Source organism: Meles meles, chromosome 6 (assembly GCF_922984935.1).
Source record: "Meles meles chromosome 6, mMelMel3.1 paternal haplotype, whole genome shotgun sequence".
Classification (NCBI taxonomy): domain Eukaryota; kingdom Metazoa; phylum Chordata; class Mammalia; order Carnivora; family Mustelidae; genus Meles; species Meles meles.
This window is the reverse complement of record NC_060071.1, coordinates 26,782,247-27,935,679: the sequence shown is the minus strand read 5'-3', so window position 1 is coordinate 27,935,679 and position 1,153,433 is coordinate 26,782,247. Positions and strand designations below refer to the sequence as shown.

Sequence of the window (1,153,433 nt, the reverse complement as noted above, 5' to 3'; positions counted from 1 at the left end):
TAGGAAAAGCACTGGTTGGATAGGCACAAGCTTCCTAATAGAACATCTCTTGGGTTTTTAAAAATAGATGTTTATGTGAGGGAGTACAAGATGGTGGAGGATTAAGAGACCTTAATTTTGTCCCAGAAATTCAGCTAGATAGCTATCAAACCATTCTGAACACCTGCAAACTCAACTGGAGATGGAAGAAAAGAATAGCTGCAACTCTACAAATAGACAAGCAACCATTTTCCACAAGTTAGGTGGTATGGAGAAGTGAATCTGGGGTGATATATGGGAAGATAACCCATGCGGGGGTGAGAGGGAGCCTTCATCATCTGGCTTCTAGACAGTGACAGAGGAGGGGAGCACAAAATCAGAAATTTTAGAGGTCTGCTCTGGTGAAGAGTGTCACTCAAGCAGAAAAGCAGGAGATGGAACACTCACTGGGACAATGTGGCCTCAGGATCCTCAGGGTCACAGGAAAACCAAGGATGCCTGAGTGTGGCAGAGCTCCCAGACATTGGAGCAGGGAATCTGGCTGCAAAGTGTGAACCCAAGTGTAGTATCTTAGCTCAGGCTAGCCATAAACCATGATCCAAGGCACAGTTGTGCCCCTGCTCTCCAAGCAAGGACCCAAAAAGTGGCATAACCAGGTAGAGACCCCTTCCTCCCCTGGGAGGAGCACCGCAGGGTCTACTGAGTTTGTAGTCTCCAAACATAGTCATGTGCCAGAGATAAAAATGCTCCGTCATAGGCTGGGTGAGCATCGAGCACAGCCAGAGAGCAAGGAGACGGTAGTGATTGACTGCTTTTCTCTGAGGCCGCACAGAGGATTAGGGCTACAAACTTTCAGCTCTGAGGCCAGAGATTGAGAAATCACTATTTTCATTCTCATCCTCTAAAGCTGAAAACCTTCAGGGAACAAAAGCCATATAGAGTTTACTGGAGCAGATTACTTAGCCTGGCCCCAGGCAAGGGCAGAGCAACTCTGCTACGTGGGAGGAAGACATTTGAGAATCAACAAAACAGGCCCCTCTCCCAGAAGATGCAGGAATCTGTGGAGTCTGGTGTGGGCAGAGGTGGAGACAGATTATCTGGAGGATCTGTTGATGGGGAGGGGGGGCGGTGAAGGGGCTGAGGGGGAAGGTGTGGACTGTGTCATTGTGTCTGTGGGCCGAAGATAACTGCATCACCATATTTGCTCTAACCCTCTAAAGAGAAGTGGAAAGACACCAGGGAAAAAAACCCCATGCAGCTAACAAGCTCACATTAAGCCCATCCCCTGACAAGTGATGTGGGAACAACCCCACCCAGGCAAAGACCTCTGAGAAGCCAAGCAGCAGGCCCCTCCACCAGAAGACAGACTAGAAGAACAGATGAATGCACTTAAGCTTATTTCCCACAGGACTGTAAAACTCCAGCACCATGGGAAAATAAAATAGGTTACTCCAGGTGTTCCCCCACAACTTGCTTATACTTCAGGCTGAAGTTTTACATTTCTCTATTAATTTCTTTTCTTATTTTTTTAAACCCTGTTTCCATTTCAAATTGGTTCATAGAAATAGATTCCTATCCTATGTTTTAAGTTGCTCCTTGACTTTTATTTTCTTTTTCACATATGTGTTCTGTAGACCTATGCCCCATACTGGCCCGTTTTTCATGCCATTCAATTTTGTCTTGATATATATGCAAATTCTGATTTCTTTGCAATTTTGGGATATATTGTCTTCTAACACACAGACCAAAAATTAAGTATGAATAGGCAGATCACCCTGCTGTGTCCACTGTGAGAGATTATAATATCTCTCCTCACCCCACCCCATTTTTTTCTATTTTCTCTTTTTATTATTTTTTATTTAATTATTTAATTATTTTTTCTCTTTTTATTATTTTGGATCATCTTGGCTTTGATGTCATATCTGTGGTAGATTTTGACCACTTTGGATTTTTTCATAGGTGCATTTTGCTTGGGTCATGTTTGATATTTGTACATTCCTTCAACCATCCATCAATAGAATGCCTAGGAGGAGGAACTCCTAACAAAGAAAAGAATGAGAAACAATGTCATCTGCCACAGAACTAATGGACATGGATATAAGCAAGATGTCAGAGGTAGACTTCAGGGAACAATTATGAAGTCAATAGCTAAACTTGAGAAAAGCACTAGCAACAGTATAGAATCTCTAAGGGCAGAAGTGAGATCTAAAAATGCCATCAATGAGATGCAATCTAAACTGGATACTCTACAGCCAGGGTACATGAGGAAGAAGAATGAATTAGCAAGCTAGAAGATCAGCTGATAGATAGGAAGGAAGCTGAGGGGGAGATAGGGATAAACAGCTAGAAGCCCATGAGAACAAGACTTAGAAAGATCAATGGCACCATGAAACATTCCAATATCAGAATTATTGGGATTCCTGAGGTGGGTGGAGAGAGAGGGAAGATTAGAAGGTATAATTGAACAAATCATAGCTGAGAACTTCCTTAATTTGGGGAAGCAAATAAGCATTCCTCTCCAAGATGCAGAGAGGACCCTCCCAAGATTAATAAAAGTAGACCAATACCCTGGCATATAATAGTTTAACTTACAAATCTTAGAGCCAAAGAAGCTATCCTAAGAAAAGGTAGGGGGAAGAGATTTCTTAGGTATGGGGTGAGGGACATCAGAATAATATCAGACCTATCCACAGAGACCTGGCAAATCAGATAGGGCTGGCAAACCATATTCAGTGGACTAAATGAGAAGCACATGCAGTGAAGAATAGTTTATCCAGCAAAGCTGTGATTCAGAATGGTTGGACCAATAGAGCTTCCAGAACCAGCAGAAACTGAAAGTATATGTATGCACCAAGCCAGTCCTACAAGGAATATTAAGGCAGATTCAATAAAAGAAGAAAGATCCCAAAAGTAAAATAGATTAGAAATTTACAGAGACAATCTATAAAAACAGATTTTACAGGCAATATAATGGCACTAAATTCATATCAGTCAATAGTTACCCTCACTGTGAATGGCCTAAATGTTCCTCTGAAGTGGCACAGGGTTGAAGATTGGAAAAAAGACAGTACCTATCAATATGCTGTTTACAAGAGACTTATTTTGAATATAGAGTCACCTCCACATTGAAAATGAGGGGATGGAGAACAATTTATCATGCCAACAGACCTCAAAAGAAAGTTGGGATAGCTATTCTCATGTAAGATAAATTAGATTTTAAGCTAAAGTCTGTAGTAAGAGATATAGAGAGACACTATATCATACTTAAATGGTCTATCCAACAAGAAAAATCTAACAACTGTAAATATCTATACCCCCAACATGGGAGCAGCCAACTACATTAGCCAACTCTGAACCTAAATAAAGAATCATATTGAAAATAATACGGTAAGAATAGGACACATCAACACTCTACTTTCAGCAATGGACAGACCACCTAAGCAGAAGATCAACAAGGAAACAAAAGCTTTGAATGACACATTGGACCAGAGGGACCTCATAGATATATACAGAGATTCCACCCTAAGACAACAGAATACTCATTCTTCTTGAGTGCATATGGAACTTTCTCCAGAATAGACCACATACTGGGTCACAAATAAAGTCTCAACTGATACCAAAAGATCGAAATTATTCCCTGCATATTATCAGAACACAATGCTTTGAAACTGGTGCTCAATCACAAGAAAAAATTTGGAAGGAATTCAAACACCTGGAAGTTAAAGAACATCCTGCTTAAGAATGACTGGGTCAACCAGGATATTAAAGAAGAACTTAAACAATTCATGAAACTAATGAGAATGAAAACACACCAGTTCAAAACCTATGGGATACTGCAAAGAAGGTCATAAGGGGGAAATATGTAGCCATCCAAGCCTCTCTCATAAAATTAGAAAAATACAAAATGCACAGGTTAACCTTAGACCTCAAGGAACTGGAGAAAGAACAGCAAATAAAATCTAAGCCAAGCAGGAGAAGAAAAATAATAAAGATTAGAGAAGAAATCAATGAAATAGAAACCAAAAGAACAATAGAAGAGATCAATAAAACAAAGAGTTGGTTCTTTAAAAGAATTAATAGTATTGATAACCCTTTAGCCATACTTATCAAAGAGAAAAGACCCAAATTAATAAAATCATGAATGAAAGAAGAGAGATCATGACCAATACCAAGGAAATACAAAGGATTGTAAGAAAATATTATGGGCAGCTATATGCCAACAAATTTGGCAATATGGTAGAAATTGATGCATTCCTGGCAATATATAAATAAGCAGCAAGGAAATTGAAGTAATAATTTAAAAACTCCCAAAAAAGAAAAATCTAGGGCCAGATGGGTTTCTGGGGGAATTCTACCAAACATTTAAAGAATTAATATCTATTCTTCTGAAGATGTTTCAAAAAAATAGAAAGGAGAGGAAAATTTCCAAGTTCGTTCTATGAGACCAGCATTATCTTGATAGAAAAAACAGACAAAGACCCCATCAAAATGGAGAATGGCCGACCTATATCCTTGCTGAACATGGATGCAAAAATTCTCATCAAGATATGAGCCAATCGGATCCAACAGTACATTAAAAGGATTATTCAACACAACCAAGTGGGATTTATTCCTGGGCAGCAAGTGTGGTTCAATATTTAAAAATCAATCAGCATGTTACATCACACTAATAAAAGAAAGGACAAGAACCATATGATCCTTTCAACTGATGCAGAAAAAGCATTTGGCAAAGTGTAGCATCCTTTCTTGATTTAAACTTTTTGCAGTGTAGGGATAAAGGATACATAACTCAACATCATAAAAGCCATCTACAAAAAGCCCAGAGCAAATATCATTCTCAATGGGGAAAAACTGAAAGATTTTACCTTAAGTTCAGAAACACAGTCAGGATGCCCACTCTCATCACTTTTGTTGAACACAGTACTAGATGTCCTAGTCTCAGTAATCAGAAAAAAAGCAATAAAAACATTCAAATTGGCAAAGAAGTAGTCAAACTCTTTCTCTTTGCAGATGGCATGATACTCTATGTAGAAAGCTCAAAAGACACTGCCTCCACATTACCAGAACACATACAGCAATTCAACAACATGGCAGAATACAAAATCAATGCACAGGAATCAGTTGTATTTCTTAGACAAGAACAATGTGACTGAAGAAAGAGAAATTAAGGAATGAATTCCATTTACAATAGCACCAAAAACCTTAAGATCTCACCAAAATGACTAAGAGGAGGAATGCCCAACAGAAGAAAAATACAGAGGATGGACCTTCTGCAACAGAGCTAATGGCTATCGACATAGACAATATGTCAGAAAAGGAATTCAGACTAACAATTATCCAGGCAATAGCTAGATTGGAGAAAGCCATGGATGACCAAATGGAATTGATTAGGGCAGAACTGAAAGCCACCAGGGATGATGTTCACAATGTTAGGGCAGAACTGAAAGCCACCAGGGATGATGTTCAAAATGCTCTCAACGAGTTCCAATCTAATCTAAATTCTCTAAAAGCTAGGGTAACTGAGACAGAAGATAGAATTAGTGATCTGGAGGACAAACAGAGAGAAAGGATCAGGAGGAAGCCTGGAACAAACAGCTCAGAAGCCACAAAAACAGAATCAGGGAAATAAATGATGCCATGAAATGTTCCAACATCAGAATTATTGGAATCCCTGAAGGGGAGGAAAAAGAAAGAAGTCTAGAAGATATAGTGGAAGAAGTTGTTTATGAAAATTTTCCCAATCTCACGAGTGGAAACAACGTTCATGTACTAGAGGCAGAGAGGTTTCCCCCAAGATTTTAGATTCTTGAAAGTCCTCATGACACCTTATAGTTAAAATGAGGAATTATGATTCTAGACAGACCCTCTTAAAAGGAGCTAGGACAAAGAAGCCTCTTACATTCAGAGGAAAGCCCATTAGAATAACGTCAGGCCTATCCACAGAGACCTGGCATGCCAGGAAGGGCTGGCAAAATATATTCAGAGTACTAAATGAGAAGAACATGGAGCCAAGAATACATTATCCAGCAAGACTGACATTCAAAATGGATGGAGAGATAAAGAGTTTCCAAGACTGGCAAGGCTTAAAAGACTATGCGACCACCAAGCCGACACTGCAGGAAATATTAAGGGGGGGGTCCTATAAAAGAGAAAAAATCCTAAGAATATCATTGAACAGAAATATAGAAACAATCTACAGACAGAAAGACTTCAAAGGTAACACGATGTCAATAAAAACGTATCCATCAATAATCACTCTCAATGTGAATGGCCTAAATGTGCCCATAAAATGACACAGAGTTGCAGATTGGATAAAATGACAGGACCCATCCATATGGTGTCTACAAGAGACCCATTTTGAACCTGAGGATACACCCAGACTGAAAGTGAAGGGATGAAGAAGCATCTTTCATGCCAATGGGCCTCAAAAGAAGGCCAGGGTAGAGATTCTCATATCAGATAAATTAGATTTTAAACTAAAGACTGTAGTCAGAGATACAGAAGGACACTACATCATTCTTAAAGGGAATATCCACCAAGATGATCTAACAATTGTAAATATCTATGCCCCCAATATGGGAGCAGCCAATTACATAAGACAACTATTAATCAAGATAAAGAGTCATATTGATATGAATACATTAATGGTAGGAGATCTTAACATGCATTTCTCAGTAATAGACAGATCGTCGAAGCAGAAAATCAATAAAGAAATAAGAGTATTGAATGAAACATTGGACCAGATGGACCTCATAGACATATATAGAACATTCCACCCTAAAACAACAGAATACTCATTCTTCTCAAGTGCACATGGAACCTTCTCCAGAAGAGACCACATACTGGGTCACAAAGCAGGACTCAACCGATACCAAAAGACTGACATTATTCCCTGCATATTCTCAGATCACAATGCTTTGAAACTGGAACTCAATCACAAGGAAAGTTCAGAAGGAACTCAAACACCTGGAAGCTAAAGACCACCTTGCTTAAGAATGCTTGGATCAACCAGGAGATCAAAGATGAACTTAAACAATTCATGGGTACCAATGAGAATGAAGACACTTTGGTCCAAAACCTATGGGATACAGCAAAGGCGGTTCTAAGGGGGAAATACATAGCCATCCAAGCCTCCCTCAAAAACATTGAAAAATCCAGAACACACCAGCTGTCTCTACACCTTAAAGAACTGAGACTCAACAACAAATCAAACCAACTCCACATGCAAGAAGGGAAATAATCAAGATTAGAGCAGAGATCAATGAGGTAGAAATGAGAGATACAGTAGAATGTATCAATGAAACTAGAAGCTGGTTTTTTGAAAGAATCAATAAGATCGATAAACTATTGGCCACACTAATCCAAAAGAAAAGAGAGAAAGCCCAAATTAATAAAATTATGAATGAAAGGGGAGAGATCATAACTAACACTAAGGAAATAGTAACAATCATCAGAAATTATTACCAACAGTTATATGCCAATAAGCTAAGAAATCTAGATGAAATGTATGCATTCCTGGGAAATTATAAACTCCCAAAATTGAACAAGGAAGAAATTGACAACCTGATTAGACCGATATCTAGTAATGAGATTGAAGCAGTGATCAAAAACCTCCCAAAAAACAAGAGCCCAGGACCTGACGGATTCCCTGGGGAATACTACCAAACTTTCAAAGCAGAAATAACACCAATTCTCCTGAAGCTGTTTCAAAAAATTTAAGCAGAAGAGAAACTTCCAGACTCTTTTTATGAAGTCAGCATTACCCTGATCCCCAAACCAGTCAAAGACCCTACCAGAAAGGAGAATTTCAGACCAATATCCCTGATGAATATGGATGCTAAGATTCTCAACAATATCCTAGCAAACAGGATCCAGCAGCACATTAAGAAGATTATCCACCATAAGCATGTGGGATTCTTCCGTGGACTACCAGTATGGTTCAACAGTCACAAATCAATCAATGTGATAGAACAAATCAATAAGAGAAGAGAGAAGAACCACATGGTCCTCTCAATTGATGCAGAAAAAGCATTTGACAAAATCCAGCATCCGTTCCTGATGAAAACGTTTCAAAGTATAGGGATAGAGGGAACATTCCTGAACTTCATAAAATCTATCTATGAAAGACCCACAGCAAATATCATCCTCAATGGGAAAAAGCTTGCAACCTTCCCGCTGAGATCAGGAACATGACAAGGATGCCCACTCTCACCACTCTTATTCAACATAGTATTAGATGTCCTAGCAAAGGCAATCAGACAACAAAGAGGAATAAAAGGTATCCAAATTGGCAAGGAAGAAGTCAAACTCTCTCTCTTTGCAGATGACATGATACTGTATATGGAAAATCCCAAAGGCTCCACCCCCAAACTACTAGAACTCATACAGCAATTCAGTAATGTGGCAGGATACAAAGTCAATGTACAGAAATCAGTGGCTTTCTTATACACTAACAATGAAAACATAGAAAGGGAAATTAGAGAATCGATTCCATTCACTATAGCACCAAGAACCATAAGATACCTGGGAATAAACCTAACCAAAGAGGTAAAGGATCTGTACTTGAGGAACTACAGAACACTGATGAAAGAAATTGAAGAAGACACAAAAAGATGGAAGACTGTTCCATGCTCTTGGATCGGAAGAAGAAACATTGTTAAAATGTCTATACTGCCTAGAGCAATCTATACTTTTACTGCCATTCCAATCAAAATTCGACTGGTATTTTTCAAAGAGCTGGAGCAAATAATCCTAAAATTTGTATGGAATCAGAAGAAACCCCGAATCACTATGGAAATGTTGAAAAACAAAAACAAAACTGGCAGCATCATGTTACCTGATTTCAAGCTTTACTACAAAGCTATGATCATCAAGACAGCGTGGTACTGGCATAAAAACAGACATATAGACCAGTGGAAGAGAGTAGAGAGCCCAGATATGGACCCTCAACTCTATGGTCAAATAATCTTCGACAAAACAGAAAAAAATATACAGTGGAAAAAAGACAGTCTCTTCAATAAATGGTACTGGGAAAACTGGACAGCTATATGTAGAAGAATGAAACTCGACCATTCTCTTACACCGTACACAAAGATAAACTTGAAATGGATAAAAGACCTCAATGTGAGACAGGAATCCATCAGAATCCTAGAGGAGAACATAGGCAGTAACCTCTTCGATATCAGCCACAGCAACTTCTTTCAAGATATGTCTCCAAAGGCCAAGGAAACAAAAGCAAAAATGAACTTTTGGGACTTCATCAAGATCAAAAGCTTCTGCACAGCAAAGGAAACAGTCAACAAAACAAAAAGGCAACCCATGGAATGGGAGAAGATATTTGCAAATGACAGTATAGACAAAAGGTTGATATCCAGGATCTATAAAGAACTTCTCAAACTCAACACACACAAAACAGATAATCATATCAAAAAATGGGCAGAAGATATGAACAGACACTTCTCCAACGAAGACATACAAATGGCTATCAGACACATGAAAAAATGTTCATCATCACTAGCCATTAGGGAGATTCAATTTAAAACCACATTGAGTTTTTGCATGGAGCACTGGGTGTTGTGCAAAAAGAATGAATACTGTTACACTGAAAAAATAAATAAAATGAAAAAAATGAAAAAAAAAAACACATTGAGATACCACCTGACACCAGTTAGAATGGCCAAAATTAGCAAGACAGGAAACAACGTGTGTTGGAGAGGATGTGGAGAAAGGGGAACCCTCTTACACTGTTGGTGGGAATGCAAGTTAGTGCAGCCACTTTGGAGAACAGTGTGGAGATTCCTGAAGAAATTAAGAATAGAGCTTCCCTATGACCCTGCAATTGCACTGCTGGGTATTTACCCCAAAGATCCAGATGTCGTGAAAAGAAGGGCCATCTGTACCCCAATGTTTATTGCAGCAATGGCTATGGTCGCCAAACTGTGGAAAGAACCAAAATGCCCTTCAACAGATGAATGGATAAGGAAGATGTGGTACATATACACAATGGAGTATTATGCCTCCATTATGAAAGGATGAATACCCAACTTTTGTAGCAACATGGACGGGACTGGAAGAGATTATGCTGAGCGAAATAAGTCAAGCAGAGAGAGTCAAGTATCATATGGTCTCACTTATTTGTGGAGCATAACAAATAACATGGAGGACATGCGGAGATGGAGAGGAGAGGGAGTTGAGGGAAACTGGAAGGGGAGATGAACCATGAGAGACTATGGACTCTGAAAAACAACCAGAGGGTTTTGAAGGGGCGGGGGCGTGGGAGGTTGGAGGAACCAGGTGGTGGGTAATAGGGAGGGCACGTACTGCACGGAGCACTGGGTGTGATGCCAAAACAATGAACACTGTTATGCTGTAAATAAACAAATAAACAAATAAAAAGAAAGCTGGTCCAATATTCAAAATTATTCAACATTGTTCACTACAGCAGTCTAAAAAAGAAATGATATGATTGCATCAATTGGTGCAAAAGTGCATACAATATACCACATCCATGAATGATAAAATATCTCAACAAAGTGGTAACAGAGGAGAACCTCCTTAACTTCATAGAAAACATCTACAAAAGCCTTACATCAAACTTAATGGTGAAAGACTGAATGAATTTATTTTAAAAACAAGAACAAAACAAGAATGTCTGCTTTTGTTCCTCATATTCAACATAGTATTGAAAGTTGTAGGCAATGACATAAGTCAAGAAAAATAAAAAAGAAAGAAATTTTATATAAAGTTCATATAGAATGGACAGGAAGAAGTAAAACTGTCCTTGTTTACAAATGACATGATTGTCTATGCAGAAAACCGCAAATAATCTACAAAAAAGAAACAAACAGCTAAAAAACAACCCCCAAACCTTCCTTGAACAACTAAGTGAGTTTAACAAGTTTGCAGGATTTAAGATCTACAAAAAAATTTAAGGGTATTTCTATATACTAATGAAAAATTAACAACACATTACCACTTGAAGTTGCTCCAAAGTAAATGAAATCTGGCAAAAATAGACACAATTGTGTGTATTAAAAATTGCGAAATGATAATGAAAGAGACCAAAGGTCGTGTAAATAAGGGAAGAGACATTGCATTATATACATGGAGAACAGATTAGTGGCTGTTGGGGGTTAAGGATGGAGGGGAATGTGTGGTTACAGAAAACTGTTACAAGAAAACTGTGTGGTAGTTACACAAATTTTACATGTGACTAAATGTGCATAGAAGCACATACACAAAAATGAGTACACATGAAACTAATGAAATCTGAATAAGGTCTGTGGATTGTTCCAATGTCAATGTCTTGGTTTTGAGACTGTTCTATAATTACGTAAGACTTTACCCTAAAGAAATGGGGTAAATGGTACCCAGACCTTTCTGTACTATTTTGGCAACTTCCTGTTAATCTATAATAATTTCAAAATGAAAAATTACAGAATATTAAATCAGTATAGTATCAGTACAGAGATAGGATTAGAGACCAAAGGAATACAGTGGAAAGCCCAAAGGAGGCCTATGGATAATGCCAACTAGCAACAAGGCAGAGCTACCATTACACACTGTCATTCAGCACAAGTGCTGGGACAGCTGGCTCCTCATTGAGAATTAAAAGAAAATCTGATACTTATATCACACCCACACAAAATTAACCTCACAAAGACCTAGTGGATACTACCAAAATGTTAACTTCAATAATCCTTTATAATGCGGTTTTTCATTAAATAGTAAAGGGTATTTGCTTTTCTTGATTATTCATGTAAAACAACAACAACAACAATGGGCTTAAAACAAAATCAAACTTGACCCTGTGTATTGTGAAGTTTCTTTTACTTACTGGTTTCTATACTATAGATGGATTAAACTGGATTAATCTGCCTATAACAAAGCCTCCAAATTTCAGAGATTAGACAAATTAGAAGTTGGTTTATCTTTCATGTGCCTGTACACAAGACCACCCTGGGCTTATGCAGTGGCCTGATCTAGGGCTGATCTAGCTCCATCCAGCTTCTGTCTATGTCATCCTTAAAGTGGTTTTCTACAATGCCTGTATTCCAATCAGCAGGGAGAGGGAAAGGGGCCAGTATGTGACCTAAGGATATGACTCTTACCATTGCTCAGAATGGATTCACATAGACAAACCCAGCAGCAGGAATTAGGAAATGGAGTCTTTGTGGTGAATAGAGGGGGGGAACAGATAAAAACAAGGAATCCTATTGCTATGAATGAGAAAGGCAAGTGAGGCCAGCTCTGCAAATGAAATGCATAGTACTCATAGGTGTGAGTTTTTCTAGAGTCTTCCTATGTTTAGTAATGAGAAAGTTGCCATTGGGGTGTGTCTACCAAGTTGACTTGGATATGTAAGTGTGCGGACTGTCTGGTCCAGTTGTATATGATTAGAACAGTGGTTTTCTGAATGTCGTTCCCAGATTTTCAGCATTGGCAGCACCTACAAATTGTTAGAAATACACATTTTTAGTCTCCTGTCCCAGACCTGCTGAATGAGAAACTGGGGAAGAAACCAGAGTTTCTCCAAGCCCATAGATGATTTTAATGCATGCTAAAATTTGAGATTTTCTAAAATCACAATGGAATCATGAAAGAAATTATTAGGCAAATTCAGATTCAGGCATATAGGGATTATGTAGCGGGATTCTTTAAAAACACAGAAATTCACAAATAATTCTGAAGGTAGTAAAGTCGAGATACTCTGAAGAGAGTGGATGTGAATGATTGCAAAAATTGTCATTGTTTAATTGTGTTGTCTGTTCCCTCTCATGTCTGACATCCAAAGGTGACAAAACCACTCCCATATGGTTGTTGCAGTCTATGTAGTACTCAGCATACCACCTGGCCTGCAGCAGACACCCAGTAATCTGTTAGATGACTGAATGAAATATGAGAAGAGAAAAGGACATTTTGGGTCTCTAGCAGATAGGCAATAAACCATGTATAACAATGAATTGTAAGGAATTGTAGTGTAAGAAAGGAAAACATCATGCTTAATAAGCTTTCATTTTATTGGGTGGGGCCAACTTTTATGTGCATACACAGTACAAGTAAACACCAAGCTGTTTGCTTGTGATGCTGCAAATGTATATGTTAATTTTCTATTGCTTGCCCTAACAATTACCATAAACCTAATGGGTTTAATCAACTCAGATGCATTTTCTTTCACTTCTGTAGGTCAAAAGTCCAACATCAATTTTACCAAGTTAAAATCAAGATGTTGGCAAGGTCACATTCCTTTCTGGAGGCTCCAAGGGAAGCTGTGTTCCCTTGCTTATTTAGTTTTTTGGCAAAATTCATTTACCTGCAGTTATAGAACTGAAATATCTATTTCTTGCTGGCTGTGAGCTGAAAGCCATTCTCATGTGGAATAATTGCGTCCAACAAGAGAACCCATAAAAAATCTCCCATATCACAATTTGTAATTATAATCAGATTTTCAAATTCCTTTTGCTATGTAAGGTTACATATTCTTAGGTTCTTGGTATCATGGACATCTTTATAGGGTCATTATTCTGCTTACCACAGTGAACTGAGGAAGCAGTAGGCATTCACAACAAAATATAACAGCTGGGATGATGTCAGTGAAAATGACAGAGTAGGTAGCTACAGGGCTCAACTTTCCATAGAAACATGAAAAGAATGAGAAAAAAGATTGGAATTAGTCTTGTTTGACCCCTAGAAAACAGCCAAGCTTTATCAGTCAAGTGAGGGCTGAATCAGGAAAAAGGCAGTGTAAATGGTATAAGAGAGCTTGGCTGAATTTCTGCTTTTCCTTGTCCCCCTTTTCTCCCAGCTGGGATGCACTCTTAAAGATAGAACCCCACGTTGCAATGGTGGCACCCTGGTTGTTGGCTCCAAAGGGAGTAGAGAAGACTTATCTTTGTTTGGCTTGTCCAGGGGCTACGTGAAATATTGGCACAAGGCAGCTGCCTTTGCTTTGCCTAATTCAGAATTCTCCCAGGGTTGAAAAGTTGCTATACAAAGGGCATCCCTCAAAAATACTCAAAGGCAAATGAACTCTGTTGACTGGGGCAAAATATCACAGTGGAAGCAAGGAACAGATATATCCAAGTCTGGGAGAAAAAGAGATTCTTTGGTGAATCGGACTACTAGAAAGTGTGTGTACCAGGTAATCTAGAAAGTCACATACCTTCCCAGGGTAGGACACATGCTCAGAACAGACTTAAGAAGACCCTAAACTTACACTTTTGAGTTTTCAGCTCAGCCTGAGCAGATAGTGGGAAGGCTAAAGCAGAGTTATAAAAGGCTAAGTGTTGGCATGTCTCAACACAGAGCCAATCCATAAACATGAGAAGTATTTTGTTGTTGTTGTTTTTGTTTTGGGGCTCCAGGCATTCAAGGAAATCTCTATCAAAATACCCTATGACCACAAATTAAAGGAAATGAGATGTCAGAGACCATGTATGACAAAAAAATGTAGTTATTACAGAAACAACTTAGGAAAGTCAATAAACAAATAAACAACAACTCAGAGTGAGCAATGAAAACAAGCATGACAGCGTGCAGAGAAACCAGAAAGTATGACTTATCACAGAACTTAACAGAGAGCCCTCTGAGGAAGCACAGACATTGGATTTACTAGACAACACCTTTAAATTCACTATCTTAAATATGCTCAAAGACCTAAAGGAAACCCTAGACAAAGAAATAAAGGAAAAGGGAGCACAATGTCTCATCAAGTAGAGAATAAAGAGAGAAAGAGGTACAAGGGAACAAACCAGAAAGTCTGGAGCTAAGGAATACAACTGCAAAAATGAAAGTTCCCTACATATACATAATAAGTCCCAGTAGAATGAGAGAGAAAGGGACAGAAATAATATTTGAAGAAGAAATAATGGCCCAAACCTTCCAAATTTGATAAAAGTCATGAGTTTGCATATCCTGGAAGCTCAGTCAACTTTTAAGAGTAATAAACACAAAGAGATCCATAATAGAACATATTGTAATCAAACAAGCAGGACAAAAAGAGAATCTTGAAAGTGGCAGGAGAGAAGTGACTCATAACATACAAGGGATCCTCAATATGATTAAAAACTGATTTCATGGTAGAAAGCATGGAAACCAAAAGACAGAGGAATGCTATATTTAAAGCCTGAGAGAAGACAATTGTCACCTGAATACTATATCCAGCAAAAGTATACTTACAAAATGAAGAAGAAATTAGAACATTTTCAGATAAAAGAAAGCTGAAGGAGTTTGTCACTAGTAGGCCTGTAAGAAAAGCTGAAAGGAGTCTGTCAGGCTGAAATGAAAGGACAATAGGTAGTAACTCAAAGTCATAAGAACAAATTAAGAACTATGGTCAAAGTAACAACATAAGCAAATATAAAAGCCAATATTATTGTATTTCTGCTTTATAACTCCTATTTTGGTTTCCTCTGTGATTTAAAAGACAAATTCATGAAGTAATAATTATAAACCTGTTTTAATGGGCACACAATGTGCAAAGGTATAATCTGTGACAGTGCAACATGAAGGGAGAGTTTGGGACAGAGAGTCTGCAGACGATCAGGGTTTTTGTGCGCTATTTAAGATAAGTTGGTGACAAATTCAAAGTATATTGTGATAAGTTTAGGGTATTTATTCTCATGTCAATTACTAGGAAAACAACTAAAAAGTATACAGAAAAGGAAATGAGGAAGGAATAAAAATATTGGACCAGAAAAATACCAATCAATTAAAAAGAATCAATTGAAAAATATTGAAGAAGTGAGGAAAAAATAAGATAAGACAGAGGTTAATAAAAATAGAAGATGTTTTCCCTTATTAGTAATTACTTTAAATGCAAATGAAATAAACTCATGGGGCATCTGGTGGTATAACCGGTTAGGCATTTGACTCTCGGTTTCACCTCAGGTTGTGATCTCAGGGTTGTGAGACTGAGCCCCACGTCAGGAGCCACACTCCATGCAGAGTCTGCTTGGGACCTTCTCTCCCTCTCTCTCTGCCCCTCCCTTCTGTGTGTGTGCTCTTTCTCTATCTCTCAAAATAAACAAACAAATAAGAAATAAACTCACCAATTAAAAGAAATAGAAAGAATGTAACAGAAAACAACAACAACAACAACAACAAAACATGATCTGATGATATGCTGTAATTCACTTTAGAGCCAAAGACACAAACTAGGTCGAAAGCAGAAGGATGCAAAAAGATATTCTATGCAAATAGTAACCAAATAACAGGTGAAGTAGTATAATAATATCCGACAAAAAGACTTTATGGCAATAAATTTTACAAGAGACAAAGAAGGTCATTATAAATTGACAAAAGAACCAATTCATAAATAAAGATATAACAAGTTTAAGCCAAAATTTGAACCAAATGGCAGAGACTCAAAATATATGAAAGATAACACTGACAAACTGCAGGGAGAAATAGAAAATTCCACAATAAAAGTTGGAAGACTTCCACAGTGTCAATAACATATACCATCTAAATCAATGATCAATAAGGAAAAGAGGACTTAAAGAGTGCTATCAACTAGCTATTCCTAGCAAACATGTATAGAACACTCCACTCCCTATGACTGTAGAATATACATTCTCCTCCAACACACATGGAACATTCTCCAGAATACGCTAAGCTGTGAAGCAAGCCTTGATGATTCTAAAAGGGAAGTGTCATACAAAGCATCTTCTCAAAACATCATGGAATGCATTAGAAATCAATGACATCAGGAAACAGGAAAATTCACAAGTATGTAGAAATTAAACAACAGACTTTCAAAAAACCAACTGGTCAAAATAGAAATCACAGGGAAGTTAGAAAGTATTTTGAAATGAGTGAAGATTAAAACACAACACACCAATCTGCCCTGGATGTACCAGAACAGAAAATTATAGCAGTAAATGTATGTATGCATGAAAAAAAAAAAAAAAAGATCTCAAATCAGTAAACCACCTTTACATCTCAAGGAACTAGAAAAGGAAGAGAAAACTAAACTCCAGGCTGGCCAAAGCAAGGTAATAATAAATATTAGTGGAAATAGACTAAATAGAGAATAAAATAACCATACAGAGAATCAAAAGAAAAAAATCAAAAGTTTGTTATTTGAAAAGGTAAAAAAAATTGAGAATCTCTAGCTAGAGGGACAAAGAGAGAGAAGCTGCAAATAACTTACTGAAAATCCCAGGACAAGACCAGATGCCTTAACTTCTTAATTCTGCCAGTTTGTTAAAGATGAATTAATACTGATCCTTCTCAAACGCTCCTGAAAATTAGAAGAGGAATGAGTACTTCCTAACTCCTTGTATGAGGCCAACATCATCCCAATACCGAAGCCAAAAAAAACATCATGAGAAAATAAACTGCAGACCAGTATCATTTATAAATATAGATGCAAAAATCTTTAACAAAATACTGGCAAGCCAAATCCGGGGGCATATTAGAAAGATTATACACCTTGGCCAAGTGGGATTTATCCTAGGAATGTGAGGGCCACTTAATATATGAACATTAATGTAATAAATGACCTCAATATAATGAAGGGAAACAATTATATGATTATCTCAATTAAGCAATGCGTTTGATAAAGCCAACACCTTTTTCATCATTAAAAATAAATGGCCACGGTCGCCAAACTGTGGAAAGAACCAAGATGCCCTTCAACGGATGAATGGATAAGGAAGATGTGGTCCATATACACAATGGAGTATTATGCCTCCATCAGAAAGGATGAATACCCAACTTTTGTAGTAACATGGACGGGACTGGAAGAGATTATGCTGAGCGAAATAAGTCAAGCAGAGAGAGTCAAGGATCATATGGTCTCACTTATTTGTGGAGCATAACAAAGAATATGGTGGACATGGGGAGATGGAGAGGAGAGGGAGTTGAGGGAAACTGGAAGGGGAAATGAACCATGAGAGACTATGGACTCTGAAAAACAACCAGAGGGTTTTCAAGGGGTGGGGGGGTGGGAGGTTGAGGAACCAGGTGGTGGGTAATAGGGAGGGCACGTACTGCATGGAGCACTGGGTGTGGTGCAAAAACAATGAACACTATTATGCTGAAAGAAATAAAAAAAAAATAAACTGAGGACAGAAGGGAGCCACCCCTATGTTTATTGCAACATGTGGAAGCTGCTCAAGTGTCCATTTACAGATGAATGGATAAAGAAGATGTGTTATATATACACAATTGGAACATTACTCAGTGATAAAAAAGATGAGATTTTACCATTTTTGACAACATGGATGGAGCTAGAGTATTATGATAACTGAAATAAGTCAGACAAAGACAAATACCATATGATTTCACTTACACAGAGACTTCAAAAAACAAAACAAACAGAACAAACAAACAAAAAGCAGACACAGACTCAAATACAGAGAACAAACTGATGATTGCCAGAGGGGAGGACAACAAGGGATGGGCAATGTGTGAAGGGGAGTGGGAGGTACAGGCTTCCAGTTATAGAATGTATAAGTCACAGGGATAAAAGGTGCAGCATAAGGGATATAGTTAGCAGTATAGTCAAAGGAATATAGTGTGGTGACGGCCAGTAGCTACACTTATGGTGAACATAGCATAATTTATTGACTTGTTGAATGTAGTATGTTATACAATTGAAACTAATGTAACATTGTATGTCAACTATACTTCAAAAAAAAAATTGAAAAGAAAAAGAATGAGCTTCCTAGGGGGAGGAGTCAAGATAGCAGAGAAGTAGCAGGCTGAGACTACATCAGGTAGCAGGAGAACAGTTAGAAGGCTTACCAAACCATTGTGAATGCCTACAAATCCAACATGAGATCGAAGAGAAGAGCAACAATTCTAGAAACAGAAAATTGACCCCTTTATGAAAGGTAGAACCGGTGGAGAAATGAACCCAAAGCGATGGGAAGATAGACTGTGGGGGAAGGGGCCGGCTCCCAGCAAGTGGTGGAACAACAGAGCACAAAATAAGGACTTTTAAAAGGCTGCTCCGCTGAAGGACATCATTCCAGAGGCTAAACTGGGGTAAAGCCCATGCAGGGTCAGTGTGGCCCCAGGTCCTGCGAGGTCACAGAAGGATCGGGGGTGTCTGAGTGTCACAGAGCTTGCAGGTATTAGAGCAGGGAAGCCAGCTACAGAGACAGAGCCAAAGAGTGAGCTCTCAACTCAGGGTTACCTTGTACCTTAACCGTAAGCCACTGCTGCAAGTAAGGTCCCCACAAGATCCGGGGAGACACCCCCTGGGGGAGGTCAGGGATCTGCAGGGTTCGGAGACTCCAGGCAGAGCTGTGTGCCAGAGACGAAGATGCTTGGTCACAGGCTGGGTGAGCTCAGAGCATGGCCAGAGGCCAGGGAGACGGGAGTGATTGGGCTTTTTTCTCTGAGGCTGCACTGAGGAGTGGGATCCCGAGCTCTTGGCTCCTCTGGGCTAGAGATTGGGAGGCCACAATTTTCATTCCCATCCTCCGGAACTCTATGGAAAGGGTTCAGGGAACAAAAGCTCCCAAAAGCAACCCCTGGTAAGAGCTGTGCAATTCCGCCTGGGGCAAAGACACTTGAGAATCACTACAACAGGTCCCTTCCCCAGAGGATCAGCAAGAAATCCAGCCAAGACCAAGTTCACTTACCAAGGAAAATTCCAGAGGAGGAGAAAGCAAAGCATGGAATTCATGTCTTTCTCACCATAATTCTTTAGTCTTGCAGTTAATTTTTTAATTTAATTTTTTTTCTTCTGCTAAATTTTTAAAACTTTTATCCTTTCCTCTTTTAACATTTTTAAACTACTTTATCTTAACAATAACTTTCATAAAAAATAAAAATAATCTTTTTTGAACCTTCATTATTATAGTCATATTTTATCCTTCATTGCATCTAACTTTATTTTTTGTATATACATAGGGTTTCTTCTTCTAAAAAAATTGGGGTACAACTCCTTCTAATAGATCAAAATATACCCTAAATTTAGCTCTGGGCTTGTTCTAGACTCCAGCCCTAGCAAATTCTCTCGACTTTCTTTTTCATTATTCTCCCAACCAACTTACTTTATCAACTCCTTTTTTTAGAAATTAAAAAAAAATTATTTTCATCTTTATAGGCATATTCCATCACGTAATTGTGTTTACCCTTATATATGTTTTTCATTCTTTAAGAGTTTGGGAGGGAGTTTCTTCTAAGAAACCAAAATACTCCCCAAATTATGTGGGTGACCCTGATCTAGTCACCAGTCTTTTACATATATATATATATATTTTTTTCCTTTATTTCTTTTCTTTTTTTTTTTAACTTTTTTTTCCTGAACTTCTTTTTATCCCCTTTCTCCCTCCCACGATTTGGTTAAAGCACATTTTCCTGGGCTCTTTGCCACCCCCTTAGTACTTTATTTGCTCATTCATATATTCTTATCTGTACAAAATGACAAGGTGGAAAAACTCACCACAGAAAAAAGAACAAGAGGAAATACCAAAGGCTAGGGACCTAATCAATATGGGCAAGGTAATATATCAGATCTAGAGTTAAGAATGATGGTTCTCAAGGTTCTAGCTGGACTCAAAAAAGGCATGGGAGATATTAGAGAAACCTTCTCCAGAGAGATAAAAGCCCTTTCTGGAGAAATTAAATAACTAAAATCTAACCAAGTTGAAATCAAAAAAGCTATTAATGAGGTGCAATAAAAAATGGAGGCTCTTACTGCTAGGATAAATGAGGCAGAAGAAAGAATTAGTGATATAGAAGACCAAATGAGAGAGAATAAAGAATCTGAGCAAAAGAGTGACAAACAGATACTGGACCATGAGGGGAAAATTCAAGAGATAAGCGACACCATAAGATGAAACATTAGAATAATTGGGATTCCAGAAGAAGAAGAAAGTGAGGGGAGCAGAAATTATATGGGAGAGAATTATTTTAGAGATTTTCCCTAATATGGCAAAGGGAACAAGCATCAAAATCCAGGAGATGCAGAGAACCCACCTCAAAGTCAATAAGATTAGGTCCTCACCCTGTTATTTAATAGTAAAATTTACAAGTCTTAGTGACAAAGAGAAAATCCTGAAAGCAGCCCGGGGAAAGAAGTCTGTAACATACAATGGTAAAAATATTAGATTGGCAGCAGACTTATCCACAGAGACCTGGCAGGCCAGAAAGAACTGGCATCATATATTCAGAGCACTAAATGAGAAAAACATGCAGCCAAGAATACTCTATCCAGCTAGGCTATCATTGAAAATAGAAGGAGAGATAAAAAGATTCCAGGACAAACAAAAACTGAAAGAATTTGCAAACACCAAACCAGCTCTCCAGGAAATATTGAAAGGGGTCCTCTAAGCAAAGAGAGAGCCTAAAAGTAGTAGATCAGAAAAGAACAGAGACAATATACAGTAACAGTCACCTTACAGGCAATACAATGGCACTAAATTCATATCTCTCAATAGTTACCCTGAATGTTAATGGGCTAAATGCCCCAATCAAAAGACACAGGGTATAAGAATGGATTAAAAAAAACAAAACCCATCTGTATGTTGCCTACAAGAACTCATTTTAGACCCAAAGACACCTCCAGATTTAAAGTAAGGGGGTGGAAAACAATTTACCATGCTAATGGGCATCAGAAGAAAGCTGGGGTGGCAACCTTTCTATCAGATCAATTAGATTTTAAGCCAAAGATTATAATAAGAGATGAAGAAGGGCATTATTTCAACTCAAAGGATCTTCCCAACAAGAAGCTCTAACAATTTTAAATATCTATGCCCCTAACATGGGAACAGCCAGCTATATAAACCAATTAATAACAAAATCAAAGAAACACATAGACCATAATACAATAATAGTAGGGGACTTTAACACTACCCTCACTGAAATGGACAGATCATCCAAGCAAAAGTTCAACAAGGATATAAAGGCCCTAAATGACACACTGGACCAGATGGACATCACAGATATAATCAGAACATTCCATTCCAAAGCAACAGAATACACATTCTTCTCTAGTGCACATGGAACATTCTCCAGAATAGATCACATCCTGGGTCCTAAATCAGGTCTCAACCAGTATCAAAAGATTGGGATCATTCCCTGCATATTTTCAGACCACAATGCTCTGAAGCTAGAACTCAATCACAAGAGAAAACTTGGAAAAAAAAACAAACACATGGAGCATCCTTCTAAAGAATGAATGGGTCAACCAGGAATTTAAAGAAGAATGAAAAAAAATCATGGAAACAAATGTTAATGAAGGCACAGCAGTTCAAAATCTGTGGGACAGAGCAAAGGCAATCCTGAGAGGAAAATATATAGTGGTACAAGCCTTTCTCAAGAAACAAGAAAGGTCTCAAATACACAACCTAACCCTACACCTACAGGAGCTGGAGAAAGAACAACAAAGAAAGCCAAAACCCAGCAGGAGAAGAGACATCATAAAGACCAGAGCATAAATCAATGAAATAGAAACCAACCAACCAACCAAACAAACAAAACAAAACAAAACAAAACAAAACAAACAAGCAAAAAAAACTCCAATAGCACAAATCAACAAAAATAGCAGCTGGTTCTTTGAAAGAATTAATAAGATTGATAAACCCCTGGACAGACTTATCAAAAAGAAAAGAGAAAGGACACAATTAAATAAAATCATGAATGAAAGAGGAGGGACCACAACCAACACTAAAAATACAAAAAATTACAAGAACATATTATGAGCAACTCTATGCCAACAAATTTGACAATCTGGAAGAAATGGATGCATTCCTACAGACATATAACTACCACAACTGAACCAGAAAGAAATAGAAAACCTGAACAGGCCATAACCAGGAAGGAGCTTGAAATAGTCATCAAAAATCTCCAAACAAACAAAAGCCTAGGGCCAGACAGCTTCCCAGGGGAATTCTACAAAACACTTAAAGAAGAATTAATTCCTGTTCTCCTGAAACTTTCCAAAAAATAGAAATGGAAGGAAAACTTCCAAACTCATTTTATGAGGCCAGCATCACCTTGATCCCAAAACCAGACAAGGATCCCATCCAAAAAGAGAATTACAGACCACATTGATTGTGATGAACACAGATGCAAAAATTCTCACCAAAATACTAGCCAATAGGATTCAACAGTACATTAAAAGGATTATTCACCATGGCCAAGTGGGATTTATTCCAGGGCTGCAGTGTTGGTTCAAGATCCACAAATTAATCAAAGTGATACAATACATTAATAAAAGAAAGAAGAAGAACCATATGATACTCTCAATAGATGCAGAAAAAGCATTTGACAAAGTACAGCATCCCTTCCTGATCAAAACTCTTCAAAGTGTACGGATAGAGGGCACATACCTCAATATCATCAAAGCCATCTGTGAAAACCCACCACAAATATCATTCTCAATGGAGAAAAACTGAAAGTTTTTTCGTGAAGGTCAGGAGCATGGCAGGGATGTCCATAATCACCACTGCTATTCAACATAGTACTAGAAGTCCTAGCCTCAGCAATCAGACAACAAAAAGAAATTAATGGCATCCAAATCGGCAAAGAAGAAGTCAAACTACCACTCTTTGCAGATGATATGATACTTGTAGGGGCCTGGTTAGCAAAAAGAAGTTACTTGCAAACCCCGGATATAGGGGCGGGCCAGGCCAGATAGCCGTATTCAGTCAGAGGGGTGTGCATATATTAACTGTGGTAGGTTGAAATCCGATTGGCCACCTGTGTGTGGGCCGGGCTCAACCACCACTATAAAAGATGGTCTGTGAGACTGGAGGGTAAGGGTTTTTTTTTTTTGTTTTTTTTTTTTTTTTTAGCAAGAGCGAGAGGCACTGCCCAGAGCAGCAGCGGCAGTGGTGCCACCGCGAGCGGCACCGCCCAGAGTAGCAGCGGCAGCAGCGCTGCCACGAGTGACACCACCCTGAGCCAGAGTATCAGCAGCAGCAACAGCAGCAGCGCCGCCGCAAGCAGCCATGCCGCCTCGGGCAGTGCTGCCACCAGGAGCAGCCTCTCAGGAGCCAACCGGGCAGCCTCGCTGGGAGGGGGCCTGTGGTACAGTGAGGGTGAGGCAGGGAGCCTCCAGGAGGGACCCCAGCAACTGGGAAGCGGTGGTCCCCAGCAAGACTCGGGCACCTACCAGTCAGTTTGGTTTCCGATGCAGTTTGGTTTCTGATGCATGGCGCGAAATAAAGCTTTGCTTGATTTTCGCTTTGTGTCAGTCTTGTTCCTTTGATCATGGACCCTAACAATACTATATGTAGAAACCCCAAAAGACTCCACTCCAAAACTGCTAGAACTTGCACAGGAATTCAGTAAAGTTTCAGGATATAAAATCAAAGCACAGAAATCAGTTGCATTTCTTTACACCAACAACAAGACCGAAGAAAGAAAAATTAAGGAGTCAATACAGTTTACAATTGCACCCAAAACCATAAGATACCTAGGAATAAACCTAACCAAAGAGGCAAAGAATCTATACTCAGAAAACTATAAAGTACTCATGAAAGAAATTGAAGAAGACACAAAGAAATGGAAAAATGTTCCATGCTCCTGGACTGGAAGAACAAATATTGTGAAAATGTCTATGCTACCTAAAGCAATCTACACATTTAATGCAATACTTATCAAAATCCCATCCAATTTTTCAAACAAATAATCCTAAAATTTATATGGAACCAGAAAAGACCTCGAATAGCCAAAGGAATATTGATAAGGAAAGCCAAACTTGGTGGCATCACAGTTGCGGACTTCAAGCTGTATTACAAAGCTGTCATCATCAAGACAGTACGGTACTGGCACAAAACAGAAACATAGATCAATGGAACTGAATAGAGAGCCCAGAAATAGACGCTCAACTCTATGGTCAACTAATCTTCGACAAAGCAGGAAAGAATGTCCAATGGAAAAAGCCTCTTCAACATACGGTGTTGGGAAAATTGGACAGCCACATACAGAAAATGAAACTGGACCATTTCCTTACACCACACATGAAAACAGACTCAAAATGGATGAAGGGACTCAATGTGAGAAAGGAATCTATCAAAATCCTTGAGGAGAACACAGGCAGCAACCTCTTTGGCCTCAGCCGCAGCAACTTCTTCCTAGGAACATCGCCAAAGGCAAGCGAAGCAAGGGCAAAAATGAACTATTGGGATTTCATCAAGATCAAAAGCTTTTGCACAGCAAAGGAAGCAGTTAACAAAACCAAAAGACAACTGACAGAAAGGGAGAAGATATTTGCAAACGACATATCAGATAAAGGGCTAGTATCTAAAATCTATAAAGAGCCAAAGAACAAATAATCAAGAAATGGGCAGAGGACATGAAGAGACATTTCTGCAAAGAAGACATCCAGATGGCCAACAGACACATGAAAAAGTGCTCCACATAAAAAAAAAATTAATTAATTAAAAAAAGTGCTCCTGGGTGGCTCAGTGGGTTAAGCCTCTGCCTTCGGCTCAGGTCATGATCTCAGGGTCCTGGGATCAAGTCCCGAATCGGGCTCTCTGCTCAGCAGGGAGGCTGCTTCCTCCTCTCTCTCTCTCTCTCTCTCTCTCTGCCTGCCTCTCTGCCTACTTGTGATCTCTCTCTGTCAAATAAATAATAGTAAAAAAAGTGCTCCACATCACTCGGCATCAGGGAAATACAAATCAAAACCACAATGAGATACCACCTCACACCAGTCAGAATGGCTAAAATTAACAAGTCAGGAAATGACAGATGCTGACGAGGATGTGGAGAAAGGGGAACCCTTCTACACTGTTGGGAATGCACGCTGATACAACCACTGTGGAAAAGAGCATGGAGTTTCCTCAAAAAGTTGAAAATAGAGCTACTGTATGACCCAGCAATTGCACTACTGTGTATTTACCCTAAAGATACAAAGGTAGTGTTCCAAAGGGGCACGTGCACCTGAATGTTTATAGCAGCAATGTCCACAATAGCCAAACTATGGAAAGAACCTAGATGTCCATCAACAGATGAATGGATAAAGAAGAGGTGGTATATATATACAATGGAATACTATGGAGCCATCAAAATAAATGAAATCTTGTCATTTGTAGCAATGTGGATGGAACTAGAGGGTATTATGCTTAGCAAAATAAGTCAATTAATTGGAGAAAGACAACTATCATATCATCTCCCTGATATGAAGTTAAAAGGCAACGTGGGCGGTTTGGGGGTAGGAAAAAATAAATGAAACAAGATGAGATCAGGTGGGAGACAAACCATAAGAGACACTTAATTTCACAGAACAAACTGAGGGTTGTTGGGGGTTGGGGGGTTGGGAGGGGATGGTAGGGTTATGGACATTGAGGGGCGGTGTGTGCTGTGATGAGTTCTGTGAAGTGTGTAAACCTGGCGATTCACAGACCTGTACCCCTGCTGCTAAAAATACATTATATGTTTATAAAATAATAATAATAATAATTAATAAACAAAAACAAACAAACAAAAAAAAAGAATAAGCTTCCTAAACCTGATAAAGACCTTCATGAAAACCCAGAGCTAATATCATGTTCAATGTTCAAAGACTGAAAGTTTTCCCACTAAAAACAGTAACATGATAAGGATGACTGCTTTTGTCACTTACGTTCAAATTTGTGTTGAAAGCGCTAGCCAGAATGTCCATAATGAAAAGGAAGAAGTAAAACTGTCTCTGCAGCTGAGATGAATGTACATAAAGAACATACTAAGAAAGCCACAAGAAGCTGTTATTATTCATAAATAAATTTGGCAAAATTGCAAAATACAAAATCAATGCACAACAGTTATATTTTCATACATTCACAATGAACAATCTGAAAAAGGAATCAAGAAAACAATTTCGTTTACAATAGCATTCAAAAGAATATAATATCTAGGAATAAATTGAATCAGCAAGATAAAAAAAGTTATAGCTGAAGGTGATAAAACACTGCTGAATGAAGGAATCCTCAAATAAATGGAAAGATACTGTCTTCATAAATCTGAAGACCTAATATATTTAAGATAGTGATCAAAATTTCAATAGATCTTTTTAAGAAATAGAAAATCTGATCTTCAAATTCATATGAAATTTCAAGAGGCCCAGAATAACTAAAACAATCTTGAAAAAGAACAAAGTAGGAGGACTCAAATCTTCTGACTTCAGAATTTATTACAAACCTATCAAAAAAAGAGTGTGTTACTTGAATAGAATAGTTATATAAACCAAGGGGATAGAACTGAGAATTAGAAATAAACTCATATATCTATAATTATTGATTTTTCAGCAAATATCAATACCATTAAAAATGGTGGTAGGTATTAAGGAGGGCACGTATTGCATGGAGCACTGGGTGTGGTGCATAAACAATGAATCTTGGAACACTGAAAAAATAAAATTAGTGTTAAAAAATGGTGCTAGGACAACTATAAGCTCACACCTCACAGTTACCTGCATGTGCCTAGTAAAATCTAATGATCTGGGGACCCTCCCTTTCCCTGCTTCCAAGGCTTTCCCAAACGCAGTCACCCCTAACTAAACACTGGAGATGCTGCTCACTGGTATCCCCTTCTCCCCCTTTCCACACTTAAAATCCCATCTTATAGACTGAGCAGCCTTTTCAGCCCACCCAGTCCTTTGGCTCTGTTTGCCTCTTCATAATATCATTTTGTGTTTCCTTTTTTGTTACCTTATACTGGTACTGTGAGATTCATGAGGCCAGGAGCGGTTTTTCTTGTTCAATCTGGATCTGCAGGGTCGAGAAAATCTCTTGAGCCACAGAGGGATTTTTTAAGTCATTTTGAAGGAGTGAGTGGTGCTGGGGAATCCAAGTAAAGAAGAATCCCAGGCTGGGCTGTTCTAGGTTGGAGGTAAAGGAGCATCTCAGAGCAGACTAGCTTTGCTTCTTTCCACCATGGGGTGGGTTTTAACATCTCAAGTCTTTGTTTCCCATAATAGAATGGAAATCTGTTAAATCATTAAAAAATGGTATTCAGAGCTTACTCTGTGCCAGGTATGATTCTAGATTCTGAGGTTCCTGTGAGGAGCAGGTAGTCAGTACTCCTGACCTCATGGAGCTTGGTGTCACTGGGAGGTAAAGAGGAAACAATGTGCATAGGTGCTGGACATGTGCTGTCACCTGGACAGGTGTGCTGAGGAAAGCAGAGCATACGAGGGAAAGGAAGTGACAGAAGATGGTTCAGCCCTGATGGTCTGAAACGATCCCAGAGATGTGATGGAAGAGGAGCCACAAGAAGACCTGGGGCCAGCCGTTTGGCCTGGGGGAGCAGTACCCAGTGGGCCAGTGGGTGAGAACCAAGTCCAGAGTGCCAGTTACAGAAGGCAAGCTGGCTTTGTAAATCAGAACGACATTGTCCCTGTTGTGGGCAAGAGTGACATGGATTAAGAAGTTGTTGATGGAATCGCACTGGATCAAGCAGTGATGATAGTGGGAAGGATGTTGGAACAGAGATATATTCTGAAACAGAAATGGCAAGAGTTTGGAAATGGGCAGAGAAGTGTTGAGGAGCACTGGAAGATTTGACCTTAGACTTTGGGGGGATGATAGTGCCATTCACCAAATCAGGGAACCATGGGATGCAGAGCGTGATGGGGTGTCTGTGAGTCCAATGGGGTATCAAGCATTTTTGTCATGACATGGGAAGTATGCATGGCCACTGGGGCTCAGAGAAAGACAGGTGGCTGGGGAGCCAAGCTGCTCTCCAGAGGTGAGGCATTTGGTTGTCCATCCCCAAAGAAAGAAAAGTATTGTTACGGGGTTCTTGTCTTGAGGAGTTGAAGAATGAATCTCACAGACAGGGGGTTTCACAGGGGGTGAAATGATAGTTTATTAAGTGAAGGTGAGAACAGAAAGAAGAAAGAGAGCTCTTTAGAATGAGAGGGGTCCCGAATGGGTTGCCACTGTGGGATTTTATTGAATGTCTCTTATTGAGAACTACTGGGAAGCTTGTGGCTTTGAGATTCTTATGCCATCTTGGTTTGAGAAGGACTATTGATAGCATCTTTAATAGCTTCCTTCTTCTTTGAGGTCTGGTCATTTTCTGAGGTTATAATGTAGCTGCCATAACAACAACAACAATTCTTCCGTAATGCAACAGTCAAGTATTAAAACAAAACTTCTTGTCTCCTTCACTCTGTGGATGACAATGGTCACTATTTCCTAAACAGGAAAAACAGGCAACATGCAAAATGATTGACAGGAGACGTGTGTGTATGTATGTTTATCTGAACAGATACAACTGTCTAGGATTTCATAATTTACTGTTTTTTTTTCAGGAAATCTACATTAAGTCACTGTCTGATTTGCAGATTGTTGGGGCCAATTTAATGTTAAAACCTGTTTAACTATTAGGGCCTGCTTAGCCAGAGCAACTCCATATTGCCTAGGTAGCCATATTGTTGTTTACATCCATATTGTTGTTTACTTCATTCTGGGAATAAACGCCCCAGTAGTTCCTGTTATGGTTCTGGGTATAGATTCTGGGAGTAAACGCCTTAACAATAGAAACCATGTACCTTGGGTCTGTGGTTATGCCCTATAAAACCAGCCTGTGAGATCGGGAGGGGGTTGCTCTCTTCGGAGGTGGCCCTGGACAGTCAGTCTGACTTCTGATGCTTGGCATAGAATAAAGCTCTACATAACTTTCACTTTGTCTCAGTCTTGTTCCCCTGGCTGGTTAGTCTAACTTCTAATGCTTGGCATAGAATAAGTCTTTGCATAACTTTCACTTTGTCTCAGTCTTGTTCCTTTGATAACAGACCCCAACACGGATAAAGTTAGCAGAGCCCAGAGATGTTAATGACCTGCCCAGGAATATGGGACTCAGCAATGGGGTACTGGCTCTGATCCACACGCTGAATGCACACAGCATGCCTGGCCCACCACCAGGAGGCTACTCAGCAGCTTGGCTTATCCTTCAAGGGACTTTCTTCCTGTCCTCCATCCCTGTCCTCTATCCAGCACCATTCCTAAATGTTTTGGTTTTATCTGATGTTAAAAATGGGTAAATTGATGTCAAAGGCCTGTATTTAATAAAATGCAATACAAATCTGTGAAGCTTCCAGACCAACAGGGGTGACATTTTGATGAAATGACAAGAGAGAGACATTTGGGGACTTCCTTTAAGACATACAGCTTATGAAATTGCCAATGCAAAAAATGCTCCAAAGTTGAATTGTCTGAGAAGATTTCATTCCTGCTCTTACCTGAGAAGAGATACTGAACTCAAGTTGGATGAAACGAAAGGTGGGGGTTGGGGGGTGAGAGGTGGGGGTGGGGTTTGCAGTGATAGGGTGAGTGGAAAGTGCTGAAGGATGTTATGTGGTGCAGGACCAATGTAGTGTTGAGCATATTGAAGGCTGTCTTGGTCAGGTTGTACTACATCTTGTAACAAAGGTAGCTGTAGTGGTGGTCTAGTCAACCCACTGGGTGAGGATGGCTAAGGTTGAAGAGGGGCTGTGAAGGACTGGGAGGAGGAGAGTGCATCTGAATTAGCTCACTGGGTTTGTGGTTATGCTGAGGGACATGAGCTAACTAGGGTTTCTATCCTGGGCAGGGCCCAGGCAGAAGGCAGCTTGTCAACCCTTTGCTTGTGCTGCCCCTCTGCCAATATTGAGAATCTTAGAGCCCCCTACCCCAGGGCCTACCCAGACCACCTTCCTGCACCCAGGAATAAGCTGGCATAGACTGCTCAAGCAGAGAACCAGACAGGGGGAAGCAGAAGGGGTTACTCTGCTCTTTAAAACCACAGGGAGAATGTCTGTACCCTGCCAAGAAACACGAAAATCCCAGACACATAATCCTCCATTGCTGTGGAGGATAATGAAGCTCAAGGGGGAAGGCAAAACATTTCTCCTAGCGCTAAGCCTTCCTTCCTGGCAGCCAGCCAAGTGGCTAGGCAATCGCCCATACCCATTTAGACAGATTCCCAGCTGCCCTTATCATCTCCATGGCTATCCACTGAAGCCAGCTAATCAGAGTTGGTCAGTGGGAAGCACAGAAAGACCACTGAAACTAATTCACCGCTTGGAGGACAACATTTCTGGGATGACCTCATCAAGTATTTGAGAAGAGGTTCATGATCAAGATGCTCTGGGGAAATGATTTGTTAGGATTTGTTCAGTCAGTACTTGATTTCCATGTTTCAAAAACTTATATTTAGATATAATATTGAACAGCTAGAAATATACTTTGTAAAAATGTTGTTTCAGTACACATCATTGCTTTTTAATAGGGCAGGAAAGCAAGAAAGATAAAATCAGGCCACAGCTCTCTAAAGCACAAGTAAAAGGAGAGTAATCCAAATAAAATCTATGCTGATCTAGTTTAAACAACGGTAACAGCACACCACCACCACCAAGGGAGGTTTACCACTATCGCAAATGGCACTGTGTATGGCAACATGTATGTTCTCTAAGACGTGCCCCTGCTGGAAATTTCCCAAATGTCCATCAACAGTAGAATGGATAAATATGTTGTGAAATAGTCACACAATGAAATAGTACAGAGCCATGAGAATACATGACTTCTAAAGATACATGCCAAGTGGATGAATCCCTAGCACCTATTACATGATTCTATTTATGTAAAGTGTAAAAAACAGGCAAAGTGGCTTAGGCCATTCAAGTCAGAAGAGTGACAGGCAGTGCCCATTAGCCTGTGTGGATCTGTGTTGACCTTGCACTTCCTTTTTTTTTTTTTTTTTTTGGGTGTATACATTTTTTTTTTAATTTATTTATTTTTTCAGCGTAACAGTATTCATTGTTTCTGCACAACACCCAGTGCTCCATGCAAAACGTGCCCTCTCTATTACCCACCACCTGCTCCCCCAACCTCCCACCCCTGAACCTTCAAAACCCTCAGCTTGTTTTCAGAGTCCATAGTCTCTTATGGTTCGCCTCCCCTTCCAATTTTTTTTTTATAAACATATAATGTATTTTTATCCCCAGGGGTACAGGTCTGTGAATCGCCAGGTTTACACACTTCACAGCATTCACGATAGCACATACCCTCCCCAATGTCCATAACCCCCTCCCCCTCTCCCAACCCCACCTCCCCTCAGCAACCCCCAGTTTCTTTTGTGAGATTGAGTCATTTATGGTTTGTCTCCCTCCCAAACCCATCTTGTTTCATTTATTCTTCTCCTATCCCCCTAACCCCCCATGTTGCTTCTCCATGTCCTCATATCAGGGAGATCATATGATAGTTGTCTTTCTCTGATTGACTTATTTCACTAAGCATGATATGCTCTAGTTCCATCCACGTCGTTGCAAATGGCAAGATTTCATTTCTTTTGATGGCTGCATAGTATTCCATTGTGTATATATACCACATCTTCTTTATCCATTCATCTGTTGATGGACATCTAGGTTCTTTCCATAGTTTGGCTATTGTAGACATTGCTGCTATAAACATTCGGGTACACGTGCCCTTTCGGATCACTACGTCTGTACCTTTAGGGTAAATACCCAGTAGGACCTTGCACTTCCTTTAAGTGTGTTCTGTTTAACAGGGAAGTTCTGTACAGCTGCCCGGCTCTGTAACATGAGTGTCCCTGGAGACCAGAGAGTAGAGGGGAGCAGAGTGCCTCCGAGAAACTAGGATGATAGTCCCCGTGGGTTGTGAGTTCCTGGCAGCATCAGTTGGCCATGCTGAAATGCATGGTACTTAACTTAGATTTCACTGGCGAAAGCCAATTTGATACAAGAAATGCCACACGGGGTGACACTACATGGTGGGAGTTTGGCTGGTCTTCCCAAGTTTAATGTTGCACAAATAAAACGTTACATGTGGAAAAGCAACAACCTGTATTGAATCCAACTGAGGGTAATCAGGGACAGAGAATTACTGCCAAGTTTAAAGCATACTGAGAAATCTTGCTTTCTGTATTTAGGAGTAAATGAAAAATTTCCAGGCTTCAGTGCATTGAGTTCTGAAAGTAAATACATTTTTCTTCTTCATCTATTTTTTTTAAGTTGTGGTAAAATATACATAACATAATATACATAATATAAAACAAATTTTGTTATATATATATAACAAAATACACATAATGTTAACTTGATTGGGCCAGAGGGGTATCCAGATATTTAGTCAAATACTATTCTAGGTGTGTCTGTGCAGGTGTTTCTGGGTGAGAATAGGATTTGAACTGGTGGACTGTGTAGAGCAGATGGCCCTCCCCAGTGTGGCCTCATCCAGTCCATTGAAAGTCTGAACACAACAAAAAGACTGAATAAGAAAGAACTCCTGTGTGACTGTAATGAGCTAGGATGTTGTTCTTTTTCTGTCTTTGAGCTTGAGCTGAACCATGAGCTCTTTTAAATCTTGAGCCTGCCAGCTTCCAGGCTAAACCTTACACTATGTGCTCCTGAGTCTCCAACTTGCTGGCTCACCCTTGCAGAACTTGGGACTTGTCACCCTCCAAAATCACATGGGCGAATTCCTTATCATAAGTCTTTGTCCGTCTCTATTATTCATCCTATTGGTCTTGTCTCTCCGGAGAACCCTGACAGATATGCCATCTTAACTGTTTTAAAGTATGCGGTTTCTGCGGGGTGAACTACATTCCCGTCATTACACAACCATCACCACTACCCATCTCCAGAACTTTTTTTATCTTCCCCAACTGAAATTCTGAAGAAATGTACTTCCTATAGCTGTGCTTTGTTATTTACAGGCAATATCCCCTTAGGGATCTGAGTGATATGCCATAAGATAAGTCTTTTTGTAGTTCAGTGGAAAGCATTCATTCATATATCTGTTCGTTCTTTTACTCAGGTATAATGACTATTAATATAAGTGTTCATGGAGGTAGAGTTCACTTCAAGGTTGTTTTGAATAGTTTAAGCAAAATAATTCAAATAACATACAGCCCATACATGTGTTTTAACTTAAAAAATATTCTGAATTAGTTATCAAAGCTGATAACATTGATCAAAGTTTCCAGATAGCCATTGCGGTTCCATTTAAACCTTACCAGAAGAGTTTTTAGGAAGAAGAAAACTCTAACAGACTTCATTAATGTTAGACATAATTATAATCTTTAAAATTTTATCCAAAAGAAAGAAATAATTCCAAATAAGAATAAGAGTTTTCATAACGCAACTCTCATGAAAACCACCACAGGTAATTCATGAACTTCAGCGGGTGGTCAGAGGTGGGGCGGGAGGGGCATGTGATGGGCAGTCCAGACAAATTAGCCGTCAGTCTGTATTTAAAACATAACCTGCACTTTCAAAATTGTTAAAGCTGGCTGGTAGGTTTCTCAAATCTTCAAAAGTGAACAGAGCTAAACTTTGCAGGCTGGCCTGCCGAAATCGGGATTGCTACGGGAGCAGGCAGCACCAACAGCTGCATGCCCCTCCATAAAACCCATCCCTATTTCAGCATAATAAAGCAGAAGGCAGTTTTTGTTGTTGTTGCTGTTTTTGTTGTTGCTGGAAGCTAGCATCTCTGACCTTCCTGTACCAGCTGCAAAGAGTGAAGGTTTCTCGTGGAGAATTTGGCAAGGAAAACGCCATTGACAGAGAAAGTAGTCGGAGTTAGATCATCTTCTGGCCTTGATGATTCTCTGAAGGAATGTGTGAGATCTCATATCGGACAGGATGCACCTTGCTTGCTAAGCCTTATGAATGGCCAGGACTTTGGGATTCCCAGAGAATGGTGCCAGTATTTCCCTTGCCTGGTAAAAGGCTGAGATGTTCATCAGAGGCCTCCTAGGCCTGTGTGGAGCTAGGTGGTTATAGGGCTCCCATGGTGGGGAGACACAAAGATGACAGAGACACAGAGATGCCTAAGCCTTTCCTGGGTCTGTTGGAAGTGGGGAGGGGGGTGCATGTTTCTGAAACATTTGCTCTAGGCCTAACTTAGAGGTTTCATACACCTGCCTGTGTGTGGTTAACAGATTGGAATAAAACAATCTTAGGCTGAGGACATCTTCTACCCTCATCCATCCACATACTTTCTGCTCATGTCTTCCCCTTCACACTTTGCAGATGTGGTGATGTGGGCATTGTGGTATCTCCCTGATCAGATGGGGGGCCCAAAGCTGGGGTTGCATGAGCAGTGAAAAGAATTTGCCTGAGGCAAACAAAGGAGTAGAAGTTTACTAAAGACACCATAAGGGAGCAGTGGGCAGGACAGCAAAGGAGAGACTGTCTGCCACTAGGCAGTGGGTGGGGGCTCTATTTAAAGGGGATGGTGAGGAGGTATGGGATGTATGGAATTTTCCTTTTTTTGTTAACTATGCCTAGTTGTAAGCAGCTCACTGGTTAGTTGGGGCCTATGGATATTTTGAGATGGGTGCCTTGTGGTTGTATTCAGACAGGCCATAACTGTGAACACTTCTGCCTTGTTCGATGTTCCATCGTTCAAGCCTGTGGCCTACAAGCAACACTGACAGGAATGGTGCCTGTCATTCTACAAATGAAGACACTGGGTCTCAGAGAAACCAGAAATGCCCCAGTCACTCAGCAAGCAGCAAAACCAACATTTTCATCTCACATCCCCACTCTGAATTTGCCTTCAGTACCTCACCTTCTTTTTCTGTACTTCCAGTCTAACGAAATAAGAAATATCCTCTCCCAGCTGTGTGGTCTGTGCTGTTGTGCCCTCCTGCCTCCCTACACTCTGGCCAGACCTGAGTAAAAGAAGGTTGCTCTTCTGCACTGGCCAGGCTTTCTGCTTTCCCTGGGGGAGCCTCCACCAGCCTCTGACAGAGGTTGGCATCATCAACCCCCCCAGCCCAAGTAGGACACCTATTGTGCATGCTTACATCCTGGTTCTTAATGAGGTAATACCTCTACTATTACTCCAGGCTTAGGTGGAGTTAAGTCTTGCTTCCAGGACAAGACTGAAAATATTTAAGGGATGGGGTCACGTCTTGTGTTTATTTTGCACACTCAATTCTTAGTGAGTACCAGTGACATGGACAGGTCTTAAGCAGAAATAGTCTGTTTTTCACTGGGCCCCAAATGTAGCATAAATACCTATGGCCACAACCACAAAGAGACAAGGACTGTATGGAGTTTCCATCCCTGTCCCAGGCTCAAAAGTCTATGAGGTGGAGCCCAGGAACCCACACACTCCTCAGCCCAGGAAGAGTTCCTTCTCAAGAGAGCTATGGTAAAGATCAAATGGATAGGTGTAAGGATGGCAGAAGCCTTTGTAAAAAAAATTAATATCTAATAATTAGGTGGAAAAAAATGTGTTTAAATCCACTCCAAATAGAAAACAGAGGTAGTGCATGGTGTAGTACCTCACACACATTAAGCACTTAATACATTTCAGCTCCACTTATTATTCCTTCCAGTTGAAACATGTTGTAATATTCTAAGTGAAGGGGGACATGAAAGGAGGGAGGGAAAGACTAAAGAAGCTGCAGATGAGTTAAAAAAAGAATAGAGATCCCCTTAGAGTCAAAAGAAGGTTTTGTGGTATGTGTCAATGTTAAAAGAGCCAAAGTCCAAATGCGAAAAAACCAACCTGAGAAAACTTGAGATTGTCCCAAGTTCAAGTGGAAGAATAAAGCTTGGATGGGTTTAGGCTCTGGAACTGTGTGATGTTGATGAAGTCAATTGACCTCTCTGGACTTCTTTTTTCCCTTTACTGAAAAGAATAATGATATCTGCCTTGCACATCTCACAGAACGAGTCTGAAATGCCTTGTTACAATCTTAGGAAATTGGCAGAGATTACCAATAATTTTAATATTCTCCACTGTTAAGAGAGCAGATAATTGCATGCTTTTTTGGACAACTTGGCAAAATACATTAAAGACACTGAAATATGAATCTCTTTTGATCTAGTAAACCACTTCTGAGAATTTTTCCGAGGAAACAATCAAGTAGAGACCAAGGAATTGTTAACCAAGATGACCACTATTTTGGGAGTAGGGGAAATCTGGAAAGGACCCATAACCCACACATCCAACAGAAATGGCATTGCATGTATGCATTGAACTAATAAGCAACTCTTAAAAAAGTTCTTACTGAAAAGAAAAATCTTGATGTTTTTTAAAAGAAAAGCGTTCAAATAATATAGAGTATAATTAAACATTTCCAGAATAAATTATGGAAAGACTTATCCCAAAATATTAACAATTGTTTCTCTAGTCATTGGAATATGTGATTATACAGATCTGACTTTTTTCTTTTTCTTTTTTTTTTTTTTTTTTTTTTTGCCACGAACCCATGTTTTAATTTGGGTAGAAATGCACATACATTTCTGCAAATTCATGCAGATATATCTCATTAAAATAAATATTAAGTTAGCACAGTAGACATACCACTAGGTATAGGAATTCTCTTGCTACTATTCTAGACAGACAGCCAGTTAAGCAATTTTTGATCATTTTTGGATCTCCTCCAATGATAGCAGAGCCCTTCCTCAGGAACCTCCTCCCTGTGGGTGACATCCTCTGTCAGTCTCCTAGTTTCAGAGCCTACCCTTTCACTTATTTCCTTGACCCTGATCCCCTTCAGAGCTTGGTTGTGGCCTTGCCTTTCCACCAGGCTCCTGGCAGAGGGTGCAGGGGGCTCTCAGAGCTTCCCAGCTTCTGCCTCTCTTGTCTGCACCTGAATATTGTTTCAGGCGTCTGATGATGCTGATTAGTTTTATTCTTGAGACATGTTTGTGCAACCATGTGTCAATCACTGATGTCAATCAATGGTTGTCAACCCACTGCAAGCTCAGCCTGGATGTCCATGGTTTCAGGAAGGGGAAAAGTCATATCCCAGTTCTCCTGGTTCCAAAGCCTGTGCACAATGCTGATGTTCCCCCATGGTCTTGTCCCATGGTTCCCACCATCCTTCTGCTGTCTTCTGCTGTGTCTCATTTCTCCTAGATCCTTCTCCGTGTACATCATAGTCACCCCACCTATCTCCAGCAATGTTCCTGTCCTTTCACCAGCAATTACATTAAAAATCAAAATCAACAGGCCTGGTCATTTGGATCCACTGTAACATCTCATTCACTGGTGTGGTCCTGGATCCAGTCTTGTAAGGACCTTAGTAAAGGACATATCTCAATAGTTACTCTAGAATGTTAGGGGGGGTCTAGTCAACCATGTTGAGGTCCTGTGGAAGTTAATATCCCTCTTTGAGAGCTCACAGTGATTTGAGAATGCTGATGGTGTCAGGAAGTCCTGTCTGAAAGAAACCTATTGAATTCCATGTGATTCTGCATTTCCCACCCAGCTTTGCCCACAGAACACTTTTAACACATGTTGCATTTGACATTGAGTGGATGTGACTGCCCTGAGAACTCAATCTGCAAGAGGGCGTTTTAGCTGCACCTGGACTCATGCTCTGAAAGTCTGAAGTATTACTGCTGAGGTTGCCCAGTGAGGTCCCCTCCCCTTCTCAAGAAGAGGTTCAAGCCTCCAATGGGCCCTTTGCTTGGATCTCAGCAACCAGGCACAGTGTTATCCCTGGCAATGATGCATACTCTTGCTATCCCCATCTGCCAAGTGGAATCCACAGAGAACCAGTGGCTCCTTTGTAAGTCAGCACCTGACTTTGAGCAATCACCTGGCCAACACTGAATAAATGGTGAAAAAGAAAAATGAAACAAAATGTGTCATTAAACAGTTTGGAGAAGAAAGCCAATAGAGCAAAAGATGACTCCTGATGCTGTACCTACCCCTTTTTTTCATGAAGAGCTGCTCAGATACTCACCTGGTTCCCTTTCTGGATTTGTAGAACAAAACAGAAAGAAATCATCCTTGGGATGGAGTGCACATATCTGCCCTGTCTGCACTTCCCTCTGTGACTGACCTGGCTGCTCTGGTCTTACAGATAAAACCTGTATTTCTAGTGTGACATCAAATGCTAGTTTTCTCCAGGGCTGTCCAAGTGGAGCTGGGTCCTGCCTGCAGCACATGGCTTTCCTGAACTATGTAAACACAGGGGCAGGGCTATGCGTAGAACCTGTTGAATTGCAAACCTGGCAGCTTATGGAAAGGAGGCTTTGATTCTAATGGAGGTTGGGGGTGTCCTACAAATGGCCAAATCTGAGGCTTTTTTTAACAGACTAGCAAACACAGCTAGATTCTCAGCCTGCATAGTACATATCTTTAAAGCACCAGGAAAAATCAGGCACTCATTGCAATATCAAAGGGGCCAAAAGACCAAAGCAGTTCTGTATTTCTTTTGCAAGGAGATTCTCAAGAAGGCTTTCTTGCTAATGGTGCAGCTGTTCTGCCCCCAGGAGATGTCAGCTGTCCAAATCATCTCATGTCCTGGGGTGTCACCTTGACAACCAGTGCATCCCCAGGTCCTCCAGGGCCTGTCAGATGTGTTCCTCCCAGGGCACGCTGAGATCACTTGGAGGCCTGAAAACTTAGCCTCCCTGGAGTCTGTTCTTTTTATCTGAGACATTTTCTTTTATTTTATGCCCAATTTCTTTCTATCAACAGGTACTTAATAAGCCCTTATCAAGTATCAAACACACTTATAGATACTGAGGACACTGTTATGAATAAGAAGAAATGCTGTCTTCATGGGGCTTACATTCCACTGCAGGAGGGGGCTTTCAATAAAAGAGAGATTATGGAAGACACTTGTTACAGGAGAAAACAGCAGGGGTAAGAGCGGGAAAGACTACATTTGCAGGTGATTTATAGTTTCCAAAGAACTCTTACTTACTTTGCAGTCCTTGCTATTTTGCAGTCCTTCCTGTACTGTATTCTTTACTTGTTGGATATGGAAGTTGCTCTTTCAAGTGCAGGCATCAACCCCTCCTCAAGTGCAGCATGTCTGTACTGCACTGAATGGTCATGTCCTTGTGCCCCCTGCATCCTGCTGGCAGCTGGAGCTGCTCATCCTCCTGGCCTTGTGCTCCTGTGCTCTCACATCTGGCTCATCTCTGGAGCTGCTGAGCCTGAGAGCCAGGCCCTGGTCAACGGCCCACATGGGGTCCTGAGTTTGAGGGCAAGATGGCCATAGCATTTCCAAGGCAGGGCACACTCTGCCTTTGTTCAGATGGACTTGGAGTTTAAGTGGGAGGTCCCTTAGAGCTGAAGGGGAAGTGGGTCCATCACATCAGCTTTTACTGGCCGGGGAAGGGGGGGGGGTGGCACCTGCAACTGCTGAATGGGAAGGGCATGGGTGCACAGAGGGGGTTCTCCTACGCGGGTTTGGTTGAGTATGTTGCGTGGCTAGTCAGCAGGAGCTTCTGAGGAGACACGCTCTTTCAGCAGATACCTCATTTCTTTTTAGACCTCGGTGAGTCTGTAGTTGGATGAACAAGGGTGGGTAAAAGGGATAGGGCAGGCTTCAAAAGTGCCCTCTCTTCTCTGGGGGCTGGCATCCCAAGATGTGGCTCTGGCCTTCCTCTCTCCCTTCTTAAGCCTGATGTCACTCCTCTCCTTAGAACACTTATGTGCAGTTTCTTCTTGAAAGCCTACCAAAAAAGCATTTAGTACTGTGAGAAAATAAAGAAGAGTCTTTAGAAAATGATTTAGACACATGTCCTCATCGATCTTAATGACAAGCCAAAAGCCTAATTTCTTACAGACGGTGCAAATCCTTTTGTGTGTCATGTTGGATAGGCATTCTGTGTCTATTTCTTTTTCTGCAGAGCAAATGCCTCAGAAAGGATTGTTTTTATTTGTAGGACCCCCAAATGTGTATGTGTGTGTGCTGCCTGTTGAGGGTGTGTGTGTGTGTGTGTGTGCCCGCCCAGGGTGTGTGTTTGTAGCATACATGTGTATTTGTGGTTTCTGGTGTGGTGTTTCAAGTCACAGGGATCAGGGAAACCAAGTGAGAGACATTCTGACATTTCCAAATGGCAGCAGTGACTTACTAGGTCTCTTTCAACATTTAGAGGATTTAAAAAAGAAAAACTGTGCTCTGAAAGTAGTTATTGGGCAGAAAGAATTCCATTTGAACAGATTGGTTTTGAAGCATTTCATTTTGCTCTTCTATCAAATACTTATAATATCTTAAGTGATGCCTATTATTTTACTTTCTTTTTCTTTCTCTTGGATTACAAGACGTTATATTCTTCTAAAATAACAATTTCAAAGCCAACCAAACATGGAGACAGCTATGAAGCAAGAGCGAGTGAAGAAAAACAAAATGTGAGGTTTGAAATGGCTGAGAGAAGTTTGGATTAAACAAAATAGCAAAGCAAATAATGAGAAATTATAGTAATTGAAATCTTCACCATTTTACAAAGAATAATCTCAAATAAAATATTTATTTTATTTAAATAAAAGACGTTTCTCCAACAGACTCAGCAAGTATATCCTTCTTTGCTTAGTTCGGGGCAGTCGATCATTCTTCTCATCCCTGCGGGCTGCCCTTGGGCCTCCCCAGTCCCCTTCAGGTCTGGACCATCTGTGTCACTGGGCTGCATTAGCCGTCCGTAAATCTATGCAGGTGGATTTGGCTGAAAGCTTCAATCTCTTTCATCATTTAATTTTGTTTCAGTACTCTGTTTCACTACTAGCCCTTTCCTTTTCTTTTCTCCCTGTCATTTGAGTACCTAATGAGGAAAAATGCATCCCAACACTCAAACACAAGGTGCTGCGGAGGAGTACTGGTGAAGCTGCTTACACCAGTTGCTGGCCCTCAGGCAGCACCTGATTCAGAGTTTGGGAATATTTACCAGCTGTGGGCAAAAGTAACAACTTGGTTTGCTGCAGGCAGTTTAGCACAGGAATCAGCATACATTGTATGAAGGGCTTGAAAGTAAATACTTTTAGGCTCTGCAGGCCATTTGTGTCTCCTTCCTGACTACCCAATTCTGTTATGCAGAAGCATGATGGATATAAATGAATGTGTGTGGTTGTGTTCCAATAAAACTTTGACACTACAATTTGAATTTTTGTATGTAAATACATGTATTACATGTATTACATGTAAATGTAAAATACATGTAATTTTTGTATGTCATGAAATACTATTCTTCTTTCGATATTTATTCAACCATCTGAAAGTGTGAAGATCATCCTTAGCTTGAGGGGTATGCTAACAGGCAGTGGTCTGGGTTTGGGCCTGGGAAGCTGTTTGCTGGCACAGATCACAGGAGCTGGGGCTGCCATGCCCAAAGCCCTGGTCCCCAGGCAGTTCTGGATCCCTGTGCACTTGTTTTGCTTTCCAGTTCCAGGCTCACAGTAGGTCTCAGCTGGTATTCAGTGAATCAAAACATGTCTAACCCTGCGCTTCTTTTGGCTTATCCCTGGTGTCTTTCCTGGCCAGGAGCGATATACCACCACCAAACCGCCTTCTTTTCTTCTTATTTTGGCCAGACCTTTCCCTGAGGGAACACTGTCAGGCTTACAGACTGATTTGTGGGATTACTGTGTGCTAGGAAGGTTGATCATTTAGTAACAACTGCAATTAAGTGACAATTTCTCCTGCCTCAACTCAGCAGCAGAACCCAACTATCCAGGTAACATTTTTGAATTAGCAGAAATATTCTGGCCTTCAAACCAGAATCAGTGGGCAGGCTAATGAAGGTACACTTTGTGCTAGCCTCCCTTACAAAACTAAGCTTTAGCTTCCAGACAGGTATGCTTTATTAGCTACTAAACCTGGTTCAGTACCCATCCACCAACTGGCTGACAGCCAAGAAAAACCAGGTGCTAATTAGAGACCATCTCCCCTTGTATAGCCAAGAAATGGCACATTCTTCTGCTTCCCCATGAGAGCATGGATTTACAGGGGTTATTTGTCAAAAGAACTAAATAATTCAAACCTGTCTCCAAAGACCCTGGAGCACTAAAAACCAAGCCCATAGCAGATGTCTCTTGTGCAGTGTTCAGCTATGTCCTGATGAACACTCTGTTAATGTCCTTCTTCCAGTTAAAAGTATTGTCTGCATGTGGGCAGAACTCCCACACTCAGATGAACCAAACAATATTTTCACACAATGTGTATTTGTTTCCAAATACTGTTATGGCTCTATTTGAGAAAACTGACTGAAGAACATATGTAGCATCTACCCCAATGCCATGACACCCCACCCATCCTTGTAGGTGTGATTCTGTCTATGAGATGTGCTGGAATAGAACTTGGCTCTGTGCCTTTCAAAACTCATTCATCAGGTGATCCCTTGTGACAAGGTGAGGCCAGGGTCAATTTTAGGCATTTGGTTCAACGTATCACTTTATGTTCATTTCTGAGTCAGGGTATTGCTTATGAGTTGTACTCCCAATAATTGTTAAGGATTTTTCTTTTTAAGTAACTTGATTCCTTTCAAAGAAGAAAATGGTTTTGGCTTAGAAAAATATCATAGTAATGCCTGGGGTGCAGGTGAGATGCATAAGCATGGTAGTGACAGAGGAGACACAAAAAGGAAGGGGATTGAAACTTACTTACTCTAAAATATATCAGAAATTGGACAGTGAAAGAGAGGTAGGAAGAGGAAGGATAATAGTTGAAATGACAATGAGAGTCAGTGTACCCACTATGTAATTTTAGGTAGATTACTGTTAATTTTCTCCATCTCCCCAGATGTTTTGCAAAATGCAAAAAACTGCTACAAACATCAAGGCTTTGGGTGCTTTTCCCCCCCTTGCAATAGAGAAGGAAAAGTGAAATCAATTCAAATCAAAGACAAGGACAGTGTTCCATGTCTGGGTGACACCATGAAGAGTACACTCTGATAGGGTCTGTATTCAAAGGAGTGAGACTGATACAAAGCGAAGGTCAAGCAAAGCTTTATTTCATGCCAAGCATCGAGAATCAAACCAACTGTTCGGGGCCGCCTCTTATAGAGAGAGCGATGACTCCCAGCCTCACAGACTTTTATAGAGCAAAGGCCATGTGGTTGGGCCTGGCCACACACAGGTGGCCAATGAGATTGCAACACACAGAGAAAGCTGCACAGTCATGCTAGTTCACACACGGGTGGCCAATTGAATTACAATTCACCCCATAGTAGCTATTTGAACTAGCCTATCACCTTGGTCAGAATTGGCGCCCAAAAGGCGCCCAAAAGGCGGGGCCCACATTCTTTAGGGAGATAGTGATTGGATATCTCTACCTGGCCTGACCCCCCCTTGTATTTGGGCTCTGTTATCAGGGACTGGTCGACCATATTTTACTGGTTTCCCAGACTTGCTTCTAAGTAAGTTCCTCGGTGGGAGGGGTGGGGGGCAGTGTCATTTTAAGTTTTACTGCATAAACAACAAAATCACTGTTTAACTGAGATGAAATCACTCTGGCTAAGTAGGCCCTTACACACTCTACTGTGGCTAACCCAGAGGCAGAGGAAGCCTGCAAGCTGGGTTTGCGTGTGGCATTTAATGGAAGAAACCAAAGAGGTGCAGAGTCTGAGTGCTTATCAAGGACCACAGCAGAGCTGGGACTGATCCCCAGGTGTGTAAGAAGCACAGATGGAGCACTGCAGGAGTGGAGCAGGAAACCACCACCTCTCTCTTATCCTGAAGCTGCTGAATACCTTTGCCAGGCTATGGTGGAAGAACTCTGAAAAGCTTTCCTGGTACTATCACATAGGAAATGTATTCTAGTCCCTCCTTGTGGTGAATCGGTTGGGATGTCTAAAACTCCCCTCCAAATATCAGACAGAGTCACTGTTTTGGGTTCCCTGGGCTGGGCACTCCTGGCTCCTGCCTCACCCACCTCCCTCTTGTCAGGACTCATTCTCCTGGCTACCATCTTGCAGCTGGGCCAGGGTAAACCCAGGACTAGAGGAGGGGCAGCTGTTTCTGTGGGACACTGGAGATGGACATGGAGCCGGCAGCCTGGGATGGATCTGACCTTTCCCAGTGCTGTTAGAATTCTTGCAGCTGTTACACTGATGTTCAGCTTTTGAGGTCAGCTGGGTTTTAGGGAGTCTCCTCCATATGGAGAATTCAGCTTAGCTAGAGAAAGAAGAACAAGGGTGCATATGAAAAATGATTTTCAATGATTTGAAGGTGCATAACATGAATGAAAATGTTTAACTGTTATTCAAAATCCACAGATAAGACAGAACAAGTAAATCCAAGGGCAAGAAGACCAATTCCAAGGCTCACTGGAAAAGTAACTTAACCATTAAAAGACAGTCAAAGTAAGGATATTTAAGAACAGTAAAGAAAAATATTTGCCACAATATGTCCTGAGGTAATTCACAGAAAATGTCTTCAAGAGTTGAGAGTACTCTTCAAGGACAGAGCTGTCAGTGACCCTGGCTTTCCTTGGGGACAAATGACCAGAATAGAAGACTTGGGGGAAAATTCTAGAGCAGGCACACACAGTGGAGCTCTGTGGTGGCTGGTCCCTTTCCCTTCCCATCTCTGACTCAATTCCTTCAGATTGGAAACATTTTAAGGAATCATAAAGTAGTAATATGTAAATATATACTTTTGAAAGAATATGTATCTGTAGATAGCTTATAGTGTGGGTTAGCAGTTTAGCTAGTACTTTCTAGTAGGTCAAAGGAGCATGAATCATAGCATGTTTCCTTTTGTTACATTTTATTTTTCATGGAAGAAAAATGAACACAGCATAAAGCTTACCATCTTAACCAGGTTTAAGTTGTATAGATCAGAGGTAAGTACTCTTGCATTGTTGTGTGCAACCATCACCATCATTAATCTCTAGAAATTTTTCACCTTCTCAAACAGGAATTCTGTGCCCATTAAACACTAACTCATCATTCACCCCTCCCCCAGCCCCTGGCAACCTCCATTCTACTTTCTCTCTCTGTGAACATACCTACTCTGTGTACCTCATAGACATGGAATCATACAGTATTTGTCCTTTTGTGACTGGTTTGTTCAAATTAGCACAGAGTCCTCAAGATTGTTCTAAGTAGTGGCATGTGTCAGAAATTTACTTTCCTTTTAATGCTGAATAATATTTCATTGTGTATATAGAATATATTTTGTTTGTTTATTCATCCATTGATGGACACCTGGATTACTTTTACGTTTTGGCTATTGTGAACAGTGCTTCTAAGAACACAGGTGTGCAAATGTCTCTTCGATTCTTTGCTTTTAATTCTTTAGGGTATATACCCAGAAGTAGAATTGCTGGATCATAAGGTAATTCTGTGTTTATTTTGGGAGGCATTGCCTTTCTATTTTCCAAAGTGATTGCACCCTTTTGCAGTCCCAGTAACACTGAATAAGAGTTCAAACTTCTCCACATCCTTGCTAATACCTGTTAATTTCTATTTGGGGTTTTTTTTTTTGTTGTTTTGTTTGTCTTTGTTTTCATCTATAGTAACCATCTTAAATGGGTGTGAGGTAATATCTCAGTTTTACTTTGCATTTCCCAGTGACTAGGGATGTTGAACATCTTTTCATATATTTATTGTCCATTTGCAGATCTTCTTTGTAGAAATGTTTATTTAATCTTTTGCTTATTTTTGTATCAGATTGGTTGTTTTGTTGTTGAGTTGAAGGAATTCTCTGGTATTTGTTATCTATATATTATGAGTTCTAAATATTAACCCCTTATCAGATATATGATTTGCAGATATTTTCTAGGAGGAACCAAAAAGACATTCGGAAAGAGAAAAGACTTAACACTGAAAAATACTGGGTTGCTTTTCTAGTTGGAAAACAGATAAATAAAATAGTGTAATGACAATGGTGGACAATTATTAGTATAATTTTTGAATCTTAGATTGTGAGCTCCTGGAGGATAAGCTTTTGTCATTAGTACCTATAAGAGTGCCTGGAACTGGTGGGAGGAGTCAAGATGGCAGAGAAGTAGCAGGCTGAGACTACATCAGGTAGCAGGAGATCAGCTCAATAGCTTATCTAAACATTGCAAACACCTACAAATCCAATGGGAGATCGAAGAGAAGAAGAACAGCAATTCTAGAAACAGAAAATCAACCACTTTCTGAAAGGTAGGACTGGCAGAGAAGTGAATCTAAAATGAAGGGAAGATAGACCGCGGGAGAGGGGCCGGCTCCAGGCAAGCGGCGGAGGAACGGAGCACAAAATCAGGACTTTTAAAAGTCTGTTCCACTGAGGGACATTGCTCCAGAGACTAAACCGGGGTGAAGCCCACGCGGGGTCAGCGTGGCCCCAGGTCCCGCAGGGTCACAGAAGGATCGGGGGTGTCGGAGTGTCACAGAGCTCGCAGGTATTAGAACAGAGAAGCCAGCTACAGAGACAGAGAAGAGGACTGAACTCTCAGCTCGGGGTTACCTTGAACTGGTCATGGGCTGGGTGAGCTCGGAGCGTGGCTAGAGGCTGGGGATACGGGAGTGATTGGGTGCTGTCCTCTGGGGGCGCACTGAGGAGTGGGCCCCGGGTTCTCGGCTCCTCTGGGCCGGAGACTAGGAGGCCGCCATTTTCATTCCTGTCCTCAGGAACTCTATGGAAAGCATTCAGGGAACAGAAGCTCCCAAAAGCGAACCCGAGCGGAATACTTAGTCCGGCCCCGGTAAGGGCGGTGCAATTCTGCCTCAGGCAAAGACACTTGAGAGTCACTACAACAGGCCCCTTCCCCAGAAGATCAACAAAATATCCAGCCAGGAGGAAGTTCATCTATCAAGGAAAGCAGGTTCAATTCCTAAGACAGCAGCGGAATTCCAGAGGAGGAGAAAGCAAAGCACGGAACTCATGACTTTCTCCCCATGATTCTTTAGTCTTGCAGTTAATTCAATTTTCTTTTCTTTTTCAATTTTTTTCTTTCTTTTTTCTTCTTCTGCTAAATTTTTTAAAACTTTTACCCTTTTCTTTTTTAATGTTTTTTGACTAGTTTATCTAAATATATATTTTTTTTCTTTCTTTTTTTTTCCATTTTATTTATTTTTTCAGCATAACAGTATTCATTCTTTTTGCACAACACCCAGTGCTCCATGCAAAACGTGCCCTCCCCATTACCCACCACCTGTTCCCCCAACCTCCCACCCCTGACCCTTCAAAACCCTCAGGTTGCCCCAACCTCCCACCCCTGACCCTTCAAAACCCTCAGGTTGTTTTTCAGAGTCCATAGTCTCTTATGGTTCACCTACCCTCCCCAATGTCCATAGCCCGCTCCCCTTCTCCCAATCCCACCTCCCCCCAGCAACCCCCAGTTTGTTTTGTGAGATTAAGAGTCATTTATGGTTTGTCTCCCTCCCAATCCCATCTTCTTTCATTTATTCTTCTCCTATCCCCCTACCCCTCCATGTTGCTTCTCCATGTCCTCATATCAGGGAGATCATATGATAGTTGTCTTTCTCTGATTGACTTATTTCACTAAGCATGATACGCTCTAGTTCCATCCACGTTGTCGCAAATGGCAAGATTTCATTTCTTTTGATGGCTGCATAGTATTCCATTGTGTATATATACCACCTCTTCTTTATCCATTCATCTGTTGATGGACATCTAGGTTCTTTCCATAGTTTGGCTATTGTAGACATTGCTGCTATAAACATTCGGGTACACGTGCCCCTTCGGATCACTATGTCTGTATCTTTAGGGTAAATACCCAGTAGTGCAATTGCTGGGTCATAGGGTAGTGCTATTTTCAACATTTTGAGGAACCTCCATGCTGTTTTCCAGAGTGGTTGCACCAGCTTGCATTCCCACCAACAGTGTAGGAGGGATCCCCTTTCTCCACATCCTCTCCAGCATCTGTCATTTCCTGACTTGTTAATTTTAGCCATTCTGACTGGTGTGAGGTGATATCTCATTGTGGTTTTGATTTGTATTTCCCTGATGCCGAGCGACGTGGAGCACTTTTTCATGTGTCTGTTGGCCATCTGGATGTCTTCTTTGCAGAAATGTCTGTTCATGTTCTCTGCCCATTTCTTGATTGGATTGTTTGTTCTTTGGGTGTTGAGTTTGCTAAGTTCCTTATAGATTTTGGATACTAGCCCTTTATCTGATATGTCGTTTGCAATATCTTCTCCCATTCTGTCAGTTGTCCTTTGGTTTTGTTAACTGTTTCCTTTGCTGTGCAAAAGCTTTTGATCTTGATGAAATCCCAATAGTTCATTTTTGCCCTTGCTTCCCTTGCCTTTGCCGTTGTTCCTAGGAAGTTTTTTTCTATCTTTTTTATATTTTTTCTTTATTTGTTTTATTTTTTGAATTTTTTTCTTTTTTTTTTTCCTGAACCCCTTTTTATCCCCTTTTTCCCCCCCACAATTTGGGGTCTCTTCTGATTTGGTTACAGCGCATTTTTCTGGGGTCTTTGCCACCCTTTTAGTATTTTATTTGATTCTTCATATCCTCTTATCTGGACAAAATGACAAGGCGGAAAAAATCACCACAAACAAAGAACAAGAGGCAGTACCAAAGGCTAGGGACCTAATCAACACAGACATTGGTAATATGTCAGATCAAGAGTTCAGAATGACGATTCTGAACGTTCCAGCCAGGCTCGAAAAAGGCATGGAAGATATTAGAGAAACACTCTCTGGAGATATAAAAGCCCTTTCTGGAGAAATTAAAGAACTAAAATCTAACCAAGTTGAAACCAAAAAAGCTATAAATGAGGTGCAATAAAAAATGGAGGCTCTCACTGCTAGGATAAATAAGGCAGAAGAAAGAATTAGTGATATAGAAGACCAAATGACAGAGAATAAAGAAGCTGAGCAAAAGAGGGACAAACAGCTACTGGACCATGAGGGGAGAATTTGAGAGGTAAGTGACACCATAAGATGAAACAACATTAGAATAATTTGGATTCCAGAAGAAGAAGAAAGTGAGAGGGGAGCAGAAGGTCTATTGGAGAGAATTATTGGAGAGAATTTCCCTAATATGGCAAAGGGAACAAGCATCAAAATCCAGGAGATGCAGAGACCCCCCCCCCCAAAGTCAACAAGAATAGGTCCACACCCTGTCACCTAATAGTAAAATTTACAAGTCTTAGTGACAAAGAGAAAATCCTGAAAGCAGCCCGGGAAAAGAAGTCTGTAACATACAATGGTAAAAATATTAGATTGGCGGCAGACTTATCCACAGAGACCTGGCAGGCCAGAAAGAGCTGGCATGATATATTCAGAGCACTAAACGAGAAAAACATGCAGCCAAGAATACTCTATCCAGCTAGGCTATCATTGAAAATAGAAGGAGAGATCAAAAGCTTCCAGGACAAACAAAAACTGAAAGAATTTGCAAACACCAAACCAGCTCTACAGGAAATATTGAAAGGGGTCCTCTAAGCAAAGAGAGAGCCTAAAAGTAGTAGATCAGAAAGGTACAGAGACCATATACAGTAACAGTCACCTTACAGGCTAATAATGGCACTAAATTCATATCTCTCAATAGTTACCCTGAATGTTAATGTGCTAAATGCCCCAATCAAAAGACACAGGGTATCAGAATGGATAAAAAAAACAAAACCCATCAGTATGTTGCCTACAAGAAACTCATTTTAGATGCGAAGACACCTCCAGATTTAAAGTGAGGGGATGGAAAACAATTGACCATGCTAATGGGCATCAGAAGAAAGCTGGGGTGGCAACCGTTATATCAGATCAATTAGACTTTAAGCCAAAGACTATAATAAGAGATGAGGAAGGACATTATATCCTACTCAAAGGGTCTGTCCAACAAGAAGATCTAACAATTTTAAATATCTATGCTCCTAACATGGGAGCAGCCAATTATATCAACCAGTTAATAACAAAATCAAAGAAACACATCAATAATAATACAATAATAGTAGGGGACTTTAACACTCCCCTCACTGAAATGGACAGATCATCCAAGCAAAAGATCAACAAGGAAATAAAGGTCTTAAATGACACACTGGACCAGACGGACATCACAGATATATTCAGAACATTTCATCCCAAAGCAACAGAATACACATTCTTCTCTAGTGCACATGGAACCTTCTCCAGAATAGATCACATCCTGGGCCATAAATCAGGTCTCAACCGGTATCAAAAGATTAGGATCATTCCCTGCATATTTTCAGACCACAATGCTCTGAAGCTAGAACTCAATCACAAGAGGAAAGCTGGAAAGAACCCAAATACATGGAGACTAAACAGCATCCTTCTAAAGAATGAATGGGTCAAGCAGGAAATTAAAGAAGAACTGAAAAAATTCATGGAAACAAATAATGATGAAAACACAATGGTTCAAAATCTGTGGGACACAGCAAAGGCAGTCCTGAGAGGAAAATATTTTTTTTTCTTTTTTTTTTTTTTTTTGTATTTTTTTCCCTTTTTATTTATTTCTTTTTTTTTTCAGCGTAACAGTATTCATTCTTTTTGCACAACACCCAGTGCTCCATGCAAAACGTGCCCTCCCCATCACCCACCACCTGTTCCCCCAACCTCCCACCCCTGACCCTTCAAAACCCTCAGGTTGTTTTTCAGAGTCCATAGTCTCTTATGGTTTGCCTCCCCTCCCCAATGTCCATAGCCCGCTCCCCCTCTCCCAATCCCACCTCCCCCCAGCAACCCCCAGTTTGTTTTGTGAGATTAAGAGTCATTTATGGTTTGTCTCCCTCCCAATCCCATCTTGTTTCATTTATTCTCTGAGAGGAAAATATATAGTGGTACAAGCCTTTCTCAAGAAACAAGAAAGGTTTCAAGTACACAACCTAACCCTACACGAAGGAGCTGGAGAAAGAACAAGAAAGAAACCCTAAAGCCAGCAGGAGAAGAGAAATCATAAAGATCAGAGCAGAAATCAATGAACTAGAAACAAACAAACAAAAAAAACAATAGAAAAAATCAATGAAACTAGGAGCTGGTTCTTTGAAAGAATCAATAAGATTGATAAACCCCTGGCCAGACTCATCAAAAAGAAAAGAGAAAGGACCCAGATAAATAAAACCTTGAATGAAAGAGGAGAGATCACAACCAACATCAAAAAAATACAAACAATTATAAGAAGATACCACGAGCAACTCTATGTCAACAAATTTGACAATCTGGAAGAAATGGACGCATTCCTAGAGATATATAAACTATCACAACTGAACCAGGAAGAAATAGAAAACCTGAATACACCCATAACCAGTAAGGAGATTGAAACAGTCATTAACAATCTCCAAACAAACAAAAGCCCAGGGCCAGACGGCTTCCCAGGGGAATTCTAGAAAACACTTAAAGAAGAACTAATTCCTATTCTCCTGAAACTGTTCCAAAAAATAGAAATGGAAGGAAAACTTCCAAACTCATTTTATGAGGCCAGCATCACCTTGATCCCAAAACCAGACAAGGATCCCACCAAAAAAGAGAACTACAGACCAATATCCTTGATGAACACAGATGCAAAAATTCTCACCAAAATACTAGCCAATAGGATTCAACAGTACATTAAAAGGATTATTCACCATGCAAGTGGGATTTATTCCAGGGCTGCAGGGTTGGTTCAACATCCGCAAATCAATCAATGTGATAGAACACATTAATAAAAGAAAGAACAAGAACCATATGATACTCTCCATAGATGCTGAAAAAGCTTTTGACAAAGTACAGCATCCCTTCCTGATCAAAACTCTTCAAAGTGTAGGGATAGAGGGCACATACCTCAATATTATCAAAGCCATCTATGAAAAACCCACCGCAAATATCATTCTCAATGGAGAAAAACTGAAAGCTTTTCCGCTAAGGTCAGGAACACAGCAGGGATGTCCATTATCACCACTGCTATTCAACATAGTACTAGAAGTCCTAGCCTCAGCAATCAGACAACAAAAAGAAATTAAAGGCATCCAAATTGGTAAAGAAGAAGTCAAACTCTCACTCTTCGCAGATGGTATGATACTATATGTGGAAAAACCCAAAAGACTCCACTCCAAAACTACTAGAACTTTGTACAGGAATTCAGTAAAGTGTCAGGATATAAAAATCAATGCCCAGAAATCAGTTGCATTTCTCTACACCAACAACAAGACAGAAGAAAGAGAAATTAATAATTCCATCCCATTTACAATTGCACCCAAAACTATAAGATACCTAGGAATAAACCTAACCAAAGAGGCTAAGAATCTCTACGCAGAAAACTATAAAGTACTCATGAAAGAAATTGAGGAATACACAAAGAAATGGAAAATGTTCCATGCTCCTGGATTGGAAGAATAAATATTGTGAAAATGTCCATGTTACCTAAAGCAATCTACACATTTAATGCAATCCCTATCAAAATACCATCCATTTTTTTTTCAAAGCAATGGAAGAAATAATTCTAAAATTTATATGGAACCAGAAAAGACTTCGAATAGCAAAGGAATATTGAAAAAGAAAGCCAAAGTTGGTGGCATCACAATTCCGACTTCAAGCTCTATTACAAAGCTGTCATCATCAAGACAACATGGTACTGGCACAAAAACAGACACATAGATCAATGGAACAGAATAGAGAGCCCAGAAATAGACCCTCAACTCTATGGTCAACTAATCTTTGACAAAGCAGGAAAGAATGTCCAATGGAAAAAAGACAGCCTCTTCAATAAATGGTGCTGGGAAAATTGGACAGCCACATGCAGAAAAATGAAATTGGACCACTTCCTTACACCACACATGAAAATAGACTCAAAATGGATGAATGACTTCAATGTGAGAAAGGAATCCATCAAAATCCTTGAGGAGAACGCAGGCAGCAACCTCTTCGACCTCTGCCATAGCAACATCTTCCTAGGAACATCGGCAAAGGCAAGGGAAGCAAGGGCAAAATGAACTATTAGGATTTCATCAAAATCAAAAACTTTTGCACAGCAAAGGAAGTAGTTAACAAAACCAAAAGACAACTGACAGAATGGGAGAACATACTTGCAAATGACATATCAGATAAAAGGCTAGTATCCAAAATCTATAAAGGGTTCAGTGAACGCAATATCCAAAGAACAAACAATCCAATCGAGAAATGGGCAGAGGACATGAACAGACATTTCTGCAAAGAAGACATCCAGATGGCCAACAGACACATGAAAAAGTGCTCCACATCACTCGGCATCAGGGAAATACAAATCAAAACCACCATGAGATATCACCTCACACCAGTCAGAATGGCTAAAATTAACAAGTCAGGAAATGACAGATGCTGGCGAGGATGCGGAGAAAGGGGATCCCTCCTACACTGTTGGTGGGAATGCAAGCTGGTGCAACCACTCTGGAAAACAGCATGGAGGTTCCTCAAAAAGTTGAAAATAGAACTACCTTATGACCAGCAATTGCACTACTGTGTATTTACCCTAAAGATACAAACATAGTGATCCGAAGGGGCACGTGCACCCGAATGTTTATAGCAGCAATTTCTACAATAGCCAAACTATGGAAAGAACCTAGATGTCCATCAACAGATGAATGGATAAAGAAGAGGTGGTATATATACACAATGGAATACTATGCAGCCATCAAAAGAAATGAAATCTTGCCATTTGCGACGACGTGGATGGAACTAGAGGGTATCATGCTTAGTGAAATAAGTCAATCGGAGAAAGACAACTATCATATGATCTCCCTGATATGAGGACATGGAGATGCAACATGGGGGGTTAGGAGGATAGGAGGAGAATAAATGAAACAAGATGGGATTGGGAGGGAGACAAACCATAAATGACTCTTAATCTCACAAAACAAACTGGGGGTTGCTGGGGGGGGAGGTGGGGTTGGGAGAGGGGAGGGGTTATGGACATTGGGGAGGGTATGTGCTATCGTGAGTGCTGTGAAGTGTGTAAAACTGGTGATTCACAGACCTGTACCCCTGGGGATAAAAATACATTATATGTTTATAAAAAAAAAAAATGGAAGGGGAGGTGAACCATAAGAGACTATAAACTCTGAAAAACCACCTGAGGGTTTTGAAAGGTCGGGGGTGGGAGGTTGGGGGAACAGGTTGTGGGTAATAAGGAGGGCACGTATTGCATGGAGCACTGGGTGTTGTGAAAAAACAATGAATACTGCTACGCTGAAAAAAATAAATAAATTTAAAAATAACAACAACAACAAAAAAAGAGTGCCTGGATCTTGGCACCAATGTCTGCCTAGTCTGCTTCACATTCTCCTGTGGACACAAGCTGAACCAGTTAATTTAATATTGCCTAGCCAGTGACAGTAAAAGGAGCTGGTTTCTATTTTTCTAATGGGGAAATTCTGAAGCTCCCTCACCATACCAGTAATTGCTTATGGAAAATATAAGCATGTGAATCTTTCCACACGTGAATGAATTGTTTATTCCTTAAAATTTATACTGATGTCACTTCATGCCAGAACCTGGTCAAGGGATCCGGATGGCAAACAAAATCAGTGACCTTGCCTCATGGAATTTACAGCCTGGAGGAGGAGATAGATGAGAAATAATGACCATGATGAATGTTGTGGAAGCAAGGCACATCTGTGAGACCTCTTTGTTGAGATAGTAGAGACCCCTACAGATAGTTTAAGAGAAGAATAAATGTGTTAAAGGATGTTAGGAGAACCAGACTGAGAGGCCACAGGCTGGGGATGATGGCCAGCGTGGCCACAGAGAGATACAGTAGGCAGAGTCTACAGCTGCCAACTTTGCAGCTGCAGGAAATGTGGAAGCAAGCAATTCATCAACAATAGGAAAGACGTAAAAAGTCCAGGTGGTGGGAAAGTGTGCTGCATAAGGGTGTGAGTGTGTCAAGGGAGAGAACCACAAGTGACAGACCCCGAGAGAAACAGGGTGGCTTCCAGGAGTGTTCCAGAGTAACTGGAATGCTAAAGGCAAGGCTGTGTGTGGGCAGGACCAACGGCCCAGCCTTCCTCCTAGGCTCTTTTAGTTTTAGTCTATTTTAAGAGTGATGGGAGCTGATCATTTTTTTAAAGATTTTATTTATTGATTGATTTGTCAGAGAGAGAGACAGAGAGAGCGCACACACGGGCAGAGTGGCAGGCAGAGGTGGGGAGAGAAGCAGGCTCCCCCGGGAGCAAGGAGCCCAATGTGGGACTCAGTCCCAGGACCCTGGGATTATGACCTGAGCCGAATGTAGTGGCTTAATCGACTGAGCCACCCAGGCATCCCTGATCATGTTATTATTTTTTTTATTTATTTTTTACTTTATTTTACTTTTTTATTTCTTTTCAGCGTAACAGTATTCATTGATTTTGCACCACACCCAGTGCTCCATGCAATACGTGACCTCCCTATTACCCACTACCTGGTTCCCCCAACCTCCCACCCCTGCCCCTTCAAAACCCTCAGGTTGTTTTTCAGAGTCCATAGTCTCTCATGGTTCATCTCCCCTTCCGATTTCCCTCAACTCCCTGATCATGTTTTTAAAAGAGATGGAGGTGTGTGAAAGGTGTCCTGATTATTTTTTTTCACTTTGAGGAGTATCCTCTTGAAGCATTGTATGGAATCTACTTTTAAGGAAGGGGTGCAGGAAGGGCTGGGGATGATTAGGAGACCGTCTCCAATGGAGTGCCAGCCTTGAGAGGGGGCTGTTTTGTTTCATGCCTACAGGAATGGCTGGCACACAAGCAGCTCTCAGCAGATGCCTACAGGGTGTTGGAAATACTGTGGAATGCTCAGTGGTCTAGAGAAAAGAGGATGAGGGCATGGGACAGGCAACAGGCTGTGGGGTCCACAGGGTAGGTGAACATGGAGGGGACATGGTGGTTAAGGAAAGGGAAGTGCCAAGGATAGCCTGGATTTCAGAACATGAGGAAAGCACTCACAAAAGTGTGGTACAGGGGCGCCTGGGTGGCTCAGTGGGTTAAAGCCTCTGCCTTTCGCTCAGGTCATGATCCCAGGGTCCTGGGATCGAGCCCCGCATCGGGCTCTCTGCTTGGCAGGGAGCCTGCTTCCTCCTCTCTCTCTCTCTGCTTGCCTCTCTCCCTACTTGTGATCTCTGTCAAATAAATAAAATAAAATCTTTAAAAAAAAAAAAAGCGTGGTACATATTCACCTTATTTCATCAAGTCACTTGCTTACAGGAATGAAGCTCAAATTCTAAAGGAAGTTACTAGATAAAACCAGTTATGTTAGATGCCTGGGTGGCCCAGTGGGTTAAAGCCTCTGCCTTCGGCTGGGGTCATGATCTCAGGGTCCAGGGATCGAGCCCCACATGGGCTCTCTGCTCAGTGGGGAGCCTGCTTCCCCGACCCCCCTGCCTGCCTCTCTGCCTACTTTTGATCCCTGTCTGTCAAATAAATAAATAAATAATCTTTAACAAAATTTAAAACCAGTTAAATTGTGGTGAACTCTGGATTCTAATTTTTTTTTTTTTTTTTAGTCAAGGACATCTAACAGTAAATTTGTTTTGAACATGAATCCTTACTGATATATTATCCAAATTATAAACATGTGCTACTATGTTGGTGAGATCAAATATTAAGAAGTCCCGGTGTTTATTCCTAGTTCCTGCTGGGTGGATGGTCTTACTTCTCCTGGGATCCACACAGCCCCTTGGGAGAATGCTGCCCTAATGGTGTCCTGCCCAAGTCAATGTTACTGAGTAAGGAAAGGGTCAAGGTATAGTCAGGGAGAGATAGGAGGCCCCTGATTGCCTTGACAGGCTCATGCAGAGGCTACATGATCAGGCTCACAGAAATCCCAGATGTGGAGAAATGTTACAGATATTAACCAGAGAGAAGGGAGCATAACAAATCCACCTTGTTAATCTTAAATATAGATGAGATATTTACCTGACAGTTACAAATCCACCTTCCTTGTCCTATATGTTATAAACCAAATATTCACCAAGTTCCCTGGTCAGTTTTCTAAAGGAGACCAACCATAAAATCCCTCCATAGCAACATATTCAGGATCCCCCTCTCTCTAGGGAGATTTTTCCCCCCTCTTTCTTTCCTTTCCATTCTCACCTAGACTTTATACACTTTCACTTCACTTCACCCTTTTGTGTCTGTGTGATTAATTCTTTGACTCCATGGGACAAGAATCCTGCAACAATATCAGAATAGATGGAAGAAGAGGGGTTGGCATGCCTCTCCAGAAGAGGAAGAAGTTAGAAGTTGTCTCTGCAATTTCTGGGCTGGGCAGGAAAGGAAGGACAGAGTCAAATGGTCAGTAATGGCCAAATATCAGAATGTAGGGATGTAGGCAAGGCTCAGAACCACTCTCCAGTCCCAATGGGAATAATGTAGGGGAGGCATGATGGTCACACTGTATACCAAATAATTCCATGGCACCACTGAGCTAAGGGTCAGACAGGTAAGCAGTGGCCCTCCCATTTTCTTCCCTCTGAAACTACATGCCTTTGTTTGATGTGTTCATCTTGTGCACTTGCTTTTATTTGAGGGCTCTATGGCTAAACCTGGGACAGAACCCATTACTCCAGCCCTTGCAGCTTCCCTGAGGTCCTCATCTAGCCTCTCTAAGCCTTTTAAATCATTCATTGCAAACAGAATACTCAGACATATTTTAATGAACCTCATCAGCTGTATGGGGAAGGTATGTATATTTATCACTCTGTTTTACTGATTCTGAGCTCCAAGTCCTTGGCATCCTCTAGCTGTGTGTGGGAGAGTCAGACACAAGCCCAAGGCATCTCTACTGCTTTTTCAGGGACAGCATGGCTCAGATAGCAGGGCTGGCCCTGAGCAGGTCACACTGCCCTCCACATGGAGGCAGAAGTTGGCACCCCCCTAAGTCCTGGAAATCCATCTTGGAAGTGTTAACTTTAAAATAATATAACCAGCAAAAATGGGCATATTCATGAATAATCAAATTGCAATTCAAGACAAGCAAGCTATGGCAAAGACATAGGCAAGTCCTACAAATAGAAGAGAGGAGTTATTTTATGGAGAAAAAGAAGGAACTTGGGAGGGGTTATTTTGAACAAACGTTCATTGGAAGGAAGTAAGAGTTCAGGGTGGTGAGGATTTCTCATTGGTTGAGTTATAGGAGTTGCCAGTTCCTTGGGGGAGATGCAATATACATCTTGCCCTGTTGGGGTCCTGTAATTTATGACTCTCTCCAGTTGACCTTTCTGTGGGGATCTGTAATTGATAATTCTTCCTGTATCTGTAGTTGAAAGTCCAGCTCCATTTCTAACATCTAGAGTCTATTTCAGTGAGGTTTCCCTTTATTAATTTTCTTGAGATATCCTCACTCTGCTTCTAAGTAACTACTTTGCAGTTAGTTTGTAACCAAATAACTTAAGAGTAGCATCTGAAAACACTTTGAAACAGTATAGGAGAGCCCCCAGAAGCCTTCTAGAGTAGAGGTCCTGCCGTGTGCCAGCCTGGGGGGCGGGTAGGGGGTGGTCTCTGCAGAAAAGCACAAGAAATTAAGAGCCCTGTGGCCTGATTACAGCTATTTTCCACCCTCCACCTTACCTAAGATTTTTTTTTTTTTTTTTATGGAAAGTTGATAGGTAATGTGTTATCTGTCCAGTTTGACAGCTAGGTCATTTCAAATTAGAATTTCAGATTTGACCTTCATTTATCTTTCCTTTGACATTCCTATCGCTATTTTCAGACACTTATTAAATCCAATTCTCAGCTGGGGGGGAGGGGGAAAACCACAAACTTTCCCTTCTGATTCCATATTCAACCAAAACTGAATGCCACTAATGGCAGATTATCTGAAAATACTGTGAATGATGAGTATGTGGTTGATGCAGTCTATGAAATAAACCTCTGGTGTGAATTACTCCACTCGAAACAGTCTGCAGTGTAAACATTGACAGGAGCCCAGGAAATGGGTAAGATTTGTATCTATTCAACATTCTAATTATATTCTATGAATGTTGCTATCTTTCCCTTTTCTATCTCTCCAAACATAAATATCTGTAGTCCCTTTTTGTCTTTCCAGTCTACAGAATACTAATTTTTTTATTTAAACTTTATTTTATTTTTTCTGTGTTCCAAGATTCATTGTTCATGCATCACACCCAGTGCTCCATGCAATATGTGCCCTTGCCCTCCATAATACCCACCACCCAGCTCACCAGCCCCCAACCCCCCTCCCCTCCAAAACCCTCAGTTTGTTTCTCACAGTCCACAGTCTCTTGTGTTTCGTCGCTTCCTGCAATTTCTCCCAACTCCCTTCTCCTCTCCTTCTCCCAATGTCCTCCGTGTTATCCCTTATGCTCCACAAGTAAGTGAAACCATATGATAACTGACTCTCTCTGCTTGACTTATTTCACTCAGCATAATCTCTTCCAGTCCTGTACATGTTCATTCAAAAGTTGGGTATTCATCCTTTCTGATGGAGGCGTAATATTCCATTGTATATATGGACATCTTCTTTATCCATTTGTACATTGAAGGACAACTTGGCTCTTTCCACAGTTTGGGGACCGTGGCCATTGCTGCTATGAACATTGGGTTACAGATGGCCCTTCTTTTCACTACATCTGGATCTTTGGGGTAAATACCCAGTAGTGCAATTGCAGGGTCATAAGGTAGCTCTATTTTTAATTTCTTAAGGAATCTCCATATTGTTTTCCAGAGTGGGTGCACCAACTTGCATTCCCACCAACAGTGTAAGAGGGTTCCCCTTTCTCCATATCCTCTCCAACACTTGTTGTTTCCTGTCTTGTTAATTTTGGCCATTCTAACTGGTGTAATGTGCTATCTCAGTGTGGTTTTGATTTGAATCTCCCTGATGGCTAATGATGATGAACATTTTTTCATGTGTCTGTTAGCCATTTGTATGTCTTCTTTGGAGAAGTGTCTGTTCATATCTTCTGCCCATTTTTTAAAGTGATTATTTGTTTTGTGTGTGTTGACTTTGAAGAATTCTTTATAGATCTTGGATATCAGCTCTTTGTCTGTACTATCATTTGCGAATATCTTCTCCTAGTCCATGGGTTGCCTCTTTGTTTTGTTGACGACTTTACTTTGTGGTGCAGAAACTTTTGATCTTGATGAAGTCCCAAAAGTTCATTTTCCCTTTTGTTTCCTTTATCTTTGAAGACATGTCTTGGAAAGAAGTTGTTATGGCCAATGTCAAAGACGTTACTGCTTATGTTCTCTTCTAAGATGCTGATAGATTCCTGCCTCACATTGAGGTCTTTCATCCCTTTCAAGTTTACCTTTGTGTATGGTGTAAGAGAAGTTTCATTCCTCTATACATAGATTTCCAATTTTCCTAGAATCATTTATTGAAGAGATTGTCTTTTTTTCCACTGTATATTTTTTATTGCTTTGTCAAAGATTATTTGACCATAGAGTTGCGGGTCCATATCTGGGCTCTCTACTCTGTTCCATGGTCTATGCTTTTGTGCTACTGTTTTTGTGCCAGTCCCATGCTGTCTTGGTGATCACAGTTTGTAGTATAGCTTGAAATCAGGCAACGTGATGCCCCACCTTTTTTTCTTTTTCAATACTTCCTTGGTGACTTGGGGTCTTTTCTGGTTCCATTCAAATTTTAGGATTGCTTGTTCCAGCACTTTGAAAAATGCTGCTGATATTTTGATCGGGATGGCATTGAAAGTGTAGATTTCTCTGGACATCATAGACATTTTAAAAATGTCTATTATTCCAATCCATGAGCATGGAATGGTCGTCCATCTTTTTTGTCTTCTTCAATTTCTTTCATGAGTGTTCTGTAGTTCCTCGAGTACAGATCTTTACCTCTTTGGTTAGGTTTATTCCCAGGTATCTTATGGTTCTTGGTGCTATAGTAAGTGGAATGGATTCTCTAATTTTTCTTTCTGTATTTTCATTGTTAGTGTATAAGAAAGCAACTGATTTCTGTACATTGATTTTGTATCCTGCCACATTACCAAATTGCTGTATGAGTTCTAGGAGTTTGGGGGTGGACTCTTTGGGGTTTTCCATATAAAGAATCATGTCATCTGCAAAGAGAGAGAGTTTGACTTCTTCATTGCCAATTTGGATACCATTTATTTCTCTTCATTGTCTGACTGCTATTGCTAGGACTTCTAGTACTATGTTGAACAATAGTGGGGAGAGTGGGCATCCTTGTCATGTTCCTGTTCTCAATGAGAAGTCTGTCAGCTTTTCCCCGTGGAGGATGACATTTGCTGTAGGTTTTTCATAGATAGATTTTATGAAGTTGAGGAATGTTCCCTCTATCCTTATACTTTGAAGTGTTTTAATCAGAAACGGATGCTGTATTTTGTCAAATGATTTTTATGCATCAGTTGAGAGATATAAACAACAGCAGGTCACAGAGTGGGGATGGGAGTAGGTATGGTGTAGTTTGATATTGATTGCTCCTGAGTAAGGGACAGGTGAGGCTAGATAGGGAGAAACAGATAGGGGGCCCTGTGTGGAGGCTCACAGAAATCCCAGACATAGAGAATTAGAGGAGATATTAACCAGAGAGAAGAAATGCCTTGTTTGCTCTCATGATATTTACAAGAACACCTTGTTCCTTCTATATATAGGCACGATATTCTCATGATATTTACAAATCCGCCATGTTGTTGACATGAAATTTACCAAGTTCCCTGGTCCGTTTTCTATATACACTGACCAGCCCATAAAAGCCCTCAATGGCAATACATTCAGGACCCCTCTCCCTCTAGGGAGGTTTTCCTTTCTTTTCTGTTCTCACCTTCACTTAAAATTCACTTAACCCTTTTTTCCAAGAGATTCATTCTTCAACTCTATGAGACAAGAACGCTGCAACCCTGTAACACTACCATGAGCAAAACCACATTTCTGGGACAGTGTGAAAAGGGAGTAAAAGGAGACAAATGGATACTAGGAACTAATGAAAAGACAGGCAGGCAGGAGGTCCAAGGGAGGAATTTGCAAAAATGCATCTTAAGTGAGGGGTGGTTCTGGAGAGCTTCTTACAGTATGCTGTAGCCTTACAGTCAGAAGGTGGGAAATGCAGCTTTTATTCTAAACCTGATTTCTTTGCAAGAAACTTGGCTTCTGTGAATACTCAGCTTTATATTTAGATTTAAAACTGGGGTTACAAAAGAATATTCCCAGAAAGGTCCAGCCCTGAAAATTTTTTCTTTCTTCCCCTGAGGTCCACCTACTGTTTCTTCTCAGAACAGATGTTAAGGCATCAAAATGAACTTTAATGTTGCATTATTTGGGGGGTGGCTTGCACATTTCTAATTTACCTAGTTCCAAAGTGTCTGCACTTCTTTCTAAAGCTTCCTTCTCTCCCACACAAACAAGCTGATTTAGTAGTTGCTAAGTAAACTCTTGCTTACTTTGAAACTGACAAATCAGAGGAGTCAGTTTGCAAAAGAAAGGCTATCACAGCATGTCCTCTATCCTGATTCTTGCCATTCTCCCAGTAGTTAGTTATGTTGTGTGAAGTTACCTAGAATGCTGCATTGGTGAATTCTGAATCATTGCTTCTAGGTAAAATACAGGATTAGGCTCCAGTGACCTCTGGTCACATGTTTGTTAACCAATTAATATAGAACCTTGTTTGATGTGTATTTCTGTTTAAAGACACTTACTTAACACATATTGTTGATTATTTACCTTGAACCCATGCCCAATAGCACTGTAACTTCTGCCTGAATATGAAGCTTATCTGACACATATTTTCTTCAATAAGGCACATCACAACCTTCTGGCTTTTAAGAATATTAGGCAGGAGGCTGGGCATGAGTAACAGGAAGATGGACTTTAGCTATCGTGACAGAGAGCCCCAACCAAAGACTACCCAAGAACCACCCCATTCCACCCATCTAGCCATTGGTTTGTGGTTACAGTATCTCAGCAGAGGAAGGGTTAAGTTTATTGTGCTTATTGCACTTGTCCTTATTTGACTTACACCTCTAGAATGAAATAAAGCTGCATTTTCCTACCCCTTGCAGATACTTTGAATACATTTTGGTAGGAGAACGGTAACTGGCTAATTATATAATCGAGGCCAGTCACTCAAATGTTGTGACCCCAGGACCCACCCCAAAGAAAAAATTGATATAAGCCCACAACCCAGAGTTTCTGAGCCATTGACTGGCTTACTCCTACCCTGGGGCATATTTTAATAAAACTTTGCTCTGCTTTACTTTTATTTTCAACTGAGGTTTCTTTCCTTTTCCATCTGGTAACAGGAACACCAGACCAACAATTCAGCACTATGCTTGGGAGTCATTCTAAATGGGAAAATCACCAACAAGGACCACAAAAATTAAAGAAACATGATAGTAAATGGATTGCAAAAGGAACACTTGTTATAGCATGAAAGCTGAAACTAAAAGGCAGAGTGTTTTCTTGTTATAACTCAGTTGGGAATGTATATATCAGTGATTCAAATTCTTTGCCATGCTCTGAATTACTGGAAAAGGGCAGTAAGTATTCATTTGAGGTTACAAATAAATGTTAGTGAGCAGGCGAATTCACAAATAAATCCACGAATAATGAGGATTAACTGTATTATGTTAATTACGTACAACTGATGGTCCCAAAGAGTTCTAAGAAAATAAATTTTCTAAGTGACATATTTAACATGGAGCCATATTTGGCTATGAATGGGAGTGGGGTGGGGGGGTATTTTCATCTCTTTTTCACATAACGAAATTCCACTGTAATTCTTATAATTTGAATAGTTTTATTATAATTCTCATAATTTCTCATATCCCAGGTTGAAATTCCTTTGAAGGTGAGGAAGGACAAATTTATTGCTAACCTTAAAAATGAAACAGTTAGTTACTTTACCAGCAAAACTGGGTTTATTCAAGACTGACAGAGAATTGCAATTTAAGACAGCAAAATCATAAGCAAGCTCAACAAACAAGGGAACATTATTTTATGGAGAAGAAGAAAGTTGGGAGGGTTGTTTTGAAGGGAAGTCCATTGGAGAAAAGTGAGGGTTCATTGACTGTGTTGCCAGGGTGTTTGATTTCTTGTGGGAGATGCAATGTCTAGCTTTCTCTTTGGGGCCTGTAACTGATGATTCTTTCTCACTAGGGATTCTTCCAGTAGGTCTGTAATTGGCTCCTGAGTGTTACAGTTCCCCCTTTGGCCTCCCAAATGTCATCCTCAGTGAGATTTCCCCTTATTAACACTGTGAAACTTTTTGTCTTTTACTTTGAAAATTTTTAGGCTCCCTTTTCCCTGGGGCAGGCTCTTCCTCCACATAGATGGAAAAATCTGTATGAAACACATACCAGGAGAAAGCATAGCTGTTGAGCTAACATTGCTGTCTAAATTGTATACCTCAGTGAGCTCTGCATACTCCTTGTGTCTCAGTTTATTCATTTGTGAATAGAAAATAATAGTACTGCTAGATAACAATGAATCTATCTTAGGTAAAGAAGAATTTTACCCTAGGGTATTATTTCATTTAGAGGAAGGAGAAATTGCAACAGAGGAATGCTTTGAACATGAGATCTTGCAGATGTCAAGCCCTGCCTGACCTACCTTGGAGGGCAAATGTGAGGCCAGAAAGGAGACTTCAGTGTGGCCAGTGACATAAATAGTGTTGAAATACCTGGGTTTTGGAATCTGAAAATTTTGCTCCTTAGTACAGGGTAAGCCTTCCCTAAGCCTCAGCTTTCTCAGTCATAACATGGAGGTATTGATATCTGCAGGGTGGGGCTGTGGTAAAGACCTCTGGGACAATGCTGGGATGTCATAACACCAGTCATAATAATAATAGTCATAAGATGATTAATAATAGTCTGCAAAAAGATGCCTTCTGAATAGACTGTACTAGACAAGCACTGCATATTAGGAAATTACCAAGTCCATTGCAATTTGCTGGCTGCTGTGTCCCCATTTCTTTTCTTGTGGATTGCCCTGTGTGTATGGGGGCACATAACAGCAGTTTAGTGAGGGTATCTGCAAATCATTTTTGTTATTAAAATGCATTTAAAGGATTCATTGTGTCCATTAAAAATATATTTCTGGCTGAAATTGGAGGAGAAAGTTCTGAAAACCCACTATGTTTTCTTCTAAGAGCATTTCATTTGGAGAGATAATGGATCGAATGCCTAGAATTTAACATCATTCTCCAAGAACAAACTATGAAAATATTCTGTGCAGAGGCAATCTGATTCTATTTGAGTTATACTACTCTGAGTTCTTAGTCTTAAACTTAGAAAATCTGAATTTTGATTAAAAAAGAAAAGGTCTTTTATCCATTCATTTCTACAAAAGTATTAGTGTAATCTGTTCTGTTCCTGTAGGGTAAAGATTAGCCTGTAGGTACAATTGTCATTAATTCCTACTACTTCAACAGATATTTGTTGAATGCCTGTTTTGTGGCCAAAGCTTCTTACATGTCCTTTTCCATCTGGTTCTGTGTTTAGCACAGGACAGTCCACATTTGACAGCTTCATTGTGATAGGGTCCTGTTGCTCCTTAGAGAACTGAGGCTTCCGAGCTTCATAATACCCTCTGTTAACAGTGTTCCCTGGTTTTTCAGGATACTCAGCTTGGATAAATTAGTGTGTGTGGGGGCGTGAGGGGCAGCCTAGTCTGTCTTCTCTCCTGAATCATTGAGGCAAAGGTCATTTCAAGACATACTTTTAAGAAGAATATTTGTTTTGGAAAATAGACACACCTAAATCCCTGCAGCTTCTACAAGTCCTTTAGTCTTTGGTGATCAAATGACCTGAAGGGCAGGTGGAGTTTCAGTAACTTGCTGTTTGGCCCTTTGATCTGCAGCTGGAGGTGCTGCTCTTTCTCTGATTATTCTGGATGGAGTAGCTCAATTGTTGTTCGGTTGGTTTAATGGCCAGCTTGCTCTGTTATTTTTCTTTTATAAACAATTAGAGAATATGAGAACAAAGACTCTTTCTCACCCAAAAAGTTCGTTGTGTTCCAAGGAGTAAGACTGAAATCTTGTCTTTGGGGATCCTTGCTTTCTTTCTGTCTTCCCTTCTACTTCTCACACTTTCCTTTTCTTTTCTTCACACAAGTGCACCTTCTGTAGGCCCTTCTATAGCACTGGTGCCTTGAAATAAGAAAATCCAGAGCACTCTACAGGTGCCAGGGCTATAGAAGTCACAGCCTTACCTCTGCTTGTGTCTTGCTTCTCGGGATCTTGGCCTTATCACCTACACAATGGGAATAATAATAATAACCATTCCTTAAAATTGTTGTGATTAGTTAATGAGATAATGCCTGAAAGGGCTTAGCATATAATATGATATGATGTGGTTATTAAATATTAATTACTCAAATTATTATTATCAGCATCATTAAGTAAATGAATGCATTCCAGGGATAGTTAATTTGAAAAATAGACCACTATAAAGACATGGCTGATAAAATTCTGCAGATGGAATGGAAGGCATGATGGTGCCTAGATCAGCTTTGATTTTGAGGAGTTGGCCATATCCCAAATGTCCCTCCTGTCAATACTCCATGTAGCTTTGGGGAGCCCTGAGTGTGATCTCAGAGAGAGGGAAATTGGAAGAGAGACTGTGGAGAATGTAAGTTGTAGGTTAATTTTTCACTCAAATTAATGAGGAAACTAATCATCTGGGAAATTGTTTTTAGAATTAGAAATTAGCAGATCTCCATCCACAGCCTCCACCACAGGCAGAAGCAGACCTGGGGCCCCAGAAATTGATCCCAGTGCCAGAACTGTGGGGGTGCCTGCCTACCCCCATATAAAAAGATGTGTTTTGGGGCAAACTGCCCTGTCTGTGGCTCACCCTTCCAGGGTATCCATTCTGGTTCTAAGGAAAACTATTTTATAACTCAGAAACTTGCAGACAAGTCACAGCAATGAAAAAAAATAATTTCCGTCTGTGCCATGTAAACTCCACAGTGCTGTGGGGGTTCCAACTAATTTCCTCCCCATGGTTGAAGAGACCACTTTGCCTCCATTTATACATTCCTGTCAATATTCCTGATCTGTTAATATGTCTGTTCTTAGTTCTCCTTCATTGTAACTGGCTGTAATCTTTTACTAGTTCCCTCCATTGATAATGAGTTAAATAAACTCTTTAACATGTTCACTTTATAAATGTATGAAAGTCATGATTTTGGTCTTTGTTTGACAATGCCCTGCTAAGGGTGTTAGTACTCCTTGTAGACCTGATAGAACAAGTCTATTTGAATCTGTCCTTTTATTGATCCATGAAGAATTCAGGATTAAGTCCCATTATTTGACAATGCTAAACTGATTCTGAGTCAGTGCTTTAACATCCAGCATCTCAGCAACAGCCATATTCAGGTACACAGAGAAGAAGAAGAGAGGGTGGGAACTTGAGGAAATGAACATTATTCAACTGCTAAAATAAACCCCCTTTCACAAATATTATAGTCTGTGTGACCAGACGAGCACTTAATAAGGGTACATATACTGATTTTTATAAGATTGAGGAAAAACAACTCATAGATTTGTTTGAGTTTTAATGAGTCCTATTTTCTTAGAGGCCACAGGGAAGTAGGAGGATGGCGTCTCAGGACCTCCAGGAAGGCCTTGTTGGATGGTGATGAAGCCCATAAGGTTCAGGCTTCCCTGTTCCCTGGCCACGATGGCAGGAACTCCCTGGTGAGAAAGATCCCAGGTTCACTATTCCTGTTAGTGGAAGGTGGCTTCTGATAGAGCACAAGCGTTTGACCAAGCCTTCTGCCTTGAAAGTTGGTATGTTCCTCCTTAGGGTGAGGTGCTGTTCCTCTCTTATGCAAGCAAGGTCAATAACATATAGTGTACTCAGTCCCTACAGCTAACAAACTATGAATGAATCCTAGACAAAAGAAAATAAGTAAGGGCTTCTAAACTCTGTTCTGGATCTTAGGTAGTTCCTCTTTGCAGGGAGATAAGGCCAATCATGTGTCTTTCAACAATAAAAGGCAAGAAGATCCAACTGCTTTAAGCATGTTTTCAAAGAGGTTGGATGGAGTAGTAGAAACCTCTGAGGCCTGGAACAATTTGATTGATTGTCCAATGGGGAGATGTCCACTTGTTAATTTAAGACCTAATTCAAAAACCACATTTGGAGGAACTCTCCTCAGTGCATAGAACACAGGGGGAATAATAAAAAAGAAGTAAACAAATCAGGCTAAAGGAAAATGAATAAAGAAAAGCAAGAAGACTAGGGAAATGTTGCAATGCCCATCACACTTCCAGGGCTATTTAGGTGGGTTGTAGTGGTGGCATGCAAGCTAGTGCAGACTCTCTGGTTTCCCAGTTTGCAGAGCCCATAAAACAAAAGCAGGGTGAGAACAACAGCAGGCATGTAGTTAGGCAATGCTGAACTGCATAGGCCCATCTCAGACCCTCTCCATCTAGGTAAGAGGTGAGCTGCATCACAGCTGGGGAGGTAGGAGTAGTGGCAGGGGTGGGAGAGAGCAGAATGCTCTTGAGCCATGAGCAGTTCTCATCCCCCAGGTGTGATTACCTTAATAAGTGTTTTCACACATCCTTTTGGGGCTGCCCCATAAACACACAAGACTTGTCAGAGTAGAGCATAGGCTAGGTCGTAGGCCTCATTGGGTTAAAAAGACTGAAGTGATGGTGCACCCTGGGACCACGGTGGTGAGAAAAGGCAGCTCAGGAACTTCAGGAAACCATGAAAGAGGCAGCTCAAGCCACATAGAGCCATAGGTGTCCCTGGTATTTGGCCTGAATTCTAAAAGAATAAAGGACTGTTCCCTAATTGTGTGGGGACATCAAGTGACAGGAATAATCCTGTCCAGCTTTCCTCCCCAGGGAGCATGTCAGGTCTTAGCAAACAGGGCTCTAGGAACAGCTGAGATTCTACCTTCTGTCTCCATCTGTTACCAAGTCTCAGCACCTTGGGGGAGGGACATGGAGGTAGCTGAGACTGGCATGTGGTGGTGCCTTCCTGTGTACTGACTACTGAGAACTTAGCCTGGTTCTGCATATTCACCTCTGCTGGGAATGTGATGAGTGAGGACCATGAAGCTTTGCTATCAGCATTGTAATCACTAATCCTTCATTTGACAGTTGCATGAGATGTAGAATAACCTGATATTGGTTTTAGAGCTCCTCAGCAAACGGAATTCCATCCTACTCCTTCTGCGGATGAGTTTGGAGTCAGTAGCTATCTCCTTAGCTTTGGGTAACAACCTATCCACGCGTCTGCTGCAAGCCTGGCTGTTCAGAATCACACAGCTTTGTTCTATAGTCATGTCCCAAGAATGTGGCAGAGGTGAGGTCTGAGTAAGTGTCAAAGGACCACTAAGGATCAGAAGAACATTTTTAAATGTGAGTAGCTTCTCTAAATTGCATCTCTATAATGTATCTCTATAATGCATGCAGAGCAGGGGCATATAACAGATTTATTTTTTACTTTAACAAACTAAAAGGAAAATAACAATTACTACTGTTTACTGAGTATATATTATTGCCAAGAACAGTTACAGAAACTTTGCATTTATTATATCTTATCCTAACACCAAACCAAAACGGTGAGTATAATTTTCCTGGCTTGCATTCCATTTGATCACAGGTAATCACAGGTATGTAGATTTTCAGGCCTCCCAGCAACCCTGGAATATTGTTTCAGTTGACATTGTGCTGTGAATGTGACTCTTGAGCGCTGCAAGGTTAACCACATGGTGAGGGATGCCTGACTTACCTGTGAACCAGCCCAGGTGCTCTTGTCACTCTCCTAAGGAGTCCATGTATTTCATCAAATTATTGACTCTACACCCTACCTGGGGCCTAGGACAACGATAATAGCTGTTGCTTATGTTTGTATGATGTTCTATGTTTATGGAATTCTCTCCTGACTATTGTGTATTTCAGGTGTGGACCATGGATTTGGTCCCATGTCACAGAGTCACTCTCTTCTCTCCCCCATTCCTTGTTGTGGGCTCATGGCTCTAATTTCTGATTCAGTGTTCTGGAAGAATTCACTAAGCAAAGGTGTGCACAGAAATCAGACCTCAAAGGAGAGATGGATGGCTCATTGTTTCATTTATCCTTTTGTATTTGTTGGCTATTCTACCCTTTAATTTTGAATCTTACAAGAATATGCTTTTGTGAAAAGTATTAGCTTACTTGAAAGATATGAAATGTAAAACAATAATAATGTAAAACAATAGGATATAATGAAATATGATAAACACTATGACAGAACTAATATCAAATATATTGGTCATTTCATTTCAGCAAATGTAAATGGACTTAACTGAGTTCTTACAAAAAAAAGAAGATTTTCAGTTTGGCTAACAAAGTAAAATTCAAATTTAAGTGTTCATATAAAAAATAAAGAGGAAAATTGAAAGATTAGAAAGGAAAGGCATGCGAGAGACATATTAGGGCAAAAGGAAACAAAAATTCAGAGTAATTGACTTGAAATGTCCCAGTCCACCAGGGCTGGTCTTCCTAGCTCCTCAGAGATCTCTGTGCTCCCCTGTGGTTTTCTCTGAATCTTCCTCACATTGTCTTAGCTTGTGCGATGAGCAATTAAATATGCCTTTAAAAAGGCATTTCCACCTGAGATGATTTCTAAAGCTGCTAGGTTGTGGCCAACTGTTTGTGCTTCAGAGCTGTCAAAGCATGCATATTCTTATTTCTAAGGGACAGAGTAAGAATGGAGACTTAAATGTGAACATCCTCTAAAACAATGAGAAAGTTCATATAGTCAACAAGGTATTAACATGTGAATGTGCATATGCATGTATATGTGTACGTAGGGGGATGTGGGTATGTATCGATGTGTCTGTGTCTGCAGTGCATGTATGTATGTGGTATACATGTGTAAGTGTATATGTGTGTATGCATGTTTGCACTCATGTGTGGGATCCAGTGTTCCTACTCAGGTCTTGGGGAAATTCTGAAGCAGAGCCCCAGGGAAAATTAGAAATCATCCTTGTGGAGGAGTGCCTGGCTCTTGGATGAGCATGCTGGTAGGCATGCAGGAGAGTTGGCCAGGTTTTGCTTTTCTTGTCTTTCCTTCCCACTCATATCCAGTGAAGGGTTTTGAAGACAGTGCTCTGGAATCCTGTGAGCCATGCAAACACTTGGCCTTTGTAAATGCCATTGAATAACAAAGGACCCTTTTGTTAGAGACTCAGAAACTGCTGCAAACAACCTTGCTTTCTTAGGAGTGAAGCAGTAACTGCATATCACTCTCTACTTTATTGAATGGTAATGAAGTTCATATTCTTCATCCTAAGAGCTTGCCATTTCATGATAATTTCTGGAACTCATGCTGATTAAACTTGGAGCAGAAAACCATTTGAAGCCAATTCATGCTTTGTCTCTTTTTCCCAAAGGGATAAAGTTGACTTGTGGAAACAGACTTCTATCCGTTTGTCCAGACTACAGTTCAGGCAATTACTTTTCATATTTGACCTGCTCTGTAATATAACCCTTCTTACATTTCTGGATGTTAGAATTCTTTCTATCCACATCATCTCCTGTGGATGTGCCAAGGGGGCACTGGCTCTTTGGTGAAGCTTGCTCAGGACAATCCTCAGGACATCATAAGCAGTGTGAGAAGCAAAGAGGTCACATGGGAAGAAGGAAGTGCGGACTCCATCAGTCCCAGAGCCACCATAGGATTGCAAGTTTGCCATCACAGGACCCATGTTAAGCATCTATTGCATCCTACCTGCAAACACCTCAGAAACCAAAGTGAGTCCCACAGCTCACTCATAGCCTGGGCAGGGGCCATGATGCCTGCCTGAGAAGGACAAGTCAAGGAAGGGCACAATGACTGGATCACTATCTATCTGGGCAGCAGACTTCCTCAAAGTGAGGGTGATGTAGGGTGTGTGGAGTGAGCTCTTCACACATTGTCTGGGAGAGAAGTGATCTTGCTTCATCTGTGAGTGCACTTGGCTGTGTCCAGGATTTCACTCATCCTCCAGAGCTTTGGGGCCATCAGCAGGGTTATTGCCAATCTCCTCTCTGTGAAGAGAAAAGTTCAAAACTGCAAAGCTTAAACTTATATTTAGACTAGAGGTTGGCAACTTTTTCTTAAGGGGCCAGAAAAATATTTTAGCCATTAGGGTTCTGTTGTCACTACTGACTTGGTTGTTGTCTCTGCGAAACAGCAAGACAATATGCACACAGATGGGCACTGTACCAACAAACTCTATTTACAAAACAGGCATCAGCCTGTGGCCATATTTGGCTGACCTGTTTAGGCCTAAAGATTTGAGAAATGTACTAGCTGACAAAGTGACCTCTGCAGGTGGGGGCAGCTAGATATGATCTTTCAAGCTGGTAAAGGGCAGAGGATTCAGACTCTTGTTCAGAAGGGCTCCTCTGCTGCCCTTGGAGATGTAGTTACAGGTGCTAACTTATGTTTAGGGTCTAGAAGGAGCATTCACGGAGACAGTTTTACAGCGGAAATGGACACACATCACTGCAGAGAGCTGTACATCACTAAGAGAAGACAGTGGCAAAGAGGTGAATAGCCTTTCTCACTGAGGCAGAGGTCCCCCAATGCCTACAAGGAAGGAAGGAAGGATGGAAAATCTGGAATTTAACTAAATCGAAGACTGCAAATTTACTAAGCAGCTGTGTAGTCCTGGGGGTGGCTGATCCATATCATTATTATTTGCAATTAGATGGACTAGAAGATTGAGATGGAAGCTAGCTTTAATTACAGGGATGTGGTTCATGTTCCATTTTTGCAAATGGGTATATCTTTGGGAAAATCACATGAGCTGCTATGCCACACAGTTACTGACAAAAGGTAATGATGGTGGAGAGAAAGCAAATTTTGAGCAGTGTCTATGGCTTCCAGAGAAAAACCTTACCTTTATGTGTGCCATCAGGTAGGAAGCAAGTGTAAGACATGTTCTGAGAAGACCTCTGGTGATGAGAGGACAGCTGTCCCTGACATAGTGGTAGAAGTGCCAATCTGTGTGAGTGTGTTTGTTTGTATGTGTACGTGCACATGTTCCTATTATCTTCCATATTTGTGTTGGTCTCACTACATAATTTCTAGGATGGGCCTTCTACTTCTCTTTTATGCACCCCATATACACCACCCACTCTCAGTCTCAAAGTGAAAGATAGTCATCTGTAATTAAGGTTACCCAGATGAGAAACTGAATAGACATTTGGAGGGTGGCCAGACCACGTATGCCAATAGAACCCTGTACATCCTCTGCAGCAACCTGCCTAGAAAGCCAAACCACAACCTCTGTAGTTATCAGGCAAGAGTGGTTGGGACTTGGTCAATGACTTCTAGCTTCCCTGGGTTTTGCTCCCTGGTCCCAAATCAAGACCAATTGGAAAAATCTAAACCAATCACACAGGATGTCCCACTTCTAGCTATCCTGCCTCCAGCCTCCTATGCCAACAGTCTCCTATCAAGACACTCTACTTTTTTTTCTATAAGATTCCCCTCTCTTCTGCCTGCCTTTGAGTCTCAGCCAAGTGCAAATGATGATGGCTGCTTCCTTGCTCTAGCAAGTGCTGAATAAATAGCCTCTGCTTGTTCTCATTTGGATAGTCTTTGTTTATTTCCACACAGAGAACCTATGACCCCTGCTCTTGCTAACAGAGGAACACACAGGACCTGAGGGGTTGAAAAGACTATCACTTTCTTCTTTTATTGCTCTTCTTTCATACTTTTGGTTTGGAAATCTGGTGCCAGATTTGGATATGAATAATTGTGGAAAATAATTTGTCTAATAAACAAATAGTTCCATTCACTGGTTATTCAACTTTTGATAATTGTGATGCAACATGGAGCAAGTTTTTGACATACATCTTTATTTTTATCCATTTATTAGAATTTTATTGTTTTTTTTTTCTTTTTTCTTTTTATTTTTTTATTTATTTTTATTTGTTTATTTACAGCATAACAGTGTTCATTGTTTTGGCATCACACCCAGTGCTCCATGCAGTACGTGCCCTCCCTATTACCCACCACCTGGTTTCTCAACCTCGCACCCCCGCCACCCCCCCGCCGCAGCTTCATAACCCTCTGGTTGTTTTTCAGAGTCCATAGTCTCTCATGGTTCATCTCCCCTTCCAGTTTCCCTCAACTCCCTCTCCTCTCCATCTCCCCATGTCCTCCATGTTCTTTGTTATGCTCCACAAATAAGTGAGACCATATGATACTTGACTCTCTCTGCTTGACTTATTTCGCTCAGCATAATTTCTTCCAGTCCCGTCCATGTTGCTACAAAAGTTGGGTATTCGTCCTTTCTGATGGAGGCCTAATACTCCATTGTGTATATGGACCACATCTTCCTTATCCATTCATCCGTTGAAGGGCATCTTGGTTCTTTCCACAGTTTGGCGACCGTAGCCATTGCTGCAATAAACATTGGGGTACAAATGGCCCTTCTTTTCACTACATCTGGATCTATGGGGTAAATACCCAGCAGTGCAATTGCAGGGTCATAGGGAAGCTCTATTTTTAATTTCTTCAGGAATCTCCACACTGTTCTCCAAAGTGGCTGCACTAACTTGCATTCCCACCAACAGTGTAAGAGGGTTCCCCTTTCTCCACATCCTCTCCAACACACGTTGTTTCCTGTCTTGCTAATTTTGGCCATTCTAACTGGTGTTAGGTGGTATCTCAATGTTGTTTTAATTTGAATCTCCCTGATGGCTAGTGATGATGAACATTTTTTCATGTGTCTGATAGCCATTTGTATGTCTTCGTTGGAGAAGTGTCTGTTCATATCTTCTGCCCATTTTTTGTTATGATTATCTGTTTTGTGTGTGTTGAGTTTGAGAAGTTCTTTAGAGATCCTGGATATCAACCTTTTGTCTGTACTGTCATTTGCAAATATCTTCTCCCATTCCGTGGGTTGCCTCTTTGTTTTGTTGACTGTTTCCTTTGCTGTGCAGAAGCTTTTGATCTTGATGAAGTCCCAAAAGTTCATTTTTGCTTTTTTTTTCCTTGGCCTTTGGAGACATATCTTGAAAGAAGTTGCTGTGGCTGATATCGAAGAGGTTACTGCCTATGTTCTTCTCTAGGATTCTGATAGATTCCTGTCTCACGTTGAGGTCTTTTATCCATTTCGAGTTTATCTTTGTGTACGGTGTAAGAGAATGGTCGAGTTTCATTCTTCTACATATCGCTGTCCAGTTTTCCCAGCACCATTTATTGAAGAGACTGTCTTTTTTCCATTGAATATTTTTTCCTGTTTTGTCGAAGATTATTTGACCATAGAGTTGAGAGTCCATATGTGGGCTTTCCACTCTGTTCCACTGGTCTATGTCTCTGTTTTTATGCCAGTACCACGCTGTCTTGGTGATCACAGCTTTGTAGTAAAGCTTGAAATCGGGTAACATGATGCCGCCAGTTTTGTTTTTGTTTTTCAACATTTCCTTAGCAATTCGGGGTCTCTTCTGGCTCCATACAAATTTTAGGATTATTTGCTCCAGCTCTTTGAAAAATATCAGTGGAATTTTGATCGGAATGGCATGAAAAGTATAGATTGCTCTAGGCAGTATAGACATTTTAACAATGTTTATTCTTCCAATCCAAGAGCATGGAACAGTCTTCCATCTTTTTGTGTCTTCTTCAATTTCTTTCATGAGTGTTCTGTAGTTCCTCGAGTACAGGTCCTTTACTTCTTTGGTTAGGTTTATGCCCAGGTATCTTATGGTTCTTGGTGCTATAGTAAATGGAATCGATTCTCTAATTTCCCTTTCTGTATTTTCATTGTTAGTGTATAAGAAAGCCATTGATTTCTGTACATTGACTTTGTATCCTGCCATGTTACTGAATTGCTATATGAGTTCTAGTAGTTTGGGGGTGGAGTCTTTGGGGTTTTCCAATATAAAGAATCATGTCATCTGCGAAGAGAGAGAGTTTGACTTCTTCCTTGCCAAATTGGATACCTTTTATTTCTCTTTGTTGTCTGATTGCCGTTGCTAGAACTTCTAATACTATGTTGAACAAGAGTGGTGAGAGTGGGCATCCTTGTCGTGTTCCTGATCTCAACGGGAAGGCTGCAAGCTTTTTCCCATTGAGGATGATATTTGCTGTGGGTCTTTCATAGATAGATTTTATGAAGTTCAGGAATGTTCCCTCTATCCCTATACTTTGAAGCGTTTTCATCAGGAACGGATGCTGGATTTTGTCAAATGCTTTTTCTGCATCAATTGAGAGGACCATGTGGTTCTTCTCTCTTCTCTTATTGATGTGTTCTATCACACTGATTGATTTGCGAATGTTGAACCAACCTTGCAACCCAGGGATGAATCCCACCTGGTCATGGTGGATAATCTTTTGAATGTGCTGCTGGATCCTGTTTGCTAGGATCTTGTTGAGAATCTTTGCATCCATATTCATCAGTGATATTGGACTGATGTTCTCCTTTTTGGTAGGGTCTTTGCCTGGTTTGGGGATCAGGGTAATGCTGGCTTCATAAAAAGAGTCTGGAAGTTGTCCTTCTGCTTCAATTTTTTGGAACAGCTTCAGGAGAATTGGTGTTATTTCTTCTTTGAAAGTTTGGTAGAATTCCCCATGGAATCCATCAGGCCCTGGGCTCTTGTTTTTTGGGAGGTTTTTGATCACTGCTTCAATCTCATTACTAGATATCGGTCTATTCAGGTTGTCAATTTCTTCCTGGTTCAATTTTGGGAGTTTGTAGCTTTCCAGGAATGCATCCATTTCATCTAGGTTGCTTAGCTTATTGGCATATAACTGTTGGTAATAATTTCTGATGATTGTTTCTATTTCCTTGGTGTTAGTTGTGATCTCTCCCTTTTCATTCATAATTTTATTAATTTGGGCTTTCTCTCTTTTCTTTTGGATTAGTGTGGCCAATGGTTTATCGATCTTATTGATTCTTTCAAAAAACCAGCTTCTAGTTTCATTGATACGTTCTACTGTACCTCTCGTTTCTAGCTCATTGATCTCTGCTCTAATCTTGATTATTTCCCTTCTTGCATGTGGAGTTGGTTTGATTTGTTGTTGAATCTCCAGTTCTTTAAGGTGTAGAGACAGCTGGTGTATTCTGGATTTTTCAATGTTTTTGAGGGAGGTTTGGATGGCTATGTATTTCCCCTTAGAACCTCCTTTGCTGTATCCCATAGGTTTTGGACCGAGGTGTCTTCATTCTCATTGGTTTCCATGAATTCTTTAAGTTCATCTTTGATCTCCTGGTTGATCCAAGCATTCTTAAGCAAGGTGGTCTTTAGCTTCCAGGTGTTTGAGTTCCTTCTGAACTTTTCCTTGTGATTGAGCTCCAGTTTCAAAGCATTGTGATCGGAGAATATGCAGGGAATAATGTCAGTCTTTTGGTATCGGTTGGGTCCTGCTTTGTGACCCAGTATGTGGTCTCTTCTGGAGAAGGTTCCATGTGCACTTGAGAAGAATGAGTATTCTGTTGTTTTAGGGTGGAATGTTCTGTATACGTTGATGAGGTCCATCTGGTCCAATGTTTCATTCAATGCTCTTATTTCTTTATTAATTTTCTGCTTCGATGATCTGTCTATTTCTGAGAGAGGCGTATTAAGATCTCCTACTATTATTGTATTCATATCAATATGACTCTTTTTCTTGATTAATAGTTTTCTTATGTAATTGGGTGCTTCCATATTGGGGGCATAGATATTCACAATTGTTAGATCGTCTTGGCGGATAGTCCCTTTAAGAATTATGTAGTGTCCTTCTGTATCTCTGACTACAGTCTTTAGTTTAAAATCTAATTTATCTGATATGAGAATCGCTACCCCAACCTTCTTTTGAGGCCCATTGGCATGAAAGATGCTTCTCCATCCCTTCACTTTCAGTCTGGGTGTATCCTTAGGTTCAAAATGGGTCTCTTGTAGACAACATATGGATGGGGCCTGTCGTTTTATCCAATCTGCAACACTGTGTCATTTTATGGGCGCATTTAGGCCATTCACATTGAGAGTGATTATTGAGAGATAGGTTTTTATTGACATCGTGTTGCCTTTGAAGTCTTTCTGTCTATGGATTGTTTCTATATTTCTCTTCAATGATATTCTTAGGATTTTTTCTCTTTTATAGGACCCCCCTTAATATTTCCTGCAGTGTGGGCTTGGTGGTTGCATAGTCTTTTAAGCCTTGCCGGTCTTGGAAACTCTTTATCTCTCCATCCATTTTAAATGTCAGTCTTGTTGGATAGAGTATTCTTGGTTGCATGTTCTTCTCATTTAGTACTCTGAATATATTTTGCCAGCCCTTCCTGGCTTTCCAGGTCTCTGTGGAAAGGTTTGACGTTATTCTAATGGGATTTCCTCTGTATGTAAGAAGCTTCTTTGTCCTAGCTGCTTTTAAGAGGGTCTCTCTTGAAACATAATTCCCCATTCTAACGATAAGGTGCCGTGAGGACTTTCGAGAATCTAAAATCTTGGGAGGAAATCTTTCTGCCTCTAGTACATGAACGTTGTTTCCATTCGTGAGATTGGGAAAATTTTCATAGACAACTTCTTCCACTATATCTTCTAGACTTCTTTCTTTTCCTTCCCCTTCAGGGATTCCAATAATTCTGACTTTGGAACGTTTCATGGCATCGTTTATTTCCCTGATTCTGTTTTTGTGGCTTCTGAGCTGCTTGTTCCAGGCTTCCTCCTGATCCTTTCTATCTGTTTGTCCTCCAGATCACTAATTCTCTCTTCTGTCTCAGTTACCCTAGCTTTTAGAGAATTTAGATTTGATTGGAACTCATTGAGAGCATTTTGAACATCATCCCTGGTGGCTTTCAGTTCTGCCCGAACATTGTGAACATCATTCCTGGTGGCTTTCAGTTCTGCCCTAATCAATTCTGTTTGGTCATCCATGGCTTTCTCCAACCTAGCTATTGCCTGGATAATTGTTAGTCTGAATTCCTTTTCTGACATATTGTCTATGTCGATAGCCATTAGCTCTGTTGCAGAAGGCCCATCCTCTGTATTTTTCTTCTGTTGGGTATTCCTCCTTCTAGTCATTTTGGTAAGAGATGACTAAACAGATGCAGCTGGACTTATCGATTGTGGTGCAGTCAATGTGCACCCTGGAACGCTTCTGTGCAATCAGGATTCCCCACCCAAATGAGAGAAAAAAGAAAAGAAAAAGAAATAGAGAAGAAGAAAGAAAAAAAAGGGGAAAGAAAAAAGGAAAAAAAAAAAAAAAGAGAGTGAGAGATAGGAAAAAAAGGGAAGAAAAAAGAGAAGGCTCAGCCCAAATGGGCCACAAGGTAAGATTTGTGGAGTATACAAACAAAAACAGACAGACAAAAAGAGTGATAAAAGTATATGTCAAGAGAAAAAAATATGTATATATAAGCAAAAAAAGGGAAGAACCTCATCAGAAAGAACCCCAAGTATAAGATTTATATATTATCAGGACAAACACAAATTCACAGAAACACTGACAGAAGGAAAAATTGGGAGAATGGTTATAAATTCTCAGTGTGGGTGAGGAAGTTTATTTTGATTCTTCCTGAAGGTATCTTGATGTTTTTGTTAAGGGACTCAACTTTCCTAAGTTACAGGGGGATTAGAAACTGGTTTGCCTATAGGGGTAGCATTGATTGGGGAAAGGGGATTACCTTGAAGTTTAACTCTATATGTATAGTAGAAAATAAAAATTAAAAAAGAATAAACTAGACTAAACTAAGTTAAAATTAAAAAAGAATTAAAAAAATAGAAAAGCAAAAGAAAAACACGGTTGTGTGTATCAAAAAGTTCAGGTTAGAAGGTTATTAAAGAATTTGATGTACTGGACATCTCAGTGTGGTGGTAAATAGGTTAAAAAATTATCTGTATGTATAAAAAAAAAAAGAACCAGAATATTGGTAAAGAGTTAAAAATAAAAGTTGTATTTATGAAGTAGTGGTGGTTGTTCTCTTGTAGTCTTTTTTTTTTTTTCCTTCCTTCCTGGTTGGTTTTCTGGGGGAGGGGCCTGCCACGTGGGTTTTCAGACAATGATGTTCCCTGAGTTAGGTCCTCCTGCTCCCCTCAAGGGGGTGGGCTCTGAGGAAACTGTTTTTTTCAGGCTTTTGTTCTCTGGGGGTTTTTATGTTCTTTCATCTGCTTTCTCTCACCTTGACAGCTTTTGATGGTTTTTGGAGGTTTAGAGGAGAGCAAACAGCACCCCGACCTCCCTCTCAGAGAGAAGCCTCAGACTGTTTTGCAAAAGCTGCTGGCAGAGTTGGTTCTGAGTCACTGTCCCTGGGGATGCAGGAGCTCCTCATTGTACCCAAAACAAGGGCAGCGGTGGCTATCTAGGCAGCTCCAGACCACCAGAGAGGTTCTGAGCAGAGATCGCACACTGAGATTTTCCCGCTGTCCCGGGCTGGGAATGTCTGGTTTTTCCGGCTGCCAGAGCTCCAGGCTAGCGCCTATGAGCACGTATCCCAAGGGAGGGTGTGGGACGCGTGCGTTTCAGGATTGCCTTCTGGCCAGGCTCCCAGCCCCTCACGGGAGACAGACCCCACTGGTTCTTGGGCGCGCTGGCAGCTCAGGGACGGAGACCTGATTTCTCTGCTGCACTCTCTCTGGCTCCGCGCCAGGGGAGGCTGTCCTGGGTCCAGGGACTTAGGTCCCTGACCCTAACTGCCCAGGTTCCCACTATTACCCCCGTGATCCTTTGCTCTTTGTTTTTTGAGTGCTTTCAACCAGACTCCAAGTTAATGCTCGTCCCCAGACGCAGAGCACTCTCCTGTTGGGGTGTTACTTTCTGATCGGTCACCTCTGGTGTCTCCCTCCCCCTTTTGTTTATCTTCCGATATCAGTCGGATGCTCCCAGTCAGCTTTACCTGCCACTGGCGTCTTCTGCTCCTGTAGAGATCCAGACGTGTATAATTCTGATCTCAGGCTGATTTCATGGGTGGTCGGAGTTCTTTGGTAGGTAATGAGCTCACTTTAGGGGACAGGTTGAAATGGTGCCTCCTCCTACTTCCCCGCCATCTTGACTCCCCCCAATTTTATTGTTTTTATTTCTGATTATTATTAGTCAAACATATATGATGAAGTGTCCACCTTTGAGAAGATGAAATATCTTCTTGCCAACACTGATGTCTACCTGGGACAGTTGGAGAGGAGTGGTTGAGATTATGTGGAAGGAGACATACCTGGACCTGAGTCCTGGCCTCAAAACTCACTGGGTGTATGACCCTTCCTTATCATCTATAAATGGGCATATCAAGTGTGTTTACCTTGTGTGGTTTTTGTGAGAACAGAAAATACACTTAATAATACTTAAAGAAAACAACATATTGTGATTTATGACAAGAAATACATATTTCATCTTCAGCCCCATTTTGAGCCTGAGCTCCTGAAACCCTTGGAATTCCTAAATGGTGAGTGTGATAAATGAGTCTTGATATTCATAACAAACTCTTTTCAAACTCACCTGAATTTATGTTAATGGGCAATTTTTTTGTAAAGCCCCTAGATGACCACAGGATGGAGGCTGTTTGCTGGGGAAATGAACCATGTGATTAAATGTTGGAACCTTGACTTCAAGGTCCCTTGACCTTTTAACCCCTTGATCTTGGAGGCGGGAAAGGGGCTGGCAGTTGAGTCAATCACCAATAGCCAATGATTTAACGTCTGTGTAATGAAGTCCCCATAAATCCCCAAAAGGATGGGGTCTGTAAGGCTTTCAGGTTACAGAACCAGAATGCATCCATGTGTATAGCTCCAGCTTCATGGACTTCTGACTCCTTCTGACTATTCATTTGTATCCTTCAATGTCCTTTGTAATAAACTGGTAGTCTAGTGAGTAAAATGTTTCTCAGTTCCCAAGATGATCTAGAAAATTAGTGAAACCCATGGAAGGGGACAAGGGAAACCTCTGATTTTTCACCAGCCAGAAACACAGGTAATAGTCTGGACTTGTGATTGGTGCCTGAACTGGGGGCAGTCTTGGAGGCTAAGCCCTTAATTTGTGGGATCTGACACTGTCTCTAGATAGATGGTGTCAGAATCAAGTTGAATCTGTGGGACACCCTGCCAGTGTCTATGGATAATTAATTGTTTGGTGATGTTGGAGAAAACACACAATGGATATGTCAATATGAAAAGTTAAATGCTGCTAATGTTACTATAAATCCATATTGTGAGCAAATAATTAGTGAGAACAAATGATTACCACAAGGATGACTTGCTTGTCTTACCATGAAATGATGATCTTTTTCTCTTTGTTTTTATTTTCTGTAAGTTGTAATTTTTTTTCAACATGGTCTCAGAACCAATAACATCAAGATGTTTCACAATTTGCTGAAAACCAAAATTGCTTTGGGCATATTTGGCAGTACTTATTAGCCTCTGGAATGTTTGGGGGTCATAGGGGTAATGATGTAATACTGGAACTTGAACAGGTCCTGCCCCCTGACACTGAGGTGCAGATAACTTTTTAGGGACAAGAAGCATAAGATAACTGTTTGCAGACAAAGTACTGGTAGTTAGTGGGGTCACTTATTTATGTCTGTGGGGAGCCAAGAAATTCTGGAAGTCACTAGATATCTTTGCATCCTCTGCTGGGGTCTAGTCCCCCTAATAGTTTGCGTATATTGGCAATGAATTTTCTTAGAAGGTTAATGAAAGGAAACTAACTAGAACTTCCTACAGCCCCATAGCTCCAAATTGTTCTTTTGTTGGGGACACTTACTGGTTGGAACAAGCCCCCGGCAGAGTCTGCTCTTAGCGCCTTTCAAATGACCCTCCATTGTTGATGTGGATGTTGACTGTCTGCCTAATGTACTGGTTGTCAGGTGTGTTTATTGTAAAGTTACTCCTCCCCATTTCATTTCCATAGTCCAGTCTTTGTAAAGGAGGGACTCTGTGTGGACCATACTAAAGGGATGGGAAGTTACGTTCCACGTGCTTGAAGGTGAAGTGTCTACAAAAATATTAGAGATCTTTCTGCAAGGGAAATTTGTCTTTCCCCACCCCCATTTATTTATTTATTCACTCAGATAATGGGTGTTTATTAAAATTTGGGTTATAATCCAACACTACTTTATTGTGTTGCTCAAATGATGTCAGCTTTGGGCAGTGGAAGCTCTTTTAGTTGGCTGCTGTGACCCTTCAGCATATACCATCATATTAAAAACAAACAAGCAAGCAAGCAAACAAACAAACAAACAACAAAAAATAACAACAGCAACAACAATAAAACACACTTTCTTAGTGCTTTTAAAGGCATTCCAGGCTGCCCTAAAGTCCTTTCCCTGTCACTGCCAGTCTGTGAGTCTATGCCCGGTCCCCAGCATGGGAAGCTTTTGCATTCTGATGGCACAGGATCCCAGAGGCTCCCTCTCCCTTCCATTTATCTTCCAATATCTGCACACAGAATCATGGCTCCCCACTTCATACGTCAAAACCAACCACTGAAGATACTCTGTAGGTATAGATCCAGCCTTCCAGACTGAAACCTGGAGCTGCAGGGGTGTACATGAGAACTGGGGGCAGCTGGCTGTTTTAGAAGCACAAAGATGTGCCTGGACCAGGAAGCAAGGGCTGGGAATGCTACTGTGGGGCACACAACCCAGGATGCTGTGTTTTTTAGCAGCCTAGAAAAAAAACAAAGACAGTGTGGTCTGAAGTGCTTACCAAAGAACAGGCTGTGAATACTCTCTTCTGAGACAGAGGTTTGGATATGGTCACTTCTTCTCTGACTCTAGGAAGAGATGTGGAAAGCCACCAGGGAAAGCCACCTGAGAGCACCCCTCCAAAACTGGTTTTCACAGAGCCCATCCCCCCCACAAGGGGGCAACTTTATCCAAACAGGGTTGCTTGAGTAACAGCATGGCAGGCCCTTCCACCAGAAGACAGGATGAAAGAACAAAAATCCAACAAACCTAAGATCCCTATAAAACAGGTGCTCCTTGTATGGGTTGTGTTCAGTGATTTGGACCCTGTACATTCCCTCAACCACCCCTCAACAGGGTGACTAAGATGAAGAACTCCCCAAACAGGAAAGATCAGAGACTGTGACCTCTGCAACAGAACTAATGGATATGGATATAAGCAAAATGTTGGAAATAGACTTCAGGGTAATAGTTACATGGACAATAGCTATGTTGGAGAAAACCATTAATGGCAACATAGATTATCTAAAAGCAGAAGTGAGAGCTGATCCAGCAGAACTTAAAAAGTGTTATCAATGAGATCCAATCTAATCCAGATGCTCTGTTAGGGTAAATGAAGCAGAAGAATGAATTAGTGATCTAGAAGAGGAATGATAGAAAATAAAGATCAGGAGGAAGTCTGGAACAAACTGCTTAGAACCCATGAAAACAGAATTAGAGAAATAAATCATGCCACGAAATGTTCCAATGTCAGAATTATTGGGACCTCTGAGAGGGGGAGAGATAGGTCTAGAAAATATATTTGAGCAAATAATAGCTTAGAACTTCTCTGGGCCAGGGAATGAAACAAGCATTCATGTCCTAGAGGCAAAGAGAACCCCTCTCAAGATAAGAAGAACAGACCAATGTCCCAGCATGTAATAGTAATAGTAAAACTTGGAAATCTTAGAACCAAGGACAGTTAGGGGGGAGACGTTCCTTAAGTACAGAGGCAGGAACATCAGAATAACACCAAACCTGTCCACAGATACCTGGAAAACCAGAAAGGGATGGCAAGACATATTCAGGGTACTAAATGAGAAGACCATGCAGCCAAGAATACTTTATCCAACAAGGCTGTCATTTAGAATGGAAGGAGAGATAAAGAGCTCCCAAGACTGGCAAAAACTGAAAGAGTTTGTGACCACTAAGCTTGTCCTGCAAGAAATACTAAGGGGGGTTTTATAAAAGGAGAAATACCCCAAGTGTTAGATAGAACATAAATTTACAGAAATACTCTATAGAAACAAGAATATCACAGGCAACATAATGACAATAAAATCATATCTTTTTATAATCACTTTCAATGTGAATGGACTAATTGTTTTCATAAAATGGCACAGGGTTTCATATTGGATAAAATGACAGGACCCATCCATACGCTGTCTACAAGAAATGCATTTTGAACTGGAAGATGCATCCAGACTGAAAGTGAAGGGGTGGAGAACATCTTTCATGCCAATGGACCTCAAAAGAAACCTGAGGTAGCAATACTCATATCAGACAAATCAGATTTTAAGCTAAAGACTGTGTTAGAGATATAAAAGGGCACTATATTACTCTTAAGGGGTCTATCCAACAAGAAGATCTAACAATTGTAAATGTCTATGCCCACAACATGGGAGCAGCCAATGACATAAGCCAACTGTTAACCAAAACAAAGAAAGAGATTGATATCAATACATTAATTGTAGGAGACGTTAACAATCCACTCTCAACAACAGACAGGTCATCTAAGCAGAAAATCAACAAAGAAACAACAGTTTTGAATGACACACTGAACCAAATGGACCTCATAGATATATGCAGAACACTCCACCCTAAATCAACAGAATACTCATTCATTTCAAGTGCACATGGAACTTTCTTCAGAATAGACCAAATACTGGGTCACAAATCAGGTCTCAACTGATAGCAAAAGATTGAGATTATTCCCTACATATTCTCAGAGCACAATACTTTGAAATTGGAACTCAATCACAAGAAAAAGTGTGGAAGAAATTCAAACACTTGGAAGATAAAGACCACTCTGTTCAAAATTGTTTGGGTCAACCAGGAAATCAAAGAAGAATTTTTTTTTCCATTTTATTTATTTTTTTCAGCATAACAGTATTCATTGTTTTTGCACAACACCCAGTGCTCCATGCAAAACGTGCCCTCCCTATTACCCACCACCTGTTCCCCCAACTTCCCACCCCTGACCCTTCAAAACCCTCAGGTTGTTTTTCAGAGTCCATAGTCTCTTATGGTTCGCCTACCCTCCCCAATGTCCATAGCCCGCTCCCCTTCTCCCAATCCCACCTCCCCCCAGCAACCCCCAGTTTGTTTTGTGAGATTAAGAGTCATTTATGGTTTGTCTCCCTCCCAATCCCATCTTCTTTCATTTATTCTTCTCCTATCCCCCTACCCCCCCATGTTGCTTCTCCACGTCCTCATATCAGGGAGATCATATGATAGTTGTCTTTCTCCAATTGACTTATTTCACTAAGCATGATACCCTCTAGCTCCATCCACGTCGTCGCAAATGGCAAGATTTCATTTCTTTTGATGGCTGCATAGTATTCCATTGTGTATATATACCACATCTTCTTGATCCATTCATCTGTTGATGGACATCTAGGTTCTTTCCATAGTTTGGCTCTTGTAGACATTGCTGCTATAAACATTCGGGTACACGTGTCCCTTCGGATCACTATGTTTGTATCTTTAGGGTAAATACCCAATAGTGCAATTGCTGGGTCACAGGGTAGTTCTATTTTCAACATTTTGAGGAACCTCCATGCTGTTTTCCAGAGTGGTTGCACTCTTCGCAGATGATATGATACTATATGTGGAAAACCCAAAAGACTCCACTCCAAAACTGCTACAACTTGTACAGGAATTCAGTAAAGTGTCAGGATATAAAATCAATGTACAGAAATCAGTTGCATTTCTGTACACCAACAACAAGACAGAAGAAAGAGAAATTAAGGAGTCAATCCCATTTACAATTGCACCCAAAACTATAAGATACCTAGGAATAAACCTAATCAAAGAGGCTAAGAATCTATACACAGAAAATTATAAAGTACTCATGAAAGAAATTGAGGAAGACACAAAGAAATGCTCCTGGATTGGAAGAATAAATATTGTGAAAATGTCCATGCTACCTAAAGCAATCTACACATTTAATGCAATCCCTATCAAAATACCATCCATTTTTTTCAAAGAAATGGAACAAATAATCCTCAAATTTATATGGAACCAGAAAAGACCTCGAATAGCCAAAGGAATATTGAAGAACAAAGCCAAAGTTGGTGGCATCACAATTCCGGACTTCAAGCTCTATTACAAAGCCGTCATCATCAAGACAGCATGGTACTGGCACAAAAACAGACACATAGATCAGTGGAACAGAATAGAGAGCCCAGAAATAGACCCTCAACTCTATGGTCAACTAATCTTCGACAAAGCAGGAAAGAATGTCCAATGGAAAAAAGACAGCCTCTTCAATAAATGGTGCTGGGAAAATTGGACAGCCACATGCAGAAAAATGAAATTGGACCACTTCCTTACACCACACACGAAAATAGACTCCAAATGGATGAAGGACCTCAATGTGAGAAAGGAATCCATCAAAATCCTTGAGGAGAATGCAGGCAGCAACCTCTTCGACCTCAGCCGCAGCAACATCTTCCTAGGAACAACGGCAAAGGCAAGGGAAGCAAGGGCAAAAATGAACTATTGGGATTTCATCAAGATCAAAAGCTTTTGCACAGCAAAGGAAACAGTTAACAAAACCAAAAGACAACTGACAGAATGGGAGAAGATATTTGCAAACGACATATCAGATAAAGGGCTAGTATCCAAAATCTATAAGGAACTTAGCAAACTCAACACCCAAAGAACAAACAATCCAATCAAGAAATGGGCAGAGGACATGAACAGACATTTCTGCAAAGAAGACATCCAGATGGCCAACAGACACATGTAAAAGTGCTCCACATCACTCGGCATCAGGGAAATACAAATCAAAACCACCATGAGATATCACCTCACACCAGTCAGAATGGCTAAAATGAACAAGTCAGGAAATGACAGATGCTGGCGAGGATGCGGAGAAAGGGGAACCCTCCTACACTGTTGGTGGGAATGCAAGCTGATGCAACCACTCTCAAAGAAGAATTTAAACAATTCATGGAAACCAATGAGAATGAAGACACATTGGTCCAAAGCCTATGCAATATGGCAAAGTCAGTCCTAAGAGGGAAATACATAGCCATCCATGCCTTATTCAAAAAAATAAAAAATCCTGAACACACAAACGTTCTTTACACCTCAAAAAACAGGAGAATTAACAGCAAATTAAGCCTAACCTATGCATGAGAAGGGAAATATTAAGATTAGAGCAGAGGTTAATGAATTGGAAATCAGAAATACAGTAGAACACATCAACAAAACTAGAAGTTGGTTCCTTGAAATAATTAATATGATTGATAAACCACTGGCTAGACTTATCCAAGAGAAAAGAGAAAGGATTCAAATTAATAAAATTATGAATGAAAGGCGAGAGATATGACTAACACCAGGAGAATATAAACAATCATCAGAAATCATTATCAACAGCTATATACCAATAAGTTAAGCAATCTGGAAGAAATAGATGCATTCCTTTAAACTGCAAAGACTGGGGGTGTTGGGTGGCTCAGTGGGTTAAAGCCTCTGCCTTCGGCTCAGGTCATGATCCCAAGGCCCTGGGATCGAGCCCCGCATCAGGCTTTCTGCTCAGCAGGGAGCCTGCTTCCCTTCCTCTCTCTCTGGCTGCCTCTCTGCCTATCTGTGATCTCTGTCTGTCAAATAAACAAATTAAAAAAAATTGCTGATCCTCTCATTTTAAACTGCAAAGACTGGAACAGGACGAAATTGACAACCTGAATAGACCAATAATTAGTAATGAGACTGAAGCAGTGATCAAAACCCTCCCATAATACAAAAGTCCTCGACCTGATGGATTCCCTGGGAAATTCTACCAAATATTCAAAGAAGAAATAATACCTATTTTCCTGAAGCTGTTTCAAAAAATAGAAACAGAAGGAACTTCCAGACTCTTTCTATGAGGCCAGCATTACCTTGATCCTCAAACCAGGCAAAGACCCCACCAAAAAGGCAGTATCCTTGATGCATATGGATGCCAAAATTCTCAAGAAAATCCTAGCTAATAGGCTTCAACAGTACATTAAAAGGATTATCCATCACAACCAGTTGGGATTTATCCCTGGGTTGCAAGTGTGATTCAACCTTTGCAAATCAATCAGTGTTATAGAACAAATTAATAAGATAAGAGAGAATAACCACATGATCCTCTCAATTGATACAGAAAAAGCATTTAACAAGATACAGCATCCTTTCTTGATTAAGACTCTTCAGAGTATAGGGATAGAAGGAACATTCGTCAATTGTATAAAATCTATCTGTGGAAAAAAACACAATGAATATCATTCTCAGTGGGGAAATATGAGGCTTCCCTTAAGTCAGGAACACAACAAGGATGCCCAAACTTTCTGCTATTGTTCAACATAGTACTAGAAGTCCTAGCAACAGCAATCAGACAATAAAAAGAAATACAAGGTATTCAAATTGGCAAAGATGAAGTCAAACACTCTCTCTTTTCAGATTATATGATGCTTTATGTGAAAAACCCAAATGACTCCACTCCTCAATTACTAGAACTCATACAGCAATTCAGTAATGTGGAAGAATACAAAATCTATGCACCAAAATCAGTTGCTTTCTTATATAATAACAGTGAACCTGTAGAAAGATAAATTAGAGAACTTATTCCATTTAGAATAACAGCGAAAACCATAAGATACCTTAGAATAAACCTAATCAAAGAGGTAAAAGATCTGTACTCAAGGAACTACAGAAAACTTGTGAGAGAAATTAGACAAGACACAACAAGATAGAAAAACATTCTATGCTCATGGATTAGAAGAATAAACATTGTTAAAATGTCTATGCTTCCCAGAGCAATTTATACTTTCAATGCCATCCCAATAAAATAACATCAGCATTTTTCAAAGTGTTGTAACAAGCAATCCTAAAATTTGTATGGAATCAGAAAAGACCCCAAATTGCCAAAAAAGTATTGAAAAAGAAAAAAAAAAGCTGGGGCAACACGTTGCCTGATCTCAAGCTATACTACAAAGCTATGATCCCCAAGACCAATGGAACAGAGTAGAGACCCTCGCCTCTATTGTCAAATAATCTTTGACAAAGTAGGAAAAAATATCCAGTGGAAAAAAAGGCAGTCTCTTCAATAAATGGTGCTGGGGAAATTGAAATCTTTAGCACCATAAAGAAAGAGAAACTCAAAATGGATGAAACGCCTCATTCATTGTGCAACAGGAATCCATAAAAATCCTAGAGAAGAACATAGGCAGTAACCTCTTCAACATTGGCCACAGCAACTTCTTTCAAGATATGTCTCCAAAGGTAAAAGGAAACAAAAGTGAAAATGAACTTTTGGGACTTCGTCAAGATCAAAAGCTTCTGCACAGCAAAGAAAACAGTCAACAAAACAAAGAGACAATACACAGAATGGGAGAAGATATTTGCAAAAGACACAACAGACAAAGGGCTGATATCCAAGGTCTATAAAGAACTTCTCAAACTCAACACCCAAAAAACAAATAATCAAGTCAAACAATGGGCAGACGACATGAATAGTCACTTCTCCAAAGAAGACATACAAACGGCTAACAGACACATTAAAAAAAGTTCATAATCATTAGTTATCAGGAAAATTCAAATCAAAACTACAGTGAGATACCACCTTACACCAGCAAATATTGACAAGGCAAGAAATAAATGTTGGAGAGGATGTGGAGAAAGGGGAACCCTCTTACACTGTTGGTGGGAATGCAAGTTGGTGCAGCCACTTTGGAAAACAGTGTGGTGGTTCCTCAGAAAATTAAAAATAGAGTTACCCTGTGACCCAGCAATTGCAGTACTGAGTATTTAACCCAAAGATACAGATTAAGTGAGAAGGGCCATATGTACCGCAATGTTTATAGCAGCAATGTCCACAATTGTCAGACTGTGAAAAGAACTGAGATGCCCTTCAACAGACAAATGGATAAAGATGTGGTCCATGTATACAATGGATATTATACAGCCATCAGAAAAGATGAATACCCAGCTTTTGCATCAACATGGATGGGACTAGAGGAGATTATGCTAATAGAAATAACTCAAGGAAGGAAAATCAATTATCATATGGTTTCACTTATTTGTGGAACATAAGGAATAGCATGGAGGACATTAGGAGAATGAAGGGAAAAATGAAGGGGGGGGATATTGGAAGGAGAGATGGACCATGAGAGACTATGAATTCTGAGAAATAAACTGAGGGTTTTGGAAAGGAGAGGGGTGGTGAGATGGGTGAACCTTGTGATGGGTGTTAAGGAGGGCACATATTGCAGGGAGCACTGGGTGTTATATGCCAACAATGAATTGTGGAACACTACATCAAAAACTAATGATGTGAGGAGTCAAGATGGCAGAGGAATAACAGACTGAAATGACATCAGGTAGCAGGAGATCAACTAGATATTTTATCAAACCATTCCGAACACTTACAAATCCAACAGGAGATCGAAGAGAAGAAAAGCAGCAAATTTAGAAACAGAAAATCAACAACTTTCTGAAAGGTAGGATTTGCGGAGATGTGAATCCAAAGCGATGGGAAGGTAGACCACAGGGGGAGGGGTCGGCTCCCCGCAAATGATGGAGCAATAGAGCACAAGATCAGAACATTTAAAAATCTGCTGCACTGAGGGATATTGCTCCAGAGGCTAAGCCGGGGTGAAGCCCACGCGGGGACAGCGTGGTCTCAGGTCCCTCGGGGTCACAGAAGGATTGGCGTGTCTGAGTGCTGCAGAGCTCACAGGTATTAGAGCAGGGAAGATGGCTACAGAGACAGAGCCAAAATGTAAGGTTTTACAGGCTCGATCTCCTCTCAGGTTTCAGGGAAGCTGGCTACAGAGACAGAGCCAAAGTGTAAGGTTTTACAGGCTCAATCTCCTCCTGGGGTTTCAGCACCAAATGTAAGGTTTTACAGGTGAGATAAACCCGACACCAGGGGAGATAGGCCCAAGGCAAGGTTTATTAAAGGCGCCCTCAGGCAAGGTTCCACCACTCCAGAGAGGAGAGTCGGTTAAGTCATGCCCGGGAGGGGGTCAAGTGGATCTTTTATTTATGTTAAGATAGGGCATAGGTTCACAGCCATATAAGGTAAGGTATTCAGTGATTGGAGGGTTGGGGGAATCCTGATGTTCCTGTTTCCTGCATAGGTATCAGTTTACTTATGGTAACATGTCCTCAGCATACGTCCTTCTGGCAGGAGAGTCATGGGTAAAGGAAGAGGGTGGCTTGGAAGATGACGGTCCAGTGGCCATTATTATTTTTCCTCCTACATTCCCAGAGGTGCTGACCCAGCATTCCGACCTTTTTGGTGTAATAGGGGTGGCGACTCAGATCTGGCTACATCCTGCTGGGGGTGGGGGGGCATTGTTATGGGATTTTTTGGATGTGGGTAGGCAGGTATAGGGATGTAGGAGGAGTTGGTTGACAGTGATCCTGGAAACCTCATGGATGAATGAAGTGAAGAACATAAGGGGTGATTAGTAATAAGAGGCAAAGAAGAATGAGAGGGTTAAAGATCTGATAAAACAAAACATAGAAACGGGTTTTCCTGGGCAGGCTAACAGATTTGGCCTAATTATTTACATAAGCTCAGCAAGAACAGTGAATGATCATATAGATCTTTTAGAATCTGCTTTGCTGGAACTCCTTATAGGGAACCTCTAGGTTGAACTTTCCAGGCCAGTGGCCAAGCCACATACTTTCCATCAGACATGCCTGCAGTATCAGTCAATTTGGGTGAATTCCTCTTCCTGAGGGATCCAAAGTATCTTGAGGTTCCTGCACCTGGCGGGAAGTGCCATTCTTTACTTACCTGGTGAGGCTGCTGGGAACTCTGTAAGCAACGTATTGGGCCAACATTTCCAAGGGGCTTTATGGCTATATGTTTTATAAAGTCAACCTTAGTTCCTTTAAGCTGTCTGGTCATATCTGAGTCTTTCTTAAATACAACATTGCAGTCAAAGCCTTGGTAAAATATCCAGTGTTTCCAATGGTGTCATGCCACATGGAAAACAGATTCTTATTGAACTTATGCAAATGACTGATTGCCATGGAAGAAAGAATACTTTCTGAGACCTTTTGAATTTCAGAGGGTTCAGATAGAGAGAAAAGTTGAATGCCTTGATTTGTTTATAAATGAATATTTTTACATTTCTGTAAGTCATAGGTAACTTAAGTAAAATTTTCCTTAGTGTGGAAGAGCAAGCATTACATAACCAGAAATGTTTAAAATAAGAGACACAACACTATAATCTTTTAGTTCATTTAGTCCCATGTTACTAATTCTGCTTTATTTTGAATGCAACTTCTACTTCTGGAAATTATTACCCATTTCAGTTTTAGGATTTTTAACATATCAGATACCTGTATTTGTCCTGAAAGTGCTTTCTGTGAATCTCCTTTAAGGCGGAATTCATTTTATGAAAATTAAAACAATTATAAATGACAAAAACTCAGAATAGATATGGTTAAAGAGCTGATGAAATGAGAGTTTACAATTTAACTGGCGAGAAAATCAGGTTACTTCTGTGACATATAACAAGATTTCAATAATTAAATATCAAGTGATGACCTTATCAAAACACTAAAACTTTAGGAAATGTATAGGACCTCTAGAGTAGTTACAGCATTTATCCAAATGTAGCCCAAGGTTTATTATTGGTTTAGCAGTACTTCCTGAGTAACTTAGCATACCAAGGAAAAGCCTTATGAGTCAAAGAGATCTCATTTACAATTTAAATCTTGTTGACAATTGCTAAATAAAAAAAATAAAAATAAATAAAATCTTAGAAAGTTTTAAAGCACATGCCTAAATATAATTAGGGATGTTAAACACCTGATATAGGTGAAATGTGAAAGATCGTTTTTCTGGACAGGCAAAGAGGAAACAACTGTTTATGTTTCCTTCTTAACAGCAGATCAATTAACCTAAGAAAACTTTGCCCTCTTAAACAGAGAGAAAACCAGCTTTTCTATTCCAGCGTCTCTCTCTTTTTCTTTTTTTCATTACAATCTTAGTCCATCTTGACCATACCTAAAATTCCATTCCAAAGGTTTCTCTTCACAAACATTTTACAACTTTCTTTTGCATTCAGGTTTTGTCCCAAGCCATTTCCTTCCAACCAAACAACCATCTCATTTAGGGCAAAATTACCTTCTCTTACCTTCAACAAAATGTATTTCCATTCCTTAAATCTTTCTTACATATCTTCTACTTTTCCACATACAGAGTTGTTTTCTTTATTTCCATCAGTCTTAGTTACACTTAGCAGAATTTTGTACTCTTAGAAACACCTTAATCTTTAGTGAAGACTAAGTATTAACCAATTGTGAACTGTTATAACAGAATTCTTTAGATGTCAAATTTATGAATCAGTTAAGTGCAAAACATGTTTACCAACAGATTTAAATATTCTTAGTTTCTTTGTAGTAAGAAGTAAAAAACACAAACCTACATCCAGTACTCAATGCTTTAGCACTTTACCCTATTTGTAAAAGACCTAGATGTTCAACAGATTTAATTTTTTTGTTATTCAAGCAAAACTTTAAACTTTCAGGTTACCAAAGACTTTGAAAGCCATCTCAGCAATTACCCTTAAAACTTTGAGACAGACAATTAACCATCAGTTTAGTCATCTCTTTAGTAACAGATTTTAACAAATAACATGAGCTTATTTGACCCTCAGTAAACTTTGATTGAAGTTTCATGTTTAATGCTGATAAATTTTTCAAGAGTTGGGATAGGAGTGGGGAGAGGGAGGGGTAAACCAGGGCGCCAGTTCAGAAAGCCTGAACATAAGGGACCTTGGCCCATATGCTTTGGTGTCTGCTGAGGTTGTCTGGGTCTGTGAGAATTTGGTAATGAAAAGTGCCTTCCGGAGGCCATTGGGATTGATTGTCTAATCAGTATTGTGGCCAAGCGACAGTATAGTAATGTATGAGATGTCGCTTTTGCAGGTCCTGGTCCAGTTCCAGGGTCTTAAGTTCAGCCAATAGACACCCTAGGGGTGTTTTGGGGTCGAATTTGGATTGGGACGTCCCCATGATTCCTTGCTGGGCAATCAGAGGGTTGGAAGAAGGCATCCCCTCATCCAACACTGGGTTGCAGAGACAGTGTTGACTGCCATGAAATTAGGACATCTCCCAATTCCCGGAGTCACGGAGGTCACCTGGTGACTGGCAGAGTCCACCCTGACATGGCCGTGATTAGGACAGGGCTTTCTGGAGAGATGCAGAATCGGAGGAAACTCATCATGGCTTCGGAAGTGGCGTTTGGAGAGGCAGGTCCAGGTCTGGGTAGGGAGAGGAGAGAGCCTCCTCACTAGGGTGGGGGCTTGATCTCCTTCTATGTTTTGGCACCAAATGTAAGGGTTTACAGGCTTGATCTCCTCCCAGGTTTCAGCACCAAATGTAAGGTTTTACAGGTGAGATAAATGTGACACCAGGCGAGATAGGCCCAAGGCAAGGTTTATTAAAGGCACCCTCAGGCAAGGTTCAGCGACTCCGGAGATGAGGGTCGGGGAAGTCGCGCCTGGGAGGGGGTTGAGTGGGTCTTTTATTTGGGTTAAGACAGTGAGTAGGTTCACAGCCATATAAGGCAAGGTATTCAGTGATTGGAGGGTTGGGGGAGTCCTGATGTACCTGTTTCCTGCATAGGTATCAGTTTACTTATGGTGACACGTCCTCGGCATACGTCCTTCTGGAGGGAGAGTCATGAGTAATGGAAGAGGGTGGCCTGAAAGATGATGGCCTGGTGGTGATTTTTATTGTTCCTCCTTCATTCCTAGAATGGTTGACCCAACAGGAAGAGTGAGCTCTCAACTTGGAGTTACCTTAAACCATGATCTGTTAAACAGTCAGGTCACTGATCTTTGAGCAGGGACCTCACAAGATCCAGGGAGAGCCCCCTGGAAAAGCACAGGGATCTCCAGGGTTTGGAGACTCCAGGTGGGGCTGTGTGCCAGAGAAAGAGATGCTTGGTAACAGGTTGGGTGAGCTCGGAGTGTGGTCCAAGGCGAGGGAGATGGGAGTGATTGAGTGCTTTTCTCTGAGGATGCGCTGAGGACTGGGGCCCTGAGCTCTCAGCTCCTCCAAGCCAGAGATTGGGAGGCTGCCATTTTCATTCCCATCCCCTGGAACTCTACGGAAAGTGGTCAGGGAACAAAAGCTCCTGAAAGTGAGCCTGAACGGATTACTCAGCCTGGCTCCTAATAAGGGCAGTGGAATTCTGCCTTGAGCAAAGACACTTAAGAATAACTACAACAGGTCCCTCCCCCAGAACACCAGCAAGAAATCCAGCCAAGGGGCGCCTGGGTGGCTCAGTGGGTTAAAGCCTCTGCCTTTGGCTCAGGTCATGATCCCAGGGTCCTGGGATCGAGCCCCGCATCGGGCTCTCTGCTCAGTGGGGAGCCTGCTTCCTCCTCTCTCTCTGCCTGCCTCTCTGCCTACTTGTGATCTCTGTCTGTCAAATAAATTAATAAAATCTTTAAAAAAAAAAAAAGAAAAGAAAAAGAAATCCAGCCAAGACCATGTTCGCTTACGAAGGCAAACAGTGGAATTCCAGAAGAGGAGAAAGCAAAGCATGGAATTCATGGCTTTCTCCCCATGATTCTTTAGTCTTGCAAAGTTAATTAATTTCTTAATTTTATTTTTTCTAAAGCTAAAACTTTTTTAATTTTACTCTTTCCTCTTTTAACGTTTTTAAAGTACTTTATTTTAACAACTTTCATAAAAACAATCTTTTTGAAACTTCATTATTATACTCATATTTTATCTTTCATTGTATCTAAATTTATTTTTTGCATACATATAGGGTTTTTTCCTCTAAAAAATTTTTGGGATTTCGGATATTTGATCTAATAGATCAAAATATACCCTAAATCCAGCACAGGGCTTTGTTCTAGTCTCTAGCCTGTGGCAATTCTCTCCACTTTCTTTTTCTTTATTCCCCCAACCAACTTATCTTATCAACTCCTTTTTTAGAAAATTTTTAAAATTTCATCTTTATAGTCATATTCCATCCCTTCATCGTGTTTACCCTTATTTTCTGTGTGTATGCGTGTGTGTATGTGTGTATATATATATATATTTTTTCATTCTTTAAAATTTTGGGAGGTAGTTCCTTCTAAGATACCAAAAACACTTCCAAAATTAAGCAGGTGACTCTGTTCTATTCACCATTCTAATATATATATTTTTTCGTTTTAATACTTTTTCTTTATTTAAAATTTTTTTCTGAACTTCTTTTTATGCCCTTTCTTCCCATCATGATTTGGGATCTCTTCTGATTTGGTTAAAGCACATTTTCCTGGGGTCTTTGTCACCCTTTTAGTATTTTATTCTCTCCTTCATGTATTCTTATCTGGATAAAATGATGAGGCAGAAAAACTCACCACAAAAAAAAAAAAAAGAAAAAAGAACAAGAGGCAGTAGCAAAGGTTAATCAATACAGACATTGGTAATATGTCAGATCTAGAATTCAGAATGATAATTGTAAAGGTGCTACGCAGGGTCAGAAAAAGCATGGAAGATATTAGAGAAACCCTGTCTGGAGAAATAAAAGAACTAAATTCTAACCAAGTTGAAATTAAAAAAAAAAAGCTATTAATGAGGTGCTATAAAAAATGGAAACTCTTAGTCTAGGATAAATGAGGCAGAAGAAAGAATTAGTGATATAGATGACCAAATGACAGAGAATAAAGAAGCTGAACAAAAGAGAGACAAACAACTATGGGACCGCAAGGGGAGAATTCAAGAGATAAGTGATACTATAAGATGAAACAACATAAGAATAATTGGGATTCCACAAGAAGAAGAAAGAGAGAGGGGAGCAGAAGGTATATTGGAGAGAATTATTGGAGAGAATTTCACTAATATGGCAAAGGGAACATCAAAATCTAGGAGACACAGAGATCCCCCTCAAAATCAATAAGAATAGGTCCACACCCTGTTATTTAATAGTAAAATTTACAAGTCATAGTAATAAAGAGAAAATCCTGAAATCAGCCTGGGAAAAGGTCTGTAATATACAATGGTAAAAATATTAGATCCAGACAAGGGTCCCACCAAAAAAGAGAACTACAGACCAATATCCTTGATGAACACAGATGCAAAAATTCTCACCAAAATACTAGCCAATAGGATTCAACAGTACCTTAAAAGGATTATTCACCATGACCAAGTGGGATTTATTCCAGGGCTGCAAGGTTGGTTCAACATGCACAAATCAATCAATGTGATAGAACACATTAATAAAAGAAAGAACAAGAACCATATGATACTCTCCATAGATGCTGAAAAAGCATTTGACAAAGTACAGCATCCCTTCCTGATCAAAACTCTTCAAAGTGTAGGGATAGAGGGCACATACCTCAATATTACCAAAGCCATCTATGAAAACCCCACCGCAAATATCATTCTCAATGGAGAAAAACTGAAAGCTTTTCCGTTAAGGTCAGGAACACTGCAGGGATGTCCATTATCACCACTGCTATTCAACATAGTACTAGAAGTCCTAGCCTCTGTAATAAGAGAATAAAAAGAAATTAAAGGCATCCAAATCTGCAAAGAAGAAGTCAAGCTATCACTCTTCGCAGATGATATGATACTATATGTGGAAAACCCAAAAGACTCCACTCCAAATCTGCTAGAACTTGCACAGGAATTCAGTAAAGTGTCAGGATATAAAATAAATGCCCAGAAATTAGTTGCATTTCTCTACACCATCAACAAGACAGAAGAAAGAGAAATTAAGGAGTCCATCCCATTTACAATTGCACCCAAAACTATAAGATACCTAGGAATAAACCTAACCAAAGAGGCTAAGAATCTATACGCAGAAAACTATAAAGTACTCATGAAAGAAATTGAGGAAGACACAAAGATATGGAAGAATTTTCCATGCTTATGGATTAGAAGAACAAATATTGTGAAAATGTCCATGCTACCTAAAGCAATCTACATGTTTCGTGCAATCCCTATCAAAATCCCATCCATTTTTTTCAAAGAAATGGAACCCATAATCCTAAAGCTTATATGGAAACAGAAAAGACCTCGAATAGCCAGAAGAATATTGAAAAAGAAAGCCAACGTTAGTGGCACCAGAATTCTGGACTTCAAGCTCTATTACAAAGCTGTCATCATCAAGACTGTACGGTATTGGCACAAAAACAGACACATAGATCAATGGAACTGAATAGATAGCCCAGAAATAGATCCTCAATTCTATGGTCAACTTATCTCCGACAAGGCAGGAAAGAATGTCCAATGGAAAAAGACAGCCTCTTCAACAATTGGTGTTGGGAAAATTGGACAGCCACATGCAGAAAAATAAAACAGTACCATTTCCTTACACCACACACGAAAATAGACTCAATATGGATGAAGGACCTCAATGTGAGAAACGGAATCCATCAGAATCCTTGAAGAGAACACAGGCAGCAACCTCTTTGACCCCAGCTGCAGCAACTCCTTCCTATGAACATCGCCAAAGGCAACGGAAGAAAGAGCAAAAAATAAACTATTGGGATTTCATCAAGATCAAAAGCTTTTGCACAACCAAGGAAACAGTCAATAAAACCAAAAGACAACTGACAGAATGGGAGAAGATATTTGCAAACGACGTATCAGATAAAGGGCTAGTATCCAAAATCTATAAAGAACTTACCATACTCAACACCCAAAGAACAAATAATCCAATCAAGAAATGGGCAGAGGGCAAACAGACATTTCTGCAAAGAAGACATCCAGATGGCCAACAGACACATGAAAATGTGCTCCACATCACTCGGCATCAGGGAAATACAAATCAAACCCACAATGAAATACCACCTCACACCAGTCAGAATGGCTAAAATTAACAAGTCAGGAAACACAAGTGTTGACAAGGATGCAGAGAAAGGGGAAACCCTTTTACTCTGTTGGTGGGAATGCAAGCTGGTGCAACCACTCTGGAAAACAACATGGAGGTTCCTCAAAATGTTGAAAATAGAGCTATCCTATGACCCAGCAATTGCACTACTGGGTATTTACCCTAAAGATACAAAGGTAGTGATCTGAAGGGGCACGTGCACCAAAATATTTATAGCAGCAATGTCCACAATAGCCAAACTATGGAAAGAACCTAGATGTCCCTCAACAGATGAATGGATAAAGAAGAGGTGGTATATATATATAATACATACATACAATGGAATACTATGCAGCTATCAAAACAAAATCTTGCCATTTTCGATGACATGGATGGAACTAGATGGTATTAGGCTTAGTGAAATAAGTCAGTTGGAGAAAGACAATTATCATATGATCTCCCTGATATGAGGAAGTTTAAAGGCAACGTGGGAGATTTGGGGGGTAGGAAAAGAATAAATAAAACAAGATGGGATAGGGAGGGAGACAAACCAAGAAACAAGATAGGATGGTTCACTCCTTTCCACCTGCTTCCAGATAATTAGTCCTCCAATACTTTTCAATTACCTATTTTATTTTGATGTTTTGGTTATCCTTCTCATCATCCTTCTCCCATTTTTATTATGTTTCTTGCCATTCCATAATGGCTTTCCAGAATGTCTTTAGAATTCCATAACCCTCTATCCACTCACCATCATGGCTATCTAATTCCCTCAGTGATATCATGCACAGGAGCCTCAGCATTGATCATTCTTACTGAGTATGGCCCCATCATTTTGATTTTGCACTTCCATTTCTTTCTTGGACCATTATCCAGAGATAACTGTCAGATGTAGACTTCTTTCCATCAAATCTGATCTGCATCACAGCAGCTTAGACAATACCACCAAAGATCCTCTTGTTGGTTGGCCTTCTCTAGAATACACTCCACTGATGCTCCCAGGAGAAAAGTAATAGCAAAACAAGGCTGATTTGTTCAATGTTTCATTGAGTTGCAGCCATTAACACTTTACCTATTATCTGCGTTCCCCCATGGAGGCACCGTTACACCTGATGAACATTGCCATCTGGTGTCAGGTACATTATGCTTTTCCAATTATAATAAGCATTATTCCTTGTAAATTCTAAATAATAGATACCTAAATTTGCAAATGGCACAACACCAATTAAATGAGGACCAGTTCTACTATATAATTTAAACACACATGCCCTTTATTAAATTACAAAATCATAACATTTGACATTTAAGTTCTTCAGTTATGTCTTGCTTTCCTTAATAGACCTACTAATTGCTGGAAGTTATACTTCTTTTCCCCTAAAGCTATGTTCTCTTTTAATTGTTCCTGGATAACTCCACCATCTTCCCACAAAAAGAGAACATCCTAAAATAATTCTTGGTCCTTTTTAGTTTTCTGTTGTCCTTAATTATGGATTATTTGTCATTCATTTCCAGTGAACTACCTACCTTTCCCAGGCTGAGAAGCTTAGAATATTTATTACTCTTAAATTAAAATGAAATATGTGAAATACTATTATACCATTTAACACTATAACTTTTCAATTAATATATGTTTTTGCATAGTATATTTTTTCTTACTGTCTGACATGATTTTATATTACATATTGTATATAAAAAATATTGTATATCAGGGGACAATCTTGTTGAATTAGACCAGTCCAAAAAGCCCTGACCAGTCAGATTCTGAATGACCACTCAGATTCTGCATGAAGAGTTTTCCCTTTAGTCCACAAAGAGCAGACTGAGAATGCCTGAGACTGGGATATAAGTGCCAACAACAGGCTTCCTCATTTCCTAGCTACAGCTCACTCAGAACATGATGTCATTCAGTCTGACAAGTGAAGAACCCCAAGTTACCCACCAACTTTTAGGACATGTGCCTGGAGGAGGGCCTCACCAGGGCTGAGTGCCTTCTGTTTCAGGAAAAACGTCTGTCCCTTGTGTCACGACAATCCTGTGCTTTTGTGCTCTGTTCCTTCCTGTGTCCCAGACCTTGGCAGTGAGACAAATCTGAAAACACGGCAGAGAATTCAAAAGGGGTTTGGAATCAACACATCTATCTTCTGGATTAAAAATACACCAGTGAAAACCTAGAGCACTCAAAGACTTTCTCAGCAGCCTAATTTGTTTTTTCCAAAGTTTTCATCAAGTGGTGATGCTGCTTTCTAGGTATGACGAGACTATACGACCAGAATCAATCAGTGGTTGGTGGAGATATCATAACTAATGAAGTAGTGTTCTAAAACTTACAAGATCCATTCAAAACAAAGAAGACAGAAACAAGAGTCATTTGCTCAAATGACAGTTTTTGAGTGTCCTGAATCTTAAATGCATGTTTAATTGGCATGTACAGAGAACTGTCACTGATACATCTTTCTTCCCTTTCACATGTTGTCCTGTCCATATTTCCGCTTTCCTTACAAGCCAGGACTCATTATAGGCATACATCCTTTTATTGCTCTTCCCTTTGTTGCACTTTGCAGATATTATGTTTTTCATAAAATGAAGTTTCGTGGCAACCGTGAGTTGAGCATCATTTTCCCAACAGCATTTGCTCACTTTGTGTCTCTGTCACAGTTGGTATAATGGAATTTTTAAAAACAAAATTATAAGCCTGTTAAAATTCATTTTCATAAGAAGACAGTGTCTTGGTGGACATTCTCATTCTGGAGGCTGTCGATCAAGAGCGTGAACTTCTTATGCTATTTCACCCCTGTGTGCTCAAGTCTGCATGTGTCTCGTGCCTATATTAGAGAACAGTGAAGACCTGCTTTTATAAGTAGCATCTTTGGGGATCAAGATTTTCTCACTGTCAAAAGAATAGCTTCAGGGAAACCACATCCCACTTAAGTCAAAAGAAAATTGGTGACAGCTGCAGCATATCTAAAAACTTATAAATCAGTTTACTTACAGATTTTATCTTTTCTTAAAGTACATTTCAGTTAATAAATCTATTTATAGGGGCACCTGGGTGGCTCAGTGGGTTAAGCCTCTGCCTTCACCTCAGGTCATGATCTCAGGGTCCTGGGATTGAGCCCCACATGTGGCTCTCTGCTCAGCAGGGAGCCTACTTCCTCCTGTCTCTCTACGTGCCTCTCTGCCTACTCGTGATCTCTCTCTGTCAAATAAATAAATAAAATCTTTTAAAAAATAAATCTATTTATACAGGTGTATATGGTGATCCATCCCAGTTATTTTAAAGATCATACAGATCATACCCTGGGCCTGCTGTGAAAAGTTGAGTTGGTTGTGACCAGGGTATTTGCCATACAGAGTAAATGGGTTTGTTTTTCATGTCTGCACATTACAGTGCACACAAGGATGCTGGGTGTCCACAGCTTTCACCACAGGAGACTTCTGTCCAGATGTGTGGCTGGCTGGAATGATAATGATGATAAAGAGTGTAATTATGTTCTTTCGTTTACTTGATGAAGCCTGAGGTGAGGGCTGTGAATGGTCATGGTGCTATTCATTCAGACAGGAAGTGCAAGTCACTGTATCCAGTGTTCATAGTAGATCAGTTAGATGAACACTGTAACTTACTCTGTGAACATTTACACCCCCTTACTCTCTTAAATTTTGCCCTTCAACTCACTGGGTTTTTACTTTGTCTCAGTCAGGTGCTGCAGAGTGGGATGTAGGAGAACCTCTCTTTTGGGAACCTGTCATGCACCTTCTTCCTTTGGGCAAATTCCACTTTCCTTGATAATGCTGGAGTTTCCCATTGCAGAGTCACACTTTCACTTGAGTCAGGTCAGTCAGAGTACCCCATCCCTCTCACCATAGGATTGGTTCAGGTGAGTGCAGGTAACCCAAGCCCACTCAGAGTCTTAATAAGGTTTTTCAAATTGGAAATTGAGAAAAGGGACTCTGCCTTTTATATCATAAATTGGATGCCACAGTGCCCTGAGGGGGGATATGCAGCTAAGAAGCTCAATAGAAATAAGGAGAGACAATAGACACAGTATTCTGATAGGTTTTGTTTGGGTCCATTATTTTTTCAGGAAATCTATTCCATGAAATCACTGGGTGCAAATTCTCTACAAACTATTCCCATTAGCTTTGCTAATCTTGGCCTTGGGAATTAGGTCATAAGTATATAGGATTATATAGTGAAATTGTTTATACATTTATATATATTTAATTATTTTATATTTATATATGCATATTTACCATATATGTGTGTGTATACACACACACACATTTATGTGTGCATGTATTTTACAAAATCTAACCATTCTTCATCATATATTTAATAATTTTTTGCACCTGTGGTGTTCTAGAAACCATGGTAGGCTCCTCAAGAAGGAGATACCCAGCATCCCTGACTATATTTATAGAGTTTATTATCCAAGGAAGGACACATATTTAATCACAAAATTAATCAAATAGCATAGCCCAAATACAACTTGGGTTTAATTCTTATGATCCATTTATCTCAAAAGAAATATGGTCAGACAGTTATCATAGCGATGAATATTGGTTTTCCTTGGTGCTGCTGAATATACAGTTGCAGTAATAACTTTGGGTTGTTATCTTTATTTCATTGTATCCTATTTATTCCTTGTTGCTTGTTCTGGGTGCAAGCAAACATCAAATTTCAATGAATACTGACAATTACATGTTAGGATTTAACTGATGCTTAAGTTACCTTACTATTTAGGGCAAAGATGCTAGTATTAAAAGCTCAAGTCAGATAAAATTCTAATCCAAATGATCTAATCTAATACATATGTGCAGCTATCCTCACTTAAATCACTATCTACTTGTTTCATTTTTCAGATAGAAAAATTCATAGTACCTAATCAATTGTTTCTTGTGTGTACAATACTGGGACAAAAAATGTGACTCGGATCTCATAGTTATACAAATTGTCCTATATTATTTACTTGTATTCTCCATTAACTTTTGGCTGCAACTGATTATATTTTATTTGACTCATACTGAATGTGCAAATCTGCTTTATGGAAGCAAGTGGTCGCATTTATTTTACCTGTTCAATAATTTAATTTGTTTGAGTACGTGTTTATTGAGTACAATATATTAAACACTGTGGCTACTACTGTTGTTACAATAAGAAGCAATCATGTTTCCATAATTGCTGAAGATAGGCAGAAATCAAGTAATGACAAATGACATGGAGTGTCATGAATGAGATGGAGTGTCATGAATGAAGTGTGATTTCCTATCAGAGGAAATTCAAAGTAGACATCACTAGAGAATAGAGTAGGTGAAACATCTCAGACAATGAAAGACTTAAGAAAAAACTTGCATGATGAGTAGAAGGTAATTGGCTGAGGATTTGGCAAAACACATTGTATTAGAATAAATATTTGTGTTAGGGCCCAGCATTGGGGGTGAGGGGTGAAAGGCATATAGTTGTTCCAAACACGGAGAGCAAAGGAAAGAGTGGGAGAGCTAAAGCAGTGGCCTTTGCGTAGCACCATGTTAAATATACTAGATTTACCCTAAGAGCAAAATGGAAGGAAAGGATACATGATGAAGTCAATACTTGAAAACAGCTCCTTATTTGTGCTGTTTCTCCACTGTAGCAAGTGCAGCATCCAGCTGTGTTGGAGAAGAGTAAAATTGAAGCTGAGAGCGAGTTAGGTGAGTATTGTAATAGTTCAGGAAAATTACAATGGAGATGTCAACTGGGTGTACCCATGGAGGTTGAAAAGTGCACCTGGGTAGCTCAGTGGGTTAAAGCCTCTGCCTTCGGCTCAGGGTCCTGGGATCGAGCCTCACATTGGGCTCTTTGCTCAGTGGGTAGCTTGCTTCTTCCTTTCTCTCTCTCTGCCTGCCTCTCTGCCTACTTGTGATCTCTGGAAAATAAATAAATAAAATCTTAAAAAGAGAAAAAAGAAAGAAACGTGCACTCGGTCTTAAGAGAAATTCACTAGAGAACATCAACAGGGCCTGGAGATTGAAGGAAGAGCAAAACATGCCAGTCATATTTTTCCTTTGGATGTGAGAGGGTGACAACAATGTTTACTGGGATTTTAGCTTCCATAAGGCAAAACAAAAAGGTGTGTGGGAAAATTTTACTTGTGGGCATTTTGGGTTTGAGGAGCCTAACATCTCTGTAGAGAGGCCAGTGGGTAATTAGATGTATAGGTCCTGAGAAAGGGAGACAGGATTCAATTAGAAACATGTCTATTGGATTTAGTCTTCTGTTGAGGTCTCAGATTATTGGACTCCACTGCCTTCTGATCCAACCTTACATATGAGTCTTCTTTTTCATTTTACCTAAGGTAGTCACTGCACTGGTTCAACCCTAACTCCCATCTGGTTCCCTGCAACCTCTTTCCACCATGTGCCCTTCTATATCACATGTAAGTAAACCTATATCTAATCATATTTCAGACTTCTCTCTTGTTCTGGACTGGAATATACCTTCTGTCTGCTATGGGGTCATTTGCCTAAGCAAAAGGATGTTTGATGGTTGGTTTTTGTACCTCTGATGGAAGAGGTGGGAATAATAATATTTGACTTTCTTATTCTTCAGAGTTAGTGTGGGAAATCTGTTATTAGGGCTCACTCGAGAAACAGAAACAGTGGGAAGTAAGAGCTGATATTTACGTTACATGTATTCCCTCCCTCTCTCTCTCTCCATCCACACATACACATCCACATACACAAATTTTGACTTGCTAGTCTCCACAATTGTAAGTCCATTCCTTAAAACAAACCTCTCTCTCATTTATATGTACACATGTAAATGTACACATATACATACATGTATAACATAGATACACATGCACATAAACATATACAATGCCTTTTTACATAGGGATGTGTACATATATGCATACAATATATAAACACATGCACATATGTGTGTATGTGTGTGTGTATATATATATATATATATATATATATATATATATTATATATACAGGGAGAGAGGGAGAGAGAGAGAGAGAAAGAGAGAGAAGGACAGAAACAGAGAGAGAGAGGCATTTAGGTTAGCAAGTCCAAATTCTGTAGGACAGGCTGGCAGACTGGAGCCAGGGAAGAGTTGATATTGTATCTCAAGTCTGAAGTAGTCTGAAAGCAGAATTTTTCTTTCTTTGGAAGAATTCACTCTATTTCCTAACAAAGACCCACCCACATTGTAGAGGGTAATGGGTTTTAAATATGAAATTCATTAAAAGGCCTAGTCAAAATGACAAATAAAAGTAACAATCATAAAAAAAAGTAACCATCATAATATCCAGACACCTTAAATAATAGAGAGAAGCAAGCTTGGGCTTCGGCATCAAGTGGCACAGGTCCTTACCCTAGCTCTCCTGCTTAATTATTGCATGGTCTTGAGCAGTTGAATTTTAGTATATGTGCTGCCGAAGCGAGCACGGTCTTGAGCAGTTGAAGTAGCCTTAGTGTTTTCACCTAAATGTTCAGACAAAATAGTGTACAAGTCATAAGACTACATCAGCATGTAGCATTATACATAGCACAATAAGTTTCCATAGGTTAATCACTACATCAACTGCAATAGACTTTGTGAAATGTCTTGAACATTTTTGTCTTATAAGTTTAAGGTACATTTGGTAATTAAGAGAAATAAAATAACAGAGATATATCAATAGATTTAGTCAGACACACTTGGATTTAAATATTGGGTTGAGCCTGGTGAATTGCTTATTCTTTTAAAATATAGCTTTCTTGTCTGAAAAATGGAAATAGATATCCCTAACTCACAGTGTATTTTTTTTTATTATGTCATGTTAGTCACCATACAGCATATTATTCTAAAACTTTTTGTTTTTAGGTAATTTTAGGCTTAAAGAATAGTTGCAAAGATTGAAGAGGGAGTCTGGTCTAACTCTTGCACAACTTCTCCTGATGGTAACGCCTGACATAACTAGGTACATTTACCAAAACTAAGGGATTGACATTGATAGAATATTACTAATCTAAACTCCACACATTATTTGAATTTCACCTGTTTTTCCACTAATGTCTTTTTTACGTTCTTGAATTAAAATAATTATGGTCCCATCAAATGAATAGGTACATTGCTTCTTCTACATTTTAGAAGGGGTTGTATAAGGTTGGTATTACTTCTTCCTTAAGAATTTAGTAGATTTCACCAGCGAATTAGTCTAGTCCTAGAGACTTATTTGTGGAGGGTTTTATGTAAAAAATCAATTTCTTTGAGAGATATAGGACTACCCAGTTTCTTGAGTGAGTTTTGGCAATTTGTGTCTTTCAAGAAATTGGTCCATCTCATCCATTCAGATTTATAGGCATAGGGAATATTGTAGAATTCCCTTGATATTTTCATAATATCTGTGTATCTGCAGGATGTTTCTCCTTTCATACATATTAGTCGTAAATGATGTTTCTTCTCCCCTCTTCCCTTCCTCTTTCCTTTCCTTCCTTGCTACCCTCCCTTCCTCTCTCTTTCTTTTCCTTCCTTCCTTCCTTGTACTAAACTTACTTGAGTTCTATGTTAGATTTTTTTGCCTCTTTTCCCCCCCTTTCTTTTCATCAAGTGACCACTTAAAAATCCCAAACTAATCTATTAAAGTTAATTTAGACTCAAGTATCTTCCCTTAGGATTAATATGTTGTTTGAGATAAACTAATTGAAAGGCTGACAGATATGTAACATGATTACAATGTTACATACAGATATGTAACATTCCTTTTTAGAGTGGGAATATACTTAGGCATATGGGGTATTTAAAAGATATGACACATAGTAAGCACTCAATATATGACTATGCAAATAAAGCAAATAAAGTTAACCTGGTTAAAAAAAAAACCCAAATAATATAAAATCTCTAGTTATTTGTGGTTTAGTACACCTGTAAAAATTGAACAAGATAATCAAGATCCTAAAGAAGAGTCAGTTTGCATGAAGACTCTGGGATTTAAAAAGAGTCTGAGATCAAGTTTTTCACTGATGCCACCAGATTTTCCAATTAAAGGTTTCATTTTATTTATTTTTTCAGCGTAACAGTATTCATTCTTTTTGCACAACACCCAGTGCTCCATGCAAAACGTGCCCTCCCCATTACCCACCACCTGTTCCCCCAACCTCCCACCCCTGACCCTTCAAAACCCTCAGGTTGTTTTTCAGAGTCCATAGTCTCTTATGGTTCGCCTCCCCTCCCCAATGTCCATAGCCCGCTCCCCCTCTCCCAATCCCACCTCCCCCCAGCAACCCCCAGTTTGTTTTGTGAGATTAAGAGTCATTTATGGTTTGTCTCCCTCCCAATCCCATCTTGTTTCATTTATTCTTCTCCTATCCCCCTACCCCCCCATGTTGCTTCTCCATGTCCTCATATCAGGGAGATCATATGATAGTTGTCTTTCTCCGATTGACTTATTTCACTAAGCATGATACGCTCTAGTTCCATCCACGTCGTCGCAAATGGCAAGATTTCATTTCTTTTGATGGCTGCATAGTATTCCATTGTGTATATATACCACATCTTCTTGATCCATTCATCTGTTGATGGACATCTAGGTTCTTTCCATAGTCTGGCTATTGTAGACATTGCTGCTATAAACATTCGGGTACACGTGCCCCTTCGGATCACTATGTTTGTATCCTTAGGGTAAATACCCAGTAGTGCAATTGCTGGGTCATAGGGTAGTTCTATTTTCAACATTTTGAGGAACCTCCATGTTGTTTTCCAGAGTGGTTGCACCAGCTTGCATTCCCACCAACAGTGGAGGAGGGTTCCCCTTTCTCCACATCCTCTCCAGCATCTGTCATTTCCTGACTTGTTAATTTTAGCCATCCTGACTGGTGTGAGGTGATATCTCATTGTGGTTTTGATTTGTATTTCCCTGATGCCGAGTGACGTGGAGCACTTTTTCATGTGTCTGTTGGCCATCTGGATGTCTTCTTTGCAGAAATGTCTGTTCATGTCCTCTGCCCATTTCTTGATTGGATTGTTTGTTCTTTGGGTGTTGAGTTTGCTAAGTTCCTTATAGATTTTGGATACTAGCCCTTTATCTGATATGTCGTTTGCAAATATCTTCTCCCATTCTGTCAGTTGTCTTTTGGTTTTGTTAACTGTTTCCTTTGCTGTGCAAAAGCTTTTGATCTTGATGAAATCCCAATAGTTCATTTTTGCCCATGCTTCCCTTGCCTTTGCTGATGTTCCTAGGAAGATGTTGCTATGGCTGAGGTCGAAGAGGTTGCTGCCTGCATTCTCCTCAAGGATTTGGATGGATTCCTTTCTCACATTGAGGTCCTTCATCCATTTGGAGTCTATTTTCGTGTGTGGTGTAAGGAAGTGGTCCAATTTCATTTTTCTGCATGTGGCTGTCCAATTTTCCCAGCACCATTTATTGAAGAGGCTGTCTTTTTTCCATTGGACATTCTTTCCTGCTTTGTCGAAGATGAGTTGGCCATAGAGTTGAGGGTCGATTTCTGGGCTCTCTATTCTGTTCCACTGATCTATGTGTCTGTTTTTGTGCCAGTACCATGCTGTCTTGATGATGACGGCTTTGTAATAGAGCTTGAAGTCTGGAATTGTGATGCCACCAACTTTGGCTTTGTTCTTCAATATTCCTTTGGCTATTCGAGGTCTTTTCTGGTTCCATATAAATTTTAGGATTATTTGTTCCATTTCTTTGAAAAAAATGGATGGTATTTTGATAGGGATTGCATTAAATGTGTAGATTGCTTTAGGTAGCATAGACATTTTCACAATATTTATTCTTCCAATCCAGGAGCATGGAACATTTTTCCATTTTTTTGTGTCTTCCTCAATTTCTTTCATGAGTACTTTATAATTTTCTGTGTATAGATTCTTAGGCTCTTTGGTTAGGTTTATTCCTAGGTATCTTATAGTTTTGGGTACAATTGTGAATGGGATTGACTCCTTAATTTCTCTTTCTTCAGTCTTGTTGGTGGTGTACAGAAATGCAACTGATTTCTGTGCATTGATTTTATATCCTGACACTTTACTGAATTCCTGTACAAGTCCTAGCAGTTTTGGAGTGGAGTCTTTTGGGTTTTCCACATATAGTATCATATCATCTGCGAAGAGTGAGAGTTTGACTTCTTCTTTACCAATTTGGATGCCTTTAATTTCTTTTTGTTGTCTGATTGCTGAGGCTAGGACTTCTAATACTATGTTGAATAGCAGTGGTGATAATGGACATCCCTGCCGTGTTCCTGACCTTAATGGAAAAGCTTTCAGTTTTTCTCCATTGAGAATGATATTTGCGGTGGGTTTTTCATAGATGGCTTTGATAATATTGAGGTATGTGCCCTCTATCCCTACACTTTGAAGAGTTTTGATCAGGAAGGGATGCTGTACTTTGTCAAATGCTTTTTCAGCATCTATTGAGAGTATCATACGGTTCTTGTTCTTTCTTTTATTAATGTGTTCTATCACATTGATTGATTTGCGGATGTTGAACCAACCCTGCAGCCCTGGAATAAATCCCACTTGATCGTGGTGAATAATCCTTTTAATGTACTGTTGAATCCTATTGGCTAGTATTTTGGCGAGAATTTTTGCGTCTGTGTTCATCAAGGTTATTGGTCTGTAGTTCTCTTTTTTGGTGGGATCCTTGTCTGGTTTTGGGATCAAGGTGATGCTGGCCTCATAAAATGAGTTTGGAAGTTTTCCTTCCATTTCTATTTTTTGGAACAGTTTCAGGAGAATAGGAATGAGTTCTTCTTTAAATGTTTGGTAGAATTCCCCTGGGAAGCCATCTGGCCCTGGGCTTTTGTTTGTTTGGAGACTTTTGATGACTGTTTCAATCTCCTTACTGGTTATGGGCCTGTTCAGGTTTTCTATTTCTTCCTGGTTCAGTTGTGGTAGTTTATATGTCTCTAGGAATGCATCCATTTCTTCCAGATTGTCCAATTTGTTGGCGTAGAGTTGCTCATAGTATGTTCTTATAATTGTCTGTATTTCTTTGGTGTTAGTTGTGATCTCTCCTCTTTCATTCATGATTTTATTGATTTGGGTCCTTTCTCTTTTCTTTTTGATGAGTCTGGCCAGGGGTTTATCAATCCTATTGATTCTTTCAAAGAACCAGCTCCTAGTTTCATTGATTTTTTCTATTGTTTTTTTTGGTTTCTATTTCATTGATTTCTGCTCTGATCTTTATGATTTCTCTTCTCCTGCTGGGTTTAGGGTTTCTTTCTTGTTCTTTCTCCAGCTCCTTTACGCGTAGGGTTAGGTTGTGTACTTGAGACCTTTCTTGTTTCTTGAGAAAGGCTTGTACCGCTATATATTTTCCTCTCAGGACTGCCTTTGCTGTGTCCCACAGATTTTGAACTGTTGTGTTTTCATTATCATTTGTTTCCATGAATTTTTTCAATTCTTCTTTAATTTCCTGGTTAGCCCATTCATTCTTTAGAAGGATGCTGTTTAGTCTCCATGTATTTGGGTTCTTTCCAGCTTTCGTCTTGTGATTGAGTTCTAGCATCAGAGCATTGTGGTCTGAAAATATGCAGGGAATGATCCTAATCTTTTGATACCGGTTGAGACCTGATTTGTGACCCAGGATGTGATCTATTCTGGAGAAGGTTCCATGTGCACTAGAGAAGAATGTGTATTCTGCTGCTTTGGGATGAAATGTTCTGAATATATCTGTGATGTCCATCTGGTCCAGTGTGTCATTTAAGGCCTTTATTTCCTTGTTGATCTTTGGCTTGGATGATCTGTCCATTTCAGTGAGGGGAGTGTTCAAGTCCCCTACTATTATTGTATTATTATTGATGTGTTTCTTTGATTTTGTTATTAATTGGTTGATATAGTTGGCTGCTCCCACGTTAGGGGCATAGATATTTAAAATTGTTAGATCTTCTTGTTGGACAGACCCTTTGAGTAGGATATAGTGTCCTTCCTCATCCCTTATTATAGTCTTTGGCTTAAAATCTAATTGATCTGATATAAGGATTGCCACCCCAGCTTTCTTCTGAAGCCCATCAGCATGGTAAATTGTTTTCCACCCCCTCACTTTAAATCTGGAGGTGTCTTCGCGTCTAAAATGAGTTTCTTGTAGGCAACATACTGATGGGTTTTGTTTTTTTATCCATTCTGATACCCTGTGTCTTTTGATTGGGGCATTTAGCCCATTAACATTCAGGGTAACTATTGAGAGATATGAATTTAGTGCCATTAGTAGCCTGTAAGGTGACTGTTACTGTATATTGTCTCTGTACCTTTCTGATCTACTACTTTTAGGCTCTCTCTTTGCTTAGAGGACCCCTTTCAATATTTCCTGGAGACCTGGTTTGGTGTTTGCAAATTCTTTCAGTTTTTGTTTGTCCTGGAAGATTTTGATCTCTCCTTCTATTTTCAATGATAGCCTAGCTGGATAGAGTATTCTTGGCTGCATGTTTTTCTCGTTGAGTGCTCTGAATATATCATGCCAGCTCTTTCTGGCCTGCCAGGTCTCTGTGGATAAGTCTGCTGCCAATCTAATATTTTTACCATTGTATGTTACAGACTTCTTTTCTCGGGCTGCTTTCAGGATTTTCTCTTTGTCACTAAGACTTGTCAATTTTACTATTAGGTGACGGGGTGTGGACCTATTCTTGTTGACTTTGAGGGGGGTTCTCTGCATCTCCTGGATTTTGATGCTTGTTCCCTTTGCCATATTAGGGAAATTCTCTCCAATGATTCTCTCCAATAGACCTGCTCCCCTCTCTGTTTCTTCTTCTTCTGGAATCCCAATTATTCTAATGTTGTTTCGTCTTATGGTGTCACTTATCTCTCGAATTCTCCCCTCATGGTCCAGTAGCTGTTTGTCCCTCTTTTGCTCGGCTTCCTTATTCTCTGTCATTTGGTCTTCTATATCACTAATTCTTTCTTCTGCCTCATTTATCCTAGCAGTGAGAGCCTCCATTTTTGATTGCACCTCATTAATAGCTTTTTTTATTTCAACTTGGTTAGATTTTAGTTCTTTAATTTCTCCAGAAAGGGCTTTAATATCTCCAGAGAGGGTTTCTCTAATATCTTCCATGCCTTTTTCGAGCCCGGCTAGAATGTTCAGAATCGTCATTCTGAACTCTTGATCTGACATAGTACCAATGTCTGTGTTGATTAGGTCCCTAGCCTTCGGTACTGTCTCTTGTTCTTTTGTTTGTGGTGATTTTTTCCGCCTTGTCATTTTGTCCAGATAAGAGGATATGAAGGAACAAATAAACTACTAATAGGGTGGCAAAGACCCTGGAAAAATGCGCTGTAACCAAATCAGAAGAGACCCCAAATTGTGGGGGGGAGAAAGGGGATAAAAAACAGGTTCTGAAAAAAAAAGAAAAAAAAAAAAAGAAAAGAAAAAAAATTTAAAAAATAAAACAAATAAAAAAATATAAAAAAGAAAGAAAAAATATATATATTTAGTTGAACTAGTCAAAAAACCTTAAAAAAGAAAAGGGTAAAAGTTTTAAAAAAATTTAGCAGAAGAAGAAAAAAGAAAAAAGAAAAAAAAATTGAAAAAAGAAAAAAAAAATTGAAGTAGCCGCAAGACTAAAGAATCATGGGGAGAAAGCCATGAGTTCCGTGCTTTGCTTTCTCCTCCTCTGGAATTGCTCTGCTGTCTTAGGAATTGAATCTGCTTTCTCCTTGATAGATGAACTTCGTCCTGGCTGGATATTTTGTTGATCTTCTGGGGGAGGGGCCTGTTGTAGTGATTCTCAAGTGTCTTTGCCCGAGGCGGGATTGCACCGCCCTTACCGGCGGCCGGACTAAGTAATCGGCTCAGGTTCGCTTTTGGGAGATTCTGTTCCCTGAACACTTTCCGTAGAGTTCCAGAGGATGGGAATGAAAATGGCGGCCTCCCAGTCTCCGGCCCGGAGGAGCCGAGAGCCTGGGGCCCCACTCCTCAGTGCGCCCCCAGAGGACAGCACCCAATCACTCCCATATCCCCAGCCTCTAGCCGCACTCCGAGCTCACCCAGCCCGCGACCAGTTCAAGGTAACCCCGAGCTGAGAGTTCAGTCCTCGGCTCTGTCTTTGCAGCCAGTTTCTCCGTTCTAATACCTGCAAGCTCTCCGACACTCTGACACCCCCGATCCTTCTGTGACCTTGCGGGGCCTGGGGCCACGCTGGCCCCGCGTGGGCTTCACCCCGGTTTAGCCCCTGGAGCAATGTCCCTCAGTGGAACAGACTTTTAAAAGTCCTGATTTTGTGCTCCGTTCCTCCGCCGCTTGCCGGGAGCCGGCCCCTCCCCCCGCGGTCTATCTTCCCGTCGTTTTAGATTCACTTCTCCGCCAGTCCTACCTTTCAGAAAGTGGTTGATTTTCTGTTTCTAGAGTTGCTGTTCTTCTTCTCTTCGCTCTCCCGTTGGATTTGTAGGTGTTTGCAATGTTTAGATAAGCTATCGAGCTGATCTCCTGTTACCTGATGTAATCTCAGGCTGCTACTTCTCCACCATCTTGACTCCCCTCCACTTAAAGGTTTCAAATGATGCCAATATCCAACATGATCTTTGCCAGGTGAGGACCAAGTCCATGACTCTTCAAGGCTTCCATATCCTCTTGGTTTTGTATTTTGACATGGATGACTAAAGCTGCACTGAATAGAAACTTGTGTTTCAAAAGGAGGATTTAAGGATTAAATACACTCAAAAGCAGCCTGATTTGGCAGGTCTTGTGAGGGAAAGACCCTGGACATCCTCACATCCCTTTGTTATTGCTACCCCAGGATATCCAGATGGGAAACTGATGGGCTGCCCATTCTTTCCCATTCTCTCCTTGCCAGAAGGCCAGAATCCTTCACTTGTCCTTGTAAAGATACTAGAGTGTGGGCTGGCTGCAGTGATGGCTCAAGGCTTTAGAAATCTGATCCTAGACTCACACCTGGAAATCAGCAGGGCCTTGTCCTCACTGAACCTGAGATGGGAGCACTGGGAACCACTTGCTGGAATTGTAACAGCAAGAGGAAAGGTGACATGCATCCTTTCTGAGATGTGGGGCAAAGCCAAGAATAGAATTTAGAAAAGAAGACAAGGGGCAGCTTCAGATGATCTTGCATCAATGTGGGGCAGGGACAGGGGAGTTGTCAAGAGAACTCCAATTTAAAGTCATCCAACAGAAAAGAGCTATTGTTGCCACCCATGCTGGGAAATTTAGAGGGAAGCTTAAGTTTTATTTGGAGCCAGAAAACCTCACCAGTGTCCACTCCGAAAGTCTTAGTTTCCTGCTCTGGCCCACCTAGAAGTCCTAGGTCCTTGGAAGTGGTAGCTTTCTTCCCAGGAATGCATCTCTGTCTCCATGGAATAGATCTAATTACTCAATATAGAACACCCCCTACCCCAGAAAGGAACACAATAAGGAAAAATAAAATAAAATTTAGCAATGATTGCTATTACTGTCTATTGGATATGCATGCAGGTTTTTATTTTTTAATCTAAAGTTATAATAATGTTTGTTAATTGAAAAATGAGTGTATCTACAATTTTATCCTTAATTAAGTAATTAAATTTTTACTTATTGATAAGAGTAGAGTAGGGAAGATAAGAGATGTGTAAATAAACCCTTTGAGAAATGCATACAGAATCACTTTTAGTGTCTACTCCCATATGTGCTCTTCTGTAAATCTTCTAATGGTTCTGGTCTGTGTTGGTATGGATATCTTCATTGAAAAATCAGACTAAAGCAGTCATAAAGTTTGTGGCCCCTAATAAGTGACATTTGTGTTATGAAGATTCCTTTTTGTGTATAAAGTGACAGGAAACATCATCTCTCCCTTTAGAAACATGATGTGATGGCTTCCCAAAGAAAATACCTATCCTAGAGTTTCCCTAAATGAATGATACCTTGTACAGACACAACATGGGGTTTTGTCTGATGTGTGAAGGTTGGATGTAGGTTGCTCTTCTAGCAACAAAGTGAGATGTTTGTCATCACACCCCACCCCCCCACACACACACATATATACTAGCCAGGACTACCTTGACTACAGAGTCAATTTTCTCATTCTTGGGTGTTTTTTTTTTTTTTTTCATTTTTGAAAATTTTAGTTCAATTAATTAATGTATTATTGGTTTCAGAGGTGTAAGTCAGTGATTCATCAGTCATATGATATCCAGTGCTTACTATGTCACATCCCCTTAATACCCATCACCCAGTTATCCCATCCCTCCACCTTTCTCCCCTCCAGCAACCTCAGTTGATTTCCTATGATAAAGAGTCTCTTATGGTTTTTCTTCCTCCCTGGTTTCATCTTGTTTCATTTTTTCCCTCTCTTCCCCTATTATCCTCTATTTTGTTTATTAAAATCTACATATCAGTGAGATCATATGATAATTTTCTTTCTCTGATTAACTTATTTAATTTAACATGATACCCTCTAGCTCCATCCATATCATTGCAAATGTCAAGATTTGACATCTTTATTCATTCATCTGTCAATGGCCCTCTGGGCTCTTTCCATGGCTATTATTGACATTGCTGCTATAAACATTGGGGTGTAAGTGCCCCTTCAAATCATTACATTTGTATCTTTGGATAAATACTCAGCAGTGCATAGGGTGGTTCCATTTTCAGCTTTTGGCTGCATCAGCTTGCATTCCCACCAAAAGTGTAGGAAGGATCCCCTTTCTCCACATCCTTGCCAACATTTGTCTTTCCTGAATTGTTAATTTTAGCTATTCTGAGTGGTGTGAGGTGGTATCTCAATGCAGTCTTGATTTGTATATCCTTGATGCTGAGTGAAGTTGAGCATTTCTTCATGTGTCTTTTAACTATTTGGGTGTATTCTTTGGAAAAATATCTGTTCATGTCTTCTGCTCATTTCTTGACTGGATTACTTGTTCTTTGGATGTTGAGTTTGATAAGTTCTTTATAGATTTTGGATTCTGTTGGAAGAAATGGCATCCTAAAATTGTAAAGAAAGAAAAAACTTATTTATAAAGGAAAACAAGATTAAATACAATGAAGGGATAGAATGTAACTGTAAAAATCAAACTTAAAAAAATCTTAAAAAAGAGTTGATAAGATAAGAAATTGGTTGAAAAAGGAAAGAAAAAATATTAAAGTTGAAAGACTAAAGAATCATGGGAAAAAAACCATGAGTTCTTTGTGCTCTATTCCCCTAGTGCTGTAGTTTTGCAGTGCTCATTGATTGGTAAACTTGGTTTTGGCTGGATGTTCTTGCTGATATTCTGGAGGAGGGGCCTGTGGATTGATTGCCATGTGTATTTGCCCCAGGCAGAGTTGCACTGCCCTGGTCAGTGGGCCAGGATAAGAGATCCCCCCCCTGTTTGTTCAATGTGGCTTTTGTTCTCTAAAGGCTTTCTGCACAACTTTAGATGATAAGAATGAAAATGGCGGCCTCCCAATCTCTAGCTCTGGAGCTGAAAGCTTAGGGCCCCACTCCTCAGTGAGCCTTCAGAGAGAAGGAGTCAATCATTCCTGTCTCCTCTGGCCTCTGACCATATTCCATGCTCACCCGATCTGTGACTGAACATTTCTATCCCAGGAACATGACTGTGTTTTGAGTCTCCAAACCCTGAAGACTCCTGTGGCATGCTTGTCACTCTTCCTGGGGTCGGAAGTGGGATCTCACCGGTTCTGCCACTTGTTGGGTCCCTCTTCAGAGAGCAGTAGCTCAACTATGCTGCAGTTTGTGGTTTATTGAAAGCCTGAGCTGAAAGCCCACTCCTGAGCTCACTGATTACAGCCAGTTTCCTGGCTCCAATGCCTGGAAGCTCTGCCACACTCAGGCATCCCTGGTCTTCCTGTGACCCCGAGGATCCTGAGATCACACTGTCCCAGTGATAAAGTTTTAGAATATGTTAGGTTTGGGGGGATATGATCTGGATCTAACAACCAAGAAAGAATTCTTAAGACATCTTTGGTGCAAAAAGGTGATTTTATTAAAGCACAGGGACAGGACCTGTGGGCAGAAAGAACTGCTCTGGGTTCGGGAGGTGTGGTTGATTATATGCTTAGGAGCTGGGGAGGTGAGGACAGAGGGGGTGTTCAGAAGGTCTGTCATATAGTAAAGAACAATCTCAGGATAACGGAGACCTAGTTGTTACCAAGCCAAGCTGCTTTTCCCTCTAATGAGGTACCAACATGAAGACAGTTGGGAATTTCCTTGAGGAATGTTACATTCCTCCTATCACACATCCTTGTCAATGAGATTTAGGTTTAGAAGAAATTCAGTTTTATTTACGTTTCCTTCCACGTCAGCATCCCTTAATATTATGGAGGGGGGTGATTTGAAGGCTTTAGGAACTGAGTTATGGGTCCCTGAAAGTTAGGGTATTGATAAGAAAGCTTCTTCCTTGTAAATCACAAGGACATTTGTAAACTGAAGGAGACTCCTGTCTTGAAAAAATGTGATCTCTATCAGTTAACCATTTGTTTTTCCTTTTGGGCAGCCAGGAGTGCCTAAGGAATATTACATATATCACATGGGGTGGGGGGGGTGCCAGTTTCTGCTTTGTCCTCAGTTAACCTTTTGCTCCATCATCAGCAGGTTGGAGTCCACTTCCATTTAGCCACCTGAGCAATGTGCCTCACTTGAGCATACTTCTAAAAGTTATGATTTTTTGCTTCACTTCTAGATCACTTGCTGGTAGCCAACCTACAGAGACTCCCTCCTACCATGATCTAACTTCCCATGTATCACCTCAGATTCATTTCTCTGCACCGCCTATCTTGCAGAGTGGTCACTTTTCTAAGATCTCCAGTTGAGCTGACAGGTGTTCAGGATGATTTGATAGCTATCTAGCTGAATTCCTGGGACCAAGATCTGCTACTCCTCTGCCATCTTGGACTCCTCTCTCTGCTCTTGTGTTTTGGCAATAAAACTGTTTTCTGTGTTGTCTAATCTCCCTACCTGTTAGATCATAATTCTGAAACCAGAACTGAGACCTATGGTACTGGGTTGGCCCCCACCTCACTCATTCCATGTATAGAGACTCTAGAGCCAACCTCAGGTTTTCTGTGATATCCTGTCTGCCTTCTCCACATTTTCCTTTGTCTTTGTCTCCCTCATCCTCAAAAATATTCTTTTTTCACCTCTACAATTCTTGACATGATGTGTCATTTTTTGTGGTTTCAAACCATCTTCACTGGTTTCAAACATAAATCCATGAATATCTACATTAGTTTTACTGAATATTTGGGAGAATATGTCCTCTCTCTTCCCTCCTCTCTTTTTTCTTCCTTTCATAGTGGAAGGACTTTCACAGCTTTCTTATCCCATGTATGGTCATTCCTACCTAAACTGCAATCCTAAACTCCTAACTTCTATCCCAAACTGAGTACCATGGAATTTCTTCCGAACAAATGCCAATTCCCCTAAAGCAGCCCTGGTGAATACAATTACTTCTCTTTCTCTACATGAGAAAAGCAAAGGAGCTCAAGATAAAATAGGAAAAAAGTAAAAACTGATTTCAGTAGGTAAACTGAAGACTCAGTCTGCACTGAAGGGATCAGGCACTGTAGAAAGAGAACTTGAATATTTAGGGCAGGGGTGGGTAAGTAGATAAGGTAAGTAACATTCAAGAGAAGGAGACTTCTGATAACTCAGCCAAGACAAGTGGTTTTTAGACTCCTGGTTGGCTGGGACTTTTGGTGTTGAGGATTTTTTCTTTTCTTTTTTTTTTTTTTTTTTTAGGGGAGCTCAGATATCAGATGGCACTATGGGTAAGAGGAGTGGAAAAGTAGAAGTCTCTTTGGATCTTTATTTTACATTTCCTTCTTGGTTTTTAGCTTTTAGTTTCATGTGAGAATTTAGTGTTATCTGTCAGTAGACTAGTTAAGATTAATTAGTTTAATAGAATCTAACAACTCCAGAAGTAGTGTCTGTATTATGTGGAAATCATTATTGGTCATCAAACTAAACTATTACCACTTTTTTTTTGCAAAGAAATTATAATTGTACTTAATTTTCAGTAAAAGTGTCTCAAGCCCCTCTACTATGTTTCTCCTCAATTATGTTGCCCAGGTGGCTCTAAGAGTTATCAGATTAGGATCACTTCTTTTAGATGTGGTATATATACACAATGGAATACTATGCAGCCATCAAAAGAAATGAAATCTTGCCATTTGCGACGACATGGATGGAACTAGAGGATATCATGTTTAGTGAAATAAGTCAATCGGGGAAAGACAACTATCATATGATCTCCCTGATATGAGGACGTGGAGAAGCAACATGGGGGGTTAGGGGGATAGGAGAAGAATAAATGAAACAAGATGGGATTGGGAGGGAGACAAATCATAAATGACTCTTAATCTCACAAAACAAACTGGGGGTTGATGGGGGGAGGTGGGGTTGGGAGAGGGGGAGGGGGTTATGGACATTGGGGAGGGTATGTGCTATCGTGAGTGCTGTGAAGTGTGTAAACCTGGTGATTCACAGACCTGTACCCCTGGGGATAAAAATATATTATATGTTTATAAAAAAAAAAAATTGGAGGGGGAGGCGAACCATAAGAGACCAGAATGATGTGAAAACAACCTGAGGGTTTTGAAGGGTCAGGGGTGGGAGTTTGGGGGAACAGGTGGTGGGTAATAGGGAGGGCACGTTTTGCATGGAGCACTGGGTGTTGTGCAAAAACAATGAATACTGTTACGCTGAAAAAATAAATAAATTAAAAAAAAAAGAAAAGGATCACTTCTTTTGTCTTGCTTCCACGTATAACTCAATAACCCCTTTTTAGCTATAGAGAAGTATTATTGTTTCTTTACTTTCTTAGGAATGATGTTCTCCAAATTCATGAATTCTTTCCTTCATATTTAATTCTAAGATAAAAATAAGAAAAAGAAATATAAATAGAGATACCATGTGTCCCTCAAAGGCAAACTGATTTGGTAAATAACTTGAGGGATGGATTCTGGCCCCACCCCCACTCGATTTTCATCTGGAAGGTAATGAGAAGAAATGAGCCCATGGGATGAGGCCATCAGTGTCAATGGGATAAGAACTGGAATATATTTAGAATCTTCATTTAGAGTGGTGAAGAAATTATTTCCACAGATAGATGTAAGAAGTATTAAAATTGACTCTCTGCTTTGGAAGGAAATACAGTGAGAGCGCTAACAAATTTCATTATATAAGTAAACCCACAAGAATCTTACAGCTTACTGTTAAAGTAAAAAGTTTCTGGAAATTGCCTTCTTGGAGATTTTACCATATGGTTGGCTTATAGCCCATTTTTTCATTTTATTTCTAAAAAAATCAATTTGTTTTGCTTAGCTGAATACTAATTCTTCTGGTAGAAGTAATGGGGCCTCTTTCTGAGTTCCCAACTCAGGGTCCATTCCCAGAGGCAAGCACTCCTAACTGCTCGAAGTTGTCTGCTGGTAATCTTCTCAACTTTGGTATTATATTTATGTCAATGCTTTATCCACATAGGACATATATATTGAGTCTTCAGTATGACACCAGAGACTTTAGTATCCTTTACATTAATACTACCTCTCTTAACCATTCTAGTTGTAGAAAGCCATTAGTGCCCTTAAGTCATTAGCATGAATAAAACATGAAGATGTTTTATTCCAACAACACAAAGCACTCTCTGCTCATACTCCATTAATGTACTGAAGGATATTCACATCCTTATGTTTCCCACCACATTTCCTTTCATATTTGCCTCCATATTTGGCAAATTTGCCAAACTGTCCTTTCACATTTGGCTCCATATGCTCTTGGGTAAATGTACTTATGTCTGTTATGTTTTGTCAAAGCTAACCATTAAGAACACTTAGATGGTTATGACTATGTAGGGCTGTTAAAGATAGGGGAAAGTCACATGACTGGGTTCCATTTCTTTCCCTGTGGGCCAGTGGCTTGGCCTTTGTGATGTTAGGAGGCAATGGCTGCTATGAAATCAGGGTAGCTTTTCTTTTCTTGTAGCTCAGTGATATCTCAGTCTCAACACATCTGTATGCTTATTTGCCATTCATGTTTTCTTTTAGGCAATCGACCTATCATTCTTCTTTTTTGGAGATTTTTGACTGGATTGATTTTTTTTTTCTTATTTGTAGTTAGGTGTTTTTTTATATGATCTGAATATGATGTAGTTATGGTATCTGTGCTCATACATAAGTTTTTAGTTTTGAAGGAGCAAGATATCTCAATCTCTTCCTCTAAGACTAATTGAATATGGGGACCTTTTTCTCTCCAAAGTCATAAAGATGTTCTCCTATCTTTTCTAAAAGGATGTTCTATCTTTTCTAAGTTGCCTTTATTTTCTTTTCCTTTCTTTTCTTTTTTCAGATTTTATTTATTTATTTGAGAGGGAGAGAGAAGGAAAAAGAGAGCATAAGCAGAAGAAAGGGGCAAAGGGTGATGGAGATGTAGACTCCCTGCAGAGCCAGGAGCCAGACATGGGGCTTGATCCTGGGACCTGGAGATTATAAACTGAGCTGAAGACAGATGCTTACCCAACTGAGCCACCCAAGCGCCCTTCTAAGTTGTCTTTATTTCTTTATTTTCTTTATTACTAACTCTAAAATTAATCTAGGATTTACTCTTATAAGTGATGCGAATTAGCTATTTCACTTTTATTTCCAAATTGGTAGTCAATTTTAGTGCCTCTATTTACTGAAAAATCTTTTTTCTTCATGGTTTTAAATGGTATCTTTATCATACATTATACCAATTCCTGAATTAATCATATTGCTATTTTTGGGCTATCCTGTTCTACTAACCTGCAAATTTTGTGTCCATACTATATTGTTTAATCCCCATGGATTTCTAATAAGTTTAAGACTCAGACAGTTAAGTTCCCATCTTTGTTTTAATTGTTTTAGCTCTGTTAACCCACATACGTAGCAAGACATGCTTTAGGCTTAGTCTATCAATTTTTGCTAAGGATCCTATATATTTCTATTTGGAATTGCATTGAGTCTGCAGGTTCATGTGGGAAGAAATGATATCTCCACACACATTGCCTCTTGAATGTCTCTTTACCCATTCACTTAGCTATTCACACAGGTCTTTTAGTAAGGTTTTATTTATTCTTCATCAAGTTGTTGGCATCAGGTTTTTTGGGGGCTTTTTGGAGGAAAGAAAGGCAAACGCTTAAGAATTCACAAATAAGGGGCGCCTGGGTGGCTCAGTGGATTAAGCCGCTGCCTTGGGCTCAGGTCATGATCTCAGGGTCCTGGGATTGAGCCCCGCATCGGGCTCTCTGCTCCGCGGGGAGCCTGCTTCCTCCTCTCTCTCTGCCTGCCTCTCTGCCTACTTGTGATCTCTCTCTCTGTCAAATGAATAAATAAAATCTTAAAAAAAAAGAATTCACAAATAAAATACCTTTTCATATGCAAAGGACACAACTAAATACATCAAAATACTTGGCTTTGGTAATTTAAATAAGGGAAGAGTAATCACACTGGATTAGTGGGTATTTCTTGAAGAACAGTTTATCTTCAACTGAAAATCCTTAGTCATTTATACTGTGTCACCTAATATCTTCTTATGAATAGGTTCTATTAACCCATTTAAAAAAGAAAACTTTCCTAACCTGATGTTGAAGTTGTTTCCAAGTAGGTATATCACACTTGCTAATTTCCATTCACACTGAATCTAATAATAACATGTTATTTGTATCTTTTTCACATTCCAAGTTACCTTTGGTAAATCTTTCCCAAAAAGGGTTCCTATTTTAATTTCTTTCCTTAATCCATGTGTGAGATCCTTCTGCTAAGTTTGGTTCCATATGTGAGATTTTACTTAATAAACTTATAAGCACTAATTCTGTGCCAGACACTATTCTAAATGCTTCGAATAATCATGAACTAACTTAAATCTTAAAACAACTCTGGGAGGAAAGCACCTTTATAATCTCTACTTTGCAAATGAGGTGCTTTAGAATTAAGGGAATTAGTGACTTGTTTCCTTGGTCAAGGTCTCAAAGACAGTAAGTGGTGAGGTCAGCCTTTGCATCCAGCAGACTGCCTCCTCCTCTGGACTCTTAGCAACTGCACTTCCTCCCTTAATCCCTGAAATCATTGCATAGGCAAAGACACATAAAATGCTGAAGAATTGTCTTTTAATTTATACAAAAGAAAACTATATTCAGGATTTTAGAATGTGAAAATTGGAAGGGATTAAAGCACTGATCTAATCCAGCCTCTGCACTCTAACACTAAAGCTGTGGCCTCTAAGAGATCGAACTTAAATGGTCACCCAAGTCAGAGGAATATAATCTACTTCTATTTCATGTATAATCTACTTATACATTTCATGTAGAAATATAATCTATTTCCATTTCATGAAGTTTTAAAAAGGAATGAGGGGGAATGACATCACCAAGAAGATGACATGGTTTTTTCCTGATTTTACTCCTCCTTACAAGAACTACTAAGAACTATTTATGAATAAGACACTGTTGTGAGAATCCTAGAACACTGGTAATTGGGGAGGGGCTTCCAACAACCAGAACTCAAATCTTGGTGGACTGAGTTCCTACCTACAGAGTCCAAGTAGTAATCCCAACCAGCAGTTTTTCTTATCTGCCAGGAATGCAGTCTGACCAGGGAACTTGGCAGGGTGCAGGTCTGCCTGATTTGGGTCCCCAGATGAGAAGGTTTTTTGGCCCTAGAACCTGGTCTCTCTATCCCCAGACATAGAGCTCAGTCATAGCCCTACACACATGGATCATGGCTCCCAGCTCCTCCCAGATAGAAAGCCTATTTGGGAAAATTTGGGACTAGCCTGAAGTGGACCCTCCCAGTTCCACAGAAGCAGAAACCAGAGTCATAACCCTACCTACTGCAGAGCATGGCTCACAGACCCATTTAAAAGGGAGACCTGGTGAGAAGAGTTGGAAACTGCATAGTCTGACAACTTGAGCCAAGAGGCAAGTTTGTTGAACTGATCACCTTTAGAGAAAATCCAGTGTCCTTGTTCAATAAAGGAACTTGAGACAGGTCAAGATCACATACAAAGAACATTAATGGTCTTGGAGGTGCCTCTTCCACTGCACTCAAACAGGGAAACTAATTTGTAGCCCCACTTATTGCTGAATATAGTCTTCTGACCACTTAATTGCCTACCAGAGCACACAGATGTTGAGTAGTCCATCCAACAGCTTTATTTACAGCAGCATTTTAACAGAGAGCACAGCCCACGGATTTGTCTCCAGAGAAAAACTGGTGGCCTCACCTTACCAGGATTTTCAATGCATACTTTTGCATGATTTGGGTCCCCAGACAATGAGATATACAAGCCTTGGGTCTCATCCAGTTGCCTGATCAGGGCAGGGAAGGTAATTCATAGCCCCATCTGCTGCTAAATATAGTATTTAGTCTTGATCATCTAATATACCTGACCAGAGATTTTAGGTAGTTGCAAGGCCCATCTTAGAGATTCACTTGTGTAGGGAACCAAGCCAGCAGTTTTATCGAGCTATTCTCAGCCAGTGGCACACTCCCCTCTCCACCTCTAACCTCAGAGCTCAAACAGTTGCCTTGACTCCAAAATAGACCCTAACAGCAGGCCTTACCTGCCCAGAGATATTACCATAAGACCTGTTTAGAAACATAATCTGAGTTGAATGGTAAAGAAAATTGTCTCTGCCAAAGCAAACATACAAACTATGAAAAAGACCACTTACTCAAATGTGCAGTTACCAATGCAAAGGATCAAAAACCATGAAAACCAGGTAAATATGACAGTGCCAAAGGAAACTCATAAAGGTTTATTAACTAAACCCAAAGACATGGAGATCTATGAACTGTCAAAAAATTCAGAATAATCCTCTTAAAGAAGTTTAGTGAAGTATAAGAACACAAACACAGACAACTAAATGAAATTGGGAAAACAATGTATAAAGAAAACAAGAAGTTCAACAAAGTAACAGGAACTATATATATATAGTATATATATATATAAACAGAATATATATATATATATATATATATTCTGTTTATATATATATATAAACAGAAATTCTAGGGTTGAAAAATATAATAACTGAACTGAAGAATTCAACAGAGCACTTCAAAAGCAGACTTGGCTATGCAAAAGAAAGAATCAGGAACCTAGAATATAGGGCATTTGAAACTACTCAGTCAGAGGAGCAGAAAGAAAAAAAAAGAAACAAAAAGTGAAGAGGCCTACAGTAATTTTGGTACACAATTTAAAAAAGAAATTTTATTATGGGAATTCCAGGAGAAAAGAAAGATATAGAGACAGAAAATATGTTTAAAGCAATGACGGCTGAAACTTTCCAAACCTGGGCAAAGAAATAATCATCCAGACTCAAGAGGCCCAATGAATCCCAAATAAGTTGAATTTAAATAAAGATGCACTGAGACACATTATAAATAAATTGTCAAAAGTCACTCAAAGACAAAAAAAAAAAAATTTAAAAGCAGCAAATTGAAACCGTGATATTACAAGTGTGTGAATCCCCATAAGGTTATTGGCAGATTTCTCAACAGAAACTTTCAGATCACAAGAGAATGAGGTGAAATATAAAAAATAATGAAAGAAAAAATTATTAATCAAGAATACAATTTCTGGCAAAGACCTCCTTCAGATGTAAAGGAGGGATAAATGTTTTCTTGTAGAAATAAAAGCTGAGGGAATTCATCACCCCTAAACCTGTCTGATAAGAAATGCTAAAAGGAGTTCTTTGAGTAGAAATAAAAGGACACTAATTAGCATCATAAAACATAGAAAGAGGGAAATGTAAAATTCACTAGCAATGGTTGGTGTGTTGTCAAAGTTGGATTTGGTATTATGATAAATGGTGTGTAACTCTAGTTTCATAGTTAAAAAATGTAATAAAAATAACCATAACTACAATAATCTATAAGTTACACAATATAAAAATATGTAAATTATAACATCAATAACCTAACTTGTGAGGGGAGGGAGAAGTAAAAGTCTAAAGCTTAAGAATGCTTTTGAAGTTAAATTATTATTAGTTTAAAGTAGGGTATTATAATTTTAAGATGTTTTATGTAAGCCTCATCATAACCACAAAGGAAAATCTGTAGTAATTAAAAAGAAAGTAATTAAAAAGAAAATGATAAAGTCCTAGCATGCTGATACCACAAGGCATTGAAACACACTAAAAAGGCAGCAGAATAAGAAACAAGTAACAATTTCTCTACTAAACATCAGAAAACAATTAACAACATGGCAATAGTAAGTCATTACTTATCAATAATTACTTTAAACATAAAGAATTACGTCCTCCAATCAAGACATAGAAAGGCTGACTGAATTAATAAAACCAAGAGCCAAAGATATGCTGCCCATAAGAGACTCACTTTATTCCTTAAAGACATACATAGCCCAAGAGTGAATGAGTGGGAAAAGATATCTCCAGCAAATGGCAACAAAAAATAAATAAATAAATAAATAAATAAATGCAGGCATAGTTGGGTTTATGTCAGTCAAAATAGACTTTAAACTAAAAATGATAAAAAGAGAAAAAGCCATGAGATACTCTTGACTTCGACAAACAAAATAAAGGTTGCAGAAAGGGTGGTGGGTGTGGATGGGGTAATTAAAGACATTAAAGACAGCATGTGATGTGATGAGCACTGGGTGTTGTATGCAGCTGATGAATCATTGAACACTACATCAAAAAAATGGAGATGTAGTGTATGTTAGCTAACTGAATTTAAATTAAAAAAAAAGAAAAGAGAGACAAAGGAAGTCATTATTTAATAATAAATACTCAAGTAGATACAAAAATTGTAAATATTTTTGTGCCCAATATAGGAATACCTAAAAATGCAAAGCAAAACTAATAGTTCTAAGAGGAGAAATAAGCAACAATACAATAATAGTTGGGAAATTTAATAGTCCTTTTCAACAGTGGGTTGATTGATCATTCAGGCATGTTTTTAAACAACGATATAGAGACATATACAGAAAATTCTATCTGATAATAGCAGAATACACATTTTTTTCAAACACACATGGAACACTTGCTGGGATAGACCATATGTTAGGCCACAGAACAAGTCTTAGCAATTTCAAGAAGATTAAAATGACCACAATAGTATAAAACTAGAAATCAATAACAAAAGGAAAACTAAAAAATTCCCAAATACATGGAAATTAAATAAAACTCTCCTAAACAACCAATGGATCAAAGAAAAATTAAAGGATAAATAAAAAAGTGCTTTGAGACAAATAGGAAGCACAACATAATAAAATTTATGAGATGTAACAGAACAATTCTAACAGAGAAGTTCATAGCAATAAATACCCACATTTAGAAGAAAGAGAGATCTCAAATAAACAACCTAACTATGCCTTCAGGAAATTAAAAAAAGAAGAAGAAACTGAGCCCAAAGTTAGCAAAGGGAAGGAAATAATAAAGATGAAAACAGAAATAAATAAAATAGAGAACATAAAATTAGTACAAAAGATTAATCAAGTGAAGAGTTGATTTTTTTTTGAAATATACACAAAATTGACAAACTGTTACCTAGACTAACCAAGCAAAAAATAGAGAAGACTCAAATCAACAAAATTATGAACAAGCAAACAAACAAACAAAAAGAGATTACAATTGATACCACAGAAATGCAAAGAATTGTAAGAAGCTATGAACAAAAATATGTCAAAAAAACCAGGAGAATCTCTAAGAAATGGAAACATTCTTTGAAACATATGAACTACCAAGACTGAGTCAGTAAAAAGTATAAAGTCTGAATATACGACTAGTAAGAAAATTAAATTGGTAGTCAAAAATCTCCCAATGAATAAAAGCCCAGTAACAAATGGCTTTACTGGTGAATTTCACCAAGCATTTAAAGATGAATTAATGCTGGAAAGAGTTATGATAGCAGGAAGGAGTTGAGATGGAGTTAAGATAATAAGAGGACCCAATGCTTGCCTTGGCCCTTGAACACAGTTAGATAAATATTAGATTATTCTGAACACCCAAGAAATCTATTTGAGGACTGACAGAACAAACCATACAACTAGAGGAAGAGAAGAGGCCGCATCATGGAACATAGGAGGTGCAGAGATGTGATTTGTGGGAGAAAAAGATCACAGGTGTTACAGAGAGGAGGGAGTTCTGGTTGGGGGGTAAAGAAGGGATTGCATAGGGGATAGCATGAGGAAAACATTTCCTTAAAACTATTAACTGGAAAATTACAGGGACTGATTTTCTTGAGTTTTTATAACCAACAGAACTCATGGAGTTTTAGAAGTCCACCCCATGGCTGATGTTGAGCCCAGTGGGTACTGACATTCTCCGATGGCAAAAGAGGGCAGAAACTGATGAGTCATTGAACACTACATCAAAAACATGTAGTTTTTGTTACATTTTCTCGGATCCCCTGGAATGTACTGGGAGAGATATTTCCACCTTCTTGGAGTGTATCTAGGAGAGGTGGCATTGCCTCTCGGGGACCAAGAGAGCCAGTGGGCACCATTGTACTCCCTTGACCCTTAAGCTTAGGGGCAGAGACATCACTTGAAGGTAGCTAACCTCAGAATTTTTGCTGTGCTTTACTCTAAACTCCAAGCTCCTGCACATTGGTGTGACTGCCCTTCTGGGACAAACTAGAATCAGTGTGGCAAGGCACTCCCACAGATGACCAGTGTGAGTCTGTGCATGCTGGGTCCCTAAAGTTTGGTTTTGAAACTCAGCTCATGTGTCTGAGATAAAACACAGGCATATGGTGCTGTCAGGTGGGCAGATGACCTAGATACAGACAAGGTGAAGGCAGGGATCTGAGGGATTCCTGGGATATATGAGGGGAGATTGCTTTTCAGTGAGGGCTTCCTAGAGAGTGGTGGGTATGAACTCCTCTCTCAAGAGATAAGGGAGAGTGCTGGTGCCATTTTTCTTCCTTGCTCATCAACATGGACTGACTTCAGTGAGCAATATGGTGCCAACAGTGGAGGCCTGAGCCACTTATACCAAGCCCTGATCCCTGTGCTCTGCAGGTGGTTCTTTACTAGGGCAAGTGTGCTTGAGAACCAGAGCAATGGATCCCCTTCCCCCAGAATACTAGCACAACTCCTCCCTACACCAAGAATGCTGCAAATCTTTATCTTTAAGTGAAAATTAGATCAGGCCTCTTTAAAGAAGCAGCCCAGAGCACATCTAGTTAAAACTTGCCACTCTCTGGACAAGCTCTAATCACTACCCACTACAGGCAGGGAGAAACTCTTTAGAGGACTGACCTGAGGGAAACAACAGTCAAAACAGCAGGAGAGTGCACATGGCACATACCAGAGACACTTCCTGAAGTGCCACGTCCTGGTGTCTGTATGACCTTTTCCTAATAAAACCATTACTCTCAGAAGCAGGAACCATAAACAGGCTTTCCTAACACACAGAAGAAGACAGAGACCCATACAAATGACAAGATGGAGGAATTCATCACAAAAGAAAGAAAAAGTAGAGGTCACAGCCAGGGATCTATTCAAAGTAGTAAAGTATCATCCAGTAATAAGTTTGATCCAGAAATTAAAACAACAATCATAAGGATAATAGTTGGGCTTGGGAAAAGCATAGAAGACACCAAGGGAGTCCCTTACTGTAAAGATAAAAGACCTAAAAACTTGTCAGGATGAAATAAAAAAAAAATGCCATAACTAAGATGCAAAACTGACTGGATGTAATGGCCAAAAGGATGGAAGAAGTAGAGAAATGAATAAGTGATATTGAAGATAAAATTATGGAAATAAGTGAAACTGAAGTGAAGAGGGAAAGAAAATATTGGATTGTGAATGTAGAGTTAGGAAACTCAGGAATTCTGTAATGGGTAATAATATTATTTTTTAAGATTTTATTTATTTGACACAGAAAGAGAGAGAGAGCACACATAGGCAGAGTGGCAGGGAGAGGGAGAAGCAGACTCCTTGCTGAGCAGGGAGCCCAATTTGGGTCTCTGTCCCAGGACCCTGGGATCATGACCTGAGCCAAAGGCAGATGCTTAACTGACTGAGTCATCCAGGCACCCCAAGGGTAATAACATTTGTACCATAGGAGCCCTAGAAGAAAATGAGAGAGGAAGAAGGAACAGAAAGTTTATTTGTGGAAATTATAGCTGAAAACTTCCCTAATCTGGAGAAGGAAACAGATGTCTAAATACAGGAGGCACAGAGAATTCCCATCAAAATCAACAAAAGCAGACGAATGTTAAGACATGTCATAGTAAAATTTGCAAAATGCAGAGATAAGGGATTCCTAAAATCAGCAAGAGAAAAGAAATCCCTAACTTAAAAGAGAAGACAAATAAGGTTAGCAGTATACCTCTCCACAGAAATTTAGCAGATCAGAGAGACTGGCATGATATAGTCAACATCCTGAATGGGAGAAATATGCAGCCAAGAATACTATATCCAGTAGGGCTGTCATTCAGAATAGAAAGAGAGATAGTTTCCCAGGCAATACAAAAAATTAAGGAGATCTTGATCACTGAATTAGCCCTGCAGGAAATATTAAAGGGGACACTTTGAGTAGGGAAAAAAAGGACCAAAAGTGACAAAGACTAGGTAGGAGCAGAGAAAATCTCCAGAAAAATCTCCAAAAATGACTTAACAGGTAATACAATGGTACTATATTCATGTCTCAATAATCCCTCTGCATGTAAGAGGACTAAATGCTCCAAGCAAAAGACACAGTGTATCAGGATGGATAAAAACAAAACAAAACAAAAAACCAGAAAAATAAGACCCTTCTATATGCTGTCTATAAGAGACTCATTTTAGACCTAAAGACACCTATAGATTGAAAGTGAGGAGATGGAGAACCATTTATCATGTTAATGGGTGTAAAAAGAAAGCCATACTTATATCAGAAAAGTTAGATTATAAACCAGACACTGTGGGGCATCTGGGTGGCACAGTTGGTTAAGCCTCATAGTTGTGAGATCAAACTCCATGTTGGGGTCTGTGCTGGGCATGGATCATGCTGCTTAAGATTCTCTTTCTTCTCCCTTTGCCCCTCCCCCTCAAAATAAATAAACCAACAACCATAACAAGAGATGAAGAAGTGCACTATATCATAAAAAAGGGGTTCCTCCAACAAGAAGATCTGACAATTGTAAATACTTATGACCCCAACTTGGGAGCATCCAAATACATAAAAAAATAATAAAAATGGGCACCTGGGTGGCTCAGTGGGTTAAAGCTTCTGCCTTCGGCTCAGGTCATGATCCCAGGGTCCTGGGATCAAGTCCTGCATTGGGCTTTCTGCTCAGCAGGGAGCCTGTTTCCCTTCCTCTCTCTCTCTGCCTGCGTCTCTGCCTAATTGTGATCTCTGTCTGTCAAATAAATAAATAAAATCTCAAAAAAATAATAAAAGACATTAAGAAACTCATCAATAAAGTACAATAATAGTAGAGTACTGTAACATCCCACTTATAGTAATGGACAAATCATTTAAGCAGAAGATCAACAAAGAAATGGTTTTGAATGACACATTGAACCAGATGGACTTAACAGATGTATTCACAACATTTCATCCTAAAGAATCAGAATGCACATTCTTCTCAAGTGCACATTGCACATTGTCCAGAATAGATCACATACTGAGTCACAAATCAGGCCTCAACAAATATGAAAAGATTGAAATCATACCATGCATATTTTCAGAACACAATGCTATGAAACTTGAAGTCAACTACAAGAAAAAATTTGGAAAGACCACAAATACATGCTGTTAAAGAACATCTTACTAAAAAAGGAATTTGTTAAACAAGGAAAGAAAGAAGAAATAAAAGAATACATGGAAACAAATGAAAACTTGACCATCCAAAACTTTTGGAATACAGCAAAAGTGGTCATAAAAGGACATATAAAAGAAAGTGTATAACAATACAGGCCTACATCAAGAAACAAGAAAAATCTCAAATACACAACCTAAATTTATACCTAAAGAAGCTATAAAAAAGCAACTGAAGCCTAAAGCCAGTAGAAGAAGGAAAATAATAATGATTATAGCAGAAATCAATGATATAGAAACAACAACAAAAAACAGTAAAAGAGATCAATGAAACTAGGAGCTGCTTCTTTGAAAGAACTAAAAAATTTTATTTGAAAGAACTAAAAAAATTTATCACCCCCAGCCAGAGTTGTCAAAAAGAAAATGGAAAGGACCCAAATAAATAAAATCATGAATGAAAGAGGAGAAATCACAACCAACACCACAGAGATACAAACAATTCTAACAGAATACTAAGCAATTATATGCCAACAAATTGGGCAATCTGGAAAAAAATGGTTATGTTCCTAGAAACATAGAAACTATCAAAATTGAAACTGGAAGAAATAGAACATTTGAACAGACTCATAATCAGCAAAGAAGTTGAATCAGTAATCAAAAATCTCCCAACAAAGAGTGCAGGCCTGATGGCTTCCTAGGGGAATTCTACCAAAATTTTAAAGAATTAATACCTTTCTTCTGAAACTGTTCCATGAAGTAGAAGTAGAAGAAAATGTCCCAACTCATTTTATGGCCAGAATTACCTTGATTTCAAAGACACCATTAAGAAGGAGAATTATAGGTCAATATCCCTGATGAAAATGGATGGAAAAATTCTCAATAGGATAGTAGGAAATTGAATCCTACAGTACATTAAAAATGGGATTATTCACACTATAATCAAGTGGGATTTATTCCTGGGCAGCAAGATGTTCAATATTCACAAATCAATCAATGTAATATTGGAAGAATAAAAATTGTCTCTATTTGCAGATGACATGATGTTATGTATAAAAAGTCCTAAAGACTATTAAAGAATTATTAAATTTAATCAACAAATTCAGTGAAGTTGCAGAAAACAAAATTAACATACCAAAATCAATAATATTATTCTACACTAATAATGAATTATCTGAAAAAGAAATTTAAAAAATCCCATTTACAATAACATCAAAAACAATAATTCCCAAGATATACTTATGAATAAATTATCAGGAAAGTAAAAGGTCTCTACACTGAGAACTATAAGACATTGAGGAAAGAAACAGAAGACACAAATAAATGGAAAACAATCCTGAATTCATGAATCAGAAGAATTAATATTATTAAAAAGTCTATACTTCCAAAATCACTATTAAAATGCCAATGGCATGTTTATACAAATATTTTTAAAACTTCTAAAATTTATGTAGAAACATAAAATATTCCAAATAGCCCAAATAATCATTTTTAAATTTATTTTCAGCGTAACAGAATTCATTTTGTCAAATGCTTTTTTTTTTAAATTTCTTTCTTTATTATTATTCACAATCAATCAATGTGATAGAAATAATCAATAAGAGAAGAGAGAAGAACCACATGGTCCTCTCAATTGATGCATAAAAAGCATTTGACATCTCATGTCAAAAATCTCATGTCAAATCATGTCAATCTCATGTCAAATGTCATCTCATGTCAAATGCTTTTTATGCATCAATTGAGAGGACCATGTGGTTCTTCTCTCTTCTCTTATTGATTATTTCTATCACATTGATTGATTTGCGAATGTTGAACCACCCTTGTAACCCAGGGATGAATCCCACCCACCTGGTGGATAATCTTTTTTTTTTTTTTAAAGATTTATTTATTTATTTATTTCACTGTCAGAAATCACAAGTAGGCAGAGAGGCAGGCAGAGAGAGAGGAGGAAGCAGGTTCCCTGCTGAGCAGAGAGCCCGATGAGCGGCTCAATCCCAGGACCCTGGATTCATGACCTGAGCCAAAGGCAGAGGCTGGCACCACATGGAAAATCTTTTTAATGTGTTGTTGGATCCTGTTTGCTAGGATCTTGTTGAGAAACTTAGCATCCATATTCATCAAGAATATTGGCCCCTGGAACTAGAGCGTATCATGCTTAGTGAAATAAGTCAATCAGAGAAAGACAACTATCATATGATCTCCCTGATATGAGGACATGGAGAAGCAACATGGGGGCGTAGGGGGAGAGGAGAAGAATAAATGAAACAAGACGGGATTGGGAGGGAGACAAACCATAAATGACTCTTAATCTCACAAAACAAACTGGGGGTTGCTGGGGGGAGGTGGGATTGGGAGAGGGGGAGCGGGCTATGGACATTGGGGAGGGGAGGCGAACCATAAGAGACTATGGACTCTGAAAAACAACCTGAGGGTTTTGAAGGGTCAGGGGTGGGAGGTTGGGGCAACCTGAGGGTTTTGAAGGGTCAGGGGTGGGAGGTTGGGGGAACAGGTGGTGGGTAATGGGGAGGGCACGTTTTGCATGGAGCACTGGGTGTTGTGCAAAAAGAATGAATACTGTTATGCTGAAAAAATAAATAAAATGGAAAAAAAAAACGAATATTGGCCTGAAATTCTCCTTTTTGGTAGGGTCTTTACTCTGGATCAGGGCAATGCTGGCTTCATAAAAAGAGTCTGGAAGTTTTCCTTCTGCTTCAATTTTTTGAAACAGCTTCAAAAGAATAGGTATTATTTCTTCTTTGAAAGTTTGGTAGAATTCCCCAGGGAATCCGTCAGGTCCTGGGCTCTTGTTTTTTGGGAGGTTTTTGATCACTGCTTCAATCTCGTTACTAGATATCAGTCTATTCAGGTTGTCAATTTCTTCCTGGTTCAATTTTGGGAGTTTGTAGTTTTCCAGGAATGCATCCATTTCATCTAGGTTGCTTAGCTTATTGGCATATAGCTGTTGATAATAACTTCTGATGATTGGTTCTACCCCTTAGTGTTAGCTGTGATCTCTCCATTTTCATTCATAATTTTATTAATTTGGGCTTTCTCTCTTTTCTTTTGGATTACTATGGCCAATGATTTATTGATCTTATTGATTCTTTCAAAAAACAAGCTCCTAGTTTCATTGATACGCTCTACTATATCTCTAGTTTCAACCTCATTGATCCCTGCTCTAATCTTGATTATTTCCCTTCTTGCATGTGGAGTTGGTTTAATTTCTTGTTGATTCTCTAGTTCTTTAAGTTGTAGAGACAGCTGGTGTATTCTGGATTTTCAATTTTTTTTGAGGGAGGCTTGGATGGCTATGTATTTCCCCTTAGGACTGCCTTGCTGTATCCCATAGGTTTTGGACCGAAGTGTCTTCATTCTCATTGGTTTCCATGAATTGTTTAAGTTCGTCTTTGATCTCCTGGTTGATCCAAGCATTCTTAAGCAAGGTGGTCTTTAGCTTCCAGGTGTTTGAGTTTTTTCCAAGCTTTTCCTTGTGATTGAGCTCCGGTTTCAAAGCATTGTGATCTGAGAATATGCAGGGAATATTGTTAGTCTTTTGCTATCAGTTGAGTCCTGATTTATGACCCAGTATGTGGTCTATTCTGGAGAAGGTTCCATGTGCACTTGAGAAGAATGAGTATTCTGTTGTTTTAGGGTGGAATTTTCTGTATATATCTATGAGGTCCATCTGGTCCAATGTGTCATTCAATGCTCTTGTTTCTTTATTGATTTTCTGCTTGGATGATCTGTCTGTTACTGAGAGAGGCATGTTAAGATCTCCTACTATTAATGTATTAATATCAATATGACTCTTTATCTTGATTAATAGTTTTCTTATGTAATTGGCTGCTCCCATACTATGGGCATAGATATTTACAATTGTTAGATCATTTTGGTGGATAGTCCCTTTAAGAATGATGTCGTGTTCTTCTATATCTCTGACTACAGTCTTTAGTTTAAAATCTAATTAATCTGATATAAGAATCGCTACCCTGGCCTTCTTTTGAGGCCCATTGGCATGAAAGATGCTTCTCCATCCTTTCACTTTCAGTCTGGGTGTATCCTCGGGTTTGAAATGGGTCTCTTGTAGACAACATATGGATGGGTCCTGTCATTTTATCCAATCTGCAACCCTGTGTCATTTTATGGGTGCATTTAGACCATTCACATTGAGAGTGATTATTGATAGATATGTTTTTATTGACATTGTGTTACCTTTGAAGTCTTTCTTTCTGTAGATTGTCTTTATATTTCTGTTCAATGATATTCTTAGGATTTTTTCTCTTTTATAGGACCCCCCTTAATATTTCCTACAGTGTCGGCTTGGTGGTTGCATATTCTTTTAAGCCTTGCAGGTCTTGGAAACTCTTTATCTCTCCATCCATTTTGAATGTCAGTCTTGCTGGATAAAGTATTCTTGGCTGCATGTTGTTCTCATTTAGTGCTCTGAATATATCTTGCCAGCCCTTTCTGGCTTGCCAGGTTTCTGTGGACAGGTCTGATGTTATTCTGATGGGCTTTCCTCTGTAAGTAAGGAGCTTCTTTGTCCTGGCTGCCTTCAAAAGGGCCTGTTTACCATTATAATTCCTCATTCTATCAGGTGTCTCGAGGACTTTCAAGAATCTATAATCTCGGGGGACACCGTTCTGCCTCCAGTACATGAATGGTGTTTCCATTCACTCAATTTGGAAAATTTTCATGGAGAACTTGTTCCACTATATCTTCTGGACTTCTTTCTTTCTCCTCCTGTTCAGGGATTCCAATAATTCTGACGTTGGAACTTTTCATGGCATCATTTATTTTCCTAATTCTGTTTTCGTGGCTTCTAAGCTGTTTGTTTCAGGCTTCCTCCTGATCCCTTTTCTCTATCTGTTTGTCCTCCAGATCACTAATTCTATCTTCTGTCTCAGTTACCCTAGCTTTTAGAGAATTTAGATTAGATTGGAACTCTTTGGGAACATTTTGAACATCATCCCTGGTGGCTTTCAGTTCTGCCCTAATCAATTCTGTTTGGCCATCCATGGCTTTTTCCAACCTAGCTATTGCCTGGATAATTGTTAGCCTGTATTCCCTTTCCGACATATTGTCTATGTCGATAGCCATTAGCTCTCTTGCAGAAGGCTCATCCTCTGAATTTTCTTCTGTTGGGCATTACTCCTCCTAGTCATTTTGGTGAGAGATGGCTGAACAGATGTAGCTGGATGTATCGACTGTGGTGTAGTCAAGGTGCACCCTGGAACGATTCTGAGCAATCAAGAGTCCCCACCCAAATGAAAGAAAAAAAAAAAAGAGAGAAAAAAGAAAAAAGAAAAAAAGAGAGAGAGAAAGATAGAGAGAGAGCGGGAAAAAAAAGAGAAGGCTCAGCCCAAATGGGCCCCAAGTAAGATTTCTGAAGTATACAAACAAAAACAGGCAAGCAAAAAGACTGATAAAAGTATATGGCAAGAGAAAAAAAAATATATATATAAAAGCAAAGCAAAACAAACAAACAAACAAAGAACCTCATCAAAAAGAACCCCAAGTATAAGATTTATATGCTATCAGGACAAACACAAATACACAGAAACACTGGTGGTAGAAAAAGATGGGAGAGTGGTTATAAATTCTCAGTGTGGGTGAGGAAGGTTATTTTGATTCTTCCTGGATGTATCTTGATATCTTTTTTAAAGGACTCAACTTTCCTAAGATAAAGGGGGATTAAAAGTTGGTTTACCTAAAGGGGTAGGATTGATTGGGGAAAGGGGATTACCTTGAAGTTTAACTCTATATGAATATTAGAAAATAAAAATAAAAAAAGAATAAACTAGACTAAACTAAACTAAATTTTTTTTAATGCTCTTGTCGTCCCCCCCCCCGCCCCGTTGGCTTTCTGGGGGAGGGGCCTGCCATGTGGGTTTTCAGGCAGTGTTCCCTGAATTAAGTCCTCCCGCCCCCCTCAAGGAGGTGGGCTCTGAGGAAACCGGTTTTTCTGACTTTTTTTCTCTGGAGGTTTTTGTTTTTGTTTGTTCGTTTGTTTTCTCTTGCCTTGACAGCTTTTGATGGTTTTTAGAGGTTTAGAGGAAAACAAACTGCAGCCAGACCTCCCTCTCTGAGAGAAGCCTCAGTCTGTTCCCCTCTGGGTGCTCCAGAGCACATAAGTTCCCCCTCAGCCGCTGGTAGAGCACGTTCCAAGTCGCGGTCCCTGGGGACACAGGAACTCCTGCTTGTACCCAAAACCACGAAAGCAGCGACTGTCTGGGCAGCACCAGACCACCAGAGAGGATCCAAGCATGGATCACACACTGAGATTTTCCCACTCCCGGCTGGGAGTACTCAGACTTTCTGGGTCCGAGAGCACCGGGCTTGATGCCTGCACTTGCCTCTCTCAGGGGGAGGGTGTGGGGCGTGACTCAGGTTCTGGTAGTGTGGCACGGTGTGCACATGGGGACTGCAAAAAGGCTGTGTTTCTCCCAGCTGGCGAGGCTCCCACCCCTCATGGGAGCCATACCCCACACACTCTCAGACTGTCCTGCGGCTCAGGGACCAAGACCTGGTTTCTTTGCTATAACTCTCTGGCTCAGCACCAGGGGTGGCTGTCCTAGGCCCGGGGACTTAAGCTTCTGTCCCTAACCACCCCAATTCCCACAATATCCCCCCACGATCCTTTGCTCTTTTTGAGTGCTTTCAACCAGACTCCAAGTTAATGCTGGTCCCCAGTCACAGGGCACCCTCATATTGGAGTATTACTTTCTAATAGGTCACTTCTGGTGGCTTCCTCCCCCTTTTGTTTATCTTCCGAAATCAGTCTGACATTCCCACTCCACTTTACCTGCCCACTGGCGTCTTCTGCCCCCTTAGAGATCCAGATGTGTATAATTCTAATCTCAGGCTGATTTCATGGGTGATCGGAGTTCTTTGGTAGGTAATCAGCTCACTTTAGGGTACAAGCTGAAATGGCGCCTCCTCCTATTTCCCCACCATATCTTGTCTCTCTCTAGCCCAAATAATCTTAATAACAAAGTCAGAGGATCACACTTCCTGATTTCAAGCTTAACTATAGAGTTATAGTATAGTAACCCAAACAGTATGATAATGGAAAAAAAAACAACAACAACAGACAAATAGATCAGTAGAACAGAATCAACAGTCCAGAGATAAACCTAAGCAACCTAAGCATATACAGTCAGCTAATATTTGACAAGGGAGCCAATAATACTCAATGGAGAAAAGACAGTCTCCTTAATAAATGGGGCTGGAACAACTGGACATTCACATGGAAAAAAGTGAACCTAGAACCTATTTACACCATTCATAAACATCAAAGTGGATTAAAGATTTAAATGAAAGACCTGAAACCATGAAACTCCTAGAAGAAAACGTAGGAAAATTGTTCCTTGATATGAGCTTTGGCAATGATTTTTGGTTAGTACACCGAAAGCCTAGCAACAAAATAAAAAATACACAGGTATTTTTTAACAGGTAATGCATTAAACTAAAAAGCTTCTGCACAACAAAATAAATCATCAACAAAGTGAAAAGACAGTGTATAAAGTTGGAAAAAAATTGCAAACCATATATCTGTTAAGAGATTAATATCCAAAATATACAAAAACTTATACAACTCAATAGCAATAATAATAATAATAATAATAATTCAATTAAAATAAGCAAAAAGCTTGACTAGACATTTCTCCAAAGAAGATATACAGAGGGTCAATAAGTACATGAAAAGATGCTCAACATATGAATATGTGTGTATATATATATATGGATATTTATATCCATGTATATTTATGTAATATGTATATATACTATCCATATATATGTCATATATCTGGCTATTATTTACCTATATAATATATTAATATATGGATTATATTATATAGGTATGGATATTATACATCATATATATTTATTATGATCTACATCATAGTAAATATATAAATACTACATAATATAAATATATATATTCACATATATTTTGTGATATATCCATATATAATATCTTTATTATATATTATACATTATTATATCATATATGAGTATTATTCAAATATTATTAATATATTGCATTATGTATTATATATATGGATATTATTCAATTATAAGAAACAAGAAAATCTTGCTATTTGCAACAACATGGATGGAACTTGAGGGAATTATGTTGAGTGAAATAAATCAAAGAAAGACAAATACAGTATAGTCTCACTTATATATGGAATCTTAAAAAATAAACAAACACCAAACTCATATAAAAAGGAATCAGATTTATGGTTACCAGAGGTGGGGGTTGGAGGAAGGTAGTCAGAGTCTTAGTGGCTAGATAAATAAATACTAGGACGCAATTTACAACATGGTGACTATGGTATGTCATAGATAACTACTGTATGATATATAGGAAAGTTGTTAAGAGAGTAAAAACAGGGAAAAGTATTCTCTTTTCTCTTTTTATTGCATCTATATGAGATGATGGATACCCACTAAACATATAGCAGTAATCATTTCAAAATATATACATAAGTCAAACTATTGTGCTGTGTAACTTAAACTTACACAGCAATATAATTTCAGTTATATCTCAATAAAACTGGGGGAAAAAGAAGGAATGAGATAAATGCAAGTGTAAAAAAAAAGTAGCCAATATATATGATGATGAATTGTGGACTTTTTGAAAGCTTTCTTCCTTACATTAAAAAAGTTGAAATAAGGGACTAAGATAAATGGCCAAAATTGTCATCATATAAGAACTAAGAAGTGCACACTTTGAAAGGGATTTTCAGTGTGCTAAAGGAAATTGAACACCTTTAGGAATTATAAAAAAAAATTAAAATTTTTTTTTATAATTCCTAAATTATTTTGAGTTGAATATTTTTTGCAATTTTTTCTTCTATTAAACTTTTTTGCTGTTTAGATTTTGAAAGAGTATTCTTTAATACATCAGTTTTTGTTGTCTGTTATGATGATGATGATTGACATAATTAGGGTGCCTAAATAAATGTTCATAGTTCATCAAAAAATCTGGTATTTGTGAAAATATTACATAATTTCAGCCATTACTAATACATGTCATTTATCTATATTGAAAATGATTAATTGACCCACTAAGCTTATATTATGAAATATATAATTAATTCTCAATTGTGGTGAAATACACATAACATAAAATTTACCATTTTAACAATTTTAAAGTGTAGAGTACTATGGCAGTAAGTACATTCATATTGTTGCGCAATCATCATCTGGAACTCTTTTCATCTTGCAGAACTGAAACTCCACACCCATTAAACAAACCTTCATTTTTCCTTCTCCTGAGCCCTTAGCAACCACCATACTACATTCTGTCTCCATGAATATGACTCCTCCAGGTATTGCAAAAAAGTACAATCCTACAGTATTTCTCTTTTTCTGACTGGCTTATTTCACTTAAGAATGTCCTCAAGTTTAATCTATATTGCAACATGTCTCATAATTTCCTTCCTTTTTAAGACTGAATACTATTTCATTGTCTGTATATGTCATAGTTTAAAAAAATCTATTCATCCATTGATGGACACTTGAGTTGCTTCCACATTTTTGCTACTGTGAATAATGCTCCTGTGATCTTGGCTGTGCTATGAACTCTTCACAACCCTGCTCTCTAGAAGTGGAATTGCTGGACCATAAGGTAACTCAATGTTTAATTTTGTGAGGAACCCCTATACTGTTTTCCATAGTGGTTAGACTATTTTACGTTGCCAGCAGCAACATGCTCCACTCCATTTTCTCCACATCCCCATCAAAACTTGTTGTTTTCTGTTCTTTTTTTTTAACAGTAGCCAACCTTATGAGTGTGAGGTGGTAGCTCATTGTAATTTTGTAAAATATATTATCTTACATAATTTATTATTTTTTAAGTACCAAATATTCTTAGAAATACTAAAGAAGACAATTTGATAAAGTCATTGTTTCACAAGCTAATTTCTCAATAATAGTCTGAAATTAATTTATTGAGTCAGGACTTGAATCCTACTGCTAAAGTATTTTAAAACTCCAGGAGTTATTCCCATTGTCCTTGGCCTAGGGAACTCAGACTGCAGTGAGCTCTTTGGTAAGCAGAGGGTTAATGAAGAGTCCACTTCACAAAGAAGCCTCACATAAGTGTGAGAACCACCTTGATTTTTTTTTTTTTTGTAACAGTAAAAACTGATGACATCCTGATCTTTCACTGTGATCTGGTAAAAGACTATAATATACTTTATTAAAAAATTAAACTTAACCGGGATTGTAAATCCGTACATTTTAAGTTGACTGGAATGTTGCAAATAAAGGGGCTTCTTAATCTTGAATTCAGATTTCATGTTATTTTAGCTAGATTAGTAAAAAAGACATCTGCTCAAAATATGGCATATGTAATTCTGAAGATTCCCGAATTCGTGATTTAATAAAGTTGCTTTATTCTCTGTTTTTCAATCTCAGGTTTTTATAGAGACTACCTTGAATTACTGACTGGGTTTGCCAGTAATTACTCGAGTTATATAAATTATTACGTCCATATTCAGGACATTAACAAAAACAAAAGGCAGAATATTTTAAAGACAGAACCAACCAGTAGTATTTATCTCTTACTCTATGTGCTGAATCTGGTTCATGATTTCAAAAAATAAAAGCACCCAAAAATAAACAGAGATGCTGTGGCTGACACACTGTTTTCTTGAAACAGCAATCAAAAATGTCATGTTGATTACTGGGTAGACAACAGCTGTTCTGAGTCTGCAGGTTCTTATCAACTTCTCAGCTGTCACTCTCCATTCAGGATGAGTCCTGAGTTATCCGGCCCTCCTGAAGAATAATGCCAGCTCAATAGGCAGGGTGGAGAGGTACAGATTTAGACTCCTTAGTATTTATTATAGCTTCTAGCTTTCTATAAAAATAATCTATTTTCATAGTAGTATGAGTATTCAATATTATAAAGCAATGGGTATCACTATTTTAGAAAGAGGGAGATATAATTAAACCAATAAATAGAACATTATTTTCTCCAGAAAAATGAAAATTGGGTGAACGTCTCTGGCTTTCAGAGTTCCCACAATCTTTGGGCATTCTGGTAAATGCCAAACCATATTGTAATAGATGTCTGAGACTAAGGTTTGAGTTTCATTCTAGTTTGTCCTACCAACAATTTACATTTCTTCACTGTCGGTAAAACAGAAATATTAATAGCATTGAAAGGAAGATCAGTGAGGGTACATTGAGTTGCTGGAGGTTTTCCCCCATTGCAGGCTCAGTAGTTTCCCCCCATATTCACTGAACCTAGACATCTTCAGGCAGGAGTCTTACCCAAGGACTTACCTTCCAAGTATCCTTCTTGCCAGCTCACCATTCTCTCCCCCTAGCTCTCCTGGACACCTCTTTTCCTGAGACCTCCTTTTCTATGAACATATCTTTGACTGTCATTGCATGGTGGTCCCCCAAGAATAATATGCATGCCCTGACTCACATATGTGATGCGAAGTGCCAGCAGTGGCTTGGAATCCTCCTCACTGTGAACCCATGTCTCTTACTCAGTCACAATAATTGCAGAATCTTCCTGGGACATCATCTGCCCCTTCTTTCCCCAGCTGCTGCCTCAGGAAAAGTGGGAACCATGCTTGAAAGCATCCTACACAGAGCTTTACACTGGGACCATAATACATAATTTTTCATTGAATTAATATATGTGTCTAGTTTTGTAAGAGCTAGAGAAGAAGAGCAGGTCAATATGTTGAAATGCTCCTTTTTTTTTTTTTTTTTTGGCTGAAATGCTCAGGAAATCCATCAAGTTGTGTTCTGTTGTTTCTGTTAGGGACAACGTTTTAAAGAAAGCTAATCTGAATAAATAGATAAATAGATTAGAATAAATAGATGCAATTTTTAGTGAATAAATATTAAGGACAAGAAGTCCTGGATTCTGGCTCCAGTTGGCTCCAGGTATCCCACATACATCTCTGTGATTGTAAATAAGTCAAGAAGCCTTCCTGAGCTTGTGTCTGTAATTGAAGCAAGAAGATGTGGCCTTGGAGAGTAGTTTTGCAGCTTCAAAGAGATGAACAAGTGCAGCACTTTGGAGTATAAAGTGCTATAGATAAATGTAAGAGATTATTAAGGCCATAAGTCATCACCATGCCTCCTGCTGGGAAAATGTGCTATAAGGAGTAAAGTTTGCTGTGCTGTTGGTCCTCATACTGTGAGGGAAGGCACATCTCAGCCAGGCAGGCAGGAAGCCAGAACTCTGCCCATGATGGGGGGGCGGGGAGGATAAGCTACAAAGAAGGGGTATTTTGTTAAGATCTTCTGTTTCCAATGAATCATCAGGGGGAACTAGAACCATGTTGTTGAGTGAACATTGATATTGTTTTATAAAAAGCATATCTACAACATCTGTGATTTGTCTCAGTGTAATATGAAAATAAGTATTAGTTTTTTTCCCTATTGTATTTGTACCTAAAGTACTGGGTTCTAAATTAGAAAAAGTTAATATTCTCTTAATGAGATTGCTTGGGAGAACACACACCATGCAATGCAATGTTTCAAAGGAATCTTTAGGTGAATGGGCCACAAACTCTCACTTCAGTTTAATCAAGGAAATTTCAGGTGCAAACAAACTAACAGAGACTGCAGAACACTAAGTAGAAAAGTACAATAGAATGTGTTGTGAAAGCAGGATTATACACCAGGGTATTTCTTGGGGTGCCAAGAATATTTAGAAATGTTTGTTAGCAAATAATACATTATTGACACACTCCTATAAGCACATTTGATCAATTTGTGATTGATTTAGTTCTTGTTGTTCTCAACCTTTGTAATAATGTTTAAAAGAATTTGGGAGTATTAAGGTGATAACAAGACAGAAATGGTTGGAGCACAATTCTAGTCTTGTTTTTGCTAAGCATCCAAGTGTATCACAAGAAGCTGATTCCTGCTTTCAGCATTGCACAGTACTCAGCATGGCCCAGAACACCCTGGAGTCAGATTATTGTCCCACTTTAATCCTTAGAGTTGGTAACCATTTCCTTCTTCTCATAGTTTTGCCCCCAGTGGAATTACATTTTTGTGCAAGCAACTACTGATCTCAAGGTTAAAAGGAAAAGAAAGAAAAGCTTTTGAAATCAGTGAAGGTATAAAAATAGCTACAGCAGGGAGATACACGCAGGCCATAACACATCTTGAACAGAGAAAATTTATCCTGCCAACTCCAGCTGGGAGTTCAACCAGCCCCTGTGCACAGCTACCACCCATCTTCAGATATCAAGTTCAGATTGCTTGCATTCATTATGCAAATTCATGTTGTGGCCTTGATTTAAAAAGAAGAGGAGGACCCTAACTAAAGCAAAAGTCTTAGTGAGAAAGTAAAACCAATTGAATTTTTATATGTGCAAAGGGCAAATGAAATCTTTAATTCTGTATCTGTCTTTAGGAACAAAACTCTCCAAGATTCAAGAAAAGTTAAAAATGACACTAAAATTCTCATTCATATTTGGGGCAGATGGCATAATAATGAGCCTAAACTGAATGTATCTATAATGCTCCCAGCACAGAGCTGCCTTTCCTCTTGACACCATTTTCTCCATTAGTGGCACACCATCACTGTCCTCTCAGCACCTGAACCTTAACACTCATGCACCTTTGATTCCACATTTTCCTATAAGCAGTTGTGTGAAGTCTGTTCTCCTTTCAAGGTGTGAGGAAAATTCTGAAAAGTTTTGCAAATACTGTTTAGCTTCTTCAAGGCGCAGAATGAACTTGAGAGGCTTACAGTGAAGGTTATTAAGAGCTTGAGTGAGTCACTGAAATGGATTTGATGTTGAAAACACAAGTTGGACCAAAATGAAGATTAAACATCTATTTAATTTAGGTTCTGCTTTACAGGAAATGACCAAAAAAAAAAAAAAAAAGAGAGAGAGAGAGAAAATATTTCTTTAAAGGCCAAAATGCCAGTTGGAGAGAGGTGGGTGTTAAAAGGCTGAATATAGCACTGGGATTATTCCAAATTAAAAGGGGTTATTCCAAGTTAAAAATTCCAAGTAAAAAAATCTGGAGAAGGGAGGGAAGATGGTGGAAGAGTAGGGGACTGTAAATTCATCTGGTTCCTTAAATTCAGCTGGATATCTATCACATCATTCTGAATAACTGTGAATTCAACCTGGCATCTAAGAGGAGAATTACTTCAAGCCTACAAATAGAAAAGTGATCACTTTTCACAAGATAGGATGTACAGAGAAGTGAATCTGAGGAGATATATTGGAGGATAAATGACAGAGGGAGGGAGTCTTCAGAGGCTGGCTACCAGAAAGTGATAGAGCAATGGAATGCCAAATTGGAACTTTTAGAAATCTTCTCCTGCAAGGGACATCCCATCCTGGAATGTGCTCAGGTGGTGAAGCAGGGCAGAATCCTAGCTGGGACAGAGTGGTCGCAGGATCCCCCAGGGTCACAGAAAGAATGGGAGTGCTGGAGTGTGATTGTGTTCCCAGATATTGGAACAGGAAAGCAGGCTACAGTTAGTGAGTCCTGGAGTGAGCTTCCAGCCAGGTGTCACCATAAACAACAAACCACAGAAGACTGCTCTTCAAGCAGGGGCCTGGCAAGCAACATGACCCTCCTCCTTTCCCAGGGAGGAATAAGACAGGTGTTTTGAGGATCCAGCAACCCAGTGAACAGTGGAGCCCCAGTAACACCCCCACTCCCATGATTGGTGCAGGTGTCCACCTCAGGAGTCTGCAGAGTTTGATACAAACAAAAGTGAATGGTTGCTTTTCCCTGAGGGTACACTGGAGTATGGACACTTCAGTACTGGGACTGGTGATCAGAGTGCCCCCATTCTTATTTTTTTCATCCTCTAAAGCTGCCCAGGAAGCATTTAGGGAAAAAAGACACACAGAGGAAATGGAATCAGCTTACACTGAGTCCGGCCTCTTGGTAAGGGGTCGTGTAACTCCACTCAGACAAAGACACCTAAGAATCAGTGCAACAGTACCCTCCCTCAGAAGACCAGTAGGGACATCAGAAGAATACTAAGTTTATGAATAACACAAAAGTGCAAAACTCCTGTGTTGAAGATAGTATATAGAATTCAAGGTTTTTTCCCCCATGATTTTTTAGTCTTTCAGCTTGAAATTTTCTTTTTCCTTTTTTTCCTTTTGAACGACTTTATTTTATCAACTCTTTTTAAAAGTCTGTTTAAAATTTTCCTTTTTTCATTTTCATTTTATGGATATATTCTTCATTTTTGGCTTCCTTTCACTGTATTCAATTTTATTTTTGTATATATATACTTTTGTTTCTTTACAATTTGGGGATCCAGAGTTTGATAAATTATATCCTCCCCCACCTCCTCCCCCACTTTTTTGCTTTCTGATCTTTTTGGATTTGTCTAGTGTATTTTGCTGGATCATGGTTGATATGTTTCTTATTTTGTTATCTCATTCATCGAACTCTTCTCTGGGCAAAAATGACTAGAAGGAGAAACTCACAACAAAAGGAAGAACCAGAGGTAAGTCTGTGTGATAGATTTAATTGATATGGATATAAGTACAATGTCAGACCAAGAATTCAGAATAACAATTATAAAGTTAGTAACTGAGCTTGGAAAAAATCATAAAAGACACTAGAGAACCACTTAATGAGGAAATAAAATCTAATTGGCCCAACGTTAAAAATGTTTTCACTAAAATTTAGTCTAAACTGATGCTGTAACAGCTAGGGTGAATGAGATGGAAGCCAGGGTCAGTAACATAGAAGACAAAAGGATGGAAAGGAAGAAAGTTGGGGAAAAGAAAAAAAAAAAAAGACCATGAAGGTATATTTCTAGATATCAGCAATACCATAAAGCAAAACAAAAGTAGAATTATTGGGACCCCCCCTGAGGAAGAAAAAAGGGGGGGGCAGAAGGTATATTTAAGCAAATCATAATAGAATTTCCCTAAACTGGGGAAGGAAAAGATATTCAAGTCCAGAAGGCACAGAAAACCCTCCTCAAAATCAATGAAAATAGAATGATACCCAAGCATATAATAGTGAAGATCACAAATTTCAGAGAAAAGCAGAAAATCCTGAAAGCAGCTCAAGACAAGAACTCCTTAACCTACAAGGATAGAAGCATTGGTAGCAGACCTATCCACTGGTAGCAGACTGGTAGCAGACCTATCCACAGAGACCTGGCAGGCCAAAAAGGAATTGTGTGATATATTCAGGGTACCAAATGAGAAAAAACATCCAGCCAAGAATACTTTATCCTACAAGGCTATCATTCAAAAATGGAAGAAGAGATAAAAAGCTTCCAGGACAAACAGAAATTTAAAAAATTTATGATCACTAAACAAGACCTGCAAGAAATATTAAAGGGATTCTGTAAATGAAAAGAGAGTCCAAAAGTAACATAGACCATAAAGGAACAGAGACAATTTAAAGAAAAGGACACTTTATGGATAATACAATGGTACAAAATTCATATCTTTCATCAGTTACTCTGAATGTAAGTGGGCTAAATGCTCCAATCAAAAGACACAGGGTATCAGATTGGACAAAAAATCAAGACCCATTGATACACTCTCACAAGAGACTCATTTTAGACCCAAAGACACCTCCATATTTAAGGTGAGGTGGTGGAGTACAATTTGGCAAGCTAATGGACATCAAAAACAAGCTGGGGTGGCAATCCTTATATCAGACAAATTCAATTTTAAACCAAAGACTGTAGTAAGATTGGGGAACACTGTATCATAAAGGGTGTATCAAACAAGATCTAACAATTATAAATATTTATGCTACTAAGTTGGAAGAAGTCAATTATATAAACCAGTTAATAACAAAATTAAAGAAACACATTGATAATAATACAACAGTAGTAAGGGACTTTAACACCCCACTCACAACAATGGACAAATCATGTAAGCAGAAGATCAACAGGGAGGAAAGAGCTTTGAATGACACATTGGACCAATTAGACTTCACAGATATATCCAGAACATTCTATCCTAAAGCAACAGAATACACATTCTTCTTGAGTGCCCATGGAATATTCTCCAGAATAGATCATATTCTGGGTCACAAATCAGGTCTCAACTATTACCAAAAGATTGGCATTATTCCCTGCATACTTTCAGACCACAATGCTTTGAAACTTGAATTTAATCATAAGAGGGAATTTGGAAGGAACTCAAATACTTGGATGTTAAAGAGCATTCTACTAAAGAATGAATGGGTCAACCAGGAAATTAAAGAAGAATTTTTAAAAATTCATGGAAACAAATGAAAATGAATGCACACTGCTCAAAACCTTTGGGATGCAGCAAAGGCAGTCCTAAGAGGGAAGTACATAGTAACACAAACTTTTCTCAAGAAACAAGAAACATCTCAAACACACAACCTAAACTTATACCTAAAGGACCTGGAGAAAGAACCTGGAGAAATAAAGCCTAAACCAAGCAGACAATGAGAAATAAAGATTAGTGCCGAAATCAATGAAATAAAAACCAAAAAACCAGAACAGGTCAATGAAACAAGAAGCTGATTCTTTGAAAGAATTAATAAGATCAATAAACCCCAAGCCAGCTTTATCAAAAAGAATAGGGATAGAACTCAAATTAATAAAATCATGAATGAAAGAGGAGAGATCATGACCAACATGAAGTAAATAAAATTATAAGAGCATATTATGAGAAGGAAAGGAGAAATACTCATTTTTTATATAAAGAAACTTTATTAATTTAATACATTTAAAAATAAAAGATTGTTATGCTTTCTAAAAAAAAAACATATGAGCAACTACATGCCAACTAATTAGACAATCTGGAAGAAATGGATGCATTCCTAGAAATTTATAAGCTGACAAAACTGAAATAGGAAGAAATAGAGAACCTGAACAGACCCATAACCAGTAAGGAAACTGAAGCAGTAATCAAAAAGTTTCCCGACAAATAAGGGTCTAGGGCTTGATGGTTTCTCAGGGGACTTCTACCAGAAATCTAAAGAAGAACTAATACCTATTCTTTTGATGCTATTTCAAAAACAAACAAACAAAGCAACAACAACAACAACAAAAACAAAAACAAAACAGAAATAGAAGGAAAACTCCAAACTCTTTCTGTGAAGCCAGCATTACCTTGGTCCCCAAACCAGATGAAATCCCCACCAAAAGGAGAATTACAGACCAATATCCCTTATGAGCACGGATGCCAAAACTCTCACCAAGATACTAGCCAATAGGATCCAACAGTAGATTAAAAGGATTATTCACCACGACCAACTGGGATTTATTCCTGGGCTGCAAGTGTACTTTAACCAACATGATATATCACATTAATAAAAGAAAGGACAAGACACATATGGCCCTCTCAATTAATGCAAAAAAAAAAAAAAAAAGCATTTTGCACAATGCAGCATCCTTTATTGATTAAAACTCTCCATAGTGTAAGGATAGAGAGAACATCTCTCAATATCATTAAAGTCATGTACAAAAAGCCCACAGTGAATATCATTCTCAGCTTTTCCCCAACGGTCAACAACGTGAGAGGGATGTCCACTCTCACCACTGGTGTTCAACATAGCATGAGAAGTCCTAGCCCTTAGCAATCATACCACAAAAAGAAACAAAAGACATTCAGTTGGGCAAAGAAGAAATTAAACTCTCTCTCTTTAATGATGACATGATAATTTATGTGGAAAGCCCCCTGCCAAACCCCAAATTGTTAGAACTCATATAGGAATTCAGCAATGTGGCAGGACATAAAATCAGTAATGCACAGAAGACAGTTTATTTCTTTTTTTCTTTCTTTTTTTTTTTTGACAGTTGATTTCTATACATTAACAGTGGGACAGAAGAAAGACAAATTAAGGAATCAATCCCACTTACAATTTTTCCAAAAATTGTAAGATACCTAGGAATAAAGTTAACCTAAAAGGTAAAGGATCTGTACTCTGAAAACTAAAGAATGCTTATGAAAGAAATTGAAGAAGATATGAAGAAATGGAAAAACATTCCATGCTCATGGATTAGAACAAATATTGTTAAAATGTCTGTGCTACCCAGAGCAACCTAAGCATTCAATGCAATTGCTATCAAAATTCCACCAACATTTTCACAGAGTTGGGACAAATAATCCTAAACTTTGTATAGAACCAGAAAAGACCCTGAATAGCCAAAGGAATTATGAAACAAAACAAAACAAAATGAAACAAACCTGGTGGCATCACAATTCCAGACTTCAAGCTCTATTACAAAGCTCTAATCATCAAGACATGGTAAGAGCACAAAAGAAGACACAGAGGTCAGAATAGAGACAGAATAGAGAACCCAGAAATGGACCCTCAACTCTATGGTCAACTAGTGTACAACAAAGCAGGAAAGAATATCCAAGGGAAAATGAAGAGCCTATTCAAAAATGGTGTTGGGAAAATTGGACCGCCACATACAGAAAAAATGAAACTGGCCCATTTTCTTACACCATATGCAAAGATAAACTCAAAATGGTTGAAAGATCTAAATGCAAGATAGGAATCCATCAAAATCTTAGAGGAATGCACAGGCAGCAACCTCTTTGACCTCGGCCACAGCAAGTTCTTGCTAGACACATCTCCAAAGGCAAGGCAAACAAAAGCAAAAATAAATTATTGGGACTTGGTCAAGATAAAAACTTCTGCACAGCAAAGAAAATAGTCAACAAAACTAAAAGACAACCTATGTAATGGGACAAGGTATTTGCAAATGACATAATCAGATAACAGGCTAGTATCCAAGATCTATAAAGAATTATTAAATGAAACAAGATGGGATTGGGAGGGAGACAAACCATAAATGACTCTTAATCTCACAAAACAAACTGGGGGTTGCTGGGGGGAGGTGGGATTGGGAGAGGGGGAGCGGGCTATGGACATTGGGGAGGGGAGGCGAACCATAAGAGACTATGGACTCTGAAAAACAACCTGAGGGTTTTGAAGGGTCAGGGGTGGGAGGTTGGGGGAACAGGTGGTGGGTAATGGGGAGGGCACGTTTTGCATGGAGCACTGGGTGTTGTGCAAAAAGAATGAATACTGTTACGCTGAAAAAATAAATAAAATGGAAAAAAAAAAAAGAATTATTTACTCAGGGGTGCCTGGGTGGCTCAGTGGGTTAAAGCCTCTGCCTTCAGCTCAGGTCATGATCCCAGGGTCCTGGGATCGAGCCCCACATCGGGCTCTCTGCTCAACAGGGAGCCTGCTTCCCCCTCTCTCTCTGCCTGCCTCTCTGCCTACTTGTGATCTCTGTCTGTCAAATAAATAAATAAAATCTAAAAAAAAAAGAATTATTTACTCAACACTCCAAAATCAAATAATCCGGTGAGGAAATGGGCATAAGATATGAACAGATATTTTCTAAAGAAAACATCCAAATGGCCAACAGCCACATGAAGAAATGCTCAATATCACTTAGCATCAGGGAATTATGAATCAAAACCACAATGAGATACCACCTCACACCACTCAGAATGGCTAAAACTAACACATCAGGGAACAGCAAATGTTGGTGAGAATGCAGAGAAAGGGGGACCCTTTTACACTGTTGATGGGAATGCAAGCTGGAGCAGCCACTCTGGAAAACAGCATGGAGGTTTCTCAAGAGGTTAACAATAGGGCTATCCAGCAATCACACAGGAAGGTATTTACCCCAATGACACAAATGTGGTGATGCAAAGGGGCACCTGCCCCCCAATGTTCATAACAACAATGTCCACAATAGACAAACTGTCCATCTGCAGATAAATGGATAAAGATGTGGTGTGTATATATATATATATATATGTGTGTATATATATGTGTGTATATATATATATATATATATATATATATACAATGGAATATTATTCAGCCATCAGAAAGGATGAATACTTACCACTTACATAAACATAGATGGAACTGGAGGGTATTATGCTCAGTGAAATAAATCAATCAGAGAGAGACAATTGTCATATGGTTTCACTCATAAATGGAATATAATATACAATACAGAAGATAATAAGGGAAGATAGGGAAAACTGAATGAAAAGTCATCAGAGAGGGAGACAAACCATGAGAGACTCTTAACTATAGGAAACACAACAAAGTTTGCTGTTGGAGAGGTGGGGGGGGGGTTAATTTGTTGAAGGGCATTATAGAAGGCACATGATGTGATAATTACTGGACGTTATATACAACTGCTGAATTATTGTATTCTGCATCTGAAAATAAGAATGTGCTATATGTTAGCTATTCAAATTTAAATTTTATAAAAATCAACAAAAGCAGTGATAGAGGAGCAGAGCACAAGTTTACCTCAGGTTAACAGAGTTTGGGATTCCATGGAGGAGAGTCAAAGCTGTTGGTTGCCCATGCCAGGCCTCATGCCTCTGAAGAAGAAGAGTGGATCGAGGGATGGCCGCACACCATAGAATGGGGCTCCCACTCACAGACAATGCCTGCTGAAGTGTTGAGAGATAGATTCACCTATAAGCCAATATGAAAATTTAAAATAAGACAAAGAATGGAGGAAGCATCACCTCAAATTTGCAAAGTTGCACCTCTGCAAGATGAACTGTGCTCTAGGCTTCTGTGCCCAGAACATCCTGTCCTTCAGTTAGTCACAGCCTGCACTGCAGCCTAGTGATCATTTCACTGCAGGCCTACTAATCTGCCACCCTACTTACAGGAGGCAGTCTCCTTGGGTCTAGACCACTGTGCACTTGCCCTTTAGCCTGGAATGCCTGCAACATGACATTTTTCCATGGCCCTCTTCATGACTCTGTTTAGCTCTTAATTTTAGTCACTCTTGTTCACTTTTAGAACTTACATTTTATTCTTTTTATAGCTTGAAGTTCCACACTCAAATTTGAATATTTTTAAGTTCTCTCAATACTGTAATTATGGTAATTTTAAAGCCCATGTCTGGTAACTACATTGCCTGAATTCCTGAGCTATTTTTCTGCTTTCTGTTGCGTTTTAGAATTGACATATATTTTATTTTTTTATATGCCTAGTTATATTTCTTTTTTGTTTCTTTACTTGTAAATTCTCATCTGTTATAATTTTAGACTTACAAAAACATTGTCATTAGAGTAGAAAAACTTCTATATAACTACCACACTGACTTGCCATTTTGCCCCATTTTTTCATTATTCTTCCCTTCACTCCTGTGTGTGTTTGTATGAATATGTGTGAAGTAATTTTATCTTATGTATGTCATAATACACTTGCCTAAACCTTAGAACGCTCATTTTCTCTTTCTCAACTTACCTAACTAGCAGAGTTAGTGCTCATCGACAATCTGATCACTTTTACAGACACTTTATTTCAGAGCATTAAATAAATGCATTAATATGTGTCTACACAGCTATAACAAAAATGACCAATAAATGAATGATGGAAAGCATCTTTCAGGATAAATAACTGAGTGTGTATCTTCACCATGGTCTACATTCAGCTGTAGGATTGAGTAGAAGATCAGAAAATCTCGTTCATTATTTTCTTTTTTAAATATTAGTTGTGCCTGAATTAAAGTTGTGTCTATGTTGATTAATTGAAGAGCCAATGGCTAGGTAATTCTGTTGACTTATCTTCACTGTAGTGTGTTTATTGTGGTCAATTAATTTTTGAGATTAATTTAGATGGAGTGGCCGATGTTGGTGCTGCAGAGTTCTGTGATCATAAACAAAGAGGAATGTAGCCTAACCAGTGGGGTACTAATGACAGAGGAGGGGCATCATTCAAGTATTTACTGACATATTTTGTAAGGGAGAACAAATAAATTTTCAATATTCATTCATCCTTGTTTTTCTTCTATGAAGAAAATATTAAAATTTGGAAATGTGATTTTTTTTCCTGACATGGTATCCTTCCTTGTAACTTGGCACCTGGGCCTCACAGTAGTTGGCTTCATGTTTCTTTTTACTTTTCTCCACATATAGCTCTAAGGGAAAGATCCAAGATGAATTGTTAGCATTTAAGAACAAGGTGCAAATATATGTGTCAGTACTGTCCATGTCAAAGTCACGAAGAAAAGGTTTAGACTAAAGAGATGAAATCTCTTCATTCCACAGGTATACAACAAATTGCTGTATAACGACAAAATGTATCACTTATCTTTTAATTTAAATAAGTTTGATTATACAATGAAGTTTTAATTCAGCCTTTGCCAAAACTGTACAAATAATTATTGAAGAAATAAAAATTAACTTCAAAGGATTAGATTTTTAATGTTAAGTTTAATCAAAGTAAGCAATTAAGTTAAAAAATGATTAAATGATTCATTTAACCACAATTGTTTTGAATTATATTGCTATCTAAATAATCTATGCACTCTCTGTAGACCTCTTTGCTATCTTTCCTCTGCCCATATTCTGTCTGTCCTTTCTCAACCACTATGCCTTCTCTCCCTCAGAGTTTCCTTTCCTTCCTCTCTTCCTCATACTGTAATTAGTCACTTAAAATAGCCCATGCCCCACAGTAGCAAGTGTATGAGTGTGCGTGTGTGTTTGTGTGTGTGTAGGTGGTAGAGGTGGAAGAAGGGAAAGACTAAACAAAGGTAAGAAAGAGAATTAAAAAAAATAAGTGCAGTCATTTGAGACTGAACCAAGAATGAACCAGTACTGAACTTAAAGATTTTTCTGGAGCTGAAATTTAAGTTTAGGATTAAAATTTTAATGGATAAAGAAATGAAGATACCATTTTGGAGAAAATTCTTAACTATCTGTATTACAGAAAAGACAGAGAAATAATATTATGCAATATTTCCGTGGCATTCAGTCTTCATCTTATATCATTTATGTAATGCTTAATGTTAATGCTTGTTCTACCTTCTTGATAAGATATAAAATTATTTTATAGTTTCTAGTCTCATTATATCATACTTTTTCTTTTATTTAATGCATAGGGAATGTTGATAATGTTATTTACTTTAATTGATATTATTTTAGATTCATACATTTGATTCTTTTCATCAAAAACTAAGCAGCAGATTTATGCATGTGCAGAGGTCTACCAAAGAAATATGCCTTTTGTAACATTATTCACTTCTTGAATAATTTTTGATTTGTGCTACATGTTCATTGCATTATTAGAAGTAACAAGGATTGAGAAATATTTATATACTACTCTCTATTCTGATTTCCTCACTTGAGATTACCATTTTGTTTTCTATTATAATCCCCATTCCCCCATTTGGGGTTCTGACCCCCTTTGCTCATTTTTTCATTCATTAACTGGATATTTATATGGCTGAGGTACTGTTAAAAAGTATGGAGGATTCAGTAATGAAGACAAATGATCTACTTACCTTTAGGGAATGAATAAATATAAGGTACTAGTACAGATTATAAGAAACCAAATAAGTAAGCAAGGGACAGAGTTTAATGAGAGGTTATTGGACGCTGTTTTAGATCAGTGGTCAAAGAAGACCTCTTTAGAGCAGTGATGTTTAAATAGGGAACTGAAAGAGATACTAGCAAGTCATAACAAGGTTTGGGAAGAAAACACTCCAGACAAAGAGAATAGCAAGTGCCAAAAAGCTGAGAAAGGAGGTTGGTGTTTTTCAGGTATAGCAAGTCAGCCAGTATAGATGGAGGGGTGTTAAACTCTCCCAGAGTTGAGGTTTCTACAACATAATAAGGAATTACATGATCTGACTAACATAACTAAAACATTATTGTGGGGGTACCTGGGTTATTCAGTGGATTAAGCATCTGTCTTCAGTTCAGGTCATGATGCCAGAGTCCTGGGATTGAGCTTGCATTAGGCTCCCTGCTTAGTGGGGAGTCTGCTTCTCCCTCTACCCCTCAACCAGCTTGTGCATGCATTCTCTTTCTCTCTCAAATAAATAAATAAAATCTTTAATGTTCTATGGAGAATTAAGTGTAATGAGCTAGAGGTGAAAAAGGAAGTGTAGTTAGAAGATCATTACAGTTAATATAGGTAACACCTAGTGGGGGGATCACACTATCATAATAGTAGGAAAAATGGTGAAAAATATTCTGACTGAGAAGTATAGTTGACTCTTAAACAATGCATAGTTAGGAGTTGGCCCCTTTGCAGTCAAAAATCCACATATAACTTTTGACTCCCAGAACTTAACTACTAATAGTCTACTGTTGACTAGAAGCTTTATGGATAACATGAATAGTTAAGACTTATTTTGTGTATTATATGTATTATATACCATATTATTTTAAAAAGTAAGCTCGAAAAAATAAAATGTTATTAAAAAATCATAAGGAAGAGAAAATACATTTATAGGACTCTACTTATTAAACAAACAAACAAACAAACAAAAAACCACAACCCGGCATGTAAGTGCAGGCACAGTTCAAACCCATGTACCCATGTACTCAAGGGTCAGCTGGTATTTTGGATATAGGACTGGCAAGTGGTTGACTTCCCAGTAGATTTCATATGAGATATAGGAGAATGAGAAGAATCCAGAATAACCCCAATGCCTGAGAAATCAGAGGGAAAAATTTGTATTAACTGAAATGTGAACTAAAAGTGTAGCACTCTTTTGGAAATTAAATATCTTATTTTAGACATGTTCTGCATGAATGTGTTTATTAGTCTTGCTTAAGTTCTTCAATTTTTTTCAAGTTTTTTTTCAGAGAGCTCTGATTTTCTTTTTTCTATTAAATATCACTTTCCTGGCAGAGGAGTCAAGATGGCGGAGAAGTAGCAGGCTGAGACTACATCAGGTAGCAGGAGATCAGCTCGATAGCTTATCTAAACATTGCAAACACCTACAAATCCAACAGGAGATCGAAGAGAAGAAGAATAGCAACTCTAGAAACAGAAAATCAACCACTTTCTGAAAGGTAGGACTGGTGGAGAAGTGAATCTAAAATGACGGGAAGATAGACCGCAGGGGGAGGGGCCGGCTCCCGGCAAGTGGCGGAGCAACGGAGCACAAAATCAGGACTTTTAAAAGTCTTTTCCACTGAGGGACATTGCTCCAGAGGCTAAACCAGGGTGAAGCCCACGCGGGGTCAGCGTGGCCCCAGGTCCCGCAGGGTCACAGAAGGATCAGGGGTGTCAGAGTGTCGCAGAGCTCGCAGGTATTAGAACGGAGAAGCCGGCTGGAGAGACAGAGCCGAGGACTGAACTCTCAGCTCGGGGTTACCGTGAACTGGTCGCGGGCTGGGTGAGCTCGGAGCGCGGCTAGAGGCTGGGGATACGGGAGTGATTGGGTGCTGTCCTCTGGGGGCGCACTGAGGAGTGGGGCCTCAGGCTCTTGGCTCCTCCAGGCCGGAGACTAGGAGGCCGCCATTTTCATTCCCGTCCTCTGGAACTCTACGGAAAGCGTTCAGGGAACAGAAGCTCCCCAAAGCGAACCCAAGCCAATTACTTAGTCCGGCCGCCGGTAAGGGCGGTGCAATCCTGCCTCAGGCAAAACACTTGAGAGTCACTACAACAGGCCCCTCCCGCAGAAGATCAATAAAATATCCAGCCAGGACGAAGTTCATCTATCAAGGAAAGTAGGTTCAATTCCTAAGAAAGCAGCGCAATTCCAGAGGAGGAGAAAGCAAAGCATGGAACTCATGGCTTTCTCCCCATGATTCTTTAGTCTTGCGGCTACTTCAATTTTTTTTTCTTTTTTCTTTTTTTAATTTTTTTTCTTTTTTCTTCTTCTGCTAAATTTTTTAAAACTTTTACCCTTTTCTTTTTTAACGTTTTTTGACTAGTTTATCTAAATATATATATTTTTTTCTTTCTTTTTTATATTTTTTCTTTATTTGTTTTATTTTTTGAATTTTTTTCTTTTTTTTTTTTCTGAACCTCTTTTTATCCCCTTTCTCCCCCCCACAATTTGGGGTCTCTTCTCATTTGGTTACAGCTCATTTTTCTGGGGTCTTTGCCACCCTTTAATATTTTATTTGCTCCTTCATATCCTCTTATCTGGACAAAATGACAAGGCGGAAAAAATTACCACAAACAAAAGAACAAGAGACAGTACCGAAGGCTAGGGACCTAATCAACACAGACATTGGTAATATGTCAGATCAAGAGCTCAGAATGACGATTCTGAACATTCTAGCTGGGCTGGAAAAAGGCATGGAAGATATTAGAGAAACCCTCTCTGGAGATATTAAAGCCCTTTCTGGGGAAATTAAAGAACTAAAATCTAACCAAGTTGAAATCAAAAAAGCGATTAATGAGGTGCAATAAAAAATGGAGGCTCTCACTGCTAGGATAAATGAGGCAGAAGAAAGAATTAGTGATATAGAAGACCAAATGAAAGAGAATAAAGAAGCTGAACAAAAGAGGGACAAACAGCTACTAGACCATGAGGGGAGAATTTGAGAGATAAGTGACACCATAAGACGAAACAACATTAGAATAATTGGGAGTCCAGAAGAAGAAGAAACAGAGAGGGGAGCAGAAGGTCTATTGGAGAGAATCATTGGAGAGAATTTCCCTAATATGGCAAAGGGAACAAGCATCAAAATCCAGGAGATGCAGAGAACCCCCCTCAAAGTCAACAAGAATAGGTCCACACCCCGTCACCTAATAGTAAAATCTACAAGTCTTAGCGACAAAGAGAAAATCCTGAAAGCAGCCCAAGAAAAGAAGTCTGTAACATACAATGGTAAAAACATTAGATTGGCAGAAGACTTATCCACAGAGACCTGGCAGGCCAGGAAGAGCTGGCATGATATATTCAGAGCACTCAATGAGAAAAACATGCAGCCAAGAATACTCTATCCAGCTAGGCTATCATTGAAAATAGAAGGAGAGATCAAAAGCTTCCAGGACAAACAAAAACTGAAAGAATTTGCAAACACCAAACCAGGTCTCCAGGAAATATTGAAAGGGGTCCTCTAAGCAAAGAGAGAGTCTAAAAGTAGTAGATCAGAAAGGAACAAAGACAAAATACAGTAACAGTCACCTTACAGGCAGTACAATGGCACTAAATTCATATCTCTCAATAGTTACCCTGAATGATAATAGGCTAAATGCCCCAAATCAAAAGACACAGGGTATCAGAATGGATAAAAAAACAAAACCCATGTCTATGTTGCTTACAAGAAACTCATTTTAGACGCGAAGACTCCTCCAGATTTAAAGTGAGGGGGTGGAAAACAATTTACCATGCTAATGGGCATCAGAAGAAAGCTGGGGTGGCAATCCTTATATCAGATCAATTAGAGTTTAAGCCAAAGACTATAATAAGAGATGAGGAAGGACACTATATCCTCCAACAAGAAGATCTAACAATTTTAAATATCTATGCCCCTAACGTGGGAGCAGCCAACTATATCAACCAATTAATAACAAAATCAAAGAAACACATCAATAATAATACAATAATAGTAGGGGACTTTAACACTCCCCTCACTGAAATGGACAGATCATCCAAGCAAAAGGTCAACAAGGAAATAAAGGCCTTAAATGACACACTGGACCAGATGGACATCACAGATATATTCAGAACATTTCATCCCAAAGCAACAGAATACACATTCTTCTCTAGTGCACATGGAACCTTCTCCAGAATAGATCACATCCTGGGTCACAAGTCAGGTCTCAACCGGTATCAAAAGATTGGGATCATTCCCTGAATATTTTCAGAGCACAATGCTCTGAAGCTAGAACTCAATCACAAGAGGAAAGCTGGAAAGAACCCAAGTACATGGAGACTAAACAGCATCCTTCTAAGGAATGAATGGGTCAACCAGGAAATTAAAGAAGAACTGAAAAAATTCATGGAAACAAATGATAATGAAAACACAACAGTTCAAAATCTGTGGGACACAGCAAAGGCAGTCCTGAGAGGAAAATATATAGCGGTACAAGCCTTTCTCAAGAAACAAGAAAGGTCTCAAGTACACAACCTAACCCTACACGTAAAGGAGCTGGAGAAAGAACAAGAAAGAAACCCTAAAGCCAGCAGGAGAAGAGAAATCATAAAGATCAGAGCAGAAATTAATGAAATAGGAACCAAAAAAACAATAGAAAAAATCAATGAAACTAGGAGCTGGTTCTTTGAAAGAATCAATAGGATTGATAAACCCCTGGCCAGACTCAACAAAAAGAAAAGAGAAAGGACCCAAATAAATAAAATCATGAATGAAAGAGGAGAGATCACAACTAACACCAAAGAAATACAGACAATTATAAGAACATACTATGAGCAAATCTACGCCAACAAATTGGACAATCTGGAAGAAATGGATGCATTCCTAGAGACATATAAACTACCACAACTGAACCAGGAAGAAATAGAAAACCTGAACAGGCCCATAACCAGTAAGGAGATTGAAACAGTCATCAAAAATCTCCAAACAAACAAAAGCCCAGGGCCAGACGGCTTCCCAGGGGAATTCTACCAAACATTTAAAGAAGAACTCATTCCTATTCTCCTGAAACTGTTCCAAAAAATAGAAATGGAAGGAAAACTTCCAAACTCATTTTATGAGGCCAGCATCACCTTGATCCCAAAACCAGACAAGGATCCCACCAAAAAAGAGAACTACAGACCAATATCCTTGATGAACACAGATGCAAAAATTCTCGCCAAAATACTAGCCAATAGGATTCAACAGTACATTAAAAGGATTATTCACCACGATCAAGTGGGATTTATTCCAGGGCTGCAGGGTTGGTTCAACATCCGCAAATCAATCAATGTGATAGAACACATTAATAAAAGAAAGAACAAGAACCATATGATACTCTCAATCGATGCTGAAAAAGCATTTGACAAAGTACAGCATCCCTTCCTGATCAAAACTCTTCAAAGTGTAGGGATAGAGGGCACAGACCTCAATATTATCAAAGCCATCTATGAAAAACCCACCGCAAATACCATTCTCAATGGAGAAAAACTGAAAGCTTTTCCGCTAAGGTCAGGAACACGGCAGGGATGTCCATTATCACCACTGCTATTCAACATAGTACTAGAAGTCCTAGCCTCAGCAATCAGACAACAAAAAGAAATTAAAGCATCCAAATCGGCAAAGAAGAAGTCAAACTATCACTCTTCACAGATGATATGATATTATATGTGGAAAACCCAAAAGACTCCACTCCAAAACTGCTAGAACTTGTACAGGAATTCAGTAAAGTGTCAGGATATAAAATCAATACACAGAAATCAGTTGCATTTCTGTACACCAAAAACAAGACAGAAGAAAGAGAAATTAAGGAGTCCATCCCATTTACAATTGCACCCAAAACTATAAGATACCTAGGAATAAACCTAACCAAAGAGGCTAAGAATCTATATACAGAAAATTATAAAGTACTCATGAAAGAAATTGAGGAAGACACAAAAAAATGGAAAAATGTTCCATGTCCTGGATTGGAAGAATAAATATTGTGAAAATGTCCATGCTACCTAAAGCAATCTACACATTTAATGCAATCTCTATCAAAATACCATCCATTTTTTTCAAAGAAATGGAACCAATAATCCTCAAATTTATATGGAACCAGAAAAGACCTCAATAGCCAAAGGAATATTGAAGAACAAAGCCAAAGTTGGTGGCATCACAATTCCGGACTTCAAGCTCTATTACAAAGCCGTCATCATCAAGACAGCATGGTACTGGCACAAAAACAGACACATAGATCAATGGAACAGAATAGAGAGCCCAGAAATTGACCCTCAACTCTATGGTCAACTAATCTTCGACAAAGCAGGAAAGAATGTCCAATGGAAAAAAGACAGCCTCTTCAATGAATGGTGCTGGGAAAATTGGACAGCCACATGCAGAAAAATGAAATTGGACCACTTCCTTACACCACACATGAAAATAGACTCCAAATGGATGAAGGACCTCAATGTGAGAAAGGAATCCATCCAAATCCTTGAGGAGAATGCAGGCAGCAACCTCTTCGACCTCAGCCGCAGCAACATCTTCCTAGGAACAACGGCAAAGGCAAGGGAAGCAAGGGCAAAAATGAACTATTGGGATTTCATCAAGATCAAAAGCTTTGGCACAGCAAAGGAAACAGTTAACAAAACCAAAAGACAACTGACAGAATGGGAGAAGATATTTGCAAACGACATATCAGATAAAGGGCTAGTATCCAAAATCTATAAGGAACTTAGCAAACTCAACACCCAAAGAACAAACAATCCAATCAAGAAATGGGCAGAGGACATGAACAGACATTTCTGCAAAGAAGACATCCAGATGGCCAACAGACAGATGAAAAAGTGCTCCACGTCACTCAGCATCAGGGAAATACACATCAAAACCACAATGAGATATCACCTCACACCAGTCAGAATGGCTAAAATTAACAAGTCAGGAAATGACAGATGCTGGCGAGGATGCGGAGAAAGGGGAACCCTCCTCCACTGTTGGTGGGAATGCAAGCTGGTGCAACCACTCTGGAAAACAGCATGGAGGTTCCTCAAAATGTTGAAAATAGAACTACCCTATGACCCAGCAATTACACTACTGGGTATTTACCCTAAAGATACAAACATAGTGATCCGAAGGGGCACGTGTACCCGAATGTTTATAGCAGCAATGTCTACAATAGCGAAACTATGGAAAGAACCTAGATGTCCATCAACAGATGAATGGATAAAGATGAGGTGGTATATATACACAATGGAATACTATGCAGCCATCAAAAGAAATGAAATCTTGCCATTTGCGATGACGTGGATGGAACTAGAGGGTATCATGCTTAGTGAAATAAGTCAATCAGAGAAAGACAACTATCATATGATCTCCCTGATATGAGGACATGGAGAAGCAACATGGGGGGTTAGGGGGATAGGAGAAGAATAAACGAAACAAGATGGGATTGGGAGGGAGACAAACCATAAATGACTCAATCTCACAAAACAAACTGGGCGTTGCTGGGGGGAGGTTGGATTGGGAGAGGGGGAGGGGGCTATGGACATTGGGGAGGGGAGGCGAACCATAAGAGACTATGGACCCTGAAAAACAGCCTGAGGGTTTTGAAGGGTCAGGGGTGGGAGGTTGGGGGAACAGGTGGTGGGTAATAGGGAGGGCACGTTTTGCATGGAGCACTGGGTGTTGTGCAAAAACAATGAATGCTGTTACGCTGAAAAAAATAAATAAAATGGGAAAAAAATAAATAAATATCACTTTCCTTTTTTATTCACTTTGTGTTTTATTATCTCATTCTTTATACTTATTTGAGGTTTAAGTTTTAACTTTAAGGATACCTATATGAGATTTGAGTTTCTCAAAGTTTAATGTAAGATCATTGATTTAAAAATGTATATTTCATAAAATACAGGTACACATTACAATATGTGCTTTTCAAGAATTGAGGCAAAATTATAATTATTAAATACATTAAAATAACTATAAAGTGTGAGAGTGAGATTTGAAGATTAATGAGAATAAGTGAATAAACAACTCAATTTTTAAAAAGAAGGACAAAGACCAACAAGACCAAATTTTTGTGTTCAAGAAATAAACTCTATTCAGTGAAACTGTCAAACAGTTATGATTAAAACAAAGATACTTAAAACTTAAAAGGGGAACCTGGGTGGTTCAGTTGGTTAAGCATCTGCTTTCTCCTCAGGTAATGATCCCTTGGTTCTGGGATACAGCCCACATCAGACTCCTTGCCGGGAGCCTGCTTCTCCCTCTCCCTCTGCCTGCTGCTCCCCCTGCTTGTACTCTCTCTGTGTCAAATAAATAAAATCTTTTTAAAAAAGTTATTATGGGGAACAAAGAGAAGAGTAGTTAAACTGTCTTTAGAAAAGAAAGTTCTTCCATATCATCTTTAAAATTCATTCATTTTAATTTTCTTCATCAAATGTTTATGGAGAACTTACCATGAATTAGAAACTGCTGTTAACTAAATGGAGGTAATGATATTACTCTTTTCAGTATTTACTCCCTCATCCTGAAAGAGCATTCCATATCTCAGCTCAGTTCTCTTGTTCTTTCTGTCAAGAGAGTGATATATCCCAAGTAGGCTTTTTCTTCAAGTCTGAGTCCAAGGATAGCAGACATATGCATTGGGAAAATAGCTTCCAATAGACCATAGACAGCATGTAGTGTGACTAAAAATTAAACTTTGCTAGTGTAAGCCAAAATCCACTGTCACTACCAATGACAACAACAACCTCACCTTATTTTCTAATATAGATATTAAGCTGAAAATTTCCCTTTAATAACCCTTTGGTTATGTGCTAATCAGGAGTCAATCAGAGAAGTAGAGACACTAAAGAATACATGCAAAAACACGTGTGTATGTGTGCGCATGTGTGTGTGTGCATGTGTGCGTGTGCGTGCGTGTGTGTTTAAGTTTCTAAGTATTACGGGCTATTTTTAGTTACTTAATTAATCTTTTCTAATTTAAACTCCCTCTCTCTCTTTTTTTTAAAAGATTTTATTTAGTTATTTGACAGAGAGAGATCACAAGTAGACAGAGAATCAGGCAGAGAGAGAGAGAGGAAAGCAGGCTCCCCGCTGAGCAGAGAGCCCAATGCGGGACTTGATCCCAGGACCCTGAGATCATGACCTGAGCCAAAGGCAGAGGCTTAACCCACTGAGCCACCCAGGCACCCCTCCCTCTCTTTTTTTCCTTCCTTCTTTCCTTCCTTTCCTCTTTCTTCTATTTTTAAATTTTTTTAAAAATCCTATTTTCTTTTTTCAGTGTTCCAAGATTCATTGTTTATGCACCACACCCAGTGCTCCATGCAATAGGTGCCCTCCTTAATACCCACCACCAGGCTCACCCACCCCTTCATCCCCCTCCCTTCCCAAACCCTCAGTTTCTTTCTCAGAGTCCACAGTCTCTTTGCTTCACCATCCCCTCCAATCTCCCCCAATTCACTTCTCCTTTCCTTTTCCTAATGTCCTCTGTGTTATTCCTTATGCTCCACAAGTAAGTGAAACCATATAATAATTGACTCTCTCTGCATGACTTATTTCACTCAGCAACTCCAGGCCCATCAATGTTCATACAAAAGTTGGGTATTCATCCTTTCTGATGGAGGCATAGTATTCCATTTTATATATGGACCATATCTTCTTTATTCATTTGTCTGTTGAAGAGCATCTCAGCTTCTTCCACAGTTGGGCAATTGTGGCCATTATTAATATGAACATGGGATAGAGATGGCCCTTCTTTTCACTACATCTGTATCTTTGGGTAAATACCCAGTAGTGCAATTCCAGGGTCATAGTGTAATTCTAATTTCTTTTCTTCTTCTTTTATTTTTTAAAGACTCCATTATTTATTTGCCAGACAGAGATCACAAATAGGCAGAGAGGCAGGCAGAGAGAGAAAGGGAGAAGCAGGCTCCCCGACTAAGAGAGAGCCTGATGCGGGGCTCGATCCCAGGACCCTGGGATCATGACTTCAGCTTAAGGCAGAGGCTTTAACCCACTGAGCCACCCAGGTGCCCCATAACTCTAATTTCTTAAGGAATCACCACACTGTTTTCCAAAGTGGCTTCACCCACTTGTATTCCCACAAACAGTGTAAGAGGTTCCCCTTTCTCCGCATCCTCTCTAACACTTGTTGTTTCTTGTCTTGTTAATTTTGGCATCTCAAAGTGTGTGTGTGTGTGTGTGTGTGTGTGTGTTAAGATTTTATTTATTTATTTGACAGAGACAGAAGGAGAGAGAGAGAGAGAGATCACAAGTGGGCTGAGAGGCAGGCAGAGAGAGAGGGTGAAGCAGGTTCCCCACTGAGCAGAGAGCCCAATGTGGGGCTCGACCCAGGACCCTGAAATCATAAACTGAGCTAAAGGCAGACGCTTAACCCACTGAGCCATCCAGGCACTGTCAATGTGATTTTGATTTGAATTTCCCTGATGACTAATGATGATGAACATTTGTCTGTTAGCCATTTATATGTCTTCTTTGGAGAAGTATCTGTTTATGTCTTCTTTAACATAAAGAAGTTATGTCAATAACTTAAAAATAACAAAAAATAAATATTTTTTGATGTGATTATCTGTTTTTGGGGTGTTGAATTTGAGTTCTTTATAGATCTTTGATGTAGTGTCATTTTACAAATATCTTCTCCCATTCCATGGGTTGCCTCTTTGTTTTGTTGACTGTTTCCTTTGCTGTGCAGAAGGTTTTGATCTTAATGAAGTCCCAAAAATTCATTTTCACTTGTTTGCTCTGCCTTTGGAGACATGTCTTGAAAGAAGTTGCTGTGGCCCATGTCAAAGACGTTACTGCTTATGTCCTCCTCTAGGATTTTGATAGATTCCTGCCTCATGTTGAGGTCTTCTATCCATTTTGAGTGTATCTTTGTGTATGGAGTAAGAGAATGGCTGAGTTGCATTCTTGTCACATAGCTGTCCAATTTTCCCAGCACCATTTATTGAAGAGACTGTCTTTTTTCCACTGTGTATTTTTTTCCTGCTTTGTCGAAGATTATTTGACCATAGAAATGAGGGTCCATATCTGGGCTCTCTACTCTGTTCCATGGTCTATGTGTCTGTTTTTATGCCAGTACCATGCTATCTTGGTCATCACAGTTTTGTAGTAAAGCTTTCAATCAGGCAATATGATGCCCCAAGCTTTATTTTTTTTTCAACATTTCCTTATTATTATTCCTATATTTCTATTTCAACGTTTCCTTAGCAATTCAGGGTCTCTTATGGTTTCATACCAGAAGATTTTAGGATTGTTCCAGCACTTTGAAAAATGCCGGTGGAATTTTGATTGGGATGGCACTGAAAATACAGATTGCTCTGGGCAGTATAGACATTTTAACAATGTTTATTCTTCTGATCCATAAGCATGAAATGCTCTTCCAACTTTCTTTGTCTTCTTCAATTTCCTTCATGAGTGTTCTGTAGTTCCTCAAGTACAGACACTTTATCCCTTTGGTTAGGTTTAATCCCAGGTATCTTATCATTCTTGGTGCTATAGTAAATGGAATTGATTCTCTAATTTCCCTTTCTATATTTTCATTGTTAGTGTAAAAGAAAGCAACAGATTTCTGTGCATTGATTTTGTATCCTGCCACATTACTGAATTGCTGTATGAGTTCTAGTAGTTTGGGGGTGGAATCCTTTGGGTTTTCCATATACAGTATCACGTCATCTGCAAAGAGAGAGAGTTTGACTTCTTCACTGCCAATTACCTTTTATTTCTCTTTGTTGTCTGATTGCTGTTGCTAGGACTTCTAGTACTGTGTTGATCAACAGTGGCAAGAGTGGGCATCCTTGTCATATTTCTGATCTCAGTGGGAAGGCTGTGAGCTTTTCCCAATTGAGAATGATATTCCTTGTGGGTTTCTCATAGATAGTTTTTATGAAGTTGAGGAATGTTCCCTCTATCCCTATACTTTGAAGAATTTTAATCAAGAATGGATACTTTATTTTGTCAAATGCTTTTTCTGTGTCAATTGAGAGCACCATGTGTTTCTTCTCTCTTTTCTTATTGATTTCTTCTATCACATTGATTGATTTGTGAATGTTGAACCACTCTAGTCATGATGGGATTTAATGTACTGTTGGATCCTATTAGGTAGGATCCTGCTGAGAATCTTGGGATCCATATTCATCAGGGATATAGGTCTGAAATTCTCCTTTTTGATGGGGTCTTTGTGGTTTGGGGATCAGGGTAATGCTGGCTTCATAGAAAGAGTCTGGAAGTTTTGCTTCTGTTTCTATTTTTTGAAACAGTTTCAGGAGAATAGGTATTATTTCTTCTTTGAATATTTTGTAGAATTCCCCAGGGAATCCATCAGATCCTGGGCTCTTGTTTTTGGGGAGGTTTTTGATGACTGCTTCAATCTCATTAGTAGATATTGGTCTATTCAGGTTGTCAGTTTCTTCCTGTTCAGTCTTGGTAGTTTATAGGTTTCCAGGAATGCATCCATTTCCTCTAGGTTGCTTAACTTATTGGCATATAACTGTTGGTAATAATTTCTGATGATTTTTTCTATTTCCTTGGTATTAGTCGTGATGTCTTCTCTTTCATTCATAATTTTATTAATTTGGGTCCTCTCTTTCCTTTTGGATTAGTTTAGCCAGTGGTTTATCAATCTTATTTATTCTTTCAAAGAACCATCTTCTAGTTTCATTGATGTGTTCTACTCTATCTCTAGTTTATAACTCATTGATCTCTGTTCTAATCTTGATTATTTCCCTTCTTGTGTATGGGGTTGGCTTAATTTGTTGTTGATTTTTCAGTTCTTTAGGGTGTAAAGAAAGTTGGTGTATTGGGGATTTTTCAATTTTTTTTGAGGGAGGCTTGGGTGGCTATGTATATCCCCCTTAGGATCTCCTGTATCCCAAAAGTTTTGGACCGATGTGGCTTCATTCTCATTTGTTTCCACAATTTGTGGAAGTTCTACTTTGATTTCGTGGTTGATCCAAACATTCTTGAGCAGGATGGTCTTTAGCTTCTGAGTGTTTCAATTCCTTCTAAACTTTTTCTTCTGGTTGAGTTCCAGTTTCAAAGGATTTTGGTCTGAGAATATGCAGGGAATAATCCCAATCTTTTGGTATTGGTTGAGCCTTGATTTGTGATCCCATATGTGGTCTATCCTGGAGAAAGTTCCATATGCACTCTAGAAGAATGAGTATTCTGTTGTTTTAGGGTAGAATGTTCTGTATATATCTAGAGGGTCCATCTGGTCCAATGTGTCATTCAGTGCTCTTGTTTCTTTATTGATTTTCTGCTTGAATGATCTGTTTATTACTGAGAGTGACATGTTAAGGTCACCTACAATTAATGTATTCATATCAGTATGACTCTTTATTTTGATTACCAGTTGTCTTATGTTGTTGGCTGCTCCCAAATTGAGGTCATAAATATTTACAATTGTTAAATCTTCTTGGTGGATAGACTCTTTAAGAATGAGGTAGTGTTACTCTGTATTTCTGACTAAAGTCTTTAGCTTAAAATGTAATTTATCTAATATGAGAATCACTACTTCAGATTTTTTTTTATTTTTTCAGCGTAACAGTATTCATTGTTTTTGCACAACACCCAGTGCTCCATGCAAAACGTGCTCTCCCTATTACCCACCACCTGTTCCCCCAACCTCCCACCCCTGACCCTTCAAAACCCTCAGGTTGTTTTTCAGAGTCCATAGTCTCTTATGGTTCGCCTCCCCTTCCAATTTTTTTTTTTTATAAACATATAATGTATTTTTATCCCCAGGGGTACAGGTCTGTGAATCGCCAGGTTTACACACTTCACAGCACTCATGATAGCACATACCCTCCCCGATGTCCATAACCCCCTCCCACTCTCCCAACCCCACCTCCCCCAGCAACCCCCAGTTTGTTTTGTGAGATTTAGAGTCATTTATGGTTTGTCTCCCTCCCAATCCCATCTTGTTTCATTTATTCTTCTCCTATCCCTCTAACCCCCCATGTTGCTTCTCCATGTCCTCATATCAGGGAGATCATATGATAGTTGTCTTTCTCTGATTGACTTATTTCACTAAGCATGATACCCTCTAGTTCCATCCACGTCATCGCAAATGGCAAGATTTCATTTCTTTTGATGGCTGCATAGTATTCCATTGTGTATATATACCACCTCTTCTTTATCCATTCATCTGTTGATGGACATCTAGGTTCTTTCCATAGTTTCGCTATTGTAGACATTGCTGCTATAAACATTCGGGTACACATTCCCCTTCGGATCACTATGTTTGTATCTTTAGGGTAAATACCCAGTAGTGCAATTGCTGGGTCATAGGGTAGTTCTATTTTCAACATTTTGAGGAACCTCCATGCTGTTTTCCAGAGTGGTTGCACCAGCTTGCATTCCCACCAACAGGGGAGGAGGGTTCCCCTTTCTCCGCATCCTCGCCAGCATCTGTCATTACCTGACTTGTTAATTTTAGCCATTCAGACTGGTGTGAGGTGATATCTCATTGTGGTTTTGATTTGTATTTCCCTGATGCCGAGTGATGTGGAGCTCTTTTTCATGTGTCTGTTGGCCATCTGGATGTCTTCTTTGCAGAAATGTCTGTTCATGTCCTCTGCCCATTTCTCGATTGGATTATTTGTTCTTTGGATATTGAGTTCCCTGAGCCCTTTATAGATTTTGGATACTAGCCTTTTATCTGATATGTCATTTGCAAGTATGTTCTCCCATTCTGTCAGTTGTCTTTTGGTTTTGTTAACTATTTCCTTTGCTGTGCAAAAGTTTTTGATTTTGATAAAATCCTAATAGTTCATTTTTGCCCTTGCTTCCCTTGCCTTTGCCGTTGTTCCTAGGAAGATGTTGCTGTGACTGAGGCCAAAGAGGTTGCTGCCTGTGTTCTCCTCAAGGATTTTGATAGATTCCTTACTCACATTGAAGTCCTTCATCCATTTGGAGTCTATTTTCGTGTGTGGTGTAAGGAAGTGGTCCAATTTCATTCTTCTGCATGTGGCTGTCCAATTTTCCAGCACCATTTGTTGAAGAGGCTGTCCTTTTTCCATTGGATATTCCTTCCTGCTTTGTCGAAGATTAGTTGACCATAAAGTTGCGGGTCTATTTCTGGGCTCTCTATTCTGTTCCATTGTTCTATGTGTCTGTTTTTGTGCCAGTACCATGCTGTCTTGATGATGACAGCTTTGTAATAGAGCTTGAAGTCCAGAATTGTGATGCCACCAACTTTGGCTTTCTTTTTCAATATTCCTTTGGCTATTCGAGGTCTTTTCTGGTTCCATATAAATTGTAGGATTATTTATTCCATTTCTTTGAATAAAATGGATGGGATTTTGATAGGGATTGCATTAAATGTGTAGATTGCTTTAGGTAGCATAGACATTTTCACAATATTTACTCTTCCAATCCAGGATCATGGAACATTTTTCCATTTCTTTGTGTCTTCCTCAATTTCTTTCATGAATATTTTATAATTTTCTGAGTATAGATTCTTTGCCTCTTTGGTTAGGTTTATTCCTGGGTATGTTATGGTTTTGGGTGAAACTGTAAATGGGAATGATTCCTTAATTTCTCTTTCTTCTGTCTTGCTGAAGCTGCATAGAAATGCAACTGATTTCTGTTCATTGATTTTATATCCTGACACTTTACTGAATTCCTGTGCAAGTTCTAGCAGTTTTGAGCAGAGCCTTTTGTGTTTTCCACGTATCATATCATATCATCTGCAAAGAGTGATAGTTTGACTTCTTCTTTGCTGACTTAGTTGCCTTTAATTTTCTTTCGTTGTCTGATTGCTGAGGCTAGGACTTCTAGTTCTATGTTGAATAGCAGTGGTGATAACAGACGTCCCTGCCATGTTCCTGACCTTAGTGGAAAAGCTTTCAGTTTTTCTCCATTGAGAATAATATTTGCGGTGGGGTTATCATAGATGGCTTTGGTAATATTGAGTTATGTGCCCTCTATCCCTACACTTTGAAGAGTTTTGATCAGGAAGGGATGCTATACTTTGTCAAATGCTTTTTCAGCATCTATGGAGAGTATCATATGTTTCTTGTTCTTTCTTTTATTATGAATTGTGTCACATTGATTCATTTGCGGATGTTGAACCAACCTTGCAGCCCTGGAATAAATCCCGCTTGGTAGTGGTGAATAATCCTTTTAATGTACTGTTGAATCCTATTGGCTAGTATTTTGGTGAGGATTTTTGCATCTGTGTTCACCAAGGATGTTGGTCTGTAATTCTCTTTTTGGATGGGATCCTTGTCTGATTTTGGGATCAAGGTGATGCTTGCCTCATAAAATGAGTTTGGAAGTTTTCCATCCATATCTATTTTTGGAACAGTTTTAGGAGAAGAGGAATTAATTTTTCTTTAAGTGTTTGGTAGAATTCCCCTTGGAAGCCGTCTGGCCCTGGGCTTTTGTTTGTTTGGAGATTTTTTTTTTAATATTTTTTTTATTTGACAGAGAGAAATCACAACTAGACAGAGAGGCAGGCAGAGAGTGAGGAGGAAGCAGGCTCCATGCGGAGCAGAAAGCCCAATGTGGAGCCTGATCCCAGGACCCTGGGATCATGACCTGAGCTAAAGGCAGAGGCTTTAACCCACTGAGCCACCCAGGTGCCCCTGTTTGGAGATTTTTGATAACTGTTTCAATCTCTTTACTAGTTATGTGTCTGTTCAGGTTATCTATTTCTTCCTGGTTCAGTTGTGGTAGTTCATATGTCTCTAGGAATGCATCCATTTCTTCCAGATTGTCAAATTTGTTGGCGTAGAGTTGCTCATAGTATGTTCTTATAATTAGTTATAATTAGTGTTAGTTGTGATCTCTCCTCTTTCGTTCATTATTTTATTTATTTGGGTCCTTTCTCTTTTCTTTTTGATAAGTCTGGCCAGGGGTTTATCAATCTTATTAATTCTTTCAATGAACCAGCTCCTAGTTTCATTGATTTGTTCTATTTTTTTTTTAATTTCTATTTCATTGATTTCTGCTCTGATCTTTTATTTTTTTAAGATTTTATTTATTTATTTGACAGAGAGAAATCACAAGTAGGCAGAGAGGCAGGCAGAGAGAGAGGAGGAAGCAGGCTCCCTGCCAAGCAGAGAGCCTGATGCAGGACTCGATCCCAGGACCCTGAAGGAACAGAAGGCAGTGGCCTAACCCACTGAGCCACCCAGGCGCCCCTCTGCTCTGATCTTTATGATGTCTCTTCTCCTGCTGGCTTTAGGCTTTCTTTGTTGTTCTTTCTCCAGCTCCTTTAGGTGTAGGATTAGGTTGTGTATTTGAGACCATTCTTGTTTCTTGAGAAAGACTTGTACTGCTATATATTTTTCTCTCAGGGCTGCCTTTGTTGTGTCCTACATATTTTGAACTGTTGTGTCTTGATTATCATTTGTTTCCATTATTTTTTTCAATTCTTATTTAATTTCCTGGTTGACCCATTCATTCTTTAGAAGGATGTTGTTTAGTCTTCATGTATTTGGGTTCTTTCCAAATTTCCTCTTATGATTGAGTTCTAGCTTCAGAGCATTGTGCTCTGAAAATATACAGGGAATGATCCCAATCTTTTGATACTGGTTGAGATCTGATTTGTGACCCAGGATGTGATCTATTCTGGAGAATGTTCCATGTGCACTGGAGAAGAATGTGTATTCTGTTGCTTTGGGATGGAATGTTCTGAATATATCTGTGATGTCCATCTGGCCCAGTGTGTCATTTAAGGCCTTTATTTCCTTGTTGATCTTTTGCTTGGATGATCTGTCCATTTTAGTGAGGGGAGTGTTCACGTCCCCTACTCTTATTGTATTATTATTGATGTGTTTCTTTGATTTTGTTATTAATTGGTTTATATAGTTGGCTGCTCCCATGTTAGGGGTATAGATATTTAAAATTGTTAGATCTTCTTGTTGGACAGACCCTTTGAGTATGATGCAGTGTCCTTCCTCATCTCTTATTATTGTCTTTGGCTTAAAGTCTAATTGATCTGATATAAGAATTACCACCCCAGCTTTCTTCTGCTGCCCATTAGCATGGTAAATTTTTTTCCACTCGCTCACTTTAAGTCTAGAGGTGTCTTTGCGTCTAAAATGAGTTTCTTGTAATCAGCATATTGATGGTTTTTGTTTTTTTATCCATTATGATACCCTGTGTACGTTGATTGGGACATTTAACCCATTTACATTCAGGGTAAATATTGAGGCATATGAATTTAGTGCCATTGTATTTCCTGTAAGGTGACTGTTACTGTGTATTGTCTGTGTTCCTTTCTGAGCTACTACTGTTAGGCTCTCTCTTTGCTTAGAGGACCCCTTTCAATATTTCCTATAGAGCTGGTTTGGTGTTTGCAAATTCTTTCAGTTTTTGTTTGTCCTAGAAGCTTTTTATCTCTCCTTCTATTTTCAGTGATAGCCTAGCTGGATAGAGTATTCATGGCTGCATGTTTTTCTCATTGAGTGCTGTGAATATATCATGCCACTTCTTTCCGGCCTGCCAGGTCTCTGTGGATAAGTCTGCTGCCAGTCTGATATATTTACCATTTTATGTTACAGAATTCTTCTCCTGGGCTGCTTTCAGGATTTTCTCTTTGCTGCTAAGACTTGTAAATTTTACTATTATGTGACGGGGTGTGGACTTATACTTATTGATTTTGAGGTGGGTTCTCTGCACCTCCTGGATTTAGATGCTTGTTCCTTTTGTCATATTAGGGAAATTCTCTCCAATAATTCTCTCCAATATACCTTCTGCTCCCCTCTCTCTTTCTTCTTCTTCTGGAATCTCAATTATTCTAATGTTGTTTTGTCTTATGGTTTCACTTATCTCTCGAATTCTCTCCTTGTGTTCCAGTATTTGTTTGTCTCTCTTTTGCTCAGCTTCTTTATTCTTTGTCATTTGATCTCCTATATCACTAATTCTTTCTTCTTCCTCATTTATCCTAGCTCTAAGAGCTTCCATTTATCATTGCACCTCATTAATAGCTTTTTTATTTCAACTTGGTTAAATTTTAGTTATTTAATTTCTCCAGAAAGGGCTTTTATCTCTCTGGAGATGGTTTCTCTAATATCTTCCATGCCTTTTTCTAGCCAAGCTAGAACCTTAAGAATCATCATTCTGAACTCTAGATCTGACATATTACCAATGTCCATATTGATTAGGTCCCTAGTCTTTGGTACTGTTCTTTTGTGTGTGTGTGTGTGTTGAGTTTTTCTGCCTTGTCATTTTGTCCAGATAAGAATATATGAAGGAGCAAAATAAATACTAAAGGGGTGGCAAAGATCCCAGGAAAATGTGCTCTAACTAAATCAGAAGAGTTCCCAAATCGTGGGAGGCAGAAAAGGGATAAAAAGAAGTTCAGAAAAAAAATAAGTAAAAAAAAATAAGTAAAAAAAAAAAAACAAATAAAGGAAAAATATTAAAGAAGAAAAACATATATATATATATATATATATAAAACAAATAAAGGAAAAATATTAAAGAAGAAAAAAGTATATATATATATGACTGGTGACTAGAACAGGGTCACCCACTTAATTTTGTCAATATTGGTCTCCTAGAAGAAACTACCTCCCAAAATCTTAAAGAATGAAAAACATATATAAGGGTAGACACAATGAAGGGATGGGATATGCCTATAAAGATGAGAAAAAAAAAATTTAATTTCTTAAAAAGGAGTTGATAAAGTAAGTTGGTTGGGAGAATAAAGAAAAAGTGGAGAGAATTTGCTCGCATTGGAGACTAGAACAAGCCCATAGCTAGATTTAGGGTATATTTTGATCTATTAGGAGAAGTTGTAGCCCAAATTTTTTAGACGAAAAAAACCCTATGTGTATATATAAAAAAAAAAAAAACAAAGTTAAGTACAATGAAGGATAAAATATGACTATAATAATGAAGGTTCAAAAAAGATTATTATTTTTTGAAAGGTATTGTTAAGATAAACCAGTTAAAAAAAGTTAAAAGAGTAAAGGGTAAAAGTTAAAAATTTAGCAGAAGAAAAAATATAATTAACTGCAAGACTAAAGAATCATGGGAGAAAGTCATTAATTCCATGCTTTGCTTTCTCCTCTTCTGGAATTCTGCTGTTCTCCTTGGTAAGTGAACTTGGTCTTGGCTGCATTTCTTGTTGATCTTCTGGGGGAGGGGCATGTTGTAGTGATTCTCAAGTGTCTTTGCCCAAGGCAGAATTGCCCCACCCTTACCAGGGACCAGGCTAAGTAATCTGCTTGGGTTTGCTTTCAGGAGCTTTTGTTCCCTGAATGCTTTCCGTAGAGTTCTAGAGGATGGGAATGATAATGGTGGCCTCCCAATCTCTGGCCCAGAGGAGCCGAGAGCTTGGGCCCCATCCTCAGTGTGCCCTCAGAGAAAAGTGCTCAATCACTCCCATCTCTCTGGTCTCTGGCTGAGCTTGGAGATAGGTGCTCAATTGCTCCTGTCTTCTTGGCTTCTGCTCGTGCTCCAAGCTCACCCAGCCTGTGACCAGTTCAAGGTAACCCTGAGATTAGTGCTCACTCCTTGGCTCTGTCTCTGTAGCCAGCTTCCCCGCTCTAATACCTGCAAGCTGTGTGACACCCATATACCCCTGATCCTTCTGTGACCCTGTGGGACCTGGGGCATGCTGACTCCATGTGGGCTTCACCCCAGTTTAGCCTCTGGAGTGATGTCCCTCAGTGGAGCAGACTTTTAAAAGTCCTGATTTTGTGCTCCATGTCTCCACCACTTGCTGGGAGTAGGCCCCTCCCCCTGTGGTCTATCTTCCCATCGCTCTGGATTCACTTTTCCGCCGGCCCTACCTTTCAGAAAGTGGTCGATTTTCTGTTTCTAGAATAGTTGCTCTTCTTCTCTTCGATCTCGCATTGGATTTGTAGGTGTTTGCAATGGATTTATAAGCTATCTAGCTGATACCCTGCTACCTGATATAGTCTCAGCCTGCTACTTCTCTGCTATCTTGACCAAAGGCCAATCTATGTAGGTGTCTTTTTCAATGGCACTGTGTATTTGATTGCCTCTATATTTATATTAGAACTTTTAACTAATTCAATAGCTGTTAATATTCAAGAGTAGGTAATCTTGAGGTGCAGAAGGTTGGTAAATACACTTGTATATCTCCCATATGTCTTCTTTTTTCTCTTGCCCCACTCCTACTGGCTTAAAAAATTATTTTGCTATATTTTTACTTTTGAAGGAGTAGAGAAAAAAGTAGTTTATTTACCATGTCACTGCTTAAACATTTTCATAGAGAAATTGAGGGAAATGGGGCATGGGTTTAACTGTCTGATGATCTTCACGGTCTCCTGTCCTTTTTGATCTGGGTAATCAGTAAGTGGTAGCATACATGAACTAATTGTATCATCCAAGGACATTTCCATTCTGATCCCTGAAAGATACTGGTGAAATTTATGGAGCAGAAGGATAGAGACATGTAATGCCTTCACTGTGGATTATTTTTTGATGCATGTAGGAAAACAATTACAATCTGTGAGTCACTGCTCCTTTCTTCTCATCACAGCTGGATAATATGACACTTGATTGAAGGTATAAATCAGGGAATGAGATTCTTGAGCAATGTATTTGAAATGATTTTAGGTAATTTCCATGGTTTTATTTAAAATGGCTACCAAAGCAACCTAGTTGAAAGGAGAGATAGCACAACAAAAAGTTGTTATTTTGTTAACTGATAAATCATGAAATGAGCCACTTTGGAACAGAGTAGTTTCTTTTGATGATTATCATGTGTCCTTTATGACCAGATTTTGTTTTGATTTTAATTTAATAATTTAGAACTCAACTAGTATTCCACATATATAAACATAAAGCAAGGTTATCTATTAATCAGGTTATTCCCCAAAGCAGTTTGCTTTAGAGACAGAAATGTCATTCTGTTAAAGTGATGTTTTCTGAAGGCCTGGAATTTTACTTGCCTTCTTCATTTGGGAAGTTTCAAGAGGCTTAGAATTTTTGTTAAAAAGCATAAATATTTAATTAGACTTTCCCAAAGAAACTAGAGATATGGCACTTTTATTATTGCACTTATCATATTGTGCTTCATGATAGCTTTATGTATGTCATCCTACTATTTTGTTATGTGAGGTCAGAAACCACATCAGAAGTTACTTTGCTATCTTTTCATCTACTTAATAATGTATACCACAAAGTACATTTTCCAAAAAAATGATAAATTAGTGAATGAGTGAATATCAAAATGTTGCATGTAAAATGAGAACAGCCTTCTCTCCAGAATAATATTATGACAGCAAGTCTTTCCTGTGGTCCTTGTGGGATTTTAGCCTCTACAAGGGTCAACAGAGCAAAAGAGAGCATATTTAATATGTCCATAGTTCATTACACTGTAGTAAAGAGTGCTTAGATTTTTGTTACTGATATTATATGCATTACTATTTGTTTCTTATTTTGCTTACCATTTTAAGGAAAAGCTTTTGGATTGTTAGAAATATTCTATAAAATGCATCACAGGTTGATTGTAACTTGGTCAGCCTTCAGTATTTTCATGCTTGAACCTGGGGTTTAGAAAGAGATGTGTTAAACCAATGTGGGTCTGCTTCTTGGTTAGTTATAGACATAGACTACACCAGGTAAAGTTGCCTCACAAAGTCATCTTAATTTGCAGCAAGTATGTAGATCATGGGGAAAAATTTCCAAAGCCATAACTCCCTGAACAGAAGTAAGCCATGATTCTCTTTCATAAAGTTTTGGGATGAATATTCCAAGGAGGAGGCCTTATCATTGCATATAATAAGCAGGAATAATGTTGCACATATGTACTGAGAAAACATGCTTATTGAAATATTGCATGTCATTGCTAATGAAGGTTATTCCCTGCCCAGGGTGGGTATTTTAACATTATAATGAAGCTGAGGTAACTATTAGGCATTTTATGACTCCTCTTGAGGGTTGTACTCAAAATGTTTCTTTTTCCATTCCAGCAATTCCTTAGTTCCCAAAAGATAAAATTGATAGGTAGAAGCTTCTATGAGTTTGCTGAGTTTGGGGGAGTCTCACGGGTGAAGTTCAGTAGTTGGATGTACTGAATAGCAGTTCTGAAGGTCCGCAATATCAAAATTAATTCATTTTACTCTGAGGGAGAAAATTAAAAATTCTGAGAGGAAACTCGTGTTCTGGTTTGTGGACTGAGTGATGCATAAACTAAGAATGGGCAGCAAGGCTGTAGTCCCTCAAAAAAAAATGTGACCAAATATTTTAGTTGTCAGTTTCTCCAAATTAATTTCAGTGATGGTCATAAATATAGTACCTGCTTATTCACAACATAAAGCACTCTCTAAAATAAAAATGTACACTTTCAACATTTAAGACAAAAAAAGTATAGAGTGCACATGGGACATTCTTCAGAATAGATCACATAGTAGGTCACAAATCAGGTCTCAACTTGTACAAAAAAATTGGGATCATTCCTTGAATATTTGCCTTAGAATATAGTTCCCAGGACAAAGATGACCACATTCTCTTTCTGTTCCTCCCTGCTGGTGTACTCAACAAATAACCAACATAATAGGTCTTGGGGGTTGGAATTAGAGGTGGATATCAAATTTTTGCTCAAATTCACTGAGGTGAGAGCAGATGTAGGGGAAGAATTTGAAACATTAGTGGGTACAGGGAAACATGAAGCACAGAACAAAGAATAGAGGGGTGCTCTGTCTTGGAGGCTGGGTGGGGCAGGCCCTGGGAAACTCTGCAGATGGCTCAGTTCCCAGAGTCACATTTGTGCACATGTTGTTTGTCCATTCACAGCTGTCCTGGAGGGACATTTCAGAGTTGGACTAGAGATGTCATGAGGAGGCAGAAAGGAAGGAGGCTTATTTTGAGATAAAATTGCTAAACTGTACATCCTTTTATGTTACTTTTCCATATATATATTATATTTCATGATGAAAATACCTAGAAAATTGAAGAATTATATCACTTTAGGCTTCTTTTATGACATGAAGGAATCTGTGATGGTACAAAGAATTGCCCTTGATATCTTTATAGATGCCCCTAGAACCTTTAGAGAAAAGATTAAATTTTTTTAAAGTTATTTATTTATTTAATTATTTGACACAGAGAGATAGAGAGAGAGAGAGTGCACAAGCCTGGGGAATGGCAGGCAGAGGCAGAAGTAGGCTTCCAACTGAGCAAGGCAAACTATGTAGGACTTGATCTCAGAGTCCTGAGACCTGAGTGGAAGGTAGAGACTTACCAACTGAGCCTCCCAGGCACCCAAGATTAAAAATTCTTAATTAACAATTTAATTTAATTAAAAATTAATAATTTAGTAAATAATTATTATGGAAAGGTATGTTTTAAAATTGGAAATAATTGGTTGAAATTTTATTTCCAAAATTATTTGAGATGTAAAAACAGTCTTATTAACATCTAATAATTATTTTTTAAATAAGCTTTTTTTGTTTCAGAAAAGTTTTGCCGAAAAATTGCAATGTTAATGCAGATAGTTGTTTTATGCTCTATACCTAGTTACTCTTATTGCATGTTACATTAGTTTAATACAGTTGTCACAACCAATGAACCAGTATTGATATTTTATTTTTAACTGAAATTCATACTTTACATGGAACCCCTTAGTTTTTTACCTAATGTTCTTTTCCATTCCTAAGATCCCATCCCATCCCATCCCATCTAAGAACACAATATATTATGTTTAGCCACCATGTCTTTTTGGGCTCTGCTAGACTGTGAAAACTTTCTTATACCTTCCTTGTTTTGAAGATTCTGACAGTTTTGAAGAGTGTTCTACAAGTATTTTATGTAATGCTTCTTAGTTTGGTTTTGTCTGATTTCTTTTCCAGGATTACAATGGGGTTATGGGTTTTGGGTAGGAAGAGCCACTGAGGTAAAGTGCTGTTATCATAACCTCATATCAAGGGTACATACTATCAGCATGAAATATAACTGATGATGTTGACCTTGATTACCTGGATGATATATTTTTTAAAGATTGTATTTATTTATTTATTTATATATATATATATATTTTATTTATTTGACAGAGAGAAATCACAACTAGGCAGAGAGACAGGCAGAGAGAGAGGAGGAAGCAGGCTCCCCGTGGAGCAGAGAGCCCAATGTGGGGCTCAATCCCAGGACCCTAGGATCATGACCTGAGCTGAAGACAGAGGCTTTAACCCACTGAGCCACTCAGGTGCCCCTGTATTTATTTATTTTTGAGAGAGAGAGTGAGAATGGGAGAGAGAGAGTATGAGAGGGGAGAGGTCAGAGGGAGAAGCAGGCTCCCTGTCAAGCAGGTAGCCTAATGTGGGACTCAATCCTGGGACTCCAGGATCATGACCCAAGCTGAAGGCAGTTGCTTAACCAACAGAGTCAACCAGGCACCCTGGCTGAGATATTTTTGATCAAGTTTTTCCATTGTGAAGTTATTTCCTCCCACCCCATGCTCCATCTCCTACAAGAGATTGTTTGTTCTCCCTCATTGACTTATTTATTTAATAATTAATTTATGTCAGCACTCATGAATATTTATTTTACTATACTTTAGGTTGTAATTTAATACCACATTATTATTAGTAGTAGTAGTAATTCTGGTTGCTCAAATTGCTCTAGGTTTCATCTCCATTGGGAGGTCATGCAGTTTGTCACTTGTGTTCTTCTAATAAAATACATCATCTTGTTTTTCAGCACTTTCTTACTTTCTGGCACTACAAGATGCTCTAGTGTTGTCTATAGTATTTTCTGCCCCACCCCCAGATTCAGCCACTTTTCCAAGGGGTCCTGATTCCTTTTATTAGAAATGGTATCACAAACTAAGCCCTAGGTGCTGTGTGTGCTTGTTGTGACTGGGGCATTGGTTGTTCCTGAGCTTTCTCAGCAGACAGAGCTTGAAAGAATATGTGGGTGTGTTACTCTATCTATACACACATCTATTAGTATTTCTATATACCCATTTGTATCTACATTAGACAAAATGTGAATTCATAATGCCGTCACCAGCTCTAATCCCATACATGTGACCCATTCTGGGTACTTTTTTTGCTTTTCTGTAACCTTGCACACCACCAGTGAGAAAATTGGCTCCCAGCATCCACGATCCATTTACTTAATCATTTTCAGGATATAAGTACAACAGCATCCTTGAGAAACAACTTTACTGTCTGGTGTACAGTGCTTATGGTAGTTTATTTTGTCTTTCGTTTTACAATCTCTACTTATTCCCCAAGTTATTTAGCTCAGCAGTTCTTCTCCCCAGCTCTCTTTCCTTGGTGAGATTATGTCATATGTTTTAAACACATTTAAAATCTTTCATTACAGTCTGCACTTCTGCCTGGTATCCTCTAACAATCTAGTTGGGTTTGCTTTAATTTATAAGCATAAAATTTACTCTTTGTGCCAAAAAGTTTTATGGGCTTTGGCAAATGGATAGTGTCACCTATGCAGCAATAAAATACCATACAAGAATTTCACAATCCTAAAAATCTTCTGTGCATTACATATTCAACCTTCTCCCCTTCACAAAAACCTTGCAACCACTGATCTATTTTCTGTCTCTGTAAGTTTGCTTTTTCCAAAATGTCGCATAAATGTAATCATATAGTATGTAGTATTTTCAGACAGGCTCCTTTTACTTAGTAAAATATATTTAAAATTCATGCATTTTTTTATTGCAAAGATGACTAGGTCTTTTTAAAATCACTGAATAGTATTTTTCCATTGTATGTATGTACCAGTTTGTCTATCTGGTCACTTGTTGAAGGATATTTTGGTAGTTTTCAGTTTTGACAATTGCAAATAAAGCTCCTATAAACATTAGCATGCAGATTTTTGTGTGGCATACTTTTTAAATCAGTTGGGAAAATACATAGGGGTGCAACTGACAGATAATATTTAAAACAATTGATTATGAAAAACTATTAAGTACTTCAGAAACAGTTGTAACATTTTGCGTTTCCATAAGCATGTATAAGAGTGCCTTTTGTTCTATATCCTCACCAGCAATTGGCGGTGAGGATGTAGAACCAAAAAAAAAAAAAAAAAAAAAAAAACCAAAAAAAACAAAACAAACAAAAAACTGATAAAAAATTGTCAGTTTTTTTTTTAATTTTAAAACTTTGTTATTTTTAAAATTTTTAAAGTTTTAATTTAAATTCCAATTAGTGGAGGGAGGAGTCAAGATGGCGGAGAAGTAGCAGCCTGAGACTACATCAGGTAGCAGGAGATCAGCTCGATAGCTTATCTAAACATTGCAAACACCTACAAATCCAACGGGAGAGTGAAGAGAAGAAGAACAGCAACTCTAGAAACAGAAAATCAACCACTTTCTGAAAGGTAGGACTGGCGGTGAAGTGAATCTAAAACGACGGGAAGATAGACCGCGGGGGGAGGGGCCGGCTCCCGGCAAGCAGCGGAGGAACGGAGCACAAAATCAGGACTTTTAAAAGTCTGTTCCACTGAGGGACATTGCTCCAGGGGCTAAACCGGGGTTAAGCCCACGCGGGGCCAGCGTGGCCCCAGGCCCCGCAGGGTCACAGAAGGATCGGGGGTGTCGGAGTGTCGGAGAGCTTGCAGGTATTAGAACGGAGAAGCCGGCTGCAGAGACAGAGCCGAGGACTGAACTCTCAGCTCGGGGTTACCTTGAACTGGTCGCGGGCTGGGTGAGCTCGGAGCGCGGCTAGAGGCTGGGGATACGGGAGTGATTGGGTGCTGTCCTCTGGGGGCGCACTGAGAAGTGGGGCCCCAGGCTCTCGGCTCCTCGGGGCTGGAGACTGGGAGGCCGCCATTTTCATTCCCGTCCTCCGGAACTCTACGGAAAGCGTTCAGGGAAGCGAACCCGAGCCGATTACTTATTAGTCCTGCCGCTGGTAAGGGCGGTGCAATCCCGCCTCGGGCAAAGACACTTGAGAGTCACTACAACAGGCCCTTCCCCCAGAAGTTCAACAAAATATCCAGCCAGGACGAAGTTCATCTATCAAGGAGAAAGCAGATTCAATTCCTAAGACAGCAGAGCAATTCCAGAGGAGGAGAAAGCAAAGCACGGAACTCATGGCTTTCTCCCCATGATTCTTTAGTCTTGCGGCTACTTCAATTTTTTTTTCTTTTTTCAATTTTTTTTTCTTTTTTCTTTTTTCTTCTTCTGCTAAATTTTTTAAAACTTTTACCCTTTTTTTAACGTTTTTTGACTAGTTCATCTAAATATATATATTTTTTCTTTCTTTTTTATATTTTTTTATTTGTTTTATTTTTAAATTTTTTTTTCTTTTTTTTTCAGAACCTGTTTTTATCCCCTTTCTCCCCCCCACAATTTGGGGTCTCTTCTCATTTGGTTACAGCGCATTTTTCCGGGGTCTTTGCCACCCTTTTAGTAGTTTATTTGCTCCTTCATATCCTCTTATCTGGACAAAATGACAAGGCGGAAAAAATCACCACAAACAAAAGAACAAGAGACAGTACCGAAGGCTAGGGACCTAATCAACACAGACATGGGAAATATGTCAGATCAAGAGTTCAGAACGACGATTCTGAACATTCTAGCCGGGCTCGAAAAAGGCATGGAAGATATTCGAGAAACTCTCTCTGGAGATATTAAAGCCCTTTCTGGGGAAATTAAAGAACTAAAATCTAACCAAGTAGAAATCAAAAAAGCTATTAATGAGCTGAATAAAAAATGGAGGCTCTCACTCCTCTGATAAATGAGGCAGAAGAAAGAATTAGTGATATAGAAGACCAAATGACAGAGAATAAAGAAGCCGAGCAAAAGAGGGACAAACAGCTACTGGACCACAAGGGGAGACTTTGAGAGATACGTGACACCATAAAATGAAACAACAGTAGAATAATTGGGATTCCAGAAGAAGAAGAAACAGAGAGGGGAGCAGAAGGTCTATTGGAGAGAATCATTGGAGAGAATTTCCCTAATATGGCAAAGGGAACAAGCATTAAAATCCAGGAGATGCAGAGACCCCCCCCTCAAAGTCAACAAGAATAGGTCCACACCCTGTCACCTAATAGTAAAATTTACAAGTCTTAGTGACAAAGAGAAAATCCTGAAAGCAGCCCGAGAAAAGAAGTCTGTAACATACAATGGTAAAAATTTTAGATTGGCGGCAGACTTATCCACAGAGACCTGGCAGGCCAGAAAGAGCTGGCATGATATATTCAGAGCACTAAACGAGAAAAACATACAGCCAAGAATACTCTATCCAGCTAGGCTATCATTGAAAATAGAAGGAGAGATCAAAAGCTTCCAGGACAAACAAAAACTGAAAGAATTTGCAAACACCAAACCAGCTCTACAGGAAATATTGAAAGGGGTCCTCTAAGCAAAGAGAGAGCCTAAAAGTAGTAGATCAGAAAGGTACAGAGACAATATACAGTAACAGTCACCTTACAGGCTAATAATGGCACTAAATTCATATCTCTCAATAGTTACCCTGAATGTTAATGGGCTAAATGCCCCAATCAAAAGACACAGGGTATCAGAATGGATAAAAAAACAAAACCCATCAGTATGTTGCCTACAAGAAACTCATTTTAGACGTGAAGACACCTCCAGATTTAAAGTGAGGGGGTGGAAAACAATTTACCATGCTAATGGGCATCAGAAGAAAGCTGGGGTGGCAATCCTTATATCAGATCAATTAGATTTCAAGCCAAAGACTATAATAAGAGATGAGGAAGGACACTATATCCTACTCAAAGGGTCTGTCCAACAAGAAGATCTAACAATTTTAAATATCTATGCCCCTAACGTGGGAGCAGACAACTATATAAACCAATTAATAACAAAATTAAAGAAACACATCAATAATAATACAATAATAGTAGGGGACTTGAACACTCCCCTCACTGAAATGGACAGATCATCCAAGCAAAAGATCAACAAGGAAATAAAGGCCTTAAATGACACACTGGACCAGATGGACATCACAGATATATTCAGAACATTTCATCCCAAAGCAACAGAATACACATTCTTCTCTAGTGCACATGGAACCTTCTCCAGAATAGATCACATCCTGGGTCACAAATCAGGTCTCAACCGGTATCAAAAGATTAGGATTATTCCCTGCATATTTTCAGACCACAATGCTTTGAAGCTAGAACTCAATCACAAGAGGAAAGCTGGAATGAAACCAAATACATGGAGACTAAACAGCATCCTTCTAAAGAAAGAATGGGTTAACCAGGAAATTAAAGAAGAATTGAAAAAATTCATGGAAACCAATGATAATGAAAACACAACAGTTCAAAATCTGTGGGACACAGCAAAGGCAGTCCTGAGAGGAAAATATATAGCGGTACAAGCCTTTCTCAAGAAACAAGAAAGGTCTCAAGTACACAACCTAACCCTACACGTAAAGGAGCTGGAGAAAGAACAAGAAAGAAACCCTAAAGCCAGCAGGAGAAGAGAAATCATAAAGATCAGAGCAGAAATCAATGAAATAGAAACCAAAAAAAACAATAGAAAAAATCAATGAAACTACGAGCTGGTTCTTTGAAAGAATCAATAAGATTGATAAAACCCTGGCCAGACTCATCAAAAAGAAAAGAGAAAGGACCCAAATAAATAAAATCATGAATGAAAGAGGAGAGATCACAACTAACACCAAAGAAATACAGACAATTATAAGAACATACTATGAGCAACCCTACGCCAACAAATTGGACAATCTGGAAGAAATGGATGCATTCCTAGAGACATATAAACTACCACAACTGAACCAGGAAGAAATCGAAAACCTGAACAGACCCATAACCAGTAAGGAGATTGAAACAGTCATCCAAAATCTCCAAACAAACAAAAGCCCAGGGCCAGATGGCTTCCTAGGGGAATTCTACCAAACATTTAAAGAAGAACTCATTCCTATTCTCCTGAAACTGTTCCAAAAAATAGAAACGGAAGGAAAACTTCCAAACTCATTTTATGAGGCCAGCATCACCTTGATCCCAAAACCAGACAAGGATCCCACCAAAAAAGAGAACTACAGACCAATATCCTTGATGAACACAGACGCAAAAATTCTCGCCAAAATACTAGCCAATAGGATTCAATAGTACATTAAAAGGATTATTCACCACGATCAAGTGGGATTTATTCCAGGGCTGCAGGGTTGGTTCAACATCCGCAAATCAATCAATGTGATACAACACATTAATAAAAGAAAGAACAAGAACCATATGATACTCTCAATAGATGCTGAAAAAGCATTTGACAAAGTACAGCATCCCTTCCTGATCAAAACTCTTCAAAGTGTAGGGATAGAGGGCACATACCTCAATATTATCAAAGCCATCTATGAAAATCCCACCACAAATATCATTCTCAATGGAGAAAAACTGAAAGCTTTTCCGTTAAGGTCAGGAACACGGCAGGGATGTCCATTATCACCACTGCTATTCAACATAGTACTAGAATTCCTAGCCTCAGCAATCAGACAACAAAAAGAAATTAAAGGCATCCAAATTGGTAAAGAAGAAGTCAAACTATCACTCTTCGCAGATGATATGATACTATATGTGGAAAACCCAAAAGACTCCACTCCAAAACTGCTAGAACTTGTACAGGAATTCAGTAAAGTGTCAGGATATAAAATCAATGCACAGAAATCAGTTGCATTTCTCTACACCAACAACAAGACTGAAGAAAGAGAAATTAAGGAGTCAATCCCATTTATAATTGTACCAAAAACTATAAGATACCTAGGAATAAACCTAACCAAAGAGACTAAGAATCTATACACAGAAAATTATAAAGTACTCATGAAAGAAATTGAGGAAGACACAAAAAAATGGAAAAATGTTCCATGCTCCTGGATTGGAAGAATAAATATTGTGAAAATGTCTATGCTACCTAAAGCAATCTACACATTTAATGCAATCCCTATCAAAATACCATCCATTTTTTTCAAAGAAATGGAACCAATAATCCTAAAATTTATATGGAACCAGAAAAGACCTCAATAGCCAAAGGAATATTGAAAAAGAAAGCCAAAGTTGGTGGCATCACAATTCCGGACTTCAAGCTCTATTACAAAGCTGTCATCATCAAGACAGCATGGTACTGGCACAAAAACAGACACATAGATCAATGGAACAGAATAGAGAGCCCAGAAATCGACCCTCAACTCTATGGTCAACTAATCTTCGACAAAGCAGGAAAGAATGTCCAATGGAAAAAAGACAGCCTCTTCAATAAATGGTGCTGGGAAAATTGGACAGCCACATGCAGAAAAATGAAATTGGACCACTTCCTTACACCACACACGAAAATAGACTCCAAATGGATGAAGGACCTCAATGTGAGAAAGGAATCCATCCAAATCCTTGAGGAGAACGCAGGCAGCAACCTCTTCGACCTCAGCCGTAGCAACATCTTCCTAGGAACAATGGCAAAGGCAAGGGAAGCAAGGGCAAAAATGAACTATTGGGATTTCATCAAGATCAAAAGCTTTTGCTCAGCAAAGGAAACAGTCAATAAAACCAAAAGACAACTGACAGAATGGGAGAAGATATTTGCAAATGACATATCAGATAAAGGGCTAGTATCCAAAATCTATAAGGAACTTAGCAAACTCAACACCCAAAGAACAAACAATCCAATCAAGAAATGGGCAGAGGACATGAACAGACATTTCTGCAAAGAAGACATCCAGATGGCCAACAGACACATGAAAAAGTGCTCCACGTCACTCGGCATCAGGGAAATACACATCAAAACCACAATGAGATATCACCTCACACCAGTCAGAATGGTTAAAATTAACAAGTCAGGAAATGACAGATGCTGGAGAGGATGTGGAGAAAGGGGAACCCTCCTCCACTGTTGGTGGGAATGCAAGCTGGTGCAACCACTCTGGAAAACAGCATGGAGGTTCCTCAAAATGTTGAAAATAGAACTACCCTATGACCCAGCAATTGCACCACTGGGTATTTACCCTAAAGATACAAACATAGTGATCCAAAGGGGCACGTGTACCCGAATGTTTATAGCAGCAATGTCTACAATAGCCAGACTATGGAAAGAACCTAGATGTCCATCAACAGATGAATGGATAAAGATGAGGTGGTATATATACACAATGGAATACTATGCAGCCATCAAAAGAAATGAAATCTTGCCATTTGCGATGACGTGGATGGAACTAGAGCGTATCATGCTTAGTGAAATAAGTCAATCAGAGAAAGACAACTATCATATGATCTCCCTGATATGAAGACATGGAGAAGCAACATGGGGGGGTAGGGGCATAGGAGAAGAATAAATGAAACAAGATGGGATTGGGAGGGAGACAAACCATAAATGACTCTTAATCTCACAAAACAAACTGGGGGTTGCTGGGGGGAGGTGGGATTGGGAGAGGGGGAGCGGGCTATGGACATTGGGGAGGCGAGGCGAACCATAAGAGACTATGGACTCTGAAAAACAACTGAGGGTTTTGAAGGGTCAGGGGTGGGAGGTTGGTGCAACCTGAGGGTTTTGAAGAGTCAGGGGTGGGAGGTTGGGGGAACAGTTGGTGGGTAATGGGGAGGGCACGTTTTGCATGGAGCACTGGGTGTTGTGCAAAAAGAATGAATACTGTTATGCTGAAAAAATAAATAAAATGGGAAAAAAAATGTCCTCTACTAACTACTTAAATTACAAAAATGGGTCTTTTCCTCTTTTAAAACTTTTCTGTTCTTTTCTGTGGGTTAAAAATGGCAGGTCCATGACAGTCTTCATGACAAGGCAAGCCAAGGTGCAGCATGGCCTTCATGGTATGGCCTTCACAGCAAGGCAAACTCAGTCCATATCCTGCCACCTATTATAGTCTAGTATGTGATGGGACAGTTGGAGAAAGGCTGGCTTCCTTCCTACAGGGTCTTTATGGCAGGGAGGTGATCAGAGTGATTTTGTTCAAGGACACCTCAGGTCACTTTGACACCAGGAACCTCAGACATATACTGCATTTGGGATGCCAGCTGAGAGTCAGGAATATTTTCTTGGTCATGGACAGTCTCCACTTTTATGGGAGCATGGAACTTCTCCTTCTGTCCCCATGGAGTCTCCCTTAGGATGCCTTTAATTCACTGGAAACAATTTCGGTTGTAAGGTTTAAGGAAATGAAAAAACTTATATATATATATATATATATATATATATATATATAGTAACACTGTATGGCCTCAGTACTCCTTAGGGGATAAGGAAAAATGGCCCATTAATAAGACATAAGCTTCAGTATGATCTAACAGTTAGATCTCTTTTGTAAGAAACAGGGCAAATGGACAGAGTTATCCTATATTCAAATCTTCATATCTTTAGATTAGGACCCCAACCCAAGGGCCTCTTACAGAATGTGTTTGCTTGAATGTTTTTGGCTCTTAACCCCCTCCTAATATATTGGGTGATGATTATCTAAACAGGCCTCCTCTGGGTAAAACCCAGGTTACTGGAGGAAACATAGGCCATCCCTGAAAAAGGGAGTGCTGACTCTCTCACTCTTCTTCCTAATAGACTCAGGTTATTCTAGCTGTGTGGGGGGGCTTCTCCTTCATTCATTTCCTGGTTTAATGGCTGTAATTGGACCCAAAAGTCTGTGGTTAGTCTACCTCAGGATGGAGACTTTATGCAATATTCCCAAGTATCTGCTGAAGTTCCTTTTGTTTCAGGGAATTTTCCTGTCTTCTCTGATCTGACATTGACTGCCTATTTTACTCTGCTGGATAAAAAACAAGCTGTCTGTTCATATGTCTGAGCAGACAAGTTTTAGAACATGGAACTTTTTCTCTCTACCTTCTAGTGGCACCCCACCTTTTCTGTCTTCCACTCCCCCTCCTATTTCTGCACCACCTAGGTATGGCCTACACAACTGACTTCTATACCACCTGGACCAGTATCATTGTTCCTCCTTCTACCTTCACTGTCCAGGAGCAAAGAGCCCCCTTTGGACTTATGTCACCCACTTCAGATTTCCCCAGAAGTGTCCCATGTAAAAATTGACAATGGGGAACAAATTGATTGACTTTTAAGGGGACACAAGTGGAACAAAATTCACTATTTAAATTTGTTTGTTGGTTTAATTAAGATAGTCATGTCTTTAGAGTTATCAGCATTAAATATGAAACTTACCTTTATCTAGGTTGACTAAAGGTCAAATAAGATTATATATCTTTATTGCTATTTGTTAGCAAAAAGATGACTTAAAATGATGGCTAGTTTTGTCTGTCTCAAAATTTTCATGGGTCATTGTTAAGATAGATTTCAAAGTCTCCAATAACCTAAAACTTTAAAGTTTTCTTGGATGATAAATTGGATTGAATTTACTGGACATCAAAAAGAAAAGAGAAAGGGCACAAATAAATAAAATGATGAATGAAAGAGGAGAGATCACAACCAACAGGAAGGAAATACAATTAAAAGAACAGATTATGAGCAATTATATGCCAACAAATCAGACAATCTGGAATAAATGGGTGCATTCCTAGAAACTTATAAACTACCTAAACTGAAACAGGAAGAAGTAGAAAACCTGAATAGACCCCATAACCAGCAAGGAAACTGAAGCAGTAATCAAAAATCTCCCAAAAAATAAGAGTCCAGGGCCAGATGGCTTCCCAGCTGCCTTCTACTAAATATTTACAGAACTAATACCTATTCTGAAATTCTTTCAAAAAATAGAAATAGTGGGAAAATTTACAAACTTATTTTATGAGGCTAGCATTACCTTGATCTCAAAGCCAAAGAAAGACCCCCCCCAAAAAGGAGAATTACAGACCAATATCCCTGATGAAAATAGATGTCAAAATTCTCACCAACATATTAGTTAATAAGATCCAACAGTACATTAAAAGGATTGTTCACCACAACCAAGTGGGATTTATTCCTGGGCTGCAAGGATGGTTCAACATTTGCAAATCAATCAATGCGAAAAATCACACTAACAAAAGAATGGACAAGAATCACATGATGCTCTCAATTGATGCAGTAAAACCATTTGGCAAAATGCAGCATCCTCTCTTGATTAAAACTTTCCACAGTGTAGGGATAGAGGGAACATACCTCAACAAAAAAACAATTACAAAAAGCCCACAGCGAATATCATTCTCAATGGGAAAAACTGAGAACAGGACAGGGATATCCCCTCACCACTATTGTTAATATAGAAGTCCTAGTCTTAGCAACCAGACAAAAAGAAATAAAAGGTTTTCAAATCAGTAATGAAGGAGTCATACTGTTTCTCTTCACAGATGACATGACATTTCAGGTGGAAAACCCAAAGACTCCACCCACCCCAAATTTGCTAGAACTCATATAGGAATTCAGCAAAATGGCAATATATAAAATCATTGTACAGAAATCAGCTGCGTTTCTATACACAAACAATGAGACAGAAGAAAGAGAAAATAAGGAGTTTGCAATTTGCAATTGCACCCCAAAACATAGGATACTTGGGAATAAACCTAACAGGAGAGGTAAAGGCTCTGTACTCTAAAAATTACAGGACATTTACGAAAGTAACTGAGGAAGTCACAAAGATATGAAAAAAAAACATTCCATCCTCATGGATTGGAACAATAAATAATGTTAAAATGTCTATGCTACCCAGAGCAAACTACACATTCAATGCACTTCCTCTCAAAATATCACCATCTTTTTTTTTAAAGATTTTATTTATTCATTTGACAGACAGAGATCACAAGTAGGCAGAGAAGCAGGCAGAGAGAGAGGAAAGGAAGCAGGCTCCCCGCTGAGCAGAGAACCCTATGTGGGGCTGGATCACAGGACCCTGGGACCATGACCTGAGCTGAAGGCAGAGGCTTTAACCCACTGAGCCACCCAGGCGCCCCAAAATATCACCATCTTTTTATCACTCCTATTTTGAACGATAGCCAAGCTGGTTAAAGCATTCTTGGCTGCATATTTTTTTCTCATTTAGTTTCCTGAATATATTATGCCAGTCTTTTCTGGCCTGCCAGGTCTCCATGGAAAAGATAGATCTGTTGACAACTTAATGTTTCTACCCTGGTATGTTACCACCTCACACCAGTCAGAATAGTCTGACTAACAGACACCAGTCTGTTAATAAAATTAACAGATCAGGAAATGCCAGATTGGTGAGAATATGGAGAAAGTGGATCCCTCTGGAGCACCTGGGTGGCTCAGTGGGTTAAAGCCTCTGCCTTTGGCTCAGGTCGTGATCCCGGGGGTCCTAGGAGTGAGCTCCACATCGGGCTCTTTGCTCGGTGGGGAGCCTGCTTCGTCCTCTCTCTCTGCCTGCTTCTCTACCTACTTGTGATCTCTCTCTGTCAAATAAATAAATAAAATCTTTTAAAAAAAGAAGAAGAAAAAAAGAAAGAAAGGGGATCCCTCTTACACTGTTGGAGGGAATGCAAGGTGGTGCAGCCACCCTGGAAAACACTATGGAGGTTCCTCGAAAAGTTGAAAATAGAGCTACCCTACAACAGAGCAATTATACTACTGAGTATTTACCCCAAAGATACAAATGTAGTGATCTAAAGAGGCACCCCCATGTTTGTAACAACAATGTCTGCAATAGCCAAACTACAGAAAGAGCAGAGATGTCCACTGAAGATGAATGGATAAAGAAGTGGCATATATACACAATGGAATATTAACTCAGTCATCAGAAAGGATGACTACTTAACATCTACATCAAAGTGGATGGAACTGAAGAGTATGTTTAGTTAAATATGTCAATCAGGGGTGCCTGGGTGGCTCAGTGGTTTAAGCCGCTGCCTTCGGCTCAGGTCATGATCTCAGGGTCCTGGGATCGAGTCCCACATCAGGCTCTCTGCTCTGAAGGGAGCCTGCTTCCCTCTCACTCTCTCTGCCTGCCTCTCTGCCTATTTGTGATCTCTCTCTGTCAAATAAATAAATAAAATCTTTAAAAAAATATGTCAATCAGAGAAAGACAAGAATCATATGGTTTCACTCATATGAAGAATATAAGAAACAGTGCAGAAGACCACAGCAGAAGGGAGGAAAAAATGGAAGGGGAAGAAATCAGAGAGGGAGACAAACCATGAGACACTCTTAACTATGGGAAAGAAAGTGGGTTGCTGGAGGAGATGTGGGTAGGGAGATGGGGGAGCTGGATGATGGGAGGGCACATGATATGATGAGCATTGGATGCTGTATCAACTGATCAATTACTGAACTCCACATCTGAAAGTAATGATGTTCTATATGTTGGCTAATTGAATTAAAAAATAAAATAAAAATGAGGGTTATTATAGAGAGAAAATATGTTTTAATAATGCTTTTTGAAAGATATTAGATCTTAAGCACTCAAGACCCAATACACAAGGTTTGTAATTTGTTCCAGCCATTAACTTATATTTTTCTTTTTTTCCCCATAAAGGTGTCTCTTATTTTTTTTTTTTAAGGTTTTATTTATTTGACAGACAGAGACCACAAGTAGGCAGAGAGACAGGCAGAGAGAGGAAGGGAAGCAGGCTCCCTGCCGAGCAGAGAGCCCGATGTGGGACTGGATCCCAGGACCCTGCGATCATGACTTGAGCCGAAGGCAGCAGCTTAAACCACTGAGCCACCCAGGCACCCTGCCTCTGCCTCTTGTGAGTCTTCTTTAGGATATGAAAGTCCTTTTGGAAACCTCCCTTTGTCTTTACCTCCCCTAACTCCAAAGTACATAATCAATTGCTCCTCACAACCCCACTGAAGCCCTTTCTTGCCCACAGGTCCTGTCTCCATGCTTTAATAAAACATGTTTTTGCATAAAAAAATGTCAAAAGAATTCTTTTTTGGCCATCAGCTCTGAACCCCAACCAACATTTCCACATCAAATGGCATGAAGTAATTGTAATACTTCATGGATTGTGTTGTTGGATTATGTTGGATTATGAATTTGTAATATTTATGTAAAAATATGTGCAAAATATAAAAGCTTCATATTTTGAGTCAATTGGCCATTGTCTTATAGAAAAGATTGCTGAAATAGAAAAAGAATTAAAGATGTTAACTGAGACATTATAATAGTAAGTAGTGTGAAATAATAATATTCAATATTACCAAGTTAATGGTTAAGGATTTATAATGATTAGTGACTCCAAAAAGATGTTGGTAACATGTTGTTTGGCTTTTAAAAAAGGATAGGTTTTACAAAAGGAGAATAATCAGATCCTGTTATTGTAAAACTCCTTCTGCCCCATATGTGTGGACATGAAGATATTCTCTAAAAGGATAGAATATATTCCTTTGCATTTCAGAATTGTGTATGATTTCAAATTCATTTCTCTGAATTGTGCTGACACATTAGTATAGTAAAATCATTTTATTTTTTATTTTAAAAAATATTTTATTTATTTGACAGAGATCACAAGGAGGCAGAAAGGCAGGCAGAGAGAGGGGGAAGCAGGATCCCTGCTGAGCAGAGATCCCAATGTGGGGCTCGATTCCAGGACCCTGAGATCATGACCTGAGCTGAAGGCAGAGCCACCCAGGCACCCCAGTAAAATAATTTTAAAATAAATATATAAATAAACCTTAGAGATTTTAATACTGTTGGTTTATGAGGGTGCAGGCTGTTTATATTAGACTCAAGGACATGGTCAAATAATATCTTTTTTAGGATGGTACTGCGATCACAATACATATTTTTTAAAGACAGAAAATATCATCAGAGATGTTGAGGTTTTATTTTCTTCTTTACAATAGAATTTTAATGGAAGTTTGAAGTTAAGGTTAATAGACTTTCCATATTTGAAGATTTTATCTCATTTTGCAGTACTTGTTTATTCCAGAGGTGTTAAAATGAAATTTTCTTAAATACCTAAATACCGATGACAACCATTCCTTTCAGAAATCTCAAGTTGAAACATTGCCTAAAGATCATTGCATGCTAATTTGTGTTTCACAGAATAAAAGGAGTTCAGAGGACATGGAATTTAGGAAAAGGGTGTGTTCCACAAATAGAAATATTTCTTGCTTCAGACAACTTGTATATGTTTCTAAGTGTTCATGAGCATTGCAAATATCTAAGAGGGGGATATATTTTGGAGATTTTCCCAAACTTGTTGGACTATGTTCTCTCCTCTCTTTTGGAGTTTGTTGAAAATAAATGTACCCTCCACCCTGGGGCGCCTGGGTGGCTCAGCGGGTTAAAGCCTCTGCCTTTGGCTCAGGTCATGATCCCAGGGTCCTGGGATCGAGCCCCGCATCGGGCTCTCTGCTTGGCAGGGAGCCTGCTTCCTCCTCTCTCTCTCTCTGCCTGCCTCTCTGCCTACTTGTAATCTCTATCTGTCAAAAAAATAAATCTTAAAAAAAAAATTTACCCTCCCCCCAACAACAACAAAAAACTCAATTTGAGAAATGTCACTAGGTAATATATAGCTTGTATTATGGAACCATCTTCATAAACAGGTTCTTAAAGATTTAAGCATATCAGAGTTTCTCAACACTGCCACTATTTTGAATCTAGTATTTCTGTGTGGTGGGGGCTGTCCTGTGTGCTGTGAGGTTTTTTTTGTTGTTGTTGTTGTTGTTTGTTTGTTTGTTTTTTGGATAGAGACACAGTGAGAGAGGGAACAGAAACAGGAGGAGTGGGAGAGGAAAAAGCAGGCCTTCCATAGGTAGGGAGCCAGACACAGGGCTTGATCCCAGATCCCTGAGACCATGATGTGAGCTAAAGGCAGACGCTTTATGACTGAGCCACCCAGATGCCCCTAGTGTGATGTTTAACAGCATGTATGGTCTTTACCCAGTAGTGTGCTCCCAGTTGTAACAATCATCAATGTCTTCAAACATTGCCAGATGTAACCTAGGGGGCAAAACTGAACCCAGGTGAAAACCATCGATGTACAAAGACACCTGTGAAGGAGGTTAGTTTACCTTGGAACTACATATAGAAGAGCTGAGCGTGGCTGAAGACCTTTGAACTGTTGGGAAAAAAATATGTTCTAGTCCGAACTCCTGTCTGTGTTACTATGAGGTCAGATAGCTCTTATTATCTGAGATTTTCTATCAGTGTATAGTACACTACCTATCCTGACTGGCCATGAGCCTGGGTCATGATGAAATCCTGTAAACCAGAAGAGTTAAGAGGCAGAAGAGTTAAGAGGCAGAAAAACATTGATTATTAAATGTAGGTCACCCTAAAATGATGCCCTGGCTCAAGTTGTAAGGAAATTAATATTACAGTCTGTCTCCTACTTAGAGTGTGCAGGCTCCAAATTATATGAGAGTCTCTTTTTAGTACTGGTGAGATAAGGACAACTTATTGCTTGTTCCAACAAATACAGCCTTGACTTTTGAAAGGAATGGAGACCTTTAAAGAAGGTAGTTTTTTGGAGGGTGGAAAAGAGGTATGTCTTCTAGCTTCCACCAAGAATAGTATTTTGAGGAATGTGTTCATATTTGAAAAATTGCTTTTGTTATTAAAATAAAATATATTTATCTTCACAATTAAATAAAATTACCTATTTTTTCTGATACAAAGTGAAACCATAAAGAGTTCCTGGCATTAGCAAAGACTGTCAGTGGGAATGGAAGGAAGGAGAGAAAATAATCCCATTAGAGGTGGTTCTATCAGAAACTCTAGGGAAGCATACAATTTCTAATCTGAATTTTTGAAAAGTATCTTAAATTTCTCTTCCAAGAAAATTGAGTAGATATTCTTTTCTCTATTCCTACTACTCAGTACAAGAAATATTAAGAAGACTCTGGAAGGTAAAGAGAAGAAGACAGACCTGCCAGGGACCTTAGCACTCAAAGAATATGGTAGGGAGTTCTCTGGGTTTTCCTTTTACCTCATATACCCCAGACTGTGTCCTGAAGAAACCAGAAAAACACAATCATGAATGAGCACAGACTAAAAAGGACTCCAAGCCCAAGGACTGAGGAATGGCAGCCAAGTGAGAGAACATATTTGGACAATCAATGTTTGACTTTTGCCAAACCCGCAGAACAACTATGGCCCTACCCCAATCCTGCCAACAAATGCCCTGTGGGTAGCTTACATTTTCCACTCTCAAGAGGCTGTCATATATCACCCCATATGGAAAGCCAGGACATTATTCCTCTACCAGATGGAAATGAATATCACTACCACCCCACTCCCAAGTTCCCTACCCCACCCAGCATCAGTGGAGACCATATGGGAGTCACAATTTCCACTCTGGCAGGCAATAAAGAAGAATTCTATTGACATAAATGCTACAGCTTTTATTCTGCTTCCTTCCAAAGCTTCCTGAGACTCAGTTCACTTTTCTTCTATTTATGTACTGTTCACATTGGGCAGTTCTATCGTTGTATCTTAAAATTCGCTGATTCTTTCCTGTCTCCTCCATTGTGCTGTGGAACCCATTCATCAAGCTTCTAATTTTGATTATTTGTTTTTCAGTTCTCAGATTTCCATTTAGTTCTTTTTCATAACTTCTATATCTTTTTTAAAATTTTTTATTTATTTCTTATTTTTTTATAAACATATAATGTATTTTTATCCCCAGGGGTACAGGTCTGTGAATCGCCAGGTTTACACACTTCACAGCACTCACCATAGCACATACCCTCCCCAATGTCCATAACCCCCTTCCCCCAACAACCCTCAGTTTGTTTTGTGAGATTAAGAGTCACTTATGGCTTGTCTCTCTCCCAATCCCATCTTGTTTCATTTATTCTTCTATCCCCCTAACCCCCCATTTGCATCTCCACATCCTCATATGAGGGAGATCATATGACAGTTGTCTTTCTCCGATTGACTTATTTCACTAAGCATGACACCCTCTAGTTCCATCTACTTCATTGAAATTGGCAAGATTTCATTTCTTTTGATGGCTGCATAGTATTCCATTGTGTATATATACCACCTCTTCTTTATCCATTCATCTGTTGATGGACATCTAGGTTCTTTCCATAGTTTGGCTATTGTAGACATTGCTGCTATAAACATTCGGGTGCACGTGCCCCTTTGGATCACTATGTTTGCATCTTTAGGGTAAATACCCAGTGGTGCAATTGCTGGGTCATAGGGTAGTTCTATTTTCAACATTTTGAGGAACCTCCATGCTGTTTTCCAGAGTGGTTGCACCAGCTTGCATTCCCACCAAGAGTGTAGGAGGGTTCCCCTTTCTCCTCATCCTCGCCAGCATCTGTCATTTCCTGACTTGTTAATTTTAGCCATTCTGACTGGTGTGAGGTGATATCTCATTGTGGTTTTGATTTGTATTTCCCTGATGCCGAGTGACGTGGAGCACTTTTTCATGTGTCTGTTGGCCATCTGGATGTCTTCTTTGCAGAAATGTCTGTTCATGTCCTCTGCCCATTTCTTGATAGGATTGTTTGTACTTTGGGTGTTGAGTTTGCTAAGTTCCTTATAGATTTTGGATACTAGCCCTTTATCTGATATGTCATTTGCAAATATCTTCTCCCATTCTGTCAGTTGTCTTTTGGTTTTATTGACTGTTTCCTTTGCTGTGCAAAAGCTTTTGATCTTGATGAAATCCCAATAGTTCATTTTTGCCCTTGTTTCCCTTGCCTTTGCCGATGTTCCTAGGAAGATGTTGCTGCGGCTGAGGTCGAAGAGGTTGCTGCCTGCATTCTCCTCAAGGATTTTGATGGATTCCTTTCTCACATTGATGTCCTTCATCCATTTTGAGTCTATTTTCATGTGTGGTGTAAGGAAGTGGTCCGATTTCATTTTTCTGCATGTGGCTGTCCAATTCTCCCAGCACCATTTATTGAAGAGGCTGTCTTTTTTCCATTGGACATTCTTTCCTGCTTTGTTGAAGATTAGTTGACCATAGAATTGAGGGTCTATTTCTGGGCTCTCTATTCTGTTCCATTGATCTATGTGTCTGTTTTTGTGCCAGTACCATGCTGTCTTGATGATGACAGCGTTGTATTAGAGCTTGAAGTCCGGAATTGTGATGCCACCAGCTTTAGCTTAATTTTTCAATATTCCTTTGGCTATTCGAGGTCTTTTCTGTTTCCATATAAATTTGAGGATTATTGGTTCCATTTCTTTGAAAAAAATGGATGGGATTTTGATAGGAATTGCATTAAATGTGTAGATTGCTTTAGGTAGCATAGACATTTTCAAAATATTTATTCTTCCAATCCAGGATCATGGAATATTTTTCCATTTCTTTGTGTCTTCCTCAATTTCTTTCATGAGTACTTTATAGTTTTATGCTTATAGATTCTTAGCCTCTTTGGTTAGGTTTATTCCTAGGTATCTTATAGTTTTGGTTGCAATTGTAAATGGGATTGACTCCTTAATTTCTCTTTCTTCAGTCTTGTTGTTGGTGTACAGAAATGCAACTGATTTCTGTGCCTTGATTTTATAACCTGACACTTTACTGAATTCCTGTACAAGTTCTAGCAGTATTGGAGTGGAGTCTTTTGGGTTTTCCACATATAGTATCATATCATCTGCGAAGAGTGATAGTTTGACTTCTTCTTTACCAATTTGGATGCCTTTAATTTCTTTTTGTTGTCTGATTGCTGAGGCTAGGACTTCTAGTACTATGTTGAATAGCAGTGGTGATAATGGACATCCCTGCCGTGTTCCTGACCTTACCAGAAAAGCTTTCAGTTTTTCTCCATTGAGAATGATATTTGCGGTGGGTTTTTCATAGATGGCTTTGATAATATTGAGGTATGTGCCCTCTATCCCTACACTTTGAAGAGTTTTGATCAGGAAGGGATGCTGTACTTTGTCAAATGCTTTTTCAGCATCTATGGAGAGTATCATGTGGTTCTTGTTCTTTCTTTTATTAATGTGTTGTATCACATTGATTGATTTGTGGATGTTGAACCAACCTTGCAGCCCGGAAATAAATCCCACTTGGTCGTGGTGAATAATCCTTTTAATGTACTGTTGAATCCTATTGGCTAGTATTTTGGTGAGGATTTTTCAATCTGTGTTCATCAAAGATATTGGTCTGTAGTTTTCTTTTTTGGTGGGATTCTTTTCTGGTTTGGGGATCAAGGTGATGCTGGCCTCATAAAATGTATTTGGAAGTTTTCCTTCCATTTTTATTCTTTGGAACAGTTTCAGGAGAATAGGAATTGGTTTTTCTTTAAATGTTTGGTAGAATTCCCCTAGGAAGCCGTCTGGCCCTGGGCTTTTGTTTGTTTGGAGATTGTTGATGACTGTTTCAATCTCCTTACTGGTTATGGGCCTGTTCAGGTTTTCTATTTCTTCCTGGTTCAGTTGTGGTAGTTTATATGTCTCTAGGAATGCATCCATTTCTTCCAGATTGTCCAATTTGTTGGCGTAGTGTTGCTCATAGTATGTTCTTATAATTGTCTGTATTTCTTTGGTATTAGTTGTGATCTCTCCTCTTTCATTCATGATTTTATTTATTTGGGTCCTTTCTCTTTTCTTTTTGATAAGTCTGGAGAGGGGTTTATCAATTTTATGAATTCTTTAAAAGAACCACCTCCTAGTTTCATTGATTTTTTTTTTTCTATTTTGTTGTTGTTGTTGTTATTTGTTTGTTTTCTATTTCATTGGTTTCTGCTCTGATCTTTATGATTTCTCTTCTCCTGCTGGGTTTAGGGTTTCTTTCTTGTTCTTTCTCCAGCTCCTTTACGTGTAGGGTTAGGTTGTGTACTTGAGACCTTTCTTGTTTCTTGAGAAAGGCTTGTACCACTATATATTTTCCTCTCAGGACTGCCTTTGCTGTGTCCCACAGATTTTGAACTGTTGTGTTTTCATTATCATTTGTTTCCATGAATTTTTTCAATTCTTCTTTAATTTCCTGGTTGACCCATTCATTCTTTAGAAGGATGCTGTTTAGTTTCCATGTATTTGGGTTCTTTCCAGCTTTCCTCTTGTGACTGAGTTCTAGCTTCAGAGAATTGTGGTCTGAAAATATGCAGGGAATGATCCTAATCTTTTGATACTGGTTGAGACCTGGTTTGTGACCCAGGATGTGATCTATTCTGGAGAATGCTCCAAGTGCACTAGAGAAGAATGTGTATTCTGTTGCTTTGGGATGAAATGTTCTGAATATATCTGTGATATCCATCTGGTCCAGTGTGTCATTTAAGGCCTTTATTTCCTTATTGACCTTTTGCTTGGATGATCTGTCCATTTCAGTGAGGGGAGTGTTAAAGTCCCCTACTATTATTGTATTATTATTGATGTGTTTCTTTGATTTTGTTATTAACTGGTTGATATAGTTGGCTGCACCCACGTTAGGGGCATAGATATTTAAAATTGTTAGATCTTCTTGTTGGACAGACCCTTTGAGTAGGATATAGTGTCCTTCCTCATCTCTTATTATACTCTTTGGCTTAAAATCTAATTGATAGGATATAAAGTTTGCCACCTCAGCTTTCTTCTGATGCCCATTAGCATGGTAAATTGTTTTCCACCCCCTCACTTTAAATCTGGAGGTGTCTTCGCTTCTAAAATGAGTTTCTTGTAGGCAACATACAGATGGGTTTTGTTTTTTATACATTCTGCTACCATGTGTCTTTTGATTGGTGCATTTAGCCCATTAACATTCAGGGTAACTATAACTGTTAGTGTAACTATAACAGCGTGACTGTTACTGTATATTGTCTCTGTACCTTTCTGATCTACTACTTTTAGGCTCTCTCTTTGCTTAGAGGACCCCTTTCAATATTTCCTGTAGAGCTGGTTTGGTGTTTGCAAATTCTTTCAGTTTTTGTTGGTCCTGGAAACTTTTTATCTCTCCTTCTATTTTCAGTGATAGTCTAGCTGGATATAGTATTCTTGGCTGCATGTTTTTCTCTTTTAGTGTTCTGAATATATCATGCCAGCTCTTTCTGGCCTGCAAGTTCTCTGTGGATAAGTCTGCTGCCAATCTAATAGTTTTACCATTGTATGTTACAGACTTCTTTTCCTGGGCTGCTTTCAGGATTTTCTCTTTGTCACTAAGGCTTGTAAATTTTACTATTAGGTGATGGGGTATGGCCTATTCTTGTTGATTTTGAGGGGGTTTCTCTGCACCTCCCGGATTTTGATGCTTATTCCCTTTGCCATATTAGGGAAATTCTCTCCAATGATTCTCTCCAATAGACCTTCTGCTCCCCTCTCTGTTTCTTCTTCTTCTGGAATCCCAATTATTCTACTGTTGTTTCATTTTATGGTGTCACGTATCTCTCAAATTCTCCCCTCGTGGTCCAGTAGCTGTTTGTCCCTCTTTTGCTCGGCTTCTTTATTCTCTGTCATTTGGTCTTCTATATCACTAATTCTTTCTTCTGCCTCATTTATCAGAGGAGTGAGAGCCTCCATTTTTTATTCAGCTCATTAATAGCTTTTTTGATTTCAACTTGGTTAGATTTTAGTTCTTTAATTTCCCCAGAAAGTGCTTTTATATCTCCAGAGAGGGTTTCTCTAATATCTTCCATGCCTTTTTTGAGCCCAGCTAGAACCTTCAGAATCGTAATTCTTAACTCAAGATCTGACATATTACCAATGTCTGTATTGATTAGGTCCCTAGCCTTTGGTACTGCCTCTTGTTCTTTTTTTTTTTTTTTTTTTTTGATGTGAAGTTTTCTGCCTTGTCATTTTGTCCAGATAAGAGTATATGAAGGAGCAAGTAAAATACTAAAAGAGTGACAAAGGCCCCAGAAAAATGCGCTTTAACCAAATCAGAAAAGACCCCAAATCATGGGGTGAAGAAAGGGGATAAAAAGAGGTTCAGGAAAAAAAAAGAAAAATTAAAAAATAAATTAAGAAAAAATATAAAAAAGAAAGAAAAATATATATATTAGATAAACTAGTTTAAAAATGTTAAAAAAAAGGGTAAATTTTTAAAAAAATTTAGCAGAAGAAGAAAAAAAAATTGAAAAAAAATAAATTAACCGTAAGACTAAAGAGTCATGGGGAGAAAGCCATGAGTTCTCTGCTTTGCTTTCTCCTCCTCTGGAATTTTGCTGCTGTCCTTGGTAGATGAACTTTGTCCTGGCTGGATTTTTTGTTGATTTTCTGGTGGAGGGGCCCTTGTAGTGACTCTCAAGTGTCTTTGTCCGAGGTGGAATTGTACCACCCTTACCGGGGCTGGACTAAGTAATCCACTCGGGTTCGCTTTCTGGAGTTTTTGTTCTTGAACGCTCTCCTTGGAGTTCCGGCGGACTGGAATGAAAGTGGTGGCCTCCCAGTCTCAAGCCCGAAGGAGCTGAGAGTCTGGGGCCCCTCTCCTCAGTGCGCCCCCAGAGAACAGCGCCCAATCACTCCTGTATCCCCGGCCTCAGGCCGCGCTCCGAGCTCACCCAGCCCGCGACCAGTTCAAGGTAACCCCGAGCTGATAGCTCAGTCCTCAGCTCTGTCTCTGTAGCCAGCTTCCCCGTTCTAATACCTGCAAGCTCTGCGGCACTCTGACACCCCCGAACCTTCTGTGACCCTGCGGGACCTGGGGCCATGCTGACCCCACATGGGCTTCACCCCGGTTTAGCCTCTGGAGCAATGTCCCTCAGTGGAACAGACTTTTAAAGTCCTGATTTTGTGCTCCATTGCTCCGCCACTTGCTGGGAGCCAGCCCCTTTCCCCGCGGTCTATCTTCTCATCGTTTTGGATTCACTTCTCTGCCAGTACTACCTTTCAGAAAGTGGCTGATTTTCTATTTCTAGAATTGCTGTTCTTCTTCTCTTCAATCTCCAGTTGGATTTGTAGGTGTTCGCAATGTTTAGATAAGCTATCTAGCTGATCTCCTGCTACCTGATATAGTCTCAGCCTGCTACTTCTCAGCCATATAGACTCCTCCTGGCAGCTTCTATTCCTTTGATGCAGTTTTCTTTTTTTTTTTTAATTTGCTTTAGTATATTTGTAATTTTTCATTAACGAGCAATTTATGTCTTTTTTGTCAGATAATTCTAGCACTTCTGTCATCTCAATATTGGAATCTTTTGACTGTCTTTTGCCACTCAGTGTGAGATCTTCCTGGTTGTTGGTATGATGAATGATATTTGATTGAAACCTAGACATTTTTGTATTATGGTATGAGACTATGGAGCCTCATCCATATATTCTTATTCAGTACCTCTGGGCTGGGTCTTGGAAATCGTTATTTTTAAAAAGCATCTTTGGGATTCTGATGTGCATTCAGATTTAGAAACATGACCATGCTTCTAGGTGATGCTCTTAGGACTTTTCCAGATCTGAGCCAATGAGTTAGGGTACACATCAGTTTCTGCCAGGTGTTGCAAATGACGTTTTTATTTATAAAGTCCTCTCTAGACGGTGAACCAAGTTTGACATTTATTTGTATCCCCTAAAGTGTGTGACACATAAAGTTCCAAAAAAAAATGCCTATAATTGGTGGATTAATTCATTTCCCTCTGAGTGGGTCTGAGTGGCTAATAAGGGATGGGGTTGAGTTTATCCTGAATGAGTCCCTGTGCCCTCCATTTTCTGGATCCCTATGCTGCCATCGTTGCTGATTCCATGTAGCATGTAGTGGGTGGGATGCAGAACAGATGAACAACTAGACGATTGATCACCATTCATAAAGACACACACACAGTGTCATTCATTCTGTACATGCATTTTTTTTAAAATTGCTGTGCAAAGGGGGGAAAAAAAGTGTGGGATTCTTTCTGTTGTTTTCATGCTGATTCTTGGAGAACTGAAGTATGGTCATAGATCATAAGACTTTTGTCCAGACTTTGATTTCAGAGCCCTGGCTCTGAAAAATAGTCTCCAGCCATCTTTTGTGAAATTCTTAGCTATAACTCCTGCTTCTGTGTCTTTATAAACAGGTGTAATGAAACACCTTATGAGGATTAATTGTGTGGCATTTCAAAATTGAAAGGGGAAAGTTGCTGCCTGTCAATTCACATTTAAAATTGTAATATGTGTTTTTGTTACACTTGTTCTGTGGACTCAAAGCTAAAAATCTCCTTTTCAGTAGACAGAGAAACCTCTTCTTAGGATGATCTGAAATATTTCCTGGTATTAATATGTGCTATTCCTATGAAAAATATTTCCTTCTGAACCTAATATAAGACATTTTAAAATGCAATTCAAAACAGAATTGGTAGCTTAATATTAAAAAATTAACATCATAATATTTTACATACACTCATTACAATAGTATTTTCCAAGTTTACTTGACTGTTTATGGATATTTATTCTTCTATATAATTTTAGTGTGTTTTCAGTTTCTCAAAAACTCCAATTGGAATTTTTATTAGCATCACATTAAACTTATAGAATAATTTGAAGGAGAAATAGCATTTTTATAATATTCAGTAAATCTGAGGACTTGAAGTGGTCCTCATGTCTGATGGAACTTGGAGACAATCAACAAGTATTATGGGTCTTATGAAAACAATGCTTTCCGTAAGTGTGCAGGTTTAGAATAGAGAGCCCATAGAGTTCAGTTCTTTCAACAAAGACTTACAGCTTCGTAGAACATAAAGCTATGCATATCCTTAGTATTGATGAATCTTTGTCCTTTTTGGGGGGACTCCAGCTGGGTCCATACTGCTGTGCTAGGCTCAGGGCAGGCATGGTCCCAGCATGTGTATCTTCATGGCCTCAGGGAGCTTGGCCAGTCATTTTCACTCCCATCACAGATTCATTTCAGAGCTCAGAGAGGAGGCCATAAAAGCACAGACATTTATGAAAGATGAAGAAATTTCCCTTTTCTTCCCAAGTCAGAGAATTACATAACCAATGTCTTGAACGGCTAGTAAATACCCATTGTTCCAGGCAACATAGGCAACACATATGTCATAACTATGTGAGAAGCAGCTGGTATTTACTGAATGTGCTAAGCCCTGTGTTAAGTGTTTTAGCATTTATCTATCTCCAAAAATCTTCATGATGGGTATCATTATCTTCTCAAACTGCCAATAAGGGAATTGGTACAAGAGAATTGAAATATAGTGCCCAATGTCACCCAACTAGTAATGGTGGACCCAGGATTTTAACTCAGCACTTGGCTTTAGAATTCCATCTTACCAACTCACTTAAGCCAATCTCAGGATTCAGTTTCTAAGGATGGACATCATATAGGTGGATAGCTGACCAATCATAGAGATCAAGGTATATGACAAATATCAAACAAATGGCTCACTCTCTGAGTACAAAAAACAAGGATTGAGATGATTCAAGAAACTTTCAGTGCTATGTCCACTATCAGATTCCTGGAACACAGCAAATTTGGAGATAGTCATCTGCATGGAGATGGCTTTCCATATGGTTGGCTTAAGGTGATGATAACATACTTGGTTACTTTTAGAATAATCTGACATTAACCTTCTAACAAACTCCCATGTCTATTATCACCCTTTGCCTTGCAAAAAGAAAGAAGATAGGGATGGCTCATTTACCAAATGATGCAAATCACTGGGGACAAGACAGCACAGATAGTATCCTCTTTATTAACACAGAATGAGGAGTCAGAGATCTCAGTCCAGTGCTACCTCTGCTATGGCCCACCACAAGCTGAATAAAGACCTGTGTTTGTAACAGCCTATGTCTAAGGCCTTAGCAGCTCTGTGATACCATAAATTTTGGAAGGTCTCTCTTTGTACTTATTAAAAAGATTAAAAATGTGTTCTTAGGCAATTTTTAGCCCCTAAAATGATGGGAATGGGGGTTTGTTCACACATCCTTGTTTGAAGATGTTAGGATAAATCCCTTTTCTAATCTCTGTAAGAAACAATGATATGGTAAGCTATTATTAAGGCATTGTGTCAGGGCCCAAAAATGACAGAATTCTGCCCTCTTCAGAGGAGGTACTCACTAAAGACAAAGGCATTGAGGATGGGCAGATGTGAGGCCCAGGCCTGAGTGTGGGTGAATAGAATGCATTAGCTCTGTACCTGGAAAGTTCAACCTTACTCACCTTAAGCCAAGATGCAAGTCATAGCCCTGAATCCTCTGGTGTGAGGAAAGTCCCAGCCAGAATTCTGTGAGGATGGCAAGGAAGAGGGTATACAAGTGGCTTCTACAAGCCACCCATGAAGCAGCACCTAAGAGAAGCAGATGCTTGGGCAACTTGGAGTGTGATGGGGCAACTATGAGACTCCTCCAGTAGGAAGTGAAGAGAGCCACCATCTACTAGGTTGAGTCTTCCTCATATCTACTTAGCTTGGAAGAGAGAATCCAAAATGTTAGCACCCATGCTCTGGTCAACGTCCTCCAGGACAGCACCTCTCCAAATCATCACTTCATGTCGAAGTACTATTCCTTAACCTCTTCCAAAAATGCTCATCTTCCCTCCAAAATTGGTGAGGGGAAGGGATGGGGACCTGGACCCTATGTGGAATCTAATATACAAACCTCATCTTCTATTTTTTAAGCTAAAGCCCTCATTTTGGACCGTTCTCCTGACATCGTGTACTGGATGCAAAATGGGAATTGTACAAAGGGGTAAGTATTTCAGTGGAGCTGCTGATGAGTGATACACTGCAAGGGAAATAAGGGCCATGGGATCAGAATTTCCTCCTCTTCTTTCTACAAACAGTCCTCACCCTGCTTGTCTGCATCTCTTGCTCCAGCTCATTGCTCCCCTGTGTCCTGATTCCCAGCCTCCTCCAGGGTCTTCAACTATTCATACCCCTGGATGCTGCCTGTGTGTTCAAGCCTCTCCCATGAAAAAAAAAAAAAAAACCCACTCATAATTGGCATCAACCCCGGCCAGCTGCCCCTCTCCTTAACAGGGAAAATCTCCATAGAATTATCTCACCCACTGACACCATTTTTCAAATGCACCCTTTCAGGCAGGTTTTGAAATATCCCCTTGTCAAATCAGCCGTTGCTATGGTCACCAATGTCTTCTTTATTTGTAAGCCCAAAGGACATTTTATATTTAGTTTCCTGTTGTGGTTTAAAAAAAAAAAACAACAAAAACAAGAACCACGGAATCGATCATTTTAAACACTTTTGAATGTGTTATTCAGTCTCATTAAGTATATTTACAATGCTGCACAACAATTACCACCATCTATCTCCAGAACTTTTTCATCTTCCCCAGGTGAAACTTTCTCCCATGAAGCACTAGCGTCCAGTTTCTCCTTCCCACAGTCCTTGAAAATTACCACTCTGCTTTCTGTCTCTCAATCTGACTGCCCTAGGAACCTTTTATAAGCAGAATCATAGGGTATTTGTCTTTTTGTGGTGGTTTATTTCACTCAGCATAATGTCCTCAAGGTTCATCCATGAGGTAGCATTTGTCAGAATTTCCTTCCATTCCAAAGCTGAATAATATTTTATTGTATGTATATAATAGAGTGTTTACTGGTCATCCTTTTAAGGTCATTTAGGTTGTTCTCACCCTTTGGCTGTTGTGACTTATGCAGTTGTGAACATGGTATACACAAAGGACATTTTTATTTTTTTAATTAATTTTTTGAAGATTTTATTTATTTATTTGAGAGAGAGAGAGAGAGTGTGAGCATAAACAAACAGGGGAAGCTGCAGAGAGAAAGGTAGAAGTAGGCTCCCCACTGAACAGGGAACCCAATAACTTCCATCCCAGGACCCTGAGATCATGACCTAACCTGAAGGCAAATACTTAACTGACTGAACCACCCAGGTGCCCCACAAAGGATGTTTTAAAGCTTTGCCTTATTTGGCCAATCACAGCCACAGTGCATGGCTCATTGCTCTCTTCTTCCTTCTTTATGAGATATTCTCTTTTCTCCTCTTCCATGACACTACATTATCTTAGCCATCCATCAGTTTCTGGTTGACACTTCCTGTCTTTCCTTGAAGTGGGGTCATTTTCCAGGTCAGTTGTCTCTGATCCTCTTCTTTTCAGTTTCCCTCCAGAGACCAGTATATTTACTCTGTACCCTTCCTGCCTCTGCACAGGTGACACCCCTGTGTGTCCCAATGCAAGCCTCTAGCACAGAGATTGTATTTTTCCCCACAAACAGCTCCTTATTTCCCCCTACTTCTTCTCTTCCTCCTCCCCCTCTTGGATGTTATCATCAAGCAATGAAATTTTAATAGTAAAAAACAAGCTTTTCCCCTTTTGAACCAGCACCAGGCATTTTGTGCATCCTTCATGTCCATTTCTCTGTTCTAAAACTGGGAAGACCTACCCAATCATACACAGTTTTCTCCTCTTAACTCTGGAGAGCACCGAGCCCCCACCCTGTGATGTCCTTAGCCTTTATTCACACCCTTTTCATTCCACTGTGCAAAGGCAGAGCATTAATTGGTCATGTAAAACAGAGTCCTGCTACTGCTTTTAATGTCAATTTCCCTTCAAACAGAAAAGTGGGCCATTGTGGAATGACAATTGAAGATGATGGGAACAAAAAACTTAACTCCTAGAAACCAGAACTTCTGCAAATGATCAAAAGAAGGTGATTCAGTATCCCCCTCCAATACAAGACCCCTCTTCTCCCCCTCCTCTTTCTACCATTTCCTTTTTTTCCCTCTCCATTCTTCTCATTTTTATCCTCCATCCTCCCTATTCTTTGTGCCCTGCTCAGGACTGCCAATAAGCAACTCCCCCTTACACCTGGGACCAAGCTTCCTCCACTCCTTGGAAGGATTTCCTCATGGTAGACATATAGAGGATGGAGTTCCTGAGGTGAATCCTGTAACACCCTTTTGGCTGTCCCACCCTGGTGTACTCTCACCCAGTTATCTAACCTGCTGACCACACAGCTGTCAGGTATTCTGAACCTCATATATCCCTCTTTACTATTTCTCTTTGTTTTGACCCTCCCATGGCCTCCTGGTGCTCCAGCTATGAAGACATATCCCAGGAGTTTATATATTCTACTCTGTCTAATCCTTCTCAGTCATGGTTCAGAACAGCTACAGAGTCTGCTACAGACTCACAGTTGTTTAAAACCTGGTTTTGTTTTTTCTTCCACCATAGGGCCTTTATACTTGTTCAGGCTCATGCCTCTTCCACCTGATTGTGCTCGTTATCTCTCATCCTAGAGGTCTCAGCTAGCTTTAGTGACACCTTGCTGACCTCCCAGGCAAGGTCAACCTCCAGATGGTAGGATTCTAGGGTCTTATCTATCTTTTAATGTGAATTATCATAGTTGCTATTACATCTGTATTTTTGTGATTATTTTGTCAGTCAGTTTCCTCTAAGCATGGGCAGTCTGAGGGCAGGAGCAATATTGAATGCTTGCCATAGTAAACCCAGTGTCTAGCATGCTCTAGTGCAGATTAAACCTCTTAGATCACCATGAGTCCTTATGTGCATGTCCTTGGAAGAATGTACTTTTTTAAAAAATTTCTGTCTGGAAGTGTTCTGGGGTCTTTGCTGAGGCCACCTTGGATGAGGCCAAGACATCTCAAGATTTCTGAGAGATATAACCAGTTTCCCCTTGGCTAGCCCAGTCCCTGCATGGGATTCCTTTCAAGCACATGCACGTGGTTGTAATTGGCCTGTGAGCAGAAATTCAGTCTCTGCAAGTGACAGTGCCCCTCAGGCATGGAGTAAGTGTTCCAATAATCCATGTGATAGAAAAAAAGGGAGCCCTGGAGAAGGGAACTTCCACGAGGTTGCTTGAGGTGGGCAAATAGCTAGTAGCATCTGGTCCTGGACCAGATGGCGAGAAAGTCTGCCTAATCAGATGGTGTCTTAGGCAAGCTTTGTGGTACAGAGGTTGTAAACTATAAAAATAACAGAACACAATGGGTAGGAAATGTGCAAACTAAGAACTGTTTTACTGGAGGCAAGCAGATTACATTTATTTACTTCTAAGCTGGTGTTTTGCTTTCTTTAGTATAGAAATGAATGTGCATATTACCTTAGATTTACACACTCTCAGAGAGTCTGAATTAGCAGAAAAACATCCCTCCCATGTCAAATCCTCCTCTCAGTTTTCTCAGAGGCATTGGCCTTGGCACATTCCTTTCCCTTCTTAAACCCAGGAGCTTACTTGAGGCTCCTGATGACCCACTAGGGTAGCTGACTTAGCTACACTGGTTTTTCCCATTGTTATCCCACTAGCTTTCTCTCTTTTCCCATGGGCAGCCCCATAGCAACTCCACCTGTATTGTATTATCCTTCCCAAGTTCTTTCTGTAGGGTCTTTCTTTGCTGTTAATGGGAAAGAAATGTTGAATCTCCTTTTTTTGATCATTTGCTGAAAGTGGAGTGCTGGCTTCTGGGAATTAGATTTTCATTGCCAGTGTCTTCAATTGTCACTCCACAGTGGCCCACTTTTCTGCTTGAAGGGAAACTGACATTAAAAGCCATAGGAGAACTCTGTTTTACTTGACCAATTAATGCTCTGTCTTTGCACAGTAGAATGAAAAGGCTGTGAATAAAGGCTAAGAGCAACATTAGGGTGGGAGCTTGGTGCTCTCTGAGTCAAGAGGAGGAAGCTGTGTATGACTGGGTAGGTCTGCCCAGCTTTAAAATAGAGAAATGGACATGAAGGATGCACAAAATGCCTGTGCTGGTTCGAAGGTGAAGAAGATTGTCTTTGATTAATATTAACAATTCAGTGCTTGATGAGAACATTATTTTGCTAAGGCCCTCTTAGTCAGAAATGCCTGATTGTTTTTGGCCCTCTCCTTGTCCCAGTAAGGGCAATGAAGTGGGTCTGAGTGTCTGGTTAATGACTGTTCTGTTAATCCCTGGTGGTTTAGCTTTATGGTGAATTAGAGACCAATTATCTCCCTGTTTTACAAAATTCTGACAAAATATGGACATTGTGCAAGAATACTTGTTGATGCATGTAGCAACAACTTGAAAGATACTGGCTTTTTTTCCTCAATTTTACAGTGTTTCAGATAGAATTTGGTAAAAGCTATTTCTAATGCACTCCTTTATTTGAGCAGCTCAATTTAAAATTATACCTGGAAAGTGTTGTGTAAGGCTTAAAATTAGCAGTATTTGCTGCCTTGACATCTGACAAAATTGGACAGACCTTGAATGCCTTAACCACAAGTCGTCCTACTCACTCTGCTCTCAAGAATAAGGTTGCCTAGCCAAACAACTCTTTATCAAATGAACTATGTGCAGGTCCTGTTTATCTTTGAGTGGTGGGCTACAGTTCCTGACTAGTTTGTTGAATTATTCAAACAAATAAATCTCATCCTCCAGTGGAAAGTAGGGTCACCTCACCCTCTTCTTACTACAAGCCCTGCCTCCCATAGGTCTTGGATGTTCACTCTGTTCCCTAGTGAAGCTTGTGTGTACCTGCATGGCATTCTGTGTCCTCCTCCCCAGACTCTGGTGTATGTGACTAATAAACTACTGATAATCTCAGCGATCCAGTGTTGGGTGTCACGTGTTCAGTTATTCCCATAGGCCTAGAGTAGGGAATTAAGTTCTCCTTGGCTAGGTGACTGGTTTTATGATACAGTGATAAGCAGCTGGGATAGATCCACCAATTGCTAGTAGACCTGCAGTTTGGCTTATGTGGCACTGTATTATGTATGTATTTATGTCACATGTTGCCATCTCTTTCAACCCCAAAATACACGATAAGAACTATTAATTCTACCACAGCATAACCTGCCTTCAGATTTGGCCTGTATGACAGGTAGTCTCTGAATCTCCCATATGTGAAAACGGTAGCAACCCAATATCCTAACTGGTCAGCACCTAAGTCCTGATTACCAAGATCACTGTGGTTAATGACTGTATCCTGGTGACCATCACTGATTGCTTGAAGCAGCCACACAGATGTGGTTTGTGATTGTGCATTCCTAGGACAGACCCATGGATGGCTCTTTTTGAGATTTTCTAGAAGGAGACCACCACCCTGGAGGAATTAAACATAGCACCCCAGTGGCCCAATAGTTATTGTTCAGGCAAGAGTAGCTGCTTTTTCCTGTATTCTTGCTCTCTTGATGTACTGTGTAGGCTCTCCTGACTCTCAAGGATGTCCAGGTGGTTATCCAAGGAAGCCCATGGCCCAGGCACTGATGATAAAAAAGGAGCAGGCAGAAAAGCATTTGGTACTCAACTCATCTCTCAATGTGAAACCCATAGCCAATGTGCCTGTACTTTGCTTTGTACTTCTTACCAGCCCAACAAAAGACTAACCTAGTGACCACAGTGCTTGACTTCCCATGTCTGTATCATAGATGAAATGACTACTGGATGTGGACCCTGACCCTAGTGAAATTGACTGGAATTTCCTGGAGGAAGAGGTGGTCTGTAAGACCCCAAATTTTTCCTGTAACCACTCAGAAGATCCTCACTATGGGTGACTGAACATAGACATAAACCAAAAATTCTGACTTTGTGCAACAAGAAATCCAAAATACTGAGGGAATTTGGGGAAAGAGAAAGAAAGAAGAGGAGGCCCACACAGGACGACAAGATGAGGCTGCAGCAGAAGTTGGTTTCAACACATTCACCTCTGGATTGTTGGCCCTGTGCTCTTTCACGGCACCACTCCACTGCCCGTCCTCTTCACCACAAGATCCTGATCCCAAGGGTTGTAGAGAAAACACCTAAGGCAGCCAAGGGCACAGGAAAGGACATAGTTCAAGCCTAATATAATCTCAGGATCCTTAAACCCTATAAAGTAATCTTTGCCAAGAGAAGGCTCCTAACCCTCACAATATTGAGTTGAAGCTCTCTGGAGGAAATAAAACAAAACAAAACAAAAATTAAAACAAAGGTCCACACTTTGACCCAACTGGAACTTCAAATTTACTGAAAAAATTTATACAACAAATATATAAAAGGACTGCTGTGTCTTTATGACACACATTCTGAATTAACTTTAGTATATGCTGAGTTGATTGGCAATTGGCAAATCTTCATGGTCAGTGAATATTTACTTTTTTTATTTATTTTTTTTATTTGTTTATTTACAGCATAACAGTGTTCATTGTTTTGGCATCACACCCTGTTACCCACCACCTGGTTCCTCAACCTCCCATCCCCCCACCCTTTCAAAACCCTCTGGTTGTTTTTCAGAGTCCATAGTCTCTCATGGTTCATCTCCCCTTCCAGTTTCCCTCAACTCCCCTCCTCTCCATCTCCCCATGTCCTCCATGTTATTTGTTATGCTCCACAAATAAGTGAGACCATATGATACTTGACTCTCTCTGTTTGACTTATTTCGCTCAGCATAATCTCTTCCAGTCCCGTCCATGTTGCTACAAAAGTTGGGTATTCATCCTTTCTGATGGAGGCATAATACTCCATTGTGTATATGTACCACATCTTCCTTATCCATTCGTCCGTTGAAGGGCATCTTGGTTCTTTCCACAGTTTGGCGACGGTGGCCATTGCTGCAATAAACATTGGGGTACAGATGGCCCTTTTTTTCACTACGTCTGTGTCTTTGGGGTAAATACCCAGCAGTGCAATTGCAGGGTCATAGGGAAGCTCTATTCTTAATTTCTTCAGGAATCTCCACACTGTTCTCCAAAGTGGCTGCACTAACTTGCATTCCCACCAACAGTGTAAGAGGGTTCCACTTTCTCCACATCCTCTCCAACACCTGTTGTTTCCTGTCTTGCTAATTTTGGCCATTCTAACTGGTGTCAGGTGGTATCTCAATGTTGTTTTAATTTGAATCTCCCTGATGGCTAGTGATGATGAACATTTTTTCATGTGTCTGATAGCCATTTGTATGTCTTCGTTGGAGAAGTGTCTGTTCATATCTTCTGCCCATTTTTGGATATGATTATCTGTTTTGTGTGTGTTGAGTTTGAGAAGTTCTTTATAGATCCTGGATATCAACCTTTTGTCTGTACTGTCATTTGCAAATATCTTCTCCCATTCCGTGGGTTGCCTTTTTGTTTTGTTGACTGTTTCCTTTGCTGTGCAGAAGCTTTTGATCTTGATGAAGTCCCAAAAGTTCATTTTTGCTTTTGTTTCCTTGGCCTTTGGAGACATATCTTGAAAGATGTTGCTGTGGCTGATATCGAAGAGGTTACTGCCTATGTTCTCCTCTAAGATTCTGATAGATTCCTGTCTCACGTTGAGGTCTTTTATCCATTTTGAGTTTATCTTTGTGTACGGTGTAAGAGAATGGTCGAGTTTTATTCTTCTACATATCGCTGTCCAGTTTTCCCAGCACCATTGATTGAAGAGACTGTCTTTTTTCCATTGAATATTTTTTCCTGTTTTGTCGAAGATTATTTCACCATAGAGTTGAGGGTCCGTATCTGGGCTCTCCACTCTGTTCCACTGGTCTATGTGTCTGTTTTTATGCCAATACCACGCTGTCTTGGTGATCACAGCTTTGTAGTAAAGCTTGAAATAGGGTAACGTGATGCTGCCAGTTTTGTTGTTTGTTTTTCAACATTTCCTTAGCAATTCGGGGTCTCTTCTGATTCCATACAAATTTTAGGATTATTTGCTCCAGCTCTTTGAAAAATATCGGTGGAATTTTGATCGGAATGGCATTAAAAGTATAGATTGCTCTAGGCAGTATAGACATTTTAACAATGTTTTTCTTCCAATCCAAGAGCATGGAACAGTCTTCCATCTTTTTGTGTCTTCTTCAATTTCTTTCATGAATGTTCTGTAGTTCCTCGAGTACAGGTCCTTTACCTCTTTGGTTAGGTTTATGCCCAGGTATCTTATGGTTCTTGGTGCTATAGTAAATGGAATCGATTCTCTAATTTCCCTTTCTGTATTTTCATTGTTAGTGTATAAGAAAGCCACTGTTCTAGCAACGGCAATCAGACAACAAAGAGGAATAAAAGGTACCCAAATTGGCAAGGAAGAAGTCAAACTCTCTCTCTTCGCAGATGACATGATTCTTTATATGGAAAACCCCAAAGACTCCACCCCCAAACTACTAGAACTCATACAGCAATTCAGTAACGTGGCAGGATACAAAGTCAATGTACAGAAATCAGTGGCTTTCTTATACACTAACAACGAAAATCCTTTTTTTTTTAAAGATTTTACTCATTTATTTGACAGACAGAGATCACAAGTATGCAGAGAGGCAGGCAGAGAGAGAGAGGAGGAAGCAGGCTCCCGGCTTAGCAGAGAGCCCGATGTGGGGCTTGATCCCAAGACTCTGATATCATGACCTGAGCTGAAGGCAGAGGCCTTAACCCACTGAGCCACCCAGGTGCCCCAGTGAATATTTAAGTTGTCAACCTGTTTTCCAGAGTCTGTACTTCCACCAGTGATGTATGAATAGCTTGTTCCTCCTCACCAGCATTTGGTATTGTCACTCTTCCAGGTTTGTCATTCTGATAGATGTGTAGTGCATAATTCCCTCTTTGCTATTAGCAAGAAGGAGTAAGTCCCTGCTTTCCCTGAATATTGTCTTAGCATTGTTGCCTCTGAACGGTCATATGATGACTTTGAACCAGTTTCATTTCCATGTTGGGTGCACATGGGCTGAGAATGAAGGAGCATTTCTTTTTCCAGAGGAGAAAATGAATGATTGCTAGAAAGTAAATGGATGCTCAAGGCCAAGAAATAAACAACAAAGAAAAAATAGTTTTCTACAACACCAAAGCACCCCTCAGAGAGTTCTATTTTAAGAGAGCTTAATCCTGAGTGAATGTGCTAACAGAATTCAAAACTGAATTTTGAAACACAGAACATAGTTTGAGGTGCTGTAATAGGTTCTGTGTTAGAGAGATGACAAGAATTAGTCTGGGACCTGGTGTGAGGCAGAGTGGAGAACAGGCAGACAAGGAAGTTACTTGTCATTTACACAGTAAGCTGCTGCCTTAAGGGATTCTTTCTGAGGAACAATTGAATATGTGCAGTGGGAATATCAAAATATGGGTCATTTATCCAGGGAATTTCACAACAGTTTCCTAGATTTTAAAATTATACAACCCCCTAATGTTCTCACCAGTTTAAATCATCTTGTTCCTTTGAATTCCTCCACTGCTTTGTTAATGGAGTCAACAACAAATTCATATGTAATGGTCAAATGTTCACATGCTTTTATTACTTTCAAAAGATTTGTTGTTATTAGATCCAAAGCAAGTTTTCTTCATCTGAAAATTACTTCCCTGGGACATTATTAAAGAATCCAAGCTTCAAATTCTGGAATGTTGGTTGTGTAGTTCATTTGTTTTATTTATGTTTGCTGGTCTTTTACAGCCCAGTGAGTTGCTCTGACTCAACTTGGATATGACCAACTAGTCACATCCTCCACAGGGAATCACTTGCTAATTCAGTGACAGCCACTGAAGGCATGTTAGCACATGCAATTCACAACAGTGGTTATTTTGAGGCTCCTGAGTGAATCCAGTTAAACCTCCTTGAGCCTCAAGGGGAAAATTTTTGTTTTGAACTGCGCTGAGTCTAGAAAACTTGTTTCAATCTTCAATTACAACACTCAAGAGAAAAGGCACTGGCTACAATCTTGAATAAGATTTGGCAAATCCAGTGAGCTGTAGAAGGATATAGTACACCTATTTGATAGTATCTAGGATGTTGTCAAGGACTTCAATATGTGCCCCTTAAACTGAATTCCCTAAAGGGAAATGAATAGATCTGCTCCTTGGAGGTGGCCCTATAGAGGAAACAGGTACAGTTCTGGGTGCTTGATTCATGAACTTGTGAGTGAAGTTAACCAGTCAAGGGTGCAGCTATCTAGGTTATGAAAAGAAATGAGAAGTTAGAAAATTCCATTTTTGCCTACATACTGTCTTACTTTATAGTACGTGCATTACTCACAGATACTTAGTATCAGAACATGATAGGCTCTTAAAATCTGTTATTTCCTGTCCCTGAGCATTCTAAACATCTCATTTTCTACTACCAAAGATTAGATATATTTCCTCTACTATCAACATACAATGAACTCCAACCATAATCTCTGATAAAAATGTACACATCGACTGCTCATGCATGCATGGGTGTCAGTGGCTTTATTTGCCCCAGCAGCAGCCAGCAGTCACTACGTACCCCAGACATGTGTCTTTCTTGCTCTTGTTTCGAAAGATTGCTCTTCTCCTTGTGCTTGCCTTTCAATTCTCTAACAGACTTTTTTGTTCATTCCTCTCCCTTCACCCTCACCCTGTCTCCTGCTTGCCCGTTGGCTTCTCCTTGGCTGTGATTCACTGCTTTCTTCTACTGCCTCTGGTAACCCTCAACTCTCACCACTCCCCTCCCATGGAACCAGATGTGAACCTCAAAATTCTTCTGGTAACTTTTGGAAACATAGGTACATCTATTTCTATTCAATGTTTACCTACTAAAGGCAAAGCATCATCTCTCCACATAGAAAGCCCAGCAGGGGACCATCAGAAGGAGTGACTGAAGATTAATCCATCCTTGGCTCTTTAGTCTTGGTTTATGGCTGTACCCCTTAGCATTCCCTCATCCTGCCGAATGACATCCCATGTCTTCAACATCAAAGGCAGTCCTTTGGACCCCATGCTAAACCTCCCTTGATGTTCAAAAGGGATGTGTATTTTGTTTTCAGAAGTGCCCCTCCTATGAAGTGAAGTGCTGTGAGCTGGGGCATCCTTTAGGAGGAAAAAAAAAAGATCATCCCATCAATTGCTCTGGGACTGTGCCCATCTCTCAGTGTGTTGTAGATATTCAGAGTTATTTTTTACAGAAGTAACAGCCTCACTGAAATTTCGACTTCCTTAATCTGAAGATACCTCTGTTGATTAGATTTTTTCCCCTTAGTCACTATTGTTACCAGTGTTGTTTCCATTTCCTTTGGGAAACTTCTCTGGGCATTTTCTGTGATTATGCTTGATATTCAAAAATCTGGCATTGAATCACTTACATTTTGATGTGCAGCTGACATTCTAATTCTGACATCAGATCTCACAGAGCATATTCTTTCTATACTGTAATATAAAATAAACACCATAAGATTGGCCTGAGCCTAAAGCAAAGCTGGATGCCATGTGAAATGGAACCCTGTTCAAGGTCACTTCTTTCAGCTTTGTCTCTGGCACATTCATGGGGTCATTGTGAGGCTGGTCTTATTCTTGAACTCAACCTTGGCAAAACCTCTTCTCAAGGCTCTTGAGGATTGCTGCTTGTTTTCCTGAATATACTCTGGGGATTTGACGTTATCCTCTCTTCTGAAATTAAGGGTTCTCTCATTGAAGACACATTTGACTTTCTATAGGATGTGTTTTTCATTTTGATACTTCTTCACACCAATAAGGATGAAATGAGAGTCTTGCCCTGCATTTTGCTTGCCCTGAGAAGTGCAAAAAACTGAATGAATTCCCCTCTTTTTCCCCTCATCTCCTCTCCTTTTTCTTTTTCAATGGAGCTCTAGAACAGAGATATAAAATATCTGTGGTAGAGACAGCTACTTGTTCCCTGCAGTCTCTTCAACTGGGTGCATGAGACTGTATGTGAGAGTTTTCCTAGAGGAGAAATGTGACTGAGTTTTGATCATGGAATGTAGGGAAAGGATGTATATTGATTTCAGACATGGGCCATGAGAATCACCTGCTATTTTTCACTCTTTCTCTTAACACAGGTGCAGATTATTTTCTATTTGCCCCAGTAGATCCATTCTCCCCCCTTGTTTTCCCTGCTGTGTGTGCTAGGAAGCTAACATTTAGACTGCATCATTGGGCTTCTGTGCGTTCTGGCTTCAGGTTGGGTTCAGCCAACGGGGATACCAGCAGGAAATTGAGGACTGTTGCAGGGAAATGTTAGGGTTAGATCAAGCTGGTCTGATATGTTCCTGCCTGATGTGAGTCTGGCAATGGCTGCATTCCTCCATGGCCAAATCTCCTATCAGATAGCCTTTCTTCATGGTTCTGGCTCCAACCAGCTTCTGGCAACAATCTTGTCTCCTCTTGTCTATACCAACACGGTCATTGTTTCTGACTATTTCTATCCTGGGTATCCCCCAATCTTACCACCCCTTGTTGGCTTATTACTCTGTCTGTATCTCTGTGAACTGCTCCTTCATACAACTATCTGCATTTGACCACTTCGAGAGTGCCATCTGTTTCTTGTCAGTATAAAATTTGATTTATACTATGACTGGAACCATGAGTAGCTCCAGAAGCCGATCCTGAAAAGGGAATTTAGTTGTTCATATATTTAATGAGTGATTAAAGGACCTCTCTGGTAGGGGAAAGGCAATCCTGGTGACTCATGTGTGCAAGAGGTGCTAGAGGAGGGCTAGGCTAGGGAAGGTGGAGTATCTCAGGCACATAGTAGCTCAGTGATGCAGGGTATAGAGCCATGGGAAACCTGCTCCTTACAGTTCTAGAGAGACTTTATAAAATGAAGGGCAAGGTTAGGAGTGACCACCCAAAGACACCGATGGAGTGTGTGAAACATTATGGAGGTAATTAAAAAATATATATCACACATCAAAAAGTATGTGGTAATAATAAAGAAGGAATGAGGGTAACAGTAGAGGAGACAAGACACAGGTTCAGGCTTGTTGAAGAATGAATTTAATAATGCTAGTGGTGAGGAAGCCCTTTTTGACTGGCAAAGCTGGGTGTGATTCTTCTTTGTTCTAGAATTTGTCCTGATAGCACTCATTTTTCACTCTGGCATAGAAAACCAGTTTTTGCTCTTGGCACTCAACTCAATCCAGTGCAAAACTCTGCTTCATATGGAAGGCAGAACAACATCCAACAACATCCATTCTATATTTACTAATGTGGAAAATTGCTGAATGGTGATGATATGTCATATGGTAAATACCAACAATGTCCAAGTGAGTATGTGTTCACAGATCAGCAAGACTACTCAGTGAAACAGAAAAATGTAGTTATGTTTAAGTAATGGGATTTAAGGGTAAGTTTGCCCAATTCTGTATAGATATAGTAGCATGAATTTGCTCCATGAAATTGTAATATTGTTACAATCAGAACAAGTGATTAAGGTCATTTTGAAAGTAAAAAGAAGAAATTTGTCCTTTTACTTCTGTTCAGTTTCTGCAGCTGTGCTCCATATAGATGTGCCTCAGAGGTGGGCTGAGCAGGCAGGGACTCAATCTGCCCCTCTGTGAAAGGACAGGGGCATAAAACAAGCCCACAGTCTCTTTGACATTCCTTCCTTATTCTATCAAAAAGCCTTCCAAAGCTTGAGAACCAGGAGGATTCTAGCCCCTTTGCACTGTCAAAGTTGGCCTAATGTGGCATGTGCTTGGGTTGTGGCCCCTACCACCTAGCCATGAGGTCTTGGTTTTAGTAGAGGATGGAGTAAGGGCTGAGGACCTGAGAGTTCAATGAAATAGGAGTAATTGAAAGACCAAAGGAAAAATGAGGAAAGAAAGAAGAAAAAGGAATATTAACAAGACCAGATTTTAGTTCTCCAAACATTCAGTGAAGTGATTTTTCTGATATCCCCACACCTAAATGTGTTATAACAGATACTTTTAAAAATGCAATAAATGTTGTGCCTACACTTGTTAGCTAATGGAATTTTGTAAACATGAAGAGAAGGTATTATTTCCATTTCTATTTCCCTAGACACTTATTCTCCACATCCTTCCTCCATGTTAGATAATCCTTTCTGATTATTAAATAAAGTAAGAGGTTAGGGCACCTGGGGCTCAGTGGGTTAAGCCTCTGCCTTTCACTCAGGTCATGATCCCAGGATCCTGGGATCCAGGCCCACATCAGGCTCTCTGCTCAGCAGGGAGCCTGCTTCCCCTTGCCTCTCTGCCTACTAGTGATCTCTGTCTGTCAAACAAAACAATGAACACTGTTATGCTGTAAATAAACAAACAAACAAACAAACAAATTTAATTAATTAATTAAATCTTTTTTTTTAAGTAAGAGATTAAAAATATTAAATGCACAGGGTTTGTTTGGTAAAGAAAATGAAAATTTTCATGGTTCTAGTCCTCACACATATTCTGCCACTATTTCCTATTATTTTTTACATGGCATAGCCTACATTCTCTTTGTAATTTTACATCCATGTTTTGGTTTAGCATTATAAAATTTTTTTACTGACCATTATAAAAGGAGTATATTATACATGACTATGAATTTTAAACAAGTTTTCCTGACAATTTCATATTCCATTCTATGGCTATACAATAGTTTATTAAACAATTTCCTTTTGGGAGGATTTTAAATGGTTATATGCATTTTCAAATAAATAATGTTTTAATAACATTTAACAATTTTTAGGATAGATTCTCAGAAGTAAAGTTGCAGTTCTTAATCTTATTAATATTTTAAAGATAGTGAATACAAATTGGCAAATCACTTTCAAGTATGTTCTAGCATTTCATGTTAACTATTCTTCCAACCAATATCTGAGAGTCTTTTTTGTGTTAGACATTGAGCTAGTCAGTGGAATACAGTCATGAGCAAACATAGAAATGGGTTCAGGCAGGTAATGAAAAAACATAGAGATTTAATAAATAACCTTACAAAATGAGCATTGTAGACAGAGCTAAATGCTAAAAGAGATCAGACTGGGAACCCCACCACTCTGAGTCTCCAAGACTTTCTTGGCAGAAACCAAGCAGATCACCCAAATCTGCATGATCACAATGGTCTCCCTCTTCTGCCAATTTAAAGGGACCAGTTCCATTATACCATTTATCCTTGTTGGTCTTGGTCACACAGGGACACCGTATTAATCAACTGGTGGCTGATTTTTCTCTCACATGTGTATGGTCCCTAGGGTGATGAGGGCATAGGTGTCTTTGCTGCCCGCCCTTCACTTCCAAGACCAACATCTTCCCTCCACCCTAAGAGCCTCCAGCTTTGCATCTTCTGTTCTGCATTATTTTTGCAACAACAGCTCTCTTTTATTCTTTGTGAATTTTATTTTCTGGCTCACTATCATTTACTACCAAGCTATTTTTGTCATAATTTTATTTTATTCTAATCCATCTATTATCTTATATTTAAGTAGTACAAAAGCTATATCAAGCAAAGAAAAAAAATTAGTCATGACTATGTTAAAATCAGATAAAATAGACCCTAAACAAGGAACATTACCAAAGATAAATAAAGACATTTTGTACTGATAAAAGGGTCAATTTATCCATAAGGTATAACGAATTTTAATGTGCATGCAACTATTCAGAGCTTCAAAATCCATAAAGAAGAGCTGATAACAATAAAAGGAGCTTCAAAATCCATAAAGAAGAGCTGATAACAATAAAAGGACAAATTAATAAACCCAAATCTATAGTAGAGATTCTAACATGTATTCTCAGCAAATTGCAGTATCAATAGAACAATATACCAATAAAAACATGAACACAACAACCAACCCCATTGACTTGATAATTATAAAAATATTTAATCTCTGTCCTGCGGAATCTTTCTTTCTAAGTGCACCTGGTACATTCACCAAATAGATTTGATAGCGTTAAAAGATTGAAATAATGCAGAGTATCTTTTCTGCCTACAGTGGCATTAAATCAGAAATTGATGACAGTAAGTTATCTAGGATAGACTTCAAATAAAATGCAAAATAATTTAGAATATATTTTAAATTAAGTGATGGTGAAAATGCAACATATCACAATCCTTCGATACATTAAAACAGAGTACACAGGGAAATTTACAGGTTTAAATGATTTTATTGGAAAAGAAGAAAGGTGTAAAAACAATGACCTAGTGATCTACCTCAAGAAGCTAGACAAATAGTACAATAAACACAAACATGGAAAAAAAAGCATAAGTCTATGCATTAGAAGACAGATAAACAATGAAGAAAAATAAATCAAAAGCTGATTTATTGAAAATAAAAACAAAACTCATAGACCTTTATTCTGAAAAGCAAGAACAGAAACACAAATCATTGATATTAAGAATAAAATAAATCACAAAGACATAAAAACATAATAAGCAAAATATTCTAAACAACTTATGACATTACATTTAAAAACTTAGGTGGAATAGGTGACTTCCTTTATAAATATAACTTAACAAAATGAATAGATGTTGGAAAAATATGAATAGCTCTGTATCTTTTTAAAAATTTGAAATCATTCTCAAATACATTCCCACCAAGCATACTCCAGGTTCAGAGAATTCCACTGGTGAATTCAAACATTAAAACAAGAAATAATACTGATTGTATTCAAGTACTTCCAGAAAATATGGATGAGGGAACATTTTTAAATTTATTTTGAGGCCAGAGTAACTTTATCACCAAAGGCTGAAAAAGACATTATAAAATGTAAAATTTCAGAAAAAAAATCCCTCATGAACATAGATAGATACAAAATTACTTAACAATAGTATATTGAATCCAGTAACATGTAAAATAAAAAAAATGCATCAAGAGTAGGGTGATTCCCAGTAATACAGAGTGTGTTTAACATTCAAAATTTCATCAGTGTACTTGCCACATTAGGGAGTAATGGAAGGAACCATATGACCAACTACAATGGTTTGTAAAAGCGTTTGGAAGGAAGTTAACATCCATCAATGACAAAAACATAAGTTACCAGGAATAGATGTAAACTTCGTAAATAGGATATAGAGTATCTTCAAAAACCCCTACAGCTGATCATGCTTATGTTGAAATATCAGTGCTTTCCCACGTTAGGAATGGAGTTAAAAGAAAAAAATCCCACTATCACTACCTCTATTCAATACTGAGTTAGAATACTCATCATTGAAATAGAGCAAGCAATTAAAGGAATTAAGTTTTAACAGGAAGTAAAACTGTCTTGTCTCTGTGTTAAATAGATGATTATTTATTTATTTTGGTAGAGTTTATATAACATAAATTTTGACATTTTAACCATTGTTATATGTGCAGTTTGGTGGCATTAAGTGCATTTAGAGTGTTGTGTAACTATCATCAACAATCTATTTCCTAAAATTTTCAGCACCAGAAACAGAACCTATAATTGTTAAGCAGTAACTCCCTGTATGTGCCTCCACCTACTGCCTAGTAACCTATATTTTACATTGTGTCTTTTATGAATTTGCTTATTCTAGATATCCTATGTAAATTGTATGTTTCTCCTTCTTTGTCAGATTTTATCAGCATAATGTTCTCAGGGTTCATCCATGTCGTAGCATGTGCTCAAACTTCATTTCTTCTCATTGTTGAATAATACTCCATTGTATGGGTATACCACAATTGTTTCTCCATTCATCTGTTGATGGGCTCTTCGATTGTTACTATATCTTGGTTATTGGGGTTATAATGCTGCAATGAACAATGACACACAAATATCTGTTTGAGCTATTGTTTTCAATCCTTTTGCATATATACCTATAGTGGAATCTGAGTCTTTGGTAATATTATCTTTAACTTTTAAAGGAACCACCAAATTATTTTTCATAGTGGCTGTACCATTTTACATTCCTACCAGCAATGTACAAATGTTTCAATTTCTCTACATCTTTATTGACACTTGGTATTTTTAAATTTTTTTGTTAAATTATTTTTTTGATAATAGTCATCTTAGTGACTATTAACTGGTGTCTAATTATGATTTTGATTTTCAATGTTGATTTTGATTTGATGTTGAACATCTTTTCGTGTGCTTATTGGCCGCTTATATATGTTTTTTGGAAAAATGTCTGTTCAAGTCCTTTGCTTATTTTTAAGTTGGGTTGTTTTTATGTTGTCAATTATAGGAGTTCTTTATATATTTTGGATGTTAATATATATATGTAATCTTTTACATGTGATATATAGATAAATGACTTCTATATATATGCAAATCATATATATATATAAACAGATAGATATGACTTACAAATATACATAAATCACATGTACCTATGTGATATATGATCTGCAAATATTTTCTTCCATCTTGTGGGTTACCTTTTCATTCTCTTGATAGTGTACTTTGAGGCATAAAGTTTTTTCTGGGAATTTATCTACTTATTTGAGAGTGAGAGAATTAGAGGGAGAGAGCATGAGAGTGGGGAGGGTCAGAGGAAGAAGCAGACTCCCTGGTGAGGAGGGAGCCTGATGCGGAGCTCTGTACTAAGAGCTATACTGAGACTCCAGGATCATGACCTGAGCTGAAGGCAGTTGCTTAAGCAACTTTACCATCCACATGCTCTTGATGTATAAAGTTTTTAATTTTAATAAAGTTTAATTTATATATTTCTCATTTTGTTGTCTTTTTGGTGTCATATTAATAAATCATTATAAATCCTCCAGTGGCATGAATATCTTCTTATTTTAAAGAATAAAAATATGTTAGTTTTATCAATGTTAGTTTTATCTCCTAAGTTTAGATCTTTGATCCAATTGAGTTAATTTTTGTGTATGGTGCAAGATAGGGACTCAACTTTTTTTGGTATGTGGATCTAGTTTTCCCTGAACTACATTGAAAAGAAAGTGTTTTCCTGATTAAATGATCTCGGCACCCTTGTTGAAAATCAGATATAAGAATTTATTTCTGGGTACTCTATCTATTCCATTGTTCTATGTGTTTGTACTAATGACAATAACACATTATTTTGATTCCTGTATTTTTGAAGCAAGTTTGGAAATAAGGATGTGTCCTTCAGCTTTGTATTTTTTTCCCAAGAATTGTTCAATCATTCTGGGTTCCTTAAGGTTGCATATGAATTTTAGGATTTTAAAAAATTATTTCTGCAGAAAATGTCATTGGGATTTTGATAGGTGTTGAATCTGTAAAGTTCTTTGATAGATTACAGTGTAATAATATTAAGCCATCCAACCCATTAACAAGGGATATATTTTCACTTATTTAGGCCTTCAATTTCTTTGTTCAGTGTTTTGTAGTTTTCAGCATACAAGTCTTTCACCTTTTTCATTAAATTTATTTCTAAAGAAATTTTTAATGCTAGTTAAAACAAAATTTTCAATGCTAGTTAAAACAAAATTTTCATTTTTTTGAATTGTTCCTTTCTAGTGTATAGAAGTACAACCAATTTTTATGTGTTTGTTTTTTATCTTGCAATTTGTTGAATTAATCAGCTTTGGCAGTGTGTGTGTGTGTGTGTGTGTGTGTGTATGTTCTTTAGGATTTTCTACATATAGGACCATGTCATCTGTCAATGTGGATGCTTTTAATTTCTTTTTATATTTGATTATATTTGATTACCTTGACTAGAACTTCCAGTCCTATGTTGAATTGAAGTAGTGATAGTGGGCATCTTTGTCTTGTTGCTCATTCAGAGAGAATTTTTACTTTCTTGACATTGACTATGATACTAGCTCTTTCTGCATTAGTGAGATGTCATGTGGTTTTCCTTCCTTCATTCTACTAATATGGTGTATTATAGTGATTAATTTTCATATGTTAAACCAACCTTATATTGTTGGAATAAAATCCATGAAAACACTTTTTGTAAAAATATTTACTTATTTATTTTGGAGAGAGAGAGAGAAAGAGAGAACAAAGAGAAGGGACAGAGGGAGAGAGAAAGAGAGTCCCAAGCAGACTCCATGCTAAGTACAGAGCTTGACATAGAGCTTGATCTCATGACCCTGAGATCGTGATCTGAACTGAAACCAGGAATTGGTCGCTTAACTGATTGAGACACCTAGGTTCTTCAACTAAAACACTTAAAAAAAAAAAGAATTCATTTTATGTAGGACATCTTGGACATTCAAAACAAGTACTAGAACTTTCAAGTAAATTTAGCAAGATTATAAGAGTATAGGGTAATATATAAAAATCACTGTATGCTTTTATATACTAGCACAGACAACTGGAATTGAAATTTTAAAATACTATGTAAAGTACTGTCTGGGAGAGAGAGGTCAGGATGGCAGCATAGGAAGACACTGAACTCACCTTTCCCCACAGACACAAGAAACCTACAACTACATATGGAATAATTTTCTCTTTAGGGCACTTAGATACTGGATGAAAAGAGCCTCCACAATAAGACAGCACTGAAACATGTAGAAGAAGCAGACTTGTGGTCTTGCTAAAGAATACCCAGGGACTGAGAAAATGATGGCTGCCATTTTTGCTATCTTATTCTGCCATGTTGATCCTGGCAGAAGTGGGTGCCATACTGGACTCCTCCCTCTACACTACTTATTCCATTGGGCACATCCTGTTGAGAACCCAGCACAACTCTGTATCTTAGCTGGGCCTCACAGCCAACAGAAGGAATACTTTGTCCACAATCACATCCACCTGGGTGACACAGTTAACCGACCCATTCTTCGTTTTGGTTCAGATTGTGATTTCAGGGCTTTGGGATCCAGCCCTATATCAATCAGGCTTCACATTGAATGTGGATACTGCTTAAGACTCTCTTCCCCTCCCCCCCCACCCTGCTCTCTCTCTCTTTCTCAAGTAAATGAATAAATCTTTAAAAAAATAAGGTATGTGTACATATATCTTCAAAGAGAGTTTTAGTTTCTTGTGTATATCTATATGTATATATATATACATATGTATATGCATACACACACATACACAAATATACTTATAATCGCATCTTTATCCATTCATCTATTTTTTTTTTAGTTTATTTTCAGAGTAACAGTGTTCATTGTTTTTGTACCACACCCAGTGCTCCATGCAGTACGTGCCCTCCCTATTACCCACCACCTGGTTCCTCAACCTCCCACCCCCGCCCCTTCAAAACCCTCTGGTTGTTTTTCAGAGTCCATAGTCTCTCATGGTTCATCTCCCCCTCCAGTTTCCCTCAACTCCCTCTCCTCTCCATCTCCCCATGTCCACCATGTTCTTTGTTATGCTCCACAAATAAGTGAGACCATATGATACTTGACTCTCTCTGCTTGACTTATTTCGCTCAGCATAATCTCTTCCAGTCCCATCCATGTTGCTACAAAAGTTGGGTATTCATCCTTTCTGATGGAGGCATAATACTCCATTGTGTATATGGACCACATCTTCCTTATCCATTCATCCGTTGAAGGGCATCTTGGTTCTTTCCACAGTTTGGCGACCGTGACCATTGCTGCAATAAACATTGGGGTACAGATGGCTCTTCTTTTCACTATATCTGGATCTTTGGGGTAAATACCCAGCAGTGCAATTGCAGGGTCATAGGGAAGCTCTATTCTTAATTTCTTGAGGAATCTCCACACTGTTCTCCAAAGTGGCTGCACCAACTTGCATTCCCACCAACAGTGTAAGAGGGTTCCCCTTTCTCCATATCCATTCATTGTTGAAGTTGTTGAAAACAACACTTAGGTTGTTTTCAAATCTTGTCTATTGTAAATAATGCTGTAACAAATATAGGCTGCACATATCTTTCTGAATTACTGTTTTTTATTTTCTTTGGGCAAATAGTAGTAGAATTACTGGATTGTGTGCTGTTATAACTTTTAATTTTTTTACTTCCATTTTTTATTTTTTGAATACCCTCCATATTGTGTTCCACAGTGGTTGCACCAATATTTCTATCAACAATGTGTGAGGGTTCCATTTTCACCACATCCTCATCAACACTTATTATTTCTTGTCTTTTGATACTAGGCATTTTGACAGGTGTAAGGTAATATCTCGTTGTGGTTTGATTAACATTTTCCTGATGATTAGTGATGCTGAACATCTTCTCATGTGCCTATTGGCCATCCATATGACTTCTTTGGGAAAATGTCTATTCAGGTCTTCTGCTAATCTTTAAATCAGATTATTTGGGGGCTTTTTAGTGTTGAGTTCTATGAGGTCTTTATATATTTTGAATATTAATCATATCAGATATAATCATTCGCAAAAATTTTCTCCCATTCAGTAGATTGCCTTTTTTGTTTTGTTCATGGTTTCCTTCAACTGTAAAAAAGCTTTTTATTTTGGTGTAGTTCCAATTGTTTATTTTTTATGTTTAATTGATACTTAACAAGTATACCAAGATAATTCACTGAAACAAGGAAAACTCTTCAACAAATCATCCTGGGATAATTTGATATCCCTATGGGGGAGAAAAGGAACTTTGGAGCATACATCACACTATACGTAGGTATGACTTTTGAATCCCTCATAAACTTGAATATAGAATTAATTAAAAAATATTTAGAAGAAAATATTTGCAACTGTGGCATAGGCAAAAACTTTTTAAAGTATGAAATGAAGCAGCACAAAACATAAAGGAAAAAGTAAATAATAAGTGATATTTTATCAAGATTAAAATATTTTTGTCTTCAAAAGACACTCTTGCAAATGTCATGTCCTAGCACGTACATTCTTTTTTAAAAATTATTTTTATTAACATATAATGTATTATTTACCCCAGGGGTTAGGTCTGTGAATCATCAGGCTTACAATTGCACAGCACTCACCATAACACATACCCTCCCCAATGTCCATAACCCAACCACCCTATCGCTACCTTCCATACCCTAGCAGCCCACAGTTTGCTTTGTGAGATTAAGAGTCTCTTATGGTTTGTATTCCTCCCAATCCCATCTTGTTTCATTTTTTCCTTCCCTATCCCCAAAACCCCCCACCCAGCCTCTCAAATTCCTCGTATCAGAGATCATATGATAATTGTCTTTCTCTGATTGACTTATTTTGCTCAGCATAATACCTTCTACTTCCATCCACATCGTTGCAAATGGCAAGATTTCATTTCTTTTGATGGCTGCATAGTATCCCATTGTATACATACACCATGTCTTCTTTATCCATTCATCTGTTGATGGACATCTAGGTTGCTTTTATAATTTGGCTATTGTGCACAATGCTGCTATAAAATGCTCTAAACATCTGGGTGCATATGTCCCTTTGGATCACCACATTTGTATCTTTAGGGTGAATATTCAGTAGTGTGATTGCTGGGTCATAGGGTAGCTCTATTTTCAAATTTTTGAGGAACCTCCATACTGTTTTCCAGAGTGGCTGCACCAGCTTGCACTCCCACCAACAGTGTAGGAAGGTTCCCCTTTCTCTGCATCCTCACCAACATCTGTTATTTCCTGACTTGTTTATTCAAGCCATTCTGACTGCTCTGAGATGGTATCTCATTGTGGTTTTGATTTGTATTTCCCTGATGCCGAGTGACGTGGAGCACGTTGTCATGTGTCTGTTGGCCAACTGGATGTCTTATTTACAGAAGTGTCTGTTCATGTCCTCTGCCCATTTCTTGATTGGATTATTTGTTCTTTGGGTGTTGAGTTTGATAAGTTCTCTATAGATTTTGGATACTAGCCCTTTATCTGATCTGTCATTTGTGAATATTTTCTTCCATTCTGTCAGTTGTCTTTTGGTTTTATTGACTGTTTTTTTTTTGCTGTGCAAAAGCTTTTGATATTGATGAAGTCCCAATAGTTCATTTTCCCCTTGCTTCCCTTGCCTTTGGCGATGTTACTAGGAAGAAGTTGCTTAAGCTGAGGTCGAAGAGGTTTCTGCCTGTGTTCTCCTCAAATATTTTGATGAATTCCTGTCTCACATTGAGGCCTTTCATCCCTTTTGAGTCTATTTTTATGTGTGGTGTAAGGAAATGGTCCAGTTTCACTCTTCTGCATGTGGCTGTCCAATTTTCCCACACCATTGTTGAAGAAACTATCTTTTTTTCCATTGGGCATTCTTTCCTGTGTTGTTGAAGATTAGTTGATCATAGAGTTGCGGGTCTATTTCTGGGCTCTCTATTCTGTTCCATTGGTCTATGTGTTTGTTTTTGTGCCACTACTGTCTTGATGATGACAGCTTTGTACTTAAATTTATTTATTTATTTTTTCAGCATAACAGTATTCATTGTTTTTGCACAACACCCAGTGCTCCATGCAATATGTGCCCTCCCTATTACCCACCACCTGGTTCCCCCAACCTCCCACCCCCGCCCCTTCAAAATCCTCAGGTTGTTTTTCAGAGTCCATAGTCTCTTATGGTTCATCTCCCCTTCCAATTTCCCTCAACGTCCTTCTCCTCTCCATCTCCCAATGTCCTCCATGTCATTTGTTATGCTCCACAAATAAGTGAAACCATATCATACTTGCCTCCCTCTGCTTCACTTATTTCACTCAGCATAATCACTTCCAGTCGATGATGACAGCTTTGTAATAGAGCTTGAAGTCTGGAATTGTTATGCCACCAACTTTAGCTATCTTTTTCAACATTCCTCTGGCTATTTGGGTTTTTTTTCTGTTTCCATATAGATTTTAGGATTATTGGTTCCATTTCTTTGAAAAAAAATGATGGTTTGATAGGGGTTGCATTCAATGTGTATATTGGTTTAGGTAGCATAGACATTTTCACAATATTTGCTCTAATCCATGAGCATCAGACGTTTTTCCATTTCTTTGTGTCTTCCTCAATTTCTTTCATGAATATTCTACAGTTTCCTGAGTACAGATTCTTTGCCTCTTTGGTTAGGTTTACTCATAGGTATCTAATGGTTTTGGATGCAGTTGTAAATGGGATTGACTCCTTAATTTCTCTTTATTCTGTCCTGCTATTAGTGTATAGAAGTGCAACTGATTTTTGTGCATTGATTTTATATCCTGACACTTTACTGAATTCCTGTACAAGTTCTAGCAGTTTTGGAGTGGAGTCTTTTGGGTTTTCCACATAAAGTATCATATCACCTACAAAGAGAGATTGTTTGACTTCTTCTTTGCTGATTTGGGTGCCTTTTATTTCTTTTTGTTGTCTGATTGCCGAGGCTGGGACTTCTAGTACTATGTTGAATAACAGTGGCAATAGTGGACATCCCTGTCACATTCCTGACCTTAGGGAAAAAGTTCTCAGTTTTTCACTATTGAGAATGATATTTGCTGTGGGTTTTTCATATGTGGCTTTGATGATATTGATGTATGTACCCTCTATCCCTACACTTTGAAGAATTTTGATCAAGAAAGGATGCTCTACCTTGTCAAATGCTATTTTAGCATCCATTGAGAGTGTCATATTGTTCTTGTTCTTTCTTTTATTAACGTATTGTATCACATTGACTAATTTGCAGATGTTGAACCAAATTTGCAGCCCAGGAATAAATCCTACTGGGTCATGGTGAATAATTCTTTAAATGTACTGTTGGATTCTATTGGCTAGTATTTTGGTGAGAATTTTTGCATCTGTGTTCATCAAGGTTATTGGTCTGTGATTCTTCTTTTTGAGGGGTCTTTGTCTGGTTTTGGGATCAAGGTACTGCTGGCCTCATAAAATGAGTTTGGAAATTTTCCTTCCATTTCTATTTCTTGTAAAAGTTTCAGGAGAATACATATTAATTATTCTTTAAATGTTTGGTAGAATTCCCCTGGGAAACTCTCTGGCCCTGGGCTCTTGTTTGTTGGGACATTTTTGATGACTGCTTCAATCTCCTTAGGTTATGGGTCTCTTCAAGTTTTCCATTTCTTCCCGATTCAGTTTTGGTAGTTTATGTCTCTAGGAAGATATCCATTTCTTCCAGATTGTCAACTTTGCTGGTGTATAGTTGCTCATAATATGTTCTTAAAATTGTTTGTCTTTCTTTGGAGTTGGTTCTTTTCTCTCCTCTTTCATTCATGATTTCATATATTGGGTTCTCTCTCTCTCTCTCTCTCTCCTCTTTTAATATGTCTGGCCAGGGGTTTATCAATCTTATTAATTCTTTCAAAGAACAAACTCCTAGTTTTGTTGATTTGTTCTACTGTTCTATTAGTTTCTATTTCATTGATTTCTTCTCTGATCTTTATTATCTCTCTTCTCCCGATGGGTTTAGGCTTTCTTTGCTGTTCTTTCTCCAGCTTCTTTAGGTGTAGGTTAGGTTGTATACCTGAGACCTTTCTTGTTTCTTGAGAAAGTCTTGTATTGCCATTTACTTTCCTCTGAGGACCGCCTTTGCTGTATCCCAAAGATTTTGAACAGTTGTGCTTTCATTTTCAATTGTTTCCATTGACATTTTCAATTCTTTGGTTTCCTGGTTGACCCATTCATTCTTTAGTAGGATGCTCCTTAGCCTTCACGTATTTGAGTTCCTTCCAACTTCTTTTTGTGATTGAGTTTTAGCTTCAGAGCATAATTATCTGAAAATATGCAGGGAATGATCCTAATCTTTTGGTACTGATTGAGACCTAATTTGTGACACAGGATGTGATCTATTCTGAAGAATGTTCCATGTGTACTAGAGAAGAATGTGTATTCTGTTGCTTTGGGATGGAATGTTCTGAATATATCGGTGATGTCCATCCGGTCCAGTGTGTCATTTAAGGCCTTTATTTCCTTGTTGACCTTTTGCCTGATGACCTGTCCATTTCAGTGATGAGGGTGTTAAAGTCCCCTACTATTATTGTATTATGGTCAATGTGTTTCTTTGATTTGTTTTTAATCGGTTTATATATTTGGTTGTTTAGGGACATAAATATTTAAAATTGTTATATTTTCTTGATGGACAGACCCTTTAAGTATGATATAGTGTCCTTCCTCGTCTCTTATTATAGTCTTTGGCTTAAAATCTAATTTATCTGTTATAAGGATTGCCACTCCAGCTTTCTTTTGATGCCCCTTATATGGTAAATTGTTTTCCACCCCTTCACTTTAAATCTGGAGATGTTTTGGGGTCTAAAATGAGTTTCTTATAGCCAGCATATCGATGGGTCTTGCTTTTTTAATCTTTCTGATACCCTATGTCTTTTGATTGGGGCATTTAGCCCATTTACATTCAGGGTAACTATCAAAAGATGAATTTAGGGGCGCCTGGGTGGCTCAGCAGGTTAAAGCCTCTGCCTTCGGCTCAGGTCATGATCTCGGGGTGCTGGGATCGAGCCCCGCATCAGGCTCTCTGCTTAGCTGGGAGCCTGCTTCCTCCTCTCTCTCTGCCTGCCTCTCTGCCTACTTGTGATCTCTATCTGTCAAATAAATAAATCTTTAAAAAAAAAAGATATGAATTTAGTGCCATTTTATTCCCTGTAAGGTGACTGTTACTGTATATTGTCTCTGTTCCTTTATGGTCTACTACTTTTAGGCTCTCTCTTTGCTTAGAAGACCCCTTTTGATGTTTCTTGTAGGGCTGGTTTGGTGTTTTCAAATTCTTTTAATTTTTGTTTGTCCTGGAAGATTTGTATCTCTCCTTCTATTTTCAATGAAGCCTAGCTGGATATAGTATTTTCTTGGCTGCATGTTTTTCTCATTTAGTGCTCTGAATTTATCCTGCCAGTTCTTTCTGGCCTGCCAGGTCTCTGTTGGGTAAGTCTGCTGCCAATCTAATATTGCTAACATTGTATATTACAGACTTCTTGTCCAGAGCTACCTTCAGGATTTTCTCTTTGTCAGTAAGACTTGTAAGTTTTACTAATAGATAACAGGATATGGACCTATTTTTATGGATTTTGAGGCAGATTCCCTGTGCTTGTTCCCTTTGCCATATTAGGGAAGTTCACTACTACAATTTGCTCCAATATAACTTCTGACTCTCTCTCTCTTCTTCTGGGTTCCCAATTATTCTTATATTGTTTTGTTTTATTGTTTCACTTATTTCTTGAATTCTCCCCTCATGGTCCAGTAGTTGTTTGTCTCTCTTTTGCTCAGCTTCTTTATTCTCTGCCACTTGGTCTTTTATATCACTAATTCTCCCTTCTGCCTCACTTATCTTAGCAGTAAGAGCATTCATTTTTTATTGCACCTCTCTAATAGCTTTATTGATTTCAACTTAGTTAGATTCTAGTTCTCTTATTTCTTTAGAAAGGGATTTTATTTTTCCAGAAAGGTGTTCTTAAATATCTTCCATGCCTTCTTTGAGCCCAGCTAGGACCTTAATAATCATCATTTTGAACTCTAGATCTCACATATTACCAATGTCCATATTGATTACGTCCCTAGCCATCGGTACTGCCTCTTGTTTTTTGTTTGTATATATATAGATATATCTATATATATCTATATATATGGTTGGTTTGTTTATATATAGATATATATAGATATATCTATATATATATATGGTTGGTTTGTTTATATATATCTATCTATCTATCTATCTATCTATATATATATGGTTGGTTTGTTTGTGTATACACACACACACACATATATATGTATATGTATATACATATATATGTGTGTGTGTGTATATATATATGTGTATATATATATACATATATATATATATATATATATATATATATATATATATATTAGACTGGTGAATAAAACAGCCACCCATTTGATTTGGGTGTGTTCTGGTCTTTTAGAAGAAACTACCTCCCCAAATTTTAAAGAAATAAAAGCATATATATACACAAAATAAAGGTAAACACGATGAAGGGACTAAATATGACTGTAAAGATGAAAATTTAAAAATATTCTAAAAAAGGAATTAGTAATATAAGTTAGATGGAAAAAGAAAAAAAGAAAAAAAAAAGAAGGTGATTAGGCTGGAGACTAGAACAAAGCCATGTGCTAGATTTAGGGTATATTCTGATCTATTAGAAGAAATTGTGTCCCAAAATTTTAAAGAAAAAAATAAGGTTAAATACAATGAAGGGATAAAATAGGAGTATGAAAATAAAATTTTTAAAAGACTTTTAAAAAAGGTATTGATAAGATAAAATAGTTAAAAATTAAAAGAGGAAAGAGGAAAAGTTAAAAAATAGAATAAGAAAAAAAATTAAAGAAAAATTGACTTTGCAAGGCTAAAGGATCATGGGGGGAAAAAAAAGCCATGAATTCTATGTGTTGTTTTCCCCTAGCTCTGGAGTTCCACAGTTCTTGGTTATCAATGAATTTGGCCTTTGCTGGATGTTCTTGCTGAGCTTCTGTGGGAGGGGCCTGTTGCAATGATTCTCAAATGTCTTTGCCCGAGGTGGAATTGCACCGTGCTTGCCAGGGGCCTGGCTAATTAATCTGCTTGAGTTTGCTCTTGGTAGCTTTTGTTTCCTGAATGTTTTCCATAGAGTTTTGGAGGATGGGAATGAAAATGGTAGCCTCCTAATTTCCAGCCTGGAGGAGCCAAGTGCTCAGGGCACCACTCCTCAGTGTGCCCTCAGAGAAAAGCAGTCAATCCCTCCTGTCTCCCTGGTCTCCAGTCACTCTCCATGCTCACCCAGCCTGTAACCACATGTTTCTATCTCTGGCTCACAGCCCCGTTTGGAGTCTCCAAACACAGCAGAATCCTGCCACACGCTCCCATGCCACTCCTCCTGGAGGAGAAAGGAAGGAGTATTCCCAGATCTGCTACTTGTGGTGTCCCTGCTCAAAGAGCAGTGGTCAAACTGTGCCTTGGATCATGGTTTAAGGTAACCCCAAACTGAGAGCACAGTCCTCAACTCTGTCTCTGTAGCCAGCTTGCTCTGATACCTGGGAGCTCTGTTGCAGTCAGGCACCCATGGTCTTTCTGTGACCCCATGGGTCCTGAGACCACATGAGGGCTCCACCCCTGCTTAACCTCTGGAGCAACGTCCCTCAGTGGAGCAGACTTCTAAAGGCTCTGATGTTGTGCTCCACTGCTCCACCTCTTGCCAGGAGCTGGCAGTCCTCTTCCTGTCTACCTTCCCATTAGCCTATCTTCCTGTTGCTTTGGATTCACTTCTCCATACATCTTACCTTCAAGAAAGTGATTGGTTTTCTGTTCCTAGAATTGCTGCTCTTCTTCTCTTCTATCTCCTGTTGAGTTTGTAGGTGTTTGGAATGGTTTGATAAATATCTAGCTGAACTCCTAGGACCTAATGGTATTTCAGTTTCCTACTCCCCCACCATCTTGCCTTCTCCCTAGCATATACATTCTTTTTTTAAAATTTTATTTATTTGACAGAGAGAGATCACAAGTAGGCAGAGAGGCAGGCAGGGAGAGAGAGAAGGAAGCAGGCTCCCTGCTGAACAGAGAGCCTGATGTGAGACTTGATCCCAGGACCCTGAGATCATGACCTGAGCCAAAGGCAGAGGCTTAACCCACTGAGCCACCCAGGTGCCCCCCTAGCATATACATTCTTAATATACTATGTAAGATTAGAATATATTACATGTGTAAGATATGTTATATACAACACATCCTGTCTCTTAATTTGATGTATAACTTTATTGTTGCAAAATATTTTATCATTACAGCTGACAATGCTTTATATATACTAGATTTTGAAAACATCTTGGTTTTTGATTGATTGATTAATATAGCCTGAAATAAACTTAGCTGATATTAGCACCATATTTGAGATTGATTCCAAATGAAGTGGGATGTAACTTTAGTGAACAGAATGGAAGAACTGTTTTGCAGAGGCACTGGGATGAGTAAAACATCAGTGAGCTAAAGGGGACCATCAAAAAAAAAAAAAAAAGACAGAAGACTCATTCTTTACTTTTCCCATTAACATCCAAACTCTCACTCTTAAATATGAGTAGTTAGTCATTTGTGTATCCTGATGGCATTTAAAGACATTCAGTGCTCACATTAAATAATATTTTTAAGTCTGCTTTTTAAAGATTCATTTATACTGATGTTACCAGTTTTGTTTTATAATTTGTTCCATGCTTCACTACCTCCTTCTGATGTAGGAAAGTGAAAATTTTCTCTTACAGGTGGGCAAAGCTTCAAGAATAGTTTAAATAAGGATGGGGCTGCTGTAGATCAGTGAAACATAAGAATGAATCTAACCATTGTAGGTTTCATGCTACTTTTGCTGTGGAATAGAGGTGACAGCTTCAATGATTCAAGATTCAGATAGGACCCATTGATAGAAAGTTATGGAAAGAAAAGAAATCACAGATGGTGAGTGACTGAGCGTGATTTATGCCCTGTTCATTTTTTGCCTTTACCTTTTTCAGAAGGGTCATTTTAGGCTTTAATCCTTTACTGCGTGTGTTCCTCTATGTGTACATGTATGTGTGTGCTTCATTGTGTTCCAAAATGTGGGTTATATCAGTGGGAAGTGATATCCCTAATTTTGAGGCTTTCAGACCATTTATAATGATGCAGATGTTTATATATATTCTTATATTCTTCAGAACCTCTATGAAGGATGTCTGGGTGGCTTAGTTGGTTAAGTGTCCAACTTTTGGTTTCTGCTTAGGGCATGATCACAGGATTGTGGGATCAAGTTCCATGTCAGACACCATCCTAAGCAGGGAGTCTGTTTAAGATGCTGTCTTTCCCTCTGCTCTTTTCTCCACACATGTGCATGCTTTTTCTCTCATAGATAAGTCAATAAATCTTTTTTTTTTTTTTTTTGGAACTTTTATGATGATCCAAGTATTCTTTCTTTTTAATGTTAAGATTTTTTTAATCAACCTATTTCTTGAATCCTCTTCAATCCTATACTGAATAAAATACCAAGATACATGAGGGAGACCTAGTTACTGTGGTTAAGAACTGCTGTCCATGTGTGCATGTTCCCTACCAGGAGAGCACTCACAAGATGCTGCTGCCAGCTTGTAGGCCCTAGTCTCTGTCATTATTTTCCATCAGAACTACAAAGTCCATGATAGCTGAGTCTTCCTATCTGCAAGGACTAGGATCATCATGGGTGTGATCCCTGCCTTTTCAACCTAAGGCAATGTAACCAATGTGTTTTGTTTCTCTCTGGAGAAACCTGTTCTTGACATTTTTTTCTCCCAAGACAAAAAGCAATATACTATTTTTTCCCTCTAGAAGTCTGAGACAACATTTGTTGTTTGTGTTTTTTTGTTTGTTTGTTTGTTTTTTTGTCAGTGCAGATAAGACAAAAGCAGAATTAGAAGATGGGAGATTATCCTTTTTCTAGATGAAAATAACCTTAAAATGTCCAATTTTCTACATAGTCAGAAAAAGCAAATTGCAGAAATAATTGAAACTCTCAATTAGAAAGGACAATAATATGTGTTAATTAGTTCCAATTATATACAGGACCCACACAAGTTGAAACATTAACAAAACTTTTCCTTTAACCAGCAACTAGCCCTCATCAAAGCATGGTGTCACAGAGATCAGGGCTCTCAACCCAAAAGGAGATCAGTGTAGAACAAACACACAGCTAACTCTTAGATTTTAGGCTTAAAAACACATGATTTGGGTGAAAGCAAAAAAATAGTTAAAAATATGTATATTTATGTAAACACACACATATTTTGGGAACAGGGTCAATCCAACATCAGTCATCTCAACTAGAAAAATAACTCAAAAATAGAGGGGAGTCAAGATGGTGGGGAAGTAGGAGGAGGCACCGTTTCAACCTGTACCCTAAAGTGAGCTGATTACCTACCAAAGAACTCCGACCACCCATGAAATCAGCCTGAGATCAGAATTATACACGTCTGGATCTCTACAGGAGCAGAAGATGCCAGTGGCAGGTAAAGCAGACTGGGAGCATAGGACTGATATCAGAAGATAAACAAAAGGGGGAGGGAGCCACCAGAGGTGACCGATTGGAAAGTAATACCCCAACACGAGAGTGCTCTGCGTCTGGGGACCAGCATTAACTTGGAGTCTGGTTGAAAGCACTCAAAAAACAAAGAGCAAAGGATCGTGGGGGGTAATAGTGGGAACCTGGGCGGTTAGGGTAAGGGACCTAAGTCCCCGGACCCAGAACAGCCTCCCCTGGCGCTGAGCCAGAGAGAGTGAGGCAGAGAAATCAGGTCTCCGTCCCTGAGCCGCCAGTGCACCTGAATGCCAGCACACCCAAGAACGAGTGGGGTCTGGCTCCAGTGAGGGGCTGGGAGCCTGGCCAGACAGCAATCCTGAAACGCGCTTGTCCCACACCCTCCCTTGGGATAGGTGCTGATAGGCGCTAGCCTGGAGCTCTGGCATCCGGAAAAAACAGACATTCCCAGCCCGGGACAGCGGGAAAATCTCAGTGTGCGATCTCTGCTCAGAACCTCTCTGGCGGTCTGGAGCTGCCAGACAGCCACCGCTGCCCTGGTTTTGGGTACAACGAGGAGCTCCTGCATCCCCAGGGACAGTGACTCAGAACCGACTCTGCCAGCAGCTCTTGCAAAACATTCTGAGGCTTCTCTCTGAGAGGGAGGTCGGGGTGCAGTTTGCTCTCCTCTAAACCTCCAAAAACCATCAAAAGCTGTCAAGGTGAGAGAAAGCAGATGAAAGAACATAAAAACCCCCAGAGAACAAAAGCCTGAAAAAAACAGTTTCCTCAGAGCTCACCCCCTTGAGGGAAGCGAGAGGACGTAACTCAGGGAACACCATTGTCTGGAAACCCACGTGGCAGGCCCCTCCCCCAGAAAACCAACCAGGAAGGAAGAAAAAAAAAAAAAAGACTACAAGAGAACAACCACCACTACTTCATAAATACAACTTTTATTTTTAACTCTTTACCAATATTCTGGTTCTTTTTTTTATACATACAGATAATTTTTTTTCAATCATAATCCCATTTTTATTTATTTATTTATTTTTTCCATTTTATTTATTTTTTCAGCGTAACAATATTCATTGTTTTTGCACAACACCCAGTGCTCCATGCAAAATGTGCCCTCCCTATTACCCACCACCTGTTCCCCCAACCTCCCACCCCTGACCCTTCAAAACCCTCAGGTTGTTTTTCAGAGTCCATAGTCTCTTATGGTTCGCCTCCCCTTCCAATTTTTTTTTTTTAATAAACATATAATGTATTTTTATCCCCAGGGGTACAGGTCTGTGAATCGCCAGGTTTACACACTTCACAGCACTCACCATAGCGCATACCCTCCCCAATGTCCATAGCCCCCTCCCCCTCTCCCAATCCCACCTCCCCCCAGCAACCCCCAGTTTGTTTTATGAGATTAAGAGTCATTTATGGTTTATCTCCCTCCCAACCCCATCTTGTTTCATTTATTCTTCTCCTATCCCCCTAACCCCCCATGTTGCTTTTCCATGTCCTCATATCAGGGAGATCATATGATAGTTGTCTTTCTCCGATTGACTTATTTCACTAAGCATGATACACTCTAGTTCCATCCATGTAATCGCAAATGGCAAGATTTCATTTCTTTTGATGGCTGCCATACAGATAAGTTTTTAACCTATTTACCATCACACTGAGATGTCCAGTACATCAAATTCTTTAATAACCTTCTAACCTGAACTTTTTGATACATGCACCCGTGTTTTTCTTTTGCTTTTCTATTTTTTTAATTCTTTTTTAATTTTAACTTAGTTTAGTTTATTCCTTTTTAATTTTTATTTTCTACTATACATATAGAGTTAAACTTCAAGGTAATCCCCTTTCCCCAATTAATGCTACCTCTATAGGCAAACCAGTTTCTAATCCCCCTGTAACTTAGGAAAGTTGAGGCCCTTAACAAAAACATCAAGATACCTTCAGGAAGAATCAAAATAACCTTCCTCACCCACACTGAGAATTTATAACCACTCTCCCAATTTTTCCTTCTGTCAGTGTTTCTGTGAATTTGTGTTTGTCCTGATACTATATAAATCTTATATTGGGGTTCTTTCTGATGAGGTTATTCCCTTTTGTTTGCTTATATATACATATTTTTTTCTCTTGTCATATACTTTTTTTTTCCATTTTATTTATTTTTTCAGCATAACAGTATTCATTGTTTTTGCACAACACCCAGTGCTCCATGCAAAACGTGCCCTCCCTATTACCCACCACCTGTTCCCCCAACCTCCCACTCCTGACCCTTCAAAACCCTCAGGTTGTTTTTCAGAGTCCATAGTCTCTTATGGTTCACCTCCCCTTCCAATTTTTTTTTTTAATAAGCATATAATGTATTTTTATCCCAAGGGGTACAGGTCTGTGAATCGCCAGGTTTACACACACAGCACTCACGATAGCACATACCATCCCCAATGTCCATAGCCCCCTCCCCCTCTCCCAATCCCACCTCCGCCCAGCAACCCCCAGTTTGTTTTGTGAGATTAAGAGTCATTTATGGTTTGTCTCCCTCCCAATCCCATCTTGTTTTATTTATTCTTCTCCTATCCCCCTAACCCCCATGTTGCTTCTCCATGTAATCATATCAGGGAGATCATATGATAGTTGTCTTTCTCTCATTGACTTATTTCACTAAGCATAATACCCTCTAGTTCCATCCACGTCGTCGCAAATGGCAAAATTTCATTTCTTTTGATGGCTGCATAGTATTCCATTGTGTATATATACCACCTCTTCTTTATCCATTCATCTGTTGATGGACATCTAGGTTCTTTCCATAGTTTGGCTATTGTAGACATTGCTGCTATAAACATTCGGGTACACGTGCCCCTTCAGATCACTATGTTTGCATCTTTAGGGTAAATACCCAGTATTGCAATTGCTGGGTCATAGGGTAGTTCTATTTTCAACATTTTGAGGAACCTCCATGCTGTTTTCCAGAGTGGTTGCACCAGCTTGCATTCCCACCAACAGTGGAGGAGGGTTCCCCTTTCTCCACATCCTCGCCAGCATCTGTCATTTCCTGACTTGTTTATTTTAGCCATTCTGACTGGTGTGAGGTGATATCTCATTGTGGTTTTGATTTGTATTTCCCTGATGCCGAGTGATGTGGAGCACATTTTCATGTGTCTGTTGGCCATCTGGATGTCTTCTTTGCAGAAATGTCTGTTCATGTCCTCTGCCCATTTCTTGATTGGATTGTTTGTTCTTTGGGTGTTGAGTTTGCTAAGTTCCTTATAGATTTTGGATACTAGCCCTTTATCTGATATGTCGTTTGCAAATATCTTCTCCCATTCTGTTAGTTGTTTTTTGGTTTTATGAATTGTTTCCTTTGCTGTGCAAAAGCTTTTGATCTTGATGAAATCCCAATAGTTCATTTTTGCCCTTGCTTCCCTTGCCTTTGCCGTTGTTCCTAGGAAGATGTTGCTACGGCTGAGGTCGAAGAGGTTGCTGCCGGCATTCTCCTCAAGGATTTGGATGGATTCCTTTCTCACATTGAGGTCCTTCATCCATTTGGAGTCTATTTTCGTGTGTGGTGTAAGGAAGTGTTCCAATTTCATTTTTCTGCATGTGGCTGTCCAATTTTCCCAGCACCATTTATTGAAGAGGCTGTCTTTTTTCCATTCGACATTCTTTCCTGCTTTGTCGAAGATGAGTTGACCATAGAGTTGAGGGTCGATTTCTGGGCTCTCTATTCTGTTCCACTGATCTATGTGTCTGTTTTTGTGCCAGTACCATGCTGTCTTGATGATGACAGCTTTGTAATAGAGCTTGAAGTCCGGAATTGTGATGCCACCAACTTTGGCTTTCTTTTTCAATATTCTTTTGGATATTCGAGGTCTTTTCTGGTTCCATATAAATTTGAGGATTATTTGTTCCATTTCTTTGAAAAAATGGATGGTATTTTGATAGGGATTGCATTAAATGTGTAGATTGCTTTAGGTAGCATGGACATTTTCACAGTATTTATTCTTCCAATCCAGGAGCATGGAACATTTTTCCATTTTTTTGTGTCTTCCTCAATTTCTTTCATGAGTACTTTATAGTTTTCTGCGTATAGATTCTTAGCCTCTTTGGTTAGGTTTATTCCTAGGTATCTTATAGTTTTGGGTGCAATTGTAAATGGGATTGACTCCTTAATTTCTCTTTCGTCTGTCTTGTTGTTGGTGTAGAGAAATGCAACTGATTTCTGTGCATTGATTTTATATCCTGACACTTTACTGAATTCCTGTACAAGTTCAAGCAGTTTTGGAGTGGAGTCTTTTGGGTTTTCCACATATAGTATCATATCATCTGCGAAGAGTGATAGTTTGACTTCTTCTTTACCAATTTGGATGCCTTTAATTTCTTTTTGTTGTCTGATTGCTGAGGCTAGGACTTCTAGTACTATGTTGAATAGCAGTGGTGATAATGGACATCCCTGCCGTGTTCCTGACCTTAACAGAAAAGCTTTCAGTTTTTCTCCATTGAGAATGATATTTGCGGTGGGTTTTTCATAGATGGCTTTGATAATATTGAGGTATGTGCCCTCTATCCCTACACTTTCAAGAGTTTTGATCAGGAAGGGATGCTGTACTTTGTCAAATGCTTTTCCAGCATCTATTGAGAGTATCATATGGTTCTTGTTCTTTCTTTTATTAATGTGTTGTATCACATTGATTGATTTGCGGATGTTGAACCAACCCTGCAGCCTTGGAATAAATCCCACTTGATCATGGTGAATAATCCTTTTAATGTACTGTTGAATCCTATTGGCTAGTATTTTGGCGAGAATTTTTGCATCTGTGTTCATCAAGGATATTGGTCTGTTGTTCTCTTTTTTGGTGGGATCCTTGTCTGGTTTTGGGATCAAGGTGATGCTGGCCTCATAAAATGAGTTTGGAAGCTTTCCTTCCATTTCTATTTTTTGGAACAGTTTCAGGAGAATAGGAATTAGTTCTTCCTTAAAGGTTTGGTAGAATTCAACTGGGAAGCCATCTGGCCCTGGGCTTTTGTTTGTTTGGAGATTGTTGATGACTGTTTCAATCTCCTTACTGGTTATGGGCCTGTTCAGGTTTTCTATTTCTTCCTGGTTCAGTTGTGGTAGTTTATATGTCTCTAGGAATGCATCCATTTCTTCCAGATTGTCCAATTTGTTGGCGTAGAGTTGCTCATAGTATGTTCTTATAATTGTCTGTATTTCTTTGGTGTTAGTTGTGATCTCTCCTCTTTCATTCATGATTTTATTTATTTGGGTCCTTTCTCTTTTCTTTTTGATGAATCTGGCCAGGGGTTTATCAATCTTATTGATTCTTTCAAAGAACCAGCTCCTACTTTCATTGATTTTTTTTTTTTTTTTTGGTTTCTATTTCATTGATTTCTGCTCTGATCTTTATGATTTCTCTTCTCCTGCTGGGTTTAGGGTTTCTTTCTTGTTCTCTCTCCAGCTCCTTTATGTGTAGGGTTAGGTTGTGTATTTGAGACCTTTCTTGTTTCTTGAGAAAGGCTTGTACTGCTATATATTTTCCTCTCAGGACTGCCTTTGCTCTGTCCCACAGATTTTGAACTGTTGTGTTTTCATTATCATTTGTTTCCATGAATTTTTTTTATTCTTCTTTAATTTACTGGTTGACCCATTCATTCTTTAGAAGGATGCTGTTTAGTCTCCATGTATTTGGGTTCTTTCCAGCTTTCCTCTTGTGATTGAGTTTTAGCTTCAGAGCATTGTGGTCTGAAAATATGCAGGGAATAATCCTAATCTTTTGATACCCGTTGAGACCTGATTTGTGACCCAGGATGTGATCTATTCTGGAGAAGGTTCTATGTGCACTAGAGAAGAATGTGTATTCTGTTGCTTTGGGATGAAATGTTCTGAATATATCTGTGATGTCCATCTGGTCCAGTGTGTCATTTAAGGCCTTTATTTCCTTGTTGATCTTTGGCTTGGATGATCTTTCCATTTCAGTGAGGGGAGTGTTCAAGTCCCCTACTATTATTGTATTATTATTGATGTGTTTCTTTGATTTTGTTATTAATTGGTGGATATAGTTGGCTGCTCCCATGTTAGGGTCATAGATATTTAAAACTGTTAGATCTTCTTGTTGGACAGACCCTTTGAGTAGGATATAGTGTCCTTCCTCATCTCTTATTATAGTCTTTGGCTTGAAATCTAATTGATCTGATATAAGGATTGCCACCCCAGCTTTCTTCTGATGCCCATTAGCATGGTAAATTGTTTTCCACCCCCTCACTTTAAATCTGGAGGTGTCTTCGCGTCTAAAATGAGTTTCTTGTAAGCAACATAGACATGGGTTTTGTTTTTTTTATCCATTCTGATACCCTGTGTCTTTTGATTTGGGGCATTTAGCCCATTATCATTCAGGGTAACTATTGAGAGATATGAATTTAGTGCCATTGTACTGCCTGTAAGTTGACTGTTACTGTATTTTGTCTTTGTTCCTTTCTGATCTACTGCTTTTAGGCTCTCTCTTTGCTTAGAGGACCCCTTTCAATATTTCCTGTAGAGCTGGTTTGGTGCTTGCAAATTCTTTCAGTTTTTGTTTGTCCTGGAAGCTTTTGATCTCTCCTTCTATTTTCAATGATAGCCTAGTTGGATAGAGTATTCTTGGCTGCATGTTTTTCTCGTTTAGTGCTCTGAATATATCATGCCAGCTCTTCCTGGCCTGCCAGGTCTCTGTGGATAAGTCTGCTGCCAATCTAATATTTTTACCATTGTATGTTACAGACTTCTTTTCTCGGGCTGCTTTCAGGATTTTCTCTTTGTCGCTAAGACTTGTAAATTTTACTATTAGGTGATGGGGTGTGGACCTAATCTTGTTGACTTTGAGGGGGTTTCTCTGCATCTCCTGGATTTTGATGCTTGTTCCCTTTGCCATATTAGGAAATTCTCTCCAATATTTCTCTCCAATAGACCTTCTGCTCCCCTCTCTCTTTGTTCTTCTTGTGGAATCCCAATTATTCTAATGTTGTTTCGTCTTATGGTGTCACTTATCTCTCGAATTCTCCCCTCATGGTCCAGTAGCTATTTGTCCCTCTTTTGTTCGGCTTCTTTATTCTCTGTCATTTGGTCTTCTATATCACTAATTCTTTCTTCTGCCTCATTTATCCTAGCAGTTGGAGACTCCATTTTTGATTACACCTCATTAATAGCTTTTTTGATTTCAACTTGGTTAGATTTTAGTTCTTTAATTTCTCCAGAAAGGGCTTTAATATCTCCAGAGAGGGTTTCTCTAATATCTTCCATGCCTTTTTCCAGCCCAGCTAGAATGTTAAGAATCGTCATTCTGAACTCTTGATCTGACATATTACCAATGTCTGTGTTGATTAGGTCCCTAGCCTTCGGTACTGTCTCTTGTTCTTTTGTTTGTGGTGATTTTTTTCGCCTTGTCATTTTGTCCAGATAAGAGGATATGAAGGAGCAAATAAAATACTAAAAGGGTGGCAAAGACCCCAGAAAAATGCGCTGTAACCAAATGAGAAGAGACCCCAAATTGTGGGGGGGAGAAAGGGGATAAAAACAGGTTCAGAAAAAAAAAGAAAAAAAATGTAAAAAATAAAACAAATAAAGAAAAAATATAAAAAAGAAAGAAAAATATATATATATATTTAGATAAACCAGTCAAAAAACATTAAAAAAGAAAAGGGTAAAAGTTTTAAAAAATTTAGCAGAAGAAGAAAAAAGAAAGAAAAAAATTGAAAAAAGAAAAAAGAAAAAAAAAATTGAAGTAGCCGCAAGACTAAAGAATCATGGGGAGAAAGCCATGAGTTCCATGCTTTGCTTTCTCCTCCTCTGGAATTGCGCTGCTTTCTTAGGAATTGAACCTACTTTCCTTGATAGATGAACTTCGTCCTGGCTGGATATTTTATTGATCTTCTGGGGGAGGGCCCTGTTGTAGTGACTCTCAAGTGTTTTGCCCGAGGCGGGATTGCACCGCCCTTACTGGCGGCCGGACTAAGTAATCGGCTCGGGTTCGCTTTTGGGAGCTTCTGTTCCCTGAACGCTTTCCGTAGAGTTCCGGAGGACGGGAATGAAAATGGCAGCCTCCTAGTCTCCAGCCCGGAGGAGCCAAGAGCCTGGGGCCCCACTCCTCAGTGCGCCCCCAGAGGACAGCACCCAATCACTCCCGTATCCCCAGCCTCTAGCCGCGCTCTGAGCTCACCCAGCCCATGACCAGTTCAAGGTAACCCCGAGCTGAGAGTTCAGTCCTCGGCTCTGTCTCTGCAGCCGGCTTCTCTGTTCTAATACCTGCGAGCTCTGCGACACTCTGACACCCCCGATCCTTCTGTGACCCTGCGTGACCTGGGGCCATGCTGACCCTGCGTGGGCTTCACCCTGGTTTAGCCTCTGGAACAATGTCCCTCAGTGGAACAGACTTTTAAAAGTCCTGATTTTATGCTCTGTTCCTTCGCCGCTTGCCAGGAGCCGGCCCCTCCCCCCGCGGTCTATCTTCCCGTCGTTTTAGATTCACTTCTCCGCCAGTCCTACCTTTCAGAAAGTGGTTGATTTTCTGTTTCTAGAGTTGCTGTTCTTCTTCTCTTTGCTCTCCCATTGGATTTGTCAGTGTTTGCAATGTTTAGATAAGCTATCAAGCTGATCTCCTGCTACCTGATGTAGTCTCAGCCTGCTACTTCTCCGCCATCTTGACTCTCAAATCTTGTCATATACTTTTATCACTCTTTTTGTTTGTCTGTTTTTGTTTGTATCCTTCACAAATCTTACCTTGTGGCCCATTTGGACTGAGCCTTCTCTTTTATCTTCCCTTTTTTCCTATCTCTCTCTCTCTCTCTTTTTTTTTTCCTTTTTTCTTTCCCCCCTTTTTGTCTTTCTTCTTCTCTATTTCTTTTTCTTTTCTTTTTTCTCTCATTTGGGTGGGGAATCCTGTTTGCACAGAAGCATTCCAGGGTGCACATTGACTGTACCACAATCGATAAGCCCAGCTGCATCTGTTCAGTCATCTCTTACCAAAATGACTAGGAGGAGGAATACCCAACAGAAGAAAAATACAGAGGATGGGCCTTCTGCAATAGAGCTAATGCCTATCGACATAGACAATATGTCAGAAAAGGAATTCAGACTAACAATTATCCAGGCAATAGCTAGGTTGGAGAAAGCCATGGATGACCAAACAGAATTGATTAGGGCAGAACTGAAAGCCACCAGGGATGATGTTCACAATGTTAGGGCAGAACTGAAAGCCACCAGGGATGATGTTCAAAATGCTCTCAATGAGTTCCTATCTAATCTAAATTCTCTAAAAGCTAGGGTAACTGAGACAGAAGATAGAATTAGTGATCTGGAGGACAAAGAGATAGAGAGAAAGGATCAGGAAGAAGCCTGGAACAAACAGCTCAGAAGCCACAAAAACAGAATCAGGGAAATAAACGATGCCATGAAACGTTCCAACGTCAGAATTATTGGAATCCCTGAGGGGGAGGAAAAAGAAAGAAGTCTAGAAGATATAGTGGAAGAAGTTGTCTATGAAAATTTTCCCAATCTCACGAATGGAAACAACGTTCATGTACTAGAGGCAGAAAGATGTCCTCCAAAGATTTTAGATTCTCAGAAGTCCTCACGACACCTTATAGTTAGATTGAGGAATTATGTTTCAAGAGAGACCCTCTTAAAAGCAGCTAGGAGGCTCCTTACATACAGAGGAAACCCATTAGAATAACGTCAGACCTTTCCACAGAGACTTGGCAATCCAGGAAGGGCTGGCAAAATATATTCAGAGTACTAAATGAGAAGAATATGCAACCAAGAATACTGTATCCAGCAAGACTGACATTTAAAATGGATAGAGAGATAAAGAGTTTCCAAGACTGGCAAGGCTTAAAAGACTATGCAACCACCAAGCCGACACTGCAGGAAATATTAAGGGGGGGTCCTATAAAAGAGAAAAAATCCTAAGAATATCATTGAACAGAAATATAGAAACAATCTACAGACAGAAAGACTTCAAAGGCAATAAAACCTATCTCTCAATAATCACTCTCAATGTGAATGGCCTAAATGCGCCCATAAAAAAAACACAGGGTTGCAGATTGGATAAAACGACAGGACCCCTCCATATGTTGTCTACAAGAGACCCATTTTGAACCTAAGGATACACCCAGACTGAAAGTGAAGGGATGGAGAAGCATCTTTCATGCCAATGGGCCTCAAAAGAAGGTTGGGGTAGCGATTCTCATATCAGATAAATTAGATTTTAAACTAAAGACTGTAGTCAGAGATACAGAAGGACATTACATAATTCTTAAAGGGACTATCCGCCAAGATGATCTAACAATTGTGAATATCTATGCCCCCAATATGGGAGGACCCAATTACATAAGAAAACTATTAATCAAGATAAAGAGTCATATTGATATGAATACAATAATAGTAGGAGATCTTAATACGCCTCTCTCAGAAATAGACAGATCATCAAAGCAGAAAATTAATAAAGAAATAAGAGCATTGAATGAAACATTGGACCAGATGGACCTCATAGACATATACAGAACATTTCACCCTAAAACAACAGAATACTCATTCCTCTCAAATGCACATGGAACCTTCTCCAGAACAGACCACATACTGGGTCACAAAGCAGGACTCAACCGATACCAAAAGACTGACATTATTCCCTGCATATTCTCAGATCACAATGCTTTGAAACTGGAACTCACTCACAAGGAAAATTTCAGAAGGAACTCAAACACCTGGAAGCTAAAGACCACCTTGCTTAAGAATGCTTGGATCAACCAGGAGATCAAAGACGAACTTAAACAATTAATGGAAACCAATGAGAATGAAGACACTTCGGTCCAAAACCTATGGGATACTGCTAAGGCGGTTCTAAGGGGGAAATACATAGCCATCCAAGCCTCCCTCAAAAAACATTGAAAAATCCAGAATACACCAGCTGTCTCTACACCTTAAAGAACTGGAGAATCAACAACAAATCAAACCAACTCCACACGCAAGAAGGGAAATAATCAAGATTAGAGCAGAGATCAATGAGGTAGAAATGAGAGAGACAGTAGAACGTATCAATGAAACTAGAAGCTGTTTCTTTGAAAGAATCAATAAGATCGATAAACCATTGGCCATACTAATCCAAAAGAAAAGAGAGAAAGCCCAAATTAATAAAATTATGAATGAAAAGGGAGAGATCACAACTAACACCAAGGAAATAGAAACAATCATCAGAAATTATTACCAACAGTTATATGCCAATAAGCTAAGCAACCTAGATGAAATGGATGCATTCCTGGAAAGCTACAAACTCCCAAAATTGAACCAGGAAGAAATTGACAACCTGAATAGACCGATATCTAGTAAAGAGATTGAAGCAGTGATCAAAAACCTCCCAAAAAGCAAGAGCCCAGGACCTGACGGATTCCCTGGGGAATTCTACCAAACTTTCAAAGAAGAAATAACACCAATGCTCCTGAAGCTGTTCCAAAAAATTGAAGCAGAAGGACAACTTCCAGACTCTTTTTATGAAGCCAGCAATACCCTGATCCCAAAACCAGGCAAAGACCCTACCAAAAAGGAGAATTTATCACTGATGAATGTGGATGCTAAGATTCTCAAAAAGATCCTAGCAAACAGGATCCAGCAGCACATTCAAAAGATTATCCACCATGACCAGGTGGGATTCATCCCTGGGTTGCAAGGTTGGTTCAACATTCGCAAATCAATCAATGTGATAGAATAAATCAATAAGAGAAGAGAGAAGAACCACATGGTCCTCTCAATTGATGCAGAAAAAGCATTTGACAAAATCCAGCATCCGTTCCTGATGAAAACATTTCAAAGTATAGGGATAGAGGGAACATTCCTGAACTTCATAAAATCTATCTATGAAAGACCCACAGCAAATATTAACCTCAATGGGGAAAAAGCTTGCAGCCTTCCCGTTGAGATCAGGAACATGACAAGGATGCCCACTCTCACCACTCTTGTTCAACATAGTATTAGAAGTTCTAGCAACGGCAATCAGACAACAAAGAGGAATAAGTTTTCCAAATTGGCAATGAAGAAGTAAAACCCTCTCTCTTCGCAGATGACATGATTCTTTATATGGAAAACCCCAAAGACTTCACCCCCAAACTACTAGAACTCATACAGCAATTCAGTAACGTGGCAGGATACAAAGTCAATGTACAGAAATCAGTGGCTTTCTCATACACTAACAATGAAAATGCAGAAAGGGAAATTAGAGAATCGATTCCATTTACTATAGCACCAAGAACCATAAGATACCTGGAAATAAACCTAACCAAAGAGGTAAAGGACCTGTACTCGAGGAACTACAGAACACTCATGAAAGAAATTGAAGAAGACAGAAACAGATGGAAGACTGTTCCATGCTCTTGGATTGGAAGAATAAACATTGTTAAAATGTCTACATGGCCTAGAGCAATCTATCCTTTTAATGCCATTCCGATCAAAATTCCACAGATATTTTTCAAAGAGCTGGAGCAAATAATCCTAAAATTTGTATGGAATCAGAAGAGACCCCGAATTGCTAAGGAAATGTTGAAAAACAAAAACAAAACTGGTGGCATCACGTTACCCGATTTCAAGCTTTACTACAAAGCTGTGATCACCAAGACAGCATGATATTGGCATAAAAACAGACACATAGACCAGTGGAACAGAGTGGAGATATGGACCCTCAACTCTATGGTGAAATAATCTTTGACAAAACAGGAAAAAATATTCAATGGAAAAAAGACAGTCTCTTCAATAAATGGTGCTGGGAAAACTGGACAGCGATATGTAGAAGAATGAAACTCGACCATTCTCTTACACCATACACAAAGATAAACTTGAAATGGATAAAAGACCTCAACGTGAGACAGCAATCTATCAGAATCCTAGAGGAGAACATAGGCAGTAACCTCTTCGATATCAGCCACAGCAACTTCTTTCAAGATATGTCTCCAAAGACCAAGGAAACAAAAGCAAAAATGAACTTTTGGGACTTCATCAAGATCAAAAGCTTCTGCACAGCAAAGGAAACAGTCAACAAAACAAAAAGGCAACCCACGGAATGGAAGAAGATATTTGCAAATGACAGTACAGACAAAAGGTTGATATCCAGGATCTATAAAGAACTTCTCAAACTCAACACACACAAAACAGATAATCATATCAAAAAATGGGCAGAAGATATGAACAGACACTTCTCCAACGAAGACATACAAATGGCTATCAGACACATGAAAAAATGTTCATCATCACTAGCCATCAGGGAGATTCAAATTAAAACAACATTGAGATACCACCTAACACCAGTTAGAATGGCCAAAATTAGCAAGACAGGAAACAACGTGTGTTGGAGAGGATGTGGAGAAAGGGGAACCCTCTTACACTGTTGGTGGGAATGCAAGTTGGTGCAGCCACTTTGGAGATCAGTGTGGAGATTCCTGAAGAAATTAAGAATAGAGCTTCCCTATGACCCTGCAATTGCACTGCTGGGTATTTACCCCAAAGATCCAGATGTAGTGAAAAGAAGGGCCATCTGTACCCCAATGTTTATTGCAGCAATGGCTACGGTCGCCAAACTGTGGAAAGAACCAAGATGCCCTTCAACGGATGAATGGATAAGGAAGATGTGGTTCATATACACAATGGAGTATTATGCCTCCATCTGAAAGGATGAATACCCAACTTTTGTAGCAACATGGACGGGACTGGAAGAAGTTATGCTGAGTGAAATAAGTCAAGCAGAGAGAGTCAAGTATCATATGGTCTCACTTATTTGTGGAGCATAACAAATAACATGGAGGACGTGGGGAGATGGAGAGGAGAGGGAGTTGAGGGAAACTGGAAGGGGAGATGAACCATGAGAGACTATGGACTCTGAAAAACAACCAGAGGGTTTTGAAAGGGCGGGGGGGGTGGGAGGTTGAGGAACCAGGTGGTGGGTAATAGGGAGGGCACGTACTGCATGGAGCACTGGGTGTGATGCCAAAACAATGAACACTGTTATGCTATAAATAAACAAATAAAAAAAAACTCAAAAATAGATTTTTTTTAAAGGAATACTCTTGGATGTCTGGGAGGTTCAGTCATTTAAGCATCTGCCTTATCTCTTCTCTCTACAGGGGTCCCCACACTCATGCTCTCTCTCTCATACCCACACTCTCAAATAAATAAAATCTTAAAAAAAAAAAAAAAGAAAAAACGAAGAGTCTCGGGGGAGGAAATTTTGGGACCCAAGAGAAGATTGGATCTGTGGCTTTTCCACCTTTAGTTTCAGAAATCATTAGGAACCTCAGAGGTCCCATTACCACATGCCTTAGAATCCATAGGGATGGCAACATGAGAGGTCAGGACCTCAGCTCCCCTTTGGTTTCTAGACTCCAGAAAATCCCCACATAAAATATGAAATTCGGTGAGGTTAAAAGAGAAACCAGGTGCTTGCTGGTGTTAGAGAGGCCATATGAAGGGCAACTGGTAGAAGGATGAGGGTAGATAGTCCTTCACTGGGTGGGTGAGGATGAGCTCTGTGTCCTGGTTCCCATGCTAGAAATGAGTGTGGAAATCTGTGCCTTCTCCTGCTTCAGTCATGGAGAGAGCCCACAGAACTTATCCTCAGTACAAGACCGGATATGTCAGCATAACTTCAAGAGTCACTGTGGCCCTAAGGGAAAATTAACACTGTGGCAGCAATTGCCTTATGACATAAAGCATAGAAATAATTGCAGGGATAATGAGGGTCAGAAAACTTTCAGAGGTTAAAGAATTTCTTAGAGACTGTGTTCAAACCTGAATGAATCAATGCATCATCACACTGTCTGTGAACTCACCTGGCAAGAGGGAGGATTATGTCCCTTGCTTAGATAGTTTGGAGGATTGCAATCATGCAGTTATCGCAAATTTGGGAGAATGAAATTTTACTTCTGTACCCCTGGGTCTAGGACCAAGGAGTTTTAGCAGTTGTATGTTGTGCCTTCAACACCACTTCTAAGAATCCTTGTGTTGAATACCTCTGCACAGTTTTCTTGTTTGGTGGGCTAAACAGTCCCCCCCACCCCATGATGTGGTCTTATTCAAGTTCTGAGACTTGGAGCTGACATTCTCCCTAAGAATAATTGTCAGATTGGGACAAACAACAAAGACATCACATACTGGGATCAAGAAAATATTTTGAAAATAGATGAATTATGGGAAAACCAGTCCTGTCCTGTCCCCACCTCAACTCCATCCTCAGATTATTCAAGTTTCCCCAAGCAGGGAAGAAAAGGCAGACTTAGAGAAATGTCAGGGGTTTCTATCCCTGCAAACCATATCCCAGTGCACAGAATGGAATGATGGTGTGACTTAGGTAATTCTAACTGCTCTAAATTGCTAAGCTGCAGTGCCCTAATGTGATAGAGGCTTAAATGGTGCATACAATGCTTGCTTAAATGGTGCTTACATTGTGTGATAAGCCAGTGAGTAGCTTATCACAGGGGATGTTGGCATTCATCCTTCTTGATTGGAGGCTCTGTCTTCTCCTAGGGTCCAGTGTCCTCTGCCTGGGAAGGAAAATGAAGGATGGCACATGGGAGTTATTTATGGGTCAGAGATGCGGATCACTTCTGTTCATATTTCACTGGCCCAGATTATGCAGGCTCTGTAAAATCTGTATATACATTTTTTTAAAATTTCTTTTCAGTGTAACAGAATTCATTGTTTATGCACCACACCCAGTGCTCCATGGATTACGTGCCCTCTATAATACCCACCACACAACATTTTAAAAAAATGTTCGGGGAATGCTGGTCCTGTCCCTGCTAAACCTCATTACAGGTCCTGGCATCTGAGTGCAGAGGTGGCTTTTGCTCTGCATCATAGGGTCACAGATAAAGTGACAGTTTGAGAATTCTAGGCAAATGAGACTTACCTATGGCTTGGGAGGAGTACCAGTAGCCCTGTGAACCCATGGACATTGGACAACCTAGGAAGTTTGTCTGGAAGGACTCACATATTAATCTTTCAATCACAAAGGTATATTTTTGATAAGTAAAAAATATCCTCTTCACTTTTTTTTAGTATACTTAATATTGACTGATAGCATTTATTGCATTCAATACAGCTGAACTTAAGTAATTATAATGAGTAGTATCTTACACAAGAATTATGTTCTAAATGCATCTGTAAAGTAAAAATCATGTTCAGATTTTTTGTTTACGTTACATAAACACAAAATAACTAAAACATAAATACTTGATGCTTAAAATCTGTGTAACTGAAACAACAATAATATTAAACAGAGGATAACAAAGGATGGGTTTGCTTATTGGTTTTCCTTCATTTGTAAGTTATATGAGTATTTGCACTAAATATTAGACTAAGAATCAAAGTCCAACTGCAATTAAATCTTGTAAGTTCATAATGATTGACAGGAATTATGGGATTTAGCTAGTTAATACAGATATATGGATATTACAAGGTAAACATATAATACACGCACATACACTGATAATCACACACATGTATTTTTATGCTAAGGTTTATAACCTATATAGTATTAATGGTCAGGAAATTGTTTATTAAATTGCTCCTCAATCTAATGGCTTATTCAATGTCTCTTATTAAGGGATCCTAAGCATGTGAAAAAGATGCTTATAATCACTGTTTGACTTGGGGGAAGATAAACACAGCAGTGATGTTCTATTTTGTTAGTTTGTCAACAGTTGTGTCAGTATGTCAGTAGGCGCACCTGAGAATATTACATAAATAACACGTTAGTCTGAGAAGATGTGTCCTCAGAGTACATCATATTCACTTGCTGGCAAAATTGGTTAGAGATTGACATTACTTTTGGAAGTCATACAGTTGGTTGTGAAATGTTGGGAAAAATAACAATTAAATAAAACAATGAGCCTGAAGTGCCTTTGTTGGTCTTCTGACCACTTCTGAGGTTTCCCATGACAGGACATTGCCTCCCTCTGCAGTTCCTCCCCACAGCTTTCCATTGACTCTACATCTTGTCCTCTGACACATCCTCTCCACCCAGAGGGTGGAGTTGAAATTTTCAGTAACCTGAATTCCAGCCAAGGTGATAGGTATTTAATGTCAGTGAATTGACCATGGAATATGAAGTCAGTCTGGAAAATAGGGTGCTAAACAGTGGTATTAGGTGGATATAAGAAAGTGGGAAATTCTGATCAAGTCTGACAAATGCGTAACAGATTGTCTGTGCTCAGGGCAGTCTCTCATCCATCAGGGTCCTCTTCTTCATACATCCGGTACACAGTCACCTCCAAATCCTTCTTGGGGCAGCACTGGGGCAGAAAATCCCAGTTGCTCATGGATGGACAAGAGGATTCTCAAAACTTCCCCTCCATTTCTCTGATCCTAGGCTCACCATTCTGTTTGCTAGATTGATATAACAATGCAAGAGAGAGGGTGTTCCAATGGTGAAAAGAGGGAATCTAATCCCTAAGGTACAATGACCTTGGAAACAAATATATTAGATCTGGTATTTGTCTTTTGAACTCTTAGAAGACTGGTATGAGTGAAATTTATCCTTGACTTAATAAACTCTGAGATATCAAGGGACTTAAAAACATTCTGAGTGAGGTCAAATGCTTCAAACTACTTCCTTTATAATAAGATACAGGGTATTTTACTTTTATTACCCAGACAAATCCTTCAACTCTCTTCTGTAAACAAGGACCAATTATTCCACAAACTACAATAGATGGGGTGTCAGAAAGTTCATGAACACAGTGGTCTGTGAGCTCCTTCACCTCTCTTCCTAAATATGTCATTTCTTCCAATTTCAAATGTGTTCTTATAATGCATACAAAGTGATTGATTAAAATTTAAAAGACATTTCCTTTGATACACTCAAAAGAACTGAAAGTAGCCTTCATTTTGTTTTCAACTGAGGGACCAGTGATCCCTTTCCAGTGCAAAAACTTTCTTCATACACATGCTAGATATTTGGGATATCATTTATAGCAAACAACACAATGTGTGGAATTACTGAAATAAAAATCTAAGGTCTAGAAAAATCATTAGGATTTGCAATCAGAAAACTGAATGTACCAGGAGGAAGAGATTCATTGGTGCCAGCAATAGATCCAGTTTCTGAATCCTGGATGAACTGATTTGGCAAAAAGAAGGCTGCTGTGATCCACTTCAGCCAACTGCTATAGATCTGAGTCCCGGTCATGCCTGATGCCATTTGGGAAGAAGCTAACTATACTTTCAGCATTGTTATCCTAGGGCCAAGCTATTACGTAACACATGCTGACTGAATGTCCATTCCTGGCCTGAATTCTTTATGCACTGAGCACAATAATAATGTTGAGGGGATAATAAGCAGGAAAAGGGTTAGTGCTTTTAATTTAAAATGGAATCATTTGGGAAGACCTCAGAGAAACTGGTGGACATCTGAGTAAAGATGCTAAGGATGGATGCAATGTTTAGCAGCTAGACAGGAGGCAGCAGAGAGTGAGTGATGTGGAGACAGAAGGGAAGGTAGATCAGAGCAGTAATGTGAAAGTGGGGTGTCTGTCATGGAGGGCTGGGGGGCCCACTGTGAAGAGTGTTCTGGTACTGTGAGATGGAAACTCCTGGAGGGTTTTGTGAGAAGAATGGCTTCTCACTTATAAATGCAAAATTATATGGATGACCTGATAGATAGCTATTTGCAAGGCAGGGCAAGGCAGCAAGGGCTTTCTTAAATGAGAATTAATACTAAGAGGGAAAAAAAAAGCTTACTTAGTAACAGAGCCTCAATTGTTAAAAAGAAAAAGCCCAAGCAGATTAATTTTTATCAGCTGTCTGAAGGTCAGGACACTTACTTTTAAAACCCCTGCTTCCTGTTCAGGCCAGCTGTTCTGTGTGTGTTATCCTAAGCAGTTCCTAGAGTAGGCTATTTAACTTCTCCATGCCTCAGTTTCCTTACCTATAAAATAGGACTAAAATAAAATTTAGTTCAAGATATTATTATGAGGATCCAATGAAATATGAAAACTGCTTAGAACAATTTGGCATATATGGCAAGAGCTTAACTATGGTTAAATATTATTTTTGTTGTAGGGAGAACAATTTACCATACTTAGCAGAAGGGCAGACAGCTTTAGCACTAACAGCTCCCAGAGCCTCAGTGAAGAGTGAAATAGGGCAAGCATGAAGACATACTGTGTCTGGTGGAAGAACCACAGAGACTGAGAACAGGGATTCTGGGACAGAGGTCTCTTGTGCAAGGTAGAATGATCATGCAATAAAAGTGCTCAATGCATAGATTGTTTGAGGAAAGGTATAAGACCCTCTCACTTTCTGTCCCCATATACACACACTGTAACCTACCATTTGTGAGAGCAAAATATCTGACTTGGACAGGCAGGCTCTCAAGAAGAACCAAAAATTAGGTCATATTTGAATAATAATACATATTAAGTAAATTTTTAGTGTTTGCTAAGCAGTGATAACAAATGAAGGTTTATAAGACTGAGATCTAAAATGACAATTGAAGAGTAGGGTTTATGATGTGGACTCTACCATTTTGATTCATTTTTATTTGATTTCTTTAGGAATTTAAATCTGTGTCATTACACACTTAAACTACATTTGCAGAATATCAAACCACCCAGGGAAAAGATTTGTCAAACCAAGTAAATGTCCACTGACTTTTAACAGAAATCACTAAATTCTATAAATATTAATTTCAGCATTGCATAGGTGTTCCAGATAGGTCTTGACATTCTCTTAGCATATTGATATTTGGATAACTAAAAAGAGTATAAGATCAAAGCAAACACTATTTGGAGAGTAAAATATAGAATAAGTGATTTTTTAATCCCTGTAATAATGCCAATATTATAGATAAAATTATCAGATAAGATAAATTTTAGAGCAAGAAAAATTACCATGGATAAAGACAGTCATAGTACAATGATAAAATGGTAAATTTTCCAAAAATATATAGCAATCTAAATATGTATGCACCTAACACAGAAGATCAAAAAACATGAAGCAGAATTGAAAGTAGAAATAGTAGAATCCACAATTATAATTGGAGATTTCAATACTCCTCATACAGCAATCAAAAGAGGAATTAGAAAATCAATAAGCTCATAGAAAAACTGAATAATACCATCAATCAACTTGATTCAAATAACAGTTACAGAAAATTCCACCCAAAGACAGCAGAATCTATTCCTTTCAAGAGCTCATAAAACACATTCCAATAGAGAAGATAATTTAGTTCACAAAACAAACTTAAATTTAAGATGATTGAATATTTATAAAGTATGTTCTCTGATCATAGTGAAGTTAAATAGGTATGGGTAACAGAAAGGAGAAATTCCCCAATACTCGAAAGTTAAATAACACACTTGTGGAAATTTGTAGTCAAAACAGAAGCTTCAAAGGAAATTATAAGACATTTTTGGACAAAATGAAAGTGAAAATATGACATATCAACATTTGTGGAATGCAAAATATGACATATCAACATTTGTGGAATGCAGATAACATGCAGTGTTTGAGAGGAATTTACAGGATTAAATTCTTACATTGATAAGAAACCCCTCAAATCAATGAAGTTTTAAACTTAAGAAATTAGAAAAAGAACAAAGCAAACCCAAAGCAAACAGAATAAAGGACTAACGATATAAAACAAAAATCTATGCCCTTGAAATAGGAAAAAATATAAAGTCATTAAAAGCAGGTTTTTAAAAAAAATCGATAACATTGATAAATCTTAGGGGGAAAAAAAGAGAATGAGAGAAAACACCAATTATCATTATCAGCAAGGACATCACTACAATGCCCAAAGATAATAAGGATACTAATGGACAATACAGACAATAAGAGCAATAACGAAATACTTTTAAAAGATTTTATTTATTTATTTGACAGAGAGGGAGAGAGAGAGAACACAAGCAGGCAGAGGGAGAGGGAGAAGCAAGCTCCCCAGTGAGCAGGGAGCCTAATACGGGGCTCAGTGCAGGGCTTTAGGGCTCCAGGTGGAGTCCGGTGAGGGGCTCCATGAGGGGCTTGATCCCAGGCTCCTGGGATTGTGACCTGAGCTGACGGCAGACACTTTGACTGAGCCACCCAGGTGCCCTGCAATAAGGAAATATTAAAACAATCCTGTGTGCATACACTTGATAATTTTATGAAATGTACTGATCCTTAAAAACCACAGACTACCAACAACTCTTGTGTAAAAAAAAAAAAAACAGAACAGTAACATTTCTAATCTTATATCCACTCAATAAATTTAATTCGTAATTAAGGAACTTCCAAAAAGATACCAGGTCCTTGTAGTTTTATTGGCAAATTCTACTGAATATTTAGTATATGTGCTGCCAAAACAAGCACTCTACTGAATATTTAAAGAAAGAACAGATATTCTACACATAGCTTCCAGTAAATGGAAAAGAGAGAAACTTCCAATTATTTTTATGTCTGATATCAATATCAGACATCAAATAATTAGATTGATATTATTGACTGGTATCAATAATATCAATAAAGTAGAAGAAAACTATAATCTACAAGAAAATAGCATGCCAAGTCCAATAATTACAGGGATATAAGGCTGATTCAGTATTTGAAAATAAATCCATGCAACCCATAATACTAATAGATCAAAGAAGAAAAACCACAAGATCATACTAATTGATGCAGAAATTTGACAATTTCAACATACATGCACGGTTAAAAAAAAAAGTTAGCAACCTAAAAATAGAGAGGAAATCTAATAAAGAGCAAAAATGCATCTACCAAACAATTAATCAAAATCAATAAATCAGCTGTAAAAAAATCTTCATAAATCTGCAAAAAAAATAAAACCACCTAAAAACAACAACAAAAAGAAAACCAAAAAAAAAAAAAAATCCTAAAGCAGACAAATATTTTTTCCTTGTAATCAGGAACAAGGTAGGAGTATCTGCTCCTATCATTTCTACTTAATGTTGTACTGGAAATCTTAGCTTGTGCAATAACAGTAAGGAATAGAAAGAAAAGGTGTATAGGAAGGGACTGACAAAGTCCTTAATTGTAGGTGACATAATTTTTCATATAGAAATGTTTAAAGAACCTACCAAAAATCTCCTTAAGTGAAAAAAGTGAGTTGGTACCTCAACAGTCACTTCTAATCAATGTCCTCTAACGTCTTCATTAAAGTCAAGCTGCCCTGGGTCAGTCTTGAGTCAGGAATAAAACAAGGGACCAATATTCCTTGCCCAAGTGGAAGTGCCCTTTTCACCTGCCCTCACACTCCTTGCCTATCCTTCCTGCAGGAGGTAGTGTGTGGAAGTCAGGGGTGTAGTCAACTTTGAGTGAGAACCCATTCTTGGAATAAAATGAATCTGGCATAAAGACTTAAAACAAGTACATGGTTGGGAAATGGAAAACTCAACATGAGTAGAAAACAAATGATACTTAACATTTTCTTGCATCTGCAGTCATCATCAGTGTAGCACAGTGAGAAAATTTGGGAACACTTAGAAGCCAGTATTCACAATCAGAGGAATGGATGATATGACAGTATAAGTAATGATACTAAGGATTTAGTATGTTTAGGATTAAGTGCTACTAGGAACTTCAGAGATAAGCAGATCTACAACATTTCAGTAGGAATGTGTTGGGAAGAGCCTTAACAGTATGAGTAACAACAGTGTTGCTACATTTTTCTAGTGGTTAGAGGTGTGAAATTATCCAGGAATGGCACATTTGATACTAAAAGACTTAGGAAGGAATCCCCATGTTTGTGTGCAAAAACTAAATCTGCCACCCTTATATTAAAGCCCTCTTTAACTGACAAATGTGTTAATCCCTTTTAATGTCTATGTTCTATTTGGCTTTCTCTAGCAGCAGCTCTGGTGAATTAAGATCAGATGCATAATTACTGTCTATCAGAAATGGCTCAAAAAATCCTCTCTTTTAGCTGCTTAGTTGTCTTCCAATTTCAAATTCAGAGTTTGTGAAGGTATATGGCCTGGTGAGAAGTGGAGGAGAACAGGTTGGATATATGTTAAAATGTACCCAAATACATTTATGGAAGCTTTAAAATTATTTTCCAAGGGTAAAAAGTTCATTCACCAATAGTCATAAATATGTATTGAGACTGGGTGATGGGCATTAAGGAGGGCATGTAGTGTGATGAGCACTGGGTGTTGTACACAACTAATGGATTGTTGAACATTACATCAAAAACTAATGATGTATTATATGTTGGCTAGTTGAATTTAAGTAAAAAATAAAAAACCACAAATATTTATTGAAAACCTGGTGTATTAGGCATTGTGGGAGATAAAAATTGCAAGGCACAGACTCTGCTTTCAGGAGGTGTGTACTTTAACTATGGAGCTAAAATAGCAGAAAATGAAATGTATGAAAAAATACACACACAGAGTAAATACTCCTGAGATTCAAGGCAGGGGAGACAGCACAGTGAACTGAAGGTAAGATATAAAAGGAGTCTTTAGCAAGAATATGGGGGATGGGTAGGGAGTGGTGTTTATTTCTAGGATCGATCTATTTTTAAAAATGAGTTTAGGGGGAGGGGGCTATGGACATTGGGGAGGGTAAGTGCTATCGTGAGTGCTGTGAAGTGTGTAAACCTGGCGATTCACAGACCTGTACCCCTGGGGATAAAAATACATTATATGTTTATTAAAAAAAAAATTTGGAAGGGGAAGTGAACCATAAGAGACTATGGACTCTGAAAAACAACCTGAGGGTTTTGAAGGGTCAGGGGTGGGAGGTTGGGGGAACAGGTGGTGGGTAATGGGGAGGGCACGTTTTGCATGGAGCACTGGGTGTTGTGCAAAAAGAATGAATACTGTTACGCTGAAAAAATAAATAAAATGGGAAAAAAATGAGTTTAGCAAGTAACTGAAAACCTACATTTAAAAAAAAGTTATATATAGTAGCTCCAAAAATACTTCTGTGTAAATCTAACAAAGCATGTATATTCTGAAAACTACAGAATTCAAAGAGCTAAGTAAATGGATAGATATAATATGTTCATAGATTAGAAAACTGATCCTTCAGTAGACTAGAATGAAATCCTGACGAAGATTCATATAAGTATGGTCAATTAATATTTTTTATTAATATTAAAAGGTAATTCTGAGGAGAAAGAATAGTTTTTTTTTTAAACAAATTTTGGGACGATTGGACTTTCCATACACAAGAAAAAACAAACGAACAAACAAACCTCAATTTAGACTTCACACACTATGTAAAAATTAACTCAAAATATAAGGCAACTAAATACAAAATGTAAAAAAAAATCACACTTTTTGATGAAAACAGGAGAAAATATGCCATATCTTGGGTTAGGTAAAGAGTTCATAGTTAGATATAATACCATAAGCACAACTCATAAAAGTAAAAATGCTAAATAGGATTTCTTAAGAATTAGGAATAAATATTTCTTTAAAATATAGTTAAGGAAATGAAAAGATAAGCTAGCTTAGGAGAAAATATTTTCATGCCTTATATTTGAAAAAAGACTTGTATCTAGAATATATAAAGACTTTCAAAACTCAACAAGAAGATAAACACTCAATAAATACATAGGCAAAAGGTCTGAACAGTTAACCAAAGAGGGTAACTTAACTGGATGGCAGATAAGCACATGAAAAGATATTCAACATCATTAATAATAAGATAAATGCAAATTAAAACTAAAACAGCACACAGGTATTAGAACAGATAAAGTTAAAAAGACTAGCCATAGCAAGTATTGTCAAAAATGTGTAGGAAATAATATCCTTACACTGCTGGTGGGAATGTAAAACAGTTTAATTATTTTGGTAGTTCGGCAGTTTCTCAAACATTTAAACCTATATACCTAGCATATGATTCATATCACTCCTAGGTATTTATCTACCCAAGAGAACATAAACCACATGTCCATACAAAGACTTGTACACAAATGTTTGTAGCGGCTTATTTGTGATAGCCTCAAACTGGAAAAAATCTAGACATCCATCAACAGGTTAACAGATAAGCAAATTGTGGCATATCCATTCACTAAAGGAGAACAAACTATTGATACACAGAATAAGGATGAATTTTTATCTCAGTAAAAGAAGTTAAACAAAAACAAATACCTTCTGTATGATTCTATTTGAATCAAATTCTGAAGAGTGCAAACTATATTGACAAAAGGCAGATCTGTGGTTGACAGTGGATAGGGAGTGAGTATGGGCAGGAGAACACTTCTGGGAATGATGGATTGATTCTCTATCTTGATTGTGGTGATGGTGGATAGATACATATGTAAAACCCTAATAATTATACATTTTTAATATTGCCAGTCATTGTGTATCACTTATACTGTAATACAGCTTTTATTTTAAATGGATATTTTAAATGGATAAATGTTTTGAAATTTCTGGGATCTACCTAGGTTATCTTCAATAAATAGAAAGTGAGGAGCACCTTGGTGGCTCAGTGGGTTAAGCCTCTGCCTTCGGCTCAGGTCATGATCTCAGGGTCCTGGGATCGAGCCCCGCATCAGGCTCTCTGCTCAGCAGAGATCTAGCCTGCTGAGTAGGCTGAGTAGGCTCTCTGCCTACTTGTGATCTCTCTCTCTCTCGGTCAAATAAATAAATAAAATCTTAAAAAAAAAAAAGAAATAGAAAGCGAAACTCACAAGAGCATAGTTGTTAAGACATTGGGGACAATATAAAACCACGTCCGTGCTTCACCGTATTCAGATTACTCAGTAAACTGTTTACATGGAAAAACAATGAAGATATGATAAATGTTTTATTGATGATATGAACAAAGTACTTATATGAGCAACATAGAGAAAGTGGGAAGGGTATGAAAAAAGGAAAGTGGAAGGTCATGAATGCACCATGATCTGTCCCCTACCACTGTCATACGTACTCATGACCTAGGACCCTCCATAGTCCACACCACAGACATGAAGGATCATGATGATCAGGACTATTTCTTGGTCTTCTGTGTCCCCAGTGCATGGTGGTGTCTGGTATAATGTGGTATCTTGTAGTTGATTGCTAAATAAATAATCATCAAATCAAATTAAATATAAATCAAATTTAGAATCATGAACTGGTTTTCTGTTGATGCCATAGGAGGTCACCACAAACATGGTGACTTAAACAATACAATCTTACAGTTCTGAAGGTCAGAAGTCTGAGAAGGGTCTCATGGGGCTAAAACTACAGTTTAAGCAGGCATGTATACCTTTCTAGGGGCTGTCAGGAAGAACACATTTTTTCCCTTTCTAGCTTCCCCGTCTGCATTACTTGTCTCATGGATCTGTTCTCAGACTCTTTCTCCTTCTTCCAAGCCAAGGTACAGTCCTTCTCACATTGCCATCTACCAGTTTTCTGCTTTTAAGGACCCATAGCATTAGATTGGGCTCCCTGGATAATCCAGGCTAACTTTCCTAAGAGTCTTAATTTACATCTGCAACATCTATTTGCCATGTAAGGGAACATTTTTCAGAGGTTCCAGGGATTATGATGTAAAGCTTTTTGGGGGCCATTATTCGGCCTGCCATACTTTTTCTAAAAAGCTCGGGTAGTAAATATTTTAGGTTTAAGCTCCTGTCATAATTACTCAACTGTGCCATTGAGGCATGAAAGCACTTTTAAATGGTTTGATGAAGGATGAGTACAAATAAAACTTTATTTATAAAGACAGGTGTAGGTGGGATTTAGCCAGAGGGCCACAGTTTGTTGGCTTCTGGTCCAGATTACTGTGTTTTCCACTGTTCTTCCTTAAGATTGATCCATCCTACCCAACATACTCACTTCATAAGTGGTGTGATGACTGAAGAGTTGTTAGCAATATTTCAATGGATCATTGTGTAGCTATCCATAATGGCATTCATGTTTTTTTGTCCTTTCCTCCAAGGCCTTGCTTGTCTCATTTGCTCTGTCCACCTTTTTGGAGATACTTGTTTCTCAGACACTGAGTCTCAGGCTGGGCCTTGAAAGCAGCAGCCCAGTTACCTCCATGGAGGAAGGAGATCTCATCTGGGTTCTAACAAAAACACGATTCATTTTGTGTCACTCCTCACTCAGGAAGCTTAAATTGCTTATGCAATGTACATGGCTGCTTGTCAAAGTAAGCATTATGTCCTCTACCTCCCCTGCAAGTGTCCTCTGGTGAATGGAGGAGGGAACTTAAGAAAGCTCTTTTCCTTGGTCAATAACAAAATGGTAAGAAATGACCTGTGTAAAATTTCAGTTCTTCCTGGGACCACAATGCCCTTCATGTGACCTCCATGTTCACTCCTACCATGATCCCAATAAAAAACCTTCCTGACGGTGGCTGCTTTTGAGGGCTGCCCACCCCTCCAAGATGCTGTAGGGATCGCCCTAGACTCAACATGCCACAGTACCTTTCCCGCCAGCCTCCAAAAAATGGTACAGTCATGCTGGGGTTAACTCCCTTCCACTTTCCAGGACCCTAAGCCTGTGTCCCCTCCACTGGTATGACTTTCTGTTGGAGGGGCCTTTCTCCCTTTAAGCTGAGGGCATGTGAAGGAATATGGTCCTAAGTTTACAACTGACCAGTTCCCAAGATCCTCCAGGCTAATATGCCAGCCTGCTATAATTGCCATAGACACACAAATAACAAACCAGCCCAGTCCATACTGAGCAATCTGTTCTGGGATTTAGATTTATTTTCTACATTGTTGTTAATAGTAACTAGACCACTGCCGTCTTTTAGAAGGTTGTGGCAAAAATAAACAAACCAATAAATGAATGGTTGGATGAATTGATAAAATTAAGTCCTGTAATTTAAATGTGTTTAGGTTAGGTTTCTTCAAAATAGGAAGTTTTAGTTTTATTTAAATAAAATTAACTAACATTTTAAAAATCATTATATTAATCAGAATTTGTTTAGATGTTACAACTTAGCTGTGTTATACAAAGCAGTTACCAACCCAACTAGATACAAAGTAAGAGTTTAGATCAGTGTCCAGCTCAGACTTTAGGACTGTCTGAGTTTGCTTTAAGGATCTGTGATCTGTGATGTACTTGAATCCTACCAGACTACCCTGCTTATAGTCTACCTGGTCTCAGATGCCCAGATGGCCATATAAGGCATCACCATAGTGTAGGGGGCTTTTTATTTATTTCTTTTTTCTTGAAGAAGATGTCCTAGAGCACAGCAAACAGGGATCCTTGGCATCTTGTAGATTCCAGGACATTTAATGTTTACACATGGTCTTTAAATATCACTGTCTTGATTTTCCTTCTAAATGAGGAAAGGAAAAAGAGGTTTTAAATTTTTTTCCTTTTTATAGTTCTATTAACACAAATATAATATGTACATACACTGTCTATTCATTTTCTTTGCTGTGTAGCCTGGCATTGGGATTGGTGACTCTGATGACCAGCTGGGCTGCTCTTTCAGCAATGACTTTGTGATCCTTAGAGCAGACATTGTGAGCAGTCTCTACACAGTAAGATTTGTTGCACTTGAACAGCACTTCAAGCTGCTTGATCTTGTGAAATAGGAACTTCCAGAATCATTGGGCAACAAGTGCTTTGTTTTATTGTTGCTCCTGTGACCACTGCTGGGCATCAAGATCTGGCCCTTGAATCTTCTGCGCTCCCTACTATCTATGCCTATGCATCTCTACCAGTTGCTCCTAATTTTGACATCTTGGTCTGACTGGTGCTACATGAACTTCTTGGTCCTCTTTTTAATGTTCTTGAGCTTCACCAGAATTCTGAGCATGACCATGATGATGAGCAGGAGATTGGCTACCACCTCTACAGGGAGCACCAAGGAAGCCAAGGAAGTTTTTAATTTTGGTGGAGTCCAGGTTATTTTTTTTTCTTTTGTGAATCTTGCTTTCAGTGTCTTATCTAAGAAAATTTTGCCTGAATTAGGAGAAATATTTTCTCCTATGTTTTTCTCTAGAAGTTTTACAAATTTGGGATTAAGATCTATATATCTATTTTGTCTTTTTGATAAATTGTCCCTTGATCCAAATAATATGACTTTAATTATCTATGTTAATATTATTTGCTCTGAAGTCTACTTCAATCTTACATTAATGTATCTGCTGCAACTTTCTCTTATTTTTAGAATGATATACTTTTTCTCATCCTTTTATTTTTAACCTATTTGTGTCTTAGTGTTTAAGGTGTGCTTCTTGTAGCTAGTCTTTAGAGGGTCTTGCCATTTGTCCAAGCCAAAAAATCCTGCCTTAATTGGAGTGTTTACACCATTACTTTTCTGGTGTTCTGTCCTATAAACTCTAGGTTAGTCTCCCAGACTCTCATCAATGTCTACTTGACTCAGGGACCTGTCATGGTGTCCCTGAATCTCCCTGCCTACACCACACACTGGAAACTCTTTCAGGGCACTAAACTAGAGTGACCTTAGGGCTCATCTAATTTGTTTCCCATCTCCAAGAGATCTCCAGTCTTCAATGTCTGATGTTCCGTGTCCTGAAAAACCATTGTTTCAAATATTCTGTCACGTTTTTGTTGCCAAGCAGGAGATTAATTCTTTTTCCTGTTACTTCATCATGGTCAGAAAGAGAAGCACCTCCATAATGACTGAAATACTATTTTCTTCAAATTGAATTACATCTGAAGACTTAAAGGGAAGAGGGATTTGTTTTACTCTGGGTTCTTCCTTCCCTCACCTTCTGGGTCATTTCACCCTCTTACTCATCAATTTAGACTGTAGGTATATTAGAAAATGTTTTCTTACCTGGTCACTGCTTCAATACCAGTATTTTCTCACTGTCATTCCAAGTGACTCATTTTCTTAGAAGCTCTTCCTTGAGTTGGGTTTCAACCTTCTTCAGCTGATAACTAGTCTTTCTCTTTCCTACCTTTCTTTCAAATAGACTGGGGAGGATGTTGGAAGAAGGGGTCCAGATGGCAGCATAAGGAGAACCTGAGTTCACCTCCTTCCACAGACACAACAAAGTTACAACTACATATAGGACATTCTCAGTGAAAAATATCTGAAGACTGACAGAGAAGCTCTTCCATAAAACAAAACAAACAAGTCATATCAAGCTCAGTAGGAAGAGCAAAAGTGATCTGGCTAAGGACCCCCATCCCCAACTTGGTGACTTACAAAAAGGAAGGATATCAGAAAGGCACATCTCCTCTCTGAGGAAAAAGTTTGCCCACATGGGGCAACCCAGCCCACATGGTGTAACCCAACCTATGAGACCTGCACCAGAAAAGGAACCTCCCCAAATTATTAGCTTTGAAAACAATCAGGGCTAGTGTCTGAGACAGGCAGAGGACTGAGACCCCTATCTTGAATGACTCACACATAGAATCACATTATTATGAGTCCCAATAAAGAAGCAGTAGTTTGAGAAACACCTGGATCATATTTGAGGGAGATTCTTTGACTAGTCTTACTGGGTATATTGAAGGGATAAAAGTCTCTAGAAGATCTCTACAGAAGCAGAGTTACTGGCAGGTGAATTTTTTTTTTTTATTTAAATTCAATTTAGTTAACATATAGTGTACTATTAGTTTCAAGGGTAGAACTTACTCATGAGATGCATAAACACCCAGTACTCATTATATCAAGTACACATCACCCAATAACCTCATCCCCCCAACTCTCCTTCAGCAACCCTCAGTTTGTTTCCTAGACTTAAGAGTCTCTTATGGTTTGTCTCCTTCTCTGCTTTCATCTTATTTTATTTTCCTTCCCTTCCCCTATGTTCATCTATTTTATTTATTAAATTCCACATATGAGTGAAATATATTTGCTTAGCATAATACCTTCCTGTTCCATCCATGTCATTGCAAATGCCAAGAATTCATTCATTTGATAGCTGAGTAATATTCCACATCTTTTTATCCATTACTCTGTCAATTGACATCTGGACTCTTTCTATATTTTGGGTATTGTGGACAATGTTGCTACAAACATTGGGGAGCAGATGCTCCTTTGAATCAATATTTTTGTATCCTTTGGGTAAATACCTAGCAGTGCAATTACTGGGTTGTAGGGTAGCTCTTTTTTTAACTTTCTGAGGAACCTCCATACTGTTTTCCAGAGTGGTTGTACCAGTTTACATTCCCACCAACAGGGTTAGAGGGTTCCCCTTTCTCTGCATTCTCACCAACATTTGCTATTTCCTGACTTGTTACTTTTAGCCATTCTGACTGGTGTAAGGTGGTATCTCATTCAGGATTTGATTTGTATTTTCTTGATGTTGAGTGCGTTTTTCATGCGTGTGTTGACTATTATATGTCTTCTTTGGAGAAATGTCTGTTCATGTCCTCTGCCCATTTCTTGACTGGATTTTTTTTTTTTTTTTTTTTTTGTGTGTTGAGTTTGATATGTTTTTATAGATTTTGGTTACTTTCCCTTTATCTGATATGTCATTTGTGAATATCTTCTCCAGTTTTGTAGGTTGTCTTTTAGTTTTGATAATTGTTTCCTTTGTTGTGCAAAAGCTTTTAATCCTGATGAAATCCCAATAGTTCATTTTTGCTTTTGTTCCCCTTGCTTCTGGGACATGTCTAGAAAGAAGTTGCTGTGGTCAAGATCAAAGAGGTTAAATTACAAACCAGTATCCTTAATGAACATAGATGCAAAATTCTCAACAAGGTACTAGCTAATAGGATCCAACGTATATTAAAAGGATTGATTTATACATAAAAAGGATTGATTTATTCCTGGACTGCAGGGGTGGTTCAATGTCTACAAATCAATCAACATGACACACCAGTTTAATAAAGGTATGGATAAGAATGGATATGGAACCATATGATCCTCTCAATAGAGGCAGAAAAGCATTTGACAAAATGTAGTATCCTTCCTTGATAAAAACACTCAATGAGGTTGGGATAGAGGGAACATACTTCAACATCATAAAGGCCATATACAAAAGATTCATGGGTAATATCTTCCTCAGTGGGGAAAACTGAGAACTTTCCCCATAGGGTCACAAACATGAGAGGGTTTTCCACTCTCACCACTATTGTTCAACATTGTACTAGAAGTCCTAGCCTCAATAATCAGACAACAAAAAGATATAAAAGGCATCCAAATCAGCAAAGAAAAATTCAAACTTTCACCCTTCATAGATGACATGATACTCTATGTAGAAAAGAAGAAAGATATCAAACAAAATTGCTAGAACTGAGACAGGAATTCAGCAAAGTCACAGGATATTAAATCAATGCACAGAAATCTGTTTCTACACACTGATAAAGAAACAGCATGAAGATAAATCAAGAAACCAATCCCATTGATTATTACACCAAAAATGATAATATACCTAAGAATAAACCTAACCAAAGGGATAAAAGATCTGCACTTAGAAAACTATAGAATACTTATAAAAGAGACTGAAGAAGACACAGCAGAAATTTTGCAAGCCAGAAGAAAGTGACTGAAGAGAAACAATAACAACAACAATAATAACAACAAAAACACAAACAAAAAACAAAAACAACTTCCAACCAGTAATCTTTTACTTGGTTTTCATTAGAATTGAAAGGGAGAGATTTAAGAATTTTCCATATAAGCAAGAAAAAGCTGAAGGAGTCCTTTGAATAAATATACTGTAGTTCTGGGTCATAGGATAGTTCTATTTTTAACTTTTTCAGGAACCTCTATACTGTTTTCAGGGGAGAGGATAATTCAATAATGGGCATTAAGGAGGGAACTTGAGGTAATGAACACTGGGTGTACACAACTGATGAATCACTAAATTCAACCACTGAAACTAGTAATGCAGTATAGGTTAACTAAATTGAATTTAAATAAAAAAGCTGAAGGAGTTCATCAATAGTAACCTTGCCTTTTGAGAAATGTTAAAGGAACTTCTTTAAGCTGAAAAAATGGCACTAATTAAGAAAAACAAAAATATATACAAAAGTAAAAATCTCAGTGGAAAAGGAAAATATATAGTAAAGATAGTGGATTAATCACTTATAAGTATGAAGGTTAAACAAAAGAGGTACAATTAGCTAAAACCATAATAATTACTTAAGGAAAGCAAAAATATAAAGATGTAAAATGTGACATAGAAAATGTAAAACTCATTGTGGGGTATAGTAAAAATGTAAGGTTTTAGAATCTATTCAAATTTAAGTTGCTGTCAGTTTAAGACAGACTATTATATACATATAGGATGCTTATGTGAAACTTCATGGTGACCACAAAGCAAGAATGCATAATAAATACACACCAAGAAATGAGCAAATAATCCTAATGTAACACTAAAGAAAACCATAAAACCACAAAGGAAGAGGGAAAGAGACAAAAGGGTCAGATGGGAAATATATATATATAATAAAAGCCAGAAAACAATACACAGAAATGGCAATAATAATTGATACACTTATCAATACTTTAAATGTCAACTAACTAAATTCTCCAATCAAGAGAGTGGCTGAGCAGTTAAAAAAAATACAGCAATATATTTACATAATTCCTACAAGAAAGTCACTTTAGAAGTAAGGACACACACAGACCAAAAGTGAAGGGATGGAGAAAGGATTCCATGCAAATGGAAATGAAAATAAATCTGGTGAGGCTGTAGTCACATCAGACAACACAGACTTTAAAACGAAGATTGAATTAAAAGATAAAGAAAGGAATTATATAAAGATAAAGGGGTCAAAATTATAAAATTTATATATAAAATTTATAAATTTATAAAATTTATATATAAATTTTATATATAAATTATATAAAGAAAATTATATAATTATAAATATGTATTTAATATATATTTATATATTTATATATTTATAAAATATAAATTGTAAATTTAAAATATAAATTTTATATATTTATATGTATATAAATATACATAAAATATAAACTTATAAATAAATTTATAAAAATATAAAATATAAAATAGAAATTATATAAGATATTATATATTATATAAAAATTATATAATTATATAAGACAAAAATATATAAAGATAAAGGAATTATATAAAGATAAATTATATAAAGATAAAGAATTATATAAAGATAAAGATAAATAAGATAGAATATTTATAAATATGTATGTTTTTAATGTAGGAGCACCTAAATATATAAATAAATATTAACCCAACTAAAGGGAGAAATTAGCACCATGTAGTAATGGTAGGGAGTTTTCATACCCCACATCGATGTGTAGACCAACCAGACAGAAAATCAATAAGGAAACATTGATTTTAAATGATACACTAGACTAAATGGACTTTAAAGATGTATGCAGAACATGGTATCCAAAAACAAAAATACACATTTTCCTCATGTGCACAAGGAACATTCTTCAAGATAGACCATACAGTAGACCACAAAGCAAGTCTCAATAAATTCAAGAAAATTGAAATCACATCAAACATATTCTCTGGTGGTGCCTGGGTGGCTCAGTAGGTTAGATGACTGCCTTCGGCTCAGGTCACGATCCTGGAGTCCCAGGGTTGAGACCCACATCAGTCTTCCTGCTCAGCAGGGAGTCTGCTTCTCCAGCTGACCTCTCTCCTCTCATGCTCTCTCTCTCTTAAATAAATAAAATCTTTTAAAAAATCTTCTCTCATGACAATGGTGTGAAACTAGAAAAGAATTAAAAAAGAAAACTGGAAAAGCACAAAAATGTGTTGATTACACAACATGCTAGTGAACAAGCAATGGGTCATCTAGAAATGAGAGAACTTTTTAAAAAATTTCATTTATTTACCCAAAAGAGAGAGTGTGAGAGAGCACAAACAGGAGGAGGGGCAGAGGGAGAACATTTTTTTTGCAGGGGTTCCTAGTTTTTTGAGTGAGGCTTGGATGGTTATGTATTTCCCCTCTTTAGGACTGCTTTTGCCATATCCCAGAGATTTTGGACCAATGTGTCTTTGTTCTCATTGGTTTCCATGAATTGTTCTTCTTTAATTTAATGGTTGACCCAAATATTCTTGAGCAGGATGGCCTTTAGCTTCCAAGTATTTGAATTTCTTTGAAACTTTCTCTTGTGATTGGGTTTTAATTTCAAAGCATTGTGGTCTGAGAATATGTAGGGAATAATCTCAATCTTTGATATAAGTTAAGACCTGATTTGTGAGCCAGTATGTGGTCTATTCTGAAGAATGTTCCATGTACAGTGCTTGAGAAGATTGAGTATTCTCTTGTTTTAGGGTAGAATGTTCTTTGTATATCTATGAGGTCCATCTGGCTCAATGTGTCATCCAAAGCTCTTGTTTCTTTGTTGATTTTCTGCTTAAATGATCTGTCTGTTGCTGAGAGTGGGGTGTTGAGGTCTCCTACAATTAATGTATTATTATCAATATGTCTCTTTATTTTGGTTAACATTTCTTTTTTTTTTTAAGATTTTATTTATTTATTTATTTGACAGAGAGAGATCACAGGTAGATAGAGAGGCAGGCAAAGAGAGAGAGGGAAGCAGGCTCCCCACTGAGCAGAGAGCCCGACGCGGGACTTGATCCCAGGACCCTGAGATCATGACCCGAGCCAAAGGCAGCGGCCCAACCCACTGAGCCACCCAGGCGCCAGTTGGCTTATGTAGTTGGCTGCTTCCATGTTGGGGGCACAGATATTTACAATTGTTAGAACTTCTCGTTGCATAGACACTTTAAGAAAGATGCAGTGTCCTTCTGTATCTCTAATTATAGTCTTTAGCTTAAAATCTAATTTGTTTGATATGAGAATATTTTTAAAATATTTTATTTATTTATTTGACACAGAGAGAAATCATGAGTACGTGGAGAGGCAGTCAGGAGGGTGGGAGAAGCAGGCTCCCTGTTGAACAGAGAGCCCAATACTGGGCTCTATCCCAGGACCCTGAGATCATGACCTGAGCCGAAGGCAGAGGCCTAACCCACTGAGCCATCCAAGTGCCCCTGATAGGAGAATTGTCACCCCAGTTTTCTTTTGAAGTCCATTGGCATTAAAGATGTTTCTCTATCACTTCACTTTCAGTCTGGATGTAACTTTAGGTTCAAAATGAGTGTCTTGTGGACAGAATATGGATGCGTCCTGACTTTTTAATCTAATCTGCAACCTTGTGCCATTTTATGGGAGCAATTAGGCCTTCACACTGAGCATGATTATTGAAAGATAAGATTTTATTGTCATTATGTTGTCTGTGAAATCTTTGTTTCTGTGGATTGTCTCTGTATATTTCTGTTCTATATCACTCTTGGAGTCTTTTTCCTTTTATAGAACCCCCCTTAATATTTCTGGCAGGGTCATCTTAGTGGTCATATTCTTTCAGACTCTGCAGGCCCTGGAAGCTCCTTATCCCTCCATCCATTCTGAATGACAGCCTTGTTGGGTAAAGAATTCTTGGCTGCATGTCCTTCTCATCTAGTATCCTGAATCTGTCTTGCCAGCACTTTTTGGCTTGCCAGGTCTTTGTGGCCAAGTCTGACATTATTCTGATGTTCCTACCTCTGTAGGTAAGGAATCTCTTCCCCCTAACTTTCCCTAAGATAGTTTCCTTGGTTCTAAGATTTGCGAGCTTTACTATTACATGCTGGGGCATTGTTCTATTCTCCTTAATCTTGGGAGGGGTCCTCTCTGCCTCTAGGACAGTAAAGCTTATTTCATTCCCCAGATTAGGGAAGTTCCTGGCTATTATTTGCCCAAATATATCTTCTAGTTTTCTCTCTCTCTCCAACCCCTCAGGGTCCCAATAATTCTGACATTGGAATGTCTCATGGCATCATTTATTTCTCTAATTCTGTTTTCATGGATTCTAAGATGTTTGTTCCAAGCCTCCTCCTGTTCCTCCTTTTCTATCAGTTTGTCTTCTAAATCACTAATTCATTCTTCTGCCACATTTACCCTAGCTGTTAAAGTATCTAGATTAGATTGGATCTCATTGATAGCATCTTTAATTTCTGCCAGATCAGCTCTCATTTCTCCCTTTAGAGAATCTATGTTGTCTTTAATAGTTTTCTCCATCCTAGCTTTATAACTACCTTGAAGTCTATTTCTGACATTTTGCTTATATCCATATCCATTAGATCTGTGGGAGAAGCCATTGTTTCTGGATCTTTTCCTTTTGGGAGTTTCTCATCCTAGTCATTCTGTTGAGTGTGGTTGAAGGGATGTACAGCCAATAATATCAACCACAATCCACACAATGTGCAACCTGGTAAACTTCAGAGAAATCAGAAGCCACCACTACAAAAACAAAACAAACAAAGAAAACAACAACAAAACAAACCCACAAACAACAACAAAAAAACAAAAAAGCCAGCAAAACAAAATAAAACACCTAACCATAATGAAACCCAAGAATAAGATTTATAATGTATAAAAACAAAAACAAAAAGACACACATGCACACATGTGTACACAGAGACACAAACACACCATGCACACATGTGCACACAGACACACAGACACACACAGTACACACACACACACAAAGAAACCCAAAATAAAAGGGGAGGGATGAAGGGAACGTGGCTGTAATCCCTCAGTGTGAGCAAGGAAGGATATTTCAGTACTACCTGGGTATATTTTGTTTTCTTTCTTATAGAACTCTACTTCCCAGAGATAAGGGGAAATTAAAACTGGTATACATGTGAAGGCAGTATTAAATAGGGAAAAAAGGACTACATTGAAGTTTATATCTCTCTCTATATATAAGGAAAAAGAAAAAAGTGTATGTGTGAAATAGTTCAGTTAAAAACTTACTATGACATATGTTGTATTAAATATCTAGTTGAAATGATAAGTAGGTTGAAAAAAGGAAGAAACATGAGAAAGAATTAAAAAAAGAGAGAGACAGAGAGAAAAGTTGTATCTAAGAAATACACAGGCCATGAGGCAACACCAGGAGTTTAGTATACTGTTTTCCCCATGGTTTTGGGGTTTTACTGTTTTATGAGTGCCTGGGATTGTTGTCCTCTTGTTCTTCTAGTTTGTCTTCTGGGGAAGGGGGTTGCCACATTGTTTTTCAGTCAATGCTACTTGAGTGGATTTGCCCTGCCCCCTATCAAGGGGCTGGACTCCATGGGAACCGGTTTTTTGGGCTTTTGTTCTTTCGAGGCTTTTGTTCTCTGGCAGCTTTTCACACCTTTTCACAGGGTCAGAACAAGTAAACTGTCCACACTCAGACCTCTTCCTTAGAGGAGAGAAACCACAGTCTGCTCTTCTCTGAATCCTCCAGAACACACAGTTTCCCCCTTTGTAAGTGCTGCTAAAAACTGTAGCCTCCCACAGGTGGTGCATGTCCCCCAGAGATCCTCCAGTGGTGGACCCCAATCCCCACTTGTCTCTGCTCCCCCATGTGCTACAAAACCATGAGCAATCCCAGCCTGGGTGACCCTGCCCTCATGGCAATGAGCCCCAGCTTTGTGGGCAGAAGTCCAAGCCAGGTTCTCTCAGGTATGGGCAGTGGCAACAGCGGTGGTGGAATCCCGCCCCAGGACCGTGGACTCAAATCTGAGCCAGGTCCTTTCAGTTGTGGGCAGCTGCTGCGGCCAGCCCTGGAACTATAGGCTTAGGTCCAGCTTTGCCCCTAAAGCTCCTATGTTCTGTTTGAGTGCTGTTATCCATCCCTTCCCATCTTGCCACCACCAATCTACAAGCTATTGCTCATCCCAAGGCACAGAACTCTTTTGTACTGGGTTTTACTTTCCAACGGCTAGATTCTGGTAGCTCTATCCCCTTTATGTTTATCATCCAATATCTGTTCATGCAATCACAACTCTGTCTTTTGAACTTCTCAACTGATGATCCTCTGCCCCCATAGAGATCCAAACGTGTATTATCTTATATCTCAGATTGATTTTGTGGGTGTTCATAGTAGCTTGGTAGATTTCTAGCTAAATTCAGGGGACCAGTTGAAATGGAGTCCCCCACTCCTCCACCATCTTGGGAAACCTCAGCAAAAGTGGTTTTAAAAGAAATGTTTATAGCAATTCCTTCTACCTCAAGAAACAAGAAAAATCTCAAATAATCTAACTTTATACCTAAAACAACTAAAAAATAAAAAAACAAAGCATAAAGTTAATAGAAGGAAATAAATAATAAATATCAAAGCAGATATAAATGAAATAGAGATAAAAATTAAAAAAAAAAAGAAAAGGTCAATGAAACTAAGGTTTGTTTCTTTGATAACCATGGGGAAAAGAGAGTGGGCTCAAATAAACAAAATTGCAAATAAGAAATTACAACTGATATCATATAAATACAAAGGATCATAAGACTACTATGAACAATTGCCCACCAACAAATTGGACAACATAGAAAAACTGGGCAAATTCCCAGAAACACATCATTTTCCAAGACCAAATCAAGAAGAAATAGAAAATCTGAACAGATAAATTACTAGTAAGGAGATCAGGTCAGTTATCAAAAACCTCCTAACTAACAACAGTCCAAGACCAGATGGTTTCATTAGTGAATTCTACCAAACATTGAAAGATTTAATGCTTATCCTTCTCAAAAATCTTTCAAAAAAATTGAAGAGAAGGGAATACTTCCAAATTTATTTTATGAGGCCAGCATTACTCTAATAGCAGAACCACACAAGGATACCTCAAAAAAAGAAAATTACAAGCTAATATTCTTAATGACCACAGATACAAAACTACTCAATAAAATATTAGCAAAATGAACTGGACAACATTAAAAAGATGATGCACAACGATCAAGTGAGATTTATTCCAGGGATTCACGAATAGTTCAACATCTGTAAATCAAAAAATGTAACATATCACATTAACATCTAGAAGGATAAAAATCATATGGTCATCTCAATAGATGCAGAAAAAACATTTGGACAAAATTCAACATCAATTTATGATAAAAATTCAATGAAAAGGAAATAGAAGGAACACACTTCAACATAATGTAAGCTACTTATGAAAACTCCCCAGCTAATATCCCAAAAGTGAAAAGCTGAAAGAGTCTCCTATAAGATCAAGTACAGGACAAGGATGCTCACTCTTGTCAGTTTTATTCCAAAAAATATTGGAAGTCCTAACCAGGACAATTAGACTAGGAGGTGAAAGATCAATACACTGAAAACAATAAGACATTTATGAAGGAAACTGAATAAGATATAAATAAGTGGAAATCTATTCCATGCTCATGGATTGAAAGAATCAATATTGTTAAAAATGTTCGAACTATGTCTTCGTTGGAGAAGTGTCTGTTCATATCTTCTGCCCATTTTTTGATATGATTATCTGTTTTGTGTGTGTTGAGTTTGAGAAGTTCTCCAATGAAGACATACAAATGGCTATCAGACACATGAAAAAATGTTCATCATCACTAGCCATCAGGGAGATTCAAATTAAAACAACATTGAGATACCACCTGACACCAGTTAGAATGGCCAAAATTAGCAAGACAGGAAACAACGTGTGTTGGAGAGGATGTGGAGAAGGGGAACCCTCTTACACTGTTGGTGGGAATGCAAGTTGGTGCAGCCACTTTGGAGAACAGTGTGGAGATTCCTCAAGAAATTAAGAATAGAGCTTCCCTATGACCCTGCAATTGCACTGCTGGGTATTTACCCCAAAGATCCAGATGTAGTGAAAAGAAGGGCCATCTGTACCCCAATGTTTATTGCAGCAATGGCTACGGTCGCCAAACTGTGGAAAGAACCAAGATGCCCTTCAATGGATGAATGGATAAGGAAGATGTGGTACATATACACAATGGAGTATTATGCCTCCATCAGAAAGGATGAATACTCAACTTTTGTAGCAACATGGACGGGACTGGAAGAGATTATGCTGAGCGAAATAAGTCAAGCAGAGAGAGTCAAGTATCATATGGTCTCACTTATTTGTGGAGCATAACAAATAACATGGAGGACATGGGGAGATGGAGAGGAGAGGGAGTTGAGGGAAACTGGAAGGGGAGATGAACCATGAGAGACTATGGACTCTGAAAAACAACCAGAGGGGTTTGAAGGGGCGGGGGGGGTGGGTGGGAGGTTGAGGAATCATGTGGTGGGTAATAGGGAGGGCATGTACTGCATGGATCACTGGGTGTGATGCCAAAACAATGAACACTGTTATGCTGTAAATAAACAAATAAAAAAAATTGAAAAAAAATGTTCAAACTACCTGAAGAAATCTATAAATGCAATGCAATCCCTATGAAATTTCCAATGTCATTTTTCACAAGACTAGAGCAAATAATACAAAAATTTGTATGGAATAACAAAAGACTCCAGATAGCCAAAGCAATCTTGAGAAAGAAAAAATAAAGGTGGGGTATAAAGCTTCCTGAATTCAAACTATATTGCAAAGCTATAGTACACTAAACCAGCATGGTATTGGCATAAAACACACACACAAAGATCTGTTCCATTGGCTGACAGACTAGAAATAAACCCACTCATACATGGATAATTAATTTACAACAAAGAGTCAAGAACATACAATGAAGAAAGGACATTTCTTCAAAGAACGGTATTGGAAAAACTAAATCCACATGCAAAATAATGAAACTGAACCACTATCTTATACCACACACAAAATTAACCTAACATGGATTAGAGAGTTGAATGTAAGACCTGATTCCATAACATTCATAGAAGAAATGGATTTCTTCTATGAAATTCTAGGTGGTGAGTTCCTTGACAATGGTCTTAGTGATGTTTTTGTGGATCTGACTTCAAAGTTAAGGGAAACGAAAGCAAAAATAAAAACATGGGACTACACCAAACTAAAATGTTTTGCCCAATGTTGAAGAGCTTACTGCCAATGTTCTCCTCTAGGATTTTGATGGATTCCTGTCTAACATTGAAGTCTTTCATCCATTTTGAGTTTACTTATGTGTACAGTGTAAGAGTATGGTCGAGTTTCATTCTTCTATACATAGCACAGCAACTTCTTTCAAGACACATCTCCAAAGGCAAAGGAAACAAAAGCAAAAATGAACTTTTGGGACTTCATCAAGATAAAAATCTTCTGCACAGTGAAGGAAACAGTCAGCAAAGCAAAGAGACAACCTACAGAATGGAAGAAGATATTCACAAATGACACTACAGATGAAGGGCTTATAACCAAGATCTATAAAGAACTTCTTAAATGCAACACCCAAAAATCAGGTCAAAAAATGGGCAGAAGGCATGAACAGACACTTCTCCAATGAAGACATATAAAAGGTTAGCAGACACATGAAAAATTGTTCATCACAATTAGCCATCAGGAAAATTAAAATCAAAACCAATTAGCCATCAGGAAAATTAAAATCAAAACCACATTGAGATACAACCTTACACCAGTTAGAATGGCAAAGAAACAACAAATGTTGGGGAGGATGTGAAGAAAGGGAAACCCTGTTACTCTGTTGGTGGGAATGCATGTTGGTGCAACCAACTTGGAAAACAGTGTGGAGATTCCTCAAAATATTAAAAATAGAGCTACCCTATCCCTACCCTGAAATTGAACTACTATTTACCCCCAAAATACAGATGTAGTGTACCCCAATGTTCATAGCAGCAATGTACACAATAGCCAAACATTGGAAACAGTCAAGATGCCCTTGAACAGATGAATGGATAAAGAAGATATGGTCCATATATACAATGGAATATTACTCAGCCATCAGAAAGGATGAATACTCAATTTTTGCACCAACATGGATGAGACTGGAAGAGACTATGGTGAGTGAAATAAGTCAGGCAGAGAAAGTCCATTATCATATGGTTTCACTTACTTGTGGAACATAAGGGATAACATGGAGGACATTAGGAGAAGGAAAGGAAAAGTGAATTGGGGGAATCAGAGTGGGAGGTGAACCATGAGAGACTGTGGGCTCTGAGAAACAAATTAAGAGTTTCAGAGGGGAGGGAGGTGGGGGGATGGGTGAGCCTGGTGGTGGGTGCTAAGGAGGGCACGTATTGCATGGAGCCCTGGATGTAGTACATAAACAATGAATCTTGGAACACTGAAAAAAAATAAAATAAAAATAAAAAAATAAAGTCCTCTTTTTTAATTTTAAAATTTAATTTAATTTAATTTTTTTTAAGGCAAGGTGCACCCTGGAATACTTCTGAGTAATCTGAAGTCACCACCAACAAGAGAGAAAAAAGAGAGAGAAACAGAGAGACAGAAAAAAAGGAGAATACCCAACCAGAATGGGCCCCAAAGGTAAGATTTATAAGGTATACAAACAAAAATGGACAAACATAAAGACTGACAAAAGTAAATGAGAAAAAAAAAGAACCCAGTCAAAATGAACCCCAAGTATAAGATTTATATAATACAAAACAAAACAAAAACAAATATGCAGAAACACTGACAGAAGAAAAAGATAGAGGGTGGTTATAAATCCTTGATGTCAGCAAGGAAGGTTATTTTGAGTTCTCTTGGGTTTATCTTGATATCTTTGTTAAAGGACTCAACTTTCCAGAGATAAAGGGAGATTAAAACTGGTTTATACACAGGGGTAGTATTGATTAGGGAAAGAGGATTACCTTGAAGCTTATATCTATATGTATATTAAAAAAAAAGAAAAAAAAAGAAAAACACACGTATATGTATGAAAAAAGTTCAAGATAAAAGGTTATTATGAAATAGTTTTATTAAACCTCTAGTTGTAATGGCAAGTAGAATAAAAAAATTAAAAAGAACAAGAATAGTGAGAATGAATTAAAAATAAAAGTTGTATCTATGAAATATACAGGTTTTAGGGCAATACCAGGAGCTTAATATATTGTTTTCCCCGACACTGGGGTTTTACAGTTTTATGGGGACACTGTGGTGGTTGTCCTCTCATTCTTTTGTCTGGCTTTCTGGGGGAGGGACCTGCAGCATTGTTTCTCAGTCAGTCTTACTTGGGTTGAGTCCTCCTGCCCCCTGTCAAGCTGTTGGGCTCTGTGGAAACTGGTTTTTCAGGCTATTGTTCTCTGGAGGTGGCTTTTTTTTTTCCTTTGGTGGCTTTTTGCACTTTTTGGAGGTTTAGTGGAAAGCAAACTGCACCCACACCTCTGTCTCAGAGAAAAGCCTCAGTCTGCTCTCCTCTAGGTTGTTCAGAACACACAGACTCCCCCTCTGCAAACTCTGGTGAGCCTTGCAACCTTCCACAGGCAGAGCAAGTCCCCAGCCACTGTCTCAGGGGTTGCCCAGAGTGCCCACTTGTCTCTACACCCCCGTGCCACTAAAACTGCAAGCGATATTCGCCCAGAGAGCCTTGTTCTAGTGGCTGCCTTAGCCAGAACTGCTGTCTGGAGTCCAGACCTCAGGCTGCCATCTCAGAGAGATGGAATGAGTTCCTTTAGGCCCAGGCTGGGAGAGTCCAGACATTTGGCCAGTCCTAGAGACTTCCAGCTAGTGCCCACATGGAGTTTTCTCAGGTGCTGGTGGGGACTGGGTCAGACCCCAGTCATACAGTGTGCAAGAGTTCTAGGGAGCACAGGCTGGTGCCATCACCATAGTTCCTCATGCGGGGGCAGGAGTGTGCCCAGCTGAGCCATGGTGCAAGCCACACAACCCCAGGGACTCTACCGTACTCTATCTGGCATGGGTGATTGCCAATGGTGGACATCCTGGGACTGTGGGTTTAGGCCAGTGACCACCAGATTCCACCAGTTGCCCCTTAAGATCTTTCGGTCTTTTTAAGTGCTTTTAACCAGACTCTAAGTTAATGTTGGTGCCCAATCACAGCGCACTTTCATATTGGGGTATTACTTTCCAGTGGGTCACTTCTGTTGTCTCTCTCCCCCTTCTATTTATCCTTTGATATCAACCTGATTGCTCCCACTCTGTTTTTCCTCTCCACTGGTGTCTCTGCCCCCATAGATATCCAGAAGTTTATACTCCTACATCTCAGGCTGATTTCGTGGGTGTTCAGAGTGTTCTGGCAGATAATTAGCTCACTTAGGGGACCAGTTGAAACAGGGTCTCCTACTTCTCCATCTTTCCCCTCCTCTCTGAGGAAGTTCTAAAGGAAAAACAAACAAACAAACTAAAATGCTTCTGCACAGTGAAGGAAAATATTATAAAAAAAAAAGGCAATCTGCTAAATGAGAGGAGATATTTGTAAGTAACATATTCAATGGGGGTAAATACACAGAATATATAAAGAACTCCTACAACTTAACAACATGAAAAAAACACCCCAGTTAATAAATGGTCAGAGGATCTGAATAGACATTTTTCCAAAGAAGACATACAGATGGCTAACAGGCAAATGAAAACATGTTCAACATCAGTAATTATTGAGGAAATGCAAATCACAACCACAAGGAGATATCACCTCACACCTCTTAGAATAACTATCATCAAGGGTGCCTTGGCGGCTCAGTTGGTTGAGTGTCTGACTCCTGATTTTGGCTTAGGATCACAGAATCGAACTCCATGCTGGGCTCCAGGCACCCCACTCAGGAGGGAGTCTGTTGAGGATTTCCTCTCCCCACTCTGCCCTTCCCCAACTCTTGGGAAAAAAAAAAAGAATGGCTATCTATCATCAAAAAGACAAGAAATAAGATTTGGAGAGTATGTGGAAAAAAGGGAACACTTGAGCACTATTGGTAGGAATGTAAATTGGTACATACACTATGGAAAACAGTATGGAGATTCCTCAAAATTTAGCAGTAGAACTGCCATCTGATTCAGCTATTCTATATCTGGGATATGAAAACATTAATTCAAATAGATTTATGCACTGTGATGGTCATACATCACTATTACAAAAAGTAAGATATGGAAAAAATGTAAATGTCCGTCAGTGGAGGAATGGATAAATGTATGGCAGGTATACACAATGGAATACTCTTCAGTCATTAAAAGAATGAAATCTTGCCATTTGTGACAACATGAATGGACCTTGAAAGTATTATATTAAGTGAAATAAACAGAAGGAAAAAGTTAAAAAAGTAAAAAATAAAACAGTATTTCACTCATATGTGGAATATGACAAAAGAAACAGAAGAAAACAGAACAAAAAATAAACTCACAGACAAAAAGAACATGTTAGTTGTTATCAGAAGGGAAACCCAATTGAGAGTTGGGTAAAATGAACAAGGGGTGTCAAATTTATTTTGGTAAATTGTAACTAGACTTTTAGAGGTAGTAAGTTTGTAATGAATGCACATGTTGAATTATAATGTTGTATACCTAAAACTTGTGTAATGTTATATACCAATTTTAGTTAAAAAATAAATAGATAGATGCTATATAGATAGGCAGGCAGACAGATTGGGTAGAAATAGGAATAATGATCAGGGTAGGAGAACCTACTATTGATAACACTGGAGTGTGTCCAAATTAAAGGTGTGGATAGCATGAATATTTGTTGTTTGGTTTAGTTCTCAGTCCCCAAGTTTGGAACTAGGGTAGGTTCTTAATGGTGGGGATAATGATTTTCCTACTCTTCCTTTCCAAGGGATATTTGGCAACCTGGAAATATTTTTGTTGTTACAGTTGGGAGAGGATACTACTAATATCTAATGGCCAGGTGCCAGGGATACTGTTATACATCCTATAATGCACAGGATTTTACCCCAAAAGAAAAATGTCAATAGTGCTAAGGTTGAGATGGCCTGGGTCCAGGGACTAGTTCTATTCAATATCTCCTTATATATGGAAGGGTTTTCCCCCACTGTATTATGGTTCTTTTTTTATTTCTGATTCTTGACACACACTGGGTGTCATTTGTTTAGTGGATTATTTATTGAGTTACTAATATACATGGTCACTGTGGCTCAACTTGAATTTTTCTTCATAAAATGTAGTTTTCTTTATAAAATGATACATGCATAAAATTGAATTTGGCAATGTTGAATTCTGAAGACCCTGCTTGCATGCAACCTAGTTCACTGAAAGAGCTACAATAGAACCCTTTCTCTCCATTTTCTCCTTTACCACCATTGACAACTTCTGGGAGTTGATGGGAAGAGGGGTGTGGGTCACACCATGCTAACAAAAGAATGGTCTCAATTTTGGAGTCTTTTGGATCAACTCTTTGTTTTTACCTAGAAGTTCCATTTGGACACAACAGCACACAAGTGTTGTCCAATGTACATCAGCTGGGTTTCTCTCTATAGGACTAACTATGGAGTCCATTCCAGCACCACAGTGCCCACACCTTGGGGTAGGACAACCTCATCTGCTGCAGTGGCCAGACTGGAACACAGCAAGGCCCTTGGAGGCAGTATGGAAGACTCTTTCCCCACCTGTGTTCCCGATTCCACTCATTCCATTCTTGAAGTGCTGACTGGGGTATCTCTGAGCCACAGGGATAGGAGCCCATGCCTGATGAAGACAGAAGAGATTAAGGCAATGCCAAGAAATTAATATGTCATGAGAAGCAGTGCTTTATACTTTTCCATGTGCAATCTCATGAAATCCTGAAAACCGTCTATATTATATCTCTATTTTTCCAATGAGGAGACAGAACTCAGAAGGGTTAAATAAGAATCCAAGATTATCTGTCTACCAAACAATAGTTGGGGCCAAACCCTACAGGCCCTTTCTGCTTACCTTTCCCAGGTGTGGGGTTCCTTGGCACTGTTTTCCTGGCTGAATTCAGAGTGAGTAAGTTTGGGTCATCTTCACTCTATTTTTTATACTGGTAAAATCAGTTTCATAAGCCCTGAGAAATTTACTGTAGGAATTCTCAAATTTATCTATAACCCAAAACTGCTGGTCTGGTCTTCCCATGAGAAATTAACAGAAAATAAGAAGACTGTGCAAGAGATAAAAAGATGTTTCTACAAATAATGTGAAAGCTGTGTTACAAACTGAGTCTTTATTATGAATTTCAGGCACAGTCTCCTTGGGGGAGATTCTTTTCATTTTTCCCTCTCCTTCTTTCTGAACTTTAGTGAAGGGAAGGGAGGGAATGAAAGAGGACTGAGTGTGGTATTAAATAGGACTTTGAAATGCAGGATCCCCTAGCTGCTAGAATGAGCTAAGGGATAAGATGCTCTCTACCTATTCCAGTGCAATTATAGTTCAAGAACATCACCTTAACATTGAGCTTACATAACAGGGAAGCTAAGAACATTGGACTCAGCAATGGAAAGCTGCCTCAAGCCAGGGAATATACATACAGCTCTGAGAGAAAGATCAAGTAGCATTTATAATTTAATGCTGAAAACATGCTAAGCAGCAAAAACTTTTGTTTTCCATATGGTTTAAAATACATGGCTTTCAAGCACATTTTAGTAGGGATTAACATTTTAAATATTTCCTTGTATCATGAAAGAACACAAGCCCATTTTTAAAAATTTTTTAAAAATTTTTATTTATTTTTTAAATTCCTTTTCAGTGTTCCAGAATTCATTGTTTATGCACCACACCCAGTGCTCCATGTAATACATGCCCTCCATAATACCCACCACCAGGTTCACCCAACCACCCACTTCCTTCCCCTCCCCTCCAAAACCCTCAGTTTGTTTTTCAGAGCCCAAGTCTCTCACGCTTCATCAATCCCTCCAATTTCCCTAAACTCACTTCTCTCCATCTCTCCATGTCCTCCGTGTTATTCCTTATGCTCCATAAATAAGTGAAATCATATGACAATTGACTCTCTCTGCTTGACTTATTTAACTCAGCATAATCTCCTCCAGTCGTGTCCATGTTGATAGAAAAGTTGGGTATTCATCCTTTCTGATGGAGGCATAATACTCCATATTATATATGGACCACATCTTCCTTATCCATTTGTCCATTGAAGGGCATCCTGGTTCTTTCCACAGTTTGGCAACTGTGGCCATTGCTGCTATGAACATTGGGGTACAGATGGTCCTTATTTACACTACATCTGTATCTTTGGGGGTAAATATCCAGTAGTGCAATTGCAGGGTCATAGGGTAGCTCTATTTTTAATTTCTCAAGGAATCTCCACACTCTTTTCCTAAGTGACTGCACCAACTTGAACTCCCAACTACAGTGTAAGAGGCTTCCCCTTTCTCCACATCCTCTCCAACACACGTTGTTTACTTTTATTTATTTATTTATTTATTTTTAAATTTATTTATTTATTTTTTCAGCATAACAGTATTTATTGTTTTTGCACAACACCCAGTGCTCCATGCAACATGTGCCTTCCCTATTACCCACCATCTGGTTCCCCAACCTCCCAGCGCCCCCCTTCAAAACCCTCAGGTTCTTTTTCAGAGTCCATAGTCTCTCATGGTTCACCTCCCCTTCCAATTTCCCTCAATTTCCTTCTCCTCTCCATCGCCCAATATCCTCCATGTCATTTGTTATGCTCCACATATAAGTGAAACCATATGATACTTGACTCTCTCTGCTTGATTTATTTCACTCAATATAATCTCTTCCAGTCCTGTACATGTTCATTCAAAAGTTGGGTATTCATCCTTTCTGATGGAGGCATAATACTCCATCGTGTATATAGACCACATCTTCCTTGTCCATTCATCCGTTGAAGGGCATCTTGGTTCTTTCCACAGTTTGGCAACCATGGCCATTGCTGCTATAAACATTGGGGTACAGATGGCCCTTCTTTTCACACATCTGTATCTTTGGGGTAAATACCCAGTAGTGCAATTGCAGGGTATGGAATCAGAAGAGACCCTGAATTGCTAAGGAAATGTTGAAAAACAAAAACAAAACTGGTGGCATCATGTTACCTGATTTCAAGATTTACTACAAAGCTGTGATCACCAAGACAGCATGGTACTGGCATAAAAACAGACACATAGACCAGTGGAACAGAGTAGAGAGCCCAGATATGGACCCTCCATGGTCAAATAATCAACAAAACAGGAAAAAAGATACAGTGGAAAAAAGACAGTCTCTTCAATAAATGGTGCTGGGAAAACTGGACAGCTATATGTAGAAGAATGAAACTCGACCATTCTATTACACTGTACACAAAGATAAACTCGAAATGGATAAAAGACCTCAATGTGAGACAGGAATCCATCAGAATCCTAGAGGAGAACATAGGCAGTAACCTCTTCAATATCAGCCACAACAACTTCTTTCAAGATATGTCTCCAAAGGCAAAGGAAACAAAAGCAAAAACGAACTTTTGGGACTTCATCAAGATCAAAACCTTCTGCACAGCAAAGGAAACAGTCAACAAAACAAAAAGGCAACCCACAGAATGGGAGAAGATATTTGCAAATGACAGTACAGGCAAAACGTTGTTAACTTTCTTGCTATTTTTGGCCATTTTAATTGGTGTAAGGTGGTGTCTCAAGGTGGTTTTGATTTGAATCTCCCTGCTGGTTAGTGATGATGAACATTTTTTCATGTGTCTGTTAGCCATTTGTATGTCTTCATTAGAGAAGTGTCTGTTCGTGTCTTCTGCCCATTTTTTGATGTGATTATCTGTTTTGTGTGTGTTGAGTTTGAGGTGTTCTTTATAGATGTTGGATATCAACCATTTGTCTGTACAGTCATTTGTGAATATCTTCTCCCATTCTGTGGATTGCCTCTTTGTTTTGTTGACTGTTCCCTTTGCTGTGCAGAAGCTTTTGATTTTGAAGAAGTCCCAAAAGTTCATTTTTGCTTTTGTTTCCTTTGCCTTTGGATACATATCTTGAAAGAAGTTCACAAGCCCATTTTTTGCATGTTTATTGAATATCTAGTTAGCATCAGATAATTTTGGATATACAAAGATAAATCAAACGTAGGTTCTTTATTCCTAATGGCCAGTCTTGTAAATGACATCCTATGAATGTTGTTTGGCTCACCTCTCCCCATTACAGAGAAAGGCTCATGTATGGAAATCCCAATTTCTGGCCCTTTGGTTCACTATTTCCTTACCAGGAGGTAAGAAAGGGAAAACAGGATGTGACTTTAATGACATAATTTATGGCTCCTGTGTAACAGACCACTTAGCTAACCCATCTCTAGCCTGGAGGGAGGAACAGAATATTGAATCCCAAATACACTGGGGCCTGTCTGTCAAACACATGTCCCTGCCTTGGAAAGTCAAATCAATATCCTTGATTTGTTTCCAAAATATCTAGTTTGTAGGAGTAGTGACACTGCTAATAAACTTGAAAAAGTTTGTGGTGGTAAGACCCTGAGCACCCAGCCTTCTACAATGATCTGTCTTTCAAATTTAGGAGATGTTCTATTAAGAAATGGTTAGGTAACTACAATGTAAAGCAGAAATCATTCATTTCCTTAGGGCATGTACTGATAAATTGTTCTAGGAGTGCAGCAGAAGATTATTCATGCTGGAGAAATCGAACGTTGCTTATGATATTTAAGCAGAACCTTAAGAGTATGGGTAAATTGAACATGTCCAGACTGAGAGTACAGAAAAATCTCTACAGACTGGGGAAAAAAAATGTAAGTGAAGATATTCATGTAGAGAAATGAAAGTCATATAAAAATGGTGGATATTTAGTTTGATTGGAATTTAGTCCACATTAAAGGGATTGCATGGGCATTAAAATGTTTTGGTGTCAGATGATGGGAAAGCTTAACTGCCAGAGAAAGAAAATAGATGCTATCCTTTAGATAAGGAGATTTAATGAATCCAGAAAAGTAGCAATATTAGAATTATGTTTTTGGAAAGTGGTAGATTTCAGGTGGAATCATCAATGAAGATTCAATAAGTAGCTGTTGAATTAATTCAACAGTAGAACTATATAGTGTTCATGGAAGAACAAACAAAAACCACCTACAAGTTTTTTCAAGGCAGATTTTATCTTAGAGTGAAGTACAGATTTAGTTTTAATTCTAGCATGACACCTGGCTTCCCCTCTGTGAAGCTGGGATGGCTTGACCCTCACTTATCAGATCCAGCTCTTTCCTGAGCACTAAGTCTTCCCATGAAGAGGACTCTAACTTTAACTTACTATTATGAAAATTTGATATCAAATCTCTCTTCATTCTAGCTTTGCAATCCAGTCCCGATGAATGTACCAAAACAAGATAAAGACATTTTAATAAAAGACTAATATCTCTTACAAACATAGATGCAAAAAGTTCTCAATAAAATATTATTAAATTAATTTAACAACGTTTACAAAGAAAAAAAAACACTACACCATTTATGTGAAGACATCAGAGATATGTTAAGGCAGCCAGAATGGAAGTCTTATGATTCTGGAGAAAAGTAAAGCTTATTGGAATGACACAGACATTATGTATGTCATTTCTCTTGGGATATATGCACAGTGAAAGAATATTAAAAGAATGTAAAAGGTAGATGCAGAAGGAAAGATGCAGAGATACCTCTCGGCAACTGCATTGGGGTTCTGGAGACAAAAATCTTATATTCTGGGTTTGTCAAAATTGCCAGAACATGAGTAGCTAAGGTCCCCTAGAGAAGGTCAGCTCAAAGAAATAAGCACAACATTTTGCTCTAGGCTTTATTTCAGGTGTTTGCTGATTCTTAAACTTCACAGGGTGAGAGGCCAAAAATAAAGAGAAATCTGGACATTGGGGAGGGTATGTGCTATCGTGAGTGCTGTGAAGTGTGTAAACCTGGCGATTCACAGACCTGTACCCCTGGGGATAAAAATACATTATATCTTTATAAAAAAAATAAATAAATTGGAAGGGGAGGCGAACCATAAGAGACTATGGACTCTGAAAAACAACCTGAGGGTTTTGAAGGGTCAGGGGTGGGAGGTTGGGGGAACAGGTGGTGGGTAATAGGGAGGTCACGTTTTGTATGGAGCACTGGGTGTTGTGCAAAAATAATGAATACTGTTACGTTGAAAAAATAAATAAATAAAAATTCAAAAAAAAAAAGAATACGTTGTTTCTAAAAAAAAGAAAAAGTGGAACGGAGCTTCCATCAATATCAGGGTAGCAGGGAGAGGAAAAAAATGGAATTTAAGAACCTCTAAGTAGAAGAGTTCATGTTGAAGATAAAGATTTAATGTAGAACCCCCCAAAAATATACCCTACAAGTCAGAATAACAAATGTTCACTGAGCATTAAAAAGTCTGAAACACAGGCCAAGTCAAAAATCAGGGGTCAAGACTGATGATGTTGAAGAGATCTCTCCTATAGTAGCTACTTCCCATTTGATAGGGTGAATCTTTTCTTGGGAAGATCATATTCTCTAGAGCCTCTATAATCCTCCATGAAGAAATTTCTGCCATTGAATCTGGCATTTAACAGGCATGCCAAGCAACAGGAAAAGATGATAAACAGATGGTAGAATAGACCCATTAGTGATATGGACATCAGAGTTTTAAGGCATGACCTCTAAAATGACAAGTAATTGTCAATACTAGGAATATAGATGATGAGAAAGAAGTGTCAGCAGAAATTATAATTTATCAAGAATAAAGCAGGGGCGCCTGGGTGGCTCAGTGGGTTAAAGCCTCTGCCTTTCACTCAGGTCATGATCCCAGGGTCCTGGGATCGAGCCCCGCATCGGGCTCTCTGCTTGGCAGGGAGCCTGCTTCCTCCTCTCTCTCTTTCTCTGCCTGCCTCTCTCCCTACTTGTGATCTCTGTCAAATAAATAAATAAATTTTTTTTAAAAAGAATAAAGCAGAATTTCTAGAACTGAAGTTAAGAACAAGCATCTTTAACAGAATATTAAAAATGCCAGGAGGGAGGGAGACAAGATGGCGGGGAAGTAAGAGGAGGTGCTGTTTGAACCTGTACCTAACGTGAGCTGATTACCTAACAAAGAACTCCGATCTCCCATGAAATCAGCCTGAGAGCAGAATTACACACGTCTGGATCTCTACAGGGGCAGAAGGCACCAGTGGGCAGGTAAAGCAGAGTGGGAACATCCGACTGATATCGGACGATAAACAAAAGGGGGAGGGAGTCACCAGAGGCGACCAATTGGAAAGTAATACCCCAATATGAGAGTGCCCTGCAACTGGGGACCAGCATTAACTTGGAGTCTGGTGGAAAGCACTCAAAGAGAGCAAAGGATCACGGGGGGAAATTGTGGGAATTGGGGCGGCTAGGGACAGGGGCTTAAATCCCCGGACCCAGGACAGCCTCTCCTGGCACTGAGCCAGAGAGAGTGCACAGAGAAACCAAGTCTTGGTCTCTGAGCCACCAGCGCACCCGAGAACGGGTGGGGTCCAGCTCTTGTGAGGGGCTGAGAGCCTCGCCAGATGGCAGAACACCAGGCTCTGACATCAGAGCCTGAGACACATGTGCCCCACACACTCCCTTGAAAGAGGTGCGGGCTGGCACCAGCCCAGTGCTTGCTCTTAGACCCACGCTGCGCCATCAGAGCCTGAGAAGTGCGTGCCCCACACCCTCCCCTGGGAGAGTGCACACAGGTGCCAGCTGGGAGCTCTTGGACCTTGAAAGTCCAGGCACTCCCAGCCCGGGCCCGTGGGAAAATCTCAGTGTGTGATTGCTGCTTGCAACCTCTCTGGCGGTCTGGAGATGCCCAGACAGCCGCCGCTGCAGTGGTTTTGGATACAAGCAGAAGGTCCTGTGTCCCCAGGGACCGCAACTCAGAACCCACCCTGCCAGTGGCCAAGGGAGAATTTCTGTGCTCTCCAATACCCACAGGGGAGCAGGCTGAGGCTTCTCTCTGAGAGGGAGGTCAGAGTGCAGTTTGCTTTCCTCTAAACCTCCAAAAACCATCAGAAGCTGTCAAGGCGAGAGAAAACAGATGAACAAACATAAAAACCTCCAGAGAACAAAAGCCTAAAAAAAAACGGTTTCCTCGGAGCCCACCTCCTTAAGGGGGGCAGGAGGACTTAACTCAGGAAACATCATTGACTGAAAACCCACGTGGCAGGCCCCTCCCCCAGAAAACCAACCAGGAAAGAAAAAAAAAAATGACACGAGAACAACCACCATTACTTCATAGATACAACTTTTATTTTTAACTCGTTCCCACTATTCTGGTTCATTTTTTTTATATATAGATAATTTTTTAACCTATTTACCATCACGGGGAGAAGTCCAGTACTACAAATCCCATAAAAACCTTTTAACCTGAACTCTTTGATACATGCACCTGTGTTTTTCTTTTGGTTTTCTATTTTTTAATTTTTAAAAAAAAATATTAGTTTAGTTCAGTCTAGTTTATTCTTTTTTAATTTTTATTTTCTAATATACATATAGAGTTAAACTTCAAGGTAATCCCCTTTCCCCAATGAATGCTACCCCTATAGGTAAACCAATTTTTAATCCCCTTTTATCCTAGGAAAGTTGAGTCCTTTAACAAAAATATCAAGATACATCCAGGAAGAATCAAAATAACCTTCCTCACCCACACTGAGAACTTATAACCACTCTTCCATCTTTTTCTTCCACCAGTATTTCTGTGTATTTGTGTTTGTCCTGATAGCATATAAATCTTATACTTGGGGTTCTTTTTGACGAGGTTCTTCCTTTTTTTTTTTTTTTTTGCCTTTATATATATACATATATATATAATTTTTCCTCTTGTCATATACTTTTATCAGTCTTTTTGTTTGTCTGTTTTTGTTTGTATAATTCATAAATCTTACCTTGGGGCCCATTTGGGCTGAGCCTTCTCTTTTATCTTCCTTTTTTTCCCTATCTCTCTGTCTCTCTCATTCTCTCTCTCTTTTTTCTTTTTCTTTTCTTTTTCCTCTCATTTGGGTGGGGAATCCTGATTGCTCAGAAGTGTTCCAGGGTGCACATTGACTGCACCACGGTTGATACATCCAGCTACATCTGATCAGTCATCTCCCACCAAAATGACTAGGAGGAGAAATGCCCAAAAGAAGAAAAATACAGAGGATGGGCCTTCTACAACAAAGCTAATGACTATAGACATAGACAATATATTGGAAAGGGAATTCATACTAACAATTATCCAGGCAATAGCTAGGTTGGAGAAAGCCATGGATGACCAAATGGAATTGATTAGGGCAGAACTGAAAGCCACCAAGGATGATGTTCACAATGTTCCCAATGAGTTCCAATCTAATCTAAGTTCTCTAAAAGCTAGGGTAACTGAGACAGAAGATAGAATTAGTGATCTGGAAGACAAACAGATAGAGAGAAAGGATCAGGAGGAAGCCTGGAACAAACAGCCCAGAAGACACAAAAACAGAATCAGGGAAATAAATGATGCCATGAAACGTTCCAATGTCAGAATTATTGGAGTCCCTGAAGGGGAGGAGAAAGAAAGAATTCTAGAAGATATAGTGGAACAAGTGTCTATGAAAATTTTCTCAATCTCATGAGTGGAACCAGCATTCATGTAATAGAGGCAGAACGGTTTCCCCCCAAGATATAGATTCCCAAAAGTCCTCAAGACACCTGATAATAAAAATGAAGAATTATAACTGTAGGCAGACCCTCTGGAAAACAGCTAGGACAAAGAAGCTCCTTACATACAGAGGAAAGCCCATTAGAATAACATCAGACCTGTCCACAGAGACCTAGCAAGTCAGAAAGGGCTGGCAAAATATATTGAGGGCACTAAATGAGAAGAACATGCAGCCAAGAATACTTTATCCAACAAGACTGACATTCAAAATGAATGGAGAGATAATTAGTTTCCAAGACCGGAAAGGCTTAAAAGACTATGCAACCACCAAGCCGACACTGCAGAACATATTAAGGGGAGTTCTATAAAAGAGAAAAAATCCTAAGAATATCATTGAACAGAAATATAGAGACAATCTACAGAAAGAAAGACTTCAAAGGTAACACAATGTCAATCAAAACGTATCTATCAATAATCACTCTCAATGTGAATGGCCTAAATGCGCCCATAAAATGACACAGGGTTGCAGATTGGATAAAACCACAGGACCCATCCATATGTTGTCTACAAGAGACCCATTTTGAACCTAAGGATGCACCCAGACAGAAAGTGAAGGGATGGAGAAGTATCTTTCATGCCATTTGGCCTCAAAAGAAGGCTGGGGTAGCAATTCTCATATCAGATAAATTAGATTTTAAACTAAAGACTGTAGTCAGAGATATAGAAGGACACTACATCATTCTTAAAGGGTCTATGTACCAAGATGATCTAACAATTGTAAATATTTATGCCCCCAATATGGGAACAGCCAATTACATAAGAAAACTATTAATCAAGATAAAGAGTCATATTGATATGAATACATTAATAGTAGGAGATCTTAACATGCCTCTCTCAGTAACAGACAGATCATACAAGCAGAAAATTAATAAAGAAACAAGAGCATTGAATGACACATTGGACCAGATGGACCTCATAGATATATACAGAACATTCCACCCTAAAACAACAGAATACTCATTCTTCTCAAGTGCAAATGGAACCTTCTCCAGAATAGACCACATACTGGATCACAAATCAGGACTCAACTAATACCAAAAGACTGAGATTATTCCCTGCATATTCTCAGATCAAAATGCTTTGAAACTGGAGCTCAATCACAAGGATATGTTTGGAAGGAACTCAAATACCTGGAAGCTAAAGACCACCTTGCTTAAGAATGCTTGGATCAGGGGCATCTGGGTGGCTCAGTGGGTTAAAGCCTCTGCCTTCAGCTCAGGTCATGAGCCCAGGGTCCTGGGATCGAGCCCCACATCGGGTTCTTTGCTCAGCAGGGAGCCTGCTTCCTCCTCTCCCTGTCTGCCTGCCTCTCTGCCTATTTGTAATCTCTGTCTGTTAAATAAATAAATCTTAAAAAATAAAAAGAATGCTTGGATCAACAGGAGATCAAAAAAGAACTTAAACAATTCATGGGCACCAGTGAGAATGAAGACACTTCAGTCCAAAACCTATGGGATACAGCAAAGGCAGTTCTAAGGGGGAAATACGTAGCCATCCAAGCCTCCCTTAAAAAAATTGAAAAATCCAGAATACACCAGCTGTCTCTACACCTTAAAGAACTGGAGAATCAACAACAAATCAAACCAACTCCACATGCAAGAAGGGAAATAATCAAGATTACAGCAGAGATCAATGAGGTAGAAACCAGAGATACTGTAGAACATATCAACGAAACTAGAAGCTGGTTTTTTGAAAGAATCAATAAGATCAATAAACCATTGGTCTCACTAATCCAAAAGAAAAGAGAGAAGGCCCAAATTAATAAAATTATAAATGAAAAGGGAGAGATCACAACTAACACCAAGGAAATAGAAACAATCATCAGAAATTATTACCTACAGTTATATGCCAATAAGCTTAGCAACCTAGGTGAAATGGATGCATTCCTGGAAAACTATAATCTCCCAAAATTGAACCAGGAAGGAATTGACAACCTGAATAGACCAATATCTAGTAATGAGATTGAAGCAGTGATCAAAAACCTCCCAAAAAACAAGAGCCCAGGACCTGACAGATTCTCTGGGGAATTCTACCAAACTTTCAAAGAAGAAATAACACCAATTCTCCTGAAGCTGTTTCAAAAAATTAAAGCAGAAGGAAAACTTGCAGACTCTTTTTATGAAGCCAGCATTACCCTGATCCCCAAACCAGGCAAAGACCCTACCAAAAAGGAGAATTTCAGACCAATATCACTGATGAATATGGATGCTAAGATTCTCAACAAGATCCTAGCAAAGAGGATCCAGTAGCACATTCAAAAGATTATCCACCATGACCAGGTGGGATTCATCCCTGGGTAACAAGGATGGTTCAACATTCTCAAAATCAATCAATGTGATAGAACAAATCAATAAGAGAAGAGAGAAGAACCACATGGTCCTCTCAATTGATGCAGAAAAAGCATTTGACAAAATCCAGCATCTGTTCCTGATTAAAACGCTTCAAAGTATAGGGATAGAGGGAATATTCCTGAGCTTTATAAAATCTATCTATGAAATACCCACAGCAAATATCATCCTCAATGGGAAGAAGCTTGCAGCCTTTTCATTGAGATCAGGAACACGACAAGGATGCCCACTCTCACCACTCTTGTTCAACATAGTATTAGAAGTTCTAGCAACAGCAATCAGACAACAAAGAGAAATAAAAGGTATCCAAATTGGCAATGAAGAAGTCAAACTCTCTCTCTTCACAGATGACATGATTCTTTATATGGAAAAGCCAAAGGACTCCACCCCCAAACTACTAGAACTCATACAGCAATTCAGTAACGTGGCAGGATACAAAGTCAATGTACAGAAATCAGTGGCTTTCTTATACACTAACAATGAAAATACAGAAAGGAAATTAAAGAATCAATTCCATTTACTATAGCACCAAGAACCATAAGATACCTGGGAGTAAACCTAACCAAAGAGGTAAAGGATCTGTTTGTTGGCTTCTTATACATTGAAATACACACTCATTATATAGTCTAACAATTCTATTCCTGGGTAGGAAAATGAAAACTTATGTTCACACAAAGCCTGCAAATGAATATTCATAGCAAATTTATTTGTAATAGTTGAAAACTGGAAATAGCCCAAATGTCTTTAAATTTTTGGATGAGTAAACAGATAGGGATATATCTGTAGAAAGAAATAACCACTCAGGGAGTGCCGGGGTGGCTCAGTCATTAAGCATCTGCCCTTGGTTCAGGTCCTGATCCTGGGGTCCTGGGATTGAGCCCTACATCCAGCTCCCTGCTCAGCCAGAAGCCTCCTTCTCTCTCTTCCACTCCCCCTGCTTGTGTTCCCTCTCTCACTGTCTCTTTCTGTCAAATAAATAAAGTCTTTAAAAATTAAAAAAAAAGAAATAACTACTCATAAATAAAGAGGAACAGACCATTAATACATGCAACAACCCAGATGAAGCTCAGGATTATATTGTCTTACAGACATAAATTTGAGATTACAAAACAATTCCATTTATATGACATCCATGGAAAGATTAAACTATAGCAATGGAGAACTGATAAAATATATTACCTACAGGGAATAAGGGAAATAAGTTGGGAGACTTCTTATTAATGTGATTCCAAACCAGGAGACAATGGAGTGACAAATTTAAAGTTTTCAAGGTAAAAATTAACAATCAAGAATTCTTTAATTAAAAAAAATCTTTCCAAATAAAGGCAATATATATAATATATATGTACACACATATGTATTTTTATATATAAAAAGAGAAAGAAAGAATTCATGACTAGCAGTATTACTCTCTAAGAAATTAAAGGAAATTTTTCATGCAGAAAGAATATGATAAATACTAAAATTTAGATCTACACAAATAAATGAATAACACTGGAAGCGTAATAATTATTTTTTTAACTTTTGATTTATCTAAAAGACAACTAATTTTCTAAAGCAAAAGTAGTAGCAATGCATGTAATTTACAGCATATGTAAAAGCAGAATGTATGACAAAAATAAAACAAAGGATTATAGAGAGAAATTTGGAATATATTTTATAAGTTTCTTAAACAACATAAGAACTAGTATATTATTCAAAGTTGGATTCTGATTAAAAGATGTGTATTGTAAACCTGAAGACAAGCACTAAAGGCAAAAATGTTAAAATAATCTTAGAATATAAAATGGGATAAAAATTAGTATTAAATACCACAAGGCAGATAAAATGTTTAAATAAAATAAATATGGAACTAATATAAAATTGCATTCAAGATGGTAGTTTTTTGGGTACCTGGTTGGCTCAGTTGGTTAGAGTCTGACTTAGTTTTGACGGAAGTCTTGATCTTAGAGTCCTAAGATTGAGCCCCACATCTGACAGGAAGTCTGCTTCCCTTCTGTCTCTCCCTCTGCCTTTCCCCCAGTTCATGCACTCTTAAATAAAAAAGTCAATCTTTAAAAAAAAGATAGTTTTTAATCTAACAATTTTAATTAATCACATTAATATGAATGCTGTAAACACATTAGTTAAAATAGACTTTAAAATTGGATTTAATGTAAGATTCAACAATATGCTTTTTATTAAAAACTCACTTTAAATACATAGATCAGGAGGAGTCAAGATGGCGGAGAAGTAGCAGGCTGAGATAACATCAGGTAGCAGGAGATCAGCTCGATAGCTTATCTAAACATTGCAAACACCTACAAATCCAATGGGAGATCGAAGAGAAGAACAGCAATTCTAGAAACAGAAAATCAACCACTTTCTTCTGAAAGGTAGGAATGGCGGAGAAGTGAATCTAAAACGATGGGAAGATAGACCGCGAGGGGAGCAGCGGAGCAACGGAGCACAAAATCGGGACTTTTAAAAGTCTGTTCCACTGAGGGACATTGCTCCAGAGGCTAAACTGGGGTGAAGCCCATGCGGGGTCAGCGTGGCCCCAGGTCCCACAGGGTCACAGAAGGATCGGGGGTGTCGGAGTGTCACAGAGCTCCCAGGTGTTAGAATGGAGAAGCCAGCTACAGAGACAGAGCCAAGGACTGAACTCTCAGATCGGGATTACCTTAAACTGGTCGCGGGCTGGGTGAGCTCGGAGCGCGGCTAGAGGCTGGGGATACGGGAGTGATTAGGTGCTGTCCGCTGGGGGCGCACTGAGGAGTGGGGCCCCGGGCTCTCGGCTCCTCCAGGCCAGAGAATAGGAGGCCGCCATTGTCTTTCCCGTCCTCCAGAACTCTACGGAAAGCGAACAAAAGCTCCCAAAAGTGAACCTGAGTGGATTACTTAGTCCGGCCTCCGGTAAGGGTGGTGCAATTATGCCTCGGGCAAAGACACTTGAAAGTCACTACAACAGGCCCTTCCCCCAGAAGATCAACAAAATATCCAGCCAAAACGAAGTTCATCTATCAAGGAAAGCAGGTTCAATACCTAAGACAGCAGCAGAATTCCAGAGGAGGAGAAAGCAAAGCACGGAACTCATGGCTTTCTCACCATGATTCTTTAGTCTTGTGGTTAATTCAATTTTTTTTTCAATTTTTTTTCTTTCTTTTTTCTTCTTCTGCTATATTTTTAAAAACTTTTACCATCTTCTTTTTTAACGTTTTTTGACTAGTTTATCTAAAATATAAATTTTTTATTTCTTTTTAATATTTTTTCTTAATTTTTTTATTTCTTAAAATTTTTCTTTTTTTTCTGAACCACTTTTTATCCCATTTCTCCCCCCCACAATTTGGGGTCTCTTATGTTTTGGTTACAGCGCATTTTTCTGGGGTCTTTGCCACCCTTTTAGTATTTTATTTGATCCTTCATATCCTCTTATCTGGACAAAATATCAAGGCAGAAAAAATCACCAAAAAAAAAAAAAAAGAACAAGAGGCAGTACCAAAGGCTAGGGACCTAATCAACACAGACATTGGTAATATGTCAGATCAAGAGCTCAGAATGACGATTCTGAAGGTTCTAACCAGGCTCGAAAAAGACATGGAAGATATTAGAGAAACACTCTCTAGAGATATAAAAGCACTTTCTGGGGAAATTAAAGAACTAAAATCTAACCAAGTTGAAATCAAAAAAGCTATTAATGAGCTGCAATAAAAAATGGAGGCTCTCACTCCTCCGATAAATAAGGCAGAAGAAAGAATTAGTGATATAGAAGACCAACTGACAGAGAATAAAGAAGCCAAGCAAAAGAGGGACAAACAGCTACTGGACCACGAGGGGAGAATTTGAGAGATAAGTGACACCATAAGATGAAACAACATTAGAATAATTTGGATTCCAGAAGAAGAAGAAAGAGAGAGGGGAGCAAAAGGTCTATTGGAGAGAATTATTGGAGAGAATTTTCCTAATATGGCAAAGGGAATAAGCATCAGAATCCAGGAGGTGCAGAGAACTCACCTCAAAGTCAACAAGAATATGTCCACACCCCGTCACCTAATAGTAAAATTTACAAGTCTTAGTGACAAAGAGAAAATCCTAAAAGCAGCCCGGGAAAAGAAGTCTGTAACATACAATGGTAAAATATTAGATTGGTGGCAGACTTATCTACAGAGACCTGGCAGGCCAGAAAGAGCTGGCATGATATATTCAGAGCACTAAACGAGAAAAACATGCAGCCAAGAATACTCTATCCAGCTAGGCTATCATTGAAAATAGAAGGAGAGATAAAAAGCTTCCAGGACAACAAAAACTGAAAGAATTTGCAAACACCAAACCAGCTCTACAGGAAATATTGAAAGGGGTCCTCTAAGCAAAGAGAGAGCCTAAAAGTAGTAGATCAGAAAGGTACAGAGACAATATACAGTAACAGTCACCTTACAGGCTAATAATGGCACTAAATTCATATCTATCAATAGTTACCCTGAATGTTAATGGGCTAAATGCCCCAATCAAAAGACACAGGGTATCAGAATGTATAAAAAAACAAAACCCATCAGCATGTTGCCTACAAGAAACTCATTTTAGACGCGAAGACACCTCCAGATTTAAAGTGAGGGGGTGGAATAAAATTTACCATGCTAATGGGCATCAGAAGAAAGCTGGGGTGGCAATCCTTATATCAGATCAATTAGATTTTAAGCCAAAGACTATAATAAGAGATGAGGAAGGACACTATATCCTACTCAAAGGGTCTGTCCAACAAGAAGATCTAACAATTTTAAATATCTATGCCCCTAACGTGGGAGCTGCCAACTATATCAACCAATTAATAACAAAATCAAAGAAACACATCAATAATAATACAATAATAGTAGGGGACCTGAACACTCCCCTCACTGAAATGGACAGATCATCCAAGCAAAAGATCAACAAGGAAATAAAGGCCTTAAATGACACACTGGACCAGATGGACATCACAGATATATTCAGAACATTTCATCCCAAAGCAACAGAATACACATTCTTCTCTAGTGCACATGGAACAGTCTCCAGAATAGATCACATCCTGGGTCCTAAATCAGGTCTCAACTGGTATCAAAAGATTAGGATCATTCCCTGCATATTTTCAGACCACAATGCTCTGAAACTAGAACTCAGTCACAAGAGGAAAGCAGGAAAGAACCCAAATACATGGAGACTGAACAGCATCCTTCTAAAGAATGAATGGGTCAAGCAGGAAATTAAAGAAGAATTGAAAAAAATTCATGGAAACAAATGATAATGAGAACACAACGGTTCAAAATCTGTGGGACACAGCAAAGGCAGCCCTGAGGGGAAAATATATAGCAGTACAAGCCTTTCTCAAGAAACAAGAAAGGTCTCAAGTACACAACCTAACCCTACATGTAAAGGAGCTGGAGAAAGAACAAGAAAGAAACCCTAAACCCAGCAGGAGAAGAGAAATCATAAAGATCAGAGCAGAAATCAATGATATAGAAACCAAAAAAACAATACTAAAATCGATGAAATTAGGAGCTGGTTCTTTTTAAGAATCAATAAGATTGATAAACCCCTGGCAAGACTTATAAAAAAGAAAAGAGAAAGGACCCAAATAAATAAAATCATGAATGAAAGAGAGATCACAACTAACACCAAAGAAATACAGACAATTATAAGAACATACTAGGAGCAACTCTACGCCAACAAATTGGACAATCTGGAAGAAATGGATGCATTCCTAGAGACATATAAACTACGACAACTGAACCAGGAAGAAATAGAAAACCTGAACAGGCCCATAACCAGTAAGGAGATTGAAACAGTCATCAAAAATCTCCAAACAAACAAAAGCCCAGGGCCAGACGGCTTCCCAGGGGAATTCTACCAAACATTTAAAGAAGAACTCATTCCTATTCTCCTGAAACTGTTCCAAAAAATAGAAATGGAAGGAAAACTTCCAAACTCATTTTATGAGGCCAGCATCACCTTGATCCCAGAACCAGACAAGGATCCCACCAAAAAAGAGCACTACAGACCAATATCCTTGATGAACACAGATGCAAAAATTCTCGCCAAAATACTAGCCAATAGGATTCAACAGTACATTAAAAGGATTATTCACCACGACCAAGTGGGATTTATTCCAGGGCTGCAGGGTTGGTTCAACATCCACAAATCAATCAATGTGATAGAACACATTAATAAAAGAAAGAACAAGAACCATATGATACTCTTCATAGATGCTGAAAAAGCATTTGACAAAATACAGCATCCCTTCCTGATCAAAACTCTTCAAAGTGTAGTGATAGAGGGCACATACCTCAATATTATAAAAGCCATCTATGAAAAACCCACCGCAAATATCATTCTCAATGGAGAAAATCTGAAAGCTTTTCCGCTAAGGTCAGGAACATGGCGGGGATGTCCATTATCACCACTGCTATTCAACATAGTACTAGAAGTCCTAGCCTCAGCAATCAGACCACAAAAAGAAATTAAAGGCATCCAAATCGGCAAAGAAGAAGTCAAACTATCACTCTTCGCAGATGATATGATACTATATGTGGAAAACCCAAAAGACTCCACTCCAAAACTGCTTGAACTTGTACAGGAATTCAGTAAAGTGTCAGGATATAAAATCAATGCACAAAAATCAGTTGCATTTCTCTACACCAACAACAAGACAGAAGAAAGAGAAATTAAGGAGTCAATCCCATTTACAATTGCACCCAAAACTATAAGATACCTAGGAATAAACCTAACCAAAGTGGCTAAGAATGTATATGCAGAAAACTATAAAGTACTCATGCAAGAAATTGAGGAAGAGACAAAGAAATGGAAAAATGTTCCATGTCCTGGATTGGAAGAATAAATATTGTGAAAATGTCTATGCTACCTAAAGCAATCTACACATTTAATGTAACCCCTATCAAAATACCATCCACTTTTTTCAAAGAAATGGAACCAATAATCCTCAAATTTATATGGCACCAGAAAAGACCTCGAATAGCCAAAGGAATATTGAAAAATTAAGCCAAAGTTGGTGGCATCACAATTCCGGACTTCAAGCTCTATTACAAAGCTGTTATCATCAAGACAGCATGGCACTGCACAAAAACAGACACATAGCTCAATGGAACAGAATTGAGAGCCCAGAAATAGACCCTCAACTCTATGGTCAACTAATATTCGACAAAGCAGGAAAGAATGTCCAATGGAAAAAAGACAGCCTCTTCAATAAATGGTGCTGGGAAAATTGGACAGCCACATGCAGAAAAATGAAATTGGACCACTTCCTTATACCACACACGAAAATAGACTCCAAATGGAAGAAGGACCTCAATGTGAGAAAGGAATCTATCCAAATCCTTGAGGAGAACACAGGCAGCAACCTCTTCGACCTCAGCCGCAGCAACATCTTCCTAGAAACATCAGCAAAGGCAAGGGAAGCAAGGGCAAAAATGAACTATTGGGATTTCATCAAGATCAAAATCTTTTGCACAGCAAAGGAAACAGTCAATAAAACCAAAAGACAACTGACAGAATGGGAGAAGATATTTGCAAACGACATATCAGATAAAGGGCTAGTATCCAAAATCTATAAGGAACTTAGCAAACTCAACACCCAAAGTACAAACAATCCTATCAAGAAATGGGCAGAGGACATGAACAGACATTTCTGCAAAGAAAACATCCAGATGGCCAACAGACACATGAAAAAGTGCTCCACATCACTCGGCATCAGGGAAATATAAATCAAAACCACAATGAGATATCACCTCACACCAGTCAGAATGGCTAAAATTAACAAGTCAGGAAATGACAGATGCTGGTGAGGATGTGGAGAAAGGGGAACCCTCCTCCACTGTTGGTGGGAATGCAAGCTGGTGCAACCACTCTGGAAAACAGCATGGAGGTTCCTCAAAATGTTGAAAATAGAACTACCCTATGACTCAGAAATTGCACTACTGGGTTTTTACCTTAAAGATACAAACATAGTGATCTGAAGGGGCACGTGTACCCGAATGTTTATAGCAGCAATGACCACAATAGCCAAACTATGGAAAGAACCTAGATGTCCATCAGCAGATGAATGGATAAAGAAGAGGTGGTATATATACACAATGGAATACTATGCAGCCATCAAAAGAAATGAAATCTTGCCATTTACAACTACGTGGATGGAACTAGAGGGTATCATGCTTAGTGAAATAAGTCAATCGGAGAAAGACAACTGTTATATGATCTCCCTGATATGAGGACTTGGAGATGCAACATGGGGGTTGGGGGGATAGGAGAAGAATAAATGAAACAGGATGGGATTGGGAGGGAGACAAACCTTAAGTGACTCTTAATCTCACAAAACAAACTGGGGGTTGCTGGGGGGAGGTGGGATTGGGAGAGGGGGAGGGGGTTATGGACATTGGGGAGGGTTTGTGCTATTGTGAGTGAAATGTGTAAACCTGGTGATTCACAGACCTGTACCCATGGGGATAAAAATATATTATACATTTATAAAAAAAAAAAAAAAAGAAAGGATGAATACCCAACTTTTGTAGCAACATGGACGGGACTGGAAGTGATTATGCTGAGTGTAATAAGTCAAGCAGAGAGAGTCAAGTATCATATAGTTTCAGTTATTTGTGGAGCATAACAAATGACATGGAGGACTATGGGAGATGGAGAGGAGAAGGAAGTTGAGGGAAATTGGAAGGGGAGGCGAACCATAAGAGACTATGGCCTCTGAAAGACAACCTGAGGGTTTTGAGGGCGTGAGGGTGGGAGGTTGGGGGAACCAGGTGGTGGGTAATAGGGAGGGCACGTATTGCATGGAGCACTGGGTGTTGTGCAAAAACAATGAATACTGCTACGCTGAAAAAAATAAATAATTAAATAAATAATTTAAAAAATAAAAATAAATACATAGATCATTTCAAAATAAAAGGAGAGAATAGCAAGAATTCAAACATGAGCATAAAGAAAAGCTGGTATGCAAATACTAACTTAGGAAAAGTAGACCTCAGAACAGGGAGCAAAATCAATTATACAGATTAAATCTGTATCATAACTGAACAAAAGCATCACTATAGGAGACACTATGTAGATGCAAGCCTGAACAAGATAATATAAAATCATGTCCAGGTTATAGATAGTACAACATGACCGAATGGGGTCTTTCCAGGAATATAAAACTTGTTCATCATTCTAAATCCAATAAAATTATATCAGCAAACTAAGAAGGATTAAAAAAAAACATGATCATTTAAAAAATGCAAAAGAATCATGAAAAAATTTAATACATATTCATAATAATAATAATAAAAACACTCTTAGCAAAGTAGGAGTAGAAAGAGACATCCTTAATCTAAGAAACACAATTTTCCAAAACAACAATAATCCTGCAACTAACATAATACCAAATAACGAGACACTGAGTGCTTTCCCACTACATTTTAGAATAAGCCAAATTACCCCTTCTTATCACTTCTACTCAATCTTAAGATGGAAGTTCTGGCCCATCAATAAGGCAAACAAAAGAAACAAAAGCAATACAAATTTAAAAAGAAAAAATCAACCTGTCTTTATCCATAGATGCAATATTTGTCTATATAGAAATTGCTAAAGTATTGATGAAAAACCTCCTAGAACTAATAAGTACATGTCTCAGGATCATTATTCAAGAAATTTAAAATTTTAAATACAATATAATTTAAAATACACCCTAAATAAAATATTTAAGTATAAATCTCACAAAATGTATTCAGAATCTGTATACTGCAAAGAATAAAATACTGATGAAAAAAATCAAAGAACTGTCTGTTCATGTCCTCTGCCCATTTCTTGATTGGATTGTTTGTTCTTTGGGTGTTGAGTTTGCTAAGTTCCTTATAGATTTTGGATACTAGCCCTTTATCTGATATGTCGTTTGCAAATATCTTCTCCCATTCTGTCAGCTGTCTTTTGGTTTTGTTAACTGTTTCCTTTGCTGTGCAAAAGCTTTTGATCTTGATGAAATCCCAATAGTTCATTTTCGCCCTTGCTTCCCTTGCCTTTGCCGTTGTTCCTAGGAAGATGTTGCTGCGGCTGAGGTCGAAGAGGTTGCTGCCTGCGTTCTCCTCAAGGATTTGGATGGATTCCTTTCTCACATTGAGGTCCTTCATCCATTTGGAGTCTATTTTCGTGTGTGGTGTAAGGAAGTGGTCCAATTTCATTTTTCTGCATGTGGCTGTCCAATTTTCCCAGCACCATTTATTGAAGAGGCTGTCTTTTTTCCATTGGACATTCTTTCCTGCTTTGTCGAAGATTAGTTGACCATAGAGTTGAGGGTCGATTTCTGGGCTCTCTATTCTGTTCCACTGGTCTATGTTTCTGTTTTTGTGCCAGTACCATGCTGTCTTGATGATGACAGCTTTGGAAGACATCCAGATGGCCAACAGACACATGAAAAAGTGCTCCACGTCACTCGGCATCAGGGAAATACAAATCAAAACCACAATGAGATAGCACCTCACACCAGTCAGAATGGCTAAAATTAACAAATCAGGAAATGACAGATGCTGGAGAGGATGTGGAGAAAGGGGAACCCTCCTCCACTGTTGGTGGGAATGCAAGCTGGTGCAACCACTCTGGAAAACAGCATGGAGGTTCCTCAAAATGTTGAAAATAGAACTACCCTATGACCCAGCAATTGCACTACTGGGTATTTACCCTAAAGATACAAACATAGTGATCTGAAGGGGCACGTGCACCCGAATGTTTATAGCAGCAATGTCTACAATAGCCAGACTATGGAAAGAACCTAGATGTCCATCAACAGATGAATGGATAAAGAAGAGGTGGTATATATACACAATGGAATACTATGCAGCCATCAAAAGAAATGAAATCTTGCCATTTGCGACGACGTGGATGGAACTAGAGCGTATCATGCTTAGTGAAATAAGTCAATCGGAGAAAGATAACTATCATATGATCTCCCTGATATGAGGACATGGAGAAGCAACATGGGGGGGTAGGGGGATAGGAGAAGAATAAATGAAACAAGATGGGATTGCGAGGGAGACAAACCATAAATGACTCTTAATCTCACAAAACAAACTGGGGGTTGCTGGGGGGAGGTGGGATTGGGAGAGGGGGAGCGGGCTATGGACATTGGGGAGGGGAGGCGAACCATAAGAGACTATGGACTCTGAAAAACAACCTGAGGGTTTTGAAGGGTCAGGGGTGGGAGGTTGGGGGAACAGGTGGTGGGTGATGGGGAGGGCACGTTTTGCATGGAGCACTGGGTGTTGTGCAAAAAGAATGAATACTGTTACGCTGAAAAAATAAATAAAAAGGGAAAAAAAATCAAAGAACATCTAAATGAATGAAGAGATATATTGTGTTCATGGTTGATATTTGATATGATTTTATATTGTTAAGACATCATTTATGCCTAATTCATTCTATAGGTTTAAAGCAATCCATATTAATTTCAAGGATGCATTTTTTTTTTGTACTTACAGACAAGCTAATTCTAAAATTTCTGTGGTAAAGCAAAGGAACTAGAAGAGACAAGACAATATTTGTCAATATATTTGAAAGTTTGCTGTTAAAGAAATTCCATGATTCATATGATTTCATTTTGATTAAATATGTCAGTTTCTATTTTCCTGAATTGGGAGTTTTTCTGTCAGCTGTACAATATTCTAGGGCGGGAAAAAAAAAAAGAAAAATGTTTAAAGTAATGGAAAGAGATGGCTACAGTGTAGAGGCCTCTTTCTTTCTCTTTCTTTCTTTTTTAAGATTTTGCTTATTTATTTGGCAGAGCGAGACACAGCTAGAGAGGGAACACAAGCTGGGGAAGGGGGCAAGGGAGAAGCAGGCCTCCCACTGAGAAGGCAGCCTGATGTGGGGCTCTATCCCAGGACGCCAGGATCATAACCTGAGCTGAAGGCAGCTGTTTAATGACTGGGCCACCCAGGCACCCTAGAAGCCTCTTTCTGACAAAGAAATAAAAATGTGTCTAAAAAAATTCCATGAAAATTACAGCTTACCAAAACTGACACAGGCAAAATAGAAAGGCTGAGTAGTTCTATTCTATTAAACAACAACAGCAACTGAAATAATAACTAAAATCCTCCTCACAAAATGAACTCCAGGCCCAGAAGCCTTCCCCACTGAAATATTTACAAGTATTTAAGACATACATAATTCTAATCATTCTTAAACTTCGCTAGATAAAAAAAGTTAGAAATATTTCCCAATTTATTGGATGAGGTCAGCACAATGTTGGCATAACAATTTGACATGAACTGACAAGAACATTATAAAAGGGGTGCCTGGGTGGCTCAGTGGGTTAAGCTTCTGCCTTCGGCCCAGGTCATGATCTCAGGGTCCTGGGATCAAGCCCCACATCAGGCACTCTGCTCAGCAGGGAGCCTACTTCCTCCTCCCTCTCTCTCTGCCTGCCTCTCTGCCTACTTGTGATCTCTGTCTGTCAAATAAATAAATAAGTAAATCTTAAAAAAAGAGAACATTATAAAAAAGGAAAAATGTAATAGGAAAAGGAAAAAAAAGTTGAGGAATAAATAAAGTTGTTTTTATTCACCAAAGACATCTTGGTTCCTATAGAAATACAAGTCTAAAATCCATATTTTAAATAAGCCAAAGATATGAATAGAGATTATTCCAAAGAAGACATACAGATGGCAAACAGACATATGAAAAGATGCTCATCATCACTTATCATCAGGGAAATACAAATCAAAACTACAATGAGATTTCACCTCACACCTGTCAGAGTAGCTAAATGTAACAACAAAGCAAACAACAGGTGTTGGTAAGGATGCAGAGAAAGGGGAATGTTCTTGTACTATTGGTGGGATGCAAACCTGTGCAAGTACTCTGGAAAATAGTATGGCAGATTTTCAAAAAATGAAAACTAGAACTACTCTAAGATCCAGCAATTGCGCTAGTAGGTATTTATTTACCCGAAGGATACAAAAATATTGGTTCTAAAGGTCACATACACCCCCTGTTTATAGTGGAATTATTTACAATAGAAAATTAGGAAAACAGCCCAAATATCCATCAACTGATAAATGGATAAAAAATATGTGGTATATATACACAAGGGAATATTATTCATCCATCAAAAAGAATGCAATCTTGCCATTTACAATGATATGGTTGGAGCTAGAGAGTATTATGCTAAGTGAGATAAATCAGTCAGAGGAAGGCACATACTATATGATTTCACTCATATGTTGAATTTAGTTAACAATGATCAAAGGGAAAAAGAGAGAGAGAGAGGCAAACCAAGAAACAGACTCTTAACTTTAGAGAAACTGATGGTTACTAGAAGGGAAGGGGTGGGGAAAAGGTTAAGTAGGTGATTGGGATTAAGGAGTGCACTGTGATGAGCATCAGAAAATACTATATTATACATTTGAAACTAATATTGTACTAAATGTTAACTAACTGGAATTTAAACAAAAACAAAAAAATAAAATCCACATATTAGCATAACAAAATTGACTTAACATGTCACTGGACTTAACATAGATGAAAAAGTAAACATTATTTTCATATACTGGCTACAAAACTTACAAATACTTAACCCACTCACCATAACACTAAAAATCTTATATTGCTAGGAATAAATCTAATAAAATATGATACATACAAAAAAACTACAAAATACTTTTGGGTGATATTAAACACCTGAGTATTGCAACAAATTATATTTTGACTATAAGTTCAGTACTATAAAGATATCAGTGCTCCCTGAGATCTATAGAATCAATACAATCATCATAGAAATATCCCAACATTTTTCTTTTGTGACAGTTGGTTAAATTTTACTAAAAAAGGTAAAAAATAAACAAACAAACACACACACAGCCCCAAGAATACCCAAGATGATTATGAAGGTAGGAGAGCTTTGCTACTACACGCCAACTCTTCTTGTTTCACTGACAAAATTCCAATTTTGTTTTAGGTACCAGTGTGCCCAGCTAGAGGTGACCAGGGAACACAGTTCTGATTCATGAGATGTAAACACATGTTGTTTGTTAGAAGTCCAGGAAAACTCTTTTCAAGGTGGCAGACTCAGTTGACAGGAGAAGGTTTTTGTTTTTACTGTTTTTTTTTTTTTTCCATTTTTGCCTAAATGTGAAGATAAAATGACTGAGAATATGGGCAAACAAATGTGGATAAAAGCGGCCATGGGGAATGATTGAGTGAAATAAGAATAGAACTTTGGCCCCCCAAATTATTTTGAAGCTGCTATAGCAACCCAAGAATCCCAACCTCCAGAAATTTTATCATGTGTGAACGATAAGACAGCTATTTGTTTCATCCACTGTAGTTAGTTCTCTTTTACTTACTGCTGAAGGCATTTCTTAACAGGCATAAAGTTTAATTTTATGTTAAGTAAACTGAATTTACTGAACATGTACTATTTTTAAAGGACTTTCAGGTTTACAACAAGATTGAAAGGAAGGAACAGAGATTTACCACATATCCTCTGCCCCCACATATATTGCCTCCCCCATTGTCAACATTACTCAGTAGAATGGTATTTTTTTTTTCTCCAAGGAAGAACCTACATTGACACATCACAATCACAATCATTCAAAGTCCATAGCTGACAGTAGGGTTCACTCTTGGTCTTGTGTGAGTTTGACCAAAGGTATAATGATATGTATTCACCATTGATGTATCATTCAGGGCATTTTCATTGCCTTAAAAATCCTCTGGGTTTGCCTATTTATCTCTCCCACCCAACCACTGGCAAACACTAATCTTTTTACCCTCTCCAGAGTTTTGTCTTTTCTAGAATGTCATATAGTTAGAATCATACAGTACAGCCTTTTTACATTAAGTTCTTTTACTTGGTAATATGTATTTAAGTTTTCTCCATGTCTTTTCATGGCTTGACAGGCATTGCTTTTAAGTACCAAACAATATTCCATTATCTGGATGCATGTACTTATACATTCTCCTGCCAAAGAACATCTTGGTTGCCTCCAAGTTTTGGTGATAATGCATAAACTGCCATAAACATTCATGTGCAGGTGTTTGTGTGGACATAAGTTTTCAATTCCTTTGAGTAAATACCAAAGGGTTTGATTACTGGAAAATACGGTAAGAGTATGTTTGGTTTTGTAAGAAATCATCTGTGTTCCAAATTATCCGTACTGTATTGCATTCCCACCAACAATAAATGAGAATTTCTATTGCTCCATAGTACCACCAGCTTTCAGTGTTGGATAGTGTTTTGTATTTTAACCATTTTAATAGGTATATGGTGGTATCTCATTACAGTTTTTTTTAAAGATTTTATTTATTTATTTGGCAGACAGAGATCATAAGTAGGCAGAGAGGCAGGCAGAGAGAGAGGAAGGGAAGCAGACTCCCCACTGAGCAGAGAGCCTGATGTGGGGATCATGACCCAAGCCAAAGGCAGAGGCTTTAACCCACTGAGCCACCCAGATGCCCCCATTACAGTTTTAATTTGAAATTCGCTAGTGACCACCTAATGTGCAGCATCTTTTCCTATGTTTATCTTCCATCTTCTGGTACATCTTTTGTGGTGAGGTGTCTGTTAAGGTCTTTCACCCATTTTCAATCAGGTAAAGTTTAATTTAAAAAATTAGATTTATTATAGTTATTGGCTAAAATTAACAAGTCAGGAAATGACAGATGCTGGAGAGGATGTGGAGAAAGGGGAACCCTCCTCCACTGTTGGTGGGAATGCAAGCTGGTGCAACCACTCTGGAAAACAGCATGGAGGTTCCTCAAAATGTTGAAAATAGAACTACCCTATGACCCAGCAATTGCACTACTGGGTATTTACCCTAAAGATACAAACATAGTGATCCGAAGGGGCACGTGCACCCGAATGTTTATAGCAGCAATGTCTACAATAGCCAGACTATGGAAAGAACCTAGATGTCCATCAACAGATGAATGGATAAAGAAGAGGTGGTATATATACACAATGGAATACTATGCAGCCATCAAAAGAAATGAAATCTTGCCATTTGCGACGACGTGGATGGAACTAGAGCGTATCATGCTTAGTGAAATAAGTCAATCGGAGAAAGACAACTATCATATGATCTCCCTGATATGAGGACATGGAGAAGCAACATGGGGGGGGTAGGGGGATAGGAGAAGAATAAATGAAACAAGATGGGATTGCGAGGGAGACAAACCATAAATGACTCTTAATCTCACAAAACAAACTGGGGGTTGCTGGGGGGAGGTGGGATTGGGAGAGGGGAGGGGGCTATGGACATTGGGGAAGGTATGTGCTATCGTGAGTGCTGTGAAGTGTGTAAACCTGGCGATTCACAGACCTGTACCCCTGGGGATAAAAATACATTATATGTTTATTAAAAAAAAAATTTGGAAGGGGAGGTGAACCATAAGAGACTATGGACTCTGAAAAACAACCTGAGGGTTTTGAAGGGTCAGGGGTGGGAGGTTGGGGGAACAGGTGGTGGGTAATGGGGAGGGCACGTTTTGCATGGAGCACTGGGTGTTGTGCAAAAAGAATGAATACTGTTATGCTGAAAAAATAAATAAAATGGGGAAAAAAAAGAAAAAATCAGATTTATTATAGTTATTTATAATTCCACATGAAGTGATGATTTCTTGATAACACAATGGCTAGCGGTATCAGTCAGAACCTAATAAAACACTTCTGTGGTTAGGAAATGACTTCTTTACTCTCCTTACTATCCGTGTAGCCTTGGGCTAGTGTAACTGTTCTGTGGCTTAGATTCCTTATCTTAGAATGGGGATCATAATAGGGTTAAGTTAAGGATTAACTAAATTCATGTCGGAAAAGTTCTTAGAACACTGACTTATCTTCCATTTGCCCCTGTAAGATATATAAAAGCAGAAATTTTTGTTTTATTCACTATTGTTTGGTACATAGTAAGTACATTCTAAATATGCATCATGCTGATTAGTCCATAATAAGTACTCTTAATTATGAAACATTTTGATTAGAGAAATGAATAAATGAGTACATCTAGGTATAAATTAAACTCACATAAATGGTTGCTTTGTTATTGTAAGAAATAGTAGTGGCATATATGGTATGCTTAAAATAGTTTGCAGTATCATTAACTTCATTCCTCACAAAATATTTTGGGATGTTGGTGTGTATATGAGTGCCACGTATTTTGTAGTAGGACAACAGTTTAGACCCAGCATGAAGGATAGAAATAGCTTCACAATGTTGGATGTGACATTTTCTATTTTCAGAAATAGAAATTAGCTATTCTTCATCCCCTGTCATTTAGTAAAACTCTTAGGTTACCTAAAATTTTTGAGAAAGGCTGAGGCTCAGATGTGAGTGACACCTATAACTAGTTTTGGAGGGTCATCCAGGCCAGTTCCTTGAGAGAACACACCTGGGGCTAGGAGGAGCCCATTAAAATATCTCCAGGGTGGGAACTGATGATTAGTCACCCTAGTAGTAGCTGCACTGTTCTCAAAATAAAAGTTTGCTTTGAGGCTTAAGCTAGATTCCCAGGTTCTCTATCATGCAAGCAAACATTTCAAGGAACGATTAGTCAGAAAAAACTCACCATGAACTGTTGCTCTATTAGTCCTCCTGACTGGAAGACTTTTGGTTGCAAATTGTCCATGAAAACCTAGCTCTGCTTCTTAATCCTGCACCAGTGGCTATAGATATTGTAGTGGCAAGAAAATGTGGGAAGAGCTATCAGAAGCTTCCTTCCCCCATTTTCCGGGAAAGTGGGTCTGCTAGGCACTCAGGAGAATACTGAAGCTCACCTGATCTGTTTCTCTCTCTTTATGCCATTATTTAAGGTAGTGTGCTGCATCATCTGATTGGTTTTACCCTCCAGTGACTCCCTCATCTCTTCTTTCTCCTCATTCCCTGCCACTGTCTTACTAAAGCAAAGCTCAAACTTAATCTGAACCAGTTCTACAGCTGATATGTGTATCCCATCTTCAGTCTTGAAACCATCCACCAGTAACTTCTTTATATTGTCATCAGAGGGATCTTTCCAAAATTCCAATCTCTTGACAGAATCTAATTTTCTCAAGGATGCATGGCATGAAAAAATTTTCCCCATCTGGACCCAGCTTTCCCTCCCCAAATCTCTCCTCTGGCTAAAAATAATAACATCCTGCCAGTAGCTTTCCCATCATGTCTGAAGACCTCTTGCCCATGGACAATGGATTCCCATTCTCTGCTCTGAAGCACCTTTACTTCTTGATATTTGGGACATCTGCTCATCCTTCAAACCCCTTTTGTCTCTCAGGAGTCCTCCATGAAACCTTCTTGGATGCTCCTGTCATGTTCACAACCTTGAACAGATCACTACAGTTTCTCCTCCACCATGTGCACAATTTGTCACTATAGAGGAGCACTGTGTTTGAATCAATGTAGTGTTAATCTGATTAACTTTTTCAAATAGGATCTCACCCCCCGCCCCTTCAAAACCCTCAGGTTCTTTTTCAGAGTCCATAGTCTTTCATGGTTCATCTCCCCTTCCAATTTCCCTCAACTTCCTTCTCTCCATCTCCCAATGTCCTCCATGTCATTTGTTATGCTCCACAAATAAGTGAAACCAAATGATACTTCACTCTGTCTGCTTGACTTAGGAGATGCTGAGATGATCTATAACAGGGACCTCCATAGTGGGGTAAAAACAATATAGGATGAGGCCATGAGGAGAAGATCAGGTTAAACAGCATAACAAAGGTGAACAAAGGGTAATCTGTTTAACTAAAACAAGGATGCATTGGCGATAGGAAAGAAAGGAGTGTATGGGGGGGGGCACCTGGGTGGCTCAGTGGGTTAAAGCCTCTGCCATCAGCTCAGGTCATGGTCCCAGGGTCCTGGGATCGAGCCCCACATCGGGCTCTCTGCTCCGCGGGGAGCCTGCTTCCTCCTGCCTCTCTGCCTACTTGTGATTTCTCTCTGTCAAATAAATAAAATATTTAAAAAAAAAAGAAAGAAAGGAGGGAGGGACTGAGCAGCAAGGCCTGGGCTATGGCCTGTGCAGAAATGTGAGAAATTCTTGGTGTTAGAGTGGTAAAAGCAGTTTAAGACTAAGCAAGGCTAATATCTAACTTCAGGTAGTTGACTTACTCTGATGCAAATTCCTTTCTTGGTCCAAATATTTAGTAAAATCTATTATATACTGAACAGCCTTGCCAACATGCCTTTTTTTTTTTTTTTTGAGATTAAGAGAAAAGAATTGGTTCTAAAAGTAAAAGAAAATTCCTGGAAGGTGAATTGTCAGTAGAATCTGGGGTTTAGGGAAATTCATCTCAGCACTAGAGGGGACCAGAAATTGTGAGTTCCCCAGGGAATTTGCAGATGCTGTACAGATTCTAGCCAATTTTCCCTAGAATGAAGGACAGCTGCTGGAACCAATATCAGTTAGATTACTGAGAGAATTGGGACCTAAGCTCGCAGTTGAGTTTCTACTTGTCTTGATCTTTGTATTCATATGCTCAGTACGGAATGATTGTTTAGTTGGACTGACCTGAACTGGATGGTTGTGCTATATGCAAACTAAAGTAAAGACATTTCCTAGATACTTAACACTAAAGCAAATTAAAAACAAAACCAATCAAAAGAAAACACTAGTTTAAAAGTTCAATTTATTGGGCTAAAAAGTCAATATATCTTGAGTAATTATAAACAACATATAAGAGTGCCTCATTTCTCCTTATCATAGTATATCAGTGGTAAATCTTTGAGGGTCATTGAAGGTAAAGTTAAGGCCACAAGTAGAAGTGTTGGGAGAGGGAAATGAATTTAACTTTGAATATTCTGTAAACATTTTATGTGCTAATGATCAAAAGCAAGTATGTCCTTAGAAACATCAGTGAAAATATGTATTATGCAGTGGTTGACTCTGTTTTGTCCTTATTATGTTTTGCTATTTTATCCCACATTAAAGATGTGGACTTTATGGAAATGGAGCAATAAAAGTAATTGTTTTATAAGTTTGTTGTCTTCTGAGATTTCTGTGATGACCTCTGTTTCATAGCTAACACCCCTCATTTTCTCCAGTAATTGCTAGGCATATTAAATTTACTTCATGGAAAATACTAATAAAAACTTACATTCCTTATAAACTTGCAAATTTTTCTTGAAGGGATTCATGAATAAATGAAACTCTTCTTCATTCTCATAATAGAAATAGACATTCTAAAACAGTGCTGCCACAGCATTTAATGTCATCCCCCCTTGTGTGACTGTTCTGTGGAGGAGAAAATATCAGAGTGGAAATGAAACCCCATTGGTGGTATGGATAGGAAGGACACAGACCAGACCATATTTGTTGGCTGATAAGTGAACTAAAGGAAACAGAATTGGTCAGATGATAATAATCATCTTAATCATCAGGATAAAAACTAATTGTCATTGACCACTTACCATAGACCAGGAATTTATAAAGTATACCTGAAAACTCAGAAAAATTTACCAATGGTTACTAGCTTGCTTAGATATAAGATCTTTAACCTAAAAATTCTTCCTCTTTTCAAGCTTAAGGATGTCCAAGGATAAATGGGATTTGACAATTGAAACCTGCTCAAAAGACATTAGTTCAAATCCCACAGTCTTTTCCCTCCTCTGCATTGTCTATTTCTGAGGCTATAAATCTTTAGGAACATACTTCCTAATCAACTGCCAAGGCTGCTGCCACCAGCTGCTTCACCTGGGCCAAGTTGTTTACCACTGTGTGTGCTAAGGATGAATGATAGTGCAGAAGGAGGAGAAGAGGAGGACAATGAGAAGGCGAAGTCAGAATTTTATGTCGACTTTTACTTTTTCCTTAGCTTTCATCCTAAAGACTTGGTATATTTTTTAATTTAATTTTATTTTTTTCAGTGTTACAAGATTCATTGTTTATGTATGATACCTAGTGTTCCATGCAATAAGTGCCCTCCTTAATACCCACCACCAAGCTCTCACATCCCCCCACCTCCCTCTTCTCCAAAACCCTCAGTTTGTTTATCAGAATCTGCAGTCTCTCATGCTTCATCTCCCCCTCTGATTTCCCCCAATTCAGTTATTCCTTATGCTCCTTATGCTCCACATGTATTTGAAACCATTGACTTTCTCCATTTGACTGATTTCACTCAGCATAATCTCCCCCAGTCCTGTCCATGTTAATACAAAAGTTGGGTATTCATCCTTTCTGATGGAGGTGTAATATTCCATTGTACATATGGACCATATCTTCCTTATCCATTCATCTGTTGAAGGGTAGCTAGTCTCTTTCCACCATTTGGCGATTGTGGCCATTGCTGCTATGAACATTGGGGTACAGATGGCCCTTCTTTTCACTACTTTTGTATCTTTGGGGTAAATACCCAGTAGTGCAATTGAAGGGTCATAGGGTAGCTCTATTCTTATTTTTTTTTAAGATTTTTTTTTTTAATTTATTTATTTATTTGACAGAGAGAGAGATCACAAGTAGGCAGAGAGGCAGGCAGAGAGAGAGGAGGAAGCGGGCCCCCTGTGGAGCAGAGAGCCCCATGCGGAGCAGAGAGCCCCATGTGGGGCTTGATCCCAGGACCCTGAGATCATGACCTGAGCCGAAGGCAGCGGCTTAATCCACTGAGCCACCCAGGCGCCCCTATTCTTATTTTTTTGAGGAATCTCCACACTGTTCTCCAAAGTGGCTGCACCAACTTGCATTCCCACCAACAGAGGTTTCCCCTTTCTCCACATCCTCTGCAACACTTGTTGTTTCTTGTCTTGTTAATTTTGGCCATTCTAACTGGTATCTCAATGTGGTTTTGATTTCAATCTCTCTGATGGCTAATGATGAGGAACATTTTTTTCATGTGTCTGCTGGCCATTTGTATGTATTTTTAAAAGCATATTTGTATACAACTACAATATATGTATGTATTGGTGGAGTAGACCTAGCTGACAGCTTTGGAAAGGAATATTTCCCATTTCCAAAGAAAATAGCATTTTTTTTTTTTTTTTAGTTTTGAGTCCTGCTTCCAAAAATACATATGTGAAACTATTTAGGAAGGGGCAGAATGCCCAGGTCAGATATTCCAGCCTCAGTGGTCTCTGTCATGTAGGCGTTTATCCAATCAATGGAGATTGAATACCCACAATGTACCAGACCCTTTTCTTGGGATCTCATCATGAGGCAGACATGGCTTTGCTCTAACAATGCTTTTGGGACAGTTGATTGTCTTTGTCCTCATCTGGAAGCCCATCCCTGAGCACATTCAGGCTGAGGACAGACTGCCCAGACTTGGAGTGGGGCACTGGGCTGTGTTCCATCTGTGCTTACTGGCAAGGCACCGGCAAGTTTTCTAAGGGTTTCTGTGGGTCTTCTGTTCTCTAGTTCATCTCTGTGAATGGAGTCTTGGAAGTGAAAGGAAAACTCTTCACCCAATTTGGGGTGGCTGCACTGCCTGGCACTTCTATACAGCTTCACCTGAACCTCAAATTTGAGTCCCAAAGGGTGATTTTTAGAAGACCAGTTGTCAGGGGTTATTTCCATTACTGTCCAGTATGGCTGATTTGATCGCTCAGCATTAGAACTGGAAGATGCTAAAGAATATTATAAATAATACAGGTGTACTGGATTTACATAAAAAAACACACTTCAAAAGTTATGTATGAATATCAGTGTTCATTTTTATTTCTCCTGAATGAAATGGTGTTTTAAATGCACTATTGAGGGGCGCCTGGGTGGCTCAGTGGGTTAAAGCCTTTGCCTTCGGCTCAGGTCATGATCCCGGGATCCTGGGATCAAGCCCCGCATTGGCCTCTCTGCTCAGCAGGGAGCCTGCTTCCTCCTCTCTCTCTCTCTGCCTGCCTCTCTGCATACTTGTGATTTGTCTGTCAAATAAATAAATAAAATCTTTAAAAAAACAAATGCACTAGTGAGTGAAGCTTACTCTCTAGATGAAACATGGACAAGTGTATGCAATGTCATAACATTGATCTACACAAACATAGGTTTTTCTCCTTGATTTATCTTTTTTTATTATTTGGAGGTAAAAAAGAGTAGGCTTGAACCCTTCCTACTGCTAGTTGAATAGGTCTAGGCAAGCCATTGACATTGACCCTTGCGTTCACAAGTGTGCAGTGGCCCAGCTGGGGACTGGCTGAGAAGACATTTTGCCCTCTGGCCCTGCTGACAGCAGAAGGAAGAGGGCCAGGACGGAGGAAATTTGTGCTACTATCTGCCCTTAGGTTCTGGGCCTGCCCAGCAGTGCCAACACAGGGTTTGCCCTCCAGTGTAGGGGGAGGTTGCAGAGCTGAGTTGCAAGGGGGAGAAATATGATTTTAGGAGAGCTGCATAAGGCTGAGAAGTCTTTGGCCACTTTCAAATTATTTCAAGTTTGTGTGTGGTACAATGCATTTTGTCAGGGCTGGAGAAGTCTTTTAGAAAATGTCTTTTAGAAAATGTATGCTCTGGACCCCCAGCTCTGTCCAGCTACCCACCTGGTACCCGGGCAGGACAGTCCCACCTAGACTCTACCCTGCCCAGAATTCTTGGTTTTTGTGGTTTTTCCATCACAGCAGAGCCCTCCTCTCAGGGCTTCTCAGTCCTCAGTCTTCACCCATGGTTTCAAGAGAAGCAGAGACCCATGAGAGCCTGGGGACAAGTAGTCTCCAGATCTCAATGGTTTTACACTGTTTTTTAAAAAGATTACTTATCATCTTTTTAAAAAATGAATATAATCTACATAAATTCTGATTTGTATTGTAATAAAAATTCTGCATTAATATTTTTCTGGCCAGTGGGAAAACCCTGGAGCTGTGTAATGCTAAACATACTGAGATTAAAACTTTTTTTTTCCTAGTTAAGTAAACTACACAATTCCGTTATAGCAATTGACTTCACTTATTTTTTTATGGTTTTATTTCCATTACAATACTTAATGGCAGACTCCTTTAAATATGAAGATCACTTATAACAAAAAGTTAAACTATGCCATATTTTTGATGCTTTTACAGATTAGATTTGTCAAAGATAAACAAAACTGAACACTATTTAAGCTGGGAATGGTAGGTTTTGTGCAGTAGTAACTACTACAATAGGCAAAGCATCCAGCATCACGTAAACTCAACTTTGCTAAAACAAAAGGCCAAAGATTTTCTAAAGGCTGGGTGTGCTAGGGGATAGACAATGAGAAGTGTGGAGTGTTTTAGTCTATGTGACTAGGACATCAGGGCTTATTAACTGGTTTTTATCTGGAAGAGAAACACACTTCTCATATCTTCATGATCAGAGGCAATGGTATGGGTTGGCCCATACCCTTCCACAGGGGCTAGGAGCAAGAAGAGACTAATCTCTTAGAATGTGTGCATTTCACCAGTACAGATAAATTAGATTTTAAACTAAAGACTGTAGTCAGAGATACAGAAGGACACTACATCATTCTTAAAAGAGTCTATCCACCAAGAAGATCTAACAATTGTAAATACTTATACCACCAATATGGGAGGAGCCAACTACATCAGACAACTGTTAATAAAAATACAGAGTCATATTGATATGAATACACTAATAATAGGGGATCTTAACATACCACTCTTAGTAATAATCAGATCATCCAAACAGAAAATTAATAAAGAAACAAGAGCATTGAATGACACATTGGACCAGATGGACCTCATAGATAAATACAGAACATTCCACCCCAAAACAACAGAATACCCATTCTTCTCAAGTGCACATGGAACTTTCTCCAGAATAGACCATGTACTGGATCACAAATTAGGAGTCAACTGATACCAAAAGATTGAGATTATTCCCTGCATATTCTCAGATCATAATGCTTTGAAACTGGAACTCAACCACAAGAAAAAGTTCAGAAGGAATTCAAACACCTGGAAGATAAAGACTACCTTGCTTAAGAATGTTTGGATCAATCAGGAAATCAAAGAAGAACTTAAACAATTCATGGAAACCAATAAGAATGATGACACGTCAGTCCAAAACCTATGGGATACAGCAAAGACACTCCTAATGGGGAAATACATAGCCATGGAAGCCTCCCTCAAAAAAATTGAAAAATCCAGGATATACCAACTGTCTTTGTACCTTAAGGAAATGGAGAATCAACAACAAACTAAGCCAACCCCACACACAAGAAGGGAAATAATCAAGATTAGAGCAGAGAACAATGAGATACAAACCAGAGATACAGAAGAATGCATTAACAAAACTAGAAGCTGTTTTTTTTGAAAGGATCAGTAAGATCAATAAACCACTGGCCAAACTAATCCAAAAGAAAATAGAGAAGATCCAATTAATTAAATTATTAATAAAAAGGGAGAGATCATGACTAACACCATGGAAATAGAAGCAATCATCAGAAATTATTATCAACAGTTATCACCAACACAGCTCTTAGGTCCTTGAATAAATAGCTCTGGCAATGGAGGAGTTACATCTTAAAGGGCAGAGAAAGGATTTACAACTTGAAGCTTTCTAATGTAACTGTTCTAAGAGAAGGTACAGGGGCCTATCTGGCTGATACCAGGTTTTAGCTGGTACAAATAAGTAAATTTGGCTAAAAAAATAAATCCTGGCAGCACTGAACCTTCTCAGGCAGTAATTTTAAGAAGGGTCATCTAACAGATATGGCCTTAAGCTGCCAGAAACCATACTAGAGTTTGGTCAAATCATTTCACACAAGGGCTTGAATAGAGTCATTCCATACCAAGAGCTCTTTTGCAGTTCTCAGGCTTCATCATTGTCTGAATTCTGCCACTGAATTGAGTTGAAAGCAAAGAGAAAGAAAACATTTTTTCCTAAGCCAAGAGGATAGACATACCTATGTGTGTGTGTGTGTGTGTGTGTGTGTGTGTGTGTGTGTGCATGTAGGAGTGTATGTATGTAAGAGCATGCTCACATTTGTTTCTTTTATGGACAACTGTATAGAATATCTCAGCAAGTGAATTAATTCAGTATATCCAAAATTCTGCAAATAGTATTTTTACCTAGTGTTTTAGTTTGCCCCAATTCTTAACTTTGGAGAAGAAATGAAATGATGAACATTTTAGAATGGTCTATGGTATCCAAAATCTCAGGTGTATGGCTCTCACAGCCATACCCCTGTGGAGAGTGCCTGGATAACTGCATAACACTGTGACATAGCAACAGTCATGACGACAGTAGCAGCAGCCAGGACACCAGACATAGGCCACACACTCTCCACACATAGAGGTCCATTTTGAAGACTGGACACATGTTACCTCATTTCATCCAGGCTGTTCCCATCCTCATCACACTGGCAAATGCAGGGATGAGAGGTAGACTCAGACAGTATCAAAGGTTTTCAAACTTTAAGCTTTGTTTTCAATTTTCCTATCTTAAAAGAAGCCTGTTGTGTAAAACCTTCCCAGGACCTCTCTGGCTAAGGTGACTGTCTGGTAGGGTTCCCTGATGCTCCCCCACACTCCAAAGACTTGACAGAAGACAGTATGGAAAATACAAACTCAAACCTTGGCACGATTTTCTGCTTTTAAATATTATACATTCAATATCTTCAAAACTACCACATTATTAAAAAAGTCCTAATTGTCTTGTTTTTACAGAATAGACCTAAATTTCACCAATATATAATATCTATTATAAAATCATCCTGCTGGAAATCCCTCCTTGACTCACCAACCTCAAATAAAACTGAACCATGATTTACAGGAAAATAACCCAAAGGGATATGTACATCTTTGTATTGTGACTTCTGAAAGGTATGAACTGAAATCAGTGAATCTGTTTCTCATTGCCAATATAGAACCCATGAACTGGTGACAATTTGGGGCATATAATAAGGCAGGTCAGGTATATTATAAATGCCAAAGGATTTTTTTCTTACATTTTTAGAGAGCTTGGAGACATTTTTGAGATCTCTGAACCTAAGCCCTTTGATTTACTGAGAAACACCTTGGTACTGGATCATGGTGTATGTTTAGTGGCCTTAGCTGGCTTCATTTCTTAAGTGGATTTCTATTCTTTTCCCTCTTATGTGTACTTTTTCCTGGTGGTTCACAAATAAAATAAATAGGAAAAGAAACATTGAGAATCATAAAAATGATTATATTAAAATGGGTAATAAGACTGAAAATCCTTATTACCTATTGTACCTTCATGTGTATTGCCCATATGGGACTTCTTTCTACAATATTTGTTTTTTAAGGGAGAATTACAATATCCAAGGTAGTGAAATTTTATTTTTTTCTGGAGAAGATGTTTAGTGTATATTTTAAAATTATACAAAACAGCCTGCTTTGGGGAAGATATTTGAAATATCAGAATACCTTTCTGTTATCTTCTGGGATGATTTTCACCCATTCCTCTGAGTAGAGCCTTCATTTCTTACCTTGCACTGGCAACAGTGAGTTTGTCAGTACACTTCTTGCTTGGCAGATGTAAGGGTTCTTGCCTAAAGAAATAATGCAGATCTTTAGCCTGCTAGTGGCTGCCTAGTAGGACTTGGTATACAGTGAAAAGTAGATTGCATCTGTACTCATAGCCATGCAAACCTTTTAGTAACCCTGGGTTTTTGCCCAAATGACCATCAATGAAATAGTTGTCACTCAGGCTTCTCAGCTTTCTTGGCACAGGTGATTGAAGTGATGATATTTGATCTGAATTTTATCTCACACAATCTCAAATATCTATAAATAGGTTTGTCTTGTATGAATTCTGATGTTTATGTATTCTATATGCTCTTACATGATTTAATGATAGTTCTTGGGTTTCAGAACTCTAGAAATACACAGGAATTGATATATCTGAATAGGAAATGTGTCATTTTGTCACATATGAAATAATTACTTCAATTGCTGATAAATTCGAAGTAATATGTGTGGAGATGTCTGGTGAACTTTAACTGAATCAGAATCTTTTATTTCCATGACCTTTGAAGATACCATAAGATTAAACTATGTGGAGACAATTCTGACTTGGCAAGAGTAGTTAGTATCTCTCCAATTTTAAGGTGCCTATAAATGCAGATTTATTTCAGTGGGTCTGGGATGGGTCCAAGCATCCAGGTTAAATTAAAATTTAACACGGAAAACCATGTGCTGTGTTTATTGATCAGCTACAGGGTTTTCCAGTATTGCTTGCGGGTATTTGAACTGCAAGGGTTCCCCACCCCACTTTCACTTCTGTTTACCTGCATAGCAGAGACTCTCACTGGTCAAACTGCAAGATCCCCCTCTTTCTTCCTGGGTAGACCGCTGGACACTTCCCAGCCTCCTGTGCAGTCATTTGGGTGTGGCCATGCTTTTTGGCTCTGCCTCACGGCCCAAGTGCCACTTGACAAACCAGCCTGTAAACAACTGCCACTTGTGAGCCTCATCTCTCTTCCTCATCCACTCAATAAGTGGAAACAAAGAGCAGAACCATATAGGGGAAGTCACATATATTTCCACACGTTGAACACGGCTGAATCCCTCTGTTGGCCTGTCTAGGCTGTGATGTAAGGAAGCTCTGATTATGTGGAGGCTGAGATTTCAGAGTTTGTTCTATTAGCCTCTCTTGACAAATACAGTGTCTGAGGCCAGACTACTTAATTCTGGGACTGTACTGCTTGCAGAGAAGATTTATTACCTCAATATCATTTCAAAAATACCAATTATGCTGAGCGAAATAAGTCAAGCAGAGAGAGTCAAGTATCATATGGTCTCACTTATTTGTGGAGCATAACAAATAACATGGAGGACATGGGGAGATGGAGAGGAGAGGGAGTTGAGGGAAACTGGAAGGGGAGATGAACCATGAGAGACTATGGACTCTGAAAAACAACCAGAGGGTTATGAAGGGGCGGCAGGAGGGGGTGGGGTGGGGTGGGAGGTTGAGGAACCAGGTGGTGGGTAATAGGGAGGGCACGTACTGCATGGAGCACTGGGTGTGATGCCAAAACAATGAACACTGTTATGCTGTAAATAAGCAAATAAAAATAAATAAATTAATTAAAAAAAAATACCTCTCAGCCTAGAGCATTTGGGTGGCATCCTCTGTTGAGCATCTACTATTGGCGGCTCTTGATTTTGGCTCAGGTCATGATCTCAGGGTGGTGAGATTGAACCCCACATGGGGCTCTCTGCTTGAGATTCTCTCCCTCTCCCTCTGCCCTTAACAATGAGCATGCTCTATCTCTCTTCCTAAAATAAATTTAAAAATATAAAAACAAACAAACAAAAACTTATCAGCCTCAAATATATACCCATTTAATTTATGATTTGCACCGACCTTCTATTCTAAGGGGACAACTAAAGAGCTTTGTTCAGATAGCACATCCCACTAATGTTTCTTCTACATTACCTCCTCTCAATTCAGTTAGATAAAGTCTTTACAAAGGCATATGGTGAATACCGGATCCTACTCCAGACCTAATAAAGTCAGAACATCCAGATGGGGCACTTAGGAAACTAACTTAAGCAGGAACCACAAGTGTCATTCTTTTTTTTTTTTTTTTTTTTTTAAAGATTTTGTTCATTTATTTGACAGACAGAGAGATCACAAGTAGGCAGAGAGGCAGGCAGAGAGAGAGGAGGAAGCAGGCTCCCTGCAGAGCAGAGAGCCCGATGCGGGACTCGATCCCAGAACCCTGAGATCATGACCTGAGCCGAAGGCAGCGGCTTAATCCACTGAGCCACCCAGGCGCCCCCACAAGTGTCATTCTTATCAGCATCTAACTTTTACAAATGACGAATTAGGCAAAATAGGCTTTGTGGATGGAAGGGGAAAATGGATTGGACAGGACTGACTTTTTAACTTCCTATCTTTAAAAAGGCTTTTCTTTTATGGAAAATTATTATCCTCAGATTCGCATTTTCTTTTTTTTTTTTTCCCTTTTTATTTATTTTTTCAGCGTAACAGTATTCATTCTTTTTGCACAACACCCAGTGCTCCATGCAAAACGTGCCCTCCCCATCACCCACCACCTGTTCCCCCAACCTCCCACCCCTGACCCTTCAAAACCCTCAGGTTGTTTTTCAGAGTCCATAGTCTCTTATGGTTCGCCTCCCCTCCCCAATGTCCATAGCCCGCTCCCCCTCTCCCAATCCCACCTCCCCCCAGCAACCCCCAGTTTGTTTTGTGAGATTAAGAGTCATTTATGGTTTTTCTTACTTGCTTAGTTTATTCAATTATGTTTCCCCCAGGGGAAAATGTTTAGGAGTTAAACTCTTAAAATTTAACTTTCTGGCACCAGGTGATCTGTACTTTTTGCCAGATGCTGCTTCTCCACAAGTATATGCATGTGTCTGCTGGCCCCATTTTTTGCTACTTCACTTAATTACAGGGATTTTCTGCTCCATATTGTGTTAATATTAGGAGATTTATGCTTTATTCAAACCTTGCCTGGCAAGTTGAAGAAGGTAAGAGGGACAGACAAATCAGATTAAAGTTGAGTGTCCGGAAATCTGGCAGCCCTCTTTTTTGTGAATCTGTTAACATCTGAATTGCTCTGACAGTTCATGTATTTTGCCTTTTATTTCTATCCCATTTGTTCTCAATGAAGTATGACTAGTGTTATTAGACAATGTGGATTATCTGACTGAGGAGTTGTGGTGTGTTTTCTATCATTGATTATATCATTATACCATTACTATTTAAACATTTGCCACCAGTAAGAGCATTTGTTTCTAGGCCATTCATAAATCTACGAGAACATTTGAAGTTCTGGCAAGTCAAATCGGCCTGAAAAGGAGAAGTGATGTTATGTGGGCTTCTATGGCCATAAATGAGGAGGGCAGATATGTACATGGCCATATTGGTAGGAAAGGCAAATTCACATAAAAAATATTTATCTATTCCAATGAAGAGGAAAACACTCACTACTAGAACAAGGATGTGTTCTATGTAATGAACTGGCCAGGTGGATGGTTAGTGTCCCTAAGGAATGGTGCTATATCAGAGGCATAGAGTTGGTCTCCTCTGGCGACACATAGACACTCATTGGTGGCAGATCATTTTTGGTGAAGGGAAGTTCATTTTGTTGAGCTTATGCATGTCCTCCATCCCTTCTGTCATGGTTATCTTATATATGGACTTGATACCATGAGAATCTGTACCTGCTGCTCAAGCAAAATTTCTTATGCTTTCCACCTCCATTCAGGCATGGTGTCATATATAGCATCTCCATTTATGGTTATATCAGGCCACATATCTGCCTTGGCAAGTCACAATCAGGCATTAAATCTCCACAAGCACAATGGTAAACCAGAAAATGCTATTGGAATGGACAATGGTTGTCAACAGAGTTGACAACAGTTTTGTTCCAAAACTCAAGGCATAGGCATGATGATTTTCCTATTATAGCCTGTCAGAGATTCCACACAACATCCCTTTTTGCTGCAGATACCTTAAATACCATTGGATCTGCTGAGTCACAAGGTCTACTGTGCATTTCAACCTATACCTAACTAGGGCCTGCTTCCAGTACTTCTTTTGCTATGAGTTCTACCCCAAATTTTTGGTTTTATGGGCTATGCAATAAATACATCAAAATGTTATAGCTATATTTTTTTAAAGATTTTATTTATTTAATTGACAGAGAGAGATCACAAGTAGGCAGAGAGGCAGGCAGAGAGAGAGGAAGGGAAGCAGGCTCCCTGCTGAGCAGAGAGCCCCATGTGGGACTCGATCCCAGGACCCTGAGATCATGACCTGAGCCAAAGGCAGCGGCTTTAACCCACTGAGCCACCCAGGCGCCCCTATAGCTATGTGTTTTATATATTGCTTCCAAAATCCAAAGAGATGTATCAAACATTTACTCATTTATTGTGGGTGACTGAAGATGGAACAATTTGTACCAGATGCATGTGCAAGTTACAAAGGGTGGTAGACTCATTTCTCCTCCATATTTTGCATCTTAGATGGAAGGAGACTGAAACTCCTCCAGGGCTGTGGAAATATTTTGGGTTTACTATTTTGGTGAACTGGGGCAGTTAGGCCAGCTTCCACTTGACCTTCATATTGTACTAGTCCTCACTCCATAGGTCAGCAAATGTGGAGGCAAACTGTTCTGCATCATGGGCAGCATTGTATGGAACACAGTCAGAAAGGAAAAGGCACTTTGTCTCCTATCTCAACTGCCTCAAACAAATAAAGCCATGAGCTTTTCTGTTATGGATTTAATAAGAACACGTTTGTTCCTGAATTTTATATTCCTGATGTTTAAAGATATGTGATATCCTTTGTTCATATTATGTTAACCATGGTAGAAAATGATTGATTTTGGGGTGTGTGGGTCGTAGAGTCAGTTAAGTTGGACTCTTGGTTTTGGCTCACTTCATGATTTCAGAGTCCTGAGATTGAATCCTGAGTTGGGCTCTACGCTCAGTGTAGAGTCTGCTTGATATTCTCTCTCCCTTTCCCTCTGCAACCCCACTCATGCTGTCTTTCTTACTCTAAGCTAAATAAATAAGTCTTAAAAAATGAAAATGACTGTTTTTGTCACATGAACAGTTACATCTTGGTTACTTTTGTAGTCTGGTTTTCCTTCCTTTAAACACCAACATATATTTCATTTGGCAAGGTTTAGCTGTGACTTCACTGGTAAACACTTTGCATGTAGAATGCTTTTTCTTTTATTTATTTATTTATTTATTTATTTATTTGAGAGAGAGCATGAGGTGGGGTGGGAGGAGGCAGAGAGGGAGAGAGAATCTCTCCACACTCCACACTGGACATGTAGCCAACTCCAGGCTTGATTCCACCACCCTGAGACCTGACCTGAGCCAAAACCAAGAGTCAGTTGCTTAACTGACTGAGCCACCCACATGTCCCTAGGATGATTTTTCTTAAAGCTTATGTCTCTCAGTCTTCAAAGAACAAATGTTTGAAGATTCCATCAAATTTACAGTATGTGTACTTCTGTTACACATTAAAAGCCTTACTCCTCTGGGCTCCTGAAGTATAGACATAAGCAAAGAGAAAGATGAAAGACTGTTTATGCTCTGAATTCCATAGCCCCACTCTGACCTTGGACCTAGTGTCATTTTGTGTTCTCAGGGAATTTTAAAAATTCATAACCAGTATCAAATAACTCCAGAAATTCTGATTATTTCCCTTTTCTCCTGACACAGTCACCCTGGTGAATAGCTCCATTTCTCTGGAAAGCCTTGGAGGAAGAACCTCAGGATATATTTTTAGCCATTCTAACCGGTGTAAGGTGGTGTCTCAAGGTGGTTTTGATTTGAATCTCCCTGATGGATAGTGATGATAAACATGTGGTTCATGCTCCACAATGGGACTCTGACTTTGTGAATCAGCTTAAACCCATGAACTTTCACTATACCAACATGAGTTTCTCCCTGCTTGCCCTAGAACTTCCCTGACTATATACATCAAGGAATGCCTTTGTAGGCTTTACATCTGTGTTATTCCTATAGACTTTGGCATCAGTTATCCACTGCCTCAGATGTTTGTGGATTGACATGTTTTCCATTCCTAGTGCTTATTATGCTCATTAAATCCACCACCTCTGAAGGTTAAGTCATACCACCTGGCTCTGCTTCTTCATGCCTTAATAATTTCAACTGCTATTTCATGCCTTCATAATTTCAACTTAAACTGGGATCTCAGGTCCATGGTAGCACATTCCCATCATCTGCAGCCTCCCCTGAGCTTTCATGGGTGCTGAGATTCCCTCACTGATGGCTTTCTCGTCCTCTGGTTGGGGGAGTTATCCCTGAGAGTCCCTGTTTGTGGTTAGATGGTGGATAGATTAATTGCACATGATGGACTCATTCCAACATCCCCACCTCCCAAAGACTTAGGCTTTTCCTCTGCAGTATATCAAGGAATTTCAAGCATCTCAATTTCTTTGGCTGAATATCACTATGAATCCAGGTTTAAATAGTAATTTTTCTTGATTGGTTCATCATTAAACTTGAAAAATGAATTGGTGGTGCTATTTAATTCCTTCATATATAAATGCAGCCAGCCAGTCTTTTCTAGTTCTAAAACCCTTAAAATAACTTCCAGGCAGGCTTTCCAGTATACTTTCAATACAAATATCTAAGATGCTGTATCTGCCATCTCCCATTAGAACAGACCTGAAACACTTCTTCTGGCCTATGCTTGGATGACACTTGGCTTTGGGTCTGGACCAAAAAGGCTAATGGCCCAGGGAAAGTCATTGAAAGTTTTTCAGAAAAGCATTTGGTGTGAAGTGAGAAGTTTAAACATGCCACTCCAAGTCTTAGGGTCCCCAATCTTGAGACTTTAGGTAGTTTCTCTTTTATCTAGAGTTCTAGTTCTGCATCTGGTAGCTTTAGCGCCTGAGCATGAACTCTCTTCTTAATTTATAAGTCAAACAATCAAGGGAATGAATATTCTATGTATTACTTTTTAGTTGAGAGTTGCTTTTATTGGATCCCTACTAAGTATAGATCACCTCAGTGTGCTATTTTAGCACATTCTTTAGATGCCCCTTTGAAAGAGATGTTCTTTTCCAAACAAGTGTGTTTAAGTTAATTAAAAAGTGAATGGCTACAGCAGTAAAAGAACTGTCTCAGAAGTTCACTCCATAATATCAAGGTTTTGAAGACACTGGCAGCATGTAGCCGCTAAGCACATGAGCTTTGAAGTGCTCAAAGTCACATTACTAGTCTTTAAATCCTTTGCCTGCATTTTTCTAGGTTTATAGTGTTGGGCAAGTTATTTTAACCCACATCTCAGTTGTCTTATCAGCCAAATGGTGACAAAAACAGTATCTCCGTCGCAGGGTGCTGGAAGGACTGAGTGATTCAATGTGTGCAAAGTTCTCATAGTACATACATGACATACATGACAGCTGTTGTTATAATTTACCTCAAAAGGGGCCTGCAACTTTGGCCACAGACCAGAAAGAATGTGACAATTCTAGTAAAAGGAAGCAATTAATGAACATGAAATGTTCACCAGTGTTTAAGCACAGATAGAAGTAGTTGCTGAAAACACCAGATTAGATATCTTGGAGAAGCCTAGTCAACTTCTGAAAACATAATATCACATTTTGAGTCCTTTGTTAGGACTGAGAGAAGAGATAGAAACATGCAGAGGTGGTAGAAAATGTCTCATAACCTCTCCCTACCTTCCACCAGCACAGTGCCCATCTGAGAAGAAGTAGAGTCATCTTGTTGAAGAGTGCAGTCTCGTTGAAATCATAGTAGTTGTGCTAGAGGATCTGGGGTTGTTCATTTTTAGTAACATGTGCTCAGTTCAAATGGATTAGATAATAAATTTTCTGTCAGCCTGTAGTGTTGGCAGTTGTAATTGCTTTGTGGTTTTTGTTTGTGAAGGTTTGCCTTTACTTAGTGTGGGGATGCAATCCTTTCCCCAGAGCCAGTTGGAGGTGGCCAGCCCTCCTTTCCAGAAGCATAGAAGGTGTATGATCCCTGCCCACACTATTTAATCCATTCCTGAGCTGCAAGTGAGGCCCTGGAGGCTGGCACCAGCTGCCTTGGCTTGGCTGGAGTGGGGCCTCCTGTTCTCCAAGGATGGACTTGAAATCTTTGTTCATGGGCTTTGGCAGGAGTGGAAGAGGAAGGCATTTCCTTTGGACACTGACCTCTTATAAACTTTCTGCAGAAGAAGACAATTAACCTCCTCCCCTTCAACACTTGTAGAATCTGTCTTTGTGTGGGGTTGAACGGGGAGCTGAGCCTCCAAAAAGAGCAGTTGTTCCCATGCCCCCTGCTGGGCAGGATTCACATATAAAACTGCACTCTTGACCTCCACTCCAGCCTGCCTTTCCCGGGCCTCTTCATAGACCACCCCCCCCAACCCAGAAAAATGCTCATTCCTGGCTCAAGTATTTTTGACAACATGTGCATTTATTTGTATTAGAAGTACAAACGTAGGAATCCAAATACAAATACAGAGGGTGGCCCAGCCACCAGGTCCAGCTGGCCCAGGGCAGGGGGCCTAGAGGGTGCGGCAGGACCAGACGGGCGAAGCGGGGCGTGGTGCCGCCCGTGTCGCCAAGGCACGTCGGGCGCTAGTGCGCCCTCGTTTCACTAGGACACCACGAGCTGAGCTGCATGATTAGCGGGGAGTTACGTCCTTGACAGAGGGGAGGAGGAAAACGGGACCTCATTACCATCTTGGGACTGTGGAGAAGGGCCCAAGATGGCCCAAAGCCTGGGAGTCAGGGCTTGTAGGCCCTTGTGTGATGATAGGGGAGTAGGAGCTGTTGGAGGCCACTTGGTGAGGGCAGGGCCCTGGCCTGGTCCTTGGTCCACTTGCTGGAGAAGGGTGGGTGCACCCACTTGAGCAGGGTAGACACCTTGGGGCCAACTTCATCAGCACTGTGTCAGAGCTGTTTCCAAGATACTCTAAGACTCTGGAATCCCTCTACTCTCCTCCCAACTGAGTGGGATGGCTTCACAAGCAGGAAGGATTCTATTGAGGCAGAGAGCAGACCCCCGGCTTTTGCCCTTCCTTTCTGCCTGGGCATCTCCCACGGCTTAAGATGGTTTAACTTTCTACACAAGCTTCAAAAAGAGAGGACAGTCCATGCACTATGGCTAATTCCTATATTACATTGTTCACACTAGACCTGATGGATGCTTAATCACACTGTACTGGAAAGCTGTGTCTTAAACAAGTATGAGGATGTCTATTTGCCACCTATGTCTTGAGAACTACTTCCAGCTATCAGATGATACTGACCACCTGCACAAATGACCAAGTAATCACTCATACTTGCACCCAAGTAAGAAATATGATCAGGTGTTCTTAGTAGGAGACAGGCTTGTTTGAACTCAGAACAAACTTCTAATCACGTATTTAATTTTTTTTTTTAAGAGAGAATGTGGTCCCACATTTCCAGAAAATGTAGAGATTATGAGTTTCTCTCTCCCTCTCTCTCTCTCCCCCACACTCCTTTTTCCTTAACTAAACACTTAGTAAGCTAATACGCTACCACTAGGAAACTGTGGTCCTTTCTACTTGTTTCAACTACATTTGGGGTGATGGGTAGAGTAATACACATATTAATAAGTTGTTCCAGTTTTACCACTGTACATACATACACAAATACACACATCACTGCATGTGAACACAAGATGGCCCTTTGCTTCTTACAAGACAACCCAGGCCCAATCCCTGAAAATTATTACTCTTCTGAAGTCTTCCATAGAAAATGCACTCATGAAGAATGACACTTTCACTCAATCCAGGAGCTGCTTGTAAAGAAAAACATGTCATATAGTAGTACAAATATATGCATGTAAACATTGTTCACTAGCACAAAATTAGTCATTTTGAAGATCAAGAATAATAGGAAGTATCTTTTACAATGTTTTCATAGAGTTATTCTAAACAGATAATTATAATAGTAAACACTGTAAATTTAATCAGTATTATTTTGCCTGTGTCTATTTCTATCTCAAAGTAAAAATCTCAAGACTGATTAGGGGAAATCAAAGCCCAGACCCAAATTGTACAATATGAAGCGTATTGATTGTCCTTTTGGGTTAAGAAAATCTGTGGTGTCCACAGATGCATCCATTTTAGGGGAAAAAGTTCTTAACCAATACATATGTTATCTTCACAAAAAAGAATAAAAAAAGTCAAGTGAGACAAAAAACCCAGAAGAAACCAATAAATAAATGTAGGTAGAATGTTCCCCTAAGGAATTATTGCAAATTTTGTTTGAAGAAGGGTAGACAGAACTGGAGGGACACAAGGAAGTTTTGGAAATGTTTTAAGAAAACAACATTTTAAACTATTATCTGTGTATTTAATATTTAAACTAAAATGAAACTTATCCACTTTCTTCTTAAGTTATAATTTCATTATGATTAGAAAAAAACATTAAACCTTTGTTTTGGATCAATGTTAAGGACTAGTATAGAACAAAAAAGAAGGATATAGATGATAATGGTGGTGATGGTGATGATGGTGGTGATGATGGTGATGGTGATGATGGTGATGGTGACAGTTTATTTCTTCTAAAATATTATCCCATGTGGCTCACAATTTGAAAATTAAATCAGAAAATTATGTGAATTTTCTGTCATTATTTATCTTGCAGTTGGATTGAAACTTACTGCGAAATGCAGGTTTGTTTTTGTTTTTGTTTTTTCTTTTTTTTCTTTTAAATTCTTTTTGTAGATTCCAGAGTTACCCTGCACTAACCAGTTCAGGGACTAAATGAACGAGGCATGTTAACTAAATAGTAGATGGATTGGCGGGGATAGTAATGGCTAGATAGAGGATGGGGTGGTCTGATCTCCCTACCAAAGTGACTAAACTCTTGTTCTATGCATTGACGGGCTTTCACTCAGTTGACAATCTGACTCCCCTCAAACATCTCGTCCTATAAATATGAACAGTACATAATAAAAACAATTGTAATAAATTCTAACTAAATCAAAGTACTTATCATTTGTTCCTGAAAGTCAGTCTAACTGAGTTAGGACTTCTACGTTTTAATGGAAATTGGGAACTTTAATCTTTTTGCGAATAACTGATTAGGGGAAAAACCAAAGAAGAAACCCCAAATAACTACAAAAGAGGAAAAGATAGCAGCTACCTTCTCCATTTGGGGGATTTCATTATCAACAATCAATCTTCACATTCTTTCCAATCTGTTGAGTTTAAACTTTTCAACAGACGTAAAGGACCTTCCTTCCCTGCAGGAACCATTATTACCCTCACTTTGTGGAGCTGGTCCACTGGGCTGGGAAAACTGTTGTGGTTACAAATTTGAAAAGTGAAGTGGTGAAAGTAGGTCATTATCTGAATAATTCAAGTACAACAATTTATATTTCCTTCAATTACCTGTATGTTGCATTCAAGCAGTGTTTGCTTTGTGTACGTGTATATGTGTGTACGGGAGTGTGTATGAGCGTGTGTGCACAAGTGTGTGTGTGTGTGCGCGTGCGCGTGTGCGCACTTCTGTGTATTTTGTCTTCCTAATTTTCTAGCTTGTGTTCCTATGTTAAACTATATGAAAAACCTACTTGGATAGCTTAAAACATTGAAAACTTGTTAATGACTGTTCAACTAATTTTAGCACTGATTTAAACTAGTCTAAAATTTGTTTTTCATGTGAGCAGAGTAATAAGAGGCTTAAGATATTTTATTGACAACATTAAAAACCAAAGCATCATTTAACTAAAGGGCATTTTGAAAAAAAAAATGGTAGGGGACATTCTTTCTTTTGACTTTACTAGAACTAGATCAGGCTTATAGCCTGGAATTGCTAACCTGTAATCAGAAGAAATTTTAAAAGGAAGAGTCAAAATGCTCTTGTCTTTAGTCTTAAAGACTGTCAGACACTTTAAAAAAGCCAAATTTTTATTCTCCCAGAGATATGAATGGCTAGGTTTTATCCTGTTATCTTACCATATACATGTTTTCTCCTTATAATGATAGAAATTTATTTTTAAGTAAAAAGTAAGTCAAGAATGAGTATAAGAAGGGATTTGTAATTTAGCTCAATAGGTTCTTTTTTGGTTCTTTGGATGTTATTATACAATGTGGAGGTACTTCTAAACCAGGTGAACCTGAAGGTTTCCTACAGGCAAATTTGAGAGAAAGAGACATGTACAGATTGCACACTTCCTCAATTTGGGACAATTTGAAGGGGACTCAAGAGAAAATTGTGAATTTCACAATGACAGTGTATTTGCAGATTGTTTCCCTTCCTTATTTCCAGACCCCTTTCTGAATATTTTAAAAACAATAGTTTTCTGAAGCCCAATACTAATCATGAACATTTCATTGTATATTTATACCTGACTATGTTTATCCCAAGTCATTCACTAACTTTTCTTTTTTACAGAAATAGAGAATGAAACTTCACATGTATATAGTTCATAAACTGAGAAAAAGCAGACAATTGCAAGATTATGGAGAGATTTCAAAGTGCTTTGTATCTCAAGAACATTGATCTCATATAGTGAGAAGTATAATAGTTGGAAACCAGTTATAATTCTTCAAGTTTGCAAAGTAAATCACAGAAAGTTCTCTGTTATCAGTAGCTGAGATAAAAATGATTAAGGAAGAAGAGGTTTTGTTTGTGTTATTTTCTAGCCCTTTAGATAAAGAGTGCCCCGTTGCTTCCTAGTTGTAGCAAGTATTTTTAATGCAAAATGGGGTTGTCAATTACCCACCTTTGCTTGCAGAGTGTGATATTTTGCAGAGCAGCAAAAAATATGTCTAGACACTTTTACCGCAGCAAGCTATGGCCAGGTAAAAAGACTTGGTGTGAGGGTTCTATGTGGACACTCATATCCCATCATAAGCATTATGTCACTGACTTTTAGATTGGCTCCAATTTCCCTTATGTAGCCTGAAAATACTTTGCCATGGAGGACCAGCATTTATCCAATTGAAGCCACAAAAACTGTGTTCTTAACAGATCTGATATACAAGTAAGGATAAGACTGCTTGGCACATAAAAAAATGAAAGTCTTGTCTCTATCCATTCATAAACAATAAAAAAAAAAACCTGGCATGAAATATATGTAATCACAGGAAATGGAAACAAAACGATAAGATGTGTATGATTTAAGCTTAATGTGTTATTGTAAGGCATATGTTGGGCAAATTGGGGGCAGTATTGGCTGAGTCCAGAGGAAATTATAATAACACTTTCCTTCTCTGTCCAGTACCTGAGAATCTCTCTCCTCTGATCATTGGTGTTAAGACTTTGTACAAACTGTATTTTCTAGGCTCTGAAGAGACATTTTTATCTAATTCCATTTATGTGAAATGCCATCTCATTACTTCTCAGCCTGGATGCAGCTTAAAAGAGAGACAGTCACAGTTTTAAGTATGATCCACAGTGGTAAGAAATTAGAAATCCTTTCAAAACACAGAACTCTCATTTCTCCAGTTTACAGTATTTCTGAAAGTAAGGAACGCAGTAGCACCTTTAGAATACCAGTCACTCAGACAGCTTCCCCACCAGCTGCACAAAAACACAAAAACTTTTCACAAGTCTAAATGCAAAGCAAGCTGGGCAGAGCTGTAAGGGTGCTGGGTCTGTGCAGAACAGTCTTACATCTGTACACCTCACACAAACCCTACTAACCAAGCATACTGGTGAAGGATAATTCTTCAATTTAGGAGTGATGCATTTCCCTCACATTCTTCTTATGCCTCTCCTCTTCCTTCCTCCAAAAGGTAAACTCATACATACTTAATAGGCAAGCCCCCAAGTTCTGCATCTGCATGAGGTACATGGCACCCTCCTGTATTATGGACTGGAGGCTCATTTCAGGAGTTGAAATTGATAAAGAGAACTTGAACAGGGAATCTTGCAGAGAAACTGACATTAATGTGTTCTAAGGGGATGTTTGAGTTCTTTTTAGTCAGAACCTATTGTGGGTAGATTGCCGTTTGTGCAGGAATGTATTTTGTGACTGAACATCTTTTAGACTCTCTTAAGATGAAAGTTTCCCTTCATGGAAAATGAATGATAAACTAGTATGTTTAGATCAGCAGAATGACTGAGGTCAGGGAGAAAGGAATGGCTGAATTCAGAAAACAGGTCATTGGTATGTGTTATATATATATATGTAAGAGTTGCCAATGATACCCGAATATTGAGTGGCTTTGAAACAAGAAGCATTAATAAATTTTTTAAGGTAAAATTGAACCAAACTAATGTTATAAAAGTGTTCTTTGGTTATTTTTCTTCCAGAATAATTTCACTAGAAAATTCATTTCCCTCCAGAACTTTTTAAAAGACATAACAGGTTGAACTCCTTCATGTTTAGATTTATAAATTCATATCATACTTAGATGTTATAAATTCAAAAAGTTGAAAATTATGTTTGAAGAAGACTGACCTTGGGCCACCTTCCATGGGTTCTCAGTGCTTTGGTGGGACATGGAGCAATTCCTTTGGTCATGGTACCTCCAGACCATCACTGCCAGGTGTGGGAGGGTGGTTTATGCGTAAGAGATAGAACAAGGATGCTAGAAGGTGAAATTCTCCAATAGAGTAGAAATTTTATCCAATAGGTTCAACCTATTTCTCCACAAATATTTATTGTTATTTTATGTTTTAAGCTGAATTTGCTAGCTAGAACCCAATTGACTTGTGGCCTATGTAGCAATTATCAAATCAAAAAGCAGGGAGTTGACAAGAAGAAAAGCAATGGGCTAGAATATCTCACACTATATATGGACTCAGTCCTTGAAAACTGGGTGATTGTATCCCAATATATTTGCATTCACTTGATATGAATGATGTTCATAAAAAATAAACAGATTCCCCAGGGGTACAGACTTGTACCCCTGGGGATAAAAATACATTATATGTTTATAAAAAAAAAAAAAATTGGAAGGGGAGGTGAACCATAAGAGACTATGGACTCTGAAAAACAACCTGAGGGTTTTGAAGGGGTGGGGGTGGGAGATTGGGGGAACCAGGTGGTGGGTAATAGGGAGGGCACGTATTGCATGGAGCACTGGGTGCTGTGCAAAAACAATGAATACTGTTACGCTGAAAAAATAAATAAATTTATAAAATTTCAAAAAAAAATAAATAAAAAATAAACAGATTCATCTAATTTTACTTTTCTAACCTCTGTATCTGGTCTGCATCCAGTAAATTGTGTGAAATCAATACTTTTATGTATTCTATCTGTATATTATTTTACCTTTTTTGCTGAGTAATAATTATATTTACAACAGATAATTAAAATAAAATTTTATGGTTTCTAATAAAATTAATTCAGTTTTCTGAATTCAGTTTTCTGGGTGAGAAAAGTGAGAAGCACAGAGCTACTGGTACCAGAATTTTAGTACCAAAATTTTAATAATGCCAAAGCATTATTAATTAACTGGTAGGACTTTTTTCCTACAAATGGTGGGAAACTTCTGAAGAGTCTTGTGAAGTACATACTGGCATCCAGTTATAACAAAGAACTAACATCAAGAAGCAAGTTAGTTTTGTGTTATAAAAATATCAAAAGAGTAATAATTTCAGGGCATTTTTTTCTTTGGGATCTTGCTACATATTCATATTTCAAAGTATAAAATAATCTTTGTTCATCAAAATATATCATTGATGATAGCCATTGCCCTTGTTTTTGCCACTAAGGTTGATTTGACTTGAAAGTTAATATTCCCTAAGATATTTATAAATTCTATCTAAATTTCTTTCACACTCTGGAAAACATTTTTAAGACAAAGTCTTGTGAATGATATATATCTGTCTTTGCAAGATAATCACTGAACCTGTAATAGCATAACATAAGCAAAACCCATACTCTGGGGTTGTATTTTGGTCTAGTAAGACACAACTAAGGTAAAATATTGAACTCCAGCTGAACTAGTCCCAGAACCCAAAGTTAAATGCACTGCTGATTCTCAGTAGTTTGGAATAAAGAAGTAACTGATGTTCAGAGACAATCAACATCATTGAATTCAGCAACATGAGAATTTTGAAAATCATATTTTTTTCTCAACTGGTAACATGTGGATGATGCAAATATACCCTTGCCAAACCTAGAGTGATATTATTTGATAAAGGAATGCTAGGTAACAATGATGGTAAATGAAGTAGTAAATGAAGCCACAGGAGAGGAAACTGGGTGAAAACTCACTGCAGTTCACACTTGAACTCAGACTGCCTGGGAATGTGGGGCTGAGGTCAGCATGAGCATGTCCCAGCAAGCAGTGACTCCACGAGTGTGGGCACTGGTACCTCCAAGGGCTGCAAAGGAAAGTTATAGAAGGGGAGTCTTGGCCCAAGAGGGAGCTTCTCAGATATTTGCTTTCACATTTTACAGATTTCTTGGCAACGATAATTGGCAATTGCTTCCAATATCTGAAACCATTCATAAACATCACCACGCTACAGATTCAGTAAGGGATTAGCAAGAATATCACTTTAAAACTCAATTAATGTGTGTGTGTGTGTGTGTGAGCACGCGTGTGTGTGAGTGTGAAATACATAATAGAAATATTTGCCACAGACTCCTGTACTGCTCTTAGGTAATGTATAACTTCAGATAAACTGAGCAGTGTCCTTCCTTCTTACTTCAGTTGGTCACTACTGGTCTGGGGAGGGTGAAAGGTAAAGAGGGAAACCTAGTGCTCTTCACTCATCACTATAGCAACATTTAGAGATACAGGTATCCAACCCAATAGACCAAGTTGAAGAGCAGGAATGACGTAGGGAAAAAGACCCGGGAATATGAGTCCAGCTCCAAGATGTCTATGTGGATACGCCCTTTCCTCCAAGATCCTGATTTGCATTCTTCATAGCAGCAGAAGAAGCTCTGACAGTCTTTGCCATCCAGACACTCATAGACACAGGTATCTTCAAATTCCTGCCAGTAGACAGAATTGTTTAAAGTGATCATTGCAGGTGGTGGTGGCCTCATGTCGAGGAGAGAATAGTTCTGTAGGCAACAAGAACAACACAAAAATCATCATGAAATGCAATAAGAACAACCTGAGATGAATCAAGCAATAGATGCATGTTATGTCTGTCCTTTAGATAAAGAGAATAATGTCATGCTCCTTCTCACACATCCTTGTACTGGACAGTTTGATCTTTGAGAGTTCAGTCTGCCAATTTGATATTTGCAAATTTAATGCAAAAAAAGTACAGCGCAGTTTTCAAAACTTGCATAACTCAGATTATTGATGAGGGAGGTTGAGAACATTTTCAGATATGTATTAACCATTTCAAGTCTCAGTTCTGGCTACTTTTCAATTGATTGAGAGTAAATATGTACCTATTGCATATAATCCCTTAAATGTTAAGCACTTATGTTTAAGCACTTAAATGTTAAGGGCTCTTCAAATGTGGAGAGATAAATTTGTTATTTCCTAACTAGTAAATAGTAAAAACTATGCTATATAAGAATGACGAGAGATTCTTCTTGTTCCCTGTAATTTACAATAAAAAAATAGCTTTCAGTGTGTGGTGGTCAGACACCACTTGTCATATCAAGAGTCACAGCCAAAACTGTGTACAATTGGAATGTTTTATTTTCTACTTCCCAGGCTTTCCTCCTGATGTGGAAAAGTCAATGGAGAGGGGATGACTTATGTTCACGCATAAAAAAGAGAAAGCAACTTCAAATACACTTGTCTATTTCTCAGACACTTGTTTGAATTCTTCCAAATAGCTATGAATTATGTATTAAATTAATAATAATTGTATGCCACACATACCAAGGGCCAGTCAGGAGTGTCACGGTGCAGCCTTCTACCTTCCTCCACAACTCTGGGCAATGGACAGAAACAAAAACTCTGTTGTTCTATAGGCTCTACTGTGGACACATTTCTAGGTTAATGATTCTTAACTCTGAGTGGGTATAAAAATCACTGGGGAGGAGGTTGGTTGCTGAAAAAAAAAAGTAGTCCACTGCATTTGAGGAATCTGCATCTTTTTGGCAAGGTTCAGTTGGAAAAATCTGCCTTTATTAAGTAATAATTGCATGTGTTTGGACAGTGTTCAAACAGATCGTCATTTTTCATTTCTTCAACACTTTGTGCTGTGTAGTGACACAGAGATGAGAAGCTGACCATTATTGGCAGGACAGGCCTAAAGGAAGATTTTGATGCAGAAAAGGCATCAGAAGTTTCTGAGGGGGTGGGGGAAGCTCCCTAGAGATCTAAAGGGTGACAAGAGGAGCTGTAGGCAAATAAGCAGCAAGATTTCTGGGGGCAAGAGAAACCCCTATTTCTCTTCTTCATTTAGCAAAATAAAAACTCATGATTGTTGAAACGTATATAAGACTGATCTAATAATTAAGAGAGTTCTATTTATATCTTTATAGCTCACTGTTTTGAAATAAAACTAATTGCATTTTATAATATTGCAATAAAACTTCGATGCTAAGAGCCCTAAAAAGCCATATGTTAAATTGCTTCAATGCTTTTTTAATGCATACCTCTCATTTGTCATAAAAATTTCAAACTGTGCTCAAAATGGGGAATTTAATTAATGAGTCCTCAAGGTCACCTGCAGCCAAGCTGGACCTGACTCACTCCTGCTTTGCCTGCATGTACAGTGCAGTCCTATGACTTCCTTTGAAATGTTATGCTTCCTGGGTGGCCTGTACATATGGAATGGTTAGCCTTGCATTTTACAGGTTAGGAAACTGAGGCACAGAGATGTTCAGACAGCTTGTCCCAAAGTGCACATATGATTGTTAGTGAGGCCTGGCTCCTGTCCCTCATTGCTCAGAGGCTGCCCATCTCTATGGATGTTGGTGGGAACGGCCCTTTAACTAGACTATCCCTGTGGATCTTTCAGAATCGCATTGAAGACATGGACAATTATCATCCAACCTTGGAAAACTCCCTTTTTATTCGGCTGCTTTATGAACTTTTGTTGAAAATCTCTCTGTGTCTTTTCACCTGGCCTAGAGCCCTTTCTCTGTGAATTGTATTTCTATGTACTTCCTTCAAGGTCATCACACTTTCCTTCTTGAAAAAACAAAAACAAACGAACATAATTCTTATAGCTTTGTGAAGAAAAAATTTGCGAAGAAAAAAGAAAAAAAATTCTTTTTTCTCTATGGTAAAAGATTCTTTCTTTTGGCAGTATCTTTTCTATACCAAAGATGTCAATATTTCTTTTCCACTCCCAGTCCCCTGGCTGTGTGTGAAATGTGCTTTCTGGGCCTCTGGCTATTTGCTCTGACTTGTCTCTATTACAACATCCCCACTTCAAACCTTTTCCATTACTTTTCAGTCTGTTACTATTTGGGAGCATTTGCTGCCAAATCTGTATGTTCTCTGTGGCTTCCCACAGCTGTAAAATTGGCCTCACCACTCCCCTTCTGTCAGAACTAAAATGATACACTTGCAGAGTACAGATAACCAAGTAGTCTCCTTGAAAAAGCATGTTAAAATGCACTAAGCATAAATTACTGATCAGCAGTTAGAAAACCACATATGGGGGGTGCATAAAACATTCAGTGTAATTAGTGAATTGATATGTATAAAGGGATGCAAGTAGTTACATATAAATTTTGTTATATAATAAAAAGGTAGGTCACATCAGAGATTTTAAAACCTTTCTCAGTTTTTCAATAGTTAGATTCTTACCTCAAGCCACATATTAAAAATTCATATGCATTAATAAATAAAATATTAATATTGTAAATTGTTGAAACTTAACCAATATTTATAGAGCTTAATTTCTCCATATTTCAGTTTTCTCATCAGTAGAATGGGTTGTTGTGAGGATAATATGAATTGGTACATGAAAACACTTAGAACATAGTGTCCAAAAGAGTAAGTACTCAAAAGAAAGTGAGGGGGAATTAATCATTCTGATCGAGAGGCAGAGACCACAAAAGAAAAGTCTGATAGATTTTGCAACAGGGGATTTAAAACGATGCATGTGGGAAAAAGCATAAGAAATGACAGTGACAACATTGTCATAAAAACTGAAATAAAACTACATAACAAAAACATATTAATATCCTTAATTTTTGAATATGTAACTATATGTTTCATGTTATATAAAATACAATATACATAATATATAGTATAAATAACTGGCAGATTGCTACTTTAAAAATGTTAAAAAACAAAAAAGTTTAAAAAGTTATATAAAAATTTTTCATAAAAGTCAAAAGACATAAAAACAATTCACAAAAACAGAAATGCAAGTAAAAATAAATAATCAAAATATTCAACTTTATCAATAATCAAAGAAATGCTAAGGGAACAGTTTACAGAAGCCATTTTTTTGTTTGGCTATCAAACCTAATACAGGGAGAGTTCTGAGTGGTGGGTGTCCCATACTACTAATGGAGCCATGCAACCCTTTTGGTACCGCAATTTTGCTTCTAGGAATTTATATTAAGTTAAGAGTCACAGGTGTATACAAAACTGCAGTGATAAGGATATGTATCAAAGTGAGAAGGTGTGGATTAGCCCAGTATCCAGCCAAGATTGTGCATCAATCATGAACATATAATGCAGTCATTGAAATGATCCTATAAAATAACATTTATAAGACAGAAACTTATTCATAATGTATTTTGAGTTAAAAAACAGAAATATATATGTATATGCTAATCCCTAGGTAGAAGGATCTCAGAAATATTTGCACCTTCACTGCTATACATACGGAGGGGGCTTGTAGGCTTATTCGCTCATGTATCCATCTTGAGGAATCTGGATGTAACAACTACAAGAAAAACAGAAAAAAAAAATTAGGAAACTTCTGTGGAAATCTGCATCATAGGTCACCTTAGTTAAGAGCAATCTTTGAGATATGATTACATCAATCCATGTCATTGGTAGGTGAAGCTAAAGAGGTGCATTAGAGTCATATTCATATATTCAGAATATCTTGTTTTTGACATCTTGTTGAAGTAGCTATTTATAAAACATTGCATAAGATCCTAGGAATAAGGATCATTTATTGCAAACTATCCTTCCACTACTTTTCCAGAAAATCTTTGCTGCTGGAACTCACCGATGTTTTCTTCTTAGTGGTAGTTGGTTTTCTACAACTTGAATAGTAGTTGAGGGTGGCGTACTCCATCAGAGCAGCAAAGACAAATAAGAAGCAAACTGTCACAAAGAGGTCCATGGCAGTCACATAGGACACACGGGGCAAGGAATTTCTGGCAATTGTGCTGAGCGTGGTCATGGTCAGCACTGTGGTGATGCCTATACAGGGAATAGTTATCAAGTTGTAAAAGGAGCCATACAAAATTCCTCCACACCAACAGTGTTCTATTTTTAGGTAAATCTTTCCTGACATTGCATAAACATAATAATACTTTACATTTTAATGTCTATATAATCTTGCAAGCATTTCCATAAAATTTTTGTCATAGTTCATACAATAACATTAAAATACCTGAATTAAGCCAACAGCTTTCAATTTATTCAGAAATTTTCTCAGTTTCACATTGCCTTTTAAATATTTTCTAAATAATGATAGTTTGCAGTCCTCCATACATTCTGTCTCACATCTTACACTGTTCTTCTGCCCAGATAAACTGTTTCCTTTCTTACTTTTTCTTTTTGCAATTTTAAACTCCAATCTTTCTTTAGGACCCAGTTGAAGTACTCTTAATGAGGTGGCATTGCTTATAGCACCCCAAAGAGAGTTGATAACATGGGAATCTGCACTACTCTTACCTTCTATGCGCCTGGTTTCTGCATTAGCACAGGGAATTGCACGTCTTTCTAGTCTTTGTATGTCTATCTTTCTGAATAAATTGTGTGATCATTACAAGCAAAACTGTATCTTGCTTATCTTTGCTTACTTGTCATCAAGCATTGTGCCTAGCACATTTTAGGCATTTCAATGAATGCTTCATATGGACTATATTGATTCATTGATTAATTTGCTAACTAATAATAGTGTTGGTCTGACTTTGACTATTTTATAAACATAAGTCAATAATAAATATTTTAAAAAGACTGTGGACAAGAGTCAAAAAACAGACACATATGTGATGGATGGTTTAAAAGGAAAAGTCAAAAAATGGGCAGAAGAAATGAACAGACACTTCTCCAATGAAGACATACCAATAGCTAGCAGACATATGAAAAAATGTTCATCATCATTAGCCATCAGAGAAAAATAAAATCAAAACCACATTGAGATACCATCAGTTAGAATGACGAAGATTAACAAGGCAAGAAACAACAACTGTTGGAGAGGATGTGGAGAAAGGGGAACCCTCTTACACTGTTGGCGGTAATTCGAGTTGGAGTAGCCAACTTGGAAAACAGTGTGGAGATTCCTCAAAAAATTAAAAATAGAGCTACCCTAAGATCCAGCAATTGCACTACTTGGTATTTACCCCAAAGATACAGATGTAGTGAAAAGAAGGGTCATATGTACCCCAATGTTCATAGCAGTAAAGACCACCATCGCCAAACTATGGAAAGAGCCAAGATGCCCTTCAACTGATGAATGAATAGAGAAGATATGGTCCACATATGCAATGGAATATTATGCCTCTATCAGAAAGGATGAATACCCAACTTTTGAATCAACATGGATGGGACTGGAGGAAATTATGCTGAGTGAAATAAGTCAAGCAGAGAGAGTCAATTATCATATGGTTTCACTTACTTGTGGAACATAAGGAATAACATGGAGGACATTAGGAGAAGGAAAGGAAAAGGGAAGGGGGGGGGAAATTGGAGGGGGAGATGAACCATGAGAGACTGTGGACTCAAACTGAGGGTTTTAGAGGGGAAAGGGGAGGGGAGATGGGGGAGCCTGGTGGTGGGTATTAAGGAGGGCATGTATGGCATGGAGCACTGGGTGTTATACTTAAACAATGAATCTTGGAACACTACATCAAAAAATAATGATGTATGGTGACTAACATAACACACAAAATGGAAGGGAGGTTACTAAGCATTAAGAAGAATGAAATGACTGAATGATTATTATATAAGAGGAGTTAAGACTAACTCTCTTCTAGATGAGTTCCTGCAAAATCAGAAACTGCTAGAGCTGCTGGACAGGGAGGCTAGTGACATGGACTCAGGAATCATAGGAATATTGACATTAATACTCACTACTTTGTGCTTGCATGAGGATACTATAAAATATCCACCAGGCAATAATACTCCATGATAGGGTAAATATGATGGATAAGTGCACATTAGTTTCTACCTTTGCTGAGCATCACAGCTCATTTTCAGTGCCTCCCAGCAACTCTTCAGGAAGGTTAGCCAGCATCAGCTGAAGAATGATGCTAACAGCATAGGGTGGACAGTTTAGTCATGTGTAAAAGGATATTGACCTGGAAGTCAAAGCCATCAGCCTGGTGGCGCCTGGGTGGCTCAGTGGGTTAAAGCCTCTGCCTCCCGGCTCAGGTCATGATCCCAGGTCCTGGGATGGAGCCCCACATTGGGCTCTCTGCTCAGCAGGGAGCCTGCTCCCCCCACCCCCTCTCTGCCTACTTGTGATCTCTGTTTGTCAAATAAATAAATAAAATCTTAAAAAAAAAAGGCCTTCAGCCTTGCTCTGGGCCTTCTCAGCATTTGGTTACGTAAAGTCACCTACCTTCTTTGAACTTGTTTCTTTAATCAGTACAGTGAAAACAGAATGCTGGGCTCTCTTTTCTATAGATGGGAAAAAAGTGCTATGTAAACTTGGAAAGTCTACACTGATGATAGATATATTTTTATAGAAATAATGATTTTCTAATAAATATCCAATTTAACTTTAAAAAATGTGACCATGTCATGTATACAGAATATGTAGGTAGGAATTTTTTCACTAAATTCGGGGATTGTTAAGCTCAATTTCTTCTCTTTTCTTTTTTTTTATTTAATTATTTATTTTCTCACCATAGCACATACTCTCCCCAATGTCCATCACCCAGCCAACCCATCCCTCCTACCCACCTCCCCTCCAGAAACCCTCAGTTTGTTTCCTGAGAGTAAGAGTCTCTAATGGTTTGTTTCCCTCTCTGGTTTCATCTTGTTTCATTTTTCCCTCCCTTTCCCTGTGATCCTCTGTCTTATTTCTCAAATTCCTCATGTCAGTCAGAAAATATGATAATTGTCTTTCTCTGACTGACTTATTTCACATAGCATAATACCCTCCAGTTCCATCCACATCATTGTGAATGGCAAGATTTTGGTTTCTTTTTTCTCTTTTGATGGCTGGATAACATTCCATTATATATATATATATATATGATGTGATATATAGATATATATATATATCACATCTTCTTTATCCATTCATCTGTTGATGGATATCAAGGCTATTTCCATATTTTGGCTACTGTGGACATTGCTGCTATGAACATTCAGGTGCATGTGCCCCATAAGATCACTACTTTTATATCTTTAGGGTAAATACCCAGCAGTGCAATTGCTGGGTCATCGGATAGCTCTATTTTCAAATTTTTTGGGAAACTTCATACTGTTTTCCAGAGTGGCTGTACCAGCTTGCTTTCCCACCAACAGTGTAGGAGGGTTCCCCTTTCTCTGACTCCTCACCAATACCTGTCATTTCCTGACTGGTTAATATTAGCCTTTCTGATTGGTGTGTGGTTGTATCTCATCGTGGGTTTGATTTGTATTTCCCTGATGCCAAGTGATGTTGAACACTTTTTCATGTGTTTATTGGTCATTTAGATGTCTTCTTTGCAGAAATGTCTGTTCATGTTTTCTGCCCATTTCTTGATTGGATTTTTTGTTCTTTGGGTGTTGAGTTTGATAAGTTCTCTATAGATTTTGGATACTAGCCTTTTATCTGACATGTCATTTACAAATATCTTCCCCATTCTGTCGGTTGTCTTTTGGTTTTGTTAACTGTTTCCTTTGTTGTGCAAAAGCTTTTTATCTTGATGAAATCCCAATAGTTCATTTTTGCTTCCCTTGCCTTTGGTGATGTTTCTAGGAAGAAGTTGCTGTAGCTGAGGTTGAAGAAGTTTTTGCCTTTGTCCTCCTCAAGGATTTTGATAGATTCCTGTCTCGCATTGAGGTCTTTCATCCATTTTGAGTCTATTTTTCTGTGTGGTATAAGAAAATTCTCCAGTTTCATTATTCTGCATGTGACTTTCCATTTTTCCCAACATCATTTGTTGAAGAGATTGTCTTTTTCCACTGGACATTCTACCCTGCTTTGTCGAAGATTAGTTTACCATAGAGTTGAGGGTCCATTTCTGGGCTCTCTATTCTGTTCCATTGGTCTATGTGGCTGTCTTTGTGCCAGTATCATACTGTCTTCATGATGACAGCTTTGTAATAGAGCTTGAAGTCTGAAATTGTGATGCCGCCAATTTTGGTGTTCTTTTTCAACATTCCTCTGGCTATTCAGGGTCTTTTCTGGTTGCATATAAATTTTAGGATTATTTGTTCCATTTCTTTGAAAAAAGTTGATGGTATTTTGATAGGGATCACATTGAATTTGTAGATTGCTCTAGGTAGTATAGACATTTTCACAATATTTGCTTTTCCAGTCCATAAGCATGGAATGCTTTTCCATTTCTTTGTGTCTTCCTCAAATTCTTTCATGATAATTCTATAGTTTTCTGTGTACAAATTCTTTGACTCTTTGGTTAGATATATTCCTAGGTATTTTATGGCTTTGGGTGCAATTGTAAATAGGATCAACTCCTTAATTTCTCTTTCCTCTGTCTGTTGTTGGTGTATAGAAATGCAACTGATTTCTGTGTATTGATTTTATATCCCAACACTTTACTGAATTCCTGTACAAGTTCTAGCAGTTTTGGAGTGGAGTGTTTTGGGTTTTCCACATAAAGTATCGTATCATCTGCAAATAGTGAGATTTTGACTTCTTTGCTGATTCAGATGTCTTTTATTTCTTTTTGTTCTCTGATTGCTGATGTTAGGACTTCTAGTACTATGTTGAATAGCAGTGGTGATAGTGAACATCCCAGCTGTGTTCCTGAGCTTAGGGGAAAAGATCTCAGTTTTTCCCCATTGAGAATGATATTTGCTGTGGGTTTTTCATTGACGGCTTCTATAATATTGAGGTATGTGCCCTCTATCCCTACACTTTGAAGAGTTCTGATCAAGAAAGGATGCCATACATTGTCAAATGCTTTTTCAGCATCTATTGAGCATATCATGATTCTTGTTCTTTCTTTTATTAATGTATTGTATCACTCTGATTTGCAGATGTTGAACCAAGCTTGCAGCCCAGGAATAAATCCCACTTGGTCATGGTAAATAATCCTTTTCAATGTACTCTTTGATCTTATTGGCTAGTATTTTGGGGAGAATTTTTGCATCCATGTTCATCAAGGATATTGGTTTGTAATTCTTTTTGAAGGGTTCTTTGGTTTTGGGATCAAGGTAATGCTGACCTCATAAAATGTGTTGGAAGTTTTTCTTCCATTTCCATTTTTTTAAACAGTTTCAGGAGAATAGGTATTAATTCTTCTTTAAATGCATGGTAGATTTCCCCTGGGAAGCTGTCTGGCCCTGGGCTCTTGTTTCTTGGGAGATTTTTGATTGGCTTCAATCTCCTTACCAGTTATGGGTCTGTTCAGGTTTTCTACTTTTTCCTGGTTCGGTTTTGGTTCTTTATACATCTCTAGGCATGCACCTGTTTCTTCCAGATTGTCAAATTTGCTGGCATAGAGTTGCTCATAATATATTCCTGTAATTTTTTGTATTTCTTTGGTGTTGGTTATGATCTCTCCTCTTTCATTCACTATTTTTATTACTTTGGGTCCTTTCTCTTTTCTTTTTGATAAGACTGGACAGTGGTTTATCAACCTTATAATTCTTCCAAAGAATCAGCTCCTAGTTTCATTGATTTCTACTGTTATTTTGGTTTCAATTTCATTGATTTCTGCTTTGATCTTTATGGTTTCTCTTCTGCTGGGTTTAGGCTTTATTCGCTGTTCTTTCTCCAGCTCCTTTAGGTATAGGGTTCAGTTGTGTATTTTTTTAAATTTAATTTTATTTTACTTTCAGTGATCCAAAATTTGTTGTTTATGTACCACACCCAGTGCTCCATGCAATAATGTGCCTCCATAATAGCCACCACCTGACTCACCCAACCCCCATCCCTCTCCCTTCCAAAACCCTCAGTTTGTTCTCAGAGTCCACAGTCTCTCAAGGTTTATCTCCCCCTCAGATTTCCTCCAACTCTCTTCTCCTCTCCATCTCCCAATGTCCTCAGTGTTATTCCTTATGCTCCACAAGTTGGTGAAAGCATATAATAATTGACTCTCTCTGCTTGACTTACTTCACTCAAGATAATTTTTTCCAGTCCCATAATGTTGATACAAAAGTTGGGTATTCATCCTTTCTGATAGAGGCATCAGAAATGCTCCATTGAATATATGTACCATATCTTCATTATTCATTCATCCATTGAAGGGCATCTTGACTCTTTCCACAGTTTGGTGACTGTGGCCATTGCTGCTATGAACAGTGGAGTACAGATGGCCCTTCTTTTCACTACATCTGTATCTTTGGGGTAAATACCCAGTAGTGCAATTGCAGGGCCATAGAGAAGCTCTATTTTTAATTTCTTAAGGAATCTCCACACTGTTTTCCAAAGTGGCTGCACCAACTTACATTCCCACCAACAGTGTAAGAGGGTTTCCTTTTCTCCATATCCTCTCTAATACTTGTTGTTTACTCTCTTGTTAATTTTGGCCATTCTAACTGGTGTACTGTGGTATCTCAATGTGGTTTTGATTTTAATCTCCCTGATGGCTAATGACGAGGAACATTTTTTCATGTGTCTGTTAGCCATTTGTGTGTGTTCTTTGGAGAAGTGTCTGTTCATGTCTTCTGTCCATTTTTTGACATGACGATCTGTTTTGTGTGTGTTGAGTTTGAGGAGTTCTTTATAGATCTTGGATATCAGTCCATTGTCTGTAGTGTCATTTGTGAATACCTTCTCCCATTCTGTGGGTTGCCTCTTTGTTTTGTTGACTTTCCTTTGCAGTGCAGAAGGTTTTGATCTTGATGAAGTCCCAAAAGTTCATTTTTGCTTTTGTTTCCTTTGCCTTTGGAGACATATCTTGAAAGAAGTTGCTGTGGCCAATGTCAAAGAGGTTACTGCCTATTTTCTCCTCTAGGATTTTGATAGATTCCTGCGTCACATTGAGGTCTTTTATCCATTTTGGGTTTATCTTTGTGTATGCTGTAAGAGAATGGTTGAGTTGCATTCTTGTACACATAGCTGTCCAATTTTCCCAACACCATTTATTGAAGAGACTGTCTTTTTTCCACTGTGTATTTTTTTCCTCCTTTGTTGAAGATTATTTGACCATAGAAGTGAGTGTCCATATCTGGGCTCTTTACTCTGTTCCGCTGGCCTATGTGTCTGTTTTTGTGCCAGTATCATGCTCTCTTGGTGATCACAGCTGTAGTAAAGCTTGAAATCAGGCACCGTGATGCCCCCAGTTTTGTTTTTCTTTTTCAACATTTCCTTAGCAAATCAATGTCTCTTCTGGTTCCATGCAAATTTTAAGATTGTTTGTTCCACCTCTTTGAAAAATGCCAGTGGAATTTTGATTGGGATGGCATTGAAAGTATAGATTGCTCTAGGCAGTATTAACATTTTAACAATGTTTATTCTTCCAATCCATGAGCATGGAAAGTTTTTCCATCTTTTTCTGTCTTCTTCAATTTGTTTCATGAGTGTTCATAGTTCCTCGAGTACAGATCCTTCACCTCTTTGGTTAGGTTTATTCCCAGTTATCTAATGGTTCTTGGTGCTAAAGTACTTGGAATTGATTCTCTAATTTCCCTTTCTGTATTTTCATTGTTGGTGTATAAGAAAGCAACTGATTTCTGTACATTGATTTTGTATCCTGCCACATTACTGAATTGCTGAATGAGTTCCAGTAGTTTGTGGGTGGAGTCTCTTGGGTTTTCCATATAATGTCATCTGTGAAGAGAGAGTGTTTGACTTCTTATTTGCCAATTTGAATACCTTTTATTTCTTTTTGTTATCTGATTGCTGATGCTAGGACTTCTAGTACTATGTTGAGCAACACTGATGAGAGTGAATATCCTTGTCATATATTTGAGACCTTTTTTGTTTCTTGAGAAAGGCTTGTAATGCTCTATATTTTCCTCTCAGGACCACCTTTGTTGCATTCCAAAGATTTTGAACAGTTGTGTTTTCATTATCATTTGTTTCCATGATTTTTTAAAATTCTCGTTTAATTGCCTGTTTTACTCATTCATTCTTTAGAAGGACGCTCTTTAACCTCCATGTATATGAGTTCTTTCTAATATTCGTCTTGTCGTTAAATTCTAGTTTCAAAGCATTGTGGTCTGAAAATATGCAGGGAATGATCCCAATCTTTTGGTACCAGTTGAGTTCAATGATTTGTGACCCAGAGTGTGATCTATTCTGGAGAATATTTCCTGTGCACTAGAGAAGAATGTGTGTTGTTTTGGGATGGAATGTTCTGAATATATCTATGATGTCCATTTGGTCCAGCGTGTCATTTAAAGCCTTTATTTCCTAGTTGATCTTTTGCTTAGATGATCTGTCCATTTCAGTGAGGGTGTGTAAAGTCCCTACTATCATTGTATTATTTTTGATGTATTTCTTTGATTTTGTTATTAATTGGTTTATATAGTTGGCTGCTCCTATATTAGAGGCATAGGTATTTAAAATTGTTAGACATTCTTGTTGGACAGACCCTTTAAATATGATATAGTATCTTTCCTCATTTCTTATTATAGTCTTTGGCTGAAAATCTAATTTGTCTGATATAAGGATTGTCACCCCAGCTTTCTTTTGATGTCCATTAGCATGGTAAATTGTTTTCCATACCCTCACTATAAATCTGGAGGTGTCTTTGTTTTAAAATGAGTTTCTTGCAGACAGCATATCAATGGGTCGTCGTCTTCTTCTTCTCCTCCTTCTTCTTCTTCTCCATTCTGATACCCTGTGTCTTTTGATTGGGGCATTTAGCCCATTTACATTCAGGGTAATTATTGAAAGGTATGAAATTAGTGCCATTGTATTACCTTTAAGGGGACTCTTACTGTATATTTTCTGTTCCCCTCTGGTCGTTTCTTTTATGTTCTCTCTTTGATTAGAGGAAAATATTTCCTGTGGGGCCGGTTTGATATTTGCAAATTCTTTTAGTTTTTGTTTGTCCTGGAAACATTTTATCTCTCCTTCTATTTTCAATGACAGCCTAGCTGGATATAGTATTCTTGGCTGCATATTTTTCTCATTTAGTGCTCTGATTATATCATGCCTGTCCTTTCTAGCCTGCCAGGTCTCTGGATAGGTCTGCTGCCAATCTGGTATTTCTACCATTATTGTTACAGACCTCCTGTCCCAAGCTGCTTTCAGAATTTTCTTTTTGTCTCCAAGACTTGTAAGTTTTACTATTAGACAAAAGGATGTTGACCTATTTTTATTGATTTTAGGGGTGATTCTCTGTGTGTCCTGGATTTGGATGCCTGTTTCCTTCCCCAAATTAGAGAAGTTCTCTGCTATAATTTGTTCCAATATACCTTCTGCCCCTCTCTCTCTTCTTCTTCTGGGATCCTAATTATTCTAATATTGTTTTGGCTTATGGTATCACTTATCTCTTGAATTCTCCCCTTATGATCCAGTAGTTGTTGATCTCTCTTTTTCTCAGCTTCTTTATTCTACATCATTTGGTCTTCTATATCACTGATTCTCTCTTCTGCCTCATTTGTCCTAGCAGTAAGACCCTACACTTTTGATTGCACCTTTTAATACCTTTTTTAAAATTTCAAGTTGGTAAGATCTAAGTTCTTTTATTTCTCCAGAAAGGGATTGTCTATTATCTTATGTGTTTTTTTCAAGCCCAGTTAGCATCTTTATAATTGTAATTCTGAACTCTAGTTCTGACATCTTAATAATGTCCCTACTGATTAGGTCCCCAGCAGTCCGTACTGCCTCTTGTTCTTTGTTTGTTTGTTTGTTTGAGGTGAGTTTTTCCACCTTTCCATTTTGTCCAGAGAAGAATAGTCAGGTGAGAGAACAAAATGCTAAAAGAGTAACAACACCAGAAAAATACACAATAACCAAATCAGAAGAGACCTAAAATCAGGGGGAAAAGAAAGGAAAATAAAATATATGGTTAGGCTAATAAATAGAACAGAGCCACACACTTGATTTTGGGTGTATTTTGGTCTGTTAGAGGAAACTGCCTCCCAAAATTTTAAAGAAAGAAAAACATATATATATATATAAACAAGAGTAAACAAGATGAAGGGATGGAATGACTTTAAGGATGAGAATTTTAAAAGATTTTCAAAAAGAAATTGGTAAATAAGAAGTTGGTTGAAAAAAGAAAGAAAAAGAAGAGAACATGATCAGGCTGGAGACTAGAACAAACTCATATGCTAGATTTAGGGTATATTTGGTCTGTTAGAAGAAACTGTATCCCAAATTTTAAAGAAAAGAAAGCTTACATGTATACAAAAAATAAGGTTAAATACAATGAAGGGATAGAATATGACTTTAAAAATGAAAATTAAAAAAGATTTTTAAAAGGTATTGATAAGATGAAATAGTTGAGATATGTTAAAACAGGAAAGAGGTAAAATTTAAAAAAAAATAGAATAAGAAAAAAATAAAATTTTGAAAATTTAACTTTGAAAAAGTAAAGAATCATGGGGTGGGGGAAGCAATGAATTCTAATGTGCTATATTCCCCTAGATCTGGAGTTTTGCAATTCTCATTGATCAGTAAACTTGACTTGGCTTGATGTTCTTGCTGATCTTCTGGGGGCGGGGCCTTTTGCAGTGATTCTCAAATGTCTTTGCCCAGGCAGAATTGCACCACTGTTGACAGGGACCAGGTTCAGTAATTTGTTCAGTTTTGCTCTCAGTAACTTTTGTTCTCTGTACCCTTTCTGTACAGCTTTGGAGGAAAGGAATGAAGATGGTGGCCTCCCAATCTCCAACCTGGAAGAGCTGAGAGCTTGGGGCCCCCCTCTTCAGTGAGCCCTCAGAGAAAAGCAGTGAAACACTCCTATCTCCCTGGTTTCCAGCTATACTCCAAGTTCACCAAGACTGTGACTCAGCCTTCCTATCTCTGTCACATGGCCGGGCACATCTGGAGTCTCCAAACCCAGCAGATTCCTGTGGCATGCTCTTGTGCCACTCCTCCTTGGGGAGGAAGGGGAGGTCTCCCCGGATTTGCCACCTGTGGATTCCCTGCTTGAAGAGTAGTGGCCTGACAGTGTCTCAGAACAGTTTAAGGTAATCCTGAGCTGAGAGCCCCCTCCTTGGTACCATCACTGCAGCTGGCTTCCCTGCTCCAATACCTGGGAGCTCTGCCACACTCAGGCACCCATGATCTTTCTGTGACCCTGTAGATCCTGAGACAACACCCACCCCAGTGAGGGCTCCAGCCCCCACTTAGCCTCTGGAGTGATGTCCCTCCATGGAGCAGACTTCTAAAAGTTCCAATTTTGTGCTCTGCTGCTCTATCACTTTCTGGGATCCAGCCCCTCCCCCTGTGGACTATCTTCCTGTATATACCTCAGACTCACCTCTCAGCATGTCCTACATTCCAGAAAGTGTTAGCTTTTCTGTCCCTAGAACTGTTGCTATTCTTCTCTTTGATCTTCTGTTTAGCTTATAGATGTTCAGAATGGTGTGATAACTAGCTGAATTCCTGGGACCTGATGAAATTTAGGTCGCTTTATCCTCTGCCATCTTGCTCCTCCTTTCGAATGCTCATGTTATTATTATCCCCATTACATAGTAAAAGCAAATCCAATGTGACACACTTCTGTTACCCATCTATATCTACCTCACAATGCAGCGAGGCTTAATGTGGAGTGAGTATCATGGACAACATTTGGTAATGTCTGGCTTTAACCTCATTTATTTTTTTTTCTTTTTTTTTTCCCTTTTTATTAATTTTTTCAGCGTAACAGTATTCATTCTTTTTGCACAACACCCAGTGCTCCATGCAAAACGTGCCCTCCCCATCACCCACCACCTGTTCCCCCAACCTCCCACCCCTGACCCTTCAAAACCCTCAGGTTGTTTTTCAGAGTCCATAGTCTCTTATGGTTCGCCTCCCCTATATGATCTCCCTGATATGAGGACATGGAGAAGCAACATGGGGGGGTAGGGGGATAGGAGAAGAATAAATGAAACAAGATGGGATTGGGAGGGAGACAAACCATAAATGACTCTTAATCTCACAAAACAAACTGGGGGTTGCTGGGGGGAGGTGGGATTGGGAGAGGGGGAGCGGGCTAACCTCATTTATTTAAAAAGAATTTATCTCATTCATTTTCTTTTCTCATTTTAGAACCCCAGTTATAGTTATACATCTTCATATTGTCCTACTGATCATTGAGGCTTTGTACATCTTTTAAAATCTTTTTATCCCTCTCTTCTTCAGATTAGATAAATTTTATATGATGGTCTTCAATTATGCATGATCTCTTTTTCTGCCATCTTCAATCTACTAGTAAGCTCAGTTAGTGAATTTTTCAATTTAACTATTATACATTTCATTCTAGAGTTTACATTTTAATATACTTTACCTGCTGTGATTAGCTATCTGTTCATTCATTGACATTATATTTTCCTGTAAGAACTTTACCATTGTTATAATAAGTTGCTTTAAACTCATGCCTGCTGATTCAACACCAGATTTTTCTTTTCATATTGACTATTTTTTGTCTTTATCATGGGTCACATTTTCCTGCTTCTAAGAATACCAAATAATTTTTATTGCATACTCAATATTGTGGATAATACATTACAAAGATTATGAAATGTATCATCCTTTTAAAAGCCATGTTAAATGCTTTCTTATGGCAGTTAATCTACTGATGGTTCTCCTTGATCTTGTTATGGTTTGCTTTAAGCTTTATTTAGAGGGATTCTAGAGTACCCCTTAAGTCTCAGGCATAGCCTTTTCTGGTGTCTTAACCAAATATTTTGATGTTAATGACTTTTCTCTACTCTTCTGGACTGTAAATCCATTATCTTCCAGCATTATGTATTTCTAGTATCTCTATCTCCTTAATGCCACCGTGGTGACTCTCTGACAGGACTTTCATAGGTTCACATTGTGCAACCATTACTACATATTATATTGTTTGCAAGCTGATTTTTCAAGTCATGCTTACTATGGCACCTGACCAATTGTGAGTTCATAACCTCAAAAATCATTACTAAATTTATGTTGTGACTTTGTTGAATGCTTTATCAATTCTATTATGTATTTTCTATAAGCATGCAAAACTAACATGGTGGGGGTATTAGAGGCTAGTTTATCTTGCTCAAAAAGTGCTAAGTTGGTTGAACAAACAAAGAATAAAGTAAGAAATACAGAAAAAAAATATGAGAGACTTTGCAAAGATTTTGAAATTGAGAGAATGCCCTCTTTTCTGAAAAACATGTTTCAGCAAAAACAACCTTTATATCACTCTTACCCAATATCTGTTTTCACACATAAAAATATTGAAAGTTAAGTAATACTCCTATCATAAAAAAAAAGATTGGTATAAAATGTTATATAATTCTAAAACCACTGGAATTTAGTGTTTTATTAGGAGGACTTTGGTCATCAGAGGATAATTCATGAAAAGACTTTGAGCTTTAGTGTGTAGATGTAGCTGAAAAGAATGATCACTTTCTTTTTTAATGGTAAAGTTGCTATAGGCAATCAGAACTTTTGTTTCTGAAAGACTATTTTACTGATATTATGTCTTTAGTCATCAAAAATATATGAAAAGCTGTGTCCCTTTACACTAATGTAATGAGACTTTTCAGTGTGGCAGATTCCCAGGATGTGACTATATTTTTATGATGACTTCATCCTTAGAGCATAGTATCAGATGATGCAATTGATTTGTTCTTAATCTCTAACCCAGCTTATTTCAAGTGGCACACTTGGAACTCTATTGTCAGAAAGAGTCTAACTTGACTACTTGAAACAATCTAAGCACAGTCTAAGTAGTCTTCAAATTAGATCAATTACATTTGAACTAAATCTCTTACACTGGAAGAATTTTTATGCATAATTCTGTATCAGTATTATACAAAATAGTGGGAGACTTTTTTTTCCATTTTATTTATTTTTTCAGCGTAACAGTATTCATTCTTTTTGCACAACACCCAGTGCTCCATGCAAAACGTGCCCTCCCCATTACCCACCACCTGTTCCCCCAATAGTGGGAGACTTTTGATTTTGTTTTTGTTTTTGAAACTTACCTAATGCTGTTCTTGCTGGTGTAGCATCTTTTTTTATCCAAAATGACACCCAGGATAAAACCACAGTCAATATACAGGGAATGTATGTTTGAATAGTGAAGTATCCCATTCTTCTACTCAATTCAAAATATATGGTCATGACAACATAATCACCTGTAATAAAATATTATCAAAAGTAAAACAACTTTCTTTGATTAAAAAATATTTTAGGGAAATAATTTTGTTAAATGTATGACTTGAATAAAAATATACAACTACAATAAGATCAAATTGTGAAAAAAGTTCAAAATGCTGGTGTTCTTAAACTTAATTTTTATAAACTTTATTTTGTCCATGGCTGTGCAAGACATTTTACTGGTCACTGGAAAAAGACAAACAAACATATTAATTGATAGAGGAGACAGACATGCACATCTATTCTGTGATAGACCATTACTCAATGAGCTATTATTGCTTGAGTCCATCTATATGTTTCATGTTTAAAATCAAGGGAAACATAATCCACCTTCAAGTAGATTCATAGTCATTTTGTTTTTTTAATAGTAACAGAGCTAAACATTAACTTTCATACATAAATTTATGTAACAATTTTATATTTCTATTTTATAGCATTATTTTAGCATATCAACCTTGTATTTTATGTTTTATTTGATATTTTTATGTTGATCTTATCCTTTCATGACTCCAGCAGTTAGGCTGTGCCAACCCAGAAAACACAAGAAATCATCTTATGACATTCTGCTTCCTCCCACTAAAACAAAGCCACACCATAAAAGTTATTACTAAAGATTCCATGAGATTCCTTAAAGAGTTGGGAGAGGGTGCACACTTAATGCATTAGGCAATTTATTCCCAAAATAATTTCTTTTTGTGTCCTTTCTATGCAACATCCTGTTGAGAACACATCTGTCCCCCACCTCCGCTTGACCTACACTCTTCATCATTCTGGATTCAGCATTTTGGCACCTGAAATTACCATGTCCAGATCTGAACTATCATCTTCCCCCACACCAATGCCTGCTCTTCTCTCACCAAAGTTAAGTCCTTCTCACTAGGCAAGGCAGAAATACAGAAGCTACCTGTGAATCTTCCTTTTCCCTTCCTCATTTCCTGCATTGTTCTCAATTCCTTTCCCCACAAGTGCCAGATTCTATTACAACTACCATCTATCTTCTAACAACTAACCCTTTCCCACTCCAGACAATTCTATGTCCTATCATCAAAAATATCATTCTAAAACACAAATATCCAACATATCTCTCCTTAGAATCCTTCACCAACATCTTGCTACTCTTGTATTATTGTCATGAATTTAGTATGGTCCATATCGTTTTGCATGCAATGCCCTTTGCCCCTTGCAAAGGAAGTCTTTGCACTCTGGGCACCAGAGTCTCCCCAGGTCCTCAGATATACCAAGACCTTTCCCACTGGGCAAATAAGTCTCTTTTTATCTGCCTAGGGTGCTCTTTTCTTTTCCCCTTCATCCCAGTAGTTCCGTTCACTTTGAATCTCAGCTTAGAAATCACTTAGTTTACCAGGAAGTCCTCACTATGTCCCTCTCAACAACTCTTATTAATTCATTCCTATAATTGCTAATATATTTTTCAGACCAGTGAAATGGTTGGGTTATAGAATATCTCTCTCTTGTTTACCAGTGTTATTTAGTGATAAGCAATCGATTAGTGTTTGTTTAATGAAAAGATGATAATGAAAGTCCCATTTTTACTTAAGAAGATTGACAAGGAGACTCTATTGAGTCCATATGAAAACTGCCTTTTAATTATTAGAGTTTTTTGTGGTGTTCTCTTGTAGCAGTATTCAGGATGGTTGACAGAAACATCAATACTGAGATCATTTTCCAAGAAACACTTAAAATTCTAAGCGAATTAACATTTCACTGCAAAGAAATAAAAATGATTAACCTGAAGCAATCAAAAGACACAAAGATATTTTTCTAATATGAATGCCAAGTTACATCATTTCCTGGGGGAATATTATTGAATTATGTGTGATACTTAAATGTCTATTAATTTTTACATAAAATTTCAATTAAAAGCCAAGCAGAAAACAAACATAGAAAGATAGAACATAGTAAATCAGTTATGAATGCAGCCTTGATGGAATATCCAGAGTTGAATAATTTCTTCAGCTACCACTGTAGTTTTCTGAGAAAGATAAAGAGGGACAATTTCAGAGCAGACACACAATTCATTTTAGAAAATCTATCTGCTTCTCCCCAACCAGAAGGAAATGGACACTATACCTGTGCTCAGCATACATCTTTGCTAACCCAGAGATCTGCTGAATGTCCCATTATCAAGTATGAAAGACAGATGGACTATCAGGGCCACATTCTGGGGCTTGATACTATAACTCAGTTGGTTCTTGGTGAGGTTTTGGGACACACTACAAGAAGCAGTTCCAGAGAAGGAGGAATCGTGGATTCTAGACCATTGCCCCACAAAAAAAAGAACACATAGTCAATGTGCCTCTCATCATAAATTGTAAGGAAGAGGCCATGGGGTCCTAATTTCCAGATGCATTGCATGTTTCTGTATACACATAATTTATTTGTGTAGGCCTGAGGAGAGGAGATAAAAACCGTCAGGGGAGGAAAAAGTTCTTCCCTGTATCTGTAAACATGAAAAGTTCTTCAGGCAGGCCAAATATATGCCTAAGTTATATCTGCCATTAGGTTTAGGGCTCTTGACTGAAGAACAATGTAGTTCTTTCTATCTGTTCCCCTTCTATAAGTGTACATATACCCATACACATACATTCACACACTCAGACACTCACACACCCCCATGGACCCAGTCTGCTCCAACTTGGGTGTGAAGTCTCAGCTTCTGCTTTGTGTTTCTTGGAGAATTTTTTCCCCTCTATGTTATGTTTAAGCCATGCACTCTTATCGATATGCAGCTTTACTAATGCAGTTCATGAACTGGACCAGTTCATTTTCTGTTATAAGTTCTTTCCAAACCAAAGGGACATAGTTTTTTGGTTGGCTCATGCCAGATAATAGGGATCTAGAATCCACAGAGGTTCTCCAGAGTCCACCCTGGAATGTGCCTGATGCCCACTTTCATGGTGGAAAATGGAAAAGAAAAAATTGGGGAGGGATTGAGAAGCTTCTCTTTGATCCATCAAAGTAAAAAAAGAAAATTCACCTTGGGCCTAGTGGAATTATAAGAACAAGTCGCTCTTTGCCAATTGTTCATTTGTGTGTGTGTATGTGTGTATTTCCTGAGCCAATGTAAGCTTTTTGGAAGAGCATGTGTAGTACTTTTTAGCACAATGGCGCATATTTATGAAATACAAATTTATCAAGCTACTACTGTATTTCATGAAGTTGGAAGTACAAAGATTAGTAAGATTCAGAGTTCTCCCAGGTGGTGGGTAATAGGGAGGGCACGTATTGCATGGAGCACTGGATGTTGTGCAAAAACAATGAATACTGTTATGCTGAAAAAATAAATAAATAAAAATTAAAAAAAAAAAAAGATTCAGAGTTCTCTCAAAGCTAAAGACTAGCCAGCCACATTTTCTGTACTCCAGCATTTTCTTCCAGAAAGAACAATTATAAATAATTATTTACTCCATGCTACTGATAACCTTGTTTATTTATTACACCTTATGCACCAAAAACTTCCTTTGTTTTTTTTTTTTTAATATTTTAATTTTTTTTAAGATTTTATTTATTTATTTGACAGAGAGAGATCACAAGTAGGCAGAGAAGCAAGCAGAGAGAGTGAGAGGGAAGCAGGCTCCCTGCCGAGCAGAGAGCCCGATGCGGGACTCGATCCCAGGACCCTGAGATCATGACCTGAGCCGAAGGCAGTGGCCTAAACCACTGAGCCACCCAGGCGCCCCCAAAAACTTCCTTTGAATTTCTCATTTATTATTTTTTATTAACCTATAATGTATTACTTGCCCCAGGGGTACAGGTCTGTGAATCATCATTGAATCTCTTTTAAACATCATTGATATTTCTCCAGATTTGCTCCCCTTCTGATGGTCATTTTTTCTCACTCCTTCACACAGATATCTCCTTGGTCTCCTTTCAAAATATCCTAAGTTAGTACCCTTCAAAAGCCAGCCAAGACGTGGTTATTAGAAAGCAATATTCAGTTAGGAAAAAAAAAAGTTTTTCCTTGGAAGACTTATCTTTTTCTTTTGTTTATGACATGTGTTCATGAATTAAATTCTTCATTTTAAGGAATTAAATCTTTCAAACTTTTATGTTATTGTTAGTGCTGTTGAGAATCTGTTTCTTATCCGGGGATCACAAAGGTATTATATTGTTTTTGTCTATAAATTTTGTTTTTATTTTTATATGTAGTTGATTCTTCTTCAAATTAAATTTCTTAAAGTCCAAGATTGGCTGTCACAGCATCATTCATTGTCACCCTCAGTCATCCACAATGCCATATAAGTATGGCTCTGTTTTATTCACATACCCATATATGTCTGGATCTGTTTTACATGTCAATTCCAGCACAATTACTACATTATCTTAATTATTAAAACTGGGTGATGCACCATAAAATGACCCTATATTAATAACACACTGGTACAATTCTCTCATCTTGAGTGTGAGAACCTGTGATTTTGTTTTAACCTATAGAATGTAACCTGTCATTTCTTTTATCAGGTTACTTTATAGAGCAAAGGTGAATGGATTTTGAGATCTGTTGATTTCAAGCTAATCCAAAGAGAAATTATCATTGGACCTGGTTCAGTCAGGTGAAAACACTTTAAAGAAGGACTGGGACTATCATGAAAAGAGATTCTCCTTCTGGTCTCAAAGAAGTGAACTACCATTAGCTCTACAGCTACAAATAATAAACTCTGTGAACAACTTAATGAGTATAGAAGTAGATTCTTCCTTAGTCAAGTCTCCAAATGAGAATGAAGTTTAGCCAATGCCCCAACTGCAGTCTTATGAGAGCTTAAACAGAAGACCAAGCTAAGCCAAATCCATGCTTTTTACTCACAGAAACTGTTGAATTTTGAATGCTCTGTTTTAAGTCATTAAATTTGTGGTAATCTGTTACTCAGAAATGAAAATAAGATGTCCAAATAAGATGTCCTTCGAACATATTCCTCCTCAATAACACTAGTTTGGCATCCATCCATATTTGCACCTTTGTGGGAGCTGTGGGATCCAGGTAGGAAACTATGAAATCCTGATGCTATTCAAGAATGAAGACAGTCATTTTAAGAAAACAGACTTTACTAAGGTAACTGACTCAATGAACCTAAAAACAGCTCTGTTTACCTGAGGACTCATCTATAGCCTCACTTGTTACTGGTTCTGTTGCTAGCACAATATGTCAAGGGACTCATGAAAAGTCACACCTACTGTTTGTTGGGTGATAGACATAAAGAACTCAATGCCAGCTGTGGACCACAAAATGGCTCATGAACCAGCTCCAGCCATGTGGGTCACTACTGGGAGTCTCTGAAGAACACTGACTTAGACATTTACCCACAGATGAGAGAGCCTTGGTGGAAGCCCAAGAGTCAATTGAGATGTTAAAGCACATTGCTAGAGAAAAGAAAAAGAAAAAAACTGAGACTGGACACAATGAAGAGGAATAGTTTGACTTTAGTCATATCACGCATCCCCCAAAGCAGCACAGCTCAGTAATAAGAGAGATGTTCTTGGTCTGTGATTTCTCCCACAGAGGTAAGTGAGAAAGTGTGACTGAGTGCTTGGCTTCCCTAGCTGTGTGGGATGCTGCTAATGAGGCCCATTTTCCCTCCTCTCACACAGAGTGCTGAGTCCTGAGCTACATGCCTGGAGGGTGGTGAGCACTGAGAGAATAGCAACCAGGGCTTGGAATGGAACATAATAAAGGGACACAGATCCTCCCAGCAGTCTCATGGACTCCATCAGGAGGTCTTCTAAAAGTTGCTGGGGAAATCTCACCTATGGACCACCCTAACTGGCCCACAGGCACTTCCAGTGCTCTGTGTACTACTCCTTCCCCCCAAAGTGACTAGCTCCCAGTGTGCTTTCTCAGGGGTGGTGAGAGCAAGCTTCAGCAGATGGCTAGTGAGTACACACAGAAAGATCACCCAAGTCCATAGGCCTGGGAGAAACTACAAGCTTGAGCACTTAGCAAAGGACTAGGGAAAGCAAAAGAGAGGCTGTCAGCACCCACTATGGCTTTTTGGGATTGACAAAAGGCATACAAGTTTAAATATTATTCCACAAGAGGGAGCAGGCACACTCATGGAAAAAGTGTGAGAAAGACTCAGAATCCCTAGCAGTTCTGATGGAAGGTATTTATCTCCCCAAGTCAGTAGGTAAAGACTGGAGGAAGTGACTGCTACTTCAAATGCAAAGGCAACAATGCAAGACATAAAGGAATATAAAAAAATAAGAAAACAGGACCCCAACAAATATCATGATAATTTTCCAATAACCAACCCCAAACACAGAGATCTGTGATTTACCCAATGAAGAATTCAAAATAGCCATTTTAAGGAAACTCACTGGACTACAAAAAAATAAAACACAGAAAGACAATATAATACAATTAGGAAAACAAGACACACAAAAAATCAGAAATTTGACACAGAAAAAAAAAAAAAGAACCAAACAGAAATGCTGGAGCTGAAGTATACAATTAATGAGGTGGGGAAAAAAATACAATAGAAAGCATCAACAGCAGACTTGATAAATCAGAAGAAAAGAATCTAAAATAGGAGAACAGGACCTTTGAAATTTAGTCAAAAAAAGAGTAAAATAAGAAGAATAAAAAAGAGTGAAGAAAATGTATGTGATCTGTAGAATATTATTAATAGAAACAATTTAATTACTGGAGTCCCAGAAGGAAAAGAGACTCATATAAAAATTTTAATTAGAGGGGCGCCTGGGTGGCTCAGTGGGTTAAGTTGCTGCCTTCGGCTCAGGTCATGATCTCGGGGTCCGGGATCGAGTCCTGTGTCGGGCTCTCTGCTCAGCAGGGAACCTGCTTCCCTCTCTCTCTCTCTCTCTCTCTCTCTGCCTGCCTATCTACTTGTGATCTCTCTCTGTCAAATAAATAAATAAAATCTTAAAAAAAATTTTTTTTAATTAGATAGATAATGGCTGACTGAGGCTTCTCAAATTTGGGGAAAGGTCTGGACACCCAAGATCATGAAGCTGATAGGTAACCCCAACATTTCAATCTAAAACAATTTCTCCAAAATATATTATAACTGACTAAAATAAAAGAGACAGAACATTAATAGCAGAAAAAGAAAAGAAAATTGTTCTCATACAAGGGAACCCCAACGAAGCTATCAGCATAATTCTCAGCAGAAACCTTGCAGACCAAGAGAGAGTGGAGTGATATATCAAAAGTCCTGAAGGAGAAAAAAAAAAATCTGTCAAACCAAAAATACTTTACTTTGCAAGTTGTCCTACAGAAATAAAGGCAAGCTAAAGACTTTCCCAAACAAACAAAAACTGAGGGAGTTCATCACCACTAGACTTGCTTTAAAAGAAATGCTGAAAGGATTTCAGGTTGAAACAAAAGGAAGTTAGTCAGTAACATAAAAATATGGAAATATACAACACACTGATAAAGGTAAGTATATAGTCAAATTCAGAATATTTAAAAAATATAATATGATGGAGTGTTAACCACTTTAGTATAAAAGTTAAAGGAAAAAAGGATTAAAATAATTATAGTTATAATAATTTGTTAATGGGCACAAAAATAAAAGGTAAATTCTGATATCAGAAATATAAAAAATTAAATAAAAGAGAAAGAATAAAAATAACATTTTTAATGCAAGAGAAGTTAATGTAAAATAGACTGTCACAGCTGTAAGATATTTTATTTAATTCTTATGGTAACTGTGAGGCAAAAAGCTACTGTCCTATGGAAATAAAGTCTACTATAGATATGCAGAAGATAAAGAGAAGGGAATAAAAGAATACTACAATGGAAAGTTATCAACTTACAAAGAAAGACAGCAAGAGAGAAAGAAAGGAATAAGAGGATTATAAGATAGCCAGAAAACAATGAATAAGATAGTAAGTACATACTTATCAACAATTACTTTAAATGTAAATAGAATAACTTCTCCAATTAAAGACATATAGTGGCTGAATAGATTAAAAAGGAGATCTAACTTTATGCTGCCTGTAGGATATGCAGTTTTCAAGACATACATAGGCTCGAAGTAAGGGGATAGAAAGAGAAATCCCATGCAAGTGAAAACCAAAAGATAAGATGGTTAGATATATTTATGTCAGACAAAAAGATTTCAAGTCAAAAACAGTAATGAGAGATAAAGAAGGTCAGTATGTAATGTCAAAGGAGTAGATTCATCTAGAGGATATAATAATTATAAATGTAAGTGCACCCAACATTGGAGCATCTAAATATATTAAGCAATTACCAAAAAATCTGAGGAGAGAAATAGATAATAGTACAAATTCAATACCTAACCTGCAACAATGGGGAGGTGATTCAGATGGAGAATCGATAGGGAAATGTTGGACTTGAACTATATCAATGACCAAATGGACCTAACAGACATATTCAAAATATTCCATCCAACAGCAGCAAACATACATATTATTCTGAAGTGCACAGGGAACATTTTCCAGGAAAGATCACATGTTAGGTCACAAAACAAGTCTTAACAAATTCAAGAAGATTAAAGGCATACCAATTCTTTTTCTAACCACAATGGTATAAACCTACAAATCAGCAACAGGAAAAAAAATGGGAAAATTTATAAATATGTGGAAACTTAACCCCACACTTGTGAACAACCAGTTGGTCAAAGAAGAGACCCAAGAGAAATAAAAGCAATTCTTGGAACAAATAAAAATGAAAACATAAGGTACCAAACCCATGGGATGTAGCAAACCCGATTCTAAGAGGGAACTTTATAGTGACCAATACCAGCTTTAAGCAAAAACAAAGATGTCAAATAAAAAAACTTACTTTTACATATCAAGGAACTAAAAGAAGAAAGAAAGAAAGAAAGGAAGAAAGAAAACCAAACTAAGACCAGATTTAGCAGGAGGGAGAAAAAAAACAAAGATCAGTCCAGATATAAATGATAGGTGCATACCATCCACTGGATCCTCACCCAAAGCATAGGCATGGCTTTGGTTTTGTCCCTCCCTGAATGCCAAGTCTCAGCAAAGATGGGATTTGACATCATCCTTGACAAATCAGCCAAGAATACAGGAGGAAACCATGCCAGGTACAACCACTGGGATCCCATTGGAGAGCATGATTCTAGGTAAAACCTGATCTTCAGCCCCATCATGTGCCTAATCGCTGAACCCAAACATGAATCCTAAGCCTCACCCTAGTGCTCACCCTCAACCACTCCGCAGGGAGTTCTGGGTGGTGCCATCAGATAGGCCCCTGGAATGTGGACTCCCTGTCCATAACCTCAACGCTAGCCCTGGCTGTGGCACTGACAGGGCCCAAAGTTCTGAAGGCACATGGATTTGGGACACCTGGTCATGCCAGGTAGAAGCACAGGAAGAAACCAGGCCACTTGGAATCCCCAGGGAGTTGCTGGAGAGCATGGTCCTATTGAAAAACCTAAACCTCAGTGATTCTATGAACATTGCCCTGAGACCATACCAGAAGACTGAACCTCACCCTAAGGCCAGCCCTCAAGCTGGCCCTTGGGGCAGATCTGTGCACTGCCATCAGATCCTAAATAGCCAAAGCACTCTTGAGGAAGAACAAAAGTGGAGGCTTCACAATTTCTGATTTCAAACTATATTACAAATCTATAGTAATCAAAACAGTATAGTACTGGCATTAAAATAGGTAAACAAATGGAACAGAATGAGAGCCCAGAAATAAACATACACATATATGGTCAACTAATATTTGACCAAGAAGTTAAATATATTCGATAAGGGACATAATCTCTTCAATAAACTGGAATACTGAAAAATAACATACAAAATAATAAAACTGATTCCTTATATTATTCACAAAAATTAACTCAAAATGGTTAAAAGACTTCAATGCCCATCCCTTAGAATATAAAACTCCTGGAAGAAAATGTAGGGGAAAAATTCCTTAACATTGGTCTTAGCAAAAATTTTCTTTGGATGTGATACCAAAAGCACAAGCAACAAAAGCAAAATTAAACAAGTGGGACTATATCAGACTAAAAAAACTTCTGCATAGCAAAAGAAATAATTGATAAAAGGTAAAGCCAACAGATGGAATGGAAGAAAATAGGTGCAAACCGTATATCTGGTAACAGATTAATATGGAAGGTATATAAGGAACTCAACAAGGAATAAATCTGACTAAAAACGGGCTGAGAACCAAAATAGAATTTTTCCAAAGAAGACATACAAATAGTCTACAGATACATGAAAAAATGTTCAGCATCCATAATATCAGGGAAATGCAACTCAAAATGATAATAAGATATCACTCTGTACTTTTTAGAAGAGTTAATATCAACATGACAACAAATAACAATTACAGAAGAGGATATGGAAGAAAGAGAACAGTTATGCACTTTTGGTGGGAATATAAACTGGTGAAGCCACTATGGAAAACAGTATGGAGGATTCTGAAAAAATTAAAAATAGAACTACATATAATCTAGCAATCTCACTTCTGGGTCTATATCTAAAGGTATCTCAAAGAGATATCTGTATCCCATGTTCATTGCAGCATTATTTAGCACAGCCAAGGTACAGAAACAGCCTAAGTGTTCACATAGAGATAAATGGATAAAAGTAGTGAAAAAAAAAACTTACACACATACATTATATATATATATATTTACATGTATGCACACACACATATATATGTTTACACACACATGTATATGTAAAACTGAATATTTTCCAGCCCTGAGAAAGAAGGAAATTTTGCCATTTGCAACAAACATCATGGATGGGCCTCGAGGGCATTATCTGAGTGAAATAAGTCAGACACAGAAGAAAGATACTTTATAATCTCATTTATAAGTAAGCTATAAAAATGCCAAACTTTAGAAACAGAGAATAGAATTGAGGTCGCCAGGGTCAGGGATGGGGAGGATGGGGGGAGTGGGAAGATGTTGGTCAAAAGTTAAAATCTTCCAGTTATAGGAATAATATGTTCTAGGGATCTAATATATAACATAGTCACTATAGTTACCCTACTGTTTTATATAGTCGAAGGTTACTGAGAGTAAATCTGTAATATTCTTAACACAAGAAAGGTGATAATGTAAAGTGACAGAGTTGTTAATTAATCCTATTGTGGTAGTCATTTTGCAATATTTACATGTATCAAATCAACATGTTGTATACCTTAAACACACAACAATGTTATTTGTTAATAATACTTCAATAAAACTGGAAAACAAGAGATGGAAAAATAATACAATAACATTGATTACTAGTAGAAAAATCCTCAAACTTAGTATTCTTTTCCAAGCATACCAAGGCTATGGTGGGTCTTTGTGTTTCTATATAAATTGTAAAGATTGAAAAGTTCTTTGGGGTACCTATATGGCTCAATTAGTTAGTGTCTGCCTTCAGCTCAGGTTGTGACCTCAGGGACCTGGGATCAAGCCCTGTGTTGGGCTCCCTGCTCAATGGGGAGTTTGCTTCTCCCACTCCTTCTGCCTTTCCCTCAACTTGTGCTCTCTCTTTCCCTCCCTCCCTCTCTCTCAAATAAATAAAACTTAAAAAAAAGTTTTTTAATAAACACTTCGGGTATTTTTTTAAAGATTTTATTTATTTATTTGACAGAGAGATCACAAGTAGGCAGAGAGACAGGCAGAGAGAGAGGAGGAAGCAGGCTCCCTGCTGAGCAGAGAGCCTGATGCGGGGCTAGGACCCAGAACCCTGGGATCATGACCTGAGCCGAAGGCAGAGGCTTTAACCCACTGAGCCACCCAGTCACCCCACACTTTGGGTATTTTTTGGAGTATATCAATAAATTAATGTATCTTCATTTATTTATAGTTCATTGTGGCTACGTAGAGGTAGAGCACTTAACAAAACAAAATTCTAGCCCTCATAAAGATTTACTTATTTCAATTTGAATATCCTTCAATAAGATATTAAATTTCTTCCATACAGTCTTGGCATGTCTTGTGTTAAATTTAATTGTTGTTGGGTATACAGTCTGTTGTTATGGACATGATATATTTAAATTATATTTCTACTTAAATTACATTGTATAACTCTTTCTGGCATACAGAAATGAAATTTAATATGGATCTTATATCCAACTACCTTTAAAATCTTTTAATTTGAATAATAATTTCTATGGATTCTGTCTTTTGGGCTTTCTATGCAGAATATCTACCTCTGGCCATATATTAACAGAACAGAAAGATCATCTTGAGCAATCTTTTGTTGTTTTAATTTTTTCTCTATCATTATAATTTTTTTAATTTTTTAAAATTTTAATCCCATGTAGTTAACATACAGTATTCTATTAGTTTCAGGTGTATAATATAGTGATTTAATAGTTCCATATATTACTCAGTGTCATCAAGATAAGTATACTCTTAATCCTTTCACATCTTTCAGCCATCTCCTCACCCAACTCTCCTCTGGTAACTGTCAGTTTGTTTTCTATAGTTAAGACTCTGTTTCTTGTTATGTCCCTCCTTTTTTCTCCTTTGTTCTTTGATTCATTTCTTAAACTTCACATACGAATGAAATGATATGCTATTAGTCTTTCTCTGACTGGATTATTTCACTTACCATTATGCTCTTTCAATCCATCCATGTGGTTGAAAGCAGAAAGAGTTCAGACTTTTTCGTGGCTGAATAGTATTCCATATTACATATAACACATCTTCTTTATCCATTCACCAGTTATCCATGGACACTTAGGCTATTTTACAGTTCAACTATTATAAATAATGCTGCAACAAACTTAGGGGTGCATCTATCCATTAAAATTAGTATTTTTGTATATTTTGTGGTAAATACCTCATAGTGTGATTACTGGATTGCAGGATAGTTCTATTTTTAATTTTTTGAAGAACTTCCATACTGTCTTCCACAGTGGCTGCACCAGTTTGCATTCAAACCAATAGTGAGAGAGCTTTCCTTTTACTCCGAATTCTCCTCAGCACTTGCTGTTTCTTGGATTTTTTATTCTATTCTATTCATTCATTCATTCATTTGTCAGAGAGAGAGAAAGGAAAGAGCACAAACAGGAGGAGCAGAAGGCAGAGGGAGAAGCAGAGGGAGCAGCAGTCCTGCACAATGCGGGACTTGATCTAAGGATCCTGGGATCATGACTTGAGCCAAAGGTAGATGCTTGACTGAGCCACCCAGGCACCCCTTGAGTTTTTTATTTTAACCATTCCACAGCTGTCAGGTGATATCTCATTGTGGCTTTGATTTGCATTTTCCTGATGATGAGCAGTGTTGAGCATCTTTTCATGTGTCTATTGGGCATCTGGATGTCTTCTTTGAAGAAATATCTGTTCATGTAATCTGCTCATTTAATTGGATTATTTGGGGGTTTTTTGGTGTTAAGTTCTTAATATATTTTGAATAATAACCCTTTATCAGATGTATCATTTGCAAATATATTTTCCCATTAATTAGGTTGCCTTTTAGTTTTTTTGGTTGTCTCCTTTGCTACGCAGAAGCTTTTCATGTTGCTATACTCCCAGTAGTTAAATTTTGCTTTTGTTTCCTTTGCCTCAGAAGACGCATGTAGAAAAAAGTTGCTACTTCTGATTCAAAGACATATCTGCCTGTACTCTCTTCAAGGACTTTTCTGGTTTCAGGTCTTACAAGTAGGCCCTCAGTCAATTTTGATTTTATTTTTGTGGATGGTGTAATAAAATGGTACAGTTTCATTCTTTTGCATGTAGCTGTCCAGTTTTCCAAAAGCATTTATTGAATAGACTTTATCTGATTGCATATTCTCATCTCCTCTGTTAAAGATTAATTGACCATATAACCATGGGTTTGTTTCTGGACTTTCTATTCTGTTCCCTTGATCCATGTGCCAGTACCATATGGTCTCAATTACTACAGTTTGTAATATAACTTGAAGTCCGGAATTATGATGCCTCCAGCTTTGCCCTTCTCTACCCCCCAAGCCGCCCCCAAGACTGCTTTTGCTATTTAGGCTCTTTTATGCTTCCATACAAATTTCAGGACTCTTCTTTGTAGTTCTGTGAAAACATTTCTCTCTCTCTCTTTTTTGTAGTGTCTTCATCTAGTTTTGATATTAGCATAATGCTGTTCTCAGAATAAGTTGGGAAGTTTTCCATCTTTTTCTTTTTTCTTTTATTTCCAAAAAGTTTGAGAAGAATAAATATTTATTCTTCTTTAAATGTTAGGTAGAGGGCGCCTGGGTGGCTCAGTGGGTTAAAGCCTCTGCCTTTGGCTCAGGTCATGATCCCAGGGTCCTGGGCTCGAGCCCCACATCGGGATCTCTGCTCAGCGGGGAGCCTGCTTCCTCCTCTCTCTCTGCCTGACTCTCTGCCTACTTGTGATCTCTGTCTGTCAAATAAATAAATTTTAAAAAATCTTAAAAAAAATAAATAAATGTTAGGTAGAATTCATCTGTGAAGCCATTTGATCCTGGACTTTTGTTTGCTGGGAGTTTTTTGATTACTGATGCAATTTCATTGCTGGAAATTTTCTTTTCAAATTTTCTATTCTTCCTGCTTCACTTTAGGTAGGTTATTTGAGTCTTTTTTTTTTTTTTTTTTCCTATTTCATTTATTTCTGTTCTAACCTTTTGGTTTTTCTTTGTTCTTTTTTTTTTTTTTTTTTAGCTACTTTAAATATAAGGCTAGGTGGTGTATTTGACGTTTTTCATGCTTCTTGACATAGGTATGTATTACTACAAGATTCCCTCTTAGAACTTCTTTTGCTGCCTCCCAAAGATTTGGGACCATTTTGTTTTCATTGTAATTTCTCTCCATGTAATTTGGATTCTTTTTCTTTCTTGGTTGACCCATTCATTCTTTAGTAGCATGTTATTTAACCTCCATGTATTTGTGTCTTTCCTGATTTTATCTTGTGGTCAATTTCTAGTTTCATAACACTGGTCAGAAAAGATATACAGTATAACTTTGATCTTTTTTTTTTTTTTAATTTGTTGAGACATGTTTTGTAGCCTAATATGTGATCCTTCTGGAGAATGTTCCATCTACACTGGGAAGGAATGTGCATTCTGGTATGTTAGGATGGGAAGTTCTGAATACATCTATTAAATCTGTCCGGTTCAGCGTGTCATTCAAAGCCATTGTTTCCTTGTTGGTTTTTTGTTTGGCTGATCTGTCCATTGATGTAATTGGAGTGCTACAGTCCCTTACAATTATTGTTTACTATTCCTTAGTTCCTTTCTGTTTTCTACTAAATGTTTTATGTATTTGGGTGTTCCCATGTTGGGTGCAAAAATATTTACAGTTGTCATATCTTCTTGTTGGTTTTTTTCTGTTATTATTATGTAGTGTCCTTCTTTAGCTCTTCAAGGTGTCTTTTAAAAAAAATCTATTTGTTCAATTTAAGCATTGCTAATTCACCTTTTTTGACATCCATTTGCATGACAAATGTCTCTGCACTTTAAATCTGCTATTGTCTTTAGGTCTGAAGTGTGTCTCTTGTAGGCAGCATATATACTGGACTTCAGTTTTTATCCATTCTGTCAATGCCTTTGTATTTCTTACTTATTTTTATTTATGATTTTTCCTTTTCACTCAGAGTCCCCCTTAACATTTCTGTAGGGCTGATATAGCTGTCATGAACTCCTTTAAGGCCTTTAACTTTCATTTGTCTGAGAAATTATTTCTCCTATTCTGAATGATAGCCTTGCTGGATAGACTATTCACGGCTACAGATTTTTCCCATTTACACTTTGAACATAGCATGCAACTCCCTTCTGGCATATAAAATTTCTGTTGAAAAATATGGTAATAGCCTTATGGGGTTTCTCCTGTATATAAATGTCTTCTTTTCTCTTACTGCTTTTAAAATTCTCTCTTTATCACTACTTTTTGCCATTTTGATTACTATGCATTTTAGTGTGGACTTCCTTTGGCTGATTTTGTTGTGTGATCTCTGTACCTACTGGATCTGGATTCCTTCACCAGATCAGGAAAGTTTTCAGCTATTATTTCTTCAAATGAATTTTCTGCTCCCCTTTCTCTCTCTTCTTCTGGGATCCTTATAATGCAAATGTCATTACTCTTGATGGAATCACTGAGTTCCCTAAACCTATCTCGTTTTGCATATTTTTTCCTCTCACCTGTTCTGCTCCATTCCTTTCCATTACTCTGTGTTCCAGGTTGTTAATTTGTTCCTCAGCTTCCTGTAGCCTGTTATTTATTCCATCTAGTGAATTTTTAATTTACTTTATTGTTTTTCTATCTCTAATTTTTTTTAATCTTTTTGTTAAGGATCTCACTGATGTCCTCTACTCTATTCTCAAGTCCAGCAAGTATCTTTATGATCATTACTTTAAATTCTCTATCCAACATATTATTTCCATTTTGCTTCCATCGTGCTATAACTTTGTCTTGTTCTTTCATTTGGGGCATATTCCTCTGTCTTCTCATTTTGTCTAATTCTCTCTGTCTTTCTGTGTCAGGAAAGTCTGCTACATCTTCTGCTCTTGAAAGTAATGGCCTTATGATGAATTGGTCCTCAAGTGCTCTGCAGTACAGTGTCCCCTTTTTCCAGAACCTAGTGTTTCAGGGGGTATCCTCTGTGTTTTGTGTGCCCTGCTGTTGTGTCCTGGCCACTTTTTCCTTCAGTGCAGTATTCTCTAGAGGCTCTCTTTGTCTGTTGTGGGCAGTGGTTTGTCCTCAGCCAAGGTGGGACATGTAGTTTTCAGTGTGAGCACTGGTCTGCCTGTGTAATGAGACCTTCTTCTGCTGCTGTTGTCAGGACAGGGCCAGCCTGTGTAGACCCACAAAATGCATGTGGACAGGACATGCAATTTTAACAAGATGGTTTAAGGCTTCTGTCAGCAGAAGCCTCAACTGAGGCTCTGCATAACGTGTATTGGAAAAAGAGGTGTTGTCACAGTTCATGCTAATCTTCTGGGAATGGGGTCTGAAGTGTCATGACTGGGGCAAATATGACTTGTAAGGACAGATCTGCTTAAGCCCTGGGGGTTGGGTGGGGCGAGCAAGTTAACTAGTGAATATTGGCACCCTGCTGGTTCCCACAGGTGGCCCTGTTTATGCTGGGAGATTAAGGGGAATGGTGCTTTCCAGCTCCTTTTTTTCCTAGAGAAGTCCCTTACTGAACCCTGTCCCTCTGGGACATGCTCTAAGATTAGTAAATAACTCTGTCCTGTATGTCCCAGGTGTTTTTCAAATCACTTCTTACACTATCTCCACAAGCTCTCCTGCTATCACTTTAAGGGTAAAGACTCAGCTTCCTATCACTAACACTTCACCCAGGCTGTCCCAGAACCAAATCTGCTGATTTTTAAAATTCTAGGTTTTTAAAAGATGTTTTATTTATTTATTTATTTGTCAGAGAGAGAGAGAGAGCACAAGCAAGGGAGCAACAGGCTTAGGGAGAAACAGGCTCCCCTCTGAGCAAGGAGCTCAATGTGGGACTTGATCCCAGAACCCTGGGATCATGACTTGAGCCAAAGGCAGACATTAACTGACTGAGTGACCCAAGCATGCTTTTTTTTTTTTTTTAAGGAGAAATTCTAGTCTTTAAGCCCCACTATTGTAAGAACTCAAGAAATTCTGCCCCTCTTGCTTTCAAAGCCAATTGGTATGAGGTTTCATCTTCCCTATGTTGGCTCTCTGTCGTGATAGTCTGTTTCTCCCCTCTTCTATGCCTGAGGTTCCCTCTTCCCAATGAACAGCCATGGTTCATTTAGCCCCCCATGTATCTCTGCCTTTCCTAGCTCTTTGAGATGGCCTCTTCTCTACCTTTGGTTGTGGAATTTGTTATGCCAGTCCTCATAAAGTCATTTTCTGGATTATTTATGCTGATGTGAGTGTTACCTAGTTATTTTCATGGGATGAGGTGAGCTTTGGGTCCTCTTACTCTGCCATCTTCCCAGGCTCTCTGCTATTTCTTTATAACTTTATTAAGACATCTCATATACTGTTTTCCTGGGACCTAGTCTCCAGAGTCATGTCTTCCTTCATTTCAGGATTTTTTTTTCTAATAATATCTTTAAATATTTTATTGTATTTGATTTGTTCTTTTCCCTTTCTCAGGAATATTAACTGTGTGTTTGTGAACACTGTTTACTGTTGGCTAACTGAGGCAATGTATTCATTTGCTTGTAGTGATTGCAAATTAATTTTTTTTATAAACTAATAACTTTTATTGAATCTATCAAGGATGTAAGTTTTCAGTGCAAATGACTAATCCAAAATCTTTAGAGAAACACTAGTAGACATTTGCTTATTTAAGCACTGCTTACTTGAGATAAGCATCATCAAACACTATTTAATCCATTAAGACTATTGAGCCAAAAGTGTTTACCAAATTACTAAATGCTAAATGTGAGTAGCATGAAAACGTGTAACCTCTGAGAACCCCAGAGATGAGAGTTTCTCATCCTCTTGCAGGTTTCTTACCCAGGAATTTCAAGGGCTTTCAAAGGGAGGATCAGGGAGAATCCTGAGAAAGCCTTTCCAGTGGTGCAACCTATGAGAAGGCAACAGTCTCTACTGACAAAACTCTACCCAGATATGTATTGCTGTGAAATAAATACAGCAAGTGCTGTTGCTTTGGGAAACTGTTGGGAACCTACAGCAGCTGTGAGAGAGGAACTGGAAAATAAAGGAAACTCTACTTTCAGGGAGAGTAGGAATACTTGTTAGGCTCAACATTATGTCCGGAGAGGGAACAAAAACATCTGAAGAACTAGATTCACAAATTTTGCCTAAGACTAGATTTCAGTCAAAATATCAGATAACAACCACCTACCCCTGTTATAACCAGTAATACACTAATGAGCAGTGAATAAAAACAATAGTGTAATACAGGTGGAGAAATTGTGGAGAGACAGATCATCCCTAGGCAGATGAAAAGGGAAGACCCAAATCCAAGTCACGAGACTCAAAGTCAAGTAGGAAGAAAACTTTAAACCTGGATCAACTTCCTACCAGATAAGGAAAAACCTTACACTAAAGGCTAGGATTAAAGGCATACTTATCTCCAAACATACAAAACATTTACCTCAGTGTCTACTATTCTATACAATATGTCCAACAATAAACCAAGAGTAGTGGTCTGAAGAGACAGAGCAGTCATTAGAAAGAGAACCAGGGACGCCTGAGTGGTTCAGTTGGTTTAGAAAGAGAACCAGACATAAAAGAGATGTTTAAAATAATCATTTAATATGTTAAAGGCTTTAATGGAGAAGGTATACAACATGCAAGACCAATAGGTGATTTTAGTGAATCAATGGAAACTAATAAGAAGGAATCTATTGGAATGCAAAAAACAAAGCAAAACAACATAAGGGACATGAAGCATGTCTTTGATGGTTATATCAATAGACTTATCACAGCCAAAGGAAAGAACCAGTGAGCTTGACAACAGTTGAACAGAAATTATCCAATCTGAAACACAAAGAAAAAAATAAGTTAAAAAATCAGAACAGAGAAACCAAGAGCTATGGGACAATAAGACACTCTCTACTATTTGCCATATTGTTAACTCCACATTCAAGCCAACAAAAACACATGAAATCCTTCTAACGTTTTACTCTAAATTTCACTTTTGGAATTAGCTTAAGAAAATTCTTGTTTTTTTTTTTTTTTTTAAGGATTCATGTAATTAAGCAAGGTACATCCAGATAATTTCCATATCTTAAATTCAACTGTGCCATGTAAATAACATAACCTAATCATGGGAGCAAAATATATCAAATTAATGTGGGAGAATATACTGAGGTTAGAAAACTTTGGAAGCCATCTTAGAATTTTTCCTATACAGCTGAAAAAGCCCTGGACAGGCTTGTAAAGAAAAAAAAAAAAAGATAAAGCACAAAAAATCAACACCATAAACAGAAGAGGGAGCAACATAATTATATGCTTAAAAATTAAATGAAAAATGCTCTATCAATAATTCTACAACATAGGTTAAATTATCATACTCCTTAAAAAAGATAAACTACCAAAACTCATTCAAAAAATAGATAATCTTTATAAATCTATATCTATTAAAGAAATTAAATTTTAATTAAAGATATTCTAAGTACACAACCCTAATCACAGCTTCTCCATGAAATTTTATCAAACATCAAATTTTATCAAGCATCTATAGTACTAAGAACACAAACTTTTCCAGAATATAGAACAAAAAGGAACATTTCTCAACTCATTTTATGAGGCCTACCTTACTAATAGCAAAAACAGACATATATATTACAAGAAAAGTTAATAAAACTAATGAAGGCAAATAATCCTTATTAATGTAGACACAAAAAACCATCAACAAAATAAGAACAAAATTGAATCTAGCAATATATATAAAACATACATCGTGACATGTAAGATTAGTACCAGGAATGAAAGTTAGGTTCACATTAAAAAATCAGTCAATGTAATGCAGTATGAACAGGAAAAATTATTTGATCATTTAGGAAATGTAGAAAAACAATTTGATGAAAGGGAACATGCACTTATGAGAAAAATCTCAGAAAACTAAAAATAGAAAGGAAATTCATTAATCTATAAAGAGCATCTACAAGGAAACAAAAACAAAAACACTGCAGCTAGTATCATTCCCTTCCATTGAATATGGGCTAGACTTAGTGACTGACTTCTATTTAGTAGAAAATTGAAAAGGATAAAATTGTAACTTTACAGTGGAGAAATCTGGCAGGCAGTATCTTAACAAAAAAATGAAGACTAATATCACATGTAATAAGTAATGTTGATATCGCATAATCCCTAATATTATGTGATGGAAATTTTCTAATATGAGAAAACATCAGAAAAGCCTAAGTGAGGATATTCCACAAAATATTTCACCAGTAGTATCAAAAAATGCCAAGGCCAATTTGCCACAGATTAGAAGAGATTAAGGAGACATAAAAACTAAATACAACATGGTATCTGGGATTGGATCCTAGAACAGGAAAAAGACATTAATGGAAAAATTGATTAAAGTGTCAACAGGCTGTAGCTGAGCTAATACTTTCGTGCTTACGTAAACTTCTTAGTTTTGCCAGCTTTGCCATGGCTATATAACATGTTAACAGTAAGGGAAAGTAAGCAAAAGGTAAGTGAGAAGTTTCTGCATTATAATTTATAATTCTTTTGTAAATCTAAAACCTTTTCAAAAGAGAAACAAAAGCAATACTGTAAACTTATAAAGCTATACCAGCAAAAATATCTTCCAAGAATAAAGAAAAATAAACTTTTCCAGACATATAAAAGTGGAAAGAATTCATCACCAGTAGATCTACAAGAAATGTTAAAGGAAATCATTCCATGGGGGAAAAAAAAATGGAAACATGGATGTACACAAGAATAACCAGCCCTCTGAATGGTAATCACATAGATAAAAAGCAAAGGCCAGAAGTGTCATTTTGTATGATTCCACTTATATAGCTAGCATTCTTGAAATGGCAAGAGGGAAATGGAGAGCATATTAATGGTTGTCAAGAATTAAGGAGGGAATGAAAGAGGAAGGGAAATGAGCATGGCTATGAAAGGGTAACATGAAAGATCCTTGTGGTTATGGAAATGTTTCATATCTTGATTAAATCTGTGACACACTTTATAATCTTTATAATTTGATAAAGACTACATATGTATATATCACTTATATATATTTCTTATATTTATATTTTAATCAATAATTAAAATCTAAAAAGATAATTAAAACACCCTATCAACCAAATAATGCAAAAGTATTTTTAACTAAATGAAAATTTTATTGAATATAAATGTTGAATGAAAATGAGCTCAGTAAAAATCATCAATGATTCTGATTCAGATTTTGTCAAAGTTGGTGAGTTTCATTTACCTAAGCTATCTGATTTTTGTTAAATCTGAGTTATGTGCTCTCCCTACCTTGTGGTTGGAGTCTGTTGGCGATTTTATCACCAGATCTGTGGTAGGCCCTTGGTCAGGTTATCTTAAGTCAACTTCTGAGGATATTTCTGCATGAGAATGCAAGACTGACTCACGGGTAATAAAACAAGTGTCATCTTCTAAAGTTGACATTTTCTCAATACGCTGTGACACTCTATTCTCTTCCTTGTAGGCAACTCCATTAAGGACAGAGATGGAATTAAAATTAAAACTCCTAGTTTCTCATCTCCAGGTGTTCAAAGGTGCTTTAACATTACCAATCAAGAGAACTTGGGTACAGGCTCAAGTGCCTGAAGAAGTCAGAGGAGGAGGGTTCACAAGGGTTGTTTCATAAACATATTTTACTTCATATAAAGTCTGTTCAGTTCTTTGTTTTAAATCTTTGGGATTTTTCACAGCTGATCAAATTCCTTCAAATTCAGTGTCAGGGATGGACTGTCAGTTAGGAAGCCTGATTTAAACAGATGGTAGAAGAATGAGCCTCTTTTGGGATAGAACTCATTACATCTGTGATGAGGGTTTAAAATGCTTTTCAGGTGACTGATTTTGAGACTCTAAAAGAAGCTCAAGAACTGGCCTCATGATCAGTCTGTAACTGTCTTCAGGGAATATTTTGGGAAGATTTGTGGGTCTTGCTTTGGAGAAGAGAATCTCTGTTCCTGGCACATCATTGTAGTTGAAATGTGTGTTCTTCAGGGACAAATGTGCTAATCTGCTTTTATACCCCAGGCAACATTTAGAAACAGGTGCTGGTTCTTGATGTTGATGCGACAGTTACTCAAGGCTTAATCTATGGTCATCTTTTTTCTTTTCATTCTCCCTTATTATAAGGTTCTTGAGTTAATTGTTTTATAGCAAATACAGATGATGCCTACAAATTACCAAAAATAATAGACAATTGGTTATATTATTAATATAATTATTCTGTTTATGACATTGAACTCTGTAGATCTTGTACTACACTACTTTAACTTTATATAATAGGTGAATTTATCCTAAAATAAAAATAAACGAGATCAGAGAGTAGGCTGAGCAGCTTTTCCAGATTTCAAATTGACAGATGGAACTTAACATAGAAGATGCTTCCAGAAAAGGCAGATTTTAGGGAGTGGGAATTTAAGGAATATCTTTAACAAGACAGGTTTATGTCATGTCTGTCCTGGTCTTGGGCCTCTTACTACAGATCTATCCTGGTATCTCTTTTGATCCATTCTGTGCTTCACAGAGAGTGGCAACTGTGACTGTTTCCCTAGGTCCGAGGTAAGTGGCTAAATGGTTGTCAGTGGGAAAAGTAGCTGACAGAGTGGAGAACTGGAGAAACCAAGTTATTTTCCCCTCTTCCTGGCTGTCTTGGCTATGTCTTAGGGACATGGAGCCCACTAGGTTCAATGAGGTTCCTCTTAACTGAGCTTCCATGAGTCTATTCTGAACAGTCTCTCCTTTGTCCCACTAATATGGGGGACTAGGATGTCCCATCTTTACTAATTTCTGGGTCATCTTATATGCCCCAGTTGCCTTCTCTGCCTTTCAATCACTTGTCTAACCAATCCCTTGCATTCAACTCTCTCAACTGTTTTCCTCATCACTCTCTGACCAGCTCAAGTCAGCTGATATGTAAGGTGTACTTCCCATACAGAGAGAGACATATACTTACTTCTTTAAGTTAATCTGTCTTTTATGCTTCTTCCAGACACCAGGACTTCTTTCAGTTGCAATGTGCTCCTTCTAACAACTTAGCTTCCCAGAGCCACATTTTCCACCATGCCAGACATACCCCTTTGCTTGGTAAGTACCTGCCCGATCATTCAGGTCTCAGTTTGAGGATCACCTTCCTGACTACTTGTCTCCCCAGTTACTGTCTTACAGAGAATTTTGTCCATCTATTCTCCTTAACTTATCACAGTTGTGATTTCATACTTTTTGGTGACAGTATTGATTAATGTCCATCTTCCCTACTGACTACAAACTTCATTAAGATCTGGGCTTTTGCAGGGTGCCTCAGTCAATTAAGTGTCTGACTTCATCTCAGGTCATGATCTCAGGGTTCTGGGAGGGAGCCCCAGATCAGAGTCTGAGCTCAGCAGGGACTCTATTGTCCCTGTACCCTTCTCCTTACTTGTGCTCGTGCTCCCTCTCTCTCTCTTAAATAAATGGATAAAATCTTAAATCTTTTTAAAAGAGCCAGACCTTTGCTTCCTGCAGTCACAATTGCATTTCTAATGTCTAACAAGAGGTATTACTCAGAGGAGATGATTACTAATCATGTCAGCCAATAAATGAATGAAAATCCAATTGCCACTTCAGACTGCAGTCGAATGGATGAGTAGGTTAAGCAAGATATTGCCCTCATAGGAACAGCTATGGACTCTGGTCCTCCTCTGTTTCCTCACTCTTTTGGTAATATTCTTAGCACCTGCCAACTGTCTGATGTGCTTTGTAGACTCAAATGCAATAATTTTGTTCTCTGTGTCTATCAGAATTGGTGGTATATTTACTCATCCATCATCAGAACTCTTATTTTGTAAAGAAACAGAGTAACATATTTCAGAGTACAGCCACAGCAACTGTATTACCTGGCTTTTTACTAGGTACCTCATCCCTTTGTGTCCCTATTTTCCTTAGCTGTGAACTAGTAATAATCATGGTATCTATATTTCCTATAGTTGTTGGGAGGTTAAATAAGTGTAAAGCCCTCAGAACAGCGCCTAGCAGAAGAAAGCTGCCAGCACCTGTCGACTGTGTTTTTAAACTACACTGATGTTGTAGATGACACACTTGAGGACCAAATAAAATTCATAATTTGTATCTAATTATTTCAGTAAGGATTACAAGCTTAATTGCTGCTAATGCTCATTGCTTATCTAATATCCTCAGAAGCCTTGCTTCTTACATGGAAATAAACATTTTCATTAAAACAAAGCTTTATATCAAACAGGAGTTGAGTTGTTTTTGAAAACAAATGTAAGGCTAATTCTCAGATTAGAGTTGAACACTTTTTTAACAGGACTTGAGCCTTTCACTAATGACTGGGTTGTTTATAGTCAGTAATAGGTCTCTAGATTTAGTGCTATATTTCAATAATGGAAGATTTGAATGGAAAATTGGCTATTAAGAAGTCAGTCTCCTCTGTAGACTATATCTTATCTCCTGAGACTCCTGGGGAATGTTTTATCTGAGATCAATTGGTGCTTAGAATGTAATGCTTCTCAAATCTGTGTTTCCAGTATTTTTAGAATTAGTCTTACATCTTTATATCAAATTAAATCTTAAAAATTCTAAGAATTGTCATAATGTACAATTATAGTTATGAAAAAATATATCTTAAGCCATATGATATTAGGTATCTTGGGATAATGAAAGCATGGTGCTTAGTATCCCTATGGAACTGACCATGTTTGTTTGCTAATAAATTCCTAATGGTAAGATAGCTTTTTCCTAAATTATAATCAAAGGCTAGAATAAGCCCAGCTATAATTCCAAATGGTGATAATACTTATCATATGAGTCAGTAGACAAGTCATGTGAATAGAGTAGTGGAAATTCACAGTAATTACCTCTGTAAAGCTGCTATCTTTCTGATATGGTATAGGCTTCTAAGGGGAAAGCATTGTATTGGCCTCAGATTTCTTCAAATCAACATCCATGACCAGAAGATACAGAAAAAATGTCTACAAAGTTCTGAGGGAAAGAAACTGACTAAGCTAAGACACAATTAAAGAATAAAAGCAAGGGCAAACATTCTTAAACATAGGAGTCAGGGGATACAGCAGTCATGGGTCTTTCATGAAAAAAATAACTTAAAAATAAAACCCACCCCATTAAGTACTGGTTCAAATTAAGAATTCAGGAAAAGGTCAAAGTTTCTTCCTGAGTCTTCTGGGCCTTAAATGTTTTCAGCTGGAAATAATATGCAAGCCAAAGCAGCATATCTTGGGGCTACTCCTTCTGAACCTCTATACTACATATAAGTGAAATCAGTGGGAAAGCAGTATTTCCCTTTTACTTCTAAATAGATGTTAAGTGCCCCCCTAATGTTTTTATAACCCAGGACAAGATTACAAATAGAGACCTTTATTGTATACATCTGGAGGTTTAGAAGGCATGAACCAATTTAATAAAGTAATAAAATATGTTTTATCCTCTTATCCTCCTAACTTGATAAATATACTTTATTGTGACCTAGTAGTCTAGGTTCAAATATGAAATTCCTGGATGCTTAGAATTCATCCTGGAACATGGCACTATAAGGAAAGTAAGCTTCTGGTTTCTGGCCCCAAGCCTGCAGCTTCCTACTTTCTCTTCCCATCTCAAGCTCCATCCCACATCACAATAAATGTGGATAAGCCATCTTGCAAATGCAAAGTTCATACATATCCCATAAATAGTGTTAACTTGGCCATCCCTCAGGAAAAGATAAGCAAACACAGCAAAATGTTAACAATTGATGAATCTAGGTGAAGAGCATACAAATGTTCATTGAATTATTCTTGCCATTTTTCTAAAGATTTAAAATTTTTAAAATAAAAATGTAGTGAAAAATTAAGTTTTTGCTATTAAAAAAGTAAATTTCCAAGTTGACCTTTCCCCTCCTTAAAAGAATTTAAACAGAGAACCTGTTCCAGGAAGGGAGCTATTTCACCATAGACAACTACAGTATAATATGAAGTAGGGGTGGCAAAAGGAAAGGAATTTAGCAAAGTCTGTTTGTAAAAATATCTCTCTATATCCCATTTTTCTGCATAGCACAGCAAACGTTTGTTTACCAAACATTTTTTCTTCATTTTTCTGGGAATTGCCTTCCCTTTGACTTCCCAGACCTTATCCCCTTCTCCTTAGAGCAATACAGCATATATAACTCATTTTATCTGACTGCCTTCAAAATCTCAGGTGTATGTGTTTTCCCTGTACATATGTAATTAAATTTTATTTTCTTCTGTTAAAAAAAAAAGAACTCTGGTACAAAGGGATATTATATCAGGAAATTTAGCAATCATTGGATTCACCTTAATATAGAAGGAATTTTTAAAATTTTAGAAAATATCATTCCAGAAGATAATTTGAAATTTATGGAATCTAACAGTGAAAAATCCTAATGTAATAAATAAGAAAACTTGGAAAGATATCTCTGAGAAAGAAAAAAGAGTCTCTGGCATCTGGGAACTGACCTGATACTACTGGCCAGGGCCCTTGGGGTCAGTAGGAGTTGACAAGATACTCACAGATAACCATGTGGTAGCACCCAAAATCAGAGCCAAGTCCTACCCTCAAACCTTATTACCCCAGACACATGAATACTATAATTCTTTTATGTCCCTCTTACTGAAATGCCCCATGGTTTCCACACTTCATGTTCTCCCTCACTCAATGAGTAATAATTCCAGCTTGTGCAACCGTAGTTGTGTTCCTCATGATCTCTAGCTGAAATGTATTGGCACCACCTCAATGTCTTGGAGCTGAGTCTATTGAGTCTCTCTAACATTAATGAAAAAACATTTATTTGAAGTTTTAATTACTCTTTAATTTCCTATTATTTAATTAGAACCAAGAGAAAGCATATACATTATTTAACTTAGAAATGAGCATCAAATATAAAATTGTTATGAAACATTTCTATATTTTTATTTATTTTATTGATTTTTTTTTAAAGATTTTATTTATCCATTTGACAGAGATCACAAGTAGGCAGAGAGGCAGGCAGAGAGAGGAGGAAGCAGGCTCCCTGCTGAGCAGAGAGCACCATGCGGGGCTCCATCCCAGGTTCTGGGATCATGACCTGAGCCGAAGGCAGAGGCTTTAACCCACTGAGCCACCCAGGTGCCCCATATTTTATTGATTTTTTAACACCATGCACATGAAATTCCCAACAATGTCCCTGAAAAATGTTTTTATTGGTCTAAATTCTAAATAATTGTTGTTGCTGCTGTTTTTTTTTCCATCATAATAAGTGTACTTTTTAATACCCATCACCTATTTTACCCATCCCCACCAACCTACCCTCTGATATCTATCAGTTTTTTCCCTAAGTTAAAAATTTATTTCTTGGTTTGCCTCTTTCTCTCTCTTCCTTTGCTTGTTTTGTTTCTTAACTTCCACGTATGAGTGAGATCATATAGTATTTGTCTTTCTATGACTTATTTTACTTAGCATTATACTTTAGACCCATTCATGTTATTGCAAATGGCAAGATTTCATTCTTTTTTAATGGTTGAGTAGTGTTCCATTATATATATACACACACACCACTGCTTCTTTATCCATTCATCTATCAATGGAAACTTGGGCTCTTTCCAATATTGGCTAATTGTAAATAATGCTGCAATAAACACAGTGGTGTAATGTATCTCTTTGAATTAGTGTTTTGTGTTTTTTTGGTAATTAGCCAGTAATGTGATTACTGGATAGTAGGATAGTTCTATTTTTAACTTTCAGAGGAACCTTTGAAGATATTGTTTTCCACAGGGGCTGCACAAGTTTGCCTTCCCAACAGTGAGAAAGGGTTCCTTTTTCTCCACATCCTCACAAACACCTGTTGTTTCTTCTGTTTTGATTTTAGTCATTTCCACAGGTGTGAGGTGATATCTCATTGTAGTCTTGATTTGTATTTCCCTGATGAAGAGCGATGCTGAACATCTTTTCATGTGTCTGTTGGTCATCTGTATGTCTTCTTTGGAGAAATGTCTTCTGCCCATTTTTTTAAATTGGATTGTTTGGTTTTTGATATATTTTGGATACAACCTTTTATCAGATATATCCTTTGCAAATATCTTCTTCCATTTGTAGGTTGTCTTTTAGTTTTGCTGATTGTTTGCTTTGCTGTTTGGTTTTCTTTTAATTTTTATACAGCATCAATAGTTTATTTTTGCTTTTATTTCACTTGTTTTGGGAGACATTGAGAAAGAAACTGCTATAGCTCATGTCAGAAAATTTACTGCCTGTGCTCTCTTTAAGGACTCATGATTTAAGAACTCAGATTTAGGTCTTTAATTCATGTTGAGTTTATTTTTGTGTGTGGTAAAAGAAAGTGATCAAGTTTCTTTTCTTTTCCTTTTTTTTTTTTTTGCATGTAGTTGACCAGATATGTTGGAGACTTTTTCCTATTTCATGTTCATTCCTCCTTTACCATAGACTAATTGACCATATAATTTTTTCTGGGTTTTCTGTTCTATTCCATTGATCTATGTGTCTATTTTTATACCAGTACCATACTGTTTTAATTATTGTTTCTTTGTAACACAACTTGAAATCTGGAGTTGCAATACATCCAATTTTTTTTTCAAGATGACTTTGGCTACTCAAGGTCTTTGTGATTCCATACAAATTTTAGGATTATTCTAATTCGGTGAAAAATGCTGTTGGCATTTTGATAGGGATTGTACTGAATGTGTAGATTGCTTTGTGTAATGGAGACATTTTAACAATATTTGTTCTTCCAATTCAAAGACATTGAATGTCTTTCCATTTCTTTACATAGTCTTAATTTTTTTTTTTTTTTTACTCAGGGTTTTATGATTTTTAAAGTACAAGTCTTTAATCTCTTTGGTTAAGTATATTCCTAGGTATTTTGTTGTTTTTGGTGCAATTGTAAACAGGATTGTTTTCTTAATTCTCTTTCTGATTCTTTGTTATTAGTGTATAGAAATGCAATAGATTTTTGCACATTGATTTTATATACTGCAACTTTATAGAGTTCATTTATCAGTTCTAGTAGTTTTTGATGGAGTCTTTTGGATTTTTACTGTATAGTATCATGTCATCTACAAGTAATAAGATTCATTTCTTTCATACTCATTTGGTTGTCTTTTATTTCTTTTTGTTCTCTAATTGCTGTGGCTAGAGCTTCCAGTACTATGTTGAATCAAAAGTGGTGAGCTTAGATGCCCTTGTCTTGTTTCTGACCTTAGGGGAAAATCCCTCAGGTTTTCCCACTGGGTATGATGTTAGCTGTGGATTTTTCATAGAAGGCCTTTATTATTTTGAGGTATGTTGTTCTCTCTAGACCTACTTTGCCCAGGTTTTTTTGTTTGTTTGTTTTTGTTTTATCATGAATAGATGTAATTTGTCAAGTGCTTTTTCTGCATCTGTTAAATGATATATGACTTTTATCCCTTCTCTTACTAATGTGGTATATTAAAATAACGGTTTTGTAAATATGCAACCACTACTGCATCCTGGAACTAAATCCCACTTGATCCTGGTAATTATTTTTTCTTTTTTTTAGTGTATTTAGGATTAGGTTCACTAATATTGTATTGAAGATTTTTGCATGTACATTTATCAGAGATATTGGCTTGCAGTTCTCTTTTTTGGTGGTGTCTTTATCTAGTTTTGGTAATAGGGTGATACTGGCCTCATAGGATGAATTTGGTGGATTTCCTCCCTCTTCTATTTTTTGTAATAGTTTGAGAACAATACTTTTGTACTAACTTTTCTTTAAATAAATGTCTGTTAGAATTCATTTGTGAAGCTTTCTGGTCCTGGACTTTTGTTTGTTTGGAGTTTTTTGATTATTGATTCAATTTCATTGCTGGTAATTGGTCTGTTCAAATTTTATTTCTTCCTGCTTTATTTTGGAAAATTGTATGTTTCTAGGAATTCATCTATTCTAAGTTGTCCAAAAACATATCTACATTTCTATGCTTACATATTGATCTACTAATCTGTGTGGGCTCATTGCATACTGTTGTGGAATACATCTACTTAATATTAGCTGTGGGCTTTACTAGGAGATACTTAAAAACAAAAGCAAGAACAAATAAACAAACAAAAAAACCTCTCATCTTTGTAATTTTCTTCTGTTTTTATTTTTTTAAATATGACAACAAATCTATTGCATGCAACATAGTATGTTTAATGTTAAAAATAAAAACCCTTTGGAAATATATTTACCAAGATATTAATGATTGGTGAAGGGTGTAGATTTATTCCTCCTTTGTGTATTTTCCTATGACTTTTAAGTTTTTAATAATTACAATATTTAAGGGGCCCCTGGGTGGCTCAGTCATTTAGCCATCCAACCTTGGTTTTCACTAGGTCCAGATCTTGGGGTTCTGAGTTGGAGCTCTGGATTTGGCTCCACCCTCAGTGTGGAGTCTGCTTGGGATTCTTTCCCTCTTCCTCTTCTTCTGCCCCTCCCCCTGCTCATATGCTCTATCTCTCTCTAAAATAATTAAATAAAATCTTTAAAAAAAGAATAACAATATTTTAAAACATGTGAAACATGCACGTATGATTTAAGAAGGATGGAAAATATTCCCCAGAGATGACAGCAAAACCATCATTATGGTCTTATTCTATTTGATCTAACATTTTGTTATAAGAATTTTTCCTTGTTCAAAATAACTAATCCTTTCATGGTCTTCTTATTCAATAAATCGTCTTTTCCTTTGGGGCCATTGAACAGCTTGTGAATTACAGACACACAATCTCATTGATGACAGAAGCTTAAAATAACAGGTGTGTTGTTAAAGTCCAGGCTTTATATGCAAATCATAAAAGCATAGATATGTGTTTACCAGTGGTTCTTTCATCAATACAAAGAACAATATAAAATAAAAAAAATATAAAAATCTGTCTCAAACAAATAGCTGTTCTTCTTCAGCAAAATGCATTTCTTTATAAAATAGTGTCATTCCATTCAATCCAAGTGGTACTTTGACGATTCATTCTTAGAAAGCATTCTGGCTTTCAGTGTAATAAAAATGGCATAAAGAAAAAGAAACCCTTTGAGAGAAGGGCCGAATGGAACCTCTGAATACAACAGATCTATCTATTCCAGACACACTTGTTGCCCACTAACCAGCACAAATGCTGAATTGATGCAGAGATTCACCTTGGGCCATAGGCTTAAACACTTTATGATGTTCTAGGAGCCAGTGGTATTAACTTCATACCATTCTTTAGATCTTTTTGATGTGAGCTTTAAACCAAGACCAAAGCATGTGTTTTTCTACTCCTTTATGACTTTATTACAGAAGAAATAAAAAGCTCTTGGAATGCACCCTATCTTTTTACTTAAGACATATTTCGGGAGCTGTGATGAATTCTTAGCAAAGTCTGCACTTTACGTCCTCATTAAATCTGTGGGCTTGCTAACTACATTTTTTCCCCCTCCTTCAAAAGACTTTGTTCTAAGTATAGCATAATTAGTCCTGACAAATGGGCAAGTCATGACACTGCAATTCTGGATAAACTTCAAACTTTTATAGCTTTATATATTGATAAGACAAAACCTTTTGGTGCAAAGAATCAAGGAATTACCTTAACATGGTTTAATAGCAAGGCTTTGATAAACAAAGCTCACATGGATTATTCACCTAAACCAGCAGAGTCTTTTTGTCAGCAGAGCACAGCAAAGAAAATGTGAGAAGGGTACTGCCAAGGGTCAGGCAATTGGAAAACCACTGCATTCCTGCTGTAACTATATGATATTCTGGTAAATTGAATAAGTTTTCTTCTTTTTCTTCATCTTCTTTATCTCTCTCTCTCTTTTTAAGAGCCAATCAAAAAGAGAAGGTGGAATACTAAGTCCAAAGCAGCATGACTCCTATGGCTATGGATACAGGCATAGGAATGAGGCAAGGACAATATGAAGAAATGGCATGGAGGGATGATAGAGGAAGAGCTGGAAGTGGACCCCTGCAAGCATTCTGATTCTCCTGTCTCAGTGAGTGTCAAGAGCAGAGTGGAAAAGGGAGCAAGTTCCAAAGAACAGGGTTATTCCCAAGGAATGTTGGGGTCTGTAGGGATTACTTCTTTTACTGAAATAGACATTTAGTGACAACCATAACAGACAGAACCAATAGGAAAAGTGTCATTGGACAAAGAAAGTATTCTCCAACTTATGTAACTGATGGCCTACTGTGCCAACACAGTACCATCACTGTACCATCACTACGGTGAAGGAAGGTTGTCTCTGGCAAGCAGTTATTTTGGGAAATAGGTCTGAGTTTCCCCAGACTGTATGTTGATTAAAGAGAAAATGGAAGTCAAACCAAAATCTCCAGGTGAGTTAGTGAGTTACTTTCTGGGTGAACATTAACAACTAAAGCTCCTGAACCGTAAGGGATTCCTAATTAAGGAATTAATTCCCTACCTAGGCAGGCAGCCTCCAAACAGGTTCCAGGTTATTAGCAGTGTAAACTTCTTAAGACTGACTCCTGGAAAAAGTATCAGGTTTTTCATTGAAAATGAACTTGTTACCACAAATTTAAATATAAATATGTATATCAAAGAACTTAATAAATTAATCTGCTCTGTTTTTTTCACAAATTTCAGTTCAGACATTTGTAGCCACATACCAAAATAAGTGTTATCTATAAAGTACAAAGTAGATAAAACTGTCCTTCTTAATTTTAAATCATGAAACTATAAACAAAATACTAAATAAAAAATAAAATATACTACTAAAATTCAAAATACATTTTCTTTATTATTATATCACCTTAAGGGTATCATATTCATGTTTTTAAAATGACAATTAAATGTTGGCAAAGTGAAACATTTACCTTTTTTATTGTTTGGTAAACAAATGGCTCTTTTTTCTTCCACATATTCATATATTTCATATATTTACCAAATATTTTCTTTTCGAGAGAACTATGTACTTTGCTAGAACCCTGAGATACAAATAGGTCAATATTGAGAAATACCCATAAAATTAATGCTAGACAATGATTATTAAAAAATTTCAAGCTCATTTAATCTTCAAAAAATCCTTGTCTATGAGGCAGGCACTGGTATTATCTTTCTCATTTTACAGCTGAGAAAACTGAGTCTCAGAGAGATAAGATAACTGTCCAAGATGATACAACTTGTAAGTATAAAGCCTGGAATTTAAACCCAGACAGGATGGCTCTAGAGTTCTTGTTCTCTACATGTCTCATATTTTCTCTTTGATTACAATCACAATACATTACAAGGTGCTAAATGTTACCTTGGGGCAAGGTCAGGAACTGCGGAAGTAAATGGCTGTCCTTTTAAACCTAGTGTTTGAGAGATTCTTAAAATGTCTTCCTGGCTGTTCAGTATCAATGCATACAAATGTAAGGGTAAAGTTAACCAGGGTGGTGAAGAAGGGAATGTGCATAAGTATGGTGTGACATGCTTGCTAGGATGTAGACAGGAATAAAAGTATACCAGGCGACTTTAGCACAGGGTTTGGAAAGTTGTTTGATTTTATTCTAACAGGACCCCTCTAACACGTTTTAGAATGATATACTTAGAACACTCGATAGCTGTCTTGAGGCTTGACACTGGCTTACACAAAGAAGCATGCTTTTAAGGCCTAGGTTTGTCATCTGTTAACTAGCATTTTAAACATGGGGATATGCTAGAGTATTCCTTGCCAGAGTTCTAAATTTCACCAATAATATAATTTTTTATGGATAATTTTAAATTACCATCCGTCCTTATATGACCATAAAATTTAAGATGTTTTTTTCTAATCAGACGATTGGGAACAAGAATGTAACTCCATTGTGAAAAACAAGACCAAAAACAAAAAAAATGATATACAATATCAGCCACAGCAGGAAATATACCAGTGAAGTTTAACCCAACATAGGACTAGAGAAAAGAAAACATTCTGAAAATTGAGAGTTAGCTGCAAGAAGTAATATTAACTTGTTGTTTCAGCTATGTCATGGAAAAGACACTGACCTCAGAGTAAGAGGCTCAAACATCAGCTGCAGTGCATATTGGGTGTGTTGCTGTGGGCCATGTCCACAATCTTCCTGAGATTCAGTCCCCTATGTATTAATAAAGATATTCACACATGTTCTACCATCCTCAAAGTGCAGGATGAGAAGCAAATGAAAACTTTAAAATGGTATATGTATAAATATCACTGTCACTATATACTAAGTGTTATAATTTGTTCAGGTCCCATGGAAAGATAATTTTGCTTTTAAGGAGTAATTAATTAAATTTGATTTTAAAAGAGCAGACATAGTCAGATGTGATTTGTATCATAGAATTTCAATTTTCTTAGTGGGTGAGCAGTTCATTCACCCAAGGCATGGTTTTTCCACATTTCCTCTCTGAATTAGAGAAAGAAGATGACTCACAGTGGGTTTGAAAGATTTTTCACTCAATCTTGTGAACAAAGACACTGTCGCTATTTTTAAAATTCTGACTTTAAAACCCAGACTGATTTATTACTCAGATTGCACTCAGACAAATATGACAAAAAGCCAAGAAGAAACCACTTTTAGAGTTTCTTCCACTGAGCTATTTTAAACATATATTCCTATTTGCATTCAAGATATAAATCTCACTCTAGTGCCATGTTAAAACATGTCTTATTGAATAAAATGCTAACAGCTGATTTAATGGACTATTTACTAAATGAAACAATGCAGAAATCTCATAATTCTCTCTTACAGAAAGTGGATTAAGGTAATAATAAGAGATAATATTTATATGTAGGGATGGCAATTATGCACTTTACATATGGTAGTTTACTTCAATTCACAACAGCCATATAAAGGAAAAGGCAATTTCCTTCTCATTTATGAGAGATGAGCATGCATGGATCACAGAACTTGCCCAAGGTCAGATAGCAGGTAAGTGGTGCTGCTGCATTCAAAGCTGGGCAGTCTGGTTCCATTGCTCCTACCCTCTGGGCTTACTCTTTACCATGGGCACTATTGGAGAAAATACTTTAAAAAATTTCAACTGGAGCATAACCTATTTATTGAATATATAAAATTTCATGTACAGAATAATTTGGGATTTTGGAGAATTAGTTACAAACGCTGCTGAACTTAAAGCCCGAATAAACTTTGAAAATATCAGGCATTCTCATCAAATGGTGTGGCTTTTGCCAAAGTCATGGAAGAGCAATCCTTTCCCATGGTTACTTTGACAATAACAACTTTGGTCTCTTAGGGGACCTATTTGGGACTTTGTAACAAAAACGTGCCAGGGACAATCTACTAGTGCACTTAAATTTAGGCCCCAGGCTTCTGACTTTGAATTGCTCCTCCTTTGAAGCCTTTGTTTTTAGGCATCTGCTAAAAACTCACTTCTAAGCATGCTATGAGCATGCTCTAAGCTTGCAATAAGTATGCCCACCACAAGAGACTAAGAATCTATACACAGAAAATTATAAAGTACTCATGAAAGAAATTGAGGAAGACACCAAAAAATGGAAAAATGTTCCATGCTTCTGGATTGGAAGAATAAATATTGTGAAAATGTTTATGCTACCTAAAGCAATCTACACATTTAATGCAATCCCTATCAAAATAACATCCATTTTTTTCAAAGAAATGGAACAAATAATCCTCAAATTTATATGGAACCAGAAAAGACCTCGAATAGCCAAAGGAATATTGAAGAACAAAGCCAAAGTTGGTGGCATCACAATTCCGGACTTCAAGCTCTATTACAAAGCTGTCATCATCAAGACAGCATGGTACTGGCACAAAAACAGACACATAGATCAGTGGAACAGAATAGAGAGCCCAGAAATCGACCCTCAACTCTATGGTCAACTAATCTTCGACAAAGCAGGAAAGAATGTCCAATGGAAAAAAGACAGCCTCTTCAATAAATGGTGCTGGGAAAATTGGACAGCCACATGCAGAAAAATGAAATTGGACCACTTCCTTACACCACACATGAAAATAGACTCCAAATGGATGAAGGACCTCAATGTGAGAAAGGAATCCATCAAAATCCTTGAGGAGAATGCAGGCAGCAACCTCTTCGACCTCAGCCGCAGCAACATCTTCCTAGGCACCACGGCAAAGGCAAGGGAAGCAAGGGCAAAAATGAACTATTGGGATTTCATCAAGATCAAAAGCTTTTGCACAGCAAAGGAAACAGTTAACAAAACCAAAAGACAACTGACAGAATGGGAGAAGATATTTGCAAACGACATATCAGATAAAGGGCTATTATCCAAAATCTGTAAGGAACTTAGCAAACTCAACACCCAAAGAACAAACAATCCAATCAAGAAATGGGCAGAGGACATGAACAGACATTTCTGCAAAGAAGACATCCAGATGGCCAACAGACACATGAAAAAGTGCTCCACGTCACTCGGCATCAGGGAAATACAAATCAAAACCACAATGAGATAGCACCTCACACCAGTCAGAATGGCTAAAATGAACAAGTCAGGAAATGACAGATGCTGGAGAGGATGTGGAGAAAGGGGAACCCTCCTCCACTGTTGGTGGGAATGCAAGCTGGTGCAACCACTCTGGAAAACAGCATGGAGGTTCCTCAAAATGTTGAAAATAGAACTACCCCAGCAATTGCACTACTGGGTATTTACCCTAAAGATACAAACATAGTGACCCGAAGGGGCATGTGTACCCGAATGTTTATAGCAGCAATGTCTACAATAGCCACACTATGGAAAGAACCTAGATGTCCATCAACAGATGAATGGATAAAGAAGAGGTGGTATATATACACAATGGAATACTATGCAGCCATCAAAAGAAATGAAATCTTGCCATTTGTGACGACGTGGATGGAGCTAGAGCGTATCATGCTTAGTGAAATAAGTCAATCGGAGAAAGACAACTATCATATGATCTCCCTGATATGAGGACATGGAGAAGCAACATGGGGGGGTAGGGGGATAGGAGAAGAATAAATGAAACAAGATGGGATTGGGAGGGAGACAAACCATAAATGACTCTTAATCTCACAAAACAAACTGGGGGTTGCTGGGGGGAGGTGGGATTGGGAGGGGGGAGCGGGCTATGGACATTGGGGAGGGGAGGCGAACCATAAGAGACTATGGACTCTGAAAAACAACCTGAGGGTTTTGAAGGGTCAGGGGTGGGAGGTTGGGGGAACAGGTGGTGGGTAATGGGGAGGGCACGTTTTGCATGGAGCACTGGGTGTTGTGCAAAAAGAATGAATACTGTTACGCTGAAAAAATAAATAAAATGGAAAAAAAAAAAAAGTATGCCCACCACAGAATGTGTTTCCCATTTCCGGTCCCATTTCACAGACGTTGCTCTAGACACTTTGACACTCTGGATAAAAAATGCTGTGTGTCTTGTCCACGTGATTTTAGATAACTAGACTCAGGTTCAGATGGAGATTATGGGTAGCCGTGCTACAGCAAATAAATGGTTAGTATGCAAATATCTTAAACATTTAACCAAAGAGAAAAGCCGTTTGCTATAAAAATCACAAAATCTCATTTCACTTTTGTTTTTAGTGCCTATTTTGTTGGATATCAAATTGTTTCTTTTTATTTATATTTAATTGAACTATAATTAACATATAGTGCTATATTAGTCTTGGGTGTACACTATAATGATTCAACTCTATATGTTTCTCAGAGCTCATCAAGATAAGCATAGTGTTAACCCCTTTTATAGATTTTGGGTGATTATACCCCCAACTACCTCCCCTATGGCAAACCACAAGGTTGTTTAAGAGTCTGGTTTTTTGTTTGTCTCTCTCTCTCTTTTCTTTTTCCTTTGTTTGTTCATTTGTTTTGCTTCTTAAATTGGACCTATGAATGAAAAAAAAAATTCTGTTTCTGTTCACATTTTGAATTCCATTGTCTTTTGGAAGCCTTGATTTCTGATTCAAAGTCAGATGTCTGTGTTAATTTTGCTCCTTTGATAGTAATCTGTCTTTTTTACTCTCCATGCTTAAAGACACACTTTCTGCCTTTGGTCTTTGGCAGTTCAGTGGTTTTCTTTGTATTTTACATCCTTTGGAGTTCACAAGTGTTACTGTGTGACTGAACGTCATCATTTATCTACGGTAAGTATAAGCCTTTATTTCTTCAGATAGTGCTTCCCATTTTCTATGGTCTACATTTCTGGGATTCCAATTGCACTTAGTTTTTAATTTTTCTCTTTACTAATTCACTTACATTATAACTTTTTAACATATCTCATATATTTATTACACTCTTATATTTTTAAGAGTCTCATGCTCTACCGACTGAGCTAGCCGGGTGCCTGAACACTCTTATCTTTTTAATTATTTATTCCTTTCTATGTTTTTCCTCAGTTTTGATATTTTCTATTGATCTCTTTTATGTTTAGTAGTCATATTTGTCCTTTTATCTATCTTTATCTAGTAATTTAAATTTATCTTTTGTGTTTGAAATTAAAATCCTTGAATTTAAAAAATCCATCTGGATGTTTCCTATTTTATAAATTCCTGTTCTCTGGTGAAAGTATAAATATTTTCATTTATAATTTTCTCTTTTCTTCTGTTCTTTCTAAAGTTTTTGCTGGCTAACTCTAATATCTTAATCACCTGTGGGTCTGTGTTTATCTTCTCTCATTTTTCCTTTGGGTTTTGTTCTTTTGGCAACAGCATACACCTTGTGTGAAATTTATATGAAACTTTTTTTCTTTTAATCTTCCAAAGACAGTTCTTTTTTTTTTTTTTTTTGTCAGTAAGTAAGTATGGGATTAGTCAGTCTATCACAATGAAGAGTTGGGGTAACTCAAGCCTCAGTTAGTTGTAGTAGGATGAGTTTTATTTTTATTTTGGGGGGGGTGGTTTTATTTGTATTTATTTATTTATTTATTTATTTATTTGGTTTTGGTCTCTTTCACAATTGCTCTAGGCCATAACCATTCAGGGATTCTGAGTTCTTGGTGTGTTCACCATGACCCCTATTTCTGGTGCATCCTCAGTGATAATTCTTGTCTTCTCAACACTGATGAGCTGTTAGACTATTTTTCTTCTCAGAGGTTTTTGCTAGCTTTAACTTCCTTTTCTTCACAGTATCAGAATTCAGAAAATGTCTGGAGAACAGAGTTCATTTCCTCTTCATCCTTTCCCTCTGCGATTCTGGCCCAAAGGGCTTTTAATTATTAAATTTTGTTGATGCTCTAACCCAAAGAGATAGCTTTTCAGAGCATCCTCTCTCCACAGTCTTTACCTATATTTTTAAAATTCATTTTCTATTTCCAGATGCTCAGCAAATGTCCACGAAGATAAAGTCACAACAGAATGTGGGTTCATCTTCCTATGTGGTGTCCACCTTTCCACGGTTTTGTACCCTCAAGTCATGGCTTGGCTCCTACCTGATGTCTTCAAAGAGATTATAATGTTATCCTATCCATTTATTTTTTAGTTTATTTCAGTTAAAGAGTTGGTGTACTGCAAACCACTCAAAAATAATTGGAAGCATAGGAACAATGGCAAAGGCAAGGGAAGCAAGGGCAAAAATGAACTATTGGGATTTCATCAAGATCAAAAGCTTTTGCACAGCAAAGGAAACAGTTAACAAAACCAAAAGACAACTGACAGAATGGGAGAAGATATTTGCAAACGACATATCAGATAAAGGGCTATTATCCAAAATCTGTAAGGAACTTAGCAAACTCAACACCCAAAGAACAAACAATCCAATCAAGAAATGAGGACATGTTCATGAGGACATGAACAGACATTTCTGCAAAGAAGACATCCAGATGGCCAACAGACACATGAAAAAGTGCTCCACATCACTCCGCATCAGGGAAATACAAATCAAAACCACAATGAGATATCACCTCACACCAGTCAGAATGGCTAAAATGAACAAGTCAGGAAATGACAGATGCTGGCGAGGATGTGGAGAAAGGGGAACCCTCCTCCACTGTTGGTGGGAATGCAAGCTGGTGCAACCACTCTGGAAAACAGCATGGAGGTTCCTCAAAATGTTGAAAATAGAACTACCCTATGACCCAGCAATTGCACTACTGGGTATTTACCCTAAAGATACAAACATAGTGATCCGAAGGGGCACGTGTACCTGAATGTTTATAGCAGCAATGTCTACAATAGCCAAACTATGGAAAGAACCTAGATGTCCATCAACAGATGAATGGATAAAGAAGAGGTGGTATATATACATAATGGAATACTATGCAGCCATCAAAAGAAATGAAATCTTGCCATTTGTGACGACATGGATGGAACTAGAGCGTATCATGCTTAGTGAAATAAGTCAATCGGAGAAAGACAACTTTCATATGATCTCCCTGATATGAGGACATGGAGATGCAACATGAGGGCTTAGGGGGATAGGAGAAGAATAAATGAAACAAGATGGGATTGGGAGGGAGACAAACCATAAATGACTCTTAATCTCACAAAACAAACTGGGGGGGGGGGCGCCTGGGTGGCTCAGTGGGTTAAAGCCTCTGCCTTCAGCTCAGGTCATGATCCCAGGGTCCTGGGATCGAGCCCCACATCAGGCTCTCTGCTCCGCAGGGAGTCTGCTTCCTCCTCTCTCTCTTCCTGCCTCTCTGCCTAGTTGTGATTTCTCTCTGTCAAATAAATAAATAAAATCTTTAAAATAAATAAATAAATAAATAAATAAATAAATAAAAAACAAAAAAAACTGGGGTTGCTGGGGGGAGGTGGGGTTGGGAGAGGGGGAGGGGGTTATGGACATTGGGGAGGGTATGTGCTATCGTGAGTGCTGTGAAGTGTGTAAACCTGGTGATTCACAGACCTGTACCCCTGGGGATAAAAATACATTATATGTTTATTAAAAAAAAAAAAAAGAAAGGATGAATATCCAACTTTTGTAGCAACATAGACGGGACTGGAAGTGATTATGCTGAGTGAAATAAGTGAAGCAGAGAGAGTCAAGTATCATATGGATTCACTTATTTGTGGAGCATAACAAATGACATGGAGGACATTGGGAGATGGAGAGGAGAAGGAAGTTGAGGGAAATTGGAAGGGGAGGTGAACCATGAGAGACTATGGACTCTGAAAAACAACTGAGAGTTTTGAAGGGGCGGGGGTGGTAGGTTGGGGGAACCAGGTGGTGGGTAATAGGGAGGGCACGTATTGTATGGAGCACTGGGTGTTGTGCAAAAACAATGAATACTGTTACGCTGAAAAAATAAATAAATAAAATTTAAAGACAGGTTAGTGAAAAAAAAATTCAGTTGAATTGTGTGAAATTGCTGTTGTTAGTAAAATGATGGTCAAATTCAGCAATTTCATGACTCCTATAATAATACTTTTCTAAAATATAAGATGGTTAGAATCTACCCTGTGAATGGCACACAGTTCTCTGTAGGAGCCTTACAAAATAAAAGCTTCTATTTATTTATTTATTCTAAAATATTTATTTATTCTAAAATAAATACACTCCTATTTCCAGTTATACCTGGATATTTACACTAAATGAGACAAACAGGTCATGTAAGAAGAGGAGTATTTTGTCACCAAATGAGTTTTGAAGACAAAAGTTATTTTAAAAATTGTTGATCTTTGTTTCAGTTTGATTTGGCTTTAGGACTACGTAGATTTCTGGACACGTGAGTTGCAGTGTTGTGCGTGGGAATGCTGTACTCTCAGAGCCATAAGATACAATTAAAGTGTGTGTAGAAAAAAAAATGATTGGAAGCAGATCTTCATCATTACGATCATTATGATTTTTTAAAATTTTATAACAGTTTTAGATTTACAGCAAAATTGTGAAGGTAATGAGTTCTCATGGTCACTACAGTCAGTTTCCCTTATTATTAATAATTGCATTGGTATAGCCCATTTGTTATAATTAATCAGCCAATATTAGTACCTTATTAGTAACTAAAGTCCATACTTTATTAAGATTTTTAAATTTTTCTCCTAATGTCCTTTTTTTGTTCCAGGATCCTAATCTGGATACTATATAATTGAAGTGATTGTGACAGATTTTCAGGCTTTCCTTGTTTGTACTGACCTTGATAGTTGTGAGAAGTACTGGTAAAGTGTTTTGTAGGGTATCACTTGATTGTGATTTGCTGCTGTTTTCCTCTTATTAGACTGGGCTTCTGTGATTTTGGGAGGAAATGACCAGAGGTAAAGTACCATTTTCATCACATCATTTTAAAGATACATACCACTGACATTATGTGACTGTTGTTGCTGACCTGGATCCCCTGGCTGAGTTGGTGTTTGTCAGATGTTTTCCTAGTAAAATTATTTTTTTCCATCACTATGTGTAGTTCAAACTGGAGGAGTGGGAGTTAGTTTCCTTGAGGGCATAATATCTATATAATTTACTTGTAATTTTTATGCACAGGACATCTGTGCTATTTACTTATTTAATCATTTATTTATGTCAGTAGGGACTCCAGATAATGGTCATGTATACTTATTTTACTCATGGATTATAGTTGAATGCTACTTTATTTATTTTATTGTTCAAATTTTTCAGCTTTAAAAATTGTGACATCTTTAAGTTGGCTTCTATTTCCCTCTGACATATTTTGTCATTGTGTGTTTACTTTCTTCCTGGCACTATAAGATGCTCTAATCTTACTTATATATTTCCTGCCCCAGCCATACAATCAATCATTCCTCCAAGGAGCCCTGTTTCCTTTTACTGGAGAATAGCATTAATTTGGGTTCACTGATATTGGGGTGTCATTGCTTCTAGAACCTCTCAGCTGACAGAGCAAGAAAATATATCTGTATATACTAACCTGTGCATGTATACATATCTACAAATAGTTTACTTCTTTTAAATTAATACAATTATTTGAAAACTCAAGCCAAATGTTTCACCACTGACTTATTTCAAATAATTCCATTGTACATATTCTTAAATTTCCTGCATGTTTTTCTCAGTGAAGATATTGATATACACAATTTAGTTGTTAGAATAACAACCTGGTGCAGGCATACCTTGTGTTACTAGTCTTTGCTTTATTGCACTTCACAGGTATTGTATTTTTTTATAAATTGAAGTTTTGTGACAACCGTGTACCCAACAAATGTACTGGCACCATTTTTCCCATAGCATTTGCTCACTTTGTGTCTCTGTGTCACATTTTGGTAATTCTCCTAGTATGTCAAACTCTTTCATTGCTTTTTTTATTATGAGGATCTGTGATCAAGTGATCTTTGATGTGACTATTCTGATTGTTTTGAGGTGCCATAAATAACACCCTTACAAGATGACAAATTTAATTGAAAAATGTCATATTCTTCTGTTTCCCTATCTCTCTCCCTCTCTTCAAGCCTCCCTGTTCCCTGAGATACAACAATATTGAAATTAGGCCAATTAATAACTCTACAATGACTTCTAACAGTTAAGGTGAAAAGAAGAGTCATACATCTTTCACTCGAAATCAAAAGCAGGAAATGTTTAAACTTAGCAAGGAAGGCATGTCTAAAGCTGAGATAAGACAAAACCTAGGCCTCATGTGCCAGTTATCCAAGCTGTGAAAACAAAGGAAAAGTTTTTAAGAAAACTAAAGGTTCTACTTCAGTGAACAGAGAAATGATAAGAAAGTGAAACAATCTTATTGCTGATATGAAGAAAGCTTTAGTGGTCTGAATAGAAGATCAAAACAGCTATAACATTCCCTTAAGAAATACTTAGTGCAGAGCAAAACTCTTTTTTTCAAAGCTATGAGGGCTGAGATAGGTGAGGAAGCTGCAGAAGAAAAGTCTGAAGGTATCAGTAGTTGGTTGATGAAGATTAAGAAAAAAAGCCATCTCCATAATGTAAAAGTGCAAGGTGAAGCAGCAAGTGCTGATGCAGAAGTTGCTGCAAGTTATCCAGAAGAGCTAGCTAGGATAATTAATGAAGGTGGCTACACTAAGCAATAGATTTTCAATGTAGATGAAAATGCCTTATAGTGAATGATGATACTGTCTAGGACTTTCATAGCTAGAGAGGAGAAGTCGACGCGGGGCTTCAAAACTTCAAAGGACAGCTAATACAGCTGGCAACATTAAGTTGAAGCCAACTATTTACTATTCTAAAAATCCTAGGGCCCCTAAGAATTATGCTAAATTGGGGTGCCTGGGTGTCTCTGTTGGTTAAGCATCTGACTCTTAAGTTTGGTTCAGGTCATGACCTTGGGGTTGTGAGATCAAGCCCCGTGTTGAGTTCCACACTCAGCAAGGAATGTTCTTGAGATTCTCCCTCTCCTTCTGCCCCTTTCCCTGCTCTCTCTTTCTCTAAAATAAATAAATAAATATATTTAAAGAAAAATAATTATGCTAAATCTACTGCCTGTGCTCTACACATGGAATAGTAAAGAGTGGGTGATACCATCTCTGTTTACAACATAGTTAATGAATATTTTTTTTCCCTTTTTATTAATTTTTTCAGCGTAACAGTATTCATTCTTTTTGCACAACACCCAGTGCTCCATGCAAAACGTGCCCTCCCCATCACCCACCACCTGTTCCCCCAACCTCCCACCCCTGACCCTTCAAAACCCTCAGGTTGTTTTTCAGAGTCCATAGTCTCTTATGGTTCGCCTCCCCTCCCCAATTTTTTAAGGTCACTATTGAGACCTACTGCTCAGAAAAGATTTATTTCCAAAAATAGTACTGCTCATTGACAATGCACCTGGTCACCCAAGAGCTCTGATAGAGAGGTATGAAATTAATATATATTTTTTCATGTCCACTAATGTAACATCCATTATGCAGCCCATGACTCAAGGCATCATTTCAACTATCTAGTATTATTATTTAAGAAGTAAATTTCAGGGACGCCTGGGTGGCTCAGTGGGTTAAGCCGCTGCCTTTGGCTCGGGTCATGATCCCAGGGTCCTGGGATCGAGTCCCGCATGGTCTCCTTGCTCGGCAGGGAGGCTGCTTCTCTCTCCACCTCTGCCTGCCTGTGTGCTCTCTCTCTCTCTCCTTCTCTCTGACAAATAAATAAAATTAAAAAAAAAATTAAAAAAAAAAAAGAAGTAAATTTCATAGAATAATAGCTACCATAGATGATGATTTCTCTAATAGTTCTGGGTGAAGTCAATTAAAAACATTCTGCAAAGGAGTCACCATTCTAGGTGCGATTAAGAACATGAGTGATTTATAGGAAGAGGTCAGAATATCAAACACAAACAGGAGTTTGGAATAAGTTGATTCTGATCCTCCTAGATGAGTTTGAGAGGTTCAAGACTTCAGTGAAAGAAGCAACTGCAGATGTAGTGGAAATGGCAAGAGAACTAGAATTATAAGTGTAACCTGAAGATGTGACTGAATTGCTACAATCTTATAAAATTTTAATGGAAGAGGAGTTGCTTCTTGTGGATGAGCAAAGGAAGAGTGGTTTTCTTGAGATGGAATTTACTCCTGGCAAAGATGCTGTGAAGATTGTTGAAATGACAACAAAAGATTTATGATGTTACATACACTTATTTGATAAAATAGTGTCAGGTTTTTAGAGGGTTGACTTAAATTTCCAAAGTTCTATTGTGGATAAAATGCTATCAAATCATATTGCATGCTGCAGGGAAATTGTTTCTGAAAGGTAGAGTCAATTGATGTGACAAACTTCATTGTTCTTGTTTTAAGAAATTGCCACAGCCACCCCAACCTTCAGCAACTGTCACCCTGATCAGTCAGCAGTCATCATCATCAAGGTATGACCTGCCACCAGCAAAAAGATTATGACTTGCTGAAAGTTCATATGACAGCAATTTTTGGCAATAACATATTTTTGCAATTAAGATATGTACATTATTTTCTTAAACATATGCTATTGCGCACTTAATAGACTATGGTCCATTATAGACATAACTTTTATATGCACTGAGTAACCCCCCAAATTTATGATATTTGCTTTACTGTGGTGGTCTGGAACCAAAACAGCAATTTCTATGAGGTATGTCTGTAGATACGTTCCCTATTATAATTATAGATTTTATATATTTAGATATAAAGTTTCTGATTTTAATTTTGCAAGGTAGCATTTACCTAATACAAAGGAAAAGATATTCTGCAAGCATCTTCAGAGAAATAATTGAGGAAGGTATAAAGATTAGATAAAGAATGTTCAAAAACATCAGTAGCAAAAGAAATGCAGCACACTGTTGAGTCAGTCAGAAATCATAGTAGATTATTCTTCACTGACTTCAAAGTCACAGGAATGTAATTTTTATCCAACAGCTATAATCTAGTCTGATCCACCCAGTGTATGCTAACCTTCAGGATCAGAATCACTGGAGGAGTATGAAATGTAGAGTCCTGGATCCTACCCAAAAGATTCTGAATTAAAAGTTTTGGGGTGAGGCTCTGGAATCTCAATTTCTTACCACCTACTAGGTGATGCAGAGGATGCCTATTAACAGGTCACATTTATGCTAGCAGTTCTGGTCCAAGGCCTGTTTTCTTCTCAGTGACTGCTAACAGTCTACTTCGGAGAGAACACTGATCCTTAAGGAAATCCAAGTATAAAGAATCTGCTTGAGACAAATAGACTCATTCCCAAATAAAATTAAAACACTGATTTTCATAGTAAGTGGTACTTTCTAGGTTACTGTTACAGGTTGAATTGTGTTCCCCAAAAGGTATTGTAGTCCTAACACACAGTACCTTAGAATGTGACCTTGTTTGGAAATAATAGTCATTACAAATGTAATTAGTTAAGATGAGGTTCAAACTGGAGTAGGATGGATTCCTAATCCAATATGACTGATATTCTTATGCAAAAGGGGAAATTTGAACACAGAGGCAGACACAGACAGAAGGAAGATGACATGAAGACACAGAAACAATGTCATCTACAAGCCAAGTTTGGGGGGCTAGGCAGCTCCTCCTTTACAATGCTCAGAAGGAAACAATCCTGGTGACACCTTGAATTTGGACTTAACACCTCCACAACTGTAAAACAACCATTCCATGCTACTGTTAAAACAGCCCCAGGAAACAAATACAGTTACTCATGCTCTTTTTTTTTTTTTTAAGATTTTATTTATTTATTTGACAGACAGAGATCACAAGTAAGCAGAGAGAGAGGGGGAATCAGACTCCCCGCTGAGCAGAGAGCCTGATGCAGGGCTTGATCCCAGGACCCTGGGATCATGACCTGAGCCAAAGACAGAGGCTTTAACCCACTGAGCCAACCAGGAGCCCCTAAGTCTCTCATGCTCTTAAACTGTGTTTGCAAAATTTAGGTGAGCATATTTATTATTTTATATCAAAGTCTTAGAGTAATATAAATAATACTTTTTATATTCCTGTTAATGGAGAAAAGTAGGACAAGTCAGACAAAAGTGGCTGCCTAGGTTCACCCCCAAAAGATGTTGGGATTAATGAAGATCATGCTTACACAGTTTCTGTGATGATGTGATGTAATAATGACAATAGTCCACCTCAAAGTACTTCGTGTTGGCAACACACCTAGAGACTGGAAAACTAACCTTATGATTGAGATGTTTTACAATGTTTTTCTATTTCACAGTTAAGTTCCATAGAATTATTTATACTTATTTAAAAATATTGAATAATAATATCCATCCTCTTCAAACTTCACAATGATTCTGGGAAACTGTTATATAGATAATGCTCCAAATGTGTTAATCTTCTCAGAAAAAAAGAGATGTGTAATTCTACATTATTGTCATCATCATTTTGAGTTAGGAGATTGAAAACAAGAAATTACATTTGTCTATAAAAACAAAGGCAAAAATGAACTTTTGGGACTTCATCAAGATCAAAATCTTCTGCACAGCAAAGGAAATGGTCAACAAAACAAAGAGGCAACCCACAGAATGGGAGAAGGTATTCACAAATGACACTACAGACAAAGGATTGACATCCAAGATCTATAAAGAACTCCTCAAACTCAACACCCTAAAAACATAATCCTGTCAAAAAATACAAGACATGAAGAGACACTTCTCCAAAGAAGACATACAAATGGCTAACAGATACATGAAAAAATGTTCATCGTCACTAGCCATCAGGGAGATTCAAATCAAAACCACGTTGAGATACCACCTTACACAAGTTAAAATGGCCAAAATTAACAACACAAGAAACAACAAGTGTTGGAGAAGATGTGGAGAAAGGGGAACCCTCTTACACTGTTGGTGGGAAGTCAAGTTGGTGCAGCCACTTTGGAAAACAGTGTGGAGATTCCTTAAGCAATTAAAAGTAGAGCTACCTTATGACCCTGCAATTGCACTACTGGGTATTAACCCCAAAGATACAGATGTAGTGAAAAGAAGGGCCATGTGTACCACAATGTTCATAGCAATAATCACCACAATTGCCAAACTCTGGAAAGGGCCAAGATGCCATTCAATAGATGAATGGATAAAGAACATATGGTCTATATATAGAATGGAATACTACGCCCCCATCAGAAAGGATGGATACTCAACTTTTGTAGCAACCTGGACAGGACTGGAGGAGATTATGCTGAGTAAAATAAGCCAAGCAGAGAGAGTCAATTATCATATGGTTTCACTTACTTGTGGAGTATAAGGAATAACATGGGTACATTAGGAGAAGGAAAGGAAAAGTGAATTGAGGGAAATCAGAGGGGGATATGAAGCATGAGAGATTGTGGACTCTGAGAAACAAACGGAGGGTTTTGGAAAGGAGGTAGTTGGGGGGATGGGTGAGCCTGGTGGTTGGTATTAAGGAGGGCATGCATTGCATGAAGTCCTGGGTGTGGTGCATAAACAATGAATCTTGGAACACCAAAAAAATTAAAATTTTAAATAAGTAAATAAATACGACCTTCCCAAACAAACAAAATTTAAGAAAGTAAAAAGATATTTTTCTAACAAGGAGTCTCTAAAATGTCATCACAGTACTGTGGGTGATCCTCTATGTTGCAAAATGCCAGACACACTTAGCCACACAACTGTGTTTCATGAATATTCATTAAACTGTCTTAATTGTTGACACCTAAATTCATGCTGGATTTGGCCAGAAAAACACATACAGAATGGCACATTGTGGTGTGCAGGTACATGTTTTCTCATCCTTGGAGCCTCCAGCTACCACACTCCCATGTCACAGTATCTTTAGTCCACAGAAATTTTGCACAGTTACATATGAGAAATATTCCTTCCTATTTATCCTTGCTGCACTTTCTTTCAAACCTCAATTGTAACCAGAGGTTTAAATTTCTCTCCTCAAATTGAGTGTTAGATTAATGAATAAATGAGTGGTTGGAATGAATGAATGAATGAGTGAAAAAATAAATATATCTATATAAAAAAGATTATGAAGAGGGTGATCAACATGGCAAAGTTGGACATTTGTCATGATGCTGATTTAGGACTTTAAGGGGTTCATAGTACCTCCTTTTCATATCCTTTAGGTTGGGTATGAATCCCATTAACCTTGAGTTTCTATACAAAAAGAATGTTTTACCTGGGAATTCCCTCTGTAGGAAGTGGGGTATCAAGTCAGATCTCCCCAACTGCAATCATATTTGTAAGAACATTCTGGGGATCCTAGAAGGATGATGTGAAACTAAGAATAATGTGAGGAGTCACTGCATAACATGGAACCCACCTGAATTATCAACATATTCTTAAAGAGTATAAAAACCTAATATTTTTCCTTCCTTTCTGCCCGTGGACACCGCCGAGTAAGCATCATTAAAGTCTCCCCTCCCCTCCCACCGCTGTCATGTCTAAGTCAGAGTCTCCCAAAGAGCCTGAACAGCTGTGGAAGCTCTTCATCAGAGGTCTGAGCTTTGAAACAACCGATGAGAGTCTGAGGAGCCATTTTGAGCAATGGGGAACACTTATGGACTGTGTGGTCATGAGAGATCCAAACACCAAGCGCTCCAGAGGCTTTGGGTTTGTCACATATGCCACTGTGGAGGAGGTGGATGCAGCCACGAATGCAAGGCCACACAAGGTGGATGGAAGAGTTGTGGAACCAAAGAGGGCTGTCTCAAGAGAAGATTCTCAAAGACCTGGTGCCCACTTAACTGTGAAAAAGATTTTTGTTGGTGGCATTAAAGAAGACACTGAAGAACATCATCTAAGAGATTATTTCGAACAGTATGGGAAAATCAAAGTGATTGAGATCATGACTGACCGAGGCAGTGGCAAAAAGAGGGGTTTTGCTTTTGTAACATTTAATGACCATGATTCTGTAGACAAGATTGTCATTCAAAAATACCATACTGTGAATGGCCACAACTGTGAAGTAAGGAAAGCGCTCTCTAAGCAAGAGATGGCTAGTGCTTCATCCAGCCAATGAGGTCGAAGTGGTTCTGGAAACTTTGGTGGTGGTCATGGAGGTGGTTTTGGTGGAAATGACAACTTTGGTCACAGAGGAAACTTCAGTGGTCGAGGTGGCTTTGGTGGCAGTCGAGGTGGTGGTGGATATGGTGGCAGTGGGGATGGCTATAACGGATTTGGTAATGATGGAAGCAACTTTGGAGGTGGCAGAAGCTATAATGATTTTGGCAATTACAACAATCAATCCTCAAATTTTGGACCCATGAAAGGAGGCAATTTTGGAGGCAGAAGCTCTGGCCCTTATGGTGGTGGAGGCCAATACTTTGCCAAACCACAAAACCAAGGTGGCTATGGTGGTTCCAGCAGCAGCAGTTGCTATGGCAGTGGCAGAAGGTTTTAATTACTGCCAGGAAACAAAGCTTGGCAGGAGAGGAGAGCCAGAGAAGTGACAGGGAAGCTACAGGTTACGACAGATTTGTGAACTCAGCCAAGCACAGTGGTGGCAGGGCCTCGCTGCTACAAAGAAGACATGTTTTAGACAATACTCATGTATATGGGCAAAAAAAACTCGAGGACTGTATTTGTGACTAATTGTATAACAGGTTATTTTAGTTTCTATTCTGTGGAAAGTGTAAAGCATTCCAACAAAGGGTTTTAATGTAGATTTTTTTTTGCACCCATGCTGTTGATTGCTAAATGTAATAGTCTGATCATGACGCTGAATAAATGTGTCATTAAAAAAAAAAAAACATATTTTTGATGTGTAGATAAACTTCTACAGGAGCAGACTTTTTTGTTTGTTTTGCTTTTATTTTTGTACTTGGAAACATTACAACACAAGAATGTGAATGCCAAATAAAGAAAAACCTAAAATAAATATTTGTACTTTTAATTTTATTTTGTAAACACTCATTCTACTAATGAATTGATTTTCTGGCTCACATAGTCTAGGTTTTGCCAATAAGCAACAACAATCTGTGAGAATGATATTGTTGCTGTGATTAATGCCCACTGATGGCTAACAGTGCAAGTAAAGATTATCAATTAGTAAATATATGAATTGGAATGTTTTTGAAATCTAAAGTTCTTGTTATAGGTGTAATTATACAAAAGATTGACTATGGCCATAAATCTTTTAAAAAGTGTGAATTCAGACTAACTCCAGTTTTCTTATGGACCACGGTATTTGTAAAAATAAATAATTTCATTTGAAAGAAATTAGTATTCTCCATGATAAAAATTTAAATAAGGAATAAATTTGCAAGCTTCTCTCTGGCAGAAAGCATTTCTTCTTTTCCTCTCTTATAGTACATGCAAGCGGGGCATGTAAATATTCCATATTTGTCCAAGGAAAAAGCTCAATTATTGACTAGTATGTTGGATTTGTGAGGTTATCTTTTTTTTTTTAATTTTTTCTCTAAATTATGACATTCAGTACCAAACTTTCTTCTAAATTTAAAAAAAAAATCAATATTACTATACACAAATGGAATGCCCAAAGTGATGTTTTGCAGACTAGTAATGCTACCCGGGAAGATGTTGGATATTCCATCAAAAAAAAAAAAAAAAAAAGGTATTTTATGGTATAATCCATCTGAAAAGTGCAGGATTAAACACAGACTGATTTATTTAAAATAATTCTTCTTTGTGTTTATGCATATTGGACATCTTCAGGAAGAGAATGCTATATGCACCGTTGCCTAATTTATCACCATGGTTAATAAACACTTTTGCTGACACTAATCTTGTATTATACTGGTGACCCACAGAAAATGGTGGGGAGATGCTGAGACACCTGGCCATATGTGAAGTGCCAACAATAAGCTTTCCCTTCACCTCTGTGCTCCTGCAACAGTTGGTGGAACACATTTATATTGACACATCTCTCACTAAATTCTAAATCCTTTATGGTAATTGTAAACGTGAAGTCTCCTCAAGAAGCGTCCAGCATATTTTAGGTTTTCCAGGAACCTTTTTGCAACTAAAAGAGTTAATAGATGATTGAATCTAAGAATAGTAGTTGAAAATACTTTAAAGGGAATAGCAAAGTTTGTATAAAAATATTCAGGAAGAAATCAGCTCATTATGAACATTTCCACCAATTCCTAAATATTTTAGCATTTTCTATCATGATATTTTAACAGAAAAATAACTTTGCCTATATTTAACACCTATATTTAACAGCTCATCCCATATTCATAAGGCTTTTTCTTGGGTTCTCCAGCAAGGGTAGTTCATATGGGCTTTGAAGCATTTGAATTCCACCAATAACTTGCTGTGGGCACATTACTTTCTCCTGATGAGTGTTGGATTCCCTAACAGTAATAATGTGTGGGCATTGTGAAGTCTAAATGAGCTAATTCATATAAAACATTTAAAATAATGACTGAGATATTACATATTAGGTGGTATTATTATAGTGAAGGTCTTCCAGCTCATTGTGCTGTATCTGAGATCTCCCAGTTACCAAACTACTTTACAAATCTTTGGGGAAAATGTTTTATTCACAGCTTTACAGCCAGTTGCCAGAATTGATAATGCACCAAGGTGAGATATCAGGAATCTCTCTGAAAGTGCATGTGAAATGCAAAAGCTATATTCCTTTAGGCAAAGAACTTCACAGGCTAGGACAATCAGGGAGGGATCCAATCTCAGGCAGACATTATTCCAAAAGCTACTTGATCTATATCTGTTCTTATGGGTATCACCCTTTGATTGTGAGTAGTTATAGACATGCTTGATTCTACTACATGATTCTCCTACAGAAATATGGATATCAACTTGTTCAGCCCCCATTTCAGATAAGCCTACTAGATTTGGAGCCATATCATCTATTGAGGAATCTCGTGAGAATTTTTCTCCAGAATATCTGAGTCAGTCTCATGATTCCCTCCAACACATGTCTAATCCTCTTTGACTGATGTGATCACATATTGCTCCAATATGCCTTACTTCATTATCCTTTGTTTTTGTTTTGTTTTGTTTTTGCAGTTTAATTTATTTATTTTCCAGCATAACAATATTCATTCTTTTTTTTCTCTTCCATTTTATTTATTTTTTCAGCGTAACAGTATTCATTGTTTTTGCACAACACCCAGTGCTCCATGCAAAACGTGCCTGCCCTATTACCCACCACCTGTTCCCCCAACCTCCCACCCCTGACCCTTCAAAACCCTCAGGTTGTTTTTCAGAGTCCATAGTCTCTTATGGTTCGCCTCCCCTTCCAATTTTTTTTTTATAAACATATAATGTATTTTTATCTCCAGGTGTACAGGTCTGTGAATCGCCAGGTTTACACACTTCACAGCACTCATGATAGCACATACCCTCCCCAATGTCCATAACCCCCTCCCCCTCTCCCAACCCCACCTCCCCCCAGCAACCCCCAGTTTGTTTTGTGAGATTAAGAGTCATTTATGATTTGTCTCCCTCCCAATCCCATCTTGTTTTGTTTATTCTTCTCCTATCACCCTAACCCCCCATTCTGCTTCTCCATGTCCTCATATCAGGGAGCTCATATGATAGTTGTCTTTCTCCGATTGACTTATTTCACTAAGTATGATACCCTCTAGTTCCATCCACATCGTCGCAAATGGCAAGATTTCATTTCTTTTGATGGCTGCATAGTATTCCATTGTGTATATATACCATTATCCTTTGTTTTTAATGTATTTGTCTCATCTCATATATACATAACTTACTAGACTTGCTCATTCAAATGACAGAAAGTCTTTTAAATATAATACTTTTCCTTCTTATTGCCTATTTCTGAGTCAACACTCATGATTTCATGTCTAGACTCACAAATTCCTCTGAACTAATCTCCTTGACTCAAATATTTTCCTTTCCTTATTTTTTTTAATATTTTATTTATTTGACAGAGAGAAATCACAACTAGGCAGAGAGGCAAGCAGAGAGAGAGGAGGAAGCAGGCTCTCTGCAGAGCAGAGAGCCCAATGTGGGGCTCGATCCCAGGACCCTGGGATCATGACCTGAGCTGAAGGCAGAGGCTTTAACCCACTGAGCCACCCAGGCACCCCCCCCCTTTCTAACTTATTTAAGAGAGCATCACTAGGAGTCAAGCACAGTCTACATGCAACATAGACAATAACCTCTTCATGTAACACACAAAATAAGATAAACATAACACATACATAAATTATATGATAGATTATATCAACCAGTGAAGGCAGAGATTGCTCGGAGGGTAGGATTCAATGAGAAGATGATTTTTGAGCACAGACTTACAGAACATAGAGAATTAGTCATACAGAAACCCTAATGAAAGTCATCCAGGCATAGAACAGTCAGTCAAAAGTCAAATGGTTAGAACACACTTGATACGGTGGGAGCAGTCCGAGAGAGTACTTGGGTGAGGGGTGGGGGTCAGGCCATCAGGAGGTAGATCATGTAGGGTTTGGGAGGCCATCATAAAGACTGGTATTTCCTCTAAATAAGAAGTGGAGTCATGAAATAGTTTTGAGCAAATAAATGCTGACTTCTATAATGAAATATTACTTTGTGGTGGACCATAGGTGGGCAAGTCTAGAATCAAAGGGTAAAAGGAGCTAATGCTATAAATGAGGAAAAGGGTGATGATGAGTCAAATCAGGATAGTAGCAATGGAATTGGAAGAAGCCACCATATTTAAAATGTTTTGAAGATATAATCAAAAGCATTTGCTGATGTTTTGGATTTGATGTATCAAAGAAGGAAGAATTGATGATACTGGAGTTTAGGCCTGAGAAAATGAAAGGATGGAGGGGGCATCATCTGGTAAGGAAAGACTACAGGTGGAATTGCCTGTGAGCATGAGTTTGGGACCTGCTGAGTAGAACTGGTCTCCAAGGCATCCCAGAGAAAATCCTGAACAAGCATTTGAGTCCATGGAGCTGGAATTTATGAGATGTTTGATCTAAGAGTTAAAGATGTAATTTTGGAGTTAACACCATAGAAGCCTGTATGAAACTTACAGAGAAGTGAGTATAGATAGAAAATTGAGCCCTGGGGCACTCCCAGATGAATAGAAGGTGGAGAAAATGGAGGTCCAACACAAAAATGCAGAAGAGGGGGCACCTGGGTAGCTCAGTGGGTTGAAGCCTCTGCCTTTGGCTCAGGTCATGATTCCAGGGTCCTGGGATCAAGCCCCGCATTGAGCTCTCTGTCTAGCAGTGAGTGTGCTTCCCCCTCTCTCTGCCTGCCTCTCTGCCTACTTATGATCTCTGTCTGTCAAATAAATAAATAAATAAAATCTTTTTTAAAAATGCTGAAGAGACATGAGGAGGAGGAGAACCAAGAGAGGAGTGTCCGGGGAGACAAGGGAAGATGAGTCATGGTTAGAGAAGAAGGTTTATCATTGTAGAGGTTCCTGGTGACCTTCCTATGAACAGTGCTAAGGAGAAGTGAAAAGAAAAGCTTGGCTAGAGTGGGCTCAAGAGGTTGGCATGGAGGTACTGGGTCAGTGAGACAGGATGATTCTTTAGAAGGGTTTGCTGCAGAGGGCACAAATAAGGCATAATCTTGTGGAGGATGAAGGATTAGAATAACAGTGTTGACCCTACATACCTACTTTCTACTTTTTTCTACCTGCTTTATCCCCAGGAAGCTTCTGCCTAGGGTGCACCATATAAGTTCCCTGAGCCTCAGCTTCTAGCTACTGGGGAGAAGGAACAGATAATGTGAGGTAAAGGAGGTTAAGCCATGTATCCTTAGGTTTCTTTCCTGCCTCTGTGCTGCAGGTTGGCTGGATTCTCTGCTGAAAGTGACATCAGTTGTCATGCAGTCCCCTCACTTCTACTATTTCTCCAGATTCCGGTAACCATGCCCTCTTCTTTCCTCTTCAGTAAAGTTGCAAAAGCTTCCCAATACCACTAGCTTGAGATTATTTCAATATGTCTATATTAGTTTCCTATTGCTGTTGTAACAAATGATCACAAACTTAGTGGCTTGAAACAATAAAAATTTGTTATGTTGCCGTTCTTCAGGTTAGAAGACTGGCACATATCTTGTTCGGTTAAAATTAAGATATAAGTAGGGCCATATTTCCTTCTAGATGTTCTAGAATTAATTTCCTTGCTCTTTCCAGATTCTACAACTTCCCACTTGCCTTGGCTGATGGCCCCTTCCTCCATCTTCAAATCCAGCAAAGCCTTACCTCTCTGTGAGTTTCTACCACAGTCACATTTCCTTCTGACTCTCTCTTCCACATTGAACCCATCTCAATAATCCAGAATAACCTCTCCATCTGAAAGTCAGCTGACTACCAACCTTAATTCCATCTGCTACCTTAATTCTCCCTTATCATGTAACATGATGTACTCACAGGTTCTGAGAATTAGAAAATGGAAATCTTTGGGAGCCATTATTCTGCCTACCACAATCCATTATTGCAATAAATCATAAGCCCTGAGAGCAAGATTGTGCATAGTTTCTTCCCTTCATTAACTTCTAGTTACCTAGTTTGTCTGTGAGTGAGAGGGAGTTTTGCTGGAGCAATCTCTTGTGTAAGGGAAAAGAACAGGATCTGGTGTTCACATGGATAAGCAATGGGAGCTCCTCTGCAACACTATGAGGGAAAAGTTGCGATAGGTGGGCAAAGATATTGGGGCATTCTCTGATTTCCTCAAGATTCCAGAAACAGTGAGGAGCAAGATCACTAGTGGAAAGTAAAAGAAGGTGTTGCTGTCAGAGGTTGGGACCAAGAACAAAATAGGAACCCCATCTAGGAAAGTGAAAGAATAAACAGACTGAGGTTTGGATTTTAATGAAGGTGATATTTATTTCTATGGGAGTGAAAATTCTTTTTTGGGGGGTAGAGAGGAGATAAATCTTTGATATTGCTATGTGTAGCCTTCCAAAAGGCCATAATATATGAAAATACATATAAGCTTATCTGCAGTATCAATATTTATAAGGGAGGTGATTAAAAACCTAAAAAGACTACTTAGGAGAGGTGATAATGAAAAAAGATTGAGAAACACTGGACCATCACATACTATGATATGATAACCTTAAAACTCCCTTGAAATTCGGGGCACCTGGGTGACTCAGTGGGTTAAAGCCTCTGCCTTCAGCTCAGGTCATGGTCTCAGGGTTCTGGGATCAAGCCCCACAACGGGCTCTCTGCCCAACAGGGAGCCTGCTTCTCTCTCTCTCTCTGCCTGCCTCTCTGCCTACTTGTGATCTCTGCCTGTCAAATAAATAAATAAAAATCTTAAAAAAAAAAAAAAACCTCTCTTGAAATTCATGGATAACACCTTCAAAAGACAGCAGTGATGAAAATAGTGTGTTTTATTTATTAGTATTTTCCCCCCATAATGCTGTATGGTTGTGGTGTGGAGTAGGTAGAGGACTGGATTTCACTAGAAATTTAGAAATGAAGGATGTAAATCCATCATTTATATCTCACTCTCATCTTCAAACAGTATCATCTGATTTATTAGAGGCAAGGGAGTTTAATTTTTTTAATATAGATTAATTTCTTTAGAACATAATGTTTTGCTTATTTTCTAAAAGAGATGGAGTGATTAACAAGATTCAATATAATGTGGAGATTTATATAAACATAAGGGAGGCCAGAGAAGAGGAGTAGATGGAGAACATTCATCAATGCTAACACATTCATTGACTTCATGGAAAAAGGAATGACCAAAAAAAAAAAAAAAAAAAATCCTGGGAAACATTCATTTCTTATTCATGAAGGACTGTCCTAAACATTGCTTCCATCTTGAGTACAATTTAATTTAATATAAGGTCTATTTGTTATGCTGGTGTATAAATTCCTAGTTTGTTCATAAGTCTCTCATATCTATCAGGTTTTTCCAGTGAGACCAAAAACTCCTTGCTGCCAGTGAACATCTTCCATATATTTTTTTAAACCAACAGTAACATAGTAGCACTCCAACCCATCTGAAGGGTAAACTTACTTCAAGCTTATGCATTCCTTGTTTGCGGAACAAAGTCCCTTAATTTCTAGCAGAACTAAGTTACTTTCCTTGAGAATTGCAGACCACTGGCCTCAATGAGTGAATGACCAAACTTTCCCAGATGATAAGGTCTGACTGCATTTGAAAACAGCTGCTACTGATGTCAGCAAGTCTTTTCAGGATCATGTCTACAGAGGACTAGCTCCTGGATATCCCCCCTCCCTTTTTCCTATGCCTTTCCCTTCCAGCTTCAGCTGGACGGGGAAGATGATCTTTGAGATGTTAGCCTACCATTGTCTCAGGTTTCAGCTTCCTGAATAGAGCAACCTTTCTTCTCCTGCCATCACACACCTCTTGAATATTGATTTTTTTTTAAGATTTTATTTATTTATTTGACAGAGAGAGATCACAAGTAGGCAGAGCAGCAAGCAGAGAGAGAGGGGGAAGCAGGCTCCCAGCTGAGCAGAGAGCCTGATGTGGGGCTCGATCCCAGGATCCTGAGATCATGACCTGAGCCAAAAGCAGAGGCTTAACCCACTGAGCCACCCAGGAGCCCCTTGAGTGTTGATTTTTCAAGCATGGGGTAGCTGAACCTGAGTTTGAAATGGGTTTTCTGTCTGGTAAAAGTATCACCTAGCACACAATCACTCAGATTATTATCTTGACTCCACAGCTCCCTCTATTTGCTGCTTCCCTGTGCTGGTATTTCTCTTACAGTCAATTGCAAAACCCTACAGCAGCTGTGCTTTACTTTACTTTGAAATTTCCTATCCTTTAACATCATCTTTCAGAGAACACCAAGAAAGGAAAAACAGAATCAACATTTGGCATTTTTTTTTTTTTTTTTTTTTTTTTTTTTTTTTTTTTAGCTTTTAAATGCTAGACCAATCCTCTCATTTAGTTACCCTCGTTGGGCTGCCTTATACTGAAAAGTCTACTAGTGCATTTCTACCATTCAAGTATCAGAATTACATTCTTTTTTTTTTTTTTAAGATTTTATTTATTTGACAGACAGATCACAAGTAGGCAGAGAGACAGTCAGAGAGAGAGAGAGGAGGAAGCAGGCTCCCTGCTGAGCAGAAACCCTATGCGAGGCTCGATCCCAGGACCCTGAGATCATGACCTGAACTGAAGGCAGAGGCTTTAACCCATTGAGCCACCCAGGTGCCCCCAGAATTACATTCTTAATGTAGGTGACTCATAATTGGGAAAAAGTCTCTCTAAAACACTTCCCTTTTTGCTGTCTCCACAGATTATTTAAATAAATTATGATTGTTTATTCTTTTAACTTTATCATTGTTTAATATTTAAGCGCAGATGGCCTTTCTCACCTTTACCACCATGACACCTATGGGGAAGTTTTTTCTCTGTTAATCAGATAGCTTTTCAGACTTTTCTTAATGTGTAAATATTCTATATTTTCAAATCTATCCAGAATTCAGACTATCCTTTAAAGATATTAACCAGTGATTATCAAAGTTTACATCTTAATCTTAGTCATTGATGAAACAAATTACTATGAAGGTTTAAAAGCCAATAAACTATTCATATTAATAATAAGACCAGTAGAAAGGTTGGTTCTAACCTCATCTGTGCCCCACACACTGGCAAAAGAAACTAGTTGCAAAATAGTGGGTCATAGGAATAAATAAGTAGTCAAAACTAAGCAAAAAAACTCTCATAAAACAAAGCAAGGAAAAAAAAACCCTATAAAACAAATAAAAATCCCTAAAATATTCAAATATGCTAATAGATGAAACATCTCTTTCTATCTAACTACATACCTTATACTATGTACTTAACAATCACTTAATAAAATCAAATTGGTGGATAGTTATTGTGTTCAGTATATTGGAAAAGAAATATAAAGCTCAAAATAAAGGTTAAAGGGAAGGAAGAAGCTAGAAATTAAAATTCAAAGGACATTTCACAGCAGCTTCTTTTATGTGTAGATTCTCAATAATATTTTATTCATATTATGTATATGGAAAGTTGTAGAACTCTCATTATTAGTAAAATCAGTTTATATAAATATGGTTGATAGTGGGAATCCTAGTTAAATTTATAGACATGACGTAAATGCCACCTTAATTAAAAAATAAGACAATTCTCATGATCCTTTTCCCGTCCCAATAGAACATTAAAAATATTTTCACTATTGAATCAGTTGTTTTGCCTCAAATATTACCTAGGTATATGATTGCCCTAAGATGGCTAGTTAAAACATAAACATGATGAAATCATAAAGGCATGATTATGCCTCAGGCACCAGGGGGAAAAGTCAGATTTTTTTTTTTGAGAGTTATGTTTCCTTATATTAATTCCTACCTGCAGATGTTGTTACAATTTCTGTTGTGTTTCTGAGGCCCATGAAGTCAAACTGATAAAGCCTCCAGGATTTCTGATCAGCTGCCTCAACTGAATTTTTTCTCCACCTGTAAATCATTTCTTCTTTGGGGTAGCCATCTGAAAATATAGAATAAATATTAACACTTGAAGACAGTTTTATAAAAATAAAAGTCAAAATTATAATTCTGATCATTTAACAGAAGTTAAAATTTTAGGCCATATTCATTCTCAAAAATTTCCTCAAAGACATTTAAACTCAAAAATTATTGGTTAAAGGCCACTCAACCTAGAGAATTCCTGCTACAGATCTTCATCAGCAAGATGTTCCCAGCCCCAAGCCTGATCATCATTTATGTGGACACACCATATAAGAGAGTTACTGTCTTTATTTCTTTAACCTTGGAAAGCCACTTTAGTCACCATAGTCTGTGGTAATTTTCAAAATGTGGAGATCCTGGTCAAAGTGTTACTAGTTTCCAGACTCTGAGATCTAACTACCTGGCCTAGGCTCATAACACCTTCACCCTTCCCCAGAACTTAGTCCATTCAAATCTTAAGAAAGACAAATTCAATAAGGCAATCACTCTAGGATTCCAGAGGTCAACTGACTCTCAGTCCTGCTCTGACATCAGTCTCCAGTTCTGATCAGTGAACTTTAACTTTTATTACAGACCAATGCTTATCTTATTCATTCATTACTCCAGGAAGCAAGATACTGGTATGTTTCTGCTGCCTTAAGCCTAGAGTGACAACTTGCCCAGCCAAGTGTCATGGACAGATGTTATTATTAGGGCCCTTTGGGCTCCCTGACCCAAGCCAGAGATTGTCCCCATAACTACTTCTCAACTCCTGAATCTCTATTCTGAATACCACTTGGGCAATACTTGTTTTCTAGAGTAACTGCCTCCAGGCTCTATGGCAAGATCTGCTCCATGGAGCATGCCTTACCTAAGAGCAGGCATAGATCCCAGGTTGTGTTTCAACACATAATAGCATTGATATCTTTAACCCTTCACTGATTCATATAGACACTGATGGCATGACTGTAGTAGGGAGAAATATATGCACTCCCGTCCTGAATATGAAAAGCACCACACTGATAAACACATACTTATACAAACATATTAATAAGTGGTTGGAGATTTCTAATTAGACATTGTGAAGATCAAATTGCAAATCTCATAAAGATGATATTCCTTCCTGGTATTTTCCCTTTCTTCCCATCAGTGCAATCATGGCTCCCTCATTCAAAGACTAAAATAAAACCCTGGCATGCTCCCTGCTTTCTGATTGTGTATTGTTCTGTGAAATATTGTCACCATAGCTGGGATACTTGCTCTCTTTTAACTTGACAATGTTGGTTTCAAGGCACTAAGACTCAGACCCAGACATTTCTATGAAGTAGCCAGACCTTTTACTTGGTCATAAACCACTGTACTGCTTGCTTTATCTTCCTATTATACTATCATAATCAGAAAAAGTACTTTATGCTGTAATTCTTTCTTTTAATTTGTTTTATTAAAGAGCTTTATTGAGGTGTGATTTAATACATAAAACATACACAGCTCAGTGGTTTTTAGTATATTCTCAGAGTGGTGTAACTATTATAACAATATAATTTTAGAATATTTTTATCACCCAAAATCAAACCCCAGACCCACTAGTAGTCAATCTCCATTCCCCTTTCTTGCCCTCATTGCACACATCACCTGTTTCATCCAGTTCTTGGCATCCACTAATATATTTTCTGTCTATATATTTGCCTATTATGGACATTTCCTACAAATTGAATCATATATTATATTGTCTTTTGAACTGATGTCCTTCACTTAGCATAATGTGTTTAAGGTCACTCATATCGCAGCCCTTGTTAGGATTTCATCCTAACTTATTACCCAATAATATCCCACTAAATGAATATACCAAATTTTGCTTATCCATTTGTCAGTTGATAGGCAGTGAGTCCATTTCTATGCTTCTATGAATAATGCTGTTATGAATGTTAGTGATTTGTTTATTAAGCAAATAAGAACTTCACATATCTTTAGGATGAAAGGTAGTTTTGCAACTTGGAGAAAGGTTCCTACTGAATTAAGAACAACCTTCCCACAGAAACTAGGAGATTGGGATATTATCTTTCTTTTTTTTTTTTTTTCATTTTATTTATTTTTTCAGTGTAACAGTATTCATTCTCCTTGCACAACACCCAGTGCTCCATGCAAAACGTGCCCTCCCCATTACCCACCACCTGTTCCCCCAACCTCCCACCCCTGACCCTTCAAAACCCTCAGGTTGCCCCAACCTCCCACCCCTGACCCTTCAAAACCCTCAGGTTGTTTTTCAGAGTCCATAGTCTCTCATGGTTCGCCTCCCCTCCCCAATGTCCATAGCCCGCTCCCCCTCTCCCAATCCCACCTCCCCCCAGCAACCCCCAGTTTGTTTTGTGAGATTAAGAGTCATTTATGGTTTGTCTCCCTCCCAATCCCATCTTGTTTCATTTATTCTTCTCCTATCCCCCTACCCCCCCCATGTTGCTTCTCCATGTCCTCATATCAGGGAGATCATATGATAGTTGTCTTTCTCCGATTGACTTATTTCACTAAGCATGATACGCTCTAGTTCCATCCACGTCGTCGCAAATGGCATGATTTCATTTCTTTTGATGGCTGCATAGTATTCCATTGTGTATATATACCACCTCTTCTTTATCCATTCATCTGTTGATGGACATCTAGGTTCTTTCCATAGTCTGGCTATTGTAGACATTGCTGCTATAAACGTTCGGGTACACGTGCCCCTTTGGATCACTACGTTTGTATCTTTAGGGTAAATACCCAGTATTGCAATTGCTGGGTCATAGGGTAGTTCTATTTTCAACATTTTGAGGAACCTCCATGCTGTTTTCCAGAGTGGTTGCACCAGCTTGCATTCCCACCAACAGTGGAGGAGGGTTCCCCTTTCTCCACATCCTCGCCAGCATCTGTCATTTCCTGACTTGTTCATTTTAGCCATTCTGACTGGTGTGAGGTGATATCTCATTGTGGTTTTGATTTGTATTTCCCTGATGCCGAGTGACGTGGAGCACTTTTTCATGTGTCTGTTGGCCATCTGGATGTCTTCTTTGCAGAAATGTCTGTTCATGTCCTCTGCCCATTTCTTGATTGGATTGTTTGTTCTTTGGGTGTTGAGTTTGCTAAGTTCCTTATAGATTTTGGATACTAGCCCTTTATCTGATATGTCGTTTGCAAATATCTTCTCCCATTCTGTCAGTTGTCTTTTGGTTTTGTTAACTGTTTCCTTTGCTGTGCAAAAGCTTTTGATCTTGATGAAATCCCAATAGTTCATTTTTGCCCTTGCTTCCCTTGCCTTTGCCGTGGTGCCTAGGAAGATGTTGCTACGGCTGAGGTCGAAGAGGTTGCTGCCTGCATTCTCCTCAAGGATTTTGATGGATTCCTTTCTCACATTGAGGTCCTTCATCCATTTGGAGTCTATTTTCGTGTGTGGTGTAAGGAAGTGGTCCAATTTCATTTTTCTGCATGTGGCTGTCCAATTTTCCCAGCACCATTTATTGAAGAGGCTGTCTTTTTTCCATTGGACATTCTTTCCTGCTTTGTCGAAGATTAGTTGACCATAGAGTTGAGGGTCGATTTCTGGGCTCTCTATTCTGTTCCACTGATCTATGTGTCTGTTTTTGTGCCAGTACCATGCTGTCTTGATGATGACAGCTTTGTAATAGAGCTTGAAGTCCGGAATTGTGATGCCACCAACTTTGGCTTTGTTCTTCAATATTCCTTTGACTATTCGAGGTCTTTTCTGGTTCCATATAAATTTTAGGATTATTGGTTCCATTTCTTTGAAAAAAATGGATGGTATTTTGATAGGGATTGCATTAAATGTGTAGATTGCTTTAGGTAGCATAGACAATTTCACAATATTTATTGTTCCAATCCAGGAGCATGGAACATTTTTCCATTTTTTTGTGTCTTCCTCAATTTCTTTCATGAGTACTTTATAATTTTCTGTGTATAGATTCTTAGTCTCTTTGGTTAGGTTTATTCCTAGGTATCTTATAGTTTTGGGTACAATTGTAAATGGGATTGACTCCTTCATTTCTCTTTCTTCAGTCTTGTTGGTGGTGTACAGAAATGCAACTGATTTCTGTGCATTGATTTTATATCCTGACACTTTACTGAATTCCTGGACAAGTTCTAGCAGTTTTGGAGTGGAGTCTTTTGGGTTTTCCACATATAGTATCATATCATCTGCGAAGAGTGATAGTTTGACTTCTTCTTTACCGATTTGGATGCCTTTAATTTCTTTCTGTTGTCTGATTGCTGAGGCTAGGACTTCTAGTACTATGTTGAATAGCAGTGGTGATAATGGACATCCCTGCCGTGTTCCTGACCTTAACGGAAAAGCTTTCAGTTTTTCTCCATTGAGAATGATATTTGCGGTGGGCTTTTCATAGATGGCTTTGATAATATTGAGGTCTGTGCCCTCTATCCCCACACTTTGAAGAGTTTTGATCAGGAAGGGATGCTGTACTTTGTCAAATGCTTTTTCAGCATCTATTGAGAGTATCATATGGTTCTTGTTCTTTCTTTTATTAATGTGTTCTATCACATTGATTGATTTGCGGATGTTGAACCAACCCTACAGCCCTGGAATAAATCCCACTTGATCGTGGTGAATAATCCTTTTAATGTACTGTTGAATCCTATTGGCTAGTATTTTGGGAGAATTTTTGCATCTGTGTTCATCAAGGATATTGGTCTGTTGTTCTCTTTTTTGGTGGGATCCTTGTCTGGTTTTGGGATCAAGGTGATGCTGGCCTCATAAAATGAGTTTGGAAGTTTTCCTTCCGTTTCTATTTTTTGGAACAGTTTCAAGAGAATGGGAATTAGTTCTTCTTTAAATGTTTGGTAGAATTCCCCTGGGAAGCCGTCTGGCCCTGGGCTTTTGTTTGTTTGGAGATTTTTGATGACTCTTTCAATCTCCTTACTGGTTATGGGCCTGTTCAGGTTTTCTATTTCTTCCTGGTTCAGTTGTGGTAGTTTATATGTCTCTAGGAATGCATCCATTTCTTCCAGATTGTCCAATTTGTTGGCGTAGAGTTGCTCATAGTATGTTCTTATAATTGTCTGTATTTCTTTGGTGTTAGTTGTGATCTCTCCTCTTTCATTCATGATTTTATTTATTTGGGTCCTTTCTCTTTTCTTTTTGATGAGTCTGGCCAGGGGTTTATCAATCTTATTGATTCTTTCAAAGAACCAGCTCCTAGTTTCATTGATTTTTTCTATTGTTTTTTTGGTTTCTATTTCATTGATTTCTGCTCTGATCTTTATGATTTCTCTTCTCCTGCTGGGTTTAGGGTTTCTTTCTTGTTCTTTCTCCAGCTCCTTTATGCGTAGGGTTAGGTTGTGTACTTGAGACCTTTCTTGTTTCTTGAGAAAGGCTTGTACCGCTATATATTTTCCTCTCAGGACTGCCTTTGCTGTGTCCCACAGATTTTGAACTGTTGTGTTTTCATTATCATTTGTTTCCATGAATTTTTTCAATTCTTCTTTAATTTCCTGGTTAACCCATTCATTCTTTAGAAGGATGCTGTTTAGTCTCCATGTATTTGGGTTCTTTCCAGCTTTCCTGGAAGTTTCCTGTGATTGAGTTCTAGCTTCAGAGCATTGTGGTCTGAAAATATGCAGGGAATAATCCTAATCTTTTGATACCGGTTGAGACCTGATTTGTGACCCAGGATGTGATCTATTCTGGAAAAGGTTCCATGTGCACTAGAGAAGAATGTGTATTCTGTTGCTTTGGGATGAAATGTTCTGAATATATCTGTGATGTCCATCTGGTCCAGTGTGTCATTTAAGGCCTTTATTTCCTTGTTGATCTTTTGCTTGGATGATCTGTCCATTTCAGTGAGGGGAGTGTTAAAGTCCCCTACTATTATTGTATTATTATTGATGTGTTTCTTTGATTTTGTTATTAATTGGTTGATATAGTTGGCTGCTCCCACGTTAGGGGCATAGATATTTAAAATTGTTAGATCTTCTTGTTGGACAGACCCTTTGAGTAGGATATAGTGTCCTTCCTCATCTCTTATTATAGTCTTTGGCTTAAAATCTAATTGATCTGATATAAGGATTGCCACCCCAGCTTTCTTCTGATGCCCATTAGCATGGTAAATTGTTTTCCACCCCCTCACTTTAAATCTGGAGGTGTCTTCGCGTCTAAAATGAGTTTCTTGTAGGCAACATACTGATGGGTTTTGTTTTTTTATCCATTCTGATACCCTGTGTCTTTTGATTGGGGCATTTAGCCCATTAACATTCAGGGTAACTATTGAGAGATATGAATTTAGTGCCATTATTAGCCTGTAAGGTGACTGTTACTGTATATTGTCTCTGTACCTTTCTGATCTACTACTTTTAGGCTCTCTCTTTGCTTAGAGGACCCCTTTCAGTATTCCCTGTAGAGCTGGTTTGGTGTTTGCAAATTCTTTCAGTTTTTGTTTGTCCTGGAAGCTTTTGATCTCTCCTTCTATTTTCAATGATAGCCTAGCTGGATAGAGTATTCTTGGCTGCATGTTTTTCTCATTGAGTGCTCTGAATATATCATGCCAGCTCTTTCTGGCCTGCCAGGTCTCTGTGGATAAGTCTGCCGCCAATCTAATATTTTTACCATTGTATGTTACAGACTTCTTTTCTCGGGCTGCTTTCAGGATTTTTTCTTTGTCACTAAGACTTGTCAATTTTACTATTAGGTGACGGGGTGTGGACCTATTCTTGTTGACTTTGAGGGGGGTTCTCTGCATCTCCTGGATTTTGATGCTTGTTCCCTTTGCCATATTAGGGAAATTCTCTACAATGATTCTCTCCAATAGACCTTCTGCTCCCCTCTCTGTTTCTTCTTCTTCTGGAATCCCAATGATTCTAATGTTGTTTCGTCTTATGGTGTCACTTATCTCTCGAATTCTCCCCTCATGGTCCAGTAGCTGTTTGTCCCTCTTTTGCTTGGCTTCCTTATTCTCTGTCATTTGGTCTTCTATATCACTAATTCTTTCTTCTGCCTCATTTATCCTAGCAGTGAGAGCCTCCATTTTTGATTGCACCTCATTAATAGCTTTTTTGATTTCAACTTGGTTAGATTTTAGTTCTTTAATTTCTCCAGAAAGGGCTTTTATATCTCCAGAGAGCGTTTCTCTAATATCTTCCATGCCTTTTTCGAGCCCGGCTAGAATGTTCAGAATCGTCATTCTGAACTCTTGATCTGACATATTACCCATGTCTGTGTTGATTAGGTCCCTAGCCTTCGGTACTGTCTCTTGTTCTTTTGTTTGTGGTGATTTTTTCCGCCTTGTCATTTTGTCCAGATAAGAGAATATGAAGGAGCAAATAAACTACTAAAAGGGTGGCAAAGACCCCGGAAAAATGCGCTGTAACCAAATCAGAAGAGACCCCAAATTGTGGGGGGGAGAAAGGGGATAAAAACAGCTTCTGAAAAAAAAAGAAAAAAAAAAAAAAAGAAAGAAAAAAATTTAAAAAATAAAACAAATAAAAAATATAAAAAAGAAAGAAAAAATATATATATTTAGATGAACTAGTCAAAAAATGTTAAAAAAGAAAAGGGTAAAAGTTTAAAAAAAATTTAGCAGAAGAAGAAAAAAGAAAAAGGAAAAAAAAATTGAAAAAAGAAAAAAAAATTGAAGTAGCCGCAAGACTAAAGAATCATGGGGAGAAAGCCATGAGTTCCGTGCTTTGCTTTCTCCTCCTCTGGAATTGCTCTGCTGTCTTAGGAATTGAATCTGCTTTCTCCTTGATAGATGAACTTCGTCCTGGCTGGCTATTTTGTTGATCTTCTGGGGGAGGGGCCTGTTGTAGTGACTCTCAAGTGTCTTTGCCCGAGGCGGGATTGCACCGCCCTTACCGGCGGCCGGACTAAGTAATTGGCTCGGGTTCGCTTTTGGGAGCTTCTGTTCCCTGAACGCTTTCCGTAGAGTTCCAGAGGACGGGAATGAAAATGGCAGCCTCCCAGTCTCCGGCCCCGAGGAGCCGAGAGCCTAGGGCCCCACTCCTCAGTGTGCCCCCAGAGGACAGCACCCAATCACTCCCGCATCCCCAGCCTCTAGCTGCGCTCCGAGCTCACCCAGCCTGCGACCAGTTCAAGGTAACCCCGAGCTGAGAGTTTAGTCCTCGGCTCTGTCTCTCCAGCCGGCTTCTCCGTTCTAATACCTGCGAGCTCTCCGACACTCCGACACCCCCGATCCTCCTGTGACCCTGCGGGGCCTGTGGCCACGCTGGCTCCGCGTGGGCTTCACCCCGGTTTAGCCCCTGGAGCAATGTCCCTCAGTGGAACAGACTTTTAAAAGTCCTGATTTTGTGCTCCGTTCCTCCGCCGCTTGCCGGGAGCCGGCCCCTCCCCCCGCAGTCTATCTTCCCGTCGTTTTAGATTCACTTCACCGCCAGTCCTACCTTTCAGAAAGTGGTTGATTTTCTGTTTCTAGAGTTGCTGTTCTTCTTCTCTTCGCTCTCCCGTTGGATTTGTAGGTGTTTGCAATGTTTAGATAAGCTATCGAGCTGATCATCTGCTACCTGATGTAGTCTCAGGCTGCTACTTCTCCGCCATCTTGACTCCTCCCGGATATTATCTTTCTTGGTTATATTTTAAAGAAATGGTTCCCAGATCCTTAAGAAAACCTTTAAAAAGATTTATGTCTTGTTCCAGAACAGATTTCCTTTCCCTTAATCCAGACTTGTTTCTCCTCCATTTTTCTATCTAAGCAAATAGCAGTGTTTGTGTACCCACCTAATTGCTCAAGAGTTAAAAACACTCTTGTATGAGATTTTGTGCTGACATAGTTTTCAATTTCCTTGGGTATGTAAATAGGAGTGAAATTGTTGAGGCATAAGGTAACACTATATTCAACATTTTTGAGGAACTGCCAGACTGTTTTTCAAGGCTATACCTTAAAATCCTACCAGCCATGCATGAGCATTCCAATTTCTCCATATTCTTTCCAACATTTGCTAATAATTGTCTTTCTAATTATAATAGTCATAGTGGGTGTGAAATGGTACCTTGCTGTTTAATTTACATTTCCTTAATGACTGATGATATCGAGCAACTTTTCATGGGTTTATTGGTCAGATATATGTCTTCTTTGGTGAGGTATCCAGATTTTTTGTTCATTTTTTAATTGGGTTATTTGTCTTATATTGTTGATTCTTCTTTTTTATTTTCCAATGAACTTTTTAAAAATTTATTTATTTTTTTAAATTTCTTTTCAGTATTCCAGAATTCATTGTTTATGCACCACACCCAGTGCTCCATATAATACATGCCCTCTATAATACCCACCACCAGGCTCACCCAACCTCCCACACCCCTCCCCTCCAAAACCCTCAGTTTGTTTCTCAGAGCCCACAGTCTCTCATGGTTCATCTCCACCTCCAATTTCCCCAACTCACTTTTCTTCTCCATCTCCCCATGTCCTCTGTGTTATTTCCTTTGCTCTACAGATAAGTGAAACCATATAATTGACTCTCTCTCTGCTTGACTTATTTAACTCAGCATAATCTCCTCCAGTCCCATCCAAGTTGATAAAAAAGTTGGGTATTCATCCTTTCTGATGGAGGCATAATACTCCATAGTAAAGAAAATCAAAACTGGGGGCATCACATTGCCTGATTTCAAGCTTTACTACAAAGCTGTGATGACCAAGACAGCATGGCACAAAAACAAACACATAGACCAGTGGAACAGAGTAGAGAGCCCAGATATGGACCTTCAACTTTATAGTCAATTAATCTTTGACAAAGCAGGAAAAAATATCCAGTGGAAAAAAGACAATCTCTTCCATAAATGGTGCTGGGAAAATTGGACAGCTATGTGTAGAAGAATGAACGTTGACCATTCTCTTACATCATACACAAAGATAAACTTGAAATGGATAAAAGACCTCAACATGAGGCAGGAATTCATTCGTTCATCAGAATCCTAAAGGAGAACATAGGCACTAACCTCTTCAACCTTGGCCACAGCAACTTCATTCAAGATATGTCTCTAAAGACAAAGGAAACCAAAGCAAAAATGAACTTTTGGGACTTCATCAAGATCAAAAACAAAGGAAACAGTCAACAAAACAAAGAGGCAACCCAAAGAATGGGAGAAGATATTCACAAATGACGGTACAAAGGGCTGATATCCAAGATCTATAAAGAACTCCTCAAACTCAACATACACAAAACAAATAATCATGTAAAAAAAAATGGGCAGAAGACATCAACATACATTTCTCCAAAGAAGGCATATTGTTGAGTCTTAAGAATTATTTGTATATTTGTATATTGGGACAAGTCCTTTATCAGGCATATGTTTTACAAACATTTTCTGCCATTCTAGGCTTATATTTTGATTTTCCTGCATTTTTCAAAAGTTTTGCTAGTTATAGAATTATTGGTTGCCGGTCTGTTTCCTTCAACATTTTGAAGCTCTTATCTGTCTTCTAACCTCCATGGTTTCTGATGAGAAATCATCAAGTTGACTCTGCTGTGGATAGGTATGGTTCTCTGAGTTCAATGGAGTTTCTTGAGCTTATTCTGGTTATTATTTTTTTCCAATAATTTTGGCCTTATTTCTCTGCTCTTCTCTGGGACTTCCATTCACTGTATACTGGTAATTTTCATGATATGTCACAGTTGTATGAATTTCTACACATTTTTCTCCATTCAGCCTTCATTTTGTTTCTCTTACTGGATAATCTTTACTGGCCTATCTTCAACTTGAAGACAGAAGAAAGGAAACTTTCTTCTGTTTCCTCAAATCTGTTGTAGCTGGCTAGTGACTTTTTAAAACTTTTTTTATTTCAGTCATTGTACTTTTTAACTCCAGAATTGCAATTAGTTTCTTTTTAATAACTTCTATCTTTGTACAGATATTCTCTATTTAATTACACCTACTTGTCAGACTTTCCTTGCCTTTAATTCTTTGGACATTGGTTTATTTTAGTTCTGTGAATGTATGTAGAATAGCAGACTTAAATTCTGTCTAGTACATGAGTATTCAAGGATTATTTCTACTGATAATTTTTATTCCTGTGTATGTGATATGCTTTGCCTTATTTTTTGGTAGGTTTTGCAATATTTCATTGGAAACCAGACATTTTAGATAATGCATTGTAACAACTCCAGTATCAGAACCCTCTGTCCACTCCAGAGGTGGTGTTTGTTCTTGGATTTTTGTTTCTGTTTTTGTTTTCTTCTTGTTGTTTATTTCCTCAGTGACTCTTCCAGGCTAATTTGTAAATCTGTATTCTCCACAGTGTGTAGACACTGAATTCCCTGCTATATTTTGTTGTTGTTGTTGATTATATGTTCTTGTTTTCAAGCCTGGTCTTGTAGGGGGTCACCTTTGGTTCTTTAAATTTAGTAGTCAGCCAATGATCTGTCAGAATGTTTCCTTAAATGCCATGCCTGTATTTTTTCTACCTCTGCCAAGGAGATCTGTGTGTGAAAGCATGACTTTAAACTTTAAACAATTTACAAGACAGGCTTAGCTTTAATTTTCTGTTTGCACTATTCGTCCAAGCAAGAGGCGAGTGACCAGGGCTTTCTCCTTTCCTAGGTCTTTCCTGGGCATGTATACAGCACTTCACATGTGTGCAAAATTCTTATAGATCCCTAAAAATTTGCTGGAGCTTTTCAAATTTCTCTGTATCTAGGTCTTGCTTTAATTTCTTTTTGGAGGGGGTTGGTGAGGCTGGTCTTTTCTTTTGATGAAAGAAAATTGATATCACAAACAGGCAGATGTATCATTGCCAAAAGATTTTTATTTTTTTCTAACAATGTCCTCGTGATACTGCTTCTTAATTTTTTTTTTTTTTTTAGCTGTGTTGAGCTCTGAGTTGAATCAAATGACCAACAAACTTTGGGAATGAAATTTTTCAAATACTGCTAGTTTTGACCTAATATTGATGGTGCTCTTGGTATAAAGCTCTTACTTCTCCATTCATTGTAAGCCTGCAACTCTTTCAGAACTACCATGCTACTGAGGTAGCAGGGAGGCAGAGAGAAAGGGAATAGTCCTAAGCTGACATGTACAGGCTCTGTTGCCTTTCTGAGATTCAGACGTTTCTCTTTGATAGAAAATTTTCAGTTTTTTTCTATGACTTTGGTTAATTTATGGTATTCTAAAAAGGTTGATTTTAGTTGCTTTGCCAGTATCTTCACTGCTTTTGTGGAAAAGTGGTCACTGAGATCCTTACTCCACCACTCCAAAGTTGATCTCCCTATGCCATAATTCTACTAACAATAATAAAAGCAACAAGCAATGGCTTCTATTTATTGCCTGCCGGCAGGCTCAATAGAACTTTTACCTACATTTGCCATTTAATCTTAATCCTGTTGTAGACTGATCTGAGTACTGTAATGTTAAATAACTTATCCAGTGTCACACAGCTCATCCTTAATGAAGCTACAGAACAAACCCAGAGCCGTCTTTCAACTCCTTTCTACCTGACTTCTCCTTTTACAAAACCTTTATTTTTATTTCTAATTCAGAAGGCCTCCCATTGTATCCTCCCTGCCACAAATAAATCAATACTAATCTGTTGATAAAGGTATATGTAACACCTTCAAAAAACATATTTACATTTAAGTTAATCATAATTTTCCAAAGATACATGCAATAACTTGAAATAACAATGGTAGTTGGGATTTCAGAGAGAACGTAAGGTGGGAGGAAATTTTCAGTATCTTACTTAGCTACTAAATTCTCTTCTATGCTTCCTCTTCCTACACATAATCATCATCAATATCATTGCAGTTATGGTCATGATCATCATCATTGTCACAGTGATCATAAACTTCCCCAATACCACCACCACCACCACCATCATCATATTGTTGTCACATATAACTGCAATTATGTGCCAAGCAATGTTCTAAGGTCAAGGGGCCCTTACTTGCAGGAACCCTTCCAAAGTTCTGGGAAGGGCATTGAAACTTTTGTTTTGGGGTAATTTTGAATCATTTAGAGAAGGCCTCTCATTCCCATTTGTTTTCTCTCTCTTGGTATTTTTCTTGTATATCTGATATAATGAACTTCAACAATTTTGTATAAGTAAATTTATCAATCATTTCTGTATTTATCTTTGTATTGATGTTTAAGTAATGTTTCCTTAAAATATGTTCAGATAAGTATTTCTAAAATTTAATTATAGTTATTTTATAGTTTTATTATTAATTTTATTAGTTATTCTCAACTTATTTTGAATAGGTTCCTTCTACTTGAATGTCAGTTTTCTGTATGTATACATGTATGTGTACATGCATGTGTGTGTGATTTGTGTGTACACATGATATTAACTAACACTACTTGATGACAATATTTTAAAGACAAACATGCCCTGTGATTATGAAAATAAAGTTTTCATATCAACAAAGTTAATTCCTAATCTTGTCCATCAAACTGTCCAGCTTGCTTCATGTTATAGTGATTTTTTTTCTTTTTACTTTATTTTTTTAAGATTTTTGTTGTTGTTTTATTTTTTTATTTTTTTATTTGTTTATTTTCAGCGTAACAGTATTCATTGTTTTTGCACCACACCCAGTGCTCCATGCAGTACGTGCCCTCCCTATTACCCACCACCTGGTTCCTCAACCTCCCACCCCCCCCACCCCGCTGTCCCTTCAAAACCCTCAGATTGTTTTTCAGAGTCCATAGTCTCTCATGGTTCATCTCCCCTTCCAGTTTCCCTCAATTCCCTCTCCTCTCCATCTCCCCATGTCCTCCATGTTATTTGTTATGCTCCACAAATAAGTGAGACCATATGATACTTGACTCTCTCTGTTTGACTTATTTCGCTCAGCATAATCTCTTCCAGTCCCGTCCATATTGCTACAAAAGTTGGGTATTCATCCTTTCTGATGGAGGCATAATACTCCATCGTGTATATGGACCACATCTTCCTTATCCATTCATCCGTTGAAGGGCATCTTGGTTCGTGATTTTAACCAAAGTTTGTATTAAGAGTCATGGCAGTAGCACATATGCTTGCTCTCTAGGTTCAGTCCCTGGCTGCCATGATGGAAAAAGACTCTCTTTAGGCCCTCTGTGTGTATCCTACAAAACAAAGTTCATTCTTTCTTTCTTTCTTTCTTTCCTTCTTTCCTTCTTTCTTTCTTTCTTTCTTTCTTTATTTATTTTTCTTTTCTTTAAGATTTATTTATTTTTACTTGAGAGAGAGAGAGAGAAAGTGCAGAAGGAAGGGGCAGAGGGAGAGAGAAAATCTCAAGCAGACTTAGCACTGAGCACAGGGCCTGAGGTGGGGCTGGATCTCATGACCCTGAGATCATGACCTGAGCTGAATTCAAGAATCAGACATTTAACAAACTGAACCACCGAGGTGCCCCAAATGAAGCATTTTCTAATTTTTGAAGCTAGAAAACAATATTAAGAAAAAGCTGAGACAAAGATATAATCTTTACTGGCTTTTTTCTATTAACTCTTGCTTTGTTGTTTCATTAAAACAAAGATTTTTTTTTTAAGCCATAAGTTATTTCATATATACTTGAGATCTAGCCTAATACTTAAATTGTCAGTTCAGGTATATTTACTACAGTATCTTACAGAAATCAAAATCCTTGCCATAACCATATATTCCTTGGGAAACCAAATCTGATCAATCTTTCTCACTTGACCTGTTTGATCTGCTAATTGTGAAAATATGAAAATTATTTCTTTTTCCTCACTTCACAGTGAAATATGTAGGCTTTGATTAAACAATCTGACCAATCAGCTTATTATATTGAATAGTTAACATATAAAATAATCAATGATTCATGTTCCAGACATTCATTACTTCAATGGCTGGTCAAGTTTGTCATGAAGTTTATAGTTCCTTCTAACACAGATTTGACAAACAACATTTCACAATTAGATAGCATTTTACTCATAAAAAATTCACTTTGCAAGTTGTAATTTTCAAAACCATGTGCATTTTTCTCCTTTTTCATAGTTTCAAATTTTCTTACAAAACATTTGGTTCCCATAGAAGGACAAATGGAAAGTTGTAGAAAGAGGGAGACTCAACAATGTAAGGGTGCTGAATTTACCCAAGTTAAATACGTACTTTTGATGTGATCTCAATTAAGATCATTTGCTTCTTTTTTTTGGTCCTGTTTCCACACAAGCTGATTATTTGTCAGTTTTACTTGAACGAATAATAAGTGTGAATTATCAGGAGAAATGCAATGAGGGAAACTAGTTTTTCTTTTTTTAAGACTATTTAATATGATAAAGACTACACTAAACACAATTTAGGAATTGGTACATAACAGCCCAAGGGAACAAGATAGGTGAGATTCTCTTAAAATTAGTATATGATGAAGGCAGCAACTTAGATTAGTGTGGAGGAGGGAATTTATGATCTGTGGAATCCATTTGAGAAAAATATAAATTGGGTGCATTCTTATACCATATACCAGGATAAATCAAAAAGGATCAGAGATCGAACTGTGGAAAAAACAAAAGCAAAAACAAAACAAAAAGAAAAAAATGCAAGTACTATAATAAAAATAGGAATGAATTCCTTCACAACTTTGGATGTTAAAAAAGTATCCTAACAATGACTCAAAATCCAAAAGCAATTAAAAAACATATTTATAAAATTGGCAATATAAAAATGATTTAACAATCAACAGCAAGAAGTATTCTTAAAGGAAAGTAAAAACAACAAATGATAAATTGAGAAAAATATGGTTAATATAACAGAATCAAAGGACTAATTATACTTATAAAGTATTACATGTAAAAATGAGAAAAAGTAAGACCAAAAATCTGATAGTAAAATCTGTGAATAAACAGTTAACAATAAAAATGAACCATAAATTGATAAAGACACCAAACCTCATTCCAAAAAAGAGAAAGAAGTACAAGGTGCCAGAAGCCAAGAAATTGTACTGAAAATTGATAAATAAAGTGATATGCATTTTTGTGGGTACCCTTTAAGGACTGAATTTATGCTAAATAAATGCTGATTACGAAAAGTTATTTTTTTTACAGATGAACCACAGCTAATAAATGCAGGAAAAAAGTGGTGTGATTAAATTATGCCCCTCTGCAGCATCTGAGGGGCTCTGGGAGTCTGTCTTAACATCACTAAAGAAGGACAAGCAGACATTATGTTCCTTCTGCCATACTGTAATCAAAATTACACAGGACTCCCTATGAAGTGTTTTAATACTAAGACTTTAGAGCTAACTACCAGTTTGTAAGAAATGTGGGGAATACATGATACCATGAAAATACAATCAGCCAAATCTAGGATGTGTGAAACTTGACAGGCAAGATGGCCTAGTTTCTGTCTAAATAAATAGAGGAAACTTGTATTCATTAAAAGAGATTTGAGAGAAATATTAACCAAATGTACTGTGTAGACCTTGATTGATACTGATTTGCAAATGGCTGTAAAAAAAATCTGCAAACACCGGCCTTAGATTGAGTGTTCTATGATATTAAGGAATCACTATTAACTTTGTGTGATAATGAAACTTGTGCATATCTGTTAGAGGCACCTAAGGCATTCTTTAACAAATGAGAGGAGGCATTCTAAGTTGAAAGAGCAAAATGTTGATGTTGGGTAACTATAACTTGGGGTTTCATGGCACTCTTTCCCTTATTAAAAAAAAAAAAAAAGAAGAACAGGAAATGTTCATATGATTTGTAAACCAAAGCTTATATTTAGCCAATAAAATAACCATTGGGAGCCTAAAAGGTTTATCAAAAGGAAAATATATAGGCATGTCAAAAACAGCAATACCAGCAGCCCTACAGCCTGGAATCAAACTCTGCCTTTTATATGCTTTAAGGCTTTGATCCCGTTAAATGAGATACTTTCCAAGTCTTAGGCTCCTAATTTGTGAAATGTGAAGAAGGTGGATGGGAGTCCTAGCCCCTAATAGTGTCAAGGCACCAAGGACTGCACATAATTACATATTATAGAGTGAATATTTGTGTCTCTAACACCCCACCAAATTATATGCTGAAGCTCTAATCCTCAATGTATTGGAATATGGAGGTGGGACCTTTGGAAGGTAACTAGCTTATGAAGGTGGAGCTCTTGGGATTTGTGTCTTTAGAAGAGGCACAAGAAAGATGATCACTCTTTTTGCCACATAAAGACATGGCAGCGAGATCTGTAGATAAGGAAGTGGGCCATCAGAAGACACTGAATTTGAGACTTTGATCTTGGACTTCATGTCTCTGGAACTGTAAGAAATGTATGTTTATTTTTTAAGCTACCCATTTTACAGAATTTTATAATAGCAGCCCAAACTGACTAAGAGATCATATGAAGTACTCAGCAGTGTTCCAGGCCATGGTAATTACTGAATTAATGTCAATTGTACTTTTTATTGTGGTGCCAAATATAAAATAAAATTACAGCCTTCATTCAAAATACTGCATTTGAAAAGTTCTCTCTTTGTGTTGAGCTATTCAGAAGGCTCTCCATTATGGGTTTCCACTCCAGGTGACTAAAGGAGGGAGAGTGAGTAGCTATGCCAACTGTCAATATGTTCGACCTTGGAGGATGCTCTTTTGCATGCCCCTCTGGGTGACTCTTTTTGTGCTTTCAACTTAGGACACAATGGGTCAAGAGGCAACAGCCTTAGAGAAAAATTACACTCTGCACAGCCTTTTGTCTAGAGAAAAGTGGTATTTGCTTTGAATGATGAGAGTTAAGTGGTAGCTTCCTTATCTGTTGCATTTGACCTACTTTGAGAAATGTTCAGAGGTGAAAGAGAACACCATTGATTTAAAAGATGTAATAAGAAGCTGTTTTTAAATTTTTTTTTTGTTTCTAAGCAAGAAAAAATAAATTCCACTTTGACAATTGTGATCAATTTCTTGTCTATGGTTGTTAATGTCGCCAACTATAATAATAATTTTCCTGATGCTAGGAAAATGTTATTTTCTCAATGCAAATATCACCAAAGTACTCCAGAGGTGGGGGGATGCTTCAGGCATCAATGGCAAATTTATTACTGTCAGAGTAGGAGGACACAGAGATTAAGAGATCTTGTAAAGTCTATCAGATAGTCTGGGGGCTACTGGACATTATGGGGTCTATTGGGTACTGTAGGGACTACAGAATATTTTGTAGTCTGCTGGATATTGTAGAGTCTACTAGGTATCATAGTATCTACTGCCAGGTCACAAAACTATGTCCACTGTTAAAAATAATTCCAGATTCTTCCTCAAAATTTTTCATTCAGTGGCTGTTTTTTTATTAAATAAGGTCTCGTGAATTGAAGTTTGTAGGTTAATTTTTCATCTAAACACATTGTTTACCTACTTCCTAGATAGTACACAAGCCACTCAATCTCTTTGGCTTTATCTCTTTGAATATGATAGTGTAGGGATGCCAGAGTGGCTCAGTTGGTTAAACCTCCACCTTTTGCTCGGATCATGGTCCCATGGTCCTGGGATTGAGTCCAGCATCAGAATACTTGTTCAACAGGAAGCCTGTTTCTCTCTCTCTGCCTGCTGCCCCCCACTTGTGTGCACACTCTCTTGCTCTCTCTCTATCTCTGGCTATCTTTCTGACAAATAAAATAAATACAAATCTTAAAAATATATATATGATGGGGTGATCTAGGATACTTTTTTTGAAACACTGGGTCTTTGAAATCATTATATTGGATCATATCCAGAATTTTTTAATGAAATACAGTAGAATAGAAAAGAACATACCAGCCATCATACTTTGTCCCCAAAAATATTTTGTGCTATTTCCAGTACACAGATAAATGTGCACATGACCTGATTCTGGAATGGAAATTGTATTTTACAGGGGGGATTGGTGTGAAAAGTAAAAAGCTCCATGCAGAAATTAATTTGCAAGTTCAGTACCTTTGGGAGCAGGGAAGATAAATGAGAGAGGCCATGGGTGAACTGGGATGAGAGGGTAATGGTGACAGAGACCTGTAGCACACAGCTCTATCTAGAGTAGTGCCTACCCCCTGAATTTGCCAGAGTCACCAAATATTTGGCCTTCCAAAAAAAAAGTAGAAATATGTAGTTTTGTTTAAAACCTCCTAGCTTCTAAATGTTGACAACTTCTCCTCCTCCTCCTCCTCCTCTTGCTCCTTCTTCTTCAACAAGCCAAAATTTTCTATGGGATGGATGTTTGCCCTTTAGGAAATCAGTTGGTAAAAGGTAAAGTCTTTCAAATTGTTTTTCCCTTGGGAGACAGTAGTCCTAAGTCTTTTGGGAAGTTAATAGTCAACCAGAGACCCTTGGGCTTATGGGGTGTGTGTGTGTGTGTGTGTGTGTGTGTGTGTGTGTTATTTTTAAAGGTTTCTTAGCTTCAAAAAAGGCAAAAAAACCTTTTTGTTTGTTTATATATTTATAAAAACATTGTAAGAGCTTTCTCATCACTGGTATACTTGAAATCTATGGTTCCAGTGACCACGGGGCACATTATTCGAGGTGTATACTAAAAGTAACTCATCAGTTGCCTAGAAATCATAATCAGTCTTGATGATTTGGAGATTGAAAGCCTCCAGAAGTTTCTTTTTTCAGATAGGCTTGATAAGTCGTACTGTATATGTATGCTTGTGTATTCATATTTTTAAATCTACAGTGTCCATATACTTCCTCTTATTTTGCTGTATAGTGTTTCTTTTCTTTCTTGCATCTTCGTTAGAACTTTCACACCCTTCTCATGATGGTGTGAGATGATAAAATGTCCATGTGAGGAGAAGAAGTGAAGGGAAAGATGTGGGCATTTGGTTGTGGCATTTGGTCATTATTAACCCTCAATTGTACCTTTTGTATATTTTTTTAAATTTTCTTTTCTCAGAAGAGTGTCATCAATCCTTAATCTCACCAGATGGAAGACAAATGAGCCCAGCTGAGGTGTGCAGGGGCTAGTGTGGCCACACGAGTTTGACACTCCACCCACCAAATGAATGGGACCACATCTTCTGATCTTCCTTGTTTAGTGCACTCTGAGAGACATCCATGTGCTCTGTGCCTGGGAGTATGTGTGTATGTGGCTTCTGAAGTCTTCCAAGGTTTCACCTACTTACTACTTACAAAAATTCAGCTACTCACAAAGAATTACCCAGTCATAAATTTGAAAATATTAGCTTTATTGTGCTATTTTAGTATCCTACATGGTTTTTTAAAAAAATAAAAATAATCTCCTTCAGTCCCATCCATGTTGACACAAAAATTTGGAATTCACCCTTTCTGATGGCTGAGTAATATTTCATTGTATATATGGACCACATCTTCTTTATCCAATTGTCTGTTGAAGGGCATCTTGGCTCTCTCCACAGTTTGGCTATTATGGACATTGCTGCTATGAACATTTAAAAGCATGCTGGCACAGAATGGGAGAAAATATTTGCAAATCATGCTTCTGATGAGAGACTTGAATCCAGAATATATAAGAACTTTTACCTCTCAATATCAAAAATACAAATAGTCTAATTAAAAATGGGCAACAGGCTTAAATAGATTTTTTAAGGAAGATTTGTGTATGGCCAATAAGCACATGAAAAGATGCTCAACATCATTAGTCATGAGGGAAATGAAAATCAAAACTAACATGAGATACTATTTCACATACACCAGTGTGGATGCAATTTAAAAAAAAAAAAGAAAAAACAACAAGCATTTGAGATAATGTGGAAAATATGGAACATTTGAACACTGTTGGTAAAAATGTAAAATGATGCAACTTTTATGGAAAACAGTTTATCAGTTCCTCAAAATGTCATATACTTCCTGGTATATACCCAAGAGAAAAGAAAACATATGTTCACATCCAAACCTGGAAACTAATGTTCCTAACAGCAATAGTCATAATAGCCCTAAAGTGGAAACAACCCAGCATGTACCAACTGATGATGTAAAAATAAAACTACATTTTGTATGATTCTACTTACATGAAATATCTACAATGGGCAAATCTAGAGAGACAGAAAATACACTGGTTGTTATTTAGGGCTGACAGGAGAATGGGGAGTGCCTGCCTAATGGGTACAGAGTTTCATTTGGGGTGACAAAAATGTTTTAATTTAGGTAGTGATGATGGTTGTGCAAGTCTATGAACATACCAAACACTGCTGACATGTATACTTCAAACTAGTAAATTTTATGGTATACAAAACTCAATAATGTTGTTATTTAAAAAAAAAAAAGTCCTAGGAGTACGATAAAATATAGTTCTCAGACCTCCAATAAATATTTGGGGGCACCAACCCATGAGTGAAACTGACCCCTTTTTCACTAACAGATGGCAAGCTGCATGTGAGTAATGTGAATAAAGACTCAACAAATCTTAAATTCTAGTTTTGAGAAGGGGCTGTGGATTTGGTGATATCAAAATTGAGTTCACTCATTGGGATGGGAGGCAGGAGAGGGAAGTTCATTAAGTAACGTAGTAAACATCTAGTTTTCCAAGAGCAGCAGAAGAGCTGTCAGCTATTACTCTAACATTTTCACTTAATTTTCCTGAAAAGTTTTGGAAGTGCAGAGCTGCTCCTAGCAACCCCAGAGAGAAGTTCAGGAATGGTGCATGGACTCAGGAACATGTCTCAAGATGTGTGCTCAGGTATGAAGTGCAGACACCTCTGACTCCAAACAGCCTCCTCTGCTGCATCCTAAATGTGGCCACCAATATGCTCATTGCCCCCTCCAAAGTGCTTGGGCGGCAATGTGGAAAGGGGTAAGCATCATCACATAGCATGGCTCGAAATGTTTTATTTTTGGAGATTTTCCGAGGATCCCGGAATCCTTGGGGTTGGAAAGAGCCTGTGCAAATGAGGGGTCAGGCAATTGAAGCTTATCATCATCACTGTAATCTTCCCCTGCAATATTGTTAACATTAAGATACCTTCTCCAGGGGTGCCTGGATGGCTCAGTGGGTTAAAGCCTCTGCCTTCAGCTCAGGTCATGATCCCAGGGTCCTGGGATGGAATCCCACATCAGGCTCTCTGTTCAGCAGGGAGCCTGCTTCTTCCTCTCTCTTTGCCTGCTTCTCTGCCTACTTGTTATCTCCGTTAAATAAATAAAATCTTAAAAAAAAAAAGATCCCTTCTCCACTTGTAACAGCAATTATCAGAACAATTATACAGAAAAACTCACACCATTGGAATTCTGATTGAAATATCTTAATTATCAGATTAATCATGGAAGACATCTTTACAATAGCAAGTCTTTTCTTTCAGGAACATATTCCTCGCTTAAAGGACTTATTTTAGGTTCTTCAATAGAATTTTGGTGATTTTCTTAGCTTATGTCTTGTGCCATAATGTTAAAAAAAGTTCCCATGATGTATAAATTTGCTTCTACTTTATTTTTCTGTCTAATAATGAGGCATTTTCATTTATATTTTTACATACGTATTGATTACACAAATAAAAGCTGTTAAGTGTTATGTATTTATTTTTTTATTGAGCCCATTTCAAAACTTCTATTAATTTTAATCATACAGTTTCAATATTTTTTCAAGATATACATTCATTTCATCTGAAAATGATAATATTGAATTTTCCAAAATTCATGATACTTATTTTAATTTTCTTCATATAATTCACTGAAGCAGTGTTAACATCCCTGATGCTTGCTTTGTGTCTGGCACCTGGTATTTCTCCCTGCAATGCATGCTTAAGGTTTTATTTTTATTTTTTTTAAAGGAAGGGACATTTAAATCTTTTTATTTATTTATTTATTTGACAGAGAGAGAGAGATCACAAGCAGGCAGGCAGGGGGGTGGGGGAAGCAGGCTCCCGGCTGAGCAGAGATACCAATGCAGGGCTCAACCCCAGGACCCTGGGATCATGACCTGAGCCAAAGGCAGAGGCTTAACCCTCTGAGCCACACAGGTGCCCCCATGCTTAGGGTTTTAATTGAAATATGCCACTGAATTATTTTTTTAGTTTTTAATATGTTTATTTAATAAATTATTTTCAGAGATAGTCCAATGTACCAGTATCACATTACTGAAATAAGTTCTAATCAGTTGTACTGCTCAATTAAAAAAACTTGCTGAATTAAGCTTGTCAGTAAATTATTTAGAATCCTTGCAGCTTCAGTAAAATATTAGATTGTGGTGCCCCATGGGTGCTACATTGTAACAGAAAGGTTAGTTGAAATCCTATATTCATGTGATAGCAGAAGTAATATTGTAATAAAACATGATTTCAAGTTGCAGTTTTAATTAAAATAATCAACATTGTTTTTAAAGTTGGCTAGAATTCATCTCTAATACTATATATACAAATAGTTTCTTAAAAATAACTTTTTATTGAAGTAAACTGAGAAGAGCAAATGTCAAAATTACCCATCTTGATGGATTTACAAAACTTATTGTGCCCATGTATCTAGTGTTCTAGTCAGGAGATAGAATATTGCAGATCCCCCAAATTTCTGGCAACCTCCCCAAGACTAATTCATCGCAAGGGAAACTAAAATCTTTATTCCTACAACATTAGCTACCTCGTAGTCTTATTCTAACAATAACCCACACCTTGCCTTCTAATCTGGGCTTCCCTTTACCACCTCTATCAATTGCTTTCCTGATGGAATTGTAACCAACATCCTGCTTCTGAAACCACTGATTCATTTCTCCTGTCTTTGTTCCTCAGGTGAGAGCAATTAGTATGTTCACCTTTGTGTCTGGTTGCTTTTTCATACTTTTTTTTTAAGATTTTATTTATTTTATTTGACAGACAGAGATCACAAGTAGGCCTAAGCAGACAGAGAGAGGAAGGGAAGCAGGCTCCCTGTTGAGCGGAGGGCCCGATGCGGGGCTCGATTCCAGGACCCTGGGATCATGACCTGAGCCGAAGGCAGAGCCTTTAACCCATTGAGCCACCCAGGCACCCCGCTTTTTCATACTTTTTAAAAATCTTAGCTTTTTGTGAATCATTCACTTTTCTTCAGTTATTAGTCCTTTAGTGTTCTCTAATTCTTGGACCAATTTTGGCTATTTATTTTTTTGTTAGAAAATTATGTATAATTCTTCCATTTAAAACATTCTTTCCCGGGGCACCTGGGTGGCTCAGTGGGTAAAACCCTCTGCCTTCGGCTCAGGTCATGATCCCAGGGTCCTGGGATCGAGCCCCACATCGGGCTCTCTGCTCCTCGGGGAGCCTGCTTCCTCCTCTCTCTCTGCCTGCCTCTCTGCCTAGTTGTGATTTCTCTCTGTCAAATAAATAAAATTAAAAAAAAAAAAATTCTTTCCCTAAATTTCTCATGTGTTTCTTTTATGGTTTTAAATAAGTATCGTTTCTGTATTCTTTCATAATCTTAGATGTCTTTGCTTAATTATTCTGTATTGAATTTGTTGTGGTTAGTTCCTTTCCTTTGTTTTCTTTCAAATTCATAACCTTGGCTGATTCGTTATTCTACTCTTTGTTTCCACTTTATTAGGTACCTGACACCACTCTCAGTGCTTCAGAAAAAGCAAGGAATGTTCCAGACTACCTGCTTTCCTAGGCTTCTGTTCTCTGGGGGATGAGACTATAAGCATATAGAGGTAGATGGAGAGACAGACTGAGAGGGACAGGTGGGCTTGCGATGTGAGATAATCAGGAGGTGAAGAATGTGCTGGAGAAACTTTGAGGTTTCAACCAGCATTAAGGCTGTGAACAAAGAAGGGCAAGCATGGTGTGGTTCTGAAAGAATGGGAAAGAACATTGGCAAGATCAGTGAGCAGTGGTAGGAACAGCAAGTGGCCAGTGAACATGGTAGGAAATGACCTAATTAATCAACAGTCAGGAAAATAAAAATAAAAGCAACAATTGAGATTTACTTTTCTTATGAGATCGGTGTGATAACACCCAGTGCTGGTAAAGGTGGTTTAAAAAAAAGGGTCACTTACATATTATTAATTAATATAAAATCATGGAATGAAATGTGGCACTATGTTTTAAAGTAGCAAATGTCATAAATTTTGACTTGTGAATTTGTTTGATAAAAATTCAGCCCCAGAAAACAAATAATAATAGTAATAAAATTTAAAAAATAGACACACAAAAATATTTATTGCCATGCTGCTTTTAAAGGTGGAAAATTATGCTTCGTCTATGTTCTTGATTATAATAAAACTGTTAAAAAGAAGGAGGTAGCACAGCATGCATGGAGTTGGAAGTATGCCCACGGCCCTTTAAAAAACATAAGATCCAGAAAGATATGTTGAATATAAGTTTATCTCAAAAAAATAAGTATGTATACATGTGTGTATTCATGTACATATTATTGTATTCTTCCATGAGCAAACATAAACACATGGGACAAGCCCAAGATGCACTAACTATGGTTCAGTGTCAAGCAGAGATATGGGTTGCCATCAGGAGGGGTGGAATGACTTTTACTTTAAATTAGACATTGTTTGATTTATTGCCTCATGCAACTTATCACAAAAAAAGTCTGACTGGAAATATATATATATTTTTTGTCTATCTACCTAAAACAATATGAAAAACCAGAAACTAAAAATATATAAAATGTTCTATTTGAGGAAATGGTGGGCAAAAATATTGACAGTGGTAATATATTTAAATATTTTTTCTGGTTATATTATTATAATACCTACATTTATCCAATGATTGATGCTTTGTTACTAAGTTCAAATATTCCTGGATACATTTACAACTCCAGAAGTATGGACTCTGAGCAATTACAATAGCAGTGACACAGTCTAATTTTAGCGAACGGACCCTGAGATTTTTAGATTCCCCATGATTCAGCTAGCCATGGTCACCTTCCCCACACTTTCCCCCAGATAGAAACAACTAATAAGAGATAAATATAGAGAACATGCCAGTTACACTCTTTGATCACTTGATGGCAAAAAATGGGAAAGAAAACCTCTGAATATTGGACAGTGAATATCAGTCTGAGGAATGTGGTTAGAGTTTGAAGGAAGTTTGCATCCATGAAATTGCAAAGGACTGGCCAGGGACCCATGTTCAAATTATCACCTTGATTGTTAAATTTCATTTGCTAATTGTAATTTGTTTTCCAGTTTCTTTTTGTGGAGAGTGACATGTTTTGGATGATGACATCCTTGAAAGAGGTTTTCCCTTCTTTTTAGAAACCTCCCACATTGTCACCTGTGTGACATGAAGCACACGGGGTGACCAAGGCCCACAGGATGCATATGTGCATGTTGAAGTTTCAGGGACTCCAATATGAGGATGCAAGACTGAGGCAGAGGGAGAACAAAGCAATCATACAACCCTATGGGCTACCATGAAATAAAATCTTTAAAACAAAAAAGGTGGGGGAGAGAAAATCACTACCATGTGGGAACTGACTCTGAACACTCCTTGTCTCACCATTAAAATAGAAAGAGAAAAGTCCTTTTATATTTTTACACTGACACATTTTTAATAGCTATCATATATTTCATTTAAAATTGTTGAAACAAAGGGCAAAGAACAACCAGTGTTTGATATTCAGGAATGTATGCTGGGGAAGGATGTAGGTCTTGAGAATACCGAGAAGGACCTGATACAGGACTCCATCCCTGGACTCTGGGATCACAACCTAAGCTGAAGGCAGACACTTAATCGACTGAGCCATCCAGGTGACCTGGGGGAAGGAAAATTTTGTAAGAGAGGATGTTGGTGGAATTGAATTATGAGAGCGTGAAAATAATGGGTAAGGAATGCTGGAACCAGAAAGGAGAGGCAGAAATATGATAGAGACAGGGCAGTCAGAGAAAACAAGTTCTTGGGGATCCGATACTCACAGCATCCTCCTGGAGAACTATATTCTTCCTAGCCTGGGCACCACAGAAACCAAGAATTCCTCTAAAAGATTGCACAGACTAGACTCTTGTCATTGCCTCCTCTGTTATAAGCAGCAATTTGCACCCATTTAGCTCACATAAAAAATAACCACTGGAAAATAAGTCTAGATTTGGGTTATTTTTTGTCAAAGCATAAGGAGAAAGTGAGCCTTTCTCAGTTAGGATACTCTCCTGAGAGGCACATTTAATTGCTTCCCAATCTCTGCTCCAAAGAAACCACATGGAATCGATTGCTCCTCAGCCAGATAATGAAATTGAGCTTGCATTTCCTCAAATCATGAAACAGCTGTGGAAAACCTCTCAAGACTTGATAAGCATGTGAATGAGCATAGGGATGCAATTTCAGGGAAAAAGCATTATATTCCCAGTAACCAAGGCTATATTAAATTGGACAATTTCAATTGTTTCAATCAGGGTGAGAATTGACTAGACAAATACATGTCAAAAAGAACTATTATTAAATAGTTCTGTGGTGCTTTCCCCCAAATTGTAATGAAGATAAACAGAATAATTGTCAGTGTGATTCACTAGGGTAGAGCATTGTGATGAATCATTTAGTTGCATTTGAAAAATAAGAGGAACATGTCCCTTATAAGCCTCATTCCAGTGGGCTTGCCATGATCTGCATTTGCTTGCCCTGAAGATGTTAACCTAATCATGCCTCAGGCAGAGTACACTGGTCAGTGCCCAGACATGTGTCAGTAAAAAAGTCTGACAATGCACCCAAGCTCATGGAATTCACCAGTATTACTATATTTTCCTCCATCCTGAAGCAGCTGTTTCATAGAACGGCGGACTGGCCTCTTGAAGACTCAGAGGCAGCATCAGCTGGATGGCAATACCTTGCAGGGCTAAGGCAAGATTATCCAGGAGGTTGTGTGTGTTGTGAATCAGCATCCAATAAATGGTGCTATTTCTCTGATAGCCAGGATTTATGACTTCAGAAATCAAGGGATAGGAATGAGAGTGGCACCACTCATTGTCTATGATCCACAAGCAAAACATTTCCTTCCTGTCCCCTTGAACAGAGGTCTTAGTTTCAAAAGGTGGAATGTTTCCACCAGGAGACACAACAGTGATCCCACTGAGCTGAAAGAGGAAACACTCACCCATTCACTTTGGCTCTCTCCTGTTTCTCAATCAATAGGAAAGGAAGGCAGTTATTGTGTTGGCTGCCTGATCCTGAATACCAAGGGAAGATTAAGTAATACCACACCACAATGGAGTTAAAAAAGACTACATCTAGAATACAAGTGATTCTTCATTCCCTGTGGTTAAGGTAAATAAAAAAAACTACAACTCAATCCAACCATGACTAGACTCAGAATGAAGGATTGGTCATCTCATTAGGTAAAGATCATGACCAACTGAGGTGTTGTTGAAAGCAAAGGAAATATGGATATAAATACCAGCTGTGAACACATGACCAGTTACACAAAAGAGGGCTATAACTGTCCAATGGGTAACTGTCTTCTTTATTTCATTATGAGTATGTGTATTCAAATATCTTTTTTCTTCCTTCTTTTATTCCTTTATGTAACATAAGATGTATTGACTTTATATTATAATATTTAAGTATTGTTAACTTTACATTATAGTATTTAAGTTCGAAGATATCAAGAAGAGTAAGGACTTACTTCCTTTTATGGGGAAGAAGTTAGCGTGTTTTGGCTGTAAGTGGATAATTGTATCATGACAGTTGTATCATGGTATTTGTATCATGTTAGGAATTATGATTTGCCATTGTCTTTATTTGGAGATTATTTATGGTTTATGGCGATGTGTATGGGTGCTCTGTTGACAAGGGGTGTACTTATGATGGTTAATTTTTTGTGTTAATTGACAGGATTAAGGGAATAGATAGATGTTTAAAGAGATAACTGGCTAAACATATCTCTGGGAATGTTTGTGAGGGTGTTTCCAGGTGAGTTTAGCATTTGAATTGCTGGAATCTTAAAGCAGATGGCCTTCCCTGATATCAGCAGGCATCCTTCCCTCAGTTGAGAGTGTGAATAAAACAAAAAGCAGAGGAAGGGTGAATTTGAGACCCCTGCCTTTTTTTTTTTTTTTTTTTTTTTTTTTTTTTTTTTGCCTGTTGAGCTGGGACTTGTCTTTCTATCTTTCTGGGATTGGACTGGAAATTGCAACATCAGCTCCCCCTGATTCTCAGACCTTCAGACAGATTGAATTTCACCACCAGCTTTCTTGGCTCTTCAGCTTGCTTATGGCAGATCGTGGGACTTTGTAACTTTCATAATCACATGAACCAATTCCTACCATAAATTACTTTATGCCCTATTGGTTCTATTTCCATGGAAAGTCCTGACTAATAGAGATGGAAGCTGGGTTGCAGTGGAGTATCAAGAGGAAAGGAAAAGGAGTTTTAGGCCTTGTTTCTGCACTTTCCTGAAAGTTCACAATAAGGGGGAAAAAAACACCTTTTCACCAGCCTTGCTTCTGCCTCCTTTGCCAGGCTGTATCCAGTAATATCCCAGGAAAGAGCCCCGTAGTCCTGCCATCTGGAAGCTTTATTTAATGGTCTAGAATTAGGAGACGTAGAATCTTCAGATTAGGTTCACAAACACACCCACCCACCACACACACACACATACACACACACATTTATATACCATGTGCACACAATCATACATATCCTACACATACACACTTACACAATCACACATGACACGCATACACATACATACCACACACACACCATGTGAACACACTCATAATACATCACTCAAAGACTCACATGCATACGCCTATACCCATACACATACTCGCCACATACACACATACACAAATAGTGAAAGATTAGAAGAGAGGTATGTGTGGCTGCTTACACTGATTTATTTTCTTGGATTGTTTATTCATTCCACCTTTTGCCAGCCAGGATAATGGTGATAACCAGGAATATTAACAGTTTTTCACTTAAAAGGACCTTAAAAATTTAAGATTCCAGTAAAAGAGAAAGGCTCCAATGAAGGAAATTATTTTTTGGCAGTTTTAGATCTCAGGCACAGCATTATTAAAATGAAAATGGAAAATGTATACTGAGCAACCACTAGATACTACAGTAAATGGGAATGATGCCTATGTTTATTGATGTCAAAGAGAATGCACTTAGAGCTAACTGCCTAAAGGGAGAAAGAAGAATTAATAATGACCATGTAACATTCCAAGTTTATAGTTTATACAAGATTTAGTATAGAATTGGATGAACTCATTATTGCTTCCTGCAGGTGTTACTGTTTGCAATTTTTCACTTTGTCAACATATGTATAGTTTGATGTGAGGCTGCTTTGCAAGAAGCAAAACTGAGCACTTTTCCAAATGCAGATAAGGATGATTTGCTAAGGACTAAAACACATGAATGGAGGAATAGATAGATCATAATACAATAACCACTTTGCCATTATGGTTTGAATACTCCAAGCAGTTAAATAACAGAGTCTAATGTGTGGGTTTCACCTTTTTGTGCTCTGCTAGTGTGAACAAAACATGATTATATCAGCAACACTAGGTGTCTGCATGGTGGCAACATTACTGAGCCACATGGAACCTTGAGCCATTGGACCATGTCATTTCCTCTGCTTGGGAAATATTAACACCAATGTCACCAGTGTGATCAATTACCCTTTCAAAGTTTCTTCATTTCTGAAGTAAAGTTATTAGAAATTCATTACTCAATTTTTCTATATTTAGATGTCTAATACAGAAATTCCCAAGAAGAATTATAAATATCTAGATAAGGTATGCTGCACAATAGCTTTTCTCTCAGTTTTGTGCAGGGCCAGGGGCAGATGTTTATGTCCATGTCATATCAAATATGTTCAGTTTTTCCAGAAATGCTCAAGGAAGTGCTGTGTTATTATTATAAAAACATTAGGGGCATAATGAAAAGCTTATCTAAAGATGGACACACTATAGCTGCATAAATAAATATCTCCCCCAAAATGACCTTGTGTAGGAGTTTTTCCTGTAACCATTGCCTGACCTGTTGACATGGTAGCCATCTCTGTGGCTATCACTTTCAATATAGGATTTGAATAAACTGCAGAACTCTGGAGTTTTATGACAAGACCATAGGGAGAAGTACACAGACATATCCATGAAACAGAAGGAATAACATAAGAAAAGGAAGAATAGAAGCAAATGGGGATGGAGGACAAGCAGAGTGGAGGGAAACTTAAGAATAAGATCAGTGTTTCTCAAAAGAAGACATCCAAACATCCAACAGGTGCACAGAAGAAGTTCCCAATATCACTAATCACCAGGGAAATGTAAATCAAAATCAAAGGAAGTGTCACTTCACGCCTGTTAGAATAGGTATCATTGAACTTCTCGGAAAGATGGCAGAGTAGGAAGACCCTAAACTCACCTCATCCTGTGGATGCAACTAGGTAACACTCTTATCAACATATATAACCCGGAAAATTTCCTGAGGGCTGGCAGAACAAACTTCATAACTAAAGGTAGAGAAGAGACCATATTAAAGAGAGTAGGAAGGGCAGAGACACCGTAAGGAGCTAAAGGGACTCTTAGGCCTTCCAGGGGCAAGGGGGAGTCATGAATGTGGAGAAGAGTGAGAAACCGACTATTACACCATGAAGTCCACACAGGGAAGACAGGGTGGCTCAGTGGTTTAAGCTGCTGCCTTCGGCTCAGGTCGTGATCTCGGGGTCCTGGGATCGAGTCCCGCATCCGGCTCTCTGCTTGGCGGGGAGCCTGCTTCCCTCTCACTCTCTCTGCCTGCCTCTCTGCCTACTTGTGATCTCTCTCTGTCATAAAAAAATAAAAAATAAAAATCAAAAAAAAAATAATTGGCTTTGAAAACTGAGTTTCATGATCTCTTATTACTAGTGGGACTTAAAGCCTAGATCTTTAAAAATCAGCAGGCTTGGCTATAGGAGATCCAGAAAGGCAATAGGAAACTGAGTCCTCACTTTTAAGGAAACAAAATAACAACAAAAGAAAGAAAGAAAGAAAGAAAGAAAGAGATTGGTAGAAGAAAGAAAAGAAAAGAAAAAAAGCAACACAACAAAGAGCCTGTGGAGATATAGCACACAAGCAGCAGTTTGAAAAACATTTGAAGCATATGGGAGGGAGATTTATTTACTAATTGCAGAGTACATCCCAAAAGGACAGAGATCACTGGAAAAATTCTCCAGGGACAAAGCAGCTGGCAGGTGCCATTTCCCTCCTGTGTCCCTTAGCATAAAAATACTGGTCACCTGTGGGAACCAGCACAATGAAAATATTCACTACATAATTTGGTTATACTTCTCCCCACTCCCTGCAACCAGTCCTGCCTCAGTCTCCATGTTGTGGGTCCCACCCTGAGAAGACCAGCACAAAACTTGCCAACACTGAGTCTCCCAACTCATGTATTTAGCAGGGCCCTGGTCTTGACAATGACAGTATATCCCTGTGGAAAACTTGTGGGCACTGTATCCCCTGCCCCCACTGTCACTCCACTGCCAATATAAGGGCATCACATTCCTTGTGGAGGATAACTGGGGTAAATAACTTGTGGGCAGTGTGTATTATGCTCATGCAGCATGATGGAAGAGGACTAGAGAACAAAAGTTATGAACACTGGGTTCCCCACCCACATGTGCTATGTGGTCCCACCCTGGCTGGCCTGTTGTTGGCAAAGTTCGTTCCCTCTGGCAAATGACCAGTGCCACCTTGTGAAGTGCATGTGCCACGAACTACTCCCCTCCAACCCTCTACCTTCAAGAAAGGAGGCATAGCTAAATTTCCTAACACAAAGACACAACAAAAAAGAGTTAGACAAAATGAAGAGACAGAGGGATATGTTTCAAATGAAAGAGCAGGTCAAAATTACAGCAAGAGGGGTGCCTGGGTGGCTCAGTGGGTTAAAGCCTCTGCCTTCAGCTCAGGTCAAGATCTCAGGGTCATGGGATTGAGCCCCACATCGGGCTTTCTGCTCAGTGGGGAGCCTGCTTCCTCCTCTCTCTCTCTGCCTGCCTCTCTGCTTACTTGTGATCTCTGTCTGTCAAATAAATAAATACATCTTAAAAAAAATTACAGCGAGAGACCTGAGCAAAATGGAGATAGATAATATGCCAGATAGAGAATTTAAAGTAATGATCATAAAGATACTCACTGGATTTGAGAAGAGTGTATGACATCAATGATACCCTTATAAAAGAGATTAAAAAAAAAAAAGTCAGAGATGAAGAACACTATAAGTGAAATTAAAAATACACTGCATAGAATAAATAGTAGGTTGGAGGAAGCAGAGGAATGAATTAGCAACCTGGAAGACAGAGTAATGGAAACGATTGAAGCTGAACAGGTGAGAGGAAAAAAAGTTATGCAAAATGTAATAAGCTTAGGGAACTCAGTGACTCCATCATGTGTAATAATAACATTCACATTATAGGGATCCCAAGAAAAGAAGAAAGAAAAGTGAGCAGAAAATTTATTTGAAGAAATAGTGTAAAACACCCAAATCTGAGGAAGGAAACATAAATTCAGTTCCAGGGGCAGCTAGGTGGCTCAGTCTTTAGGCAGGTGGACCTTCTGAACCTTCAGCCAGGGCTGTGGTCCTGGAGTCCTGGGGTGGAGTCCCGTGTCAGGCTCCCTGCTCAGTGGGAGGCCTGCTTTTCCCTCTCCCACTCGCCCCGCTTGTGTTTCCTCTCTCACTGTCAAATAAATAAATAAAAATTTAAAAAAAAAGGAAATTCAGTTCCAGGAGGCACAGAGATCCCCAAACAAAATCATCACTAGGAGGTCACACCAATACACATAATAATTAAAATAGCAAAAACAGTGGTAAAGAAAGAATTTTAAAGGCAACAATAGAAAAGAAAACTGTTATATACAAGGGAAATTCCATAAGGCTATCATCTGATTTTTTCCAACTGAAACTTTGCAGACCAGAAAGGAAGGACATGATGGGGTGTCAGGATAGCTTTGTTGGTTAACTGTCCAACTCTCAGGTCATAATCTCATGAGTCATAAGATCAAGCCTCATGTCAGATCCATGGTCAGTGAGAAGTCTGCTTGAAGATGATTTCCACTTGCCCCTCTCCCCACTCTCTCTCTCAAACAAATAAATAAATATTTTTTGAAATAAAAGAGGAATGCTATATTTAAAGGGCTGAAAGAGGGACACCTGGGTGGTAGAGTGGGTTAAGGCTCTGCCTTTGGTCGGGTCATGGTCTTAAGTTCCTGGGATTGAGCCTCACATTGGGCTCTCTGCTCAGTGGGGTTCTGCTTCTGCCTCTACCTCTGCCTGCCTCTCTGCCAACTTATGATCTCTCTCTCTGTCTCTCTGTCAAATAAATAAATAAATAAATAAAATCTTAAAAAAAAGAGGGCTGAAAGAAAAATTCTGCAGCCAAGAATACGTTATCCAGCTAGACTATACAATTCACAATAGAAAGACAGACAAAGAATTTCCCAGGCAGTCAAAAGATAAAGAAATTCATGGCCACTAAATCAACATTGCAAGAAATACTAAAGAGGACTCTGAGTCCATAGGAAAGCCCATAAGGATGGGTAAGAAAGTAAGAAGCATAAAAGCAGTAAAAATAAGTATATCTGTAAAGATCAGTCAAGGAATTCACAAAATAAAAGATATAAAGTATGACACCCTATGCCTAAAATGTGGGGAGACAGGAATAAAGAACCATCAACTTAATGTAGATGGCAGAAAATGTTATAGACAAATCTAGTGGTAACTGCAAATCAGTGGTTTGTGTCAGTAATAGATATGCAAATACTGAAGAGAACTAAATCATAGTACATCACTAAAGAAAGCCAACTTCTTCCCTTAGAAAAAAGAAAAAGAGAATATATACAAAAACAATGACAAAAAAATAGAAAAATTACAATAAATATGTACCTATTGATAATTACATTGTGTGTAAATGGACTAAATGCTCCAATCAAAAGATACAGGGTAAAGAACAGATAAAATAACAAGATCCATGTGTATCCTAAGAACAAGAGACTCATTTCGAACCAAAAGAAACAGGCAGATTGAAAGCGAAAGGAAGAAATAGTTATCACATGAATGGGCGTGAAAAGAAAAGGCAGCAATACTTATACTGGAGAAAATAGATTTAAAACAAAGACTATAATAGACAAAGAAGGGCACTGTGTAATAATTCAGGCGACAATGCAACAAGAAGATAAAACAATTGTAAAGATTTATGCACCTAACATGGAAATACCCAAATACACAAAACAATTAATAACAAACATAAAGGAACTAATCAATAGTAATACAATAATAGTAGGGGGCTTGAATACCACACTTACATCAATGGACAGGTCATCTAAACAGAAAACTGACAAGTAAACATTAGCTTTGAATGACAAAATGGACTGAATAGATTTTTTTTAAAAGATTTATATATAAATATATATAAATTTATATATATATATAATTTATATATTTGACAGAGATAGACACAGTGAGAGAGGGAACGCAAGCAGAGAGAGTGGGAGAAATAGGCTTCCCGCCAAGCAGAGAGCCAGATACAGGGCTTGATCCCAGAACCCTGGGATCATGACCTGAGCTGAAGGCAGACACTTAATGACTGAGCCACCCAGGCACTCTGGGATTGGATAGCTTGAATAGATATATTCAGAGCATTCTATTCTAAAACAGCAGAAACACATTCTTTTCAGTGCACATAGAACATTCTCTAAAACAGATCACATATTAGGCCACAAAACAAGTCTCAACAAAGTAAAAGAAATCAAAATCATACCATGCAACTTTTCTGATCACAACACTATGAAACTAGAAAAATCAACCACAAGAGAAAAAAATCTGGAAAGAGCACAAGTATATGGAAGTTAAATAACATGCTACTGCACAATGTGTGGGTCAACCAAAAAATTAAAGAAGAAATAAGCATTACAGGGAAACAAATGAAAATGTAAACACAACTGTATAAAATCTTTGGGATGTAGCAAAAGTGTCTCTGAGAGGAACAATTATAACATTACAGGCCTACCTCAGGAAGCAAGAAAAAAATCTCAAATAAATAACTTAACCTTACACATAAAAAGCTAGGAAAGAAAGAACAAATGAAACAAGCAGAAGGAAGGAAATAATAAATATTAGAGCAGAAATAAGTGATATAGAAACTAAAAACAAAACCAAAAAACACCAATAGAACATATGAAGCCAGGAGACGGTTCTTCTAAAGGATCAACAAAATTGATAAACTTCTAGTCGGACTCATCAAAGAGAGAGGGAGAGAGAGAAATAGAGAAGCAAACCGTAAGAGACTCATAACAGTGGAGAACAAACTAAGGGTTGATGGAAGGAGGTGGGGGAGATGGGGTAAATTGGCGATGGGTATTAAGGAGGGTACTTGTTACCTATAAGTGATAAATCACTAAATTCTATGCCTGAAACCAATATTACCATATGTATTAACTGAATAAAATTTAACTAAAAACTTGAAACAAACAAGTAAAATAAGAAACTCAAAAAAAAGGGAAATCTCAAATAAAATTATGAATGAAAGAGGAGAAACAACCGCCAACATCACAGAAATACAAACTGTAAGACAATATTATGAAAAACTACATGCCAACAAATTAGGAACCTAGAAGAAATGGATAAATTCCTAGAAACATATAACATACCAAAACTTAAGTAGTGAAAAATAGAAAATTTGAACAGGCTGATTACCAGCAAGGAGAAAAAATCAATAATCAAAAAATTACCAAAAAACAAAGGTCTAGGACTAGATGTCTTCACAGGCAAATTCTATCAAACATTTGAAGACGAGTTAATACAAAAAAATAGAAGGGAAAGAAAAAGCCCAAATTCATTCTATGAAGCCAGTATCACACTGATAAACCAGATAAACACATCACCAGAGAAAGAGAGAGAGAGAGAGAGAGAGAGAGAGAGAACTGTACAGTAACATCTCCGATGCAAAAATCCTCAACAAAATATTACCAAAACAAATTGAACAGTACATTAACAACATCACTCACTGCAACCAAATGGGGTTTAGTCCCAGGATGTGAGAGGGATTTCAATATTTGCAAGTCAATCAACATGATATATCAAATCAATAAGAGAAAGGATAAAAATCATATGATCATCTCAATAGACAGATTAAAAGCATTTGACAAAGTACAACATCCATTCCTGATAAAAGCCTTTAACAAAGTATGCTTATAGGAAACATACTTCAATAGCCAGAGTGACTATACCAGCTTACATTCTTACCAAGAGTATAAGAGGTTTCCCCTTTCTCCACATCCTTGCCAACATCTGTCATTTCTTGACTTGTTAATATTTTAAATATTTATTTATTTATTTATTTGACAGAGATCACAAGTAGGCAGCGAGGCAGGCAGAGAGAGAGAGAGCAAGAAGCAGGCTCCCTGCTGAGCAGAGAGCCCGATATGGGGCTTGATCCCAGGACCCTGAGATCATGACCAGAGCCAAAGGCAGAGGCTTTAACCCACTGAGACATGCAGGCACCCCATGACTTGTTAATTTTAACCATTCTGACTGGTGTAAGGTGGTTTGTCATTGTGGTTTTGATTTGTATTTCCTTGATGATGAGTGATGTTGAGCATCCTTTCAAGTGTCTGTTAGCCATCTATCTGTATGTCTTTGGGAAAATGCCTATTCATGTCTTCTGTCAACTTCTTAACTGGATTATTTGGGGGTATTTTGTGTTGAGTTTGATGAGTTCTTTATAGATTTTGATTACTCATCTTTTATCAGATATGTCATTTGATAATATCTTCTCTCATTCTGAAAGTTGCCTTTTAGTTTTGTTATTTCCTTCACTGTGCAGAACCTTTTTTATCTTGATGAATTTCCAATAGCTTATTTTTGCTTTTGTTTCCCTTACATAAGGAGACCTGTCTAGCAAGAAGTTGCTGTGGCTGATGTCAAAGAAGTTGCTACCTGTTTTCTCCTCTAGTATTTGTATGATTTCAAGTCTCACATAAATGTCTTTCACCCATTTGAATTTATTTTTGTGTATGGTGTAAGAAAGTGGTGCAGTTTCATTCTTCTGCATGTTGCTGTCCAGTTCTCCTAACACAATTTGTTGACGAGACTATCTTTTGTTCCATTGGATGTTCTTTCTTGTATCATCAAAGATTAATTGACCATGGGGAACCTGGGAAGTGCATTTGGTTAAGCATTTGACTCTTGGTTTCAGCTCAGGTCATGATCTGAATATCATGCCCTGTGTCGGACTCTGTGCTCATCATGGAGTCTGCTTGAGGTTTTCTCTCCCTCTGCCCTTCCTATTTGAGCGCACGCTCTCTCTCTCTCTCTCTCTCAAATAAATAAATAAATCTTTAGAAAACAAATTATTTGATTGTATAGTTGGTGGTCCCTTTCTGAGTTTTCTATTCTGTTCCATTGATTTATCTGTCTATTTCCATGTCAGTACCATACTGTCTTGATGACAGCAATTCTGTAAATATAGTTTGAAGTCCAGAATCGTGATGTTTCCAACTTTTCTTTTCTTTTTCAGGACTGCTTTGATATTCAGGGTATTTTCTGGTTCTGTACAAATTTGATGAGGGTTTGATTTTGCTCTGTGAAAAATGCTGGTGGTATTTTGATAGAGATTGCATTAAATACATAGATTGGTTTGGATAGTATAGGCATTTTAACAATGTTTGTTCTTCCAATCCATGAGCAAGGAATGTTTTTCATTTCTTTGTGTCCTCCTCAATTTCCTTCATATATATTCTGTAGTTTTCAGAGTACATATCTTTTCCCTTTTTGGTTAGGTTTATTCCTAGGTATGTTATTGGTTTGGTGCAATTGTAAATGGATCGATTCCTTGACTTCTTTTTCTGCTGCTTCATTGTTGGTGTATAGAAATGCAACGGATTTCTGTATGTTAATTTTATACCGTGAGACTTTGGTGACTTTGTTTATTGGTTCTAGCGGTTTTCAGGTGGACTCTTGGTTTTCTATGTAAAGTATCCTGTTGTAAGCAAATATTGAATGTTTCACTTCTTCATTGCCGATTTGGATAACTTTTATTCTTTTTGTTGTTTATTGCTGAGACTAAGACTTCAAGTACTATGTTAAATAGTAATGTTGAGATGGATATCCCTATCTTATTCCTGACCATAAAGGAAAAACTCTGTTTTGATTTTTTTTTTTTCCCATTGAGGATATTAGCTGCAGGTCTTTTGTATATGGCCTTTATGACGTTGAAATACATTTCCTCTATCCCTACCTACTTTATTGAGAGTTTTTATCAAGAATGGAGGCTTTCCTCTGTCAAATGCTTCTTCTACACCTATTAAAGGATCATAGAGTTCCTATCCTTTCTTTAATTAATGTGGTATATCATGTTGATTGATTCACAAATATTGAACCACCCCTGCAGCTCAGGAATAAATCCCACTTTATTGTGGTGAATAATTCTTTTAATGTACTGTTGGATTTGATTTTGTTAGTGTCTCATTGAGAATTTTTGCACCTGTGTTCATCAGGGATATTGGCCTGTAATTCTTCTTTTAGTGGGGTCTTTTTCTGGTTTTGGAATCAAGGTAATGCTGGCCTTAGAGAATGAGTTAGGAAGTTTTTCTTCCAGTTCTGTTTTTTTTGGGGACAATTTTAGAAGAATGGATAGATATTACATCTTCTTTAATTTCTGGTAGAATTACCCTAGGAAGCCATCTGGTCCTGGACTTTTTTTTTTGTTGTTGGGAGATTTGAGATTACTGATTCCACTTCCTTGCTGGTTATGGGTCTGTTCAAATTTTCTATTTCTTCATTTTTCAGTTTTGGTAGTTTGTATACTTCAAGAAATATGTCCAATTCTTCTAGACTGCCCAATTTGTTGACATATAATTTTTCATGATATTCTCTGATGATTATTTGTATTTCTGCAGCATTGGTTGTGATCCCTCCTCTTTCATTCTTGATTTTTGTTTGGGTCCTTTCTCTTTGCTTTTTGATAAATCTGGATAGAGATTTATTAATTTTATTAATTTTTTTCAATAAACCAGATCTTAGTTTCATTGATTGGTTCTACAAGTATTTTTGGTATTTTCTGTATCATTTATTTCTTCTCTAATCTTTATTATTTCCCTTCTGCTGGCTTTAGATTTTGTTGTTCTCTTTCTATCTCTTTTAGGTTTAAGATTGTGTATTTGAGACTTTTCTTGCTTTATGCGGTAGGCCTGTGTTACAATTACTTCCCTCTTAAGTCTGCCTTTGCTGCATCCAAAAGGTTTTAGACTGTTGTGTTTTAATTTTCATTTGATTTCTCATACTTTTTAAATTTCTTATTTAATTTCCTGGTTAACTTATTCATTCTTTAGTAGGATGTTCTTTAACCTCATGTATTTGTGATCTTTACAAGTTTTTTTCTGTGGTTGGCTTCAAGTTTCATAGTGTGATCTGAAAATATGAATGGAATGATCTTGATCTTTTTGTCCTTGGTGAAGACAGATTTTTGACCTGGGAAACTCTTCCATGTGCACTTGAAAAGAAAGTGTATTCTGCTGCTTTAGGATGAAATGTTCAAAATATATCTGTTAAGTTCATCTGGTCCAGTGTGTCTTTCAAAGTCAATGTTTCTTTTTTGATTTTCTGCTTAGATGATCTATCCGTTGGTGTAAGTGGGGTGTTAAATTCCCCTATTATTATTGTATTATTATTATTATTGATGAGTTTCTTTAATTTTGTTATTAATCAATTTAAATATTTGGGTGCTCTCAAGTTGGGGGCATAAATATTTACAATTGTTAGATCTTCTCTTTGGATAAACCCTTAATTATGATATAATCCCTTTCTTCATCTCTTGTTACAGTCTTTGGTTTAAAATCTAGTTTATCTGAAATAAGTATGAGTACTCTGGCCTTATTTTGACATCCATTAGCATGACAGATGGTTTTCCATCCACTAACATTCAATCTGAAGGTGTCTTTGGGACTAAAATGAGTCTCTTGTAGCCAGCATGTGATGGGTTTTCTTTTTTTTAATCCATTCTGACACTCTGTGTCTTTTGACTGGAGCATTTAGTCCATTTACTTTCAGAGTGATTATTGAAAAACATGAATTTAGTGCCATTGTGTTACCTATAAATTTCTGGTGATGTTCTCTGTTCCTTTCTAGTCTTTATTGCTTCCCCCCAAACACACCTACTCAAAGAATCCCTTTAATATTTCTGGCAGGGCTGGTGTAGTGGTCACAAAGTCTTTAGTTTTTTGTTTTTTTTTTTTTTTGGGGAAACTATCTCTCCTTCTATTCTGAATGAAAGCTTTGTTGGATAAAATATTCTTGGCCGCATATTTTTCCCATTCAGCACATTGAATATATCCTGCCACTTAAAAAAAAAAATTATTTATTTATTTGACAGAGAGATCACAAGTAGGCAGAGAGGCAGGTAGGGAGAGAGGGGGAAGCAAACTCCCTGTGGAGCAGAGAGCCCAATGTGGGTCTTGCTTGCAAGACCCTGAGACCATGATCTGAGCTGAAGGCAGAGGCTTAACCAACTGAACCACCCAGGTACCTCTTGCCACTTTCTTCTGCCCTGCTCTGTTTCCGTGGATAGATCTCCTGAGAACCTCATCTGTTTTCCCTTGTGTTTTAAGGACTTTTTCCCCTTCCTTCTTTCAGGATTCTTTTTGTGTCTTTGCATTTTGTGAATTTGACTATGATATGTCTTGGTGATGGCTGGCTTTTGTTGAATTTTGTGGGAGTTCTCTGTGCTTCTTGGATTTTGACATCTGTGTCCTTCTCCAGATTAAGGAAGTTTTCAACTCTAATTTGCTCAAATAAACCCTCTTCCTCCTTTTCTCTCTCTTTATCTTCTCAGACTCCTAATGTATGAATGTTATTACATTTTAAGAAGTTGCTGAACTCCTTAAGTCTACCTTCATGATCTAATACTTTTCTTTCCTTCTTTTTTTTCAGCTTCATTATTTTCTATAATTTTACCTCTATATCACTGATTTGTTACTCTGATTCATCCATCCTCATTGTTATGCCATCCATTTGGGTTTGTATCTCATTTACAGAAATTTTAATTTTGGCTTGACTAGATTTTAGTTATTTTATCTCTGTAGTAAGGGATTCTCAAGTGTCTTCTAAACTTTTTTCAAGCTCAGCTAGTATCCTTATAATTGTTTTAAATTCTATTTTAGACATCTTACTTATATCTATATTGATTAAATCCCTGACTGTTACTTCTACTTCCTGTTCTTTTTTGGGGGGGGTGATTTCCCCATCTTATCATTTAGTCTAGGAAAAAAAAAGGCTATACCTTAGATGTGTTTTGGTCTGCTTCTTAAATATATATATATATATATATATATATATATATATATATTTAAGTATATAAAAGATATATACATATAAATATGTATATAAGAAGATATATATACACACATATGCATATATACACATATATGTGTGCATATATTGAATATATACATTAATATATACTATGTAACAATTCAGAAATAAAAATACAATAATTAAAAAATAAAAATAAGAATTGAAATGAAGCTTTGCAGGATACTATGATCAGTAGTACATGAGGAGTTTGTGCAAGGCCTCTTGCATTGATTCTCAGGCTGACTTGCTCTCATAGAGTTGTACCTGCTGGGCACAGGGGTGCTGGGCTTGGTGTAAGTGACTCTTGTTTCCACTTGATGATGCTGCAAATCACCAACACAGTAAGATATCACCTCTTCCCTGTCACAATGGCTAAAATAAACAAATCAAGAAATATATATATAATGACTGGGGTGTGCCTGGGTGGCTCAGTTGGTAAGCATCTGCCTTCAGCTTAGCCCTGGGATCTAGCCTTGCATCAGACTTCCTGCTTAGGGGAAGGCCTGCTTCTCCCTCTCCTGCTCCCCCTGCTTGTGTTCCCTCTCTTGCTTTCTCCCTCTCTCTGTCAAATAATAAATAAAATCTTAAAAAAAAATTACTGGAATATTATTCAGTCATAAAGAATGAAAACTTGCTATTTGCAAGTTTCTATATTGCAACAACATGCAGTATAGAACAATCTCAGTAGTATAATATTACGTGGAATAAGCCTGTGATTTCACTCAGACATGGAATTTAAGAAACAAAACAAATCAACAAGGGAAATAAAAAGAAACAAACCAAAAATAAACTCTCAACTAGAGGGAACATAAGATTACCAGAGAGGAGGTGAGTGGGGTGTATGGTTGAAATAGGTGAGGGGGGTTAAAGAGTACATATATCTTGATGAGCACTGAATAATATATAGAATTGTTGAATCATTATATTTACAAGTTAATCTAAATATAATACCATATATTAACTGCACTGGAATTAAAATAAAACAAATAAAATTGGAAGGTAGGCAAAAAAAAAAAAAGAATGGACATCATCAATAAAACCAGAGATAGTAAGTGCTGATAAATGTGTGGAGAAAAATGAATGCTTGTGCACTATTGGTGAGAATGTAAGCTAGTGTAGTTGCTATGGGAAACAATATGGATGTTCCCGAAAAAATTAAAAACTAAAACTACCATATGATCCTGTAATCTCACTTTGGGGCAAGTTTTCAAAGGAAACAAAATCAGGATCTCAAAGAGATATCTGCATAATCATATCTATGGTTGCAGTATTCACAACAGATATGGAAATACCATAAATGTCCATCAATGGATGAATGGATAAAGAAGATGTCTTACACACACACACACACACACACACACACACACACACACAGAAATATTCCTCATCAATGGGAAAGAAGGAAATCCTGCCATTTGTGATGACATGGATGGATCTAGATGGCATTATTCTAATGAAATAAACTAGACAGAAAAAGACAAATTCTGTATGATGTCACTTACAGGTGATATATTAAAAAACAAACAAACCCATAGAAGCAGTGAATAGAATGGTAGTTATCAGGGGCTGGGGAGGATGAGGGAAGTAAGGAATTGTTGATCAAAATTACACAGGGAAAAAAAGAGTAAGATTGGTGGCATCATGAACTTTAAATAGTTTGAGGGATTTTGTGAGATTTCAAAGGTTACCAATATGATTAAATGGCTATGTTCTATTCTACTCTTGTGTATATTAATAACTTCTATATTTTCATATTTTGAGGAAGCATATGCAGTGGATTAAAAATGAAAAGAATGACAGCAGGGAAGGAAGTTGCAAAAGATATGTTTTTGTCAAGGCGATGAAAATCCACCCCCAAATGCCTATGTCTGCCAAAAAATAACTATATTCTCATGGAGGAGGCAGAAACTTTCCAGAATCTCCATTTATGAACCAGACATCCGTTCTGCCTATCCTTAGTGCACCCTGATAGCAGGGTGAATTTGCAAAATCATATTTCAAATATTTTGAGTATTTTAAAAGACTTTATATGTGCATCTATAGAAAAGGTACACCAGCACTTTCATATACCCCAGGAGAACACCTCACTTTCTACTGAGTCTGGCAAGCATTTGAGGATAATCAGTTCTTTCAAGTGAACTTCACACAAATTTCATATTGAGTTGATTAAAGCACGACTCATGTAGGTGTTTAGCCATCTTAGAGACAGCCCACATTGTCATAACCTATACAATACCCCAGCACAACGTGGATACCTTTTCCTATACAACTCACACAAATGGGTTCATTCTTCTAGAGCTGGAGCCCACATAATGATTCCATATTTCTCATTTTGTTTTTCACTATTTTAAGCCAGTTTATCTGATTCCCCCTGGTAAAATGTAGGAATCTCAAATAACAAAATTATTTCCTTCCTTATCTAAAAGCAGCAAGAAATGTAAACATTCTATATTTTTCTATTTTCATGGTATTTACCATCTTAACTTTTCAAAATAGACTTTTTAAAAAAGATTAGATTTCATTACTGAAGGCTATGGGATGGCTGGTGCCAAATGGGGTAAGATGATTAAAAAAAAATAGTCTTCTGCAGAGCAGGGAATTTGCTGATTGAATTTTGTGAGCTCTTCTATCCTTTCTTAGCTGAGTTTCCAGAGGTAAGGAATACTACTGAGGAGATGCTCAGATGATGGAGAAAGTGGCCCAACCTGAGCTTGAGGACTTTCAGGGAGGTGCAGTATTCCAACACAGGTATGCAAAGGCAGAGCTCTGTCTGAAAGATTACAGCTCTCAAAACGTTCCTTTTCTTCACTTACTGGTATAGGAGATACCTTTGTAGGAGGACATCAGGATAAGAATGAGGGATTGAAGAAAAAAGAAAAGAAAGGAAGACACTGTGTATGTCACAGGTACATTTTGGACAGCACACACATCTTCTCCCCTCTTGGAGATGATGAATGCATTAGAGACTCTTAAAAATTGGTTTTAAATAAATGTACTAGATTTTGTTATTCAGGGAGTTTCCTGAGTCTATCTGAAAAATCTACAAAAGAAACACTTTGGAAAAATCCCTCATTCAGACTATATATGGCAGGATCTACTTTTATTATTATTTATTTGTATTTATTTTTAAATTTTTTATTTATTTTTATTTTTTTAGTTTATTATTTTTTTATTTTTTCGAGCCCCAAAGCAGGGTTTGAATCTATGACCCCGAGAAAAAGACCTGATTTGAGATCAATTATTGGTCGCTTAACTGGCTGAGAAACACAGGTGTCCCAGTAGGAGCTACTTTAAGAAAATTTTAATTTAGTATCTTTGCACATGTATGTTGTGCATGCATGCCTATATGTCTGCATTGCTGTGCAGCCACAACATGCATTTGTGAAGTCTTGTATTTTCTCAAGTTCTACAGGTTTTATGAGGACAGTCACTTCAACCAACAATTGTTCTCTGGTAGCTACCATATGGAATCTATGCATACGGAACATATCAGTGAACCTAGCAGAGATCCCTACCTTATCTCCCTGACAAGGATTATTGAGTGTGCACTCATCAAAACTTGCCAAACTGATTTGAATCAGGGTTCTCTGAAGCATATAAGATAATATCATCAAATCCTAGTGCTATGGATGTGTATTCAAACTACATTTTTCAAGCATAATTATGTGAATAATTATGGCATAACTGGTATTCAAATGAAAATGAGCTGCATATACAAGTGAGACTCCTGTATGCTCTCCCCTGCTAGAATCTTCTATTTTTCATGGATTTTTGCCTTCCAGATCTACACTCTAGCCCCATTTAGCTGAATTCCAGGTCAGATTTGTGCTGTGTATTTCAATTTCTATTTCAATGTATCTACAATGAAATCCATTCTCTTCTGTAATAAATTCTTATTTCTTTTCACTATCCCTTCTCTTGGGTAAAAATATTACAATTTCTCTAGACATATAGGCAAAAAACTATCAGAGTCATCCCCCACTTGTCCTTTATTTAATCATCAGTACATGTAGTCTGTATCTTTTCCCCATCTGCTCAACCCCATCATTCTTGACGTAGTTCAGAGCCCCAGATCTCCTCTGTACTCTGAGTTAGTATCTGTAAACAGAGCATTTACCATCCACAGCTAATGAGTCCTAGATGAGGAGGTATTTTTTTTTTTAAATGCCTCCTTGAGAGCATCAAGAGTATGACAAGGACCTGAATATAGTGAAAAGGCACAGCCATCATAGTCTCAGTGAATAGCATCTCTCTCTCTCTCACACACATAAGTGTACACATACAACACTCACACACTCATATACATACACATAGTCATATGCATACACATACCACACTCATATGCATACATTCGTGCACACACACTCACATATGTATACAGACCCATAAATACACACACTCTCACACACACAGATACATGCAGTCACACACATGTCATTCTGGAAATTCCAAGATAGCTCAGTGGTTCCTAAGAATAATTAAAGCACAGGGTAGAAGTGAAATCCTTATTATTCTAAGTTACTTTCATTTTCTTTCCCCCTGATGTGACAGAGCATTATACTAGTTTTTTTTTTAATTTTTCTGTGTAAGTAGGTTATATTATTTACAGATTTTATTTCAGAAAAATAAGATACATCAGGTATTTGTTGTAAAAGGGAAGCATGGGTGTTACGGGTGTTATGACTTGAATCGTTTCCTCCAAATTTCACATGTTGAAGTCCTAGTCTCCAATGCCTCTGAATGTGACCTCATTTGGAAATAAGGTCTTTACAGAGGTAATAAAGTTAAAATGAGGGCATTAGGTAGGCTCTAATCCAATGACTGGTGTCCTTGTAAAAGGGAAAATGTGGACACAAACATAGATGGAAGAAAGACAATATATGAAGAGACACAGGGTGAAAATGGCTGACTGCAAGCCAAGCAGAGAGACTTGGAAGAGATTCCTCTCTCATAGCCCTGTGATGGAGCCTTCTTGCCAATACCTTCCAACTTTTAAACCTATAAGACAATATATTTTTGTGGTTTGAGCCAACCATTTTATGGTATTTTCTTATGGTAGCTTTTCTTAATCTGCTTGGTTGCTGTAATACACACCATGGGCAGGATAGCTTATAAACAACAGAAATGTATTGCTCACAGTTCTGGAAGTTGAAAAGTCCAATACTAATATGCCAGAATGGTCACCTTTGTTTTGAAATCTCCTTCCCTTGTTCATAGTGCCTACTTACTGTGTACCCACAATGTAGGCTAAAGATATCTCTAGAGCCTCTTTTATAAAGCACTAATCCCATTCATAAGGGCTTCTCTCTCATGACTTAAGCACCTCCAAAGCTCTGTCTACTAATACCATCACCTTTAGGATTTAAGATTTCAACATGTGAATCTGGGAGAACACATATTCAAACCACAGTGCAGCTTTAGCAAATACAGTGCAAATTTTACAATACTATATGGGATTACAAATTATGGATCCACACTAACTGCTATGACAGAATTGTGTCCCAATCGAATTTATATGTTGAAGCCTTAAACCCCAATGTGACTGTATTTGGAGATGGAATCTTTAGGAGATAATTAGGTTTAAAAGCTCATAAGAGTAGGGTCCTTGAGTTGGATTAACGTCCTAATAAAAACAGACACCAGAAATTCTGTTCTGTCTCTCTGTCATATGAGGAAACAAGTGGTCATCCGCAAACCAGGAAGAATCCTCACCAGAAATCCAATTGGCCAGCACCATGATCTTGGACTTCCTAGCCTCCAGAACTATGAAAAAATAAATTTCTCTTGTTCAAGCCATCCAGTTTAAGGTATTTTGTTATAGCAGCCTTCAGAGAAAAGGACACCAAATTATAGCTAGGAACATTTCACTGAATCAGGGCATTTCTCCCCACACTGGAAGAGAGGTGGTCTAACTCTTTTTTTTTTTTTTTTTTTTTTTTTTTTTTACCATGTTATCTATCCCTCAGGGACAGCTCTGTCTCTCATATCATGGAAGGACTGGAGTGAAGAGAGCTCTTCTCTGACCACACCAGGGAGTGATTCAAAGGACAACTCAGTGAACCACTGTCTCTTAAGCTATATTTCAAATACTGGACTAAATACATGTCTTGTTTTAGAAGTACAAAATATTCTGTGATGTTTGAAATATGTTCAGGTCTCATCTGCACCAAGTGAAAAAAAAATCAATCAAGTACTATTAGATTCTCATGAAATGTACCACTGTTCTGTTGAAAACAGACACCTGAGAGTATAGTAAGACTACACACATACACAGACACATATCACCTGCCCAAATTTCAAAGCTTTATGTTGTCTAGTTAAATATTCAAAACCATCAATCTGATCTGTCAAAAGAATATGTGATGTGAATAAGAGAAACTTGTCATTCATGTTTGCACCAGGATCATGGTTTGAGTGCTTTGTGGTTGCCATTTATGAGGTATTCCATTAAGATGGAATAGTTCTCTGAACTTAAAGTCACTCATGAGAGTATTGCATGCATAATGTGCTTTAAGGGTCCATGTTTCACTGCATGATATTTTCTCCATCTTCCCAAACCACGTATGTTCAGTCCAGCAAAACAATGACCAACAAGAGCAGAATTCAAATAGTGTCGAGGTCTTCACTCTGTTACTGGGAAAATCAGTCTAGGGAGTAGAACAATAGGGTGTAAGAGAATTGGCTTTAGGTCTTAGGGATACCTCTGTAAATTATATAAGGTCATGGGGGAGACGGATTCTGGGTACAGGACGAGGTGAGACATCTATAGTAAGTGTGAGCCAAAATTTAGCAGCATTTTCTTGCAGTGACCCTCAGTGCTTTCTATGACATTAGGAAGGTCGTGTTCTCGTGTGTGGCTTCCAAATTCTATTCCCAGTATTTGTTTCTTGTCTAGAGCACTTCTTCTTCCCTAATAGTCATTTAATTTTTTTTTCTGTACAGCTTACAGCTGAGTACCAATTAATATCTCATAAGTCTTTATTACAGAAAAATATGTTCTGAAAAATTGAATTCTTTAAGATGACACAAAGAAAGGGATGTCCATCCAGGGATAGAAGTGAGGAGTGAAATAAGCAAAAGGCAAAAATATATGGATAGAATAGGTCCCATTAACTTTGTTTCTCCTAAGTCAAGTATATATTGACATGGCTGAATAAGTTTCTAAACTGTTGAAATTCTTCTACATCAGTTATTTAGTTATTGTTCCTGCAATAATCAACTCACCAGGTCTCTGTGCCTTTGCATCCACTCTGGATGCTTTAGCTCCCTCTCAAGGATTCTGTGGGCTTCATAATTATTCAGCAACAATGAAGCTTGCCTCTGGCATGGTAAAAACAGATCTATTTCCTTACTTTTAATAAGTGTGTGTGGAACACCAGTTGTCAGCCCTTGTGAAAACCACCTCAATCCCAGGCCCAGGCAGTGGATTTTTATTTCAAGGGGAAGTCTCACTGATGAATGGGATTCCTCCCCACAATGGGTGCAGCTTTGTTGTCAACCTGATCAGAGGTAAAAATAAGTGCCTCACTCCTAAGTAAAAGAGATTCCTCCAATGGCCTTCTTGTTGTACTTTTCGTGTAATTAGTAAGTGAATATGAACACCCTACAGCTTTGGGGAAGAAGTGGTAGGTGCCTGAGGCATTCATTATGAATGTGCAGATGACAGAGGGTACAGCAGTGGTGTGGCTGATGTGGAGTTCAGTGACATCACATCCACCTGACCTTTGTACTAAGAGATAACTACATAGCTAATTCAGTGCCAGACTAATTTCTTGGTACCGTGAGGGGAAAATAAAAGAAATCAAATAAGAAAATTTGAATTCAAGCCATCAGAAAACACATTTTTGACTTTGACACAAATGTGAAAGCCTTGAAACATTTCTGCATTCATAGCAGTTGTGGAAGGAATAAATAAATAAGTACCAGAATATCAGTGAATCTATTTTGCATTATTTATGAATGAGTTACCTGGCCCAGGAATCTCACTTAGAATTAATTTACTCTTACCAAGTCTTTAGAATCCTATTTGTATAGCTCTTATGTACTTAAGAGGGCTGTAAAATGAAAATTTAGAGACTCTTGCTGATCCTGTTGGATAGGTGACCTCAGGCACTGGTAAGACCATCCACCTGGGGAGATGAAGACCCTCTGTATTCCAGGAAATCAGGGGGCTTACGCTGGAGCTCAGTTTAAAAATGTACAGAGAAAGATGGAAATGAGGTATTGTGTGGAACAATATGGGTTTATTTTCATAGTTTTATTAACTAATATGATTTTAAGGATGTCCTATGAGTGCCATTTCTTTAGGCCTGCCACGATTAGTGTTGTAGAATTCTAAGACAGGCCCCATGATCTTGGTGTCTGATGTTAATTCACATGATTATACTTTACATGGAAAAGGGAACTTTCAGATATGATTAAAATTACTAATCAGTTGACCTTAAAATAGGATGATTATAGGTGGCCTTAACCTAATCATATGAGCCCTTTACAAGTACAGAGATTTATGAATGATCACAGATATTAGTCCAAATATTGCAAAAGTGAGAGGGAAAAAGTGAAAGCTCTTTGTTCCTGGCTTTGATATGGAGGAGGATAAGGAACAAGAACTTGTGAGTGGCATATGTGAGCTCAGAGATATCCTTAGCTGCCTGTTAGCAAGAAAATAGGACTTCATTCTTAGACCACAAGAAATTGAATTCTTTCAACACCAGAAATGAGTTTGGGAGAGGGCCCTAAGAGGACCCTCAATATAAGCATGTAATTGGCCAACTACTTGATTTCAACCTGAGCACATAACCCAATCATGCTATGCCAGATGTCTGATCTACAGAATCCTGAGATAATAAATAGGTATAATTATCCACTAAGTGTGCACTAATTTATTATGAACTTAAAGAAAAATAATATAAGAAGTCTCAGCAGAGTCCCTTTTATGAGTCTTTGTTCTTTTTTGGTGGTGTTGTCAGCCTGACACAGAGGTTGAGAACCGGTAATGCTAATGATAATAATGATGATAATGATGACAATACTATTCAGGGACTCCTTAAATATGCAAAGTGCTTCCATAAATGTTTTACCTGCATTAATTCATTTATTCAGCCTGTCACAAAGTGGCAGATGAGAATCTAAGATTTCCACATTAAGCTAGAACAACTGAGCAGAGCTAAAGTATTCCCAACTTTGTTTTGCCCAATGGATGCCATAAGAATTAAAACAAAAAATATCTCTGGGAAAGGAACTTGGGATCCAAGACCCACCTGCACCACTAGAGGAAAAAGCCTTTCTTCTGTTCCAGGTATTTATGGCCAAAAGAGCCCCAGGGTTGAAGAGCCTTCAATATTCAGGAGAAGCTATAAATATGGATTTTAAAAAATGTTAATTATTCCCATTTCTTAATGTTAGCAACTACTTTGACAAGAACTATAAAATGCTGTGTAGAATGAACAAAATATGCATCTTCAAACTTTGTTATGGAAAAATGAGCAAAGGCTAAAAATGGGCCATTCACAGGAACACAAATGGCCAAAAGAAGTTTAAAAATATGGCCAACTTCCTTTAGTCAGAAAAAGAAAAAAAATGAAATCATGAGGTATATTTTCATTCACCATACTGGTTGAAGTTAAAAAGAATAAATAATATTGTGTGTTGATACAAGGCTTAATAAAATAGGCAATTGTATACCCAGTTGGTAGGAGTTTAAAGCTTTTTCCTGGAGAGCATTCTGACACTATCAAAATTAAAATTTTAAAGGTATGTCTTTGATTCAGTAATTCTATTCCCTTTTTTTAAAAAGATTTTATTTATTTGACAGACAGAGATCACGAGTAGGCAGAGAGGCAAGTGGGGGGGGGGGGTGGTGGTGGGAAGCAGGGTCCCTGCTGAGCAGAGAGCCAGATGTGAGGTTCAATCCCAGGACCCGGGGTCATGACCCTAGCTGAAGGCAGAGGCTTTAACCCACTGAGCCACCCAGGTGCCCCAGTAATTTTGTTCCTATATATTCTACTAAAATATTTTCACCTATGCACAAATACACAATTTATATTTTTGTTATATTGCTTATAATTATGAGACATTGGAAAATCTCATTCTCTACGGAAAGATGACTATATTGAATAAATTATGGTTTAATCTGGACTCTCAAAATAGTATGGGAAAGATTAAGTAAATGTTAGTTCACAATCAAGCAGCACACAAAACACAAGGAAAAAGCCACCCAGGAAAATGTATTCTTGGGAAAAACAACTAGGAAGTAGGAAAGGAGACAAAGAACTATGAAGTATAAGGCAAAATCCTATAGAGACTTTGACTATCATTCAATCTTGAATGAGTAAGTGTGGTTAAGAGGTAGAAGCCTTTGTAGAACTGAAAACTACCCGCAAATCATCTCATGGCTGCAGATGCCTGCCAGAAGAAAATTCAACTCACTCTGAAGAATGAATTATATCTGTGGGCTAATATTATCTCAGTATATTTTTATATGTAACATCCAGTACTTAAAAACTATTAAGCACTATGTGCTATAATAATTGCATTAAAAAGAGGAGAGAATATAGAGGTATATAGAAGTAATATTTCCATACCATACTATAATTAAATTAGAGATGAAAAATAAAGAAAAATATGATAAAACTTACAGAATGCAACTAAAGCAACACATAGAAGGAAATTTATAGCAGTATATATCCATACTGTAAAAGAGAAGAAATATAAGAGTAATAAATAATCTAACATTCTACCTTAAGACACTGGAAAAATAAGAATAAATTAAACCTAAAGTTAGCAAAAGTAAGAAAATTAAAGATCAGGGCATAAATTCATGAAATAAAAATGGAAGATTAAAGAAAATAAAACAATAAAAAATGGCTCTTTGAAAAGTTTAACAAAATGAAACTCTGCATAGACTTCCCAAGGGGGGGGTGGACAGAGAAAACTCAAATTACTAAAATTAGGTATGAAAGAAGAGACATCACTGCTGAACGTACACAGAAATAGAAAGGAGCAGATCTGAATAGATCTATAACAAGTTAAGTGATTGAATTCATATTTTAAAACTTCCCACAAAGAAAATTCCAGGCCTATATCTATTCACAGGCACATTCTGTGAAACATTTAAAAGTGAGTTAATATCAATATTTTAGGAAGTTTTCCACAAAATAGAAGATCAAATGTTTTCTAACTCTTTGCAAGGCCAGTATTACCTGGATACTAAACCCAGACAGAATGTTGTAAGATAAAACAAAGCAAAGCTCTAGAACAACCTCCCCTAAGAAACAGACAGACAAAATACTGCAAATCAAATCCAGCAACATATAAAGTGGATTATATAATATTACTAAGTGCTGTTATCTCAGGTAGACAAGGACAACTTAATATCCAAAAAAATGATTAATACAATATACCATTTTAATGTGATAAAGGATAAAAAAACACATGATTCTCTCAATAAATGCAGAAACAGAATTTCACAAAAAAATCCATATCACTGTGTGAAAAAAAAAAACACTTAAAAATGAAGAAAAGACATCAACAGAAAAATGGATAAAGAAGATATGGTTCATATATAAAATGGAATATTATGCCTCCATCAGAAAGGATGAATATCCAACTTTCGTATCAACATGGACGGGACTGGAGGAGATTATGCTGAGTGAAATAAGTCAAACAGAGACAGTCAATTATCATATGGTTTCACGTACTTGTGGAGCATAAGGAATAACATGGAGGACATTAGGAAAAGGAAAGGAAAAGTGAATTGGGGGAAATTGGAGGGGGAGATGAAGCATGAGAGACTGTGGATTCTGAGAAACAAACTGAGGGTTTTGGAGGGGAGTATGGGGGGTTAGGTGAGCCTGGTGGTGAGTACTAAGGAGGGCTCATACTGCATGGAGCATTGGGTGTGGCGCATAAACAATGAATCTTGGAACACTGAAAAATAAAATTAAATTTAAAAAAATCAATTTTTCCCACCTAATTTTATTAGGCCATTTTTACTTTGATAACCTGATCCCCAAACTAAGGATATTTCTTCTAAAAAATAAATGTTTTTTTATTTGACACAGAGAGAGAGGGCACAAGCAGGGAGAGCTGCAGGAAGAGGGAGAGGGAGAAGCAGGCTCCCCACAGAACAGGGAGCCTGATGCGGGACTCAGTCCCAGGATCTTGAGATCATGACCTGAGCTGATGGCAGTTGCTTAACCAACTGAGTCACCCAAGTGCCCCTAAAACCAAAAATATTTTAAGAAAAGAAATTGAGCATGAACTCAACAAAATATTAGTTATTTGAATCTAGCAATATACAAAAAAGATGATAAATCAATCATGTCCAAGTGGAGTTCATTCCAGAAATACAAAATCATTTTAACATTAAATCTATGTAACTTACCATATTAATAGATTAAAAGAGAAAACAGTATAATACTCCAATAAATGAAATAAGCATTTGATTAAATTCAACACCAATTCTTGATAAGTGCATATTTATCATAAATGGATTTATGATAAAACCTCCCAGGAAATTTGAATAAAAGGAACATCTTCAACTTAATAAAGACACCCATAAAGAAACTAGCTCACATCATGTTTAATGGTGAAAGATTAACAATTTTCCTTCTAAAATCCAAAACAAGGAAAAGACATATTTTCATTCCATTCCTATTCAGTGTGGTACCAGACATTCTAGCAGGAACAATCAGACATGTAGAAGAAATAAAAACAAGCCAATTGGAAAATAAAAAAGAAAACATGATTTTGTATGTAGAAAATACTAGCAAATCTACAAAAAACTTATTTAAACTTATGTGTTAATTTAGCAAAGTCTCGATACGAGGTCAATGACAAAAATAAATTACACTTCTCTATTAGAAAGAGTTTAAAATGAAATTTAAAGTATAATACCACTTACAATTGCATTAAAATATGAGATTCCCCAAAATTGAGGCTCTATATGTCCCAACAATAAAGACTATTGTAACGAAGTTAAAAGAGAGAGAGAGAGTGATTCTTAGGGATAATTTAAACAAAATATGTGGTATAATATGTGGTATGAGTATTACTCAGAAAATTTGAAGAATACCCAGCTAAATGAAGAGACATATCCAACTTAATGGATTGAGAGACTTTTGTTCTTAAAAAGCCAATTGTCTTTGATCTGTAGATTTAATTTTATCCCAGTCAAAATCCCAGTAGGCATTATTTTGCAGAAATCAACAAGATAATCTGAAAATAATATGGAAATTACATGTTTATGATTTAGAATAATTTTTTCAAAGATCAAAGTTGGATTTTAAGATTTACTATATACCTACAGTAATCAAGACATTGTGTTACTGGGATAAAACAGAGCAGAATCAAGAATTAGATTCACACATATCTGGTTAATTGATTTTTGACAAAAAGAGTGAAGATAGGTCAATAGGGAATGGATAGTCTTTTCAATAAAAGTAAAGTTCATCCCTTACCTTTCACCACTTACAAGATTTAACTAGAAATGTTTAATGTAATTTAATATGGACTTGTATGTAAAAATTATAAATATGAATCCCCAATAAGAAAAAATAGGAAAAAAATGTTCACCTCCTTGAAGTAAGTCAAGATTACTTATCACAGAACACAAAAATCACATCAAAGAAAATGTCACAAATTGGACTTTTCCAAATTAATACCTTTGGCTCTTTCTTTTTGAAAGATACATGTTAAAAAAAAAAACTGAGAAGGAAAGCCACTACACATCTACTTTAATGACTATAATTTAAAAGATGAATAATACCAAGTGGACCAACCAGAACATTCATAATCTTCCTGACGGAAATGTAAAATTGTATAGTCACTTCGTAAAACTGTTGTTTCTTATAGTTTCTTATAAAGTGAAACATACCTTTTTATTTGGCCAAATTATTTCACACCCAGGTATTTACCAAAAAGAATTGTGAGGTTATGTCCATACAAAGACTTGCATACAAAGACTTGCATACAAAGACTTGCATATGCATGCTTATAGTAGCTTTAATCCTCAAAGCTCAAAACTGGAAACAACCTAGCTTTCCATCAACCAATGGATCAATGAATTGTTGTCTGTCTACAATAAGAGAATATTTTTCACTAATAAAAAGGGCATGAACTAATTTTACACATAAAAACATAATAAATCTAAAAAAATTAAGCTGAGTGAAAATAGTCAATTTCAAAATACTCTACACTTGTGATTCCATTTACATAAAATTCTAGAACAGGCATAATTAATCTGTAGAGGAAGAAGTAAATAAAGTTGATAATGAGTAAACTACTTAAAAGTTCCTTTTAAAAAAACTGATTATTTTTTCATGTACTAATAGTCAATAATGAGAGGAAAACTTAAAAGGTAGCACTTGATGTATAATTTAAAATGTAAATCCTTCCAAACTTCCCAGCACCATTTATTGAAAAGACTGTCTTTTTCCCACTGGATATTTTTTCCTGCTTTGTCAAAAATTATTTGATCATAGAGTTGAGGGTACATATCTGGGCTCTCTACACTGTCCCATTGGTCTATTTGACTGTTTTTGTGCCAGTACCATGCTGTCTGGTGATCACAGCTTTGTAATAAAGCTTGAAATCAGGCAACATGATGCCCCCAGCTTTGTTTTTTTTTTTGTTGTTTTGTTTTTTTGGGTTTGTTTTTAATTTCAACATTTCCTTGCCTTTCCTTCAGCATTTTCAACATTCAAGGTCTTTTCTGGTTCCATACAAATTTTAGGATTGTTTACTCCAGCATTTTGAAAAATGCCAATGGTATTTTGTTGGGATGGTGTGGAAAGTATAGATTACTCTGGGCAGGATAGACATTTCAACAATGTTTATTTTTCTGATCCATGAGCATGGGATGTTTTTCCATCAGACAAGAAAAAAAATAAAAGGTATTCAAATTGGCAAAGAAGTCAAACTCTCTCTCTTCACAGATGACATTATACTTTATGTGGAAAACCCAAAAGACTCCACCCCTAAATTACTAGAACTCATGCAACAATTCAGTAATGTGGCAGGATACAAAACACAAAAATCAGAAATCAGTTGCTTTCTTATACACTAACAATGAAACTGTAGAAAGGGTATTTTTGTTGTATGATTACTGTTGTTAGGACTTCTAGTACTATGTTGAACAATAGTGGCTAGAGTGGGCATCCTTGTTGTGTTCCTGATCTCAATGGGAAGGCTGCCAGCTTTTTGCCATTGAGAATGATATTTTCTGTGGGTTTTTCATAGATGGATATTATGAAGTTTAGGAATGTTCCCTCTATCCCTATACTCCGAAGAGTTTTGTTCAGGAAAAGATACTGTATTTTGTCAAATGCTTTTTCTTCATCAATTGAGAGGATCATGTGATTCTTCTCTCTTCTCTTATTGGTTTGTTCTATGACATCGATTGATTTGAGAATATTGAGCCATCTTTGCATTTTGGGATAAATCACACATGGTAATGGTAGATATCTTTTTAAGGTACTGTTGGATACTATTAGTTAAGATATTGTTGAGAATCTTGGTATCCATATTCATTAGGATCCTTTTTGTTAGGGTCTTTGCCTAGTTTGGGGATCAAGGTAATGCTGGCTTCATAGAAAGAGTCTGGAAGTTTTCAATCTCTTCCTATTTTTTGAAAAAAATCTTCAGGAGAATATGTATTATTTCTTCTTTGAATGTTTGGTAGAATTCTCCACGGAATCTATCAGGTCCTGGAATCTTGTATTTTGGGAGGTTTTTTATCACTGCTTCAATCTTGTTACTAAATATTGGTCTATTCAGGTTGTCAAATTATTCCTGTTTCAGTCTTGGAAGTTTATAGGTTTCCAGGAATGCATCCATTCCTCCTAGTTTGCTTAACTTATTGGCATATAGCTGTTGATATTAATTTCTGATGATTGTTTCTATTTTCTTGGTGTTAGTCATGGTCTCTCCCTTTTCATTCATAATTTTGTTAATTTGGGTCCTCTCTCTTTTCTTTTGGATTAGTTTGGCCAGCGGTTTATCCATCTTATTAATTCTTACAAAGAACCAGCTTCTATTTTCATTGATGTGTTCTATTGTATTGCTGGTTTTAACTCATTGATCTCTGCTCTAATCTTATTTATTTCCCTTCTCATATGTGGGGTTGGCTTAATTTGTTGTTGATTCTCCAATTCTTTAAGGTGTAAAGAGAGTTTGTGTATTTGGGATATTTCTTTTTTTTTATTCTTTAAATTTATTTATTTTTTTCAGCGTAACAGTATTATTGTTTTTGCACAATACCCAGTGCTCCATGCAATACGTGCCCTCCCTATTACTCACCACCTGGTTCCCCCAACCTCCCACCCCCGCCCCTTCAAAACCCTCAGGTTGTTTTTCAGAGTCCATAGTCTCTTATGGTTCACCTCCCCTTCCAATTTTTTTTTTTTTTATAAACCTATAATGTATTTTTATCCCCAGGGGTACAGGTCTGTGGATCTCCAGGTTTACACACTTCACAACACTCACAATAGCACATACCCTCCCCAATGTCCATAACCCCCTCCCCCCTCCCAACCCCACCTCCCCCAGCAACCCCCAGTTTGTTTTGTGAGATTAAGAGTCATTTATGGTTTGTCTCCCTCCCAATCCCATCTTGTTTCATTTATTCTTCTCCTATCCTCCTAATCCCCCATGTTGCATCTCCATGTCCTCATATCAGGGAGATCATATGATAGTTGTCTTTCTCCGATTGACTTATTTCACTAAGCATGATACCCTCTAGTTCCAGAATGGGATATTTCTATTTTTTTGAGTGAGACTTGGATGGATATGTATTTCTCTCTTAGGATCACTTTTGCCATATCCCATAGGATTTGGACCAATGTGTATTCATTCTCATTGGCTTCCATGAATTGTCTAAGTTCTTCTTTGATTTCCTGGTTGATCCAAAGCTATGTGTAGAGGAATGAAACTTGACCATTCTCTTACACCATACACAAGGATCAACTCAAAATGTATGAAAGACCTCAACATGAGATAGGAATCCATCAAAATCCTAGAGGAGAACATAGGTAGCAAACTTTTGACATTGGCCACAACAACTTCTTTCAAGATGAGCCTCCAAAGGCAAAGGAAACAAAAGCGAAAATGAACTTTTGGGACTTCATCAAGATAAAAGCTTCTGCACAGCAAAGGAAACAGTCAACAAAACAAAGAGGCAACCCATGGAATGGCACAAGATATTCACAAATTACACTACACACAATGGGCTGAAATCCAAGATCTATAAAAAAATCCTCAAACTCAACACACAAAAAAACAGATAATCAAGTAAAAAAAATAAATGAGCAGAAGACATGAACAGACACTTGTGGAGAAAGGGGAACCCTCTTACACTGTTGGTGGGAATGCAAGTTGATTCAGCCACTTTGGAAAACAGTGTGGACATTCATCAAAAAATCAAAAATAGAGCTACCCTATGACCCTGCAATTGCACTACTGGGTATTTACCCCAAAGATACAGATGTAGTAAAAGAAGGGCCATCTGTACCCCAATGCTTATAGCAGCAATGTCTACAATAGCCAAACCGTGGAAAGAGTTGAGGTGCCCTTCAAGAGATGAAGGAATAAAGAAGATGTGGCCCATATATATAATGGAATATCAGCCATCAGAAATGTTGAATACCCAACTTCTGCATCAACATGGATGGGACTGGAGGAGATTATACTGAATGAAATAAGTCAAGCAGAGAGAGTCAATTATCATATGCTTCACTTATTTATGGAACATAAGGAATAACATGGAGGACATTAGGAGAAGGAAAGGAAAAGTGAAGGGGTGAAAATCTGAGCAGAGATGAACCAAGAGAGACTGTGGACTCTGAGAAACAAACTGACAGTTTTAGAGAGGAGGTGAGTAGGGGGATGGGGGAGTGTTGGTGGTGGGTATTAAGGAGAGCACATATTGCATGGAGCCCTGGGTGTTTATGTAAACAATGAATCTTGGAACACTACATCAAAAACTAATGATGTATTGTATGGTGACTAACATAACAAAATAAAAATTTTTAAAAAGGAAAATGTAAATCTTTTACTACTAAGTAATCGAAGGATATTAAGAGCATATACAGAAGCTTATGGAGTGGGTGGGGGGAAGATAATTTAATCATTCTGCATTCCATATTCTGTATCCATAGATTGGAAGTCACTTTTGTGCAGGTATCAATTGTAGTTGTCTGTGATGTCCTTCTCATTTATACTCCTATAGCTTCAGGGCTTGGAAGCTTATCCTCCCATTTGCCTGCTCCTTTTATTGGCCACCAAGGTCTTTTTTTGCCTATTTGTGTGGTGGCTGGAAGATTGGAGAATAATTATCCCTTGGGGACAGGTTTCAACCCATCGCTGTGGATTTGATGTATTAATGCTCCAGTGGGACAATTCTGAGGCCTTTGAACTGTGCTGATTTCCAGAGCTTCCCTGCAGAATTGGTGAATTGCATAATTATACACTTCATTGTAAAGTGTGGCTGTCCCTCCCTTCTTGATAGTGTTCCTATAGTAGTGCTTCTTTCATGTCCCAAATTACTATTTGCATTTCTCTTAGGGTTTGTTGCTAGTTAAACCTAAACAAAAGCATCAATTCATACCAAGTGTATTAAAAATTCAATGCCATTCCAAGTAAAATACTAATTGTGTGTTTGCTCATGTGTGTGTGTGTGTGTGTGTGTGTGTTTGAATAAACTAACAAAATGGCTCAAAGCATAAGATACTTTGTCCTAGGCTCTTCAGCAGCAAGCAGACCCTGAGACAACTTCTGAAGCTGGAAAACGAGTAAGGTGTGGGTAAGGGGGTGCAAGGAAGGAAAGGGACTAAAAATAATTGGTATGGACCACATTCAGAGTTGCCCCATAAGGCAAGAGGTGGGAGTTGGGGTATTTTTACTTCTGCACCTGTCCGCAGAAAGGGCAGCACTTGGAGGACATATCCTTCCCATCACTCTGGAGCTCCACATGTGCAGGCAGCATGGGCTCTGGTAGCCTTCCAGTAAAGATGCTGCCCGTCACAAAGAAAGTATGTCTGGGGAAGATGCCTTCGAATGCCAGGGGAATCCAAGGGCAGCTGGAGGAACATACAGTATGCACTGCATTCAGAGGGCCATTTAGAGAAAACAGAAGCCTTCTCCCTGGGAGCTGCCACTGACTGAAGCCCCAGTGGTGATACAGCTCAGCAGAACTGTGGCCAAGACATCATCACAAAGTGAAGAGCTATCAGGGAGGACTTCCTATGGAAGACATGTTTCCAATGGCATCTGTTAAAACTGCTGCTGTAACTTTATGCTGATGGACCAAGGGGCTTTCCCAGGAAGTTCCCTGGCCAGCACATCAAGCCACAAGTATTCTGATTTATTGAGGCCTTAGTGTCACTGTGAGTGTCTCCAGGCATTTGACTGATGTTGCAACTTATTGTATTTCTAGTTCTAAACTCTGGTCATATCACTAACCAAACTAAGCCTTAATTTACTTTCAGGATAAAAGATTAATAATGTCTTCATCAGGGACCTGGTTGGGTCAGTCGGTTAAGGTCATGATCCCAGGGTCCTGGGATCAAGCCCCGTATCTTGGTCCTGGCTCACCAGGGAGCCTGTTTCCCCCTCTGTCCGCCACTCCCCCTGTGCATGCTCTCTCTCTCTCTGACAAAATAAATAAATAAATAAAATCTTTTAAAAAAATCATCATCAGAAGCTGGTTAAATGAGATAATACTTAAGTGCCTATCAGAATCTCCCAATCATGCAGGTAATTGTTATATATTTCTTGCAGCTTATTTGCAGAATAATTTCTAGATTTACCAGCTAGGAAGATATATTGCCCTTTGGGAATACTGGTGCTTTAATGGCAGAATTTTGATCTACCGACTAATAATTGTGAGTTCAATGGGCAAGGCTAGAGAAAAGAAAGTTATAGCAGTGACTTTTCACTATAGTCCAAAATGTCATTTTTATTAGGTGACTGGGAAGAAAAACTGGGCATTCATTATCCCTAACAAAAAAATTCCTGGCTTTATTAAAAAAAAAAAAAAAAAAAAACTAAGAAAAACAAACAAACAAAACCAAACCTGACCTCAAATTTTTACACAAATTCTATTCAGCTTAGTTAAAAAGTTTTCTGATTTTATAACTATTAATCCATGGTTATGAGTAAAATTTCCTTTCTTCTTACTTTATAGTTCTTTGGAAAGTCAATAAGTAAAAATACATCAGGGCAGAATGTTTTTTTAATTTTTTTATTTTTTTTTTCTGTTAGCTTTAATTAATTTATTTTTTCAGCGTGACAGTATTCATTGTTTTTGCACAACACCCAGTGCTCCATGCAAAACGTGCCCTCCCTCTTACCCACCACCTGTTCCCCCAACCTCCCAACCCTGACCCTTCAAAACCCTCAGGTTATTTTTCAGAGTCCATAGTCTCTTATGGTTCGCCTCCCCTTCCAATTTTTTTTTTATAAACATATAATGTATTTTTATCCCCAGGGGTACAGGTCTGTGAATCGCCAGGTTTACACAGTTCACAGCACTCACGATAGCACATACCCTCCCCAATGTACATAACCCCCTCCCCCTCTCCCAACCCCACCTCCCCCCAGCAACCCCCAGTTTGTTTTGTGAGATTAAGAGTCATTTATGGCTTGCCTCCCTCCCAATCTCATCTTGTTTTTTTATTTTTTAACTCTAAATTTTCTGAAGAGATGTCCATTGAAAGTGAAATGAAATCGGGTAATGTGATGCCGCCAGTTTTGTTTTTGTTTTTCAACATTTCCTTAGCAATTTGGGGTCTCTTCTGATTCCATACAAATTTTAGGATTATTTGCTCCAGGTCTTTGAAAAATACCGGTGGAATTTTGATCAGAATGGCATTAAAAGCATATATTGCTCTAGGCAGTATAGACATTTTAACAATGTTTATTCTTCCAATCCAAGAGCATGGAACGGTCTTCCATCTTTTTGTGTCTTCTTCAATTGCTTTCATGAGTGTTCTGTAGTTCTTCGAGTACAGGTCCTTTACCTCTTTGGTTAGGTTTATTCCCAGGTATCTTATGGTTCTTGGTGCTATAGTGAATGGAATCGATTCTCTAATTTCCCTTTCTGTATTTTCATTGTTAGTGTATAAGAAAGACCACTGATTTCTGTACATTGACTTTGTATCTTGCCACATTACTGAATTGCTGTATGAGTTCTAGTAGTTTGGGGGTGGAGTCTTTGGGGTTTTCCATATAAAAAATCATGTCATCTGTGAAGAGAGAGAGTTTGACTTCTTCATTGCCAATTTGGATACCTTTTATTTCTCTTTGTTGTCTGATTGCCATTGCTAGGACTTCTAATACTATGTTGAACAAGAGTGGTGAGAGTGGGCATCCTTGTCGTGTTCCTGATCTCAACAGGAAGGCTACAAGCTTTTTCCCATGGAGGATGATATTGGCTGTGGGTCTTTCATAGATAGATTTTATGAAGTTCAGGAATGTTCCCTCTATCCCTATACTTTGAAGCGTTTTATTCAGGAATGGATCCTGGATTTTGTCAAATGCTTTTTCTGCATCAATTGAGAGGACCATGTGGTTCTTTTCTCTTCTCTTATTGATTTGTTCTATCACATTGATTGATTTGCGAATGTTGAACCAACCTTGTAACCCAGGGATGAATCCCACCTGGTCATGGTGGATAATCTTTTTAATGGGAAAACTGGACAGCTATATGTAGAAGAATGAAACTCAACCATTCTCTTACAACGTACACAAAGATAAACTCAAAATGGATAAAAGACCTCAACGTGAGATAGGAATCCATCAGAATCCTAGAGGAAAACATAGGCAGTAACTTCTTTGATATCAGCCACAGCAACTTCTTTCAAGATATGTCTCCAAAGGTAAAAGAAACAAAAGGGAAAATGAACTTCTGGGACTTCATCAAGATCAAAAGCTTCTGCACAGCAAAGGAAACATTCAACAAAACAAAGAGGCAACCCATGGAATGGGAGAAGATATTTGCAAATGACAGTACAGACAAAAGGTTGATATCCAGGATCTATAAAGAACTCCTCAAACTCAACACACACAAAACAGGTAATCATATCAAAAAATGGGCAGAAGATATGAACAGACATTTCTTCAATGAAGATATACAAATGGCTAACAGACACATGAAAAAATGTTCATCATCACTAGTCATCAGGGAGATTCAAACTAAAACCACATAGAGATACCACCTTACACCAGTTAGAATGGTCAAAATTAGCAAGATAGGAAACAATGTGTGTTGGAAAGGATGTGGAGAAAGGGGAACCCTCTTACATTGTTGGTGGGAATGCAAGTTGGTGCAGCCACTTTGGAGAACAGTGTGGAGATTCCTCAAGAAATTAAGAATAGAGCTTCCGTATGACCCTGCAACTGCACTGCTGGGTATTTACCCCAAAGATACAGATGTAGTGAAAAGAAGAGCCATCTGTACCCCAATGTTTATTGCAGCAATGTCCACAATAGCCAAACTGTGGAAAGAACCAAGATGCCCTTTCATGGACGAATGGATAAGGAAGATGTGGTCCATATACATGATGGAGTATTATGCCTCCATCAGAAAGGATGAATATCCAACTTTTGTAGCAACATGGACAGGACTGGAAGAGATTATGCTGAGTGAAATAAGTCAAGCAGAGAGAGTCAAGTATCATGGTTTCACTTATTTGTGGAGCATAACAAAGAACATGGATGACATGGGGAGATGGAGAGGAGAAGGGAGTTGAGGGAAATTGGAAGGGGAGATGAACCATCAAAATCCTCTGGTTGGAAACTATGGACTCTGAAAAACAACCAGAGGGTTATGAAGGGGTGGCGGGGGGTGGGGTGGGGGGGTGGGATGGGAGGTTGAGGAACCAGGTGGTGGGTAATAGGGAGGGCACGTACTGCATGGAGCACTGGGTGTGATGCCAAAACAATGAACACTGTTATACTGTAAATAAACAAATAAACATAAATAAATATAAAAAAAAAATCCTCTGGTTGTTTTTCAGAGTCCATAGTCTCTCATGGTTCATCTCCTCTTCCAGTTTCTCTCAACTCCCTTCTCCTCTCTGACATATTTTTGTTGTTCTTAATATTTACGATTTTTTGAAATAAAAAAAGAAACACAAACAAAAACAAATCCTGATTTTTTTTTCTCACTTGGGTTAACAAAGAAGATCCATATTTGAATTGAAATAGGACATGGGAATGCAGCTTTGTGAACTATTAACATAATTCCTTTAACCTCAGCACCTTTTGCCACTGAAGAAACTAACAGCCAGCACAGACATTTTGGATTCCTTGCAGATTTCACCAGCTTTTGGCTCTTAGGTTTTCATATTCACAGATACCAAACTTCAGAGTCCCTCCCTACCATTAGGACATTAGGAGAAGGAAAGGAAAAGAATTGGGGGAATTCGGAGGGGGAGATGAACCATGAGAGACTGTGAACACTGAGAAATAGGCTGAGGGTTTTGGAGGGCAGGGGAATGGGGGGATAGGTGAGCCTGGTGGTGGGTATTAAGAAGGGTTTGTATTGCATGGAGGACTGGGTGTGGTGCATAAATAATGAATCTTGGAACACTGGAAAAATAAAATTAAATTAAAAAAATAAATAAATGTAAATAGATTAAAGTCTTCAATCAAAAGACATAGAGTGGTTAAATGGAAAGGCCCCACTCTATTCTGCCTATAAGAGATTCACTTCAGCTTCAAGAACACATGAACTCAAAGTGCAGGTATATTAAAAGATATTTCATGCAAATGGAAACCAAAAGAGACAGGGGGAGCTATACTTACATAAAACAGACTTAAAAACCAAAACTAATAAGACACAATGAAGGTCATTATATAATGATAAAGGGGTCAATTTATCAAGAAGATGTAACTATTGTAAATATATATGCAGCCAACACTGGATACCTAAATATCTGAAACAAATACTAACAGATCTGAAAAGAGTAGTAGATGTCAATATAATAAAAGTAAAGGACTGCAGTATCCTACTTTCAACAATAGACAGATTATCCAGACAGAGACTCAGTAAAGGAACATTGGACTTGAACTAGTCATTAGACCAAATGGACCTAATAGATATATACAGAACATTCCATCTACAAAAGCAGAGTACACATTTTTCTCAAGTTCTCATGTAACATTGTCCAGGATAAATCATATGCTCAGTTACAAACAAGCCTAAGATGATTGAAATCATACCAGCTAGCTTTTCTAATCACAATGGTATGAAAATAGAAATCAATAACAGGAGGAAAACTAAAAAATTCACAAATGTGTAGGAATTAGCACACTTCTGAATAACCAATGGGTCAAAGAAGAAATCAAAAGGGAAATAAAAAAATATATTGAAACAAATGGAAATGGAAACACAACATACCAAAACTTTTGGGATGATGCAAAAGCTGAGCTAAGAGGGAAATTTATAGTAATAAATGTAAGCCATTTATTAGAATGAAAAACCTCAAATAAACAGCATAATTTTACACCTCAAGCAATTAGAAAAAGAACAAACTAAGTCAAAAGCAGAAGAAGATGATTTCACTCATCTGTAGAATTTAAGAAACAAAACAGATGAACATAGGAGAAGGGAAGGAAAAATAAAATAAGCTAAAAACAGAGAGTGAAGAGCATCTGGGTGGCTCAGTTGGTTAAGCATGTGACTCTTAATTCTGGCTCAGGTCATGACCCTGAGACTGTGTTATGAGCTCAAGCACTGCCTCTGGCTTCCAGCTGGGTGTGGAACTTGTTTAAGTTTCTCTCTCTCCCTCTCCTCTGCCCCGCCCCTTCTAAAAAAAGAAAGAAAGGAGAAAAAAAAAAAAAACCAGAAAGGGAGGCAAACCCTAAGAGACTATTAACTATAGAGAACAAACTGAATGTTGCTGGATGGGAGATCGGTGGGGGGATGAGCTGAATGAGTGCTGGGCATTAAGGAAGGCCCTTGTTGGGATGAACATTGGGTGTTATATGTAAGTGATAAATCATCAAATTCTACTCCGGAAATCAATACTACACTATATATTCACTAACTTGAATTTTAAAAAAATTAAGAAAAACACAAAGATCAGAACAGAAGTAAATGAAATGAAGACTCAAAAGACTAGAAAAGAACAATGAAATTAAGAATTGATATTTTCTTTTTTTTTTTTTAAGATTTTATTTATTTACTTGACAGAAAGAGATCACAAGTAGGCAGAGAGAGAGAGAGGGAAGCAGGCACCCTGTCGAGCAGAGAGCCCGATGCGGGACTCGATCCCAGGACCCTGAGATCATGACCTGAGCCGAAGGCAGTGGCTTAACCCACTGAGCCACCCAGGCGCCCAAGAATTGATATTTTCAAAAGATAAACAAATTTGACAAACCTTTAGCTAGACTTACCAAGAAAAAAAGAGGAATCAAGTAAATAAAATTTTAAGTGAAAGAGGAAAAATTAAAACCAATATTACAGAAATGCAAAGGTTCGTAAGAGGTTACTTGAACAATTATATGCCAACAAATTGAGTGACCTTGAAATACTGGATAAAGTTTTAGAAACATACAACCTACCAACACTGAATCATGAAGAAATATAAAATCTGAATAGACCAATAATGAATAAGGATATTGAACTGATAAAAAACTCCCAGGTGTCAGAGTAATACTGGCTTCATAAGAATGAGTTTGGAAGCTTCTCTTCCTTTTCTATTTTTTGAAATAGTTTGAGAAGAATAAGAATAAGTTCTTTTTAAATGGTAGAATTTACCTGTGAGTCCTTCTATTCCTAGACTTTTGTTTGTTGAAAGTTTTTGATTACCAGTTCAATTTTGTTACTAGTAATCGGTCTGCTCAGATTGCCTATTTCTTCTTGATTCAGTATTGAAAGATCATAGGTTTCTACCAGGTTGTGGGTAATAGGGAGGGCACGTACTGCATGGAGCACTGGGTGTGATGCCAAAACAATGAACACTGTTATGCTGTAAATAAACAAATAAAAAAAAAGTAAGCTATGCACAGATGACATGATCATATATGCAGAAAACTTGATGCAGTCTTCAAAAAAGTGATTAGAAGAGTGAATGAATTCCGCAAGCTTTCAGAATACAAGATCAATGTATAAAAAAAATTTCCATATACTAGTGATGACCACTTGGAATTTGAAATTTTAAAATAGTATTTATAATAACATCAGGAAATATGAATTAGTTTTGGATATATTTAACTTAAATGTGTAAGAATTTTACATGGACCCAATATTTGATGACAAAATAAAAGAAGACCTAAGTAAATGGAAACGTAAAAAAAGAAAGATCATAGGTTTCTAGAAATTACTCATTTCTTCTAGGTTGCCTAATTTGTTGACATATAATTTTTCACAGTAGTCTTTTATAATTCTTTGTATTTCTGTGGTTCTGGCTTTTACTTTTCTAAGATATGGAGGTGACCTAAGTGCCCATCAGTAAATGAATGGATAAAGAAGCAGAGATTATGTATTTATATATATATATATATGTATATATATATATATACACACACATATATATATATGTCTATTCATAGCAACCATATGAATAGGCTTATTCAGAGACTGATATAGAGATTATATAGATTATATAGAGACTTATATAGAGATTATATATTTATATATATAATATATATATTAAACATATGATATATTAATATAAATGATTACATTAAAATTATATATAAAATTAATTATATATAAAATTAATATAATTAATTATATTAATATAATATATCATGTATTTAATATAATATATTATATTAATATTATATATTAAATATATATATCATAGATTTTTTATATATATATATTGCAACCATATGAATAGACTTAGAGTGTATTATGCTAAATGAAATAAGTCAGGCAGAGAAAGAAAATACCATATGATTTCACTTATATGTGAAAGTAAAAACAAACCACAAAAACAAATGAACAAACAAAAAACAGAAACAGAATCATAAATACAGAGAATAAACTAGTCATTGCCAGATAGGAAGAGATTGGGGTATAGTGAAATAGGTGAAGGGGATTAAGAAGTGCAAACTTGCGGTTATAGAATGGGTAATTTAAAGGGATGAAAGGTATAGAATAAGGAATATAGTCAATAATATTATAATGGTATTGTATGATGATGGATGGTGACTACACTTTTCATGGTGAGCACATCTTAATGTATGGAGCTATCAAATCACTACGTTGTGCAACTGAAAATAATGTAGAATTGTACGTCAACTACATTTCAATTTTTAAAATTCTCCCTACCAAAAAGCTCAGGTCCAGATAGATGCATGGGTTAATTCTATCAAATATTTAAATAAGAACACCAGTGATCAAGAAATATGGTACCAGCACAAAAACAGACATATGGATCAATGGAACAGAATAGAAAACCCAGAAATGGGCCTACAACTATATGGTCAATTAATATTCAACAAAGCAGGAAAGAATATCCAATGGAAAAAAGACAATCTCTTCAACAAATTGTGCTGGGAAAACTGGATAACAACACACCGAAGAATGAAACTGGACCACTTTCTTACACCATACACAAAAATAAATTCAAAAGGGATGAAAGACCTAAATGTGAGACATGAAACCATACAAATCCTAGAGGAGAAAACAGGTAGCACCCTCTTTGACATCAGCCACAGCAACTTCTTGCTAGACATGTCTCCTGATGTAAGGGAAACAAAAGCAAAAATGAACTAGTGGGACTTCGTCATGATAAAAAGGTTCTGCACAGTGAAGGAAGCAATCAACAAGTCTAAATGACAACCATCAGAATGAGAGAAGATATTTGCAAGTGACATATCTGATAAAAGGTTAGTAATCAAAACCTATAAAGAACTCATCAAACTCAACACACACACACAAAAACTAATCCAGTTAAGAGATGGGGAGAAGACATGAATAGACATCTTTCCAAAGGGATATACAGATGGCTAATAGACACAGACAAAAAGATGCTCATCATCATTCAACATCAGGGAAATAGAAATCAAAACTTCAGTGAGATATCATCTCACATCTGTCAGAATGGCTAAAATTAACAACACAGGAAACAACGAGGTATTGGTAAGGATGCAGAGAAAAGGGAACTTCTTATGCTGTGGGTGGGAATGCAAGCTGGTAGAGCCACTCTAGAAAACAGTATGGGGTTTTCTCAAAAAGTTAAAAATAGAACTATCCTATGATCCAGCTATTTCACTACTAGGTATTTTACCCAAAAGATACAAAAATACTGATTCAAAGAGGGTACATGCACCTGAATGTTTATAGCAATATTATCAACAATAGCCAACTTACGGAAATATCTCAAATATCCAATGACTGATGAAAGGATAAAGAAGTAGTGGTATACAATGGAATATTATTCAGCCATAAAAAAGAATGAAATCTTGTCATTTGCAATGACATGGGTGGGATTAGAGTGTGTTATGCTAAGTGAAATAAGTCAGTCAGAGAAAGACAAATGCCATATGATTTCACTCATATGTGGAATTTAAGAAATGAAACAGATGAACATGGGGGGATGGGAGAGGCAGGCAAATCATAAAACAGATCTTAACTATAGAGAACAAACTGAGGGTTGCTGGAGGACAGGTGGGGGCGTGTTGTAAATGGATCTGGAGGGAATTATGCAAAGTGAAATAAGTCAGAAGAGAAAAACAAATATTGTGTAATCTTACCTATATTTGGAACCTAAAAATGTCAAATTCAAAGGGTAGACTGATGTTTACCAGGGATTAGAAGTATAGGAGGTGTTGACCAAAAGCCAAAACCTTCAGTTATAAGATGAACAATTTCCAGGGATTGAATGTACAACATGGTGACTATAGATAATGGTATTGTATTAAATTTACTTGAAAATTGTGTGAAGGTAGACGTTAGCTGTTCTTATCATAACCACAACAAAAAATGGTAATTATGGGAGGTGAAGAATGTGATACTTATTAAGGTAACATTTTGCAATCTATACATTGTACACCTTAAGTTTATACATTATATGTCAAATATATCTCAACTAAAAAGGTGATAAAATTGGAGAGCCTTCCTCCAGGATAACTGTAAATACTCCCAAAACCACACAGCATTCATGCACGCCTTTTATTTTCATGTTATATTTATATTTCCTTTAAAGAGTAGCACTAGGCCTACCCCTTGATCCAGACTAAGTAATGAATCTCTCATGCCTTCTTCCTTAAATAAAATGGGGACTACATAGTTAAAATGTGTACTTTGTGAATCTGATATGTTAAGTGTGCTTTATAGTGCCTGGCACAGGAAAAGCTCTGATCAACATTAATCATTATATTAACACAGATTAATATTTGCTAATAAAATCCAGCAAAGAGAAGTGACACCGACAGGTAGATTTTGATACTCCTAATGGAATGAAGCACATTACAATGCAGATGGCATAGTTAATGCTGAGCATTACTGAAAAGGAATGATTTTGGAGCCACAAGGCAAAAACAGTTCCCTAACATTTCTAACTTGTTGGACAAAAAAGATGCGATATAATGAAAACCTCAAACACACACATGTGAATCTCAGACCCCACAAAAATGTTATCTAGACAGATATAGATTCTAAAAACTAAAGGATCAAAATATCTCAGGATATCTTCCATTATTGATTTGTTTCTATTTATAATGTTGAAAGGTCTTTCATGGTTAGATTTTCATAAAAGACAGGGCACTCCCTTGCTAAGGAAAGCCCAGAGAAATTCTTGAGAAATTGACAGGAATGGGGGAAAGGGTGGGTAGAGCAGAGGTCTGGAAGTCTTTTCAGTCTACAGCTTGAAGCTCCCCCCTGTGTGGACTCTCTGGATGGGGTAGGATCCTGAGTGAAGTGGGGGTTTGAGGGGGGAGACGGTTTGGGCACAAAGTTCACAATTCAGTGACACCCATGCAGGCCCAGGCATATACAATTCATACATAGCCAAGATCTCACATGTATGGTATCACCACAAGCAGAGGGAAATGTGGAAATGTGGAAAATGTAATAAAGTTCCTGGTGTCAATCATAATGTTAACAACTTGGAAATTAGATTATGTCCTAGGGAGTTTAACTAGTGCCATCTATACTTACTCTAGTCATAAAAAATAATGTGCCAATGGTAAGTAACTTCCAGTTTCCATAGTAAATATCTTGAAAAACATAGGGTTCTACTTTCTACAGTGACTCATTTGGTTGAAGTTGATAATCAGGAAAAATTATTTCCAAGGCATAAGGCCACCTGGAGGTGGGCTCCTTGGATAGCCTCCTGCTCTGAAGGTGACTCTTTGGAGGTGCCACAAGTGAGGGTTCTGGTCAGTCCGTGGTGCTCAGGGATATTCCCAGACATCAGTGCCAGTTCCAGATGGATACATTTCATTGAATTTCCCACGTACTTTGACTTCACAGACAATGCTGGCCTTACACATTGTCTTTAGAAAAGAAGCTCTGAACTTCAAAGAATTTATATTTTTATAAAAAACCCTCACAAAAATGTGTGATATGAATGAGATTATGAGAAAATAGTTTTACATTTAGCTAAGCAATTAAGAAAACACTGAACAGATCTCTGGTGATACATTTATTAGAAGTAAGGAATTCAAATGTCACTTCTTAACAATCACACCATTATGTTCAGGTAATCAAATCTGGATGACTTTGCACATAATGAACGAACTGGTGATGTCCTATTGATGCAGGAGGAACATCTTCAGGGATCCACCTTGGATCCACAGAGATCCTCTCTCCTCCTCGCTCCTTTGCTGAAATGTGAATGCTGACAGAGGACACATCAGCACAGACTTCTCTCCTGCTTTGTTTTCAGCTGAAGCAGCATTTCCATAGAGGCCTTCCCAGGTCTGATTCCTAAGGCACATCCTCTCATCATTTGGGTGAATTCAGTTCTGTTAGGCTTAGTTAGATACCATATTCATTCCTGCATTTCTCCCAGAAAGAATACTTCCCTGGGAGGTAGCCAGCTCTGCTTTTTCTCCACTGCATGCCAACTTTTTGTTCAGGGTCTGGATATAGTGGGTGCTCTACAAATATTTTCAAAATACGGGTTAAGGGGCATCTGGGTGGCTCAATGGCTAAGCATCTGCCTTCAGCTCAGGTCAAAATCTCAGGGTCCTGGGATCAAGCCTGTGCTGGGCTCCCTTCATACCCCCCACCACTCGTGCTCTCTCTCTTTCTCAAATAAATAAATAAAATCTTTTAAAAAAATGAAGGGATGAGTGGAAGAAAATGCCTCCATTAGAATGAAAAGTGGGGTGAGGTGTAGAGGGGAGTTGAAAGTAGGAAAAGATTTGCAAAAAGAGCTGAAAAATCTATTTCATGGATAATAAAGAACATTTCTTTTTCCACCCAAATCCCATATTTAATAAAATTTAATTATATTCCACTTATTAAGCAGAGACCAGTTAGAGTTGCTATTATCAGTAACTCAAATTTGCAACCTCATTTGCTTATATGCAGAATAAATTGCATCATGTCAGCAGATTCACCTGAAGTTTTAATATTTTTTTTTCACTCTTCCTAAGCAATTGCAATTTTAGAACAGTCTGGCATGTGTGTGATAAATTAAAAGATGCTTGATGATAATCAACATTATCAAAGCTAAGTAAATAGAACGTGAAAAGAAATATATATCATTGCTGGTGTTCTGATGAGACTGTGGACTGCCCTTGATTATTCCTTTTGACTGCCTGGATGTTCTCCCTGTCCTTTGCATGTTCTTTCCCCACTTTTGGGCTAGTCCACGTAGGGACCCAGCCTCAGTCATGGACCCTGTGATCTGCACTTTTCTCTCTAAGGGGCTATATTCAGTGCTGTGGCTTTAAATACAAAGGACCTGTGGATAATTGTTACATTACAATTGTACTCTCCTACCCTCTGGGCACATCTTTTGAGTGAGTAACTCAGAATTTCCAGTTATACATGTAATAGGAATCACAACCTTATCTTTCCATGTCCAAATACTTACGATTGTCTACCAGTCTATTCCCCCACATACCCAGTGCTCAAGCCAAAAATTAAGTTAAAGTATCTTATTTATCCCTTCAGTAACCCTAATACTCTTTTCATCAGCAATTACTATCTGTACAAACCCCAACATATATCTTGAGTCTAAACACTTCTCTTCATCTTCACTGCACTGCATAAGTCAAACATCTTTATGGTATGGGAACTACCACAATGGCCTCTCTTGGCCCTGCACCCATTCACAGAGCTCATAGAAAATGAGCAGCTGGAAAGCAAGCTGGATCCTGCTCCCCCTAATTCATACCTGATATAAAGGAAGCATCAACAAACTATGTATGGAATGTTTGCTAAATGATTAAAAGAATGGCTAACGGACAACTAGTTGGGAGATCTGAAGTCTAAGGGGTTTTGGACTCTGACCTGTCTTCAGATTTAGACATTTTACTTTAGTAGGCTTTGGTGGCAATTCTAATGCCATAAATTTAAATTATTTAACAGAGAAAAGGTAAGAAGAAACTAGTATCAACCATTCAATGTTTATACATTCCTTAGACATTCAGCCTATTTATTGAGCACTTGTATTCTGGTGAAATACAATAAATACAATAAATAAACAACATTTTTCCAGGACTGCAAAGTGCCAGTTCTAGAGCAGGGACCATCATACAATGGCTATTGGTGAAATCTGGCCTACACCTATTTTTGTAAATAAATTTTATTGAATTACAACACACATTTATATGTGTATTTTCTATATGTCATAATGACATAATTGAGTCATTGCAAGAGAGACAATATAGTCCACAGAGCCTAAACTACTGACCATTTTGACATTTATAGAGGAAGTTTGCTGAACAGAAAGAAAGTAGTAGAAGGGGGGAAAGAGACTGTGGGATGGGGATTATGGCAGGATACCCAGGGTTATTTGGAAAGCCCTTAGGATAAAGAAAACTTCCAACAGGTCCTAAAAATGTGAGGGCACAAGTGCTGCACTTGCAGGGGAAAAGTATCCAAACAGAGTGGAAGTTAGTACAAAGGCTCAGTACAAGAAAGTTTGGCATATCAGAGCAAAAACAAAGGTGTCAGGGTTCTTGGGCTGGGTGACTGGGGAAGAGTAGAAAGAGATGAGAGCAGTATGAAAATTCAGATAAATGCACAAATGGAAAATTTCCCTCCTCCTTAGACACTGGAGAGAGAGCTTCCAAACCAAAGCCCCTGGAGAGAAATAAGAGTTCCCTCCTGGTCTCCCCCAGGAGACTACCCCGCTGCTTCGGCCCATGTCTACTGCTTTTAATAAGTGACACTGGCTCTAATGGCATATGAGAGAAAGGTTCTATCTACAGACTCACGCTTTAGTCGTGTTAAGCTATAGTATATACTATATATATATATATAGTATATACTATATATATATAGTATATACTATATATATATATATAGTATATACTATCATTTGTTTCCATTTTAAGAGGCATTCAATATGAATAAGATTATTTCTGTATTCTGAATTTTCATATATATATATACACATATAAAATATCTCATGAATTATTTCATATTAAAGATTTTTTTAATCCAACACTGTTATGTATTATAAAGACAAAAAGGATAATAAGATGAGACCTCTGTCAGAAATACTACCTACATTGAAGTCTCTCCTTCCTTCCTTTCTTCTTTTTTTCTTTTCTTTTCTTCCTTCTTTTTTTTCTTTCTTTCTATCTTTCCCTTCCTTCCTCCCTCCTTCCTTCCTTTTTTCTTTCTTTCTTCTTTCCCGTCCCTCCTTCCCTACCTCCCTTCCTTCCTTTCTTCCTTCCTTCCATCTTCTTTCCTTCCTTCTTTCTTCCATCACCTATCATCTATCTAACCACCTATTTTTCTCTTGTTTATGTCTTTATACGGCAGTACAAATCACTGCATATAACTTAAATGTTTTTCATTGTGCTTGACTTCAACTGTTATTCAAAGAAGTCATTCCTCATAATTTTATTTGACAAAATGATTATCCTTAAGTGCTCATTGTCTCCATCTTTTTTAGCCATAAACACAAATTTTAACTATTCTAATTGAATCTGCTATTAACATCTGCATAAATATGTCATGCATTATTCTCGGCTGCTTATAATGTGCGTGAACTATAGTGTCATACTAACAATTTCCATGTTCACCAAAAAGCTTTAGTCAAGCTAAAAATCAACTGCCTGCAATTTGTTATGCAAATATATTTCCTGGGTCAGATTGAAGACTTCACATAGCTGCACTGACATGGGTACCTGGTGAAGAAAAGTGTTATAAGTAAAAAGATACATGTACAGTTCCATAAGAAATGTGTTGTCTAAACATTTGGGGGGAAACAAACATTTATTAGAAAATTATTAATCTTGGGTTTTTAGTGTTTCTACAGAAGGCACAGGTCATCTTGAAATTTATCTTTAGGACATTTGAAGATGTGGGGACTGATCTATAATCACTGGTTCCTGGAAAGTTCTGAATCAGAATCCACCAAAGCAGAGTGATAGGGCACATTTTTGTCATATGAACTATACCCAACCACATGCAATGGTACCCCTAAGCCCAAGGATGGCTTCACAACACCTGGTAAATTAAGGATGCTAAAATAATTAATGAGATCATTTTGATAAACTAGTGGATTAATTGGATTTTAAAATAACCACCAGAGTGGCAACATTTCTATAGTGACAGAGTAAGGATCTCTGCAAAGCCACTACTCCATAATAGCAAGTAGAACGTTGGAAAACTTTTAATCTTTTCAGAACTCTGGAAATTAACCAAAGCCTTATCACAGATCAAGGAGAATTTACACAGACAAATATTGACCGTTCAGTAAGAAGAGAAGACTCTGTGGTGTTGTGACTTCCAACGCCCTCTCCCCACATCTGTGGTGGCTTTGAAAACCAAAGGCTTCCTGACCACAGTAGCTATGAAAGTCAACAGCTTAGAAGGCATGGAAAGAGTCAGAATGTACTAGGGATTCCCCAATAAGTCCTAGACAATAGATTTTTCACTGTTTATTCTGTTTGGCAGTTATCAGTAGGAAAAATAATAACCTACAAAGATACCGGCATCAAAATTCCCAGAAACTGTTTGTATGTTACTTTACACGCCAAAAGGGTTTTACAGATGAAATTAAGAGTTTTGGAAGGAAAAGTATCTTGCATTGTTCAGGGCTCAAAGTGGGCGTAATGTAAATGAACAATGATCTTTATAAGAAGGAGGCAAGGGTCAGATTCAGATCAGGATGTGATGATAGAAGCAGAGGTTGGACCAGTGTAGCCATGAACATAAGAATGCAGACTGCCTCATGAAGCTGGAAAAGGCAAAGAATAGAATCTCCTACAGTCTGCAGAAGGAAAAAGGATCTACTGACAACTTGATTTTAGCCAAGATCTATTTTAGACTTCTGACCATAAGACCTATAAGATAACAGACCTATGTTCTTTTAAGTCTCTAAGTTTGTAGTAATTGTTACAGCAGCAATAGGAAACTAAGATTTTGCTACTGGAAGTGGGGTTCTGATTTTGGGCAGTGGACAGAGGCTAGGAGAGCAACAGAAAAAAGCCTAGATTTTCTCGAAAAGACAGCATAAATGAAGATGTTAGCAGAATTCAAAGTGAGGACCATGCTAAAGAAAACATTATCTCAAAGAACATTTAAAACATCATAAACACACTGTTGATAGAAATATTAATATTAAAGGCACTAGGGATGAGGACTCAAAAGAAAATGAGGAATGTGTCATTGAAAAGTAAGGAAGGAGACTCATTGTTCTATAGTAGAAGAAACTTGCAAAATCATGTTCTACAGTTATGTGGAATACAAAACTTGTGAACAGCAAGTTGTGAGTTTAGCTAAGGAGATTTTTTTTTTAAAGATTTTTTTATTTATTTGACAGAGAGAGATCACAAGTAGGCAAAGAGGCAGGCAGAGAGAGTGAGAGGGAAGCAGGCTCACTGCCGAGCAGAGAGCCCAATGCGGGACTCGATCCCAGGACCCTGAGATCATGACCTGAGCCGAAGGCAGTGCCTTAAACCACTGAGCCACCCAGGCGCCCCGCTAAGGAGATTTCTGAGCAGAGTGTTTCTTCTTGCTGCCTATAGTAAAATCTTACCAGAAAGAGATAAAATGAGGACATAAACTGTTATGTAAAAAAGAACCAGGATTTCATGATATGAAAAATTATCAGCCTATCCTTGCAAAAGATGCTAAATTTAGGAAACTGACAGTGAGGAAAGTGTGTTCTGAAGAAAATCCAGGAATGTGGCTAGACTTTCTTTTCCTCCTAAGGATCAAAAACTAGAATACACAATCACACAGAAGGCTCTTTTAAAATATTAGGCATGTGGCTCTTGGATCTACTCAGCCATCTCAGCAAATAAAAGAACACTAGACAATAACTTGAATCCACACAAAGAAATAGAGAACACCAAAGAAATTTATATTTGTATATCTAAAAGACTATAAACGTAATTTGCTTGTTATACTTTTCTGTCTAAAAAACAAATACATATATTAATAATTATATAAATGTGTTGATGGATTAATAACATACAGATAAATAATTTGTATATAAATAATAGCACAAAGATGGGTTGAGGGAAAGGAGCTATACTGTAACAGAGCTCTTATACAATATTAAAATTAAGTCAATATTAATGTGAACTATTATTTTAATTTAAGGTGTTAGACTAACAGACATCTATAGAAATCTCCACCAAACAATAGCAGAATACATATTATCCTCAAGTACCATAGAATATTTTCTAGGATGGCGCATAGACTAAACCATAAAGCAAACCTTATTACATTTAAAATTATTGAAACCATCCAAAATATGTTCTCCAAACACAATAGAATTAAATTATAAATTAACAGCAAGAATAAATTTGGTAAATTCACAAATATTTGCAAGTTAACAACACACTCCTAAATAATGAAAAGATCAGAAAAGAAATCACAAGGGAAATAAGGAAATACTTCTAGATGAGTGCAGAAATGTAAAATTGGTTTAACATTTTAATTTAATTTCATTTAATATATGAAAATCAATCAGTGAAAAACATATTATTAATATAATGAAGAAAAAATATGATGGTCTTAATAGTTTTAGAAAAAATTAGCAAAACAAATACTCTTTTATAATAAGAGAAGATAACCTATAGGGGGTAGTTAGGACTTCCTCAACAAGATAAAGGGTATCTACAAAAAAACTCATAGTTTATAGCATGCTGAATATTGAAAAACTGCTTTCACCCTAGGAACAATATAAAGATATTTGTTCTCACCATTACTATGCAGACTTGAACAAGAGCTTCTATGCAAGGAATTAAGCAAGAAAATAAAATGAGGCTCTCATATTAAAGAGGAAGAAGTAATGGGGTGCCTGGGTGGCTCAGTGGGTTAAGCCTCTGCCTTTTGCTCAGGTCATAACCTCGGGATCCTGGGATCAAACCCAGCATCCAGATCTCTGCTCACCAGGGAAACTGCTTCCCCCCTCCACTGCCTGCGTCTCTGCCTACTTGTGATCTCTCTCAAATAAATAAATAAAATCTTTTAAAAAAAATTTAAAAATGAAAAAGAGGAAGAAGTAAAACTATTTCTATGTAGAGATAACATGGTATAAAATTCAGAAAATCCTAAGTAATCCACAGAAGGCTATTAAATATAATAAGGAAATTCAGTAAAGGTGCAGTTTCCAAGATCAATATACTAAAGTAAATTGTTTTTCTATACACCAGCAATGAATAATTAGAAAGGAAAATTACAAAATAATTCCACTGTAAAACTTGCAGATAACATTTTACAGAAATTGACAAACTGATCCCAAAAGTCATATGGAAATTCAAAGGACCTATAATAAACAAAACAATCTTGGAAAAGAAAAAAGTTGGAGGATTCACAGACCCTATTTCAAAACGTTCAACGAAGCTTCAATAACCAAGATAGGGTTGTACTGTCATAAGGTTAGGCATGTAGATGAATGAAATAAAATTAAAATTTCACAAATAAACCTTCATGTATGTGGTCAATTATTTTTTGACAAGGGTGCCAAAACAATTCACTGGGTGAAAGAAGAGTCTTCTCAACAAGTGGTGTTGGGACAATTGGTTATGCACATGAAAAAGAATAAAGTTAGATTACTTCCTCTCACCATATGCAAAAATTAATTAAGAACAGATCAGAGACCTGGATATCAGTTGTAGTATTATAAAATTCTTCGAAGAAAACAGAAATAGAACTTTATGACCTTCATTTGGCAATGGTTTCTTAGATATTACACCAAAAACACAAGAAACAAAAGAAAAAAATTAGATGTATTCAAAATTTACAACTTTTGAATTAAAAAAAATACCATTAAATAAGTGGAAAAACAACCCATAATGCAAGAAAATATTTGTAGAACATACACTATTATAATGGACTTATATAACAACAATATTTAAAGAAATCTTATAACTCAACAATAAAGAGTCAAATAATGCATTTCAAAAATGGATAGAGAGTTAAGTAGACATATCTGCAAAGAATATATAAAGAACATATCTGCAAAGGGTCAGTAAGTATTTGAAATATGCTTAACATCATTAGTTATTAGATAAAATGGAAATCAAACCACCATGAAATGCCACTTCACACCCACTGGGATAGCTAAAATAAAAAAAAAAGATAATATCAAAATTTTGATGAGAATGTGGAGAAATTGGAATACTCTTACACTGCCAGTGGGATTGTAAAATGGTAATTCACTGTGAAAAATTGGAAGTTCCTCAAAATATAAACAAAGACTTACCATATGATTTAGCAACCCCATTCCTTCGTATATGCCCAAGAGTATTAAAAACGTAAGTTAAAACTTGTACATGAAATTTTCACAGAAGAATTATTCATAATAGTCAAAAACATGGAAAAAAAAAAACCAATGTCTATCACTGGAAGAATAGGTCTTCAAACTGTAGTATACCATGGGCACCCAGGTGGCTCAGTTGGTTAAGCAACTCCCTTTGGCTCAGGTCATGATGCCAGAGTCCCATATTGAGTCCCACATTGGGCTCCCTGCTTAGTGGGGAGCCTTCTTCTCCCTCTGACTCTCCCTCTTCTTATGCTCTTGCTCTCTCTCAAATAAATAACAAAATCTTTAAAAAATTGTAGTATATCCATACAATGAAATATTACTCTGAAAACAAAAGGAATGCAACACTTATACATGTCACAATATGAACAAACCATAAAAATATTATTCTCAGTGAAAGAAGCCAGTCACAGAAAGCCACATATCATACCATCCATTTATATGAAATACCCAGAATAGGCAAACCCAAGTACAAAAAGTGGATGCCAGAATCTGAGGGAAAGAGAAAATAGGGGGGTGACCACTAATGTGTACCGAGTTTATTTTGGAAGTGATAAAAACATACCAAAATTAGATAGTGGTGACATTTGCGTAATTCTTTTAATATACTAAAAAACTATTAAATTGTATACTTTCAAAGAAGGAATTTATGGTACATGCATTACATCTCATTCAAGTCATTATTTCAAAATGAGCCATCAGAGCTTTAAGTTATATGAGACTTGACCCCAAGTCAAGCCTTGCTTTTAACTCTGTAGAATTCACTACCACATGAGTAACCTAAAGTAAAAAATGAATAACTCATCTTTACCTAGAAAATGAAAAATTTAGGTAATCTCTATTCTTTCCATTTCTTAATAACATGGTAATATGAATGACTTAGCTGCATGTCCTGTTCAGCTTAGTCTTGAAAGTGTTAATGTGATCAAATAATTCTAGCTTTCAATTTCTAAACCACATTGAGATACCAGGTTACACCAGTTAGAATGGCAAAGATTAAACAAGACAGGAAACAACAAATGTTGGAGAGGATGTGGGGAAATGGGAACCCTCTCACATTGCTGGTGGGCATGCAAGTTGTGCAACCACTTTGGAAAACAGTGTGGAGATTCCTCAAACAATTAAAAATAGAGCTGTCCTATGACCCAGCACTACTGGGTATTTACCCAGTAGTAAACCTGGCACTACTGGGTATTTACCCCAAAGATACAGATGTAGTGAAAATAAGGGCCATACGTACTCCAATATTCATAGCAGCAATGTCCACAATAGCCAAACTGTGGAAAGAGCCGAGATGCCCTTTAACAGATGAATGGATAAAGATGTGGCCCATATATACAATGGAATATTGTGCCTCCAAGGATGAATACCCAACTTTTGTATCAACATCACAGGACTGGAGGAGATTATGCTGAGTGAAATAAGTCAAGCAGAGGAAGTCAATTATCATATGGTTTCACTTCCTGGTGAAGTGAATAGAGGACATTAGGAGAAGGAAAGGAAAAGTGAATTGGGGGAGCTCAGAGGCTGAGATGAAGTATGAGAGACTGTGGACTCTGAGAAACAAACTGAAGGTTTAGAGGGTTTAGAGGGTGAGGGGGATAGGTGAGTCTGGTGGTGGGTGTTAAGGAGGGCACATATTGCATGGAGCACTGGGTGTGGTACATAAACAGTGAATCTTGGAACACTGGAAAAATAAAATTAAAAAAAAAATAAAGTAATCATATTAGGAGACTCAGTATGATCTATAATTCTACATTGCAAAAATCTAGTTAAAGTTTACCTAAGTAAGAGAATGAAAGTATACATTATTTTTTTGCCCATGAAAATACTTTCAGAACTTTCAAAATGCTTAGTTTCACAGATTCACATTCAACTTTCCTCCCCAAATTGTTGTAAACATTGAGAAGTATAGACAAAATGTTGGCATGTAGCTATTTTAGTTTTAGGAAATCCATTTGTGAACTGACACAACATTTAAATGGACCTTATTTTTTCTTCAGTTTTTAGATTCTTTGCTTGTTTGCTTATTTGCTTATTCACTCAGAAACAGTTAAAATGACATGCCATCAGTTCCTGTTGTTAAGCAGAAGTATTAGGTAAGAATGCGGTAAAGACTTTCTCCTAATAAGTTAGTCTCTGATTATTTCATTCCTATCTGGTGGACCAATTAGGAAGCAATAAGCTAAACAATGTAGGCCCAATCTACATAAAAGTGAGCAATAAGAATTCAGATTCCTACAAATTTTATTTTTGAAAATTACACAAATCTCCCAAATAACAACATAGCCAACAGAGTAGCAGAAGATCATTCATGGTCTCATTTTAAGTTCTCTCCCCCTTTTTTCCCCTTAGTCAATCATATCTTTTTTTTTTTTTAAGATTTTATTTATTTATCTGAGGGACAGAATGAGCAAGAGAGAGAGAGCACAGGAGCAGGGGTAGAGTGAGAGGGAGAAGCAGGCTTCCTTGCTGAGCAGGCAGCCCAACACGTGGATCAATCCCAGGACCTGGGATCATGACCTGCCAAAAGCAGACACTTAACTGACTGAGCCCCCAGGTGTGTCATTAGTCAATCATTCTTGTGGGGAAAAAAAAAAAAAAAAGGGAGCAAGGCTTCAGTTTAGATTTTGCCATATCATCCCAGACCAGAAAACAATAGATCCAGGATGAAAATGACCCTTGGCAACATACCTCTGATATGAATGAAAGAGCAATATCCTTAATCATATAACACAGTTACATTTTCATATTTAGTAAGAGCAACACAGGAGATGGTAGCAGATTTCACATTCCATGGTAATAGTTTTCAAAGGGAAGCCATATTCCCTATCCTAAAACCAGCACTTTAAAGGTTTATTTGCATAAGGCTTTTATTTTTTTATTTCTTTAAGATTTTATTTATTCATTTGACAGAGAGAGAGAGAGAGGGCACAAACAGGGGTAGCAGCTGGCAGAGGGAGAGGGAGAAGCAGACTCTCCGTGGAGCTTGATCCCAGCACTGGAGATCATGACCCAAGCTGAAGGCAGATGTCCAACAGACTAAGCCACCCACATGCTGTTCCATAACCCTTTTAAATTTCAGAGAAGTTAAATATAACAAGCCACTCCAGGGGATGCATTAGATATATCTTTTTTTTTTTTAAAGATTTGATTTGATTTATTTGACAGAGATCACAAGTAGGCAGAGAGACAGACAGAGAGAGGAGGAAGCAGGCTCCCTGCTGAGCAGAGAGCCAGATGCAATGCAGGGGCTCAATCCCAGCACCGTGGGATCATGAACTGAGCTAAAGACAGAGGCTCTAACCCACTGAGGCACCCAGGCACCCCACGCTAGATATATCTTAATTTATGAAAATGTTTAGGTATAGATTTGTATATAAAAGTTAGGAAAGGAAGGAATGAAAAGCAAATGGGTAGAATCAAGTTTCTCTTCAATCTACTCAAGACAAAAATGAAATTTAAAGAAGAACAAACAAAACCCAGGGTGAGTAGAAGAAAAGAAATAATAAAGATCAGAGCAGAAATAAATGATATAGAGACTAAAAACAGTTTAAAAATAAATGAAATCAAGAACTGGTTCTTGTATAGATAAATAAAATTGAGAAACCCTTAGCCAGACTCATCAAGAAAGAAAGATAAAGGGCCCAAATCAATAAAATAGAAAATGAGAGAGGAGAAGTAACAATTGACACAACAGAAATACAAAGGAATATAAGAGAATACAAAAAAAAATTATATGTCAACAAACTGGACAGCCTAGGAAAAAAATGGATAAATTCCTAGAAACATGCAATCTTCTGAATTGAAATCAGCAAGAAACAAAATCTGAACAAGCTGACTAAAAGTAATTAAGTTGAATTGGTAATCAAGAAACTACCAAAAAATTAAAGTCCAGGACAAGAGAGACTCACAAATGAACTCTGCCAAATATTTAGGCAAGAGTTAATACCTATTCTCCTCAAACTATTCCAAAAAAATTTAAAAAGGGAAGAAAGCTTCCAAGTACATTCTATGAGGCCAGCACTACACTGATTACAAAACAGGACAAAGTTGCCACAGAAAAAGAAAATTACAGGCCCATATGTTCTGATGAACATAGATGCAAAAATTCTCAACAATATATTAGCAAAATGCATACACAAATGTATTAAAGGATCGTTCACCACAATCCACTGTGATTTATTCGTTGGATGCAAGGATAGTTCAGTATTCACAGGACAATCAACACACCAAAAAGATGAAAGATAAAAATCATATAATACTCTCAACAGACGCAAGAAAAACATTTGACACAATTCAACATCTATTCATGATAAGAACTCTCAACAAAATGAGGTTAGAGGGAACATACCTCAACATTACATGAAAAATCCACAGCTAACATAATCCTCGCTGGTGAAAAACTGGGAGCTTTCCCTCTAAGACAAGGCTGTCCATTATTACCGCTTTTGTTTAACATAGTACTGAAAGTCTTAGCCATAGAATTAGACAAGAAAAAAAAATCAGCCTCCAGATTGGTAAAGAAGAAGTTAAAATGCCATTATTTGCAAATGACATGATACTATACACAGAAAATCCTGAAGACTCCACAAAATTTATAGAATAAACAAATTCAATAAAGTGACAGGATACAAAATAAGATACCCAGAAATTGGTAGAGTTCCAAATACCAACAACAAAGTCACAGAAAGATAAATTAAAAAAAAAAAAACAAATGATTTATAATTGCAACAAAAAGAAAAATGCTTAGGAATAAACTTAACCAAAGAGATGAAAGACTTGCACTCTGAAAACTATAAAACAATGGTGAAAGAAATTTAAGATGGCACAAGCAAGTGGAAAGATATTCCATGCTTATTCATGGACTGGGAAAATTAATATCATCAAAATACCCAAATTACCCAAAGCAATATACAAATACTAACAGCATTCTACAAAAAACTAGAACAAATAATCTTAAAATTTATACAGAACCACAGAAAACTGAATAGCCAAAGCAATCCTGAGAAAGAAGAATATAGCTGGAAGTACTACAATTTTGGATTTCAAGATATACTACAAAGTTTTGGTAATCAAACCAGTATGATACTGGCACAAAAACAGACATACAGTTCAACAGAACAGAATAGAGACCCAAGAAACAAAGCTATATTTATATGGTTAATTTATCAAAGGAGATAAGAACACATACATAAGAAGGAAAAGAGAATCTTTTAAATAAATGGTGCTGTGCAAAGCAGACAGCATACAAGCAAAAACAAAACAAACAAACAAACAAAAAACCTGGGCCATTTTCTAATATCACACATAAAAATAAACTCAAATAACTAAACTCAAAATGAATTAAAGACCCAAATGTGAGTCTTAAGACCATAAAAATCCCAGAAAAAAGTTCATGCAGTAATTTCTCTCAAACTGGCCATTTTCCCAGATACGTCTCCTGAAGCAAGGGAAACAATAAACTACTGTGACTACCATAAAATAAATAAATAAGTAAAATAAAAATCTTTTGCACAGGAAAGCAACAACAACAACAACAAAACCAAAACCATAAACAAACCAAAAAAAAAAAAAAAATCAAGAAAACAGTAAGGCAACCTACTGAATGGGAGAAGGTATTTACAAATGTTATATCTGATAAGGGGTTAATATCCAAATATATAAAAAGAATTTATACAAGTCAACTCCAAAAAAGCCCCAAACAGTACAATTAAAAATGGGCAGAGGACCTGAATAGAAACTTTTTCCAAAGAAGACATACAGAGGACCAACAAACACATGTAAAGATTCTCAACATCATTCATCATCAGGGAAATTCAAATCAAAACCACAATGAGATATCACCTCACACCTGTCAGAATGGCTAAAATCAAGAAGGCAAGAAATAACAACTGTTGGTGGAAGTGTGAAGAAAAAGGAACACTTGTATGTTATTAATGGGAATGTAAATTGGTGCAGCCATAGCAGAAAACAATATGAAGGTTCTTCAGAAAATTAAAAATAGAAATATAATATGATCCAATAATTCCTCTATTGGGTATTTACCCAGAGAAAATGAAAACACTAACTTGAAAAGATATATCCAACCCTATGTTTATTGCAGCATTATTTATAATAGCTAAGACAGGGAAGCAATCTAAGTGTCCATCAATAGACAAATGGTTGAGGAAATGTGGTATATATATTCAATGGAACATTATATAGCCATAAAAAGGATGAAATTGAGCCCTTTGAGACAACATGGGTGGCCCTAGAGAGTATTATGCTAAATAAAATAAGTCAAACAGTGAAAGAAAAAATGTTGTATGATTCCATCCGTAAATGGCATATAAAAATGAATAAACAAAAATCAGAATCAGAACTATAAATAGAGAAAGAACTCATGGCTACCAGAGGGAAGGGGTTTAGGGGCTGGGCAAAATGAGTGAAAGGGAGTGGGAGATTCACCAGTTATGGAATGACTAAATGATGGGGATAAAAAACAAAACATAAGGAATGTAGTCAATGCTATTATAATAGCGATGTAACTATGGTAACTATACTTGTGAGCACAGCACAATATATAAACGTGTCAAATCACTGTTATACACCGGAAATTAAGGTAACATTGTGTGTCACTATACTCATATCAATTTTTAAATGAAACTTATTCAACTACTAAGTCACTGCACTTGGTCCCAATTTGTTCAAACGGGAATTTTTTTTTTTTTCCTTTAACAAATAATGACGTGAAAATTGGACATGAAAATGGAGTTTTGAGTCCAAATTTTGTAAATGACATGTGTTAGGTATTGGTACAGGTTCAGTCAATTACCATATGCCTAGTAATAATAGCAATAAAAATAATGCAAACATTATTGTGCATTTCTTCTGTGCCAGGCCTATGTGAAGCTTACTGTATGCTGTATTTTGTTTAAACTATGTGATAGCCCTATGAGGAAGGTACAAATGAGGAAAGAGACTTAAAGAGTGAAATATCCAGCCCAAATAGGAAAGGCAAGACTTGAACAGAGATTGTGTGATAGTAAATTCTCAGCAACCACACTGCCTATTTTTAATGCCTTTAAAATTTAGGTGCCTTTTCTACAAAATGGATTGGAAAATGGATGCTTCAAATTACTTAAGTAAAGATCAGGTAATATTGCATATATAGAGAGTATTTAAGTGTGGATGAATCAAGATGAGGGATTTAAAATTATACTTCATTAAATATTAAGAAATTAAAACCCAGTCACTATGAAGCACAATTATAAAATGATATTGTTGTATAACACTATCATAAATCTTATATAGAAGATCATATTTAGTGTCACATATTTGGACCACTTCCCAGAAGAGAGAGTGTTAAAATAATAGAATTTTATTTCCTCTGTTGTTGGATCTAAACATCGGATGCTTGGTTGTCACTCAGGGCTTCTCAGAGAACAAGATGCTCTAATGATAATATGGCATGGCTAATTCCAAATGTCCCTGGAAAATCTCTGAGATCAAAAGCATAAGTACTATAAGCCACACCCAGAGGAGCAGTAGGGAAGTCCTTAAGGATGGCTTTCTTTTGTTGTCTTTCCAATGCTGAAATCTACTTCACGTTTGCGTTTTTTGGCTAATGAATTTGGTTAAAGTCTGTAACTGGATTTTCCAGTAAGACTGTCTCCTGCATATCTTGTGTTGAACACAGGCTCCTGAAGGGCCACTTTTTTCAAGTGTTTAAATGTTTCTTTTTCCTCCTCATGCCTGTTTGTATCAGCAAAACAGGCCTATCTCTGTTATTAAATGTGCAGAGTCAAAAGAAATGACTTGTCCTTCTTTTTTTCCCAGCCCACTTTTTCAGTGGTCAGCTACTTCTTTTCTCTGGGAAGGTTGTGTTTGGTGATGGCCTCTCATTTTGGAACATAACTCAGATGTCCCTTGTTCTTTACAGAAATTCTTAAGTTTTTACTCTAGGGGAAAAGTATTGGAGTATTTGGATTGTCTACAAAATCAACCTGGAATAAAAGGTGATTATTTTATAACCCTCCACTACTTCTCTTGCAGGAATGAAGGTTTATTTATCACAAATCTGTTAGATGCTTCACTGTTAAGCCAAGCTCACATGAAAAAGCAAGCCTCTTTCTTATTTTTAAGCAAACCAAATTTCAGACATTGAATAAAAGAAGAAAGCTGAGAACACATTTATACTATCTTACTAAAAACAGCACATTCCAAGCCTAAATTTTCATACCAACCATACAACCACAATTCCATTCTCCTAGGGGATGTAATAAGACAAAATTCTTTAAAAAATCTCATTCTGCATTGACTTAGGAATAAATTAAAGTTGTTCAGACATTGATAAATAGATTTTTGGTTTTATAAAACCACAAAGTGCAGAGGTTTCCAAGAGCACACTCTGAACAACAAGTTCAAGTTTGAGAATCCCAGAGACCACCCTCAGATTTATAATGTGCTAGAACTCACAGAACTCAGACAAGGCATTCTACTCTCAGTTACAGTTTATTACAGCAAAAAGATACAATACAGATTGTAATCAGCCAAGGGAAATGTCAAAGGGGGGTCCAGGAGTCAAAAAACAAAAGGCCTTCTTAACTTGTCTGAATGAGCAAAAAGCATAAGAAGGGGATCAGACATCAACCACAAAATCCTCAACACATTCACTTACTGAGCATAATTGTTTCTTCTATGCATTTGTTTGACACTATTTTAACAATGTGTGTTCTTCATTTTCTTGTCTTCTTAAGGGATGTTTATCTTGCTTTTTAGCTTAAAAATCCTTTCTTTTCATTTTAACTGAGTAGTCTAACTGAAAGGTTATTTCAAAGAATACTGAAAAAGGATATGCAAGCAGGAATATTCTAACAGAAAAGGAATTTACAGGGAGGTGTCCACTGCCCATAGAAGTACTGAATTGAAGTATTGTGCTATTATTTCTTTACTAAAAATGAAAATTTTCAAGGGCAGAAAATGTCACTTGATATTCTTGACAGCCTCTGCTATTATATCCAGAATGGTAATACTGCAATGTTTAAGTTAATAGGAAAACAGATTATCTTCAAGGATTTAAAAAAAAAAAAAAAACCCAACACTTAAAATGTATGACTCCTGAAGTGTTTTAAATACATCAAAAAGAAAAAAGAAAAAATCAACAACTTTGCTCTTCGAGTCTATCCTATAAATTTTTGTCAGCAATTTTCCAACCTATTTGTCAGAAAAGCAACTTGACATGTTGCAATTCTAAACACTGGTGATCAAAACCCCTCTTCTGTCATGCAGGTGTGGTATGAGAACAAAATATTACTATCTGCCAACCATCTCTTCTTACCTTAAAGCTGTATTTTCCCCTTTAGTGCAAATAATAATGGAACCAGTCTTATATGTAAGTGGGCTAGACAAAGTTACTTATGTAACATTCATAATTTTAGTACAGAATAGTTTTAGAAAAGTTTAAATATCTCTTCTACTTTTGCTACTTTGCTTACAAAGACATACCTAGAAGTTCTATGTTTTGGTGACAGTGACATTATGCCCTTTTATAAGTACAAGTAACTCTGGGCCAGGCTGTTGAGGGTGAAGGGTATGATGCAGAGACCACACTAAACTATTTCTTCCTTAGTATTCATCAGTTTAACAGAAAAAGAGTATACTACACAACTGAGAGAACCTGAAGGGAATAAGGTACAGACAGAGAAACCAGGTAGAAGAAATAAAGACTAAAGTGTTGACAGGCTTGAAGCCATCCATATGTGAAAATGCAGGGGGTGCTGTAGTATGAGGTTTTGAAAAGTGGGGATTGTTCAAGCATCAGGATTCTAGAAGCCAAGGCACATGGAACACTGTCAGAGCTGGACAATGAAGCCTTACAAAAACACCTCATGTTTTGGTAGAAGGCAAATCAATCTGTGATTAATTGAGCCATTGTTCATGTCCAAGAAGAAAGACTCACCATACTGATGTGTTGGAGAAAACCAATGACAGCATAATAATAATCCACTTGTGCTGTGTGTTATGAGAAGTGCAGTATGGTACATTCAGAACCTGAACTATGTGTGTAACATTTGTGTTCATAGAGGCATCTTGTGCAACAGCCCACTGAGCCTGAACTGGAGCCTGGCTTCTAGAAAAGCCCCGAGTTGTCATGGCAACTGTTTCCCTGAACACTGACATCCATGCCCGCTGCCTGCTGGCTCTGACTTAAATGGTTTGACTTTTTTTTTTTTTTAACATAAATCAATTGTGCAATAAAACTTAAAGATTGCCACAATTTGTGACATAACTGTTCTGGAGGTTTTTCCTTCTAGTTGGAAAAAGGAAAAATGTTTTATTTTAAGTAAAAACTATGTTTTTAAAAAATATCATCCATATGTTTACTCATTAATTCCTTAACGTCTTCTTCTTCTAAAAATGTACCAGGGCCTACTCTAATGTGAGGTTAAAGGCTTACCAGTGGGGACCATCAGAATGTGTCTGTGGGGCAGAAGAGTCTCATGGGTGGAGGAGAAGTTGGTTGTATCCACCAAATCCCAGAGTCAGGGCTGGGTGCTTGTTTCTTCAGGGAGTGCCTTTTTGTTTCTAGGGAATCCCTCTCTCTCACTATAGATGTGCAAAGTGCAAAATGTCAAAAGGAAAGTCCTCCTTTCCAGGCTTTCTTCCTGAGGCTGTGTGACTTTTCCCCTCTACTATGTCTCTCAGGGTGAAGTTGGTTCCCAGGAGATCCTTCCTTTCATCCCCATCTTGCCCTCCAATGTAGGCTGGAATGTTAGAGCCCGTGGTGGGCTCAGAAATTCCTTGACCTTCAGGCATCCTCTCTGAACATTCATCCAAGAGAGGACCACTTCACTTCCTCCACTTGTGCTGTGAACATGCCATGCTTTGTAGCAAAGGAAGTTACTTTTGCTCACAATCACAATCTTCAGTTGGGGTGAAACCATACCATCTCAAAAGTATTTAGGGATTGCTTCATTTGTTAAGCCTTCTCCCAGAAGGCTGGGAAAGGCCTGCCAATCTTGCCAAGGTATAGTTACTGCAGAGTTTGACTATGGGCAGAGGTTGGGATGTTGATGTCCAGCAGTCAGGCACATGTTTAACTCTACCATCGCTCTAGTGAAGTATTCTTTATTATCCCATTTTGCATATGAGAAAAGGACACTCATAGAGAAAAGTGCAGAAGCAGTCTTTGAATTCATATTGGCTAAGTGTCAAAGTCACTGCTGCCCTCTGGGGCACTGTGACTAACATGTGCAGGTTGTGGTGTGCCAATGTTTCTATCAGAAGGTGAAGGACAGGCACAGCGGGGGAAGAGAGGGCATAATGCTCTGTGGGGAGGGAGCTGTGGGCAGCATGATGGGATACAGAAGACTTTTTCTGGGAAATATGAACAGTTGGTGCAACCACAACCCCTTTCATCTCCAACTATTTAAAACCTTTCCCTGTGAGGGGGCGCCTGGGTGGCTCAGTGGGTTAAAGCCTCTGCCTTCAGCTCAGGTCATGATCCCAGGGTCCTGGGATCGAGCCCCATGTCGGGCTCCATGCTCGGCGGGGAGCCTGCTTCCCCCTCTCTCTCTGCCTGCCTCTCTGCCTGCTCATCATCTCTGTCTGTCAAATAAATAAATTTAAAACAAAACAAAACAAAACAAAAACCTTTCCCTGTGAGAGTATCTATCACCTGTAGCTAGTTACCCTGGTTATTCCTTTCTTAAGGGGAACATTAACATCACAACAGAGTACACCAAGGAGAGATTCCAAGAGTAGATGAGTAGCCCTGACTTGATATCTGTTAACAGAAAAGGGAGCAAAGAACATTGCTTCTGGAAAGAAAAGTGACCCAGAATCAAGGAAATGAGCCTGCATCCTGCCTAGACTCACCAGACAGTGAAGAGCAGTGAGGAAGGAGGTGGCAGACAGAGCAAGAGGAAGGTGATCAGTTCCTCTTCTGAATGCCTGAGCATGAAACCTTTCACACTTGCCTTATTATCTAATCCCTTCCAAAGCTCCACAGGAAATTGGATAAGCTGAGCCTTTATGCAAGAACTGAGGCTCCAGGGAGCGAGGGAGCTAGTCCAAGGGCAGACACTAGAAAATGGGGACACAGATCCTAATGCATGCCTTCTACTTATCAAGCTCCTACCAGGCCCATCAACTATCCATACACTTAAGTGACAAATACTATTTGGACTGACCAGAGAGGGAAACTTTGTTCAGTTATAGACATGGAGGGGGAGAAGAATAGAAAAAAAAACAACAACAACACTTGGGGCAAGACTCCCTTGTTAGAAGACAAAGGTAGAGGGTCCTTCTGATATACTGGGAGTAATAGACAATGTTCTAGGAAAGCACAGACTCTGGCAGGAAATGGGAAATGGAAAAGGAAAGAATGGCCTAGGAGTGAGACTATTGGCATTTATTGATGCAGGAAGCAAAGACAAAAGAAAAATTAAATTTCCTTACTACCTATAGCCCACTGAGAAGACCTTGAAATGGTCAGAATGCTATTCATCTAGGAATTCAACTGCCTTGATGTTAATACTTTGCTAAGAGCAAAAAGCAATCTTATCCTGATCCCCAGGATCCTGTAAGTCTACATTAACATATGAAAATTCCTTTGGAAACTTCCTTTATGGCCAACCTCCAAGATACATGTTGGAAGTCATCCCCCAAACATGTGACCCACCAACATACATCTGAAGGGTTTCATGAGTAAGGTTTTATTATACAGTAATAAATGATTTTCTTAACAAAAACTAGCTCCCTAAAGGTCCTGGAAATCTCACTTTCAAAATTCCTTAGAGACTTATGCTCTCCCTAACCCCCCTTAACCTGAAAGTACACAATCAGCCATTTCTCATGACCCAAGTACAGCTCTTTCTGCCCATGGGTTCTGTCCCCATGCTTTAATAAAACCGTCTTTTCGCACAAAATATGTCTCAAGAATTCTTTCTTGGCCATTGGCTTTGAACCAAATATCTTTTTACATCATTTATTATAACCAGAATGCAAATAGATGAATATGAAAGAGAAGGGAAAGTCCCTAGAAGGTCAGTGAGCCTCTGGAACTGAAGGGCTAACTAAGGCTTATGATAAGGATACTGTAGGTGAGGAGGATAGGAAATGGGTTTTAGAAATGGAAACACTGCCCACTACATACTAAAGTGTTGGAACCAGAGAGAAACATAAGCAGTATCCCAAACATAGATTTGGGAGCCATCAGTCAAATGATCATTGAAAATACCTGGAGAGGTGCTATTTCCAGAAGGATAGGTGTGTTCTCAAGGAAGAGAATGTCAACTAAGGAGCAGTTTTCTGGTGGGTCAAGAAATCTCAATTTTAGGATGTTTAGCATAATCCCTGACTTCTACCCACTTGACATGACTAGCATCCCACTCCCAGTAATAAACATCAAAAATGTCTGCAGATATTTTCAAATGTTCTCTAGGAGAGCAATTTCACCTCCAGGTGAGAACTCTGGCTGTAGAGAATTCCACCAAATGGACTTAAGAGTCATTTATGGTTTGTCTCCCTCCCAATCCCATCTTGTTTCATTTATTCTTCTCCTATCCCCCTAACCCCCCATGTTGCTTCTCCATGTCCTCATATCAGGGAGATCATATGATAGTTGTCTTTCTCCGATTGACTTATTTCACTAAGCACGATACGCTCTAGTTCCATCCACGTCATCGCAAATGGCAAGATTTCATTTCTTTTGATGGCTGCATAGTATTCCATTGTGTATATATACCACATCTTCTTTATCCATTCATCTGTTGATGGACATCTAGCTTCTTTCCATAGTTTGGCTATTGTAGACATTGCTGCTATAAACATTCGGGTACACGTGAGGGGAGGTGGGATTGGGAGAGGGGGAGGGGGCTATGGACATTGGGGAGGGGAGGTGAACCATAAGAGACTATGGACTCTGAAAAACAACCTGAGGGTTTTGAAGGGTCAGGGGTGGGAGGTTGGGGGAACAGGTGGTGGGTAATAGGGAGGGCACGTTTTGCATGGAGCACTGGGTGTTGTGCAAAAACAATGAATACTGTTATGCTGAAAAAAATAAATAAAATGGGAAAAAAAATGTCTGCAGATATTTTCAAATGTTCTCTAGGAGAGCAATTTCACCTCCAGGTGAGAACTCTGGCTGTAGAGAATTCCACCAAATGGACGAAGTATTATTATTAAACAGTCACCTTGTTTAACACTCTCAAGTCATTTACAATATTTCTCTTTGGTGAGCAGCTTTGACTATCCATACCTCTTATTATTTAGATAAGTTCTTAGAAAGGGAATTGCTGTTATTTTTAAGACTTTGACAACCTATTTCCAAAGAGTAAAGAAGAAAAAATTCTGTTGAAGAGGATGCCCAGGAAACTGAAAAACACAAGGCAAGGAAATTACTTGAAATAAAGGAATTTGGGACTTGAGAATGCTGGAACCTCTGTAGACAACAGGTGGTCAAAGTCTTTGAGGTGGGATATGACTACTCATAAGAGTGTTTCTGTGATGCTGATAACTGGGTCTCAGCCATCCAGGTGAAAGTTGCTATGGAGAGCAAATCCACAGATTCAAGATATTAATTAGATCAAATGAATACCTACTACCCTAGTAACAATTCCTCTGTAATCCCCAGATTACCTTTGAGTTCCCCATTTCTAAATATTTGTTTTGTTTGTTTAAAATAAATGGGAGGACCCTGCCCCCCAAAACATTACAGTAATGGAGTCATAGAATCTTTCAGGCTTGGAAGAAGGCCTTCCTCAGGTAAACCTCCTTCTGGTTGTTCAGAAAACCATTTTTCATTAGAATAGAGAGTGCTGTGTCCACACAGATGTCTGAAAGGGTACCGAAGGTTAGGTGATGAATAGAATGGAAGAAGGAAGAAATTGTGAGAATTTAGTGAAACTGATGCAGCAGAAAAGATGACATGAACTTATTCCAAGGAGAGAGAAGAGTCATAAATGAAACATTTAGATCATTTGCTTTTAAAAAAATATGGCTTATTCCATAAATTATACTTATTCCATAAACTTTAAGGTGTTTCTGAATAAAAATTTGGTTCAGTATAAGCTACACAGTATTTGTCACTGAATTCCACTGTGCTGAAATAGCTATCATTCCTTTATAAGCAATAAAAAGAAAGATGTGACATTAATATTTCTAAAGGAATCAACCTTGCACATTTTATCTGTGTAAATTTAACTTCCTAGAATAAATCAGACATCTAAAAGATGCCTGGTAGAGACTTTATTCAAATTAGTCCTTCTGAACATGAACATTAATTAACTGAAAATATTCAGGAGAAAAATAATATGGAAAAAATTGTTATCTCATTCTTTCTTTCCACCCCCAAAAAATAGTTGTAGGAAAGAAGAAACAGGGCCATCTTTAGTTAGGCATAAGTGCAAAATTGTAGCATTGGATGAATAAATAATTTTATTCTGTCAGCAAGCTTCAGCAGCTGGAGCTCACATTCTTGCCTCCTTCTCTAATTCTCCATCTTAAAATCAACCACAAGTTATATACACTGATCTAAACGCATTTTTTAAGATAAGAGCCCAATTAAATATGAAACTGAACATTTAAATTATTTACTCAAATGTGATTTAAACCTTAACCACAACTTAAGTATCAGGATTTTCTTGTGCTACATTAAGCACAGGTGAGAATTAATTTCTAATGTTAACACACATATGCTAATTGCTTTTTCTTTTTAAAAATATAATCTATTTTCCAAAAATATGCATTTCTTTTATTAATAATAAATTTCTTTATAAAACCTCTAAACTGTAGTAAAGTTGGCTCTCCCCAACTAACTTTATTAACTTAGGTTTAGATCTTCCTCTATATTGTTTTTCCTTAATTAATAACAACTTTAAGGTGTGTAAGATTAACAGAAGCTATTATGGCAGACTTGTAATTACTTCCCTGACAATACTTCAAACATGAATTACTGTAAACACAAATCTCCTATAAGTGTGCATTATTATCTACAAAACTTTTTTCCTACATATCACTAAAATGGATGAGCTATGATTTATAATCTATTTATTGCCTCATTTGGTGTTTATTCTCAAGGGATTTATGCATCTTTTCACTTTGGTTGCTTTGACATGAAAAGAATAATGAAACAAATTTAGATAAACATTAAAAATAACTTTACAATTAATTATATTCATTTTTTTCAGTGACTTGCAATAAGCAGAAACAAAGAGTGATTATACTACTGTGATATTTTTCCAAAAAGCAAATATATCATTTGTAACTGGATATGCAAGATTGAATTTAGAGTAATAATTACTGGAAAAAAACTTTAATTTTTACTTTCTTAAGAGAAGTCATAATTTTGCCTTTTCCTTCAAAAAAATAACTTATGATATAAAATCCTAGTCCTTAACTGAGCTGGAGCTTGAGGAAAGATGAAAGCTGACAGCTATACAGCGCTGTATAATCTTTCTGCATTAGACTGCTCAAAAATGGCCCAGAAAGATCACTCCTTTTCTCTTCCATGTGCAAATGTATGAGAGGTTCAAAGAATGCCCAATTTACCTTTTTTGGTTTTTTTTTTTCTCACCCACCTCAAACTCATGAATTTAGTTCACTGATTTATGTTATGTAAATGGAGAACACAGTATAAACATGTCTTAGTCATTTTTTAAAAAATATGTCTTACTTATTAAAGACAAAAGCTACGCAACAACCTAGATGAATCTCAAAGAATCATACTCATTGAAAAAAAGCCAATGTAAGAAGCTTACATACTGTGTGATTTCATTTATATAACCTTGAAATGACAAAATTACAAAAATGGAGAACAGATTAGTGGCTGCCAGGGGTTAAGGACAGGATGGAAGTGAATGAATCTATAAAAGGACAAAGATAGCACAACGCATACTTGGGAAGATGGAAATGTTCTGTATCTTGACTGTGTCAATGTCAATGTCCTGATTTTCTTGTTGTGCTATACTTTTGTGAGATATTACTACTGAGGGAAATGGGTAAAGGACATAAGAAGATTCCAAGTTATTTCTTACACAACTGAGTGTGAATCTACAATTATTGCAAAATGAAAATGTTTAACTAAGAGAAATTTGTATGATGGAAAAAGTTAAGGGGAAATTAAGATTTGAAGACAAAATTAGGGAATCCAGTCAGAAGATCTGCCCAGAAGAAATGTTTAAAGTTTTTCACGCAGATGATAAATGTTATGAAGAATTAGATCCACATAAAGAAAAGATCTACAAAGAAAAAAATAAGGTAAAACAAAATTTTTAATTTTTCTTATTCTTTTTTTATTCTTAATTAGATCTAAAATATAACTGTTAAAGGCAATAACAGAAATCAGGTATTGGATGATTAGACATCAAAGATACAAAGAATCAGAGGAAAGAATTGGGAATGCTCTGTTAGAAAGTGCCTGTGCTATATGTTAAATGGTAGAGTGCTAATTGAAGGTGAGCTTAGGTTATTGATATGTATGTTATAAATTCCATAGCAACCACTTAAAGTGAAAAAATTAATACAAATGATATGCTAAGAGAGAATAAAAAATAGAATCATATAAAATTATTAGTTAAGATCATGGAGGTCATAAAAAGAGAAGAAACAAACACAATAAATCAGAAACTGTTTTAAGATTGTAGATATTAATCACTTATATAAGTAATCACTTTAAATATAAACACCCTAAATATACCAGTTATGAGGCAGAGAATCTGAATGGATTACACACACACACACACACACACCAAACACACACATCACAGAAGACCTAAGTAAATGCTGTCCATAGGGAATCCACTATAAATATGAAGGTTCAAATAGGTTAATAATAGAGGTGTGGGGAAATACTTTTGCAATGGCTGAGAAAGGAAGTCCAAAAATCTGCTCATTCATAAAAGTAATAAGAACACTCAAATAAGAAATAAAAATAAAGATAAAACATATCAGAACCCTGAAAATTAATCAAAGATTTGCAACAATGTAAGCAATGTTATTTAGTCAAGAAAAATAGCTGAATTTTGGTAATGCAAGCAAACCATGTGGCATTTAATTTGGTTGATACACATCCCATACTCCTACTCTCAATGGAAGCTCTGAAACTGAGTAGCCTGGAAACTGATGTGGGAAACAAAGGTAAAAGAAAAATTAAATTTCCTTATGATATCTATAGCCCACTGACAAGCCCTTGAAACAGGCAGAGTGATATTCATCGAGGAACCCAACTGCCTCAATTTAATACTTTGCTAAGGGCAAAGGCAATCTTAGCCTGACCCCCAGGATCCTGTAAGTCTACTTTAAAAATTCCTTTGGAACCTTCCTTTATCTCTGCCCCCCGCCCCCCGCCAACCACCCAAGACACATGTTGGCAGTCATTCCCCAAACATGTGACCCACCAATATGTAACTGAAGGGTCTCATGGCTAAGGTTTTATTAGACAGTAATAAATGACATTTTCTTAACAATAGGTAGCCCCCCAAAGGTCCTGGAAACCTTGATTTCAAAATTCCTTAGAGATTTATGTTCTCTCTAACCCCCTCCCAATCTGAAAGCTTATAGTCAGCCACTTCTCATGACCCCAGTGCAACTCTTTCTGCCCATGGGTCCTATCCCCATGCTTTAATAAAACCATTTTTTTTTTTTTGCATCAAAAATGTCTCAAGAATTCTTTCTTGGCCATCGAATTTGAACCTTAACATCTTTCCTAACAGAACTGATAACTGTGAAAAACAGCACCTAACAGCAATAGGAGGGACAGAATGGGTTAGAATTTCCAGAGAATTGCCTCATCTTTTAACCTGTGTGGCAGTTCTGTGGAAAACCCCATTCACAGGGTTTGTGTTTCTTTGACTTGACTGGCAAACTCAGTCAAGAATGCCCTGTACATGGAGAGTTGGTCCAAAACTATTCATCACAATTGTTTGACATCACAGCTGCCTGAAGCAATGAGACCAATTGAAGCAAGCAAGAGGCTGGGAAACAAACAAACAAAACCAACCACAAAAACAAAACAAAGCAAAACAAAACAAAAACCCTTAAGGGAAAAATATGAGGACAAAGATACTAGTACAGTGCTTTGAAAAGTTCTGACATATTTTCTGGGGAACCTAAAGAACATGACCATGTGCAGGACTATGGTCATGCCCAGGGAAGAACTAAGAAGAGCTGATTTTCTTCTCTGACTGACCTAGAAGTTCTGTGCAAGCAAGTGAAGAGTGAAGGTTGAGTGAAGGAAGAGTGAAGGGTTTTAAACTGTCTGGGGAAGCATTGAAAGAATTCAATAAAACACACACACACACTCACAGAGCTTCAGCAAATGCTAGAATTCTTATTGGTTCAAGGTATTAAGGAGATCTTCACCCACGATTAGCTGACCACTAGGCTAACTGATAAGACTTCATGGGCTGCATATGACAAATAATACATGTGGCTGCACCAATTTACATTCCCACCAACAGGGCATGAGAGTTCTTTTCTCCACATCCCTACCAACACTTGTTATTTCTTGTCTTTTTGATTCTAGCCATTTTGACTGGTATGAAGTAATACCTCATTGTGGTTTTGATTTATATTTCCCTGATGATTAGTGATGTTGAGTATCTTTTCATGTGTCTTTTGGTCATCTGTGCATCTTCTTTGGAAAAATTATATTTGGGTTCTCTGCCAATTTTTTAAACTGGATTTTATTTTTGATGTTGAGTTGTATAAGTTCTTTATATATCTTGAATATGAACTACTTACTGAATATATAATTTGCAAATATCTTTTCCCATTCACTATGTTGCCTTTTTGTTTTGTTGATGGATTCCTTTACTGTACAAAATCTTTTTATTTTGGTGTATTCCCCATAGTTCATTTTTGCTTTTGTTTCCCTTGCCTGAAGAGACATATCTGTAAATATATTGCTAAGGCCAATGTCCAAGAGATCACTGCTTATATTTTCTTTAGGAGTTTTATGGTTCCAGACCACACTTGGTTCACTTTTAGGTCTTTAATTTATCCTGAATTTTTTTTTGGTATGGTGTAAGAAAGTACTCCAGCTTCATTCTTTACCATGTAGCTGTCCAGTTTTCCCAATACTATTTATTGAAAAAACAAACAAAAAAAAAGAAAACACTAATTCAAAAAGATAAATCCCTCCTATGTTTACTGCATAAATATTTACAATAGCTAAGATAAGGAAGCAACACATGTGTCTATCAATAAATGAATGGATAAAGATGATGTGGTATGTACATCTACCCGACCACAAAAATAATGAATTCTTGCCATTGTTAATGGCAATATGGATGGCAATATGGACAATATGGATGAACTTACAGTGTTTATGCTCAGTGAAATAAGTCAGATCAGGGAAAGAAAAATATGATAGGATTTCACTTAGATGTGGAATCTAAAAGAAACAAATGAACAATTTTTTAAACAAATTAAAAAATAAGCAAGCTCTTTAGAACAAAGCAAGGTTGCCAGAGGGGAGGTGGGTGAGGGAATTAGTGAAATAGGCATAGGGGATTAAGGGGTATAAATTTCTGGTCATAAAATAAATAAGCTATGAAGATGAAAAGTACTGCATAGGGAATATAGTCAGTAATATTGTAGTAACACTGTATGGTGACAGATGGTGACTATAGTTATCATGGTGAACAATGAGTAATGTACAGAATTCTCAAAACACTATGTTGTATACCTGAAACTTACATAACATTGCATGTGAACTATAATTATACAATGAACTTAAGAAAATAATAGAAAGGATGTAAGTAATTGAAACTCTTTTGCACTATTGATGGAAATGTAAAATGGTCAGCCACTATGGAAAAGAGTATGCAGATTCCTCAAAAAATTGAAAATTAAATTACCATGTGATCCAGCAATTTTACTACTAGATATATACCCCAAAGAATAGAAAGTGGGATATTGAAGAGATATTTGTACGTCCATGTTCCTAGCAGCATCATTCACAATAACCAAAATATAAAAACCAACCCACATGTCCATTGACAGATGGATAGATAAAATGTGGTATATACATGAAATGAAATAATATTCCATCTTCAAAAGGAAGGGAATTCAGACATAGGCTATGTTTGAATCTTGAGGACATTATTCTAAGTGAAATGATCCAGTAACAAAAAGACAAGTACTGTCTGATTCTACTTATAGAAATATCTAAAGTAGTTAAATTCATAAAGAGGGAATATAGAATGGTGGTTGCCATGGATGGGGATCTTGAAGGAAATGTGAAGTTGTTTAATAGATATAGAGTTTTAGTTCCTCAAGATGAAAGTAGTTATAGAGATTGACTGCTGAACAGTGTGACTGCACTTTATGCCACTGAACTGTGCTACAAAAAATGGCAAATTTTGTGTTATGTATATATATATTTTTTAATTTTATTTATTTATTTATTTTTATTTGTTTATTTACAGCATAACAGTGTTCATTGTTTTGGCATCACACCCAGTGCTCCATGCAGTACGTGCCCTCCCTATTACCCACCATCTGGTTCCTCAACCTCCCACCCCACCCTCCCACCCCAACCCCCACCCCCCCCGCCACCCCTTCATAACCCTCTGGTTGTTTTTCAGAGTCCATAGTCTCTCATGGTTCATTTCCCCTTCCAGTTATGTATATTTTTACTGTAATTTTCAAAAATAGAAAATTGAACTCAGTAATCTATAAAAAATGACAATAAATCACTATGAAGTGAGGTTCATTCTAGTAATATTTAGACTCTAGTAACATTAGAATAATTAGAATCTAGTAGAAAGTGGTAATAGAATAAGTAGAATCTACTAGAATCTAGTAATTAGAATCTAGTAACATTTAGAAATCAATCAATGTAATCCACTGTATCAACAGGTCAAAGAAGAAAAATCACATGATCATAGCAATTCACGCAGAAAATCTTTTAAATAAAATCTACAAATTTTTTACAATTTTTTTTTACAAAAATAAAACACTCATTTGTGATTGAAACTGTTAGCACATTAGGAAAACAGAAAAACCTCCTCGACTTGATAAAGAGAATTGATAAAACCTTGAAACTCTGTACCTGCTATCATATTTTACAGTTAAAAAAAATGAATGTTCTTTTTCTGAGATCAAAAACAAGGCACCACTTGTAACCACTGCTTGAACCACTGTAATCAGGCAAAGAAAAACAAACAAAAAAAACCCAAAAATGATGTAAAAGTCACAGATCGAAGAAAACTGTTTAATTGCTTATATACAAAATCCTAAAGAATCTAAAAAGAAAAAAAAAACTTCACTAGAACTCATAAGTAAGTTTAGCAAGGACATAAGATCAACACACAAATCAGTCTCATTTCTACCTATTAGCAGTGAACATGTGGAAACAAAATTTTATAACAATACTTTTTATAATCAGCCCAAAAAAGATTAAAAAAAGAAAGAAAAATCTAGGTATAAATCTAATGAAGTATGTACAGAATCTGCCTGCTAAATTACAAACCAAGGAACTCTGAGAACATCTAAATTAATGGAGGGATACAATGTATCCCTGGATTGGAAGACACAATAATGGAAAGGCATCATCAATTTTTCCTAGTTTCTATCAAAATTCCAGCAAGATTCTTTTGTAGATATAGGCAATCTTATTCTGAAATTTATGTGAAAAGGAAAAGGAACTTGAATAACTAAAAAATAAATATAAATAAATACATAAGAAAACTAAAGTAGGAGGAAGCACCCTACATAATGTTAAGATTTAATTTATAGGTATAGTAATCAGGACTAGTGTTATATGAGCAGATGGTGGAAATACAAATCTCTAAAACAAAATAGAGACCACAAGAATAGACTCAGATATGTCTGAATGATTTTTGACAATGTGGCAAAAGCAAGTCAATGGAGGAATGATAGCTGTTCAACGGAAGGTATAGAAACAATCAGATACCAGCAAAAGAAAGAAACTGTAACCTAAACTTTATGTCATGGATAAAGCTTAATTTTAAGCTTAATTTTAAGTGTAAAACTATAAAAATTTTAGGGGTTTCTGGATGGCTTATTTGGCTAAGCATCTCACTCTTGATTTTGGCTCTGGTCATGATCTCAGGGTCATGAGATGGAGCCTGAATTCAGGCTCCACACTGGGCATGGAGCGCTTAAGATTTACTCTTTCTTGTTCCTTCTGCCCCTCCCCCTGCTCTTGTCATACACTTTCTCTCTCAAAAAAGAAAACAACAACAACAACAACCACCAAAAAAACCCTAAAATATTTATAAGAGAACATGGGGAAATCTTTGAGCTCAAAAGCAAAATATTATTAGCTGTAATACCAAAAGCAAGATCCACATTAGAAAAAAAAAAAAAAGATTTCAACGAAATTAAAATTTTGTTTTATGAAAATGCCCTATGAACAGGATGAATAAAAAACCTACAGACCAAGAGAAAGTTTATATCACATATATATGTGGTATATATATATGTATATATATATTTATGCATATATATAAAGTTTATACCACATATATATGAAAAAAGTCTTATATCTAGAATACATAACAAAACTCAGCAGAAAACAAGCAAACAAACATTTAGAGGACGGGAAAAATACATGCAGAGATAATTCACCAGAGAGGAGAAATGCATGAGAAATGACAAATAAACATGGAAAAAGTTATTCAACATCATTTGCCATATGGAAATGCAAGTTTACCTAGTATACCAGCTAGAATAAAAATAGTCATGTTACCAAATTACGAACCAGGTTGCAGAGCATCTAGATCTCTCACACATTGCTTGTGGGAATCTATTTTGTTTTTCCATTTTGTTGTTATTGATTTGCGGATGTTGAACCAACCCTGCAGCCCTGGAATAAATCCCACTTGATCGTGGTGAATAATCCTTTTAATGTACTATTGAATCCTATTGGCTAGTATTTTGGCGAGAATTTTTGCGTCTGTGTTCATCAAGGATATTGGTCTGTAGTTCTCTTTTTTGGTGGGATCCTTGTCTGGTTTTGGGATCAAGGTGATGCTGGCCTCATAAAATGAGTTTGGAAGTTTTCCTTCCATTTCTATTTTTTGGAACAGTTTCAGGAGAATAGGAATGAGTTCTTCTTTAAATGTTTGGTAGAATTCCCCTGGGAAGCCGTCTGGCCCTGGGCTTTTGTTTGTTTGGAGATTTTGGATGACTGTTTCAATCTCCTTACTGGTTATGGGCCTGTTCAGGTTTTTGATTTCTTCCTGGTTCAGTTGTGGTAGTTTATATGTCTCTAGGAATGCATCCATTTCTTCCAGATTGTCCAATTTGTTGGCGTAGAGTTGCTCATAGTATGTTCTTATAATTGTCTGTATTTCTTTGGTGTTAGTTGTGATCTCTCCTCTTTCATTCATGATTTTATTTATTTGGGTCCTTTCTCTTTTATTTTTGATGAGTCTGGCCAAGGGTTTATCAATCTTATTGATTCTTTCAAAGAACCATCTCCTAGTTTCATTGATTTTTTTCTATTGTTTTTTTGGTTTCTATTTCATTGATTTCTGCTCTGATCTTTATGATTTCTCTTCTGCTGGGCTTAGGGTTTCTTTCTTGTTCTTTCTCCAGCTCCTTTACGTGTAGGGTTAGGTTGTGTACTTGAGACCTTTCTTGTTTCTTGAGAAAGGCTTGTACCGCTATATATTTTCCTCTCAGGACTGCCTTTGCTGTGTCCCACAGATTTTGAACTGTTGTGTTTTCATTATCATTTGTTTCCATGAATTTTTTCAGTTCTTCTTTAATTTCCTGGTTGACCCATTCATTCTTTAGAAGGATGCTGTTTAGTCTCCATGTATTTGGATTCTTTCCAGCTTTCCTCTTGTGACTGAGTTCTAGCTTCAGAGCATTGTGGTCTGAAAATATGCAGGGAATGATCCTAATCATTTGATACTGGTTGAGACCTGATTTGTGACCCAGGATGTGATCTATTCTGGAGAAGGTTCCATGTGCACTAGAGAAGAATGTGTATTCTGTTGCTTTGGGATGAAATGTTCTGAATATATCTGTGATGTCCATCTCGTCCAGTGTGTCATTTAAGGCCTTTATTTCCTTGTTGATCTTTGGCTTGGATGATCTGTCCATTTCAGTGAGGGGAGTGTTAAAGTCCCCTACTGTTATTGTATTATTATTGATGTGTTTCTTTGATTTTGTTATTAATTGGTTGATATAGTAGGCTGCTCCCACGTTAGGGGCATAGATATTTAAAATTGTTAGATCTTCTTGTTGGACAGACCCTTTGAGTAGGATATAGTGTCCTTCCTCATCTCTTATTATAGTCTTTGGCTTGAAATCTAATTGATCTGATATAAGGATTGCCACCCCAGCTTTCTTCTGATGCCCATTAGCATGGTAAATTGTTTTCCACCCCCTCACTTTAAATCTGGAGGTGTCTTCGCGTCTAAAATGAGTTTCTTGTAGGCAACATACTGATGGGTTTTGTTTTTTTATCCATTCTGATACCCTGTGTCTTTTGATTGGGGCATTTAGCCCATTAACATTCAGGGTAACTATTGAGAGATATGAATTTAGTGCCATTATTAGTCTGTAAGGTGACTGTTGCTGTATATTGTCTCTGTTCTTTTCTGATCTACTACTTTTAGGCTCTCTCTTTGCTTAGAGGACCCCTTTCAATATTTCCTGTAGAGCTGGTTTGGTGTTTGCAAATTCTTTCCGTTTTTGTTTGTCCTGGAAGCTTTTGATCTCTCCTTCTATTTTCAATGATAGCCTAGCTGGATAGAGTATTCTTGGCTACATGTTTTTCTCGTTTAGTGCTCTGAATATATCATGCCAGCTCTTCCTGGCCTGCCAGGTCTCTGTGGATAAGTCTGCCGCCAATCTAATATTTTTACCATTGTATGTTACAGACTTCTTTTCTCGGGCTGCTTTCAGGATTTTCTCTTTGTCACTAAGACTTGTAAATTTTACTATTAGGTGACGGGGTGTGGACCTATTCTTGTTGACTTTGAGGGGGGTTCTCTGCATCTCCTGGATTTTGATGCTTGTTCCCTTTGCCATATTAGGGAAATTCTCTCCAATAATTCTCTCCAATAGACCTTCTGCTCCCCTCTCTGTTTCTTCTTCTTCTGGAATCCCAATTATTCTAATGTTGTTTCATCTTATGGTGTCACTTATCTCTCTAATTCTCCCCTCATGGTCCAGTAGCTGTTTGTCCCTCTTTTGTTCGGCTTCTTTATTCTCTGTCATTTGGTCTTCTATATCACTAATTCTTTCTTCTGCCTCATTTATCCTAGCAGTGAGAGCCTCCATTTTTGATTGCACCTCATTAATAGCTTTTTTGATTTCAACTTGGTTAGATTTTAGTTCTTTAATTTCTCCAGAAAGGGCTTTTATATCTCCAGAGAGGGTTTCTCTAATATCTTCCATGCCTTTTTCAAGCCCGGCTAGAATGTTCAGAATCGTCATTCTGAACTCTTGATCTGACATATTACCAATGTCTGTGTTGATTAGGTCCCTAGCCTTTGGTACTGCCTCTTGTTCTTTTGTTTGTGGTGATTTTTTCCGCCTTGTCATTTTGTCCAGATAAGAGGATATGAAGGAGCAAATAAAATACTAAAAGGGTGGCAAAGACCCCAGAAAAATGCGCTGTAACCAAATGAGAAGAGACCCCAAATTGTGGGGGGGAGAAAGGGGATAAAAAGAGGTTCAGAAAAAAGAAAGGAAAAAAATTTAAAAAATAAAACAAATAAAGAAAAAATATAAAAAAGAAAGAAAAATATATATATTTAGATAAACTAGTCAAAAAAACGTTAAAAAAGGAAAGGGTAAAAGTTTTAAAAAATTTAGCAGAAGAAGAAAAAAGAAAAAAAATTGAAGTAGCCGCAAGACTAAAGAATCATGGGGAGAAAGCCATGAGCTCCGTGCTTTGCTTTCTCCTCCTCTGGCACTGCGCTGCTCTCCTAGGAATTGAACCCACTTTCCTTGATAGATGAACTTCGTCCTGGCTGGATATTTTGTTGATCTTCTGGGGGAGGGGCCTGTTGTAGTGACTCTCAAGTGTCTTTGCCTGAGGCAGGATTGCACCGCCCTTACCGGGGGCCGGACTAAGTAATCGGCTCGGGTTCGCTTTTGGGAGCTTCTGTTCCCTGAACGCTTTCCGTAGAGGATGGGAATGAAAATGGCAGCCTCCCAGTCTCTGGCCTGGTGGAGCTGAGAGCCTGGGGCCCCACTCCTCAGTGCACCCCCAGAGGACAGCACCCAATTACTCCCGTATCCCCAGCCTCCAGCCACGCTCCGAGCTCACCCAGCCCGCGACCAGTTCAAGGTAACCCCGAGCTGAGAGTTCAGTCCTCGGCTCTGTCTCTGCAGCCGGCTTCTCCGTTCTAATACCCGCGAGCTCTGCGACACTCCGACACCCCCGATCCTTCTGCGACCCTGTGGGACCTGGGGCCACACTGACCCCGCGTGGGCTTCACCCTGGTTTAGCCTCTGGAGCAATGTCCCTCAGTGGAACAGACTTTTAAAAGTCCTGATTTTGTGCTCCGTTCCTCCGCCGCTTGCCGGGACCCGGCCCCTCCCCCCGCGGTCTATCTTCCCGTCGTTTTAGATTCACTTCTCCGCCAGTCCTACCTTTCAGAAAGTGGTTGATTTTCTGTTTCTAGAGTTGCTGTTCTTCTTCTCTTCGATCTCCCGTTGGATTTGTAGGTGTTTGCAATGTTTAGATAAGCTATCGAGCTGATCTCCTGCTACCTGATGCAGTCTCAGCCTGCTACTTCTCCGCCATCTTGACCAAACATCATCTGCTTGTGGGAATCTAAAATAGTATAAATACTCTGGAAAATTGTTTGAAAGTTTTGTTGTTGTTGTTGTTGTTTTAATAAAAGTAAAGATGTACATTTCAACAAATAGTGCGCAGACAGTAGGATAGCCACAAGCAAAACATATGAAGTTGAATCCTTCCTTCACTCTATATACAGAAATTATTATCTGAAGATGAATTAAAGAACTAAAACTATAAAACTGTTAAATCATATGATAAAATTTTCATGACCTTGGATTTGTCAAGAATTCTTAGATATGACAGCAACCATTTTGTTGGTTAAGAAAACATAAACAGACTTCATCAAAATAATTTTTAAAATATTTGTGATTTTGGGGGTGCCTGGATGGCTCAGTGAGTTAAAGCCTCTGCCTTGGGCTTGGGACATGATCCCAGGGTCCTGGTATCGCCCCACATTGGGCTCTCTGCTCCGCAGGGAGCCTGCTTCCTCCTCTCTCTCTGCCTGCCTCTCTGCCTAGTTGTGATTTCTCTCTGTCAAATAAATAAAATATTTTAAAAAAATATTTGTGGGGGCGCCTGGGTGGCTCAGTGGATTAAGCCGCTGCCTTCGGCTCAGGTCATGATCTCAGGGTCCTGGGATCGAGCCCCACATCAGGCTCTCTGCTCCGCGGGGAGCCTGCTTCCTCCTCTCTCTCTGCCTGCCTCTCTGCCTACTTGTGACCTCTCTCTCTGTCAAATAAATAAATAAAATCTTTAAAAAAAAAATATTTGTGATTTCAAAGGGCATTTGCACTTAAGAAAGTGCAAATACCAATCCATAGAGAAGAAGAAAATATTTACAAATCAATTACATGATAAGTGGCTTGAGGAATATATACAAAAGGCCATTAAACATGAAAGAAGATAGACATCATTGGACATCAGGGAAATGTAAAACAAAACCACAATGATATACCATTTCACACCCACTAAGATGGTTAGAATAATAAAGTAAGATAATGACAAGTATTGGTAAGGATGCAGAGATATTGGAACTTTCATAGACTTCTGGCAGGGATGTGAAATAATGCAATTGCTTTGGAGAACAATTTGGTAGTTCCTCAAATGATTAAACATGGAGTTACCATATGAGTTCAGCATGTTACTACTTAGTATATACCCAAGAGAAAAGAAAACAGCTATCTGAACAAAAACATGTACACAAATGTTTATGCCAATATTATTTACAATAGTTGAAAGTGAGCGCAACCTACATATCCACAAATAGATAAATGGATAACAAAATGTGGTATATCCATACATTGAAATTTTATTCAATTATGAAAAGGAACAAAGTATTGATGCATGATATAACTTGGATATAACTGAAAAACATTATGCTAAATGAAAAAGATAAGGCACAGGAGTCCAGATATTATAAGATTCCATTCACATGAAAGTCCAGAATAAGCACATCTAGAGTGCCATATAGTAGATTAGTAGATTAGTAGATTACTTGCTGAAGAGTGGAGGGGAAATGGAGATAAACAGCAATAGTGGACATGTATGGGTATTTTTGTCAGGTGATGAAAACTGAGTGGGGTGATCATTGCATGTGTCCGTGCATATACTAAAAACCATTGAATCATACATTTTAAAAGGGTATAGTATGTGAATAATAGACTGGGAGACTCAATATAGTAAAGATATTCCCCCAATTAAGCTATAAATTACATGCTTATATGGTAATGTTTATCTAGATCTCAAAACCAGGAGCAGAGAAGAGGTTAGTGATCACAAGGGGGCAGGGCTGGGAGGTGGGGGTTAGTGATGCATGGTGCTAATGTAAAGTATCAGGAAGGAATTCTTTTGAAATTATAGAACAGTTTGGTATCTTGATTGTGGTTGAGGTTGTACATTATCTGTGTGTGTGATTAAACCACTTAGAAATATACAAACACACATATGAAAAAGTCCATTAAAAGGAAAGGTAAGCACCAAATAAGGTTTGTACTCTGCTTACCAATATTGTTCCAGTGTCAATTTTTTGGTTTTGTTATTTCACCTCAGTTATATATGATGTCACCATTGCAGTAAGTGTGGGGAAGACTACACGGGATTCTATGTGGAATCCCATTTTGAAGTCTATAATGATTTCAAAATTCAAAGTTTTCAGTAAGGGATGGGGAGCATTCCCTAGTTTTAGTTGTTGCCATCAGCTTGACTCTACATATCCGTGACACTTCCTCCATAGGTCCCACTCCATGTGCCACCAGGCATGCCCAGCCCTTTGCATTTTGTTGCTCCCTATTTTCTTCTGGTGCATTAGCAAATTGTTGTCAATTCCTCACCCTTCTCTCCTCCATGAAGTAAAGCATTCTCTCTGTGTCCCATGCTTTTCAAATTCTGGTTTTAGTATTTTCTAACTCTGTAAGTAGCAATTTGATAAATTAAAATGAGCTGGTGTGATGAGGTTTCTGCTCTGGAGAACACTCCACTGGGTTTAAGGGCTTCTAATCCTTCTGTCCCACACCCTCTGATTTGGTTTCATGGGCTTTTGAGCCCCAGATATGTTTGATAAGACTAAAAATACTGGATTCACCTGAAGAAAGAGGCAGTATTTTGATAAGATTAGAGTGATAGAGGAGAAACTTTGTGCTTTTGCTTTTTCCCATTAATAAAACATATGCCATCTTTTAGGATTTGTTTAAAGCAGAGACTCATTTTTATTATTTCCAAAATTAAACAACCTATTTTCTATTGGTTAAAATGTAGTACAATAACATAAAAGTTAATCAGAGGGATTTGAGAAAAGGCAGAGATGACTTCTGATATTCTCAAGTCTCTATACAGAAGGTGGTTGACTTCACCTGATGTAGGGTCCAGGACATGGTCTTTTCTAAATAATTAAATTGTTACAGAAGAAGATACTGCATTTTTTAAATTTTTTTTATTTATTTTTTCAGCGTAACAGTATTCATTGTTTTTGCACAACACCCAGTGCTCCATGCAAAACGTGCAAGATACTGCATTTTAAGGCAGAACTTGATTCAGAGCAGTGGCTATAACCAGAAATAGCCAAACTAAACAAAGTGATCCAGACAGGGACCTACAGTAAATTTTTCTCTAGCCCTTATCTTCGTTCACTATTTACAGAAGCTGGGTGAGGTCTACATGGGAATCAGGGCAGCATGTTCACATTTAGAATGGAAATTGGGAAACAGCAAACAGACTGGAGCCTTGAAATACAGATGATGAGTCAATAGACTTGTTGACAGAACACTAAACATCACTCCTTAACAAAGATCATACTATCAACAAGAGATCATGGCCACCTCCTTAAAGTTATTGTATTTCAACATTGAGGAGGAAGATAAAACAGTGCTGACAAAATCTGAAGAGAAAGGGTCATGTCACTAAAGACAATGGTTGACAGCCTTCAACCTATGACAACCTCTCATAAAAGGATAAACACTTGCCACATTATCAATGTTCCTAAACCAAAGGACATAGCTTTAATAGATGGAAAAAAAAATCACAGAATTTTACTGCTTGTAGATAATCATAATCTAAGACAAGGAAGGCAAAAATCGGATTAACGAATCACTTGCTTATTAGTTTTTTTTTTTTCTGTTTGTTTATTTGTTTGTTTGTTTGTTTGTTTTAAATGCCATCTTGACTTAGTTTTGGTGTCTTGGCTAGAAGCTGATCAGTTCCCTTTCTTGAGCAGCTAAGTAAATCCATACCCAAACACTTCTCTTATCAGGATCTCACACACAGAGCCACTAGGCAACAGCCCTAATCACTCAGGGCCAGATATCAGACAACAAAGAACAACCTTTATGCCTCTGAGCCCAAGAAATTACTTATATTAGCTAATCCATAGGGAGTCCATAAAACCAGGCCAATTCCACCCCACATGCCATGTACAAGCTGTCCCCTAGAGTTGCACCCTGCTGTTACTCTCTCCCAGGGGTCTCCCTCTGATTTGAACCTGCCTGGCAGCCTTCTTTTGTGTGGAACTGCAAGTTATAAACATGTTTTGCCTTTCATCTACCTGAGTGCTGAGTGTCCTACCATCAAAAGAATCTTTAAAAATGATAAAACATTGCCCAAGGCTATGTTCTACATCAAGTAATGATATTAGTCAATGACCAAGTGCAGCCTAGCCAGAAATGTAATGTATATACTCCTTTTACTATCCACAAGCCCTAGGCAGGGAGAACATCATGGTTCATGTTCTAATAGATTATCTCCTTGGGAGTAGGAAATAAGCTTTTTAGCCTCATTGCCTAATAGAGTGCCTGAAATCTTTAATATTCTTACTAAATGCTTTTCTCATAAAATAATTAGGTGAATAAAAGTTACTCAGCAATGTTTTATGAAATTAAATAGAAAATGAGTTAATACCAAATGTTTTTAGGTTACTCTGTCCCCAGACAAAAACTGTAAGACAAAATGTTTTATCTTCTAGAATTTTCCATGTCTACTGTCACTCTAAGTCTAAAACTTTTTTGTATACAAAGTCTTTCTAAAGATTTTATTTATTTATTTATTTGTTTGCTTGTTTATTTATTTATTTGACAGAGAGAGAGAGAGAGAGCACACGCACACAAGCAGGACAGAGGGAGAGGGAGAAGGGAACCTGATGTGGGGCTCGATCCCAAGACTCTGAGATCATGACCTGAGCTGAAGGCAGACACTTAACCAACAGAGCACCTAGGTGCCCTACAAATAGTTTTGACTCCAACTTTGACAGTGTTGTGGCAGAGAAATAAACTTCCAGGTAAAATCCACAAGCTTTGATAATCATCTGAGCAAAGGTGCAGACAATGTTTTCACTTGGATAAGAAATGGAAATAAACAGTTTTGGAATGGGAAATGAGGGCTTGGTGGGTAGTAATGAATGAGGTTTGCAGAATGCTGATTTTGAAGCAATGATGGGACATCTGGTGGTAGTGGGATGAGTGGATCCCACCAAAAAAGAGAACTACAGACCAATATCCTTGATGAACACAGACGCAAAAATTCTCGCCAAAATACTAGCCAATAGGATTCAACAGTACATTAAAAGGATTATTCACCACGATCAAGTGGGATTTATTCCAGGGCTGCAGGGTTGGTTCAACATCCGCAAATCAATCAATGTGATAGAACACATTAATAAAAGAAAGAACAAGAACCATATGATACTCTCAATAGATGCTGAAAAAGCATTTGACAAAGTACAGCATCCCTTCCTGATCAAAACTCTACAAAGTGTAGGGATAGAGGGCACATACCTCAATATTATCAAAGCCATCTATGAAAAACCCACCGCAAATATCATTCTCAATGGAGAAAAACTGAAAGCTTTTCCATTAAGGTCAGGAACACGGCAGGGATGTCCATTATCACCACTGCTATTCAACATAGTATTAGAAGTCCTAGCCTCAGCAATCAGACAACAAAAAGAAATTAAAGGCATCCAAATTGGTAAAGAAGAAGTCAAACTATCACTCTTCGCAGATGATATGATACTATAGGTGGAAAACCCAAAAGACTCCACTCCAAAACTGCTAGGACTTGTACAGGAATTCAGTAAAGTGTCAGGATATAAAATCAATGCACAGAAATCAGTTGCATTTCTGTACACCAACAACAAGACTGAAGAAAGAGAAATTAAGGAGTCAATCCCATTCACAATTGTACCCAAAACTATAAGATACCTAGGAATAAACCTAACCAAAGAGACTAAGAATCTATACACAGAAAATTATAAAGTACTCATGAAAGAAATTGAGGAAGACACAAAAAAATGGAAAAATGTTCCATGCTCCTGGATTGGAAGAATAAATATTGTGAAAATGTCTATGCTACCTAAAGCAATCTACACATTTAATGCAATCCCTATCAAAATACCATCCATTTTTTTCAAAGAAATGGAACAAATAATCCTAAAATTTATATGGAACCAGAAAAGACCTCGAATAGCCAAAGGAATATTGAAGAACAAAGCCAAAGTTGGTGGCATCACAATTCCGGACTTCAAGCTCTATTACAAAGCTGTCATCATCAAGACAGCATGGTACTGGCACAAAAACAGACACATAGATCAGTGGAACAGAATAGAGAGCCCAGAAATCGACCCTCAACTCTATGGCCAACTCATCTTCGACAAAGCAGGAAAGAATGTCCAATGGAAAAAAGACAGCCTCTTCAATAAATGGTGCTGGGAAAACTGGACAGCCACATGCAGAAAAATGAAATTGGACCACTTCCTTACACCACACACGAAAATAGACTCCAAATGGATGAAGGACCTCAATGTGAGAAAGGAATCCATCAAAATCCTTGAGGAGAATGCAGGCAGCAACCTCTTCGACCTCAGCCGCAGCAACATCTTCCTAGGAACAACGGCAAAGGCAAGGGAAGCAAGGGCAAAAATGAACTATTGGGATTTCATCAAGATCAAAAGCTTTTGCACAGCAAAGGAAACACAAAAGACAGCTGACAGAATGGGAGAAGATATTTGCAAACGACATATCAGATAAAGGGCTAGTATCCAAAATCTATAAGGAACTTAGCAAACTCAACACCCAAAGAACAAACAATCCAATCAAGAAATGGGCAGAGGACATGAACAGACATTTCTGCAAAGAAGACATCCAGATGGCCAACAGACACATGAAAAAGTGCTCCACGTCACTCGGCATCAGGGAAATACAAATCAAAACCACAATGAGATATCACCTCACACCAGTCAGAATGGCTAAAATTAACAAGTCAGGAAATGACAGATGCTGGAGAGGATGTGGAGAAAGGGGAACCCTCCTCCACTGTTGGTGGGAATGCAAGCTGGTGCAACCACTCTGGAAAACAGCATGGAGGTTCCTCAAAATGTTGAAAATAGAACTACCCTATGACCCAGCAATTGCACTACTGGGTATTTACCCTAAAGATACAAACATAGTGATCCGAAGGGGCACGTGTACCCGAATGTTTATAGCAGCAATGTCTACAATAGCCAGACTATGGAAAGAACCTAGATGTCCATCAACAGATGAATGGATCAAGAAGATGTGGTATATATACACAATGGAATACTATGCAGCCATCAAAAGAAATGAAATCTTGCCATTTGCGACGACGTGGATGGAACTAGAGCGTATCATGCTTAGTGAAATAAGTCAATCGGAGAAAGACAACTATCATATGATCTCCCTGATATGAGGACATGGAGAAGCAACATGGGGGGGGTAGGGGGATAGGAGAAGAATAAATGAAACAAGATGGGATTGGGAGGGAGACAAACCATAAATGACTCTTAATCTCACAAAACAAACTGGGGGTTGCTGGGGGGAGGTGGGATTGGGAGAGGGGGAGCGGGCTATGGACATTGGGGAGGGGAGTTGAACCATAAGAGACTATGGACTCTGAAAAACAACCTGAGGGTTTTGAAGGGTCAGGGGTGGGAGGTTGGGGGAACAGGTGGTGGGTAATGGGGAGGGCACGTTTTGCATGGAGCACTGGGTGTTGTGCAAAAAGAATGAATACTGTTACACTGAAAAAATAAATAAAATGGAAAAAAAAAAAGAAGTCTGGATAGGAGGTAAGTGTATGAAACTCATTAAAATAGAGACAGTTATTGAAATGATGATGGCTCTGCAAGCATAGTCACACTAAGAAGAGAAGAGCCACCAGCTGAGACACCAACCCACTCTGGAAGAAAAGGAGAAGAGCACTGCAGAAACCACTGAGACGGAGAGACTAAAGCTGCAGGTATTGTGGATGGTAGACAATTCAGAGAGGTGATCTGGAAGCCAAGAAGGAAATAAATTGGAAGACAGGGTAAATAAATCTTGCCTGATGAATCTACTGGGAGGTAGATCCAGAAAATTTCCTGTTGTGTTGAAAGTTATTTAATTGTCTTAACATTTTAAGAGTTATTTTTGAATAGCTGTATAACACATGTTGTGCAAGATGATTTATTGTGGCTTAAAAAAAAACAAAACAATATTTGACCATGGGGTGGGGGAATCACTTCATGACTCAAGGTCTCATAATGTGTTACCAAGATAAGCTGAAAAGAAAGCAATGATTCCTCCTTCTTGTCTGAATTGAATATTTATCTTATATTAGGTGGATGTAAATAAACTTCATGACATCTGGAACTGGGAAAGAAATTAAGGCCCAGCAGGTGCCATGATATGGAGAAATGTCCTCTTCAGTCATCCTGAACTAGGATATCACCACACTGGAATTCTCAGTAACTATTCAAAATGTGGCAGGCATGGTGACCCTCCCAGCTGTTACTGCTTCATTTTTCACCTTTCCACCCAGCTTTGCACAAGGTTCTCTTGTACCAATCTTCAGTTGAACATGGATAACAGGATGCATAAGCTCTTTAATATTCATAAATTACTTCAGAATTATGAAGCAGCCATTTGTAGTTCTCCTAAGAAATTTGCAGTTTGGGGGCACCTGGGTGCTCAGTGGGTTAAGCCTCTGGCTTCAGCTCAGGTCATGATCTCAGGGTCCTGGGATTGAGCCCTGCGTTGGGCTCTCTGCTCAGCAGGGTGCCTGCTCCCCCCCCCCCACCGCCTGCCTCTCTGCCTGTTTGTGATCTCTCTCTCTCTGTGTCAAATAAATAAATAAAAACAAACAAAAAAAAAGAAATTTGGAGATTTGATTCCTAGTAGTAGCTCATAATCAAATAGCTTTGTGACCACTGGCTATTCATTATTATTATTTTTTTTTTTTGGTAGGGATGTTTTCAACTATATTCTTATTCATACATATTACTAATATCAAACTCAGTTGGTGTTCTAGTTAAAATTTACCATTCCTAAATAATTCTGTATCTCCTATCAGGAAAAAGAAATGAAGGGACACTGTAATTATTCACAACACCATGGCTCTTTGAAACTTGTTTGTATAAAAACAGTATATATCTTCTTGCTTCTCACCATTCCCCAATACTATTGATTTGTTGTTGGTTACATCATTACTCATGATTGTACTTCATCTATTGGTCTTCCTGTACATACTAGTTCCTAATAACTCTTTCAGAGGTGTTTATTTCATTTATGATAGTCACAAAATACAAGTCCAAACCAGAGTATGTAGGAAAAAATGATATTTCATATTCATATCATATTAAATTTTATTATTTGCAATTTTATAGCACAAACACAGAGCAATGCATTCTCCAATCATATCTTTTCCTGAACTTTTTAGGTCGTAGTAACTGCATTCCTGGAATGTGATCTGTTTTGATGTAGGCCACATCCCTGACTTCTAAGAAGACTACCAACAGGAAAAATGAAAGTGTTTAGCAAGAAGGGACAGGCCATTTATACAATACAATAGCATCCCTCATCCAACATGGCTGAAACAGAACCAAGACCATAGTGACACCTTATCAATCAAAATCAATGGAGGACATTTATGGGAAGAATTGGTAGCCTTTGCTGGTCAGTGATCTTGAAAACCCTCATGTAAAATATGTGCAGCCTTGGATGACTGATTGCCATGTGGTATAGACTGAGGTGATCACACAGCAGAGCAGTGACATGGGTGCACAAGTGGAGAATGTGTTGGGTGTTCAAGACTAATGGTGGCACTGTAGTGAGAACACAGATGGGACTCAAAGTCACATCTGTCAATAAAGAAACAGAGAGGGATTTAAGAGTTTTTAAGGAAGGAACTCCAAAGTATGGGGACCCCAGAAGTACAAGACCCTGATGTCAGTTATTTTTTCAAAGTATGTTGAGGAATTCACTCACTCTATTGTCCTCTGAATTGCGTCTTTTCATTTGGAACTGAGCCCTCAATCCAAACATTGCACCTTTCAAGGAAATAAGTGTTTTTACTCTAGGTATTTTTAAGATTTTTCTGTTTGGTCTAATTTTTCAGCTGATTACCTCAACGTGTTTAAGTATCTTTGAATTACTTTCTCATTCATCCTGATTGGAATTCATACAGGTTTTTGAATTTTTTATTTGATATCTTCCATCAGTTTTGAAAATTCCATGGCTGTTATTATTTCAAATATTGCCTGCCTTATTTTCTATCTTGTCTTTGGTTAGGACTCCAATTGTTCATATGTTAGGCTTTTCCTTATGAATTATCTATCCTTTAGTTTTTCAATATTTTATTTGGTCAGTTTTATTCTGCAGAAGATAAATAGATGTGTCTCCACAAGAACTAATGGGTCAGTGCATGCAGAAGGACAGTAGATGATGATGATATCCTCACAGTCCTAATCAGAGTTTCTGATGGACAAAGGATCTCTCCAATGTCTCTTGCATAACTGCTTCCCAAAGAGGAGAGGGTGTCTGTCAGCCTTCTGCCCTCTTAAACAGGGAGAGATCAAAGGTTTGTCTTAAGGAAGAGGAGATGAACCATGAGAAACTATGGATTCCAGAAACAAACTGTGGATTTTAGGGGGGGGGGGGATGGGTGTTGGGTATGAAGGAGGGCACAGATTGCATGGAGCACTGGGTGTTATACACAAACAATGAATCATGGAACACTACATCAAAAACTAATGCTGTGCTGTATGGTGATTGTATAACATAATAAAAATCAAAAATAAATAAATAAATAGCCAAGTAGACCAAAATTTTGGGTGTTATTAGATAGCTGACCAGTTTCACACATCATCCATTTATTTTATTTTTTCCCCATCCAAGGATTTGTCAAATTCTGCAGTCAACATTTCACTTTAGGTGATTTTCTTCCAACAACCCCTTGCTGGGTGGTTTGTTTTTCTGATTGTTTATTTTGTAGTGTTCAACAGGTCATGAGTTGTGTTCCTCATAACATGTGCCCTCCTTAATACCCATCACCATGTTACCCCATCCCCCCACCCCCTCCCTTCTGTAACCCTGATGGGTGTTTTGCATGGGCATGGCATGGTTTAACTTTTGAGAAGGAACCACAATATTTGAACTTCAGGTTCTATAGGAAATATGTAAACTGGTTAGATTTGGACTTCCAGATTTCATCACAATAATAAAATCACCAAATGCTTTCTGTAAATGATCAAACCTTTATGTTTGGGAAGGCTTGAAAATCTGGAGAGAAAAGGAAAATGTTTAATTTCCCTTTGGACACCATGTTTTTTCTCAGGGAGGCACCTCAAATGAGAAAAATGAAAAGCAAAAGGACCATTTCATCTTTAATTATCAATTTTGTAGTTGAGTTAGCCAGCCCTGAGATTAAATTCATCTTCTCTGCTTACTGCTTATAAGACACATTTCTCTGCACTAAATGCACATTGCACTACCACAGAAAAACAAAATGACAACAGTATTAAAGAAATTTAGGAAAAGAAGATTTTTTGAATCAGTTGATTTCTTCTTGTTTTGATAAGCTTATCTTGAACTTGGAACACTCCTCATGTAACTATTTTGAAAGAGAATATTCTTACCTAATGATGAGGAATAATAGAGTTATAAAGTTACACATTTTTTAAAAAAAATTCTGGGGCGCCTGGGTGGCTCAGTGGGTTAAGCCGCTGCCTTTGGCTCAGGTCATGATCTCGGGGTCCTGGGATCGAGTCCCGCATCGGGCTCTCTGCTCAGCAGGCGCCTGCTTCCCTCTCTCTCTCTCTGCCTGCGTCTCTATCTACTTGTGATCTCTCTCTGTCAAATAAATAAAAAAAAAAAAAAATTAAAAAAAAAAATTCTGGCTTTGTTTGTCCGACATAGTTTAGTTCTAAGAAAATCAAGTGCCTTCCTAAATGCCACTTAAAACAAGAAAACAGGGTGGCTCATTTGGCTAAACGTCTGCCTTCAGCTCAGGCCATGATCTCAGGGTCCTGGGATAGAGCCCCACATTGGGCTCTCTGCTTGCAGGGAACCTGCTTTACCCTCACCTCACTGCTTGTGCTCTCTTTCACTCATTCTCTCTCTCTAATAAATAAATTAAAAAATAAAATAAAACAAGTAAACAAGTGCATGGAAGGGAAATAAAGTGAAAGGAAATTAGTCAATTATTATTATGCAAAAACACTAAATAATATTATCTCAGTATGGGTAATGGCAGAATTTTAGTTACGTTTAACAGAATAGTATGCAAAATCATGGAAAAATAAATACAAATGTGAGATAAAAATCTTAGATCAGAAATACCCAAAATAAGATTATTTATTTCTATTATCTAAGGAAGAAGGGCCTAAAAGGATATTTTTTAAAATATGTTGAGGACAACTCACTTTAGTGTTCCAAAAGCTACCAGTTGTAAAGAGGAGGAAAAATAGTGCTAAAACCCTCAGTATCTGGCTTTAGTAGAGAAGGGGGAGCATCATCTGTAAAGTAGATATTTGCTTCAAAAAATTATCTGATAACAAAGTTGTAAAATAATTAGATTTTATTTGCAACCTTGAAAATATGGACTAAGAATTAAAATAACACCAGCATGCAATAGACACAGACTTTAATTATTCATATAGATTATTATATAAAAATATATACCTGCTTATATTTTACCTGGAAACAGGTCTAAATGCCTCTCTTCTTTGTCTGAGTACCCTAAAGAGTGTGTTAGTAAAATGGGGATATTTAACATCTGATTCGGGTCTGACCTTTACTGTCTACTTGTGAAGATATAGGTCTACTGTCATCACTCAGAGGAAATAAATAATCTCGAGGCAGAAATTTGAAGACATTTTCACAAAATGGACGAAACACTCAGAGTCAGCCATTCAAATAGCAAGTACAGATAATGCTTAAAGATAAATCTATAATAAAATACTCTCTTTCCTCTACTAAGGATCCTGAGGTCAAGCACAGGAATGAGTTTCTTTAGAAAACATACTTCTAAGTCAAAGGTTTCTAAACATGTCAAAGCTTAAGCTACTGCCTTTTGATATATTAATTGAAAATGCACTATGGTTTGAACAAAGGTTACTAGGTATGTCTAGGGAAAGCGAAGGGATTACAAAGAAACCATTGCTATGTAATTAAATAAGGCACTTGAATATTGACTAAGTGCTGGATTGGAAACCATTATTAAGCATCTTAAGCATCTGAGTCAGGCAGAGAGAGCACTTGTCCTTTCTCTCCTTTTCAATGGACAGAATTGACATCCTTTGATTTGTCCATTTTTCATTTAATCACTCAATCTTTTTTGTAGGGTCTTTTCAAACAGTTTCTGAATGAACTCAGAGGAAGTCTTCAGGTAGAAAGCCTACTATTACTGAACCAACTTCCTGAAATTTTAGGTAATAAATAACAAATTTTAGCTGCCCACAGACTATGCCATTCTTGCAGCTTTTTAACTAGTTCTATTTTCGTCTAGATTTGTTAATGAGAAGAAAGTCCTGCCGTTCTTCATATTTAAAGTTAAGAGTAAAACAGAAATTGCTGCTCTGATGATGGGAAGGTTTGTTCACAATGCAGAAAACAAATTTCTGTTTGACTGTCACGTGTTGAATGTGCCCCACACTTGTGTTCTAACCCCACCTCCCTGTTTTATTTGTTCTTCTACGCAGAATTGCTTTTCTTGTGCACTTCTGATAATGTGGATTTTATCTGTAGTTCAGGGACTACTATGTTCAATCTTCTGAAAAATTTAACTAAACAAATAGTTTAGTCCATGTTGGTCTTTTATCAAGTCCTTTACTGAACTCAAACATTATTTAATTAACAGTGCCTTCCATTGTGCTGTGATTGGTGTGTGTGTGTGTGTGTGTGCGTGTGTGTGTTTGTGAGTGTGAGATCTTCCCAAATAGATGGCAAAAGTTTTGAATTCTTATGCTTTGTCTTATACATTTCTACTAAACCATGCTGGTAGGAAATTAGTAAGTATTTGTGATTTCCAGATAAAATTCTTTCTTTAAAAAAAAAAAAGATGTGAATAAATATTTCCTTTGCAACTCTTACCATAATTTGCACCCATGTGCATACAAACACACACATATAAACACATATAATTGTAAGGGCCTATTTAGCCAGAGCGGCCCCACCTCAGTTGAACAGCCATTTTGTTGTTTATGCAGTGAAACTTAAATTGACCCTGCCTCCCCCAGGGGAACTTATTTAAAAGCAAGTCCAGGAAACCAGTCCCAGGTAACAGCCCAAATACAAGGGTGGGTTAGGTCAAGTGGAGATACCCAAATACAAGGGTAGGTCAAGTCAGGTGGAGACATTCAATCAGTGGGGGTGCATACTGTCTCCTAGCTACCAAGGAGTGTGGTCCCCAACTTTTGGGTGCCAATTCTCACCAAGGTGATAGGCTAGTGCAAATGTCTACTATGGGGTGAATTGTAGTTCAATTGGCCACCCGTGTGTGACCTAGCATGACTGTGCAGCTTTCTCAGTGTATTGCAATCTCATTGGCCACCTGTGTGTGGCCAGGCTCAACCACAAGGCCTTTGCTCTATAAAAGTTAGTCTGTGAGGCAGGGAGGGGGTCATCCTCTCTGTAAGGGGCAGCCCTGACCGGTCTGTTTGATCGTCAGCTTGATTCTTGATGCTTGGCATGAAATAAAGCTTTGCTTGACTTTCATTTTGTATCAGTCTCGCTCCTTTAATCACGGACCCATTATTGGGGTACCCAACATTGAGGACCCAACAATAATGACATTTGCTTAATAGATATTTATAAATTTAAAGATGCAATACATTGGGGTATCTGGGTGGCTCAGTGGGTTAGGCCCCCATTCTTGATTTCAGCTCAGAAGATCTCAGGTCTGTGAGATCTAACCCCATGTCCAGCTCATCACTCATCGGGGAGTCTGCTGTAGATTCTCTTTCTCTCTCTCCCTTCCATTCTTGCTCTCTCTCTCTCTCTCTCAAATAAATAAATAAATAACTCTTAAAAAAAACATGCTATGGAATATTAGGAAGGAAATAATTCGAGTTAGTGAGTATGTTTTTGAGAATGGCAATAAATTTTACCTATTCCTTGATCTCTACCTTCTAAAAACTTACAATAGGAGGAGCCCATCGAATTCCAACCATATCACATTAAAGTAAGTATATGTATGCACTTATTGCATTATTTATGTATTATATAATAATATTGTATTATATATGTATATATACAATATAAATTATATGTAATTATAAATTATATATAATTTTGTAATTATATATAAAATTATGCAATTATATAAATTACATATATGTATATATGTGTATATACACATATATTTAATTACATATATGTAATTTATATATGTGTATATACATATATACATATATGTATATACATACATATATATATGTATATATATGTAATTTTAAATATCAGGTACCATTTAAGATCTTGCCATCCAGAAACGTCTTTTCCAGCAAATGTCAGTCTTAGGTTTTTCCATAAGTGTCTTCAACTGGCATTTATATATGCTATAGATATAATATGCTTCGACTTACATTTATAAATGGCATAGAAAGTAAAATTTCAGAAAAAAAACTTTGATGCTGAGATAAAGATTAGTGTGATACTGTGAACACCCAAAACAAATACCAGTATATAAAATATCCTCTATTTGTAAATGTTACATGTGAATCACTATCAACTTACTCTGAAGCTTGGAGGAAAGTATAGGAATGGGCTGAGAAAGAACATACCATAAGCATAAGTAGAGAAAAAAATTAAAAGCAAGAAACACTGAAAAATCAGAGGAAAGTATGTCCCTTACATGACAGAAGAAATGTGTTGTGGTCTATGAAGCGGCCATTGTGAATGGAATCAGAGAGGCAGATTATAGAAGAGTCTAAAATAAGATGAACTACATGGAATGGGATCTCATGATGATCAGTTTTGACCAAAATCCAAGTAGAAAACTTAGGATATGATGAATCAGAAAATATGGAGAAATTACATAATAATGACAAACTGTTACAACTTTATAAATAATCATCATTTCCTTATATACCAGGATTGGAATTATAGACATTTAAGATATAAACATGGTAGTCAAAATTAAAAATGAAGTTGTTTTTATCTTTAGACTTTGAGGATTAAACCAAAACATTGTTACTGTGGACAGCTCTTTTCTCACCTACCCTTCCTAGAGTGGTCATATGGTGCCACTGTAAGGTAATCTGATTCACTTGTCAGAGAAGAATTTCATCGTTACTTTTGTATACTGATGATTTTTAAAAACTTACATTGACCAAAAATTAACTTTTGTTAGAATGCAGTTCCACTGAATTTTTAAAAATTTTTTTTTATTTATTTATTTATTTATTTATTTATTTATTTTGATTTTCTTTTTTATTTTATTTTTATTTTTATTTTATTTATTTATTTATTTTTATTTAGTTTTTTATTTTTTATTATTTTCAGTGTTCCAGAATTCATTGTTTATGCACCACACCCAGTGCTCCATGCAATAGATGCCCTCCATAATACCCACCACCAGTATAAACACATAGACTTGTGTTCACAAGCATTATTCCATCACTCCTCAAATTTGCCCATGCCACCCCTTACCGACAATGCCTTCATCTAATCCCTAATCCAAGACAACCACCAAATACTCCTTTTCCTCCTAAATTTTTTTCTTTCTCAAAATAACAGAAATTATACAATGCAATAAGTAAAAACAATATTTTTCTATTTTGTTACATGAATCAATAATTCATCTTTTAAAAAATTGTGAGTAGCATCTCATTATATGAATGTTTAACAGCTTATTTATAACTAAAACTGTTAAAGGAAATTTGAGTTGTCTTCAGATTTTGGCAATTATGAGTTTTATAAATTTATAGAATTTCATGTACAGATTATATGTGTATATATACTTTTCCATTTCTCAGAAGTGGGAATGCTGATAATTATATGGCAGATATGTATGAATTTTTCATAAACCAATAAACTGTATTCTAAAGTAGTTGCACCATTTTGCTTACTAGAGGAAATATAAAAAAGTTCTGGTTGCTCCATGTCCTCACCAGCATTTCATATGTGCAGTTTTATTTTTCTTCTATTGTTGAAATATAATTAGCAGGCAGGGACACCCAGGTGGCTCAGGGGGTAAAGAGTCTAACGTCAGCTCATGGTCTTGGGGTGCTGGGATTGAGCCCCCTGTCAGGCTCCTTGCTCAGCAGGGAGTCTGCCTGTCCCTCTGCCCCATCCCCACTCACACTTTATCTCAAATAATAAAATATTTTTTTAAAAAATAAATACAATTAACATTCAATGTCAAATAACTCTCAGGTGTGCAGTATATTGATTTGACAATTTTACACATTACTCAGTGCTGGCCATGACAAGTGTAGTCATTAATTGTCATTCTAACAGGTATGTATCCATCCCCCAGTGTAGTTTTACTTTACAGTCGGTTAATGATTACTGAAGTTGAACATCTTTTCATATATATATTCAGTGCCATACACTTTTTTTGTAAAATATTGAAGTCTTTTATCTATTTTTGTAGGTTTATATATTGTTAACTTTTGAGTATTCTCATACATTCTGGGTATAGCTCTTTGTTCAAATGTGATTTGCAAATATTTTCTCTCATTTGTAGCTTGTCTTTTCATTCTCTTAACTATGTAATTGCACAGCAAAATTTTTTTTAATTTTAATTTATTTTTTATTTTTTATAAACATATAATGTATTTTTATCCCCAGGGGTATAGGTCTGTGAATCGCCAGGTTTACACATTTCACAGCATAGCACATACCCTCCCCAATGTCCATAACCCCACTCCCCCTCTCCCTTCCCCACCTCCCCACAGCAACCGTCAGTTTCTTTTGTGAGATTTAGAGTCATTTATGGTTTGTCTCCCTCCCAATCCCATCTTGTTTCATTTATTCTTCTCCTACCCCCCTAACACCCCATGTTGCATCTCCACGTCCTCATATCATGGAGATCATATGATAGTTGTCTTTCTCCGATTGACTTATTTCACTAAGCATGATACCCTCTAGTTCCATCCACGTCATCGCAAATGGCAAGATTTCATTTCTTTTGATGGCTGCATAGTATTCCATTGTGTATATATACAACCTCTTCTTTATCCATTCATCTGCTGATGGACATCTAGGTTCTTTCCATAGTTTGGCTATTGTAGACATTGCTGCTATAAACATTCGGGTGCACGTGCCCCTTCGGATCACTATGTTTGTATCTTTAGGGTAAATACCCAGTAGTGCAATTGCTGGGTCATAGGGTAGTTCTATTTTCAACATTTTGAGGAACCTCCATGCTGTTTTCCAGAGTGGTTGCACCAGCTTGCATTCCCACCAACAGTGGAGGAGGGTTCCCCTTTCTCCACATCCTCGCCAGCATCTGTCATTTCCTGACTTGTTAATTTTAGCCATTCTGACTGGTGTGAGGTAATATCTCATGGTGGTTTTGATTTGTATTTCCCTGATGCCGAGTGATGTGGAGCACTTTTTCATGTATCTGTTGGCCATCTGGGTGTCTTCTTTGCAGAAATGTCTGTTCATGTCCTCTGCCCATTTCTTGATCGGATTGTTTGTTCTTTGGGTGTTGAGTTTGCTAAGTTCCTTATAGATTTTGGACACTAGCCCTTTATCTGATATGTCGTTTGCAAATATCTTCTCCCATTCTGTCAGTTGTCTTTTGGTTTTGTTAACTGTTTCCTTTGCTGTGCAAAAGCTTTTGATCTTGATGAAATCCCAATAGTTCATTTTTGCCCTTAGGCAATGTTCCTAGGAAGACGTTGCTGCAGCTGAGGCCGAAGAGGTTGCTGCCTGTGTTCTCCTCAAGGATTTTGATGGATTCTTTTCTCACATAGAGGTCTTTCATCCATTTTGAGTCTATTTTCATGTGTGGTGTAAGGAAGTGGTCCAATTTCATTTTTCTGCATGTGGCTGTCCAATTTTCCCAGCACCATTTATTGAAGAGGCTGTCTTTTTTCCATTGACATTCTTTCCTGCTTTGTCAAAGATTAGTTGACCATAGAGTTGAGGGTCTATTTCTGGGCTCTCTATTCTGTTCCATTGATCTATGTGTCTGTTTTTGTGCCAGTACCATGCTATCTTGATGATGACAGCTTTGTAATAGAGCTTGAAGTCCGGAATTGCACAGCAAAATATTTCAAATTTAATAAATATAACATCCTTCTTTTTTCTTTTATAAGTCATGTTTTTGAAATAATATCTGAGAAATACCATGGCTAACCCCAAATGAGGCAAAATTTCTCTTGTTTCCTTCCAGAAATTTTCAAATTTTACATTTCACATTTATGTCAATGACCTGATGCGGTGCTTGATCCCAGGACTCTGGGATCATGACCTGAGCTGAAGGCAGAGCCATTAACCCACTGAGCTGCCCAGGAGCCCAGCACTAATGTATTTTTATAAAAGCTTTCCACTCCTATAAGTTTTGAAATACAACTGCATATGAGGTAAACAACGTAATTTATATGATACTGATGATAATAATAAAGAGGGGAAGAGGAAGAAGTCATGTATTATAAAGAAACTTTAAAACAAATTTCTGTAAACTATTCAAATTAAATCAGTATTAACTTAAACTAAATTGTTTTAAGTTGAGATGTTAATTGTAATCTCTAGGGAAAACACTGTCTTATAGTTTATTGGTAATATCCATAAACTTGAAACAATCCAATTGCACATTAAAAATAAAATTAATTAAAATATGGCATACTTAGACTCTGGAATATTATTCAGCAATAAAAAGAATGAACCACCTGTACACACATGGATGAATCTTACAATATGATGAATGAAAGAATCAAAAATGATTATACAAAATGGTACAATTTATTTGATCTCCAAAAAGAGATAAAAGTAATCAATGGAGATAGAATTCAAAATGCCATGTTACCTCTGTTTGGGGTTTGGTACCTTTCACCTAGAAAGGCCACAAGGGAGACCTCTCAGGTTCTTGAAGTGTTTTATATGTTGATAGTGGTGGTTACATGGGTGAATATGTATGGAAAATGCATTGACTTGTCCCTACACTGTATGTATGTTATAGCTCAATTCAATGTAAAAAACTCAATTCAATGTTAAAAAACATACTCAGACACTCAGGTTTTCTTTTAGTGAATAATTTTAGTGAATCCGATATGGTTTCAGTCTTTGCTTTGTTAATACCTGGCTCTTCAAGTGCCATTCCATAATTCTTTTTAAAAAATATTTTTATTTATTTATTTTTAAATCAGATAGAGAGTGAGCACAAGCAGGGAGAGCAGCAGACAGAGGGAGAAACAAGATCCCACTGAGCAAGGAGCCCAATGTGGGACTCAATTCTAGGACCCTAGGATCATGACCTGAACCAAAGGCAGCTGCTTAAGTGGCTGAGCCACCCAGGCATCCCTTCACTTCATAATTCTTGATTTCAATTGAATTTTTCTTTCAAGAAAACACCAAAAGATAGCTATCATGTGGAGTATGTTAAAGTCATCCTTCTTCTAGTAGGCAGCATTAGGGAAGGAAAAGACCATGCTTATATGCTATAAAATTTTTCTCACAGAATTAAAAATGTTCAGTACTGGTTTCTGAAAACATTCTTTCTCCTTCTGTAAAAATGGCAGATATAATATCTTGAAAATGATTTGGTAACAAATAAAACTGTATTTCTTTGTTAGTCAATATTGTTGTGCTTAGAAAACATTACCAAAGGTTTTAAGAAATAGTTATTAAAAAATAAAATAAAAATTAAATAGAATAAAAATTAAAAAATAAAAATAGAAAAAAGGAAACCGTTATTGAAACAAATTCTTTTGTGTGAGAGTTTTGTTCTAAGTTGGATAAAAACTCAGCTTTCGACTCGTGATATTTGCAAACTCTTTTTGAGAACCACCAAATAGGTCTAAGAAAAAAATGAACTTGGTACATTACTTCCTTAGCATAAGTGAAATTGTAAATAATTCTTATGAGGCATTACATGGGAAATTCATTTATATAGCAGTGTTTAAACAGCTATTGAAGAAAAGTTGTTGAGGTCAGAGTTACAAAAAATCTTAGAAAAAGTCAACCCTGTGGTTAGTTTTTTGGAATTTAAACAATAATAGAAATTTAAAATATTCATATTGTGGGGGATAAACAGGAAAATCCTAATCACTTGGTATGTTCATATTTTATTGAAACAAAAGATGTTCCTGAAATCAAAATTGTATGCTACCTAGCGCATAATTCTAGTGAATATGGTCTTCACTGTTCATACATTATTTTCTCTTGTTCTTGAATTTCATATAATTAGAATAATCAGTACACATTTTTTGTGTGTGTCTGGTTTTTTTTAAAGTACGAAATATTCATCATGTTACCTATATCAACAGTTCATTCTATGTTTTATTGCTGAGAAGCATTTATTTGTATGAAGGTACCGCTGTTTGTCCATTCTTCTGTAGATGGGTGTTTGAGACTTTGAACCAAGGTGCAGTGAATATTTGTGGGCACTCATTTCTCTTAAACATGTGGCAGGAGTGGGATTCCCAGATCATAGAATAGGTATATATTTAAGCTTAGGAGATTGCATCAAACAATTTTCTACAATGGTTAAGCCATCCAACTGTGTATTTCTAATATCCCTCTGTGTATTTCTAATATCTCTGTGTATTTCTAATACCCCTCTGGAAAATCTCATTTCCTGCGCACAGCTCATTTTCTCAGTTGAGAAAACCAAAGTATTGCATAATTAAGTATCAACATGATACACTAATTTCCCCCTTTAGATTCCTGCATTTCTGCTTCATGTGATAATATTAGAGCCAGTGAGAGGGAACCTAAAATTTGAAGTGCTCAAATGAATGTTAGTTTCAAATAAAGGAAACTTAAATGCTTTTGATAGAACTCCTGTATTGGTAAAACTCTGAAGTATGGTTAATGAATATGAGTCAATAAAATTTCAGTCTAGCGTAGTATTGTGTTCTCATGCCTAAACATGAACTTCTCTCTGTCTCTTTGTCATTTTCATGCCTCAACAAATCTAGGTTTGTCTCTCTTTAAATTTTGAGAATGATAATCATATATGCAGAAAATAATGTCTTCACATATTAATTCTTTTTATTTGATGGTATACTATCTTCTGTTTGTTTTGTTATTGTTTGCTACACAATAAAGAAAAATTTTTCCAGAGCCAAACAGGCATGGTCAAACTGTATTCCCTATAAAACTAATATTGTGGTTCCATCAAGAAAAGTCATTTTATAATTTTGATTTCAGACATTTTATGTGTGGAACCTCAGTACCTTTTTTTTTTTTTTCCATTGACAAAAAATACCTACAGATAGTTATAAATTTAAACTATGTATTTAAGCTTCAAACTATGTATTTAAACACTTAAAATATGTGCTTAATCCCTTAGGTGACTTGTTCTTTAGTTCTGCTCATGACTTCTTCCAATGCCACAGATCCCAGGAATTCAGAAGAAAAGATCATATTGCAATGGTATCATCTGCCTGGAAGAGTCTGCTACCCAGCATCACAGCTTCCATCTTGCATTCCCACTCGTTTGATATAGTTGTTAGGGACAAAATTCTCCATGCCGGTTCACTTTCCCAGACATCGCTTCCTTTAAAAACCTGCTTATTTCACAAATCACTGATATTTCTAACATGGAAGCCAGCATTCATTCCTCTTAGTAGCTCTCATGAACACTGTTTGCATCCTCAGCAACCAAATTTGGGTGATAGCCTCAAGAATATACGCATCTGGCTCTATTTCCTGGAAACTTGGGAAACTCCTGCTATTGAATTTAGGGAAAAAAATCAACTATTCTAAATTACAGAGGAATAATTCATGTGCATACTTCTCCTGTTATGCTAAACATTGTCCTTAGAGTCAAAAACAGTTAATGCACCAAATAAGTTCTTGCTGCCCAAGAGTGATTGAAACAGTGGAGAACATCTGAATCTATAGTACATAAAAGTCTCAGCTTACAAAGCAAAGAATTTAATAGAGGGAAACTAAATCTGTAATAGCACTAGGAAATTTTATCCTTTTATATTTAATAAGCCCAGAAAACTTGCTGGAGGAAAAATAGAAATTACTTTGGTTCTTTTGGGAGACATCAGAGATGCTTTCTTAGAGGCCATACACATTGAGAAAATTGATGGCTGTTGGAGATACATTAATTAAAGACTTTTGGACCACCTTAAGAAAATACTGACCAGATTCTTTTAACCAAATTTAGAGTGCAGTTCTGCTGACATATCCACATAAAAGTCTAATGGAGGTTGAGGGCATGGATACTCTGTATGACTAAAATACAAATTTCTGGAGAAAAAAGATTGTATTCCATTTTTAAAACCAGGCATATGGCAAGTATTCATGTAAAATGTGAATTATATTGTCACTTTGGAAGACCAGTCTCCAAAAATAAAAATATATGGATGGATATATATGAACTACACATAAAGTCTTAACATACTTGTTCTATGTTCATATGTCATTCAAACTGGATATATTACTCAACATTTCTTTGGTAAATACTATCATTAAGATAACTCTTTAATGTACTTCCTCTAGAATGCTCATTAAATGTATGAAATAAACGTAAAGGAATAAGCTAAATTAGGGTGTGTTTTTCCTTCAAAATAAAAAGATAGTTTTATTTTGAATGTGAAGGACAAGCACACATAATTCCCAGTACATAAAAAAAATAGCTTGATCACCATCATTTTGTTGTTGGTGGTTTGTTTTGAGTTATTACCTCCACTAAGATTGGGAAAACACTGACCATCCTTTCATTTTCTTTGCAGTTCTTGATTTCCTGACTTTTTCTATTTTAGCATATACCCCTTTAAATAAAAATATGAGACTTTACAGAAGTTTTCTATGCTCCTTTGACTGAATATATTCTAAGTACATTGAAAGAAGGTAAACATTCTATTTCCCTTAGAAAATATTTCACATATCTAAAATAACCATGGAAGCTTACAAGAAAAACTCTCAAGTTTCAGAGAAAATTTTTGGGGAAAGCATTGACATTATTTAATATTATATTCATATAGTTATCTTTCTCTGAGTAAATGAAACTTTTTTCTCAAACTTTTCTTAATTTGCATGTAAAAGACATTAATCAGATCAATGACAAAGGGCAAAGTGAACAGGTAATATTTGATGGTTCCAAATTGTCCATGTTCATAACTGATATACATTGCAAGAAGTCGTGCTGTTTCTTTCTTAAGTATCTTCCTTATCGGGGTGCCTGGGTGGCTCAGCGGTTAAAGCCTCTGCCTTCGGCTCAGGTCATGGTCCCCAGGGTCCTGGGATCAAGCCCCACATCAGGCTCTCTGCTCACCAGGGAGCCTGCTTCCTCCTCTCTCTCTGCCTTCCTCTCTGCCTACTTGTGAACTCTGTCAAATAAATAAATAAAATCTTTAAAAAAAAAAAGAATCTTCCTTATCTAACAGATTTGTGACTCTCTTATCCATGATGCCTGTTTTTAATAGAGATCAAGCCAAGAAACAAAAAGCAAGAAATTGGAAGGGGAGATGAACCATGAGAGACTATGGACTCTGAAAAACCACCTGAGGGTTTTGAAGGGGTGGGGGGTGGGAGGTTGGGGAACCAGGTGGAGGGTAATAGAGAGGGCATGTACTGCATGGAGCACTGGGTGTGGTGCAAAAACAATGAATACTGTTACGCTGAAAATAAATATATAAATTTAATTAAAAAAAGAAAAGAAACAAAAACCAAGTAAAGCATTTCCCACCACAGCAATTTTCTGATTGTATCTGGTGTCTGTGTTCTTACCCAGCGTTTGCACAGGAAATGCTCATGACTATTGTTCTTCACATTGCCTCCCCTCTTACATTCCTATGGAGACTTGAAGTGCATTTTGGGAATATGAATACATTTTGGCAAATGTACTAGTATACTAATATGAAAATTTACTTTAGACATCTTCACTTTAAACATGATGCTTCTGGTTTTTATCAAACTCAGGAAAAATGTACCAAATCATTGTTTAAAATATACGACCTTTCTAAACACACCTCTTTGCTTATTCCCAGACATCTAAAATGATGTAAGTTAGGGCTCTCCTTATTGGCCAGGCTAATGAAAAGAACATACTCACTCGTGCATCTTCTTTTATATGTAGCTTTTGATCTGCGTATATGATATAGTAAAAAATGTAGCAGTGCCATCCCTCCTCTATTTATTGGTGACAATTGCTAACATGGGTAATTCTCATTCAGCTGTTGAGGACTGTATGTAAGTTACAGGCAGTTTGCATAAGAGTTAAGAGTAAAGATTCTATGGAACACTGGGTATGGTACATAAAAAATGAATCTTGGAACACTGAAAAAATACAATAAAATAAATAAAATTTTAAAAATAAAGACCCTAAAGCCATATAAATAAAAATTTCATTCAAAAAATGTGCTGCTAATTAATGAAATTACTTTACCTTAAAAATTCTAACTAACATGCAAAGAACTTGGAATTTGTTACTCCAGTTTACACCGCAGGAAAAAGCAGAACAAATTGAAAATCAGTGACCTTTTTGGGCCTATCAGAGAATTGAGGTTGCTGGCAAACGGCCACCCTGACATCTAGAGAGACAGGTGCATCCAAGGAAAAACAGCTGAAATCAGTTACCTGGAGCAAAAGCAGCTGGCCATAAAAAGGTAGAAACACTTAAATGGTGATATTGATGGAATGCTTGAGGCTGAGTTTGGACAGGAATTAAAGAAAGTCATGGAGCCCAGTAATGGGGGACTCCAACATATTGGGACTTTACCTCAAGGACCTCATAAGTTTCTAAGAATGAAGACTCAAGAAAGACACCCTTTAGGTTTTGGAGTGAGGAGTAGAAAAAAGGTGAGGTGGGGAAAAGTAGGGTGTAGTGTAGTAATCACAGCGAAATATGCCCAGTTTTCCCAATAAGAAAGACCAACTTTATAGGGCAGAAAGACATTGCCAGCCCAGTTGGGGTAAGGGGATTCCTCCTGCTACAGCTACCCTTACCCCTACTTTCTCACCTAAGAGGGAATGGGAACATAACCAACAGAGTCAGGGCTTTAAAGATTACATGGGCTAGAACAATGAAGGTAGTCAGGGGATAGAGGTGTGAGAAACATGGGAAAACACGTAAAACATTTTTAAAAGATAGAAAACTTGTCAAATGGGGAATGTAAGCAGAAAGATGGAAATTCTAAAGTGTCAAAGGTAATGATAGAAATCAAAACCATTATAATATAAATGAAGAGTTCCTTCAGTAGGCTTACTGGTGGACATTAGTTAATTAACATTAGTTTGTGAATTTTCATAAATGTATGAACTTAATAGTAGGGATACTGGGGATTGAGGGTATAGGGACTCTATACTATCTTCACAATTTGTTTGTAAATCTAAAACTATCCTAATTTTTTTTAAAAGTTTATTTTAAAGAAATCAAAAAATGATGATGCATGTCATGGTGTATGTATTGAAACTGGGAATTAACTCTTAAACCAGATGTCAGCAAGTTATTTTCATCATAGCTATGTGGCTATGTGCTGCAAAAACCTGGACAATGTTTTGCTCTTTGCTGGTTCCTTCCCTGGGTCATTCTGATCTAGTTACATGGATAATGAATAACATTTCCAAATGAATGGACTGAGATAGTGTCAGCACGATTTAAACAGTTTTAAATGATTCCTGTGGGCATAACCAGGGGCTATTTTTTTTTCTTTACAAAGTGTTCTGAGAAGTTATGTGAATATTTGGTTCCCAGCCTGCATTAGGTGCTGTTGTCTACCTGAGCAGAATACCGCAGACTTCCTGGAACTGGCGAGAAAATCCCCAGACAGACCATAAAGGCCTGAGAAAGGATTTCATTAGCCTTCCTTCTTGGTTTAGCTAGAGGACAAAAGATGACATGGATCTCTAGTTCTTATCTGACTTTTTGTGGGACATCTATAGAAATGACCAGGGACAAAGGTGCAAACAAGATACCATGTTCCCCATGGTCACTATGGTGAGGTGACAGTATGGGGTCCATGAGAAGGGAGGCGAATCTACTTCATTCAGTTGATGAACTATATTTGTATTTTGGGTACTGTGGACTTACTGACACTCTGGGGTGTACCATGCTGTTAACTACTAATCTAATAGATTCATGGTTATCACAATAAAACAAATCAAATCATGGCAATAGCTTGAAGTCCAGTGCTTCAAAGGAGAAAAACCATCAAGTTTTACTTTTGGTTTGTTCATTTAAAAAATATATTTATTTATTTTTTGTGAGAAAGAGAGAGAGAGAGCGCACAAGCAGGGGAGGAGCAGAGGGAGAGGGAGAAGCAGACTCTTGGCTAAGCAGGGAACCTGAAATGGAACTCAGTCACAGGGCCCTGAGAGCATTACTTCAGCCGAAGTTAGACGTTTAGCTGACTGAGCCATCCAGGTGTCCCTGGTTTATTCATTCTTAACTTGTATTTTAGAAATTACAAACTGTTCACAGTTTATAATCTATTCCTAGTGAAGTCAAATATAATTTCTACAGAGCAATTAATGTTAACAATAAACAACAGTGGTTTGTTTTCCAATTTTCTAATGAGGTCATCAAAGAAGCAAAACTGACTTGAGGTATTATTTATGAAGCATTACTCATTAAAGTATTTATTGCTCAATATTTCTTCTTTTTGATTTTACCACTGTGAGTATTTGATTTTTAAAAAGCTAAAGCAGTAAAAATAGCAAACACCTCACTAGGAGCATCATGAGATATTTACACTCTAAACATTGACATTTATATTTTTACGCATTCTTTAATAGATTCCTAGCACACGAAAAGTTAGCATAAGAGATGAGATAGATTACATTCTTTGTTCTTGAATAATTATTTACATATTTCCTTGGCTTCATGACATTTTTATACCCTGTACACAGTTTTATGTCTGCATATTTTTTACTGCTTTTAAATTTAACCATAAAAGAGGATAGAACACAACATGCTTTTTTCAATTGTTTTATGTTTTCTGTATTTATTACAGGAAAAATGGAAACCAAATGTTTAACTAAATAGTTAACTAAATTTAAGCATTTTACCAAATTAAATTTTTTTAGGACAATTCATTTAAATAGCTTACTCTAAGTAGGTGTGACTATTGAGTACTATCATATGTATACATTTTACCAATCAGAATTAGATTGTGGGATGGACTAAAAGCAAGAAGACATCACTTTAAAAGCTCAGGAATATGTGCTGAGTAATAAAATTTAAACAATGGCCAGCATTTTTCTGAGGTACACACAAATATTGCACATTATTTATAAAAATAATCCATGTATCTTGAATCCATTTGACCTCAGATGACACTGGTTGCATTTGCACAAAATTTGGCTGGATAAGCTTTTAACTTATATAGGCATCTGATCAGTTCTTGGTTGTACGGGAAATATTTTCTGACTTGGAAGAAATATTGAAGGTTTAAATAAAACTTGCATTGAATACCAAGTTACTTTCAAGGTGATATATTGATTTAGGTTAATTTAAAACTACATCATTCCACACATACTCACCATTGGACCTTTTCAAACAGTTTAATTGTTGCTACTTTCATAGTTTAAAATGACAACTCATTGTTATCTTTATTTATATTTCTTATTTCATTGATGGGCAACTTTTTTGTTGTTAAATTACCATTAGTGTTTCTTTTTCTGTGTGAATTTCATGTTTGTATTATGTGCACACCTTCTAGGCTTTATTTATTTAGGTCTATCTTTATTTATTTACATTTATAGGACTGCTGTTTAAGGGAGATATTATATATAGTCATGATTCTTTCCATTGCAAATCATAAAATCAAGTGCAGAATAATTTAAAAAGTAATTTCCTGGATTATGTAACTGACGAAATTAGAGCCAGGTATGGCTTAAGAAAAGGATGTATCCAATTGCTCAAAAAAATGTATTAACATCAGGAATCTATTTAATGGCACCTTTCTCACCCTTGTCCCACATTTCACTGGTGTGGTGTGGTGTGGTTGAGAAGAAGGAGTCAAAGTCCTAGATCCTCACTTGGACCAGAAAGAGCAGACTGGATATAAAAAATAAGTCAAGCAGAGAGAGTCAAATATCATATGGTTTCACTTATTTGTGGAGCATAACAAATGACATGGAGGACATTGGGAGATGGAGAGGAGAAGGAAGTTGAGGGAAATCGGAAGGGGAGGTGAACCATAAGAGACTATGGACTCTGAAAAACAACCTGAGGGTTTTGAAGGGGCGGGGGTGGGAGTTTGGGGGAACCAGGTGGTGGGTAATAGGGAGGGCACATATTGAATGGAGCACTGGATGTTGTGCAAAAACAATGAATACTGTTACGCTGAAAAAATAAAAAAATAAATAAATAATTTTAAAAAAAGAAAAAAAAAACACGAACTCCCTAGTAAAACTATCAGTGGATTTCTTGGAAGAAACCCTGAAATCCATAAGGCAGTAGTATTTTTATTATTTAGATGACTAAGGTTTATGCTAGTATGAACAATCTTTTTTCACTTATTTCCCTACTAAATGTGTAAAATTTCTTCCATTTCTGGATTTTATAAATGTCATTATTGTCTATTGTCTGTGGTGTGTGTTGGGGCAGCAGGACTCTGGGATGAGTGAATACACCTAAAGGCACTCTGTAGACACCTGTGAAAGTCATTCCCCAATGGCAATTCCTAATTTTTAATTTTCAATTATTATTTCATTACTAAATTCCATTGTTTCTTTCCAGCTCTTCTCTCCCTCCCTCTCCTCTACTCTCCTCTTCTCTCTGTATCCTTCTCTGTTTATAATTTCAGGTTTTATTTTTTATAATTAACTATTTCATTGCTTTTTCCTTCATATTCTGTAAAAATTCTTCATCTTCATTTGCCTGATCACAGTGTTGTCTAATTATTATTCTATCCTTTTAGTGAATCTTAATGCTTGAAAGTTTAGAATTCATATATTTAATTTATTTAATTATTTAATATTTATTTAATTATTTAACTTATTTAATATATTTAATAGAAGAATGAAACTTGACCATTCTCTCACACCATACATAAAGATAAACTCAAAATGGATGATAGACCTCAATATGAGGCAGGAATCTATCAAAATCCTAGAAGAGAACACAGGAGTAACCTCTTTGACATTGGCCACAGCAACTTCTTTCAAGACCCGTCTCCAAAGCCAAAGGAAACAAAAGTGAAAATGAACTTTTGGGACTTCATCAAGATCAAAAGCTTCTACACAGCAAAGGAAACAGTCAACAAAACAAAGAGTCAACCCATGGAATGGGAGAATATATTTGCAAATGACACTGCAGACAAAAGGCTGATATCCAAGATCTATAAAGAACTCCTCACCTCAAACCCAACAACCAAAAAACAGATAATCATATCAAAAAATGGGCAGAAGACATGAACCGACACCTCTCCAAAAAAGACACACAAATGGCTAACAGACACATGAAAAAATGTTCATCATCATTATCCATAAAGGAATTTGCTTTCTTCTTTTGCATATAGTATTTATTATTGCTTTAGGGATGTAACAAATTCTCATCACTCTGATAATTATAATTACTAATTATTCTAAAGTTTTATATTTTGTGACTTAACTCTGTTTCCTTGAAGTTTATGATAGCCAGTTGGTGTGTTCTCCACTGATTCTACTGTGACTCCATGCATACTCAGCACACATCTACCGCAGATACTTTTATTACAGCCACTATGAAAACAATAGTGTTATGTGGAATACAACACCACAGCCAACCATCTCAGATTTCAGTATTATTGTAGTAGTCAAAAGGCCTTTGAGTCATTTCCCCTAACCATCACCAAGGACTAGTCCTGGTGTTTCACAGTGGTATGAAAAATCCTGAGGCTTTTCTGATACCTTATTGGACACGAGTCTTCTTAGCCTTGCCTGTGCTGCAAATCTCTCAACAATGTTTGAATCACAGCTAACACAATCCCATCTGTATTTAATTTTTATCCCTCCCCCTCTCTCCCCTTCCTTCCTTCCTTCCTTCCTCTCCACTTTCAAGGATCTTGGGCACACCTAATTGGATGAATCATTATCTTTGTTTCATGATAAACACTTGCCATTGGTCCCTTCAAAGTCTTCTTTTATTAATTTATTCAGCTAGATATTTTAATGGTATAATTAGCTCCCACAAAATACCACCTGAGATTAAACAATAGGACTTCAATAACACCCTGCTTCTAACATGGCAGTCGCCCCACCAAGTCCACCTACTTGCATATCCACAGTGGAATAATTATCTTAGTGCTTATTATTCCCCCAGATTTCCTCTTATATAGTTTTAGTGCCTCTGTGTGTGTGTATGTGTATGTATGCACACACATACATATATACACATATGTTGTTTTTTTACTTTCTATAAATGTCACCATTAAGTAAACAATCTATATCTAAACAATCCTCTGAGCATTTTTCCATTAAATATAATATTGCTCTATAGTTATCTTTGTGAGATGTCATCATAGTTTATTTATCTTTATTATTGTATAATATTCCATTGCCTTTAATTTTTCATATGTTCTTTAATAGTCTGTTCTAATAATGAAAACCTTTTTGAATTCTTGTAATGTTATGAAATTATTTTTTTATATATTTTCCATAATTTTGGCAGGATAATGGATGAAATAAAAGTTAATGTCATGCTCAGTCAACCGTTTTGTACTAAAAGTAGAATTTTTTTAAGATTTTATTTTTAAGTAATCTAGAGATCAATGCAGGACTTAGCTTATAACCGTGAGGTCAAAAGCTACACACACCACCACCTGAACCAGCCAGGTGCTCCTGTATTGTTTTATTAAAAGTACTGTTACTTTCTCTAAATTGGGTGTGAAACTCCAAAAACTCAAAGAAATAACCCTTATTATCCAGCATTTTTTATTGTTTTCATCCATGTAAAAAAAAAAAAAATCCATGTTAAAAAAAAAAGATTATTTATGGCACATTAGTCCACTTACCTAAAAGAAGTCAAACTATTTGATTGAAAGTTAAACAAGAATTTTTATAACAGGTTTTCATAAAAAAAAAAACAAAAAGCAAAACACAAAAACAAAACAAAACAAACAAACCAAAAAAAAAAAAAAAACCTGAAATCAGTCCAAATGTCTACTTACAAAAGAAGGGAAAGCAAATTTTGGTATATTCATAAAACATAAGAAAATTCATTTTTTAAAATCCAGAAAAGTGGGACACCTGGGTGGCTCAGTCAGTTAAGCTGCTGCTTTTGGCTCAGGTCATGATCCCAGGGTCCTGGGATCAAATCCTGCATTGGGCTCCTTGCTCAACAGGGAGCCTGTTTCTCTCTCCATCTCTGCCTGCCACTCTGCCTGCTTGTGCCCTCTCTCTCTCTCTCTCTCTCTCTCTGATAAATAAATAAATAAATAAATAAAATCTTTAAAAAGAAAAAAATCCAGAAGAGATGAAATAATCATGTTCCACCCCCCCGCCCCCCACCAATCACAACTCAAAAACCTAGACAATATGTATAAAACAACTATCAGAATATTCTGAAATGAGAAAAAGAAGTTAGAATAGCTAGGGACTTTGAGACTCAAAAGAAGACATGGTGAACCTACCAAAATGGCTAAACACAACAACACAAGAGACAACAGGTGTTGGCAAGGATTCAGAGAAAAGGGAACCCTCTTGCACTGTTGGTGGGAATGTAAAATGGTGCAGCCACTGGTGAACAGTATGGAGGTTTCTCAAAAACTTAAATAGAACTACCTTACAATCCAGCAATTGCACTACCAGGTATTTACCCAAAGGATATAAAAAAGACAGATTCAAATTTATACATGCACCCTGATGTTTATAGCAACATTATCAATAATAGCCAAAATATGGAGAGAGGTCAAATGTCCATTGACTACCAAATAGATGAAGAAAAGATGACCATCACCTTTTCTTCATCATCAAAAAGAATGAAATCTTTTTCATTCATCAGTCATCAAAAAGAATGAAATCTTGACATTTGCAATGACATGACTGGAACTAGAGTATATTATGCTAAGTGAAATAAGTCAGAGAAAGACAAATGCAATATTATTTCACTCATATGTGGAATTTAAGAAACAAAACAGATGAACATATGGGAGGGGGAAAAAGAGAGAGAGGGAAACAGATGATAAGAGACTCTTAAAGATAGAGAACAAAGAGGGGTGATGGACAAAAGTTGGTGGGGAATTTGCTGGATGAGTGATGGGTATTAAGGTACTTGATGAACACTGAGTTTTGTATGTAAGTGATGAATCAATGAATCCACTCCTGAAACCAATATTGCACTGTATGTTATTTAACTAGTATATAAATATAATTTTTAAAGACGAGAAGACATGGTGGTGAGTTTCTTGTATATACACTGGCCTGGGAAATTGAGAAGCTTGCAACTTGAAAATTCCAGGGACAAATACACACTGTGCACTCACATGTCTCCATGCATGTGTGTACATACACATTCATACACACACACACACAAACATAAACTCCACTGTTTCTAATCAAGAGATAAGGAAAAGGGTAGGCATGCAAGATAAAAATCTGGGGATTTTTAAGTACCTGCCTTACTCCAGGTGAACGTCACAAATATAGCAAATTTCTCACCTTGCCCAGAAGGTGCTATAGAGATTGTGGGGAGGCACACTGCAAAGTCCACCAACTCTGCACTCTTATGAGCAGAGGTATAACTCCTCTCACTCTCCAGTGGGTCTGTGGACACTGGGGGGCAGAGACCTTCCAGCATCTCAAGTGTGTACTGAAAAAGTAACCACAGAGTTGGCTTCCAACCTCCTCCACCTAAAGAGGATAAATCTGGGGAAAAAAAATACTTCATAGTGGTGTCTTGAGTCCTGGGCACACACCCAAGTTATGAATGAATGAAACCAACCATAATAAACAGAAAAGGCTTTAATAAATGAACTAGAATATGGAATATGTGATTAAAAATGGCCTCCGGGTAGTACTAAGTAGGGTGGGCCAGAATAGTGCAGCATAGACTTTGAAAATAAAATTAACATTCAAATGAGATCTCCCAAATGTGAGCCAGAATATGTATTTGGAAACCAACTGATTTATTTTTTGCTAAAATAATAGATTTAAATAGGTACAGAAGTATCATAATTTCATCCTCAAAATGTCTAGGATACAATCCAAAATTACTCATCATACAAAAAAAAAGTGAAATCCCAATTGAAATGACAAATGATAATCAGCAGAGATCAACACCAAGAAAACACATGTGGTGTACTTACTTATCTGACAAGGATTTGAAAGCAGTGCTCAAAAAATGCTTTAACAAATAATTTAAAACACTCTTTAAGCATATGGGGAAGTAGAAAGTCTCAGCAAATAAACAGATGATATACAAAAGAACTAAATGAAAATTTTAGAGCTGAAAAATGAAGGAACTAAAATAGAACAGTCAGTGGATGGGCTCAAAAGCAGAATGGAGATGACAGAGAAAAGAATCCGTGGATTGAAGAGAGGATAGGATTAGAAACATTCCAATCTAAACAATGTATAGAAAATCAATTATAAAAATAGGAGCAGAGACTCAGGGACCTGTGAGATATACAAGAGGACTTATATTTGCATTATGAAAGTAAAGAAGGAGAAAAGGGAAAGTGTGGTCTGGGAAAAAAATGTTTGAAGGAATAATGAAAGAATACTTCCCAATATTAGTGAAATACACAAACCTACAGATTAAAGAAGATGAGAGACTCCAAAAAATATAAACTCAACGAAATCTGCACCAGATATATCATAATCAAATTTCTGGAATAAAAAAAGAGAGAGAGAGAGAGAGAACACAAAGAAAGACAAAGAAACAACAACAACAAAACTTAAAGTATCCAGAGAGGCATGAGACATTGCTTACATACTTACCAGGGAATAATTTTTCAGATTATAAAGTTCATCAGAAATCATGAGAGCCTAAACAAAATGTCATGAAATTTGCCAGATGCTGAAAGAAAACTGTCAACCTAGAATTTGAACTCTAGGGAAAATAGCCTTTAAGAATAAAGGTAAAAAAATACATTCTTAAATTAAAAAATAATAATAAAATGACAAGAACCTGTTGGTATTAGACCCATTCTAAAATAATTGATAAAGGAAGTTATTCAAATAGAAAATGATAACAGAGGGAGATACAGAACATAAAAATTAAGAAAAAAGTGATAGAAATGGTAAATATCTGAGTTATAATACACCACTCTTCTCTAGAGTTTTTTAAAGATTATGTTTAATGATTTAATAAAAAATAATAACACCATTTAATGTAGTTTTCAATATTCATAGTAGAAATATTTGAAACACTTATAAAAGACAGAAGGTTAATGAAATGTAAGTGCTTATAAGATTTTTACAGTCCAGTTGAAGTGGTAAAATGTTGACATTGCTAGACCATGATAAATTAAAGATGTATACTGTAATTCTTGTAGAAGCCACTAGTACCATAAGATTCCTATCAAAATCCTGAAGTTTCATTTTTTCTTCTGTAGCAATAGGAAAGCTATTTCAAAAATCTTATATGTACAGGAAAAAGAACTAGAGTAGGTAAAACAATTCTGTAAAAGAATAAAATTATAGGCATTAAGGAGGGCACATATTGCATAGTGCACTGGATATTATATGCAAATAATGAATCATGGAACACTACCTCAAAAACTAAGTACTGTATGGTGACTAACAACATAATACAATAAAAATAAATGAAAAAATAAAGATAAATATATAGAAAATTTAAAAAATAGTTATGGAACTCACACTACCTAATTTAAAGAATTACAATAATAAATATAGTATGGAATTAGCATAGCAATAAAATCGTAGATCAGTAAAACAAAAGACAGACCAGTGACAGGCTCACACAAGTGTAGCCAACGTTTTTTTTTTAACAAAGATGCAAAATTAATTTAATAGAGAGTTGATAGTCTTTCAACACATAAAACAATAAATGTTTCATAAAACAAAATGAACCTTAATTTAAACCTTGTATTTTATAATATTCAAATATTATCTCTAAATGGGTCATAGATGTAAATGTATAACAAAACGATATTTTCTAAAAATATAGAAAATCTTGATGACAAAAATTAACTGAAGATTTCTTAGATTAAACACATAATCAAAATTCACAAAAGAAAAAAAAATGGTAGACTGAATTTCATCAAAATCTAAATTTTTATCACTGTGAAGACACTGTTAATAGAAGAAAAACATATGCTAACAGATTGGGAGAAAATATTTGCACATAATACATTTAAGAATTGTTTCTATCAAAATACATAAAGAACTTTCTTAACTCAATTGTAAGAGAATAAAAAAATATAACTGGAAGATGGGCAAACAGATTACTAAAGAAAACATACGGATGACAAATAAGTATTGCAAATATATTCAACATTATTAGCCAAAAGGTAAATTCAAGTTAAATCAGAATGACTTAAAAAAAAAAAAGTGTTGTTAAAACTAAAAATGGGATGAGCACAGGGCACCTGGAAACGTTCTACATTTTGGGTGAGAATATGGAATAACAGTAACTCTAAAAAAACATTTTGGCAATTTCTTATAAAATTAAGCATTCATCTTCCTTATGACTTAACCATTCCATACCTGATTACTTACCATACAAAAATGAAAACTTATGTTCATATGACAGCTTGTGCACAAGGTTTCATCGTGGCTTTCTTTGTAATTACTGAAAACTGGAAACAATCTAAATATCAGTGGGTGACTGGATATGCAAACTATACTAAATCCATACAATAGAATACTATACAGCAATAAAAGGAAGAAACTATTGATACAGGCAACAATTTGGGTGGCATTATTCTGTGAACAAAGACAGCCTCAAAAACTTTGCATCCTCTATTGTTCTATTTATATAACATTCTTGAAATGATAAAATCAATTATGGAGAACAGATAGATGGTTATGACTAGTTAGATTTAGGTAGAGGATATGAATGTAAAAGGATAGAGGATTTCTTTTAGGCAATAAAATAGTCCTGTGTCCTGATGCTAATGGAGGCTACATTACTTTAATCATATGATAAATTTTCAGACACACATACACACTAACACACACACACACTCATACACGCACAATTGGATTTAAAAACTGGTAAAATCCAGAAAGAATTCAACGTGAGGCAGGAATCTATCAAAATCCTAGAGGAGAATATAGGCAGTAACTCTTCTACATCGGCCACAGCAATTTCTTCCAAGATATGTCTCCAAAGGCAAAGGAAACAAAAGCAAAAATAAACTTTTGGGACTTCATCAAGATCAAAATCTTCTGCACAGCAAAGGAAATGGTCAACAAAACAAAGAGGCAACCCACAGAATGGGAGAAGATATTCACAAATGATGCTACAGGCAAAAGGTTGATATCCAAAATCTATAAAGAACTCCTCAAAGTCAACACCCAAAGAAGAGATAATCATGTCAAAAAATGAGCAGAAGACATTAACAAACACTTCTCCAAAGAAGACATACAAATGGCTAACACACACATGAAAAAACGTTCATCATCATTAGCCATCTGGGAGATTCAAATCAAAACCACATTGAGATACCACCTTACACCAGTTAGAATGACCAAAATTAACAAAACAGGAAACAACGTGTGTTGGAGAGGATGTGGAGAAAGGGGAACCCTCTTACACTGTTGGTGGGAATGCAAGTTGGTGCAGCTACTTTGGAAAACAGTGTGGACATTCATCAAAAAATCAAAAATAGAGCTACCCTATGACCCTCCAATTGCACTATTGGATATTTACCCCAAAGATACAGATGTTGTGAAAAGAAGGGCCACCTGTACCCCAATGTTCATAGAAGCAATGGCCACAGTCACCAAACTGTGGAAATAACCAAGATGCCCTTCAACAGACGAATGGATAGAGAAGATATTGTCCATATATACAATGGAATATTATGCCTCCATCAGAAAGGATGAATACCCAACTTTTGTATCGATATGGATGGGACTGGAAGAGATTATGCTGAGTGAAATAAATCAAGCAGAAAATGTCAGTTATCATATGGTTTCACTTACTTATGGAGCATAAGGAATAACACTGAGGACATTGGGAGATGAAGAGGAGAAGTGAGATGGGGGAAATCAGAGGTGGAGACAAACCATGAAAGACTGTGGACTCTGAGAAACAAACTGAGGGTTCTGGGGCGGGTGTGTTGGGTTAGCCTGTCGGTGGGTATTATGGAGAGCATGTATTGCATTGAGCACTGGGTGTGGTGCATAAACAATGAATTTTGGAACACTGAAAAGAAATTTCAAAAAATGGTAAACTCTAAATAAAGTTTGTCATTTGGTTAATATATTTTATCAATGTCAATTTCTTTGTCTGATCCTGCACACTATATTGGGAGATTCTGGATAAAACATATACAGGTATTCTCTGTATTATTTCTCAAGTTTCTATGTGAAGGCAAAGTTATTTATAAATTGGAAAAATTAAAAAAATAGAGAAACTACTCATACAAATAACATGGAAAACATTTTTAAACTATCAGAATAAGTCAGATACACACACACATGCACATGCACACAAAAGTACACACTGTATAATTCTATTTTTCTGAAATCTAAGAAAAAAAACAAAAGTAATTCATGGTAGCAGAATGTTTGTGAGAGGAACTTGGTAAATTCTTTTCCAGAAAAAAGCAAACAAACAAACAACAACAACAACAAAAAGACTAGATTTTCAAAAGTTATGATTTAAAGATATTGGTTGAAGGACATATAACAAGTCAAGAATAATTTATTAAAGAAAGCTATTGTATACTGAATATAGACTGTGAAATCTGTGTCAATTTTGCCATGGATTGCCTTTACCCACCCCCAGCTCCATGATATTTAAGTTCTTCCATGATTGTTGGGGGTATCCCATGAGTACTGACAGCTCCACTGCATTGTCAGACAAGGCTTATTTTATTTGGAGCAGAGCATGGGAAAATCCTATTAAAAATAAAATACTTGTTTCAAAACAATAGAAATTTCAGAGGCAAACTATGAAGGCTAACATGACTGTGATGTTAGTTGAAGAAAAAAGCAGACTGACCAGAGACTTGACAGATAGAGCCAGAGAAAGAGACTGCCCAAAGGGCCCTGCTAATATTTCACTTATCTTGAACCTGCTCAGAAGTTGGAGAGGGGCTTTGGAATGCTGAAGAGACACACTAGGTCCTTTAATTTAAAAAAAAAATCCAATGGCAAAGGGTGATAACCTAATTCACTCAAGGAGTTTAAACACAACTAAAGTTGTGCTGATCCACTTAGCCACAAAGCCAAATTTAAAAAGAAAAATAAAGGAGGAGGAGAAGAAGAAGAAGAAAAGAAGAAAGAAGATAAAGAAAGAAAGAAAGAGAGAGAGAGAAGAAAGAGAGGAAGAAAGGAAGAAAAAAGATCAGAATCTCTTCCTGTGAGGGTAAGAGATATCACAAACTTAGTCTGGGCAAATCAATAATCAAAAAAAAAAAAAAAAAGTGCAATGGCAATAAATCTTATAACACAGAGCTGCTACATTATCTAAAATGTCCAGTTTTTAATAAAGAAATATTAGATGTTAAACAGGAAAGTGTGACACGTGCATAGTAAAAAAAAAAAAAAATCAATAGAAACCCTTTGAGAGGGTCTAGGTGTTGGACAAGCACATAAGACCTACAGAAAAGATGTAAGTATGTTCAAAGAATTAAAGGAAACTACTTTTCCAGAATTAAAGGAAAGTATGATGATGATGAGTCACAAAATACAGAGTATCAAAATATGATGAAATTGTAAAATGAGCCAAATGGAAATTCTGGATTTGAAAGGGCAATAAATGAAACAAAAATTCACTCATAAGTCTCAATATTAGGGGTGTCTGGATGGCTCCGTTGGTTAAACATCTGCCTTCAGCTCAGGTCATGATCCCAGGGCCCTGGGATTGAACCCTGCATTGGACTCCCTGCTCAATGGGGAGCCTGCTGCTGCTTCTCCCTCTGCCATTCCCTTCACTTGTGCTCTCTGGCTCTCTCTCTCTCTATCAAATAAATAAATCCTTTTTTTTAAGGCAATATCAGATTTGAACTGGTAGAGGAAAGAATGAACTTAAAGATTGTTCAATAAAAATTACTCTAAAACACTAGAAAAAAATGAAGAAAAGTAAGAAGAGACTTAGAGACCTGTGGAATATCATTTAGCACTCCAAAATACACATAATGGTAGTGTCAGGAGAGGAGAGAGAGAAAGCACCAGGTTTGCTCAGGGATACAGAGAAAGGGGTGAATCTGTGATTAAGAATCTTTAATATAGTTTTTATAGAAGGGAATAGATAATGCAGAGTAAGGTGTTTAGGAATGACTAGTTTGAAAAATTTCAGCAGACTCTAGAGAATATAGATTGTCCCTAGTTGTCTGGTACCTAGCTCTGGGGTGAATAGAGCAGGTGTAGAGGGACAACAAGTGTAAGAGAACCTGCAAGAGGTTGTTTAGGTATGAGCTCTGGATTGGTTGGTTTTCTCCCGGGCAAGTTGCTTGCTATCCCTAGGAATTAGTTAACCCTGGGAAAGGCAGCCCTTTATAGGATCAGCAAAATCCAAAAATGTCAAAGCATCAGAATAAAAAAAAAAGATATATTTAATACATAAAACGGCAGGAGGAATATTTTGGGGATAACAGAAATTTTCTATATCTTTTTGGATTATGTTTACACAGATGTAGACAGGTGTCAAAATACATTAAACAAACATCTAAGATATGTGCATTTTAAGGTATGCTAATTATACTTTGATCAAAATAGAAGTACAAATAAAATTAAGAAAATTAATCTGATATAGTAATATAATGCCAATAGTAATATTAAAATTAACCAAAAAAGTCCATATTGAAAAATTACTGTGAGGGCCAGATACCATGTACAGAAGGTTTCTAGTGCAAAGTTTGGTACATAATATGGGTTTTAAAAAATAGAGGCATTTTTATTACTTATATTACACACAAAACTTTTCTACTTTTCCCTACTTTTGTACATTTATCATTAATGTGTAACTCAGAATTATGTTGTCAATAGTCTGTTTCTTGGTTTTCCTCTCTCTTTTTCCCCCATGGTAATTTGTTTTGTTTCTTAAATTCCACATATGAGTGAAATCATATGGTATTTGTCCTTCTTAATTATTGAGAACAAACTGATGACTACCAGAAAGGGGGTGGGAGGGGCAATAGGTTAAATAGGTGATGGGGATTAAGGAGTGCACTTGTGTTAAACACAGCATGCACTATGTAAGTTTTGAATCACTAAATTCTACACCTGAAACTAATATTACACTGTATGTTAACTAACTGATATTTAAATACAAATTTAAAAAAATTATGGTGCTCTATGGCACAGAACATGTTAAATCATTACTAAATCGGGACCAATCATCAGGGTATTTTTATGATTCTCTATTCTCTAAATATTCATAATTAATCTGAAACATGAATTAAATTATTCTATCAATTAAGTTGATTTCACAGCACCTTTCCCAGGTACTTGTGTGTGTGTGTGTTTCACCTTTCACTTGCATTTGTTCTTAGTAATTTCCAAAAATCCTTTTGTTAAAATATCCTCTTTTATTTTTTCAACCAGCTGGTAGGTTTTGGGATATCATGGCTAGAATCATCTTATTTAATGCAATGCTCAATTCTCATTTCCTAGGCTTATGCTAGATTTCAAGGTTTTTCTGAAAATCATCCTCAGTGACATTTGATTTGCATTTAATCAAGGGAAGTGACAGATTCTGGAAGCTTGAGCCATATTCTGTGCCTCGTGCAATGAATCATTGTGTTCTGCATGTTTTCTATTGCTGAAATTACTTAACCTCAGGTTTTGCACTTTAGACATAGAGTAACCATTAAATATAATATAAATATAGCATTGAACTGATATGTTTGCATTTCTGTTGAGCAAAATTAAACCTGGTTCCTCTGTTGAACAGATTACAATTAATTAAAATAAAAATAGCAGAGACATCTACTACATAAAGTCTCTTATGTAGTAGTTAAATGTTGCTCATTCTTAAAGAAAATTTTCAGAACAATCAATAAAATTATCAATCATTTGGCCTAAATCAATTTTCCATTGCCACTGCCCTAGGTAACATTATACAAATAAACCTGTAGTTATCAAATACTCTATTTTATAAAACTAAACTAAACTAACTAAAGTATTAGTTTCAAACACATAAGCACTCAATAAAAATTACATTGCCTGGATGGCTCAGTTGGTTAAGTGTCTGCCTTTGGCTCAGGTCATGATCCCAGGGTCTGGGATCAAGTCCTGCATCAGGCCCCTTGCTCAGTAGGGAGCCTGCTTCTCCCTCTGCTTGCCACTCCCCCTGCTTGTGTTCTCTCTCTGACAGATAAATAAGATTTTTAAAAATTATTTTAAAATTTCAATTAAGGAAGTTTAGCAAAATAAACAGTGAAGATAATGACATATGCATTTATAATGCTTCAAACTTAGTGAGATTTTATAAGGTGAGAAATATTTTTTTTCCTTCAGATGTTGTGTCTTCTTATAGGTACTTGGATAAACCTATGTCCTGTTTTGTTTGATACAGTTGGCAGAATGGCTAGAAATATTTCACTTAATGTTGAATCTTATTGACAAATGAAATAAATGGGACAATTACTAAACTGGGCATGTAACTGTGAAATAAGAAGAAATCAGAATTGCTTTGGGCATCTAGATGATAATCACTTACAATAGGGAAACTGAGGGATAAAGGACTTGCCTAAAGTTACAGTCTGGAATTACAGTATCCTAGTTTGTTTCAATGGGAGCCTAAGACAGGGGTCTGTCAAAGTACACATAACCTAGTTGGTAAACTAGATTAAACAACTGCAAGAGTTGTCTTGAGTAACAGGATAGATAGACAAAACAGATTTTCTATCTTCATGAAAACCCTAAATTAAAGTAACTTTACTCAGATGAAGATAACTATGTCTTATTTAAGAAAGTGCTTAAACACACATCAACTATTAGTCAACACAGTCAAAATTGTTGTCAGGATGGGGTCCCTATGCATCATTTTATCTCATGGACCCCTTCTCAGTCCCTTTGGCTGCTTTCTCTTCATCTCTCCAATCCCTTAATGCAAGAGTGTTTTAAGTCAGTGTTCAGATGATTTCTCCTTTCTCTCAACTTGTACCTTATGTGATTTCATCCATTTAAAGTGTTTTACTTTTCAATTCTCCATTAAATTTAGTAGTGGTATTTCCAACTGTACTCAACACTTCTAAATATCTACCAAACATATCAAAATTAATATCCTCCAAAAAGAGCTGAAAATTGTCCCCTAGTCCACCAAAACTGACTCTTCTCATGGTGTTCCTCATCGCTATACACAGTAATTCGATTTATCCATGACTCTTCTGTACTCTCATCCATATATTTAATCCCTCATCAAATGGTTTTCACTATACACTCAACATAAATTTAGAACCCAATTACAACTTATCATTTCTTTTAATACACACTAGTCTAAACTGTTATTATAACTTGTCCTCTTTTTGTTTCCTTGTTTGTACCCTTGTTCTTGTCCCATTTATTTTCCACACAATATCCAGAAAAAACTTTTAAAAACATGAATCAAATTATGTTTTCTGCTTAAAACTCTACAATGGCTCCCATCTTCACTCAAGTGAAAGCCATATGGTGGCCTCTAGCTTCTCTTCAATAGCCTAAGTATGCTCTGCCTTAGGAACTTTACACTTGTTTTAGCATCTGCCCTTGTCATTTAATCAACACAAGCTGACATTGCCCTACTTGAAAGACTCCCCTCTCTAGCATTTCTGTATACCTCTCCTTAGTTTTATCCATACATCTTATCTTCAAATATCATATTGGATATTTCTCATATTTGCTTATTGATTTTTTCTACTAAAGAATATACCATCAACATACCCAGAAGATAGGCATTTTTCTCTATTGTGTTTACTAATGTAGTCCCAGTTCCTGGAAGAGTACTTAACACATAGCAGATACTCAATAAATGTGCAGTGAATAAAGTATAGAAATTCAGCAAAATATCAACTAAGTGTTGCTTAATTTTTAGCAAAGTTTTACAAATGCAACACTGGTTTTGTTAGAGACTATAGAAGCAATCATAACAACTACATTATATATTCAATAAATTATGTTCTAAAATAATAAATTCCTCTGGATATTCTTTTTTTTTAAGATTTTATTTATTTATTTGACAGAGAGAGATCACAAGTAGACAGAGAGGCAGGCAGAGAGAGAGAGAGGGAAGCAGGCTCCCCACTGAGCAGAGAGCCCGATGCGGGACTCGATCCCAGGACCCTGAGATCATGACCTGAGCCAAAGGCAACGGCTTAACCCACTGAGCCACCCAGGCGCCCTCCTCTGGATATTCTTGTAATTGGGGTATGGAAGAGCAGGAAAGCAAGGTGACATAGATGGAAAGCTCATAAATAAATCATACTTCCAATTATTCAACACAACCCTGAATCCTAAATGTCATCTCAGCCTCCCTTTATCTCATTCTGCGTGTCCAATCAGACATATCATTGAGGGGGAAAATGTTCATCAACCCGGATCTTATACATAAGAGAGTATAAGGAGAAACAAAGGAGGAAGACTTCCATTCTTCTCTATTTTTTGGTCCAGCATATAAGGAACTTGGAAAACATCACTCTAAACATCACAAGAAAAAAAGCTGAGTAAACTGAAAATACTCATCTTAGATCTTTTAAAGAACTGAGGTCACAAAGAAAACCATTGCTCTCAAAATTGAAGACAGACAAGTAAATACAGGAACTTGTAACTTACTGAAGCAGAACTCGAGGAACAGAAACTTCCGTGGGAACCAATATTGGTATAGAAAACTGAACTGTAATTGCCAAGTTGCCAGAGACTTACTGTGGACAAATCTGGAGAATTAAAAACTCCAGAGATTCCAGTATTCAGAGGGCTTTCACATTTACATATCTTTTACCCCCTGGAGATCCAACAGGTTTTCACAGTGAAGACCAGAGAAACCCTCTTATTATTCCAACAGGAGAAGGGGGATTAGCCATTTTGAAATATACCTAGAGCATTCTGTTCTTAAAAAGGCCTGCTGTCAAGGAAGCTGTTTTACCAGCAAAAAAAAAAAAAAAAAAAAAAAAAAAAAAAAAAAAAAAAAAATCAGGTAAAATATGGTTTTAACAGAACCTAACTAACCTTGGGGAAGAGAAATACCTAACTCATGCTCCCATTAGCTTTCTTGTTTCACCTGAGTGGAAAGAACAATGGAGAAACATTTGCAAAGATCAGGGCCCTGGAAAATAGGCCCACTAAGAGACTAAGAATTAATAGTAGAACTATGGAACACTTTCCTCCCCTGACAACTTACTACCACATCAATAGGTTTCTTTATAATAATAGGGGCCTACAACTGAAAGAATTGCATATCATAGACCTCATTTAAGAAGATGTCTCTGAGGAAATCTAAAGACAACATAGGGACCAAAGCAAGGAAATCAGGAAATTTTAGCCCCTGACAACCACAGCTAGAGCCAAGAATAAACACAGCATAGTTCCTAGCTAGATAAGTGCAAAACTTCATATTAAAGCTTTATTTACCTCAATTCCTTTTACAAATACATGTCTAGCTTTCCAAAAAAAAAAAAAAAAAAAAAAACTAACAAAAAAATGAAAAAAAAAAAAAAAAAAACCTTCCAAGACATCCTAAAAGCTAAAGAATACAGTTTAAAGAGATGAACCAAATTTCAAAACCAGACTCAGATATGGCAGAACTTTTGGAATTATCATACCAGAAATTTAAAACAATTGTAATTAATATGCTAAAATATCTAATGGAAAAAATGAACACCAGGCAGGAATAGATGGGGAATGTAAACAGAAAGAGGAAAATTCTGAGATAAAAAGAAAATGCTAAAAATTAAAAAAAAACTGTTAACAGAAATGAGGAATGTTTTTAATGGAATCATAAATAGAGTGGACATAATCAAGAAAATAATTAGTGCTCTTGAAGACATGTCAATATAAACTTCCAGTATAGAAATGCAAAGAAAAAAAGAAAAGAATCAAAGGACAGAAGAGAATATCCAATAACCAGGGGACAATTTCAAAAATGTAACATGTATACAATGAGAAAACTAGAGAGAAAGAAAGAAAAAAAAAAAAAAAGAAAGGAGCAAAAGATATATTTGAAAAAATATTAACTGAGAATTTTCCAAAATTAATGATAGACATCAAAGCACAGATCTAGGAATTTCAGAGAATACTAAGTGGGTAAATACAAAAACAAAAACAACAACAAAAAACTATACTTGTGTATTATATACAAACTGCAGAAAATTAAAAAAAAAACATCTTGAGAGAGACCAGGTACACATGTGGGGAACCCCTTATTTACAGAGAGGTAAAAACAAGAATTACTTTGTATTTCTTTTCATAAATCTTGGAAACAAGAAAACAATGGAGGAAACTACTTAAATGTTGAAAGAAGAAAACCACCAACCTAGAAATTATGTATCCAGAAAAGTTAATCTTCAAAAATGGAAAATAATAGAGACTTTCTCATATGAACAACAATGGATGGAATTTGTTGCCAGTAGACTTGCCTTGAAGAAATATTAAAAGAAATTCTTCATAAAGAAGGCAAGTTATATAGGTAAGAAACTCTGATCTACATAAATCAAAGAAGAACATTAGGGAAAAGAGGTTTAAAAAAAGTATTTTATTTGCATTATTTTTAATTAACCCAACAGAGAACAGTTTGTACAAAATAATAATAGTAATCAATTTGACTATAGCTTATGGCTAAGGCAAATTAATGACAGCAATATTACAAGGGATGAAGGAAATGAGAGAACTTGGAACACTCTGTTATAAGGTACTTGCAATACTTGTGAAGCGACACAGTGTTACTTGAAAGTGAACTTGACTTTGTTGTAAATGTGTATTGCAAACTCAAGAACAACCACTGAAAATGACAAAAAAAAGCATAATAAATACATTGAGGAGAGAAGAATGGGATAATACAAAATATAAACTGCACAGATAAAACCATGAAAGGCAGAAAAAAAGAGTGGAAGCAAAGGAGGAGAGATGACCCTTGGCTTTGGGAGACTGGGAAGTCTTAGTTTTTCAAGCTCATCCTACTTCTTCAGAGAAGGATAATTGGGGATCTTTACAAACAAAGACAGCAAAGAACAGACATGTGCATAAATACACACACATGCATAGGGGCACAAAGCAAAACAAATCTTTTCTAATACACACATCTGTGGATGGCATTCATTGAAGATCTACTTCACCCAACTTTCTTTTAACATCTCATAACCCCTTCTCCCATCTGTTCACAATTAACTTGGCTTCCTACACACACACACACACACACACACACACACCAGTTCCAGAAAACAAGAGATTTATATGACCTCATGTTAGTTTTCCAATGACATGACACATCTTTAATAAAATAAGTGAAATTGCTGCCTTAGCTTAACCATTAGAACTCTGACCATTTATCATGACTTCAATAAATCAATAATTAAGGCATTATACAAATAAACTACAGGGTCAAAACATGGATCAAAAATAACCATGCTTTAAACATGCATGGTATATTAGGTTACTTATGTAATTGCAAAACCGTGGTGTTTCAGAATCCATATCTGAATCATACAGTGACAGTAAATATGTTCTTACCTATCCCAGTAATATTTACTTCACTAGTAAGGTACATTCTCACTGGGTAGCTTTGTTCATGCAAATGCCCAACTCTCTATTAGCCACTGTTGGTTACTTCTGATAGATATCTAAGTTCTCATAACTGACAGAAGGTCCAACAAAACTGACCAAATTCAGCTATTCCATATTTGTGCCTCAAGTAGCCCATTCAAGGAACCAAGGAAGGAATAAGTACTTTGGGAATGTTGATAAAGGAAAGATTGTTAGTTGTTTAAAAAGAAGTAGAAGGACATCAGATAATTTCCCTACCTCATAACTTCTGCATGGAGCCTATCCTAATATCATAACATCAGATAAAACAGGGGTGTTTGTTTTGTTTTGTTTTGTTTTGTTTTAGGAGCAGATAGCACATGTTGTACAAGAAGTTACCACTCACCAACTGACAATTTGGGGGCAAGTTACTCAATCATCCGTAAGGTTAGTGGGTGAATTAGATAGTTTCCATGGTCCCTTTTCCAACTTCTTATGCCTGTTAATAGTATATGATCATTTAATTGCTATCTGAATTTTCCACACCTTATTCTAGCACAAAAATCTTTAAAAAATGATTTCAGAATGTGGTAAAAGCCAACTAAAATTTAGTTGAATGAAGCATGAAAAACCAATACTGGGTATTATTTAAAAGACTCCACAGGTAATCTTTACAAAGAGTCATGTTCAACCAAGGTACTTTTAATGATATATCCAGGTGGATGGTGTTGGCCCCTTTGGTATTCACAGTTCCAATATGAGTGTTTTGTTTCTGGAATTTGGCTTGAAAGCTTCCTTCCACTACAAGTGATGGGATTTTAGCCAATGGTAAGTGCAGCTGGAGGATAAGCGCCCAGCTTCCTTACCCCCAGTTAAGATAGTTCTGAAGTGTGTTTTATTCCAGGAGACCATAGCTTGCTCTATGCATACCTTTGATTTGTTACCAGTGTTTTCTGAGGTCTCTTCCCAAGTATATTGCTTGGAGTCAGTGCTTGCTATAGGTTCTTCTTTGGGGAAAACCCACTCCAAGACAGTAAAAATACACAGACCATACAACTAGGTGATATGGATAAAGAATTTATTTGTGAGTAACAGGGACAAACTTGCAAACAGACAAAATATTAACTGGATTCTTAAATTTTAAAATGCAAATATATTAATAAAACATTCTAAGATACATCAGTTTGAACTCTTTTTTGACAAAAAGAAAGTTAAATGCTATTTATGAAATCTAAACTAACCTTGAGCATCCCCTCTGAGATTAGAAAATAAATAACAAAATAATGAAGTATGAAAATATTAGTAGCACATTCATTACATTAGGACTGCAGCTAGTACAGGATAGTGTTTCAGAGAAAAGCTAAAATTAGCCTGTGTGACCAGGAGAGGGGTCTAATGAAGATTCTCTATTACTGAGTGTTAATTATCTTTTGAGTATTTATAAGTAAGATTACCCTTAATCATGTGTGTAAAACAAAAAAATATTTTTTGTAATATTGAGTGTTAACAAAAATAAACACCAAAAGTAAATGCCAGCAGCTGGAAAACTTCATATTTTTCAAATAAATTTTAATATGATTGCCACTAATAATTAAATATTACTAATATTGATTCATAGCATTTTAGAGTTGTGAGAGCCCTTTTACTGAAAATTGTTAAGACCACTGATTGAAAGCCCTTGTCCTAGTGAAGCCACCTGTTAACTTGTAGGCTTCTGCCTAGTAGAGATGCAAATAATTTCCATCTGGTAGGAAAAAAAAAAAAAAAGATGGTGTAGGAGCAGCGTCCCTATTTCAACTATTTCAACCCATCTCCTGAATTGAACTGGTTATCCACCAGAATGCCAAGCCTTTACTCCAGAAAACAGACTGGAAGAACAAGAAACCAACAACCCTAAAGTCCCTATAAAACAGGTGTGTCTTGCTTGTGTTGTATTTAATACTTCAAACTCTGTACACTCCTTCAACCGCTCCTTAACAGAATGACTAGAAGGAGGAACCCCCAATAAAGGAAAGGATCAGAGACTGTAGCCTCTGCAACAGAACTAATGGATATGGATATAACCAAGATGTCTGAAATGGACTGCAGAGTAACAATTATGAAGTTGACATCTAGGCTTGAGAAAAATATTAATGACAATATAGAATCTCTAAGGGCAGAAATTAGATCTAATCAGGCCAAATTTAAAAATGCTATGAATGAGATGCAGTCTAAACTGGATACTCTGACTGCCAGGGTAAATGAGGCAGAAGAACAAATTAGTGAGCTAGAGGATAAGATGATAGAAAAGAAGGAAACCGAAGTGGCATGGGAAAAACAGATTAAAGCCAAAGGGATCAAACTGAGAGAGATTAATGACTCAATGAAATATTCCAATATCAGAATTATTCAGATCCCTGAGGGGGATGGAGACAGAGAGAGATCTCTAGAAGATATATTTGAGCGAATTATAGCTTAGAACTTCCATAACCTTGGAACAGAAACAAGCATTCCTGTCCAAGAGGCAGAAAGGACCCCTCCCAAGATCAAGAATAGAACAATAGCATGACATATAACAGTACAATTTGCTAATCCAAAATCCAAGGAAATAATCTTGAAAGCATAAAGGGGAAGAGATTTCTTATGTATAGAGGGAGGGATATCAGAATAATGTCAAATGTGTCCACAGAGACATGACAAGCCAGAAAGGGCTGGCAAGACATATTTAGGGAACTAAATGAGAAGAACATGTAGTCAAGAATACTTTATCCAGCAAGGCTCTTATTCAGAAAGAATGGAGAGCCAAGAATCTTCCAAGACCAGCAGAAACTGAAAGAATGTGTAATTATAAAACTGACCCCACAAGCAATACTAAGGGGGGGTTATACAAAAGGAGAAAGACCCCAGAGTGCTATAGAACAGAAATTTACAGAGACTATCTATAGAAGCAAGTACTTCACATGATGATGACAATATGATGACAACAAAATAATATCTTTCAATAATCACTTTCAACATGAACAGCCTAAATGTTCCCATGAAAAGGCACAGGGTTGCCAATTGGATAAAAAGACATAGTCCATCCATATGCTGTCTACAGCAGACTCATTTTGAACCTAAAGATACATCCAGACTGAAAGTGAGGGGATAGAGAAACAACTTTCATGCCAAAGGACTTCAAAAGAAAGTTGGGGTAGCAATTCTCATGTCAGAAAAAAATTAGATTTTAAGCTAAAGACTGTAGTAAGAGTTACAAAAGGACACTATATATTCTTAAAAGGTCTATCCACCAAGAATATCTAGCAATTGTAAATATCTATGCCCCCAACATAGGAGCAGCCAACTACATAAGCCAGTTGTTAACTAAAATAAAGAGACATATGGATAAAAACACATTAATAGTAGGATACCTCAATACCTTGATCCCAAAACCAGACAAAGACCCCATCAAAAAGGAGAATTACAGACCAATATCACTGATGAATATGGGTGCCAAATTCTCAACAAGATCCTACCTAGTAGATTCAAGAGTACATTAAAAGGATTATCCACCAGAACCAAGTGAGATTTATTCTTGGGATGCAAGTGTAGTTCAACATTCACAAATCAATCAATGTGAAAAAAAATACATTAATAAGAGAAGAGACAAGAACCATATGATCCTTTCAATTGATGCAGAAAAAAACTTTTGACAAAATACAGCATTCTTTCCTGATTAAAACTCTTCGGAGTATAGAGATAGAGGGAACATTCCTCAATATCATAAAAAGTCATCTATTAAAAGCCCACAGTGAATATCATTCTCAATGGGGAAAAGGTGAGAGCCTTTACCTTAAGATAAAGAACATAACAAGAATTCCCACTCCTACCACTGTTGTTCAACATGGTGCCTGACAACAGCAATCAGGCAACAAAAAGAAAGAAGAATTCAAACTCTCTCTCTTTGCAGATGACATAATATTTTATGTGGAAAATCCAAAAAACTCCACCCCAAAATTACTGGAACCCATATGGCAATTCAGTAATGTGGCAGGATATAAAATCAAGGCACAGAAATTAGTTGCTTTCCTATACACTAACAATGTAATTGTAGAAAAAGAAATTAGGGAATTGATTCCATTAACAATAGCACCAAAAACCTTAAGATACCTGGAATAAACCTAACCAAAGAGGTAAAGGATCTAGAAACTACAGAACACTTGTGAAAGAAATTGACAAAGACACAAAAAGATGGAAAGACATTCCATGCTTATGGATCAGAAAAATAAACATTCTTACAATGTGTATGCTGCCCAGAGCAATCTAAACATTCAATGCCACAATGATCAAAATACCAAAGGCATTTTTCAAACTGCTGGAACAAACAATTCTAAAATTTTTATGGAACCAGAAAAGACCACAAATCACCAAGGAAATGTTGAAAAAGAAAAACACAAAGCTGGGGTATCCCATTGCCTGATTTCAAGCTATATTACAAAGCTGTGATCACCAAAGCAGCACAGTACTGGAACAAAAACAGACACATAGACCAATGGAACAGAATACAGACCCCAGATATGGACCCTCAACTCTATAGTCAAATAATCTTTGATAAAGCAGGAAAAATATCCAATGGAAAAAAGACAGTCTTTTCAATAAATGGTGCTGGAAAAATGGGACAGCTATATATGAAGGAATGAAACTCAACCATTCTCTTATACCATACACAAAGATAAACTCAAAATGAATGAAAGACCTCATTGTGAGACAGGAATCCATCAAAATCCTAGAAGAGAACATGGGCAGTAACTTTTATGACATCGGCCACAACAACTTCTTTCAAGACATATCTCCAAAGGAAAGAGAAACAAAAGCAAAAATGAACTTTGGAAAATTAAAAATAGAGCTTCCCTATGACCCTGCAATTGCACTGCTGGGTATTTACCCTAAAGATACAGATGTAGTGAAAAGAAGGGCCATCTGTACCCCAATGTTTATAGCAGCAACAGCCACAGTCGCCAAACTGTGGAAAGAACCAAGATGCCCTTCAACGGACAAATGGATAAGGAAGATGTGGTATATATACACTATGGAGTATTATGCCTCCATCAAAAAGGATGAACACCCAACTTTTCTAGCAACATGGACGGGACTGGAAGAGATTATGCTGAATGAAATAAGTCAAGCAGAGAAAGTCAAGTATCATATGGTTTCACTTATTTGTGGAGCATAACAAAAAACATGGAGGACATGGGGAGATGGAGAGAAGAAGGGATTTGAGGGAAAGCGGAAGGGGAGATGAACCATGAGAGACTATGGACTCTGAAAAACAACCTGAGGGTTTTGAAGGGGCAGGGGGTAGGAGGTTGGGGAAGCAGGTGGTGGGTAATAGAGAGGGCACGTATTGCATGGAGCCCTGGGTGTGGTGCAAAAACAATGAATACTGTTATGCTGAAAATAAACAAATAAAAAAATGAACTTTGGAGACTTCATCAAGATAAAAACTTCTGCACAAAAGGAAACAGTCAAAAAAAAAAAAAAACCCAAAAGGACAACCCATGAAATGGGAGAAGACATCTGCAAATGACACTGTAGATAATGGGCTGGTATTCAAGATTTATAAAGAACTTCTCAAACCCACACCCAGAAAACAGATAATCAAGTCAAAAATGGGCAGAAAGCATGAATAGACACTTCTCCAATGAAGACACACAAATGGCTATCAGACACATGAAAAAAAGTTCATCGTCACCAGCCATCAGGGAGATCAAATTAAAACCACATTGAGATACCACCTTACACCAGTTAGAATGGCCAAAATTAGCAAGACAGGAAACAACGTGTGTTGGAGAGGATGTGGAGAAAGGAGAACCCTCTAACACTGTTGGTGGGAATGCAAGTTGGTACAGCCACTTTGGAGAACAGTGTGGAGATTCCTCAAGAAATTAAAAATAGAGCTTCCTATGATCCTGCAATTGCACTACTGGGTATTTACCGCAAAGATACAGATGTAGTGAAAAGAAGGGCCATCTGTACCCCAATGTTTATAGCAGCAATGGCCACAGTCGCCAAACTGTGGAAAGAACTGAAATGCCCTTTAACAGATGAATGGATAAGAAGATGTTGTCCATAATATTATTCAACCATCAGAAAGGATGGATACCCGATTTTTGTATCAACATGGATGAAACTTGAAGGGGAATATGTTAAGCGAAATGAGTCAAGCAGAGGACAATTATCATATGGTTTCCCTTATATATGGAGCATAAGGAATAGCATGGAGGACATTAGGAGAAGGAATGGAAAAATGAAGGTGTTGGAAATCAGACGGGGAGATGAACCATGAGAGACTATGGACTCTGGGAAACAAACTGCAGGTTTCAGAGGGCGGGGCGGGGGGGGGGTGAAGTGATGGGTTAGCCCAGTGATGGATATTGAGGAGGGCATGTACTGCATGGAGCACTGGGTGTTATACACAAACAATGAATCATGGAACATGACATCAAAAACTGATGATGTACTATATGGTGACTAACATAATATAATAAGATTAAAAAAATATTGTCTGGTAGAACAGATAACCCTAAATATTAAGGGTTATTTTCCTGAAGGGATTTAATGATTCTATATCTAACACAGTAATCTTTCATCAGCTTTAAAAATCAAATTTCCTATAAATACCTCATTCTTCAAATGCTCCTTTAGCCAGTTTGGCATCTTACTGATTTCTTCATTTTTTAATGAGTTTATTAAAATGTTTGACACATGTTCATTTTATATTTTTAAGTCACTCTTTTAGCTTTTTGAAAATTATACTTCAACAGCATATAGGTTGAATTCTTCATTTTGTAGGCAGAGACACTTAGAAAGATTATGCAAATACCTGATAAATAATTTGAGAATATTAAGGAGGGCACATGTTATGATGAGCACTGGATGTCATATGTAAGTGAGGAATCACTAAATTCTACTCCTGACATAAATACTACAGCAATAGTTAACTAACAAGAATTTAATAAAATTATGAAAAAAAAAAAAGAAAAAGATTTTAAAAAGAAGAAGAATTTGAACCCATGCATTCTAAATCTCAGACTGGTCCCTTCCTAAAATGGCTAATCTTTCTCTTAGTGTACTTTATTTTTTAAAAAGATTTTATTCATTTCTTTGACAGAGGGAGAGAACACAAGCAGGCATAGTGAGAGGGAGAACAAGAGAGAGAAGCAGGATCCCTGCTGAGCAAAGAGGCCAACATAGGGCTTGATCCCAGGACCCTGGGATCATGACCTGAGCCATAGGCACCTGCTTAACTACTGAGCCACCCAGACACCTCATCTCCTACTATATTTTAATTGACATCTGTATGTCCGTTCACTTATATAGGTACTGTTAGGTATGGGTTAAACCCTAGTATTTTGCAAATGGAGAAAACTGAACACATATGGGATAGTACCTTGCTTGAGGCCACAAATCTAGTTATCAGATCACCACAGTATGGCTGATGCCCAAAAGGAGCTGTCAGTTACATTTAAGGACCATTCAAGGTATAATGGCCTGGGACCTGGAGAGAGGTCTGGGCTCAGTGAGTGCTGCTGGGGCTAGAAGGGGGACAATCAGAGGTGGAGACACAGTGAAGGATTCAAAGGGATAGCTGGTTTTGATTTGGACAATTTAAACAGGCTCAGTGATGGTAACTATTTGTATTTAGTGGGGGACTTAAGTTCTAAGAAGTAGGCTAATGCTATAAAGAACTTGTTCTTAAGAATGATAAAGTTTGGCTGTTAATCAAACTAGGTTTTAATAATTCAACTGAGAAAAAACACACAAAAACACCATAAAATCAGCCCCTAAGATTCTGATATTATTTTAGCTAAAAAGCATCCTATAATAAGAATCAAGCCTAATAATAATGACATATATTCTATAAAATGTGGACAGATAAAAGCTTGAAGCTGAGTTAATATTTGAGTATAATTTTGTACACTATTTTAGGTTTTTATTAACTTAATAAAATATAAAAATATTCTATGTCAATGAAAATAATTAGAACTGAAAGGTGTGTGCTTAAAACCATTGCAATGCTGTTGACTTTTTTTTTTTTTTTGCTGTTAAAAAAAAGATCCAGTGTTCTTTGCTCTTAAGGAATAAAAAATGAATTAACATTGATAAACTGCATGTTCCCATCACTTTCATTCTCTTATTTAAGGATATCAATATAATATTTTGATAACATTATCATTATTTGTTTTTTATAAGATATACTGAAGTAAAAATACTAATATTTGTGGATGACAAATCATTATAATGAGCTTTATTGCAATTGAGATTTTGGGAAATAGGTCATCTTTTTGTAATTCTTCTTCTTTTTCCTCACATATGCACAAGTTTGTTGGATATAAACAAAAGAGTCAAAATCCATAGAAACAAGTTGTGTTTCAGTTTCTTCTGGTACCCAATCATTAACGGTTTTGGAAATCATTTAACATTAACTATAAATGGTACTCTTGTATTGTGAAATGTGTTATTAACTATCACCAAAATTATTGCCACAAACTACAAGGAAAGATACATTTATGTTATGTCATATTATGTTATGTTATGTCATGTTATATTATCAATAATATAATATAATACATTATATTATATTATTATATATCTATTTTATATGATATAATATTATATTATATGTTATATAATATAATATATATTAATAAGAGGGTCAGCTTTTTCTTCTAACAGGGCAGATTCATCTTTCTAAATCATCTTTCTTTTGTAGAAAACTATCAGGAATTTCTTCAATAAATTCCTTGCATCTTCCTACCTAGGCTAAAAGAGAATAGTGTTTAATTCACAACTGGGAATTTCAGATATATTTGTAAAACATTCAAAAAATGTTGCTTGAGGGAAAAAAGAGGCATGAAAATGTTAATGTGTTCACCAAGACAGAGTGGTACTGGCATAAAAATAGACACAGACCAGTGGAACAGAGTGGAGAGCCCAGATATGGACCCTCAACTCTATGGTCAAATAATCTTCGACAAAACAGGAAAAAATATACAGTGGAAAAAAGACAATCTCTTCAATAACGTGTTCTATAAATGGTTAATCATTAATCTAGCCTTCATGCAAACATATTCAATGTATCTGATCTAGTATAGTATATCTTTTCTCATAAAATTTTCTATTTCTAATTTTTTTAGGAGTTTTAGACAATGGAGCTTAGTGCACTGGCCGTAAAAACTGGTTAATGTAGGGTGATCATGTGATTACAGAGGTAAATGAGGACACCTGTGTCATTTTTAAAACTCAACATCAGACACAGCTGCTTGTATGTTTGTTTTTTTCCAGTATCTTGACCTGGTGATTGAGAAAGGACACAGGAGAGCAGTGAATGTCACAGCTGTGCAGTGCAGAACCAACAAGTTTGTTAGTGTTAATAATGTGCACATGGATCCACACCCATTTTGGCCACTGTTGGAATAACAATTATATCTTTATAGTAGTGACTGGTAGCATCTCCATACATGAGAAACACAGATATTTGTTACTTTAAATATAGCAGGAGAATGTATCAGACTGCCACTTCATTTTGTTATTTTCATCATTGAAATGTAACTGTTGAGGGAAAACAAACAAACAAACAAACAAACATGAAATTGCTTTAAACAAGCAACTAATGAAGTGGGAGGCACCTGGCTTCTCTTCTGAAGTGGACTTCCGAGATTCTAGGGCATTAACAGGTCCATTTCACAGTGCCTGAAATCTGCTGGACCAAGCAAAATGGGTGGCTCCAAACTCTGCTGCTCAGATCCTAGGTGGAGTGACAGAAACAATTCACCAAGCAATCAGGACATTATCCCAAAAGGTAGGAGTTTGGCAACTTTAAATTGTCTGATGTTGACAGCAAAAACAAAGCAAGGGAAAGCTGTAAACTATTTACTCTAGGCCATTGTTTGAACAAGATAGGTGGCTAAGTAACCATCTCATTGGTAATTCTTCCCTGGCAATCTGTACATTGCATTGTTCTCCTTAGTTTGCCCCTAGGCTCTGCTAAATGCCTAATGCAGTCATTATGGTTGCTGCCTACCTAAATAAAGAGATAAACTGAGGCAAACTCAAAATTGTCTAGAAGATGAAGGAATAGCAATTGCAACTGAATTGCAATTTGATGAATTGTAATTTGGGAGGACCAACAGTAGCAATCTACAAGCAAATCCACTGAGGGTTTTAGGCAGACTGTTATATGGGCAGGAAATCTAAAGAGGGAAAAGGTCAGTTAGAGTCTGTTAAAATAATAATAATAAAAAAAGACTAGCTTCAAAAATTGCCCAAGCAAGCAGAACAAGTCCAGTCATACAGACAAAATTGTTCAGTTTATTTTGTGCGACCAACCTGACCTGGGTCATTTTTGCTCATGCCCCAGAATGTAGCAATACTTTCCATGGTTGATATGAAATAACCCCAACCAACTCCTTATCGCTTAAGAACATTCCAATATTGTCAGTGTTCTGTAAATCAGTCATTTACAAGAAATTAGTTTCTCAGTCTTTTAAGTTTTGTTTTCCTGAGGGCATATGCGTGAGATTTTCCATTTTATATCCTTCAGTTCCATTTTAGATTGAAATTCTTTCACATTGTCAAAGCTGAAAGATACTTCAAAATCACCCGGGCAAATTACTTCATTTAACAGATGTGAAAACTAAGGACCTCAGTTGAAAAGTGACTATTGCAATATTTAGTTTCACTTAAGCATGTTGTTTTTTGATGCTTTTGCTGGTGAATTCCGTAATAGGCATATTTTAAAGAATGGCTTTGTTCTTCAAGAACTAAAAGTTCACTTGATTAGGATGTGTTGAAGGATTTTGCAATCAGTATCCAACTTATTAAGCTTACACATTGGAATTGATGGGCCTCACATGCTTATCTGAAAAGTAAGCGGGTAGAGGGAACATCTCACTCTCAGTCTCCATGTGATGAAAGAAGGAGATGAGACAAAATCAGAAATTTTGTCAATACCCGTATCTGAAAGTTTTTTCTGGTGTATCTTAACTTCATACAACAACAACAAAAAATTTCCTAGAATCTCACCCAGTTTTTAGACAGAATAGCTGCATCATTTTGTGTTGAAACAGCACTACCGATACTAGTATTCTCTACATTTCCAATTCAGCTTTTAAGTTGAGCAATTTTCCTAGATGTGCTTCTTATGCCCATTAATGAAAGGTCTTCTAAAGAATATCTGAACTGGGTATCTCCTTGTTTTTGTATTCATTTACCATTAGGTTTTCTTGCTGAATATACTTGAGTTACCTAGAGCTTTCTGATAATTGGTTCCCTATACACCTATGGTGTAATACTACCTGATGTCAAATAAAATGACCTCTGAGGACTTAAAACTAAAGAAATCCTTTGAATGATCAAGATACAATTAAGTTGTTCAGTACATTTTTAGTATTGTGCCTAAGAAAGATCAATTACATTTAAAAAGCAAAAATACTAGGTGGGATGAAAAAACATATAAAAACTTTTTAAATGGTGAAATAAAAAAAAAGTCAATGAAAAGTCTTAGAAAAGGTAGATGATTTATTATATGACTCCTCCCTTCCTATCAAAGATCATTTCAAATTGTTGGGCTGTTTAACTTTGAGCTTCACCAGTAGAGAAATTAGTTCACCAAGTATTAAGCCTTTTCACTGTGCTGGCCTTTGTCAATGTCTCTCCTCCCCTTCCCTTTCAATCCTCTCCCCTCCCTTTCCTTCATTTTCTTGATTTCCTTTCCATCCAGAAAACTCCTACATATCTGTCAAATCCTCATTTATTCATTGTCTCTACTGTGACACTTCCCAGACTCCTAAGTGGATGCATTTGTTCCTTCCACAGTGTTCTACTTCTCGTTTTTGGAGTGTAACAAAACCTGTATGTTAAACCCTGTGTTACCCAGAGTGAGTTATTCTTCGACCCTGTGCATCAGCATCTTGTAAAATTGGAGTAAACTGACAACAAATTGTATTGTGAGGATTAAGTAAGACAACACCAGGACAGTGATAGGAATAGTGGCAGCAGCACTATGCATGTCAGATAGGATAACCATTAGTGTTCACAGCATTACAATTATTTGTATCATGCAATAAACTGATTGCAATATTATTATTTTCTGAGAGGGACAGTAGTACTGTGAGGGCAGTTTCATGTCCTTTTCATATTCCTTATACCTAGATCTACTATATCACAACATTCTTGACCAACCATACTAACATTTTATGTGTGTGTGTGTGTGTGTGTGTGTGTGTGTGTGTGTCTCCATGCCATTGCGCCCACAGACCTCTATTAAGTTTGATGATGGTAAGCTTTAGGAATGAGATTAAAACCTGGATGAAGGGTGGCCAAATTGTCTTCTTGTCTCCATTCCTTTGAATCCACGCTATAATCTGAGTCATTAAGCTCTGACTTTACTTCAATCCGGAAGAAATTAAATGAAGAGAAGGAAGAGTCCTTCTTTCCAAGACTGTAAGCGGAATGGCCCTTCCCATCAGTTCTTTTTCTATCCCATTCCTGGCCATTCTAGTGGGCTTCAGGAGGTGGTGAGGTCCTGAACCTGGAAATACCCCAATGAGATGGAGAAGAGCAAGAAAGGACACAGAGCTCAGAAAGAAAGAGACAGAGAAAGGTAAGAGATTTCCCCTTATCTCTTTCCCACCCATAAAAATATTCCATATTACAATTGTCTGACTTTCCTTATCTCACATTTGGACTTCTTTGCCTAATAAACAGAAGGAAAACCGGTACAACCCATGAAGGTTAACAAGTGAGAGCCACGTGGCTTCAAGTGGGTTTACAATCACTGTATGATTAGATGACTAAAATTTAATCAACAAGCTGCATACAATTTAGAGAAGCTGCCACATATGTTGTGTATAAAATGATTCAATTTTGTCATAATATTTATAGATACTCCTACTATATTTGAAGTGTTTTAAACATAGTTTGAAAGTCTAACTTCTTCCCAATTCATTCCGTTCTTCTCTCTCACTTTTTTCCCTCTCCTCTCTCTGTGTCTCTCTCATTGTCTCCCCATCCCCCTTTCCATCTCCCTCCTTCCCTCTCTCCATGTAATGGGAAGGGGACTGTGCAAAAAAGAAAACTGTAAATTTACTAGCTCCTCAACGAATAAAAAAATGCCTTTTAATAATAAAACAATAGTATCCTTGCTGCCCACCCTTACCAAGATTTACAAAATTGTTTGGAATAATGGAGCTACTCTTTGATCTTTAGACACCACATATTTTTATTGGTAGCTGGCTTCTTTTGCATCCCTTTTGTCTATGAGGGTAGGTTATATTGTTTTAGAGAAGGAGGAAGAGACTAGTATCTGCCATCTAGATGACTTAAACAGATATGTATGACAGGTAGGTTTTAAGGGTGGGGAATGAGAAAGATGCCACAGATATTCCTACCAACCTGGAGGGGGAAGTGGCATGAAACTCCAGGTGAGGGGGTGGAGAACAAGACCTTAATAGAGAAATCTGAAGCAGCAGGTCCCAATATGTGAGGGAGACAGGAGTAAAAGCCTTAGGCCTCAGGAAGCTTAGGCCAAGTGGACTGGAAAAACACTCAGGGGTATCCCTCAGTTCCCTTGAGAATCCTGCCTCCTAAGCCACCAGAGGTTAGTGGAGCACAGGAAAGTTAATGGCCAGTGGCCATCCAGAGGGCCTCTCATGATGCTCCTGTAATAGGGGGTAGAGAAATCACATAGCTAAAGCTGAGTGTCCTGGAAGTGTGGGTTTGCAGAGACAGAGGAGGCACAGAAACAATGAAGATCAAGTTGGTGGGGGTAGGGGTGCCAGACTCTATTCTGGCAGAGGAGAATACAGGTTTTACAAATTGTGCAGAATTTCAGAAGAATTTCATCAGAAGTGGATGCAGGAGTCACCTGAGGATGAGGTAGGAAAGGGCCACTGCTGCAGAGATGAGCAAAGACCTTATGTACAAGGATATATGTGAGGACCAGGGCTCCCTTCATCACTGGGAGGACACAGTCCTCCAAGGACTGGTTCCTCTACTCAAGATATGCACAGACACACCTTAGCCAGGAGAACAAGGCTGGCAGAAGAACCTGGAAAGACTGAGCATTTACTTCAAGGCAGAGATCAAAGGCAGAACAAGACAGCTTTATAACAAAGGTGGCATACTTTTAATTGGCAAGTTCATGGCCTGTCCCCAACATACAAGAATCAGTGAGGATGATACCATATGATGAAGTTTAAATGAGTGTCATTAAAAAAAAAAAAAAAAAAAGATAGTGGGATTTCTTTCTCCTTTTTTGTTCTTACCCTCAATTTTAAGGGGATACATTTTTATCTTGCTCCAAAGATCTTTCTACATCTGATTTAGGATAAGAGCATGGAGTTGGACATTTGGAATCACAGATTCTATGTCCAGTTGCAGCCTGGCTGGCTGGACAACTGTGGCTTATCACATACCCTGGGACCCATACCGATATCCTCTTCTAAACTCCATGGGGCCCATGGCTCTTCCACTTCTGTGATTTTCCAGTTTTAAAATTTTCCAGCTGTAAAAATGATTTTCCAGTTGTAAAAATAGTTTATGCCTCATTCTAGTGTGTCTATGGGTGTCTTTGGGTTCTTTACCTAAACTTGAAAGGAGCTTTCTGTCCTTCCATGCATGGATTGCAGAAGGAAAAGAAATCATTACATGCTTCCATTTTCCTTTTGTCTTCCTATTCTTTCACACTTTTGAAAGGAAACTGTCAGGTGCTTGGGCAGCTCAGTCAGTTAAGTATCTGCCTTCAGCTCAGGTCATGATCCCAGAGTCCTGGGATCAGGTCTGCATCAGGTCCTGGCTCTGTGGGGTCTACTTCTCCCTCTCCCTCACTGCACACCCCCCTCCCCAGACTGGCTCATGCTCCTGCACACTCTCTCTCTCTCACAAAAAATAAATAAATAAAATATTAATAAAGAAAGAAAAGAAACTACCTTATAGAGGACTATTCTTCCAATTAGGTCTACAAAAACTCAAATGCTATTATTTTAGTAACCTTGATGAATAAAACAAAACTTATAAATCGATATAAAAATAAAACTTTTTTTTTCATTTTATGCTCCTTTCTTTAATAGTAGAGAGAAAGTGTTTAAACTTTGGCATTAGATCTGAATCTGTATCACCAACAGAATATGTGACTTGTGCAAGTTATGTAACTACTGAACCTATGATTCTATATTTTTAATGACAGTTATCATTCCATACTTGCAGGAATATTTTGAAAGCAGCATTTGTAAGAATAATTAATTACACATAGAAAATTAATAACTTTATATAAAAAACTAGTGACTTGCATTCACAAGTAATCAAAATTAACATCACCAGTTAGGGACAAGGAGCATCATGTGTCCCCAACATGAGGCACTGCCAATGTTCCCTAGTGGTGCTCCTGTCAAAAATACATAATGCAACTCTATTCATGAAGAAACATCACACAGATCCTATGGAGAGGTGTTCTACAAAATAACTAAAAAGACTGAAGAATCAGTCCACAATAAAGGAGGCTTAAGAATTCAGAACAGGAAAAATACAGCTATTTGTGCTAGACTCATAACCTTGGACTGTGTGTATGTTTTTAGCTACAAATGTCATTATCAGGACAGCTAGTGAAATTTTTTAAAAGTTGGTAGGTTAGATAATCATATCATATCAATGTAATCCCCTTATTACTATAAATGTTCTCAGATTATATAAAAGAATGTCCTGCATTTTAGGAAATATTGGGTGAGGTATTCAATGGTGAAAAAGCAATATGCCTGTAACTTGCTCTCAGCTAGATCAGCAAAAACAAACAAAAAAACTTCAAAAACCTAGGGGGTGTGTGGGTGTGTTTGTGTGTGTGTGTGTATAAAGAGAGAATAATTAAATAAAAGTGGTAAAATGTCAACATTTGGGGAATATAAGTGAAAAGTTTACAAAAATTATCTTTCCTACTTGTGCTTCTTTCTTATAATTCTGAAATTCATACAGAATAAAAAGACCAAAAAAGTGATAATGTATATGAAACTTGTAGGAATATTACATGGAATGGTATTCACATTTCTTTGATATCCACCTCAATTACTACATTATTATTACCTTTGATTGGTAAACAGTCTGGAATTATGCTATGTGATCATGACACACCCAAGTTAAAAGATAAGGTAATTGGGTGATGGGCCTTAAGAAGGGCACATGACGTGATGAGCACTGGGTGTTATATGCAACTGATGATTTATTGAACCCTACATCTGAAATTAATGATCTACATCTGAAATTAATATATGTTGGCTAATTGAACTGACATTTTAAAAAAGAGGTATTTTTAAAATAATATGCTTTAAGCAAATTCAAGTACTCCAGGAAGGCTGACAAAAAATAGTTCTAGAAAACACCATACTCTCCTGCCCTCCACTGCTCTCTTGGTATTGTGAAGGAAATATTGTCAGTGTTGGTGTAGAATGGCACTTTCTACTCATAGTGGGAATGTGTAGGTAACTTTCTTATCTTGATGGGGCCAGGACTTTCCACATGATATTTGAATAGCATCTCCATTTACAGTCATATTAAAAGGTGCCACTGGTGCTAGGTCCTCCAAGAATACTTTTCCTTCATGTGGTTGGAGGACTTGTTGTCTAGGCAGCATCGCAATCTCATCATTACCCAGATTCAAACTGTGGTCACCTTCAGACATGTAGAAGCACAATCTGCCCTGTGAGATAAGTCCAAAGGACACATCTACTTAGTGCCTGAGTGTAACTTAGTCTTGTGACTGCCATGAAAAATAAATTCTAAACACAAAAACAGATCCCATTAGTTGGAAGCGATTAGTCTACTTAATTTTTCTCTTGAAATGTATAAAACCAGAAAAAAGCTTTTTGTAATACAAACTTACAATGACAAAAATCTGGTTCTTAAAATGTTTACTGAGGTCACTGTGAACATGATTTTGATGTAGAGTTACATGTCCACAGCATGATGTCCTGTGCTTGACTAGTGGCTAGTCTCTGTTACTATCTTTCTCCTCTTTTGGTATAAATATTAGTTCCATCTTCTTCTAAAGGAAGGTCCATTTAGGTCCAATATATGTACCCATCCAATCCCACATTCCTGTGTCCAGACAGAAGGACTCCAGAAGACAGGCTGTGCGTCAAGATGGACCATGTAGTCATCCTTCCAGGGAGATGTTGAAGCACCATAGCAGACTTACTGTCCTCTTTGTTCTCTTATGTCTTTGAAGAATTAACAACTCACATATTGTGACTGAGTTGAGAGCTGAGAGCTGGGTAGATGCATAAATGGCAGAGAGGGGAGGAGGAAATGCCCTCAAGGTGGAGGAAAGGAAAATGCAGTTGCTCACTGTTCAGTCCTGGGGTTAAGTCAGACAGAGAGGGTGGTTGATACTGACAATATGTTTGTTCTCAAAAGACAAAGTCCCTACTATGTGTCTGTTCACTGTGGCCAAGGAATGAGAGACATTCTCACTCTAGGGGTGAAAGGTAGGCATATCCCTTCTCCTCGTTTGTATCCCCAGCTCCTGCAGCAGTGCCTGGCATAGAGGAGGCAGTTGTATCCTGGGAATGGATGACCACAGGTTTTGGACCTTTGCCAGAACTGACTCAAGTCTTTAGACCTGCTCAAAATCAGGACTAAGTCCTGGAGGGTGAATGAATAGTGAAAATAGATCTCACTAAGTTCCTAATGTGCATCTTGCCTCTGGAGTCCTCTTCCTCTCTCCTTTCATGACATTTCATGTTGGATCCCCTACCATCTCCCTCTTTTCTCACTCATGACTCAATTATTCTCTCTATAGCATCAGTGCAGAAACTCTCATTAGACAGAAAAAAAACCTTGGACTAGTACTAGTCCAAGTTTCCAGTCCTTCTCCATTACTCTCAGGCATGAACAAACTCCGGAAAAAAACATGGCCCATCTTGTAATGTCATTGCTTTAGTGATGCCAGACCTCAGGTTTGCAAACCCAGCCTGCTTTTATAACCCATTGTCCCTAGAGTAGGTCCTATAGCCTACTTTCATTTTAAAAAGAAAAAGAGAGAGAGAGCATAAGCAGGAAGAGGAGGAAAGGAGGAAATAATCTCAAGCAGACTTTGTGCTGAGCGCAAAACCCAAGTTGGGGTTCAATATCATGACCCTGAGATCATAACTTTAACCAAAACCAAGAGTTAGATGCTTAATCAACTGGGCCACCCAGGCACCTCCCCATAACCTACTTTTTTCCTAGTTTGGGTGTCTGCTTTTATTCTATAGATTCTTCAAAGTACTGTCCTCATAGGTATCCAAAGTGTTTGCCGTCCTTCTTTTTTTTTTTTTTTAAGATTTTATTTATTTGACAGAGAGAGAAGGAGCACAAGCAGTGGGAGTGGCAGAGGGAAAGGGAAAAGTGGGCTCTCCGCTGAGCAGGGAGCAGAGTTCAGGACTCAACCCCAGGACCCTGGGATCATGACCTGAGCCAAAGGCAGACACTTAACCAACTGAGCCACCCAGGTGACCCACAATTGCAGTCCTTCTTAAAGACTTCCTGAAGCATCCAGAAGGAGTGCCCCCACCACTGAGGACCCTCTGTGAATAACATTGCTGGACATCTTGGGCCATATTTGTCTGGCCTGGATGGCTCATCTGGTCAGACCATCTGCTTCATTACCAGCACCCATTAGAAAGCATGGCCCTCCCATCCCAGGCTTTCTTTATGAATTAGCCTACGTAGACAAATTGGCATAGGCTCTGAGAACAAAAGATGAGCAAGGCCTAAGAGTGGCCATCCTTCTCTCACAAACTTGTCTAAAATAAAACAAACTGTATGGTGGCACTAAGAGACCTACTAACACTTATTATGAATCTAAATTCATCAGTTTAACTTGGTTGGTGCACCCCCAACTTGGACAGAACTAGAATCTTAAAGTTACCCAACCACTGTGGCAAAGGGCTTATATTCAATGACCTGACAATTCCCTCTATCTTGTCCAGCCCTATATCTGAATGCTCATCCTCAGGTCTTCACAGAGGAACTCCTTTTGTACTTTCAGTTCAGCTCATTTGATACCACTTCAAACAAATCTCAGCAAGCCTTATATACTTCCACACCAATCATTACTTTATTTACTTCATAGCAATTACCTCTTTCTTAAATCTTAATTTTTATAAACCAATTTTCTTATGCTTGCCTGATTTTTGATGGTCTGCCTCTCTTCCCAGGAATGCCGTGATCATGAGGTCAGGTGCTATGTTAGCCATGCTCACCTGTTTCCCCCATGCAAAGAAACTTCATGGGTGTGTGATCAGTGCTTAATAAATATGTGTTGAATGAATGAATCCTCCCATGTCTTTCACATCCTTTCACTCAGCTTGCATTGTAGATAACCTGCTGCTTCATCCCAGATCCTCTCTTCAGGCAGATGTACCTGACCTTCAGCTGCTGAGAAAGTCAGTTCATAGCTGCATCTTTCCCTGGCAATCACCCACAGTTACATGGGACCGCCATACCCAGGATTTGCCTCCTCCTTGGAACACCTATGGCCAATGACCTGCCACTGATATGGAGATACAGAAACTTGGGCTGATTGCCTCAACTTTGACCCTTCTGAAGGGAGGTCACAGCTCTAGTGCTCCCAGTGTCAAACACTGGGAATTCATTCTCTTTGTCTACGCTTAAGATCTGAGTGAGTCTTGTGCCTAGCTGGGCCTAGAATCCTACTGGTAGGACTTAAATAGGGAATGGGCACAACTTTCCTCCACATTTTCATTCCTTAATATATAGAAATCATATCAAAGTTATATCATGAGAAATTCAGGGTACTCTTGCTGATTTCATCAAGAGATATACCTCTTTGCAAGATGGAAATGTGCCTGGGCAATGTCTGTGAGGGAGTCTGAAAAATGGAGATGTAGGGTCTTCTTCCCTCAAACACAGAGAGCCTTTGGGGTGGCCAGAAAGTTTACAGAAACCTGAAGAGGATACAAATTGTTAATGAACTATGTACCTATTATAAGCTCTTAAAACTGGATTTATTATAAATCTTTCTATAATTTGTAGCAATATACAATATCAATATTTTCATAAGCTCTTGTTTGTCAATATGATTACTTTTTTTATTCTTATGTACTCTCTAGTCCCTTAACATACTGAAGAACAAAGTGTTATTTTTGGCAGTTTAAACAGGTTCAGTTGCAACATAGTGTGGAGAGATGCTCATTTGAAATACTGATATATCTACATGATACATCATTTGAAATACATCTAATATCTGAGATGGATAGGTAAGCCCTAACTAGTTGGAAGCAGTGACTATAACCTAGAGAAGAGCATGATGTTAGTGTTACGTAAAAGGCATCCAACTGAATGTCAAAGTATACAGAGCAACATCCTTTTAGTGAAATTTCCATTTCCTATTACATGGGAAAGTCACAAAATGGGAGGCATTTCATTTATGTCTATTTTTCACATTTAATATACCGAAATAAATACTATGTCAGAGGGGTCTTAATGTACACCGAAAAGTAAAAACCATGAAAAGTTAATGATTGAGAGAGGCATGAATCAGTTCTTACCACCTTCTTAGCTAAAAACTAATCCCTTGAAAAGCTCTATTTTTGCATAATTATAAGGTCATCACAATATTTCTTTTTTTTTTTTAATTTTGATTCTTGACTTCTTCCAAAGAACATCTTCACACACTGACTCAAACTATAACATCATCTTTAATTCTATATCTGAACCTCACAAATGAATCCTGCTGGGGCACTTGCCATGTGCAAAAATTCCCTCTTGGTGGGACCTACTAATCTAGATTTTACATTTTAACCTAATTTCTGTCATTAAAGTGAAACCACAGATAAAGAACAAAATATGAAAATGATTGTAGAAGATGTCATTTTGCCACTTTTGCATGTGTTTTTAATATTCTGTATGTACATTTAATTAAGCCAGTTTCAGCTCTTGAAAGAGTTTCAGTAGCTTGGGAAAATATCCAATCTAACACTAAGTACATGGAAGCAAATAGAAGATCATTTTGTATAACTGACAATTATGGTCATCATAATTAAGTACAATGAGTTGGGAGACCAAAAAAATGGTGTTGAGTATGAGTGTCTGCAAAACACACATGCGTATATTAATTTTGTGACATGAACTTTTCTCAAAGTAAATAAAATGGGGGTTATTGAATTATCCTCAAAGGGACTAGTGAAATCAACCAGTTAAATAAGTCTTAATATTTAAAGATTATTTGATAATAATCATTTTAGAATTGTCGAAATTATGGATTGAATGGGAAATGTTGTGATTTGACTTAATTGGCCATACTCTTCCTTTTTTATAGATTGATTTATTTGTTTGTTTATTTGTTTATTTTAGAGGGTGAGAGAGAGGGAGAAGAGCAGGGGGAGAAATAGAGTAAGTATCAAGCAGACCCCTTCCTGAGCACAGAGCCTGATGTGGGGCTAGACTCTGAGCTCAATCTCATGATCCTGGGATCATGACACTGAGATCATGACCTGCGACGAACTGATTGAGGTGCTCAACCAACTGAACCACCCAGGCGTCCCTGACAGTTACATTTCTGTTAGACTGTCTCTAACTGAAGGGCAGGTTTAGGAGTGTAACAAAAAGTGAGAGACACCTATACTAGAACACATAAGTGCAGAAGAATCACCTGCCCTCTTATCTTCACAGTCTGTTGACCACTCACCCTCACTAAAGGTCAGTGTGCTTGGGCCCAAACTTGGAAGAATCCTCTCTGGGCTCTCCAGGGAGAGGAGAGGTCTACTGTCTTTTGCCAGGGATGTTCATGAGGGTGAAACCAGCTTGAATTCAATTTCATGGAAGTTTATCCAGGAAAATAATGCTATTCCCTTCACCCTTACCTCCAGAATGGAATAATGTTCAGAGAAAGCACTGATCCAGTTCTCAGTCTTAGTTTATTAGCATCATTCCAGGAACAAGTTAATTCAGAATTCTACCTAAGACATTGAATTGGCCTTTTCCCACCTCTGTGGTACCATTTAGATAAACAGACCTCACTCAAAACCTAGAAATGAGCTGACCCAGAAGAAAGTGTTCACTGTGGAAGTGCCCCAAGTGCCATGCTAGATCACACCACAAGCCCAAGTGTTTTGCTGAACCTACTAGTTAAACATGCCATATGGATATATTCCTTCAGAGCCCTGGGGCCTAGTCAACGAGCCAGAAGGCTCTGCTCTTCTGTGCCCTCATTCAGCTTGGGAAAGGCTATGATCACGATGGACCACAAGTACTGGGGACTTGCTCATTGCCTGGGACAATATTTAGGCATTTAAATAAGTGATGGTTTCACTCTTGCACAGTGGTGTTGAAATAAGCTATTAATGATCTCTCTTTCCCAATTATGGAGGCAAAGACCTCAAGTCAGTCCCAGAATGAATTACCCAAGGTCATACTGCTAAGAAGTGGACTTCAGCCCTGAATGCATGAACTCAACTCCTTATTTGCCTGACTCATGGACACACAGCACCATCTGGAAGCATCAAGGGTGCCATTTCACACAGATGAGGGAGCATCCCACACATTCCTCTGGGAGCCAAAGAAACTTGGGCTCCTCATCCCAGAAGCAGGTGGGCGTTTAACATCACAGTGACAACCTTTGAATTTCTCAGGGGTCATCTTTGCAACAGGAGAGTCTGGTTTGGCAGAAGGGGGATTGCAGGGCTTTTGTAGTAACTGCAAAGGAATAGTGAGCATGGTGAAGAGCATTTCCCTTAAAAAAATTATTTATTTATTTGTCAGAGAGAAAGGGAGCGAGAGCGAGAGAGAGAGAGCGAGTACACATGCAGATGGAGAAGCAGGCTCCTCACTGGGCAAGGAGGATCCCAATGTGGGACTTAATCCCAGGACCCTGGAATCATGACCTGAGCTGAAGGCAGATGCTTAAGCAAAGGAGCCACTCAGGTGTCCCAAGGAGGAGCATTTCCTTTCACTGGACACACTGGGAGTTCCTTATCCAGGTCACATGCCTAGACTATGATGGTTTGTCTATTAGGAATGACTCACCAGTGGTGTTTCATGTTAATAAAATCTCCTTTGGGTACATTCTCATTGAAACAAGCACCCATTCTAAGGAAAATGCTTTCCAGATAAAATATCTTCCAACTGACTTACAGGGCTCTGGGTCCAGAGCAGTTAAATATCTAGACAAGAGAATGCTAGTTCTTTTTTACTTGGGCTTTCTGACAGAAGCCAAGATCATGTCCCATTAGACATATTTCTCAAGCCCTCCCTTCTGATCATTCTTTGAATCGTACTTTCTAGGCAGGATAGGACTCCCAATGAGTCTGCCTGAGAAAAAGCAATAGGGTTTGGGTGTCCCCCACCCTCCTGGTCACTGGATAATCCTGTTGTCCTGCTACAGCTGCTTCAGTTGTCAGACTGAGTATCACCTCCCTGGTTAGATTAAAAGTACCTGATGAGCCCTTAAGTATTTTCTCTCCTTACTAAAGCGAAGGGGGGAAAATCGGAGGGGGAGACGAACCATGAGAGACTGTGGACTCCGAGAAACAAACTGAAGGTTTTGGGTGGGGGGATGGGTGAGCCTGGTGGTGGGTATTAAGGAGGGCACTTATTGCATGGAGCACTGGGTATGGTGCATAGACAATGAATCTTGGAACACTACATCAAAAACTAATGATGTATTGCGCGGTGATTAACATTACACAATTAAAATTTTTTTTTTTTTCTAAGATTTTATTTATTTATTTGACAGAGAGAGAGATCACAAGTAGGCAGAGAGGCAGGCAGAGAGAGAGGAGGAAGCAGGCTCCCCGTGGAGCAGAGAGCCTGATGCGGGGCTCGATCCCAGGACCCTGAGATCTAAACATATAATGTATTTTTATCCCCAGGGGTACAGGTCTGTGAATCGCCAGGTTTACACACTTCACAGCACTCAAGATAGCACATACCCTCCCCAATGTCCATAACCCCCTCCCCCTCTCCCAAAAAAAAAAAAAAAATTGGAAGGGGAGGCGAACCATAAGAGACTATGGACTCTGAAAAACAACCAGAGGGTTTTGAAGGGTCGGGGGTGGGAGGTTGGGGGAACAGGTGGTGGGTAATAGGGAGGGCACGTATTGCATGGAGCACTGGGTGTTGTGCAAAAACAATGAATACTGTTACGCTGAAAAAATAAATAAATTTAAATACTGAAAAAAAAATGGAAAGAAAATTTCCACCTTCCACTAAATAAGAATTGGAAGGCAAAAAACCAAACAAATAAATAAATAAATAAATTTAAAATACAAAAAAAAAAAGTATTTTCTCTCTTTGCATGTACCTTTGACACTGCATCATGGTCTGGAAATGCTCTGGGTCCTGACTCCTAGAGGCAGAGACCAATGTGTGCTCCACACCAAAAAACTGTGGGGTAAATTGACGAACAAAGTAGAAAAGCTTACAAAAGAGGAAGAGGAGGAAGAGGAAGAGAAAGAGGACACATACAAAAATATTTATATCAGACCTAAATCAGAGAACTTGAAGGTTTTATAAAGATGTTCAGATAATCTTGGCATGACTTCCCTGGCTTACATAAGCCTCTGCTTCAAATCTGTCTTAAAGAAAGGAAAAAATCTGGATGGCGGTTTAAGATAAATATGCGTGGAAATAACAGAGATTATCTATTAAACCCTCAAAAATTGCAACATGTCATTTGCCTATAATGACTTCATAGAAACGGTCACAAAAAATGAGATAGGAATGCTTATGCAGATACTTTCCCTTTCATTTTATATTTTATTATACTTTTAATCATGGGGATAGATCACAAATGTTTGTTTCCTCAGATCCAAACCAGAGTTTATAATACCCAGGCCCATAAAGAATTGCATTGTTTATCCTAGTTTTTGTTTTGTATTTTATTTGATCGCTTGCAAAAACAAAATAACTGGGGCATCTGGATGGCTCAGTCAGTTAAGCGTCCAACCCTTGATTTTGACTTAGGTCATGATCTCAAAGTCATGGGATCGAGCCCCATCCCTGACTTCACACTCATTGGGAACTCTGCTTGAGATTCTCTTCCTCTTCCTTTCCCACTGCCCCTGTCCCAGCTCACACACACACTCTCTCAAATAAATAAATAAATCTTTTAAAAAATTAAAAATTAAAATAACTAAATGAATATATCTTCTTTCATTCAATTAAGTTTTAATTATAGGTCACTGTGGAAAACATTATAATCTGATTAAAATTGAACATATTGAAAGAAAAAAGGTTGAAAGGAAGGCATAACATTAAAAATAAATATATTTTATTATAAATGCATAACATGTTAAACAATTTCTGACTGAGGGAAGTGAGGGACCAAAGAGACAATAGACAATTGTCCCCGCTGAGCAGATGAGTACAGCTCACGATGTTTGGTGCACCATCCTGAAGTGGGACTGGCATGGGGCCAGGAGGCCTCTGGGACATCCTGGATGGGAGGAGGGACGTCAAGCTGACCTTCCTGGGTAATGCCTTTCCACGGATTTCCCTACAAACTTCATTGTCTATAAAAGAAGCCTGCAGTGCCTCATAGCCACCAGAGGGTGTCACTGCGGCACTCTGCACTGCTTAGCTCTGTGAATTAAGGCTGAGGCTAGCCCTTCAAGGAGCCCCAAGACATGCAAACAAACTACTTTCCAGCTCACACAGCAACCATAGTCTCCTATGTTTCTATGTGCTTCAAGAGAAAAATAAAAACAAAAAAATCCTTGCTTCTTGACTGTACATTTCACCCATAGTAGGCTCTTGATATCTGTATTTGAATAGGGAATAAATTATTTTTATGCAATACTTTTTCTTTACATTCTTAAGTGTTCACCCATTGTCTCATTTATCACATGTCCTGTGCTCTTACAGTTTTTCTTTTTGGATCTCATTGGAACCCTGGAGGGGTAACAGAATAAGGGGCTTCAGACAGATCTGTTAGCTCAGGGCACAGCTTCCCACTAGGAAGGTACATTGAGGGTGTGTCACTTCTTCTCTCACCTCTGGATTGATTGATTGCTTTGCTACCAACCACCAGCCCTTCTCTCTACACTTCTTTTCCTGTTTCTACACAGAATTATTTGCATTCGAATAAAATTTCCTAAAGCTGGGAAGGATAATAATGTCTCCAATAAAGCAGTTCCCAGAAAGGATTCAGAATGAATCTACAATATTCACCTACAACTAACCTTACATCCATGGTGCTAAAAGGTACAGCTTTTCTCATGAAATAGAATGCTATTCATAAAAACAAAAAGCAGGCAACTTATGGTTATACTCAGACTTGGGGGTTTGGTAGATATTTTCTTGAGAAGAAAAAAGGGAATCTGTCACTTCTAGGAAAACAATTGAAAGTTTTTGTGGACAATACAAAATTTCAGATTTCAAGCACACATTAAAATTTTGGGAAACTTGTATTCACCATCATGAGTTTGATAGCTTCCCAATACTTAAATACTGTTCTAATGAGATTGGTGAGAACATTAACAAGTGTGATCTTTGTGATATTGTGTCAACATTTGGATGTTTTGCATGATTCTCTGAACCAATATTTTTCAAATGACCAGTGCATGATGTTCCAAAATCATGCATGGGTAAAAGGTATATTCAAATAACCAGATAGACCAGCGGATCACAATGTGACAATATGAACAGTTCATTATACTGTATCGGGATTCACACTGCAATTAAATTCTAAGAAATTTCTCCTTGTTGAATTTCATGTGACATCAAAGAAGTGTATCCATGATTACCTGAAAAGTCTAATAAAACACTCATCCATTTTTTTAACTACAAATCTGTCTCAGGCTGGATTTCCTTCAATCAAAATTGTATATCATAAAATAATTAATGCATAGAAAGATATGAAAATCATCTGTCTTTCATTAAGCCAGATATTATAGAAATTTGGAAAAATGTAAAATAATTTCACTAAATTCTTGCTAAATTCTTTTGTTTTGGATAATATAGTTGTTTCTATAGAAGTACATTACTTATGCAGGATTTTTATTATTTTTAAATGAACTAATAAATGCATATATTAAAATGACTCAGTTTTAGACACTTCTCCAACGAAGACATACAAATGGCTAATGGACACATGAAAAACTGTTCATCATCATTAGCCATTAGGGAAATACAAATCAAAACCACATTGAACACCGTCTTTGGGGTGATCCGTGGTGGACGTTTTGAGGGCAGCTGACCTGCAGGCTGCGCGTCCCGGACCGCCTCCCGTGGAAGCCTGAGCCGGCCGTGTAGCTTTCTCCCTTTGTCTCATAACCATGTCCACCAACGAGAATGCTAATTCACCAGCTGCCCACCTTAATAGATTCAAGAACAAGGGGAAAGACAGTACAGAAATGAGGCGGCGTCGAATAGAAGTTAATGTGGAGCTGAAGAAAGCTAAGGACGACCAGATGCTGAAAAGGAGAAACGTAAGCTCGTTTCCTGATGATGCTACCTCTCCACTGCAGGAAAACCGCAACAACCAGGGCACTGTAAATTGGTCTGTTGATGACATTGTCAAGGGCATAAATAGCAACAATTTGGAAAGCCAGCTCCAGGCTACTCAAGCTGCTAGGAAACTGCTTTCTTGGGAAAAGCAGCCCCCCATAGACAACATAATCCGGGCTGGTTTGATTCCAAAATTTGTGTCCTTCTTGGGCAGAACCGATTGTAGTTCCATTCAGTTTGAATCCGCTTGGGCTCTCACTAACATTGCTTCTGGGACATCAGAACAGACCAAGGCTGTGGTGGATGGAGGCGCTATCCCAGCATTCATTTCCCTGTTGGCATCTTCCCACGCCCACATCAGCGAACAGGCTGTGTGGGCTCTAGGAAACATTGCAGGTGACAGTTCAGTTTTTCGAGACTTGGTTATCAAGTATGGTGCAGTTGAACCACTTCTGGCTCTCCTTGTGGTTCCTGACATGTCATCGTTAGCATGTGGCTACTTACGGAAACTTACTTGGACACTTTCAAACCTTTGTCACAACAAGAACCCCGCATCCCCGCTAGATGCTGTCGAGCAGATTCTTCCTACCTTAGTTTGTCTCCTGCATCACGACGATCCAGAGGTCTTGGCAGATACCTGCTGGGCCATCTCCTACCTGACGGATGGTCCAAATGAATGGATTGAGATGGTTGTGAAAACAGGAGTTGTGCCCCAGCTTGTAAAGCTTCTAGGAGCTACTGAATTGCCCATTGTGACTCCTGCGCTAAGAGCCATAGGAAATATTGTTACTGGGACAGATGAACAGACTCAGGTTGTAATAGATGCTGGAGCGCTTGCTGTCTTTCCCAGCCTGCTAACGAACCCCAAAACTAATATTCAGAAGGAAGCCACGTGGACAATATCAAACATCACAGCTGGCCGCCAGGACCAGATTCAGCAAGTTGTGAATCATGGATTAGTCCCATTCCTCATTGGTGTTCTCTCTAAGGCAGACTTTAAGACACAAAAGGACACTGTCTGGGCTGTGACCAACTATACAAGTGGTGGGACAGTTGAACAGATTGTATACCTCGCCCATTGTGGCATAATGGAACCATTGATGAACCTCTTAACTGCAAAGGATACCAAAATTATTTTGGTCATTCTGGATGCCATTTCCAATATCTTTCAGGCTGCGGAGAAATTAGGTGAAACCGAGAAACTTAGTATAATGATCGAAGAATGTGGAGGTTTGGACAAAATCAAGGCTCTACAAAACCATGAAAATGAGCCTGTGTACAAAGCTTCATTAAACTTGATTGAGAAGTATTTCTCTGTAGAGGAAGAGGAAGACCAGACTGTTGTGCCAGAAACTACCTCTGAAGGCTAAACGTTCCAGGTTCAGGATGGCACTGCTGGGACCTTTAACTTTTAGCTTGTACAGCCGGCACAGAAAGTTGTTTGTGGTGTGCTCTGTTTGGTAGAAGTTTGTCTTACTGTTTCTCTACTAAGAACTCTTTTTAAATGTGTTTTGTTATTGTAGCACTTTTTACAACAAAACTCTACTTGACCAGTTCCAAACTGTACAAACTGTATGAAGCTCCACCCCGTGGGTTTCTTATTTCTATGTGGAATCTCCTCTCTTGCAGTGTCTGTAAATAAAGATTAAATTCCACCCTTTTCTTTAAAAAACAAACAAACAAACAAACAAACAAACAAACACATTGAGATACCACCTTACATCAGTTAGAATGGCCAAAATTAACGAGGCAAGAAACAACACGTGTTGGAGAGAATATGGAGAAAGGGGAATCCTCTTACACTGTTGGTGGGAATGCAAGTTGGTACAGCCACTTTGGAAAACAGTATGGAGATTCATCAAAAAATTAAAAATAGAGATATCCAATAACCCTGAAATTTCACTACTAGGAATTTACCCCAAAGATATAGATGTAGGGAAAAGAAGGGTAATATGTGCCCCAATGTTCACAGGCAATGTCCACAATAGCCAAACTGTGGAAAGAGCCAAGATGCTCACCTACAGACGAATGGATAAAGATGTGGTCCATATATACAATGGAGTATTATGCCTCCATCAGAAAAGATGAATACTCAACTTTTGTATCAACATGGACGGGACTGGAAGAGATTATGCTGAGTGAAATAAGTCAAGCAGAGAGAGTAAATTATCATATGGTTTCAATTCCTCATGGAAGATAAGGAATAACATGGAGGACATTAGAAGAAGGAAAGGAAAAGTGAATTGAGGGAAATCGGAGGGGGAGGAGAACCATGAGAGACTGTGAGCTCTGAGAAACAAACTGAGGGTTTTGGAAGGTGAGCCAGTATTAAGGAGGACACATATTTCATGGAGCACTGGGTGTGGGACATAAACAATACATCTTGGAACACTGAAAAAATAAAATAAAATTTTAAAAAATGGCTCAATTTTAATCTCTAATTTAGTAAATACTGATGGAGATAATGCACATCAATAAAAGCTTTTTGGGTTTTCAATAATTTTTATGAGTTTTACATAATACTGAAAGCATTTTTGCTTTATTAGTGGGCATAAGGACTGGGTTTTTTTTTTAACTTATGCTAAGTCAGTTCACACATTTTGAAGTCACGGCTGCTAATATAAATTTCACTGAGACTTAATGTAACTTAAGAAATTCAAGTTATTCACTAGGAATAGTTTCAGAGGCAGAATGGGAAGAATGAACATAAAGGGCTAGTCTGTTCAGTATTAGGGAAGACAATGAGAGGATGGGGGTTAATAACAATGGAGGACTTCTAGACTGCAAGTGTAATTTCTGCATTGTACCTCCCTGTGGAATCCCAGTAAGAACAAAAATAAAAACAAAACTAATAAATGTCCCACTCTTGAAGTTAACTTATCTTTATAATGTTGCAAAAATTTCAAATGCACAATGTAGAATCTATCCATGTAGAATCTTCAATTAACATTGTATTGTACTTGTTTTACCCTTATGTGTATAATTCAAATAAATCCATGGGATTATAGAACTCCTGCTGTGATCTAACTACATTTATCCATCAACATTATGTTGGGAAATTCTTTCCATGTCATGAATACAAGTCTTTAGCACCATGTTCAAAGTGTGCAGTCTGTTCTTGTAAAGGACACACTGGGATCTATTTAAATTATCTCAGATTATTTAATATTTGGATTGGTTAAACTCTTTACTAATTTGAGAAACGCTGAGATGGACACATTTTCCATAACAATGATCCTTTATTTCCCTAAGATAAAGTCTAAGAATTAGGATCCTTCAGTGAATGAACATACACTTTTCCAAGGTTTTTTGCATGTATTGTGGCAAGTCTTATCAACATGATTTTACTGTGCAGTATGAGTCCAGATGAGGACATCAAAGAAAGTTTGAAGACGAGGAATAGCTACTAATAGCATTAGTAGCTCCTTTCCCATCCTGCCTCATAGTGGGTCCTCAATTAAGTATCAAAGGAATAAATAACTTAATGACAAACCACAGTGACAGAAGATTTATTTCTTGCATCTTTGGTTAGAAGGTGAAAATCACAAAGATGCTAGGAAGTCAACTTTGGCTATCCATTGAGATCTCCTGCCTCCATCACATCCTCCATCAAATCCTCCTCACTTCCTGAAACATTTTTATTCAATTTAATTGAATAAGATTGAAATCAAGGGTAAGATATAATTTATTATATAACCATAAAATTCATTATAATAAATACACCTTATAAATCATCTATATTCATTTTTAATAGCAGCTTTATCTAACTATAAATGACATACCATTAAAGTCACCCTTTAAAAGTGGAAATTTCAGTTGTTTTTGGTATATTTACACATTGGTTACCAATCAATTAATTACCAATATTTGATTCCAGAACATGTCTTCACTCCAACATGAAAGCCTAATCTATGCCTTTTAGCTTTTATTCCTCATTCCTCCTTAGCCCCAGTCCCTAGCATCCACTAATAGATTTTTTTGTCTTTATAAATTTGCCTATTGTAGATGTTTTATATAAGTGGAGTCATACAAATATTGGTCCTTTTGTGTCTGCTTTTCTTTCCATTGAATAAAGTGTTTTCGATCTTAATCTATATTGTAACATATCTCAGGACTTCATTTCTTCTAACTGCTGAATAATATTCCATTACGTGGATATATCACACCTTTTTTTATCCATTCATCAGTTGGTGGACATTTGTATTTCTTCCACTTTTTGTTTATCATGGATAATGGTTCTAGGAACATTCATGAACAAGCTTTATATAAGTGTGAATGTATATTTTCATTTCTCCTGACTATATACCTAGGAATGGAAATGATGAATCATATGTAACTTTATGTTTAACTATTTGAAGAACTGCCAAACTGTTTTCCAAAGAAGACTCATCGTTTTACATTTCCACCAGAATAAAGGGTCCTAATTTCTCTGTATCCTCACAAAGATTTATTATGACGTCTTTGTGTTAGAGCATCCTGGTGGGTTGAGGTAGTACCTCATTGCATTTTGATTTGCATTTCCTTCATGACTTGGGTTATTGAGCATTTTTTTTCATGAACTGATTGACCATTTCTGTATCTTCTTTGGAGAAAAGCCTATTCAAGTCCTTTCCCCATCTTTAATTAGCCTATTTGTCTTTTTATTGTTGAGTTGTACAGTTATTCTCTCTATTCTGATGGTCCATTTGTTTACACACCGAGGCAGACTTCCCACCAAGTTAAATGTTGGGAATCACTAAGCAGGTCCCATCGAGTGGCAGATTTTGACACATAGAGAAAGTTGGAGACAAACAAGGCATAGCTCAGGATGGAAGCCAGTGGAGGCAGACCTTTTCTTGTTGATGTGAAACATGAACATCCTGGGTTTTTCTGGCACAACACAATATGGTCCTGTTGCCATCCCAGAATTATTGACAGTGCTCTTTCCTTCTTAAAAGTGTTTTGATTGAAACAAGAATTCACATGATGTACAAGTCCTGGTTATGAAAACTACTAAACAGCAAAAGTCCATTCAAAAATTCTATAAGATGGGTTGTGCATCACCCAGGCTAAGTGCAAGACATGTGGTGCTGAATACAGCAAGTGTAGCAGCTGACTTCTGGGAGCATTTATCTAGTTAATGGGAGTCTTCCATAAAACTGTGGTAGATATTAAGATTGTGGGAATTGAATCATTTTTTAAACACATGTGAAAGAGTCTCTCATGTAACAACCCTGAAGTTAGCCTTAACAAGTATTAAATTCTTACAGTAGTTTCTCTGGTTGGGGCATGATGCTACCATAAGCCATAAAATACAAAAAAAACACATCAGCATTTCTTAAAGTCTCCTCTTGATGCTTCCCTGTGCAGCTAAGTGCTCTTGCCCTTCCTCAGGACCCTGACAAGTACTGATTCTTTGAAGTTCCCATCCACACACAGGCAGCGCCAGCCATCCTTAGACAGTTTCTTCTGGGGGTAGGCGCTGTCATTGTGCTTCCATCTCAAAGGGAAGTGGGGCCCAAGATATATTCATTCGTTGTAGTCAAAATAACTGAAAAAGGGTATACACTTGTTAATTAGAAAAGATTCAAGTTTGTGGTGATGATGGCACCTCACTGAATTCCATCTTGCTTTTCTGAGAAGGGGGTGGGCAGGGACTTTCTTTAATCCCATGGTGAATAAGTGTACAAATGATAACTTGTGCCTGCTGTGAGATTTCTTGTCACCAAGACAAGGCTTGCCATTCTATAACGGTTGTCTAACTTCATCCCCCTCTTATTAACATAATTTTTCAGACTATGAAACTGAGGCTTTAGAAAGATACAATAATTGCCCAAGGTCACCCAGTTTATCAGTGCAAAGTTATATTTGAGCCAAAGAGATCTGACTTTGGAATTGGCCAGCTACCTCATCAACCCTTTCTTCCTCCCTTCTTTCAAAAGCACTGTGAGCCCTTACTGCCAGGTACTGCCCTCAGGGGTGAGAAGTGCCAAGATGAACAGAGAAAACTGCTGCGTTCGTGGTAATCACTGGGGTGGAAAAGGCAGTGAACACAGGAATGAGAACATGAATGACTTCTCAAAGGAAATATAGCAGAACACAAGGGTAGGTGTAGTACTTTCATTACAAACAAATCTCACAACACTTCCTGAATATGGTGAAACTTTATACCATAACCTGGATAAAATGCAAGAAATACAAGAAAATTATGCATAGGTGTATGTGAAGAAGCTTCTGGTCTGAGAGAAGAGCTGTTCAGCATTTCCAGGCAGGTATGACTGACATGTGCAGAACACAGGCATCGAGTGTGGCTGAGTCCCTGGAAGACCAATAGTGTCTGTATGGGAGGTAGACAAGCCTTAGGAATGTGGTAAGGACTTTGTCTTTATTCTGAGCGAGGTAGAAAGCAATTGAAAGTTGATATCTGACCAGTCTGGCTGCTCTAATGAGATGACATATAAATGCCCAAGTGGTGGCAAGAGGCATCAACCAGACTGCACATGGAGAAACTGCCACTGGGCATGGAGGAAGCTACACAGACACTGAGAGCACACATTGGCCTTTAGAGAATGCAATGACTACATGTGAGAGAGCGAGAGAGACCACAACTCTACAGTCTGTAAAGACAGAGTTTTCCTTTAATGAGCAGAGAAAAGAACAGAAAGAGACATGTTTGGAGTGGATTGTAGGTGTTACAACTGAAATACATGATGGGCACCCAGATATCAGAATACCTATCCCCTTTCAATGCCTCTTTGTAAACAATAGCAAAATTAGAAAATAGAGATAAAATGAGGTATCAATTTTTTACCAAATGAGCACATGCTGGGGCCAATCTTGGGCATGTCACGGAGGTTGTTTCCTTTATTTTATCGCCACAATCCTGTGAATTAACTGTCACTATCTCTGGGCCCACTACCAGGCCCTATGACTTCCACCATGTCACCCCTGCTTCTGTGTCAAATGTGGGGCATGGGGAAGACAGTGAGAACATCACTCAGCATTGACACTTAAGCTCAGCTGTAGGAATTAAGGGCTGAGTCCAACCATGATCCTAATGTGTGGGTTGTGGCCCCAAGCAAGTGGCTCCTGCAGTCTCCTTCCCCCTCTGCAGCATGGAGTGATGTGAGCACCTGCCTTACAGGCCACTGAGGACTAATCTCAGACAGCCCCGACCCAAAATGTGTTCAGTGTTTCTCATTTTTTTCATTCTTAGAATCCCATACTTCAGTACGTTTTAGTCTTAATTTGAAGGCTATCATCTTGCTTGGTTCACCTTAGATTTACATCCTGTTGATTTCCTGGGTCATTTTTTCTCATTTAGGAAAATGAAAAGGAAAAGCTGACAAATGTCATCCCCACACACCTGCTCCCTTTTTAGTGTAGAGAGCTGCACGCGCTCTCCCTTGGTTCTCTTTCTCTCACTACCTGTCCTGATTTACGAGGTGAAGAAGGACAGAGAGATGGAGATTAAATGGCTGAGTGGTTTGACAGAGTCCCTATGTGCCATGCAGTCTTAAATGAATGTAAGAGAACAAAAAAGAAAAAAAAATCACTCACAAGAAAGAATACCTGACCTGTCTAGATCTGTGTATTTTAGCTGCAAAGGAATGTCCAGTGGACAAACTGTCTCATGTAGAAACCCTGTAACCCCCAAAAGCTACACAGCACAGGTCTTCTGTCTCAGCACTCCTGACAGGCCACCCTTCTTTGTCTGCCAAGTCTGGTGTGCCTTTCCTCTCCTACCAGGGTTTCGAGAGTCAGCCTTGCTGGGCTCTCCTCCCATGGCAGGCCTGCCATCCCAGTTTTCTCTCACTTCTGACCCATCTCCATTCTGACTCTCCAAACCTAAGGACCAATGGGATTTCTACAATTCATCTGGCAAATAATTGGTAACCTCTCTTATCTGTGCAATCATCCCTTGCATATCTTCCTATCGATCAATATTCAATATTTCTATTTTTATGTATTGATAAGTTTATCCATTAAAAAAAAAGACAGCTTTGGTACTGGCACAGAAACAGACACATAGATCAGTGGAACAGAATAGAGAGCCCAGAAATCGACCCTCAACTCTATGGTCAACTAATCTTGAACAAAGCAGGAAAGAATGTCCAATGGAAAAAAGACAGCCTCTTCAATAAATGGTGCTGGGAAAATTGGACAGCCACATGCAGAAAAATGAAATTGGACCACTTCCTTACACCACACACGAAAATAGACTCCAAATGGATGAAGGACCTCAATGTGAGAAAGGAATCCATCAAAATCCTTGAGGAGAATGCAGGCAGCAACCTCTTCGACCTCAGCCGTAGCAACATCTTCCTAGGAACAACGGCAAAGGCAAGGGAAGCAAGGGCAAAAATGAACTATTGGGATTTCATCAAGATCAAAAGCTTTTGCACAGCAAAGGAAACAGTTAACAAAGCCAAAAGACAACTGACAGAATGGGAGAAGATATTTGCAAACAACATATCAGATAAAGGGCTAGTATCCAAAATCTATAAGGAACTTAGCAAACTCAACACCCAAAGAACAAACAATCCAATCAAGAAATGGGCAGAGGACATGAACAGACATTTCTGCAAAGAAGACATCCAGATGGCCAACAGACACATGAAAAAGTGCTCCACGTCACTCGGCATCAGGGAAATACAAATCAAAACCACAATGAGATATCACCTCACACCAGTCAGAATGGCTAAAATTAACAAGTCAGGAAATGACAGACGCTGGCGAGGATGTGGAGAAAGGGGAACCCTCCTCCACTGTTGGTGGGAATGCAAGCTGGTGCAACCACTCTGGAAAACAGCATGGAGGTTCCTCAAAATGTTGAAAATAGAACTACCCTATGACCCAGCAATTGCACTACTGGGTATTTACCCTAAAGATACAAACATAGTGATCCGAAGGGGCACGTGTACCCGAATGTTTATAGCAGCAATGTCTACAATAGCCAGACTATGGAAAGAACCTAGATGTCCATCAACAGATGAATGGATAAAGAAGAGGTGGTATATATACACAATGGAATACTATGCAGCCATCAAAAGAAATGAAATCTTGCCATTTGCGACGACGTGGATGGAGCTAGAGCGTATCATGCTTAGTGAAATAAGTCAATCGGAGAACGACAACTATCATATGATCTCCCTGATATGAGGACATGGAGAAGCAACATGGGGGTTAGGGGGATAGGAGAAGAATAAATGAAACAAGATGGGATTGGGAGGGAGACAAACCATAAATGACTCTTAATCTCACAAAACAAACTGGGGGTTGCTGGGGGGAGGTGGGATTGGGAGAGGGGGAGCGGGCTATGGACATTGGGGAGGCGAGGCGAACCATAAGAGACTATGGACTCTGAAAAACAACCTGAGGGTTTTGAAGGGTCAGGGGTGGGAGGTTGGGGCAACCTGAGGGTTTTGAAGGGTCAGGGGTGGGAGGTTGGGGGAACAGGTGGGGGGTAATGGGGAGGGCACGTTTTGCATGGAGCACTGGGTGTTGTGCAAAAAGAATGAATACTGTTACGCTGAAAAAATAAATAAAATGGAAAAAAAAAAGACAGCTTTAAGTTGTTGAATTGATGTTGGATTTTTCCTCCTATAATTTGTCTCAAAATTGAGTCATAAAAATATCACTGGGCCAGAAATCAGGAGATGTGGTTTCCCACCATGGATCTAGCAGGACCAGCTATGTGCTGTGAGAAGCACAGGTAGGCTCTTTGAGCTCTCATGAATGGAGTGAAAGTCTTGGATGAGATTATCTGTAAGACACCTTCAAGCCTGAAACTTTTGAATGTCTCTGATGTACAGGGGGAGAAGTCCTGAAGGCTAAAAGGATGGTTGGGAAAGCAATTTGGAAGGAAGAAAGGTGTGACAAGTGTGGTAATTTCTCCAGATAAAGTTTATTGTGTGTACACGGGAAAATCACAACCTGACACAATAACCCTTTGGTTATTGTTTAAGTTGCCAAAAATAAATACTGATAAGTGCTTTTGTCACTAAAGAAAAAAAAATAGGGCAGTAAAGAATGCAGTTAAAGTCTGAGCAAAATAATAAACATGGTCTACAAATCATTGGGGACCCCCAAAAAATATGTTTCTGGGAAAAGACGGCAGTGCAACCATTCCTCTAAAATGCATGGTTCCCCCAAAACACAAGTTCTAAATATCCCTCCATTTTCTTTGGTGATAACCTCACAAACTATGAACTGTGTAAAACTTTACAAGGCTCACAAAGCAGGCAAGGTTCTGTTCTTCCAGGCAAACAATGAAGAAATGCCCTCGTGGTGGTGGTGGGGAGGGGGCATTGGGCATTTGCAAGGACAGAAAGGCAGACTCAATGTCTGGTCAGCATGTTCCTAAAGCTGGGAGATTGCAAAAACCCATTTAATCTTAAGTGTTGACAATGTTCTGGTGAGACTGGGAGCTGAGGACACCACCCTTCACCATTTCTATTGTCCCCTTTATCTGAGTTAAATAAACTTTCTTTAGACTTTAAACTTAACTAAAAGTGTGTCTCTTCTGAAAAAAAAAATGACATAATCCCTCTCCTGAGTAAGAGTTATGACAGACATAATTTTTCTTTGTTCTCTGGTTATTGAGAAGATCACCATCATTCATTTTAGATTCTAGCCCAACTAATTATAACCACCCTGAAAGCTAAAGGAGTATTTGACTTCTCCCCTAAGGGTTCCAATTTCATTTTATATATATATATATTATATATATATATATGTTTATAAATATAAATTTGTTCATTAGCAATCTATTTCATCATTCTCTAATCACAGAAACTTTAAACACTAGAGTCATTTTTGATTTCTTCAATTCACTAGTCTTTGTCCCCTCTGGCCCTTTCTCCTCCTTTCCACTCTCACTACACATCTGTCGAACAAGTATCTAACTGGTATTCTGTCTCTGTTCCTTATTTCTCCAGTGCTCCCTGTTACACATTGATCTTTTTCAAACATGCAAGTGATCTTTCATTTCTTAATTCAAAATCTGTCTTTCTTGTTGTCAGGAAACAGTTGAGATCTCCCAGGCTGACATTGTGTTCCAGGTTTCTCTCTCTCTCTCTCGCACTGCACACTGTTTATGAATCTCTGGGTCTGTCCACCATTTTTGTTCCTCTCAAAACTCCTGTCATCATAACTGTCTATTAAATCCTAACTTTAATAAATGGAAATGCCAACTCTTCCCTGATCTCCCATGACAGGAGTAATTTCCTGCCTCCTAAAATGTCAAAGAACATTTTATTTTCCTTATTACTATTTTCATTATTATGTGTTAGTATATTATCTACATGTAATAGTTGGAGAGAGGCAAAATACAGTGGTTAAGAGAATGAGATCTGCAGACTTCTTTTAGAATCTTGACTCTTGCGACTTGAGCAAATTACTTGAGCACCTTATGCCCAGTGTCTTCATCTGAAAAGTGAAAACAACAATGGTATGTATCACACTGGGGCTTTTAAAGGATTAAGTTAATTAATTAATTATTTCATAAATACAGCAGTCTAAACTATCTCATAAACAGTAACTGCTCAATAAATTCTTACTGATGAAAAGAGTGTCTGACATATAATTACCTCGAAAACTTTTGTTTCCGTTTTCAAAGGCATCTTTTTTTGAAAATTCCTGACTCTTAACTATTAGCTATAACTGAAATAGCATATGAAGATACTTCTGGACTCAGCTCCAGGCTGAAAAGAGCTTGCAAGTTGTCTCAACTGGCCTTAACAATGGAAAAAGCTTAAACTAACTGAAAGTTAGTGACTTTTTTAGACCCATCCAAGAACTGAGGTCACAAAGCAAATCATCACTCAGAAATATGGAGAGACATGTGAACATAGAATCAAAGCAAAGGTCTATTTATTTTTCTGGAGAAATCACTGAAGGAATAAGCTGGTAGGAACACTCACATTTAATTCTGATGGTTGTTGGAGGCTCAGTGTGAACAAAAATGAGACTGAAAAACTTCTTAGGACAACAACCTCAGGGGTCTCCCAACATGTTCATGGACTTAGCTTCCAGGAACCTTGTAAGGTTCTTAAAGTGAAGATCAAGAAAGATATCTTCTTTTCTCTGGCAGGAGAAGATTAATCATTATAAAATATAGCTGGAGCCTTCACTACATAGCAAAGACCTACTGGAAAGGAGAAAAGTCTTTACCAGGACCTTATCTCAGATGTATTCCTGGCACTTCAAGGCCCCTCTGGCCTTCTTATCTCACCTAAGGTGGTGAGATACAGTCAACAGGAACTAGGGATTCAAGCATATCAGATAAAGATACTGTAGCCAGGGAGGTGAGTAGGGGTAAGGAAGAAAACATCTTATACCACTGGAGAAACACTTGTGAAAGTCATAGCCAGAAACCCAGGCTTACTTAAAGACTTAAATGCAATTATAAAATTAGAGAGAGCTCCCTCTCCCCAATACTTCATTATAAACCAATAGGGCTCCAGTGTAAGAACAGTGGATTAGAGCTGAGAGAGTTGTAAGATGCAGACTCTCTCTGAGAAGGTGTACTTGGCAAGCATAAATCACTCAAAAAGGACACTGGAGGGATTTTTAGCCTTTGGCACCCACAGCTCCAGCAAATGTGACACACAGCCCAGCTCCTCATCAGATTAACATAAATTATCACATTAAAGGCCCATTTCTTGATATTTACTAATTATTATAACTTGTTTGGCTTTCAAAAAAAAAATAGAAGGCAGGCCAAAAGGCAACAAAAACTCTGGGGAGACAAATCCAACAATAGAACTATACTCAAGATGACACAGATGTTGGAATAATCAGATAAGAAATTTAAAGTAACTGTGATTAATATATTAAAGGTTCTAATAGAAAAGAAGGAGAACCATTGAGTCATATAAGCAGAAAGCTAAAAACACTAAAAAAAAAATTAAAAGGAAATGTTATAGGGGTGCCTGGGTGGCTCAGTTGGTTGAGCATCTGACTCTTGGTTTCAGCTCAGGTCATGATTTCATGGGTTGTCAGATCAAGTCCCATGACTATGAGCTCTACAGTAAGTGGGGAGTCTGCTTGATGATTCTTTCCCTCTGCCCCATCCCCTGTTTACATGTGTGCTCTCTCTCTAAAATAAATAAATAAATATCAAAAAAAGGAAATATTTTAAACCAAAAACACTATAACAGAAGTAAAGACTATCTTCATGAGCTCATCAGTATACTTTACATAACCAAGGAAATAATGAAGATATGTCAGTTGAAACTTCCACAACAGATGGACAGTGAGGGGGAAAAAAAGAGGTACCATAACATTCAAGAAATGTAGGGCAATTACAGAAGTCTTAATATATACATAATTAATAGCATGCCTGGGTGGCTCAGTTGGTCAAGCATCTGACTCTTGATATCAGCTCAGGTCTGGATCTGAGTCATGACTTTGAGCCCTAGGCTGGGCTCCATGATGGTCATGATGGGATCCTACTTAAAAAAATAAATATATACATATATATTGTTAAATATATATGTAAAATAGAAATAATATATATAGTATATAAAATACATATATTTTATTTATAATACTACAAGGAGGAGGGATGCCTAAGTGGCTCATTTGGTTGGTTAAGCATCTGCCTTCAGCTTGAGTCATGATCCTGGGGTCCTGGGATTGAGTCCTACATTAGGCTACTTGCTCAGCAAGGAACTTGCTTTTCCCTCTGCCTGTCTTTCCCCCTGCTTGTGCTCTCTCTCTCTCTCTCTCTCTCTGAAAAATAAATAAATAAATAAATAAAAACTTTTTTAAAAAATTAAAATACTAAAAGGAAGGGAAAGAAAGGAGGAGATAAATATATGAAGTAATACAATAAGGGTGAAATTCTCCAAGATTGACAGATACCAAACCACAGATCTAGAAAGCTCAGAAAACATGAAGCATTAAAACAACAACAACAACAAAATAACCTAGACGTATCATATTCAAACTGCAGAAAACCAAAGACAAACAGTAAATTTGAAACAAAACAAAACAAAAAACTATAAGTATGGTAGCAGGTAGTAAGAGCGCTTATGAATCCTAACATTAGAGAAACAAGGATATGAATTTCAGTGCACATGTCAGAAACCATGCTGGTACAGACACTTTGGAAAACAGTTTGGCAGCTTCTTACAAAACTAAACATGCTCCAACCATACAATCCAGCAATCACACACCTTGTTATTTATTCAAAGTAATTGAAACTTATGTTCACACTAAAAGTTCCACACGGATGTTTGGAATCAACAAAAATGTTCTTCAATGGGTTAATGGTTAAACAAACTATGGTACATCCAAACAATGAAATAGTAATCAGCACTAAAATTCAATGAGTTATCAAGCCATAAAAAGACATGGAAGAACATTACATGAACATTATTAAGTGAGAAAAGCCAATCTAAAAAGGCCATATACTGTGATTTCAATTATATGACATTCTGGAAAAGGCAAAATTCTGGAAATAGTGGAAAAAACAGTGATTGCTATGGGATGGGTGCAGGATGCATAGATAAACTGGCAAAGCACAGAGGAGTTTTAAGGCAGTGAAAGTACTCTGTGTGACACTATAATGTGAATATGTGACCATATATTTTTCAAAACCCACAGAGTGTACAACACCAAGAATGAGCCCAAATGTGAACTACAGACTTTGGGTAATGACATGTCAATGTGGGCTCACAAATTATAACAAATGTGCCACTCTGGTGGGGGACATTGACTATAAGGCAGGCTATGTGTGGGGTGGGGTGGGAATATATGGAAAATCTGTAACTTCCTCTTAATTTTTCTGGAAACCTAATAATAAAGTCTTCCAAAAAATATCAAGCAAGATACTAGAATAAAATATTTGTAATGCTGGAAGAAAGAATAAAACACTAACCTAGAAATCACTATCCAGATAAATTATCCTTCAAAAGTGAAGGAAAAACCCTTTTTCATACAAACACAAAATAAAGAAATTTGTCAACAACAGACATGCCATTCAAGAAATGTTAATGTTTATCAGACAGAAGAAAAATAATGTCAGAAATTCAGATCAACATAAATAAAGGAATATTAGGGAAAAATAAATAGAAAATAAAATATTTTAATAACTTTTAATTGGTGTAAATATAACTGTTTAAATAGTAACAATGTGGGGGGAGGAGCAAGATGGTGGGGATGTAGGAGATCTAAATTTTGTTGGGTCCCAGTAATTTAGCTAGATAGTTATGAAACCATTCTGAACATTTATAAACTCAACAGGAGATTGAAGAAAAGAAGAGCAGCAATTCTAGAAACAGAAAACTGACCACTTTCTGGAAGGTAGGATGTGCAAATCCAAGGCGGTATATGGGAAGATAGACTTCAAGGGGAGGCGCCAGCTCCTGGCAAGCAGTAGAGCACTGTAGCACAAAATCAGAACTTTTAGAAATCTACTCCACTGAGGGATGTTACTCCAGAAGGTAAGTGGGGGGGGGGGGGGGCTGGTGGAGCCCTCACTGAGACAGTGTGGCCTCAGGTCCCTTGGGATCACAGAAAGACTGGGGGTGCCTGAGTGTGGCAGAGCCCCCAGGTAGTGGAGTGGATAATCTGGCTGCAAACATGGAACCAAGGAGTGGGTTCTCAGCTCAGTGTTGGCATAAACCATAATCCCCAGCATAGTCCGGTCACTGCTCTTGGAGCAGAGACCCCAAAAGGTGGCAGATCTGGGGAGATCCCTCCTTCCTCCCCTGGGAGGAGTGGCACAAGAGCACACTGCAGGAATCTACTGGGTTTGGAGACTACAAATGGGGTTGTGTGCCAGAGATAGAAATGCTTGGTCACAGGCCAGGTAAGCACAGAGCACAGCCAGAGACCAGAGAGACAGGAGTGATTGATTGTTTTTCTCTGAGGGCACACTGAGGAGTGGGGCACTGAGCTCTTGGCTCCTCCAGGCCAGAGATTAGGAGGCTGCTATCTTCATTCCCATCCTCCAAAGCTGTACAGAAAGCATTCAGGGAACAAAAGCTACCAAGAGCAAAACCAAGCAGATTACTTAGCCTGGTGAAAGGGTGGGGCAATTCCACCTCAGCCAAAGACATTTGAGAATCACAGCAACAGGCCCCTCCCCCCAGAAGAACATCCAGTTCCATCCAGTTGAATATCCAGATGTTCAACAAGAACATCCAGTCAAGACCAAGTTCACCGATCAATGAGAACTGTGGAACTCCGGAGTGAGGAGAATGCAGCACATAGAATTCATGGCTTTTTTCCCATGACTCTTTAGTCTTTCAAAGTTAAATTTTTTTTTAAGTTTATTTTTTCTTATTCTATTTTTAAAATTTTCCTTCTTTCCTATCCTAACCTATTTTAACTATTTTATCTTAGCAATACCATTTAAAAATCTTTTTTAACTTGCACTGTTATAGTCATATTCTATTCCTTCATTGTATTTAACTTTATTGTTTGTACACATTTAAGTTTTACTTTCTTTAAAATTTTGGGATACAGTTTCTTCTAACAGATCAAAATATACCCTAAATCAAGCATGTACCTTTGTTCTAGTCTCCAGCCTGATCACATTGTCTCCCCTTTTTAATTTTCTTTCTTTTTCAACCAACTTTTTATCAATTCATTTTAGAATCTTTTTACATTCTCATCTTTACAGTCATATTCCATCCCTTCATCATGTTTACTATTATTGTGTGTGTGTGTGTGTGTGTGTGTGTGTATATATATATATATATATATATATATATATATATATATATAAGTTTTTCTTTCTTTAAAATTTTGGGAGGCATTTTCCTTGAACAGAACAAAATACACCCAAAATCAAAGAACAAGAGGCACATCCTGGGTCACAAATCAGGTCTCAACCAGTACCAAAAGACCGGGATCATTCCCTGCATATTTTCAGACCTCAATTCTTTGAAAGTAGAAAGAACGCAACCACAAGAGGAAAGTTGGAAAGAACACAAATACATGGAGGTCAAAGAGCATCCTACTAAAGAATAAATGGATTAACCAGGAAATCAAAGAAGAATTAAAAAAAATCATAGAAACAATTGAAAATGAAAACATAACTGTTCAAAATCTTTGGGATGCAGAAAAGGTGGTCCTGAGAGGAAAATATTGAGCAATACAAGCCTTTCTCAAGAAACAAAAAAGGTGAGGTGCCTGGGTGGCTCACTCGGTTAAGTGGTGCCCTTTGGCTCAGGTCATGATCCCAGGATCCTGGGACTGAGCCCCACATCATGATCCCTGCTCAGCGAAGGGCCTGCTTCTCCCTCTCCCTCTGCCTGCTGCTCTGCCTAATTGTACTCTCTATCTCTGTGTCAAATAAATAAAACCTTTAAAAAAGGGAAGAAAAAGAAACAACAAAGGTCTCAAATACACAACCTAAAGGAGCTTGAGAAAGAACAGCAAACAAAGCCTAAACCCAGCAGAAGAGAAATAATAAAGATCAGGGCAAACATCAATAAAATAGAAACCAAAGAATAGAAGAACAAATCAATGAAACCAGGAGCTGGTTCTTTGAAAGAATTAATAATATTGATAAACCCCTGGCCAGACTTATCAAAAAGAAAAGAGAAAGGACCCAAATAAATAAAATCATGGGTGAAAGTGGAGAGATCACAACCAACACCAAAGAAATACAAACAAATATAAGAAAATATTATAAGCAACTACCCACCAGAAAAATTGACAACCTGGAAGAAATGGATGTATTCCTTGAGATATATAAACTACCAAAACTGATCTAGGAAGAAATAACAGAACCATAACCAGTAAGGAGATTGAAGCAGTAACCAAAAATCTTCCAGCAAACAAGATCCCAGGGCCAGATGGCTTCCCAGGGGAATTCTATCAAATATTTATTTATTTGCTTGTTTATTTATTTATTTATTTAAGATTTTATTTATTTATTAGAGAGAGAGATAACAAGTAGGCAGAGTAGCAGGCAGAGCGAGAGAGAGAAACAGGTTCTCCACTGAGCAGGAAGTCTAATTGTGGGGCTCGATCCCAGGACCCTGGGGTCATGACCTGAGCTGAAGACAGCTGCTTAACCAACTGAGCCACTCAGGCACCACTCTATCAAACATTTAAAGAAGAATTAATACCTATTTTCCTGAAACTGTTCCAAAAAATAGAAATGGAAGGAAAACTTCCAAACTCATTTTGAGAGAGCATTTCCTTATACCAAAACCAGAGAAAGACCCCATGAAAAAGGAGAATTACAGACCAATATCCTTAATGAACACAGATACAAAAATTCTCACCAAAATATTAGGCAATAGGATCCAGCAGTACATTAAAAGGATTACTCACCATGACCAAGTTGGATTTATTACAGGGCTTCAAGGTTGGTTCAACATCCACAAATCAATCAATGTGATACAATGCATTAATAAAAGAAAGAACAAGAACCAGATAATATTTTCAACAGATGCTGAAAAAGCATTAGGCAACCTACAGCATCCTTTCTTGATCAAAACTCTTCACAGTGTAGGGATAGAGGGTACATACCTCAATATCATAAAACACATCTATGAAAAACCCACATTGAATATCATTCTCAGTAGAGAAAAACTAAGAGCTTTTTCCCTAAGGTCAGGAACATGGCAGGGCTGTCCACTATCACCACTGCTATTCAACATAGTATTAGAAGTCCTAGCCTTAGCAATCAGAGAACAAAAAGAAATAAAAGACATCCAAATCAACAAAGAAGAAGTCAAACTCTCAATCTTTGTAGATGATATGATACTTTATGCAGAAAATCCAAATGACTTCACTCCAAAACTGCTAGAACTCATACAGGAATTCAGTAAAGGGTTAGAATATAAAATCAATGCTGGGGCGTCTGGGTGGCTCAGTGGGTTAAAGCCTCTGCCATGATCCCAGGGTCCTGGGATTGAGCCCCACATTGGGCTCTCTGCTCCATGGGGAGACTGCTTCCTCCTCTCTCTCTGCCTGCCTCTCTGCCTAGTTGTGATTTCTCTCTGTCTAATAAATAAAATAGAAAAAAAAGAATATAAAATCAATGCACAGAAATCAGTTGCATTTCTACACACCAACAGCAAAACAGAAGAAAAGGAAATTAAGGACTTGGTCCCATTTACAATTGCAACCAAAACCATAAGATACCTAGGAATAAAAGAGGGAAAGAATCAGTACTCAGGAAATTTAAAGTACTCATGAAAGAAACTGAGGAAGACACACACACAAAATGGAAAAACATTCCATGCTCATGGATTGGAAGAACAAATATTGTGAAAATGTCTATGCTACCTAAAGCAATCTATACATTTAATGCAATCATTATCAAAATACCATCAACTTTTTTCAAAGAAATGAACAAATAATCTTAAAGTTTATCAGGAACCAGAAAAGACCCAGAATAGCCAGAGAAATGTGAAAAAAGAAAACCAAAGTTGGTGGCATCATATTTCCAGACTTCAAGTGCTTTACAAAACTGTAATCATCAAGACAGTATGGTACTGACCCAAAAACAGACACATAGATCTATGGAACAAAATAGAGAGCCCAGAAATTCACCCTCAACTCTATGATCAACTAATCTCCAAAATATCCAATGGACAAAAACAGTCTCTTCAACAAGTAATGTTGGGAAAATTGGACAGCCACATGCAGAAGAATAAAACTGGACCATTTCCTTACACCATACACTAAAATAGACTCAAGATAGACTCAAAATCCTGTGAGACAGGAATCCATCAAAATCCTTGAGAAGGAGACAGGCAGCAACCTCTTTGACCTCAGCTGCAGCATATTCTTCCTAGAAACATTGCCACCAAAGGCAAGGGAACCAAGGGCAAAAATGAACTATTAGGACTTCATCAAGATCAAAATCTTTTGCACAGCAAAAGAAACAGTCAAGAATACCAAAAAACAACCAACAGAATGGGAGAAGATATTTGCAAATGACATATCAGATAAAGGCCTAGTATCCAAAATCTATAAAGAACTTCTCAAACTCAATACCCAAAGAACAAATACTCCAATCAAGAAATGGGCAGAAGGCATGAACAGACATTTCTGCAAGGAAGATATCCAAATGACCAAGAGACACATGAAAAAGTGGTTAACATCACTTGGCATCAGAGAAATACAAATCAAAACCACAGTGAGATATCATCTCACACCAGTTAGAATGGCTAAAATGAAAAAGTCAGGAAACACAAGTGTTGGCACGGATGCAGAGAAAGGGGAGCCCTCCTACACTGTTGGTGGGAATGCAAGGTGGTACAGCCACTCTTAGAAACAGTATGGAATTTCCTCAAAAAGTTGAAAATAGAGCTACCCTATGACCTAGCCATCACAGTAATGGGTATTCACACTAAAGATACAAATGTAGTGATCTGAAGGGGCATGTGCACTCGAATGTTTATAGCAGCAATGTCTGCAATAGCCGAACTATGGAATGAGCCTACAGGTCCATTAACAGATGAATGGATAAAAAAATGTTGTATATATATACAATGGACTACTGCACAGCCATCAAAAAAACTCTGAAATCTTGCCTTTTGCAATGATATAGATAGAACTAGACTGTATTATGCTAAGTGAAATAAGTCAATCAGAGAAAGACAATTATCATATTATCTCTCTGATATGAGGAATTTGAGATGCAGGGTGGGAGTTATGGGGGGAAGGGAGGAAAAAAAATGTAAGAAGTTGGGACCAGGGAGACAGACAAACCATAAGAGACCCTTAATCTCAGGAAACAAACAGAGTTCTTGGGGGGTGGGGGGTGGAGCTCTTGGGTGGCTGGGTTATGGGCATTGGGGAGAGTATACTCTATGGTAAATGCTGTGCATTGTGTAAAAGAAGGAAATCCAAATATATCATTTTCACAATCAATTCACAACAAAATATGTAAGAAAGATAAGGATGGATCAAAGAAATCTCCAGAAACAACCAAAAAATAGGTTATCAGATGGTAATAAATATGTATCTAATAACAATTACTGTGAATGTAAATCGTCTAAACTCTCCAATCAAAAGACATAGGATGTCAGAATGGTTGAAAAAAAGACCCATCTTTGTGCTGTCTATAAGAGACTTATTGTAGACTTAAAGACACCTGCAGATTGAAAGTGAGGAAATGAAAAAATATTTATCATGCAAATGGATGACAAAAGAAAGGTAGAGTAGAAAATCATATATCAGACAGACTAGACTTTGAAACAAAGACTGTAACAATAGAAAAAGAGGGCACTATATTATAGTAAGTGGGACAACCCAACAAGAAGATTTAACAATTATAAATATTTATGCACTCAATGCAGGACTATATATGAAATATTACTCAACCATTGAACAGAATCAAATCTTTCTATTTGCAATGATATGGATGGATTTAGAGAGTATTATGGTAACTAAAATAAGTCAGTTGGTGAAAGACAAATACCATATGATCTCACTCATATATGAAATTTAAGAAACAAATGGATAAAGAAGATGTTGTATGTATATGCAATAGAATATTATTCAGCCATCAGAAATGAATACCTACCATTTGCATCAACATGGATGGAACTAGAGGGGAACATAAGCTATAGCACAGAGGATCACAGGGGAAAAGAGGGAAATCTAAAGGGGGAGAAATCAGACAGGGCGATGAACCCAGAGGATCACAGGGGAAAAGAGGGAAATCTAAAGGGGGAGAAATCAGACAGGGCGATGAACCATGAGAGGCTATGGACTCCAGGAAACAAACTGAGAGTTTCAGAGTGGAGGTGGAAATATGGGGAAACAGGGTGATGAGTATTAAGGAGGGCACATGTTCTGATGAGCACTGGGTGTTATATGTAACTAATGAATCCCTGAACACTACATCAAAAACTAATGATATATTAAACAGTGGCTAACTGAACATAATAAAAAGAAAGAAAAAAGAAACAAATGAGCAAAGGTTGAAAAAGTAAAAGAGAGTGGCAAACCAAGAAATAGTCTCTCAGCTATAGAAGGATGGTGGGTAAGGGATGGGTTTAATTAGTGATGTGGATTAAGAAAGGCATTTGTGATTGCACACTGGATGTTGTATGGAAGTGCTGAATCACTATATTGTATGACTGAAACTAATATTACACTGCACGTTAACTAACAGGAACTTAAATAAAAGCTTAAAAAAAGAATAAACTAACAATTTGAGAACAGTCATGATGCTCTTCACTCCTGGTCCTCTCAGTACAGAGCATATATTTCATGAGATGATGACCTGAAATCCTAACACCCTCTAGTTCTCAGGAAATACACCACTTGATATAAGATGTGTCAAAGATATTTATAGATTCTTGAAACAAAATACTCCTTTTTACCATAACTATTTTCCTTTTTATTTAAGCTCAAAAGATATGCTTCATATTCAATTCTACAACCTCTTCCCAGCTGCAATGAAACATGAAAATGTATAGAGTTATCTGATATTATCCACTTCTTTGTCATCCAAAGAAAGGGAATGTGTCCAAAGGTATAGAATGTAGTTCACTTGGTACTTAAACTTTACCCAAGTCCTCTGTTCATGCTCACATAAAGAATAATAGGATTGTTTTGATTCTATTCCCAAATAATGAAAATCGATGATTTTTTGACTGTCATCTTTCTCCCTCCCTCCCTTTGTCTTTGTCTCTTTCTCCATTTCTTTCTTCCTCCCTTCTCTCCTTCCTTCCCTCCTTCCTTCCTTCTTCTCTTCCTTTCTTTCTCTTTCTTCCTCCCTCCCTCCCTTTTTCTTTCTTTCTTCCTTATTTTCTTTCTTTCTCTTTTCTAGATAAGTAAATTTGAAGTTTACTTATGAATGAGTAAATTTGAAATATTTTAAAGAAGAAGAATGATTCAGATTTCCTATTTTGGTAGGCGATTTAGTTGAATCAGTAGAGAACAGATTTTTAAATCTGAGTGTTAGTGAAAGTTTAAAGAATCACTATCTAGAGGAAAGGAAATTAATACACAAATTCAAGCTATATCTAAAATAATATGCATTTGATAGTTATTTGCATTTATAAATGTATTAACTTACAGCTGCAAATTCACCTTCTACTACCTGCTCTGTGATGACAGACATGGACCCCTGTCAACAATTATCCTTTACAGCTGGTATAGTGTTAAGTATTGTCAGTACAGGGCATAGGAAAGAAACTAAAAAGAATAGGACTTCTTTTCCTAGTTTGAGCGGGCATCTTTGGATTTTTCTTCCTTCTGCTACACAGTATACACTCAGAGCATGCAATCCTTTGTGAACTGCAGTCCCAGTACTGGCCTGCTTACCACCTCAATGCAGTTAGTTCTCTCAAGAGACACATTGTATACCCCAACTTTTTTTTTTTTAAAGATTTTATTTATTTATTTTAGAGAGAATGAAAGTGAGAGAGATTATGGAGGGAGAGGGAGAAGTAGACTCACCGCTGTGCAGAGAGCCCGATGCGGGGCCCGATCCCAGGACCCCGGGATCATGACCTGAGCCAAAGGCAGCTGCCTAACCATCTGAGCCACCCAGGTGCCCCTGTATACCCCAACTTTTGTGCTAATCTTTCAGCGACCAGTTCCTGATGCCTTGTCCTCCTCCATGAATCCATCTATGTTTCTGGGTCTACCTGCACCTCATCAGAATGTCAAGAAACATCTGACACAGGCCTTATATATCACGCAGCCATTTAGCAGCCCCTGAAGCCCAGACTTCCTCTCCGGGACTTCAAATGAGACTTGGTCACCTATACCCATAGGGTTGTTTCCTGCTTGAAAATACTAACCAAGTTTTTTGCCCATTTGGATTCTGACCAGGAGCTTCCTGCTTGCATGTCAATGATAAACCAACTCTGCCCCAGGTCAGCCCAGAGAGTTTTCCACTATCTGGAGAGCTGCCACAACACCTGCTCCAACAAGGTCCCAGTGTAAATCCTTGGGAGATTTGCTTCCCGTTTGTCTCTTCTTTGGATTCTCTCCCTCAGACTTAGTTTTGTTTGTTTGTTTGTTTTAATAGATTTTATTTTTTGGAACAGTTTTAGCTTCACAGCCAAACTGAGACAAAATTACAGAGATTTCCTATGTCTCTTCTTGTCTGAGAAGTGATTTTAGAATTTGTGGATAGGAAATGTTCCTTAGTAAGAGCAGCATATGTTGTCATTAATGAGCTCACCACCTACTTAGACCAATGAATGGTATTTCCCAAAATGAGGCATTATGTGGGCTACATCATCTTGAGTTGCTAATATACATAGTTGACCTTAGCCAGCTACCTACACAGAATAAATATCTCTTAAGCACCTACTGTGAACAGGTATTTCATAGCTCACAGAAATCATGATCCTTAACCTCCAAAACTCAACAAGGTCAGTTTTTGTTTTTGTTTTTTTAATAATGACTCAGTGTACAGAAAGAGCAGTTTATAACCAAAATGCATGGATAGTCTTTCTTCCCAATTACATTCTGGCTTCATTGGCCTGGCGGGGGAAGTTACATGGTTTACAGATTACCTATTTTCATCTTTTCATGATGTTAAAGTGACAACAAAGCACTTTTCCCAGACATTCTTTCATTTCATAACTGAAGACCCTAGGGTCTTCTGCACTCCATCATCTTCTTACACCTATTAAACAGGTTTATCAGTAGATAAGTGAAATGAAGCACAGCAACTTTTCCTAAATAATGAAAAAGCCAAGCTCTTAGTCCAGATTTCTCCTTCCTTTTTCATATTTATCTATGAAGATCAGATAAGTTAGTGGCACCATGTAAACTATCATTTAGACAAGTTTTATAGTAGACAGGCAAGGAATTCAAAATATTTTTTGTGGAAGTTCTGTGTTCACAGTTTACTCTATTTTGCTGTTGCTCACTGAGTGCACCCACCTTGTTATGGCTCAGATAATCCTAGATCTGTCCACACACCCTTGCTGAGATGCACTTAAACCCCTAAACAGAGTAGTAGGAAACAGTGTGAAGCTTCCCAAGAGCCCAGCCACAGGAAAGAAGCAGGTGAGTAAAAGTGCTGCTTTCTGTCCATGGCTCACCTGCTTCAGACAGAACCCTCTGAATCAGATCTAGAAGGCAGGCTCCCCATCTTGGTTCACTCAGTGGAACAAAGGCAAAGTGGAGGGGAGAGAAGCCCCAAGAATTCCTAGTACCATTTAACAAGCTGTTTACAAATGACATCCACAAAGCTCTGATAAAAATGTGCCATGTTCTCCTTTGAAAAATGCATCCTTTCCCTAGGAATACCCTGAGATTTACATTTCCAAGTTCCTTTTCTGTCTGGAATGTTTGGGGGAAATAGAAGCAGGAGCTGTGTCATGTCCGGCATGCAGGTTCATGCCTTTCAATCATCTATCAAGGAGGCAGTGTTCAGAGTATGGATGGAAATGACAGAGAATACATTTCTAGAATGTCCTCCAAGAGGTCATTTGCCTTGATATTGGTTCTATTTAGGTAATAACTGCCAAGGTAAAGGCTGGTCTGGTAGAGAAAAGCCTGGATTTGGGAAAAAAACAAGAGTTGATTTTAACTACCACGCACTAAATATATGACCTTGAACCTGAAGTTTTATTATTTATGTAAAACTCAGTTTACTCATCTGTAAAAGGGGGTTTGGCAGGTGGGAATGGGGTTCAAAATGTGTTTCCCTGCACACTGACAGGAAACACATGCACAAAAGAAGATCTGTCACTGCTCTCGCGCCACTGCTTGCTGCTGGGTGTGGCATTAGCCCAGAGAACTGGATGCACCCTTTGCTGTAACTCAGCAGTGGCCAGACACACTGACACTGAGATTTACTAACTGGCATTTACTCCTCTTCCGAATTAATTACTTTGGGAGAATGAAGCATTGCCTCTTAAAACTCTGAAAATCAGCCAACATTCTCAGACATTTCATACATTGTTATAGCAGCAGTGATATTTCCCTAATAATTTTTCTAACTCCAATATGGTTACAAGTTGACACAAGTGTCAGAGATAAAACATACTCTGTGTGTGTGTGTGTCTGTGTGTATGTGTGTGCGTGTGTTTATTTTTTGCCTTAAATGGTTTATTGGGATAAAGCCATACTACACCAAAATACATCTCATATCTTATGACCTGGATATTTGTTTTTGCTCTACCTCTCCTATACCAATAATAATAATAATAATAATAATGATGATGATGATAAAGAGCACAAAATCAATAAACATTGTGCTTGATTAAAACCCCTGGTGATGTAGTAGATGACCTCATTTCTCTTGCTGGATTTTCACAGCTGTGAAAGTCACTTTAAGGATAAAATGGGGTGAGGATCATAATTGCTCAGAATAGTGTCTGGCACATACTAAGTGCACCTACATAAGTGTTAGGGATAAACTGAAGGCTCCCATGTTCGAGCATGGAGGTCTATGCTTAACATTAAGCCACAATCCCTCTACCCCAGCCTGTGAGTAGGTCTGAGCAGGGAAGAGACCAGGGCTTCCCTCATATTCAGCATGGTTCATACTGTATTTTTAAAATTCAAAAAGTGTTTAAAACTTATTTTAGAGAATACATACATTATTTAAAGCAATAAAGACACACAAAGAGAACAGAGATTTCACCATTTCTATTTACTCAGATAATGTTTACTATCAAGACTTTGTTAGGGGGAAAGGCTTTAAAGGAAAATATTTTTTTTCCATAAAATTGGAAACAACTATTAACTGTCTGTCCTGCCCCCACCACACTCATTGAATGTCTTCTGGAAAGCCAAATGTAGAAATAAAATAAAACAAAAATCCTGAACTGGTGGGTAAATACTCAAGTGGATTGTTAATGTAAGTAACTGTTCATTAGCTTAAGGCATCACTTAGGTATTTTGAAGTCTTCCTCTTCATTTCTCCATTACAGTGTTCCAGCTGTCCTGCCCTGTTTTCCCCTAAAAATAAATCACAGAGCAGAAATGTTTGTATCTTTGAGTATCTCTTCCTAAGAATTCATTTTAAGAAAGAAAATACTGTATAAAAATATGTAACAGAACTATAAAAATGTAGGAAAACAATCCTTTTTCATAACCAAGCAGGCTGTGCTTTGCTTGGTTTCTTTTGTGTACACTTCAGGGTTTGTTTGTCTGCCCCAAGAATAAGACAACACTTGTAGGATAATGTTAGATGAAATGTAAAAAAAAAAAAAATCTGTCTACAATGAACAAAGGAAGTAATGACCCGTGATTAGATTCCCAGTTGTTGTTGCTTAAGCTTTGGTTCCATCTTTGCTGACTTGAAGTTTTGCTTTTTGCAAGATGTAAGAAACATGTAGGTTTTCTGACCTTGTTATTTTTGCAGAATTTGCTTTTGATGGATCAAGCATCTGGCAACACCAACAACTTTCAGTGGCTCCTTCAAATCAGTTTATGCTATGACTGTGCACTTTGGCAGAATCAGCTGCATACCCTTGATGCCATGGTGCTCACATCAGTTGTCTATGGTATTGGTGCTGATGTGGCGGTAATGGCTGAGGATGGGGATGAGGTCTTGACTGGCAGAATGGTCAGACTACTGATGTTTTCCCCATGATATGGTAGTTCAGTCAAGTTGTACCCTAAATCACTGGGGTACTTTTGATCCCCAGCAGAACACAGAGAGCTGGACTACTACTGACACTGATAAGATTCCCCATCACTTCCCAAAAATGAACTTTCTTTGTATTCTCAGATTGAAACCTTGATTTTCTTAAACCTTAAATTACATCTCACCAACAAGGTGCAGTTCAGTGGGCATGTCATTGATATGGTCTAGGGAAAGGAGACTGGCCATCATATCACTGGCTTCATTTTTAACACAGTCACAGAGCTTGGTGTCTGCAGACAATCATATACAGAAATGTGTTCATTGTTGGGTAGATTCTTCTGACTAGGAGAAGTCGAGCTGAGTAGGAAAAGCTAATACTGTGAAAGTTAGTCTTTTTCCTTTTCCATAGAAAGCTTTCCCTGTGCAGAGTGTGTCTACTATAGTTGTACATCGGGAAATCCTACAGAAAGAGGGAAAATGTGCAAACATCTCTCACACCTGTTCTTGCTATCCCAATCCTATTGATGTTGACATCCTTAAGTAAACCATCTAGAAATCTCTAAACAGAGTCCTTCTAGTCCCTCTCCATCATTTAGTAACTTGCTGTTATTCTCAGCTTATCAGATGGGAGGAAGGAGGTTTAAAGAGGTTTAGAGAAATGTGACGGCTGCTGATCAGAGAAATTACTGATCATGTTCTCTTCTAGGATTTTTACAGTTTCAGGTCTCACTCTTAGGTCTTTAATCCATTTAGAATTTATTTTTTTGTATGGTATAAAAAGTTGTCCAGTTTCATTCTTTTGCATGTACTTGACCAGTTTTCCCAACACCATTTATTGAAGGTACTGTCTTTTTCCCATTGCATATTCTTTCCTCCTTTGTTGAAGATTAATTGACCATATAATTATGGGTTTATTTCTAGGTTTTCTATTTTGATCTATTGATCTATTTGTGCCATTACCATACTGTTTTGATTATAACAGCTTTGTAGTATATCTTGATATCTGGGATTGTGATACCTCCAGTTTTATTTTTCTTTCTCAAAATTGCTTTGACTATTTGGGGTCTTTTATGGTTCCACACAAATTTTAGGATTGTTTGTTCCAGTTCTGTAAAAAATGCTATTGGAATTTTGATAGGGATTTCACTAAATCTGTAGATTGCTTTGGGTAGTATATAAAATCTTTCCATTTGTAATGGCATTGATGGAGCTATACAGTATAATGCTAAGCAAAATATATCAGTCAGAGAAAGACAAATACCACGTGATTTCACTCATATGTGGAATTTAAGAAACAAACAAATAAAGGGAAAAAAGGGAGAGAAAAACAGAAATAGACCCTTAACAATAGAGAACAAACTGATCATTACCAGAGGACAGGTGGAGGGGGAGGGGTGGGTTAAATAGGTGATGGGGATTATGGAGTACCCTTATCCTGATTACCACCAGGTAACGTATGGAATTGTTGAATCACTATATTGTACCCCTGAAATTAACATAACACTGTATCAAAACAAAAACTTAGTAACTAAAAAAAACAAAGGGGTTGAAAGATATATAAGAAAGTTCCCTGATGTTCTATAGTGAGTGAGCAGGGAGCTGGGATTCTAAACTAGAAAGCTTTGCTTGATGTCCTTAGACCCTTCCTCACAGACTCTTCTCCCAATATTCTACTGCCACAGGGTTCTTCATAATAATGAGGATCAGATGACTCCCTCCTGACCTCTAGGGGAGCTCTGGGAAGTGGATCTCATTGTATACATACTGTCACTTAATTTAATATTCAGTGACAGATATGGTAGGTATTATTATTCTGATTTCATAGATGAGAATATCATGTTCAGAAGGGTTAGACAATATGAAAACACCTATACAGTGAGAAGTGGTGAAAGCTCACTCCTATTTCACTCTAGACCTCCGATGCTTCGACTTCATTTTTTTTACAGGCATGCCATGTTTGGAATGTGCAGACACCCTCTGTGTACTTTCCAGTACAAGAGTCATAAAACACACTCTTCTTCGTGTGATCCAGCCTTGAATACAGGCACACCCAAGACCATTTTCTGCATACCCTTTAGGTGTCAAGAGAAGTGGTCTTGCTGCTACATGATAGAATCTGCAGGATGCTGAAAGATCACTTTCTCTGGCACTTCCTTGACCTTCCTACCACCATACCGTTCTACTTACTTCCACCTATTGTAGGTCATTTGGGAAAGAGGCAAGATACCTCCAGTGATCCACTGTGACAGGGCTAGGTATAGTGGGAGTACATGAAACAAAGAACTTCTGTAAAGCAAAGGACACAATCAACAAAATGGAAAACAATCTACAAAATGGGAAAAAATATTAGCAAACCATATATCTGATAAGAGGTTAATATCCAAGATATATAAAGAAATCACACAGCCCATAGGGAAAAATAATGTGATTAAAAATGGTCAAAGGACCTGAATAGACAGTTTTTCAAATAAGACATATAGCTGGCCAACAGGTACATGAAAAATGTTCAATATCACTAATCATCAGAGAAATACAAATCAAAACGACAATGATATGTTACCTCACAACTATCAAAATGGCTATTATAAAAAAGATAACAAATAGCATTAGGCTAGGATGTGGAGAAAAAGAAACCCTTGTGTTCTGTTGGTGGGAATGTCAACCAGTTCTACCACTATGGAAAACAGTACAGAGTTTTCCCAGAAAATTAAAAGAACCTTACAATCCAGCAATTCCACTTCTGAGCGTGTATTCAGAGGAAGTGAAATCAAGATCTCAAAGAGCTCTTCCAACCCATGTTCATTTTAATGTTATTCATAACAGCTAAGACATGGAAACAACCTAAGTGTTCATCAATGGATGAATAAAGTAGTTGTCATATATACATCTATACACACACAGACATACACACACATATACATAATGGAATATTACACAGTCTTGACAAAGCAAAAAATCCTTTCATTTACAACAACATGGATGGATCTTGAGGGCATTATGCTAAATGAAATAAACCAGACACAGAAAGACTAAATGTGCATGGATCTCAATTATGTGTGGAACATAAAATATTCAAACACGTAACAGAGAGTAGGAAGATGGCTTCCAGGGTCTCAAGGGAGGAGAAAATAGGGAGGTAATGGTCAAAGGGTACAAAGTTTCAGTTATGCAAGATAAATAAATTCTGGAGATCCACTCTAGAGCATGGTGCCTATAGCTAGCAATACTTTATTATGTCCATGAAATCTGCTAAGAGGGTAGATCTTATGTTAAGCACAATTATCAAACAATGAAAAAAAAAAAAAACAAAGGGAGCTGGAGGAAACTTTGGGACATATGGATATATTTATGGCCTTGATATTGGTAATGATTTAATGGGTATATATTTACCCCCAAACTTACTGAGTTGTACACATTAAATATGTACAGCTTTTTACATGTCAATCATACCTCAATAAAATTTCAAAAAATAAAAGTGGCAGAATGTCATTATGGAAGGAAAAAAAGAAAGAGGAAAAAAGAAAAAAAAAAAAAGAAGAGCACAACATTCAAATTCACAACACCTCTTCCAGTGAAGCATTCTTTTTTCTGCCATGATCAAGTCCTTAACCTCTCTGAACATCTTACTTTACCTAAAGCTAGAATAAAATAACCCACCTTCAAGACTGGACAGTGAAGCCACGGCAATCATGTGTAACAGTAGTTACCACTTTTAATGAGTTTCCACCACATTGAGGGTAATATTTACATGGAGGATATCCCAAAACCCTGTTATTTCTGTTGCAGATGCCATCACTGTCATTGTAGAAGGCATGCCCAGTCAGAACCATCTGCAGTGGACATCCTCCCACCATGCCCCTGCAAGTCTTACATGGGAATGTAGAGACAATACAGAACAGGAGAGGCCAGAGATCAAGGAATACATGGGAAATTGAGATGGCTGGCAAGTGTGGGGTAAGCCCCTTGAGGAGTATGGGACAGGTAGAGACAATGTGGCAATGTCCACCTCACCTACCATCCAGGTTGCCTGATGTGGTCCTTGATGGGAAACCTGGTTACCAGGGTACTGTCTTGATTCTCACTGAGAGGTGTAGGATGCTGGACTCAGTTTTGTCTCCCAGACATGCCACAGAGTTCATTCTAACTGCATCCAAATTATGTAGATTCAAGCAGATGCTGGGGCATTTGAGAACCTGGAATCCACATATTTGGTATTTAGAAGGGTGGGAACTTCCTCTTAGTATCAGTCAGGGTTCTTCAAAGAACTGAACCAATAGGATAAACAGATATAGATAGGCATAAGCATAAGAGAAGACTTAGTGGAATTGGCTCAAGCAGTTATAGAGGCCAAGAAGTCCCATGATCTCTCATTTGTAAGCTGAAGTCTCAGAAGAGCTAGTGATGCAAGGATACCTTGGAGAAATTGCAGGTTCAGTTCCAGATCACTGCAATAAAGGAAGTATTACAATAAAGCTAGTCAAATGAGATTTTTTTGTTTCCCAGCATTCATTCTAACTGCACTTTATGAAGTGTACAATAATAGTATGTCCAAAAAAAAAAAAAACCCACAATGTACATACCTTAATTTAAAATACTATATTATTAACAAAGGCTACCATCATCTGAGCTTCCAGTGAATCATAATCATAGAGCACAGAGCACCATAACAAATATAATAATATGAAAAAGTTTGAAATATTGTGAGAATTTCTAAAATATTCACAGAGACATGCAATGACCAAATGCTGTTGGAAAACATAGCATGAATAGACTTGTTCAATGTAGGGTTGCCACAAACCTTCAATTTGTATAAAAAAAGACACAATATTTGTGAAGCACAATGAGTGAAGGGAAATAAAATGAGGTATGCCTATGTAAGACTGAGTCCATAGACGTGAAAATTGGGAGCTAATCATGTAAGTCCTATCTGAATCTGGAGGCCTCAGAACCAGGAGGAGCAATGCCTGAGGGCAGGAGAAGACAGACGTCTTAGCCCCAGTAATAAGTGCAAGTTTCATAATCCTCTGCCTCGCACTTGTATTTGGACTTTCAGTGGACAGGATGATACCCACCAGCACTGAAGAGGGTAATCTATTTTAGTCTACTAGTTACATGCTAATCTCTCTCCTGAAGACACCCTCACAGACACACCCAGAAATAATGTTTTACCAGTTATCCAAGCAACACATAGCATGGTCAAATTGACACATAAAATTAACCACCACTCTCCCCATGGAAGATGGGTTTCCTTTTGGAAGTCTCACACCTGAGCATTTGCTTCAGAGGACACAGGATGACTGCTGGCATTTCACACCATCTGCTATTTGGTAATTAACTCCTCCCAACAAAGGAAAATAACTTTCAAAGAGCTGTGTGATTCCTTTCCTCCAAAGTGAAAGGAATGGGAGACAGCCCCACCTGCCAGGATGCTCTACCTGGCAGAAGGCCCAACTCATTAATGCACTTGGGCAGCATTCAGGAAACAAGCAATTTTGACTCAGCTTATTTTAACACACACACACCAGTCATGAAAGCATTTGGATGAGCCAGGAGTACTTAGTTCCCTCTCCAGGTCACATCAACAAAGGCTTAGAATAAAATACATTTGGCTGTACTCTGGCTGCTACACACACAGTAATAAAGAAGGTATTAGTGACTCCTAACAATAAGTCTTTCTGGTTTGTTTGTACCTCTGCACAGCCAATCAGATGCTGCTAGAACCTGATAGTGATAAGGCTAAGTGAAATCTTCCAGTCCTGACCAGCCTGCCTTCCTGCCTTGAAAGGATACAATTCAACTGACCATGAGATGCAGATGGTACCCTCCCGCTAGGTTCTGAGACCTGACGTGGAGCATGAACCTCATTGATGTCTTTAGATTCTTTTTCCAAGTCAATATTCCTCAGGGATCCCATAGCCATGAAGGGATTAGAACACAGTGAACCACTGTCTCAATCAAATTCGGTAGCAATGATTTTAGCTTCATAGCCACAGAAGTGGGGAATTTGATCAGCTGAAACCAGTTTCCATTGCCCTTTGTGTTTTTTTTTTTTTTTCCTATCTCATCATGGCAGGTATGTATTAAAAGGAAAATAGAAGGCATGCATTACTAAAGGAACTTTTTAATCAAATTGTCATTTTTTTTTGCTATTGAATTGTATGTGTTCTTTATATATTTTGGATATTAGTCCTTTACCATATATATGATTCACAAATATTTTATCCCATTCAATAGGTTGCCTCTTTCTTTCTTTCTTTCTTTCTTTCTTTCTTTCTTTCTTTCTTTCTTTTTTTCTTTCTTTCTTTCTTTTTTGTTTCCTTTGCTGTGAAAAAGCCTTTTAGTATGATGCATCCCCAGATATTTATTTATTTATTTAGTTTGGGTTTTGGTATCAGATTACAAATATCATTACTGAGACCTATGTCAAGGAACTTATATCTTATGTTTTCTTCTAAGAGTTTTATGGTTTGGGGTCTTAAACATTTAAATCTTTAATCCTTTTTAAAAAAATATTTTTGTATTTATTTATTTATTTGACAGAGATCACAAGGAGGCATAAAGGCAGGCAGAAAGAGAGAGGGGGGAAGCAGGTTCCCTGCCGAGCAGAGATCCCAATGTGGGTTCAACCCCAGGACCCCGAGACTATGACCTGAGCTGAAGCCAGATGCTTAACCCACTGAGACACCCAGGCACCCCTATTTAATACTTTTTGAGTTAATTTTTGTGTATGTGTGTAGTGGTCAACTGTTTTTCTTTTCTTTTTTTTTTTTTTTTTTTTCATGTTTTCCCAGCACCATTTATTGAAGAGACTGTCTTTTCCATTGTATATTCTTGGCTCCTCTGTCATTAATTAATCGAGCATATATGCATGGGTTTATTTATGGACTTTCTATTCTGTTCCATTGATTTGTGTCTCTTTTTTTCCAAAAGCTATTGGAATTTTGATAGAGATTGCACTGTATCTTATTGCTTTGAGTAGTATGGACATTTTAACAATATTGATTCTTTCAGTGCATAAGCGTGGAGTATTTTTCCATTTATTTGTGTTTCCTTCAATTTATTTCTTACAGCTTTCAGACTACACCTAGGTATTTAAGTGTATTAATGTCTTTTTTTTTTTGTATTAATGTCTTTTAATTAATGTCTTACAACTTTCAGACTACACCTAGGTATTTAGGTAAACAACCTAAACAGGGAGCAAAATAGGAAAGAGGAATCAAGAACATTATGATTTTAAGCAAATCACACAGATTTAAAGGAGATGAATAGCTGGTTTAAAACCTCTGGGAGAGTCTAAGACTGGTTTCCAACAACAGTTGGCCATGAGCTGTAGGTAAACTATTAAGTAATTGAAATGTGACTACTCCAAACTAAAAAGCGAGGTTAGCATAAAATACACATTGGATATTGAAGACACTGTGAAACTGTCCCATACTAATTTATTAAAACATCTCACTAATTATTTTTCACATTTATTATTGCATGTTTAAATGATGATATTTTGATAAGTTTTGTTAAATAAAATATTATTAAATTTAATTTCATGTTTGTTTTAACTTTTTAAAATGTGAGTTCAAGAGGGGTGCCTGGGTTGTTCAGATAGTTAAGTGCCCAACTTGATCTCAGCTTAGGTCTTAATCTCAGGGTCATGATTTCAAGCCCCACAATGGGCTCCCTGCTGAACATGAAGCCCACTTTAAAAAATGATGTGACTCCTAGAAAATGTATAATTATATCTGTGGTTTGCATTATATTTCTCTTAGTATGATAAAAGAAGATCAAGGAGTGTTAATTGAAAATAAACACTTTGGAAAAATGGAGAGACCACAATGCTACTCAGAGGGAACAGTTACACAGTTTAAAAGAAATGTAAAACATAGGAAAAAGCTAATACAGAGATTGTGCTGTTGCTTATCCAGGTCATGGATATATTTTATTTGGTCAGTAAGGTTTTAACCTACAAAATGTTTTAATTATACATTTAATCTTAAGTGAATTTGTTGTTGACTTTTAAAAATATTGGAAGCCTTCATATAAAAATTCAAATCTCCTCCTTGAGAAATAAAAACACCTAGCAAATCTTTCCTGTGTTCCATCAAAGTAAAATTTGGCAAACACTGAAAGTGATTCTCTCACAGGCAATTTATGTTCTTTGCCATAATCTCCACCATGACCTGTTGTACACTGGAGCCTGAAATTAAATGTCAGCTACTGTTTATTTGTCAAGCATGTAGTTGTGTTTCTTGATGTATACTTACGAGGGAAAAAAATACATATGGTTACTAGAGTCTTTCACTGAAATTCTTGATGTAGCTCTGTTTTGTGTTTGTTTGTTTTGTTTTGTTTTGTTTTGTGAGAGTGTGTGTGTGTGTGTGTGTGTGTGTTCCTTGCATTTGCAACCCCTACCCTATAGAATAGGAGAGCATGGTACAGAGCAAAGAAGGGCTAAGAGTAAATCTTGACATCTGTATAGAATATGAGTTTCTTGGAGTTAAGAGCACTAGATAAGGAAAAACAGAAACAGAAATTTCTGATATATCAGACTACAACAGGGAAAATAATTAAAGGATGATCAAAGATAACTATCTCTGGGGCACTAATATATATTTTCAATTTATCTTACAAGATAAGATATGTCATATATTTATGTGTATATATATATATATATGGAGAGAAATATATATATATATATATATCTTTCATTATATCTTATAAGAACAATTTAAAAATAATTCAAGATCAGGACTAGAAAGCAATATCCTTCTAGATATGATAGCATAACAGTTTCAGATATTAAAAGAGATATGAAAAGAGGTATCAGATTTCAACATCAGAAGGAAGCTGAACATATCAACAATCAGTAGCTCACAGAAAATGGAGGAGTGGACTTGAAATTTATCTTGGTACATGTGAGGTACTGCTATATCTACTGGAGTAGATAACCAAATTCCCAAGAAAAACACAACAGGTTAGTTTATCCTCTTTCCTTCACAGAAACTTCTCATGAGATTGAGTAAAGTGAAGCACAACTGACATTGGCCACCAGATGCCATTTCTTTTTTTTTTTTTAATATTTTATTTATTTATTTGACAGAGAGAGAAGTTGCAAGTAGGCAGAGAGGCAGGCAGAGAGAGAAGGAGAAACAGGCTCCCCACTGAGCAGAGAGCCCGATGTGGGGCTCGATCCCAGGACCCTGAGATCATGACCTGAGCCGAAGGCAGAGGCTTAAACCACTGAGCCACCCAGGTGCCCCCAGATGCCATTTCTCATCAAGCACATAGCTACTCTTGAATGAGGGGCTCATGGAGTGCTAGAAGAGCTAGCAAACATCCCTCCTCATCAAGCAACCATGAAGGAATAATGGAGGATAATCCTATTGTCATGATGATTATGATCCTCTTTAGAGGCCTCCATTCTACTCACAACGACAATATTTTACTCCTTTCATATGTGCTGTTCTGCAAGTGAAATATCATTAAATCATGTAACTAAAAACTGTAGAATAATCTATTTTTGGTTTGCAATTAAATGCAATTAAAACTCTATAAGTAAAATCCATAGACACTAGATCTTTTTGTTTGAATTGTCTATACACAAGTTATTGAAGATGACTTTAGTTTACAGTTTGGTAAAATGAAAATATACAGGAGATATATTAGCGTTGTATAGAGCTATATTTTGAGTGAAAAAAAGACAAAATCCTTAAAAGGAATGGTAAAGCATGCACTTTCAAGACAGAATGAAGTGGAGTTAGAGAGGGAAGAAGGAATCTTGTAGGTTATGGTAAAGCATTCAAGCTTGATACTATCACCAGGGGAAAGAACTTTTGAACAGTTAGAAGTACAGGATTGATTTAGATAGATATATATATTTTAGTAAGCCAATGCCAGGATATATGTATATAATGAACTTTAAATATAAGAGTGGGAGTGGAAACTCCAACAGATAGAAACAGTTAACAGTGAACAAGTTCAAGAACATTTTTGAGGCAGACTAAATAGTAATTGGTTTAATACCATGGAAGAAGCACTTTCCAGAAGTCAGAGGATCCCATTTCTAATCCCTTAACCTTGGACAGTGACAGCATCTGTTTCCGTTTCCTCATCTACACATGAGCAAGATGGACTAGATTTGGAGTTTTTAAACTCTGAACTACAAATTATGTAGCTGATAGGTTCAAAATACCATATTAAATTATCTGAGTGTATGAATAAAGGACCATAGGCTTGTCCAGAATCTCATAGGGAATGTTACCCCAAAATATGTAAGAACCATAGTAAAATATTGTTTACCACTGAGATCTCTAAGCTGGAACTTCTGGCCCAGGGTTTCCAGAAATTTCTAATAATTCAGAAGTTTGTTTCACTGAAGTGAAGGAAGAGGCATAGGATCTTTTTTGTCATTTTTCACCTTATTATTTCACTTAAGCCCTTAAAATATTATCAGCAATTTGGACCAATTATATTTAGGAATTAGGCCTATAATGACACCTCAGTATGATTACTCATATTTCCATCTTTATGAAGTAAAGATTTTGGGGGTGTTAAGTTTGTTAAGTTTTTTTTTAGGATTATAAATATTTTTATTTTGTTATGTTAGTCACTATACAGTACATCATTTGTTTTTTTTGTTTTTTTTTTTTTTCCCTTTTTATTTATTTTTTTTTTCCGCGTAACAGTATTCATTCTTTTTGCACAACACCCAGTGCTCCATGCAAAACGTGCCCTCCCCATCACCCACCACCTGTTCCCCCAACCTCCCACCCCTGACCCTTCAAAACCCTCAGGTTGTTTTTCACAGTCCATAGTCTCTTATGGTTCGCCTCCCCTCCCCAATGTCATTTGTTTTTGACGTAATGCTCCATGATTCATTATTTCCACGTAATACACAGCACTCATTACAACACATTCCCTCCTTAATACCCATCACTGAGCTAACACATCCCCCAACTCCATCCCCTCTGAAACCCTCAGATTGTTTCCTGGAGTCTAGTCTCTCATGCTCTCTGGTTCCTCTCCCCTTCTGACGCCCCCCCTCCCCCTTCAGGTTTCTCTTCTTTCCCCTCATGTCCTCCATGCTGTTCCTTATGCTCCACATGTGGGTGAAACCATATGATAATTGTCTTTCTCTGCTTGACTTGTTTCACTAAGCATAATCTCCTTCAGTTCCAACCATGTCAATGCAAATTGTGGGTATTTGTCTTTTCTCATGGCTGAGTAATATTCCATTGTATACATGAACCACATCTTTATCCATCATCTGTTGAAGGGCATCTTGGCTCCTTCCATAGTTTGGCTATTGTGGACATTGCTGTTATGAACTTCGGGGAGCATATGGCCTTCTTTTCACTATATCTGTATCTCTGAGGTAAACACCCAGGAGTACAATTGCTGCGTCATAAGGTAGCTCTATTTTTAAGTTCTTGAGGAAACTCCATACTATTTTTTTTTAAGATTTTGTTTATTTCTTTCATTTTTTAATTTATTTATTTTTTTCAACGTAACAGTATTCATTGTTTTTGCACAACACCCAATGCTCCATGCAAAACGTGCCCTCCCTATTACCCACCACCTCTTCCCCCAACCTCCCACCCCTGACCCTTCAAAACCCTCAGGTTGTTTTTCAGAGTCCATAGTCTCTTATGGTTCACCTCCCCTTCCAATTTTTTTTTTATAAACATATAATGTATTTTTATCCCCAGAGGTACAGGTCTGTGAATCGCCAGGTTTACACAGTTCACAGTACTCACGATAGCACATACCCTCCCCAATGTCCATAACCCCCTCCCCCTTTCCCAACCCTGCCTCCACCCAGCAACCCCCAGTTTGTTTTGTGAGATTGAGTCATTTATGGTTTGTCTCCCTCCCAATCCCATCTTGTTTCATTTATTCTTCTCCTATTCCATGTTCCATACTATTTTCTAAAGTGGCTGTACCAGATTGCACTCCCACCCACAGTGTAATTAGTTGTTTTAAAAAAAAATAGATTTTGGATATTAGCCTTTCATCTGATAAGACATTTGCAAATATCTTCTCGCATCCTATAGATTGTCTTTTGGTTTTGTCTACTGTTTCCTTTGCTGAAATTTAAAATAGGTTTAAACTTACGGAAAAAATTATAAGGATACTACAGGGAGTTCCCAACACACCACACCTAGTTTCCCCTATTATTAGTATCTTACACTAATATGTACATTTGCCACAATTAATGAGTCAACATTGGTACATTATTGTTAACTCATGTCCAGTCCTCTTCTTTCAGATTTCCTCAGTTTGCCCCTAATGCTCTTTTTTTATTCTGAGATGTCATCAAAGATACCACCTTAGCTATGATGGTTTCACAGACATTCCTTGTTCTCAATGGCATTGGCATTTCTGAACAGTACTATTCAAGTTTTTGTAGAGTGTATCTCAATTAAGATTTGTATTTCTCATATATACAAATATATTTGTATTTCTCTTATTTCTCATATAACCCCATATATGGGCTTAGGGTTTTTAGAAGGGAGACCACAGGAGGAAGTGCCATTATCATCACATCATATCAAGGGTACATACTATCAATACAATTTATATCTGTTCATATTGACCTTAATCACCTGGCTGAAGTAGTATTTGTCAGTTTTCTCTACTATAAAATGGCTCATTTTATTCCTTTCTATGATAAATTTCTTGGAAAGAAGTCACTATACTCATCCTTGACTTAAGGGGTAAGGAGTTATGTTCCACCTCCATGAGGGTGGAATATCTATATAAATTATTTGGAATTCTTCTGCATGGGAGATTTGTTTCTTTTCCCAAACTACTTAAGGGGAAGTTATATTCTGTTGTATGAGCATATCAAATTTTATCTGTTCATCAGTTGATGGAATTGGAGTATATCTGTATATCCATTTTTATAGCAGCACCACGCCACACTCTCTTCGTTATTGTACCTTAGTAGTAAGTTTTGAAATCAGAAGTGTGAGCTCTCTAAATTTGTTCTTCTTTCAAGGTTGTTTTGGCTATTCTAGATTTGTTTAATTTTCCCATAAGTTTTAGAATCAATTTGTCAGTTTCAGAGGAAAAGAGCCAGCTGAGGTTTTGATAAGTATTGCACTGAATCTATAGATTATTTTGAAAAGCACTACTACCTTAAAAATATTGTCTCAGTTCATGAACATAGAATGCCTTTATATTTGTTTAGATTTTCTTTCCTTTCTGTCAACAACATTTCTGTAGTTCTCAACATATAACTCTTGCACTTATTTTGCTAAATTCACTCTTAAGTATTATATTCTTTTTGATACTTCAGTAAGTGTAATTGTTTTCTGACTTTCCTATTCAAGGATTCATTTTATAATTTATAGAAATACAAATGTTGCTTGTATATTGCTCTTGTATCCTGTAATCTTAATTCAATCCATTGAAATTTATTGACTTACTTCATTACCTAATATAAGGCTTATTTTGCACAAAGCCTCCTGTGCACTTAAGAACAAAGTATATTCTGTTGTTGTTCAGTGGACTACCCTATATATATCAACTAGATATGGTTGTTTTGAAGTACTATTCAAGTCTTCTGTTTCCCTGGTAGACCTCCTATTTACAGTTTTTTCTCTCCATTTTTGAAAGTGGGTTATTCAAATATCTAACTATTATTGCTGAGTCATCTGTTTTTCCCTCCAGATAGGTCAATTTTTACTTAAATTTTAATTTTACTTTATGTATTTTAATGTTCTATTATTAGAACATTATGCCTGTTTATTATCACTGTGTATTTCTTGATGTGCTGACACATTTTATTATTATTAAATGTGCTTCTTTGTCTTTAATAACAATTTTCTTTAATATATTTTGTTTTTTACTAATATAACTAACAACTCTCTTTTGGTCACTATTTGCATTATATATCTTATTTCATAATTTCACTTCCAAATGATTTGTCTTTGAATCTAAATTGTGTCTCATATAGACAATATATAGTAGGATCATGATCTTTTATCCTTTCTCCCACTTTTTGCTTATCCATGCATCTGTTGATGGACATTGGTTGCTTATCCATGCATCTGTTAATAGACACTGGGTTCCTCAGCTTGTGGACTCAGGAGAAACTCCCCCTAAAAGTAGATTCCCCATCCTGACTTGGCTCTGGGAACAACAGAAAAGCAAAAAATTCCTTCCAGGAATGTAAAATCACAACCTGAAATCACAGATATGTAGCTAGAATTCATACCAACTCTGTAGCCTAGGAATCCAGGCTTAAACTTTAAAGTTATAGAGACACCAGGCAGAGCCAGAGCAAAACCTCCTTAGAAAAACCCGTTTGAAATGTAAGCCCCAAAGAAATCCTACAGAAAAAATTTACAAGAAGCATGAGCTCAAATGGAAAATTACTTATTGAACAGAAAAGTAAATGAATTACCATGTAGCTGAGTAAAACAAAACAACAAAGTCTGCAAGTTGCTCCCACAAAGATATCAGAAAGTTCTGGAAATTTAAATAACTGGAAGATGACATTAAAAATTTAGTGAAGAAATAAGATGTTGTCAAATTGCATAAAGAACTAGAAAAAAACAAAATATAGGATGTCTAAAATAATGAGAAACAACCATTAAAGTTATAAAGTAAATAGATGAAATTATTAACATATCAGAGCACTGGAAGGGTCTACATAGCTAAATTGGGTTCACGGGGAACACTGGTAAATAGTGAAGTGGACAAATTACTAGGAAAATTATATACATATATACCAGACTGATTCACAAAGAAATAGACTATATGAATGGTTCCATAATTTTCAAAGTAATTAAAAAAATAGAGAATAGCAGGCCTAAATAAATCTACAGGCAAGTTTACCAAAGACATTCACAGACATTAGCCATCTACTTGTTGCTAAGCATTAAAAATATGTTATCAACATATTTAATGATTTTGGGGAAAATGTTATTTTAAATTGGGATTCAACTAATTAAACTAATCTCTGCAAAAGAATATTTTTGCCCAGTGTAGGTCAGTGAAATTTTGCTTTCTACCTTGTCTTTTTCTCTACCTAAAATGAACTGTAAAGTGTGTTCATCTCTTATTTCATTTTTGTCTTTTCACTTTAATGTCCAGCGAGGGAAGCCACAAAAGCTCTGCTTGAGGTTTCATCACATTTGTTTGTCAAGCTCTATATGCAATTTTATAGAAAGCCAATAAAGTTAATTAAATTCTTATGAGTCATACTTAGCTACTTGTGATCAACACATGTAATAGGAACTATCCTAAATTCTACAGATATATTTCCCTATTGAGCTTTACTTAAAATGTTATTTTGTAAACAAACACATAAATTTAATGTTTCCTTTTTTATGTATCCTTGTATACACTAGAATTGTCTTGAAGAATTTAGTTTGTTAGCTAATATTAATCATATGTAAGATATTAGAAAATAAAATAGTGAAAAATTATATTCTACAGTACTGCAATAAGACAAATGAATATATATTTAAATTAATTTTTATCTTTCTATTCAGAAGACAAAATGCCTTGCTTGAAGATGATATTAAACCCAAAAATATCACAAATGAATTTTGTATACTTCAGAGTAATATGCACAGCTCATTAGCATAAAAGTTATTTGTAAGTCAACTGTTCACCAATTTCTGACACTTTCATCATTATAAGTAACAGTCAAGCTGCTCACAGCTTTTCCAAAGTTACCTATTCTGTAACATATGTCCTACACAATAGAATGAAAACACCCATGTGTCTAATACCAAAATCATTATCCATTTTTTCTGTCACGTAATGATGCTATAATCAATCTCATGACCATCTGCCATAAATCAACAGAAGATAGACATTCCTTTACACAGCATTTATACCCCAAGTTGGTACTCACAGCTGGAGAAAATCAACGGGCAGGAGTGCTCATCCATGGGAAAGTTGTGCAGCTGCAGCTGGCATTCTGCATTTATAGTGAGCCTGCAGGAGAGCCAAGGGTCACTCTTGAGGTCAGCCAGGAGGAACCCAGAAAAGTCCCAGGTCAAAGCTAAGGATCAGTCACCTTTCACCACAACTGAGGAGTGAGAGCAGTGCACTTAACTCACTCTCGGCATTGGTGCCATTCAGGGATAACCATTTAGTGGCTTTTGTGTTATTTTGTTCTGTTTTTAATTATTGGTAGCAGAGAGAACTTCAGTTAGTAAAAATTCCAAACTATGTCTAGAAATAAAACCCAAGTCAGAGAGAAGACAAATAAAAACAACTATTATTTTGTTTGTCTTTGTCTTCAATAAGTTTGACTGAATTAAAACCTTCTTCCATTTTCAAACTAGTGTATTTGTCTAAATAGGTATAATGCCAAACTAATCCACTTGTAGAAGGGACTTCATATTTGGACAACACTCTCATTAGACTATGCAGGTGGTGGTTATACAAGTGTGTGCATTGCATCCTTCAAGAGCAGACAGCCCTGGGGCCAGAGTTCCTATGAAGGATGCCAGGATAGGTGATGTCCTCAGTCTGGTTTGCTGAGGCTCACCTTCACTTCAGAGTCTCATCTGCGCTCCTTTAAGACTAATGTGGAAAAACCTGTTATAGACTCCAACTCTCTAAATATAATCCATCAGCTGAGCTACCTGCTGTGGATTTTTTGTTGTTGTTCCCCGCCTGCCAAAATTATTATTTCCCTGAAAGTTGAAATTCTCCAATCTTCCACTTCTTTTGGTTTTAATCTGTACTTTTGTTTGTGCTGTGGATACTTGTTTACCATTCTGAGTTATAGACTTCTCCGCGTGGCCACAACTCACCTGCAATTAAGAGCTCATTTACTGAATGTGGGGCTGAGAGAGGGGAAGGGCCCAGGAGCTGAAGGTGGGCTTCACTGAGCCAAGAAGATAAATGGGTCAGAAGAGTTAGACAATTCACCTTCTGAGGCATGCGGAATTTACAATGCCTTTCAGACACTCAGGAGGAGACATCCCATAGGCAGGTGGCTCCAAGCATCTGGACTCCAGAAACGAAGTCCTGGGTTGGAGGTAGGCATGTGGGAAATCTCAGAATAGATGTGGAAATGGATTAGTTAAGCCAGCAGGAGAGAGAAAAGTGAGTGAAGTAATGAGGAAGTCCTGAGGAGAAAGGGTTTCACAAAAGCAGGAGCAGGAGACAGAGAGAGGAACCATGGTGCTGCAAAGGTGGTGAAAAAAAAAAAAGAAAGTGTTAGAAGAGAGTGAGCATGTATAGTGCTCCTAAGAGGTCATGGGCAGTGGGGACAACAGTGTCTGGAGCGTACCTCCCTGATCCTAACTCTAGGCAAAAAGAAAAGCTGCCCAAGGTGCAGGGTATCCCTCTGGTATGTTACAGCTGGGTGTTCACTTAGACTTGGGCCAGCCTTGTGGAAAGACTTCTGAGAGATACAGACACAGGCACAAACTCTGATAACACTAGTTCTCAATGGTGACTTTGGACAAACAAGTCAGTTCACGTCTTTGAAGTGCTGTTTCTCTTACCTTGCCCAGCTTTGTAAGGGCTGCCTGGCCCCCAAGAAGACTCATTACACTGTAGCTGCCACTTCCATTAAGGCTGTACTGGGAAATGTCCTCTCTGCTCTTTTTTTCCTGTGTTCTTAAATTTGGTTATGATTACATTTGTTAATTAGTATACCAAGACATCTTTATTTTCCTAGCCTAGTTGACCCATGAGCTAAATATATTAAAGATAATTCCACGGCCCACTGCCAACAGAAATGGATTCTGATGAAGGAATCAGTTTATATTTATTGAAGATCATTTGTATGCCTTTATTCTTTATTTTCACATATAGTGGCATTGGAACAAACTTTTTCAGGATCCTGTAGCCTGTTGAACATGAGAAGTGATAGAATGCAACAATGAAAATAGGGTCCCATCTCTACAATGATCTAAATTATCAACCTGTCAGTGATTAAAAATCCACCAACATCTCACCTTAAAGTATAAAGGATTTTCCCATCATTCCAAATTCTGAGGAGCTGATTGGGGGTGGTGATCCAGTGAGCTTCGGCAGTTTTAGAATTACGGAAGATTGTATCTGGAATCCATATTAATCCCACCATGTTGCTGTTCAGAGTGAGTATTTTCATTGTACTGTTGAATCGAAGGCGACTGTCTGTCCAGGTCTGAGCAAAAAATATGTCAATTTGATATTCCTGAAACAGAGCAAAGGAGAGGCAAAGTGGTTCTATTAATGAATTTTCTGTATGCTTTCTTTGTCAAAAGTTTGGCTTTCCTTCATGTTTACACCCTTAACCCCCATGTCCCTTTCTGTTAGCTCTCAGTATAGTGCCTTGCTTAACATGGTAAACATTTTAACAAATGATAACCAGTATTATTAGTGATATTATTATGTGATAAGATATGTACAAAATATTCTGTAAGTCTTAAATGATAAACACATAAAATGTGATAAGGGGCTAGTGGTAGTAGACTATAAATGAAAGCCCAGAATCAGATCCCCCTGCATTCACAAGTCCAAGCTTTAACAGGTAATATGACCTATTGAAGCCTCATTCTAATCTGTAAAATGGGTGGAATGCCCACATCCTAAATGGGTTATAAAGAAGAAAGGAGATGATTAAATGAAAAACCCTTAGTGTCTGGCATAGATCCATACAGTATTAGCTTATATAATAATTATCATTTTCACTTTAAAGTCTTATTGAACCACATACTCAAATCAGAAAGAAAGGTAAGAAACAGGCAACAACAAAGAATTATAAAGGTGACAGACACCCAGGCCAACTGCTAATTCAGAAGAAGGCTGGTGAGGCTCACAGGACCTCTGTAACTAGAAACCTTTTGGTATTCCCAGAACAGAATAAGACTTTGCTGCAACCATTAGATGTGGAATAGGACCAATTTCACCATGAGACCTAAAGAAATGTCCTGAGACTGTACCACCCCAAAGACCATTCCTCTAAGCACAGTTTAAAAGATTATCATCACTATCAGACACATGAAAAAATGTTCATCATCACTACCCATCAGGGAGATTCAAATTAAAACAACATTGAGATACCACCTGACACCAGTTAGGATGGCCAAAATTAGCAAGACAGGAAACAACGTGTGTTGGAGAAGATGTGGAGAAAGGGGAACCCTCTTACACTGTTGGTGGGAATGCAAGTTAGTGCAGCCACTGTGGAGAACAGTGTGGAGATTCCTGAAGAAATTAAGAATAGAGCTTCCCTATGACCCTGCAATTGCACTGCTGGGTAATTACCCCAAAGATACAGATGTAGTGAAAAGAAGGGCCATCTGTACCCCAATGTTTATTGCAGCAATGGCTACGGTCGCCAAACTGTGGAAAGAACCAAGATGCCCTTCAACGGACGAATGGATAAGGAAGATGTGGTCCATATACACAATGGAGTATTATGCCTCCATCAGAAAGGATGAATACCCAACTTTTGTAGCAACATGGACGGGACTGGAAGAGATTATGCTGAGTGAAATAAGTCAAGCAGAGAGAGTCAAATATCATATGGTCTCACTTATTTGTGGAGCATAACAAAGAACATGGAGGACATGGGGAGATGGAGAGGAGAGGGAGTTGAGGGAAACTGGAAGGGGAGATGAACCATGAGAGACTATGGACGCTGAAAAACAACCAGAGGGTTTTGAAGGGGCGGGGGGGGGGGTGGGAGGTTGAGGAACCAGGTGGTGGGTAATAGGGAGGGCACGTACTGCATGGAGCACAGGGTGTGATGCCAAAACAATGAACACTGTTATGCTGTAAATAAACAAATAAAAAAAAATTAAATTTAAAAAATTTATTTTTCTTAAGTGCCAACCAAGCAACAATGTCTGCTACGAAGCTCTGAGCAAAAGATACCATACCTCCTTGCACCCCAAAGTCTTGATTCTACTCAGAACTGGACATCACCATGGACTTACCTTCTTGGAAAAAGAGTTACTTGAGATTCTCTTGAGAAAAACATTCTTAGGTATCCTAACCTATCTTTCCAGATCATTATGACGTTTTCAAGAAAAGATGACCTTTTTCCATTTGATGGAAATAAAGTTTATACAGGTCATCTCAATTTCAACTTACATAAGAGACACTACAAAATTTTGCACAAATTAAAGGCATCAAAAGCTTTAGTGTTTTTAAAATTTTTTTACTTTTCAGAAAAAATATTATAAAAAAGAGTCCCATGAATATTTGACAATATTTTTTTAAAAATGAACAGAAATTTTAATTTTCATGTGGTAATAGTTACAGAAACATTTCATGAGCTCATTAAGTTGGTTTATATACAATCAAGGTACAGTTTTTTTTTTGGAATGAATATGCAGTGTTCTCCTTTTTCTTTATTGCCTTTATAATTATGAAGTTTCCTGAGATTGTGTATACAGCCATGATCACTTTTTATTTTAAAAAGTTAACTGGCCATTATTTTATAGATTCAGTAGTTTATAATGTACATTTAAGTGCATCTAATTGAATAAAAATTTCCAGTTTTGTTTTTGAAAAAAAAAAAGATTATCATCAATTAGGTCCATAGTAAAGAGGATCTAGAAGCAGACTGTTAGAGATTCTTGTATCTTTCATTTCATTTACATGTTAGATACAAAAACGAAGTACTCTTACAGAGTGTGGGTTTAGTAATTCTGAACAAATCCCACATTTATCCTTTCCACTGAGTTTCCAGTTAAAGAACCTTTCTGAGGTAGTTAATACAACTGACCAGATCCTGTTTGTTATTAATGAATCCATTTATTCATCATCTCTTTGCTTCAGTGAGTATGCCATGCCCTGCAAATCACTGAAGACTGAGCACTGTCCCGACAAGAAAATTCTCTCCCTTTATGGAGCTTATATTTTAGCCTGGGAATTAAACATTCAGTTAAGGTTAAAAAAAAAAAAAAAAAAAAAAAAAAAAACAGAAAACAAAAAAAAAACAGCGCAAGTTTGATGGTCACATATAGCAACCAGAAAAATGAATTTGGTTAGGATTCCAGCTAGAAAAAGTAAAAAGCATCCAAGTTTTTAATGTGGAAAAATTATGTATAGGGAATTTGAGTCTTGCTTAAGCATTTGAACTAATCTTTGACAAAGCGGGAAAGAATGTCCAATGGAAAAAAGACAGCCTCTTCAATAAATGGTGCTGGGAAAATTGGACAGCCACATGCAGAAAAATGAAATTGGACCACTTCCTTACACCACACACGAAAATAGATTCCAAATGGATGAAGGACCTCAATGTGAGAAAGGAATCCATCAAAATCCTTGAGGAGAATGCAGGCAGCAACCTCTTCGACCTCAGCCGTAGCAACATCTTCCTAGGAACAACGGCAAAGGCAAGGGAAGCAAGAGCAAAAATGAACTATTGGGATTTCATCAAGATCAAAAGCTTCTGCACAGCAAAGGAAACAGTTAACAAAACCAAAAGACAACTGACAGAATGGGAGAAGATATTTGCAAACGACATATCAGATAAAGGGCTAGTATCCAAAATCTATAAGGAACTTAGCAAACTCAACACCCAAAGAACAAACAATCCAATCAAGAAATGGGCAGAGGACATGAACAGACATTTCTGCAAAGAAGACATCCAGATGGCCAACAGACACATGAAAAAGTGCTCCACGTCACTCGGCATCAGGGAGATACAAATCAAAACCACAATGAGATATCACCTCACACCAGTCAGAATGGCTAAAATTAACAAGTCAGGAAATGACAGATGCTGGCGAGGATGTGGAGAAAGGGGAACCCTCCTCCACTGTTGGTGGGAATGCAAGCTGGTGCAACCACTCTGGAAAACAGCATGGAGGTTCCTCAAAATGTTGAAAATAGAACTACCCTATGACCCAGCAATTGCACTACTGGGTATTTACCCTAAAGATACAAACATAGTGATCCGAAGGGGCACGTGTACCCGAATGTTTATAGCAGCAATGTCTACAATAGCCAGACTATGGAAAGAACCTAGATGTCCATCAACAGATGAATGGATCAAGAAGATGTGGTATATATACACAATGGAATACTATGCAGCCATCAAAAGAAATGAAATCTTGCCATTTGCGACGACGTGGATGGAACTAGAGCGTATCATGCTTAGTGAAATAAGTCAATCGGAGAAAGACAACTATCATATGATCTCCCTGATATGAGGACATGGAGAAGCAACATGGGGGGGTAGGGGGATAGGAGAAGAATAAATGAAACAAGATGGGATTGGGAGGGAGACAAACCATAAATGACTCTTAATCTCACAAAACAAACTGGGGGTTGCTGGGGGGAGGTGGGATTGGGAGAGGGGGAGCGGGCTATGGACATTGGGGAGGCGAGGCGAACCATAAGAGACTATGGACTCTGAAAAACAACCTGAGGGTTTTGAAGGGTCAGGGGTGGGAGGTTGGGGCAACCTGAGGGTTTTGAAGGGTCAAGGGTGGGAGGTTGGGGGAACAGGTGGTGGGTAATGGGGAGGGCACATTTTGCATGGAGCACTGGGTGTTGTGCAAAAAGAATGAATACTGTTACGCTGAAAAAATAAATAAAATGGGAAAAAAAAAGCATTTGAACAGCTAGGGGAACAAAGCTAGGGGCAGGTTATTGTGGGAAGTTTCAGGGCTGAATGAACTCTCAATATCCAGAGGAGCAAGTCCTCCCCTCTGTCCATTTGCCTGCCTAAACATGCCTCTAGGGAATAATAACCTCTGTGTCATTATTGACTTCTGGAACTTTGCACATGTCTCTCGTTAACAGACTCTAAACTTGGAAATGCATACACAGAGAGAAACAAAGAGGAAGTTTGTGTGTATGTGTGTGTGCGTGTGTGTGTGTGCACGCATGTATATGTGTTATTTCCTGTTGTATACTGACTAATTTTAAAATGGGTTTTGTAGCACCAAAAGTCAGTCAGTTAAGTGTCCAACTCTTGTTTTTAGCTCAGGTCATTATCTTAGGGTCCTATAATCGAGTCTCACACTGGGCTCTGAGCAAGGGAGGAGTTTATTTGGGATTCTCTCCCTCTCTCTCTCCTCCTTCCTCCACTCATGCATGTGTGCTCTCTCTTTCTAAAAATTTTTTTAAAAACTTCAAAAATAAATAAGCATGGGTTTCAAGCAATGCTGAAACAAGTAATGCAAGTCACGAAAAGAAAGGCAAATACATATGATCTCACTTATATGTGGAAACTAAAACAAAACAAAACAAAAAACTGAAGTCATGGATACAGAGAACAGACTAGTGGATTCCAGGGGTGGAGACTGAGAAGTGGGAGAAGCAGTAAGGGGAATAAAAATGTATAAACTTCCCATTATAAGATGAATAAATCCCAGGGGTGCAATGTGCAGCATTGTGACTGTACTTGGCAATACTGTATTGTATAATCAAAAGTCACTAAGAGTAGATCATAAAAGCTCTCACCACAAGAAAAATATATTTCTAATTGGATTTATAGTGGTGACCATTTTGCAATATATGTAAATCAAATCATTATTTGTATAACTGAAACGTATATTATGTTAAATGTCAATTTTATCTCAATAAAACTAAAATCAGTACATTGAAAAAGAATGCTATAACAAATATATAACATGTAGTGTTGGCTTAGGACTGGAAGCAAGGTTGCTCATGTCACACATGGGTAAAATGTTTGTAAAGTTGACACCTGCAGTAAGGCAGAGCATGTCTAATGAGTACAGAGCTCTTTGAACAATGGTTGGAAAAGGAACATTAATTAGAATGTGTTGGTGCTATTGACTGTGCTTGGTAAGTTTACATAAGAAAGAAATTATCTCAAGCTAATTGGCCAGTTGGAAAGCAGTTATAAAAGAGAAAAGAAAGATAAATCACATACAGGTTCTTATAGGGTTAGAAAAGGCAACTGCTCCTCATCTCCATCAGTAAATCATATCAAGAAATCCCTTGAGAGGCATAATACTCCATCATGTATAGGGACCACATCTTCCTTATCCATTCATCCGTTGAAGGGCATCTTGGTTCTTTCCACAGTTTGGTGACCGTGACCATTGCTGCTATAAACATTGGGGTATAGATGGCCCTTCTTTTCACTACATCTCTATCTTTGGGGTAAATAACCAGTAGTGCAATTGCAGGGTCATAGGTAAGCTCTATTTTTAATTTCTTGAGGAATCTCCACACTGTTCTCCAAAGTGGCTGCACCAACTTGCATTCCCAGTTAAAAGCCTATTGAAACTCAGTTTTGCAGAAATAATCAGACCACTGCTAAAAATTGGTAAATGGGTTAAGTTGCCACCCTATAAAATCTTTAATTGTATATGGTTTCAGGATAAGAGAAAAGGTCTAACTCTTCCACTGAAGGCTGATATAGCCAAGGCACTTGTACTTAATTTAAAAGAAGGAGTAAGAGTTCATTTGAAAGTAAAAGGGTGGGAGAGGCAGTGACATGGGAAAGTCAAGGCACTTATTGCACCCTAGAATTGCATTGACAAAAGTTCTGTGAATGTGGCTATGCACATTTGAAACTCTCTTAAGGTAAGAAGCTGGCTAGATTTTAGAGAGTTCTACTGCCAAAGGACCATCAAGTCAGGAAGAGATGTCTGTGACTATTTGAAACTAAGATGTACTTTTGCATTCCTATTTATAAAGGGCAGATTGTGATCTGGAAAAGCTGATTAGACCTTAATGGAGGCTTCTTCTCCAATGCCCACTTTCCCATGACCAATGCAGTTAGTGGAAAAATAATAAACTCTTGAACAATGGAGTCAAGAGCCAGGGAAAATTGTCCTTTGGAGCCATACCCTGGGAGCAGAATTAGTTTAATCAAAGGAGATGCATTCTTCCCAGGGAAGAGAGCCTGCTCAGGATCTGTCCAGTGGGGTCTCAGAATTGCTGCAAACCAGTGAGTTGACTGTGATTTTCTTGGCTCTTCTCCATCACTATAAATATACTACACATGTGGGGATAGGTCAAATAGCTTTTCTTTTTGTTTAGGAGTCAGTGGACAAAGGAAAACCATGTGAATTAATGTGGGTGCCAGCACACATACACATAATCTTGAGCTTGGGGCTGGGACCAGGTGGACCTTTTGGGATGCTTCATTTGAAGAAGGGTAGGCTGAATCTTCCCTGACATAGGAGAGAGAAAATATTTGGCAGCTAGATACAGATTATGGTGGTCATTGGTCCTAGTCACCAAATACTGAAGGAGCCCACTCTGTGTATTTGGGGTAGAATTGCATCTCCCTTACTGCCTGTTGGGGCTGTGTCTGGCCATCTTATTTGTGATGAAGTGAAATGTAAACAGAGTAGGGTGTGCCATTTCTGGGATGGTGTTTTCAGAGCACAACCCCTTTATAGACTCTGAGAAACTATGGAGCACAGTCTCTGTTGATTCATGCTGGACACATATTGTGGATGCAGAATTTCCTGGAGCAGTTTGTAAGAGGATCACTCCTCAGCCTGTACCAACTGGTACCCAGGAAGAGTTGGAAAGGGGAGTGGGATGCAGGGAGGAGGTGCTGCCTTCTTTATTGAGAAGGTGACTTATAACAAAGACCTTGGTGAGGTACAGGAGTGAGCCATACAGATAAGTGGAGCAAGCAAGTTCAAAAGCATACTGGATGAGCAAGTAATAATTCTGCCAGACTGAGTAGACTGAATGAGGTGGGTAGGCACCTTAACTCCTTGAGGCCAGGGTTTTAGCCTTACAATGGTGCTGTGTAAAAATGGCAAAACAAATAGTGTCCTGAAGATAGGACCCTCCTCTCCTATTGTCTCTGGTTCCCATTCCCATTAATACCCAGGTAATGTACCTTCACAATAAAATACTTTGAAATGCAGATCTGAAATCAGTAAATTATATAGCAAGATGAGAACATTATCCAAAGTTACTCTTATGAGGTACAGATGCTTCAGTACCTTCTAGGCTCTTATTACTGAGAAGAAGACTATAATAACCCTTCCTCTCAGGGGGTAAACTGAGACCTAAGAGATTAAGTAATTTTCATCAGTCACACAGCTGCTAAGTACCGATTGTTCTAAACTACACAGTCAAAACCTGCTTCCCTGGAGGTGACTGAGAGCAATTGAAATCTAGTTGTTAGAGGTAGAAACCACTGGAAATGTGAAAGGAAGGGCTCCAATGCAGAAGTTCCCTCCTTGTTCACCCTGTTTGCAAACCACACAAGGTTACTTTCTTTGGACTCAGTTTTCCTATCTATAAAATGGGGTGGTTAATGTAGATTAAATGTAAGGACCTTCCAATTCTAACATTTTATATTTCCATATTAGTGTTTCACTGTTGAAAGTAATTTTCCATTTCCCTCCTTTCTGTCTTAATTTTGCAATAAAGATGAGATAGAAGGACTTCTATACATGTTCTATTTCCTGCCACTGGAAAGAACTTTGTATGTTTGAGTTCTGCATGAAGTACAGTTGCCTCCCCCCATCATCTTCAGGGGTATATATTCTCTGACCCCCACTGGATACCTGACACCATGGATAGTACTGAACCTTATATATACTATGTGTTATTTTTCCTATACATACATACCTATGATAAAGTTTAATTTATAAATTAGAGATATAAGAGATTAATAACTGATTAAAAAAAGTTATAACAAATGTATTGTAAAAAAGTTAATGAATGTGATCTTTCTCAAAATACCTTATAGTACTGTAGTCATTCTTCTTCTTGTGATGATGTGAGATGATAAAATGTGTATGTGATGAGCTGATGAAATGAATGACATAAGCATTGTGACATAGCATTAAGCTACTACTGACCTGATTATAGATCAGAAGGAGAGTCATCTCTTCTGGACTGAGGTTGATTAAGGGCTCGTGAAACCACAGATAAGTGGGGACCACTGTAATCAGAGCCACATGTGAGGCTGCAGCTTGCAAAGTGAGATATGGATTCCTGTCCCGAACCCCAATATTACTTTCTCGTAAGGGGGAAGAGCACACCATGATGTTCTGGGATTGGGGACAGTGGGGTTTGGAGGGATGCTCATTTATTCTGAAGCCCTGATAGAAACTCTAACTCAAGAGGATATAGTGCAGATGGTATGTGTGGTACATGGGGTAGATGTTTTATTGTGTCTACATTTGATTAAATGTTGAAGAAACACTTCCTAGCCACAGAGAAATATTTTTATGTTTTTCAAACTTTCTTTGTAATGTCATTAATCATTTTTCCTTTCTGTAGAAGAAAAAATCATTCTTACAAATAAACATTTTATGTAATTGATAAGTAGCTGTAAAATTAAAGTGTTTAAAATACTAGTGAGTGTAACACGTGATAAATGTGCAGAATCCCCCAGTTTAAAACATCATGCTTGTGGAAAACCTATGTTCATAATTTGTTTTAATAATTGGAGAGCTTAATGATTCTTAAATAGGCCATGAATTATTGCAACATGTGGAGCATTTTGACAAAACAGAAGAAAAATCATGCTTCTTAATGATATTAATTTGTTACTTCTAAAACTCAGAAAAATTACTTCCTAACACTTTCCCCTTTCCTTTACCACAGAAGAGGGTCAAATGGAAAAAAAATGATTAATAAAGGACAGGGACTTTGAGATTGGGTTTGCAGGAGACACACTTTCCCAGGGGGCAGAGACTTTCTTCCTTAGATCTCAAGCATATTAGCACCATGCCTGGTACTGATGGATAAATATATTAGTAAAATGAATCACTGGAAATTTTCTTTATAAAATGGTAATCGCAGACCCATTCCAATTATAGGCTGCTCAGATATATCATCTAGGGGCAAAGGTTAGTTGAAAGTCTAAGAAGTACAACACAAAGTTATCCAAAGGTGTTCATTTTTCCTTAAACATTTCCTTAATTAAACACAGCTTCTGCCACTTTCAGATTTCCATTTGAAAATGTACCTATCCTTGCTACCCAAACTCTCACTGTCTCATTATTCACTATGACAGTTCACAAACATTATTATCCAAATTTACTACTAAGTGGAAAATCTGTGATGTTGAATCTTTTTTTTTTTTTAGATTTATTTATTTATTTTTTTTCAGCGTGATGTTGAATCTTTATGTGCACATTAGCAAAACTTTAAAGAGGTAGATGAAGGGTAAAATTGTGTTTTGTACTTTGGAAAGTTATTTGTGAAAACAGCTATAAAGATTCTTTTTTATTTTGTCCATGGCCTTGTCCATGTGACTTAATAGCAAATGTGACAGCAGCAGAAATTTGGAAAGTCTTGAGTGCTAGGGCTGTCCCTTCTTATTGCTTTGGGGAACACTGTAACCACCAAACAAATGAGTCTAGGTCAATCTGCTAGAAATGAGACAAATGCCCAGACATGTTCATGGCCCTAGCTAAAGTCAAGCCAACACCTAGACAGATGAGTAATGCCATCATTGACTAGACAATCCTAACCTAACCATCCTAGATTGTAGAGCTTACACAACCAATCCAGGAATCATGAGGAATAATAAAAACCCACAGATTTTTAGGATGGTTTGTTACACAGCAAGCTGACCGATAGACCCATATATCAGATGTTACATTTATTGGCATTACATTTTTCAATCCCCATCCCTTTCCTAGAAAGTTTAACTCCTCAAAGTTTGTGATATTCATGTCTTCAAACCTACCAAAAAAACTGAGCCCAATTTTAGATAGTATCTTTATTATCTTTTGGATCCTATCTCTCTATTCTTTACATCATAGCATCTATTCTTTGAAATGGGGAAGAAAATTATAGTTCATAACCAGCACAGTACTTAGATAGCCTTTTTGGGTTGTTATATAGGTGTTTAAGAGTATTTCATTGCTTTTTTTGGTTTAAATTCAATTAGCCAACATATAGTACATACTTAATTTCAGATATAATGTTCAATAATCCATCAGTTGCATATAACACCCAGTGCTCACTACATCACTTCCCCATCCCCTGTTATTTCTTATATTTCACATATGCATGAAACTGTATGATAATTATCTATGATTGATTTACTTCACTTAGCATAATACCCACCAGATCTGTCCAAGTTGATGTAAATGATGAGTATTCATCTTTTCTGATAGCTAAGTAATATTCCTTTGTGTATGTACATCACACCTTCTTTATCCATTCATCTTTCAAAGGACAGCTCAGCTCTTTCCACAGTTTGGCTATTATGGATATTGCTGCTATGAACATTGGGGATAGGTGTCCCTTTGAATCACTAAATTTGTGTCTTTGGGGTAAAAGCCTAGTAGTGTAATTGCTAGGTTGTAGGGGAGCTCTATCTTTAACTTCTTGAGGAACCTCAATACTGTTTTCCAGAGTGACCATACCAGTTTGCATTCCCATCAACAGCATAAGAGGGTTCCACTTTTTCCACATTCTTGCCAACATTTGTTGTTCCCTATCTTGTTAATTTTGACCATTTGGACTGGTATGAGGTGGTATTTCATTGTGGTTTTGACTTGCGTTTCCCTCATGCCAAGGGATATGGAGCATTTTTTCATGTGTCTGTTGATTTGTCTTTCTTCTTTGGAGAAATGCTGTTTATATCTTTTGCTCATTTCTTGACGGGATTCTTTGTTTTCTCAGTGTTGAATTTCATAATTTCTTCATAGATCTTAGATACTAGCCCTTTATCTAATATGTCATTTGCAAATATTTTCTTCCATTCCATAGGTTACCTTTTAGTTTTGTTGACTGTTTCCTTTGTTGTGTAGATTTTTATCCTGATGAAGTCCCAATAGTTCATTTTTGCTTTTGTTTCCCTTGCCTTTTGAGAAGCGTCTAGTAAGACATAGCTCTGGTAGAGGTTGAAGAGGTTGCTGACTGTGTTCTCCTCTAGGATTTTGATGGATTCCTGTCTCACATTTAGATCTTTCATCCATTGTGAGTTTATCTTTGTGTATGATGTAAGAAAATGGTCCAGTTTCATTCTTCTACATGTGGCTGTCCACTTTTACCAGCACCATTTATTGGAGAGACTCTCTTTTTTCCACTGGATATGTTTTTCTGTGTGGTTGAAGGTTAGTTGGCCATAGCGTTGAGGGTCCATTTCTGGTTTCTCTATTCTGCTCCATTGATCTATATGGCTGGTTTTGTGCCAGTACTGTATTTTTTTTATATGATCACAGCTTTGTAATATAGCTTGAAGTCCAGAATTGTGATGCCACTAGCTTTGGTTTTCTTTTTCAACAGTTCTCTGGGTATATGGGGTATTTTCTGGGTCCATACACATTTTAAGATTATATGTTGCAGCTCTGTGAAAAATGATGGTATTTTGATAGCAATTGCATTGAATGTGTGTATTGCTTTGGGTAGCATAGATATTTTAACAATATTTATTCTTCCAATCCATGAGCATAGAATGTTTTTCCATTTCTTTGTGTCTTACTCATTTTTTTCTTTAGTGTTCTGTAGTTTCCTTTACCTCTTTGGTTAGGTTTATTCCTAGGTTACTTATGGGTTTTGGTGCAATTGTAAATGGGATCAATTCTTTAATTTCTCTTTCTTCTGTCTCATTGTTAGTGTATAGAAATACAACTGATTTCTGTGGGTTGATTTTATATCCTGTCACTTTGCTGAATTCCTGTATGAGTTCTAGTAATTGTGGGGTGTAGTCTATTGGGTTTTCCATATGAAGTATCATGTCATCTGTGAAGACTTGACTTCTTCTTTGCCATCTGATGCCTTTTATTTCTTTTTGTTGTCTGATTGTGAAGCTAGACTTCTAATACTATATTGGACAACAGTGGTGAGAGTGGGCATCTCAGTTGTGTTCCTGACCTTAAAGGAAAAGCTGTCAATTATTCCCCACTGAGAGTGATATTTACTGTGCACTTTTCATAGATGGCTTTTATGATATTGATGTGTGTTTCCTCTCTCCCTACACTATGGAGAGTTTTATTTGAGGAAGGATGCTGCATTTAGCCAAATGCTTTTTCTGCATTAATTGAAAGGATCATATTGTTCTATAATCCTCATTTTTGAATGGGCCTTTTTCTTTTTGAGGGATCAAGGTAATGCTGGCCTCACAGAATGAGTCTGGAAGTTTTCCTTCCACTTCTTTTTATTTGCTTTTATACAGTTTCAGAAGAATAGGTATTATTGGTAGAATTCCCCTGGAAAGCCTTCTGACCCTGGACTCTTGTTTGTTGGGAGATTTCTGATCACTGCTTCAATTTCCTTACTGGTTATGTGTCTGTTCTGGTTTTCTATTCTTCCTGTTTCAGTTTTCATAGTTTATACATTTCCAGGAATGCAACCATTTCTATCAGATATAATTAGTTGGCATATATTTGCTCATAATATGTTCTTACAATTGTTTGTATTGGTTGTGATCTCTCCTCTTTCATTCATGATTTTATTAACTGGAGTCCTTTCTCCTTTTTAAAAGTATGGCTAGGAGTTTATTGTTGATATTAATTTTTTCAAAGAAGCAGCTTCAAGTTTCATCGGTCTGTTCTATTGTTCTTTTGGTTTCTATTTCATTGATTTCTACTCTAATCTTTACTATTTCTCTTCTTTGGCTTAGTTTAGGCTTTATTTGCTGTTCTGTATCCAGCAACTTTATTAGTATGTTTAGATTGTGTATTTGAGATTTTTCTAACTTTTTGAGAAAGAATTTTATTGGTTTGTACTTCCCTCTTAGGACCACCACAATTGTATGAAAACTTTAGAACAGTTGTGTTTTCATTTTTATTTGTTTCCATGAATTTTTTTTCCATTTTATTTATTTTTTCAGCATAACAGTATTCATTCTTTTTGCACAACACTCAGTGCTCCATGCAAAACGTGCCCTCCCCATTACCCACCACCTGTTCCCCCAACCTCCCACCCCTGACCCTTCAAAACCCTCAGGTTGTTTTTCAGAGTCCATAGTCTCTTATGGTTCGCCTCCCCTTCCAAATTTTTTTTTTAATAAACATATAATGTATTTTTATCCCCAGGGGTACAGGTCTGTGAATCGCCAGGTTTACACAGTTCACAGCACTCATGATAGCACTTACCCTCCCCAATGTCCATAGCCCCCTCCCCCTCTCCCAATCCCACCTCCCCCCAGCAACCCCCAGTTTGTTTTGTGAGATTAAGAGTCATTTATGGTTTGTCTCCCTCCCAATCCCATCTTGTTTCATTTATTCTTCTCCTATCCCCCTAACCCCCATGTTGCTTCTCCATGTCCTCATATCAGGGAGATCATATGATAGTTGTCTTTCTCCGATTGACTTATTTCACTAAGCATGATACGCTCTAGTTCCATCCACGTCATCGCAAATGGCAAGATTTCATTTCTTTTGATGGCTGCATAGTATTCCGTTGTGTATATATACCACCTCTTCTTGATCCATTCATCTGTTGATGGACATCTAGGTTCTTTCCATAGTCTGGCTATTGTAGACATTGCTGCTATAAACATTCGGGTACACGTGCCCCTTCGGATCACTATGTTTGTATCTTTAGGGTAAATACCCAGTAGTGCAATTGCTGGGTCATAGGGTAGTTCTATTTTCAACATTTTGAGGAACCTCCATGCTGTTTTCCAGAGTGGTTGCACCAGCTTGCATTCCCACCAACAGTGGAGGAGGGTTCCCCTTTCTCCACATCCTCGCCAGCATCTGTCATTTCCTGACTTGTTAATTTTAGCCATTCTGACTGGTGTGAGGTGATATCTCATTGTGGTTTTGATTTGTATTTCCCTGAATTTTTTTTTAATTCTTCTTTAATTTCCTGGTTGACCCATTCATTCTTTAGTAGGGTGTTCTTTAAATTCCAAGTGTTTGACTTCATTCCAAATTTCCTCTTGTGATTGTGTTCAAGTTCCAGAGCATTGTGGTCTGAAAATATGCAGGGAATAATCCCAATATTTGGTACTGGTTGAGACCTGATGAGTGACCCTGTATTTGATCTATTTTGGATAATGTTTGATGTATACTTAAGAAGAATGTGTATTCTGTTGTTTTAGGATATGCTTTGTATATATCTGTGAAGTCTGCCTGGTCCAGTGCATCATTTAAGGACCTTCTTTCCTAGTTGATCAGCTTAGATGATCTGTCCATTGCTCTGAGTGGGTTATTTAATTCCCTACTATTATTGTATTATCTTTGACATGTTTCTTTAATTTTGTTATTAATTGGTTTATATAATTGGCTGTTTCCAAGTTAGGAATATAAATATTTATAATTGTTAGATTTTTTTGTTGGATAGACCCCTTAAGTATGATGTAGTGTCCCTCTTCATCCCTTTGGTTTAAAACTAACTTGTATTATATACCTGGCTTGCTGACTGAATCAATAGCCTATGTCATTTTTAGAACTCTGTATGTATATGTGCATAATTATATTTTAATTTTATTATTTTATTTTATTTTAATGTTATGTTAGTCACAATACAGTGACTCACTAGTTTTTGATATAGTGTTCCATGATTCATTGTTTGCATATAATATCCAGTACTTCATGCAATCCATGCCCTCCTTAATACCATCACCAGGCTCACCCATCCTCCTATCCCTATCCCTTCGAAAACCCTCAGTTATTTCCCAGAGTCCATAGTCTCTCATGTGTTTTAATTGTTTACATTAAAATGTACTACCTAGATACAAATTCCATTTTGGAATCTTCAGTACTTATAATTAATGAAAATGTACCTTTTATAATACAAGTACAAAAAGGATACTAATTGATCAATATGCCATGTATTTTTCCAATTGCAGGAAACGATTAAATTGTATACATAAAAAACTAATTTTTCTAATATGAATATTGCTACCCCAGCTTTCTTTTGATGTCCATCAGCATGATACATGGTTCTCCACCCCCTCATTTTCAATCAGGTTATGTCTTTAGGTCTGAAATGAGTATCTTGTAGACAGCATATGGACAAGTCTTGCTTTTTTATCCAATCTGATACCCTGTCTCTTTTGATTGGAGTATTTAGCCCATTTACATTCAGAGTAACTACTGAAAGATAAGGAGTTAGTGCCATTGTATTATCTGTACAGTCCCTGTTCCGTAGATTGTCTCCGTTTCTTTTTAAACTATGTTACTTTTGTCTCTCTTCACTTACAGGATACCCTTTAATATTTCTCCAGGGTTGGAAATTCTTTTAGTTTCTGTTTGTCCAGGAAGTTCTTAATCTCTCCTTCCATTCTGAATGTGAACCTTGCTGGATAAAGTATTCTTGGCTGCCTATTTTTCTCATTTAGTACCCTGAATATATCATGCCACCCTTTTCTGACCTGCCAAGTCTCTGTGGATAGGTCTGCTGCCAGTCTAATGACCCTACCCTGTAGCTTAAGAACCACTTGTCTTGAGATGCTTTTAGGATTTTCTCTTTATCTCTGAAATTTTCAAGTTTCACTATTATATGTTGGGGTGTTGATCTATTTTTATTGATTTTGAGGGGGGATTCTCTCTACCTCTTGGACTTGATTGCCTGTTTCTTTCCCCAGATTAAGGATGTTCTCAGTTATGATTTGCTCAAATATTCCTTCTGTCCCCTTCTCTCCTTCTTCTTCTTCCTCTGGGACCCCAGTGATTCTAATATTGTTTCACTTTATGATATTGATGCTTTCTCAAAACCTTCCCTAATGGTCCATTAGTTGCTTTTCCCTCTTTTCCTCAGAACCCTTCATTTCCATCATCTTGTCTTCTATGTCACTGACTCTCTCTTCTGTGCCATTTATCCTAGTAGTTAGAGGATCTATTTTAGACTGCTTCTCTGTTAAGTCATTTTTAACTTCAGCATCATTAAAATTTATTTTTGTACTAAGAGATTCTCTAGTGTTTCTTATGACTTTTTTCAACCCATCTAGTAACTTTATAATCATTATTCTGAATTCCAACTCTGACATTTTACTTATATCCATACTGACTAGATCTGTGGTAGAGAAATTTACTTCTGGTTCTTTCTTTTGTTGTGAATTCCTCCTCCTATCATTTTGCCCAGAGAAGAGTGGATGAACAAGAGAGCAAAATCAAAAATATCAACCATGACCCAAGCGAAATACACACTAGACAAATCCGAAGAGGTCAGAAACCAAAAAAGAAAAGAAAAAGATAAAAGGGGAGAGGGGAGAGAGAATATAATGTCCACTTGGACAAAACAGGGTGATCCACTTGGTCCTGGGTGTATTTTAGTCTACTTGTTAGAAAACACTAAATCCCAAATTTGTAAAGAAAACAAATTATATATATATAATATATATATATATATAATATATATATATTATTTTATTATATATTATATATTATATATTATATATTATATATATATATTTGTTTTCTTTACAAATATATATATATATGAAAATATATATATATATGAAATTGAGCACAGTGAAAAGAAGCCAAAAATGAAGAATATATCTATAAAATGAGAATGTAAGAATGTAAGTTTAAAAAAAAAAGACTTCAAAACAAAGAGTTGATAAAATAAGAAACTTGTGAAAAGGAGGAAAAAAAGGAAAAGGCAAATTTTAAACGGATTCTGCCCCACTTCATCTGATCACCTTTTGTGCAAGGACATTTCTCACTGGAGCAGACTTCTAAAAGTTCCAATCTTGCAGTCTGGGGCTGTATCACTTTCCAGTAGCCAGGTTATGGAGGCTCCCCCATACCCCCTACCATTTATCTTCCAATACATCCCCTCAGATTCACTTCTCCACACCCCCTAAATTGCAAAAATTTATTGTTTTTCTATTTGTAGAATCCCAACAAATCTTTTTTTTACATCTCTGGTTGAATTCATAGGTGTATGATTTGATAGTTATCTAGATATATTCAAGGGACCAGATGAAATGAGGTCCCCTCCTCTTCTGCCATCTTGCCTCTTGGAAATTGGAATTTCTGTATGGACTGCAAATCCATCATAATGCTTTTACTTGAAAATGGAATATAGCCTTCCACTATCTAAAAATTGCTATTTTTTTCTATTTTCATAAACAGATTGGAATCAAATGATGAAAATACCCCTGTTGTCTCATCCAGATTTGAAGAAGTTGGTATTATGATGAAAATATAGCAGAGAGAACCACATTCACAAGTAAAATCATAAACATAAAAACATAAAAATGCAAACATACCACTAGAGAGAATATCAATGGCACATGCATATCCAAAATAAAGAGGGACTGTCATAGAAATAGTTTCCATTTATCACCCCTTGGTGACTAGATACTTATCAGAAACTTTTATCTTTGAAATTTCAAAAATGGTTTACATCCTATGACCCAAAAATTACACTGCTAGGTATTTAACCAAAGGATAAAAAAGCAGTGATTTGAAAGGGCACATGCACCCCAATGTTTATAGCAGCAATGTCCATAGCATCCAAAATATGGGAAAAGTCCAGATGCCCATTGATGGATGAATAGGTAAAGAACAATGGTATATGTATATACAATGTAATATTACTCAACTATCAAAAAGAATGAAATCTTGCCATTTTCCATGATGTGTATGGAGCTAGAGTTTATTATACTAAGTGAAATAAGTCCATATGATGTCCCTCAAATGTGAACTTTAAGAAACAAAACTAATGAACATAGGAGAAGGGAAGGAAAAAAAAAAACAGAAACAGAGGCAAACCATAAGAGATTATTAACTACAGGAAACAAACTGAGGGTTGCGAGAGGGGAATTGAGTGGGGTTAATTGGGTGAAGGGCATTAAGGAGAGCACTTCATGTAATGAGCACTGGGTCTTATTTGCAGCTGATGAATCACCAAAATCTATCCTGAAATTAATAATACAGTATATTTTAACTTAAAAAAAAAGCCAGATTATAAATGGGTTTTGGGTATTAAGGAGGCACTTGTCGTGAGGAGCACTGAGTATTATATATAAGTGATGAATCACGAAGTTCAACTCCTGAAATCAACTAACTAGAATTGAAATAAAAACTTTAAAAAAATGTTTTACAAATTTTACTTTGTTCCATTATAGATAATACAAGAAATGTGTGTTAACAATTGTTATATTTGTATGATTCTAGTCCTCAAAAACAGTATTGAGTGCCTTCCAAATGGCAGAACTGGGAATGATTCTGGGATCATACATGTCTGGAGCACAGTGCAACATGAAACAAGGAGGTATCTTTCAAAGATGCTTCCCTATACCCAGATTTCTAAAAAAATGGGTCCATCCCAAGCAACTTCATGACTGACAGCACCAGGGACTGGGAAAGCATCATAGCCCAGGTCTGACCATTTTCTCAAACTTATTAGCCTCATATTCTCATGTTGTTCTAAGGGAAGAACTGCAAAGCCCATTGTTTCTATCACTCTTTCTGCTTCCTCTCACGGTGTGTCCTGATGGAAGCATAACCTAGAGTCAGCCAGCCTGGGTTTATATCCCATGCCACTAATTAGGGTAGTGAAAACTTGGGCATGCTACAAAACCTCTTCATGCCAAAGACTATCTATGCAAATTGGAAAATAATGATTCATATATCATTTTAATTGCATCATAGAAATATATAGTTTGCAATTAACACATTAGGGTCATTTGTTTTAAGAAGTAATTTAGTCAGCTCATATAGCCCTAGTTTTAAAAACTATTTGAAAGCTTAGTCTATGTATGTTTATACAAATTTATACAAATATACAAAATATTATACAAAAATAAAAATTATACAAAATACACAAATATATACACAATATACAAAATACACAAAAATATATACAAATTATACAAAAGTAAAAATATAAAATTTATACAAATATACATTATACAAATAATGTCTATTATTCAAATGCATATTAAATGTATGTAGCTAGTAAATATATAAAAATTATATCTATGTACTAATTTGTGAAAGAGTATGCCTGGCCATGGAAGAATTGACAATATGAAGTAAGTATCACCTTTTACAAACAGTCATGGCAGTGTGGCTTTCTTTTCATATCCCTGCACATTGACAAGAGGCCATTAAAATTCTTGCATATGTAGAGAATTTTAAGAGAATGAAGGTAGTCACAATGCCTACAAGAAAATTTCTAGTTCATTAATGCTTGCACTTATGCAAAACAAAATTTACTGTCAATTTTGTGTGTCATCCTTGCGCAGGGGCCATGCTAATCTTCTCTGTATTGATCCAATTTTAGTATATGTGCTGCCGAAGTGAGCACGAATTTTCTGTCAATTTTGAAAAATAATGCAGATGATATGCTTTCCCACTGTAAAGTACACCTTTGCATGGAGATTAAATTTAAAGAAAACCAGGTCATGTGTAGATGTCTAGGTGCTTGCCTAGGTTCTAAGACAGCTCAGTAAATCCCTAAATTTTCTGGCTGCAAACACCCAGCCTTTGGTAGTGTTCACCTTTCCTCAGTAATTAAAGGGGGTGCTAGTCCCCATTCTAGGAATTGCCTTCATATGTGCAAAAGCTAAATACATTCTAAAAAGGATGTATTACAGAGATATAAAATCCTTCCAGGTAAAGTAACATGAAATGAATTGAGTCACCATCTGTCTCAACATTCTGCAGCATTCCCCGGGCATCACCACAATAAAGGACAAACAGAACTTCTGACCAATATGAAATGAAATCTTTTTAGCTCCTGGGACCTCATCAGAGATTTAGAGAAACCACATAATGTTCCAAGGTAGAGGAAGGAAGAAGGAGGTAGAACATACAGTATTCTTCTCCTTTCCAACAGAAGGCTTGTGTTACCGTAGGGGACCTTTACAATTAGAGGTGACTATAAAGATGTAAATCTCCCTTTGGGACATTGCTTTATAGGAGGCTCTATAAGGGTAACAGTGGAAGGTGGAAAAAAAAATAATGTGACTTTCCTGTGCATAGAGAGAACTATTATAATTCTGTACTGGGTTATATTTTTAATATTTACCTCTGTAAATAGGCCTCTGGGAGATCCCTGCTTTGAGCTACCTTCCAGAATGATGAAGTACTTTCCTTTTAGGCATTACTCAGAAGTACTCATCACCACCCAAAAGGGAATTGTGAGAATTTTAGAATGTAAAATGGTCTAGTAAAACTTTGTAAAGGAAGCTGTATTAGGTGCTTACATAAGCAAGGTTTTTACTTTGTGTTACTTGCTTTTACCCTTGAAGAATTGACTTGAGCTCTTTCTCTTATCAGCAACCATAAAAATCAGGATTCCAGATTTCATAGTGCTCTTGTTGTTGTTATTGTTTTAACACAGTGGGTGTTAAAATGTATTGAAAGTTATGTTAACAATACTCTATTTAAAATGGATGAGCAAAGGGGGGGGGAATCTTTTTTCCAAGTTTATCGAGATATAATTAACATATTCACTGTGTTAAGTTTTAAGATATACAATGTATGACACACATATATTGCAAGTGATCATTACCATTGCTTTAGCTAGCACCTCCATGCCATCACATCATTACATTTTATTCTGTGGTGAGAACAGGGAAAAAGATGCTCTATCTGTAATTTAACAAGGAGACTTCTCAGTAACTTTTTTTAGCCTGAAAACGTTTGACCATTCCATGAGAAAATGTTTAAGTTCATACAAAATGTTTCGTTGTACAGCTGATCCCAGCATGAAGTTGGTCACAGTTGGTGACCATTCCTGGTCAAAGTTTATTGCCGAATCACATTTTATCTTCAGACAAAACTATTGCTTTTTTAATATTTAGACGTAACATAGCAAGTCCTTAGCCTTGACAGGTCTCTAAATAACTTTCCACTAGCGGGGATTCTCAGTTAACACAAAGCACTTCTGAAGAAAGTCTGGATGAATCTGGAATAATGAAGAAGAATATAAGATAAATGGTGGCTAACACAGAAAATGACAGCAGCTGATTCCCATACTTGGGTCCCATGAGGCCACCATGCAAACTGGGGCATACAAAGTGTTAGCCTGAACTAGCCAGAAGAGAAACTGTTGACCTCATTTTCAGATTGGAAAGCAGTCCCCACAGTGGTACTGGAAAGCTGGGTAGATACTTTTCAAGCCTTATAGAAGGTACCCTATTCTCAGAATGGGTGCCACAGTGAAGAGGGAGGAGGGGTCAGGTTTTCAGTGCAAGGCTGAGAGGACAGATGCATGGGAAGAACATGAGCCAGCACTTAACCACAGGGAAGGGTTGATGCAGGATATCGAGGAAGGACCTGGAAAACAATTATAAAAATGGAGAGGAACTCCAAAACACATCAGAGTTTAGGACCTCTGAACTAGAAAGATTAAAATAAGCAAACCAAGTGAGCACAAACTTTATAAAGTTGGGGATTGGGGTTCACAGAAGAGAGGTGCTTTGTTTTGTTTTGTTTTGTTCCTAGATAGATCGTACCCTGTGACACCACAAGAAATTTCTGAGATATTGTTAATCTTCCTCTATTTAAAAATTTTGGATTCTCGCAAATATCTAAGAAGTGATTTTAATTTGGAAACTGGTATTTTTTTTTTTAAAAAGGAGTTATTTGAAAATCACCACTTTCTCATATAAACTAGTAGAGATAAAAAACATCAATTCATAAAATAACACTCCTTGTTTGACAGCTATAGTTCAGGTGGAAGTCAGAGGTCATGCTGAAAGCTCTACTCTCTAAAACAAACTAAATTCCTCATCAATCAGAGGAATTTCTCTCACATGAGAAATATACCCAGGTTAAAGACATAGAATAAGGGGCGCCTGGGTGGCTCAGTGGTTTAAGCCGCTGCCTTCGGCTCAGGTCATGATCTCAGGGTCCTGGGATCGAGTCCCGCATCGGGCTCTCTGCTTGGCAGGGAGCCTGCTTCCCTCTCACTCTCTCTGCCTGCCTCTCTGCCTACTTGTGATCTCTCTCTGTCAAATAAATAAATAAAATCTTAAAAAAAAAAAGACATAGAATAAAATCCTGGATTATAATCTTAGACATTTTAATGCACCAGTGAGCAATTAATTTACTGTGCACTCATACATCCCAAGTGTTATGTTATTTGACAAATGTTATTTTTTTAAATATGCCCAACTGCCCTATGAGGTAGATTTCATGACTTTCTCCATTTTCTATCCAAAGATGTTGTCAGTGAAGATATATTTTCTTTTCAACTAGAGACAGACAAACCATTTTCAGAATTTTTTTTTCTGAAAATACTAATGAATTAAAAAGCAGAATAAGTGAATGTAATTTACCAAATATAAGTACAAAGAAAATATCATTTGAAGTTTTCATTTGAAGTGGATTAAACAAATTTTCAAAAAGAACTCACTATAGGTATTGTTTAAAAATGAGAATGCTACAACTACAAAAATCGGAATTTGGATATTTTCAAAAAAGTCAAATCAAGTTTGAACTACAGAAAGAGTGCATATTGAAAAATTTCAGAAGTCCAGTGAAATATACATTTGTATAGTCTGCATATGATGTAAGGTACATTGTGTAGATCTAAGGCCATTGTGTAGATCTAAGACCATTTTATTATTTGAAAAGTCTCAACATTTTTATAATGAATGTGTTTTATGAAAATGGGCAATATTACCAAAATTATTTTAAAGCACATGATTTCATAGGATAAAAGGATTTCTGTGCATAAACGTAATATGACTTGTACCTGTCACCATAAGAAGAGAAAGAATGTGTTTGATGAGAATGTTTCAAATACAGGTTCCAATCTATCAATTCCCCAGGACTATAACACTAATAGGAATATCTCCATTTATTTATGTCCAGAAGTTTTATTGATTTGTCATTCATATTTTAGTCTATAATCCATCAGAATTGGGTTTTGTGAAAGACAGATATTTTCTTCTCATATTGCCATACAGTTATCCCAACACTACTGATTGAAAGGGCCACATTTTTCTCTCTGCTGTTATTACTAATCTTTTCATAAACCTAGTGTCTATCTATGCCCAGGCCTTTTTTCCAGACTCTTGAATCTGTTCCACTGATCTGTTAGTGTACCTTGACACAGATACCACTATCCTAAACATTATAGCTTTCTAATAAATATTGATACCTAGTAGAGCAAGTCCCTCCAACTTGTTCTTTTTATTCAAAAATATGGGGGTGAAAAAATATGGGAGTGGTGGGCTGGACAAAATTGGTGAACAGGATTGGGAAATCCAGACTTCCTGTTATGGAATGAATAAGTCACAGGAATAGCACAGCATAAGGTATATAGCCAATAATATTTAATAACGATGTATTGGGATAGATGGAACCTACACTTGTGGTAAACACAGCATAATGTATAAACTTGTCAAATCACTAAATTGCACACTTGAAACTAATGTAACATTGTGTGTCAGCTATACTCAAACAAACAGAAAAAGTATGCTGACCATTTCTGGTTATGTGCATATTACATACATTTTAGGGTTAGCTTATGATTTTTTTACAAAACAAAAGCCGATAGGATTTTGATAGGGTTTGCATTGACTCTACAGATTAATGGATACTTGCCTTGTTTCCAAAATGGAGTCTTCCAAATCCATGAACAGAGAATACACCAATCTTTACTTAAGGCTCTTAATTCTCTCAATAATGGTTTATAGTTAGCTATAGAGTTATATGCATCTTTTGTTGGGAGTTCCTTAGGTATTTGATATTATATTTGATTTCTGTATCTATCATACAGTAACTCTTTCTGTGGATATATAGTTCCATGAATTTTAAACATGTATATTTGTATAATTATCAACATAATAAGATCATGGAACATTTCTTCATTTTCCAAAATCATCAGAAAATAAAACTAAAATTTTATCATACTTATCCAGAATTTGGATAGTCTAGTTCCTCTACCTTTCCAATAAATTGTAGAATCACTTGTCCATATCTACAAAAATCCTTCTGGCATTTGGATTGGTTTTCCATTAAAATTATGTATCAATTTATGAATAATTTCTATGTTTACTACATGACACTTCCATTTGATGAACACAATGTAACTCATTTTTTAGGTCCTTTTTGATTTATTTTATCACATTTTTAGTTTTCTATAACCTGACACTGTGCATATTTCGTTACTTTGATTCCTGAGTCTTTAAATATTAGACTTATTTTAAATGATGTTTTCATACTTTTCTGTTTTCCAATATATATTTATACTATACAGAAATACACTTGATTCATATAGGGACTCAGATGTGAGAGAATAAAAGAAGTGGGAGGAAGAAATGGGAGATTTTATCCATTCTATGAATTAGTTCTTTTCCAATACCTCAAGCCAGACTAGAGAGCTTATTTTAGGAGCTCTCATTGCCTGCAAAATAGTGCTGACTTCCAGGTTTCAACTTGTGTTAAATTCAGGTCAGAAGATTCTGGAAGAAAAACAATGGTAAATTCCTTGACTATGTGTAGTACTTCAAATTTTGGTGTTCTTTCCCAATCTAGCTTTTGCTACTTAATTTTCAGTGTCTTCAAATAGGTATTCCAGGCCTGCCTATGTTTTTTATTGCTGTAATGAGTTGGGAAAGAAAGAGTGAAGAATGTTTATCCTATCTAACCTAGAATAAGAACTTATAAATTGTAGCTTTAAGAAAATTTTAATTTGGGGGCACCTGGGTGGCTCAGTGGGTTAAAGCCTCTGCCTTCGTCTCGGGTCATGATCCCAGGGTCCTGGGATCAAGCCCCACATCAGGCTCTCTGCTCAGCAGAGAGCCTGCTTCCTCCTCTCTCTCTTGCCTGCCTCTCTGACTAGTTGCAATCTGTCTATCAAATAAATAAATAAAATCTTAAAAAAATTTTAATTTTAACTGATTTTCCATTGGTATATAAAAGTAGTTAATTATGAAATACTAACCTTATGGCCAAGAACCATGGAAAAGTCAAGCATTACTTTTTAAAAACAGACTTTATTGGATTTTTTTAGGTATACAATTGATTTCTAACTCAATTACATTGTTGTTAAAGATTGTACATTGCATGATATCAATCCTTTTAAATTTATTGAGTCTTGTTTTTTGGTCCAGGATGTGGTTTTTCTTGGGGAATGTTTCAGGTGCTCATGAAAAGGATGTGCATTTTGTGTTTTGGAATGAGCATTCCAGAGACAATTGTTAGGTTTAATTGATTAATACTGCTATTCAAGTCTTCTATTTCCCTATTGATTTCTATTTGTTCTATCCATTATTAAAAGTGGGCATTGGAGACTCCAAATATTATTGTTGAATTGTGTATTTCTCTCTTCAATTCTGCTTTTGCTTTATATATTTTGGAGATTTTTTTTAACTGAAGTATAGTTGACACATAATGTTACATTAGTTTCAGGTGAACAACATGGTGATTTGATAATTCTATACATTATGCTATGCTCACCACAGGTGTAGCTACACTCGGTCACCAGGCACCACTATAATAATAACATTGACTATTTTTCATATGCTGACCTTACTTGAGGCTCCGTTTTTATGTTCTTGTTAATATCTTCCTGATGTTTTGACCATTTTATCATTATGTAATACCCTTATTTATTTCTGACATTTGTTTTTCTTAAAGTCAATTTTGCCTGATGTTCATATAGATACTTCAGCACACTAATGTTGGCTGTTTTTGCATTAATCTCTTTCCAATCATTTTACATTCAACATATTTGCATCCCTGAACTAACAGTGTCTTTGTTAAAAGCACATGGCAGGTAACGGCGGGAGGAGTCAAGATGGCAGAGAAGTAGCAGGATGAGACTACATCAGGTAGCAGGAGATCAGCTCGATAGCTTATCTAAACATTGCAAACACCTACAAATCCAACGGGAGATCAAAGAGAAGAAGAAAGGCAATTCTAGAAATAGAAAATCAACCACTTTCTGAAAGGTAGGACTGGCGGAGAACTGAATCTAAAACGACGGGAAGATAGACCGCGGGGGGAGGGGCCGGCTCACGGCAAGCACCGGAGCAACAGAGCACAAAATCAGGACTTTTTAAAAGTCTGTTCCACTGAGGGACATTGCTCCAGAGGCTAAACTGGGGTGAAGCCCACGCAGGGTCAGCGTGGCCCCAGGTCCCGCAGGATAACAGAAGGATCAGGGGTGTTGGAGTGTCGCAGAGCTCGCAGGAGTTAGAACGGAGAAGCCGGCTTCAGAGACAGAGCCGAGGACGGAACTCTCAGCTCGGGGTTACCTTGAACTGGTCGCGGGCTGGGTGAGCTCAGAGCGTGGCTAAAGGCTGGGGATACGGGAGTGATTGGGTGCTGTCCTCTGGGGGCGCACTGAGGAGTGGGGCCCCGGGCTCTCGGCTCCTCTGGGCCGGAGATTAGGAGGCCGCCATTTTCATTCCCGTCCTCCAGAACTCTACGGAAAGCGTTCAGGGAACAGAAGCTCCCAAAAGCGAAACCTAGCGGATTACTTAGTCCGGCCCCCGGTAAGGGCGGTGCAATTCTGCCTCAGGCAAAGACACTTGAGAGTCACTACAACAGGCCCCTCCCCAGAAGATCAACAAAATATCCAGCCAGGACGAAGTTCATCTATCAAAGAAAGCAGGTTCAATACCTAAGACAGAAGCGGAATTCCAGAGGAGGAGAAAGCAAAGCACAGAACTCATGGCTTTCTCCCCATGATTTTTTAGTCTTGCGGTTAATTCAATTTTTTTCTTTCTTTTTTCTTCTTCTGCTAAATTTTTTAAAACTTTTACCCTTTTCTTTTTTAACATTTTTTGACTAGTTTATCTAACTATATATATTTTTTCTTTCTTTTTTATATTTTTTCTTTATTTTTTAAATTTTTTTCTTTTTTTTCTGAACCTCTTTTTATCCCCTCCCCCCCCACAATTTGGGGTATCCTCTGATTTGGTTACAGTGCATTTTCCTGGGGTCTTTGCCACCCTTTTAGTATTTTATTTGATCCTTCATATCCTCTTATCTGGACAAAATGACAAGGTGTAAAAAATCACCACAAACAAAAGAACAAGAGGCAGTACTGAAGGCTAGGGACCTAATCAACACAGACATTGGTAATATGTCAGATCAAGAGTTCAGAATGACGATTCTGAATGTTCTAACCGGTCTTGAAAAAGGCATGGAAGATATTAGAGAAACCCTCTCTGGAGATATAAAAGCCCTTTCTGGAGAAATCAAAGAACTAAAATCTGACCAAGTTGAAATCAAAAAATTGCTGAGGTGCAATCAAAAATGGAGGCTCTCACTGCTAGGATAAATGAAGCAGAAGAAAGAATTAGTGATATAGAAGACCAAATGACAGAGAATAAAGAAGCCGAGCAAAAGAGGGACAAATAGCTACTGAACCACGAGGGGAGAATTCGAGAGATAAGTGACACCATAAGACGAAACAACATTAGAATAATTGGGATTCCAGAAGAAGAAGAAACAGAGAGGGGAGCAGAAGGTATATTGGAGAGAACTATTGGAGAGAATTTCCCTAATAAGACAAAGGGAACAAGCATCAAAATCCAGGAGATGCAGAGAACCCCCCTCAAAGTCAACAAGAATAAGTCCACACCCCGTCACCTAATAGTAAAATTTACAAGTCTTAGTGACAAAGAGAAAATACTGAAAGCAGCCCAGAAAATGAAGTCTGTAACATACAATGGGAAAAATATTAGATTGGCGGCAGACTTATCCACAGAGACCTGGCAGGCCAGAGAGAGCTGGCATGATATTTCAGAGCACTAAAAGAGAAAAACATGCAGCCAAGAACACTCTATCCAGCTAGGCTATCATTGAAAATAGAAGGAGAGATCAAAAGCTTCCAGGACAATAAAAACTGAAAGAATTTGCAAACACCAAACCAGCTCTCCAGGAAATATTGAAAGGGGTCCTCTAAGCAAAGAGAGAGCCTAAAAGTAGTAGATCAGAAAGGTACAAAGACAATATACAGTAATAGTCACATTACAGGCTAATAATGGCACTAAATTCATATCTCTCAATAGTTACCCTGAATGTTAATGGGACAAATGCCCCAATCAAAAGACACAGGGTATCAGAATGGATTAAAAAAACAAAACCCATCTATATGTTGCCTACAAGAAATTCATTTTATACACGAAGACACCTCCAGATTTAAAGTGAGGGGGTGGAAAACAATTTACGATGCTAATGGGCATCAGAAGAAAGCTGGGGTGGCAATCCTTATATCAGATCAATTAGATTTTAAGCCAAAGACTATCATAAGAGATGAGGAAGGACACTATATCCTACTCAAAGGGTCTGTCCAACAAGAAGATCTAACAATTTTAAATATCTATGCCCCTAATGTGGGAGCCGCCAACTATATAAACCAATTAATAACAAAATCAAAGAAACACATCAATAATAATACAATAATAGTAGGGGACTTGAACACTCCCCTCACTGCAATGGACAGATCATCCAAGCAAAAGATCAACAAGGAAATAAAGGCCTTAAATGACACACTGGACCAGATGGACATCACAGATATATTCAGAACATTTCATCCCAAAGCAACAGAATACACATTCTTCTCTAGTGCACATGGAACCTTCTCCAGAATAGATCACATCCTAGGTCACAAATCAGGTCTCAACTGGTATCAAAAGATTAGGATCATTTCCTGCATATTTTAAGACCACAATGCTCTGAAGCTAGAACTCTGTCACAAGAGGAAAGCTGGAAAGAACCCAAATACATGGAGACTAAACAGCATCCTTCTAAAGAATGAATGGGTCAACCAGGAAATTAAAGAAGAATTGAAAAAAATTCATGGAAACAAATGATAATGAAAACACAACAGTTCAAAATCTGTGGGACACAGCAAAGGCAGTCCTGAGAGGAAAATATATAGCGGTACAAGCCTTTCTCAAGAAACAAGAAAGGTCTCAAGTACACAACCTAACCCTACACCTAAAGGAGCTGGAGAAAGAACAAGAAAGAAACCCTAAACCCAGCAGGAGAAGAGAAATCATAAAGATCAGAGCAGAAATCAATGAAATAGGAACAAAAAAAAAAAATCAATGAAACTAGGAGCTGGTTCTTTGAAAGAATCAGTAAGATTGATAAACCCCTGGCCAGACTCATCAAAAAGAAAAGAGAAAGGACCCAAATAAATAAAATCATGAATGAAAGAGGAGAGATCACAACTAACACCAAAGAAATACAGACAATTATAAGAACATACTATGAGCAACTCTATGCCAACAAATTGGACAATCTGGAAGAAATAGATGCATTCCTAGAGACATATAAACTATCACAACTGAACCAGGAAGAAATAGAAAACCTGAACAGGTCCATAACCAGTAAGGAGATTGAAACAGTCATCAAAAATCTCTAATACAGTTTTATTCTCACTTCCTCTATGCTATTATTATTAAATAATTACATTTCTTTCTATATATACATATATATGTATAATAATATATACATATTTTTTATGCAATTGCTTTTTAAATCAATTAGAAGAAATATGCAATTTCACTGTCTTTTGTAATTACATAATTACCTTACTGGTGCTTTTATTTTTCATGTGAATTACAGTCTAGGATCACTTGCTCACAGCTGGAAGAATACCTTAGTATTTTTTTTTTAAGATTTTATTTATTTATTTGACAGACAGAGATCACAGATAGGCAGAGAGGCAGACAGAAAGAGAGGGGAAGGCAGGGAGAGCAGGCTCCCTGCTGAGTCCCCAATGCGTGGCTCAGTCACAGGACCCTGAGATCATGACTTGAGCTGAAGGCAGAGGCTTAACCCACTGAAACACACAGGCGCCTCTATCTTAGTATTTCTTATAATCAGATCTCTTCATCACTACCCTCACTCCCATGTTGCACAAGCTCTAGTCAAAAGAAGTGCAACTGACAGGACAGAGGCTTGTTCTTCATGCAGCCCCTACTCACAGGGTAAGAACTTAACTCTAAGTACAGTAGACCATAGACACCAGGGGCCCCAGTAACCCCTGTCACAAGTTACCTGTGGGTGAAGGTCTCATACAAGGAAGGGCAAGCCTACAGGACCAGGGACTGCTATCCTTCCCATTTTCAGCTCATGGAGCAGATTCACCCTGAAAGAATTAGAAAGCTGTCTCCCTCCCAGTTCCTATTTCTGCCCAGGGTAAAGGTAGGTCGTAGGGTTAAAGATCTCCACAGCTCTGACTGAAAAGACTGACTTTATTTGAAATGCCAGCAGCCTGCCCATCCCAGTGAAACTGGAGCCCTAGATTAGGATTTGAGGGGAGAGGGAGCCCCCCTGTCTTGTTGGATGCACCTATCCAGAGTATAGAGCCTGTATTTAAACTTCCATAAGATACAGGTGGAAGGGGTGGGGAAGCAAATGCGGCATAAACACCACAGGCTTTTGCTCTTCTTACTGAGATTTAGTAGATCTCATGAATGGGTGGTTCTCCATTTGCTGTATGCACTCAAGATGAGCTCCAGATACTTTAAATGATGTGTGTGTGTGTGTGAGAGAGAGAGAGAGAGGATAATTTTCTCCAGTTAAATGGTTGTTTTTCAAAAAAAAAAAAAAAATCTGCTGAGCTTCTCATTCTACCATTCCAAAACACTCATATGCATTCCTAATTATCAGCAAATAATGACAGCTGTATTTGTCCCATTATAACACCTATATTTTCCTCATTTTAGGAACTGGATTAAGTATGGGTCTATTTCCATCCACTTTTACTCCTAGGCTGTAGACTTTCAGAGTTGAAAGCTTGCAGGTTTCACCAGACATCTTCTGCAGGGCTCTGGACTCTAATTTTTTGTCTCTAATCCCTATAGAGTTGGCTAGAATTTCTGCTCAGAGTATCATCTTATCAACAACCTCTCCCAAAATGCAGATGCTCCTTAAGGTAACATAGTCCAAACTGCCTGGCTACCTACTGTGAATTTTCTTTGTCCCTTGAATCTCTGTCCCAAAACCTTTCACAGCCATGATGCTTGATTTCCAGAAAGCCTGATTCTGCTTTCAAGAAGAATTTTTGTATTTTGTTCAGTTTTTGTGGTCATTTTTAGTGGGTTAGTTGTTCTGATCTCCCTTATTATCTATTATCAGAAGTAAAAGTCTAACATGGTTCAAAACATGACTACTAGTAAGATTCAGGCCAAAGTGAAAGGAACAATAAGATATAATGTATCCTTGTACTTATCCACCTTAAGTTAGAGTATAATTCTAATATTAAGTAATGGAAAGGAAGAAAACATAACAAAATTTAATTGAAATACTATACTGCCCCATATTTAGGTGAAAATTGACTCAACAGTGACTTTTGTTGGGTCTCTCTCTCCAGAGACACATTACTTTCAGATTTGTTCTAGAAAATCATTTTTTTCTCCATGGATGAGATTCCTTTCCCCGAAAATTTCTTCCAGGTTGGGTGAATTGGTGTCCCAGAACTTGGCTGTTCTTTTTTTTTTTTTTAATTAAATATTTTATTTATTTATTTGATAGACAGAGATTACAAGTAGTCAGAGAGGCAGGCAGGGAGAGAGGAGGAAGCAGGCTCCTTGCTGAGCAGAGGGCCCGATGCAAGGCTCAATCCCAGGACCCTGAAACCATGACCTGAGCTGAAGGCAGAGGCTTTAACCCACTGACCCACCCAGGTGCCCCGAACTTGACTGTTCTTATATTTATTTTTGTTAGGATAGCACCAGGACAGAAGTTCATCTTTGGGTATCCATTCTGTCCTCCCTTGGCTCTGATTACAGTACATTGAAGGTGTGTCTTCTTCTTTATTCTGTAATAACTTCTGTTGAGTATTTCCTTCTTACAAAAAACAAAACAAACAAACAAACAAACCCAGACTGGGATATTATGGGACTAGGATAGTTGATAAATTAGGACTCATTATGAAAGATGTTACAGACCCCAGAATCAAAAGTGAGGGAAGTCACTGAAGAGGATATGCAGTGTATTTAGAGAAATAACTATCAGAAGCTTGAGGAGCTGAGGAGCTTATTCAATTACTAAGTCTTTGGGTAAGGCCTGGTAGTTTTTATTTTTAACTAGCTCCCAGATAATGTTGACGCTGCTGGTCCAGACAGCCCACTGAGAATCTCTGAACTAGAACAATTGTACAGAAAATTATATTGGTATGCAATTATTTAAAATTGATAGAGAAGACAATGAGACAGAGAGGACAGACACTGGGTTTTGATCCTGGTCTGTCATTATCTGAGCATGTGATATTGTCCAGACACTCCCCTTCTTTCTAACTGGGATGGTCTTCCTAAGCTATTTGGCATCACTAACCTCTGCAAATGTTGCTTATGCAATGAAGCCAACCTTGATACTCCATCTTAAATTGCAGCTCCACCTTCATGCCTGCTATCCTGCTGATTTTGCATTCTTTTATATAGCACTTGTCATGCCCACATATGCACAAATTTCTTATTTATTATCTTTACTTACTTTTTATTGTCTTTATTTTCCCTTGAGAATATAAGTCCACAAAGACAGAGATGTTTGTCTGTTTTAAATTACTTATACACTCCAAGTACTCAAAATAGTATCTGGCATATAGTAGAGGCTCAATAAATATTTGCATGAATGAATGCCTTTTAACACTCCATATGCAAATTGAACATGCATGGTCCTAAAGTGCATTTCCAGCTCTGAAATCTTACCCTTTGTTTCCTTTTCTTTTTTTCTCTCCAGGATTTACTTCCAAAGAAAACACATTATTGCTTCAATTACATCTCTCTCTCTCTTTAAACAGATCTTTGTATGTAATGTTGCAATCTATTCAGATTCCCTTCACACATTCTAAACTTAATTCCATTTACATCACTTCTCTAATGTTTATTTTTGGCTTTATTTATTTATTTAAGAGAGAGAGAGAGAGAGCATGAGCAGGGTAAGGGGCAGAGGGAGAAGCAAACTCCCTGCTCAGTAAGAGCCTGACACTGGGTTCCATCCCAGGACTCCAGGATCATGATCTGAGCTGAAGGCCAATGCTTAACTGACTGAGACACCCAGGCACACATTATGTCTATGTATTCTGTATCTTGCACTTATCCCCTGACACAGTCCTTGGTACAAATAAATTAAGGAAGATTTCTCTGAATTTTTCAGAAAAACAAAAAGCAACATTTGTAGCAATCATTAATCCCTTAGTTTCCCTAGTGTCAGTCATCCCCTGGACTTAAGTGACATTTTCAATTAATGCAGTTTTTATTTCTTACATTTTAAGTCATTAGTTCAGGATCAGGGCTTTCTAAATTTCTACTTCTAAAAAATCATTAATGAGCATTATCAATATTATTAGGTTAAAAAAAAAAAGTATAATCTACTGTTGGTAGAACAACAGTAGATCTCTGTTGCTACAGAAATAGCCCCGATTTCTTTTCCCTTTGTCCTTTGTCTGAAAGCACTTCTGTTTACTGCTTTTATAGAAATAGACTGCATCTTGTTAACAATAGTAATAGCTTGCAGAAAGTTGCTTTTCACATCACCGCTCCTCTACCTTCTCTGCATACCAGGATACAGTTATTATTTCAGCTAAGTGACATGGTTTATTGCCTAGGAAACAGTATCAGATAACCTATTTTAACACCAGTATGCAAATGCCTCAAAGGCATTTGAATTGTTTATTACATGGACAGATACACTCCTTTCTCTTTCTTTCTCTCACATACATCTAACCCATAGCTAGATTTATTAGACATACGAAGAGGACAGCATGAAAGAAGAGCACAGGCTCTTCTTTCTGATGGAGGGCTGCCCCAACAGCACTTAGATACATAAATGTATAGCAGGATGAACTGAGGTCACAATTACAACTCTGCCTCAAACACATTTCTTTGTTCTTCAGTTAACTTTAAAAGAGTTCAATGATTTTGACAAGATTTGGAATGCTATAAAAGGGCAAGATATTCGTTTTTTACAGAATGTTTTCATTAACTAAGAAACTTCTCAAATGGACTGCATAATTCTGTTTTACTTCTTGAAGTTAAATGAAAACTGGTGTTTTAAAATAAGACCATCTGCTGCCTTGTTGATAGATTTCAGTGAGATTCAATTATATGGGTACAGATCATAGAAAGGGATGATTTTAATGATTGATGTTAAGAATGAAAACCAAGTTTGTACTAATAAGTCATCCAGATGTAGCACAGATATTAACACACAAAACGTTAAGATTCACAGCAACTTACAATAAAGTTAAGATAATATCCAAAAAATAAAAGTGATATCTAAAATTACACAGAAGTCCATGTTTATCCTAGAATCCAAAACCATTAATCATAGATCTACTTTCATAAGGATGTATTATATCTTGCTTTATAATAATCAGAACAGTCAGTTATGGAAAGTTGCCTTGATAAGGAGAACAAAGGCAAAAGAAATATAGATAAAATTAAATTTCCTTACAACTTGCAGCCCATTGACAAATACTTGAGACAAGCAGAGTATTAGACATTCCTCAAGGAACTCACAACTGCCTTAATGTTGTGCTTTACTAGATGCAAAAGACCTTAGCTTGAGAGTGGCCAGACCTCCAGGATCCTGTAAGAATTGTTTAACATATTAAAATAACTGTATGTGGCTCCTGGGTGGCTTAGTTGGCTAAGTGTCTGCCTTCATCTCAGGTCATGATCCTGGAGTCCAGGGATCAAGCCCCACACCAGGATCTGCTCAGTGGTGAGTCTGCTTCTCCCCATGACCCTCATGCCACTTGTGCTTTCTCTCTCGCTCTCTCGCTCTCTCTCTCCCAAATAAATAAATAAAAATCTCTAAAAAAAAAAAAAAAGAAAATAACTTTAGAAACCTCCTTTATCTCTACCCCTATCAACTTAAAATTATGTAATCAATTGCTCCTCACAAAACCAGTGAAACTCTTTTTGCCCAGAGGTCCTGTCCCTGCGCTATAATAAAAACACCTTTTTGCACCAAAATGTCTCAAAATTCTTTCTTGACCATTTGCTTCTGGCCCACATCACATCAAATATCCAAATATCTTGGGAATTTAAGGAAAATTTGGCCATAAATACAGTATGTATGTATACATGAGTGTGTGTGTATTTCTGAAACACCTATAAAATTCTCTGCTAATATTATTATTTCTATAATTACTGAGAAAAGTTTTATAAGAAAATAGGACTTTTTAAAAAATATTTTATTTAGTTATTTAAGAGAGAAAGAGTGTGAGCAGGGAGAGGAATCAGGGAGGGAGACGGAGAGGGAGAGAATCTCAAGCAGACTCTATACTGAGCACAGAGCCCAAAACAATGCTGGATCCCACATCCCTGAGATCATGACTTGAGCCAAAACTGGATTAGATGCTCAACCAACTGAGTCGCTCAGGTGCCCCTGAAAATTGGAGGACTTCTGTTGTTATTGGGGCACCTATAATTCATTGTACAACTCAACAAACTGTAAGTATGTTTTTTTTTAATGTTTTACTCATTTTCTTAATAATTTAAAAATTAAGAAAAGTTTTGGACTTACAAAAAGCCAGAAAGATAATATAAAGTTGTCCTATAACCTTTACCCAGTTTTTCTTATTATTAACATGTTAGATTAGTATGGAATATTTGTGACAATTAATGGACCAATACTGATACATTATTGTTAACTAAGGTCCATATTTTATTCATATTTCTTTTTTTTAATATACAAGCTCTTTTCTTTTTAAGATTTTATTTATTTGAGAGAGAGAGAACACAAGCAGGGGGAGTGGCAGAGGGAGGAGGAGAAAGCAGGCTTCCCACTCAGCAGGTAACCTGATGCAGACTTGATCCCAGGACCTGGAGGTCGTGACCTGAGCCAAAGGCAGATACTTAACCAACTGAGCCACCCAGGAGGTCCTTGTTCAAATTTCTTAGTTTTTACATAATAAACACTTTTTTTATCCCATGATCCTGAAACCAATGCCTGGACCCCTCCAGCCAGCTTAGTAGTCTTTAAATTTCAGCAAGCACATGATTTAGCCCAAAAGATGATTAAGTAAACCTTTAGCCCACATAGTTGATTAACTAAACCTTTCTTTGTGTATCTATAGATCATGCATTGCTTCCTAGAAAGACTCAGAACCAGACCTTCTTATACAACCACTCCACCAGCACCAATACTCAACCTCCAGACACCATTATAAGGTCTGTAGCTGTCAACATTGAGTCTGCACACAATCAAGAAGTGTTATAGACCACTGTGCTTCCCTTTTACTGGTGAACTGCTCTGAAGTTCCTTTAAAAAAATTTTGGGCCAGGCAGAAATCTTGGAATTGGTTTTTTTGGCAAGAGTGTCCCTTCTCTCTCTTTGAAATGAATTTCCTTTTCCTTTCTAATCAAAACTCATTTCTTGAGTGTTGGCTTTTTGAGCTGCAAGTAACCAAACTTGGGTTTTTCCATAACAATCCCATCCAGTGTATCACATCACTTTTAGTTGCCATTTCGCCTTAGGTTCTTCATGGTTGTGGCAGTTTCATACTTTCTTTGTCTTTTATTACCTTAACAATTTTGAAGAGTACTAGTTAAGAATTGTGTAGAATGTCTTTAATTGTGATTTGTCTCATGTTTTTCTCATGGTTTTTGGGAGGAAGACCACAGAGTATAGTGACACACTCAATACATCATATCAAGAGCACATGCCTGCTTAGCACTGCTGATGTTGACCTTGATCTCTGGGATTAGGTCATGTTTGTCAAATTTCTCCTCTGTAAATTTATTTTTTTTTGCCCTCTTTCCATATTCTATTTCTTTTGAAGAAAATCATTAAGCCCAGTTTACACTCAAGTTGGGGAAGAAAAATTAAGCTCCACCTCCTGGAAAGGAGTATATACAAAAATTATCTGGAATTCTCCTATAAGGAAGATTTGCCTCTTCTCCACAATTATTTATTTATTTAATCTCTCATTTATATCTCATTTATATATGGTCTCATTGGTATTTACTTTATACTTTCATTTATAAACCAATTGTACTTTGTGTATTTTTGGCTCAAATTCTTCCAGCTTTGGCCATGGGGAGCTTTTTTATTGGCTCGTGTGCATTTTTGACATACCTATACCAATGTGTGTGTGTGCGTGTGTGTTTAGAACTGTCTTGTTTCTGGCACTATAATATACTCCAGACTCATGTATTTCCTTCTCCAGTCCTATCTCTCCAAGAAGCCCTGGTTTACATCTTTTTTATTGGAGACTGGTATTAGAAACCACTATCTGGATACTAATTATGCTTGCTGCTTGTAGGCATTCTTAGCTGAAAGAATAAGGGACTATATCTATGTGTGTACTACTCTATGTATACTCTTATTTATAAACATCTCTACTTTTAACTATATATATATTAAACTAAACATGAATTCACATTCAGCTAAATCATAACCAACTCTAAATTACTACCACACATCATTCCAGCCTCGCCCCCTTGCTTATGTAAAAATTCTCACTCCAACTATGAGAAACCTGACTCCTAATCTTCCATCCATTTATTTAATTGTGAAATTGTAGTATACTATATAGTGGTACTAGAATTTTAAACCATACCCCCAGAGGACACAAATTTACCTTCTAGTGTACAGTGTTTATGTACAGCTTTTAATCTTTACTCTTACAGACTGTACTTACTTATAAAGTTAGGTCATTAAGTTTTCACTGCACTTTTTGTTTCATAAATATATCATATTGTTAGAATGTTTTCTCATATTATTCATTCAATACAGGGATTTAAATTTATCCATAATGAGTAGAAAAACATAGATGATAGATGATAGTGCCAATGAACTCAAAAATAAATTTCCCAAATTGAAAAATAAATAAAATAAAATAAAAATGTATAAATTATTGGAGATCTCTTAGACACCAATATTTGAGGAATTGGTCTTATTAAAAAGAGGGAATAGGTAGAAAGGGAAGAAAAAAATGGACAAATAATATTTAAATAGCCCAACTGGAAAAACGTATGTGTGTATGTATAGATGATAATGAAAATTCTTCAGGTTTGAGAAAAATTATATATGAAAACATGGAAGAATATAATAAATGTTACATATTTGTATAAATAAAAATCATCAACCTTTTACAGTTTTCCTCTTAATTTCCTTGTAAACATATAACAGTTTTGAGCAAATATTATATATTCTCATATATAATATATACAGTTACAGTACATTTAACAACTATAGTATAAAGTACAGGAGAGAGAAGTAAGTGGATTTATGCCATTTTGAAATTTCTATATTTTGTGTGCGATAGTACAACATCAATTCTACAAGACTGTGAAAACTTAAGGAAGCCTATTTTGATTCCTAAAACAAACACTCAAATATAATACAAAGTATTATACATGAAACAACCTAAAATCTACAGTTGTATTCTAACAATTCTAAAGTATTCCCATAAAAGGAAGTAGGAAAGGAGCAACAGAGGAACAAAAATCAGACATCATGGGGAAAAATAAAAATTATAGACCCAAACTCAATCCTATTAAAGATGTTCAAAGTCATTATTTAACATTGCTAGAGATGTGGAGTCTCCTGAAATCCTCTATATTGCTAGTAGGAATACAAAATGGTATAGTCACTTTGGAAAATTATTTGTCAGCATCTTATAAAATTAGTCATACACTTATCATCCAAACCCCGGAGGCTTGTTCCTTGGAATTTACCCAAAAGAAATAAAAACATATGCTCACATAAAGATTTGTACGCAAATGTTCAGAGTGGTATTATTCATAATAGTCAAACTCTGGAAACAACTCAAATGTATGTCGAGTTGTGAATGAATAAATTGTAGTAGTCTATGCTATAAAATATTAATTAGGCAAAAACAGATGAACTATTGATATACACAACATGGATGAATCTTAAAAACATGGCAGGAAGTAAAAGCTGTCAACTGCATATGACTACGTATTGAATCATTCCATTTATATAAAATTTTAAACCAAAACCTAAGCAAAACCTAGTGACAAGAAGTACATCAATGACTGCTTGGGGCTAGATCAATGGAGGAGATTGGTTGCAGAGAGGCATGAGGAGGACGGGATGACAGAAATGTCTCTTGTAGAGAAAGTTACATGACTGTAAACAATTACTAAATATCAATAAACTAAATACATAGACTTTGCAAGTTTTATTATGTGTAAATTATATGTGAATAAAGCTGGAGAAAAAGATATCAAAAATATTAAAAGAGAACCTGAATAAAACAAAAATAACTTTAAGAAGACTTATTTAAAAGGAAAAAGAAACCATGAATACAAAATATTTGGAATAAAAGAAAGAGTACAGCCACAAATGTAGTATAAGTTTTAAGAATAACAAAAGACTACTACAAACAACCTGGTATGAATAAATCTAAAATTTTAGATAAAGTAAGAAATTCTCTACAGAGTTTTTATTTATCAAAATCAACCAAAAAATAAACTGAGAACAGGAAGCTACCTTATGCAACTTAGAGAACTGAAATTGTTGTAAAATGTTTTGCCAACGCCTTCCCCAACCCTCATCCAAACAAAAAACATACATAGTCCGGGGAGTTACTTTATCAAATGTTGAATAAGTGGATGATTTCTCTTTTATAAAAGTGATTCCGAGAATAAAGCAAAAACAAAAACAAAACAGGAAGCTATTTAACTGGTTTTATAAAGCGAAAATAACCTTGACAGTAAACAAAACAAATACAAGAAAAATACCCAATGCAATTAAAGACATTGTTTTCATTGTTTATTGCTGTTGCAGCAAATTGCCACAAATGTAGTGGCACCAACTGCAGCTCTTGTAGTTCCCGTGATTAGAAGTCTAAAATGGTTTAGCAGAGCTGCATGCTCCTGTGGAAGACCAAGGATAGAATCATTTCCTTGCTTTTTCCAGTTTCCAGAGGCTGTGGCATTCCTTGGCTCTAGTCTGACATCACTTTGCTGTTTTCTTGTCACATCTCCTTCTCTAACTCTGGTGTTATGCCTCTTTCTTATAAGAACCCCCGGAATTAGATTCACATACCAGACACTAGGATCCTCTCTCCATCTCAAATACTTAACATAATCACATCTGCAAAGTCCCCTTACTTATGTGAGAGAACATTCACAGGTTCTGGGGATTCTGATGCAGACATCTTTGGGGGGCCATTACTCTGCTAAATTCAAAAATACAAAAATCTTTTTTTTTAAGATTTTATTTATTTATTTGACAGAGGGAGAGATCACAAATAGGCAGAGAGGCAGGCAGAGAGAGAGAGAAGAGGAAGCAGGATCCCTGCTGAGCAGAGCCTGATGCAGGGCTCCATCCCAGGACCCTGGGATCATGACCTAGACGAAGGCAGAGGCTTAACCCACTGAGCCACCCAGGCGTCCCCCAAAATACAAAAATCTTAAATAAATACTTGGATCAAAACTAAATGTGTATAAAAACAATAAATCATGCTGAATATCTGCAAGTTATGCCAGGAACACAAGTTTAGCTCAACATCAGAAATTATATTATAAAGTAAGAAATTGTAGCATTACCTCAATAGTTGAAGAAAAACCTTCCTTCATTCATAATAAATATTTTTTCATAATAAAAATATCTTACTAATTGAGAGGTATAATTGTGAATGTGTAAATGCATAAATATTTAACTTATTTAAAAATGATTACCTATAACCAGTTATTTGCCAAAGTAATTTACCAATTTTAACTTCCTTCAGGAAGATATAGGAAAGAGTTCCTATTTTCACATATCCTTACCAATATTTGATGTCATCAGACATTTTAAGATTTGCAGTCTCATGAATGCAAATATTATTTCACTGTTTAACTTTGAATATTGCTGTTTACTAATGGATTCTCCTTCCCCTCCTTTTTCATTTGTGTGAATTTGAACACACACAAAGCCATACTATAGATTTTATAGATAATATAGCTCGTTAGTGGAAGTAAAAAATATAGTGATTCGAAGAATACACACCAAATTCATGAGTGTGGTTGATTCTGGTCACAGCAGTGTAGATAGGTATTAGGAGGCAAACAAAAAGTGATTTTAGTTTTATCTTAAGTATTCTACTTCTTGTTTAAAGAAAATATCAACTAATAAAAAGGAAACACTGTCTCACCTCATTAATAGCACTATAAACAAATAAAAGTTGTCTGAAATAATCAGCTTAAAATTTATAAAGATATTTCCAAAAAGAAAACCAAATTTTCAGGGCATCTGGGAGATTCAGTTCGTTAAGCATCTGTCTTCGGCTCAGGTCATGATCCCAGGGTCCTGGGACTGAGCCCTGCATTGGGCTCCCTGCTTAGCAGGGAAGTCTACTTCTTCCTCTCCCACTCTCTCCAGCTTGTGCTCTCTCCCTTTCACATAAACAAATAAAATCTTAAAAAAAATAATAAAACCAAATTTTCATAATTAACCAAATTAAAAGCCTAACCAGATAGACTTTGACTCAGGGTATCAGTGGAAATTAACATATAAAATAGCTATTTTCAAGAATATCTAAGAAGGGTATTTCTTATTAGCAGCATTGTAGCTCCATTATAAAAGAAAATATTATAAAGGTCAGATACACATGCAAACATATTCATCATTCATGACAAAGCCCATGAAGATGTGGAGTTCTTTCAGTATTCTGCTACATTAATATTTCATTTTTCTATTGTTTATTTCATAGATTAACCTTCCTCCTGTTTCTGAAAATCTATTTGGAAAGAGGAAGAATTTATATGAAAAGATTGCAAGAAGATGAAAGCATATAAAGAAGTGAGACTCATACCAAAGTCAACTCACCTTTCCTTCTTTATATTATCAACATTCTTGTTTATCAAAAGCAATTATTGTTTGACTTTAAGCTTTTTGAAATGTTTTTAATATGGCCGAGAAAAGGTTGGTAATGTTTCTAAAGTCATTTTAATTCACTTGCAAAAGGCAATGAATAAATACAGGGTGATGGCCAATGTCTGTTGATGAATATAACACTTGTTAAATGATAGAGAAGGTGTTAACATTGAACAGCTGTTTCTCACAATAATAAAAACCTAATAAAATGAGGATCTGATTTGGGAATTTTATTAAGGTCATTGATGTTGAATTTCAGAAGGAAGTAAATAAAAAAAGTTGTGAAGTCAATTTATCAAACCAAAATACTTTAAGATAGTAGATTATTCCAAAAGTTAGAAAAGAATTGGTAAATGATTTCACAGAAAAGAGTAAATAATTCTTTTTAAAAAAGAGTAAATAATTTTTAGTGTTACTTATATGCACCTGAAAGTTCATATTTGTTTACATTTAATTGGAACTTGATGTGCAATAAGGGGCAAAATATCTACAGATTTCAATTAGCAGTTCATCTGCTAATGTAAATCCTCAGGGCTGAAAACTGATTCATTTACCGTAGTATCTCATGTGATCCAGACTTTTATAGTATGTCTTCTAGACTCAGTCTATTACCAGATAAGGTGAACTTCTTACTCTAAGCCTTACCATCTTAGTCATTTCACCTGCACCAGTTTCATTATCTGAACACTTTCTCTTGTGATTAACATAACCCCAAAAGTATACTTAAATTGTCTGCATATTCAAATATATCTTTGAGACATGGTCTTCTTAATCATGACCTTTTGCCTAATTGTACTAATTCAATAAATCTATTTTTACTCAAAACATATTAAACACATTTTTTGAAAATATTTCTCATACATATTACCTACTGAAGACTTGCATTTTATTCTTAATATTATAAATCTCCCAACATAATATTATATATTATGTAAATAATATTATATAACATAGTAATTTAAATATAATATAAATAAGATTATAGGGGCACCTGGGTGGCTCAGTGGGTTAAAGCCACTGCCTTCAGCTCAGGTCATGATCTCAGGGTCCTGGGATCGAGCCCCGCATCGTCTCTCTGTTCAGCAAGGGAGCCTGCTTCCTCCTCTCTCTCTGCCTGCCTTTCTGCCTACTTGTGATCTCTGTCTGTCAAATAAATAAATAAAATCTTTAAAAAAATAAGATTATACATTTTCTTTGTGTCCTTTCCTAGGAGACATCTTGCAGGGCTAAGAAGCCCTGACCCACCCACCCTTAAGTAGCATTCTCAGCCAGTTCCCCTCACTGGGCATCAGCTACACCTTTACAAAATTAGGAGCTGAAGAAGACCATCTCAAAGATTCCTTCCAAGCCAACAATTCCCTAATTCCTTAATTTATTAGCCCTAAGAGAATTAGCTCTCTATGATGTGACAGTCACTCATTTTATTACTTTAAGTGCGGAGTACTGACAATATACAATATAGAACATAGCTTATGATAAAATTATCTTGATTTCCTGAAAGCAACAGAAGTTCATTAACCCTTAATCCATTAAATACTAAATTCATTTTTCTTAAAGCACTGATGTAAAAAAAATACAATCACTAAATTGAACAAAATATGATTTTATTAAGTTAAACCTTCATATCTGAAAGTCAAGCGTGGGTTCCTGGTTTATATTATAAGAGATCTATTTATTTATTGGTCAACTTGATGAAATCAATTTTATCCATGGTTTTACCTCAAAGCTTTAAAAAAAAATTTTTTTTTGAAAACATAACTATCAGAGAGGTCATGGAGACTTTCGGGAGAATGACTGTGTGTGAAGCAAGAAAAGAAAAAGCCAACCTGTGAATTATTTCATTTGCCACTCAGCCCATATTTCTTCTAAACCTTTTTTGTCAAGATTTCTAACTCTCGGAATGCATGGGTGGCTCAGTGGGTTAACCCTCTGCCTTAGGCTCAGGTTATGGTTTCAGGGTCCTGGGATCAAGCCCTGCATTGGGCTCTCTGCTCAGCGGGGAGCCTGCTCCTTCCCCCAACTCCCCGCCACACCTGCCTCTCTGCCCACTTGTGATCTCTCTCCCTGTCAAATAAATAAATAAATAATATTTTTTAAAAAGTTTCCTTTAAAAAGAAAAAAAAAGATTTCTAACTCTCTGCAAGATCTCTTCTGTACCGTCTCTTTCTTGGGTGAGAAAACCCATAGGCACAAAGCAGTTACTGTCAGTTATCCTGTGACATCAGCTTTTTTTTTTTTTTAATTTATTTTTATTTGTTTATTTACAGCATAACAGTGTTCATTGTTATACCATTGTATATACAGTATATATACTGTATATACTATATATATATATATACAGTATATATATATATACATTATATATATACATTATATATACCATTGTATATACAGCTTTGTAGTAAAGCTTGAAATCGGGTAACGTGATGCCGCCAGTTTTGTTTTTGTTTTTCAACATTTCCTTAGCAATTCGGGGTCTCTTCTACTCCATACAAATTTTAGGATTATTTGCTCCAGCTCTTTGAAAAATATCAGTGGAATTTTGATCAGAATGGCATTAAAAGTATAGATTGCTCTAGGCAGTATAGACTTTTTTTTTAATTAATTTATTTATTTTTATTTGCTTATTTACAGCATAACAGTGTTCATTGTTCTGGCATCACACCCAGTGCTCCATGCAGTACGTGCCCTCCCTATTACCCACCACCTGGTTCCTCAACCTCCCACCACACCCCACCCCCTCCCGTCGCCCCTTCATAACCTCTGGTTGTTTTTCAGAGTCCACAGTCTCTCATGGTTCATCTCCCCTTCCAGTTTCCCTCAACTCCCTCTCCTCTCCATCTCCCCATGTCCTCCATGTTATTTGTTATGCTCCACAAATAAGTGAGACCATATGATACTTGACTCTCTCTGCTTGACTTATTTCGCTCAGCATAATTTCTTCCAGTCCTGTCCATGTTGCTACAAAAGTTGGGTATTCGTCCTTTCGACATCAGCTTTTTTTATCTTTTTCTCTCCTGGCAATGGGTCATCACACCAACTGTGGCAACTGACTTGCAGTATGATATGATCCCAGGGCCTCACCAAGGACTGAGCCTCACTGAGGACAGAGCCACAGCACCTTCCTAAAGGAGTGAGAAACAGAACTGCTTATCCCAGTGAATCAGGGAGATTTAGAAAGAATCATTCCTTAATAAAGGATAAAATAGATTCCAGAACAAAGGTAATTATCAGATATTAAAGAACCACATTACATGATGATAAAAAAAGATCAGTTTGCCAAGAAGACAGTGATTCTAAAAAAGCATGTCAAAAACAACACAACTGCAAAATATATGCAACAAGAATACTAAACAGATAGACAAGTCCACAAATACAGAGTTCGGGGCTTCAACACCACACTGTCACCAGCACTACTAGGCACAAAATGTGGAAGATATAGAATAACTGAACAATACAATCAACTAATAAGATTTCACTCCTATCCATGGGACACTCAAACCAGGAGGAGCAGAAGATAATGCTACGGAGTTCTGTATCATGGATCTATTGATCATTTTAACTGCATATTACATGCTGAGTTGTAGGATTACATTGAGGAAAGAGCTGATGGGAAAGGGAATAGTAGCTACTTATATACACCAGGAGCTACCAATCTAGGAAAAAGATGAGGAGAAATGAAATTAAGATGGTGGGAGTGAGGATGAGACCCAGAAGGAAGGACTCTCCCTTACATGAATACTTGATTTACTGATTAAAATATATCATGGTATATTTCCTTTCTTTTTTATTTTTTCAGCGTAACAGTATTCATTGTTTTTGCACAACACCCAGTGCTCCATGCAATACGTGCCCTCCCATTACCCACCACCTGGTTTCCCCAACCTCCCACCCCCGCCCCTTCAAAACCCTCAGGTTGTTTTTCAGAGTCCATAGTCTCTTATGGTTCGCCTCCCCTTGCAATTTCCCCCAATTTCCTTCTCCTATCCATCTCCCAATATCCTCCATGTCATTTGTTATGCTCCACAAATAAATGAAACCATATGATACTTGACTCTCTCTGCTTGACTTATTTCACTCAGCATAATCACTTCCAGTCCCGTCCATGTTGCTACAAAAGTTGGGTATTCATCCTTTCTTTTTTTTTTTATAAACATATAATGTATTTTTATCCCCAGGGGTACAGGTCTGTGAATCACCAGTTTTACACACTTCACAGCACTCACGATAGCACATACCCGCCCCAATGTCCATAACCCCCTCCCCCTCTCCCAACCCCACCTCCCCCCAGCAACCCCCAGTTTGTTTTGTGAGATTAAGAGTCATTTATGGTTTGTCTCCCTCCCAATCCCATCTTGTTTCATTTATTCTTCTCCTATCCCCCTAACCCCCCATGTTGCTTCTCCACGTCCTCATATCGGGGAGATCATATGATAGTTGTCTTTCTCTGATTGACTTATTTCACTAGGCATGATACGCTCTAGTTCCATCCAAGTCATCGCAAATGGCAAGATTTCATTTCTTTTGATGGCTGCATAGTATTCCATTGTGTATATATACAACCTCTTCTTTATCCATTCATCTCTTGATGGACATCTAGGTTCTTTCCATAGTTTGGCTATTGTAGACATTGCTGCTATAAACATTTGGGTGCATGTGCCCCTTTGGATCACTGCATTTGTATCTTTAGGGTAAATACCCAGTAGTGCAATTGCTGGGTCATAGGGTAGTTCTATTTTCAACATTTTGAGGAACCTCCATGCTGTTTTCCAGAGCGGTTGCACCAGCTTGCATTCCCACCAACAGTGTAGGAGGGCTCCCCTTTCTCCACATCCTTGCCAGCATCTGTCATTTCCTGACTTGTTAATTTTAGCCATTCTGACTGGTGTGAGGTGATATCTCATGGTGGTTTTGATTTGTATTTCCCTGATGCCGAGTGACGTGGAGCACTTTTTCATGTGTCTGTTGGCCATCTGGATGTCTTCTTTGCAGAAATGTCTGTTCATGTCCTCTGCCCATTACTTGATTGGATTGTTTGTTCTTTGGGTGTTGAGTTCGCTAAGTTCCTTATAGATTTTGGATACTAGCCCTTTATCTGATATGTCGTTTGCAAATATCTTCTCCCATTCTGTCAGTTGTCTTTTGGTTTTGTTAACTGTTTCCTTTGCTGTGCAAAAGCTTTTGATCTTGATGAAATCCCAATAGTTCATTTCTGCCCTTGCTTCCCTTGCCTTTGCCGATGTTCCTAGGAAGAGGTTGCTGTGGCTGAGGTCGAAGAGATTGCTGCATGTGTTCTCCTCAAGGATTTTGATGGATTCTTTTCTCACATTGAGGTCCTTCATCCGTTTTGAGTCTATTTTCATGTGTGGTGTAAGGAAGTGGTCCAATTTCATTTTTCTGCATGTGGCTGTCCGATTTCCCCAGCACCATTTATTGAAGAGGCTCTTTTTCCATTGGACATTCTTTCCTGCTTTGTCGAAGATTAGTTGACCATAGAGTTGAGGGTCGATTTCTGGGCTCTCTATTCTGTTCCATTGATCTGTGTGTCTGTTTTTGTGCCAGTACCATGCTGTCTTAATGATGACAGCTTTGTAATAGAGCTTGAAGTCCGGAATTGTGATGTCACCCACTTTGGCTTTCTTTTTCAATATTCCTTTGGCTATTCGAGGTCTTTTCTGGTTCCATATAAATTTGAGGATTATTGGTTCCATTTCTTTGAAAAAAAAAATGGATGGTATTTTGATAGGGATTGCATTAAATGTGTAGATTGCTTTAGGTAGCATAGACATTTTCACAATATTTATTCTTCCAATCCAGGAGCATGGAACATTTTTTATCATGGTATATTTCTGTTCTATACCAAGGAACTCCTTATAATATTTCTATTGCTTGAGGTGAGATTTTATATTTCTGAGTAGTCATTCAGGAACTTCTTTCTTGAACGCACTCAAGCTCTGTGCAGTCCTTGAATTATTGATGTTTCTTCTCCATTTTTCCAAACATTGAAAGTACAAACTACACCTTTTCTATCTAAAGTCATTTCAGCCAGATTCTTCTGATGACTGGGAAGATTTGATTCAAATGTTACTCTCCTTTCCACGACCACACAGTTGCCTTCTTTCTTATCATTGCTTTCTCTTCATATGCAGCAGACTTCCCTTTGTTTCCATCCCTTCCTCAGAGCACAGCCTCAAGGAACATGTCCCTATGTCAACTCTTGTAGGAAGAGTAGGAAGCTATTTGAAACTTTCCAAATGGGAAGAAGAACAAACCAACCATCCAGGCCCAGAGAAAGAAAATGGTCCTGGTGTCAGGAGATTCAGTTAGGTTGAAAGATCATGGGTTTCAGGCTTGAAAGGAGTGACTATTTCACTCAACTTCGTGTCTGTTAAAGAGTAAGTATAAGGGTGCCCTGCATTTATGAGGTATATACATACATATCAGGTCAATTCAAATGAAGATTTTAGGAAATGCTTGATGAATGAATTAAAGTTGAATGTAAGGCTCATTGTATTTGTACATTTGCCAGGTGTGTAAATTATAAGATTAGTTTTGTGTCCTGTGATCTCTTATGACTGCCTATTTTGGTTATTTTTAAGCAATAAAGTTCCCAAATGAATTTATTAATATTTCAGATATTTTTCAAGATCCTACCATGTGCCAAGCAATGTGTTATTGGCACAAAGGTGAATAAGATGCCCACTCAGCTGTCTGGGAGCTTCATTCTATTGCCAGAAGCAGACCATAAGGCACAATTAGGATTATATATAAATGCAAAAATGAAGAGAGGTAGAAAGTACCACTTGAGACAAAATAAGGCAAGATGTCTACAGATATAATGAGTGACCTCTTGGCTAGTATAAGCCAGTCTGCTTTGATGGCAGACAAGATGGGATCCATTTTCCTCTCAAACTCCTTCACTACCAAAGGAGATAAAGATTCTGTAGCTAGGAATAAAAGCAGAAAAAAAAATAAAACTTAAATGTCTGCTCATCCTGTGGTTATATCTCCTCTGTCATCAAATATTAATGGCTAATACTAATTAACAAACTACATATCTATACTACATGCCATTAAATATCTTATTATTTCTCATTTAGAAAAAACAGATATATTTTTTTCTATTCTTTTTTTTTGCTGAATGACTGAAAATTCAAATAATGATGTAGAATTTCAGATTTCAGAATTTTAAAAAAATTCAGTACACGTTGATAAATTTTTTATCAAGAAAAATTAGCAAATTTTTTTCCTGGGAAAACAATGAGGTTTAGAGAAGCCAAATGAGTTTTCCTCTGTCATTGGTTACAGAGCTCATCCTCTGCTTTCCTTTGCACACCATATTACAGGTAACACACACACACACACACACACACACACATACACACACACCTTTGAAAGCTCAGCAAACTATAGCTACCACATTACAGAAAACACATTATAGGGAAATTTGAGCCTCTAAAATTACTTTTTTAAAGATCTTAATTTTTTGGAGTGTTCAATGATTCATTGATTGTGTATTTTTTTAAATGATTTTATTTGTTTATTTGACAGATAGAAATCACAAGTAGGCAGAGAGGCAGGCAAAAAGAGAGAGGAAGAAAGCAAACTCCCTGCCGAGCAGAGAGCCCAATGTGGGGCTCAATCCCAGGGCCCTGGGATCATGACCTGAGCTGAAGGCAGAGGCTTTAACAATCTGAGCCACCCAGGAGCCCCTCATTGGTTGTGTATTAATCACAGCACATGCCCTCCTTAATACCCAATTCTTGAATTAAGTATACATATATAGAACTAAGCAGGGAGGAACAGGTTGTTCTCCTCTGACATTTACCCATAACAAAATCTCCAAGGTATCTACAATTCATAGGTCTTTATGGATTGGTGGAAACATTCTTTATTGTAGCCAAGGATTAATAAGTCATCAGGTCAAATTTAAGGATTGAAGGCAGAAGTTAGAACAAAGGCCTGAGACTCTTCAATAACCAAATGCAATACCTGCTTTCTACATTTTGAAATGTCACCTAATAAAGAGAAAAAAAATGCACATATGATTTCTGTAATAAATTGATTTCTTTCCCGGGCAGTCTTTCTTCTCAAAATCTATTAGAACTGAAAATACAATTTTTTTTTCTTGTATTTCATTTCCATCATTATGGACTATGGCAAAGTAGAGAAAGGAAACAGGAGTCATTTTTGTAGATCACTAGTTAAATTATTTGGAGTTTGTAGGCTAATAATGAGTTATATTCTGTCTCCATGGAAACTCCTGTCAAATCTTGATTATCCTGAGTATGAGAGGATTTTTCAGACTTTTTTAAAGTGCTCATAGTGTTTTCCTCTTATTGCTCTGCTGGGTTCCAGCCAATCTCTCCCAGTGAGAAAAACAAAAGGGGTGTGGTGTTCAGATGCTGCTTCCTCTGGGCCATGTGTGTGTGTATGTGAGAGAGAAAGACAGAGACAGACACAGAGAAAAAAGGATAGAAAGATGTCACACAAAGAGAATGTCCTCGTGTCTGTTCTTAAATACATAGATGATACTTTTACTTATCTTTCTTATTTATCATGTACTGTATATAACCAAAACTGACCACAATTCTATTTTTTCATGACTTGGATCTCAAGAGTCACTTGGCAAATATTTGGGAAATATTTTTATGAAATCCTAGATTTTTGTGAACAAATTTTATTCCCATAGGAAGCAGGTGTTAAATTTGCTTCTAAATCTATGTTTCTACAGCTCATGATCTTGAGTAAGATGACTGACCTTTTATTATAAACTGCAGTTGTTAATAGGAAGGAAGAGAATACTTATGTGTCTATTCTTGTATACTGCTTAGTTTGTCTTCTGATTTTCTGAGTCCACAAAAATGACTTGATTGAGGACTTCTAGTTCTGGACAGGACAAAATAGATTATATACTTATACACTTATACACTTACTTATTTTTTGTCTCTCTCCTACTGAGTATAGCTAAAAACCCTAAAAACTATACATAATTCTAAAAGGTAAGGAGAAGGTATCAGATCAGCTTGGGATCCCACGAGTCAAGAACCAACACAGTGGCAAATTCTCTGAGTTTCTTTTTTTGTCTCAGAAACCCAAAGAGAATCTGGGAAAGCCTGTGACCTGGCAATGCCAATAGGCATAGACAAAAATATCCTCAAGAAAAGCCTGCTTCTGTTTGCCATAAATCCAGGAAAGGGAAACCCTAGCAAGATAGAAATCTTTTTGATAACACACATCTACTCAACTAGAGCATCAGGGAAACATTAATGCACCATCCCTAACCTTATCAACAAATGTCTGGTAAAAATAAAGTGCACCAACCCCTCCAAAGTGCCATCAGAAGCTAAGTGAGAATCCTGGGTGACTACTCCACCCAGCAGGAGGAAGAGCCTCTTGTCTCCCTGGCAGGATGATACTGGTAGGGGCTGAATGAGCAGCCTGGGTTTCCACTGAAGCTCAGCCATATAAACTGCCCTTCCTCTTCCCTGAGTGGGATATTGGAGGGAGCCAAACAGAAGCCTAGACTTTACTGAACCATTAGCAACCAAGCATCTCTCCCACCAGTATGTCTGAAGATGAGTGTAGAGCCTGAACTTCCATCCTACCACCCATCAGTAAGGACTTGGTTCCCCTCTTTGCCTGACAGTGTGGTTTCAGAGAACAATTGGTAAAAGAGAAGATCCAATGTTTGATAACATAATATAACAGGTTAAAATTGAAAATCACTAATAGCACCAAGAACCAGGAAAATTTCAACTTGAATGGGATAAGATAATCAACAGAAACCAACAACCAGATGACAAGGTGTCAGAATTATCTGAAAAGAATTTTGATGCAGTCATCATAAAAATGTTTTCAGGAGTAGTTGAGAACATGGTTAATACAAGTGAAAATACTGAAAATCACAAAACAAGAAATAGATAATAAAGTAGAACCAAGTGGAAATTTTATTTTTTTTAAAAAGATTTTATTTATTTATCTGAGAGAGGGAGAGATCAGGGAGAGGACCAGAGGGAAAGGGAGAAGCAGACTCCCACTGAGCAGGAAGCGTGATGCAGGGTTTGATCCTGGGACCCTGGCATCATGATCTGAGCCAAAGGCAGATATTGAACTGACTGAGCCAGACAGGTACCCCCCAAAGGGAAACTTTAGAACTAAAAAATACAATGTATAATATAAAATTCCTATTGAATGGGTTTAGTAGAAGAATAGAGATGAGGGAGTAAAGAATCAGTAGACTTGAAAATAGATAAACAGAAATTACTTAATCTGAAAAACAGAGAGAATAACTTAAAAAACAAACAAGCAAAGAAAGAGGGCTTTAGAGACATTGGTATTACAACAAAAGATGTGACATTCATGACAGAGTCAAGAAAGGAGAGAAAGAAGAGAACAGGCAGAAAAAGTACTTAAACAAAAATCAAACAAACAAAACAAATAAATCAAACTTCCTAAATTAGGCAAAAAACATTAACCTACATATTAGGGAAGATGAACAAACTTTAAACAGGGTAAATCCAAAGCAATCCATATCAAAACACATTGATCAAACTTCTGAAAATAAAAGACAAAGAAGAACATTGAAAGAACCTAGAGAGAGGGGCGCTTGAGCCTTCAGCTCAAGTCATGATCTCAGGGTCCTGGGATTGAGCCCTACATCGGGCTCTCTGCTAAGCAGGGACCCTGCTTCCCTGCTCTCTCTGCCTCCTCTCTGCTTACTTGTCTCTCTGTCAAATAAATAAATAATTTTTTTAAAAATCCTTTAAAAAAAGAAACTAAAGAGAAACAAGCTTTATATATGGAGAACAATTATTTGAATGAATAATAGATTTTTCACCAGAAACGTAAATAAGGAAAAGGCACATATATAGAAAATATATTTTATAAAAACATTAATCAAAAGAAAGTATAGGATAAAATAGACTTCAGAGCAAAGAAAATTACCAGGAACAGAAAAAGACTTTACCTAATGATGAAATGGTCAACCTCCCAAGAAGATATACACAAACAACATAGACTTGAGTACATGAAACAAAACATAAAACTGAAAAAAGAAATAGACATATTCATTGCTATAATTGGAGACATCAACACTCCCTTTTAACATTGATAGAACAACTAGTCAAAAAATGAGTATGGATATAAAAGGACTAAACAACACCATCAATCAACAGATTTGAAATGCCATCTGCAGAACTTTCCACCACTATCAACAAAATACATATTTTTTAGGCAGCTATCAAACGTTCTCTGAATATATCATATCCTGAATTACAAAACAAACTTCAACAAATGTATAGGTGTTGAAGGCATATACAGTGAATTAAAACTGAAATTCAGTAATAAAAAGACACAGAAAAATCTCCAAACATGTGGTAATTATACAAGACACTTCTAAAAAAATCCACAAGTCAGAGAGTAGGTCACAAAGGAAATCAAATATACATTCAGCTGAATGAAAATAAAAATAAAACACATTAAAATTTGTATGATACAACTAGGGGCACCTGGGTGGCTCAGAAAGTTCACAAAGTTCTAGAAACCTGATAAAGAAGAAAGTCACAAATTACCATTATCAGGAATGAAACAGTGAATGTCATAACACACACTGCAAATATTAAGGGAATGATAAAGGACTATAATAAGCAACTCTACACACATAAATTCAATAACCTAGATAAAATAGACCATTTCCCCCCAATACACAAAGTAACAAAAATCAACTAATATTAAATAGATCATATAAATAAATAGCCTAGGGACACCTGGGTGGCTCAGTTGGTTAAATGTCTGCCTCCTGCTCAGGTCAAGATCCTGGGTCCTGGGATCAAGTCCTGAATCAGACTTTTTGCTCAGTGGGGAGCCTGTTTCTACCTCTGCTTGCCTCTTCCCCTCCTTGTGTTCTCTGTCTCTCCCTCTGACAAATAAATACATAAAATCTTTGCAAATAAATAGCCTTATACTAACTAAATAAATTAAATATATAGTTTAAAGTTTCTTAAGAGAAAAAGTCTCCAAGTCTGGACTATTTCAGCAGATATTCTACCAAATATTCATAGAATTAAGATCAATTCTATCCAATCTCTTCTAGATAATGGAAGAGAATGGAAAACTTCCCAAATCATGTATTATCCAATACCAAAACCAGATAAAGAGTATAAGAAAAGGAAGAATACTAATATCCTTCATGATTATAAATGCAGCAATACTCAGCAAAATATTAGCAGATCAAATCCAGCAGCATACAAAAAAAAATTTATACACCATGACCAAGAGAATTTTATTTCAGAAATGTAATATAAATTAAAAACACACTGTAATTTACAATGACTAGAGATGCAATATATAGGCATAAATCTAATAATAACTATATAGCACTTATACACTAAAAACTCCAAAATACTGATGAAAGAAATCATGGACCCAAGTAAATGGAGAAGCATAATGTATTCATGAATTAGAAGCTTTGCTATTTCCAGATGACTGACTGCAAATTGACTTGAAATTTATTATAACTTCAATCAAAATCCTATAGATTTAGAAAAAAGCTTTTCTAAATTCATGTGGAAATGCAAATAAGCGAGAATAGTTATAGCAATTTTTTTTAAATGAAGAACAGTGAGAGGAATCATTCTATCTAATGTTTAAGACTTACTATCTAAATATGGTACTGAAAAGACTGCAGTTCTGGAAGAAAATAGAAACTCAGATCAAAGGAACAGAATAGAGAATCCACAAATAAACCCAAAAATGTGTGACCAACTGATTGTGTGTAAAGGTGCAAAGCAATGCATTGAAGGAAGGATATTCTTTATAATATATGGTGCTGAAGCAATTAGATATCCACAGGAAAAATAAAAGTGATCTTATAGCAAATTCTCACACTTTATACAAAAGTTGATTAAAAATTGATCATAGATTCAAAAGCAAACTGTGAAGTTACAAAACAATTAAAATAAGACATAAGAGAAGAGACTTTAAGACTTCCATTAAGAGGGGCACCTGGGTGGCTCAGTGGGTTAAAGCCTCTGCCTTCAGCTCAGGTCATGATCTCAGGGTCCTGGGATCGAGCCCCGCATCAGGCTCTCTGCTCAGCGGGGAGCCTGCTTCCCTTCCTCTCTCTCTCTGCCTGCCTCTCTGTCTACTTGTGATCTCTGTCAAATAAAATCTTAAAAAAAAAAAAAAAAGACTTCCATTAAGATGAAGAGTTGACACCAAAAGTTTGATCCATAAAGAACAACAACCAAAAAAAAGAACAAAAAATAATTGGGACTTCACCAAAATTAAAAACTTCTGTTCCACAAGGCCCTATTAAGAGAATGGAAACACAACATACAGATTTAGAGAAAATACTTGCAAACCATATATCTGACAAAGGGCCCCTATCTAGAATATGTGAAGAACTCTCAAAGCTCAACAGTACAATCCAATTAGAAAATGGACAAAAATACCAACAGACATTTCACTAAAGTAGATATATAGATGGCAAGTAAGCACACAATAAAAAGTTCAACATCATTAACTACTAAGGAAAGGTAAATTAAAGCCATGATGAGATATCAACACACCTATTAAAATAGTTAAAATGATAATAATAAAAAAATAGTAATGACACCAAATGTGGAAAGGATGTAGAGAAAATAAATCTCTCATACTCTGGTGGTGGGAATGTAAAATGGTACAGTCACTCTGGGAAACAGTTTGGTAGTCTCATAAATTAAATAAATAAATAAGTGAATAAAAAATAAATAAATAAATAAATAAAACTAGATATATCATTACTATATTATACAGAAATCACTCTCATGGGCTTTTATTACAGAGGAATAAAAACTTAGGCTCACATAAGAACCTGTACAAGAATGTTCATAGCAGCTTTCTAATTGTTAAAGATTGCAAATCATCCAAATGTCCTTCAATGAATGAATGGTTAAATAAACTGTGGTCCATCCATACTATGAAATCCTAGTCAGGAATACAAAGAAACAAACTATGAGTAAGAACAAGTTGGATGAATCTCAAAAGAATTATGCTGAGAGGAAAAAAAAATACAATCCCAAAATGTAGCATTCTGTGGGATCCCATTAATAAAACATTCTTGGAAAACAGATTAGTGGTTTCCAGTAGTTACAAATAGGAGTGGAGATGGTTATGGCTATCAAGCAGAGCACATCTTCTCAAGACACCATTGTGGTAAGGAAACAGTCCTATATGTTTACTGTGGTGGTAGTTACAGGTACCTACCATGTAACATAATTTCTTAGAACCACACACAGACATACACAATGAGTGCATATAGAACTGGTAAAATCTAAATAAATTCTGTGGATTGTACCAAATCAATGTCTTAGTTTTTTTTTAAGATTTTATTTATTTATTTGACAGAGAGATCACAAGTAGGCAGAGGCAGGCAGAGAGAGAGGGGGAAGCAGGCTCCCTGCTAAGCAGAGAGCCTGATGTGGGGCTCGATCCCAGGATCCTGAGACCATGACCTGAGCCTAAGGCAGAGGCTTAACCCACTGAGCCACCCAGGCACCCCTTAGTTTTGATACTATCCTAAAGTTATGCATGATGTTTCCTCCAGGGAAAATGAGAGAGAGTTCCCAGACTTTTCTGTACTACTTTTGTGATTTACTCATAATCTATAATAATCTCAAAATAAAAAGTTAAAAATAATGGCTCAATTGCCTTTATATTTCTGCATTACTGATTAACAATAGTAAATTTAGATTACAATTACACAGAATTATAGTAGTTAAAATGGAAGTCTTTTTGCAATCTTTATAACCAGTATTGGAAAGTTGATATTGGGAGAAAAAGCAGAGAAAAAGCTTAAATGCATTGCAGAAGTGAATGTCAGGCTATCAAATAGATCATTATATAATTACAAGTTTATATGCCCTGGAACAATGAAAGTCTATGAATATTTTTATACTGATCCCACTAATTGTGCTATCAGTCTCCTCCAGTTAGATACCAGGACAGATTCTCATAAGCCATCAAGGAATTTATGGTGAGTAATTATAATCTCTCTTCATAATTATACAACATAAACTATTTTGTACTCAAGTATCCACACCTTGCAACATTACATAGTGATTAGGAAAAAATAAAAATGATGAACAAAGTGGATAAGAACAAGAAGACTTCAAAACACATGTGGTCATGTGTCATACTTTTCTATAATCATTCACAGATACTATCTTCTGTATACATTTCTGTATACATTTCATTTCTTTTTCTCAAAGAATTCTTTGCAGGAGTTAAGATAGAAAGAGAGAGAAAGAGATAGAGATAGAAAGAGAAAGAGAAAAGAAAGAGAAAAAGAAAAAAGAAAAGAAAAAATGGAAAAAAGAAAAAAAGAAAAAGAAAAGAAAAAGAGAGGAAGGAAGGAGAGAGGGAAGGAAGAGAGAGAGAGAGGGAGGAAATAAGGGAGAAATTGCAGAGAACTGCTCTGATTTCTTGTGAGTATGAACTTGGATCTGTATCCTCCTCAACCCTCATCAAAAGGGAAGTCTCCTTACCTGCTGTAGTCAGCCATCTCAGCCCTCAGTCTCAGAGACTTGCCTCATCCTGACTTTCCCTTTCTTGAGCACCTTGTTAACTTCTAAGTGTTGATATTTTCTTCCTTATTTTTCATCTAAGTAGACTACAAACTTCTCTCAGAGATATCCAGTCAACTACCAAACTTCTGTTTGTATTTTAGCTGAGGGTTGTGGGGGAGGCATAGAACAATTATTGTCCAACCCCAGTAAAATTAATATTCCAGTGGCATGGAATGACATCTACACAGGAATATAAAAAATACATGTCTTAGAATCTGAATTCAGACCCTGCTTTGTCTTTGCTTTGTCAGATTTTTCTTATACTTTAAGCTGTTTTGTAGAGCAGGCATTTCCTAGGTGCTGCAACCAGGATGGTCATGCAGGCCTGCATCATGCCACCATTTTCCCTTTAATCAATTCTACATAGTATTTCAGGGCAAAATTCTCCAAACAAAATTTTCATCATTCCCATACTCAAGTCTCCTGGTAATTAAGCCCAGTCTTATTTGTTTCTTAATATTTAAAAATTGTAGTATGTTTCACTGAAAGCTTTACCATACATGAGGTGCTGTGCTGGATACTTGGTGACATCCCATTTAATACCAATCTGAAAGAATGAACATACAGGCAGATAACAACCAGGCCACGTATGACAATAGAATTCTGTGTTGTAACCTCTGCAGCTAAGGAAGATAAAATCAACTGCAGCAGTCATTGGTTGAGAATGGTCAGGTCTTGATGGATGACTGCCAGATTCCTTAATTTCTGCCCACACTTCTAACTCAGGAAAAAACAGAGAAAGCCAAATATTATCCCAAAACCAGTCATATAAGATACCCAACATTAATTAGCCTGCCTCCAGCTTCCCCATGCCAACAAACCTCCAAGCAGGACACGCCTTAAGCCATCACTTTTTTCACTATAAACTCTCTCACTTCGCTGTCCTCTTTTGAGTCTCTGTCAAATGCAAGTCATGGTGGCTGATTTCCTTACTATAGCAACCTATGTATAACCTCTGCTTATTGAGATATGGGTGGTCTTATTTATTTCCACAAGTCCTACAATCCACAGGGTCATCTGCATCACTGGCAGAAGTAGGCACCATGATGTGGGGTGGGCAGAAGCTGGAGCAGGCATCTCTGACATCTCTGTGTTCATTACCATTTTTTCTTGCTACTAAATGATAACATGAAGTCCCTTGGTCAGCCCTGCAATCACAGAAATCAGTGGCTAATTAATGCATTTTACTGATGGCCTAATTTAAATATTCAGGGTTTCTCTGTTTATCATAGAGAAGTGATACTAAAACCTGACCACACACTGAGGACAATTAGTATTTATCTGGTGGCATTTGTGAGAAGATTAATTTTCTCTCATGTCTCAACAGACAGAAGAGTGAAGAGCATTGGGAACTATCAGAAGTCTTTTCGCTGTAGTTTGAGGGAGGTATCCAATGGTGAGATGGACTTTCTTGGACTTTCATCACAGAACCTCACTTTCTTCATGCAGTCCATAAAGGTTCACTGACTTGATAGGACCAGTTACAAAGCTCTATGTCAGTAAAATGTTTAATACTAAAATCTCATTATTTTCAGATTTTTAAAATATTTGTTATACACAAAGCTAGTCCTACCAACCAGCCAGGGGGACACTCGATGTTTAGCTCAAAGAGATAATAGGTAGATTTAGAAAGAACAAGGAGATTTTGAACAATGACATTCAAGTATAAGTCAAAAGCTCAATGTTACTTGCAGACAACCCAGGGAATCTTAAGATGCATAGACTGCAAATCTACCTGACATCCATGATTGTAACATGCATGATTGAGTTCACCAATGCTTGCACCGAGGGTGGAATCTTTGTTTTTCCACTGCCATATCCCAGAGGTCACAGATGAACAGATACACTATGCAGATGCAACACACTGTGGCCCAAATCCAGGAAACACTGAGCTTATTGCATCACTTACTCTATCATGTTGCATTTGTTAGCCTTCAATTCATAACACTTGGCATTTCTATGGTTTTTGCCTTTACATCCATCACAAACATTTTAGTAATTCAAGAAATGACAACAATTTGATAAAAGGAAAGGGGTCTTTAAGACTAATTTGTTCTTTAATGAACACAATACTTACCATGATTAACTTCTTTCAAGAAGGATGTTATGTAAGCAAAGTACTATGCATATATATGATTTGTGTTATAGAAGGAAGGATGAGAAAGAAGATGAAGGCAGAAGGAAGAATGATAAATAAGTAAGGATGACTGGAGGAGTAGATGATTGTTCAAGGGCCAGTGCCACATTCTTTCCATAGCTGACAAGCACAACAAGTAAATGAACCATGTAATGCACATGAATTGTCACTTCAGATAATTACTCTATCTTTGACATGGGACTGAGGCTGCATCCTCTTACAGTGTTTATGTCTCTTTCTCTAAGCAGCCTTTCTCTGAATCTTTCTCTGTGAAATAATTTCTATGAAATGTTAATAGAGGTTCCATGAAAAAAGTTGTCCATGGTCTAATAACATTGGGGAACAATGCTCCAACCCTGCCAAGGTTCATTGGGAATTTTACTATATCAAAGTCTCCACGAAATCCTGAAATTACAAAACAGACAAAAAGTTTTACTTTGCTAAGTTCAGTGTTTCCCAGGTATTTCCACATGCAAACTTTTCTCTTTGGCCACATGTTTAAATCATTGCATAGCCTTAGCATGTCTCAGCAGGTGTTCTAGGCTTTAAGCCAGTATGTGATATGTAGTGCTTTTTGACACAGGACTGAAGGCAGAAAACAGACAACAAAATGGACCCCAATGATCCTTGTTATTTATTATTCACAGCCTTGTGTAGTCCCCTCCAACATTCTACCAAGGATAGCCTATGTGACCAACAAAATGTGGCAGAAGTGCTGTATTATAAATGACTGTGACTATCATCTTGGACTTGTCCTTTCTTGGGTCTCTAGTTCTGGGGCAAGCTGGCTGCCATGTTGTGAGGAAGTTCAGGCAGCCTATGGAGATAACCATTTGGTGAGAAATGGAGGCCTTGTGCCAGCAGCCATGTGTGTGAACTTGAAGATGATCCTCCTTTGATTGAACTTTCAGTGGACTTCTTCGCAGCAACCTTTAATGGACCCAAAGCCAGACTCACCAAGCTAAGGCCCTCATGAATTCCTGTGAGACATTAAATGTTGTTTTCATAAGGTACTAAGTTTGGGAGCACTTTGTTATGCTGTAATAGGTAACTAATAAATGAGATAATTAAGCAAATCTGAAGAATATGATGTTAAGGTTGTATCAGGAGGACATGCTTATTCATGCAATCAAGTGTGGAATATGTTGACACCCTGAGCCATACACTAAAATACAGCAGTGAAATAAGCAGATAATCCCTTTCTCTACCTTGCATTCAAGTGTGCATTTACTTGGAAGATAACTCCAGTTGGGCTTCAGAATCTTTCAGGTCCACAGTGACTCCACTTGTAGCTGGTCCCAGGCTGACCCCACTTCCCAGTCTTCTGTGCAGCACAGTGTGGAGAGGCTACCAATTTCTTACAAGCTCACGCAGCTTCTATGTCTTGGACCATTATGTCCCTCCTCTATGTTTCCCTTTTTCTTGCTACCAGCAGAAATGCAGAAAGGCAGTAACCTAGTTTTAATCATGCAGAACATCATAATGCCCTTGCATAAAATGATGTATCAGAACATCCAAGGAACCTGGGCCCTGAGTAATTTCATGGAATAAAGTCATCCCACAGCCCTGATGGCTCATGTAAAAGTGTTACATGAAAGAGAAATAAAATAAGTGTCTATGTGTTTTAAGCTCTCTACTGTTTGATTTCTTTGTTGCAATAGGATAGACTGGAACTTATTGATGCACTTTTATCAAAGTGTAGGTATTAAACACACAACTGAACTAAGCTATATACAATGTCTTTCAGGAATCCTGAAATTCAGGAATCTGTTTTTGTAAATCAAGTTGTATCAGAACACAGCCATGTCCCATTAGTTGCTTGTGGTCTGTGGTTGGCCACTTTTGCACAACAGCAGAGGTGACTAGTTGCAAGACTTGGCCTAAAATATTTACTATCTGGTGCTTTTGGAAAAAAAAATACAGTTTAACCTTGCTGTGAGAATATACGTTTCCATTAAATACCTTGTTGAAAACACTTTATAATTGACTCATTATTAAAAAGTACAATGTCTAAAAATTCACTTGCCCTAATTCTATTTTGGATAGCCAAAATAGATAGCCAGTTTCTTCTGTCACTTTCCTAAAGGAGAAAAAGAAACAGGCAGTCTTCCTATTAAGCACCCTTTCTCCTGAATGAGACTAAAGCACACACCCACCACCAGTACTCAGCTTCATCACATTCGTGGCTGAGATGCCGCACCATGGGTCTCAGCTGCTCTATTTGGTCTCCTCCCCTGTCTTCAGGAGCATGATTCAGCCCTGATTTAGCAGCCAGTCATTCAGGTGGGAAAAAAAAGGCTTTTGAAGAATTTGGAGTAGGTACAATCGTAGACATATCTCTTTGCAGAGGACTTTAGTAATATACATTGGAGATCCTTATGTAAATTGAACCATACTTATTAAAGTTAGGTGGAAATTTCAAATCTAGTTAATGTGATTTTAAAAGGCAGGCTTTACTGGCAAAGCTTAATGGGTATTATTCCTCAAGACCTCCCTGGAGCCTGCATATGTCCTCTGCCATCTTTCTCTTTGCATTTGATCTCCTGAGATACTGCAGGTGTCTCCATCCCCTCTGTAAACTGCATCACCCAGGAGGGACTCCCAGCCACCTATACATGCCTACTCTGATACACAGTTACTAGCAGAAGATTACAGAGAATGTCTTGCTTTCTTGTCATGTTTGTGACTGGTGGTTGGTTGCTTACGTACCTGTTACTTTCCTAACGGAGAAAAAGAAAAACATGCTGTCTTCTTATGAAGAATCCTTTTTCTCAAATGAGACTGAAACCTACCCCTCTCCAGTGCTTAGCTATCATCAAAGTGGAAGCTGAGATGTTTCCAGTCCAACTTCTACCCAACCCTCTTGGTTGTTGCTATCCCCAAGGGTGAGGACTGAGCCCGACTTACCTCTACCTCCAGTGCCTAGCACATGTCAGAGCACATACAGCACACAAACCACAAGCATGTAAGCCGGAGTAACCAGCCCAAGAGGCACAAAGAGACATTTCTGGCAGAAGAGCCAAACACAACTCAAAGGTCTGCCTTGCAGGGCTGCAAACTTGGGTCCAGCTATCAGAACCAGCAATTTCAGTGGGTAGGCCAGCCAGGAGAGTTCTGACTGTGTGGAAGAGCCTTTCTTCCCATCCTCTCATCAACCCCTCGTGACGGAAGGAGGGTTAGAGAGCTAAACTCCCTAAGTTCAATGTTTCCCCCTCTCTGCTCAGGCTCTATCTCGCTGCGCACATTACATAAAATGATAATAAGAGAAGAAATAAAAATAGTCACCACCATGACCTTGAATCCTTGAATTTCCTCTGCCAGTTTCTCCGGGAGTGGCTCTTGGCCACCTACATCCCAGAAGAATAGCTGAGTTGGTCTACTCCCCTTGCATGTTAGGTAGTGAAGTCAAGGTACATCTCTATAAATGGACTTTTTTCCCCTTAATCTGCCTGGCTGTAATTTCTGTGCTGAGTGACCAAGGCTACATGACCAGGTGTCAACAGACAGAGTGAAACAAAGCTAGGATGACCAACCCCAATGTCCACACCATCATTTGTGTTTTAAAAATCAAAGAAAAATTCATTTACTAGGCATCTGAATACATCTTCTCATGGCCTTTCCCTCTTGCAAAAGAGGTGTTTCTAGATTTTAAGCCCAGACACAGATCGTTCATAACAGCAGAGAGAAAATGGATTAATTTTTCTAAAAGTGGTCTTTTTATTTTTATTCTTTTTTTTTTTTTTTTACTGCTCTGTTTTTTTTGTTGTTGTTTTTTGTTTGTTTATTTTTGTTTTGTACCACTTCTACTTTGGATACTACCTGGAATATTCATTATTTTTTTCCTGACATAATTTCCTTTCAGGTGATGGATTTTTTAAATTTCTATGACTCTCGGGTAGTAAGTATCTTCCAGTATAAAGTAGTTAATAATGGGAGTATTAAAATTTTAAATGTTTAAAAACAATTCCCCTTGCCTTTATGGTTATAGTTAATATGATACTTAATGTTTGTTAGTATTAATAATATATTTTTCCAGACACATAAAATAGCCGTGTGTATTTATGACCTATATATTAAGCAGAAAATAGACAATAAAACATCATTCAATTACCTATAACTAGTTTTTCAGACTTCCAGTGATGTTTTATGATACATCATCCTCAGGCCAATTTCATGCTGAATTGTTCTTTTAGTTTGTGAGTATATTCACTACTTATTAACATCAGGACTACACAAGGCTTGGGCCATAAAAGATGAACTATGAGTGGCAAAGCCCTGCCTTCAAGATCTTTAGAGAGTTTTAGCAAGATAGATATGCAAAAACTCGTTTAAATACGATGCTTGCTGGAAGTGAGGTTGTGAAAAATGTAGTATAAACACAAAAGGGAAAACACTGAAGTTTGTGAGGGATGGAGGTGTTGGTTATTAGAGGATACAATTTTAGGCTGATGCTTAAAATAACAGCGAGAATTTCTTGGAGACATCTAGAGACAGAAGACATTATAGGAAAATGACAGCCTGTGAATGAGAACAGGGTTATGAGAACTCCATGTGACTTTGAACTACTGGATCAGGTAATGGTGTGCTGGGTAAGGGAGCCTGAGGAAGGACCAGGATGAATAAAGCTAGTAGGAAGATGAGAGCCTGGAAAACCTAGGTGACTGTGTTCGCAGAACAGAGCACTGGAGGAGACAACTACACTGGGAGAAAATATTTGAAATGAATAAAGAAATCCTGCAAACATGCAGGAGGCATCTAAAGCAGAATTGTCTTTTATTATTTATTGCACTAAGTTAATTTCTTATTGCACTAAGTTTATTGTACTAAAGATATTAGAAGAGAGATCTCAAATCAATCATCTTGGGTTCTGCCTTAAGAAACTTGTAAAATAAGAGCAAATTAACATCCTCACCTTTTTTTTTAATCCTCACCTTTCAATAGAAGAAAAGAAATATAAAGCTCAAGAAGTAAAATAATAAAATAAACAAACAGAAAACAACAAAAATTCATTAAAACAAAAGCTAGTTCTTCGAAATCAATAAAATTGACAAACCTGCAGGCAGACTGATCAAGAAAGAGAGAAGACACAATCAGTTGTATCAAAAATGAGAGAAGTGACATCACCACATTCTATTGCTGTTAAAAGGAAGATAAGGGGGGCACCTGGGTGGCTCAGTGGGTTAAAGCCTCTGCCTTCAGCTCAGGTCATGATCCCAGGGTCCTGGAATCAAGCCCCACATCAGGCTCTCTGCTCAGCAGTGAGCCTGCTTCCTCCTCTCTCTCTGCCTACTTGTAATCTCTCTTTGTCAAATAAATAAATTTTTAAAATCTAAAAAAAAAAAAGGAAGATAAGGTAAGACTACAACTTTCTGACAATAAATTAATACATGAGATAAAATGGGCAAATTCCTTAAAAGACACAAACTTCCAAATTTAAGCAAAGAAATAGTTAATCTGAATATCACTGTATCTATTTTGAAATAGAATTTTCAATTAAAAATCCTTCCCATGAAAACAAAACAAAATAAAACAAAACAAAACAAAATGAAACAAGCAAAGATAAAACAAAACTCCAGGCCAGATAGCTTCACTGGTGATTGTAATCAACATATAAGTAAAGAAATGAAACCAAACTATAGAATCTATATACATCTTCCAGAAAGCTGCAAAAAAGGTAATATTTCCTAATTCATTATATGATCTAGGATTGCCCTAATGTCAAAACCAGAAAAAAGACATTACAAGAAGATTACACAGCAATATTCCTCATGGAAATACATGCAGAAATTTAAGCACATTTTTAATATAGTAAATCCAACAATACTATTGTTAGAGAGGAAATGTAACATTTAATCCTCCCAAATGATCTTTTTGATGTAAATTAATTGCTGCATTCTTAATAAAAATTCAGTGCAATTTTTTTTATAAATTGACAAACTATTTGTAAAATTCATATGGAAATGCAAAACACCTATAATAGCCAATATAACCTTGAAAGAGAAGAATGGAAGAACAGAACTACAGGACTATAGATCTGACTTCAAGGTTTATTTAAAGCTATAGTAATCCAGACAGTGTGGTCAAAACAAATAAATTGATCAATGGAAAAGGACAGAGCCCAGATACAGACCCACACACACGAATAACTGACTCTTGACAAAGATAAGAAGACCATATGGGATGATAATCTTTGCAACGAATAGCATTCAACAAATAGCATGGAAAGATTGGGTATCCATGAAAGAAAAGAAGAAAGAAAGAGAAAGAAAAAAGAAAGAAGGAAAGAAAGAAAGAGAGAGAGAGAGAGAAGGAAGAGAAAGAAAGAAAGAGAGAGGAAGGGAGGGAGGGAGAGAGGAAAAAGGAGAGAGGGAGGAAGGAAGGGAGGAAGGGACAGAGGGAGGGAGGAAGGAAAGAAAAAATTCTGATACTTCACACCACATGTAAATATTACCTCAAAATGGGTCATTGACCTAAAGGTAAACCTAAAACTCTAATCTTCAAAAAAAATAAACAACCAAAAACCAAAAACCAAAAAACACAAAGCTTGGAATTGTTGATGAGTCTTTAGGTAAAGCACCAAAAGCATGATCTATGAAATTAAAAAAAAAAAAAAAAGTAGATAAACTGGACTTCAGCAAAATTAAAACAAAACAAAAAACCTGCTCTTCAAAAGACAGTGCTAAGAAAATGAAGGACAAGCAAAGGCTGTGAGTAAAATATTGCAATGCACATGTCTGGTAAAGGACATGTGCCAAAACAAAAGTACTCACTTTTGCTCCCTGAAATATCTACTTCTAGTTGGGGCCAGAAGGATCCTTTTAAAATGCATATCCGATAATGTAACATACATGCCTAAAGCTTCCACTTCTTCCTTTAGCTCTGGCCATGAAGCCCAAACACTTGGATGGTTCTGGAGCCCTGGGTACCTTGACTGTCATCAACCTGTTGTGCTATGTCTCGGAGGTTCACTCTTTACTCTCTAATCATGAGGCGTGTTGGCCTCAGTTTCTCCAGAAGTCCGTGTCAACATTCCTCCACACCTCTACATCCTTCCTCTGCTGTTATCTCCAAATAGAAAACTGCCACCTCTTCTTGAGTCCAACAAGCTGTGTTTACTTCTCAGCTGTCAGCTCAAACCTTAATCTCCCAAGAGGCACTTCTTAACCCTTCACCAGACCAAGACATGGGTTCTCACAGAATCCTGTGCTCCTCTTTTCCAGTGCTTGTAAGTTACCATTGTAATTTATTTAACAATAGTCTGATCAGTGTTCATCTACTAAACAGTTTCAGCAAGTGGCATTAATCAATATGTAAAAATAATCCATAAAGCTTTGTTTCAGGAATCATAACTGAACACCACTGACTTGGTAGAAATGAATCCTAGGCATAGAAGTTTTGGTTTATAAGTTTAAAACAAAAATGATTCCCACAGATAGATAGAAAGAAAATGGGTGTTTTAAATATTTTGGTTTCCATCTTTCTATCAGATCTTCCCATCTGCTCATAAAATGGCTAACAACAAGCTTCATTTGCTTGTTTGAAAGTGTTTAACAAGTGGAAATATTCAAGTATCAGTAATAGCATCATCTCTGTCATAGAATAAATGGTTACTAGAAATTGGGGCTTGGTGACTTGAACAAAACAACATCACACATTTCAAATGCATTTTCTTGGGACACCCTATAGCTTACAGATGACTGACCACTTGGGTTAAGATCAAAATGTTATTAAACTCAGGAAAACAAGAACCTAGCTACAACATTTGAGTGCTAAATTCAAGTCACCTCCTTTTCTCCTCTGTCCTTCAGGAAGTTCATGGCCACTGCCAACCTGTCATTACCACTGATGCATTCTGCACTATCCATGACAGCTCCTGGCTTTAATGTAAGTGAGCTCTGATGATTTCATTTTCAAAGAGGAATTCATTAACATGTATCCTTGCCTATGATAGGGATGAGAGCCCAGTTGATTCAAAATTAGTAGTTCTCACCTGTGCCAAACTGATACAATAACCAATTGAGGAAATGTGTGTTCCTTTTGTGTAGAAAATAGCACTGGGCATAGTGAAGAGAGAAAAGACATATAATTTAGTGGACTCCATATTTTCTCAAAATTATTTGCTAATTTTAAAAAGAGGAAATACGTGTTTCTTTTGTGTAGAAAATGGCACTAGGCAGAATGAAGGAATAGAGAGAAGACATATAATTTAGTGGACTATATTTTCTCAAAATTATTTGGTAATTTTTTAAAAAATATATATTTATTAAATTGATTTCTTAGCAAGTTACTTCCCTGTCTTTTGGTTCTATATGTACATCCCTAGAAAGTTCCAAATTGTTGAACATGATACTTAAATCAGGTGGGATATTTGTCCCACCTGAAATAATTATGAATGACAAACAAGTGAGTAAAATTTATAAACTTCCTCAGCATTCCAGTGGGAGTCAACTATAGATGATGGGGCAGGGAGGAGAAGGGCTTAACCAAACATCGTTTTCCTAACAAGGCAGAACTAGATCCTAAAAAGAAATCACTCATGTAATAGGGGTTGTGCAGATCTGGAAAAGAGTCATCAAGACGCATTATGGATCAACAGACCCTGATGCATCCTTGTTTTGAAAACAGCATTCTTACAAGCAAGTGTTACAGAGATGGCTCATTAAAGGCACCCAGCATCACTGACTCTATAGCTTTGATCTGAAAAGAGATAACTAATGAAAGTAGCCCTTTCAATTCTGAGATACTCCTTTTCCTTCCCTGACACACATTATATTTTGCCTCCCTTGAAAAACACACAGGTCTCAGGTCACAGCCTCAGCGGGATGTACAAATACGGAGATTTTGTCATTGCCTTCTACTCTAACACAGGAAGTTTGGAAAGGGAAAAATTTGAGAGAGAATGGCTGTGTGGGTGGTCTCAAAAATGAGTTCTGATTTGCTGTATACTCATGGAAAAGAAAGGCAAGATGGACTACGTTCAGAAGACTGTTGGGAGAAAGGGAGAAAGCAACAGTTAAAAAACAAAGGCATTTACTATAGCAGCTTTGGGTAGAAGACACAGATGTGCAACCAAGTGATCCACAGGGAAAAATAAGGGAAAAATGGTATTATTGGCCTCAACCCACAACACATAAATTTAGAGAATTAAAAAATATAGACCCAAAATGGTAGTCATTCATATAATGGAGGCTATTTATTTAGATAGAAATGGGGCAATTAAGAAACATGCCTTGTTGTGAAGTGAAATAAATTTTTCAATAATTTTGCAAGTTAAGAAGATGATCTTAAAATAAGAAAAAAAAAAGAAGATGCTCCTTTAATCCTACAGACAGAAATATGCCAGGAAAAGATTTATATAAAAAGGAAAGGTGGGGCACCTGGATGGCTCAGTGGGTTAAGCCTCTGCTAGGTCATGATCTCAGAGTCCTGGGATCAAGCCCCACATTGGGCTCTCTGCTCAGCAGGGAGCCTGCTTCCCCTTCTCTCTTTGCCTGCCTCTCTGCCTACTTGCAATCTCTCTCTGTCAAATAAATAAATAATATCTTTTAAAAAAAAGGAAAGGGAGAGGTAGTTTGTTTTTTTTTTAACCTTTTTTAAATTTATTTATTTTTTCAGCATAACAGTATTCATTGTTTTTGCACAACACCCAGTGCTCCATGCAAAACGTGCCCTCCCTATTACCCACCACCTGTTCCCCCAACCTCCCACCCCTGACCCTTCAAAACCCTCAGATTGTTTTTCAGAGTCCATAGTCTCTTATGGTTCGCCTCCCCTTCCAATTTTTTTTTTTTTTTATAAACATATAATGTATTTTTATCCCCACATGTACAGGTCTGTGAATCGCCAGGTTTACACACTTCACAGCACTCACGATAGCACATACCCTCCCCAATGTCCATAACCCCCTCCCCCTCTCCCAACCCCACCTCCCCCCAGCAACCCCCAGTTTGTTTTGTGAGATTAAGAGTCATTTATGGTTTGTCTCCCTCCCAATCCCATCTTGTTTTGTTTTTTCTTACTTATAAGTCTCTGTCAACCAAAATGCCAATGTTATAAATATTGAATATATTTAATTACATGCATTTGATATACCTAATTAATTAAATACTCATATACGAACAAATAGAGTATCAGAAGGATATGTGATGGGGTTCAACAGTTCCCTGACCATCTCGCCAACCCAAATACTCTCTACCTTGAGCAAGTGTGGAGGTAAAGGCGGGGGTGTTAATTCTTCCAACTTTTCCTCGTCTCAGGGGTTAATTCCAGCTCTCCTGATAACGCTGTGCCACTGAAACATATATTGATTTACCAATTCTAGACTCTACTACGTGAAAATCAACTCTCCTAAAATGCCTCTAAGACTGTTATTACTTCCTATATTGCTTACATTTGTAACTTTAAATCACCTGCTTCCAAATGTTTTCTTCTGCAGATAAGAGACCTTGACTCAGAGTACTATGGAATAACCTATTCTCCCATCCTTCTCTTTCAACTCTCAGCTCCTAATCACTCATCTATAAACACAAAGTTTGCATGTTGATTCTGAAAGTTGAAAAACAAATGATTTGTGTTAGTATTTTTGCCACAGAGATAGATGGAGTATTATTATGCCCTTTTATTTATGCTCATCCTATGGCTTCTTCCATAATTATTTTTCCTCTACCCTTGTGTCCGTGGCCCATGTCACATCATTCAGTGCATACCTGCTTTTTCCCAGTGCCCTTGCTCCTGACCTTCCACCCACCAGTCCATTTGCACTGGTCCTTTCTACAGAACATCTACACAGGATCATCTTTGAATCCTCTTCACAGATTTCCCACTTTGGGCTCCTTATTTCCTAATCCAGTATCTTCTTTGAAATTTGGTTTACCAGTTTTTACCAGGCAAACTGTCTGAGCCCTTGACATATATAAATATCTTATTTTATCATCACACATGTTATGGACTAAATTTTGTCCCTCCAAAATTCATATATTGAAGCCCTAACCTCCAATGTGACTATATTTGAAGATAGGGGGAGTTAAGGTGTAATTAAGGCTAAATGAGGTCACAGGGTGGGACCCTAATTCAATAGAATTGTGGCGTTACATGAAAAGGAAAAGATGCCAGGGAGGTACACTAGGAGAAAAGGCCATGTGAGACAGTAACAAGAAAATGCCTTCTGTAAGTCAATGAGAAAAGCCTTAAGAGAAAACAAACTTTGATATTGGACTTTCAGCCTCGAGAACTGTGAAAAAAATAAATTTCAGTTGTTTAAGCCATGCAGTCTATACTATTATGTTATGGCATAACATAACATCGTGGACATTGCTATGTATACATACATATTTACATGTAAGTCAAGAGAAAAGCTCTTAAGGGAGATTTCACCCTTCCTCCTTAGGAAGTCCAAATAGACAAATGCCCAAGGTTGTACTCAGGAACCTTGCCTTTCATTACCTCCTGTTCAACTCTCTTGAAGAACAACTTTTGTGTGTTCTTTGGTAGCATACACATGACTTCCAGTATGATTCTACTAAGGACAGGGAAAGTCACACTCTGTCTGTGAGATCAATGGTGGCTTCTTCTTGTCTCATGATTCTGAAGACTGGGCCTCTTCCAGTTTTGTATGACCAAGCATGCCCCTTTTCTGTAGTCCCTCAGTGGGCTTTGAGCTGCTTTCAAAGACCTCACTCCTCCACCTGATTTCCATGTTCCAAGATGTTTCCCATCACTTGCAATAAAGACACTCTTCCTGCCATCTTCTTTGTTGTAAAGGTGTGCCATTTTGTTCCTCAGTCTCATGGAAATGGGAACAAGGCCAATGATGGTGTAGGTCCCAATATGCCTCAGGGAAAGAGATTGATGACATGTTAACTCTCAAAAGGTAGAAGAGAATCTTTGAGCTTATCTCTTACTATCCATGGCAAGATTTGAAGGGTTGGGACTTGCGGATGGTGAGACCATAATGTCTTAGAACTCATGAAAGTTAAAAAAAAAAAAAAAAAAAAAAAGGAGTCTTTCTTTGTGTCACAGGCAGGCACATTTCCAAGGTATTGGAGCAATAGAAGACTGGATAGTTAATGAATGACTATAACAAGCAGAAAAAACAAGGTTCTGTAGAAAGCCCTCTGTTGTATTCACAGTACCCAAGGACATCTTGCAATAGAAAAAGAAGAAAGAGTCAAGAGAAAGAGAGAGCACAAGAGAGAATAGAGAAGGGGATGAAGGAGAATCACAGCCACACTACAGGACTGGTAGAGAAGTGGGAGCTGCAGAAAGAAAGAACCCAAGGGACAGGGATGTTCAGGGATACTAAAAAGAAATAGGCATAGGGGATATAGTCAATATATTGTGATAATGTATGATGACAGATGGTAACTACACAGAATGGTGAGCATTTTGTAATGTATATATCCTTGCCAAATCACTGTTATATACCTGGAACTAATATAATATTCTCTATACTTCAATTTAAAAAAAAGTAAGAAAAGATATGGGTATCCTCTGGGAGCAGTGCCAGCCCCTGGCATGGGGGGCACCAACATGGGCAGCAGGAGGTGCCAACCTTCCCCCCCAATCCAAGAAATTGTCTCCAGTGCAGCTGGGGGTCACTCAAAGCTTAGAGTTATAAAGGAGACTTGCTTAGGCTGTGGAGATAGTGATTCTGAAGATTGTAGAGACAGAGGGATGGATTGTGCAACCACTTTTTAAAAGGTCATACTGTGACATACGCTTTGGTTATTCCATATCTTGGCTATTGTGAATAATGCTGCAATAAACATGGGAGAGCAAGTATCTTTTTAATATCCTGTTTTCATTTCTTTTCGGTCAATGGATGAATGGATAAAGTAGATGTGGTATTTATATACAATGGAATGTTATTCACCCATGAGAAAGAAGGAAATCCTGCCATTTGCAACAACTTGTATGGACCTTGAGGGCATTATACTAAGTGAAATAAGTCAAAGAAAGGCCAATATTATATGATCTCACTTCTATGTGTAATCTAAAAAAGCCAAATTAATAAAAGCAGAGAGTAAAAGGCTGGCTACTGGCAGCTGGTGGGCGGGGGAATTGGGAGATGTTATTTAAGGATGCAAACTTACAGCTAACAGTAGTTAAATTAAATCCTGGAGAATTAATGCACAGCATAGTGATTATAGTCAACAATACTGTATTATAGACTTCAAAGATACTAAGAGACTAGATCTTAATTGTCCTTATCCAAAAAAAAAAAGAAATGTTAATTATGTGACATGATCGAAGTGTTAGATAATGTCATGGGGATAATCATATTACAGTATATAAATGTACCAAATCAACATAGCCTTCATCTTAAATTTATACAGTTTTATATGTCAACTATTTCTCAATTTAAAAACAGTTTGTACTTTCATTACTAAGATTTATGTTGGGCATTGCAATTATGATGATATTGAAATAAGGCTTAATCTTTATATATTCACACCTAAGTTCAACATGTGTCCTTTAGATTTTCTTCCTACACACAGGATACCCTTGGAAATCAAATGGTTCCCTTCCTAATTTTTCTCTTGAGGGACTGGCATCCCAGGTCCATGATACTACTGAAGCAAGCACAATAATGCATTTGAAAATAACCTGTATGTGATACACAGTGCAAGGCTGTTATTTAAACCATTGACAATAAGCTGTTTTTAAAATATAAATAACATTTTCCTGTTGAACTACTTTATTAACTAAGAAAGCTCTCAGTAGAAAATTGATTGATGTTTTGAGCCAAATTGGTTATAAAGATATAAGTAAATAAATATCCTATTTTTTTCACATACTAGTCTAAATATTCTTCTGCAGGGATGAAAAATCCTTGAACACAATACGATGTGACCAATTGAAATTATGATTTTGTAAAAGAGTCTGTCTAGAAAGAAACACTGTATTGTTTTTATCACTGCTTTGACAAATTACCACAGATTTAGCTTAAAACAACACAGATTTATTATCTTGTTTTAAAGGCTAGAAATTTAAAATGGGTCTGCAGAGTTGTATTCTTTCTGGAGGCTCAAGGATAGAATCTATTTCTTGACTTTTCTAACTTCTAGAGGCCATCCAGATTCCTTGGCCCAGGGCTGTCATATCTCTTTCCTTCCACACCATCCTGCCTCCCTCTTTAAAGGACATTGGGGAGGATATGTGCTATGGTGAGTGCTGTGAATTATATGAGACTGATGAGTCACAGACCTGTACCCCTGAAGCAAATAATACATTATATGTTAACAAAAAAATAAATAAAATAAAATATTTTGACCTTCATGATTACAGAAGACCTACCCAGATAATACAGCATCATTTTGCTATACCAAGACCATTAACTTAATCATATCTGCATAGTCCTCTTTGTCTTTTAACATAGCATATTCACAGGTTCCAGGACATGGACATATTACATGGAGGGAGGACCATTATTCTGCCTGCCACACTCACTAATAACCCACAAAAATAACCAAAGTATGTTTCCATTTCAAGTGTAGCTTGGCATCTTCAAAGCCAACTTAGGAGAAGGGGTGCTCTGTAGCCCCAGAACCCCTCTTTCTTGAAGATGCCAGACCTTGATTCCAGCCTGGCTTTGCCCCTTACTGGCTTAATCACCAAATGCCTCTCAGGAGGATTGATGCAATGGACCACGTGAGCTGCTTGGAGGAGCCTAATTTATGATAATACTACTACTTACAACAGAATTCTAAAGAATGAGGTATAATAGATCACTAATGCATTTCTCCAAAAATATGAAAATGAAATAGAAATTTCAATTTGAAAAGACCTTATGTCTTCCCTATCACCTGAAGATATAGCCTAAAATGAAATGGTAATGTGTGAGAGAGGTGGCATGTCAGCACCCACTTCATTCAGTTTTATATATAAGTAAGCCAGTAGCCCATTAAAGGACAAAACAAAATGAAGCCACACCTCAAAATTCTCTGAGCAGAGAACACGATTTAATCCAGGTAAGCAAAACTAAATCCAATATTTTATGAATATTTTATGAATTTTAATATTTTATGAATATTTTATGAAATAGGCAAACATTAACTTGGGGTGTTTCTTGTAAATGGCTCTGATAATCATAAAAGAAACTTAAGTCATCTTTCTAAAAATGGTATAAGATAATCACTTTTAACCAATCCCCAGGCATCTAGAAACCCCATGATAATATCTAGTCATTTTAAAGGATAAACAACTTCCTCCTTTTTATTTTATAAGCCATTCTAGAAGGTCTTGCCCCTAAGCTTTAGGATTTGAAAGCTCCTGCTCACCAACTGTTTTTATGTATACAATATACTCTCACTGGTTACCATGTTATTGATCGGGAGATTTTAATTTTGTTATCTGGGTTTTTGACAAGCCAAACAAGGCATGAGTAGCCTGATATCTCTGAGCTGATCATTGCCTTGGCCTGGCTTCCCCAAAGCTGCACACAGCAAAGGTTCCTGGAGCTACTGGTCTATTGAGGGTGGGGGAAGAAAGGAGACAGACAAAGAGTGCCAACACAGGCTGCCAGCCATAACTTTGTGTCTGGTGTTCCTGGCTTTTGATTTCACAGGGCATTTCCCAGGAGGAAGTTCTGCCCATGGAGGAAGAGGTGGAGGAATGGATCTGCAGGATCCTGTTTCTGTCCATCATTTGCCCAGGGGACTAGACTGTGTGGGAAGAATACAAAATATTCCTTATCTCAGCATCAACTGCCAAGCCAGATAGGTCATATGCCCTGAGGGGCAGCCCTGGGGAGTCCTGGGAAGCCCACAAAGAGAAAGTCACCATGCAGCTGTGAGCCTGGAGCTGCTAAAAGAGGTCCGGGTAGAGTGGGTGGTGTCTGGCACAGGCGGGACCAGGGTAGCTCTGTGTGCTCCTCCCTGCCAGTGTCAGAGCAGCCAGGTTGCTCATTTCTCATCCCCCTTCCCTGTTTTCCATCCCTTTCTCCCCAAGAGTGCTGGATTACTTCTCCCCACAACATGGGCTCTGCTCCTGTCCTACTGCAACCTAATCCCACGAAGTGGAGCACAAGGGAGAAGATTCTTAAATCAAATCCAGACAGTGCCATTTCCTTGATTAAAGTGACATGGAAGCTGACTCAGAAAAGCATGAAAGAACCCTCCCATGTGATGTGCTCCATCTAACAGTGTCCCTCTCCTGTGTTCAGGTCACCTTGCCTTCTCTCAAGTCTGTAACACATGGAGCTCCTTCCTGCTTTTGGTCCCTTGCCTTTTGTGCTCCTGTGAAGTCTGCATGCAAACCCTTCCCTTTGTCTGGTTGCTGCTTAAATGTAGCCCCTTGCAGAGACCCTTCCCAACCACACCCTGTCTCTCTGCTCTCGGGTCCACTTGCCTAGGTCCTTCCCTCCCCAGCCTTTATCTCAACCTGACACCATGTGCCTGGGTGACTGTTAGTGTGCTGAGTAGCTGAGAGCCAGTCAACTGCACTGTCACCTCTGAGTTCTGGGGCAATGTCTCTGCAGTTACTGGAAGAATTCTAGAACTGTAGCAAGACAGGATTCTTCACAGATGCCTAAGAGTCTTCAAAGCAAGGCGATTATAGTCAGTAATTGGGAAAATTAATTTCAAGCATCACATTGGGTTACTTTTCAAATTACAGGGAAAACAAGTCAATTGGAGAATGACACAACCTTTGAGAATGATTCTGTTTAAAGCAGGAAATTTAAAATATCACCAGCCAGTCATTTATCCCTCTCCCCAAAGTGAAATTGAGCTGTTCCGTGAAGCTAGGAATAAAAGAACTAAAATCTGGCTCATGGTAGAATGAGAATATTCCTTTCCATCCCATTATATCATACAAGACAATACCCATGGCACCACAGATGGGAGTCCTAAGCCCAAGGTTTGTTGGTGAGATCAGAAGAGAGTTTCTGCCTTTCCCACCAGGGTTGAGCACCTGCAGTATTGAACGGTGACTCCAGGTACCTGGGCTACTCTCCTGCTTTGTGCTCTGAACTTAAGGCTAACAACACTGAGACCAGGGGCCAGGTCTCTTGAGGGTCTTTCCAGAGGAAGCCTACTCCACAGGGAAGCTTCTGCCTTTGAGAATTCATTTTCTTTCTTTTTTTTTTTTTTATTTTATTTATTTGACAGAGAAATCACAACTAGGCAGAGAGGCAGGCAGAGAGAGAGGAGGAAGCAGGCTCCCTGAGGAGCAGAGAGCCCGATGTGGGGCTCGATCCCAGGACCCTGGGATCATGACCTGAGCCAAAGGCAGAGGTTTTAACCCACTGAGCCACCCAGGCACCCCCGAGAATTCATTTTCTAACCAACAGCAAAAGGAATGTGTGCACACAGGGCCAGGAAACCCTCTGGGGAGTTTTACCTCATGGGGATTTCTCAAAGCCTGGAATGTGATAATTTGGCCAGCCAGGTGGTTAGCACCAAGGGAGGGAGGAACATGAACCATCCCTACAGGGACAGGGAAGGGACAAAGAGCTCCAGTGCAATTCACCCTCCTGTTTCCCTTGTAGCACCCAGGACAGCCCTGCTCTGGGCATTCTCACTAAAAATCCCTCATTTCCCTAAATGCCTAAACCCATTCATGTAGAAAATATAGTAGTCTACGTTTTGATACCTGCTGTCTTTGCAATGTCTCCTTCCCAGGAAGTCCTTTCTGAGCTGACAGGCAAACACTCCATGAGTGGGCCCAGGAGCCCTGTGATTAGGTCAATGATACCCCAAAACTGTTTTATGTTAGTTCAGTGAAACTGCCATGGCTAGCATACAGTGTGTTTGTCTACATCTTTAAATCACTGAGGAAATAACCTGACATTATGACTTCAACCATATTGTCTCTGAGCACCAGAGCCAGTGTTGGGGCCCATGCTCTGATTCAGTAAAAGTAAATGGCTTTCAATGCGAAAGCAAATGTCACAGTCCTCGAAGACACATGGCCAGATTAATACAAACCCTGTGTTGGAAACATACAAATGATTACCGATCAAAATTATAAACTGTTAGGCACTGTGCTGTGCTATTATTTACAATGAAATCCTCTGGACCTGGACCTTTCAAATCCTGAGTTTCTTTATCCATAAGATAATGGCATTGGATTATCTCAGAAATCGCTTCCAGATTTAGTATTCTTTCTGCTCTGCCTGGTGTTAGGCACGCAGGTGGGAAGGGTCCCCTTTCAGAGTCAAATTTTCTCATCTGAAAGAATCTTCCCCACTTGACCCTGCAGATGCATTTAATTTCCACTGTTGCAGAGTTCTTGGGTGGGGGTGGGGGGTAAGAATGTTGTACAAATTCCTCAGAGGCCCAGTTGGTTTGCCCACAAAACAGATGGCATGAGTTTCCCCTGGCAAAGGGAGATATGGACACAGGTATGTTCTCCCTGACTTGGGGCAATTTCATCTATGTTAAGTACTCAGTACCTCTAGGGCACAGGATTTTTACCTAGGGTCCATGCATGGGATAGGATGGCCCCTTGGGAGTTAGGGAAGTAGTGTTGACTGAGTGACTACCCAGTCTAAGGTCTGGGGCTGGTAAGGACCCAGGGAAGCCAGACCTGGACTGGCCCATGATGATGAATTGTGGCACCAAGGGTCTTGGAACCCATCAGGCCAGATATACTGGAACCCTACCACATGAATAGCCAGTGTTGTATCACCAGTAAAGGGGCACTAGACAAGGGGAGGGAGATTGCAAATCTTACTTTAGCAATTATTAATTTCCTCAGCATGCATCTTTCTCAAGGAAGCTCATTTATACGGGATTTTCAGGCATCAGCCCCCCAAGGCCTGGCAGGGTGTATCCACCCAAACTCTCATAGTGCTGAATGTGAGTAGCCCTGCAGGGAAGTCGTATCTGTTAGCAACAAGGATCCCAAGGTTCTGGCCCAGGCTGGCAGAGGCAGCCATGGCAAAGGAGGGGACTGGCTGGCTGGGACACAGGGAAAAAAAAAAAAAAAAAGCCTGCAGTCAATTCTGTCTCCATTTTGCTTTTCCTCTGAGCCCTTGACTTCTTCTCAAGTTATCCTGGACTAGACTTCCTTACAGAATCATCTCTGAACTACAGAAAGGAATATATACTTAGAATAAATCAAAACCTCACACAAATGCTTGAATTATTAAAAAAAAAAAAGCCCATCAAGTGATTTACAGCTTACTAAATTATATTTAATATTTTATTAGGATATCTTCAAAAAGCACTGTAGTTTATCTGTAACGTTTGGTTCAAGTCAATATGATACAACTTATATTCATTAAGAATATTACTTTTTAAAAGATTTTATTTACTTATTTGACAGAGAGACACAGAGAGGGAACACAAGGAGGGTTAGTGGGAGAGGGAGAAGCAGGCTCCCTGGTGAGCAGGGAGTCCAAAGCGGGTTCAATCCCAGGACCCTGGGATCATGACTTGAGCACAAGGTAGATGCTTAATGACTGAACCACCCAGGCACCCCAAGAATAGCATTTTTAAAATCAAACAACCAATGAAAGAAAACAAAAATATAATCAAACACATAAACAAACACATACTCTACAAATATTCTACATTTTCCAAGTGCCCCTTATTCTCTCTGCATTGAGAAGAATGGAAGGTAGAGATATGTCACTGTCTCTGAAGGCACATTCTTCTTCTTGTAACCAAAAGAAACCCTCACTGGCCATAACCTTGGAAATCAGGAATGCAAAAGTGTCTAGAGAAAAACCTTCTGCTGTGCTAGAAATAAAACATGAAAGGAGTTAGTACTTGAAGACAGCAAAAGGAGAATCATGATGAGAAAGTTTACCATTCTAGTAACTACCATATAGGTGGTAGAATATGCCAGAAAACAGGCATGGCCTGTCAATTCACTTCAGAGCTTTCTCTCTCTGCAAAAGTGAGTGGATAGTGGGGGTGCCTATGTGGCTCAGTGGGTTAAAGCCTCTGCCTTAGGCTCAGGTCATGATCCCAGGGTCCTGGGATCGAGCCCTGCATCAGGCTCTCTGCTCAGCGGGGAGTCTGCTTCCCTTCTTCTCTCTCTGCCTACTTGTGATCTCTGTCTATCAAATAAATCAATAAAATCTTTAAAACAAAACAAAAAAGTGAGTGGATAGTGGATATCCAGTGAAGCTGGATAGGAAGAAACAACCAGAGCATCTGGGAGGTGGTCCCTGGTTTGTAAAGTGTGCCTGAAGTTTCAGCTTGCCCCAGGTCTCCCAAAGGTGAGACAGGGAAGCAGGGATGGGATGCAAAGAGAAGCTGTGAATGCAGGGGGCTCCAGCCCTGGGGGTGGCTAACAGAAAGAGTGCCTGCAGCTAACCCTTCTCTTCCTTACACTCTGAACAGCCTCTGAATTTGCACTGTTCCTACCTTATAACCTGACAGTCTAGGAAAACGTGAAAAAATATTTAGTTCTGCTCAAATATAGAGTTATGCTCAAATATAGAGTTCTGCTCTAGAGCGGAACTTTCTGCAATGTTAGAAATGTTCACATAAAATGCATGACTATTTAGCACTTCAAATGTAGCCAGTGCCACTAAGGAAGCAAAATTTTAACTTTATTTATTTTTCACTAATGTAAATGTCAATAGCCTCTTGTGACCCGTGGTTATGGTACTGGACAGGACAGATCTGAAGGCAAGCAAAGCTATGCTGCAAGGCACAGAACAGAGAGTAGCTTTCGGGGCAAAACAACACAGATGCTCCTCCATGGGGTAAGGATGGGAGAGTGTGGTTGGATGCACAAAGGTCCCTTGTGTCCAGGGACAAGTCATCCCTGTTCTTAAACTCAGAAGTGCCCAACCAGGCCAATGGAAGTGAGGTAAATGTGGTGGGGGGAGGGGCAGGGTTAGGTGAGTGTGGAAAGAAGGGAAGAAGTAGAGGAGAAGATGAAGAGAAGGACCTAAAGTTGAGAAAACAAGGTGCACATGGTGATGCCCCCTGCCTAGGGCAGTCTGTGCCAGGTTATTGCCTGCTTCTAACCCCACGGATTTCAGCATCTTTGCTCCCTTGAACTGAAGGTCAGATCTGAGGCTCCTGGCTCCTCTTTGTCCTTTGACACTTAACCTGTTCAGTTTCACAAATCACAAAAATGTCATTATCTTAATGGATCAAATGGAAATATGCAGAAACTTCTTTCTGGTTGGCTTGCCAAATGAACCATTACTTCCTTCTTTGTGCTGTCCCTCCTCCACAGTGTCTGGCAAAAGGTTTTGCAGGTTGAGTTGAAAAGGTTTGAGTTATCAATTAGGTAATCTCCTTTAAAGCCACATTCTTTAATTAATACACGTGTTTGCTCAAGTAACATGTGTCATTGAGCTCACACTGCCATACAGTTGAAGGTGATTGGGATGCAGTAGTTTGTAGTTAATCCTACTGGGGGAGGACAACAAAGAATGCTATAGTGCGTTTAGTGGTGACACTATGACCACGGTGAAATTAAGCAGGACAAAGCCTCAGGGAAGAGGGATGATCAGGGAATGGCTCTGAGGAAGGGAAGAAGGGACCCATGAAGATCTGGGGAAAGATGGTGCCAGGCAGGATAGATAGCAAAGACATAGCCCTGAGCTGTGTTTAAGGCATGGGGCTGAGGTGGAGTAGATCAGACATGTGTGTGTGTAAATCTCCGCCTTCAGACTTTATAATCATGGTGAAATGCAGGACCCATTAATAAAGTGGGATTCAGTACCAATTAATGCCTTTAGGAAAGGCAACAATACAACTAGCTTACAGTTGTCCAGATATGTGCCCTGCTCCCAGAGCCTGATGTCCCAAATGTGGGGTTAGGTACTCCCAGTTCAACCTTAGTTGGCCTCAAAGTCAAAGTTCACTTTCATGTTTTGTGTATTTGGTTGTGAAACTTGACTAATCTTTAAGATTTCAATAAAGTTCACATAAAGTTTATGCATTATATCCATGCATAAGGCCCTAGGTATTTTCCACCCCACTGCCTTCTTTGTGCTATCCTATTCATTGAAAAGTACCCCCAAGACGCAGATGTGCTATCATACAATTTGCCAGTGTGCAGGTAAGTAGAAAAGATGGAAGAGACTCTCCAGGAGGGGGTGGCTGTCCACTTAACAGGTCACTTATGTTCTCCAAAAGTCTCCTAAGTTTATCTTTTATCAGTGTGGCAGAGATGGTCTTATTTGAAATTCTGTGGTCCTATAGAACACCAAATTTCACTATCCTCCAACCACGGGAAATAAGAGAAAAACTGGTTATTATGTATTATATGTTATATATATTATATCTGAAAAAATATATTATATATATTATATCTGAAAAAAACAAATGCATCACATGTCTGCTGGTATGAACTGTCTTTGTCACCTGACTACTGCCCACCAGAATCAGATATTGTGGCTTCTTTATTACCAACAAGAATATTTCTTCAGCACGTCAAGCCTGTCTCTACGTCTAATTCACACTAATAGACACGCAAAAGATATGTCTTCCTTCCTGGTAAGAAACTTATGACAGTAATAGAGTTTACATAGCCAGGCTGAGCTGGTGTGAGATGCTAACATAGATGCAGACATGTGAATGCCCTGTGGTGTTGTGGTCTCTGAGTAGGGTAGATTCCATGGACTGATCTTGGAATGGATTCATTGATGTCCTCAGCAGGTGCACATGGCAAGTTTTGAAGTGGAAATCTTGGAGCTTCCCTCCTGACATATGAGTAATTAGTGACTTACCCAAGCCTCTCAGCCCTGCTTTTGGATGACAGGTCTCTGGTTTTAGACCTTGGATCTGTTTTTGACCATGTTGGGAAGAAACCTCTGAGGAGCATGGTACATGAATCTGAGAAACCCAAAGATGATGGCTGTCACCTGTAGTCCAGGACCTTCAGGTTCAAGCATTTCTCCTGATCTTCTTCCCAAATGTGTCTACTTGGAAAATTAGAAGTCACTGTCACTTTTACAACCCAACTCATATCGGTCAGATGTCCTGAATATTCTTCCTTGTGTGTTGTCTCTAGTTATCCCAGCCATTTAATTAAATTTCATGTTGTTGCTCCTTGCAGGCAGACTGTATGTGTCCCTCACTCTACATACCACCCTACCACCCAGAACACAGACTTGTCAATCCATCCTCAAAGTTGAGAGGGTTCATTGTTTCAATGTTGTTCTCCTTAATGATTGACACACAGGCCCGTGAGGTCCCAGTAGTCCTTCCTTTCTCCATGGAGGCCATTTCTCCTTTCCTCTATGGAGGCCATTTTTCTTTTTTACTTCCTTCTCATTTGAAATTCTTCCATTTTTTAGGTGTCATTACTGGTATCATCAAATACTCTATAGATCACCGATTTGAATATTTAATTTGTCCTTAATGCCAGTGATGTGACTGGAACCATATGCCAAAGCTTTATGTGTCCAAACAACTCAGGTACAAAAATTAAGAGAGGATTTAACTTGTATCAATACTGAATGTTGGGAAATACGTTTTCTTTCTTGGGTATATGTGCTATTTTCTGGAATTATACTTTAGTTCTTTGCCTTGTCTTTTGATACCACTGGGATGAGCAATAACCCAACCATTATACAATGCTGGTTTAGCCCTGACCATGTGAAAGATGGTACTAGGTGGGAAACAGAAGGCAAGCTGGGCCATCAACCTACAAACTGCACCAGATTTAGTGGTGACCAGATAGAGAATGACAGTAGAAACCTACTGAAATAGGATTATGGTACCTATTCCTAGGAGAATGGGATGTTTTTTAAGGCAGTGAGATTCACAGAGAATTTGGAAGAGCAGTTTTGCCTGAGTAGGGAGACTGCAGGTGAGACAGGACACCTGTCTGGAGGACTTCAATGGCAATGGGCAAAAATTAGAAAATGAGGCAGAAACGGCTTTTCCAAACACATGAAGAGCTTTTCTGCATGGTTTCTGGGAGAAAAAATAAGTAGAAATTCATACAGATGACAGTGGAGTCACTCCTGTCATCTTCTCTCTGTGTTTCAGACTCAGAGAGTGATCAGCTGCTTACGTGTACCATGTGACAGTTTCTGTCTCAAAAAATAGACATTTTTTGGGGGCGCCTGGGTGGCTCAGTGGTTTAAGTCTCTGCCTTCGGCTCAGGTCATGATCTCAGGGTCCTGGGATCGAGCCCTGCATCAGGCTCTCTGCTCAGTGGGGAGCCCGTTTCTCCCTCTCTCTCTGCCTGCCTCTTTGCCTACTTGTGACCTCTCTGTCAAATAAATAAATAAAATATTTTTAAAAAATAGACTTCTTTTTCTTTTATGGTAGGGTTGAGTAGTATTTGAAGAAAACTTCTCAGAATAAGAGTGAAAGTGTGGGGTTTTCAGCATCAGATAACATCTGGAAATATTACAAGGCTAAAATATTGTAAGGCTAAATACAAAGCAGGTCAATTATTGAGCTTATGGTTCTTGGAGGTTGGGAGTGAGAAAATTCAATCAAAGGTGGTAGCCCAACGTGTGCTTGGGGCAGCAGCTCTGCAAGGAGGATGGATGCGGTGACAAGAGAAATAAGACTTAGGGGATAGCGGGGACATCCAGAGCTCATGAGAAGAGGGGCATATATAAGACAGTTTAAAGATGGGATTTTACATAAATGTACATTTATGTGGGTATGAGTACACATGCACAAAATGCAATTACAAGCAAAAGACGCATTTGTAAATCATGATGCTACTTAACACCATCTTATATTCAGGTCACACTGCTTTTGTTACAGTGCTGCCTTTCAATATTTATAAAACCAGAAGAAATATTCTTTCATGGCAGTTCTTTCCAAATTGCTCCTTAATGATCAAATCGTGATAGCCACAATATTTATCTAATTAGGTATGTTATGATTTTAATTCAAGGCAACTAATGATGCTAGAATTGGAATCCTAGTGCTTTGAGCTAGAGACATGCTTTAATTGGAACAGTTGTCCAAGTTTAATATTACTTAAAGCCATTTAAAAAACCTTTTAAAAAGGAAAGCTTTGCCATTTAAAAAACATTTTAAAAAAGAAAGCTCTGGGGGCGCCTGGGTGGTTCAGTGGGTTAAGCCGCTGCTTTCAGCTCAGGTCATGATCTCGGGGTCCTGGGATCGAGTCCCACATCGGGCTCTCTGCTCAGCGGAGAGCCTGCTTCCCTTCCTCTCTCTCTGCCTGCCTCTCTTGTGATTTCTCTCTGTCAAATAAATAAATCTTTTAAAAAAAAAGAAAGAAAGCTCTGCCAGGTAGTTTTCTTAAAAGAGAAGTTGATGGATAGTATTTTATTATATTAATGATCTACACACTTGTGACCAAACGATACCCAACCTGTAGAGAATAACAACTGCCTTATCTTAGATGTATTTGTTTATCTTTGCACGTCAATCTCCATTTGTATATGTTTGTATGTACATGTATATGTTTGTATATACATGTACATGTTTGTATATGTGTATATATAGAAAGTATTCATAAAATGATTACATGACTCAGCTACGTTCACTCACATTCACATTCATTTTCCCATGTAAAAAGTATGCCATATCGGGGGAGGAGTCAAGATGGCGGAGAAGTAGCAGCCTGAGACTACATCAGGTAGCAGGAGATCAGCTCGATAGCTTATCTAAACATTGCAAACACCTACAAATCCAACGGGAGAGCGAAGAGAAGAAGAACAGCAACTCTAGAAACAGAAAATCAACCACTTTCTGAAAGGTAGGACTGGCGGAGAAGTGAATCTAAAACGACGGGAAGATAGACCGCGGGGGGAGGGGCCGGCTCCCGGCAAGCGGCGGAGGAACGGAGCACAAAATCAGGACTTTTAAAAGTCTGTTCCACTGAGGGACATTGCTCCAGAGGCTAAACCAGGGTGAAGCCCACGCGGGGCCAGCGTGGCCCCAGGCCCCGCAGGGTCACAGAAGGATCGGGGGTGTCGGAGTGTCGGAGAGCTCACAGGTATCAGAACGGAGAAGCCGGCTGCAGAGACAGAGCCGAGGACTGAACTCTCAGCTCGGGGTTACCTTGAACTGGTCGCGGGCTGGGTGAGCTCGGAGCGCGGCTAGAGGCTGGGGATACAGGAGTGATTGGGTGCTGTCCTCTGGGGGCGCACTGAGGAGTGGGGCCCCAGGCTCTCGGCTCCTCTGGGCCGGAGACTGGGAGGCCGCCATTTTCATTCCCGTCCTCCGGAACTCTACGGAAAGCATTCAGGGAACAGAAACTCCCAAAAGCGAACCCGAGCCGATTACTTAGTCCGGCCGCCGGTAAGGGCGGTGCAATCCCACCTCGGGCAAAGACACTTGAGAGTCACTACAACAGGCCCCTCCCCCAGAAGATCAACAAAATATCCAGCCAGGACGAAGTTCATCTATCAAGGAGAAAGCAGATTCAATTCCTAAGACAACAGAGCAATTCCAGAGGAGGAGAAAGCAAAGCACGGAACTCATGGCTTTCTCCCCATGATTCTTTAGTCTTGCGGCTACTTCAATTTTTTTTTCTTTTTTCAATTTTTTTTCTTTTTTCAATTTTTTTTTCTTTTTTCTTCTTCTGCTAAATTTTTTAAAACTTTTACCCTTTTCTTTTTTAACGTTTTTTGACTAGTTCATCTAAATATATATATTTTTTCTTTCTTTTTTATATTTTTTTGTTTTATTTTTTAAATTTTTTTCTTTTTTTTTTCTTTTTTTTTCAGAACCTGTTTTTATCCCCTTTCTCCCCCCCACAATTTGGGGTCTCTTCTGATTTGGTTACAGTGCATTTTTCTGGGGTCTTTGCCACCCTTTTAGTAGTTTATTTGCTCCTTCAAATCCTCTTATCTGGACAAAATGACAAGGCGGAAAAAATCACCACAAACAAAAGAACAAGAGACAGTACTGAAGGCTAGGGACCTAATCAACACAGACATTGGTAATATGTCAGATCAAGAGTTCAGAATGACGATTCTGAACATTCTAGCTGGGCTCGAAAAAGGCATGGAAGATATTAGAGAAACCCTCTCTGGAGATATTAAAGCCCTTTCTGGAGAAATTAAAGAACTAAAATCTAACCAAGTTGAAATCAAAAAAGCTATTAATGAGGTGCAATCAAAAATGGAGGCTCTCACTGCTAGGATAAATGAGGCAGAAGAAAGAATTAGTGATATAGAAGACCAAATGACAGAGAATAAGGAAGCCGAGCAAAAGAGGGACAAACAGCTACTAGACCATGAGGGGAGAATTCGAGAGATAAGTGACACCATAAGACGAAACAACATTAGAATAATTGGAATTCCAGAAGAAGAAGAAACAGAGAGGGGAGCAGAAGGTCTATTGGAGAGAATCATTGGAGAGAATTTCCCTAATATGGCAAAGGGAACAAGCATCAAAATCCAGGAGATGCAGAGAACCCCCCTCAAAGTCAACAAGAATAGGTCCACACCCCGTCATCTAATAGTAAAATTTACAATTCTTAGTGACAAAGAGAAAATCCTGAAAGCAGCCCGAGAAAAGAAGTCTGTAACATACGATGGTAAAAATATTAGATTGGCGGCAGACTTATCCACAGAGACCTGGCAGGCCAGAAAGAGCTGGCATGATATATTCAGAGCACTCAACGAGAAAAACATGCAGCCAAGAATACTCTATCCAGCTAGGCTATCATTGAAAATAGAAGGAGAGATCAAAAGCTTCCAGGACAAACAAAAACTGAAAGAATTTGCAAACACCAAACCAGCTCTACAGGAAATATTGAAAGGGGTCCTCTAAGCAAAGAGAGAGCCTAAAAGTAGTAGATCAGAAAGGTACAGAGACAATATACAGTAACAGTCACCTTACAGGCTAATAATGGCACTACATTCATATCTCTCAATAGTTACCCTGAATGTTAATGGGCTAAATGCCCCAATCAAAAGACACAGGGTATCAGAATGGATAAAAAAACAAAACCCATCAGTATGTTGCCTACAAGAAACTCATTTTAGACGCAAAGACACCTCCAGATTTAAAGTGAGGGGGTGGAAAACAATTTACCATGCTAATGGGCATCAGAAGAAAGCTGGGGTGGCAATCCTTATATCAGATCAATTAGATTTTAAGCAAAAGACTATAATAAGAGATGAGGAAGGACACTATATCCTACTCAAAGGGTCTGTCCAACAAGAAGATCTAACAATTTTAAATATCTATGCCCCTAATGTGGGAGCAGCCAACTATATCAACCAATTAATAACAAAATCAAAGAAACACATCAATAATAATACAATAATAGTAGGGGACTTTAACACTCCCCTCACTGAAATGGACAGATCATCCAAGCAAAAGATCAACAAGGAAATAAAGGCCTTAAATGACACCCTGGACCAGATGGACATCACAGATATATTCAGAACATTTCATCCCAAAGCAACAGAATACACATTCTTCTCTAGTGCACATGGAACCTTCTCCAGAATAGATCACATCCTGGGTCACAAATCAGGTCTCAACCGGTATCAAAAGATTAGGATTATTCCCTGCGTATTTTCAGACCACAATGCTCTGAAGCTAGAACTCAATCACAAGAAGAAAGCTGGAAAGAACCCAAATACATGGAGACTAAACAGCATCCTTCTAAAGAATGAATGGGTCAACCAGGAAATTAAAGAAGAATTGAAAAAATTCATGGAAACAAATGATAATGAAAACACAACGGTTCAAAATCTGTGGGACACAGCAAAGGCAGTCCTGAGAGGAAAATATATAGCGGTACAAGCCTTTCTCAAGAAACAAGAAAGGTCTCAAGTACACAACCTAACCCTACGCGTAAAGGAGCTGGAGAAAGAACAAGAAAGAAACCCTAAACCCAGCAGGAGAAGAGAAATCATAAAGATCAGAGCAGAAATCAATGAAATAGAAACCCAAAAAACAATAGAAAAAATCAATGAAACTAGGAGCTGGTTCTTTGAAAGAATCAATAAGATTGATAAACCCCTGGCCAGACTCATCAAAAAGAAAAGAGAAAGGACCCAAATAAATAAAATCATGAATGAAAGAGGAGAGATCACAACGAACACCAAAGAAATACAGACAATTATAAGAACATACTGTGAGCAACTCTACGCCAACAAATTTGACAATCTGGAAGAAATGGATGCATTCCTAGAGACATATAAACTACCACAACTGAACCAGGAAGAAATAGAAAACCTGAACAGGCCCATAACCAGTAAGGAGATTGAAACAGTCATCAAAAATCTCCAAACAAACAAAAGCCCAGGGCCAGACGGCTTCCCAGGGGAATTCTACCAAACATTTAAAGAAGAACTCATTCCTCTTCTCCTGAAACTGTTCCAAAAAATAGAAATGGAAGGAAAACTTCCAAACTCATTTTATGAGGCCAGCATCACCTTGATCCCAAAACCAGACAAGGATCCCACCAAAAAAGAGAACTACAGACCAATATCCTTGATGAACACAGACGCAAAAATTCTCGCCAAAATACTAGCCAATAGGATTCAACAGTACATTAAAAGGATTATTCACCACGATCAAGTGGGATTTATTCCAGGGCTGCAGGGTTGGTTCAACATCCACAAATCAATCAATGTGATAGAACACATTAATAAAAGAAAGAACAAGAACCATATGATACTCTCCATAGATGCTGAAAAAGCATTTGACAAAGTACAGCATCCCTTCCTGATCAAAACTCTTCAAAGTGTAGGGATAGAGGGCACATACCTCAATATTATCAAAGCCATCTATGAAAAACCCACCGCAAATATCATTCTCAATGGAGAAAAACTGAAAGCTTTTCTGTTAAGGTCAGGAACACGGCAGGGATGTCCATTATCACCACTGCTATTCAACATAGTATTAGAAGTCCTAGCCTCAGCAATCAGACAACAGAAAGAAATTAAAGGCATCCAAATTGGTAAAGAAGAAGTCAAACTATCACTCTTCGCAGATGATATGATACTGTATGTGGAAAACCCAAAAGACTCCACTCCAAAACTGCTAGAACTTGTCCAGGAATTCAGTAAAGTGTCAGGATATAAAATCAATGCACAGAAATCAGTTGCATTTCTGTACACCAACAACAAGACTGAAGAAAGAGAAATTAAGGAGTCAATCCCATTTACAATTGTACCCAAAACTATAAGATACCTAGGAATAAACCTAACCAAAGAGACTAAGAATCTATACACAGAAAATTATAAAGTACTCATGAAAGAAATTGAGGAAGACACAAAAAAATGGAAAAATGTTCCATGCTCCTGGATTGGAAGAATAAATATTGTGAAAATGTCTATGCTACCTAAAGCAATCTACACATTTAATGCAATCCCTATCAAAATACCATCCATTTTTTTCAAAGAAATGGAACAAATAATCCTCAAATTTATATGGAACCAGAAAAGACCTCGAATAGCCAAAGGAATATTGAAGAACAAAGCCAAAGTTGGTGGCATCACAATTCCGGACTTCAAGCTCTATTAGAAAGCTGTCATCATCAAGACAGCATGGTACTGGCACAAAAACAGACACATAGATCAGTGGAACAGAATAGAGAGCCCCGAAATCAACCCTCAACTCTATGGTCAACTAATCTTCGACAAAGCAGGAAAGAATGTCCAATGGAAAAAAGACAGCCTCTTCAATAAATGGTGCTGGGAAAATTGGACAGCCACATGCAGAAAAATGAAATTGGGGGCGCCTGGGTGGCTCAGTGGTTTAGGCCGCTGCCTTCGGCTCAGGTCATGATCTCAGGGTCCTGGGATTGAGTCCCGCATCGGGCTCTCTGCTCGGCAGGGAGCCTGCTTCCCTCTCACTCTCTCTGCCTGCCTCTCTGCCTACTTGTATCTCTCTCTGTCAAATAAATAAATAAAATCTTAAAAAAAAAAACTATTTAAAAGAAAAATGAAATTGGACCACTTCCTTACACCACACACGAAAATAGACTCCAAATGGATGAAGGACCTCAATGTGAGAAAGGAATCCATCCAAATCCTTGAGGAGAATGCAGGCAGCAACCTCTTCGACCTCAGCCGTAGCAACATCTTCCTAGGAACAACGGCAAAGGCAAGGGAAGCAAGGGCAAAAATGAACTATTGGGATTTCATCAAGATCAAAAGCTTTTGCACAGCAAAGGAAACAGTTCACAAAACCAAAAGACAACTGACAGAATGGGAGAAGATATTTGCAAACGACATATCAGATAAAGGGCTAGTATCCAAAATCTATAAGGAACTTAGCAAACTCAACACCCAAAGAACAAACAATCCAATCAAGAAATGGGCAGAGGACATGAACAGACATTTCTGCAAAGAAGACATCCAGATGGCCAACAGACACATGAAAAAGTGCTCCACGTCACTCGGCATCAGGGAAATACAAATCAAAACCACAATGAGATATCACCTCACACCAGTCAGAATGGCTAAAATTAACAAGTCAGGAAATGACAGATGCTGGAGAGGATGTGGAGAAAGGGGAACCCTCCTCCACTGTTGGTGGGAATGCAAGCTGGTGCAACCACTCTGGAAAACAGCATGGAGGTTCCTCAAAATGTTGAAAATAGAACTACCCTATGACCCAGCAATTGCACTACTGGGTATTTACCCTAAAGATACAAACATAGTGATCCGAAGGGGCACGTGTACCCGAATGTTTATAGCAGCAATGTCTACAATAGCCAGACTATGGAAAGAACCTAGATGTCCATCAACAGATGAATGGATAAAGAAGAGGTGGTATATATACACAATGGAATACTATGCAGCCATCAAAAGAAATGAAATCTTGCCATTTGCGATGACGTGGATGGAACTAGAGCGTATCATGCTTAGTGAAATAAGTCAATCAGAGAAAGACAACTATCATATGATCTCCCTGATATGAGGACGTGGAGAAGCAACATGGGGGGGTAGGGGGATAGGAGAAGAATAAATGAAACAAGATGGGATTGGGAGGGAGATAAACCATAAATGACTCTTAATCTCACAAAGCAAACTGGGGGTTGCTGGGGGGAGGTGGGATTGGGAGAGGGGGAGCGGGCTATGGACATTGGGGAGGGGAGGGAACCATAAGAGATATGGACTCTGAAAAACAACCTGAGGGTTTTGAAGGGTCAGGGGTGGGAGGTTGGGGCAACCTGAGGGTTTTGAAGGGTCAGGGGTGGGAGGTTGGGGGAACAGGTGGTGGGTAATGGGGAGGGCACGTTTTGCATGGAGCACTGGGTGTTGTGCAAAAAGAATGAATACTGTTACGCTGAAAAAATAAATAAAATGGAAAAAAAAAGTATGCCATATCATCTTGGAATTAAACATTCCTAAATATGTTGACATTGCTATATTTTAAAGAAAAACAGAGACAGAGATTGCATCTATGCTGTGTCAGGTTTTTGGATACCTAAAGCATATTTCAGCCACCTTTTTAAGACAGCTTGAAGGAAAATCCTATTTTTAGCTAAATGTTTCTCAATAATTTCAGCTACTCATTAGCACATTTGTTCACATATAAACATCATTCCTTGAGGGTTAACTAAGTGCTGGGCAAGTGGGTTCCAGGATCGTCAATGTTACTTCATTGAATCCACACAATCCATAATAGTTTGGCAGTTCCTTAATGGGTTAAACAGAGTTCTCATATTGCAAAGCAATTCTTCTTCAAGTTATATATCCAAAATAATTGAAAACAGATATGCAACAAAATATTTGTTCACAAATAGTCAGCAGTACTCTTTATGACAATAGAAAAAGTGAAAACAACCCTAATGTCCACCAATGGAGGAATGGATCCAAATGTGGCATATTTGTACAATGGAATATTGTTCATTTTAAAAAGGAATTAACTACTTCTAATCTATGAGCACAAACTATCTTTCAATTTATTTGTGTCTTCTTCAATATCTTTCATCAATATCTTATAGTTTTCATTGTATAGGTGTTTCAACTTTCATTAAATTTAGTCCTAGATATTTTATTCTTTTTGATGCAGTTGTAAAAGGGATTGTTTTCTTAATTTCTCTCTCTGATCACTTGTTATTAGTATATAGAAATGCAACAGATTTTTGTATATTGACTTTCTATCCCTCAACTTTACTGTTTGCTTATTAGTTCTGACAGTTTTTCAGTAAAGTCTTTACGGTTTTCTATATTATGCCATCTGCAAATAGTGACATTTTTATTTCTTCCTTTCTAATTTAGATATCTTTTATTTCTTTTTTTCTATATGATTGTCCTGGTTAGGACTTCTGATACTATTATGAATAAACATGGTGAGAATGGACAACCTTGTCTTATTCCTGATCTTACAGGAACATTTTCAGCATTATAGGTTTTCACTATTGAGTATGGTATTAGCTGTGGGCTTGTCATATATGGCCTTTATTATGTTGAGTTATATTCCTGCTATACTCACCTTGTTGAGAGTTTTTTATCATTAGTGGATGTTGAATGTTATCAAATGTTTTTTGGCATCTGTTCAGATGGTCATGTGATTTTTATCCTTCATTTTGTAAATGTAGTTCATCACATTGATTTATTTGTGATGTTAAATCATCCTTGCATCCCCAGAGTACATCCTATTTGATCATGGTATGTGATCTTTTTAATGTATTATTAAATTCAGTTTGCTAATATTTTGTTGAGGGTTTTTGCATCTATGTTCATTGAGGCTATTGGCCTGTAATTTTCTTTGGTGTCCTTATCTGGTTTTGATATGAGGGCGATGCAGTCCTCATAAAATAATTTTGGAAGTCTTACCTCCTCTTCTATTTTTGGAAGGGTCTGACAAAGATTGATATTAATTCATCATTAAATGCTTGGTAGAATTCACTATTAAAGCCATCTAGTCCGAGATTTTTTCTGCAAGGAAGATTTTACATACTCTTAGTATTTGTCCTTTTGGATTACTATGTAATAAAATGGAAATTCATAATTTTAACCCATGTAAGTATGTATATAACCTAATTTCCCAGTAAAATTTATATGTATATATGCATAGAAAGATTTTTAATATATATACCAATCATTTTTATTTGTTTTTGTGTATGTATCTAGATATAGATATAGATATATCAAATCAACAAATTATCCAGCAACATTTATTATAAATCCATCAGTCACTCTCCATAATCTGAAATTCTACTTTTGTTGTGTTTCTAGGACCCATCCATAAAGAGATCTATACATCAGTCTGTTTCTGCTCCTTTGGTCTACTTATGCATTTTTACACCAATCCTATATACCATAATTACTAGTGCTTGATAACAAGTCCTGATAAATGTCAGGGCAAGGCCACCAAATGATTTTTACCCTCTGTAGCAGAGTTTTGACTGTTCTAGGCATGGCATTTCATGCAAGATTTAGTATCAATGTCTACTCAAAAACCCACTGAGATTTCCTCAGGGCCACAATGTATGTTGGTCACTGTCATCTATACAATATTAAGTCTAACTACCTGTGAAATGTTTCATTTCCTCACTTATTTAGGTCAAGATCTTCTTAAATGTCTCAAATCAATTTATTATTCTCTGTTAGGATCTGTCCCATCTTCTTTAGATTTATTCCCAGGTACTTTATATATTTTTGCTCCAACTGTAAATGTGTCCTGTAGAAAATTCCACCTGCACTTTCTTACTGCTATATAGAAATAAATTAGATTTTCATTAACTTTGTTTATACCTGTGAAGCTTGAGCTATGTGTTTCACTCTACACTACATTAGCAGATTAAAGGAAAGTAATCTTCTTAAACCTAAGTAATTGGAAAAATATATAGGAAAAAGTCATAGCGAATGATGAAACAAGGATGTCTACGAACAGTAATTCTCAGTATTGTACCAGACACCCTAGCCAGAACATTTATGCAAGAAAGAAAATTACAAAACTTGGAATAAGGGCACAAACCATTTTCAGATGATGTGATTTTGCATATTAAAAACTCAATCTACAGATTAGTTTGCATGTTAGGCTATAAATGTGCAACCAATCTATGAACTTTCATTGTGGTTATAAAGCATATATTGAATGTAATTCAGAGTTTATAAAAAAGAAAATATTTTCTTTTTGTTAGAGTAACACCAATGATTGTAGTGAATAATTTCATTAATTAGTAGTATCAGTGATTAATATAAAATGTTTTCTAATTTCTAAGTATCAATATTGTCACTTTATTCAGTGGAAAATGGAATGTGTCATCCAAAAGTACATCAAAGATATATTGTATAACAAAATAGTTCAAAGTGTAACCCCAAGTACTATTTCTCCTGACTCCATGAATTGGCTTTGAGGGCCTGTTGCTGAGTTCACTACGGCACCTGGATTCTGTTGTGAGTTGGTGTCCCTGGGGGAGCTCAATATTTCCCTCTTTGTGAACTTAATTTTCAAGAAGCTTAGAGAAGATTCTTGGCTTGATGGCAGCATTCTAAGAAGGCAGGCTCCCACATACAGCACATACCAAGACCCTACCTTGTCAGGTTTGCTTAGGACTAAGTGGTCAGGGACCACAGGACCCAGTCCAGAATCGATGTAGAAGGAACTACATCCTTGGATATATAAGGCTGGACTGTTCGAGGGTCATTAACATAATAATCAACCACAGCAAGTGTGCACAGAGTGGTCTGCATGACAGAGTGGATGTTTTAAACCATTTTCCATTTGAAACTAACAACAGAGTTCTGGCATCCCTGCAGAAATAAAATCAGAGGCACCTGCCCTGGTAAACCGAAGTTCTGTGTTTACAAAAGATTGGTGTGGATTCCCTGAGTGATTTGGGTCAAGAAGCTCTCCGATTCAGAGCTTCTCTTTAGCCATTGTTTGACCTAGAATCTACAGTATCAAACTTGGTAAGTAGGGAGACTTTAAAAATGGTATAAAAAATGCCATGCCAACATGAATTGTGGTTGATGGAGAACACCATGAAGGAAAATATAATTTAAAAAAACCTTCAAATTTGTGTTTCTAGAGTTCTCACAGAGAAAAGTGTCCCAGCAGCAGCACCTGTAGGTTAAATATGACTCTATCATGGTTTTATCACCTCACTATCCCAGGCAAGGAACATTGTAGCACACTGGAGAGTAGAGGACAGAAAGCCTAGAGCTACTGTCGAGGAAACCCACTTAAATTCTAGGCAGCTGAGGATCTTATACAAGACCAGTGAGGCATACACTTCAGCACTTCACTCCCGCTGGCCACTTCTGACAGCCTCTAGGACTGCAGCAGTGTGCCGCCATAGGCTCAAGCTTCATGCAAATTGTTTTATTTCCTTGAGGTGGGGGAAAGTTTTATAAGTTGCATGTCTGACATAATGTGGGTCCTACCTGGAATGTAGGATACATCTTTATGGTCCAAGGGAGGCAGAAAAGTGATTCACAACAAATATGAACCTCGAGTGGAAGACACAACTGCCAAATATCACAAAATGATGCAAAACATGTTCATCAGGAAGACTGTGACTGCCAGCACATTTTTTACCCAGTCCAGGGGAAAGGTTTTACCTAAGTGGGCAAACAATGATGTTAGATTGCTTTACAAAGGGATCAAGTATCAAAATATCAAGAACTATCTCTTTAGTTCTTGCCTGTTCTCCCTTTGAATTTAATATCTTAATCTGAATTAACATATAACTGATAAATATATCCTCTCTATTGTGTTCTTTTGTTACATGCAATGCCATTCGTTGTGTTCATATAGGAAAGAGAAATTGGTATTGTTTTCTAAACCAAACCTAGGAAGATAAAATTCCTACACACACCACAGCTTTCCACATGCTAGTTTGAAGACATAAGTCTAAACTGAACCATGATTTATGAGGATAAGTACATAATTTCACAAATATACTGAATCATGTGGAGTTAAATGCCAGAGTGTCAGGTAAGCCAGCAGTCAGCCATAGCCAGCTAAGAATACCTGCAGATTTGATGGGCCGTGGGGGGTGGCCATCAATTCATGTCTCTCAAAGCCAAGTTCCATCTCCTGTGTAGGAGCAAGGACAATAAATATATCTGTTTTTGTAGCATCATTTTGGAAAGATTTAGGGACATTATGTTTTATTTCTTTGAACAAATGTAAATATAATTTAAATTACAATGTAAAATTTGTGTAAGTGTCTAAGACAAAAAAAAAAAAAAATTAGAGCTTCCAGTGGAAGCCTCTTAGAGTAATAACTAGACTCCCCAGGGATATGAAGGTCACCTTCTCTGTCACTGCATGAGGAGAAAGGAGACCAGAACATGCTTCCTACCAAGTAAAGAGGCTGCAAATGTGGCTGTTTGTCAGATCACAGAGGGACATTTTCATCATCTCCCTGCTGACCAAACATTGCCCCCTCTTTTTTCTCTCATGCTGGCCAATTCTTGGTGGAATTACAGCTGAGGGTTGAGTTTATAGCAGCTCTCAAAGAGGACCTGAACATTCCAGTGGCTGGAGTTCAGGTAACCTCTCTTGGGGTCTTAGAGGCAGGCATTAATGGTGTAAGCATTCTTTGGACTGGGTCGCTTTGCTTCTTAGTTGTTAGATCATTCACAAAGGTACTCCACTGTACATGGGTCAGAATATTTATTGATCAATAATCTGAAAACTTCAAAATAAAGACTTTACAATTGACCAGATACAGAATTCTCTAAAGGAACCACCAACTTAGTAATTAGAAGATGATGACTCCAAATCACATTATCCCAGCATCATAACCAAGCAGCTCCGTAACTCAGAATACAGAGAGCTCCAGAACCAAGAATGTATCCCTCCTTCCCAGCATTAACATTGGAGGAAATGGAGGATAAAGACATGGCTCTGAAGCAGCCTACTTGTTATGAAGCAGGCAGAGAGCTAAGCTTTAAGTATACTAACAGACCTAATCCTTACATCAACCCTAGGAAAAAGGTCTTTCTATTTTATATGAGAAGACTGAGGCCCAGAGAAGCTAAATACATGTGAAAAGGTCACACAGCAAGAATATGACAGGGCTGACACTGGGACCCAGGGACATATGGTGCAGAGCCACACCCTTGCCCATGTGTTATAGATGAGACAATGGGGAGTCTCCTTTGGGAGAATGTGGGCTTCCAGAAGTTTTTTGTTTTGTTTTGCATTTTACACAATAATACTCTTTCTTAATACATTATCTCATCAACCTAATGTCAAGAACCAAACAGAATAGAATTAGAACTAAATATTTCTTAATAATTTTTGGTTTCCTTTTTAATATAGTTATAGAATTTTATTCCTTATTTTTTAAATCTTCTCAGACTAATGAAGAAGGAAAGAAAGAAAAAAGGGCGAGCAAAGGAAAGAAAGACAGGAATATTCCTCTCTAAAGTTCTGTGGTCTTGAGTTGCATGGTTCATAACATGTAAAGAGGGAGATGTCATACTGTAAATTTAAACAACTTTACTTATTTAATGGTATAAAATAATTTTCTTAGAATGCTAATTTCATATTACATCTAATAGCATCACAGTTTATAAGAAACATTTAAAAAAAATGAATAGGGGAAAAATTAACCCCATAGTTAGTCAAGCTGTCTAGTGGTTTCTATAGGTGTCTAGTGTGTTTTGTAGAAAAATATTCAAGAAGTGGGTTCACTATTTATATAAACTACTATGGACCGAATGATTGTATCCCCCAAAACTCATGTGTTGGAATTCTAATCTCCAACGTGATGATATTTGGAGGTGAGGCCTTTGAGATAAAATTAGGGTTAGATGAGGTCATGTGGGTAGTGCCTCCAGGATGGGATTAATGCCCTTATGAAAAGAGCAAGAGACAGAAAATCTTTCTCTGCTGTGTGGAGACAGTAAGAAGAAGCTGGTCTGTAAACCAGGAACAGGTTTGCATCAGAACCTAACCATGCTAACACCTTGATCTCAGACTTCCAGCCTCTAGAACCATGAGAAATACTTGTTAAAGTTATCAAGTTTATGGTATCTTGTTATAGCAGCACAAACTGACTGAGACACACACCCTATTCCACTTCCGTACATTTGATTTTAAGGTTTAGCTAAATAAAAGAGAAGTTTGAAGTAAAAGGAAGTCTAACAAAAAGATGTTTGGGTACAAGGCAAAGATAAACACAACCCATCCCCAGCAGCCCCATCTCTTTGTCCCAGCCTGCGAAGAAAGGCTCCCACATTTCCAGGCAAACCACCCAGTGGGATAAGTGTAGCTTCCCACACAACCTCACCTCTGATTACTTCTCTTCAATCCAGGCTCTCATCTCTCCCACTCAAGGGACAAACAGAGGCACTGCAGAGTGAGGGAATCATTCAAATGGACAGATATTCACAGAGGAAATGTCTGCTTCCACCTGTGTTTTCTCTGCAGCATACTCAGGAGAGCACAGCCCCTCTTAGCTAACACAGGCTCCCCAGAGGTCGCTGGGTTAAAAGTTAAGAAGCAAGTTTCTCATCAACTCATTTCCTTTAGAGATGTAGGTAGAAGAGAGTTAGCTCAATCACCATGGACCTAACTATTGTTATCTTATTTCAGAAGAAATATTTAAGACACTGTATCATTTTTCCACTGAATTGTCTGTGAATAAAAGTAACTTCAACTCTTTATGTCATCAAACAAAAGAGAATAATAGCCATTCCTCTTTCATCTATGTCTCCTTGCCTCCTGGCCCCAAGTCAAGGTTGACTGATCATAAACAGAATGTCTAGAGTTTCAGCACTTATAATTTGGTCTGGCAGGAGAAAAGCTGCCTCAATTTACACCTACAATAGAGTCACCCCTGGTGTACTCCGGGTCTCCTCTTCAGTCCCGCACGCTGTTAAACTATCTTTTCGCCCCCAGCACAGTTCACCAAGATCTATGGTCTCCATCCAGTAAGTGGACATGTGCAAACTCTGTACAGAAGTCCTCGGATCTGGAATGAGGAAGGTGGACCCAGGCAAAATGGCAGCTGCTTGGACCACTTGCCTCCACTAGATTTCAGGCCAGAGGAATGAGGAAAATGGGTCATTTTAAGTACCTACTAAATTTAATGTAAATCAAATTCACTTTCTGTTATTTTACTGAGTTATTTTAGGTTTGAAGAATCTGCCCTCAATTTATATTCCAGGTGGTTACATGCTATTTTCAAGACCTCAAAGTTAGACTGAATTATGACATACAGAATTTCCTGCAATGAAATTGGATTTTACTCCATTTAACACAGCACAATTATTATAAAGTGATGTTTCCATTTTCTCTGAGAAAATTAATCTAAAATTGTCTCACTTTTTATATCATTTTCACATATTAAAAATTTATTTTTACCTGAATTGTAAGAGGCCTAATACAATTTATTATGGAGTTGGCTTTATTATTTACCATCATAAAAATTGGATTTTTGTATGAGAAGCTCTTATGAACCACAGTAAACAAGAGTAGCATTACAGTTTCCCCATCTATCTAGATCGTTTGATGAAGTAGAAAGGATCTTTGTCAAGTTAAAAAAATATTTTAATATGCTTTGCAAGGTTTAGATAATTGGATCATTCTTTCCCTCGTAAAACAGTGGAAGCGTCAACACGATTTAGATATCCTCTGTCTACCAAGCAGAACATAAGAATGTTACCATATCCAGAAAATGAATTTATTAAAAAGAAAATGACAAAAAACTGAAATCTCTATTTTGGCTTCTATAGCTAGGAGACTAGGGAGGGTTCTACAATGACAACCTCAACTGGCACCCTCTGCCTTTCTTTTCCAGAAGCTTTTTTCCAAGAAAGAAAATCACCAAATTCAGGTTTTCAACCCACATCCATGAATGATAGCAGATAATATAAGACATTTAGAAATTAACAGCCGATTTCACTCCAGGCTACAGTCTTCTGGGTATACAACCTAGCCCTCCTCTTCTCCCGCTGTGGATGTCCTCTTCCTCCTTCCCATTTCACAACATCTGTAGCACTTGAACCTCAGGAAATGTGCTGAAATCAAAGACAAATTTGCTGCTCAAGAGGCCTCCAAAATTCTCAAGTGAAAGTACTGCCTTAAAACTTGATAAGACTCCTGCTGGGTCTATTCTTTACCTTCCTTCCTTCCTTCCTTCCTTCCTTCCTTCCTTCTTTCCTTTCTTCCTTCCTTCTTCTTTCTTCTTTCTTTCCCTCTCTTTCTTTCCTTCATTCTTTTTCTTTCTTTCTCTCTCTCTCTTTCTTTCTTTTGTTATCATTAGCTTAACTGAATTATATTGCTCTGTTAAGTCTCTAGCACTTGAACATATAGGATTTTTTTCCATATAGTTTTTTTTTCTAAATTAGGTGTTTGGGAAAATACCTAAAATATAAAGATAACTTTAAAATTTCTTAGTTTATTCATATAACTATGTGTAACACTAGTGAGTATGTAACATGAAAACATTAGTTTGAGATTGAGGTATTTGATATTTTATGTATAAAGTGTTATTATGTTAAAGGCTTATTTTCTTGAATCCCCTTTAATATTAAGAAGAAAGCCTACCTGTGCACGTGCACACACACACACATTTTAATTTGGTCCAATCACTTAAAATACAGTTTTAAAACTATATTCACTATTCAAAGGACCAAAACAATGACCCGGATTTTAGCTGCTCTACTGCCTCCTACAAAGTCCTTTACACCCAGCTGCTAATGACAGGCTACAACAGCATGGGAGGTTCAGGTCTATAATTTGTAAAATTTATTTTTAGGCCACTTTAAACAATTTTCAGTGCTAAGTCATTTAATGGCTTAATATTCAACGTTAAAATAAATAAATAAGAATTCCACAATAGAAGTGTTTCCTATTTTCAAATGGCTGCTCTTGCAAAGAGGGCTGGACTAATTATTTTCTCCACTATTAAAGGGTCAAACAAAGCAGAGGAAACCTGTTCACCAAAAATCAACAGCAAATAATTTAGCAGAAATCATATGCAGGGGCGCCTGGGTGGCTCAGTGGATTAAGCCGCTGCCTTCGGCTCAGGTCATGATCTCAAGGTCCTGGGATCGAGCCCCGCATCGGGCTCTCTGCTCTGTGGGGAGCCTGCTTCCTCCTCTCTCTCTGCCTCTCTCTCTGCCTGCGTCTCTACCTACTTGTGATCTCTCTCTGTCAAATAAATAAATAAAATCTTTAAAAAAAAAAAAAAGAAATCATATGCAAACTATATGAACATACATAAATGATAAAAATCCACGATTGGAGAGCAAGTATTTGTAGGGAGAAAACTAACAATTAAAAAGTAACAGTGAGAGTAACATCCAAGGTAGAAACTAAGGAAAATGAATGTGAGTAGCCTGTCCACCTGACACATTGCCTTATCTAGGGTACGCCCTGATATTCTGACAGGTAGAAGCTGTTAGACATATGGAAACAAATTAAATAGTACAAAAACTCGTTAGGTTTTATCTGTAATTCAATTTCAGACAGTTACCATCATAAATGCACCTCAGTTTCATGCTATATATTTGATTCAATGTAGAAATTCAGAGCTCTGTATTACAATGGGTATTTAATAGGTTCCAACACGGTTATTCAACTTTGAAAACATGGTAAACATTATCCTTCAGTTTATTTTTGTGAACATTAAAATCACTAAAATAGGGAAGCCTAGGTGGCTCAGTTGGTGGAGCACCAGACTCTTGATTTCAGTTTAGGTCATGTCTCAGGGTTGTGAGATGAAGCCCTGCCTCAGGCTCTGCATTCAACGAGGAGTGTGCTTGAGATTCTCTCTCTCTGCCCCTCCCCCACTTGTACATGTTCCCTCTCTCTCTCAATAATAAATAAAATCTTAAAAAAAGAAAAAGTTTAAATAAATAAAATTATAAAATTATATAAAAAATTTTATTCCTAATTACAAGCAAAAAAAAAAAAAGTTGCAGTTTTATATGCTTTACTAAGACCATGAGGAAAAACATGCATGGTAGGATGGAATTATTGAATAATTGCCTCAGCCTTTATATTATTTTCGAAGAGCAGACAGGGTACAAGGCTTCTCTACTAAATACTTGATAGCATTTCTTTATTTCATGGTTAAAATCTAGTAACTGATTTTTTCTATAAAAGAGATTACCATGGCTGTTTTTGTCTCTTCTTTAATTATGAGATTATCATATTTTCTACGTCCTGTTAATAAACTTGATAACTTAATGTTAAGTCAAGAGCCTTTTATTTTTTAAAGATTTGTTTATTTATTTTAGAAAGAGATAGCCCAGGCTGGAAGGGAGAGAGAGAATCCTCAAGCAGACTTCCCTGTTGAAGGAGGAGCCCAACACTAGGCTAGATCACAAGACCCTGAGATCACCATCTGAGCCTAAATCAAAAGTCAGATGCTTTAACTGACTGAACCACCCAGGTGCCCCAACCCAATCTTCTACACAAGTTAACATCTAGGGAACTTTGCAGTCTGCCACAGGGCCTTTGGCTCTCTTTGCAACTTATGGAGAACATTTTTTGGTTTTTTTTTTTTTCCTTTCCTTTCTTTTCCTTTTTTTTTTCCTCCTTTCTTTCTTTTCTTTTTGTTTTTTGTTTTTTGTTTTGTTTTGTTTTTTTATGGGGGGATGGGCATTTTATTAAAGGAGGATAAAAAGTTCCTTGGGGAGGCAGAAGTCTGGGTTTGGTTTAGTTCATTTTGTAACAGTGAGGGATGATATGATCCAGTCAAACTCCCTTAGCGCTCCATTCTTCCAGGGGATAAAACAATAGTTTAAGGGGAAGTGCTGGCTATGAACAAATAAATGGTCAAGGTGCCCTTCATGAATCAGGTGAGCTTTCTTCTGTCCTCATGTCTCCAGGTATGGAGAGAAAGATCACTCATTAGGAAAGATATGGCAGTGCTGATTCTATAAACTTGGGACTTTTCACTGGTAGATTACATTAACTAAAAGTGGAAGAGAAGTTCCCCACTCAGCACTTGTGTCAGCATGGGCTCTGCAGGCCAGAAGGTGGGCACTCACCAGTGACATGTACTCCTTCCTCCCCCAAAGCCCAGAGCACCTAGGTCTTTCTGCAGTCAGGACCAAGCTTTCTGTGAGCACAAAGTTTACACCATGCTCCCTGGGCTGACAGCTCATCTGCCTAGGCCCATGGTTCCAGAGACCTTGTTCCTCTAATCTCTGGGTGTCCAAGAAAGCTACTCCCAAGCCTTTGGTGATGTTCCCATAACATGAGTTTCTATATCTTGGAGTGTGCCCTGTACTTGTCCCTGAGCACTCTGTCCTCACTCTTTGCCAGCTGAAGCCCACACTGTTACCTTGACCCCTTTCTGCTCAGGCTTTCAACTTCCTAGTCTCATTTTCCCAGACTCATAGCCATCAACATGTTCTTCCACATTGAAGGGCTTCCATATTACCCTCTGTGTGCCTGTGCCTACCTGTTGACCAATTCTAGAGAAAATTAACTGACAGAAATGGTCATGATTTCCAAGTGGAGCACCAAATAGGCCAAGCACCTTAGTCACAAGATCTGAACATCAGTCCCTATCTTCTAGTCTCTTCTTGATGCTTGAAGTTCAGCCACAAGGAGTTCTCTCTCTTCTGGACCTTCTTCTCCATCCTCAACACCCCACTCCTATATCCTGCAAGCCCCAGGTCACTCTCAGTATTGCACTCTGACAGAGTACTTCTCTGATTCCCAGAGCAAGTAAAGCAAACCTGTTACAGTGCAACTGGTAATTCTAGATTCATTTTACCAGGTATGTTGTAAAATTCATCACACTGCTTTGGGGTTGATAGGACTAGAACATAGTAGTCCTTGACAAAGTGTTGTTAGTTGAATGAAGGAGTGTTTTTACACTTTGGTCTTTATCCTTTTGGATGGAACACAGGTTGCAAGGGGGAAGGTAATCTTATCCACCTACAAGCCCAGAATTTTGATTTAGATTATTCTTCCTCAGTCAGGAATGAAAAACAAATTTTACAGCGGATCTTCATCTATAAACAAACACATTCAGACTCTATAAGTAAAGTCTTAGACTAAAGAAATCAGTGCTGAGGAAAGGCTAGACCCCCACAAGCCCAGAGAGACTTGCTTGAAGCCCACTTTCAACCTTCTCTGCTCATCCTTTCCAAGTGGTAGATGTAATTCTGTGATTTGCAGAGCAGTGTCCTGGGAGGTCAAGCTCCCTTGCTGTAAGTTTTGGTCACTATCATGGGAAGCACAACAAGAGGAGGCTTTCAGATATAGCTTTTGTTTCTAATTAAAAATATTAAAAGCTAAATTGTGATTATTTTAAGACAATAGAATTAAGATAATCAAATTGGGAAGAATAAAATATTTGATTATGAATGACTAGATAAACATACTAGTGACCATACCCTGCAGGATGAAAAGAAAAGGCTTAGTGTTTGTCAAAGTGGTGGAGTGGAGTCGGGACTCCCAAGGAGTGGGAGAATTTCCCTTCTTGTCCCCATACAAGGAGTTCACATCATGGGCAGATGGCCTTCCCAGTTACTAAAAGATAATATTTGACTCTTCTATAGGAAGGAAATCATGGTCATATTGAATACTGCTTCCTGGAGCCATAGCTGTGAAGTGCTTTACTTTGTAAATAGAAAAGGAACTCCATTAAGTTCACAAATGGTTCTGCTAAAATGATGTATACAATCCACTAAATTCATTCCTAAATTCATAGCATGAGTGAATTTTGCACTTGTAGGGTCTTAGAAATAATCTATAGTTACTATTTAAGCTTTTCTTTCCGTCCTAAATACTTGGAGACAAAATACATTCATCATAGCAGAAAGAAGAGTGTTGGTGGTCAGGGACTTTGGGGTGGGGAAATGGGAAGATGTTGGTCAAAGGGTCCAAATTTGCATTTATAAGAATAACAAGTTCTGGGGATCTAATATACAGCATGACGATTATGGTTAACAGTACTGTATTATATGCTTGAATGTTGCTACGAGAATAGATTTTAAATATTCTCTTCACAAAAAAGAAGTGGTAACATGTGACATGATGGAGGTGTTAGGTAATGCTTTGGTGGCAATTATTTTGCAATATATAAATGTATCAAATTAACATAGGTTAACACATAACATAAGGTACTCTGTACCTTAAACTTACACAATGGTGTATGGTAAATATATCTCAATAAAGCTGGAAAACAAAAAAGAATACATTCCCATCATAAATCATTTTGTGGTGATTCTTTGCAAGGGCCGGGAAAGGGATTTCAGTAACAACTGTTGATGTCTAGTCTTCTCCCATTCAGATAAGGAAACTGAAGCAAAGAGGGGAAGCAATTCCTGGCATGGTGTCCCCCTGGGCCTTAGACCAACAGCTCCATGCTGTCCATCAGCCAACATCACCCATCTGCATCAAAGAACGTCAGGCCCACAGGAGGACCTACTTCCTAGGTTCAGGTAAAACCAGACACTGTCCAGGTTCTGTAAGAGCTACTTTCCATATAACAACAAAAGCTTGGTAACATGATTCAATATTTCAGGGTTTCTAAGAAAATGACTCTGCTCTCAGAGACACTAAAATCCAGCTTGGCTGAAATATGATTTTTCTGTTGTTTTACATCTCTAGGTGCTGGCACAGTGAGGACACAAACATGAGATACTACAGAATGCCTTCTCTTAGTGAAAATCATGTTAACTGTTAATCATTCCCTGGGAAATTGGGGACCAGCAGTGGGAGGCTGGGAATTAAAGTAGATTTAAAGTTTTTGTTTTTTTTTTTTAAGATTTTATTTATTTATTTGACAGATAGAGATCACAAGTAGGGAGAGAGGCAGGCAGAGAGAGAGAGAGGAGGAAGCAGGCTCCCTGCCAAGCAGAGAGCCCGATGCGGGGCTCGATCCCAGGACCCTGGGATCATGACCTGAGTGAAAGGCAGAGGCTTTAACCCACTGAGCCACCCAGGCGCCCCTGGTAGATTTAAAGTTTTAAGAAATATCCAATCTTAGACCCAGATAGGTTCTGGGAATTCACTTAAAGAAAATGGTTCTATATAGAAAAGATCATTATAGCAATGTTCTCTAGCATGAAATTATCAATCAACATGTCTTGCAATGAGCAAGTGGACCAACTGAATTTAAGGGCAGCCACTCACTGGACTCAGCTGAGCATTATCCGGCAGGAGATTTCACGTTCTCTGAGTGTGCAGTGTCAGGCTGTGGATAATTTATTTAAATATCCTTCTATATCTATCTAGCTATGTAGCAACATATGTAGCAATATGGGATGTCTATGTATGTATGTATGAAAAAAACATACACACCCATATTTAAAGATCTAACATTTATTTTGATCTATGTAATCTACCTAGTATTTTAAACATTAAAAAACAATCCTATAAAAATGCTACTGTTTTCAGGTAGTAAGACTGTGAATCTTTAAAGTTTTCTTTTTTTTTTCTTCCTATTCCAGTGCTTAGGAATGCATCTCTGTTACTTTAGTAAGAAAAATCATTTAATTAAAAATAAACAAGTTCCTGCACAATGAAAAAAAATGCTTTTAGATTTTTGTTTGTTCTTGGAGTTTTTTTTTTTTTTTAAAGAGAGAGAGAGTGAGCATGCACACGCATAAGCTGTGTGGGGGGGAGGGTGGGCAGAGGGAAAGAGAGAATCTTCAACAGGCTCCATGCCCAGTCCAGAGCCCAACTCAAGGCTCAATCTCATGACCCTGAAACCATGACCTGAGCTGAAATCAAGAGTTGGGCACTTCACCAACTTAGCCACCCAGGTAGGTGTCCTATGTTTTAGTTGTTTATAGGAAAGTTTCCTCAGCCCCACCCCCCCACCAATTTTGGATTGAAAAGAGATGCTATAAAGATAAAAATGGATTGTTACATCTCTAAATTATTCACAGCACTCCTTTCTCTGCTTTTAAAAAGAATGAATCATGAATTTCAATTACTTCAAATCTACCCTCAAGAAAGTAAATAAGAATCAACCGAAAGAGGCAAACAAATGAAGGAAAGTGGAAGGATCTCTTAAGCTTGGCCAGCAGATGGTTTTAATTCTGCTCTAGGCACCCAAGTGTGGCAAGGAATCTAAAGGGAGACTATCAAGAATTTATGTGAGGCCCTCTCTGTGTGTTCCTGGGCTGAAACTATTCACAAGAGAGTGTCCCCACTGGCAATGGCATGGCTTCAGCCTCTGGCTCCCCAGGGCATCACAGTAGCTATGGTTGGAATCAGTCTCTGGCTTACAAGGGAGGTCATCTAATTGAAAATAAGAATTCACTCCAAATACCTCTCAAGATCTTGAACACATTCAGGATTAAGGAGCTCCTATCTTTGGAGATAAAAAGGAATTTCATTTGACACCTCTAATTCCTAGATTATTATTTGCACTGATTCTGTGTTCCTGATTCATGCACCCATATTTTATTCAAGTACCCTCTGAATTCCAAAGTCAACATCCTCCACTAATTTACATTAGAAAATTACGAATCTGCTTTGGGATCTTTTGCCAGAAGTTCTAGTATGAAATCCAAGTGACGAGGTTGGTCTGACAGAGATCATATCACTGATAATTATGATTAACACTTATTCGACACGAAGTATCTCTCAGGTGCTCTTCTGAGACTTTGTATATGATCTTCAAACATCCTTACAGCAGATTATTTTATTACTCCCATTTTATATCTGCGGGCACCCTGCCTGAGATGACATTGCCAGTAAAGAACAGAGCCAATATTCAAGCCTATGCACCTGGCTCAGACCTACTGACTCAGTGTTGAAGGGGTAGGGGATAGACTCCACCCAGGATAGTGTTCACAAAGTAGAAAGCATTCAGGGAATCTTCTGTTGAAGAACACGTCAGAATCTTAGAATTAGATTCCCCAGAAAGGTTCCCCAAAAAAATAATGAGGAGGGAAGATAGAGAAGGGTTGAGACCAGTATGATAGAGAAATCTGCATTTGAAAGGCAGACAAATATATTAAAAAGAGTTTAGAAAAAGAATATAGAGCCAGCAAAGGAAAACCAAAAGCACCTGCTATCCTCAAACTAAATGGATTTCAATCATGTAACCCATTTGGGGGCAATCATAAAAATGCTTAGTGCATGGCTTTACTTTAGAAAGAAGATAAAAAACAGGATTTTCATCATCTTTATTTGCCATCTGGACAGGCGAGAGGTCAGTTCGCTGACCTCAAATTTTGAGTAGCTGAGAAACAGACAGAAACAACATTTTATGAAGCTAAAAGAGGCTACATTTACCCAGGCACACTCAGGAGAAGTTATGAAGGGCTGTTTAGACATTCTAGAAAATGACCACTAGATTGTAATAAGGCAAAATATTACAGGGGGAACTGGAAATGTACTTTAAGTCACTAGTGTGATGGATGACCTGATAGGAGCCCCCAAACTTGGTATACATGGGTATATCTGTGTCCCCCAGGGCCTTCTGAGAATCCATCTTGAAAATAGCATCTCTTACCAGACTCCTTTTCTGAATACTTTAAAACTAAAAATCTGTATCCACTTAGTCGTTGTGCCTTAATCTTGCCAAAACAAACAAACAACAAAAAAAAGATTGTTGCTTTTTGTTTGTCTGGGTTTTTGTTTGTTTGTTTTATAACTTCCTCTACTCTTTTTCAAACCATGTGGTCATTGACTTTGTGATTTAAATATATAAAGTGCAGTAACATAAACTAACATTGCAATTAGGAATTAACTGGTCTTCAGCCTCTTCCTCAAACAAATGGGAAGAGAAGGAGGTTTCCCTCTACAGAGCATATTGGGAGCAGCGCAAGTGTCTAAAAATGAAAGTCATGAAGAAAGGAAAAGAATCACATTTCTGCATGTTTCAGAAGACAAGTATTCCTGGGATGTTTTATATAATGTTAATCATCTATTAAATAAAAGACTTCGTCTATTTAGAACATATTCTAGTTCCCTTTAATTAATCCTGAAAGTCTGAGCAACTTTCTTCCCTGGATGTAGTCTCTATGTGAACCTCAATATTTACTGAGTAAAGCATAGAGAGAAAAAAAAGAAAGAAAGAAAAAATAATTCTAGTTTCAACCAATTGAAAAGTTCAATAAAGCCTTGCATGTAAAGTACTGTCAATTTAAAAGTTTGAGCAGAATTCCTGATCTGTGATTTTTTTTATTCGTTTATTTGTTTATTTACAGCATAACAGTGTTCATTGTTTTGGCATCACACCCAGTTCTCCATGTAGTACATGCCCTCCCTATTACCCACCACCTGGTTCCTCAACCTCCCACCGCCCCCCCCCCCCCACCCCTTCAAAACCCTCTGGTTGTTTTTCAGAGTCCATAGTCTCTCATGGTTCATCTCCCTTTCCAGTTTCCCTCAACTCCCTCTCCTCTCCATCTCCCCATGTCCTCCATGTTATTTGTTATGCTCCACAAATAAGTGAGACCATATGATACTTGACTCTCTCTGCTTGACTTATTTCGCTCAGCATAATTTCTTCCAGTCCCGTCCATGTTGCTACAAAAGTTGGGTATTCATCCTTTCTGATGGAGGCATAATACTCCATTGTGTATATGGACCACATCTTCCTTATCCATTCATCCGTTGAAGGGCATCTTGGTTCTTTCCACAGTTTGGTGACCGTAGCCATTGCTGCAATAAACATTGGGGTACAGATGGCCCTTCTTTTCACTACATCTGTATCTTTGGGGTAAATACCCAGCAGTGCAATTGTAGGGTCATAGGGAAGCTCTATTCTTAATTTCTTCAGGAGTCTCCACACTATTCTCCAAAGTGGCTGCACTAACTTGCATTCCCACCAACAGTGTAAGAGGGTTCCCCTTTCTCCACATCCTCTCCAACACACGTTGTTTCCTGTCTTGCTAATTTTGGCCATTCTAACTGGTGTCAGGTGGTATCTCAATGTTGTTTTAATTTGAATCTCCCTGATGGCTAGTGATGATGAACATTTTTTCATGTGTCTGATAGCCATTTGTATGTCTTCGTTGGAGAAGTGTCTGTTCATATCTTCTGCCCATTTTTCGATATGATTATCTGTTTTGTGTGTGTTGAGTTTGAGAAGTTCTTTGTAGATCCTGGATATCAACCTTTTGTCTGTACTGTCATTTGCAAATATCTTCTCCCATTCCGTGGGTTGCCTTTTTGTTTTGTTGACTGTTTCCTTTGCTGTGCAGAAGCTTTTGATCTTGATGAAGTCCCAAAAGTTCATTTTTGCTTTTGTTTCCTTGGCCTTTGGAGACATATCTTTTTTTTTTTTAAAGATTTTATTTATTTATTTGACAGAGAGAGATCACAAGTAGGCAGAGAGGCAAGCAGAGAGAGTGAGAGGGAAGCAGGCTCCCTGCCGAGCAGAGAGCCCGATGCGGGACTCGATCCCAGGACCCTGAGATCATGACCTGAGCCGAAGGCAGTGGCCTAAACCACTGAGCCACCCAGGCGCCCCTGGAGACATATCTTGAAAGAAGTTGCTGTGGCTGACATCGAAGAGGTTACTGCCTATGTTCTCCTCTAGGATTCTGATAGATTCCTGTCTCACGTTGAGGTCTTTTATCCATTTCGAGTTTATCTTTGTGTACGGTGTAAGGAAATGGTCGAGTTTCATTCTTCTACATATCACTGTCCAGTTTTCCCAGCACCATTTATTGAAGAGACTGTCTTTTTTCCATTGAATATTTTTTCCTGTTTTGTCGAAGATTATTTGACCATAGAGTCGAGGGTCCCTATCTGGGCTCTCCACTCTATTCCACTGGTCTATGTGTCTGTTTTTATGCCAGTACCACGCTGTCTTGGTGATCTGATATGTGATTTTTGATTACGGATCAATGATGGCAACAAACACCTGCTCCTATTACCATGTAGTAAAACAGCCATATTCCTCAATTGTTGCTGAATGTATAACCAGGAATAGTTCTTGGGAGAAACATTTGCACAACTCATAGCAAACAGACTTGAATCTAATGATTGCATTTCTGAAAATCTGTTTTAAGTAAATCATATTACTTGTAGGGAGATTTTTTAAACAACACGAGGAGGGAACAGGCACCGTTTTCCAGCCAGCAGGAGCATGGGGATGCAGTCTGCAGGGTGGTGACCTGTTGGCTGCTGGGCAGAGGCCAGGAAGGTGGAGGCTGATGATGGACAACTGTGGGATCACATAGCAGGTTTCCAGGGCATTGGGATCCTCAGCCATGAGTGCATCCATCATCTTGCTCCTCCTTACTCTATCCTATCACCTGCTGTGACAGCTATGTGTGGGGCAAGAAGGCACAGAACCACTGGAGATAATTTCACCTCCACAATTCAGAGGCCAGAAAGGGGACAGAACGTCTCTCACCAAGACCTTGTGTGATTAATACTGGGGAAGAGGTTTTGCCCTAATTGGGCTCTGCTTGTCTGTTGGGCAATTACAGTGGCCAGGGAGAACAAGCCATTGCCCCAAAGGGAAATCCATGCCCTCAGGCAAGGAGGACTATTTAGGTGAAAGCAATCACTGCTCACCATGTATGGAGCAATGCCATCCACTTGGAAAAGGAAAAAAAAAATAATAATAATGATATATATATATATATATATATATATATATATATATATATATGGTACAGGTTTCCCTTGGGCCCCTATGTTCCCTTAAGGAACTTAAAATCTAGAGGGAAGAAATGAAAACCAAGAAAGGAACAAGTCCAGGAATGATTTCTGAATCTCAGGGCAGAGTTAGTGCTTGAACTGCAACCAAAAGGAGAAGGCCCAGGTTAGAGCAGAACATAGGTAAATTGAGAGACTGGCAGAGAGAATGCCAGCTAGGGTCTTCAGGAGCAAGAGGAAACCACAGAGTTTGTGTTCTTTAGTTGTTACTTCAATAGTTAGAATAATAGTAGCTGACTTTCTCTCTCTGTGTTAATGTGAATAGACATAAAACATGTATCATACTGTTAAGGCAGAGAAATGGAGACTATTTTGGAAGGTGACCTGCTTAAGGTCACCCACCTGTTAGCATCAGTCCCAGCCATTCAAACCCTACGATGACTGTTTCCTGAGTCCTCTGATAAATCCTTTTCCATTCTGTAAAAAAAGCAAGATAAAAGAGTTGCATCACCACCCTCGGAGCTTGGCCTTGGAGTGGATAGAGGGTTAATAGAGTTGAGAGGATACATTCAGACTGGGCTGTCACATTCAACGGAGTCAGACAGACAGAAACTGAGTAGTGATGAGGAAATGCAGGGCATGGCTTCCCTGGGATGTGAACATTCATCACTGCTGTGTCAAGATCAGAATGTGCCACCCCAAATATGCCACCTTGGCTATGGATTATTTTAAGCCGAAGGCTACTGAGATTCCATAAGTACAGCAAGAAGCCTTCTCAAAGCATCCCTTATCTGACTAAGAACATGAACTTCTCAGAAATGAGGACTTCCATAAATCCCCTCTTCCAGGGGAGTTTGGACTAAGATTGGACTACACAGGCATTACTAAATAACTCTTATCTTCCATTGGTTTTCTTATATATTTACCCTCTCATAATTTACCATCCTAGAAGCTCAAAACCCTTTTCCCTTGATGTATTGCTTCTACAGAAATTTATTGCCCTTTGTTAAAATGGTTTATAGACATCCAGGTCTGCCTGTCTCTTTGGGGTTTTCATGTTGTGTCTGTGAGGCCTACCACATGCATACGAAAATGAACCTTTTTCTCCTGTCCCTTTTCAGTCCAATTTGCAGGGCCTCAATTATTGAACCTAAAAGAGTAGAGGAAAGTTTCTTTCCCTTCTTGTCATGAGGAAGAAGTAGGGCTACCACCCTGTGAGCATGGATGATAGGCAGAGAGTCCCCCAAAGCCCAGAGAAATGGTGAGACTTCCAAAGTGCAGATCACTAGTACACTCAGAGGCTGTGACCCTTGTTCACATCCTCCTCTCACACCCTGCTCCTGAGGTTGGGAGTGCTGCTCATCCCACTCCCTCAGAGCCCTCTCCAGGGAGAGACAAGATAGCTCTGCCTTCTGAGAGGCTGTGCACAGGTGAGCTGGCCAGTGTCTGGCCTACAAGGACTGCCCACTAAACCCACTTTCTGTGTTATGTGTTATCTTGAGATCAAAATACTTTGGTCTCCTTTGTATCCCTCAGTGCATGACACAGAGATTGTCAAACTGCAGTGACAGTGTGATCACTGATACTTTATTGTTTACAAAACACTTCCATATACAGCATTACCACCTGAGGCATGCAGGGGTGAAAGCAAAATTTTTAACAACCAGTGTGGCCACAGCCTGCAGCAGGATCCTAGAGACTTCTGCTGGCCTGGGTGGAGATTTGCAATTCTGGAAACTGAGGTAGGGCCAGGTTGTGAGGCCAGAGAAGGGGCCTCTAGGGAACACAGAGTGGTGGGTGTTATTCAGCTGTACAGTAGCATCTCAGAAAGCATCTCATGACGCCCTGGTGGATGAAGAAACGAAGTTAAGATGCCTTTCCCAAAATATCACATGTATACAACTGTGGCGACTAGGGCTGTACTTGTCTTCCACTCCCATTACTAACAGCCATAGCAGATGTTTAAACACCCCTGTATGGGAATGAACTGGTCAAATATAATGGCAAGTTTAAAGCTTGGGTGATTACACCTGCAGAAAAAGGAAATGTATAGTCACAGCATGAGCCCAGCTCCAAGTCTGCTAACCGTCGGTGCCTAACAATTGATTCCCAAGAGTTGGTTTGTGAAATACACAGTGGATTTTTCTTGAAAACACACTGATGGAGATAAATGTCTGAATAGGTGATCCTCAGTAATAAAGAAGCTTCTGCCTCTTGGACTGCATCCAGAGCAATGGTTGCTGGTGTGACTTTTGAATGCCCAACTCCTTGGGCTCCGGCTTGCTCTGAAGAAGGACCTCTGTATTCCCAGGCAGTGGAACTGAGCTGGAAGCCCTTCAAGTTTTCACTGTCTCCAAAGTTTTCTGGAGAGTCTCCCTGCTCTCCTCTCACATCTTGTAAACTTCATCTTTGTGTGCCTAATTTTATCACCAAATCCATAGTCTAGTATGTTTCCACCCCAAACATGCAGAGTCATGCCTACCTTTGGCCCAGTATTTACCTCCTTTAGTTTTTGCCATCTACAGGATGGCCAGCCTGCGCCAGTCTTATTTGTAAAATGCAGCAAATGAACTAACACCACATTAGAACAACAGTAATGCAGAGATCTTTGGATAATCTTGATACAGTGCAGGGTTATCCTAGCCAATTCCCTCAGTTCATTAAGTTGTGTGTAAATGCAACTGAAGACACACTTTCATCTTTTCTACAACCCGCAAACTCAGATCATAAGAGAAGCATATATGAATAAATTATTTTAATTTGAGCCACTAATCCTAGGTAACAATATTCAGATATTCACCAGCTCCCAGAAGAGGGACCAGGAGAGAGAGGATATGACCTAGCAGAATCCATCCCTAAGACTAGAAAAAACATAACACACATGTCCTCACAGAGAGTCACTGCCCACATTCATCTGTCACACACCAGTCATTGCAGATCTACTCAAGTGACTCAGAATACACTAGTCTTGGCTTGTGATTCATGCCCAAAGAGTGGATGCCAATTCCCCCACACAGGTTTTGCAAATATTTTTGATGATATAGCATCAGATAAAGAGATGGGGCTCCTGGGTGGCTCAGTAGGTTAAGCCTCTGCCTTCAGCTCAGGTCATGATCTCAGAGTGCTGGGATTGAGCCCCGCATCTGGCTCTCTGCTCAGCAGGGAGCCTGCTTCTTCCTCTCTCTCTCTGCCTGCCTCTCTGCCTAGTTGTGATCTCTCTCTGTCAAATTAATAAATAAAATCTTTGGGAAAAAAAACAAGAGAGGTAAACTGAGCATTTTCCAGTAATCATAAGGAAGTGTTCTAAGGTCCTTGCAATGTGTGGGAGAAGTTTGGAAGTATCTATCAGGATTAGACCTAGGATCTGGATGGGTTCAAAGCTTGCAGAATGTTGAACTCCAGGGAAGCCCAGGAAAGTTTCAATGGCAAGAATGAGGTGCCTGTGGGAGAACTCCTTGCCTCCTTTTAACCCTAGCCCTTAGGAAACATATGGAGGAGGAAGTACTCACATATTTAAGGCTAGGGCAAGAGTGGGACAAAGACTGAAGAAGGCAGACAGTGGTAAATCTTTCTATGCTTCTGCCCTTGGGCCATGTGCAACCCCTCCTCAAAGTGCTTTCTGAAGTGCAGCACAGGGAAGGCATATCTCACATTCCTAATGTATTGAGCATTGAACTGTGTCAGGCCTTGTCATGGTTGCCTAGGGAGCTGCAGCATATTTGAAAGAAGAGCAAAGTCAGGGAGAGTGCCTTGTAATGAACTAGAGAAAGAAAGGGAAGCCAGGGAGCTCAGAAGCCACTAGGAGTGTGCAGGGTCTCGAATCACCCACCAGTCTTGCTGACCCCTCTTCCTCTTTTGAGATTCCCAACCTTTCCTTGCAAGGAGTTACCCAAAAATGCTGGCTAAATACAAAACACAAAACTGAGACCTGCCATCCTACAGATCTGCATATATTTCCACGTGTTACCAATGATATAACCAATATAGCTACATTTACATACAACTCATTCTAATATCTGAGCACAGCTTTTGGATTTTTCTGTTTTGGTTTTGTTTTATGTGAGAAGAGGTGACAGGCAGATAAGGCACTTTATTCCCCCTGAAAGTTTCCTACTGACCAACCCTCCTTTTCTCTGAAGGGAGGTGAGGACAACTCAGCTTTCCAGCAGGGTATACATAAGCTCTTCATGCACCTGCAATGGGATCTCAATATCAGTGACCAGGAGTTCCAAAAGCTATTTGATAAAACAAAACATGTGCCTCCTCTTAAAAAAAATTGTGAGTATGAGTGATTCAATTGGATTCAATGTTAAGTATGTTGGAGGAAATCTGAAATAAATGAAGCTGGTTTAGTGGCTGAAAAACCTATGTTTAATCTTCTAATTCATTTCCCTGGAAAGTATACAAGATGTTCTTTTTTAAACATTTTTTAAAGAGCTGTTAAAGGTTCCTAGAAAAAAGAATGCAGAGCTTCCTCATAAACCCCCACCCCCACACATGCATAGCCTCCCCCGTTATCAACATCCTCCCACCACAGTGGTATATTTATTACAGTCGATGAATCTACATCAACAGGTCATAATCACCCAAAGTCTGTAGTTTACACGAGGGTTCATTCTTGATGTTTGGACAAACGTATAATGACATGTATCCATCATTATAGTATCATCAGAATAATTTCAATACCCTAAGAATCCTTTGTGTTCTTCCTATTCATACTTCCCTCTCACTGGAGACCAATGATATTCTTACTGTCTCTATAGTTTTTCCCTTCCCAGAATGTCAGAGAGTTGATACCATATAGTGTATACAACCTATTCAGATTGACTTGTTTCATTTAGTAATGCACATTTAGGTTTTCTGTATGTCTTTTCATGGCTTGAGAGATAATTTCTTTTTAGCACTGAATCATATTCCATTCCATTGATGTGGTTGTACCACAGTCTGTTTATCCATTCCCTTACTGAAGAACATCTAGGCTGCTTACAAGTTTTGGGAATTATGAATAAAATTGCTATAAATGTGTGTGTACAGGTTTGTGTGTGTACATAAATTTTCAGATCCTTTGGGTAAATACCAAGGAGCACAATTACAGACAGTATGGTAAGAGTATGTTTAGTTTTTGTAAGAAGGCAACCGTCTTCCAAATACCATTTTGCATTCCTACCATCAATGAGAGTTCCTGCTGCTCCACATCCTTGTCAACCTTTGGTGTTGTCAGTGTTCCAGATTTTGGTCATGTTAATAGATGTAGAGTGGTATCTCATGGTTGTTTAATTTGCATTTCCCTGATGACACATGATATGGAATGTCTTTTAGAATGCTCTCTGTATATCTTCTATGGTGAGTTGTCTGTTAAGATCTTTGGTCCACTTTTCAATCAAGTTGTTTGTTTACTTACAGTTGAGTTTTAAGAGTTTTTTTGTATATTTTGGATAACAGTCCTTTATCAGATGTGGATTTTTTGCAAATATTTTCTTCCAGTCTATTGCTCATCTTCTCATTCTCTTGATACTGTCTTTCATAGAGCAGAAGTTTTAAATTTTAATGAAGCCCAGCTTAATAATTATCTATTTTATGTATCATGCCTTTGGTACTCTCAAAAGCCATCACCATACTCAAGGTCATCTCGAGATTTTCTCCTGCATTAACTTCTAAGAGTTTTATAGCTTTGCATTTTACATTTAAGTCTATGATATATGATCTATTTTGAATTAATTTTTGTGAGGGGTATAAAAGCCTTTATAGACTCATTTTTATGCCTGTAGATATCCAGCTGTCCCAGCACATTTATTGAAGACTATCTTTGTTCCATTGCTTTTTTCAAAGATTAATTGAATATACATGTCTATTTCTGGGACCTCTCTATTTCTGAGATCAATAGGGCATAGTTACATTGATTTACTTGACTATTTTTTTTTCCACCAATACCACACAGCCTTGATTACTGTAGCTTTATAGTAAAGTCTTGAAATCAGATAGTATCAGTGCTCCAACTTTGTTCTCCTTCAATATTTTCTTGGCTATTTTGGGTATTTTGCCTTTCCATGTAAACTTCAGAATCATTTTGTCAATAGCCACAGAATAACTTTCTGGGATTTTGACTGGGTTTGCATTAAATCCATAAATGAATTTAGTAAGAACTGATGTCATGAAACTGTTGAGTCTTTTTATCCATGAACAAGGAATATCTGTTTATTTTGATCATCGCAGTTTTGTAGTTTTCCTCATAGAGATATTGTACACATTTTGTTAGAATTATATCTAAATACTTCATTGTTTTGGGATGCTAATGTAAATAGTATTGTGCACTTAATTTCAAATTCCACTTGTTCATTACTGGTATAGGGAAAGGGCTGACTTATTTATATTAACCTAGTATCTTGCAACCTTGCTATCATCACTTGCTATAATCACTTATTAGTTCCAGGAGTTTTTTGTCAATTTATTCAAATTTTCAAGATGCTCATTTTAATGACAAGATTCAGTTTTTTCCCTCATATATAGTTTTCCTTAAGCAGAAAATGTTAAGTGCAATTATCCCTGAACATTCTTGAGTTTGAACTCAAATTAGTTAAGCCTCAATTTTCTTGATTTTAGAATGGGAATACAAAAATACCAACACCACAGTATTTTTATGTGTATTTAATGAGGTTATACATGCAACTTCATGAATATATAGTAAATATTTCAAACAAACACAGAGTCAAATTCTAAATGGGAGAGCAGGAGGACAGACCAGTGGAGCTGAATGTGTTTCATTTTTATTACCACAGAGGCTTGGGGATATTTAACTGGCCTGTCTTACTAGTTTCAAAATGGAAAAAAAAAATAAGTTATCATTCTAAATTATACTCTCAAATCAATAATAAAAGGAAAAACATATTAGCATATGTTGTTAGTTATTTTTCAATGTATCTGTGTATAAGCCTAACTACACTATAAAAATAGGCATGTTGATGACCTGTATTCTAGTTTAGGAGTATTTAAACCTTCTAAGTGGGTTTGTTTCTAAGACAGGAAGTCTCTAATGCTTCATGTATTATTTGTTTCCTAAGCAGTATTTCTCTGTTATACCAAAAGTCTTATTTATCACATGGTAAACAGCTCTCCAGCTGTGGCTGAAAATGTCTCACTTTTCTATTAATTTTTCATAGGTTAACTAATGAATCATGGCACTGCTTCTGTGATCTAGTAATCAACTGGCTAAAAGCAGGGAATCTAGAGGCAGATTCATTCCTGGGAGGCCTTCAGTCTCTCTTAGATGCATTGATCAGATATGTCTTCTATAGGAACTGTCTCCTAATATCCTTATTCTGGAAGGACTTGTAAGAGTTCCACAATTGTGGGCGGGGGCATCTGGGTGGCTTAGTTGTTAAGTGTCTACTTTGGCTCAGGTCATGATCACAGGGTTCTGGGATTGAGCCCTGCATCAGGCTCCCTGCTTGGCAGGAGGCCTGCTTTTTCCCTCTCCCGCTCCGCCTGATAAATAAATGAAATCTTAAAAAAAAAAAAAAAAAAAAAAAGAGTTCCACAATGGGGTCTGTATGGAGATAGCCTGTAGGAAGACCTCAAGAAATATAACCCCTATCATTATATCCAGCATGGACTGAAGTTCACCCAAGTAAACCTCCCAGGAGCGAAAACAGAGCCAGACTTTCCATGAATCTCAGTTGCTCAGATTCTGATTTACTTTTTTGTTTGTTTGCTTATAAATTCCAGTTAGTTAACATACAATGTTATATTAGTTTCAAGTGTACAATGAAGTAATTCAATATGTCCATAAAACACCCTGTGCTCATGACAAATACACTCCTTAATCCCCATCACCTATTTCACTCATCCTGCCCACCCACTCCCCTTCTGGTAACCATCAGTTTATTCTCTACAGTTAAGAGTCTATTTCTTGGGGGTGCCTGGGTGGCTCAGTGGGTTAAGCCTCTGCCTTCAGCTCAGGTCAGGATCCTAGTGTCCTGGGATTGAGCCCCACATTGGGCTCTCTGCTCAGCGAGGAGCCTGCTTCCCACTCTCTCTCTGCCTGCTGCTCTGCCTACTTGTGATCTCTGTCTGTCAAATAAATAAATAAAAATCTTTTTAAAAAAGTCTATTTCTTGATTTGTCTCTCTATATTTTTCCCTTGTTCATTTGTTTTCTTTCTTAAATTCCACATATGAATGAAATCATATGGTATTTGTCTTTGTCTAAGTTTGCTTAACATAGTACTCTCTAGCTCCATCCATGTCATTGCAAGTGGAAGATTTCATTTTTTATGAATGAATTATGTGTATATGTATACATAAATATATATAACTTCTTCATATACATATACATATGTATGTATGTACATATATATGTATATATATGGAAGATTTCATTTTTTAATGAATTATATATGTGTATATGTACACATAAATATATATAACTTCTTCATACACATATATATACATATATGTATGTATATAAATGAACTTCTTCGTTATCCATTCAACAATTAATGAACACATGGGCTGTTTCCATACCTTGGCTATTGTAAATAGTGCTGCTATAAACATAGGGATGCAGGTATCCCTTTATAATAGTGTTTTGTATTCTTTGGGTAAATACCAAGTTGTTCAATTACTGGATTATAAGATAGTTCTCTTTTTAACTTTTTGAGGAATCTCCATACTGTTTTTCACAGTGGCTGAACCAGTTTACATTCCCACTAACACTGCACAAGTGTTCATTTTTCCTCACATCCTCGCCAACACCTGTTGTTTCCTGTGTTGTTAATTTTAGCCATCCTGACAAGTGTGAGCTAATGTCTCATTGTAGTTTTAACTTGCATTTCCCTAACGATAAGTGATAATGAATATTTTTCATGGGTCTATTCGCCATCTGGATGTCTTCTTTGGGAAAATGTCTGCTCATGCCTTTGCCCACTTTTTAATTGGGTTATTTAGGTTTTGGGTGCTGAGTTTTATCAGTTCTTTATATATTTTCAATACTAGTCTTTTATTAGGTACATAAGTAACAAATATCTTTCCTCATTCTGTAGGTTGCCTTTTAGTTTTGTTGATTGTTTCTTTGTGCAGAAGAGTTTTATTTTGATAATGTCTCGATAGGGTGGGTTTTGTTTTGTTTTTTGCTTTTGTTCCCCTGGCCTCAGGAGACATACCTAGAAAAAAGTTGCTATCGCTAATGTCAAAGAAGTTACTGCCTGTGTTCTCTTCCAGGATTGATTGATTGATTGGTTTATTTTGGAGAGAGAGGAGGGAGAGGGAGAGAGAGAGAGAATCCTAAACAGACTCCACACCCAACAGAGCCTGACATGGGGCTCAATCTCGGGACACTGAGATCATGACCTGAGCCAAAATCGAGAGTCAGATACTTAACCAACATAGCCACCTCTTCTAGTGGTTTTAGGTTTCACATTTAGGTCTTTAATCCATTTTGAGTTTACTTTTGTGTATAATAAAAGAAAGTGATCCAGTTCCATTATTTCCCATGTTGCCATCCACTTTTCCCAGCATCATTTGTTGAAGAAACTATCTTTTTCCTATTGGATATGCTTTCCTCTGCCAAAGATTAATTGACCATGTATTTGTGGGTTTATTTCTGGGATGTCTATTCTGTTCCATTAATCTATGTGGGTTTTTTTTTGTTTTGTTTTGTTTTTTTGTTTTGTTTTGTTTTTGTGCCAGTAACATACGGTTTTGATTACTACAGCTTTGTAAGATAACTTGAAGTCTGGAATTATGGTATCTCCAGTTTTGCTTTTCTTTTCCAGGGTTGTTTTGGGTATTCAGGATCTTTTTGTGGTTCCACACAAATTTTAGGATTGTTCATTCTAGTTCTATGAAAAATACTATTTGTATTTTGATACAGAATGCATTCAATCTGTAGATTGCTTTGGATAGTACAGACATTTGAACAGTATTTGTTTCTCTAGTTCATGACCATGGAATGTCTTTCCATTTCTTTGTGTTGTCTTGAATAACTTTCAAAGTGTTTTATTTATAGTTTTCCAAGTACAGGCCTTTCACCTTTTTGATTAGGTTTATTCCTAAGTGTCTTATTATTTTGGGTGCAATTGTAAACAGGATTGTTTCTTAATTTCTTTCTGCTGCTTCATTATTAGTGTATAAAAATACATTACATTTCTATACATTGATTTTTTTAACCTGTAACTTTACTGAATTCATTTATTGATTCCAGCAGTTTTCTGGTAGAGTCTTTTAGGTTTTCTTTGTGAATTATCATGTCATCTGCAAATAGTGAAAGTGTTACTTCTTCCTTACCAATTTGGATGGATTTTATTTCTTTTTGTTGTCTGAGTGCTGTGGCTAGGACTGCCAGTACTATGTTGAATAAAAGTGGTAAGAGTAGACATCTTCGTCTTATTCTTTTTTTTTCCCCATTTTATTTATTTTTTTCAGCATAACAGTATTCATTGTTTTTGCACAACACCCAGTGCTCCATGCAAAACGTGCCCTCCCTATTACCCACCACCTGTTCCCCCAACCTCCCACCCCTGACCCTTCAAAACCCTCAGGTTGTTTTTCAGAGTCCATAGTCTCTTATGGTTCGCCTCCCCTCCCCAATGTCCATAGCCCCCTCCCCCTCTCCCAATCCCACCTCCCCCCAGCAACCCCCAGTCTGTTCTGTGAGATTAAGAGTCATTTATGGTTTGTCTCCCTCCCAATCCCATCTTGTTTCATTTATTCTTCTCCTATCCCCCTAACCCCCCATGTTGCTTCTCCATGTCCTCATATCAGGGAGATCATATGATAGTTGTCTTTCTCCGATTGACTTTTTTCACTAAGCATGATACGCTCTAGTTCCATCCACGTCATCGCAAATGGCAAGATTTCATTTCTTTTGATGGCTGCATAGTATTCCATTGTGTATATATACCACCTCTTCTTTATCCATTCATCTGTTGATGGACATCTAGGTTCTTTCCATAGTTTGGCTATTGTAGACATTGCTGCTATAAACATTCGGGTACACGTGTCCCTTCGGATCACTACGTCTGTATCTTTAGGGTAAATACCCAGTAGTGCAATTGCTGGGTCATAGGGTAGTTCTATTTTCAACATTTTGAGGAACCTCCATGCTGTTTTCCAGAGTGGTTGCACCAGCTTGCATTCCCACCAACAGTGGAGGAGGGTTCCCCTTTCTCCGCATCCTCGCCAGCATCTCTCATTTCCTGACTTGTTAATTTTAGCCATTCTGACTGGTGTGAGGTGATATCTCATGGTGGTTTTGATTTGTATTTCCCTGATGCCGAGTGACGTGGAGCACTTTTTCATGTGTCTGTTGGCCATCTGGATGTCTTCTTTGCAGAAATGTCTGTTCATGTCCTCTGCCCATTTCTTGATTGGATTGTTTGTTCTTTGGGTGTTGAGTTTGCTAAGTTCCTTATAGATTTTGGACACTAGCCCTTTATCTGATATGTCATTTGCAAATATCTTCTCCCATTCTGTCAGTTGTCTTTTGGTTTTGTTAACTGTTTCCTTTGCTGTGCAAAAGCTTTTGATCTTGATGAAATCCCAATAGTTCATTTTTGCCCTTGCTTCCCTTGCCTTTGCCGTTGTTCCTAGGAAGATGTTGCTGCGGCTGAGATCGAAGAGGTTGCTGCCTGCATTCTCCTCAAGGATTTGGATGGATTCCTTTCTCACATTGAGGTCCTTCATCCATTTGGAGTCTATTTTCGTGTGTGGTGTAAGGAAGTGGTCCAATTTTATTTTTCTACATGTGGCTGTCCAATTTTCCCAGCACCATTTATTGAAGAGGCTGTCTTTTTTCCATTGGACATTCTTTCCTGCTTTGTCGAAGATTAGTTGACCATAGAGTTGAGGGTCAATTTCTGGGCTCACTATTCTGTTCCACTGATCTATGTGTCTGTTTTTGTGCCAGTACCATGTTGTCTTGATGATGACAGCTTTGTAATAGAGCTTGAAGTCCGGAATTGTGATGCCACCAACTTTGGCTTTCTTTTTCAATATTCCTTTGGCTATTCGAGGTCTTTTCTGGTTCCATATAAATTTGAGGATTATTTGTTCCATTTCTTTGAAAAAAATGGATGGTATTTTGATAGGGATTGCATTAAATGTGTAGATTGCTTTAGGTAGCATGGACATTTTCACAATATTTATTCTTCCAATCCAGGAGCATGGAACATTTTTCCATTTCTTTATGTCTTCCTCAATTTCTTTCATGAGTACTTTATAGTTTTCTGCATATAGATTCTTAGCCTCTTTGGTTAGGTTTATTCCTAGGTATCTTATAGTTTTGGGTGCAATTGTAAATGGGATTGACTCCTTAATTTCTCTTTCTTCTGTCTTGTTGTTGGTCTGATCTTTGTCTTATTCTTGACCTTAGGGGAAAAATAATCAGTTTTTCCCTATTAAGGATGGTATTAGCTGTGTTTTCACAGATGGCCTTTACTATGTTGAGATATGCTCCTCCATATCTATTTTGTTGAGGGTTTTTAATCGTATATCGGTATTGTACTTTGTCAAATGCTTTTTCTGCATCTTTTGAAATGATCATATGGTTCTCATACTTTCTCCTATTGATGTAATGTATCACACTGATTGATTTGTGAATATTAACCCACTCTTGCAACCTGAATAAATCCCACTTAATCATGGTGAATGATTTTTTTTAATGTATTGTTGAATTCAGTTTGCTAGGATTTTATTATGAATTTTTACAACTATGTTCATAAAGGATATTGGCTTGTATTTTTTTGTGATGTCTTTCTCTGGTTTTAATATCAGGCTAATTCTGGTCTCTTAGAACGAATTTGGACTTTTCCTTCTCCTATTTTTTGGAATAGTTTAAGAAGTATAGCTATTAATTCTTCTTTAAATGTTTGGTAGAGTTTCCAGTGAAGCAATCCAGTCCTGGGCTTTTGTTTGTAGGGTTTTGATTACTGACTCAATTTCTTTGCTTGTTGTCAGTCTGTTCAAATTTTCTATTTCTTGTTGTTTCCGTTTTGGAAATTAACACTTTTGTAGGAATTTATCCATTTCTTGTTGCCCAATTTGTTGGCATCTAGTTTTTCATAATATTTTCTGATAATCGTTTGTATTTCTGTGACATTGGTTGTTTGCCCTCTCTCATTTCTGTTTTTATTTATTTTAATCCTTTCTCTTTTTTTTCTGGATAATTCTGGTCAGAAATTTACCAATTTCTTCAATTTTTTTCAAAGAACTGGCTCCTGGTTTCATTGATTTTTTTCCATTTTATTTGTCTTATTTTGTTTTTCAGTTTATTTATTTATTTCTGTTCAATCTTTATCATTTCTTTTCTTCTTCTGGTTTCAGGGGGTTTAGTTTTTGCTTTTGTTTTGGTGTTCTTTTTCTAGTCCTTTAAGTGCAATCTTAGGTTGTTTATATGAGATTTTTCTCGCTTCTTGAGACAGGCCTGTAATGCAATAAACTTCTTTCTTGGAATCATTTTTGCTGTTTTGGACCATTGTGTTTTCATCTTCATTTGTTTCCATATACTTTTTTTTAAATTTTTTTTTCATTTTATTTATTTTTTTTCAGCGTAACAGTATTCATTGTTTTTGCACAACACCCAGTGCTCCATGCAAAACGTGCCCTCCCTATTACCCACCACCTGTTCCCCCAACCTCCCACCCCTGACCCTTCAAAACCCTCAGGTTGTTTTTCAGAGTCCATAGTCTCTTATGGTTTGCCTCCCCTCCCCAATGTCCATAGCCCCCTCCCCCTCTCCCAATCCCACCTCCCCCCAGCAACCCCCAGTTTGTTTTGTGAGATTAAGAGTCATTTATGGTTTGTCTCCCTCCCAATCCCATCTTGTTTCATTTATTCTTCTCCTATCCCCCTAACCCCCCCATGTTGCTTACTGAAATAAGTCAATCCGAGAAAGACAACTATCATATGATCTCCATATACTTTTTGATTTCTTCTTTGATTTCCTGGTTAACCCATTCCTTGTTTAGTAGCATGTTCTTTAACTTCTGTGTATTCTAGATTTTTTTTTTCTGCTTTATTTCTCGTTTCATAGTTTTGGGTCTGAAGAATATGCTTGGCATGATTTTAATATTTTTGAATTTATTGAGGTTTGTTTTGTGGGCTATATGTAATCTATTCTGGAGATGGTTCCACGTGCACTTGAAAAGAGTGTGTCTTCTGTTGTTTTATCATGGAATGATCTGAATATATCTGTTAAGTCCATCTGGTCCAGTGTGTCCTTCAAAGCCTTTGTTTTCTTGTTGATGTTCTGTTTAGATGATCTGTCCACTGATGTAAATCAGGTGTTAATGTCCTCTACTATTATTGTATTATTATCAATTGGTTCCTTTATGTTTGTTATTAACAGTTTTATGTATTCAATTATTCCCATGTTGAGTGCACACATATTTATAATTGTTATATTTTCTTGCTAGATTGTTCTCTTTATTATTATATAGTGGCCTTATTTGTCTATTGTTACTGTCTTTGTTTTAAAATCTATTTTGTCCAATAGAAGTATTGCTACTCTGGCTTTCTTTTGAGAAGAAAAAGAATCCATTTGCATGGCAATAGTTTCTCCACCTCCTTCCTTTCAATGTGCAGGTGCCTTTGGGTCTAAAATGTGTTTCTCCTAGGTGCATATAGATGGTTTTTTTTTTTTTTATCCATTCTTCTACCCTACGTCTTTTGATTGGAGCATTTATACATTTACATTCAAAGAAATTATTGATACATATGTATTTATTGTCATTTTGTTACTTGTTTTGTGGTTGTTTCTAAAGATCTTCTCTGATCTTTTCCTGTCTTTCTCTCTTTCATGTTTTGTTCATTTTTTTTCATGATATATTTGGATTTCTTTCTCTTTATTCTTTGTTTTTTTTTTTTTTTTTTTTTTTTTTTTTTTTTTTTCACTGAGATACCACATATTCACTTTCTTTTTTTTTTTTTTTTTTTTTTCATTTTATTTATTTTTTCAGCGTAACAGTATTCATTCTTTTTGCACAACACCCAGTGCTCCATGCAAAACGTGCCCTCCCCATTACCCACCACCTGTTCCCCCAACCTCCCACCCCTGACCCTTCAAAACCCTCAGGTTGCCCCAACCTCCCACCCCTGACCCTTCAAAACCCTCAGGTTGTTTTTCAGAGTCCATAGTCTCTTATGGTTCGCTTCCCCTCCCCAATGTCCATAGACCGCTCCCCCTCCCCCAATCCCACCTCCCCCCAGCAACCCCCAGTTTGTTTTGTGAGATTAAGAGTCATTTATGGTTTGTCTCCCTCCCAATCCCATCTTGTTTCAGATATCACCTCACACCAGTCAGAATGGCTAAAATGAACAAGTCAGGAAATGACAGATGCTGGAGAGGATGTGGAGAAAGGGGAACCCTCCTCCACTGTTGGTGGGAATGCAAGCTGGTCCAACCACTCTGGAAAACAGCATGGAGGTTCCTCAAAATGTTGAAAATAGAACTACCCTATGACCCAGCAATTGCACTACTGGGTATTTACCCTAAAGATACAAACATAGTGATCCGAAGGGGCACGTGTACCCGAATGTTTATAGCAGCAATGTCTACAATAGCCAGACTATGGAAAGAACCTAGATGTCCATCAACAGATGAATGGATAAAGAAGATGTGGTATATATACACAATGGAATACTATGCAGCCATCAAAAGAAATGAAATCTTGCCATTTGCGACGACGTGGATGGAACTAGAGCGTATCATGCTTAGTGAAATAAGTCAATTGGAGAAAGACAACTATCATATGATCTCCCTGATATTCTTTGTTTTTTTTATTAGTGGTTTTGATATATGGTTACCTTTAGGGCTCTATATCACCTCTTCTGCACATAGCAGAAGTTGATGGTGATATAAGTTTGACTCTATTCTTTTCTCCTCTCCTCCCCACACTTAAGGTATATGTTATTAGGTTTTTCTTATTTTTTGTGATTTCCATGATGATTTTTTACAGAAATATTCATTTTTACTGCTTTTATGTTTCATACCTAACTATAAAGCCATTTTTGGTATTCCTTTCCACCCAAAGAGTTCCTTTTAATATTTCTTGCAGAGCTAGTTTAGTGGTCTTTAGTATTTGTTTGTCTGGGAAACTCTTTATCTCTCTTTCTATTCTGAATGATTACCTTGCTGTATAGTGTTCTTGGCTATTTGTTTCCTATAGATTTTTCCTATTCAGAGTATTGAATACATCATGCCACTTTCTTCTGGCTTATCATGTTTCTGTTGAGAAATCTCCTGCTAGCCTTATGGATTTTTCCCTTGTAGATTGATGACTTTTTTGTCTTGCTATTTTCTTTATCACTACATTTTGCAAACTTAATTACAATATGTCTTGGTGTTGGTCTGCTTTTGTTGATTCTGTTGGGGGTTCTGTGCGCCTTCTGGATCTGGATATCTGTTTTCTTCCCAGATTTGGGAATTTTTCACCTACTATTTCTTCAAATAAATTTTCTGCCTCCTTTTTCTTTTTCTTCTGAGACTTCTATAATACAAATGTTATTGTGTTTGATGGAGTCACTGAGTTCCCTAAGTTTGTTTTCATTTTGTATAATTCTTTTCTCTGTCTTTTGTTCAGCTTGATTACTTTCCATTACACTGTCTTCTAGATCACTAATTTGTTCCTGTTTCTTTCAGCCTGCTGTTTAGTCCATCAAATTATTTCCTTACTTCATTTATTGTACCTTTTATTGCTACAATGATTTCCTCATCTCTTTGTAAGGATTTCACACATATTTCCCACTCTTTTCACAAGTCCAGTGAGTATCCTTATGATTATTACTTTAAATTCTGTATCAGGCATATTACTGGCTGTGGCCTTCCCTTGTTCGTTCATTTGGGATAAATTTCTCCATTTTCTCATTTTGTCTGACTCTCTGTGTCTACTTCTCTGTGTTAACAATGTCGGCTGTGTCTTTTCCTCTTCAAAGTAGTGGATTTATGAAGAGGTCCTAGAGTGCCTTGCAGTGTTGTGTTTCCTGTGCACCAAAACCTGGCACTTCAGGAAAGTATCCTCTGTGTGTTATTTACACCCTATTGTTGTGTCTGAGTCACTTTTCCTTTCAGTGCAATCATTTTCACTGACTCTCTGCCTGATTTGGGCTGTGCTTTGCTCTCTGTGGTGTTAGTGGGAGTTAGTAAGCAAGCTCTGGGGGTGCATGTAGGACACAGTTCCTATGACAGATCTTGTTCAGTGCTGGGATGGCAGGGCTGCCAGGGGTAAGAGGCTAGTTGCAGAGCCAAATGGTGGCTGGAGATGTGTGGCTAAGCATGGTGTGGCCGTTTAGCCTATTGTGGTGGCTGGTATGACCTAGGCTGTGCACCTGGCAGCTGGGTGAGGCACATGACTGTTGTCAGGATTGCATAACTGGGTGGGGCCAGCGGTACCTATGGGCCCCCCTAGGCAGGTCAAGATATTGCAGCAACCCATGGAACATGTTGGTGTCTGGGGGTGGTGCATGTTTGGGTAGACACACAAAGGGGTGCACAGCTAAGCACAAGAGATGGACACGGTGTCAGTGGCAGCTGTGTACCTGGCATCTGGGTGTGTGTTTGTGAGTTTTTAACAAAAATTTGCCCTGAGCCCAGGCCTGAAGCCAGCAGGTTCAGAGTGGACAAGTCCCAAGGAGAATTTGTGGGCCTGGTATACTGCTAGTGGATATGTAACAAGTGTTTGTGCTGCCCTGCCTTCAGCAGTTTTCTCTGTGCTTATGCTTGGGAGGCACGGGAGGAAAATGATGCCTACCAACTCCCGCATTTTCAGAGAAGTCCCCTAACATCCTCAGAAGTCAGTATGAAAAGATCTGTCCCCTGTTTGCCCCCTGCATTGATAGGCTGTTTCTCCATGCAGGCTGCTGTTTCTCTTCAAGGGTGGCAATGGGTTATTACTTGCCCTTCTAGTTCATCCAGTGGTGAGTCAGCTGATCTCCAAAGCTCCAGGTTCCAAGTCCTACCAGTTTTACAAAATTCCAGAATTAATTTAAAAATTTAAAAACTAGAATTTGTTTTTAAAGCCAAATGTTAGATGGATTAGCCTTCCCCATGTGATCTTCCTAGTTCAAGGGCTAGTTTCTTTGCCCTCTCTTGTGAGTACATAGCTCCCTCTCTCCTGTGGGCAACCTCCTTCTATCTTTCTGACTTTTGTAAACTTTCAGATGCAGCTTTTTCTCTATATTTAGTTTTGGAGTTTGTTCTGCCAGTCTTTGGATCACTGTCCAGTTCATTAAGTTGGATGTGGATGATCTCTCGTTGAAAAAGTGGGACAGAAAGACTCCACTCCAAAACTGCTAGAACTTGTACAGGAATTCAGTAAGGTGTCAGGATATAAAATCAATGCACAAAAATCAGTTGCATTTCTGTACACCAACAATAAGACAGAAGAAAGAGAAATTAAGGAGTCAATCCCATTTACAATTGCACCCAAAACTATAAGATACCTAGGAATAAACCTAACCAAAGAGGCTAAGAATCTATATGCAGAAAACTATAAAGTACTCATGAAAGAAATTGAGGAAGACACAAAGAAATGGAAAAATGTTCCATGCTCCTGGATTGGAAGAATAAATATTGTGAAAATGTCCATGCTACCTAAAGCAATCTACACATTTAATGCAATCCCTATCAAAATACCATCCATTTTTTTCAAAGAAATGGAACAAATAATCCTCAAATTTATATGGAACCAGAAAAGACCTCGAATAGCCAAAGGAATATTGAAAAAGAAAGCCAAAGTGGGTGGCATCACAATTCCTGACTTCAAGCTCTATTAGAAAGCTGTCATCATCAAGACAGCATGGTACTGGCACAAAAACAGACACATAGACCAGTGGAACAGAATAAAGAGCCCAGAAATCGACCCTCAACTCTATGGTCAACTAATCTTCGACAAAGCAGGAAAGAATGTCCAATGGAAAAAAGACAGCCTCTTCAATAAATGGTGCTGGGAAAATTGGACAGCCACATGCAGAAAAATGAAATTGGACCACTTCCTTACACCACACACGAAAATAGACTCCAAATGGATGAAGGACCTCAATGTGAGAAAGGAATCCATCAAAATCCTTGAGGAGAACGCAGGCAGCAACCTCTTCGACCTCAGCCGCAGCAACATCTTCCTAGGAACAACGGCAAAGGCAAGGGAAGCAAGGGCGAAAATGAACTATTGGGATTTCATCAAGATCAAAAGCTTTTGCACAGCAAAGGAAACAGTTAACAAAACCAAAAGACAGCTGACAGAATGGGAGAAGATATTTGCAAACGACATATCAGATAAAGGGCTAGTATCCAAAATCTATAAGGAACTTAGCAAACTCAACACCCAAAGAACAAACAATCCAATCAAGAAATGGGCAGAGGACATGAACAGACATTTCTGCAAAGAAGACATCCAGATGGCCAACAGACACATGAAAAAGTGCTCCACGTCACTCGGCATCAGGGAAATACAAATCAAAACCACCATGAGATATCACCTCACACCAGTCAGAATGGCTAAAATTAACAAGTCAGGAAATGAGAGATGCTGGCGAGGATGCGGAGAAAGGGGAACCCTCCTCCACTGTTGGTGGGAATGCAAGCTGGTGCAACCACTCTGGAAAACAGCATGGAGGTTCCTCAAAATGTTGAAAATAGAACTACCCTATGACCCAGCAATTGCACTACTGGGTATTTACCCTAAAGATACAGACGTAGTGATCCGAAGGGACACGTGTACCCGAATGTTTATAGCAGCAATGTCTACAATAGCCAAACTATGGAAAGAACCTAGATGTCCATCAACAGATGAATGGATAAAGAAGAGGTGGTATATATACACAATGGAATACTATGCAGCCATCAAAAGAAATGAAATCTTGCCATTTGCGATGACGTGGATGGAACTAGAGCGTATCATGCTTAGTGAAAAAAGTCAATCGGAGAAAGACAACTATCATATGATCTCCCTGATATGAGGACGTGGAGATGCAACATGGGGGGTTAGGGGGATAGGAGAAGAATAAATGAAACAAGATGGGATTGGGAGGGAGACAAACCATAAATGACTCTTAATCTCACAAAACAGACTGGGGGTTGCTGGGGGGGAGGTGGGGTTGGGAGAGGGGGAGGGGGTTATGGACATTGGGGAGGGTATGTGCTATCGTGAGTGCTGTGAAGTGTGTAAACCTGGCGATTCACAGACCTGTACCCCTGGGGATAAAAATACATTATATGTCTATTAAAAAAAAAGAAAAAGAAAAGGATGAATACCCAACTTTTGTAGAACATGGACAGGACTGGAAGTGATTATGCTGAGTGAAATAAGTCAAGCAGAGAGAGTCAAGTATCATTTGGTTTCACTTATTTGTGGAGCATAACAAATGACATGGAGGACATTGGGAGATGGAGAGGAGAAGGAAGTTGAGGGAAATTGGAAGGGGAGGCGAACCATAAGAGACTATGGACTCTGAAAAACAACCTGAGGGTTTTGAAGGGACGGGGGTGGTTGGGGGAACCAGGTGGTGGGTAATAGGGAGGGCACGTATTGCATGGAGCACTGGGTGTTGTGCAAAAACAATGAATACTGTTACGCTGAAAAAATAAATTAATTAATTAAAAAAAAGAAAAGAAAATGTGGTACAGGGTGAGCTCAGTGTCCTCCTACTCCATCCTCTTTCCAAGCTCCTCCAGTTCTGTTTTACTTTAAGAATTGTCTTCTGAATTTCAAGCTGCTGGAAGCTTAGAAGCTTGGAAATGTTAATTAGAAACAGACGGAATTACAATAGACACTATTACTGATGGCATCAAATTGTTAGGAGAGCATAAGATCAGGAGGAGACAGAATGAAATGATAACAAGCAGACACAAGACATCAGAGAGCTCCAGCCTTCAGGAGCCCTTACACTGCTGCCATGCCGGAGGACCTCTTGGTCCCCAACCAGCCTCCATCTGAGGACCACAGAACAACTTAACATTTGATGAACTGTCTTTAAGAACACCAAATTGCAAATTACATTTTAGAAAGAGGACTGCCTACAGGGTATAATTAGATCTATTCCTATAACTTGACAATGATGACTTTTTATGTGTTCTAGGGACTTCCTGTGATTTTGAGCATATGGAGTGTTTGCTTGGGTCCCATGAAAGGTTCTGTGCTACAGAGACCTGGTGAAGAGATGACTGAAAGAAGATAAGCTTCTTGTCTTGAAGGAATGGCCAAATTCTGTTAGCCAAAATGATATTAAAGATGCAACATCTGGTCCTCTCAGTGGACACAAGGAGACCTGTGTGACTAGAGTCCAGATGTAGGCAAATCTGGCCCTGGCATTCCCTCACTGGCTCACTTCCTTCCAGGTCTCTTTTTCGGACTCCCACACTAACAAAAATACATTTCCAACAGGCTCAGAGATGGCCTAGGGTATTTCTTCAACCCTTTTTTAATTTTTACTTTCTGATAGACAGAAAAGTGTTCCTTAAAGGACACTTCAGTAGTGGATCTTCTAAGGAATCTGGGGAGACCAGGGTGAGAGACAATAGTGACTATGTTCTTAGGAACCTGACCTTCTGGTGTGCTTTGACAAACCATGTTGTCAAGAAGAATGCTTACACCAGGGCTGTCCCATAGCTCCTCCCTATGTCCTTGGTGGGGAGCTGGGGGAAGGCATCTGCATTGTCTACAGAGTGTTCCTTTCCAGGCTATGGGAGTGCTACTTCTCCTACTTTCCTGGCCACTGACTTCTAAAATGTCAAGATTTAAACATTCAAGCTGTACCATGAACTACTGCTATTGTATCTTCTAAGAATAAGCAAATTGTCAGTAATATTCCCCGTTACACTTACCTGTTATCAAGGGAAATATTACAGTGGCATCCCTCTGTTGACAGCTCACTGGAAACACAATTCCACCTCAGTCTATGTTGTGAGTTTGAAAGCGAGCATGTGTTTGTGAAAATGCCTGTGTTTGTATGTATAGGTGTGTACATAAGATAGAGAAAAACTTCACATAGCTGAAGCAGCCCCAAACTGCAAAGAATCCCTGGCTGGGAGAAGATAGGGCAATATGCCACTAAAGACTATGGGAACTAGAAAGCTGAAAGTCACCTACATGGGGGAAAATGTATCATGAATACTCCTCTTACTATGCTCATTTTTTTTAACATATGTAAAATAAAGGCCAGCTATGTGGTCTGCAATTAGGAGGGGAAATTTTAAAAGAAATTACAGGTGTTACTGGAGGCTGAAGAAAGAAAGAGAGATCCTTCCTTCTACTTTGGCCACCTGTCAACATTCAAACACTGACCTCAACTCTGACCCCTACTTAGGGCTCATGTGGCCTTGAATCTGTGATCTTCAGAGACAGGCATTCCTGCATAGAAGTGGCCAGTCCCCGGTAAACTGGTCATGTTGTCCAGCCTCCATAAAGGAACCTGTATGTTTGCTGGACTTTTTTCTCATCCTACTAGTTAGCCCTAAACCAGATTTCCAGGACTCAAAGATCCCAAGTTATTTATATAGAGCAAAACTCTCAAGAAGCAGTCCCCAGTATTCAAAAATACTATGGACACAGGTCCACTGCCCTTGGGCAGGTTGTTAACATTTGTTGTGTTGTGTTTGTTGCTCAGAATGACTGTTTTTTTCCCCCTTCTGTATTCCTTTCTCCTTTTCTCTCCTGATTACACACACACACACACACACACACACACACACACACACACACACACCTGGTTAGATGCTCATCCCATGTACTCCAGTGACATCCTATTTTGCCTTTCTCTTCCTGACCTGCCCACATTTAAAGGATAGCAGCCATGTCCCGCAGCTGCATATGCAAAAGACAGCACACTGGTAGGGATCCAACAGGTACTCAACAGAGAAGAATTTCTGTTTAATCTCTTCTTTAGAAATCAAAGCAGATGCAGCTAGTCAAGCAGCAGACAGAAGCTAAAGACAAACATTCTGCTCTATTTCTCCTCTCTACTTTATACTTGTTTGGATTAGTGGGGATTATTCCAGGGAAGATGTGTAGTGATAACTGGGTATCTATATAGAATGTGGGAGATGCTGTTCTCTGCATTTCATAAAGTATGGATGAGCTAAAAAGCTGAAGGAAGCTTAAAGGGGTAGAGAATGTAGGCAACATCCATAAAAAATTTAAAATGAAGTAAATACCAAGGCCCTAAGAAAAGATTTTGTAGGGAATGATGAATATAGCCCAGAGGTTGCACACTGGGACTCTCAAGTCAAGTCCACCTAATATATATACTTCTGTAAATAAACTTTCCCTGGACACAGCCATGCCCATTCAGATATGGTCCATGGCTGTTTCTACTATAAGGACATGGGTGAGCAATGGTGAGAGAGACCCAGTGGTCAAAGTCTATAGCATTTATTATCTGGACTCTTATAGGAAGACTTTTCTGACCCCTCATCTAACGGGAAAAGAGGTCAGTCACCCTTCTTCCTCATGCCAGAATGCAAGCTCTCTGAAGGAAGGGGGTGCATCTGCTGTGCTCAGGGATGTATCTTGTGCTAGAAAAGCAATACCACTGATGAAGCAAGACACTTGATGGAAATCCTGAACAGTTGACTAACATGCCACTCTCTGGAAAAACATGAATTTCTCATTCTGTTTCATGTAAAATTCCCAAAAGGAACATATATTTTAAGAATGAAGAGTGCTGAAATAGTTTTTCTAGTATGGCTCATAGAATTCAACTTCATAACTAGTTAGATGATTTATAGTGAGAGAGAAAGCCATACCTGCCCATATAAACTGAATTTAAAACATAAAATGTCATAGCTGCACACAGACAATGTCAGCCAAGAAATCTTGCTAAACTGCATCTGCTGTAATTTCTATGTTAAAGGGTCACAGAGACGCTGGTAAACAACATCCTACCTGTTCTGTTGTTTTTGTTTGGAAGAAATGGAGGCATTATTATATGAGAAAGGAAAGAAGAAGGAAAGAAAGAAAATTAGAGGGGGGGGAAGAAGAGACAAAGAGAGAGAGGAAGGGAGGAAGGAGAGAGGGGAAGGGAGAGAGAAATAAAGGAAAAGAAATAAGACAAACCAACCACAGAAGTTTATGTGGTGGGTATTCACTTGCGGCTGCTGTGCTCGCCCTCTCAGTTGGGAGGGTGAAATATTCTCTTTCATCCAGTCACCGTCAGATGGGAACCAAGTTAATGCTAGCATTGAGATATGTTCCAGAAAGTCTTGTTTGTTGCAGTAAGGAACAAAGCAGAGAGGAAGACAAGCCATGAGAGACTCTGGACTCCAGGAAACAAACCAAGGGTTATAGAAAGGAGGGGGAAAAACGGAGTAACTGGGTGATGGGTATTAAGAAGGGCACGTATTGTGATGGGCACTGGGTATTACACACAACTACTGAATCACTGAACACTACAACAGAAACTAATGATGATATGTTGGCTAATTGAACTTAACAACATCAACAAGAAATAAATTCACTTTAAAACAAAAGTGCATCACCTCCAGGACCAGATTAATACAATGGTTGTCATTCTAACCACAATATCAAAATAACAAAGAAACAAAGCAGCCTGTCAATATGTGGTCTTTTTGTTCCAATAAGCTTTGGCTCCATCTATCTTTAGTCCTTTCTTGTGAGACCTTCCATAAAATGCATATTTGATGTTCACATGTATGTACTCCACTGGACACCAGCCTCAAGTGGAAGCGTGAGCTCCACTAATGTTTCCTGAGAAGGTCACTCCCACCAGGGGCATATGCAGCTGTCACTTCATCCACACTGCTTTCAAGGTCAAGTAAACACTCATTTAGAGAAGAAAATAATTAAAGAAATAGGCAGATGTTTATTTTGCTATGGGGATTTGCATTGGTATCTCCTCAACAAGCACTCCTATGAACATGAAATTCTTGCTCACATAATGGAACAGAGAGACAAGTTTCGTGTGAGAGCTCTTCAGGACAGAAGCAGGCAGCTAATATATCACATTTTAAATGGAATTGTTTTTGTTCTTTCTAGAGTTTCCTACAGAAGAAACCTGGAAGAAACCAGAAGGATCATTCCACCTTCTCCTCCTCCCACCCTGTGCTTCCAGTGTTAGAGAGACATCGACCTTGTAGCACTTCCGAGCTCTGTGCTCTTGGGATAATTTCACCTCACTAAGCCTCACTTTATGGCATGATATTAATGCTAAGCCCAGCAATAATCAGAGCTGCAAAAGTTATCAAGTGCTTACTATGCTCAATGCCTCACATCAGGAGTTCTCATGCATTGTCTCCTTTAAATTTCACAACAACCCTGGAAGGTCTGCCCATATTTCATGGATGCAGAGCTGTGATCCACATGATCAAGGGCCCTGGTAGTAGTATTGAGCTGGTATCTGCACCCAGGGCCAACTCCTCCAGAACCAAGTGAAATAAGTCAGCCAGAGAAAGACAAATTCACTACCATCTCACTTACATGTGAAATCTGAAAAACAAAACATAGATACAGAGAACCAGGGACAGGTTGTCATGGCGGGGGGTGGGAGTGGGTAAGAAATGAATGAAGGTGGTTAAAAGGTACAAACTTACAGTTATAACGTAAATAAGTTCTGAAGATATAATGTACAGCATGATGTTAATAATAGTGTATTTTGTATTTGAAAATGACCAGGAGAATGGATTTTAAAAGTTCTCATCCCAAGAAAAGAACTGCAACCATAAAACATCACCGCTTTACAATATATAATCTGGAAGTCATCATTCTGTACACTTCAAACTAATACAATGTTGTTTGTCAATTACGTCTCAGTAAAATGGGGGAAAATGTACTTTGAGAGTTTTTAAAGTCCAGAACCATTTCAAACCTCACTCCAAACAGCATTTTTTGTTATCTAAATGTGCAGTATTGGATAGCAAGCAGGGAATGGAGATCCAAACTGCTTGTTCTCCGTCTGGCTCCCTCTGCTTAGCTGTGCACCCTCGGGCACACATCTCCATCACTCAGTTCCCTCTCTTCTTATCTCAAGGCCAGGAGCGAGATGCTAGTTGAAAGCCAAGCCTAATATTTTGTTTTGTTTTCTCTTTCCAGTCTTTCTGTAATAAGGGAGTTGGGGAGGTGGCAATAAAGATAACTTATTTTTATGTCCTTATCATTCAGAAATCCAACAACATGATCAAGTAGTTATTAGAAAGAAATGAGGTATGTTTGTCATCCATTTAAAACTCCAGCCGATCATTTCACTGCTTGCCAGGAGGAAAAAATTGAAAACAAACAAACTGGCTTGTCATCTGTGAAATAATATTTCACAAAGTAGAAATCAAGGATTTAAAGAAATCTACCACCTAAGGCTCTTCTAAGATGAACTGATCGTTCTTCAGTAAAAACTAAGAACAAATCATAAAAGTGGGAGTTTTCTTTTCTTGCTGTTTTTGCTCAACTTACCTTGGCATCACCTAAGACATAGTTATCAAAGGATTTTTTCTGTAGGTTTCTTATAAACATTAGTTGCCCATTAGCAGCCCGAGCCGGTGGCAGCTCATTTCTGTCAAGTGGACATCTTGCTAGTTAGACCACTGAGCCCACACACAGCCAGCCCCCAGCAGAACCACTCTTGATTTGCAGCAGTTGAAAATCCAGCTGTGCACAGCTGGATATCCAGTGGAGCCACTAGAGTTCAGCACAAATCTCTTTAGTTGATGGCTGCGTGGGAAGCTCTTTTCTCTCTCTACTGGCCTCTTAGCTAAGCACCCTCCTCAGGTCATCTCATTCAAATCTCAGCACCATGCTGGGAAACAGGAATCTGTACCTCCATTGCATAAATCAGGAACGGAAGCCCAGGTGTGTCCTGGCATCAGGGTATATAGATTTAGAGCATGGTCTCTGATTCCTAAGGGCCTCCTCTTAAACTTCATTTATGAAAAACAATAAAAGTCAGTAAAACTGTAACTCATGGATTTGACTACCCAAAGTCTTGAGTATTTGAGAGTAACTTCTCAGGCCCATGATATTTTTTTACTATAATTTTGAATAAATGCATATTTGAATAATAAACATAACAAGACTACTTTGTGGGAATGAATTACATAGGTCCAGACATCAGTTTGCATTCTAGCATAGAGCTTGCGGTCTATAAATCTGCCAGAGAAACAATATAAAGTACCTGTGGTGAGGGACCATCCCCAGGGCTGATGTGCAAGGGTGTCTCAGAATCTGCATTTTTTATTGGCTTGTCCATGTTGTTCTAATGTGCATGTCGACATTCAATTGTAGTTTTTTACTAAATACTAACTCTCAATAGGATTCACGTATATTTTTCAGTTATATTCAGTTGTACTTTATAGTGGAAATGCTGTGCATTTGGTAGTTTCGGGAATTCATTGTACTTTCTGTGTGCAGAACTGAATGGGAAAGATTGCTAAGTATATGGCATAAAAAATTAAGTATAAGGCATGTATGTCATTAAAAAGTCCAGAGATATCTTAACTAGGACCTTATGATCTGAATATAACCAGAACTTGTCATTCTTTGTGCTAGAGCCTTTGGTTTACTGCTTCTTACCCAGCACTTTGGGGATTGCTTACACGTAACCACCACTCCATAAGTATTTGTAAGTGAATGAATAATCATTTATCATTGATATATTTTGTAACTAAAAAAGGAACAATCGCCTCCAGAATGATGTGGCTTGGATGTATGCGTGTGGTCAGATGGCTTTTGTGTATATATGTGACAGTGCATTATCATAGAACCAATAGAATTAGCAATTCATTCAGACAGAAATCATGAAATTCGTGTTTCTGGCCCTAAACTCTGCCCAATTCTTTCAGTGGCCACACATCTGTAATTTGGGCTTCCTTATTTGCTTCATGCACAGCTATTTGTATTAGGATATGTCCGTTACACAAATCCAGTCCCAAGTATGAGTCTGGGTAAGACTTCTAGTAAATAGAGTATGTGTTGGCAAGAGGCCTGTCTTCTTTTTCCCTCGGTGATCTAGAAGGAAAGATTCTGGGGATTTGGAATGGGGCATCATGATTATGCTTATTTTAGAATCCCCACCAAAAACATCCCCCAAATTGCCCACATGACATGAGCAGCTCTCAGTGGCTGTCAGTGGTACAGGACAAGAGCATAAAATCAGCTTTTAACAAACCATCCTTCCTACCAGGTGCCTGCTTGCAACGTCTTCACCCTGAAATGTTGGGAGATAAATAAATTTGATGGTGAGATATGAAGGAATTTATTGAATTTTAATCCTTCACCTCTTTAGGTTCTTACTTCCCTATTCCTTGTCATGAAGGTTGAAATCGGTGCTCTTGTAAGCAGAGTCAATGCAATCTACCAGCTAAAGTAACACCTGATGTGAGAGAGGAAATTTCCAACCCTGCTATGGACTGAATACATCCCCTGTCCCCAAGTTCATACACTGAAGCTCTAATGCCCAATGTCGATATAGGAAGCAAAGGCAAAAGAAAAATTAAATTTCTCTGATGCTTGGTTGGCTCAGTTATATAAGCATTCTACTCTTGGTTTTGGCTCAGGTCATGATCTCATGGACCCTGGGATAGAGCACTACACTGGGCTCTGCACTCAGCAGGGAGTCAGCTTAAGATTCTTTCCCTATGCCCCTCTCCACCTTCCTTTCTCTCTCTCTAATAAAAAAGTAAATGACTCTTAAGAAAAAGAAAAATTAAATTCCCTTACTACCTGTCGCCCACTGACAAGTCCTTGAAACAGGCAGAGTGCCATTCCTCTAGGAACATAGCTGCCTTTATTTAATACTTTTTAATTTTAATTCTAGATTTAATACTCAATTTAATACTTTGCTAAGAGCATAGCCCAACCCCCAGAATCCTGTAAATCTACTTTAACATATAAAATTTCCTCTGGAAATTTCCTTTGGAAAATTCTACCCCTCGCCCCAAGATATATGTTAGCAATCATCCCCTGAGCATATGACCCACTGATACACATCTGAAGGGTCTCATGACTAAGGTTTTATTAGACAGTAATAAATGACATTTTTCTAACAAAAGCTTGCTCCATTAAGGTCCTGGAAACCTTGCTTCCAAAATTCCTTAAAGACTTACACTATCCCTAACTCCCTCCCAACTTGAAAGTATATAATCAACCACTCTTCGTGATCCCAATGCAGCTCTTTCTGTCCACAGGTCTTATCCCTGTGCTTTAATAATCTGAACTTTTTGCACTGAAGATGTGTCAAGAATTCTTTCTTGACCATCGGCTCCAAGTCCTACCACTTCAAAACTTTTAAAATATAACTATATTTGGAGATAAGGCCTTTATGGAAGTAATTAAGGCAAAATGAGGTCATAAGCATGAGTCTCCAATGAGATGGGATTAGTGTCCTTAAATGAGTCTCTGCCATGTGAAGACACAGAGAGAAGGCTGCCATCTGCAAGACAGGAAAGAAGGTCCTTCCAGGAACCAAATCAGCTGGCACCTTGATCTTGGGCTTTCCAGCCTCCAGAACTGTGAGATGATAACTTTCTGCTGTTTAAGTAACCCAGTCTATGGTATTTTGTTATTGTAGTCTGAGATGACTAAAACAAAGCTTAAAATACCAAACCAAAACAATTTTGTGCATTTGGTCAGTCAGTCCAAATCTCAGTCCAAACTAAGTATTAGAGAATTTTCAGAGGCCATAAGGAGTACATATGCTAACAGTGACAGAGTGTAGATGGAAAAGCATTAGTGTTAGTCTGTGAGTTTGGAGCCAGGGAGAATGAAGGAGGAGATAAAAGAACAATGAAAGAAAATAGAGCTGCTGGTGGTGGTGTTTTCCAATAGTGTCTAGAACTGACCCTGCTTGAACACATGCAAGCATGCACATGTGCACACACAGAGAGTACAGGTTCACATTAGAAATGGGATCTAAGTTGGGGTGAAGGGAATAGGGAAAATGATGATGTGGTTGGAGCACTGTGTTGAGCTTGAGGGTGTGAAAGGAGCCAGGGTTGGCTAACAGAAATGGGTTGATCAGTGGCTCTCAAGAAGGTGAATGCAAGCTACTGTGTAGGAGAGTCTAGTGCTTTACCCAGGGGGGCACTGGGCTACCTGAGGATGGAAATGCATCTGAAGACAACTGTCACAAAGTGACCTGGGAGAATTTTACAGCTGTTATCTTGTTCAGTGTCTTTTTGTTTTTTTGCTTTTCCACTCAGGCAGTTGCCTATCTGTTCTCAGCTGCTGTTGAAAGGTATAAATCTACTCAGTCTTCCAAACTAACTGTCCCCATACCTCTACTTAGATAGTAGTAAGTTTCTTCAGAAAGAATGTCGTGGTGATGACCAATTCATCTCTATCACTCCTAGGTGCCAGCTAGCATCTTCACGAGCTCTGTGACATCAAGATGAACCACATTGAGCCCACTATTTCCCGGGGAAAGCCAAGGATTCAAGGATTTCCAGCAGGCAGTCTATCAGCTAGCACAATGCACTCCAAGGCAGAACTGCTCTGACTCCTCAGAACTGCCTTCAGTTACATCTACAAGGTGATGAACTTACTGTGACAGCAGAGAACAATTGGGTAACAGAGATTAAAAGCAGAAGAGCTGTTTTGAGGCACACCAGGTTGAAGAGGAAACTGCTCCCCTCCCCCACTTTATATCATTACATCGTTTCCTTTTCCAAGCACCCTGAGCTTCCTCTGACCTGCACATACTGTGGCCTTTGAAATTCCTGCCATGAAAGAATAAGGAACAAATGGCAACAAGTAGGGATTCAAACTTTTGAAGACACAAGATAAAAGGGTTCCTGACCGAGCAATAGAACCCTAGGGTGTTCTATTTCTTTGTATTCTGGAAAGAGGTAATTTCTGAACATTTTCAAACTGGAAAGTGCTCACTTGGGTCCTCGATTAAAGTTTTCATATTATAGAGGAAGAGAAAATGATAAATTTATTGGGAGTCAGACTAAGCATCAAGCCATTAGGATTTCATCACAAAATCAGAGGAATTTGTATCACAAAGAAGTTAGTAGACCAAAAATAAGGGACTACAAAACTGGAGGCACCATTATCAACAAAAATGGAGAAAGCACAATGCGCCTTTTCTCAATGTGACTAATCCATTATTAACTTGAACGGATATGATGGATGCATAGACTGCATTGTAAGGGGCATGTAACAATGCGTGGGACATTGTTGCAAGCTGCTCTTAGAGGGATCGCTGACAACACTGCTTTTCTAGATTGCTAAATTGGACACGTTTCAAAATGGCAAATCGTGGTTCTTCATTGTTGATACTATTTTCATTTACAAAATATGTAGTATTTCTGATTCTGGCATTGATTTGAATTGCTGAAGAGGAATTTCACAATTTTTGACATTTAGGCTTGTATGACTTGTGGTTTTTAACCAAGAGCGAATATTAACTGAGTCAATAATACTCATAATCACTGTTGAAACATCTATGATTACTTCATATCATTTTCCATGGTTTGGTTAAGTTAGTCTTCTTGGCAGCCCTGAAAAGTTTTTAGAAAGAGATTGAAATGTGGGTTGCCTGTGTGGCTCAGTGGCATCAGTGTCTGTGTTTGGCTCAGGTCACTATCCCCAGGTCCTGGGATCAAGTCCCACATCAGGCTCCCTGTTCAGTGGGGAGTCTTCTCTCTCTGCCTACCACTCCCTCTGCTTGTGTTCACTTTCTCTCTCTCTCTCTGGCAAATAAATAAATAAATAAAATATAATTTAAAAAGAGATTGAAATGCATTGAAGCGGGGCGCCTGGGTGGCTCAGTGGTTTAGGCCACTGCCTTCGGCTCAGGTCATGATCTCAGGGTCCTGGGATCGAGTCCCGCATCGGGCTCTCTGCTCGGCAGGGAGCCTGCTTCCCTCTCACTCTCTCTGCTTGCCTCTCTGCCTACTTGTGATCTCTCTCTGTCAAATAAATGAAATGCATTGAAGCATTCAAAGGGTATCCCTCTGCTTAATGAACCAAAGAAATGAGACACACGCAGGCAGGTATGACACACACAAACCACACTAATGTAGGAAACAAAGGCAAAAGAAAAAATTATTAAATTTCCTTACTACTTGCAGCCCATTGATGGGTCCTTAAACAGTCAGAATGATATTCCCCTAGAGTGACATTCACTACAGACTCAACTGTGTGGATGTTGACACTTTGCTAAAAGGCAAAAAGCAATCTTAGCCTGCCCCCCACTCTGCCCCAAGATCGTGTAAGTCTACTTTAACATATAAAAATTCCTTTAGAAACTTCCTTTATCTCTGCCTGCCTCCCAAAAATGATACAAGTTGGGGATCATCCCCACATATGACCCACTGATATACATCTGAAGGGTGTCACTGAATAAGGGACAGACATGGAGAGATAGGTAGAGGGCTACAGGATCAAGCTCACAGAAATGCTGAAGCATAATGAAACCAGAGTTAAGGGAACAAACCAGATCACCCTGCCCTGGGTGTCAGAGGTAGGGTCTCTTTATGACAGTCACTTATGAGCAACAAAGAATAAGCAGACCCCAAAGAAGATGTGAGTCATTAAAGATTTTGTCACCAGCCCTTACTCCAACCAAGACATTATAAGAATGTTAAGACCACAAGCTCCCTGGTCAGTTTTAAATAAAAGACTGTCAGTGGAAGGCCACTTTGACAACCTTTTTAGGACCCCTCTCATTCCTGAGAGCTTTTTCTGTATCATCGCTTAATAAAACTCACTCTCCTTTGTCTGTGAGACTTATTCTTTGACTCCGTGAGACAAGAACCTCACTTTCCTGCTTCAGAACTACCAACTCTTCTACACGATAATTCCATTAATCCAAGACTCCTAACTTGAGCATTGTCACTGATGCTCTTGTTGCTTTATTTAAAATCAGGCACTGAATTCAGCATTTGTATCCCAGAATTTTCCAAGCTCTCCCTCCAGTGGAAAAGCACACAGTGTAATGTGACACGGTGGGATTGGGCACTCCCAGCTCTTGTAGCTTTCTGCCATGCAAGTTCTCAGACTGGTACTCTATGGCCCCCACTTCTGGGAAGCTTTTCTGACTTTTGAAGGCAGAGGCAATCACTAGTGTTAAAACAGTTAAACAAACAGGCCATTAGATGAGTGGCTCTAATGCCTTGGCAGCCTATGTAAGCAAAAGAAACCTAAGCCAGAGTCAATTCTTATAAATGCATTGGTACTCCAGAAAAAGAAATTTAGGGGGCGCCTGGGTGGCTCAGTAGGATCAGCCTGCTGCTCCCCCTGCTTGTGCACTCTCTCTCTGTCTCTTTGACAAATAAATAAATAAAATCTTTAAAAGAAATGGAAATGAAATTTTTAAGAACAAACAAACATAAACAGTCAACTAGGCTTTCCCAAATAAGGAAACTGCTTAAGCTATAGCTAATCAAATCATGTTCTTTCTTTGCTTCTATGTCTGCTCCTTAAAAGCTTTGCCCCTCATTCCTGTCAGAGGGGCATTCCTAACCACTTCTGGGTTGCCTGACTCAAATTCATGTTTGTGCAAATAAAGATGAAAATTTTAGCATGCCTCAGTCTAACTTTTACTACTAGAAATAAACTACCATGTAACAATAAAACCACTTGTACTCTTAGCCATAGTTCTTCATACTTTGTAATGGCTATACTCATCATGTTCTGTTATGATGACTTCCTACCACCCTTGTCTCCTTCCACATAATTAGTATGACCTGGGATGACACCACGCTATTCAGTAAACATTAAAGTAGTTTAAGAATAAATATCATTATCTTTCTTAAGCTCATAGTAGTTTTTTGGTGCTAGTAAGTGCTATAGCCCCATTACACTGATTCTGTAGCTGTGTTTCTTGGGATTGAATTATATATAAGTATAAAGTATAAGCATAAAAGTATAAGTATAAAATATAAATATATAAGTATAAAATACAAGTATAATACTTTATATATAACATATATATGTATGTTATATATAATATGATATATAATATAATATAATATATATAATATAAGTATAAAAAGGGTGGGTGGTCAAGTTAGCTGCGGGTATGCTGACTGCTGGCTTTCTTCATGAAATTCATTATTATATACATTGCTATTATATGTATGTGCATTGCATTAGCATACCAAAGAGTGTGTTGATTTCTTAAAAGAAAAAAAGGAACAGATTTTCACTATAGTGTACACCTGAAACTGATGCAACATTGTGTTTCAATTACTTTAATAAAATAAAAATTAAAAGAACAGGTTTAGTTTTACTTAGGAGGCATATTTCAGCTACAGAATTTTTTTTTGCTTAGTATCATTTTTCTCTGCATGTCTGTTTACATAGGCTAAAATAAGTTTCCCTAATACCAGTTTTGTGCTCCAAGTCTTTTTTCTTTTTTTTTCTTTAAGCTCCAAGCCTTTTTAATACAAGGTTGCTAAGAGCTACTCTCTAAGCCTTTTTTTGGTTTGCCCCAGACCCGCTGCTCCAAGCCATTCTGCTGGGTGACTCTGCAGGTGTGCTTAAGAGGAAGGGACAATGGCTCTTTTCTTTCATTGTAACCAGCAGTTAGGGGTGAACTAGAAATGTTTAAAGCAACAACTGAACTATTCTTAGCACAAAGGTCAGGATGCATTGTAAAGGAAAGAGAATAAAGCATCCCTCCTTTAGGACAATCCTAAGGGATGTTGAAACTTCAGGGGCCCATTTGCCTTGCTTTCTGGCATTTGCTTTGTTTTATCTTCTCCACTGGGAACATGTCTGTAATGTCTCCATGAGAGGCATATGTCTAGGCTATGCCTAATTATATACTGATTTTAATTTAAAACATTATTGGGTGGTGGAATCAGAGTGTCTGCATGGTTTCTGGTTTCTGGTTTCATGGTTTTCTGGATTTTCCCAAATTCCCGATCAATGGGGATAGCATATGGAAAACTCATGGATAACATCTTTGAAACAAGGGTCAGGGAATAGACTGAGCCCTAAACTACTTGTGGCCAAACTGGCAGGTGGGGTTAACATGGGGTATTAGGATCACAGATAATGCAGGGGGTACCTGAGGTCCCATAGGCTACCCACCAGGTTCCATTCTTCCAAATGGTTTATTTGACCCCTGATAGAAACCAGGTCAATGGGTCAGCAACTGATAGTAAAACCAGAAGTCAATGGAGACCCCAAGCTGTAGGTAAGAGAAGGAAGTGTGCTTGGCAAAGAGGCTGATGGATCTCACAGCATCAGGGAGCTCTGTGATAGTCACAAACAGTGGATGGTCACAAAAGCAGGGTGTCCCTTGAGTAAGGCAGAAGCCCTGGGCCAGGAAAGACAAAGTTTCCCTGGGATGAGAGGGGTGCAGAAGTAGAGGATTCCAGAGAGACAGACAAACTGCAAAATCCACCGTCCCCAGGGAAAGGCCTGGAAGGCTTGGAAGACTGACAAATCTAGGGCTAACCCTTGGTCCCAACTGCTTTCTTTAGACACTGTGTACTTCCTAGCTCTCAACTGTAGAACGTTCTAGAAACTGTACGACCTAAACAGGAAAGCCTGCCCATAGGTAACTGATGATATGTTGTGTCCGAGTTTTCGCGTCTGAGAGACCACCAAGGAGCCAAGCACCGATGCAATCACATGAGGGTTTATTTGACATGCTTAAGCTTGGGTCCAAGTATACCTGACGCAGCAGAGTAGGGACTTGGACCCCGAACCAGATTACAGTCAGAGTTTTTAAAGGCAGAGTAGGGGTGGACTCTGGGGTGGGTGAGGACAAAGGGGGTTATGGATGATCTAAGTCTCTAAGGAATTTTGGAAGCAGGTTTCCAGGACCTTGAGGGGCTAGCTGTTGTCTGGGGAAAAGGTTATTCATTACCAATAATAAAAATCTTCTCGTGAGACCCTTTAGATGTGTATCAGTGGGTCATATGCTTGGGAATGATCGCTGACACTATCTTGAAGGTTTAGAGATAAAGTTTCACATTTCTCCTATCAAGTGTCCTTGTTAGTGAGATTTAGGTTAGGAGAAATTTAACTTTATTTAGAGCTTGAGGAACTGAGTTATTTGCCTCTGGAAATTGTGCTATTGTTATGATAGCTTCTTTGTTGTAAGTCTCTAGGACATTTGTAAACCAAGGGAGACTCCTGCCTTGCAGGATTGTGATCTTTGCAAGTTAACTATTTGCTTTTCCCCCAGGGCAGCCAGGGGTGGCTGAGGAATGTCACACATACTACCGAGGGGAGGGGAGCAAGTGGAGAGGGGGTGCAAGGTGCCAGCTTTTGCTTTGCCAAGATGGCTGTACTTATGCTAAAGCTAAACCTGAGGTGGGATGGCCTTAATTTTCTCGGCCTCCACAGATATATTCTAAAATCTATTCCCCACTGTATGGGGGCAGAGCTTTGGAGAGGGATAATTGATACCAGGGCTTGAAAAAGAAATGTAAAAAAAAAAAAAAAATGATTCTGGGACATCCTAGGGAGAATCATGTGAAAAGTCACAGAAGCCAACTTATGGGACTTCCATTGACCAAAGACAGAAATATGTGAGAATCAAAACATAACCATTGTAACTGATTGAAATACACTGAATGTGTAAGAATGAGTAAGTTTATAATGATATTTAACAAGGTGCTAGGGTGAGAAGGGAAAGAGGTGAAAGAGAGAAACGGAAAGGGAAGAGAAAGAGGGGACGGGGGAGCAGGAGGAGGAGAAAGCGGGAACAGTCACTGGACAACACTGGAGAGAACTGGAGCACCACCCACTCTGCAAATTGACAACTGGGGGGAGAGATCTCATATCTGTCCTTCATTTCCTATACAGTAATCTTTCCAGATTACTGGAAAGCCAGATAGCTCTAATTGATGAGGGAAAGTAGTTTTGCACCAAGAAGCCCTATTAAAAGTGGAAGAGATGGCATCAGATGTGATGCAGTATTTGCAATGCACAGAACGAGGAGTAATAGAACAGGTTAAATGACCTAGTTCTAGGACCTGCACCTCCACCCCACTGGACATATGCCTTGTAATACAAATGACTTATGTCCTCCTTGTAAGGGACAAGGAGTTAATGATTTCTACAGAACAGATAACATCTAAGGAAGGACCAGGTGAGAATGACCAGATGAAGCTATCATATGCAGATTCCAGACCACCAGAGCTAGACATCTCAACGCCAAGATCCCTGGCTCCAAGGAATTACACCGGTCCTCATCTTTGTTCTAACTGGTTCCTGGATGTCTGGGAGGACATGGACACCAGAACACTGTCCTCAGTAAAATCCCCGGACTCCAAAGAGGAGACTCACTCCTTTCCTTTCTGAATTTCCCAGACACTCTGTATCTCTCTATATACTTTCAATAAGCTCTGCTTTCATGTCCTGCTGGCTCATGTTTGATTTGTCCTGTGTGCAACAAAGGACCCTGTTGGCTGTTCCTGCAGGAACCCCTCTGGTTTCTCTGACCTGGCTTGCTGGCATCAAATGCTATGGAAAACAAGCAGATGGAGGTTCTGTTGGAGAACAAAGGACATTCAACAGACATGTAGGTATTTCCAAGTGTGGACAGTGGAGTCTGATACTGCTTTAAGCAAGGAAGCCACACAAATACTTTTGAATATAGACTGGGCATTACATATGGGATGTCAGAGAAGTACTGGGAATTTTGTTGGTAGCACAATGACATTGTTTTAGCTGTTAAAACTCCTTTTTTTTTTTTTTTAAACAATGAGTTCTCAAGTACCTAAGGATAAAATGATGAGAGGTTTGGGTTTGAAGTTAAAACCCCCAAAATTTGGTATTTTGGTAAAAATACGAAAAAGTGTGGAGAAATAGTCGTAATTATTGAATCAAGTGATGCATACAGAGTTTCATTATACTACTCTCTGGTTTTACATGCATTTAAACATTTCAAAATAAAATTTTCTTGCAAATATTATTGTAAGAGAAAAGAACCTCAAATATGCTAAAGTAAAAGATAAAAGATAAAGTCTTTGGAGCAAGGAATGTCATTTAGAATTTCCACACTGTGTGTCCACACTCCCCTTGCCCCCTAACCATCCCCCTTTCTCATAAAACCATACCAACCATATCCAGATGGCTTGGAATTGCTAGTCAAAGGAGCAGACATAATGGGTATTTGCATTTGGGTTATCTTCTGAGCACTGCTAGAATGCAGACAATTCCCTGCTGAACTGCTAATGGGACCCTAACTGCATATAGCATTTCCCTACATCAATAAAGAGAATCACACACAGAGCATTTTGAAATGAAGTAGGTAGTTAAATGCAACAAGAAGAAAGCCCTGACATATCAGCTTTAGAGCTAGCAAATGATTATAGACTTTTAGAATGGTGCGTTACATGCCTCTGTCACAAGAGATGAGTCTAACTGTTTGATGGGGGTGTTGCTCTCTTAATACCAGAGTGAGATTTGCAAGCAGAAAAAGCGTTTCTCTAGGTGCATTCACACATGAATGAGTGAAATTCAGGCCACCCAGACGATGATGGGGTACAAACTGCTGCTGGCAACCTGACAGCCCTCATCTGACAGAATGGCTGGATGCTTTGCCCAGTATTCCCAGACTCACCACTTAATCCTGAGACTGCAGTTCGCACAAGTGAAATGTGACCAGGATTTCCAGTACAGAGACCTGAGCTATGAGGCTGACTGTGGAGGCCCTTCTCTACAGGTCTGAGTAGAATGGAAATCCCTAAGTCCCTGGAGGGGGAGTAAGGTGCCTGCCCAGTAATAACTGGGATTAAACTAAGTGATGGGGCTTGCAGTCACACTGAACTAAAAAGGATTCAGTGGACATTTCTGGCTCATGGAGGTTAGGAGCTGCAGGTGCACTCTTGCTAGATGTGTTAACTAAATGAGGTAATACTGCAGAAGACCTTGTCCAGATCCACCTGTCCTGTTGAAACTTGGAGCTAGAGAAAGACAGAGAAGATCACATGGAAGTAGTAACAGAAGTGTCAGAGAGGAGCTAAATATGCACAAGAGCAGGACAGTGAAATATCTAAGTCACACAAGTCATGGCTCTAAGCCAAAGGGTTTCAAAAGAGGAAAGGGGAGTGAAGGTCAGTGTGGAACCCCATGCTGACAATCCCCAGGAAAATTTTAAAACCAGAAAATCCATCAACCTGAGAATTCAAGGTCTTCCAGGATTTCACAGGGGCAACAACTCCATGCACTCGGGGAAGTTTCACTTCTTAGGACCACCACTGTTAAAAAAAAAAATGCTGTGTCAGGTGGCAAGAGAGGAAAACATTCTCTCTCCTTCTCCCACTTTCTCTCTCTCTTTTCTCTCTCCCTTTCTCTTGTTCTCCATACAGGTCACACACACACACACACACACACACACACACACAGACGCATCTTCTGGGAAAAAGGCAATGGCATGGCCTGTACTTCGGAGCCCTTCTATCAGAAATAATGACTCTAGGGCGCCTGGGTGGCTCAGTGGGTTAAAGCCTCTGCCTTCGGCTCAGGTCATGATCCCAGGGTCTTGGGATCGAGCCCCGCGTCGGGCTCCCTGCTCAGCGGGGAGCCTGTTTCCTCCTCTCTCTCTGACTGCCTCTCTGCCTACTTGTGATCTCTGTCTGTCAAATAAATAAATAAAATCTTTAAAAAAAAAAAAGAAAGAAATAATGACTCTATAAGAACACTCACATGCAACACTATTCCTTTATTTCTAGCTGTTAGATTGGACCAAGTAGAAGAAAAACAATTTATATTTAATATTAGAAGACATCATAATTAAAGTGAAGGGGTTTCACGATTTAAGATTGATGCAGAATCTCAAAGCTGTAATTTATTTCTTAATTTAGGAGCATGGATTCTAAAATACTGGTGCTTCATCTGCCTTACCAAATTATGGACTATAATTTTAGGAGAAACTTATGATGATCTGGCTCTAGCATCAAACCCACCCAACCCACTTCTGAGCAGTGTAATCCAGGATTCTATGCCCTGAGACACTAGTCCTCTCTTCCTATCCTTCTCTTGTCACCCCAGCACCAGACCATGCCCAGCTCTTTCTTTTCTGTCACCCGCCCTGGTGAAGTCTGAGTCAGCTACAGAGCGAGAGCTAAAAGCCCAATCTGGAAGGGACAGACTTGAAAGTAGTAATTATATATTTTCAATTTGAAAAATGCTTGAGTTGAGAGATTCAAAATCTATTTGGGGAATGCATAAATAATATACTGATAATTGGCACATTTTTTACATCAGCCTTCCTATTTTAAACACTCATTTAAAACAATTGGCAAAAAAATGCTAACAAAATAAAAATGAAATCTTACTTCTTTCACACATCTTATTTGTCACATTCTTTACATGATTCCACTGTCATGATTTCAAAATAATCAAGAGCACTAATACTGCTGTTGAAAAACGAATGTATTAGGTAATTAATTTGAGTATTTGGTCCATTTACATTTGATGTGATTGTTGCTATGCTTCTATTTGTCTTCTGTCTTGTTATTTGTTCTCTATTTTTTCTATAGTCCTCTGGTCCTTATAGTTCTTTTATGTCTTCTTTTGGATCAACTAAGTATTTTTTCATATTTCACTATATCTCCCTTATTTGCTTTAGCTATACATCTTTGTGGGTTTTTTTATAATTGGCGGCTCTATGCTTTATAATATGCATCTTTTATCAGAGTCTACTATAAACTAGTATTATATTATTTACATATCATATGGATATTAGAAACTTACAAGTGTATATCCTTTGTGCTATGTACCATGTTATTTCTATATATATTATAAACTTAATTCTACATTATTATTACTTGTTCTTTAAATGGCTAATTGCCTTTTGAAGATATTAAGAAATAAGAAGTGTTTTAAATTTCCCTATATATTTACATTTATCTGAGCTCTTCAATCCTTCAGTGGACAACTTCCATTTAGTATCATTTTCCTTCAGCATGAAAAAATTCCTTTCATGTTTCTTATAGTTCATCCCTGCTAATAATGAATTCTCTAACTCATTAATCATAGAGTATCTTGCCCTCACTTTCAATTTTGAAAGATGTTTTCCTTAAATATAGAATTTTTTTAATACCTCTTTCTCTCCCCCCTACCCCTTCTCCAAGAGGAAAGTTCATGTGAGGACAAAGTGAGAAGGTTCTGTGTACAAGCTAGGAACATTAGAAACCAACATTGACAGCACCTTGATCTGGAACTCTGGTCTCCAAAACTGTGAGAAAATAGATTTATGTTGTTGAAGCTACCCAGTCTGTGGCATTTTGTGTTAGCAGCTCTAAGAGATTAGTATAATAATGTTCATAGTTGCCTAATTTGTAATAGCCCCAAACTGGGAACAACTAAAATTTCTCTCAGCAAGTACATAGTTAAGGAATCTCTGGTACATCCATACTGTGGAATATCAGTCAGCAGTAAAAAGAAATAAACTAGTTATTCACTCTACAACTTGGATAGTACTTAAGGACTTTGTGTGGAGTGAGGAAAAAAAAAAAGCCAATCTCATAAGGTCACGTACTGTGTGATCGCACTTATATAAAATGCCCTCAAGGAAGAAAGTGTAGAAATGGAAAATAGAGTGGCAGTTGTTGGGGATTAGAAATGCAGTATGACCATAAAAACGCAGCAGGAGAGAGATCTTTGTGATGATGGAACAGGGTGATGGAATGGCTTTGTATCTTCACTGAGATTGTGGGTACAGAAATATAAACATGTGATAAAATGGCATTAAACTATGTCCACCCACACACTATAAAAATCCCAATCTCCTGGTTTTGACACTGTAGTTATATAAAATGCAAACTTTGGGGGAAACTGGGTGAGGGATACACAGGACTTCTCTACATTACTGTTGCATTTTCCTATAATTATTTAAAGTAAAATACATTTATTTAATATGCATAAATAAAATTAAAAGATGTATTTTATTTTAAATAATTATTTACCTGAGCATATCTTATAGTTATTTCAAAATGAAAAGTTAAAAAAATTCATGAAGAAACCCACAAGAGTGTTGCTGTCATTGATGACTTTGAAGTTACCTATGGTAGCTTTAAAATTCATGAAAAATCTGCAGTCTATCATATAACACATCCTATGTGTTTTAATATAAACTTTTTTTAGATAAATTTTGTTAGAAGTACATGAAAACCCTATGCCAACCCTGGAGTTTTCTGCTCTTTCAGCCATACTTCAGTATCCCCCAGTCAGAGGAAGTTTAGACTCAGCGATCATTGGGTTGAAGCTACTCTCTGCCACTTCTCAGTCTTGTGCTCCCCAAATAATTATCTTTGTAAACAACAGTTTTCTTATCTGAAAATATGGGCAAAAATTGTGTTTGAAGGCTCACTGTGGAATGAGACTTGGAAATGCTAAATACAGAAGCTATGATAGTTTCCGACACCCAGTAGGGATCACATGTTGTAACTGTGTGCTCATAAAATAGGTCTAGCATAGGTATGCATGTGTAAATATATTTTTTAACCATAAGCAAATTCAAATAAAGTCACCTATTTCAACAAAAACATTGTCTTCAGGGTAAAATATCTTTTTCTACTCTCCTAAAAATGAAAATTACTAATCAGAGAGGGGAAAAAAACAACTCAAGGATCACAGAGAAGAGTAACAAAGGATTATAAATTCACTTTTTCTAAGAGATATGAAAATTTTCTTTAATGTATAAAACATTTAAAATATTTTAAAAATTTATATATTAAGAATCAAAAGCAAGAGAGGAGGGGAGGAAAAATATAAGTCGGGATGGAAGAGCTAAAGGTGTCCTCAAAGATAAAAAGAGTTTCCAAGAGAAAATTAAGAATAAGAGTGGAAATACCTGTGGAAGAAAGGAGAGAGGGTGGTAGAGATGAAGTGTAAGCACACAGTAAAGTAATAGGGATAAAGAGGAATTATTAGGCCTTGAGAAAATTCTAAAATCTTAAGCAAAGGTCACTGGCACAGGTGTCTCCCTTGGGACAATTGTCCTAGAAGCTTTCAACTTGCCTTTTTGCTCTTTGAAATTCCCAGTAAGCTCTCTCATCATTTTTCATGGTTCTTCACCTATTTTCTGAAAAATAACAGAGGATCCATTGAGTAGGATAGTGATCATAAAGGAAAAAGATGTTCTCTAGTCTCCAACAGTAAACTAAGGAATATCACACACACACAGAGTGAAATAAAGTAAAAATCCAGAATACTGTTATCCTTGATTAAATTCCAGCCTTGGAAATAGCTGAAAGAATTACCTGCCTCTAGCTAGTCATTGGATTTCCACTTTTCTGAGTTTAAGTCTATTTCAAATACTATCTATGCCTTTTCTATCAAATGGAATAATTTTGGAATTGGAAAAGGTAGAATGATAAGAAGAATGATGATAATGACAACAACAGTGATGATGCTTGACAAATATCATTTATTGGATGTTTACGGCACACCAGCTCCACCAGGAACATTATGCATCATGTCTTATTTATTATTTATTATGATGTATTAAAATTAACATTTATTGAGAGCCAAGTAAATCTGAGCATGCTACTCTATTTACATGCATTATTTCTTTGATTCTTACACTTTCATATGAGAAAAGTGAAATGGGGAGGGGTCAAGTGCCTTGCTCACATTTATTTAAATAGAAAGTGATAGTGCTGTGTTCCAGTTCATCTTTCTTAGACCATTTTCAGGATTCCATTTATTCAATAATTCTTTTTTAATTTTTTTTTATTTATTTGACAGAGATCACAAGTAGGCAGAGAGGCAGGCAGAGTGAGAGAGAGGAGGAAGCAGGTTCTCCACTGAGCAGAGAACCTGATGCAGGGTTTGATCCCAGGACCCCAAGATCATGACCCGAGCTGAAGGCAGAGGCTCTAACCCATTGAGACACCCAGGCACCCCTCAATAATTCTTTTTTAACTGCTCACAAGGCATTGCATTAAAAGGATGTCATAACCGGACTCTTGTAACTAACCGTAACTAGTTTTCCTTTGGTCATAGAGCTAACACGTGGCTTAGCTGAACCTCAAACCCAGGTCTGTCTAACTGTAAACCTTGTTCTTTATCTGTATGACCAACCGTCTCTTCAGTAAGGTAACTCACTCAGTAAGGTAGGCTCACTGGAGTTAAGTTATAGTACTTGAAATAACGAACACTTCAATCTCCTAAACTAGGCAACTGCATGCATTTATACAGCAAGTGTTTATCACACTCTGAGCACTGTTGTCAGGACTCCTCAGCCACATTTTACAATCCTACTAGTATTTTTTTTTTTTTTGAGTTTTTTTTTTTTCCCTTTTTATTTATTTATTTTTTTTTCAGCGTAACAGTATTCATTCTTTTTGCACAACACCCAGTGCTCCATGCAAAACGTGCCCTCCCCATCACCCACCACCTGTTCCCCCAACCTCCCACCCCTGACCCTTCAAAACCCTCAGGTTGCTTTTCAGAGTCCACAGTCTCCCATGGTTCGCCTCCCCTCCCCAATGTCCATAGCCCGCTCCCCCTCTCCCAATCCCACCTCCCCCCAGCAACCCCCAGTTTGTTTTGTGAGATTAAGAGTCATTTATGGTTTGTCTCCCTCCCAATCCCATCTTGTTTCATTTATTCTTCTCCTATCCCCCTACCCCCCCATGTTGCTTCTCCATGTCCTCATATCAGGGAGATCATATGATAGTATTTTTTAATAGATATTTCCATTCTGTTAGTAAAGGAAATATATTTCAAGGAGGTGTTTGGCCTGAGAGTCTGAACCCAAGCTCCTTGCTGCCTCCCTTTTAGGTTTCCCCAGGCTTCCAGATGGAAGCAACAGACAAGATTGACCAGCAGAATGAATCAAGTCATAAACTTCAGTCTGCCACCAAAGGAATGTGAAGTGAATGACAGAATGAAGATTTCCTAACATACTATGGCCAAGAAGAGGCAAAAAAGGAAGACTTGATTCCATAGGAAATGGAGAAACGTTGAAAGCGTTGGAAAGGAAAATACCAGGATAAAATCAGGGCTTCAGCAAACTGATCTTCTGTAACATATGGGGAGAGAAGCAAAGGGCAGGGTCTGGTTATATTGGGAATGCCCCAGGCAAGAGGATATAAGAACATGAACTAGACCTTGGGATTTAAAAAGAGGGCACAGCTGCCAGATAGGTAAGATTACCAAGTCTTAGAACTTGATTGGATATAAAAATAGAAGTTAAAGATGGCAATAAATGTTAATGCTAAGTGAAGCCCAGCAAAGCAATGGGAGGCAGGAGGATTTTAGAACAGGAGATGGTGCTCTCTAGTGAGCTATAGAAATAATGAGAGATCCAGGGGTCATAGGAAAATGTAAGACTAACGTGGCCTTCCAGGAAGTTTTAGCTGTGGAAGGTAACATTTAGTGGTTACAATTAGGTTGAAAGTTTCAAGTTCAAGAGAATTATCTCCATATAGATGTTAACTACAAACCCTTGGAAGTGCAGAGAAGGTAGCGATTATGGAATAGTAGAAACTAGCCCAAGCTCTTATGATTTTCCTAAGAGGGGAATGGTAGGTTTGAGATAGACTGGTAAATCTAACAATCTCTCCTCAATGGTAAGAATAAATAATTATTGGGTGGTTTTTAAGCCTCTAATAAAGTATGCTCTAATCACTATGAATAAGATGGAATCAGTGGGGGGAGGAAAAAAAGTTTACATCAAACCATTTTCAAGAGAGCTACCACAATTGCAGGTCAGAGGAAAGCCAAAGAGCGCCTGTATGTCTTGATTTTTAGCAGGTGTTTGTGCACACTGAATGCTGTGGTCAAAACAGAAATGTGGCAGCTATATGCTGAACAGTATAGAGGTTTAAAGAGGATTGGAGTCATGCTCAGAGAATAGAAGTTAGTATCAGCTGAGAACATGCTTCCCAGCATCATAAACATTTGTTCACATTTGAAAATATGGAACATCATAACATTATGAACCAGAGCTGAGCATTCTGTGGAATGAGGGGAATATCTTAGATGAAACTAATGCCCAAAATATTCTCCCCATGTTATTGTGATCAGTTTAAACTAAGAAGAAGTTTTAAAGGGATAAAAAGTAAAAATTAAGTATATAAGAACTGAATAAGAAGAGATCATGGGCAGGAGATGATTTGAGAAAAGGCCTCAGAGTTTGGACTGCAACAAAATTTAAGCCAGCAAAAATCAATAGACCAATAAATCAATACATAAAAATTAAAATTAAAAAATGCTAGTATAGCCTTATGCCGCATAAACAGAAGTATTTTATTCCTATTAGGAATAATAGGACACAGCATTAGGCACTGAATTAATTATATCTGAAGTCACTTCATGGTTGGAAACTTATTTTAAAGTTCATTGTTGAATAGGAAAATTGGAAAAGTGGAATTATTAATAAGGTTGAATATTCTGAGGAACAAGTTAGATAAAAATACTTCTTATGTCCAACCAGCCTAGTAAAGGGAATCTGATTAAGAGAAGACAACAAAGCATTTTGAACAAAAATGGAAGACTTATTGGTAATGGCATTATATTTCCAAATATTTGAAGGACCTTAATATGCAAAGGCCAATTCCAGGAAGCAGAATTAGGAGCACAGGTTTGACAGATGTTAATAAGTAACTAGGAATATGCTTATGTGGGAGATATTTGAGCAGGATATTTGATTCAAGGGGCACCTGGGTGGCTCTGCCTTTGGCTCAGGTCATGATCCCGGCATTCTGGGATCGAGCCCCACGTCGGGCTCTCTGCTCATCGGGGAGCCTGCTTCCCTCTCTCTCTGCCTGCCTCTCTGCCTACTTGTGATCTCTCTCTCTGTCAAATAAATAAATAAAACCTTTAAAAATTTAAAAAAAAAGATATTTGATTCAAGACACTTTGGGCAGAAATACACCAGGCTTGGACAGGCTAACAGATGTCAAGGCCAAAATTATATGCATTTATTCCACGAATATATTTTTTTAAGCTTTACAGTGACCCACACATTGGGTTTGGGGGCAGAGATGACTGATAAACAAGAGAGATAGTCATGGACCCGTTAGTATGAGGCTAGTCCTAATGGGGACATAAACAGGACTTTTCTTCGGGGTGATCTCTGGGTGCTACCTGAGAATCTGAACTGCTGAGATAAGACTTAGCATGTTACCAAGGAAGAGAAAAGGTGAGGTGGAAGTGGGAGCAGAAAGGCTGGGTGGTCACTGAGTGCTTCTGCATTATTTATCTGAGGGTCTAAATTTGAATGTGTGTTGGGCATCTGGGCGGTGGTCAGTTAAGTGTCCAACTCTTGGTTTTGGTTTAGGTCATGATCTCAGGGTGTGAGATGGGTCTCTGCACTCAGCATGGAGTCTGCTTAACACTGTCTCACCCTCTGCCCCTCCCTCCACGAATAAATAATAAATCTTTAAAAAGAAAAAAAAAAGATAGAAAGGCTGGGTGTTTGGTTGACCAATATCCCATGCAGACAAACTGAAGCACAATAATTTTGCTGTTAATTCCTTTTCAAAGAGGGTGGTTGGGATTTTATATTTTTTAAGCCACTGCTAGAAGGATAAATGAATATATGTAAAACATCTAAAAGCATCCCAAACACATAGAAAGTGCTACGTAAAGGTTGGCTATTATTGTTATTATCATTGTTGCTGGCCTTTTACTTGATGGTCTTTGAAAGGGTTGTGTTATGGACTGAATGTCAGTGTTCACCCAAAATTAATATATTGAAGTTTTAACCTCCCAATATAATGGTATTTGGAGGAGGGGCCTCTGGGAGGGAATTAGGATTAGATGAAGTCATGAGGATGGAGCCCCCATGGCTGGAGGAGTGTTCTTATAAAAAGACAAAGAAACACCAGCATTTCTCTCTCAGTACCATGTAATGACATAGGAAGAAGTCAGCCATCTACTAGCCAGGAAGTGGGCCCTCATCTGGCAACTGCATCAGCCAGGACCTTGATCATAGATTCCCAGCCTCCAGAACCTTGAGAAAATAAATGTCTGTTGTTTAAACCATCCAGCCTCCTGTGTTCTGTCATGACTGCCCAAGCTAAGACAGACAGGGAGTGAGAGTTGCTATCAAAGGAGACTGAATTATGTCAATGAGGAAACAGCACATGCTCTTCTTGGTCATCAGCTATACCTTGTCTTATGCAGAAACCCTCAAAGGGAAGGGATTGGGCACACAATTTTGTTCACATTCCTATCACCACATCCTTCATTCCCAATGGCTTTCCATAGCTTATCACCTACAAGCCATGGGTAAGCTATCCTCAGCCCACTTCTCTAAGCCCATCCATCAGCATGCTCCTTTTCATTCTCCTCCTTAGACTCAGTGGTCTTTGATCAGATCCAATAGGTCATGCTCCTTCCAGGCTTCATGTCCTGTTATATTTTTCCCTCTGCATGACATCCACTTTCACTCCATTTCACATCTAGCAGTTGTCTAGCGAATTCTCTGACTTTCCTAATCAGATAAATTCTCCCATTATACATTTCATGACATCTCTATACAGCACATATCAACATCTGTTAAGTATGTTTTCTATGAGTGTGAGATTAATGGTTTTTCCTCCATTCTTCTCTCCTTGTTCCATAAGGACAATGACCCCCATGTCTATTTTGCTAACCATTGTATCCCTACCCCTCAGTGCAGGATTTGGCATATATCTATTATGGCCTAACTTATCTATTCTAATAAACATGTTAATAAAGGATAATAAGGACTTCCATATACATAAGGTGATGCCATCACGGTTCTCCCCTTAGGCCTAGGCTTAATTCCTTTGCACAAACCTTGACTACAGGAATCTTGCAGAAAAACAGAAGGAGAAACTTTTAAACAAAACAACTACATGTTCTGCTTTTCACAGGGAGACCTGCTAAATTATTGTATGTTTTCAGCCATAAGTGGGGTGACCATTTGGGAGATATTTAAACCAGAGAAGGAAATTCTTCCGAGAACATAGAGTTGTCTGCAAATGTTTGAAGGGTTTTAAGGTAGATAAAGGCTTATAAGAACTAAAAATTATATTGATATATAAAAATAGGGGGGAATTTTAACTCAAAAATTTTAATGGATGCCTCTGGTAATGGATGTCACCATGGCTAGTGGGGACCAGTTCTCTGCAGGGAGTTGGTGCAGTGAGTTGGAACACTGTATTACATCATCATATGGGTGCCTCCCAACACTGAATCTGGTTGTAGATAAATGTATCATCACTCATATGGTACTTTAATAAGAAATCCCACTCCATCTGCCCCATATCAGAAAGAAAGAGATAAAGACAGAGAAAGAGAGGAAAGAGAGAGAGAGAGAGAGAGAGAGAGAAAGAACAAAAGAAAGAAGTAGATTATGTCCAAATTTGGGTTCTTTTTTTTTTTTCCCAAAGGTTGCAAGTAAAAGTATTTAGAAGCACAACTGCCACCTTGGCTCTCTTAGAGAATATTTATGAGAACAATATGCAGAAAATTCTGATCCAAGACTGATTACTGATCTGCTTATGGAGCTGAATTTCTAAACATTTCAAAAGCAACATGGATCTAATGTGAGATATATCATTTTCCATTCAGAGAAGGAGATCTACGTGTGTTGATATCACTTGTTAATTTTGTGGGAAGCTAAGGAACACATGCCCATTATGATAAAGACTCCCTATCACAAAAGCAGAAAATGTAATACTTAGTATTTAGTGCTTAATCAAAATTATTTCACCAATGAGATATTACTGCCAAAAAGTGTTCATTGCAAATCTAATCATGATACAACAATCAGGTATTCCAGAATGTGGGACATTCTACCATTTAGCGCATAACCAACCTGGAATCCTCACAAAAGTAAATGCCATGACAAACACAACAAATCAAAAAGGAGGGTGCCAAACTAGTTCAGAAGTGACTGAAGAGACATAATTAGTGTCGAGTGTGAACCTTGATTCTTGGATCAAAATAACATAGCTATGGAAGACATTTCAAATGCAATTAGAAAAATTTTGACCATAGATTAGATACTAAATGATAACTTTATTTTAGTGGTATTGTGAGTAGGGAGTAGAGTGCTTTCATTCATAGGTATGGAATCTGAAATATTTAGAGGCGACATGCTGTGATGTCTGCAACTTATTTTCAACATATTAGCAAAAAAGAATGTCTCTGTGTGTGCATGTGTGTGTGTAGAGAGAGAGAGAGAGAAAGAGAAAGTAAACTTGGAAAAGTTAAAAGTTAATATAGATCATTCTATGATGAATCAAACTTAGCTCACTATGACTTACACTATGAAAACATGTGAACAACTGAGAAACTGAGAAACTGAGAAACTGAGTAAAGGGATGCCATGTGGAAGGAACTTTCACAACCCACAGCTTTGTCTTTCCCTGGGCACTGTTACAAGTAACCTGCTTATTTGCTCAGAGGTCCAGCACAATGTCTGGTGCCCAAGAATGATTTGAGGGAACCTAAGCAATATTTCTTCTCAACTCCAATCTGAGGATAAGACGTTCTGGAGAGAGAGCAAGACATATATATATAATGGAATCCAGCTCTTTAAGGATATCAAAAGGGAATTTTCAAGCCATTTTTTGTACAATCTAGCTGTTCAAATTAGCACACAACTATTCTTTTATAAATAAAAGTTTTTGTTTTTTTAACATTCATATGCAATCTAGGAGCCAGTGGGGAGTCTCTGCATATGTTGAATAGAGTAGAAATATAGTAAGAGCAGTGTTTTTCAGCAGAATTTGCCTGAGAATGGTCTTGGTGGGCTGACAGGTCAGGATTGTTGAGAGGGATTTAGGGTGAGAAGGCATGTGGAAACAGTGAGGCTGCAGAGAATAAGAGGCACGAGTTAGAGAATGATGTCCATAGATCTAGGCTCCACCAGACCTGGATTGACTACTGAAATAGTAGGCAAATTTCTTAAATTCCACGTGATTCCTTCTTTTTCATTTTAGGAAAACTGGCTGCAAACTCTTGGGTTAAGAGAATCAAATAGGTAAGATAATTTAAATGTTTTAAATCCAATAATAATGGTGCCTTACATTTATATGTTCAAGATAGTTTTCTATTTGTCCTTTATCCTAGCTGCTAACTAGATCCCTATTCTTTCTCATGTCAACCCTTCCCCTGCTCATAATCTATATCTAAGAGCCTCAAAGGGATGTTTCACACATCTAAGGAACAATCCCAGGGATACCTGGGTGACTCAGTTGGTTCAGCATCCAACTCTTTGTTTCAGCTCAAGTCATCATCTCAGAGTCATGATCTTAGAGTCTTGAGATCGAGCCCCAAGTTGGGCTGTGCACTAATGAGGAAGTCAGATTCTCTCCCTCTCCTTCTGCCCCTCCCTCCACTCATGTTCACTCTCTCTTTAAAGTAAATAAATAGATAAACAAACAAACAAATAAATAAATATTTAAAAATAAATAAATAATGGGGCACCTGGGTGGCTCAGGCAGTTAACCATCTGCCTTCAACTCAGATTATGATCATGGGTTCCTGGGATAGAGCCTCACATTGAGCTCCCTAGTCAGCAGAAAGTCTGCTTCTCCCTCTCCCTCTGACCCTCCCCCTATCCATGCTCTCTCTTTCTCAAATGAATAGATAAAAACATTTTTAAGAAAGAGAGAGAGAGAGAAAGAAAGAACAAGCCCAGTTTGCTCTCTGGACAGCCAAAATGTAATTCCCATTTTCTTTCCTCTAATCCTAGTTTAGAAAATACTAGATACATCTGACAGGCTTTATCCATTGTATATGATTTCCTTTGTTGCTGGGTACTGCCATCTGATCTGGCACCTGCCATGTCCAAAAGGTGCCATTATAGAGGTGCCTTGGTGGCTCAGTGGGTTAAAGCCTCTGCCTTCAGCTCAGGTCATGATCTCAGGGTCCTGGGATCCAGCCCTGCATCTGACTCTCTGCTCAGCAGGGAGCCTGCTTCCTCCTGTCTCTCTCTCTCTCTCTGCTGCCTCTCTGCCTACTTGTGATCTCTCTCTGTCAAAAAAAAAAAAAAATCTTCAAAAGATGACATTATAATTAGCTCACTTGTCCTGTAGCTCTCAGAGGACCAAAACTGCACAGTGGTTAGTAGCATAGTGAGAAAGAATTAACCTCACCCTTTTGTGTAGACCCTGGCTTAAGAAATTATATATTGGGGCTGCAAGGGCCCCAATATCCTACAATGGTTTCAGTGATAGCTTTAACCTCCACCTCCCACATCTCTTCAGGTACCATAGAAGAAAGGGAGTGTCAGATACCATACTCAGAATGATCCTTCATGTGTATTAACCAAAAGTTTGTTAATGAATCCAATTTGCCTTTCCTGGTGCTCTTTTTCTTTAATTGAGATCTCCTAGGAAATTCCTTAATATATCAAGAGATACAATTTGTCCAGGCTCCCTAATTTTCCTTAGTGAGCAGGTATTTTGGAACAAAAGTGACAACTGCAGTACTACAGTAACAGTTAAAAAGTGTTGAAAAAACATGTTATCTATTTTATTACATAACTTTTTCCTTCATTTTTACGAATTATAGTATATGTGTAATGTCTATTCCTATCGTTTTTTTATAACCTCCTTAAAAACAGATCTTTTATTTATTTGTTTGCTTTGAATAGCCCAATCACCATTTGGTAAATACACAATAATGGCAGCTGCATTTGGTCTTGCATTCTGTAGTTCATTAAAGTAGTAACATATTAAGTACTGAAACATGCTCCCAGTTTTTAGGATTCTATTCATTGTTTAATATAGTTTTTCCAATATGTGGTCATGGAGCAACTGGATATCATAGTGGAGGAAAAAATTAACCTTGACTCTTACCTCATGTCATAGACAAAAATTAAGTTGAAGTAGATTATAGACCTATATGTGAATGTTAAAATATTAAAATTTTAAGAATAGAATTTTTATTTTTTAAAATTTTATTTATTTATTTATTTATTTATTTATTCATCAGAGAGGGAGAGAGAGCACAAGCAGGCAGAGTGGCAGGCAGAGGCAGAGAGAGAAGCAGGCTCCCTGTTGGGCAAGGAGACTGATGCTGGACTTGATCTCAGGACCCTGGGATCATGACCTGAGCCAAAGACAGTGGCTTAACCAACTGAGCCACCCAGGCATCCCAAGAATGAAATTTTTAAATTATGTGCATGATTTGGAGAAAGGCAAACATCTCTTAAATAGGACATTAAAACATAAGCATAAAAGAACAAATTGATAAATTGAATATGTTAAAAATTAAGAAATTCCTTCATCAAATACATCATGAAAAGATGTGCAGACATTAAAAATGTTGGGGTTGGAGAGGAGAAGTGAGTTGGGGGAAACTGGAGGGGGAGACAAACCATGAGAGACTGTAGACTCTGAAAAACAAACTGAGGGTTTTGGAAGGGAGGGGTGTGGGGGTTGAGTGAGCCTGGTGGTGGGTATGAAGGAGAGCATGTATTGCATGGAGTACTGGGTGTGATGCATAAACAATGAATTCCAGAACACTGAAAAGCAATAGAATAAAATGAAAAAAAAAATGTTGGGGTTTCCTAACTTCAGAGATCCTCAGCTGTGACACAAACTGCTTCACATTTATCCCATGGAACTTGGGGGGCAAGGAGAATAGAGGGAAATATGGAACTTATGATGACTGCAGTGACCTGAATAATAAAGTCCTTTGTCTTTGAACCAAGCATCTCCTCTCTTCTCCCAGAATCTATGAAACTGTAGTAGGCCAACTTGTTAACTCACAAGTGAGGTAGTATCCAGACTGTCACGGTTCTAGATAAGGAGAACCATGAAGAATCTCAAGAGTTAGAGGTTCTAGGTATCTCAGGACAAGAACTTGTAATGGGTCCAAAAGAGAAAAGGGAGTTAAAACACCATAAAACAAACAGAGCTAAAAAAAAAAAAAAAAAAAAAAAAAAAAAAAAAACAAAACAAACAAACAGAGCTGGTGATTGTCTCTCCTTATCCCAATAAAAACATGGAATTCCCTGATCTTTGGAGGCTGAATCAAAACCCAAGATTCAGTGACACAGAAATAAAAGGTGAGCACACAACGCCATTTCCTTATTTGGTTTCTAGCATGTGTCCAAAGGTTTGCAACTTCCCAAGCAAAGGACCAAAAAAAAAAAAAAAAAAAAAAATCCTTGTGAAATTAATAAGCCAAAGTAAATGACCCAGAGGTCTAGTAAAAGACCTAGAAATACTCACAAGCAGTACTTCCTCTAGATTCCCAGACTTCACTCCACTGTGAGACCTACAAGGAGCTTCTAATCATCCATGAGTACTTCATTTCTAAATATTAATAAGATACAAGTGAGGAAATCCTCTATTATATAAAAATGTACTCCAAAACAAATAGGATGAAATGATACCAGGGGTATTAGAAGCAATATGGGACCAGAAGAAACTTCAAAGTAATGGTGATTAATGTCCTCAGAGAGAGAAGAGACATTATTAAGTCATCAAAATAATAGCAGGATGCTGTTAATGAGGAATATTCTGAGGACAAGAAAGTCCTTTGGAGTTTTTGTTTGTTTATTTGTTTTTCAAAATTAGTAGATAGTTGGAGAGTAATTTGATAATTGGTAAAAAATGAGAGTAAATTCGTAAAAAAAATTCCTAAAAACTAGTGCAATAAGAAAAATGTATACAATATAAAATGGTTGTAATATATTATAAGAGAAAGATAATACCATAGAAGAAAGAATTTATTAAAGAAATAATATAATAAAGTCATCAGAGAAAGATAGTGGTGGCTAACCTCTTCCCATAAATACAAATAGATAACTATCAAATCATCCTAAATACTCCAGAAATAGACCTAAAGAACAAACACCACAACTGAAGAGAGAGAAGAGGCCACATCAAAGAAGGTAAGAAGTGGAAAAAAAAAATGAGAAGGGAGAGAGAGGAACAGACAAAGTAATGCACAAGGGGAACAATTCACCAAAGTCACCGGCTTGAAAAATGAGAAGTGTTGAATTACATGACTTCATGCAGTGAGCAAAGGTTAAAGGCTGAAGTGTTGTTTTTTTTGTTGTTTTGTTTTTATTTTATTTATTTATTTGACAGAGAGAGATCACAAGTAGGCAGAGAGGCAGGCATAGAGAGTGAGAGGGAAGCAGGCTCCCTTCAGAGCAGAGTAAAGGCTGAAGTTTTAAAGGTCAGCAAGCTTGGCTGATATAAAGCCTGGAAGGCACTGCCCTACTCCTGGAAAGAAGGAATGCAAACAAACTGGAGGCAGACACCCTAGACACATCAATCTGAAGAGAATGTGGGGCCCACCATGGAGAGATTAGTCACTCTTCTTAGAGTACATCCCTGAGAGGCAGCTTCCATGGAGACACCTCTCAGGGAACACAGGAATTGGCCAGTGTCATTTCCCTCTGCTGCCCATCAGTATAAATGTAGAGCCACCTGTGGGGAACAGCACAGTGCAGACACTGGCTCCCTAACTTGTATACACTAAGCTCTATCCCTCTGGTCATAGGAGTGCCCTTCTCAGTCTCATTTATATCAGTCCCAGCATAGCAGACCCCTCCACCAGAAGACCCTCACAAACCCCTCCCGATACTGCTTCTCTGAACCAGAATTCTGTAGGGCCTCAGTTACAGTAGAGGTGGTGACAAGTCTCATTTCACAAGCAGACCAGAGCACGCCTCATTAAAACTCACCACATTTGGCCACAGACCAAACACTGACTATGGCATGCAAGAAGAGCCTCAGTAGATGACTGGCGTGAAAGATAGGGCAGCCAAACAGAACAACAGAGCTCATGCGCACACAGTGGAGACACTCCTCGAAGCACCAGGCCCCAGGGACTACAGGACATCTTCATGAAGCCATTACTTTCAAAAGCAGGTGACATAACTGACTTTTTTTTTTTAGAAGGACCAAATCATATATATTTCATTTTATCCATATTTTTCACATATCTGCATACTTTCTCATAATTTTTTTAATTCTTTTTTTGTTTGTTTGTTTATTTACAGCATAACAGTGTTCATTGTTTTGACATCACACCCAGTGCTCCATGCAGTACGTGCCCTCCCTATTACCCACCACCTGGTTCCTCAACCTCCCACCCCCCCGCCCCTTCAAAACCCTCTGGTTGTTTTTCAGAGTCCATAGTCTCTCATGGTTCATCTCCCCTTCCAGTTTCCCTCAACTCCCTCTCCTCTCCATCTGACTTTTCTGACACAGAGAAGGCATATACTCAGAAAAAAAGTGCCAAGATGGAAGAAATTATCTCAAATCAAAGAACAAGTCAAGGGCATGGCTACTTCAAAGTGAAATGGATATGAGTAACATCTCTTGTGGAGAACTTCAAGCAAGCGGTATAAAGATACCAGGTCTGAGAAATTAATAGAGGACATCAGTGAGCTCCTTACTAGGGCGATAAAAGAGTTAAAAAAGAATCAATAAGAGATGAAGAGTGCAATATATGAGATTAGAAATGTGCTTGATCCAATGAACACCAGGCTAGAAGAAGTAGAGGAATGAATTAGTGATCTGGAAGGCAAACTAATGGAAAGCTTCATTAAGCTGAACAAGAGAGATAAAGAAGAATTCTAGATTATGAGAATAGACTTAGTGAACTCAGTGACTCCACTGAACATAATAACATTCATATTATAGGAGTCCCAGAAGAAGAAGAGAGGGAGAAAAGGGGGCAGAAAATTTATATGAAGAAATAATAACTCAAAACTTCTCTAATCTGGGCAAGGAAACAGACATCCAGATCCAGGGGACACAAAGAACTCACATCAAAATAAAAAACAGGCCATCATGAAGACATATTGTAATTAAATTTGCAAAATATAATAATAAATAAAACATGTTAAAAACAGCAAGAAAAAAAAAAGTCCTTAACTTATAAGGGAAAACACGTAGTTGGACATTTCTCAACAGAAATATAGCATTCCAAAAGTGAGTGACATGATATAGTCAAAGTGCTAAATAGGAAAAATCTGCACCCAAGAATACTTGACCCAGAAAGCTATTATTCAAAATAGGAGAGATAAAGAGTTTCCTAGACAAACAAAAACTAAAGGACCACTACATCAGCCTTGCAAGAAATATCAAAGGGGACCCTTTGAGTTCAAAGGTGAGACCAAAAGAGACAAAAATCAAGAAATCATCAGAGAAAATCTCCAGAAAGAAAGACAAAACAAGTAATAAAATGGCAATATATATTTATCAATAATTACTTTCAATGTAAATGGACTAAATGCTCCAATCAAAAGATAAAGGGCTTCAGGGGCGCCTGGATGGCTCAGTGGGTTGAGCCTCTGCCTTCGGCTCAGGTCATGATCCCGGGGTCCTGGGATCGAGCCCCACTTCGGGCTCTCTGCTTGGCAGGGAGTCTGCTTCCCTCTCTCTCTCTCTCTGCCTGCCTCTCTGCCTACTTGTGATCTCTCTCTCTCTCTGTGTCAAATATATAAATAAAATCTTTAAAAAAAAAAAAGATAAAGGGCTTCAGAATTTTTTTTTTTTAAAGCCTCATCTATATGCTGCCTCCAAGAAATTCATTATAGACCTAAAGGCACACACAGATTGAAAATGAGGCCATGGAAAAACATTTATCATGCAAATGGATGTCAAAAGAAAGCCAGAGTAGCAATACTTCTATCAGAGAAAATAGATTTTAAAACGCGGACTATAAGAAGAGACAAAGAAGAGCACTATATAATCATAAAAGGGGTAATCCAATAAGACAATATAACAATTGTAAATAGTTATGCATCCAACATGGGGGCATCCATATGTATTAAACAGTTAATAACAATGGAACTGATTGATAATAACACAGTAATATTATGGAACTTTAACACTCCACTTGTATCAGTGGAAAGATCATCTAAACAAAACATCAAGGAAACAATGGCTTTGAATGACACATTGGACCAGACGGACTTAACAGGTATATTCAGGATATTTCATCCTAAACCAGCAGAATACACATTCTTTTCAAGTGCACATGGAAGAGTCTCCAGAACAGACCACATACTAGGCCATAAAACAAGCCTCAGCATCACAGTCATAGCACATAGCTTTTCTGACCACAATGCTATGAAACTGAAGTCAACAACAAGAAAAAAGTCTGGAAAGATCACAAATATATGGAGGTTAAACAACATGCTACTAAACAATGAGTGTGCCAACCAGGAAATCAAAGAATAAATCAAAAAGTACATGGAAACAAATGAAAATGAAAACATAGTAGTCCAAAACCTTTGGGATGCAATAAAATCCATCCTAAGAGGCAAGATAGCAATACAGGCTTACTTCATGAAGCAAAAACAAACCAAAGCAAAACAAAGGAAAAACAAACAAAAACCTGAAATAAATAACCTAACTTTATACCTAAAGACCTAAAGGAGCTGGAAAAAGAACAACTAATGAAGCCGAAAGCCAGCAGAAAGAAGGAAATAATAAAGATTAGAGCAGAAATAAAAGATAGAGAAAAAAAAAACATATCTATGAAACCAAGACCGGTTTTTTTGAAAAAATTTAAAAAGTTGATAAATCTCTAGCCAGTCTTATCAAAAAGAAAACAAACAAAGGAACAAATAAAATCACAAATGAAAACAGAGAAATAACAACCAACAACACAGAAATACAAACAATTCTTAGAGAATATTAACTATATGTCAACACACTGGACAACTTGGAAGAAATGGATAAATTCCTAGAACTATATAAACTCACAAAACTGAAACAATAATAACTAGAAGACTAGCATAGATGGATAACGTCCAAAGAAATTTAATCAATACTCAAAAAACTCCAAACAGAAGTTCAATACCAGATGGCATCACAGGCAAATTCTACTAAACATTTAAAGAAGATTTGATATCTATTCTACTCAAAGTATTCCAAAAACATAGGAAGGGGAAGGAAAACTTCCAAATTCTTTCTATGATACCAGCATTACCTTGATACCAAACCCAGATGAAGACTCCACAATAAAAAAATAAATAAATTACTGGCCAATATTCCTACTGAAAAGAGATACAAAAATTCCCAATAGGCTACTAGGAAACTGAATCCAACAATACATTAAAAGAATCATTCACCATGATCAAGTGGGATTCATTCGTAGGTTGCAAACATGGTTCAATATTCACAAATCTCTCAATGTAATATATCACATCAGTAAAAGAAAATGTACAAAATGTATGATCATTTCAATAGATGCAGAAAAATCATTTGACAATTATGATAGAAACCTTCAATGAAGTAGGTTTAGAGGGAACATACCTTAACATAATAAAGAACATATATGAAAAACCCATTACTAATACCATCTTCAATGGAGAAAAACTGAGAGATTTTCCTCTATGGTCAGGAGCAAAAAGGAATGTTCACTTTCTCCACTTTTATTTAATGTAGTACTGGAAGTCCTAGCCACAGCAATCACACAACAAAAATAAATAAAAAGCATCCCAATTGGCAAAGAAGTTAAACTTCCAATATTTGTAGATGACATGACACTATATATATAGAAAACCCAAAAGACTTCACTAAAAATCCTCTAGAATTGATACACAAATTCAGTAAAGTTATAGGATACAGAATCAATGTACAGAAATTTCTTGAGTTTCTGTATACCAATAATGAAACAGTGGAAAGAAAAATTAAGAAATCAATTGCATTTACAATTGCACTCAAAACAATAAGATACCTAGGAATAAATCTAACAAAGAGGTGAAAGACCTGTATTCTAAAAACTATAAAACACTGAAGAAAGTCATTGAAGAGGACACAAAGAAATGGAAAGGCATTCCATGCTCATGGACTGGAAGAAAAAATACTGTTAAAACATCTATGCTACCCAAAGAAATCTACGTATTTAATGTAATCCCTATCCAAATGCCAACAACATTTTTCACAGAGCTAGAACAAACAATCCTAAAATTTGTATGGAATCACAAAAGACACCAAATCACCAAAGCAATCTTAAAAAAGAAAAGCCAACCTGGAGGTATCACAATTCCGAATTTCAAGTTATTTTAAAAAGCTGTAGCATGGGGCGCCTGGGTGGCTCAGTGGATTAAGCCGCTGCCTTTGGCTCAGGTCATGATCTCAGGGTCCTGGGATCGAGCCCCGCGTCAGGCTCTCTGCTCCGCAGGGAGCCTGCTTCCTCCTCTCTCTGCCTACCTCTCTGCCTACTTGTGATCTCTCTCTCTGTCAAATAAGTAAAATAAAAAATTTAAAAAAAAAAAGCTGTAGCATGTAGCATGGTACTGGCACAAAAATATAGATCAATAGAACACAAGAGAAAACCCAGAAATGAAACCACAATTATATCATCAATTAATATTCAGTAAAGCAGAAAAGAATATCCAATGGAAAAAAGCCAGTCTATTCAATAAATAGTGTTGGAAAAACTGAACAGCACCATGCAAAAAGAATGAAACTGGCCCACTGTCTTAGACCATACATATAATTAAAGACCTAAATGTGATATCTGAGATCATAAAAATCCTAGAAGAGAACATGCAGTAACTTCTCTGGCATCAGCCATAGCAACTTCTTTCTAGATATGTCTCCTGAGGCAAGGGAAACAAAGGCAAAAATAAACTGTTAGGACTTCATCAAAATAAAAGTCTTTTGCACAGTGAAGGAAACAATCAACAAAACTAAAAGACAACCAATGGAATGGGAGAAGATATTTGCAAATGACGTATCCGATAAGAGGTTAGTATCAAAAATATACAAAGAACTTATATGACTCAACACTCAAAAAACATATAATCCAATTTAAAAATGAGCAGAAGACACGAATAGACATTTTTCAAAGAAGACATACAAATGGCCAACAGACACATGGAAGAAGCTCAATATCAAAGATCATAAGGGAAATGAAAATTAAAACTACAATGCAGTATCACCTCATACCTGTCAGAATGGGCTACAATTGATAACAGAAAAAAGAACAGGTATTGGTAAGCATGTGGCGAAAGGGAAATCCTTTTGCAATGTTGGTGGGAATGCAAACGGTTGCAACCACTGTGGAAAACTGTACGGAGTTTCCTCAAAAAGTTAAAAATAGAACTACATTATGATCTAGGAATCACACTACTAGGTATTTACCCAAAGAATATAAAAATACTATCTTAAAGGGATACATGTACCCAGATGTTTATAGCAGCATTATCTATAATAGCCAAATTATGGAGACAGCTTAAGTGTCCACTGACTGATGAATTGATAAATAAGTATTATATATGCGTGAGCACGTGCATGCACGTGCGCAAACACACACACATGAATATTACTTAGCCATAAAAGAAAGAATGAAGTCTTACCATTTGCAATGACATGGATGGAGTTAGAGAGTATTATGCTAAGTGAAATAAATCTGACAGAGAAAAACAAATACTATATGATTTCGCTCATATGTGGAATTTAATAAACAAAATAAATGAGCAAAGTTGAAAAAGAGAGAGAGAGTGACAAATCAAGAAACAAACTCTTAACTACAGAGAATAAACTGATGCTTACCAGAATGGAGGTGGATGGGTTAGGTTAATGGGATAGGTTAATGGGTGATAGGGAATAAGGAGATCACTTGTGATGAGCACTGGGTGTTATATAAAACTGTTGAACCACTACATTGTACACCTGAAATAATTTTACACTGTATGTTAATTAACTGGAATTTAACTAAAAACTTTAAAAAAGTGTTTGTAAAGTTCTGTGTAGAAGCAAATGGATATAGCAGTAGGCTTAACACACTAGATCTACAATGTATACACTGTGTTCTTCAAATAACATTTTCTTCATTAAGACAGACGTGTATGTAAACTTATATTTAGAAGCATATGTGAATTCATTGAATTCTCATTGAAACTACACTTTGTATAAGTGTTTTAAATGACATTCTCATTTATTAAGATAGGGGTACATAACTCGTGTAGAAGCATATAGGAGTAGCATTATGCTTAACTCATTAAAACTACTCTGTGTATAATGCATCTTTCCAGCCACACCTTTATTTGCTATTGTAAGTGTTCATAAACATATGTGTAGAATCATATGGGAATAGTCACATGCTTAACTCAGTAAAACTGTATTGTGTATAAACCTTCTTTCGAGTAACATTTTCTTTCATTAAAATGTAAACATACATGTAGAAGTATATGGCAATAACCAGATGCTCAAAAGACTGCAATACACTGTGTATATAACTTCCTTCATGTAACATCTTTATTCATTATGATATAAGTATTTATAAAGGTATGTGTGGAAGCACTTTACAGTATTCCTGTTACTGACTCAGTGAAACTCTATTACATATAATGTGTATTTCATGTAACATACATATTCTTTCATTAAGATAGAAGTGTTTGGGAACATGTGTATAGACTCATGTAAGAACAGACATATGTTAAATTCATTGACACTACACTGTGTACAAATCAACTTTTGAGTTATATCTTCTTTCATTAAGATACAAATGTTTGTAAACTTATGTGTAGAAGCATGTTAGACTAGCATTATGCTTAACACATTAAGACTACGGTGGGTATATTTTAAAAAGGAATAATAGAAGACACATTTTTATTATCTGAAGCCTTGACCTTCCAGATAGTTAAGAATTGCCTAGTGCCTGGCATAATGAAAGAAAAAAAAAAAAAAACAGATAATACTTGCATTTAAAACATAGGACATAAAATTACAAAATTTGAAGGGTAAAAGAATTTTTCTGATTGTGGCAAGGAGTAAAGGAGTTGAGGCAAGAAGTAGTCACAATTAAATCATCATAAATAAGGATGAGATAGAACCCAACCACATGCAATAACAGAATCTAGCCAGCAATAGATTAATATTTGTACAACTCTGAGGTGAAATTATTGCCAGCCTAAGAGAGTGAAGATAAAGAAATTTTTAGATAGTCAAGATTTCCAAAAATGTACCTTCTATGGAACATTCTTTAGGATGTTCTTGGAGAATGTGCTCCACCAAAATAAGGGAAGAGAATGCCTATGACTGGGAAGGACTGGTCTAGAGATGAGGAAGTCAACACAAGAAAGGCAGGAAGGGGCTTCCTAGGATGATGTTGTAGGGAGACTCCAGGTCCAATCAGTGGGCAGCCCCATGAGCAGATGAAGGGAAAGCAAATCTGAGGAAGATGGCCAAAAGGGGCTGTTGAAGAACTCAAACCTAGAGAAGATTTTGATTCAATCAGAATTACTGATAAAACACTGTGATGATAGGATATGACACTACATTTTTTTTAAAGATTTTATTTATTTATTTGACAGAGATTACAAGTAGGCAGAGAGGCAGGTAGAGAGAGAAGGAAGCAGGCTCTCTAGGGAACAGAGAACCCGATGTGGGGCTCGATCCCAGGACCCTGGGATCACGACCCGAGTCAAAGGCAGAGGCTTTAACCCACTGAGCCACCCAGGCGCCCCAACATTACATTTTTTAAAGAAAGCAATTACCTCCTGAACAAACAGAATTTTTATTCTCCTCCCAAAAAAATTAAGCAAATCACATTAGGACTGCAGAGTTCAGTAATCACATGCTTATAACACTGTAAGCATGGAATATATATTTAATCAAATTTTGTTTTGTAATTGTTTGGGGAAAATGGGGGTGGAGAATACACAGGGAAAGGCAGTTAGTAGAAAACTAAATTCTAGTCATCTCTGGTAGGCACTATTATGCATTATCTTACAATGACTGATCCAAAAATTTTTGTATAAATGTATTTTAGGAATGGGAAGATAAATAACAGAATGTAGAGAATGGAAAGTGGACTCAAGTCAGGAAGGGTAGAGCATGAAGCAGCTCTTTTTTTTTTTTAAGATTTTATTTATTTATTTGACAGAGAGAGATCACAAGTAGGCAGAGAGGCAGGCAGAGAGAGGAGGAAGCAGGTTCCCTGATGAGCAAGGAGCCAGATGTGGGGCTTGATCCCAGGACCCTGAGATCATGACCTGTGCCAAAGGCAGAGGCTTAACCCACTGAGCCACCCAGGCACCCCTCTATTTTTCTTTTTAAAATCTTTTAGTATTATTTTTTCTTTCAAGATGAAAATGAAATTCCATTAATTAATATAAATTTTATTTTTAACATATATTTTAAGGAGAAGAAGAAGCAGAAGAAGGAGGGAGAAGAAGGGGAATAGGAAAGAAGGGGGAGGCGAACAGCGAGGAGTAAAAGAAATATATATATTTTTTTAAATCCTTGGTAGGTGCATAAGCAACATGAGAAGTTTGGAGAAAATGTCACATGTGAGAAGTTTGGAGAAAATGTCACATGACTTCATGAAATACTAAAATGACCTATGTAATGAGGTAAATAATTTCTGTGGGAAAGGTGGGCAATGTGTGTGGGAAAGGGATATATGTAAATTATAAGGATGATGTCTTTAAACCAAAGAAAAGTAAAAGACCATTATCAGAATAATTTAATATTCAGATGGTATTTCTAAATAAAAAATTAGCAGTAAAGTATTTTCATCTAATAAAGGAAGTATTCCCCAAGTAGCATGGTTTATCAGGGAATAATGGGTGTTTTTTTCCCTTTTTTATTCATATCTGACAAAATGTTATTTTCTTGTTATTAAACTTTTAATATATTAATAGTGGGTTTTTAAAAAAAAATTATTTATTGGGGCGCCTGGGTGGCTCAGTGGGTTAAGGCTTCTGCCTTCGGCTCAGGTCATGATCTCGGGGTCCTGGGATCGAGCCCCGCATCGGGCTCTCTGCTCAGCATGGAGCCTGCTTCCCTTCCTCTCTCTCCGCCTGCCTCTCTGTCTACTTGTGATCTCTGTCTGTCAAGTAAATGAATAAAATATTAAAAAAAAATTATTTATTATTTGACAGAGAGACACAGCAAGAGAGGGAATGCAAGCAGGGAGACCGGGAGAGGGAAAAACATGCTTCTGAGCAGGAGCCTGGTGCAGGGCTCGATCCCAGGACCCTGGGATCATGACCTGATCCAAAGGCAGACACTTAATGACTGAGGCACCCAAGCGCTCCTAGATTAATAGTGTCTTATTCTAACCTTTGGCACATTATTTAAAAGGAAACTCATCACAGGTGCTTGGCTAGGATAAAATAACATATTACACTCAAAATTCTTATGGAAATCGGTATGAGTAGTATAATTCCTTTTTATTACTGCCATAATTAGACAAAATGCTTAATATAAAGCACGTTTAAATAGGATTTATAGGTATAATTTGAATGTAAATTTTAAAAATCACGTTAAAGAGAGCATGGAATATGGGGAAATAAAAAACCTTTAACAAAATGGTTTCCTCATGGACTCCTAGGCATAGGATCTGTTAGGTTTGGATTAATATGTGCTCAGCCCAAAATTACTACAGGAATGCAAAATCTGCTGTGATGGTGGGGGCTGTTTTTCTGCTGCTGTACAGCTCACTTCAGGGTCTGACCCATGGTTTTAAGTGTATTTTCTCTTCTGTTCTTATGTAATTAGCCCCAAACTAACCACACTCTTTTCCATATGGGTTTTTATAAACCGAGTCTCATTCTTAGTAACTGTATTTCCCATCTCACCTGCATTCCAGAAGCTCCTGCCCATCTGAAAACCTAAGCTGACCCAACCAATCAGGAGAAAAACCTGGAGAGCCCACCTGTGGGTCTGGTTTACTGCTGTATAATCAGGAGCCAGAGCCTGCTTGCATAAAGTAGATGCTCAACAAGTACTTGTAAACCAAGAACACAAGAACTCCACACACTTCATTCAGGTAAGTAGTAGGGCTTCTGTGCATCTGGGTGAATGTAGATGGAGAATGCCGATAGTAATTTATATTCAACAAGAGAGCTCTATGCACAAGAAATTTGAAGAGCCATGATCAAAAGAAATTTGCTAAAACATGAGAAATTTCGGGGGCGCCTGGGTGGCTCAGTGGGTTAAGCCGCTGCCTTCGGCTCGGGTCATGATCTCAGGGTTCTGGGATCGAGTCCCGCATCGGGCTCTCTGCTCAGCATCGAGCCTGCTTCCCTCTCTCTCTCTGCCTGCCTCTCTGTCTACTTGTGCTCTCTCTCTGTCAAATAAATAAATAAAATCTTTAAAAAAAAAAAAGAAATTTTGGCACTGTACACATAGTCCAATATATTCTGCCTTGTACATTGTGATATCTCGTATAGTAAAAATTATAATAATGAGCATATATGCACTTGACCTTGGAATATGCCTGTATAAGAATTATTATTATTTTAAGGAGATAATATCATTATCTCTAGTTTATAAGCAAGGAAATAGAAATGTGGTTAGATTAAGACCTTACCCAAATGTCATACAGGGAGTAATGGCCAAACTAGCATTTGAGTCCAGGTCTGTCTGCCCACCTTCCAAACCCAGGATATACTTGAACACAGGAGTATATATCCCAAATGCTTTCAAAGTTCAGGTTGATAATAAATATATGTAAAACCGAGAGGATTGATAGTCGGGGTAGGGGGGCACAAGAGCTGTGATGCACAGCTTCAGGATGAGGCTACAGGAATTTTAATATATTATTTTAACTCACTGTGTTATCAAATGAAAAACTATTGCTAGTTTTTCTTCACTTTATGGCCCCTGTGTTCAAATCCTGGGAATTTGCATTTCATACGTTCATAATTCTTATGGGGCAAAGTATCACATTAGAATAAATTTTAGTGCCATATGGGTGAGTTTTTTATAAAACTTGCATATACCACATAATTTTGCAAAACATAATTCTCAAAAAGTATTTGTAATGTTTTCTTCACCAAAATATAAAAATTTCCATCTTCTGCTCCAAGCATGCAGCAATTGAATGCCAGTTATCACATTTCTGAAGTGGAACAGAAGCATATATTATTGGCAAAATTATTTTTTTTATAGTTCAGTGTTCCCTAACCATAAGTGCAAATAGGTTTGCCAATAATATATGCTTTTCTTCCCCTACAGGAATATGATTCTTTCTCTGTTGGGCTGGGGGAATGTCTAGGAAGGCAGATTTTATCATTTCCTATAGCTTCTGTATTTAGAAAGGAATGCCATTCTACACATGGGTAAGAGGCAGACAGGAAAATGGTGGTATAAAATTATTTCTATATTTTATATAAAATGCAAATTATAAAATTATATTAATAGAACATAAATTATATATTATTAATGTGATAAGTTAAATTTATAAAATTATAAAAGTATAAATATAAATGTGTGGTCTTATTTTTTTTTTGGTTAAAGATTTTATTTATTTATTTGAGAGTAAAAGAGAGAGCAAGCACTAGGGTCAGAGAGAAGCAGACTCCTCACTGAGCAGGGAGCCGGACATGGGGCTCGATCCCAAGACCCCGGGACCATGACCTGAGCTCAAGGCAGACACTTAACTGACTGAGCCACCCAGGCACCCTGTGGTCTTTTCAACAAATATCTCAGGGGAAAAGAGTATTTGTACTAAGACAACTCTGATTTAGGTCAAATAAAGATAAAACAGCTTCTTGGGAACTTCTAAGCAGTCTGAATTATGACAGTTCTCTGGGAATATTGCTTTAGGGGAATTCCAAATTCCTCTTCCAGTATCTCCTAGGCTTCTGGTTTTCACCGTGATTGGGGCTGTTGGTTTTCAAGGTGACCACAGAACTGTGCAGAGGGACATGGGAATAGAGCAGGTTTAAATTCCACAAACTCACTGTTCTTACCAAGACTGAAATATGTTACTTGAATAAATGTTACAGATTATTGTAAGCCTTCGATTGATTTCTAGATTTCTTAAAAAGTTGATTTCTACAATTTTTGTTAGTATTCACATTATTTTTATGGAAGAATGAATTTTTGGAGGCCTTTTCTCCACCATTTTCTTAAGCCCACTTACAGTTCTCAGTATTTCACAAGCTCTATTAATGGCTATCTTCTGGGTTGCATTTAAATGTCTTTAAAATGTAGCAAAATACTGTCTTGTCTTTCAATAGAGAAATATATTTTCCCTTTTCTAATTATTTCCCTAAACTATGAAAGTCTACTTATTGTCATCACACTAAAGTTTCTGGTTAATACATTTATGAATTAATCAAGAGGAGCTATATAAACATCCAAATCAACTTTGAAAAAATAACCCAATGCCAGTTATAGTTCAACTTGTGTTTTAGACAGTTATTCCAAAGCAAGCCATTCAATATTTTATGTTATTGTTTTGGTCACTCCTCCCAAACATTCTAGTTTTAATAAGACTGTCACCCATTTCTTTGGTCTATAAGAAAGATACACTCACAGAATACCATATCATTATCTCAAATGCTGCTGTGAAATGCCATCCTGTCACCCTGGCCTTTCCTTTTATTGATAATGTATGATTTGCCTTGCTTTTATCTACAAGCATGAAAGATTCTTTAGCAAAATTCTCATTTGATAAATAAAGTAATTTCAACCTGTGAAAATAATTGACAAGTATTTGTAAGATTAATCTAATCTTTATGGAAAGGTTAAACTGAAGGCTCTCATGCTGCTCCCTTTCCTAAGAAACCCAGTAGCCCTTTGCAGTGGCTATGAAGGGACTGGACTGAAGTGATAAACAAATGGGTATGTAAGGAAAACTGACTTATGCAAAACACTGAGAATTTGATCAAGAGGGAAAAGTCATGTACAGCAGAAGCATTTCAAGTGTCTGTAATGTGACTTTTATCTTAAACAGAATATTTGTGCAAAATATAGCAAAGGAATAAATTATCAAAGAAAAAGCAAAATCATATGTATTTTATAGAATGGAGTCAACCATCTAGAATTCCATTATGAAAGAAGATTATGAAAGGCTGATTGTAAATTAAAATTAAAAAGAAGAAAACTGATAGTTTTCTTTTTTTAATGACTTTTTTTAAAAAGATTTTATTTATTTATTTGACAGGCAGAGATCGCAAGTAGGCGGAGAGGCAGGCAGAGAGAGAGGAGAAAGCAGGCTCCCCACTGAGCAGAGAGCCCAATGCAGGGCTTGATCCTAGGACCCTGAGATCATGACCAGAGCCGAAGGCAGAGGGTTTAACCCATTGAGCCACCCAGGTGCCCCGAAACCTGATATTTTTCAAATCTATATGGAGGAATAAAAACTTTTCACTTCTTTTCTCAAGAAACATCAACGAGAAAGAGAAATAGGATTATAAGCTCCAACAAAGCTTATTCAATATTTAAATATTTAAATATTTAAAACTTATTCAAATATAAGTAGACAGAAAGCAGTAGGATAAATGAGAAATGACTGAGTAGTAAGCAGAAAGAGCAGACACAAGTTGATAAAAGGGAGTAGATTGGTGAAAAGAGGTCTTGAAAAGAGGAAACACTATTTATTCCCAGGACCTCTCTTGGGTTTTTAATCTTCTCTCTATTAATTGTATCCTTAGTGTGCACATGTGCTATTCAGGATCAGAGGCATATTTCTTATTAAATACATTGCAGTAAATAATATGTTTGTGTCCCTCTCTTCCACTTTCACTAGTCCTTATCCCCAGGTAATGTAACAGCCAAATCAATTGCCCTGTGTGGGGAGCTGGACGTGTCCCTCTCTTCCACTTTCACTAGTCCTTATCCCCAGAGTAATGTAACAGCCAAATCAATTGCCCTGTGTGGGGAGCTGGACATGTCATAGGTGAAGGATAAGAAAATGTGATATCTCTCTGCTTATGAAAGGGGAAGAAGTAGCTGTCCCTTGCTCCACCTGACAGGATCTCCTTGGGAATGTAATGGGTCTGAGTCCCAATTCCAGCCACTTAGTATGTCAATAAACGAGTCTCAGGAAATTATCACCTTAGAAATATTTCCTTCTTGAAATGTAAATAGCCATCTAGATCTTCTTGGAACCCTAGAGTCTAACCTAGGATCTGGCCTGAGCTGTAAAGATTTGCTCCTCTTTGTGGAGATAAAAGATGTTTTATTGTTATTCCAGATCAGAGCACTTAATTAAACAAATGGTTAGAGATCTAATTCTTAAGGTTTGTGAGATCTGGGGCTTAGCGGACCAGGGCTTCTTAATAAAAACAACAAGAATTCCAGGAACATTTTGTTTTTCCACAATCCCAAAGGCTAAGTATGTCAAATGTCATAAAATAAGCTTATAGCCAATCCTACCCTACCCTATGATATCCCCTCCAAGGCAGACAGGAGACATGAACCTACTTTTCTGGATAGATAATCACAAAGAAACAATAATAAGAAAGGAAAAAAAATCAGCAAATGCTGATGATTGTGAACTCCAAAGGAAAACATATGGGAATAACCCTGTGGTGAAGCACTCTGGTCTATACATTCCCTTCCACCCACATACACACAAGAAATTTTAATCAACTCTTTAATAATTCACCTTCAAGTATAAATGGCAGTAAAATATCAAGGAACCAGAACCATGAAACACACAATAAAATAAAAAGATTTTAAAAATGAAGTATAGAAGAAAATATTAAAGTAACTATAATATACTCAGGAAGATAAAAGAATTTAATATATCTGCAAAATAAAAACAATATGCTATTATTAAGGAACAATCAGAGAACAAGAAAATAAATCTTGGAAAATATATGATAATTTATAAAATTTCAATAGAAATTTGTAAACTGAAACTGGGGAAATTTCCCCTATGGGAAAAAAAAAGAATATATGAAAAGAATATATGATTGGTCCAATACCCAGTTAATAGCAGTTCCAGAAAGGGAGGCAAAAAAAAAAAAATAGTAAAATTGTCAGCTAAATACTACAAGAAGAAATTTCAGAACAGAAGGAGAAATATTCAAGATTGTAAAGGTCTCCCCAAATTCTTTAGATAGTAAAATGAAAAAAGATCCATTTCTAGTCATTTCATAGTAAAACTTCAGAACACCAAGAATAAAAGGAATTCCCCAAAGTCTCCAGAGAGAAGAAAAACATTACAAAGGATAATTAATAGAATGATATAGAACTCCCTAACCAGCTAAACTGAAGGACAATGGAACAATGCCTTCAGAATCCTGAGGGATAGTGAATTTCAACTCCACAATGGAGATTAACCAAGGATGAAGAAGGCCTGAGATTCTAGACAAAGATATCCAAGGCCAGAAGCTGAAGCTGAAGCTTCAGGTGAAGCTGAAGCTCAAGGAAGATCCTAGTGGGACAGGTGTCCGTCAGTGTTATATCACTCTCACAGGGAATAAGTCTACATGAAGCAGGGCAAGGCCAGGGCTCTAGAGGTGGGGGATGGGTAAATAATCAGACAGAATTGAGTGTCTGAAAAATTCTTCTGAGAGGTATTTTACAAACTGTTTGAGAATATAGGAAGATTTGTGATGTGTTCCAAGAAAACTGAGACTAAAGTAGAAAAAAAAAGTCAATTTTTGATTCCAAGGAATAACAAAGAGTTTGAAGAGAATGGATATATAATTACAGTATACTAGCCCAAGAGTGAACAGAATTTACATGGTCAAAAGAATGAAAACTCTTATTATGTGTTTATCCAATTAAGATGCAGTTACACAGGAAAGGTAGAGGTTATGGAAAGGAGCCGTGAGTTACCTACATTCTTCAGCAATAATTATAGGAAGTTAATAGCCTGTGTCTAAAATTGAATAAAGAAGTTAAATATGCACATTATTCTAAACCACAGGGTTACATATTAGAAAAAAAAAAGCTGGAAAAGTTGAAAGTAATTTCCTCTGGAAAACAGGATTGAGAAAGGAAACATGATTTTTTTGTTATGTTTTAAAGTATTTACAAATAACAGAAGTAAGAATAGGAAGAGCAAATAAGTTAAATGAACACAAAATAGAAAAATTTTAAAAATAGAAAAATAGAAAAGTAAAGATATTTCAACAGTGTTATTGCACCATCTCATTTAACAGAGGCATTAGCTGTTTTGTCAAATCTAATGACGGACTTTGTCACATACCCTAACCATGCAGAACATCCAGGAAAACAAACAAAAAAAGCAAACACCTTAGATGGAAATGAAGCAAACTTCTCAGCCCAACACCACCCAAAGAAGAGAAAGACAACAAGGACTAAGTAACTTGAACACAGGTTCACTTGTCAGAGAATACCCATGGCTTTATAAAAGAGAAAACCACATATACCAAGCAGCAGTCACAAAGTCCTCCAAATAGATGTGAGCAACTTCTGTGAAATGTTTGAAAACAGAGAAAAAGTAGGGAGTCTGTATTACAAATGGTTAGTCACAGTACTTCCCAGGTCTTTGCTCTGGTACATTATGCACTAGGCTTGGTTGTCCAGAAAAGATGTGCACAGAGTGTTTAGAATACTCAATATTAAATTGATATTGATGTACTTATTACATCAAAAGAAAAATAACATGACTTTGTTGACATAAGTGAAGTTTTCAAAAATTACAACAGCATAATATGGTTCTTCCTCAAGATCTCCTTCTTCAGGACAGACGGACCACAAGTAAAAACTATAAAGTAATAATGTGGTACTGGATTATTGTTTTTTACTTTAACCTTCAGTCTTGTAACCATGTCCCCTTAGACCATTGGGAATTTGATTGGGAGTTACTTAAAAGCTTATTGACAGTTAGCTTTAATATTCCAAACTACATGCTTTCTGGTACATTGCAGCCTAGGAAGGGGAATCTTTTCTGGACAGAACCCTTGGCTTTCCTCTTGCCATCACTGCAATGATGGCTCCTCCTCTTTTCATAGTACTTCTATCCATACGCTTCTTTCTCCTGAATTCATTTGAACATTTTGACTTTGGCATTTTCTAGAGATGTTTCCATCAATGGCTTTGCTGCATTACAATTATCTCATGAGGTTCTGTTATGCCCAAGTTTTCGTGTCTGAGACACCACCAAGGAGCCAACACCGATGTAATCACATGAGGGTTTATTCAGCAAGCTCGAGCTTGGGTTCAAGTATACCCGACACAGCGGAATAGGGACTTGGACCCTGAACCAGATTACAGTCAGAATTTTTAAAGGCAGAGTAGGGGTGGACTCGGTGGTAGGTGAGGATAAAGGGGATGTTCAGAAGGGCTGTCAGGGTAAAGAAGACTGTCAGCATATTGGAGGCCTGGTTATTATCAAGCCAAGGCCATTTTTCCCTCTAATGAGGCACTAACATGAAGACAATTGGGAGTTTCCTAGTGGAATGTCACATTCCTCCTATCAAGTGTCCTTGTTAGTGAGATTTAGGTTTAACTTTATTTCCACTTTCTTCTGCCTCAGCCTCCTTTGGTTTTATGGAGGGGAGAGCGATGTTAGGGCTTGAGGAACTGACTTACTTGTCTCTGCAAGTTGGGCTATTGGTAAGAAAGCTTCTTTGTTGTAAATCTCTAGGACATTTGTAAACCAAGGGAGACTCCTGTCTTGCAGGATTGTAATCTCTGTAAGTTAACTATTTGTTTTTCTTTTAGGGCAGCCAGGGTTGCCTGAGGAATGTCACACATATTATCGAGGGGAACAGGTGGAGAGGGGGTGCAAGGTGCCAGCTTTTGCTTTGTCAAGATGGCTGTACTTATGTCAGGGCTAGACTCGAGGTGGGTACAGCCTTGTTTTTCTTGGCCTCCACAGTTTCTCCAGCTCTCCACTATTACAGGGAATTATCACACACTGTGTTACGCAATGTGCTATTGACTGACGATAACCATAAGAATGAATCTGTAGTTTATGGTCTAGTTTATGGTCTCATGTAAGACAGGTCTTGTTTAAAGACAATATGATAAATGTTACAAATCTCTTTAAAGACTAACCTTGGGGTGAAGGAACAGAGCTCAGACAAGGGCATGGATTACTGGATCTGGGAGGCAACAGGCAGGAAGGCCACCCAGACAGAGGCCCAGGATATTAAGATTACAGGGAAATTTGCATAGACAGTTTGGAGTTTGTCTGCAATGGGAGATGTTGGAAGAGACTGGTGAGACTTGAGGCCCAATTCAGGTAATAGGACGTCCTGTACATCTTAGTGCCATCCCAGGAGGGCACTAGGTCTTTCTCTTATAGAGGAGTCAAGTGGAAATCACTAGACTATTCTAATCTGAGGAGTGATCAGAAGCAGCCTCATCTATAGTCATCCAAGAGAGAAACAGCAAGGACTTGAGCTGAAAGAAGAAGGTGTACTGGGGTGGGTGGTCTCCACTTGAGAGAATTTTGGTGGTATAATTGGGAGATCCTGTGACCCACTTATTGAGTTGGATGATATGGGGAGAACTTACAATTTATTTTAAAGACTTTATTTATTTGAGAGAAAGTGAGAGAAAGCATGTGCATGATGGCGGGGGAAGGGACAGAGGCAGAGGAGGAAGATTTCCCGCTGAGCCAAGCGCCCAGCTCAAGGTTCCATCCCAGGACTGAGGATCATGACCTGAACTAAAGGCAGACACTTAACCGATGGAGCCACCCAGGCACCCGGAACCTATGATTTCTTTAAAAGATTTTATGTATTTATTTGAGGGAGAGAGAGATTAAGCAGGGAAGGGCAGAGGGGAAGTAAGAAAGAATCTGAAGCTGATTCCATTCTGAGTATGGAGCCCAACGGGGCTTCATGCCACCACCCCAGATCATGACCTGAGCTGAAACCAAGAGTCAGACACTTAACTGGCTGTGCCACCCAAGTACCACAGAACCTAGGATTAATTCACATTTTCTAGACCAGCAAACAAATTTAGAGTATTATGTCCAAGAGAACATAAATGGGAAATGGCAATTTTTTAAAAAGAATTTATATCCATTTTTACATAACAAGAACATGAAGCAGCTAACCTATGATCACATTGTAAGTGATCATTTATTAACTGATCTCTAGAATCTATGACTGATCCCAGCCTTTTAGCATCATCACCTAATTCACATGTTTAATCAAAAGATGGTAAAACACAAGCAAAGATTGAATTAACAGAGGCATGATCCAAGTCCTAATGTTAAAACCTATACTTCATCTGAAACTGTTTCCTATTATATTCAGATGTAATTAAGGAGCATCCGAATACACAGTCAATACTTCTGAAAATGACTCTTCGAAAGCTTATATATGTCAGTTTCGCATCTCATATCAGTAATTATAAAATTCAGTATAAATAATTCTTGATGCAGAAGTCATTTTGCTAAATAAAACTTTTCAGAGCCTTAAAAAAGATAAAATGTTTAATCATTGTATTTCTATTTAATTAATGATCATCCTTTCATATACATGGCAGGGCTGGAGCTAAAGGGACAGGACCTAGTTTTCTTTTGCTTCAAGACATCATATGGCTGTGGATGCCACACTCGTATCACACCATGGATGACCAGCTCTCTTCATAACTCCCAGTTAGAGGGAAAGGGAAAAAAATAAAACAAAACAGGCTTACTGAGCATCACCTCAGGGCCAACACTGGACTTTCTCCCCATTTCCTTTAGCTCTACTAGGAAACCTAAAGTTGGTGCTGGAAAACTTGACTTTACTTGCCCTAGCTCACACAATTAGCATGCTTGAAACATCGTCTACCAAATGCATCAAAATCATCCTCCTTAAATGTCTAGTCCAAGTACTGGATGGTGGGTGCTACACGGAAGAAGCTAGGAAACAAATTAAGATGGTTTGCAGAATTCCCCTTGCTGCTTATGAGAACAGACTGTCTTCAAGTACATAAGAACATCTACTTAGGGAAATTACCATTATCCATACACTCAAAGAAGTTCTAACTAACCACATATTCTGTTACTCTCAATGTTATTTGATGCTTTCCCTAATTAAGATCGGTTGATGTTTCATTATTTATTTACATAGGAATACATATCCACACATAAATAAATGCACTATTTCTTAATCATGTTTATTTAAACTAGTGAAATTTTATGATAAAAAAATTAGCATCCTACATTATCACTGACTATTTCTCTTCATAATAGCTGAAAGTACCCATTTACTTATCAGTACAAGTATATTTTGAATATAAATTTTTAGAGGAAATTACTGACCTTGTTTTCTATGATGTCTGCAAGTCCCACATTATCACTGGTGGTGATAATTGTTCTCATCACACTTTGGAAAATTGACTCTAATGTGGGGAACACCATTAACGAATCCCTGGAAATCTGTATCTATTTTCTTTTAATGAATAGAGGACCAACTATGTGAGATTCAGAAGTAAAACACAGAAGCTTCAGAAATGATCACTTTTTCCAAGGAATTTTTGATGAACTTAAAGAGGAAATTGTTTTATCATTGTCATATGCTTTGGAAGAAGTGCTAATTGCAAAATGCCACCCTATGAATGCAGGAGGATCTCTGTGGAGGATGAGACTAACATGAAAAACAGAATTTCAGGAAGGCTTCCTGGAAGAGGGGCCTTGAGAGGGCTCTGTCTAAAACCAGGGAAGTTTGTGCCTGTGGGCATTCTGAGGAAGACATTGCACAGCTGGGTGGTGGTGAAAGCACAAGCCAGAAATGGGTAGGAATAAGCGAGAGGATAGTGTGGTGACCATGGGTCCTCAGCAGGTGGGGGGCATCTGGATAGACAAGCGGGTTGTCATCACATTTCAAAGCCCCCATAAGCCAAGCAAAGGAGGTCAACCTTGAATAGATATGGTTGTAGCCTTGAGCAGAAGGGTGTCACTCACAAAGGTAGTGTTAGGGGCTCCCCTGGCAAAGAATTGAGGAGGGAGATGCCCTTTATTTTTTTTGTTTTGTTTTGTTTATTTACAGCATAACAGTGTTCATTGTTTTGGCATCACACCCAGTGCTCCATCAGTACGTGCCCTCCCTATTACCCACCACCTGGTTCCTCAACCTCCCACCCCCCCGCCCCTTCAAACCCCTCTGGTTGTTTTTCAGAGTCCATAGTCTCTCATGGTTCATCTCCCCTTCCAATTTCCCTCAACTCCCTCTCCTCTCCATCTCCCCATGTCCTCCATGTTATTTGTTATGCTCCACAAATAAGTGAGACCATATGATACTTGACTCTCTCTGCTTGACTTATTTCGCTCAGCATAATTTCTTCCAGTCCCGTCCATGTTGCTACAAAAGTTGGGTATTCATCCTTTCTGATGGAGGCATAATACTCCATTGTGTATATGGACCACATCTTCCTTATCCATTCATCCGTTGAAGGGCATCTTGGTTCTTTCCACAGTTTGGTGATCATAGCCATTGCTGCTATAAACATTGGGGTACAGATGGCCCTTCTTTTCACTACATCTGTATCTTTGGGGTAAATACCCAGCAGTGCAATTGCAGGGTCATAGGGAAGCTCTATTCTTAATTTCTTCAGAAATCTCCACACTGTTCTCCAAAGTGGCTGCACTAACTTGCATTCCCACCAACAGTGTAAGAGGGTTCCCCTTTCTCCACATCCTCTCCAACACACGTTGTTTCCTGTCTTGCTAATTTTGGCCATTCTAACTGGTGTCAGGTGGTATCTCAATGTTGTTTTAATTTGAATCTCCCTGATGGCTAGTGATGATGAACATCTTTTCATGTGTCTGATAGCCATTTGTATGTCTTCGTTGGAGAAGTGTCTGTTCATATCTTCTGCCCATTTTTGGATATGATTATCTGTTTTGTGTGTGTTGAGTTTGAGAAGTTCTTTATAGATCCTGGATATCAACTTTTTGTCTGTACTGTCATTTGCAAATATCTTCTCCCATTCCGTGGGTTGCCTTTTTGTTTTGTTGACTGTTTCCTTTGCTGTGCAGAAGCTTTTGATCTTGATGAAGTCCCAAAAGTTCATTTTTGCTTTTGTTTCCTTGGCCTTTGGAGACATATCTTGAAAGAAGTTGCTATGGCTGATATCGAAGAGGTTACTGCCTATGTTCTCCTCTAGGATTCTGATAGATTCCTGTCTCATGTTGAGGTCTTTTATCCATTTCGAGTTTGGGAGATGCCCTTTCAATACCATGAGAAGAGGGTGTGGCAGCAAATTCGCACTTCAAGGCCATGATTTCATCTCTGGGACAAATCTCTGCTTAACACCTGGCACTTGCTCTTATTTTATGTATGTTTAATTTGATGACATACATTTGAAACTCTGCTCTGGCCAATCATCATGGTTATGGCCAAGGTCATTTCCTATACTCAGAATTCCATAAGGGATAAAATGAATGAGGTGTAAGAAAATTTTTTTCTGATGCCTATGGACATACTCAGGGATGTGAAATTGTCTTTTCTTTAAGTAGCAGGAGGTAAAAACAATTTAATTAATTATAGGAAGGCCTTAAGAACCAAATAATAATTTCCTTTGGTTTATGAGTAAAGAAATGTTGATTTTCTGCAATTAAAGGCTTAAAATACAAGTAGCTCAAAGAGGTCTTAATATTTGGCATTCTGTTATAAATTTTTTTTCTGTTATAAGTTTTTAAGCTTGCTGAAGTATATAGATCTTGCTGAAATGTGAAATCTTGTAAATGCATACTATAAGATGAACCTAGGTATTTACATTAACAAAAATCGTTTATCATGCTCAAATTAACAACCTGATTGCATTTGCAATTTACAACAATTTGCTATTCAACTTTACAAGTGGCAAATTCAAATAATTCATCATGAATTGCCTAATGGAGAGAAACTCCATTGTCATAAGAATTAATAGAAAGCTCTCCCAAAGCGGTTCGTATTTGGATGTTAGAAAACAATTATATACTTGGAAGCAGAGCAACTAGACTGTGTCATTATGAAAGCATTTTATTAGAAGTCCATTCCAAGGTGGGAAGGCTTAAAGAGGAGGAGAACAATTCACAGCTCTGAAGTGAAATACAGGCAATCTATAAGCTGCCTCCAGAGTCCCTTGTTTGGTAGCTACAGGAAGTCACCCCATGACTCAGCAACTAGAGGCACAACACTTTCTCCCAGGGGTAGGAATTTCCATAAATAATAATTTGTCAATGAGAAAAAAATTTGGCAATGGAGAATCTAAGAATGTGTAGGCATTTAATTCAGAACACTTGGTAAAAAAGTAATGAACCCATTATTTTAAAACCTCTTAATTTCTCGATAGACAAGCAGAAAGGGTAATGAAAGCATGGCCATATTCACTTTCCTGTTCTTTATTCTTGAGCAGAACAAACCTCAACAATTAGAGTGAAACTAGAAATCAGAAGTAGAAGAAAATCTGGGAAATCTCCAAACATGTAAAAATTAAACAACCACATACATCTTAAACCAATGGGTCAAACAAGAAATCACATGTGAGATTTGAAAGTATTTTAAGACTAATGAAAATAAAAATATCATGTAGAAAAACTTACAGAATATAGCATAAACTGGGTTAAGAGAAATATATAAAGCTGTAAATGCTTATAGTAAAATAGAAGAAATATTTTAAATCCATAACTTAACTTTAGACTTAAAGGAAAGAAAAATAAGAAAAAAACTAAACCAAAAGCTAGCTGAGGGAAGGAAATAAAAATTAAAGCAAAGATAAATTGAATAGACAATAATAGAAAAACAATAAAGAAAATCAACAAAACCAGGAATTGGTTCTTTGAAAAGATCCACAAAATTGACAAACTAAGAAAAAAATAAGGAAAACTGAAATAACTAAAATAAAAAATGAAAGGGGACCTTCTAACCTATTTTACTGAAATGAAAATACTATAAAAAAGTACTATGAGGTGGGATGCCTGAGTGGCTCAATTGGTTAAGCATCCAGCTCTTGATTTCAGCTCGGGTCATGATCTCAAGGTCGTGAGCTCAAGACCAAGATCAGGCTCCAAGCTCAGCACAGAATCTGCTTGCAATTCTCTCTCTCCCTCTGCCTGCCCCACTACCCATGTGCATGCTCTCTCTCTCTCAAAGTAAATAAATAAATAATATTTTAAAAATACTATGAAAAATTGTTTACCAACAAATCGGATAACCAAATGAAATGGAAAGTCCAGAAATGCAACCTATCGAGACAGAGTAATGAAAAAACAGAAAATCTGAACAAATTTATAACTACTTAGAGGATTGAATCAGTACTCTAAAACCTCCTAAAAAAGAAGAGCCCAGAAACTGTATGGGCACTGGTGAATTCTACCATTTAATGAAGAATTAACACCAATCCACCTCAGTCTCTTTCAAAATATTGAAGAGGAAAGAATACTTCCAAACTCATTCTATGAGGCCTGATACCAAAATCAGACAAAGATATTATTTGGAAAGAGAAATAATATCTCTTACCAATATTCATACAAAAATACTCAATGGAATGTCATCAAACAGAATTCAATAGTATTTTAAAAGAACTACAGATCATGACAAGTAGAACAACAAGGATGGTTCAACATATGAAAATCAGTGTAATGTGCTGCATTAACAGAATGAAGGGGGAAAATTATACATTTATCTCAACAGATGCAGGGAAAACATCTAATGAAATTCAACACATTTAATGATAAAAACACTGAACAAAGAACCAAAAGGAAACAATTTCAACATAATATAGGCCATATATTAAGAAGTCCACAGCTAACATCATACTCATTAGTTACTAACTATAAAAACTTCCTTACAGTCAGGAACAAGACAAGGATGACCATTTTATCACTTTTATTCATTGTAGTATTGGCAGTCTTAGCCACAGCAATTATGAAAGAAAAAGACATTAAAAGGTAGCCAAACTGGAAAGGAAGAAGTATAATTAATTTTTCAGAAAAATAACGTGACCTTACATGTAGAAACCCTAAAGATCACACACACACACACACACACACACACACACACACTTAGAACTATAAATGAATTCAAAGCTACAGGATACAAAATTGACACCTGATAATCAGTTGTGTTTCTCTATATTAGCAATGAAATATCCAAAAGGGATATGAAGCAAATGACCTTATTTACAATAGTATCAAAAATAATAAAATACTTAGAACTATTTTTTCCCAATCAGAAACCCTTATACACCAGAAACTACAAAATGTTGTTATAAGAAATTAAAGAGGAGAGTAAAAAATGAGAAGATATTCTGTGTTCATGGATTAAAAGACAATACTAAGATGTCAACACTACATAAAGTGACGTACAGATTCAATGTAGTCTCTGTCTGCTTTCCAACAATGCCTGTTGCCAGCATAGAAAAAAAAAAAAAAATCCCAGAATTCAAATTGAATTTCAAAAGACCCTAAATAGCCAAAAAGATCTGGAGAAGAACAAAGTTAGGGTTCTTCCACTTTCCAATTTCAAAATTTACTACAAAGCACAGTAATCCAAATAGTGCAATACTGGTATAAAGATGGACATAGAGACCAATGGGAGAGAAAAGAGAGACCAGAAATAAATCCACACTTGTATAGTCAGATAATTTTCTACAAGGGCACCATTACTATTAAATGTGAGAAAAGACAGTTTTTCAAGGAATGTCAGGAAACTGGATAGTCATATGTTAAAAAAAAAATGAAGTTGGACTCTTAACCTTACAGCATATTCAAAACTAAAAGTTTATTAATGACCTAAACGTAAGAGCTAGAACTATAAAACTCTGAGAAGAAAACATAGGGAAAAAGCTTCATGACACTGGGTTTGTCAGCGATTTCCTGGATACAACACCACAGCACAGGCATTAAAATAAAAATTAGATAAATTGGATTACATCAAATTAATAACTTTGTGCAAGGATACTGTAGATAGAGTGAAAAGGCAACATACCGAATAAGAGAAAATATTTGGACATCATATTCCTGATGAGGGGTTTATATTCAGAATATATAAAGAACTATAACTCAGCCATTGAAAAACAAACAAACAAACAAAAAAAAAAAAAACAAAAAGCAACCTGATTTAAAAGTGGGCCAAGAACATGAGTAGCAATTCCTCAAAGATATATCAAAGGCTACTAAGCACATGCAAAGATGTTCAACATCACTCATCATCAGGGAACTGCAAATCAAAAGCACAAAGAGATATCACTTCACACCAATCAGATATCTATAAGAAAAATAAATAAATAAATAACAGACAGTAACAAGAGTTAGTAAGGATGTGCATAATCTAGAACATTTGGGCACTGTTGATGACAATGTGAAATGGCGGACCTGCTATAAAGAATGGTATGACAGTTCTTCAAAAAGTTAAAAACTGAATTATGCTATGACCAGCCAATTCCACTTCTGTACATACACTACATACACACCCAAAAGATTTGGAAGTAGGCACTCCGACATATCTGTGCTCACATATTCATATCAGCATTATTCACAAGAGTCAAAAGTAATAGCAACCTAAGTGTCCATTGAAACAAATGTGGTATATCCATACAATGGAATACTCTTCAGCCCTAAGAAGAAAGGAAATTCTAACATATGCTACATATGCTACCTGGAAGACATTATCCTAAGCAAATCAAGGGACCAGCAAAAGGACACAGATTGTGTGATTCCACTTACACAAGACACCTAGAGTAGTGAAATTCATAGGGACAGAAAACAGAATTGTGGCTGCTAGGGTTTGGAAGGCACGGGGAATGAGGAGTTATTTTTTAATGGATATAGAATTTCAGTTTTGGAAGATGAAGAAAGTTCTTTGGATAGTTGGTGGTGATAGCACAATTTGAGTTTACTAATGACACTGAACTATAAAGTACTTCAAATGATAAATTTTGTTATGTATGTAAGAAGTAAGAAAGAAGTAAGAAAACCCCCCAAAATGTTTTTCAAACTTCCAATACTGACTTAAATTATCTTCATCTTAATTTTACTTAAATATGTGGGAACTTAAAAGTAGGTATATAAATTCCATATCTTCTTTTTAAATTCCGTATCTTCTAATTTTTATGCAAGTGCAAATCCAGTTTTATAAACAAAATATGTAACTCAAAATCAATTAAAAATATCAAAAAAGACCTTGTTAAAATAATGAGATGCATGGTACTCTTCTGCAGACAGTTAATTATAGCCACTTTCATTTCCTCCACTGGACATGGATAACACATGCCATTAATCATAACAAATAAGACTTTAAAGGATGAAAGAGGACTTTCCCTCCAAATGTCACTAGATGGGTATTAATGTTATTGATTATGATATCCAAGTCACATATGTTGCTTCTTATTTCATAATCTTGAATCTACACATATGTCCTTAACTGACCACTATTTAACCCAGCTCATGAGACAGAGTATGGCCCTCCATTATCACCACTACTCTTCATGCACCCATCAGCTGAAGTTTTCTACTTTTTTTTTAAGATTTTATTTATTTATTTGACAGAGAGAGAGAAAGAGAGATCACAAGTAGAAAGAAAGGCAAGTAGAGAGAGAGGGGGAAGCAGGCTCCCCGCTGAGCAGAGAGCCCGATGTGGGGCTCGATCCCAGGACCCTGAGACCATGACCTGAGCTGAAGGCAGAGGCTTAACCCACTGAGCCATCCAAGTGCCCTGATTTGTACTCTTACTAAGAGTTATATGTTGTCCAAATCTACCAAGGCCAAAGGCAATTTTTATTATGATTACATGTACTATTATTCAAAGGACACATGAAATATGAGTTAAAAAAAGAAAAAAATGATTGTTACTATGAAAATTAAACTCATGTTGTCCAGACAATGAAAAAGTACTCTATTCACCATTCTCACTCCACCTTAAAACGTAAGGATTAGAGTTCATAAAAGAACTTATGATTTCTTAAAAAAAAAAAAAGAGGGGGTGAGGAATAGGAGACAAGGTTTCCAATAAGATTCTGTATTCAGGGACTAGCCTTGGTTCAGGATCTCTGTCCAGGGGCTGCCATTATCTGCACTTCACTGGCCTTGGACATCCCAGGTGTCCCTGCTGTTGTTCCCTGGTTACCCAGGACTTCGTTTGCCCTTCACTCTGTGAGCCCAGATTCCTGGAACAGTCTGGAATAAGGTCTCATGTTGTTCCCCAGGGCAGAGGAAAAATAAGTGCTAAAGAGTATCCAACTGACAATTAAATGTGAAAGTGGTATCAATCTCGGTCTGAACTAGTCCCCCAGGCCTACCCAACTGTATGGGTCTAGGAAATACAACCCCACCATGTACAGGGAAGGCAGGAGGTGACAATATTTTATGAAAAGCACTTTAGTCAGTGTTTGACTTCCTTTCCTTCCAGCAGGGAGACAACCCACGGGCCTTCCTATGCATGGCATCTGGCTCACAGCTCCAGCATTCTGTGTAATATGCAGCAGTCTCTCTCTCAAGTCCCGGACATAGTTCCTCTTCATCTGGAGACTCAGAACTAAAAGGACCAGTTGCCTGCCTTGTCTCCCACCCACAGGGAGGATGGCAGGGACTTGGCTCTGAGGGATGCCAACTCTTTGGAAGGATCCCATCATTCTCTGACAGGTCTCCCAACAGCTTTGGCTCTGTCCTTGGAGGCAGGGGTGAGCTTCCCTTTCTGTTACCTTCCTTGGACACTTCTGCAGTGGGCACTGAAGAATATTCCTTTTCGGGGGACTAAGATTTCTTAGCCTTGCTCATAGATGTGTAATGGGTTACGTTGCACACAGTCACAGAAACTTTGTTCAGATTCATGTATTTAGGTCTTTGCATTTGTGATTATTTTGGCAGTGTGAGTCTTCTGAAATCAAGTATGTTTTTTTAAGCATGATGCTACCAACAGTACATGTTCAAAGCTATTCCTACAGCTGTACCCACAGCACTCTAGACACCCGGTGAAGCATGGTTTATTTCTGTGCCTCCTCTCCTCATGCCTTCAGCTTCCTCTTTCTTGCCATCATTTTTTTTTCTCGCACCTGTGGGTGCTTTCACTCTGGGTGCTTTGGTGGGTCACACTCCAGTGTGAGGACTGCATTTGTATTTCTTTCTCCAAGTTTTCATGCCCAGTTGGAAGGGCTTACTGGGTGTCAGTTTTAGTAGTGATTACAATGAGCAAGCTCTCAATTGTATGCTTGACACTGGTATATTATAATCAGATTTTTTTGACCAAGATGCTTCTCAATTTTAACCTTTAGAATTTGGAATTGAGAAGTAATCGCCTTTTTCCATCAGATACGTCCCTGGATTTGTGAACTCTATTCGTGCCTTAAAGTTCTACTTGTGGAGGCGAACCATAAGAGACTATGTACTCTGAAAAACAACCTGAGGGTTTTGAAGGGTCAGGGGTGGGAGGTTGGGGCAACCTGAGGGTTTTGAAGGGTCAGGGGTGGGAGGTTGGGGGAACAGGTGGTGGGTAATGGGGAGGGCACGTTTTGCATGGATCACTGGGTGTTGTGCAAAAAGAATGAATACTGTTACACTGAAAAAATAAATAAAATGAAAAAAAGAAAAAAAAAACACTTGTTTTGGGGATCATCTCTTTTAATACCAAAATAACATGTACCATTGACAATCTGTTTTCTGATCTCTCCCCCAGCCCTGAGGTCTGTAGTCCCTGCTCTACCTCCAAATTGTTGCTCATCAAAACTAAATGTTACATCACTGTCTAACACAGATCAAGATGCCATCGGCCCCAGAGAATGTTTCTCTTGTCATCTACTGTCAACCCTGAAATCAGTGCTGCATATTTCAGGTGTTTGGTTATTATGTCATCCATTCTTAGCAGCAATTTCTGAATCCATCATAATGGGTAAACTAAACTTTTGCAAAAGAGAACCCCACAATTTCTTTGGTCTACAACAACAAACATTATTTCTCACTCACTCTGCATTTTCCATAGCAGGTTGGCAGAGGTAACACTGTGCCATCCTCACTGTGGCCTTACTCTACCAGGGGGGATGACTGACCACAGCAAGGGAGTAGAGAGCTTGGAAGGACCTCACATAAGCCATCTGATGCTCAGTTCCGGAAGTGACACCTATCACTTCAGTGAAAGACCCATGACCTTACCTGGTTGGGTGACCACAATCAACCACAGTCAGGGAGTGCAACCCTGAGGGTGATCAGAAACAAAGACTCAGAAGTATTGTAAGAGCAGTACTATACTCACTGCCACTGGCATGAAAGACTTGATGACTGGATGCACTTCAATGTGAGTTTTTAAGATAAATGTTAAGGTGCATTCACCAGGTCAGACAGTACCTGGCCGGGAGTTCCACCTCTTTTAAGTGCCACATAATTTTGACTAAGTACCTAACCCACTGATTGGCAAAGTGAACAATATTTACCTCTAGGGTATTTAAGATCCAACAGGATATGTGAAGTGTTTAGTAAAGCTAGTGTGAAATGAAAAACCTCATTCTCTCAATTTGCTATTCATCGGTTTTCTGTTGTGCTCCTGATTCCTGCGATAATGTGTTGATTCTGCTTCTCTAATTTCCTAATGGATTTGGCCTAAGAAGAGGCACCTTTCATTCCACTGTGATCTGCAACAACTTTCTCTAATTACCTCTGCTGAATCACTTAACGCAGTTTTCTTTTTACTGTATATGCTCCTAATACATCTTTTTATTACTTCCCTTCAATTTTGTTAAGAGGCATTCAATTACAAAGTTAGATCCAATGTTGCATTTGGTAGTGGTCCTGAGCAGGCTCCGGGCAGCTGCACATAATCCACATGACCCAGTCATGTGGTGGGCAGCTGCCTTTCACCGTGTTTTACTTTGAGAGACAATTTCACTCTCAGTAAGATGGTGCTCCAGCTAACAAGGCTATTTCTTTACCTATGTTTGAATTGCCTTTTATTGTGCAACAGTGGCTGCGGAATCTATCAGTGAGAGAGTTTGGCTCTTCTTTTCTTTTTTAACTCAAAAAAAATTTTTTTAAAGCCCTTTGGCATATTCTCAGGCTGAATCTCTTTAGGATCAAAAAAGGTAATATAATTAAATAAAGATGTTTTGGAAATACAACTGGCTTCTATCATTAAAAGCCAATGTCTAGTGAACATTTGTGGAAAACAAGACCATTTAAGCAAGCATTAAGAGTCATATTGGAAAGAACTGAGTTTTTTAGAAAGAAGCAGGTATAATTAGGGTGAAAATGTAATTATAAGGCATGAAACAGGTAGTCTCAACAACATTACTGAAAGAGAAAAAGAAAAGATAGGGCAAGCTTTCAAAATATAATCTTTTCAAAGGAACCAGAACAGTTCCTCCAGGATTTCCAAAGTACAGAGAGAACCTTCAGCAGGCCGGGTCCAAGAGCATGAGGTTTACTCAGTGCACCCACAGCTTTTCCTACCAGAGAGTTTTCTGTGCCTCTTCACCCCTATCCTCCCCTACTAGAGCTGCAATGTAAAACAACGTATTTATTCACACAGTGAATGACTGATACACGTTTCTGAGAATAGTTTCCCTTTAATGAGAGACAAAACTGACAAGGCCCATAATAATCAATCACGGACAACGGTTTTATTGAGCTTCAAGAATAACCATAAGCTTATTATCTACTTTGACTTTGGATCAGTTGCTAAGCAGCCACCTTTTAGTTGCAAGGTCTATTGATACTATTGGTATGGGGCTACAGAGCCAGATCAGACTTACATGCAGAGCACTGGCTGTCTGTGCCTTCATACTGTAAGAAAGGGTTTTTCCTGAAATGATGTTTCTCCGGCTTTCTCTGTTTTGCTTTTTTTTTTTTATTAAATGCAGAACAAGGTCATGTGCATAAATAAATTCCTCTACACAGCTCATAATTTCTAGTACAGTGGTTAACAGTGGAGATGTTACGTTTGAAACCATTTCTCACTGTGAGACCTAGAACAAGTTACATCACTTTTCTGTGTGTTGGTTTCTTCATTTCTGAAATAAGATGATAATAATATTATATCTCATTTCACTGGGTTGTTCTTTTAATCATATGCAGTACTACATATGAAGTATATAATACAGTATCTGGCATATAAATGTTTGTATTGATATTATTTATACAAAGCAGATCTTATATGCTATGCTTTTTAAGGATTATGTAATACTGCAGAGGAAAAAAATTGCCTGAGTTCATACCCCAGTTCAGTTATATTCTAGCTTTATGACCTTTTGCAAATTATATAACCTTTCTAAGTATGCAAAGTGCTTAGAAGAGTAGATGGCACAGTTTTTACCACAGTGCCTAGTATTATTGTGGCGGCGGCTGGCTGGGCAGATCCATGCTGGAACTTCTACAACAGTCTCTTTTAGACACATTACAGCACAACCCTGGAATCACTCAGTAATTATGCATATAGCTGTTGACTGAATAACTTACCAGCTGCTCAAAGGGAAATTAGAGATGATGAAACCAGAATGGGTATCACCGAAGGGAAGCTGAGCCAGTCTTTAAGATTCTAACTCCCTGAAGCTGTGAGGTACAAATCTGAGTGCTCTCCAAGGGCAAAGGCATCTGTAGTCTATGAACATCTGCTTTAAAGCAATCAAGAATATCTTAGTTTAGCTTCAAATAAGGAACCAAAATGCAAGCTCCACATTACTGAAAAGAAAGTTAACCAGTTTCCAGAAAAAGCAGACATTTGATTTCTTATATAGTGGCCATGATGGTGCTGATGTTTGTATTGTACCAGAACCATAAAATAATCTGTAGGAATACTACCCTCTTGTTGCCTATAAGAATTGTTCTACACAGAGACAATAAATAAAGTGAAATGTAGTCTAAAAATGAATAACCATCCTTCCCTGAGGCAGCACGTTCTCTGAATTACAAGCTATGTTTGACCTCAGATTATTTACTTTTTTTTTCTTTCTTATTCTCCTCCTCCTTCCCTGACTCCAACTCCTCCTCCTCCTCTTCCTCCTCCTCCTCCTCCTCCTTCCTCCTCCACCTCCTCTTTCTTCTTCTAAAGGTCAAACCAAGTGATCAGTTTGGGATAGCACAGCCTCCAGAGAGTAGTGAGATATTGATAACCAGGGAGGATAACTAACATCTTTATGACAACTAATCTATAACCTCAAGCTACCTTTGACTAAGGTGAATATCTATACTATGTGAAACCCATTCAAGGAAGTTAAGAGATTTAAAGACGTTTTCTACAAGTCAGCCTTCTGATAACAGTAAGATGTGGCTTCAGAACTTGGCCTCCACCAAAGCAGTTTTAGTTCGCAGTGACAACCAGCAGCCTTAACACTAGGATCTTGGTCAAGGAATACCAACTGACAAGCACAAGCCTATGGATGATTAGAAATTTTTCCATGGCCAAAGATAGACTATTATGATTCCTTACAATCTTTAACACAAAATGATGGCTAGAACTTCACAAGAGGTAGGAGCAATCAAAGGCATCATGCAGTCCTAAGGAAAGGAAAGAAGTTATTTTATATATTTAGAACAGGAGTCATAAAAACTCAAATGCCAGCAGAGGCCAGACAGGTACTACAAATAACTGATGTTGTTTAGATGTGAGAAGAACAACTATGCAAGCATGATAAACAGCAACATACAGTAAGGAAAAGAGAGACTGTGAGCAAATAAGATCAAGTGATCTGTTCAAAGGAACTAGCTATTTCTCAGCCCATACCAGTCCTTGCCATATAAAAACATACCTCCTATCAGCCTTCTTAAAATCTGGAAACACCTGGTTTTTATATATGATTTTCTAACATTTAAGTGGTAGCAGTAAACTTAATTAAACTTTAATCATTGAAACATGTCGCCAGCAGACGCAGAGCCCCCTGTGATCCTCCACCTCCTCATGTTCATATCTTTCTTCAGTCCCCTTTTCTTGGATATAAACAGGTCTTGCAACTTGCTTCTAACCAAGGAAACTTTGCAAAGTGATGGAGTGTCACTGCAAGGATTCCGTGACATTATATAAGACTCTGCCTTTCATGGTAGAGTCACTCTAGAGATTCTCCTTATTGATGGATGAAGTAAGTACCCAAGTAGGGAAAGCCCATATGCCAAAGAGCTATAGGTGACCTTTAGGAACTAGAGGAGGGCCAGGGTGGTATCCAGGGGCTGAGAGTGTTCTCTGGTACATAAGAGCTATAGGTAGTCCACAGCTGACATTAGCAAGAATCCAAAGCCTTAAATGCAACCACAAACAACCTGAAGTGATCTTAGAGCAGATTCTTCCACAGTTGTGATTCCAGATGAGAACACAGCCAGATGACATTCTGAATGTAGCCTCATGAGACCCTAAACAGAGGACCCAGTTAAGCCATGTTCAGACTGTTGTCTTAGAGAAAATTTGAGATGAAAAATGTATGCTGTTTTAAGCCATCAGTTTGTGCTCATTTGTTATATAACATTATGCAACTAACACACTATATGAAATAAACAAATCACATCTAAAAGATATATTTTGCCACGGAGAACTAACTTATAGTATCTGCTGTATTCTATTAAACCTGACATCATTATCTGCCAAAATTATAATGTTCTCTAGGCTGAGATCAAAACATTTAGAGGAAACAGATAAACCCTGAGAGTCATTATAGTACATGCAGGGTATGTTTTTTCTTTTTTAATTCATTTCCTCATTAGTGAATCAGGAAAATGACTGAAGCATAACCCTGGATTTTACTATCACATTTGATAAAGATTTATGTGCTCATTTCTACAAAGACTGAATGAGTGTGGTCTAGATCATAACGATTACTTCAGAGAGATTGGGTGACTCACCAAATGGCATTTAAAACAGAGCTAGATGTGCAGTAATTATATGTTAAATGGATACCTGAATGACACTTAATGGACAGAAGCCACCTTGGCATGCCTCAGGTGCCTGCCCTTGTGCTATTCTTCTACAATATTAGAATTAGTAACTCAAAGCAAAACAGAGTTTCTGGATACCAAATTCATAAATGACATGTTATTTGGAGGAAAAGAAAATGAATTAGAAAATAGAACGCAACAGACTCAAAAGGCCAGAATCTTGCACCAACTCTAATGATATACATTTTTTAAGGAAGAAATTGAAATCTCTCAGTTTAGGTTGAAAATTACAAACCACACCCTGAAGAAGTGGAGTACATATGATAGAGAAATGGAAAGGTCTTATGTCTTGGGCTACATGCCCCTTCTTTGTGAATCAAAAAAAATGCGCTATTGGTTAATGCCACCATTGCTACTGCATTCATCATATAATATACACACATGAACCATGCTACCAAGTTTCATCCCATCTCGATTCTAGGTGTTGGAGAACAATGTTCAAGTTTGACAGTTCTCACCAACTAAAGCACTTTAAAGGAGGTAATGCAGCATGGTGGTATGGTGCCTGGTACATGGCTGACCGTCAATAAATATTTATTGAATAACTACATTATGAATGGAGTGAACGAATAGTCTGAAAGCTAAAGCCACAAGAAACTGTTTGGAAAATGAAGACTTAAATTGGTAGAAGACACAGTGGGGGTTTCAGTTTGCAATTATAGTATACTTGTAATGGATTTCAAGGATATATTGCTCCCAAATAAAGCACCTTGGCGTATTGAATATGTCATCTGAAGGAATTTGAGAAATGGCATGCATAAGAATACCTTTCAGATCTTCCTGTGAAGCAGGTAATAAAATCCTCAAGAGAAAGTTGTCCTCCCTATACCCAGAAGAAAGGAGTATCCTTATCTCTGAAGACAAAGAGACACGGAGCGGAATCTGAAGGAAAAGGACTTGCTGTTTCCCTCAATTTATCACCCTTTGGTCATACTCTTTTGCCCTACCATATCTTTTCACAGCTTTCTATTCTTCCTCAAACTTGGCATACAACATTCAATTTTAATCATTTCTTCAGGTCTTCATTCCTTATGAAGGCTCTGTGTCATGTAGATCTAATATAAAATGAATTAGCATGCTTTTTTTCCCCCGGTTAGTCTGTCTTTGACGGTTTAGTTTTCATACCAGACAACGACCCTAAGAGGGTCGAGGAAAACTTTTCTCCCCTACCGCTGGTTAAGTACACAGACACAGGAGCAAGACTATTTGAGTTTAAATCAGCTCCTACGCCTGCATTTGACATGATTTACTCCCTTTATACTTATGTGTTCTTATTTGTAAAATGAAGATCAGAATATCAACATCCATCTCAAGAGTGTCATGAAGAGACAACATGTTAGCACATTTACACAACTTAGAAAAAGCATGACACTCAGTAGCACTTAGGAGGTACTAGTGATCAGTATTAATATCATTAGTATTTTCCCATTAGCTAAAAGGCTAGTTAAAAGTAGGTTTACTCTTAAATCAGAACTGGTATTGGTGGATGGAAATCAGAGACAGAGACCAGTTCTATATAAAGAAAAACTTTCTAATTATCTGAGCAGGCCTGAAATTGAAATGACATTGTTTGAAGTAAAGGACACTTCACCTGTGGAAATTTGCAAATAATTATGATTTTTTTAGAAGAGTTCTTGTAAAAATATCTTTGTTTCAATCACTCAATAATCAAATGATCCATCTTATCAGAGTCCCATTGTCCCAACCCCACTCCAAAATGGTACAGGAGGACTACTTTGTGAGCATGAGGGAGAAGGCAAGTGTAAGCCATTCAGAATATGGAGAGAGAAAGCGCTTCTTTGTGGTCTATTAATATTGCATCTAAGGAATCCTGAATATTTCTTTCATTCAGGGAAGAAGGAATCTAAACTGAAATCCAGGCCTCATCTCAGGGGGAATTGGGAGAAATTTGCATATGTAAGACTTCCAGGGAGAATCAGGTTTCAAGAAAAACACTTCAGTGAAATGAGATTCAAAAAACAAGGGAGTTAACTGTATGAAACAAAGACTTGTGCTCTAAAGCCAAATTTTTGGTTTGAATTCTGTCTCCATTCCTTATTAGCTTTGTGACCTTGAGCTATTGCCTTGATTTGTTTATATCTAAAAAATCTAGACAGTTGTATTACCTACCTCATAGAGTTGATATGAGCATTAAATGGGTTACTATGTGTAAAGTATTTAGAAGAGCTTTACACACAACTGGTAGCTATAATTCTCCTCCTTCTCCACTTCCTCCTCTTATCTTCCCTTTGTAGTAGTATAGAAGAAGTAGTAAAAGTTGCAGTACTAATATTATTTACTAGAATCCTTCATTGTGCCTTGAGAAAATAAGTAGACAATAAATATTTCTAGTTTCTTTTTTTCTCTCCTTTTTTTTTTTTTTTTTGGCTCTTAAGGAACTCAAGTAACAAGGGTATTACATGTTCCAGGCTTGTTTACAAAAAAAAATCATAAACAAATTATAGAGGCTAATAAAGTTAATTTGCACACCAAGACCCACAAAATGGACCTGAAACTGTCACTCTGTATTTAAAAAACCAAAAACCAAAAAAACAAAGCAAAACACCTCAGTGTCAAGGAAACATAACGCCAATCATATCCTCCAACTCAGCTTACCTTACACAATAGGACCTGTTAGCTTTAAAGAGAAATCCCCAACTTCCTGGCCAGCTATGCCATTTCTGTATTGCCTCTCCTAACAATCTGTAAAACTCACTCTTGCCCAAAATCCTTTGGGAAGAGTGCTCCATTGTCTGTGAGGCACTGTTAGCCAAAACTGAGTCCTTTCGGTGGGTGTCAAACCAAAAGACAACAAAGCCAAAGAATAGGAAAAAGAAGGGTTTTACTTGCAATAAGTAAAGGAGAGTACCAGGGATATTTCCCAAAGAAATATCTCTTTTAAACACAAAACTGGGAAAGTTTTATGCTTGACTGCATATATATTGGAAGAGGCTTAGACAATAGGGGATTTAACATGGTTTTGGAACAACAGTCATCTGAAGGTGATGGAGTACAGGTCTAAATCACAAGGGCTGCAAGGGTCAGCATCATCAATTCTCTGGCTTTAATTGGTTTGGTGTCTGAGTGCTTAAAGAAGGTTATATCCAACAAAGATAACTCAAGAATGTGTTTCAGGTCAATCTTTATTTTTGAACCAGCACTACAAGGTCTACTGATTTATTGTCCCTGATATGACTGGGCTATCTCTTGGCCTGATAGTGGCTTTTTGATCTTACATTCTTTAGTTCCTTTAAAATCATTATCTAATGGGATCTATGCTTCTGTAATTTTAATATATCCCAGGAAGTTTTTGCAAGAAATGTGATTTGGTCAAGTAGCGCTGGTCAGGCATAGATCACAAGATGGCCAGGGACATAAAATGACTTTTCTTATATCAAAAAGCTATGCCTCATCTTTCTTTTTCCAGGGACCCCTAACTCTTTCTTTTTTTTTTTTTTAAGATTTTATTTATTTATTTGACAGAGAGAGATCACAAGCAGGTAGAGAGGCAGGCAGAGAGAGAGGGGAGGAAGCAGGCTCCCTGCGGAGCAGAGAGCCCGATGCAGGGCTGGATCCCGGGACCCTGAGATCATGACCTGAGCCAAAGGCAGAGGCTTAACCCACTGAGCCACCCAGGCGCCCCCCCCCAACTCTTTCTGCTTATAGCACTGGACTCCCCCAGCCCATGGGTTGTCTTCCCTTCAGGAAAGGACATCAAAGTTGTTACTAACTTGTTTTACTTTTGTCATTGTCAAGGTTATTATTGTTTTCTGTAAAGAGGAAAATGAAAGATGAATCAGCATTAAATCCTATTTTCAAGATTTGTATGTAACTAAATGGATTTGGAAATTGGGAACTTTGAAAATTTTACTATTTATACATCATGAAAGGATTTTTAATTGTTAATTGTTAACTGAATTGTTAATAAAAATAATTGTTAATAAAAATTTTAGTTTTTAATTGTTAATTTAGTTGTTAATAAAACAAATGTTTATTAACATGTGTATTGGATTGATATTAAATTCAAAAGTACATTGTGGAAGTTAATTTCAACAGGACTACAACTAGCCTGAGCTGTTATACTGAAATAAGAAATGTACTTGCTTGGAACTGACACCTAGTCAAGGCATGACACATAATAATTGACAACATTGTTTATAAGCACAGATCCAAGAAATTTGGGGGGTAGTTTGTACCATCAGCATTTTATTCATAATATTCATTAGAATGCGACAAGGAGGCACTTAAATTAGAGGGCTGAAAACTATTACTAGAAGAGACAGGAGGGAGTAGGGACAAAAGCAGGGGAAAATGTGTTTTGTTTTGAAGAATGAGCAGTTCCTTCCAAGGGGATACCCAATTAGGTGTTTCACCTGAGAGTCCTTTGCTAGGTGTTTCATCTGATAACCCCTTATGTGCACCTGTTTGAACCAGACTGAAGTTGAGGACCTCTGCAGAAGACCCCCTAAGTTGTCTTGAAGTTACTTTTAGCTCATTATAATACTAAGATCTCCTCCTATGAGTGGGGCTTTCTCCCAGTTTTTGAACATATGGTATATGGTATATGCACTAGCATGTTGACATGCTGGGAATGCACAATTGAACCAAAGTTCCTAAGTAATAGAAAATGCCTAAGTTCTTTAATGTATATGCAAGCTGCCTTCCTCTGCTCCCTAATATATTGAATTAAACTTCCTGCACTAATGCTATGGGGAGATAGTGCTTTGAGAGCTATCTCCCTGTTTCCTTTCATGCTGCAAGTAATAAGAACTATTTGCTCAAACAGAAATGACTTGGGCTGATCTAGTGTCTGACATATTCCAAGCAGCAAGCCCTTTCCATTCAGTGACAACAATAGTGAGAATGATGAATTACACTCTCAGTGATGAAGGTGAGAAACCCATTAGTATCTGCTATTTGGGTTGGTTGTGTGACTGGGATATGCCCACACAACCAGCAAATTTTAAAATATCCTGACTGAGACTCAGTTCTGGGCATCTGAACCCAAGGTGTTCTGTGCATGTATCAGTGCTTCTGGGTCTGAGAGAATGAGAATGTTTATAGGTGTCACCTGGACCTGTCAGGGTGTCTTTGACTATCACATAAATCTTTTTTTTTTTTTTTTTTTTTTTTAAGTGCTGTTGCTGCTATACTGAATCCTTTTCCTACAGTAAACTATAGCTTTGTAGGCATGGTCATTTTGGGTCCTCTGAGGTTTCGTAGCAATCAAACACTAAGTTCCACCATTAGTAAAAGGGTATAGCTGACTTAAAAAAAAAAAAAAAAGTCTAGAAATAGCTCACTATTTCTGTTTATTTCACTTTTTAAAGTATGTCCTGAATGTGATAATAGGAAAGTAAACTAAGGGCAAATTTTAATATTAATAAGTTATCAAAATTTATCTAAAAATTAATATTTCCAGAAGTCAAAAGGCCAATTACCTCTACTAAAAGGATTATTCCATGTAATGATTATAATAAACTCTTTGCAATAAAGGCTATAGGTGAGAATTATACCTGTGAGTTCATTGTAATGGTACATTTCTAAGAGCAAACGGAATAATCCTTTTGGGTAAATATTTCCTTATTCCCTCAATAATCTGTACCTTGTATCATCTAGTCAATTAACTTCATCTCTTACTTTCACTTTTAAGTCACTGACTTCATTCATCAACTAAAACTATCCTGGAAACTTGTAGCAGAATGTTTATGCTTACTCAGCTACCTTCATGACTACATTTTTTTAAATCAAAACTCATTTTTTTTTTTGTGGCACATGCTTAAAAAAACACTACTTCTTAGTGTTGTTACTGTTATGCCAAGAATGTTATGTGTGTGTTTCAGAACAAAGAAAATGAAAAATTAAGTGAGGGACCTGGGATCTCCAACCACCAGAGAGATTTTATGATTTTAACTCTGATGAAGTTAAGTAAAATCACATAGTCCTAAATTTGAATTAAATGTATCGTGTGCACTCAGCTGTATTTTAGCTTATAACAATAACAACACATATTTCCCAGGTTGTTCTACTGAAAAAACCTATAAACAATGTCAAATCTAGCAATAATGAGTATTCCTAGAATCAATATGGTAGTCTTAAATATTATTTAGCAGTAAAGAGAAACAGGAACTCTTTGAAGAAATGGTCACTCCAGGTTTAAAGCAGGAAATGTGTGAGATAAGCCTGGAGTATCTTGTTATAAAGAATACAAATAATCTGTTAAAGACTTTTGAATATATACCCAAAGAAGTTAGGAGGAAATTTCAATATCTTCCCACTGGCTACAAATAAGACAATTTGAGTTTTAGTAAGTGTAAGAGTAAGTGCAATGGATTAAAAGTATATCAGATATGTTTATCCCATGCCTTTATAGAGACTTTTTAAAAAGATTTTATTTATTTATTTATTTGACAGAGAGAGAGAGAGAGAGATCACAAGTAGGCAGAGAGGCAGGCAGAGAGAGGGGAAGCAGGCTCCCCACTGAGCAGAGAGCCCGATGTGGGGCTTGATCCCAGGACCCTGAGACCATGACCTGAGCCGAAGGCAGAGACTTAACCCACTGAGCCACCCAGGTGCCCCACTTTATAGAGATTTTTTTTTTAATATTAGTCATCTTTGCAAAATAATTAGCTAGTGCCTTCCCATCCAAACCAGTAAACAAAGGGGAGGAGGCAGAATTAAGCATTTATCTCGTCTTTTCCAGGTATCCAGGTAATCAAATAGTTGGTAAGTTTTTTATACAGTTTCATATTCCCTGTGGCTGTTATCCATATTTCACTCATGTAGAAGGTTTTATTCTATATCAGATTTTTAATTTTGATGAAACTGGTCTCCCTTGGAAACAAATGCCCAAAGGGACATATTTCAAAAGAGAGAAAGCAGGAATCTCTAGATTTAAAACTTTAAGGATTGAATGATTAAGGGGCACCTTAGTGGCTGAGAGGATTAAGCCTCTGCCTTCACCTCAGGTCATGATCTCAGGGTCCTGGGATAGAGCCCCACTTCTGGCTCTCTGCTCAGCAGGGAGCCTGTTTCTCCCTCTCTCTCTGCCTGCCTCTCTGCCTACCTGTGATCTCTCTCTCTCTCTGTGTCAAATAAATAAACAAAATCTTTAAAAAGAAAGAAAGAAAGGATTGAACGATTATAAGCTAAGGGGCACAGACTTCTGCCAAAATGTATTACGATTCTGATTGTCTAGTCTACCTTTGTCTGAATCATTGCCCAGTTCTTAAAACTCAAAAAATATACCTCCTCCAAATGCCTCAACCCCTCCCCAGATCACAGCCAGAAAAATCCGTCATCTTTGCTCTCAGCTTAGTCTAGTTCATAGACACACTGCTATGTGGTTCCTCCATTAAGTTTCCCATCACTCGCTACCTAGATGAAAAGTCTTAGATCCACTTGTCACATGATAATCAAATTTATGGACAGACAAGGAAGAATCACTAGAGATGAAAAACATAGATTCACATAAAAACACAGAAACAAAATAAACAGGAAAAAAAGAACTTGGAGGAAGCAGAAGCAATGCATGGAAAAATAGCATACAATAAACTGTTATTAATATAACCTCAGAGAGAGGAAAAGAATTATTGCATTCAAGAGAGAAAAATAATTATTCAGAAAAAAAAGCTCTTGGGAAAAATATGATAGTTAAATTAGAAGGAATAGAACATAAAGTTGAGGAAATCTGTGACTGAAGCTTAGAAAAATAAACAAACAAAAAAAATGAAAAGAGTAGGGAAAATATATGTAAAAGAGAGGATCCCTCCAGAAGTTATCTAAAGAGTAGGAATTCTTAAAAGTAAAATCAGTGAACACATATTAGAGGAAATTAATTTTTTATAAGATTTTATCTATTTATTTGTCAGAGAGAGAGAGGGAGATTGCAAGCACACAGGAGGGGGAGTTGTAGGCAGAGGGAGAAGCAGGCTTCCTGCTCAGCAGGAATCCCGATGCTGGATTTGATCCCAGAGACCATGACCTGAGCTGGAGCCAGACACTTAACTGATTGAGCCACCCAGGCATCCCATTAGAGGAAATTATTAAAGAAATATCTCAAGATTATTCCTAGACCTAAAGGGCAGAGTTTCCTTGTTGGAAAGGATTACTGACTGTAAATAAAGTAAGTGGATGAAAAAAGTCCCCAAATAAATCATAGTACTATGAACTAGCAAACTAGTTAAGTAATTATACATGAGGGATCAGATGACTAATTTGTAGGCCCACAATGTAAGTGAAAACAACACAAAATTGTGTTTTCTAAAGAAATTAAATGACATAAGAAAATACTTAAGATAGAAGTTTAAGTGGGGAAAAAAATTGTTTAGTAGGTCATATGGATTTGGTTCCTATATATTCAGAGAACCCAAAAGCTCTCATTCCTGCTTTACGACAAGAAAAATCTGTACAAACTGAGAATCAATGACCTTTCTTGAATGCCTCAGAGAACTAAAGTCATAGGGCAAACTGTCATACCAAAATCTGAAGAGATGGCAATATTCTGAGAAGTAAGCAAAGGAGATCTGCTTGCACTGGGCAGAAGCCATAGGAGCCATAAAACAGCAGGATCAATGAAAGGCTGATTTTCTGGAGGCTGAGCTTAGGTGAGCACAACGATGAGAAAACCTCGTGGGCCCCATAATAAGATACACCCAATGCTTTCCTGGACTTTTTTTCTCAGGAACTCCACCAGATTCTGTGATATTGTGGTTTATAAGAGATATGTATAGTTAGTCTTCCTCCCTGTTTCTGGCACAGAGCTCCTCAAATGCTTGAAATTTCCTAAGTGATGAGAGCAACTAAGTATCTTTTGTCATGTTAATGAGGTGACTTCAGATGCCCTCTAAGGATGGAGGCTGGTTGCCAGGAGAACCAACAATGTGATTAGAGGATTGGAAATTTTAGTTCCACTTCTCTGACCTCTCAAGAGGGCAGAGGGGCTGGAGAATGAATCAATTGTCAATGGCCAGTGATTTAATCAACCATGTTTAAGTAATGAAACCTCCATAAAAACCCAAAATGACAGGGCTTGGAAAACTTCCAGGTGGGTGAACACGTGAAGATGCTTGGAGATAGTTGTACTTAGGCCATGGAAACTGTGTCGTTTGTCCATTATTTGTTCTATGCATCTCTTCCATATGGCTGTTTTTGAGTTATATCCTTTAATAACGAGCAGGTAATTTAGTAATTAAAATATTTCTCTGAGTTGTGTGAGCCCCTCTAGCAAATTAATCAAATCTAAGGAGGGGGCAGTTGGAACTCCTGATCTGTAGCCAGTCTGTCAGAAGCGCAGGTAATAACTTGCACCTGCAACTGGCTTTTGAAGGGTGTGTGTTGGAGTGGGCAGTCTTATAGGACTGGGCCCTTATCTTGTGGATTTTGATGCTATCTCCAAGTACATAGTGTCAGAGCTAACCTTTATGTAGGACACTGAGCTGGTGTCAGAGAATTGCTTGGGGTCTTGCAAACCCCTACCCCCAACACACACACAGGCACACACACACACACACACACACACACACACACACACACATTGGAATTGATCAGAATCCCTAGATTAGCTACAAGACATAAACACTTAGATTTTCAAGGTTAGGACATAAGAGGAATCCATCCTCATAGTCCTGGTAGTGGGTAAGGGACAGTAATTATTGTGAAACATTCACAGAGCCTGCTCCATAACAAAGGCCTCTCTCCAGAGGAAATGACTTTGCAATAGCAGAATTCAGAAACTTTACCACCCCCGAAAGAATGGGGTAGGAGGAAAATCTATACCACTAGAGCAAGGACAAAAATAACTATAAAGCCCACAACATTGAGACACAAGCCTACCTAAAGACTGAGAATATATCAGAAAAGTATAGCATGGTTCTCCTATTCCATATACAACCACCATACCAAGGCCACTCCAGTGATGCTAACAGTGGGCTAAGGATACAAGACATAAACTCTTGGAGAAAATGACTGATGCTACAGCTAGGGAAGGGGAATATATAAGATGAGACTAGAGCACCTTGTAGTACCAGAAAGTAAGAAAGCATGAAACAAACAAAAATCTCACAATGGAGACAGGACAATTAAATATAATGTGCTATCCTAAATGGGATCCTGGAACAGAAAAGTGACATAGAACTCACAGTTCCATATATTCCATTAGGAAATACAAATAAAATATGGATTTTAGCTAATAATAATGTATCAGTTTTGGCTCATTACTTGTGATGAACGTATCATTTTGATGTAAGATGTTAACAGTAGTGGAAACTAGATGTGGGATATATGGGAATTCACTCTACTATCTTCAATGACTTTCCTATAAATCTGAAACTATCCTAAAAATTAAACACTTAATTTTTTAAATGGTATAAAGAATTGGAGATATGAGACCCTAATTCTATTTTCTAGAAGAGCTTGTGTAAAATTGAAGAGATTGCATGAGATTATTTAGTGTAACCATCTGTGCCAAGATATTTTTTGCGGGGGGGAGTGTAGTAATCACAAATTTCTGCAGGGGCTCTATTCAGATTGTCTATTTAATCCTGTTGAAGTTTTGTAATTTTCAAGGATCATTTCTTAAAGTTGGTACATTTCTTAAAGTTGTTGAATTTATGAGCATAAAAATGTTCAGAATGTTTCCTTATTACCTTTGTAATAGCTGTAGGATTTGTACTGATATTCCTAATAATGATAATTTGCATTTTTCTCTCTTTTTATTTTTGTCATCTTGCATACCAGTTCTATTGATTTGGAGGGCAGAATCAGCTTTTTTTATTCATTGATTTTGTGTACTGTTTTCCTATTTTCAATTTCATTGATTTCTGCTCTTATCATTAGTACTGTCTTCCTTCTATTTCATTTGGGTTCATTTTGCTTTTCTAATTTCCTATAGTAGGAATTTAGATTACTGATTTGATTACTGATTTTAGATTATTGATTTGAAATCTTTCCTCATTCTTTTTTTTTTAATTTATTTATTTTTTCAGCATAACTGTATTCATTGTTTTTGCACAACACCCAGTGCTCCATGCAAAACGTGCCCTCCCTATTACCCACCACCTGTTCCCCCAACCTCCCACCCCTGACCCTTCAAAACCCTCAGGTTGTTTTTCAGAGTCCATAGTCTCTTATGGTTCGCCTCCCCTTCCAATTTTTTTTTTATAAACATATAATGTATTTTTATCCCCAGGGGTACAGGTCTGTGAATCGCCAGGTTTACACACTTCACAGCACTCACGATACGTTTCTTGCTGTGAATGTCCCTCTCAGCACTGCTTTAACTTTATCCTACATATTTTGATATGTTTTCATTTTTGTTCAATTCTATGTATTATTTTTTCTTTTAAACTCTTTTGATGGATTATTTAGATATGCATTCATTTCCATTTGTTTAGAGATCTTCTTGTCTTTCTGTTACTGATTTCTAATTTGATTGTATTATAGGCACAGAACAAACTGTATGATTTCAATTCTTCTTTTTTCAAGGATTTTATTTATTTATTTATTTTATTTATTTATTTAAAGGAGAGAGAGCATGCACAAGCAGGAGGAAGGACAGGGGGAGAGGGAGAAGTAGGCCTCCCACTGAGCAGGGAGCTAATGCAGGGCTCAGATCCCAGGACCCTGGGAAAATGACCCCAGCCAAAGGCAGATGCTTAACCACTGAGCTACTCAGGCACCCTTGTATGATTGCAATTCTCTTAAGTTTGTTGAAGTTTGCTTTATGAGCTAGCATATAATCTATCTTGGTATCTGTTCTATGAACACTTGAAAAACAATGTATATTCTGTTGTCAATTAAATCCTGGTGGTTGAGTGCACTGATAGATTTCCTGTAGTCTTCCTGATGTATGTTTGAAGTACATATGACTATGTACTTCCCAGATGGGTGTATATAGTTCTTCTTTAAGCCTCATCCATTTTGCTTCATGTATTTTGAGGCTCTATTGTTTGATACACACATTTAGAATCATTACATCTTGCTTGTGGGTTGATACTTTTATCTTTATGTAATGCCCCTCTTTATCTTGTTATGAATTCTACTTCATAAGATATTAACGTAATTGCCCTACTTTTTAAATTTTAATTCAATATTTGCATGGTATAATTGCTCTCACTCTTTTACTTTCAACCTACCTATATCATTGAATTTGAAGTGAGGTTCTTGTAAGGAGCATAGAGTTGGATCATTTTAAAATTTTGAGCCTCGCCTTTTTAACCATTTACATTTAAGGTAATTATTGATATATAAGGGCATAAGTCCATCATTTAATAGTAAATTTTCTTTTTGCTTCCTCTGCTCCTCCTAATTTTACTTTTAAAATTTCAGAACTTATAGTTACACATAGATAACCTTGGAAGGAAATGTTAATTTGTTACAATGAATTTCTCTTGGCCGTGTGATTCCAGTTAACTTGTATTTCAGTGTATTACATCTTCCATCTCCCATTCCACCAAGGAATGAAGATCACCTGGGGCTTTTATTCTTACCTTGGTAGGCTAGCCCAGTTAAAATGGTATGAGGCAGAAGAAAAAGCTACAGGTAATATGCCGGCTGAGGTTAGCTTAACATCTCACAGGAAACATAAGCTGTACTTAATTGGTGTCTGGTGTAGCAAATGCATACAGCAGCACAAGTCATACATACAGCCCTCCACGTTTCCCTCAATGTGTGAATGAGAAAAAAGGTTTAATACAACAAAGAGACAAATTTTAATCACTCTTAAAATTTACCTTGCCCTGGGCGCCTGGGTGGCTCAGTGGGTTAAGCCTCTGCCTTCGGCTCAGATCATGGTCCCAGTGTCCTGGGATCGAGCCCCGCATCGGGCTCTCTGCTCAGGAGGGAGCCTGCTTCCCCATCTCTCTCTGCCTACTTGTGATCTCTCTCTGTCAAATAAATAAACTCTTTTAAAAAAATTTTTTTTAAATTTACCTTACCCTGAGACTAAGTTTGCATCCAAGTTCATACTCCAAAGCCTGGAAAGTTTGACCATTAATGGACCATGCTCGTCAATGTACAAAAGCCTCTGGAAGGCAACAGGACTTGGCCACTTTTCTTGCCATTTGAGTCAATCAAGTACCATGGGCAAAGTGTAAGAAAACAAAACAAAAACAAAAACGAAGATATCATAAAGAAAATTACTAAAATCATCATTTTAAGGCAGAGCAAATGGCTTAACAGTCTGTAAACAGAAGCTAACAAGAGTTATTTTTCATGTGACTTCACATTTTATTAGCAGTAGGTTTTCTCCCTTCCCAAACACCTTAAGGCAAGGGACATTCCATTCTGTGGCCTCGACATGCATGTGTGCCGCACTAAGACTGCCTCAACTTGGTAATTTCCATGTACTGAAAGGCACATTCTATAGGGTTCTGGTTGAGCTAGCCTTTTGTTCATTAAAACAACTGTTTATTTATTTTCCCACTAACCATTAAAGAAAGCCCTCACCGTGAGAAACAGATATGTCAAAAGACCATTTAAAAGGCAGTCATTTTAAAAGGCATATAATTTATATTTGAATGCATGTATAAGAGACAGGAGAAAACTGTGGGTGAACATACCCCCAAACTATTGATATTGGTCACCCCACGTGGGTAGGAAAGAACAGAGACCAGAAGGGGGAGTTAACTGTTTTTTAATACATAACTATTTTTTATTGTATACTTCTTACAATGCATATGTAAAATTTTTATAACTTATAAAACCAAATAAAGAAAGATTTAAAGGAAAATATGAAGCAATTCCTTTTTGTGTTCTCTTTTCCAGGCTGCCTGCCCACACTTTGGTATTTATAAATTGGTCCTATTTCTTCTGATTCCCTCCTGCTGCAGGGACAGACCTGTGTCATCTGAGTAGGTCTTACTGTGGGCAGCCCCAAGCTCCATGGGCTCTTACTTTAACTATGCTTGAGTGGAAGTCTTTGACTTGAGACTTTGCCAGCAGAGAGTTTACCTTAAGCATTAGACAGAGCTAATATGATATTATGAACACTGAAGGACAGGGGATTCAGTTCCAAGGAGTGGCTTTTCAGTGCAGGACAAATGTGGATACGGATGGGTATGTCAAAGCAGAGGCAAGGCCTACAGTAGGCCTAGAACCTGCTGAGAATGGTTGTTTAGTGTCATTGAGTGTATTAGGATATGATGAAGATCACAGAGTACACATAAACACTTGTTAAATCTTCCACATTCACTGAAAAGAAATGTTGTATGACTATAAAACATAGTATACTGGTCTCTGCCTTCAGTGGCACAGAGTTCCTAAAACTCTTTTAATTTCCTAATTGATAAGAGTATTAAGATGATCTTTTGTTTTAATATTTGGTATTTGACCCAACTTCCTGACACATATCTCCTAAATCCCTTAGAATTTTCTAGATGATAGGAATATATTTTGTTGAAATGAGGCAATGCTTGGTGGGCACTGGGTAGCTTCAGGATGTTGAGGGCTGGTCACTAGAAAGACCACACCATGATTAGAAGCTTGGGATTTCCAGCTCAATTACCCCTCTTCCAGAAAGGAAAAGGGGAAACTGAGTTAATAATCCATCATGCCTATATGATGAAACCTTCATAACAATCCCACCATTATGGGGTTTGGAGACCTTCCATGTTGATGAATACATCTCTGTGCCAGAAGGGTCAAGCACCCCGAGAAAGGAAATTTTTACCTTTTAATGTTTGTGGACCCTGTTTCTGGAATGCTAGAGAAGCTGTATTTTTATCAAGGCTAGAATGACTTCACCAAACTCCAGAGCATGGGCTCTATTTCTGCCCCAAGCACATTGTACATCTGCCTCATTAACAAATAACCTAAAAGAAACATTTCAAACTAAGGAGTAAAAATCTCCCCAAGTTCCTACCACCAAAGCCTGCACCCTTGCACATACTAAAAGCACAAGATAAGATCTGTAATTTTATGAACTGTCTGTCATCATGATGATTTGTAATACTTAATGTAACAAAAAAAGTATAACCCTGTATTAAACTTTCTTTCTCTGGAGCACTCTTCTTTGTGAAGATTGTGTATCTCAGGCAGCGGTCCTTACTTGGGGGCTGGCTTGAATAAAACTTTCTTCCTCTTTTTTTTTTTTTTTTTTAATTCTGCAAGGTTTGTCCATATAATGTCTAGAGACCCAACTTTATGGAGAAAAAAGCTCTTGTTCTCAGGACCCTTCTAGACCTCACTCTATGTATCTCTTCATCTGGCTTTCATCTGTATCCTTTATCAATTTATTATATAAAGAATCAGTAAATGTAACTGTTTTCCTGAGTTTGCCATCCTTGTAAATAATGCAACCTAAGGAAGAGCTCACTGGAAACCTGATTTATAGCCAGTGGTCAAAAGTGCAGGTGATAATCTAGGTCTTGCAATTGGCATAGAAAGTAGAGCAGTCCTATGGGTCTGAGCTTAACCTGTGGGATCTCATGCTATGGCCAGGTAGATGGTGTCAGGATTGATTTAAAATAGAGGATTATTGTTACAGAATTGCCTGATGTGTGGAAAACCCACACAACTGGTATCAGCAGTGGTATGAGTATGGCATTAGAAGTGTGAGAAGAATGTTTTTCTTTACAATGACCAATACTTATTTCGGAATTCACAAATATGAATACCTGGCATAATCAAGTTTTTAAACTTTAAAAGATAATAATCCAAAAACAATTAAAGAAAATATTAGTTAGAAATAATTTTGTATCATTTCTATCAATGTAAGTTTTATTTGCTCTTCCTGGGAAGTTTTTTTTCCTCTGGGTTTTTTTTTTTTTTTTGAAGATTTTATTTATTTTTTTTTTATTTGACAGAGAGAGGGAGTGCATAAGCAGGGAGAGCAGCAGAGGGAGAAGAAAAAGCATACTCCCCACTGAGCAGGGAGACTGATGCAGGGCTCAATCCCAGGACCCTGAGATCATGACCTGAGGTAAAGGCAGATGCTTAACTGCCTAAGCCACCCAGGCACCCTTTCCCTGGGATTTTTAATATTTGAGACTTGGTTAACTTTTACTATGCATAGTACTCTTGGCAGGACCGTGCAAAAAAAATGCAAACATTCACTCAAATTACATATTTATGTTGAGAAATCAAATATTAGCAATCACATATACTAAATTTAATGAGTATTAAAAGGTAGGCCCTGTCAGCACTTCAATTAGGAGAAGTGAGCTCATGTGTCAATGTGGTAGCAATTCTGAAATTCAATCCATAGCATCATATTCCTGAAGCATATCGTATAGAAAGCTATGTGTTCGTAGTTATATGACCATAGAACAGTCTTCAGCCAAAGATCCAAATAACAATGAATAATATTTGAATAACAATGCCTCCCACCATGGGAAATTCCCCTCATAGAAAGACTATCCTCACCATCATCATCATCTTCATCATCTTCAATATCATTTATCATTACAGAACCTTGGCATTTATTTGAACACATTTGAGGAGATGGAATATGCCTCCAAATCATTTTTTTAGAGCCAAGTTTGAGTGTCTTAACTCCTCAGTGGAAATTCTGATTAGTTATCCCCAAATCATCATATAATTAGACCACTAGGAATAAAGAGGCAGGTCATACCACAAACCAAAGACTGTCATTTCCCAAACTGGAAAAGGGCAGTTTTTAGGATTTTATATTTTAAGATTAAAATTAATTAACTGGATCCATGAACTTCTAACATCAACAGCAGCCAATGCATTTATCTGAACATGAGGGCCCTGCTAAGCAGAGCTCAGGTGGTACAAGCCCATGCTGAAGACCTCTGACACCAGGTGGGTCTTGTTCACACCCGAGTGACCTCTCTATAGCAAGACTGTGAGGGTACTCATATTATGCACACAGCCTGTGCCTATTGTGAAGAGCCTTTCAAGTCATTGGCACCCCCTACAGTGTTCACTGGATAAAATTATGTCCAAATCATTCTTAACACATTCATGCACATACATGTGAAAAACATGCTCATATATATTTTAACTTTCTTTTTGAGATCACTGTAGGTTCACATGCAGTTTTAAGAAGTAATGCAGACAGATCTCACATATACTTCACCTGGTCTCCCCCAATGTTAAGATCTTGCAAAACTATAGTAAAAATTCACAACCAAGTTTCACTGACTTTATTCAGATTTCACCAGTTTTGCCTGTAGTTTCACATGTGTGTGTTTAGTTCAACACAAATGTATCATATGTGTAGATTCATGTCATAGTAAAGGCACAGGGATGTATCCCTCACACAGCTCTATTCATAGTCACTTTCCTTTCCTTCCTGCCACCAACCCCCCAGTAAATAGCAATCACTCACTGGTCTCTTGTTGTAATTTTGTCATTACAAGAATGTTATCTAAATAGAATTGTATGGTATGTAACCTTCTCAGTAGGTTCTTTCACTCAGCATGATTTACTTGAGAACCATCCAAACGGTTCTATGTATCAACAGTTCATTCCATTTCAGAGCTGAGTATTATTCGGTGGTAGGAATGGACCAGATTGTTTGGTCATTCTCACCCACTGAAGAACATCTGACTACTTTCAGATTTGGGCTGTTACTCATAAACCTGCTATGAAAAGGTACATACAGGTTTTTGTGTAGTTTTCATTTCTTAGGGACAAATGCCCAAGAGTGCAATGGGTTGAATTATAAGTTCATGTTGAGTTTCATAAGAAACTTCCAAACTATTTCCCAGGGGTGGCTGTTCACTTTACATTTTCACCAGTAACATGAATTGTTTTGGACTCTCTATATCTTTGCGGCATTATCACTATTCTTTTGTTTTAGTCATTCTGATTGGCCTGTAGGGATATCTTTTTCTGTGTGTGTTTTCTTTTTTAAGATTTTATTCATTTACTTGGGAGAGTGGGCGAGAGAGAGCATCAGGAGTGGGGAAAGGCAGAGGGAGGAAGGAGAAGAAGGGTCGCCTCTGAGCAGGCAGCCTGACGGAGGACTCAATCCCAGGACCCCAGGATCATGACCTGAGCCGCCCAGGCACCCCTCTTCTTGTGGTTTTAATTTGTATTTCCCTAATGGCTGGTGATGTTAAACATCTTTTGTTTGTTATCTGCTTATCTCCTTCAATGAAATGTCTCTTCATGTCTTTTGCCCATATTCCAATTGGACTCTTTGTTTGTTTACTGCTAAGTTCTGAGTTTTTTTAGATTCTAGGTACTAATCTTCTGTTGGATATGTGGTTTACAAATATTTTCTCTCCTTTCATCTTCTTAAAAGTTCTTCAGTTGGGCCTTATTTTAATGAGGCCCAGCTTATCAATTTTTCCTTTTTTATGAATCTGGGTCAAGTCTAAGAATTATTGTGACTAAGCTTAGATCCTAAGAATTACCTATTTTTAAAATAAAAGCTTTTAATTTTACATTTTATTTTGAGTGAATATTTTAAATTTAAAGTTTGAAGTTAATGTTGAGGTTTTTAAGGGTTTTTTGGTCTGTTTGCCGATAGATGCCCAACATTGTCAAAAATCAGTTGAGCATAATTGTGTGGGTCTACTTATGGGTTCTTCATTCTGTTCTGTTGAGTACCTGTCTATTCTTCTACCCAAACTTATTGTCTTTATTACTACAGCTACATAAAAAATCTTGAAGTAAGATAGATTAATTATTCCAATTTTATTCTTTTTTTTCAAAATTGCTTCAGCTGTTCTAGGCCTTATACAATTATACAATATGTATATATAATTTTTTAAGATTTATTTATTTATTTATTTGACAGAGAGAGAGAGATCACACGTAGGCAGAGAGGCAGGCAGAGAGAGGGGGAAGCAGGCTCCCTGATGAGCAGAGAGCCTGATGTGGGGCTTGATTCCAGCACTCTGGGATCATGACCTGAGCTGAAGGCAGAGGCTTAACCCACTGAGCCACCCAAGTGCCCCATAAATTTCTTTTTTTTTTTTTTTGAGACAGAGAGAAAGAGAGAGAGAGCATGAGCAGAGAGAGAGAGAAGCAGACTCCCTGCTGAGCAGAGAGCCTGGCTCAGAGCTCAATCCCAGGACCCTGAGATCTTGACCTGAGCCTAAGGCAGTCATTTAACCTACTAAGCCACCAGGTGCCTCCATTTTATATAAGTTTGTAAACAAGCTTGTCTATATCCACCAAATTCATTGACAGTATTTTGACAAGAATTACATTAAACCTATAGGTCAAGTGGGAGAAAACTGACATCATTATTTTGTTGAGTCTTCCAAACATGGGACAGAATTTTCCTCTATTAGGGCTTTTCAGATTTCTTTCAGCAGCATTTTATAATTTTCAGTATATAGACTCTATACATGTTTTGTTAGATTTATACCTAAGTGCTTCATTTTTTAGAATAATTGTTAATGTTATTGTGTTTTTACCTTTGGCTTCTACATATTCTCTGTTATATACAGATATGATTCAATTTGTGTGATGATCTTTTCTCTTAAGACCTTGCTGAATTCATTAGTTCTAAGTGTATTTTGAACATTTCTTGTGATTTTTATGTAGACAATCAGGTTATCTGTAAATAAATATACTGTTACTCTTTCCAGACTGCCTGTTACTCTTGCCATATTGTAGTGGTTAGGACTGTCAGTACTATGTTGAATAAGACTAGTGAAAACATACACACTTGCCTTGTTCCTAATTTTCAGTCTTTCATTAAGTAAAATGTTTAATTTTGTAGATACTCCATATCAAGTAAGTTTTCTTTGATTCCTAGTTTACTGAGAGTTTTTATAATGAGTAGGCATTAGATTTCATCAAATACATATTCTGCACCAAAAGATATGATCATATGATGATTGTTTCTTTAGCCCATTGATTTTGTAGATTTCACTGATTGATTTTGAATATTGAGCTAGCCTTCCATACCTGGTATAAATCTTACTTGGTCATGAAGTATAATTATTTTATACTTTGCTGTGTTCTATTTCCTAATATTTGTTATGGTTTTTTGCATCTAGCTTCATCAAAGAAACTAATCCGTAGTTTTTCTGTTTTTTTTTTTTTTTTTGTATTGTCTTTATCTGGTTTTGGTATCTAATAACACTAGCTTTATAAGAAGAGATGAATTATGTTCTCCACTTTTCTATTTTCTGGAAGAGATTATGCAAAGTCATTATAAAATATTCTTTAGCTATTTGGTAAAATTCTCTGGTGTAACCAAATGAAATTAAATATTTCTTTTTGGGGAGCTTTTAATCACTAATTCAATTATTTAATCATCATAAGAATATTCAAGTTCTCTGTTAGCATCTTTTTCTTCTATAGTTAGTGATTTTTTTTTTAATGGCCCATTTATTCTAACTTGTAAAAATCTCAAATCTGGGTTTAAATTTGGTTGTATTATATCTTTACCATCCCCGTACTGGCTATAGGATCTATAGTGATACACTTTGTTTTCTTCTTAATAGTGGTGATTAATGGGTTTTTCCCTGGTTTTTATTTTCCCTGTTTCTCATTCTTAAGTTTCATTTGTTATTTCTCTAAGGGTACTTGAACATTTTTAAGGATTTCTTATCTTATTTATAGTTTTAGGGTTTTTTTTTCCCCTCCTATCACTTCTATGGCTTTCTTTGTGATTGCTCTAGATATTATAATATGCATGTAATTGCATAAAATACAATATGCATAACTATTATGGGCCCTCCCAAATCATATGTTAGATCCTAATCCCCAGTACCTCAGAATGCAACTACATTTGGAGATAGGGTCTTTAAAGAGGTAATTAGGTTAATATGAAGTCATAAAAGTAAGCCCTAAGCTAATATGACTGGTGTCCCTATAAGAAGATATCAAGGGATACCTGGGTGGCTCAGTCAGTTATCCGACTCTTGATTTCAGCTCAGGGCATGGTCTCAGGGTCATGGGTTCAAGCCCTGCATTGGGTTCTGTGCTTAGGAATCTTCTTGAGATTCTCTCTCTTCTTCTCCCTCTGCCTCTTCCCCAGTGCTCTCTCCTACTCTCTCTCTCTCTAAAATAATAAATAAACCTTTAAAAAAAAAAGGAAATCAGGAAACAGGCATACATAGAGAGAAGACAGTATGAGGACACAGGCAGAAGACAACTGTCTACAAGTCAAGGAGAAAGACTTCAAGGGAAACCAACCTTGCATATATTTTGATTTTGAACTTCCATCCACCCAAACTTTGAGAAAATAAACTTCTGTTAAGTAAACCTCCCAGTTTGTGGGACTTTGTTAGGACAGCCCTAGCCAACCAATGCAGTAATGCATCCCTGTCACAAATCTACTAGTGTTGACATGTTAGCCCTTTGAGTGAAGTAGAGGGAACTCATTTCATTCAGGTCCTTTTATCTTCCCCACTTTTTAAATGTAATCATCTCATTATTTTTTCTGTATACTACATCCTTTGTTAAATAACTATAATGTCTTATTTATCTTGGTAATGGCATCTGTTCATTTTCTCTTCTCTTTCAGTCTGCGATTTTCCTGTCTCATTGTATAACAAGTGAGTTTCTATTGTATATGCAATATTCCAGATAACATATCATGGCACTGGGCTAACTCACCATTGTGTTGTTCCTTTAAAGTCCCAAGGTGATTTGCCTCCTTATTTCCATGTTTCAGTCTTTGTACACTTGTTTATTGTTTTAAATCCAAAGATTTTCTGTCCTAAAATGAAGGTTCTGAGAGCAATGGGGCTGCTCCATCGTGACTAGAAGTCTCCCTGATATGTTTAAACATTTTGTCTGATACGCTGAGTATTTTTATAGTTTTGGTCATCTCTTTTTGTCATTTTCCATATGGAAATTTGCCATATCTGTATTTTATAAGAATTTCTGATTTACTTTAATGAGTAGAGACTCCACTTGTCTTATCAGACTTAGGAGGCTTTCAGGTACTCATTCTTGAAACTAGGCTTGGAAAATGCTCAAATTACCTAAGAAATAGTGATAATTATGTAAAATTTCTTATTTAAAAGCTAACAAAGTACTTCTTTTTCCTGGTATCCAAGTAAAATTTGGTTTAAAAAAATGGGGGCATATTTTCTGAGTTAGGTTCTGTAATATTAGCATTGAGTATTTTTTTAAAAACCAAATCTTCCCGATCCAGGAGTCAAGATGGTGGAGAAGTAGCAGGCTGAGACTACATCAGGTAGCAGGAGATCAGCTCGACAGCTTATCTAAATATTGCAAACACCTACAAATCCAACGGGAGATCGAAGAGAAGAAAAACAGCAATTCTAGAAACAGAAAATCAACCACTTTCTGAAAGGTAGGACTGGCGGAGAAGTGAATCTAAAACGACGGGAAGATAGACCCCGGGGGGAGGGGCCGGCTCCCGGCAAGCAGCTGAGCAACGGAGCACAAAATCAGGACTTTTAAAAGTCTGTTCCACTGAGGGACATTGCTCCAGAGGCTGAACCGGGATGAAGCCCACGCGGGGTCGGCATGGCCCCAGGTCCCGCAGGGTCACAGAAGGATCGGGGGGTCAGAGTGTCGCAGAGCTCGCAGGTGTTAGAACGGAGAAGCCGGCTATAGAGACAGAGCCAAGGACTGAACTCTCAGCTCAGGGTTACCTTGAACTGCTCGCAGGCTGGGTGAGCTTGGGGGCTGGGTGAGCTCTGGAGGCTGGGGATACGGGAGTGATTGGGTGCTGTCCTCTGGGGGCACACTGAGAAGTGGGGCCCTGGGCTCTCGGCTCCTCCGGGCTGGAGACTAGGAGGCTGCCATTTTCATTCTCGTCCTCTGGAACTCTACAGAAAGCCTTAAGGGAATAGAAGTTCAAAAAAGCAAACCCGAGCGGATTACTTAGTAAGGTAAGGCGGTACAGTTCCACCTTGGGCAAAGACATTGAGAGTCGCTACAACATGCCCCTCCCCCAGAAGATCAACAAAATATCCAGCCGGGATGAAGGTCATCTATCAAGGAAAGCAGGTTCAATACCTAAGACAGCAGCGGAATTCCAGAGGAGGAGAAAGCAAAGCACGGAACACATGGCTAGAATTCTCCCCATGATTCTTTAGTCTTGTGGTTAATTCAATTTTTTTTTAATTTTTTTCTTTCTTTTTTCTTCTTCTGATAAATTTTTAAAAACTTTTACCCTTTTCTTTTTTAACGTTTTTTGACTAGTTTATCTAAAATATATATTTTTTCTTTCTTTTTTATATTTTTTCTTTATTTGTTTTATTTTTTAAATTTTTTTCTTTTTTGTTCTGAACCTCTTTTTATCCCCTTTCTCCCCCCCCCCCATAATTTGGGGTCTCTTCTGATTTGGTTACAGCGCATTTTCCTGGGGTCTTTGCCACCCTTTTAGTATTTTATTTGATCCTTCATATCCTCTTATCTGGACAAAATGACAAGGTGGAAAAAATCACCACAAACAAAAGAACGAGAGGCAGTACCGAAGGCTAGGGACCTAATCAACACAGACATTGGTAATATGTCAGATCAAGAGTTCAGAATGACAATTCTGAACATTCTAGCTGGGCTCGAAAAAGGCATGGAAGATATTAGAGAAACCCTCTCTGGAGAGATAAAAGCCCTTTCTGGAGAAATTAAAGAACTAAAATCTAACCAAGTTGAAATCAAAAAAGCTAATAATGAGGTGCAATCAAAAATGGAGGCTCTCACTGCTAGGATAAATGAGGCAGAAGACAGAATTAGTGATATAGAATACCAAATGACAGAGAATAAAGAAGCCAAGCAACAGAGGGACAAACAGCTACTGGACCACGAAGGGAGAATTTGAGCGATATGTGACACCATAAGACGAAACAACATTAGAATAATTGGGATTCCGGAAGAAGAAGAAAGAGAGAGTAGAGCAGAAGGTCTATTGGAGAGAATTATTGGAGAGAATTTTCTTAATATGGCAAAGGGAACAAGCATCAAAATCCAGGAGGTGCAGAGAACCCCCCTCAAAGTCAACAAGAATAGGTCCATACACCGTCACCTAATAGTAAAATTTACAAGTCTTAGTGACAAAGAGAAAATCCTGAAAGCAGCCCAGGAAAAGAAGTCTGTAACATACAATGGTAAAAATATTAGATTGGCAGCAGACTTATCCACAGAGACCTGGCAGGCAAGAAAGAGCTGGCATGATATATTCAGAGCACGAAAAGAAAAAAACATGCAGCCAAGAATACTCGATCCAGCTAGGCTATCACTGAAAATAGAAGGAGAGATAAAAAGCTTCCAGGACAAACAAAAACTGAAAGAATCTGCAAACACCAAACCAGCTCTACAGGAAATATTGAAAGGGGTCCTCTAAGCAAAGAGAGAGCCTAAAAGTAGTAGATCAGAAAGGTACAGAGACCATATAAGTAACAGTCACCTTACAGACTAATAATGGCACTAAATTCATATCTCTCAATAGTTACCCTGAATATTATTGGGCTAAATGCCCCAATCAAAAGACACAGGGTATCAGAATGGATAAAAAAACAAAACCCATCAATATGTTGCCTACAAGAAACTCATTTAGATGTGAAGACACCTCCAGATTTAAAGTTAGGGGGTGGAAAACAATTTACCATGCTAATGGGCATCAGAAGAAAGCTAGAGTGGCAATCCTTATATCAGATCAATTAGATTTTAAGCCAAAGACTATAATAAGAGATGAGGAAGGACACTATATCCTACTCAAAGGGTCTGTCCAACAAGAAGATCTAACAATTTTAAATATCTATACCCCTAATGTGGGAGCAGCCAACTATATAAACCAATTAATAACAAAATCAAAGAAACACATCAATAATAATACAATAATAGTAGGGGACTTTAACACTCCCCTCACTGAAATGGACAGATCATCCAAGCAAAAGATGAACAAAGAAATAAAGGCCTTAAATGACACACTGGGCCAGATGGACTTCACAGATATATTCAGAACATTTCATCCCAAAGCAACAGAATACACATTCTTCTCTAGTGCACATGGAACCTTCTCCAGAATAGATCACATCCTGGGTCACAAATCAGGTCTCAACCAGTATCAAAAGATTAGGATCATTCCCTGCATATTTTCACACCACAATGCTCTGAAGCTAGAACTCAGTCACAAGAGAAAAGCTGGAAAGAACCCAAATACATGGAGACTAAACAGCATCCTTCTAAAGAATGAATGGGTCAACCAGGAAAATAAGAAGAACTGAAAAAATTCATGGAAACAAATGATAATGAAAACACAATGGTTCAAAATCTGTGGGACACAGCAAAGGCTGTCCTGAGAGGAAAATATATAGCGGTACAAGCCTTTCTCAAGAAACAAGAAAGGTCTCAAGTACACAACCTAACCCTACACCTAAAGGAGCTGGAGAAAGAACAAGAAAGAAAACCTAAACCCAGCAGGAGAAGAGAAATCATAAAGATCAGAGCAGAAATCAATGAAATAGAAACCAAAAAAAACCAATAGGAAAAATCGATGAAACTGGGAGCTGGTTCTTTGAAAAAATCAATAAGATTGATAAAACCCTGGCCAGACTTATCAAAAAGAAAAGAGAAAGGACCCAAATAAATAAAATCATGAATGAAAGAGGAGAGATCACAACTAACACCAAAGAAATACAGACAATTATAAGAACATACTATGAACAACTCTACGCCAACAAATTGGACAATCTGGAAGAAATGGATGGATTCCTAGAGACATATAAACTACCACAACTGAACCAGGAAGAAATAGAAAACCTGAACAGGCCCACAACCAGTAAGGAGATTGAAACAGTCATCAAAAATCTCGAAACAAACAAAAGCCCAGGGCCAGACGGCTTCCAAGGGGAATTCTACCAAACATTTAAAGAACTAATTCCTATTCTCCTGAAACTGTTCCAAAAAATAGAAATGGAAGGAAAACTTCCAAACTCATTTTATGAGGCCAGCATCACCTTGATCCCAAAACCAGACAAGGATCCCACCAAAAAAGAGAACTACAGACCAACATCCTTGATGAACACAGACGCAAAAATTCTCGCCAAAATACTAGCCAATAGGATTCAACAGTACATTAAAAGGATTATTCACCACGACCAAGTGGGATTTATTCCAGGGCTGCAAGGTTGGTTCAACATCCGCAAATCAATCAATGTGATAGAACACATTAATAAAAGAAAGAACAAGAACTATATGATACTCTCCATAGATGCTGAAAAAGCATTTGACAAAGTACAGCATCCCTTCCTGATCAAAACGCTTCAAAGTGTAGAGATAGAGGGCACATACCTCAATATTATCAAAGCCATCTATGAAAAACCCACTGCAAATATCATTCTCAATGGAGAAAAACTGAAAGCTTTTCCGCTAAGGTCAGGAACATGGCAGGGATGTCCATTATCACCACTGCTATTCAACATAGTACTAGAAGTCCTAGCCTCAGCAATCAGACAACAAAAAGAAATTAAAGGCATCCATATCGGCAAAGAAGAAGTCAAACTATCACTCTTCGCAGGTGATATGATACTATATGTGGAAAACCCAAAAGACTCCACTCCAAAACTGCTAGAACTTGTACAGGAATTCAGTAAAGTGTCAGGATATAAAAGCCATGCACAGAAATCTGTTGCATTTCTCTACACCAACAACAAGAGAGAAGAAAGAGAAATTAAGGAGTCAATCCCATTTAGAATTGGACCCAAAACTATAAGATACCTAGGAATAAACCTAACCAAAGAGACTAAGAATCTATATGCAGAAAACTATAAAGTACTCATGAATGAAATTGAGGAAGACACAAAGAAATGGAAAAATATTCCATGCTCCTGGATTGGAAGAATAAATATTGTGAAAATGTCTATGCTACCTAAAGCAATCTACACATTTAATGCAATCCCTATCAAAATACCATCCTTTTTTTTCAAAGAAATGGAACAAATAATCCTCAAATTTATATGGAACCAGAAAAGACCTCGAATAGCCAAAGGAATATTGAAAAAGAGAGCCAAAGTGGGTGGCATCACAATTCCAGACTTCAAGCTCTATTACAAAGCTGTCATCATCAAGACAGCATGGTACTGTCACAAAAACAGACACATAGATCAATGGAACAGAATAGAGAGCCCAGAAATAGACCCTCAACTCTATGGTCAACTAATCTTCGACAAAGCAGGAAAGAATGTCCAATGGAAAAATGACAGCCTCTTCAATAAATGGTGCTGGGAAAATTGGACAGCCACATGCAGAAAAATGAAATTGAACCACTTCCTTACACCACACACGAAAATAGACTCAAAACGGATGAAGGACCTCAATGTAGAAAGGGATCCATCAAAATCCTTGAGGAGAATGCAGGCAGCAACCTCTTCGACCTCTGCCACAGCAACATCTTCCTAGGAACATCAGCAAAGGCAAGGGAAGCAAGGGCAAAAATGAACTATTGGGATTTCATCAAGATCAAAAGCTTTTGCACAGCAAAGGAAACAGTTAACAAAACCAAAAGACAACTGACAGAATGGGAGAAGATATTTGCAAACGACATATCAGATAAAGGGCTAGTGTCCAAAATCTATAAGGAACTTAGCAAACTCAACACCCAAAGAACAAACAATCCAATCAAGAAATGGGCAGAGGACATGAACAGACATTTCTGCAAAGAAGACATCCAGATGGCCAACAGACACATGAAAAAGTGCTCCACGTCACTCGGCATCAGGGAAATACAAATCAAAACCACCATGAGATATCACCTCACACCAGTCAGAATGGCTAAAATTAATAAGTCAGGAAATGAGAGATGCTGGCGAGGATGGGGAGAAAGGGGAACCCTCCTACACTGTGGGTGGGAATGCAAGCTGGTGCAACCACTCTGGAAAACAACATGGAGGTTCCTCAAAATGTTGAAAATAGAACTACCCTATGACCCAGCAATTGCACTACTGGGTATTTACCCTAAAGATACAAACATAGTGATCCGAAGGGGCACGTGCACCCGAATGTTTACAGCAGCAATGTCTACAATAGCCAAACTATAGAAAGAACCTAGATGTCCATCAACAGATGAATGGATAAAGAAGAGGTGGTATATATACACAATGGAATACTATGCAGCCATCAAAAGAAATGAAATCTTGCCATTTGCGACGACATGGATGGAACTAGAGGGTATCATGCTTTGTGAAATAAGTCAATCAGAGAAAGACAACTATCATATGATCTCCCTGATATGAGGATGTGGAGATTCAACATGGGGGGTTGGGGGATAGGAGAAAAATAAATGAAACAAGATGGGATTGGGAGGGAGACAAACCATAAATAACTCTTAATCTCACAAAACAAACTGGGGGTTGCTGGGGGGAGGTGGGGTTGGGAAAGGGGGAGGGGGTTATGGACATTGGGGAGGGTATGTGCTATCATGAGTACTGTGAAGTGTGTAAACCTAGTGATTCACAGACCTGTACCCCTGGGGATAAAAATACATTATATGTTTATTAAAAAAAAAAAAAGAAAGAAAGGAAGAATACACAACTTTTGTAGCAACATGTACAAGACTGGAAGTGATTATGCTGAGTGAAATAAGTCAAGCAGAGAGAGTCAAGTATCATATGATTTCACTTATTTGTGGAACATAACAAATGACATGGAGGACATTGGGAGATGGAGAGGAGAAGGAAGTTGAGGGAAATTGGAGCGAGAGGTGAACCATAAGAGACTATGGACTCTGAAAAACAACCTGAGGGTTTTGAAGGGGCGGGGGAGTGGGGGTTGGGGGAACCAGGTGGTGGGTAATAGGGAGGGCACATATTGCATGGAGCACTGGGTGTGGTTCAAAAACAATGAATACTGTTACGCTGAAAAAAGAAATAAATAAATTTTTAAAAAAAGTTAAAAAAAAATATCTTCCCTTCTTGTGTTCTCAGATCATAGTTACAAAAAATAATAAAATGCAAAATACTCCAAATATTCATGCCTAACTCTAACTGTGCATTACTCAGTACATCATTGTTACTGTTTGTTTTGATGCAATTATAAATGGAATTGTTTTCTTTTTCAGATGATTTGTTATTAGGGTAATTCTACTTATAAGAATTTATACCAAAGAAAAAATCAGACAAGTTTGCACAGATGTTTGCACAGTTGTTCACTGCTGTATTGTACTTCTGTGAATAACTGGAAGAATTCAAATTGAAAACAACAGAGAGATTGGCTAATTACTTACATGCTGGTGTACCTATGCAGTAAAATACCATGCCATCATTAAAAAAGACAATGTGCATCTATGTGTACTTATATTGAAAGATATCCATGATATATTTAAGAAAAAATAATCAGAGGAATGGTTTGGAAGGGGTACTGTGTTAGTGGGTATATGCAAAGGATGTAGCTGAATGCCAATGATTATTGCTGGTAGGGTCTAGGATTCACAGGAAGGCGAATGTTATACAGGACACTCACAATCTCCTGGCTCCCTATGGAGAAGCATGTCCAGGCCAAGGTGTAGCTAGGTGCACTTGAGGGCTGTGACCTACCACAGGGACCTTACCCTTTGTTGCTCTCTTTTCTTTTCAGTTAGAAAAATTTTATTGAGATACACCTGACATATAACGCATGACATATATGTCTAACATTGTATAACATTATATGACATAACATTATATGTATGTTTTGTAAACAATAACCACAACAAGTTTAGTCAACATCCATCACCTCACATAGTTACAATTTTTTTTCTTGTAGTAAAAACTTTTAAGATCTCTTCTCTCAGCAAATTTCAAATATACAGTGTAGTGTTGTGAACTATCATCAGTATGCTGCACATTACATCCCCAAAACCCATTTATCTTACAATCAGAAGTTTGTTCCTTTGGAAATCCTTCACGCATTTCACTCACTCCTCACCCTTATTTCTGACAACTACCATTCTGTTCTCTGAATCTATTAGTTGGTTTGGTTTTGTTTTAGATTCTCCACATAAATGGGACCATATATTTTTAGGTTTTGTTTTGTTGTTGTTGTTTTTAATTCTACCTGCCATCTCTTCTTGTAAAAAAAAAGAGATAAAAAAGAAAAAAAAAACACACTTAAGAAGGAAGCTTTTAGCTAATAATGATAACAAACTTGTAATACAATCCTTTATCCCAAATATCCTTATTTCCTAGGGCAACGTTTCTCAAAATCTTGACACTATTGACATTTGAGCCAGATAATTCTATTTTGGGGGAAATACTTTCCCCCTAAGTTAGGACTTTCCTGTGCATGGTGGGATATTTAGCAACATCTCCAGCTTCCACCCACTCAGTGTCAGTAGAAATACCTGTATACATCACACCAGCAACAACAACAAAAAAATGGCTCTGAGCATTGCCAAATGTCCTCTGGTGTGTGTGTGGCAGGGTGGAGGGGGCAGAAAAATTGTCTTGGTTGTGTATCACTGCTCTAGAGTGATCAGACAATTTAAAGAATAGTATAATTAAAGCCAGAGCACTGAAGGAAAGAAAGGTTTGGGAAGGTAGAGAGGAAAGGAGAGCGAGGGGAAGGAAAGAAAAGTAACAATAACTGGATAAACTTTTCTGTGCCTCAAGAAGAAAATATGAATAATCTGAGCTGTGTCTAGGAAGAAGACATCTTTTCTTCCTAGTCCTTCCTACTCTTGGGGCTATACCTCAGGTAAATAGGTCCCTCGTCCTAAGCCCCATGTACCCGAGGCTCCCACTAGCCCACACCCCTTGCTTCAACTGACTTAGTTTCACTTACCCCAGGCCTCCCTCTATGGCTTCTTCCATCATTCACCTTTTTATGTACCAGAGAGAGGGCCAGAATTTGCAAGTACCTGCCCACCAGCCTCAGAACTTAGTAGAAGGAACTGATGTAAATAACACATCAGCATGTGATTCACAGATGTTTTATTATTTTTTTATTTATTTTTTAAAGATTTATTTATTTGACAGACAGAGAGCACAAGTAGGCAGAGAGTTAGGCAGAAAGAGAGAGGAGGAAGCAGGCTCCCTGCTGAGCAGAAAGACTGATGCGGGATTTGATCCCAGGACCCTGGGATCATGACCTGAGCCGAAGGCAGAGGCTTTAACCCACTGGCACCCCTCAGAGGTTTTAATACAGAGGTAGACATCCTACAATGATAGAAAAATAAAAGCAAACCCAAAAAGGAGGGGGACAGGATCTAATCCTTGCCCTTTATCTGACCTGGTCCAAATTTAGTCGGAAAGTGGTTCTAGATTTGAAAAAAATAAATTTAGAAAGGGAAATGAGTATCTCACAGTTATTTGTCTTTCTCAGAAAACATACAAATAAAAGGTGTGTGCACAGAGCTCCCAAAAACTCAAAGGTAAATGCTGGCTCTAATTTTATGTTTTGTCTATAGCTATCTACTCTTGACCAAAGATTCTTGTCTTAACCCAGCTCAGCCTGCAGCACTGCTGCTCTATCTTAAAAGTCCAAAGATGTAAGAACAATGAGTATGAACAAACCTAAGGAATCAATCCATCATCTCTGCTGAAAGATCCAACTTCTCCTGATGTCCAAAATACAGCAAAAGTACAATGCTGCATCTGTGCCAGATGTGTGTGTGCACCTTTTAGCCACGCCCCAGACTAGATACTCCAGAAAGGCAGAGACTTTCTCTCGCCAACCTCAGGATCCATGGCAACACCAAGCCCAGGGCCTCTATTCGGTTCTGCTCAGTAAATATTTGTTAAATTGAATGACAAACATGAGATTAAAAAAAAAAAACACACACACTTGGAAACAGAACCCTGCTTTGTGTGATGGCATCCATTGTGAATCTGTGAAAGAACAATTTGTCATGATTTAGTATGAGCTGATTGACTACATTTTGATGGGAACTGTGCATGATGAATTGGAGCATTTCTGAATGCAAGAATCCACAGCCTGCCAGGCTGACCATATGGTGGCTGTTTATCAAATGCAATAATCCAGGTCAAGCTGAACTGTTGGAAATTGAAGAGCTGTCACGGATACACAGGAAAGGAAGGTAGGCCCCTGGGTAAATCTGCAGCCAGGGGAACTCAGTCTCAGAATGCAGGAAAGGCATGGGCATCCGTGTCTGAAGACTGGGGTGGTGTGAAGAGGAAGCAGAAGAGCAGGGGGAGGCAGGGGAAAGCACATCCTTTCTGGCTATGGTTAAGGGAGTGCAGCCTTCATGCCAAAAAGCAGAGGTAGGAGCAGATGGAAGGGATCCAGCAGGATCTCTCCTCAGGGCAAATCCTGAAGGCTTTTCTCTGAGGAGGCCTACTTCCCAAACACCTGCTCCACAGAACTCATCAACCAGAAGGAAAAACCTAAATTTAGTGAGAGAGTGGGGAGAAGGTGACACTTGCCTCCACTCCCCATGCTTTAGCATCATTCCCTGCTAGCAAGTGATTAGTATGAACTTGGTTATGAGAAGTCTGAGAAGGTTTTGCAAATTGTAATGAAAGACAACCACATGGGATTCCAGAAGGGTTTCACTGTCAGACACCACCATACTCCAGCACATCACCAGTGTAAGAGAGGCCTGGCCAGAGAAAATCATTTTAAAAGAGAAAACTTACATTTACCACATCTATTGCAGGAAAGTGTGCAGATGGCCAAGAAGCTGGATGACCACTGAGGCTGAGCTTCCAGATGTGATTTTTGAAAGTATCTTGATTCCTAGAACTCTCTTTTGCCATACAGGATATTATAAATACATACATACATACATGCATATATAAGCAAACATATATGTATGAACACATACAAGCACTTTTATATATTATATATTGCATGTCATATGTCAGATGTTATATATGTGTGTACATATATATACACAGATATATATATATATATATATATATAAAACCTCAATTCTTTTTTTATTAACATATGATGTATTATTTGCTTCAGGGTTACAGGTCTGTGAATCTTCAGTCTTACACAATTCACAGCACTGGCATAGCACATCCCCTCCGGTGTCCATAACTCACCCTATCCCTCCCCCGCTACTTCCTAGCAACCCTCAGTTTGCTTCCTGAGATTAAGAGTCTCTTATGGTTTGTCTCCCTCCCTGGCCCCATCTTGTTTTATTTTTTTCCATCCTTCCCCCCATGACCCCCCAACCCTGCCTCTAAAATTTCTCATATCAGAGAGATCATATGATGATTGTCTTTCTCTGATTGACTTATTTTGCTTAGCATAATACCCTCTAGTTCCATCCACGTCATTGCAAACGGCAAGATTTTGTGGGGGTTTTAATGGCTGCATAATATTCCATTGTATATATATACCACATCTTCTTTATCCATTCATCTGTTGATGGACGTCTAGGTTCTTTCCATAGTTTATATTGTTTAAAACCTTAATTCTTAAAGATTTAAGTACCACAAAATCTGTGCACATTAACTAAAACAAACATACTAATGCCTTCATTCAACATAGTTGCTGACAGCCAGCTACACAGAGGCCTGAGCCAGAGACTGTAGATTTGATGATGGCAGGACAGGCTAAGTCCTGCTCCTTGTGGAATTTGTTAACTGACATCTCTTATTTTATTTTATTTATTTATTTATTTATTTATTTATTTTTTTTTTTACTAATAGGCTATTAGAACAGTTTTTAATTTACAGAAAATTGAGTAGTACAAGAGTTCCCACATTTCCAGAGCTCTTCCCATTATTAACATATTAGTATGATACACTTCTTATAATTAACAATCAATATTGGTATATTATTACTAACTGAAGTCCATAGTTTATCAGATTTCTTTAATTTTTATCTAATGTCCTTTTTCTGTTCCAGGATCCTACTCAGTTATCATGTCTACTTAGGCTTTTCTTGGCTCTAACAGTTTCTCAGTTTTTCCTTGTTTTTGATGACCTTGACAGTTTTTTTATTTTTTTTATTTTTTTTATTTTTTTATTTATTTTTTCAGTGTAACAGTATTCATTCTTTTTGCACAACACCCAGTGCTCCATGCAAAACGTGCCCTCCCCATCACCCACCACCTGTTCCCCCAACCTCCCACCCCTGATTTATTTTTTTTTAACAATGGGAGGCATCAAAGTGGCAGAAATCCAGTATTGTATACTGGGTTTGTTTGCAAAGATTCCTGCCTGTCAGAGTGGAGAATCTATTAAGGACCTATAAAGACAAGGGCTTTCAGTAGTGACCATAAGAACCGCGGTATAGAAGAAGTTAGTTACCTAGGCACTTAAAATGTATTCTGTATAAAAAGTATATGTGTGTATACATGTTGTCATAATGTATATATTTGAAAAACTATGTATCGAAGTGTAAATGGTGATATTTAGGATTATTTTTCTTCTTTGTGTGTGTGTGTGTGTGTTTGTTTAAATTTTCAAATTTCAACAGTAAGCATCTATCATGGTTGTGGTCAGGAAAAAATCTTCATGGCAGATTTTTTAAAAAATTACCTTTTGATCTCACTTATTTGTGGAGCATAACAAATAACATGGAGGACATGGGGAGATGGAGAGGAGAGGGAGTTGAGGGAAACTGGAAGGGGAGATGAACCATGAGAGACTATGGACTCTGAAAAACAACCAGAGGGTTATGAAGGGGCGGCAGGGGGGTGGGGGGGGTGGGAAGTTGAGGAACCAGGTGGTGGGTAATAGGGAGGGCACGTACTGCATGGAGCACTGGGTGTGATGCCAAAACAATGAACACTGTTATGCTGTAAATAAACAAATAAAAATAAATTAAAAAAAAAATTACCTTTTGAGTATAGACACAATGGGATAGAAATGTTGTTGGGATCTAGTCTATCAAGATAAGAATGTGCCTGGATCTTTCTGTTCACAGTGTTACTGTCATCTGCCTTTATGTTCTGGACCTCTAGAATCTAGGCATCATTTCCTTAGGGCCAGAGGCTTTTCCTAAGATCCAAGAAGGGCAGTCTCTTATGGTTACAACCCGGTCATCTGTTTTCCTTGGCTGAGACTTATAGACACTGCTTTCTGGACCAAGTTACAAATATCAGGACAGGCAATTTTTCAAAAAGGTAGTCTGGTACTGTGAAAAGCTTTATAGTCTGACAGTCCTTATTTGGAATCTTTTATGTCCCTACAGATGCCTTGGGCAATGCTCTCAGTCTCTCTGTGCCCTGGTTTCCAAAGAAATAACAAGGAAATATGATTACTCTTACAGCCTTTGAATAATCAGTTACTAGGGTATGCGCTATGAAATGGGAAGGATAAGTGCCTAAGTTATTGGCTCAGAGTCCAGGGTCGAGCACATGGAAGCACCCAGCTCAGTAAAGGTCTGTTTCCTGTATTGAGTAAATATTTGCAACCATTAATGCTAATTACAAATGTGTACTATGTGCCAAGCACTTTGATATGTGATTTGCATGCATAAAACCAACTTAAGTTGTAGAACACTATAGGAGGAATGTATTATTAGTATCATTTTCATTTTTTAAATGAGGCATGGAGTTGAAAGTTATATACTTGTTCATGATCCCTTATCTGACCAAACTTTGAGTTACTATGCTCTGCCACCCTCTACATGTAGACAGTAAGACATTATTAATGCATGCAATGACACGCTGAAGTGACCTCAACATTTAAAAAGTACAATAGTGTCGATATCATTTGGAGCTTCTATAGGGCTCTTTAGGTCATTCTCTGACTACAATATGGAAAATTGGGTTTTTGTTTCCATCATCCAAACATTAGTTGCCAAAATTATCCAGCCTGGTATCTTTCTAAAATTAAAAAAAAAAAAAAGTTAAAATTCTAAAAGTGTTTCTTTTCACAAAAATATCCTGGGTATCAATACATGTAATTATTTTGTACATCCCAGTAGAAGAGCCAGCAGTAAAGATGAAGAGAAAGCACATTGGACTGGACCCTGTGCATACTGAAAAGCTGAATCCCTGAGTCCACTGGAGAGCCTCAGTGCTTAACATGTGTTTACAAATGATGACAATGAAGTAATAACAGTTAGCTAACACTCATATACTTTGTGTACGTCCTAAGTGCTTCATACATTTTCCTCACTAATCTTTTCTATATTATTATCCCCCTTGTACAGATGTAGAAACTGAGATGCAGAACCTATAACTGGTCTGTCAAAGTCACACAGTAATAAGTGGCAGAGTACCCCCCATGCCGCCACCCCACCATTTGAACTGAGTCAGCCTGGCTCAGCCTCTACCATCTTATCACTGTGCTTCTACTTCTGAATCACCAACCCAACCATACTTGCCTTTGGTTTGTTCCCTTTTCACTTGTATAGTCCTTTCTACTCCTGCTTCCTGCTCCAGATGCCAGGCCTTCACCTCAGGCACTGATGCTCTGGGTTGCCATCCCTCCTGAAGAGATAACTTCATGCATACCAATCAGTACAGATCTAGAGAAATGAATAGTAGTAGAATTTCAAAGACTGGGGAGAGATGCAAGGAAAACATTAGGAAAGGGAACTTCTCAGTTCCCTTTAAACTATACCACACAGCAATCTGAAAATTCAGCTACCAGGTAAGGTTCAGTGAAAAGTCACTGAGAAGAGCCATCTAGATGAACATACTAGCAACTGTGTGATGCAGCAGAGGCATACTCTCCTGGAGGGAAGGAATCTGTTGCCTGAAGGGATTTTGTGAATTCTATTCCCTCTTTTGTAAAATGAAGATACTGAACAGGTGATCTCAAAGGTTCTTTTCCATTCTGAAAATTTTTTCATTAAAAAATTATTTCAACTTGCACACAGGGAAACAATTTTTTAATAAACACATCTCTTTCTCAACATCTTTTTTTTTCCAGGCTGGTCTTTGTTTTCACTGGTACTAAATCACCAGAGATTGAAAACAACTAGCCCATGGGGGGCTGGGAAGCACGACCTTAAATGTTCAGAATATTAGTTGCTGGGAAAAACAAGAAAAAACCATGAAGTGAGAGTGTTATAGATCCTTACACAGCAGCCAAAGGTCAGTAACAAATGTCAAAGGTGGGCACATCAAGATACAATGTTGTTTAAATAAGTGAAAAAGAAAAGCAGAACAGATGTGCGTGAAACCTCCAGGATTCTCTAGAAATACTATATTGGGGAAAGCAAATGAGAAAGACATTCCCTGCCATGTTTGCTTATATACTAAGAATTTGTCCACAGAAGTAATATTCTTTATGAGAATCAAATCTGAGAGACCATTTCCCCTAAAGATTCCTTATTTCTCCCAGAAAAGAAATAAAAAGCTGATGAACCAAGTCACATAGAAATGAAATGGCTAGTTTATCAACCGATACAATGTGATACAGGCAGGGAAGCCATGAGTTAATTGATTCAATAGCATGCTTTCACCAGAGAACCTACATAATACTGTAAAAGTAATGAAAATGTTTAAAACTCCAAATTAAAAGAAATAATGCTTGAAGAAGTAAGAACAGATTGAGAGAAGTAAGAGTGGCAAAAAATGGTGCAGTAGGGACCCCTAGGTCCCAAAGAAACAAACAAACAAAAAAAATCACAAAAGTTATCAGAATCAACTTATCAGAACTCTCAAAGCTTGTCAAAGGTTGCTGCTAACCAAGGGAACATTAAGTCAGGAATAAGTCCACTGAAATAGGGTAGGAGAGCTTTGTGATATTTTAGCTTTTCTAGGCCAATCCTCTTACCCAATACAGCATCAGTCTTGAAGACTGTAGCCTGTGTGCCCTGGGTGGTGGAGGGAGGGCTACTTGGTTCCAGAAAGAACAGAGCAAACCTTGTTCCCAGGAAATTGTGTTTGATGGTTTAGTCCTGAAAGGGATTTCTGTAAAGAACTGATCCAAGATTCACAAAGAAAACAGGAAATCTAATAGACCTGTAGCAAGTAAAGAGGTTGAATCAGCAATCAAAACCTTCCAGCAAAGAAAAGTGCAGAATCAGGTGACTTCAATGATGAATTCTGCCAAATATTTAGCAAAGAATTAACACTAATCCTTTTCAAACTTTTCCAAAACTAGAAGAGGAGGGAATATTTCCCAACTCATTCTATAAGGTCATCATTACAATGTAAAACAAAGACATCACAAGAAAACTATAAAACAATAAGAATATATATATATATATATATACACACACACGAATATATAAACAATTACACTAAGAATATATATACAATATATACAGTTAAGAATATATATACATTAGTTAAGAATATATATTAAGAATATATATACAATTACACTACCGTGTATTCACCCCAAAGATACAGATGTAGTGAAGAGAAAGACCATCTGTACCCAATGTTCATAGCAGCAATGACCACAGTCACCAAACTGTGGAAAGAACCAAGATGCCCTTCAATGGATGAATGGATAAAGAAGACACTGTCCATATATACAATGGAGAACTATGCCTCCTTCAGAAAGGATGGATACCCAATTTTTGTATCAACATGGACAGGACTGGAGGAGATTATGCTGAGTAAAATAAGTCAACCAAAGAGAGTCAATTATTATGCGGTTTCACTTACTTGTGGAGCATAAAGAATAACATGGAGGAAATGGGGAGATGGAGAGGAGAAGAGGAGAAGTGAGTTGGGGGAAATCAGAGGGGGAGACAAACCATGAAAGACTGTGAACACTGAGAAACAAACTGAGAGTTTTGGAGGAGAGGGAGTTGGGGGGTTGGGTGAGCCTGGTGGTGGGTATTAAGGACTGCACATATTGCATGGAGCACTGGGTGTGGTACATAAACAATGGAACTTGGAACACTGAAAAAAATAAATATATGCAAAATTCTTTAACAAAATGCTAGCAAACTAAATGTAGTAGCTTCTTAAAATAATTTTGGAATTTATCACAGAAATGTAATGGAGGTTTAAGATATACAAATTAATATAATACACTACATTAACAAAATGAAGAGAAAACTACATAATCTTCTCAACTGAAGCAGCCATAGCAATTGACAAAGTACATTAGCCTTTAGCGATTAAAAATAAAGCAACCTAGACATGGAACAGAGCCTCCTTAAATTATAAAAAACATATGGTGAACCCATAACTACCAACATGCTCAATGACAAAAGGTTGAAAATGTCTCCCACTAATATCAAGGATGCCCACTTTTGTCACTACAATCAGTCAACACTGTACAAGAAGTTTATACGTTTATTTAGAGCAACTAAGAAAAAAAAAAAGTGAAATGTATCGAAGTTGGACCTAACAAACCAAAGTCCAGGACCAGATGGCTTCATAGGTAAATTCTACAGAACACTGAAAGAAGAGTTAATACCTAAGCTTCTTAAACTATTCCAGAAAAATTGAAAAGGAAGGAATGCTTCCAAATTCATTCTACAAGGCCAGCATTGTATCAAACTGATATCAAAACCAAAGACACTACAGAATAATGAAAATTTCAGGCAAGTATCCCTGATGAACACAGATGCAAAAAACCTCAACAAAATATTAACAAAACAAATTCAACAACACAATAAAAGTGTTATTTACCACAGTTAACTGGGATGTATTCTGGGGATGCAAAGATGGTTCAATACCTGCAAATCAATTGACACTATAAACCATGTTAACAAAATGAAAAGTAAAAAACATAGGAGCATCTCAGTAGATGTACATAAAGCAGAATGCAACTTCCATTCATGACAAAACTTTCAATTAAGTATAAAGGGAAAATACCTCAACATAAAAAACAATATGACAACCCCACACCAATATCATATGTAATGGTGAAGAAAAGCTGAAAGCCTTTCCTCTAAAATCAGGAACAAGACAAGGTTGTTCCTTCTCACCACTTTTATTCAACATAGTATTAGAAGTTCTAGCCACCTGGTGCCTGGGTGGCTCAGTCAGTTAAACATCTGCCTTCAGCTCAGGTCATGATCCCAGGGTCCTGGGATCGAGCCCCGAATCAGGCTTTCTGCTGAGCAGGGAGTCTACTTCCCCCTCTCCCTCTGCCTGCCATTCTGCCTGTGTGTGTGCTCCCTCTCTCTGTCAAATAAACAAATAAAATCTTAAAATAAAAAAAAAGTCCTAGGCACAGCAATCACACAGGAACCATAATTATCATAATTAGAGGCATCCAAATTTGTAAAGAAGAAATACAACATCTATTTGTAGATGACATGATAATATATGCAGAAAACACTGAAGATGCCACAAAAAAAGGTATTAGAATAAATGAATTCAGCAAAGTTGTAGGATACAAAGTGAGTATACCAAAATCTGTGTTTCTATACACTAATAACAAACTAACAGAAAAAGTAAGGAATCACTTTCATTTACAACTATATCAAAGAGAATAAAATACTTGGAATAAATTTAAACAAGGAAGTGAAAAATCTGTATTCTGAAAACTACAAGCCATTGATGAAAGAAACTGGAGGGGAAAAGGTAAATGAAAAGATATACCAAGCTCATGGATTGGGATAACCCATATTGTTAAAAGTCTGTATTACACAAAGCATTTAACAGATTCAATGCAATTTCTATGAAAATACCAATAGTATTTTTAACATAATTAGAACAAGAAATTATAAAATTTGTGTGGAACCACAAAAGACCTCAAATAGCTAAAGCAATCCTGAAAATAATGAACAAAACTGGAGCTATCATAATCTCAGATTTAAAACTATACTACAGAGTTATAATAATCAAAACTGTATGGCACTAGCACAAAAATAGATACACGGATCCATAGAACAGAATAGAGCCTAGAGCCTACATGTTCAACTAATCTATAGCAGAGGCAAGAATTTACAAGGGGGAAAAGACAGTCTCTTCAATAAATTCTGCTGAGAAAACCGGACAGCAAAATGTAAAAAATGAAACTGGACAACTTTTTTATACTGTTTACAAAAATTAACTAAAAAATTGATTAAAGACCTAAATACAAGACCCAAAACTATAAAATTCCTTAAGAAAATAGGCAGTAAATTCTTGGACATTGGTCTTGGCAATATTTTTTTGATCCTTCTCATCAGGCAAGGGCAACAAATTAAAAATAAACAACTGGGACCATATCAAACTAAAAAGATTTTACACAGTGAAGGAAATTATCAACAAAGTGAACAGGCAACCTACTGAATGAGAGAATACATTTCCAATGATGTATCTGATAAGGGGTTTATATACAAAATATATAAAGAACTTACAAAACTCAACACCAGAAAGTCCAAATAATCCAATTAAAAAGTGGGCAGAGGACCTGAATGGACATTTTTCCAAAGAAGACATACAGGTGGCCAACAGACACATGAAAAGATGCTCAAAATCACCCATCATCAGGGAAATGAAAATCAAAATTACAATGAGATATCACTTCACACCTGTCAGAAGGGCTAGCATTAAGACAAGAAATAACAAATTTTGGTGATGATGTGGAGAAAAAGAGAAACCTTGTGTACCATTGGTAGGAATGCAAACTGGTACAGCTATTACAGAAAACTATGGAAGTTCTTCAAAAAAACTAAAAATAGAAATATTACACAGTACAGTAATTTCACTTCTAAGTATTTCCTGAAAGAAAATGAAAAAACTAATAGGAAAAGACATATGTACCCCTATGTTTATTGCAGCATTGTTTACAATAGCCAAGATATGGACACAGCCTAAGTGTCCTTTGATAACTGAATGGATAAAAAGGATGTAGTATATATATACACAATGGAATAGTACTCAGCTATTAAAAATATGAAATTTTCCTACTCAGGACAATATAGATGAACGTAGAAGGTATTAAGCTAAATTAAATATGTCAGACAGAGAAAAACAAATATTATATGATTTAATTTATATATGGAACCTAAAAAATATAACAAGTCAACAAATGAACAAGAAAACAGAAACAGGCTTATACATCCAGAGAACTGGTGGTTGTCAGAGGGGAGGGGATGGTGAGATGGGCAAAACAGATCAAGGGGATTAGGAGATTCAAACTTCCAGTTGTAAAATAAGTAAGTCATAGAGATGAAACATCCAGTATGAGAAATATAGTCAATAATATTATAATAACTTTGCATGGAGACAGATATATTTATCATATTTACCATGTATATATATATATATATATATATATATATATATATATATATATATGTGGCCTATAATATATCCTTATGGTAGTTATACTTATCATGGTTAGCATTTGGGGATATACAGAGAGTCACTATTTTGTACATCTGAAGCTAATATAATCTTGTGTGTCAACTGTACTTCACTTAAAAAGAAAAAGAAAAAGAGTGGTGAGAGTGGGCATCCTTGTCGTGTTCCTGATCTCAACGGGAAGGCTGAAAGCTTTTTCCCATTGAGGATGATATTTGCTGTGGGTCTTTCATAGATAGATTTTATGAAGTTCAGGAGTGTTCCCTCTATCCCTATACTTTGAAGCGTTTTAATCAGGAACGGATGCTGGATTTTGTCAAATGCTTTTTCTGCATCAATTGAGAGGACCATGTGGTTCTTCTCTCTTCTCTTATTGATTTGTTCTATCACATTGATTGATTTGCGAATGTTGAACCAACCTTGTAACCCAGGGATGAATCCCACCTGGTCATGGTGGATAATCTTTTTAATGTGCTGCTGGATCCTGTTAGCTAGGATCTTGTTGAGAATCTTTGCATCCATATTCATCAGGGATATTGGTCTGAAATTCTCCTTTTTGGTAGGGTTTTTGCCTGGTTTGGGGATCAGGGTAATGCTGGCTTCATAAAAAGAGTCTGGAAGTTTTCCTTCTGCTTCAATTTTTTGGAACAGCTTCAGGAGAATTGGTGTTATTTCTTCTTTGAAAGTTTGGTAGAATTCCCCAGGGAATCCGTCAGGTCCTGGGCTCTTGTTTTTTGGGAGGTTTTTGATCACTGCTTCAATCTCATTACTAGATATTGGTCTATTCAGGTTGTCAATTTCTTCCTGGTTCAATTTTGGGAGTTTATAGTTTTCCAGGAATGCATCCATTTCATCTAGGTTGCTTAGCTTATTGGCATATAACTGTTGGTAATAATTTCTGATGATTGTTTCTATTTCCTTGGTGTTAGTTGTGATCTCTCCCTTTTCATTCATAATTTTATTAATTTGGGCTTTCTCTCTTTTCTTTTGGATTAGTGTGGCCCAATGGTTTATTGATCTTATTGATTCTTTCAAAAAAAACAGCTTCTAGTTTCATTGATACGTTCTACTGTATCTCTGGTTTCTTCCTCATTGATCTCTGCTCTAATCTTGATTATTTCCCTTCTTGTGTGTGGAGTGGGTTTGATTTGTTGTTAATTCTCCAGTTCTTTAAGGTGTAGGACAGCTGGTGTATTCTGGATTTTTCAATTTTTTTGAGGGAGGCTTGGATGGCTATGTGCCCACTCTCACCACTCTTGTTCAACATAGTATTAGAAGTCCTAGCAACGGCAATCAGACAACAAAGAAAAATAAAAGGTATCCAAATTGGCAAGGAAGAAGTCAAACTCTCTCTCTTTATGACATGATTCTTTATATGGAAAACCCCAAAGACTCCACCCCCAAACTACTAGAACTCATACAGCAATTCAGTAATGTGGCAGGATACAAAGTCAATGTACAGAAATCAGTGGCTTTCTTATACACTAACAATGAAAATATAGAAAGGGAAATTAGAAAATCAATTCCATTTACTATAGCACCAAGAACCATAAGATACCTGGGAATAAACCTAACCAAAGAGGTAAAGGACCTGTACTCGAGGAACTACAGAACACTCATGAAAGAAATTGAAGAAGACACAAAAAGATGGAAGACTGTTCCATGCTCTTGGACTGGAAGAATAAACATTGTTAAAATGTCTATACTGCCTAGAGAAATCTATACTTTTAATGCCATTCCGATCAAAATTCCACCAGTATTTTTCAAAGAGCTGGAGCAAATAATCCTAAAATTTGTATGGAATCAGAAGAGACCTAGAATTGCTAAGGAAATGTTGAAAAACAAAAACAAAACTGGTGGCATCACATTACCTGATTTCAAGCTTTACTACAAAGCTGTGATCACCAAGACAGCATGGTACTGGCATAAAAACAGACACATAGACCAGTGGAACAGAGTGGAGAGCCGAGATATGGACCCTCAACTCTATGGTCAAATAATCTTTGACAAAACAGGAAAAAATATACAATGGAAAAAAGACAGTCTCTTCAATAAATGGTGCTGGGAAAACTGGACAGCGATATGTAGAAGAATGAAACTCGACCATTCTCTTACACTGTACACAAAGATAAACTCGAAATGGATAAAAGACCTCAATGTGAGACAGGAATCCATCAGAATACTAGAGGAGAACATAGGCAGTAACCTCTTCGATATCAGCCACAGCAATTTCTTTCAAGATATGTCTCCAAAGGCCAAGGAAACAAAAGCAAAAATGAACTTTTGGGACTTCATCAAGATCAAAACCTTCTGTACAGCAAAGGAAATAGTCAACAAAACAAAGAGGCAACCCACGGAATGGGAGAAGATATTTGCAAATGACAGTACAGACAAAAGGTTGATATCCAGGATCTATAAAGAACTCCTCAAACTCAACACACACAAAACAGATAATCATATCAAAAAATGGGCAGAAGATATGAACAGACACTTCTCCAATGAAGACATACAAAAGGCTATCAGACACATGAAAAAATGTTCATCATCACTAGCCATCAGGGAGATTCAAATTAAAACTACATTGAGATACCACCTGACACCAGTTAGAATGGCCAAAATTAGCAAGACAGGAAACAACGTGTATTGGAGAGGATGTAGAGAAAGGGGAACCCTCTTACACTGTTGGTGGGAATGCAAGTTGGTGCAGCCACTTTGGAGAACAGTGTGGAGATTCCTCAAGAAATTAAAAATAGAGCTTCCCTATGACCCTGCAATTGCACTGCTGGGTATTTACCCCAGAGATACAGATGTAGTGAAAAGAAGGGCCATCTGTACCCCAATGTTTATTGCAGCAATGGCCACGGTTGCCAAACTGTGGAAAGAACCAAGATGCCCTTCAACGGATGAATGGATAAGGAAGATGTGGTCCATATATACAATGGAGTATTATGCCTCCATCAGAAAGGATGAATACCCAACTTTTGTAGCAACATGGACGGGACTGGAAGAGATTATGCTGAGTGAAATAAGTCAAACAGAGAGAGTCAAGTATCATATGGTCTCACTTATTTGTGGAGCATAACAAATAACATGGTGGACATGGGGAGATGGAGAGGAGAGGGAGTTGAGGGAAACTGGAAGGGGAGATGAACCATGAGAGACTATGGACTCTGAAAAACAACCAGAAGGTTTTGAAGGGGCGGGGGTGGGGGGAGGTTGAGGTGGGTAATAGGGAGGGCACTTACTGCATGGAGCACTGGGTGTGGTGCAAAAACAATGAACACTGTTACACTGAAATAAACAAATAAAAAAAAAAAGAAAAGAAAAAGAAAATAAATGCTTCCGAGTTGGAAGGAAAGGAGTAAAGCTATCTTTATTTGAGGATGGAATTGTCTTATATGTAGACAAACTCCAAAAATACAAACACACACACACATACACACACGACAATAGTAGAGCTAATAAACAATACCAGCAATATTGTAGTAGTCAAGAAAAACTCATCAACTAATAGTTGCATTTCTCTATACTAGCAATTAACAATCCAAAGAGGTTGTCAATACTACCCCCCAAATAATCTACAGATCCAAAGCAATCTCTATCAAAATCCCAAGGACATTTTTTGCCAAAATGGAAAATGTGATCCACAAATTTAAGAATTCTGAACTTAGAGGTCAGGAAGTCCAGGGGCTCAAATTTGATTCAGGTGTCTGTCAGCAGCCTCACTGCACAGCAACCACCTCTCTTCTCAGCAAGGTTTCCATATCTGGACTTACTCAGAAGTATATGGTCTGCACCACAGAATTGCAGCAAGGTCCAGTATATGTGTGACCAGCTCGGACTGCATCACCATGAAGACTCAGGGCTGGAGAGGCTTCTGAGGTCATGGAAACCTTGCCTTCCTGCAATCAAAACAGTCCTCAAAGAACAGGACTTGGCTGCAGTATGATCTGCTACTAGAGGACCACAGGATGTATTACTCTGTCAAGCCAGATGCCCATGGGTGTTTTTAAGCTTCAGGCAGTTTTCTTTTGCTGGTGGAATCTTTCTGGGAATAGAAGTCATGGCTTCCAATAGGGGTGGAATCTTCCTGGCTCCATTTATCTTGGATACCTGGATACTACAGATGTGGTATGGAGATAAGACTGTTACCTAGCAGGGCTCTGAGATTGCAGCACAGACATCCCAGAGCAGGTCAAGAGCTCCATTGTTGTATAGTGGAAATTGGTACAAAGATAACATTTTAAATATGTCAAAAATAAATCAGCAAATTCAGACAACCCTGAATATTTTTTGCATGCTTTACTTAGGGATTAGCAATGGAAATAAACTATCCATGGGGAAAAAAAATTGTCTAACAGACCAAAATGTAAATATTATAATGTTAATATAGTAACATAGTTGTTTTAATGCTATCACTACTGATGGCTGGGGCACTCATCTGGGCCCACCCTCCCGGTGACAGCCCCACAGACAGTTCTCTGAGTTGAGCCAGTGTGTGGCTGGGCCAGTCCTTCTGGTTCTCACTATGACTGCAAGATGCTCTTCAGCAACAAACATCAGGGAACTTGAACAAAACAAGTTTTATTACTCACAAGCCCTGGGGGGGTGCACAGCACACCTAGGGCCACACAGTGAGGTCTCAGGGAGAAAGGGAGGAAAGAGAAAGAGGGAGGGAGGAAGAGAGAAAGAGGGGAGCTCAGACTTGGGCTTCTGTTTTTATTAGAGTTGAGGGTGGGGTGCCCAAGATTTCCTAGGCTCATTCTTTCTTGGTGAACTTAAAGAGTGGGAATTAGAGTGTGGGAAGGGAAAAGCAGGGTCACTTAGGTTGTCAGTTGTCTAGGTTACCAGAGTTTCTTAAAAGGAGAACTTCATGGGTGGGCAGGCCTGGCTTCTTTTGTAGTTGTGTAGCTAGTAACTGTGTCACGCAGCTGGCAGGATGATTATTCAAGATGGATGTCATTGAAATGGATGCCTTGGCAATCAAAGGCTTAACATCAGGCACTTACATTGCAATCAAAAAAGCTTAAATGTTAGGCACTTACACTACAATAGTTTTTGTTAAATTACCTTTCAAATTTAAACTTTATTACAATTTTAACTTCCTTCCATTGTATAAGACTTTCCAATTTGCAGCATGCTTTCATGCTTATTATTCCTTGGATTTTCAGTAAATCCTGCTAAGGTAGGCAGGGTAGTAATTACTGCCCTTGTTTTCAGAGGAACAAGCTGGGCCTTAAACTTCTAGTCCTTAGTCTGTCACTCCATGGCCAACACTTCTTCAGTGTTAGCTCAGCCCACATGCTTCTCCCAGTAGAAGCAGGTTACATATGGGAGGGGGAGTCCTTCTACCCCTTACAGGTGACTTCCTTCTCTGCCTCCTACCCTAAGGGAACATTTCATAAATTGTCTCTTGGAGTGTCTGTACAGACATGTACAGGTCTATAATCATTCATATATTTGATTCTCCACTCCCATGTTCTTTATGGAAGAAAATAAATTGTCAACATTTCAAAATAATCAGTTTTTCAAAATTATATGTAACGTTTAATCTCATCAATGCTGTACTGAATATTTACAATTTTGTTTAGTGGGTATATCTTTCAATAGACACTCGGTTAGCAAGGTTGCGTCTCTGGTGAGCCCCTCCCGATGCGCCAGCACGAGTGTCTGCTGCCTCTGCGCAGCCCGTTCTCAGCGGCCCCCACCACCCACACGCCTTCCATGGCGCTCCTGGGGTCCCCGGCGCTTCGCGCCCTGTCCCACTCATGGACGTCCCTCCTGAGGCTCCCGCACCGCTGGCACCTGTCGCTGTGCCACCTGAGAGGGCCTCACACAGGCCCTGCCCCGACCCGCGGTGAAGGCTTGCTGGGCACACCTTCCTCACTGTGACCTGCAGCGGTCCACGGTGTCCTTTGACGCATGCCCCACGAGGCCCCTCTGGCCCAGCCTTGGATTCCTTCCTCATGTCTGTGCTCTGCCCACCAGTGTCTGCCCACTGACGTCTCTGTCATCCTTTTCTCCCCTCTGGACTCACTTTCCTTGCCTGCCTAGTGGGGGTAACAACAGACTTGTGCACCCGGAAATAAGCCCAGCCATAGGGTCGATGAGTCTCGGACAAAGGAGGTAAGAATGTGCAATGGGAAGGAGCGGTCTCTTCAAAATAGAGACTCGGTTGCTTCCACAGCTTAGCTATTGTACATTATGCTGCAATAAACACAGGGGTACATATTAGTGTACCCCTTTTTTCAATTAGTGTTTTCCTTTTCTTTTGGTAAATTCCCCAAAGTAGAATTACTGGATCATATGATATTTCTATGTTTAATTTTTGGGGAACCTCCATTCTGTTTTTCACAGCATCTACACCAGTTTACATTCCTACCAACGGTGCACAAAGGTTCTTTATGGTCATATCCTCACCAACACTTGTTATTTCTTGTCTTTTGATGGTAGCTATTCTGTCAAGTGTAAGGTGATGTGGCTGGACCAGTCTTTATGGTGTAAAGTGATAGATACCTCATTATAGTTTTGATTTGTATTTCTCTGATGATGAGTGATGCTGAATACTTTTCATATGCCTGTAGGATACTTATATGTCTTCTTTGGAGAAATGTCTATTCAGGTCTTCTGCCCACTTTTAAACTGGACTATTTGAGTTTTTTTGGAGTTGAGTTCTGTAAGTTCTTTATGTATTTTGTATATTATCTCCTTATCAGATATATCATTTGTATCAATAAATGAATGGACAAAGAAGATTTGATATTTATGTGTGTGTATTCATATGTGTGTGTGCATGTGTATACACATATATATATTCCATTATGGGATATTACTCAGCCATGGAAAAGCCATGGAAAAGAATGAGATCTTGCCACTTGTGATAATATGGATGAACTTAAAGGGCACAGGCTAAGTGAAATAAGCCAGACAGAGAAAGGCAAATACCATATGATTCACTTATATGTAGAGTCTATAAGACAAAACAAACTCTTTTTTTTTTTTCTTTAATTTGACAGACACAAGTAGGCAGAGAGGCAGGCAGAGAGAGGGGGAAGCAAGCTCCCCACTGAGCAGAAAGCCTGATGCCAGGCTTGATTCCATGACTCTAGGATCATGACCTGAGCCTAAGGCAGAGGCTTTAACCCACTGAGCCACCAGGTGCTCCAAAATGAACTCTTAAATACAGAGAACAAACAATTGCCAGAGGGCAAGTGGGTGGGGAGATGGATGAAATTGATAAAGGGAATTAAGAGGTACAAACTTCCAGCTATGAAATAAATAAGTCATGGAGATGAAAAGTATAACATAGGGAAGGGATATAGTCAATAATATTGTAATAATATTATATGGTGACAGATGGTGACCATACTTATCATGGTAAGCACTGAATAATATGCAAAATTATTGAGACAGTATGTCATACACTTGAAACTAATACCTCATATGCCGATTTTACTTCAATAAAAATAATTTTAAAATGAATAAATAGATAACAACAACAACAACAACAAAACAAAGAAAAAGAGGGTGGGGGCGCCTGGGTGGCTCAGTGGGTTAAGCCTCTACCTTTGGCTCAGGTCATGATCTCAGGGTCCTGGGATAAAGGCCTGCATCGGGCTCTCTTCTCGGCAGGGAGCCTACTTCCCCCTCTCTCTCTGCCTGCCTCTTTGCCTACTTGTGATCTCTCTCTGTAAAATAAATAAATAAAATTCTTAAAAAAAAAAAAAAAAGAGGGTGATCTCATGCTATGTATTCTTACCACAATTAGAAAGGATGAATACCCAACTTTTCTATCTACATGGATGGGACTGGAGGAGATTATATTGAGTGAAATAAGTCAAGCAGAGAAAGTCAATTATCATATGGTTTCACTTACTTGTGGAACATAAGAAATAGCATGGAGGACGTTAGGAAAAGGAAAGGAAAAGTGAATTGGGGGAAATCATAGGGGGAGACGAACCATGAGAAAATATGGACTCTGAGAAACAAACTGAGGGTTTTGGAAGGGAGGGGTTGAGGGGTGAGTAAGCCTGGTGGTGGGTATTAAGGAGGACATGTATTATATGGAGCACTGCGTGTAGTGCATAAACAATGAATCTTGAAACATTGAAAAAATAACATTTAAAAATATTTATTTAATTTTGGAAGCTTTTTTTATTTAAATTCGATATATAATATAGTGAACAACTATATTATAATGGTGAAGTACATATAGTATAGCATTAGGGATTTTTTTTTATTTATTACTTTTATTTATTTATTTTCACTGTTCCAGAATTCATTCTTTATGCACCACACCCAGTTCTCCATGCAATATGTGCCCTCCATAATATCCACTACCAGGCTCACCCAACCTCCCATCCCCCATCACCTCCAAAACCCTCAGTTTGCTTCTCAGAGTCTACAGTCTCTCATGGTTCGTCTCCCCCTCCAATTTCCCCCAACTCACTTCTCCTCTCCATCTCCCTATGTCCTCCATGTTATTCCTTATGTTCCATAAATAAGCAAAACCATATCTGCTTGACTTATTTCACTCAGCATAATCTCCTCCAGTCCTGTCCATATTGATACAAAAGTTGGGTATTCATCCTTTCTGATGGAGGCATAATACTCCATAATATATATGGACTATATCTTCTTTATCCATTCGTCTGTTGAAGGGCATCTTGATTCTTTCCACAGTTTGGCAACTGTGGCCATTGCTGCTATGAACATTGGGGTACAGATGGCCCTTCTTTTCACTACATCTGTATCTCTGGGGTAAATACCTAGTAGTGCAATTGTAGGGTCATAGGGAAGCTCTATTTTTAATTTCTTGAGGAATCTCCACACTGTTTTCCAAAGTGGCTGCTCCAATTTGCATTCCCACCAACAGTGTAAGAGGGTTCTCCTTTCTCCACATCCTCTCCAACACATGTTGTTTACCATCTTGTTAATTTTGGCCATTCTAAACGGTGTAAGGTGGTATTCAATATGGTTTTGATTTGAATCTCCCTGATGGCCTAAAAAATTTTTTAAAAAGGAATTGAGGATGAATTTGTTGGAAGAACAGGAAGTTGTTAGCATTATGCCATTTTGAATATCTATTTGGAGTTAATTTTAAATATTTCTATGAAATGTTTACATTGATGGTTACTATAGAGTGCATAAATCATTATCTTCCATCTAAAAGGCATGATCTATTCAAATAATATCAATTTTAAAGAATTTAGACTTATGAGAGGAAAGTAAACTATAAAGTTTACACATCATCCTCAGGTCTTTCTGTATGTTAAAATAAAATACAAGACATAAAATAAACCAAAGAATTTTGATTATATTTTAAGTGACCATTTTAATATTTTAAAATTAACTGGAACTTGCTCTTACCCTCCTATACTACACACATAAATATATCTCATTCATTTTCTCCCTATCATAGATCATTAAAAACAAATTATTACTAATTATTAGATTTGTAATTTCTAAGTTAGAATGGTTTATATCCAGTGCTTGTGAAAGAAAAAAGAAATCATCCTTCTATACAATTGACATAATTTGAGACAATATATTAAATTTTTTTCAAGTTAAATTTGACAATAACTATGCAAACTTAAGGGCACAGACCTTGAAAACTGCAACTGCTTAATTTCTAACTAATCTGTTTAGAAGAAAAACTAGGGACACCATCAACTGCATACTGGTTAAAAAACAGACCATGCATCCATACTATGGGATACTTTAAATCAATTAAGTAGAATGGGGCAAATCTATTAACATTATGTAAAAGGCGATTATACATAATAAAATTACAGCTTAGAGATATGGCATCCCATGAGGATGAACTCCGCTCATCTGTAACTCTTCCTTCAGGGTCCTCAGGATCTTGTGACACTCACCACACAAATCAGCCTGGAAATGAAGTCCTTCTATGCCCTCTCTTCTGGCATGGCCTGTGCTCATTCAAAAGTGAACTTACTGAGTATAAATAACCTTGAAGTAGTTCTCAACAAGTTTTGACATAAACCACTTCTATGAATTGCTGAGATGAGAGACACTTCAATTACTATAAAAGTCCCAGATCCTATGAAAGAGGCTCCAAGGGCTGAGTAGTCAAACAATTAGAAAACACCAACATCAAAACAAGAATCACTTTTTATGTTAATCCTATTTGCTCAAAAAGCAAAGGAGAAAGTTCCTTAGAGAGGATAGCTCTCTCCTTGGAGCTGCTTGGGCTTTGTAGTTCCACGGGTGAGGGATATGGTTGCTTGCAGAAGCTGGGTGCAAACTAGCTCCACGTCTGCTTCGTAAAACAGGATTTTTTGCCCATCTTGTTCCAAATTTGTTAACCAAATTTGGTTTCCATGACCTCAAAGAGACAATTAACTAATTGACTCATGAGCACCTCCTGAGTATACTTTGAATTTTCTGGAAATCTGCCTGATTGTGGCCCCACCAGTGCCAATGAACTTAAAGTACCTTGTGTTCACCTTCACTGTTGTATGATGGCCTTGTCTTCTAAGAGTTTCCTCATTTTCCTCACTACAAAAGCTTGTTGGGGTAAAGACTAATCTCTATTATATGCCAGTGTCCTAGCCTAGGACCAGGGCAGAACATACACTTTCCCATTCCAAATGGACTGTAGACAGCATCCTGCCAGATGCAGTGGAAATAAAGACATTTAGGGTCCCTCCTTGAATTTCATCCTATCCAGAGAATGAGACATGTGTGTGGAAAATCAAAGGAAAAAAAACTGCACGGCGCCTGGGTGGCTCAGTGGGTTAAGCCGCTGCCTTTGGCTCAGGTCATGATCCCAGGGTCCTGGGATCGAGTCCCGCATCGGGCTCTCTGCTCAGCGGGGAGCCTGCTTCTACCCTGATCCCTCTCTCTCTCTGCCTGCCTCTCTGCCTACTTGTGATCTCTGTCTGTCAAATAAATAAATAAAATCTTTAAAAAAAAAGTTGCAAAAGAAAGTCTAAGAGAGACACAGGCACCACAGGAATTCAGAAACATCTGGGATAATACAGAAAGACTCAAGGACAAGAAGTGTTTGAATCTGAACTGAAAGAATGAGGATTTACAGTGAGATTGGTTATCTAGACAAGTTTTCAGTTGGATGAGAGAGCATAAGCAAAATGGTTGAAGCAAGACAGGGTCTCAGACCAAAAAAAAAAAAACAAAAAACAAAAAGTGGTCCAACTGGGATCTGGGGTCATGGGGTGGCAGTGGGGAAGAAGCTATGTCTTTGCACTGCCTCGCCAGCCAAGAAACCAAACCAGGCTGTCCCCCACACCCTCTTCACTGTGAACAGTTTAACATATAAACTATTAGTAAATGAATTTATGATCATGTAGACAGAGGAAGGTGAGTAGTTCACTTTCACACCATGTAAAAAATGAGGCTTGCTGAATAAAAAGAGTAAAAAAGAAGTCTAGAAAGAAAACATGTACTTACAGTCCATTCATGGAGTGTTAAAGCATCCATGCCCCACACGTATGGTGAAATGGTGTGCTATGTTGCACGCAGGGCCTGGAGCTTTGTGACAACATTGGGAAAGAATCCATATGTGGTACTGGCATAAAAACAGACACATAGACCAGTGGAACAGAGTGGAGAGCCCAGATATGGACCTTCAACTCTATGGTCAAATAATCTTCGACAAAACAGGAAAAAATATTCAATGGAAAAAAGACAGTCTCTTCAATAAATGGTGCTGGGAAAACTGGACAGTGATATGTAGAAGAATGAAACTCGACCATTCTCTTACACCGTTCACAAAGATAAACTCGAAATGGATAAAAGACCTCAATGTGAGACAGGAATCTATCAGAATCCTAGAGGAGAACATAGGCAGTAACCTCTTCGATATCAGCCACAGCAACTTCTTTCAAGATAAGTCTCCAAAGGCCAAGGAAACAAAAGCAAAAATGAACTTTTGGGACTTCATCAAGATCAAAAGCTTCTGCACAGCAAAGGAAACAGTTAACAAAACAAAAAGGCAACCCACGGAATGGGAGAAGATATTTGTAAATGACAGTACAGACAAAAGGTTGATATGCAGGATCTACAAAGAACTTCTCAAACTCAACACACACAAAACAGATAATCATATCAAAAAATGGGCAGAAGATATGAATAGACACTTCTCCAACGAAGACATACAAATGGCTATCAGACACATGAAAAAATGTTCATCATCACTAGCCATCAGGGAGATTCAAATTAAAACAACATTGAGATACCACCTAACACCAGTTAGAATGGCCAAAATTAGCAAGACAGGAAACAACGTGTGCTGGAGAGGATGTGGAGAAAGGGGAACCCTCTTACACTGTTGGTGGGAATGCAAGTTAGTGCAGCCACTTTGGAGAACAGTGTGGAGATTCCTGAAGAAATTAAAAATAGAGCTTCCCTATGACCCTGCAATTGCACTGCTGGGTATTTACCCCAAAGATACAGATGTAGTGAAAAGAAGAGCCATCTGTACCCCAATGTTTATTGCAGCAATGGCTACGGTCGCCAAACTGTGGAAAGAACCAAGATGTCCTTCAACGGATGAATGGATAAGGAAGATGTGGTCCATATACACAATGGAGTATTATGCCTCCATCAGAAAGGACGAATACCCAACTTTTGTAGCAACATGGACAGGACTGGAAGAAATTATGCTGAGCGAAATAAGTCAAGCAGAGAGTCAAGTATCATATGGTCTCACTTATTTGTGGAGCATAACAAAGAACATGGAGGACATGGGGAGATGGAGAGGAGAGGGAGTTGAGGGAAACTGGAAGGGGAGATGAACCATGAGAGACTATGGACTCTGAAAAACAACCAGAGGGTTATGAAGGGGCGGCGGGAGGGGGTGGGGTGGGGTGGGAGGTTGAGGAACCAGGTGGTGGGTAATAGGGAGGGCACGTACTGCATGGAGCACTGGGTGTGATGCCAAAGCAATGAACACTGTTATGCTGTAAATAAGCAAATAAAAATAAATAAATTAATTAAAAAAAAAAAGAATCCATATGTGGACTTTGATGTGCTAGGGAGAGAGACTAACCTTTGCAGAGGCCATCTTTGTTTGGCTTTTGCATTTAACAGTATGTATTTAGAAGTGATGAAATTTATTCTTGGAAAAAATAGTCAGTGGCCCTTTTTCTTCCAGTAATTCAAATTTTGCCATCAGTCAGTTCAGATAACTAAAGATTTTATGCAGTTATGTAGCTTCCTTTGTGAATACAAGTCAGGAAAAAATGATCTCAGCCTTTGTTAATGAGGGTTAGCTTGCTTGCTTACAAGTGCTATTTTAATAATAAAAACCACTTTATTTTTCCTTACCTCATTTATGTTATGCTAACAAGTCCAGCTTGTACATTACCATTAAAAACATGAAAAATTACATTTTGTATACTTTAGACTGGTTTGACTGTTTCCTTATATTATAAAGAATAATGATAAAAATCTAAATTACACTGCACATATACACATAAGCTTCTTCAAGCATAGAAAATGCTTAATGGAGAAAACTTATAGCACTGAAAACACTGTGGGGAGCCCAGGGATCCAGGGACCTCAGCAGGACTCTGGAAGATGAGCACAAGGAACAGAACAGTTGGAACAGATGCTGCAGGGTGCTGGACCTCTGCTAAGCTCACCAAAATCCCTGCTGCTGTTCTAGCTGGTCCTTATTCACCAAGCCAGGGGTCTTTTATTGCAGGGAATTTTAAAAAGCTGTCTGGTGTTTTCTGAGAGTTATTTCTCATCTGTCTGTTGGAAAGCTACATAAGGTCATTTTATCCTTTCACATAAGTCCCATTTTCTGCCAACTATTTAATGACACTGTGATTTTCCTTTGATCTTAAATTCTCTGACATCTTTCTTTAGTTGTTTGGTTCAGAAGCAGGCCAAGCCCCTGCATTAGTGATTTTAAATCAGGTTCCATTTATTGCAGTACACCCATTCATCTTGAATCCTCTTAAACAACATTTCTGATCTGAAACCTTGCCTACAGAAGTTATTTTGCTATTTTGAAATTTTGGTTAAGAATCCTAATGAATGCCCCAGAAGCTCATGTGTTCTCCCAGATAAATGACACATGATCACTCCTGGATTCTTTCTTCTCTACCATTATATCTGCATCTTCATTTCCTTTGACTAAAAGCAGAATAGTGGGTTCCACGTCACTTGAGGATTGTACAGGTTGCCAGATTAGAAGCCAAATGCCCTGTGACTTAGTTTTCAGAAGTCATTTCATGTCTGATACCAACTGTCATCGTGAGGAAGCAGACAGGGTTGCTCCCTTCATTGTAGGGGATAACATGGCAGTGGGGTAAGGGCATATCTGGATATACCTCAGCCAGAATTAGACACAAGGAATCATCATAACCAGAGAAAAACAGAGCTTCTCACAATGATGTCCAGATCTGTAATGGTCAATGATCATCACAGTAATGGCCAGATTGTAATGTCGTGGGACTGTTTGTTTTGCCTCACAACTAAAGATTAACCAAGACGTGTTCATATACAGGCTATAACTTAAGTACATTCTGGATTCCCAAGAGAACTTTCACTGAGGATTAAAACTCAATTCAGTGAAATGTGTCCAGTTAATAGCCACTAGAGGGAAGTGCCACATTAGCATATCTAGCTCCAAGGGCCTTCTTTAATATTAAAAATATATTTGACATTCATGCTGTTAAGCCATGAACATTCCAAGTATGTCTCCCCTAGTGAACAGTGTCAGCCATAAGCAGATATGTTCAGATACAGGCTATCAGATACTGACTCTGCAAAGCATGTGCTGTTGGTATTATAACTGGATGGCAGGGACCTCTGTCCTGCCCATTGCTCAACATTTGCAACCCTTTGCTTTTCTCCCAGTTCCCAGAGCCCAAGAGCATTTCACACAATGTATTCTGATATCTATTTGGGGACCAGAACCATCTGGTCCATACATGCTCTGAAGGTCTGTATAAGGCACAGCTTGAGGGCAAATAATGCTAGTAAATGTATTTTTGATCAGCAAATATATTTTTATTTTAGAATCAATAAATGAATATTTAATGAATTTTAAAGGAACTTTTTATTAAAATGCAATGTTTGGGGCCCCTAGGTGGCTCAGTTGGATAAGCATCAGCCTTTGACTCAGGTCATGATCCTAAAGTCCTGGGATTGAGTCACCAGGCTTCCTGCTCAGCAGGGAATCCACTTCTCCCCACCCCTCGTGCTCTCTCTTTCTCTCAAAAAATAAAATGAAATCTTTACAAAAAATGTAATGGTTAAGAAACCACCAACTTTACCAGAATGTTTGTCATTAGTTTTCTAATAAATCAAGCAGGAAAAATCATTAAACAAACATCAGAATAAGTAGACGCTGGTTTTATTACCATACATCTAACATTCTTCTGGGTCTCAGTTTTCTAATTTGCAAATTGTCGATATTAACACTTGTATCTGTTAGTTCTCACTATAGCCAACATTTAGTGCTTAAATTAACGACCATTTATTATTGTTCTTGAGTGTATAGGTCAACTAAGTAGTCCTACTGATGTGAGCCAGACTTAGCTAATTGTGGTTGGGCTCATTCATGTGGGTGTCATCAGCCCCAAAAGGCTGTCCCACCTAAGATGGCTTCAGCTGGGTTGGCCCATCTCAGTTCCACATGTTCTCCCATCCTCCAGAGGCTACTATGTCTGGTTTCCATGGCAGCTTGGGAAGGGTTCCAAGCAGTACATGGGATCCACAAGAGTTCTTGTCTCCCAGACCTGGACTGAAGGGTAACTTCCACCTAAGTCCCAAGGAACAAAGTAAGTCCCAAAGCCAGGTCAGATGAAAAGGTTTTAGAGAGAGACTCCAACTCTGATTGTAGGAGTTGAAAAGTCATACAGTGGAATGATGTGGACACAGAGAGGGACATAACTATGCCCACTGCTTATAGATAATTATTCAAGGTTATCTTTTGAATTTTAAAATGCTGTCATTTACCTGTGTTCCCCAAGGGGTTTTCCTGTGGGTTTGAAGGCCTCAGGATAACTCCAAGGGAAGCATCTTTCTTCCTTTTAAATAGACTTGACTCTTTTGAAATGCTGACATAATGCCTCACTTTTCACTTGATCTTAGAGATTATCCGTAGCCAAAAGCCAGCCCCTGGAAAAAAATCAACCTCTGCATGCAGAGAGTGAACCAGGAATTATTTTGGGAAGATACTTTTCTGCCAGGAATATGATGAACAGAAGAATAAACCTTAGAAGATGAGAACTAATTTTTTTTCTGCCTTGTGACTTATTTTTTTTTATTCTTTTTTTGTTGTTGTTGTTTATTTACAGCATAACAGTGTTCATTGTTTTGGCATCACACCCAGTGCTCCATGCAGTACATGCCCTCCCTATTACCCACCACCTGGTTCCTCAACCTCCCACCCCCCCCGCCGCCCCTTCAAAACCCTCTGGTTGTTTTTCAGAGTCCATAGTCTCTCATGGTTCATCTCCCCTTCCAGTTTCCCTCAACTCCCTCTCCTCTCCATCTCCCCATGTCCTCCATGTTATTTGTTATAAGTGAGACCATATGATAACTAATTTTTATTTCATTTTCCATCATCCCATCTTTTGCCATTGAAAGTCTTGAGGCTATGTCTGAGTCCAGTTCTCAGGACTGCTTTGAGACTGTTTGAGGCTGTGTGTTCAATTTACCTTGCTTTCCAGCAAGGTAATGGACATGCCAGTTATTTTTAATAATGTTTATTAATAGCAAGACCTGGGTCCAGTCCCATTGGCTAAGAAAGATGACTTTGCTGCCAAACTCTCATTGGACCTCTTCATGAAACTGCTTTACTACCATTTCGTCTCCTTTTATCCCAGCCACTTGACTGATTGTTAGTCCTTGCCAAGACTTAAGTCCATCTTCCAGAGAAATCTCACCCACTCACAACACACACATCCTATGCAGTCTCTTCTAAATTTATTCTATTTGTAGCTTTTGTCCTTAAATTATAAGGAAGAGCTCTTGTTTTCTTCAAACACCAATGCTTCCCTGCTCCCATTTTATTTTAAATTGCCCTTAATTTTTAAAAGTATTCTAACTTCCAACAGTTGTTCAACTTTGTAGAACAGCCTTTTTGATTCTTTTTCTTAGTGACTTCTTTTTGTCTCTCTACTCTTTGCATTTGCCTTTGCCTTTGCCTTTTTTTTTTTTATCAACTACCTGGTTTTGATTAGGGATATTAATAAATATCCTCACTGTTCACCAAGTCTATCTCCCAAAGTGCTGTGGCCTATACTCACACCTGATCTTGCTGAGCTAAGCCACACTCTTTTTGAAGGTTCTAGTAGAGAACTGTCCCATGTCTTTTCAGCTTCTGGTGTTGCCAACAATCCTTGGCATTCCTTGATTTATAGACATATCACTCCAATCTCTATCCCCACAATCACATGACATACTCTCTGTCTGTGTCTCTGTCTCTGCGTTTCTCCTTTTCTTATAAGGATATCAGTCATATTTTTTTAAATTTTTAATTAATTTATTTTTTCAGCGTAACAGTATTCATTGTTTTTGCACAACACCCAGTGCTCCATGCAACACGTGCCCTCCCTATTACCCACCACCTGGTTCCCCCAACCTCCCACCCCGCCCCTTCAAAACCCCGATATCAGTCATATTTAATCAAGCATCCACCTTACTACTCTAGCATGACTTCATATTAATTGACTACATCTGCAACAACCCTATTTCCAAAAAGATCACATCCTGAGGTTCTAAGAAAGATATGAACTTTGGGAGGACATATCCAATGCATTACAGACCTCTTTATTTCATCAACTGATTTTTATCAAAACCTGTAATAAGGCCATCATTCAAAAGACATTTCAATGTCTCTTTTCATCATGCCAACAATGGTCTTAGAGAGTCTATAATTATTCCCATTTTATAGATGAGAAGACCCTGGGCAATGACCCAGTGATGTCTGATATTACATCCTCCAGTTTCTCTACTGTCATTTTATTTTAATTCTACAGATATCTTAATGACTTCTGTAATGTGTTTATGGTTAAGGCATGTTTTCCCTTCTATAAATATGGGTTTTTTTCCATTGGAGAAGAGCTAAGAACTTGATCGTCCTAAGTTAGAAATATTGTGAGAAGAATAAGAAAATGATCAAAGCCCCAAATGATAAGATAAAACAAGGTGTGTTATTCAGTGTTCTCTAGGGAAACAGAGCTAATAGGTGTATACACAGTGAGATTTATAACAAAGAATTGGCTCATGGGATTATGGAGGCTGGCAGGCCCCAAAATTTGCAGTTGGTATCTGCAGGTTGAGTCAGCATGGTAGAAACCCAGGAGAATCAATGGTGTAGTTTGTCTTAGTCCAATAGCCTGAAAACCAGGAGAAATAATTGTGTAGTTCTCATCTGAAGGCTGGCAGATTCAAGGCATCAAGACTCAATATTTCAGTTAGAATAAAGTTTATTTTATTTTATTTTTTTAATTTTGAAGACCACCAGGCAGGGTAAATACTTTCTTACCCAGAGGGTACTCACTCAGTCTTTGTGTTCTATTCAGGCCTTCAACTGTTTAGATGAGGCCCACCCACATCTGGGATGACAATCTGCTTCATTCACTCTAGTGATTCAAATGTTAACCTCAACCAGAAAAAAAAGCACACAGACACACCTAGAGTACTGACCAAATATCTGGGCACCTTGTGACTTACTTGGGTTGACACACAAAATTAACCCCATACATGGAAAACCTATATTCTGCATATTTTGTATCCCTGAGAGCCTGGGGAAATATTAACATGGAATATGTTTGAGTACCTGATGTGACCTGTCCTGAAAAGTGAACCAAAGAAGCCTTGGCCAGCCTATAGGGGCTGAGACATATGTGCTGTCAGTCTCATTGCATAAGAGCTTATTGGACTATTTTAATACTCAAAATTGCCCTTCAGAGTTATCCACTCTTAACCCTCTCTTTGTCTCTGGTCCTCATAGATCTCAGCCTTAAGCACTGATTAGGGCAAGAGGAGGGAAAGCCCTTCCTTTGATTACCAAAGCAATCTTCAGCTAAATAAGAGAAGAGACCAGCTGATCATTACAAAGCCCAGAAAATCGCTAGCCATCTCAGGAAATGGTTTCTTTCATCTTTACTCAATTTCCTCAAAGTATTTTGGAAACTGACAGTGCAACAAGGAAGAAGGCTTGCTGAGGACACAAGGAGGATGTTCATTTTCCTGCTGGTTGCCACTTTCCCACAAAGGTCAGTGCAGGAAACAATCAATTAAGCCATAAGGGGAATTTGGAAATTAGTCTCCATTTGTCTTGGCATTTCTAAAATTAATGCACCCCAGAATAGAACAGAATAGGAAAAAAATAATGAGAGAATGAGAGTCCAGCTGCTCTGGAAAATGCAGCCGAGCTGGAATGAATCTAATAAGCCAGAGTGTGGCTACATGGGCCCTTGGATGCATGTGAGTCTTTCAGTCCTAATTTTCATTAGAATAAAGTTTTTATGAAATGGAGACACTAGCATGGTTGGACCTGTACAGGTCATAAAATGTATACCAAACACTCTGCAACATGCTGACTGCCCAACATGGTTGGAAATGCAAAGTATTTTTTGAGAAACTGTATTTCTCTAGGTGATGTTGCTCTACCAACTACCTTGTTAAGACTGCACACTGTTTGGCCTCATTGGATGATCTGTTCTGGAAAATGGCAGAGGAAGACAATTTGAAGAGGTGTGAAACCCGAGCAGAACTGCAGAATCTAAACTCAAGGATTGTATATGGATTTATCAGAGGCAGGCATTGGGTGAGGTGAAGTCACTAGACTCTCAGAAATCAATTTCTCCATTTTCCAATGGTAAAGTTCCTGTGGCTACCATAACAAAATACCACAAACTTGGTGTCTTAAAGCAAAAAGATCTTCTTTTACAGTTCTGGCGGTCAGAAGTGTGAAATCCATGTGTTGCAAGGTCCCACTCTCTGCCAGTCTCCATGGGAGAATTTTTCCTTGCTTCCTCCAGCTTCTAACGGCTGCCACATTCCATGGAATGTGACCATCTCTCTCTAATCTCTGTATCTGTCTTCACACCATATTCCCTCTTCTGTCTGTGTCTTCTTCCCTCTGTCTCATATTCCCCTTTGCCATTCTTTCATAAGGACATTTCTCATTATATTTAGGACACCCTTCCCCCAATTATCTGAGATGATCTCATCTCATCTCAAAATTGTAAACTCAATCCCATAATCAAAGGCCCTTTTACCAAATAAGGCACATTCACAGCCCCAGGGATTTGGCGTGATACCTTTTATGCAACTGTGTTTCAGCCTCCCACAGAAGGGTTGGGTGAGGCAGTCTATAGGATCCATCCAACCCTGACATTCTGAATCAATGTAAACAATGTGATATGGAGCTAGCACTCCTTTGAAACCAAGACAAATGGAAATGCATGCAGGGTGTGCAAGAAGGATATCCAGGAATTAAATATTGGCAAGTTCAGGACTCTGAAGAAGCCCTAGGGAAATAAAAACAACAACAACAAAAAACAAAAACTGTGACCTTCAATGCAGAAACTCTAATGCTAAATAAACACCAGGGGCATTTTCACTCTATGAGTCGCATTGCTTTCTTGCAGAGACTAGTAGATGGTAGACTAGACACACATATATCTGGGTGGCAGTTCTCCACATCAGGACCTTCACGCTGTGGTTCCCCTAGACTGGAGTCCCTTGAACCTCTCATTGTCTGACAGAGAAAAGACTTATTTTAAGGTTTATTTATTTATTTATTTGACAGAGATCACAAGCAGACAGAGAGGCAGGCAGAGAGAGAGGAAAGGAAGCAGGCTCCCTGCCAAGCAGAGAGCCTGATGCGGGGCTCAATCCCAGGACTCTAGGATCATGACCTGAGCTGAAGGCAGAGGCTTTAACCCACTGAGCCACCCAGGTGCCCCAAAAGGACTTATCTTCTACTGCAAATACCACCTCCACCAAGCCTTCCTTAACAAAATGACTTGTAAATTCTTTCAATAGCAAAGATCATCATGTGATTTTTTTTTTTAAGATTTTATTTATTTATTTGACAGAGAAGTAGGCAGAGAGGCAGGCAGAGAGAGAGAGAGAGAGGAGGAAGCAGGCTCCCTGCTGAGCAGAGAGCCTGATATGGGGCTCGATCCCAGGACCCTGGGATCATGACCTGAACTGAAGGCAGAGGCTTTAACCCACTGAGCCACCCAGATGCCCCTCATCATGTGATTTTTTAAAATTATTCTAAATTATATTATTTTGAACATTATTTCTAGCTTGGCTTGTGTGTTTTAAATTGTTTGATTCTTAAGAAAAATATTCTAAATTATGTCACTTTGAACATCAATTCTAGCTTGACTTCTGTGTTTCAAATTGTTTGACTTTTTCAGGTTCAATGATTTACTCAGAGGGCAGAACAGATTTCTTATACAAACACCATAGGAAGAGTTCTCTGCTGGCTGCCCAAAGCTGTCATCTCCTGGAAGCTGACTTCATTATTGCACTAGGCTGAGAGGAATTACACAACTCATTTTTCCTACAAACCAGCATTGGGCTCCTTTTATGTGGTGGGCACTGTCCTTGGTACTGCATTGCCAAAATAAACAAGGTTCAGTCTCTTCCCTGAAGAATCTACAGTGTAGTTCAACCAAGGTAGAGCCTGCACACTTAAACATTTGTAAGAAAACTGTATTTGTTTTCAATTTTCTAATATGCCTTACAATCAACATAAACCTACCCCAATAAATACTTTGAGATGTTTTGCTCTATAAGAGAGGACAGTCTTCCTGTTAAACAACATTTACATAACCTCAGTTATTACTTATAAATAGTCAGTGATGTTATTCCAAACGAATGAGAAGAAATTGTAGCCAAGATAGCCAAACAGTTTTAAAAAATTTAAAAAATTCATAACCATATTTAACTTGAAATAGCTTAGTTAAGATCCACATACTGGTATCAGTAAGATATCATCAACTTTGAACATGAGCTATTAGGTATGAAGTAAGTGAAGAGTGCATATATTCTCAGTCCTTCAAACACAGTGGCTCCTCCTAGAACTTCAGAATAAAACCTTAGTGTGACACTCAAGCACTTTACAAACCAACACCAATCTATCTTTGCAGCTTCACTTCCTTCTACTCACTTTCTACCTTGCCTTGCATTTATTACCGACACACACATTCACAAACTTGCACATGTGTGTCACACATATACACATTCACACTCTTCTAAATGTGTCACACTAAATATTAGATTTGAACCTTTGCTACAACTTACTATCAGATTGTTAATTTTTCTGAACTTCAGTTTTCTTATATGTGTGATAAGGACAATAATTGCTGTAAAAGTTGTTGTAAAAAGGAAAGGCTATAGTATATATTTATAAACATTTTCAATAAAGGCTCTGGAGTGTACTGAAATTATACCTACCTCCTAGTCCTCAAGCCCTTATATAATCCATTGTTCCTGAATGTAGGCAGAATCCATGATTTGCTTCTAACCAACAGCATGCAGTGACCAGATGTCACTTCCACGATTATGATTGTAATGTCAGTCTCACTAGGACACTCTCTATGGCTGGCTCTGAGGAAGCAAACAGCCCTGCTGGATGGGTCTATGTGCCAGGGGCTAGGGACAGCTTTTTGCCATAGTCAGTGACAAACTGAGGCCCTCAGTTCAACAGTCTGCAAGAACCCACATGTGAACGATAACCCCATGAGCTTGGAAGTGGAGCTTTCCTCAGTCAAGCCATCAGATGAGAACCCAACCTTGGCTGATAGCTTGAACTCAGCCCTACAGGAGGCCTATCGAAGCTGTGCTTGGACTCTTACACCTCAGAGTATGTGAAATAATAAATATTGTTCTAAGTCACTGAGTTTGTGGTAATATAATTATATAACAATAACTTAGTAGTTGACAAGGTATTATAAGAAAGAGGTAAGTTCAGCCTGGGTGGCTCAGTGGGTTAAAGCCTCTGCCTTCAGCTCAGGTCATGATCCCAGAGTCCTGGGATCGAGCCCCGCATCGGGCTGTCTGCTCCACAGGGAGCCTGCTTCCTCCTCTCTCTCTGCCTGCCTCTCTGACTACTTGTGATCTCTGTCTGTCAAATAAATAAATAAAATCTTTAAAAAAAAAAAAGAGGTAAGCTCAGTGTAATACTGATTTGTGTAAAAGCAAAATAACAGAAGAAGAATCTAGAAATGTGGGAACTTTAGGTAGGTGAAATTGACTGCTTCTAGAGTCAATGATAGAAGTAGAATTATAAAAGATGACTTGTGCCATAAAATCCCATTAAGAATTCTCAATAAAATCTGTTGACTCCTCACATCATAAAGCATCAGGTGATATTTTTGTCTTTAAATAAAGTTTATTGTTTCATATGGGTTCAATGTGGCCACCACTAAGTAAAAGAAAACTCCACACACTATGACAACTCTAAAAAAGACACCCTTCCAATGCCTACCATACCTGAAGCCATAAAGCATCCTGGGTAAGAAAGAACCTCTGGAAGGCACTGCCATTGCCAGGAGCTGCCTCCTCTATCAGGACAGAAATGCTGATCTACCTCTGCCATGTGGGACTTCATGAAGTTGGATTCCTGAAGCTTGTGTGCACCCCTTTCTTCTCCAGAAATTTTGTTTGTTTGTTTTGGTTTTGTTTTTTATGAGAAAATTCTGTCTCTACCTGCCTATCACAAATTGGATGGGTAAGCAAGAACCAGATATCTCATGATTTATTGATCCCTGTATGCCCAAGTCACAGCAGAACTGGAAAGACTGACCCAAACATCTTGCACATTGAGCTGAACACAGTCCTGGTCAAGAATGTGGCTGGGACCATACAAAGGCCATTTATTGAGAGACAAATAGTCTTTTCTTGCAGGTAAGAGTCTTCAGATCATGAGTACATGATACAAGGAGAGTATCCAGCCTTTTAGGACCCAGAGAGGAAAGGCAGGGGCTAGCATCACAAAGAGCATGTCTGGGGATGAGTGTGGTAATAGGTTCTCATTTCTAAGGGTAGAATGAGAAAAGCAAGGCTGTATGGACTGAGGTCCAGCTTTGCATATGGCTTAAATATCATCCTGATTTATTAGACATGACTCAGATTTCTTGTCCACACCCTGAGGCTGGCTAATGGGCAGAAAAATCTCTGTGAGGTTTCATTTGCATGAATTGGTACAGCCTGAGAGGAGGTGTCAAGATTATTTTTCCTGATTCCCACAACTGTGAAAGAGAAAAGTAATTGGTATTCACCAGAAAAATTTGTCCTAGAACTCCTGAATAAAGTGTTCAAGCTCTAAAACACACTTTAAGAAGGTAACATCTTAACAACCAAAATTCAGAGTAAATATCCATAACTGACTGCAAACATGACAATTTTGGCATCTCTAGGAAATAAGTCTTCAGCATATTTAGAGTGGGTACTGCTTTATCACTGAGAGGAAAAATCCACTCTCCCTTACTAAACCCAGAAGAGAGAGATGCTAGCAACGCTTTGCAGACTGCCTAGTTAGTGAAGAGCAATCACGTTTTCTGACATGGTGCTAAAGTCAGAGATATATCAAGCTGCAGCACCATATCAGGACTGGTAAACAGGCTTCCCTAATTAAACACACTCAAGTTTGCAACATCACTGGTGCACTTGCCAGCAAGGACAAAAAGCAGAGATTGGGCAGTGTATTGGTAACTGTGTAATTAGCACAGTATTTCTTTCCTCACCTCTCTACAATTCTAATCAGACTGTACTGACAAAAGAGGGGAGGAGAGCGGAGAGGTGATTAAAAGATATGAGAGTTCTCTCCTTGGCTGCCAAGGCCAGTGCAGTGCCACCAAAGGCTTCAGTCAACTGTCAGCTTTGACCCCAAAGGGTCAAAATGACAGTACCAAGATAGTTGCTACTAGTTGGGACTAGAGGCTGTGACAAACACACAGGAAGCTTCCCACTTTGTATTATCTTTGCTCTAAACGGTTGCCTAGGATACAAGGGAGCCCAGATTTTGAAAAACAACACAGACACTGAATGCAAGATCAGACATCTTTCAAGTTAGTCAGATGGAAGAGAAATTAGAATGCCACAGTGAAGCCCATTCTCCCTGTGCCTCAGGAGGAGGTCCTTAGGTGGGAGAGGGCCTTGCAGGGTTCATTTGCGTTTGCAAAGTGAATCTGGTTTTAGCAGGCAGTGGGAGACTCTAAGCTACTATGTTTGAACACCAAGAACATTAATTGGGTAGTTCTCTTTTTCTAAACTCAGAATAAAATGTGGCCATTTATCATTGAGACATTTACTTCAGTGCCTTATTTCAAAGACTCCAGTTTACTAAATAAACACATCCTACCAGTTCATTCCATTTCTGGCTTCCCAGGATGTCTCTAGGGTCACAGCTTGCTCAGGGCCAACCAGAAACACGTTCCAGCGTCTTCATTTATACCAATTACAGTGAGCCTTAACAATCTCATCAAATTCAATACTTGAATCTCTAAGACAAAAAGGACAAGGATACAAGCATAATTCCATTCCCAAATATAAAGAAGAAATTGTGTTGATGTGAAACTTACATATTTATACGACTTGCTTAAAAAATGGGTTCCACTCATGCCATAGGACGGAGTCTGATTGAACAGAGGCGGAACGTATGACACAGTGAGTGACAAGTCATATGTGGCCACTGTAGGGGCCAAGGGCAGGCTGCCCAAAAATGTACCATTTTGCTATACTGATTATTTTAAATAAAGTTATTGAGCAGACAGCCTGTGCAAGAAGGACACTCAGATCTTCCTTTTCCCCCTGGAAGCAGGAAACAAATTTCCCATGTGAAATTACCTTCCCTGTACCAGGAAGTAAAGAGACATCCTTTTCACCGAAGACAGGAAATTTAGAATTCCTTGTTAACTAAAGCTCCCAAGATTAAGCTTTTCTTTTTTTTTCTTTAATTCCTATCAATCGTTCACGAATTTATTGTCTCTTTGTCTAACAGTACAAAAACTGCTTACCTTGGTCATTTCATTAGATCTCAATTTCATTATTGAGCCTCTGTGTGCACATAATAAAATTTTGTTTTCTTCTCCTGTTAATCTGCCTCAGGTAAATTCAATCTTAATCCGGCTGGAAGACCTTAAGGGTGGAGAATTTTTCCGTCCCTTCACCACAGTCACTCTCAATGATGAAAAACAGATACAATCTTGAAGATAATCATAACTACTTGATACTGTTCCAGAACAGTCCCTGTACTACATCACATGCAGTGATAACTCACCAACAGGAAGCAATACCCCCAAATGATTTTTGTCTGTTTATATTGACATTCAAGGCAGAAAGCAAAGTTTGGACAGCATTCAGAATGTTGAAAAAAAGTGTTTTGTTTTGCACGGAAGGTGGTATAACTGGAAGCTGGACACTTCCCTTCTCCTAAATTGGAGGACAATTTCCGCCCAGGGAGTCTGCATTATCCACCCTCTGCCTCTTTGGTTTGTTACCCCAATGTGCTTACAAAATTCTTTCTCCTCTAACTTGCTTCTCTTTATGGTTCTTCTGGGAAGTGCAGCTTGGATCACCTTCAAATGATGGGATTTACCAGTGTGATCAGAAACAGTTTAGGATGTTTGAAAATAGATTACTGTCCACTAGACAGAAAAGCATTTGGAGGGGAGCTGGGGTGGCTCAGTGGGTTAAAGCCTCTGCCTTCGACTCAGGTCATGATCCCAGGGTCTTGGGATCAAGCCCCACATCAGGCTCTCTGCTCAGTGGGGAGCCTGCTTCCCCCTCTCTCTCTGCCTGCTGCTCTGCCTACTTGTGATCTCTTGTCTGTCAAATAAATAAATAAAATCTTGAAAGAAAGAAAGAAAGAAAGAAAAGCATTTGGAGAAAGCACAAATCCACAGGCATTGTTGCAGACTCTCTGATTTCATCCCCTCAGTGAGTAGGCTACCAGGACATTTCACTTTTGTACGTGTAACATTGGGCATGTCTTTTACAAGATGATAAAGTGAATATTACTTCTAAATAAGATTTACTTTTCCTGATTATGACTGTGATGCCTTCAGATTGTGTAACATTTGGAAGACTTAGTAAGGTATAAAGAAAGAAATTTAAGTCATCCAAAATCCTACCTCCTAGAATAACTACAGTTAACATTTTAGTCTATATCCTGTCGGTCTTCCCCTCATATGTATGCATATAAACCCACTCAGGCACACACATATGTATGGAGAGGAGAGAAAGGGAAAAAGATGGTTGCATGTGTGATTCCTGCACTAGGCTTTCTACTAGAATTCAGTTCTATGATACCCAGTAGAACTGTAAAATTACATGATATTTCAGAGCCTTTCAATGTAACCCATTCATTTTATGATGCAGCAATGAAAACAGGAGATGTGGAGTGGCTTTTTACAATGACCCAGCTATGTGTGGAGTGAAGGAGCCTGCCTGTGGGTGCAATGATCTCTCCACTATGTCATGAATGTCTGGATAAAGTGTTTCATCCCAAATTGATGCTCAACCTTGGGAAAATCACAAGTCCAAAAGTACTGTACATTTCGAAAAAGCATCAATATACTTAAGACTTCTAAGAGAAGATGCATGGCTCAAGGGCACACTGCATCCATTTAGCTATTTCTGTGACATCCAGGGTGCAGGACTGCAAGCTTGCAATAACAGGAACAGAAGCAAAATTTCTTGATCCACGGTGTACGTGCCTCCTTGCAGTCATTTATTTGCCTTGGGATTTGCAGTCCCACTTGCCAGCTAGAGAGAACAATTTCCTATTTAAAGTGAGGAGTCTCTGCAATGTTTGAGCTGGTGTGCTTGCTGGGAAAATGGAGCCCTCAGATCCATGGGTGTTGTCTATCTCGGAAGACATAGACAGCCTAGAGAGTGAGAGATTAGAGAGCTCTGTTTAAATAAAATACTCTTATTACAGTTCCAAAGTAAATGGTTTTCACTTTTCTTTTTGAAAGTGTGAACAATTCATTCCCTTCAATGTCTTGTTCTTTTGCAATTACACCACCTATTTATCAGACATTCCCTCTTCTACCAGACTAAGAAAGGGCCCCTGCTGGTTCATCCCATGAAGAAATAGGACATTGTGCCATTTATTAATTAACTGCCTCTCAGCTCTGAGTTTGCCCTTCATCGCCAGTTCATGGAAATGGATTCGGGCCCTCTATAAATATGTTTTCTCAGCCTACTGGCAGTAAGTTTTGTCAGCAGGGGATGCTGTGGAGACACTGCAAAGGGTTGCTTCTTGGTTCAGGAACTTGCCCAGCAGGTTCCTGCAGGGTGTGCCACTTATCCAGTCTCCACCTTCTGCATCACCGCAGGGTCTCCAAGTCCTGGCTCCCACAGCGCACATGGCTTTTCCAGGTCTAAACTCCTGCAGCACCCATTTCCCGTGCCTAGCTCCTGCAGTGTGGGTGGCTCCTCTCACACCTACCTCCTTACTGTACAGCAGTCAGTAGCACCCAGTGCAGCGGCGTCCCCAGCATTCGCCTTGGGTGATTCTGTAGTGGAATGACTCCCTGATTGGACACCTCCCAGTAAAGAGACTTTCCCAGCAAATTGGAGGGTGGATTTCTAGTAAGTTCCACTGGTGCAGGACTACAGACTTTTCTGTCACTCAGTGAGCCATGGCCACAGTCCCTCCAACAATTCTGCATCATATCTCCTGGGGATACCTTCTCTGCTGTCTCTCTCCTTTTATCCTTTCATTCATGTATTTTTCAGTGTTCTTTTTACTTCTTATTAGCCAACCACTTTTTACTCCAATCTTCTGTTATAGTTAGTAATTCTTTGTATTAAACTTCCCCCATTCAAAGTATGATACAGCTTCTCTCTCCTGAGCTGACCCTGACAGATACAGGCATCAAGCTGTCAGAGCTCTATGGTTGCAAATAGCAGGGTCTCTATCTAACTAAGAGCAGAAGTGAGATTAGTGAAAGATCATGAACAGAATGAAGGGGAAGGATGAAGGGGAAGGCTGGAGGCTGGGGTTGGAAAGGAGAGCAGTTTCAACAGATCTAGGGTTCTAGGTGTCGAAGTTCCTGGGAAGTCCTGTCTTGGGGCAGGCTCCCTGAAAGTAGAGCCTGAAATGGGGGTTTTGGGCAAGGGATATGCTGCAGGAGTGATCTCAGGAGAAGGAGAGTGAGGGAAGCAGATGAGGGTAAGAGAAAAAAGTCAAGCAAGGAGGAGGTCTTAGCTGGAAGCAGACTGGCCCCAAGGGGAAACATGGACCATATTACAGAATTACTCCACTTATGGCAAAAGGGCCAGCACCTTGAAGCAGCTGTCAGTCACTGCTGTCCTGGGAGAGTGGTACAATACCTCCTACGTACAGTGGTTCCATTCAGCACAGAATGTTCTCTGGAAAGGGGCAACCATGAGCTTCAGCTTGCAGATTCTCCCACAATATATCATAAAAGAAGAAAGGAAAGGATAAAAACCTCAAATAGACACAGGCAGGGCCATGTGAATCAGGACATAGGAACTTTGACCCTAATTCACAATCCTGCTACAACTGGCTTTGAATAAAACAGGAATGAGGGGTGCCTGGATGGCTCAGTGGGTTAAAGCCTCTGTCTTCAGCTCAGGTCGTGATCCCAGGGTCCTGGGATCGAGCCCCACATCAGGCTCTCTGCTCAGTGGGGAGACTGTTTCCTCCTCTCTCTCTGCCTGCCTCTCTGCCTACTTGTGATCTCTGTTTGTCAAATAAATAAATAAAATCTTTAAAAAGAAAAATAAACAGGAACGAGATGTCAGGAACATGCAAATAGCTGAAATGCTTTTTTGTTGCTTTTATCTAGATGGATCTAGGTCCATCCAATTTCAAAACATGTCTTGTCTTCACGAAACCTCAGATCCTCTCATTTGGTGAGACACAAGCATAACATACAATAAAATACTTCTTTGACTGGAAAAGGGGACCTGTATGGAGGAAGGCAGTTCAGACTGTAATATATTTTAATGTGTTTATGGAATTTAAAAAAGTAGGAATATTTCATTTATGTATACATCAGTGCTTTCATTTCTCTTGAGAGAAGTTCACAAATTAGCCCTCTGCATTCCCGAAAGTCATATACACACTGAAGTTGTTTGTATGTTTATTTATTACTTTGTCCCCCTTACTCCTGAAAGCTCTTCCCCAACATCTTGCACATAAATTTAGCTATATGATATTTTATTTTTTAATGTTATTTTATTTTTTTCAGTGTTCCAAGATTCAATATTCTAAATAAAAATTATAAATCTCTTCACCTTAGAACTTGGAATGAAGAATTAAAAGGATAAAATCAAGACAGATTGTTCTGGAAGTATGCAAATGAAAGTGATGTTATCTTCCAAGTTGAACTGGAGTGAGAATCCAGGAAATGTGATCCAGGTGGTGCCTCCTGAATCCTGATCAAGTCCATACCTCTCCCCACCATCGTAGCTACTCTATCTGTGATAGCTAGCCTGCCAACTCTGTAAAACTGCTTTGAGGTTAAAAGATCTCTCCATGTTTTTAATAAAAATTTGTTCCACTGCATTTTCCAGAAAGTAATGAGGTTTTTTTTTTTTGCTGAAAAATTCATTGCAATGACAATTTATAAGTGAATCAGTAAGAAAATTTAGCTTAAAATAAGTTAAGTATTTTGCATTTGAAATTCAATTTTGCAAACATTCATGATTAATGAATTTTGGTTAAAAGAAGACTAGCAGAAAAGAAAAAGACACCTTTTCAACAGATAGCAAATTATAAAGGGTGGTGTGCTTGACATAGAGTGGGGCTCAGACTGAAAACTATTTCAAAGTTTTCCAAAAACTTGAAGTGCTTCCATCCAACTATGGACAACACTAGTCTTTTCTGAAATCCCTCAGTCAACCTGGGGTCTACTTTTAAGTGCTTGCATTTTGATGGTGACTTCCTTTTTCTTAGAGAAATATCTGAATTGTAGCATTAAAAAAATAATATCTCATCAAAATTAGTCACAATTGTTCTAAATGTTAGTGAAGTGCTTTCTCTTGTCTAGGGTTTGAGCCCACTGGTCTTTCAGACCACTTAGCTGCGAAGTTTAAGCAGCACTGTATCTCTAAAAGCCATAGATACAGAATAAAAGACCACCATGATTTCAAGAATATATAGAAAAAGGCAGGGGCGCCTGGGTGGCTCAGTGGGTTAAGCCTCTGCCTTCGGCTCAGGGTCCTGGGATCGAGCCTGGCATCAGGCTCTCTGCTCCGCAGGGATCCTGCTTCCTCTTCTCTCTCTGCCTGCCTCTCTGCCTAGTTGTGATTTCTCTCTGTCAAATAAATAAAATATTTAAAAAAAAGAAAAAGGCAGAATAAATTAAACTGATGACATCTTTGATGCTCAAAAAGATATATAGTCAGTATTAAGTAAGCTTTGTGTGAACATCTGTATATTAAGTGTTCCTAGTTCTATCAAGGGTTAGGAAAAAAAAAAGTAGGGGGGTATTTCAGGAAAGTCTGAAATATCATTTTCAAAAAAAACCAATTTTTAATCCCTGCAAACAGCCATTGTCACTTTAGTTCATTTATTTCAGCTATTACTGAGCAATATTATAGAACTATGATCATGCAAAATTCGTCATTTTCTGGGAATGTACATTGGAAATAAATGTCACTTTCCCACAGAGAATACTCTTCCCTTTAAAGTATAAATCCAAGCTGACATGTCTAAATTGGCCAGGATTTTGTCTATATGAAAAAAGAAGTCCACACAATGATGTAGCTGTCTGGTTCAATTCCCTACAGAGGATTCTAGTGGAGATAAAAGCTAAATGTATGCTTGGGTTGTTTTTCTATTGTTTCTCGAAAAAAAGCATGTGAGGTGCTATGATCTCTCAGGCTGTATTGTGGCTCCAGCGACTGCCTGATGGCTGCTCAGCAGACAGCAAAGTTGTGTTTTGTCCTCTTCTCTTTTCCTGTTACCTCTCTGGAAACAAAAATCTTACACCACACATCTTTTATCAAAACAACACAAAGCACGTAAACATAATGTGAGTTGACTCCCAAATTCCTTGTAAGACTGCTGGTCTACACTCACGGGATGTCACCAACGGGAGGCACAGAGAACCATCTGTCATACTGCATAGCTTTCAGGGGACATGCAGAAAAGAGAGAAACTGACTTCCTGTGTCCTTACCACTGACCAACCAGAGGAAAACACACATTCCTGGAATTCTGCCTCCAATTCTTCCTATAATAATGAAACAACTTCATATCATTTCAAATTTTCAGAAATATAGACATACATCTAGGACCAGGTTTTCGATGAAACCAATGTTTACTATGGGTTAGCTGAAAGCCCCAGTCTAGAGACAATAACAAAGACCTACTTAAGAATTTTGTTGTATGAATAAGAAAAGAATCAGATCCAAGCATTTATTTATTCAGTGAATTGCTTTGATTCATTACCAGTTTGCTAAGTGCAAGATAAACAGCTAACCAAAGCTTTCCGCACAGACATTACCAGTACAGTGGACAGGCACTGTAAAACACAGGTGTCAGTTGTTGGAAACTACAAAGTAAACAACATGGTGCCATAAAGAAACTGTGGGGGAACCTACCCTAAGTGATGTGGCACATAGACCTTTCTGGGAGGGCCTCTGTTATTGGTGGTCACCTCTGGTGACTTCTGAAGAATCAAGTTTAACTGCTTTAATTTAGTGTCTTGATTTTACATTGATTTGAAAAGATAAAAAAGGTATAAACTTTTATGTGAAATGAAGAGAAGGTGGAATGAGGAATGGTTTTTAATGCACCATAAATAACTTGTTCTTTATGGTTAGAAAATGTGTAATATCGCAAACATACCAAGGTGGTATGCAAAGGTGATTATGCCTGGAATCGCCCTTGAACATTCTGCCATGATGAGAAGAGCGAGAATGAAGCCCTCTATTAGCCACTCATTCTTTAAGTGCCTTGATCCTCTAGTGAAGGTGAAGAGGAGTGAAATGAGGATAATCAAAAGAACAAAAGGCAGCAATGTTCTCTCTTATTCAGCATGCTTTCTGAAATCACGATGCGAAAGGACACTGCCAACCTGAGTCTTCACTGGGCTATGGGCCAGCTGGTCACCTTGACTGCCCCACCAAGAAGGGCAAAAGGCAGAAAATTAAATGTTCCTTTCCTCCAGGAATCAGTGGGACTGGAGTTCCTGTAAACAGTGGGATTCATGGATTTAGGGGAAGGGTAAGAAAAGCTCTGTGGATTTAACAGCTTTAAAGAGTCCAGAAAATCCAAGATGTGTAACCACATTGCCTTGCCCAGCTAGGCCCTTCAAACTTAATGGTCAAGTAAAGTTTACCTCATCTGTCAAAAATTTTCACTTTCATAACTCTAATAAGACTTACAATGGCCACCTTCTTCCTGCAGCTCACCCTTGTGAACACTAGGTTTTTTAATCACCTTTGCCACAATGTCCACAGTCTCCAAATTGTGGAAAGAGCCAAGATACCCTTCAACAGATGAATGGATAAAGATGTGGTCCATATACAAAATGGAATATTACTCAGCCATCAGAAAGGATGAATACCCAATTTTCGTATCAACATGGAGGGGATTGGAGGAGATTATGCTGAGTGAAATAAGTCAAGCAGAGAGAATCAATTATTATACAGTTTCACTTATTTGTGGAGCATAAGGAATAACATGGAGGACATTAAGAGAAGGAAAAGAAAAGTGAAATGGGGAAAATCAGAGAAGGAGACAAACCATAAGAGACTGTGGTCTTTGAGAAACATAGAGTTTTAGAGGGGCATGGGGGTTGGGGTTGGGTGAGCCTGGTGGTGGGTATTAAAGAGGGTCTGTACTGCATGGAGAACTGGGTGTGGTGCATAAACAATGAATCTTGGAACAGATTTTAAAAAATTAAAATAAAAAAATAAATGAAGAAAAATCACCTTTGCCCACTTGTTTAGAAGCCATTTGCCTCTTGTATATCTCATCCCTCCACCCCACTCCATGGACCTGAATCTTGCCATTTTTCTGTCCTGAAACCCAAATCAACACTTGCATCTTGAAGTAAACACATTAAAATGATTTATTGCTTCTCCAGAGACAGTAACTTGGTCGGTCATTTCTCTAATTAGGGACAAACAGGTACTCTTACTGGCCAAAATAGCTTTTTGTCCCTAAACAGCAGTGAGGGCTAGAATTTGTTGATTTCACATCAACATTGAAATTATGCCCATCAGGCGGAAGAGGATGCAAATGAGAAAAGGACACAGAGAAAGTGAACAGGCAGGACAGTCAGTCCACACCAGCCCATTTCCCCTCTTCCAGATGAGCCTGAATTTCCCGAGGTCAGGCATGGGGGACCGTCCATTGGTCGATTCCGTGCTCATTAAAAAGAAAGCACTACTACTATGTTGCATGGTAACCCCACTGATTGATTTTTGAAACAGTTCACAAGGCTTCCCAAAGCCATCTGAATATTTGCATTTCCCGTCTGAAGAAATATACGTTGAGACAATAATATGTTGTCATTGCTGTGACATAGACACTGACAACATTTGAATGCAAAACTTTTTTTTTTCTTTTTAAGTTTCCATTTTTTATCATGGTTCCAACTTTGCTTTTGCCTTGCAACAGTTTAGCCAGGCTTAGGCAAGTGAGTAATGCAAAGCATGTATTTTATCATTTGAGCTTGTCCCCCACTGGGGAAAGAAAGAGTAATGATGTTTGCATTTTTGCAGTGCAGAATATGACTTCTCATGAGACTGAACTATAATATATGAATTCCTCTTATTTGCCAATCACCAGCAAAAAATAAGAAGTGAAGGGGTTGTCAGATATATTTGAGCTAAATCCACTTATTTTATAAATAAAATAATAATCTTCAGAGAAAGTAATTTGTTAAATTTCTCTTTTAGGGTTTACTTTTAATTTTTTTTAAATCCTTCTCAGTTCAGTAAACATTAATTGAGCCTTAACTAGTAAATATTAACTGAACCTATCTGGTCCTCATGGGGCCTACAAATGAGCACAAATATCTGTCAGAACTATTCACCAAGTCTAGTCAACATATCTATTCCTGCTCTCAAGCTAAAGACTGAAGTATTCCCAGTCTTTTAATAGTGGCTGTGTTCAATCACGGGCACCCATCTGAACACACACACACACAAAACCATCAATGCAATGAGCTGGTTTTCTTCTCTCGTGACTCTGTGCTAGTCAGTTCTATCTACCGAGGAAGCTTAACCTAGAGGTCGGAACTCTGAGACAAGCTCGTGGATACCCAGACAGCTCAGTGGTGTGGTCAGGTCAGAAACTCCACCAGAGCACCAGAGTCCGGGGAAGCTGAGGACAGGCATGCGACACAGGAACACTGAGAATAAGGCAGCTGCCTTCAAATGTTTCAAAGGGAGCCTGTGGATAATTGGTTAGAATTATTCTGGAAGACTCCAAGCAGCAAAATACAGGACCAGTATGTAGAAATAAAAATAGGCTGATTTTAGCATCACGAGAGGAATCTTTTTATGAATTCAAATTGTTCAAGCATGGAAAATGCTGAAGCAGAGGCAGGTGATCCTATCAGGGACATTTTCTACTCAGGAAAGGGGCACTGATGTTAAGGCTTCTACCAGGTCTGAGTTACCTTTTAAAACCAGGCTTGTTGCTGGAAAGTAATTTACTTGAGGTTATCGACTAAGCTAGGGTCAGAGCTGGACTTTCAGTCCTCAGGGGAAACACTTTTTCCTTTTTCTTTTTCTTTTCTTTTTGTTGTTGCTGTTTTTGGGAGGGGAGAAGCAGGAAGATAAACGATAGGGAGACTGGTTCTATAAATCAATCTGAGTGTTTTCTTTGAAACTGGTACTGATCATAAATCCCTGGCTGCATCTGACAGGTGTGTGAGAACAGGACTAACAAGCACACGGATTAAGCCTGAGAAAGTTGTGATCATAATCTAAGCAGTTTTTATGCAGCCCAATAGTTTGTTTTTTAATTACATGGTAAAATATGAGCTTAATTTTAACAACAAAAAAGGACTAGTTAGTTCAAAGGAACATCATTTTGTTATCATAGACTTATTAAAAACCCTAATTATTTAGCCGGCCAGAACTAAGAATCCAGCCAGTCGAGGATAGGGCATGAGACCAAACAGTGTGGCATTTCTTGTGATGACCCACTCAAGCCTTCCTTGGAGGACCCATGAAACTACAGAGTTCACTGCATCAACAATATAAGAATATATGTTTGGTCAAAGCTTCCATCATCATTAGAAGTAGACAATAATATCTCCATAAAGTAGCCTTTCATTTCCTGCCAGCATAGACACACTTGTCCATGTATTATTTGTCTTTATTGGGAGAAGAAAATATTAAACACGAGAGAGCAGGTTCCCTCATCCTTAATAGATATCAACTTTGTACTGCGAACTTGTCATCTATTAAACTTTAAATGCTTAAGGTACTGGCTTCACTCATTTGAATCATATTGAGGCACTGCCCATTGTCTCTTTAGTAAACTGCAGAATATTTAATGGCATTTGATGGCTTCCCTAGAAAATCAAAGTACTATTACTATCCCACAGGAGGAACAATGGAACTATAGTTGGAACTGCTACAAGTTAGGAGAACTAAAGAGAGAAATATTAACAACAACAACAAAAAAAGACAAAACAACAACAACAAAAACAGACCTAAGGTATCAGTCCCTTTACGGAGAGGGAGCTTTGGGGCTATCAGATTCGTCTGTTTTCAAGCACACAAGTAATCAATGAGACTGGCAGAGCGTGGCTGGCAGAAGGAAAAGGTTACTCTTTCCTTCCACCCCCACAGCTGGTATGTGTGATTCTACTTAGCATGGGCTCCTGTGTCCTCATCACTTGTTCCTCTTTGGGGGCAGACTCTCATCAGGAATGATCTTTGTATCCCCCTCTCTCCACCTAACATGTAAAACAGTAATTCCACAGGGTTCATTGAATTGCTTTGCATGTTAATGCAAGTATCTGTTGACATTTTAGAAATCTCAGGGACCTTCTGAGGCTGAGTTGAGTCCTTCTGGGCAGGGAGTGTTTTGCAACATGTGGCCTAATGGACACAGTCCATTAGGTCTGAGTGCCTGTGGGGCTGCTAGATGTTTGCCAAAGAGACAGTTCCCAGAACAGCATGCCATGATTTTGTAGAACCTTTGTAGAGCTTCAATCCTGCCCAGGGGGCCTGGTCAGCTAGTAAGGAAGTTCACTGACTGACCATGGAATGAGTTCAAATAGGTAACCACCTTGCCTGTCCCTTCTGAAGACAAGCAGAAGTGGGTTTATGTTTGAAAGATTCCAATAGTCTTAAGTTTTCCTCTCATAAAAATTCATGACCATGAGTGGTTCAATACTGGAAATTAAAAACAAAAACAAAAACAAAAAAACCAAAAAACCCCTGGATTTTAAATTCTCTTTCATGCATGCAAATTAAAGTACACATTTTCAAAGTCTGTAGTTTCCACTGTTCTTCATATCTTGGCTTAAAACCACAATGAATCGGGGCACCTGGGTGGCTCAGTGGGTTAAACCTCTGCCTTCAGCTCAGGTCATGATCTCAGGGTCCTGGGATCGAGCTCCACGTTGGGCTCTCTGCTCAGCGGGAGCCTCTTTCCCTTCCTCTCTCTCTACCTGCCTCTCTGCCTATTTGTGCTCGCTCTGTCTCTCTCTGTTAAATAAATAAATATTTTTAAAAAACGCAATGAATCATAAATGCATTGTCTATATTCTAGCATTTAATTTTGGAAAGCTGATAAAAGATTATAGTTAACAGGACACGTTCATACATAATTTAAGGAAATAAACTAGAAGGGGAACATGGTTCATTCTCCAATAAAATTTGCACAGAAGTATGACCAAATTTTGATGCTAGAAATAACAGAGACTTAAGCAAAGAACAAACCTTTCCGTACTCTGGTGACTGGTGCAGAAATTTACATTCTCTGTGGTGCCGCCTGGTGGCTCAATAACCTCATTGTGTCTCCTAACAGAGACCCCAAGGGGCATTTTCATCACGTAGGTAGATTTGCATATGGGTGCAAATCCTTTTACTTTGCAATAATTTACCTTCACAGGGTCTCAGTCTCTCTTGAACATCTAAGCTGGAAATGAAAAAGGATATTTGCCAAATTTCTTCAGGTTTCTTGACAGGGTGAGAGAAACGCAGGTGGTTTTGGTTGACTACAGATATAATTTTAGCCTTCTCTTTGGGATTGGTCATGAGAATAAACGCATTGCTAGACCCCTTCAGTAGAGCCAAAGAGGATGTGGAGTTTGTTTGTCATGTGCCCTGCTAATATCACTTTTTAAAATAGATCCAGATGGCCTGAAAATAATCAGACATATTTATATCAACAGTTTTTCAATCTGTGACAATTGTGGCGCATGTTGCCCAGAAGGAAATGAAAGGGACTTGTTTCTGCCAGGTGAGGCGTCCTGTGCACTGTCACCACATGGTGGGGGAAAAACATCAGTGAGGACAGCAAAAGAAACGCCATGAGAATCTGGGTTGAGAAATTGTTACAAAATAGTGATAAAGACTTGATTTGGAAAGACATTCTCATTCCATGTTTATTGAACCATACTTTCAAATTGGAATAAAGGTTGAAGTTATCCTGGTTATCAATAGCAATTTAGAAATTACAGGACAAAATACTCTTCATGTAACTTGTGCAGACTAATGTAGTGGCAAAGACTGCTGCTATTTGCCCACCAAAATCTATTCTCTCAGTGTTCTATATAGTAGTGTTACAGGTGGGAGGTGTCTGATAGAAAGGAACCTGTTTCATAGACTCCCTTGCAGCTGACTGTAGCTCTGGGACTTATCTCTCTCCAAGAGAAATGTGGGCAAACGGAAGTAGAGAGTACCCCCCAAGCTCCGCAGTCACATGCTGGAAGTGACAAGAAGCATGTACTATGAGCCTGTTTCCTGGAATGACTGAGGGACTAGATGAGCCTACCAGCCTGAAATATTCCCCTCCAAATTCCTACGTGAGAAACATTTACTCTCTTCAGATCACTAAATTACTTGGACTCTCTTGTTACAGCAGCTTAGTGCTCCCTATCCAACAAACCAAAGTCTAAATTTATTTTAATTTTGGCCATGGGATCCAAAATTTGTGTGTAGTCTTCACAAACGGTTTTATTGGTGACAATGGTTGTATTTAGCTTAAGATATGCCTTAAATTGTAACTATGGGATGGGATGGAGGTGGTAGCTAGTACTATGGGGTACACCTTAAACTTACAAAATGTTATGTGTCAATTATATCTCAATAAAGTGGGAAAGGGGCACATACTGTAGCAATATAAAAGCAGTTAAAAAGCAATTTTATTTTATACAAAATGGATAGTTACCTACTTAGTGCTAATCACATATCACTTTACAATAGGTCAATGAATATACTGGAATCTAACAGACTAAATTAGCCTTCATATCTACATGGATAAAATCAGACAGTACATCTGATTAGACATGTGATGGTGCTTCTTAGTTTCCTTTAGAGCAATTTGATTAAAAAAAAAATACCTTGACAACAATAGATCAAAACAGTTGACCAGAAATAGATGTGTAGGTAGAGATTTTGGAGATTTAGAAATTGATTTCCCAAATTCGGACATACTGTGACTTCTGGGAGAGCCTAGCTAGCTCACGTCCTGTTCAATAGATTTCTCAGAACTTAGTCAAATTGAGAAATCAAACGATTCAGACCTCTGCTGAGTATTTTCACCCTAAAGGCTACATCTAAAGCTTAAAAGGAAAAGCATACATAAAAATCTGTGTCCTCATCCAAAGTTATTCAGTCAGATTCTGCCATCTGTAATCCCACTGAACAGAGGACAGTTCTGTGGAGAGAGCTGGATATGGACTCTCACTACCTTCCACTTGATCCTCAGAGGCAGAGGGTAAACCAGGATACTTAGGTTTCCTAGTAGAAATCAGCATCTCTCCTGTTCTCTTCTGGGATGTTGAAGATCTGTGTGACCTGATGTCTTATCATTGTGAGCCATCACGTGAATTCGATAAGATGAAATTTCAAGATCAAAGGTCATCTTTGGAGATGGAACAGATTAGCACACTCTTCAGCAAAAGTCCATGGCCTTGCCATCCAGCTGTTTGTAAGAATCTACATGCTTCCTCAACTTTGGGAAATATCCCTAAAATTCACCATGAATGTGAGTGACTAAATAGCTTCACAGTTGAGCTCTCACAGCATGCAACAAACCTGACTGCACAGGGCAGAGCAAAGGCCTCCTGGCACTGCAGTGGGGCTAGACGTAATGAGTTTCATTCTGGACATATGTGGGAACTTCTTTTTATTTCTTTGTGTCTGGGACTTCTGGGCAGGTAAATGTGGTTTTTCTGTGTTTGTATTAAAAGGGAAATATCTTGAACAATATTGTCTTACATCTACCAACCAGTATTGTAAGTTTCCAAAGAATGAGTACATGGTAAAATCCCTTTAAAATGACACCACATTTTTACACAGAAATGGCATGAAGGCCATGCCCAAAGGGAGCACTAAGGATACCCTGGAGAGAAAGACTCACTTTCTTCATCACCAGTGCCCTCTGCTGCCCAATCTTTTCAGACAGTATAGAGGCATCCTTTAGGACTGTGCTGCCCTGTAGGTTTATAAGGCACAGACAGTTGAGCAAACCCCAAATGATTCCATGACACATCCTCTGGAATTATTTTGTTTTAATAAATCTGAGACATTTTAGTTGTTTACTTGCCATTTTCTCCTAGAAACCCAAAACCTAAATAACCATAGGTGTTGAAGCCTTCTTGTTAATTAGATTCATAAAACGTTCTCTATTGGAACTACAAGAATAGAAATTACTTAGTCTCATAAAATCTTTCTCTGATCACTTGTCCTAACTGGTTTTGTGCGAAGGACGTAATTAGAAAATGTCTTTATTAAAGTTCATGTGCTTCATGGTAGGAAGGAAGAACTGCCCTTGAGAAGAACACTAGTATCAAACCTGGGCATGCCCATCTACACACCCAGGTTTAATACTCTGGTGATTTTTCTGATGAAAAGATAAAGGCAGGTGGGACCAAGTACTGAATGCTTCAAGACAGCCAAGGTCTTGCTGGGGGATTTCATGTTTTCCACCTGGAGAATGGATATAGAAGAGCACTGTCTACTTTAGACTCTGTCTTCATATTTTCAACACTTTAAGCAAGGAAAAGCACAGAGTCTGCAAAGTGGAAGAAATGGCCTACATTCTTAGGGCATGTTTCTTTGAGGAAGCTTCAAGCACTTGTATATATAGGAACGGGTGACCTACTGTTGCTTTCTCGTGATAAAAATGTTGGGACTTAAGAGGAGTCAGTAAAGGAATCCAGAACAATGTGCTAGAACCATTCTTGAAAATCCACTGCATGATTTAGTTTCATTCATTTCAGAATAAATACTACAAATACAATGAAAACAACCTCTTTGCCCACCTCTCTCATCTTGCGTATAGGTTTTCTGTTTGCAGTGGATGCTTTTGTGGTGGGGCTTAGGGGTTCCATTTGGTCCATGCATAACGTCCTAGCAGATGTGACATGGTGCACTTCCATATGTGGGCTTCTCAAAATTGGTCCCCATAAACCCCAGCATTATTCTCCCGCTAACACTGGATGACACATCTCACCTCTCCCCACAGTCCTTCACAACACTGTGTTATCACCTTTGAAAACATCTTGGCTAATTCCCAGGGTGAAGTCTGGTGTTAATTTTTATTTCAGCACCTAAAACAATGCCTGATCCAGAGAAGGCAGGCAGTACACATTTGTTTAATGAGTTACTTCCTTTGATTACTGATTTAATAATTGTTCTGTACCTGTGTTTTCCATTCATGATTCTTCTTTTGTAAATTAAAAAAAATACATTTTTCCCAGTGTGTGTGATGGTGGTTTATTTTTCCTTATTGACTTTTGAGAATGCTTTTATCTTTGTTCTCAAACCTTTAAAAATCTCTATCATCTAACTTTTCCATTGTCTCCTTTTGGTTTCCTAAATATATAACATGTTGTTAACAAGTAATAATTTTAGAACAAATTTCCCCCAAATTATTCACCTAATAGTTCATGTTACTTTTTGTATTGGTTGATTTTAAAAGTTATATTATAAAGGCAGAAAGGTAAGGATGTTGCTGGAGCAGGTGTCATAAAACTCTGTTCTGTACAGATCCAGAGATCAAAAATTTCAGGTTTGCAGGACGCAGAATCTATCACACATTCTTCTTTTGTTTTGGGGGCTTTGTTGGTACTATTGCTAATGCTGTTCTTTTTTTTTTTTTAATCTTTAAAAATGTAAAGACTTTTCTTAGCTTAGAAGAAGGAAGAAGAGGAGGAGGAGGAGGAGGAAAAAGAGGTAGAGGACAAGAGGAAAAAGACAAAGAAAAAAGCCACATCTTGATCCCATCTGGCCCATGGGCTGTAATTTGCCAAACCGTGCCCAGTTTCATGTCCAGGTTTGATACTCTTGCTTAAAGACTGACAATCATCCTACAAGGGGTTTGTCTCAGGGTCACCACAGAAAGGAACACTGTTTATCACTTGGGTTTTTGTAGTTAATCTCAATGGTTACAAGTGTTTCCATCTTTGTGCTACAACTGTGACATTTGCACAGCTGCATCTTGTCCTTTGATGCAGAACCACCTTACGCCCTGTCAAGTAGTCCCGGGATCGGCAGAAGGTCCTTTCAATGTAATACAGAGTTTTCCTTGCAAGCATTGCCTTTTGTGTAGAGATTGATCTAAATTCATTATATACCACAGAGGTACAGCACTTCATCGTCCTTCACTAGGTTTCTGAGTTAAGCAGAGTAGTCATAGGAAAGTCATCACAAAATAAACCTTTTATTATAAGGAGGGTGCATTTCCACCCTCCTTGTAATGCCCAGTCAAGTTTTATAGTTCTGCGACTACTCATTCTGAGAAAATTTTAAAAATGTGAATTTTGCTCTGACGTCTTATTTGGAGGCAATTCTTTGACAACTTTTATAATTTTTCCTAATGTTGTTTACTTCATGGGTCCAGATATGACAACTTATCCTCCCTATAAATTGTCCATTTTATTTAAATTTTAAAGCTATTAACAAAACTATATATTACATTTTTTAAATTAATGGTTAATACGTTTGCTAACTCTTTTGTCCCATTCATTTGTTGATATTAGATTTTTTGTGTTCTGGAAGCAGTAAAAAGGATGTGTCTGCTATATGGAGGCATGAAGGGCACTCACATGATTCATTAAGGGGTTACCAGAGAAAAGATGTGCCACACACTTGGGATTTTCTAAGATTAATGAGGCTTTTATCCTCCACAGTTGGACCACAGAATGATTTTTTTTCTCCCTTCTTCAAGTACCACATTCTGAGGCTCCAGAGCCTGAAGGCTCAGTCCTTCCTCATAACCTGGTCTCAAGCAGAGGCAAGGAAGTGAGAAATTTCTTCTCAAGACAACCAGAGGTGCCATGATCAAAGTAACCCATGCTCCAGGAAACAAAGATCAAGAGTGGTCCATCTCGGGGCACCTGGGTGGCTCTGTTGGTTAAAGGACTATCTTTGGCTCAGGTCATAATCCTGGAGTCCCAGGATTGAGTCCTGCACTGGGCTCCCTGCTCAGCGAGGAGCCTGCTTCTCTCTCTGCTCCTACCCGCCCCTCATGCTCTCTCTTTCTCTCAAAAAATAAACAAAATGAAATCTTTACAAAAAATGCAATGGTTAAAGAAAGCACCAACTTTACCAGAATGTTCGACATTCAGGTGACAGTCAGGAAAAACAAAACAAAAACAAAACAAAACAAAAAACAACAAAAAATACTATGGGCATATAATAAGTGTACAAAATTTGTGGATTGCATCTTACTGCCTAAATGGTTCTGGTTACACCTAGACTTTGTTCAGCATTTACATGCTAGAAATTACCAACAGCTTAATAGACATTGAACAATATTTGAATCATTTTTGTTTCATCCTATGCAGTGGTTAAGTGTCTTAACCTTCTCATATGAATGAAGAAACTACCAAACTTAGAAGAGCAGAATCACTATATTAAATCTTACATTGTAAACAAACTACTCAAGTATGGCTATTAGCAACATTATAACACATAATTTATTAGCTACTAGTAATATTTTATTACTATGATAGATTACAATTTCACTATAATTATACATTTATAGTTTGTAATTTGTTAAAATGAACAATTAGGGGCACCTGTGGCTCAGTGGGTTAAAGCCTCTGCTTTCGGCTCGGGTCATGATCCCAGGGTCCAGGGATCGAGCCCCGCATCGGGCTCTCTGCTTAGCGGGGAGCCTGCTTCTTCCTCTCTCTCTCTGCCTGCCTCTCTGCCTGCTTGTGATCTCTGTCAAATAAATAAATAAAATCTTTTAAAAATAATAATAAAATAAAATGAACAATTAGTTGATAAAATGTTACAACTTAACAGAAAAACCTTGTAAAATGATGCATTGTCATCAATTTGGAAATAAAACATATTAATTGTGAAAATAATCAACACTAGGAAGTCTTAACTCAGCAGCATTTACATAACTTTGTTTACTTATCTGAAGAAATCTTGCTCTCTTGGGCTAGTAACAGTTTTACTGTTGGTAAAATCCATACATCCTTCTAAGAGCCACTCTAAGATGGAACTTTATTTTAAGAATGGCAGGAAGATGGAGGGATGCATCCTCTCTAAAGAGATGGGTAGATGAAGCAATGTGCCATCATTGCCCGGGAATGGAGAGCCTGCTGATGCTGGCTGGAGTCTTGGGGCTTGTGTTATAGCTGAACCCACTCCTGCTCCAGGGGGTGGGGTAGAATGTTATGTGAAGTCAATGCTGCTGATCTAAGAGGCTAAGAGAGCTTCCCATGCAAGAGCATAAGGAGAAGGAAACAGTCCAATGCAAATTCACTCTTTCATAGAGAAATAAAATAGTGTAGTTTTTTTTTTCTAAAGCTAATATCCTTGTGTGTTATCCACGTACAAATGGATGCTATTTGAGTTCATGTGTATTTCAGAGACTAAATCTCACTTAAGAATCTGTAATATACACAGGTATTAGAATGACAAGATGTACCACAAATTACCTTTAAACCATCTTCCTCCACCAAAAGATTCTTGCTTCATCTCTGTTTTTGAAAAGTCCCATCTCAGAGCAAGAGGAACTCACTTATAATAGGTCTTATTCAACGTATATCAGAGAGCACTGTAAGTACCTGACATAATTATTTCATTAACTAACATGTATAACAGGTTTAACCAATACAAAATAAAGGCTCAGGGAGGGCACATGCATCCTGGATACGGTCACTCCTGGACTTCTTGTCTTTCATCCCCCACATTCCCCTCAGCCTCCCAACTAAAGCTCCCAGACACCCAACTCTCCTGAGTTCTAAGCAATCTGTATATTTCACTCATCCTTTTAACTTACTTTTCTTTGAGGGCGTAATTACTAGTTAATGAACTAATTATACATATTTACATGTGATATCTGGTATAATTATAAATTAGTATGATCGATGTTCTATTGTCTCCACTTTTCAAACATGGAGATAAGAAGCATGATAGTCAAACCCTGAAAGTTAGAACGTGTGAGCCCTGATTTGTCTTAGTCCATGCCTGACAACTGCTCTCCTCTCCACATCTCTGCAGGGTGCTGTGCAGGTATCCCAACCAACCACATGTGTGGCTCTTAACTATTATAGCCAGTCCCCAATGCAGGTGAGTAATTGGTAAGGCTCCTACAAAGGAAAATGAGCTGCAAATTAGAAACCGTAAGATTAGAAATTGGAAGACACTAATATAAACAGTGTGAATAGCCAATGGCTAGCAAATCTTTCAAGAAGATTTTTGAAATTGCATGACTGCGTAATAGCTTGCACGGGTGATGCTCTAATTTGTGGGATTTGGGGCTGTGTAAGCCTGTCAAGTGAAACAAACTTACTACTTGAAGGTACAGATTCACAGGAAGATGGGCTGCTTCCATTATCTGTGAGACTCAGTGCAAAATAAAAACACAGGGCCCCGTGGCCAAAAATTAATAAAAATGTGAAGATAGTGACAGAAGAGCATTAAACTCACATATGGCACCCTGAGTACATACGGCACTCATCCATGCAGCTGCCCCATGAAGGCACTCAGCATTTTTCATCATCTCTGCAATTCCACACTCTTTCTCTATTGTCTGAGTGCAGACTTCCTCCAACAGGTCTGTGCCCCACAAAGGTGTACAGAGCCCAGGTCATGGGAAGCAGTGAATGTAGAGGCCCTAAGGCTCATGGAGGAAAGTCAGGGGCTGACTATACCAGAAGAAGCCCAAGAGTCATGAAGTAAAACAGAGAAGGAGACAGATGGGGGAAATGGACCATTTCATCAAGACCTTCAGGATGTGAGATACAAACCTTGTATGGGCCGGGGGCAGAGAGTTAGAAGGACCAAGTCCCAAGGTGGGATGTACCAGGTTTAGGCACAGCAGAAGGGCAGGAGAGACACTGGAGGAGCCCGGTGCTCTGAGCTAATCCCAGGCCGTGAGCTTTGCCTTGGCTGGGGGAGTCTGAGCCCAGTGGTGTCACTACCTGGACGGCATAAGAGTCACATCTCCGTGACACAAATTCAAGATAACAATTAGATGGTCAATTAAGAGGAAAATGTCTTTCTTTTTAGAGAGAATTACAATGCCAGCTCTCAGGAAGCCAACGGATGTTATGATTTCATGATTTTATATTAGCATGAATGGCAGTCTCAGGAGACTGAAACCCTCATCTTTTTCTCAAATAGCTAAAATCCTCATGTTTACTACCATGGGTGTAGGAACAGGAACCTTGGGACTCTGGTGGCCCTGCCTGTGGTCCTCATGGAGTGGCTGCACTCACTTGGAATCTCCTGATCCTGCAGGTTCCTCTGTTCTCCAGGATACATCCCCAGAAGACTCCGCTGCTGGGGCCAGATTAACTCCCTGTGGCCTTTCTAAGCAAATTCCTGTTTAGGCATCTGCTCACTTGCTCTGCTAAGGGCCTGCCACCTGGAGTTTATGAGGTTGCCCCAGAGATTGTGATATCTACCTGCTCCAGTGCTGAAGGCTCTGGAGCAGAGGGTGGGCTGGCTCTGAAACCAGGCCAGTGACCACTCTCAGGAAGGGAGAGAGAGGCCGGGTATCCAGGCCAGCAGAGTAATGAGCACCTAACAGGCATACATTCTGCCTCCAGGGGCAGATGCAGCGCTGGGGCAATCATTGGCAGGACATTTACCAGAGCCTCCTTCCAGGCAACAGCAAACACCCCCCTCCGCCCACGATGGGAGCCCCATTCTGCTCCTGTTAGGGTGTTGCCTCACACAAAATAATAACACTTTTGTGTTATCATTTTACTAAATAGAAATGAGCTGTCTTCAATTCATTGGCATAGGCCCCCACTTACCTGATTCTCTAATTTTCTGTAATTCAGTTGTTTTGCAAATTAAATCCTTATTCAGGTTCAAAACATTTAGCAAAATGACCTCTGATTAAAACCTAATAGATCCAAATAAAGATAAAGTATACAATTAAGTGTTGTCTCCTGGGCTGAGGCAATCCATCATGACTCCACTTTTGGCCCACAAATAGATTCACACTGCCTCTCCCAGATCAGCAAAGTCGGTAGCAGCCCAAGAGCAAATGCAATAATATTTCCAGCTTGTTTCTTTTAAGACAGCACCTGGCCATGACCCTCTGTAGCTAAAAATGATTTTTCAAGGATACTTATGAAGTATAAAGTTGAAAAACTTAAAACTGTGTATCGTCAAATATGTTTCAGGCACTGACAATTCCCTTTTCTGTATTCAATAGATGGAATGTCAATACAAATGGAACCACCTTTGTCCTTAGCTGAATGTTTTCTCGTGCAACAGACATATGAGAACCAAGAATCATGAACATGTATAGGAGTTGTATAATTAATTATGATATGACCTTGGGGCTCCCTCTAAGCCAGGCCTTGGACATGTCTTTGTTCATCAAAATGACAGCCAGTCCTGACAACTATAGTAATGAAGGCACTGGACCTCATTCTTCCTCAGTGAGGCCACAGATAATTATGACGGGCTATGAGGGTGTGTTGTATCCTTTACACAAGTGTGTACCCGTGGACTTTTTATTCCTCAATAATGCTGGTGATACAGAAGCACAAGACTGGAAAGTCTCAGTGAGTATACAGACACTTGACCAGAATGTTCCTTCAGAATACAGCCACCTAATGATGCCCAATATGCTGGATTTTAAATGAATATGTTATGGTTTATCTCTGGAAAGCAAGCAAGCATGAACAATTATATAACTAGCTGAGTAAGTAACTGATACCATATGGTCTCACTGAAGACATTATCTTATGCTGTCTTTGGCCATCTCAGAGTATTAAAGAGAGTCACTAAAGAAAGATTTTAAATAAATAATAAAACATATAAAACAAGAAAGACATAGAGACATGACCATGATTAACAGTTGAATTTAGGGCATCCAAATTGGTAAAGAAGAAGTCAAACTATCACTCTTCGCAGATGATATGATACTATATGTGGAAAACCCAAAAGACTCCACACCAAAACTGCTAGAACTTGTCCAGGAATTCAGTAAAGTGTCAGGATATAAAATCAATGCACAGAAATCAGTTGCATTTCTGTACACCAACAACAAGACTGAAGAAAGAGAAATTAAGGAGTCAATCCCATTTACAATTGTACCCAAAACTATAAGATACCTAGGAATAAACCTAACCAAAGAGACTAAGAATCTATACACAGAAAATTATAAAGTACTCATGAAAGAAATTGAGGAAGACACAAAAAAATGGAAAAATGTTCCATGCTCTTGGATTGGAAGAATAAATATTGTGAAAATGTCCATGCTACCTAAAGCAATCTACACATTTAATGCAATCCCTATCAAAAAAATGGATGCATTTTTTTCAAAGAAATGGAACAAATAATCCTAAAATTTATATGGAACCAGAAAAGACCTCGAATAGCCAAAGGAATATTGAAAAAGAAAGCCAAAGTTGGTGGCATCACAATTCCGGACTTCAAGCTCTATTACAAAGCTGTCATCATCAAGACAGCATGGTACTGGAACAAAAACAGACACATAGATCAGTGGAACAGAATAGAGAGCCCAGAAATCGTCCCTCAACTCTATGGTCAACTAATCTTCGACAAAGCAGGAAAGAATGTCCAATGGAAAAAAGACAGCCTCTTCAATAAATGGTGCTGGGAAAATTGGACAGCCACATGCAGAAAAATGAAATTGGACCACTTCCTTACACCACACACGAAAATAGACTCCAAATGGATGAAGGACCTCAATGTGAGAAAGGAATCCATCCAAATCCTTGAGGAGAATGCAGGCAGCAACCTCTTCGACCTCAGCCACAGCAACATCTTCCTAGGAACAACGGCAAAGGCAAGGGAAGCAAGGGCAAAAATGAACTATTGGGATTTCATCAAGATCAAAAGCTTTTGCACAGCAAAGGAAACAGTTAACAAAGCCAAAAGACAACTGACAGAATGGGAGAAGATATTTGCAAACGACATATCAGATAAAGGGCTAGTATCCAAAATCTATAAGGAACTTAGCAAACTCAACACCCAAAGAACAAACAATCCAATCAAGAAATGGGCAGAGGACATGAACAGACATTTCTGCAAAGAAGACATCCAGATGGCCAACAGACACATGAAAAAGTGCTCCACGTCACTCGGCATCAGGGAAATACAAATCAAAACCACAATGAGATATCACCTCACACCAGTCAGAATGGCTAAAATTAACAAGTCAGGAAATGACAGATGCTGGTGAGGATGTGGAGAAAGGGGAACCCTCCTCCACTGTTGGTGGGAATGCAAGCTGGTGCAACCACTCTGGAAAACAGCATGGAGGTTCCTCAAAGTGTTGAAAATAGAACTACCCTATGACCCAGCAATTGCACTACTGAGTATTTACCCTAAAGATACAAACATAGTGATCCGAAGGGGCACGTGTACCCGAATGTTTATAGCAGCAATGTCTACAATAGCCAAACTATGGAAAGAACCTAGATGTCCATCAACAGATGAATGGATAAAGAAGAAGTGGTATATATACACAATGGAATACTATGCAGCCATCAAAAGAAATGAAATCATGCCATTTGCGACGACGTGGATGGAACTAGAGCATATCATGCTTAGTGAAATAAGTCAATCGGAGAAAGACAACTATCATATGATCTCCCTGATATGAGGACATGGAGAAGCAACATGGGGGGGTAGGGGGATAGGAGAAGAATAAATGAAACAAGATGGGATTGGGAGGGAGACAAACCATAAATGACTCTTAATCTCACAAAACAAACTGGGGGTTGCTGGGGGGAGGTGGGATTGGGAGGGGGGAGGGGGCTATGGACATTGGGGAGGGTAAGTGCTATCGTGAGTGCTGTGAAGTGTGTAAACCTGGCGATTCACAGACCTGTACCCCTGGGGATAAAATACATTATATGTTTATTAAAAAAAAAAAATTTGGAAGGGGAGGCGAACCATAAGAGACTATGGACTCTGAAAAACAACCTGAGGGTTTTGAAGGGTCAGGGGTGGGAGGTTGGGGGAACAGGTGGTGGGTAATGGGGAGGGCACGTTTTGCATGGAGCACTGGGTGTTGTGCAAAAAGAATGAATACTATTACGCTTAAAAAATAAATAAAATGGAAAAAAAAAAAAAACAGTTGAATTTAGGTACAATTCTTCCTGTAGATATCATACTATTCTAAGCATTTGTGAGCTGCCGATGTGCCTCATGATAATTTACCTCCAACAGATGGCTGGAAGACAAAAGTATAATGAATGTTTTCTTCCAGTCCAAGACTGGAATAACATTGTAAAGCATGTGCCTACTTTCTGACCTCTGAAAACCATGCCTCCCATATTGGAGAGCAATGAAACATGAGGATGAGGTGAAGGTTTGAAACCGGAGTTCAGAAAATTTCCTATTAACGTATTAAAGAGCAAAAGAAGTATGGAGGAAAGTCTTCTCCTATAACACAGAACTGCAAACCAAAGACTGACGAGGAAACAGTGTGTATATGAAGATGTATAAAGATGTGTGGTCAGTCTTCCTCATTTTCATACACACCTTGTCTCCTTTTCAGTCTTTGGTTTGCAGTTCCAAGTGCACAGTGGCTCAAAGCAAAGCAGAGGAAGTTTCATGGCTGTCTCCATGCTGTTGGAGAAACAGGAACAGGCCAGAGAGACACTGAGGAAGAAGAAATAATTTAAGAAGAATATAAGGACTCAGGGCTCGCCTGCCTGCTCCCTGTCATCATTCTGAGTTCTGAACTTTCCACAGTTCTCAAGTCAAGCTAACATCCACCCCACCCTGGCTGAGACAGCAAACATAATTAACATCACCATTTGCAGACAGAGAGATTGAAACTGTGCTCCAAAGTTAGGCAGGGTTTCTCGTACACTTAGGATTAACTGGCCTGTTGGTAGGGATGGGGTTTTGCAACAAAGTGAGGGAAAGCTACCCTGCAGAGGGCACACTGCCCTTGTAGTGTGGACAGCTGTGGGCATGGTCTCAGGCCAGTGTCTAACTGCACTTGATTCTATCTCTGAAAAGATACTGATCATACTGACTTCATGGGGTTCTGTGAGGACTAAATGAGGTAATTTGGGTAAATTGTTTGGTGGGTATTGGGAACTCAGTAGGTGCTAGTTCCATTCCCTTTCTCTTTCACTGAATGCACATCTGCTTTTGATAAAGCAAAGTACTGTGACGGCTGACGTCCCTTGATACCCAGCAATTTCAGCAGATTTATGGTTTTGTGCTCTAGCTGGAAGCTGTTTAAATTGATTTTGCCAAAGCATATATCACTTCATTCATCCCAAATAGTTTATCTCGTGGTACACACTAGCTGCTTTCCAGAAAGAGGAAATGGATGAAGTATGTGGCTGAGTGCAAACTAATAGGATGGAGCATAAGGTAGCAACTTTCTCCGGTCTGTTCTCCTGGTCAGAGCTGGTAAGATGTTTCGCCTTTCTCTGAGTGTCTGAGATGGACCATGCAGCACTTACCACGAGACTTTCGCACCAGCTCTTCCTTCCTGTTCAGGATGCCCTGATGCCCAGCCCAGGACTCCCACCACCTGCACCCCTGGTTAACTTCAACTCATCTCTTCAGATTTCAAGGGTTCCTCAAGGAATCCTCTGATGATCTCTGATCTAGGTCAAACTCCATCATCATTATCATCATCCTTTTCTCCAAATAACTCACCTCAACTTGTATAATAATCTGTTTCAGCAGTTATATGAACTCATGGCTACTACAATTTCTAGGTTTTATAACCCAGATTTCAGAGGCCATGTCTACTTTTGGTTTGCAGTTCCAAGTGCACAGCTGCTTGAAGCACAGCGAAGGAAGTTTCATGGCTGTTTTCACAGTACTGAAGAAAACCAGCACAGTGACTGGCAAAAAGCAGGTGTGTGGTCATCAGCTTCTGAAATGGCTCCCAAATATCTCCTCCTCCTGACATTCCAGCCCTTGAGGATATCCCCACCTACCATGTGGGTTGGACCTAATGGTTTGTTCCTAATGAACAGACTATGGCAGAAGTGAGGGGGTATCACCTCCAAATTAGATAATAAAAACTTGCCTCTTACACACTTCCTCTCTTGTCCCCCAAACTTCCTTCCTCCTTCCTCCTTCTTCCTTTCCTTCCTTCCTCTCTCTCTCTGGCCTCTCTCTAATAAAACTGTGTGGTGTGGTGTGGCAAGAACTAAGGGAGGCTCCAGCAAAGGCCAGCAAGAAACTGAGACCCTGAGTCCAACAACCAGTGAAGAACCAAGTCTTTCCAACAGCCATGTGAGTGATGCCAGAAATGGATCCTTCCCCCAACCCCAGCCAAACATTGACATGTCTGAAGGTCTGGCCTCATTTGTCTGTGAGAGATCTTGGGGTAGAGATGCCAGCCAACTGTTCCTATATTTCTTTTTTTTTTTTCCATTTTATTTATTTTTTTAGTGTAACAGTATTCATTCTTTTTGCACAACACCCAGTGCTCCATGCAAAACGTGCCCTCCCCATTACCCACCACCTGTTCCCCCAACCTCCCACCCCTGACCCTTCAAAACCCTCAGGTTGCCCCAACCTCCCACCCCTGACCCTTCAAAACCCTAAACCGTGACACAAGAAATATGTCATCTTAAGCATCTTAAGTCACTGTTAAGATAATAGGTTATGCTGCAATAGCTAGCTATCCATACTTAACTGTATACTCCTGACTTGACAGAGAAAAATATACTGATGGAGAAATGCATATTTACAACCAAGCAACAGGGAAAAAATATGGTGTTTTTCTGAGTTGTAGAAAAATGAAGTGGTCCACCAAATTCAATTCAATCAACAATTCCTCCTGGGCTTTGCTGAAGAAAACATTACTAAAGAAGTAATAGATGTTGGAGCTGAGCTGAAAAGATGGAAATCATTTGTCTGGGAAGGGAGGAGCTTTCAGGCAGTGGAAGAAGCATACACAAGCTAATCAGATTCAGGTAGAGGAAAAGATATTTACTAAGCCATCTTCTAAGGGCCAGCCATTGAGCCCTACAAATGCGGGACCCCACCCATAAAGGCTTGCCACTAAATACAACACACACACCTACAGAAAGAAAGTCAACAATGGTATCCTATAAGTTTCTGACACACATGTGTACCAGGCTCTGTAATCACTCCAGAGGGTCTGCTGCTCAGCCTGGAATGATGGCAGAAGACTGCTTAGGAGGAGAAGCACAGTAACACTGATACAGGCAAAGAGAGGGGCTGAGAGATGAGAGGAAGCAATGGCACCAGCAAGGGACAGGTCCCACAAACCTTGTGGGGAGCCTGACATCCACAACAAGCAGTTTGGAGCTGAACCCAGAAATATTGTTCACATTGAAAGAATGTGAACAGGCAGCTATGAGAAGTGACCAAGAGCCCCTAGGCAGGGGAGCCTCTTGCAGTATCATGCCAGCAATACCTGGTGATGTGCCAGCAAGTGGAAGGGAAGGCAGGGAGTCAAGGATGGTACCCAGGGAAGAGGAGCCATCAATAATCACACAACCACATGAAAGGGCAATGGGACTTCCTCAAAAACTTTTCAGCAGAGGGATGGGCAGCTTACTTTGCACATTCTGGAGGTTACTTGGCAGCCATGTCCAGAGAGGATACAGAAGGAAGACGCCAGAATCTGAAGCAGCAGGAGGGAGCTGTAACATTCTAGGTGAGGGATTTTCAGAAGACATTCTAAAAGCCACCTGCTTTTGGAGGCGGCTTCCTGGGGTGGTGGGAGGGTCCAAGTGGCATGTCTCCAGCTTCCTCCTCCTACTTGCCTCAGAGAAGCTCAACCATCCACCCATTTTATATATTTTGATTCTGTGTAAGAATTTAGAAAATAGTGTGTGGAGGGGGTGGGGGGCTGTAGAGCTACTCTATTGAAATTCTCTAGTTCAGGTGAAAATCATTAAGTATGAGATTTTCCATCAAGAGTGAGAGTGTGGATACAGATGGGATCCATCAGGGCAGTCCTTTGCATCAAGCTAGGCCACCTGGGTATTGCCATCACTGAGGCCAGTTTTGGCTCTCTACCTCATTTTCCTTTAAAGAAATCACACACCACAAAATAAGACCCAAAAATGGGAGACCTGCCTTGCATGTAGGAGCAGAGCTGGTTTTGGAGGATATCATCCATCCTTCATGGATAAGAGGACCTATTTGAGGACTTCTTATACTACTTTAAGGGCCAGGAGAGCTCTACCAGGGACTGCAGTGACCTAAGTCCTTGGACTGGCAGCACTTTTCCTCTCACAGTATCTTCCTGTGGTTTCAGAGATAAGTTTAGAGCTCTGATTTCATGCTGGTAGCATCACCTGTGACAAGAGCAGCATACCCGGTGACAAGACATATTTGAAAAGTAAAAGACACAAGATCAAAGTTGATTCTGACTTTGTCCATTTGTTTTAACAGGGTGCTTTTGCAAAAGAATATGTTGCTAACAATACAGAAACCAAAAAGCAGGAATTTGGATTGATAAGTAAGGATGCTCAGTTAAGAATTTGTTGAGTGAGGAGCAGTTACCAGATAGCCACACAAGATCTAGGAAGAAGTCAGAAATCATGTCTACAGCTTAGGCTAAAAAAACCTCACAAGATGTTCAAATCAGAATTTTCCAAATAAGGAGCACTGTGTACAGTGCAGAGCAGCTAACGTTCTCTCTCTTCTGTGGCTTTTAGCCTGTCCAGTACTGCTAGACAGAGAGAGAGATTTTCAACAAATGTTGTCCACGGCTGCTCCTTAAATACTGGATGCTGGAAGAGTTTTCACGGTTCAGTGCACCTGACACAAAGGTCAACTCCTCATAGAGAAGGGGTCTTGCTGGTCAATTTCAACAAAAAACAGTTAGGGAAGACTGGACAATTCCAGAAGAGAAAGAAAGGGAAACTGAATTCACAGGGTCATTCTCTTCTAATCTCGTGTAAATTCCTTTTAAAAGCTTAAGCCTTTGGTTTCCTTACTCAAATGTCTTTCTTGAAATCTCTAACTTGTAGCTTTGAAGCCAAAAGAAAAGAAAGGAAAACAGTATTTTACTGCTTTCTTTGATAATTCATTTTCATTTCCTTGCATAACTCCAAGGACAAGTCTATCTTTAGACTTCGATATTATGAAAGAGAAGGATGGGTAGATTAGAGTCTAGAAACAAAAGGTGAGTGATTGCAAATCATTGGCACAATCAATTGTTGGTAGAAAATTTTGAAAGAGGTTTTTCAGTATTATAAAATTTCCTCTTTGTGTCATAGGCTCATGAAACTGTAGGACATTTACTTTAGAAGAGATCAAAGAGGACACTGCATGCATGTTTCTTCTCAACAATGCCCCCAGCACTTTGTTTTCCACTGGCGCACCCCGGTGACCTGGAAACAGCAAGCTCTGCCCTCTGGGAGCAAAGGTGCAACGTGCTTGCCTCCAAGGGCCAGCCATTTGTTTCACTCCAGTTCTATCCTCTTGCAGGATTTCAGGAGCTTTTGAGTAGACAAAGAAAGAGTGGGCAGTGTGGTTTGTACAGACTGAAGTGTGTCTTAGGCTCCTCCTCGTCCTGGGTGACTGCCTGGCAACTTAACGGCAAGTGAACTCAGGAAATGTTAGTGGATAAACTGGACTCTCAACCCACCTGGGGCACGCACCTTATCCTAACCGGCCCGGCTCTGCTGCCACGAGCTGTGGGGTGACACCAAGTGCAGGGACATGCACAGTGAAGCAGCTGTATGACCAAAGCAAAGACTTGGCAGACTCAAGGACATGAGAACAAAGTTGAACAACATGAGGATGGCAGAAACACAAAGGAGGACAAAATTGTCTAAATAAAGAAGAACTTCCTGGGAAGAAAAAACAAGAAGCAGATTCTCTTAGGTACATGGCTAAGTAAGTGGAAGGGAACTCCACAATGGGAGTTTTCTAGGACTAGTCTAGAGTAAGACACCTATATTTAAAAATAATTTCTCTAAAAAAAAACTAAAAATAAATTCTCTTTAATTTCAAAGTTGAATTAATTCTTACTATTTATTACATACTTCCCACTTGATTATTTTCTTATGACTGAATTTCACAAACCTGTACACACTTATTAATCTACTTCTATGTGCACAGAACCCTGGAAAACGACAGCAAGAGAAAAAAAAAAAAGAATAGGTTTAAGAAGTGAACTCCAGGAGCAATGAAAAATCTTAGGGGTCAGACATATATGCCACTAGTAGGAATATGAAGAAACATGAGGTGAAACCAAAATTGAGAATTTTTTTTTCCTGCAACGGTAGCGGCAAAAAAGGAATCAGCTGAATGGCAGTGGTGAGGTGTCCTCAGAAAGAATGTGGGGAGCCTTGATGAGTGAATGTGATCTTTACAGAAAGAAAAATTTGACAGTCATTCATTCCAGGAGAGGAACAGGAGGAAAAGAGGCCAGAGCTAGAAATAGGAAATTGGAAAAAGTCTGTTAGTCCAGCATGCCTAAAGCATCCTGTTTCTGGGACTACAGTGAGTAGTAATGCTGAAAGAGGCTAGAGGCAAACTGTACAAGACATACAGTGCTGGACGAGGAGCCTTTATTTCACAGACACCTGGACCCACACAAGGTGTTCCAACAGAGGAGCAATGAGCTGAGACCGACCTCCAGGAAGACAACTGGGGCACCTGTGTGAAGACAATGTGGGAGAGATAGAGTACTGTACACAGGAAAGCCAGTCGGGAAACTGAAGTAACCCAGGGAAAACAAGTGAGAACCTGAAGAGAGAGCAGAAGATATTAAAGATATAAACAAAGAAAATAGTTCCAGGTGTAAAGTTCCAGGGAACAGAAGGAAAGCCATGAATAGGAGAAGGACAGGAGGTGGCTGAGGAGCCCATGAAGAGCCCATGAAGAGCTGGGAGAAGAGAGGTCAGACAACAGCTGCTGGAGCCTGGATCTGCGTCAGGGTGTATGAACAGCTGACAGACCCCAATCAAATAAGGTACTCTTTGTTGCCACCTGAAGTCCTAGAAGCACAGAGGGAAAGCATGGCATCTTTTCCAAAGACCAGCCTCTCTTGATCATCTCCTATTTCTTCACACATGAGGAAGAGAACATATGCCCACATTTTACTCTTTCTCTGGACATTTCCTGCTCTCTTTGCATACGCACTCTGCCCTTGCGAGGGCCAAGTTCCAAGCACTTCTGATGTCTATTCTGCACTCCTTACTTGGTTAAGACCATCTAACAAAGACACATACATGACCAGCATCATAGCAGGTACTATAAGGGGTAAAATGATGAAGGAAAGCAGCCTACAACTCTGGGCCTCTTGAACCCAGATTCAAAGGATAAAGTTATGCACTTCCAGTAGATACCAGTATTTAGTGTTCTGTGCCTGGCATCATGCAGAAGCTAGGTTTGTTAGTGAACAAGATGCTAAAGGTCTTGCCTTCCAGAATGGACATCCATAAATATTACCCCCACAATTCTGTTCTCAGAGGGCTTCATCCATTCTATAATTCTCCATAGCACCTCACCCACCGAATGCAAGTCTGCTGAGTCCTGCATCTGTGCTAGTCAGGGGATTACAGAAATACAAACCCATGCCCTGGGGGACTTCTGAGTCTCATGGGAAAGACAGATGTGAAAATAAGTGGTTATCAATTATGCGGCGGTATTCTGGCCACAGCAATTATAAGGGTGCCATAATATCTGATGTTCCCACTGACCTTGGGATTCACAACCTCTACAGATCTCAAAGTGTGAAATGGGGCACAATGGCCAGAAGGGGCTGACATGAGTGGTTGCCTTTCTGGCAAAGCAGTAGGGAGTGGGGACTGCAATTCTCCCTTCTGTATAATCTCTCACAGCCATGGGTCATGTCCAGTGACCCATACCAACACCCTCCTTGCCCACCTAGGAAGTCTCACTGCTGGTGAGCTGAAAATGGCTCCCAGCTATGGCTCTTTCAAAACCAGAGAATATCTTCATTTCTCAGAGTGGGAGATTCAGGAAGCACCACTCACACCTCTAGAACCAGCCTTGGCTTCAAGAACTGCTTGAAGTAGTACTTCTACTTACTCTCTGGGGGTGGTCTTGTGCTCTTCATTATTAAGTGGAACAATAATCCCTAACTCCTAGGACTGTCCTAGACTAGGAATATAATATGACATACAACCTTGCTAGGGGAGTAGCTATACAAAGAGGGAAGCTACACCTGCTTCCACTGACCAGTCAGTCACCCTTGCTGTGATGCTGAGTTCTGAGAAAAGGGTAAAGGTAGTGGATAAACTACAGCCCTCCTGAAGCAACAAGTCAGGGTCACATGGAAAGTGACAACCTCTTATAAATAACCAGAACCTGCAAAATATGGGATGGGCCCTGTCTTGCACTGCTAGGGCTGCCACAGTGAAGTACCACAACCTGGGTGGCTCAAATAACAGAAATGGGTCGCTCATAGTTCTGGAGGCTGGAACCGCAAGATCAAGGAGTTTTCAGTGTCGATTCCTTCTGAGGTCTGCGAAGGAGACACCATTCCTGGCTTTTCTCCTAGCTGCAGGTGGCTTGCTGGCCATCTTTGGTATTCCTTAGCTTGTAGATCTCTACCTTCATCTTCACATGGTGTTCTCCTTATGTCCAAATTTTCTTTTATATAAGAACACTAGTCTTGCTGGATTAGGGCCCACCCTACTCTAGTGTGACCTCATCTTAACTAATTACTCTTACAATGACTCTGTTTCCAAATAAGGTCACATTCTAATGTACTTAGAGAAAAGACTTCAATAAATTAATTTAAGTAGGAGGGATCTGATGGGGGGGGTACAATTAAGCCCATTGCAGGTCTCATTAACAAGATCTGTAGATGTTTTCTGCTGCTTCCAGGGAGCTAGTGACAGGGGTAAAGCTGGCCTTTCAACCCTTTGCAGAGTCAGGGTACAGCATTATTTTTGAAAGATAAGCTACATAATTTACCTGTTTAGTAACTTCCATTGGTTTCTTCCTAAAATCCAAACAACTTACTATGTTCTACAAAGCCCTCACTGTGATCTGGCATCAATAAACAATCATTACTAGCTCTCTCCACTATCATATAAGGAAACCTTGAGTGTGTGGTCACATCCACATGTTTCATTTCTTTTTGATCTGCCCACAAATTGAAGCCATAGTGTTTGTGCTTGTTCAATGTTTAATGCTGTAGCACCTGAAGTTGCATAAACAGTTTGGCCTTTTGTGGTTTATTACACAAACACTGTGCCCAATTACGTGCCTTGGGACCTGGCATATGGTGGGTGCTCAGTAATATTTATTGGATTAATGAACTTTGTTATCCTGTGAGTCACCCTTGACTTCTCCCATTCTTTAATGCCTGCATGAGGTCAATGGTCATGTCTGGGAATTTACATTTCTCAAGTCCACACTCACCTCTATATCCCACCACCACTATTCAAGTTTAGGACTCATATTTCTCACCCTGGACTTGCACAACAATCCTCAGATATTTCCCTAACTCAACCTTGCCAGTCCCTACTGTAATCCTCCACAATGCTGTAAGAGGTACTTCTCTGGAATATACAGGTCACCAACCCCTCTTAGGAGCCAATAATTGTACCTTGCCACCTGAAGCAACACTTCAGCACAACATACCTGTCCTTCTGATCCTACCACAGGTGCAAAATAAGGCCATAGCAAAATGAGTGCTATTTCCTGCCTCTAGGCAAGTTGGACCTGTGTGAGGGCTTATGGGTACTTCATCAAGGTAAGATGCAAGAACTTCTTCAGATTCTTTAATATTAAGTCCCAATTCAATGGCCCACCCTTTCAGAAAATGGTTTTTATCTACAACATACAGAAGGTGCTCTTTTCAGAGGTACATCATGGAGCCCATATTGTGAAGAATGAGCGATAACCACTGTGAAATACACAACAGAAATGGAAAAGTTCAATATGAAAAAAATAAGAAGCTATTCATAGATTTGAAGGAGTTTGTGTGCAAGATTATCACTAACAAAGGACAGATGCTTTATTAACATTACAGATATTACACTGTTCTTACATCACTGAAAAGTTCACATCTATTCACACAATGCACATGAATGTCCCATCCTACCAGGTAGTACCTCTAGTAACATTTGTATAAAATGATGAAAAGTTCCAAGAAACAGGAGAACAAAGCAAACAAGACATAGAGTATAAGTTTAAAATGCACTGATTTTACATTAAGATCTGTCTATTAGAATAGCTCACACTGATTTCCTTTTTACTTCAAAGAGTGAGTGATTATTCTACCATCTTCCAGATGGACAGCCTTTGAGACAGGACATGAGGGTTACAACTTTAGCTCCATTAGCCATAAGCTTGGGTGATGATATCAATGTCCTCCATAGGTTTATTATTAAGACTAATTTCTTGCAACAGTGGAAGCACTGGAAAAGTGTTAGCTAATATTTTTAGAGAAAGAGAAATTAATCTAGTAACTAATAAAATTGTAACCTAAAGGCATGGCAAAGTGTGCAGTGTGAAAGATGTGTATCTGTTCACACATTAAGATATACTAATGGGTATGTATGTGGACAAACAGAGAGTGAAATGATTTTTGTCCCTTCATTCATCTGACACATACTTATCAGGGCATCTGGACTGAATACTAGGAGAATCAAAAAGAGATGTGGGTGTTGGCATCAGGGCTCACAGTCAAGTGGATACCTGCTACAGAATGAGGCTTGCTGGATCCCAGGTTGAAAAACGCTTTAGAAATTGAGGAAGACACAAAGAAATGGAAAAATGTTCCATGCTCCTGGATTGGAAGAATAAATATTGTGAAAATGTCTATGCTACCTAAAGCAATCTACACATTTAATGCAATCCCTATCAAAATACCATTCATTTTTCTCAAAGAAATTGAACCAATAATCCACAAATTTATATGGAACCAGAAAAGACCTCGAATAGCCAAAGGAATATTGAAAAAGAAAGCCAAAGTGGATGGCATCACAATTCCAGACTTCAAGCTCTATTACAAAGCTGTCATCATCAAGACAGCATGGTACTGGCACAAAAATAGACACATAGATCAATGGAACGGAATAGAGAGCCCAGAAATAGACCCTCAACTCTATGGTCAACTAATCTTCGACAAAGCAGGAAAGAATGTCCAATGGAAAAAAGACAGCCTCTTCAATAAATGGTGCTGGGAAAATTGGACAGCCACATGCAGAAAAATGAAACTGGACCACTTCCTTAAACCACACACTAAAATAGACTCAAAATGGATGAAGGACCTCAATGTGAGAAAGGAATCCATCCAAATCCTTGAGGAGAATGCAGGCAGCAACCTCTTCGACCTCAGCCACAGCAACATCTTCCTAGGAACAACGGCAAAGGCAAGGGAAGCAAGGGCAAAAATGAACTATTGGGATTTCATCAAGATCAAAAGCTTTTGCACAGCAAAGGAAACAGTTAACAAAGCCAAAAGACAACTGACAGAATGGGAGAAGATATTTGCAAACGACATATCAGATAAAGGGCTAGTATCCAAAATCTATAAGGAACTTAGCAAACTCAACACCCAAAGAACAAACAATCCAATCAAGAAATGGGCAGAGGACATGAACAGACATTTCTGCAAAGAAGACATCCAGATGGCCAACAGACACATGAAAAAGTGCTCCACGTCACTCGGCATCAGGGAAATACAAATCAAAACCACAATGAGATATCACCTCACACCAGTTCAGAATGGCTAAAATTAACAAGTCAGGAAATGACAGATGCTGGCGAGGATGCGGAGAAAGGGGAACCCTCCTACACTGTTGGTGGGAATGCAAGCTGGTGCAACCACTCTGGAAAACAGCATGGAGGTTCCTCAAAATGTTGAAAATAGAGCTACCCTATGACCCAGCAATTGCCCTACTGGGTATTTACCCTAAATGATCCGAAGGGGCACGTGTACCCAAATGTTTATAGCAGCAATGTCTACAATAGCCAAACTATGGAAAAAACCTAGATGTCCATCAACAGATGAATGGATAAAGAAGAGGTGGTATATATACACAATGGAATACTATGCAGCCATCAAAAGAAATGAAATCTTGCCATTTGCGTCGACGTGGATGGAACTAGAGGGTATCATGCTTAGTGAAATAAGTCAATCAGAGAAAGACAACTATCATATGATTTCCCTGATATGAGGACGTGTAGATGCAACACAGGGGGTTAGGGGGATAGGAGAAGAATAAATGAAACAAGATGGGGTTGGGAGAGAGACAAACCATAAATGACTCTTAATCTCACAAAACAAACTGGGGGTTGCTGGGGGGAGGTGGGGTTGGGAGAGGGGGAGGGGGTTATGGACATTGGGGAGGGTATGTGCTATGGTGAATGCTGTGAAGTGTGTAAACCTGGCGATACACAGACCTGTACCACTGGGGATAAAAATACATTATATGTTTATAAAAAAAAAATTTGGAAGGGGAGGCGAACCATAAGAGACTATGGACTCTGAAAAACAACCTGAGGGTTTTGAAGGGTCGGGGGTGGGAGGTTGGGGGAACAGGTGGTGGGTAATAGGGAGGGCACATATTGCATGGAGCACTGGGTGTTGTGCAAAAACAATGAATACTGTTACGCTGAAAAAATAAATAAATTTAAGAAAAACAAAACAAAACAAAACAAAAAAACAAACAAAAAAACAAAAAAACAAAACAAAAAAAAAGTCTTTAAATGTCATCGTCTTTCTCAATCTTGGAGAGTATTTTCTAAGTCCCAGAAGCCATCGTCATTTACCCTGTGTGGCTCCTCCAGTGTATTCTTTTTCTTTTTTAAAAGTTTTATTTGTATAAGTAATCTCTACACTCAATATGGGGCTTGAACTCAAGACCCAAAGATCAGGAGTCACATGCTTTTCTGACTGAGCCAGCCAGGTGCTGATTTATTTTAAAAAGTGTATGTTTTATATATTATTATTTCTACTGCTGTTAGCTTGAAAATAGCTTTTTATCCTGCGATGAACCACATCTCAAATGCACAAGCTTTATGTGTGAAGTATTATTTTTCACTTATTAAAAGAATATTGAAACCACATCTGTAAGACCTTTCTTTGAAACAACACATAACAGACAAGTGTTCTAATCTTCTAAAGCTAACATTGCTATAGGAAAGACATCTTTAACTTCCTCTAATTTCTCTTGGAGAGTCATTATATAGGGAAAACCTGGACACTGGACTCTAAAAACTTCCTCTTTTTCACTAATCTGAAGGCATTCAGGGAGGTCACTAAAGCAAGAAAAAAATATCCTACAGTAATATTTCATTAGGGTCTACCTCTTGGTTCCAAATCACTTCCTTGCTGATTATTAGAAATCAAACTTTATTCCATCTAAACTTAAAATTTCAAAACAAATGTGGATGACAATGATGGGAATCACTTGTCCTAGACCAACATTCTCACTAAGAACATAAAGAAAAGCTAGATAAAATACATATATAAAAATCAAATTAAAATACACATTTAAAAAATCAATTTGGGGCACCAGGGTGGCTCAGTCAGTTAAGCGCTGAACTGATGATTTTGGCTCAGGACATGATCTGAGAGTTGTGAGATCAAACCCCATGTCCAGCTCCATGCTGGGTGTGGAGCTTGCTTAAGATTCTCTTTCTCTCTCCATGTGCCCCTCCGTCCCCTCCCTCCCTTTTTAAAGAAAAAAATAATAATAATCAATTTGAGGAGGTGAGAAAGTGGACTGGCCATGATAGACCAGATTTCCCACCTGTGGTCATCTCCCCAGAACATATTTCCTGGCAGTGTGGTACGTGATGTGAAGGAGCTGGGTGGAGAGGAGCTGCTAAGAATACAGACCCCAGTAGAGCTTGAGGCAAAACTGGAGTTTGGGGAAGTCAAGGAGTCCTAATATGAGAGGTCAAGATTTCAGAGAAAACAAATAGTGGGGAAGTGAGCCATACAATGTTCATTTGCCCTCAATACATTTACTGATTAAGCCACATAGAGAAGAAATTAAAAAGCAGTCATAAAAATGGCTTAAAAAGAAGAGCAAAACTGTTGGCCATTTTCCAGTCAAAATCAAACATTTATAAATTATAAAATTATAAAAACTAGAGTTCAGGATCTTTTTAGAGTGGCCCTGGGAAGCATCCGAGGACCTCAGTTGAGACCCTTGGGGAGGTATGCCCTGGAGGAGGAGAAAAACAGAGCCCAACAGTACCTCAGGAAGATTGAACACCAGACCACACCAGCTGTGACATCCAGATATGAGAGACAACATCACCTGAGGCCTCTGCAAGTTTCTGCACATAATCAAAATTATCAGGCACATCAGAAAATGGGGCCTATCAACAGAACAGGCAATAAAACTGGTGCCACATATAGCCAGCTCCTGCAGCTATCAGCCACATTTAATAATTAATGTGTTCAAGGAAATAGATTGCAAGATGGAGAAGTTCACCAGAGAACTAACTTAGAAACAACCAAATTAAAATTTTAGAGATGAAATTAAGAACTCAACAGATGGCTTTCGGAGATAACTGGACACAGATGAGGAGTGATGGTTTGCTGAAAGGTAGGCTGGAAGCCTTTCCACTGACTGAAGCTTGGAGTAAAGTAATGTCAAAAAGACCACAAGCATATGGAACAAATGGAATGTAGGAGAAATGTTTAACACGCATGTGACTGGAGTATTAGAAAGTGATGAGGGAGAAAGAATGGTGCAGAAGCCAGATTTAAGAAATAGCCGACATTTTTTTTTTTTAACCTGATGAAAGGTATCAAAGTACAGATGCAAAATTGCTACAAACCCTAAGCAGGATAAATGCAAAGAAAACCAAAACAAGGGTGTTTTGGGGGCACTGCAGGCTTCACTTCCTTTGGACTTTCCTGAGCTTAGATGCCTTCAGAAAAGTTTTAATGAGCAATGGGCATCCTGTAGTCATAACAGACTTTTCTGTAATGGAATTCACTCACCTTCCTCCCTCCTGGGCTTCCATGATTCCACATGGTCACCTGGCTTCACCTCTTAAAACTGTAGTCAACAGCGAAAGGAGATGGGATGAGGTTCACAGACATCACAAGAAGTTTCACGGGCCCTTGTTCTCCCCTTCTCCTCCTGACTGCACGTCCTCCCCCGGGTCTTATAATTCTAAGCCATGGAGCATACTTTGGTGATGTTTGACCTGCCTTCAGGACTTGTACAGCAGCCCCTTCATTTCTGGGTAACACATCAGCACAACCAGATATTACAGTCCCATCGCATTTGACTCAATCACTATGTGTCTTGGATTTCCTGAGATGACTTGGTACCAGTTCTCTTAAAAACAAAGGCAAAGAAACTAGTCTGAGAGGGCTACATACTCTAGGATTCCAACCGTATGACTTTCTGAAAAAGGCAACCGACGGAGACAGGAAAAGTGTTGGTAATTGCCGGGGGTTAGAACATAGGGATAAGCAGGTGGGGCACAGAGGATTTTTAGGACAGTGAAAATATTTTATGTGATACAACAACAGAGGATAAGTGCCACCATACATTGCTGAAAACCTACAGAATGTACAACACCAAAAGTGAACCTTAATATAAACTATAGACTTCAGCTAATAATAATATATCAATATGTTTTTAACAATTGTAACAGGTGTACCATACTAATGAGAAGTGTTAATGATAGGAAAAGGAATGTGTATGTATGTGTGGGGGGGGGGGGCATATGGGAACTGTGACTTCTGTCCAATTTTTCTATAAATTTAAAATTATGCTACATGATGTGAGTCAGAGAATGACACATACTATATGATATTATTTATATGTGGAGTCTAAAGAAATGAAAATCATGGAAACACAGAGTAGAAACATAGCTGTCAGAGGCTGGGAGTGGGGGAAACGGAGAGATGTACCAGTCAAATTGTACAAACCTGTAGCATCAAGATGAATAAGTTCTGGGAATCTAACATACAGCATGCTGATTATAGTTAAACTATTGTATTATATGTTTGAAAGTTGTTCAGATCTTAAGGGTTCTCATCACAAAAAAGGAGGAGTAACTATGTGGGGTGATGGAGGTGTTAACCAACCTTATTGTGATAATCATTTTGCAATATACATATATCCAATTGCCAAGTTGTAAACTGTAGACTTAAACACTGTTATATGTCAGTTCTATCACAACAAAGCTGAAAAGATATTTTTAAAGCTGCTCTAAAAAAATAAAGTCTATTATTTATTTTTTTAAAGAAAAGGAAAAACAATTCTAACATTACTCTCACTCTGAGCCCTTATCTTCTCAACTTCTAAGTTAAAACTGAAACTCCGTAAGTTCTACTGCTGTATTTCAATACTGACTACAGAAGTGCATTTGATCATAGTTGGAATCATTGCTCTGGGATCTCCATCTTCAAGAGCTTTACATAATCATTACAAACATACTATGTGGAAAGAGCAGTATCTTCTCTACCATGACCTTGTGACAATCAAAGGAGATAAGGTCAATACCACAGTGAGGTATCAAAGCATTAGTTTTCTTTGTTCTTTTCCTAAAATGTTGCTTACAGGGAACACTCAAAAATAAATGTGTAAGCTCTCCTGATCTTCAGATTCCTAGTCTTGAAATAAATGATGCACAATTTCTATTAAAAATAATTTAGAAGTTTGGAAATTTCCAAGTTAGAAATACCCATCCTTTAAGAAGCAGCTTCACCAACAGGGTTTTGAGGGCAGTGAAACTATTCTGTATGATCCTATAATGGTGGATACATCTTCACACATTTGTTCAGATCCACAGATGTACACGACCAAGAGTGAACCCTAATGTAAACTAGAATGTTTCAGTGATAAAGAAGTCAGTATAGGTTCACTGATTGTAACAAATGTACCACTCTGGATGAGGGGGTTGATATTCATGAGGGGTAAAGCTGCACATGTGTGAAGGCAGGAGGTATATGAAAAATCTCTGTACCTTCCTCTCAACTTCATTGTGAACCTAAAACTGCTCTAAAAAAAATAAGTCTTTTTAAAAATTAAACATTTAAATTAAAAAGAAAGTAATTCAGAAGCTCTTGATTCATGAACTTCTTGAAACATCCCTCGGGGCTATGAGATATTCTTCCTTCTGAAACACTTGGCATTGAATCTATCTCTGCTCTGGGTACCATAATGGTTTGTTTATGAATCTAAACTTACTCCTCCCACTCATCTTTGTCTTAACCTGCACCCAGCACCTTGCATGACACACAATAGTTGTATGTGAAATGTTTACTGAACAAACAAAAAAAGGAAATAGAGAAATTCATCCCAGAGAACATAAAAATTGAATATTCTAATGTACCTGTATATACCTAGATTGGTTAATTGAACTATATATCCATAAAACAAGACTTTGCCTGCCTGGCTATCTATCTATCAAAACTTTGCCTACCCTTTATGGTTTGCTTAACTGACAAAAGTTAGTAGTATATTAATATGTATCTTGGAAACAGACAGGGAGATAGATAGTCTAGACAACTCTAGTTCTGCTGAGAACGGTCTATAAACATGCCATTACTTCCAGAGCAATGCATTTCCTATCGTTCAGCTTGCCCAGTGTTGCTTAGACACTTGCTTCACTTTTAAAAATAAAAGGCAAACAACATTTATTGGCCCACCCTTTCACTACAGTAGATAACTCCTAGAAAGAAAGAAAAATTGGACCAAATGAATTTCACAATATTCAGGTTATTTTTTTTAAGTGGGAGGTTAACTGGAAAAGCTATCTACTTAATCTCATTTATTAAAAATGTAACAGTAGTGCGTCTGCTGCAGAATATATATGGTTTTGATGCTCACGAATTTTTCTCGGGTCTTACAACACCTCAGACCATTTTAATATCATTCGTCCCCTCTTGAGGGATCAAAGTGAATTATTTTAAATAATTATTTTATTTTTTTCTTTTTTAATTTAATTTTATTTTTTCAGTGTTCCAAGATACACTGTTTATGCACCACTTAAATCACTGTCATTTGTATGCCATGTAATTGCAAGCTCTCTCTCACTCTCTCTCACTTTCTCTCTCTCTCTTTAAAATGGAGGAAGGGGTCTGACTAGAGATCTTGATGTATATGAACCAATCTTGGGAAATTTGACCCATACATATCTTAGATGGAAGTGGGTCTATACACTTTTCAAATGCCAATGTCTGCCTAAGGGTGAAACCCAACTCTTTATAAAGGCTTCGGGCCTCAGTCCCAGGAAGGTCCAAGTGCTTCCTAACCATATCCCACTTCCTTGCCTTTTCAAACAGCATACTAGCCCCCCATTCCCCCAATCAGGTCACACACCTGTCTTCCCAACATCTTTTGAGGACTTCCCCATGCTGTCCCACTTGGCAAACACCTGCCTATCTATCAGGCTTCAGACTGAGACCTCATCAGAGAAATCTATTCCAAATGTTGCCAGCTTTCCCAAGAGGGTGTCTGCCAATTAGCAGAGTCCTTATCACTCTGTACATGACTGTCACTTCCTCTGCCTCTTCCTCTGAAGCCTATGACCTCCAGACAGAAATTTTTATCAACTCCAACAGCAAAGCTTAATCCTGGGCAATGAGTAGATCTTAAAGTTATAGGAGTTCATGAAAATCCCTACGATATACAAGTATAAGCACCTCTCTCTAAAATAATTTTGTTAACTATATTCCTATGGAGGCACTTCTTTTTTAGTGTTGGGTATAAATTAGTCTTAGGCACAAGGGTAATGAATAATGTGGAACTGATGTAAGAAAATAAAACCCCAGAATAAGAAATAAATGAACTGAGAAATGATTACAGTCTTTATTCGGTCAACTGATTCATTACTTATCAAGGAAAGGGAATATTACATTTACAATTTACATTTTACAATCCACAGCCCATAGGCCATGTGAACTGAATTCTTTTTTATTCATTTCACCGTTTTGCCAGTGGCCCATCCTCAATTTATGGATGACATGTTTTTTTATTTTTAAGTGAGTCACCCATAAATATAATTTTACCCCAACATAGAAAACTTTATATCATCAGAGGAAAGATGAACACTTTTAATATCTGGCAATGAAAAGAACTGATTTTTGCTACTAATTCTGGAGGGATTATTTCTAACCACAGAACACTGCAATGAAAAGACAGCATCTAAGTCAGCATTTTGGCAATTCCCCACCCTCAGCCTCACCCCCCTCCCTGCAAATCCAGGAGCCAGTGTGCAGCAGTAAAGTACAAAGAAGCCCCCCAGCATACAAGAGTTCCTGCCATCACTGGGCCCACAAATGCCAATGCGTGCTCTTGAAATCTTGCACACTCCACCTGGAGCCAAGACACCAGCCTGCAGCACTTCCTGGGACACTTTTATGCTAATGTACTCCAGCATTCCAACTCTTTCCTCATGGCTAAGCACTTTTTACAGGGAAGGCCTTCTTTCACATTGCAGTTACTTCTGGAGATGATTTTGCTTCTAAATCTGTGAGAATACCCTACTCAGGAAAATCACTTACTTGATACCACACTTTATCCTGCCAAAATAAATAAATAAATAAATAAAAATAAGGCAGTTTATTTACCCCCAGAGTTCAAACTGAAGAGCAAACTATAATCTGAGTAATTTCAGATCTTTTCCTAAGAAACACTAAGGCAGCTCTTTGGGGTCTTGAAAAACTGAACCAAAAAGTTAAAAATCTGTCATTTATATTTATCCCTAACAGTAATGAAACAAGAAATAGCCAATGACTCCACAACTGCAAATAATCTCACCTAAAAATCTTGTGCATTAAATACGTATGTGGAGAAGGTGAAAGGTGAGATGTCTTTTAAACACTAGAGCCATGTCTCACTACTAGCATCACAAACTCCACTCCCTGATTTTTCTTAGCCATTTTCAATATTTAAACTACCAATCAATGCTATAGATTTAAGAAGTCAGTTGTGAGTTTAAACTTGCATGATAAATCTCAAACAGAAACTTACGAGAATGTAAGAACTAATATTAAGATCTTCAGATCAGAAAAGAAAAGAGTTTCTTACCATGTTTATTGATGACACAGGACCAATGCTATTAACGTAGATGTCAACGTCAATTACAGTCGGTTTTACTGTGGAGAAAAATACATGTGTGTTAACACCTTGTGTCAGAGAGATGGAGGAAAGAAGTATTCAACTTCCTTTGACTCATGCACTAACACCTCATGGGTATGTGGGAAAGGAGTGGATTTTTCTTTTGGATTTGCCTTGTAGTTTCAATTCAAACCCTGCCCATCTTCCTTTTTAAAATTCTCAAAGGATGAGAAATGCTTACCTGTATTTAATAAATTCTTGGAAAACAGGACATTTATACCCTGCAAGTTGCCAGGAATAGGTGACTGTAAAGATATCCCACAATATTTGTTAAGCTGATTATATGGCAAAGAAAATATAAGATGATAAATGTTAAATGACAGAAAACACTGTATAAGCAACTTATTGCCAACATTTTCTATAAAGCCAAACCTCCCAGTGATGAGTAATATCACAGATGGTTAGCCATCACCTGACTGCTTAACTAATTGTTCTGCCTAACAAAATGACTCAAAGCTAAGACCTGGAGAGCGCATGCATCAAAGAAGAAAAAGGAATGTTGAATATTGTTATTGTAAAACCTAAAGAAACATCATGTATCACAAATTTAAAATCCTATAATTAATAAATGAATAACGCTTTAGTAAGTCAAGGAATTACAGTTTCAACCACGATAGCATAAAATTTATAGGTGAGATATTGTAATCCAACATTGTGCATCAGAGGTAAAATTAGTTAATTTCCCCTTACGGAAAACCAGTTTCTCTTTCCTTGGCAGGGACCAATAATGAGACTGCAGAGCTGGCTAACATCTGAGTCAGAGGTTCCTGCCCTTTGGAAAGAAGGAGGTTCCCTTCTCAACACTTAGCAACTGATAAAGGGAATGACATCACCAATTTTAGAATATTTCTTCCCCAGAGCAACAGGAACAAGACTCTGAACTTTGCATATGAAACAAATCATTTCAGATATAAGAGTATTTGTATCTGTAATTATTTCGATAAGCTTCCTTCAGTTTCACTAAATAAACTATCATTCACAAATTGGACTTCCACACTCTCCTTTCGGAACTATGAGCGACACTTGTGAGCTTACAGTCTCATTAAATTGCATATCCAGCAGTCTGTAGCCCAAGGTATGTTTTCCAGACTTCTATGAAAATGAAAACAATGATTATGAATTTGAGCCAACTACTCTAACATCTGTCAGGATAACCAAGTTATATTAGCTTCAAAGAGCTGTTGGCATTTTGTAAAACAACCCAACACAATTCTATGTATTATGTATATGGTGGTTACATTTCCTAAAAGGACTGTTCTTCATTTTAGACAGATTTTTTAACTACTATAAATAGTAAGTAGCCCATTTCTTCAACTTCACTGGATTCAGCAAGTTTTCTGTTTCCAGATACCACATAACCTTTGGAGATGTCATACAGAAGCCTGTGTTAAGTCAATCAATTGAGAAACTACTTTTTGCAAGAGACTTTTCTGGTTATTTTATGGTATTAGACTTTAGGCTTCCAGAGCTCTTAATCTCATTAAATTAAAAAAAGACCTAGAGACATAAAGCCTTAACAACTTGAAGTAGGAAGTACTAAATCAGTATTAAGTGCATTAGTGCAATGAAAGTCTTAAGGGATAACAGTCTGGAATACACAAACACACACACACAAACACACACTCAAACACACACATACACACAGAGACGCACACATGTGCACACAAAACTAGGGGGGAAATTAACTGTTTCTTTTTTTTAAAGGTTCTATTTATGTATTTGAGAGCGAGACAGTGAAGACAGCATGAAAGGGGAGAAGGTCAGAGGGAGAAGCAGAGTCCCCGTGGAGCTGGAAACCAAATGCACAATTAGATCCCAGGATTCCAGGGTCATGACCTGAGCTGAAGGCAATTGCTTAACCAACTGAGCCACCCAGGTGCCGGGAAATTAACTGTTCTAAGCAAATGCTCTTTTAAGCAGCATCATGCTAAAGTAAACGGAGCTTTTAAGAAAGTGGCTCTGACAATCTATACTTTTAATGCCATTCCGATCAAAATTCCACTGGTATTTTAAAATTTGTATGGAATCAGAAGAGACCTAGAATTGCTAAGGAAATGTTGAAAAACAAAAACAAAATTGGCGGCATCACGTTACCTGATTTCAAGCTTTACTACAAAGCTGTGATCACCAAGAAAGCATGGTACTGGCATAAAACAGACACATAGACCAGTGGAACAGAGTAGAGAGCCCAGATATGGATCCACAACTCTATGGTCAAATAATCTTCGACAAAGCAAGAAAAAGTATACATTGGGAAAAAAAAGACAGTCTCTTCAATAAGTGGTGCTGGGAAAACTGGACAGCGATATGTAGAAGAATGAAACTCGACCATTCTCTTACACCGTACACAAAGATAAACTCGAAATGGATAAAAGACCTCAATGTGAGATGGGAATCCATCAGAATCCTAGAGGAGAACATAGGCAGTAACCTCTTCGATATCAGCCACAGCAACTTCTTTCAAGATATGTCTCCAAAGGCCAAGGAAACAAAAGCAAAAATGAACTTTTGGGACTTCATCAAGATCAAAAGCTTCTGCACAGCAAAGGAAACAGTCAACAAAACAAAAAGGCAACCCACGGAATGGGAGAAGATATGCAAATGACAGTACAGACAAAAGGTTGATATCCAGGATCTATAAAGAACTCCTCAAACTCAACACACACAAAACAGATAATCATATCAAAAAATGGGCAGAAGATATGAACAGACACTTCTCCAATGAAGACATACAAAAGACTATCAGACACATGAAAAAATGTTCATCATCACTAGCCATCAGGGAGATTCAAATTAAAACCACATTGAGATACCACCTGACACCAGTTAGAATGGCCAAAATTAGCAAGACAGGAAACAACGTGTGTTGGAGAGGATGTGGAGAAAGTGGAACCCTCTTACACTGTTGGTGGGAATGCAAGTTGGTACAGCCACTTTGGAGAACTGCGTGGGCGATTCCTCAAGAAATTAAAAATAGAGCTTCCCTATGACCCTGCAATTGCACTACTGGGTATTTACCCCAAAGATACAGATGTAGTGAAAAGAAGGGCCATCTGTACCCCAATGTTTATAGCAGCAATGGCCACAGTCGCCAAACTGTGGAAAGAACCAAGATGCCCTTCAATGGACGAATGGATAAGGAAGATGTGGTCCATATACATGATGGAGTATTATGCCTCCATCAGAAAAGATGAATACCCAACTTTTGTAGCAACATGGACGGGACTGGAAGAGATTATGCTGAGTGAAATAAGTCAAGCAGAGAGAGTCAAGTATCATATGGTTTCACTTATTTGCGGAGCATAACAAATAACATGGAGGACATGGGGAGATGGAGAGGAGAAGGGAGTTGAGGGAAATTGGAAGGGGAGATGAACCATGAGAGACTATGGACTCTGAAAAACAACCTGAGGGTTTGGAAGGGGCGGGGGATGGGAGGTTGGGGAACCAGGTGGTGGGTAAGAGGGAGGGCACGTATTGCATGGAGCACTGGGTGTGGTGCAAAAACAATGAATACTGTTAAGCTGAAAAGAAATTTTAAAAAGTGAAAAAAAAAAAAAGAAAGAAAGTGGCTCTGATAATGGAACCCAGGAAAGAGACTGCTCACAAGTGGCTCAAGGTTTATAATTCAAAGACTCAAGATTAGGCCCTGACAAATGACCTTTGACAAAGGAGGCCAGACCATTCAAATGGTGTTGGGTAGACTGGATATTCGCATGTAAAAGTAGGTTAGACCCTTGTGTTACTAAATACAAAAATTAACTTAAAATGGATCAAAGACCCAAAGGTAAACAAGAAACTACAAAATTCTTAAAATAAAACATAGGAGAAAACCTTCATGACACTGCAGTTGACAATGATTTCTTGGATATGACATCAAAAGCACAGGTAACAAAAAATAAATAAATAAATTAGACTACATCAAAATTGAAAACTTCTGTGCATCAGAAACAGTCAACAGAGTGGAAAGGCAACCCACAGATTGGCAAAGAACATTTGCAAATCACATATCTGATATGTGGTTGATCCACAACATAGAATGAACTCATGCAACTCAACAATGAATAAGCAAAAAACCTGATTTAAAAATGGCCAAGGACTTAGACATTTCTTCAAAGATATACAAATGACCATTAAGCACACGAAAAGATGCTCAACAGCACCAGTCATTAAAGGAGTGCAAATCAAAACCACAATGAGATACTACTTCACCTCCACTATGATACCACTTCACTTCCATGGAAAACAACAAGTGGTGGCAAGGATGTGGAGAAACTGAAACTCTTGCTCACAGTGGGAATGTAAAATGAGACAGCCACTGTGGAAAACAGTATGACACTTCTTAAAAAAAAAAATTAAACATAGAATTACATGACCCAGTAATTCCACTTCTTCTGATAGACCCAAAGGAATTAAAATCAAACATATATTTGTACACCCATGTTTATAGCACTATTATGCACAAAAGCCAGCAAGGTGGAAACAACCCAAGTACCCATGAGGGGAGAAATGGATAAAACAAATGCAGTGTATTCATATGGAATATCATTCAGCCTTAAAAAGGAAGATTTTCACTGTTCTGTTTTCTTTTATGTGATGGTCAGTCACATGTAGCCACAAGACAAAATGCTCAGTATAACAAAGTTCCTTATATTCACAAGTCCTAGAGACTGGAGATATGCCTTGCAAGGTCACATGGGAAAGACACCACCGTGGTCAGAAGACAGAAGCCAGGGAAAGGCAGAGGGAGAAGGCACGTATACCATGATCATAAATGGGGTTTCCACAGAAGAGACATAGCAAGGCAGGATAAACAATTAGGATTGAATAGTTTGAATAATTCATGTGATCTCTGGGGGTTTGGGGATGATTAAGGCAGAAGAATATTGGTTCCTACAGTGTAAGGGCCAGAGAGAGGGACTATGGCTCTGGATTGGTTAGCCTGCATATCAAAGGTATGCTCCTGGCTAGGCCCTATGCTATCTCTAAGAACTGGCTAGGCCCAGAGGAGCAGTCTCTCCTCAAGTTAAAAAAAAAGGATTTTTAAGATATCAAAACATCATAATCTTAAAATTATAAATATGAAATATAAAATTAAAATATGTATGTGTGTTTGTGTATACATATACACAATACAATGACACATTACAACATGGATGAACCTTAAGGATATTATAATAAGTGAAATATGTCAGTCAAAAAAGACACATACATTGTAAGTTACTTCTATGAGGTACATGAAGTAGTAGATTCACACAGAGAGAAAAAAGAATGGAGGTTGCCAAAGGCTGAAGGAGGGAATAAAGGAGGGTGGGTGTTCAATGGGTGTAGAGTTTTAGCACTGCAAGATGAATAGAGTTCTGGAGATGGGTGGTGGGCAGTAATGGATGCAAAACAATGTGAATACCTACAATACCACTGAACTCTACACTTAAAAGTGGCCAAGATAGTAAATTTCATGTTATGTATATCTTACCGCAATAAAAAAAGATTAAGCTCTGGGTAGTTGATAGAAGGATGAAGAGTTACATGGAAGTGAAAAAGCTAGAAGTGGGGAGAGAGGGGGAGAGGTTGTGATTTTCTGAGTGAAAGGAAGTAGATTCAATTGAAAAAGTATAAAACAGGGCTAATGGTATTGTCCAAAAATGTGTTCAGTTTTCAATTCTTTTTTAATTATATCTTGCCTATTTGGGTGTCATTATTTCCTATAAATTCAGAATGAGTATATCTGAGAAGAATCACAAACCCATAAATTGTGCAGCATAAAAGAATGTGGAAAAGATGCACTGGGTAAGCTGTGACAGGGGTCAACCACATTTATTCTCTTGAAAGAGGTATGTGGCCCAAAATGCAGTAATGTAGACTGCACTTCTTGTCTCTGTCACAAAACCAATGCACAAACCTGTTTGGTTAGTTTTCTCCACTCAGCCATGGGCTTCCTCCTCTTAGAACAAGTATTCAAGAATTATCAGTCAGAGATGCTGGCGAGGTTGTAGAGAAAGGGGAACACTCCTACACTGTTGGTGGGAATACAAGCTGGTGCAACCACTCTGGAAAACAACATGGAGGTTCCTCAAAAAGTTGAAAATAGAGCTACCCTCTGACCCAGCAATCACACTACTGGATATTTACCCTAAAGATACAAACGTAGTGATCTGAATGTACCCGAATGTTTATAGCAGTGATGTCCACAATAGCCAAACTATGAAAAGAACCTAGATGTCCATCAACAGATGAATGGATAAAGAAGAGGTGATATATATACACAATGGAATACTATGCAGCCATCAAAAGAAATGAAATCTTGCCATTTGCAATGACGTGGATGGAACTAGAGAGTATCATGCTTAGCGAAATAAGTCAATCGGAGAAAGACAACAATCATATGATCTCCCTGATATGAGGAAGTGGAGATGCAATGTGGGGGGTTTGGGGGTAGGAAAAGAATAAATCAAACAAGATGGGATCGGGAGGGAAACAAACCATAAGAAACTCTTAATGTCACAAAATAAACTGAGGGTTGCTGGGGGGAGGGGAGTCTGGAGAGGGTGGTGCGGTTATGGACATTGGGGAGGGTATGTGCTATGGTGAGTGCTGTGAAGTGTGTAAGCCTGGTGATTCACAGACTTGTACCCCTGGGGCTAATAATACATTATATGTTTATAAAATTTTTTAAAAAATAATTTAAAAAAAGAAACTATTCCATACTCGGAAAAAAAAAAAAAAATTAGCAGTCAGGAGCTGAGATGACGACCCAGAAGCACAGATAAGAAATGGCAACTGTCAGAGTGGCCTCACTGAGGAAGAGTATAGGTCTAGGGTGGGTCTGTCTACTGCTGAACCTAAGGGCACATGGCTGAATTTTGCTTTTCAGAATGCTGCTTAAAGCCTGTCTTGTTTATTGTGACACAAAAGGAAAGCTGTCATGATAAAAGTAAATTAAGTTGTTTCAATGCAAGAAAGTCTATTGTTTTGACGCTTGGCATCCAAAAGCACATCTAATATAGAATAAGATTCCTATTAGACAAATTCAGCCCCTCTTGTAAATAGAAACATAAATCAAATTTCATTTCCAAAATTCCCAACAAGTTATCTGTTAAGGGACTGCACTGAAGTATCATAAATGAGTACTTCTTAGCAGCTGTCCACAATGCCAACTCTGAATAAAACAGGTAATAAAAACATTTCTGTATAATCTGCCACCAGTTTACTGCTTCCCAGTTACATATAAATCTTAACAAACATCTTTCATTTTTCTGCCTGCCAAATTTGGTGGATGCTGTTCTGGCCCTGGGCCCTAGTGGTGAGCACCTATGTCATTCAATGAATTAAATATATCATTGATGCCTCAAAATAAGGTCAGATGCGTAACTGACCAAAGCAACCCATTCCTCTCTAAAACCATAGAATTATGACAGTATGTTTACTTTAGAATTGGAGGAGAAAATTTAAAAACACATACACACACACAGTAGAAAACAGAGGAGTTATGCTTGCTGCAATGTGGGTTCATGGGACCCTGGGTGAGTTGGCATCAATTCCTCTGGGAAAGGTAAAAGAGCAGGAATCCATCCCAGAAGGAATGAGTTTAAAGATTTACACAAAATACCCAGCACGTTGAAGTGGTACGTAGGCCTCAAAGACAACAAGGACCCATACTAATAATCACTTGGTTTTTCTCAGTCATTTGATTAATATCTCTTACAGAAGACAGTCCTATACAAATTTTCACTAAGTGCCTGTGGTCTATCAGGAAAAATTATTTTACATGTAGTAAGTGAGAGGAAAAGATGTATAGCCTTTCTCTGAATCTACATATTATTAGGTTATTTGCTACTTTTAGGTCATGAGCATCTACAAGTAATTCAGTTTCACCCTTTCCCACAGCATCTGCCACAGTTCCTGGCACACAGTAGGTACTCATTGTATACTGGATAACTATGGTTCCTGAAAATGGTGGTTTTATTATATTCAAATGGATTTTACACATTAAATGTTCACATGAGATTCCAAACTACAAGAGGAAGAATCAATTTTAAATGTCCCCTGGAACCTGATGACAACCACAGATTGATGCAAGTAGTAGTCAATTGGTCAAGACTGATAAAAGATTGTCCAAGACAAGGGTACTCCTGGAAATAGGAATCTGTTACAATGGAAATTGCATTAACTCCCTGAGAGAGGTAAAAGCTGAGAGTGGCATTGAGAGAGTTGCGAGAGCAAATGAAACCATTTATATTCATTTATAAACAAGCAAGAAATAGGCAGTCACAGAAACATAGATTAGAATAGATGGAATATAGGGGCAGTAAGTATTGACAAGAATAGAAGATGCAGAGTGAGGGAAAGCTCCAAGTGATAATAGCTCTCCACAGAAGACAATCCTTCATGAGTTGGCCCCAGACTGGTCGCAAGAGGGAGGAGGAATGGGACCCCAAAGAACACTGAGAAAATGTGCTAAGTGAGGCAACACAGCCAGAAGAGCACACAGCCTGGCTATCCAAGAGGCTCTGCCATTTACCTGTTCTGTAATCCCGGAAGGTGTCTTACTTAACATCTCTGTGTCTCAGTCCCAGTAAGTGTAAGATGAGCTGATAATAGGACATAAATCATGATGGGGGCTCAAAAGGGGTGGTTAGACTGTTGTGAAGTAAGTAGTAGGTGTTCACTAAATGTTTGCTATGACTGCTGAAACCCCTGCAGTTTGACGGAGAAAAGAATGCCAAAATCTTGCATGTGTTGTCTTTCAACTAATATTTATGTCTAAAACTCATTCTAGTCATTTAAAGTCTATTTTATCATGAGAAATTTAAATATAGAGAAATATTTAAATATCTGCAAATGAATTTTTAAAAAAGAGTAATAAGTAATACCAACTCATGCTCATGAGGTTAAACAATAGGGCTCTTCTTGTAGCTGATAAAACTCCCTTCTAATCTTTGTTGCCTTTGAGGATCTTTTAGCTCTTGTTGGCCCTTTCTTTACCTGAACTAAGAGTACCACTGGGGAAGATGATGCATTAGGTAGCCTGACTCCCCACTCCATCGCCAACGTCCCTTTAAGCTTTGCCTCCCCTCCTGCTGATGCTCACAGACAAAAGTATTAATATATATTACATTGCATGGTAATAAGCATTTGCATCTAATCAATATCTAGCATTCTCATTCCCATTTGAAAGATGGGCATTTAAAAACATGATGGAGGAGGTGACTCACCCAGGATTCTGCAGCCTCACTGGAGCAAAATCTCAGGGTTCCACCCACAACTCCCCATAGGCTTAACTTTGGCAATGAGGCTTAAAGGAATTCTGGATAACAATGACTTTGGTGGGGGGGTGCACCTGGGTGGCTCAGCGCATTAAGAATCTGCCTATGGCTCAGGTCATGATCCCAGAGTCCTGTGATCTAGCCCTCTAAGGCTCCCTGATGAGCAGGGAGCCTGTTTTTCCCTCTCTCTGCTCCTCCCCCTGTTCTGTGCTTGCTCGCTCTCTCTCTCTCTCTCTCTCTCTCTCTCTCTCTCTCTGTGTGTCTCAAATAAATAAATAAAATCTTTAAAAAAATGACTTCAGTTTATCATCACTATCATCATCATCATCAGCAGCAGCAGCAACAGCAGCAGCAAATAATCTTTCCAAACTCCTGAAAATGCAAATACTGCCTCTGAGTCCTACAGTAAGTCCATCTATACCATGTCAGTAGAGAGATGTTTTTAAATGCCTTTCTCTAGCTAGACGAATACTAGGTTATAGGGGAATGGGTGAAGGAATTTGGGAGGGACGAGATACATAGAATGGACAACCACAGCATTGAGAGCACTATTGTGTGTCCCATTTCAACTCTATTAGGGTTCCTACTTGGCCAGTTAACTTGGTTCTGACATTCCATTATAAGGTTTACAGCTAATCCCACCTCCCCCAATCCCAGATGCCAATGCTAAAGCCCTATGTCTTTCCCAATTTTTCTGTAAGTGTGTGATCTCAAGTGGGTCAACAAGAGCTAAAAGATCAAGATACAGTTGTTATCACCTCAGGGCTAGGTTACACCTGATAAGTAATATGAAAGAAGGCAAACAGTGAGATTCCGTTTTTGTATGCACTCAGATAAAAATGTATTACTGAGATAGACAGCTTGAGAATTCATATTCTCAAAAGAATGAAAAGAGCCCTAGTGCTAAAGCTCAGAACCACAATTTCAGAACTCCAATGGGTATAAAAATTTTTACCTCTTAAAAGAGTTTGGTGATAAGAGGATAAAGGAATTTAGAAAGGCATCCACAAAGTCTAATAATCTTATAAATTTGACTCTGAAGTAGCCACACCACCTTGTGAAAATAATTTAAATTTTCTGTGGCTCATTTTCTACATCTGTAAACTGAGTGTTTAAAGTAAGTTTTCCTCCAAGCATAAGTATAATTGGCCATTAACAGGAATGATACATTTTTAAAATGTTCTTCATGATAACACCTTGTCCTTTCTACTACCTAACTGGGAATATCAAACTGTATTCACCAATAGAATTTTAGCAGATATGAAAAACTAATACATTACAAATTTAAACAATGAGAATTGAGAATGGTATGAGAGGCTTGGTATGTGAGAGATCTTACTGTACTTTAAAATGCATAACAGAGCAATACCATCAAGCTGGTTGAAAAGGAAGCCCCAGATCCTCCTACCCCCACAAAGAACGCAACTTAATAAATGCCTTTGTGAGAAGTCCAAAAGCCCGTTAAGAGGTCTCTGCACCCCAGGTGAATGTGGAAGCCCAGCAAGAAAATTCATGGCACCCACTCACCAGAGCCCTTTCCCCTAACATTGAGAGAAAATATCAAGACAAACCTCCTATTTTCCAACTGCTTCCTGGAGAGGATAAAAGAAGGGTTAGTACATACATCCAACATTTTGACTACTGGGAGAACTGCCCCAGGAGCAACTTTCTGTCTTGTCTGAAGTTAAGCACTGACAGGAAATGGGCATCAGGTTGGGGACTATTGAGAACAAGAACCATCAGTATGGTTTGGTCGATTAGCAAAATCTGCGGTACCCCACAAAAACATTAAGAAGAGCTCCAGCCTAGTTTGCTACAGCACTGGAGAGGCCTCAGTACAGCAGTCAGACAACAGGTGAAGCTCCTGGGTAGTACTAGCAAACCTCTTCAATTCTATTACAAGAAAAAGCCCAAGACGATGCATCCCAGGCAAGATTTTTTCCCGATATGAAACCAGACCACAAAGACTGGGAGAAGTCATTGATTTTTCAAATGCCTAAATCCCACAGAAGGTAAGAGAAACAGGGTTCAAAGAAATATATTAAATCTCCGTGAAATTAAACAGAAATATATTAATTACCAAAGAATTCAAAATAACCACCATAAGGATGCTCAATGAATGAAAAGAGAGTACAGGCAGTACTAAGTGAAATAAAGAAAATGATACATGAGCAAAATGAGAATATCAAAGATACAGAAATCATGAAGAAAAACCAAACAGAAATTTACTGAAATTTACAATAACTGAACTGAAAAAATTCACTTGAACACAGGAGCAGACTTGACCAAATAGAAGAAAAAAATGAGTAATTTCAAAGACAGGACATTCAAAATTACCATGCTGGAAAAACAAAAATAAGAGGAGTGAAGAAAAATGAAGCTAGCCTAAGGTATTTTTGTAATATCATTAAGCAGAACAACATAAGCATATGGAAGTTCCAGAAAGAAACAAAAATGCAGAGCCTATTTGAAGAAATTATGACCAAAAATATCCTTATTTGGAGGAGATAAATGAACATACATATTGAAGAAGCTCAAGGAACTTCAAGTAAGATACTCTTAAAAGATCTACACAGAGACACATCATAATCAAACTCGAAAAATCACAGGCAGAGAGAATCTTGAAAACAGAAAAGTGACTCATCATATATAAGGGAACTCCTACTAGATCATCACTGGATTTCTCAGCTTAAACTTTGATGGCTCCATGGTAATTGGATGATATATTCAAAGTGCTGAAAGATAAAACTGACAACCAAGAATACTATGTCTGGCAAAACTGTCCTTCAAAAATGAAGGCAAAATTAAGACTTTCCCAGCTAAACAAAAGCTGAGGAAGTTCATCACCACTAGACTTGCCGTATAAGAAATGCTGAAGGCAGTCCTTCAAGCTGAAGCAAAAAGATAATAAATAGAAACACAAAACTATACAAAAATATAAAATACCTGGTAAAGGCATATAAATAAATATATAATTATGGAGTATTGTAATGTAGGTATATAAATCACTTTAAATATCAGAGAATTTTTTAAAAAGCATAGAACATACCTATAAATCTATGTTAATGAATACACAATATAAAAATAAGTAATTTGTGTCATCGAAAGCATGAAGTTTTCAGGAGGTACAGAGATGTAAAAAAGTAGAGAATTTACATGAAATTGAAGTTGTCATCAGTTTAACATAGATATAACTTTAAGATGTTTCGTATAATAGTAACCACAAAGAAAGTATCTTATAAATAAAAACAAAGGGAAATGAGAGGGGTATCAAAATATGTCACCACAAAAAATAAATGAAAGAATGCATCAAAAGGGAAAAAGGGACAAAAAACTATAAGACATACAGAAGACACTAAAATGGCAATATAAGTCCCTCCATATCAAGAATCACTTTAAAAGTAAATGGATTGTGACACCTGGGTGGCTCAGTTGGTTAAGCATCTGACTCTTGGTTTTGGCTCAGGTCATGTTCTCAGTGTCTGAGATTGAGCTCCATACATAGCCTACTTAAGATTCTCCCTTTCCCTCTGCCCCTTGCCCGCTCACTCATGCTTTCCCTCTCTCTGTCTCTCTTCCTCCCTCTCTTAAAAAAAAAAAAAAGGTAAATGGACTAAATGCCTCAATTAAAAGATACAAACACAGACTGGCTCAATAGCTTAAAAAAAAAAAAACAAGATCCAAATTGCTGTCTACAAGAGATTCACACTACATCTAAGGACACACATTAGCTGAAAGTGAAAGATGAAAAACTTATTACATGTAAATGGGAACCCAAAAAAGGCAGGAGAGTCCATATGTATATAAGATGAAAGAAACTTTAAGACCAGAAATGTCACATGAAACAAAGTATGCCATTATATAATGACAAAAAAGGCCAATTTACCAGGAAGATATAAAAATATATGCACCTAATGTTAATGCTCCCAAATATATAAAGCAAATATTGGCAAAATGAAAGGGAAAAAATAGACAGCAACACGTTATTAGTAAAAGATTCAGCACCCCACTTTCAGTTATGGATATAACAACAAGGAAGAAGATCAATAAGGAACCAGAAAATCTGACAACATTACAGACCAATGCACCCAACAGATAGATGTAAAACACTCCATACAACAACAGCAGAAAACACACTATTTTTTTTAATTTAATTTAATTTAATTTAATTTTATTTTATTCGTTTATTTGTTTATTTACAGCATAACAGTGTTCATTGTTTTGGCATCACACCCAGTGCTCCATGCAGTATGTGCCCTCCCTATTACCCACCACCTGGTTCCTCAACCTCCCACCACCCCCCCGGCCCCCTTCAAAACCCTCTGGTTGTTTTTCAGAGTCCATAGTCTCTCATGGTTCATCTCCCCTTCCAGTTTCCCTCAACTCCCTCTCCTCTCCATCTCCCCATGTCCTCCATGTTATTTGTTATGCTCCACAAATACACTATTTTTAAATGTCATGGAACATTCTTTACTACCAACTATATGTTAGGTCACAAAACAAGTCTTAATTTTAAGGATACTGAAACCAGACATACAAACTATCTTCTATGACTATAACGTAATGAAACTAGGAATCACTATGAGAAGTGAGAATTAAACACATATGTGGAAATTAAACAACTCACTCTTAAACAGCCAGTGGGTCAGAGAAGAAATCACATGAAATTTAAAAGTATCTGGAAATAAATGAAAACAAAAACTCAAATACCAAAACTTATGAGATGCAGAAATAGTAGTAAAGGGGAACTTCATACCAGCAAACACTTGCATTAAAAACAAAAAGGTGGAGGAGAAGGACGGAGGAGGAAGAAGAAGAAAGATCTTAAGTCAATAACTTAACTTTGCATCTCAAGGAACTTGAAAAACTAAACTAAAAGTTAGCAGATGAAAGAAAATAATGATGATTTTAAAAGACTTAAACATAATAGAGAATAGAAAAACGACAGAAAAAAATTAAAACCAGAAGTTGATTCTTCAGAATAATCCACAAAAGTGACAACCTCTTAGCTACACTAAGAGTAAAGGAGAGAAAACTCAAATAACCAAAATTACAATTGGAAGAGGGAACTTATAACTGATATCACAGAAATAAAAGCGGTTATAATAACAAACAATTATACACGAACAAATTGCATAACCTGGAATAAATGGATACGTTAATAGAAACATACAACCTACCAAGTCTAAATCATGAAAAAAAAAAAAGAAATCTTAACAGATCAATAACTAGAAAGGATATTGAATTAGCAATGAAAACCTCTTAACACAGAAAAGCCCAGGACCAGAGGGCTTCACTATTGATTTCTACTAAACATTTAAAGAATTAAAAATCCTCCCCAAACTATTCAAAGAAACTGAAGAGGAGGAAAATATTTCCAAGCTCATTCAGTGAGGCTGCTATCTGGACTCTAACACTAAAGCTAGCCAAAGACTACAAGAAGAGAAAACTACAGACCAATATCTCTGAAGTCTGATAAAATACTCTCAACAAAACACTAGCAACAGAAACAGGAAATTAAAAGGACTATACACCATGACCAAGTGGGTTACTCCTGGAATGCAAGTTAGTTCAACATATGAAAATACACACACACACACACACACACACTCATGGAAGTTGCAGGATATAAAATCACAAAAACCAGTTGAATTTCTATACACTATCAATGAACAATCTGGAAAAGAAATTTAAAAAACAGTTCTAGTTACAATAACATCAAAAAGAATAAAATACTTAGGAATAAATTAAACCAAAGGAGTAAAGGGCTTGTGCGCTGAAAATTATAACACATTGGTAATAGAAGTTAAAGAAAACACCAGTAAATGGAAAGACATCCTGTGTTCATGGGCTGGAAGACTTAATATTTTTAAGATGTCAATCTACCCAAAATACCAATGACATTTTTGGCAGAAATAGAAAATCCCATTCTAAAGTCCATATTGAATCTCAAGGGACCTTGAAGGCCATAATAGTCAAGTTAGCAGTCTCACATATCCCTAAAATACTACAAAACAACAGTAACAAAGTCAGTGTGGTAGTGGCATAAAGACAGATATATAAACCAATGAAACAGAATAGAAAACCAGAAATAAACCCTTGTGTACATGGCATAATGTTTTTTCACAAGAGTGCCAAAACTATATAATGAGGAAAGGACAATGTCTTCAACAAATGATGTTGGAAAAACTGTATATCTACGTGAAAAAGAATTAAGCTATATCTTTACCTTACCACATACAGAGAAATTAACTCAAAATGTATTAAAGATCTTAACATAATACCTAAAACTTAACATAATACCTAAAACTAGCAAACTCCTAAAACTAAATGGGAAAATATTCATGATTCTTGTGTTTGTCAAAGATTTCTTGGATATGACATCAAAAGCCCAAAGAACAAAGGCAAATATGGAAAAATGGGGCTGCATCAAACTTAAAAACTTCTGAAATCATAATAGCCAAGAGATGAAAGTAACCTAAATGTCAATCAATATATGAATGGATAAAGAAAATGTGTGCACAAGTACAATGGAATACTAATCATCCCTAGAAAAGAAGGTAATGCTGTTATAGGCTAGAGTATGGATCAACCTTGATGACATTTTGTTAAGTGAAATAAACCAGTCACAAAAGGACAAATGTTACATGATTCCACTCACATGAAGGCAAAAGCCAGCTGTGATCCTGTGATGCTATTACAACCAATTACGCACTAGTACTACAAAATATTTTTACTGAACTATTTCAAATTTATTTCACTTTCCAATCTGCCTTTACAATTCAACATTACAGTACTAATAATTAGTGGGTTTTATTAATATTTACATTTTAATATTGTCCTTTCTAATAGTATATGCTAAATCCTATCCTTGTCTTCATACTTAACATTGTTCAATTATTCACAAATAATTAGTGGCTAATTACTGAGCTAGACAGAGTCCTAGGCCCTGAGGACAGTCCATAGTCAAGACATAAAGCTCCTACTTTCATAGACTTTAAATCATTGTGAGTTAAACAGATAGGAAACAAGTAAACTAATCATAAACCAGGTATTTTGGTAGCAATGGGTACCATGATGGGAATAAACTTAGATGTGATATAAAAAGTGAGTATGGTGTGAGGAGTTTGATCTCAGTACTGTGGCGCTCTCCCTTATAGCCATGATGCCCTAGATAGTTAATAGAGCCTTGACTGTAATTATTTTTGAATATTCAGACAATCCAATTACATCTAATGATTTATGAAGAAAAAAATGTATAGAATTGGATTCTCAGAAAAAGAGATATTGGGATAAAAAAATTGAAGAGATTAGAAAAGAATTTTCCAAAACTGATGAAAGATATCAAATCACAGATTTAAGTGAGTCACTTAACACCAAGAATCATAAATATAAAGAAAATTCTACCTTGACATGTCCTTATCAAACTACTGAGTAGTCAGTAAAGAACAAAACCTTAAGATCTTACAAATAAAGGAATATTATATAAAAAAGGAAAATGATGACTGAGTCATCATAAGAAATAATACAGGCCGGAAAACAATGATGCAAGATTTTTTTAAGTAATAAAAGAAAAAAATATTAACCTATAATTGTGCACCCGCAAAAATATCCTCTAAAAATCAAAGGGAAATAAATATATCTCCAGCCAGACAAAATCTGAAAGAATTCATCTGCATCAGATTTTCACTGTAAGAAACACTGAAGGAAAGTCTTCACACTATTAATAAATTATAGCATATGGAAGCCTGAATCTGCAAGAAGGAATGAAAAGCACTGTAAAAGATTGGCTATAGAGTTATCAGACAATATTTAATTAAATTCAATCAAAATTTGTTATGGCCCCACTACGTGCAAACATTGTACCAAGGGGGAAAGTAAGGACAAATTAGATGAACTACCTGTGAGACTCCTACAGTGAAGTAAAGAAAATGAGATGTACGTGTCTAAGTAGACAAAAAAGTTGAAAATAATATGTTCTAATAAAATTACACATGTTGTAGAGTTTACTGTGGTTTGCAGTGAGAGCTCACAGGACAAAGTGACCTTGTTAAGTGAGGCTAATAGAAACAAGTGACTCAGGCAGTCTGAAAGTGGAAATCATTAAATAGATACTGAAATTGTTAGACAGTGCCTTTGCCTTTAACTGGTATATAGCATGCATGCAAGAAAGAAGGGAAGATATGTTTGAAAAAAACGTTCGTTGGTATAAAAATTATTATACCGTTTTGTTGCCAGAATAAGTTTGACTTTCACAGTGAAGAACTTTAACAAGAAGAGGCTTTGCGTCACCACTGACTTTATCCAGATGGTTCTGGCAACAGTGAATAGCTGTAAGGATGGGATGGGAAACTGCCAGGCCTGTTGGGACCTATTTTAAAGCCTCTGCATATGTAAAGTTAAAGAGTCTGATGGAATAACATACACTTCAAATATCCAGAAGTAAACTGCAAATGAAGAACTAAGTAGTAAAGTAGTCTAGACCAGAGGACACATTTTGGAAAATATTATATGGATTCATGTGGATGGTGGTTGAAGTCACAGGTGTTGATGTCACTATCACATTATAAGTGATCATATTTTTAAAAAGAAGAAGAAGAACAGAAGAAAACTTATTGAAGGGCCAGGAATCCGGGTGATGGGAAGGGAAAAAAATACCAGAAAGGGGATATTAAGAGAGGAGAAAGTATTTCACAGAAGCAAAGGGAAAGATATACTGCTATTAAAAAGGTGTCAGGGGGCACCTGGGTGGCTCAGTGGGTTAAAGCCTCTGCCTTCGGCTCAGGTCATGATTCCAGGGATCGAGCCCCGCATCGGGCTCTCTGCTCGGCAGGGAGCCTGCTTCCTCCTCTCTCTCTCTGCCTGCCTCTCTGCCTACTTGTGATCTCTCTCTCTGTCAAATAAATAAATAAAATCTTTAAAAAAAAAAAAAAGGTGTCAGGGGTCTACAGGATGCAATGAAAGGGGAAAAAAAAAACATTTTTGAAAGGGCTAAGGCAGTTGGAGAATTTTAAGTGAAGAAAGTCAGTCAGAAAAACACAATTATCGAGGCACCTGGATGGCTCAGTGGGTTAAAGCCTCTGCTTTTGGCTCAGGTCATGATTCCAGGGTTCTGGGATCTAGCTCCGCATTGGGCTCTCTGCTCCGCAGGGAGCCTGCTTCCTCCTTTCTCTCTGCCTGTCTCTCTGCCTACTTGTGATCTCTGTCTGTCAAATAAATAAATAAAATCTTAAAAAAAAACATAAAAAAAGAAAAACACAATTATCAAATAGTTTCACTCATATGTAGAACATAAGGAATAGTGCAGAGGACAATAGGGGTGGGGAGTACTGAATGGGAAGAAATCAGAGAGGGAAACAAATCATATGACACTCTTGACTGCAGGAAATAAACTGAGGGTTGCGGAAAGGAAGGTGGGTGGTGGGATAGGGTAACTGGGTGATGGGCATTAAAGCATGCACATGATATGATGAGCACTGGTTGATATACTCTACTAATGAATCATTGAACATTATATCAAAAACTAATGATGTACTATACCTTGGTTAATTGGATTTAAATTTAAAAATACTCTAAAAAAGTTGATGCTATGGTCAGAATTTAAAATAAAATTAAGAATTTCAGTTTTTTAAAAATAATTTCAATTTTTAAGTAGTTCTGAGTTATATCAAGGACCAAATTTTAGGATGGTGGAATGGAAACCAGAATGGAGATTAAACTCTTTAAAATTGAGTAGGTCCTGAGTTGGGGACATGGGTGTCTTGTTAAAAAAAGGGGAAGAGAGCTGAGAAAAGAGAAGAAAATACAGTGAGCCAAAGTGAATATGAGTGGGTGAGGGGTCATTAAGAAAGAGAAGGCTGAACATGGTGTGGGAACAATTCAAGAGCATAGAGCTGACTCTACCTAATGTAATCTAACTTTGATATTTCCCCAAATCTAAACTGATGTTACCCTTGATCTCTTTTTAATTTAGGAATGTCTGGGGATATTATTTTGACCACAGTGAAGCTGCCTCAATTTCTCTAGATAAAAGGACCAGGCAAAGGTAAGATGTTTCTAGAATATTTAATTAGCTGCTTACTCTAATTGTTGAGAATAGAACCCTCTCTATCCTTGTGTGCTGGACATTCTCTGCTTAGGACTATTCCAGGCAAAATAAAATAGAACAAAAATAAAATAAAATAAAATAAAACAAAACAACAAACGACAAACAAAACAAAAGTAATCTTTAACATTAACAGAGAAAGGACAAGTTTCTGGAGTAGATGTATATGCATGTATGTATGGGGAATAGGAGTGGTTTTAGGTATGTGATATATCTGCTTAAGCATGTAATACATGAACCTGGGTATGCAGTATATCAGTTTACCTATGTAACACATTGACTTAGATATGCAAAATTCAGCCCAGGTATATAACATATCAGCATAGATATCCAACATATCAGCCTAGGTCTGCAACACAGTAAGTGCCGTTAGTCTTTCAGAATTAGATGTTGGCTAAAGACCATAGGACTCCCACTCTAGAAATGCCTTACATCTTTAGAGAAATGGTCAGTTCTGTGCTAAAGCATACGGGTGATCACTATAACATGTCTAACCCTTCCTGGTTGCCCATTGATCTAATCCAGTTCCAACTTTGAATTGAAGATTCATGTTTGGAACACTGGACCTCTGCCTTGAGGATGAGTACTATCTTAACTGTAAGACCAATACCAGTTAGCATTCATGACACAATTATTTTCTAAGCAATAAGCGCACTAGGTAAAATCCCAGGCAAGTAAATACACATTAAAAGTTGAAGAACATTCAGCAACATTCCTGGTCTTACTCAAATTTCTTCCTTACCTGACGAGAGCTTTTTTTTTTTTTCTTTTCCTGTTCATCTACCTATGTATGTGTATATATATATTTTTAAAGATTTTATTTATTTGACAGACAGAAATCACAAGTAGGCAGAGAGGCAGGCACAGAAAGAGGGGGAGGCAGGCTCCCTGCCGAGCAGAGAGCCCGATGCAGGGCTCCATCCCAGGACCCTGGGATCATGACCTGAGCTGAAGGCAGAGGCTTTAACCCACTGAGCCACCCAGGCGCCCCTGTGTATATGTATATTTACTGAAACTGCTTTTTTCAATCTTCATGTGTCACCTGATAAAACACAAATACATTGGTAAGATTAGCACTTTCCCATTTGCATAACCAGCTTGGTAAGGGGAAATCAAGACAAAATTGAAGAGGTGAGAAGACTCCAAAGACTAATCCTATTTCAGATTGATGGGTCATTCTATACGGGTTGTTACCAATACTCTGTAAACTTGGAATTCTTTTTTTTTTTAAGATTTTATTTATTTATTTGACAGAGAGAGATCACAAGTAGGCAGAGAGGCAGGCAGAGAGAGAGAGGAGGAAGCAGGCTCCCTGCCCAGCAGAGAGCCAGATGCGGGGCTCGATCCCAGGACCTTGGAACCATGACCTGAGCCAAAGGCAGAGGCTTAACCCACTGAGCCACCTAGGTGCCCCTAAACTTGGAATTCTTTATGCCCACCTAGAGAAGGCCCCATCAACCCATGTGCCTCTGAAGAACTTCTGCACATGCCCATGGCAGCTATAGACAAAGCCTCTTCCAGACAGGACTAGGGACAGAGGCAGAGCACAGTTCCAGAGGACAGTTCCAGAGAGTCTGGAACTGCTCAGAGGATGTCTACCGCTCCCTGCTCCTCCTCCCACCTCCAACTCTCCCTTCTGAGAAGATGCCTCCACCACAGGGTCACAGTTGTACTGAAAATGTACTCTGACTTGGTCTGTGGCTAGGTGCTGTTGAGAAGGCTCAGGGGAATGTATCATCTTACCAGCTGAGCTTAACCACAAAGAAGTGATGCAGAAATCTCACCTTATGGTGATATCTGGAAGCAAGCAAGAGACCGGTCTGCTGGTGCTATTTATCACATTAATTTTTTTTCTTCTCTTCCAACATAAAAAATATATATGTCTGTGCCTCTTTGCCAGGGGTTGGTAGGAAGTAGTGAAGGGAAAATTAAAAAAAGAAGAAGAAGAAGAAGTAGAAGATGAAGAAGGAGGTGAAGAAGGAGATGAAGAGGAGGTGGTGGAGGAGGAGGAGGGAAAGAAGGAACTGTGAGCACCCAGTATCTAGGCAAGAAATTTGAGAGGTGAACAAAACAGCCAGATTAAGTAGTTTTATATACAGAGGCCACACAGGCCTGTCAGCTCCTATCAGAGCAGAATCCAGGCCACTGTACCCCAGACTCTACTCTCAACTGAATCTCTGAGTGAATTTTCACTCAAAAGTTTCCTATCTTATGAATATTTGGGAGAACAACTGCTCATGATAAGTTTGGAATTAAAATTAAGGGCATGTGCACATTCACCTGAAATATAAAACAAATATTCAGAATATGAGAGTATTAAAGAGTTCATCACGATTTTTACCCATCTAGGTTCATTATTAACCTTCTATAATAACAATATACAGTAATGCTAAATATTCAGTGGTTGCATTCTAATATATTTAAGTAGGTTAATAATATGTATTTTCAACAGATTCTACATATGATTTTTTTCTGCTACATTTAAAAGCAATGAATCTAAAATAATTATTTAGCTGAATTACTTTTAAATGGACCATATAATGGAAACATTTAAGGTAATTTCATTTCATAGCCAAAGTCATAGGTAACAGTATCTGTGATATGTTTATTGACAGTTTGGACTGCTCTCTAGAAATATGGATAGTGGATAAGATTTATTGAAGTAACTTTTCAAGAATTTATTTTCAGAAAATATGTACCTAGATAAAGCCCAAAGCATTGGTCCAGATAAGAGTCAATAACTATTTATATTATTATATTAATTATTATAGTATTATACTATATTATTGATTATTTTATGATTAATAATGATATTATATATTAATGATATCATATTTATTACATATATATTTATAGATATAACTATTTATAACAAAATGAAGTTATCACTTTCACCATTTTTATGCTACTGATGTTCAAGTTTTTGATTCAGAACTAGAGAAATAGTGGTACGTTTTTTAAAGATAGTCACTCTCATGACCTTCTGGGAGAAGTATATATTCAGCCAACTTTTCTGGAAAGTTTGTATCCTTTGGCCAAGTAGTTCTGCTTCTACAAATTCAAGTTAGGGAAAAGCTGTCATGGTAGATTGAAAATGTCCAAAACTTTACTAGCAAGGGTAGAATCTACTTGATCTAAGTAAGCCTTCTGACTGATTTTGACTAATAGGACATCATGGAAGTAATGTTATGTGACTTCTGCTCATGACAAGATTCTGGACCCATCTGAATTCCAATGGCTACTTTGTAAACAAGCCCACACTAGCCACCTTGAGGAAAAGACACCATGTAGAGAGTCTCGCCACATGGACAGAGAGGTCCAAATATTCTGTTTCTTCTACTTATGCCACTTATCCCACCTGGGCAGGCGGGCTGGTGAGACCAGTAGCCACCAGCCAGGCCCCAGCTGATCCTCCAGCTAAGCCCAGCCCTGCTATTTCCTACTCACACTGTGAAATCACACAATAATCAGGTTAAGCTACTAAAACTTGGAGCGGGTTATTTTACAGCAATGTGAAATGTAGATAAAAATTGATGCACTGGTGTTATTTATAGTAATAAAAAACTAAAAAAATGAATAAATTATGATAACTATCATGTGTGTTATGTATGTTTTTACTATTATGTCTAATAATGGAGAAATATAAAACAATCAAATTACAACTTTAAAATATTTCATGACACATGAACATCAATTTTATAAAGTTTTGTGGAGAAAGCGAGACTACTAAAGCCTATAATTTCACTATTTTAATTTTTTTAATAGAAGCTTGAAAGAAGTATGCCAAAATATTCACATATGGTAACTTCTGGGTAGGTGGTGTTTTTATTTTTAATTTTTCATACTATTTCACACATCCCACATTTTTTACAATACAATGTCTTTTTTAACTTAAAAATAAAAATAACCAAAGGAAAAAATGAAACGTTGTACTCAAAGCATATTACTTCATTAAGATACTTAACAATTTAAATGTTGAGGGAAAATGTCAATGGTTTAAACAAAACTACCATAATCTTGTTGTAAAAATTTCTAAAGAAGTTTATGAAATCAGAATGATCTGTTTAGAGAGGAAATGTTATCAGTGAAGACTGGCCCGCTGCCAGAGAGAAGTAGATAGATTCAGACAATGAACAGATTCTGCCCCAGGATGACACTGGAAAACCTCCCTGTGGGTGGATGAGCCCTAACAGAAAACACAGTGGTGTGTCATCAGGGTGTGACTTCAGGCAGTAGCCTTCAACAACTGTATTATAGTTATGCCTCAAGGTACATGTAATGACAGGGTTGGTCAATGTTTGAGTAAAATGATAATTATTTTTAAAACTTCATTTTTGGAGGAAGATTGGGTTTATTGGTAGGAATATTTTAAAACTTTAAGCTCTTTCATTGTTGTGGTTGACATAGATAGAAATAAATGGTTTCCTATGTAATCACGGTAAAAACATATATAACACACATGATAGTTATAATATTTGCCACTAGCTGATAATACTCCAACAATTCTTAAGAGTCCACTTGTCCTACCAGAATCTTAAAAGCTAGATATGGGCAGTTCTCTTTAAGAGAAATCCCCTTCTCCCATCTGTTTCTAAGTCAGACAGTGGTCAATTGATTCACATAGAATCAGGGACTACCTCAGAACACTCAGAACACGGTGGTCAGAAGCAGACCACTAGGGTATGGGCATATCAACTCATCTTCCTCATGCTTTCTGCAACCTGTTAGAAACAAGTACTAGAATGTGGTGGATATAAAACCATAAGTACTAACTACTGCATATCCCTACCCTGTTACAAGTATGACTTAAGGAGCAACCCAGTAAGAAAAGGTCTAAAAAGGAACATACAAACCCTCCTGCTATTATCAATTTAAGCAGTAGCTCCTCAAATCAAGTGGAGAGGAGAAATTCAACTACCACAAATGCTAGCCTGTAGAGAAGTAATAAGCTTGCAATGTTAAACTCAGCCAGTACGATAGACACTCCTGTTTTCATCGAAGATGGAGTAATAGGAACTGGATTTACTCTGTCACTTGAAACAGTAGAGAATCAGAAAAAAATATGTGAAATGATGGTTTTCAAGACCCTGGATATGTGGTAATGAAAGACAGTGGTCTCTGAGACTGGAAATAAGTAAGGTTAGCCTGACAACTGCCCCAGCTTACTGCCTTGGAAGAGTTTCCAGGCTGTGGCTCATGATAAGGCACCCAGGCAGAGCTCTGTGCATTACCTGAGTTGAAGAGATGGAGCTGAGAGTTTAATGAGATGAAGGCATATAGCGTTCACAGAACACAACTTGGAACGACGAAAGAACTGCTCAGGAGAATTATGGAGATCTGCAGAAGGCCTCTCTCTGCTATCTAGCAGAGCACTTATCAGTGCTTGTGGGTAAGGAAAACGAACCGAAATCAGTGTAAGAACAATCCATAAGGATTAGAGAAGGGTTTCCTCTACTCTCATACGACTGGGAACAGCACCTGTTCTCAAAAGCCAGAGTGGAAAAATGCAAAATTCATGGGGTTTTTGGTACTCACAAAAAGCTTGACTTAATAGTGGAGAATAATTAGCCCTAGAATCTGCCAACAGCACTTCTCCAGATCTGCAGAACAAGTAAAACAAGCAGGATTTAGGAGATCAAACTATTTCAGAGTAATTTAACATACCCTAGAATGACAATCAGGTCATTTCTCAGATCTGGTAATAAAAAAATCTTAAAAGAGGAAATCATATGGAATACAAAGGAACAAAAAGAAGTACAATAGTATGTTCCTTGTCAGAAAAAGGCAAGTGAGATAAAAGTGAAGCATTGTCTTTTAAGCACTGAAAGGGAATAAATGAACAAAAAACCAAAACATGGCTACTAACCCAGAATCCTATATCAAAAATGAAAGCAAGTGACAGGACTTCCAAAATGGCAGAAAGAGGATTTCAGTAGACCCACTCTTAAATAAAATAGCCATTTAACTAGCAAAAATTATTAGGACCTAATGTATAACAAAAGCAAAAATTATTAGGACCTAACGTATAACATGGTGACTATAGTTGACAACACTGTATTTTTTACTTGAAATTTTCTAAGAGAGTGGAATTTATATCTCTCATATATATATATATATATATATGATGGATGTGTTAATAACCAGATGAGAGGAATCCTTTCACAATATATATGTACATCAGATTATCATAATGCATAATTTGAATATATTAAATTTTTATGTGTCAATTATACCTCAATAAAGCTGGAGGGAAAAGAATTTAAAGTCCCTATTTCCTAAGGGCATAAAGCAAATAGAGATACATTCATTTAAGAAAAGCTACTAACCATAAGTGAGAACAGTTAGAGTCTATGGCATTTTAGACACAAAATACTTCCTTCACCTCATCCCCAGATACACTTTAAAAACTCTACTTTGGAAATCTATGTTGGGTGGGTTTGACCAAGATAGTAAAAGTCCTCACTTTTCCAGGTTGTGAGATTAGGGTTAGGGTTTCACCTTTGGAGGGACAGGTTACCAGTATTTCTCACTCTTCTTAGCTTTATTTTTCAGTAGTTCTGTTTCAGGTAGGCATAGTCTAGAGGACTAATGTTGCCTTTCACCACTGAGGCCTTCCTCATGGGGAAGAAGCTTAATCCAGGTGTTCATACCTTGTGCAATGGTAGGGTGAAGGTTGCACACTGAAAAGAGCAAGCCAGATAGGCCAAGGTCACAAAACTCCTCCCCCACAGTCCTTGTACAGCAGAGATGTCACCATCTGAGAGTAGCAGAGTGCTGTTCTAGTCCCCAGAGCTATCCAGTGGCACAGAGAGAGAGAATCTTTCCAGGAAAAGAGGAAGGCCATAAATATGAATACTCTTCATATCTGTATAAGGAGGATGGTATTATTTGGCTACAGATTGTCATTAGTTCCATGTCTAAGGGTGTTTCTGCAAACAATGGAGATTTCTGAAAAGAGCAATTAAGATCTTAGCTTTATGCCACTAGTAACAAAACAAGACAAAACAAAACAAATTAAAAAACAAAAACAAAAAACAACAACAACAAAAAAATAGAGCAACCATAAGTTTATCAAAGAGAATCAGAGAGAGAGTCACCTATAAAGACCGCTTGTGGAATCACAATCAACACTGGGCATCAGAAATTCTGTGAATATGTGTTAAGCTCAATCTACTCAGGAACAATCAGAGCAAAATATGAATATACTGAGAACATTCCCCAAAAACAGATACATTAGTAAAGCCTAGAAGCCTCAATGGCACAATGGCTTAAACACAACCACTGACCAAACACTGGCTGAAGAACAAACTATTCTGACCCAGTGGCAATTCTTAAAGAAATCAGACTTTGGTTTTATTTATTTATTTTATTTTATTAAATTTATTTATTTATTTATTTAATTTTATTAAATAAAACCATTTGCCTTCTCGGAAGTCTGGAAGACTGTATGACAAAGGCTGCAACATCTTAGGAGTGATGTGTGTGTGTGTGTTGGGGGAGAGTGGCTATTCAATCTCGGTCCCTAGCTGAACATGTGGTAAAATATAAAATTTCAAAACTTTGAGAGTAGGCTCCAAATCACAAAGACATCCTCTCACAAAAAATCTAATTGGAAAAGGGTACTTAAGGACACACATTGGCCAATATGTAGAAGACCTGCTGACTCAGGGAAGACTCAACCACTCAGTAACTAGGCCAAATGGGGAAAAAAATCTGAGCAGAGACATCAAAGGCTGCTGCTCTGGGGAAGAAGGGGTGGAACACACTTCTCAGAGTTAATATAGGTTAAGTCACTAAACAAATAAATAAAGGAGACCAAACAACCAAAAACAATATCAATGCTTAAATGATGGAGAATTAGTATCCAGAGTTGCCATAATACATTATCAAAGCATAAACTTTAAAAAAAAAAAAAAAAAATATATATATATATATATATATATATATAGACAAAGAGAAAACTGTGACCCAAACAAGGAGAAAAAAAACAAAACAAAGGCACTTACTCTTCAGGGCTTTCAAATATTGGACTTAACAGACAAAGACTTCAAAACAGCTATTATAAACTAACTATGTTCAAAGGATTCAAGGAAACCATATCTAAAGAACTAAAGGAATATGATAACAAAGTCTCATGGAATAGGGAATATCAATAAAGAGAAAAAATAGCAAAGAACTAAATGGAAATTCCAAAATGGAAAAGAAAAATAACCAAAATAAAAATTCACTGGAGACACTGAACAGTAGATTTCAGCTAATAAAGAATCATCAAACTTGAGGTTAAATCAGTAGAGAGAATGTGATCTAAAGAACAGAAAGGAAAAGAAAAATGAAAAAGTCAACAAAGATTCAGAGAAATGCAGGATACCTCCAAATATACCAATACATGCATAACGGGAATACCAAAAAGAGAAGAGAAAGGGGCAGAAAATATATTCAAAGAAATAAGATTCAAAATCTTCTCAAATTAGATGAGAAACATCCATCTACACATTCAGGAAACTTAACTTCAAGTAAGAGAAACACAAAGAAATCCACATCCATAAAAATTAAAGTCAGAATGCTGACACTCAAAAATAAAATGCCAAAAACAGAAAGAAAAATAACTCATCATATACAAGGAAATCTCAATTAAATTGAAAACTGACTTCTCATCAAAAACAAAGGCAGATGCCAAGTGACGTGGAGTACTTTTTCATGTGTCTGTTGGCCATCTGGATGTCTTCTTTGCAGAAATGTCTGTTCACGTCCTCTGCCCATTTCTTGATTGGGTTGTTTGTTCTTTGGGTGTTGAGTTTGCTAAGTTCCTTATAGATTTTGGATACTAGCCCTTTATCTGATATGTCATTTGCCAATATCTTCTCCCATTCTGTCAGTTGTCTTTTGGTTTTGTTAACTATTTCCTTTGCTGTGCAAAAGCTTTTGATCTCGGCATCAGGGAAATACAAATCAAAACCACAATGAGATATCACCTCACACCAGTTCAGAATGGCTAAAATGAACAAGTCAGGAAATGACAGATGCTGGCGAGGATGCGGAGAAAGGGGAACCCTCCTACACTGTTGGTGGGAATGCAAGCTGATGCAACCACTCTGGAAAACAGCATGGAGGTTCCTCAAAATGTTGAAAATAGAGCTACCCTATGACCCAGCAATTGCCCTACTGGGTATTTACCCTAAAGATACAAACGCAGTGATCCGAAGGGGCACGTGCACCCAAATGTTTATAGCAGCAATGTCTACAATAGCCAAACTATGGAAAGAACCTAGATGTCCATCAACAGATGAATGGATAAAGAAGAGGTGGTATATATACACAATGGAATACTATGCAGCCATCAAAAGAAATGAAATCTTGCCATTTGCGACAATGTGGATGGAACTAGAGGGTATCATGCTTAGTGAAATAAGTCAATCGGAGAAAGACAACTATCATATGATCTCCCTGATATGAGGACGTGGAGATGCAACATGGGGGTTAAGGGGATAGGAGAAGAATAAATGAAACAAGATGGGATTGGGAGGGAGACAAACCATAAATGACTCTTAATCTCACAAAACAAACTGGGGGTTGCTGGGGGGAGGTGGGGTTGGGAGAGGGGGAGGGGGTTATGGACACTGAGGAGGGTATGTGCTATCATGAGCGCTGTGAAGTGTGTAAACCTAGTGATTCACAGACCTGTACCCCTGGGGATAAAAATACAATATATGTTTATTAAAAAAAAAAGAAAGAAAGAAAGGATGAATACCCAAATTTTGTAGCAACATGGACGGGACTGGAAGTGATTATGCTGAGTGAAATAAGTCAAGCAGAGAGAGTCAAGTATCATATGGTTTCACTTATTTGTAGAGCATAACAAATGACTTGGAGGACATTGGGAGATGGAGAGGAGAAGGAAGTTGAGGGAAATTGGAAGGGGAGGCAAACCATAAGAGACTATGGACTCTGAAAAACAACCTGAGGGTTTTGAAGGGGCGGGGGTGGGAGGTTGGGGGAACCAGGTGGTGGGTAGTAGGGAGGGCACGTATTGCATGGAGCACTGAGTGTTGTGCAAAAACAATGAATACAGTTTTGCTGAAAAAATAAATAATTTAATTTTAAAAATAAATAAATAAATAAAAAGCAAAAAAAAAAACAACAACAAAGGCAGAAAGCAGTGGGATGACATATTCAAAGTGCTGAATATATTTTTTAAAAAACCTTATCTTTCAAAATAAAGACAAAATAAGGATATTTCAGGAAAACAAAAACTGAGACAACTTTTTTGCTAGCAGATCTGCCTTATAAGAAACACTAAAAAATTCTTCAGGTGAAAAGCAAACAACCTCAGACAATAATTCAAATCAAAAAAGAAAAAATAATAAACTCATAAAGCTGATAAAGATAATTATGTGGCAATTATTTAAAAAAAGAACGTAATTGCAAATGTCTTCTCTGTTTTTTCCTAATTAATTTAATAAGTAATTGCAAAACCCAGTACATATACAGTTGTATTGTTAAGATATAGATAGATAGACATATAGATAGATATAACATATATAACATATATATAACATATATAACATATATAACAAATATAACAAGAAATTAATTTTAAAATAAAAAAGTATGTAACAAATATATGTTTGTCAACAAATATATTTGATGAAATACATTTAACAATAACAAAAGACAAGCGATATGTTTAACAATAAGAGCATGGTGGGAATATAGCTGTATCAGAATAGATGATAATTTCAGATGACAACTCTAACCTAACAAGAAGATATGAAAGAATCAGAAATGATTTAGTATTTAAATAGTAAATACAATTTAAAAGACATAAAATTATATAAAATAATAATTTGAATAAATTATTAGGTTTATAATACGTATATCTATAATAGCATAAAATGGGTGAGTGAATGAAGCTACTAGAGTAAATTTCTATATTTATTTGTGTTACTTAGCATGATCTAAGGTAGATATTATTTAGAGTAGAAAAGATTTTGACAAGATGTTTAGTGTAATAGGCTTGCAAATACTAAGACAATAACAAAAAATATATAATTAAAAATCATTGATCCACACAAAAACCTGCACAGGGATATTTATAGCAATTTTATTAACAATTTCCAAAACTTGGAAACAACCAAGAGGTCCATCAGCAGGTTAATGGATGAACTGTGGTATATTCAAATGAGTAATACCACAAAAAAGAAATAAGCTATCAAGCCATAAACAGATATGAAGACACCCTTAATGCTTATTACTAAGTGAAAGAAGCCAATCTGAAAAACTACATACTGTATGATTCCAAATATATGACATTATGGAAAGGCCAAACTATGGACACAGTTAAAGGTAAGTGGTTGCCAGTGTAGGGAATGGAGATGAACAGATGGAGCACAGAGGATTTTTAAGGCAGTGAAAATACTCTTCATGATATTATAATGATGGATACAGGTCATTGTACATTTGTCCGAACCCACAGAATGTATAACACCAAGAGTGAAACCTAAGATAAACTATGATCTCTATGTGACCATGATACATCAATGTAGGCTTATCCTTAGAATTTATACCATTCTTGTGGTGATGTTGATAATGAGCAAATCATGTGTGGGGGACAGGAGGTATATGGGAAATCTCTGTACTTTCCTCTCAATTTTGTTGTAAACCGAAAAGTGCTGTTGATAAATATTAAGTTTTTTTTTAAACAAGTTTTCTTGTTTGTTTGTTTTTTATTTCTTTTCAGCGTAACAGAATTCACTGTTTATGCACCACACCCAGTGCTCCATGTAATACGTGCCCTCCATAATACCCACCACCTGGCTTTTTAAGTCATTAAGGAAACTAAAATGTTATACATGAAATAGCCATTTAACATAAAAGAAAGTAGTAAAGGAACACAGAGAAAGTAAATAAATAAACAAAGAAACAAGCAAACAAGCAAATAAGACATAGAAAATGAAAAGCAAAATGTCGGAAGTCTAGTTGTATTAATAATATCATTAAATGTAAAATGACTAAATAGTACTATCCAAATGAATATAAAAATAAGATCCAATACTTTGTTGGTTCTGAAGAAACATTCTAGATTCTAAGATACAAATAGTGTGAAATCAACAAGATGGAAAAGGATGTATTATGCAAACAGCACTGTAAGAAATTGGAATAGCTACAGTAATATACTTTTTAAAAATGTTACTAGAGATTAAGAGGAATATTTCATAATTATAAAAGTCAATATACTGGCAAATGCAGTAACTATAACTATTACACAGCCCAAATTACATTAGGAACAAAACTAATGTAATTGAAAGAAGTAATAGATAATTCAATATATCATACTTTGCTTCAATTCTCTACTTTCAATAATGGATAGAACAACTAGACAGCAACTAACAGGGAAACAACTTGACCAACACTATAAAATGACAAGACTTAATAGTCTTCTATAGAACACTCTACCAAGCAACAGCAGAATATGTATTTTTCTTAGATGCACATAGAACATGCTAGAATAATATGATATGCTATTAAAACAAGCCTTGATAGATGTAAAAGGACTGAAATCATACAAAATGTGTTCTTCGATTATAACAGAATTATATTATAAATCAATAACAAAGAAATTTGATAAATTCACAAATACGTGGAAAATAAATAATGCACTTCTAAATAAACAATGGGTAAAAAAAGAAATCACTCAGAAAATTTTCACCCATACACACATTTTTATAGAAGCATTACTAAAACCAGCCAAAAGTGAAAACAATCTTAATACCTTATTGAACCTTGTAAATATTAATTGATGATGGGATGAACAAAATATACCCATACAATAAAATATTATTCATTAATAGGAAGGAAATATTGATACCTGCTATCATATAAATGAACCTTAAAAATTATGCTAGGTAATAGAAGCCAGTCAAAAATGCACATATTCTGGTTCCATTTATATGCAAAGCCCAGGACAGGCAAATCATAAGAGATGTAAATTAGATTACTGGTTGCCTAATGCCCAAAGTGGGAAGTGGTAGGAAATAGTGACTGCTAATAGATATTTGTCTTTTGGGGGTATGATGAAAATGTTTTCAATCTAGGGGCGCCTGGGTGCTCATCTAGTTAAGTGTCCAAATCTTGATTTCAGCTCAGGTCCTAATCTCAGGGTCCTGAGATGAAGTCCCACATTTGGGGAGTCTGCTTCCCCTATCACTCTCCCTCTGTCCCTCCCCCCACTTGTGCACTTTCCCTCTCTCCCTCTCTCTCAAATAAATACATAAATCTTAAAAAAAAAAAAAAAGAAAGAAAAGAAAATGTTACCAAACTAAATCATGGCAGCAGAATGTCCTGAACATTTAAGAACCACTGAGGGGCACTTGGGTGTCTCAGTCAGTTCAGCTTCTGTTTTCAGCTCAGGTCATGATCCTAGTGTCCTGAGTAGGGCGTCCCTGCTCAGCAGTGAGTCTGCTTCTCCCTCATCCTCTGCCCTCTCTCTGCTCATGTTCTCTCTCTGACTCACTCTCTGTCTTTCAAATATATAAAAATAAACAAACAAACAAAAATAAAAACCACTGAATTGCATACTTTAATTGGATGAATTTTGAGTATATGAATTATATCTCAATAAAGATTTTTTTTAAGTAAACTAAAAATATTTTCAGGTTTACAAATGCTGAAAAACTCATCATAACAGACTCATACTGAAAGAAAAGTCAGAGGAATCCTTTATGTAGAAGGAAAATGATGAAAGACAGAAAGATAGAAATATGTGTCCACACACACATATTTATAACTATGTGTAGACTGGTATAAAATCACCTGGAGGTAGACTGTGATAAGTTAAAAATTATACTACAAACTTTTAAAGCAACTACTAAAGTAGCAAGATAAAGGGTAATAGACAATAACAAAGGAAATTAAAGAGAATCATAAAAAGAGGGGAAAAGGAACAACAGACAGAATCTGTAGAAAATCAATAAAAAGGTGACAACTTAAATCTAATCACATTGATTATAATAAATATAAATGATCTAAAGACTCTAATTAGAATGCAGAGATTTATAGACTGAATGTTAGGAAAGCAAAACCAACCTATATGGTGTCTACAAGAAGCAGATTTTAAACCTAATGACGAATATAGGTTACTAATAAAAGAATGGGAAAACTTGTACTATACTAACACTAGGCAAAAGAAAGCCGGAGTGTTTAATTTAACATCAAAGTAGATTTCATACAAAAGAATATTGCAGGTATAAGGATATTCATTTTCTAATGATGATGTGGTCAATTGATCAAAAGGATATAAAAATCCTAAATGCTTCAACCCTTATAATGGTTTCTAAATTCCTGAATCAAACACTTATAGAACTATAAAGATAAATAGACAGAACTGTAGTTATTGCCAGAAGATTTCAAACCTTACCCTCAATAATTGATAAAAATAGGTTTTTAAAAATCACTAAGTAATAAATAAGTCATGAGGATGAAAAGTACAGCATGGGGAAGACAGTCAATAATATTCTAATGTCATATGGTGACACATGGTAACTCTGCTTATTGTGGTAAGCACACTATACTACAACGTACACCTGAAACTAATATAACATATGTTAACTGTACTTCAATAACAAAAAATAGTAAATCTTCAAGTAGATCTCTAGAAAAATATGAACTGGGGCACCTGGGTGGTTTAATTGTTAGATGTCTGCATTCAGCTCAGATCATGGTTCGAGGATCCTGAGATCAAGCCCTGTGTCAGGTTCCCTGCTCAATGGGGAGCCTGTTTCTCCCTCTCCTCCTCACTCATGCTCTCTCTCATGATTTCTGTCTCTCTCTCTCAAATAAATAAATAAAATCTTAAAAACTTAAAAACTAACTTCACCTAATCTAATTACACAACACTCCACCTCAAATAGCAGAATACACTTTCTTTCCAAGTGCACACAAATATAGATCACTCTGGCCCATGAAACAAATCTCAGTAAATTTAAAAGGATCCAAGTTATACAGAATGTATTCATTAACCACAGTGGATTTTAATTAGAAATCAAAAACATAAAGATAACTGGAAAAATCTCAAATATTTGGAAAATGAATGCCACATATCTAAATGAACACTATGCATGGATGAAAGAAGAAATCAAAAAGGAAATTAGTATGCTTTTTTTATTGAATGTAAATGAAATCAAAATACTGAAATCTGTGGAATGTCACTATTGTATTGCTTAGGAGGCATTTATAGCACTATACACTAAAATTAGATAAGACGGTCTCCAATCTATCAGTTCATCTTCCATTTTAAGGAACTAAAAATCAAGCAAATTAGATTCAAAGCAAGCCTAAGAATGGTAATAATACAGCTCTAAGTGAAAATCAGTGAACTAGAAAACAGAAAAATAATATTCCATAGTATGTCATGGGGTCAGGCCCTGATCTCTGTATTTTAAGGAGCTCCCAATTCATAAACCACTGGACAGATTTCCTTTAGAATTTCTTCAAGTCATGATATTCTATAAAACTATGATTATCCCATCTGTATTTGTCCCTCAAATGTGAATTAGTAGGATAACAACCTAATCAGTATGGGCACAGTAATACTTTGTAAAAGGATCTGTAAGATATTTTGGATCAAGATGTTAATTACATACTGATGAAATGCCGAACAGAAAATCTCAATCTAAGACAAAGCTTTTATGATAGTGGAGCTGCCTGAGAGTTCTACTACACGACTCATCAATCAGGCCCAAAATGGGTGTAGGTCTAGGAATACAGTGGGTGGAAGGCAGATGACACATTCTGCCCTCTCTCTATGGGTCAGGTGTTAAAATCTACAATTCTTACAACAAGATTCGGATATAGTTTTAATTATCCCATTTAGAGATGGAAGCCTACAGGCCAGTGAGGTTGTATCTCTAAGTGAATCTGCTGGCAACTGGTGGAGGAACCCATTATTAGAGTCCAGCTCTTTTCTCACTCAAACCTTCTCTAAGCCATATGAAGCTATTTTGCTCAATTCCTGCAATGGTAATGAATAAACATAAGAAACAGATCACTTGTTATTCTATAAACTTGCATATTCAAATCAAGTCCAGTCATTAGATTATTCCTAGGGACATGTGATCAGAGTTATTTACCAAATTACAGATAAAAAAAAAATACTTATGCATTGAGATCTCATTATATGTCTCCTACAAGAAAAAAATACAGTCTAGTAAAAAAAATCTTTTTTTTTAATGAACCAAACTACAGGCATATGCTCTCATACAGCCTTGCCTTATGCAGAATTCTGTCTTAGGTAGAGTGCCATGATGAAATTCTAAATGTTAAGGTATATGTGTGAAAAATGTCCAAAATGGTAGGGATTATGTCGGGAAGGGTCACTTACCAACATGTGTTGAGCTGAGATAATGGGTCTTAACCCAGCATCCTCTGGATGCCTAATTACTCTCCCACAGAGATGACAGGTATAATTTCTCCACAAAATTTGTTCTCCACCTCCCTATGCATTTGAATTAACTTTGTGAGAAAATCAGTTAACTAAGTCTACAGTAATAGCTTTTACTTTGAGCACAGCAATTAAGAATGTCTGTTTCCTCTCCTCCTACATCTGTTCTGAGAATGGAGTGAATATATTTGAATTATTTTCTGGATACACAGTAATTGTTGGGAAACGACAACTCACCCGTCTGGATAGTAGGCTGTGGTTTTAGATGAAGACTAACCGAGCTAACCTAAATGTGCAGTTGAGACAGTCATCTGATGTGCATTAAGACAGGAATAGATAGTTAGAAATATCATCTGAAAATCAGTACCCAGCTGAGGCATTTAGATTGTGATCCATCAAGTTGCTATGCTTTAGCGACCCCAAAATCAACAAATCAACAATCTCTTCCTCTGGCACACAAGCACCTACCTTCAACACTTGTATTTCATTCCTTCAAATTTAAACCTATGTCTCTTATTTTTTCTTAGAAACATAAAAACCATCAGGATGAGGAACAATTGTATATATCCATTACACATCATATCTTAATACATTTGATTGTACAGTCCTTCACACATTTCAAAATTCTCTCAAATTTTGTGATCCAGCCTAAACTCTCAACGTCCTATGGCAGGTCGTGGCAGAAGTTGTCACATTTACATACACCAGTAACCAGCCCAGAAACACAGGAGGGTTTTCTCTGCCTTTCTACTAGCTAATCAGGGCCCCTCTCAGAGACATCACATCAGTGACCAACAGTCTTTAAGCATTCTTTTTATAGTTCTTAGGTTACTCAATCATCCTCATAATTTTGCACTGAAAGATATTAAAGAACAACATGATAAGGTATGGTAAAAAATTATACTTCAAAGCCCACTTGGTAGGTCTTTTAGTTGTTTAACATACATTATCTGCCACAAAACTAACTCCTGACCTATCTGGGGTCATATTCCCACTACTTAGTCATTGTCCTTCCCCCCCTTCCACATCCAGGAATGTGACCCTGGAATGGGCAGGAGCTCCTCCTAGCAAGGAATTCGTCCTGTCACTTCAATACTCTTGAATCAGTGTCCAGTGGCCATGTCCAACTCTGGAAAGTGTGAAGAAAAGAAGCCCAAGTGGCCTCTCATCCAGTGGGGTATTCCCCACTGAGGAGGAGGCTGGGGTTCCTCCGTCTTTTGCCAGCAAGTTACAGCAGTGCAAAGCTCACCTCACTCATGCAAACAGCCTCTTCTTATATTGGATGCTCGTCACTCTACATTTAGAAGAAATTTTAACTAAACTGGGAAAATCAGCTTTAGAAAAGCCTGGAAAAGAAGTCCAGATAGGCAAATGCCTGAAGAAGAGGAATAGAAAAATTAATCCCTCTTGTCATGGACATAGCTAAGAAAAGATTATTCAGACGTTCTGCCTTAATTAAAAGGGTTCATGAGTCATTTCTATGCATTGTGCTTCTATTCAGTGTTCATTCACCTTTAAAACCCAACACATAACTTTTTATTTTTCCCAGTACTGACTGTATTTGGTATAGACTATCCAGATTACAGTCAGAGAATTTGTATTCTGAAATACTATATTTTCAGGAGACTGCTTCAAATTTCTTCAGACCCTGAAGGGAGAGAAATTCACTCAGGTTCATGTCCTTTCCTTTTCACAATTCTCTTATTAGAAGGTTTATCCTCCTCTGGCCTTTTTGAGTTCACATGACAAGATTTGTTCCTGAGATAAATGATACCCTGAATAACCCTGAACTAGTAAAGGACATAGCTGAAGTATTACTTAGAATGATGGATAGTTAAAGACGGGGAACTAAAACAGATACATCCATAATTTAAAAGTTAGTTGAAGAGCGATAATAGCTGGAAAATAATGAGTATTTTTAAAACACAATGATCACAATTTGTATTATGAAAATTACGTAGAAAATTACGTGTGGATATGTTACTTCTGTGCAACATAAATGAATCTGTTCGATTCCATCTATTTATTGTGGACAATAACAGTGATGAGCCATTTTATTTATTTCCTGATGTTGGATCTTTGTGGATGCAGTTGGACTACGTATGTTGGGACATGCCAATGTACCCTGATGCATCTATAGTTAGGAACTGGGAACTGTGTCCTGGAGTGGGGGGAAAGAAGATCAATTCCCAGCTGCAGAACTGTGGAAAGTACACAAAAATGTTGCAGAAGCTATTTCATGGCTGCACCACATTATGCCATCTTCAAGACAGTTCTTCAAAATGTACTATTCCTATTGTACAGATGAGGAAGTGATGCTAGAAGAAACGCAGAGAAGACACTTGATCCGCCCTGGCAGGGAGGTGAGAGTGGGGGCAGATGATGGAAGAAGGCTTCCAATAGGAGGTGACTCTAAGGCTTGAAGAAAGGTAGGAAAGAGCTCAGTGCAAAAGAGGGAGAAGTGTGTTAAGAGAACCACATGCTAGAATGAGAGAACAGTAAAAGCAAGCATCCAGATAAGGAAAGCAGGAGATTTTTGTGTCCCCAAAGGGTATAACATGTGAGATGTGGAGTGTGAGGAAGTGAAAGCAGAGAAGTAAGCAAGGGCCAGGTAGAGGCTTCTGCTTTATGTCATTCTAAGGGCTTGGATTTTATCCTAGAATTAAAATGGAGTTTTCAAGGAATTTAAACTAAGGAGTGCCTTAAACAGACTTGCCTTACTGAAAAGTAGGAATCTGAATATCCCAATATAGACTCCTACATGCTTGTCTTCAGGGACCCTTCCCTCTACCCTCCCCTTCAGAAAAACCCAAGCATCTGCTTTCCTCCCCACACATCCAGGGCCCAGGGCTTGGCACAGAGTGAAAGCACAGCAAACAGAGGCTGACTGAGAGAGGGAGGGAGAGGGTAGGAGAAGTGAGCAAATAAACTGGTAAACTAATGATAAATCCTTGTATGGCACTATGCTATGTAATACAGGTTGATTGTGCCTTGAGGAAGAGGCATAATGGTTGTAACAAATAGGCTGCAAGTGAAAAAAGTCATGAAAAAAAGAAAAGAAATTCAGATTTTTATAGGAAATTGTCCGTTAAAGCAGAGCCCTTCTAAACCATGAAAGAAAATGGTGTATAATTCAGTATCTTTGACCAGGAGAACTGTTTTAGGGCAGTAATTCTGACTGAGGATCAGTGAGTTGCTGGATTCTGCCACTCAGACATTATTTAGCATTTAAATGAGACAGGAAGAGGAATCCTAAAACGCACCAGTGATCCTGCAGACTTCATCAGGTCAATCTGCTGCCCCAGGGATCATGACAAAGTGCTTGGTGGAACTTTAAAGTCATGAAATGCAAGAGGAGCATCCTGTTTTATGGATTTATATTTAGTTGTTTTTTAAATCTCTTTCAAAAACCACAGAGCCCTTATGATGACATGAGGTTTTAAAAGATTTGCCATTTTAAATAATATTCTTTCTTAGTGTGTATTATACTGTTTCACTTAGAAAATTCACAACTCTTATGTACACAGTAGAAAAATAAAACCCCTAGTACTATGAATTCTGCTTGCCTGTTGTACATGAAGAAGCCTTAGTACATCCCCTTCCGAGGTTTTGTTGTGTGTGTGTGCATGTGTAAGAGGGGTTTCCTGTTTCTGAATAGAATTTTCTGGCATTTTCTACAACTAGCACGGTGGCTAAATGATTCAGCTATCCTCAGAGACCCGGGTGGGAAGCTGAGCTCACCCAGTTTCTACCCATATCCAATTTTCCACCACAGAGGACAAACGTGGTACTGAATAATACCATACATGGAAAGTGTAGTGCTGTAGTATAGCGCAAGATAAGTAAAGGACTAAACTTACCCAGAAAGGCAGGGAACAAGTCTTAGTTATTGTTCTTGTAAGGTCAAGCACAGTGTCTGACAATTAATGAAGAAATTAGCAACATTTTCTCAATCTTCTCTTTCTATATAAATACAGAACTGTTGCACACTTCACACTAGATAGACCCTTCATATAATTATGAAGGGGGAAAGGTGGTGACAATTGAATTTATGAACCTTGTGAAATGGTAATTTAGATGTATTGCTTACTGAATAACTATCTTAAAACTGGAAGGAACTTTACAAGTAATTTGGTCCTCTTCCTTTATTGTATGGAAAAGACAATTGAAACATGTAATGATGACTTGACTGCTCCAGTAACGCACAGGATATGCATCTCTAAGCCCTCAGCTCACTACACCACAAGGGTTTTGATGTTCTATGCCTACTGGAACCAAGATAGTACTATGTCCTGCTACTGATAAATTGGACACCTGAGCCTCAAAGTTGGAAAAACACAGGAACAAAGTGGCTGGGGTAGTATGTGAGCTGGCAAGCTGCTGGGCTTTAAATGAAACTGAGGCCCATGGAGAGGAAATAAACTAAAGCTTGGGTTCATCCTATGAACAATATGTCTGCCACAACCCCCATGGTCTCTGATCATCATCATGAATATGGCACAGGTCTATACAAATAACTGTATGCAGTTCTCTCCTGGTCAAACACACCACTCTTGTCTTGGTCTTAGATCAGAATCTACTTTTTAATCTATCTCTTGTTAACTTATCAAAACAACTGATAGAAAAACCAAACAGAAAATCAGCAAAGATACAGAAGAATGCAACAATACCATCAAACAACAGGATCCAATCCATTCAACAACAACAAAACATACATTATTTTCAAGTTTCCATGGAACATTCACCAAAATAAACTATAGTCTGGGTCATAAATCAAAGATTGACAAATCCAAATGAATTTAACTCACATAGACTATATTCTTTGATTACAATAGGATCAAACTAGAAGTCAGTAACAGATAACAGGGAAATTTCCAAACACCTGGAAAAGAAAAACACACTTCTAAATAATCTGAGTCAAGGAAAAAAATTCTCAACGGAAATAAATGCATTGAACTTAATAAAAAGGAAAGTTCAATATACCAAACTCTGTGAGAGAACAGCTAAAGCAGTGCAGAGAGGGTAATTTGAAGCACCACTGCTTACATTAGAAAATAGTCTCATGCCAAAAAATAAGTGCTACCTCAAAAAAGAAAAAGTTCAAAATAAACCCAAAGGAAACAGAAAAAAGCAAATAATAAAAATAAAAGTGAACTATCGTGAGTGCTGTGAAGTGTGTAAACCTGGCGATTCACAGACCTGTACCCCTGGGGATAAAAATACATTATATGTTTATAAAAAAAAAAATTGGAAGGGGAGGCGAACCATAAGAGACTATGGACTCTGAAAAACAACCTGAGGTTTTTAAGGGTCAGGGGCAGGAGGTTGGGGGAACAGGTGGTGGGTAATAGGGAGGGCATGTTTTGCATGGAGCACTGGGTATTGTGCAAAAACAATGAATACTGTTACGTTGAAAAAATAAATAAATTAAAATCCAAAAAAAAAAAAAAAGTGAAGCTTAAGGAAACTGAAAACAGAAAAATAATAAAGAACAATGAAACAAAAAGGTAGTTCTGTAAAAATGTAAATTAAACAAACCTCTAGCAAAATGACAAAGAAAAAAGATGACACAAATTACTAATATCAAAAAGAAGCAGGGGATATATTATAGGTCATAAAGATATTAAGAGGATCATAAGGGAATATCATGAACAATTTTACACATATAAATTAACATCCTAAGTGAAATGGACCAATTTCCTAAAAAGCACAAATAATCACAACTTACCTAATATAAAATTAATAAGTTGAAGAGACATACCAATTAAAGAAATTAATTTGTAATGACAAAACTCCAGAAATCTCCTGATCCAGAGAATATTGCAGGAGAATTCTATGAAATATTGAAGTTTACACAAAATTTTGCACAATCTTTTCCAGAAAGATTTTTTCCAGATAACAGAAGAGGGCACTTCCTAACTTATCTTATGAAATTAGTATTACCTGATACCAAAACAAAACAAAGATTGTCCAAAAAAAAAAAAAAGGTAACAGAAACCTGCAGACCAAGGTTCCTCATGAATAGAGAGGCAAACATCCTTAACAAAATATTGGCAAGTAAAATTCAGCAATATATAAAAAAGAGTATTATCAAACATATAACACTGTGAGGCTCATTCTAGGGATGGAAGACTGGTTCAATATTTGAAAATCACTCAACGTAACCTACCATATTAACTGGCAAAAAAAAAAAAAAAAGTCACATGATCTCATCTACTGACGCCTAAAATGTATTTGGCAAAATTCAACATCCATTCATGATTTTAAAAAAAAGAAATGACTTTCAGAAAACCAGAAACAAAGGGAACTCCCTCAATTTGATAAATATACAAAATATACAATATACAAAATATACAAAAATATATACAAAAATACAGCTAACATTACACTTAATAGTGAAAGACTGAATGTCCTTCCTCTAAGATCTGGAGCAAAACAAGTTGTCCATTCATATCAGTACTGTTCAGTGGTGACTGGAAGTTCCAGTTAGTGAAATAACAAAATAAAAGACATACAAACTGGAAAGCAAGAAATAATACTTCCCATATGACATGATGGCATGTACAGAAAAATCCCGAGGAATGTATCAAAAATAAAGTTCCAGTTCAGTGGTGACTGGAAGTTCCAGTCAGTGAAATAACAAAATAAAAGCATACAAACTGGAAAGCAAGAAATAAAACTTCCCATATGACATGATGGCATGTACAGAAAAATCCCAAGGAATGTATCAAAAAACAAACACATAAAACTTGCTTAAGCTAGTGAGTGAGTTTCAGCAAGTCAGAGAACACAAAATCAGTACACAAAAATTAACTGTATTTCTATATATCTATGAACGAACATAGGGAAAAAGAAATTTTAAAATACTGTACCATTTATAATCACTCCAAAAGCATGAAATACTTGGGTGTAAATCTAACAAAATATATTCAGAACTTGTATACTAAAAACTATAAAATACTGGATGCAAGAAATTAAAGAAGATCTAAAATGGAAAGACATATCACATTTGTGGATTTGAATACTCAACATAGTGCAGACGGCATTTTCCCCAAACTGATAGAGTTTGGGAATAGAGATACTTAGATGGAGAGCCTTACCAGAAAATATTTTCTAGATATAGACAAGATAATTCTAAAATTTATATGGAAAATAAATGGCTTATAAGAGTTAAAATAATTTTTAAAAAGAGGAAGAAAGAGGTTGAATCAATCTATCCAATTTCAAGACTCATTATGTAACTATATCAATCAAGAAAGTGGATACTGACACAGTGAGAGACACATAGATAAATAGGACAAAATAGAGAATCCAGAAATAGCCTACGCTGGTTGATTTTGGCAAATGTTATAAATGGAATTCAACAAAAGAAAGACAGACTTTTCAATAAATGGTGATAGAGGAACTGGATACCCATAGCCGGGGGAGGGGACTGGGGGGAATGGTGTGAGGTATTCAGCTCTAAACCTCACACACTGATTTTATATAAAGACAGAAAATGAATTAAATGTAAAATATAAAATTATAAAACTTTCAGAAGAAAACAAAGAAGATCTTCAGGAACTAGGGCTTCATGAAGAGTTCTTAGTCATTACTTCAAAAGCATGTTCCAAAAAATGTTTAAAAATCAATAAATTGAATTTCATCAATATTAAAAACTTTCCCTTGGTGAAAGATCTTGTTAAAAGAATGAAAAGACAAGCTACATACTGAGAGAAAAACATTTGCAAACTACATCTGGCAAAGGAATCTTACCTAGATTATATGAAGAACTCAGTAATTCAACAGAAAAAAATAAACAAAACAAAATAATCCATTTTTTAAAGGCAACAAATATAAAGAGATATTTCAGTAAAGAGGATATATTGCTGGCAAATAAGCACATAAAAGAAGTCCAATATCATTAACCATCATCAGGAAAACGCAAGTCAAACCAACAATGAAGTATCAACCTATTAGATTTATACCTATTAGAGCAGGTAAAATTAAAAAAAAAAAATAGTGACAATACTCATTGCTGGTGAAGACAGAGAACCCGGATCTCTCAAACATTACTGGTTTGAATAGAAAATGGTACAGACACTTTGGAAAAAAAAGTTTGACAGTTTCTTTTAAAAACTAAACATTCATCATACAACCTAGTAATCATACCACTCCAGGGCATTCATTCTAGGGAATGAAATCGTATTTCCATGCATGAAGCTGAATACAAATGCATGCAGTCATTTTATTTGTAATAAACAAACACTGGAAGCAACAAAAATGTTTCTCAATAGGTGTTTCTTCCTGGTATGGAAGATTACTTAGCTGTAAGAAAGAACTACTAGTAACACACACAACAACTTGAATGGATCTCCAAATCACATTGCTGAGGGAAGAAAATCCTATCTCACATAATCATTCACATAATGAACGATTGCATGTATGTGGCATTCTAAAAATGACCAAAATACAGAAATAACAAATAGTGGCTGACAAGGGTTAGCAATTTTGGAGGAGGGAGGTGGGTGAGACTATAAAGAGGCAGCAGGGGAGGAATCTTTATGATGATGAAACAGTTCTGTAGTTTGATTGCCGTGATCTTTCCACCAAATCCACACACGATAAAATGACATGAAATCATGCACACACCTTGCACCCATGCCAATTTCCTGGCTTTGCCGTCATACTACACTCATAAATTCTGTGACTCTGCACCATCTTTGCAACTTCCTCTGAATCTGTAATTATTCAAAACAAAAAAACTTAAAAAATATATCATCACAGTATATTTTCTATTAGAATAACAAACATCAACACTCACTTCCAATATCCGGCCTCAGCTTTTTATCATATTCTCTTAGCAATTTGTTGAGAATAAGAGTCACATCAGTGTCTTGGGATTTTGGAGCCAAGACCCACTTTTGGTTTGATGATGAATCTTCATATTCATCCTCCTCCACCTTTCTGGACCTGTAATTATGGCACAAAGTGTGAAGTATAAGTTGCGGCAGGGGCTCCAGGAAATGTCTTAATCTTGGCTCACTCAAGGACCACTGACATAAGTAGACAGTCCCCAATACTCATAGCCCAATCAATGGATTACCTCTAAAATGAAAACAAAACACCGTTTAGAAAGAGTCCAATAGGAGGAATGCCACTGCTCTTAACATGTCATAATATTTTCATTAAATGTCGCAAAATGATTCCCCGCCTATGGTAAGCTATAGGCAAAATCATAAGCAAATCAATGCCAGAAGATCAAACAGCAAGCAATCAGCCATGTTTGGTCCCACCCTGAGAACCTCTGAAGGTTCAACCTTCCAAATGTTTGTCAAATGGTGACTTTATGATGTTGTTTCCACCCCCTACTGCCAAGACCTCATTTTAGTTGAAGGTAAGAATTGCTTTTGCAGAATCGCACTCACTGAAAATAGCTGAATCTAACTTTTGTGCTTCTTAAGGAGACTGGAACCTTCATTCTAGATACATGGGGATATGATGAGGTGGTCTGCTTGGCCAGCACTCATGTGTGGTGGCAAAGAACAAAGATGATGTTTGGAGAATACCCTGTGGTAATTTTACCTCTTACAACAAAAACTGATTCATTTCCTACAGAGCAGATTAATATAGACATTAAAAGTTAAAAAAAAAAACTTTCTAATATGTCTTAATCATTTGGCCTCTCAATAAATGGGCTGAAATGAATGCTTGAGCATATCTGAGCTTGTCTTGTGTAGCAGGACATCCGCTTCTCCTGGGTGATACCCACTGACAGGAGTACTTGAATGGAGAGGCCTCAAAATGACAAGCTAGTTTTCTCAGTGAGTGAGGCCAAATCAACAACACAACCATTTGGGCTTGAAAAAAGGAGAGTCTCCTTCTGTCTTAAAGCAGCATTTCCAGGTGGACTTTCATTCTCAAAGGCAAAAACAACTTGTAAAACAACAAACAACTTTGCTTGTTTCCTTATACTTTGTCAATATGAATGCCTTATATATAAATGACTTTTTTCTTCACCAAAGAGAACAAAATCTAGAATAGAAAATTGTATTGAGGTTTATTTGTCCTGACTTGGTATGAGCTCATTTCTGTTTAGCTTCCCACACAGGAGCCAAAATGTTAACATCATCCCAGGGCAGTTGTGCTCTGGGACACACGTTTCTTTAAGTTAATTTCTGGATTTGCTTAAATTCTCCATAATGAAGAAAGAAAGGAAGAGAAAAAACTTTCAAAAATTCATTTCCTCTACTTTGTTTAAATGATCACAATCATGTAAATAATAGTATAATCACGTAATTACATATGTAGTATAATAGTATACACGACATTACATAATATGTAAGTATATGCATATGTCATGTATTATATATACATTACAGTATTTTTTTCTTTCTAATTTTAAATTTTTTTCATGTTCCAGGATTCATTGTTTATGCACCACACTCAGCGTTCCATGCAATATGTGACCTCAATTACCACCACCAGGCTCACCCATCCCCCACCTCCCTCCCCTCCATTTATGAGTGTTAACTAGCCTTAACCTAGACTAGGGCAGTGTCACATAGTATGGTCCTTTTATGAATATATACATATATATGAGATTTTGAAAATGAGTATATGGCATATGTCTGGCAGATTGAATTCATTTAAGTTTTTCCTAGGCTTATCTTAAACTATACTTCCATTTCTTGAATATTTTATTGGCTAGAAGGTTAAAATAAATTATCCGAGAAACTAGAAAATGCTATGAGTTTTTATTTGCACTGAACATTCACCATCAATAGGAACTTACAAAATTTGGGACACAGTCAAGAAGTGATATGCTGCATTTCATTATTTGTAAAACTGAACTTTCAGAAATAACACTACAGAATATAAAATGTCACTGTAAAATATTTTATCAGAAATATTGTCAGGGATATTAATTTTATCATCTTTGAAAAAAGGAGTAGGTTAAAGCAGGTTCTACAGGACATGGTTAGCTGGAAGAAATCACTGCAATTCATTCTGAGGCAAAACCATTTGGAGGGACTACGGACAGAGGGACAGATCACTTTGGCAGAAACATACACAACATTCTCAAGACACATTCCAACCACCACAGTGCTTTCCTCTCTCTCTTCTCTTCTCTTCCCCTCCCCTACATTTCTCTCTTATCCCTCTCCCTGTGTCCCCTCCCCCACCCCCAAAGACAGCTCACCAGCACAGGCCAGACTGTGCTCTCCATGCCCTCTTATTCTCTACTGCCCCACTGGTCATATGTACATAGGTTGAGCACACTAACTCTTCATCAGTTCTCTGTATACACACAGCCTTCGTTTTTGAAAAAGACTTGGAGCGACTTCAAACGCAGGTATTATAATGAGCCTAATTCTCCCTCTAGTGGTGATGAGAGGGTTTTCCTGAAATTGCGTAAGCTTCTTCCTTAGAGGCCAAGGCAGGTGAGAGTGGGAAAGAGGAAGGAAAAGCAGCAGGGTCCTCTCTCACCCCTTCAGGAGGTAAACCAGCACCTGCAGCGCAGTGGCTGGGCTGGGGTACACAGTGGCAAAGTGTGGGCAGAGATCCTCTTGTCCTCTTAGAGACCAACACTGAGTTTCTCCCAATCCTAGTCTGTCAATTTGCTGCAGGACTTCAGGGAATGAAGTAGAAATCTCACAGTGTTAAGTGCCAGGCCACTAGCCCCACAGGAAAATCCTCTCTTTCGTGAAAAACAAATCTTGTCTCAGAGGACCCACTAGAATATGAATAAAACTAGAATGATCAGCTTTTCTAAATTCTAGGTGGGCTATATATAATCTTTATGAGTGTTCTGTTATCAGGAATGTTGGATCCTAAATACCATCACTGCAATTAGTTTTTCTTAAAAACAAATCAGCAATGTATTGTCATTGTCAAAGAATTGTTTAATCTTCAGATGTTATTTTCAAGTCTTACACCTTCTCTTCAACTAGAAGTAAAGAGACAAAATCTGAAGTATTTTTAACATTAAAAGGAACTCCTAAACCTCAGAAAGCAGTTAAGTGTCTGCAAGGAATCACCAAGGTCCAGGCATGATGTAGTGCGTTGTAATGCATAATGAGCTTATCCATGGATGTCAATAGGGTGCTTTTCTCTCCATGCAGTTACCAAGCCGTCACCACAGAGCACAACTGTCAGAGCCTTTTCCAGGGACTCTGAACACCAGAAAGGCATTCCAGAGGGCAAATGAGAATGCTCTCAGCATTAATAATAGTTTTGAAAGATGACATTGGCCATCAGATTACTTTACATGTCTGTAAAACCCATTCAAAGAACAAAGACACTTACAAAGTAGAGGCATATAGCAAAGCAATTAGTTTTAAAATCTGGATTTTTTTTTTTTTTTTTTTTTTGCAACAGATATGTAACCTCTATTATAAAGGCCAGGGAATGAACCAAGACACAGAACATACTGATATCATTACATCTGCTTTGGTGAAAAAGAAGGATGAAGAATCTCAAGAAATTGTTCATGTATTTGGGAATCCTTAGAAACCTGACCACTTCATGTTAGATACTAAGATATCTTCCTACCAAGCACACAAACTAATGAGGACAATAGGCAGCTTTCCTTGTAGCATAGTAAGTAGCTATAAATCTAAACTGTATGTGATCTAAGTCTGAAATGCAGGTCACTTCATCCAGCTGGCAGCAACAGAAAGGTCATGCAGATGCAACTTCGGATCAAGATTATGTATTTCAGACGTCTACATTATGCCTGGTGCTATCTGCTGGTCTTTCTGCCTCTAAACAGAGATACATCCAGGCAGAGTTGACTTCAGAAAGTGCACTTCCATAAGCTTCCCTAGCTCTCTTCTTAGACAGGAAGAAACTTGAGTTGAAAGGCCCAAGGAGTACTATGCCTCGTTGAGAGAGCTGCCTGCGTTTCACCAGCTGACACGGTCTCTGGCACATTGTCTGCCTTCCACACACTCACCTCTTAATAGGGATAAGTGGTATGGAGGAGAGGACTGGGGTTTTCTTTCTCAGGGTCAAACATCCCTGTCAAAAGTGGGGAGTGAAAATGGCGGTCCCTTTATGTCTTCTAAGATTTGTTAATGTGCCTTCCTTCTTCACAAATATGAATGAAAATCTAAGACCTGATGTTGCTTGCTGACACCTGCAGGGCTAACTGCCCATAGAAAGGCTCTCTAGCTCTCTGGCTTCCAGACTCAGGAAAGAACAAAGAATGTTTTGGGGAAAGAGGCATCCCAAGATTCTTGGGATGGGGGTGTTGGGGGTAATGGAACTGTTCTGATTTCCAAAGTCTGCAGGCTATGGGCCAAAGAACTAGTCTGGCAGACCGAATTAAAGAAACCAAACCCAGAATATCCAGTTTTATTTACAGCAACAGGGTTTAACTCTTCTGGTTCCACTGCCCTTCCATTCTCATGAGCCATCTTCATCCCTTCCAGGAGCATCTCTAAGCTCCCATCAGTGGGTTGCTGTTTTAGGAGGCAGATTAAGGGTATTTGGGGTAAAATAATATTTTACAGTTACCAGGCAGAAGCCTTACTATCAATTTCAATGTGTTTATTTATGTGGGTAAGTGTGTATACGTTCCTGTGTGCGAAAAGTGGCTCATCTAGAAGGGGTGCCTGTGTACAGTGAGTGTGTGTTTACAGGACCTGGCAGGGGGAGAGGGGGGATCCTTTTTGATTAGTAGGGTTCTTTCCCTTGCTCCAATCCTCTCCCACTTGCCCCCAACCTGGATGCTCTTTGCCAGTGTGATCCAAACTAGGCAGCTAGGAAATCCTGACTTCTGGCTCCTGGAAAATTTCACAATGATGTAAATTATATAGAATGTCGGCCAGTGTGTGTGTGTGTGTGCGCGCGCGCCCCCCTGGAACACTTGTAGGAAGGGGGTAAATAAGAGGTAGACACCTTCGGTTCTTTGTGATAGTGGTTTTCAAAACCCCTTAAAACAACCAGAACCTGAAAGCTTCAGGAGAAGCCCATTAATCTCAGAGTCCCCACATTCGCAGTTGCTGGGAAGGCTGCAGTCACCCAGCCTGAAAAGGCAGACGGTCATGTACCGGGGGCAATGGGACAGGTGAGGTGCTGGCCGACTTCCCCTCTTCTCCTGGTCTGGCCCAAGCGGGCTATGCCGCAACCCAGCCGACGGCGGGGCGCGCGGGGATTCCTTGCTGGCAGACAGCGCCCCCCGCCGCCCTCCAGCCGGGCTCAGAGCCCGGGGGCTGCGGGGCCCCGGCGCCACTTACCGCGCGTGCAAGCCCGAGAACAGGCAGAGGAAGAGCAGCAGTTTCGGGGCCATGGTGCGGTGGAGCTTGGGGAGCGGCGTCCAGGGCCTCCAGCCGGGTGCGGCGTCCGCCGAAGCACGGGCCTCGCCTCCTCCCGCTCTCCTCTCTCTTCCTGCCTCCGGTGCCGCGGACTGCGGAGCCACACGGACTCCCGGCAGCCGCGGCCGGACAGGTGTGGGCTTCGGCTGCCCGCCGCGCCCCCGACGGCCGGCGGGTCTGCGCGCGACTCCGCGGGGCGCACGCGGGACACCCGGCCACCGCGGCGCGCCGCCCCCCGCCCGCGCTCGGGCGCCGGGTCCGCGCAGCCTGGTGGCTGGAGCTGGTGGGCGCGGGCCGTCCCTGGCCCTGCAGCCCCGCGGCCCGCCGAGGCACTGTCCCCTCCGCCGCGAGCTGAGCGCCAGTGCCCCGGCGGTGGGCTCTGCGCGCGGTGTGAGGCCGCCGCGCGCTCGGAGGTGGGGGCAGCGAGGCGGCCGTTCCTCCGGCAGCGCGGGCGAGGCGGTCCCGGCGGGGAGGAGTTTCCCCAATTACACGCCTGACAACGCGCGCAGCGGAGAAAGCAAGGTTTGAATGGACTCAAGAGTTTGGGGCCGGGAAGGGGGCGGGGCTCAGCGGGGGAGGAGAGGCTTGGGGATCCCGCAGGGAGCCTTTAGAAGGATCCCAGGGACTGGCACCTCCTCCTTGAGAGCTAGCCTCCGAGTTGGGCGAAGTGCGTCCCTTCTGTCCTCTCAGCAGACGTGATGGTTCTCCCGTGCTCCCTGACCTCCTGTTGCCCGTCCTTCCCTGCGCATCTTCAGCTAGGTAGCCATAGCAAAGGAGTGAGATGGTTTGCTGAAAGCGTCTCTTCCATGCACACGCCCCGCTAGGTCTACTGAGCTCCCATGCACTACTTAGATTCCGGGGGGAAAAAGTGGCTTGCTAGCGATATTTAGGGAAAAGCACTCCTAGTATGTACCATTGTAACGCATACCAATAAACAGGTGAAAAAGTTAAAGGTAGGAGAGAGAAAGACCCTCAGTCAAAAAGTAGAAGATATTGTTTGATCGAACCATGAAGAGCACTTCGTTCAATGTATTTTCATTCCCAAGGACTGAAATTTGATTTGTGTTTTCATTTATAATAGTCACCCCTAAAGCTAGTCTGTCACCGATTATTACAATATTAGCATAGTTTAGAATAAATCAGCTAAGAAGTTTGCTTTTATACTGCAAAAAATAGTTCTTGTATTTTATATTTGAAATGTTATTCTTATAATTATGAAAGAGTATGATAACTGTTTCTTAATATTGTTAAATATTTTTGTTCATACAATGTATAGAACAGTAAGTTGGAAGTTGTCTGGTGTTTTCTCTCTTACTTCTAGTTCATCAACAGGACCGTGGTCATGAAGAGGGGTGGAGTGAAGTCAAGGATGACAGTATTGGTTGCTTCCTTGTCATTACTATCTTCGTATCACTGTGTGGCCTTGAGCTCACTCCAGCTCATTGGTTCTCAGGGTTCCTTGTGGTATCCTCCTCTGCATTCCACATCTTTCTTACTTAAATGCACAGACCCCATTCAAGTCTTATTTTCTAAGAGGACCCCCAACATTCCAGCATTCTGCCACTTCCAGAAATTCTTCCAGCTTCATGGGAATATGAGCTTTTATCATATTCTGCCCTAATCTCTAATTTTCTCTATCACACAGCTGAACTCTTTAAAAATCAGTTAGGTAATGACTTATCATTTGTTACTTGCTTATGGAAATATGTCAAATGTTCACATAGTTTTTAAATATATGAGAAAACTGCAAGTAAAGAAAGAATTCTGACCCTCAGTTTTTAACACAGCAATAGGAATGTAGGTAAAAACAACCTTCAGATATTGATAACATAAGGGAGCACGGGACTGAAGTGAAGGCTTTTCTTTGATTAACTCATTTTTAACTTTCCTAGCAATCTTCCTATTTCAAAGATGGAGGGAAAAATATAGAGAAGTTAGGTCACTTCCTTATCTCACAAGTTGAGAACTGAAGTTAAAACCCAGACAGTCAGTTCCAATGTCTCAGTCTTAATCACTATGTCATACTGCCTCTCAGATGAGTAGGAGCTCAGTGAACAATTGTTGTGTCCCCCTTTGAGCAAAGTTTTAGACTCGTAGCTGCATTCTTTATTATTTGAGCATGAGTAAACTGTTTACTAGTTATTTATAATAAAAATAGAGCAACACTTAAGTATTTTTTAAGCTCTTCTGGCATTTGGAATGCTTTGCTCCACTTACTGGACTTAATGGGTCAGCTTGGTAGACATGAACATTTTACCTTCAAAAGCTCCCTTTCTCATGTTGGGGTCTGAAGCAAAATGTTCCCTCTCCTCTCATCTCCTCTCCTCTCCCTTCCTCTCTTTTTTTTATAAGCAAACTGAGTTCAGAGGAAGGAAAATCCAAAACAAGCTTTCTGGGCATAAGTGTAAAAGCAAAATGCAAGATCCAAAATATAGAATCTGCAAAGGACAAACTTTCAGGTTTTGATTTTTATTTTCCTCGTTACCCTGTGTGACCGGAGGGAAGGGGAGGGAAAGGGAAGGAAAAGAAAGGAAAAGGGGCGGGGGGGGGGGGGAGCGAGGGGGGATCTTTACAGAGCATGCGCAGTGTTTACTCTCCGTTTACCTCAGCTCTCTCCATCTTCAGCACCAGAGACACTGACAGTTCCACTTGGGTACGCGGGACTTGCATTCATTCAATTCCCCAAGTTCACAGGAAGACAAAGGAAAATAAAACGTAACCCAAGAGGTAAGGGTTGGGGATCGACCCACTCAACCCAAACACGCGCACTTCTGTGACTATCGAACATCTTCCAGCAATGCATGCTGTTTGTTTCGACTTTTGCATCCAGTCTAGACTTCAGGATTTCGGGGATAGACCCGGGCTGGCCTGCACAGCGTGTGGGTTACCCTGCATCTCTGCAGGAGGCGGGAAGGAACCTACGGAGGCAGCCAGACTGGCTGCTTGGTTAGGGATCCTCTTGCGGCGTCTCTGAAAAATACCTCAGGCTTTCTTTCCTGGCCTTGCTTCACCTCCTGCAGGCGTGTAGGAGCAGAGCGAATCACCGTGCTGAGTATAATTGGACCACTGCATCGGTTCTGCATTTTACTCTTTATTGCTTCTGAATTTTGTTTGAATACAATTTCCCCTGCTCTCAAAATTATCCTTCTGAATTGTATTATGATGTTTCATAGTTGCTTAAAAAAAAAAAAAAACAACTTTTTTTCATCACTGAAAAATATTAAGAGAACACACACACAACAAAATGCACTCATCTTAAAATTATGGCTTAGTGAATTTTTATACATCCATATGCCATATGTATAAGAATAGCACGTATATATCGTCCAGATAAAGATTTTGAACATATCCCAGGTGCTCCCTCCCAGTTACTGGGTGGTTTCCCAAGCAGTCCTGACCCCAGGTAAACACCCTTCTGGCTTCTGTCCCAATAGACCGGTTTTTGCCTGCTCTTGAAGCTCACACGGAATCATGTAGTATGTTCAATTTAACATGTGATTTACCTCACCCAATACAGTGTCTGCAAGATGTATTCATTCTTTATGCTTTATTGCTGCACATGGTATTTCATTGTGGTATTCAGTATAGTACATATTATTTAGCTGATATGAACGAATTGGTACATTTTTTGTGTGGAAATATGTGCTCATTTCTCTTAGCTTTCTGACTAAAAATGGAATTTTTACATCACAGGGAGGGTATATGTTTATAATAACAATTACTAAAGAGATTTTCAGAGTAGTTGTGTCAGTTCACCAGCCATTAGCTACGAGTGAGTTCCATACATAGCTTCAGTAATATGTGGTTTTATAACTTTTTAAAAAAATTATGCCATTTTGTATTTTATTCTAATTTTAATTTCACTAAGCTCCTTTCAAATTCTTACTAGCCATTAGAATATCTTTTATGAAGTGTCATTCAAGTCTTTGGCCCATTTTAAAATTAGCCTGGTCCTCTTCTTTTTATTTATAAAAGCTCATTATGTACTTTTGATATGAGCCCTTTAACGTGTGTTGTCATGAATATCTTCTCTCAGTCGATAGTTTGCCTTTACATTCTCTGAATAGTGTTTCATGAACATTATTGCTTTGTGTCCTATGTAATAAATGATAGCATACTCAACCATTGGAAATATAGTATACCAGGTTTTCTTCTGAAAGCTTTAGAAGAAAACTCCTATTTTAGGTCTAGATTTTGTTTCTAATTAGTTTTAGTATATGACTTTATTTATGAGTCACTGTTTATTTATTTTTATGCTGACAACTAACTGACCTAGCATGATTTATTTAAAATACCATCTTTTTACCACTAAATTTGCATAAATCAGTTAACCATATATGAATGCATCTTTTTTGCTGAGTTTTATTCTCCTGATCTCTTTGTCTATATTTGGACCTATCACAATTTTGAAAATTACTAAAGTTTCAAAATTATTCTTAATAGTATTATTTTTAGTACTCTGAATTTATTTCTTTGGCTGTTCTAGGCTGATTGCATTTCCATAGAAGTAAGCTTCCCCCAAGTTTTTTTTTTGTTTTTTTTTTTTAGATTTTTTTATTTTTTTGACAGATAGAGATTACAAGTAGGCAGAGAGGCAGGCAGAGAGAGAGAGAGAGGAGGAAGCAGGCTCCCAGCCAAGCAGAGAGCCCGATGCGAGGCTCGATCCCAGGACCCTGGGATCATGACCTGAGCCGAATGCAGAGGCTTTAACCCGCTGAGCCACCCAGGCGCCCCTTCCCCCAAGTTTTTAAACTATTTACTCCAAAAATTTCACAAGCTTAAAAAGTAACTGATAAAAATAATACACAAATTTCATGTAATATAATGTACAGTCCATAGTCAAATTTTGGTAATTGTTCCAATTACATATTTCAAAGCATTTCCTCTCATGTACTCCAAGATCCCACTCAGGGTCACACAATTTACAATTTATTTTGTTCCTTTAGTCTGTTTTTAATCTAGAACATTTCTTGGCCTTTCTTGATCTTTCATAACATTGATGGTTTCAGTAGAGAAAGTGATTTTGTAGAATGCATCTCAGTTAATGTTTACCTGCTGAAAAAAGTTTCCTCTTGCTCAGATTCAAGTTATGAATTTTTGTCACAAATCCACCATAATAATGTTGATTTTCCCACATAAGGAGCACATATGTTGGTTTATCCTATTTGGATATTGCTGATCACTTGGTTAAATTGGTATCTATCTATTTCTCCACTGAAGTAACTTTTTTTTTCCTTCTTCGTGAATTATTGTTAACTATTCTTTAGGACAAATTCTTTGAAAACATTTAACTATTTTAGTTTTAGCTTACATTGGTGGCTCTTCTCTGCTAGTTGTAAGGATTTATTAATTTATTTGAGAGAGAGAGAGAGAGCGAGAGAGAAGTGCAAGTTGGGTGACGGACAGAAAGAGGCAGGGCTGGATCCCAGGACCCATGAGATCATGACTTGAGCCAAAACCAAGAGTCTGGAGTTCAACTGACTGAGCTACCCAGGCATCCCACTTTACTTGTTGTAAAAGGTAATTTTGTTGTTCCTTCTACATTTATGAGTTATTATTAGTATACTATAAGGAAACACTTTCTGTCTTACCATTTTCAGCATGGATTCATGGTTTCTTGTTTTATTCAGTGCTTTTTAATCCATATCTGTAATTTTTAGTTTTCTCATATTATCCAAGATTTAGAGAGTAGGAGCCTCTCCAAGCTGACACCTTTTTAGTATATTCCCAGTATACTTTTGAGCACATTCTTACTTTGTGGTGCAAGAAAATTCTCAAGGCCCACTCATAATTTCCTTTTCCAGACCTCAAAGCCATAATTTCTTCCTGGTTCCTTTTAATCAGGTGTGATATTTAGAAAACAAGATCTAATTCTTCTGAAGCGTCATTGGTTTGAGGCTTTCTAGAAGGGTGAGATAGAATTAATATATATATATATGTGTGTGTATGTATTCTACTATACTGTATTACACTATAATGTACACTATACTATACTACTATAGAATATTATATATCATACCATCTTATATAATATTATAGAATTAATTATATAATATATAACATGATAGGATATATGTTATATATTACACATGTCATATATAATGTATTATATCATATATTATGTTATATTATATTATATTATTAAGAAGTACTAATGCTATTCCCATAGCATTCTTCCTTACCTTTGCACTTCTATTTGTAACTTTCTTCTTTCACATGGAGACTCCCAGTCCTCAACAAAATTAACATGTTTATTAATTTGCTCAACCCTACAATATAGGTGAGGTAGTTTCAGAATTATTGTAATCATAACTACAATGAAAAGCAGATTTCAAGATTGAGTTTAAGATTTCTTTTCAGATCTTTTTGTCCCACCCTTTTATAAGATTTTATTTATTGATTTGAGATAGAGCGAGAGAGAGAGAGAGTGCATTAGCAGGGGGAGCATCAGGCAGAGGGAGAAGCAGCCTCTCCACTGAGCTGGGAGCCCAACGCGGGTCTCGATCCCAGACCTCTGAGATCATGACCTGGACTGAAGGCAGACGCTCAACCTACTTAGCCACCCAAGTGCCCCTGTCTTCTTTAAATTAAGAATTCAAGAATATAATCAAAATACTGTGTTCAAAAGTTATTTGGTTTAAGTTTTGCTTGTTTGTTTGTTTTTGCTTTGTTTTGTTTTATTTCCCAATGAGAGTATACTATTAATTTGAAATGGAGCAGACTTCATTTGTATCCATTTGTATTCAACTTTAGGGATTTTTTCCCCTTCATTGTAAATTTAAATTTATTTTCCAATATGTAAAATATTAATATGATTCTAAAAGTCAAAACTATACAAAGAGGAGTAAGGAATACACAAAAGAATGTCATTCCACCCTGTCCTTTCCATTTGCCTCTCACCATACATACTTCTTGTATATAACTTATTCCATGAATTTCTGCTTTATGTTTTTTCTCTCTTTCTTTCTTTCTTTTTTTTTTTTACAAAAAATAAATAGGTGAATAACTATTTTCTCATTCCCTTCCTTTGTTTTTTTTTATATTGCATGCTAGGTAAAATTTTTTTGCATGTTCTCTTCTTTAACTTCTTCAGTAATGTATCTTGGAAACCACTCTATACCAGTTACTGCCATTCTTATCCATTCTATGTAGTTACTCTGTGAGTAAATACTACCATTTTTAAAGCATTCTACTTTGTTGGGGAATTTTAGTAATTTTCAATCTTTTGCAATTAAATATAATGCTAGATTATATATCCTTGTGCATGTTTATTTCCATTCTGATGGAGGTGTGTCCATTTCCTTCATTTTTCATATATTTATATATATATTTTTGAATATAAAATGCAAACATTTTATATTTTAACAAATTGCCTTCCTATGCTTTTTGAACATTTTTCTGTAAGATTCCGTCATATCTTGTCCTTACACTTCAAGAATTTATATTTTTATATATTATGGTTATTTTTCTATAGTACATGTTATAAATAATGCCTTCCCACTTGTCATTTTTCATTTGACTTGGTTAAATTTTTATCATGCAAATTTTAAAAATATTTTTGTGGTCAAATTTATCACTATTTTTTGCATCTTGATTTCGATATAGTTGGAAAGCTTTTCCCTACATCTAAGTTATAAAAGAATTCACCCATTATTTACTCTGATACCTATGTGCCTTCATTTCTTATGTTTAAATCTTTGGTATATTTGGAGTATATTCTTGTGTAATGTGTGAGGTATGAATGTAATTTTAATATTTTCCAAATGGCTATCCAGATCTCCCCACACTACTTATTCAAAAGTTCAAGATTGCCCCACTGATTTAAAATATCTCCATTATCATATACTAAATTTTTATATGTACCTAGATCTGACTTTGAATATTTATTCAATTCCAATGGCTGTTTCACTACTAATGTGCTAATACCACCATTTTAATTACAGAGACTTTGTACTATGTTTTAACATCTGTTTGGGTTAGCAATAGCTCTTAGTCTTCTTGTACATATACTTTTCATATACTTTTATGTATTTTTCCAAATTAATTTTACTCTCCACTTGTACAGCTGCAGAAAGAAAACTTTCTTCATCTTTACCGGATAAATTAACGTAGGGATAATTGACAACTTTATGATATATTGAGTTGTCCTAGGCAATAATAAGGCATATTTATTTATTTATTTATTTACTTAGAATTTAAATTAAATTAATTAACATACAGTGTATTCTTAGTTTCAGATGTAGATTTTAGTGATTCATCAGTCTTTTATAATACCCAGTGCTTACTACATCATGTGCCCTCCTTAATGTCCATCACCCAGTTACCCTATCCCCCCACACCTTCCACTCCAGCAACCCTGTTTGTTTCCTATGATTAAGAGTCTTTTATGGTCTGTCTCCCTCTCTGATTTCATCTTGTTTTATTTTTCCACTATGATTTTCTGTTTTGTTTCTTAAATTCCACATATAAGTGAGATCATATGATAATTGTCTTTCTCTGATTGACTTATTTTGCTTAACATAATACCCATGTCATTTCAAATGGCAAGATTTTAGTTTTTGGTGGCTGAGTAGTATTCCACTGTATATATACATATACCACATCTTCTTTATCCATTTGTCTGTTAATGGACATCTGGGTTCTTCCAATAGTTTGACTATTGTGGACATTGTTGCTATAAACACTGTGGTACTTAAGTCACTGTATTTGTACTTTTGGGGTAAATCCCTAGTAGTAAAATCGCAAGGTATCTCTATTTTCAACTTTTTGATGAACCTCCATACTGTTTGCCAGAGTGGTTGTACCAGCTTGCATTTCCAACAACAGTGTAAGTGGATTCGCCTTTCTCCACATCCTCTCCAATGTCTGTTGTTTCCTGACGTTAATTTTAGCCATTCTGACCAGTGTAAGGTGGTTATCTATTTGTGGTTTTCATTTCCATTTCCCTGATGCCAAGTGATGTGGAGCATTTTTTTCATTTGTCTGATAGCCATTTGGATGTCATCTTTGTAGAAATATCAGTTCATGTCTTCTGCCCATTTCTTGATCAGATTATTTGTTCTTTGATGGTTGAGTTTGAGAAGTTCTTTATGCATTTTGGATACTAGTCCATTATCTGATAAGACATTTGCAAATATCTTCTCACATTCTGTCAGTGGTCTTTGGCTTTGTCAATTGTTTCCTTTGCTGTGCAAAAGCTTTTTATCTTAGTGAAGTCCCAATAGTTCATTTTTGCTGGTTTCCCTTGCCTTTAGAGACATATCTAGCAAGTTGTTGCAAGCAAGGTCACAGAGGTTGCTGCTTGTGATCTCCTCCAGGATTTTGATGGATTCCTGCCTTACATTTAGGTCTTCCATTGATTTTGAGATTATTTTTGTGTATAGTGTAAGAAAATGGTCCAGTTTCATTCTTCAGCATGTGGCTGTCCAATTTTCCCAACACCATTTGTTGAAGAAACTATCTTTTTTCCATTGGATATTCTTTCTTGCTTTGTCAAAAATGAGTCAACCATAGAGTTGAGGGTCCATTTCTAGGTTCTCTTGACCTCAGGGGAAAAGCTCTGTTTTTCCCCATTGAGAATGATATTTAATGTGGACTTTTCCTATATGACTTTTATGATATTGAGGTATGTTTCCTCTATCCCTACACTATGGAGAGGTTTAATCAAGAAAGATATTGTACTTTCCCAAATGCTTTTTCTGCATCTACCAAGAGGATCATGTAGTTCTTGTCCTTTCTTTTATTAATGTAGTGTATCACACTGATTGATTTGTGGATGTTGAATCTCCCTTGAAATCCAGAAATAAATCCCACTTGATCATGGTGAATAATCCTCTTAATATACTGTTGGATCCTATTGGTTAGTATCTTGGTGAGAATTCTGGGCACCTGGGTGGTTCATTCATTAAACATCTGCCTTGACTCAGGTCATGATCCCACGATCCTAAGACTGAGTCCCTCATCAGGTTCCCTGCTCAGCAAGGAGTCTTCTCCCTCTCCCTCTGCTTACTGCTCCCCTGCTCCATTCTCTCTCTTTCCCTCTCTCTCTCTCTCTGTATCAAATAAATAAAATCTAAAAAAAAGAAAGAATTTTCACATCTATGTTTACCAGGGATATTGGTACCTAATTCTCCTTTTTGGTGGGGCCTTTGTCTGGTTTGGGGATCAAGGTAACTCTGGCCTCATAGAATGAGTTTGGAAGTTTTCCTTCCATTTCTATTTTTTGAAACAGCTTCAGAAGAGTATATATTAATCATCTTTAAATGTTTGGTAGAAGTCCCCTGGGAAGCCATCTGGCCTTGGCTGTTGTTTTTTGGGAAAGTTTTGATTGCTGCTTCAATTTCTTTGTTGGTTACGAGTCTGTTCATGTTTTCCATTTCTTCTTGTTCCAGTTTTGGTAGTTTATATGTTTCTAGGAATGCATCCATTTCTTCCAGACTGCCGAATTTTTTGGCATATACTTGCTCATAATATGTTCTTATAATTGTTTTTATTTCCTCAGTGTTGGTTCTGATCTGTCCTCTTTCATTCATGATTTTACTTATTTCGGTCCATTTTTTTGTTTTGTTTTGATTTTTGGTTGTTCTTTTTTTTTTTAAAGTCTGGGAAGTGTTATCAATCTTATTAAGTCCTTCAAAGAACCATCTCCTGGTTCATTTATCTCTTCTACTATTCTTTTGGTTTCACTTTAATTGTTTTCTCCTTTATTTTTTTTTTCTTTATTTCTCTTCTCTTGCTGGGTTTAGACTTTATTTACCATTCCTTCTCCAGCTTCTTTAGGTATAAGGTTAGGTTTTGTATTTGAAACCTTTCTTGTTTCTTGAGAAAGGCTTGTATTGGTATATACTTCCCTCTTATGACTGCTTTTGCTGCATCCCAAAGGTTCAGAACAGTTGTGTTTTCATTTTCTCTTGTTTCCTTGAACTTTTTAAATTCTTCTTTAATTACCTGGTTGATCCATTCGTTCTTAAGTAGAATGTTGTTTAACCTCCATGTGTTTGAGTTCCTTCCAGCTTTCCTTTTGTGACTGAGTTCCAGTTTCAAAACATTGTGGTCTGAAAATATGGAAATAATCCTAATCTTTTGGTACCAGTTGAGACCTGACTTGTGACCCAGTATGTGATTTATTCTGGAGAATATTCCACATGCATTTGAGAAGAATGTGTATTCTGTTGATTTAGTATGGAATGCTCTTAACATTTCTGTGAAGTCCATCTGGTCCAGCGTGTCATTCATTCAAAGTCGTTGTTTCCTTGCCGATATTCTGCTTAAATGATCTGTCCCTTGCTGTGAGTGGGGTGTTATGGTCCCCTACTGTTATTGTATTATTGTCAATGTGTTTCTTTAATTTTGTTATTAATTGGTTTAAATAATTGGCTACTGCAATATTAGGGGCATAAATATTTACAATTGTTAGATCTTTTTCTTGGATAGATCCTTCAATTATGATATACTATCCTTCCTCATCTCTTACTACAATCTTTGGTTTACAGTCTAATTTGTCTTATATGAGGATTACTATCCCAGCTTTCTTTTGATGTTAATTAACAAGATAAATTGTTTTCCAACCCCTCACTTTCAGTCTGGAGTTTTGTAGTTCTGTGTAGTTGGTAAGCTTGGTATTAACTGAATATTCTTGCTGATCTTCTAGGGGAAGGACCTGTTGTGCTCATTCTCTGGTGCCCTTGCCCAGGTGGAATTGCACTGCCCTTGCTAGAGGAACAGGCTTAGTGTCAGGTCTCTGGATTGCTCTACGTGGCTTTTGTTCCTTGATGGCTTTCTGTACCACTTTAGAGGATGAAAATGAAAATGGTGGTCTCCTGATCTCTAGCTCCAGAGTTGAAAGATCATGCACCCTCCTCTTCAGTGGACCTTCAAGGAAAAGCAATCAATCATTCTGTCCAAACTCTGTGCCTACTCAGCCTGTGACCAAGCATTTCTATCTTAGGCATGCAACCTCAGTTCGGGTTCCCAAACCTTCTGGACTATTGTGGTGTGCACCTGCGCCACTCCTCCCAAGGGAAGGAGGAATCACCCTGGTTCTGCTGCTTGCTAGGCCCCTATTCAGAGAGTAGTTGCCTGACCATGCCAGGGTTTGCAGTTTATGGCAACACCTAGCTGAGAGGTCACTCTGGATCTTGCTGATTGCAGCTGGCTTTCCCATGCCAGTGCCTGGGATCTCTGCCACACTCAGACACCCCTGATCTTTCTGTGACCCCAGGGATCTGTAGACCACACTGTCTCACCTAGGATTATGCCCCATTTTGCCATCTGAGTGCCTTTTGGGCAGGGGTGTCCCTCACTGGAGCAGACTTCTAAAAGTTCTGATTTTGCACTCTGAAGCTATACCACTTTCTGGTAGCAGGCTTATGGAGGCACCCTCTTCCTCTACTTAATCTTCTGATATATTGCCTCAGATTCAGTTCTCTGCACCTCCTACCTTGCAAAAAGTGGTTGTTTTTCTATTTGTAGAGTTGCAGCATTCATTTTCTTAGATCTCCGGGTACTCCAGGTGTTCCAGGTGAGTCACAGGTGTTCAGAATGTTTTGATAGCTCTCTAGCTGAATTCCACTGACCAGATGAAAATAGGGTGCCCAACTCCTTTGCCATCTTCCTCCCTCTCCTGTGTAGACATTTCTTGATAAAGTTATTTTCTTTTCTTCTATGGAAAATGGTCTCCTTAAGCTAAAGCTGTCTATTTTTGATAAAGTTAATTTCAGTAAACTGTATTTCATCTAAGAAATCATTCATAACATCCATTTTCCATTTTTTTTCTGATTTTTAAATTTATTTATTTTTCAGCGTAACAGTATTCATTGTTTTTGCAAAACACCCAGTGCTCCATGCAAAACATGCCCTCCCTATTACCCACCACCTGTTCCCCAACCTCCCACCCCTGACCCTTCAAAACCCTCAGGTTGTTTTTCAGAGTCCATAGTCTCTTATGGTTAGCCTCCCCTTCCAATTTTTTTTTTTTATAAACATATAATGTATTTTTATCCCCAGGGCTACAGATCTATGAATCGCCAGGTTTACACACTTCACAGCACTCACCATAGCACATACCCTCCCCAATGTCCATAACCCCCTCCCCCCTCCCAACCCCACCTCCCCCCAGCAACCCCCAGTTTGTTTTGTGAGATTAAGAGTCTTTTATGGTTTGTCTCCCTCCCAATCCCATCTTGTTTCATTTATTCTTCTCCTATCCCCCTAACCCCCCGTGAGGACATTTTCCATGTTTTTGAATAAAGGTATGCTAAGTACTCTTTCTGTTTTGACTTCTTTTTGTTTTTCTCTGTATATGTGGTATCATTTCTTATTTTGTGTGTGATTCCCTTTTATCCCTAAATTGATTGTGTATTTCATTTTATCCCCAGAGTTTTTGTTCATTAGTTAGGTCTACTCTTTTTATATGCTCTACATCATTAATTTTTGCTTTTATCTTCATTATACTTAACTTGTGCTTTCTTTTGGTCTATTTCATTGTTTTACTTCTAGGTTTTTGAGTGAGAATTTAATTCCTTTTTTATGCATTTTTTCATTTTATTGATGTAAGTGTTTAAGAATATGAATTTTCTTCTGGCTTTGCCTTAAATGTATCTCATAGACTTTTATGAGCAATTTAAAATTACTTTTTTTTATAATTTTGGTAATTTTTATGTCTCCTTTTTATTCTTATACTATTTAATGGAAGAATTTTTAACTTTCTAGTTGGAAAAGATTTTTTTAAATTTTGTCTTTAATTTCTAGTTTTATTACTTATGATCAAAGTACTGTTCATGAAATTTCTACTCTGAAAATGTACTGGTGTTTTTTAATATTAGTGAATATTCTAGTAAGTGATTAATTTTGCCACTGTTCCATGTCTATTTGAGAAGTATATTCTTAAATTATGAGTGTGCAATATTCAATATATAGCCATAAGACCCACTTCATTTTACTCTTTATTTTTTTTTTATCTTTACTTACTTTTTGTTCTCTTGCTTTATCTTGTCTTAATATTGGTGTGTTACCGTTTCTAATATTTATGTATTTATATCTCTGTCTTCTTTCATCTCGCATAGTTTCTGCCTTGTATGGGTGGGTGATCATTGTATACTTTAGTGCATTTCTGGATATTCTGTTATATCTTTTTTTGTAGTTGTGGCTTGTCACATTCAATTACTTTATTTCTGAATCCTACCTTACCTGATGCCAGGATTTCAAACCTGCTTTCTTCTAGTTTTCATTTATCTTGCATATCTTTTCTGTGATCTTTGTATTTGGCCTTTTTGGATCACTGGGTTTTTTGGGTATTTCTTCTATAGAACATAAAATTAGTTTCTACACTATGAACTTACTTAAAAATATTTTACTTTTGACAGAAGAGATAAGATCTTCACCTTTATAATAAGACTCACTTTGGTATCAGGTCTAAACGGTTTTTATGTGGTATATCTTCTTTGTTCTTTTTGGATTTCATTTTAGAATACAGTTTACTCTCTACTTTGGCTGTTTTGAATGTCCTTCTCTTTTGCCTCTTACCTCTACAACAGCTAAGAAAGTAATTCTATCCTCCCATTCTCTGTCCTTCCTGCTCTTGTTTTTTGGTTTTATTCTTTTGCTTTGTCACAGTATTTAACATTTGTATACTATTCTCCTACCCTCATTCCCTTCCTTTGTATTTTAGATCCAAAATTAAACATATGAAGTACTTACTATCAGTTATTTTTAACAAAGTTTCCTGAGTCTTACCAGGATTAAAAGTAATAAATTTTTTACTTCATCAAAAATAATGTGAGTACATTGAATATCCTAACTCCAATCAGACGTCCTCTTCCTGCTACATAACATGCTACAATTGTCCAGGACTTTATTTTTATCTTTTATTTTCTTCCCACACATTAAGCAATGTTTAAATTATTTTGTGTCTTTAGTGCGAGTTTAGATTTATTGACACATTCACAGGATTTTTGCTCACATTTCTTTCTTCCTATCAGAACTTCAAGTATTGTTTTCCATCTCCTAGAATTTCCTTTAGTGAGGATCATTTGGCATTAAATCTCTGATTTTATTAACCTAAATATGTCTCCACTGTATTTTCTTTCTTAAAAACATTTGTCTTGGGTATAGGATTTAATTTGAAGATATTTTCTCTTAACTCTCGTTATCTTCTGGTTTCTCATATGCAGTGAAGAAAAGAGGTATCAATTTAACATTCATTTTGTCTTTTTTTCTCTGCATTTTTATTAATTTGGAAAAGCATGGAAATTTTAACTAATTAAACATTTTTTATCTATGTAATTGCAGATTCATATGAACTTGTAAAAAACAATACAAAGAAACCTCAGTTATCCTTTAATAAATTTCTTCCACAGGTAACAATTGTAGCATGATGGCACAATATTATAGCCAAAGTATTGGCATTAATACAACCAAAATATAGAATGCTTCCCTTACCACTGGGATCTCTCATGTTGTCTTTTTATAACAATACCCACTCATTCTCACTTCCACCCTGGTATACCAATTCTTTAGCCTTATGTAACATTTATTCCACAGAAATCTTGATCACATTTCCCATTCAAAAAAAGGAATGCCCATGACCATTTTACCTAGAAGGAAAGATGTTCAGGCATTTGAGTCTGTTCTATTTCATGGACTGTGGCAGTAGTGTGTCTGGACAACTGGAGACTTGGAGGGAATACAGTGGGAATATTGGCAACAAGGTGGTCTGGGGAAGATGCATAGGGAAAGAAATTTTCATATGTGCACAGAAGAAAGACATATATGTCCCATGAGAATGCTTACCAAGAGATGACCTCAGCAGAGATGACTTTTAATAATTAAGGAGGCAGTATGACCCATGCTTGGGATACCAGACAACCTCTTTTTCAGCCACTTATGTCATTGACCAATAGGCTAATGAACATAGGCCATGGTGACAAGGATGGAGGTTTTGCATAGACTTAGCAACATAGACTTTCATTCAAATAGGCCAACATGGCTACAGCCACTGCTAAGAGCCCAATTTTCCAGCATCAGAGAGCTACACTGTGTCTTCAGTGTGGCACCAGTTCTCATGGTGATCAGTTCCCATGGTGTTACCTGATGGTAGAGGCTGATTACTTTGGACTGCTTCCATTGTAAAAGGGGAGTGTTTTGCTGTTTTTGGAAAAGGTACTTATTCTGGATATAAAGTTGCCCTCCCTGCCCATAATGCTTCTGTCAAAAGCACTTTCCATGGACTTAACAGAATTCCTTATCCACCACCATGGTATTCCAGACAGCATTACTTCTGATCAAGAAAATCATTCACAACAAATAAAGTATGACAATGGGCCCACACTCACGGAATTCATTGGTCTTACCTTGTTCCTCATTATCCTACAGCAGCTTTCTGAATAGAATGATGAAATAGTAGTATAGACTAAATGTTCGTATTCACCTAAATTTCATATGTTGAAATATTAACCCCACTGTGATGATATTAGGAGGGCCTTTGGGAAGTTATTAGGTCATGAGAGTGGAGACTTCATGCTGGAATTAGTATCCTTAGAAGGGATCAACAAGGCTTGATTTCTTTCTCTCTGCTCTCCTCTATAAAGAGGACACAACGAGAAGACAACCTTTTGAAAACCAGAGAAGTGGGCTCTTAGCAGACGCTGCTGGCACCTTGATCTTGGACTTCTAATCATCTGAACTATGGGAAAGAAGTGTTTGTTGTTTCAGCTACCTAGTCTCTGGTAATTTGTTTATAGCAGCCAGAACCAACTAAGACAAATACCCCTTGAAGACTCAGCTATGACACTGGTTAATTGACAATATCTAGCAAAACTTTGGTTCCCATCCCCTTGATCTTGGACTCTACTGGTCTAGAGAGCTCAGATCCAAAGGCAGGAATGCTTCCACCTATGGACATAACAGTGATTCCATTGAAAACTAAAAGATGAGACTGGCAACCAGGCATTTTGGGGTCCTCATGCTTCTGAATCAATAGGCCAAAAAAGAGTCACCACTGGGTGGATTGACTGACCCTGATTACCAAGGAGAAACTGGACTACTGTCACTTAATAGAGGTAGAAAAGAGTATATCTGGAATACAGGAGACCTCTTGGGGCATCATTTAGTACTCTCATGTCCTGTGATTAAAGTCAATGGAAGACTTCAACAACCCAGAAGAGACAGGACTGTTAATAACAGACACCTTTCAGGAATGGACCTGGTTCACCCCATCAGGTGAAATGCTTGCTGAGAGTAAAGCAAACATGAAATGATTTGTGAAAGGAGGTATTTGTAAATGCCAGCTCCAACCATGAGGGCGGTTTCAGAAATGAGGACTAATAGTTATAAATATTTCTTTTTTTAAAATATTTTATTTATTTGACAGAAATCACAACCAGGCAGAGAGGCAGGCAGAGAGAGAGGAGGAAGCAGGCTTCCTGCAGAGCAGAAAGCCCGATGTGGGGCTCGATCCCAGGACCCTGGGATCATGACCTGAGCCGAAGGCAGAGGCTTTAACCCACTGAGCCACCCAGATGCCCCATAAATACTTCTTTATTTTGGTGTGAATACTTTTGTATGGATATACAAATATTTTTTTTCTCTTTATTATGCCTTCATCTAATAGAAAATGTCTTGATAGTAGTTAATTTTCTATCTCATTATTTAATATGAGATAACAGGATGAATGAATAGCACCCAAAGACTTTGCCTACTCATCTTGGGAAAATGTTGGTGTGTTTTTGGTTGTGGATAGGTTAGTTGTGTCATGTTATGCAGAGATATAACTTTGTTATCTTTATCAGGAGACTGAATGAATATAGTTTAAGGAGACATTAGATACAATTTGAGGGTACTAATCTGACAAGGGGTAGACTGTGGTGACATTTTGATATGTGAATTTGGTTAAGCTACTGTTACCAATCATTCAATCAAGCAGTAACCTAGGTGCTGTTATGAAGGGAATTTGGAGATGTAATTAAAGTCTCCAGTTACCCATCCTGGTGATCTGCCCTATAGACTTTAAATTTGCTTAGTCAGCCCCTACATTGTGTAAGCAATTATATATCTATATTATTTATATCTATATATATCCAGCTGATTTGCTTCTTTGGGTTACCTTTGACAAATAGAAAATCATAAAAATAATTTGGAGGTATACTGTTAGTTCTAGTAGCAAATTAAAAGGACCACGAAAGGAAACCCTGGTTGGCTCAGTCAGTTAAGCGGCTGCCTTTGGCTCAGATCATGATCCCAGGGTTCTGGAATTGAGTTCCACATCAGGCTCCTTGCTTGGCAGGAAGCCTGTTTCTCTCTCTCGCTCTGCCTGCATTCTGTCTGCTTACGTTCTTTCTCTCTCTCTCTCTGTGTCAAATAAATAAATAAAATCTTTAAAAAAATAAAAATTGGGTTACCTGGTGGCTCAGTGGGTTAAGCCTTTGTCTTTGGCTCAGGTCATGATCTCAGAGTCCTGGGATCCAGCCCCACATTGGGCTCTCTGCTCAGCAGGGAGCCTGCTCCCCACCCCCCACCACTGCCTGCTTACTTGTGATCACTCTCTCTCTCTCTCTGTCAAAGGAATAAATAAAATCTTAAGAAAATAAAAATAAAAATAAAAGGATCACAAAAATATTCAAACTGCTTTCTGTCACATACAATGGTCAGGAATTGAGAAGAAGAGTGGTTTTGACCAAACATTTACATTTTGTCTGCCCCTTTTATGCTCAAACATGTAGGTCAGAATATGACTACTAACAAAATCTCCTCCATATAATCAGATTCCATTAGCTCACCCCTGTAAGCAAAATAATAGGTGAGAGAAGTGGAAAATATCCCTTTTCCCATCTCTTATTTACCATATCAAGGTTTTAGGATGTTTGAGGTTTAGAATGGTATACATTTCTAGTAAAGCATGGAATTTCCAGGTAGATACAATAAGTAGAAATTAACTATTCTAAAATGCTAAACATCCCAAAGGCCAAGACTGAGTCTGAAGCCAAATGCAACAAAGGGACAAAGCCAAACTGTTTTTTAGAATTTCCCATAGCCCACCTTTGTCATGTGGATTTAATTTAAAACTAAAAAAACTAACTAAATTTGTCTTTAAAAATTGTTTTAAATAGGCATGCTGAACTTAATATTAATTCACTTAAAAATAAAGTGCCTGTCTCCTGAAATACCCCAACTCGAACTGGTCTAGAAGATGTGTTACAAACTCAAAAGTCTACAGTGAGATAAGTTTCACATTGGAGATGACTGAAGGAGAGAGAGAGAGAGAACTATGGGGGACAGTATAGTTGATTCCCTGCTAAAGGAAGAATGAGAACATACCTTGATTTGCTCGTTAGTTTTCATTTATGTCAATTACGGTGCAATTATCAGTATTGAGCTCCTCTTAAAAGTATCCTGGTTTAAACAATGAATATTTAATTTAATTCCACTGTGTTTTGAAAACAAACTTTTATGATTTTATGCTTTGTGGCATGGAAAATGTGCTATCACAGAGAATAGTGCCTGTGCACTTGAAAAGAGTATGTGTATCTTCTGCTGCTGTTGGGTGAAGCGTTCTATAGACATCAGTCAAGTCAAGTTGGTTGATAGTGCTGGGTTTATTATAATTTTTTATTTTTTATTAACATATAATGTATTATTAGCCCCAGGGGTACACGTCTGTGAATCACCAGGTTTACATACTTCATAGCACTCCCATAGCACATACCTTCCCCAGTGTCATCAATCCCACCACCCTCTCCCTACCCCCCTCACACCCCCCAACCCTCCGTGTGTTTTGTGAGATTAAGGATAGTGTTGTTTTTGTCTTCTGCATCCTTGCTGATTGCCACTTCTAGTCCATGACGACGGGAGAAGAATTAGGCACAAACAAGTCAGCTTCAAGAGATTGGGAGCAGGGGGCAACAGTCGAAAAGACTGTGGCCTCGAACAGCTCCACAGTCTCACTTTTATTAGATTGAAACAATAGCCAACAGAAGAATCGATGAAGGTCAAATGCTAGTCACATGTCTTGTGGACAACAAGCAAGGAGGAGGATAAATTTTATAGTTAACCAAGCACATTCAAAGGACTCATCTAAAAGACAACGGGCGCTTCTGGGAAGAGAAAGGAGCGATAACGGAAAAGGGAAGCAGGCCATATTTCGTTCCACCCTGAGCTGACAGGGCGTTCCCAGGCACTAGGCTTCCCGGAAGCAGGCGGCGTTCCACCATGGGCGGGCCGGGCGTTCCAGGCTGCCCAGCTTCTGTGAAGGGGCAGCGTTCTGCCCTGAGCGAGCCGGGCATCCCCAGCTGCCCAGCTTCACGGTGGTATATCGTTCTTCTCCCCAAAGACCTGATGCCAATACATGTTTTTCTTAAAGCCATATCTAAATGTGCTTGGCAACTAGTAAAATCCTCCAGGGGCTATAGTTTAAGCAACAAATTGTTCTGAGGGCAGTAGCAGCTGATGTTCTGACTAGTTGTTCTATCAACTGTTGAGAGTGGAGTATTGACATTTCCAACTATTATTGTTGAGCTATCTATTTCTCCTTTCAATTCTGTCATTTTTTACTTCATGTATTTTGGGGCTCTGTTGTTAAGTACATGTCTGTTTTCAACTTTTACATATGCCTGACGAATTGGCCGTTTTATCATTATAAATATCTCACCTTGACTGTGGTAATTTTTTTTAATTAAAGTTACTTTTTCTAATATTGGTATAATCATTCCAGTGTTTTTTTGATTATTATATGTATGCATGGTATGCATTTTCATCCTTTGTTTTCAACCTATTTGTGCTTTTGAATCTAAAACCTATCTCTTGTCGACAGTATATAGTTGGGTCTTTAAAAAAAATCCAATTGACGATCTCTGACTTTTGATTAGAGTACTAAATACATTTCCTTTAATGTAATTATTGATGTGATTAGATTTGAATCTTCTGTTTTGCTATTTGTTTTCTTATATCCTTTGTCCCAGTGTTTCTTGTTTTTCCCTTCTTTTGTATTAGATATTTTCTAGTGCATATCTAAATATCTAAGAAAGATATTTTCTTAGCCCTTTTAACCCTGCCTTATGGCCTCCACGGTTTCTGAGGAGTAGTTAGCTGTTAAGCTTATGGAGGATCATTTGTACATGAGGAGTCTCTTCTCTTTTTTTTAAAATTTTTTTAAAAAAATTTTTAATAAACATATAATGTATTTTTATCCCCAGGGGTACAGGTCTGTGAATCACCAGGTTTACACACTTCACAGCACTCACCATAGCACATACTTTCCCCAATGTCCATAACCACCCCCCCACCCCGCCCTGTCTCTTCTCTTTTTGCTTTTGAGATTCTTCCTATGTCTTTGGCCTTCAGCAGTTTGATTACAATGCGTTCAGGTATAGATCTCTTTATGTTTACTATACTTAGAGTTGCTTGAACTTCTTTGATGTGTAGATTAATGTTTTTAAATCAATTTTAGGAAATTTTGATCATTTCTTCAGATATCTTTATCTTTTTTCTCTTCTGGAATTCCCATTATGCACATGTTGGTCCATTTTATGGTGTTCCATAGGTACTTTAAGCTCTGTTTATTTTCTTCATTCTTTTTCTTTCTGTTTCTCAGACATTAATCTCTATTAAACTGTCTTCAAGTTTGCTAATTCTTTCTTCTGCCTGTTAGAATCTGATATTGAGACCCTCTAGTGAATTTTTCATTTCAGTTATTATTTTTTGAACTACAGAATCTATTTGATTCTTTATAAAAATGATTTCTCCCTGTATTGCTATTACCGAAATATTGTTGTCCCACTTTTCTTTATAATTTCCTTTTCTTTGAATGTATTTATAAAAGTTCATTTAAAGTCCACCTACTAAGTCAAACATCCAGGTACCCTCAGGGTCAGTTTCTTTGGATTGTTTTGTTTCCTGTATACAGGCTGTACATCCCTGTTTCTTTGCAAACCTCCTAATAGTTGTTGAAAACTGAACATACTAGATGTATATTTTAGTCCATTTGGAATCTGATCATCCCTCCCATCTCACCATTGTTTGCTGTTATTGTACTTTTTGTTGCTGTTGTTGTTATTGGGAATTTGATTTGTCTTTTGTTTAGTGACTTCCTAGGACCAGGTCAGTAGTGTTTGTATCCATATAGTGTGAAGTCTCTGTTTGTTTTAATTCTTAGTTAATTTTTAGTCATGGCTTCTTAGGTATCATTGATGCATTAGCATAGATCTCTCAGCAATTCCTTTACTGTTCATAAAACCCTGAACATGCAAATAGCATTCCAGATCTCCCAGGAATATGTCAGAGGCGTTCCTAGCCCACCATGGACATGTAATTATGTAGATAGATCTTCCTTTTTATTTTTTGTCTGGGCTCCTTTTTGCCCAGCTAATATCACAGCTTTATGAAGCCATGATAGAGACCTTCCCTGACTACTACTGGTTTCTACTGTTACCAACTACACCCTGGGAATAAAGTTTTCCCATGAAGCTCCAAATCAGGTCAAATAGTGACAAAGCACTAGGGACAGTGTTTTTTTTGATGTTCCAAATCACATTAGCTCCCTCTGGTGGCAACAAGGCTCTGGTCTTCACATTTTCATTCTAAAGAGTTGATAGGAAGATGGGAATTAACCCTAAATTAAAATGCATAGACTTCTCTGTTTCAAATTAGGTTCAGTAATTTTTCTTCAACAAGTACTTTTAATTTTTTGTATGCCTTTGGTTAAATTTCCAGAGTTCTGGAATGACTGTTTTTGATAATCTTGCCAGTGTTGTCAGTTTTTGACAGGAGATAATTTACTGAGGTGCTCACCCCTAGATAATAAATTTTATAGGCACTCTACCTAAAGGGTTAGCCAGACTAAGCCAATTGTTGCCATGTGGGGTTGTGTTCCCAGTAGTGTTGTTATGTGAAAATATGGATAAGTTCATAAAAACCCTGAAAATTTTATTTTATACATTCTTAAGAAAATATTTTCCTTGAGTGGGATACAACCACCCCTACCCAAAGAAGTTTCATGACATCCAGTCCATCCACTTTCCAGTATTTATTCCCTCTAGCAGTTCACATTCACTGAGCATCTGTCACTGCTCTGGAATTGTGTTGGCTGCTAGAGAGGCAGCGGTAACAACATGAAGGATGTAGAATAAATTGGACTTATATTAGTATTGTGTCAATACAGCTCATTTCAAAATTTGCTAATATAATACATTATAAAATAGAGTATCTCATCTTTGGTTTTGTTTGTCTTTCAATTTGAACTCAGAAAAGCTAAGAGATTCATTTCTTCAGACTTTTATATTAGGGAAATTCTAAGTAGTAAATATTTTTGAATCACAAGTTCCCATAAAGAACCCATTATCATTTCAAGAGAAGATACAGGGCATCTGAGTTTGGGATTGAGAAATTCTGTTGAAAACGACAGTGACAAACATAATCATGTGAATCTTTGATGAAATGAACCTTTTGCATACTTCAAAAGCATTATCTTATATCACTGCAAACCTGGCAAGTAATTGCAATGATCAGAGTTATTCATATTCAAATTCTCAACATGTTTGCTCATTGATTATCCCAGATGGACTAGTATTGTAAAAAAGACACTAAGACTAATTTTTAAATATTTAAAACACTGTTTTCACTCAGAGAACTAAAGCATTTCCAATTTTCAAAAAATAGTTCTTTTTGATTTGAAGCCAGTTCTTACAATGGAAACTAATGTTGATTGAAGACTTAATGCCATCATAGTTATACTTTCTCCTTGAGGTAGACCCCGCCCAATGCAGTAACCATAATCATTTGGATCAGTACTCTGGAAGGAGCAATCACATCAAGATACTTTGCTCAGGTCAATCAGGGCTTCTCCTTCCCCTCTCTTCCTCCCTCCACCCATTTGCTCCCTGCTTCCTCCTTCTTTATCACTTCTAATTCCCACACCTGCTGTTTCTTTGTCTTTTAGATGGGGGAGGTGAGATAGAGAGTGCTTCACTGACAGGTCATTCCATCAAAAGGAGTTTCTAAGATCATGGAAGCACAGAATTTTTATATAAAAAAGGTACAGACTTAAAGGTCATGCTTTCAGCTACTGGGTATTTACTTCAAAAGATACAATTCTAGTGATCCAAAGGGGCACCTGAACCCCCAATGTTTATAGTAGCAATGTCCACAATAGTCAAACTGTGGAAAGAGCCCAGATGTCCATCGAAAGATGAATGGATAACGATGTGGTATATATACCACAATGGAATACCATCAAAGTGAAATCTTGCCATTTGCAATAAAGTGAATGGAACTGGAGGGTATTATGCTAAGTGAAGTAAGTCAATCAGAGTTAGATAAAATAGAGAATCATCGGGGAAGAGAGGAAAAATAAGATGAAATCAGAGAGGGAGACAATCAATTAGAGACTCTTAATCATACGAAGTAAAATGAGGGTTGCTAGGGGGCTAGGGTAGAGGAATGGGGTAACTGAGGATGGACATTGGGGAGAGTATATGTTGTAATGGACACTGGATATTATTATATAAGACTGGTGAATCACAGAACTGTATCTCTGAAACCAATTATACATTACATGTTAATTAATGAATTTAAATTTAAAAAGAGAGCATGAGCAGGGGGGAGGGCAGAGGGAGAGAGAAAGAGATAGAAAGAGAGACAGAATCCTGAGAAGACTCCCTGCTGAGCATAGAGCCTGACATGGGGCTCAATCCCATGACCCTGAGATCAGACCCTAGCTGAAATCAAGAGTCTGACACTTAACCAACTAAGCCAACCAGGTACCCCTCAACTTTTAAAAAATTAATGTTACAGATGCAGTTAAAACCTGTAAGTTCTATCCCATTCCATTCCTCACCTTCTACCTCCCATTTATGCACTATCACACATCAATTATTTTTCCTCTTGTATCTTTCTATAATTTTATTACATATGAATGTGTAATAAATAAAATACAGTACTGACATGCAAAAAAAAAAAGGTCACACTTTCAGTGACAAAAACAAAAACAAAACAAAAATAAATATAAACCAAAAATATCCTCTAAAGTGTTCTTAATAGATAATCATTCAACCAGATCACAAAGCACGATTTTTCATTTTAGGTTACATTTTTTATCTAAATCAATTTCCACCTAGAAGCAATCATATGGTTTTGTGAACTCAGAGTTAGGAACTAGGAGAACTAAAATCTAGGCCTGCATTTTCTTCTAACATAAGACATGATTTGAGTTAATTGATTAACCTCTTTGGGTTTCAATATGTTTATTTGTATAACAGATTTCTCATTTACTATGCCTATTTCCAATAGCTTGTTCCATAGGAGACATTAAACACTATTTCGAAGGCATTCACATACAAATAGAATAAACATGTGTTGGAGAGGATGTGGAGAAAGGGGAACCCTTTTACACTATTGGTGGGAATGTAAGTTGGTGCAGCCACTTTGGAAAACAGTGTGGAGACTCCTTAAGAAATTGAAAATAGAGCTTCCCTATGACCCTGCAATTGCACTACTGGGTATTTACACCAAAGATACTGATGTAGTGAAAAGAAGGGCCACCTGTACCCCAGTGTTCATAGCAGCAATGGCCACAGTTGCCAAACTGTGGAAAGAACCAAGATGCCCTTCAACAGACGAATGGATAAGGAAAATATTGCCCGTATATACAATGGAGTATTATGCCTCCATCAGAAAGGATGAATACCCAACTTTTATATCAACATGGGTAGGACTGGAGGAGATTATGCTGAGTGAAATAAGTCAAGCAGAGAGAGTCAATTGTCATGTTTTTTCTTATTTGTGGAGCATAAGGAATAACACAGAGGGCATGGGGAGATGGAGAGAAGTGAGTTGGGGGAAATTGGAGGGGGAGACAAACCATGAGAGACTGTGAACACTGAGAAACAAACAGGGTTTTGGAGGGGAGACTGCTGGGGGGTTGGGTAAGCCTGGCGGTGGGTATCATGGAGGGCACGTATTGCATGGAGAACTGGGTATGGTGCATAAACAATGAATGCTGGAATACTGAAAATAAATAAAATAAAATAAAATGAAATGAAAAAAGAAAAAAGACTTACAACCTCTTTGTTAACCTTCAGTGAGGTAGGATAGTGTTTGCTATATCACTTTAACTTTGATGGTTACTCTAGAAGCATTTGAACCCAATTATTTATACAAGCATTTAGGCCATCTTCAGCCAAAGTCTGCTCTAGATAGATCCATATATTCCTGAGTAATACAAAAGTAATACTGATTTCTCACCTATTAGAATATTCTATTTATGGTAATGTCAAAAAGGATACATTGAAATACATACCCTCATTCTAAAAGTAGGACACTGTAATTTATAATTATTTCCAAAATTTTTTATTTCTTGCCTTGTTATCATTCTTCCCAAGGTGATTCTTTATTATGTCCTCATTAAAAATAACAAACTGAAATATCTACCACACAAAATCAGAGAGCAGAAAACTAATGTGATCTTTTTCACTAAATATTAATCCTTTTTGAGACTGAGCAGCATGTAAATGCAATAGGCATATATTCAAACTGGAATTCACACAGCAGAGCTCCTAGGATTCTCTGTAACAGGCTAGAACTTGTCAAAAAAATTATTACAACTTGATGTGGAAGACATAATTTTCCATTAGACCTTTAAGATGTCTGTATGTATAGCCATCTAGAACTAAATTAGAGTATATTTTTCTCCAAACTACAATGCAGTGCTAAACTGTGAAGACTGTATAGGCAGACTATAAGTAACAATTGATAAAACAGAAGCTTCATACTGAGCTGGGTTTGCCTTTTGTTATGGCAGATTTTGTGTTGTGACATAAGAAAAAACACATATATTAATTCTAAAAATATAGCACCATGTGTAAACAAGAAATGCTTCTTGCTTGAAGATTTAAGAGCACCTTTTTGTTGACCTTTACCTTTCTATGTGTGATATCCTGAAACCAGGCGGAGATATCTGATGTGTGTGATATCCTGAAACCAGGCAGAGAGATCTTTTTAAAGAACAAAATGATCTCTCATACTACTCAAATATGATAACTAAATCCCATGAAAAGCCTTTCCAGGATAAATACTTGGGGTCCTCAATGAATGGATGTTAGGGGCATTTACATGGCTATTTAGGATGGAAGCCGTTGCTGAATATCTGCCTATGTGTGTGTCCACAGCCATGCCTATGGCTGTGTCTACCAAATACAGTGAAGTAAATTGGTATTAAAGAATTGTGTACCATTATGTAGTCCAGTTAGGCAGGCCTAATTTTGATACTGTTGGCTAACCATCATAATTCCCCTTTTATAATTCCAACTGAGCCACAGAGGAGGCAGGAAATGTTTATTTTATACCTGTCATTCCCAGATACTTCCTTCAACAGAAAGTAGATTGTCCAAATGCAGTACTTTGCATCACTGTTCATGAAGATTAAAAGGTAGGAGCAAGGACTGAGCAGTTACTTTGCCCATGAAAAGGACCCACCATGCAACACCCTCAGGTAGGATGCATGTGACATGTGTCATGGCAATGAACTTCTGGTTTTACTCACTTACCCTTTCTGAAATTGCTTTCTCTTTACTACCCTACTCCAGAGAATTAGATTGAAACAGACATGAACAACCAAGAGGTTTTTTGTCTCTTTTTTTTTTTTTTTTCAAAGCAGTTTCATGATTGGTTTTCTCTATGGCACCTTAGGAAATGAGCCCACCAAAAGAAGGATTTCTTTTTTCAAAAAATAACATTTAAAAAAAATGACATTTATACACAAGATTGGTTCATTTTTTTTTTATTTTTTAATGAACATTTAAGGTTCATATACAAAAGCTACAGAGCAGTAAGTCAATCATGAAATAAGTACAAGGAAATAAAATGGAATATAACTCAATTACAATTTCTCACCACTGAAGCACTACACGCTGGCTGCAGAGAGAGGTGGTCAATGTTTCAGCCAGTGAATGCATGGGCCAAATGCCAAGACTGTCATCACATCACTTTTTGTTTTAACACTTCCTTTTCTTTCTCTGATCAGTATTCAGTTGGATAGGGAGGTGGGTGGGGTGAGAGAAATGTTTCTTTTCCAAAAAAAAAAAAAAAGATTTTTAAAGCAGTTAAATTTTTCCTTGGGGAAATAATTTATCTGTTAGTCTAACATACCATATATTTCTGTTATTAAATTTCTCTGCATAAATATTTGCCTAATCTATTTCTTAATGTAAGATCATGCAGTACTTTCTAATTTCAGAACAGTAAGAATTATCAAAGGCAATTAGTTTTGTACATAAATGCCCACAGTTTCCTTTTTAATGAAAAATGTGCTCTTTGTGATCTTTGTTTCTTGCAAGAGAGTTGGTCAAGTAATAATCATGGAGTATTTCCTAAAATATTTATTTGCTGGGAAAATTTGTATGAAGTGATATTTGAAGTATAAAAAACATTGTTAGGTAACACTTGGAACAGTTAAAAATATACTTATCTTGTTTGTAAACTATCAGTGTAAGATACTGAGTATCTGAGTGTCAGAGCCATTGTCTCCTGTTTTCCTAGAAAGTTGTTTGCTTTATTTATCAATGTGACATCTTTGAAACATCTGACATTATATATAGAAACATCAAGGCAATATTATTTGTACATATTAAACATGCAAAAATTTCCTGAAAGATAGTGCCCGAATATGGAAATTCACTCTGAGCTCAACCTCTCCTTGGTACCATTCTGCTGGAAGTATGGCTCTCTTGGAGTTTGGGAGTGTGGTGGGTTATTTTGGAGAGGCAGCCCCTTTAATCACCGGTTCCCTATTCAAATATGTTGCCCAGTAAACTAAGTTGAAAGTGCCAAACAAAACCGGGAATACAATTCGGGACATTTTGTCTATCTTGCTGATGCTGTTGTAAGTCTTTTTGTTTTCAGAAGTCTTCTCTTCAGAAGGTTTTACTGAGGCTGAAGATGCATTTGAGGTCCCTGCTGGGGTCTGTTCCTTTGGGATGTTGGGGGGGTGGGTCATCTTCCCAGTGGTATAAGCATTTGTTGACTTATTTAATATGAGTTCCCGCTCCTTTTTCTGAAAATATAATAAGATTGTAAGGGCATGATATTTGCAGGCAACTGAAGAGTTTATCTCTCAAAAGAGAGAGAGAGAAATAACAACTTAGCTCTGAGAAAGGCAGTTCTCCACAGACTTCTAAAAATCTTTTTTTTTTTAAATATTTTATTCATCTGACCGACAGAAATCACAACTAGGCAGAGAGGCAGGCAGAGAGAGAGGAGGAAGCAGGCTCCCTGTGGAGCAAGGAGCCCGATGCGGGGCTCAATCCCAGGACCCTGGGATCATGACCTGAGCCAAAGGCAGAGGCTTTAACCCACTGAGCCACCTAGGCGCCCCTCTCCAGAGACTTCTAAGCCTACAACCCCATGTGGCCAGTCTTGACTAAAGAATTCTATACCAGAAATCAGTTGCTTTCTTATACACTCACAATGATAATATAGAAAGAGAAATTAGAGAACTGATTCCATTTACTGTAGCACCAACAACATAAGATACCTGGGAATAAACCTAACCAAAAAGGTAAAGGATCTATACTCAAGGAACTACAGGAGACTCATTAAAGAAACTGAAGAAGACACAAAAAGATGGAAAACCATTCCATGCTCAAGGATCAGAAGAATAAACATTGTTAAAATGTCTATACTGCCTAGAGCAATCTATACCTTCAATGCCATCCTGATCAAAATTCCACCAGCATTTTTCAAAGAGCTGGAACAAACAATCCTAAAATTTGTATGGAACCAGAAAAGACCCCAAATTGGCAAGGAAATGTTGAAAAAGAAAAACAAAACTGAGAGCATCATGTTGGGTGATTTCAAGCTTTTCTACAAAGCTGTGATCACCAAGACAGCATGGTACTGGCACAAAAACAGACACATAGACCAGTGGAACAGAGTAGAGAGCCCAGATATGGACCCACAACTCTATGGTCAAATAATCTTCAACAAAGCAAGAAAAAATATACATTGGAAAAAAAAGACAGTCTCTTCAATAAATGGTGCTGGGAAAACGGTCACCTATGTGTAGAATAAACCTCGACCATTCTCTTACACCATACACAAAGATAAATTTGAAATGGATAAAAGACATCAGCATGAGGCAGGAATCTATCAAGATCCTAGAGGAGAACATAGGCAGTAACCTCTTCAACACTGGCCACAGCAACTTATTTCAACATATGTCTCCATAGGCAAAGGAAACAAAAGCAAAAATGAACTTTTCAGACTTCATCGAGATCAAAAGCTTCTGCACAGCAAAGGAAACAGTCAACAAAACAAAGAGGCAACCCACGGAATGGGAGAATATATTCACAAATGACACTACAGACAATGGGCTGATATCCAAGATCTATAAAGAACTCCTGAAACTCAACACAAACAAAACAGATAATCACGTCAAAAAATGGACAGAAGACATGAACAGATACTTCTCCAAAGAAGACATACAAATGGCTAACAGACACATGAAAAAATGTTCATCATCATTGGGCATCAGGAAGATTCAAATCAAAACCACATTGAGATAACACCAGTTAGAATGGCCAGTTAGAATGGCTTCACACTAGTTAGAATGGCCAAAATTAACAAGACAGTAAATAACGTGTGTTGGAGAGGATGTGGAGAAAGGGGAACCCTCTTACACTGTTGGTGGGAATGCAAGTTGGTGCAGCCACTTTGGAGAACTGCGTGGGCGATTCCTCAAGAAATTAAAAATAGAGCTTCCCTATGACCCTGCAATTGCACTACTGGGTATTTACACCAAAGATACTGATGTAGTGAAAAGAAGGGCCATCTGTACCCCAATGTTCATAACAGCAATGGCCATAGTTGCCAAACTGTGGAAAGAACCAAGATACCCTTCAATGGACGAATGAATAAAGAAGATATGGTCCATATATATAAATATAATGGGGTATTATGCCTCCATCAGAAAGGATGAATACCCAACTTTTGTAGGACCATGGACGGGACTGGAAGAGATTATGCTGAGTGAAATAAGTCAAGCAGAGAGAGTCAATTATCATATGATTTCACTTACTTGTGGAGCATAAGGAATAACATGGAGGACATTGGGAGATGGAGAGGAGAAGTGAGATGGGGAAATCATAACGGAAGACAAACCATGAGAGACTGTGGACTCTGAGAAACAAACCGAGGGTTTTGGAGGGGAGAAGCGTGGGGGGTTGGGTGAGCTTGGTGGTGGATATAATGGAAGGCAAGTATTGCATGGAGCACTAGGTGTGGTGCATAAACAATGAATGCTGGAACACTGAAAAGAAAATAAAATGGGGAAAAAAAAGAAATTCTACAACAGGCAAAATAATTCATGGTAAAAATAATCAGAACAGTAGTTGTCTTTATTGAGGTGGAAACTGGAAAGGCATCTATTGATTGGGAAGTGGCATGGTGAACTTTCTGGAGTACTAGTGAAGTTCTCTATCTTGAAAGGGATTTGTGTTACACAGGTGAACATGTTCATCAAAATGCCGCAAATGTATCCTTAATATCTGTGTATTTTACACTATGCAAATTTTTCTTTGAAAGAATCAAACTGCAAATGAATACTGAACTCTAGTTAATGACATACATAAATTTACATGTATATAAATATATTTACTGGGAAATGTATTGTCCTTTAAAATTTACTTTGAAATGGATAAGAATGCAAGACGGATTGAAGATGAGTGAATGCATGGATAGACAGATGATGGACAAATAGATGGTAGTGACACATGCATAGTAAAATGTTCATCATAGATTTTCATTGTAAGATTCTTTAAACATTGCTGTTGGTTTGCAAATGTACATAATAAAACACTGCAAAATTTCTGTTCCATTAATATAGCACCATTAAGTAAAATTTAATTGTGAAAACACAGCAGAGTAAAAGAAATATATCAACCATTAAAACTATGGAAAAGATAACAAGTAGAAAGGAAACACATGGAACAAGGAGAAAATGGAAGCAAGTGAAAAGGAAGGTAGAATAAATGTGGAACCAGATACAAAGAGCATGGTGACACATGGGGACATGGTGAGGTAGGCTACAACAGTCCTGGGCCGGAGTAGGGACCCTCTGGGCCACTTTTCAGAAATACTACAGCTCTTTCATATACCAATGATCATGTGTGCACCCATCCTTCAGCTCCAACTCCTTCAGGGTAGACTTCAACTTCTTCCTCTATTGAATGTTGCTCTAAATAAGGTCTGTTCTTTTCACTGCTGTTCACCCTTAAAAACTACGTTTCACCCCAAACCCTTAGCTGACGTTTGCCTCTGGAGATCCCAACATGTGACAAGGGTGAACCTAGACTATTTTTCAAGCTCTCTACTTCTAAGTAAAAGTCAGTTTATGCGAATAGGCTAATACTACGCTTACTCATTCATGCGTACTAACCACCAATTCATGTGTGACTTCCCTGCCTGAATGCCTTTAGATGTCCTGATGCTTCAGCTGCACAACCCCTTTCAGTCCTAAATGGTAGGATCCCCAGCACCACAGCCTTCTGGAGAACAACATGTAGTCTTGGAATTGCACAAGACACTGAAGTGTGCTGCTTATTCTAAAAGATCAGTGCTAATCTAGGACCAGCCAATCTATGTTAGCATCATCTCTCCCTCTCCCTTCAGATCTAGATCTATGGTAAGTAGTAACAACAGTGGAGCCAAGTGTGAAAGTGGTGGCTGACAGGGATGGTGAGCCTACATGACATTTTGGGGCTCTCCACCCATCCCTTTCTCTTAAATTCAAAGATATGAGCCTGAGGCCTCAATTCCTGTAATAGACTCTCACCTGATTTCCTACTCAGACTTGGCTATCTCCAGTCCACTGTCACCTAGCCACCAAGACCAGTCCTTAGCAATCATTTAACTTCTGGCAACATAGTTCTGGGTGTTTGGAAGCCCTCTCTCCCAATTCCATTCATGTTCCTCCCCATGCAAACCTCCTCCATGGTTCCTTTTATCTTCATCACCAAGTCCAGATGCTTTGGTCAAGAATCCCTAGTCTGCCTCTACAAATGTTTTCCCAGGTCACCATCAATCATCCATTGTGGTCATCTCACTCTCCCTCACTTGGTCTTCAACCGCCAAAACACCTGCTCCTGGGGTTGCTGCTTGTCAAGGCCCTCCCTGCTGTCCCTTCTCCCCTGAGAGGGCCCAGCATGGATCCAACATGGCCAGACAGGAAAGCTGGACTTGAAAATGGGTTTTCCCAGACTGAAACTCTGGCATGGGAGGGGAATCGTGAGGAGGAGGAGGAAGGAAATAGCTGTGTTAAATGCAAAAAGCAAGTATGAGGCCATCAGTGAGACACAGTTGTATGTTCTCAGTAAAAAGTGTTTTGGGTTGCCCTTCCTGGTTTGTGGCCCTGGTTGGGAGGTCAGGCCATACAATTCCAGTCTTCTATAATACCTTCCAGGACTCCCTTCATGCTGAGTTCTCATGGACAGATCTTTGATTTTCAAGGACAGATTTTTACTTCAGGTCTACCCTGTTAACGTTGGCCTGCTCTTGTCTCAGGGGAAAAGCTTTGCCTATTTGTTTAATGCATGGTATAATTAACAGTTTATCATGTGCTGTTTTATTTTTTGTTCCATATTCCATATATGTTACTCTCATCTCACCAAGGACATGGTTCAGCAGCTTGGAATTCTGTGTGATCTGTTTTCTTCAACAATTCCTTAGATTTAGGCACCGATCACCTTCTAAATACCCAACACTGAATTGCTTTGAATAGAGTAACGGTTTCCAGAATTACTATGCATCGTTTAAGTGAACCGAATCATCTCCTCAGTGGAACAGAGTGTCCTTTGAGGCTTCTAGTAGGTCACACGCTCTCCTTATGTCCTTAAAGCCACCCTGCAGATGATCTACTGCTTTGAAGCAACAAAAGAATGAACAGAAGATGTATAATTCAAAACTGGACAAGTAACAACTGAACAGACAGGAGATACTTTAGTGAAAATAATATCTACACAATAAAATCTACGCAAGCCCAAGCCATTCACATGGCATAAGACCTCTTGCTTGATCGAAGCCAATGATTCAAAACAAAGTTGAAACAGGACCTGCTGCAATAAGACTTGATAGGGACCTTGAACATAAAGCAAGAGGTCATTTTTTCACTGGAAGGATGGGAGACAGGGAGGAGAAACACCTGTCTTATATTTGCTATTTTATATCAGGCACATTTTCTCTGGAAAAAAAGGAAAATGAAGGGTGAAAATTTACCTTGACCTTGGCGGCTTCTGAGGCCTTTTTGCCATCCCAGGCCCAGCCTCTCTTTGTGAAATAGTTGACGGTAGCAAACTCAATCAGCGCAGAGAACACAAAAGCGTAGCACACAGCTATGAACCAGTCCATGGCTGTTGCGTAAGCCACTTTGGGCAGAGAGTTCCGAGCACTGATGCTGAGGGTCGTCATGGTAAGCACCGTGGTCACCCCTGCGGTTGTTAGTGACGGGGGGTCAGGCAGGGAGAATGGAAACAGGAATCAATATCGGCACCCAGACCCCAGTGTAACACCCTTGACTGTGACAGATGAACACAGGAAAGGAACTGGTTACTTTTATCCCCAGATGAAACCTGCCCCTCTCTCCTGATTTCCTAATATTTAACACACTCATAGCATTTGTAATATTGCTTATTTGATTTATCTTATTAATTGCCTCCTTCCTCTAGAATATAAACTGAGGAAGGCAGGGGTCTGGGTCTGATATGTATACATACGTTGTGTTCCCATTATCCCCAACCAAGCCCAGCAGATAGCTCATGTCCAACAACGATGTGTCGAATAGGTCATATTCCTCTGCGGCAATGGGGCAATACCCAATAGATAACAGGCAATGACATTCACGTGGCATCTAGTGAAGAGTTTCAATAAAATGTGCTATGTACCCTGTGAGTACTGGGATCAAGGCAAACTAGAGACAGACTTGCTTCTACATGGATTAACCTAACATGCAGACTTCCAGGAAACTTTGAGGAGCCAAGTGCAAGAGAAGAACCATGTCTGAATCTGGATCTGGATCTCAGCACTTCACTCTACCCAAGAGGGAATAATGTCCCCTCGAAGCACTTGTGTGAGGTGCCTGCGGCTGTCTGCCTTGGCTTCTGTGGAAACTCTGCAATGACCATGCAGCAAGGCCAGACTGCTGGAGGGGGACATTGAGGACTGGCTAATTATGAGCCATCTATCTAGTATCCACTCAGTGCCAGACTGATCTAAGTCACATCCTCATTATCCCAATTCACAGGCAACGGGCTTAAAGATTTAAAAATACTTAGCAATGTACCCCATTTCACTAGCTGGCAAATGAGAACCCGTATTCGGATCCAGGTCTGCAAGACCCTTTACAGCCCACGCAGCTACCACATGTGCTGTGCCTTCTTCCTTACCACAGTTCTGTGTGGGTGTGTGGGCACAATGCACTTGTTATGGGTTGAATTATGTTCCCCCAAATTCATATGTTGAAATCCTAATCCCCAGAATTTCAGAATGCAATCTTACTTGCAAACACAGACTTTATAGAAGTAATCAAGTCAAAATGAGATTGTTAGGGCAGACCTTATCCAATATGACTGGTGCCACATACATGCACATAGGGTGCGAACACTGGAATTACCTGTCCTAACCCTAACCCTGGAACAGACCCTTCCCTCACAGCCCTCAGAAGGAACCAGCTTTGCTGACCTCTTGATTTGGGGCTTGTAGCCTCTAGAATTGAAACAAGTAATTTCCATTGTTTAAACCCCTCAGGGCATGGCACTTTGTTATGGAGCCCTAGGAAATCAGTAGAGCACCAAGTATGTCATGTCACTGGTGGTCACAGCAGCTGAGTTTTCATCCAACCTCATCCTTCAAAGGTATTTATATGTACTCACCGAGCATGGTACCATGCGTGGAATTAATGTGTAGTGAGAAATCAGTAGACAACTTTGATTTTTCTTAGAAACCCACTTAATCATTGTCCTGGGGGAGAAGGTTCTGTGCATGACCTTGAAACAGGCTTTTTGCACTTCTTGGGTCCTTGAACATCCCAATGTGCTTTGGGAATCTCCCAGAAGAAACAGAAACTAATATGCAGCATTCTCCAACCTATTTTTTTTTTTTTTCCTGCCCACCTACTAACATTCTCCTAAACTACTGGGGAAGCACTGCCTGGCCATGAACATTCCTGAAGCAAGTGTAGCTGGCCACGTACGTAGAGAAATAGTCTTACAGGAACACTCCTGGGCCATCACTTCGAAACTCCCTGGGCTCTTAGGCTCCCTACAGACTAGGTAGTGGTAACATAAAACGCAGGTCATGGTTTCCTTCTTCGCAGTACTAAGAGCTGAGGCATGAAGTGTACCTTACAGTTTAGAAATATGTCAGCATCCATTATCACAACTGACCTGCAAAACTACCTTTAGTATTGCAACTCAGATGTGAGGAAGCAGAGCTTAAAGGTAAAAGTTAAATGCTTAACTATGTCTGCTCTGCCGAGGTATCTCCTGAACTAGATCTTGCTAAACCTAATGCATGTCTTAAGGATGTCAAATGATGTTGTTCTAGATTCTTATCATATATATGTGCATCTGCAAATAGGTCTATGTGAATATCTATGTATAATATATGTGCATTATGTAATATGCAAATGTCCACATGTTCATATCATATACCCCATAAATCTGATGGTGTATATGATATATAGATATGTGATTTATTATTACCGCATAAGATATGATGGGTTGAATGCCCTTGGGAGTTCGTTTTAAAGTGGCATGGATGCTTCAAAGAAAACTGCCTGATAACACAAAGTAGTACTTTGGAAGAAGTATGAAAATACAGTAGCAAAATCTCACATAAGACAGAGTGCCGGCAGTTTCAAACCTTAAAAAAAAAAAAAGGGCTACCAGCAAAGGCTTTTCAAAATGGAAACAATGATCAAATAGATCATGTATCATTTCCTAAACCCTTGTTAGGGAGCCAGCCTAACTCCTAATCCTTAGCATTGGATTCTTTTTTTTTTTTTTTTAATTGTGTTATGTTAGTCACCACACAGTACATCACTAGTTTTTGATGTAGTTTTCCATGATTCATTGTCTGCATAAAACACCTAGTGCTCCATGCAATATGTGTCCTCTTTAACACTGGATTCTTAACTAATAGGTCTGTTTGTTTTCCAGGTCACAGAACAGACAGTAATCACTAGGAGTTTAGAGGATTTTGCTGTTAGTCAGAAGCAGTCCCAAGACACCAATGCAGGCTTGGAGACACTCACCAAACACTGTCCTGGCAGGGACCGATTCTCTGTTCAGCCAAAAGGACACCTGTGACAAGATCACGGTCATTATGCAGGGAAGGTAGGTCTGGATGACAAAGTAACCGATCTTCCTCTTCAGATGGAAATGAGCCGTCATGACTGTGTATTCCCCTGCAAACAAGCAAATTAATGCAGGACAGCCACCTGTCCTAGAGTCTTGCCTGTCTTTCCTGCTCCTGGACCAGAGGTGGTCCTTCTCTCCATCTTCCCCTTGGAAAACTATTAGTTTTTATTGTTGGAGTGAATGAAAGAATGGAGGATACAGGGATTTCTTAACTGCATTTTATAAGTCTTTTGAGCCTCATCCTCTGAAGAGCCTTTACTGGTGGATGTTTTTCCTGGGGAAAATCAGATTTGTGTGTTTTCCTAATCCCTGGTCACAATCTGTGCCACTCTCTGCCCACCCCCTCACTGCTACTGCCATCAGGATTTCAGGATTTAGCCTCTCCAGATATAACTCAGGACATCATAGAGCCCTGTTGCAGGTGGAGAAATTTTCTTCCTATTTCCCAGCCAGGGAAGGCTGGAAGAAGCTAGGGGTGACCACCCCCCTGCTCTGTGCTCCCTGCCAGACCCAGGTGGACGGTGAGCAACTGCAGCTGGAGGAGGCCACGGGTCCTGGCAGCACCCCTTCCCACCGCCTACCGGGGAGATTGGGGCATCTCCTTGGCAATGCCCCAGGGACTTCTCTGGATCTGCCTGGCAGTGTGGGAGGCCAGCGGGGACCTTCCGTTCATTGCTGAGAATGATGCTGCCTTGATGGTGAACTGGTAAGGAGCTGAGACGGGCTGTGGTCGGAGGGCATGTGAATGGCTGTCAGCTGGAGAATCTCCAGTGCTAGAATTTTTTTTTTTTAATTCAAGTATAGTTAACGTACAATGTTACATAAGTTTCAGGTGTACAACATATTGACTTAACAATTCTGTACATTACTCAATGTTCACCATGATAAGTGTAGCCATCATTGGTCACCATATAACATTATTACAATATTATTGAGTATTTCCTGTTCTGCACGGTTTGTCTCTGGGACTGCTTATGGGGAGATAGGAAGGCTGCTTTGAGAAGCAGAAGCAGAGTTAAGCTGATCTGAGGACAAGAGTTCTTTTGCTGAATTGCAAGGAGTAGATGGCATGGCTGGGTGGAATTGCAAAGTGGGGAGAAAGGGCTTGAGGCCCCCCCTAAGGCAGACACAGTGGGAGCTGTCTATTTAGGGGGTGGTCTGCTGGAGCCCAATGTGGAGCACTGGGACATCTGAGCCAGATAACAAGCTCCGATGCTTGCTTTTGGAATCAGAGCCCAGAGCTCAGCATGGCCAGCTGTGGATCTGTCCCTACGTGCCTTTTCTCATGGCATGCCAGATGTCATAGGCAGAGGGAACCATTAAGATCACATGTAGCAAAATCTGCCCCCTTACAGAAAAGGAGACCAAAATCCTTAGGAGTGCCTGCGATATGCCAATAGCGGTGGCCACACTGTCCCCATAGTTCCAAGGCAGGTCAGAGCAGAGGAGAGTGGCTGAGTGGGCTCCATCACAGCAGAAAGAAGCAGCAACAAAGGGAAGGAGGATGAGAGATGTTTAATAGCAAGGGCTGGATCTTTGTAATGATCCAATTTTGCCTCTCCTTGACATCTGAGAAGAGGGGAAATGCCATTCTATTTCTCTGCAGTAGGGTTTGAGATTACTCTCTTACTTAGAATGCTTTTATTGTTGTTCTTTTCATTCCGTTTTGTTTTGTTTTGTTTTAATTTGAGTATAGTTGACACACAATGTGACACCAGTTTTGGATGCGCAACATAGTGATTCAACAAGTTTATGCATTATGCTGTATTTGCCACAAATGTAGCTACCATCTGTCCCAATACATCCCTAAACAGTATCATTGGTTATACTCCTCATGCTGTGCCTTTTATTCCCGTGACTTACTCATTCCTTAATAGCAAGTCCATATTTTCCACTCGCCTTCACCCATTTTGCTCATCCCTTCACCTCACCCATTTGTTTTATTTTTGAGTTGAAAGTAGCAATATCAAATAATGTTTTTTAAAAAGGCCATCTTTTTAGAACAGAAATAGAGGCAGAAACCCCATTTATACATTTTTAAAGAACTATATGAAACAATTCCGGACTGTAGCACCCTCCATTAGCATGGCAATTCTTTACCCCACACATCTGCTACACCACCTTTTCACTTGTTCCCATAAAATTAGGCTACCACTCTCCCAGTCCTGCCAGGCTCTCTTCCCTCTCCCTGGGATGTCCAGCAATAAGGCCAGTGGGTAAGATCTGGGAGCTTGTATGTAGAAGCAGCATGCACTTCCTGCCAGCTCTGAGGTTTGGCAGTGTTGACAAAGAGTGATGCTGACCAGGGTACCTTCTGGGGCTTGCAACTCATCCCCGCTACACGGCCCACTCCATCCCTACTACACTTTTCTTCTCTGCATTGGAAACTCTCTGAGGCTATGGAATCTCCTCTTCTGCTAACAGCCAAGCTTCCTGATTGCTAAGGCTGGGCCTCCTGTGGCCAGGAGTCAACCAGGGACACACCTTTCAAGTGCAGAAAGTAGAACCCACTCTGTTCTTTTGGACACCTCACCCATTCTGTGTCAGGTGAAGCCAGGTTGTACTGGGCCTGTGGTACTCGGCCCAGCCCTATGCATGTGAGAGTGAGAGCCCCTTCCTTCTTGGTGAGGACTCAGCTGTTTCTATGCTGCTGTTGTGTAAAATTCAACCCCTGGGAAATCTTAGAAATGCTCAGAACAGGAGGTAGGGGAGCAGGTAAACAGGAGTACCTGCAGGAAGCTGTCTACCTTTCCTGCAGAGACTACTACTGCCTCTGCATCTCAGTGCTTGAAGCAGAAGCTCTGTTATATAAGCAGGTTCATGCATCGTCCAGGCAGAACATGCAATCACAGGGGGTTGCTCACATGAAGGCAAACACACCTGAGATTACACCTCCCATGGCACTCAGTACTGCCAGTCACTGCAGCTGGTTCCTCTATAGGCCACTGCAGGAACTGGGACCTGAACTGGAGAGGTCCTTGTGGCCAGCACTACACAGCAACAGCCATACCCCAGATTGCTAAGTAGAACTGAGGTGAGCCTGACGGGAATCCTCCCCACCAATACACCACAGGAGCACCGAGTTGTCCCAGGGTTTGTCATTCTGCATGCACTTGGTCTCACCTGTGCTGGTGCTGATGTTCTCGGTGCCCACCGTCTGCCCCATCAAGTGGTACTGGTTCAGCCTGGAGCCATCTTCTGCCACCACCACTGACTTAGTGGTGCCATTAGTCCAGACATAGACAACTTCAGAATTAGGATATGCATCTGTATGGGGGATGAGCAGAAGGTGGTATAAAAACAAGGAATTATTTTCAGCCTGCACAACCAAAGATGTTTATAAATGTAGCAAGAAAGATGACTGGAAGGTCAAAGTTAAAGGTCCTGGTGGTCCGACCAGGGCAGATGTCACCACTGTTCAGGTCCTTTTCATTCCTAAAGATCTAGGTGGTCAGCAATCAGTGCCTCGTGCTTCCTAGCATGTATTTTCTCTGTAGGGTACCCTACTGCCTGGGCTGAGACCACAGTGCTGGGCTTTCCCAGCTCTGTGGTCTTGGGAAAGTCACCTATGCTCTGTGCCTTACCTTTTCCATCTGTAAAATGGGGCAGTAACAGCAGCTACTTCTTGGGGTTCCTGCTGTCACGATACAAGCTCCATAACGCACTAATGCATTGAGCACACAAGCAGCACCTGAGAGCATTTGTTATGATAAAGATTCCACTTTGCAACTGGTACTTATTGTCCCGTTGTCCAATGCTATTCTGGTGGGAGGGTGGCATGGTAGGTAAGACTTCCTCCCCCTGGTATCATGTCTATGAATGTTACCTTATATGGTATATGGCACTGTACAGATGGAGTTAAGGCTAGGGGCCTTTAAATCAGAAGATTATCCTGGATTATTCCAGTACACCCAATATAATCACTTGAGCCCTCAAAAACAGGGAACTTTCTCCAGCTGGAGCCAGTCAGAGACTCAGCTCAGAGAAATCTGAAGCATGAAGAAAGTACTTGACCATCACTGTTGGCTTCGAAGATGGAGGAAGGGGACATGGAATGTGAGCAGCTAAAGGGTGAGAATGACCACCCCCGGTGACAGCTGGCAGGAAACAGGGACTTCAAACCTACAGCCATACAGAACTGAATCCTGCCAACACTTTAACTCTGGCCAGTGGGACCCAGCACAGAGATATCAGGCAAACATACTATATTCTGGCTTATAGAACTCTAAAAGAAAATAAAGATATTATTTTCTTTTTTTTTCTTTTCCCTAGCTTTATTGAGATATGAATGACATGTAACAGTATGTAAGCTCAAAGTATACAATGTAAAGATTTGATATATGTATGAATTGTGAAACAATTACCATGATAAGGTTAGTTACATATGTATGGTTTTAGACTGCTAATTGTGTGATAACTTGTCATACAGCAATAGAAAACTAGGACAGGTAGATGAAGAACAGAGAAGGGAAGAGGGAGACAAATACACAAAAAACATGTAACAGGGGTGTTAATGCTATAGAGAACTACAACCTATGAAAAGGGAGGAGGCACAATTTTAAATGGCGTTGTTTGGGAAGGCCTGATTTAGGAGACACAAGAAGTGTGCAGGAGCTGGCCACGTGGCTGCCAGGAGGAACAGCATCCGAGGAATGGGTGCTACAAAGGTCCTCAGGCAGGGGTGTGTCTGCAATGCCTGGAGAAAAGCCAGGCAGGGGGCAGGGGAAAAGACCAGATAAAACAGTGCTTTTGGCCACCTGGGAGGTGGTGGCTCAATTGGTTAAGTGTCTGCCTTTGGCTCAGGTCATGACCCCAGGGTCCTGGGATTGGGTCCCTGCTAAGCAGGGAGCCTGCTTTTTCCTCTGCCTGCCCTCTCCTCTGCTTATGTTCTCTCTCTCTGGAAAATAAATAAAGTCTTTAAAAAAAAAACAGTGCCTCAAGGCCATTTTTAGGCCTTTGACTTTTGCTCTGAGCTAGTCAGAAGACACAGGCATATTCTAACATGCTTTAAAAGGATCCATCTGGCTTAACTAATTAGTTGAGCCAAATGTTACCAAGATTCTATAACTTTAAACTGTAGGTTCTAACAATATAATTTTTCTTCAATTTTAAGCATAAGGTGAAAGAAGAAACTGTAATGAACCACTGTTATTTAATGTAGCGTTGAAAGTCCTAGCTACAGCAATCAGACAACAAAAAGAAATACAAGACCTCCAAAGCAGCAAGGAAGGAGTAAAATTTGTACTATTCACAGATGACATGATACTCTATATAGAATATCTGAAAGACTCTACCAAAAAACTGTTAGGGCTGATAATTTGAATTCAGTAAAGTCACCGGATACAAAATCAATGTACAGAAATCTGTGGCATTTCTATACCCCAACAGTGAAGCAGCAGAAAGAGAAATTAAGAAATAAAGATATCTTATTTTATAGACATTTTTATTTTACTTTTGTCCTTGAAAATATCAAATATTGAGGGATATGGAATTCCATGATGATTTTGGTTAACTTTGGCATAGATTGGCATAGATTTGGCATGAAGATACTCTTCATTCTGCTTAACTAGAGTCAGTTGGGTGGCACCTGAACGTATATTTATTTCTAGAATTTTTTCTTACATTCCTTAATAGAAAATAATGAACAATTTATAACTTTCATAAAATTTTTATAATTTTCATAAAACTTGATGAACATTTAGTGAATAAACTTGCTAATTTATCTAGAGATTAAAAAAAAAAAATAAAAGGATCCATCTGGCCGAGATGGGAGAATAGAACAGAGGTGGGAACCAGACAGAAATGGGAGACTGCCTACGACAATATTAAAATAATCTAGGTGGAAGATGTTACTGGTGGGCAAGGGTACAAAGAGGAGAAATTAGGGATCCATGTTAAAGGAAAGGGTTGTCCAGTCCAGGTGCTATCAAATCATGTGAGCTGTGAGAGGAAGAAGGCAGCCAGCCTGGGCATCTGGACAGGTCATTTGCACAGGGGAGGATGGCAGAGATTCTGGAAGGGCATGGCATCCAGTGAAAGGGGAGCAATGCAGGTGCCTATATGTCAGAGTTGAAGCCTTTGAGGGCTTTCCTTGGGGATACTGAGTGGACAGTTGTACAAGTTAGATCATGGGAATGGTTCCGGATGAGGATGTGACTTCTCCCATCACCGGAATATGGATGTCAACTGAAGCACAGGCTGGTGAGATCACCTGAGGGGTGCTGGTGGAGAAAAAGAAAGGGTGGGGCATGCCTTCCTAGGGTGCTGCAGGGACTGGAGTCTGAGAAGCTGAGGGGAGAACAGCAAAACCACTGGAACAGCGTGGGAGGAACGGGGAATGTCCTGTCCGGGAGGCCTGTGTCACAGGCTTCAGTTGATGGCTCAGGAGTGGCCCCAGGACCTAGTAGAATCTGGCCACCTCAGCAAGAGCACTGGCTTTGAGGAACTGACAGGCTTATCTGTTCCAGCTGTCTCCTGAAGTCTCTGGAAGTAAACCAACACACTTGTCCCATCATCAAGTCCATGAGTATGAACAGATGCCACACCCAACCACTCTGACACCGTTTGAACAAAGCTGTATGTTTTGCTCCCAGCTACTTAAACAGAGAATGACCCTCACTCTAGGGTGAAAGGAACCATGCACACTCCCAGGTGAAGAATCTGTAGATGTCTCAGGAGATGAGGGAAGAGCTGTAGAGGTCTGCTGCTGCTGCTGCTGGCAGGGGAGGCCTCCCTAAGTAGGACAGCATGCCCTGCAATTCTCCACCAGGAGCGGCTAGCTCACTGCACCGTGAAGGACCCAGCAGCTGTTAGGCTGAACCAGCAAAACTATCCACTTAGATCAGAGATCTTAACAGATAGAAGCGAGGAGAATGGTCTCTGGAATGACAAGAGTTCTACTAAAAAGTGCGGATGTTTCTTTGCTAATGTAGATCACTACTTTTATTCTTCATTTATGTGCAGTAGAGTACCTGTAACAGTTCAAAAATAATGAAATCAGCATGTATGGTGAAACACTGAGCTTAATACAGAGGAAAACAGCAGAAGCTTCAAGACCCTCTGTGCATGACTCACTGAAAGCTCCCCTCGTCCCTACAAGGTGGTAACTGAATTTTATGATAATCATTGCTTTATAGTTTTACTTTCTGGCCAGAACTCATTAGTCATTAAACGAAGTCCCCCCCCCTTTTCTTTCTTTTTTTTTTTTTTTCCCTGGCTTTGCTATGTTTTCTTTGTGAAATTATTTGTCATATTCTGCTTTACATGTTCATGTTTTACCCATTTGATTCATGTTTCCTTTATATATTCTGATACCTTTTGTTCTATGTGTTACACAGATCTTCACATTTGTGGCTATTTCACTGTATCATTGGTTTTTATTTTCTTTTCTGAAAAACATTAATTTTAGTCTAATTTATCCATCATGAAAAGTTTCATCTCTCTGCATCTTATTTCAGAGGCCCTCCCTCTTCTGAGGTCGCACTATATATTACATGTGCATAATCAAAGTTTTAATGCATTGTCCTTCACCCTTAGGGCCTTAATCACCAGGAGTTGACTGCATTTAAGGTATCCAATGGCATTTTCTCCATGTGGTGTTCTGTCTTGCCGCTGACCTCATCAAGCCATCTCTCCCACCTGCTCACTTGCAGACTTTGCTCTACCAAGTGAGGTTTCTGTCATCCACGGGTCTTCTCTCTGCTGGATCTTCTGCTCTGCTCCCTTTTTCTGTCCTGTTGGGAAGACGCCAAGAGCTGGAAGGGTCAGGTCCCCATCTTTTCTTCTTCAGGGGGCCCAGCTATTGTTGGTTCTATGCTCACCCAGATGCACGTCGGAATCAACTTTCCTAAAAATACTCTGATGAGATTTATATTGGAACTGAACTGGATCTATATTATTATAGATAATATCGAGGAAGACATGACATCTTCTGGAATCATATCTTTTTCATCATGGACATGAAGGTATCTCTCCACATATTGAGGTCTTCGTAGTGAAAGTGACTGACAATAAGCTTTTTTGATTGTAATATAAGCGCACCTGATTTTTTAAAAGATTTTATCCATTTATTTGACAAAGAGAGACACAGTGAGAGAAAGAACACAAGCAGGGGGAGTGGGAGAGGGAGAAACAGGCTTCCCACTGAGCAGGAAGCCCAATGCGGGGCTCAGTCCCAGGACCCTGGGCAGATGCTTAACGACTGAGCCACCCAGGAGCCCCTACAAGCACCTGATGTTAAGCTTTTTTTTTTTTTTTTTAAAGATTTTATTTATTTATTTGACAGAGAGAGATCACAAGTAGGCAGAGAGGCAGGCAGAGAGAGAGGAGGAAGCAGGCTCCCTGCAGAGCAGGGAGCCCGATGCAGGACTCCATCCCAGGACCCTGAGATCATGACCTGAGCCGAAGGCAGCGGCCTAATCCACTGAGCCACCCAGGCGCCCCTGATGTTAAGCTTTTGATTTCGCAGGCATTCCCTTCAAAGACATCCCTCTTGATCACACTGCCAGCTATACAACTAAATAAAGAGCAAGGCCGCCCCACCCATGAGGTTCCCCTTTTAGAAAGCCTGGGGTGACCTAAATAGCTGGCCACTGGAGTCACCCACTTTTCCTTTCCTGTGCCCTAATTCTTGCTCTTCTGTTTTAAATTTGGCAGTAATAAAGAGTGAAACTGCCAAACCCTCATCACCCAAGCTAGTCCCCAATAAAAAGACCCTAAGTCTGTGCTCTCTCTTTCCCTCACTCTACCTGTGGTCCCAGGCATGCAGTGTATCTTCCAGTGAATAATACATGTTTTTTCAAAGTTCCCTAGCGGTTGTTGTTGAGGTGCATCTTGCAATCATCATGAGAAACACAGGGCTGACCCCACCAGGGCACTGGCTCCACTCAGAGAAACATCACTACGAATAATATGGCCAGGCAAGTGCCCAACATTCTTAGCTGACAGCATCACTATTGATAAGCTGGGAAGTACCTAAAAAAGTCTTCTGTAAGGAAATATTTTTCAATAAGGTTATACCATTCTCTATCTTTTGCTAGATTTTCTCCCTGTAGATGTGTGATACTCAGTCTTTTCCAATAACCAGTGCTCCCTACTGCTGAGCAAAGGTCAAGTGATAGGCCAACTTGTCAGAAAGTTGCTAAGCAAGGTTGGGGCAGAACCATGAGAATTACTGATATAATTCTGAAATTTATCTGCATATAAATGATATGAAATGGAAGTAAATAGACTGTTATAGCAACTGATGAAAAATGGATGCTGGACTTAACTCATGTTACAGGTAAACATTGAGTGGTATTCTTTGTTTTGTTTTGTTTTGAATATGACCTTCTATTTTTAAGTTTTAAGTAATACAGAAGTGTATTTTTCACATGGGCAGCTTTGGAGCTCCCCTGACACAGGTGCTTTCTGCTGTAATTTCCCTTCTCTGCTGAGGAGGTGGGTGGCTCTGGGCACTGAGAATGTATATAGGGGCTGATGATGCCCTGCCCCTTAGCAAGCTGGTTTCCAAATGTCTGGTCATAGGCACCACTGGGCATATGCCAAGACTGTGAAGATGCCCTGAGTTCCATATAAATAACAGTGAGATTTTATCTCCTTCCTACTATGTAAATGCTATAGGACCCTGAATATTAAAGAGCTGTGGCACTCAGACATGGACTTGAACAGAGCACCCTGCTGGATTCTTGCCAAAGCTGTGAGTGTGGAGCAGACAGTAGATGTTGATGAGATAGGATCCTTTGGCTTCTTACTGTCCCCAGAATGACTCAGGCAGCTTCCATTTCTATTGTCCTGTACACCTGCCCTGTATCTTATTCCCAGCTCACCTGTCTCATATTGGGAAGCTGTCTCCCCGCACCCTCCCTGTGGCTATATTTCCAGTGAGGAGGGCTGTAGATGTCCCATTAATACCTCCTCATTTCATTTCCCAATCCACAAGGGAGTTGTGAGTCTTAACTCTGGTCAAGAGAAGGGTCTCCCCACCCCCAACCCAAACCCTTGGGAAATAGGAGTAGGTTGGAAAATGTGAATCCGTAAGCTCATAAGCGAGCTCAAATCCCAAGGTAACAGGTCAGAGTCATCAGGGTCAATTCTGAGAGTTAAGAACATCTGGGAAAACAGATGGTATCTACAAAGAGTATGGAAAACAGGAAACAATGTTTCCCTTGTGGAGTTGTCTAGTTGGTGCCTGATCTGCTCAAGAGAGAAGGGAAAGGAAGCAAAGAACATATGAGAGTCAGGAGACAAAGGACATCAGGACACATGGAGCATTTGGAAAGTGACAGAGGTCTAGGGGGCACGAGTCCCTTCTGGTGGCCTGGAGGGAAGCTGAGTGAGGAAGTGAGGATGCAGATGCGAGTCCTGGGGTGGTGGAGCCATGGAGGTAGGTGTGGAGACTGGAGCAGGCCTTTGGAAGGCACAGACCCCACCCCATCTGCTCTCCTGACTGCAGTGTTGGACATCACTTTCTGTGGGGAGACTGGAGATGGCACACAGTTACAGATGGCTCTCCTTGGGCCCTGAGGCTAAGTAGCATGTTGACCAGGGAAGCATGTCTGTGCTGCAGGGATCACTGGCTGGGGACAAGGCTGGTTTTGATACCTGCAGATTTGCTGGACACACAGGCCTCTTTCTCCTTTGTTGCTGTGTGTGTCGGGGGGTGTGGGGGGGTCTATAATAGTTATTTTATAATAAGGACACAATAATAATTGTAACCAGATAAAAGTTACTTAAAATTTAAAAAAAATTCCTGAAAATGTAAAATTTACTTAAAATAAAAATAAAATTATTTAAAATTAAAATTAAAATTTACTTAAAATTTAAAAGTTACTTAAAATCACAAAGTGATATATGAGTGTCACAATACATACTAATAATTCACATCATCTTACTTTACAAACTGTTAGTAAGTATCAACTGTGGTATTGATAATGTTAATTGCATTAACAGTAACAACAACAAGAGGCAGTATGACCTCTGGCATGACAGTGCAGGACTGGTGAGTTCTGCTCTCTTCCTCAAACTAAGGGTGGAATAAATGATCAGTCCTGTGCATTTCATCTTGGGTATTTAGCAGCGCTCAATTCTCCTCTTTGTGTCAGCTGTGTGGCATTCAATCTCTTAGCCAGACACAACAGTAAATGAGGCAATCAGGTTTGTTCTGTTATCATGTCATGATTTAGAGCTCCAGAAACACAGTGCTTACCTCCTTTTCACCATATATCGGCAGAGCAAGGCAGGAAGGTCTGAAATATTTTCACTCTTAACTGACTGGGGAATTCATCCCAGTTTCCTGAGTGGCTCCTTCTCCTGGGCTGACACTTTGTTTTCCTAAGGTCTAGCTTTACAAATCCTGATGAGGAGGTAGTGATGTCATGATTAATCCTTATTTACAAGGTCTTTCAAAAGCAATGAGTGTTCTCCGAACTATGAGAGAAATATGGTGACACAACTCTGAACTTCAACAACCCGCATGAACTTTAAGCCTCTAATTCCCCATCTGTAGATTGGAGGAAATAACTCCTATCTCCTCGGGGTACTGAGGACAAAGTATGTTCATCAAAGTCAACGACTTAGCATATGCCTGACAAAGTAGGTGCTTAATAAATATTAGGAATGTACCCATATAGTGGGAAGGATTCTCGGTGTGTGTCAGATTCATCTCTATGAAAAAATCTTTCTACCTGAATTCACTTTCTGTCAATCAAAAGCAAACCCAATGTGTGAAGATCACTGCTTAGCCTTATCTGCCAGGCTACATGGGCACCTGGGAACCCAGGAACTGCCAATAACCAGGTAGGAAATCTGTTTTACTCTGTGCATTCATTGCCTATGATGACAGAAGAAATGTAGATTAGGCTGCACCCAAAAAGCAGAATTTGGCCATCTAGACATACAGAATTTAACTTCTCTGACAGCCGTGTCCTCAGCCTTCCTCTCTTCTCTGAAATGGAAGATGGGAATGAGCAGAATAACTGCCTCAGAAAATCTCATTACCCATCACCTGGGGGACCTTCTGTGGGATCCTCAACCTCCCTAAACCTCAGTATTCTGAGCTGAGATCCAAGTCAACACCTGACCGATCGATTGCAATCTAGATTACAAACTTTGTAAGATATGAATGTATGCACATACATTATTTCTAACAACCTACTAGATACCCAGTATCCCTGCTTTTGAGTCACCAGGGAAATGTTAAAAGAGGGGCTTTGCCATGCTTTTTTCCTTGCCTAGAATCAACTGAGACACAAGGACAGCTATCTACAGGTGGAGATGGACAGATAATACTTCTGCCCTGTTACCAAAGGAATTCCAGAGGAAGGTTGAGATTTGCCAGTCAAATGGCCCATAACCACTCCACAGTCCAGTCTGCAAAATTACAGAGTCAATGGTTTGACTGGTCTGGCAGAAAGAGTCAAAAAACTGCACTCTCCATGTTCTTGGATTTAAACAGGAACATATCAGGAAAGAGGGACTAAGAACTATCAGCCACCCAGCAGAAAAGACCCTCCCCTTTTGGAAAGGAGTGAGAAGCAGAACAAAAGGCTAGAGGTAACAGGAAAAAATCCCTTCATGTAGTTTCCCACTATCTCATAAACCAATCAGCTTTTCTAAACCTTGAAACTGGTAGTCCCTTCTAATTACTTTCTAATTTCCTCACAGGAAATAGATTTCCTGTGTTTTGTCAGCCTAAAATTGTAATGTCATCCTTGATCCTTGATCCTTCATATCGACTCTTCACATCTGGCCACCACCCTGCTCTCAACTCTCAGCATTTCTATTGCTTCAGGCTAATTCCTAGCTCTGGGTATCACCTCCCTAATAGTGAGTATGGCACATTCTCCCCTTGCTGCACAAACATCTCCTGGTCTGCCTACTATTTTCACACTTTCACATTCGAGTCATAAGGTCATCCCATCATTTCCCCAGAGGAGGTGTTCATCCCCTCCACTAATGGACCCCTAGTTCTTTGCGCTTTGCCCTTATCTCGGTTATGCCTTCTACTCAAATCCTTCCAGGTTAAAGTGTCATCCCCATGATGAGTTTCCCTGTCTGAATTCCAACTGGCTTTCAGCTGTACAATGGTATTTAATCTTATTATGTAATGTGTCCTTCAATTCACTGGGAGCAGAGCACCACTCATGCTTCTGTAATTCTTAACTGCGTGCAGCAGAAAGGAGAACACAGCCAGTGTATCTGTTAAGCAGTAACCAAGGCTTACTAGTGCATCTAAACTCAGACACAACACAGACAGAACTTCAATGTGTTTCTAAGACCTCACAGACTATCCTACCCTCATTAGATACTCTGAAATCTGTGTTCTACATCACCCACACTCATGCTGAGTCGCTGCACGCTGGGAATGATGAATGCAGTTAATAGTGTCATAATTCCACATGTTTGAATGAACTAATAGCTCACTACAGTGAGATTTACCCTGATTTTGTGAAATTCTCTCCACTGGATGTTTACCAAAGAGGCATCTGTATCTAATTTAGCATATATTTTCATGAATCCAGCTGTTGTCTCATGACTTAATCTACTATTTAATGCATTATTCCACAAATAAAATGAACAAAAAAATTAAGTTTTTTTTTTTTCTTTTATAAAAGTCTTGATTTAAGCATTTGCTTCCAAATATAAGCCATGCCATTATCTTCTCGGAATTTCCTTATGGACTAGAAAACATCCCTCTGTAAACTAGGGCTAATTTCAACATTTGTTTCAATTCTTGAGAGTAGAGATAGCAATAACAGAAATGTCTGTTAATTTAGTTCTGCATTAGAGAAGCCAGAGCATGTGGCTCATTAGAATAATGACACCTATTTGCATTCCTTTGTCTCCTAATAGCAGAGAACTGTTAGATTGGGTAATTTGAAACTCATTATACTATCACATTTAGCCTCTGCATCATGCTTAGATGCCCATGGTATAAGTGAACTACTTGGCCAAGGAGCTATTTTTAGTAAGTCAAAAAGATGAAAGATAAGAAAAAAAACTTAAATAACATTTCTTCTCTTAAAATTATTTTGCCCTGTGCTGAAACCATATAAGCTGAAGAAACATGAAATTTCTGCAGTTTTCTAGACCTTGGACAACTGTATATAAACAGGATGTATTAAGAAAATCAAAATCGTTCCGGGGTAACTGGGTGGCTCAGTTGGTTAAACATTTGCCTTTGGCTCAGGTCATTGTCTCGGGTCCTGGGATCAAGTCCCACATCATGTTCTCTGCTGGGTGAGGAGGCTGCTTCTCCTTCTCCCTGCCACCACCTCATGCTCTCTCTTGCTCTCTCTCTCTCTCAGATAAATAAGATCTTAAAAAAAAATCCTTCCAATTGCTTTGTATATTATAGTAATGATATTAACAATAGATATAAAGATACAACCAGCATCTAAAACCAATCTTCAAAATATCAGGCAGATAAAAAAGAAATTTAGCATGGGAGTTCAAAATCTCCACTGAGTTCAAGCAGTGTTTATATTGATTTTAGGCTTTCTACTGAGTTCAAATTATATGTGTATACACACACACACATACACATATACATAGACTAATTGATCTCATTTGGTGTGACTGATGGTAGAAGTGATGAGATCCTATCAGATGTGTATTTTATCTTTGAATGTAATAAATGACTTAACTGCAGCTGGTTGGCTGTTGAATATGAGTAAATTTAGTGAAGAAGGATTTAGAGGGTCATATATTTTCTTTCACCAAAAATTGCTTTTGTGCTGCCTGTCCTGCATATCATTGTCATTATATTTAAACATCACATTAACTTGAACTTATTTAATTAATGATAAAAAAATGACAATTTCACTTTCAGTGTTTTGCCTTTGATCAAATCAAGAGCATAATTTTCATATGCAAAGAGGGTATAATTTTAAGTCCTACAACTCATTTTCCTCTTGGGGACATGCACAATTCATTTCCCTTCAGGGACATGAATCAGGGATTCCCCAATAAGATGCCGTAGGGATCTTTTGAAGTCTTGTCAAGCACTGGTGTGCACAGCTAACCCATGGCAACAAATGACTTAAATAAATCCTACTGAAAGCTTCCTTCCCTTATACTGCTTCCCCTCAATGAATATATGTTTAATTTTTCCATGGCATTGAAGGTTCATAGTTTAAAAAAAGATATATATTATTTCCATCCAACCTAAACTTTTGGCTCATCACACGCAGTCACCTCTCCTAATTCCAAACATCTCTTTGAAATGATAGAAGCAATATGAAAGGCAACCCCTGGAGTCAAAGGAAGTTCTCCTGCCAGTGGTTGTTAATCAGGTAATAGCTATTAGCTCTGGACACCATGTAAAAGAGAACTAACTCCCTGAAGGCCCTGGAGAGTGAACAAACAGGAAGAAACTGGAGGGAGTTGCCACTTGGGAGAAGGGAATGCCTTTTTAGTTAAAAAGCTTTGAGTCAGAGCTGTGAGGTGACTAAAGCTTACATGCATCCCTTGGTCTTACGGGTTTAAAGAACCTGAAGAAAGAGTCTAGAGCTATCAAAATAGTACATCAGAAAAATGAGGTGTAAAGTCCTAGAAAGAAAAAGAGCTACAGAGGAGCCCCAAACTTGATGTAATGGATGTATGTGAACTCTACACTATCAACACTTACCCCTGAATTATGCATTCCTAGAGCATAATCCTGTCAGCCCAACTAAGGTAGAGTAACCACCTGACGACGTCAGCTGTTGCCTACTGCACCAAAGACAGAGTTTGGAGTTTTCCTTTGGTCAAGTTAATTAGCTAAAAAGAAAGTGACACACTAAGTTTAATAGAATCCAGTCTCTTCAATACAACACTGAAATATCCAGGAATGATTTCAAAATATTAAATATAAAAGAGACAGGAAAAAAATGACCCACACTCAAGAGAAAAAATGATCAATGTGGCATGACCCCAAGAGGATTAAATCCTGGATTTAAATCCTGGATTAAATGCTTAAGAATGTAAAGGGAAAAAATGTAATATTCTGTAATGAAAAACCAAGAGTAAGTCAAGCAGAGACATTGAAACTATTTAAAAGAACCATATACAAATTCTAAAACTGACAAAGATATTAAATAAAAAAATTTACTGTACGAATTAAGCAGCATATTGAAGATGACATAAAAGTCAGTGAACTTGGGGGCACCTGGATTGCTCAGTCAGTTTCACATCTGCTTTCTGCTCAGGTCATGATCCCAGGGTCCTGGGATTGAACCCTGCATCAGGCTACCTGCTCAGCAGAGAGTCTGCTTCTCCCTCTGCATCTTCCCCCTCGTAATCTCTCTCATGTTCTTTCTCTCTCATAAATTAAAAAAAAAGTATTTAAAAAGTCAGCGAACTTGAAGACAGTCTGATGTAAATTATTCAATATAAAGGATATGGAAAGAAAACAATTCTTTAAAAAAATGAATATAATTAAAACTCCAGATGGAAAAAAAGGAGGATGGAACAGAAAAATGTTAGAAGAAACAATGGTTTCTGCCATCAAATTCCTCAAATTTAATGAAAGGCCAATTTAGATATTCAAGGTTCAGCAAACTCTAGGAAGTATCAATAAAAATTAAAACACATGTAAGGGGACTTCTGCTTCCAGGAAAATGGAGATGTGTTTTTCCTTACTCCCCCAATTAAATATAGCTAGAAAACCTGGATATGAGATAAAATATAGGAAGAATCTGAAAGGTAGAAAGAATAAGCAGACAAGTCTTGGGGTCTTGGGACCCAAGAGATGACCCAATAGTGAGTTCTATGGTTTTATTCTTACCTTGTACATCTCAGACTGGGAGCCCAAGAAGCTATAGCAACCCAGAAACACATAAGGCATAGACAAAGCACAGTAACACCACCACCATAAGCCTGTACTCTCTCTAGCCCAAGGACCAGGAAAGGGTCAGCCTATCGAGACATAAAACTTTTAGACAATAACTAGAGAAGTCCAGTCAAACACCACAGAAAAATTGCAGTCCTGCCTGACCAAGAAGAAAGTGGAGGTCCCAGACTTCCAGTCTCACCAGATGCCCAACCCATCAATGACGTGGCATCAAAGAAAAGGGAACCAGCACCTTCACTCCGGCAAGGCAATAATGACACCCATTCCTTATAGTGTGCTGCCAGCCATGTGGGGAACCCGGAGGTCCACATTAATCCAGCAGTAGCAGTTCCCTCATGCTCCTTGCTGGAGCTGTGTCAGCAGAAAATTAGTAAAAATTGAGAATTCTGCTACTGCACAATGCTACCCTACCTCATTTGGTGTCTGCAGAGGTCCTGTATGCAACTGGAAATCCTGCAGCTGCCCAGCAGGAATAAAGAGCCCCATGTACCCTGTGTCATGGGTGTCGAGTGGAGAACCTAGACTTCCACCCACTCCTGGCAGTAATGAGGCTATGCTGCAACCTTCCCTGCTAGAGCAGGGTTAAAAAAAAAAAAAAAAGCCAACTAAAACAGGAGACTTGAATAAGAGTCTCATAACACAAAATGTCCAGGTTCCAACAGAAAATTATTTAATCATACCAACAACTAGAAAGATCAAACAGAATTTAAAAAAATCAATACATACCAAAATAAATATGAGAGTTAGGATTACGTGACAAAGAATTTTTGAAGCAGTCATCATAAAATGCTGCAATGACCAATTACAAATATGCTTGAAACAAATGAGAAACTGTAAGGTCTTTGTAAAGAAATAGAAGAGATAAGGAAAGACCAAACAGAAGTTCTATAACTTATGTTGGTCTGCTTGGGCTACCATGACAAAACAGCATAGTCTGGGTGGTTAAATAAGCAAGATTTATTTTCTCACAGATCTGGAGATTGGGAAGTCCAAGACTAAGGTGCCAGCAAATTTGTTTCTGGTGAGAGTTCTCTTCCTGGCTTGCAAATGGCTGCCTTTCTGCCATGTGTTGACATGGCTTTTCCTCATTGCTTGTGTTTGCAGAAAAAGAGAGATTTCTCTCTCTTCCTCTTCTTCTAAGGGTACCGATCCTATTGGATTAGGGTTCCACCCTTACGACTTCATTTAATCTTAATCTCTGTCTGCGTTGTTTGTCATTTAATTGTGGTCTGTCTCCAAACACAGTAACATTGTGGATTAGGGTTTCAACATAGTAATGTGTGTGGGAGACACAATTCAGAACATAGCACTTTGACACTGCCCCCCTCAAATTCATGTCCTTCTTGCATGCAGAATATTTCCATTCCATCTCAATAGCATCAAAATCTTAACTAATAACAGCATCAGCTCCAATATCTAAAGCCCAAAGTCTTATCAAAATATCAGCTAAATCAGATATGGGTGAGATTCAATTCATCCTGAGGCAAAATTCTTCTTCAGCTTTAAACTTGTGAAACCAAACAAATTATGTGCTTCTAAAACACAATGGTGGGGCAGGCAGAAGATAGAAATTCCCATTCCGAAAAAGAAATCAGAAGGAGAAGGGTGATGAGTCCCATGCAAATCCCAAACCTAGCAAGGAACATTCCTAAGGCCCGAGAATCCTCCTCTTTGATTCAATGGTCTGCCATCCAGGCCCAGTGGGGTGGCAGTTTGACCCCACTGTTCTTGAGGTGCTGCTGTCAAGGTTCTTTGCAAGGACTCTGACCACACAGTTCTGCTGGTTGGCAGTTCTGCCCTTTGAAACTGAGGCCTCTGATGGTACTGGCAGCCCTTATAATCTCTGAATTGCCTTTGGAGTCACTTTCTGGTTTCTGCTGAGGCAGCCAATCAACATCATGGGCATCACTTTTATGAAGCAATTGTCTACTCACGCCATTGGTGTTTTCTCCATAACAAGCTTCCTGGTTTTTCAGAATAGGGCAGGCTAAAATTTTTCTAAATCTTTAAATTTTAATTCTTTTTAGCTTAATAATTCCTTCTCAAATCCATCCCTTGCTTTTCATATTTTACTATGAGCAATGATGAGGAACTCAACACTTTGCTTAGAAATCTCAACTAAATACCCAATTTTATTGCTCACAAGTTCTACCTTCCATGAAACACTAGAACACAATTCAGCCAACTGCTCTGGACACAATTTAGTCAATTTATAACAAGGATTGCCTTTCCTCAGTATCCTGTAACTTGTCACTCATTTCTACTGAGACTTCACCAGAAGAGCTTTCACACCATGTCTACCAGCATTCTGTTCATGATTATTTTACAGATTCTCTAAGAAGATGAAGGCTTTCTCTCCAGCAATCCTTTTCCCTTCTCATCTTTCACCAGAATCACCAAGTCCCTTCAAGCAATGTTGGCTTTTTCTATCTTGCATTACAATACTCTCCCGACTCTCTACCCATTATCCAGTTCTAATGACACTTACACATTTTCTTTTACTTTTTTTTAGGAAACATCCACATTTTTAGATTCAAGAGGCTTAGCAAGGCCCAAGCAGGATAAACTCAAAGAAATCTACACCCATACACATCATAGTTGAACCTCTGAAAACTAAAGGCAAAGAAAAAAATCTTGAAAGCAACCAAAGAAAATGATATCTTACCTATAAGGGAAAAATGCTTTGAATGGTATCAGTAAGCAAGAAAGCAAGAATAAAGCAACACATTTTTCAAGTGTCAAAGAACTATCAGAACAGAATATATCTGATGAAAATATCCATCAGGTATGAAAGGAAAAATCAAAAATTTTCAGACGAAGGGAAACAAAGAGAATTTGTTGCCTGAGTTCTTTTTTGGCAAAAGAATAGGCAAAAACACCAATGGAACAGATTAGAAAGCTCAAAAATAGAACCACACAAACCAAGTCAACAGATCTTTGACAATGGAGCAAAGCCAATATAGTCTATCCTAAAAAATGGCTAATGCAAGTTTGCTAAGGAGTTATAAAACAAGTTTTATTTTAAAATATTTTATCATGTTATTTTGATTTTATTTATTATTAAAATTTTATTAGTATTTTATTATAAAATAACTTAGTTTTAAAGAAGAAATCTTGGAACTCTTAAAAAAAGAACAGAGTAAGTAAAAGTATGGGTAAATAGAATTTTCCTTCTTGTCTTGAGTTTGTAAAACTAGGTTTGATAGTTCAAATAAAAACTAGAGCACTCTCTGATACGGTTCTACATGTACAAAAAGAATATCTTTAGGCAACTGTATTATAATTCTGGGAAGATAAGCACATAAAAGGGAGGTAAGGTTTTTATTTTTCATTTGATCTAGTTAAATGATAAGTTATGTATACAGTTGACACTTAAATAACATGGGTATGAACATGCAGGTCCACTAATACATGGGGTTTTTTTTTTTATAAGTATAGTACAATACTGTAATATATTTTCTCTTCTTTATGATTTTCTTAATAATATTTTCTTTCCCCTGGCTTACTTTATTATAAGAATACAGTATGTCATACCTATAGCATACAAAATATGTGTAAATTGACTAGGTTATTGGTAAAGCTTCCAGTCAACAGTAGATTATTAGTAATTAAGTTTTGGGGAGTCAAAAGTTATACATGAATTTTTAACTGTGTGGGAAGTTGGTGCTTCTGTCAATTTGTCCAAGAGTCAACTGTATTTAAACAACTATAGCAACAACTAAAAAGCTATACAAAAAATACACATAGACAGTTTCCAACTTAAGATAGTCTGACTTACGACTTTTCATCACAATGGTACAAAAACAATATAACCGTTGTAGCAATCGCACTTCAAATTTTGAAGTGTGATCTTTTCCCAGGCTAGCAATATGTGGTCTGGGCTGTGGCACTGAGCCACAGTTCCCAATCGACCTCATGATCACAAGGGTAAACAACTGACACATTTGCAACCATACTATGCCCATGCAACTATTCTGTTTTCCATTTTTGTGTAATATTCAATAAACTGCATGAGATATTCAACACTTTATAATAAAAGAGGCTTTATGTTAGATGATATAGTCCAACTGTCAGCTAACATAACTATTCTGAGCATATTTAAGGTAAGCTAGGTTAAAGTATAATGTTCTATAGATTAGGTATAATAAATGCGTTTTCAACTTACAATATTTTCAACTTTCCTCAATGAGTTGAGGAAAAACTGTATAGAAAAAATACTGTAAGTAAATAAATTTTAATAATAATACAATAGTTAATCTTAATAATTATCCAGTTAACCAATAGGGAGGCAGAGAAAACATTATAGAGAAGTGAAAAAAATAGAGAACAAAACAAAAAATAAACAAATGGCAGACCCAAGCACTAACATATCAATAGATACATTATATGTAAATGATGAAAATACACCAATTAAAATACATAGGTTGACAAAGTTAATTAAAAAATCTGACCTAGCTATATGCCATCTACAAAAACTTATTTTCACATAATGATATATAAGTGTTAAGAGTAAATTAAAGAAAAATAATATCATTCAAATATTATTCAAAAAGAAAGCAAGAATAGCTATGTAGATATCAGGCTGACTTCAAAACGAAGAAAAATACCAGAGACAGAGAATATTATGCAAATCCACCAAGAAGCCCTAACAATCCCAAGTGTATATTTACCAAATATCTGCTGAAAAATATGTAAAGCAAAAACTGATTGAACTGAAAGTGGAAATACACAAATGCACAATTGTATTTGGAGATTTTAATACCTCTTTCTCAAGGACTGGTGTGAAACAACCAGGCAAGAAATTGGAAGTCCTAACTAATGCAATAAGACAAGACAAGCAAATAAAAGATACAAAGATTAACAAGAAAAAAATTGTCTTTCTTTTTTTTTTTTCTAATCTGTACACTTTTATTTCCCTTACGTGTCTTACTACCAAGGCTAGAATTTCCTTATGTTGAGTAAAAGTGGTGAAAGCAGACATCAATATCTTATTCTCAGTCTTAGGAAACTATTCAGTCTTTTTTTTTTTTTTTACATTAAGCGTAATATTATAATTACAGTTTTTCATTGTGGTTGTTTGTTTGTAGAAGTACTTTATCAAATTCGGGAATGTCTCTTCTACTATTAGTTTTCTGAGAATGTTTTCCCTGCATCTATTGATATAACTATGTTAGTTTTCTTTTTTCCTTTTTTTTTTTTTAAAGATTTTATTATTTTTACAGAGAGAGTGTGTGATCAGGGTAGGAGTAGAGGGGGAGGAGAAAGAGAATCACAAGCAGGCTCCATACCCAGTGCAGAACCTGACACGAGGCTTTATCTCACAATCCTGACAGCATAACATGAGCTGAAACCAAAGGTCGGATACTTAATGACTGACCCACCCAGTCACTCCTATTATGTTGGTTTTCTTGTTTAGAACGTTAAAATAGTGCAAAAAAAATAGTGGATTATGACTCAGTCTTGCATCTCTAGAATGAACTACTTGGTTTTGGTCATAGTGTATTATTCATTTTACTGAATCCAATGTACTAGTACTTTGTTAAGGACTTTTTTTTAGGTCTCTATACATGAGGGATACTGATCCAAAGTTTTGTCATTTTTGAAATATCTTTGGTTTTGGGCCAAGGTAATCTGGTTTATATACAGAAAAGTACAAAACTTTAATGAAAGAAATCAAAGAACTAAACAAATGGAGTTATTTCATGTTCATGAACAGGAGGCTTAAATTATGTCAAGATGTCAGTTTTTCCCTACTTGATCTATAGATTGAATGCAATAATAAAAATCCCAGCAAGTTATTTTGTGGATATTAACAAACTGACTCTAAAGTTTATGTGGAGGGGCAAAAGAATAGCCAGCATAATACTGGAGAAGAGCAAAGCCAGAGAACTGACACTACCCAACTTCAAGACTGAGTATAAAATGTTATAGTATTCACAGAATAATTTTTACTGCCCTAAAAAAATCCTCTATAGTCCCTCTTTCCCTACCTAACCCTTGGCAGTCACTGATCTTTTTTACTGTCCCCATAGTTTTACCTTTTCCAGAATGTTATGTAGTTGGAATTTCATAGTATGTAGCCTTTTCAGATAGGTTTCTTTCCCTTAGCAATATAGCTTTAAGTTTTCTTCATGTCTTGGGGCGCCTGGGTGCCTCAGTCAGTTAAGTGTCTGCCTTTGGCTCAGGTCATGATCCTGGGGTCCTGGGATCAAGCCCTGAGTTGGGCTCCTTGCCCAGTGGAGAGCCTGTTTCTTTCTCGCCCTTGGCCTTCGCCCCCAGTCCTGCTACACCCCCCTTTCACTCTCACTCTATCTCAAATAAATAAATAAAAATATTCTTAAAAAAATTTTGTAGTATTAAAAAAAAGTTATAGTACTCAGGACAGGGTAGTATTGGCAAAAAAATAGGCAAACACACCAATGGAACAGATTAGAAAGCTCAAAAATAGGCCCACACAAACCAAGTCAACTGATCTTTGACAAAGGACCAAAGGCAATACAATAGATTAAAGATAGTCTTTTCAACAAATGGTGCTGAAACAACTACACGCCCACATGCAAATTGAAAAAAGAAAAAAAGAGGATCTAGAAAGAGACCTTGTATCTTCACAAAAAATTAATTCAAAATAGATCACAGATCTATGTATAAAATGTAATACTATAAAACTCCTAGATGATGACACAGAAGAAAATATAGATAACCTTATTTTTGTATATCTCAGAGACATAATCCATTAAAGAAGTAATTCATAAGCTAGACTTCATTAAAATTGTAAATGCCTGCTGTATGAAAGACATTGTCAAGAAAATGAGAAGATAAGTTGTAGACTGGGAGAAAATATTTGCAAGACACATATCTTATAAAAAACAGGTACAGAAAATATACAAAAAACTCTTGAAATTAAACAATAAGAACATGAACAAGCAGATTAAAAATGGGCAAACGCCATGAACAAACACCTCACCAAAATACCATGAACAGAGAGCAAATAAACATATGAAAAGCTATTCAGTAGTTTAACTGTGGAAGAAGCCAAGATGTCCTTCAACTGGATGAATGCATAAAGAAGATGTGGTTTATACATACAATGGGATATTACTCAGCCATCAGAAAAGATGAATACCTACCATCTTGCATCAACATGGATGGGCCTGGAGGGGATTATGCTAAGTGAAATAAGTCAGTTGGAGAAAGACAATTATCATATGTTTCCACTCATATGTGGAATATAAGGAATAGTGCAGAGGACCACAGGATAAGGGAGGGAAATCTGAATGGGAAGAATTCAAGAGAGGGAGACAAACCGTGAGAAACTCTGGACTCTGGGAAAAAAACTGAGGTTGGGTGGGGGGGATTGGGTAGCCGGTGATGGGTACTAAGGAGGACATGTAATCTGGGTGTTATGTGCAACTAATGAATTGCTGAACACTACATCAAAAACTAATGATGTACTATATGCTGGCTAATTGAACTTAATACAAAAAAAGAAAAGCTATTCAGTATCATATGTCACAAGGATATGACAAGATGTCCTTCAGCAAGTGAATGGATAAATTATGGTATAACCAAACAATGGATTAGTAATCAGCATTAAAAGGAAGTAAGTTTTTCCACCATGAAAGGCATGGAGAAACCGTAAATACATATTATGAAGTAAAAGCAGCAATTTGACAAGGTTGCATACTATACAATTCCAATTATATGACATTCTGGAAGAGGAAAAACTATGGGTACAAAAGATCAGTAGTTTTTAGGGACTGATAGAAGGGAGGGTGAATCAGTGGAGCACAAAAGATTCTAAGGGGAGTGAAACCACTTAGTATAATATAATGGTGTATACATGTCACTATACACTTACCAAAATCTATATAATATACAACATAAGAGTGAACCCTAACATAAATTATGGACCTTAATTAATGATAATGTAACAATAGTGGTTCATCAGTTATAAAAATTGTAGTATATTAATACAAACCTGATGCTCAGTCTCAAAGAGCACATTCTTCTGATTTCAAAAATGAAAACTTCACATAACTTAAGCACAAATGGATAGCATAAAGAAAGAAGGGAACAGTTTGGTTCTAACCCTGCCTTCCAACATTTCAGAAGTGAGGATGAGGCTGCAGACAAGGACAAAGGTATAAGTAATCCACAACATTCCAGTCTTCTCAAGCAGACTGCCACATATTGTGCTTATTCACATATGGAACCTAAATTCTGAATGACTGTGGAAATAACCCCAAAAGTATATCCATGGTTCTTACTTGTGAAAATAACTTACAGCTGCCAAATTTCAGAGGGCAAGCATGGGCATCCATCGGGAAATCCTCAAGTTGCATTGGGCACTCTGCGGAGATGGTCAGGCTGAAAAGTAAGAGATGAAGATCTTTGAATAACTCGCCAATTCTGGCTATTTACTGAGCAGCCACCATGTTCCATAAAGCCATGTTAAGTATGTCACTCATAATTTTAATTACCATATTTCATGAAATTGTCTAAACTGTTTCACCAAATTGTACAGGTTTGCACTGAAGATGCATTTAGAAATAAGGCTTAAGTCCAATCTAATCAGTTCCGTGGGTTGGTGTTTGTGTCTGTACATACATTACCACTTGTAAAGCAATTTTCAGATGGCTTTAAAAATGATTTATTCTTTGTTTTCCATCCCTTATTCAGAATAATCTAAAAAAAAACTTCCTTTGATAAGGCTGAAAATATATGTATTTTCTAAAATAGTTTATAACCTCAAAAAATATAATTGTGTAATAAATGCTCAGTCCACATTTTGACCAGATGCTGGCTACAATTATTGTGTACTGGACTGATGACATGACACTAAAGATAGGTGAAATTGTTATGAGAGCACTTTCTGGAACAACTAATTGTTTTTAATCCAAGCCTGGTCTTCCAGATAATAATACCGCCATCTATGACCACTGTCACCAATGACTCAAACAGTAATGGACATAATATCCACCAGATCTATGCCAGGCACTGTGTTAAATGCTTAGCTGCATTAACACAACTAATCAAAATAGCTTTAGGAGATTTGCTGCTGTTAATATCCCAGTTTCTAAAGCAGGAAAGTGTGGAACAGATATTAAAGGATCAGGACAAGAATGTAGAACTACTAAGTTGTGGAGTCATGATCTGAACCCAGGCCCCTGATTGCTGTGTCTCTGTAATGGCATGTCCACCACATACTAAGTGGTAACAGGTTCTGCACACTTCCAATGTTGCCATATTGTCCTGCCTTTACTCCTCTACAGACTTTACTAATTAGGTAGTGAATCTAAATTTCATTAATGAGTTAATCTGTTTAAGTTTCTTATTCTACTATTTAAAATGAAATTATACAGAATGAAATCATAATAGAAAACATTCACCTTTAAACAGATGTTATAATTACATTTTTATACAAATGTTAATTTGACATGGTATTAGCACTATTGGTCCTTCCTTCTTATATTGAATCTGGATCTTGCCTATGTGCCCAGGGTGAGAATAAAAACATAAAAACACTCATTTTTGCCTTTACTACTTCCACTTGTTAAAACAGATTAACTTTTGGCTATTAAATTGCATACAGAACTCACACTTTATAACTGCAGACAGAGTAGTTAATGTATGTATTCCCTGAAGGAATGACACAAAAATATGAGCCAGTGCAAGAAATGTCTGTGTCCATCAAAGAGAAGAAATCATCTGCTGGCTCTAGTTTGAGGCACCATTCCCCCAAGGATGGAGTAATGCTTAAAAAGTGGGAGTGCACATGGACTAGAACACAGCACCACATACCACATTCAGGCAGGGAGATGGCATTTAAAATGATACACTGTATATGTTCAAAGAAGGATATGGGAAAGTACAGGAGAATTGTAAAAGAGAAAACCATAAATAGATATCATTTCACTTATAATTTTAACTGGTAAATTTTGTCCAGTTTTCTGACATGTGCATATATTTTCTTTTTGTTCTTGGCATACAAAATTCAGTCTTTCATATACCTAACATTAGGAACATAGTACTTCCCATGTGAAAAACTCTATATAATCATGACTTTGAAAGATGAATTATTTAATTCTAGGATGCAGATGTGTGGGTATATGTATCTGTATATAATATATATATATGTGTATATATATATGTGTATACATATACATATATATATATGTGTATATATATGTATATATATATATGTATATGTATATATGTGTATACATATACATATATATATGTGTATATATATATGTATATATATATGTGTATATATATATGTATATATATATGTATATATGTATATATGTATATATATGTATATATATATATGTATATATGTATATATGTATATATATATATGTGTATACATATACATATATATATATGTGTATACATATACATATACAGATACATATATATGTATATATACATATATATACATATATATGTATCTGTATATAATATACATATATATGATATGTATATTATATACAGATACATATATAATATATACAGATACATATATAATATAACATAATAATGGATATATAGTTAAGCAATTATTGTTAGACTTTTAGATTGTTTTACTTCATTAATAATCTGCAATGGACTTCTTCAAACATAAATTATGTAAAAGGACTATTATTAGAGACCATGAAGTGGATAAGGTATTAACTTATCAGAATTAAGAAAATTATGACTTAAAAATCACAGCCTGGGTGTGTCTGGGTGGCTCAGTCAGTTAAGCATCTGTCTTGAGTTCAGGTCATGGTTCCAGGGTTCTGGGATTGAGTCCCGCATCAGGCTCCCTGCAGAGTAGGAAGCTTTCTTCTCCCTTTCCCTCTGCCCACCACTCCCCCTGCTTGTGCACCCCACTTCTGTGTCAAATAAATAAATAAAATCTTTAGGAAAAAAAATCACAGCCTGTGAAGAGAGCATTCGGCCAACACAAAAGAAAATAATGTTAACTTTATGTTTGTTAGCAAGATTAAGAAATTTTTAAAGTAAAGCAAATAGTGGGACAGAGAACTTAAAAGAGTCAAAAATGTTTTAGACAATAAAGTCACAATGAGCCCAGAAAACATAAAATTTTTCTTCAGAAGCAAATTTTTAGTAGGAAGACAGGAAGTATGTATAAAGCTGCAATGCCAGGTAAAAGGAATAAATGCAAGAAGCAGCACACAAGACAGCAGGGCTGCAGGAGCTTAAAGGAGAACAGGTTTGATTTGGAGATTTTGTGCTGGTCTACAGCCTCTGTTCAGTTTACAGATGCAGCTGTAAAGACGGCCCTGAGCTCAGGCAGTGGGACCAGTGTGAGGTAGTGTGTAAGCAGGGATGCTTCAGGTGATCCTGACTGTCTTAGCCCAGCCACAGGTACTGCACACTTGAGCCAGCAGACGCAGCACGGCAGTCTTCAAGTTGCCCTCCCAAAATGCTGACAACTTTATGGGACCCACTCCCATCATCAGTGTGATGTGGAGATGGTCTCTCCATGGAGAAAGCTTCCCTCTAGACACAGCCATGTCGGCCAGCTCATATAACTGAGCTTCTGTCCCCCAGGAAACTCTCTACTGCCCACTGGGTCTGGAGGCTGACTTGAAGCCAGATGTGTTGGCTGAATCCTTGACAGTGTCGTGAATCATGGTTAATTCCTCTTCCCTCTGTGCTCATGGTGGTATGTTGCTTCCATTCCCATGACCGCTGAAGGCACTGCCACCTGGCATTTCTAGTGTTTGCCCCTACTTGTCAGAGAAGATCCCCTCATAGAGACCTGACCTCCCACCTTGGGCACATTGCCCATTCCTGGCGTTTCCCCCCTTTCCTCATGCCCTCCTTCTTTCTTGGCCAGCACCATGTATTTACAAGAGCGATGAGAAATGTTCCTTTCTGCATGGTGGTCTCATCTCTTACTTACTCAGTTCATCTCATGTCCTGCTTTATTCTGTCTGTTCAGCTCTGAGAGCTGGTTACTTCCTGAAAGTTACTGCACTGACATATAAAGATAATAAGGATTATACAATAAGAAGTCTGCTTTCAGAATATAGCTGCAGGAGCAGAGAGTTTAGTGATGGTGGGAAGAGACCAGCACACAGGATTTAGCTGGACCTGAGAAAAAGAATATGTTTAAAGAAAAAATAATTCCAGTAAAAACATAATAAAGGTAGTAATTCTACAATTACCCTTTCAAAAAGTGCTATCATTAAAGCCTCATGGATTGTTCCCCCATTTTAACATACCTCCTTAGAAGTAGAATTCCAAACACTGGAAAAATATACATCTATGATAGCATCTTTCTTCTAAAGGATGAATGTATTATTCATCTAAACCCCCAATAGCAAATGTTTCAGCCTCAGTAGGGGAACAACATTCAAATTTTTTATCTCTTTGAACATTTCAAAAATGGCCTATGCTTTTGTAATACTCAAAAAATATCTCTAGATAAGAGGAAGCCTTCCATTGATGGTTTTCCTGAAATGTAGAATGCCTTGATATACAACCAACCTCCTTCACACAGAATTGAGATCAAAGCACTCTAAGGGATAATAGATTGGCATAGCTCAAAGGAGCCAGCCAGGCCACCTACTAGAAACTTTCACTTTTCAGATGAAGGAAATAAAACCTAAAATGTTAAGAAATGTGTCTTATGGAAAAACTTCACTGAATTACTGGTAGATCCAAGAATCCAGCATTTTTCCCCCCAGAGGTCAAATTTCTATTATGCTTCCCATTTCTGTTAAGACATTCAAGCATTAACTTGTTGAAACACATGTCCCAATTTTCAACAGTTTTTTCTTTAGGGTTAGGAAAGGGCATTTTGTGAGATAAACTACTTGTTTCAACTTGGATTTATATCACACTAATCAAGGGGTTAGGGTCCTAAACTCACTAGGGAGCTCTCTGCTTGACTAGGGGCAGCTCACAGTTGGATCACTTTAAGATGGATAAAACAGCCAAATTCTAGGGTAGCTAGAATTTGCCATTAACTAACTGTAAACTTTGTAAAACTGTCTAACTTCTCTGATCCATTTCCCACTTGAAGAAGAAAGAAAGTAACTGCCACTTTTATTTTCTGAAAGAAAGAAATAGTTAATAAGTGTGAAAAGGGGGTTAGCCTCCAGATGTCTACCCAATAATCTCTTTAGACTTGAGCCTTCTTCGCTCACATGGAAATACTACATCAGTGCCGCAGAAGGTATGGTGGTGACAGGTAGAAAAATGGTCCTACAAAGATGCCCATGTCCTAACTCTCCACACTCCCAAACCTACAGATACTTTAAGTGGCAAAGGAGCTTTACCAATGTGATTAAATTAAGTACCTTAGGACACAGAAGCTTATCCCGGTTTATCCACAGGGGCCCAGTATAATCACAAGGGTTCTTATGAAAGAGAGGCAGGAGTATCCGGGTAAAAAAAGGAGATGTGATGACAGAATCAGAGATCAGAGCAATGTGGCCATGAACCCAGGAATGTGGGTGGCTTCTTGAAGTTGGAAGAGCAGAGAACATTTCTCCTCTAGAGAATCCAGAAAGAATTCTGGGTGTTATATGCAACTGATAAAATAATGAAATTGGATACTTAGATGAGAGTTCCAAGCAAAGTGTTATAGTTGTGGCCTGTTTTCTTCCTTCTGCTTATAATAAAATGTGAGAAGAAAAAGATCGGATGAGGGAAGAACTGCCAACTGAAGGGACCAGGACTTGATTTGGGAAATTCTCAGTCTATCCAGGTTGCAAAAGATGGTATAATTAGAGGAGATAAACTGTCAGGGAAGAATGCTCTTAAAATAAAGATAAGGGTGTGGTTGGACAAACTAATGCCTCAAAAGTATCAATAGGTCAGAGTGTTCAGTTACACAGTAGACTCTATGAGATTAGGTATATGACTCATGGTACCACTCAACTATGTAAGTAAAAGCCAGGAATAAAGATTAGATTATCCATGAAAGGTTTAAGTAGGAGTCTTTTGTCTAGTGGTATGAACTCTCAAGACATACATAGAAGACCTACAAAACTTTTGAGAATTTTATACCAGCAGAAACACTGCCAATTTGGACTGAAAAGGGCGGAGAGGGAAGAGTGTTTCATTTTTTTTTTTTCCAGACATTTTCTCCCCTTTCAAATGAGAATATCTGTAACTGTTATCATATGCCTGATTTGGGAAGCAGAAACGTGTTTCTTGAGTTCCACAAATTTACAATGAGAAGGAACTGTGCTCAGGGTAGATCATACCCCAATCAACTTGCATAGCTTATTTAGATAACTCCAATAATGATATTTGGAACTTCTGAGCTGCTGAGATTTAGTTGAGAATATCGTCTTTAATTCAATGCTGTAATGAGTTGTGACATTTGGAGGTACTGGGAAGAGGTTAATATATTTTGCATGTGGAAAAGACATGAATTTGGGGGAGGACCAGAAGACAGATTGTGGTAGGCAAAATAATAACCTCCAAAGATGGCCATGTCCTAATCCTTCCTACCTATCACAGCAAAAAGGAATTTTTCAGATTAGGATGGTATTAAGACTCTTGAGATGGGAAGATTAACCTGGGTTATCTGAGTTTGATCCCAATGTAATCATAAGGCTACTTACAAGAAGAAAGCCAAGGAGTGTCAGAGTCAGAGATAGAGATGTGATGATGGAAGGAGTGATGCCAGACCATGAGCTAAGGAATGCAAGCATCCTGTAGAAATTGGAAAAGGCAAAGAAATAATCTTCTCTAGAGAATCTGAAAGAGACACAATCTTGCCAAATGTTTTCTAGTCTTCTGAGCAGTGAACAATAAATGTATGTTGTCTTAAGTCACTAAGTTGATGGTAATTTGTTACAGCAGCAATGGAAAACTAATACAGCAGTTTCCCTTAAAAAATAGTATTACAAGTCAAATGGCCAGTTTTTAGTGTGCTGAATAAGAGTCCCATGTATATTTTGAGAAATCATTTTCCAAAGTTAAGAAAGAAATTTGGTAATATTAGCCAATTTATAAATAGCTCACAAAGTGTTAGCTACTGTAAAAATTCAGACCTTGCTAATGAAATAACATCTTGTGCAAAGTGTCCTGCCTTGGTCAGTTTGCGAGCGGTACATCATGCCTCAGCTAGAGTCACTCAGTGGAAACATAACCTCTCTGTAAAGATGCTACAGTGACTCTCAGGCAATATATGAAATTTGCTTGGGGATTCAGAATTAAGTATTAACACAGCATCTAATGATTGGTGTTATGAAAGAAATAAGGATTCATTTGGTAATGATACGTTTCTAGTCCTATGAGTCCTCATAAAGAACAGATGAATTTTTAATGTAGATAACTTTCTATTTACCACAGCTGCTCCCATCCGAAAGGCTGCAGGGTTTTGAGATAGAGTGAAGCTGGTGCTGTTCACCTGGCATTCCTGCAGGTAGCATCCTTTCTGTATTGTAGTCTCATTGTCCTGCCTCTGGCTTATTCCCACGTGCATGGGGTTGTGAGGGGCTCCTTCAACCCTCCAGGAGGAATGCTGCTGGAAAGTTCACCTTGCTCTATAGCTAAGTTACATCCACACTGTTGATGGACCTGGAGAGTCACACCGCATTTAAGGAGGATCTCTTCTACTATGAGGGGGTGGCTGAAAGCAAGCCCAACTCTGAGGAGTATAGGACCCCTCTTCTTATATTTGACTCACCTCTAGATTGACAAATGCAGAGAAGTTTAGTCATGTATTCAATTACATAGAATTGGCATTATTATTAATCAAAATATGTAAATATATTATATTTAAGTATAAATCACATAAATTTACTAATGTTAGGAATACATATAGCCCTGTTTCTCTTTCAGAAATTTCTCTTTGATACCTTCCTGATGCTAAAATCCTGCCCCACTGGAGCTTTCTCCCTTGTATGCCTGCATTCAGGAAAAAAACCTGCAAACTTTTTCATGAAATAAAAGAATGCAATATTCATTTGCTTGCATTTGCTTGTTATGAACAATCACTAACATGATATACCATGAATACTATTGGTTAGTTAGGAATTACCAGTTCTTAGGAACCTAATTACAATTTATAATAATGTTTTGAGGAAAAATGTATTTTAAAACTCAGTCAAATACGTAAAAACTGAACTTTTTGAATCTAAATATTGTCAAGTTGGGAACAGTGTATGCTGGAACCCAAAGGTCATTGCCAGGCCCATCCATTCCCTTGCCTTTTTATTAATGGTAATGTGTGTACTGGTCCCTTTTGTGATAACTGTAGATCTACTGCAACTGTGTTTGGTCCAGATCAGAATTGCAAGCCTAGCTGCTTTCAGGTCCTGGCCATTGTGCTTGTCCTGGTTAGTCAACCTTCTAAGGGATTTTCACCATAGCACTAACCCTGGTCCTACCAAATCACAGGCAGGGGTTCTGCCTGAGATCATGAAGAGATGAGATACCAAATTCATCAGGGGTTAGTGAGGTATGAGAATGGGGAGTAGCCAATGAAGAGCTAAAAGAAGAGTGTGCAGTGACCTGCTTAAAATGTAACAGAATTTAAATTTAGTGAAAGAAAACGTTATAAAAAGCAGAAATTAGGAAACTATCTGAAAATTGAAATAAGAATATACTAAAATGATGAATGTTCTGATTTATAAAATTGTAGAGTTTCACACCTTAAAAATGTGTTTTAACATAATGAATATCTTCTTTTCAGCAATAGAGACACATTCTACAACTTACTTCAAGCTTGAGTTACAGATTTCATTAGTTAGTTGAGGGCTAATTTATTCATTTTGTACTCTTATTGTAAGAAGAATCTACATGAGACCAACCATTGGAATTATGCTGTGCTAAAAATTCTCTCTGAACTTAGCATTCTTCTTCAGTTATTGGAAAGAAGATGTCAGCAATTCTCACGTATGTTGAGAAAACTAGTGTATGTGTGATAATTTTTCAAATTTAGCATATTTTTATCGAAAGGGAACGTAACCTTTATTGATCTATTTTGATTTCCATGGCTGTATCTATTCTTAATACTCCTGTTTCTCAGGAAGGCACTGTAGTGATTAACCTGGTAGTGGAAATATTTTCTTTAAATTTTTATATGTATTCACACGCCCAGCAATAATTCTTATTAGATCAAATGTGGAAAATAAGGAAGCCTGAACAATTAAAAAAAAAAAAAACCTGAAAAAAAAGGAACAGCACAAATATGCAAAGAAGTTCCTTTCTCAAAATGAAATTCAAGTATGTCTTTAATCATAAACCATAAAGCAGCCAATACTGTAACATAGGAGAAAAAAGAGAAAAGAGGTAGTAGAATTAAAGAGACCCCACTTGAACTCTCATCTCAGGCTCTGTGTACTTGCTGTGTTACTCAACATTCCTGGACTCAAACTATCCTCTAAAGGGGATTATAAAGCTTATTTTACAGTGCTGTTTTAAGTCCTGAATATAAACATATAATGCAAAGCTTGACACATAATGGATGCCTTAAAAATACTAGGGAAGAAGTAAAGGTGACATCAGCAAAAGTGGTGAATTAGGGAAAATCCACAAAAGCAATGAATACGCTGACAAAAATGGTCAGCATTAACTTTTTTTTCTTTTCTTTAGAAAACTGGAATCTAATAGAGAACTTACAATAGCCAGGAGAATGCTTAGTGAAGAAAAAGAATACCTAAATTTCCGTGAGCAAGCTCTGTGGCATTTGAACTTTCATGCAGGGCATGAAAGCTATGGAAGTTGTAAACTACTTGGCTAAGCACTGAAGGAGCACCCCAATACATATAGAACTTCTGCACAGACTGAGAGTTTTCACTTTTTGGAAACTCTTCCGGATTTTAACAACATACATAAATATAAATACCAGTATTATATTTTGGTTTATAACCCCTCTCTTATTCTATATTATTTAAAAGACATGAGAATTATTAATTTACATTAGTGGCTACACCACGTAAAAAGATGTAATTTTTTACAATTAACAATAAGGGAATAGAGCTATGCAAGCAAGGTTTTTGGATACCACTAAAACTAAGTTGGTATTAATTCAAATTTGACTTTCATGAATTTAGATGTTAATTTAAATACCCAGAGTAACCACTAAGAAAGTAAATAAAATATATACAGTAAGAGACATGAGATGGAATTGAAATGGTACACTAGGGAAAAAAAATCAACTGAACACAAAAGAAGATACTAATAGAAAAATTAAGAAACAAAAAAGAAATAAAACAAATAGCAAATAGGAAAAAAAAAAAGGCCAAGTCTTTTCTTGTCAGTAATTACATTAAATGTAAGTGGAATAAAAACTCAATTGACAGGCAGAGACTGGTAGAATCAATAAAGAAATATGAACTATATTGTCTACAGCTGATTCACATTAGTTCCAAAAACACAAAAAGTTGAAAGTGAAAAGACAGAAGAAGACATTCTATTCAAATCAAAGAGAACATAAGACAAAATTTGTTAGAAGAGACTAAGAAGGACACTATATAATTATAAAAGTCTCAATGTATCATAACATAGAGGAATTATACACATACATGAACCCATTTCAATACTTCACTTTCAATAATGGTTAGAAAAACTGGACATAATATTAGTCAGAAAATAGAGGACTTAAAGAGAAGACACTATAAACAAACCAGACCAAGCAGCCACATACAGAGCACTCCATCCAACAACAGGAGAATATACATTTTTTTAAGGGCACATGAAATGTTATCTAGGATAGACCATGTATTCAGCCACAAAACAAGTTTCAATAAATTTAAAAATACTGAAATCATACGGAGTATCTCCTCTGACCACAGGGGAATAAAAATTAAAAATCAGTAAGAGAAGGAAAAGTGAAAACTTCATAAACACATTACTAAGTAACAAACAAATCTAAATCACAAGAGAAATCAGAAAATAACATTGAGGGGCTCCTGGGTGGCTCAGTGAGTTAAAGCCTCTGCCTTCGGCTCAGGTCATGATCCCAGGGTTCTGGGATCGAGCCCCACATCGGGCTGTCTGCTCAGCGGGGAGCCTGCTTCCTCCTCTCTCTCTGCCTGCCTCTCTGCTCACTTGTAATCTCTGTCTGTCAAATAGATAAATAATAAAAAAAAAAATCAAAAAAAAAAAAACCAGAAAATAACATTGAAATGAACGGAAATGAAAAACACAGCATACCAAAACTTTTGGGATGCAACAAAAACAGTCCCTAGGTTGCAATTCAGAGCTATAAAATGTCTACATTAAAAAAGAGGAAACAATCTCATTAATAAACTAGAAAAAGAAAAGCAAATTAAACCTAAAACTAATTGAAGGAAAGAAATATTAAAGACAAGATAAATTATATAAAGAACAGAAAAACAATAGTCCACTGAGCTTACAAAGAGTTCTTAGGGCATAGGGCATGCTAAGTAGTGAGCTGGTGCTGTTTTCAATTGCTGAATCCCTTCTTCCAGATTTCTGAATGTTAAAGATGATGAATGGGACATTTCAGCTGGTTTTAGAATATTATTTAACATGTTTTAAGACCCAGAATCTTTCAAATAATGACACCACATCCTTCTTTTGGGGAGCTAATAGAAAGCATGGTGTTGCAGCAGGTGGGGGCACAGACACTTGATGTACTAAGTGAGGCTAAGAAGACTGATCTAAGGGCAGCCAGATCAGAGTGGCAGCCTGCATCCTCCAAAATGCAAGGACTTGCACTGAGTTTTCTGTTGACCTTTATTCACTGAGCAGAAGGGATTTCCTTTTTCATACTCAGAGACTTGCTCTGACTTTCCATTTAGAACTGCCACTCAGGGTCATTGCTCTCAATCTCTTCTTTCCACTTCACATATCAAAATGCTCCATTTTCTACTTAGGTGATCTCCTTGTTTTACTGAAGAGTAGTTGATAACAGTATTTTATTAGTTTCAAGTGTATAACATAATTAAACAATTCTATACATTATGAAATGTATGAATGTGGTGGTTACCTTTTGTTAGCATAAAAAGTTATCATATTATTGACTTTATTCCCTATGCTGTACTTTTCACCTCCTTGATTCACATATTCCACGACTGGAAGTTTATGCTTCTTAATCCTCTTTATCTATTTCACCCATCCCCCTATCCATCACCCCTCTGGCAACCACCAGTTTGTTCTCTGTATTTAGAGTTTGTTTCTGTTTTGTTTGTCTTATTGTGTGTGTGTGTGTGTGTGTGTGTGTGTGTGTAAAGAATATTGGTGTGTGTGTATGGAATATTAATTACTCAGTCATAAAATAAAAAAGAAATCTTGCCATTTGTGCCAACATAGACCCAGAGGGCACTGTGCTAAATGAAATAAGACAAATTGGAAAAAGACAAATACCATACAATTTCACTTATATGTGGATTGCACAGTAACTCATTTTGTGACAGTCTATCATTCCCACAAAACGAGACAAATATTCTAGACTATCTGGAGTTTCTGAGTTTCTGTGAATCAGGTAAGGTTTCAGGTTTCTCTCACTACTCTTCAAATTACTGAGTTCGAGACTACTCAGTAAAGGGTCATAGACATAGAAATGGTGCATTATTTTTAGCAGTGTAATTTTTAAAAAGCAGTAAAAAGCCCCCCCGTGGGTTAGTCATGTCCCCAGTACACAGTGAATGTCCTACAAGTGGCAATGATTGATCTGCACCATGCTAGCTGGGTAGAAGGTGGCCCCTGGAAGGGCCAGTGCAGTACGATAGATAAATAATAAAAAAGCAGGCAGTGATATTCAAAACCAGCTGGTTAACAAAGAACTAGGGAAGCAGTCACTATTTGAGAACACTGGAATGAGTTTCAAACATTGGTGGAATGTGCATGAGGAGGTGTCCTGTAGGCCATTAATCAGGGCTTGACTGTGTCTTAAAGCATATAGGTAGACAGAGAGTAGTTGGACCCACAGAAGCAGATGAATTTTCAAAGAAATCCAAGAGTGATACCAGAAGACAAAACACTACAAGAACCCTATTTTCTCTAGGTCTACGTGGCCAAGCCTTACTTCAATCATGTACAAAGCAGGGCAAAATAGATGTCCAACCTCCATTCGAGAGAGCACGAAACACACCTTGAGTGGCCATGAATAACACGGTTTAGCATCCTTCCTAGTGAGTGAGGAAAGGAACATTGTTGTAGAGTGGAGAATACAGGAAAACAAAGGCTCATGCCGTGAAGGACAACAAATGCTTTAGTGCCTCAGTGTTCTGGAGTCCAAGAGATGGAGACGAAGGGAAACAGGGAATCTGGATGTGACTGGGAGAAGATCCTTGGCTACCTTGGACCACTTATTGTAAATAGAAGACAAAGAAAGTGCAACAGTCCAAAGCTGTGAGAAAACACATACTGTCACGCATAGGATGGGGGTGTGGACAGAAGACCTCCTGTGTGAGGCTGGAGCTCAGGGAGGTGCTGTGATAGTTGCCTGCACAATCTCATTGGTGATTCCCCCAGCTTGAGAAGATGCTACAGTGACTGTTCTAATCTGCCTGATGGGAACTGAGACCAAGAGATGATAGCGTCTGGTGAAGTACAGAGCCAGATCCCTGCCAGCGGGTCTGATGAACAAGGTTTATGCTCGAGGCACATGGCTAGTCTCTCTTTAAGTAGTCCAAGTATTCAGACAGAATTGTAGTTATTACATGGAGACATGGATCCCTTCCAGAAGGTTTTTTATTTTGATTTTTTCTTTCCAAATGAATGCTGTAGCTGCTGTTCATGGCAGTCCCCAGGCCAGGGGTCCAGACCTCCTGCCTCCTGCTGTGTAGGGCAGGACTTTCTCACCTGGTGGTTTTGACGTGGTCTCTGACCTCATGATGTCCCCTCTTGTTAAATGAAAACAGTGAGGCCTCCCACTCCACAGACATCTGAGTAGAAAAGTAGATGTGTGGCCTATGTGGTGGTCAGGAAAGGTTCTTCTGATCCTTGCCCTAAAACTTCCCACAGTCCACAGCAAAAGGAACTGCTCTGAATACAGGGATCCTCTGAATCGGTCCCTGTCCATCATTTAGGTATTATTCCTATTGCAGGATATGCTTTTCAACTGATACTTTCACATTTGTACATGTTTGTCCCTATATCTGGGACACCCCTGCAACTCCACACTTCCTCCCCAACTTCTGCACCTCCTCAAGACTTAGTTCAGGTATGACTTCTATGAACTCCTTCCTCCTTCCTCTCCCACTTACAAAGCCAGGCCTCCCCTCACTCACTGCTGTATTCCCAAATCTGCCAGCCCTCCATCTTGGTGACATCCAGGTTCTACGGATGGTGTTCAATGCAGTTTTTTTGCCCTGGTGAAGGGATACAGCGAGTAGAGAGAAAATGATGGTTAAGTGAAGGATTGAGTGAAGGCAGGGAAGCAGTCAGACTATGGGTCAGCTCCTAGGGTCACTGCTTAGTTATTTAAATTAACACTCAGGGAGATCTGTCCAAACAGATCTGTCTTGACTCTCCTCTCCCTGTTTAATAATATACTTTCAGTCAGGAGATTAAGGCCTATCCTCTTACTCCCGCCCCACAACACACACGTGCTCACACATTGCTCCAAGTTCAGCACTGACATCTTCCGTAAGGATGTTTTCACTAGCTCAGCTGCACCAAGAATGTAGAGCAGGGAGAGGGAAGAAGTACGTCCTTCAGAAGCATTTGAAAATTTCAGTTATTTAGGTAAGCAAAGTATAGCTTGTATGCTTCGGGCCTGACAGGGCACCCAATGCAGGCAAACACCAGTGCAATGGACACCACCCAGAGCCCTGAAGGAAAGGTTCATGCCTGTATGCCATCCTGCTAAGTCTGAGCACCAGTGCACTGACTGCCTGGTGCCCAGAGCTTGGTCTCTGCTGCCCCACACTCAGGAAAAGTCTTTAGTAATATGCTGAGTGCCAAACATAAACATCTAATTTGATTGCATTTTGTCTGCACTACATATCATCACTAAGCAGTCTCAGAGACTACACAAGCTCAAGCTATTTAAAACAAAATTCAACCTTTCTCTGACCTTCTCAAGAAACCCCGGTGCCCTTCCAAGTGTTTCCATTCAGTCCTTCCATTTCCATTCATTACCTTGAGGAATAGCACAACTTCTGCAAGACAGATCTGGGAATGACTTTGCACACTTCTCAGAGACCACTCCATTTCAGTTCTATCAGCAAATCCTGGAAGTTTTCCCTCCAAAATGACTCTGTCCATTTTTCCCCCATGGCTTCTGCCTCTGGCAGAGTTGTCTTCATCTCCTACCTAGATAAAGCAAACAAGGCTCCTTGATGCCACTTGGAAGCCTAAGTTCTTTAAGCCATATTTTTTTCACAAGGCAGCAGACTCCTAAGCTTAAAACCCAAGAGAGGTCCCCAATACATTAAAGTGGACCTCACTCCCCACATTAACCTCCCCCCGTTTCCTTAAAATACTGAACTCTGCACATCTACTCACACCCTTTTTCTTACCCACCCAATGCTGCTGCATCCTTCTAGCCACAAATGCAAAGTGACTTAAAGAAGCCATTCTGGCCTTACTCGCAGCCTGAAAGTCCCCTCCTATTATTCTCCCATGTTCTTTTTCTTCTGTATCTCAATGCTAACAGAAAACAACATTTCCTAGGCTTACATTTAATAATGTGTATTTATTGACCTTATTAAAATTGCCTAAAGCATTATGGAAAAAAGCCAGGTTCAATTTTAAACAAAAATAATTTCAATAATAAAAATTAGATTAGCACTGTTTACTATTTCCTTATTAGAAGTCCATTAAAATATTTATAGTCTATTTGATTATTCATACTTTCAAAATACTTTTCGAAAAAAAAAAATCACCCGAATTGAAAGACTGTAGGGAAGTAACATCACCCAAATGGCAACTTAGGAGAGCCCAGCATCTATAACCCCACAAAGATCAATAATCAGCTATCCACAAACAAAATCAGCTCTGTTAGAGAACTGAAGTACACTTAAGAAACTCTAGTGACACAATGGAACAAAAGCCTGCAGATAACCACACAGAAGAAAGGAAAGGAAGACAACTTCGCTTGGCTCCATCATTCCACCCCTCAAACTTTCATTACTTAGAGCCAGGAGCACACTTCCCAGGCCTTTCAAGGCACCACATTAAGTTCCTGCTTCAGTTCAACCCAACTAAGACTGACAATGAGACAGCGGAGGTGGTGAAGAACAGAAAACACAGGGACTGCCAGTAGCAGCCACCCAGTAGGAGCAAGAGCAGTTCACAGTAATCTGCTATGCGGACAAACCCAGCAGATTTTATTACCAAAGAAACCAATGGCTAGCTCCTGGAACCGTGGAACCCCTGCGGATTCTGCCAGTTTTTGCCTCACTGGTATTCACAGTCACTGATGCCAGCTGCCCGAGTCCCTCCTCACTGTGCCCCCACTGGAGCCCAGGAACTGCAGTTAGCCCTCTGGGCTATGCACAAGGATGCCTTGGCCTGATCCCCATCACTAGTCTCCACTACTATGTGTCTGTGGTGTAATCCAGCAGCCCCAGAACTACACACCAACAGCCAGGGCCCCCATGCTGCCAGTGAGTCCACAGCTGGCTCTAGGTCTTGCTGATTGTCCTGGCTCCCACCACTACATGTGACCAGCCCCTCGCTATACAGGTACCTCCAAACACATGTCCACTGGCTCTAGCCACCACCAAACACATGTCCACTGGCTCTAGCCACCACAGCCACATGCCCTGATCCCTAGCCACAGACCATAGAGATGCTGCTAAGAACCCAGCAGCTATTACAGCCACTTGCGGCAGTGCTTGCCACAGAATTCATAAAGAATCAGTGAAACATGATTCCACCAAAGGAACACAATAAACTTTTTGTAACTGGGCCCAAAGAAATGGAGATCCAGGATTTGTCCAACAAAGAATTCAAAGTAATTGTTCTAAACATATTCTGAGAACTACAGGAGAATACAGACAAATAACTTCAGGTAAATTATACAAGATCATAATGGGGAGATCAGCAAAGATATAGGGGGAAAAAAGAATCAAAAACAAAACCACTGGAGCTGAAGAAGACAATGACTACAATGAAGAATTCAATGGAAACTACAGTAGCAGACTCACCAAGCAAAAGAGACAATCAGTGAGCTAGAAGATAAATAAATTGAAATTATCCAGAGAAGTTAAAATGAAAAATAATGAAAAGGAATGGAGAAAACCTATGGAATTTATAGGACATTATTAAGGGAATTTAAGGGAAGTTATTACACTATAACCAGAGAGAAGAAGAGAGGGAGAAGGGAGTGGAAAGTTTGCTTAAAGCCATAATACCTGAGTTTATTTAAGGCAGTAATACCTGAGAATGTCCTAAAGTTGGGGAGAAATTTGGATACCCAAATTCAACAAGCTAGTATGTCACCCCAAAAATTCAATTCCAAACAAATTTATAATAAAACTGTCCAAGACAAATTATAATCAAATTGTCTAATATCAAAGACAAACGGAATTTCAAAAACAGCAAGAAAAAAAAATCTCTCATACAAGGGAACCCCCATGAGGCTACCAGTTGATTTTTCAGCAAAGATCTTGCAGGGGAGAAGGGAATGAGATGATATGCCTAAAGTACTAAAGCAAAACAAAACAAAATAATGAAGAATACTTTACCGGGTAAAGCTTTCCTTCAGAAATGAAGTATCTCTAAGATTTTCCCTAGCAAACAAAAGCTGAGGGACTTCCTCGTCAGCAGTCCTGTCTTACAAGAAATGCTGAAAAGAGTTCCTCAAGCTGAAATTAAGGGACACAGATCAGTAATATGAAAAAAATATAACACACCAGTAAAGGTAAGTATATAGCCAAATTCAGAATACTCTGTAATACTGTTAATATGGTGGTATGTTAATAAAGCTTAAAGGGAAAAATTATTAAAAATGACTATGACTATAATAATTCATTAATAGACACACAATACAAAAAGTGATCAGTTTTGATGTTAAAAACATAAAAAGGGGGCGCCTGGGTGGCTCAGTGGGTTAAGCCGCTGCCTTCAGCTCAGGTCATGATCTCAGGGTCCTGGGATCGAGTCCCACATCGGGCTCTCTGCTCAGTGGAGAGCCTGCTTCCCTTCCTCTCTCTCTGCCTGCCTCTCTTGTGATTTCTCTCTGTCAAATAAATAAAATAAACAAAATCTTTTAAAAAAAAACATAAAGGGGCGCCTGGGTGGCTCAGTGGGTTAAGCCGCTGCCTTCAGCTCAGGTCATGATCTCGGGGTCCTGGGATCGAGTCCCGCATCGGGCTCTCTGCTCAGCGGAGAGCCTGCTTCCCTTCCTCTCTCTCTGCCTGCCTCTCTTGTGATTTCTCTCTGTCAAATAAATAAATCTTTAAAAAAAAAAAAAACATAAAAAGGGAGAATAAGAGGGTAGAGATTTTGTAGTGATTGAGGATAAATGTTATCAGCATAAAATATGTTGTGATATATATAAGATGTTTTATGGAATCGTCATGTAAATATCAATTCACAAAGAAGAGAACAAGAGAGGAATAAAGGAACAAGGGAACTACAAAACAATAAGAAAACAATAAATGATGTTAGTAAGTTCTTCCCTGTCAATAACTACTTAATGTAAATGGATTAAATTTTCCATTCAAAAGATATAGAGTGGCTGGATAGATAACAAAGGTAGACCCAATTACATGTGACCTACAATAGATTCAGTGTAGATTTAAGGACATACATGGGCTCCAAGTGAATAGATGAAAAAAGATTCCATGCAAATGGAAACAAAAAGAGAGGAAGAACAGCTATGCTTATATATATATAAAAAATAGATTTTAAGCCAAAAAAATGTAACAAGAGAAAAAGAAGGTCATTATATAATGATAAAGAGATCAATTCATCAAGAAAATAACAATCACAGATATATATGCACTCAACACTAGAAAACCTAACTGTAATACTAAATGTAAAACCTAAATCGAATACTAACAGATCTGAAAGAAGAAATAGACAATAAAAAAGCGGAGGACCCAATACCTAATTTTCAACAATAGATACATCATCCAGACAGAAAAATCAATAAAGAAACCATGAACTTGAACTATACTTTAGACCAAATAGATCCAACAGATATAAGTTACTATTTGCCAGCAAAATGGACAAACTAGAAAAGATAAATAGATTCCTAGAAACATACAAACTACCAAGACTGAATCAGAAAGAAAGAAAATCTAAACAGATGAATAATGAGTGAGGAGAATGAATCAGGAATCAAAACCTCCAAAAAAGAAAAGTCCGGGACCTGATGGTTTCAGTGGTGAAATCTGACAACATTTAAAGAGGAAGAAGCACCAATCCTTCTCAACTCTTCCAAAAATCGAAGAGGAGAGAACACTCCAAAATTCACCTTACAAGGCCAGCATTACCCTGATAGCAAGGCCAGACAATGGCACCATAAAAAAGAAAAAGAGCAGATAAATGTCCCTGATGAATGCAGATGCAAAAATTCACCAACAAAACATTAATAAGTTCAATTTAACACTATATTTAAAGAACCATGGTATTGAACCACAAAAAATCCCAAATAGCCAACGCAATCTTGAAAAAGAAAAGCAAAGCTGGAGGCATCACAATTCCAGATTTCAAGTTATGTTACAAACCTGTAGCAATCAAAACAAGATGATACTGGCACAAAAATAGACACACAGGTCACTAGAACAAAATGGAAAACCCAGAAATAAGCCTATGATTATATGGTCAATTAATCTTTAACAAAGTAGGAAAAAATATTCAATGCAAAAATGACTGTTCAACAAATTGAACATTTTGATGTTGAGAAAACTAGACAGCAACATGCAAAAGAATGAAGTGGACCACTTTCTTACACCATATACACAAATAAATTCAAAATGGATCGAAGACCTAAATGTGAGACTCAGGTCTCGCGTGGTTTATGGTTTCAGAACCATAAAAATCCTAGAATAGAACACAGGCACTAACTTCTCTGACATGAGACATGGCAACTTCTTTCTAGATATGTCTCCTAAGGCAAGAGAAACAAAAGCAAAAATAAACTACTTGGACTACATCGAAATGAAAACCTGCAGAGCAAAAGAAACAATCAATAAAACTAAAAGGCAACCTATAGGATAAGAGAAGATACTTGCAAATGACATGAGATACATCCAAAATATGTAAATAACTTAGAAAACTTAACACCCCAAAATGAATAATCCAATTAAAAATGGGCCGAAGGAAGGAACAGACATTTCTCCAAGGAAGACAATCAGATGGCGAACAGATACATGAAAGATGCCCAACATCACTGATCATTGGGAAAAATCGAAACCACAACGAGATACCACCTCACACCTGTCAGAATGGCTAAACTCAACAACACAAGGGACAACAGGTGTTGGTGAGGATGTGGAGAAAGGGGAACCCTCCTGCACTGTTGGTAGGAAAGCAAACTGGTTCAGCCACTCTGAAAAACACTATGGAGTTTCCTCAAAAAGTTAAAAATAGAACTATCTTACCTTCCAGCAATTGCACTACTGGGTATTTACCCCCAAAATACAAAACCACTAATTCAAAGGGATACATGCACCCTGATGTTTACAGAAGCATTATCTACAATAGCCAAATTATGGACACACACACACACACACACACACACACACACACACACACGGATATTACTCAGCCATTAAAAATAATCAAATCCTGTATTTTGTTCTGACATAGATGGAGCTAGAGAGTATTATGTGAAGAAAAATAAGTCAGTCAGAGAAAGACAATACTACATGACTTCACTCATATGTGGAATTTAGCAAACAAAACAAAGGAGTATGGCAGGGGGAAAGAGAGAGGTAAACAAAGAAACAGACTCTTAACTATATAGAACAAACTGATGGTTACCAGAGGGGAGTGTGGTGGGGAGATGGGTTAAATAGGTGATGGGGATTAAGGACAGTCCTTGTGATGAGCACTGGGTGATGTATGGAAGTGCTGAATTACTATATTGTACACCTGAAACTACTATAACACCATATGTTAACTAACTAGAATTTAAACAGAAACTAGAAAAAGAAGGTCCACACACCATGATCAAACAGGATTTACTCCTGGGATTCAAGGATGTTTCAATATACACAAATCAATAAATATGAAACACCAAATTAATAGGATAAAAGATAAAAATCATATGATCATCTCAATAGATGTAAAAAACTATCTGACAAACTACAACACGCTTTCATGATAAAAACACTGAACAAATTTGGTATAAAAGAAACATAACATAAAAAAGTCATATGACAAGACCACAGCTAACATTATACTCAATGGTGAAAGTTTGTAAGTTTTTCCTCTAAGATCACTCTCACCTCTCCTATTCAACATAGTACTGGAGTGCTGGCCAGAGCAATCGGTGAAGAAAAAGAAATAAAAGCTATCCAAATTGGAAATAAATAAGTAAAACCCCTCTTTGTTTGCAGATGATAGGACCTTATATAGACAGAATCCTAAAGACTCAACCAAGAAACTGTCAGAATTAACAAAATTGCAGAATACCACACCAACACGCAGAAATTAGTTGTGTTTCGCTACACTAACAATGAGGCATTTGAAAATGAAATAACAATAAAAGACTTAAAAATGAGTTTAACTAAGGATGTTAAAGATGAAAACTACATGACTTTGGTGAAAGAAATCGAATGAAGAAAATACGAACAAACACAAATTCTGTGTTCATGGGTCAGAAGACTCAACCTTGTTAAAATGTCCATATTACCAAAAGCCATCTATATGTTCAATGTAATCCCCACCAGAATTCTAATGGAATTTGATCACAGAAGTAGAAAAAACAATCCTAAAATTCCTATGGAACCACCAAAGACTCTAAACAGCCAAAGCTGTCCTTAGAACAAAGAACAGAGCTAGAGGATCACGCGTCCAGATTTCGACTATATTGTGAAGCTGCCGTAATCAAAGCACTAGGTTGTACTCACTTAAATATAAACACATAGACCAATGGAACAGTCAAGAGCCCAGAAAGAAATACTCATATATACAATCAACCAATGTTTGACAAAGGAGCCAAACAAGCTCATTGGCAAAAAAATAGTCTCTTCAATTGTGTTGGGAAAAATTGGCAACTACATGTAGACAAATGAAATTAGAACCCATCTTATATCGCTCACAAAAAATAACTTGAAATGGATTAAAGGCTTAAACATAAGACCAGAAATCATAAAACTCCTAGAAGAAAGTGCTCCTTGGCACTGGTCTTGGCAACGATATTTTGGCAACAAACAGCACCAGCAACAAAAGCAAAAATTAAGAAGTGGACTATAGTAAACTACACCTGTCAGGATGGCTATCATCAGAAAATAAGAGATAAAAACTGTTGACAAGAATGTGGAGAAAAGTGAACCCTTGTAAACTGTTAGTGGGAATGCAAATTGGTACAGTCACTATGGAAACAGTATAAAGGTTCCTCAAAAAAATTTAAAAAAATAGAACTACCCTATGATCCCACAACCGCACTTCTCAGTATATAGCCAAAGGAAATAAAACTAAGATCTTAAGGAGACATCAGCATTCCCATATTCAGTGCAGCATTATTCACAATAGTCAAGAAACTTGGCAGCTATCCAGGTGCTCTTCTGTGGATGAATGGATAAAGACAATGTGGTATACTTATAAAATGGAGTATTATTCAACTATAAGAAAAATGGAAATCATGCCACTTGCAGTAATCATAAATGAACTTTGAAGGCATTATGTTACATGTTACAAGTCAGAGAAGGCACACTATATGGTACCACTTAAATGCATAATCTAAAAGATCTGAACTCATAGAGAGTAGGTTGATGGTTGCTAGGGGCTGGCTGGTGTGGGAGCGGGGAAGATTTGGTCAAAAGTGTAAACTTATAAGATGATTACATTCTGGAAATCTGATGTAGAGTATAATTATGACAGCTAATAATACTGTATTATATACTTGAAAGTTGCTAAGAGAGTACATCTTAAATGTTCTCATCAAAAAGAAAAAAAAGGTAGTTATGTGATCTGATGGAGGTGGCAATCATTTTACCATATATAAGTGTATCAAAACAACATGTTGTACACTTAAACTTACACCATATTCTGTCAGTTACATCTCAGAAAACCTGAAAAATAAATATGTAAGTAAACGATTACAGCATAAGTGCTTTAACTATCCTTAAACTATTTTAAAATATTTTTGAAGTCTGAGGATTCCCCAGCATCCTTGGACCACTGTTTTTTATTCATTCCTATTGGCTTATGGTGCTTTGCACATCATAAGCCAATAAGGGCCAGTGGATAAAGATGACCACTAAAAACTGTTTTTGCTTCTCTTAAACCACGCTGACTGCAATGGAACTTTCTGTGATAACCTAAATGACCTATATCTGTTCTGTCCAATACTGAAGCCACTCCACAACTAGCTACTGGCCTCTTGACATAAGCTAATACAACTAAGGCACAGAATTTCAATTTGTTTTTTTAAGAGAGAGCTTATGTTTTTTTGTTTGTTTTTTATTTGACAGGGAGAGAGAGAGAGCACAAGCAGGCAGAATAGCAGGCACAGGGAATGGGAGAAGCAGGCTCCCTGCAGAGTAAGGAGCCTGACATGGGACTCGATTCCAGGACCCTGGGATCATGACCTAAGCTGAAGGCAGTTGCTTAACCAACTGAGCCACCCAGGCGCCCCTCAAATTTGATTTAACTTTAACATGCCATATGTGTCTATAGGCTACTGTATTGAAGAACGTAGATTATAGGAAAGACAGTAACAAAAACTCATGACTCCAGGCTACCTGGGAAATATTTTAAGTGTGGAGAACTCTACCACTTTTTCCTTCTTTTCCATAAGCATCGCTTTCCTTTCCATACACATCAGACAAATTCCTCATTATTTTCAGGGCAAATCGAGAAAGCCTCACTGCATTGGCCACATTACCAAGACAATGACTACTCTAAATTTAATATTACCCAAGACACTTGTCTAATATTTATGGATCATCTCAAACTCAAAGCATGGAGAGAGTGAGCATGAGATGAGATGACCAATTTCAGCATTGGTTGACCATAATCCTAGTTGATAAGAGGAGAGCTGGTTATTCACTTTTTCCAGGTGAAGGAAGGGAAGGACCTTTTCAGCACCCTCTTAAATGTGTAAGTCAGCACTCTGGTGACACAATGGCTTGGTGGTAGTTTCAAGCTGATTATACACCGGGGAAAGTGTGGGACTAAGGATGGATTTCTTGGCTCTGAGCATCCTCAGATCTGTTGCAGATATGCCAACTTCATTTCCATGCAACACACTCCAGAAATGCAACAGGTCCCCCTCCCTGCCCTGAAAGTGTTTTAGTAAAACCAGTGCTTTAGTTGAATCTGGTAAAGTAGCAGGGTCAGAAACGCTCTCTATCTAGTTGAGGGAAATTGGAGGGGGAGATGAACCATGAGAGACTGTGGACTCTGAAAAGCAATCTGAGGGTTTTGAAGGCGTGGGGGGTGGGAGGTTGGGTGAGCCTGGTGGTTGGGTATTATGGAGGGCACGCATTGCATGGAGCACTGGGTATGGTGCAAAAACAATGAATTCTGTTACGCTGAAAAGAAATTAAAAAATTAAAAAAAAAAGAAAGAAACGTCTCTATCCTAAATTGGCATAGTACCACCTGGTGGACATTATTTTCACCTGTGTTGGCAAAAAGGTGTGCATAGCTTCCTATTGCATACTTCTTAGATATTATATCAAAACAGATACAGGAAGATGGATTTGGCATTTGGGCTTTAGTGATGGTCTAATTCCTCATCTGCCGATGGGTATAATGATGGTACTAAAATCTTAGGGTTTTAGGAAATTACGTTTCTGGAGCACCCAGCACACAATAAAGGCTACACGTTTCTGAAAAGTAATTAGCAGACCAGCTTAAATGGTTCTTTCTTGTCAGGCATTAACTTTGTGAGGCTGGGGGTCTGGGGCTGGGGGGTCCTGGAGCCAAGACCCGAGCCAGCAGCTTCCTGGTGGTTTCCACCCAGAACTTGCAACCATTACCTCCAAAGAGCAGTCGCTAGAGATTCCTGGAAACCTTTTGAAGACATGGCCCCAAGCTTGTAGGTGGCTCATTTCCAAGAAGGTCCCTGCCTGGACAAGAAAGTGAAGAGCTGACCAGAAGCCTGGCTTCTCTCTCACTAGTAGAGAGTATCTTACAGCTTGTGTGGGGTCAGGACCTCAGAAGACAAAGATGTGCTAGAGATGGCCCATTTGCAAAAGATGAGGTGTCCTTCATGAAATGTGTGCCTAACAGTCCAAAAGTCCAGACTGACCAGATTGAATTGACCTAGGATTATTCCAGTCATGTTTTCAAACCAAATATGCAAGAAGTACGCATTAAAATATCTTTATTTGTATCCCACAAATACAAATTGTTAGCCAAACATCGACTCAAGTCTTTATAAACGGGTGGAAATCTATGCATTGAGCACGTTTGTGAAAGAGAAATTCTGCAGGTCTCCTGTCTCAGTCCCTCAAACTAAGGTCTGAGAAGTGGGAAGGCCTAGGCTAAAAGAAGGCAATGCCATGCATTCCATTACCACTGCCCCTGCATAAAGATGCAAGACATTCCTCTTGAGGGCCAGACCAGGTGCCAGGTGCTGGGAACGAGATTACTCAGGGTGCCACAAAACACGGAGGACCCACAGGTGGGTCAGGGTGCAACAGACTGATGGAGAGCAGGAGACGTCATGAAGAAGTCCTGGGGAAGTCTTGGTTTTCAATGGCTGAGGAAACTGAGGGAGGGTGTGGATGTGTGTGTAATGGAGATCAGAATGGTGGTGTGCAGGTCAGGTTGCATGTCCCCAAATTTAGACCCTTCTTAGTCAAGACAGTGCACATGCTGTCCTGTGGGAGTCATTTCCCAAAGGGGAAGAAGAAAGCCCATGTTACTAGAAATCTCAGGATGAGTCAACTTTTAGACAGTGGCTACCAATAACATCTTGTGTAGCAAAAATGGGCAACACTCCATCTTCGTCTTTGCATATAAAGTGTGAAGACGGAAGTAATAGATAGGATTTCCACTCCCACTACTGGTGAAAAGGAAATTGCTAGTTTTTCTAAAGAACAATTTGGAAGTGGATATCAAAAGTCTCACCTTTTGGTCAGTTATTGGAATTTATCCCAAAGATATAATTATGAGTTTGCATGGCAATGTTGCTTATGACAGGAATAATGGAAAGGACATGAATTTTTGTTAGATGCCATATAATGACAGGATATCCACATGATGGAACATGATGGACCATGACATTTCAGAATGATGTTTAATGATGGGGGGGTGAGGCAGAGTTTTCAATATATTTTAAATTATAAAAACTACTTACAAAAAAACTTTTCAGAGAGCGAGACCACTCAAAAGCTATAGGAGAGTATGTGTGCAGACATACACTGATATACACAGGTATACACACAAAAACATGTACATGATACGCACCAAACTTTAAACATTGATTCCCTTTGGTCTGAGTGTTATTATTGCTGTACTCCATACTTGGTGATTTTCCATGTTTTACAAATTCTTAATTCACGTTTTGGTCCTTGTCATTAAAATAAAGGTTATCTTAAATACTGCAATATTTAGCCAGCATATCTGTTGGCATCATGAAAGACATTTTTATCTACACATTGGTGTGTGTATATGTGTATATAAATACAGATATATAAGGGTACATATACATATCAGTGCACTGTTTAAAACTTCTACTTATAAATGTATAATTTCCTTTAAATATGTTATCCACAAGTCAAACACGTATAATATACATATAACTTCCTTCAAATTACTGGTCTTCTAACTGTAACAGATGCTGCCAATTACCATGCAAAAATGTGACTATGCTGCCTCCCAGTGGCCATTCCAGGAATCAGTGTATCTACTACTAGTTTTCAAACAAATTCTCAGACCCTACAGCTTTACTGCTTAGTAAGAACAGAAACACAACAAAAATGGCTCTAAAAGATAAAATGACCAAGGACTCATGACTACTAAGTGACAGAGTCAGGACTTTAACTTAAGTCAGCCTAACCCTAAATTCCATGCTCTTTTCACTACATCATCGTTCCTCAATTCAAAGCTAGGCTTTCCACGAAAATCTAAACGGGGTGTAAGCAATGATAAAGATACACCATTCTATTACGATAAGTGTCAAAAGCACATGTAATAAAGGTGCTTATGAGATCTGTATGTGCAGGAAACTTTTAGAAGAGTGTTATTTCAGGGAAAAGATGATAGATCTTCCATAATTCATGTGAAGAAGTATTTAAAAACAATTGTAATAACTAAAATTAAAAGTTCTGTATTTGCTTGGTAGGAAAAGAACAGTGGTTTTTTTTTTTTTAGTGAAGAGATGTGTTTGTCATTTTTAAAAGCATTCAGAGTAGTGTTTAAAAACACACATAATAAAGATGCTTATAAAAGTTGTAAAAAATGCCTTTTTCATATGAAAATAGCACAGGCAAATATGTAGTGTGTGAAAGTGACAATGTGGAGTGGCATGCAGTGCATGACTCTGTCCAGTACTTTTACCATGTAGGGTGCATTCTATGACCCCTGCGGTGGTCGAAAGGAAATGCAAAATATTTGCCCGGATGACTCTATTACAGGCATTTTGTGAGGTGATCTTGGATAGAATGGCATTCAGGTTTTCTGAGACAGGCAGAATCATATGGTCCTAGCAGAGCCTGCCTTCTAGTAAATTCTTTCTTGCCTATTGTGGTTTCCATCACAAGAAAATAAGAGAGACTTGCTCTTCTGCCAGAGGCCCAAAGACCAGAGAACTATGCCCTAAAGTGGTCATCACTGTGGGTCTCACAAGAATTTGCACTATTAGAAGATGGGGGGAGTGGGGAGATGAGAGGAAGGCATTGTCTTCCAAGTCACACGTTCATAAAGGAAAATGGATCATCAGATTTGGCATGTTCCCTGAGAGACATGGTCATCCTATACTGCATGGGTTTGCCTGGGCATGGAATTGGGACCTACCGCTATGTGATGACAACCACAAGTTCTACCCAGGAAGAAAAGAAAAAAAAAATAGCAAGGCTGTCCAGAAAGACAAGTCCTTTGGTCCCTGGATGGACGGATGTCAAGCTCTGGGCTCTGCACCCCCTTTCTCCAATCCTGCAAGGGACATTCCCAGGAAATCACCATGTTAGGGTTCCCTTTGAGGTTTCCTGGCCACCTGTCTAATGTCTAAACCACAACTCTGGGGACAGTTCTGTGAAATGTATCTCTCTGTTTGTTGAAAGACTGTCCTCAACAAATTGTTCAGTACTCTGTATGCGTCCTCTTCTTGAGGGCCCAACCAGAAATGTTTGCTATTCTCCATGGAATTATCCTGAGCAGCTGATGATTTTTACCTTTACATCCTATAAGCAGATGCCCCATTGGTGGTAGAAAGTTCTTCAGAATCAAAATTGGTAATCACTTCCAGGCAAGCACCTAAGACTTTCTGGCAGACATTTGGGAACAAATGTTCCCCTGGCTTTTTTGGAATCACCTATTTAAAGAATTCCATCTTAAGAACTGTGTGTATCTTTGAATGTTACTTCAAATGATCTCTGGGGCATGGAAGGGATTTTACACAAATAAATGCCATTCATGTACCATAATCTTTACGGAGTTACTTTTAGAAGTTGAAAACAGTATTTTATTAGACATTTGTCTCAGAGCATCACATGAACCCTAGTTTGTTCTACACGTTCATATTTCATCTTTTTCATTAGGTCCAAAGTCTAGATAAAAATATAAAAATCAGGGAGCCTAGCTGGCTCAGTCAGTTAAGCCTCTGACACTTGGTTTTGGCTCAGCTCATGATCTCAGGGTCATGCGGTCAAGCTCTGTTGCTGGATGTGGAGCCTACTTTAGAGTCTCTCTCTCCCTTTCCCTCTTCCTCCCACCTGCCCCCGCATATTCACACTCTCTCTTTAAAAAAAAATGTAAAAATATAGTTTTAGTTGGAAAATGCGAATTTTTTAGATTCCTTTAAATGACTGCTACCACAAGTAACATATTAATAGAAATCTTTGTACTTAAAGCTTAGTCTATATTCTTAATTATTCCCTTAATATGACATTACATGGGAATTACCACATCTAAGTATGCCATTGTTTTTGAAAGGCTTGACAGGAGTGACACAAATGCTAAACAGAAAGGCTCTAACACTGACAGGTTGGGGCTGTGGAGACCCCAATGGCTGTTGTTATTAGTCTTATGACACTGTCTTTGCTACATCAATAGGTAAAATGCTATCAAATTATAGCTATAGTTCTATCACATAAAGTTCATAACACTTTCAAGTGGAACTATGTACACTTTCCAAATGTATATGACTGAAAGAGAAAACTCATTATCGACTTTGCAAATCATTAGCAGACATCCTCTGCATAAACAAGGAAAAGTTACTGCTGACAAGCTGCTCCGTTTCTCATCATCTTCCTTCTGGGCATAATATTTGACAAGAATAAGAAAAAAGCTAGTATATGTCTAGTAATGCTGTGTTCTTCAATTTTCAAGTGTGGTGAATTAATCAAGAAAATTGCTTAGACCTGAATTCAAATTCCTAGTGCTTTTCTCACTAGCTGTGTGACCTTGGGTTGATTACCAAACCTCTCTGAGCCTCATTCTCTTTGTTGGTTAATGCAAATGATATCACATAGTGGCCAGGCTGTTTGTGAGGTTGCCAGGTATATAGACACTCAGTAAGAGGACCCTCTGCTATCCCTTCTCTTTCTAAACAAGGGGCCTACCTAGCCCTGGTCAAACAATCATGCACCAAGATTAAAGCATCCCACTGTCTTGGGCCTAATTACACTTGCTCAGTGTTAGAAACCAGATGTGAATCAAGGTCAATAATCTGTGAGGACTAGGGGTATTTTTATTCTATGAATGGAACGAAGGCACACAGCAGGCTCACATGGGGTCCCCACATTAATGGCATCCAATCATTCATCCCACCCAGCATCTTCTAAGACCTGGGACTCTCCACACCTGCTCTCTGTTCACAAGGCTGAACAGAGTGCCCTTGGATTCACTGCACAGACTGACTCTCTTTTACAAGAATGATGTCCAAGGACTAATTTCAACACTTGAGATATTTTGTAGCTTTTGACATACTTCTCTCCATGGAGAACAGGCTGCCCCATGGCACTGATGTTCACAATTTATGTTTCCATTCATGGTCAAAACATGTTCAAGATCAATGTAGGGAAAAGAAAAGAGTGAAAAATAGTACAAAATGCTGAGATGTGTATTATAGGCTCATTTATCAGAATCCTTATTGGGCTGTTATAAGAAAAGTCGAGATCTATTGTCAAATAGCTTTGGGGCACAATATGTCAAAACATTCCTCAGAACATATGTTAGGACAGGAGCCTCAGAAGATGCAGCATCAGTGTTATTTCCACTATGATTATTTCTTTCAAACATAGTTTATTGTAAAGAACTATAAATTAGGTGGACAGAAAAATTCCAATAATGTTTATATAAATACATGTTATTTCTTTTTAAAAATCTAACTTAGATTTAGTGATTTTTTATTTTTTAATTTAAAAAACATCTTTTTTTTTTTTAAAATACTTAGGCCAACCATGGAAACTGAAAAGCTATAAAGGAGCCTTTCTCGCCAGTCAATGTATTGATTTACTCGAAGGCAATGAATAATTCAGAATTTAAAAATGACTACTGATCATTTTAAACTAGAAATACTAAAATTTAACCTCGGTATTGGAATGTTTTCAAAACATGTGAGAAATGGGCTTTTAAAATTTATAGGGTGCACAACTTCAATAAAAATAATTCTCCTTAAATCTTTTTAAATAAAATTTTGTATAAAATAAATTTCCCTTAACTTACATTATCTGCGTCACTGTTCCAAAGACGCTTTCTATCTTGAGCCAACAAGTACAGATAGCAAACACACAGGCCGACTGCAGCTCAGCGAAATAATCCGCATGGACATCAGTACGGACAGGTCAAAAGGCAAAAACTATCCCAAACATGCAGGTGCTCACACACACAAAACAATTTTTGTACCCGTTAAGCTTTAGGATCCCCCAGGGCAAGACAGGCGACGGCAAGGACCCTGCACTGCACCCCTGGCCAGGCACTGTTGGCAGCCCCACTTCTGCCGCTGTGTGCACGGTATGTGTGCGCTGTGTGCGCGGTATGTGCGCACTGTGAGGGCGGAATGTGCGCGCTGTGAGGGCGGAATGTGCGCGCTGTGTGCGCAGCTGCCCAGGGCGCTGTGCGCGCGGCTGCCCAGGGCGCTGTGCCCTCTCCCCGCCGCTGCAGGTGCTCACCGCATGGTGTAGAGCAGCGTGCCGTCGTCCTCCAGCCTCAGCAGCTTGTTGGGTGTGGTCATGTTGTGAGCGATGGACTTTTTCCCGTTGTGGAAGAATGTGTCTGGGGTCCAGATTTTGCTGGCAAGAAGATTGTTGAGAGGGAGGCGCTGCATGGGCCCTTTGAACCGAAGCCTTTCATCCTTCCAGCTTTGTCGGAAAAACACATCTATGGTATATTCCTAATGTAAAGAAAGGCAACCGGGTGATGTTGTCAGCAGAGAAGGCCCTTCGGGGAGTTGTTTCAGTGCCTATTTAGAATGGTCTGGGTGGGGCCATGCCCTGGGACCTACCATTTCTGTGTCGGATACCGGGCCGAAGCTGGTGACGTAGATGTCTGTCCTCACCTGAGTGATTCGTTCTGAAACACAGACACAGGTTCTTGCCTGGGCACAGAGCTCCCACAGATCCGCCCATCACAGCGTCATTATGTCCTTAGTCTAGGAACCAATCTCACTCTTGGCAATCACAGGGCTTTAATAATGTGTTTGTTGAATCTGGAAAACTTAACAAACACCAAAGGAAGCCAAACTGCTCCAAACTACAGCAGGAAAATAAAATGCCCATCGTGTTAGGAAAGGGTGTTGGCTCTCATTGTACTTCTTGCCCCGTGAGGATCAGTCCTGAACAGAGAAGAAAGGGATCGTTGCTGTGGGACCTGGGGTGAGCTTTAGTTTTCCTCCTCCTTAGACCTGGAACAGTACTCCCAATCTCACACTGTGTAACCCGCTATCCCACACCAATCATCGTCTTTTAAAAGGGTTAGGCAGTTCTGATGAGGGGATTAAGATCTGAAAGAATGTCTGCTCCAGATTATAGCAGTGGGTGGTTTTTGGCAAAGGCAGTATGAGAACGTGTCCACAGTGTAGCTTGGGACAGGACCGCTTGAGAAGACCCATCTCACCTTATGTTGCATTCTGAATTGTTTAGAAATTTCTATCACGACAGACTATTATATCAGTTACAATTATTGAAATTTATAGAGCAATAAAAGTAGCTGATAATATTGAGGGGAAAAGTGTGTGCTCCCTGGACATCACCCAGGCCCCGTGGTCATGAATGGGGACCGTTAACAGTACACTACAGTTCACTATAAATACTGTCATGCCATTGGTAGCATTGCTGAGTCACAGCTAGGGGGTTGGGGGGGGTGGCGAGGGGGACCTTTTTCTCCGGACATCTCACTGCATGGTAATCATAGATGTGCATGGTGTGTAGTTATGTATGTGCAGGTGTTAGCATGATGTGTGTGCTTTCCCTGCCCACTAAGATGCCAGCCCCAGTAGCCAGCCCCTTTGGCTCTCTGTGTTCTCAGGATCCTGCACCACAGAAGTGTGCCACATACTGGGTGGAGGAGAGAATACTGTGTAGCAGCAACTCACTGGATCACTACATACTTTGATCCTTGTGGATGTGTTCAAAGAGACAGGGGCTTCTGGACATAAGAGGCCTAGGGGCATAAGTCAGAAGGTGGAGTAAGACCGTGTCAAGGAGGCTTTGTGGACTTTTTCTGCCAAAAATGTAATGAATGGCAATTCGTGCTTTAAGTGAATCTCCCTGCTAAAAATGCAATAATGGAAAAGAACTTTTTTCCTCTAAGAATGTAGTTGCTAGAGGGTCTCTAACTTACCTAATGGAGCAAGTTCAAATGCACCACATCTAAATCAGCTAGAGCCAAGGGCACTGCACAAGCCTGGAGACAGTACATGAGTCTCAGCACAAAATTAGGCTGTTCTAATTGTGCCCTGAAAACACATTTTACTCACCACTTATTTTTATCAACTTCCATGGGGTTAAAGTAAATACAATGATTATGGTCCTAGTGAAAAAATTAAACATAATATATGAAGATACAAAGAGCAATTGCATTAAACAATGGATTGTGGAAAGGATTTGCAAAAAGGATTTGCATCAATATGAGAGTAGGAAGTTGATTATGCGTTATTTCTTAGCATAAGGTAATTTTGGCTTTAGTAACACAGAGGAACTGTTTCCTCCCTAAGTAAAGCAGAATGGATGGATTATCTGAAGAAAAGGGAGTTTTGCAGAGAAACCACATCCCCCAGCTTCTTGTACCTGGGGAATGACAACAAAGAATACTGGAAACCTTTGCAACAACCATCAGTTCAAACTCCTGGCAAGGGAGCTCTTGAATGAATGGTCTGCATCACAGCAGATGTAAGTTAGTGGGCTACAGCAGAGGAGAACCTACTCACCTCCAAGGCCAGGCCGCAGTCTATTGTCATAGCCATCCAAAAGCCCATCCAAGATCCTGGTAAATATTGTGATGTTGTCATTGGTCTCATCTTTTACTGAACTCGTTGGCATCTGTGAAAAGCTTTTTAACAGAGAAACAAGAATTCAAACGTGTATTAAATATTTTTTACAAATTCTTCTCAAAATACAGAAACGAGAAACCAATATGGTGACTTGCCTTGGAGGGAGGGCACCTGAAAAACATCTCCTCTACTAATTTAGGCTATTGTTTTTCACAGACAAACCTTAATTCTGGAATTTCCATAGAGTGTGCTGGTTCTGGGCTGGTCATCCATCAACAGAACATGATGCTCAAAACCATCTTTGCCTGATTCTGAGGCACAGTTTCTATTAGGATTATAGCCATTTTTAAAACTTAGACTAGCAGTGCCTAATCCACTCTTAAAAGAGTTCAGATGTTTGGTTTAAACACAGAAAAACTGAGTCTTCATATTGTTAATGAATCACCTGTAATGAGCAGCGGACTGTGGAAAAGATATTCAAAATGATGCAATTCGAAAGACTGGTGGGCCCAAATTTCACTGCATCCCTAACTGGGAGCATTTGTGCCATGAGAAGTATGCCAGAATTAGAGCATATGGTAACAGAAACAATCAAGTTTGTGAAATGTCTCTGGGCTTCCTCACTCTTCAGCACTGCTTGTTGCTGGCACATTCAGCTCCAGCCAAGGCACATGACCCAGAAGACATGAATTGTAAAGACCGGACTGAAAACCCTTATCAGGGTTTACTCAGCATCACCTCAGATCAGGGACTTAGGGAGCACAGTATTCTGAATGACCCAGCATATCAGACTTATAGCAAAACCCCAAGAAGAGTAGGCTGAACCTTCAAAGAAAAACCTAGAACAGTCCTGGATAGTCCAATTCAGTGCATTTATCTAGGTTCCAAACATTTGTGTAGATGATCTGGAGCAGAAGGAAATGAGAAACTGCCTCAGGCAGACGTGGGCAAACTGAGGAAATTATTTGGGAGGGAAAGAAAACCCTAAGTCTAGAAGAAGGTAATACACCTCAGGAACATGGATCCCACCACAGGTTTCTATGGCTGCTTTCAAATGTTGCAAAAAAGCAAGATGTTTGGAATTACCAAGACCTCGACCTACACATATAGCTTGGCTTCAGGTAGAACTTTTAGCACTCTGAGCACTTGGGAGAACAGGAGATCCCTGGGATTTCCCTGAAGTGTCTCTTACGGTGCCCCAGCTCTACTAATGGCGATTTCTTTGCTATAAATTCTCTGAAATGAGAGTAAGACCAACCATCAGCAGTTGGATGTTGAGGGCAGAATCGATGTATGCTTGCCCCACCCAGTTCTTGAAACTCAGTCATTTGTATTGATTGCATCTAAACAGATCAATTCTTTACTGCTTTAAAGCTATTTCCTTTTGAATGAGAGAGCATAAAGTTCTTTTGATCTAATTTTCACATCACCATTAAGCATACAGTTGAAACTATAACAAGCTAAAATTCAGTCCTGTTCATATGCAGACCACAGACTTTTTTTTTTTTACTCTGCGACTTAGTGTTTGAAAATATCAAATTCCCTTCCTCTTACATCCACCGTAGTTTCACACTTGAGAATGATGAAACCTTCAGCCTCACAGACCTAGTATCAGGACAACAGGCCTTACCACTGTCCCTTGGGTTTGTGAGAGAAAGAAACAGTGACATTTTGTACTTGCCCAATTGAGTAAACTGCTCAAACTAAATCTGGCCTCACTGTCCACTTCTTATGGTGGTCATAACTCTTATCAACAAGTTTGGTTATTTAATTCTAGGCCATGTTTAACTGTCTGGGTTGGGGAGGGGCGCTTCACTGGCTTTTAACTTAGCATGGAGGGGACAGCATACACACCAGTAGAGAAAGCAGATCACTTCCTTGTGCAACCTAAAAAAAACTTGCAGAAATAGTAGGATGGCAGTTAGCAGGGGTTAGGGGTGGGGAATTCTGGGGATGCTGGTCAAAGAATACGAACTTGTAACTGGAAGATGAGTAAGTTCTGGAGATCTAATGCACAGTATAGTGATTATAGTCAGTTACTATATTATAAACTTCAAAACTGCCAAAAGATTCTCTCTTAAATGTTTTAACCACAAAAAAGAAATGTGTTTTTTTTTTTTAATTTTTTCATTAGATAGAGAGAGCACAAGCTGGGGGAGCAGCAGGCAGAGGGAGAGGGAGAAGCAGGCTCTCTGCCCAGAAGGGAGCCCTATGCAGGGCTTGATCCTAGGACCCTAAGATCATGACCTACGCTGAAGGCAGACACTTAACTGAGCCACCCAGGAGCCTCAGAAGAAATGGTAATTATGAGAAATGATGGAGGTGTTAGCTAAGGCTACACTGGTAATCATATTGCAATATATACATGTATCAAATCAACATATCATATGATCAGTTATATCTCAATTTTTAATTAAAATATCACTATGAATCAGAAAAAGAGAAAAGAAAAAGTGTATTGATGTTTCAAGCATGTTTTTCTAAGCTATTTACTATCTGTTGTGAAGTGTTCTTAAATTACATTTGATCTGAACAGCCCTGGCTATTAGGAGACAAACCTTGACTACATCACTGACCATCCAAGATGTTCCAGACACTGTGCGCTTGTAGAGGTCATCTCCATGACCGTTGCCTCCCTTGGCCCTCTGGTGCTCTGTGTGCTTCACTATAGTTCCAAAGAAACACTATCTCACCTGGTCTGAAACCTATTTCACAAATACCCAAATCATTGCCAACAGCAATGCAATGACTACAAGGCTTAAGCATTTCAAATCTCACCTTCCATTTACTGATCAATTTCAGTGTCGGCCCTGTTCTGCTATAACTGCTTCTTGTAATTATTTAAGGGTCTATTTACAATAGAGGCCATGGTTGGAGATTTGCTGTGACTTCTCTGTTTTTACAGAAGTTAGGACCTAGGCGGTAGGAAACATTCTAAAAGAATCTCTGAAAATGTTTGTCAGGGCAGAAGTTGAGGTTTTCTCTCAGGAACAACAAGGAAGACTTCTGGGTCACAGATTATCCTCAAAAATGGCTAATTTGCAGCGTGTGGTTATGAAATGCAACATTTCCACAGCCATGGAGACGAAGGTCCTCCCCACCTCATAGAACACATGTGATATGCCTGCACACAGGAGAATCTTACAGATCTTTGGCAAACTTAGGTGTGCCTCTCTCGAGGTGCATAATCTGTGAGGACTGCTCCTAAGGTATAAAGTAACATCAGCTTGCTTTGTTCCATTTTGGTTAGTTGAAACCACATGAAAAATAAAATAATACAAAAACGCTATGCCTTCAGTGAGCAATAACACACCGTTATATCTATGAGGCCTCCAGACGGAAACATAAGATGCCCTCCTCTCTTTGACCGTTCACTCCACTTAGGGTCAGACAGCAGGCTTGAGCTTGCTGGCATTCCAATTCAGTTTTTCTTTTCTTTTTTTTTTTTTAGATTTTATTTATTTGATAGAGAGAGAGAGATCACAAGTAGGCAGAGAGGCAGGCAGGAGATAGAAACAGGCTCCCCGCTGAACAGAGAGCCCGATGCGTGGCTTGATCCCAAGACCCTGGGATCATGACCTGAGCCGAAGGCAGAGGCTTTAACCCACTGAGCCACCCAGGTGCCCCTCAATTCTGTTTTTCTTAATTGTATTGACTACAACCAAAGATTTCTGCTGATCCTTTGGTTAACTGTGAGTACACAATTGCTTCAAGGAGAAGCTAAAGGCTCAGTTCTGTGGGGGAGTAGATCTATGTGAGCTGAGGCCAGATCCCCATTATTACTGACAATAGCCTTGGACGTATAAGAAATATTTGAAAAGTTTGGCGGCTGACCCTTCAGTATTAATCTTAAGTAACTAGGTTTTCTTAAAATATGAACTATTTCCTTATAGTTAGTGCATTTTGTCTACAAATTCATGTCATATCTAGTCCATGTGAAGAGTTCCAACACTGCCAGATTATTGATGTTCTAGAAAGGAAATCATAAAGGAAATGTAGGGAATGCCTGCGTGGCTCAGTCAGTTAAACATCTGCCTTCAGCTCAGGTCATGATCCTGGAGTCCTGGGATCCAGCCCAGTGTAAGGGCTCCCTGTTCAGTAGGGAGTTTGCTTCTCCCTCTGCCCCTCACCCCAGTCGTGTGCCCTCTCTCTCTCTCTCTCTCTCTCAAATCAATAAAATATTTTAAAATTAAAATAAAGGAAATATAGAACCAACCATTCTTCTTAAAACATTGAGATTTCCTTGCTTAAATACTGATCCACACAAAATACACAAGGGCTTGATCACTAAACTTAAACTCTTTTACAATGACTTTAAAATCTGAAGACAGTCTGAAAAATAAGGAAATAAGGCCACTGAGCTACATATTCTAAGCTAAGAAAGGAAAGTGGTGGCTGTGAAATGCACAGGGAAATGGGTGTGCAGTAGGACAGCAGAATGAAGCTCAGAGGTGCGGACGGGCTTCTAAAAAAGCTATGCAATGGAACTCCATTCAACTTGAACTTCTGGGCCATTCAGGGACTTCTCATGAAGTCAGAATGAGAACCTCAAGAAATCTGGTCCACAAATGGATTTAACAGAATGTTTAAGAAAAAGAAATATGAGCATCTTCAGAATGAGTAAACTCTTGGCAGTTGTGTAAATTTCCCACCCCTCCTTGTTGTCTTACTGACTTCTTCAGGGCATTTGATTCTGGACTCCTGCATTAACTTCTTTCTGATTTCTAGGTCCTAGAGATGTGGCTTTAATCTATTCAGGAGAAACAAGGACCAGTATTTTTTTAAGGTCTTCAAGTGATGCTCGTGTGCAGCCCTGGTGGCTCTAGGCTTATCTAGATTAGAAATGGAAAGGCTGCTCTTTAAGCCAACAGCCAGAGTGATTCTACATGACATCAGAGAGCTTCTCTCCCCTGTTATGTCTTCAAGAGGCTATATGATTGGGCTCAGTGTTTATTCCACCAGCTCAGCTCAACAGTGTATTTTGGAGGGTCAACCACTTATGTATCTTGTACTGTTGTGAGTACTGGGTATATGAAGATGACAAAGATAGTATTCCCAACCTGCAGGACACAGCTGTGTTCTAAAAGAATTGGTCATATTCACAGAGTATTACCACAGAACATGGTAAGTGTAGGGATCTATAGGATGCACAAGACATTCTAGGAACCTAAAGGAAAGAGATGGAGCCTGTCCAGGGCTACCAGAAAGAAGAACTGACCTGCTCTGAAGACAAAGAAGGGGATGTTGAAGGGGTTGTGAGCAGAAGACTTCGGAAAGAAAACAATGATGCTTGTAGAGGTTAAGAACAATCTTTGGTGAGTAAAGTAATGTGTGCTAGTGGAGAGACAGCACACATTAAACCATAAAGGACTTCACATGCCATGCTGCACTCCTAGAGTCAGTCCTGAAGGTAGTGGGAGCTTTAAAGCCTTTAAACAGGTGCACTTTATTTCCCTCAGGCCCTTGGGCACTTTGTGGATGATGGACTTGGCAAGGGCAAGGCCAGAGGCATAGAGGCCAGTTACTCAGGCCATGTCAGTGGTGACAGAGGCAGCAAGGTTTCTGTGGGTGGATATAAGGAAGAGTCTGAGTACAGCAGGAAAGGGAATCCCAAGCAAGTTACCCCCCAAATTAGCCAGTTATCACACAGAGTTAACCCTGCAGTAGAATCCACACATTACTCTGAAAGGGGAATTGTATCATTAGTTCAATCTCAGAGTAAGTTTCTTTTTGAGGAACTGTGGAGGATTTTATTCTAACATAACTTAATCTATTTATCTACCAGTATTATAATTTCTAATAATAATAATGATAGTAATAAGAATATGCTGCAGATTCCAGCTTTAAAGGTATTTCATGAGGTCATGATGCCTGAGGGTGTCTTATTTTGGCACTTAAAAGAGTACAACGTCAGGGCGCCTGGGTGGCTCAGTGGGTTAAGCCTCTGCCTTCGGCTCAGGCCCTGATCTCAGGGTCCTGGGATCGAGCCCCGCATCGGGCTCTCTGCTCAGCAGGAAGCCTGCTTCCTCCCTCTCTCTCTGCCTGCCTCTCTGCCTGCTTCTGATCTCTGTCTGTCAAAATAATAAATTTAAAAATATTTTAAAAAAGGGTAAAAAAAAAGAGAGTACAAGGTCAACAGTCACGTCATCATTTCTGGGGTTTAGAAAAATCTGTTGAGAACTGTTCCACAAATATTGCTACTAAAGGCAAGTTGTGACACATTTCTTTGTGATGTTATCTCCGCTTAAGTTGATAGCCATTTTTGATTTACATAAAATGGGATCAATAATGGCAATGAATTTACTTTGGGAACTGAACTAGATTGCTTTTAAGTGGCAGCTTCTCTGTCTTCTTAAATTGCATTTCTGCATTTTTTTCTCCAGTATTTAATTACTTCTGAGAAATAGATCTTCAGATTACTTGCTTGTCACTTTCACCTTATTGTCACTTTCACCTTATTAATACCTCTAATTGGCACCATTTTGTGATGTTTTCTTGAAATTTCCATTGCACGCCACTTTAACCATTTCAAAAACTACGTAAAAGAAAATAACAAACATGGTAGACACTAGCTAGACAACAAAAGGCAATTCCAAGTTTCCAAATAAGAGTCATCCCCTCTTGTGGTGGAACCATGGACTTGAAATGTGTCTCATGTGCACAAAGTCATGGCCATGAAATTATGCCAGAACTCTTAGCTTGCTCCCACTGCCATCGGTTTCACCCTCCACTTCTGCCTATCAGCTTCCTACACAGTGCTCTAGCCTACCCCTGCTTGCACCTTTCATGTAGCCTCTATTCTTATCCCTATCACTACAGCCCAGGTCAGAATCCTATAGCCTACAAGGTAAAACATGGGTATCCCTTCTTGCAGGACAAAATCCCTTCATCTAATCCTATCCACATTTCCCTAGACTCACCCCAATCACACTGGATGCCCTATATGTGTGATTATGCTGCACATAAACCATCCTGGTGTTGATCTCACATAGCTTTCTCTCCCTTCCCAATCATTCCCATCAGTAATTACATCTGTTTAAACATAACGGTCTTTAAAACATCTCTCATTCACCTCATATTCCTCCTAGTTATTGTTCCATTCTTTGCCCCTCTTCTCAAAACTCACTGAAGAGTTGTCTACACTGAGGGGTACCTGGGTGGCTCAGTGGGTTAAAGCCTCTGCCTTTGACTCAGGTCATGATCCCAGGATCCTGGGATCGAGCCCCGCATCGGGCTCTCTGCTCAGCAGGGAGCCTGCTTTCCTTCCTCTCTCTCTGCCTGCCTCTCTGCTTGCTTGTGATCTCTGTCAAATAAAATAAAATAAAATAAAATAAAATAAAATAAAATAAAATAAAATAAAATAAAATAAAATAGTTGTCTACACTAGAAACCTCTGCTGCCTCTCCTCCCTTCTCTTGGACCCACTCCAGTCTGGCTTTTGCTGTGTGCATCCCAATGAAGCCTCTCTTCTGGAGGCTACTGAACACTGTCAAATCCAACGATCATGTCTCAGTCCTCATCCGACCATGTCTCCCTTCTCACAACATTTCCTCCACCTGGCCTCGGGATGCTGCCCTCTGTGTTCTTCCTATCTTCACTGGCCTCCTCCTCTTGCTTGCCCTCACCCTCTTACCTTCCTAAACTTAGACAGGACACAGTCTAGGTAACTTTACTCAGTTTACAGTCAATCCTAAATGATCTCCTCCACTCTAGTGGCTTTAAATATCCACCATAGATGAAAGACTTGCAATTCATGTTTCCAGGCCCAGGCTTTTTCTGACCTCTGGACTTTTATGTCCAACAGCCTATCTGGACCCTTGGATATCTAACAGGATTTAACACATCTATAGCTGCACTCAGGATTTTTGCTAAAACTTTTTCTCCTGCTGTCTTCTCCAGCTCAATAGTAGGCAATTGAACGTGTCATGTTCTTAGGTTAAACACCTGGGGGTAAGGGGTATCATCCTTGACTCCTTTCTTTCATCAACCCATCAACAAATCATTCCTCCCGGTACTGCTGTATTCTTCTCTCAACTGCCATCTCTGCTCCTTCCTCTACTCCCCCACTCCAGATTCTATTCTATCCTCCACTCAGCAGCCAGAGCAACCTTTAAACTTTAAGTCACATTATTGTCACATCTCAATTGGGTCATACTTCACTCTTATTTAAAACCCCTCAAAGACCCTCTAAGACCTAAAACAGCCAACTGCTCTTCTTGGTACTACCTAGCATATCCTACAAGGCTTTTCATGATCTGACCCTCTTCTCTCCCCACTGCCTCTCTGATCAAACCTCCTACCTATCCCCCCCTTCCTTATACTGCTTTCATTACCCCTTCCATGCCAAGCATGCCAGTGCATTCACTGCTCCTCTCACCTTTCAACCTTCTCTACACAGCACTGCCCATGTCTCACTTCCTTCAGATGTTTGCTAAGGCATCTGTCTCTAGCACATTCACTGGCTCTTACTCTGTTTTGGCATAGCAATTGTGTCCCAATTGAATGTATTTGTTCACTGGACAGGAGAATGCACCTTCTCTGAAGGCAGGCAATCTCTGCCCACTGCAGGATCTCAGCATCTAGAACAGTGCCTGGCACATTGATGCAGCAGTAAGGGGTTGTTCTCCGTGATGCCCACACCCTAATCCCAGACTGTGACTGTGGATGTACTACTTTACATGGCAAGGGAGACTCTGCAGACATGATTAAGGTTATTGACTTTGCCATGCTCTGGCCCTAGGCCCAGTACCATGCTTGCCCTGTAGGTCTTAGTAAACCTTGGGTGCCTCCTGGTCCCAACATCTAAAAAGATAGCTAGCCTATACTCAGCACACACACCCCCCCAACCTGTCCTTGTTTCAGCATTTAGCATACATTCGGCAATGTATCCTCCATATCAGCCCTGTGACGTGGGATCCATTAATAACTCCACTTTGAGATTAGGAAACTGAGTTGCAGGCAGGTTTAGAAATTCCTCTGCAGCCACACAGCAAGTGTGCAGCAACAGAGATCAGAGGTACCTGACTGCTCTCTGTCAAAGTGATACCTAACACTATTATATACTTGACAGGGGTCCTAAAACAGGAGCCAATTCTATTGTGGTGTAATGGCCCAATTTTTTTTTTTTTTTGTTGTTTGTTAAAATTGAAAATGATCTGGTTCTGGATTTAATATATTTTTAGGTTTGATTTTTTATCTTGAAATGAATTGTTAAATAAATACAAATAAAACAGAGTATTCAAGAACCACTGAAGCGTGTTTCCTGGCATATCTTTCTTTCCCTCATATGATCACTTCTCTATAATATTTTATTTCATAGGAGGTATTTTGTGTTTGATTTTACTTGAGAAGTGGTAGACACACTATCTTTAGAACAGTGTTATTTGAGTTCTAGATTAGGATATTCTTTTGTTTCCAATGTATAGATTTCCACCCCGTTCTTTCCCTTTAGACTGCAATCAACATATCAGGACATTTTGGAGAAGGTCCCAAAATGGAGAGGACTGGCCCAGGTCCTGATTCTTGATATGGATCCTGATTCTGCCACTTTCCCATGAAATTTAGACACATTTCCCTATGTTCGTCAGCCTGAACTCTTTTCATCTACAAAAGGAGTTTTTAAATTTTTTTTTGTAGTAGAAAATTAAATAGCACATTTTTTGAAATGGTCTTCAGAAATGAAGGAGATATACCCATAAAAACACTGTTAATTACTGTAGCTACCAACAGAGTTATAAGATTTCTTTTTACTTTTGATTCTAATATTTTCCTCTGAAGTTTCACACTAGTTAAAATATGCATGTTATGCAATTGCACCTTTGTAAAAATCCAAAAGCCCACAATCTCCTTCTCCCCTTGAACCCAGCCAGTGACTCATCTTGGAGCTGATCGCCAGACCCAGTTGGCTGGGTCGGTGCTGGCCGACTGTCCTTCTAGGCTTTACTTAGCTCACTGCCTGTTGGCATGACGAACATGCTAAAAGTTTCCTCTCTAAAGCACGTGATTGGAAAGTATTTCCTTTTGGTACCTTAAAAAAAAAAAATGTTGGGCATTACTCTGTAGCAAAGTCCTAGTCACCTAAAATTTTTGCTATGCACAGGAACCACCCTTCTGATCTCTGGCTATCCTTGGGGCCTCCACTTAGATATCCCACCACCTGCAAGTGTCCCAACTGCTTAGGTGATGCTTCCATGTGTTTTTATAATTGTTACAATGACCATTTGTCCTGTGCCTCATGAACCTGCAGCTACAGTGCAGAAAGAACTTGCCATCTGGGGATTCACAAGAGAAAACATGCCATTTAGAAAGACGTTGTGAGTACCTGAATGATTCAGAGAGAATGTACTTTCTGCTCCAGTTAAAAGAAAAGAACCGTCCTTGAGAACATGTATGAGAAAGCTCTCTTCATGAAACCAAAGGTCCAGGTTAGCATACTTAGGTAGACAGATAAAGAATAACTTTGTTCATGTTCATAAGTTACTTCTACAAGAATCTCCTTTTAATTGCAAATGATAAAACATGGTTTCTAAAGTATATTTAAATTATAGTTCCCATGGAATAAAATGCTAATGCAGTTTTTGTTTTCCAATAAATAAATCCCTAAAATATATTTAATACAAATAAGTGAATGAAAATAAATTTTACCTTATGATTAAATTGATAATCCTCAAATTTATCTTATAATTATCACTGGCCTGTCAAATCTGATAAACTGTGATTTTTCAAATGATAATTAATTCCAGTTTAAATTTAATATTATGTATTTGGACATTACATTGAGTCAAATATCGTTTCTGTGCTAGTTTTGTTCTTCTGATTACTGGTCTTGTTAAAATAATTACAATGCTTCAAATAATACCATGTCTCTGAACGTGACATAGCATAAGGCTGACAGTCAAATAAGGCCTCTGTTCCATTATATGTTTGACTCATTCTCTGTTATATAACTTAAAACTAATAAAAGAATTATAAAGGCTATTGAAAATGAGCTGCTGGTGACTCTGATCAAATCAGGAGAAGCAAAAGAAAGAATACTCGTATATTTTCAAAGCAGTTTCACATTAATTACCTTACAGAATCACCAAATATGTTTTACTTATCACATTTATAAATTTTCTGATTGCCAAATCCACATACTTGTCACAAACACTAAGTATATGCACAAAAGCTCACATTTGCCTTTTTTCCTTTTGTTCCCTGACTGGTCTTCTGTAACCCTCTTTGCTCTCCACCAGTTGTCTGGTTTCTTTTACACATTTGCAGAAGTCAGTATTTCTCTTGTCCCGAAATGTTCAAATTTAGGGCCTTACATGTTGCCCCTTTCATCTTTCTCTGAAACCTAATCAAACAAATTCGTTCTTTAGGGGGAAAAGACAGAGCTTGCCATCACTCTTTTTCTCCCCCTAATCTCAGAACAGAAAACTTTCTCTATCCCAATGCAGAGAATGCCTTCCAGAATTACATTCCCCTCCCCTATAGATTGGTCTGACTCAGACCAGCCCAGCAAGCTCCATGTAGCCAAGGACCACCAGGGCTGAATCACGGAGGAGTGCTAAGTAAGAAATCTTGGCTTCCTGGCTGGGTTAGCTCTCTCTCCCTCTTACCTTCCCAGACTATAAGACTGGGCTAATAGTGTTTAGCTCACAAGGTTCTTCCTAGGATTTACCTAAAGCAAATAACCTAACAATAGGTGTTCCATATTGCACAGCTATTATTTTGTCAAGATTTTAAGCCAAATGAGTGCTATGAAACTTTCTTTGCAATTTAACAAAGTTAATTCCTAAGTATATTTAAAGTATAAGCAAGTGAGAGGAGCCTTGTATAAGAAGGCTCCTGTATAAGAAGGAAAATCAATAGAAACTTATGCTCCCAGATGTTAAAATGGCTTTTGTGGCTGGCCAGGGTTTTTGAAATCCACCTTTTCACTTTCCTGGAGACCCTACTTCACTGAATGCAACTGGACACGCAGTATCACAAGTTAAAAGCACTGAGGGAACCTGATATAAAAATCAACTTATAGAAATATCTTCTAATAGGAATGGTCTCAAATATTTAAAACAGTTAAAGCCAAATGTGTTCACTATAGGAAAATTTATAACAGCATAATCAGAAAGAATGTAAACATCCCAAATTAGAGAAGCAGCAGATGATGAAGCATTCATGCAGTGTAATAATATTCATCCATTTTAAAATCATATATTTTAAAGAAACTGTAATAACAAAAAAAGCATGAAAAAAGCACAGTACAAAACTGAAGGTGCAATATCATCCCAACTGTATAAAAATATGCATAGAGGCAAATGAAAGAAGACACCAAAATATAAAAGATGATTGTTTCTGTATGGTGGAATTAAGGACATTTTCTTTTTTTATGTGATATTCTGTGTCTCACAGATTTTCTGCAGTTAGTAGGCATTGTTTCAGGATGGACTGAAGAGCATATAACTAAAATTCAAAACTTCTCTCATGGCTAATTCTATAGAGAGGTTGAAGTGTCCTATACCACTTGTACAGTATTAGCTTCTGGAAACTAGCAATTATCTCTCTATTTTGATGTTGACCTCCGAAAGCCACCAAATTAAATAAGAAAGCAAAGCTGTGTCTAATGGCTAGCCTCCATATATGCACATTACTTCATACTTCAGACTAACTGCCACCTGGGAGTGTAGAAACTTCATGCCTACAGAATGCAAATTCACGATAATAGATTGGACCAAAATCTTAAAAAGAAAATGTTTCCAATCCTAACATACTCCTCACCTCTGAAATATTGCTAAATCCATGCGGTATGTCAGTAAACATACTAACTACATCGTGTATTAACTTGGAAATGTGAATAGAATGTATGAGTTCACTTACAAAGTTTTCATTCAGGAGAACACCCGGAACACCATAGTTTATAGGATCTGACAGCTGGGAGAGACTTTGGAAAGGAAAAGTTTCATTGAACAGATAAGGAAACTTATCTGACAGGATAGGAGAGGTGTCAAGTCAAAACCATCAGAAAGGCAAGAATAGCAAAGAATACTCTGTCCCAAGGGAATACTCTGGCTGTGCATGTCAGCATGCTCCGGCGGCTGCCCTAACAGTGCAGAGGATGGGCATGCCCCTGGCTGACCTGGATTACAGTCCCAGTATGGGCATTTACCAGCCATGGCAACTGGGAATGGTCACAGTTTCTCTCCTCTGTAGAGACCTGGAAAGGTCAGAAGAGCAGAAAACAACCACAGGACAGAGAATGTTACGTACCTGAGAGGGTCCTCCCAGTGGCCAGAGAGAAGGGGTCTCTGGGTGGTAAGAGAGCTGCTGTGTGCTCAAGATCCCTCCATGATTTATGTGAGTGTGGACTACACTGTGGAACTTTTGGAACTAATTTTTACGGAACAAGTGCTTGACAACTTTTGTCATGAAATTTAATTTTTTAATTATAGTCCATCAACTTCAAGTTATACTACTTTTGATTAGCCAGAACAATATTGGGGAAGTTGGGGGAGAGGAGGAAGATCAGCACCTATAAGAACACTTGCCTGGAAGGTTGGTTATGCCTAGTTTGATGGAAACAAAACAAAACAAAACAAAAAGATTATAATAAGTACGCTAATACTAAAGGTCAATGTGAAAGAGCTTCAAGGAATCAATAATGCCTGATGGTCAGGTGTGTCTTGCAGATCTTCAGACAGTGTAGTTTCTAGTATCTGCACCCACATTCAGGTGGCCACTGTTCAAGGCCTTTGCCTCAGGCCAGGACAACTGTTAAGTCCTTGTCAATGCCACACAGTGTGGATTTGGCTGTGAAGGCAATTGCTTTGCATAATGGAACCAAGGAAGACAACCAAAACACTGACAATCAGTAAGTGTCCTTCATGCATGAGAACTTAGAAATCTTGTTTTAACCTGAGTAGGAGAAAACACGGCTGACTCCTCTGAAACCACCTCTGCTTCCATTTCTGAAAACATACTCTGTGGTACAGCCCTGCTCAAAACAAGAGCGTGGGGTAGGGCGAGGACTCTATTTACAACAAATGGAAGGTCACCGGACTACAAGGGACTGCAAAGACGAAAGTGAGGGTTTGCTGATGTATTAGTCACCAAAGTTTCTTAAAGGCACTTGTGCACCAAACCCATAAAAATAAAAGCATAGACGGTAACTCACCCAAAGTGACTGGCTAAGTTCATGGAAATACAAAAGAGAAGGAGGTTTTTTATCATGATAAAGCTAGAAAACATTCCATTGTCCATTCCCAATAAGAATAATAGCTGAAGCAGATGAATTTTGAAGAATAACTGTTCCTTTCTCCAACTTGATCTTGAAGCTGAAAGGTACACAAAGGGAGAAAGCATATAACATGAATGTTTGTGTGTGTGTCACTGTTCCTGAAATCAAATCATACTGCCAGCAGTACAATTTACAAAGAGAAAGGAACCTGGCCGTCCTTCACCAACACAGCTTCACTGTGTTATCTGTGTCTACTAGATAGTTACGTTGGGGCATGAAAAGGAGTTACAATAGGCCTTAATTTCCGCTTTTAGTCAGAGTGCAGACTCATTCTAATTTATTTCTTACACGTTTCAAATATTTTGTTTTATTTTTCAGCATATTATCAAATGACCCATTAGTCCTATTATTAGAATAAATGTTTGAAGTTATCTGATTGTGAGTTTAGTTTTTTTTTGCATCTGTCAAATCCACAAGTGGAATCATTTTACCTTTCTGAAATATTTGCCACGCGTTCAAAGCCAGCAAGCTACTCCTTGTTCTGCAAGGTGCTGAGAGAAAGTATGTGGAAAGAGGGGAAAAAAGGCACATTTAAGAAACAAATCTACAGTATCACGATAATATAAGATCTGCTTATAAGAGAAGGTTGCCACTTTCTCAGCATTCTGTCCCCATAACTAAATAACTTAATCACTACATTTGGGGAAGACTCTCATCTCTGCGCTGGGCCCTAATTAATGCATTTGAAGTCAAGGCAGGCACAGTCCCTGGGCTCTGCAACTAACCTTAGCGAAGGCACGTATTTCTCGATATGCGCATAACGCAAATAGGTGCACACTATAGAGGAACACCGCGTGTTCAGAAGGAACATTTTCCCAAGGAGACCCCTGGCGAATTCCGGAATTGGGAAACATACAACAGGTATTTCCACCTCAGAAGCTGAAGCCCTCCTGTCAAGAAGGGCAGGGTGCCATGCGGTGGTCGCCTGGGCGCATCCTGGGGCTTGTCGCCTGACCCGGGCCGTACTCCGGGCGGCGAGCACTCGGCGCTGCATGCGGGAAGCCGGGGCGGCGCCTCCAGCCGCCCTCAGCCCTGAGCCAGGACCCCCAAAGAGAGGCTCCGCTCCCACGGCCCCCAGACCACCGTGGGGGCTCGCGGGCGAAGGTGGGCGCGGGGGCGGCATTGCGGAGCCGCAGCCTAGCCAACCTGGCGCGGGCGGCCGGGCAGCGTCGGCCTCCCGCCCTGTCCGCAGCCGCGCGCCCAGCGCCTCCCGCTCCCCGACCCTTCCTCGCGCGTTTTGGCCCTCACACACCTCCACTGCTCTAGCCTCAGGTCGGAGCCTCCTCGGCGAGGAGCGCGCTGTGCAGCGGCGGCTCCGAGACCCCCGGCCTCCAGCAGCCCGCCCAACCCACCCGCGGCACCCCCGCGGAGTCCGCGCCCACCCCGCCAGCAGCGCCGGGACACCCCGCGCCTCAGAGCCCCAGGACTGGCGGGGTCCTCCAGGTGGGCGATTTCCCCCCTCCGGCTCCAGGGACGGCGGCGGCGTGCGTCCCCACACCCCAAGTCCTACCAGCGGGCCCGCGGTGAGCCCTGGTGCCCCGTCCGGCCGGGCTGTACCGCTCAGGCCGCCCCTGCCCTCCCGCGCTTGGCTTTGCCCCCGCAGTCGCCGAGGGAAAGTTTGCGCTCCTGGCCGCCTGCGGCGCCCCGCCTGCTCTCCACCTCCCCTCCCCGGCCATGCAGTTCGCGGCTCCAGAGCGCCGAGGGGAGGGGTGCGCGCCCGGCCGGGGCCGCCCTTTCTCTCACCCTCGCCCGCATCTTCTTACCCCGCTGCCAAGAAGGCGAGCCGTCGGCGAGGGTGCATCGTCCTCCTCCTCCTCCGCCTGCTCTCGCCCGGCTGGCAGGCGCGGAAGGCCGGTGCGGCGTCACCGCCCCATGCTGCCAGCGCGAACTTGCCCAGTTCTCCCCGGCCGAGCGGATCCGCCGCCCCGCGCTGCCGCCGCCGCCCTGCGGCTCCGCTCCGCGCCGCGCCCGAGGCCGCGCGCTGCCCCGCTGCAGATCCCCCCACGCCCCCAGTGCACTCGCGCGCTCGCTCTCACCTCTCCTGAGCGCCACATGTCGTCTCCGGGTTTGACGAACGTTCCTCTGCAGAGGCGCTCCGGTAGAGGCCGCCAGACTCTCACCAAATGCGCCCTCGGGCAGGCTCAGCAGAGGGGGAGGGCTGAGGGCCCGCGGCTTGGCCTGGTTTGGAATAGAACATATATCTGAAGTTTCTTGATTGCCTTCAGGAGCATATTTGGTGCCCCATGTAATAACCATTGGTTTCCCTTTTGTACAGCAAAGGTGGAGGGGGACTGTCAGCAAAGCGGTAGCCAGAGGTCGCTGGGCCAAGTTTTTCTTTTTAGGTCCAAGCCCGAGTACCTCCCTAACCTGGTGTTCCTCTCCAGTCCTCAACACAGGCCTCCATGCCCTTATCTCCTCCTCTCTTGAGGAAGAAACTCCTTAGAGAGGCTCCTTTTTTTTTTTTTTAACCTGTAATTCATTGTTATGGGAAGAAAAGAGCAAAACTGGATTAGATTAGAATTAAACACTTACCTAACTGCAATATACACCCCCCACCCCCTCCCCAAGTGTTATTTTTTTTTACAACCCTGTGTCTGTAGCAAGGGTTGGGGGTCTGAAGACCTGAGAGCAGCTCTGGGGTTAAGCAACGGGAAGTCCCCCAAGGAGAGCTCCTGGGACCAGGACATTGGTGCACTGCACTGCGGCTGGTACCCATGCATACCTGGGTTTCAGTACTGGAGTTGTGGGATTATGTCTGTCTCTGTCTCAGTGGTGCAGACCCTGCGAGGTGGCACTAAAAACAACTGGAAGGAAATAGGGTCCCTTCAAGCAGCACAAACAAGATGGATGCAAAAAGCAAGCACAGTATCTCAGGAGGTAGATGCCTCTTGACTACGAAAACATCTGGGAGAAAATGATCAAGATTTAAAGTTAAACCACCAAGAAAATGTTGAGCTTTATACTATTGTTCCACAGCTTTTGTGACACTGCATTGTTAATAGTCACTTTTAACAGAATAATTGTGAGAAAAGACAAGTCTCTAACTCTGCTCCAGAAAGGATCTTTAATCTTTCAGTGTGTGAAGTTACTTTATTCTTCAGTTGTGCCTAATACCAGGTGTTCCAAATCTAAGTTACCTGCTGGTACTTTTGCACATTTCAAAAATTCTGACTTTCTCCAAAAATGAGTAATTTTAAATATATTTCTGAACAGACATAAAAAAATGTATAAAATGTTGTAAATATACAGGAGGTGTTACTCTGGACATACATTTACCACAATATTAAATAATTCTGATTTTAGTGGTTCTGCATGAAATATAAATGAGATGAGATGTTCATTTGAAAGGCTTTTCTGATTCTAAACTGGCCTAATTCTGGCCTAATCTGATTCTAAAAAGCCTATCACTGAGATAGTCTTGTTGACAGTCAAAATCATTAAATTAAAAACAATCAGAATCAACTTAATATAATTTTCACCTTTAAGGTGTTAGAATTCTAGATTTAGGTATACCGGTGACAGCTAATTTTCTCTCAGGATTAAACAGCATAAGACAAATGAAAGAGTTCAAATAACTAGGAAATTTAAAGCTTTCCAGATTATGAAACAAAGTCAGAAATTTTTGCAAGAAAAGAAAATGAGGAGAACTCAGAGATTACTTTGGGATTAGTGAGAGTTATGGACATTAAATCTTCACAATAACACGTTATCAAGATATCATTGATAAGTAATGAAATATCCACTATAAGTGAATTTATGTTCTTCTAATGAATCAATTTCAAAATATCTATGTTTTGGGTAAGCTTTCTATTAGTTTAATTTCAGTGCATATTGAACATATGGAACATAATGGAAATTATCTTTAAAAAATCTAATATTTTAAATTTATTTAAGCATGTGACTTAGATACTTACCTCTTCTGTGTGATGACATGATAACCCAGTCTCTTTTCTTAATTTTTATGAACATATAACCGAGCCTTAGGTTAGATGGACCTAAGGGGATAGTGAAATAATGACATATCAAAATTATATAGAAACTCGTATTTAGAGGACTACTTATTACCATTTTAATAGTGCTTATTTGTTTTGATACAGAATTCAGTGTTTGCCCTGAGAAATAACAGTCTATCAGCTGAATTCCCATTTGTTCCATTAGCATTTTCCCTTTTATTGAAAGACATAAAGCAAAATAGTTACAGTTCTGGAAAGCAGTAGAGGGCACCCCAGTTCCACATAACCTCGGGGTTAACCAGTCTCATTAAGAATTTAGTTTCCAGTGTGAGAGCCTAAAATAGCTGAACATGGGGAAACTGGGCAATGGGTGGAGCACTTGTCCCAATAACACCACTCTGTGCCATCCAAAAGCAGAGACTGAGAAGGGAGGCTCTGTTCATGTGGGTAGGTGTAGTAGAGATGGCTGAAATGGAGAACCAATATCACCATGAGGAAGCAGAGCTTGACAAGTTGAGTGGAGGATGTCCTAAGCTAAGAGCAAACTTGTACAGAATAAGGCAATTTTGTTCGACTGTAGGTAATTTTGTATTTATGAAGAATCAGGGTAAAGAAAGCAAGAGGTAAGATAAGGCAGATGTACTGGGGTCAGGTATAAGAAGACAGAAAATGGGGAGGAGTTAACTTCCTCCTGAAAATAAGAAGGAGCTACTGAATAGTTTTGTTGGACGGGGAAGGACATAATTCTAGAAGAGATTCACCTTGGCAAACTGTATAGAGAAAAAGTGTTGGGAGGAGGAAAATCCAGGCTAAAAGCAGGTAAGAACATCACAGTGCCAACCCATGCTGGGACTTTAATAGACGTTTGAGTTATTTCATTAATGGAACAATAAGCTGATTCTTGGGTATTCAAAGCAGATTTTTAAGTGCTTTGCCCAAACAGAAACAAGGCAGTCTTGATTGTTAAGAAAACCGAAAGCTCAAGTTTGACTAGAAGAACAAAGGTAGACAGAACAAAGGAACAAGAGGAGCAGGTATGGGGTGTTCTATGTGATAAATGCTCCATCCACAGAGCAAAGGAACAAGGGTAGAAGGTATAGGGTGTGCTATGTAATAAATTCTCCATCCACAGAAAGCATACTCCATATTTTTAATTCATCGTTTATTTCTTTTATTTTCATTTCATTCATTCATTCATTCATTCATTCCTAAATATAGAATGCTTCATGAATTTGTGTGTCATTGTTGTGTAGGGGCAATGCTAATCTTCTTCGTATCATTCCAATTTTAGTATATGTGCTGCCACCTTATTTAAATTAGAACTCCCATAGTAGTCATCTGAAGGCTACATATAAACTATGACCATGTTTTAATTAGCCAGTACTGTTTTAAAATAAATTAGAGAAAACAGTACAAAACCAGGTTTCACATAAATGAATAAGGAAGCAAAGAAATGAGTGAGAAAATACTCGAGATCTCTGGCTTTTCTTAAAAGAGAAAAAAATTGAAAGCAGATTTAACAATTAATAGGCATACATTTCCATCCTTTCACCCTACCCCACTCCACTTATATTGGGAATGGGCTTCTTAGAACAATGTAGTCTATTTATTTTTACACTTAGCCTGACTCCTTCACTTACATTACTTGACAATTGAAGCAATTGAGGTTTTTAAAAAGACTTAACAATTTTCTATTCTGATTTCATTTTTCTCTGTATTACTTGTTATATCTATTTTATTTTGTTTTTGCTAGTTGTTCTAGAGTTTAAAATAGATCCCTTTAAAGTATTACATAGTCTACCTTTAATTAATATTATGCCATTTCATGTATGGTATATGAATCTTATACTTCTCTTTTGTTCTGTTGTTTTTTGCTGTTGTCACACGTTACTTCTACATAGGTTGTCACTCAATTGTCTTTTACATTAACAATGAATTATCTTTTTAATTGTGGTAAGGGATGCCTAATATAAAATTACACTTAACCTTGTTTAAGCATATAATTCTGACACTAAAGGATTTGACTGTTCTAGGTATCTCATATCAGTAGAATCATATAATAATTCTCCTTTTGTGTCTGTCTTGTTTTACTTATCATAATATTTCCAAGGTTCATACATGTTATAGCATGTGATTAGTATTTTATTCCTTTTTAAGGCAGAATAACATTCCCCTTTTATGTATATGCCAAAATTTGTTTATGCATTCATGTATCTGTGGCCATTTGGGTTGTTTCTACCTTTTAACTACTGTGAATAATGTTTCTATGAGCACTGGTATACAAATACCTGTTCGAGCCCCTGCTTCCAGTTCTTTTCTGTGTAGAATTTTTGGATCATAGGGTAATTATGTGTTTAATTTTTTTATATGTTTAATTTTCTGAGGAACCGGCCTACTGCTTTCCACAGGGACTTCAGCATTCTGCGTTCCTAAGAGCAAGAGTTCCAATTTCTCCACTTCCTCAAGAATACCTATTTTCTATTTTTGTTGGTTTTATAATACCCAATTACAATTGTTTTGTTTTTATAGTAGCCACCGTTGTTTTGATTTGCATTTCTCTAATGAGTAGTAATGTTGAGCATCACATCATGTGCTTACTGGCCATTTGTATACTTTCTTAAAGAAATGTCTATACAGATTTGACCAGTTTTAAAATGGGTTGTTTCTTTTTTTCCATTTTTGAATGATAGGGTTTTTTTAATATATATTCAGGATATTAATACCTTACCGGATATATGATTTGAAAATACTTTCTCCTATTATTTATATTGCTTCTCTACTGTGTTGATAGTGCCCTTTGATGCACAAAATTTTAAATTTTGATGAAGTTCAATTTATCTATTTTTGTTTGCTGTTGCTGGTGCTTTTGGTGTCATATCCAAGCAATCAATGTCAAATACAAACTCATGAAACTTTCTTCTATGTTGTTTTCTTCAAGTCTGATAGTTTTAGCTCTTACATTTATGTCTTTGACCTATCCTGAGTTCATATTCGCATGTAGTTAGGTGAAGGTTCAAAGTCATTCCTTTGCATGTGAATGTCCAGTTTTCCAAACACCATTTGTGGAAAAGACTACTTTTGTCTGTCACTGAATGGTCTTGGCACACTTTGGTAAGTCACTTGACCATATATGCAGGGATTTATTTCTGGGCTTTTTTTTTTTTTTTTAATACCTATACCACACTCTTTTGTTTACTGTGGCTCTGTTGTAAGTTAACAAATCAGTGTGAGTCCTCCAGCTTCATTCTTCTTTCTCAAGATTGTTTCAGCTATTCAGTGTTCTTTGAGATTCATGTGAATTTGAGAAAATGTTTTTTTGGTTTCTATAAAATAATGTCATTGGGATTTTGATAAGGCTTACATTAAATCTTCATATCCCTTGGGTGCCTGGGTGGCTCAGTTGGTTTAGCGACTGCCTTCTGCTCAGGTCATGATCCTGGAGTCCTGGGATCGAGTCCCACATCGGGCTCCCTGCTTGACCGGGAGTCTGTGTCTCCTGCTGATTGCTCTCATTCTCTCTCTCTCTCAAATAATAGATAAATAAGATCTTTAAAAAATCTGCATATCCCTTTGAGTAGAATTGACATCATAACAATATTAAGTCTTCCAGTCACTGACTAGGAAATGTTTCTCCATTGGTGTAAGTCTTCTGTAATTTCTTTCAGCTATATTTTGTAGTGTTCATTGTAGTCTTTCATATCCTTGGTTAGGTTAATTCCTAAGTATTTTATTATTTTTGCTATGATTGTAAGTGGGATTTTTCAAATTTCCTTTTCAGATTTTTCATTGTTAGTGTATAGAAATGTAACTGATTTTGGAGTGCTGATTTTTATGTCCTGCAACTCTGCTGAATTTTATTGTTAATTTATCTGTGTGTGTGTGAGACCTTTAGTGTTTCTAATATAAGATGATATCGTCTGTGAACAGAGATAATTTTACTTCTTCCTTTCCAATTAGATGGCTTTTATTTATTTTTCTTTCCTAATTTCTCTGGCTATAATTTTCAATATTATATTGAAAAGAAGGGGCAAAAGTGAATATCATTGTTTTGTTTCTAATCTTAGAGAAAGAGTTTTCATCTTTAGATGTTAACTGCATTTTTCATATATGGCCATTATTTGTTGCAGTAGTTTCTGTCTATTCCTAATTTGTCGAGTATTTTTTTTTATTTGTTTATTTACAGCATAACAGTATTCATTGTTTTGGCATCACACCCAGTGCTTGTCGAGTATTTTTAATCATGAAAAGTTGTTGAATTTTGTCAAATACTTTTTCCACATCAATTGAGATGACCAATAGGGTTTTTTGTTGTTGTTTTATGCATTCTGATAATTTAGTGTACTGCATTGATTGATGTCAACCATCTTTGCATTCCAGGAATAAATCCCACTTGGTCATTATATATTATCCTTTTAAATATGCACCTGAATTTAGCTTGCTAGTATATTGTTCAGATTTTTTGCATGAATATTCATAAGAGATACTGGTCTATAGTTTATTTTCTTTTAGGGATTTTATCTGATTTTGGTATTAAGGTAAAGCTTGCTTCACAGAATGAGTTAGAAAGTGTTCCTTCCTCTTCAGCTTTCTGGAACATTTTGGAAAGGATCGTTAATTCTTTAAGTGTTGTTAAAATTTACTGAGTAACTATCTGATTCTGAGGTTGGTTTTTTTTTTTAAGAAGTTTTGGATTTCTGATTTGATCTCCGTACCAGTTATAGATCTATTCAGATTTTCTATTTCTTGTGATTCAGTCTCAGTATATTTTGTGTTTCTAGGCATTTGACAATTTCATTTAGTTATCCACTTGTTGATATACAATAGTTCGTAGTGCCCTATTGTAATCATTTTTATTTCTTTAAATTGGTAGTAATGTCTCCATTTCATTTCTGATTTTAATAATTTAAGTTCTCCCTCTTTCTACTTTTTAATAATCTGTGTAACTAAAAGTTCATCAAATTTGTTAATCTTTTCAAAGAGTCACCTTTTGGTGGTGTTGATTTTTTTCTGTTTTTCTGTTTCCTATTTCACTTATCTCTGCTCTAATCTTCATTTCTTTTCTTCTACTAGCTTTGTATGTAGTTTGTTCTTCAAGTTTCTCAAGCTGTGAAACTAACATATTGATTTGAGATCTTTCTTGTCCTTTAAAGTAAGTGCTTAGAACTATCAGTTTTCATGTCAGTATTGTTTTCATTGCATCTTATAACTTTTAGAGATATTATGTTTCCATTTTATTTTTTCTCTAATTTTTTTCAGTTTCATTGTGATTTATTTTTTAACCATTGATTGTTTTAAACTGTGTTGTTTAATTTCCACACATATCTTACTTTTCTAATTTTCCCTTCTATTATTGATTTTCTAATTTCATCCAGTTATGGTCGGATAAGATACTTTTTATGATATCTATCTTTTAAAAAAATCTACTGAGACTGGATTTATGGCCTACCTTGATTCATGGTCTATCCTGGAAAATGCCCCATATACAGGAGACAATCTGTTGTTGGGTAGGGTGTTCTGTATATTGCTCTTTAATCTAGTTGATTTATGATGTTAAGTCCTCTATTTTTTACTTATCTGCTGTCTATGTAGAGGCCAAGGGCAGGCTGCCTGAAATGTCCCACTTTGGCAAATTGATTATTTTGAATTAAAAGTTACATAAAAAAAGCCAGTACAAGAAGAATACTCTGACTTTCCTGCCTTTGTCTCCAGATAGCAGGAAATAAATCTCCCATGTGAAAGATACCTTCCGTGTGCCAGGAAGTAAAGGGACATCCCTATCACCATAGATAGGAAATTAGAGCCAAGAAGGCTGTATAAACAACCCTAGTTACTTTTTTAATAATTTACTACCCCAGCCCAAATTCTATTTAGAATTCCTTACTACTTGAAGCTCCTAGACATATGTTTATTTTTTTCCTGTCAACTTCTCACAAGTTTATTATCTCTGTCTAGAAAAGATAAAAACTACTGGCCTTGGTTATTTCTTTGGGTCTCAATTTCACTGTTAGTTCCCTGTGTGTATGTAATTAAACTTTGTTTTCTCCTCCTGTTAATCTGTCCTATTTAATTTAATTTAATCAATTTAATTTAGTCAATTTAATTATTAGACTAGCTAGAGGAATCTTAAAGGTTTGGGAAAATTTTTTTCTTTCCAACATCTGGTTGTTTCATCTATTATTGAAAGCAGGTATTGAAATCTCCAATTCTTTTTTTCCATTTTATTTATTTTTTCAGCGTAACAGTATTCATTCTTTTTTTTTTTTTTTTTTTTTTTAAAGATTTTATTTATTTATTTGACAGAGAGAGATCACAAGTAGGCAGAGAGAGAGAGAGAAGGAAGCAGGCTCCCTGCGGAGCAGAGAACCCGATGCGGGGCTCGATCCCAGTACCCTGAGATCATGACCTGAGCCGAAGGCAGTGGCTTAATCCACTGAGCCACCCAGGCGCCCCAACAGTATTCATTCTTTTTGCACAACACCCAGTGCTCCATGCAAAACGTGCCCTCCCCATTACCCACCTCCTGTTCCCCCAACCTCCCACCCCTGACCCTTCAAAACCTTCAGGTTGTTTTTCAGAGTCCATAGTCTCTTATGGTTCGCCTCCCCTTCCAAATTTTTTTTTTTTAAATAAACATATAATGTATTTTTATCCCCAGGGGTACAGGTCTGTGAATCGCTAGGTTTACACACTTCACAGCACTCACGATAGCACTTACCCTCCGCAATGTCCATAGCCCCCTCCCCCTCTCCCAATCCCACCTCCCCCCAGCAACCCCCAGTTTGTTTTGTGAGATTAAGAGTCATTTATGGTTTGTCTCCCTCCCAATCCCATCTTGTTTCATTTATTCTTCTCCTATCCCCCTACCCCCCCATGTTGCTTCTCCATGTCCTCATATCAGGGAGATCATATGATAGTTGTCTTTTTCCGATTGACTTATTTCACTAAGCATGATACACTCTAGTTCCATCCACGTCGTCGCAAATGGCATGATTTCATTTCTTTTGATGGCTGCATAGTATTCCATTGTGTATATATACCATCTCTTCTTTATCCATTCATCTGTTGATGGACATCTAGGTTCTTTCCATAGTTTGGCTATTGTAGACATTGCTGCTATAAACATTCGGGTACACGTGCCCCTTCGGATCACTATGTTTGTATCTTTAGGGTAAATACCCAGTAGTGCAATTGCTGGGTCATAGGGTAGTTCTATTTTCAACCTTTTGAGGAACCTCCATGCTGTTTTCCAGAGTGGTTGCACCAGCTTGCATTCCCACCAACAGTGGAGGAGGGTTCCCCTTTCTCCACATCCTCTCCAGCATCTGTCATTTCCTGACTTGTTAATTTTAGCCATTCTGACTGGTGTGAGGTGATATCTCATTGTGGTTTTGATTTGTATTTCCCTGATGCCGAGTGACGTGGAGCACTTTTTCATGTGTCTGTTGGCCATCTGGATGTCTTCTTTGCAGAAATGTCTGTTCATGTCCTCTGCCCATTTCTTGATTGGATTGTTTGTTCTTTGGGTGTTGAGTTTGCTAAGTTCCTTATAGATTTTGGATACTAGCCCTTTATCTGATATGTCGTTTGCAAATATCTTCTCCCATTCTGTCAGTTGTCTTTTGGTTTTGTTAACTGTTTCCTTTGCTGTGCAAAAGCTTTTGATCTTGATGAAATCCCAATAGTTCATTTTTGCCCTTGCTTCCCTTGCCTTTGCCGTCCAATTCTTATTGAAGAACTGTTTTTTTTTTCTTTTATAATACTATCAATTTCTTTTTCTTTTTCTTTTTCTTTAAAGATTTTATTTATTTATTCGATAGGGAGATAGCACAAGTAGGCAGAGAAGCAGGCAGAGTGAGAGGGAGAAGCAGATTCTCTACTGAGCAGGGAGCCTAATGCGACACTGGATCCCAGGACCATGAGATCATGACCTGAGCCAAAGGCAGCCGCTTAACTGACTGAACCACTCAGGTGCCTTATCAATTTTTCTTTTTATACTTTGAGGATCTGTTATTAGATTCATAAATGTTTGAATTTATTTTATCTTCTTGTTTTATTTAACTTTGTATTAATATATAGTGACCTTGTTTGTCTCTTGTAACTTTTTTTTTTTTAATTTAAAGTATATTTTTTTCTAGAGTTGCTATAGCCACCTCAGCTCTCTTTTGGTTACTATTTGCATAGAATGTCTTTTTCCATCCTTTCATTTTCAACCTATTTGTGTCTTTGAATCTAAAATGAGTCCCTTGTAGCTAGCATATAGTTGGATCATGTTTTTATCTGTTCTGTCTTTTGATTAGAAAGTTTAATTAATGTACATAGAAAAAGTAATACAGTTGACCCTTGAACAACACAGAGTTGGGGTGCTAACTTTCCATGTAGTCAAAAGTTTACTTGAAAATTAACGATTAGTAACCTACTGTTGACTGGAAGCCTTACTGATAACACAGGTGGTCGATTAGCACATATTTTATGTGATATATGTATTATATACTGTATTATATGATAAGGTAGGCTAAAGATGAGAAAATGTTTTTAAGAAAATCATAAGGAAGAGAAGATACATTGCCCTTTTCACCCATCCCAATGCAAATGACAAGATATCATTCTTTTTTAAGGCCAAATAATATATATATGTATATAATATATTATTTTTATATTTATACATATATGTGACATATATATATTTTCCTTATCCATATATATGGGTATTATTATATCATATCATTAAGATATCATATATTTTTTCTTTATTATATATATATATATTCTTAATCCATTCAATTGTTAATGGACACTTTGTTTATTTCCATATTCTGGCTATTGTAAATAATGCTGGAATGAACATGGGGGTGCATTTCTCTTTTGGAGTTAGTCTTGTTGTTTTCTTAGATAAATACTCAGAAGTGGAATTGCTGGGTATGGTAGTTCTATTTTTAATTTCTTGAGGAACTCCATACTGTTTTCCACAGTGGCTCCACCAATTTATATTCTTACCAGCAGCGCACAGGGTTTCTTTTTCTCTGTATCCTCAAAAAAACTTGTTATCCTGCCTTTTTGCCTTTTTGATAATAGCCATTCTAATAAGTGTGAGGTGCTATCTCATTGTGGTTTTGATTTGCATTTTTCTGATGATTAGTGATGTTGAGCATCTTTCCATGTACCTGTGGGCCTTTTGTATGTCTTCTTTGGGGGGAAAAATATATATATATATATATATATACATATATATATATATATATATATATATCTGTTTTAAATTAGATCATCTGCCTACCTTTAAATTAGATGTTTTGCTATAGATTAGCATGAGTTCTTTATATCTTTTGGGTATTATTAACTTATTGGATATATGATTTGCAAATATCTTCTCCCATCTGGAAGGTCGCCTTTTCATTTTGTTGATGGTTTTCTCTGCTCTGAAGAAGACTCTTGTTTATTTTCATGTTTATTGGTTTTGTTTTTGTGCAAATCCCAAAACTCATAACAAAGGCTAATGTCACTACCTGTGTTTCTTTTAGAAATTTTATGGTTTCAAGTCTTACATTTAATTGTTTAATCCATTTTGAGTTAATTTTTGTGTATGAATACAGTTTTTTTTATTTCATTCTTCTGGATATTGCTGTACAGTTTCCCCAAGACCATTTATTGAAGAAACTCTTCTTTCTCCATTGTTTATTCTTGGATACTTTGCCATTAATTAGTTGACCACAAGTGCATGGGTTTATTTCTGGCTTGTCTCATCTGTTCCACCAATATATGTGTCTGTTTTTATGCCAATGTCTGTTTTGAATATATAACTCTATAATGTAATTTGAAATCAGGGTGTGTGATATCTCCAGCTTTGTTCTTCTTTTTCAAGATTGTTTAGGGTACTTAAACTCTTTGTGGTTCCATACAAATATTAGTATTGTTTCCTTTAGTTCTGTGAAAATTCCATTGGACTTTTGATAGGGATTGCATTGAATCTATCCTCAAGATTACTTTGGATAGTATGGACATTTTAACAGTATTAATTCTTCCAATCCATAAGCATAGAACATCTTTCCATTTATTTGTGTTTTCAATTACTTTCATGAGTGTCATAGTTTTCAGTGCACAGGTTTTTTAATCTCCTTGTTTAAATTTATTCCTGGGTATTTTATTCTTTTTGATGTGATTGCAGATGGGATGTAAAAAACAGACTTCTCTTTCTGATAGCTCATTATAAGTGTATAGAAATGTAACTGATTTCTGTATGTTGATTTTTGTCCTGTAACTTTGCTGAATTTATTCATTAATTCTGGGTTGTTGTTGTTGTTGTTTTTGGGTAAAGTTTTTAAGGTTTTCTATATATAGTATTATGTTGTCTGTGAATAGTGAGTTTTCGTTTCTAATTTGGTTGCCTTTTTTATTAACATATAATGTATTATTTGTTTCACGGGTACAGGTCTGTGATTCATCAGTCTTACACAATTCACAGCACTCACCATAGCACATACCCTCCCCAGTGTCCATCATCCAGCCCACTCTATCCCTCCTCCCATCCCCATCCCCTCCAGAAACCCTCAACTTGTCTCCTGAGATTAAGAGTCTCTTATGCTTTGTCTCCCTCTCTAGTTTCATCTTGTTTCATTTTTCCCTCCCTTCCCCTATGATCCCGTCTTGGTTCTCAAATTCTTCATAGCAGTGAGATCATATGATACTTGTCTTTCTCTGATTGACTTATTTCACTTAGCATAATACCCTCTAGTTCCCTCCATGTCATTGCAAATGGCAAGATTTCATTTTTTGGGTTTTTTTTTGTTATTTGTTTTTTTTCCTTTTTTTTTTTTTTGATGGATGCCTTTTATTTATTTTTCTGTACTATTTGCTATGACTAGGACTTCCAATACTGTGTTGAATAAAATTGGTGAGACTAGGTATACTTGTCTTTTTCCTGATCATGGAGGAAAAGATTTCAGCATTTTATTGTTGAGTATTATGTTAGTACTGGACTTGATATATATGACCTTTATTATGTTGAGGAATATCCTCTTTATATTCACGCTGGTGAGAGTTTTTATCACAAATGAATGTTGAATTTTGTCAAATGCTATTTCTGCATCTTTGGATACTATAAGGTTTTTATTCCTCATTTTCTTGTTGTGGTACATCACACTGATTGATTTATTGATTGGTTTGTAGATTTTGATCTCTCCTTACAAATCTGGAATAAATCTCATTTGATCATGGTGTATGATCCTTATAAAGTATTGTTAAATTTGATTTGCTAGTATTTTGTTGATGATTTTTTTCACCTATATTCATCAGGGATATTGACCCTTTTTTGTGTTCTTTATTATTTTGGTATGAGGGTAATGTTGGCCTCAAAAATAAGTTTGGGTGTGTTTGCTCCTCTTCTATTTTTTTGAAATGGTTTAAGAAAGATTGGTATTAACTCTTTGAATTTTTGTTAGAAATCAAGTGAAGCTGCTTGGTCCTGGACTATTATTATTAAGATCCAATATCCTTACTAGTAATGGGGGGTTTTTTGAGTATTTTATTTCTTCATGATTCAGTCTTGGAAGGTTGTATTTTTTTTTTTTACATATATCAATTTCTTCTTGTTTCCCAATTTGATGTATAATTGTTCATAGTAGTTAGTCTCTTATGATCCTTTGCGTTTTTGTGGTATGAGTTGTAAAGTTTCTGCTTTCATTTCTGGTTTCATTTATTTGAGCCATCTCTTTTTTACTTGGTGACTGTAGCTAAAGTTTTGTCATTTGGTTTATCTCTTGAAGAGCCAAATCTGGTTTTATTGATCTTTTCTATTGTCTTTTTAGTCTCTGTTTCTTTAATTTCTGCTTTGATCTTTGCTATTTCCTTTCTTCTACTAACTTTGGAATGCATTTTTTTTTTTTGTACTAGTAGTTGTTGTTTTTCCTTTAGGTGTAATTGGATTGTTTGTTTGAGTTTTTCTTGTTTCTTTTTTTTTTTTGATTGTTTTTTTTTCTTCCATTTTATTTATTTTTTCAGCGTAACAGTATTCATTCTTTTTGCACAACACCCAGTGCTCCATGCAAAACGTGCCCTCCCCATTACCCACCACCTGTTCCCCCAACCTCCCACCCCTGACCCTTCAAAACCCTCAGGTTGTTTTTCAGAGTCCATAGTCTCTTATGGTTCGCCTCCCCTTCCAAATTTTTTTTTTTTTAATAAACATATAATGTATTTCTTTCCCCAGGGGTACAGGTCTGTGAATCGCCAGGTTTACACACTTCACAGCACTCACGATAGCACTTACCCTCCCCAATGTCCATAGCCCCCTCCCCCTCTCCCAATCCCACCTCCCCCCAGCAGAGTTTTTCTTGTTTCTTAATATAGTTATTTATGGCCCTAAACTTCCCTCTTAAAATTGCCTTTGCTGTATCCCATTAATTTTGATACTCTGTATTTCTGTTTTCATTTATCTTGAGGTAATATTTTATTTCTCTGACCCATTAATTGTTCAGTAGCATATTGTTTACTCTCCTCATAAGTGTGAATTTTTCAGTTTCCTTCTTGTAATTGGTTCCTGGTTTCATACCATCGTGGTTGGAAAAGACACTTGATGTGATTTCAGTCTTAAATTCGTTAAGACTTGGTTTTTTGCCTAACACATAATCTGTCCTGGAAAATGGCCCATATACACTTGAGAAGAATGTGTGTTCTGTTGTTTTTGGATGGAATGTTCTGTAAATATCTGTTAAGTCCTATGGTCTGATCTGTTGTTTAAAGCCTATGTTTCCTTATCGACTTTCTGTCTGCTTGATCTATCCATTGATGTAAGTGAGATGTTAAAATCCCCTGCTATTATTGGATTGTTGTAATTTTCTTCCTTTAGCTATGTTTGTGTTACTTCATGTTTTTACATGTTCCCTTGTTGGGTGCATCAATATATATGTAAGTACACATGTTATATGTATTATAGGTTACATATTATATCCTCTGTGAATTGAACCCTTTATCATGAAGTAATGCCTTTCTTTGTCTATTACAGAATGTTTTAAGGTTGATTTTGTCTGATATTGCTATAGCTATTCCAACTTTCTCTTTGTTTCCATTTACATGTAACATCTCTTTCTATACCTTCCATTTTAGTCTCCGTGTGTCCTTAAATCTCAAATGTGTCTCTTGTAGGTAGCATAAAGATGGATCTTGGGTTTTTATTCGTTTGTTTCTTTGTGTTTTATCTATTCAGTCACCCTGTGTCTTTTGACTGGAGAATTTATTCCATTTATATTTAAGATAATTATTTGTAGGTATATATTTATTGCTACTTTGTTAACTGTTTTTAAGCTGTTTTATAATTTTTCTGTTCCTTTCTTCTCTTGAGCTCTTTCTTTGTGGTTAAATGACTTTCTTTAGTGGTACATTCAGGTTTCTTCCTCATTATTTTTTGTGTATCTAAGTTTTTGCCTGATGGTTACCATGAAGCTTACATATAACAATTCATATTTATAACAATCTGTTTTGAATAACAACTTAAATGTGAATGCATTCTAAAGCCCTATAGGCTCCATATTTTACATTTTTGATGTCATGTTTTACTTATTTTTAACTTGTGAGTATCCCTTAACTAATTATTATAATTACAGTTATTTTTAAAACTTTTGTCTTTTAATCTTCATACTAGCTTTATAAGTGGTTAATCCACTACTTTTACTAAATGTAGTAAAGTAAATGAAGTAAAGGAAATATACATTTACAAGTCAATTTATACTTTCATATATTTTCTTGTTGATAATTAGTGTCCTTTCTTTTCAGCTTAAAGGAGGCCCTTTAACTTTTCTTTTAAAGCTGGGTTAGTGGTGATAAACTTCTTTAGTTTTTGGTTAATCTGGAAAACCATTTCTCCTCTAATTCTGAGTGATAACACTTCTGGGTAGAGTGCTCTTAGATGATTTTTTTTTTCTTTTTTCAGCCCTTTGAACATAATCATGCCATCCCTGCTGACTTGTAAAGTTTCTGCTTAAAATTTTGCCGATAGTCTGATTTGGGTTCCCTTGTACATAAAAACTTTTTTCCCCCTCTTGCTTCTTTTAAGATTCTCTCCTTGTCTTTAACTTTTGACAAAAATAATTATCATATGTCTTGGTGTGGGTATCCTCAGAGTCACCTTATTTGTAACTCTTTGGGATTTCTAGATCAAGATGTCTGTTTTTTTCCACATATCAGGCAAATTTTCAGGCATTATTTCTTCAAATACATTTTTGTCCTCTTCTCTCTCTCTTCTTCTCAGATCCCTTTAATGTGACTGTTAGTACACTCAATGTCCCATAAACCTCTTAAGCTGTCTTTCCTTTTTTTCCATTTTCCTTTTCTTGCTACTCTGATTAGGGTGAGATACCGTCTTTGTTTCATTGATTCTTTTCTCTGCTTTATTTAGTCTGCTGTTGAGTCCCCCTAGTGTATTTTTTAAGTTCAGTTACTGTACTCTTCAGTCATGTGGCTTCTGTTTGGAACCTTCTTATATCTTTTATCTCTTTGTTGAAAGTCTTACTGTGTTCATTTATTCCTCTCCTGAGTTCCGTAAGCATCTTTCTGACCATTATATTGAACTCTTGATCTCCATTCTATTTCACCCCGCCCTGGGTTTTATCTTGTTTTTTATTTGTATATGTTACCTTTATTCCTTCATTTTTCATGACTCTCTATGTTGGTTTTTATGCATTAGAAGACACAACCATGCCTCCCAGTCTTGAAGTGTTAGCCTTGTGTAGGAGATGAAACTTCTCATTCAACCCTATCTTAGTTTTTGGTTGTCTCTAAAACCTGTGCTTGTCCAAGCAGCCTATTTCTTTTTTAATATTTCTGAGTAGTTCAGGTATACCAAGACCAGTTGGTGTCTGAAAAAGGAAGGTCTCAGTCAACACTTAGATTCAGGCTGACTAGAAGCCCAGCTCTCAGGCAGCAGCTTTTAAAGACTGCAAATATTCGCAGTCCTGTGGCACCACAAGCCTAAGTCCCATTAGACCCCAGAGCCAGGCAATCTGGATATGTCCTCTGAGTGGCATCCACCAAAAAATAGGCATCCAGATGTGCCAGCTTCTTTTCTTTGAGTACCAGTGAGCTGTAGTGAGACAGAGATAGAATGCAAAGGTGGCTTCCTCAGCTTTTATTTCCTGAGAGCACCAGTGTAACCCCTAGAGGTGTGCCAAACCTGAAGCTTGCTCCTAAGGCCAAAACTCCAGCACTAGCAAGTGGGCCTCTTTCACAGACATGCTAGAGGTATATTTTAGTCTGCTGTCTGTCCAATGCTCTGGGGGTAGTAGCCTGCCAAGAACTGTCTCTCTAATTGTTACAGTTTTGTGGGATCCAGGATTGCAAGCCCCCTAGCCATCAGAGCCATATGATCAAAGAATATTCTCTGGGCAGCAGCCATAAAATCCAGGGCACCAGGTATAAACACTTGAGTCCCAGGCACATATAAGAGGTCCCCTTTAGGAGACAGTGGCATTCTGGAGCATAGCAGGTGAGAGTGGAGATAATGCCCACCCTCCATGTTCTCAGGGAAGGTTTATAGGCAACTCTTAGATGTGTGCTTAATAAGAAGCCTGCTCTTCAGGCTGTGGCTATGATGATAAGTGAATAGCCCTCTTTCACAGAAAGATTGAGCTGTTGGGACTATTGCTGCTTATTATTCCCTGGGTTGGTAAACATTTATAGAACTTTTTTTCTGTAGGTTACATATTTATGGACCCACAAACATAAGCCCCACTTACCACCAGAGCCAGACAATGTGGAGGTTAACCTTAGCAATAACCACAAAAAATCATGCACCAAAGGAATAAGCTCCTTTCTGGAAGATAACATTGAAGGGCAGTGCAAAGATTGTGTCCACTGGTCTCTGTTCTGTCAGAGCCCTTCCAGAGGCTCCTAGAAGTTTGCAAGACTGGAAGCCTGTCCCTGAGATCAAAGTTCCTATAAGACAAATCGGCCTCTTTCTCAGAAAGACTTGTGTGTATTTCAGTCTGCTGTCTGTGTAGAGTCCTGATAGTGGGAGTCTGTCAAGAACTGCCTCTCTGATTGTTACAGTGCTGGGACCAGGAATGCAGGACCCCCTGGCTTCCAGAGTCAGAAAATCAAGAGGTGTCCTCTGAGTCGCCGCCATAAAAACTGGGTCACCAGACATAAAAACCAGGGTTCCAGACATGTGTAGAAACTCCCCTCTGGGAGATACTTCAGCTCTGGAGTGCAATAGAGGGAAAGTGCAAAGGTGGCACTTAGTGGCTGGAGTGAGGCAGACGAGGAGTACAAAGATGGCAACTGACAAAGAAAGGGAAAGAAAAAGAAAAGGAAAAGGGGAAATTAAAAAGAAAAAACTGGTGCCCACCAGTTTTAGCAAGTCAGGGGGAGATTAAGGAGATGTTGCTCATGTCCTCAGATCCCAGAGAGTATCTCAGCAGGCCTCCACCTCTCAGACCAAAGCTTTAGCAAATGAATCTCTTTCACAATGAGTCTGGGTGCTTTTCAAAGTGCTACTTCTGCCCTGTTCTCTGAGGCAGGTTAGTCTACCTGTGGGCCCTTTGAGAGCTTTTGCTCAGTTCAGCACAACCCTGTGGTCTTCAAAGACAGATGTTTCAGGGGTTCATATTTCAGGTACTGGTCTTAAAGTTGGGGTGTCTGATGTGGTGTACAAACCATTCATTCTGCAGAGAGAAGCTGTCATTTTGTGTTTCCTCCAAATTGTGGGTCACTGTGTGTGTATGTGGGAGGAAGGTTAGCAAGATCATGTCTCAGCCTTTCCTACCCACTTCAGGGTGGTTTCCCCCTGATGTGAAGAGGTTGTTCTGCAACCTATGTTTTGTTTTATTTTGTTTCCTCTAGAGGAACTTGTTCTTTATATAGCTGTAGACTTGGAGTGTTCATGGGAGGAGGTAAATTGAGGATCTTCCTCACCATCTTGAACCAGGACCCTTCATGGTATAGTAACTTATTTAATAGGGTATTGACATAAGGACAGAGAAACAGACAAGTGGGAACAGAGATACTCAATTATCTCCTATATAACAAAGGGGCACTATAGTGCAGTGGAGAAGAGAGTCTTTTTCAATAAGTGTTGCTGGTTCAGTTTGACATTCATATTGAAAAAAATTTGCTCCCAACTTTATACCACTCACAAAAATCAATCCCAAGTAACTTGTATATCAAAGGCAAAAAAAAAAGACCAATAAATTGAACTATATTAAAATGTAAAACTTTTGTTTATGAAAAGTCAAGGAGTGGGAAAAATATTTGCAATAATTTTAGCTGTCAAATGCCGTATGTGGAAAATATATTAAAGATTCCTAAAACCAATAGAAAAAATCAGTAACAATGTGAACAGGTTTGCTTTTTTGGGGGGTGGGGGGACTTGTTTGTTTGTTTATCATGGATGGCATCTGAATGGTCAGTAAAGATCTGAAGATGCTCTGTGTCCCTAGTCACCAGAGGAATACACATGAAACCACAGTGAGAGACCTCTCTCTAGCCTGAGAAGCACTTAATTTAGAAATGCTTGCAATCTTAACCATCAACAAGGATGTGTTACAGTTGAAACTCTTATATACTAATTGAAATATATATTCATAGAATTGCTTTGGGAGACTGCTTGACATTATTTACTAAAATTGACTGAAATTGAACATCCATACACTCTCTGACCCAATACTCTCAATACTCAATATAAATGGGTGCATCTGTGTCCCAAAGGACAGACTCAAAAATATTCCTAACAGCATTATTTATGATAGACAAATCTGGAAACAGATGTTCATCTATAATAGGTTGAATAAATAAATTATAGTATGTTCATGGAATCAAATTCCACACAGCAATGGATAACTGCTCCAGGTAACAGCATGCAGAAATCTTCTAAACAATTATCAGGCACAAAAAACTATTTATTGTGTGATGCCATTTATATAAAGTTCAAAAACAGACTAATGTAATATACAATTTTAGAAGTCTCTGTAGTGGTTTCCTTTGGAGAGGAAGAAGGATTAGTGACTAGGAAAGGCATGTGAGGATTTTTGTGGTCTGTTAACATTTTATTTGTCTGCCTGGTGGTTTCATTGTATTTTTTTATTTTGTGATATGATCATCCTATATGCTTATGATTTGTGCACTTTTCTCTCTTATGATTATACATCTGTATGAATGTTTAAAAATATTAGACTGCCACATTTGAGCTTCAGAAAGATATTTTTGCACATTTAGAAAGGTCTACTCTGGTGGAATTCTCTTCCGTTACAGGCCCATGACATTGTGGAGGTTGTTATTGGAAGTTAGCTTTGCTGCTGAATTCCCTAGTGGATTTTGCAATTACATTTTAAAATTCAGAAAAATATGAAGGGAAGAATACATTTGTTAAAATTTTGGCTCAGAAAGTCTGTTTGAGAGAAGCAGCATCCAGCCAGGCAGATGCTCTTGGATATACGCACTAGTGTGATTCTCACTCAGCATCTACCCTGACCTGATGGGTTCCTGTTTACTTCTCAGATTCCACCACTTCGCCAGTGATCCAAACCCATTACACTTAAGTTTCAGCACCTGGATCTGCCATAGGGACTGTGAGTCTGTTCCCACAGGAGCATGGAGTAGATGTAGCACAGGAGGGAAAGACTCTAACCAAAGCCAGTGATAGGTGTGGGTCCTTGGGCATGTGGTCTTTGCCTCTTCAGATTCTTGTACTCACTTTGCTAAATTGGATTAATTGTATTTTATCCTAAGGTGATTGGAAGGATTAAATGCATTCATGTCTGATGTAAATATTAGATAAATTCTAAATTTTTCTTTTAGTATTTGAAATTTAAATTTTGACTGTAAAAGACTGTTCTTGGTGGAATGCAAATTTGACAATTATGCATATAAGTGTGTTATGTGTTGGCAACTAAAATAACCTATTATTAGAATTACATTGAAAAGACCAGGAAAGTCTGGGTCTTGAAACCCCTGGCATGTGATTTCAAGTTCAGGGACTACATTTATGATTCTATGGTATAGAAAAATAAAAAGGAAATCTTTCTTTTCTATTGTATTTAGTGAAAATGCATCTGGCGACATCTAAGTTTATTGTTTTGGCCTCAAGTAGAACTGGATCACCAGCAAAATGAACTATAAAATCAAAACAAAGTTGTACATATATGCTTATGGGTTGAGGGTGAGCTTGAGCTTGAATTGGTCTGATAGATAAAAATTTATAAGTATTTGCTCTTTGTGTATTGGATTCATTTCTAATGTCACCAAGATAGACTGGGGGAAATACAGAATTTTTGACAATCCTCATTTAATTATATAAAATGTTCAAGATTTATTTTTCTTGGCTTATTTGAAGGGCCCAGAAACAAAAAACATATTTTGTGAATTCAGAACATTGGATAATAAATTAATTAAGGTAGTATTTCTATTATACCTCGTCTGAAGAATTCATTCAAAATGAGGCAGTAGAGAGCTCGCTTGATTTGCAAAGAAAAACCTGGGTTTTAGTGCAGGATTTTCCCCAATAATTAACCTCAAAAACTTAAACATATTACTTAATTTCTTTATTTTCCATCACCTCTTCTGTAAAAGTGAAAGGCACACCTGTTCCATACATGTACCTAGAAGATCAAATGCAATGTTGTATATGAAAG

The 1,153,433-nt window shown here is 38.2% G+C and overlaps 3 protein-coding genes, 2 non-coding genes and 3 pseudogenes across 8 annotated transcripts; 3 read left to right on the top strand and 5 right to left on the bottom strand.

The window, feature by feature from the left end:
• Positions 1-343,942: 343,942 nt before the first annotated feature.
• GABRG3 (gamma-aminobutyric acid type A receptor subunit gamma3) lies at positions 343,943-1,019,902 on the bottom strand. Of its 2 annotated transcripts, XM_046006975.1 has the most exons (10): positions 1,019,674-1,019,902; positions 1,014,255-1,014,403; positions 969,556-969,623; positions 654,263-654,483; positions 652,198-652,280; positions 425,002-425,139; positions 363,834-363,986; positions 349,639-349,835; positions 349,288-349,347; positions 343,943-345,589 (listed from the first exon to the last, which is right to left on the bottom strand). In XM_046006975.1, exons 1-10 carry the CDS (start codon positions 1,019,724-1,019,726, stop codon positions 345,308-345,310), a joined length of 1,404 nt encoding a protein of 467 aa, XP_045862931.1. In that variant the 5' UTR covers positions 1,019,727-1,019,902; the 3' UTR covers positions 343,943-345,307. The 2 variants fall into 2 exon arrangements, with proteins under 2 accessions (XP_045862931.1, XP_045862932.1); XM_046006976.1 differs by lacking the exons at positions 1,014,255-1,014,403; positions 1,019,674-1,019,902 and adding an exon at positions 987,339-987,349.
• Positions 414,186-415,148, top strand: LOC123943106 (annotated as a pseudogene).
• LOC123943103 (importin subunit alpha-1-like) lies at positions 608,644-610,227 on the top strand. The gene has a single exon (XM_046006974.1). It carries the CDS (start codon positions 608,686-608,688, stop codon positions 610,225-610,227), a length of 1,542 nt encoding a protein of 513 aa, XP_045862930.1. The 5' UTR covers positions 608,644-608,685.
• LOC123944721 lies at positions 635,879-642,252 on the bottom strand (annotated as a pseudogene).
• On the bottom strand, positions 674,272-674,378 carry LOC123945317. The gene has a single exon (XR_006819161.1). It is a non-coding gene; the product is annotated as a U6 spliceosomal RNA (small nuclear RNA).
• LOC123945383 lies at positions 816,926-816,993 on the top strand. Its single transcript, XR_006819212.1, has one exon. It is a non-coding gene; the product is annotated as a small nucleolar RNA SNORD29 (small nucleolar RNA).
• A 27,616-nt stretch (positions 1,019,903-1,047,518) lies between the features above and the next one.
• Positions 1,047,519-1,131,935, bottom strand: GABRA5 (gamma-aminobutyric acid type A receptor subunit alpha5). 3 transcript variants are annotated; one of them, XM_046008807.1, is made up of 11 exons: positions 1,131,904-1,131,935; positions 1,130,299-1,130,358; positions 1,129,745-1,129,904; positions 1,115,530-1,115,651; positions 1,113,607-1,113,674; positions 1,113,275-1,113,495; positions 1,082,258-1,082,340; positions 1,060,266-1,060,409; positions 1,057,037-1,057,189; positions 1,054,003-1,054,214; positions 1,047,519-1,048,786 (listed from the first exon to the last, which is right to left on the bottom strand). In XM_046008807.1, the coding sequence occupies exons 3-11, from the start codon at positions 1,129,828-1,129,830 to the stop codon at positions 1,048,484-1,048,486; spliced, it is 1,392 nt and encodes a 463-aa protein (XP_045864763.1). In that variant the 5' UTR covers positions 1,129,831-1,129,904; positions 1,130,299-1,130,358; positions 1,131,904-1,131,935; the 3' UTR covers positions 1,047,519-1,048,483. The 3 variants fall into 3 exon arrangements, with proteins under 3 accessions (XP_045864763.1, XP_045864762.1, XP_045864764.1); XM_046008806.1 differs by lacking the exon at positions 1,131,904-1,131,935 and adding an exon at positions 1,131,631-1,131,810; XM_046008808.1 differs by lacking the exons at positions 1,047,519-1,048,786; positions 1,131,904-1,131,935 and adding an exon at positions 1,131,631-1,131,810 and having other exon boundaries at positions 1,057,037-1,057,085.
• A 3,093-nt stretch (positions 1,131,936-1,135,028) lies between these two features.
• Positions 1,135,029-1,135,126, bottom strand: LOC123945345 (annotated as a pseudogene).
• Positions 1,135,127-1,153,433: the final 18,307 nt, after the last annotated feature.

Coding starts and splice junctions, on each gene's coding strand:
- GABRA5 (XM_046008807.1), bottom strand. CDS start 1,129,830: ATGGACAATGGAATGTTTTCTAGCTTTATCATGATAAAAAACCTCCTT. Junction 1,060,410..1,082,257: donor CCCTCTGAAATTTGGCAGCT/GTAAGTTATTTT, acceptor TCCCCCATACAG/ATGCATATCCTAATTCTGAA. Junction 1,054,215..1,057,036: donor CCCTGCCAGGACAGTGTTTG/GTGAGTGTCTCC, acceptor TAACAACCGCAG/GGGTGACCACGGTGCTTACC.
- GABRG3 (XM_046006975.1), bottom strand. CDS start 1,019,726: ATGGCCCCGAAACTGCTGCTCTTCCTCTGCCTGTTCTCGGGCTTGCAC. Junction 654,484..969,555: donor CTGTGTCATCAATAAACATG/GTAAGAAACTCT, acceptor GCTCTGTTTCAG/GAATATCAAATTGACATATT. Junction 349,348..349,638: donor CCACTAAGAAGAAAACATCG/GTGAGTTCCAGC, acceptor TTTTTCTTGTAG/TTGTTACATCCAGATTCCTC.
- LOC123943103 (XM_046006974.1), top strand. CDS start 608,686: ATGTCCACCAACGAGAATGCTAATTCACCAGCTGCCCACCTTAATAGA.